General features: G+C 39.7%; 5 protein-coding genes, 2 long non-coding RNA genes and 1 other non-coding gene across 11 annotated transcripts; 4 read left to right on the forward strand and 4 right to left on the reverse strand.

The window, feature by feature from the left end:
- The first annotated feature begins 95,870 nt into the window (after positions 1-95,870).
- LOC132433557 (uncharacterized) lies at positions 95,871-120,241 on the forward strand. Its single transcript, XR_009521170.1, has 3 exons — positions 95,871-96,810; positions 97,481-97,552; positions 119,522-120,241. It is a non-coding gene; the product is annotated as an uncharacterized lncRNA (long non-coding RNA).
- A 66,230-nt stretch (positions 120,242-186,471) lies between these two features.
- Positions 186,472-628,614, reverse strand: LMNTD1 (lamin tail domain containing 1). Of its 2 annotated transcripts, XR_009521169.1 has the most exons (11): positions 628,112-628,614; positions 618,744-618,914; positions 605,604-605,663; positions 551,898-551,935; positions 527,808-527,986; positions 494,025-494,111; positions 469,613-469,767; positions 406,945-407,240; positions 328,428-328,529; positions 327,053-327,104; positions 314,480-315,330 (listed from the first exon to the last, which is right to left on the reverse strand). XR_009521169.1 is itself a non-coding variant. In XM_060024464.1 (10 exons), exons 1-10 carry the CDS (start codon positions 256,379-256,381, stop codon positions 187,667-187,669), a joined length of 1,449 nt encoding a protein of 482 aa, XP_059880447.1. In that variant the 5' UTR covers positions 256,382-256,398; the 3' UTR covers positions 186,472-187,666. The 2 variants fall into 2 exon arrangements, 1 of the variants encoding a protein (XP_059880447.1); XM_060024464.1 differs by lacking the exons at positions 314,480-315,330; positions 327,053-327,104; positions 328,428-328,529; ... (6 more) ...; positions 618,744-618,914; positions 628,112-628,614 and adding exons at positions 186,472-187,687; positions 192,256-192,319; positions 206,578-206,748; ... (5 more) ...; positions 240,905-241,023; positions 256,265-256,398.
- Positions 382,524-382,596, forward strand: TRNAK-UUU (transfer RNA lysine (anticodon UUU)). The gene has a single exon. It is a non-coding gene; the product is annotated as a tRNA-Lys (tRNA).
- A 178-nt stretch (positions 628,615-628,792) lies between the features above and the next one.
- On the forward strand, positions 628,793-758,001 carry RASSF8 (Ras association domain family member 8). Of its 3 annotated transcripts, XM_060024468.1 has the most exons (7): positions 628,793-629,186; positions 670,700-670,796; positions 681,397-681,481; positions 739,423-739,628; positions 749,843-750,732; positions 753,035-753,179; positions 753,827-758,001. In XM_060024468.1, the coding sequence occupies exons 4-7, from the start codon at positions 739,526-739,528 to the stop codon at positions 753,946-753,948; spliced, it is 1,260 nt and encodes a 419-aa protein (XP_059880451.1). In that variant the 5' UTR covers positions 628,793-629,186; positions 670,700-670,796; positions 681,397-681,481; positions 739,423-739,525; the 3' UTR covers positions 753,949-758,001. The 3 variants fall into 3 exon arrangements, with proteins under 3 accessions (XP_059880451.1, XP_059880449.1, XP_059880450.1); XM_060024466.1 differs by lacking the exon at positions 681,397-681,481; XM_060024467.1 differs by lacking the exons at positions 670,700-670,796; positions 681,397-681,481.
- On the reverse strand, positions 628,967-669,589 carry LOC132434251 (developmental pluripotency-associated protein 3-like). The gene is given in 5 exon segments (XM_060025944.1): positions 628,967-629,182; positions 629,278-629,417; positions 668,508-668,627; positions 669,005-669,128; positions 669,130-669,589. Coding segments are annotated over 5 exon segments (885 nt in total). The 5' UTR covers positions 669,415-669,589.
- Positions 758,002-794,244: 36,243 nt separating the features above from the next.
- On the reverse strand, positions 794,245-797,205 carry BHLHE41 (basic helix-loop-helix family member e41). Its single transcript, XM_060026137.1, has 5 exons — positions 796,872-797,205; positions 796,675-796,738; positions 796,247-796,354; positions 795,810-795,921; positions 794,245-795,347 (listed from the first exon to the last, which is right to left on the reverse strand). The coding sequence occupies exons 1-5, from the start codon at positions 796,931-796,933 to the stop codon at positions 794,245-794,247; spliced, it is 1,449 nt and encodes a 482-aa protein (XP_059882120.1). The 5' UTR covers positions 796,934-797,205.
- An 81,937-nt stretch (positions 797,206-879,142) lies between these two features.
- SSPN (sarcospan) lies at positions 879,143-925,064 on the forward strand. The gene is made up of 3 exons (XM_060024469.1): positions 879,143-879,653; positions 916,541-916,627; positions 922,747-925,064. The coding sequence occupies exons 1-3, from the start codon at positions 879,375-879,377 to the stop codon at positions 923,110-923,112; spliced, it is 732 nt and encodes a 243-aa protein (XP_059880452.1). The 5' UTR covers positions 879,143-879,374; the 3' UTR covers positions 923,113-925,064.
- Positions 884,661-918,996, reverse strand: LOC132433560 (uncharacterized). The gene is made up of 3 exons (XR_009521171.1): positions 918,899-918,996; positions 918,349-918,427; positions 884,661-884,768 (listed from the first exon to the last, which is right to left on the reverse strand). It is a non-coding gene; the product is annotated as an uncharacterized lncRNA (long non-coding RNA).
- Positions 925,065-1,011,671: the final 86,607 nt, after the last annotated feature.

Genomic DNA, 1,011,671 nt, shown 5'->3' on the forward strand with positions numbered 1-1,011,671 from the left:
TGAACCGGAAATCTTCATTTTTAACCAACCAGGTGATCCTAAGGTGGGGGTTGGCAGTCTGGACATTGAGAAACTCTGATCTAGTTACTCAGATTCCTCTCTCCTTGGCAGCTGCACTTTCTGCTAGCTTTGGGGATTTCTATTCCTCAAGCCCAGTGGCTGCATTGAATAGCCTTTCTGGCTCTCCCTTTCTTTGCCCTCCTCAAGGACAAGTGCACAGGCCGGCACGGTGATCGCAATGGGAAAAGAGAGAGGGAATAACAAAAAATATAAACTTGGGGCTTCCAGACTTGCTCTAAGATGTAACTGAAGTTTCTACCCTCTACTGTTATACTCTTCTGGGAAGGCAGCCACGTATACACATGCACACACACACATCCTTTTGATCTTGCTTAATAAAGATCATACTACCCTCTTCTTCACGGGATACCCTATGATATAATCAAAGCCAAAACAACAGGAATACCCTTGTGTTAATTGGGCTTTTATGAGATATAAAATGCCAGGACATGTTCAGAACACTGCAAATGCTGAGGGTTTATTTAAAGGAAATTAGGAAACTTTAGAAAACTGTATCCTATCATCAGCCAGAACTCCTGTCCATTCCGGGAATCCACTGCAGTTCCTGTGATCCAACAACAGGCTCCGGTGCCTTGGTCAGCCCCTCATTAACAAGCATCCGTTGCCTATACTCTAGTAACTTTGCCATTCTCCCGAGAATCAGCGCCCCCCTGCTTCTTTCTCGTACAGTCTCCGCTTCTACTGCTGCCTCTGCTTCTAGTGACCACTCGCTGTGAGTTGCCTTTAAAACATCCCAAGAGAGAGGATCTGAATGCATGTCATTCATTATTCAATAGGGAGGGCCTTTATGGGACACAGTTTTCCTGATGGGCCCACCTGATTGGTGGCTGGCCTTCTTTATGTCTGCTTAGAGACTGTTGCCTTTGTTTGGGTGCCAATCCTGGATCCAGACAATGGTGGCCAAGCAGCAGGACACAGAGCAGGGAAAGTTAAACAGGAGGAACCACCTAGGGATGCTCTCACGGACCCTCCATCAGTTTTCTCAGGTGGGAAATTTGTACCGCTGAAGAGGTGCTATTGAATTCACTTACCCAGCACATAGTCTCCTCTGGACACTTATTTCATTAGACTTTTGTGTTCCTCTTGGACATATCTTTTTTCTCCACTAGGTTGTTAATTTCTCAAAGTCCCTGCCCCATTTAACTCTACATCCTCTAGCACATAGTAGGGCCTCTATTTCTTGTAGTGAATGAAATTATAACAAAACTTCAGCCCTGTCTCTACACAGTTACTTCATCTTCTCTAGCTAATTTCCCATATCATTTCTAAATGAATATCCAGTCATCATCTCAAATGCCTGTCCAAACCAAAATTCCCCATCTTATTCCCCAAATGAATTCCCTCTCCCAATTTTTTCCATCTCACTTATCACTCTCATGATCCTTCAGAACATTTAGATTTGAGAACTTAATGTTTAACCCATTCTGCATGCAAGTTCCTTGTAGTGATACTTCCTAGTGTTTTCTCATATCTGCCTCTTCTACATTCCTTCCTTCACACCTGTGTTTCTAGAACGGCTTCCTTAGGACTCCCCTACCTCCTGTCTTTCTTCTTTTCAATTCAGGTGCTGTTGCCAAGTGAATCGTCCTTACACATGTCTTTCATCATCATCAAACATTTACTCTGCACCTACTGCATAGAGGCTGCACTCATACAGATTACATATTTTAGAAGTGCAAGGAGTTACTAGCTAAGTTCCTAATGAATACCTAAAGACTGATAATTACCTTAGAAAATTAGAGAGGGAAATGATCACTGGCCCCAGCTAAGCCTTCACTAAGACTAAATCTTGCTGATACATCTTTAATAACTGCATCAAGTCCAAATCTTTGGCTCCCAGCTTTATATAGCATATGTGGTCCAGCACCATCCTGTCCTGCGATTTCGTCCCCCACCTTTTCCCAAAGCAGATGCCTTCCACTCCTCAGGCAAATCTCCACTCTGTGCCACAAAGCTAGGATATTATGTCTTTGCTCCTTTTTTTCACCAGGTACCTTTTTGCCCTTCTCTTTGCTAAAATTCTCTCTCTTTCAAGATCTAGAACGAGTCCTTCCTCCTTTTTGAAAGCTTTCTTAATGATGCCATCTCTTTTTCATCTCTCTCTCTGTCTCTATTATTTCATATGGGTTAATCATCACCCCACGGAAATTCTAAAATCCCAGAGGCTGGGGACGTGTGTATGCATATGGCTGATTCGCTTTGGTGTACAACAGAAACTAACACAGTATTGTGAAGTAATTATACTCCAATAAAGATCTATAAAAGAAAATAAATAAAAAAATAAAATAAAATCCCAGAGGCAAGAACCATAACTTAGGTGTGTGACCCCACCCACTCATACAAGCCTAGTTCGCTGCAATTACTCAATAACTACATGAATACGTATAACGCTGTTATCAGCAAGGTAAACATGAAGAAAGCAATGTTTGAGGAAGATTACAATGGCAGCTAAAGACAGAAAAGATTAGAAGGAAAAAAGACCTCAGGTACGGTGTTTTGTGGATGGTATAACAGTACCCAGTACCCAGTGAGATGGTATAACAGTACCCAGTGAGAGTGGGAATGGTGCACTGGCTGGATTTGGTGAATAAATTGGTGAATCTCTTCAAACTTTGTGTTTAAGAATGGGGCGGTGACATAAGAACTACCATTTGTTAAACTCCTCCTACAAGCCAGACAAGTTTTATATACTCGTTAAAACAAAGAGCACATCTGTCCCATATCTGTCCACTTCTGTTCCTCACTGCGACCCCTGTAGTCCAAGTCCCCCATCCAGGGGGACAAGTCATCTGCTAATGGGTCTCCCAGCTGCTACTCTTTCTCCTCTGGAATCATGTCCCATAGTTGAGCAGCCAGACTGATGCTTTTCAAAATGCAAATTGAATCATGTGACCAGCTCAAGTTCTCCAAAGATTTTTTATTGTACTCAGGATAAAATTCAAAATCCTTCAAATGTTTCATGAGGTAGTTTCTACCTATTTTGGGTCACACCACGCACGGCCCTTCTCCTCAGTAGGCTCCAACTACACTAGCCATCTCTTCCTTTCCCACAGGTATCAAGCTCATTTCCTCCCCAGGGCCTGGTTCCTGCCTTCTCCTGCCAGAGAGCCTCGGCCTGTCTTTCAGGTGTCAGCTTAACACCACCACTTCAGCGAGAGATTCTCCCACACCGGGTCCAGATCAGCACTCCCCACCCTGTTCCCTTACTTCTGCCCTCCAACTAATCCCTCTTTAGCACAGTGGCCTGTTTTATTCCTTTACTTAGCACTTACATCTGAAATTATCTTGGTCATTTGTTTGCTTGTCTGTTCCTCCCCTGAAATATAAATTTCATGAGCCCGAGACCACTGAATCCTCAACGCCCAGAGAGAGCTTAGTGCATAGTTGGCACTTAATAAAGATTTGCTGCTAAGTTGCTCTAAAGAAAATATAAGAACTAATCATCCACTCTAAGTGAGGTCTTTGCAAGTTAAAGTCTCTTGCTTTTATTTCTGTCTACCTAATGCAATAAGACTTTATTGAATGCTTGTTTTGTTTTTAAGAAAATTAGAAATCAGAGGTATATTTTAAAATTGCTTCCTTTTAATTCCCCAAGGAGGTGCTCATTGGATGACCTATTGATTATAAGCTTGATTTTCCTACTTCCCGTCTCTCCTCCTTAATCAGTTATTAGATAAGTTGTAAGTTTCTTCTGTTCCATTTGTGGTAATATGCATTCAACAGAGCTTTACTTGTACACATCAATTTAACATTCTGGAGTCTAGGGGTATTAACCCTTTGGGACCAGGTGTTTAATTCAGTATCCATATGTCCTCAGTTGAAAGAAGCAAGTCACTTTTTTTTTTTTGCTAAATTCTTCTAGTCTCTGTGGAAGATTATTTGCCTTGTCAAATATCCAGTGAAAATAACTATGTTTCTAAAAGTAGTGAGAAGAGTAGCATTGTTTTAACGTGTTTGCAAATCTCTTAAATGTCTGGCTTAACAGAAGAAGCTAGATTCTCATATCTGCTCATGTATTCTCTGTTTAGACATGACAGGTAGCATCTAGCAAACTCCACTATACACTCATAAGAGAAATGAAAGTGAGAAAAGAAAGCAACATCTAGGTATTGTTACGAATATAGGTTTGACCTTGCAGAACACCCAAAAAGGTCCTGGAACCTCCAGGGGTACCTGGGCCACACTTTGAGAACCACTGTTCAAAAGAACTCTTTCTTAAATTTTTGCTAGTAAAACAGGGTCAAATTTAATAAAGACCAATGCAATGGTTAGCTTTTATAAAGTTATTGTTTTACTTCTCAGAACAGGCTCTCTAATACAGTCCATATTAGATGGCATCTACTGATAATGGTACGTGGGAGAAATTATCGCTAAGATAATATACAAAGGTAAAACAGAGGCCTCAAATAATGTACTTCTTGCAATAATTGAAAACTTGCTTTTAGGCCAGTTTTGTGTTCTTCAGGATCTTGAAGCCCTTTACAGATGTTAATTAATTTAACTTCCCAGGTCACCAAGGAAAGGTTTCCAAATATAATTTTTGTGCATTTTGCAGACAGTTTAACTGACAAACAGGGTAGCAGGGCTTGTCCTGGCTTGAAGGAAAGCTGTAAACAAAAACAAAGAATTTATCATCTACCTATTGTGACTATAAATGCACTATATGTTCCCCAGGTTGTTTTAATTTACCAGGTTTGTCAGGAGTATGGATAATGTCGTTATAATGGAAGTGTCTATGTCTCAACAATACTTGACTTTTTTTATTTCCTTCTTTCCTTCCTTTCTTATTTTTTTGAAAAAATACCAAAACTATGAAACTTCTCAGACACTAAATCTTAGCCCAGCTCCATAAAGTACCTTGGCCTTCTAGAAGTCATCAATTAAGTGACTTCAGACTCTTACTGTATCCCATCCACTGATGTTTGTCAGTCACAACAAAATCTTGTCACTGCTCCGTTGAACACCTCCAATAGCTTACCGTCTCATTCAAAAGCAGAACCCTCAAAATGACCCATGAGAGACCGCCTTCCCTTCCTAATGGTGTGTCTTCCTCCTCTTTTGTTGCTACACTGGCCTCCTCTTGTTCCCTGGACAGATCAGCAGATGCTCACCTCAGAGCTTTTGCACTTGCTGTTCCTGCTACCTGGGAGGCTCCTTCCCTCAAATCACCCCATGATTCACTCCCTCATTTCCTTCAGGTCTTTGCTGAAATACCACTTTCTCAGTGAGGTCCCTGACCACTAAATTTAAAAATGCAACTTCCACTTCAGAACTGTCTCTTTTCTTTATTTGCATTTCTTTTCTCCATAGAACTTATCACCATCTGTCATACAGTATGTCTCACTTACGTATTTGTTCATGATCTGTCTTCCCCCAACTAGAGACTAAGCTATACATGAGCTAGGATTTGTGTCTGTTCTATTCACTGTTGAATTCCCACCACTAGAACACAGAATAGACACTCAAAAAATATCTGTTGAGTAAAAAAACAAATGAACTTGGATGTGTGTCAGAATGGTAAGAATGGGACCAACCACAAAAATACACTAAAATATAATAAATATGTATTTCCAGAAAACCATCCTGAAACAAGCTATTACATCAACAAATGAGGACTAATGGACACTCCACTCAATTGTTTCTCCTGGCTTCAGAACGTTGTACAGCTTGTATCATTTTTTAAAAGTTAATGGTAGGACTACCCAAATGAATTCTTTAATAGATAAAATTGTAAGTGGTGTGTAAATTCTCCTCATGATTTTGATGAGAGAAGGTACTCTACCTTTGAACATATGTTGAATATTTCTTGTTCTTCTCTTTGTGGTTTAGATTACTTATTAGCCTGATATAAGTTTCATGAAAACAAATCAAAATGAACTGATAACCAACCTAATTTTCTGAGTGAAAATTCGTTGTGATTAAATATACTTACGTATATAATCAAAGCGCAAGTTCCATACAAGTGTATGTAATTGTTGACAGAGTTTGAAAAACTTGAAGTTCAGAAAACAGAGGTAAAAATGAAAAAAATATAAGAGTCTATGTCTAGTTAAGACTGAGAAGGTGCACACGTCCGGATGGTGTGGGAGTATGCTTTGTGTGTGCTTTAATCACACTGAGTAATGCTTACTGGCGACGGCGTCATCAAGGCCTGCAGCTGTCAACTAAGCAAGGTGTTGAGATGATTTAGTTGTGAGAATATCGCAAGTCATTTGTAACTAATATTAAGATATTTCATTCTTGAGTTGGCTTTAAAAAATTTAATTCACGTTCAGCGTTATCCCTAGCACGTGCTTCTCAAGCTGACTTGAATTCTCATGTGCTTCCTTGCGTAGGAGTTGCAGCTAGTGCCCGTGGGAGTATATGATGAATGCGATGATCTTCAATCGTTTCTGTCTCAGAGAGAAAACATAGAGAATCAACGGTCTGGTTCTTTTTCTAAGGAAAAGCAGAAATCCTGCAAAATAAAGAAAAAGGAGAAAGAAAAGAAAAGCTTTGATGCCATTATCAATATACTGTTGGGCCGTCTTTTTCAAATATTTCTTGAATAGAACACTTGAAAACCATTCATCATGAGCTTGCTTTCAGATGGTTAAGGGCAGGCTGCTGTGATTCATGTAAGTTCACAGGGTGAAATGTAAGTCTGTAAAATCCTAAACGGTGTCATGTTATGCACTGAGACATTAACATATGAAACTCAACGTCCAAAGGTTGAGATTGCTTTTGGTTTTCTTTCAAACCTAAGAATTCTCAGAGCATCTGAGAAAAAAAAACATTACTTTGTAAAAGGATTTGGGACTGGTTAGGTTCAGAAACATCTCTACCCGAAATAGTAAACAGTGTGTGGAGTGGTTTTTATTTTTCCTTATGTGCTGTGGAAGAAACAAGCTGTTATGGAATTTTGCATCTTATCTTATTTCTATAAATTAAAGAAAGATGTGTAGTATTGCTGTGGTACTGACTTACCATAAAGAGCTGGAATAAATAAATAATGAGGATGCCTATAAATGCAAGACATTTACACAAATAGTAAATTGTAACACTGGAAAGTATATAGTTTTGCATTGATGATAATCCCCTTTACCTTTCACCAGGGCTTTTGTGCTGGGTTCTTAACTTGCCCCACCCCTGCCCCCGTACGCTATGATTTTTTTTCCCTCTTTACATCCACTTCCTATGCTATTTTCAGATTAATCCACTTGAAGCACGATGCTGACATCCCTCCCTCGTTTAGAAATCATGATTGCCTACAGCACAGATACCTACAGAATAAAGTTCAAATCTGAATCTACTTTTCCAACCTCATTTCCCACTAGTATCCTCCTTCAGGTGCTTTATTAGAAGCTAAACTTCCTTACTTCCCTACTTTTCCTGCCACTAAGAATTTGTCTGCTGACTGGAATTCTTATTTTCATGTCTGAATTCTCTCTAATCCTCAAACAGGAGCGAAAACCGGTTCTAATGGGGGAGGAGTAGAGACCCAGGTGTAAGAACTCTTCCTTGGGTTTATGGGGCAGTGAATAAAGCAGGCCTTCCATATCCATGGGTTCTGCACCTGCAGCTTCAACTAAGCTCGGATTGAAAATATTTGAGAAAAAAATTTTGGAAAGTTCTCAGAAGCAAAACTTGAATTTGCCTCATATGCAGCAAGTATTTGCACAGCATTTACATTGTATTAGGTATTATAAGTAATCGAGGGGTGATTTAAAGTATATGGGAGGATATGTGTAGGTTATATGCAAATCCTATGCCCTTTTACACAAGGGACTTGAGCATCCTCGCATTTTGGTATCTGCAGGGGTCCTGGAACCAATCCCCATAGATGCGGAGGGACCACTGTACCTTCAAATGGTGCAACCCTTTAACTGCTGTTTTCCTAATGTCCTCTCCAATGTATTTTCATCTTGCCCTTAAAAACTTTCATGACAACATAATAAGTTTAAAACCATTTAAAAGTCCCATTTTTAGAGAATACGTTTGGAGCAGCAGTCCCTCCCTCATTCCCAATGAGGCACCCTCTGACTTCAAAGCTCTGTTCAGATGACACTGTCTCCATAAAAGCTTGTCTCTGATTCTCTTAGCAAGGAGTAATTTCCACTCTTCTCAACTCTCATTATACTGTATCCACTTCTTTTATTCAATATCTGTGGGGACTTCTAGGTGGCTGGTGCCCAAACTACAAGGTAAGAATGATCCTACTGCTAAGCATTTCATTTAACCCTTTGACCCTCCCGTGTTTTTGTGGTGTTAGGAGGGTCTTTTCAGTGTACAAGGAATAGCCACACCCAGGTTATCCCCTAATTGATAGAAATACATTGTGAGGGACTTCCCTGGTGGCCCAGTGGTTAAGAATCTGCCTGCCAATGCAGGGGACACGGGTTAGATCCCTGGTCGGGGAAGATCCCACATGCCACGGAGCAACTAAGCCCATGAGCCACAACTACTGAGGCTGCATTCTAGAGCTTGTGAGCCACAATTACTGAGCCCGCAAGCCACAACTACTGAGCCCGTGCTCCGCAACGAGAAGCCACTGCAATGAGAAGCCTGTGCACTGCAACGAAGAGTAGCCCCTGCTCACCGCAACTAGAGAAAGCCCACGCAGAACAACGAAGACCCAAGGCAGCCAAAAATAAATTAATTAATTAAATTAATTTATTTTTTAAAAAAGAATACATTGTAAAACTCTGTAGGGAAGTAAGAAAAAGAACCACAGTCTCTACACTCAAATCAATGGAGAGGCTGAACCCAGGGCATAGCAATGCTCTGGACCCTCTAGGCTCAGAAGAAGCTCTAGCGATCAGCTCAGCTAGCTGTCCCCATTCTAACTCAAGTAGCACATCATTGCTTGCTCCTTATTCTAGCTTTCTGCTGTCACAATGACAGTGACCATTTATCTCTACTTCTTCAACTTCAGCCACATTAACTTCTGGAAGGTGAACTTAATCAAGCTGGCTGGTGAGGGACTCACCAATTTTGGACTCCTGTCTTGGGCAGAGCTTGTGCCCCAGACCGCTTCTGGAATTTGGTGTTGGTCTCAAATCCAATCTTCAAAGCATTGGGATGCATCATGTATATCTAAAGTAACAATTTTCAGCTCTTTTTCTTTGAAGTTGGCTATGAATATATCAGACAACAGAAGCTTCACACCAGACATACCTTTATTATAGCTGGTTGTAATGTTTCATATCTCCTAGTTGGATTGCAACCCTCTTGAAGACATAGCTGTGTTCCATTCATTTGTGCATCCTCCATAGAGACGGGTTTTAGTACCTGACACAGAGTAGACGCGCAATAAATATACGTTGCTATGTGCCAAGATTATACCCCGAATATAAATCCTACACCTCTCAACAAAATGCTGTAAAGTCCAATCTGGCATTGGTTATTCTCTAAGGTGGTTGTGCATCACCTCTGTTCTCAGCAGCCATCACACTAAAATAGAGTTTCACTGCTTTTATATATAGTTCTAGCCAGAAGGGTGCAAAGCCAAAGGTGGCGGGGGGAGGTGCAGATTGTTTGTCAGTTTGCTTTTTTCTCTACTGTGATATATTATAAACAGTTTTATAAGATTTCACTAGAGCCTAGGGCCTCTACATACATACGAAATGCTGAACTAATGACCAGTTGATTATTTAAATGTAGTAGAAAAGAACTTCAGTGGTGGAGCAAGAATGGGAAACAAAGTTTAGATCCCATAACCACATTTCTAGTCCAGCTCTGGTTTGGCAGCCCTCCAGAGGGGCCACATTAAGATATAGGTGACGGGCTTCCCTGGTGGCGCAGTGGTTGAGAGTCCGCCTGCCGATGCAGGGGACACGGGTTCGTGCCCCGGTCCGGCAAGATCTCACGTGCCGCGGAGCAGCTGGGCCCGTGAGCCATGGCCACTGAGCCTGCGCATCCGGAGCCTGTGCTCCGCAACCGAAGAGGCCACAACAGTGAGAGGCCCGCGTACCGCAAAAACAAAAAGATATAGGTGACATTCTGAAAACAGAGACTTACTAGTACATTTTGTTATATATATTTTTCTCTCTGAGTAATTTGTTGTTTCCCCTTCTTCTTTATATCTTCTGGATTGTATTTCTAGGTAGTGGTCCAATGCTCACGTAAAGCAAAACATTTTTATTTTTTTGTCTTTAACACTACCCTCCTAGAAATTTTATCACTAGGTTCTGTCTCACGTTCACTTTGCAAGATTGTTTTCTCTAACACAAATTATCTATAACTGTACTTTGTCATACATATTTCTGATACGTGCATATTTCTTTTAGTAATGATCTTTCCTAGAAAGAATACCAATAAAAATAAGTCCATAAAAAATGTAAGATGTTTATGTAAAATCTCATTTGACTTTCAAATCACTTATCAAATATGAATGCTTTCACCCCAAAAGAGAATGATTTATTTGCTCTTCCTGTGTGATTCACTTAGATTGTGAAAAGAGAAACACAAAATCATTTTGTTAGACATTTAGTTGGAAATTTTTCCGTTAGAAACATTGCTACTTGAACTGAAAGAATGAGAGGAATGAATGTTACATGCATAGTAAGAAAAATTTTATGAATTTATGGAACAGCACCACCCCTGTTTAGAGAATAATTCTAGTCTAAAGCATTAACGAATTAAACAAATGAATATTTAGCCTTTCCACTGGAAAAAAGAACAGGATGAATTCTTTAGACAGTTCTATTTCAGCATATGATCCATCAGTTTTAACCTCTTGAGTTACCTTGGGAAATTATGTAAGTAGTTTCCATATTAAATGTTTTGTTACCCAGGAAATGAAGGCTTTTGTGGCACAGCTCTTCAATATTATACATAATGTATGACCACCGTCAGCCTCAATTTACATTCAGCAAGTCTTCCTTGCAAAGCATCCATACCATTAACAGAGATAAACGTATTTACCCAAAACTTTACAAACCACTCTGCATTCGCCATAATGAAAACTTTAATAGCCCAAATGGCATTCTATTATTTGCAAATTAAGCGGTCACTCACGTACATAAACTGGTATCCTCAACACACGGAGTGCCCTTCAAGAATCTCAATATAATACGCCATCTGTGCATTGCTTCTGCAGGAATCTGTGAGCACTCACAATATGTTCAGAGTCAGAGGTACTCTCGTAGTTGAAAATTTCTGCTAGAGAATCCTTTCTGTGCTGACTTGGGAACAAGGAGCTGTAAGGTAATGTTCAACAGCATAATTTGCTTTCCTTTAGAAGATAATTTCCTTTCCTAAAAGAATATATATATATTTTCTTTTTTAGGCCTAAGCCAAGGGATTTTCAAGATAGAATACAAATTATTTTATAACAGAATAAAGTGGAAGCACAGCTAGCAACTGGGCTTGAGCGTCAACTTTCTCCCTCACTTATTTAGAGTAGAATGATATGGTGAAAGCCTTTGACGGCGTTACTTTAAACTTCTAGTTTGTTCTCTGATGAAAAAAGTTCCCTTTAATATTTAGAGCACTTTTTAGAAGTTAGGGCCCCCTAGTAACTCAGTAACCCACAGGACCCCCTGCCCCCATCTGGTTTTATTGTTCTAAGGGCCTATACTGCTATTTTTCCTCTTCTCCTTCTCTGCTTCACTTTCATACTTGATCAGAAACCACAATGCTTATAGCAGTGATAAAAAAAATTTAATTTTATATTAAAAATTATTTACAGAAATTTATATTTGGACTCTAGCGATAGACAATAAAACGGAAATAGGTATATTCAAGGTATACCCAACCATGAAGAAAAACTAAAGTTATAGCTACACCTAGTAGGAAACTGACTGAGAATAAAAACTTTGCTTCAGTTCAACACGTTTTGTCTCTTGAGCAGAACCCTTTGGCTAGGAGATAGAAATATTTGTTTTCGCACCATCCCAGCCTTACTGCAGCCTGTGGCAAACTGGGAAGGCCAAATTCTTTAGTCCCCAGCCTTCTTAAACCACCTCCAGACTGCGTTTGGTACCTTTGCTCCCACTGTGTTCATCCCTGTAGGAGCTATGGTCTTTGTTTCTTGTTCACTAGAATGTAAGCTTCTTGAGGTCAAGAGTCATGTCTTGTTCACTCATACATCCAACAAATATTCACCAAATGTCTACTATGTACCAGTCACTATTTCGGGCACTGGAGATACAGTAGTATAAAAACAAAACAAAGCAGAACAAAAAAACTCCCTGCCCTGGTGTAGCTTGGAGTCTTAAGAGGTTCAGTGGTGTGTTGTATTGCCTTTCTCAGACCTGCTCACCTATGTGTTTTCCATGCTCTGATGTCTCTTATCCCCTCAATGTCTTCATTCAGTGCCTCTGTTCCAACTTAGTCTTGCTCAGCCTCTGGTATTCAATAAATATGTGTTGAATTGAATAATTGTTTCTCTGTGTTCAATGGAGACATGGCCCGTGGCATCTCTAAAGTTAGAAACAACATGAATACCTTGCTGTGGGGCCCACCCAAAGGTAATGTGGGACCTGAAAAGAGAGAAAGATTCGTGGAGACGACTCAGGTTTGCAGAACAGAAGAAGTGGTCCAGGGTCACTGTGGCAGGGCCTGTGCCGTCCAAGATCGGCTCAGGATCTTGGCTGAGCAGAGATAAAAGTGGCTAGAAACATAAAAAGGTAATTTGAGAGGTACCAGGAAACTCCCTTTCACCACCTAAGAGCGTAAGCCTTAAAGAGCTGGGCAGAAGCCAAAGAGCTGGTTGAAACAGGGAGGTCACACTAAGAGAGACACATTTTCTTCTTGAATCTTACCCTGCTAGGATTACATTTTCTGGCTGGGAATGGAGGTAAAGGGAGAATGGACGTGAAGATGGACCATGGGTAATGAAGCTTTCCTAAAAAATAAGGGGCAGAGCCTATTCTCAAGATAAATCAAAAGATGGATGGGGATGAGGAAACTACAGTGGGGCAGCTGACTATGATTAAGGTTAAAGACGGCCTATAGGCCCTTGGGGGGCCCTGTGGACTCTGAGAGTTACCAACTCTACTATCCAGGTTTAGGCCTTCAGTATTTTTCTCTCCAGTTAACCTCAGCCTTCAGTAAAAACTTGTTCAATGTTTGGAAAGAAATAAGATTCGTATTTAGCATAGCTGTAGTAGCAAAAAATGGACTAAGAGATCGTTAATATAGAATATAATATAGTCACTTAAGAATGTCATGTTGCCACTAAGCATGGCAATACAGAAGTACATTTATTTATTTATTTATTTATTTTTGGCTGCGTTGGGTCTTCATTACTGTGCACAGGCTTTCTCTAGTTGCGGCGAGTGGGGGCTACTCTTTGTTATGGTGCGCGGGCTTCCCATTGCAATGGCTTCTCTTTGTTGCGGAGCATGGGCTCTAGGTGTGCGGACTTCAGTAGTGGTAGAGCGTGGGCTTTGCAGTTCTGGTGCGTGGGTTCTAGGGCATGTGGGCTTCAGTAGTTGTGCTGCACGGGCTCAGTAGTTGTGGCTCACGGGCTCTAGAGCACAGGATCAGTAGTTGTGGCACATGGGTTTAGTTGCTCCATGGCATGTGGGATCTTCCCTGACCAGGGATTGAACCCGTGTCCCCTGCATTGGCAGGCGGGTTCTTAACCTCTGTGCCACCAGGGAAGTGCCAGAAGTATATTTATTATAATTTATTCCCAATATATTGCTAAATGAAAATAATAGATTATAAAATTGTATCATCCTGTTTCTGTAATAAGAAATAAAGATTTACATATGTGTTCAGAAGGCTATTCAGTAAATTATTCACAGTGAAAAATAGTGGGTGGTGAAATTTAAAGTTTTTAATTATTTAACAATTTTAGCAATAAGTTTGCTACTTGTAAAATAAAACAATACATAACTTTAAAAAATAGAAATAAAGAAGTAAAGGGAATCAAGGATAAGAATCACTCTTGTAAAAGCTGTACAATCATTACAGCTGCCAATTTGTATCCACAGGCACTGCTCAGGGCACTCCAGTGAGCAGGTCAGATGTGACTCCCATTCTCTCAGAGTGGAGAACCTAAGAGCAGAGCCATGCTAACAGTTCGCCACTGTCCAATCACAGTGGAGTAGAACGAGGCCTGGCTTTGCCATCAGGCAGAGGTGGGTTCCGCCATTTTACCTGGGAAGTCCCTGAGTGAAGAACTCAGTTACTGTTGCCCAGGTCTCAGGGCATCCATGGTACACAATCTTCACCTTACTGTCTAGAATCATACTCCTTAGTCTTCCTTGCCTGGACTCCAGAAGGCTCTTTCGAGCTGTCACATGCCCTTTAATAGAGTTCTTCTTCCTTTCCTAAGGCTGACTATGCAGTAAGACTTTCCCTTTATTACTTTGTTTAAATGAGCATTTATTCACTTAAGGAGCAATGTTTTAAGTGGTGCAAGTTAGACAGCATGGCTAGTGAATGGAGAGAATGTTAAAGCGTGTGAGTGTGTGTGTGTACGAGAGACTGGGGGTGCATCCTCAGAGCCCCTTAGAGTCTCTCCCATCCTAAGGGACTTAATAAAGCAGTAAGTCCCTGCACTGTTTGTTGGTTGAAGACCTTAATGAAAACAATGCCTGACAATAAGTTTGATAAATTAGTGGTATTTACTCATTGCATTTCTTACAGGCCACCAAGGAGAAGGGAGCATGTATTCATTCAATACATATTTAATGTGTATTATTTTGAAAGGCAAAGATAGAACAGTGAATAAGACAGACAACACTCCTGTTCTCAAGAAGAATACAGGGACTTCCCTGGTGGCGCAGTGGTTAAGAATCTGGTCTGAGAATGCAGGGGACACAGGTTTGAGCCCTGGTCTGGGAAGATCCCACATGTCGTGGAGCAACTAAGCCCGTGAGCCACAACTACTGAGCCTGTGCTCTAGGGCCCGCGAGCCACAACTACTGAAGCCTGAGTGCCTAGAGCCCATGCTCTACCACAAGAGAAGCCACTGCAATGAGAAGTCCACACACCGTAAGGAAGAGTAACCCCCGCTCGCCGCAACTAGGGAAAGCCCCCGAGCAGCAACGAACACCCAACGCAGCCAAAAACAAATAAATAAATAAACTTATATAGAAAAAGAAGAGTACAACCCAGCAGCAAAACAAAGATCCCACCCACATAATGGTTTCATCTTATTATAAATCCCATATGCAAGCACTAGGAAGGCAGCAAACCATAGGCTCTTTGCACTGAAATCAAGACAGATCTCGGTTTATTCTCAGGTCTAGTGATTTTTCAATTTCAGATTCTATGTTTTAGAAATTTATTTTTTTATTCAACTTTTTTTATGAGGTTTTCCATTTACAAAGGAAATGTTTTAATTTTATTTTAAAAATAAACTTTATATTTCAGAACAGTTTTAGATTTATATAAAAATTGCAAAGATGGCCTAGTACAGTGATTTTAAATCTATGAGCCTTTGAGCAAGTGACAGTCTATTTGAGTTTCGGTTTCCTTATCTGTAAAGTGGGAAATATAGGGTGGTTTTCATAGGGTTGTTGTAAAAATTAAAAATAATATTTATAAAATATCTCACAGTTAGTAGGTGTTCGATAAATTCTAGCTCTTATTATGGCCCTCCAGCCTTGTGACTGGGTTCAGTTAAAGGCTAATGTCATTCCTGCACTTACAGGCAAGTCATTTATGGCCTTTCAATTTCTGTGTCATCTATCCAAGGGACACTTGGGCGGTGGCCACATCTCCAGGGTGACCTGAATACATTCTGTTCAAGGTCAGAGTCGTGCCAGTGTTGGAAAAAGAAAACTCTTACTCTAGGAATTCTTGACCATGTAACCATTAAATCATGGCCCCTCTTTTAGACAACTGACATACTTATTAGGCTGGAAGAATCTAGAGTTACAACGCTTCATACTTTTCGGCATGCCTGCTCCACAGCCAACTGAATTCATCCAGAAATGAGTAAGACTGAATGACTCACTAATGGTGAGAATGGCCAGCCAGCCAATTGGAAGGAAAAAAAGAGGTTTACAAGAGAGCGTCACCAGTGATGCTTCAGGCTGTGCTCATAAAATGTGCATGACTACATCACAATGCGTGTTTAAAAAAAAAAAAAATCTATCTTCCTTTGGCCTTTGTAAAAACTGTCTTTTCTTTTTATTAAAGAAAAATGCTGAGATTCATTGCTATGGGCAAATACTAATGATTACTTTTACAGAGAACATTTTTTTGAACACTACCAATATGCCAAGCACCTTGCTCAGGACTCTGTGTGCATTTTTCATCTAATCCTCCCTACAACTCAGTGAGGCAGGCACTGTTGCTCCATCCACTCTGCAGAGGTGGAAAATGACACTGAATTTGATTCCAGTGCTTTTAACCCCTAGACAGTACTGTGTTATAAGGTTTTATTGAACAAACAATTTGAACACCTACTCTGCTAGGTATTATGCTGGTTCTAGGGATAATGGAGAACAAAGCAGACATGGACCCTACCCTCACACAGTTCACGCTGCAGAGGAAATATGGTCCATTATGAAGGGATTTCAATAAAGTTTGATGATTATTATAATGGGAGCAAAGTAGGGTATCAAGGGAGTAGAGTCAAAATATAATTTCACACTGGCTGAGCTCTCCAGTTAGTTCTGAGACTGCATGCATTCCACAGAGAAGTTTGGATTGTTGATTACATGTCATTTAGTTTACAAACCTATAATCCTTTATCATCTCGCTAGTTTTTTCTTCTTTCTCTCTGTTTGTTTTTCTTCCCTTTTATCCTTTATTTTCTTTCTTTCTTTTTTTTTAACACCCAGATTAAGAGTATATTTGGTTTCTTCCCTGTTGCCATTAATTTTCGGGAATTCAAATTACTGTATTTTTGTTCATAACTGGAAGAAGGGAGATTTTTCAGAGATTACTTTTTTCTATTATACAAAGGAAGGAAAAATATTTGGTAAGGTTTGAAGGCCAAGCTCTAAGACCCTTTTGAAAAAACATCTAATCCAACTCTTATCTGAAAAGGCACTATCAACTGTCCAGAAACACCTCTTAGTTAAAAAACTCATTGAATTTTTAAACATCAATCAATTCCTATTAAACAATACTGAGTTACGTAAAATGAGTTAGAAATATGTACATTACATTTCCCGTGAGGACATTTGAATGCTGAAAAGAGAAATTCCTTTAAAGAATCATTTTGTTTTTGCCAAGCCAATAATATTTGAAAAATAATTTGAAATATTTTGTGAAACCTCATATCCCAAGAGATTCATCCATCTCTCCCAAATTGTTCGAACATGTGTTTTATTTCCACACCTAAACTTATCCAATTTAGTCACTCTCCTCGAATTAATAAAACCTTTAAAGGAGGAGGGGAAATAAAAGTTACCAAGCTACCAGTCCAAACTAACTGTGACTCAGATTTGAGGATTAGTCTTCAGTTTTCGCTTTTGCTTGAAGAATCTCTTTGCAAATAAGAATAGCCACGATACACGGAGCTCCCCTTATATTCCAGGCACTGTGCGCTTGCTTTCAGTATTGTGTTAATTCTATTCTTCGGGGGTGCAAAAACAGAGAAATGGTCGCTTGGCTCAATTACTGTCGGTTTCTTTAAAAGGATACGATATGGGGAAGTAGAAGAGATAGATAAAAGTCTCATGGAAGCCTCATGGAAAACTAGATTTTTGTTCTAGCCACTCAGCAACAACTGAGTAAAAGCTCTGGTCTAGTCGTATAAGCTACCCTCTGGTGACCTCACAGGAACGCTTGGCTTGTTGCCAGGCACATGACTCAGCTCCTCTGTCTGTTTCTCTCTACCTGCTTATTTTTCCAACTATTGCTACTGACTCCACACCACTCACGTTCTCTCTGCCTCATGGCTTTGCTTACTCATGGCTTCTGTTTCCTGTCACCCTTCTCCTCACTTCTGCATTTACCCAATGCTGACCCTCCCTGGATGTTTCATACTCAAACTCTGCAAGAGAGAAGAAAGTGCGCGCCTCTCGTGCCAGGCTTCACCACAGGCCACCAGACTCCATCACAGGCCGCCAGACTCCAGGCCTTGTCAATCCCTGTCGAATTGGCAGGGTTACATGGCAAAAACACAAGGTTAATATGCCTATACGGAACCTCTCACAAAGAACTACTCTGACGCTTTTCAGGAGAGAAGAGTGAAACTGGCTGGGTGCCTGAAAAGGCCTGCACATGTGTTATTATTTCAGTTTGAAACTAAACAAATGCCATTTATATAGAGAGTAAATTCTATCATCATCATCATCATCATCATATCTACCTTGTATAATAATATCTAAGGCTTGACAAATATTACCTTGAATTAGTGTGTTGCTCTGGTTTGTCAAATATTCTTGTTAGTAGAAGACGGTTTGGTACTCTGAATGAGGATTGTTGACTTTAGAGAAGCTAGAGTGAGAAGGCATAATGGCATAACCCAGTAGTTTTCAAACTGGGGATGTTCCAGGGCAGTGGAGGGACAAGGTAGGAAGAGAAGTAAAGCAGCAAAAACAGCTGTTCAACCGGAGCATCCAGGAATTTGCCTGTTTTCTATTTTTCACATGCACGGAAGCTTTTGCCTTAAGAAAAGATTCCATAGCTTAACACAAAGTTTGAAAGCTATCCTAAGAGATATATGTCAAATCCCAGTTCCTCCTCTTTTTTGTTATATCAAAATGCATAAATTAATTACTTTCTTTTGCCTTTCTTTCTTCTTTTTGAAAACAGGGAGAATGGTACCTCTTTCACAGGTTTGATGTGTGGATCTAATAAGACACAGCGTACAATGCACCAGGGTCATTGTAACTAAATGAATGTTAGCTCCTGTCCACATCAAATACTGAACAGTGTAATTCTACTAGTCATGACAATCTTTCATTATTGGTTTAGAGAAGGATTTTTCAGGAGTGTCATAAATAAAATGCTGACTAACCGAGTTACATTCAGTCTTGCTATAGAAACGTTTATATTGTATAATAGATATTGAACCATACAATTATTGTGAAAATTCAGCCTTCCAGAAACTTTTCATTGTACAATCAAGTAATTAGGAAGAACATAGGAAGGGGCATTACCCCATTAAGTTATTCACACAGATTATCTAATAAGCAATTCAGTTGTCATTTAAATCATAATTTCTTGAAAATATTAAGTGGTTTTCAAATATAAGGTATTATCATTTTTATAATTATGACTCATCCCTGGCTTCTAGGTACTTTTTCTTAACAACATTTTAAAACATTCATTTTACCTTGTTATTAATGCTTCTTTTTCAAAAATCTTTCCAACAGTGAGATCATTGTACAAAATGCAGTTCCAGGCATCAAGAACACGAGTGTGACTAAAATCTATTGCCTTATGCATAAACATGATGATTTTTCTGAAGTGGCAGTTTACAAGGTGGATAAATAAAGATTCAATATTCAGTGACTTTCCCAATTTTATAGAATTTTAGGATTTTACACTGATAAATGAGAGAAATAAGTAGAGAGAAGGTATGTGAAGTCACACCATGGTTAATGCTGGGACCACAAACAAACATGGGTCATTTGGCTTTCAAGCCTCTGCCTCACACTGAGATCAATGGAACAACCACCTACAACCATTTGCTGAGTTATCATTTGAGGCTGCAGCTGAACTGAATTCCATGAAAAAAAAAAAAAACCACATGTAATAATTATCAAAACTAGAGAACATGGAAAATAAAAGCAGGGGAAAAAAGAGTAAATATTTAATGCTATTTAACAAGCTTACAAACACCACATGAAAAAATAAAACTTTGTATTGTATTTGTGTATTATACTGTAATACATCAAGGTAAAAATCCAATATTCTAATAGAGAAGCCAATTAGAAAATCCAGTGATTAGAGTCCTCCTTAGATGATAATAAGAGAAGTCTTCAATTACTCATTTGTCTGACAGAGAGTCTTACCTTTATTATATTGACTAGTGGGAAAAATGTGTTTAAACGTCTACAAGAAGTTAATATTTATTTTTCTATGAGTAACAGCAACTGAGATTTAATATGTTTGAGTCAATATAGAATCTTATTTAAACCAACAGATTATTCTTTGTCATGAAATGGAATTCAAATGAGTTGATTTGCTATTTTTCTTCTATATTGAGATAATAGTTTCTGTGAGGATTGGTGCTAATGTGTATACCAAGTTAAGTGTGCAAAGTAGATAGGATAGGAACACTGGGTATCAGCGGCTGCCAACTTAGTCTCTGACTATCTCTCTGGGAAAGAACTATATTATTGTAGTAAGCTTCTCACTTTTCTTTCCAATATTCCTTCAAAGCTGTGTGAGTTATCTGTTGTGATATTGATGATACATTTGTTTGGGCTAACAAATTATCCCCAAACCAGTGACTTAAAATAACAATAAACATTCATTATCTCTTACATTTTCTAAGGGTTTAGGATTTGGGTGTGGCGTGGCAGGGGGTTTTAAATCAGGTGTCTCATGAAGTTGCAGTCATCAGAAGGCTTTTCTGGGGCTAGAGGATCTGCTTCCAAAGTGGCTCACTCACATGGTAACAAGTTGGTGTTGGCTGCTGGCAAGTGGCCTTACTTCTTCTCAATGTGGGTCTCTTCTTGAGACTAGTTGAGCATCCTTACAACATGGCAGCTGGCTCCCTTCTCTGCAATCAACGGGAGAGACCAAGATAGAAGCCTTAATACTTTCTATGATCTAGCTACAGAGTCATGGACCATCACATCTATTGTACTTTATAGATCACATTCCTGTTCAGTCTATGAGGATATTACACAAGGGAGTGACCACCAGAGTTGAGGATCTTTGGCAGCCATCTGTAGGCTGACTACAAAAAGGATAATGTATTAGTCAGGACACTTTTTGTTCTCAAGTGACAGAAACACAACTCAAATTCACTTAGGCAAAGGGAAATTTATTGGCTCACATAACTGAATTATCGTTAAGTATAAGCTGTATCTGTGCCTGAAACATTAATAAAACCCTAGGATACACAAACACCCTGAGAACTCTCTGTCTTTCCCACGAATCTGTTTCTCTTTGCATGTCAGTGATATGCTCTCAGACCTATCACATGGTCAGGCACACCCCTGCTCCTTTGCTTTCTTTGGCGAAGAACAACTCTCTTTCCTAAATCCTGGGGAAAAACTCTCATTGGTCCAACTTGCATCATATCATCATTTTTATGGCCATTGGTTTGGGTACTACAGTCGGCCATTACCACCAGAACCACCATGTTGGAGTTCAAGGCAGACAAACTTCCCAAAATAAGTGGTGCTGGTCCTAGAAGAAGAGAAGAACCAAATAATAGTGGTCTACAAAAATTAAATATCTTAAGTTACCTAAAAAACTGCCAAGTTGGGCTTCCCTGGTGGCGCAGTGGTTGAGAATCCGCCTGCCGATGCAGGGGACATGGGTTCGTGCCCCGGTCCGGGAAGATCCCACATGCCGCGGAGCGGCTGGGCCCGTGAGCCGTGGCCGCTGAGCCTGCGTCCGGAGCCTGTGCTCCACAACGGGAGAGGCCACAACAGTGAGAGTCCCGCGTACAGCAAAAACAAAACAAAACAAAACAAAAAAAACAAAAAAAACCCAGCCAAGTTGGCAGTTTTTTTTTTTTTTTAAATTAATGCACCTTGAATAGGCAACAGCTGCCTCTCCCCACTGCCACCATTTCCTTTCACTCACCTTTCATCATTAATATACTTTAAAATTTTTTGCCATCAAGGGCAGTATTTGTTAAACAAGAAAGCCTTTTAAGCCCTTTATCAAAGGTTTATTTTGAAACCTATAGGTGCATTATTTTACTTTGGTATAAATGTCATTTGCAAATAGTTCAAATGAACAGTGCAGGTGCTGAATCATGTGAAGCTAATAAGAGATAGTTACAATGGTAGAATGGACAAATAGAATATTTGAAATCTGGAATGAGACGAAATTTGATGAAAATGCTAAGGACATAAAAACTGATTCTCTATTTGTCTACCTACATGTATGTAATATTCAGAAAAAGAAGATATTATATTTATATACATATGTATATATTAACATAAATGCCTGTACATATATATAAGCATATTCAGAATAGAAGAATAAGGAAGAGATATACTCACTGCTGACAGTATATGATAAAATACTAATGGACCAAAAAATGCAGAATTCCTCAAATCCTCCTTCCTTTTTCTATGTAGAGAACACTGAACTTTCAACTGGCAAGTGTAGATCGATCACCACTAAAGGGCATCCGAAGCTAGAGATAGATAAGAGGATAACAAGAGAGCACCTAATTGCTTTAATGAATTTAATACTTCTGAGCCAGCCAAAGACTTATGAAGTTACTACACAACTCGTAAATGTGCTTGAGGACTTGATTTCAGTCATCTTCGAGAAATCATGAGGTTCTTCAAGTAGAATGTGCTGACCAGCTGTTATTACTGAACTGAACCCAGAAGTATTTCCCCTTGTGGATGTGAATAAACCACATAGAGGTACTTTCAAAAAGTAACCTCCACAAATCACCTTATCTGTCTAGTAATAACAAGGGCCATATGCTTCAGAAGTGTCATTTGGAGAGGCTCAGTTCAATCCCAGTGTTAGAGTCAATCCACACAAGTTACCCGGAGATCAGCCAGTGTCATTGACATTTCATAGAAGCTGAGCAAGCGATCCCAGAAAGAACCTGAGGTCATTTATTTGAGCCAGTTGGCCATATCCTTCCTTTTGGAACCCTCAGAGATGACTTTCTCACAGATCCTATGAGCATTTAAAAAAAACTGTTTCAATGATAGGACAGCTGTAGGACACATTGAAATTGAAATATAACACGTCGACAAATGTGAGTCCCGTATGTAAATTTAAATACAGTAGCTACATTAAAAAAGTAAAAAGAAACATGTGACATTAATTTAACGATGTACTTTATTTAACCCAGTATATAAAAAATGTTATACTCTCAACATGTAATCAATACCAAAAATTACTGTGATGCATTTCATGTTTTTGGTACTAAGTCTGAAATACAATGTATGTTTTAAACTTACAGTTCATCTCAATCTGAACCAGTCACCAAATGCTCAATGGCCACATATCCGTATCGCAGGAGGCTGCTGTGTTACCTGACAGCACAGGTCTAGTTTAGGATTATGGACAGTGGTCCTCAAAGTATTGTTCTTCCTTTCCAGGAGGACCTGAAGACTTACCAAGATTACTCTTTGCCAATGTAAAGGGAGCTTCTAAACCCGTTTTACACTTCTTCAGCTTCTTGGCATCCCCTGTCACATACGTGCTCCTTTTTTCAGTTAATTTGATAATGCTAAAAATGGGGGCAATTCAACGCATTTCCTATACTTTTCTCCATGGACCAAGCTGTTTTAGAAAGACTTTGAGGGCAGGACATATGTGAGTTCAAATCCCGTCTGTGCCGTTTTGACTACCGCAGAGGCTTCTGGTTGTCCCTAATATCTGTCTTCCCCTCTGGAGATGTAGAAAACTTGACTAGGTACAGAGACACTTAGAAAAGGAACAACTACATTTCCAGCATAATTTGCAGCAAGATATGGCTACCTGCCTAAGTTCTGACCAACAGGGTGTAAATGCAAGGGTCACGGGGAAGCTTCTCGGAATCTTCCTAAAAAGCAGCATGGTGCCCTTTTTGACCTCTCCTTCCTTCCTCTTGCTTAGAGTACATATGCAGCCATCTTGGACCATAAGGTCAAGGCCATGCATAGTTTGAAACATCATATCAGCTCACGGTCTTTCATACAAGACAGAAATAAACTTCTATACTTGCCACTGTGGTTTTGGATTTTCTGTCACTTGCAGCAAAATCCTAATACAATGATCTTGGGTAAAGATTTAACCTCTAAACTTATAAGAAAGGTGACGAACATGTCTGTTCTAATGCCTAGTACAAAGTAGTTACTTTACACTGTTAGATTTTTCTTAAGTATATTAAAATGACAAATCTACTCAACTCTGTAGGTTTCTAAATAAACTCATTTGTTCCTCTCCCAGCTCAGTTCCCTGGCTTCTTTCTGAACTTGCAGATGATGCAAAGATCTTCATTGCATTTGCATTTCTTTCCAGAAAATTGCCTGACTTCCAGTTTACTCATGTTCATGAATGCCGGATGGCTCAGAAAAGCCTCTGCAAGAACCTTTCAAATAAATATTTAGAAAGGCATTATGAGAGCACTTAGCAGTGCTATTCTAGAATTTCTAAAGCAGCAAGATACCAAGATCATGAGGCCCTTCCTTACTTTAAGTCACATCTCTCAACCAAGCAGATCTACTTACTGTGCTATTATTTTTAATAGGAAAACAAAATCATTAAAGCATTCTTTTAACAGATTGCTCACTTTCCAGGAGAGTGAGAAGCATAAGGAATACTCAGTGTTCTATCAGTTGTTTTCCAAGTTCCTTTTTTGATAGTGGAACAACATGTGAAAAATTTCAAGGAACCTCATTTTTTAAAACAAAACTTCAAATGAAAACAGTGATGTCAAGAAGTATTTATTGAGAATGCCATAATTAAAGGTACCTGTCAACATACATTAAGTTTCCAGAGGATGCCAATGTGTTTAAATCATATATGACACACTCTTGTGTGCGTTGTCACTTATTATGCTTTCGAAGAATGGTTAAAAACCAAAAAGGATGGGAGTATGTCAAAAAGACACAGGAGTTAACCCCAAAGAACTCCCAAGGACCAAACCTAGAAAATTTGAGCAACAAAATAGAGTATTGGTTTATAATTCAAGAAATAAAATAAATATCCATAAGTCCACACTGCTTTAAATAAATAATGGAATAAATAAAGAAATTGGGGATAAGGGACAAATCTTTCTTATAAGAAATTGCAAATAATATACTTAGACACTCCTGCTCCAGGAGGTGGAGCTTCAGTCCCTGCCCCTTGGGTATGGGCTGCACAAAATAACTTGCTTTCAAAGTGTGGAAAGGAAAAAAAAAAAAACCAGTAACCTTCCAGCAGAGAAACCTGGCACACAGTGCCTTAACAACGAGATTAAGGTTAATATCATCAGTGATAAGTCATGTGGGTGTCGTGATGCAAGGACAATGACAATTCACCCTGTAGAATTCTTCCCCAAATCCGTAGCCCTAGTCTAATCATGAAAAAAAAGTCAGGCAAACCTACAAAATGCCCAACCAGAGCTCTTCAAGATTTTCAAGATCATGAAAAATGAGGAAAGACCAGGGCACTGTTGAGATAGGAGGAGACTAAGAAGACATGACACCTAAATGTCATGTGTATCCTGGACTAGATCATGGAATGGGGAAAGGACATTAGTGGGAAAAAACTGGCAAAATCAGATAAAGTCTGTAGCTTAGTTAATAGTTTTGATGAATGTACCATAGTTACATAAGATGTTATCACTAGGAGAATGTTAAATGAACATTTGTAGAAAGTCTATTGGGTGCCCAACACTGTACAAAATTATAAATATAAAATAATGGATATATTTATATAATATTCATATTACGCATAGTTCCCTCAAGAGTTATTAAATAAAAGAAATATGGTTGCCCTCAGGGAGTTAAGCTATAAAAATGAATCAGAGAAAAAATAATGAAAATCACCTTTAAACAATGGCTAACATTTAAATAATGCTTAATATATACCAGGCACTATTCTAAGGACTCTGCATATACACATCAAATTATTTAATCTTTCTGAAACCCCATGAAGTAGGTACTATTACTATTCACATTTTTTCTAACTTTTTTTTATTTTGAAATAATTATAAATTCATGGAAAATTTCGAAGAAATGTATAGAGAAGTCCCATGCACACTTCCCCCAACTTCCCCCATATTAACATCCTACACAACTATATAGTACACTATCAAAACCAAGAAATTGATATAATCCACAGAGCTTATCCAGATTTCACTACATATATGTGCACCTGTTTGTGTGTATCTCGCTCTATGTATTATTCCCATTCTACAGATGAGGAAACTGAGGCCTAGAAAAACTAAGTAATGCTCCCAAGGTCACTCAATTTGTATGTGATGAAGCTGTTATTCAAATCTGGGTTATTTGGCTGCAGAATCCATACTCTTAACCATTAAGTTCTACTGTATGGCAATTTAGTCAAATATTGCAGTAACGTGAATGATTACATCAGCATATCTAAGGAAAGAATGTAATCACAAGTTATCTGTAAGGTTCAGGGGAGGGGTCAGATAAAGCTTAGAGCAACTGGCTCTACTCAAAAGAACAGAGTAACTGTGCCCACCCTGTATCTATATGAGGATGAAGATTTGGGACCAACTGACCTCGAGTTTTATGACACAGTCATCATAAAAATCAATTCTTATAATTAAAGGAGTATCTCAAGCTATCTTTTTGTGTGTGGTTTTTTTTTTTTGTTTTTTTTTTTGCGGTACACGGGCCTCTCACCGTTGTGGCCTCTCCCGCCGCAGAGCACAGGCTCCGGACGCGCAGGCTCAGCGGTCATGGCTCACGGGCCCAGCCGCTTAGCGGCATGTGGGATCTTCCCAGACCGGGGCACGAACCCGTGTCCCCTGCATCGGCAGGCGGACTCTCAACCACTGCGCCACCAGGGAAGGGAAGCCCCTCAAGTTAGCCTCTCAAGCTATCTTAACTGAAGAATACATCTGAGGAACAACAAATAGCCCTTGTCCTTATTCATGACCACAGAACATTATAGCCGTACATTTACTTGTAACGTCTCATAAAAAACGGAGTCCTCATAACTACTATGTAAACTCAAACAGAAGCTCCTTGAGGACAGGAATGGTGTCTGTCCTGTTCATAGTACCTCTTGTTGAATGAGTGAGAGAATGAACGAATGAATGACTGAACTGATCACTGGTATTGTCAGCAGGACTTCCCGCCAAACAAACACACACATTCATCCACAGTGCTGGAAACATTTGAGTGCTTGTCAGTCCTCTTCCATTCCTAACAGCCAATCAGTCCTCAAGTCCTAGGGAGTCTCTTACCACTTTTTCACGCCTTCCTTTATTTTATTTTGTTTTTCCATAACCCAAACTACCATCCTACCTACACTAGTTCCCACATACTCTGCTCCCCTTCCTCTTATGATGGAATAAATATTTCTTCTCCTGTCCAAGGCCAAGTTCTCCTTTTGTGCTCTTGATTTCATTTCTTCATTTTAACGAGGTTTATTGTCTGTTTATATGTTCATAAATCAAGTAGCAAAGTTATTTTTTCATATTGGTCTATTTAATAAACAGTTTAAATAATAAAATAAAAGTGAGTTATAATCAATTTTTTAGAACACTCTGCCTCTCAGTTTTCCAGGGTCATGTATGAAGATGGACTTTCTCAATTAATGCATTTCAGCGAATGCCAACATTTCATGGCATTTCAGTCATTGCCAACAGGGAAATACTGATAGAAAATGGAGATGGATGATAGATTTACTAATTAGAGATTGTATATTTTACTTGTTTATTTTATTTTGTGGTACGCGGGCCTCTCACTGTTGTGGCCTCTCCTGACATGCAGGCTCAGCGGCCATGGCTCACAGGCCCAGCCGCTCACTCGGCATGTGGTATCCTCCCGGACCAGGGCATGAACCCGTGTCCCCTGCATCGGCAGGCGGACTCTCAACCACTGCGCCACCAGGGAACCTAGAGATTGTATATTTTAAAATGTCACTAATACTACATTGATCTTTATAATTATGCTTCAGACTGAGGAGTTGGAAAATAGCAGGAAAAATTAGCAAATTTTGTTCAGGGGATACTATTTGATGTGCTTCCTCCCTTCCTTTTTTTCCTTATGTAAGTCAAGTATCTTTCAGTTTCTGCTTTGTTTTAATAAAACACTTTTTTTGAAAAAATAAGGAACAGTTATTAGATTTTGTAAATTCTTTCAGCTCTATTGAGGTGTAGTTGACAAATAAAATTGTAAGATATGTAAAGCATACATTGTAGTGATTTGATATATGTATATATTGCAAAAGGATGCCTGCCGGGGCTTCCCTGGTGGCGCAGTTGTTGAGAGTCTGCCTGCCGATGCAGGGGACACAGGTTCGTGCCCCGGTCCGGGAAGATCCCACATGCCACAGAGCGGCTGGGCCCGTGAGCCATGGCCGCTGAGTCTGCGCGTCTGGAGCCTGTGCTCCACAATGGGAGAGGCCACAACAGTGAGAGGCCCGTGTACCAAGAAAAAAACAAAACAAAACTTTAAGCTTGTAGATATTAAAAATGAAATGTTGGGGGAAAGGCAGGGAGATGTGAAGGATGTGGGGAATCCTAGACAGTGTTCAATGGCTGGAACTTGGGGTAGTTTGGCAAAAGATGAAGCAGGAAAGGCAATCAGAAGCATGACTGTGATGCCCTTTCATGCCACACTAAGGAGTTTGTATTTTATCCTGTGTAGCAATATTGCTCAATTGTCTTTGTATTCTAACTGCTAGTGTTTTTAGTTATGCCCTCATTAAGCTTCATCTAGGATTTTGCAGTGTATTTATTTAGTCGAATTGGATATAATTGAATTAGATATGAAGGATGCACTTATATTCCCTGTGAGTTTACATAACTTTTCCTGCTTTAATGTCAGTCAACTTGAGATTTTTGTGTATAAACAGACATTGCTGTTTGAATGCGTTGCCGGTTGACAGTAGTTTCAAAACTGTATTTGTGTTTCTAACCCTTAGCACTGTACTTTGAATTTTTCCTCAAATGAGCAAGTTTTACAAATGGACAATGAGAAATGAATTTTTTTTCTCAGTATAAAATACTCAAGCAAATGTTGAATATAAAATATCCTAGTAAACACTAGGGGGTTGCATAAATTATCTAATTATAAAAAATAGCCTCTGCTTCCAAGGTGTTGACAGTCAAAATTCCTACATTTTATGAAACACAAATATAATTCTTTAAAATGTACACTTCTTTAACCGGACAGGCATATATTTGTCAGATTCTGTGAGTCTTTCCCCCTTTCATTATTCTATTCACATTCGATAATGAGGTAACTATTTGCAAAGGTGTAATGGTCGATGATATCATCAGTTTGAACACATTAAGTGTTTACCATCTATGGAGATAAGGCAACAGGGACTGAGATCCTTATATTTCCCAATAGCTTCTTCCAAAATGCAAATTCACCTCCACAAGAAGCTTTTAAGAAAATAATACTTTTTTTTTTTGGCTGTTTCTCGGAATCCTAACTCCCCGACCAGGGATTGAACCCAGGACCATGGCAGTGAAAGTGCAGAGTCCTAACAATTGGACTGCCAGGAAAGTCCCGACAATAATTCTTAAAACACCATATTATTTATGTACCAGACCATTTCTCCCTTTGAATAAAATTTGGCTATTTAAAATTTTCTTTCTTACTTCTTGCAGTCTGTTTACATTTGGATGATTTTAAAAATATGGGTATCCCTCAAGAGATTAAATCTTCTAAACCTACATCCTTGTTGGTTATCCATTTTAAATATAGTAGTGTGTACAACAAGGACCTACTCTATAGCACAGGGAGCTCTGCTCAATATTATATAACAACATAAATGGGAAAAGAATTTGAAAAAGAATAGATACGCGTATATGTATAACTGAATCACTTTTCTGTACACCTGAAATTAACACAGCATTGTTAATCAACTATACTCCAATATAAAATAAAAAACCCTTCTAAACCTACTATGTGAAACATCTATTTGTTCACGAGAATTCTTTCAGTTTTTGCCAAACTTTGTATTCTTAGTTTTGCTTAGTGCCTGGTATAAAATATATAGATAATAAATACTATTTGCATGAATAAATGAATGAATAAATAACAGCCATGATACCAGAATACTAGAAAACACAACTAATGACGATGCATCTAAATATTAAATTAAACAACATATATTCTCCTCTTAGCACTAAATCACAAAATATTAGGTACCCATGCATGTATCAAGTTACCTTTTCATTAAATTATAGGGCACATGTAGTATTTTGTCTGTGAAACCATTATCGCAAAAATTAGTTGTTTTATACTAGCTTTGGTTGGGAAAAGGAAGTATCATGTCCTAGTTAGTATATTCAATAATTCTATTACTAGACTGTTTCTATTAACAGATACTTGGCAAATAGAAAATCTCTATTGACAAGTGTTTCTGTGACTGATGTACAATTATAATGGATATTACTTAAAAATAAATTTAAAACCAGAGTTGAACTCTAGGCAAAAGTTTGAAGCTTATGAATTTTGTATTTGGAGCCCTCCCCCTCTTGTGTCTTCTCCTCTCTTTCACTTCGTAGAATTGTGTATCCTTTACCAAGCAGACACTGGTTGCATAATCAGTAACCAATTTCCTTGACTGTTCTGCCTAACAGACCCCCACTTTCTTAGGTATCCATCCTCCTCCATGGGGCTAGGTGCTTCAAGGGATATTGGCTCTACTTCCAGCTTCAGGGGCTAAATTCTGATTGATCTAAGGCATTCATGGCGTTCTCACTCCCCTGGCCAGAGATTGATTTAGGCACGCATTTGTGACATAATTCCAAACAAAACGGCATAATGGGGAAGTTTGGGGGCTTCAGGAGAAGGTTTGGCCCTCCTGCAGTGCCATCTTCCTTTGGATATTGTTGTGTTGTGTCTGGAATTGGCATCTGGAGTTGTTACAGCCTTCTTTACTAGGCTGCAGGTGAAGCCAACACGCAGAGAAAGGCAGAGGCAAGAGATTACAGAGAAGTAGAGCTGAACTCTGTGTTTGTAGTCTACTGGAATTCAAAGCCAATCTTGCTGCTAAAAGTAGCCTAACTAATAACCTTTCCTCTGAGTACTGGATATTCTCATATTTTCCTTTGGTACCCCAAAGCCTTTCACTAGAAACGATCCAATCTACCCTCTACTTCGCCACTACTTCTAGCTCATTATTCATTAAAACTTTCATTATCTGACTGCCTCTATTTTCAACTGGATTCTAGGGGGAAATCCATCTGATGCTAATTTTCACTAGAATGTTTCCAGGAGACAACCAATCGGATACTGAATGGTACTAAGCTGAGAATGACTGGGTCCCTTGAAGTGTCCATGTTCTCAATGTAGAAGTTGTTAATTGAAATAAAATTCGGATTTGTTCAAGTTTAGAAATGTGACAAAATGAAGAGAATTTCAGGCAATGTGGGGTGATATCTAAAGTTAGCTGTTAACTCGTTCTTCCTGAGGCTAGGTTAAACTATATCGATGTATTTACAATGTTATATAGATTTTATCAACTCAAGCTTGGAACCCTGACCATCTATGAATGACATACACAGGGAGATAATTAACCCGAATGTTTGCCTTTCATTCTCAACCTGGTCTGGAAGATGAGAATTTAATATGTGTGTGTTTAATAATTAACATAAAGCCTTTCCTTAAAGTCTTTTTGTTAGGGCAAAAAAAAAAATATGTGAAATCGATTACATTAGAAGGGAAGAAAATTATTTTCTTGAACAAAAGGAATGCCTTAGCATCGTGTCTTGAATAGCTCACCCTAAGAGCTGATTGCGAAGAGTAAAGCTTACTTGATGGTCTGTGATTTTTCACTTTCTAGACGGCCTGCAGATCTAAAGGATTTCATTCAAATGGGGCTAGATAGCCCCATGGTCACATGATGGACTCTCAAACATGATTGGCGCCACTTAATAGGATCGTGGTTAGTATTGCTGTCTGAGAAAGGAGAACATGTGACTGAGGATCAATTTCACATCATCACAACTGAAGATTCTTTTGTCAAATCAGATTCTTCTGGGGATACTTTGAAAACCTCAGGTCAAGTGACAGAGAAGCTGAGAAAGGCTTGTATGAGCCTTTATGATGAAAGGCACTATTTTAAAGGCTAAGATAGAAAAAGAAAAGCCAATCCTTTCTGCATAGGATATTCCAGGCCTCTCCTATGAGTGAAGGCAAATAGGAAATATTTTTCTCAGACCCAATGGTGGTAGGTCCATTATTCCACCAGGTATAAAGAGCTATGAAAATGGGATTATGATTCATTGTGTCCCAGCACCTGGCACAGTAACTGGTACAGAGGAAATGTCTAATTGTCATTTACTGAATGTCCATGGAGTTGAAAGTCTTAAATGAAAGGGTCAATTCTCTAGCAGTGGCCATTGCCAGGTCCCTCAAAGGAGTTTCCTTATTCATTTGCTACCATTGTTTTTATCGTTCATAAAAATTAGACAAATAAGGAGAGTTACATTTTATTGCACACTGATAAATAAATATATATAGTACTATTCAGGTACTAGGTATTATTCAGATACAAAGACCAATAAAATGGGGCTGCTATTCTTTTTTTTTTTTTTTTTTTGCGGTATGCGGACCTCTCACTGTTGTGGCCTCTCCCGTTGAGGAGCACAGGCTTCAGACGCGCAGGCTCAGCGGCCACAGCTCACGGGCCCAGCCGCTCCGCGGCATGTGTGATCTTCCCGGACCAGGGCACGAACCCGTGTCCCCTGCATCGGCAGGCAGACTCTCAACCACTGCGCCACGAGGGAAGCCTGGGGCTGCTATTCTTGAAGAAAGATTGCAGACTTACAAAACAATAATCAGGAGGGGAACCAAGTCACTTTGGGAGCCCAAAGCAGGAAGCAATTAAATGCCTGAGGGAGCCAGAAGCCTCTCCCTAAGGGTCTAACAGCCTTACAGCCAATGTGCACTTATTGAATGCCTACTGTGTGCCAGTGGAAAGAAATGGGAGGCTTACACAGGCACAGGAAGGCTGGGTTGGGACAATGCCCAAAGGTTCAGTGTAATTGTAGCATAAGTTATCTCTGGAGTCCAGGGGACGTGGGGGGAGGGATTGGTGGCAGGAGATAAAACTAGAGGCTGAAATGAGCCACCAGGATTTCAGGGAGAGGGACTGACACAATCGAACCTTGTTTTGAAAAGTGTTTCACATGAAGAATGAATTAGAGGAGAGAGAGATTAAAAGCAGAAGAGCCAGTTAGGATGTCTTTTTTAATAACTCCTAGGAGGAAACTAAAATCATTGCCAGTGAGAAAGAAGAAAATACAGAATCCAGAGCTTTTAAATAAAAAGACAAAAGTACAATCAGGAGGACCAGGTGACTGATTATATTATTTTTTTAATTAATTTATTTATTTTGGGCTGCACTGGATCTTCGTTGCTGCGCGCAGGTTTTCTCTCGTTGTGCCGAGCAGGGGCTACTCTTCGTTGCAGTGCACGGGCTTCTCATTGCGGTGGCTTCTCTTGTTGCAGAGCATGGGCTTTAGGCGTGTGGGCTTCAGGAGTTGTGGCGCCAGGCTTAGTTGCTCCACAGCATGTGGGATCTTCCAGGATCAGGGATCGAACCCATGTCCCCTGCACTGGCAGGCGGATTCTTAACCACCCCAGGTGACTGATTGTTTGTGGAGTGAGAAAGGGGGAAGTTGAGGATTATTCCTAGGAGATATACAAAATCCCAAGGAGATATATAAATGATTTCTCCCATAAAAACTCCTGTCTTTATAGATGACACTAAATCACTGAAGAGAGAATAGTATAATGAAAGTAGTAATTTATTAACAATAATAGGTAACAGATTGCAGACATGATGGGGTACTGATAATTGAAGAAAAGATCCTCATTAAGTTCACAAAGAGAATGATATGAAATAAAACATCCCCTGAAATTCAGCACTATTTATTATTATTAATTTTATCATAGATGTTATCAATAGTAATAAATTGTAATTGTTTAAAATAAACCTCAACTATACACAAGAAATTGGAAGAAACATAATTTAAATTATGCTTCTAGATCTTCAATTAGAATTTTTCTCTTCATTTTCAATTCTTACCTTGAGTTTTCTAACTTAATTTTCACATATTTAGCCCCAAAGTCATATCAATGAGCATTACTAGTCATATTTAAAAAGAAAAGGAAATAGCTAAGTCATCTGTTTTCAGTTTTGATGCTGAGTTGGTCTAGACAGGATGAATTTATTTTAACAGAGTTTTCAGCTGGTAGCCATTCTGCCCTTAGAAATGTGATTTTTCAATTGAGGATATGTTATTCTAGTATTGGCATTGTTAAGAATGGCTCTTTGGTTCTTTATAGTTATTCGCCTATTGTTATTGATAGAAACAACAATAGTATAAATATATGGTAGATTATAGTTTTAAAATGCCTTTAATTTGGTATTTAACTTAGACATTTGATATAGATAGGGCTGATAGAATTAGGTCCTTTAAAATAAAGTTTAACTCCTTTATTATGAAATATAACACACATACAATAAAGCATGCAAAACATGTAGCTCAAGGAATTAACATAATCACGTGTGTAACCATCTCCAGATCAAGAACCATTGTCAGATCCCCAAATCCCCTCATACCTTCCTCAACTCTCACCCTAACCTCTACTGCCCAGGTGACCACTTTTATGGCCTGACTTTATGGCCATCATTTTCTTTCTTCTCTTTATAGTTTTACTACCCATCTATGCATCCCCAAATACTATGATTTTTGTTTGTTTGTTTAACTTGATTTATACAGAACATATAAATAACAGAGTAAAGAAAACTGTTTTCCTTTGTGCATGGCTTCTTTCACTCAAGATGTTTTTGAATTTTACCAATGTTGTTTCCAGCTGTAGCTCATTCATTTTCATCGCAATGAAGTATTTTCATTGAATGAGTACCTCACAACTTATTTATCCATTTACTGTTGATGGAAATTTGGATTGCTTTCAGGTTAGCTAATGCAAATAATGTTTTTATGAACTTTCTTGTACATGTGTCCTGGAGTGCACATGTGCGTAAGTTAGGGTAAATATACCTGGTACTGAAATTGTTTAGTCACAAAATATGTACTTACTAGATAATGCCAAATTGTTTTCATTTGGTTATACCAATTTATACCCTTGTCAACGGCATACAAATGTTCTTGTTTTTCTTGCTATTCACTATCATATTGCGATTGTTGGTCTTTAATTTTATCCTTTCTGGTGGGTGTGTAGGACTATCTCCCTTTAATTTGCATTTTTTTGATTACTAGCAATGGGATTGAGCACTTTTTCATGTGTTTATTGCTATTTGGATATCTTTTCTTGTGAAGTATCTGTTGAAATCCCTTGTCCATTTTTTTCTGTTGGATTAGGTGTCTTTCTTCTTGACTGGTAGATGTTCTTCATGTATTTTGTATATGAGTTCTTTGTCATTTATTTATATTACAGCTTGTTTTTTTCTGGTTTATGGCTTGCTTTTTCACTTTCTTCTTGATGTGTTCTGATAAAAAATTCTTAATTTTAATGTAGTCCAATTTATCAGTCTTTCCCTTTATGGTTATTGATTTTGTTTGTTTTGTTTGTTTATAAGAACTCTTTCCCTACCTCCAAAAACTTGAAGCTTTGTAGATTAAGAAATGGAGATGTATGAGTAGAAATAGGGGGTGGTTTGGCAAACTTGAATTCAGGTATTTTGATACCAAATTCTGCTTAATCTCCATTACAGCATGCTAATATCAATTTTTAATGCAAAATTATTTGTATTTAGTTTAGTCACAAATCTTTCCTCATTGCTTGAAGTAGTACAGAGTTTTACAATTATGGAAGAGCAGGTGATGATACTTAGGGCTAAAAATCCATAAAGCTCCCACTTGTCCCTTTATGCCCTCAGCCAGGAGTGGAAGGATATTTTGCAAGTATTTCCAACTTTGATGCTTGTATAGCATTTCCTCAGCTGATTAATATTCCCATACCTCCTCTGGCCCCATTTCTGTTCTGCACCCACAAGACCAGGCAAAATACAGTGCAATAGGGGATTTAAGTTTGTAGACTATATATATACTAAGCCAATAAATCACCTCAAAATTTTTTTGGAATAGCAAAGGATATGGAAAGTTATAGAGAAGGATATGTAAATAAATCAATAACCCAGCATGTTCCCTGTTGAACACGGGCCTCACTAAGTTTCCATAGGCATGTACAGCTACATATGATACCACCTGTGCTGAATAAAGATTGCACCAGATTTGAGGAGCATCCAGAGTTCCTTGTAAACACTCTGGCGACTTCCCCTAAACTTCTAACATGTCTAGCTGCATTCTTGCTTGCTCACTGGGAGCAAATGACTGTTAACAAATCAACTCCAGCACATCCCTAACATACAGCAGTGTTAATTATATTTGTCATGTTGTACATGTCAAGTACTTATCTATCTTAATTGGAAGTTTGTACCTTCTGATGGCCTTCATCTAATTCCACCTTCCCTCACCCCCCACTTTTGGTAGATACAAATTTGATCTCTTTTTCTGTGACTTTGTTTACTTGTTTGTTTTTGAAGTATAATTGACCTATAACGCTGTTAGTTCCTGGTACACACACAGTGATTCAATATTTCTATACATTTCAAAATGATCACCATAAGTCTAATTGTCATCTGCTACCATACAAAGGTATTACATAATTATTGACTATATTCCCACACTATACATTTTCTACCTGTGACCCATTTATTTTGTAACTGAAAGTTTGTACCTCTTAACTTCCCTCACCTATTTCTCTCCTCCCTTCACCTTCTTCCCCTCTGGTAACAACCTATTTGTTCTCTGTATCTATGACTTTTTTTCTGTATAGTTATGTTTGTGCAATTATTTTGTTTTTTAGATTTCACACATAAGTGAAATCATACAGTATTTATCTTTCTCTTTCTGACTTATTTCACTTAGCATAATACCCTCTAGGTCCATCTATATTGTCACAAATGGCAAGATTCCATTCTTTTTTATGGCTGAGTAATATTTCATGATATATATATATATATATATCATATCTTCATCATGCATTTATCTATTGATGGGTGCTTATGTTGCTTTCATATCTTGGCTCTTGTAAATAATGTTGCAATGAACATAGGGGTGCATGTATCTTTTCGAATTAGTGTTTTTGTTTTCCACCCAGAAGTGGAATTGTTGGGTAGTTCCATCTTAATTTTTTTGAGGAATCTCCGTACTATTTTCCATAGTGTTTGCACCAATTCACATGTCCACCAACAGTGCACAGCGTTCCCTTTTCTCCACATCCTCACCAATACTTGTTATTTGTTGTCTTTTTGATAATAGCCATTCTGACAGGCATGAGGTAATATCTCATTGTGATTCTGACTTGAATTTCCCTGATAAGTAGTGATGTTGAGCATCTTTTCATGTACCTGTTGGCCATCTTTATGCCTTCTCTAGAAAACTGTCTATTCAGGTCCTCTGCCCATTTAAAAATTTTTTTTTGATTAAGTTGTTTGTGTTCTTTATATATTTTTGATATCGACCCCTTGTTGCATATAGCATTTGAAAATATCTTCTCTCATTCGATAGGCAGCCTTTCCTTTTTGTTGATAGTTTTCCTCACTGTACAAAAGCTTTTTAGTTTGATCTAGTCCCATTTGTTCATTTTTGCTTTTGTTTCCCTTGCCTAATGAGACGTATTCAAAAAAATATTGTTAAGACTGCTGCCAAAGAACATACTACCTATGTTTTCTTCTAGAAGTTTTATGGTTTCAGGTCTTACATTTAAGTCTTAATCCATTTTGAATTTATTTTTGTATATTGTGTTAGAAAGTAGTCCAGTTTGATTCTTTTGCATGTAGTTGTCCAGTTTGCCCAATACCATCTCTTGAAGAGGCTGTCTTTTCTGAATTGTATACTTTTGTCTCTTTTGTTGTGGATTAATTGCCCATATAAGTGTGGATTTATTTCTGGCCTCTCTATTCTGTTCCATTGATCTATGTGTCTGTTTGTGCCAGTACCATACTGTTTTGATTACTGTGGTTTTGCAACATAGTTTGAAATCAGAGAGCATGATCTCTCTTATTTTGTTCCTCTTTCTTAAGATTATTTTTGCTATTCAGGGTCTTTTGTGTTTCCATACAAATTTTAGAATTACTTGTTCTAGTTCTGTGAATAATGCCATTGGTATTTTGATAGGGATTGCATTGAATCTGTAGATTGCCTTGGGTGGTGTAGCTATTTTAACAGTATTAATTCTTCCAATCCATGATCACAGTATATCTGTCCATCTGTTTGTGTCATCTTCAGTTTCTTTCACCAGTGTCTTATCAGAGTATAGTTTTTACCTCTTAGTTAGATTTATTCCTGGGTATTTTATTCTTTTTGATGCAATTGTAAATGGGATTGTTTTTCTTAATTTTTCTTTCTGATAGTTCATTCTTAGTGTATAGAAACACAATGGATTTCTGTATATTAATTTTGTACCCTGCAACTTTACCTATGAGTAAATTCATTGATGAGTTCTAGAAATGTTTTGGTGGTGTCTTTAGGATTTTTCTATGTAAGATTTTCTATTGTGTCATCTGCAAACAGTGACAATTTTACTTCTTCCTTTCCAATTTGATTTCCTTTTATTTCTTGTTATCATCTGATTGCTGTGGCCAGGGCTTCAAGTACTATGTTGAATTAATCATGAAAGTGGGCATCCTTGTCTTGTTCCTGATCTTAGAGGAAATGCTCTCAGGTTTTCACCACTGAGTATGAGGTTAGCAGTGGGCTCATCATATGTAGCCTTTATTATGTTGAGGTGTGTTCCCTCCATACCCAGTTTGTGGAGAGTGTTTATCATAAAAGGAAGTTGAATTTTCTCAAACTTTTTCTGCATCTATTGAGATGATCATATGATTTTTATTTTTCAATTTATTAATGTGGTGTATCACATTTATTGATTTGTGTATATTGAACTATCCTTGCACCCATGGGATAAATCCTACTTGATCATGGTGTACAATTCTTTTAATGTGTTGTCAAATTCAGTTGCTAATATTTTGTTGAGGATGTTTGCATCTATGTTCATGAGTGATATTGGCCTATAATTTTCTTTTTTTGTGATATCTTTTACCAATTTTGATATGAGGGTGATTACTGGCATTGTAGAATGAGTTTGGAAGCATTCCTTCCTCTGCAATTTTTTGGAATAGTTTGAGAAGGATAGGTGTTAACTCTTCTCTAAATGTTTGGTAGAATTCACCTGTGAAGACTTCTAGTCCTGGACTTTTGTTCAGTTTGGGACTGGGAGTTGGGAGTTTTTTTTAATTACTGATTCAAATTCATTACTGTATTTGGGCTGTTCATATTTTCTATTTCTTCCTGAATCAGTCTTGGGAGATTATACATTTCTAGGAAATTTTCCATTTCTTCTAAGTTGTCCATTTTATTGGTATATAATTGTTCATAGTAATCTCTTCTGATCCTTGGTATTTCTGTGGTGTCGGTTGTAACTTCTCTTTTTTCATTTCCAATTTTATTGATTTGGACCGTCTCTCTTTTTTTCTTGATGACTCTGGCTAAAGGTTTACAATTTTGTCTATTTTTTAAAGAACATCCTCTTAGTTTCATTTATCTTTTCTATTTTATTTTTTGTCTCTATTTCATTTATTTCTGCTCTGATCTTTATGATTTCTTTCCTTCTACTAACTTTGCATTTTGTTTTGTCTTCTTTCTTATAATCCCTTTAGGTGTAAGGTTAGGTTGTTTACTTGAGACTTTACTTGTTTCCTGAGGTAGGCTTGCCTCACTATAAACTTCCCTCTTAGAACTGCTCTTGCTGCATCCCATAGATTTTTGGTCATTGCATTTTTGTTTCAAAACAAAAAATACATGTGTTTGTCTCCAGGTATTTTTTAAATTTCTTCTTTGATTTCTTCAGTGACCCATTGGTGGTTTAGTAGAATATTGCTTAGCCTCCATATCTGTGTGTTTTTGCAGTTTCTTTTTCTTGTATTTGATTTCTAGTCTCATAGCATTGTATTTGCAAAAGATGCTTGATATAATTTCAATCTTCTTAAATTTAATTTACTGGGACTTTTGTGTGTGTGTGTGTGTGTGTGGCCTAGCATGTGATCTATACTGGAGAATGCTCCATGTGCACTTGAAAAGAATGTGCATTCTGCAGGTTTGTATGCAATATTCTGTATATATCTATTAAGTTCATTTGGTTTTATGTGTCATTTAAGGCCAGTGTTTCCCTATTGATTTTATGTCTGCATGATCTGTCCACTGATGTATGTGGAGTGTTAAAATTCCCCACTATTATTGTGTGACTGTCAATTTCTTCCGTTATATCTCTTAATATTTGCTTTATGTATTTAGGTGCTCTTATTTTGCATACATATATATTTACAATTGTTATATCTTCTTGGGTTGATCCCTTTATCATTATGTAATGTCCTTCTTTGTGTCTTGTTACAGTCCTTGTTTTAAAGTCTATTTTGTCTGATGTAAGTATTTCTTTCCTGGCTTTCTTTTCAGTTTTATTTGCATGGAATACCTTTTTCTATCCCCTCACTTTGTGTGTGTATGTCTTTAGATCTGAAAAGAGCCTCTTGTAGGTAGCATATATATGGGTTCTCTTTTTGTATGCATTCAGCCCTTTACATATTTTAATTGGAGAATTTAGTTCATTTACATTTAAAATAATTATTGAGAAGTATGTACTTGTTTCTATTTTGTTAATTGTTTTGGGGTTGTTTTTGTGGTTCTTTTTCTCGTTTCTTCTTTTAATCTCTTCTCTTGTGATTTGATGTCTATATTTAGTGTAATGTTTGGATTTCTTCCTCTTTTTTGGGTGTGTCTATTATAAATTTTTGCTTTGTGGTTACCATGAGTTACATATATAATATATATATTTTAATTTTCTAATCTCTTAAGTTCAAATGCATTTTAACAACCCTGCATTTTCACTCCTCTCTCCACCTTTACTGTTTTTGACATTATATTTTACACCCTTTTGTTTTGTGTATCCCTTAACTATTTATTGTGGATATAGATGACTTTACTACTTTTATCTTTTAAATTTCCTACTTGACCATTACTGTATATTTGACTTTACCAATGAGCTTCTTCCTTTCATACTTCTAGTTGTGGCCTTTTCTTTTCTGTTTAGAGAAGTCCCTTTAATATTTCTTGTAGAGCTGGTTTGGTGGTGCTGAACTGTTTTAGCTTTTGCTTGTCTGTAAAAGTTTTGATCTCTCTATAATATCTGAATGATAGCCTTGCCAGGTAGAATATTATTGGTTTGAGGCTTTTCCCTTTTATTGCTTTAAATATATCATCCACTTCTATCTGGCCTGCAAAGTTTCTGCTGAAAAGTCCACTAACAGCCTTATGAGAGTTCTTTTGTATGTAACTTTTTGTTTTTCCTTTGCTGCTTTTAATATTCTTTCTTTATCTTTAATTTTTGCCATTTTAATTACCATGTGTCCTGCTCTTGTCCTCTTTGAGTTGTTTCTTTTTGGGACTCTGTGCTTCCTAGACCTGGATGTTTGTTTCCTTTCCCAGGTTAGGGAAGTTTTCAGCTATTATGCCTTCAAATATGTCCTCTGCCCTTTTCTATCCCTCTCGCTCTCTCGCTCCTCCCTCTGGGGCTCCTATAATATGAATGTTAGTACTTTGATGTTGTCTCAGAGATCTTTCAAACTCTCCATTTAAAAAAATTTTGTTTTCTGTGAGCTTGAGTGATTTCAACCACTGTGTCTTCTAGTTTGCTGATATATTGTTCTGTATTATCTAATCTACTGTTGGGCTATATCATTTAAGGGTACCCTTCTGTGTGGGCTGACTACCGTGGGTGTGCTGGTAGCCGTGGCTGACCCCCAGTGTAGTTGGTTTCCAGGCCCTGCTTTGTACATAGGCTGCCAGCTACTGGTGGCTGGGGTCAGATTCTGGCTCTGCTGGCTGTACAGCCAGAGGAGTCCTGGTTCTAGTTCTGGTTCACAGCTGGGCATGAGGTGACTGGCTACAGAGTCCCAGGAGGTTCCAGGGCTAGTGCTAGCCTAGTCGTAGCCAGAGTCGGATCCCACAGTAGCTGGCTATGGGACTAGGGGTCCTGGAGCTAGTGTTAGCCTGATGATGGGCAGGTCCATGACCCAGGGAGAGCATGGGGCTGGTGTTTGCCTGCTGGTTGGCAGCATCAATTCCTGACATGACTGGCTAGAGGGTCTGGGGTGACTTGGAGCTGGTGATTGCCCCTTGGTGGATAGAGCTGGATCTTGACAAGGCTGGCTGAGGTGCCCAAGGTGTCCTGGAGCTAGTCTAAGCCTGCCAGGGCACAGGGTGTCCCTGTGCTTGTGCCCACACACTAGTGGGTGAGGCTAGATCTTGAAGCTAGTATTGGCCCACTGATGGGTAGATCCAGGTCCCAGTGTTTCTGATTGCAGGGCCCTAAGGGTTCAGGAGTTGGTGTTGGCCTGCAGGTGGGCAGGGTCATGGCCCATGGGGTCCTGGAGCTTGTGTTGGTCTGCTGGTGAGTGTACCATGTCCTGACCCAGCTGGATGCGAGGCCTCGGTGGTTCCAAGGCTGGTGTCTTCTTGCTGGTGGGTGGAGTCACATCCTGGGGTCTTTGGCTGCAGGGCCTGTAGGTTCTGGAGCTAGTGTCACCATGTTAATGGGTGGGGCTAGGCCCCAGGGGATCCTGGGGCTGGTGCCCACCCCTGGTGGGTGGCACCAGGTCCTGGATTGGCTGGGGGACCAGGGGGTCCTAGGGCAGCCGGACTGCTGGTGGGTTGGGCTGCGTTCCAGCTAACTGCCTGGCCTGGGACATCCCAGGACTGGTGCCGATGGATTGTAAGCAAAGCCAGGTCCCGGGACTAATAACCTAGAGGGATGATTCCCAAATGGCATTTATGAGCACAAGTGTCCTTGTTGTGGGATATACTCCCCAAAATGCCTGCTGCCAGTGTCTATGTCTCCAGGGTAAGTTTCAATTGCATTCTGGCTCTGCAGGAGTTTCTCCAAGATCAGCAAGTGTGTTTGACCCAGACTCCTTTCAAACTACTGCTTCTGCCCTGAGTTTTCAAGCATCTCTTTTGTGTGTGCCCTTTAAGTGTGGAATCTCTGTTTCCCACAGCCCTCTGGGTCTCCCAAAAGCAAACTCTTTCGGCCTTCAGAGCCAAACATTCTTGGGGCTCATCTTTTCGACGAGCAGTGCTCCCAGGCAGGGGAGCCCGACGAGGATCCTGGACCTCATGCTTCTTGGGGAGAACTTCTGTAATTGTAATTATCCTCCCATTTGTGGGTTGCATACCCAGAGGTAAGGGTCCTACATACACTGCGTCTCCGCCCCTCTACCCATCTTGTTGTGGTTCCTTCTTTATATCTTTAGCAGTAGAGGATCTTTTTGCTAGTCTCCAGATTGTTTTCATGGATAGTTACTCTGTAAATAGTCGCAATTTTGCTGTGCCCGTGGGAGGAGGTGAGCTCTGGGTCTTCCTACTCTGCCATCTTGGCCCTGTGTCTAACATACATGCTTTTAAAAAACAAAATTAGGGCTTCCCTGGTGGCGCAGTGGTTGAGAATCTGCCTGCCAATGCAGGGGACATGGGTTCGAGCCCTGGACTGGGAAGATCCCACATGCTGTGGAGCAACTAAGCCTGTGAGCCACAACTACTGAGCCTGTGTGTCTGGAGCCTGTGCTCTGCAACAAGCGAGGCCGCGATAGTGAGAGGCCCGCGTACCGCGATGAAGAGTGACCCTTGCTTGCCATGACTAGAGAAAACCCTCACACAGAAATGAAGACCCAACACAGCCATAAATAAATAAATAAATAAATAAATAAATAAATAAAAAGCCAAGCATTTGAAGTCCTTTAAAAAAAAAACAAAAAAATACAAAATTAGAATTATATTGCATGTACTGTTTGTAGCCTAATTTTTATTTCCCTCTCAACACTGTGTAACTCCTATTGTTCTATAATATAATCAATGAATTACTTTGTCTATAGTCTAAGTAAATTATTGGCTAGCAAATGTGAAAATTAGATGAGGAATCCGGTAACATGATGCTACTTTCCCTAATAATAAATCTAATTTTTTTTTTTTTTGGGCCACTCTGTGTGGTTTGTGGGATCTTAATTCCCTGACCAAGGATTGAACCCAGGACCCAGTAGTGAAAGTGCCAAGTCCTAACCTCTGGACCACCAGGGAATTCCCAAGAGTAAATCTAGAATTTACATTTTGATGCTAGAAGGACACTTGTCACTATCTTTTTCTCATCATTTGCTTTTCCTCTTAGGATATCCGACAGATTATTACTTAGTGTCTCATTTCTCAATTTCTCTTATCTCCTGCTGGGATAACCTTTGGTTGGGGATAGCACTGGCAGAATAATTTGGTCTATAGTTCAATCTTCAACGTCTTTTTCCCCTTGCCTCCAGTGTACCTCTCACTGTTTGTCACCATCCCCAAGAGAAAAGGGCTCAGAAAGATTCTGCTCTTCTGGGAAACTTTCCTAAACTAGTGTCTTTTATTGAGATCTCAGAGTCAGCCTTACTACCATGACCTTCAGTCCTATTTCCTGGGATCCACTGGACTTCTCAGGATGCAATCATTATCTATCCTACCCTCTATTTATCAAAGCATGCTACATGCTTCTGCTGGGGTAAATTTTGTCAGGCAATTTCTTCTACAGAGTATTCTATTTAGCTGGTTAGGTTTCCCAGAGCAAGACATGTAACCCAATTTGCTGTTTGGTTTACCTCACTTGCATGGAAATATGACATTTAGAAATTTTAATTAATCAAGTAAGAGCATGACTTCTTAGTGTTAAGATTTTTAAAGTCCCCTTTCCCTGTGTCCCCATTTCTCTGCTTCCCTCTGACTTGAAGCTATTTGTGGACTTCTGTGCTCTTCTTTTCCCCAGAAACCAAAAAGATTATTTGGAGAAGATCACCATTTATACCTAGCTCTCAGGCCCCCCTCCCCTATACGATCTCAGACTCTGCTTGTGAAAAACAAGTTGAGCCCCTTCTTGTCTTGAATGGTCATTTTCCTCTCCCTTTTGAAGAGGAAGATTTGTGAGAAGCAAGTTTCTCTATTAACCTATTACTCCTGCATGTTGGTAGGTAATTCCTTCCACTCTTTTTTTTAAAAAAATTATTTATTTTATTTATTTATTTTTGGCTGTGTTGGGTCTTTGTTGCTGCACGTGGGCATTCTCTAGTTGTGGCGAGCAGGGGCTACTCTTCGTTGAGGTGCTCAGGCTTCTCATTGCAGTAGCTTCTCTTGTTGCAGAGCACGGGCTCTAGGTGCATGTGGGCTTCAGTAGTTGTGGCACACGGGCTCAGTAGTTATGGTTCACGGGCTCTAGAGCACAGGCTCAGTAGCTGTGGCGCACGGGCCTAGTTGCTCCGCGGCACGTGGGATCCTCCCAGACCAGGGCTCGAACCCGTGTCCCCTGCATTATCAGGTGGACCCCCAACCACTGCGCCACCAGGGAAGGCCCCCTTCCACTGTTGAATAGATTCCCAAAAGCTTCTCTCAGCTTCGACCCTGACTCCACTTGGTCCTCTCCAGTTGAGTTTCTATTATTCACACTAGGCATTTTCTTCCCTCTTTTGTTGGAAGATTCGATGAGGACAAGCTAATCCACCATCTTATCTCTCAACTAGGGTCTAGCCAAAAGCCCCTGATGTCAAAAGATGTGTTGAGAATGAGCTGGGATTTTGGTAAGATATAAGTCTCTCTCCTCTGTTTAACATTCCTCTTAGATTTCTTTTTTTTTCTATAAATTTATTTATTTATTTTATTTCTGGCTGCGTTGGGTCTTCGTTGCTGTGCACAGACTTTCTCTAGTTATGGCGAGCAGGGACTACTCTTCCTTGTGGTGCGCGGGCTTCTCATTGCGGTGGCTTCTCTTGTTGCGAAGCACAGGCTCTAGGCGCACGCAGGCTTCAGCAGTTGTGGCTCGCGGGCTCTAGAGAGCAGGCTCAGTAGTTGCAGTGCTTGCACTTAGTTGCTCCTTGGCATGTGGGATCTTCCCCGACCAGGGCTTGAACCTATTTCCCCTGCATTGGCAGGTGGATTCTTAACCACTGCACCACCAGGGAAGTCCCCTCTTAGATTTCTTAGAGCCATACCACTGTGCCTTGATAATCTATCATTGTGTAACAATTCATCCCTAAATCTAGCAGCTTAAAACAGCAAACAGCATTATCTCTGAGGGTCAGGAATCTGGATTGATTTAGTTGGGCGGTTCTGGCTCAAGGTTTTGTATGAGGTTGCAGTTAGATAACAGTCAGGGCTGCAGTCTCTGAAGTCTTGACTGGGGCTAGAGGATTTGCTTTCAAGCTCATCCAGATGACTATTGACAAGTAGCTTTAGTTCCTTACCATGTGGTCCTTTCCGTTAGGTTGCTTATGATATGACTTCTCCCAGAGAAAGTGATCCACGAATAAAGATAGATAGAAAGGTAGATATGTGAATAGATAGAGAGATAATCTCCCAAGATGGAGGATGGAGCTGAAATCTTTTTTTAAACAGGCTCTAATCACAGAGTCTCCCTTGCTGTGAAGAGTAATCCTCACAACGTAACATTTCTCCGCACAACACCTGTCATTGAAAGCACATATTTTAACTGTGTGAAAATTCTCTGTACCTGGGATGGTAAGAGGATTTCCTATCAGGTGCCTGGAGGAATGGTAAAGTTACATTCATGACGAGTAGCAAAGAGTCTATAACTGATCACAGATTTCTGCATTTGGGTATGAATGGTCTTATTGTAGCCCATCTGCCGTGAATAGGCTGTGCCCATCCTAAAAACTCTGTCTGTTTAGTGGTTCTGGGATCCCCCTAGGTTCTTTGACCATCGGCCCATTTGGACAAATGTGTAAGATGCCCAGTCCCAAGGATCTTGAGGAAGAAATGTCTCCATGCATTCTCTGCCCCAGACCTTGGAAGGTGAACTCAAATAGTTCTTTTTGGTTGACAAGGTCAACCAAAAAGAACACGTAAAATAAAATTTCTCTTGTGCACCCTTTTTTTTAAAAAATTGCATTTTAAATGGAAAAGGTTTAAATCAGAAGAATTTGAAAGAATTTATGAAGTTGCTACAAATATCCAATAACACACACTAGCATGAAGCAAATTGTATTTGAAAAGAAGCTCAAGAGGACAATAGTTTCTCTTAAAGCGAAGGGGGGAGAAACCTCCTGACACGATTTTATAAAACAAATATTTTAGGCATTCATGAGAACTAGTTCTGGAAGCTTGTCTAAAGAAAAGACATATTCTTTTCCAGCACCCACATAGCTGTGACTACCCTGTCAACAGTCTCCAGACTTCAGATAATTGGCCCCAAGATTTTCAAATACTTTAGCCAGATCCCTGGGGTAAAATATTTGCCATTTAAAGGTCCTTTGCTTCTTTCAGTCATTTCTCTTTTTTTAGTATCTTACTTGCTTCTTTGTCTAATAATTAATCTTACGGATCTATGTAACCACAAATTTTTTTTTCTTTTTTAGGATGAACATACAGTTTTAGGACAAAGACGAGTTTCTGTGATTTAGGATATGCTATATTACTCAACATTAAGTATCTTTATGATGGTATATGTAGGGGAGAGGAAGAAAAACATTTTTCTATACACTTGAAAATGAGAAGGAGTTAAGGAGTTACTAGTAATTAATGGTTCATCAAATCTCCCTTTAGGTTACTAGCTAACATTTAAAGTAGTATAAATAATTCAGTCAAGCAATTTTGAACCCCATAAATATTTTCTAAATACTTACTCTGAACATTGTGTCAACAGTGGTGGCTATAAAGATTAATAAGGCAGAATCCTTGCCCTGAAAAACATACAATCTTATGAAGAAGGTAGGTACACAAGAATAATTTCCAATTTTTCTGTGATAATTGAGTAATATTGGATTATGGGTAAATGGGCATGCTCCCATTCCAAAAGAAATATGGTTTTAGATCTTTTAAAAAAATAAGATAAAGAATAATCTCTTCCATAAAGCTAAAGTAGAAATGGAAAGGATTGGGGTGTTTATACTTGGGATACCAACGGTCATGTTTTACATAGTTCACAGTGTATGAAACATCACTCTGGTGGGATATAATGATCCCACATAAAGAAATTGAATCTCATAAAGATTATTATATTCCTTGAAAGCCACATAGCTAGTAAGAGTTAGAACCAGGACTCAACCTCAAATATTTGTACTCCAAATTCAAATATGCAGTATATGCAAGTAATTTTTCTCTATATCTATGTAAGCATCTTTGATGTCCAGGACAGCCCCACATGCAGGAGTACACAATTCAGTAACTCTATTTCCTAAGTTTTTTCATGTTTCTTCTTAAGAAAGAGAAATGACTCTAAAGTAATTACACAAACTTACTTAGTGGTTGTCAAGCTTCACTGAAGAGAGGAAGAGAAAGAAATGTCAGAGAGAAGATTAGATTAGCAGCATGACTCCAGCTTCTAAACACTACAGGAGGTTACTTGTTGTAGTTGTATAATCTGCTCTAAAGGTATCTCAGAACAAGACCAATTCTCAGCTGCTCAGGGAGGTTTTTAAACACAGTTCTGCCTGAAGGTCAGAGAGTAGAGCCAGTAACTTCAAAATCCCTATAATTACATGATTTCAGGGAAAGGGCAATAAAAACTTCTTTTTTATCCCAAGTAGAAGCAAAACATTGAGTGTCTAGGTTGCTGGTCAATAATGAATAGAATGAACTTTACTTTGTGTAACCTTGTAAAACGGAGGCAATAATCTCAAACTTTTTTTCTGCCATTATTCAATTCTAGAGTTGGAGACTTGTGACAAATAACCGTCTTTTCTATGTCGTAACAGCCAACTTTCCCTGAGGAAAACAAGTTTAAATTTCAAAGACAAAAAGAAAAGTGTTCCAAACGTATGGACACAAGAGGGGAAAGTGGCTGGGGGTGGTGGTGTGATGAATTGGGAGATCGGGATTGACATGTATACACTAATATGTATAAAATGGATAACTAATAAGAACCTGCTGTATAAAAAAATTAAATAAAATTCAGGGCTTCCCTGGTGGCGCAGTGGTTGAGAATCCGCCTACCGATGCAGGGGACACAGGTTCGTGCCCCAGTCCGGGAAGATCCCACATGCCGTGGAGTGGCTAGGCCCGTGGGCCATGGCCACTGAGCCTGCGCGTCCGGAGCCTGTGCTCCACAACGGGAGAGGCCACAACAGTGAGAGGCCCACGTACCGCAAAAAAAAAAAACTATGGCAGGAAATGGTGAAAGAGGAGGGTTTGGATTACTCTCTCTTCTCATGCCCTTTAGGTGCCCCTCAAGCCATTCAACTTCAGCAGATCATTATTTGCATCTATTTTTTTGAAGAAGCAGAGATCAGGTAACACGGCTTCCTTCACATGCTGCCCATCACCATGAGTTTCTCTGGATCTCTGAAGAGAAAGGGGCTTACTTCCTGTCCAAGGAAGACTCCCCATCTGCACGTGATCTCATCCTCTCCATTCTTCTCTAGAGCCTTGTTCTCCATCGTGAAGTTCCAATCACCCTTGCTGACTTAACTTCTCCTCAACCTATAAACATGTTCTATTTTCCCCACCCCTGTCCTAATGTCCCATCTGCTTTTCTTCATTGCCAACCCTTCACTTGAAAATCTAGGTCTACTCCTTCCACTCTCCTAAAATGGTTCTCCCAAAGGTCCCAGTGGCTTCCAAATCCACTGGCCTTTTTCTGTGTTCTTACCCTCTCTGATCTCAACAGCATCTGACACTTGACCACCTACTTCCTGCTGAAATTCTCTTCCTTGGAGTCTTGGACTCCCCTCCCTGGCCTTTGACCTCACTATGATTCACAAACTTTTCTCTCTCTTCTACCCATTAAATGAAGTGCTACTGAGAACCTTTCTTGACCCTCTTTTATCTTACTCTTTTTGTGCTCTCTTTTGCAGAGCTTATCTCAACTCTTTTTCCTTTTTGCAAATGATTTCTAAAGTTATGTTTCCAATCCTGACTTCTCTCCTCTTTCAACGCCTGAACTTCCAATTGCCTACCACATGCCTCCACACTCCAAAACAATTTAAAATTTAAAATCAAAGCAAAAGGAGTCATACCATCTCTGAAACTTGCTCACCTGGATTAATGCATTTCTAGCCTCCAAGAGCATTTAGGAGCACATTCAGCTCCTTGCTTTCTCTTGTTTCCTCCATGAACATAATCAGTGGGAAAAAAAAAAAAACAACAGACCTTGGAACAAGATTGACTCGGGTTGAATCCGTCTTCTGCTGCTTTGAACTGTGACCTCAGACTAATTGCTTAATCTCCCTGAGTTTCTTCATCTGAATGAATCAAGCATCCATATTTACCAAACCTACATGTTGCACCAGTTAAATGAGATGTTTTACAAACCGCATGGTACATGCCTGACCTATAAAAATACACAAATAATTTTTTGTTTTTTAGTTTTGCTTACAAATATTCTTTCCTGTCTTAGCATTTTCTCTCTCTATGTCACTGACATTGTCACCACCTTAGTTTCGTGTCTCATCATCACTTGCCTAGATCATTGCAAATTTTTGAAAAATATTTTCTTGCCTGCACAATCTCCCATCCTTAGCAATTCCAGCTAAGATTTCCAGTCCAAGTGAAGCTATACACCAACAAGCAGGACCAAGATAGAATGCCAGACAGGTCAGGAATGAGATGCATTGATGTGTGAAGAGGTTCAAGGCTGACAGCTGCAAGATGAGCAGACAGGAATGATGTCGAGCAAAGTTCAGGGGCTCACGACCTCTTTTAATGCAGTGTCCGCCATGACCTCTGTTGTGGTCAAGTTGAGATCGGTTCAGGTATCCAACACAGGCAAGTCTATCTTGTTAACTGTTATTTATGTGTCCCTGTCCCCCATGAGAGATGAGCCTCCAGAGAGGAGGAATCATGTGTTCCTCATCTTTGTAGCCTCCACAGTATCTGATATAGCACATTTATTTAATCAACAAATATTTATCAAGTGCCTATATGTGTTATGAACACTGTAGAGTTTAGGACCATTCCATGGTTCCTTCCCTCAGAGTTTGGTGTTTTTCTCTAATTTAATCTCTAAATTGTACAAGACATCTGACTGCTACGAGCTTTCTCCACAGTCTTAGCAGAAGCTGTACAAATCACCTCAAAACTGCAAGGCTGTCTGGAAATGAATTAGAGCTGAGACTTGAAGAAACGACTCTGGGCCTTTTAATTAGAAGTACAAATGCTTCACACAGATTCCTTGCCATTTGGCGAAGCAAACCTGATCCCAATAAAATTGCTACACTTGGCTCAATTACAAGTGTTGTGCCTTGTCCTTCCCTGTATTCCCCCTGGTGTCTTGCACAGATTCTAAATATAGTAGGTTTGCTATATATTCCAGTTGCTAAGAAATGTAAGTGAAAATTTCATACCTGAACACTTTCTCTTTTTTTTTTTTTTTGAATTTAACTATTTAATTCTATGAGAAAAGTGAAAATTCCAGAAGAGGATACAATTATAGCAAACCAGTAAATAAATAAACAAAATAAGGTATAATGGCAACTGTTGCTATAAAAATACTGAAATAACCACCAAAGAGATTTTTTGGTGAATTCCTAAAAGTGATAGTTAAACCACTTAACTAAACTTTGTCTTAGATGACCAGCTACATTTTCTAAAGCCTCATGCTAGAAAAATGAGAGGCATGTTTTTACTTTTAATGATTGTTCCTCACACTGCATTTGCCCTATTTCAAGACAATAAGAAACATCTTTGCACGGTGTAAGTCACAACATGGCTGTTGATGATAACAATAATAGAAACATTTCCAGTTCTCCCAAACTGTAGGTCAGCCAACCTCCTGCGAAGTGTTCTCCACTTCTCCATTTTTCTAGCGATATGACTGGTGTAACAAGTGGTCTCAGGATTTTCCCGGTTGTAGAGAAAGAGTTCGTACGTGGCTGCTCTGGTTCAGTTCTCACAGCTCTCCGAGGAACACAGAAAAGAGCTGGATCCAACAGCCTTCTCAGCTAAAACCTCAGGAGAAAACGTGAGAGGAGGGTGGTGCAATTAAAGCCTTCCTGTATGGTGCAGTTGCAATGTGGTTGAAAGAACTGGTCAGAACACCACTTTTCTTTGTTACAACATTTTTCATTTAAGGAGCTCAGACATCTTTGGCCTCCAGAAATTCCCATTACGTGGATGGACACAGTAACAAGTACAGGGCAGAAAAATCACCCAGGTATTCATTTAGTTTGCTTAGTAAAGGCAGAGTTTGGATCACATCTTACGCTTGACCTCTTCAAAATGTTTTCCCCTAAGAAATAATTTCCCCATGCATTATGGACTGCTTACTAAGTGATAGGCTCTATGTTTCATATTTCCATAAGTTAACTTGTTTAATATTATCAACAACCCTGAAAGGTAGCTTTTATTGTCTCAGTTTTTTTTTTTTTTGGCTGTGTTGGGTCTTCGTTTCTGTGCGAGGGCTTTCTCTAGTTGTGGCAAGCGGGGGCCACTCTTCATCGTGGTGCGGGGGCCTTTCACTGTCGTGGCCTCTCTTGTTGCGGGGCACAGGCTCCAGACACGCAGGCTCAGTAGTTGTGGCTCACGGGCCTAGTTGCTCCGCGGCATGTGGGATCTTCCCAGACCAGGGTTCGAACCCGTGTCCCCTGCATTGGCAGGCAGATTCTCAACCACTGCGCCACTAGGGAAGCCCTATTGTCTCAGTTTTATAAATGAAGACACCAACTGTCTGAAAATAAGTAACTTCCCCAGATCATTCAGCTAGAAAAATGTGGAAGTGAATTTTGAATGTAGACTGTATGGATGCAAAGCCCATGGTCTTTACACTATAGGAAGCTACTTATCCATGGACACCCTACTCCCACCCACACATATACTATCACCTTCTCCCTCAGGCATGGTCTTATTCTTTGCCTTGGTTTTTAAAAATCTTGCTTTTCAGTAAATTTATTCTTAAGAACTGAAGGGGACTTCTCTGGTGGCTCAGTGATTAAGAATCCATCTGCCAATGCAGGGGACACGGGTTCGAGCCCTGGCCCAGGAAGATCCCACATGTCGAGCAACTAAGCCTGTGCGCCACAACTACTGAGCCTGCACTCTAGAGCCCACGAACCACAACTACTGAAGCCTGTATGCCTAGAGCCCGTGCTCCGCAACAAGAGAAGCCACCGCAATGAGAAACCCATGCACCGCAATGAAGAGTAGTCCCCGCTTGCCGCAACTAGAGAAAGCCTGAGTGCAACAACAAAGACCCAACACAGACAATAAATAAATAAATAAATTAATTAATTAAAAAAAGAAAAGTACTGAAGAAGAGAGCTCCATAATTTGATTTCTGAAAAGTAATCACCAGTGTTACAAATGCTCTTTCTGTATTAAATTTTATGGGTCCAAACTACTTCAAGATATATATGTAATAATGTACTTTGAGAAAAATTAGAAAATACACAAACATTTATAATTTAGGATCCACTGAAGTCTGGTTTCAAACTCAGTATTCAGGCAAAATTTACTGTGGCTTCAGTTTCAGACTTAACTTTCGTTTCTGAAAGTCAGAATAGCTGATTCTATAACGTGGCATCAGTAACATAAACAAGGTATGTTATTCAGATTAATATTAGTATCTGAATATTCAGTTTCAAATATAAGTGATTATAATATTTATGCATTATATATCTATAATATAAGCAGTCTAGAAATAAAATATTATAATGAAATGTATAATATATGTATTTATAGAAATATTATAATGCTTTTAATATGAACATTCTAGAAAGTACTTAGAGTAAAAGTTCACTTGTGTGCCTTTTTCAGATTTTGTCAGCTGAAGCATAAATGCATTCTGACTTCTGAGAATAAAACGCTGCAATAATTAATAATGTTTGTAAGCTTATGAATTTTATGTACCAAAAATTTCCTTTAATTATTAAGAAACTTCAAATATTTAAAGATTGACAGTTATTGTGAATATAGATCCATAATTCCTTGTCCCAAATTTCTCATGGAATGCAGAAATATTCAGATTTTAGGAAGGTAATACTGTACATTACATGTACTGTATCTATCAATTCGTCCAGAGGGTAAAAACGGGGGACTGGGAAACAAAATAATGAAACACATTACTGCCTAGTAAAATGCATGAATGCTTCTACAAAGCTTCACATCAGATCAGACAAATTTTGCAGCCAAATGAGTTATGAAAATATTTTCATTTCTCAGAGCTTTTGGATATTCAAATTCCAGATAAAGGATTGTGGACTTTTTAAAAGGAGACATTAGCAAGATAGCTTTAGGAAAAATAACAAACGTTTTACAAACAAATGTTCAGACACATAAAAGTAGTAACTTAAGACAGAAAAAGAGAGATAGATATTGTTAATATCATACCATAATGCTAATCTAATAAAGTCGTTTTGTGAATGAGGATTCATAACATTAAACAAAAACCGTCTTTTAAAATAGTATTTAAGTCTTTGTTAGTATTTAATTCCATTTTAGACTATTTTTTTCAAAAAGAAGCCTCTATTTGTGATTTCTTTGTACCTTGTGAGGATGAATTAAAATAATTCAATGTTACCATATATAAATTCCGCAAGGATAAAAAGCTCTATAAGTATATACAATAACATTCATGATGAAGATAACATGCATGAAGGAAAGAAGATAACCTTAGAGAAAGATGAGATACTCAAAATATACCTTGTATTCACTATTTAAACTTCAAAACAATAGACTTTGTAAGAATGCTTTATAACAGTGGTCTCCAACCTTTGTGGCATCAGGGGCAGGTTTCGTGGGTAGCAGGCGGCAGGGGGCTGGGGGGGGGGAAGGTTTTGGCAGTAATGTGAGCGATGGGGAGAGGCAGATGAAGCTTCTCTCACTTGCTTCTCACCTCCTGCTGTGCCGCCCTGTTCCTAACAGGCCGAGGACCAGTAGAGGTCCGTGGTCCAGGGGTTGGGGACCTCTGCTTTATAAGATACTTCCTTATGGTTTTGAGTCCATGGACTCAAAAAATGTATGCAAAAGGTTAGCTAAAATGATTGGTATAACTTGCCAACTATGAAAAGATGAAGGATTTTTCAGACTTAACCACACCATGAATCCTAGGTACAAATTTTCTTCCAGAAAATGTTACTGAAAAACATTTTCTGCTTTGCACAAGAAAAGTGAGTGATGTTGCTTGAAAGGGGGCATCTCTCCAATAACACAAATGTAGGCTCTAGAACAATCTAACAGCTGACTGTGCTAAGAAATTATTGTTCCTGAACTGTAACATCAAACTTATAAAATTTGTCTAATTTTTAATAATAAAATTATAATCATAAAAAAGTTTTTAAAAATAACACTTCAGATTTATTTTTGTATCCCAGAAGTTGACTCTATAATGGTGATATTAAGCTTCAGCCCCACCAAAAATAGATTTTAATACATGGCCACTTGTGTATATTTGGTCACTTATATATATTTGAAATATATATATATATATATATCACCAAATATTTGGTATATATAGAATTATTATTTTATAAACAGAATCATAATGTGCATTCTGACTAAATCATTCTTTTATTATTGGATAGATTACTTTTGCTGCCCAATTGAAGTGTCAAATGTAATTTTCAAGTTTGGACTATAAAAAACTGTATAGTGACACATTTTGACAGATGGTTACTGATGAAAAATCAACTACTGTTTATCTAAATCCTATTATGTGTCACATATTGAACTAAGTACCTTCAACCAATAACTCTGTGAGAGAGGAGGTTTTAGTATTATTCCACTTTCACAGATGAGAAAATTGAGGCTCAGGGAGATTTAAATGTTGAGTTTGAACCCGATTCTTTTTTACTTCAACTTTACTGTTCTTTTCACCGTATCAATGTTGTTTTTCAAAACTGAGTAAAGAGGGAGGAAGAATCTTGAAGATCCCAAGTGTTGACAAATTATCTTTATTATAATACGATTTAAATATATATATATATATATATATATATATATATATATAAGACTAGGTAAAACTCCTAATTATTGTGGCTCTCATATGACAATAAACCAAACCAAATTTATAAATCAAAGTCAAATAAAACCAACACAATATAAATCCACAATATTAACATAATGGTTGATGTAGTTTTGCTGAAACTAAATTGTCACTTTTGCATTAAATAGTGGAAAGATGGATTTTGTGGGTTTTATTTTACATATCTACATGATTTCTTTGCTGTCCCACATGATGAATCCTTTGATGCACTGCCATTAACACTGCAATTATTTTTTCTTTTTGATATTTGACTATCACTTATTATTTTGTTTTACTAGTAGTTTTAATAATGTCCTGCAAAATACAATAATTAGAGCAATTTTGTAAAATTTTACAATTTTAAATATGCTAATGTTAATAAACTGTCATAAGTTGGAATGTACATACAGAGACACAATATATACACTAGAATCCTGCTCTAAGATAATAAGTTATCAACCAGAGCAGTTTCTCTTGAGTTCAACCAGTCTATACACCATGCTCAATGTAATGCTTCAATTTTCCTACCACTTTCCCCTATTCAAACTACTGGGAAATCTTTACTTGTGCAACATATCATGATTTTACTTGGCTTGCTGTTAATCCCATCATAAACAGAAATGCAAATGAGGACACTGAAATCATATGACGCTACTCAGGTATAACGCAGTCATTCTGATTTTTCAAAAGATACTTGTTTTAATTGCTTTAGGTAACAAAAAGAAGCACAAAATTAAAAAAAATTCTCTTTGAACTTCCAGACTCCTGAGAAGACAAACATGGACATAAACATAGGTACCATTAGATGTTAGTAAGTGTGCTGTAAAACAAAACAAAACAAAACTTCTATCGTTGAATATGTTTGGGGAACTCATTACCACGTTAAAGGCTCTGAGAAATTCTCGTTAACTTTGTTTGGTTTATGTAGTGCAGAGCAGCCAAGAAACGCCTCAGTTCAAACTGGAATGCATTTTGGTGAATGCCACTCTAAACAACAACATATGGGGCACTAGAATCAATACAGCTAGAGAGAATCTCATAATTTCAAGGACTGATCATCTTGAAATATTGACTGATGAATTGTTTTTAACTCAGACTTTACAAAAAATTCTTTTCATGGCTCAGTCTTCAAAGGTTTATAGAAATCAGTTATCTGTTTATACCATATTAAGCAGCTAGTAATAATATCTGGGTTTCACTCTTATTTTAGAGAGAAAAATTGTATCTTTCATTGTGAATATGGCCACAGTGCCTAGTACAGTGTCTCGCCTGTGGTAAACACGCACTAACTGTTTGATATTTGACTGTTGATGCAATTTTTCTATGCCCCAATTGTAATTCACAGGCGTGATTTCTTCGATAATAACCAAGACCATAGGGACTGAAGCACATGATTATAAGTGACAAAGCCATGGTACTGGCAGGAAACTCTAGCCCTGTTCCTATTGAATAAATATGAATAAAATTTATGGTATATGCATGAATAAAATATACAGGACATTTTTATTTATGAATACAATAAACAGGGTTGGAAAGAACACAGGATGTATTTTTAGCCTGTATTTTCCCTTCTTATGAGACTGGATGGTTTGATGCTTCATGTTTTAAAAAGGTGTTTTCATTTCCTTTGAGATTTTTATGAGTTCTTTTCATTTGGGAAAAACTGCTACCTCCTGTGGCACATAGGTCTGTAGAAGCTGCTGTGGATGTTGGCCCTGGGGATGTAGGCGTTATTGTGTATTTCTACGATAAATTTTCAGGGATATTAACTTGCCTGTAAAAATATGCCTGTGGGCTGAATCTTGGCAGTTAGCATTTTAGTAAGAGAATATATTACTAATATCTGAATGTCTAAACAAGTAACACATAGGTAAGCTATTTTAAAAATTGAGTGACAAAAAAATTGGCTGTCATTGCTACCTTTTGAATGTGTTTGGCTATAACTAAATATCAACTTTAAATTTATTTTTTAAAAAACATTTGAGAAGTAAGGATTTGAGTTAGCCCTGCATTGGCTCACCTCATCATGAAAAACAAATAACTCAAGTCCTTCATTTGGAAAATTGGTGACACTGAGCTACACTCTGAGTCAATATTAATACCTATTGACTTAGGTTCTCGGGTTTAAACTTTGAAGGATAGCAGTGATTTGGGGTTCTCATTATGACTTCCCCTTTTCTTCATTAATTTAGTTAGTTTAATAAGTATGTATAGAGAGTATTTAGCATCCCTAGCTTTGTCCTGAAAGTCTACAATGGCAGCACCTAAGAACCGGAGGGCATTAGCTTTGTTTAACGGGTGACTGTAACTTGAAGTGAAGATGAAACAAATACAAGTAAACCACATTGTAATGTAAGTCCATTGTTCAGAGGTATTGCCATTAATAGTTTATGGAAAGGGAGACAAATGAACTAATTAACCCACAAATTGAAAAAACCAAATGAATAAATAATAAGCATATTGGGAAGATAGTTTAGTGTAGTGAAAGCTTCATGCTTTGAATCCAGACTGTACCACTGCCACCTAATCTCTTTCAGCCTTAATGCCTTCTTTTGTAAAATTGGGATAATTATAGCTACTTTGCAAGGTTGTTGTAAGGATTAGACAAATACAAATGCTCAACAAATAGGGACTATATGATGAATATTATTTTCATGGCCAAGTCTCTGTTGGAGTTTCACGGCAAGTACTATGGGTAGTACTCAGTAAGGGAAGGTTTATGTAGTGCAGAGCAGCCAAGAAATGCCTTATCTTTGCAAAGGTAAGAGCTGCACGAGCAATAGACAGTAGAAAAGGCAAGGGAAGAAGCTTGACTTTAGGAAGAAGCCTTTCTTTGATCTCAAGACCTACGCGCTAAAGTCACATGGTGTTACCGATCCAAACTTGGGTCCCCTTGCCTGCTGCACAGCAAAGCCAATCTTCTGACACTGTGCTGTGGTAAAGGAAAGTACAGCATTTATTTGCAGGGCACCAAGCAAGGAGAATGAGCAGCTTGTGCTCAAAAGACCTGAATTTCCTGATGGCTTTCAAGGAAGGGTTTTTAAAGGCAACATTTGGGGTGAGGGCTGCAGCTCATGGACTTTCTTCAGACTGGTTGGTGGTGAGGTAACAGGGTGATGTTTCTGGAATCTTAATCATTAACCTTCTGGTTCCAACCAATCTGGGGTCTATGTGCTTGTAGTCAGCATGTAGTCACCATCCTCTACCTGGGTGAGAGTCTTAGTTTCTGCAGAACAACTCAAAGATATACATCAGATTCGTATGCACATCCCTTGGGGAGGAAGTAGGACCCTGTTTTAATACTGAACTATTGTTCAAGCTATCTTGCTTGACTACTTTTCCTTTGTTTCTGCATTCCCTCACTTCTCTAATTAGTAACTGCTTGAGTCCACTCTTTGGGACTCAGGGAAGGCCTAGAAAATTAAAGCCTTTTTCTGCAAACAAGAAACGGGAGACCCAGAGGTGCTTTTGTACCCAGGAAGGCCCCATAGGGTCCTGCTTTGTTTCAATCCCCCCTTTTCTTTGCTACTCCTCAAGCTTGAGGGGAACTGGGGTATGACGAGAAAGGGAATAAAGTTTTGGATAGAGAGGTTAATCATAAACTTGGCAAGGGAACTCCATTTTAGGGAGACTTGGTTTCAACGGGACGATCGTAAATCCAAAACCTCTGCATTTTCACAGTCGGTAGTACAGCACCTTGTTTTTAACACCATGTTTCAGTCGGATGTGGTTATTAAGACTAAAATTTCTTTTGTCCAGAACTGAGAAAGAGCTGACGGGAGACCTGTTGCAAAACTAATGAAGGAAAATAATCAGACTACGGAAAAACTCATCTGTTATTGGCCATATTCTCATGTTTTGAAAAATATGCTGGTTTATCATCCAATCACACATGAAGTTGAGCACTAGGCTTGGTGTTTTCGAAGACATGGTCTCATTTCATCCTGACAACAGTGTTGATTATCCTCATTTTAACTGTGATAAAATAGGCTCAGAGAGACTAGCAGAGCCAGGATTAGAACATAGGTGTTTGCCTTTAACCACGATCGTGCACATCACATACATGCCCATATTCCTATCACGTATCACAGTGAACTTATACTCTGTTCTTAAATATCCAATGGATAAGTGGGGGAAGGGCGCAGAGGGTGGGGGAGTCAAAGCGTGGAGGGAGATCAGGAGCTATTGGGGTGGAGATGGGAGTAGAGTAGATAAACAGAGGGACTGAAATGAGGATGGGTAGGGGGGAGACCACCAGACATATTCTAAGATCATGGTCCAAGGTGCTCTTAATTCACCAATTCTGAGGTTCTCATTGAGACCCCAGAAACATATGTCCTATTTTCTCATTTACTACAACATCTCACAATTGGGGGGGGGGTGCATAATTTGATATTGTGCTGATTTCTATGATAATCTTTGATACCTGTTTTTGAAATAAGCAGCTGCTGAAACTCCATCTCCTCCAGGAAGCTCCTCCAGGAAGCTCCGCCAAGGAGCAAGGACTCCCAGCAACTCCACCCAGTGCAGACATTGGTGAACCCCTTGGACTCCTTCACATTTGTCACTCTTCCTCTTCAGGCCAGCTGACCTTTCTGTTTATTCACAGTAAATCTTACCTCTTTATTCAACACTGACAGTAACATCTCTTTTATCGTCCACATAGTGCTATCTGGTTATCTGTCTGCCTCATCTTGGAAAACAGAACTTCCTATCTACTGAAAGACTTGGGAAAGATCTTGAATTTGCAAACCTGTGAGCGTTTCCATTTCAAGGATGGAGGCAGAGCTCCCAGGAGCCAAACTGGCCTGTCACTGAAGCTTTGGGATATTTTCTGGACTCCTTTCTCTCTCTGAGTTTCCAGGTTCACTCTTGTATGATATAGGCGAAGTTTTCAAAAACAATGAATTTCAACCAAGCAGAGCCCTGGCCTCGAAAGCCTGTGGTGTGACACTGCAGTCTAAGCCCCTGCCACTGACAAACAAGAGCATCTAGACGACCAGTGAAAAAAGTTGAAAGCAGATTATAGAATTAAGCATAATTTTAAAGCCTATTTTGCTTTATTACATAAGGAACCCATGTTTATTGAACAAACTTTGGAAAATGGAAATATTTTGATATGATTAATTGATAACAAAGGCAGAGGCATCTCTTAGCTGGTTTGGGGGCACTCTCCACTTTCTCTGCTCCCATTAAAGGATAGATGTGATAAGAGGAAGTTCTTTTTCCTCTTTCGTTTTTCAAAACCTCATCTTACAGGGAGTGGCAGATCTAGAATTTTACATAGAGGGGCCTAAGGGCCATGTCCTATTATAAGGAGAGGGTTAAAGCTGTGAGTTTGCATAGCACTTGACATGAGACATAGGACACATATTATTCATTTTAAAGAATGGCTCACGGAGGTGTTTTGGAATATAACGTCCTCCTAAGCCATACTCCTAGTGTCAAAATTGCTGCAGAGGAATATTCAAGAGAGTATTCAGTTATCTATTCAGTAAACAAGCATTTATTGAACACCTTCTATGTGCAATGCCATTAGGCAGATTCTAAATGAAAAGGGAGACAAAGACATGAACAAACTTTGGTCCCAGCCTTTATAGGATTTTTAAATAACAAAAAAGATTTGTTTGACATTTAGGTCATTTTCTACTAAAAATAATACTGTGATGAAATCCCTGCGGTTAAATTCTTTTGCACATATATAAATACTTCCTTGGAATACATTTTTAGAAAGGGATTTGTAAGGTGTCATTTTGATGATTTTAGAACTTATGATAAAACAACCAGACAAATCCATGAGACATAGATAGAATTTAATGGATTGTTATTTTAATACCTACAAGAGTTGGGTGGCTCCAAAACTTTAAAAATATATAAAAAGAATACAAGCGTTTGACTCAAAAGAACTTTACATATCTTGAAAGCCAAAGAAATACAAAATCAAATGAGGCAGTTTCAAGAGTGGGTGTCACAAACCTAATATGGCTTGAAAATTAGGGGATAAAATGATTCAAATCTAAGGTCCTTGGCTAAGTGACCACCTTTTGTTTTAAACGATGAACTCTCTGTTAGATGCTATAAATAGGACTCAGTATGCCAGGTGCCCCTCCCGTGTTACAAACAAGGATCCAATGTTGTCTCAGCCTGGACCATCTGGTCCTTATGAAGCTTTGGCAAGCTGAAAAGACAATGTAAAAATTTCATGGGGAGGTAACCATCCAAACTGTGAAGGATGACATAATTACTTCCTTGGTGGTTAAGCATCTTTCAATTCCAAGAAGATTTAGAAAGTTTTTCATGGTATTAACATATTTTGCGTTAGGAAATCTGTGTATACTTAGTATTTTTGAGATGTTTGGAATTTGTTAACAGATCAGTTTTTTGGTTACCACTTTCAAACCGCTAATACACGACAGATTTAGACTTGTGATTTAAGTTGAAATCTTATCGAGGTGATGTATGATACATAATAGAGTAGCTAAGAGATCTTAAAGTTCATTGTACTTACAAGTTTATTTTATTTTATTTATGGTTTATTTGGTACCAGGAAGATTTTGTTTGTTAAATCAGAAAATTATAGTGTAAAAAAAAACCTATATTTTAAATTTGTAAATAGAATTTAAGATGTTCAAAGGAGTTCCTTTAACTGTAAATGAGATCAAACATTAAGTGATGGCCCTCAGATGTGACTGAAAATATTTACTGAACTTAGAATATTATTTGTAAACTGAATTTAACACCTTAATTTAAAAAACTACTGTTTAGAAATTTGTAACTTTAGTTTAGAAATTCTGAATAATTCTTTCTACACAAAAAATCCTCCCTGTAAGATTTCTTTTTTTTTTTAATGTGACTTTTAACACAGGATTAATACAAATGAACAAGTCTAGGCCTTTGATAACTACTGGGTTGTCTATGTCTGAAGTTTCAAACTCTTTATTCCTGATTGAGTTATTCCTATGATACACTTATAAGCTGATTGGCATAGTAGAGTTTTAAGTAAAGAAAATAAATTATTTAAAGATACGTAATTTTCTTCAGTGAGGATATAAATACATGTTTTGAATTCAGAGATTCAAAAGAAACTTACTGACTGAAAAGTTTTCATGCTATTCGGGAGAAAAGAAAGAATTGAGATGACTTTATGAAAAAACTAATTAAAGAGTTGTGAAATAGGCCCCATAGGAAAAGGTTTAAAGGTCTGGAATATTTAAACTAGAGAAAACCAAGGTGAAGCGTCTCAACAAAGTGGGTTGACTAAATTTGGCTTATAAATACTGGTTGAAGTACCTACATTCTATGAATTATTTGTTAAACAGATATTTTCTTTCCATTAGAGAGAGTGTAAAGAAAGAATAAGCTTAAACTACGGCAAGAAGATTATAGGTGGACATTGAAAAACATTTCAGATCTCAGATGGCATTATACAAATAATGTATTATTTCTTTTTGCTGGGAAAAGGAACTAAAATACATAGAGACTATTCTTTCTTGATTAGTAGAGACAACTATAAAAAGATGCTGAGAAAACTCACAGGGTAAAGGTGAAAGGGAAGGAAGGGAGGATTCGTAGCCCTTGGGCATAGTCAAGTCCTAGGCAAAATTTTAGAGGGCAAATTCGGCCATTTAGTTCTTCCTACTTCCCCACCTCCCATTCAGGTCCCAGGAAACTAGCTCCTCAGGACCCTCACGTTCATAGTCCCTGTTCTGAACCACATGGTCTTACTCTAACCAACTTGTCCTCATCCCTCAGGGCTTTGTTTTTGACTAGATAAAAACCTGCCCAGGACCTCCCTGGTGGTCCAGTGGTTAAGACTCCACGCTCCCAATGCAGGGGGCTGGGGTTTGATCCCTGGTCAGAGAACTAGATCCCGCGTGCTGTAACTAAGAGCCCATATGCTGCAACTGAAAAAAAAAAAAACGATCCTGCATGTCGCAGTGAAGATCCCACATGCTGCAACTAAGACCCGGCGCAGCCAAATAAATAAATGTTGTTTTTTTTTTTAAAAAAAACCTAAACAAAACAAAAACCTGCTCATCTGACAAACAGTGCTTATTAAGGTGTTAATGAGTACCCCTTGGCTAATGTTATCTTTGCTCAAATAGCACATTTACTTTATAATCAGATTCTTCTGAGTATTTATAACTTCACTCAAAGCAATGACTTTAACAATAGAATTCTCTGGAACTTTATTAGATCTGGGTGGGTAAAGCAGACTTGAGGAGATTAAATACTCCATGTATACAAATAATTATTAAGCACTTCCTTTATTCTACATAGATTAGATAGTGATAAGTGCAAAATAGACAAGTAAAGCAAGAAGGTGGGGTAGAAAGTGTTGGTAACATTGGGGAGTCAGGTGGGGAAAATTTTCAATTTTAAATGGGAAGGTCTTATTGAGAGGACATTCACATACAGACTTGAGGGTGGTAAGGGAGCAAAAGCCATGCGGATATCTAGGGAAAAAGTATCCCCAAAAGAGAACAGCAAGTACAAGGTTCTTGAGACAGGAGCTAGCCAGGTGTGCTTAAAGAACAGCAAGGAAGGACATATGACTGGAACAGAGTGAGCAAAGGTGAGAGCAGTAGGAGATGAGCTCAGAGACATAACAGAGTGCCAGTTATGAATGACCTTATAAGCTGACTTGCCATTGATGGAGAAGGAGACTGTGGGAGGAGCTGATCTGAGGAGGAAATATCAAGAACCCAACATGCAACATGTTGTGGAAATGTCAAGGAATTATTTTACCTATGAGTCTAGAACTCAAGAGAGGTCCAAGTTGGGGCTATAATTTTGGGATATATATTTAGCCAAATTATTTATAAATTTGGGGTTTATATCTATATATCTATATCTATCTATAGATATAAAGATATATCTATATCTGTAGACATAAAGAATTGTGAGGATTGAGCCCTGGGGAATACACCAGCATTTCTCTGTGACCCAAACAGGGCAGCTTGGCCTTATCTATTCTCCACTAGCAATCTCATCCACAAGGCTTAAACTGTCCTAGTTCCATCTCAATAAATTTAAAAGACCCTGTGGGAATACACTCAACAATACTGTATGAGTTTATTACAGTAGCTGTTGTGACATGTGGTTATTCCTTGGGGAGCAGTGTTTTGATCCATTTCATTTGCTCCAGACACCTTCCAGTACTGATATATTTCAGGACTGAGCACAGTCATGCTCTAGACATCTTCCAGTCCAGATATTTTCCATTCCTTGAAAGGTTACAAATAATGATAGCAATTTCCTTACCATGAAATAAGAATTTAACAGCTACTTCACAAGATCATCTTGATAAAATAGAGAATGCGTCTAGTACAGCATCTGGGGGCATAGTGTAAAATCCACAAATGTTTATTATTTCTTTTCCCAGATACAGTCTGGAAGACATTTTCATTTTGTTTTTGTTTTTTTTTGGTTTTTTAAAGCTAAACTATAGTTGATTTACAATATTGTGTTAGTTTCAGGTGTACAGCAAAGTGATTCTGTTAAACATATATATATATATTCTTTTTCAGATTCTTTTCTACTATAGGTTATTTTAAGATATTGAATATAGTTTCCTATGCTATATGGCAAATCCTTGTTTTTTATCTATTTTATATATAGTGGTGTGTATCTGTTAATCTCATACTCCTAATTTATTCCCCTCCCCCTTTCCCTTGAAGACATTTTAAAAAAATCCATTGGACCAGAGTGTAAAGATATGTTTCAGAAAATCGCCTAATGGTACCTGCAATTATTAAAAAGAAAAAAAGAAGAAGAATGTGCAAGGAACTTCCAAGATTATCTTGGAATTGTACAAAAATATTAAATGCATAATCTTCTCTCCTTTTGTATTGTAATGCTTTAATGCTTTGTATCACTGAAACAGTTCTTTATACTGCTCAAATTGTGTCAACAATCCTGTTAGCAATAATATTTGTGTTAATATTACAGACTGGTAATAAAAATCTAGGCTTTTAGAAGAAAGAGAACTTTCCTAACATGGTGCTCCATCATACTTGTAACATAGCACTGCTTACCTAGCGGTCATTAGATTATATATTAATGGATGTCTATGTGTTCCTTTAACAACTATTATTTGAAGGATTTAACATGTACTGGGCAGTGTACTAGCCATTGGAAATTCGTTGTGAATAAAACACCATCTGTGCCCGGGGAAAGATTTTTTTTTATTGGAGTATCGTTGCTTTACAATGTTGTGTTGGTTTCTGCTGTACAGCAAAGTGAATCCTGAAAAAGATTAATGTATGGTGAGAGCGAAGAATAAAATAGAGTATGGCAAAATTTACAGTAGGAATAAGTTCAATGCACTATAGAGGACAAGAACACCATGATTTCCCCCCAAATCTGCCATAACTCATTGAAGATTTAATTTATTGGAGGTCTAGCTTCTGGTGTCACAACTCTATGAGTAGCAGATAATTTCAAATACAGCTTTGAAATGGAATAGCTCATTAGTATCCTTAAAGCTTCCTTTTTCCTTTCTACAACCGGAAGTATGAATATGAATGCCTGATTCTAACCCAAGCTTGGCCAGCAACAAAAAGGATAGGTATTACGGTCATTTTGTAAGTCAAGTCTGAATCACTGTTTTAATGAGTAAATTAAAAATCACTGTTTTAATGAGTAAATCTTTCTGCAGATCTTTTTGTAAAGGTGCAAGAGTATAAATGTCTTGGCTAAAGAACACCAGCCTTGCTTTCCTCCAGGAAAATCAGATCTCTTGAAAGTATTTTGATTTTCTCCCTGGAGTATTTACATTCAGTGGTTCCTGGAAGCAAAATCTCTAACTGGACATAGTTCCTGTGTGTGATAAGCTCTTAAGCCATTTCACGGTTAGTATTTTTCACCTGAATTTCAAGGTAGATTGCTAGCCTCTCTCAACACTTACTGAGCATGTACAGGTCTGGGTTCTGTGGGGTGAGGAACCTGACAATATTCACCTCATAGCCTCACACCTTTCTTTCTGGACTTTGTGAATTCTCTTTGATCAATTTTCAACCACAGAGGTCTTTGTGATCTCTGTTCATGGAGGTTTACCATGTGACGCTCATTAAGGCAAGAGAAAGGCAATAATTAAAACTCAGCAATACTCTGAAGCACCTAGAAATGATCCATACTTAGTGGGGAGCAACCTTATTCAAAATTCCTTGCTGATTCACTGACAAGTAACTTCAGAAAACATCCCTGAAAAGGCTGACATTTCCTACTTTTGAAAACATTAAGTAATTCAATAAGGTTGAATTAGGGGCAAAATTCTGAGGAAAATAGTCATGGTTTTAAATTATTTCCTGTTTTTTTTTTTTTTTTTAAATTTAGGAGTATACTTTCCATTTCAGTGGGAAAGAATTATTACAGTATTTGCCTAAAATAAAAAAGTCTCCTTTAAAGCTAGGCTTGTACTGTAATAATTTATCTTGCATATTTTCCAATGAAAAATACTACTCTAACACTCAAATTCCTACCCTTCTTGCTTCTTCCTGGACGTCAGTGAGTGTATATATAGATTTGCATTTTGAAGTGGATTTGAGATTTTTAATCATGCTTATAATTTTGTTAATAAAGATAAAGCACGTACTAATGAGGTCAATTAGTGAAGGCCTTAGAAAGCTGGACTTAATAAATGAGCTATATTGTATGTGTTTATTTACATTCTCTCTGTTAGACTGTCAGTTACTAGAGATCAGGGACTGAAATCATTAAGTATGCACAGACCCGGCACATAATGGAAGCTCAATAAATAATTCTTGAACTGGACTCTCAAACAGGCCCTAAATCAATTAGACTATGGATAAGTAAGAATAGAAATGAAAATTAAAAATAAACTTATAACTCTGGTCATATATTTCTTTAAGATATGGATATGCCCCAGCACTATATATAGGATGACTAAGGTACTATAGGTAGGAGGTAACGCAGACCTCCAGGGCAGTAATACATTTTATGAGCAAACCAGTCTGAAAGTAGATTTTTGTTGTTGTTGTTGTTTTCTTGGTTGTTGTTATTTCTCGTATCTGCAATTAAATGAACCGAACTGCTGCATCCAACAATTTTCGGTGCTTATTCTCTATTTAAAACCATATATAGCAAGATTCCCAGAGCAGTGGAGTCTTATAATGGTTTCACTTCTTTCCTCTCTCAACAGCCGTGTGTCCGTGTGTGTGTGTGTTTGTGCGTGTGCGTGTGTGTGTGTGTATCTGCTTTTTCACATCATTACTTATCTATTTAATGGGGAAAACTGAGAAAAATCATTGTAAGACTGAATTTTGCCTGCTGTGACAAACTAAAAAATCTGAAAACAAAAATGAACCAGTTTCAGCAACTCATCTCTTGCTTCGCTTTCCAACACTGGATCTATCTGCAAAATTTAGAAGTTTTAACTTAAATGTTGTCTTTCCCTAAAAATATATAGTATGAGAAGAAAGTATAATAAGGCCGTACGATGAATGCAAAGGCTTTTGTTTGTACCAGGTTTCCAGGTTCCACATTAATGCATATGAGCTAACATCATTCAGAATGTCTCCCTCTAAAACGTTGGGCTCATTCTATCCTCTTTGGCCAGAGGACAATCCTGGGTGTGAAGAAGAGGTCTTTTGAAAACAGCTCCTTTCCAGTTGTTTTCCTTTCATTAATTGATTAAGTCCATAACTATTTGTTGAGTGCTTACTAAGTATCCCCTCCACTACAAGGACACAAAGATGAAAAAAGCTAGGTCCTTCTCCTTGGAGCAATGGAAGAGTTACCCTGAGATGCATCCAGAGTGTCTTTTCAGCTGCATCTGGGAGGTGGAGGTACAGTAGGTGTGTGGGGAAAGCTGGGAAGAGGAGAGTGAATAGCACTTAAATTCCTTAAGAAGGAATGTGGGCTTGTTCTTTCGGATTTCAGATGGCTGCTTCTCAAACTGCTGTGTATGTACTCACCCAGGGGCATCTGAGGCTTTAGGATAAACATAGTGCAGCTCCCTAGAGTAGCAATTTACCATGAAGACTTGGGGAGAGAAAACCCACCATTTTTATATAAAAATAAACCTGTATATATTGTAAAGTAGAAAGCAAAATTTTCTGTTTGACACAATTGCTTAGGGCTTTGCCCAGATTCTCAGATTTCCTCTCCCTCTGTCTCTGCAGCCATTACGTGTCCTTTGTAATATCTGGGAAGTACTGGGCAGTCATTGATGAGCTGGCATACAGCCTGGCCCTGCACATGGTCACCCAATCCTCATCAAGAGACTGGTAGGACCTTCAGACTGGCTGCCCTCCCCCTCCAAAAGGAAAACCACCTGTCAGTGCTAAGTCCATTTCATCTTCCTCCCTTCTCAGGTTTGTATTTGAGTAGGTGTTCAAAGTTTAAGTGAAAGGATAGTAATTATAGCACCACTTACCAAGACTACTATGTGCCTTGCACTTTCTATACATGATGACATTTAATCCTTACCCTCCTGCTAGGAATTGTGTTTGTTTTGCATATGAGAAAACTGAGACCTAAGGTCACATAATTTGGAATGGCGGGATCAGAATTTGAGGTCAGGGCTATCTGACCCTGCAGCCCATTTTCTAAGTCTTTCCCTTTATGCAACTTGGCTTGGGGAAAAAAAAAAAAAAATCAGACTTAGTCAACCATTTCTGCGGTCAATGAGTCCTGATGCTCAAAACATCATACTTGTACACGGTGTCCTAAACCCACAGAGACAAAGTCATGCCTACAGGTATAAGCCTGTCCACTGTGCACTCGTGGAATCTCCACTCTGGTTGCCACACCTTTTTCAAAGCCACAGGACTCAAAACAAACACTGGACAGGGGTGGTGAAATGTAGGTGCCTTAAGCTGGGGTGGAGCCCGACTTGGGCCCAGCTTCCCACACAAGGAGTGCGTTTTGTGTATTATTAGCTTTACACCTGGTATATGAGAATTAAAACCAAACTAAAAAAGCTAACACAAGCAGCCTCAGTGAGTGCCCTTCTAGGCTTTTGAGACGACTGCCTCTCCATATAAGTGGCGGGTGGGATTTGTTTGCAAATGTATGTAAATTGGCAGCTAATTTCCTAGTCAATCAATGTTTTTCTTACACCCTTCTTGTAGAAAACCCTACTTTATCTGGCAAAGCATTAATTCACTAGAAACTTGTATATTGTTTTACAGACACTTGCAAATCATTTTACAAAAGACATTTTCAGAATCTTGACCTGCCTTCATATATTTGCATGAAAAAAAATGAGCAGTTGAAGGGCAAGAAACATATTAAATATCTGGTAAGAGCCTAGTTATGGGACTTTAGCCTGCCTGAAGAGTCACATGTGAAGTTCATTAAATGTCACTTCTGATTTAGTACGACTGGAGGGCCCATGAAGCGGCAACATTAACAAGCAAATGGGAGATTCTGAAGCAGATCACATTTCTGAGGAATATTGTTCTGGACTACTGTTCTGAAATGCTATATACATGATCGCTTTTCTTGCTTTCTAATTTTTCTAGCTTCGAGAATGTGTTATTTTGTAATCAGAACCAAACATCTAGTGTTAACAAAAAGAAAATTATTCCAGCTGCTGCCTTAGGCTACCATAAATACTTTCCAAGATTCCCAACGTATCCTATGATTTCTTACTGAATTTTAGTCACTAAAAGATATGCAAGTGGTAGGTGCATCGGTACTGTGAACTAGGGAGTGTGATGAAAGCATTAGCTTCTAATTTATTAGGATTTAAAAGGCACTGCTGTATAAATACTTTGTCAAGAACTAGGAGCAGGGCTTCCCTGGTGGCGCAGTGGTTGAGAGTCTGCCTGCCGATGCAGGGGACACGGGTTCGTGCCCTGGTCCGGGAAGATCCCACATGCCGTGGAGCGGCTGGGCCCCTGAGCCATGGCCGCTGGGCCTGCGCGCCCGGAGCCTGTGCTCTACAACGGGAGAGGCCAAAAAAAAAAAAAAAAAAAAAAAAACTAGGAGCAGAGATCCTGTGGAGCAGAACTAGAAAGTCAGCCCGTGCAGCAATATACCAATCAGAATGGGCAAAGCTTGCTCTTCATGGCTTTCTTTTCATGGCTTTCCCTTCATGGAGAAACCCCAGCTTTCTCCAGGCGGTCTTCAGGGTTCCTGGGCTTTAGGGTCTATGGTTCTCAGGATAAGAAAACCTGGACTAGCCTGTTGAGGTGGTTTTGGAAAATACCTCATCATCCAGATATTTGCTCTCTTCCCAGGATAAGAAAATCTATCCTGAAGGGAGTTGGACCAGTTTCAGGGACTCCTTGGAGAGAGACTCATCAGCTCTACGCAGGTTCCCAGAGGTATGAGCTGAGCAAGAGGACGTCATATTTGATGAGTACTTTGAACTCCAGACAAGATACTCTATTAGGCTTTCACATACATAGAACCGCTTAATTTCATCCAAGCCTTGCAATTACCGTACATTGTAGATAAGGCTCAGAGAGGTTAAGCAATTCTCCCAAGTTCACTCAGCTGGTAAGTGGTAAATCCCAGTATCGAATGAAAGTCTGTCTGACTTTCAAGCCCAGAATACCTTACATCCAAGATGGTCACAGGAGAAACCCTGAATAAGATCTCAAAAGGCATAAAAAATAATCTGGGGATGTTCTAATGCCTAAGGCCAGTGTAGCACTGGAGGTGGCAAATGGGAGACTGCAGAAATTAAGGAATGATGATGTGTGCTATGAGGTCAGTTTCAGCTTTTGGGTTGCTTTTGGACACCATGAAGCATATTTTAAAGGAAGACTTGCATCCATAACAGCTAAGACAGAAAATAGACCGAGGGAAGGAAGAGGTGCTTCTGCAACCAGTTTCTAAATAGAACTATGTAATCAACAACATCAGCAGCTTAATTAAGAAGAGATGATGATCGAGGGGCACGTTTTCAATTAAGAACAGCACCATTCAAGATCAACTTAACTGATACCTGTTCCTCAATACTGAAAACCATTATATAGCCATGATATTATCTTATTCATAGAGAGCTTAATGTACTAGGAAAGATTTGTTCGATCTTGTTTCAGTTCAAATCAAAACTCTATAACATTTTTTGTCAGATAAGCAGTGAAGAGATGTTAAATGTGGGTCATAAAAAGGCTTCCCCTGGCCAAGTCCTCTATCATTGTCACTCCAGGTTTTCTCTATTGCATTGCCCTGTTTTGTTTTCTTCAGAGCACTCTGAACCACCTGAAATTATCTTAATTTATACATTGCTGTGTTTGTTTGGTTTTTTTTTTTTGCGGTACGCGGGCCTCTCATTGCTGTGGCCTCGCCCGTTGCGGAGCACAGGCTCCGGACGCGCAGGCTCAGCGGCCATGGCTCACGGGCCCAGCCGCTCCGCGGCATGTGGGATCCTCCCTGACCGAGGCACGAACCCATGTCCCCTGCATCGGCAGGCGGACTCTCAACCACTGCGCCACCAGGGAAGCCCCATTGCTGTGTTTTATGTATATTCTCTACTAGAATATAATCTCCACGGGAGACGTCTGGTTCATCACCGTATACCCGGTGCCTACATCTGCGCCTGGCACCTTGTAGGAGCTTGTTGTAAATTTTATTCAAGAACTGAATAACTAAGAAAGTCAAAACATTTGCTTTAGAGATTTAAAAATATATGTACCTGGCTAAGTTTTGTTTTGGATCTGGTAGTGGAAGAATGATGGCTACATCTAAAATGTTGCCTCATTATTTGGATTTTTAGTTACTATTTTGTATTTTTTAAAAGAATACCCTAAAATATGTATTATGGGTAAAATATAAATTACATATAAAGGCCAATATTTATTGTGTGCTTACTATGTGCCAGGCATATATTATCAACTCAGTTAATTCCACTACAACACCATGAAGTAGGGCAGTATTCTTACCTCCTAAATTTTATAGAAGATAAAATTGAAGCACAGGGTGGTAAGGTAACTTATGAAAGCTTTCCAGCAGACAAGTGGTGGAACAGGGATTCAAACCCAAGCCATCCAAGTCCAGAGGCTATAGTCTCAGGACTATATTCTATATTCTACTGGATTTCTACTAGATATGAATGTTATATATGGATACGTTCTATTAGATATTCTGCTGGATTTCTATTAGATATGAATGCTATATATGGATATGTTCACTTTTTTTACACAAACATAGCAGGAATCATTACATACTTAGAGAAAAGAAACTTTGAACATTCTATAATGGTCCTGACATATGGTGCAAACCCTGGTCTAAAAGATAGATGTGACCCCATAGGTTGTGTACTAGTCACATGGGGGAAAACCAGTGACTACACAGGGAGAAATAAGACTACACGTTGACTAATTTACCAAAGTTATATTGCTAGTGAAGAAAGATGGATATCACGTGTCCATCATGGATGGAATACCTTGAGAAGAGCATAACATCTCTTATGTAAGGATGCATAACCTGAATCTAATTATAAGGAAACATCAAACAAGCCCAAGTAGAGGAATATTCCATAAAGCAAACATCTGTAAAGCAAAGATGTCAACGTCATGAAAGACAAAAGAAAGCTGAGGAACTATTTCAGGTTAAAGGAGAATGAAGAGAAATAACAATCAAAGGCAATTCATGGCCCTACACTGAGTCCTGTATTGAAGAGAGAAAATGCTACAAGGTTCATTATTAAACACATTGACAAAGTTCCAACACCGACTATAGATTCAAGTATTCTAGCAATACTGAATTTCCTCCATTTGATAACTATACTGTGATTCTAAACACAAAGAATATCCTTGTTCTTAGGCAATACATACTGAAGTGTAAAGGGATAAAGGGGCACGATGTACGCCACCTACATTCAAATGGTCCAAAAAATAATAGAGTGGTAAAATATGTAGCAAATTTAAAAAATTTGGTGAATCTGTATAAAGTGTATTTTAAAGTTCTCTGTTTTATTCTTGAAACATTTTGGTAAATTTGAAATTATTTCAACTGAAAGTTTAAATTGAAAAAGAGAAAAAAATGCTTCAGGGAGGCACTGAGTTTATTACTTGATATACTGTAACTGATTAATATAGATGGTATTTCAAGAAAGAGGATTTGTTCAGTATCTTATGCAAACTAGGGCACAGATATAGTTACTTTACACGTTTGAGCTGTTGGATTGTCATCGTGATTCAGTCACAGGAAACACAATGTTGTCATTAATTGTGATCACTGGTTATTAGCATTGTTTCTCATTTGTTATACAGTGAGATGTTTGTACCTGTATACTTTAAAGATTCTCTGATACTAAAAGTGCTCAGAATCAGCTCAAACAACTGGGTATCCTGCTATGAAGTAGAGAGAATTACTGAGTGATCTGCAGTACTGAGTGATATGGGGAAAAGACTAACAAACTACAGCGTGTTAGACCTAGGATGTTACTAGCTCTCGAATTTACAAATTAAGCTGTAGAGGAAAGAATGTAATAATTGGCCAAAATTATGTATTAGTATGAAAAAGAGAGAAATAAAGAAAAAGTGGATTTGGGAGGTGGGCAAAAATAACAAGAAGTAGTAGAATGCGTACTTTTTGCACTGTTATGTAATAATTGTTATGTCTAGACTTTGGCTAACTCCTATACGGCACACATTGGTTCCTAACCTTTATCACAGTTTGTGGAAGCAAGAGTTTGCTCCGTTTTTACTTCTTACTCTAATGTTTAAAAATTCCCAGTTTCGATAGAGTTCTTTTTAAAAAATAGCTCTTTCAATCATGGGGTAATTTGAACAGAGTACCCAGGAGCTTCCCTGGAATCCTTTTTATCTTGAGGTCACATAGATTCCTTACAGTTTGAGACAGCCACTTAATTTTGTGTGATGGTAATCATTAGGGATAATAGAATGTAAAAATTGCCCCCCATACACAGTAAGAAATGGGGAAAAAAATCTAGTACCAAGTCATTAAGATACATTTTTAAAATTGTCTGCAAATCTGCGTATAACAATGATTCTAGCCACCTAAATTCAGCTGTTGAATGGCGAATCTATCCAAGTGCTGTGCGATTCAACTTGACTGCATCATGTTACCTTTCAGAGGTGAGGCTATCTCAAGACAGAATAATATAAATACAATCCAGCTAATATCTATTGAATGCCTACTACATTCCAGGCACCAGACTTCACATAATCGTCTCATGTAGCCCACACAAGTCTGCAAATTAGTTGTTGTTGCTATAAAATATGTGTATGTATGAGATATATATATATATATATATATATATTTATTTTTTGTGGTACGCGGGTCTCTCACTGCTGTGGCCTTTCCAGCTGCAGAGCACAGGCTCCAGATGTGCAGGCCCAGCAGCCATGGCTCACAGGCCCGGTCGCTATGCAGCATGTGGGATCTTCCTGGACTGGGGCACAAACCCGTGTCCCCTGCAGGGCAGGCGGACTCCCAACCACTGCACCACCAGGGAAGCCCTATATATATATTTAAATTCATTTTTATATACCTAAATATATATGTGTGCATATATTTAAATTTAGATGTGGAAACTGAGGTCTATGAAGGTTAAGTCCCATAGGTCAAAATTCACACTGCCGGTAAGTAGACCAGGATTGAAATGTACATTTATTCATGTTTGTCCCCACTGTCCCATACTTGAAGTGCACGCTTGGCAAATCCCTAGCCAACTAGTGCCCACTTTACCTCGGACCCAGGCCATTTTCTAAAAAGCTTGTCTTAGGTGTACAAAAGTCCCTCTGGAATTTCAGGGACGAAACAGCTTTTCTTACCTACCTGTAGAGGCTGACTGTTGTTGTTGTTACTATTCTCATTATTATTATTATTTTGCCTGAATACTCAAGTAGGACAAACATAATGTTGCAAAAATTGCTCTCTTTAATTTTTACTTTCATATTGAATTTTACCTTCTTAGTGCTTTGATACTTAATGTCATATTCTTCTCAACACTTATGACAGCTATAGTCGATCTTCATTCTTGCAAATGTTCACAACTGTGAATGCCACTTACACCTTTAAGATTTCAGTTTACTTCATGGGAAAGCACTTCACTGACAGAAGACAGTGTCCCTGAACAGCAAACAAAACTCTTGCTGAAGAATTGTGCAGGAGAATACAGACTACATTTTGTACCCTATAAGGGATCTGGAACAAGTTAGTGTTCAATAAATACTAAAGAATACACCAATTGAACTTAAATTACCATTAAACATTTCAGGCTAATTTTATACCTTAATGGAATGATATCATTTTCATAACAGTAGAAAGAAATGATTAAAACTGCTCCTTGTATTTTCCACTTATTTGATATTGGAGCCCTCGCTCCCCACCCCGCACTGGTATATTAAACCTTTAATAGTATTGGTATTGTTATGCTCATTTTTGAAAAAGAAAAGGAAATCAGATAAATTGTGATTTTCCCAAGGTAATACAAAGATTGCAGGTCAATTAATAGCTCCTGGTTTTGTCAACTTATGCTTTAGGTCTTATGTCCTAATTTTTTTGTTTCACAGAGAAATGTATTTTCATTCATTCTTCACATCATCACTGAAGATATGAAGATATTCAAGCCCCTGGTCCAGGACAACATAAGAAAGTACTTTGTATTAGTTGTAGTCAAACCAGATGATTTCTGAGGTTTCTTACAAATTTGATATTACTTCAGGAGAAAAGCATTTAATACTGAAACCAAACAAGCATATAATACAGATCAATGTCTTTTCAGAGTGTTACCTATCTGTTATAAAGTATATGAACAATACAGAGTTGTGGTTAACACAAAAATTTGACATCTGTTGCCATACTTTTAATGATTTCCCCAGTGACTATGTCAGAGCCAGTATTTCTCCCTGTTTCTCTTTCTATTTAAAGGGCAATTCCTTCTCCCTCACCCTAGACATTGCTTCTGAATAGTAACTGCCAAGTTCTTGAGTGATCCCACAGCCCTGGCCACAGGCTCAAGGAGAGGGCATGCGAACCAATTTGGGTAATAACAGTACCTACATCCTTGGCCACAGGAGTGGTGCAGGAATGGGCATGTGACCCAAACCAGGCCAATCAGAATCCTTTCTTGAGATTTTTGCTGACCTAAGATGGGACAGGAAGAACTTTCTTCTCTGATACCATGAACATGTGGGTCTAGAATCTGCCAGCAATGACCATGTCCCCACTGGGTGAAAAAAGCAAGCCCATAGTTAAGGAGGAATATAGCTGAGGTCCAGAAAGAAAAATAGCAGAGAGTTTTGATGGCATTTAGATCCTTGATTCCAGATATTCCTCAGGCCTGCTTCACCCATGTCCTTGATACATTTGGAAACGTGACCCAGTAAACTCTCTCTTTGTTTGTGATAGCTCAAATAGGGTTTCTATCATCTGCAACCACAAATATTCTGAGTAGTACAATTAATACATAAAATTGAAGATGGAATCCTCCTAAACCCCTTCTCAAGAGGTATTCGTCAAGGCTTATGGATATAAGTTTCAGAAACCCAATCTGGTCCATCTTAAACAAATACAGAGATTTATTTGCTCCTATAACCAAGCTTTCGGAGGGGCAAGTGTGTGAGCTGGCCTTGAGGACTCTGGAAGCCGGGACTCATGACTAGCTCTGTCCCATCTTCACTTTTCTCTGCTTGTTAACTGCATTCTCTCAGACTGATTCTTTTCCACCAGGAATGACACTGGCTACTGGCAGCCCAAGAATCATTTTGTGACTGGGGAGAGAAGAGCTCTTTCTCCTCTTACAAGAAGCCAGTTACAAAAGCCCTCCGCAAGCACTCTGATTAGTTTGACTTGAGTCACAGTCTAATCTCTGAACTAATCACTGTGGCCAGGGGCCCTGGGGTAGTACAACTGAGCAATTCCTGCAGCCAGAGGGACAGAATTGAGAGGAAAATGGCGGCTTCCATCTGGAACAATTGACAAGAGCAAGAAGAGGTGGGGTTTATCAGATAGAGTGGGTTGCCGTTTCTAGAAGAAAAGAAAGGTGGGAAGCAGATAACCAGTTACTGTTCACATGCTCCCTGGTAGCATTTTGATGCATACCTTCCTTTTCTCTTGTGAGCAAATGTAGAAAAATAGGAAAATTCCAATGTATCTACTCATGCTGGATGCATCCCGATATTCAAAACAAAGCGTGTCTAGAATCGACATTTCTCTGTGAAAAGGGGACATGTCATGCTATATCTGGTGTTAATAGGTAGGGAAAAAAATGTCCTTGTTTCTAATAGGTGGCATTCTGCTTTCTTTCAGGACCAGGAGAAAAACAGAATTTTCCCCAAAGAATTTGGAGCTATAGGCATAAACCTGAGGACGGGGGTTGAATTCCCTAACTTTTGGCAGAGGACATCCTTCTTAAAAGATGTTACAAAGATATCCTTCAGATAAAATTCTGAGATGACTCTGTCACTTCTGCCACATCCCTTGACATATGTTTCTAGCCTAGTTCTAGGCGAATAGCATATTTTCAATGAGTAGATGATAACTGCCTTGGAATCTAAAATAGGTATGTATTTTCACCAGCCCATTGTTGTGCACTGGGGAGATCACATTATATATATAAAATATTACATATATATTTTACATATGTGTACTATAATACACATTATACTACATATATAAAATATATAATGGCTACATATATTTAATATGTAATATATAAATATAGTTAATGTATAATATAAATACATATTTTTTATATATGAAAAGAAAATAATGCCTTTGCATTCTGGTAACATTCAAAAATCATCTGCAAGGTTTTATAGTATAAGCTCTGTAGCCGGGCTCCAAGAGGGCCCCAGGGATTCTCACCTCCTTGGTGTTCATGCCCCTGTATAGCCTTTTCTGACAATGAACCAAGGCTGCTCTGTGTGACCAATAAAGTAAGACAGAGGTAATGGTTTCTGAGACTAGGAAACTCTGAAGCTGTGCCTTGTCCTCTTATTATTCACTCTGGGAGAAGTCAGATGCCACGTCGTGGGTGCTCAACAGCTCTACGGAGAGCCCTGCGTGGGGGGAAAACTAAGTTCTCCTGCCAACAGCTGCCACCAACCTGACAACCACAGGAGTGGGTCACCATCAGCCCCAGTCAGGCCTTTACATGAGGTCAACCTCGCGGGACAGCTGAGAGAATCTCTTGAGAAGACTGAGCCCGAACTGTCAGGGGAGGCCTTTCCCTAATTCCTGGTCTATGGAGAGCTACTGTGAGAAAAAATGCATGTTTATTGTTGTTTTAAGCCTCTAAATTTGGGGGGGGGGGGTATTTGTTACACAACAATAATAACTAATATACAAACTAACCAAAATAAATTTAACAAATGTATCTCAGTTAAGTTTAATAGCAACCTTTTTTCTGAAATCCACTTTTCCTCTCAAGTCCCCTTTAAGACGTCAAATTGGACGTTACCACAAAAGGAATATGATTTCTGATTCTTTCCTCCTGCTGAGTCTACTATTCTGAGCAAGGCATATCCCTAAGGCACTCTATTTCTAATAATTAAGCATTTGTCTTCAGCCAATGAGATCTCTGTTACAGAGAGAACTACAAACACTGTTTTCTTTGCCAGTAGTAAAAATTCAGGCGCCAGCTGAGGTCACTAGTAAAAGAATACAAAGTAGCAGTTAGGCAACATCTCTCCACCCCACCCAACAGGTTTTCCTTTAAACGCTAAACAGAAATAAACCTTTAAAAGCACATATAACAAAAATGCTGCTGTTCATATATTTTAAAATTTTTGTTGTTTACTTTCACTAAGTAACTTGTTGAGAAAATGTGTGTTACTGTAATATTTTTAGTTATGTAAACTTCTTGTTAATTGCTAAAGGAAGGGGTTTTGGGAAATATTCATGCTAATATTTGCTTTCCTGAGCACCAACCGTCCCTTAGCTACATGTTCAAAGGATTCAAAGAAAGAGCGTTAAAAATTGCAAAGAAGGACGAAAGGGAAAGATCTATTTTTTTTAAAAAAGAACTAGTTTCAGGAAAATTCAAATGGAGCTAGGCATTCTGACAAAGGTAACAACAAATTATGCCAAGTTAATATTTAAAATTACAGAATTTAACATGAGTAAATATTAAAATGTGGCCTCTTTTTAGCTACAGGGTTAAAAAAAAAAGCCTTACGTTAAAAATCATTGCTATGAAAGTAGATTAGCCTAGGGCTGGGGGTATGAGGAATGGGGAATGAATGCTAATGGGTTCAAGGTTTCTTTTTGGGGGTGATGAAAATGTGCTAAAATTAGATTATGGTGACGGCTGCACAGCTACGTAAATATACTAAAAAACATTGAATTACATACTAGAAATGGGTGAATTTTCTGAAATATAAACACATCTCAATGAAGCTGTTTTTAAAAATTGTCATGGATGACCCTGAAAACATTCAGTTAAAGGATTAGCAGCGTGCAAAAAGTCACCAAAAGAATGGTTCTAGTTCAAATGTTGTTTTCCTCCTGCTTCTAAGCAGTTGCATGTTCACAACCAAAGCTAAACTCAAATTTTAAGATGCCCCAGTGGTACATTTAAGCAATTCTCTAACAAGAAATACAACTAGGAAGCTCTTTTAAGCTGAAAGTTATGCTTCACCCTGTGCTCAGACAATAAATCTGACAGACTTTGAATTTGCCGTCAAAACTGAAGAGAGAATAGCTACAGTTGTTTGCAGTTACTATCAAGGCAAATCTACGGTGCAAAACTGAAACTCTTACAAGTGCAAAAGGCGTGCTTTTCGTAGACATTACTGTCACCAGAACAAAGTGTACCAGATATTTTGCATTTCAGTTCTTTCAAAGGATTATGAGGAAACTGTTTTTCCATAGGTTACCTTATATATGTAACAGTGGCTCCCAAATATGCGAAAGCCCAGTTTTTTGTTTAGTTCAGTTTTTCACTCCTGGAACAGCAGCAACAACAAAAAACCCCGTTAATTAGACTTTGTTGATTACCTGTCATGTAAAAGTTCTTGAGGGTTAGTTCTTAAATAAAAGGCCAAAGCTAACTAAAGGCACCCTAACTATAACTCCAGGTATACATTTACAAGTTAGTTAAAAGCTTCCTAAATATCCAAGGCCCAACTGTATATTTCATTTAAAAATATAAAATGTATCATGAAAATATAATATTTAAAATATAATATGTATAATGAAAGAAGCCAGAGACAAAAGACTGCTACTGTTGGTTCCATTGATATCAGGTTCTGGAAAAGCAAAAGTAGAGGAACAGAAAATAGATCAGTGCTTCCCAGGAGCTGTGGGAGAACGGCGCTGACTACAGAGGCACATTAGGGACCTTCTGGGCTGAAGAAAATGTTCTGTATCTTGATTGTGGTTGTCATCCCTTGACTTTGGGCGTTGTCAAAACTCACAAAGTGGAACTGTACATTAAAAGAGATAAATTTTAATGTAAGTAAATTACAGCTTGTACTCTAATATAAGTAAATATATTATAAATATTAAGCTCTTTTGAACAAGGAGTATGCTGTTAGAGTTAACTGAATGATGCTGAAAATACATTATGACATGAAAAAAAATTGAGTCTACAGGTATTGGAGGTTTTATGATGTCCCAAAACTTTTTATCTTCATTGTAGAAAGCTTGATGAGGAAAAGTTTTTAAAAACCAGTCTGGATGGTTTAACTCTACAGGCTAAAATTAGCTCCTACAATGCAGATGATCAAATGTTTTACAGGGTAATTAACCTTCATCACTCACTTGATTATTTATCATTTACTGCATCCTCTTATTATTTCTCTTTGCTTTTATTATTACAACTACTTAATAGCTATAGTTTATTAAGGGCCTACTAAGCCATTCTCTATTTTCCTTTTCATTCTCTATTTTCCTTTTCATTCTCTCTCTCTCTCTGTGTATATATATATATATATATATATATATATATATATATATATAGCAATTTTTAACAAGAGTTCATTTGGCTTAGTTCCCTTGATGTGAACACTTTCTTACTGTTTATTGGGGTAGTAGACTACATACATTATAATTATTCTTGGTATGTGTATATATCTATGACAATGTTACACATCTGTTAAGTAAACTAGGAGAGATGAACCTAGATTTTTCAATTGGAAAAACCTATCTTTTCATGTTTATTTCTATTTCCCACTATAATGTGAGTTGTAGGAAGGGGCAATGTGGGTTTACTCATTTTCAATCTCTACTATACCTACCTCAGTGTAATGCAAAGAGCAGATGTGCATATGCTGTTGCACAAGGACAGAACTGACCATTAACAGTCATCACAGAGAGTTGTAGGCTAATGTAATATTAATCTTATATCAAAATCTTTTTGGAGGTATATTTAAGAGTTAGAAAGAAGGGCTTCTCCCATCTTGCATAACAAAACTGATTTATAATTTATCCTTGAAAGTGACGGTCGTTTTATTTTTTAAAGGTAGTTCCACTTATCCTGTAAGGCTTGGAGGTATAACTTGTTTCCATTCCAATGCATTTATGATGCCATTTGATTGTGGTTGTGATGGCTTTTGTAGATTGGTGCTCAACATCCTTGTCATCATCTTTCTAACGTGCCTGCCGATTCTACAGAGGCTGGAAAGTCTCCCAGATTCCTTGCAGTCGGGTCCTAGAATTTTAGGGTCAGCCAGAGAGGCTGCGCGGCATGCAGGATCTTAGTTCCCCAACCAGCGATCAAACTCTTGCCCCTGGCAGTGGAAGCGCAGAGTCTTAACCACTGGACCGCCAGGAAAGTCCCTCCCTGGTGTAGTTCTGTAAGAGCAAATCATCCTTCTCTTGCCCCTGCTTGCAAGCACGGCTCTGGAGGGGCTGAGTTTTTCTGTGGCAGCATCAGTACAGCACCCCGGCTGTCCAGTCACCAGCTTCAAAGGCAGGGGCTGGAGCATCTATTTTACTGGTGTGGGCTGTAATGAGTATGAAGGGGTTCTGAAGCCAGCAGCTGTGGCAGTAGCTCCCTGATTTTGGCAGTGGTAGTGTAGCTGGTCCAGTGGAGTGGCTTTGCGAATTGTCCTTAAAGCTCAACCTTGAGTCTGTTTCTTCAGCCATTTCAATGATTCTTAAGCCATTGAATACCCCATAATAAATCCTTTCCTCCTTAAACTAGCTTGAGTAGATTTTATTCTCGGCTAATGAACCCTGACCAATACAGAAATGAAATGGGTTATAGTGATCTATAGACAAAAATTAAATGGAGTATGGCACAATACTGTCCATCAATATAATGACCAAGATGACTCCTGAGCCTAGCTAAAAGGAATAGATTTACATTGTTTAGATGGATATTGTCTATTTGTAATCTAATGAACTCCAAAGAGAAGGCTAGATATTGCATGCAAACTGAACATTGCCTGAAATAAGAAAGCATCGATCAGGACGCTTAATGGACGCTATTTTCCTTTTGATAAGCACTATTTAAAAGTGATTTTAGGCATGATTATTAGAAGTAGGAGGGAGGACAATAAATGATTGGACCATGTGGAAAATATTTTTGAAGAGAAAATTTTCTGAGATATGCTAATTTTATGAAAGTCTACTGATTTTAGTTAGTCATGAGAAGTCTTAAGCAAGGCCTGTGAGAAGTCAAAGCCTCCCAAAAAGGAGGACCCCCAAGAACTAATGGACAAAGCATTTGAGAGTACTAGAGGAAAAGAGGAGCGCTTCGTGAAAAGTTTTGCTTGGGGGTCTAAAATCACATACGGAATATAAGTGTAAAATTTTATTTTGAAACCATATAATTAATTGATGTTACACAACTTATTGCAAAGGATTTTGAACTATTAGAAGTAAAAATAGCCTTACAATGTAGACTATGATGATGATGATCTATTCTGAAGCACATTTTTCTTGAAGGGTAGTTATAGCCACCATAACAACTTTCATGATGCTTTAACTTAAAACAGTTAAAAGGAAGTCTTACAGTACCACCTAGGTGTGCAGGTTACGTCATGGTGAATGTGTCAGCAGTGTGGAACTGCTATTTAAAAAGAGTTGACAGGATCGTACTGTATACAAACCAAAATAGGACATGCAAAAACCATGCAGTAATTTTTCCCAATATATGTAGGGATGGTTAAACCCATAGTAGAAACTCACATCCAGTCTGAGGCTTCATATTTTTAAAAGAATGTGGAGAAACCAGAAAGGGAACAGCATAGCACAAAGACTGATTAAAGAACTAGAAAATAGGGCATAAAAATGGTAAGGAATGGGAACTGGTTTTTTTTAGCCATAAGAAGGTTAAATGGTCTTAATATGTAACTTAGCTGGCTATAAAAATAAAATAGACAAATAACTCTAGACATCCTAACCACCTAGACAGTAAGAGCATAGAATTAAATAAATAGGAACATAAAATTTGCCACAAAAATCGCTTAAGTGAGAACAGGTTCTACCTTTTGATTCCAAAATAGCCAGATCAGCTGAGAGAATCTCTACAATGCAAACACCAGGCAAGTGGAACTCTGGCTGAATGCTGGAACTCCTGTGGTGTCTATGGACTGCTAGATAAATATTCAAATATTTCATTAGAAGAAGAAATACTCCAACTATTATTTATTATGGGGAAAACCATGAATGGAGAGACTAGCATACTGTACCCGTTGCAGATATTTCCAGAAGTAGAATGGCTAATTCACATAGACATCTAGCTAGCTGTATTAGCAAGTTACAGCAAGTTTTGTGAATAATTGCGTAGGGCATACTTAACAGGTACTGACAGATTTGAACATCCAGTAGTAGCACTTAGGCTTTAAAGCTAGGCTCCATGCCAACAGGAGAAAAACAAATGATTGGCTCGTGGGTCCCTGTCTACTTTCTGTGGGGTATCTGCCTCGCCACAGTCTCAGCGTTTTAAAGAATAAACTTGGTCATTTTAGGCTGGTTTCTAAAATAAACGAGGCTAGGATTAAAGATGGAAAACAGCGCATGGCTGTATCAAATGTTACTTATTACTTCTTGTGAAATCTTCTGAAATGTTTTGATAATAAAATGAGAGTCTTTGGTTGTTTCCTCCTGACTCCCCTCAAAAAAAGCACGACTGATTGCCAGAACAATGTGTTAGACCCTAGACCCCACTAATGACCACACATATCAAGAAACCCAGTGTTTCTATAGAATCACGATTTAGATTCCTCGAAGGAAGATGGGAGGGGAGTCTGGAGGGGAGGGAGTGGGGAGTAGAAAAGCGGTGTTGCTAGAGAGGTTCTGGATGTTTTCTGGATAACCCTGATGCTTTAACTCTGCCCTTACAGAACCCTAGAATTCCAAGTAAAAGTGTTACTAAAAAAAAGAAGTGTGAGGAAATGTCCTCAGCCCAAATGAAGGAAAAAAATGCACAATTATCCAATGGTCTTGAAACAGTTCCAGGATTCAGTTTGGACAAGCAGGTAAAATGAGAGTTCCACATGTTCCCTGTTGTGGAAATCTGTGACTTTTTTTGTTGCCCTATAGGCCCTGCTCTGAGCAATTGCTTCTGTTCTCCACTCCATGGGCTTCTGATAGGACTGTCAATCAGACAGCTCTGCCTGCCCCATCACAGACCTGAGCATCAGAGGACTCCCTTCCCCAGATACAGTGGTTAGTCCAGCATGGCTACAGGTTCAGGCTGGGCCTTGGAGATTAGCATGGTTTCAGGGGAATAGAGGTCATTTCTCCTTCTGGGACAACCAGCTAGCAAGGCTATGTACACCCGGGATGATGGAAGATGACCTTTCTTGCCACTGGGAGAGAGTCTGCAAGAGAATGAATCCAAGGAAGAGATGAAGCTAAGAGATGGAGAGTAAAAGAGAAGTCTGAAAGCAATGTTTGAGACATGTATAGCCATGGCAGAGAAAAACCAACCCTGGGAGTTTTTATTTCAAGTGAGCTTCTTTTTTTTGTTTAATCTGTGTGCACTTAGATTTCTGTCACTTGCCACCAACAGTCCTGACTAATACACTTCCATTTTACAGACTGGGAAACAAAAGCACCATAACTGTTAAAATCTATAGTGAACAAGATGTGAGAAAAGCCACTGAAATATTCACTAATCCATAAGCAACTGGATGTGTGGACACCATTATATTATCACAGTTTTATTTATTTGGACTTAAGCTCTTTTGGAGTTTGTGCGAGGTTTTGTAGTGCACAAGTGAAGGGCATAGGCTTTGAGTCAGACAGCCCCAAAGTCCCAGTCCCAGCTGACACTTACTGGCTGAGAGGCTTAGGTGGGAAGGGGAACCTCCCCAGACATCAGTTTTCTCAACTGTAAAAAAGGAAGACTAATCATCTCAACCTCATAAAATTATTGTAAGGCTTAAATGAGACAGTATATGTCGTCTTTTGTTTGTAAACTCTCTGTAAACCATCCAGTGGATGGCACATAGTAAGGATTCAATAAATTCCTCCGACTTTTTTAAGTAGATAGCAAACACTAATGTTACAAATGAGACCTAGGGGAAGGTTAAAGTACTGGGGAAAAGACTTTGTGCATTTTAAAGCATTGAGGACTTTCCCCCATCTTACTGTAAAAGACACTTGTTCCGAACACAAAGCTGTTCTGAACACTTGTTAAAACTATTCTTTTAAAATAAATTCTACCTACGAATCCTGTGTATAGATAGCAATACTACTGTGAAGGAGTGTTGAAAAGTCACGTTATTTTTGTCCTTATCTGTCTCTCCTCCCTCACCCCTTTCATCTGCACCAGCTTCCTAATCTCAGGTTCCGACACTACCATCCAACCTCAATCCAAGCAAGATGGCAGGAAGGAATTAATCTACTTCTCCTTTACCGTCGTGCCTTATTAAATTGACTGTTTATGCTTGGATCTATTTTTTCATCACCTTCTGCTTTGCTCTTCCTGCAAAAGGCCAAACACAGCAAGCCACATTTCCCAGGCCCCGTTGTCAACTAGCTCCTAGTTAGGCTTGGACAACAGAGATAACAGGGCCAGGGGAGGGCATGTCTTCCCTCTCTTTGCTTCAGGTGACTGCATCTCTTTCATGGCCCAGCTTCCCCCCAGCAGCCACAGTTCCTGGACGCTGGTGACACCACCTGTCCCTTTGGTCCCTCTAGTCTTGGGGGTAGTATCCCTGCTCTTCCTAATCTTGGGGTTTCCAACTGCTTCCTATTTGCCCTTCCATTTTTCTAACACTCTTTACAATAATTCCCACGTTAAATTTCTTCTGTGAAACCTGCTGGCCTGGGTTCTGCTTTCCTGATCAGACACTGACTGACAGAATTTTCTCTATCCAACTAGTGACCACGCCTTGTCAATTTTTGACTCTCTTTTTCTTCATCCCTTTCTCACTGCCCTAATGCAGGCATCATCTCTCACCTGGACTGATCTAATATCTTCAGTCTAGCTCCCCTTAAAGACCTTTTCTACATTGCAGCCGGACTAAGCTTTCTAAAACACAGTCATTGGGCTTCCCTGGTGGCGCAGTGGTTGAGAGTCCACCTGCCCGATGCAGGGGACACGGGTTCGTGCCCCGGTCCGGGAAGATCCCACATGCCGCGGAGCGGCTGGGCCCCTGAGCCATGGCCGCTGAGCCTGCGCGTCCGGAGCCTGTGCTCTGCAACGGGAGAGGCCACAACAGTGAGAGGCCCGCGTACCGCAAAGAAAAAAAACCAAACAAACACAGTCATCTTATTGTGACCTTGTTACTAACCTTCTTAAAACCCCCTTCAGTGGCTCTTCCTCTCATACAAGAGCTAAGCTCCTTAGTGCGACAAAGCTTTTCACAACCTGTCTCCTTACCCTTGCCAACTTCATCTCTAGCTTCTCAGTGTTCTGGTAACACCAACTTGCTTACAACATTGGCTCACACACCCACTCACAACAAAAACATCCTGCTGTTCCACCTCTCTGGCCTTTGTTATAGTGTTCCCGTCCTACCTACCTACTTGTGGCTAACTCTCCTTCAAAACTCCGCTCAAAGATGTCTCCTCTGGAAAGCTTCCGTGAGGACCCAGGCCATGCTTCCTCTGCCTACATTTACCCTATTTTATTAACGTACCCTGTGATGAGTCTCTTTCATCTAGAGTCTCTTTCATCTCATCAAGAGTCCCAACTGTGTCTTCCTCATTCGTCTGGGTTTCTGTACTTCCTATCAAGAGATACTGGTTGAAGTGAACTGAACTATACCCCCTTGCACCCTGGCAGGCCAAATTAGGAACCCATGAGTTATCCCAATTTCCTTCTCCTTTAGTCCCACATCCAATTAGTTAACTGATCTTAATTTTACCTCAGAAATTGCTCTGATACCTCGATCGTTCTTTCTCACCCCACAGCCGCTGCCCCAGTCTTCTAAGTCATTGTTTGTAAGCTTCTTTGACCATCACCCACGCTGATAAATACATTTTGCATCATGACACAGGATATGCATTCTGCAGTTCAAGTTTTTAATAAAGTCACTTCTAAGACACAGATAATTTGCAAAATGCAACCAAGAGAAAACTTACTCAAGACTGAAATCTAGTAATTAATCACCCATTTTTTCTCACTTTTGTCTTTTATTTTCCAGGTAATAAACCCTACATCATACTAAATGGCTTCAACCCTGTCATGCTTTGTATCTAAAACAATGGTGGCTATGTTAAAACACAGAAACTTAAACATGCTAAATTTTAAGTAAATCCACTTTGTTCATTTTGAAGATTTAAATCTATTGTAGAAGTGAATTTATTAAAAATTCAAATTGCCTGGAAAGTTTATGCATAACAAACGAGTAAATCAAATGGAAGCTTTATGAAACACTGATCCTTATTTCATAAGACTCTTTAATATTTTCTTTTCCATTTAACCTTACTTTTTCTAAATGCAAGTGTGACCCATGAAAATTACTTTAAGATCCACTTATGGGCTGTGACCCGCAATTTGAAAACCACTGTTCTAGGCTTTCGTGATCACGTGCTTGAACTACTGCAATTACTTCCCAACTTGCCTCCTTGTCTCCTGTCTGGCTACTAGGCCACTACCTTTCTAAAAGAGACAAACCTATGTCACTTTCCTCCCCCTGCAAAAAAAAAAAAAAAAAACGTCCTGGGAGTCTGACACCACTACCTATAGAATAAAATCCATATTTTTTGGCATGACATATAAAGAGGACCAGGATTAGTGCCATGTCCACTTTTCACCCTTATCTCCACCCACTGCCATCACCCTTCACACTATACCCTGCAACTTTTACCTCTCCCCTCACTGACTGACACCTTCCTCACTCCATCCTTTTATCACTGCGATTTCCTCCACTTGACATGCCCTTCCCCTCCTTATGGGTCTGTTTATCCTACTTTATTCTTCAAGGCCCAAGTACCAATGTCGTTATTTCTTTTTGTCTCCCTCACTTTTCCCCCTCACCTCTGAGAGACTAGCAGATTAACAGCTCTATCATCTGTATTCCCATCTGACAATTTGACATTATCATAGCTGCTTTATATGAATATATATATGTTTAATTTATTTATTTGGCTGCATTGGGTCTTTGTTGCGGTGCACGGGCTTTTCATTGCAGTGGCTTCTCTTGTTGCAGAGCACAGGCTCTAGGTGCGCAGGCTCAGTAGTTGTGGCGCATGGGCTTAGTTGCTCCACGGCATGTGGGATCTCCCTGGACCAGGGCTCAAACCCGTGTCCCTTGCATTGGCAGGCAGATTCTTAACCACTGTGCCACCGGGGAAGTCCCTATATGAATTTTTATATGTACCTGTGTCATCTTTCTGAATATGAGCCTCTTGAGTGCAGAATCTTGGTGCTGTTAGAAGAGATAATGACTATAAAACACTTGGAACAGAAGTTGGCAGGATCAATAAATAGAAATTCCTTTTCTCTTTCACTCATATTTGTGCCCTATCACTTAACCACATGATACACAATAAATGTGTATTAACTTCCAATCTATAACTTAATACCTTATATTTACAATTATTTAGTGTATGAACAATACCCTGCATTTATGTAGTACTTTACATTTACATCTTACACGGTATTTCTGCAAATATACCCCATTGGTCAACCAATGGGAAATGCTGTAGGACAAATGGAATCCTACTTTGTCAAGGAGGAAACCAAGGATGGATCCAGTGAAGCTGGACTATTATTGACCAAGGCCACATAGCCAAACTCAAACGCAGACCTGACTCCAAAGCCAGCTGCATCTTGTTCTCTTTTGGGTAGAACTACCCCCAGCCATTAATGCCTCGCAGCCACCCATCTGCTGGCAGACCCCCGCCCAGACTCAGGGAAGAGCCATGGCTCTCATCTGCCTCCAACTTACACCCTTCTACCTCCGGTCTTGACTCCCCTACTTCTTCAAAGACAATCTGAACAAAGTTCCTTTTCTGAAGATGGCTTCCCCTCAAAAAAGGATTTGGGGAGACATATTTCTCCTTTAAAAAAACAGCAAAACAAAACAGAGACAAACCAAAAAACCCCACAGCAACAGAGAAACAATAAATATGAGGCAGTTTGCTTACTAATAACAGGGTCAGTCAAAAATCAGGCCCAGGTTCCACAGGATGTTTTTTAGTTTGTTTTGTTTTTGCTTTTTGTTTGTTTGTCTGTTTTTAACAGCTGCAGTGAAGTGGCAGGGCTCTAGGAACCTACTGTAAATATCTTTCACTTTCACTCACCAGGGGATAAAGGGTGACAAGGATGGCAGACAGGAAGCATTAAATAATAACTCCTAAGCTCTATTTTAGCAAGTGGAGGGCAAGAAAATCCAGATTTACCCAATGCCTGTTATATCCTGGGGACTCAGTATACATATTTGATATAATTCCCACATCCCCAATCAATCAATCAAGTACTTTTTTTTCTTTTTTTAAAACATCTTTATTAGAGTATAATTGCTTTACAATGGTGTGTCAGTTTCTGCTTTATAACAAAGTGAATCAGTTATACATGTACATATGTCCCCATATCTCTTCCCTCTTGCGTCTCCCTCCCTCCCACCCTCCCTATCCCACCCCTCTAGGTGGTCACAAAGCCCCGAGCTGATCTCCCTGTGCTATGCAGCTGCTTCCCACTAGCTATCTATTTTACGTTTGGTAGTGTATATATGTCCATGACTCTCTCTCGCTTTGTCCCAGCTTACCCTTCCCCCTCCCCATATCCTCAAGTCCATTCTCTAGTAGGGCTGCATCTTTATTCCTGTCTTGTCCCTAGGTTCTTCTGACCATTCTCTCTCATTTTTTTTTTTTAGATTCCATATATATGTGTTAGCATATGGTATTTGTTTTTCTCTTTCTGACTTACTTCACTCTGTATGACAGTCTCTAAGTCCATCCACCTCACTACAAATAACTCAGTTTCGTTTCTTTTCATGGCTGAGCAATATTCCATTGTATATATGTGCCACATCTTCTTTATCCATTCATCTGTTGATGGACACTTAGGTTGCTTCCAGGTCCTGGCTATTGTAAATAGAGCTGCAATGAATATTGTGGTACATGACTTTTTTTGAATTAGGGTTTTCTCAGGGTATATGTCCAGTAGTGGGATTGCTGGGTCGTATGGTAGTTCTTATTTTAGTTTTTTAAGGAACCTCCATACTGTTCTCCATAGTGCCTGTATCAATTTACATTCCCACCAACAGTGCAAGAGGGTTCCCTTTTCTCCACACCCTCTCCAGCATTTATTGTTTGTAGATTTGTTTTTTTTGTTTTGTTTTTTTTTTTTTGCGGTACGTGGGCCTCTCACTGTTGTGGCCTCTCCCGTTGCGGAGCACAGGCTCCGGACGCGCAGGCTCAGCGGCCGTGGCTCACTGGCCCATCCGCTTCACGGCCTGTGGGATCCTCCCGGACCAGGGCATGAACCCGTGTTCCCTGCATCGGCAGGCCGACTCTCAACCACTGCGCCACCAGGGAAGCCCTGTTTGTAGATTTTTTGATGATGGCCATTCTGACCGGTGTGAGATCATACAAGTATTTCTTGAGTATTTTCCACTCTGTGCCTCACACTGAACCAGGTGCACGGGGAATAATGATCCTTCCTTACGGAATTGCCAGTCTAGTGCAGCGGTTTTCAACCTTTCTTCCACCCCAATACACCTGAGGGATACAGAACATCATTAGTACCAAGGGCTCATCGTGTTCCAACTTTTAGGATACACTTATGGCAGACTGGGAGTGGTGAGGGGTGGATGGGGTTTTGTGGTGCAGGCTGATGAAGTACCCTGAATGATTCTGATGTAGTCCCCTTCTACACGAATGAGGACACAGATTCAGCTAAGTTAAAAGACACTCAGTCTACAGGGTAACGGTGCTGTGATGGGAAAGCACAGTTCTTTGAACAAGCTGGAGGTGCACCCACAGTGGAGCTGGGTGGAGCTCGAAGAGCTTTCTGGAGGAAGTGACACACCATGAGAACTGAAAGCGTTAGTAGGAGCTTTTAGTCAGAGGAAGGGGCTTGTGGATGAGATGACATGGTACGGCAGGCAGCATTCTCAGAATAGCCTCTGCTAAAGCTCAGAGAAACAACAAAAGAATTTGGCGCCATTAGGAAAACTGCAAGGGACTTCCCTGGTGGCGCAGTGGTTAAGAACCCACCTGACAATGCAAGGGACATGGGTTCAATCCCTGGTCCGGGAAGATCCCACAAGCCGTGGAGCAACTGAGCCTGCGTTCTAGAACCTGCGTGCCACAACTTCTGAAACCCGCGTGCCTAGAGCCCGTGCTCCACAACAAGAGAAGCCACCGCAGTGAGAAGCCCGTGCACCGCAACGAAGAGTAGCCCTTGTTCGCCGCAACTAGAGAAAGCCCGCGCGCAGCAATGAAGACCCAACGCAGCCAAAAATAAATAAATTAAATAAATTAAAAAAAAAAAAAAGAAAAACTGCAAGAATTTAAGAATGGCTGAAGGGTGGAGTGTGAGCAAGGGGAGCAGCTAGAGACCTCGGTCTGCACCCACTCTTGAGTGGCTTTGTAAGCCGTGCCCGGCTGCATTCCAAGGGCAATGGCATCCACTGAAGGGGACTGATGGAGGGGATATGGCTGCATGGTGGAGGAGGTTTTTGGGGTTGGTAGACAGAAGGCACTTAAGATCCTGACCCATGGTAGGAGTTGGCCATTAGTTGGATATATGGGTTAAGAGAAAGTGGAATTAGCCAGGCTTTGGCTTGAATAACTGAGTAGGGATGTGCAGAGATAGGGCTGACCTTTCATCCTAGGTGGCTGGGAGACAGATAACGAGCAGTTCAGTTTGGAACATTTAAGTTTGAAGTGTTCAAGTGGGGATGTCCTGCATATAGATCTGGAGCTCAGCAAAGAGACCTGGGCAAGACAGGAGAGTGTGTTGAGTAAGAAGAGACTGAGGCTAGGAGGGAACTTTGAGAAACACAAGCATGCAGAAAACTAGAGGGGGAAGAAGAGGCAGCGGAGGAAAATGTCAGGAGCAAGGCTAGGGGTAGATGGGTAGCAGGTTACTTCCATTTTACAGATGGGGAAATTGGGTCTCATATTCCATAGATAGTCTACCGCTTTCCAGCTGGCATGAGGCAGAAATGTTCTTCAACCTCCGCCAGGTTCCTGGCTTTCAAATCACTTGTTTCTAGTACACAAAATTGTAATTGTATAAACAGGTATAACCTTCTCCTCCTTAACTCTTCCTCCTTTGAATTTGCCTTCCCAGTCACTAATCACAGACAATCTGCCAACACCAGGTTCCCTTCAGTGGCTCTCTCTCCTGCCTAGACGATAATGATGGCGGAATGATGCAACCAAAGGGAAAAGCAAAGAGAGGACTCACCGGACCTTGAATTAGGCCCCTTTCCCAATTTACATGGTAACTCACTCAGTTCTTTAGATCTGACGTTATCCAATGGCCTGAGCTAGGAATGAAGTGCTGTATAAAGTTTAATCATTAAACGACTTTATAAGGCTGTTGCAAACATGGAGCAATGAGAAAATTGGCTTAAATAATTTGGGTGTCCAGGAGCAGTCTCTCTTACTTGAGGGGATTAAACATGCCACCTGACACCCACCATGTTTACCCAGGACTAGGTTTATTGTAGTTGACAGATAGCAGGGACGAACGAAGGCTCTTGCCTTCTCTGTGTGATGCGAGGTGAGCCTGGAAGGTCCCCTGATCAAAGCCAGCTCCCGGCCCCCAGACAGTGCAGGCTTCGGAGTCAGATTGCCTGGTTCCCATTCACGGTCGGGAACACACTGATTCTCAGAATCTGTTTCCTTATCTGCAAAATGGGGATAATAGCACTCACCTCACCCAGCTATTGCGAGAATTAAATGGGACAGTCTGCCAAAGCACTCAGCACACAGCACAGATAACCACGAGCTGCTGTCACCACCTTTTTTTGTGCTAAGCTTTGTTCAACGGTGGAGTGGGCCCGGACCCTAGGAGAACTGGTAGTAACCCTACCAGGGTTATTAAGGGTAGTAACTGCCCTTACCTTATAATGACCCTGAGCCAGGAATGAGGGAGCAGGTGAGACTGCTCAACGTTTTCCAAGACAATGTACTAATTCACGATATTCTCCTCAAGAGATTTCTAAGAAGCAGTGGCAAGGCCTCAGGAGGTGGGTCCCTGGCAGAGAACAAGTTTCTTGTGACCATGCCCCTCAATACGGAGAAAAGATCCCTGATAAGGTGTGGAGAAGCCGTCCTGCTCTACACACGGCTGGGATTCCTCCCCCCTGGCCACCTGCTTTCCTAAGGGCAGCAGCTGACATTTGGTGCGCTTCGCCACCCCCCTCCCTCCTGGAATTTAGGACATCCAGCTAAGCGCGGGGCTAGCTTTAAAAGGAATTAGTCGTGGTTCCTAAAGAGCCCGCCGGGGACGGCATGTGGTGGCCCAGGGCTGGGGCTCCGGGCACACTGGGCGCCGCCAGCGCCCGCCCTACGCGTGAAAGCCCGCAGTGCCGCGCCGGGACAGCACCGAGGGCCCGAGCCCGCGGAACCTCTCCGATGAAAAAGGAAGAGCCAGCCCTGCAGATGCAACCGTTGCAATTTGGATCTCTTTCTATCCTCTGACGTAATGCCAGTTTCCTGCTTTCGCACTGCAGTGTGCAGCTCGCTGGCCTGGAAGTCTGAAGATCAATGGACTGAACGCCAAGATAATCACGGCCACTATCTTGCAGTTTATTTTCCACGAATACACCCCGCCCCCAAATTCCACGACTCTTGGCTTTTCAGGCGGTATTGTTCTCCCTTCCCCCCAGGAAGGCCGCCTCTACACATAGCCCAGCACCAGGAAACGGCGTCGGTTTGTGGCTCAAATGTGGGGCCGGGGCGGGGTCGTTCAAACCTTCTGTCTCCCTTCCCATCCCCACCCGCCCTACAGCTTTGAGATTTCATATCCCTGGCTTTGTTTTAAGCAAAACTATTGTCGGAGCTGCAGCATCTCCCCCCCCTCTCCAGAAGCCGAGCTGGGAAGTGGGTAAAAACTACTGAGGAACGTGCTCGGACGCTCCTCCACGCCTAACACCCCCACAGGGAAGAGACCAGCAGCGACAGTCCAGCCACCGCACTCGCGCAGGGCCAACTGCAGCGCCACCGCCGCATCCGAAGCCGCAGCGGCCGCCGCCGCCCAGCTGAGCCCGGGTAGACTCCCAAGGGCTCTTTAAATACGATCTATAAATACTACGGGCTCTCGGCGCGCGCGTCACGGCAAAGCCGGCCTCCGATTGGCTGTCGTAACCCCGCTATTTGCATAGCCGGATTGCTCAACCGGGCGGCGACAGCGGCCGAGCGCGCCCCTCCCCCTCAGCGAGCGCGCGGGGCGCGCGGGCCGGCGGGCGGGGACAGCGGGGTGGTGGCCGCGCGGGCCGGGAGACGAGTGCGAAGCGGCGGCGGCGGCGGCGGCGGCGGCGGCGGCGTCCAGAGTGGCTTGAACTCGGGAACCTTTCGAGCCTTGAGTCATGCAGCCGGTCGTCCGGGACGCTGGCTGCCTCCCAGAGGATCAATTTTGGCAAGCCGAGGGCCGGCGCTTTTTAGACTGGGTCTTTTTGCTTCCCACAGAAAGAAAAAGAAAGTTTGCAGGGTTTCACCGGAGCAAACGCTCTGGGTGGCTTGCGAAGGCACCACGTGACACCTGGACACGCAGCTAGAGGCCTGTCCAATGACTCGCGACTTGGGGTGTTCAAAAAAGGCTTTTGCACGATCACAAGTAAGACCTCGTTAGCTTGAAAACGAAACAAGGCGTGTTCGGAAAATGCAAGATGTTTAAAGCTAAGTCTTCTAAAAAAAGCACCAATTAGCCAATATGAAGCGGCGATGCGGAAAGTTTCCCCCCTGTGGTTCTATAGGGGAAGAGAATCTCTTGTAGCGACTGGAAATGTTCAGCAACTTGGCCCTGACCTGAGCTGGTTGGCTCTGGGAAGGCGGGTGGTGGCAGAGAGTGTCAGAGAGGGAGAAAAAGACCACGCTTTGAAATTCAGGAAGCAACCCGATGTTGCGGAGTATATTGGCACCCAGGATTCTGTCGAGAGGATGGCATTGATCGCGGGTGATAAATGTGCAGATATTGTTTTATATTAGTATTCAGATGTTACAAAATCATTTATCTGTACAGAAGGTAAACTGAGAATAGGAACTGTATCTGCCGTTTGTTGCAAACATTTTAGGTAAAATCTGTGACATAGTGAATTCCTTACTTTTGAATATGAGAAATACGATGACTTCCAGTTTCTTCGTTTTGTTTTAAAATGTCCTCCCCTTAAAGCGCACACAACACATGCTAAGGTTACAAGCATTCCCGTAACAATATCCGGGGATGACGCTGAAAGTATATGTTGGTGTCTTACACCTAGTCGGTCCTCAGAAAATAGTGGCGTGAATCACACAAATACATCATTTAGAAGATATTTTTTTTTTTTTTGCTAAAAAATCTAAGGTCTCATTCAGTTATGTTTCATAAATGTTCTACTTCGATATCCTTCTCCCTTAAATAAAACTCAAAGCTCATACGGACTCATTTTTTGACACTTAACTACTGTTATTTGGACGCTAGCGAGTATGCGGCTCTAAAAGGTTTTAAAAAAGAACTTCGGATTTTGACAGAAGAGCGCCCTCTGCTGCCGAATAGTTTATGGGCAACGCTCCTGAAAAGTGAAACGCTTGGGGGTATGCCCATCGCAAAGCTGGCAAGGTGAACTTTAAGGTATTTTTCACTAATATCTTTTTTGTCAGTCACTTTGTAATTCTAGCCATTTTAATCATTACTTCTAAGCTAGCAGAATAATTCAGTTGTGAATACTACCTTAAATACCATTTTCATTTCCATAGTAATTCATACCAGTTTATGCTTTAAAACCAATACTAAAACAGAAGATAGACCTGTTTTACAGTCGTTATTCTTTGCGTTAACAGATACCAAAATAAAAAAAAAAACGCTTTAATCATCGAAATACTTTTTCCAGTAATTTTAGCGCTGTGTCATATGAATCATTAAAATGGACTGATTTGAGCACAGACTACTTGCGATCATCTTACATCAGCGTTTTGCTTCTCTGCTTGTTTCCCTCTGTCTTAATTAGTGTTTCTGATGTCCCAGGCCAAGTATAAATGCACCTATAATCGCTGACTTTTTGGTTATCGCCTCTTCACCATAAAGACTGTCATTTTATTATAGTATTAATTTATTATACTTTCACAGTATTTTCTTTTTCCTTAAGTTTTTTTTCTAATGTTACATTTCTTTTACTAATTCATTTCTTTGTTGTCTGTATTAATATGCTCAGATGAAAACAGATTTTAAAAAGTCCCAAGTAACTGTGTAAATTGAAAACTGCACATCTTGACTGCTACTTCCATTGGTTCTCATTTTTTAGAGCTGCTCATCTTGAGGAGGAAGGAGCTACATTCAGAGGTTAGCTGCTGGTACAGCTTTGAGTCACTAGGAGGTAAGAGGATAACTGGTAAACCACAAATGAAGAGCTAAGGGAGGTGTATATCTCCTGCTGTAAATGCTAATATGGGCATTTCAGCTGCGTTCCTCACAATAAGCATTTTACCACTCTTTATAGAAACATACAGATAATGATCATGAATTAGTCTGTGGTTCTCAATTCTCTCAGTAGCAGAGGCAGAAATGAAATTGGGACCATTATTATGCTGAGAAATGTACTTAGAAAAAGTAGTCTCCAGGGCTAGAGAGAGACTCTGTCCTTGTATAAGCCGGGGGTGAGCAGCCCAGTACTCTCACAGAAGTCAAGTGTTCCAGATGCTCTGTGAATTGGGCTCCCTTCTCCCAGTTAAGGGTGCAGGAACAGCATCTTTTTCACATGGATGCTCATACGATCACCACATCTCAAGCCATTTCTAAAGGTGGAAAATAAATGTTGGAAGTTGCTGCCATGGGAATACGCCTGGCAATTGTTTGTCTATTTCCCCCCATTTATTTAGTGGTAATTACAAATTGTTCTATCCATATTCTACTGTGCACACATGGTTGATAAACATGTCAAGCTAGGGGGCAGACTGGATACATGACAAAAGGCTTATGAATTGGCCCAACTTCACTGCAGTTAGGTCAACACATCCCTGAGATCCTGGGGTGATTAATAAATTAATTAATTTGCAGTGGACTGCAATGCTGGCTTCTCAGTCCATTGACCAAGGGGTAGTCTCTAAACTGTGTTACCAATGTCCTTGCTTGACAGGGAGGTTATATGACCCATAGCATGTGAATATGGGAGTATGTATATTCACTATTGGCAAAAGTGGTTTTCTTTCTGTATTAAAATAGGACTCGAGTTTTGTATACACTGTCTATTGAGGAGCTCATAAATTCTGCTTGTAATCCAAAAATACTTTTGTTTTGGTAAAAATGATTTTATAACAAAAATCTAGTTGACTTTCATCTTTTTAAATTACTCCTTCACAGTTACACTTCCTCATTTAAATACACCCCCCCTTATGTAATTTTGCCCTGTACATCAGATGGCCTAAAGAATATTATTAGTAGAATTACGATTTAATGAGAATTTAGTATATATCAGGGACCAACCAAGGTCTCTTGTAACCCTTATTTTATAAGGGCAGTCCTATTGCTATTTGCATTTTACGAAGAAGGTAACTGACCCTTAGGGTACGTAACTGGCTCAAAGTTAGTGTCAGAGCTGGGGTTCAAATCCGAGTCCATCTGACTCCAGGTCAAACCCTCAGAGAATATTGCAAACATATAAAATTGAAAATGAAAGCCATAGGCTTAATACTAATCACTTTCTATGGTATCCTAGAGCAATACTTCCCAAATTATATATCAGAAAATGTTAGTTTCACATGATCTGTGTGAATGGCATGAAGAAAAAGAAAAGTTCCATGATCAAATGTTTTGGAAATAATGGGTTAAACCAATATTTTTAAACTGTAGAACTGTGCAACGTTAGTGGGAGCCATTCATGCTTGTAGTCATTGTGGATTTGTATAGTTATTACAGCATTTTTCCAGGCGATGGCAAAAACATGTCTTTCTGTTTTGCACAATGGTGCCATTTGAACTCTCATCGGTGCTAGAGGTGGGAATAATATGAAACGCCTAACAACTGCATACTGTTCCCTTTTGTGCATTGCTAACATCGTCACTTTCTGGTGTTTGTTGAACTGACAGATTATTTGTATCAGATGGATTTAAAAAAACAGCTAATTATTTTTAGCGTTCTAAATGCCTTACACTATTACTTGTTACACCTAAAAGATATGTTTGGAAAGTTCAAAGATTTTCTTGCTAGTTAGAGACTTCCCAAACGTAGTATAAGGACATTGGAATAACAAAATGTAAAACTATCTTTATTATTTATTTTGGCAGCGCTGGGTCTTAGTTGCATCATGCGGACTCTCTTAGTTGTAGCATGCAGGCTTCTTAGTTGCAGCATGCACGCGGTGTCTAGTTCCCCGACCAGGGATCAAACTCAGGGCCCCTGCATTGGGAGCACGGAGTCTTACCCACTGGACCACCAGGGAAGTCCCTAAAATTATTTTTTAGGTAGGCTAAGAATAAGTAGTTGGTTCAAGTAAAAATACTTGAAATATGTGTGCATGCACTAATACGAATGCATAATACACATTCGTTTAAACTTGTTGAGAGGAGAGGCTATTTTTGTTTCTTTATCCTTGCCAAACACCTGGCCCACAGAAGGCATTTATGCATTTAGTTAGTGTTTATTGAGTGCTTTCTTTTACCCAGGCATGGTTCTGTTCCAGACGCTAGAGATAAGGGTGAAAAAGTCCTCATGGAGCTTACATTTTATTGGGGAGAAATAGACAATAAATGGAAAGAGGGATGTGAAGCCAAAAAAGTGAATAATGGATATTGAAACACTTGTAGGGTTAGTAGATCAGAATTCTCAGTGAGACAAAAGCACTTTTGAAATGGGTACCAGAGGAAATGCACTGGGAGGAGAGGAAAGGTTTGAGATCACTTTTTAGGAGGTGATGTCATGATTGGTAATAATAAGGAGAAGTTATGACTTTAGAGTTGAGGGGATTAAATGGAAGAAAATAAAAGGACTATTGGAGAGAAAAAGATCAAGATGCTGAGGGACCTGATGTTGAATGGGGCAGCGCGTGAGTGATGCAGTCATTGGAGATGGAGACAGAGACAGAGCGAAGAGGAAGACAGCGAGCTCTGTGCTGCTTCTCATTGAAGCAACTGAAGGGATCGTAGGTGACGGCGTGAGGAGGGGCAAGTGCTGGTTAAGCGGGCTGGAAACTTCGTAAAGGATGGAGTTTCTGAGACAGAGGAGGAGAAATGGTTTGGAAATGGCAGTTTACATAAATATAAAAAAGTAAAAGGAGGTGAGAGGACCGTGGGGAGGTGTGTTCCCAGGAGCAGCCAGAGTTCAATTAGGCCAAGACTGTGATGGAAACATCATTTTGATGAATGAATAAATATTGAATTTTCTTTTCTTAAAAATTTTATTTATTTTATTTTTGGTTGCATTGGCTCTTTGTTGCTGCACGCGGGCTTTCTCTAGTTGCGGCGAGCAGGGGCTATTCTTTGCTGCGGTGCGTGGGCTTCTCATTGCGGTGGCTTCTCTTGTTGCAGAGCGTGGGCTCTAGGCACGCGAGCTTCAGTAGTTGTGGCACGCGGGCTCAGTAGTTCACGGGCTCTAGAGTGCAGGTTCAGTAGTTGTGGCGCACTGGCTTAGTTGGTCCACGGCATGTGGGATCTTCCCGGACCAGGGCTCAAACCTGTGTCCCCTGCTTTGGCAGGCAGATTCTTAACCACAGCGCCACCAGGGAAGTCCCTTGAATTTTCATATAGATATAATTATTTTGAATAATTTTTAACTTAACCTTTTAATTTAATATTAAAGTAATGCATTCCAATTCCCTTTGTTCATGCTGTGATTTGTGTTTCAATACACTCATAAGGATCAAAGTTGGAAGTAGAAGAGAGACTTCTTAGTTTAAAAGTATGTGTTGAGAGGGCAACTATCTATTTTTTACTGTATACATGTCAGTATTTTTGAATTTATTACAAGTAAGTACTCCTTTTATAATAAAGGGGAAAACGAATTATTTTTCTTTACCATAAATATCTGAAAATAAGGCCATCAAAAATTAAAATGGATATCCTGAACAATTTTCCTTTTATTCTGGAGTAGGAGAGTTTCAGAAAAGGAAAATAGTCAATACTTTTTTTTTTTTTTTTAAAGATGTTGGGGGTAGGAGTTTAGTAATTTATTTATTTATTTTTGCTGTGTTAGGTCTTCGTTTCTGTGCAAGGGCTTTCTCTAGTTGTGGCAAGCGGGGGCCACTCTTCATTGCGGTGTGTGGGCCTCTCACTATCGCGGCCTCTCTTGTTGCGGAGCACAGGCTCCAGACGCGCAGGCTCAGTAGTTGTGGCTCACGGGCCTAGTTGCTCCGCGGCATGTGGGATCCTCCCAGACCAGGGCTCGAACCCGTGTCCCCTGCATTAGCAGGCAGATTCTCAACCACTGCGCCACGAGGGAAGCCCCAGTCAATACGTTTTTTAAGATTGTTCTGCTGTCTCCATCTCCCTACCAAAACATGAGTTGGGGTTGGATTTTCTCCAAATACTTGAGCAGCTTCCCCTATCTCTTTGCAGAACAAGATGCTCTAACAACTTCCCATATTATATCCAGGTTCTCTTTGATATTTACCCATATTAAGGAAGGGTATATAGGAGTTCTGAGGAGAAAAAAGACTTCCCTCTGTTTCCCATTTTCTAAATAATTGACTCACTTGTGTATTGTGCTAGTGAGCTCTACCAAGTCTTTTTTGTTTTGTTTTGTTTTGTTTTTCCCAGCTTTATTGAGATACAGGTTTCCTCCACTATCCGAAAGTAGAGCTTTCCTATGAAACCTTCGTAAGCCAAAATGGTGTAAAGCGAGGAAGCAATTACCTTAGGACACATCTTGCTAATGGATGCACAGAATAAATTGAGGCAAAGCACAGATGCTCACAGACACAGTGCAAAGCTATGGTGGCTTGATGCTGAGATGCTGAGTGTAGTTCCAGGGAAGGAGATTGGCAGGGCCCCTCTCACTGCCCTGGGTGCCCTGGGCCTCTACAATGGCTCACTGAAAAACACTGATCGCTATTTTTGCTTTTCTCCTTTTTTCATAAAAGTGAAAATCCTCTTTGGATTTCTTTCAGTTGGCAAAAACAGGTACTAATGTAGGTCTTTTGTAAAAACTAAGTGGCTTGAAGCAAACTTTCAGAAAACAGGGATTCCTGCATAATTGACAAATAACATTGTATAAGCTTAAGGTGTACAATGTGATGATTTGATATATGTATACGTTGTGAAATTATTACATTAAGGTTAATTAACAGATCCATCACCTTGCATAGTTATCATTGTGTGTGTGTGTGTGTGTGTGTGTGTGTGTGTTGAGAACATTTAAGGTCTATTTACTCTCTTATCAACTTAAAAAAATTATTATTGTTTTTAAAATATATTTTTAAATTAATTAATTTTATTTATTTATTTTTGGCTGCATTGGGTCTTCGTTGCTGCGCATGGGCTTTCTCTAGTTGCAGCGAGCAAGGGCCACTCTTCATTGTGGCACACGGGCTTCTCACTGTGGTGGCTTCTCTTGTTGAGCAGCATGGGCTCTAGGTGCGCAGGCTTCCATTGTTGTAGCATGCGAGCTCAGTAGTTGTGGCTCATGGGCTGTAGAACTCAGGCTCAGTAGTTGTGGCTTCTGGGCTTACTTGCTCCGCGGCATGTGGGATCTTCCCGGACCAGGGCTTGAACCCATGTCCCCTGCATTGGCAGGTGGACTCCCAACCACTGTGCCACCAGGGAAGCCCTCTCTTATCAACTTTTAAGTATACAATGCAGTATTGTTAACTACAGTCACCGGGCTTTACATTAGATCCCCAGAAGTTACTCATCTTATAAATGAAAATCTGTACCCTTTGACCAACATCTCCCCATTCCTCCTGTAAAAATAAAGCTACCATATGATCCAGCAATCCCACTTCTGGCAGATGAAGTGAAGTCACTATGTTGAAGAGTTATCTGCATCCTCATGTTCATTGCAGCATTATTCACATTAGCCAAGACAAGGAGATACCCTAAGTGTCCAACAATAGATGAATGGATAAAGAAAATGTGGTATATATACACTGGAATATTATCCAGCTGTAAAAAGAAGGAAATCCTGCCGTTTGTGACAAAAGGGATGGACCTTGAAGGTTTTATGTTAAGAGAAATAAGTCTGACAGAGAAAGACAAATACTGCATGATCTACTAAATCTTTGAGTAAATAATTCAACAATCCTTTAGGCTGAATATTGCTTCCTCTTGGGTCATACTTTATCAACTATAGATAAAACAGGCCTATTTAATAAATTAAAAGGAAAATGAGCACTTACTATGTGTAAGGCATTATGCTAAGAGCAAACCTTAGATTACCTCATTTAATCCTTGTAACATCTCTTTGAGGTAGGTTGTTGTCTAATTTACAGATGAAGAAACGGAGACACAGAGAGAATAAGTAGCCCTAGATCATACAATTATTAATTCCTGGAACTAGGATAGGAACCCAAGTCCGCCACACCCCTGAACACACAGCCCTCTGTTTAGGTAGATATTTTCATTTTTTTCAGTAGGGATTTTCATTTTTGCTGTGTTTTGGAGCTGAGATTGTCACTAAAACTGGATATTTCTCCAGAGAGCTTTAGGGAAATGTCTTTAGGGTAGGAGAAGCTTCAAATTTCCATAAAAGATTATCTCAAAATCACTATATAATGATAAGAATAAATGATGTTATCTATAGTGCAATGAGTGCTATTCATGATGTTGTTCTATGTGACTTGAACCAAAAGTTTGGAGTACTTGTGACTCTTTAGGAAAAAAAAAAAGAAAAGAAAGCCTATCAAAACCCCTCAATGATTTTAAGTGGCATATCTGTGCCAGAATCCTGACAGCACACTCAGCTGGGATTTTTTACCCCCCAGCTTTATTGAGGTATATAAATGACTAACAAAAATTTGGCATATATTGAAGGTGTGCAATCTGATGTTTTGATATACATATACATTGTGAAATGATTGCCACAATCAAGTCAATTGTCATGATTGTCAAAAATCAGGTCATGATTTTTTTGTGTGGTGAGAACACTTAAGATCAAGTCTCTTAGCAAATTTCAAGTATTTAATACAGTATTATTAAGTATTGTCACCTTGCTGTGCATTAGATCTCCAGACTTATTCATCTTGCATAACAGTGGAATTTTTTAAACAGATGTGTTTATTAAAAGAATTATTTACAGAGGAGTGGGTGTATTAAGGGACTAAGGGACTCAACAAGGGATGTTAAGATACCCAGGGGTAACAGCAGGAAGCCATTACTTTCATAGATCTGGAGGGCAGGAGAGGAAAGGGTGTTATCAGAGCAGGTGAGAGTGGTGATCTTGGAAGTGGCCTCCAACAAGAGCTATAGTTGTTGCAGGACCAGCCATGGCCAGAAGGGGGTGAGCAGACACATAAACAGGAGGAATCAACACTCCAACCAGAAGCCAGGGGGCAAGGGCCTGGGTAGGGGTGAGGAGTTTCCTACCACAGAGGTCACCCTTCTAGGGCACAGAGCAGGATGGAGAATGGATTTGGGGACAAATTGAGAAAAACAGCCAGTTATCTATCAAGGACAGACCTAAGAGTGGTAATTTAGAGCTAAATAAGTCTCCATTATTTAGTAGGAACACAGCTATATTCAATAAAAGGCAATACTTTAGGAAATAGCTGAGATCTATAGAACGTTATTTTAGATTTGAACTACAGTGAAAGGCACTTTGGTATATGTCAGCACTTAGTAGCTTAATTGGTGTGTGAGTCAGCTCCAGCTGCCATAACAAAATACCATAGACTGGGTGGCTTAAACAACAGACATCTGTTTCCTCACAGTTCTGGAGGCTGGAAGGCCACAATCAGGGTGCCAGTAAGGTTGGGCTCTAGTGAGAGCTTTCTTCGTGGCTTGTAAATGGCTGTCATCTTGCTGTGACCTCTTTTCTGCATGCTTAGGGGTGGGGGTGGTGGAGATTGGGAAGGGGGATGAGGGGAGATAGAGAGACAGACAGAGAGAAAGAGAGAGACACCTCTTTCTCTTCTTTTAACGACACTAATCCTATCAGATTAGGGCCCCACCCTCATGACTTCATTTAATTGTAATTATCCTTCAAAGGCCTCATCTCTAGATGCCATTTACATTGGGGATTAGAGCTTCAACCTAGAAATTCTGGAAGAAAATTTAGTCCATAACAATTGAGATCTCGTTCCAAAAAAAAAAAGAAAAAATAGAAAAAAGAATGTTAAGAATTTGTTCGTTGATACTTCTTTTTAAACTTTTTATTTGGAAATAATTTTTTTTTTAAGTTGCAAATATAAGATAGGGAGTTCCTGTATATGCTTCACTTGGCTTCCCCTAAGGTCAATACTTATATAACTATTGTATAAGTATAAAAACTAGGAAACTACTATTGTAACAATACTATTAACTAAACTTATTCAAATTTCACAAGTCTTCCCCCTAAAGTCCTGTTTTTATTCCAGGATCCCACACTAAATTTAGTTGTCTCTAGTCTTCTCCAATCAGTGACGTTTTCTCATTCTGTCTTTTTCTTTAATGACCTCAACATTGCTGATGAGTACTGGCCAATTACTTTGGAGAATGCCTCTCATTTGGGTTTTTCTTAAGATTAAATTGAGATTCTGCATTTTTGGCAAGAATACCCCAGAAATGATCCTATATCTTTCTCTGTTTATCATTTCAGGGGACACATAATGTTGATAATGTCATCTTACTGGGTTTTTCCAGTATAATATTACTATTTTTCCCTTCATAGATAAATATCCTTAGGGAGATTGTTCTCTGCTTCGTGATCATTTTGTGATACCTTAAAACAGAAGTGGGGAAGGGAAGGAAACTTCCTGCCCTTAATATTTTAAGTACTATCACTCTGTGAGACGCACAGAGTATGAGAGAGAGCAATGTGAGGTTATTATTCCTATTTTAAAAAAGAGAAAACTACATCATTTTTAGATTAAGTGATTTGGCCAAGGTTACAGAGGGAAGCCTATTTTTAAAATTTTGAATAACTGTTGGATTTTCAGAAGAACTTACAAATATAATCACATTATGTGACAATAGACTCTAAAATTCAAATTGTTTGATACCAGAACATAAATTGATTTTTTCATTCATTTTCAGGTGCCTGCGATGCGCTAGGATTTATACAGTCTTTAAAAGTAGATCACAGCTCAGACTGAAGCACTAGTTTAAAACCATGGCACATCTCCAAAACTCATTTAAGGAACCAGGTGGTTAGTTAAACCTTCAATCAGATTATTATTTAAGTGCTTCTTAATAATCATTCTGTGGTTTAGGCAAAAATGATAGAGGAACACTCTGAAAATGTTGCGTCATGATTTGGGGGCCAATACAAGGACCATTTACCACAGATAAATAATTATAAAATGAATAACTATAATGATGACAGCAATTTTTGAGATATTTAGGATAAGAATTTGTCAAGTAAATTGTTGTGAATACCTTCTGAATAGAAGTTAAATTTGAGTGAAGGTGGAAAATGGCACCTAAATTTAAATTATATTTATATTGACATAGATAATTGTGTAACATTGCCTAGAATATCTAAGGATCAGAAAGCTAAACGGACGTAAGCACTAGATATGTGAATATATAATAATTACTCCCACTGAAGAGATTTTAAAATAAGTTAACCCAATTCTCTGAATTGAGATTTCATATAATAAAAGCAAGAATTAAAACTTTAAAAAAGATTTAATAGTGATAGTCTTTTAAAAATGATTTTAATCTCTCTCTCTCCCTACGTCTGATTCCAGTTCCCCAGAGGCAAGCATTTTCTTAGAGCTTCTAGTATTTACTTCTACAATTGGAATAACCTGCTTATACTGTTATTTCTTGATTTTTAATAAATGTTTAATATTACCAATTGACTTCCTACTGTGGAAGGTGAGGATTTAGCTCACTTACAGCCAATACTTTACTCCCATTTCAGCTTTCTTATCATATTAATATGATTTTACCATAATTTTTGGTTAGATGATATTCAGTGTTGATAATATTAGGACTGTGTAAAGATTACTTACAATTGAGCCATGTAGGGGATTATGTTCCTTCTTTGAGCAACTTTTTGTTTTCCCTGGCATTCATGATTGTCTTTTTTGTTGCTTGCTTAGTTTTCTTTTATTAATTAATTGTAAAACTCTCAGCTATTAAGTATCACACATTATAATAAGGTGATACAATTGCTTCCTTCCCTTCCCTTCTTTTCCTTTCCTGTTTTCTCCTCCCTCTCACTCTCTCCCTGATGATTCATAATGCTGAGCGCCTGTTCACAGACCTGTTGTCCATTTGTGTGACTTCTTTGAGAAATATCTATTCAAGTCATTTGCCCATTTTAAAACATGATTATTTGTTTTCTTGCTATTGAGCTGAGTTCCTTCTGTATTTTGAGTATTACCCCCTTATCAGATATATGGTTTGCAAATATTTTTTCCCATTCCATAGGTTGTCTCTTCACTGTTGATTGTTTTCTCTGCTGTGCCGAGCCCTTTTAGTTTGATGAAATCCTATCTGTCTAATTTTGCTTTTGTTGCCTGTGCTTATGGGTAATTATTATTTTTGCTTCTTTTTTTTTATTGTGGTAAAAAACACATAACCTTAATTTTACCACCTTAACCATTTTAAAGTGTGCAGTTCAAGAGAGGGACTTCCCTGGCAGTCCAGTGGTTAAGTTTCCATACTTCCACTGCAGGGGGAGCCAGTTCGATCCCTAGTTGGGGAACTGAGATCCTGTATGCTGCTTGGCCAAAAAAAAAAAAAAAAAAGATTTTAAAGTGTGCAGTTCAGTAGTGTTAAGTATATTCACTTTGTTGTTTGACAGATCTCTAGAACTCTTTCATCTGTACCCATTAAACACGAATGCCCACTTCCTATCCCTCCTAGCCCCTGGCACCATCATTCTACTTTCTGTTTCTATGAATTTGACTACTTTAGACACTTCACATGAATTGAATCATACCGATTTTGGCCTTTTGTGTCTAGCTCACTTTGCTTTGCATAATGTCCTCCAGGTTCATCCATGTTGTAGAATGTGACAGAATTTCCTTCTTTTTAGAGAATACATAATACCCATTGTATGTATGTACCACATTTTCTCTATCCATTCATCTGTTAATGGACATTCTTGGCTACTGTGATTAATACTGCAATGAACATTTTTATGCAAATATCTGTTCGACATTTTTCTTTGAATTCTTTTGGATATATACCCAGAAGTTCGATTGCTAGATCATATGATAATTATATTTTTAATTTTTTTATGAACATCCATACTGTTTTCCATAATGGCTGCAACGTTTTACATTCCCATCGGTACTGCACAAGGGTTCCAATTTTTCTGCATCCTTCCAATGAAAATGTTATTTTCTGTTCTTTGAATAGTGGGCACCCTAATGAATGTGAGATGATATCTCACTGTGGTTGTAATTTGCATTTCTCTTAGGATTAGTAATGTTTTCATATGTTTGTTGGCCATTTGTATATCTTAATTGGAGAATCGTCTATTCAAGTCCTTTGTCCACTTTTTAAATAGAGATATTTGTTGTTGTTAATTTGTAAAAGTTCCTTATATATTTTGGATATTAATCCTGCATCAGGTATATGATTTATAAATTTTTTTCCCATTCCATAGATTGCCTTTTTCCTCTGCTGATTGTTTTTTTTTAATATGCAGAAGTTTAAGGTTTGCTATAGTCCCATTCGTCTATTTTTGCTTTTGTTGCCATGCTTTTGATTGTCAAGTCCAAGGTGCTAAAGCTTTTTCTAAGAGTTGTATAATTTTAGATCTTACATTGAAGTCTCTAATCCATTTTGAGTTAATTTTTGTATATGGTATAAGGCAAGGGTCCAAGTTCACTGTTTTGCATGTGGATATCCATTTTTCACAGAAGCGTTTTTTTTTTTTTTTTTTTTTTTTTTTGGCGATACGCGGGCCTCTCACTGTTGTGGCCTCTCCCGTTGCGGAGCACAGGCTTCGGACGCACAGGCTCAGTAGCCATGGCTCACTGGCCCAGCCGCTCCACGGCATGTGGGATCTTCCTGGACCGGGGCATGAACCCGTGTCTCCTGCATTGGCAGGCGGACTCTCAACCACTGCGCCACCAGGGAAGCCCCACAGAACCATTTTTTGAAGAGACTGACCTTTCCCCATTGTGTAGTCTTGTCACCCTCGTCAAAAATCATTTGGCCATATACAAAAAAATTATTATATAAAGTAAAAAAATGAAAATACAACTTACATTTCTAGGAAGATGGTATAGATGTACATTTCCCTATTCCTCCCACTATGTACAACTAAAACCCCTGGATATTATATGTAAAACAAATATAAGAATCTGAAAGGTAGAGATAAGAAGGCAGGACTACTAGGGACCTTGGAACCCAAGGACCAGTATGGTGGTAAGTATTCTGAATTTTCTCTTTGCTTCATATATCCTAGACTTGGAGCTGAAAAGCCAGCAACTCAGAAACACCGAAGAGCATTGATAAAAACCCCCAAAACAAAAATCCCAAATTGATATACAGATTTAACATAATTCATATAACAATTCCTACAGGAATTCTTGTAGATTTGTATAAGATTTTTCTAAAATGTATATGGAAGGATAAAGAAATAAGCATAGTTAAAACAATTTTGAAAAAGAAGAATAAAGGTGGGGGGGAATCCATCTACCTAATTTCAAGACTTATGATGTACCTGCAGTAATCAAGACTCTCTGGAGGGATAGACACATGGATCAGTGGGACAGAATAGGGGACCTAGAAACTGCCTCAATCACACAAATATGCCCAATTGATTTTTGATAAAAGTGCAAAAGCAATTTGATTAAGGAAAAACAACCTTCTCAACAAGTGGTGGTAGGACAGTGGGACATCCATAGGCAAAAAAAAAAAAAAAGCCTTGATCACACCTTATACAAAAATTAGGTCATAAAGGGCCACAGAATTAAATGCCAAATGTAAAACAGTAAATTTTTTTAGAAAAAAATAGGACAAAATCTTTGGGAGCAAAGAGTTCTTAGCTCTTAACTGTTTGTTAGGCAAAGAGTTCTTAGACTTGAAATCATAAGTAAAATTCATAAAAGGAAAAAATTGATAAATTATACCTCACCAAAATTTAAAAATTTGCCCTGCAGAAGACCCTGTTAAGAGAATGAAAAGATAAGTTGTAAATATGAGAAATATTTGCAGAACACATATCCAAAAAAAGGACTAGTAACTAGAATATACAGAGAAACCTAAAAAGCCAACAGTAAAAAAACAAAACACTCCAAAAATATATGAAGAGACAGCTCACTGAATAGTATATACAGATGGTCAATAAGCTCATGAAGAAATGTTCAACATCATTTGCCATTATGGAAATGCAAATTTAAGCCACAATGGTATATTGTTACATACCTATCTGAACGGATAAAATAAAAACTAGAAAATGGCAACTACTGGAGGAAATGCTGAGTAACTGAGTCCCTCATACATTGTTGGTTGAAATGTAAAGGTGGTATAGTTACTCTGGAAAACAGTATGGCAGTTTCTAAAAAAATGAAACATGCAATAACTGGATGACCCAGACATTATACTCCTGGGCATTTATCCCAGAGAAGTAAATACTTTTGTTCACACAAAAACCTGTAGACAAATGTTTATAGTAGCTTTATTTGTAACAAAATCTGGAGATAATTTAGATGTCTTTCCACAAGTGAATAGTTAAATAAACTGTGGTACAATGGAATACTGCTCAGAAATAAAAAGGAATGAACTACTGATATATGCAACAACCTAGATGAATACCCAGAGAATTATGTGAGTGAAAAAAAGCTTAATCCCAAAAGGTTACTTACTGTGGGATTCTATTTATGTAACATTCTTGAAATGACAAAAGTATAGATATGGAAAAAAGATTAGTGGTTGCCAAAGGTTAAGGAGGATATAGGGGTGGGAGAAAAGTGGGTGTGGCTATAAAAGGTCAATTTGAGGGATGCTTATGGTGATGCAAATAATCTGTGTTTTGACTATGTCAATATTAACATCCTGGTTGTGATATTGTACTATGTTTTTGTGAGACATTACCAGTGGGGAAACCTGGGTAAAGAGTACGCGTGATCTCTGTATTATTTATTGCAACGGCATGTGAACCTACAATTATCTTAAAAAGTATAATTGTAAAAAGTGTAAGTACTTCCCTTACTTTTCTTCAATTTAACTACCATTAAACATTTTGGTGCACTTTTTCCAAATGGTATGTCAAGACAAAATCCAGATTTCAGATAAGGACTCCATGGTCTTTTAGACCATGTTATACATACTGGTCTGAAATGCTTACCTTTTCCATTTGATAATATAGCTCAGACAGCTTTCCAGGTCAGTACATCTCTCTCTCTCTCTCTCTCTCTCTCTCTCTCTCTCCCCCTCCCCCCCCCTTAAAGACTGTACGGTTATCCGTTGTAGGGATGTAGAATTCCATTCCCCTGTTAATAGACATTTATGTTTGTTATGGATTGAATGGCACCGTCCTTTCCCCTCTCTCCCCAAAAAGATATGTTGAAGTCCTAAAGCCCAGTACCTGAGAATGTGACCTTATTTCTAAACAGAGTCTTTACAGAGGTAATCAAATTAAAATGAGGTCATTAGGATGGGCCCTAATCCAATGTGACTGGTGTCCTTATAAAAAGAGGAAATTTGGACCCAGAGACAGACATGTACAGAAGGAAGATGATATGAAGACATATATTCTCCATGTAAAAACAGAGAATGGGAGTGCTGCATCTACAAGCCAAGGAATGCCAGAGATTACTAGCAAATCACCAGAAGCTAGGAAGGGTAAAGGAAGGATTCCCACAAATTTCAGGGGGAGCATGGTCCTGCTGACATCTTGATATCAGACTTCTAACTTCTAGAACTGTGAGATAACACATTTGTTCTTTTAAGCCATTCAGTTTGTGATACATTGTTACAGCAACCCTAGGAAACTAATACAATGCTGTTTCTTTATTTTGCTATTACAGATTGCTACAATGAACATTCTTTTACACATAGCTTTATGCCTTCTTGTTATTTCTGTAGGGTGAATGCAATTATGAATCATTGTGTATGTGTATGGTGCATTTTAATATGTGTATTAGTCTTCGTGGGTTGACATAACAAAATACCATAGATTGGGAGGCTTAAACAACAGAAATGTAATTCTCACAGCTCTGGAGACTAGAAAGTTCAAAATCAAGGTGCTGGCCAATTCAGTTCCTGATGAGAGCCTTCTTCCTTGCTTGCAGAGAGCTGCCTTCTCGCTGTGTCCTCACATGGTGGGGAGGAAGGTAGCAAGCTCTGGTGTGTCTTCTTATAAGGACACTAGTCCTAGCAGATTTGGGTCCCACCCTCATGACCTTATTTAACCCTAGGGTCCCAAAGGTCCCATCTTCAAATACCATCACACTTGGGGGTTAGGGCTTCAACATAGGAATTTTATAGGGACACAGTTCAGTCCATAGCATTCTGCCTCTGGCCCTCCAAAATGCATGTCCTTATTGCATGCCGAATACATTCATATCATTCAAACAGCCCCCAAAATTCTAACTCTAGCATCCACTCTAAAGTCTAAGTCTCATTTAAATATCTAAATTGGTGAGATTTGAGATATAATTCATCCTGAGGCAAAAATCCCTCTCCAGCTATAAACCTGTGAAATCAGACAAGTTACGTGCTTCCAAAATAAAATGGTGGGATGGGCATAGGCTAGACATTCCCATACCAAAATAGAGAAATAGAAAAGAAAGAAGGGATGATGCATCCCAAGCGAGTCCAAAACCTAGAAAGACAAATTCCAATAAATCTTAAGGCTCCTCTTTGACTGAATGTCCTCCTTCCAGATCCACAGGGGCAGGGTCCTGCCTTATGGACCCACTGGCATGGTGGTCCCACCCATCAGGCTCTCCTGGGCAAGGTCTGCTCCCAAGGCTCCAGGTACCCCTAATCCCATGGCTCTGCAGGGTGGCCCCACCTCTGAGGCTTCAGGCAGAGACCATCTGGCTGGTTGAAACCAAGGTGGTAGCCCCAGCCTTTGAAACTGAGGAGGCAACCCCAATGATCTGAATCACCTTTGGCATTATTTTTTCCTTTTCTTTAAGAAGAGTATATATTCTCAGCCAAATAGCTCATGATCCGTTCCTGTTGGATCTAAGCAGTCCAATAGTCTTCCTTCATTCTGTCCCACGTTTTCCTGTTTCCTTCAGTCCCACCTGTCAGTGATCCCATCTCTATTCCTGGCTTCTGCTGAGATGGCTGATTAAATCCATGAGTCTCACCCCTGATCTTTTTTTTTTTTTTTTTTGCGGTACGCGGGCCTCTCACTGTTGTGGCCTCTCCCACTGCGGAGCACAGGCTCCGGACGCGCAGGTCCAGCAGCCATGGCTCACTGGCCCAGCTGCTCCACGGCACGTGGGATCCTCCCGGACTGGGGCACGAACACGTGTCCCCTGAATCGGCAGGCAGACTCTCAACCACTGCGCCACCGGGGAAGCCCACCCCTGATGTTTTTATCTAATGGTTATTGAGCCACACCCTTAGTGTTCCGTTCAGAACGAGCTTTCTCTCTCTTTTTTTTTTTTTTTTTTTGCTATATGAATAGACTGAGAAATTTCTAAATCTCTTAAGTTCCTTTTTGTTTAACAATTCCTTCTTCAATTCATTGCCTTCCTTTTGCATTTTACTGTAAGCAGCCGGGGGAACCACGCTGCTCTTTCAACACTTTGCTTAGAAACCTCCTTGGCTAAATATCCAATTTCATTGCTTATAAATTCTTCCTGCCACAAAACATAAAACGCAGTTCAGTCAAGTTCTTTGCCACATTAAAACAAGTGTCCCTTTTCCTCCAGTTTCCAATAACCTATTCCTCATTCCTTCTGAGACCTCACTAGAATGGCCTTTAATATCCATATTTCCACCAACATTTTGTTCATGATTATTTATGTCTTCTCTAAGAAGATGAAAACTTTCTCTCCATCTCTCCTCTCTTCTATCTGAGCTCTCATCGGAATCACGTTTAACGTCCATACTTCTAGCATGCACCTCAAAACTCTTCCAGCCTCTACCCACTCTCCAGTTCCAGAGCTGCTTCTACATTTTTAGGTATTTGTTACAGCAGTATCCCACTTCTTGGTGCCAAAATTTGTATTTGTCAGCTTGGGCTGTCATAAAAAATACCATAGACTTGGAGGCGTAAACCACAGAAGGCTAATTCTCACAGTTCTGGAGGCTGGGAAATCCAAAGTCAAAGTACCAGCCAATTCTGTTCCTGGTGAGGGCCCTTTTCCTGGCTTGCAGATGGCTACCTTCTTGCTGTGTCCACACATGGTGGAAAAAGAGGCAGCAAGCTCTCTGGTGTCACTTTCTTAAAGAACACTAATCCTATCAGATTAGGGCCCCACCCCATGACCTCATCTAAATGCAGTTACCTCTCAAAGGTCCCATCACCAAATACCATCACACTGGTAATTTGGACTTCAGCATATGAATTTTAGTGGTACATAATTTGGTCCATAGCAGTATGTATATGATACATGATTCACTTCCAAATTACCCTGGTTGGCATTATTTTAATGTGTGTAACCAGGAGAAATATTGTCTCTTTTGGGGATTGGCGCTGAGTTGCAGGATCCATAGTAATGAACTTCCTTATATAGCGATTATTATACTGCCTAGACATTTTAATCACAATTATGTGTAAATGTGTATTATTGTTTATCTGTTAACATTGACATCTCAGAGAATAGCCACAACTGGCTACTACAGATACCATGGATTCAATAGCAGAGACCAAAAACAGAGTTGGTCTTCTCTACTTCCAGCCTGGCCTTTCTATACCCTTTCTCTTGGCCCATCACAAGTCCCCCCTCATTCCTTTCTTCTCTCTCTTCACAAAACCTGTCAAAATTTCCTTTCTGAAAAAGACTGTAGTAACAATAATTTACACAATTTTAAGGATTTAACCAAATTACCTTTTCATTCACAAAATTTGCTTTTTAAGCCTGAAATTTTAGGCATTAATGAGCAGACAAAAGGAGGGTTTGGAAAAACGACGGACCAGTCCAAGTACACTTAAAAATCAGATACAGATGACCTCTAGTCCTGTATGGACCTGGTTAGCATGGTATTTCCTACCTTCCTTCCATCTCTGAACCCTTAGGCTGTGCACATATATGATGTGCTGCTGCTGATGGTTGATCTTCAGGAACCTGTGACCTATTCCCCCTCTCTCTGTCCAACTTAAGAGCCAGGAAGGGGGAAGGAAGAAGACATTTCAACATGGAGGAGGGGAGAGGACAAGTGGCCGAGCACCTCACCAATTCCTAAGCTCAAGTTAAATCTTCATTCTCCTGTTGCCCTTTGGAAATACAGTGGGTAACACATGTGGCTTGTGTACGGAGAAAATTCTCGGAGGACAAGCTATGAAAAGATGTTGAAGTCCAAACCCAGCTTCAAAGTAGGGCTCACATCTTTTCTTTTTTTTCCTCCCAGCACCATCCCTCTCTTCTAAGGGTTTCTCATCTGCTTTTTTCTCCTGGTCATGAGGTTTTTTCATTTGCTGCTGACAACATAAACTATGAATTTAGTAAGGGTTTGGTTTAACTTTGGAGTAAAGCTAAAGCACAGCTGCTTCCTTTCTCTTGTGCCTTTTCCTCCTCCCCATCATTTTTTCCTATAAGTTTGGACGTTTACTATTTTAAAAATTTAGCCAAATATCTGTATTTTACAATCAAAACTGTTTTTTGAAAACATCAGTCTCATTTTTCTTTGTTAAAGAACTGACATGCCTGAAAGTTCTAGGACTCTAGCCACTCACTGCTACATATTATTAAGAAAAATGATTGTTGGACTGTTTTGAATGGGAGTGTGGCTGTGGAATTTTTTTTTCTTTCCCCTGCACACACCTCAGGAAGGAAAATACAGAAACACCCTTTTGACTACTCTCTTGAGAAGTACTCCTTAAGCCCAGAATAACTCCAAACAAGTAAAACCTTTGTGTTTAGCATAGAGTGGATCTGGAGGAGAAGAGGATGTAGAGAAAGACACAGAGCATTGGGCTCTTCTCACAAAGAAATTCTGTGCTTTTAGTCTCTGTGCTTTTAGTGTCTCTAAAAGCTGTTTACTGAGGGGAGGGGTGGTAGAAAATGTACCCATTACAGGGGTTGTTTGAATCTCTAAATCTGACTTCAGTTTCTGAGGTAAATGACCTGTGTAAATCAAATTGAAATTACCTCAGGTTTCTTTTTGCAATATTCTTCCCTCCTTTTTTTGCCCATGGTTGGCATTCCAGTTTGGGTTGTGCTTATAAGTAAAGCGCCAGGTGTGTAGACAGTAAATAGTTCCAGAGCGGACTGGGGCTTTTTATACTCTCAGATTCATCAACTCACAACACCTCAGTGGAAACCAATCTTCATTTGGGGAAGCAAAATACATTTTTGATATTAGTCCCATGGAACAATGGATTCTATTCACCATGGAATTCCCACATTTTCAACTATTACAAATTTTCTAACTTCTTGCCTTGTCGTTATTTCTGATTCAATCTGTCTAAAACCGAATTTATCAGCCCCCTCTGGTCCCTCACTGAATTTGTTGAAGAAAAAAATTGGGTGTTTTCTTCTAGGCACTGGGCTAGGTGCTTGGACTACAGTGGTGAAGAGGCAGTAATTCTCAGACCTTATGGAACTTCCATTTGAGCAGGAGAGGTCAGATAGTTAACAATAATGATCTTAATGACTATAATTTCAATGGAGACAAATGCTATGAAGGAGATGCACAGGTACTATGAGTGAGTTTAACTGGAGGAATCTGTCCTAATCTGGGGGATCAGGAAAAGTTCATTAAGGAAGAAGTGTCCAGGCTGAGCTCTAAAGATGGTTAGATATCCACTATGGGGTACTGTGTCTCCAGGGGAATCAATAGCTGTGGAAAGTGATTGTGAGGAAGCATGTCTTAAAGAAATTGAGCAAAAGCTATGGTTTCTGGAATAGAGAATGAAGGGAGAGTGATGTAAAATTCAGCCTTGTGAGGTAGGCTTGGAGCATGAAGGCCTTTGAGTCACCTGGGAGATTTAGAATTTTGTTCTAAGAGTAGTGAAAAGCCATAGAAAGATTTGAACCAGGAGAATCACTTAAATAGAATAAACTAGAATAACTGACTGCTGTCAGGAGAATGGAAGCAAATTCTGGTAGTTAAGATTTTTGTTCATCTAGCACACTTCTTGCCCTCCACTTCTGGTAACAGCACACCGCTCCTTGTTTTTGTTTTTTCTTGTTTTTGGCTGCATGTGGCTTGTGGGATTTTAGTTCCCCGACCAGAGATCGAACCCAGGCCCCCTGTAGTGGAAGAAAGGAGTCTTAACCACTGGACTGCCAGGGAAGTCCCAGCACCCTTCTGCTTGTGGAAAACCCCTTCCATGTGATTTGGGTAAGGTTTGACTCCCTCATCCCCCATCACAGGGATGGGCACATAATTTATCTAAATGTAACTAATCAGAGTTTCCTGTTCTCTTGGCCTCAGGGTTTGGTTCAGCAGTGGGCAATGACCCAAGTCAGACTAATTAACATCCTCTCCAGGACGTCTGCTCAAATTCTCAGGAAAGGGATAAACCCTGTCTCTCTGGGATTGTCAGCTGTAAGGATCAGGTCAGATCAATAGGGAAAAGATCAGTAATCTTTTCTATCATTTGGAGAGAGCCATCTGAGACCAAAACCAACCTAGAGGGAAGCATATCTAAGAGATGGAGAGAAAGATGGATTCCTGAATAAATTAGGCAAATCTATAGATCTAATCATGAAGAGTTCATTTCCTCTTGGTTATGTGATGCAATGAATATACTTCCTTTTAAAAAAAGTAATCTAGGGCTTCCCTGGTGGCGCAGTGGTTGAGAGTCCGCCTGCCGATGCGGGGGACGCGGGTTTGTGCCCCGGTCCGGGAAGATCCCACATGCCGCGGAGCGGCTGGGCCCGTGAACCATGGCTGCTGAGCCTGCGCGTCCGGAGCCTGTGCTCCGCAAGGGGAGAGGCCACAACAGTGAGAGGCCCGTGTAACGCAAAAAAAAAAAATAAAAGAAGTTATCTAGTTTGAATAGAATGTCTGTCATTTGCAATCAGAGTCCAGACCAATACTGGAAGTAAGAGTAGATGCAGGGAGATGGATTCAGTAGGTAGTAGTGATATAGGTGAGAGATGATGATTGGACTAATGTGGTCATAATAGAGATGGAGAGAAGCCAACACACTTGGAATCTGTTTAGGAGATACAATTGGAAGGATTGAACAATTGATTAGATGGGGGGGTGAAGGGAAAAGGGGAGTGTCAAAAATATTGGCTGGTTCTCTACCTTGCATATCTGAGGATGCCATTCACTAAGGCAGGAAACACCCAAGTAAGGATAGTTTTGGGCTAGTGGTGAAAGGAAGTTTTTAGTTCAGTTTTGCTCATGTTGAGTTTAGTGTCCTGAAAGACATGTGTCTGTTAATGGCACTATCATTTCTGCTAATAAGTGAGACTTAAAACTATTCCCTTCTTTGACTTAACTCTCACTATCATTTCTGAAAATTCAGGAAGACCTTAAGGTCTACATTTTAAAAAATCAATTTTTTTGAAGCATAGTTTACCAAAAAAATTGCATACATTATATATGTACCGTACAATGAGTTGTGATAAATGCTCATATCTATATAACCATCAACACAATGAAGATACATTTCCGGGCTTCCCTGGTGGTGCAGTGGTTGAGAGTCCGCCTGCCGATGCAGGGGACACGGGTTCATGCCCCGGTCCGGGAGGATCCCACATGCCACGGAGCAGCTGGCCACGGAGCAGCTGGCCCCGTGAGCCATGGCCGCTGAGCCTGCGCGTCCGGAGCCTCTGCTCCGCAACGGGAGAGGCCACAACAGTGAGAGGCCCGCGTACCGCAAAAAAAAAAAAAAAAAAAGATACATTTCCATCACCCAAAAATTTCCTTTGTGTTCCTTCCAAATCTGTCACCTGCTCCCCCCGACCCTTGGTCCCAGGCAAACGCCAGTCTTCTTTTTATCACTGTAGATTAAATTTGCCTTTCCTAAAGTCTTTCATATAGATGGAACTGTGGAGTATGTACTCTTTTATGTCTGGATCCTCTTACGTAGCATAATGTTTTTCGAGATTCACCAATTTTATTGTTGAATTATTCCACTGTATGGATATACCATGATTTGTTTCTTTGTTTGTTTGTTTGTTTTTTTGCGGTATGCGGGCCTCTCACTGTTGTGGCCTCTCCCCTTGCAGAGCACAGGCTCCGGACGCGCAGGCTCAGTGGCCATGGCTCACGGGCCCAGCCGCTCCGCGGCATGTGGGATCCTCCCGGACCGGGGCACGAACCCGTGTGTCCTGCATCGGCAGGCGGACTCCCAACCACTGCGCCACCAGGGAAGCCCCCCATGATTTGTTAATTCACTCTCCTGTTAATGAATGAATATCTGAATTGTTTCTAGTTTTGGGCTTTTAGAAATAAAGGTGCTATATACTTGCTACGCACAGGTCTTTGTGTGAACACAGTTTTTATTTTTCTTGAGTAAATCCCTAAGATTTGCATTACTGGGTCATATGGTAAGAGTATGTTTGTCTAACGTTATAAGAAATTGCTAGTGTTTTCCAAATGGCTACTCCTCCGGCAATTTATGAGAGGCCCAGTTACTTCCACATTCTTGTCCATACTTGATATTGTTATTCTTTCTAATTTTAGCTATCTTAGTGCATGTGTAATGGTATTTCATTGTGGTTTAATTTGCATTTTCCTGATGATTAATGATGAGCATTTTGCTATTTTTTTATTTGCCGTTATTAAATGAGGTGCTTATTGCTATTTGTAGGTATACTTTGGAGAAGTGTCTATTCAAATTCTTTATTTTTAAAAAATACTTTTTTATTTTAAAATAATTATAGGCTCATAGGAAGTTGCAAAAATAGTACAATGAGTCTGATGTACACTTCTCCCAGCTTTCCAATAGTGACATGTTATGTAGCTTGTAGTACAGTATCAACACCAGGAAATTTACATTGGTATTACTGTTAACAGACTTTATTCAGCTTTATCTTTAATAAACCTGCATTTTGTTGGTATGTGGATGTGTGTGTGTGTTCCATGCATTTTTATCCTATGCAAAGATTTGTGCAGTTACTACAACAATCAAGATACAGAATTGTTCTATTACCACAAAATGACTCTCTCATGCATACCCCATCACACAATCCATCCCATCCTTGGTCCCTATCCTTTAGTACCAGTGTTTGTTTTCTATCGCTATGATTTTATCACTTTGAGAATAAACAGAATCATATAGTATGCCTCCTTTTGAGACTGGCTTTTTCACTCAGCACAGTTCCCTTGAGATTTACTCACATTGTTGTGTCTATCAGTAGTTTGTTCCTTTTTATTGCTGTGTAGTATTCCATCGTATGATAGACGTATCAGAGTTTTAACACTTACTCGTTGAAAGACATTTGAGTTGTTCTAGTTTTTGGCTATTTATAAAGCTGCTGTGAACATTCATGTACAGATTTTTATGTAAACACAGGTTTTTATTTTTTTTTGGATAAATGCTCAACAGTGCAATTTCTGGGTTGTATGGTAACTGCATGTTTAATTTCACAAAACGATGCCAAGCTATTTCCCAGAATGGCAGTACCATTTTGCATTCCTGCTAGCAAGGTATAGGAAATCCAGTTTCTTTGCATTTTTGCCAGTATTTGGTATTGCCACTTTTCTTTCCTTCCTTCCTTCCTTCTTTCTTTTTTCTTTGTTTTAGCTGGTTTAATAGGTGTATAGTGATATTGCCTATGTTTTTAATTGGGTTGTCTTCTTATTATTGACTTAAAAGTATTCTTTATACATTCTGAATGTATGTCTTTTATGAAATATATGTTTTTCCAACACTTCTCCCAGTTTGTGGTTTGCCTATTTACTTTCTTAACATCTTTTAAAGAGCAAAGGTTTTTAATTTTGATAAAGTCCAATTAATCAATTTTAAAATTCTCTTTTTCATGATTTTTTCTGTCATATCTAAGAAATCTTTGCTTAACCCAGGGTCAAATAATATTCTCCTATGTTTTTCTTATACTCATATAGTCTTTGCTTTTATCCATAGGTCTGTGATCCATTTTGAGTTTATTTTGATATATGCTATGAAGTAAGGGTTGAGGTTTGCTTTCTTTTCATGTGGATATCCAGTTGTTTCAATGCCATTTGTTAAAGAGCTTATCCTTTCCATACATAATTACTTTGGAAACTTTGTCAAAAATTGACCATATATGTATAGGTCAGTTTCTGGACTTTCTATTCTGTTTCATTGATCTGTATGTTTATTCTTATGCCAATACCACACTGTCTTGATTACTCTAGCTTTAGAGTATGTCTTAAAATCATGTAGAAAAAGCAACTTTGTTGTTCTCTTCAAAATTGTCTTGGCCTATCTAGTTCCTTTGCATTTCTATATAAATCAGCTAGGATTTTAACTGAGACTGCATTAAATTTATTAATTAATTTGGGGAGACTTGACACCTCAGCGATATTGCGTTTTCCACCCCATGAACATGATATGTCCCTCCATTTATTTAGGTCTTCTTTAATTTTTCTAAACAATATTATGTAGCAGTCTTTCACAATCTTTGTTAAGTTGATTCCTAAGTAGTTTGTATTTCTTAATGCTGTTTTAAATATTATTTAAAAATATTAAGTTCCAAATCGTTCATTGCTAATATATAGCAGTTGATATTTTACATGTATTCTGTGACATTACTAAACTCCCATATGAATTCTAGTAGTTTTTTTTTTTTTAGATTTCTTAAGATTTTCTACATGAGTAATCATACTGTCATAAAAACACTTCTCTTTACCTTTTCCTATCTGTAGACTTTTTGTTTCTTTTGCTTTCCTGATTGTATGGGCTAGGACATTCATACAATATTAGATAGGAGTGGTGAGAGCAGATGTCATTGCCTTTTTCCAGATCTATCTGCTGAATATGGATTGCTATTACTTTATTAAAGAATTTTACACTAATGTTCATATGGCATATTAGTTAGTAATTTCTTTTAATACTTTTGGTTTTGGTTTCGGGGTAATGCTGACCTTGTAAAATGAGTTGGGAAGTGCTCTCTCCTCCTCTGTTTTCTGAAAGACCTTAGGTAGGATTGATATTATTACTTCACCAGTAAAGCCATCTGGATCTGGCATTTTCTTTCTGGGAAGGCTTTCAATTATAAATTCAATTCCTAGATTAGAGTTATACCTACTCAGATTTTCTGTTTCATTTTGAGCCAGTTTTGGTAATATGAGTCTTTCAAGGAATTTGTCCATTTCATATAAGTTGTTTATTGTCAAAAGTTTTGTGTCATTTTCCTATTACCTTTTTAATGTCTGTACGCTCTGTAGTGAGTCCTGTTTTGTTTCTGATACAGTTAACTTCTGTATTCTCTGTTACTTTCCTGATCAACTGAGCAAGAGGTTCATAAACTTTATTTTTCTTTTCAAATACTATATTTTCCCAATTTGTAGTCTCTATTTCATTGTCTTTCCCTATTGTTTATTTTCTATTTTATTGATTTGATTTTTCCTCTCGTTTCCTTTTACTATAGTTTTAATTGATATTCTTTTTCTTGCTTCATAAGGTTGGAGCTTACAGCATTGTCTTGGACCTTTCTTCTGTTCTATAAATTTAAAGTTATGTATTTCCCTCCAAGCACTGCATTGTTGGCATCACACGATTAAAAAAAATTGAAATATAATTCATGTACCCTAGAATTTACTCTTTTGAGGCGTGTACAATAAATCGGTAGTTTTTAGTATATTTACAAGGTTGTACAACCCTCACCACAGTCTAATTCCAGAATAGTTCATCACACCAAGAAGAATCCCTATACCAATTAGCAATCACTTTCGATCCCACCTTTCCTCCAGCCACTGGCAACCATTAATCAATTGGACAACATATTGTTTACTGTTCATCAGTTGATGTACATTTTGATTGTATCCTCTTTTTGGCTTTTATGAATATTGCTTCTCTGGACATTCGTGTACAAGTTTTTGTTTGAACATGTTTTCAGTTCTCCTGGGCATATACCCAGGAGTGGAATTGCTGAGTCCTATGATAACTCTATGTTTAGCTTCCTGAGGAGCCACCAACCTGCTTTCCACAGTGCCTGCACCATTTTGCATTTCCACCAGCTCAATTTATCCGCATTCTCTCTAAATTTGTTATTTACATTTTTTATTATAGCCATCCTAGTGTGTATGAAGTGATATCACATTGTGGTTTTTTTGTTTGTTTGTTTTTGTTTTTCAGGTCATCTTTATTTTTACTGATTTTCTGTGTTCTTTCAATTGTGTGTTCACATTGTGTTTTTTTTTTTTTTTTCACATTGTGGTTTTGATTTTCATTTCCCTAATGACTGATGTTGACTGTCTTCTCTCTTACTCAAGGGGTAGTCAGCCTTTTTCTTCAATGCAGGCCTTCAATTGATTGGGTGAGGCCCAACCACACTGGGGAGGACAGTTTGCTTTACTCAGTCTACTGATTTAAATGGTAATCTCATCAGAAACACCCTCATGCAAACACCCAGAGTAATGTTTGGCCAAATATATGGGCACCCTGTGACTCAGTCAAGGTGACATTTAAAATTAGCCATCATAAAAAAAAAAAAAAAACTTAAAAATGCAAAAAATCCATGACTAACAAATACCAAAAATTTAAATAAAAGAAGGATCAGTAAAAATAAATAAATAAAATTAGCCATCATGCCCACCTTCAAGATTTGGGGGGGGGCGGTTAAGCTCCACCTCCTGGCTTGGGGAGTGTCTACAGATTTTTGAAATTCTTCTGTAAGGAAGATTTGCCACTTTTTCCCCATTGAGTAGGTCTTTGTTCCTCACAACCAACCAAAGGTGCCCTAAAACAGAAGGCCTAAAAGCCATGAAGGAGATAAATGTTCCCTTGGTATGATGTTTTAGATTAAATAATAGAATATTATTTAAATCTAGAATATTTTAGATTTAAACAATAGAAATTAAAAAAAAAATCCAGATCCTTCCCTCATATCCTACAGAATTTAGTGTCTTTCTGGTGACATTTGGTGAACCAGACCTCCCACAATGGTATGGTTCCTCTCAGTTTATCAGATATTTACTGAGTAGCTATTATGTGCCAGGGATGATGCTTAGACTGAGAATATGATGACAAGAAGTCCTGTATTCAAAGAATTATAATCCAGTGAGTCAAGCACAGGTGTAGAGATAGAAAATTTGGGTTGAGTCCTGCTTTATCACCTACTCTGACCTTAGGCAGGCAGGTTAAAAATTCTTTGAATGTCAGCTTCCTCATTTTTCAAAAGAACATAATGGTAGTGATGATAATGATAATAATAATAATAATAATACCTGGTTCACAGGGTTGTTGTAGTAACTAAATAAAACAGTATTTGTGAGGAAAAAGTTTTTAGATTGCTTCTCAAATGCTATTGTTCTCAATAACAACAATAGGCAAGACAGGCAAAATAGACGTCATTATCTCCAACTTTTGTAGCTTTGGCATAATGATTAAGTATCTTGTGCAGAATCACACAGCCAGTTATGTGCGCTGCTCACTTCAGAACACAGGTCTTTGCATTCTGTTGTTTCCACCCCACTGCACTGCAAGAATCTGATGCATTCCTATGTACAAGGGCAGCCTGTCTATTTTTTAAATTATTCTGGAACACATTTAAAAATCCATAATGTGAGATTAAAAAGAAAGAAAAAACTTCTGGTTTGCATTTATCTTGGCAGCTTGGAGAAAACATATTTTTCTGGGCATGTTTGGAAATGGATGATCGTTTTTGATTCTTAGCCATAGCCTCCAGGCTTTCCTTGGGACACTTTCAGAGATTATCTTTGGGATTCAGGAAAGCATAATGTCATTTTATTTTTCAAATCCTCAGGGTGTTAGGAGTTTTGCGTCTTATTTTTCCAGACTGCCCTTTCGTTGTAGCTATTATTTTTTAAATCTAATATTCATAATTCATTTTGTTGAAGAAGAGATTTCATTTTATGCCAATAAATATGTATGAATATTGGAAGATGAAAAAAAATGCCTGAGCTCTGAGTGCTGGCAAGAATTATAGGGCATGGTATAGTGAAATAGAATGTGGGGATTAAGTCACTGTGCTCCTCTGTATAAACCACATGATTGAGAAGAGAATGGGAATCATCTTCTGCTGAAATTCCTCTTGGAAATACCTTCAAAAGCATATTGGAAAAAGATAATTAAATTAAAAGGACACAGTTTATTTTATTTGTAGAATCATAATCCTTCATGGGAGATCTGGGTAAATAGACTTCAAAATTTTGGCTTTGTTCAAGATTCCTTGACACACTTGGTGGTTTGAAAAAATAATTTAAATTCACTATCTGAAAATTAGAACAACTATAGTTCATAACACTGTACTTGGAACTTGGGAGTTAATTATATTAATGGCTGGCATTTAATATATGATGACTATGTGTCAGACCATATGCTAAGCATTTAACTAGCTATTAACTCATTTAATCCTCTCCACACTTCGGGAAGTAAGTATAATTATTGTTTCTATTTTACAGATAAGAAAACTGTAGTAGGAAATTTTCAGTGTATTATAATCATCTGTTTACATATTGGTCCGTTCCTCTGGACCTGAGGGTAGGCATTGAACCCTCATACTATTCATCTCCCATGCTTAGCACAGACTGTGCTTCATAGGCAGTCAATAAATATGATCTAATCTATGCTTCAGGAAGCCACTGAGCGTACGATGGATTGAAGTTCATTGTTCAGGCAAAATCCAATAAGAATTTATATTTGGATGAAGAAAGTAGAAAAAGAAATGTAGAGGTGTGAAAAGGTAAATAGTAAGTGATATAAGATTTTAAGTAAAGGCAGTATTATAAGCTATCTCTAAAAGAGCTGTTTGGGACTATGTTAATGGGTTAAAGACCATGTACAGGCTTACCTTGTTTTATTGTGCTTCACCTTATTGTACTTTGCAGTTATACATTTTTTTAAAAATTGAAGGTTTGTGGCAACCCTGCATTGAACAAGTTCATCAGTGCCATTTTTTCCACCAGCATTTGCTCACTTCGTGTCTCTGTGACACATTTTGGTAATTCTTGCAATATTTTAAGCTTTTCATTATTATTATGTTTGTTATGGTGATCTGTGATCAGTGATCTTTGACGTTACTGTTGTAATTGTTTTTGGGAGCCGCAAGCGGCGCCGATATAAGATGGTGAACTTGAGAAATGTGTGTATTCTGACTGCTCCGTGGACAGGCCACTCCCCCATCTCTTTCCCTCTCCTTGGACCCCCCATTCCCAGAGATACAACGGTATCGAAATCAGGCCAATTAACAATCGTACAATGGCTTCTAAGTGTTCAAGTAAAAGGAAGTGTCACACATCTTTCACTTTAAATCAAAAGCTGGAAATGATTATGCTTAGTGTGGAAGGCTTGTTGAAAGCCAAGATAGGCTGAAAGCTAGGCCTCTTGTACTAAACAGTTAGCCAAGTTGTGAATACAAAGGAAAAGTTCTTCAAGGAAATTAAAAGTGAACACACAGATAATAAGAAAGCAAAACAGCCTTATTGCTGATATGGAGAAAGTTTTAGCGGTCTGGATAGATCAAGCCAGCCACACATTCCCTTAAGCCAAAGCCTCATCCACAGCAAGGCCCTAACTCTCTTCAATTCTGTGAAGGCTGAGAGAGGTGAGGAAGCTTCAAAAGAAAAGTTTAAAGCTGCCAGAGTTTGGTTCATGAGGCTTAAGGAAAGAAGTCATCTCCATAACATACAAGTGTAAGGTGAAGCAGCAAGTATTGGCATAGAAACAGCAGCAGGTTATCCCGAAGATATGCCTAAGATAATTAATGAAGGTGGCTACACTAAACGATAGATTTTCAATGTAGATGAAATAACCTTATATTGGAAGAAGATGCCATCTAGGACTTTCGTAGCTGGAGAGGAGAAGTCAATGCCTGGATTCAAAGCTTCAAAGGACAGGTTGACCCTCTTGTTAGGGGCTAAAGCAGCTGGTGACTTTAAGCTGAAGCCAGTGCTCATTTACCATTTTGAAAAGACCCTTCACAATTATGCTAAATCTACTCTGCCTGTGCTGTATCAATGGAACAACAAATCCTGGATGACAGCACATCTGTCGACAACATGGTTTACCGAATATTTTTAGCCCACTGTTGAGACCTACTGCCCAGAAAAAAAAAGATTCCTTTCAGTATATTACTGCTCATTTACAAGCAACTGGTCATCCAAGAAGAGCTCTGATTTTCATGCCTGCTAACACAACCTTCATTTTAGGGCCTATGGAACAAGGATTAATTTTGCCTTTCAAGTCTTATAATTTAAGAAATACATTCTGTAAGGTTACTGTTGCCATAGATAGTGATTCCTTTGGTGGATCTGGGCAAAGTAAACTGAAAACCATCTGGAAAGGATTCACCATTCCAAATGCCACTAAGAACATTTGTGATTCATGGGAATAGGTCAAAATATCAACATTTATAGGAGTTTGGAAGAAGTTGATTCCAACCTTCATGGATGACTTTGAGAGGTTCAAGACTTCAGTGGAGGAAATAACTGCAGATGTGATGGAAATAACAAGAGAACTAAAATTAGAAGTGGAGCCTGACTGTTAGCATTTGCCTTATGTATTGAGGTTCTCCTATGTTGGGTACATAAATACTTACAATTCTTATATCTTCTTCTTGGATCGATCCCTTGATCATTATGTAGTGTCCTTCTTTGCCTCTTGTAATAGTCTTTATTTTAAAGTCTATTTAGTCTGATATGAGAATTGCTACTCCGGCTTTCTTTTGATTTCCATTTGCATGGAATATCTTTTTTCATCCCCTCACTTTCAGTCTGTATGTGTCCCTAGGTCTGAAGTGGGTCTCTTGTAGACAGCACATACACGAGTCTTGTTTTTGTATCCATTCAGCCAGTCTACGTCTTTTGGTTGGAGCATTTAATTAATTTACATTTAAGGTAATTATCGATCTGTATGTTCCTATTACCATTTTCTTAATAGCTTTGGGTTTGTTATTGTAAGTCTTTTCCTTCTCTTGTGTTTCCTGCCTAGAGAAGTTCCTTTAGCATTTGTTGTAAAGCTGGTTTGTTGGTGGTGAATTTTTGTAGCTTTTACTTGTCTGTAAAGGTTTCAATTTCTCTGTCAAATCTGAATGAGATACCTGCTGGGTAGAGTAATCTTGGTTGTATGTTTTTCCCTTTCATCACTTTAAATATGTCCTGCCACTCCCTTCTGGCTTGCAGAGTTTCTGCTGAAAGATCAGCTGTTAACCTTATGGGGATTCCCTTGTATGTTATTTGTTGCTTTTCCCTTGCTGCTTTTAATATTTTTTCTTTGTATTTAATTTTTCATAGTTTGATTAATATGTGTCTTGGCATGTTTCTCCTTGGATTTATCCTGCATGGGACTCTCTGCACTTCCTGGACTTGATTGACTATTTCCTTTCCTATATTTGGGAAGTTTTCAACTATAAGCTCTTCAAATATTTTCTCAGTCCCTTTCTTTTTCCCTTCTTCTTCTGGGACCCCTATAATTTGAATGTTGGTGCATTTAATGTTGTCCCAGAGGTCTCTGAGATTGTCCTCAATTCTTTTCACTTTTTTTTCTTTATTCTCCTCTGCAGTAGTTATTTCCACTATTTTATCTTCCAGGTCACTTATCCGTTCTTCTGCCTCAGTTATTCTGCTATTGATTCCTTTTAAAGAATTTTAAATTTCATTTATTGTATTGTTCATCATTGTTTGTTTGCTCTTTAGTTCTTCTAGGTTCATGTTAAACATTTCTTGTATTTTCTCCATTCTATTTCCAAGATTTTGGATCATCTTTACTATCGTTACTCTGAATTCTTTTTCAGGTAGACTGCCTATTTCCTCTTCATTTGTTTGGTCTGGTGGGTTTTTGCTTTGCTCCTTCATCTGCTGCGTATTTCTCTGTCTTCTCATTTTGCTTAACTTACTGTGTTTGGGGTCTCCTTTTTGCAGGCTGCAGGTTCGTAGTTCCCCTTGTTTTTGGTGTCTGCCCCCAGTGGGTAAGGTTGGTTCAGTGGGTTGTGTAGGCTTCCTGGTGGAGGGGACTGGTGCCTGTGTTCTGGTGGGTGAGGCTGGATCTTGTCTTTCTGGTGGGCAGGACCATGTCCGGTAGTGTGTTTCGGGGTGTCTGTGAGCTTAGTATGATTTTAGGCAGCCTCTCTGCTAATGGGTGGGGTTGTGTTCCTGTCTTGCTAGTTGTTTGGCATGGGGTGTCCAGCACTGGAGCTTGCTGGCTGTTGAGTGGAGCTGGGTCTTAGCGTTGAGATAGAGATCTCTGGGAGAGCTCTTGCTGATTGATATTACATGTGGCTGGGAGGTCTCTGGTGGACCAATATCCTGAACTTGGCTCTCCCACCTCAGAGGCTCAGGCCTGACACCTGGCCGGAGCACCAAGACCCTGTCAGTCACGGCTCAGAAGAGAAGGGAGAAAAAAAAGAAGAAAAAAAAAAGTTATTAAAATAAAAAAGAAGAGAGCAACCAAACCAATAAAGAAATCCACCAATGATAACAAGCGCTAAAAACTATACTAAGATAAACATAAAAATCAGTAACTAGTCAGTCGCACACAGCAAACCACAAGACTTCAGTTGCTCCCAAAGTCCACCGCCTCAATTTTGGGATGATTCTATTCAGGTATTCCAGAGATGCAGGGTACATCACGTTGATTGTGGAGATTTAATCTGCTGCTCCTGAGACTGCTGGGAGAAATTTCCCTTTCTCTTCTTTGTTCGCACAGCTCCCGGGGTTCAGCTTTGGATTTGGCCCCACCTCTGTGTGTAGGTCGCCCTCTGGCATCTGTTCTTCGCCCAGATAGGAGGGGTTGAAGGAGCCGCTGATTCAGGGGCTCTCGCTCACTCAGGCCAGGGGGAGGGAGGGGTACGGATGAGGGGCGGGCCTGCGGCGGCAGAGGCCGGCGTGACGTTGCACCAGCCTGAGGCGCGCCGTGTGTTCTCCCGGGGAAGTTGTCCCTGGATCACGGGACCCTGGCAGTGGCGGGCTGCACAGGCTCTTGGGAGGGGAGGTGTGGATAGTGACCCGTGCTTGCACACAGGCTTCTTGGTGGCGGCAGCAGCAGCCTTAGCATCTCATGCCCGTCTCTGGGGTCCGCGCTGATAGCCGTGGCTTGCGCCCGTCTCTGGAGCTCGTTTAGGCGGTGCTCCGAATCCCCTCTCCTTGTGCACCCCGAAACAATGGTCTCTTGCCTCTTTGGCAGCTCCAGACTTTTTCCCGGACTCCCTCCTGGCTAGCCGTGGTGCACTCGTCCCCTTCATGCTGTGTTCACGCCGCCAACCCCAGTCCTCTCCCTGGGATCCGACCTCCGAAGCCCGAGCCTCAGCTCCCAGCCCCACCCGCCCCGGCGGGTGAGCAGACAAGCCTCTCGGGCTGGTGAGTGCCGGTCGGCACCGGTCCTCTGTGCGGGAATCTCTCTGCTTTGCCTTCTGCACCCCTGTTGCTGTGTTCTCCTCCGCGGGTCTGAAGCTTCCCCCGCCGCCACCCGCAGTCTCCGCCCGCGAAGGGGCTTCCTAGTGTGTGGAAACCTTTGCTCCTTCACGGCTCCCTCCCAGAGGTGCAGGTCCCGTCCCTATTCTTTTGTCTCTGTTTATTCTTTTTTCTTTTGCCCTACCCAGCTACGTGGGGAGTATCTTGCCTTTTGGGAGGTCTGAGGTCTTCTGCCAGCGTTCAGTAGGTGTTCTGTAGGAGTTGTTCCACGTGTAGATGTATTTCTGGTGTATCTGTGGGGAGGAAGGTGATCTACACATCTTACTCCTCCACCATCTTGAAGGTCCTTCCTCTCATGGTTTTTAATGAGAAATATGAAGTGAGTTGGATCATCATTCCCCTATATTTCAGGTACCATTTTTCTCTGGCTGCTTTCAGGATATTTTCTTTGTCTTTTTTTTTTAGCAGTTTGGCTATGGTATTATCTGGGTATGGATTTTTTTGAGTTTATTCTGTTTGAGGTTCAGTGAGCTTCTTGAATCTGCAAGTTTATCTTTTGCCAAATTTGGGCATTTTAAAACCATTTATTTCTTTAAGTATTTTTCTGCATGATTCCTTTTATTCTCCTTTGGAGACTCCAATGACACAAAGATTAGACCTTTTGGTATTGTCCCATAGGTCCTTTAGGTTCTGCTTATACAAAAACTTTTAAAATCCCTATTGTTCAGATTGGATACTTTTTACTGATATCTTGAAGTTTGTTAGTGAGCCCATCCAGTAAGGTTTTTATTTCAGTTATTGTACTTTTCCAGCTCTAACCTTTTCTTTTGGCTCTTTTTTTATACCTTCTATTTCTCTCCTGAGACTTTCTATTTTTTCATCTGTTTCAAGCGTTTTCGCATTTACTGATTAGAGAATGATTTTAATAACCATCTTAAAATCTTGGTCCAATTTCAACATTTTTGTTCTTGGATGTTGATTGTCTTTTCCCTTGAGAAATGTCAAGATTTTACTGATTCTTTATATGTTGAATAATTCTGGATTTGATCCTGGACATTTTGAATATTATGTTATGGGATTTTAGGTTTTGTTTAAACCAGTGTAGTAGGCAACTGAACAGTTTAGGCTTAGCTTGCAGGTTCTTAGCCTGCCTCCTTTTGGCTGTGACTCCAACATCAGTGCAGTTTTCAAAGCCTTTGCTGTGCTACTTGTGTCTGTCTCATGTGTGTAACACCCAGTGAGCAGTCTGGGTCTTAGGCAGTGGTCCATCTTGTAGATCAGTTCTTAATGCTGTTTATTTAGGGTCGGGTCCATATATGCAGAACTCAGAGATGAGCCCAGGAGTTCATACATAGTTTTGTTTGTTTGTTTGTTTGTTTGTGGTATGCGGGCCTCTCACTGTTGTGACCTCTCCCGTTGCAGAGCACAGGCTCCGGACGCGCAGGCTCAGCGGCCATGGCTCATGGGCCCAGCCACTCCGCGGCATGTGGGATCTTCCTGGACTGGGGCACGAACCTGTGTCCCCTGTATTGGCAGGCGGACTCTCAACCACTGTGCCACCAGGGAAGCCCCATACATAGTTTTAAGGCATTGCTTTCTGGAACTTCCTTCTATTATTCCCCCCAGGGAAATCTTTCCTGCTCTTAGGCATCCCCTTCCTGGTCTTCTAACTAGAAAGCCATAGCTCTCATTTCCCTGGTCTCTTATGCACTTCCCACAACTGTGTCTGCTACTGGGACCAAGTAGTGAGAGATCAGAGAGAAAAGAACAAAATTGGGGGCTTCCCTGGTGGCGCAGTGGTTGAGAGTCCGCCTGCCGATGCAGGGGACGCGGGCTCGTGCCCCAGTCCGGGAAGATCCCACATGCCGCGTAGCGGCCGGGCCCGTGAGCCATGGCCGCTGAGCCTGCGCGTCCGGAACCTGTGCTCCGCAGCGGGAGAGGCCGCAACAGTGAGACAACAGTGAGAGGCCCGCGTACCGCAAAAAAAAAAAAAAAAAAAAAGAACAACATTGGATTCCCCTTACACTCTTGGATCAGTGGTTCCTCTGGTCAGAGACAAGGGTTTCCTCTCTCTAAGTTTTAGGCATTTGTTCTGCTATTGTTGCCTCTGTGTCACTGTAGGATTACCCAGGGGCTGGGGCAAGAGAGGGAAAGAAAAACCCAGAGGATTTCCCTCGATCTTTCTGATCCATAAGAGGCCATTTTCCTGCTCCTTGGACAAGAAAGAGAGGAGTTTTTTGGGAGCACTTTCCATCTGCTCTGGTATATAATTCTGGATTTTAGGTTGCCTTTGAGTCCAGGCTGGGAGAAACTAGATTTCAGGAAGACAGAAACTCACCCCCAGTTTAGTGGCTCTCAGATATCTGTTTGTCTTTACCAATCTACCGCTACCATTTCCTTTTCAAAGTCCTCCATATATCCTTTCCAAGGGGCTTAGTTGCATTCAGTGGGAGAGAGAGGGTGGGGTATGTTATCTCCATTTCATTTGGAACTCAGAGAGCTCTTCTTTGCTCTGAATTACTTCAACGTAATATTTCTTAAGATTAAGGACTTTCTCTTATGTGACTACCTTATAATAATCAGAATCAATAAACTTAACATGTTCATAATACTGCTGTCTAACCAAAGTCCATATTCAAATTTTATCAGTTGCCCTAATAATTTCCTTTATAGTTATTCTTTTCCCTGGCTAAAGATCTAGCCAAAGAGCATGCATTGCATTTAGTTGTCATGTCTCTTTATTTTCCTTTAATCTGGCTTAGTTCTTTAGTCTTTCTTTGTCTTTTATGGCCTTGATATTTTAAAGATACAGACCAATTATTTTATAGGATATCTTTAAGTCTGTGTTTGATGTTTCCTCATGATTAGACTCAGGTTATATATTGTTGGCAGAAGTACCACATGAGATGTTGTGTTCTTCTTAATGTATATTACAGGGGGTACATGATGTCTATTTGGACCACTATGGGGTTGTTATCTTTGATCACTCAGGTAAGGAGTTGCTTAACAGTTTTCTCTACTGTAAAGTTAGTATTTTGTGAATATTTTTAGGGGTTGGAGTTTGAATATGATTACAAGGTTAGAAGGAAAACTCTAGACTAGTGCTGTCCTATAGAACACTCTGTAATGATGGAACGTTCAATTCTGCACTGTCCAATAGGTAGCCATTTGAAATGTGGCTAGTGCAACTGAGAAAATTTAAGGGGTAACACTTGAAGTTGAAAGTTTCCAGAGAAACTACCAGTTCCTAAAGAGTTTTTTCATACCCTGGTTTCCTGAAATGCTCTGAGAAGAAAAGAGTTGCAAGGTCAAATAAATTAGGGATCAGTCTTCAGAGCATATTTGGTGAAACACAGGACAATATGCAGCCATCTTGTAATGGCAGCATATAGTATTTTTTCATTTGTCCTACTGCTAGGTGTAGGTGAAATTGTCAGCTAATTATTTTGTGAGTCCTCCCAAAACTTCTTAAGTGGTTTTTATAAATTAATTACTGAAAAGTACAGCCAAGTCGATGGTAATGATGGGGTTGACACCTGGGCCAGTCATCTGACTCCAAAAGCTGAGGTATTTCTAGTACATCAGCAATGGTCATGGAGAAAATGTTACTGAAGTTCAGGTTGCCTCATGAGGCTTTGTCTGAAGTCTCATGATATAGGCAAGAGTGCTTCAAACATTTATTTCTAGTACTTGGATTCCATTTTATCAATGCAGACCCAGGAAATGTTTAGCATTCATGGAATGTGGTCATCTCAGTCTTTCTAAGGGAATTAATATTAATATTAATGGCCCTTATCAATGCACAGCGTAGCTATCTGAGGATGTGTTTCTTTCTATTTAAGTAAATGAAATCTCAGAACAGATTGCCTTAGTGAAAGTCATTCAGAGCATCAGAGCAAATATTCTCATGCAAATATATAGTTATCACAAAAGGGTCTAAGTGTCTGTCAAAATCACACACATAATTAGTTACTGAAGGGAGCATAGGGTAGTTGGAAGGTGTGAGGAAAGGAGGCTTGGAGCAGAGAGAAAGGAGAACAATTTGCAGAGACAAAGAACTGTTGAGCCAGAGACTAGAGCCAGCAATTGGGTGGTTTGAATTAGAGGAGAGTAAGTTATGTACAGTGTCTTCTTTCTCTTCCTTCAGCTGTAGTTCCTTTGGGAAGCTCTTTGCTGAGCCTGGGGTGGAGAAATTTCATTCTCATAACGGTAACTGTTGTTTTGACTGGCTCACGCCAGCAGTTGAGAGCTGTAGTTTGAAGAATTCTCAAGCAAAGGGATTTTGTCTAGTTGATGAGCTCAGAATTCAGATAAGATCTTGAAAGTGGTAACAAGAGTCATTTGTTGTGTGAAGCTGTAATTCTTGAAGGTAACTGGGTTTAAAAGCATAAGTATTTCAGAGATTGATTTCATCCTCAATAAAAGTAGATTTTACTTTCTTTTAAGGTACACATTGGAAGTTGTGACCCAGAAATGCCCCTCTAAGACATTACAGATGGCTATTTTCATGTGCTGTTTGGCATCTGTTCAGGGAAACCACAAGGGAAAATTGGCTTTGAAATGCTTGTGCTGTAAGGTATATGCTGCGATACTTTGTAAAGACTCATTTTCTTGCCAAATATAACATTCAGTTACTAACTGGAAGTGTAAAAGTTCATATTTTCATGAAAATCTTAGCAATGAGTTTGAACATAAACAATTAAGCAATGCTTAATTATGTTTCATTTTTTCCATTCTTCAGTGCCTGCTTACTTTACCACTAGAGGGCATTGTTGGCAGGGATATCAAGAGAAAGTAAAACAAAGAATTTTGTCTTTTTTTTTTTTTGAGATTTTTTTCAGTTTTCATTTCAGCCAGTTAATAATAATGTACATTCAAAGCATACTTTGTTATCTTTTTCTTCTGTTTTGCATCCCAAATACTTAACTTTTAGCCTTTTTTGGTGCATTAATTTAATAAAAAACAAATTGTAAAATTTTTTTCAGGTTTCTAACAAATTCTAAATCTAGATCTGTTATTTTTTTCTCCTCAAATGTTATATATTCTTGCAGATCTTCTTTTGGTATATCATTGCACAGCTAGGGACTCATTCTTACTTTTTACTTGCTAAACGGTTGAAAGAATTCCATTTTCCATATCATACCTTTCCTGATATTTGTCAGAGGATCAGGAGCCTATTTATAACAGGCAAAGTCTCTTTTACACACAGATGTTGAAACCTAAAAATGATAAGAGAAGTTCTTTCCATTTGGGGACAATTGTATAATTTATTGGAAGTTCTTCATGTGCAAAGTTTGCCTCTAGAATTCATTGTATTAGACACGGTCCTTTAGTTGCCAGTAATAGAAACCAAATCAGTCATGCTTGTGCAAAAAATAGGGGGTGATGGTAATTTATTGTCAGGAAACAGAGATGTCTTATGGACTGTGGCCAATACAAGAACTGGAAGCTAGAGATCTATCAGGATACTCTCAGTGTCTTGTGTCTGCTGCTGTCTATGTCATTACTTTATTCTGTTCTCTCTGTATATCACTATTCTCTATCTCTTGCATCTCCATGGCAAAGTATGTCAATAGAGTGAGTGAAAATGACAAAAGGTCTCTTGCTTCTCAAGAAGAGGCGGTTCTAGCATTCTGTGAAGCTGGCTCCCTCGGGGTGGTGCAATACTGAAGTGATGAGTGGATTCCATGGTCATGGGCTCACTCCCACATCTTCTTCATGGTGAAGTAGGTCTCCTGGTTGGATGCCTTGTGTGGGTTTCCAGGCCTGTGGTTGAGATGCTGCATAGGCCCCTGAGTGTGGTGCTGGCTGAGGCTCTGGAATGTGTGTGTATCCCTGTGAGGACGAATGGCTGGCCTTTCCAGGATGTAGGGGTTCCACGTAGTCAACTTACTACTAAGTGGCTGGTTGACTTCCTTGAGGAATAATGCCATATTGGGGGTTCAGTACTGGTCTCTGTTGCTGACAAGTCGGATATTCAAAGGCAGCAGTAGCTAGATTGGTCTCGGTAAGAGGGGTCCATGCTCTTGGGCTCACACATAACTTCTGTTTCTACCACCATGTTTGCTCTGTTTGTGTGTCTATCCTGCTTGCTCTGGGTGACTGATGACAAAGACTGGCTAATGTCAAGTGACTATTCATTTTGTCTCCTTGGTTGTTCAGGGCTTTTTCTGTGGTAGATGCTTTCTGGTCAGTATTCACATATAATACACAAGTTTTCACACTTCATGCTGTCACCTATATGTCTATCCACAAGACTCCTTGTTTCTCATCTTCCAGTTCTTTTCCTTCCAGTTCCCTAGCCAGACAGTCAGGCCATTGGATGCTGCCCAGGGATTTATATATATCCTCACCTTGGATCACTTCTCCTTTCACCCAAAGCCAATGAGCAATTGTAGTGTTCACAGGTCTACCATTGAGAAGAATCTCCTCTCTGTTGTCTTTCCAGGTGTAGCACAGAGGTACTGAAGTTTTAGTTTGCATGAGAATTATCTGGACAGCTATTCAAACCATAGATTGCTGGGCTCAACCCCCAGAGTTTCTGATTAAGTAGGTCTGGAATAGGAACCAATACTTTACATTTCTAACAAGTTTCTAGGTGGTACTTCTGGTCTGGGGACTGTATTTTGAAAGCCACTGCTCTAGAGATTATAAAATGCATAATCTACACTTTATTACAGTCTATAAGTAGCATTTTACCACTTCATGAACAATATAAAAAGCTTTTATCTCTAAAACTGCCCTTACTTATGACTACTCTTTTTGCTTTTATTGTCATGTATTTTACTTCAACCTATGTTATAAACTCTACCACATGTTATTTTTTAAATTATTTGTGTTGTTTTAAATAGTCACTAGTCTTCTAAAAAGTTTTAAACGAATTAATCTTTTACATTTATCCATATGTTTATCCTCTCTGGAGCTTTTCATTCTTTTTAAAAATTTCATGCTTCCATTTGTAATCATTTCCTTTCATTCTGAAGGACTCCTTTTAGAATGTTTTGTAGATCTGCTGGCAAAAATGTTCCTCAGCTTTGCTTTGCTTGAAAATGTCTGTATTTAACCTTTACTTCTGAAAGATATTTTCACTGGGTAAAGAGCTCTAGGTTGGCAGTTTTCCTTCTTTTTTTTCCCTAGCACTTTGAAGATGTCATTTAATTGTCTCTTGGCTTCCACCATTCGTATAATTGTTCCCTTGATGACATCTTTTTTTTTCCTCTGGCTACTTTTAAAATTTCCTTTTATATTCAGTCTTGAGCAGTTAATCATGATGTTTTTAGGAGTTTTTTCTTTGTATTTATCTTATTTGGGGTTCACTGAGCTTCTTGTATCTGTGGTGATGTCTTTCATCAGTTTTGGAAAATCCAGAGATATTATCTCTTTAAATATTCCTTCTCTCCATTCTTTTTTTCCTCTTCCAGAACTCCAGAACACAGGTTAGACCATTTAACAGTCTTTTTCTTTTTTAAAATTATTTTTCTTATCTGTGCTTCAGTCTGAATAATTTATTTTGAGTTGTCTTTGAATTCACTGACTCATTCCATGAAATCCTAATTTTGTACACTGTATAGTCCTAGAAAGTTCATTTAGTTCTTTTTAGAGATTCCATTTCTCTGCGTAAATTCTTCATATTTTCAGCCACTTTGTCCATCTTTTCCTTTATTTAACATGTTTATAATAGTTTTTTTAGCTTGCTTCTTTTTTTAAAAAATTTATTTATTTATTTATGGCTGTGTTGGGTCTTCGTTTCTGTGCGAGGGCTTTCTCTAGTTGTGGCAAGCAGGGGCCACTCTTCATTGAGGTGTGCGGGCCTCTCACTATCGCTGCCTCTCTTGTTCTCTGCAGAGCACAGGCTCCAGATGCGCAGGCTCAGTAATTGTGACTCACGGGCCCAGTTGCTCCGCGGCATGTGGGATCTTCCCAGACCAGGGCTCGAACTCGTGTCCCCTGCATTGGCAGGCAGATTCTCAACCACTGCGTCACCAGGGAAGCCCCTAGCCCCGAATTTTTTTTTATTGGAGTATAGTTGATTTACAGTGTTGTGTTAGTTTCTGCTGTACAGCAAAGTGAATCAGCCATACATACACTTATATCTACTCTCAGTTCCAACATCTGGGTCATCTCTAGTTTTACGTCTATTATTTTCTTGATTAAAAGTTACTTTTTCCTACTTCTTTGCATGCCCTTTTTTATTGTTAATTTTTAAAATTTTATTCTGGACGTTGTATTAAAAACCTGTAGATATTGACGTAACTGTGTTTCTTTTCAGGTAGGGCACATTACCAGGCAGCAAGGTTGAGGGACTAATCACTTCAATTCCATCAGGAATTGAGTTGGGATGGGAATGGTTACAGCTTTAGGTTGCTTTGGTTCTCATCTGGCTTGAAATGTGTTGAGAATGAGATCTGTCCTGTTTTTAGTACAGCTGCTCTCCCCAATCTGACTTGGAGATTTAATCACTCACGCAATGGGGAGCTCTCTCTACCTTTCCAGCCTAGTGCCCCAGCTTCCCAAGCTGCCCAGCATTCATCAAAAGTCTCAAGGGCAAAGACTGACTGGTGGGGAGAGCTGCTTATTCTTTTGTGGATTCCTCTAGGCTCAAATATATCACTCATGCTACTGTGGCTGTTATAGACGCTGTTAGATTTTCCTTTCCCTTGGAAGAAGAATCCCTTTTCTCATGGCAAGCTCAATTGTCTACCTATCTCAAGCTTAGCAGATGCTACTAGGGAGGAAAAGTTTCTTCCCTGTCTGGAAGTTAATTCCTTTAGACTTTTTGGCATCCATTTTTTCTTCTTTTCAGTTTATCCATTTTCCCCCTACAGTGAGAGCTATAATTTTCTATAGACTTTTACATCATAACCTAAAATAGAACTCATCTAAATTGTTTGTAACCCCTATGAAAACCATGCAAATTAGATATTATCACCTTTATTTGAAGGTGAATATCACCTTAAAGATTAAGGTGAAGCTTAGAATGGACCACTTGCCTGACATTATCCTATTTGAAAGGACAGAATCCGAATTCCACTGCAGGCTGAACTTGCCATGCCTCCAGAGCTAGTGCCACCTCCCTTCCCCACCCTGCACTTTACTCCTTTCACTATAAAGGCACTGCTGTAAGGAGGCTCAGGAAAAAAAAAAAGTGTTCTGTGGTCGAATTAATCTAAGAAATGCTGCAGGCTATCTTCCCCTCTTTAAGATTCATGATATCCACCAGCATGTTAAAGTCCTACAGTAAATAACTTGTTTAATACAATGTTTTCTAAACTTGTTTGACTTCAGGACTTTCCCCCACCTCAGCAAATAATAGCGGTATCACTCCACAGAACTAGAGTTGTGTGGAGTACATTTTGCACAGAACAGCACTACATTATTTTCTCCTGATTCTGCTGGTTATGTCTTCCAAAAAGGTCATTTAGGCATTATTTTATAATAATTCACCAAAGCATTTAATGAAGAACGCAGCACTAAATTTTATTAATTTAATTATTTCCTATAGAAGAAATACACGTTTAACTGAATGTTTAGAATAAATCTGTTTTAAGCCGTGCCTTTACAAAAAAAAAAGGTAAATATGAGAGAACAAAGTTAGCATAATAAATTATATTGTTTTATTTAAAATATATTATCTTACATGAAGCAAGTTGCTCTACCCTTATCAATAATGAATCATTCTGCAACATATAGAAATGGTACTTTAGAAATATTTTATGTCAGAAGAACAAGGAACTTCAACGACTGAGAAACTTACAGCTGTCCAGACAGAGGTCATAAAAACAGAAGTATTTTCTCCATCAGGTAGATTCACTGGATATCACTATCTTGCATTAATATCTTTACCTGGATTTCACTGTAAAGGTTAAAATAAAACTTACACAATATGTATGTTGCAGGAAATATGTTAGAGTGTATTAATTCGGTTAAGACTCATGATATAAAATTTCTCATGAACTAAAAATCAAATTGATTTCCACTGGATCTTCTGGAATTTCTACCAGATTCCAGGGTCAATGAATGTCCACGTTGTTCTTTGAGACAGGAGTCCTTTACGTGGTTTAAAAGCATCATTGGCCATGATCTGCTGGTGAGAAAGCTCAGTGTATTAGACTCAGATGCACCAGGCAGTTACTATGTCCAGGACATGATGATATGTTCCCTGACCCTGAATACCAAATGTTTACTGAGAAACAGGTGGCTACCCTTGACCAAAAAATCCACACTTCATTCATCTTCCCACTGTTACGTGAATAAATGCTGATCAGTGGTTCCTGTTACAGGGACTATAGAAACATGACTTTTACTTTTACAGAAAAATAGTGACCCCTGACATACTGAATTTCAGCTTAATCAGTTATAATCTCTTGGCCAATCTTGTTTTATGTATGCTTCCTCCCATTTTGCACTATCTCCAATCCCTCCACCACTAAGTGGATTATTTTAAGGCAAGTACTAGACATTGCACTTCAGAATGATTCTCTAGGACTTTCTGTTTCCTGTACATTACTCTTTTTTTTTTTTTGCGGTACGCGGATCCTCTCACTGCTGTGGCCTCTCCCGTTGCGGAGCACAGGCTCCGGACGCGCAGGCTCAGTGGCCATGGCTCATGGGCCGAGCCGCTCCATGGCACGTGGGATCCTCCCAGACCGGGGCACGAACCCGTGTCCCCTGCATCGGCAGGCGGACTCTCAACCACTGCGCCACCAGGGAAGCCCTGTACATTACATTATTTTAGAAAAATTAAACCTTTTATTTTGGAAGCGTTTTAGATTTATAGGAAATTTGCAAAGATAGTGCAGAGTTTCCATAGTACACAGAGTTTCTATATACCCTATGACAATCTCCCCTATTATTATTTTACATTAGTATGGTGCATTTGTCACAATTACTGAGTTAATACTGATGCATTTGTATTAACTAGCGTCCACAGTTTTTTCAGATTTCTTTAGTTTAGTTTTTTTTTTTTTTTTTTTTGGCTGCACCACGCGGCATGTGGATCTTAGTTCCCCGACCAGGGATCAAACCCACAGCCCTGCAGTGGAAGTATGGAGTCTTAACCACTGGATGGCCAGGGAAGCCCCAGATTTCTTTAGTTTTTACCTAATGTCTATCTTCTATTCTAGGATCTTATCCAAGGCACTGCATTACGCTTAGTTATCATGTGTCCTTAGACTCCTCTTGACTGCAGCAGTTTCTCAAATTTTCCCTGTTTTTTTTTTAAATACTGGTCAAAGTATTTTTTTTTTAAATTTATTTATTTTTGGCTGTGTTGGGTCTTCGTTTCTGTGCGAGGACTTTCTCTAGGTGTGGTGAGTGGGGGCCACTCTTCATCGCAGTGCACGGGCCTCTCACTGTTGCGGCCTCTCTTGTTGTGGAGCACCGGCTCCAGATGCGCAGGCTCAGTAGTTGTGGCTCACGGGCTTAGTTGCTCCGCGGCATGTGGTATCTTCCCAGACCAGGACTCGAACCCGTGTCCCCTGCATTGGCAGGCAGATCCTCAACCACTACCCCACCAGGGAAGCCCTGGTCAAAGTATTTTTGTAGAATATTCCTTAATTGGGAATTGTGTGATGTTTTTCTCAAAAGTAGACTGGGACCATGGAATTTGGGGAAGAAAACTACAGAGGTGAAGCGCCCTTATCACATCATATCACTGGTGTATACTTTTAAAACCACGTATCACGATAGAGGTTAACCTTGATCACCTGGCTAATATACTGCTGTCAATTTCCTTCACTGTAAAGCTACACTTCCCCCGCTATTTCCATACTGTACTCTTCGAAAGGACGACATTCTGTGCAGTCTACATAATGAGGGGAATTATGTTCCACCTTCTTGAAGGGAAATATCTACGTAGATTGTTTGGAACTTGGCTGGGAGGTTTGTGCATTCTCTCCTATTTACTTAGTTATTCAATCATTTATTTATAGCAGTATGTACTCATAGGTATGTCTTATATCTTGAGTTATAATCCCATACTAACTTATTTATTTGTTGCTCCAATTGTTCCAGTTTTAGCCACTGGGAGCTCTTTCAGTAGGTTCCTGTGTCCCTTTGACATATAGCTATCACTGTGGGTTTTTTTTATGTGATTGACTGTTTTTTGAGCACTTCCTTACTATGCTTTAGGCCCATACTGTGTCTTTCCAGCCCCAGTCCTAGAATCAGTCATTTCTGGCTCCTTTATTGGGGGATGGTACCAGAACTGGGTGCTAGATGTGCTCATCACTACTGGGGTGTCACTGCTTCCAGGTTCTCTCAGTTGACAGAGCAAAGAAATACGCCTGTGTATGCACATATCAATAAGTATTTCTATATGTAACCATCTGTATATATAATAAGCTAAAAATGAATTCATAGTGATGTCTCCAACTCTACTTCAATACCACATAAACCCATTCAAGCTTTTTGCCCTTTGTAATCTCCCTCCATCAGTGAGAAGCCTGGCTCTTGCCATCTGCCATCCATTTATATGGTAATTTAATTCCCGTATACATGTATAATGGTTTCCAAAATGTTAACCCAACCTCCATGGAAACAACTTTATCAACTAAAATATAGTTCTTATGTATAATTTCTTTCATCTTCAGTCTTAACGGTCTTCATTCATTTCCAAAGTTATTTAGGTCAGCACCTTATTTCCCCACCCCTCTAAGGATTGATAAAATCCAAAAGAGCACAAAACTATAATAACAGAGTAAAAGCAACCCATAGGCCATTTCACCCCCCTAAAATTAACAATAATTCCTTAATATTATTAAATACTTAGTCAATGTTCATTTTTTCTATTATCTCATAAATGTTTTATTTTAGTATTGGCTTGAGTCCCAAATATAAACAAGTTTCACCCATTGAATTTGGCTGATATAACTATTAATTTTCTCTTAATCTGTAGGTTTTCTGCTCTCATTTCTACCTTGCCATTTATTTATTTATTTATTTATTTATTTATTTATTTATTTGTGGTACGCGGGCTTCTCACTGTTGTGCCCTTTCCCGTTGCGGAGCACAGGCTCCGGACGCGCAGGCTCAGCGGCCATGGCTCACGGACCCAGCCGCTCCGTGGCATGTGGGATCTTCCCGGAACGGGGCACGAACCTGTGTCCCCTGCATCGGCAGGCGGACTCTCAACCACTGCGCCACCAGGGAAGCCCGCCATTTATTTTTTGAAGATATGCTTCGTTTGCATTTCTTCCTATAGAATTTTCTTCCTGCGGAAATTCTGTCCTATAGAATTTTCTATTTGCTGGATTTTGCTGATATTTAATATCTTACTTCTTTCTCTGTATTTCCTATAATCCAGTATTTCTGTAGTCTGTATTTCTTGTAATCTTGTATTTAGATCTAGAAGCCTAAGCAGATTTGATGGGAGGAGGAAGAGGACACTAATATTTCATAGGCAGAGTTGTGTACTTAGGACATTCCATCTAGAAGCACATAGTGTCTACACATCTCTCTTTTTGTGATGTTAAGAATGATCAATGCGTTAAGATATTGTTAATCTGTTATAAAGTTCATCATCAGCCTTTTACCTAATCATTTTAGCAACCACTGATGATGGTTACTTAGATCTAGTATTTCATCAGGGTTTAGAAGTCAAACCTGATGTATTCAGTTTATAAGTGCCAAGAGGAACTAATATTTAACTACCCATTCTCTGCAAGAAAAATATGGTATTAGAGTCTGGATTAATTGTGATAAGGTGAGAATGATGGCATATAAGAGTGACATTTGGTTTTACTGCATTGCTCTAACAGTATAACTTGAGAGCTGAGTTGGAGAGCTGGGAAACACTGAGTAATGATATACTTCTTCTTTCTAGGAATGCTAACTGATTTTCCCAATGTCTCTTAGCTAGTGAGTGGTAAGGCTGGAAACAGAATATAGGTCTCTGGACTATGGATTCAGTGTCCTTTCCACCAAACCCTGATGCCATCCTGCTTTTGTGTGCTCTTCAGCACTGGGTCAGCAGACACAATAACGTCATTTATTTGGCAATATGGAAAGATATAGGATTTCCCTATTTTAAGACAGAGGAAAGCTTGCTTTATTAGTAATCAGTTTTGCTTCACAGAGAGAAGAGGTGGTCTATAACTCTTGGTAAGAAGAAAGACTCTGTTCTGGCTGGGGGCAGGGGTTGTCACTGGATGGCTCCTTGCTGATTTGATCACCCAGGGTGAATGGTTAGTGAAGCACTTGTTTATTTATTCTTAACCCCGGCTAAGAAAAAATGGTGACTGAAGTAAAGAACTGAATGTCTGACCTTTACAGAATAAAGGCATTGCACATATTGTCTTGGCATTTCGCATTGTTTCTATCCTTTTCTGTGCTAGCCCCTGTACCTCTGGAGCTGAGAAGGCTGTGATTTACATCTCCACACTCCCTTTCCAGCAGAGGTTTGGATTCAATTTAAATAATGAAAACGAGATGCATTCATATGAGATTTAGAAGGTAAAGGAAAGTTCCTCAGGCATCAGGGGCAGGTGTGTGAACTTCCGCAAATGTGGGTTTTTGCAGTTGCCTACGATAATTCCCTGCCAGTTACCCTCCCCAGGGCTGCAGGCAGCTGTGACTTTTAGCAGTGGTTTCCTGCAGTTTTTAGACCAATGGGCAGCAGCAGGAACCTGCTGATTCTCTGGACAAAAACTACACCTAAATACTGAAGGCTAAATGATCCCCCATCCCCTGCAATTTTTGCTCCCAGCTCCTCCAGTGGTTTTGAAAGCATCTGCTTCAACGTACGAATTCTTTTCTGTTTGAAATGCACCGAGTAGTTTCTGTTTTTCTAATTGAACTCTGATATAAAAAGTAATTAGTGTCCGTGTCTGAAGTTCAAATGGTAGGATCGATTTATATCTCCGATAGTAAAGAAAACAGGAAGATGCAAAGTAAGCTGTAAAGCAGAAGAAAGAATCACATAGTTTTAGTTAAAAATGAAAAAGTACAGAAAAGTCATAACTGTCCACATTTCACTTTGTCTTTTTTTAACCTTAAAGACAAAGCTAAGTCTACTTTAATCTTCATCATCCGCCCAACATCATGTTCCATTCCCTTCCCCATTTCCCAGAGAAACAACCCTATTGAGTTTGTTTATATACTTGCAACCCGTATTTTACATATAAGTACGTAGTAACATTTCATGTGTTTTAAAAACAGCATCATATGTACATATTCTCCATCTTGCATGTGTGTCTTCAGCCTCACATTTTTGAAGTTGATCCAGGTTCAATTGCTTCAGCTGCTGCGTAGTGTTTCCTGGTTGATTTTGTATTAATTTTGTATTAATATGTTCACCTACTGATGGGCATTTAGGTTGTTTCCAATTGTTCGGTATCATGACTTTTATGCTGTCAATACTATAATAAACTCCTCTTGTTCTGAACGCTTTCTGAGTCTTGAATTTTAACGAAGCTAAGACAACATATATATTTCAAAAATATCTTTCACCTCTTTGTATTTTCTTGGAAGACAGTTACTTAACAGTGATGGGGTCCACACCCTAAAAACAGAAAAGTCTGATTCTAAATGATCAAAAAATCATACAGTTTAGATGAACAGGATTTTCTCAAATTCTTCATCCCTTCTGACTAGATGAAGCCACGGAGACAGAAGGGAATCATCCGCGTTAATAATTACTCGTGAGTCTTTGGCTTTTGAATTGTGCCACTGCAGTGTTTGCTTCATAGTGCCTTGTGCCCACACCAAAAAGTAGCCGTAAGAAACTCCGTGCCTCGTTTGGAGCTGCTCATCTATACCTTTTGCTTAGGCTCAATGTCAGTTTCTTGCTCCCTAACAAATCCCCTGGCAGTACAGAAACCAATGTTGGAGCACAGACTCTAGCAAGTGTGACAGTTATGCTTAGTGACTCTCTGGTGTAGTCCTTCACAAGCGTATTTAGTCACTCACTTGGCATGTTTCATGTAGAGATATGCTTTGCAGAGAAACAATTCCGAGAGGGTTGAAATGAGTCATAGTAGTTGATTAGTCTGTGGTGGTGGTGAGTCACTGGAACCAAAACATTTTGCAAAGTGCCTATTGACAGAGGACCAGATGCTCTGGTTTGAGCTAGTGAGATGTGACATTTTGGAAAATAGGAAGAAAATTGTGATATCTTACTATCTCCCCATGGAACATGCGGCCAGCTGCCTAGAGGAATACTTTCATTTTTGTGTAGACTGCTTCCTTGACTTAGAACACCCACTCCAGTGCTACCACTCTGACTTGCAAATTCCTATTACTCATCTTTCAAGATCCGTCTCAGGCCTGAAGTGTTTCTTGAGACACAGTTACTCACTCCCATCACGGAGCCTCACAGCTGTTGGTTTCTACTGTGATTAGACCATCTATCGTGTGATACTGTGATTTACCTGCCTTTGTATTTATCTTCTTCATCATTCTTCAGGGGCAGAGACCTTGTGTTAGTTGTCCTTATATACTTAGCACGTGACACATAGTAGGGCTCGATTCACTTTTTAAAAATATTTATTTATTTATCTTATTTTTGGCTGTGTAGGGTCTCAGTTGCGGTGTACGGGCTCTTTCATTGCAGTGTGTGGGCTCTTTGTTGCGGCACATGGGCTTCTCTCTAGTTGGGGTGAACAGGCTCCAGAGCATGCAGACTCGGTAATTGCAGCACCTGGGCTCTCTAGTTGTGGCGCACAGGCTTAGTTGCCCCGTGGCATGTGGGATTTTAGTTCCCTGCCCAGGGATCGAACCCACATCCCCTGCTTGGAAGGCAGATTCTTAACCACTGGACCACCAGGGAAGTCCCTCGATTCACCTTTTTTTAAAAAATAAATTTATTTATTTTTGGCTGTGTTGGGTCTTCATCGCTGTGCGCAGGCTTTCTCTAGTTGCAGTGAGTGGGGGCTGCTCTTCATTGCAGTGCGTGGGCTTCTCATTGCGGTGGCTTTTCTTGTTGCGGAGCATGCGCTCTAGGCACGCGGGGTTCAGTAGTTGTGGCATGCGGGCTCAGTAGTTGTGGCTCATGGGCTCTAGAGTACAGGCTCAGTAGTTGTGGCACACGGGCTTAGTTGCTCCATGGCATGTAGGATCTTCCTGGGCCAGGGCTCGAACCCGTGTCCCCTGCAGCGGCAGGTGGATTCTTAACCACTGTGCCACCAGAGAAGTCCCTCGATTCACCTTTGTTTCTTTGTTAAATGGGTGCGTTACGGTTTTTGTAGGCACCAGGAGATGCTAATACTTATAACAGTAATAGTTAACATTTACCAAATGCTTCTTATTCTAAGAGTTTCATGGTTCAGGTCTTACGTTCAGGTTTTCAGTCCATTTTGAGTTAATTTTTTTGTATGGTGTAAGATAGTGGTCCAGTTTCATTTGTTTGCATGTGGCTGTCCAGTTTTCCCAAGAGCATTCATTGAAGATACTGTCTTTTTCCCATTGTATATTCTTGGCCCCTTTGCTGTAAATGAATTGACCACATATGCATGGGTTTATTTCTGGGCTCTCTATTCTGTTCCATTGATCTATGTGCCTGTTTTTATGCCAATACTATACTATTTTGATTCCTACAGTTTTGTAATATAGTTTGAAATCAGGTAGCATGATGCTTCCAGTTTTGTTCTTCCAAGTGCTTCTTATGTGCTAGGCACTGTCTTAAGTGCTTTAGTTGTATTAACTCATTTTATTCTCCAATACCATTCAGGAGTTAAGAACTGTAATCTCTTTTACAGATAAGGATGTTGAAGCACAGAGACATTAAGAAACGTATCCTGCCATACAGCTTCTAAGTGGCGGAGTTAGGAATAACACTCAAGCATTCTAGCATCAGAGGCTGCATGCTTAGACACTATGCTATATTGCCTCTATTTTATGTTAGGAAGATAATCTAGAGATAATTTTAATGAAACAGAATGAATAATTTTACATTGGAAAATACAATTGCAGTCACTAAAAGAGAATGTTTCAGGATTAATTTGAAGACCGTACTCGAATGAGTTAGAGCTGTACGTGTTTGCCTAGAGGGAAATCTCTGATGTATAATTAAGTAAGAAAAACAAATTTTAGAGTAACTTGGTGTTATAATTTCTCGTGAATAAGAAGAAAATAATAGAAGGGTCATTCAGGCTGGACCTCTTCCTTCCACATCTTTCTCTATGCTGACAAAACATGTGCACAAAGGCTGGGCTGTAAATATGGGTTATGACACAGAAGGGGACTAAGTAGGAGAGTGAGCTTATTAATTTTCCTTTTGAATTATTTCATGATTTCAGTGGCAACATGTCATTCTTTTAATATTTGAAGAAGAATTTACTGAGGAAAACATTATTGAAGGTGAATACAGTAAAATTCTAGAGAGAAATTCCAGAGAAGGTGACTTGCCAAGTCACACCTGGTAGGTGAAGTTGACTTAGTTCAAAGCGGTTTCCATGAAACGCTCATTTTAGCAGTGGTTGTTTCATTCTTAAGGACTGTGGAAAATGAAGAAACTGTGGTCTGAGGCTGGTGGGCCAGGCCTAGTGGGGGCACCATACTCATTTATGCTTCTCCCCGACTCACGTCGCCCCACTTGCCCCTCAGGCCTGGGCGACTTGCTCAGGGAGGAGCCCTGGCCACTTGCTGTCCTCTGCTAGCTCAGCCTGTTGTGGGTGAGGACTCCTCAGGCATCCTTGTCTGACTGAGTGTCTCACAAGGGCTCTGGCTCCTCCTGCCACTTCCGGGTTCCGAGGAAGTACTTGCTATGGGACAGGAGATCTGGCTTCCCCGGCAGCTGCCCGAACGTGATGGAAACACATCCCGGGAGTACAGGGGGAGGTGCTGCTCCGTGCAGCTCACTTGGACAGGAAACAGAAGAGGGCCAGAACACAAATCCTTCTCTCATCCTCCCCTTGATCAATTCTTCTGAGGCTCAGTGGTTCCAATGGCCTTTTCAGAGACGTCTGTGCAGCAAAGCAACGGACTAGGTCTTCTTGTGGGGCTGCGGCCATCACTGTAATGTACCGCCTTGTGTTTGCTTTCTCTCCTTCACTGTCTCCCTTCCACCTTTGCCCTCAGGCTCTTGCTGTCCTGGGAGTAGGAGTGGTAGCACATAAACTGTACATCAGGCTCTGTTTTCTAGGGGACCGGAGCCAAGATGTGGCGGGATATAGCCTGGTTTAGAAGCATGGGTGCCTGATATTATAAATAGTCCTTTGTGCTGAAAATTGGGAAGCACTATTTGAAGTCTGAGTGCTTGACTTGTGGGCTTTGGAAAGGATTTTTTTTTAAAATTGGTTTTGGTCTGATACAAGGAAATGTAAGTTAGACACAATTATTTAGGAAAAATAAGTTTTCTCTAAATTATATAGAAAGGAATTAACTTGGGATTTTTTGTGAAGCAAATTGTGTGAATGAATTTGTTGAAATACCTTGATTCTTTTATTTTATTGATTTATTGATTTTATTGATTTCTGCCTTTACTAATAGGATATGTCTTTTGAATTAACACCCTGTTGTGGCCAAGTAAAAAATGTCAGCTGTATCCGACAAATATTGGCATTTTGACCAAGGCTAAATATATAGTTAAAATAAATTTAAATAAAAGTAATACATACTTATCTGGAAACCTGATAAATACAATAATGTATAAAAACTAAGAATCAGCTATCGTCCTACCATCCAGATACATTTTGGTGTATGTCTACCCATGTTTCCTATGGGTAGGATATGTATATATTTTACATTGGTATGCGTAATATGACAATATATACACCAAGTAAACATGTAGAATAGTTTTCACATATTAATATCTGTATATATTTTATAAAACACAAACATTTTATATATGATTTGGAGTATTATTGTTTAACTTAATATATTATGAGATATTTCCTAAGTTATCACATATTCTAAAACATGAATTTTAATGGAGACATTCGGTATTTCATTGTATGTACAGGTCAGAGCTTATATTTAACCAAATACTTTGTTGTTGGACATTTGAAATGTTTTAGATAAGGGGGCTTGTATAAGTTTCCTTTTTCTTTACAAAAATGTTATAGAATTTAGAGAGATAGAAAGGGCCTTAAGAGATGGTCTGGTCCACGCCTCTATGTACGACCCTTTAATCATCCCTATAAGCTGGACTGAGACAGTAAAATTGTAAAAAGGATTTATTCTGCTCTATTTTCTTTTATCTCTCTTCTTGCTCAGTTGCCCAAAACCTTCAGCCCCTTCTCTCTCTGTTTATTGCCAAAACTAATTATCAAAACCTCATCTATCTGGTTTTAATAAAAACGACAACAGCAGACACAGCTGAGGCATGTGTTTACTGTGTACCAGGTTCTAGTCTAAGCACTACATTTATTTTAACTCCTTTAATTCTCGCAAAACGTTCTGAAGTAGACACCCTTACTATCCCCAAGTCAGAGACAAAATGGAATCACAGAGGTGTTAAGTTAATTATTCAAATTCACTTAGAGTTAGCAAGTGGTGGGGCTAGCCTTTAAGCCCAGGCAGCTAAGGTTTAGAACCTGAACTTTAACCACTATGTGATAACAGATGCCCCCGAGCATAAACATGCCAAAGAAGTTTCATTCTGAGTTCTAATTTCCATCATTGGAAAGGGCTGCCTGGAACGATGTGTTGAGAAGGATTCTGGGGCTATATCTGGTTTTAGAGGGGAAAAGGGCCATGATATATGAACAATGTCTCCCTTCTGTGAAACAAAAGAGTGATTGCATATTTGCCATCTTTGCCTTACGGTTTTTGTTACGCTAGAATTAGTTCATTTCAAAGGGATAAAATTCCAGAGATAAAAAAAAAAACATTCTGTAGGTGGAATAGAGTTTACTTATACTATTGTTTTTGTTTTTGCAGGAGGCAGATGAGAGAGCAGAGGTTAGGGCGATTTCAGGCTTTTGAATTCACCCTCTTGGTCTACCACCTTCCTACCAACTGACATGCTTCCTCTATCAGTTCAAATGACTCATTTGAAGATCTTTATCTTTATATTCGTTTTAAAAAATTGCCTCTTTCATTCTGTCTGTCCTTAGTTCGAACGAAAGCAGAGGACAATGAAAAGCACAAAGAATCTGGGGACAGAGTTATGGGCTTATAGTTTTTGCTCTATCAAATTAACTGTGTTTTCTTGTGTAGTATTTACTAAACCTCCTTTTAGCCTCCATTTTCTCATCTGTAAAATAATTCTTATGTAAACTGTTGTGAAGATGAAGACAGGTAATTGTACAGGAAGTGCATTACTGGCAGGTGATGAATGTTCTCTCCATCACTCTCATATTCATCAATACATTGTATCCTTTTTTTTTTTTTTTTTTTTTTTTTTTTTGCGGTACGCGGGCCTCTCACTGTTGTGGCCTCTCCTGTTGCGGAGCACAGGCTCCGGACGCGCAGGCTCAGCGGCCATGGGCCATGGGCCCGGCCGCTCCGCGGCACGTGGGATCTTCCCAGACCGGGGCACGAACCCGTGTCCCCTGCATTGGCAGGCGGACTCTCAACCACTGTGCCACCAGGGAAGCCCCATTGTATCCTTTTATATTCTTGTTTTCTTTGATTATTTCTGACAGAGGCCATTTACTAAAATGTTCACTAAATTTTTTGTTGTTCTTGCTTTTTGGCTATATGGAGATATCCTTATCAAGCTTCAGCTATGGACATTTCAGAAATGAACACTCAGTTGAAGACCTGGCTAGTGCTTGGTAACTACACAAAACTGTATTATGGGTTATCTTGGTGCTTGAATTATACTTTAAGAAGAATTATGGAAAGCCTGCTCTCTCTTAAGTTGCTAGTGCCATCATTTTCTAGATTGCTCAAGGCAGAAATTTAGGGGTCATCATATTCATTTGCTTTTGTTTTAGATGACTTCTGTTGCTCACTGATCTGATGTTCATCTCATCTGTGCAGGAAAGAGTTTGCGCACCTTTTAGAAGGACTACTTGGGGGGCTGGCCCTTGGACGCTGTCTTGGAACTTGGCTTTGGAACTGATACATTGATAAGGCTGTTTGGCCCACCTGGGCCCTGACCCTGCTCTACCAGCTTGCCTAGATTAATGGTACAGATGGTGCATTCATGGTGAACGCCTGCTTTCCTACCGGGAGTCTGGAATTTTGGTAGTTGTGGGTCGTCACACAGGCAGAGAGGGCCAACATGACCGGCCTCCAATGAAAACCTTGCACTTTGAGTCTTAAAACTGGTTTCCCTGGGAAGAAACACTGATTTCTGTTTAAGAAGGAGCGTGTTCTGTGTGACTATCCGCCTGGCTCTCCCCATTCCAGCCCCAGAGGAGAACTTGGGAAGCCTGTGTCTGAATTCCTCCAGACTCCACCTTATGTGTCTTTTCCCTTTGCTGGGAATGCTGTGTATTGTTGCACTGTAATAAACCGTAGCAGTGACTATACTGCCTCTGTGGTGATGAGCCTGTGAGCCCTTCTAGTGAGTCACCCAACGTGTGGGTGGTCCTGGGACACCCGAAATACCATCTGTTGTATTTTTCGTGTCTTAAAGTTTAATTTGAGTCTTTTTTGTATCATTCATGTCTCCTTTTAACAAGCTAAATCTTTTCTCTACCTTCTTGAACATATGGAATATATTTATTATAATTGTTTTAATGTTCAAGTCTGCTAATTCTATCATCTGTGTTATTTCTGGGACTCTTTCCCTTGAATGATTGGTTTTTTTCTCCTCATCAGGGGTTGTATTTTCCTGCCTTTTAGCATACGTAGTAAGTTTTTTTTTTTTTTGCGGTACGTGGGCCTCTCACTGTTGCGGCCTCTCCCATTGCGGAGCACAGGCTCCGGACGCGCAGGCTCAGTGGCCATGGCTCACGGGCCCAGCCGCTCCGCGGCATGTGGGATCCTCCCGGACTGGGGCACGAACCTGCGTCCCCTGCATCGGCAGGCGGACTCTCAACCACTGCGCCACCAGGGAAGCCCTAGTTTTCAGTGTTTAAGGCGGGAGGGTAAATCCAGCCTGTTACTCTGTCATGGTCACAAGTGGATGTCCAGACCTCCACACACTTCTTTGAATCAGGTAGTTGAGGGTCTTGACTTCTCATCACTGAGATACTGCCTGGCACATAGCAGTTGTTCAAATATTATCTGTTGAAAGACGAAATGAATGAATACTATATAGTTAAAGGTACAGTAGTATTTTTCATTTCCCCAGACTAGACACTTAATAGTAAAACTTCAAAAAATTATGTTTAGATGTATGCAGGCTTGAGGTAAAATCCCTGCTCTCACTTAGTAACCGTCTGACCCTGTGGCCTTTTCCCTTCTGAGGACAACATGTACCTTGCAGGACAGGGGTGAGAGTTAACTGAGAGGTGCTGTACAAGGAGCACACAGTCAGTTCTGAGTGAGATGGGAACACTTGCTATTGTTCTTGGCCTGCTTAAGTAGTAACCCTATATTGATATAAGGCTTTATAATTCATGTGCTTTCCATAGATGTGTCATATATAATCCTAACAATATATTTTCTCCCAAATAATTACCTAAGGTTAAAGTCCCAAGAATCTTATAAAAGAAGAAAAAAATAAGACAAGCATTTGAAGACTTGAGAGCAGAGCCTTGCTTTTTTTTTTTTTTTTTTTTTTTTGCGTTACACGGGCCTCTCACTGTTGTGGCCTCTCCCGTTGCGGGGCACAGGCTCCGGACGCACAGGCTCAGCGGCCATGGCTCACGGGCCCAGCTGATCCGCGGCATGTGGGATCCTCCCAGACCGGGGCATGAACCTGCGTCCCCGGCATCGGCAGGCGGACTCTCAACCACTGCGCCACCAGGGAAGCCCCAGAGCCTTGCTTTTGAACATCACACTCTATCTCTGCCTTTGAAGATGAACATCCAGGCTTGCATGATAGACTTTGTCTCTCAAGCTTTTAACCTGCTCTTCACCTGGTTGTTTATGCCAAAAGCTGTCTTCACAGACTCCCCTTTGTGCCCACCTTCTGTGATGTAAAGCCTATGATTAATATTATGTGTTACCTTGACGGCTGATAAATTTGGGAGGGCCTTGAGTGGCCTAATGCATGTCCCCCTTCCCACTGTGCTCTCATGGATAAGGCCCTCTAGCCAAACAACCGTCCTTATGAAGGGGACCAGGCGCAGTTTCAGTTTATCCTCAAGGGATGGGTTTTAGTTTCCTGCCAGACTGTGAGATTATTCAAACAAACCAATCTCATTGTCCTGTGGGAACCAGGGGGCACCCCGACCTCTTGATACTACAAAGCCTGCTTCCCACCCCCCTGGTTGTTCACTCGCCCCTGACTGCAAACTCCGTGTGGCCCTGTGTGGGTGCTGTGTCTTCTTCCCCTGAGCTGTGAGCTTATGTGACTAGTACCGTTCAGCCCATCTGTCCAGAATTGGGTGTCATGTGTTCGGTCGTCCCCTCAGAACCCTAGGACAGGAATCTTTCCCTGGATAGTAGGGTGAATGTTGTGCTAATTTCTGCTATATAGCAAAGTAACTCAATTATACACATATAGACATTCTTTTTTTAACACTCTTTTCCATTACGGTTTATCCCGAGAGATTGGATATAGTTCCCTGTGCTATACAGTAGGACCTTGTTGTTTATCAATTCTATATATAAAAGCTTACATCTGCTAACCCCAAATTCCCAGTCCATCCCTCTCCCTCCCCTCTCCCCCTTGGCAACCACAAGTCTGTTCTCTATGTCTGTGAGTCTGTTTCTGGAAAACTCTAGGAGCTTATAGACACAGTTTCCCAGAAGAGGTCAGGAGGGGGACTAAGGAGCCAACCCCGGCTTCTCCTTCTCTGGGTCTGAGTGCTGGCCCTCCCACACACTGGGAGAAGGTAACGGAGTGTGGCAGGACAGGGTGTTCTTTCTCTGCACGCTTCTTCCTTTCATCCTCACCCCTGATGGGAAGGAGGCTTTTAATCTGATTACGTATCCAAGTTATGCTGTGAGAGGTGGTCCATATTAGGAGGAGGAAGGTTTGCCTGCCTAATAACCTCTTTGGTCAAGGATCCCACTGGAGAGGTTGGGAGCCAGTTATATCCCAATTGGAACCAGGAGCAGTAGTTGAGTTGGCTCTGGAGAGGTGGTGGGTGGGAAGGATGAGCCAGAGCCTTTGAGTGGGAAAAGGGATAGAAAATGAAGAAGTACCAGTAAAGTGCCTGTTCTGTTGGAACTCACATATTTCAGGATATAAAACATCCTGAATTTTTAAATAACAAGAATACAATTAAATGAGAAAAGAGAAATATATGAAATGTGACTATACTTTATTCTCCCTGAAAATGCCTACTGTTAGATTTATTAAATTGAATAAGTTGGGGATCCAAAAGTTAGTTTGAGCTGAAAGGAGAATTTGTTGAATCAGGATATTCTTCATAGGCCGCTGATTGAAAAACCTTTCTGCTAGCTGGTGACTAGTGCGGTTGTTTTAGTTGGTAAAGATCTCTTTCCACATTGAATGCATCAGAATGGTCTCGCCTAAGAGAGTGAGACAAAGAATCCTACTAATACTCCTCAAACAGCTTGGGAACAACACAGATGATACACCAGGCTCTATTCTAAGCACTTGTTTACATGCATTATCTCCTTTAATCCCCAGAACAGCCCTACGAGGTGGGTGCTATCACTGGCTGTGTGACTTCTGACAAGTTACTTACCCTTTCTGAATCCCGTCTGTAAAATGAGTGGAGCCACAGTACCTACTTCAGAGCGTTTTTGTGAAAATTAAGGGATAGGATCAATGTGAAGCGCTCAGCCCATTCCTAGAATACATTAACTGTGAAGGGGAACAGAATAGGCCACCCCAAAATATGCCTCTTTGGCATAAGGATTATTTTGAAGAACTGCAGACACAGGAGAAAACTCTGAAAACAGAGGAGAAGGGAAATTTACATTAGAAAGGGGGCCTGTACCAGGAAGAGAGCTACCAGCAGAGATAAGGGTTTTTGCCTGAGCGTAACAGGGAAGCCTTTGTTTACTTCTCTTTGACGTCCCAGTTCCCGATGCTTTTCCTAGCTCGGGATGGTATATAAGCCTCAATTTCTGGCCGCTTTTGGTATCTCATATTTTTTGTGGGACTCCTGTACGTACATACTTAAAATTTTTTTTTTTTCCTGTTAATCTTTTATTACGGGGGGTCTCGACCAAAGAACGCAGGCGGGTAGAGGCAAAATTATGTTCCCTCCCCTATAACTGCTAAAAGGATTTCTTGTTTAAAAGCTACGCTATTTTTGGGCTTCCCTGGTGGCGCAGTGGTTGAGAATCCGCCTGCCGATGCAGGAGACACGGGTTCGTGCCCCGGTCCGGGAAAAATCCCACGTGCCGCGGAGCGGCTGGGCCCGTGAGCCATGGCCGCTGAGCCTGCGCGTCCAGAGCCTGTGCTCCGCAACGGGAGAGGCCACAACAGTGAGAGGCCCGCGTACCGCAAAAAAAAAAAAAAAGCTATACCATTTTTATTCCCGACTGTCCAAGGGAAGAGTTTACAGACTATGGGTGTTAAACATATTTGAAATTTTCAAAGCGCTCAGAACACTAAACATTCCATCACTGGGCCATCATGTGAGTTCAAGCCCTGGCTAGTGCAGGAGGCAGGTGTGTTAAAGCTAGGTGTGTATTTGCATCTTCTGGCCCAGATGCACACAGTAGGCAGTGCAGGGCGTGGAACAGTTCAGTGGCCAAGACGTGTGGCGCCAGATTGCCTGGATTCGAATCCCAGTCCTGGCATTTAGTAGCTGTGCAACCGTGGGCATTTAGTTAACCTCCCTGCACCTCAGTTTGTCATCTGTAAAATGGAGAGAACAGCAGCACTGGCCTCAGAGGATTGTCATGAGGATTAAGGGAGACAGTGCAGGTGAAGCCTGCCGGGCATGTAGGGAGCACTAGTGAATGGAGTTAGGACATGCTGGTGAACGGCATTCGAGTAGAGGACTGTGGGACGTAGATCCTAATCCAAAATGCTAATAAGGTGTCAACGAGGAGTTCTCACCCCTGTCGTGTGGAGCACTTTCTGGAAGGAATGATTTTTGGATGCTTAAACAGCTAGCGTGTTGAGTACAATTTGCAAGATGCCGTGCTGAGCACTTTACCTGTTTTAACTTATTTGATCTCAAATAATGCCGTAAGATAGGCGCTGTCGTTCTTCCCATTTTACAGATGAGAAAACAGAGGCCCAGAGAAGTGAAATACCCATTGCTCTGAGCAGTAAGCAGGACTGATGCTGAAGGGCCGTATGGCTGTGGGCTGGAGTGCAGAGCTCCCTCGACCATCGCGTTCATGTGCTGCAGGCTGGACTGTGATTCAGGAGGCAGCTGCCTGGTCTGGGAGGGGCGGGATGCACCCTAAACCTCTGCAAATTCACCTACCTGTTCGCAGAGCGGGGAAGGTGTGTGGTGGTGGAGAGGGAGCGGGACACGTTCCTTACCCTTCCCCGGAAGCCACTGCCACAACAGGCCACCTCGATGCTGAGCCTGTTAGCGTAGGAGGTGGGTGCCTGGCGTTCCTGTGAACTGATTAAAAGCAAGAGAGAGGGATGGATCTGGCTTCGTGGGGCGACAGGCCTCTTCGTTCAACACTGAGGTGAGGCGGAGACGGCTCCTTTATGCCCAGAAATATCCATCCTACCACCTGTCTGAAAACGCCTCTGTTTCTAGAATTCCCTGTTTACAAAGGGAAGGGCACAGGGACCACGTTAACTGTCTTCAGGTAACACTGATCAGTTCATCCTTGGAGTCCCTGCTTCACGTGTGTTTGTCGAAAAGATTACATATAATGTCCTCCAGCAGAGGGCAAAAAAAGGGAAACAGAATAGGAAACTTCGTGATGTGTGGTTGGGTGGGAGAAGGGATGCAGCGGGGAGGAGAGGGGCTCTGAGGGGGAAATTGCTAGGGCAGCAGAGCCGGTGCTGCCTGCTTCCAATTTCTGTTACGCTGACCTTAAACGTCATTCAGGAGGACTTCATGTGAGTCTTTGGCATGGATGTTTCGCTCTGACCCTTGGGAGAGAGCAGACAGGAGTACTGTCTCTTTCATCTTTAAGAACACTTTCCTTTCTATTCAGCAGCTGCCTTATTGCAACTGAAGTTCCCATCAGTCAAGTAGACATTAAGTGGCTTCTTATACAAATACTTGCTGACTTTGCAAGGGCCTCTGAAAAGCATTCTATTTCTTATAAATTCTTTGAAGTTTTATTTTGGCTCCAGCAAGTGTGTACAGATATATCCAGAGATGGAAAGTGTTCCTGTGCAAATGAACTCCACAACCACGAAGTGATGGGAAAGACAATATGCTCACAATTCCCTGTTGGGGCAGCCCCCAAAGGTCACCTCCAGGTAACGTGATGGGGAAGTTGCTTTTGCTGTTAATTATTGTCCACGTTTAGACTAGAAACTTGGCGAGCTAAAAAAAATTTAAAGTGTTCATGATAGTCAGTTTGAAGGATATGGATAAATGAATTGAAGAAAATAAAAATCACTTGTAATTACAATACTGAGACGACTTCCATTAACGATCTTTGCTCAGAATATATCTGTATCTCTATCTTTGTCTCTACTGATCTACCGATCTATCTATGGCCATAATAGTGTTTTGAGATATTAACCAATTTTTATTGTAAATTTTATCAAAGTATAATATACAGACAGAAAAATGCACACATCATAAGTGTACTTTTGGACAAATTGGTGTTTTGTTTTTTTTTTAACATCTTTATTGGGGTATAATTACTTTACATTGGTGTGTTAGTTTCTGCTTTATAACAAAGTGAATCAGTTATACATATACATATGTTCCCATATCTCTTCCCTCTTGCGTCTCCCTCCCTCCCACCCTCCCTACTATCCCACCCCTCCAGGCAGTCATAAAGCACCCAGCCGATACCCCTGTGCCATGCGGCTGCTTCCCACTAGCTATCTACCTTACGTTTGTTAGTGTATATATGTCCATGACTCTCTCTCGCCCTGTCACAGCTCACCCTTCCCCCTCCCCATATCCTCAAGTCCGTTCTCCAGTAGGTCTGTGTCTTTATTCCTGTCTTACCCCTAGGTTCTTCATGACATTTTTTTTTCTTAAATTCCATATATATGTGTTAGCATACGGTATTTGTCTTTTTCTTTCTGACTTACTTCACTCTGTATGACAGACTCTAGGGCTATCCACCTCATTACAAATAGCTCAATTTCATTTCTTTTTATGGCTGAGTAATATTCCATTGTATATATGTGCCACATCTTCTTTATCCATTCATCCGATGATGGGCACTTAGGTTGTTTCCATCTCCGGGCTATTGTAAATAGAGCTGCAATGAACATTTTGGTACATGACTCTTTTTGAATTTTGGTTTTCTCAGGGTATATGCCCAATAGTGGGATTGCTGGGTCATATGGTAGTTCTATTTTTAGTTTTTTAAGGAACCTCCATACTGTTCTCCATAGTGGCTGAACCAATTCACATTCCCACCAGCAGTGCAAGAGTGTTCCCTTTTCTCCACACCCTCTCCAGCATTTATTGTTTGTAGATTTTTTGATGATGGCCATTCTGACCAGTGTGAGATGATACCTCATTGTACTTTTGATTTGCATTTCTCTAATGATTAGTGATGTTGAGCATTCATTCATGTGTTGTTGGCAACCTGTATATCTTCTTTGGAGAAATGTCTATTTAGGTCTTCTGCCCATTTTTGGATTGGGCTGTTTGTTTTTTTGTTATTGAGCTGCATGAGCTGCTTGTAAATTTTGGAGATTAATCCTTTGGCAGTTGCTTCATTTGCAAATATTTTCTCCCATTCTGAGGGTTGTCTTTTGGTCTTGTTTATGGTTTCCTTTGCTGTGCAAAAGCTTTGAAGTTTCATTAGGTCCCATTTGTTTATTTTTATTTCCATTTCTCTAGGAGGTGGGTCAAAAAGGATCTTGCTGTGATTTATGTCATAGAGTGTTCTGCCTATGTTTTCCTCTAAGAGTTTGATAGTTTCTGGCCTTACATTTAGGTCTTTAATCCATTTTGAGCTTATTTTTGTGTGTGGTGTTAGGGAGTGATCTAATCTCATACTTTTACATGTATCTGTCCAGTTTTCCCAGCACCACTTATTGAAGAGGCTGTCCTTTCTCCACTGTACATTCCTGCCACCTTTATCAAAGATAAGGTGTCCATATGTGCATTGGTGTGTTTTTCATAAGCTGAACATACCTGGGTGCCTAACAGGTAACTGAAGAAATGGATGTTTCCATGAACCGGTGTGCATTCCCTCTGCGTTTACCTGTATGCTGAGGTCCTTTCTCTACCTCAAGTAGGTAGAGTTTTCCAACTTCATGTCTTGGGTAAAGGAGGCATCTTCAGATCACAGAGAAAACGGACCTGACTTTTTGACAGAGATCCAAGAAGATGAGAGATTTAGAAGAACATGAATCAATTTGAGCCAATTTTTTTTTAACCCTAAGCCTAGATAAAGGGTTCTTGGATGGGGGAAGAGGAGAGAAGAAAGTAAGCAAATCAAGCAAAGACGTCACTGGGTCTCCTAGAAGGGGCGTTGGCCCAACCCTAAGTTCACAAACTCTATCAGAGAAACTGTGGACTGGAACTTGGATCCACATGTAAAGGTTTCCAGATCCAAGAGCATCCTGCTTTCAGTACAGTGAAGGCCTGAACCCTCATTCAATGCAACCAAAGTAGCTCCCCATGCTCCATGTGTCAGCATAGCCTCCCAAGTCCTAAAGTGCACATCTTAGACGTGAGGGTGATTCTGGTGCAGAGAGTCCTTGGTCCTCGCTTTCAAAAACATGGGTGTAGGTTTTTGTCCAGGCCATGACCATGCTTCCCAAGCTTGTCTGTGCATCAGAACTACCTAGAGGCCTTGTTAAATACACAGATTTCCAGGACCCACTACTGAATTTGATCAGGTCTGGCCATCTGAATGTTGACCAACTCTCCCAGGGATTATTATGCAATCAGTCAGGCATCCACTGGAGGATTAGATTTGACATCGGAGGATTAGAAGTGCTTTGCCAGTGGCCTGTGAAGTATATCACTTTATAAGAACAACGATTCAGTGCAATGGTGTCCAAGTGACCCAGTGGAGCCCACTTAGAAGCTGTTGATGGAAGAGGAGCAGCTTAGGTGGTAAGGCACCTCTCCTGTCCTTCATTCAGGCAGACAGACCCCCTTCTACCTAAATGGACTTGCATAAAGTATTCCAAGGTCAAGAGAGTTTAGCAAACTACTCTCAATTCCATAGTATCAACCATTATCAGCCACATCCTTTGCTCTGTCATTTATTTTATCCACAGAGGAATTTATGTGAGGATGAGGGTACCCCTGGCAAGAGCTTTGCCGGCCAAAGTCCTCTCTTCATTCCCTGAAGAAGAGACGTGCAGCTATGACACTGTTGCTCTGTGCTTTCTAGCATCATGCCTGCATCCGCAGGCCTCCTGAGGCTCCCAAGAGATTCTGCCATGGATTAGCTTATGCCCTTCTGACTAGAGAGTACTCTGGGCCTGGCTTGGAGGCGTTTAGAGCTCTGTTCCCAATTATTAAAAGCATAGCAAGAGTGCAGAGAACATTTACAATAGTAATAATAATAAAAAAGAACTTTAAAAGCCAAGGCTATAACAGACAAATAGTCTATTAACCTCTTCAGATGAGCTAATTTAAAGTGAGTGTTCCAAGTGTAATACCTGCTAGGATAATGTATGAGCCATTGACTGGTAACATCTAGAATATGTACTGCTGAAGCCAGCACCAGTGACCAGGCAGACCTTTTCATTTAGGGCTGCCGCTTAGTGGGATGAAAGTACAGTTGAGGCTCCCTGTCTGCCAATGGGAGTAAATGGAAAAAAATGGAAAAAGAAGAGCCAGGATGGAAAGAAAGCTAGAATTTGAGTGCCCCCAAAATAATCCTTTGAATGTGATACTGGAGGAGAAGTTAGACAAGATACAAAAGGAACTTGTAGGAACCAGATGATTTATGTTCAAAAATAGAACTATCCAGAAAAAGAAGGATGGAGAAGAGGTAATTACTGTGTCACTCAAAATCCTGGTGCTGGCTGCAGGGTAAGATGGTGAATGTTCTAACTTCTCAGCTAGATTCGGGAAGCAAGGATGGGAAAATCAAATCAGGTGCTGTTTGTTTATTTCAATTTGCTTTTATCAAAGTAAACTTCTTATTGATGTATGTCTTACATACATAAAAGTACAAAATCATAAATTGATAGTTAGGTGAATTTTTACAAAGCGAACTTAACCCTTATATAAAGTGAGTGCAGGATGAAGAGGTAGAACATTAACGGTTCCCTGGATGCAACATCCTGCTTCCTCCTAATCATTGGCTCCCACGAAGGAAACCACTATCCTAACTACAAATATGAGGGATTTGCCTACTTTTGAACTTACATAAATGGACTCATACAGCCTGTACTCTTTTGTATCTGCCTTCTTTTGCACTGCACTGTGTTTGTGAGTTCACCTATGTGTGTGTGTGTGTGTGTGTGTGTGTGTATGTATGTGTGTAGCTGCTCATTTTTTTGACTGTATCATGTTTCTTCCTATGGATGTACCACAGATTCTCTGTTCTGTTGTCAGGCCATTTAGGTTATCTTCAGCTCTTTGCTGCTCAAAGCACTGCTGCTATGAACTTGTTTGAGTGGATTATTTTTAAATAATCTTGGGTGACGGGGTTCAAGATGGTGGAATAGAAGAATGTATGCTCACTCCCTCTTGCGAGAGCACTGGAATCATAACTAACTGCTGAACAATCATCGACAGGAAGACACTGGAACTCAACAAAAAAGATACCCCACATCCAAAGACAAAGGAGAAGCCACAGTGAGATAGGAGGAGGGCCACAATCACAATAAAATCAAATCCCATAACTGCTGGGTGGATAGCTCACAAACTGGAGAACACTTATACCACAGAAGTCCACCCAGTGTAGTGAAGGTTTGGAGCCCCATGTCAGGCTTCCCAACCTGGGGGTACGGCGATGGGAGGAGGAATTCCTAGAGAATCAGACTTTGAAGACTATCGGGATTTGATTGCAGAACTTCGACAGGACTGGGGGAAACAGAGACTCCACTCTTGGAGGGCACACACAAAGTAGTGTGCTCATCGGGACCCAGGGGAAGGAGCAGTGACCCCAGAGGATACTGAAGCAGACCTATCTGCTAGTGTTGGAGGGTCTCCTGCACAGTCAGGGGGTGGCTGTGGCTCACCATGGGGACAAGTACACTGGCAGCAGAAGTTCTGGGAAGTACTCCTTGGCATGAGCCCTCCCAGAGTCCACCATTAGCCACACCAAAAAGCCTGGGTAGGCTCCAGTGCTGGGTCGCTTCAGGCCAAACAACCAACAGGGAGGGAACCTGGCCCCACCCATCAGCAGACAAGTGGATTAAAGTTTTACTAAGCTCTGCCCACCAGAGCAACAGCCAGCTCTACCCACCACCAGTCCCTCCCATCAAGAAACTTGCACAAGTCTCTTAGATAGCCTCATCCACCAGAGGGCAGACAGCAGAAGCAATAAGAACTACAGTCTTGCAGCTTGTGGAACAAAAACTACATTCACAGAAAGATAGACAAGATGAAAAGGCAGAGGGCTATGTACCAGATGAAGGAACAAGAAAAAACCCAAGAAAAAAGACTAAGTGAAGTGGAAGGCAACCTTCCAAAAAAGAATTCGGAATAATTATAGTGAAGATGATCCAGGACCTCGGAAAAATAGTGGAGGCAAAGATCGAAAAGATGCAAGAAATGGTTAACAAAGACCTAGAAGAATTAAAGAACAAACACCTAGAAGAATTAAAGACCAAACAAACAGAGATGAACAATACAATAACTGAAATGAAAAATACACTAGAAGTAATCAATAGCAGAATAACTGAGCAGAAGAATGGATAACTGACCTGGAAGACAGAATGGTGGAATTCACTGCCACTGAACAGAATAAAGAAAAAAGAATGAAAAGAAATGAAGACAGCCTAAGAGACCTCTGAGACAACATTAAACACAACATCATTCGCATTATAGGGGTCCCAGAAGGAGAAGAGACAGAGAAAGAACCCGAGAAAATATTTGAAGAGATTATAGTTGAAAACTTCCCTAACATCGGAAAGGAAATAGCCACCCAAGTCCAGGAAGCACAGAGAGTCCCAGGCAGGATAAACCCAAGGAGAAACACGCCGAGACACATAGTAATCAAATTGACAAAATTTAAAGACAAATTATTGAAAGCAACAAGGCAAAAATGACAAATAACATACAAGGGAACTCCCATAAGGTCAACAGCTGATTTCTCAGCAGAAACTCTGCAAGCCAGAAGGGAGTGGCATGATATACTTTAAGTGATGAAAGGGAAGAACCTACAACCAAGATTACTCTACCCAGAAAGGATCTCATTCAGATTCGATAGAGAAATCAAAAGCTTTACAAACAAGCAAAAGCTAAGAGAATTCAGCACCACCAAACCAGCTCTACAACAAATGCTAAAGGAACTTCTCTAAGTGGGAAACACAAGAGAAGGAAAGGACCTACAAAAACAAACCCATAACAATTAAGAAAATGATAATAGGAACATAGATATAGATAATTACCTTAAACATGAATGGATTAAATGCTCCAACCAAAAGACACAGGCTCGCTGAATGGATACAAAAACAGGACCCATGTATATGCTGCCTACAAGAGACCCACTTCAGACCTAGGGACAACTACAGATGAAAGTGAGGGGATGGAAAAAGATATTCCATGCAAATAGAAATCAAAAGAAAGCTGGAGTAGCAATACTCATATCAAATAAAATAGACTTTAAAATAAAGAATGTTACAAGAGACAAGGAAAGACACTACATAATGATCAAGGGATCAATCCAAGAAGAAGATATAACAATTATATATGCACCCAACATAGGAGCACCTCAATACATAAGGCAACTGCTAATGGCTATAAAAGAGGAAATCGACAGTAACACAATAATAGTGGGGGACTTTAACACCTCACTTACACCAATGGAAAGATCATCCAAAGAGAAAATTAATAAGGAAACACAAGCTTTAAATGACACAATAGACCAGATAGATTTAATTGATATTTATAGGACATTCCATCCAAAAACAGCAGATTACACTTTCTTCTCAAGTGTGCACGAAACATTCTACAGGATAGATCACATCTTGGGTCACAAATCAAGCCTCAGTAAACTTAAGAAAATTGAAATTATATCAAGCATGTTTTCTGACCACAACGCTATGAGATTAGAAATGAATTACTGGGAAAAAACCGTAAAAAACACAAACACATGGAGGCTAAACAATACGTTACTAAATAACCAAGAGATCACTGAAGAAATCAAAGAGGAAACCAAAAAATACCTAGAGACAAATGACAATGAAAACACGATGATCCAAAACCTATGGGATACAGCAAAAGCAGTCCTAAGAGGGAAGTTTATAGCAATAAAATCCTACCTCAAGAAACAAGAAAAATCTCAAATAAACAATCTAACCTTACACCTAAAGGAACTGGCAAGAGAAGAACAAACAAAAACCAAAGTTAGTAGAAGGAAAGAAATCATAAGGATCAGAGCAGAAATAAATGAAATAGAAACAAAGAAAACAATAGCAAAGATCAATAAAACTAAAAGCTGGTTCTTGGAGAAGATAAACAAAATTGATAAAGCATTAGCCAGACTCATCAAGAAAAAGAGGGAGAGGACTCAAATCAATAAAATTAGAAATGAAAAAGAAGTTACAACAGACACGGCAGAAATACAAAGCATCCTAAGACATGACTACAAGCAACTCTATGCCAATAAAATAGACAACCTGGCCGAAATGGACAAATTCTTAGAAATGTATAACCTTCTAGGACTGAACCAGGAAGAAACAGAAAATATGAACAGACCAATCACAAGCAATGAAATTGAAACTGTGATTAAAAATCTTGCAACAAACAAAAGTCCAGGACCAGATGGCTTCACAGGTGAATTCTATCAAACATTTAGAGAAGAGCTAACACCCATCCTTCTCAAACTCTTCCAGAAAATTGCAGGGGAAGGAACACTCCCAAACTCATTCTATGAGGCCACCATCACCCTGATACCAAAACCATACAAAGATACAACAAAAACAAAAAAATTACAGACGAATGTCACTGATGAATATAGATGCAAAAATCCTCAACAAAATACTAACAAACAGAATCCAACAACAGATTAAAAGGATCATACACCACGATCAAGTGGGATTTATCCCAGGGATGCAAGGATCCTTCAGTATACTCAAATCAATCAATGCGACACCATATTAACAAACTGAAGAATAAAAACCATATGATCATCTCAATAGATGCAGAATAAGCTTTTGACAAAATTCAACACCAATTTATGATAAAAACTCTCCAGAAAGTGGGCATAGAGGGAACCTACTTCAACATAATAAAGGCCATATATGACAAACCCACAGCAAACATCATTCTCAATGGTGAAAAACTGAAACCATTTCCTCTAAGATCAGGAACAACACAAGGACATCCACTCTTGCCATTATTATTCAACAGTGTTTTGGAAGTCCTAGCCACGGAAATCAGAGAGAAAAAGGAAATAAAAAGAATACAAACTGGAAAAGAAGAAGTAAAACTGTCACTGTTTGCAGATGACATGGTACTATATACAGAGAATCCTAAAGATGCCACCAGAAAACTACTAGAGCTAATCAATGAATTTGGTAAAGTTGCAGGATACAAAACTAATGCACAGAAATCTCTTGCTTTCCTGTACACTAATGATGAAAAATCTGAAAGAGAAATTAAGGAAACACTCCCATATACCATTGCAATGAAAAGAATGAAATACCTAGGAATAAACCTACCTAGGGAGACAAAAGACCTGTATGCAGAAAATTATAAGACACTGGTGAAAGAAATTAAAGATGACACAAACAGATGGAGAGATATACCATGTTCTTGGATTGGAAGAATCAATATTGTGAAAATGACTCTACTACCCAAAGCAATCTACAGATCCAGTGCAATCCCTATCAAATTACTAATGGCATTTTTTACAGAACTGGAACAAAAAAATCTGAAAATTTGTATGGAGACACAAAAGACCCTGAATAGCAAAAGCAGTCTTGAGGGAAAAAAACGGAGCTGGAGGAATCAGACTCCCTGACTTCAGACTATACTGGAAAGCTACAGTAATCAAGACAATATGGTACTGGCACAAAAACAGAACTATAGATCAATGGAACAGTATAGAAAGCCCAGAGATAAACCCACAGACCTATGGTCAACTAATCTATGACAGAGGAGGCAAGGATATACAATGGAGAAAAGACAGTCTCTTCAATAAGTGGTGCTGGGAAAACTGGACAGCTACATGTAAAAGAGTGAAATTAGAACACTCCCTAACACCATACACAAAAATAAACTCAAAATCGATTAGAGACCTAAATGTAAAACAGGACACTATAAAACTCTTAGAGGAAAACATAGGAAGAACACACTTTGACATAAATCACAGCAAGATCTTTTTTGATCCACCTCCTAGAGTAATGAAAACAAAAACAAAAAGAAACAAATGGGACCTAACGAAACTTAAAAGCTTTTGCAAATCAAAGGAAACTACAAACAAGAGAAAAAGACAACCCTCAGAATGGGAGAAAATATTTGCAAAGAAATCAATGGACAAAGGATTAACCTCCAAAATATATAAACAGCACATGCAGCTCAATATTAGTAAAACAAAGAACCCAATCAAATAATGGGCAGAAGACCTAAATAGACATTTCTCCAAAGAAGACATACTTATGGCCAAGAAGCATATGAAAAGCTGCTCAACATCACTAACTATTAGAGAAATGCAAATCAAAACTACAATGAGGTATCACCTCACACCAATTAGAATGGGCATCATCAGAAAATCTACAAACAACAAATGCTGGAGAGGGTGTGGCGAAAAGGGAACCCTCTTGCACTGTTGGTGGGAATGTAAATTGATACAGCCACTATGGAGAACAGTATGGAGGTTCCTTAAAAAGTAAAAATAGAATTACCATCTGACCCAGCAATCCCACTACTGGGCATATACCCAGAGAAAACCACAATTCAAAAAGACACATGCACCCCAACGTTCATTGCAGCACTATTTACAATAGCCAGGTCATGGAAGCAACCTAAATGCTCATCGACAGACAAATGGATAGAGAAAATGTGGTACATATATACAATGGAATATTACTCAGCCATAAAAAGGAACGAAACTGGGTCATTTGTAGAGACGTGGATGGATCTAGAGACTGTCATACAGAGTGAAGTAAGTCAGAAAGAGTAAAACAAATATCTTATATTAACGCATATATGTGGAACCTAGAAAAATGGTACAGATGAACCAGTTTGCAGGGCAGAAATAGAGACACAGATGTAGAGAACAAACGTATGGACACCAAGAGGGGAAAGTGGTGGGGTGGTGGTGGTGGCGTGATGAATTGGGAGATTGGGATTGATATATATACACTAATATGTATAAAATGGATAACTAATAAGAACCTGCTGTTTAAAAAAATGAAATAAAATTCAAAAAAAATCTTTATTATTATCTTTATATTATTTCAAAAAATTCAACTATTTTTCTTTTAGAAGAACATAATGAATGCATGGCAAAATATTTTCTGAGATCTAAGTTACACTTCAGCACTACCATTTTCTTTTCATATAACAGTAAAATATTAGTATGCATATTATCAATGGTACTCATCACAATCTTCTGCTTGACTTTTTGAATAGTGGGAGAAAACTGTAAACACATGATTAGAGGATTGAGAAAGTATTAAGTATCAAGAAAATTACATTTATGGGCGAGGCTCCTTTGGTTGAGGAGAGAAATTTATTTATTTAAAAAATTTTTATTGAAGTAGAGTTGATTTACAATGTTGTGTTAGTTTCAAGTGTACAGTAAAGTGATTCAGTTATATATGTATAATATATATATTCTCTTTTACATTCTCTTCCATTATAGGTTATTACAAGATATTGAGTATAGTTCCCTGTGCTGTATAATAGCTCATTATTAGTTATCTATTTTATATATAGTAGTATGTATATTTTAGTCTCAAACTCCTAATTTATCTGTCTCTCTACCTCCTCTTTGGTAACCATAAATTTGTTTTCTATGTCTATGAGTCTATTTCTGTTTTGTAAATAAGTTCATTTGTATCCTATCTGAGATTCCACATATAAGTGATATCATATGATATTTGTCTTTGTCTGATTTACTTCACTTAGTATGATAATCTCTAGGTCCATCCGTGATGCTGCAAATGGCATTATTTCATTCTTCTTTTATGGCTGATTGATAGTCCGTTGTATATATGTACCACATCTTCTTTATCCATTCGTCTGTCAATGGACACTTAGGTTGAGAAGAGAAATTTATAATGTAGTTTTCTGTATTTCATTATAGTCCATAATCTGGATGATCTTTTCATGATAGGAAATCCTTAAACCAATTCATGATATCTTATAACCCTCAATTAAAGTTTAATTTAAAAGTGTTGTTTCCCCATGAGTGTGTTCTAATTCTGGTGTTGTCCTGAGGAGGGCATGGTGGATGGGGTGCATGGGCGCTATCTCACTGCTGTTCTCTCTGCATGTTCTGTAACGTCCATGTTGCTCTACGTAGCTGTTAGGATCAGGTTTAGCTCCACATGACAAAACAACAATATGAGACAAGACGAAATAACAGGGACTTAAACTTGATATGGTTTATTTCTCCCGTAAGCAGTCTGGGGATATAAGATGATATCTTTAAGATAGCATCAGTGATCCTAGCTTTTGTTTCCCTTGTCTGTTGTCCTAAGCACATGACTTCCATTCTTATACTTACCCCATGGTTCAGTACGGTTGCTAGTGATCCAGCTGATAGCATGTCTGTGTTATAGGCTGGAAGCAGGAGAGAAGGAGGAGAAAAGGAGGTAGGGAGGGGGGAGGAGGAGACAGAGGGAGAAGGGGAGAGAGAGGGAGAAAAAAGGCATGCCCTCTGTCTAGAAATAGTTCCTGAAAGTCACAAGCACTTCCATTACATTCTCAAAGCCAGAATGTCATTGGGAAATATGGTCCTTATCTAGTCATATTGCTGCTGCGTATAAATTGGGGCTTTGTTAAGGAAGAGGAGAAAAAAGGGTGTTGGGTAGAGGTAGGCATTTAAAGTGTTCGCGACACTTTCAAGATCTTAGGCACATGCTGGGTTTGCTCAGAGGTGGTGCAGCAATGTGGTAGACAGCAGAGAAGGGCACGGAGGACCCTAAACATAAAACTGTACCCGAGAAAAGCCGGCATCAGACCTGCCTGACTTGACAAATTCCTTATTTTCTCGGGAGCACTTTATTTAGCAGTATGTTTTTGCAAAATGTAAAAGATAAAGATAGGAAAAATAAGTCCTTAACTTTCATTAAGAGCATGAAGAGACAGTGTGTTTGGTTTGTTGGCTGGTTTTATTTTTGTTGGTGAGGCAAACAAAGGAAGATGACAGAGCCTCCTCTGGTGATTTTCACTGATAAAGGAAAGAAGGTCTGGCCAAGTGTTTCTAAGTGTGGTCCTGCCCGAAAGTAGGAGGATGAACCAATTACATTTTAATAGATTTTTTAAATTACTAATGGAAAATAAACAAAAGTTTAAATGGCTCTTATTGGATTTACTTTGTATTTACCAAATGACTGTTATTTAAATATTACATAGTTAATAACTATAACTATTACAGCATATAGCATAGTCACATTTTTAAAACTTTAAAACATTCAAATTTTTTTGAAATACAGTTCTCACTGTTTCTTAGTCTTTGACAAGTGACTCGGATTCTGTACTACTCATTCTCTGAACCTGTCTGGTGTGTTTGTAATAATAATAATAATGATAGCAGCAACAACAATAATAAATATGATGAAACCATGTGAGTTTAATATTATCATTTAAATAAAATGGGCATGTAGGCTAAGAATAATCTTGAAAATCAGGGAAGAGTATTACTCAGCTGTGTGGTTAGGCAGGAATCCCATGGAGGAATCAAAGCCCCCACTGAATATTTAATGAAATGTGGCACAGTTATGAGGGAAGATACATACTTCAGTGTAAAATGGCTAAGCAATTGCACATGCTCTCCTTTTGTGAGCTTTGTACCCAAAATAACTTGACTAAAAAGAGAAATCTAGGGCAAATAATTCTATTCATTTAACAATGCTATATAAGCTTGTTTTTCTCAGGAGTTTGGAAGGCAAATGTGGCAAACTCTCCATCTCACCAAGTATCTATCACACACCAATTTTATACAGTACTACAAAGTTTTGGATCCCTTTATATATAAACATGTGACATTTCTCCCTTCTCGTGGTACAGTGGGGAGGGTACTGGAATAGGCCTTGTGGACCTGAGTTTTCTTACTTTGCTAGTAATGGGCGGGGGTGGACCAGATTAGTAAGAATCAAACAAAAAGGAGAGGGACCTCTTACTGAGCTCCATGTGTCACTGCGCTAAATTCTTCACATTCCGTCTCGAGTAATTTAATGCATTAGCTCTACAGCTCTACGAGGTAGGTATGTTTACTCTCCACTTTACAGGTAAGAAAACCAAGGAATAAAGAGGTTAAAAACTGGCCCAAGGTCACATGGATGCTGTGGGGTTGACCTGGTAGAACTAAAAGATCTAGACTAGATATTTCTAGGGTTTCTCCTTGTTCTGACCTCCTTGGACTCTATATTTCATTTACATGGATATTAAAACCACATTGGAAAGTCGTCTGTGAGCGTGGTGGGCAGCATTCCTGACTGAAAGCAGGAGACACACCCCTGGATGGCTGAGTAATGGAATATGGTCCTCAGTGTCATTTACTGGACTGATTCACATAAATGATATTTTGGGACTCTCTCAGGATTTCCAGTGCTAATCTGAAAAGTAGCTGAGGTGCAGCTACTGCTGGTGGCCAAAGTCATCCAGTGCCATCGCCACTGTACTAAGGTGAGTGACCTAAGTCAGTGCAGCTTATATGCCCTCTGCCCCCATCTCCAGAACCCTGGAGTCCATTAACCTCCTGAAGTCAGGTGAAAATTTTGTATGTAGGTGATATGAACATTTTTTTCTGAGGGGAAAATCCATAGCTTTCCTATGGGGAAACATTACCTTTGTTTTTTGCCAAGAAGTTTGGCATCAAAGAGAAAGTTAGATGGTAAAGATATCTTGAAGGGAGAGACGAGGCATAAGTCTATTTTAATATATGAAGGAGCCTGGCACGTCTTTCATCTCAGTGGAAGAAGCAATAGAGGGGGAAAGATGGAGGACACAGTGAAGAATAACCAGTAGAGCATTGTTCTAATGGGGATGGGTAGAGACAAAATCAAGATCACAGATTGTGGAAGAAAGCAGCCGGGGCAACTTCTTCTCTGGAGAGGAGAGAGGCGGATGGGGAAGACAGGGAATAATGAGTTGGAAGGAAGAAAAGTTGAAAGATAAGTTACCGGTTAAAAGTCAGAGGTCAGGGTTAAGACTAGGATTGGGAGAAAAGTACATGAGTTTGGAAAAGCTGCCTTGGGGGATGCAACCAGCACGGAGGCCCAGCTGGAATGGAAAAACATGGATTTGTTTTGGAACCAATGAACATAGTCATGAGATTTTCCCCAGTCACTCTGGGCAGCCCCAGATTAAAGTGCTGCTGCCCCGCCTTATTCACGACTCCTTCTACCTGCACAGCTGCCACAAGCGGCCGTACAGCTCGTGCACTGTGCAACTCGGGAGGATACGCTCCCACTGTACACGCAGTGCGTGTGTTTTATCCTGGCGTTCTGGCAGATGGCGGTAAAGCATCTTTTTCTCACAAAATCAGTATGCTCCAACTTTCTAACCAATGGAAGCAAAGTGTCTTGAAGAGGGGGAGCCTTTCTCAAATTGGCAGAAAGGTGCTGTATGGTCTAGCAGCGGCTCTGAGTGTAGAGGGCTAGGAGAAGTAATGTGGTGGGTGCTAAGATGCAAGTCAAAAAAATCAGGCCTCTGCAGAACAGACCTGTGCTCTTCTGCCTCAGCTAATGCACAATTGTCCTAGTTCGTGCCGCTCTTTAGCAAATACCACGGATTGCTGAACACCTAGCCCCATTCTCCCTTCCTCCTAATCCTCTCCTGAGTTCAATACCTGATTTTCTTCTCTGCTGAAGTCTATTTGCCAGCGCCTTGTCTGCTACTCACAAGGCACTATGTTTTATTACTATATATATTTTATTACTATATTATTAGATATATTTGTCTTCATAATCCTGAAATGATTTGAAATCTGAATATGACAGAGTTATAGCGGAGCCACTAAGGCGCCATATTGGTCCGTGATGGTCAGTCATGGGCTAGAGAGCCCCTTCCTCTTCAGGCAATCTGTCTCCCTTGTTGCCTGAAGATATGAGGCTTGTGGCATTCTTTAAAATCAGGAATCCGGGAATTCCCTGGCGGTCAGTGGTTAGGACTCCGTGCTTCCACTGTATGGGGCCCGAGTTCGATCCCTGTTTGGGGAACTAAGATCGGCATGGAAAATCAATGGGCTTCCCTGGTGGCGCAGTGGTTGAGAGTCCGCCTGCCGATGCAGGGGACATGGGTTCGTGCCCCAGTCCGGGAGGATCCCACATGCCGCGGAGCAACTAAGCCCGTGAACCATGGCTGCTGAGCCTGCACGTACGGAGCCTGTGCTCTGCAACGGGAGAGGCCACAACAGTGAGAGGCCCATGTACCACAAAAAAAAAAAAAAAAAAAAAAAAAAAAAAAAATCAGCATGGAAAGTCAAATCAAATCATCAAATCAGATCAAATCAAATCAGGAATCCTTAGGCCTCAAGGTACCTTGTTCCATAAGGCTCTACAAGACCCACTCACCCCTTGCCTCTCTGATCTGACCTTCCTCTACTCTCTTCCATGCTCCCCAGTTCCAGTCATGCCTCCCTCCTGTTCCTCACGCACACCAGGCCCACTCCCACCCCAGAGTCCCTGTGCTTGCCATCCCTCCTGCTGCAACTCCTCCATGTCCCCACTTGGCTTGTTCCCCCATCTTCACAGTATCAGCTGGCATGTTACCTTCTTAGGGACACCTTCCCTGTCCAACCTATTTAAAATTGCAATAAACCCCCTCCACTCTTTCCTTATCACCCTTCCCTGTTTTGTTTTCCAGCCTAAAAGTACCTTCTAACTTGCTGCGTTGATGTACTTACATATTCTGTTCATTGTTAGTCTCCCACCACTAAAATATAAGCTCCGTGAAGGCAGAGATTTTGTCTGTTTCCTGCCTCCGCTCTGGTCCAGGATACCTCCCAGCATGGTGAACAGCCCATGAGAACAGAGCCGGCACTCAGTCATTCTATGTTGAATACATTGCTTGAAAATAGTTTCATATATTACTTTTCTAAATCATATATGCAATGACCAAAGTATTTTCTAAATCAAAAATTGGTCTGACATTTGTAAATCACAAATTGTAGGGTTTGGGCACAAATGCTGCATTCTGGGGTTTTTTTCTGGGGTTGATGATTCAAAGACAATGGAACAGTGATTTGAAATCAGGATGGCCTGTAAAATCCAGAACTTATCATGGCTCAACTGTGCCTGGATAGACAATAGCTGAGTCCTAGTAGAAACCCTTTAAACCCTGAAAGGGGATCTGGTGTAAATGTTGTTGACAGTAGAGAGATTCTTCAGCAGCCACAGCTCCCAAGACTTCTTTCAATTCAAAACTTAAGTAACCACTTAGTTTACATAATAAGTTAGGTCAGTGGGTATGTACTTAAGTCACCAACCTATATTCATACATTATTTCTTCTTCTGATTATATACATTCTTATATATATGTTCTGATATATGTGTTATACTGTATGTATATGACTGAAATTAAATTCCTCTGGGGTTCCATTTAAACACCCCAAGTCAAGCAATACTTTTTTTTTTGAAACCCAAATCTCTTCAGCGGTATTTTCCTTTGTGGTAATGGAAGATAGCTGATAGTAGATGATTAGATGGAAGTGAAGTAATTTGGAAAGCAGTTCAGAGTAAGTTTGAGAGTAAAATGGAGGAAAAAACAAACAACAGTGAAGAATCCACATTCTCTAAACTTCAGGCTGTATAACGGCTGTTGTCAGCAGTACACATTTGAGTTATGAGGTAAAGTGATGAATTGGCTGGGTCTCAACAGGAGATAACATTGGGACCCGATAACTTAACATTGCATATTGAGCTCAGAACCACACTAGCCTCAATAAGTCCCCAGCATCCTTAACTGTACATTTCCCACTAATTATATTTCTTACGGTTGTCAGAGATCATTAATCTTGAAGTTCTAAGACAGTCTACTTTCATGAGAAAACAATAATCAAAGCCCAGGACATAACACAAGTCTAACTGCCATGATAATGAATTGTTAATACTTATCTGTTGACTCGTTGTACTTTTTGAGAATGATCTGGGTTTATCTCTTTTCCTTATGGACAAAATCAGTTACATTTTGGATAGATCCTTTGCTAATGTTCCCAAGTGACAATCAGTATTGAAACTCAAGAGGTACAGGCAAATGGCTCCTCCTAAAATGAAGAGACAGGAAGTAAAGTGGAATCTCTCTCATTTCCATGGTTTTCAGAAGACGTACCTCTCCTGTCTCCAGAGCAAGCTCAGCGTGTTCTCTGAAGTCCCATCCTCCCAGCGCCTGCCTGGTGACTTTTATGTTTAGGCCCTTCACTTGAAAAGGCACAGGCTTACGAAACAGCTGTTCACAATTAAATTAATTATCATTTGTCAACAGCATTCTGAGCTCGGAAATTCTGTGTTCACAGAAGAGAAAGCTGCCAAGCCACGGTGCTCTTCAGAATGCGCCTGCACTTACATCACCCATCTAGTTTGGGAAGGCAGCTTTAAGGTTTTCAAAGCAGTGACAGTATCTTTGTAAAACTATTGTCACACACTCCACTAATCTTTTTCTCTTAACTTTAGAGCATTTGCTCGTCATTTGTCTGAGATTTTATTTCCCTTGGATTTTGACACACCACTTCAAAATGGAAGACCAACAGCAGAGAATAAAGTGGGTATAAGAAAATCAGTGTGGTCCTCTAAGAATGAACACTTAACGGATGACGCTGAAGTTCCTTGGCAGTAACTCTGTGAAATTTATGAATCAGAATTCTAACCATTTAACTCTTGGTTAAAACTTTTCTTTGCTGACATAAGTAATCTGAAGAGCTAACTAAGACTTGGAGGACCCAGAGCTTTAACTGTACTGACTAACCCTAAAGACTGTGTATGTTCACGTAATGCAAAGTTCAGTCAGGAAGGGAATTAACCTCAAACTCGCCAGGTAATTATTGAGAAAAAAGCAAGTGTGTTTAAGTTACCTGGGTAGGTACTTTTGAGTTCTTCTTCTTCTTTTTTTAAAATTTTTTAATTTGAAAATGGGGGAGTCATTTAGAAAGGGGGAGTCATTTCTAAAATATTTAGAAAATATTTTATCCGATTAGAGTTTTCAATTAAAGTTAAATTCTTCTCCCTATTTTCGTTTAATTTATTTTATTTTAGCATTTTTGAACACCCCTCAAAAAATCCAACATGTAGAAAAGCAACATGCATGAATATGTTTCTTGAAAATAGGAAACATTTGGGAAGTGATTTAAATGTCCTATAGGTGAATAGATAAATAAATTATGAGATTTGACCCAATGGCCATTTTAGTTTATTATGAAGACTACGGAGCAACATGTACTGTGCTTATGATAAAATTACATAAGATAATCCAATGATACTATTGAAAAACAAAAAGAAGGAAAAACAGGCTATAAAGATTGTTATGTACTGATTTCAAGTGTACCTGTTTCTGTAGCTTTCAAAATCTTTATGATATGGCTATAAATTTATTATTTAATTCAAAGTAATATATTAGACTTATTTTTATACCAAAGAGAGTCTGTGAAAACCTCGCTGATAAAATCTAAAGGAAACTGGAAAGTTTAGCTTTTGAAAAAACTATTTGAGTTTAAATTAAAAACCAGTTCAGCAAATCTCCTCTTTTTTTTTTTTTTTTTTTTTTTTTTTTTGCGGTACGCGGGCCTCTCACTGTTGTGGCCTCTCCGGTTGCGCAGCACAGGCTCCGGACGCGCAGGCTCAGCAGCCATGGCTCATGGGCCCGGCCGCTCCGCGGCATGTGGGATCTTCCCGGACCGGGGCACGAACACGTGTCCCCTGAATCGGCAGGCAGACTCTCAACCAGTGCGCCACCAGGGAAGCCCAGCAAATCTTCTCTTGAGCTTCCTGCTCCACCTCCCCCCGACATTTGTTCAACATTTAAAGGTTTTGAATAAGCCTGTAATGTGTAATTTATTCTTCTGTAATGCTATCCCATATTTTTTCTAATCTCTCCTTTTTAAAAAGATAGCAAAATAAGCAAATAAACCCACAGTTAGCAAAGAAACACTGGATAATGATGGACAGCTACAGTGGTTTTTGTTAGCTGCAAAAGAACTAGCAAAAGCTCCATTTGGCAATTTCAAAGAGCATTTACTTATGTTCATAAAGTGTTCCTAACATAAGTGAATTTTAAACTGTAATACTTCCTTCAAGGACGTCATTTCTAAAACGTGGCAATTACAGATCTTAACGAGGTGTATATTCTTTAGTTGCCAACAAACAAGAGTAACAAATTTATTATCTAGAAGGAGAAGATAAATTCACAAAATTTAAAAATGAAGCATTTACAAAGGTATGGGAAAAAGGAAACCTTATTTTATGGGGCTATGAAAGGGAACTAGAAATACGAAAATCACTTTTTAAGTTTTTGCGAATAGCTTCAGTTTAGAACTAAAGCCTTTCCTTTCTCTTTACTTTTGCGCTATTAAACTGTTTTGCTTTTTAGTGGTGGGGAGCAGATACAGGGCCATCGACATCCTCTTAACGTTGAGCCAGCAGTCCTAGTTGAATACAGAACTTAATGAACAAGGATTTGTGAAGTTTCTGTGATCCTAGAAATATACTGAGTACTCTAATTAGTGCTTCTCTAACTTCAATGTGCATACGGACAACCTAGGGATAGAATTAAAATGTGGATTCTAATCCGGTGGGTCTAGGGTGGATTCTGAGGTGATGGATTTCTAATAAGCTCCCAGGTAATTCAATGCAACTGCTCTAGAGACTAACATTTGACTAGCACCACAGAACACCAAAACGCAAATTTGCATGCCTTTGAGAAAGTGAAATACAGTAGACAATTGGCAGAAGTAAACTCTCGCACACTTGGCCAGATGTAAGTAAAGCAGCTGCAACAAAACTCCAGCCGACTGCTGGTGTCGGGGGCTGACGTTGTCTGAGGATGAAATGAGAGCTTAAAGTATCTAGTTCAGTGGCTGGTACCAGGTAGGTAACTGTATTTTCCTCTTCTTTCCATAAAAATAATTACCAAATGAAACTGTTAGGGAACACAACCTAATAACATTTCAGCATTTTATACTGATAAAATCAAATGCTGATTGGAGAATGGGCCAGTGGGTGTCATGTAGTGTGCAGAAGACATTACTTAATATACTTGAAATCAGTGTTGCTTTTGCTAGATGATTGGCTTTATTTAGCAAAAAAAGCTGGAAAAAGTGACTTTCCATAAGAGAAGTAAGAGGGAAGTCATCTGTGGACGTGGTGGGTGGGTGGAGAGTTAGAAATGGACTAGGAAGCTAAGGAAATGGGGCTAAGAAGGAAGGTTGATGGAGCAATATGCCTTTATAGGTGGAATGTCCTTGAGAAGTTCCGGGAGATGGTGTGATACTGTGATTTACAATAAGAAATATATATTTGGTCTTTTGTTCCCCAGAAGAGTTCCCCAAACCCTTGGAATTTCCTGTGATGAGAGCAAAGGTGTCTTTTGTCATGTTAATAAGTGACTTTTGGAAACTGTCTGAGGATGCAGGCTGGTTGCCAGGGTAACCAACCATGTGATTATAAGGTCGGACCTTTCAGTTTCACCCCCCTGACTTCCAAGGAGGGAAGGCAGGCTGAATTAATCACCATCAGCCAATGATTTAATCAATCATGCCTCTGTAGTGAAGCCTCCATAAAACGCCAGAAAGATGGGGTTTGGAGAATTTCTGGTTGGTGAACGCATGGAGATTCGAGGGGAGTGGTGTGCTCTGGGGGAGGTCATGGAAGCTTCTAGCCCCTCCCCCATACCTTGCCCTATGCATCTCTTTCATCTGGCCGGTCCTGTGTTATGTCCTTTTATAATAAACCAATAATCTAGTAAGTAAAATGTTTCTCCGAGTTCTGTGAGCCACTCTGGCAGATTAATCTACCCAAGGAGGGGGTCATTGGAACCTCTAATCTATAGCCGGTTTGTCAGGAGCACAGGTGACAACCTGGACTTAGGATGGGTGTCTGAAGTGGTGGTGAGAGATGGCATCGTATAGGACTGAGCCCTCAACCTGTGCGATCTGATAATATCTCCAGGAAGACAGTGTCAGAATTGAGTTAAATTGTTGGACACCCAGTTGGTGTCTGAGAATTGCTTGGTGTGGGGAAAAAACCCACACTTTGCAATTGGGTGCAGAGTCTTATATGGGAATGCTCAAAAGACTTCAGAACAGAGATGTTAGACATTCAGTTCTAAGTTACTTGCTATGCTGTAGGCTAAATGACACAGATCCTTTCTATTGCCCCAAGGCAATGTGTCCTGGACACATACAGCCTTGTAGGAAGCACTTTGGGGTATGGAGGATTCTGGTCATGTCCAGCCTGATGGTTGTGTTCAGCCTGTGGGAAAGGACAGCAGAAGGCAAGACAAGAATAGCCCATGTTGAATTCAGCAGGAGGTCATCAGTGACTTAAACTCCCTAAACAATCAACAATCCCCAGAGATATTGGAGAGATGGGGGTTTCACATGTTGGGAGCAGGATAATGAGTCTTTGAGAACATTTAGGGAGTTGACAATTTACATAAAAATAAGATGTTAATTGAAGCAGTAATGTGCACAAAAATATGGAATGGAGAGATATCATGTGACCAGAAATCAACTAGAAGACTTAACATACCTTAGATTCCACTTGAGATTTCAAACTATAGGGGAGTACGAGCCATTGTGGGATCTTGAACTGTAATGTGTTTAATTTTCACTTTGTAGATTTTCACTTTGGCAAAACTAATAGGACAGCTTTAGAAAAGCATATTGGTCAATCTGATTAGGACATTTTTCAAAAGTCTTTAAAATTAGAATATCTCCCTATCCCCCATGAAGCTTTTACCTGAAAATTTTATAAAACATAGGTTTAGAATAGCTCAAGCCAACTTCTCAATTTAGGTTCATACCTCCCATCCTTTCCCTTAATAAGATACCTTCCTCACTTCCTGAGACAGCTCCTTGAACAATTTCCCAATAGCATATTTTCATAATGAAGATTGACAATATGCCATTTATTAGCTAGGGAACATGAGTTACATTGTACAGGTTGATATTGCCTTAACACTGAGGGGCAGGGGCGGGGGGAACTGTTACACAGACCATGGCTGCCTTCTCTGAGTATTTGTATGCTTTGCTCTAACAGTAGGTGATGCAGGTGAGAAGCATTTTAAGAGGCCCATGCTGACCACGGAGACAGACCTTCACTCAAGCCAAAGCTCAGTGTAATCAACCACCATATTTGCTTAATGATTTTTAGGTTTTTTTGTTTGTTTTTGGTTTTTGCGGTACGCGGGCCTCTCACTGCTGTGGCCTCTCCCATTGTGGAGCACAGGCTCCGGACGCGCAGGCTTAGTGGCCATGGCTCACGGGCCCAGCCGCTCCGCGGCATGTGGGATCTTCCCGGACCGGGGCACGAACCCGTGTCCCCTGCATCGGCAGGCGGACTCTCAACCACTGCGCCACCAGGGAAGCCCGATTTTTAGGCTTTATAATGTACATGTATAGCTAGAAATGCTCTACTCCATATTTGTTTTTTTCTCATTGAAAAGTTTTTTTTTTTTTAAAGCCAGTCTTACCAAAAGCAAATTTGGAAAAGTTGAGGTTTCTTAGAAAAATAACTGCCGTATTATAGTGGGATAAATTCTATCTCTATATGTCACCGTCCAATGTACTGCCAGATTCCAACGGAGAATCTGGAATTGCTATTTCCCTTCTATAACATATGGGAGCAAGTTCAAACACTTGGCCCCAGAACACAAAGCTCATGAGTTGGTTCACTCTCCTTTTCTTGCCTCATTTCCTGGTTCCTTCTTTTATTCCATCTTCTAAATGCACACCAATATGGATGACCATTTTTCAGAGCCACCCAGAGGCTTCCATTTATTTTCTGTATGTGATCAGCTTCCTTTTCTCCATTTGCTTGAACCATCTTCACTTGTTTCTTAAAGTCAGCTCCATGGCACCTGTCTGGTATTCATTCTCCAAAGAACACACACGATTTTATATTTAGCTTTATTGTAGTACTTCTTTGATACTTTATTTTATTACAAGTATCTTTTCCACTGGTCTATGACTCCCATAAAAGCACAAATTATATTTTGAAAAATTCCGGTGCTTAGCATATAATAGACGCTCAAAAAAAATTAGTGATTAAGAATGCATGATAGGGAAAAATAAGTTTGCAAAATACAAACTCAACAGACAACTACAAGCCCTTCAAGACATGTCTCCAGCTAATCCACATAGATTTTAGTGATTTAAGGAAGAGGAGAAAAGGTTAAGGGGTTCCTGAAAGGTGGTTCTAGAAATTAAGAGGAAAATTATAATCTCTAGAGCTACTTATTGCTTCAGGGCAATATTTCAGATTTCCCTTGTTTCAGGTAAGCTGACAATATACCCCCAATAAAGGTAAGGTCACAGTTTCTTGCCTGTTGTGATGGGATTCTTTGAACATCAGGATTCACCAGCTGAATGATGGTGAATTGGGGATGTCTTAATTTTCCAAGATTGGGGCAGACATGCTCAGTTAAGATTAAAAGGGAAAGATCAAGTTAAAAAGAAGTATGTTTTTTTTTTCTTGGTGATTTATACATAGTGGTGTTGTTTTTTTAACATCTTTATTGGAGTATAATTGCTTTACAATGGTGTGTTAGTTTCTGCTGTATAACAAAGTGAATCAGCTATATGTATACATACATTCCCATATCTCCTCCCTCTTGCATCTCCCTCCCACCCTCCCTACCCCACCCTCCTAGGTGGTCACAAAGCACTGAGCTGATCACCCTGTGTGTTGATTCTTCCAATCCAAGAACATGGTATATCTCTCCATCTGTTTGTATCATCTTTAATTTCTTTCATCAGTGTCTTATAGTTTTCTGCATACAGGCGTTGTGGTCAGAAAAGATACTTGATACGATTTCAATTTTCTTAAATTTACCAAGGCTTGATTTGCGACCCAAGATATGATGTATCCTGAGAATGTTCATAGTGGTTGTTTTAAAATAAGGCCTCCTATAGAGAAGTCGTGTCTATGCCTCCTCCTCTTGAGTATGGGCTCTATAACTGCTTGACTAAGAGAACATGGCAGAAGGATGCTGTGTCATTTTCTGCATCCAGATCTTGAGAAATTGGTAGCTCCCACTTCCTGTTTCTTAGGACACTCACTCTTGGAACCTAAGTAACTTGTGTGAGGGAGCCCAAGCTGCCTTGTGGAGAGCAGTCAGCACCAATTTTCCTGCCATGTGAACGAACCATCTTGGGAACGGATGTCTTCCCCATGCCACCCCAGTCCCCGAGCCCCTTGTGGTTCCCCTGTTTTCAGCAGAGCAGGAAGTATGAGACACAAGCTTGGAAAGCAGTTCCTATGGTACTTCTGCTCATGGTTACAATGTTCCTCCTTCTAGACCTAAAATTATTATTGGTTGACTAATATAAATATAATGTGTAATTCAGGCAGAAGGTAGTATTATTAGTCACCTGTGGATATTAAGGCAAAATTTGACTGCCCGGCGATCCTTTTGGCCTCTTACTTAGAGAACCTTTTCCCCTCTTTCTCAGGACCACAGTACAGACACAAACAACCTATTTAGAACAGACAATACTGTTTTCAAACGATTCCTAAAGTTTTACATTTCTCATGCTGTGGTAACATATAAGCAACAGGCTTATATGAAATTTCACAGTATTCAACACGCTGAGACTGTCTTCAGCCTAAGAAAAAGAAAATATTAGGAAAAAGAAAACTCCTCTAAAAGTAAAATTTCTATTGCATCTGTTTTGTCTTGTAATGTATTCCAAAGAATATGGCTATGTTATGGATATGTCTATATAGATATATTTCAAGTCAGTATTTTTGTAAACATAGATAATTGAGTGGTAACCATTTATATTATCTGAGCACAAAGTTGTATTGCTACCACGCATTTTAAAACTTACTCAGATGGCTAGATTCTAAAGCCTCCTCTACTTGGACTTGGCATTAAGTGCCAAGGGCAGGAGTTTATCCCCGAAAAGAACTCTAGCCCTGACACTGATCTGAAAATTTGGATTCCTCTGCAAAGCTCTTTGGCAATTAACCAAAAATACTTCATCATCTGAACAGTGTTTATCCTTTCACAATTTCTTTCACTATTTCATGCCAAAATAATGAAGTGTGTGTGTGTGTGTGTGTGTGTGTGTGTGTGTGAGAGAGAGAGAGAGAGAGAGAGAGAGAGAAGAAAAGTGCTGGGGTACAGCTCAAAATGTTCACCTATTTTGGGGCGTATTCAGCAGCAGGTAAAGTTTTGGGTTTATTTTCATTGTAATTCATGTAGTTCATCCATCTGTAGATGATTTTGTTTCCCTAAACAGTGAATATTATTATTATTTTAAACATCTTAATTGGAGTACAACCGCCCCACAATGGTGTGTTAGTTTCTGCCCTACAACAAAGTGAATCAGCCATACGTATACATATGTCCCCATATCTCCTCCCTCTTGCCTCTCCCTCCCACCCTCCCCATTCCACCCCTCTAGGTGGTCACAAAGCACTGAGCTGATCTCCCTGTGCTATGCGGCTGCTTCCCACTAGCTATCTATCTTACATTTGGTAGTGTATATATGTCCATGTCACTCTCTCACATTGTCCCAGCTTCCCCTTCCCCTTCCCCGTGTGCTCAAGTCCATTCTCTACATCTGCGTCTTTATTCCTGTGCTGCCCCTAGGTTCTTCAGAACCAAGTGAATATTATTTAACAATGATCATTACTCGGATGTTTTATGAAATAACCCTCACTGCTCCTGTAAGATGATTATAAGCAGAGTGCTGCCGCCAAATTGCAGAGGCGACGATGAAGTAGCGAATTTCTGGGACCATGAGATAAAGCTCACTGCTGTCTAAGGCTGCTGAAGCCTAAATGATCAATCTTATACCTTTCATTCAGAAACTTAGGAAAACAAAATGCTCCAAACCCACATTCTTTCTTTGTAATCCCTGAATAGTCTTGCCTGAGTATTACCACTTAGGTAGTTAATGATTTGTACCAGTAGAGGTAGGTCATTCTTCCCCTTCCTGTACTGTTCTAGAGAGACTGATAGCCCTTGAGCAGGAAGATAGTTGAGGCTTGTGCTAGAACACTCCATGGTGATGTCACTGACAAGAAATCTACCACACTGAGCATTTATTTCTCTTTTTCTTGCAAGAGCAAAAGGTTATACACTTTCTGAGAGCTCGCTTCACAAAAACAAGCAATACTTAAATGCACCATATTTTTGACCACCCAGAGAGGAAGTGTTCTTACAGAAGAGCTCAGGGGGATATTGTTGTTGATGAAGTGTCAATGAATCAGATATGTAGGTGAAATTCTTCTGAAGCTACACAATCTTCAAATATAAGGAAGACTATTTGAGCCGAAATATGTTTTGGATTAGGAAACCTCTCCTCAGTCGAGGGAAATAATTGGAAACACCTGAGGCTCACATGCCATTTCTTTTATGTGTTTCTATCGCAAATCTTTGAGGGAAGGAGGTTGGGAGGGATGCCTGCACGGGTGAGGTCGCTTATTGGCTTTAGTTCCCAGAGCCCTTTGGGTTTTACATTTATACTCCCAACTTGAACACGATAATCACAAATGGAGGCAGCTGGAAGAGATTATGAACCATGAAATGTTAACTTTGATTGTACACTCTCGGATGCTCTTATTGTCTCCTCAAATACCGTGGCTACACAGTTTCTATGGTAACTATGAAAAAGAAGAGCCTACACAGTTTAGCCAACGTGTGATTCAGAGATCATACATAATGGTTCAGAGTGGCATAAGGTGTTATTGAGCGTTGTCTGAAAAGGTAGAAGTCTACTCCTAAGTGTCCAAAGACTAAAGAAATAATGTGATCAGTGTGGCTTGGTGACTAGAAAATATTTGTGCTTCATCATTATGCATGGGTTAAACGTGAATCCTTTTTATCTCCAACCAAAAAGCATATGACAAATTATTTTCTCAAGAAATATAACTCTTCTCAGACGCTTTAGACTGGCATATGGCTTTTCTTCCATCTTGGAAATACTAATCTGATTTTACTAGAGTTTTGTTTATTTACCATTTTAACTATTTTTAAGTGCATTCACAATACTGTGCACTATTTCCAGAACTTCTTCATCATCCTGAACAGAGATCCTGCACCCCTTAAACAACAACTGCCCACTCTCCTCTTGCTGACGCCTGGTAAAAGCTATTGTACTTTCCACTTCTATGAATTTGCCTATTCTAAGTACCTCAGAAAAATGGAATCCGAATATTTGTCCTTTTGTGTCTGGCTTATTTCACTTAGCATAATATTTTCAAGTTGTAGCACATATTAGCATTTTATTTTTTTACTGGACGAATAACATTCTATTGTGCGTATATACCCTATTTTAAAAATCCATTCATCTGCTGATGGACACTTGGGTTGTTTCCACCTTTTGTCTCTTATGAATAATGCTGCTATTGATATTGGTATACGTATATGTTTGAGTTCCTTGGCACATGACTTTTTAAAAATAAAGTATTTTTAGCCCTTGATATTTGGATATAGTAAAACAAAACTCAATGATCACCACTAATGATCATTTTTTGGGTTATTTTACGTTTATTTTTTTAAACAGAGTATATCGGGGGAAGGTCCTCACTTTGCTTGCTCTATCTCACCTTCCAAGACTGTATATGCCCCATCTTCCTGCATATGTTATATAAATAAGCAGAAATTAAATTAAATGAAGCTGGGCTACCAGGTATAGACAGGATTTGTTCTCAGAAACTGACGCAATCATACCTTCTGCGTATAAAGAGGGTCAGCATTAAAAATGAGCAAGTTCATTAGTTTTTCAGCTTCTATACTCTTGATGGGTATAGAATAAGATCTCCAAAGACTAAGAAGTGAGAATTGTTAAAAAAAAAAAAAAAAAAAAGTAGCTCTATCAGATTATTTAACTGAAACACTCTTGGCATTTCCTATCTGTGGGATTTTGTACCTAGTATCACGAGGTGGAAGAGATTATTTTGGCATTTGAGTTGCATGTAGGCAGGTTTAAAAACCCCCAACTAGTTACTCCATAGAAACTTCATCTATTACTTCCAGCCATTAAGAAGCCGGATTAACACATGCTTTGGGGAGACAGATTCCAAGTGTAGAGAATCAGACCACAAGATTCAGAATTCCTGAAACACGTGCTTTTGGAAAATGCATCTGCAGAAATGGCAGAAGTTGTCGACCTAACAGCTGGGCAGGGTATAAAAGACTGAAATTAGTGACTGGGAAACTTCATGTGCATAAAATGAAAACAGTGATGGTTTTGCTTTTGACCAATGTTTTTCTTCATAACAGCCTAGAAAGCAAATGTTTTAACTTGTCCACGAACTCTCTCTCCTGCTTTAAGAAATGGTTACAGGAAAGTCCTGAGGAATTATCTTTTCTAAGAGAAACCGTGTTCTCGCTTGCTGCTGGTTTCCTCTCCTGGGTGGAAGGCAGGCTGCGTCACGTCAGGCATCCTTGTGTTGTTCTCTAGACTTGGATATTATTGTCCTGAACAAAAGATAAAATGGCAATGCATGATGAAATATAATACAAACTGGAAGTATGTTGAAGTTGTCATAGCAATATAAAGTAGAGATGATGAGTCTTTCCTTCTCATTAATCTTAAATTAAGACCAGGAAATAGCAGATCTAGATCATACCCATGGATGGGGGATGATAACAGGAGGGAGGAAATTATTCGCTGATGCCTCACCTTTTGCCAGGGTGAAAGGATTTTTCATTTTGGTCTCCTTCTAACTCAACTCTGTAACTTGTGTGCTTGTTCAGGTCACAGTTCTTAGGCTGATTTGTGATGTGCAGGGTTTTTTGACTCCTAAGCAGCGTAGCTATTTCAGACTAACTGGTCATGGATACTATTTACTTCTGGTCTTAAATACGAAGATCAAAATGATTCTGAGACAACCAGCTTAATGACTCGTTTCTAAATGTTCACACCCTTCATTTCCTTCTTGGTGGTACTTAAGTAGTACCTAATTATCTCTGCCATTAAATATCTAAGAGGTGCCCCAGATTTAAAATATACCAGGTAACATGCACACAAATGTAATAAAGAAGAGAAGGTTTTGTTTCTCTGTTTGCAATTGCTTGAGTCTTCTCTAGGAGACTTAGCAGGAGACTCCTCAGCCTGAGATGTTTATGTTCTACCCTCCTCTGTGGAAATGGAGCTGGACACATCTGCATGGGCATGTCGTTTCCTTTAAACGATGGAATACCTCTGACCCAGCATGGTGAAAAGTCTAGATTGCAGGTCTTTTTATTCCTCCTGTACGGCCTAGCCATGGCACAGTAAGGTGAGGCTGGGAAGACAGAGGACAGGGTAGCTGACAGACTTTGAAGGAAAGAAGTTATAGGAAACAAATATTCATGAAATTTCAACTGACTGAAGAATTTTGGAAATAGACCACTTTGAGGGCAGAGAGGAGAGAGATATTAGTACATATATGGAAGGAAAATATAACAAAATACAGATAGAAAACACTGACATCAGAAAATTTAATCATTAGACTTTCAAAACTCCTTTAGCAAGGTTTCATATTAAAAGTATTAAATATTAGTCCTCCTTTCTATGCTGCTAAATACTGACTCTTAAAACTCACTATTTATGAGTTAAATACTCATAAAAACTGTCCCCAGGAGGATAAATTGTTATGGAAGGTTCTTGTCAGGGTCCTAAGAAAGTTTCAGTGAAGGGCTAGAAGGACACCCCGTGTTTGAGTTGTCCAGTTTGGTCCATTCAGAACAATAAGTATTGTGTGAACACATGTCAGTTCATGGAAGGATGCTATCACTGGTACTTTATTAGGAGTCCTAATACAATACACGGGAGTATCTCGTAAATGTAAGAACTTTTGCCAATTGTGAACTCAATATCCCATGCTTGCAATTTTGGTGCTGTCTTCCCAGGTCCTAATCAACTGCATACTCTTGAGGACAGTGCTGGTGATATGTAACAAGTCCCACTTCTGCCCCTGATCCTTCTTCCCTCTTTATTCTCTATCCTAGACTGTCATGTCTCCTAGCAATCTGAGAGTTCATGTGGCAGGTGGGACATGATGTGGCCTTGCTAGAGTTCTCTTCTCTAACCTGTGGAAAGTTCTGTTTCTGCAGCATTCTGTGGCATTACCCATCTGCACTGCCCATTATTCAGACAGCAGAACTCTCACACATTCCTCGCAAAGAACTAAGCAAAGAGAGCTTTTGAGAGCTGTGACTCCAAGTGCAATGGCATGGAGTTATTCAATTGTAGCCTAGACATGTGATGAGCAGTTAAAGAATCTAGAGATTGAACTTTAATTTTCTGTGTTTGTACCAATAATTGACACTCTTAACTTAGGAATTTTGGAAATAGGACTTGAATCTTTTTTAGTGTGTGGAGAAGTCTTAAGATTCTCACGGTAGCCAACTCCTTTTTTGTAGCTCAAGACAATCTTTCTTTCTTTCTTTCTTTCTTTATTTTTGGTTGCATTGGGTCTTCATTGCTGCAAGCGGGCTTTCTCCAATTGCAGCGAGCGGGCTGCACAATGGGCTACTCTTCATTGTGCGAGCTTCTTATTGCAGTGCCTTGTCTTGTTGTGGAGCACGGGCTCTAGGCGCGTGGGCTTCAGTAGTTGTAGCATGTGGGCTCAGTAGTTGCGGCACGTGGGCTCTAGAGTGCAGGCTCAGTAGTTGTGGTGCACAGGCTTAGCTGCTCTGCGGCATGTGGGATCTTCCCGGACCAGGGCTCGAACCCATGCCCCCTGCATTGGCAGGAGGGTTTTTAACCACTGCACCACCAGGGAAGTCCCAATCAAGACAATCTTAATGCTTGATTAGCAGAGTGATGTGGAAGAGCGTTGGCATTAGGCTAAGATTCTAGTCTTCACTTTGCCAGTTCCTGTCTAAGTGACTTTAGGAAAGTCACTGAATCTCACTGAGCTGAAGTTTGTTCAGCCATAAAAGGGAGATAATATCAGCCCTACCTACCTCATAGGTTCAAACAAGATAATGTGAAAACCGTGAAATCCTGTACAAATGTGTAACAATACGAGTCACCAAGGAATGGTCGTGAATATCATTGAGAACTGAATAATGACTTTGTCTCTGAACAGTTTTCCATGAATAGATATACCAGACTCAGGAGCTGACTGTAATACAGAAATTATTCACTGACAAATGAAGTAAAACTTTGCTCCTAGTAAAGACCTCAGAAATATTCTGAGAGCACACTGATGGTCCATCCTAAAGATGTCACCAGATGGGGACAGAGGCTCTGAGAAGACAAAAGTAAGGCATCCAAGGAACCTAGAACTTTTCAAAACAGAGTGGGTAAAAAAAAAAAAAAAATCAGAACTACCAAAGAATCTCCCACAGAGAGGTTCAGTGAACAAATCTGTGACCATGGTAGTTAAGCAGAATAATGACTGAGGAAGACCAACAGAGGCTAAAACCTTTTGTCAAAATTATGTTATTCAATATCCCATGAGAGGATTCAGAACATTTTTTTTCCAACCAAAACCAACAACAACAAAAAATCCTTGTTTTTGTATATAATAAAACTCAACTGCACATTCAGTATTCAGTATAATTCCCTTCTGGCTACAGAAGTGAAGGGTAATTGAATTGTAGAAGGGCTGGTTGCTAATGTCTATGGCAGATTTCAGATCCCATCCTTTGCATTTCAACGACATGCCGCTTAGGGCTATGCCAACTGGAAGAAATGGATCTCGGTATAGAGAAAACTCTAAGACTTCTGGGAGCAGAGATTATATCAGTGGAGGCCAAGGCTGGATTATTCAACTTTTTGCAATTAAAAAATCTTTAGTTTAATTTTGACCCTGTGGTTGATTACTAGGTGAATTTTGGTAACTTGTCTCTACAGACTTCTGTTTCTTTCGCTCTAAAATGAAGTGGCTGTAATAAACGCCTTTACAGTCCCAACGTTCTACGAGAAGTGTCTGAGAAGAAAGGTTCTCGGAAGAATAGGAAGAGGTAGCCATCACATGTTTAAGAGTTTGGAAGCTCAAGGATAATGAGGCTATAGAAATGGAGAGAGTGGGCTGGTAAAAAAGTAGGTAACCTTCAGAAAAATAGATGTTGATTAGGAAAAACCTAGGAAGAGACAAGCTGAAAGAAACTGAACAGCTGAGCAATCAGAGAAAACTGGAAAGGTTGGTACACAGATGTGGGTAGCTAGTGGGACCATGCAAGGCCAGCAGGCTGTGTAGAGAAGTCAAGTCACTTCTGCCAGAAGAGTTTAGAATACTAAGAAGTTGGTGATCGGGTGGCTGTAACTTTATTCTTAAATCAAGGAGTGAATCTAAAGCTTAGTCAGAAAAAAAAAGAGCAAGAAGACATATAAGTAGATTAGTCATGGACTAGGGCAACAAAGGATGTCAACTAGAGAAGAACACTGACCAAAAGGATTCCTTGACCAAAAAACACCTTGTCATCAGCACTTTGGGGAAGAGTTAAACACAACCACTTACAAAACAGAAAGCCATTGAAATCTTCCTCAGTTACTTAGATGTTGATATCAGCACGAAAAAGATGAGGCAATGCAAGAAGTGACTGACTAAATGATGCAAAGTCATTTATCAACTGAGTAGCTGAGGCCAGAGTTCTTAATCTCCCCTTTCATCACCATTTAAAAGACACACAACTAGAGAGCTTCTGCAGTCTCTTTAACCAGGATAACTTCTGTTATGCTATTAATAATCTGTTGCTCATAGGAATTAAAATGTACTGGTATAGTTGTAAAATTGATTTTTTAGTATTTGAAGTGACTCTGGATTTCAGTCACTCTTACTTGTCCATCCGCAAGGATAGGATGAGGATAGAGGGCAAAAAGTAAAGATGTGATATTTCTTTGTTTCCCATTCTTAAAAAGTTTATCATACAACAGAGACGACAAAAACTGATGGTTCCAAAAGCAACATAAATATTTAACAGAAAACTGATCACTACAGGATATATGAGAACAACCATGTTCTGATGGCTCTTAAAGATGTATCTACAAATTATTTTAGTCATTAGTTTTCTGCAAAGAAGGCAAATTTGCAATATCTTTATATACTTACCTTTAAAAGTTGAATTGTCTGCTTATTGCTTTTGTAACTCAGACGTCCTGTTTTTCCTTGATCTCTGCAAACCCAAAAAGGAGGGTGGGGGGCGGTTAGGGGGATGGGTAGGATCCAGTCCTATATGCCAAGCATTGATTTTTCGCATTGAAACAAACCATGAGATAAACTAACAACAAAAGGATTATCTTTCATTTGAAGAAGAAATCTAAGGTTTAAGGACAATATATAATGGTAACTTGAACTAAAGGGTTTAAATACCACTTGAAAAGTACCATTTGATTATTAAGTCCAAGTTTTCAATGAGTCATTTTAAAAGGAAACATAAATTTCAAGATATAATTAATTAAAACTTTGAGAGAAGAAATATCTGGAAGATATATTTTTTAAAACTGAAGTTGCAGAATAATTTTACCAGCCTGTAAAATTCCTCAAATGCTTTCTACAATTCCAGCAGCCGCAATGATGAAGTAGCTAGTGAAGGGAGGTACAGGAATAAGGCTTCATCCGGAGGGATATACAAGGAGATGTGTGGACAGAAGCAGACACCGCCTAGCCGGCCAATTTAGGCGGCTCTACTCTGGTGATGAATGAGGTGACTGATTCATCACCAGGGTAGAGTGGTGGCTTCCCTCACTTCCATATATTTAGGCAGGGATTGAAAGTCACTTTGTTGAAATATAATTCCTACCTTAAAAAAAAAAAGTGTATCACACTGAAATAGTGCTGGATGGATGACCCCAAGTACAAATTACTTCCAACCCAGCGATGAGATGTTATTTTATTCTTGTAAAATATGAAAGGAAAGAAAAATAATATTCTAGGTACAGACAACAATGAGCTCCTCTGGAAAAAACCACTACAGGAAAGCTCTTCAACTATACCCAACGCTTTCTTCTTCTCTGTGAGCTCAAAAGAAGAACTATCAAGTGAAATTGCTAGTATTTGATTACAAAGAAACAATATCCAGAAGCTGGATGTGAAAATGTGATTGGCAAGGAAGAGTAACAAAAATGCAGGGTGTTTCTAGTTAACACAGTGTTTCCCTCAGCCACTAACAGGGTTCTAAATCCAATGAATCAGGATGCTGTTTGGCACATCACAGGGTAAACTTTCTGAATAGTGAGTTATGGACCTGGAATATGGTTAAACAGGCTTCTAAGATATTTTCCTTACATAGGCAGTGGTTTAGACAGAACAATCTGGTCATCACTTCTCATCTTCTGGAGCAATTTGTTGGCCTGAAACAGATTAAATATTTTATGTGTGTCCTTCCAGACTGACTAGCCTGAGGATGAAGGTTTTGAATTGCACCCTGAAAGTGAGTTCTTCAGCAAAGTACTGTATTTTAGAGCTAAAAACACTTATAGAAAATTCCCATCTATAATTTCTTTAAGTTTAATGATGGGATTATCACTGGTAGTGGTGCTTGTTTTCATTTCAGAGTGTGATGGTAATTTCTTGGGGTTATTTGAGCCCCAAATATTTAACACTTAGTAACTTTAATCTGAATACTTTGACTTTCTAAAATAGTATTTTGTTTACTTGTGTGAAGAAATGGATCATTAATGACATATTTCCATAAATGAGATTATAATCTTTCATAACTTTAAAATACTTTTGTTTTGTAATGTTGAAATGTTTTGAAATAAAAGACCTAGTCATGAAGTTACACAATCATTCTGTCATTAAGACTAATATCTTGTCAATGCAACAGGATAGAAAGCCCAGAGATAAACCCACACACATATGGTCACCTTATCTTTGATAAAGGAGGCAAGAATATACAGTGGAGAAAACACAGCCTCTTCAATAAGTGGTGCTGGGAAAACTGGACAGGTACATATAAAAGTATGAAATTAAAACACTCCCTAACACCATACACAAAAATGAACTCATAATGGATTAAAGACCTAAATGTAAGGCCAGACACTATCAAACTCAGAGGAAAATATAGGCAGGACACTCTGTGACATAAATCACAGCAAGATCCTTTTTGACTCACCTCCTAGAGAAATGGAAATAAAAACAAAAATAAACAAATGGGACCTAATGAAACTTCAAAGCTTTTGCACAGCAAAGGAAACCATAAACAAGACCAAAAGACAACCCTCAGAATAGGAGAAAATATTTGCAAATGAAGCAACTGACAAAGGATTAATCTCCAAGGTTTACAAGCAGCTCATGCAGCTCAATAACAAAAAAAAAACCCAATCCAAAAATGGGCAGAAGACCTAAATAGACATTTCTCCAAAGAAGATATACAGATTGCCAACAAACACATAAAAGAATGCTCAACATCATTAATCATTAGAGAAATGCAAATCAAAAGTACAATGAGATATCATCTCACACCAGTCAGAATGGCCATCATCGAAAAATCTAGAAACAATAAATGCTGGAGAGGGTGTGGAGAAAAGGGAACCCTCTTGCACTGTTGGTGGGAATGTAAATTGATACAGCCACTATGGAGAACAGTATGGAGGTTCCTTAAAAAACTAAAAATAGAACTACCATATGACCCAGCAATCCCACTATTGGGCATATACCCTGAGAAAACCATAATTCAAAAAAAGTCATGTACCAAAATGTTCATTGCAGCTCTATTTACAATAGCCAGGACATGGAAGCCACTTAAGTGTCCATCATCGGATGAATGGATAAAGAAGATGTGGCACATATATACAATGGAATATTACTCAGCCATGAAAAGAAATGAAATTGAGATATTTGTAGTGAGGTGGATGGACCTAGAGTCTGTCATATAGAGTGAAGTAAGTCAGAAAGAGAAAAACAAATACCATATGCTAACAGATATATATGGAATCTAAGAAAAAAAAATGGTCATGAAGAACCTAGGGGTAAGACGGGAATAAAAACACAGACCTACTAGAGAATGGACTTGAGGATATGGGGAGGGGGAAGGGTAAGCTGTGACAAAGTGAGAGAGTGGCATGGACACATATACACTACCAAACGTAAAATAGATAGCTAGTGGGAAGCAGCCTCATAGCACAGGGAGATCAGCTTGGTGGTTTGTGACCACCTAGAGGGTTGGGATAGGGAGGGTGGGAGGGAGGGAGATGCAAGAGGGAAGAGATATGGGAACATATGTAAATGTATAACTGATTCACTTTGTTATAAAGCAGAAACTAACACACCATTGTAAAGCAATTATACTCCAATAAAGATGTTAAAAAAACAAAAAACAAAAAAGTTAAGGTTATAACAAAATATATTAAAAAAAAGACTAATATCTTGGAATTCTTTATAGGTTCATTAAAGAAACCTTTATTTCAGCTCTGAGAAGAGACATATAAGTGGTTCTCACTTGTCTATTTTTTTAAAAAAGAAACTCCTACAGAAGTATTGTGATATTGCAATCAGAATTTTCTGAAATCAAGTACAGAAGAGAAAAATCATTACTTTTAAATACATGATTTAGGGGCTTCCCTGGTGGCGCAGTGGTTGAGAGTCCGCCTGCCGATGCAGGGGACACGGGTTCGTGCCCCGGTCCGGGAAGATCCCACATGCGGCAGAGCGGCTGTGCCCGTGAGCCATGGCCGCTGAGCCTGCGCGTCCGGAGCCTGTTGCTTCGCAACGGGAGAGCCCACAACAGTGAGAGGCCCACGTACCGCAAAAAAAAAAAAAAAAAAAAAAAAATACATGATTTAATATGATTTTCCTTTATAAAAGAGTTCCTACTTTTTTGATGTTATTATTTGATAATAAAAAATGAACTGAAACCCTTGGCATTTTGTAGTGTTCTTACAAGTAATTATATTCTATTCAGTGTGATTGTAGAGGTCCAAGTAATTGGCCTTCTATATTCCAGAGGATAGGTATTTTGTTTTAAAATTTCTATATATCAATTCATACAATTTCTAGTTATACTGTTGACTAATACTGCCATATGTATATATATATATATACACATTATATATATATATATATATATATATATACACACACACACACACACACACACACACACACACATATTAACTGAAAATCTGGCCAGTCATAGAAGTGACAATCGAGGTTCCAAATTCTTAATCTGGTAAATGTAAACAATGCAATACAGGTCTAAACACGAGTAAACAGAACAGATACTAATATGAAGGATACGTAAAGAACATTTATTTCAAACTTGTATTTGTTTTGCTTTGTTACCATCATGGATTGGAAGTATATTCTTTTTTTATTTTTATTTTTTGCTGTTTTGGGTCTTCATTGCTGCGTGAGGGCTTTTCCCTAGTTGCGACGAGCGGGGCTACTCTTCCTTGTGGTGCGTGGGCTTCTTCTCTTGTTATAGAGCACAGGCTCTAGGTGCGCGGGCTTCAGCAGTTGTGGTGTGTGGGCTCAGAAGCCGTGGCTCACTGTCTCCAGAGCGCAGGCTCAGTAGTTGTGTCGCACTGGCTTAGTTGCTCCGCGGCATGTGGGATCTTCCTGGACAGGGGCACGAACCCGTGTCCCCTGCATCGGCAGGCCGACTCTCAACCACTGCGCCACCAGGGAAGCCCCCTGAAGAGATTTTAACTGTTCCATTCCTGTATGCTGTTATCTATGTTCAAGTTTCCTTTGTTTTCTAACAGATTGACTTTTAAAGTGTGGCTTTGCAACCCTCAGAAACTAAGGAACATTATTGTTATTATTACTATAATAACATTTTTATGGAAGACGGTAGCAGCTGTCGAGTCCACAATTAAAATGAATGCCACTGCAGTGTGTAACATGGATGACAGATGATAGGCAAGCGTATTAGACAGTGTGCAAATACAGTGCCTTAAACGGCACACCCCCACACTGTTAGCTTAAAGCAATGTCTGTAGGATAATCTCTGCCGGCTAGTTTCTGCCATTTGATTCGAGTTACAGAAGGAATCTGACAAAGTTGTCCACAGTCTGTCAGCTATTTTCAGCAAGAAGAAAGCGCATGCTTGGACTGGGAACAATGGCGGCAGAACAATGCAAACACATCTGCTTTGTTAAAGGGTCCATAGCCTTTCCAAGAGCGACTCTGTTATGCTGTGGTCAGTGCCTTGCCTCTGTGCTCTAATACAGCGGTCCCCAACCTTTTTGGCACCAGGGACCAGTTTCGTGGAAGACAATTTTTCCACGGACGGCGAGGGGTGGGGTGGGGGGATGGTGTCAGGATGATTCAAGCACATTACATTTATTGTGCACTTTATTTCTATTCTTATTACACTGTAATATATAGTGAAATAATTATACAACTCATATCATGCAGAATCAGTGGGAGCCCTGAGCTTGTTTTCTTGCAACTAGATGGTCCCATCTGGGGGGGATGAGAGACAGTGACACCCAAGTGTGTTACTTACGTTCAGTCTACTCTGTGATGTTGCTTTGGTCACCGTCACTGCAGAAAACCCTGCTTCACAAAGACAGGATGTTGGAAATGGAAGCAGGTTCCTCATGCATTTGTGGCAATCTCAGGATATTCCGCCTTGACTTTAATCCAGAACGTATGGAGATTTGAAGTTGTCTCACACATAGCTTTAAGGCCACCGTCATTTGCGATCTCAAGCAGTTGATCCTCTTCTAGCACGGACAAAATCAATTATTCACAAATGGGTCGTGGATCCATTCCTTCCCAATTCAGGGGTCTTCTGTGGTTAAGAAGTAACGCTCAAACTCTTTTGAAAGCTGAGATAGGTGATCGTGCACCAGCTGGGAGAAAGAAGCCCCTGGCTCAGTCTCCTTCAAAATCTCTGCTAATGTTTGAAACATGTCAAAAATCCCAACGTTCACTTGTCACCCCCATAATTCCAGTTTGGCTTTGAAGGCAGCCACTTTATCTGCCGACTGGAACACAGTTGTCGTTCTCCCCTGAAGTGACATTGCGTTCGTTGAGCAGGTTGAATATGTCACACAAGTAAGCAAGTTTTGCGACCCATTCTGTGTCACTGAAATGTGCTGCCAGTGGTGATGGTTTTTCTAAAAGTAATCTCTGGAGCGGCTCTCGTAACTCAAACTGTGGCCAGTGATCTATCTTTAGAAACCATCTCACTTCTGTGTATCAGACAAGACAAGACGTGTGTGCTCTGCGTCCATCTCCTCACAGAGCTGCGTGAACAGACGTGGGTTAAGGGCACGTACTTCAGTGTGGTTGATAATTTTAATCACATCCTGCAAAACACTGTTAAGTTCAGGTGACATTTTTCAGGTAGCCAGCATTTCTCTATGGATGACACAGTGCATAGACTCACGTTCAGAAGCGACCTCTTTGACCTGAGTAGTGAAACCAGAAAGCCGTCCAGTCACGGCAGCACCTCCGTCTGTGCATATACTGACACAAAGTGACCAATTCAGTTTTCCTGTTACGTAATCATTCAACGACTGTGGTGTTGGTTGGCAACAAAAGGGCACATAACATATCCTCATGCACATCCTCCTGAAAAATATATCACACAAAAACAAGCATCGTTGCCTTGTCAACATCAGTAGACTCGTCAACCTGGATTGAGAACCACAGTGACTCATTAATCCACTCTAACAATTGTGCCTCAGTATCCTCTATTTCATCAATTCGTCTAGTTATGGTGCTAGCCGAAAGAGGAACACGTGCCACCTTTTGAACTGCAGCCTCTCCTAAAAGTTCATGACAAATGTCCTTAGCGGCAGGCAGGATCAACTCTTCACCAATACTAAGGGCTTCTCAGCTTTAGCAATGCGGTTAGCCACTAAGAATGATCCTCTCAGTGCAGACACATTTGAGGAAGTTGTGGCCTTCAATAATTGCTTCTGTTCTTCGTGTTCATGTTTTTTTCTTTTGAGAAACTCCAAAGGCTTGTCTTTTAATGCAGGGTGCTTGGTCTCTATGTGGCGAAGCGTTTCATGGCTTCGTTGGATAGTGGGTCACCACATATTATACAAAATGGGCTTGGAGAATGTGAAACACCTGTTGCAATGAACCCGTATTTAAGTAGGACTCTTGGTATTTTCTTTTAAATACAGCTTTCATTTTGTTGGCAGTCTTAGAGTCTTCTGCTGTCTCATCATTGGGTCTTTCCCCCTTTTCAAAGCAGCTCTCCAGCGACATTTGTGTTTTACTCATTTTGGCTAGGGTTAGCTTGCGGGCTTACCAAAACTGTGACTGAAACAAGTGCGCAGTGCTGGAAAGAGGTGCGGACAGAAGTGGTAAATAAAATAATGGGTGGGCCAGGCAAGGACTAAAATAAGTGGATTCTGACTGAAAGCCTGCCACCAGATGCAGCCGTACAATTGAAGTACTTGCCACTATAAAGCCTGCCACCAGATGCAGCTTAATTGTCACCTGCCGCTCACGGATAGGGTTCTGATATGAGTCTGCAAGCAGTTGATTTATTGTGGTCTCTGTGCAGTCAGACCTCTCTGCTAATGATAATCCGTATTTGCAGCCGCTCCCCAGCGCTAGCATCACTGCCTCAGCTCCACCTCAAGTCATCAGGCATTAGATTCTCTTAAGGAGCGTGCAACCTAGATCCCTCGCATGTGCAGTTCACAGTAGGGTTCTTCTCCCTTGAGAACCTAATGCCGCAGCTGATCTGACAGGAGGCGGAGCTCAGGCAGTAATGCGAGCGATGGGGAGCAGCTGTAAATACAGATGAAGCTTCGCTTGCTCGCCTGCTGCTCACCTCCTGCTGTGCAGCCCGGTTCCTAACAGGCCACAGACCAGTACCAGTCCATGGCCCAGGGGTTGAGGACCACTGCTCTAACATCTCCAAGTGCATACTACATTCTATCAAAAGTGTCTTTCTTGTTTTTTATTTTTCTAAATTTTTATTGTGGAAGATTCCATACATACAGAAAATATGAAGGGATAATACAACCACATCTGTATACCTGTCACCCAGATTCACTAATTAATATTTTGGCACATTTGCATTATCTATCTATGCTTATACCACACCAGACCGTTAGGAATCAAGTAAAGATTTCTGTATGGATCTATGAACAACGAATATAACCTCAGTAAAATTAACACACCTAAGGAAAAAACAGTGATTTGTCCATATCTAACATTCATTATATATTTATATTTACCTGATTGTCTTAAAAATGTCCTTTCTAGCTGAGATTTTTGTTTCCGTTTTGATCAGTAGTCTGTTAAGTGAAACTAAATGGTAATGATCCCATGTGGGCCATCTCGTTTAGACTTAACAAGGGCTGACACAAGATGGTTTCTCTCTATCTTAGTCTGGAGATGTGCCAATACAGGGCATTTAGGATGGCTTTTCTATCCTCAACACATGGCTTCATCCCTGACTTGAAAGATGGCAGCTCCACCCTGTAATCATGGCACAGAGGAGACACAGAGGAGCACTGTCCAAGGGCATGATCCAGATGCTGTGTACACAATTTCTGTTCACATTCTATCATACAGAATGTAGACGCATGGTTCCGCCTAGATACAGAGACTGAGAAAAACAGGCTTTATTCTTGGTGGCCATGAGTTTAGGTTTCCCTGGACCTATGGGTCTTGTGTCTAAAGGAACAACGGTTTAGGGGCAGTAATTAGCCATCTCTGCCATGAGATGTTCCTGGAAATGACTGTGCTCTGATGAACTATAATAAGACGAATACATTGCAGTATATTGATATGCTTAGACATATTTCAGGTAAGACTATTTTTCTCCTACACTAAATAAGCCTCATATTATTCACATTTATTTTGAGCTCATCAGTCTATTTTTTTAGGTTTTCTTTCTCCTTCCTTGTCAGGGTATAAGTTGTCAGTGCTCATTACTGTAACTATGCTTTCTTCCCTTTCTAATTTTCCTTTTCTTTGTCATCAAGTTTCTAAAAATAAACTTTTATAAGTATAACATACATGCAGAAAAGTTCACAAGTCATAACTGCACAGCACGATGAAAACAGTGATTCATGTAAACACCACTCAGATCAAGAAATGGAATATTGTTAGTATTCTAGAAGCAGTTTTGTGTAATCTTCAAGTACTATTCCTTTCTTTCTTCCAGAGATAACACTATTCTGACCTTTAACACCATGGCATAGTTTTGTATGTTTTTGAATTTTATATAAACGAAATTGTATAATATATGTTCCTTTCAGTATGGCATCTTTTGTTCAATATTATGATTCAATGGTGTTATTGCATGTAACAGTAGTTAGTTTTCATTGCTTATGGGATTGTATTAATATATCATAATTTATCCATGTTATTGTTGATGAACAATTGGATTGCTTCTACATTTTGGCTAATACAAATAGAGTTGCTATAATTATTGTATTTGTCATTTGGTCCACATGTGTATGTATTTGTTAGGCATATATAATTCCTGGGAATAAAACTGATGAATTATGGGATATTTGTAAATTCATTTTTCTTGCCTTATTGCACTTGGACTTCTGGTACAATGCTGAACAGAAGTAATCATAAAGAGAATTCTTGCCTTGAGCTGAATCTCAAGGGGAAAACTTCAATTACTTCACCATTTAGTATGATAGTTTGCATTAGGATTTTTGTAGATACAAAGGAAATTCTTTATAATCCTAATTTTCTAAGGTTCTCTCCTCACGGGTGGGTATTGAATTTTATCAAATGATTTTTCTATATCTATTGAGATGGTTATAATTTTCTTCTTTATTCTGTTAACTAATTAATTTTCAAAGCTTGAACCAACTTTGCATTCTTGAAATAAATCCACTTTGTTTGTGATATATTATCCCCAAATAACCCATGTATCAAAGAAGGTCACATTGAAAATTAGAATATATTTTGAACTGAATGATGATGAAAGTATGGAATATATGTCAGCAACACAACATTCGTATACTATTCTTTCAGTGTTTATCCCAGATTCCAGCATGCATACTTGATTTACTAAAGTCTAATATAAATTGTTACTTTTATAACTTATTGGACAAATCATGAGATTTAGAGTACTTTAACTCCATTTACTCCCCTCCCAATTTTTGTGCTATTGCTGTTGTTATTATAGGTTAATTGTGTCCCTCCTAAATATATGTTGAAGTCCTAACCCCTTGAGGTTGTGAATTGGAAACTGGGTCTTTGTAGATGTAATGAAGTTAAGATGATGTCATACTAGATTAGAGTGTGCCTTAATCCAATGACTCGTGACGTCCTTAAAAGAAGAAGGAAGTATGGACACAGATACACAGATCATGTGAAGACGGAGGCAGAGGTTAGAGTGATGTATCTACAAGACAAGAAATACCAAGGAATGCCAGCAACCAACAGAAGGTAAGAAGAGGCAAGGAAGGATAATCCCCTAAAACCTTCAGAGACAGAGTGTTTGGCCCTGGTGACAACTTGATTTGACTTCTAGTCTCCAGAACTGTGAGAGAATAGATTTGTTGTTTTAAGCCACTGAGTTTACGGTACTTTGTTACGGTAGCCCTGTGAAACTAATATAGTTGTCATGTATTTAAATTCTCTCTATATTTTAAACCCTATGAGGCCATATTAGTATTGTTTTGTGTAGTGAATACTCATTTATGTTGATCCATGTTTTGACTCTGCATTTTTTTTCACTTCTTCCAACATCTCTGTGCATCCTTCTAAGATCATTTTCTTTCTAGTTGAAGTATTTCCTTAATGTGGGTTTGCTGTTGATGAATTCTCTCAGCTTTTGTTTGCCTGAGAATGTCTTTATTTCACCTCATTTTTTGAACTTGATTTTTGCTTGGTATAGAGCTCCAGGATAGTTCTTTTTAGTACATTAGCACACTGAAGATTTCATTCCATTGTCTTCTGACTTCCATTATTTGGTTTTCTGAAGTTTTATTATAATATATAGGTGTAGTTTCCTTTGGATTTGTGCTGCTTAGAATTTATTTTTCTTGTTTCTGTGGCTTGATGCCTTTCATCAATTTTTGAGATTTTTGTCATTATTTCTTTAAATATTACTTCTGCCCCAGTCTTGCTCTCCTGTCCTTTTGGGACTCAAATTATAACTCTACAAGATCAACTTGTCCCCAGTCTCTTTTTCTAACCTGCTTTGTTCTTCTTTTTCTTCTTCTTACTTTTCTATTCTTTCCTTCCTTCCTTCTTTCCTCCTTGATTTTGGAATATTTTCCACTCCACTTCATTTTCAACACTGCTTCCAAAATTCTCTTTAAAATGCAGATATAACTCTATAAGATGCCTGTTTAAAAACCTTCAGTGTCTCCTATTCTGTCTGTCCTTCATCAAACATGTATTAAACTATTGTGTCATGCGCTGTATTTAGTGCCATTTATGTAAATTAAAAATACATCAATTATACTATACATGTTTTATGAATATATATGTAGTTGAAGTGTGATAATGAGGACCAGAATGACTTATTCCTATTTCATATCAGAACTCAAAAGAAGATCAAAGGGGATTTCAAATTTATGGGATTTTTGGTAATGTGAAGCAATATGACAAAATGTTAGCATGCATTAATCTTGAAGGATAAGTACATGGGTGCTTTTAACGTTATCCTCTATACTTTCTGTATTTTAACATGTTTAAAAAACAAAACGTGCTTGGTATAAAGTAAGCATGAGATGTGTAGATGTTTCTTTAAAATTATCTTAATTGTTAGTCTCTAAGCTCTTCTATAATATATTTGAGAGGCACAGTTAAAAACAAGGCAGCTATTCCCAGTAGAAGAGTCACGTGCAACTGAAATTCTTTCTTCTGTAACTCAGCAAACTAGCTTATTTATCACTGTAGAGGGGAAGAAGCAGGATTGAAGAAATTTTGAGTAAAACTGGTGAATTTTTGTTTTATCTCTTTTTTTCTTTGTCAATTATTGAGGAGTGTGCTACTGATAGCAAACAGCCCAATGGTAGGCAAATTAAAAAGAGACTGGCTAATTAGCAAACAAGGTAACTTTCGCTTGAAGAATCATGTTACATATTTTTTCAAGGAAATGAACTGTTGATTCAGGGACTGCTGTTACCCAATCAATGATCAACAAGTCATTCATAACATCTGTCTCTTTGTGGCCATCTTTCTCAATTGAAATAAAAGAAAAACTCTTAAAATTCTGATGTATATCTGTTAATATTGAAAATTTAATGAATAGAAAATTTAAAAAGTATGTAATGATGAACAGAGACCCTGAAGGTATCAAAGCAACTCTCTTTTAAAATTATCATTACAGGGCTTCCCTGGTGGCGCAGTGGTTGAGAGTCCACCTGCCGATGCAGGGGACACGGGTTCGTGCCCCAGTCCGGGAGGATCCCACATGCCGCGGAGTGGCTGGGCCCGTGAGCCATGGCCACTGAGCCTGCATGTCCGGAGCCTGTGCTCCGCAACGGGAGAGGCCACAACAGTGAGAGGCCCACATACCGCAAAAATAAATAAGTAAAATTATAATTACATAATAGACAAATACAGGACTTCCCTGGTGGTGCAGTAGTTAAGAATCCGCCTGCCAATGCAGGGGACATGGGTTCAAGCCCTGGTCCAGGAAGATCCCACTTGCTGTGGAGCAACTAACCCCATGTGCCACAGCTACTGAGCCTGTGCTCTAGAGCCTGTGAGCCACAACTACTGAAGCCCCTGTGCCTAGAGCCCGTTCTCCGCAACAGGAGAAGCCACCACAATGAGAAACTCGCACACCACAACGAAGAGTAGCCCCTGCTCGCCGCAACTAGAGAAAGCCCACATGCAGCAGTGAAGACCCAATGCAGCCAAAAATAAATAAATTTATAAAAAAATATACAAATACAGTGAAATTTATGTTGAATAGAAAAAATTACTGAATAATCAAGGTGAGTTGCCACCACTATAGAAAGGTGCAACAAGAAAATTTGAAGTCAAATTTCTTTGGAAAACAAGTTGTTCAAAATAAGTAAAACAGTGAAGGCTATCATTAATTGGCAAAAAACATGAATGTACTTCTTGGAAATCTCAAATCTAACTCATAAAGTACTAAATATGTGTGTCTATAAAAAATATATATGTATATTAAATGTATATGTGTATATAAAACATTGCTGAAAGAGCTCTTTAAATATCAGACACAAGTCTCTTACTTTACAGATGAAGAAACTCAGGCACAAAGATATAGGATACTTAATTTTATGCAGTGGAATACATTCAGGAATTTACAGAATTTCCATTATTCCACTTCTAAAAGGTATTATTTTGGAGGGTGCTATTTCCCAACATGTGTTAGCATACTAACATGGTGGTTCTTATACTGTGTGTACAGAATCCTGTTATTCCAGAGAGGTGTCTCAAAGGTCACAGGGAAGGAGGAAAGAAGAAGATGGGTGTTGTGGGTAGTGGGAATCACTCTTCATCTTGGACGGGTCTCCTTTTATCCGTTTCATATACTGGGATTCTGCAAAGATTTCATTTAAAAAAGCATCCCTGGCCTCCCTGGTGGCGTAGTGGTTGAGAGTCCGCCTGCCGATGCAGGGGACACGGGTTCATGCCCCGGTGTGGGAGGATCCCACATGCCGCGGAGCGGCTAGGCCCGTGAGCCATGGCCGCTGAGCCTGCGCATCCGGAGCCTGTTCTCCGCAACGGGAGAGGCCACAGCAGTGAGAGGCCCGCGTACCACACACACACACACACACAAACAAAATAAAATAAAAAAGCATCCATATAGGCATACATTTTCTTCTCCAAGTTTAGCCATATTCATGGACTTCCTGAAGTCCATTAACAGATCCTGGGCTAATAACACCAACTCTAAAAGCTTTATTTAGAAGATTTAAATAAGAAATTTCTGGGTGAAAAAGAATAAGAATTTGGTAATAATATTAGAGTGTGTTTGGAAAAGATGGATATTTTTAGCACAGCTTAACTTACAGGACCAATTTATCCTGCCGAATGAAAAACAAAATATACTTTTGACCAAACTTCAAGAAGCCTATGTACTCTTTTTTTTTTTTTTTGCAGTATGCGGGCCTCTCACTGTTGTGGCCTCTCCCATTGCAGAGCACAGGCTCCGGATGCACAGGTCCAGCGGCCATGGCTCACGGGCCCAGCCGCTCCGTGGCATGTGGGATCTTCCCGGACCGGGGCACGAACCCGTGTCTCCTGCATCGGCAGGCGGACTCTTAACCACTGCACCACCAGGGAAGCCCAAGCCTATGTACTCTTGCTGGCCATGCTGTTCTTTGGATTCGTTGATGCACTCAGATAACTGTGCTAGAGCTAATAAGTGAACGGCTCACGGTACTTGCTTTCGAGGCCATCCGTTCTTGAGGATATGAATACTTTTTAATACTTAGAGACTTTTACAACTTAACCACCTTTTCACCAGTTCTACACACACACACACACACACACACACACACACTCACTCACCACTTACTCTCCACTGGAATAAGTATCCCTTTGACTTACCTGGCTAGATCAGGCTTGGCTGACTGAGACCTGGGCTGGCTGTCTAAGCTGCGTTCAGTCATGTAGGTGTTGTGAGGATCAATCAGTGAACAGTAAGGATGTGCAGAGACATGAGGACTGTGGCACCAGGGGCTGCGATTGGGGAAAAGGGTTGGTGGGATTTCTTTTTCTCTGTAAAAGAAAAATTAAGCCCAAATTGAACCCCAAAGGCACTTCATACAGTGGCATTAATAATGAAAGCTCAATTAGAGTGAACGCATGTTCCAAGACCAGAGAATATGGCTTTTCTAGACTTTGTGGGCAGCCCCATTATCACATCAGAAGCATTTGCCTACAAATGAATAACATAAATTCTGTTCTTTCAGCCACAGCCAGCTCTTGATCCAAGATGAAAATTCTAGATGATGCAAATCTTCCTCCACCTAAGCACTGCCAAAGGTGTGGTGATAACTTCATCTCTGCATTACTCCACGGCCTTACCTCTAACAGCAGTGCTGTTATGGAATGAAATGACCAGAGGGGTCTTGATATCACCCAGTGGAAATTGACAGCCTTTATCATCCCACGAGTTTACCCTACTAGCTCTGTGTTTTTATGTTTTAAAACATAAAAGCTATTATGGTTTTTATGGTCTTATTCAAAATAGGAGTGTTTTGGTCTTTATTGATTTACCTATTCATCATATATCTACTTGTCAGCCAGTCACTCCCACCTGTTCGGCCCTTATTAATTGTGGGAAGGACTTAATTTAAAAAAAAAGAAAACAAGCAACTTTTACCTTGTAAGAGAAGCTTGAACTCGTTCCACCTGATATTTTGAGATATCTTGCTTAGATTGGTCTTGTTTCTCTTCAGTTGTAGTTGTAGCTGCTGGCCAATGAAACATGTGCCTTCGAGATGTTGGACTTACTAGTGAGCATCTGTCACATTCAATGTCAGTCTCTAATTTCTCCCATGCTTGCTTCCAGTGGATAGGAGTGTACCAGGCAACAGCCTAACAAAAATGATTTATTAACATGAAATACTATTGAAGTTATAGGTTTTCTTTTTTAAATGACATAGGCTTATTGCAATAAAATTTCAAAGTCAAACTGTAATGTCATTTACGTCCTGTGTAAGGATTAGTGAAACACATGATGAGGCTGTAGTAAGACATCCTGGCCTTAGTTTCCAGTTGTGAAAATTACAAGCTGTATAACCTCAGGCAGATTAGTCACCTACTGTCTTGGACTGTGTCCTCATACGTAAAATGGGGAGGGTGGTGGTGAGGGTGTTATATGAGGGTGTGGTGAGATTCAGTTAAGCTACTGAATTTTGTAACTATAAAGAACTACGCAAACAGTAGTTGTAATATTAATAAGTTAAATTTTTAATAGTTAAGACTCTATCTATCTATCTATCTATCTATCTAGTCTTATTTGAGATGGGGAAATGGGCATTAGAACTAAAGACATGGAGAGGAAACCACGTTCTCCAGGCTAGAATCCTAGGTGGGCAGGTTTTTTTTTTTTGGTTTCCTGAATATGTGCACACATATGTGCAAAAATTATTCAGAAAAATCATGTGTAGGGACTAATAATAATGTTTTTGTTCAACATGAGAAAAGTTAGGCACCGAAGCGTGCCCTATCATTCTATTTGTTCTCATGATCTGTTTTTAGTTTATAAAATTAGAGGTTTGGGTTGATGCTGTAACCATTGCCAAACCCTTTGTTTGCCAGCTAAACAGACATAAAAGCAACACAAGGCAAGTGCAGCTAGGCTAGGCCCACAACAAAGAAAGAGAAAGATGAAATCTTTCTTAAAAGGTTTAATTTCATGGCTCACAGCAGGAAAACCCCACGTTTGGTTCAGTTCATCAGTTAGGGATTCTCCTTTTTTGCAGCTCAAACACAGATATTTGCGTGGCAAATATGTTTATGATCTTTTGAGTGCAATCTCTCTCAGTTAGATTGTAAGCCTTTCCTAGCCAAGGGCAATATTTTATTTCTTCCTGTACTATAGGGGGCTTAAAAACCTCTGATGATAATGACAGTGATAATGTGATAAAATGATGTTTTAATTTCATCTCTGGAATGTTGACCATATGAACCCTGTAGGCTCTTTTGTCTGGTTTTATTTTACTGTTGCCATTTTGCCTATCATGTGACCTTGAGCCAACCATTTAACTTTCCAAGCCCCATTTTCTTCCTTTGTAAAATGCGTAAATAATCTGAGAATCAAAGGAGATAACGTACATATAAATAGCCCTTTGAGTGCCTGTGGCACAGGAGCGGTCTGTTCCGTATCTGAATCTCTAATAGAAAACAGTGTATTGGGAAAGTCCCAGGCGTTGAATCATATAAGATGCCTATTAAATTTTTGACATGTAATATAGAGGCTACAAATCATATAGGACAACAATGTGGTGGGTGAAAAATATCTAGCCCTGTTTAAAAATCAGTAGACTCGGGGCTGCCCTGGTGGCTCAGTGGTTAAGAATCTGCCTGCCAATGCAGGGGACGTGGGTTCGAGCCCTGGTCCGGGAAGATCCCACAAGCCGCGGAGCAACTAAGCCCGCAAGCCACAACTACTGAAGCCCGCATGCCTAGCGCCTAGAGCCAGTGCTCTGCAACAAGAGAAGCCACCGCAATGAGAAGCCTGCGCACCACAACGAAGAGCAGCCCCCGCTTGCCGCAACTAGAGGAAACCCGCGTGCAGCAACGAAGACCCGACGCAGCCAAAAAAAAAAAAGAACAGGACACTGACTTCACCATTAGGTTTGCACAGGATTGTTGTACAATTGGGGCTTGTCCTAAATCTGTTTTGTTCCTTCCAAAGAAAATCTGATGGTGGCTGGTGCTTTGCTTCAGATGCTGCTGCCCAGACCTAAAAGAAAATAGTTTGTTAATAACAGCTGCCACTGGAGTTCAACATAGTTTTATAAATGTCAGAGGGTTATTGCAACACATCTTTCTAAGCAGGTGAGGTTTTTAAAATATAATGACTGTATAATATGTAATGTCAAGCTGTGTAACTGAACAGCTACTGTATGTGGTTTAAAGTAAAGCCCAAGAAAGAGAGGGGAACTCTCCAGTGTCACCTAAACAAACCCTCTCTTTGTTTTTTCTTTAAAGATTATGTTTGCTTAGTTTTAGGAACTTAGGTATTTTATTTTGATAATTAAATCATAAAAGCACAAAGTATTGTATGCCAAATTGAAGAAAGCTATGGAAATTTAATTATGGGTATTCATTTATATGCAGAGATGGACAAAGTGGCACAATTAACCAACAACAACCAAAAAATCACATTTAACAGAGAGATCAAGGGATGAAGAAAGCACTGGTGCTAAGCCATGGTCTGACTGGGTAAATGAGTTTTCCCTGAACAAATCTAGTTTAGAGTATTTATATCTTATACTCACTGTTACCGTGGAATTGGCCTGCATTTTGATATTGGGAAGGAATTGGTACAGAGAGACTGTTTGTCCATCCACATTTTGTTGGAGAATATGATTTCCGATTTCCAGTTCTTTGTCAAGGGAAGAGTTAATGAGCTTCACGCATAAACCTTTGACATTCACTTCAGCTATTTTAATGTCTCCAAGAGCACTAGAAAATAAAACTCAAAGATTATAAGGTGCCTTCAGATGAGCGTGTCTTTAGCTCACTTTAAGGACTGAATAATAAATATGCTTTGGAAGTTGTTCCTAAGCTGTATATTCTGTTGGACAAATTCCATGTAGAAATAGTGTATTTTGTGCCTTAAGCAAATGGCTTGATTTCTTAGTTCTGTTTGGTTATCTGTGCAACAAAAATGATCTTTCACATAAAATAAACTTTAAAAATGCTTTAGGTATCAAGATAAAAATGCCATTGGGAGGTACTATTATTATTATTTAAATTTCCTACTGTTCTTCACAAGAAATACTGAGACATGAAACTCTCAAGTAGATCAAGAGGAAAGTTAAACTATTTAGTTTATTTCTGATAAGGTTACTGTGAACATGAATTGCAACTATATGCTTAAAAGAATTCTGCAAACTTAAAACATACACATATAAGATGGTATTTTTTCCCCTTCTAACATTTCGAGAGCTTAGTATGTATCAAGGACCAGGTTAAACATTTATATATCAGCATTTTTCAGAGTGTGGGTCACAACCTATAAGTATTGGGTTGGCCAAAAAGTGCCTTCTGTGTTTAAGTAAAAATAAAAGACACATTTTTCATTTGCACCAAGAACTTTATTGAACAACGTATTCATCCTTTTATTCCACTATCTTCTGCCATTTTTCAGGCAACTTCATAATTCCATCTTCCCAAAACTTTTTATCTTTTTGAGCAAAGAACTTGTCCAGGTGCCTTTTACAGTCTTCCGGGGAATTGAAAATTTTTAGTAAGAGAATTTTGTAAAGACCCAAATAAATGGAAATCCGAAGGTGCAATGTTTGGTGAACATGGCAGATGAATCAGAACTTCCCAGCCAAGCTGTAACAGTTTTTGCCTGGTCATCAAAGAAATATGTGGTCTTGCCTTATCCTGATGGAAGATTATGTGTTTTCTGTTGACTAATTCCGGATGCTTTTCATCGAGTGCTGCTTTCAGTTGGTCTAACTGGGAGCAGTACTTGTGGGAATTAATCGTTTGGTTTTCTGGAAGGAGCTCATAATAAAGGGCTCCCCTCCAGTCCCACCATATACACAACATCACCTTCTTTGGATGAAGACCCGCCTTTGGTGTGGTTGGTGGTGGTTCATTTCGCTTGCCCCACGATTTCTTCCATTCCACATTATTGTACAATATCCACTTTTCATGGCCCATCACAATTTGTTTAAAAAATGGAACGTTTTCATTACATTTCAGTAGAGAATCGTATGTGGAAATACAGTCAAGAAGGTTTTTTTTGCTTAACTTATGTGGAACCCAAACATCAAAGCGATTGATGTAACTAAGCTGGTGCAAATGATTTTCAATGTTTGATTTGGATATTTTGAGTATGTCGGCTATCTCCCGCATGGTATAACGTTGATTGCTGTCAGTTAATGTCTCGAGTTGATCAGTATCAACTTCAACTGGTCTACCTGCCCATGGAGCGTTGTCCAGCGAGAAATCTCCACCACAAAGTTTTGCAAACCACTTTTGACACATTCGATCAGTCACAGCAATTTCTCCATACACTGCACAAATCTTTTTTTGCATGTGGGTTGCATTTTTACTTTTCTTGAAATAATAAAGCATAATATGCCGAAAATGTTGCTTTTTTTCTTCCATCTTCAATATTAAAATGGCCACACAAAAATTCACCAATTTTGACGTCTTTTTTTAAATGCATGCTTATATGACAGCTGTCACATACAATCTAACAAAATTGTTTTGAATGAAGTTAAAGACAACTAAGTGCTACTAGAGTCATCTTACGGAAAAAAAACGAATGAAACTTTTGGCCAACCCAATAAGCCATGAAATCCCTTTGGTGGGTTAGGGACATAACTTTAAAAATGAAATATACCCCTACCAATAATAGGAACCAATACTTATGATGTGCCAGGCACTTTTAAGATATTATCAATAAATCTATTATTTCATATCTATAATTCCGAAATGCAAACATATCTGAAAAACCAAAAGACTCTTAAAAAAACACACTTAAAGCAAAATCTGACCTGAATTCCTTTGGTGGCAAAACCTGACCTGAAACTGAGGACAGGCTAGTTACTGTCTTCATTCATGATTTGTGTAACTATTCATAAATTTGGCTGTGGAAAGATTACTGTTTGATTTTGGATACTTCTCCAAGCCCTATTGGGGTGTTACGTAATATGTGTTCTAGTCACCATATTACTTTCTTAAAATCCTCCAAATTCTGAATTTGGAAACATGTAAGTCTCCAAATGTTTTGGTAAAGGCATTGTGGACTGGTAGTTACTTATTTAATTCTTACAAAAGGCTACATATTTCTTATTGAAGTTCACCATAAAAAATTTGAAAAAAACTGTATTACCTCATTTAATTCTCACAACAACCCAGTGAGACAGGTACTATTTTTAGTCCAACTTTATAGAAAAGGAAACTGAGGTTTAGAGAGATTAACTGCCATGTCCAAGTTCTCTCAATAAATGTCAGTTCTTGTTCTTCTTTTGCAACTAGTAAAATCTCAAAGAAGTTTGATCCAACCATTCAAATTGTTTAAATTTTGTATACACCCTGGTGGTTGAGCACTGCTAGAAGATACACACACACACACACACACACACACACACACACACACACACACACACACACACACACACACACACACACACACACACACACAGTATAGACTGCTGCCAGCAAATGAATTAGTGGCCTCCAGCCACATGCGGGCCCTTAGAATTGGCAGCAAACTGTGTTCTTCATGAGCTGAGCCAGCACCTTCTGTCATTCCCTCAACAACATTCAAATCCCTGCCTCACATCTCCAGTTTTATTGTCAGAAAATGATCTCACTAAGAAAATAGAGCCATCAGAAAGAAGTGTGTTTTCCTGCTTTCCACTTAGATGCAGGTTCACCCATGCCCACACTGACCTCTTCGTTCTAGCCACCTCGTTTCAGTGCAAGAGGAACCCTTCTCCCATCTAAAGTGAAACTCTGCTTACCACCTCCTGCTGCTGCTTTGGTGTTTCAGTCCCATTCATTTTTCTCCTTTCACACCAACCTCTCCCTCTAGACTGCCTCTTTCCCCCAAATATGTACATATCTTCCAAGTGCTATAACCTTAAAAAAGAAAAACACAATCCTCCTCTGGCTTCCACTTCCTACTGCCATCACAACTGAGCTTTTGGAAAGACTACGGCATGAGTTCTTCATCTCTTATTCACTCCCTCAACCCACGACCATATATTTCTGCCTTAGACCAAGATGATTAGGCCCTCTTAAATTGGTCATCAATCAGTAAATTGAGTGGTAACTTTTCAGTCTTTGTCTTTTTTTAAATAGAGGTATAATTGACATATAACATTATATTAGTTTGGGGTGTACAACATAATGATTCAGTATTTGTATATAAGGCAAAATGATCACCACAATAAATCTAGTTAACAACATTGATCACCATATATAGTTACAATTATTTTTTCTTGTGAGGACAACTGTTAAGATCTACTCTCCTAGCAACTTTCAATACAATACAGTATTAGTAACTGTGGTCTCCATTCTGTACATTACATCCCAATGACTTATTTATTTTAGAAATGGAAATCTGTACTTTTTGACCCCCTTCTCCCATTTTGCCCACTCCCCACCTCTTGCTTCTGGCAACCAATCTGTTCTCTGTATCGATGAGTTCTTTTTTTTTTTTTTAGCTTTCATTGATAAGTGAGATCATATGGTATTTGTCTTTCTCTGACTTATTTTACTTAGCACAATGCCTTCGAGGTCCATCCATGTTGTTGCAAATGGCAAGATTTAATTCTTTTTTTATGGCTGAATAATATTGCATTTTATATTTATACCACATTTTATTTACCAATCGTCCATTGATGGACACTTAGGTCGTTTCCATATCTTGGCTATTGTAAATAATGCTGCAGTGAATATGGTGGTGCATATATCTTTTTGAATTAGAGGTTTTGCTTTCTTCAGATAAATACACAAAAGTGGAATTGCTGGATTATATGATAGTTCTGTTTTTAATTTTTTGAGGGACTTCCATACTGTTTTCCATAGTGGTTCAATTTACATTCCCACCACTCAGTCTTTGTCTTAATGTCTCTGTGATACCTGCCTCTGCCAGACAGGTCCTTCTCTCCTTGTTTCCCCAAGTCCACTGTTTTTCTTCTACCAGTCTGGTTGCTCCTTTATAGTCTCTTTTTCAGATTTCTCTTCCTTCATCCATTTCTCAGACGTGAATCCCTGGGATTCTGCCCTTAACCCTCTTTTATTCCCATCACACTCTATACACGTGATATCACCCACAAACAGGGTTTTCAGCAACCATTAATACACTGATGACTGCTAAATCTAAATCCTTTTCCTGCTGAGCTTCAGACCCATAGACCCCGTAGAAAGACAGACCCCAAAGATACCTCTAAATCAACATGCCCCAAAATGAATTCATCATTTTAGAAAAGTAGAAAACCTATTCCAGGAAATTTCATCATCATTTATCCTGTTGGCCACGCCTGAAACTTCTATTACTTTCCTGCTGTCTTATCCTTCTTGCCTTATCTGTGATGATGTTCTATTAATATTACTCTTTAGTATCTTCTGTATATAGTGCCTTCTCTCCATCCCTATTGCTGCTGTCTTCATTAGATCCCAATGACTTATTTGTGATGATGTTCTATTAATATTACTCTTTAGTATCTTCTGTATATAGTGCCTTCTCTCCATCCCTATTGCTGCTGTCTTCATTAGGCTCTCATCACCTCTGTGTCACAGTGTAAAAGTGTCTTAACTGGTTTCCCCAGTCTTGCTCCCTCCTAACCATTCAACATTTTGCTTCCAGAGCAATCTTTGTGCAAGGATAAATCCTTCAAAGTCTGACCATTTCTTTCTAGAGAAAACACCAATGTCACAGCATGGAAACAAGGCCCTACGTAATCTATCAGCCTCTTTAATTTCTTTTTTTCCCTACTTCCTATCTTTGCTTAAATTGCAAAACCACAAGAATTTCTCACAAGACTTGTGATAATTCATGTCATTGCATGCTTCACCCATTGCCTGTGCATGCGCTATTCCTTCTTCTTGTTCCACAACACTTGAAATTTTCAGACTTCTTAATACTTAATATCTTGGGTACAAAATATCTCATTGTTATCTTAACTTGATTTTCCCTGTTTATAGTGCAGCTGAGTAAGCTACTTATTGGCTACTCAGTTTTCTTTGGAAAATTGTCTTTCATATAATTTAGTCCATTTCTATAGGGTTGTTTTACATTTTTATGATGGATTTATAGGATAGTATTTAAATATATACAGAAATTTTTGAAAGAACTGTGTGGTAATAAGTGGGTATTATCCATGTTAAGTTGCTATGTTGGTAATAACTTCCTATGACAGCAAGAGAAAACTAACATATGCTTCTTATGAATTGCAGAATCACAGTGCTAAAAATATTGCCTGCAGTTTTGGTCTCAATGCCCTCACCAGAGATTTATTCCAGAGTTTTCTGTTTTCTATTTTTCTGTTGATAAACCAGCTACCAATCTTTTTGTTGTTCCTTTGAAGGTAAGTGTCTTTTTCTCTGGCTAAGATTTTCCTTACTTCTGTTTTAGAAGTTTTTCTACATCATACCTAAGGTTTTGTTTTTTTTTTTTTTGTCCCCTATGTTTTCTCTTGCTGGGAGTTGGTAGTGTTGTTTGTACCTGTGGCTTGATGTATTTCATTTTTGGGAAAATTCTCTGCCAGTATTTCCACCAATACTGTTCTACCTCAGTCCTTCTCTACTCTCCTTAGTGACTTCAATTACAAGCATTTAGAGTTTTAAAAATCTTGCCCTAAGTTTTCCTTATGCTTGTTTTTTCTAATCTCTTTGCTCTCTATAATTCAGCCTGGATGTTTTCTTCTGAGAATGTTCCGGTTCAATAATTCTCTCTTCTGTTGCATCAAATATATTGTTAAACTCATGTACTTTTGAAATAGTAATTTCTGTTATTGGATTTTTTTTCTAGAATTTCCTACTGATTCTTTTATTTTTAGTTTCCAGTTCTATGCTAAAAATTTTTCTTGTCATTTAATTCCTTGACTATTTTAGTCAAGGTTATTTAAAAATCCCTGTCAGATAACCATAGTATCTGGATCACCTAGGCCTGTTTTTATTGTCCATTTTTAATCTTAGTTTTGGGTCAACTTTTATTGTTTGTATGCCTTGTTATTTTTGACTTAGTGCCTAGTATGATAGATTAAACATTGCAGAGGTAATTTAAAGCTATGTATAATTTTTTCTTGATCCAGAGAGGATTTACTTTAACTTCTGGCAGCCATCTACATTGGGGGGAAACCACTTTAATCCAATCAGGGTGTGAAATAATTTGACACTAGGCTTTGGCCCCAATTAGGCTGGTTTATTTTGAAGATAGCCTTAATACTGTGTGTACCTTTGAAGTTACAACTGAAAGCCTGGGGTGTTTATCAATGACCCTCCTTCTTGACAGGCCCTGAATCAAGCCAATTTTTATTCACCCAGTCCCGTGAGACTGCCAAAATCTTTGAATAACTTCTCAGCCTCTTAGCTGCTGCTTTCAAATTGACAACTGTTTTGAGGAGAAAAGTGGCTCCAAATGTCAGGTTATCACTCTGAGTTTCCTCTCCTAGAAGAGGACTTGTGAGAATATAAGATGTAAAATCTATGAAATCTTTATGTATTTATTTATTTATTTGGTTGTGCCGGATCTTAGTTGTGGCAAGCGGGCTCCTTAGTTGTGGTTCATGGGCTCCTTAGTTGCAGCTCACTGGCTCCTTAGTTATGGCACATGGCTCCTTAGTTGTGGCATGAGAACTCTTAGTTGCAGCATGAGTGTGGGATCTAGTTCTCTGGTCAGGGATCGAACTGGGGCCCCCTGCATTGGGAGTGTGGAGTCTTAACCACTGTGCCACCAGGTAAGTCCCAATCTATGAAACCTTGATCTACACTACCAAACTGCCTTCAGTGGTCTCACTTTATACCCATACTACATTGTATGAGGTTGCCTGTTTTGTAGAGAGGTTCACTTTTGAGCAATGTATATACCTGTTCCTTTCTTTTACATTACTGTTATGGTTTTTACTAAATTGTAGATATAACATTTTTACTCTTATAGAATAGCCCTAGAATTTCTCTATGTCATCCTCATTCTAGTGTTAACTGAAATCTCTATGGGATGTTTTTATTTTTTGACAGAATTCCTTTTTGTTTTTGAGACTTGCTTTTTCTGCCTGGGAAGATGAGCAGTAGTTTGAGTTTTTCTTTTAACCAGATGACTCTAGAATAGCTCAGTTATCTCTTTGTTATCATATATGTAATTGGATATGTACAGTTGCTTTTCAAAAACATTTCATTATTCAAGTGAAACGTTTATTCATTCATGTTAAATTTTTTATTTTATGCATATAAGTAGAATAAATTAGCTTGTCTGAAAGAAAAAATACCATTGTTCATATCAGGGCTAGCCACTTCATTTGCCTTCCTTTTGATATAAGGCCAAAAGTTACAGGAAAATACTTCACATAATACATGGAAATTCACTGAGCCAGGGCTGTTAATCTGCTATCACACAACCTTCTGTAGTTATCTTTTTTTTCTTCCCTGTAAGCCTTCCCATTTTTCCTTAGTAGGAAAATGACTTGAAACCTCTAAGTTGTGACTGGTTGAGAGTGTAGAGTGATGTACCAATCATTCTGTCAGTAGCCTTTGCATGGTCTTGATTTATAGAGATTGAAAAGACAAATGGCTATATCACTTCTTTAAAAATGACAATTTTTCGTTATTTAAGCTCTGATTTTTCTAGTTGTTGTAGTCTACCTGATAGCTCCATGCTACTTTACTTATCTTACTTTAGATTTTTGCTACTCTAAAGTTTATTAAACTTATCTTTAGCATTTCAGTTCTTCCAATATGCATCTACCTAACATTATCTATGAAAATTGGCACCTGTGTTTATAGTTGCCATTAACACATGGAAAGACAAAGACCACATGATCACACTTTTTAATCAGATTCAGAAAAAGTATTTGACAAAATTCAACATCTTTTCACTATAAAAACTCTCAAAAAATAGGTAAAGAAGGACCATACCTCAGCACAATAAAGGACATATATGAAAAGCCCACAGCTAACACAATCAATGAGGAAAAACTTCCTCTAAGATCCACAACAAGGCAAGGATGCCTATTCTCACCACTGCTATTCATCTTAGTACTGGAAGTCCTACCCAGAGCAATCAGGAAAGAAAAAGAAACAGAAGGTGCCAAATTAGAACGGAATAAGTGAATTATCTCTGTTTGCAGATGACATGATCATATAGGTAAAAAACCCTAAGAACACCACAAAACAAATTCAGTAAATTGTAGGATGCGAAAATCAACATACAAAAATCAGTGGCATTTCTGTACACTAACAATGAACTAACCAAAAGGGAAATTAAGAAAACGATCCCATTTACATTAGCAACAAAAGAACAAAATACTTAGGCAATAACTTAACCAAAAAAATGAAAGATTTATACACTGAAAACTACAAAACACTGGTGAAGGAAATTTAAAAAGACACAAATAAATGGAAAGACATTCCATGTTCATGGATTGGAAGAACTAATGTTGTCAAAATGTTCATACCAGTCAAAGTGATTTAGAGATTCAATGCAATCCCCATCAAAATCCCAATGGCATTTTTAAACAGAAGCTGTAAAAAAAAAAAATCCTAAAATTTATGTGAAACTACAAAAGACCCCAAATAGCCAAAGCATTCTTGAGCAAGAATAAAGCTGGAAGTATGACACTTCCTGACTTCAAATTATATTGTAAAGCTAAAGTAGCTAAAACAGTGTGGTACCAGCATTTAAAAAGACATATAGACCAATGGAACAGAATAGAGAACCCAGAAACAAACCCACACATTTATGGTCTACTGCTCTTCAACAGGAGTGCCAAGATGGGGAAAGAATAGTCTCTTTAATAAATGCTGGAAAAGTGGATATCCACATGCAAAAAATGAAATTGGACCTCTATCACACACCATACACAAAAATCAACTCAAAGTGGGTTAAAGACTTAAAGGTAAGGCTCAAAACCATAAAACTCCTATAAGAAAATATGGGGGAAAACCTTCTTGACATTCGTCTTGACAATAATTTCTTAGCTAACACACCAAAAGCACAGGTGAGAAAAGCAAATATAGAAAAATGGGATTACCTCAATTTAAAAAGCTCCTGCACAGCAAGGAAACAATCAACAAAATGAAAAGGCAACCTACAAAATGGGAAAAAATATTTGCAAATCATATATTTGATAAGGGGTTAATATCTAAAATATATAAGGAACTCACACAACTCAATAGCAAAATATCAAATAATGCAAATAAAAAATGGGAAAGGACCTGAATAGACATTTTCCCAAAGAAGATATGTGAATGGCCAACAGGTACATAAAAAGGGGCTTAACATTACTAATCACAGGGAAACACAATCAAAACCACAATGAGATATCACCTCACACCTGTAAGAATAGCTGTTATCAAAGAGACAACAATAAGTATTGGCGAAGATGCAGAGAAAAGGGAACCCTGTGCACTGTTGGTGGGAATGTAAATTGATGCAGTGCTATGGAAAACAGTGTGGAGGCTCTTCAAAAGATTAAAAATAGAACTACCATATGATCCAGCAATCCCACTTCCAGGTATTTGAAGGAAATAAAATTACCATTTGTTGAGTTATCTGCACCACCATGTTCATTGCAGCATTATTCACAATAGCCAAGATACAGACACAAAGTGTCCATTGACAGATGAATGGATAAAGTGAATGTGGTATTTATTTTATAAATACAGTTGATTATTAAACAGTGCAGGGGTTAGGGGTGCCGACCACACACACAGTGGAAAATCAGCATATAACTTTATAGTCCGCCCTCCACATCCATGATTCCACATCCACAGATTCAGCCAAACACAGATCATGTAGTACTTGAGTATTAATTGAAAAAATTCCACCTATAAGTGAACCCAAGCAGTTCATACCTGTGTTGTTCAAGAGTCAGCTGTATATATATATATATATACATACATACACACACACACACACACACACACACACACACACACACACACACACATATGTAATGGAGTATTATTCAGCCATAAAATGAAGGACGACCTGCCATTTGTGACAACATGGATGGATGTTGAGCACATTATGCTAAGTGAAATAAATCAGACAGAGAAAGACAAATACTCTATGATCTCACTTATATGTGGAATTTTAAAAAGCTGAATTCATATAAACAGAAATTAGAACAGTGTTTGCCAGAGGATAGAAGGTAGGGGAAATGGGGGAAATATTGGTCAAAGGATAAAAACTTCCAGTTATAAGATGAATAATTTCTGGGAATCTTATGAACAGCATGGTGACTATAGTTAAAAATATGGTATTATATACTTGAAAATTGCTAAGACAGTAGACAGTGGATCTTAAATGTTCTCACCAGAAAAAAAAAAAAGGTAATTATGTGAAGGATGTGTTAACTAATTTTATTACGGTAATCATTTCACAATACATATGAGTATCAAATCATCATTATGTAAGTTACACAATGTTATTTGTCAATTATATCTCAATAAAAACCCCCAAAAGACAAAAAAATGAAGTTGTACATCTTAAATATATGCAATTATGTCAATGATATCTCAATAAAACTGTCTAAAAAAAGTGAAAGAAGAAATGGTTATAAGCAGATCCATACTACAAAAAACGTTAAAGGAAGTTCTTTTCAGGTACTAGCATAATTAAAATGGATGGAAATATAATTTATAGATCAAAAAAATAAACAAAACAAACAAAAAGAACTAAAAGGCAAAGAAAAGCAGTGAAAATACATAAGGGTAAATATATAATATTTTTCTTATCATTTAAATTTCTTTTAAAAATTGATTATTTAAGCCAAAATAACTTTGGAGTATGGGATTTACACCATGTGTAGAAGTAAAATACGTGACAGCAGAAGCACAATGGCTGGGAAAAGAGAAATGAAATTATAGTATTCTAAGGCTCTTATACTATTTGTGAAGTGGTAAAATATAAGATGAGGGTAGTCTGTAATAGGCTCAAGATGTATCCTATAAACCTGGAAGGAACCCCTAAAATAAAAGAGTTATAGCTAATCAGCCAACAATGGAGATAAAATGGAATATAAATAATGATTAATTTCAAAGAAGACAGAAAAAGAAGAAAAAGAGAACAGAACAGTTGGGACAAATAGAAAATGAACAACAAGATAATAGAATTAATCAACCATATTAAAAATTACTTTAAATCTAAATTGTTTAAATGCCCAAATTAAAAGACAGAGATTGTCAGAAGATGAAAGAGCAAGCCTACTGCATTCTACCTGTCGATACAAAACGTAATATTAAATATAAAGACACAAATAGGCTAAAAGTAAAAGGATAAAAAAAGATATACCATGCTAACACTAGTAAAAGAAAGCTGGAATGCCTATATTGATATTAGACATAGTAGATTTCTGAGCAAAGAATAATGCCATGGATAAAGAAGTTTATTTCATAATGATATAGACATCAATTCTATGTTGGAAGAAGATATAACAATCCTAAATGTTTATACACCTAAAAACAGGGCTTCAAAATACATGAAACTAAAACTGATAGAACTGCAAGAAGAAATCAATGAATCCACAATTATAGTTGGAAATTTTAACACCCCTTTTTCAATAATTGATGGACATAAAATCAAAAAAGACAATAGACTTAACACCATCAATCAATTTGACCTGATCAATATTTACAAAACACTCCACTCAACAATAAATATATTTACCAAAACATTTACCAGGATAGACAATATCTGCTATAAAGCAAGTCTCAATACATTTAAAAGGACTCAAGTCATATAAATTATGTTCTTTGACCACTATGAAACTGAATTAGAAATCAGTAACAAAAGATATCTGGAAAATCATCAGAACTGGAAAAGTCTGTAAAATATTTGGGAGCTAAATAATAGACTTCTTATTACTCAAGGATCAAAGAAGAAATAAAAATGGAAACTAGAAACTATTTTGATGCCACAGCTAAGTGCTGAATCTTGGGAAGACTATCCCTGGGAGAGGACTCAATCTAGCTATGCAGAGATAGCAAGGAGAGCCTGGAGTGTGTTCTGGGTGGAGCAGCGGTGGCCACTGTCAGCACACTCAGGAGTACACAGCAGCTCTCCCAGTGAGAGTGCCCTGGGCTCTGCCCACTCCATACTGCAGCTTAGCACTAGATCTGGGTCCTGGAAGAAGACTGCCACAGAGGCAGCCCAGATCTCAGGCAGCAGCTGAACCACCTCAATTCCTGCAGCCACAATACCTCAACCCCCAGCCCCAGCCTACTTCACATCACAGCTTTGCACTAGATTTAGGACAAACACAACAAAGAAAGGTAAGTGACCTTGGTGCTGCTTCTGATCAGAACCGTGGACACCTACACAAGCAGTGCATAGGTCCTCTGTGACTGCACAGACCTCATTGCTTCAGCAATCACCTCCTTTGGGGCAGGGCGTGCACTCAAGGGCAACAGAGTCTGATTGAACCTGATCCTCAGGGCTTCTGCTCCAACAACTGGGAAGTATACCCTGCTCCTGACAGGGCAGCAACAGCCATGGAGCAGAGAGTAAGTCCAGCCTCACAACCTGCACAGGCTCTACACACTACAACACCAACCACACCCCTATCAAGGGGATAATGGCCAGCACACCTTTAGGAAAGACATGGCAAATGTCCATATCAAAAGCAGTCATCACACCAAAAACGCTGGACACACAATGTCTACACAGGGATGTTCCCACATAAAAACACCTCTTCAAGTGATGTTCAACACCACAGCAATCAGACAAGAAAAATTGAAAGGGAAGAAGGTAAAACTGTCAGTATTGCAGATGACATTATACTCTATATGGAGTCTCCACACAAAAACTATTAGAACTAATGAATGAATTCAGCAAGGTAGCAGGATACAAGATTAATATACAGAAATTTCTTGCATTTTTATAAACTAATAATAAAGTAACAGAAAGAGAAATTTAAAAATCTTATTTCAAATCTCGTCAAAAAGAATAAAATACTTAGGAATAAACTTAACCAAGGAGGTAAAAGACCTATATGCTGAAAAATATAACACAGTGACAAAGGAAAGTGCAGAAGATTCAAAGAAATGGAAAGATATATCATGTTTTTGGATAGGAAGAATTAATGTTATTAAAATGGCCATAGTACCCAAAGCAATTTACAGATTTAATGCAATCGCTATCAAAATACCGTGACATTTTTTTCAGAACCAGAGCAAATATCCTAAAACTTATATGGAATCACAAAACCCCAGAATTGCCAAAGCGATACTGAGGAAAAAGAACAAAAGCTGGAAGTGTAACTCTTCCACACTTCGGACTGTACTACAAACCTGCAGTAATCAAAACTGTGGTATTGGCACAAAAACAGACTTATGGATCAATGCAACAAGATAGAGAGCCCAGAAATAAACCCACACACCTATTATCAATTAATGTACGACAAAGGAAAGAAGAATATACAATGGAGAAATGACCATCTCTTCAACAAGTGTTGTTGGGAAAGCTGGACAGCTAAAGCTGGATGTAAATCAATGAAATTAGAACATTTCCTCACACCATATGCAAAAGTAAAGTCAAAATTGTTTAAAGACCTAAATGTAAGACATGACACCATATAACTCCTAGAAGAGAACATAGGCAGAACATAATTTAACATAGGTTGTAGCAATATTTTCTTAGATCAGTCGCCCAAGGCAAAAGAAATAAAAGCAAAAGTAAACAAATGGGACATAACCAAACTTAAAAGCTTTTACACAGCAAAGGAAACCATCAACAAAACGAAAAGACAACCTATGGAATGGGGGAAAACAATTGCAAATGATGCAACCAACAGGGGGTTAATATCCAAAATGTATAAGCAGCTCATACAACTCAATAGTGAAGAAACAAAAAACTACATCCAAAAATGGGTGAAGACCTAAACAGACATTTTTCCAAAGAAGACACATGAAAAGATGCTCAACATCGCTAATTATTAGAGAAATGCAAATCAAAACCACAATGGGGAATCACCTCACACCTGTCAGAATGGCTATCATTAAAAAGTCTACAAATAATAAATGATGGAGAGGGTGTGGAGAAAATAAAACCCTCCTGCTGTTGGTGGGAATGTAAATTGGTGCAGCCACTATGGAAGACAGTACAGAGGTTCCTTCAAAACTAAAAATAGAGCTACCATATGATCCAGCAATCCCACTCCTGGGCATATATCTGGAAAATGTGGAAACTCAAATTTGAAAAGATACATGCACCCCAATGTTCATAGTAGTACTAATTACAATAGCCAAGGGATGGAAACAACCCAAGTGTCCATCAACAGAGGAGTGGATAATGAAGATGTGGTATATATATATATATATATATATATATATATATATATATATATATATATATATACACACACAATGGAATATTACTCAGGCATAAAAATGAATGAAATATTGCCATTGGCAGCAACATGGATGGACCAAGAGAATTTTATACTTAGTGAAGTAAGTCAGAGAAAGACAAATAATATATCACATGTGGGATCTAAAAAATAATACAAATGAATCTATATACAAAACAAAGAGACTCACAGATATAGAAAACAAACTTATGGTTATCAAGGGGAGAGGGAGGGCAGGGGAGGGACAAATTAGGAGTATGGGATTAACAGATACAGACTACTACACCTAAAATACATAAGCAACAAAAATTTACTGTACAACACAAGGAATTCACTATCTTGTAATAATCTATAATGGAATGTAATAAAAAATGAATCACTATGCTACACACCTGAAACTAACAAAATATTGTAAATCAACTCTACTTAAATTTAAAGAAAAAGGTATTTTGAAGTGAATGAAAATGAAAATAAAACACATCAAAATTTGTGGGATTCCACTAAAAGCTGTAGTTAGGGGAAATTTTACAGTGCTAAATGCTTGTATTAGAAGAGAAAATGTTTTCAAATCAATGATCTCAACTTCCACCTTGAGAAACTAGAAAAAAAAAATGAAACCTGAAGTAGGCAGAAGAAAGGGAATACAGATCAGAATGGAAATCTATGAATAGAAAACAAAGCAAAAAAGTTAGAGTAAATCAATTAAATGAAACACTGATTCTTTGAAGCTCAACAAAATTGATAACTCTTGAGCAAGATTTATCAGGAAAAAGAAGACACATACGGCCATTATCAGCAATAAGAAATGTGACATCACTACAGATTCTATAGATACTAAAAGGATAATAAGGGAACATTATGTATAATTTTACAACAATAAATCTGACAACTTAGATGAAATGGACAAATTCCTTGAAAGACACAAACTACTCAAGCTCACTCAAGAAGAAATAGGTAACCGGACTATCTTGACATCTATTTTAAAGAAGTAAAATCTGTAGGTAAAAACCTTCTCACAAAATAACTCCAGGACCAGATGGCTTCACTGATGAATTCTATAAAATATTTAAGGAAAAAATAATATTACTTCTACACAAACTCTTCTAGAAAGTAAAGGAGGAGGGAATATATCCCAACTCATTTAATGAGTTGAGTATTACCCTGATACCAGGGCAGACAAAGACATTAACAGGTAAAGAAAACTACAGGCCAGTATTCTTCACAAACATAGAGCAAAAATTTGAAACAAAATTTTAGCCAATTGAATTCAACAATATATGAAAAAGATAAACATTCTGACCAAGGGAGGTTTATTCTAAGAGTGAGGGGCTACTTTAACATTTAAGAAATAAAAAATCATATGATCATCTCAACAGATGTATAAAAGGCATTTGACAAAATCCAGCATTCATTCATATATTCATTGCCACAGATCAAATATTCTGAATCAGAATCCTGTCACTCCTTTGTCTGAAACTTTCCCATTGCTTCCCATTGCCCATAGTGAAGTCTACATCGTCTGGTATTCAATGCTCACTGTGATCTGTCTGCAACCCTGACGCCTACAACCCTGTTATACCTCTTCACGCACTGCTCAGTACATCCATGCTTATACTCATATCTGATCTTAGCTTTTCTGCCTCCCTCATTTTGTCTATGCTGCTCCTTTGTTCAGCCCTGGCTGTGCATTAGAAGTACCATGGCATTTAAAACAAAAGCCAAAAACACAAAATACGATGCCCAATTCCACTAGAAATTTTGATTCAAAGAGTCTGGTGTAGAGTCAGGACATTAAAAGCTCCCCAGGTGATTCAATTTTGTGGGTAGAGTTGAAAACCAATGGTCTAGAATATTCTCAGAGACTCCAAATTTGCATATCCAAAATGTACTTATCTTTCCAAGATGTTTTCCATGATAACTCCTTCACAAAATCTTCCCAGACCATCTCTCCTGGGAAGAAAGCTATCCTCTGAATGCCTTATTACTTTACTTGCTTCTCTCTTGATCCTTACCTGAAGGTCTTCATGACCTTCTTCATGATCTGTTTGAGTAAAGTTTCTTAAAACCATATTCATAAGTTTTTTTTGAAGTTTTGCTGAAAATAAGTCATCATTTTTAACATGGTAAGTACTGTATGAATAATTTGATGAAGTGCTTTTAGATGGTTGAGAGAACACTTGGGTATTCACTACAATTAAGTGGCAAAAGTGGTTGATTTTAGGAAATCTGACATAAGGGGGAAAAGTTTTCCTTTATGTTTGACCCTTAACTTTGGCTAACAACTTCTTTTAGTCCTCAAACACCCTCTATCAACATATGCTTATCACTAATGGGCAGAAGACGTAAATATACATTTCTCCAAAGAAGACATATAGATGCCAAAAGGCACACGAAAAGATGCTCATCATCACTAATTATTAGAGAAATGCAAATCAAAACTGCAGTGAGGTACCACTTCCCACCGGTCAGAATGGCCATAACTAAAAAGTCTACAAATAATCAATGTTGGAGAGGGTGTGAAGACAAGGGAACCCTCACACACTGTTGGTGGGAATGTAAATTGGTGCAGCCATTATGGAAAACAGTATGGAGATACCTCAAAAAAATAAAAATAGAGTTGCCATATGATCCAGCAATCCCACTCCTGGGCATATATCCAGACAAAACTACAATTCAAAGAGAAACATGCACCCCAATGTTCATAGCAGCACTATTTACAATAGCCAAGCCATGGAAACAACCTAAGTGTCCATTGACAGATGAATGGATATAGAAGATGTGGGGTATCTATCTATCTATCTATCTATACATCAGCCATAAAAAAAGAATGAAATAATGCCATACGCAGCAACATGGATGGACTGAGAGATGATCATACTAAGTGAAGTACGTCAGAAAGAGAAAGACAAATACCATATGGTATCACTTATATGTGGAATCTAAAGTATGACACAAATGAACATATCTATGAAACATAAACAAACTCACAGACATAGAGAACAGACTTTTGGTTGCCAAGGGGGAGGAGGGGTGGGGGAGGGAAGGATTGGGAGTTTGGGATTTGCAGATGCAAACTAGTATACATAAGATGGATAAACAACAAGGTTGTACTGTGTAGCACAGGGAACTATATTCAGAATCCTGTGATAAATCATAATGGAAAGAATATGGAAAAGAATGTATATATATGTATAACTGAGTCACTTTGCCGTATACCTGAAATTAACATGACATTGCAAATCAACTATACTTCAATAAAGTTTTTTTAAAATGTGTGTTTATTACTAAAAATTCACAATTTAATCTGTTGTTTGTGCAACAAGAAAAACAGGGTTAAGTAAATGCATAGATGCGTCAGCTTTTATTTTAGTTCTAATATCAACTTTCTTCCTGATCAATTCTTTTTTTCTACAGATACTAATAACCATAAAAATAGATCAGTAAGTTATAAATCCATCTTTTTCCTTCTGTCTTGAACTCAAGACAGATAGGAAAGAATTCTAAATCCATCTGATTGATTTGCCAATAATGAAAATTTTCTTGAATAATTGAGTTAACTTTATTGGTAAGCCTTATGTAGTGCTGTTTTCTCTGGCATCTTTGAAGAATTAACTTTCCTTGTTTGGTTCCCTAGAAAGTTATATTGATTCCTTTTAACTGCCCAGAATATGAAACAGTTATATTTTAATGGATTGCTTAGGGTCTTAGATGAGATCATGGATCTAACAACAGTTTAGAACTTTATTTCCTACTAATTTATTACTCCTACCCCAATAGAAGATATTAAATAATTCAAATAGAGTATTTACCTGGATCTAGATTGGCCCACTTCTTCAAGAATCATAGAAAAGTGCTTCCAAGTTTTCTTGGTGGGGAATGAGTGCGTGACAAGTTTCTTTGAATCACCAAACAAAGATAGGAAATAATCTTCCCCTTCCCCAACCACAGCTAGCTGAGAAGCAAGCACCGGCATAGTGTGTTTCTTTGGAATTTTGAAGTTGTTGAGTCCTTTCAAAGAAACCAAAGAAGGAAACAATAGAGAGAGAAGTAAATAAAAGATTAAAAGAAACCAAAGCTACTATCTTTATTCTTTGTTTCTACAAAATGATATTCTTTATACTTTTTACTGTCACAGTCAAACTAAGTGAGGATAGTTCGAAGCTTTAAACCAGTCTATAAAATAACCAGTGATTATTTTTAGTGACACTCAATTCCTAGAGATTACTGCAGTTATCTTAAACTATCAATTGTATCATCAGCATAATTACAATTTAACTGATTAAGTTGTACTACAAGCATCATAAGTTTTTGAGTAGGTAAAACATTTGAGTTTCTCAAATTTGGTACACTATATGTAAGTACAACTTTATTCTATTTTGTATTAGCTTTTCTCCCCAAATTGCTACTCATAAATTAAAGTCTCAAATGAGTCCTTTCCTACCAATGGTTTGTATTTTGCCAGGTAAAGACTTAAATTTCCTCTCATTAACTAAAATACTTTATTAAAAAGATAAAGTAATGCTTAACCAGATTCTTGTAACCTCTTACTCTTTTAAAATTCTCAGTAGTAAGATTCAAATACAAAATAAGTTTCAAGATTTTGCATAGAAAGAATCATGCTGGATAAATCTAATTATGTATCTGCAAAGAGAGAGTAACAGTACAGACAGGCATCATGATGAAATAGATAGAGCAATGTGTCTTGGATTTAGACACATCTGTACCCCAGCTCTGTCACTTACTAAGCCAAATGATTTAAACCTTCCAATTCTCAGTTTTCCTGAAAATAAAATAAGGATAATACTACTTTGTGTGAGGCGATGTGAGGATTGAAGATAATATAGGTAAGTGTCTAGCACAGTACCTGGCATTTAGCAGGTACTCAATAAATGATAGCTATTATTGTAGCACAGGGACTTTGGTCAATGTGACCCTGAATCCAAAATCATCAAAGGATTAAGACAATCTAGAGTGTGCTTTATCTTCTTGTGTCTTTAACAAAGCCAAAGCAATGTGAAAGGTGGAAAAAAAAAACATAGTTCCTAAAGAGGATTCCTCAGAGTATTTTGTTTAGAAGAAATATTTGGAATTAAGTTAGTTCATTCCCATTCAAGTGAGTATTTCCTTAATCTTTAAATTCCTTTGGGGGAAGAGAATATATAGCATCCTTAATAGCTCATCCTGAGGGATGAAAATCTTTGTATTCTAAAAGGAAAGAAGACACATTGATTTTAGTTCCAGTTATTATCTCATCTAGAAATGAAATGAACCAAATGCAACAAGTCGTGGTAGACTCAGCCATGTATCTACAGAGTCAGAACCTACAGTAACTGAAGAAGACTTCATCCCAGCACAACTCTCATCTTGCCAGGCGAAACCAGTATATTTGTTACCCTCCCCCTCAATACTAGGAGCTTTCACAGTTCAACTCAAATATAGAACATATACCATGATGATACAGTGCCAAAGGATGAGAAATATTACCTCCTTAGATATAAAATGTGTATTTTCACTTTTAAGCATATAGATTTTGGTCATTGCTAAAGGTCATTGTGAATTTAGGAGGCTTCTTCAAAAAATGTATCTTAGGCATACAAACAATGAAGCACAGGGAATATGACAATAATGGCAGTAGATCAAAATCCTATATAACACTGTGTCAAAGGCTTAGGAAAATACCAGGAACAAAATGAAATGTAGATAGGAAGGAGCAAGGCTGTAAATGTCTACAGAAGGGTAGAGGAAAATGAAGACATCAGGTAGTCATGGGTGTATTCGTGTTAACAATTTTGAAACTTGTTAGTTGACTGGTAATACAGACCCCAAATCTAGCCTATTCTATGAGAAGGTACTTACAGATACATTCAGATTCACAACTAATTTTATTGAGCACACTTGCTGTGTGCTAGGTGATTTTCATAAATATCTCATTTAATTCTTAGGATAGCCCTGTGAAGCTGATATTTTAATCCCCATTTTGTAGGTGTGGAAAATGGGACTCAGAGATGCTAAATACCTTACTTAATGTCCCATGTTATTGGGACTAGAAAGGGGATTTGAACCTAGGTCCTCTGTTTCCAAGGGCAGTGGTCTTTTCAGTAAACCTTGATAACATACCCTCAGAGTTCCCTAAACATGGTGAGGAACATACACCTCATGGTGTGAGCACTGCTGAGTGCATTGTTGGCAACTGTCAAAACTTTACTGCTGTTTTCATTTTCCTCTTCTCCAAATTCTTTATTGTTTTTCCCTTTTCTCTCCACCATTTTATTACCTACTTTATGTTTCTTCTTTCTCTTATCTACCCATCTTTCGTTACTTAAGCCATAGTCTCCTAAAGCATAACATACATAAGACATTGTTAATCTTTCTGGTAGCATTCAGAGGAAGAGCAGTTAATGCTATACATCAGAATTTTTAATCATTTAGCAATTCTAGAGCATCTAAGTGGTCAACCCATGAATTATTATGATAACTCAAGATATTTTAATCACAGAGATGATGTACTTGGCCACATATGTTTACGTGACTTGAATATGACTCCAGGGCTAGAATCAAGGATGGGCAGAGTCAAGTTATTCTGCATATGACATTAAGAAGTTAGTATTATTGGAGACAAATAATAAAACATCATTCTGGCTTCTAGGCACATAAAGACTCTATTGAACTATATGCTTTAAAAGTAGTCTAAAACACTTGGCACATGTTTTACTTACCCAAGCTGTCTTCTGATTGGGAATGGCTCACTAGAGCAGGTTTAAGAGGCTTTGGTCCAATTGTTGAAAAAGTTACTCCACTAACTTGAGGGCTGGACAGATAGTAACTGAGAGGTATTTCATTGGATAATGACCATGAACATGGCAGTGTAGTGGTATCTGAATCCGTTGACGTTGGAAAAAAATGTACTACAGATCGCTGTGTCTTTGGGAGATTGTCAGATGTGTCTTCAATTCTGTGTACAAAAATTAGTATAATAAACAAAGTGAGAAAGACAAAATGATAGACTGTGAGCACAAGAAGCATTAATTATCATTATTACTCAGGATTTTGCTTTTCAAAGATATTATGCATCTAACACAAGCGCAAGAACATCTTATATTTCTAGTTTTAACAATCTACATAAAACACTTTAGTGTCAAGTCATGCTTTTCTCTTTTCTATTTAAAAATCAATAAACTCCTACTTCAGATAGTTTTGCAAAAGTGTAAATGCTGAAAGAAGAAAATAAAAATTACTATATTCCACCAACTAAAAATTTTACCATTTCCTGCCATGCTTTTTATATTTTATTAAATTTTCTTAATAAATTTTTTATTGAAATATAGTGATTTACAATATTATATTAATTTCAGGTGTACAACATAGTGATTCAATATTTTTTCCTTCCAGGCCTTTTAATGCATTGTTTTTTTTTTTTTTTGCGGTACGCGGGCCTCTCACTGTTGTGGCCTCTCCCGTTGCGGAGCACAGGCTCCAGATGCGCAGGCTCAGCGGCCATGGCTCACGGGCCCAGACGCTCCGCAGCATGTGGGATCATCCCAGACCGGGGCACGAACCCGTGTCCCCTGCATCGGCAGGCGGACTCTCAACCACTGCGCCACCAGGGAAGCCCTAATGCATTTTTTTCACTCAAAATTGAGACTCTATAAACCATTTATATCCCACTTTTATCACTTATTATATTTCCCCTTTCCATTAACATGAAAAACATGATTATCATTTCTGTTTAATATGTAATAGTTTACTATACTTTTTCCTTTAATTTCTCCTGCTGCTTAACTAATTTTCCTGTATTTATAAAGATTCTAGAGTTAATGTGTGCTTTCAAATGCACTTTACAAATTAATAACTATAAATACAGCTCACATGTGTATGTTTGTGTGTATCTGTGTATGTGTATGTGTGAATGCTGAAGGGACTAGCACAAAAGAGGGCGAAGAAAGACTTACTTTCCAAGTATTATTTTTGTAAGTAAATCCTACTATATGAATAAAGATTTTCCTTTCTTTCTTTTTTATATATGTAAAAGTATAGTGTGCAAGCATTTAAACAAAATCCCTAAACTACAGTACACTTATTTTACAAGTAAAACAATATTCTCACGGAGTACCTCATGAAAAGGCTTATGACAACTGCATTTTATGAGTCACGTTGAGGCTCTTCTTAGTAACTTCAAAGCAATCCATGTGTGTGTGAATGTGTGTGTGTTTAATGCTTGAATTGTGAACAAAGTCCTGGGGTCCAACCCTTTAGCTCTCTGAAAACCAGACACTTGGCCAGCCCAAGCCCTGCCTTCCTGGGGGCCAAACGTCTATCCACTATAAGTCAGGAACTAAGTGTTTTGCCTCCAAGCACTGTCTCTATTTTGATCTCTTTGTTTTCCAGAGTTCCTATAATGTTATTTTAGCCAGTCTTCTGTTCTTTGTTTTTGTTTTTCCAAATCTTTCCATAACGGAACAAGGGCCTGAAGCTTCCTAATCTGCCATCTTGCTGATGTTACTCTCAATCTCTTTGTTTACCAGGAGGTATTCACAATCGTTTTGTTCTATAATTTGTAAGTTCCTTCATCAGAAATATTATATCTGGAGAGCTCTGTATTCAAAATCAGAATTCTCTAAGTGTGCCTCTCACAAGGCACAGATATCTCAGGCAATTTTTAAAAATAATTAAATGGCATTGGCTTTGGAAACGGCATTATTATTAGCCCAGAGCTTATCAAGCTTGAGCACGTGCCATTCTACCGACTACCCAACCACTCATCTTTGTCAAAAACCTCTAACCCATGAAGATATGCTCTTGAGTATGACTGTGGTGGTAACGAAAAGGAGACTACAGAGGTCTATTGTCAAATGACAAATATTTCATCTCTGTCTAAACTGAGACAGATCATATGACATAATTTTTCCCTGACACTGTCTAGAATAAGCAGGAAAAGGACCTTTCTCTTTCAAAGTTCCTTACATCTGGGTTTCATTACAGACAACTGGCTACATCTTTTCAGCATGTTCATTTTATAAGCTCTGAATTTTTTTCTTCCACTGGTAAAACAATAGCATTTCCAAATAAATTTAATTCCACAAAAGATTCCCAATAAGCCTTTGCAAATGTTGTGATCAAAGAACTTCAGTTTAGGGCCACAGGGGATTCTTGTTTTTGTAGTTGAATAAGAAATTTCTAATGGCAGCACACACCGTTGGAAGAGCTGAAACATTTCAGGAAGAGATGAGCGTGATGTAGCCCATTGTCTGAGCCCTGCACTCACCCACCTATTAGACTCCTTTTGGAAGATGAGAGATTTTCTTCCTAGTGCTTAGTGAGGTTTCCCTTTCCCATGTGGAATTTTCCAAGCCCTTACTTGGTATTTTGCTCCCTCTGTAATTGATTAGCACTAAACCAGAGGCAGTTATAAAAGTTCAATTCCAGCATTTCAATGTTATTTCAACGCTGCATTGGTAATACTGACAACAGTTATTTCTCAGATGACCTCTAAGAACAAATATTTAAAAAATAGACTTGAGGGAGATTGGTTCAAGATGGCAGAGTAGAAGGACGTGAGCTCACTCCCTCTTGCGAGAGCACTGGACTCATAACTAACTGCTGAAAAATCATTGACAGGAAGACACTGGAACTCAACAAAAAAGATACCCCACATCCAAAGACAAAGGAGAAGCCTCGATGAGACAGTAGGAGGGGTGCAATCACAATAAAATCAAAATCCATAACCACTGGGTGGGTGACTCACAAACTGCAGAACAATTACACCACAGGAGTCCACCCTCTGGAGTGAAGGTTCTGAGCACCAAGTCAGGCTTCCCAACCTGGGGGTCTGGCAATGGGAGGAGGAATTCCCAGAGAATCAGACATAGAAGGCTAGTGGAATTTGATTGCAGGACTTGGACAGGACTGTGGGAAACAGAGACTCCACTCTTGGAGGGCACACACAAAGTAGTGTGCACATCAGGACCCAGGGAGAAGGAGAAGTGACCCCATAGGAGACTGAAGCAGACCAACCTGCTAGTGTTGGAGGGTGTCCTGCAGAGGCAGGGGTTGGCTGTGGCTCACCATGGGGACAAGGACACTGGCAGCAGAAGTTGTGGGAAGTACTCCTTGCCATGAGCCCTCCCAAAGTCCACCATTAGCCACACCAAAGAGCCTGGGTAGGCTCCAGTGCTGGGTCGCCTCAGGCCAAACAACCAATAGGAAGGGAACCAACAGCCCTACCCATCAGCAGACAAGGGGATTAAAATTTTACTGAGCTCTGCCCACCAGAACAACACCCAGCTCTACCCACCACCAGTCCTTCCCATGAGGAAACTTGCACAAGCCTCTTAGATAGCCTCATCCACCAGAGGGAAGACAGCAAAAGCAAGAAGAACTACAGTTCTGCAGCCTGTGGAACAAAAACCACATTCACAGAAAGATAGACAAGATGAAAAGGCAGAGGGCTGTGTACCAGATGAAGGAACAAGATAAAACCCCAGAAAAACAGCTAAATGAAGTGGAGATAGGCAACCTGCCAGAAAAACAATTCAGAATAATGATAGTGAAGAAGATCCAGGACCACAGAGAAGAATGGAGGCAAAGATCGAGAAGATGCAAGAAATGTTTAACAAAAACCAAGAAGAATTAAAGAACAAACACCTAGAAGAATTAAAGAACAAAGAGAGATGAACAATACAATAACTGAAATGAAAAATACACTAGAAGTAAACAATAGCAGAATAACTGAGGCAGAAAAATGGATAAGTGACCTGGAGGACAGAATGGTGGAATTCACTGCTGAGGAACAGAATAAAGAAAAAAGAATGAAAAGAAATGAAGACAGCGTAAGAGACCTCTGGGACAACATTAAATGCACCAACATTCACATTATAGGGGTCCCAGAAAGAGAAGAGTGAGAGAAAGGAACCAAGAAAATACTTGAAGAGATTATAGTCGAAAACTTCCCTAACATGGGAAAAGAAATAACCACCCAAGTCCAGGAAGCACAGAGAGTCTGAGGCAGGATAAAGCCAAGGAGAAACATGCTGAGACACATAGTAATCAAATTGACAAAAATTAAAGACAAAGAAAAATTATTAAAAGCAACAAGGGAAAAATGACAAATAACATACAAGGGAACTCCCATAAGGTTAATAGGTGATTTATCAGCAGAAACTCTGCAAGCCAGAAGGGAGTGGTATGATATATTTAAGGTGATGAAAGGGAAGAACTTACAACCAAGATTACTATACCCAGAGAGGATCTCAATTCAGACTCAATAGAGAAATCAAAAGCTTTACAAACAAGCAAGAGCTAAGAGAATTCAGCACCACCAAACCAGCTCTACAACAAATGCTAAAGGAACTTCTCTAAGTGGGAAACACAAGAGAAGAAAAGGACCTACAAAAACAAAACCAAAACAATTAAGAAAATGGTAATAGGAACATACATAGCGATAATTACCTTAAATATGAATGGATTAAATGTTCCAACCAAAAGACCCAGGCTTGCTGAATGGATACAAAACCAAGACCCATCTATATGCTGTCTACAAGAGACCCACTTCAGACCTAGGGACACATACAGACTGAAATTGAGGGGATGGAAAAAGATATTCCATGCAAATGGAAATCAAAAGAAAGCTGGAGTAGCAATACTCATATCAGATAAAATAGACTTTAAAATAAAGAATGTTACAAGAGACAAGGAAGGACACACATAATGATCAAGGGATCAATCCAAGAAGTAGATATAAGAGTTATAAATATATATGCACCCAACATAGGAGCACCCTAATACATAAGGCAAACTCTACCAGCTATAAAAGAAGAAACTGACAGTAACACAATACTAGTGGGGGACTTTAACACTTCATTACACCAGTGGACAGATCATCCAAAGAGAAAATTAATAAGGAAACACAAGCTGTAAATGACACAATAAACCAGATAGATTTAATTGATATTTATAGGACATTCCATCCAAAAACAGCAGATGACACTTTCTTCTCAAGTGCACATGGAACATTCTCCAGGATAAATCACATCTTGGGTCACAAATCAAGCCTCGGTAAATTTAAGAAAATTGAAATCATATCAAGCATCTTTTCCAACCAAAACGCTATGAGATTAGAAATCAATTACAGGGAAAAAATGTAAACAACACAAACACATGGAGGCTAAACAATACATTACTAAATAACCAAGAGATCACTGAAGAAATCAAAGAGGAAATCAAAAAATACCTAGAGACAAATGACAATGAAAACACGATGATCCAAAACCTATGGGATGCAGCAAAAGCAGTTCTAACAGGGAAGTTTATAGCAATAAAAGCCTACCGCAAGAAACAAGAAACATCTCAAATAAACAATCTGAACTTACACCTAAAGGAACTAGAGAAAGAAGAACAAACAAAACTAAAGTTAGTAGAAGGAAAGAAATCATAAAGATCAGAGCAGAAATAAGTGAAATAGAAACAAAGAAAACAATAGCAAATATCAATAAAACTAAAAGCTGGTTCTCTGAGAAGATAAACAAGATTGATAAAACTTTAGCCAGACTCATGAAGAAACAGAGGGAGAGGACTGAAACCAATAAAATTAGAAATTAAAAAGAAGTTACAACAGACACCACAGAAATACAAAATATCATAAGAGACTACTACAAGCAACTCTATGCCAATAAAATGGACAACCTGGAAGAAATGGACAAATTCTTAGAAAGGTATAATTTTCCAAGACCAAACCAGGAAGAAAAAAAAAATATGAACAGACAAATCACAAGTAATGAAATTGAAACTGTGATTAAAAATCTTCCAACAAACCAAAGTCCAGTACCAGATGGTTTCACAGGTGAATTTTGTCAAACATTTAGAGAAGAGCTAACACCAATGCTTCTCAAACTCTTCCAAAATTTGCAGAAGAAGGAACACTCCCAAACTCATTCTACAAGGCCACCATCACTCTGATACCGAAACCAGACAAATATACTACAAAAAAGAAAATTACAGACCAATATCACTGATGAATATAGATGCAAAAATCCTCAGCAAAATAGTAGCAAACAGAGTCCAATGACACATTAACAGGATCATACACCATGGTCTAGTGGGATTTATCCAAGGGAGGCAAGGATCCTTCAATATACTCAAATGAATCAATGTGATACACCATATTAACAAATCAAAGAATAAAAACCATATGATCATCTCCATAGATGCAGAAAAAGCTTTTGACAAAATTCAACACCGATTTATGATAAAAACTCTCCAGAAAGTTTGCATAGAGGGAACCTACCTCAATATAATAAAGGCCATTTATGACAAACCCACAGCAAACATCATTCTCAATGGTGAAAAACTGAAAGCATTTTCTCTAAGATCAGGAACAACACAAGGACATCCACTCTTGCCACTATTATTCAACAGTGTTTTGGAAGTCCTAGCCATGGAAATCAGAGAGGAAAAGGAAATAAAAAGAATACAAACTGGAAAGAAGAAGTAAAACTGTCACTGTTTGCAGATGACATGATACTATATAAATAGAATCCTAAGGATGCCACCAGAAAACTACTAGAGCTAATCAATGAATTTGGTAAAGTTGCAGGATACAAAATTAATGCAAAGAAATATCTTGCATTCCTATACACTAACAACGAAAGATCAGAAAGAGAAATTAAGGAAACAATCCCATTCACCATTGCTACAAAAAGAATAAAATACCTAGGAATAAACCTACCTAAGGTGGTAAAAGACCTGTTCTGAGAAAACTATAAGACACTGATGAAAAAACCAAAGATTACACAAACATATGGAGATATACCATGTTTATGGATTGGAAGGATCAATATAGTGAAAATGACTATACTACCCAAAGCAATCTTCAGAGTCAATGCAATCCCTATCAAACTACCACTGGCATTTTTTACAGAACTAGAACAAAACATCTTCTAGACACAAAAGACCCCATATAGCTAAAGCAATCTTGAGAAAAAAAAAATGGAGCTGGAAGTATCAGTCTCCCTGACTTCAGACTATACTACAAAGCTACAGTAATCAAGACAATATGGTACTGGCAGAAAAACACAAATAGAGATCAATAGAACAGGGTAGAAATCCCAGAGATAAACCCACACACCTATGGTCAACTAATCTATGACAAAGAGGCAAGGATATACAATGGAGAAAAGATGGTCTCTTCAATAAGTGGTGCTGGGAAAACTGGACAGCTACATGTAAAAGAATGCAATTATAACACTCCCTAACACCATACACAAAACAAACTCCAAATGGATTAAAGACCTAAATGTAAGATCAGACACTATAAAACTCTTAGAGGACAACATAGGAAGAACACTCTTTGACATAAATCACACCAAGATCTTTTTTGACCCACCTCCTAGAGTAATGGAAATGAAAGCAAAAATAAACAAATGGGACCTAATGAAACTTAAAAGCTTTCGGACAGCAAAGGAAACTATAAATAAGACGAAAAGCCAAGCCTCAGAGTGGGAGAAAATATTTGCAAACATATCAACAGACAGAGGATTAATCTCCAAAATATATAAACAGCTCATGGAGCCCAATATTAAAAAGAACAAACAACCCAGTCAAAAAATGGACAGGAGGCCTAAATAGACATTTCTCCAAAGAAGACATACAGATGGCCAATAGGCACATGAAAAGCTGCTCAACATCACTAATTATTAGAGAAATGCAAATCAGAACTACAATGAGGTATCACCTCTCACTGGTTAGAATGGGTATCACCAGAAAATTTACAAACCACAAATGCTGGAGAGGGTGTGGAGAAAAGGGAACACTCTTGCACTGTTGGTGGGAATGTAAACTGATACAGCCACTATGGAGAACAGTATGGAGGGTCCTTAAAAAACTAAAATTATAATTACCATACAACCCAGCAATCCCACTACTGGGCATATACCCAGAGAAAACCATAATTCAAAAAGACATATGCACCCCAATGTTCAATGCACAACTATTTACAATAGCCAGGTCATGGAAACAACCTAAATGCCTGTCGACAGATGAATGGGTAAAGAAGATGTGGCACACATATACAATAGAATATTACTCAGCCATAAAAAGGAACGAAATTCAGTCATTTGTAGAGACGTGGTTGGACCTAGAGACTGTCATATAGAGTGAAGTAAGTCAGAAAGAGAAAAACAAATATTGTATATTAACGCATATATGTGGAATCTAGAAAAATGGTACAGATGAACTGGTTTGCAAGGCAGAAATAGAAACACAGATGTAGAGAACAAATGCATGGACACCCAGGGGGGAAAGCGGGGGGTGGGGATTGTGGTGGTGGTGGGATGAATTGGGAGATTGGGATTGACATATATACACTAATATGTGTAAAACAGATAACTAATAAAAACACTTTAAAGAAATAGACTTGAGGGCTTCCCTGGTGGCGCAGTGGTTGAGAGTCCGCCTGCCGATGCAGGGCACCCGGGTTCGTGCCCCGGTCTGGGAAGATCCCACATGCCGTGGAGCGGCTGGGCCTGTGAGCCATGGCTGCTGAACCTGCGCGTCTGGAGCCTGTGCTCCACAGTGGGAGAGGCCACAACAGTGAGAGGCCCACGTACCACAAAAAAAAAAAAAAAAAAAAAATAGACTTGAACTGATCAGTAAACACAGGGCATCTAGATCTAAAGTAACATTAGCCTTAAACTGTGTATGTTCAATATTAGAGGTCATTTTCTAGAAAACATTGGAAAACCAATGCTAATGCTTTATTTGATAGAATGATTTACATTAGTAGTAAAAAGAGAGCTGTAGCTTTTATTTAACATCCTCACAGACATTTCCCAAACCAAAATTCTCTAGCAGTTCTCTGTCCCCAGGTTAAGAAAGTAGTTTTAAAGAAACTGTCTGCCAATTACCTTAAAGAAACAATTAACATGCTAGATATGAGCTTTGGAATCTCAACCAGGTCTGATATGGTGGAGATCTGTCTAGGTGAATTTTTACATTACTCAAAGACTATACCTTATAAAACAGTGGTTGGGGAAATTGTATGTTATCATTAATTAATTTTAGGAAATTTGTAGACTCGATTCTAGTTCTAACTTTTTATAAGCTGTTTTGAAACAAAGAGGTCAAATACTCCAACCTCAACTTCTAAAACTCATTTGTGCCTTTCTTACTGCGCTTGATTTTCCATTTTATTTTCCTCCTCATGGACTTCACTCTGCGGGACCGCCGAAATTTCCTGAGTGGCTTGTGTGTCTTTCATCTTGGCTGGAAGAGAAGTCTCTTTTCTTTTCTGGGAAAACAAATCATGACATTAGTCAGTGAATAGAGCTGAGTTTCAAGGCAGATTTTCTTTTTTGAGTGACCTCACTTGTTAATGTAACTACCTTAAAGCACCTGCCAGACTTCATGATTTCTTAACCAAGCTGGGGTCAGAACCAGGATTCTAATATGAATATGTAAGCACTGATATAGCCAATACTGATATAGCCAATACTGATATTGGCTAAAAATATTGAACACATCAAGATGAAGGTGTGTAGCACTCACTGGAAGCAACTCAAGAGGCAGTGCAGTAAGCCAGCAAAGCTACCTTTATGATTACAACTTTCACATCTGGCCAACACCACCTGTTAGAACACTGTGAAGTAATGTCTCCATAGTTACAAAGTTCCAGTCTCTGAACAATTACTATGTTAATGCTGCACCTGCTTTGCAGTTTGCAGACATCAAATAAGAGTAACTTGCCTTTAAGAGAGCTGTTTATCCTACCAGACAAACTTTGCCATCAAAATGTTTGATATCCTATTTTGGATTTCTTAGGATTAAGGCTAGTATGCAAATATTGGGGGAGTTAATCACTGTTTTTTGTCTTTTTGTTTGTTTTGTTTTGACAAATGCTCTTTGAGCACATGGCAACAGCTAGGCAGCAGGAACAGAAACCTTGTATATTTTAAGGCGAAAAGAAACCTATTGGTAGAAACAGTGAAATCAAAGCCAGGAGTTCTAAATTCTTCTAGTTACACCAGCAATATGATTTAGAAGAAATCACTTAATTCAGATTCTATCTTGTGTCATGATAATAATGGCATGGGAATAAAATTAACCCGTATGAAAGTAAATGATCGTACACAGTAATAAGATATAGAATGATGATGATTACTGGATGAGTAAGTTCATTCAATAAATATTTAAATAAGCATCTACTGTGTACCAGGAACCAGCAAGTTACTATGAACAAATAATTCCCACTTCAAGGAATAATGATAAAATATCTTCCAATTTAGATTAGAAAAGGCTTCCAAAAAACTAAAAATAGATCTACCATATGACACAGCAATCCCTCTACTGGGCATATACCCTGAGAAAACCCTAATTCAAAAAGAGTCATGTTCCACAATGTTCACTGCAGCTCTATTTACAATAGCCGGGACATGGAAGCAACCTAAGTGTCCATCAACAGATGAATGGATAAAGAAGGTGTGGCATACATATACAATGGAATATTACTCAGCCATAAAAAGAAATGAAATCGAGTTATTTGCAGTGAGGTGGATGGACCTAGAGTCTGTAATACAGAGTGAAGTAAGTCATATAGAGAAAAACAAATACCATATGCTAACACATATATATGGAATCTAAAAAAAAAAAATGGTCATGAAGAACCTAAGGGCAGGACAGGAGTAAAGACGCAGACCTACTAGAGAATGGACTTGAGGACACGGGGAGGGGGAAGGGTAAGCCGGGACGAAGTGAGAGAGTGGCATGGACATATATACACTACCAAATGTAAAACTGATAGCTAGTGGGAAACAGCCACGTAGCATAGGGAGATCAGCTCGGTGCTTTGTGATCACCTATAGGGGTGGGATAGGCAGGGTGGGAGGGAGAGGCAAGAGGGAGGGGATATGGGGATATATGTATATGTATGGCTGATTCACTTTGTTATAAAGCAGAAACTAACACACCATTGTAAAGCAATTATACTCCAATAAAGATGTTAAAAAAAACATAAAATATATAGATGTATATCTGAAAAAAAAAGGAAAATGGCTTCCATCTTGGAATGATGAACAGTATTTAAATACAAAGGACAATGAAGAAAGTAACTCTTTTAATAAAAGAAAAAGGCAAGAAGTATATCACATAATGAGGCAAGTAAACGAGAGGAGAGTAAACATTTTACTATTTTCTGCATCTCAGAGATAAAGAGAAATTCCTTACCAGCATTATAGGCCAATTGCATAAATACAGCATAAAGAGATTTATAAATTTACACTTATGTTTAGAAAAGAATTAAAAATGGATTTATTATTTCGTGCCACTGTCCCAGTTTCCCTAAATCTACCTGTCTGGATGGTTTCCTAGCTGTAAAAATTTCTGTACTTGAACCACATATGTTAGCATGATGTCATTATGACCTCATTTGTTTTATCAGAGCACCTATCCACATTTTCCAGCATAGTTTGGAGAAACAAAATTCTGTCAACTGAGAAAAACTTTGAAAAGCTTTGAAATTGTGAACGTTTCAATAGTTATTTCCCACACAGGATATTTTCCTTATTTCCCTTCTCCAAATTAGAGCATATATGCAATTAAAATCAATTTCCTCTTTTACTGCTTCTCAAACTAAGCCAGTGGTTTTCAAAAGGAGTTGAAGTGAATCATAGCGGGAATTTTGCAAATATGAAGGGACATTAATAGTAGTCATAAAGATTTGGTGGGGTGCTAACTGGCATTTAGCAGACAGGATCCAGAAATGCTAGATTTTCTGAAATGTGGCAGATAATCCTACTTGGCAAAGAATTTTCCCACATACCACATGACTTGCCAGACATTCATGTAGATGAAAAATAGTTTATAATTATTTGAGCCTAAAGCCTAGCTCCATATTACATATAAATGCAAAATATTTTTGTACACTTTTAATTATTTTGTACACAATTACTTACATTGAGGGAAGGTTATAGATTGGTTTGTTCAGACCTTTTCCAATAATTTTTCATCAGTTTGGAAAAATTACATCATCAATGGCAATACCACTTGGTGTATTCATGTGGCTGTTATAGGTAATAACCGTAGCAACAATAACAAAATCAACCTGAATCTGATGAATCCTCTAACTTACATAAAATACAGAGAACAGAAAAGCACGTTAGCTAATAGATCAAGAGATTTAAAAGACACCCTTTGTCATTTGTGGATATAATTTATAACCTAATTCAAGCAAACTGTAAAAAGTGCGTGACACTGGAAATTTAAGTACTCTGGGTATTTAATGATATTAGGAATAAATGTTAAATATTTATGGTGTATTATGGTATTATGATTGTATTTTTTAAACAAGATTCCTTGTTGTTTAGAAATACATACTGACGCATTTAGAGATAAAATGATATGATGTCTAGATTTGCTTCAAAATAATACAGAGGGTAGGGAGTGGATGGAGTTGTGGATGAAAATGATGGAAGTGACTTGTAATAGTTGAAGCTAGGTAATGGGTACTGGGGGTTTGTTTATTTTTTCTATAAATGTTTGAAATTCTCTGTTGTAAAAAGGGAGGATCAGGGCTTCCCTGGTGGCGCAGTGGTTGAGAATCTGCCTGCTGATGCAGGGGACACGGGTTCGAGCCCTGGTCTGGGAGGATCCCACATGCCGCGGAGCAAGTACGCCCGAGAGCCACAACTACTGAGCCTGCGCGTCTGGAGCCTGTGCTCCGCAACAAGAGAGGCCACGACAGTGAGAGGCCCGCGCACCGCGATGAGGGGTGGCCCCCGCTTGCCACAACTAGAGAAAGCCCTCGCACAGAAACGAAGACCCCACACAGCAAAAATAAATAAATTAGTTAATAAACTCCTACCCCCAACATCTTCTTTAAAAAAAACAACGGAGGATCATTTGGGAATGTGTAGACTCCACACATTGATAGCATCATCTTCATGGCTGTCTCTAATTCAGGAAGGACAGAGTCAAGATAGAGCTGAAAGCAGAAAAGCAGAGAGCAGAAAAGCAGAAACACTTACTGTTTATGAGGTTCAGTAGCCTTCACACAGGTTCTTTCACCTCAGCTCTGGAAGATGGGAGTCTCCCCATTTTCCCAAATGAGGAAGTGGAAGTTCAGAGAGATGAATACCTCTTCCAAGGTTATATGGTCAATAGATGGCAGAGCCGGGATTTGGTCTCACATCCATTTGTTACAAAATCCCCTTCACGGGCTTCCCTGGTGGCGCAGTGGTTGAGAGCCCGCCTGCCGATGCAGGGCACATGGGTTCATGCCCCGGTCAGGGAGGATCCCACATGCTGCGGAGCGGCTGGGCCCGTGAGCCATGGCCGCTGAGCCTGCGCGTCCGGAGCCTGTGCTCCGCAACGGGAGAGGCCACAACAGTGAGAGGTCCGCGTACCGCAAAAAAAAGGGGGCTTCCCTGCTGGTGCAGTGGTTGAGAGCCCGCCTGCTGATGCAGGGGTCACAGGCTCATGCCCGGGTCAGGGAGGATCCCACATGCCGCGGAGCGGCTGGGCCCGTGAGCCATGGCCGCTGAGCCTGCGCGTCCGGAGCCTGTGCTCCGCAACGGGAGAGGCCACAACAGTGAGAGGCCCGCGTACCGCAAAAAAAAGAGGCTTCCCTGGTGCCGCAGTGGTTGAGAGTCCGCCTGCCGATGCAGGGCACACGGGTTCGTGCTCCGGTCCGGGAAGATCCCACATGCCGCGGAGCGGCTGGGCCCGTGAGCCATGGCCAATGAGCCTGCGCGTCCGGAGCCTGTGCTCCGCAACGGGAGAGGCTACAACAGTGAGAGGCCTGCGTACCGAAAGAAAAAAAAAAAAATCCCCTTCACTATATTCCCTGTTTCTCTGCTGTAATTCCTGTCCAATGTCTTCCTAGCTCCTTCCACGGTAACTGCCTAACCATTTACCTACTCCCGAACCAGCTTTGTCTCTTTCTTTCTCTTCGCACTGGTCTCAGATCACTCTCTCCCAACTTCCGGACTCTGTGTCATTTCTCTTTGGCCTTATCCTCTATTGGGAACACACCAGAATTTTGCATGAGAAATTGAAGCCCCATAAGAGTAGATATAGGGCAAAATAAGATGATGAAAACTGAGTTTTATATTATGAGCTTTTACCTTGATTAAGAAAAAATTAAAAGTGGCAAAATACCAACATATTCAGTAATCAAAAAAACCCCAAAATATTTTATGTCCATAATTTTTTAAAAGTTGAAAAACACAGAGAACTGGCTTTATGCATCCTGGACCTCTGTCTCCACATATGGAGAACATTTGCACAGTAGGGGATTTTTTTTATTAAATCAGTAATATAAATAAAATGTCTTGTGTGAATGAAGGTTGTATATATAAAGAGAATTTTCTTCCTCTCTCAGGCCATGGGTGGAAATTTCCAAACTGAGTAATATGCAGTTGAAGATTACAATTTAAAACATGACATGTTCCACTAAGATTCAAAGAGTTTGTATATATAGGAATACAGTTTCACATTTGCACCCATATTATAGTATAAATTCCTATTGTGAAGCATCTTACTAGTCTAAAAATATACTGTATTTCTTCATTTCCTTCACACAGAACCACGTGTAAATAACACAGCCTTGAACAGAGATGCTATTATTTCACCTTGACGTCAGGGTCATGTGAAGGTCCTACAGGACGTGTTCACAGAGAGGATAAAGGACCACTTATTGGGAGGTTCGAGTTTCAGATAGCTTGCTCAAATACCTTCATGGCTCTTCCCAATCACAAAATTCTATTGCCAAACAGCACTAAGAATGTCTGCATATGTGATACTAAACATCAAACAGTGGTTTGAATCCTCGGACATATGTACCAGTTTTAGCAATGGTTCATAAATAACTGCATGGTTACTTCACACACAGGGTACATGTACTGAGGCTCAGCCTTTATCCACGAATCATTTCTACACATGTTCTTTAGAGGAATAAAATACTTATTCTAAGACAGGGCATCTCAGACTTTTTCAGAAAGGCAGAGATCCAGAACATACGCTCTTACTTGCAGAACACCATTTTCCTGTAAAATACTTTAAAAAATACAATATATTCAATATATTTTTTACTTCATCTACACACCGTTTTTATATATTTTTACTAGCAACAAGAAATGCACTTCATATTATTTGGATACCATGTAAACGCATAACCACCGGCTCACACGTTTTAAAACAAAATAAAACACCCAACAAACTGCTGAGCCAAGAATAAACGATTGGTTTTGAGTTTTCCTGTGGATATGAATTTGCAGTTTCAGTTTCTTCTCTCATCGACTGGCAACCTTAAGCAGGAAAGTGGTGTCTGGAGCCAAAGACTTGTAGAAAAGGATTGGAGAACAATTTCAATTGAGAACATGCGATCCATTAACTTTTTTTCTTTTGCACACAGGGTAAAGGCGATCATTACTCCATATTACAGTCGAACGCTCCCTCTCTACAGCTTATGGAACACTAGTGCCCCGTGGGAACAAGTATGAGCAGCAGTGGATTAAAGGAGTGTGAAAGAGAGTTATTAGAAGCCTGAATGTGAGCCCTACCCATGGCATCAGGCACAAATATACGACTGAATGGAGCCTGGCCCAGCTCACTGTGGAAGCACACCCAGGCGAGGAGGGGCCTCAACCCTGCCTCAACCCTTCTTCCCTGGTTAGGGCACACGTAACAGATTTGATCAGTTGTAGCTACTGCCAGCATTATTCATGACTGATGATGGCAATAGGTGGCCATGAGGGGTACAGTTCACTAAGGGCGGATTCGTTACTCTTGAGAACCCCCCTGATAGTTCTGTCTACATAAATGAAGCTGCTTTCATTATTCTCCCGACAGTTTGAAGTACAAGCAAATTTAAACTGGTAAATTAAATTTAAGTTGGCTAGCAGCTTTTCTCCTCATGTGCAAATGAGAGAACAGAAGAAATTGAGAGGCTCCTAAGGATATTAAGGACCCCGAGGTTCACGTTATGACTTTTGCAAGAAAAGGACACCTCTAACCTTCACTAGGAACAGAAAATAAATGATCAGCGTGGATAATACTGTGCCTGAAATTATCCTGTGTCATTTGTTTGAGACCCTGCCTGTTAGAAAGAGGTGAGAAACCAGACATCTGAGATGGAATGAGAAAATTCATGCAGTGTGAGGGAATGGAACTCTCTGACCTTTGGCCACATGTAGATTAGTTTGTAGGAGAAGAAAGACAAGCTGGACATTTTTATACACTGGAGATTTTCATTGGCTGTTCTATTATCCTTAGTTTTGTTGTTATTGTTCTGTGTTCATGTTTGTTTCTCCCTTATTTTCTGAGTAAATGCTTTTACAATTCAGAGCCATAATCAATAGTGAATACTACTACTACTAGCTATCATTTAACATACATTTCCTATTTGTGTTAAGTACTCTATGTATATTATTTCATTTCATCCTTTTAAGGATGTGTAATTATCTGTCTTTCACAGATGATGAAACTGACACTTATAGCAGTCAGATAATTGCCCAGAGTCACACAGCTATGAAGTGGCAGAACCAGGGCCAGAGTTCTGGTCTGTCTGACTTTAGAGATTGTATTCTTCATCATTATACTCCATCATTCTCTGAAAAATACAGAGCACCACTGTTTAAAAGACTATTGGACAGGGCTTCCCTGGTGGCGCAGTGGTTGAGAGTCCGTCTGCCGATGCAAGGGACGCAGGTTCGTGCCCCGGTCCGACAAGATCCCACATGCCGCCCAGCGGCTGGGCCCGTGAGCCGTGGCCGCTGAGCCTGCGCGTCCGGAGCCTGTGCTCCGCAACGAGAGGCCACAGCAATGAGAGGCCTGCGTACCGCAAAAAAAAAAAAAAAAGACTATTGGACAAACAGTCTATAATGATATAAATAGGTGACAGCCATGTTCCTTGCTCTTCTGAAATTTATTCTTTTGATGGGGCAGTAGTATCTGTGAATATGAAAAAATAATGCATGACAGAATGTGATAAAAATCAAAGGATAGTTCTGTTAAGAACTAGAAGAACTCAGGGAAGAATTAGTACTTTTGCTGTTGTGGTTAGAAAAGACTTCACAGAAGAGATGAGATATGTGTGGACCTCAAAGGATAGATAGGATTTGGAAAAGCAGAGAACAGGAAGGAAGGCATTTATTATCTTATATTTTCATGCATGTGTTCACTCAACAAATACATATTAATTGTCTGTTGTGACTAGACAGTGTTGAATGTACTTTTCTGGCGAGCATCAAAATCCAGGGGTAGACATGGGGTAGGCATATTAATGGCTGAGGCAGAGAGACGGCCTGGGTGTGCAGTCCTAGGTAGAGTCAGATAGATAGGGGAGACCAGATCAGGGAGGGCTGTGAACCAGGCCAAGGAGTAGAATATATTCTCAGTATGCATTATCTAGCCATTTACTTGTTCCTAATGGCTCAATAATTATATTAATTACTGGATATTTCAAGAGTTTCTTGCTTCTGTTTGTATGTAAGAATGTGTGTGTATGTTTTTCTTTTCCTTTTGTTTTTGGATTTGTAAGAGTTATTTATTTAATCCAGATCAAAGTTCTTTGCTGTATTTATGTATTACAAATATATTCTCTCAAATTGTAATTTGTCTTTTTACTCTCTGAAAGGTGCATTTTATGACTAGAGATTCTTGATTTTAATGAAGTCCAATTTATCAATCTTTTCTCTTAATGACTTTGTGTCCTATGTAAGAAATATTTATTTAAATTGAGGCCATGGAAATATTAGACTATTTTTTCTCCTGGAAGTTTTACTTTTGTACCTTTAATATTTATGAACCACCTTAAATTGATTATTGTGCATAATACGCAGAAGGATTCAAGGTTTAGTTCTTTTATTCACAGAGTTATCCAGTAGACCCTGCACTCTTTACTGAGAAGACAGCATTCCTCCCATTGAAAGACAATAGTACCTCAGTTGTAAATCATGTGGCCATATGTGTTTGGGTCTCTATTATGTTCTATTAATTTATTTGTCTATCCTTGTGCCATTACTGTACTGTCATAATTAGGGTAATTTTATAGTATAGTATATAGGTCTTTCAAAAAATTTGTTCAATACTATCATGACTTCTAGGTTCTTTGATTTCCATGCGAATTTTTAGAATCATCTTGTCAATTAAAAAAAAATACCAGCTTATATTTTGTTTGGGATTGCACTGAATCTACAGATCAATTTGGAAAGAATGGATTATCTCTAATCTTGCTTTCTGGTAATATTCTTGTCAGGTTTGGGTATGAAGATTATGCTGGGCTCTGAAATAAAAGCAAAAATAAATTAATGGAACCTAATTAAACTTAAAAGCTTTTGCACAGCAAAGGAAGCCATCAACAAAATGAAAATACAACCTACAGAATGGGAGAAAATATCCACAGATGACAACCAACAAGGTGTTTATATCCAAAATATATAAACAGCTCATACAATTCAATATCAAAAAAACAAATAACACAATAAGGGAATGGGCAGAAGACCTGAATAGATATTTTCCCAAAGAACACATAGAGATGGCTAACAGTCCCGTGAAAAGATGTTCAACATTGCTAATTATTAGAGAAATGCAAATCAAATCAACAATGAGCTATTGCCTCACACCTGTCAGAATGGTTATCATCAAAATGTCTACAGATAAGAAATGTTGGGAAGGATGTGGAGAAAAGGGAACACTTGTACACTGTTGGTGGGAATGTAAATTGGTGCAGCCACTGTGGAAAACGTTATGGTCAAAAAACTAAAAATAGAACTACCATATGATCCAGCAATTCCACTCCTGGGTACATATCTGGAAAAAAATGAAAATATTGATTTGTAAGGATATATGCACCCCAATGTTCATAGCAGCACTATTTACAATAGCCAAGATATGGAAGTAACTCAAGTGTACAGGAACAGATGAATAGATAAAGAAGATGTGGTATATATACACAATAGAATATTACTCAGCCATAAAAAAATGAAATTCTGTCATTTGCAGCAATATGCATGGATGTGGAGAATATTGTGCTTAGTGAAAAAAGAGAGAGAAAGACAAATAGTGTATGATATTACTTATATGTGGAATCTAAAAAATAATACAAAGGAATGTATGTAGTAAAACAGAAAACAGACTCACAGATACAGGAAAAAAACTAGTGGTTACCGGTGGGGAGAGGGAAGAGGAAGGGGCAAGTTAGGGGGATGGGATATAGAGATTAAAAACTGCTATGTATAAAATAGATAAGCAACAAAAATATATTGAACAGCACAGGGAATTATAGCCATTACCTCGTAAAAAATTAAAAAAAAGAAAGAATGAAAGATCATGCTGGTTTCATAAAACAAGTTGGTAAGTGTTTTCTCTTTTTCCATTATCTGAAAGAAATTGTGCAAGATTGGCATTATTACTTCTTTATATCTGGGGCAGAATTTACTGGTGAAACATTCTGGTTCTGGACTTTACTTTCTGGGCAGTTTTAAAATTCAATTTTAGTTTGAAAAATTCAATTACAGTTTTAGGACTGATTATATTTTCTGTTTCTTCTTTGTTGATTTCTGGTAGGCTGTGTTTTTACCAAAATTTTTTCAAAAGGAATCTGTGATGTTTTCTCCCTTTTCATTACTGATATTGGTTATTTGCCTCTTCTATATATTTTCCTCTTTGTTAATTTAATCAGTCTTTTTAAAGAACCAAGCACTGGCTTTGGATCCTTTTTATTATACGTTCTAAAACTTTCTTTGGGTTCAGTTTGCTATTATTTTTGTGAATACTTGAGATGGCTATTTAGATAATTACAGCCTATTTTTATTTTCTAATATAGGCAGTTAAGGCTTAATGGCATTTCCCACTAAGCATGGCTTTAGCTTTATTTCATAAATTTTACTATGTAGTATTTTAATTAACATTTGTTTAAATATATTTTTAAAATTTACATAATCTTTTAGATAGCTATTGCTTAATTTCCAAACATATGAAGATTTTCAGGTTATTTTTTTGTTAGTGATTTTTAACTAAATTCCTCTGTGCTCAGAGTACATACTCTGAATAATTTAAGCTCTTTGAAATTTTGTTGAGTTTACCTCATGGCAAGCATACGGTCCATTTTTGTAAAAATGTTTCTGTATTTTTGAAAAGAGTGCATACTTTGAATTTGCTGAGTACAGTGTTTTATATGTCTCAATTAGACTAATTGCAATAATTGTGTTGTTCAAATTATTTTTAGCCTTACCAATTTTCCCTACTGATAATAAAAATTACAGAGAGAAGTATATGAAAATTCATCATTTTTTTGCAAATTTTGTCTGTATTTTACATTTCTACCAGAAGTGCACAAGGATTCCCTTTTCCCTACATCTTCACCAACACTTGTTATTGCTTGTCTTTTTGATGAAAGTCATCCTAGCCGGTGTGAGGTGACATCTCATTGTGATTTTGATTTGCATTTGTCTGATAATTAGTGATGTTGAGCACCTCTTCATGTACCTATTGGCCATCTGTATGTCTTCTTTGGGAAAATGTTTATTCAGGTCCTTTGCCCATTTTTTTTACCAGATTATTTTATATATATATTTTTGCTATTGAGTAGTATAAGTTCCTTATATCTATTATTTCTGGCTGTGTTCAGGCACCTGTCTTGTTTCCTCATATTTTTGAGTATTCTTATTTTTTTAAATAAATTTATTTATTTTATTTATTTATTTTTGGCTGCACTGGGTCTTCGTTGCTGCACGCAGGCTTTTCCTAGCTGCGGCAAGAGGGGTCTACTCTTCGTTGTGGTGCGTGGTCTTCTCATTGCAGTGGCTTCTCTTGTTGTGGAGCACGGGCTCTAGGCAGGTGGGCTTCAGTAGTTGTGGCACACGGGCTCAGTAGTTGTGGCTTGTGGGCTTACTTGCTCCGCGGCATGTGGGATCTTCCCGGACTAGGGCTCGAACCCGTGTTCCCTGCATTGGCAGACGGATTCTTAACCACTGTGCTACCACGGAAGCCCTTGAGTATTTTTCATTGAGTAACAAACATAGTTTATGAAAAAATTATAGATGTAATTTAGGCCTAAAGTGATACATTCCTTTAGAGAGTATCTATTAGGCAGCTAGGGAAACTAGAAAGTCCATATTAACTAAATCAGTTCAGTCAGGGGTTAAGATAATTTGAAGCTGGGTTTCAGTTTCTGTGAAGGCCAATTTATGTCTGGTTTATTCTTACTCCTAGGGTTTGACTTTTAAGGTTCCAACGGTTTGACTTTCAAGGTTCCAACCAGAAGTCTGGAGGGAGGTGTTACCAGTGCTTCTACTCTTTGTTGGACCTTGAACTTCAACTTTTGTCCGCCATATCCATAAATCTGTAAAATCTCTGTTCATTTTCTCAACCAATTCTTCCTAAATAACCTGACAAATTTAGGGCAAATATGGCTGTAAAGATGGGTTATCTTTCTGGGTCTTTTCATTCTTCTGGGTCTTGGAATCATGATGCTTGACTGACTTGATAGTTTTCTGGTGTCTTTAGTTCCGTTACATTCTCTCAGCTTTTCTATTTGTTTTCAGTAGGAGAATTAGTCCAAAGTACCTGGGCAGCCCTTACTAAATCCTTATCCTCATATTGTTTAAATAAAATATTTCTATGCCTTTTCGTTCATCTATTTGCTATATTGGTGTCGTCAGTCAATAAAAGAAATATTCTCTTTAGTATTGTGCTTAGACAAAAGAGCTGGTCCTATAGCCTGTATGTTCTATGACAAATTTAAGATGAGATTCAAATTTATTTTGTTACTTGGAAATTTTTATTTGGCCTCATTATCTAGCTTTTTTATGGCTACTTCACTCTTCTCCTCCTTCTTTCACAGTGTGTTATGCAAATTTAATAAGAAAATACCTGTGAAAGGTCTTTGTAAATGTATAAAGAATAATACACGTATAAGGTGGTGTTACTATTCTAGATTCATCATCGTTTTTCTTGTAAAAACCTTGTACACATATTTTAGCGCCTCTGAGAAGGTTTTGGTGGGCCATTTGGCCCACCAAAGAAGTATTGTTCTGTACTGAATGATGACAACTGATTTATTCAGATCTTCTCCTGGGAAGAAGGATCACAAAGTAAACAAAGTGAAACGGTTCATCTGCACATGAAACATGTATTATTAAGTAACTTGTCAAAATCATACAGCTTGTGCTTAATGGAAAAGGTAAAGCTAGTACATGGCAGCAGGGACTGAATCCAGGACCCTATGAATCTAATCCCATGGCATGAAATAGAAGCAGGAAGACAATGAAAATTTGAGAAAATTATTTTCAAAGACAAAATTTCAAAGATTTGAAAATCAAAAAGAAAAACTTCTCTCAACTCTGAGCTACTATGCTAGCATATTTCTCCTTCCCTCCCTCCCTCCCTCTTTCCTTCCACAGCCAAATATCTCTTGGGGGAAAAAGCTATATTGCTTTCATTTCCTTACTGCTTACTCACGTTAAATCCACTGTGATATGATTTGTTCCTTCATGGATAAATCATGCCTGCTCTTAGGGATCACAATGACCTCCTAGTAGACCCATCTAGCGGCTTTAATCCTGCTCTGTTTCTATATGATGTCATTCTCTCTTGGCCTCTTTTCCTCCAAATTCTTGTCCAACTCCCCTTCCTCCTCTTTTTCTCCAAGTTCAGAGGATCACCTTGTGTCAGTCTTTGGCCCTCCCTCTCTTTGCTTTTTCCCTTTCCTATTTCCTTCAACAATTTCACCTTTTTTTTTTTTTATATACCTGCAACCATTGTATCTTTATGACTCTAAAATCTCTAGTTTATGCTCTCCTCTTAAACTAATCCAGCAATGTCAACTGCCTGCTGCAAGTTTCAGATTTTTCCAACCCTACTCAGTTGTCCCTAATTGTTAAGGACCTCCCGGATGGAAATAGAGCTCAACCCAGTCCTAGAATTAATGAGAACTCAGGCTGGCAGGAGATACCAGCTACCTTCCCTGTGAACAAACAAGGTCTAGAAATAATGTAATTCTTGACTTCCTCCTGCCTGAGGTCAGGGTGCTTTGAAATTAACAGATCCATAAATAGGTGGAGAGCATAACATTTCAGTCTTTCATTGAAAGACCACAAGCCCCAGCCAGAAGGCTTTTTGGCTGGTCCTTCTGCTTAGGTCTCTGATGTCCAATTTTTATGCCAGTTTACCAGATGTTAGAATGCAGAGTATCCTCGTTAAAGGTCAACCTTGTACACTAGGAGATTGGTAACTAGAAGCGGGGCAGAAGTGGCTTTCATCAACCCTTTTAGCATAAATGAGTCCTTTTCCTTGTGGCTCAGTTTTGCTCTCAGCTTCTCTCGTTGGGCACTGAAAGTCTTCCCTGATGAGAGTCAGTCTTCTCCTACTTCATGAGTCACCAAGGTCCATGCTATGAGGATCACTTTTGGTCCATCATGGTACCTCCCTGAACCGGATTTGAGTTTGAAGCACTCTGGTTAAGATTATCCTTCCATGGACATTAGCCTTGATGTTCAGGACTTTATAAACCCTACCACCACTGATTACATCCCACACCTTGCTTAGCCCTCCCCCCTAAGCTCTTACTCTATTGGCACAGACAGTATTAGGACATTTATAATTGAACTCATTGGGACAGGACCTTGATGTCCCGTATTCTCTTGTGCTCACTATTTCTTCTAGTATTACTTTCACCCAGACACTCAATCTCTGGATCACTTCCTCATCTTTGACAAATATTCCTCCTTTGTTAGAATTCAATAAATCATCTATCAGTTTATTTTATTCTATCTCCATGACAACTCTCATCGATTCCTCCATTACCCAGCTAAAACAAAATACTCAGTTTTATCTCTCTTATCACTTGCCTTTACTCATCTGATGCTCCAATCAAATTGATCTATGTAGTATCTTTGTATGTGCCCTTGGCTTTCCCACATCCATGCCTTTGTTCTGACTATTCCCACTGATAAGTATCACCCTTCCCAACACTGCTTTTGCCTCTAAAAACCTATTCAGTCTTCAAAACTAGTTTTCTCAGCTGTAAAATGGAATTAACATCTATTTCATAGAGGACTACATGAAATAATGTAAGTAAAGCATTTTAAATGGTTATTATTTTTAATAAAATAATAAATGGTCATTATTATTTTTATTCTTAATATTTATTACCCATATCTTCCATAAAGTATTTTTTCATTCTCCCAAACTAAAAATGATTTCTTTCTCTCCTGAATATCCATGGGACAGGTTTTCCATTTCTTTCCCATGGCATTATCACATTCTACATTACATTACATTACATTACATACATTACATTACATTACAGTTGTTTAGCACATGCCTTATCCAATCATAATAGACTCTAAGCTCCCCGAGGTCAGGGGCCATTTCTTGGGCATCTTTGCTCCTTCTCCAGTGGACAGAATAGATACCTTATAAGTATCTGCAAAAGCAATGAACGGATTCACCACAGTGGTAATTATAGCTTTATCACCATCTTTACTCACAAATTACATCTTGATGAAATTACAAATTAACAAATCCCATTCTACCTGCAAATTGCACAGTGAATCATTCATCCGGAGGGTGATTACCCGGTTCTTTCTGGGAGGTGTTGGCAGACTCTGAAAGACAAGTGAAGATCTGAAGAAGGCAGTGTTGCTGTTCATAGGTCAGAAACTGGGAAGAATGTTTGTCCCTGGTGAACCTTTTCAATTCCAATATCAAATTTCTTCAATTCTTTTGGCTATAAGATATACCATTATTTTATCTACCACCAAGAAAAAAATCCAAGATAGCGAATCTAATAAAAGACCCTGGCATAAAGCTGGGATCCCCAAGGGACAACTTGAATTTTTCAACCTTAGCCTGGTAAGAGAGAAAAGAAAACACTCCCCTGATATTTTGAACCACAGCCATTACTCACATAGGTATGAGGTCTGCATTCACACCACCAATGTACTGTAAAAAGAACTCAGGAAGATAATTAAATTTAAAGTGGTCTCAGGTTGGTAGTGGCCCTAGGTAACTGTTGGAAATAAATGTTTATATAAGAAATTCAATCCAGGCAACACCAATGTCATAGATTGCCATTGATCATACGATGCATCTCAATTTCAGAGGTGTTAAATTGTGAAAAAATATCATCACAGAATTGATGTAATACATTGTTTCCATTAAGTATTGAGAAGGTCTGCAAATAACTCAGTGAAGGAGATAAAAAGTAAAACCAAACCTCTCTTTCTTTGACATTTTGACCAGGACCAATTGCTTGTCTTCCAGAGACCCATTAGGAAGTACCCCTGCATTCAGAAAATAGATTCAGAGAGGGTAAGGCATTTCAGGATCTGTGCTGGTCTCATTGTCCTGTTTTATAAAGCCCATGGTGGGAGACTATTTGGGGTTTGGGAAGGGATGGCGAAAACCCATTCTCTAGTCCCAATGGACTGACTCCTACCCACTAGGGCCTCAACTTCACTCTGCTGAGAGGCTTCTTGTTTTGTTCACCTGCCTGATTGTCCACCTGCTTAGTTATCTTCCTTCCCCCATCTCACAGAGCACAACAGGAAGCAGGTCACTTATGCAAGCAGACATTTTACATCATGGGCCACACCTGTGTACATGTGTGCATGTACACACACACACACACACACACACACACACACACACACACACACACACTGGGACGATTAGCTGATCATTTTTATACTACTGTGAATAAACCTAAATCCCTAAAACATGATGTTTTCTTAAATGGGAGTTTAAATGACACCAGAGAGGATGAGGAAAGGTGGTCCAGGCACATGGAAAGGGCAGGTTTGAGTGAAATACTTTAGTGGTGCCTTTGGGCAAGCACAGTAAGTTTGAGGACTTAGGTGCCTAAAGGTTGGGAAAGCAGTGACACTGGTAGGTGAGAATGTGCCAAAAACAAACTACTCAGCTCCGTAGTTTTTTTCCTTGGGGAGCCTTGTGAGGACAGGTAACCAAGTACAAATAGAATACGCTTTCCGTATGACTAGAAATACTAATCACACAACATATTACATGTATATGTGAATTGGTTTAATGCCAAACCATGTAAAGGAGGAAGCTGTTTAATACCCCAATGAAGACTCACTACCATTGGAGTGGACTAGAGCTGATTCAGACCATGCATCAATATTGAGCAATTCCCGTGGTTGTCATTTGCTGAGTCAGTACTGGAGTTTTTTTTTTTTTTTTTTTTAGTACTGGAGTTTTATGTGCCATCTGTTACTATACGACAACACGCAATCTTGAAATTCACTAGAGCAAAATAGTAAAAAGACTTTTCAAAGACTTGTCTCAGGAATATTTGCTAATCAAACTCACTCGTAAGGCAATCAAGATCTAACCTTGGACTTGTTAGCTCAATGAGATATCCAAATAAGCCAAACTTAGTTTTTGAATACTTTTGATATTTATAAATTATGATATGCAATTTATAAATTGACTCAAACCATAAAACTACATATCTTAGTTTTAAAGTGTTTCCTCCTTAGGCTGTCAGTTATCTATTAAGTTAAAAAAATATGCATATGCATATATATATGGATATATATGGATATCTATCCATATGGTATAGAACAGGTACTGTCCGTCATCTGTATTTCCAATTGCCTATTTCATTTCACCATCTGGGTGTTCCGCATGACATGCTGTGTACAGAACCAAGATAATTATCTTGCTCACTTTCCAAACATACTGGAGGTATTATCTCCACCTGCCTGTACTATCTCAAGTAAAATCAATAACGTTGCTCAAGCCAAGTGCTTTGGACTCCTTGATTGTTTCTTCTCCACCTCAGTATACTCAATCAGCCATTACAGATAGTCAAAAATGTCTCTTGTCTCCATCCCCTTCTCTTTGCAACAATACCATTATAGACTTACATCCTATTTCCCCTAAACTGTTGAAATAGCCTCTAAATGGTCTCCCTCTAGTATATTCTCTACAATATCACCAAAACTGTCTGAAGCAGAGATGTAATTGTTTGAGTTCTCTGATGCCCAGGGAAGAAAGTAAAAAATTCTTAGCTTAGTTCATGATTTGGCCTAAATGACTCTCCACCATCATCTCTAGCCATTACTCCCCACAAGCCCCATAATCTAACCACAGCAGGTTACTAGATATTTTTCAGTGCTGCCCATCCTTGGTTTGTTTGATTGTTTATTTATTTATATTTGATTTTATTTTATTGTGATAACACTTAACATGAGATCTACCCTCTTAACAAATTAAGTGTACAATAGAGTCAACAATTGTTGACTATAGGTACAATGTTGTACAGCAGATCTTGAGAACACACCCATTTTGTTTAACTGAAACTTTATGCTTGTTGATTAGTAACTCCCCATCCTCCTCTCCCCAGCCCTGGCAACCACTATTCCACTCTGATTCTATAAATTTCACTGTTTTAGATACCTCATATGCAGCCTTTGTTTATTATAGTTGTTTCCTCTGCCTAAAATGTCCTGTCCTCTTTTGTCCAATGGAAACTCCCACTTATCCTTCAAGGTTCAGATCATTTGTAGTTGTACATGGCCACCTTCATCCCTGCCTTCCATCCCTCTCCATCTATGCTCCACATTTCTCTATTTGAGTATCAATTACATTATTAAAGGCAAAGCTGATAGGCAATAAGTATGCACTTCAGCCATACTAGCTATAGATAGCCAGTGTCTATTCTGATTACTTGGTGCTTTTTCAGTATAGTTAGTAAACATCTTGAATGAAACTCCTGATTATAGACATTATTTCAGGTCTATCTCTATCATGACGCTGTGAGATAAAGGGTATAGGCTATCTTATTTATCCTCATATCTCCAGGGACTGGCATAATACCACAGATGTGCCCTGTATGCTTGGTGAGATTAATAATATGTAGACAGTCAGTCTTTATAGTAATTTGTTGAAAAATAGATTACTTTTATCAAAAAAATTACTTTTATCTTAATAACTGTGAAGTTTGCCTGATTTATACCCAAATGATCATCAACCTCTTTTATGATCGAAGCTACGCTATGGATTTGATATGTTCGGGGGCCAGTTATAACAAGTGGTTTGGGTACCCTCGGGACTTTTCCTTCTTGAAACTAGGTTGGAAAAGCCTGGCCTTTGGAATCAGACAAACCTCAAATTGAATTGAGAGCTGTCTCTCAAAAACTATGTGACTTTGGTTAGCTACTTAACCGAGATCTATTTCCTCTTCTTCAGAAACAGCAAATAGATACCTCCTTTACAAAGTTGTTACAAGAACTAAGTGAGATCATGTATTTAAGGACATGGGATATAATCCGGCATGAACAGTGAACTTTGGTCTCCTTGGAACTAATTTAAGTTAGTAGATAAATTTTCTGTTTTGAATACCAACCTCTCCAACCAGAAAAAGAGCAAGAAAAGGCATATGAGGTACAGTTTCCCTGGTAGCATCCCAGAGAAGCTGTACATAAGCTATCACGATGGACAACATGCCTGTTACTGACCCAGTTCTGATTATGCAGCTGAGAAATAATCTGGCTGTGTTATGTACTAGGGGTAAGTTAAAGGCCAAAGACAGCTTTCTCTTTGTCAAAACAGGAACTACTATATGTTTTTTTTATCCCTAAAGAATCTGGTTTTGAAACATCTGAATTCATTTCCAATGGAGGCATCTCTTTTGCTGATGAAATATGAGGAGCAACTAGGTAGTGCAGTTGGTAAGTCAACTGTCAAGGTTGGTAATGTAATCATAGTTATTTTATTTCTCTGACCTCTGAACCTGTTAGAACTAGGACGCGTGATTCTGAGACAAAGAAATGTTGAATACCTCTAAGTCACAAAGTTTAGTAGAAAACAAAAATTGTTGCAAACTCTTTTGATTAAATTCTGTTATCCTAGGCATCTACTTCTAACATGGAAAATTGACAGATAGGAATAATTGATATTAAAAAGGATTAAATCTAGGTTGGATAATGTGTTTACTTTTATTGCCCCCGATCTCTTTGGCTACCCTACTTTTATCCCTCCTTGTCCATGTGAAGATATAAAAACCCTGGCATCATGGGCCCCGTAGCCAACAAATATGAAATGTTTCCTTACTGAGGAAAAGGAGATTATATGTTAGCTCTATGTTTTTCAAGACTTAACAAGGATGCTAGAGTGGCCAAAAAACTTGGTGGTTTCTTCCCTTCACCTTTAAGTACCGTCTGCTTCACAATTTATTCAGATCTAAATAGCCCAGTCTATATATCTGTATCAACAGAAGATGGTCAAATTGATGTGCAAAGTTTACTTTCAAACTTATTCTACAATTTAACAATTAACTTAAATCAGCTGTTATTTTCATACCTGTTCATCAGTAGATTGCATACAAAGACATAATTTACTTTAGGGAGGCCTGTCTCCAAATGACAATATTGCTCAGGAACCTATAAAAAATCACAACAATCACTTACTTAAAAGATTCTATAATTAAGAATAATCTCATTGTCAGCTTCAGCAAAAACAGGTATGAACTAAAGAAAAATCTGCATAATTCTGAAAGATTTCTTAGGATCCTTGCTCCTTCTTCCTGCCCCAACCTAGGTCCTATAATTGAGAAGTTTGGGCCAAAGTAGTGGATACTGTTGGCACAGAGGCCTCAGGTTACTTGCCCTCCTTATTCTTTGAACTAAGCTCCTTTGGCTTTGTGGTTTACCTCTTGGGAATCTACAGATATACATAGACTTTGGAATTTCTCCAAATTCAGAGCTGAAAAAGATGCTGTATATAAATGTAGCATTATCTGAAGACTTAAAAGTAAATCTTAGTAACTGTGGAAGGGTCCTGAATCAGGATTAAATTATAGAAGACCACTCCTTCAAGAGAGGGAAAGAGGTCAGGGGAAAATAAAAGTCAACAGATTTTCTAACCTAGATTTAATGCTTTTTAATATCAATTATTCCTATCTGTCAATTTTCCATGTTACAAGTAGATGCCTAGAATAATAGAATTTAATCAAAAGAGTGATAAATTTGGGACAAGTTTTGTTTTCTACTAAATTTTGTGACTTAGAGGTATTCAAATTTTCTTTGTCTCAGAATGATCCTTCCTAGTCCTAATAGGTTCAGAGGGTCAGAGAAATAAAATAACTATGACTACACTACCAATCTTGACAACTGACTAACCAACTGTACTGCCTAGTTGCTCCTCATATTTCATCAGCAAAAGAGATTCCTCCATCGGAGATGAATTCAGATGTTTTAAAACCAGATGCTTTAGGGACAAAAAAATAGTAGTTCCTGTTTTGACAAAGAGAAAGCTGTCTTTGGCCTTTAATTTACCCCTAGTACATAACACCAGCCATATGGTCATTTCTCAGCAGTATAATCAGAACTGACTCCCAAAACCCTTGGAATTGCCTAAGTTATGATAGTGATCAATATGTCTTTTGTTATGTTAATGAGGTGGCTTTTGGACCCCACCTAAGGATGGGGGCTGGTTGCCAGGGGAGCCATCTGTGTGATTAGCAGGTTAGAACTTTCATTCCCACCCCTCAGACCTCTGGGTATGTGGTAGGGGCTGGAGATTGAGTTCAATCTCCAATGGCCAATGATTTAATCAATCATGCATATGTAATGAAACCTCCACAAAAGCCCAAAAGGAGAGAGTTTGCAAATACTTGATTCTTATCTGTTTCCTCTATTAGACTGTAAACTCCATAAGGGTAAGACTCTTTTTATATTTGTTTGTGTTTTTTGTTTTTAAGTCATACTTAATGGGGAAAACTGAAAGCTTTCCCCCTAAGGTCAGATCTCCATAAAAGAAGGATGTCCACTCTTGCCTATTCAACATTGTACTAGAAGTACTGTCCAGGGCAATCAGGCAAGCAAAAGAAATAAAAGGCATCCAAACTGGAAATGAAGAAGTAAAACTATCTCTATGAGCAAATGACATGATATTATATATGGAAAATCCTAACGAATCTGCTAAAAAAATATTAGAATAAAGAAGTTCAGCAAGGTTGCACAATACAAATCAATATGCAAAAGTCAATTTTATTCCTATATACTTGTATGAGCAATTAAAAATAAAATTCAGAAAAATTCCATTTACAATAGCATTAGAAAACTATAAAAAATTGTTGAAAGAAATTAAATAAGATCTCAATAAATAGAAAGACATCTTATGTTTATAGATTGGAAGGCTTAACATTGTTAAGATGGCTATACTCCCCTAAATGATCTACAAATTTAGCATAATCCCTATCAGAATCCTACCTAGCTTCTTTGTAGAAATTGACATGCTGACTTAAAATTCATGTGGAAACTCAACGAGCCCAGAATAGCCAAAATATCTTTTAAAAGAGAAACAAAGTTGAAGGACTCACACTTCCTGATTTTAAAACTTACTATAAAGCCACCATAGTCAAGGCAGTATGGTACTGGCATAAGAATGGATATATAGATCGGTGGAATAGAATTGAGAATCCAGAAATACACTCTGACATCTATGGTCAATTGACTTTTTACAGGGTGCTAAAACTATTCAATGAGGGAAAGAATAATCTTTTCAACCAATGGTGCTGGGACAACTGGACATTCACATGCAGTGGAATAAAGTTGGATTCCTACTTCAAACCATATACAAAAATTAGTTCAAATGATCAAAAATCTAAGTAAGAGCTGAAACTGTAATACTCTTAGAAGAAAATACAGGAGTAAATCTCCATGACTTCAGATTTGGAAACAGATGATTAGATATGACACCAAAAGCATGAGCAACAAAAGAAAAAATCAATTGGAATTCATCAAAATTAAAAACTTTTGTGTAATAAAGGACATTATCAAGAAAATGAAAAAATCCACAGAATGGTAGGAAATATTTGCAAATCATATATCTGATAAGGGACTATCTAGACTATATGGAAGAATGCTTACAACTCAATAACAAAAAGATAAATAACTCAATTTAAAAAACTGGCAAAGGAGCTGAATAGGCATTTCCCCAAAGAATATATACAAGTGGGCAATAAGCACATGGAGTGATGCTTGACATAGTCATGGCAGAAATTCAAATCAATACCACTTCATACATGCTAGAATGACTATTATCAAAAAGACAGATAATAAGAAGTGTCGGTGAGAATGTAGAGAAATCAGAATCCTCAAACATTGCTGGTAGGAATGTAAAATGGTGCAGCTACTTTGGAAAACAGTTTGACAGTTGCTCTAAAAGTTACATAGAGTTGCAATTTGACCCAGCAATTCCACTCTATGTAAGAACCTAAGAGAATATGTCAACACAAAAACTTGTACACAAATGTTTACCGCATATCCATAGAGACAGAAGCTAGATTAGTGTTTGCCTTGGGCTGGGGAGGTGAGGGCTTATAGCTAAAGGGTATGGAGATTCTTTTGAGAATGATTAAAATGTTCTAAAATTATTTGTTGGGATGGTTGCACAACTCTGAATATACTGCAAACCGCTAAACAGCACACTTTAAATGAGTGAACTGTACTGTATATAAATGACCTCTGAATAAAGCTGCTATATAACAATAATAATAACAATAAATATAACAACAACTGTATACCCAGTGCTCTTAACAGTGCCTAGTGCCTAGCACAAAACATATGCCTGATATGTTAAGGGAATATTTTCTATATATTGACTTAGAATCCTCAAGCAATGCTCATTAGGTGCTCATGCAGCAATCTTCAAATTTTAACATATGTAAGTTAACTAGGGGAGCAGATTCCTGCTCCAGCATTGGAGATCCCTTTCGGAAGGTCTGGGATGAGGCTCAAACATCTGCATTTTTAACAAGTGCTCCTCTAACGTGCTGTGCATATACGGCTTTAAAGAAACTGCAGCATGATGCAAAGGCAGAAGCCTTGCTCTCTGGATAGGCTATTAAGAAGTTAGAACTATTTAAACACTTTTTTCTTCCTTGGCATTGGGTCATGGGACAGGCAGGGAGAGCCTTTCTTTATCTGATCCACGTAGGTTGAAATACAAGTTCCTTTTTTTAAAAATACCAGTCTTACTTTATGCATACAAGAAATAATAGGTAGCTGAGTTGCCCCAAATCGGTGACCCACTTAAATTTTTTGGCTTGTGGATGAACTAGTGAGTTCATTAAACACACACACACACACACACACACACACACATCCAGTCTCTCAAGAGAAAGGTGGAATGCTCAAAATGAGATCTCACTAGGCAAGAAAATTAAAAGTTCATTGGTTCTCAGTAAATTATTTCTGGAAGTAGAAAAATACTTCTCATAAGACCACATAGCTGAAAATTTTTTTCTTACATACAGTAACCTAAATCTGGTATTTAATTAAGACTGCATCAATATTCTATAAGCACAGTTATGTGGGAAAGCATATCTGTATTTGATTTACATAATCATTTTTTAGTACTGGTTAATTATAGAATTTTAGAGTTAGAAGATACTTTGAAATGCTGACTTTGAAATGCTAATTCCATACCTGAAAAACTTTATGTTACATAATATATAATGTTATTTAATAATATAACAAAATATTTTAAAATCTTTAGTTGATATAGGAACATAGATTTATTTTTACCCTTTTTAATCCCCTTGCTTCAATTTGTCACTGAGTTTTATAATATCTCGCTCTTAAATGTGCTCTAGATTTACTATACCTTTTTCATTCCCAATGATTCAATGTTAATATTTTGTCCTTATTAACTCAAACTTGGGTTAGTAAACCAGGCTCTGCTGGCAGAGGAAGCAACAATACAGAGATCTGAGGCAAGGGCTGTCTGGCAAGAGGCTGGTGAGGCTGGGGCAGAGGGACCAGAGGCAGGGGGGAGGGGTTAGAGAGTGATGGGAGAGGAGTGAGACTGATGGAGAGTCCAGATCCTCAGGGTCTGATGGGTCACTGAGCCAAGGACTGACAGGATCTTGTAATAGGGAAGAACATTTGTATTCTATTACAAGTTAATCACTAAAGGGATGTTGCCTGTAAGATTAAATTATACCTAATGGTCCATCTCTGGGAACCCTACTTCCCAGGTAATAAGCATTAAGTTAAAATACCTTTGTTTAGCTCACAGGAAACATCCTCACCAGGCCCACCTGTGAATGACTGCAGGAAGGAAGAAACGAACACATCCTTCGGGAAGCAGATGGGAACCAGGAAGAGTTTGACTTTACTCCCTCCCCTTTTAGCATAAAAGGAGCCTGAATTCTAACTAACTCAGGCAAGATGGTTCTTTGGGGCACGAGCCTGCCATCTCTCAGTTTGCTTGGTTTCCAAATAAAGTCACTATTCCTTGTCCCAACAACTCGTCTCTCGATTATTGGCCTGTCACGTGACGAGCAGTATAAGCTTAGGCTCGGTAACAATCTGACTTCAGCTTTAAAAAGCCCACATTGGCTTCTGTATTGAAAATAGCTTGAAGGAGCTAAAAGAAAAAAAAAAAAAAAGAATGCCATCATCGAAGGAGAGCTCGTGGTGCTGGGCTCAACAATGTGCAATGAAGGCGATGAGACAAGGTCAGATTCTGGGTACATTCTGAAGGAAATGCTGGCAGAATTCAGTGGTAGATTTGAAGTGAGCTGTGAGAGGTGAAGAGACAAGATGGCTCCTGGGATTTAGGCTTCAGCAACTACAGGAATTAAGCTGCTAGTTTACTGATTGATAGATAGACGTTGATAGATAGATAGATGATAGATAGATATAGATTGCATAGACTATCTATCTAACATATGCAACATATTCATGATCTTTCTCACTTAAAGAACTGAAACAATCAGAAATTAATGATGTGAGAGAGGCTAACTGGTTTACCCAAGGTCACCTTGCTAGGGAGGGACAAGCTTGGCCTTGAGCAGCGGTCCCCAACCTTTTTGGCACCAGGGACCGGTTTCACGGAAGACAATTTTTCCACGGACGGCGGGGTGGGGGGATGGTGTCAGGACGATTCAAGCACATTACATTTATTGTGCACTTTACTTCTAGTCTTATTACACTGTAATATATAGTGAAATAATTATACAACTCACCATCATGCAGAATCAGTGGGAGCCCTAGGCTTGTTTTCCTGCAACTAGATGGTCCATCTGGGGGTGATGGGAGACAGTGACAGTCGAAGTGTGCTGCTTATGTTCAGTCTACTCCGTGATCTCGCTTTGGTCGCCGTCACTGCAGAAAACCCTGCTTCATAAAGACAGGATGCTGGAAATGGAAGCAGGCTTTGCAGTGCTTTTGTGGCAATCTCAGGATATTCCACCTTGACTTCAATCCAGAACGTATGGGGATTTGAAGTTGTCTCACACATACCTTTAAGGCCACCGTCATTTGCGATCTCAAGCAGTTGATCCTCTTCTAGCACAGAAAAAGTCGATTATTCACAAATGGGTCGCGGATCCATTCCTTCCCAGTTCGGGTGTCTTTTGCAGTTAAGATGTAATGCTCAAACTCTTTTGAAAGCTGAGACAGGTGATCATGCCCCAGCTGGGAGAAAGAAGGCCCTGGCTCAGTCTCTTTTAAAATCTCTGCTAATGTTTGAAACATGTCAAAAATCCCAATATTTACTCGTCACCCCCATGATTCCAGTTTGGCTTTGAAGGCAGCCACTTTATCTGCCGACTTGAACACAGTTGTCATTCTCCCCTGAAATGACAGATTGAGTTCGTTGAGCAGGTTGAATATGTCACACAAGTAAGCAAGTTTTGCGACCCATTCTGTGTCACTGAAATGTGCTTCCAGCGGTGACTGTTTTTTCTAAAAGAAATCTCTGGAGAGGCTCTCATAACTCAGAAACTCTGGCCAGTGATCTACCTTTAGAAACCATCTCACTTCTGTGTATCAGACAAGACAAGACGTGTGTGCTCTGCGTCCATCTCCTCACAGAGCTGCGTGAACAGACGTGGGTTAAGGGCACGTACTTCAGTGTGGTTGATAATTTTAATCACATCCTGCAAAACACTGTTAAGTTCAGGTGACATTTTTCGGGTAGCCAGCATTTTTCTACGGATGACACAGTGCATAGACTCACATTCAGAAGCGACCTCTTTGACCTGAGTAGCGAAACCAGAAAGCCGTCCAGTCACGGCAGCACCTCCGTCTGTGCATACACCGACACAAAATGACCAATTCAGTTTTCCTGTTATGTAATCATTCAGACTTGAATAGTTCTGCAGCTGTAGTGTTGGTTGGCAACAAAAGTGCATATAACATATCCTCATGCACGTCCTCCTGAAAAATATATTGCACAAAACAAGCATTGTTGCCTTGTTGTCAACATCGGTAGACTCATCAACCTGGATTGAGGACCTCGGTGACTCATTAATCCTCTCTAAAAATTGTGCCTCAGTATCCTCTGCTGTTTCATCAATTCGTCTAGTTATGGTGCTAGCCGAGAGAGGAACACGTGCCACCTTTTGAACTGCAGCCTCTCCTAAAATTTCACGACAAATGTCCTTAGCAGCAGGCAGGATCAACTCTTCACAAATAGTAAAGGGCTTCTCAGCTTTAGCAATGCGGTTAGCCACTAAGAATGACGCTCTCGGTGCAGACACATTTGAGGAAGTGGTGGCCTTCAATAATTCCTTCTGTTCTTCATGTTCATTTTTTTTTCTTTTGAGAAACTCCAAAGGCTTGTCTTTTAATGCAGGGTGCTTGGTCTCCATGTGGTGAAGCAGTTTTGAATGTTTCCTGGCTTCATTGGATAGTGGGTCACCACACATTGTACAAAGTGGGCGTGGAGAACGTGAATCACCTGTTGCAGGAACCCGTAATTTAAGTAGGACTCTTGGTACTTTCTTTTAAATGCAGCTTTCTTTTTGTTGGCAGTCTTAGAGCCTTCTGCTGTCTCATCATTGTGTCTTTCCCCTTTTCAAAGAAGCTCTCCAGCAACATTTGTTTTTTACTCATTTTGGCTAGGGTTAGCTTGTGGGCTTACCAAAACTGTGACTGAGACAAGTGCGCAGTGTGGGAAAGAGGCGCGGATGGAAGAGGTAAATAAAATAATGGGTGGGCCACGCACGGACTAAAATACGTGTCAGATTCTGACTGAAAGCCTGCCACCAGATGCAGCTTAACTGTCACCTGCCACTCACTGATAGGGTTTTGCTATGAGTCTGCAAGCAGTTGATTTATTGTGGTCTCTGTGCAGTCAGACCTCTCTGCTAATGATAATCTGTATTTGCAGCCGCTCCCCAACGCTAGCATCACCGCCTCAGCTCCACCTCAGATCATCAGGCATTAGATTCTCACAAGGAGCACGCAACCTAGATCCCTCGCATGTGCAGTTCACAGTAGGGTTTGTGATCCTATGAGAATTTAATGCAGCTGCTGGTCTGACAGAAGGCTGAATTCAGGCGGTAAGGCAAGCGATGGGGAGCGGCTGTAAATACAGGTGAAGCTGCGCTTGCTTGCCTGCTGCTCACCTCCTGCTGTGCGGCCCAGTTCCTCACAGGCCACGAACTGGTATCAGTCCGTGGCCTGGGGCTTGGGAACCCCTGGCCTTGAGTATTGCTCAGTGGTTACACGAGCCTTTTCTTTTTGCCGAATAGCACAGTGGCTCTTGCACACATCTCAAGTTTTTGGTTGGCAAAGTCCTACACAGTGTTTGGGATTTTGAGAATTCACAGATTTTGCATAATTTAAGATATTTTATAAACCTAATCAGGTATGCAGTATTTCGGCGGTATCGGTGTAACCCCGAACTCCAGGTCCCATATCCTGAAAATGGGCCTAAATGTAATGCTTTGATCAAGAGTAAAGACATTTGCATTTTAAGGCCTATTTTTCAAGTGCAAAGGATAATTAATTAAAAAATACAGCTGACAGGGTTGAAGATTATTTGGGAACCAGAGGGATATAAAACTGTGGCTTCAAAGTTGATTATATCATCATAGTTTTATTAGCATTTGTTTTCTTTTGGCCACTTAGAAAATGTGTGTTTTCACAGTAGACGGAGATCTAATACTTATTCAGTAAAGAATATTTTTCTTTGGCTGAGGAATGTAAATTTGGTGCTAAGAGATGAGTTCAAAAATATTATATTTATATCAGATTTCCAAACTTTTTTGTATCAAAAGAAATAGTAGTTGAAACATTTTCCAAGTAAAATGGATTATACCTGCTGAAAACACTACTGGTTCTCATTTAAGTTGCTGATTTTTTAAAAAAGAGTCTGACCCTGAGGACAGCTGCCTGTAAGCACAGAACACAATGAAGATGAGAAGAGAGACACCCGCCAAAGCAAACATCTGGGTCTACTAGTTGTGTCCTGCAGACTCTTTCACATCTCCATAAGGCATTTGGGGTCTTGGGTTTGAACATTCCTTTCTAAAGGCTCATCCTTAGCAAACTCCCTGCTAGTCTTGATTCACTGGCATTTTACAAAGCCTGGTAGCATCCTTGGGTCCTGCTTGTTAAGACTTGCAAAGTACCGTAGACTCAGGCTGCAATCTTCAGCTGAATTTGGATATAGGAAATTAGCAATTACAAAGTGTTCTTTCTGCCAAAAATAACATGCTGTGGCCATTACTTTGCTCTGTGATGAAACAAATCATTTTAATCCTTTGTAGTAGGTGGAACAACGTGTACTTGACCAACCAAAAGGGAAAATACTTCTTAACTCAAGGGAGATATTTTAGGCTACCACATGTAGACTTATGTACATAATAGGAAAAGTAATCCTTTTCCCCCAAGTAAAACCTTCTAAAGTGATCTTGAAATGAAATTTGCAAAACCACCTCCACCTTAATGAGAGATTTTGTAAATTTGCCAAAGTTACCACACTGCACTAAACTAGGTTTCCAACAGCCAGGTTGAAAAGAGACGTGAAACAATTACACAGGAAATTGTGTTTACTTGAACTTTAAGATATTGCCTCAGTTTCTCTTCTCCATTGGCAAGGAATGCATGGACTGGAGTGACGCAAGGTTGTGTACTTCATCCTGATGGTTAGTACAGGTGATTGGTTTGATTAGTGAATCAAATAGTTTTACAGCTGATGAGAACTTAGACATTGTCTAGTGAAACTTTCTTATTTTACAGATGAGAAAATTAAGGTCCAGAGGATGAACTCACTTGCCCTCAGTGCTTGTGTCAGTTAGGTCTGGAAGTTTTCCTATCCCACTGTCTTGAATGGAAGGAAATGCCCAACATCCTATGTTATTTGGATACTTGTATCTCCCCTTTTGCTTTTAAGTCAAATCTAAATGATTTTGCTTTTTGTTTCTCATTTTTTTTTTCTTCTATCTGTTTTATGATGGTGAAAATTCCCCATGGTGATACTTCTAGCTACTCAATCACTCAAGCCAGAAACCAAGAGCCATCACCCCATTCACTAGATCACCAACTCTTAAACTATCTGCTCCCCAAACAGCTCTCAGATCTTGCCTTCACCCTTCATCTTCACAAACACAGTCCCTATTATTTCTCACTGCAATACTGCAGTAGTCTCTTTATTGCCACCCCGCCTTGCTTCCATGTCTTATTTCTCAGTGGCAAAACCTGCCAGTTGCCTGCATTTCTGTTTTTTTTCTGCTACACTGCCCTGATTACCTTGCAGCTGGGTGTGACCATGTGACTAAGCTCTGGCCAATGGGAGGTAAGTAGAAGGGTCATGTGGCAGTTTCTGGGAATCTTCTTAAGAAGGCAGTTTGTGGGCACAGTTTGCCCTCTTTTACTGTGTCCCTACTTAAGTTTGCTGCCTGTATTGTGGATACTGCCATCTTAGACATTAGATTGGGGCCACACACGAGAGCAACAATATAAAAAGAGTCTGAGTCTTTGACACCATGGGGACTCTGATGCCATATTAGCCTTGAACTGTATCTCTGGACATAGCGTTTTAAAGTAGTGTTATTTTGGGTTACTATCAATCAAGCCAACCCTAGTACCCACTATACAGCTAGCAACCTAAATTCCACAACAGCTTGAAGGTAGTATTCCTGAAACATAGATTTGATCATGTCCCCATACTTAAAGGGCCTCCTATTGCTTGTAGAATAAAGCTCAAACTCCTTGATAAGCCATAGGGTACCCTTTGTGATCTGACCTTGGACTTTCTCTGGAACCTCATCTCTCTTCATGCTTCCCCTTTGTGCTTAAAGCTCCGGCAATAATGAATCACTGAACTCATTGTAACCTCCAGGCTTCTGCCCAGCCTGTTTCCTCTGGTTGGAAATTTTCTACTCATCAGTTTGGACACTTCCTTCTTCTGTGATACCTTCCCCTAAAACCCTGAATTCTGAGTTAATCACTCTCTCCTCTACGTGACTTTCACCTTGTTCCTGCTTCTATTATTGCCCTTAAACTATATGGTAATTATTTGTCTATATGTATGTATTTATGGCAATTTCTCCTTTTATGTCTGTTAAGATTTAGGTGCTCCTATATTAGGATGTTATATTGGGCTTCCCTGGGGGCGCAGCAGTTGAGAGTCCGCCTGCCGGTGCAGGGGACACGGGTTCATGCCCCGGTCCGGGAAGATCCCACATGCCGCGGAGCGGCTGGACCCGTGAGCCATGGCCGCTGAGCCTGTGCGTCTGGAGCCTGTGCTCCGCAACGGGAGAGGCCACAACAGTGAGAGGCCCGCGTACCGCAAAAAAAAAAAAAAAAAAGAAAAGAAAAAAAAGAAAAAAAAAGGTATGGCAATATCAAGTCTTGGTGAGGCTATGGAAGAACAGAAACTCCTATAAGCTTCTGGAAACCAAATTAAAAAACTGGAGCATTATCTAGCAAAGCTAAGACATTTATGCCCTATAACCTGGCAATTACTGTCCAAGATACATATGTAAGGCTGTTAATAACATCATTTATAACAGCAAAATTTTGGAAATAATCCAAATGTTGATCAATAGGAGAAAGAATAACATTTCTATTTATAGAACTGTCAGAAATAGATTAACTGGAGCTACACACATCCACATGCATGAATCTCATAAACACATTAAGGAAAACAAGTCACCAGGAGAAAAGTATGATTTCTTTTATATAAAATTAAAAACTCACAGAATTACACACGTGTTTGAGACACATACATAAGTGGTAAAATTGCAAAGAAAAGCAAGGAACTGATAAACACAAAACTCAGGGTAATGTTTGATGGTGCCTACTGGGGGCTGGGATTGGGGATGGACACACAGGTGACTTCAAGACATTGTTAATGCTCTATTTGTTCTATTTCTCAAGCTGGGTGGTAGATATAAGTTCATTCATTTTACTTCTTTTTTTTAATTAATTAATTAATTTTTGGCTGTGCTGGATCTTCGTTGCTGCGCGCGGGCTTTTCTCTAGTTGCGGCGAGCGGGGGCTACTCTGTTGCGGTGTGCGGGCTTCTCATTGTGGTGGCTTCTCTTGTTGCGGAGCACGGGCTCTAGGCGTCCAGGCTTCAGTAGTTGTGGCTCACGGGCTCAGCAGCTGTGGCTCGCGGGCTCTAGAGCGCAGGTTCAGTAGTTGTGGCATACGGGCTTAGTTGCTCCGCAGCATGTGGGATCTTCCCAGACTAGGGCTCAAACCCATGTCCCCTGCATTGGCAAGCAGATTCTTAACCGCTGCGCCACCAGGGAGGTCCCCATTTTACTTATTTTTAAATTACATAAACTTTACATAAGCTTTTTTTTATTATGCTTCATCTTTCATTTTATAAATTGTTTACATTAAGAGTAAAGAGTCTAATTATTGCTTTGATGTTCTAGATACCAGACAAGTTTCCAGGAAGGGATTATGAGGTTTAAAATCTTTATGGCAAGACTATTCCACATGGAATAATTATAAAAAATGCTTTCTAGTCTACCAATTAGACTTAAGAGAGTGTAGATTGCATACAGCAATTATTCAGGGTGCAGATACCCCACGTCCACTTACTCTATAAGTCTCTGCACTGGCAGAAGTGTTTTACACCAAGGCTGAGCCCAAAGCAGCCACCATTATCTACCCACGTTACTACAGAGAAATCATAGAGAAGATTCAATTCTCCTGCAAAACAAAGCTAATGCTTTTGAAACACAAGGTACAAGTTTATAAGAAAAGAAAATCGATACTTAATCATCAGTCCTCATGTTCTACTTTTGCTGAAAACCAAGTTAATTCTTTTCTGAATGGTCTGTCAACACTTTAATGCCTATGCCACAATGTTAGAAAGCATATTTTAGGTAATGTCAGAAAGTTTGATTATTTTTAACCATGCTCCTTTTATATCTAGAAATTTATTTTATTTAATTAATAATACCAGAAAAAGCAGGAAGGGGGGGGGCATATGAAATTTTAGTATATTTTAGCCTCTTCATCAATTCATCAGAAAAGTATGAAATCAGACTTGTAATTGGGCAGCGTGACTCTGGTTGCAACTTGTTAATCCTGAATTTTTCTTTCTTAAGAGCATGCATCCAGGTGAAAAGAAGAACACTCGCAACCTTCTTGCTGATTGGTTTTGGACCCATATCATTATGACTTTCTCTTGTTTAGGCTGAGAGGGAGGGGAAGTCAGAGGATAGAGGGGCAAGCGGCAGAAAACATAAGCCGTGCCTTAGGAAAATCACTGAGTTTCGTTCATTCCTGAGGTGCCCACGAGGTGAGGGAGTTGCAGGACTTCCTCTTCTTTGTAGCATCACGTTTGCCTCAGACCCGCATGGAAGAGTTTTCTCTCAAACTTTTTCTAAGGGGCTTTTAATGACTAACAGTCAAAAGATTCCAAAGATTGTTTCCTAAGAAGGACCAAAAGTAAAAGACCCTTCTGACCTGAGCAAACCATCCCACTAGACTCCCATATACTTGGATTTTCCTGGAGGTGGAGGTCATGACTTTCAACAAATTTGGCTTTTAGCCCCACTAATCTGAGTCATCGAGAACCGAACACAGATGGGAAGAGGAAAGGGGGGAAATAGTTGAAACAAATAAAAAATTCAGGCTTAGTTTTCTAAGTTGCTCTGAGTTTTGTTTTGTTTTTTTCCTTGTTTTATCTAACCTAGTCTTAGAGCCCTTCTTCTGAAATTCAGACAGCACCCGTTTCTATAAATGCACAGTGAGAAACATCTGGACTCTTGGAAGCAACTTGCCAAGCAGAAATCGGCAACAATGGAAATGTTCTGTACTGCTATAAAGAGCAGGAAGAAGTGGTAGAGATAGATGAGCGATAAAAATTTCTGATATATCACAATAAGATGTTCCCTTTCTTAAGTCTTGCCAGAGTTCACGTTTACCTTTTGTATGTTCTTAATTATACAACCTTTAACTTTGTGGAGCGCTGGTTTAATGACACTTAATTTCATAAAAATATAACCAGATGTGCAATTCTTTTAATGTTCAAAATTCTATCAGGAACATATTTTGTATATTTCAAGAGGAATGTTGCAAAAGTTCTTAAAAAATAAAGTCACCTACTTTGCAAAATCAGATTTTAAAAACTTTCTTACAACACCAGTGTGACATCAGCATATGTGACTCTGCACTCATAGTCAATATGGGCATAAGGAGGTCTTTGTACATTCATTATTAAATAAGTTCTAGAACCAGATTCACAGACTTTTTTTTTTTAGGTTGGAAGGCTCTTTAGAGTTGATTTAGTATAGTCTTTTAATTCTAAAGAAAAAGAAATGTATGCTGAATGATTAAGAAAGGAATTTTATTATACCAGGTCCTATAGAGGACATAAAGGTAATTCCTGCCCCATGAAGTTGACATCCTATTAGGCAAAAGGAGAAATATACACCAATAACATGAGCAAGAATATTAAATGCCTCAAAACGGATACATGAAGCACTGAAGTTTTGGAGTGGAAGAACAACTCAAAAATTCATGGTGGGGTCTGAGAAAGGAGGAGAGAAATTTTCTTTAAAAAGGTAACATAAGATTTGGCCCTTGAGACCTAATCAAACTTACAAGCTTTTGCACAGCAAAGGAAACCATAAAAAAGTGAAAAGGCAAACTATGGAATGGCAGAAAATATTTGCAGATGATGCGACAGACAAGGGCCTAATCTCAAAAATATACAAACAGCTCATACAACTCAACGACAAAAAAACAAACAACGTAATCGAAAAATGGACAGAAGACCTTAGTAGACATTTCTCCAAAAAAGACATACGGATGGCCAGTAGGCACATGAAAAGATGCTCAACATCACTAATCATTAGAGAAATGCAAATCAAAACTACAATGAGGTACCACCTCACACTGGTCAGAATGGCCATCGTCAAAAAATCTACAAAGAATAAATGCTGGAGAGGGTGTGGAGAAAAGGGAACCCTCCTACACTGTTGGTGGGAATGTAAGTTGGTGCAGCCACTATGGAAAACAGTGTGGAGCTTCCTCAGAAAACTAAAAATAGAATTACCATATGATCGAGCAATCCCACTCTTGAGCATATACCTGGACAAAACTATAATTCAAAAAGACACATGCACCCCTATGTTCATAGCAGCACAATTCACAACAGCCAAAACATGGAAACAATCTAAATGTCCATCGATGAATGGAGAAAGAAGATGTGGTACATATAATACAGACAGTGGCATACTACTCAGCCATAGAAAAGAATGAAACAATGCCATTTGCAGCAACATGGATGCAGCTAGAGATGATCATACTAAGTGAAGTCAGTCAGAAAGAGAAAGACAAATACCATATGACATCACTTATATGTGGAATCTAAAATATGGCACAAATGAACCTATCTACAAAACAGAAACAGACTCACAGACGTAGAGGAAAGACTGTGGTTGCCAAAGGGGAGGGGGGTTGGGGGGGAAGGACTGGGAGTGTGGGATGAGCAGATGTAAACTATTAAGTATAGGATGGATAACCAACAAGGTCCTACTGTATAGCACAGGAACTGTATTCAATATCCTGTGATAAACCATAGTAGAAAAGAATATAAAAAAGAATGTCTCTATGTGTATAACTGAATCACTTTGCTGTACAGCAGTAATTAACACAGCCTTGTAAATCAACTAAACTTAATAAAATCAAAAAAGATTTGACCCTTGAAAAATGAGTAAAATTTTGACAGAAGAAACTGTAAGTCAAGGAAATTACAGCTAGGAAATAGCACAGATATGTATGGAAATTGAGAGAGAAAGCTGGAAAAGTGGGCTGGTCTTGCCTGCTAGACTGAGAAAGAGCTATGCAAACAAACAACTGCCTGACTGAAAAGAAGTATATTCTTGAGTCAACTCTATAACATTCGCACAAACGCATCTAGTTTAAATAACCACCTCTGATAACAGAATCTGCTACCTCTTGAGAGTTCCTGTCCCAACTTTGGTTGGTTCTATTTTCTCTTTATATTGAGCCTAAATCATTTTTCTTACGGCACCAACTTATTTGTTCAAGTTCTACCTCTTATGGCCACACAGAACAAAGTCCATTTCCAAAGTCACCTATTTTTTTTTTTTTCAAAGCTGTGGTCCTTATGGCCAAAATATCTCCATTTTTTTAAACCACTTGTTATATGATACGGTCATTGATCATTCCCCATCCCTGATCACTGTATTCTGATTAAACTCAGTGTTTCTTATATCCCCCTTTAGGTGAAACACTTCCATAGGACACAATTCCGCTGACATTAATGTGCAGCGGAGCAGTCTACTATCCCTCTTTCTCTTTTCATAGACATCCTAATGTAACTGAGGTCCCCTTCATTTATATTTAGTTTAGTAGGCAATGCAAGGCCACTGAAGGCTTCTGAGCACGGGCTTACGGCTGTCCGTGGCTACAGTTGCACTAAAAGAAGAGAGAATGGAGGCGGGGGGGTGCAGAGTATTAGGAAATTAAGGTAATGGCCCAGGAAAAAGGCAATGAGAGGCTGAGTTAGAGTGGTGATAAAGCAGAGAGTGAGTGATGGGAGGGGTATAGGGAAGTAGACACCATGGCGCTTGACATCTCATTAGATGGGGGGAGGGAGAAGCCACAGAAGTCTTTTAATTTAGACTGGGAAAACAGTGGTCTCATTAATCAGATATAAGGAGAAAGTCTCAAGGCACAACTTCAGGGGAAAATGTTGGGCTTGGTTTTGGACATAAGAAGTTTGAGTGGCAGCAGAGGCTAAGAATGAAGGAGAATTGGGGAGCCTTCTTCCCTCAACAGTTGAACCTGTGGGAGTGGGTAAGACCCTCAAAGCAAAGTCTTTAAAGAGAGAAGAGAACCTTGAGAAACACCTACTTTTAGGGGTTTACAGGAGTCAGAAGAAGCAGAGGAGAGTGGAGAGCAGTCCTATAATCCAGGGTAGGAGTGTTAAGGGAGGGATCAAGTTTTTGTTTGTTTTTACATTTTTATTGGAGTATGGTTGATTTACAATGTTGTGTTAGTTTCAGGTGTACAGAAAAGTGAATCTGTTATACATATATCCACTCTTTTTTATATTCTTTTCTCATATAGGCCATTACAGAGTATTGAGTAGAGTTCCCTGTGCTGTACAGTAAGTTCTTATTAGTCATCTATTTTATATATAGTAGTGTGTACATGTCAATCCCAATCTCCCAATTTATCCCTCCCCTCCTTTACCCCCTGGTAACCATAAGTTAGTTTTCTACATCTGTAACTCTGTCAAGTTTTTTTTAATCATCAAATGCCAGGGAAGTCAAGGAGAATAAAAACGGAGGAGAAGCTATTGGATTTGGTGATTAAGAATACATATTATTAAAGGACAATTTTAGTGGGGTATCAGACAGAAATTATATAAGATGTTAGGATATGAGTAGGTCACAAGGAAGAGGAGACCGCAAAGATAAATGAGTTAAAGAACACTGCCATTCAAGTGAAGGAGAAGATTAACAGGATTGAAGGAAGAGGTTTGATAGTTTTGGTGAGGGTGGGAGGGCGTTGTTGGTTTTGTTTAGCATGGGTACACCTGAGCACAGGCAGTGAAAAGAAGGAGTGAAGTGAAGAGGGAGGGAGTGAGAACAAGTACACTGTGGAATCCTTGACTATGTAAGTGAGTTGAGATAGTTAGGTATATCCTATCCATGGTTTGCTCAAACATAATGGTTCAGCACTAGTATTCAAGTATTCCACCTGAGGACATTTACAGCATATTACCTTAAAGGACAAAAATTTAATGGAAAAACTCTTAAAATATGATTTAGAAATAGAGCACTGCCTTTCCTGCCTCTCTTTCTGTGTCTTCCTGTCCATCTTGGTCTGTCTGTCTCTCACATACACAAAGAGCCATGAGCACTTCCAAAACATTTCTTTGACTCTATTTCCCAGGCAAGTGGTTTGATAAGCCAACATATCTTCATATTGACCATGAAATTATTTCACACGGGCAGGTAAGTTAAGTAAAATGCAAACATTTTCGGTGCTGAATCCTAATCCTAGGTCTTGCGAGAACAAGAGCTTTCTATCAAATATGAGATTAGAATGGGACCCATTTTGTGCCAACCTGATTTCTTATTTAAATGGTTCTTTATAAATTTAGGTTTCCTTTGCTCACCATTTTGGCCACTTTCCCTTTATTGTATGTGGTAGATTAAAGAGTAAATGTTTATCAGTCAAAGATATTTTTCCTTGAAACAGCAAAACTTCAGTTCAGGAGTGGAGCATGCCTATTCAACTTGCTTTACCATTTCAGCCTTTAACATAATTGGACCTATTCAAAGGTTTTTGCGTGTGTTCAATGAGGTGGAGCTTTTCTTTCCACTGCTAACTGCAGAAATAAGAAAAGCGCCATGGCATTTGATAGAAACACAGCAAAATGAGCATTTTTAGGAGAAACTCAAATGTTTCTTGTTAAAATAAATGAATAAATTGCCTGAAAATCATGTCATTCCCTATAATTAATCATCTCTATCTGCAGTCGCTAACACACACACGCGCGCGCGCGCGCACACACACACGGTCATAATGTTTGGTAGCGATAAGTTCTGTGAAGAAGATAAATGAGGCAGGTTAAAAGAGAGTGACATGACTGATACTATTTTAGACAGTGTGGTTAGGGAAGGGCTCTCTAAGAAAAAAATATTTAAGGGAAGACTTGGATGAACAAGAGCCAATATTTATTGAACACTTACTGTGTGCCAGACATTTGTGCTAAGCTCTGCATCATTGAATCTTTACAATGATTTGCTTTACAAAAGAGGAAACTGAGGCCCAGGGAAGTTAAATAACTTGCCCAGTACCTTACACATTCTGGTAAGGCTCACAAGTTCTGGCTGAGACTTGCTTTTTCCCTTGCTACTATTAATATTACTATTAACTTTAATATTAACATTAATGTTAATGGATGGATAATGGCCCCAAATTAATATTAACATTATTGTTAATATTAAAGTTGAGGCCTTCTGGGTATAGGGTTTTCCTTTATTTTTAATGAGTAACACCTAGGTAAGAAGTGAAGTCTATAGAACTCCAGTGTCCCTGTGCAATCTTGAGGACCATCTGCCTCTTAGAGTCACCATAAACACCAGACACTTCACTGATATTGCTCAAGCCTAGAAGGCAGGTATCTCAGTAGACAAGAACGGATGAGACCTCATGGACCAGTGGCGGGGGTGGCCTTTACTAGGAGAGTGGGTCATCTATCCGTGGCAACAGAGGGAAGGTGGGTGTATTGGCATGGAAGCAGGTGGTGTGTAGACGTGGTGGTGGTAGCTTGCAGAACTCTTCAGGTGGCTTCTCCTTTCTCAGAGAGTTAAAATAGGAAAAGTGTGGGCTTCCCTGGTGGCGCAGTGGTTGAGAGTCCGCCTGCCGATGCAGGGGACGCGGGTTCGTGCCCCGGTCTGGGAAGATCCCACATACCGCAGAGCAACTATCATAAGAGGGAGATAGACAGGAAGAACATCAACTGCAATGCGAAGTGATAAATAGCTAAATAATATTAGTCAGTGGAGAAAGTGTGAGGCCAGAGAAGCAAGTGGTTTACTCTCTCTGAGTGATTCAAAGGAAGTTTTACAGAGTAGGTGAAATTTGAAGCAGTACTGGAAGGATATAATGGTAATGGACAGACACTGTTCTAAATATTTCTATTCATAGTGGTCCTATGAGAGGTCGGTATTATTCTTGCCCCCATTTTACAGGTCAAGGGATTGATGTACACGCCCACACAGCTAGTGTGGGCGTCACTGACACACACTTGCCTAGCCTGACTCCAGAGCCTGCTCTCTCAATCACTTCCCCAATCTTAACTTTTATAGATGAATACCATCACGATTTAAGAACTGCCTTTTCAATCTCCTGTTTGTCCCTCTGTGGTGTTTATGCATTAGCTAACTGCAAGATTTTCCTTGAGATGGACATTTTGATTGATTTCAACCACACCTGCCTATTAAGGTTACCACGGGAGCTCTTCGAAAATTCCAAGTCCCAGGCTGTACCCTTGGGAATTTTGATTTAATTGGTCTTGATTGGGGCTCAGGCAACAGTGTTTTTAGAATCATTCCCCAGGTCATTCTAATGTGCAGCTGGGGCTGAGAATCACTGACTTCAACGAAAGAAAAGAGTTCTGAGGGGTAGATAAAAGAATTTGATACTTGCAGTACCATTGCTTTGGGTTGAGAATTTTCTCTCTTAAAAAGGAAATGCTCTAAGAGGCTGGAGCAACATGTTAAGTCTCTAGAAAGATCCTAGTGGGAGTGATTTTATCAACTCTCCTTTCTCCTTGTGATGAGACCTTCAGGAAGGGCCAGCAGTAGAATCAGAGAAGACAAGGTTGACTAGAAAGCCAAGGATTTGCTCTGTTCTTAGTAAAATCACTTGACATTAACTTGAATATTTGTCAGTGTAATTTAATAATTGACTCCAAGACCAAACCAACTGCTAAAATGATCTAAAGATAACTCTAAATAAATTTTAGGATCATACTTTGGTTAGTAAAGTACGAAGATGGCCAGGCTATAAGCTTCGTGAAAGCAGATGTTCTGTCGCCGTATCCACAGCACCTAGCATAGTACTTAACACCTCGTAGCCATTCATCACACACCTGGTGAATGAGTGAAATTCGTCATCCATCTTCATGCGTGTGAAATGCTTTGCCCCAGAAGAGAAAACAAGTCTGGTGACTGATTCACAGTCTTTGCCACACTATTGTAAGAACATTATGTAACTTGCTCCAATTTACTGATCCATTTCCTTATTCGGTGACATTTGGATTGTTCCCAACGTTCTGCTCTTATAAACGATACAAAAAACACCTTTGTATATGTTTGCCTGTGCATTCACAGAGGAGTCTCTCCAGAATATATCCATAGCAGTAGAATTGCTGGGTTGGTGGTATGTACTCGTCAACGTTTTGTACATTGTTAACTAGTTTTCCAACTTCGTACTCCAAATAATACACAAAATGCAAAAGATGAAGAAAAAGATGATCAATTTGATTTAAAGTATAAAAATTCTAAACGACAAAATATACCATAAACAAGCTAAAACATATTGTAGCTCTTTTCACTTCTTTCCAGTACAAGTAAACAATATAATAAACAAACTTAAAGTTCCAAGTTCCCCTTTTGTTTTTTTTGCGGTACGCGGGCCTCTCACTGTTGTGGCCTCTCCCGTTGTGGAGCACAGGCTCCGGACACGCAGGCTCCGGATATGCAGGCTCAGCGGCCATGGCTCACGGGCCCAGCCGTTCCGCGGTACGTGGGATCTTCCCAGACCGGGGCACGAACCCATGTCCCCTGCATCGGCAGGCGGACTATCAACCACTGCCCCACCAGGGAAGCCCCAAGTTCCCCTTTTGTAATCAGCTCATGAAATGGCTAAGAAAGACTAGCACCCCACCCCTCTTGTGTCTGTCTTTGCCCAAGAAGTTGTTTAGGAGAATATTCACAGCTCCAGATGGTTCTTCAGGGCAGTTTGCCTGATGGTAGTCCAGCTGAGATCCAGGAAAGAATGATCTAAGACTGCAGGTGCTCATTCTGCCATTTTTCCAAAGCAAACTCCCAGCCCTTGGCGGGTGGGGCGGAACACAGGGCCACCTGGAGCCCCTCCCTGGCGTGCCTGCCTTTCCCTCCTACTCACCCCTCAGGGACAGACTAGTTTTAGCAAACTGGGCTGTCAAGCTTTCCTGGGCATAACTAATGCAAGAGAATTCTCACCAAGGCTGATCATAGACAGATTTGCTAATTCCCCCTCTTTTTGAAGCATCTGTTATAAGATTTTTGTCCGAACATGCAAATCCTCTCTGTAATCAAATAACTCAGAGTAGAAGTGTCTGACCCTTCTCAGGGAATCCTTTGAACTTTGTATCTCCCAAAGCTTTAGCTTTTAAATATTTGAGAGATGTGAAATACATATATAGGTGACCATGCGTCCTTTATGATGTAGACTCGACTTTACCTCTACTTGAAATTCGGGGGTACCATGCCGAGAAAAAGAAAAAAAAGCTTAGCTATTGCCGTAGTTTACTTCCAGTTATGACAGAGCTGCCCTTCCAGAGGAAACGATGTGTTCCCGTGTACGACCGTATTTTAGATGGAATAGCAACACCTATGGCAATTTTCCATACAAGGTTTTAAAAGGACATTTCAGAAAAACAAGAAAAAAAAAACCCAAACAGGCCTTTTTTAATGTTAACAGGAAACTGCAGCACCCTCTCAGTCTGACTCCACTTAGCTCTACGTACTCAATTCTCATTTTCACCATTAGCAAAATAAATTTAATGGATCTGTTTTGTTGTGGTGGTTTCTCTGAAGCATCAGAAAATGATACAATGTACCTTTTCAATGTAAATATTTCTTTTTCTTCAGCACAATAGGAGTAAAGCTACTAGCTTTTCCTACCACAGCAAAACAAAAGCTGCTGCTACTGCTATGTGAGTGGTCCATCTGAATGGTCTCCAGGGACATGCTAGCTTTTCACAGAGCAAGTCGTTCAGTTTGACTTTTTCCTCTGTGCCTTTTCTCTGAACTGACGCCGTTTCTTGTGTTGAACACAAAAGTCTAAACTCAGCACTGCAGCTTCAGGCACCAGGTCACCTTGGTCCTCTCACAAAACCTCGTGTGGACTGTATTCATCTCTAAAGCCATTACTATTAGCTTCCATGTCTTCATTTGCTCTAACAATGGTCAACATTTATTGAATCCTTGCCATGTGTCAAATGTTTTATGCGCACCTTGTCATGTAATTCTCCCCAACCTTATGCAACAGATATTTCACCCCAATTTGACAGACGGAGAGAAACTGAAGCATCAGAGGCTTAAGTAACTTGTTCAACATAGGCAAGTGGCAGGGAGAAACCTCAAAGCCAGGTGAGCTGCCATCAGAGTCGGGCTCCTAACCACCGTCCTGGGCTGCCTCCTGTCTGTATCCTCCATCTCCATGCATTGCTATATCCGACCTCCATAAGACTGGATCTCTCTGGTTTGTTCACTGAAGTATTCCAAGGGCCTAGAACAATGCCTACATGTAGTTAACACACAATAAATATTTCTTGAATGACTACATCTCTTTGTTAATTTTTTCTTTCACTTATTCATTTGTTTAGTAAACAAATGTTGATTGAGCCCATAACACCAGGACTTACTCTACACACACGAGAGGCAATAATGAACAAAATCCCTCCCCTCAAGAAGATTACTTTTTTTTTTGGCCAGGCCATGCAGCTTGTGGGATCTTAGTTCCCTGACCAGGGATTGAACCTGGGCCACAGCAATAAAAGTGCCTAATGCTAACCACTAGACCACTAGGGAACTCCCAAGAAGATTACATTCTCGATGGAAAAGACAGACTAATAAATATTTAATAGTTAGGTAATGAGTTGTTGTGAAGACAGAAAACAGGGTAAAGGGGCTAGAAAATGATGGGGGAGTACTATTTTAGCTAGGGTAGTTGTGGAAGGCTTGTCTGAAATGCAGACATTTGGGCAGCCACCTGAAGGAGGGAAGGAAATGAGTCATTTGGTTATCCAGGGGGAGGGGACCCAAAAAGGAGAAAAAGCAAGTGCCAAGGCCATGAGGTGGGAGCATGTTGGGCGCGTTCCAGGGACAAGAGGGAGTCAGTGTGGATGCTTCTAGTGAAAAAGGAGGAGGGTAACAAGAGAGATGGTCAGAGATGTGGAGGAAAGGGAAGTGCTGGGCCTTATAAGCCATGGAGAGCACTTCAGCTTTTATACTGAGTGACATGGGAAACTAATAGATGGTTTTGAACAGAGAACTTATGAAATTTACTTCCTTAATAAAGGGATCTCCCTGTGGGGAGAACTGAAAGAGGGCACACATGGAAGCAGATAGACCAGTCAGGGGATCTTACAATAGTCCTGGCTAGAGGCAATGGTAGGTTAGACCAAAGTGGTAGCAATAGGGGTGATGAGAAATACTTAAATTCTAAATATCTTTCAAGGGTGGTATAATTTGCCGGTGGAGTGAATGTGGGATATGAAAGAAAGAGAGGAACAGCCCTTAGATTTTAGACATTTGAAGCAGGGCACTTACTGAATTGGGAGGCTCTGGGAAGAGTAGACTTGGAACTGCAGGGGAATCAAGAGCTTGGGTTTTGAACATGTTTCTCACCATCTCGTACTGCTTCGTATGCTGAGCATATTCAATAATGATTATGTAAGACAGCAACTGAGGGACCTGAAAATCTAAACACCCCTAGGGTATACCAAGCAGGTAACCTAACCATACGACACGGCCAAGTACAAAAACAGCAAAGCAGTGGTGAGATCACTGAACTAGAGAATTCATGTATGATCCACAGGCACTAGCAAACATAAAACAAAAAGTTGCTCTGGCCCGTGTTGCCCTTGACCTGGAGTTTGCGAGCCCTGAAAAATGATTTCAGACAACACTGGCTTTCATCCACATCATACTTAGTTAATACTGATATGTACCTTCTGCTAAACTGGGCATGCAGCTGAATTTTGTAGGACAGAAACTTCACATCCTGCTTTCATTCATCAATGAATGTTGTTATTCTTACAACAAATATTTGTTAAACCCTCACTCCGCCAGTCACAGTTCTAGAAAAGTCATGACAGCAAATGGATAGTGCCAAATAACATTTCAGATTATGTTACTACCTCAGATAGTCAGAGATAACCACTGACAATCTCAACTATGAGAAAAACAAAACACTCTACACCGGAAACTAACATAACATTGTAAATCAACTATACTCCAATAAAAAATTAAAGAACAAAACAAAACAAAAAAACCAGAACAAAATATAAAGCCTCTAAGAGGGTTCCGAGTAGTTTAAATAGATGTTTGAAGTTGGGCATTCATGCATTAAAGTTTATATGCTTAATTCATATGACATTTTTTCAGGACCCCCTTCTTATTTCACACATAATTTTAACAAATCCAAACATCTGTTTTGTAGCCCAAAATAGATAAATCAGAAATAAGTTGGCAGAAGAGGAGAAGGGAAGAACAGTAGTAGAGGTGGGCACACTGAGAAGGGTTAGCTGTAATAAGAAACACCACTTGGGGCTTCCCTGGTGGCGCAGTGGCTGCGAGTCTGCCTGCCGATGCGGGGGACACGGGTTCGTGCCCCGGTCCGGGAGGATCCCACATGCCGCGGAGCGGCTGGGCCCGTGAGCCATGGCCGCTGAGCCTGCGTGTCCGGAGCCTGTGCTCCGCAACGGGAGAGGCCACAGCAGTGAGAGGCCCGCGTACCGCAAAAAAAAAAAAAGAAACAACACTGCACTGCTAGAGGGAAAAACATACAAAAATAAATAAACACAATTTTTGAAAAAATGTGGAAGTCGGGGGAGACTTCATATTTTCTATATGGACAAGAAGTCTGTTAAAGTTTAATAAACCTGAAGGCTTCACTGTTTTAAAGCACAGTACAGTCAGCGATGGTCATCTAGTAAGGTTTACATTAAACTCATACGCTCTGCCTTAAAAAGTCAGGAAACATACAGTCCATTTAAAAGATTTCTCTGGAAATGTTGAATGTACACATTGAGAAGGATTTGCTTCAGGTATTTGGAAAAATCTGTCCAAGTGAAATACCTCATTCTCCAATAATGTTGGGTTTCTGCTCTGATCCAGTACTCTGGCCTGTGTGCCACACACATGCCCACATACATGGTGAACAGACAATAAAAACACACCCTCAGACGTGCTTTCCTGTTTTTAGCAACTGCCCCAGACCCTCTCACATCACTTGCCCCCTCTCTCCCTCCCAATTCCATTCCAGCGTTCAGCCAGCCTCTGTTCCAAAGCTCTGGCCTGCCCTTTGCTGCCTGCACTCATAGTTGGATCTGATGACAGAATTTAGCTTCCCTGCATCTGACCTTTGGAGTTCCCTGGGATGTGGCTGCAGGTGTGCACATCAGGTACCCACCAGTTCTCACTGGGCTTTTGCACTGCAGAGCCCACCCCAGCTTTAGCCCAACCTTGACTTGTACTTGGATTGGACCCCCAGAGCTTGCCATGACTGTTCTTACATTCAACATGCACAGAAGACACCTTTCACATATGAAAAGGACACAACCAACACAACATCAATGAGGATGCAATTTGAGTTGTTCCTGAGTTAGTGATCTTTCTTTTTAGAAGTGGTTAACTCATAGAATCATAAATCTTAGGCTTAAATTATCCTTAAAGTTTGCCATCAGTCTTAATGTGAGTGCTGTCTGCAAAGCTACTAAACTCTTCCAGTTTTCATGCGTTTCCCTCGTTCTTCAGAAATATTCATTTACAAAACAGAAAACTAGGAAGAGGTACTCAGTCCATAGCTGTGACGTAGACTATAGCTAAAGAGTTAATGTAAGGATTAAAACAGTGACCTTTGCTTGTTTAAAGTAGAAAAAAGAGCTAGCCAGCCACAGCTAGAGAGCCAGACTGTGGATCTAAGTGAACAACCCAAACCAATCCACTAGATTCTACAAGTTTTTAATAATGTTAATTTTTGTCCAAGGTAAAGGAGGATTAAGTGACCATTGTTTGCATTATTCAGGTGTGTGTTCTTTAACTTAAAACTAATTACATTTAACCATGTGACCTGGATTTCAAAACACATATAGTCCACAAACTCACTTTTATAAAAGAAGTTATCTATAACCTCTGTCTAAAGGCAAATAAAATGGCAAACATTCCAGTGTCCACCCATTACCCCTGCAATTGAAACTTTCTTTCTACTATTGTTCAGTTGCTATGGAAAAACTGAGTTCTGTAGACCAAAAGTAAATACGTAATAGCATTACAATAACCGCAAGAGATCTGAGTGTATTGGGCGCACATATACACACACACACACAAACACACACACACGAACCCCCCCCAGAGCAGAGTGTTAATGGACATATCTCTGTAGCTAGGTCCTTTTCATTTACATTACTCCTCATTTTTTCCTAGCCAACTGAGCATAATGTTAGCGTGATGAGCTCTGTTTGGATAATAACATATCTGATTTCACAGCAACCCTCAACCAACAGCTTTCAGAACTGCCTGGCTCTAATTTTCAACTTGTATTTTTCAGGCCCCTGAACCATAACATCTTTCCGACACAACTCAGGAATACAAAGTTGTAAAATAATCTGACTTGAGGAATAATAAAGAACAAAATGAACTCTGGAGACTGGGAGACGGATGTTTTGGTCCAAGCTTCACCATTTATATCCCTACTACCGGGAACACCTCTCAGGCCTCTGTTTCTCTACTGATAATATTAGGGAAGTCACTGAACAATTTCTGTGAAGTGGACCCCATAGTCTGGTCTGCCGCCTCTGAGGGATTCTAGAACGTTCTCTGCCTCTTCCAGCTCAACTCTTTTCAGCTCCTGCTTATTCTCTTAAACCTGCCCTTTTCAGACCCCTCTGCTTACTCCTTCCCTTCCTGTCATCATCTGAGCAGTGAACTTTCTTTGTACAGAAAGACTTTTTCTGCCTGATGGTTGGCAGAGCGCTGCCTGGGCCCTGGCCTCACCACCAGCAAGACAGGCCCAGGTGATGGCCCCAGAGAAGCTTGAGCCTGGGTGGTGCCTCTGCCGCCCTCTAGCTGTGGCCTCCAGCAGCCTGGGCTGTGCACAGAACTTGTTCCTTAAACTTACAGTCTTCAAGAGTCTGAATTTAAAACTAATAATTCAGTCCTCTTCACAAATTGGTTGTGCTGGGTGCTGGTTACATAGGTGTGTTAAATTTGCTAAAATTAATAGGCCTGAATACTCATGATATCTATATTTTTTGTACATATGCTATAGTTCAACAATTTAAAAAAAATTTTTTATACAATTTTGTAAGATTACTTTCCATTTACAGTTATTACAAAATATTGGCCCTATTCCCCGTGTTTTACAACACATCCTTGAGCCTATCTTACACCTAATAGTTTGTACCTCCCTCTCCCTGACCCCTATCTTGCCCTCTCCCCACTGGTAACCACTAGTTTGTTCTCTATATCTGTGAGTCTGCTTCTTTTTCTTATATTCACTAGTTTGTTGTACTTTTTTTAGATTCCACACATAAGTGATGTCATATAGTATTTGTGTTTCTCTGTCTGACTTAACTCACTTAGCATAATGCCCTCCAAGTCCATCCATGTTGCTGCAAATGGCAAAACTCCATTCTTTTTTATGGCTGAGTAATATTCCATTGTGTGTGTGCGTGCGTGTGTATTATATCTTCTTTATCCATTCATCTGTTAATGGACACTTAGGTTGTGTCCATGTCTTGGCCATTGTAGATAATGCTGCTATGAGCATTGGGGTGCATTCAACAAATATTTTTTAAGTTAAGTGAACAGACCATGATTTTTAAAATGCCGCCATATCAATGATATTTTTCCCTTATGTAAACAATAAGTAAAATTCCTTTTCCAGAGGAGTAGGAATCGTTAAAAAATTCATGTTTTGTGAACATGTATTAAGTACAATTTGATAAATATATCTAGTGATTCTCTGGGCTGAATTTCCTAACAGCACTTACTGGAACCTAAGAGGTTTGTCCTTTCCCACTAAAAAGGCAAGGCACATATTACTTAAAGGGTAGAGTACAGTAGAGATTGGAAACCTTGTTCTATAATTTTTAAACAAATGTTGCACTGTGTCACTATTTCTTCATGTTTATTTCCAGGCTGAGGAGTTCTATGCAGCTGATAGAACTTTCAAAAGAATAATCGTAAAAAATTGCTCCTACCCAACCTGAAACCTCAAAAACATTCTCAATGAGCTTGAACATCCCTTGAGAATACATCAAACAATGGCTTTTCTTGATTAAAGAGATTTGTTTTATGATTCTTTTAAAGGGAGCCTTTAAATTCAGTCATTGAGAAAATTTTTGATGTATTTTTGCACTCAATTTATAGACTAGTAGTAAATCTGTAAGTCTAGTATAGAATATTCTACAATAAAAGAAGGATCTATTTTACAGAACCCAAATCCTGTGCCCAGAAAACACCCCCATGCTACCTTTTTTCCTTTCTCTGAGCTGATACTACAAAGGGAATTTTACATGCTAACGAGAAGGTCAGATCAAATCTCTTTGGCAGTGTAATCTATCCCTTTCAAGGGCCAGATTCTTTCTCTGTAACTACTGCTTATAACTGACAATAGCTTATTGTTCAACTTCTTGTTGAATGATGATGATGTGCCTGAGAAAGGCATCTGTGGTGGGAGAGGGGGAGGGAGGGAGGGAAAGAGGTGTGTTCTTTTTTTTCTTTCTCCTTTTTTTTTTTTTAAGTGAAATAGCTTTGAAAAACTCTAAGCGCAGACACTGTTGTTAAAGGAACATTTCCAGCTCTCACGATGACTTTTTCCCTCAAAGTATTGTGTGCAATCATTAATCAGTTCTTTCCATGGGTCATTTTATGTTATAGAGAAATGTTAACATGCTCTGAACATCCTTCAGGAGCTGGTGGAAAAAACAGCCCTAGAAAAAAAGCACTGGAGAGAATCACACTTTATAAATTTAAATTAGTGCAAATATTTTTTGGAAAAAGACCCTCTCATATCACACACAGTTCATTCAATTAAATTTTCCAGATTTCTTCTGAAATTCTGGATAATTTCTCTCATTTGGAATCACCAAATGACACATTCTTCATAAATTATATAAATGTGCATATGTTTATTCCACAGTGCATATGGTAATAACTGTGTTTTATTGCATATATACATGAACATGAATTAAATTAACTTGGGGAAAACATCTTTTTTTTTTTTCCTTTTTCTTTTTGGCTGTGCCGTGCGGCCTGCTGGATCTTAGTTCCCCGGACCAGGGATCAAACCCATGGCCGCTGGATTGGAAGCATGGAGTTTTAACCACTGGACCATCAGGGAAGCCCCTGATTTTCTAACTATTATTTTTTTTTTGCCACACCCTGCAGCATGTGGGATCTTCCCTGATGTGGAACCCACGTCCCCTGATGTGGAAGCACGGAGTCTTCCCACTACCAGGGAAGTCCTGGGGAAAACATCTTGCTTGCAGCCAACCCTTATCTTTAAAAGGCAAGGGATGTTATAAAAGGTAAAATTTGAATACAACGATTGAATTGAATATATTATTTTTAAGTTGTCTTCAGATAGCCAGTTTTGATAAAAACTAATTTTGTGTTTTCATAATTCGCCGATTTAAAATTTATATCTATGGCTTAGAATCCACAAATAATATTTTTATTTTTGTTTCGTCATTCAGATGTTATGTTCTAAAACAGGAGTCTGGAGATGTGGTTCTAGCTCTGTCACGCACTAGTTATAAGACCTTCACTATGGTTGTAACAATCCAAGCTACAGGTTCTTCATCCACAAAGGGTGAAACTCCTTCCAAACACTAAAATTGTACAATTCTGAAAAATTGCACCTCTCCCCCTTGCCCCCTGCCCCAAGATGTTTATGTACTAATCACCATAACCTGGGGAATGTTACTCTACATGTCAAGAGGAAAATTGCAGATGTGATCAAAAGTTAAAAATCTTGCAATAACATTATGCTAGATTATCCAGGTGGGCCTGATATAACCACAAAGGTCCTTTTAAAAGGAGTACAGGAGGAGTCAGAATCAGAGAGAAGGCTTTGTGACAATGAAAACAAAGATCTGAGTTATGTGGTCCCAAGCTAAGGAATGCCAGCAACCTCTAGAAACTGGAAGAGGCAAGGAATGGATTTTCCCCTTGAGCCTTGAGAAGGAACCAGCCCTGCCAACACCTTGGCTTTAGCCCAGTGAAACTGATTTCAGACATCTGGCCTCCAGAACTGTAGGAGAATACATTTGCATTGTTTTTAGCCACTAAGTTAGTGGTAGTCTGTCACAGCAGCTGTAGGAAATTAATGCTCCATATTAGGGAGAAGCACTTCTCATTGGTGGTGTGAGGAACTATATGGACCCCCTGCTCAGTGAAAAAAATCATCCCTAATGAAAATTATACAAACAACAACATTTTAAAGCATCTGGAAATTGTCCTAAAGATATACAGAAACTGGAGAAATAGTTATTTAAGAAAATCTACTAAATCTCATCAAGAACATCAAGCCTCTAGCATTTGAGCTACGACTTCCTCCCCACCCCCCAGTTCAATGAAATGGAAGCTCTTCTCTGGTGGGTGTGGCCAAGAAGGATGTCATCTTTCTTTCTTCAGCCCAGTCTAGTCAGGGAAAATTAGGCAACAGTATAAAATAAAAGGCATTCCGATTGGAAAGAAAGAAGTAAAACTACCCCTATTTGCAAATAGCATGAGTCTGTATATAGAAAATACTAAGGAATCCACTAAAAACCCATTAGAACTAATAAATGAGTTCAGCAAAGTGGCGGGCTACATGATCAATATATGTAAATCAATTGTATTTTTCTCCATTAGTAATTAACAATTGTAATTCTACCCATTGGTAATAAACAATCCAAAATCAAAATTAAGAAAACAATTCCATTTACAATGGTATCAAAAAGAATAAAATACTTAGGAATAAGTTTAGCAAAAGAAATGCAAAACTTGTACTCTGAAAACTAAAAAAACATTGTTGAAAGAAATCAAAGATCTAAATAAATGGAAGACATCCTATGTTCATGGATTGGAAGATTTAATATTGTTAAGATGACAGTACTCCCCAAACTGATCTACAGATTCAGTGCAATCTTATGAAAATTCCATCCACCCTTCTTTTTTTTGTGTGTGGAAATTGGGAAGTTGATCTTAAAATTTATATGGAAATACAACCAGTATTCATACAAAGAATACATAAAGAACTTTTGCAACTCAACTATGAAAAGAAAAATAATCCAGTTTTACAATGGGCAAAGGATGTGAACAGACATTTCTCCAAAGACAATATACAAATAGCCATCAAGCACATGGAAAGATGCTCAACATCATTAGTCATTAGAGAAATGAAACTTAAATCCACAACGAGATACCATTTCATACACTAGGATGGCTTTAATAAAAAGAGACACTAATAAGTGTTGGTTAGTACGTGGACAAATTGTAAGCCACGTACATTTCTTGTGGGAATGTAAAATGGTGCTGCTGCTTTCAGAAACAGACAGTTTCTGAAAGTATTAAACACAGAGTTACCTTATGACTCATCAGTTCCACTCCTAGATATATACCCAAGAGATATAAAAACATATGTCCACACAAACACTTGTACATAAATATTTATAGCAGCATTGCTCATAATAACCAAAAAGTGGAAACAATCCAAATGTCCATCAACTGATGAATGGGTAAACAAAATGCAGTACATCCACACAATGGAAAATTATTGAGCAATACAAAGAAATAAAGGGCTAGTACCTGCTACAGTATGGATGAACCTTGAAAATATTATGCTAAGGGAAAGAAGTCAGCCACAAAGACCACAAATTATAAGCTTCCTTTATATGAAATATCCAGAATACACCAATAGATAGGGACAGAAAATAGGTTAGTGGTTGATTCAAGCTAGGGGACAAGGGAGGCGGATGAGGATTGATTGCTAATGGGTACAGGGTTCCTTTTGGGGGTGATTAAAATGTTCTAAAATGATATTGTGATGATTACACAACTCTGTGAATATACTAAGGATCATTGCTTATATCTCAATAAAATTGTTAAAAATTTTAGTAGTTATTCGAAACATCACAGTTGTAATAACATATCAGCCTACTGAAAGAAGATGTCTTTAATTTGAAGTGTATTTTAGTTTTCTGTTCATGCTCATACTGCAAATGTTTATGGGACACCAGGAAGTGCTCAGTACTGGGAAATTAAACAAAAAATAGTTTCTGCACCTACTACTAAGCCTGGCGTATGCTATGTGCTCAACAAATAAGTTTTGAATGGGTGGATAGACGACCATAGAATGGGTCTGGAAAGTAAGAGTGTTCTGTTTGTATTTATAAAACTCTATTAAGGTATCAAAAACGTAATTTTACCAAGAATAGGTAACGTTTATGTCCTAAGTTCCTTTCCTTTACAAGTTAGGTGTTTTAAACTAGTAGCTTGGCTGCAAAAACACACAGCAATAACAAAATTATTAGCTGATATAGTAAGCTAGGTGCAATGAAAATGTTCTGGGGCTTATTGTCAGGAAGAAATGGTTTCAAATATTGTCTCTGGCACTTACTACCAGTGTGACCTAAGATAAGTTATTTAAGTCTTGGTTACCTCATCAGTTAGAAGGGAATAATAATATACATCCCTTACTTGGTAAGATTATTAATATAGGCGTACCTCGGAGTTATTTGGGTTTGGTTCCAGACCACTGCAATAAAGTGAATATTGCAATAGAGTCACAAATTTTTTTGGTTTCCCAGTGCCTATAAAAGTTGTATTTACACTAAACTGTAGCCTAGTAAGTGTGCCATAAACTAGAAAAAAGTGTACACACCTTAATTTTAAAAATACTTTATTGCTAAAAAATGCTAACCATCATCTGACCCTTCAGCCAGTTGTAATGTTTTCGCTGGTGTAGGCTCTTGCCAGGATGTTGATGGCTGCTGACTGATCAGGGCGGTGGTTGCCAAAGGCTGGGGTGGCCGTGGCCATTTCTTCAAGTAAGACAACAATGAAGTCTGCTGCATTGATTGACTCTTCCTTTTAGGAACCATTTCTCTGTAGCACGCAATGCTGTTTGATAGCATTTTACTCATAGAACTTCTTTCAAGATTGGAGTCAATCCTCTCAAACTCTGTCACATCTTTAGCAACTAAGTTTACTTAATGTTCTAAATCCTTTGTTGTCATTTCAACAATCTTCACAGCATCTTCACCAGGAGTAGTTTCCATCTCAAGAAACCCCTTTCTTTGCTCATCCATTAAGAAGCAACTCCTCATCTATTCAAATTTTATCATGCAGCAATTCAGTCACATCTTCAAGCTCCACTTCTAATTCTGGTTCTCTTGCTATTTCCACCACGTGTGCAGTTACTTCCTCCACTGAAGGCTTGGAACTGTGGAAGTCATCCGTGATGGTTGGAATCAACTTCTTCCAAACTCCTGATAGTGTTGATATTTTGACCTCTTCCCTTGAATCACAAATGTTCTTGATGGCATCCATAATGGTGAATCCTTTCCAGAAGATTTTCAATTTACTTTGCCCAGATTTAGCAGAGGAATCACTATCTATGGCGGCTATAGCCTTAGGAAATGTATTTCTTAAATTGTAAGACTTGGAAAGCCAAAATTACTCCTTGATCCATGGGCTGCAGAATAGATGTTGTGCTAGCAGGCAGGAAAATAACATGAATCTCATTGTATGTCTCCATCGGAGCTCTTGGGTGACCAGGTGCATTGTCAATGAGCAGTAACATTTGAAAGTAATCTTTTTTTTCCAGGCAGTAGGTCTCAACAGTGGACTTAAAATATTCAGTAAACCATGTTGTCAACAGACGTGCTGTCATCTAGGCTTTGTTGTTCCACTGATAGAGGACAGGCAGAGTGGAAGTAGCATAATTCTGAAGGGCCCTAGGATTTTCAGAATAGTAAGTGAACATTGGCTTCAACTTAAAGTCACCAGCTGCGTTAGCCCCTAACAAGAGGGTCAGCCTGTCCTTTGAAGCTTTGAAGCTAGGAGTTGACTTCTCCTCTAGCTATGAAAGTCCTGGATGACATCTTCTTCCAATAGAAGGCTACTTCATCTACACTGAAAATCTGTTGTTTAGTGTAGCCCCTTCATGAATTATCTGAGCTAGATCTTCTGGATAACTTGCTGCAGCTTCTACATCAGCACTTGCTGCTTCTCCTTGCGCTGTTATGTTATAGAGAGGGCTTCTTTCCTTCAACCTCCGCTAACTTCAGACTGAAATTCTGCAGCTTCCTCACCTCTCTCAGCCTTCACAGAACTGAAGAGAGTTAGGGTCATGCTCTGGATGAGGCTTTGGCTTAAGGGAATGTTGTGGCTGGCTTGATCTTCTATCCAGACCACTGCAACTTTCTCTGTATCAGCAATAAGGCTGTTTTGTTTTCTCATCATTTGTGTGTTCATTGAAGTAGCACTTTTAATTTCCTTCAAGAACTTTTCCTTTGCATTCACAACTTGGCTAAGTGTTTGGTGCAAGAGGCCTAGCTTTCAGCCTATCACAGCTTTCAGCAAACCTTGCTCACTAATCTTAATCATTTCTTTTGATTTAAAGTGAGAGACCCCCAACTCTTCCTGTCACTTGAACATTTAGAGATCACTGTAGGGTTATTAATTGGACTACTTTAAATACTGTTGTTTGTCAGGGAATAAGGAAACCTGAGGAGGAGGGAGATGGGGGAACAGCCAGTCAGTGGAGCAGTCAGAACCTACACATTTGTCAAGTTCACCACCTCATATGGGTGCAATTTATGGAGCCCCCAAAACAATTACAAGAGTAACATCAAAAATCACTGATCACAGATCACCATAACAAATATAATCATAATGAAAAGTTTGAAATATTGTGAGAATTACCAAAATGTGACGCAGAGACACAAAGGGAGCAAATGCTGTTGGAAAAATGGTGCCGATAAACTTGCTCGATGCAGGGGTGTCACAGCCTTCAATTCGTAAAAATCGCGATACCTGCAAAGCTCAAAAAACTGAAGAGCAATAATACGAGGTTTGTCTATACTGTATATTTAGAAAGCAGCATAATGTTCAAAATATGGACGGTATCTATTAAATTTAAATGAATTTGCCTTAATTCAGCAAGTCATATAATAACTGTTTGTATTATTACTTGTCCACAAGGGTAAGCATTTAAAATGCATATTTGCTATGTTGCATGAAGCTTTGTGATAAACAATAAGAGAAACATTATGTAACTCTAGAATTCCACAGAAAATAATTTGAGATACACAATTTAGAAATTAAACAATTGCTGAAAACCTGGTCCATTGAGATTTCTCTGCTTTCCCATTTTAATCTTCTTTACTCTTGAGTAATAAATATATCATTATTATTTGTACTGTTTCATATAATTATAATAGGACTTTCCATTTTTTAAAGTAGCTTGGAATTATTTATATTTAAAAAATTGTGCACTTGCAATCAGAAACTCTAAAACTCAGTTTTGCTACCCAAGGGCTTTTGCTCACTGCATAATCTCCTCTTTAACCCAACTACCAAGTTTCTTCCAAAACTTTAAAAAATAAAATTATCACATTACTATGTTGTACACCTGGAACTAATCTAATATTGTAAGTCAACTATAATTTTTAAAAATGTCCCCAGTGTTAACCAAATTAATTTTATGACAGATGCCATTTAGAAAATAACATATATTAAAGAATCTAGGGTAATTTTTGTCTCGTTTGGATCTTGAGATAAGGAAGCTTGTTGTTCACAGTACCTCCATGTTATAGGCTGAATATCTGTGTCCTCCTCAGATTCTTACATTGAAGCCCTCATCCCCCACCATGATGGTGTTTGGAGATGGGGCCTTTGGGAGGTAATTAGGGTTAGATCAGGTCATGGAGCCCCCACGATGGAATTAGTTTCCTTGGAAGGGGATGAGGAGATCAGGGCTCTCTCACTCCACCATGTGAGGAAACAGGTAGAAGGCAGTTGTCTGTGAATCAGGAGTGGGGCCCAGGCAAGAACCCGGTCATGCCGGCACCTCCCAGCCTTCAGAACTGTGAGAAATAAATGTTTGTTGTTTAGGCCACCCAAGCTGCGGCATTCTGTTATCACAGCCTGAATAGACTAAGACACCTCGTCTCTCTCTGGCTATGTCTGCTGGCAGTGCCAGAGAATAGCTGGCTTTTATGTTAGCTCTATTTTCCAAATATAACTTTCTCTTTCAAAAACTACATAAACAACAAACCTGTCTTTTGATCTCCTTTCCCCTCCTCACTTCAGAAAAGAAAAGCATTGAGAAACTGTTTCTTAAGAATTTCTATTTTGAGACAGAGCTACCTTAGCTGATGTTTAGTGGATTAATTTCACTCTGAGCTCAATTTCAGTCAATTGAAATAATATATATACACTGCCTGCAAATCAGACCTCTCAGGACTGTATTTTCCAGTGTACTATTTGGTCATGTCATATCTATCACACGTTTTCAATATTAGAGGTCAGAACACATTCAGTGATTCAGCAAATACAATATGCCAAGCACTGTTCTAGGGATTGGAAATAACACACAAGATAATAGCCTTGAAGAAAGATGAATATTCCCTCAAGAATATACTTCTCAAGGATCACATATTCCAAGATAAGTGGATAAGATGGAAAAGAAAGAATATAGACATATAAAAATAGCAATTTTAGATTGTGATAAGGGTTAAACAGTAAATGAGTCATAATGGAAGAAGCAAGGGAAGCCTTTCTAAAGCAGATGACATTTAAGTCATGCGTGATATGAAGGAGCAAGACATACAAAGAACTGGAGGAACCAGACAGGGTGAAGACTCTGAAACTTCGGTGTACTGGAAAAATAGGAGCATGATGAATAAGCAAAGGAAAGAATGGCATGAAATGGAAGACGTAAGCAAGGGACTGATTGTAGAGGGCCTGTAGACAGTAGGGCATGGGATAAACAGGGAAGAGATAGGATCTGATTTACATATTATCTTTTAATAACAAAGAAAATTTCCCTGGAGCCTCGGCAGCAGACATTCCTTTCAATTCATTGGCCAGAATTGTACCACATGCCCTTTTTTTAATTGAAATATAGTTGATTTACAATACTGTGTTAGTTTCAGGTATACAGTAAATTGATTCAGTTATATATATAACTGATATATATGTATGTATATTTCAGATTCTTTTCCATTATAGTTTACTATAAGATATTGAAGATAGTTCCCTGTGCTATATAGTAAATCCTTGTTGCTTGTCTATTTTATGTGTAGTAGTTTGTATCTGTTAATCCCATACTCCTATTTATCCACCCCCCTTTCCCCTTTGGTAACCATAAGTTTGTTTTCTATGTCTTGTGAGTTTGTTTCTGTTTTGTAAATAAGTTCATTTGTATTATTTTTTAGATTCCACATATGAGTGATATGGTATGATGTCTTTCTCTGTTTGACTTACTTCACTTAGTATGATAATTTCTAGGTCCATCCATGTTGCTGCAAATGTCAATATTTCATTTTTTAAGGCTGAGTAATATTCCATTGCATATATATATATATATATATATATATATATATATATATATATATATATACACACACATACACACACCAGATCTTTATCCATTCATCTGTTGATGGACACTTAGGTTGCTTCCATGCCTTGGTTATTGTAAATAGTGCTGCTATGAACATAGGGGTACATGTACCTTTTCTGAATTAGAGTTTTCTTTTTTTCTGGATGTATGCCCAGGAGTGGGATGGCTGCATCATATTGCCATATGACTATTTTTAGTTTTTTAAGGAACCGTCATACTGTTTTCCATAGTGGCTGCACCAACTTACATTCCCACCAACAGTGCAGGAGGGTTCCCTTTTCTTCACACCCTCTCCAGCATTTATTATTTGTAGACTTTTTGATGATGGCCATCCTGACCATCCTGATCACTGTAGTTTTGATTTGCATTTCTGTAATAATTAGTGATTATTACTGAGCATCTTTTCATCTGCCTATTGGCCATTTATATGTCTTCTTTGGAGAAATGTCTATTTAGATCTTCTGCCCATTTTTTGATTGGTTTTTTTTTTGATATTGAGTTGTATGAGCTGTTTGTATATTTTGGAAATTAATCCCTTGTCATCACATCGTTTGCAAATATTTTCTCCTATTCCATAGGTTGTCTTTTGTTTATGGTTTCCTTTGCTGTGCAAAAGCTCATAAGTTTGATTAGGTCCCATTTGTTTATTTTTGCTTTTATTTATTTTGCCTTGGGAGAGTGATCTAAGAAAATATTGTTAAGATTTATGTCAGAGAATGTTTTGCTGATGTTCTCTTCTAGGAATTTTATGGTGTCATGTCTTATATTTAAGTCTTTAAGCCATTTTGAGTTTATTTTTGTGTATAGTGTGAGAGAGTATTCTAATTTCATTGATTTACATGAAGCTGGCCAGCTTTCCCAACACCACATATGGAAGAGACTGTCTTTTCTCCATTGTATATTCCTCCTTCCTTTGTTGAAGATTAATTGTCTGTGGGTGTGTGGGTTTATTTCTGACTTCTCTATCCTGTTCCATTGATCTATATGTCTGTTTTTGCGGCAATACAACACTGTTTTGATTACTGTAGCTTTGTATTATTGTCTGAAGTCTGGGAGGATTAGTATTTTTTTATTTTTAAACCAACAGCTGACAGTAGGAATGGAGCTACCATGATTGCGCCATGACTAATCAAATTTCACCTGGATGTCTAATCACCTGGTAACCACATAAAATCGAGGTTTTGTTAGCAAGGAAGAAGGGAGAAATCCCTCTTGGGTAGGCTTCCGATGGAAAAAGTACCACAGAAAACCTGTGTTAGCCAAGTGAAGATGACAAGTAGTCAGTTGATTATACAAGTCTGGGAATTCAGGGAAAGGTAATCAGATCGTTGGCAGATGAGGTCTTCCACAAATGGCTGATATTTGAGGTTACAGATCGAATGAGATCACCTGGAAAGACTGTTTATATATTTAGAAGACAGCCCAGTATTATGCTCTGGTATATCCCAATGTTTAGAGATCAGGTAAATGAGGAGAAACAAAGAAAGGACTGGCCAGACCTAGTTGCAGGAGAGTATTTGTCTTAAAAGCCAAAAGAGAAAAGTTTTCCAAAAAAGGATTGGGCAGTTGGGTCAGATGTTGCTGAGAGAAAGGTGAGTACATTGAAAACAGGAGAAATGTACACAGGCTCTAGCAATAATGAGATTGTCGGTGCCCCTGACAAGAGCTGGTTCAGTGAATGATTAAGCAGAAGATTGACAGAGTATCCAAAGAATGAATGAAAGCTGGGGAAATATTTTGAGATTTGCTGTGAAAAGTACAGAAAAATATAGTGGAGAGAATCACGACATGGGAAGGTTTTGGTTACTATAATTTGAGCGATTATAGAAATGTTTGTATGTTGCCTGGAATGATCCGGTGCAGAGAAAGACAATGACGGTGTTGAATAGAACAAAATACAAGAACAAAATCCTTGGAAAAGTGAGAGTGGTGGGATCTGAGTATGAGTGGAAGGATTGACCTCTGATACGAAAAGATATTTATTCCATTTCAAAAAGAGGGAATACAGAGAGAATATGGGCACAGAGACCGAGAGGTGTGTAGATTTAATAAGATGCAGGCATTCCTGTAACATGGCTTAGATTTTTTTCAATTAAGCATGAGTCTAAGTCATCGGCTAAGAATGAGGATGGAGAGAGTGTGGGAGGTTTGAGGCGAGAGGAAATATGAAACAGTTATTGCAAAGACCCCAAAGGGAACTTTATTAGGGAAAGATAGTGGGGCTCTTTGGCAGTAATGTGGGCGTATTTGAGGCTTGGGATCACAGATTTAAAGTGCAACCAGCAGACAATTGTGATATAATCTCCAGTAGGTCCACACATAGAGAAGATGGCTAGTAGATTCATGTAGCATTGGAGTCTAGCCAGGCAGCTACAGGAAGAGTGGGGCCTGTACTGGAACTGAGCGTGTTTTCAGGTAGATTATTTTAATAATGGGTCATGAATCGTAAGCCGGGTATAAAGAGAAGCCAAGAGAGTAGTGAAGATTATGAAAAAGTGGCTGCATCAATGGACCAGAGGCTTCAATAAAAGTAAGAAATAATTGCAGTGAAGGCTCTAGAGTAAGGGAACTGAAAGACTAGGGGCTCGTGACCATCAGAACAAGTTCCCGCTTTTAAGAGTTAAAGCGCTCATACGTTATTACTTTGCATTTCCTGCAGCCTTTTCAAAAAGCTCAAAGTACCTGCTGTGCCCAGCTTGCTAGTAAAGGGTACAGTTACGTGTGGCTAAGAAGCAGCCATGTGATTAGGGAGTTGGTACTGTGCTAATTCAGCAATGACACGGTCAAATGGACCACATAACATTAGATCTGAACAATAGGGCAACATCACAGCATAAGGAAAAGAGCTTGGGTTTGAAGTCGGAGCAACTGATTCAGACCCCAACTGTGACATGTAGAGGCTATATACCTTGGAGCATATTTCTTAACCACCCCGAGCCCTGGATTATCCTTTTAAACTGGGATATTGCTACCTCTCTCCAATGGGTTGTTATGCACATGAAGAAAGGTAATATATGTAAAGTGCCTGGAAAGAATAGGTTCTCAGTAAATATTAACTTCTGGAAAATAAGGCACCATGTTCCTACTGCTGCATAGAAGTTTGGGATCCATTTCGGAAGCCTGTGCTCTGAGTGTAGGTGGTAAAAGGATGTGTCAACTAGAAGGGCAGGGAGAGGATTCTCCTTATAGCGTTATCATGAGTGAGGGTGAAACCTAGCTTGGTTATTGCATTATATATAATAGTTTTGATGATAGGGATGAAGGTCTAATTTTTGGCTAGTGACATTTAGAGATCAGACATAAAATCACTGTACCTGGATTCATGTTTTTTAAATAAATGATGAACCCCAAACTAGGAGACAAGGTGGTGGTCTAAATGGTGTGTGGGGGCAGACTTAACCCAGCTCAGCAAGAGCTGGTCAGTTATTCCCAGACAGTCCGTGGCAATTAGAGGTCAGTGTTTGTAAATGGGTTTCAGAAACCATCCTAGCCTTTACCTCCCTCTCAGCTCTCTCTGATCTCTCACAGCCCTCTCCTGTTGCTCTGATTTCTTGTCATTTGATAGTTCTATCTTCCCCGATTCATCTTGGTTTATAGCATCTAATCTCCCTTTTAAATGGTCTTCTGCTTTCCTGTTGATGGACTGCCAGTGCCTGACTTGGCCCTGGGATCTCTTTTTCTTAATTTGTGATTTTCTCAAAGCTCCTTCGAGGGACAGCTGGGTTGGGACTGATGGTGTCTGCTACTGTGTATTAACCCAAATACTCCCTGGCTTTGATTATTACAAGAGGAAAAAGTAGACTGAACATATGCAGCAAGGAAGCATCAACCATATGTCAGGGAGAGATCCCCACTAACTGAACAGGTAGCCAAAACAAAATTCCAATAGTAGCGAGTTGCAAAAACTTTCAAATATAATGTCCTGGTGGCCTTAGAAAATCCCTATAAGGTAGGTGGGATCTACTGGGGCTCCGAAAGTTTAAGTGCAACCCAGCTTTTCTCTAGAAACTTTGCTTTCAGAGTAAGTATTTACATTTTGGTCTTTAAACTTTGTAATTCATTAATATGAAAACTCCATAGCTTGTATATATTACATACGAGAGATGGTTGATATACCTTGTCTAAAACCCATCAACTCAAAAAAAGCAGAAAAAAGGGGCATATTTTAAAAATGCCTTATCTAGTATTCTTGAATGAGAATAATTTGGATTTTCTTCCAGTAACTTTTCAAGTACGACACTGTCATTTTTTAAGATGGTAGAATAAGGTTTTGATGCCTTTATATCTAATAGATTGTTTGGCCATTCCATAATGTTGTGTTCCAAAAATAATATATATTTTTCTTACGGAATTTTTATAATCCAGCACAAACCATTTTTGGAAGTAGTTACAATATAAGTGAAAATATATACATACATATATGTGGTTAAATCTGTGATGGAGGGACTGTGTCCATCTTGGCCACTCTTTTATCCCTAGCAGGTTGCCTAGTTCCCAGCATTCATCAGTTAAATGGATGAATAAATAAATTAGTCTTATGACCTACTGAGTTCCTAGTATTATATACCTAAAATGCATTATTACTATTTTAAAATGAATTTATTTCATTTAAAATCTTGAAACTGGATCGACTGCCTCCAGTTGACCAAAATGGTTCCGCTTGACTGAGAGTTTAGTAAAAACATCCAATTTCATAGCAACTGTCAAATAATTTTGAAAATTAGTAAAAGTAGAAGTTTTAGGACAAATTAGAGGATGTTTCTACATTTTCTTTCTTTCTTTATTTTTGCCTGTTCTGTTACTATGTTACTATTATTATTACCAGAGGATTATTTAGTTATTCAAGATAGAGAATGTAGTTTTAAAAATATAGTGCTGGGCTTCCCTGGTGGCGCAGTGGTTGAGAGTCCGCCTGCCGATGCGGGGGACACGGGTTCGTGCCCCAGTCCAGGAAGATCCCACATGCCACGGAGCGGCTGGGCCCGTGAGCCATGGCTGCTGAGCCTGCGCATCCGGAGCCTGTGCTCCGCAACGGAAGAGGCCACAACAGTGAGAGGCCCACGTACCGCAAAAGAAAAAAAAAAAAAAAAAAAAAAATATATATATATATATATATATGGTGCTATTTTTATTATAAAAGTAATGTGTATATATTGGAGAAAACTTGGGGAACACGGATAAGCCAAAAGAAGAATCACCTAAAAGTCCACTTCTGTGAGATATCTCTGTTTATGCTTCCATACATCTTTCCTGTTTTTATTCTATAGCATATTTATTTCTACAATCCTGGGATCATATCATATATCTCTTAAACATTCTTCTGCACTTCACAATAGACTGTATTATGTTTTGCTCAAAAACAGCCTTTTAATTCATGCCATTTTCATTACCTTACAAATTTCATTAACACATTTATGAAGAAATATTGTTCTTTCATATCAGTGGTGATGACAAATATGACCCTTTTCTGGTGTCAGGTGTTAATAGTGTAGCAAGGCAATGAGGTAAGCCAGTTAATTGTCTGATGGGAAAAATCCAGCATTCATTTCCCATTTAGTGTGATGGGTCTGGACTCTGGAAATGCCAGAGCTGCCTGCTCTTGCTGGCTGTTGAAAATAGCTTCCCCTAGTTTTTCTCCTGTTATACTCAGACCTGGAAATCTGGCACACAGAGTCCTCGTAACAATTCAGGCAGCCAGCTTTTCTTAGCTACACATCAGTGAAAAGACAGGATGGCTGTCCTGAAGTGCCTGCTTGGGGTGGTGACTTGGAGCACCCAGCATGAGGTGGGATGTGCTCCTACCTCACCCAGAGGGGCAGTCACTTCCTTAAAAGGAAGTCAGCCCATGAGTTTACTGCTCTGATGCTTTGGCAAGGCTCTCACAAGTTTTATAGGTTTTACGAGATCTTATCTGCTTGATAACCCAGGTTAATCATACAGAAAATTTATTTCAAAATATTTTACCTTATACGAATTAGCCTGTAAACAAAGGACTTTTGACGAGTATTTTCCTAAGTAAACTCTTTCCACGTTACATATTAGGTTAACGAGTGCAGCGGTCATTGTAACGATATATGTGTGTGCCATGGTGGTTATTCTTTATCTTCCTATAATACGTGCTGCATTTACTGATTTCTCATTTCATTTAATAAATATGTACCAGGCACTGTGCTAAGTGCTGGGGAATCTTAGAAGGAACTCAGCAACCTCTCTCAAGGACCTCATATTCTAGAGCTGTACTGTCCAGTATTGTAGGCATGACCCACATGTAGCGATTTAAATTTAAATTTTTAATTAATTACAATTAAAGCAAATTGAAACTTCAGCTTCTCAGTCACACTAACCACACTTCGAGTACTTAATGGCCACATGTGGCTAGTGGCAACCATATTGGGCAGCACAGATATACAAATTTCTATCATTGTATATAGTTCCATTGGCCAATGCTAGTGGAGACACTAAGAGAATATCAAAGCTGTTAATAAATTATGTTTCTGAACCTATCACATTGGATCCATCCTTCAAAACATTTTGATGACTCTCCCTGTGCTGGCTTTGTTTGTTATTGTTATAGAAACTGTTATAGAAATTGTTATAGAAACAATTCTGTAAGGAAGCTTCAAGGGAGATTTAGGAAGAGGGTGTTGACGAGTATATACTCATTGTTAAGGCAATTGATCGTCAAACTTTTTATAATTGTACACTACTATTTTCAAGCAAAACATTTTTGTACACAAACTGTACACAAAATATCAAAGCACAGTATATACTTAGGGCTCATTCATGATAGTTGATATAATGCACCTTTCAAATAACTTACTGATGATTTCGAATTTCAGGGGCTAACTTCTTGTTATATATAAGTAATCATCATTGTTGTCATTGCACAATGAAGCTGAAAAAGAGCTTTTTGTTCTATGGGTAGGAAGGAGTGTCTGTCCTCCACTTTTCACGTTCACTTGCATTTGCGTATTATCTTCTATCTACCATTTGTTTGCAGGCTTCTTTTTAAGCTATGTGTCCGTTTTGTGAGGGTAAGCTTAGTTCATGCTAAACAATGTGATTTGGAACTTCAGTTAAGTAGGCACATCTCAGGTGCACCATTTTTCAGCACGCCTTCACGGAAGAACCAGTTTGTGCGCTGCAGTCAGCCGTGAACTCCCACTCCCCTCCGGCTGTCTCACACTTGACTGCCCTGATGTGGACTAAGTGAGATATGATTGTCAAATTTAGTAAATATTAGGAACGCTTTTTCCCTTTCTTTTTTTGCTCATACTAGCTCTAACATTTTTTTCCTTCACCTGAATGGATCATCTCATCTCATGGGATGGAGAACCCTGCTTTGGAGGCCACTCACGTAGACGCTGGTGGAATGTTATCAATCCTGTCATGTGATTTACGAGTGATATTCTTTGGGCATCAGCCTTATCTAAAATTATCTTTATGTTTAACTTAATTTACCCCCTCAAAAATGTACAGCAGCTTAATAAAAGTTTACATGGTACCAAAAGATTTTTAAACACACAAAATAGCATGTCTGGGATCCTGTATACTTGGGCTACAAATTTGGTTTTTAGCTTCCTGGCTGCCAGTGTAAAGAAGGAAGTATGAACCCCAGTAGGACGATCTCCATTTTACATAAGGGCAAATGTAGGCTTAGGAAATTTTAAACCATTTGTCCAAGTTTTTCTAGCTAGTTAGTGGCAGACCAGTATGTGAATTCAGTTCTATCTAATCTCAAAGCTATTTCTTTTGAAATAAGGGTAGTTATAAAAAAAAATCTAGTTTCTAAGTGGGGCTAATACTACTTACCACGTAAATTCTTATAAGGATTAAATTAGAAGGTATATTAGTTTCTGAGGCCTACTGTCAAAAGGTACCACAAACTAGGTGGCTTCAAATAACTGTTCACAGTCTTACAGTCTGAAGGCTAGCTCAAAAATCAAGGTGTCTGCCGAGTTGGTTCCTTCTGAAGGTTCTGAGGGACAGTCTGTTTCCTCCATGACTCTCTTGGCTTCTGGTGACAGCCAGCAATCCTTGGTGTTTTTGGCATATAGATGCATCCCTCTATAATCTCTGCCTGTGTCTATACATTGGGATCTTCCTGTGTCTCTGTGTCTTTTCTCCTCTTCTTATGCAAACACCAGTCATATTGGATTAATATGGCCCACCCTACTCCAGTACCTAATGACATCTGCAACAACCCTATTTCCTAATATGGTCACATTCTGAGGTACTGGGATTAGGACTTCAGCAAATCTTTTCGGAGATCACAATTCAACCCATCACAGATGGTGTATGTATTGACAAAATCCTTCCACCACGGCTGGCGCATGGTAGGTGTTCAGTATATATGAGTTTCCTTTGCCCGCCACTAGATTGAACTACTGAAGAGCTATAACTTTGTCTAATTCCTCTTTGTGGTCTCAATACTTTGCACACGTATACACACAGCAGATGTTTATTAATGTTTTTGACACATGGTGAACCCAAAACTAGGAGACAAGGTGGTGGTCTAGCTGGTGTGTGGTGGCAGACCTATCCCAGCTCAGCAAGAGCAGGTCAGTTATTCCCAGAGAGTCTGTGGCAATTAGAGTTCAGTGTTTGTAAATAGGCTCAGAAACCATCCTAGCCTTTACCTGCCTCTCAGCTCCCTCTGATCTCTCATTTGCCCCTAATTTGTCATTTGATCGTCCTATCTTCCCCAATTCATCTTGGTTTATAGGATCTAGTCTACCTTTTTTTTTTTTTTTTTTTTTTTTTTTTTTTACGGTACGCGGGCCTCTCACTGTTGTGGCCTCTCCCGTTGCGGAGCACAGGCTCCAGACGCACAGGCTCAGCGGCCATGGCTCACAGGCCCAGCCGCTCCGTGGCATGTGGGATCTTCCCGGACCGGGGCACGAACCCGTGTCCCCTGCGTCGGCAGGCAGACTCCCAACCACTGCGCCACCAGGGAAGCCCTAGTCTACTTTTAAATGGTCTTCTGCTTTCCTGTTGATGGACTGCCAGTACCCAACCTGGCCCCGGGATTTCGTTTTTTTTTTTTTTTGTAACTTGCGATTTTATAGAAGCCCCTTAGAGAGACACCTGTGTTAAGACTGATGGTGTCAGCTACCCATGTGTGTTAACCCAAAGGTCTGGTTTTTCAATACTCCCTGGCTTTGATTATTATAGAAGGAAAAAGTAGACTAAAAATATGCAGCAAGAAAACACATTTCAGAGGAATATCACCATAAGCAAATCCTCTGAGTTGTTATACTATAAAACACTGTATACTGTAATACAGACTGATGTGAGTGAAAAGTTAGAATTAAAATATAGTCTATATTCAACTCTACCACTTTCATTATTTTCAGTTATAAATAAGCACCAAAGCTAGGTTAAACTAGTAGATAATATCTTATAATGTATAGATAAATATTGTCTGTAATTAGCAAAACTAGCAATCCACTGGCTATATTTATATATAAATGGCGAATACTTGTAGGTGATTATAGTATGTGGGTAAACTTTCTCATTATAATTTTCATACACCACACTTGCCTAAGACCTTTTTTTTCTATCAGTGGAACTAATTAAATCCTTAGTCTCTGAGACTCCAGATGACAAGAATTACTGAATTACTCATTTTCACTTAAAAGAAATGTGAAAATACAAAATTCAGTTGGAAAAGGATACTCTATACATACAAAAACACCAGCTAATTAGAATAATGGTTTTCCAACATAAGTCTGTTTACTTTTGCATTATATTATCATGAGTTGGATAAAGTGATTTTTAAATTCTTTAAATGTCCCTTCATAAGTGTGTATTTTCCGTGGAAACAAGTATCTCATAAACTAGGTTCTTATCCTAATTTGGTCACAAGTTTGCAGGGAGAAACAGACCTTGGCAAGTCACTTGGTCTCTCATGGGCCTCTCTTTGCATGCTTGTCTAATAAGGGCATTGGAATATATTATTTTTTTAGGTCTCTTCCAGCTCTACAATTCTCAGATTCTGTGAATAGAGAAATAGTTTTGAACTATACTATTCACCTTTTTACAGACAGTTATTTTTAAACTATACGACGCTTACACTTTTATTGGCCAAGAAATCAAGTATTCATTCAAAAATAAAAGACAATCCAAACCACAAATCGACCTCTACAAATAATAATTATAACAGAAAAGCATGCTGGGCATAGACCCATGATAAGGTTTCTACATGGTACCTGTATAAATCACACACTGATTTCTTAACTAAATGAGGTCCTTCAGGTTAAGCTGTGATTTTCAATGTTATGAGAGCAAAGGGCATGTTCAGTGAATTTCCATGGTTGATTTTTCACAAGTAGTCATTTTGCATATACAGCAAGCTGAGTCTATTTAAAGATAAAAATCCATTCACCAAAGTCACCTTCCCAAATTTTAGCGAATGTGTTGTTTCAGCAATGCCTACAGTGTACTAGATTGATTAGATTTTTTTAAAAAAAGACACTTTGAAATTGCACTTAATTTTGAACTAAATGCAAATTTTTTAGGCAGTGTACGAGACTGAGCACACCCTTTCTGTGTTGATTGCATCAGGTGTCTTAGACAAAGCAGCAAATGGGGTCATTAGCTCCTAAAGGAGCAATTAGGTAAAAGTGCTGTAATTTACCAAATGTATAATGTATGATGCTTCTGGAAAGGTTTCAGTCTATGCAAAATGGGTCAAAATAATAACAGATGTTTCTTAAAGGGACACTAGCACAATTCGCTTTCTTCCTTCCTTTGTTTTTTCCTTCTTTCTCTCTTTCTTTCCTTCTGTCTTTCTTGTTCATATATATCTAAAGTTCATTTCCTATAGGATATTATATTGGCCAATTTAGAGATTATATCCTGCTTCAAAAATACAATTTTTTAGTGCTGATGAAAATGTAAGATTACATAATTTTCAAATTTTATGACCTGAATTCCTTGTATCTTCTTTTATTCTCCAAGGCAGCCTGTTCAATACAATACTTCTAATGTATTTAACGCTTTATACATGCAAAAACACTCCTATCATCTGATGAGCATGGATGACACTTCAAAGTTACTCGTAATCCCACCAAGCCAGAAGGACAGCATTCCAGACTCTGGAAATTTCCTTCTAGAGGGACTTAAAAGTCTGTGCAAGCCATTAAGAATTAAGGAGATGACATGTAGTGAGAAAATTGGTGGTGAAAACACACCACTCATTTTAGTATATTGGTTTTGAAAAGAAGAAAATCATCAGAAATTAAGAAAAAAATATAGGTAGAATTTATTTTCAAGAACCCATCAAAGGCAGAAGAGAAAGTACCTGGGGAGAGGGAGATAGCATGCTTTATAATGGGGGATGGGAGCAGATGTGTGAGGGAGCCCACTGTGGGTGGGAGAGCTGGGGCAATAGGTCAGCACAAGAGGCTTGACAGCCTTGGAGATGCTCTTCCCTTCCTTTGGGAGAAACTAGGAAAAGGGAGGAAAGAAGGGATAAGAAACTGCTATGTGTTGAGCTGGACACCCTGCAAGTTCTGTTACAGAAATTTCATCATTTGGTCATTAAAAGGTCCCAATGATACATGGTAGTCCTCATTTTACAGATGCCTTCAACAGATTATCTATTTATTTTATGCCTAGATAAGTAATTTATCTAGTTATATGCCATTCTGCTAACAAGTGACACATACAGACTCTTAGGCCCCAAACCCATATTCATCCCCCCTTTCACCACACTGCATCCCAGAGAAAAAGGCTGAGGAGTCAGTGTTTATAATACTGTGTGATATCGCTTACATATGGAATCTAAAAATAATACAAATAAATGTGCAAAACAGAAACAGTCTCAGAGATGTAGAAAGCAAACTAAATGCTTACCAAATGGGAGAGGGAAGTGAGGAGGGGCAAATTAGGGGTAGGGGATTAAGAAACACTAACTATTATATATAAGATAGACAAGCAATGAGGATATAGCACAGGGAATTACAGCTGTTATCTTGTAATAACTTTTAATGGAGTATGAGCTGTAAAAATACTGAATCACTATGCTGTATATCTGAAATTAATATAATATTGTAAAAAAACTATACTTCTATTTTTTTAATTTTAATTAAAAAAAAAAAGAAATGGAGGATGAGATTGACAGTGGCTTACTTTTATTCCAGCGTTAAGAGGACATGGAGTTGGAGGTTTAAGGAGAATATAGAAATTTTCATCTGTGATACACAAATTAGTCTCTAATGTAGCTTTTCTTTAATCTGCTCTTACTGACTAACTGTGACTGAATAAAACTTCGGAAATCAAGTCCTATTGATTTAAATATACTTTGCCTTTCTGTCTGCTTAACTGTCTATCAGTAATGTTCTTGACACTGTTTCTCTGTCTCTCTATCTCTGTCAGTAGTTAGGAATGCGCCAGAAAACTATATAAAGGAACTCTCTGTTGATATTTTTCATAAACCCATTTTAAAGCCATTTACTATCACCCAATTTGTTTGTCTTAGCTCAGTTCATTTTCACTGAGTTTCTTAGAGAGAGCATAACTTACAAGGCACACCATAATTGGGCAAATCTTGGCAACAAACATTTACTGAACACAATAAATTGATGCAGCTTTGCCAGATTCACCTGGTTATGTGAAGATGATGGAATAAACCAGGATGCTGACTGGTAAAGTCAAAGAATCACTAAGAACAATAATGACTTGAAAGGACCTTCTGTCCCTCCAGGACATAACTAGTTACAGGAGAGGAAGTAGGAGCATCAGGACCACGGGGCCAGCCTGCTTGGAGAGGACTGGCGAGTACTACAGCCAGCTCGGGGCAGCATGAGGGCTGGACAATGTGTCAGATAACAGCTCTAACAGGCAGAAAAGAAGGGCGTGTGCTCTTACCCTGCACACAGATGCATGAATGTATGCTGGGACCTCGGTGGCAAATGCCAGTAGACAAGAAGAGGAAACAAGAACTACAATCCTGAAAACTGACCCAGCTATGGCTCTGACCTCCCAGAAAATAGCCAATAGCCCGAATATGCAGTCAAAAGTGAGTGTGGCCACGTCAAGTTCTAGTCCAGCCTAGGTAGGTACCCACAGGAGCACCAGAACGATGCGAAGCAGGACTCCGGGAAGTGGGACCCATGCATTCATAGTGGAGCCATGCGATCAGTCTGTTGAAAGACTGGAGGCAATGCAACAGGGCTGAGTAAAAGTGAGCCAGGGGCTTCCCTGGTGGCGCAGTGGTTGAGAGTCCGCCTGCCGATGCAGGGGACACGAGTTCGTGCCCCGGTCCGGGAAGATCCCACATGCCGCGGAGCGGCTGGGCCCGTGAGCCATGGCCGCTGAGCCTGCGCGTCCGGGGCCTGTGCTCCGCAGCGGGAGAGGCCACCACAGTGAGAGGCCCACGTACAGCAAAAAATTAAAAAAAATTAAAAAAAAAAAAAAAGTGAGGCAGGGTGGTGTGTCCCAGCTAGCCAGCCGAGCTGAGGGTAAGAAGGGACATCAGGCACTTCCATGTTCAATGGAAGTCCAAGGCATAAACGCAGACATACAGAAGGGCCTGGTATGGCACAGGTCACATAGTGATTACCCCTAGATTTCTGGATCTCTTGTCTACATCTGCAAGACTAACTCCAGACCTCATCTGCTGCGTACAGAGGCAAATAGCTTCTGCCCGATTTCATGCTTCCTGTTAGGCGTGGGTCAGCAAGGACAAGAGCCTACGAGAAGATCCTAACCAGGACAGGGACACCCACAGAGTTACTGGGATCCGGGAGTGTGAAAACTTCCTCAGCTCAGCGGCCTACACAGATGTGGGAGAGGTCATGCCAGGTCAGTGACCATGGCATCTGGGGCTGAGATCATTTTTCAAGGTGACCCTTCAAAGCCTGGGGTCATGAAACCGAATGAGGGTGGAACATGGGAGATGCCAGTTCACTGCCCAGGCAGTGGCCCCTGAAGTACGTGCTAAGCAGGATTTTCCTGTCTTCCTCATTCCATCCCTTGCTTGGGTCTTGCTGAGTGCTGGTTAGTCCACCTCTGCCTGATGGTTGCTTTACAGAGTTCTGGAAGTTACTTTAAAACATTTTAGCTTATATATATTTTTATCCCCACCAAAAGTTTTTTTGGTAAGCGATAAACATTAAATATTTTTAAATTAAATGTTTTCTGAGTGCCCACTGTGTACAGATCATTCACCATCAATGAAAAGAAAGAGCTTGACCTGCTCACTTCCATACATTTTCAATCAATCATATTTGAACGTCTATATCATCCCTCTCTCGCCCATTATTTCCCTCCTCCCCACATGATACAGGTTCCAGAGGAGTTTTGAAAAATTAACCATTTCGAATAGCCTGAAATTTAAAATAAAATAAAAAACAGCCTGGACAGGTGTGGGGCATTACCAGAGCAAATTCGTACTTCCAGAAATCTCTTTACTTTTTTTGCCAATCAGCCCAAGACTGCCTACATTTGGAGAGAAACCCAGGCTGCTCTGTAAGCAATTTCTGGGGAACCTCCCTATTTTCCGGCAATCTCTCTCAACGGGAGATTGCCCAACTCGATTCCAGAGTCTTTCAGGAATCGAAGGGCAAGGGTGTTGAGGGTATATTTCAAATCCTTCCTTGGATTGGGAGAAGCTGCTGATACCACAGGCATAAGAATGTTTTCTCCCCAGCTTTTCTTCTTCACCCCATCACCCCACCACCAGCCTTCATCACACACACACAGCTTGCGAGAGAGCAGATTTTATTCAAATGTAAGGCCAAAGTGACTCTGCCACTTATATCTAATCAAATAGATTTACAGGCAGGGATGTAAGAAAACAACTTAAGAAATGATGCAGTATGTCATGATGACCTGACCAAAATAATATAAACTGGTGAAGTACTGAAGGCGGACAAGTATTTCAAAAGTCAACGTAGAGCCTTGCTCTTCTGAGGACTAAATGGCAGCTAAAGGAAACAGCTGAGCCTTGGTCTGGATTGTGGAAGTGAATCAATAAAAAAGAAAGGCAGAAGAGCCCATATCCAGGCATGGCTGGAAATTAAGGAAAACAAAGAAAACTTGAAGGAGGCAGATCAATGCTGTAAACCTGAAGCAAGCCCAGGGCAATGCTGAGATGGTGTAAATTACAGCTTACACAATCTCCACAGTCTGTACATTTCAAAGTAAGTTAATTAATGTAGAAGGAAAAGGAGAATGTGTTAATTCTACAATATAATAAAATCAGTTTCCAAATCTGAAAAAAAATGATAGGCTCATTAGCTTATTAACATTTTGACTTCAATGTTTCAGAATTTAGAATGTGAATAGAAATAATCTTTCAGAGGGAAAATGTCATAATATCCCCTGCGCACATGGGGGTTCTGCCACTAATTAACCAACTGGCAGGATCTTCCAAAGGACTGCCACTGCCCGCCTCTGGTACAGGCTGTACTGTCAGAAGAAATGGGCTGAAACACCATGTTCCACCACCCAGAACTCGTGCTAATGGTTCTCCTATTGCAATGTTCTCTGAATTGGAAAGGACCACAATGCCTCTGTGTGAAGAGAATTAATGGGGGTACGTGGAGGATTGCGAGTGGAAAAGAGAGGTCTGGGCACAGGGCTCAGAGCCCGACAAGCTCCTATGTGAATAGTTTTTCCCTAAGGTTTCATCAGAAATGCTGTAGGTCTCAACTCTGTCAACTATTCAGCTTGATGAGGTTCTTCCTCAAAGGCACCTGACACAATACAGTCGTGTTCCAATCCGGGATAGCAAGATTAACTCAAGGACAATAGGACATGACCCTGATGGTCTGAAGATTAACAAGTACTTGAAACAAAACAAAACAAACAAAAAACCCAAACAAACAAACAAAAAACTTTAGAGGAGGAAGGGAACAGCTTGTAACCCTTAGAAATGTATCTGCGCAAGTTTCTAGAATCAGGATTTCCCAAGAGTTCGGTGTGAACACCCTGTTTTGCTCAACCCTGGCTATTGTTGTAAAACAAACATTTCTATTTGGCTGTATACAGAATTTATAAAGCACCTTAGAATTATTTGCAGAATATGATCTTCAATCCAGGTAAAGAAAGCAAACAATTATTATCCATGCCCAACGTTGATCATGAAAAAAAGCAGATCAAGTGCGCTTACCGCAATCGCTGCAGTTGTTTTATGGCCGCAAAAAAATATAACACCTACGTGTTGTCCAGCAAAGTCGCCAAGTCAGTGCAAGGTTCTTTATGAGACAATAAAGAATAAATACAGTCAGAAAAGAACACAGGAATTGACACAGTGGGTGGTCCAGTGTTCCTGCAGCTCTGTCATCTATTGCCAGCATAACCTCAGCAGGGAAGGGAGGGCTTGGTTTTCCTTCCTAACTGTATGCCGTTCCCAATTCTCTTCATCCCACAGTGCAACCTCTGTTTTATAGGCTCCTTAGAAGAATGCACACTCCAAATCTTTCAGGTTTTCTTAGTTGCTAGGAATGGATCTGCCATTCATAAAACTGTTCAAATTCTTTCAAAATTCACTTATATCTTCTTCCATTATTACCTCCCAAAATCGTGAGTTCCACAAAAGAACTTTCTATGTAAAATGGTAAGCTAGACAGTGAAAAGTTGAACCTTCTTTTTTCTGTAAGAAACTACATGAAAATATCCCAAAGGCATTTTTTAGAGCAATAAAGCATACTTGGAAAACTTTAAGGAATTTACTCAAGAGAGGGACAAAATATAGAGTCCTAAAAGAATTGGAGATCTCAAATTTGGGGATTCCATTAGCAGTATTAGGGCCTTGAATATTTTAAGCTCTAGATTTGAGTCCATGTCTCACTTTTCCCAGCAATGATCTGAGTACCTGACACATAGAGGGTCCTATTCAATCTATATTCATTTAAAGAAAATGGCTGATGTACTGGTATATGCATATGTAATCTACATCTATCAGGCCTAGTTATAGGTAAATTAAAATATTATGGTTTTCTTGAAGCTTTTAGTTTTTCAGGGTTTCCCTCTTCTTTCAAAAATCTTCCTAATACTTAATATGCTTTATATTTCTTCATAGCTGCTATTACCATCTGATATTATTTATGGGTTTAACCTGTTTGGTTTTGGCCTGTTTCCACCACAAGAATGTGAGTCCAGGTAGTAATTTTGTCCATTTATTCAAACATTGTGTCAGGTACTGAAATAGTACCTGGTATGTAGTGTGCACTCAATAAGTACTTGTTGATTGGTGAGGGAATGGATTTTCATCCACACGTTATTACTGACCCAGTATTTCCCACCAGGGAGAGGGCAACAAGGCCAAGTGAAGGGACTCAGAGTCCAGTCAGGACAACCAAGAGATCACTGCCCAGCTACCAGCAGGTCACAGATGGCATACTATGTGCCTTGAGCCTAGCTCCCTTATTTAGTGCCCAAATTTGTTTTGCAGTGTAGTTCTTATTACTGTACCTGTATTCCAACCATTCGAGAGCATAAAGGCATTGATTTTTTATTTTAAAATAAAAATAATACTAATAAAATGTTCTATTTCCTTCTGCTCAATAATCAGGCAGACCAGAGAAACTCTAGTCTTCAACTGACAAACTGTTGGCATAGTAACAATAACAAGCTTGATTTCTTAGGGAAGGTGAAAAACTATTTTCGGTTCTTCTAATTAGGGAACAGTCTCTTGTTTTTAATGTTTCCATTTATTTGGGTGCGGAGAAAAAAAAGACTATCTTATCCTTTAAAAACTTAGTGGCCCATCATTATAATTGTTTTGATGTTTAATTTTCCCACAAAGACTTTTTTAGAGAAGGTAATTTTTCTCAGCAAGTGGAAGATATAGCATCACCTTCATTCTATGTGATCAGCTTTATTTCCATTTTACAGATGAATAAAGAGAAGTATCACATTATGGGTGATCTATCTCGGCTCAAAATGAAAATGACTGACTCAAATGATTAGAATTGTAATCAAAGTAGATCCAATTAGAATCCAAAGATGATTTTAAAGTTCTGCAAACTCTTCTCCTTTTACATTTGGTTTGGTTTTCCATTGACTCTATAAATAAGGAGATTCAACACAGACACCTATTAGTGAGATGAATGACAAATGGAGAGTTGTAAGTGATTATGGATAGGGTGAGCATTCATCGATGTTTGGGGCAAATTGGGTTATTTTAGACTAAACGCTGTTTTGGGAAATTATGTATAAAGTTTTTGCAAGGGGGCACTTTCTGGAACATATTTTGTACTCTAAAATGCAGGCAGATTCTAATAATCAGTGATTTTTTTTCCAATATATGTATGAGGTAGTACACAGCACAAAATAATACTAAAATTGCTTTTTTAATGAATGACCTTGAATAACATTGACTTTAATTATCACAATCTAATATTTATGATTTTCTTTTTTCGGGTTCAGTCTGCCTTTCCAGATATATTTTACACTTTTTGAGGGTATTGATCATGCCTTCTTCTTTATTTGTATGCAATAGTCAAGAAATGCTTATTAATTTATCACTTTCTCTAATAGAGAAAATGAAAGTAATCAAAATGTTTCATTTTTCTTGAAGAAGAATGTTTACTGAAAGATTATTAGTTCTACTCTAAAAATAAGGCACATTCATTTTAGAGAAATGGGAAATAATACAAAATAAAATTAAAATTTGCTATTTTTCCAACCTGGAAATAACTTACACTAATAACATTTAATTTACTTAATTTTTCTTGGTGTATGTAAAATATGCCCTTTAAAAGAAATCGAAACCACGATTGCCATCTTGCTTTGTATCCAGCTCCATTCATTTGATAAAAGTTAAACATTTTCCATTTAGGTACAATTAGCACAATATAAAAGCAAGGAATGAAAATAGAACACCTTATATTTTAAATTAGCATGAATCACAAACGTGCAATGTTCCTTCTAAAATGTATTTTTAAAACCACTCAGCTATTATTAAATTCTAATGCAGTAAATAGAATGCCCGAAGCCCTGCTCTTAAGTACATACAAAAAAAGGATGATCTTCAGGTCTTGGTGTGCATTTCCAGGTTCTATCCCCCTATTCTTCCCACTTCAGTTGCAGCTTGTCCTCTGTCAAGGAGGCCCAATCATGAGGAAGTGGCATTGAGCAGCTCAACCCTTCCCATCATTTCCTTTCATCAATCCATATGTGCAGCTACCTGCTGTATCCCCAAATACAACGCTGCTTCTCAGTTTCTTTGAGCCCTTCGTTTCAACACATCACAGGACAGAGCCCTAGTCAGAATCATGGGCATCACCAATGCAATAGCTCTTGCCCATATCGCTGTATCTTCTCTTTCAGTGTATTAGTTTTCAGGAGTCATAGCATTTCGTGTTTTGGGGTTGGTTTATTTATTTGTTCTATGTTTAAAGCAAAAGCTTTCATGTGCTTTAAAGTAATGAAATGACTGAATCACTCCTTATAAGCTATGAAAAAAAATCTTCAGTTTATAAAAGAAGGTAATATTTTATTGCATTATTTTATTTCTAAAAAAAATCATTTAGTTTTCCAACAAATCTGTAATATAAAAAATGGAATAGAAGTTAGTGGCTTAAAAATAAAAGAGCCGTTTTTTGTTTTTCTTAGCACTTTTAAATTGCATATCAATTTAGCATATCAGACAGAAAGTGAAACATTTGATCTTATTGTTGGCTGACCAACCATCTATGTTTGCCTGGTACTACCCCAGGCTAGTGGTGGTTTCAGAGGCACTGAAAGTCACATGTCCAGGGGAAACTCCTCAGTCCCAGAAAAGCCAGGATAGTTGGTCACCCTAAGTCTTGTTCCGTGAGATACGTTATATTTATCAGACCACTGATGTTCATGATGCTGGCGGTATTTTCTAGGGAGTGAAAAATAGTTTAAACAAATCAAACTTTTGCCCATTTTATGGTCTAATTTCTGTCAAGTCTAACAATAGGCTATTGTGGTCATTCTGGGAGATGTTTTCAGCCCTCTACATTTCTTACAAGAATATATGGTCTGAAAAACTGTTTAATTGCCCAAAAGTCCATATGTTGATGCATGCATCCAATAGCAATTGGATAAAACTGCAAGGACTCCATTTTCCATTGCCCTTTCGTTTCCGGCTACTTTTAGCTCTGAACAGAACAAAAGCCCCGACAATTCCAAACTTTATGTCTTTCAGACGTGACTTTTTTCCCCCAAATCTTTAGCACTGCGGTCTCTACTAAAGCTAACATTTCCTGTAGTTCTCCAGAGATGCTTCTCTGCACCAAAGCAAGGCATCCACTGAGAGGCCCGAGAAAGAGCACCCTAACTGGTGGTACCACACTTGTGAACACCTGCCATCCTTCTGCCTATTGGACGAAAATAATCTACCCCTGGAAGCCTCCCTCTCTCTCCCTCTCTCACTTTTTTAGCAGATTTTGCTAGCAATCTGTCCTCAAGCTGACCTTACGTCAGTGCTCTTTTGTTAACACTGCAATGTGGTGACTGCCTCTTCAATTCATCCTGGGGTTGAAGACTGTACGTCACATAATTGTCAACATCTTGATGCACGGTCATATTTTGTTAATATGAAAATTCATCACTGTTCCCACACTGGGCACAGAAACATTTCATAACATCTGGGAAAAAAAGGTTTTATGAGAAGAAAAAAAAAATACTGACACTTTCTTTTCAGCTTGTACTAGTTTATAACTTGCACCCAGGAAACTCCAATGTTAATGCTCATTGCTCGAGCATCTGGAAAATGGAAGCTCATTGTTTTTGGTAAATTTCGCCCATATCCTATAATGTCATTTGTAAATTTGGGAGGCACTGGGACATTTTTTTATCCTGATAAAAATATCAAAGACCAATTTTTTTTTTAAGTCACTAGGTACAGTTTTGAATTTAAATAGAGACCAAGATTTGAATGGTGATTAACATAATTACTGTGGGACCATATTTTATTTTTAGAAAATATTTCAAGAGAAAACCTATATCACTAAAAGACATTTTGGAATTTGTTTTGTATCTAAGATTAAAGAGGCATAATTTTAATGCACCAATATAATAGAAGATAAATGGAACGTTGTTTTGAAATATTATTTTTAAAAAGAACTCTCAGACATCCATTGTAAATAACTAGATTCCTTAAAATTTGTCAGTTTATAAATATTACGTGAGGATTATGTTGGCTCCATATACCTCTTTGAGGGTTTGAATTTTCTCTGGAATATTGGTGGTAGATGCATAAAGAAGGAATATATATTATATCAAGTTGTAACAAGAAAGGCAATGTGGCCTCATATTTCATCTTCTGGACTTTCTAATCAGTTAGATATAGATATAAGTTTCAGCTCTGCCACTGACTACGTGGGCCACTTTGGACAAATTACCAAAACTCTTTAAGCCTTGGTTTTCTCATTTGTAAAATGGGGAGGCTCTTACGAGAATTAGATAAAATAAGGTACAAACAGCACTTAACACAATGTCTGGCGTGTGTTAAGTACTCAGTAAACGATAGACACTATTACTAGTTTCATTAATTACCAGAGATACTGGGATGCTCAATGAAAGCAACATTTTTGAAGCTGTCTTAGGCTTCTGTCTCTCCAAAGAATGCCCTACCCGGACTTATGATGGTGGACAGCCCAACCAGAGTTCCAGGTACATACAAATGTCTTTTTATCCAAGAAACCCTCCCGGATCCCCTCAACTATATGTGAACATTTACTCTTTTACATGCCCCATTCTTATCAGTTGCCTAAAGTAAAGTCCCCAAATATACAGAGGCATTGGTATTTACAGTTCTTTGTGTTCTTACCACCCTGGGGGCAGGGGTTTTGTTTTCCTCATCTTTGTGTTCCCCATCCTCTAAGCTCCTAAGGTCTAAGATAGATGAATGTAGGCAACTAGAAGTCCAAGCAGCATATGATATGAGCAGAGAAAGTAGTGTAAACAAAGCTGTCAATGTTCAGAAGAGGGAGGGGTGGTAACTTGTGGCGGAGGTGATAAGAAAAGATCTGTCTGGAGGAAGTAGCTTTGAAGTGGGACAGAAAGGCTTAAGAGGATTTCAAAGGAGAAAAATAGAGAGAAGGCAACTTCATGAAAAAACAAGCGAACGACAAAGAACAAGTCAGTTTGATCAGAGCAAGTTGAGTGTGTGATGGGTGGGAGATAATCCCCAAAGGGAAGCTATAGTATGATTGCAGAGAACCCTAGAGGACAGGAAAAGGAGGCTGGATTTTATTTGGGGGTCAATGGGGAGTTGCCGAAGCTTTGAGAGCAGAAAGTGATTCAGAGAAGAGATGCCAGCTGCTCCCATCGTGACCTTCCAACTCTGTACTCATCCAAACTCATATAAACTTGCTAAATATCTCCAAATTATCTGTCCCATATGTGTCTTTGAGACACAGCCATGCCACATACTAAGTCTTGAAAGTATGTAAGCTAGCAGTCAACCACAGCTCTTGTTTCTGCAATAGAAAGTAAGTTTCTGTTCTAGTTAAGAGCAGGGGTTTGGGAGTAAAAGGTCCTGGATTCAAATCCTACCTCTGTCAGTTACTAAAGAGTGATCTCAAATTACTTAACCACTCTAAGGCATAGTTTCCTCACCTCTAGATTAGGTAATTATATTAACTCATAGGGTTATTGTGAAGTTTAAATGCCATGCATGTAAAGAACTTAGCAGAGACTATAGAAACTGCTCACATGACTCTACCATGATCATCATTTTTCCATCTCATCTCTCTGGTTCTTTAAGTCCCTGGTTTTCTTTGGCCTCCAGCTTTTTTCTTTTCTTTTCTTTTTTAACATCTTTATTGGAGTATAATTGCTTTACAATGGTGTGTTAGTTTCTGCTTTTTAACAAAGTGAATCAGCTATACATATACATACATCCCCATATCTCCTCCCTCTTGCCTCTCCCTCCCACCCTCCCTATCCCACCCCTCTAGGTGGTCACATATCACTGAGCTGATCGCCCTGTGCTATGTGGCTACTTCCCACTAGTTATCTGTTTTACACTTGGTAGTGTATATATGTCCATGCCACTCTCTCACTTCGTCCCAGCTTACCCTTCCCCCTCCCCGTGTCCTCAAGTCCGTTCTCTAGGTCTGCGTCTTTATTCCTGTCCTGCCCTTAGGTTCATCAGAGCCATTTCTTTTTATTTTTTTAGATTCCACATATATGTGTTAGCATATGGTGTTTGTTTTTCTCTTTCTGACTTACTTCACTCTGTATGACAGACTCTAGGTCCATCCACCTCACTACAGATAACTCAATTTCATTTCTTTTTATGGCTGAGTAATATTCCATTATATATATGTGCCACATCTTCTTTATCCATTCATCTGTCGATGGACACTTAGGTTGCTTCCATGTCCTGGCTATTGTAAATAGTGCTGCAGTGAACATTGTGGTACATGACTCTTTTTGAATTATGGTTTCCTCAGGGTATATGCCCAGTAGTGGGATTGCTGGGTCATATGGTAGTTCTACTTTTAGTTTTGTAAGGAACCTCCATACTGTTCTCTATAGTAGGCCTCCAGCTTTTGATACTGTTTCCGGTTCCCCATCATGTTTGACAATATGATTAGGCTCCCTCCTCTAGTATCAGGGGCATTGCAGGAAAGGCTGATCCACTTCAAATGGCTTAAGCCTGAAGACAGTGTAATAAAGGGACTGTTTACAGAGATAGGGACTGGGTAGAGAAAACAAGGGATGGTGGATTACCAATGAATGAGAAATCATGATCACCTTTAAGTTTAAAGTAGAAGAGGGACTAAAAAACTAAAAATAGAGCTACCATATGATCCAGCAATCCCGCTCCTGAGCATATATCCAGAGAAATTTGAAAAGATACATGCACCCCAATATTCATTGAAGCACTATTTACAATAGGCAGGACATGGAAGCAACCTAAATGTCCGTCGAAAGAGGAATGGATAAAGAAGATGTGGTATGTATATACAGTGGAATATTACTCGACCATTAAAAAGAATGAAATAATGCCATTTGCAGCAACATGGATGGACCTAGAGATTGTCATACTGAGTGAAGTAAGTCAGACAGAGAAAGACAAATATCATATGATATCACTTATATGTGGAATCTAAAACAATGGTACAAATGAACTTATTTACAAAACAGAAATAGAGTCACAGATGTAGTAAACAATCTTATGGTTACTGGGTGGGGGGAAGAAGGGGGAGGGATAAATTGGGAGACTGGAATTGACATATACACACTACTATATAAAATAGATAACTAATAAGGACCTACTGTATAGCACAGGGAACTCTACCCAATACTCTGTAATGACCTGTATGGGAAAAGAATCTAAAAAAGAGTGGATATATGTATATGTATAACTGATTCACTTTTCTGTACAGCAGAAACTAACACTAACATCATAAATCAACTATACTCCAATAAAAATTAATTAAAAATAAAATAAAATATGTGGCACATCTTAAAAAAATTTTTTTTTTAATTTTTAAAAAAAGTAGAAGAGGGACAAAGGTTTCTGGAGACAAGTGGTCACTAGAGCTGTGGCCTGGGAGGAATGCAGGTACCCCTGAACAACAGTGAGGCAGGGAGGGAGCTGTGTGTGTGCAGGGGAATAATCCAACCTCTTTCCCTGCTTTCCCTCCAGTGTCTTGCCAGTGCCTTCCATTGGCTGAACCCGGTTCGAAGCAAATCGATAAGAGAACCAGGTGATGCAGTCTACAGAGGCCAGTTTTCTGGGGCACAAGCAAGGCAGAGAAGACCAGAGAACAGATGGTGCACTGGGGCTGGGGCAAAATGTGTTGTTGCTTTCCAAATAAGGGGTAGAAGTGTTAGAAGGAACCAAAACATCTCAATGGAAGGTTACCACTGCCTCCACGACAGATGGAGGGAATGAAGCTCAGAGAGGTAGTGACTTGCCAATGTTATCAGCTAGAAGAAGGAACCAATTCAGAGCCCTAAATGGTGCCTCAGGCCTACTCCATTTCCCACTACGCTGCGCGGCTCCACTCAGAGTGATGGCTGAAATGACCTTGGTCTCGTCCAAGCAGTTTCTGCCCTGAGATAAGCCAAGGGTATGAAATCATATCTTGTTTTTTACCCCTGCTTCAGTTCCCTACGTTCTTGGTCTGAATCCATTCGTTGGGATTTTCCAAATAATCTTTCAGAGAGGGTTTCTTAAACATTAACTTTGAAAGTTATTGACATTAGGAAATTGGGTTCCCTCCTTTTTAGGGAGAGGGAAGGTTAGATTGAAGATATAAAGGCATCTGAAAGAAAGAGAGAGAAAGAAAAGCAAGAAAGAAAGAAAAAAGGAAGGAAGGAAGGAAGGAAGGAAGGAAGGAAGGAAGGAGGGGGGACTAACCAAATGCCTATCAACAACAGTAGAATGGAAAATTGTGGAATATCCACATAACGGAATATTATACAGGAAGGGAACTAAAACTGCATGCAAAAAAAGGAGTGAAATTCATAGATACAGTATTAATAGAAGGCAGTATTAATAGAACCCATTTGTAAGATTTCAAAAGCAGGCAAAAATAATCTATGGTGTTAGAAGATAGGATCGTGGTTATCTTAGGGGCTGGGAAATGGAAAGGGGTTTCTGTGTTGTTAATAATTTTCTGCGTTTTGTCTATTTGTTTGTTTTAGTTTATTTGTTTAATCTGGGTGGTGGTTGTACAGGTGTGGTCATTTTGTGAAAATTCATTGAACTGCCCGTTATGAATTGTGCCCTTTTCTTTATTTTTTAATTTGTTTTTTAACATCTTTTTTTTTATTAGTCATCATTTTATACACATCAGTGTATACATGTCAATCCCAATCGCCCAATTCAGCACACCACCGCCACCACCCGCCGCTGCTTTCCCCCCTTGGTGTCCATACATGTGCCTTTTTCTATATACACAGACATACAATTTCAGGTAGCCAGTTGCATTAGTCAGTTTTGGTGCAGTAAAAATCAATCTTCCAAAGTCTCTGTGGCTTTCCACACAGTTTTCTCTTTGTGCTATGCAGAATTCTAAGAAGGCCCCCATGGTCTCCATCCCTTGGTGTTACTCCTGTGATTGTGTTACCTTACATGGAAAAGGGATTTTGCAGATTGTGCTGGGCTCCCCGCCCTCCAGGTCCAGCCCCTGCGTGTTCCTCTGTCCTGACGCTGGCCCTTCCTGCCCAGCTCCTTCCCACACCATCCAGGGTCCCCAGGAGCACCACACCAGACCCCCTTACGGAGCTGGCAGCTGCACAGGCTCTGGCCCTGCTGGCTTCCTTGGGACCTCCTCTTTATGAATCAGCTGACTTGAAGATAAGGAGATTATCTGGGTGGAACTAACCTAATTCCATGAACCCTTTAAAAGCAGTGTCTTCTGGTCAGAGACTTGACAGGAGGGAGATTCAGAGTGCCATTACTGGCTTGAGGATGAAAGATGACACACTGAAAAGACCTGAGAACAGCCCCTAGGAACTGAGAGCAACCCCTGGCCCACAGCCAGCAAGAAAAGAGGACCTCAGTCCTACAACCACAAGGAAATAAGTTCTGTCAATGACCAGTGAGCTCGGAAGAGAACTCCAAACCCCAGTGAGGACAGCAGCTGACACCTTGATCTCAGCCCAGTGAGACGCTGAGCACGGTATCCGATAGTCCCATGCCCACACATCTGACCTACAGAAGCTGTGAGATGATACATTGTGGTTTTAAGGTGCTAAGTTTGTGGTAATTTGTTTGCAACAATAGAAAACGAACGCACATTTGTTCACATTTTGGCGGCTTTGTGTTGGCAGCTGCTGAGACCCTGCTCAGCTCTGCTCCACGAGTCTTCACATTCTGGGACCCATATTGAAGGAGCTTCCATATTTGGGACATTCATATGACAGAGGGAAAAGAGCAAGTGAGATCACAAAAGCCCATGATGCCTCTTAAAGTATGTAGTGTTCATCACATCTGCTCACACTCCAATGGCCAAAGCAGGCCATACAACCAGGACCAAAGGTGATGGGGCAGGATGTATAATCTTCTTACAGAAAAGGGGAGATTGAATAATATTAAAAAACAATGCAATCTATCACCATGGGCTGTTATAACTGTGGCCTAATTGGAAAGAGCAGAGTCTTTGGTGTCAGAAAGTCTTGAGTATGAATCTTGGGACCACCACCTTACTGGCTGTGTGACCATGGGGAAGTTAGGAAATTCCTCTGAGCCTTGGTCTCTTAAATGGTAAATACCTATCTCACAGGGTTGGTGTGAATGTTAAATGTACCAATATGATGCCTGGTAGACACTCTAATATGTGTTGATAAATATTAGCCTGAGACTCTTACCTCAGGGATTAACCAGAATGCAATTCTTCCAAAGGGAGAAGTCAGGGAAAGGAAGCCACATCTAAACACACCTCCTTTCCCCCATTTTCCTAATAAAACTAATGCAGAGTCCAAAATATATACTTCCTTTATACACTATATCTCTTTGAATGTTGTAGTAACAAATGGCTTAAAGGGAATATAACATTACTCTTCTGAATGGAATTGTTGAACGCAATCAATATCAGAGGTGGAATTACTTTATAATTACCTTTCTAAACTGATGATTCACTTTAACAGCTATTTTTTGCCTTATGAAAATGTTGTCATAAAGCCACAGTTATTACAGTTGGAAAACTGACAAATCAAACAGTCAATAATACTTTGTCCTCAGACCATTTAGACTTTCTTTTTAACTTGCCCAGGTAGTTTTAAACACTATTTCAGGTTTCTAGTTCACAATTATCTCTTTTAAAGTAACTATTGATATTATTAGTTGTTATTTTTTAAGCCCCAATCCATTATTTGGGGTTTTAACTTTTTTTAATCACATAAAAAATAACCATCTCTCTCTCTCTCTCTCTCTCTCTCTCTCTCTCACACACACACACACACACACACACACACACACAGAGTTAGTACACTTTCTTCAGCAGAAGAAAAAAGTCACGTCTCGCAAAAACTTACCAGATGAAGACAACTGCAGTCAACATTTTGGTGTGTCTTCCAATTTTTCTTCCTGAATAGATAAATACATAGACTTTATGACTGTATACATGTACACATATATAGTATATGTTTGTATTTCTGTGTATTTACATATATTTCTTTCACAAAAATGGGGTTATATATTATATTCTATTTTTAACCTGCTTTTCCATGTAGTTATATTCATATATACCATTGCTTTAATGATTTTGTTTAATGATTTTTTAAAATTTATTTTTGGTTGTGTTGGGTCTTCATTGCTGCAAGCGGGCTTTCTCTAGTTGCTGCGAGCATTGTGGTGTGTGGGCTTCTCATTGCAGCTTTTGTAGCTCATTGTAGCTTCTCTTGTTGTGGAGCATGGGCTCTAGGCACGTGGCTTCAGTAGTTGTAGCGCATGGGTTCAGTAGTTGTGGCTCACGGGCTTAGTTGCTCCGCGGCATGTGGGATCTTCCCGGACCAGGGATCGAACCCATGTCCCCTGCATTGGCAGGCGGATTCTTAACCACTGTGCCACCAGGGAAGTCCCAATGATTTTATATTTATTTTTCAACCAGTATCTTACTATTGAATATTTAGATTATTTGTTAATTTTCTATTATCTACTCTCTGAAACAGAGCTTCCACTAGCCCATATATATGAATTAGAGGAAGTCAGGGTGTAAGGCTTGCTGGCCAAGGAACCTGCCTGATTTCAGCCCTACTCACCCCTCTGATCAGATCCCATATATGACAGCTCTGCTCTTAAATTTCCAAATGTATACTGGAAATGTTAGAGAACAATAAACATAGAATCTCTCTCAGAATGGATGAGCCTTTTCTTGAAATTTCCAGCCATTCTGTATTATCAAGAGTTGCCATATGATATGTAACAGTATCCACATCTTGGTTTATTACCTGCCCCTTCTATGACTTGTCTTTATTGACCTGTTAATTTGTCTGTGAAAGGGCATCAGAAGTGATTAAAGTGCTAAGACTTTACAGGTCAGAGATGCATAGAGCACCCCCCCACCCCGCTTCCAGTGTCATCACAAAGGTGCTCATGATTAAAGCACTCAGGTGATGTCTCTTTTTATTTTGAAAACAAAAATGGAAAAAGAGAGCCTTGTGTTCTGATTCTTCTTTTGCTTCAGACCTAGAAAATGATTGCTCATAAAGTCCCCAAAAGAACTGGCAATAATGACTCTCGAGAGCCCTGAATGAAGCCATTGTTATAGAAACATGACTGCCTTTATGGGTGAAACAATTACATTTTTTTATACCACATGGAATTAAATGGAAGTCTCCATCTGCCTCTGTTAAGAGCTCCCTTTGGAGAGACTGGTAGCCAGTTAGCCAGAAGCCAGTGGACACTGACCTCTAGCCCAGACCCCTGGTCCCAGCCTTCCGTTGTCTCCTCCTGGGCTCCGACCGCAGCTCTTCTCATGCAAGTGCTATTGTTGGTGTCTTCAGAGAGAAGCTGTTAAAGGAAAGGGAAGTTTATTTGCAAGTGGGTAGGAAAATGTTCCAACAAAAGAATGAAATGATTAGCTTCCTTCTATATATCAGCACCAGCCCTGTTGCCACATCTTCAGGCTGTAGTGAGTGAGGAAAACAATGACATTCCTGATGCAAGGCAGAGTCACCTGCAGCCACTGACCAATCACAGGTAAGGCCACCCTCTTCTTTACCCTGGGAGAGGGTGGGAGGTGGGAAGACTGCAAATTTATCCTAGTGTATTTCTCATCTTATTAAAATCTTTTAAAATGGGAACGATTCTTTTTTATATGTATATTTTTATTGGAGTATAGTTGATTTACAATGCTGTGTTAATTAATGCTGTACAGCAAAATGACTCAGTTATACACATATAGACATTCTTTTTTTATATTCTTTTCCATTATGGTTTATCACAGGAGATTGGATATAGTTCCCTGTGCTATACAGTAGGACCTGGTTGTTTATCCATTCTAAATGTAATAGTTTGCATCTACCAACCCCAAACTCCCAGTCCATCCCTCTCCCTCCTGCCCACCACTTGCCCACAAGTCTGTTCTCTATGTCTATGAGTCTGTTTCTGTTTTGTAGATAGGTTCGTTTGTGCCATATTTTAGATTTAAAATGGGAACCATTCTTGAATGGAGGGACTATGTAAAATGACAAGCCCTAAGGGGCCTAATTCTTTTTAACATGATATGATATGACCCTTTAAAAGTAGAAGGTTGAGAGATTTGTGGGGTTAGCTGATCATTAATTTTTCCTGTGTGTGAGGTATAACTATGGCTCAAGAAAGTCTAGAAAGCTTACCACCAGGCTATTGTGGTGAGCCTGAGGTCTGACAGGAATCTCAAGGCTCTGAGAGAAGGCTTCTTAACCTGATCTGTGCTGTATTATTTTGGAGGGGAGATCATGGGTTGCCCATTTCTTATAGACAATTTGACATTGTAGACAATTAGGAAATATGATCAGACAAATGGACGATTGGAAAAACGTGTACAGCAGAAGGATAAAAAGAGAACATCTGGGCATGCCCTTCGTTAGCTATAAGTTAGCTGATAGCTTTGTCCAAGAGATGGATGATGGGGCTTCAATAAAGGGATGAGGCTTCCTCATTTTTGCCTGAGGAGAGACTTGAAGAAAGGGAGCTGGTGGGTTTGCTGAAGAGCTGGGAATGTCTGCATGAAAAACGGCTGCCACAAGTGAAGGAAAAAAGTGTTTATTTAAACAATGGAGGTAGTGGGATGTGGAGAGGGACAAGAGTTAGAGGAGTGAGAAGGGAGAAGAAAAGGCAGAAGACATAAGAAAGATTTGCATTTTGAGGTCTTTCACAAACTCCCTGGCTTCTTACCTTTCTATGTTGTCTCAGGTCTAACACTAAATAACACCGCCCTTAGAAAGCTTCCTGCTCCCAGCCTGAGTTAGATGCCCTCATCGGGGCTCTTGGAGCTCCCGGTGTCCCCTCTTATTTCAAAGGACTGCAATGGCCTAAGTTGGTTTATCTGAGTGTCCAGTGGACTCTGAGCCTCGTGAACTCAGTGATGTGCCCGCTTTGCTCCCTGCTGTGGTCTAGGCATGGGGAACGATGCCTGGTGCATAGTTATTGTTCAAAAAGTACGTTGGATGAATACATTGCAGGGGGGAGGGTGCAGAGATCATAAGCAGAGAGGAGAGGCTGATTAGAGAGGAGCAGGTTCATGGGGATGGCCGGAGTCCACAGGTAGAGAACTGACACAGTCTGGGAACTTAGAGAAGCACCGCAGAAGGAATGGGTAGCAAAAGATGGAGCTTCAGCGGTGAGCAGGCGTGATCGCTAAAGGGCCCTTTAAACCATGTGAGAGAGATTAGAATTAATGTCGAGGGCAGTGTGGAGACACATGAACAGGGGAGTTGGGAAGCCATGTGATTAAATTTGCATGCTTAGAAAGAGGAATTTTGCTGCAGCCTGTAGAACAGATTCGAGAGGGGCCAGCATGGAGGCAGGGAACCCGTTTAGAGACTGCTGCAGAAATCGATGGGAGATATCATCGTGGGTTGAACCATAACAGTGCAGAAAGGATGGAAAAAGTGGTGGAATTTAAGAAATATTTCAAAAGTAGAATTGACAACCTTGATATTGATTTGGGAATAAAGAAGAAAGAGAAGTCAAGACTGGTATCTTTGTTTCAGGCTTGAGTAACTGGATGATCAGTGGTACCATTCGCTAGGGAAAAAAAAAGAGAGAAAGGAGTATTTGTTTGCATTTTTGTAAATTCAGTCCCAGGCAGGTTGAAGTCGATGTGTATGTGGAATATTCGAGAGGCGGCTAGATAAGCGCACCTTGAGAGCTCAGGTGATGAATGGGGCTGGAGAATCAGAGCTGGTGGTCGTGGACATAGAGGTGGTAAGGAAAGCCATGGAAATTGATGAGGTTGCTTACAGGAGGGCATAGAGGGAGGAGACAAGAAGACTCAGGACTCTGAAGAACAGACACACTTTTTGTTTTTTGTTTTTTTTGGTGGTACGCGGGCCTCTCACTGTTGTGGCCTCTCCCGTTGCAGAGCACAGGCTCCGGACGTGCAGGCTCAGTGGCCGTGGCTCATAGGCCCAGCTGCTCTGCGGCATGTGGGATCTTCCCGGACCCGGGCACGAACCCGTATCCCCTGCATTGGCAGGCAGACTCTTAACCACTGCGCCACTAGGGAAGCCCCAGACACACTTTTTAAAAGGCAGGAGAAAGGAGCCTAAAAAGAACAATATGATGAAGTAGCCTGTGAGATAAAGAAGGGTCACAGAAGCTGAGGGGAAGATTTATTTCTAGTAGAAGAAGTGGTCTAAATATCAAAGTCTACAAGGAATTAGGTTGACAACGGAGGCACATCTATCAAATGTAGCACCAGGGCAGTAATTGGCAACCTTGATGCAAACAGCTTCAGTAATAAGTTTGGGGGCAGAAGCCGTATTACACTGGGTTGAGAAGTGAACAGGAAGTAACAACTTGAATACAGCGAGTGTGGACAAATATTTCAAGAAGTTTGACAGTAAAGGGGCAAGTATGCTTACAGTTTTCAAGGTCCTTAATCATTCAACCTTTATAGGAAGAAATAATGGGCAACAGTGGCCTAAGGAAGAGCAAAGAGCAAAACAGATCCCCCAGAGCAAAAGAGATCACTCCAAAACCTTGAGGTGGTGGTCCCCCAGACAGAAAGTGGGGGAAAGTGAGTTTGCTGGGAAAGTTCCATTTTATTTTATTTTTTTTTTAATTTATTTATTTATTTTTGGCTGCGTTGGGTCTTCGTTGCTGCACGCGGGCTTTCCTTTCTCTAGTTGCCGCGAGCAGGGATTACTCTTTGTTGCGGTGCGCGGGCTTCTCACTGCGGTGGCTTCTCTTGTTGTGGAGCACGGGCTCTAGGCGCGGGGGTTTCAGTAGTTGTGGCTCGTGCGCTCTAGAGCACGGGTTCAGTAGTTGTGGTGCACAGGCTTAGTTGCTCTGCGGGATGTGGGATCTTCCCGGACAAGGCCTGAAACCCGTGTCCCCTGCATTGGCAGGCAGATTCTTAACCACTGCGCCACCAGGGAAGTCCCGGGAAAGTTCTATTTTAAACTCTGGTGTGTTGGATGGTGTTTTGCCATGGAAGATACACAACGGCAATGGGAAAGAGAAGAGTGGAACTGACAGAGGTGCCCTATCTGAGATGGACACTTACAGAGTTCTCTGCAGTAGTGGCAGCCGAGACAGCCCACAGGAGTAAGACTCCCAGGGAAAGAATGTGAATGAGAGGGACAAAAGATGGAGGACAGTCACGACAGCCGTCCATTGATATTTGTCACCTAGGAACTAGATATTTTTCCTTACTGGACAACTGGATAAGGAAAGTCAAGTCATCATTTCTATGCAGACTTTTTAACCTTTACTGAATTATCTTATGTATAAGGGAAATCTAAACTGCTTATTTCAAGACAAGTTAACCCTCCCCCACCTCCACCCCCAGACTATAATTGTGCAATACTCTTGACTTTACAACTTGAAGTGTATTCAGCAAAATGGATTCAGATGCTTTCAGCATTTTCTGTAATATGTAATTTCTATGAACAATATATTTCTCACCATCAAATACTATTTTCTATAATAGGTAAATTGATGAGGAATGCAAATATGAAGTTCACCCCAGCCTCTCTCAGGATGAATGCTGAAAGGTGTCATGTGTTTGGGCAACAGCCAGGGTGTGAGTGATGAGGTTAAAGGACGTGGTGAAGTGCTGTGTTAAGAAGCCGAAGCTAAAAAGGGGGGTGGAAATCAGATCCCTGCAGGTCTTTAATATTCTGCTAAGTAATTTTAGCTTCATTATGTAGACAATGGAAAGGCGTTGAGTTATTGTGAGTAGAGGAGTGAGAGGCTTAGATCTGAGTTTTAAGAAGGTAATGGTGGTAATTAGTAGGCTCCTAGAAATATTTGTTAACTGAATGGAGAAAATGATGACTGAAGACTAGGGGATCAGCTAAAACGTGCTGTTACTATTCGGGAGATAATGGGAGATACGGTGGAAGGTCTCCCATTAAATGAAGTCAGGGACTGAATTTGATCAGTCATTTGCTTGAACAAGTAGGGAATTAAGAAAAGATATATACACTTTCCTCAGAGATTATATTTTTAACCTAAGACATATATGAGTACACTCATCCAGCAATTGTATAACAGAGTGCCAAGGCCCTTCCTCTGAGTATAAGTTTGCTAATTGGAATTGTATCATTTTTCTTACGTGAGTCACACTCATGTTTCCATTTCTCTAAATTGCAGCAAAGAGCAGAGTGCAGAATCTTAAAGACATGTTTACAAACTTTTCCCAATCATGTTTGGTTCACCTTTCTCATACTTATTTGAATTATAATATTTTCAGCCACTCAGTCTCACCAAGTCTTCCCAAAGAATTACAACTTAGTTTGCATAGGAACAGCTCTCTTTCACACTCAGGTTTCATTGGTTTACATAATATTTAATTAAATGCTGTAACATATTGAAAAGTACAACTGCATTGACTGGCTTGTGAACAAGATACAACTGTTTCTTGGTAAACATACAACTAAATTGATGGGAGCAGGAAAGTTTAGTGCAGCAGACAATCTCCTACTAGTCTCCAGTGATGAGTGTGAAAGAGGATCGGAAAGGGCTGTTAATGAGGGGATTTGGCTAATTGGGGATCTGCTAACAGAGCTTCCACTGTGATGATGTGAGCTCGAGCAACAGCAGTGGAAAAAGACAGGACAGGACAAACTGAAAAGACATCAAGACACCAGCTTGGAAATAAACAGGCTAGAGTTCAAACTGTGACTTTATCACTTAGCTGTGAGCCCCAAAGTTTCTTTTTTCTTACATATGAAACAAGAATAATGCAGTGCAGTGAAAGATTGATTGGGAAAACGCAGCTAATGTACTTAGCAATGTGTCTGACACAAGTAAGGAATCAGTATGATATTATCAGCAGAATTTTATGTTGAATTGAGGAAAGTGAAGCCTCAGAGATGATTCCCTATGGTCTACCTTGCCTGAATAAAAGATAATAGGATTAAAAATGTAATACCACTAACTGAAACAGGAAAACCAAGAGAAGAAATAAGAGAATGGAACATGTTTTCAGGCTGAGGGGAGGGAGCAGTAGCAAGAGAAATTTTTTTAAAAAATTAGAAATCAAGAGTGGCTTTCTCTGTTGTATGAAATTGTAGGTGGTTTTTGCATTCATCTTTGTTCCTTTCTGTATCTTCCAAATTTTCTACTTTGAGTGTATAAATACTGGACTCAGAGAAAAACACTATTTCCTTCAACATGAGATATGAGATTGGGGATAGTCTAAGAGACAATGTTCCAGAAAAAGTGGAATGGGGTGGTATGGGAACACAGGTGGAGAAAAAAAGCTTAGGAAGGGGACAGGGACATTTCTCCCACTGAGGAAAGAAAGAAAAGAGAACAAATGAAGGTTTAGAGAAGTTTTAAAGTGGACGTAAGAAAATTTGAGGAAAATCACATCATTTGGCCTCTACATTTTTTTTTTTTTTTTGCAGTACGCAGGCCTGTCACCGCTGCGGCCCCTCCCACTGCGGAGCACAGGCCCCGGACGCGCAGGCCCAGCGGCCATGGCTCATGGGCCCAGCCGCTCAGCGGCATGCGGGATCCTCCCGGACCGGGGCACGAACCCGTGTCCCCTGCATCGGCAGGTGGACTCTCAACCACTGCACCACCAGGGAAGCCCTGGCCTCTACATTTTTAAGTAAATTAAGAGGCAAGGTAGTTTGCTAAAACTGAGGAGGGAAGATAGAACTGGAAATATGGAAAGAGTAAAAATGGTTTTAAAACTTCATATGAGGAACAAAAAAAGATTTAATTTGAAATTAACACAAATCTTTCCAAAAAGCCAGGAGGCGCAGCTGAGGGTGAATAATACGCGTGAGTTGTGGAGCCAGAGGCCCAATTATCTCCGTTGCCACAGTTGACTGTGTGCGAACGGCGGCGGCAGTTCGAACTGGCCAGGCAGGTGTGGGAGAGTCACGGGTGCGGAAACCTGGGGGAACCCTCACTCCACCAAGCCTGTTCTTCTTCCTCATCTCTCGCAGGCAACTGCCACTGTGCCCTCTGTTGCTTTTCACAGAAACCTTGGACTCATGCTAGATTCCTCTCTCTCTTTTATGAACCCCCATCTAAACAGTGCCCAAGTCCTGCCCACTTTTCCTCCTAACACTTCTCCACCTTCACTGTCACCACAGTTGCCACTGTCATCCTCTTGCCCTAACTATTGCCTTGGCCTCTAACTGCTCTCCCACATCTGCTCCTGCCTCCTCAGTTCCATTCTTTGCATTGTCCTTGTCTTTAAAAAAACACATCAGGTATTGTTTCACCCTTTTAAGACCCTTAAAAGGCTTCTGATTTCTCTTAGAATAAGGAGCAAAGTTCTCAATACAGCTCACCAGGTCATTATGATCCGGTCCCTGTGACATCCCAGACTCACCTGGCAGAGACCCTCCTCTAGCTCTCTATTCTCTGGGCACATGGACCTTCTCTTTGCTCCTCAAAAACATGGAGACAATAAAGTGACCAACAGAGACAGAGATGGGGGCGGGCTCTCGTATAATCAGATGCTATGGATTTCATAAGGAAGAGAAAAATAAAGAAAATTAAATTACATTTTAAAATACCAAACGAAGACCGAGCACTGACCCAAAGGGTTTGAATAATTTAAACTAGTAAGAAAAACGGTGATGTTTACGTATTGATTGGCTTTCCCTTACACCCTCCACCCTGGCTACCCAGTGCTTAGGGACTTGTGGGGAAGTTCAGATCTGTTTTAGGGAATAAAACCCAGATGCTTCACAGACACCAGACCCTCCAAGACAATTGTCTCTGAGCACTTTCCTTGGACGTCCCAAAGGCATCTCAACACCAGCAACTCCCTCCTCCCCATCTACCCCCATCCATCTCCATAAGCCAACCAGGACAGCCAAGCAGAGCTGTCCTGGTTCCTCCCACACCTGAGCCTACAGACATGGCCCTGCAGTCCTCTCTCAGCCAGGCTCTCAGCTTGTCTGGATTTGGCATCTGTCCCCAGCCTAATTCCCTGTTCCAGTCCCCCCTCCCATCCATCCTCCTCTCAGATACTGGGCTGGTCCTTCTAAAATATCAACTTGCTCCCATCACTCTCAGGATGAAAAAGAAAAAGAAGAGGAAGTAGTAGAATGTAAGAAAAAAAATATGCTGACATTGACCCCAAGGAGTAGGGAGGGAAAAAGGAATGACCTCCATTTGAAAGTATTGTGATTCAAGTGGGCTTATCAGCAAAAAGCCAAATTTTAGTTGGTTGTACTCTTAGATTTTCATTCATTTAATCAGATAATATCATAAGTTCAATACTTCTCTAAATATCTGTGAAATGTCTGAGGCATTGAAGACAATGCATACTAGTTAGTACAAAAGGGCAGACTCTTTCTGAAATGAGCCACAAATTTCTGCAAAGCTCAAGTTATCTTCCACACAAAAATGTCAGAAAAAATTCTCAGGCCTTTTGTTTCATGAGAGTAGTATAACACTTAGGATGGTCACTGAAGAAAACAATCCCTTGGAAACTGGTTGAAACACATTTCCCCACTCGGTGGGCGACTCAACCCTTGTTCAGCAGGGCCACAGGGACAAGTTATTGCTGCCTCAAGACCACATTATACAAACTGGGTGATCAAAGTCCTCTTTTCTAGTGGGCAGAGGGCTTAAAAAACCATATCTCTCAAACAGCACGTTTGTTTAGCAAAGAGCCTTAGGTGCAGGGACCATGGGAAGGGAGCCTCTTTCTGACTTCTTTATGTAAATGCCAAAACACTTTCCAAATGTTATGAACTTGAACTGCTGTTTTTTGACAAGTGAACAGTGGTTTTCAGGCAGCTCCTCAAATTACAGTCCCAGACCTGGTAAATAAAGGCATTCAGGAGTTGTCTAGAATCTCAGGCTGCACATATCATTTGTCTAAGCAGATGATTGATATCCCAGCCTGAGCCTAAACTGGGTTCAGACATCCTGGATGTGTACAAAGGGATATCCCAAAGCGTCTTTTGGAGAACTCAGAACTGTCTTGTTTTTCAAATAAAAAAATTTAAATTGAAGTATAGTTGACATACAACATTATATTAGTTTCAAGTGCACAACGGAGTGATTTGACATTTATATACATTACAAATTGATCACAACAGTGTAAGTCCAGTAACTATCTTTCACCTTACAAAGTTATTACAGTATTATTGACTATATTCCCTATGCTTTACCTTATATCCCCATGACTTATTTATTTTATGACTGGAAGTTTGTACCTCTTAATCCTCCCCATGTATTTTGCCCAACCCCCATTCCCCTCCCCTCTGGTGATCACCAGTTTGTTCTCTGTATCTATGAGTCTGTTTCTACTTTGTTTTGTTTGTTTGCTTTGTTTCTTAGATTCTACATATAAGTGAAATAGTATGGTACTTATCTTTCTCTGACTTATTTCACTTAGCATAATACCGTCCAGGTCCACTCACATTATCACGTTATCGCAAATGGCAAGATTTCATTCTTTTTATGGCTGAGTACTATTGCATTTTATATATATTTTATATATACATATTTTTCTTTATCCATTCATCCATCGATGAATACTTAGGTTGCTTCCATACCTTGGCTATTGTAAATAATGCTGCAGTGGACATAGGGGTGCATATCTTTTCAAATTAGTATTTTCATTTTCTTTGGATAAATATCCAGTAGTAGAATTGCTGGATCATAGGGAAGTTCTATTTTTAATTTTTTGAGGATCCTCTATACTGTTTCCAGAAACATATCTGCAGTTAGAATATAGGAATGATTCTCAGTACAGTTTGGTAGCTGTCTTCTGCTCAGCGTCATGAATCATAACTGGATGAAGGAGGTGAAGGAGGGGGTTGGAGAGGTAGAGAGAGGCGTTGGAAGCTTGATTTGGCTTTTAAGACACCACGACCCAGAGGGTAGTGGGGACATCCCCTCTCCCCTCACTCCAGACCTTCATGCAGCTTTAGCACCACAAGAGGACTTTAATGACATCACCCAGTGTGAGATGGACGACTGGGAGCCATCCGGAGCCACATGTGGCCAGAGGGGACTTGTCGGGAACTTCACAGTAGACTGTGAGCCATACTTGTTGTAGAGGGTCATTTCAGGGAGAGTAAAGTCTAAGATAATTCATAAATTTCTGGCCTGGGGACTTCCCTGGCGGTCCAGTGGGTAGGACTCCAGGCTCTCACTGCCAAGGGCCAGGGTTCAATCCCTGGTCGGGGAACAAAGATCCCACAAGCCACACGGCGCAGCCAAAAAAGAAAAAAGAGAGAGAGGCTTTAAGCATAACTTTCTGGCCTGGCCAACTGATAAGTGTTGGGTGGTGGTGCCACTTCCTGAAAGAGAGAACAAAAGAGAAGCCGATGATGGCCAGTTCAGTTTGGGAGATGTCAAGTTTGAGATGACTGAAATCTCCCAGGGAAGGTGTCAATAAGGCAGTTCAGAGCTTTAGAGAAAGTCTTGGGTAGAGCTATAAATTTAGTGCCATGGGTTTAGAGATGTCATGTGAAGTAATGGCTATTGAGGAGATGGTCCAGAGAAAGTACATGAGGAGAGCCCAAAAGACAGCAAAACCCTAACATTATCCATATTAAAAAGAGTAGCAAAAAGTGCGCTTAATAGAATAATAATTGAATAACAGGGTAAGCCCAGGGGTGTAGGAAGGAGATCTGGGAAAGTTGCTATCCAAAGAAATCCCACTTATAACTTAATCTACAGAGTCGTTTTTGGAAAATGATACCACTTCTTTGTTTCTAGATCTTCCCTTTCAGAGAAACTGACCATAGAGTATTAAATCTGAAATTGGACTTTCAAGTAAAAGAAATAATTGTTAGGACTGCTTTAAAGATATAAATCAGTGAGTAGTTAAGCCAGGAAATAATAAACAGTCATTAGCGGAAGCATAGCAATGTAAGTCCTAGAAACTTTTATTTCTTTTTAAAAATTGATTGTCCAGTAAGACACCAATAGCATATAGACCCACATTAATTGGTGCTTATAAAGTGATTAATCTCTATTTCCCCTCCAGTCATTTGAAATGTTCTATAAGATGCCCTACTGAAAAAAGGTAATATTTTAACAGGGACTTTACAAGGGCTTTCATTTTGCAAAGTTTTAGAGTGTGGTGGCACCCTTCTTGGCATCATAATTCAACACCAGCCTACTTCAAATCAGATGTTTATATGTAGGTTCAGAAGATATGCAGGACCATGAACTCCAAGACTGAAATTACAGAGTGTAACTCTTTCATTTTTTAACTGGAAAATAAACAGACCACTACCTTCTTTGTAAAAGAGGTCCTACATGATAAATAATAAGGAGGACAGCTTTGCCAAGTCCCCCCCCTTTTTTTATCACCTTTTCTAGAGAGTTTGTAGGTGACCAGTTGCAATGCATTTTGTAGTGAGAAGCTGTATTATTTCAAATATCCTCTGTAATCCTTTACAATAATTAAATGCTTATTCCTGCTATAGGTAAATAAGTCTATTCCACAGATTTCTGCCTGTAATCTAGAAGCTTATAGTGAGTGTCTTTTTTTGCTTCTGAAATTCTATACAGCTGACACATGTGCCATATTTAAACTCAGATTCTGCTATCTCTCCTCCTACTCCTGGTGAAATCATTATGCCCTCAGTTGATATTTCTCATTTTCCCTTTAATAAAACCACAGTGAATCTTTGTGTATGCCTCCTATATAACAAAACCCTCAAGAATCAAATAGGTTCAAATTTGTCATGATTTCAACATGGTGAACTTCATTTACAGTTGTTCTGGACATAACACACCTGGCTGGAATATACTTAGTCTGGATTCTACATTCATTTTAAATTCAATTTTAAATTGACAGAGGAATGGATAAAGATGTGGTACATGTATACAATGGAGTATCACTGAGCCATTAAAAAGAATGAAAAAATACCATTTGCAACAACATGGATAGACCTGGAGATGATCATACTAAGTGAAGTAAGTCAGACAGAGAAAGACAAATATCATATAATATCACCTATATGCTGAATCTTAAAAAAAATGATACAAATGAACTTATTTGCAAAACAGACTCACAGACTCACAGACTTAGAGAATGAACATTTCTTCTTTCTTTAAGAATAAAGCAACCACTTACATTTGCCCTGATGTGAGATGACTTGGAGCTCCTGCCCAAGTCCCACATTCTCCAAGCCTTTCTCTATGAGAAATCCTACCCAGAGCAAGCATCTGTTCTCCAGAAGAACTTAAAAGGGATGTTGAAGAGGGTAACGCATGCAAACACAGTATTAATGGGTGTTCCACATACATTTCTCACAAATTGAGTGGGTTGAAGACTACCGTGACTTCAAAGTTGGTTTCTCTGCTTAATTCCCAGAAGTTCCAAGTCATCCGTAATTGAATGAGCAGTCGCTGCACCTGACAATTAGTTGACCCTATTTCCTCTTTTCTTGTCTGCCACTGGCTGGTTCTAATGATCTTCCCATCTATAGGTTCAATCTTGCCCTTCTCAGGCAGGAAGTATTTAAAAAGCCTGGGGCCCTTGATCTCTTCACAGTCATGAGAAGTTTGATATTAAATGTCTTGAAGGGATAGGTATAGCGGATTCACTTTGTTATAAAGCAGAAACTGGATTAGGAGCCAAGATGGCGGAGTAGAAGGACTTGCTCTCTCTCTCTCTTGCGAGAACACCAGAATCACAACTAGCTGCTGGACAATCATTGACAGGAAGACACTGGAACCCACCAAAAAAGATACCCCAATTCCAAAGATGAAGGAGAAGCCACAATGAGATGCAAGGAGGGGCGAAATCACAGTAAAATCAAATCCCATAACTGCTGGGTTGGTGACTCACAGAAGGGAGAACACTTATACCACAGAAGTCCACGCACTGGAGTGAAGGTTCTGACCCACATCAGGCTTCCCAACCTGGGGGTCAGGCAACGGAAGGAGGAAGTCCTAGAGAATCAGACTTTGAAGGCTACTGAGATTTGATTGCAGGACTTCGACAGAACTGGGGGAAACAGACCACTCTTGGAGGGCACACACAAAGTAGTGTGCACATCAGGACCCAGGGGAAGGAGCAGTGACCCCAGGGGAGACTGAACCAGACCTACCTGCTAGTTGGAGGGTCTCCTGCAGACGCGGGGGGTTGCTGTGGCTCACCATGGGGGCAAGGACACTGGCAGCAGAAGTTCTGGGAAGTACTCCTTGGCGTGAGCCCTCCAAGAATCCACAATTAGCCCCACCAAAGAGCCCAGGTAGTTTCCAGTGTTGGGTTGCCTCAGGCGAAACAACCAACAGGGAGGGAACCAAGCCCCACCCATCAACAGTCAAGTGGATTAAAGATTTACTGAGCTCTACCCACCAGAGCAACAGTCAGCTCTACCCACCACCACTCCCTTCCACCAGGAAACTTGCATAGGCCCCTTAGATAGCCTCATCCACCAGAGGGCAAACAGCAGAAGCAAGAAGAACTACAACCCTGCAGCCTGTGGAACAAAAACCACATTCACAGAAAGATAGACAAGATGAAAAGGCAGAGGGCTATGTACCAGATGAAGGAACAAGATAAAACCCCAGAAAAACAACTAAATGAAGTGCAGATAGGCAACCATCCAGAAAAAGAATTCAGAATAATGAGAGTGAAGATGATCCAGGACCTCGGAAAAAGGATGGAGAAAAGATTGAGAAGATGCAAGAAATGTTTAACATAAAGACCTAGAAGAATTAAAGAACAAACAAACAGAGATGAACAATACAATAACTGAAATGAAAACTACACTAGAAGGAATCAATAGCAGAATAACTGAGGCAGAAGAACAGATAAGTGACCTGGAAGACAGAATGTTGGAATTCACTGCTGCGGAACAGAGTAAAGAAAAAAGAATGAAAAGAAATGAAGACAGCCTAAGAGACCTCTGGGACAACATTAAACGCAACAACATTCGCATTATACAGGTCCCAGAAGGAGAAGAGAGAGAGAAAGGAGCCGAGAAAATATTTGAAGAGATTATAGTCGAAAACTTCCCTAACATGGGAAAGGAAGTAGCCACCCAAGTCCAGGAAGTGCAGAGAGTCCCATACAGGATAAACCTAAGGAGAAACACACCAAGACACATAGTAATCAAATTGGCAAAAATTAAAGACAAAGAAAAATTACTGAAAGCAGCAAGGGAAAAACGACAAATAACATACAAGGGAACTCCAATAAGGTTAACAGCTGATTTCTCAGCAGAAACTCTACAAGCCAGAAGGGAATGGCATGATATACTTAAAGTGATGAAAGGGAAGAACTTACAACCAAGATTACTCTACCCAGAAAGGATATCATTCAGATTCGATGGAGAAATCAAAAGCTTTACAGACAAGCAAAAGCTAAGAGAATTCAGCACCACCAAACCAGCTCTACAACAAATGCTAAAGGAACTTCTCTAGTGGGAAACACAAGAGAAGGAAAGGACCTACAAAAAGAAACCCAAAACAATTAAGAAAATGATAATAGGAACATACATATCAATAATTACCTTAAACATCAATGGATTAAATGATCCAACCAAAATACACAGGCTTCCTGAATGAATACAAAAACAAGACCCATCTATATGCTGTCTACAAGAGACCCACTTCAGATCTAGGGACACATACAGACTGAAAGTGAGGGGATGGAAAAAGTATTCCATGAAAATGGAAATCAAAAGAAAGCTGGAGTAGCAATACTCAAACAGATAAAATAGATTTTAAAATAAAGACTGTTACAAGAGACAAGGAAGGACAGTCCACAATGATCAAGGGATCACTCTAAGAAGAAGATATAACAATTATAAATATATATGCATCCAACATAGGAGCACCTCAATATATAAGGCAACTGCTAACAGCTATAAAAGAGGAAATCGACAGTAACACAATAATAGTGGAGGACTTTAACACCCCACTTACACCAATGGATCATCCAAAATGAAAATAAATAAGAAAACACAAGCTTTAAATGACAAAACAGACCAGATAGATTTAGTTGATATTTATCGGACATTCCATCCAAAAACAGCAGATGACACTTTCTTCTCAAGTAAGCATGGAACTTTCTCCAGGATAGATCACATCTTGGGTCACAAATCAAGCCTCAGTAAATTTAAGAAAATCGAAATTATATCAAGCACTTTTCTGACCACAACGCTATGAGATTAGAAATGAATTACAGGGGAAAAACAGTAAAAAACACAAACACATGGAGGCTAAACAATACATTACTAAATAACCAAGAGATCACTGAAGAAATCAAAAAGGAAATAAAAAAATACCTAGAGACAAATGACAGTGAAAACACGATGATCCAAAACCTATGGGATACAGCAAAAGCAGTTCTAAGAGGGAAGTTTATAGCAATACAATCCTACCTCAAGAAACAAGATATATCTCAAATAAACAATCTAAACTTACACCTAAAGGAACTACAGAAAGAAGAACAAACAAAACACAAAGTTAGTAGAAGGAAAGAAATCATAAAGGTCAGAGCAGAAATAAGTGAAATAGAAACAAAGAAAACAATAGCAAAGATCAATAAAACTAAAAGCTGGTTCTTGGAGAAGATAAACAAAGTTAATAAAACTTTAGCCTGACTCATGAAGAAACAGAGGAAGAGGACTCAAACCAATTAAATTAGAAATGAAAAAGAAGTTACAACAGACACCGCAGAAATACAAAGCATCCTAAGAGACTACTACAAGCAACTCTATGCCAATAAAATGGACAATCTGGAAGAAATGGTCCAATTCTTAGAAAGGTATAACCTTCCAAGATTGAACCAGGAAGAAATAGAAAATATGAACAGACCAATCACAAGTAATGAAATTGAAACTGTGATTAAAAATCTTCCAACAAGGGCTTCCCTGGTGGCGCAGTGGTTGAGAGTCCACCTGCCGATGCAGGGGACACGGGTTCGTGCCCTGGTCCGGGAGGATCCTGCATGCCGCAGAGCGGCTAGGTCCATGGGCCATGGCTGCTGAGCCTGCGCGTCCAGAGCCTGTGCTCCGCAACGGGAGAGGCCACAGCAGTGAGAGGCCCGCGTACCGCAAAAAAAAAAAAAAAAAAAAAAAAAAAATCTTCCAACAAACCAAAGTCCAGGACCAGATGGCTTCACAGGTGAATTCTATCAAACATTTAGAGAAGAGCTAACACCTATCCTTCTTAAACTCTTCCAAAAAATGGCAGAGGAAGGAACACTCCCAAACTCATTCTATGAGGCCACCATCACCCTGATACCAAAACCAGACAAAGACAGTATAAAAAAAGAAAATTACAGAGCAATATCACTGATGAATATAGATGCAAAAATCCTCAACAAAATCCTAGCAAACAGAATCCAACAACACATTAAAAGGATCATACACCATGATCAAGTGGGATTTATCCCAGGGATGCAGGATTCTTCAATATACGTTAATCAATCAATGTGATAAACCATATTAACAAATTGAAGAATAAAAACCATGTGATCATCTCAATAGATGCAGGAAAAGCTTTTGACAAAATTCAACACCCTTTTATGATAAAAACTCTCCAGAAACTGGACATAGAGGGAACCTACCTCAACATAATAAAGGTCATATATGACAAACCCACAGCAAACATCATTCTCAAAGGTGAAAAACTGAAACCATTTCCTCTAAGATCAGGAACAAGTCAAGGATGTGCACTCTCACCACTATTATTCAACATAGTTTTGGAAGTCCTAGCCACGGCAATCAGAGAAGAAAAAGAAAGAAAAGTAGTACAAATTGGCAAGGAAGAAGTAAAACTGTCACTGTTTGCAGATGACATGATACTATACATAGAGAATCCTAAAGATGCCACCAGAAAACTATTAGAGCTAATCAATGAATTTGGTAAAGTTTCTGGATACAAAATTAATGCCCAGAAATCTCTTACATTCCTATTCACTAACGATGAAAAATCTGAAAGAGAAATTAAGGAATCACTCCATTTACCATTGCAACAACAAGAGTAAAATACCTAGGAATATACCTACCTAGGGAGACAAACGACCTGTATGCAGAAAACTATAAGACACTGATGAAAGAAATTAAAGATGATACCAACAGATGGAGAGATATACCATGTTGTGGGATTGGAAGAATGAATATTGTGAAAATGACTCTACTACCCAAAGCAGTATACAGATTCAGTGCAATCCCTATCAAATTACCAATGGTGTTTTTTAAGGAACTAAAACAAAAAATCTTAAAATTTGTATGGAGACACAAAAGACCCCGAATAGCCAAAGCAGTCTTGAGGGAAAAAACGGGGCTGGAGGAATCAGACACCCTGACTTCAGACTATACCACATAGCTACAGTAATCAAGACAATATGGTACTGGCTCAAAAACAGAAACATAGATCAATGGAATGAGACAGAAAGCCCACAGATAAACCCATGCACCTATGGTTAACTAATCTATGACAAAGGAGGCAAGGATATACAATGGAGGAAAGACAGTCTCTTCAATAAGTGGTGCTGGGAAAACTGGACAGCTACATGTAAAAGAATGAAATCAGAACACTGCCTAACACGATACACAAAAATAAACTCAAAACGGATTCAAGACCTTAATGTAAGACCAGACATTATAAAACTCTTAGAGGAAAACATAGGAAGAACACTCTTTGACATAAATCACAGCAAGATCTTTTTTGATCCACCTCCTAGAGTAATGGAAATAAAAACCAAAATAAACAAATGGGATCTAATGAAACTTCTAAGTTTTTGCACAGCAAAGGAAACCATAAACAAGGGGAAAAGACAACACTCAGAATTGGAGAAAATATTTGCAAACGAATCAATGGACAAAGGATTAATCTCCAAAATATATAAACAGCTCATGCAGCTGAATATTAGAAAAACAAACAACCCAATCCATAAATGGGCAGAAGACCTAAATAGACATTTCTCCAAAGAAGACATACAGATGGCCAAGAAGCACATGAAAAGCTGCTCTACATCACTAATTATTAGAGAAATGCAAATCAAGAATACAATGAGGTATCACCTCACACCAGTTAGAATGGGCATCATCAGAAAATCTATAAACAACAAATGCTGGAGAAGATGTGGAGAAAAGGGAACCCTCTTGCACTGTTAGTGGGAATGTATATTGATACAACCACTATGGAGAACAGTATGGAGGTTCCTTAAAGAACTAAAAATAGAATTACCATATGATCCAGCAATCACACCACTGGGCATATACCCAGAGAAAACCATAATTCAAAAAGACACATGCACCCCAATGTTCATTGCAGCACTATTTACAATAGCCAGGTCATGGAAGCAACCTAAATGCCCATCGACAGATGAATGGATAAAGAAGATGTGGTATATATATACAATGGAATATTACTCAGCCACAAAAAGGAACGAAATTGGGTCATTTGTAGAGATGTGGATGGATCTAGTGACTGTCATACAGAGTGAAGTAAGTCAGAAAGAGAAAAACAAATATCGTATATTAACGCATATATGTGGAACCTAGAAAAATGGTACAGATGAACCGGTTTGCAGGGCAGAAACTGAGACACAGATGTAGAGAACAAATGTATGGACACCAAGGGGGGAAAGCCGTGGGGGGGTGGGGGTGGGAGTGGGATGAATTGGGAGATTGGGATTGACATGCATACACTGATGTGTATAAAACTGATGACTAATCAGGACCTGCTGTATAAAAAAAAAATTAAATGAAATTAAAAAAAAATATCTTGAAGGGAGTCCACTGGCTTGGATTAGGCTAGGGATCCAAGTAAACACCTTGCAGGCTGCCCCACATATGCGTGTGAGGCCCTGTGTGCAGGTCCACACATTGCCTCTCACTCCTCCTAGATGTTCCCATGTGCCTCCTGGTCTTGCCTTGCCCTTGAGAACTGGTCCACCTTTGCTCTTGGTAGTTCTACCCAGAAGCTGAAGCTTTGCCTTGCATTCCAATTCAGGGCCCACATCCCTGCTACTCTTACATAGGCCAACTGGCTTCAGGCTGTCAATCTCTCTGAACTTGCATCATGGACTTCTGGGGCTGAGCACTTGCTGGAGGCTGCAGCCACCTTGAAACTTAGTGTTTCCTGCCTCCCAGGTGGATCCTGTCAGCCCTGGAATTGGCACAGTTCTCCTTGGGCCAGGCCTACTTTACTAAGGGGGCCAATATCAGATTAACTACACTGCCCTCTGATCTGACTTGCTACGAATAAATATTTGATGGGTCCCTGATAAATCCCAAACTATACGATTAGCATCTAACGTGTGACAATGCTTTACTCTACATAAAAACTGTATCATCAGTTATCCGTGTAATGAACTCCCTTGATGAAATTAACAAACTTTAAAAATGTGTTCAGATTACATGGATGTGGTACCTGAGTATGAGTAACAACCTTAACAAATAATCATTTTTCAGTAAATGTAGGGTTACCTACTATCCAGGTTTATCCAGGACTCTTGCAATTTTAGACTGAAAGTCCTGCAAACTGAGATGGTTGGTCACCCTGGGAAAATGAATCAGCCTCTCTTATTGGTATTGATCTGAAAAATGAGAAAGGACCCAATTATAACTGTATATAAAATTACAACCTGACGATTCTATTTTTAATTACAGCCTCTTCCTGCTCACTTAGCATACTGTAGCTCTACTTCCAGCTAAATGGAATCCTTTCCACCTAGACCTCTCTCCCTTTTAAAGGACATTTTCCTTTCCCTACATGACACTTCCTGTTCCTAAGACCATAATTAACACTGCCTTCTAGATTTTAACAGATCATCCTGACCCAGACAGTGAACCTAGTTCCACAGGGAGGTCTTTTATCTCAGGCTAGCAGTTGTCCCGGCTTTCTCATTGTTTTGACTGCTGCATTGCAGAGCCCCATTTCTTCATCCTACAGAGAGTGTTTTAAGTGTTTAAACCAGGAAAGAAATAGTAACTCAAATCCTAGGTTAAGCTAAATAAACAGGTTTTTTTTTTTCCTATTTAGCAGTCCTTCTTAATGTCTAAATTTGCTAAATATGTACTGTGAATCTCCAAATAAATTGACTGCATTCAGTGTTTCACAAGCATATTTGATCATGGATGTCATTTTAATAGCTTGTGGAATTCATGTCTGGCTGTATAAAGTTTGAGAAGTACTAGTATAAGTGGAAAAGCACAGACTTTGCTGCCAAAGAGCTCTAGGTTCAAATCTTAGCTCCAATGATTTTTAGTTGGGTGACTTATTCACTTAACCTATCTGTAAATCCTTTCTTTAATTAAGTTTCCACATTGTTATAAAAAAGGAGGCAGAGGAGGAAGGAGATTTAAAGGCAATTTCTGTTTCCAATTTTGTATACCAGGTATCTACCTGTTGGGGCTCTTGTAAGGATTTATAAGCCTGTGTATGAAAGGCACCTGCCATACTACCTCAAAAGTCCATGGTGTGGGGCTTCCCTGGTGGCGCAGTGGTTGAGAGTCCACCTGCCTATGCAGGGGACACGGGTTCGTGCCCCGGTCCGGGAAGATCCCACATGCCACAGAGCGGCTGGGCCCGTGAGCCATGGCCACTGAGCCTGCGCATCCGGAGCCTGTGCTCCGCAACGGGAGAGGCCACAACAGTGAGAGGTCCACGTGCCGCAAAAAAAAAAAAAAAAAAGAAAGAAAGAAAGAAAGAAAGAAAAGATACACGTACCCCAATGTTCATTGCGACACTATTTACAATAACCAAGACAGGGAAGCAACCTAAATGTCCATTGACAGAGGAATGGATAAAGAAGATGTGGTACATATATACAATGGAATATTATTCAGCCACTAAAAAAAAACAAAAAGAAAGTAATGCCATCTGCAGCAACATGGATGGACCTAGAGATTATCATACTAAGTGAAGTAAGTCAGACAGAGAAAGACAAATATCATATGATATCACTTATATGTGGAATCTAATTTTAAAAAATGATATAAATGAAATTCTTTACAAAACAGAAACAGACTCACAGATTTCAAAAACAAATTTATGTTTACCAAAGGGGAAACGTGGGGTGGGGAGGGGCGGGATAAATTAGGAGCTTGGGATTAAAATACACACACTACTATATATAAAATAGATAACTAACAAGGACCTACTATACAGCCCAGGGAACTCTACTCAGTATTTTATAGTAACCTATTTGCAAAGAAAATCTGAAAAAGAATGAATACATGTGTATGTATAACTGAATCACTTTGCTGTATGCCTAAAACTAACACAACATTGTAAATCAACTATATTCCAATAAAATGTTTTTAAAAAGATAATGGGAGAAAAAAATAAATGGATAGAAAGAGAAGAGAACCAACGTATGCTCTGTTCCCCCACTTGGAGATCCACAAGGCATATTAGCATAGTAAAGTCTCCTCTTGGGGGATAGGAGAGGCAGAAAGGTCATAAAGAAGGTGGAAAGAAGAGGTCAGAAGGCATTAAAGATACAATTCACACCCTTCAGTCCACAAATAGTAAGAGGTAAGATGGTTGGAGACCTAATTGCTAAATTCCAGAGCCATGTGTTCTATTTGGGAAAAAACTTCCAAATCTATACTCAGTCTCATTTCACAGACTAGATGTGTTTCAGAAAAACTGAGCTTCATACAAGTTTATTAGGCACATTTTCCCACAGGCTTCCATTATAAGAGCAGAGATACATTTCCTGGGAGAAGGACTAGACCAACATACAGTATATCATTACGTTATGATGAAAAGAACCCCAAATTTTTTCTGCTGTGCTGTGCAAGGAATGACATTTCCCTTCATGAGGTTTCAGTTTTCTCTTGAAAACAGGGATAATAATAATAATAATAATACCCTTTCCCAGGGTGATTATGGGGGTCAAATTAAACAAGTTATGTGAAAAGCCCTGTAGACGGTTACCATCCTGAGGACAGGAACCATGTCTGTCTTGCTCGTCATAGTATTTCCAGCATGGTCTCAGGGGGTGGCAGGTACATGGCTGGCAACCAGTATATTGATGTTGAATGAGTAAATTACTAGTTTATAAACTCAAAAGCCCTGAGCAAATTCTTGTTTGATGTTTGTTCATTGCTTTATATATCTTAGGAGTATTTCATTACAGTGTTCTAAGACTTTGATTTCACTGCATTTACTGTCAAGTCCATTTTATGCAAGAAACAGCATTTTCAGATCAAAATAGTAGGAATGATGTCATCTCTGAATATAAGCAGTCCTTCCCAAGGAAGAGCCATTAGCATCCTTAACCTGTCCCCAAATAATAATATTATTAGCATTTATTGAGCACTTACTGTTCTATATGCTTGTATGTAATAACAACAAATCTTCGTAAGTACCTTTGCCTCAGCTAGTTTTATTACAGCCATTACACAGATGAGAAAACTGAGGTGCAGAAAGGATATGTAACATCCAGAAGATCATAGAGCCAGAATTCAAGGCAGTCTGACTGGCTCCACGGCCCTCACCCTTAACCGTGGTGCCCTGTTGCCTCTCACAGTTCCTGGCATTGTCTTTATTTTTCACTAGAGAAAAGTTCATCATGAACCAGCACTGGTCTGAAGCCTGGAGAGCTGATTTATTTTACTTGAGGGTTCTTTTTGCCATAGCTATCCTTCCCTCTGAAGTCCCAGATCCCAGGAATTTCATCCACAACTTGGGATAAAAATGATGACTAGTTCTGATCAGAAGAAAATAATGTGGAAAAAGAAAAAATAAACACTGGCGGGCTTCTGTTTGTAAAAAGAGAAGAAAATCAGAAATACATACCAAGTGGGAGTTAAATCTATTCTATTAAAGGGGGAAATGTATGAGGAGCAACTCCTGAAGTTAAAAAGAGTTAAGTCAGTGGACTCAGGTACCAGTTACTGAGTTGTGGTGGACAACCCAGCAAATGTTACCTTTTTTAATCCACTAGAGTGAACTGAGCCAAGATCATGGGTGGAGCCGCATCACATGGAACCAAGGGTATAAATGAGACTGAACCCCGCATACATGGGGCCCTGCCTCCAAGTTCATGAACCAGTTAGGGCGGAGGTGGGTGTCTTTAGTGAAGAGCAGTGAGCGGTTCAGAAGCAGACATTTCTGCTCTGCCGGCTGGGTCCCTGCCAGGCTCTGCTCGTAGCAGCAGACTGCAAGGCTGAAGGAGAAGAAGGGAACTTGTCTCTCTGTCTGCTGTCTGGGCATCCTGGCTGCTTCCTACTCCTTTGAGGGTCTGCCCAGCGATGTCTTTTTATGTTCATCCATAGCAGTTGCAGTGACAATTGGTTGCGGTTTTCAGATTCCACTCCACCCCCAGCTTCCCAGGACCACTTTACCACCCCCTTTCAGAATTACCCCACCAGCCAGTCAGTGCCCCCTCCTCAGAGGACTGCCTCTACTGGGCAGGGCCCCTCCTCCGAGCTTTTAAGTTCTGATAGCTCCAACTCCCATCTTTGTTCCTACGGCTGCCGCCTGCAGTTACCTCTGGCTTCCTTCCCCTTTGCATTTTCAGTCCTCCAATACCCATCTGGTCAATTTCTTCATGAAAATGCCTGGTGTGGTTTCTGATTTCCTAGCTGGACCTTGGTAGAACAGTGCCCACGTCCATCTGTTTCTTTGATACGTACTCTTCTTACCCCTCACCCGTCACTTGGTATTGGCAGATTCGCATTACTGTCGAGGGCTTCTTTGTTTTTGTTTTTGTTAATGTACGTGTTATGACTTATCACTTCGATAAAAAACTGCTGGAAGCACAGAAAACATTTACAGGGTTTGGATTCAGAAAGATGTAGATTTAAGATCTGGTTTTTCCATTTCACAAAATAAGTGATGTCGGGCAAATTATTCCACATTCTGTAGGCCACTTTCTCATCTATAAAATGGTGACAACAGTGCCCGCCTCTTATTGATGTTGAGAGGATATGAGTAGTGTGTGTGTGTATATATACACACACATATATATGGGGACTTAATAAAGGCACTCAGCAAAGGGCTTTTTATTTTTTGGGTGTCTGTGCATGATTACCTAGGACACTGGCTTGTACATGGTAGGCACTAGTATATACCTGGTGGTGATGATGATGATTTAAGGTTTGTGTGTGTGTGTGTGTGTGTGTGTGTGTGGCTGTAGCATGGCATCTCACACTGCCTTGTACACAGCAGCTCTCAATGAATATATGTGGGTGATGACAAATGATGTAAGATTGGACTATTTGATTAATAGCCCATTACACGTTACAATCTATTTGTTATGCGTTATTTACTAAAAAATAGACTGCTCCTCTGTCTGCGAAGAATTCCAGAGTGTGCTATTTGACCGAAGGTCTGTCTTACCCCTGTGGGTACATTATACATTGACCACGTATTAGTTCAGTGTGTTTGACACAAAAGGTCTGTTACCTGTTCAAGTGCTCCTTCTATTAGGAAAGAAATGAAACTCTTTCTGGATGATCTTCCTTGAGGCAAGAAAAAGTCTGTGACTTTCATGACGGACTCTTACTTTCAATGAAAATGGCAAATGGGCACCACCAACAGTTCACAGGAACCCAGAACAGCCCCGAGGACAGCGCACCACGTGATTTGCTAGTAGCACAGCAGAATGAGAATTCCTGCAGCACCTCTGATTGTCCTTGAAGAGCCCAAGAACAGAGCTGCATGTTCAATCATGGGGAAGGAATAATAGAGACCCGGGCGCCCGGCGAGGCAGCACCATGGAACTCCGGCAGGCTCTGCTGAACTCCGGGTAGTGTAAAAATGTCATATCGTCCCCGTAGCCCTCTTGCCTTAGATAAGGTCCATCACACATGAAAAATAAAAGCAGTTCGAATCCTTGGAGGTTTTGAGGCGAGCTTTCTTGCCTGTTTTCAGTTAGTTTTTAGAATATATTTATATTGAACAACACCAAGAATAAATATCCAACATATTTATTTATATATATGTTTATTTATCCAACACTCATATCTATATACACTAAACTCATTAAGAGAGATTGGACAACCAGGGCTTCCTGGCTGTTACTGAAGGGAAGATATGCTGTCAAAATGGGCTAGATCAGGCAAGCAACATTCATTTGTGATATCTGAAAGTAAGTAATGACTCAGGAGGTTAACTCTGCTGGTGTCAAAATTCTGCCCTCCTGGCTGGTCAGGTCAATCCGGGACATGTGCCTGAGCACAGCAGTTCTTAAGCTTTAGTGCCCATCGGGGGGCTTGGCTAGACACAGGTTGCAGGGCCCCACTCTCAGGTGGAGCCAATAAGATTGATTGGTTGACTGATTTAAAAGAATTTGCTCATGTGGTCATGGAGGCTGAGAAGTCCCAAGATCTGCAGTAAGCAAGCTGGAAACCCAGGAGAGCTGATAGTGTGAGCTCTAGTCCAAAGGCTAGCATAATTCGAAAAGATACATGCATCCCAATGTTCACTGCAACACCATTTACAGTAACCAAGATATGGAAGCAACCTGAATGTCCATCGAGAGAGGAATGGATAAAGAAGATGTGATACACACATATAATGGAATATTACTCAGCCATAAAAAAGAATGAAATAATGCCATTGTAGCAACATGGATGGACCCAGAAATTTGAGTGAAGTAAGTCAGATAGAGAAGGACAAATATCATTTGATATTGCTTATATGTGGAATCTAAAAAAATGGTACAAATGAACTTAATTACAAACAGAAATAAGAGTCACAGATGCAGAAAACAATCTTATGGTTACCAGGGGAGAAAAGGGGAGAGCGATAAATTGGGAGATTGGGATTGACATATACATACCACTATATATAAAATAGATAACTAATAAGGACCTACTGTGTAGCACAGGGAACTCTACTCAATACTCTGTAATGACCTATATGGGAAAAGAACCTAAAAAAGAGTGGATATATGTATATGTATAACTGACTCACTTTGCTGTACAGCAGAAACTAACACAACATTGTAAATCAACCATACTCCAATAAAAATTTAAAAATTAAAAAAATTCAAAGGTTAAAAAAAAAAAACAAAGGCCAGCAGACTTGAGAACCAAGCAGAGCCAATTTTTAAGTTTAAGTCCAAATGCAGGAGAAGACCGATACCCCAGCTCACGTACTCAGGTAGGAGGAGTCCCCTCTTACTCAGCCATTTTGTTCTATCCAAGTCTTCAATTGATGGATTGAGGCCCACCCACATTGGGGAGGGCAATCTGCTTTACTCAGTCCACCAATTCAAATGTTAATCTCATCCAGAGACACCCTCACAGACACATCCAGAATAATGTTTGGCCAAACATCTAGGTGTCCGATGGCCCAGTCAAGTTAACACATGAAATTAAACATCACAACAAGGAATGCTGCTGCTGGGTCAGGGTCTACACTCTAAGAACCACTGCTATAGCATAAACTGAGTCAGGAGTCGAAACCCAGCTCTGGCTTTATCCTTATCACAGAGCCTGGAACATTTGCAGGTGCTTAATAAAAAGTACATCAAGTGAGTGAGGAGTGAGGAGTGAGTTTGTAATAGAAGGAAGGAAGGGATGGAGGGAGGGAGGGAGCAACGATCTCTCGGTATAAAGAAACTCCAGTGGACATCAAGTGATCAGGATTCTTGTCTGACTGGACCTCACTTCTCAGCTCTAGGGTTTGGCCCAGATCCTCTCAGGTCTCTCAGGCTCCATATTTCTAGGCTCATTTCTAGTTCAAAGTGGCAGTAATGCTTAAGGATTGTTTAAAACAAATAATTCACTCAAACAATAGCAGTGAGCATTTATTGCAAGCTGGATATGTGCCAGGTACTGCACTAAAAACCTTATAGCATTACCTCATTGAATCCTCACAATAACTCCATTATTTCTATTTTGCAGATGAATAAACTGAAATCATGCATTGAGGAAGTGGCTGAGCTGGGATTCCAATCCCAGTTCCTTTGGCTCCAAAACCCTACACTACACTGTACCACAAACATTTGTGACATCCAATATAGGCAAGTCACCACACTATGGGGAAAACCTCAAGGCTAGTGATAACTAGGATTTTATTTAAAAAAAATACCTAAAGAAATTTGGAACAGAGGATTGGTCAAAATGTTACTACAGTAGAATGTATCATTAAAGACTAAGGCACTATGTATAGGGGTTTTAAAAGAGTGTTGAATTTGGGATTAGACTATCTGGGCTTGAATCCCATTTTCGTCACTTACAGGATGTATTAGCTTGGCCAAGTTACCTAACCTTCATGCCTCATTTTCCCCATCCATAAATACTTACCTCATAAGGGTGTTTACAACCTTACAGGATTAAATGAGTTAATATATGTAAAGCATTGACAGTGCTATCCACAGGGCAGTTAGTATATGAGTGTTCATTAGTATTATTGTTATCACATCCCCGGCACCAAGCTCTATGCCTGACATGTGGAAGACTATATAAGTATAGAGTGAATTCCGAGAAGTCATGTTCTCTGGAGACTGTAGCAGTTATCCATATAGCGATGATACTTAACTATATAACTGACCTTCTGGAAACTCAGCCTTTAGACGGCTTCTTCCTTTCCTCAAGGCACTAATTTTTTTTTTTTTTTTTTTTTTTTTTTGCGGTACGCGGGCCTCTCACTGTTATGGCCTCTCCCGTTGCGGAGCACAGGCTCCAGACGCGCAGGCTCAGCGGCCACGGCTCACGGGCCCAGCCGCTCCGCGGCATGTGGGATCCTCCCGGACCGGGGCACGAACCTGTGTCCCCTGCATCGGCAGGCGGACTCTCAACCACTGCGCCACCAGGGAAGCCCAAGGCACTAACTTTAATAACAGTTATTACTACCTCTCAAAGTGCCTGCCTATTGCTGGCTCACTGATATTATATTAATATGGCTTTAATGTGCTGCATAAATACAGAGTAAGAAAATAGACAAAACCCTGAAATTCACCTTAAATACCTGAAAATTTTCAGTTCTCACAGCTGACAATGATTGAGACTTTAAGCGATCTTTAAAAAAAATTTAACCAAGAACTTTTGAATTTGCCTTTTAATTAATACCCTGTGTAAAAATCACAGGCGATGACCTCTTGTTTTGCTTTTCAGACCAACTGAATAAAAATCTCTGAAAATTCAAAACTTGACCCATACTCTCTTTAAAAAATGGAATGTGGCCGAAGAGTTCAGAGCAGAGCATAGTGAGAGCTGTGTTTTGTTCTCTGACATTTAAAAGTACACCTGAGCTCTTTAGCACAGGGATACTGAATATTCAACAATGCTGAAATTTCCAGTACTGCTGCCTGCTTCAGCACTTTAATTCCTAGGATATGCCAGGTTGCACATTAGCATTTAAATAGACAGCCCTGTCCTGCAGAAACCTAAGATTCATGTCCCACTGTAACCAGCTTCAGCTCGTGCAGGGGCTGTGGAGTTTCTTTGCCTCCTCTGACGTTCCAACTTCTCTTTCAACTTGTGCCTTTGTGGATTCAGGATGATCAGTTATCTGCAAGATTTATAACCAACAGCTTTGATGTTGAACAGATGTATGGTGTCAACATTCTGCAATTCAAGAAAATACTCTCTCTTCTTTAGGACGTAATGTGCTTTTCTCTCTGCTGACGGCTCACTTTGATATAATGAAACAAACTTCAGTTCCCTGGGTTTTTCTTAGGAAAAATTTAAATCAGTCTTCATTCCAAGTTGGAACTTAATTTGGTATAATATCCCTAACTTCACTAAACCACCAGGCTAGGTCAAAAGGGCTCACTCTTCACACACCTAAAAATCCACAACTGCTTTTATGTCACAGCAGCAAATCCACAAAGTTCTAACTACCAGAGTGTTTTTATTTGGATGTGATTACCCACCTACTGAAACTCAGACTTACTACACAACTTAAATCACATGTTTCTCTAAGGGCCATTCTATCCTTTGACCTCGAGCGTGATAAAGGTAGGTCTTACCAATATTCCCGGACAAACTTTTATACTGCCTTGTCAGTATAACAATGGATAAAGGTCATAAAGCTGGGGGGTTGTGTCAGACACGTGTGCAATTGTACCATTTTGCACTAAACATCTCACTAATGAGCATTTTCATGGTAGCACCTAGGGCTGCGCTGTTCCGTATAGTAGCCACTTGTCACGTGTGGCTACTTATATTTAAGGTAATTGAATTAAAAATTCAGTTCCTCAGTTGCACTGTCCGCATTTCTGGTGCTCAACAGTCACATAAGCTATTGAATTGGATCGTGTAGCTGCAGAATATTTCCATCGTTGGAGAAACTTCTGCTGGACAGCACTTGATCTAGAGTCTTAGGATTTAAAGAACCTCAGAAAGGGCAACCAGCCATCCTGGTTTCCCCAGAATTTAGAGATCCCTGGGTTTGGGGACTTTCAGTGTTAAAATTGGGTTAGTCCCCAGAAAATTGAGACAGCTCCTCACCCTAAGAAGTCATCTAGTCCAACCATATATCTAATGTACATATTTCTTCTGCAGCATTCTTGACTTTGGACATTTCTAAGCCTGCCAGCTAAGTGATGTTAATAACTGATGTGGCTGAAGCAGGCAGGATTTGGAGAAGAGTAGATCAAGCTAAAATAAATGAGAACTCAGTTTCCGATTTTCTCCAAGAGGTAGGAAGTTCAGAGGAGCAAGGTAGATTGTTTAAGTAACCACAGTGAAATGGTCCCACCCACTGAAAAGAAGCCCATTTCATAAGTAGCCTATAAGATCAGCAACAAGACTAGCGTCAAAGGCACTTGTCAGAAACGGCTGGGATATTTACTGGTAAACCAGAGTCCCGTGTCATATTAACAGGCAGGATTCCGCTGAATTATTTTTTTCCCGCAAAAACAAACAAACATATATTTTGATGTCACTGAGTTTAAGAACTGAATGAAGCCACAGAGATCTTCCAGTCCAACTTCAACTTTTCAGAAGAGAGACCTGATGCCCAAAGTGCCTAAATAGAGGAGAAAACCTCTATCGCTTTTCCAAAAAGCAAGAGCAAAAGCACAGACTAGTCTAAATTCCTGCAAAGGAAATTAACGGCATTTTAACTGAGCATTACATTTTTACTACTTCTCTATGATTTTTTTTTGTTTAGTATTGTTAAAAACTGTTTACTTGATGTTATTTTATATTTGAAGTAGCTTCCTACTGAGAAAATTTTTAGCAAAGACAGGCTTAGTAAATATTGTGTGACAAGCATTCAGAATTGACAGCATATATGGATAGGAAATTGTTTAATGTCATCAGATGGCAGAAGGAATGTAGAACGATTCCCATCTTATTTTGCTTTGTCTTCTGCAGCCTGGGTAGTAATCCAACATTGTAATGGGGGACTGAAGCCCAAGTGAGGCAAGGAAACTGGAAGAGAAATTAGGTCTCCTTAAACCTGGTAAAAATCCAGGCTCCAGACAGAGACAGACCTAGAGTTTCAAAGCTGATTCTGAAACCGTGTGACCTTGGGTAAGTATTTTACCTCTCCAATCCTCAGCAAGGTCATCTATAAAATGGGGATTATAACAAACACCATCCCATAGTTTAGATAATATCCCATAGTTAGTGATATGTAAAAGTTCTTAGAACAATGCCTGACCTAATTATTATAATAATTATCACTAAATTACAAAAAAGATTTCACATCTCCAGATCCAGATGAATTATACACCAGGGTAGTGAACAACATGCAGAAATATTTGTTGAATGATGAATACACAAAATACAACAAAGCCTGGTAACTGTAGCTTATGACTATTGCCTTGATCAATGACATAAAACACCTGCACTCAGACACTTGCTAAAGCAATGTTTCACAAATGTCAGTCATCTGCTTGCCATCTGTATTAGTTTTCTATTGCTGCTGTCATAAACTACCATAGACTTAATGGCTAAAAACAAGAGGAATTTATTCTCTTACAGTTTGGGAGATCAGAAGTCTAAAGTGAGTCTTATGGGATTAAAATTAGGGTGTTGGCTACAGTGGTTCCTCCTTGCAGTTCCAGGGGAGAATTTACTCGTCTTTTTCAGTTTCTAGAGGTCACTTGTGTTCGTTGGCTAGTGGCCCTTTCCTCACATCACTCTAACCTTTGGCTTCCCTTATCACACCTACTCCTTTGTCTTTGACCCTCCTGCCTCTCTTTTATTTTATTTTTTTGCGGTACGCGGGCCCCTCACTGCTGTGGCCTCTCCCGTTGCGGAGCACAGGCTCCGGACGCGCAGGCTCAGCGGCCATGGCTCACGGGCCCAGCCGCTCCACGGCATGTGGGATCTTCCCGGACCGGGCCACGAACCTGTGTCCCCTGCATCGGCAGGCAGACTATCAACCACTGCGCCACCAGGGAAGCCCCCTCCTGCCTCTCTTTTAGAAGAATCCTTGTGATTACAACAATGCGCCCACCCAGATTCTCCAGAAAAATCTCCCATCTCAAAATCCGTGACTTAATCATGTCTGCAAAGTCCCTTTTACCATATATGGTAACATTCACAGATTCTGGGATTAGTATGTGGATATTTGGTGGGGGGTGAGGGTGGGGATTATCCAGCCTAAAACATCATCGTTACCATTTGATTTTGGCCACGTGTGTCAACATACTATTTTTTTTTTTATTTTTACTTTATTTTTTTTTATACAGCAGGTTCTTGTTAGTTATCAATTTTATACACATCAGTGTATACATGTCAATCCCAATCTCCCCATTCATCACACCACCAATCCCACCCCCTGCCGCTTTACCCCTTGGAGTCCATACGTTTGTTCTCTACATCTGTGTCTCAACTTCTGCCCTGCAAACCGGTTCATCTGTACCATTTCCTAGGTTCCACATATATGCGTTAATATACGATATTAGTTTTCCTCTTTCTGACTTACTTCCCTCTGTATGACAGTCTCTAGATCCATCCACGTCTTAACAAATGACCCAATTTCGTGCCTTTTTATGGAAGAGTAATATTCCACTGTATATATGTACCACATCTTCTTTATCCATTCGTCTGTTGATGGGCATCTAGGTTGCTTCCATGACCTGGCTATTGTAAATAGTGCTGCAATGAACATGGGGGTGCATGTGTCTTTCGGAATTATGGTTTTCTGTGGGTATATGCCCAGTAGTGGGATTGCTGGATCATATGGTAATTCTATTTTTAGTATTTTAAGGACCCTCCATACTGTTCTCCATAGGGGCTGTATCAATTTACATTCCCACTAACAGTGCAAGAGGGTTCCCTTTTCTCCACACCCTCTCCAGAATTTGTTCTTTGTAGATTTTCTGATGATGCCCATTCTAATAGGGGTGACGTGATACCTCATTGTAGTTTTGATTTGCATTTCATGAAAAATTAGTGATGTTGAGCAGCTTTTCACGTGCTTCGTGGCCATCAGTATGTCTTCTTTGGAGAAATGTCTATTTAGGTCTTCTGCCCATTTTTGGATTGGGTTGTTTGGTTTTTTTATAATGAGCTGCATGAGCTGTTTATATGTTGTGTAGATTAATCCTTTGTCCAATGATTCGTTTGCAAATATTTTCTGCCATTCTGAGGGTTCTCTTTTCATCTTGTTTATGGTTTCCTTTGCTGTGCAAAAGCTTCTAAGTTTCATTAGGTCCCATTTGTTTATTTATTTTTTTAATTTCCATTACTCTAGGAGGTGGATGAAAAAATATCTTGCTGTGATTTTTGTCAAAGAGTGTTCTTCCAGGCTTCCCTGGTGGCGCAGTGGTTTAGAGTCTGCCTGCCGATGCAGGGGACACGGGTTCGTGCCCCGGTCCAGGAAGATCCCACATGCTGAGAAGCGGCTAGGCCCGTGAGCCATGGCCGCTGAGCCTGCGCATCCGGAGCCTGTGCTCCGCAACGGGAGAGGCCACAACAGTGAGAGGCCCACGTACAGCAAAAAAAAGAAAAAAAAAAAAAAGAGTGTTCTTCCTACGGTTTCCTCTATGAGTTTTATAGTGCCCAGTCTTACATTTAGGTCTCTAATCCATTTTGAGTTTATTTTTGTGTATCGTGTTAGGCAGTGTTCTGATTTCATTCTTTTACATGTAGCTGTCCAGTTTTCCCAGCACCACTTATTGAAGAGACTGTCTTTCCTCCATTGTATATCCTTGCCTCCTTTGTCATAGATTAGTTGACCATAGGTGCATGGGTTAATCTCTGGGCTTTCTATCTTGTTCCATTGATCTATATTTCTGTTTTTGTGCCAGTACCATATTGTCTTGATTACTGTAGCTTTGTAGTATAGCCTGAAGTCAGGGTGTTTGATTCCTCCAGCTCCATTTTTTTCCTCAAGACTGCTTTGGCTATTCGGGGTCTTTTGTGTCTCCATACAAATTTTAAGATTTTTTGTTCTAGTTCTGTAAAAAATGCCATTGGTAATTTGATAGGGATTGCATTGAATCTGTAGATTGCTTTGGGTAGTAGGGTCATTTTCACTATATTGATTCTTCCAATCCAAGAAAATGGTATATCTCTCCATCTGTTGGTATCATCTTTAATTTCTTTCATCAGTGTCTTAAAGTTTTCTGCATACAGGTCTTTTGTCTCCCTAGGTAGGTTTATACCTAGGTATTTTACTCTTGTTGTTGCAGTGGTAAATGGGAGTGTTTCCTGAATTTCTCTTTCAGATTTTTCGTCATTAGTGTATAGGAATGCAAGAGATTTCTGGGCATTAATTTTGTATCCAGAAACTTTACCAAATTCATTGATTAGCTCTAGTAGTTTTCTGGTGGCATCTTTAGGATTCTCTATGTATAGTATCATGTCATCTGCAAACAGTGACACTTTTACTTCTTCTTTTCCAGTTTTTATTCCTTTTATTTCTTTTTCTTCTCTGATTGCCATGGCTAGTACTTCCAAAACTATGTTGAATAATAGTAGTGAGAGTGGACATCCTTGACTTGTTCCTGATCTTAGAGGAAATGCTTTCAATTTTTCACCATTGAGAATGATGTTTGCTGTGAGTTTGTCGTACATGGCCTTTATTATGTTGAAGTAGGTTCCCTCTATGCCCTTTTTCTGGAGAGTTTTTATCATAAATGGGCATTGAATTTTGTCAAAAGCTTTTTTTACATCTATTGAGATGATCATATGGTTTTTATTCTTCAGTTTGTTAATATGGTGTATCACACTGATTGATTTGCATATATTGAAGAATCCTTCCATCTCTGGGATAAATATCACTTGATCATGTTGTATGCTCCTTTTAATGTGTTGTTGGATTCTGTTTGCTAGGATTTTGTTGAGGATTTTTGCATCTATATTCATCAGTGATATTGGTCTGTGATTTTCTTTTTTTGTAGTATCTTTGTCTGGTTTTGGTATCAGGGTGATGGTGGCCTAGTAGAATGAGTTGCGAGTGTTTCTTCCTCTGCAAGTTTTTGGAAGAGTTTGAGAAGGATGGGTGTTAGTTTTTCTCTAAATGTTTGATAGAATTCATCTGTGAAGCCATCTAGTCCTGGACTTTTGTTTGTTGGAAGATTTTTAGTCACAGTTTCAATTTCATTACTTGTAATTCGTCTGTTCATATCTTCTATTTCTTCCTGGTTCAGTCTTGGAAGGTTATACCTTTCTAAGAAGTTGTCCATTTCTTCCAGGGTGTCCATTTGGTTGGCATAGAGTTGCTTGTAGTAGTCTCTTAGGATGCTTTGTATTTCTGCAGTGTCTGTTGTAACTTCTCCTTTTTCATTTCTAATTTTATTGATTTGAGTCCTCTCCCTCTTTTTCTTGATGAGTCTGGCTAATAGTTTATGAATTTTGTTTATCTTCTCACAGAACCAGCTTTTAGTTTTATTGATCTTTGCTATTGTTTTCTTTGTTTCTATTTCACTTATTTCTGCTCTGATCTTTATGTTTCCTTCCTTCTGCTACCTTGGGTTTTGTTTGCTCTTCTTTCTTAAGTTCCTTTAGGTGTAAGATTAGATTGTTTATTTGAGATTTTTCTTGTTTCTTAAGGTAGGCTTGTATAGCTATAAACTTCCCCCTTAGAACAGTTTTTGCTGCATCCCATAGGTTTTGAATCATCTTGTCTTCATTGTCATTTGTCTCTAGGTATTTTTTGATTTCCTCTGATTTCTTCAGTGATCCCTTCGTTATTTAGTAACGTATTGTTTAGCCTCCATATATTTGTATTTTTTATGATTTTTTCCCTGTAATTGATTTCTAATCTCATAGCATTGTGGTCAAAAAAGATGTTTGATATGATTTCAATTTTCTTTACTGAGGCTTGATTTGTGACCCAAGATGCGATCTATCCTGGTGAATGTTCCGTGCACACTTATGAAGAAAGTGTAATCAGCTGTTTGTGGATGGAATGTCCTATAAATATCAATTCAATCTACCTGGTCTATTATGTCATTTAAAGCTTGTGTTTCCTTATTAATTTTCTGTTTGGATGATCTGTCCATTGGTGTTAGTGAGGTGTTAACATCCCCCACTATTATTGTGTTACTTTTGATTTCCTCTTTTATAGCCGTTAACAGTTGCCTTATGTATTGAGGTGCTCCTATGTTGGGTGCATATATATTTATAATTGTTATGTCTTCTTCTTGGATTGACCCCCTGATCATTATGTAGTGTCCTTCCTTGTTTCTTGTAACATTCTTTATTTTAAACTCTATTTTATCTGTTATGAGTATTGCTACTCCAGCTTTCTTTTGATTTCCATTTGCATGGAATATCTTTTTCCATCCCCTCACTTTCAGTCTCTATGTGTCCCTAGGTCTGAAGTCGGTCTCTTGTAGACAGCATATATATGGGTTTGTTTTTGTTCCCATTCAGCAACCCTGTGTCTTTTGCTTGGAGCATGTAATCCATTCACATTTAAGGTAATTATCGATATGTATGTTCCTATTACCATTTTCTTAATTGTTTTGTGTTTGTTTTTGTAGGTCCTTTCCTTCTCTTGTGTTTCCCACTTAGAGAAGTTCCTTTAGCATTTGTTGTAGAGCTGGTTTGGTGGTGCTGAATTCTCTTAGTTTTGCTTGTCTGTAAAGCTTTTGATTTCTCCATCAAATCTGAATGAGATACTCTCTGGGTAGAGTAATCTTGGTTGTAAGTTCTTCCCTTTCATCACTTTAAGTATATCATGCCACTCCCTTCTGGCTTGTAGAGTTTCTGCTGAGAAATCAGCTGTTAACCTTATTGGAGTTCCCTTGTATGTTATTTGTCGTTTTTCCCTTGCTGTTTTCAGTAATTTTTCTTTGTCTTTAATTTTTGCCAACTTCATTACTATGTGTCTTGGTGTGTTTCTCCTTAGGTTTATCCTGTATGGGACTCTCTGCACTTTCTGGACTTGGGTGGCTACTTCCTTTCCCATGTTAGGGAAGTTTTCGACTATAATCTCTTCAAATATTTTCTTGGCTCCTTTCTCTCTCTCTGCTCCTTCTGGAACCCCTATAATGCGAACATTGCTGTATTTAATGTTGTCCCAGAGGTCTCTTAGGCTGTCTTCATTTCTTTTCATTTTTTTTTCTTTATTCTGTTCTTTAGCAGTGAATTCCACCATTCTGTCTTCCAGGTCACTTATCCGTTCTTCTGCCTCAGTTATTCTGCTATTGTTTACTTCTAGTGTAGTTTTCATTTCACTTATTGTATTGTTCATCTCTGTTTGCTTGTTCTTTAATTCTTCTAGATCTTTGTTAAACATTTCTTGCATCTTCTCGATCTTTGCCTCCATTCTTTTTCCGAGGTCCTGGATCATCTTTACTATCATTATTCTGAATTCTTTTTCTGGAAGGTTGCCTATCTGCACTTCATTTAGTTGTTTTTCTGGGGTTTTATCTTGTTCCTTTTTCTGGTACATAGCCCTCTGCCTTTTCATCTTGTCTGTCTTTCTGTGAATGTGGTTTTTGTTCCACAGGCTGCAGGATTGTAGTTCTTCTCGCTTCTGCTGTCTGCCCTCTGCTAGTGTTGGAGGGTCTTCTGAAGAGGCGGGGAGTGGCTGTGGCTCACTGTGGGGACAAGGGCACTGGCAGCAGATGTTCTGGGAAGTACTCCTTAGTGTGAGCCCTTCCAGAGTCCGCCATTAGTCCCACTAAAGAGCTGGGTAGGCTCCAGTGCTCGGTTATCTCAGGCCAAATATCCCTGCCTACATACTATTAATATTTGTCTTAAATTTTTCTCTTTTTACCTAACCTTATCTGCAAACTCAAGGTTTCAATGGATTAGTTATATTTTTTCTAAAACATATTAAGATAACATTTTAAGTATTAAAATGAAATTTGTTTATATTCTAATATTCTTTTGGGCTATGAGTGATGTACATACTGCAATTTAGGAAATACTGATTATAAATTCTGATATAAATTGACCTCTATTAAGGATTGGCCCACGATCTTCCCACTATATTAGGTAATTGGGAACATCTATCTTAGTCTTATGAGTAGGCTTATTATCTTTTCTGAATTCTTTAAGTTCCGACCCAGTACTATTTTAGAAAATAGGAGTCATACTATTAAAGCCAGACATAGAAATTCTTTGAACAAGCTACATTTGAATGTTAAGTCCTCTATGTTAGGGAAGGTCAATACAAGAATCATCTCCTTGAACTGCATTTCTGATCCTTTTGTAAACCCATAACTGGAGATATGACCCATTATGTTAGTGAGTGTTCTATGCACAGGGAAGCCAGTAACAAATTCCTGCTTGAGTTTCATTCCAGGAAAGAAAGATGGCCTCCAATGTTACATTTGTTGGCTTACTTTTGCCATAAGAAGAAAACAAGTGTAGCCTAATGTATTTCTGTTTTTGCCTAAGCCATACATAGTCAGATTTAAGGTGTAAATGAAATCAGTTCATCACTGGGACCTTGGCAGTAAGATTCCTTTTCTCTGGACTTATGAAGTATGTTGTTCCGAGGAATAATTGTTTTACTTCATATTGAGTCCAATAATTGTTTTACTTCATATTGCGTCCAGTAATAATATAAAAGTCTTCCTGTGATAGAAATTGTAATTAGGTGGATTTGGATAATTTATATGAAACTAATTCCTGAATCCTGGACTATATTTTAAAATTTTAATATAATAATTGTAGTGGGCATGAGAAAATACTTTGCCCACCTCTAAGCACAGAGAACTTGATCAAGGGCCCCAGCTGCAATACTCTCAAATCCATCCCTGTGTTTGTACTGAGGCCAAGCTTCCCATGGGCTTCTTCCAGTAAGGACTGAGCACAGCAGGGATACAAAGACTGGCCATTCCTGGGAATTCAGGACTCCTCTGATGGCCAGTTTTGGTGTGAAGACTCCCTGAGGACCTTGCTTAACCTTAGATCGCGTGGTAGTCTAAGATATTTCCATTCGACCCTCCTTCCCTCTTCGTGTTCACTATTCTTGCCTTGTGATCAGAGGAATCTCAGCCTTCTCTGTCTCCCTTCACCTTTTCTCTCATAGGCATTTCCCTCATTATATTTTTGTGTTTAATCCCATCTTGGCATCTACATTTGGGAGGACCTGGATTAACAAGTATTTTGTCACTTTCTGACCCTTAAAATAATCAGAACTCTCTTTTGGGAAGGCAGACATGCATCAAATTTATAAAGTGGTTGTATCAAGTTGTTTGGCTGCGTATTTAAAAGGAGAGGGCATCATACACAGCTTTCAACTTGGGGTTGTATCTGTCTCCTGGAGTATTTTGTTGCAGGTTCCACAGTGGAACCAACAGTTAGGATCAACGTGGTATAGTTAGACCCTAGGCCATCAAAAGGCTGCTGATAGAATGACGAATGATGAAAATAGACTTCAGTAGCTATCATGGGTTTTTGTGATGAGATGGAGTAGAAAGAAACAGAGTTATAACAGTGCCCAGGTGTGAAGTTATTGAGAGTGGATCTTGCTGACAATTTATTTAAGATAGTACATGGGAAAATCAAACCACAACTGTATTGAAAAGAAAAAACCTGGCAAAGAAATGGCATAATAGAATAGTTGGCCTGAAGTTTCCTTTTGAAAAGATTGGGTGTTTATACATAATACTCACCTGAAGGAGATACAGTACGAATAAGTTTTAGTCTTCCTCAATGCTTCAGACCTTTAAGTAGGGATCACTTCCTTGTGTTATCCCATTCTGAGTGATAGAAATTTAGTGTCTAGGCCTTCAGCCCTGGTGGGGCTTTAGGTTTTGACAAAGGGGCACTCTCCCATGATATGAACCTTAACTCCACGCAGCTTTTTGAAATTCCAGGGTTATACTTCTAATTGCAGTCCTGACTTTTAACAAATACATACACATAAGCAGACGGCAAAGTGTATGTTCATAAAACACAGTAAGTTTTAGAACTAACATATTCATCATACGTATGTGTTATCATATATCATGTTATCTTGGGTGCTTTTTCAGGCACCCAAGATGGTACCTTGTGTTACAGCATAATCTCTTTAAATTTGACTTTATGTAGTATAGACAATCAGGGTTATTATAAGGCTTCTTTCACCAACTTCATCTTTTTGTCTAAAAAGAGCTGATAAGAGGTGAGTCACTGGTACTGAACAGGACTGGCTGTACACAGTGCTCAAGAGAGATTCTCATTTTCAATAAAACATATGAATCAAAAATTGTTGGTGAATATATATTATGCTTGAAATTTTTATGTTAAAAGTAGCTGATCTTATAAAATATGACAATAGGTTAATGCACAGTTTAATTTAAATTTTCTTCAAAGTCCCTCAATTGTCTGGGTAATTGAAAGAAATATCTTGTAATAACCTATAATGAAGTATAATCTGCACAAATATTGAATCACTATGCTGTACACCTAAAACTAACACAATATTGTAAATCAACTGTACTTCAATGAAAGGAAGGAAGGAAGGAAGGGAGAAAGAAAGATCTTCTTAAAAAGAGTGGGGGGTTGAAAAATAGAAAAAGCCATGGAGGCGTGGAATTATTTTCCCATTAGTTTTACCTTTCTTTTTTAAAAAAATTGACACCATAATAATAACTACCTCTAAAACAATGCATATTGGAAGGGAGAGGGCAGGAATTGGGGAAAGAATCATAAGGCCTACAAGAATATTTGTGGTTATCTTAAACTAGTCCTATATTTTTAGGACTACTTTATTATCTTAAACTAAACTATATTTTTAGTAATGGAAAACATACACTACTACTCCTCTACTATTCACAACGCTTCACTTCTGACACAGATGTGTGGGTTTTCCACACCAAGCAATTCTCTAACTTTCTGGACTGGGTGTCCTCCAATTTAACTCAATTCTGACACTATCTGCCTGGAATTAGCATCAGATCCCACAGTTTAAGGGCTCAGTCCCACAAAACTACCTCCTGCCCCCCAACTTTAGCCACCAATTGTAAATTCAGGTTGTTACCAGTGTTAGATAAAATAATAAGGGATCTACTATAGTTAGAGAGTGCTATGGAATGAACTGTGCCTCCCCCAAATTCATATGTTGAAGCCATAACCCTCAATGTGACAGTATTTGGAGCTGGGGCCTTTGGGAGGTCATTAGATTTAGATGAGGTCATGAGGGTGGGCCCTCATGGTAGGATTAGTGCCCTTATAAGAAGAGACACCAGAGAGCTTTCTGTGTGTGTCTCTCTCTTTGCCATGTGAGGGCACATCCCATAAGGTCGCAGGTTGCAAGCCAGGAAGAGAGCCCTCACTAGAACCCAACCATGCTGGCACACTGATCTCAGACTCCTAGCCTCCAGAACTCTGAGAAAATAAATTTCTGTTGTTTAAGCCACCCAGTCTGTGGTATTTTGTTATGGCAGCTCATGCCAACTAAGACAGGGCATCAAGTGGTGCTTCTCTCCTGTAGTAATATTTTAGCTGAGACCTAAAGGATGAGTAGGAACCAGACATGTGAAGAATGAGAAAAGCATTTCAGGTTGGAGAGAACATGTGAAAAGGAAGTGCTGTTAAGAGGAGAAGGATGCCTTTGAGGGACTGCAAGAAGGACAACATTACCAGCAGTGAGGAGCACAAGACAGGGCTGGAGAGGTGGGCAGGGGCCACATTAGACAGGAGCTTGAAGGCACCAGTCCACATTTTGGTTTTTATCCTATGGGCAAGGTTTAAATCAGGGTAATGATATAACCTAATTTTTGTTTTAAAAAGATCACTGACTATTGTCTAGAGAAGCCACATAGGAAATTTAAATTTTCTATTAGTCATATTTTTAAAGTAAAAAAATACATACTAAATTAATTTTACTGATATATTTTATTTAACCCAACATATCCAAACTATCAGATCATTATCACAAGCAATCTAAAAAATTGTTGACATCCTACTTTTTTTTCATACTAAGTCTTGAAATTCAGTGTGTATTTTAAACTTACAGAACATCTCAATGCAAATGAGGAGCATTTCCAGTGCTCTGTAGCCACATGTGGCTGGTGGCTACCTTATGGACAGTGCAGCTCTAGAGAATGAATCAGAGGGACTGCAATGCAAGCAAAGAGCCCAGATTGGAGGCTACTGCAGAAGCTGAGATAAGCACTGCTTGGATTAGGATAGTAACAATAGAGTTGGCAGAAAGTGAATGGATTTGAGACTAGTCTGGAAGGAGTTAAAAGAAATAGACATGAAGGAATGTGAGGTAAAACATTAAAAGGTAAAATACAACCAGAAATAAACCATACGATAATTCTAAGACTGTTCCTAATTAATGCTTTGATCTTGTATTTCCTCTTTGTAGAAAGGTTATGTTTTTACTGTCACTTATGATTTAATTATTTTCCTTTTTGTATCTACTTTCATTTTTGATCAACTGCTTTTCTGCCTTGGTCTGCTTCAAAATTCCTGTTTCATCCTCTTTTCATCTGTTTATTTAATTCAACTTGACTTAACAGACATAATTGAGTGACTGATTTGTGCTAGGCTTTGTACTGAACACTGGGAAGATAAAAAAAGGAAAGGCACTCATATTAAGAGGCCAAATATAATATATGAGACCTAAAGCATTTACTCTTTTTCTCTCAATTGTCTTGGTTGTTTAACAATAAAGCATGTTCTAGTTTCATCCAGAACATTCTCAGAGGATTGTGTCTATCCCTATTTTTGGCATAGTGTCTGATCATTCAATCAGGGTCAGTCAGAAAGACAAAAATCACTCTACAGATTTTGAATAAAACATGGTTTAACACTGGGAGTTAAAGATTTACTACACCATTCCAAGGGCTAGGAGAACAAAGGTCAGGAAAGCCCCTGCAAGCTTTCAGGAAATCTAAAAGTACAAGATTATCAGAAAAGCCGCCTCCACGGACCTCAGCTGTTTCAACAGATAAAGTGATTCCTAGGAGAATGCTTGGAAGCCACTGGCAAAACCTCATGTGAACCATCCACCAATCCCCACCTGCCTGCCTATGGCTGCCACAGTAGAATAATGGATTTTCCTCTTTGGCTAGGGATTCTGGGAAATGTAGTTCCCAGGCTCCTCCCCTGTGAGGCAAGGAAAATATAGAAAGAGGGTGGGCATGAAGCTGAGATACACAACCAGGCATATGTAGACTGGGCCTGTTGTTGGTTCTGGGATAAAATATTGTATGGCTGTAAGCCTCAAATACTCAGTTTCAATTTTGTGCTGTCAAATACATTTTCAATTAAATTTCTAACATATATATCTTGAATAATGTTTTTCTCCAGAATCAGAAAGTACCTTGAGGAGTTTGAAGGCAACTAAGCCCTAAAAAAGTATTGAGAGGTTGAATATACAAACAGGAAATGGCCAGACCATATATAAAAATAGAACTTTGATCTACAACCTGCCTAGGAAACCAAACCCTTTACGTATAATAAACAACCCAGGAAGCCAGCCAGCTATAAGTCTGGTTGAGGAAACCAGATTGCTATCTCTAGTGACAATCCAGGAAACTAAACAGTAACTTCCGTAACTATCAGCCCCAGATGGCCAGGACTTGATTAATGACTGTCAGCTTCCCTCATTTTTGTCCCCACTTCTAACTTAGTACCAACAAGGGGAAGTTAGGGATGCACTTCTCATCAATCATGTAAGATGCCCCATTTCTAGCTAGCCCTGCCTACAGCTTCTCCATGCCAACAACACTCAATCATGGCACACCTGCAGCCTCTCCTTTTTTTCCACTATGAAGATTTCCCACTTTGCTCTTCTCATCGGTTGGTTTTCTTTTTTTCCACAGTATTAATCAAGCTAGGATGTGATCTAAGAAGAAACTGTACTTTGTAAGGTAAATACTACATAAATTTCTAGACACCAGTTTTCTCATAAGTAGCAGGCAGTAGGGCACAATGGTCAAGTGCTTGAATTCTGGAATCAGAAAACCAGACTTTAAATCCCATCATGTTCACAGTCTAGCTGTGTTAAGGTTATTAATTGCTTAACCTTGATAGCCTGGGTTTTCTCATCAATCAAGTGGGTAAAATAATGGTATCTGTTCTTTGGGGTTGTTGGCAGGATTGAACCAGGTGATGGTTGTAAACTGCATTACTTAATTTAGTATTATCATTATCTTCTCTTTCCAAGCTCATGACCTCCGTCTTGGTCTACACATAAATTACCTCTTAATTCATCATCCTTCCTCCATCTGATCCTTCCTTCAGCCCATTGAACAAGAAGCAACCAAGTAAATCTTCCTCAATGGTTATCATCTCATTCCCTTACTCAAAACTCCCCAGGGCCTTTAAAGATAACCTACCTTTCCACAACTTCTCATACTCTCTCCTACAAGAATGACCTTCTGCTGTAGCCAAATGTGTATATCCATTGGTCTAGAGGCATCCCCCAAAGTCCCATACACAAGACCATTTTCCCTCCACTGTTCACATTTGGAATAAACCCTATCTCCTTTCTCAAGATCTGAATCCTACATTTCATTTATGGTCCAACTCAAATCCTCTCCCCCGCCCATTAAACCTTATCACACCACAGCATTCCACAGCAATTTCTTTCTCTCTAGAGTCCTAAAGCTTTTACTAAGCTCACTGAATCATATCCTGAGTTGCAATATATGTAACTTTCATGTATGTGTATCAAAACCTCAGTGAGACGATAATATTCCTGAAGCAGGGGCAACAGTTTATTCTTTTTTGTTTATTGCTGTATACCAAGCATAAAAACAATAGTTGTTATTCAGAACCAAAAATGTTTCTGTTGCTTTGCCAAACACTTCATTTTATCTGATTTAATTCGCTCTAGAACTCTTGAGGGAGGGAGAGAGGGGCTATAATTAGCCATTCATCAGGTGAGAAAATTCAAACACAGAGGAGTTGAATTATTTGCCCAAGGTCACAGAATTAGTAATGATGGATTTGAATCACCTAGGTATCTCTGACTCCACAGTTTATGCTATTAATTAACATTCTGTGGATCGATTGAACATACTGCTTTATGAGATCTTGCCAGACATGCATATAAATTTTCTCTCTTTGTTGCCAGTGTCTCCTTGGGAAACCCAAATACGGGATTCATTTTAGAGATTGTGTCTTTCTACAGTAGAATCAATTTCCAGAGACATTTCTTTTTAATTTGTAATAGAAATCTTGAAATAATCAGGAAAGTACCAGAGAGTACATCTCCTTAGCCATGTAGGTTGTTCAGAATTGAGACGCTGAAGAAGAAATCACGTCAGGCTTGTGATCTCTTCATGTTTGCCATTCATTCCTATTTTGAGCAGAATTGAGTGCCACTATTCACTACTGGATTTGAAGATATATTTCTCAGGTTCCAGCTAAGAAGAAGAATCATTTTTATTTATAGCATTTCAAAAATATATGAAGATCAAAACTATTGTGAACTTTTAAATATTGAATATACCATGACTTTAGGGTGAAAGAGGGTATTTTGGCATTTTGGTTTTTTTACTTGTCTCTCTCAATAATCTCTGCATTCATTTTCAAAATGGTGTGGGAAAATAGGAAGATGGTACAGTTAGAAAAAAACCTTGTCCAAAGTATCTTACAGTATTAATTCTTTAATCGGATAAGCACATGAACTCTCCTGAATCTTACTGAAATTTTAAAAATGCCACCTAAATTTTAAAACTTGACCATTCAAGGATGTTGAACTGACCTGGCTCTTCCTGCAATCCATGGTGAGGTAAGTTGGGAAAATGCAATCCTGACAAAGAAATTCTAACCCAAAGAGGGTAATGTTAAGCAAAGATCCTTCTCAAAATATACTTAAAGAAGCCATGTCTTTATTTTATTCTTGTTTGTTCTATAAAAATACAAATGCATAAGAAGGAAATGATAATTTCAGTCAACATTCAGTGGTAATTAAAAGCAACTGTAGTCCTCAGGCTGCTTCTTTCCAATAAGATCCAGTGATCAGAAGGAATTGGAAATGATTACATGTTAACTGGAACACATTTCTGTCCAGAACTGAGCTTTGAAGCATGAAAAAGGCACAGTGGTGGCCCCTGTTTGTGTTTCCATCTGGGGCTCTAATTTGAACTTCAGTGATTATTCTGTCAGACTTCTGGCTGTGCAAAGATCCAGAAAGTCAAAGCCACCTTATTCTTGTACTCTGTTTCATGCAAAAAAAAAATAAAATTCCACCAATTACCATGCTTGCATTTTGTGGAATAGCTCTATTTAAATCTATTATAGGTTAAACAAGAGCATTTGTAAAATTCACAGCTCAGAGTTAATCTGGCTATATCCCAGGGCACCCAGTCTGAAAAGTGATTGCAAGCACTCCTGGAAAAGAAGTTAGCAATAGCCTATAATGGAAAACAGTCTGGAACAATTAAATTTAGCTTGGTTTTCAAATTAAGAAATTCATCCCATGGTTGGTTTTTCATTTGAAAGCCTTCTTCAAGTCCCATTAAAAATGCTCATCCTTTTCTGATACTCAGTTAGTGCCTCCAAAATGACATCATCGTCAGTGATAAGGGTAAAAGCAGTGAAAGCTGTAGTGCCTCATGCCAGGAATTACTCGGTCATGGAAAGCACCTGGAGGCTCTTGTGGTTGCTCTGACTTCACAACTCTGGACTGGGAATTCTGTTTTCTGTGGCCAGGAGGGAACAGTGAATTCATAGAAGTCCTGGTGGGGAAAATGAGGATGGCTTGTGGCCCCTGAAGAACTTGGTAACTTACTATATTTGATGTGAAGTATACAGTCCTTTTCTTTTCTTAGTCTAAATGCACACGAATCTTTTTGATTCGTGAATCTCTGCTCCTCATTCTTGTAATGAGACTCTAATAGCTATTTAGAATATTTTATATAAAATTTTCAAAGGACATGATGTCACTCTTGGAGCTTTTAAAATTTCTTTTTGATATATGAAAACTGAATGCCTATAAAAATAACAAGAATATGATCCTCCTACCTCTATCCATGATCATTCATGTTTTGCGGTACGCGGGCCTCTCACTGTTGTGGCCTCTCCCGTTGCGGAGCACAGGCTCCGGACGCGCAGGCTCAGCGGCCATGGCTCACGGGCCCAGCCGCTCCGCGGCATGTGGGATCTTCCCGGACCGGGGCACGAACTCGTGTCCCCTGCACCGACAGGTGGACTCTCAACCACTGCGCCACCAGGGAAGCCCCATTCGGTGGGCTTTTATTACCAAAACATTTTCCTCAGGAAGATAAAGGGGAGAAATGCTCTAACGGAAAAGCAGATTATGATTCATACAAACAAGCTGATGCTCTCAGATGGCATATTCTTGTCATTCATTTCATTTCATTTCATTTCACAAATGCCTTTCTAATGCTTCCTATGTTCCAGGTACTGTTCTCAGCATTTTACAAATATTAATTCATTTAATCCTCATGTCAACAGCATGAAGTAGGTACGATTATTAACCCCACTTTACATATAATGAGACTGAGAGACAGAGAGGTTAAGTAACTTGCCTGCAATCAGATAATAGTGGAGCCAAGATTTTGAAGCCCTGCAGTCTGTCTCGTGTTTATTCTAAACCCTCATAGTGTGAACAAGCACACGGCCCACACAGACCATCAATAAAAGCTGTTCAGTGGTATGGTCTTTGAGATCAAATGGTAAAGTCATTAGTATTTGGTTATATAAATATCACAGCTTAGAGGCAGTTTTTCATGTTTGTCATATTAAAAGGCAAAATTTTCTAATGCTGCCATAAAATCTCTAGCTGCATATGATAAGAAAAAATGTACACGTCAGATGTTTTGTCTGTATGGCTTTTCTTATTAACATGCAGTGGCTAGATCTTTAAAATATAATGCTAAAATGAAAACTAGAAAGAAAATTACATACATATCACAATAAATCACATTTATGTAAATTAAACATATGCAACATGAAACCATAATACATGTTTTACAAGTACACATGCAAAAACAGAAAAGGATCTACAGCAAACACATTAGAAGACTTTAAAGAAAACAGGACCAGAGCTTTGCAGGGACCATTAATCATGAGCTGAGGCTTGAGATTAACTCCACCCTCTGATCCCAAGTCTGACGCAGAGAGAAAGCATCTATCTAAACATTTATCCATGCATGTGCAGAAGAATCCTCTTATCTATGTATTCATTCACGCCAACAAGGGAAAGTGAGATGGTTTTCTGTTGATTAGATTATTAGATTATTTTATTATATAACAATTATATAATTAACAATTATATGATTAAGTATCCTAAAGAGTTTATAGCCTAAGGAGATGTTTATATCAATTTGTGTCTATTGATATTTACCATATTAAAAGTTAATACTGAGGATATTTAAATATTTGTTTATTAATTAAAAGATAACAGTGGGCTTCCCTGGTGGTTCAGTGGTTGGGGGTCCGCCTGCTGATGCAGGGGACGCGGGTTCGTGTGCCACGGAGCGGCTGGGCCCGTGAGCCATGGCCGCTGAGCCTGCGCGTCCGGAGCCTGTGCTCCGCAACGGGAGAGGCCACAGCAGTGAGAGGCCCGCGTACTGCAAAAAAAATAATAATAAAAATAAAAGATAACAGTGACAAGCCCATTACATGTTAATATAAATAACCTATTTTTAATGAGAAATAACTATATTTTCCAAAACAAAAATTTTAGTAAGAAGGGAGTCGCTTTTTTACATTTTTGCAAATATCTTGATGTTTGGGTGAACTGAAGACGGTTGGATCCACATGCCTGCTTCTGCATTCTCTCTATTGCCACGTGTTGCTTTGGCTGAAGTATATGAAGAAAAGCTGGCCTCACACAGATACGTAGTTGGAAAAGGAAGGCCATATTGTAATGGTCTTTCAAATAATTGTGGCTATTCTTCTTTGATACAATACCAAAACTTGATAAACGCTAGTTTATGAATGGTTATCACAATGTGGAATCTGAAACCATATCAATGAACTTTTCATACTGTTTTACGTTAAAATTCACAGAAACTAACACAACATTGTAAAGCAACTATACTCCAATAAAAAATAATAAGAAATAAATAAAATTCACTGGTCTATGTTATACTTTGAATGGGTCTTTCACCCATGCTTGCTTTTGTAACAACATGTGTGGATCATTTGAAAAATATTGGTTCCCTGAGTTATGCACATCTCCCAAACGTTGACATATTTCATTGAGGATTATCAAAATATCACATTTGTTAATATCTGCATAATAAACACAAATCTCATCCTAAAATTCCCTTTTAAATTTTGGGAAGCTTCAAGATGCAAATTTTTCCAAAATTTACATTTTCATTTGAAAGCTTACATTTTATCATTGGTACCAAATGTCAGTTATTTTCCTTGAAGTGACAGACCTACTTTATTCATTTTTGATACAATGATAGTTTGTAGCTATCCTTTTAAGTAAAAATGTTGTTCAGCTTGCAACTCAAACCATGGCTTTTCCTATAGATAATCCATTTTGGGTATGCAAAAGTAGTGATTAATGTGTACAGACTATTGGAAAGATGTGTACCCGGGCTGAGATTTAATAAATTTTCACGGCTTCATCAAAGACATGGTAGGACTTGCATCTTTTTTAACTGTGAGTGCATGGCAGTGAAGAACACGGTATCTGGGGCTACCTCCTTGATTCCTGAAAAGACACCAGCAGGGTTCCCTACCATTGGTGCAGATGTTAACACAGTAAATAGAGAATGACATCTCAGCATCATTATCATCATCTTAACATCAAAATAGTTTCAATGTCACAGGGTCCCCAGGGGTCCACAGACCACACTATTCAAACTCAGCACCTAAAGAATTTACATGCTAAACATCTCCTAACATACCTAATGGGAATTGAATCAGGCACTTCCTAAGCCTCGAATAAGAATGAATCTGGAGATTTCAGGGCCATCTGTTCCTTAATTAATATTATTTGCCTTAGTGATATTTGAAGTGTCAGTTTTTAAAAGAATCAAACACTTAAGTGAATTTTCAAAGGTTCTTAACTTCCTATTTCAAAAGAATTTCACAGCTTCCCCAATGAGATTGTCAGTTAAATCAGTGACCAGTTCTTTTACTTTATGGCTTATTCAGAAGGTAGTTCTGAGGCTGTTTCAGACCTGAGCTGGGTCACTGATCAATACTTAATCAACCTACAGACTACAATTCACTAAATCAGTTTTTTGGAGTCACCCATCCAATTCTGGTTCCCAGATCATCCCTACTACATTAAAATCTACAGAAACCCTGCCAGAAGTATTCTAGTTCTTGCCCTAGAGGCAGACTCTCAGGGCCCTGAAATTGATACTCTGAGGATAGTTTCTGTGTTTCTGTACCCGCCTCCCCACCACACCCCCTTTTCTTTCGCTGGTTACGGAGCGTGCTCTTACATTATCAGACAGGGAAGGGGAGTACGAGAGCCTTATAGCACATATAATGCATGAAGAGCATGAGTAAATCCCACTTCATTCAGTCAGTGAACACTTCCTGATAGCCTCATAGAGGCACTGGACTGAGCACAGGGAATTAGGAGCAAGAAGGATGGTAGAGACAGTATAAAGAAGGTGAGGTTACAGTTCTTAGCCTCCATAAACCGAAAACAGGTTTGAGAGGAACAGCTCTGAGCCAAGTGAAAAGAACAATAATGCATTGAGGCGCTAGCCAATGAGAAGTCAAATGAGTGATACCAGGTCAGCATTGTTCCTACAACTCCGCACACTCCTGTCTGCATGGCCTTTACGCTCAGTGGTCCTTCAGCCTGGAAACTTCTTCCCTCAGCTCTCCGAACTTTATGCATCTTTCTACTCAAATGTTACCTTAGCAGAGAGACTTCACTCTAAAATAGCACTCCCCCACCCCAACTTTCTCTTCCTTACTGTGTTTTCTTTTAATTCACAGGTGCTACCACCATATGACATTATATATTTGTGTGTTTGATACTATCTCCTTGCTCCATTTGAATATAAGTTCTCAAGAACAAGGATTTAATTATTCACTGCTGTATCTCAGAGCCTAGAAGTTCCTGGTACCTACTAGGACACATTAAATATTTGCCGATTGAATGAATGAATACATGAATGCTATAGCAGATCAGAGCGGGGAGAGGAGATCAGAGGCCCTAACCAGACGGTGAAGAAGTATTTCATGGGCTGAGGTTTGAGCCGCGTCTTGAAGGGTGTTTCTCATAGGTTGGGCCAATGAACAGAGTAGCCTACTTGTCTTACAGGATGCAAGTGAGATGTCATCTTCTCAACAAGTCTTGTTGGGGCCTCCAGGACCGGATGAATTGCTACTGCTTTGGTGTCCTATAATTCTCCATGCTCTCCACCATGGTAGCATTCCCTCCAGTGGACCTTGTCTCCTCATTACTTGCATGGCTGCTCCAGTAGCATATTTGCTCTGGGATGATAAAGGCAGTATCTTATTCCTAGTTGCATATCCTGCCATAGCACAGATCCTGCTACCCCATCAATACTTGTTGACTGTATTATTTGATGAACTAGGCAGAAAGCTCACATAGAGGAGTGAAAAGCAGGTATGGACCAAATTAGGGAGATTTGTAGAGCTAAGGAATGGAGTTTGGGTGTTGATCAGGGAGATGCTGTAACAGTCTATTGTCTCAGCAAGGCCATAGGAACATGGTGAAGCAAGTGAAAAAATATCCAGTCAGAGAGACAAATTGTAACCATATTGCAATGTTCTAGGCACAAAATAATGAAGCCCTGGACCAGGTTGGGGGCAACGGGAATGGTCATGAAGGAACAGATGTAGCCAAAGTTCTTGGTGACTGATTTGATGGGAACAGCAGCCACAGATGATGGCGTATTTGGAGCTTGGTTGACTATGAAAGGGTGATGCAGTCACTTTGGCCTATGTTTCAAATCTTAAGGCTCTTAAGAAAAGAATATTTGGCAAATTATTCACCGTAATGGCACAATTTCTTTATCATAGTTGTACTTCATACTAGAAGCTGCCAGAATTCATTTATGTAGCCTATACCCTGATACTAAGCTTTTAGACAAACTCTAAAATTCTAAGATTAAATTCCTCTCCTAATTGCTACCAGTTATCTATGAAAAGAAATTAATGTCAGGAGATGAAGGCAAAGATAATGAAATGCTAAATTCCGTCAGATTATTCTTTGGAAGGATCACAGAATAGAGGGCTCTAAGAAACCTCAAGCAAATAGAGCAAACAGGGTTTACCTCTCATGAAAATTACTAAGGCAGAATATGGGCTGAGGGATTCCCAGGCCAGGCCGAGGTGGGTGGGTAGAGGAGGTGGGAACACAAGTACCAGGGTTTTTCTCTTCCTGCCTTAGAGGTCAGCTCTAGTGCCTTCTATTTTATTTTTTTAATTTTTTTGTGGTACGCGGGCCTCTCACTGCTGTGGCCTCTCCCTTTGCAGAGCACAGGCTCCGGACGCGCAGGCTCAGCGGCCATGGCTCACGGGCCCAGCCACTCGGCGGCATGTGGGATCCTCCCGGACCGGGGCACGAACCTGTGTCCCCTGCATCGGCAGGCGGACTCTCAACCACTGAGCCACCAGGGAAGCCCGTGCCTTCTATTTTAGAAACAAGAAAGTTGCAGTAAGGTGGAGAAGAATGATGAGCTACCTAAAAATCAGCTGCATCCAAATGTCATGGACCTCAGTGAGGAATAGTAGTTTTCTTAGAGAAGAATCAGTGTACTACTAGCAAAACAGAGCGCATAGATGTTGGGTACACTGAAATGGCAGCAGTCCACTGTACTAGCTCAACCTCGTTCAAGTCAAAGTGGATTTTCTCGAAGGAAACATGCCAATTGAAATTGGGCCTGGAATGTTTTCAGGAAATGAGGCAGCTAGAAAGACTCTGCTCCACCTCTCCTCCTTCTTTGCCTCTCTCTGCATATGCTTTCTGGTCTTTTCTTATAGATTTCTTCAGCTTAAGCATAGTTTTTGCTTTCTCCTGACGTTAGCTTGTTATGGCCCTGACTCTACCTAATAGCATCTCTTACTGTTCTCCTTCAGTGTCTGCACTGTCTGCTAATTGCCTCATTCTTTCAGGTTCCTAGTTCCAAATTCCTAAGAAAGGAAACTGATTGCTAAGATCATTGTATGTCAAGGTATTCGTGTCAAATGTGATACACTGCACACTAGACATTGCTATCTATGGATTTCCTACTAGTCCAGTGCTAATTATTATTCCAATCAGCCTAGTGAGGGTGGGAAAAAAGTGTTCTTAACCCCCCTGGCCAGACCACAGGCAGAAAAATTTCCTTTAACAGAGGGTATTGGAAGAACAACTTTTGTTAAATAATCTCTCATAAGTGAAGTACCAAGCATGATGTCAACTATATTCCCCTAGTAACTTTACTTTCCCACTCTCTCAATCAATTATTTCACCCATTCTAGTACCCTCTCACTACTCACTCTCACTGCATTCTTCCCTGGAAAACATATGAAATAAAAAGGGACTACTTTATTCCCTTTTCCCCAAATCCACCACCCCCTGGTCCTATCCAAGGCTGTACCCACCACTTGTGCTCTGAATCCCACCCTACTCCCCTTCCTGAGGATTTCCTTCCAGCCATTATCCGTTTTCTAAAATACATTATGTATTTCATTATGTGTCTATTATCTATGTTTTCCACTTATGTCTTCCCACTAGAAAATAAGCTCCTTGAGACAAGAATGCCACCTGTTTAACACTATTCCCAACACCTGAATTACTTAACCACAATTAATTTTTGTGGTCTATTTGACAAATTTGAGTCTGGTAGCTGCTCAGTAATAGTACTACTCTTTCCTTTAACTTCATCCAGTGTTTATTTGGGAATAACTTCTATTTATAGAAACTTTCCTTAAACAAGATACACAGACAAATCTATATGGTAGAAAAGAACCTTTATTTTGTTGGTCTTGAAAATCGGTAACATGTTGATGTGCATATGTTTTCCAAAAAGGTGAATGTGTTTTCCTGATGTATTTTTCAAGACCCATTTAGCTTAATCAATCCATACCTTCAAATCGATGAGCTTCGTGTTATGCACAAAGCAGAAATAAAATGCTTTACTCTCAGGGAGCTTATAATCTAATAGGACAACCATAGTTTCACATGCAAGAATGCTTATCATACTTTGGTTTATAAAAAGAAAGGTTTGAAATAATCCAAATGTCCTTAACAACATATTTGTCAAGTAAATTGTAATTGGTAAAGAAGGCTGTCACATTTCTGGAATAGTAAAGTATCAGGAAGAACCCAAATGCCCACTTATTGTGTGCTGCTTGAATAAACTTAGGTCACACCAACAAAATGAGTACTATGCATCTGTGATCATAAAGATATACTGTTAAATGAGAAAAGCAATGAGTGTAGCATGTGCATACTATGCCACCTTAGAGCTGAGAAAGAGAAGCAATACAAACACACACCTGTTTATTTTAGAAATGCTAAACCAAAAGCTAATGACAACGTTTACCTTTAGTGAGAATGGGAACTGGGTGAGGGAATAGGGATGGAAGTTCGATTTTCAAAATATTTAGTAGATTTTACTTTGGAAACATATAAAGGCTTTATATCATCCTTAAAAATCAAAACTTAAAAAATAAATCCCTAGGGCTTCCCGGGTGGCGCAGTGGTTGAGAGTCCGCCTGCCGATGCAGGGGACACGGGTTCGTGCCGCGGTCCGGGAGAATCCCACATGCCGCGGAGCGGCTGGGCCCGTGAGCCATGGCCGCTGCCTGCGCGTCTGGAGCCTGCGCTCCGCAACGGGAGAGGCCACAACAGTGAGAGGCCCGCGTACCGCAAAATAAATAAATCAATAAATCCCTAAAGTTAGAAAGCTAAAAGCAAATAGTAACTTATTTTTTGAGTTTTGTGACTTAACCACTCAGAGAGGGGTTATTTCAAGGTTACTTTAAAACAGTAATTTTGCTGTTTATCCCTGGTGGGATATATTCTAAGGACAAAAGAAATGTAAAAAAAAAAAAAAAGTCTTTTCAATAATAAAAACTTTTCAATAATCATAATGTTAGTACAAATATATTTTCCTTCTGAAATTTTTATACGACAAAGCAAATAAATAATTATATTATTCTATTTAGGAATCAAGGTTTTCAGTGAAAGAGGAAAAAAAAAGATACAAATACAAACTAAATAAAAATCCTGTAATCAAAATTTGAATCGAAGTCATCCCCTGGTGGTCCAGTGGTTAGGACTCGGCACTTTTACTGCCATGGCCCAGGTTCAATCCCTGGTTGGGGAACTAAGATCACACAGATGCACAGTGAAGCCAAAAAAAAAAAAAAAATTGAATCGAAAATATTAGTATGAACTTCTCAACTCTTTTCTTAGCTTTGACTACTGAAAAGGTCTGAAAGCAAATGATGACCCAGCAACAAACCTGGAGATTCTAAATACCATTCTCCATGAAAAGGAACCTTGAAGTTGATTCAAGATCTAGGTCAAGAAATGTACAAGATGAATGTAGATCATCTGGTTGAACCAGAAAGTCCTGAAAAAAACCCTCAACGTCTAATTTGAAGATGCTCTCGCTGCCCAAAGACAGGACAGTTTGAGCATAGAAAGGAATAACAACAACAGTAGACTGAAACATATTAAATATGTTTTTAAACCGTTTGTTTACAATAATACTTAAAAGTCCATTGATAAACATTGCCAGATGTTAAGGAATTAGCTTATTATCCTGAAAATTAATGAAGAAAAGAATCAAGCATTTATATGCCTTTCCTATACTTTAAGGTAACCACATAGTTGATGTAGGAAAGCTATGCTTTACAGAAGAATTTCAGCTCATAAGTGAAGAAGAAATTATAGAATGAGATTATCTCAATTTTGCAATCCCTAATGGAATAATTGGTTTAGGTGGTCATCATAAATGGCTGTTAAAATTGTTAGTGAAATGGAAAGTTTATATAATGAAAAGATTTGCCTGACATTACTTAACAAAAATTGATCAATTTTATCATAAATTGAGAGACAACTAAGCACTATGTCCTCCTGATATGATGCAATAAGAAGTACACGACACCATCTATGAAGTGTTCTTGTAAAAAAGAAAAAACTTCAAACCTGATTCTGATCAATTTACAGAAATACAAGGGACTGAGGAAAATAATAAATGACACCACAGGAACACAAATCAGCAAAATCCACAATGTGAGATACTTTATAATATTTTTTCAACTAATAAATTGCAAGAAAAATAAACAGAAGAAAAATGAACCTATATACTAAAAGAACACCAATTGCAATAGTGAACCTGCTGGGATTAAATTTAACCTGCTGATTAAAACATACCAACTTTGAAAAGAGGAGAGAAAAAGAGAATAAACATATCATGTTCTCAATATCATTATTACTTTTCGCAGAAGGGATATTCTGTTTGGGCATATGTTTTAAAAAAACCAAGAGTCCATATTTTGCATAGGTTCATAATGAAGTATTTACAGATAAATGAGATGATGTTTGAGATTTACTCCAAAATAATCCAACGTGTAGAAGGGAAGGAGATGGGGGTAGAGGGGAAGTTGAAACAAATTGGCCATATGTTGATAGCTGTCGAAACTGGGGGATGGGTGCTTGGCAGTTCATAATAGTATTATGCCTATTTTTTATGTGTCTGACAATGTCTGTAATAAACATTTTAAAAAAGTTGTCTCGGTATCTTTATTCCATTTTCTTTCAGTTCTTTTTGGAAAACTATGACATGACTTATGGAAATAAAGAACTATGAAAATCTCTTTTAAGAACAGTCTGAAATAATAATGAATTCTCTAAGCATCAAATCTTCCCTACCCTTCATCAGTTATTGAAAAAGTGGGCTATTTCACACACCAATTGACATGAAATATTTATAGAAAGGACCCTTGACTAGAAGGTTTTGATTTCATCTGAAGGAAATACAATAATTGAGTTAGAAAAAATACGAATTAAAAAAGATTGTTTGGAGATTAGTTTTCCCCTAAGGTAACATTCTATTAATTTGACATTCAGTAGGACTAAGGTATGTTTTCCAATTTGCCAAACATCTGTCACTGTATAATGACTAAAATTTTTATTTTTTTTCCTGTACAATCAAAACAATAGGACAGCTTTTTCTAAACTAAAATCAACACCCACCCCCCAAACCTGTTAATCTTCTTTTCTACAATAAGCCTGTCATCCATCACGTGCCTGAGTTGACAATGCTTCACAACAATTTGGCCATTCCCCCACCAGACTGACATCACCATCTTGAATCATGAATATATCTCAACCACAGCTATAAGAATAAAATGCTGCAAAAGAATGAATGCACTGAGTCAACTGAGCTTAATCAAAACAAACTTTACATAGTTCCAAATTTCTAGGAAGCCGAAAAATAAAGACAACATGTAACAAATGAAAGACGAGGTAGGAGCAGGATGTCACCACTAACAAATTACATGAGTTCAGAGGATCTCCTGAAAATTGTATATCATGTCCAAATGAAGGCATAGATATAATATTTTCAAATATGTGCACATGTGTTGTCATAATGAAGGCAGCATCACAGAGTCCCTGAGAGTTCTGCCACGGATTATGCTGAAAACTTCCTAGAAAGGCAATGTTTCTATGTTACTTTACAGACAACACAGTGATACAGTTAATAGTACAGGTTCAGGGATGTGACTGCTTGGGTTCAACTACCAACTTTACCATGAACTGTGCGGTTCTCAGTCTTGGTACGCCTTGAGACATAATAGCAGCACCTTCTTCCCAGGTTTTCAGGAAGAATTTTGGATGTAGCTCTTAATGAATAAACTATGCACAGTGTTTTGATGCATAGTTACCAAAGGGAAATGTCCACACCACACTGACATTTAAAATCACTGTATCTGTATTGAACTTCTCTTGCCAACACAACATTTGGGCTCTTGGGTGAAGACTGCTCATTGTCCAGTTTGTCATTCATTGATTCCTTTCGCCATGATAGTGGGGCACACTGTCACCTGGAGTAAAAAAGCTACCAACCTCCTTTGCTGCTGGAAGCAGCCTTGTACCTATGTTCTAGTCAGTGAGAATCAACTAGAAGTGATGTGTGGAACTTCCAGGAAATTTTCTTGAAGAAGGTGAGTCAGCTCTCCCTTCTTTTCCTCCATCCTGCCTCCCGGAATGTGGATGTGATGGCTGATGCTACAACAACCCAACTGGACCATGAGGCCATGCACTGAGGACAACAGGGTAGCTGAACAGAAGGAATCCAAAACTGTGTAACCCTGAAGCTGCCTCACCAGCCCTGGACTTCTCACTTCCAGACCTTTTCATGTGGGAGAAAAATAAAGTCTCAGCTAATTTTAACCACAAGGCTTTCGTTTTGATTTGTTTCACTATTATTGTTATTGTTCTGTTTGTTACATGCAAACAATCAGGCCTTTTAGATCTGGTCAGAGACAATAAACATTGGCTGAAAAATATATTCCATTTGTCAACATCTGTGCCAGTCCATGTGCAGGTGAGAAGAGAACTACAGACTTGCAGAAGATGCTTATCTGAGATTGTACACAGGTTAAGAAAAAATAGAAGCCCAGTAAAGGAACAAAGGCACACAGTCATGTGATCAATATATGGATCATGTGACTCAATGTATGGCTATGACCCATAATTAATATAGTACAATATAAACAGTACACAGAATTTCTTTGGAGACTTGGGACAAAAGAATTAAATAAAATGAGAAGAAAAGACATCTAGAGATATTGTTGATGGCTCTGGAGCATGATGAGAGGAAAAATTTATGCAATTCTCGGGGCTTGAGAATGAGTCAAAGTATTTTGGCAGCCAAGCACTAAAGTCAGTAATCTATAGCAAGTGACAGCCTCTAGACCAAAATTGTCTCTAGAATGAATCCACTCTGAATTTAATAAGGAAAACATTCCTATCCATACTAAGAATTGTTAATTTAACAGCAGCCTTTTTTATTTTGTTTGTTTCACCGGTTATGGATCAACACATGCCACTATTCTAAGACACTGTTGGTTGCCCCTTTCGTAACAGCAAATGCAAATCCAACATAATCAACGCTAAAAATCCCATCAGTCTGGCTGACCTGGATTGTCTGTTAGAAGCTGACTGATGGGTCTCACGTTGTGCTCTGCGTAACAGCCAGAGCATGCTAAAACACTCGCCTCTGCTTTGTGGCTGACCTACCTCTTCGATAGATTGATTTTTAATTGTGCAACATGTCTTATATATGCAGCCCCTTGGTATTTTCTAGTTATATTCCAAAGCTAGAAAGAACCTTCAGCATTCATCTTGTGCAGCAACCTGGCTTAGGTAGATGCCAAATTGAAAATAGCTAGGTCTGGTGATTATCCAGAAAGCTTTAAGACAAAATTCCCCATTACAGACCCCATAACTAACTCAGAAGTCCAGTCGACTATTTTATCACAAAGTTTGCAGTAAATTCTTCCTTACACAAAATGAAAAACATGCAATACACGTTTTAGTGTACTCCTTTTCCCTTGTTTGGTCCTCTGTGGACACAAGGAATAGCTGATCTGAATCTTTAAGGAAAGCTCTTCTTATTCTTGAAAACAAACAAAGTCATCCTTGACTTTCTTTAAGCTAAACAGTTTCAAATCTCTCAATTTATTTCGTATAATATTTGCATATTTATGATTCTTTCCTCTGCATCTGTTCCAGTTTCTCCGCATTATTTTAAAGGTCTGATGATCCAAGCTGGACACTTTGATCTGATAACATCTAATATGAAGTATGGAGGAAAGATCAATTTCCATATATGACCCATAAACTTGTATATATCTTGGTATCATTTCTCATCCCTAGCACACACATGTGGACACTCACACATACACAATACACACACATGCACACACACACACCATATGGTTGATGATGGAGTCAAATTCCTTTTCTATTATACCTCTATCTAGATGATGGTCCCTGACCCATATCTGTGTATCTTAGACCTCCATCAGGGATCTAAGAATACAACTAGACCTCATCCCCTTTAACCTCCATTCTGTTTTTATATATGACTATTTGTGTCTGTTGTAACAAGAAGGTTGTGAGCAGTAGCTGTGGTTTAGAAGTATTCATACCCAGTATGGAAATTATTTTCAGGGTAAGATAGGAAACACAATGCAAAACTGGCTCCAGTGAAAGTCTGATAAATTACAGTGGAGATCTACATGATGATTGCCAGTATACTTGTGCCAGGGACCTTGCAACAGGTGCATGAAGTATATATTTTACTCCATGTTACAGATGAGGAAAGTGAGTCACAAAGAAGTTAAATAACGTCCTTGAACTAACCACGACTACAAAAGACAGGATTTTAACCCATGACTGTCTGACTCCTGGACTTGTGCTCTTAACAATTTCATTAAAGTACCTACAAATATGGATGTGTCTAAAGAAAAGAGAATTTGGGTGAGATTTCTCATACTAAAGAAACTGAGAAAAGCTAGAAGATCCACCAGAACCAAGCAATGGTAATTGTTTAGTCAATACAAAGAGTTTCTGTAGAGTGCCTACCCTTAGCTTAAAATGGTTTTAGTATTAATTCCAGAAGGATGATGTTCAGAGGCCACTTGATTATTATTTCATTGGTGATAGCAACTGTTTTCTTTTTTTTTGAATTTTATTTTATTTATTTTTTATACAGAAGGTGCTTATTAGTCATCCATTTTATCCACATCAGTGTATACATGTCAATCCCAATCGCCCAATTCATCACACCCTCACCCCCACCCCCTGCCGCTTCCCCGCCTTGGGGTCCATACGTTTGTTCTCTACATCTGTGTCTCAATTTCTGCTCTGCAAACCGGTTCATCTGTACCATTTTTCTAGGTTCCACATATATGCATTAATATATGATATTTGTTTTTCTCTTTCTGACTTACTTTCCTCTGTATGACAGTCTCTAGATCCATCCACATCTCAACAAATGACCCAATTTCATTCCTTTTTATGGCTGAGTAACATTCCATTGTATATATGTATCACATCTTCTTTATCCATTCATCTGTTGATGGGCATTTAGGTTGCTTCCATGACCTGGCTATTGTAAATAGTGCTGCAGTGAACACTGGGGTGCATGTGTCTTTTTGAATTATGGTTTTCTCTGGGTGTATGCACAGTAGTGGGATTGCTGGGTCATATGGTAATTCTATTTTTAGTTCTTTAAGGAACCTCCATACTGTTCTCCACAGTGGCTGTATCAATTTACATTCCCACCAACAGTGCAAGAGGGTTCCCTTTTCTCCACACCCTCTCCAGCATTTGTTGTTTGAGATTTTCTGATGATGCCTGTTCTAACGAGTGTGAGGTGATACCTCATTGTAGTTTTGATTTGCATTTCTCTAATAATTAGTGATGTTGAGCAGCTCTTCATGTGCTTCTCGGCCATCTGTATGCCTTCGTCGGAGAAATGTCTGTTTAGGTCTTCTGCCCATTTTTGAATTGGGTTGATTGTTTTTTTAATATTGAGCTGCATGAGCTGTTTATATATTTTGGAGATTAATCCTTTGTCTTATGATTCATTTGCAAATATTTTCTCCCATTCTGAGGGTTGTCTTTTTGTCTTGTTTATGGTTTCCTTTGCTGTGCAAAAGCTTTTAAATTTCATTAGGTCTCATTTGTTTATTTTTGTTTTTATTTCCATTACTCTAGGAGGTGGATCAAAAAAGATCTTGCTGTGATTTATGTCAAAGAGTGTTCTTCCTATGTTTTCCTCTAAGAGTTTTACAGTGCTCGGTCTTACATTTAGGTCTCTAATCTATTTTGAGTTTATTTTTGTATATGGTGTTAGGGAGTGTTTTAATTTCATTCTTTTACATGGAGCTGTCCAGTTTTCCCAGCACCACTTATTGAAGAGACTGTCTTTTCTCCACTGTATATCTTCACCTCCTTTGTCATAGATTAGTTGACCATAGGTGTGTGGGTTTATCTCTGGGCTTTCTATCCTGTTCCATTGATCTATATTTCTGTTTTTGTGCCAGTACCATATTGTCTTGATCACTGTAGCTTTGTAGTATAGTCTGAAGTCAGGGAATCTGATTCCTCCAGCTCCATTTTTTCCCTCAAGACTGCTTTGGCTATTTGGGGTCTTTTGTGTCTCCATACAAATTTTAAGATTTTTTGTTCTAGTTCTGTAAAAAATGCCACTGGTAATTTGATAGGGATTGCATTGACTCTGTAGATTGCTTTGGGTAGTATAGTCATTTTCACAACAAGATAGCAACTGTTTTTTTGACATGAGTTTTGAAGTGGTTTTGTTACTGCTTATGGATGTGCACTTAGAAATAACCTGGAGTCTGGGCAAGAGTAGGTAATTAGCACTATATAATAACAAGTGGAAAGTGCAGTTGCAAGCACTAGTTTAAAAAAAAAGTCAATGAAAATGAATTTTCTTTATATACATATACAAGGCCTATTTGAGATTTTTTTTTTTTAATGTTCCCCAGATGGTTTGGCAAAGGAGAAATATATAAAAGAAAAGATGGGAACAAGTGAGGTTAGATGTTAACAGTAAGTTAGGGCTGTCAGATTTGCCAAAAAAACACAAGATGCCCAGTTAAATTTGAATTTCAGAGAGACAACAAATAATTTTTTAGTATAAGTATGTCCCAAATACTGCATGCATACTCATACTTAAAAATTATTCATGATTTATCTGAAACTCAAGTTTAACTTGGAATCCTGCATTTTACCTGGCAACTCTACAGTGGATAAATTCAGATAGGGGTATATGAGTGTTCATTGTTCTTTACTCAACTTTTCCATGAGTTTGAAATTTAAAAAAATATTAAGTGCTTTCTATATATTTATTTATTTAACTATACTGTCAGTTTTCTTCATATTATTTTAAAACGTTGTTGTGTAGAAAGGGAGAATGATTTACATTGTATAACTGTATTTACTGCCTAAAGACTTCAGAATAGGAGTAGGAGGAATGAAACTGGCAAAAGGCACTCAGCTATACAGCAAATGGTCCGAACTGGGAAGGCTCTTTGTCCCCAGGGGCTCAAGATTCTCATTCCTTGTCCCGAAACACCAGGCAGCTTGGGGGCACCAACTGGGAAAATGCCACCATACCCCTCCCAGACTAAGAGACACCCAAGTGGCCTGGCTTGGGGATACCGCTTCACTCCTTCAGGCAGCACCGGCGGGGACAACTGAGAACTTATCAGCACAAGATAAACCAAGCAGACTAAAATAAGGGTCCGAAAATTAAACTGCCATTGTAATCACAACACGTAAAAGTAGACCAAGTGCTAAATCTAAATCTGCTAAAACAAAATATTTAAATAGGAATCCAGAGTCTCCTAACATAAGAGACAGGACACAAAGAACTAAGAAAATCAGAACTTGAATGAGGAAAGACAGTTGATGGACACCAACCCCGACAGGAGTCAGATGTTGGAATTATGTGATAAGGCTTTAAAGCAGCCATTAAAAAATGCTTCAACAATCGAGTACAAATTCTCTTGAAACAAATGAAAAAAATAGAAAATCTCAGCAAAGAGATAACATCAATTCTCTTCAGGAGTGTATTACTACATTGAATAGTATTTATTATCCAGTGGATAATGTAGATTTCTCCAAAGCAAAGTCTTTGAAGTAAATGTAATAACAGTAAATACAGTCAAAGAAATGTGATAGAGACAGCTTAATCAAGTACAATCAATGTCCAAAATGAAAGAAATGATGTTTGAAAGGTCAAGAAAGGAATACAAGCTATCTGAGCTTGTTTGGAATTCCTATTCTCAGAGTACCAGTGTTAACAGAGGAATAACTTCAAAGTTATACTAATCTAAGCAATTGGATTCCTACTTGCCTTAAGGCCATTGCCAAGAATTTAGCAAGAAGATCAAATGTCAGAAGTCTGTAACAAACAAAAGGAGCTGGCTTATCCAGCTATTGCTCTACAATGGGAACTGAAGCATTGCCGAGATGAGCAGAAGGTTCCCCGAGCTATTTTGTGCAGGCTTATGCCTAGCGGAAGTGAAGTGTTATAATGGCAACATAGATGTAGTCTCTAGGTCCCCACCTGGTAAGAAGACACATGCTAAGAACAGTTGAACCAAACTGCAATTAACCAACAGAAGCATTTGGTCATTACAGGTACGATTAAAACAGATAATTTCCACTTCGGAAGTTTTCCTAGCCCTACTAGGTGTTACAATAGCAATAATTCTAGCACACGTTTATTGTGTACTTACTATGTACCGGACACTGTGATAAGCATTTTATTTGTGTTATCTCATTTAATGCATATAGCAACTCTCATGGTAATTATTATTATCCCCATTTTATATATGAGGCCACACATCTTGCTTAAGAAAACTGCAACTCCTTGTTGAATCCAACTCCCTGCTTACTCTCTAACTGCATCCCTTCAGTTGAACATTATTCCATTTTAAATTCATGATAGTGAACCTTAAGGAATTTCTTGATGCTGCCAGCATTCATACTACACTTCCTTAGGTCACTAACTTTTACACTCGTAGGCAACCATTCACAACTTCGCCTCAAACTTCCTACCCCTCCCCACTGTGCCCACTCACAGCTGATTACTTCTTACTTTACTGAGAAAATACAATCAGAAGAGAAATTCTGAATCTTCACACTCTGCCTTCTCTCTTGTTACTATAGATGAACTATGTGCTCTGTGTTCCTGTCTCAGGGGACCCTTCTCCTTGTGTCTTAGACCCCACCCTCTCCTATCCAGGGGCATCCTTCAGCAATTCTCCCATTTCTCGGCTACATTATTATTTTTGTCTTTTCTACTGAATCATACTTCTTAGCATACAAACATGCTGTTATTCTCCCATCTTCATAAAACAAAATAAATGAACACAAAACAAAATTCCTCTTCCCTCTCCAGCCACTAACCATATACTGTTCTCTTTGTAGCAAAATTCATTTGTCTATACTTGCTTTCTCCAGTTCTTCTCTTTAAAACACACTCTAAACAGGTTTTGTTACCCTAACACCACTGAACATATTCTTGCCAAGGTCAGCAATGACCTCCACATTGCTAAATTCAATGGTCAATTCTTAGTCCCGTTTGCACCTGGCTTTTCAGCAGCATTTGACACAGTGAATCACTCGTCTCCTTGATAAACATTCCTCAGTTGGCTTCCCTTGGTTTTCCTCCTTCCTCCTTGATGCTCCTTCTCCTTTGCTGGTTCCCCATCATCTATCCAACCTCTTAACATTAAAGAGTCCAGGACATATATATACACTACCAAACGTAAGGTAGATAGCTAGTGGGAAGCAGCCGCATAGCACAGGGAGATCAGCTCGGTGCTTTGTGACCGCCTGGAGGGGTGGGATAGGGAGGGTAGGAGGGAGGGAGATGCAAGAGGGAAGAGATATGGGAACATACATATATGTGTAACTGATTCATTTTGTTGTAAAGCAGAAACTAACACACCATTGTAAAGCAATTATACTCCAATAAAGATATTTAAAAAAAAGTCCAAAATTCAGGTCTCAGTCTTCTTTTCTCTATCTTTTTTCACTCCCTCAATGATCTCATCAAGTCCCCTGGTTCTAAATATCTTCTTTCTGCTAATGACTTCCAAATTCTTATCTCTAGGCTATGTCACTCTCCTGAATTCCAGACTCAAATAACCAATTGCCTACTCTCATCCCCCCTTTGATATCTCAGTATGTCCAAAACCAAATTTCTGATCTTCATCCCATATCAGCCATAGTTCTGGCAAGAAACAGGTGGCACACTTAATTTAGGTAATTTGAGGACAGTTTAATAAAGGAGCTATTTACAGGGTGTAGGGAAACCACAAAAGATAGCACAACACTCCAGTGCTAACAAAGGCACTACTGTCCCATCAACCCTGAAGGGTAAAGGAGTAAAGGGAGGAAGCAGTTGTCACCGGGGTGCAGAGGGAGGGACAGAGAGACAGAAAGACGTAGAAGGTCCATTGACAGGAGCTGTGATCCTTGGTGGAGAAGTACAAGAAGTTTAAAGCAACTCCTCCTACCCTTGAATCTCTTAGTGTTCCCAATTAATTGAACATACCTGGAAAGCCAGGGAGCAGAGCTGAGGAGCTCTGTAGAGGTCAGCCTCGTGGGGGCACAGAACAAAATGAAGAAGGGTAGACAGTGAATTTATAAGGAGCAAAGAAAAGATATCCTTCCCACTCCCAAAACAACTGCACCTAGGGTCTCCCCCCTATCAGTTGGTGGAAAAGCCCTCCTGCTTTTTGCTCCAGGAAAAAACAAGGAGTCATCTTTGATTCTCACGTTGAATCTATCAGGAGATCTCACTGGCTCTACCATCCAAATGTATTCAGACTCTGACCACTTTTCACCACTTCCACTGCTACCACCCTTGTTGAGTCAGCATCACGTCTTGCCATTTACATCTAACAGCTCTCTCTACTTCCACCCTTACTCTACATGAAATTTTAAGCACAGTAAACAGAGTAAGTTTTTATGTCTTTCTAGGAATTTATCTATGTCTTCTAAATTGTCTAATTTCTTTAAGGTTGGTAGACATGTTCCCTGTTTTCATTTATGATTCTAGTAATTTCAGTCTTCTTTTTTTTCTTGGTCAATCTAGCAAAAGGTCTGTTAAAATTATTAGTCTTTTTAAAGAATTAGCTTTTGTTTTTATTGATTTTTCTCTAGTGTTTTTCCATTATTTATTTCATTAATTTCCTTTCTCTATTATTTCCTTTGTTCTGCTTGCTTTAGGTTTATTTTGATCTTTTTCCAGTGTGTTAGACGGAAATTCAGGTTACTGATTTGAAATTTCTGTTTTTTTTAATATAGGCATTTACACCTATAATCTCCATCTAAGCACTGTTTTAGCTGCATAAAGTTTTGACATGCTATATCTTCCCTTTCATTCATCCAAAGTATTTCATAATTTCTTCTTGATTTCTTCTTCAAGCCATTATTTGGGAATGTGTTGTTTAATTTCCACGTATTTGAGGATTTCCCAAATTTCTTTCTGTTGTTGATTTCTAATTTCATTCCACTGTGGTCAGAGAATATGTTTTGTGTTCTTTTATTATTTTTATCCTCTAAAATCTACTGAGGTTTGTTTTATGGCCTGGTATATGATATATCCTGGAGAATGTTCCATGTACACTTGAGAAAAATGCATATTCTGCTATTGTTGGGTGAAATGTTCTATTGATGTATGCCAGGTATACTTGGTTTATAATGTTGTTCAAGTCTTCTATTTCCTTGTTGATCTCTTTCCTAGTTGCTCTATCCATTATTGAAAGTGGACTATTGAAATTTCCAACTGTAACTGTTGAATTTCCTATTTCAGTTTTTGCCTCATGTATTTTAGTGCTCTGTTTTTAAGTGCATATATGTTTATAATTGTTGTATCTTCCTGATAGATTGACTTTTATCATTACACACTGTCCCTCTTTATCTCTAGTAACATTTGTTTTTGTTTTGAAGCATATTATGTCTGACACTCTAAATTTCTTGTGATTGATGTTTGAATGATTTTTTTTCAAACTTTTACCTTCAAGCTGTATTATTATTAATTTATTTTTTTGCGGTGTGCGGGCCTCTCACTGTTGTGGCCTCTCCCATTGCGGAGCACAGGCTCTGGACGCGCAGGCTCAGCGGCCATGGCTCACGGGCCCAGCCGCTCCGCGGCATGTGGGATCTTCCCGGACCAGGGCACGAACCCGTGTTCCCTGCATCGGCAGGCGGATTCTCAACCACTGCACCACCAGGGAAGCCCCAAACTGTATTTTTGAATCTAAAGCGTCTCCTATAGATAGAATACAGTTGGATCTAGTTTATTTTTTATCAAATCTGACAATCTCTGTCTTTTGATGGGACTTTTAAATCTATTCCCATTTAATGTAATTATAAATATAGTCGGATTTACATCTGCCACTTAACTTTTTGTTTTCTATATGCATTATGCCTTTTTGTTGTTGTTGTTACTCTTTTTCTCCTTTACTGCTTTCTTTTGTCTTAAGTGAATACTTTCTACAGTATCTTTTTAATTTCTTTAATGATTTTTCTCACCATATTTTTTGAGGTATTTCCTTAGGGGTTGCTCTGGGGCTTACCTTAATTTATTAGAAGTAGTTTCAGATTCATACTAATTTAATCCCGATGAACTATAGAAACATTACTCCTATATAGTTCTATTCCCTTTCTCCCCTTTTTGTGGTATTATTGTTATACTAATTGTATCTATAAATGTTACAAATCCAAAATTACATTGTTATAATTATAACTTTATGTAATTTTATGCCTTTTAAAGAAGCTGAGAGAGAAAAAGAATAGCAAGTGTATACTTCTAGCTTTTCTTATATTAATCTTCTTATTTATTGTCATCAGTTCTCTTCATTTTTTCCTGTAAATTTGAGTTCACATATGGAGTCATTTCCTTAGCCCAATATATCTTTGCTCCTGCTCACATTCCATTTCTCCATGTTATAGGGCCCCAAATACATTCTATACATATCATTTTATACAGTTACTTTTAGAATCAGTTAAGAGAAGAAAGGAGAAAAATATGCATTATTACTGTTTTTTATAATTGTATAACTACCTTTGTCGGTGCTGTTTTTTTCACATGGATTCCAATTAACATCTGGGGTCACTTGCTTTCAGCCTGAAGAAATTCCTTTAGCATCTCTTCTAAAGCCAATCTTCTAGCGGTAAATTCGCTCAGACTTTATCTGGGAATGTCTTTATGTCTTTATTTCACCTTCATTACAACAAAATAATTTTGCTGGATACAGGATTCTTGACATTTTTTTTTCACTGAGTACTTCAAACGTATTATCCCACTGCCTTCTAGCCTCCATTTTTTCTAAGTCAGCTGTTAATCCCATTACAATTCGCTGTAAGTGACAAGTTATTTTTCTCTTGCTGCTTTCAAGATTTTGTCCTTGTCTTTGGATTTCAGACATGTGTTTACTTGTATATATTTTTTTGTGTTTATCTTAACTTGGAAATCCTTAAGCTTCCTGGATGTATTAATTAATGTTTTAAAATAAATTTCATTAATTTTCAGCCATTATTTCTTCAAACATTTTCCTTCTCCTTTCTCTATCTCCTCTCCTACTGGTATTCCCATTACAACTATGTTGGTGCACTTAATGCCGTCCCACATTTCTCTGAGGCCCACAGTTACTCTGGGATGACAGTGGTTTTGGCAGGGCTCTCTTTGACTGTCTCTTTCCTTGACCACACTGAATCATCAAGTGCCACTAATTATAGACTGATTGCTTTCTTGTTTTCAGCAGTGCATTGGTACGTAAATTACTACACAGACTAATTCAATCCAAATTTGGTTCCTTTGAAAGGGATAGTTCCCAAAGTCAGCATGTGAGATTTGTTCTGACCCCAGGAAAGCTCTTCGCAGCTGTCTCTTTTCCCATTTCTCTCTGGAAAGCTACCTGGCCTATTTAGCTTTTACTTTTTAGCTTTTACTTCCAAGGAATCTATCAATCTCCTCCCAATGAACTTTCACCAAAACTTCCACTGCTTTTGAGAGTGAACTTAGGCTTGAACTATTGCAAATGAGGTCTACACTGTCGCAAATGGAATCAGTCCACTGGGGAGGGATTTCAAGCTCTCTGTTTTATGGCCTGTTCCTCCTCTTAGGCAAAAATCTCTGAGTCGTGTCATTGATGCTAGGGATGGGGACAATGGCACCCTTTTCTCTGAGTGACATTCCTCTTTAGAAGCTGCATATTCAGTGGTTGGAAAGTTAGCAGCCCCAGGTCTCCTTGGCTTGCCTCTTTCAGCACAGAATTCCCACCCCACAAGCCAAGGACAGAGCAGTCAGGGCTCTAGTATTCTCAGTGGTGCTGTGGCCACAGTATGGCCTCCATCCCATCAATGATGGTTAGGCAGAAGGAGTCTCCATTTCTCAGCCACACTCACCTGGAACTTAGCTTCAGCAATAGGTAACTCAAGGCAAGATGAGCAGAGCTTATGCATTGCCTCTCCCCACAAGATATCCCTTCCAACTGGGGGCTTGGCAGGGAGAACCCTGTGTTCATGGCTGTACAATTTTGGAGCAGAGTTTTCACCTCACTGAGCTGGAAGAGAGCTCAGGGATCTTGGTTCAAATACTACAATTTCTTGTAGTTTTTACAGAGTTTCAGTAGATCTCTTGAATAAATGTTTCTTTATCTGCTGTATGCTCTCTGGACCACTTCCTGAGACCTTAGATGGTTGATTTAAAAAATAATTTTTACCAGTTTCCATGGGGAGGGGATCTGTGGAGCTTCTCACACTGTCACACCAGAAGTGGAACTCTCTTCCACAGTAAGCTTTTAAAACAGAGGTCAGACCATGCTATTCCTCTGCTCAGAATCCTCCAAGGACTCCCATCCTCCCTTAGGAGAAAAGCCAAAGCCCCTACAATGGCCTATAAGACACTGTGACCTGCCTCCCTCTCCCAAACTCTCTGAACTCATTTTGTACTTCTCTCCCCGCTGCTCACATTCTTCTAGATACTCTGGCCTCCTTGCTGTCCTCAAACACATCAGCAAACTTCTGCTACCAGGCTCTGTACTTGCTTCTCCATCTTCCCAGAACCCTTCCCTTAGATATCCACAAGGCTAACCCTCTCACCTCTTTCAAGCAATTATTCAAATATCACCTTCTCAATGAAAGCCACCCTGACCACACTATTTAATATTATAATCCACTCCCAACCCTCCCAGAATCCCCACCCCCTTATATAAAAAATATGTACAATGTATCACCTTCTAATGTGTTAAACAAATTGTTAATAAATTAAGTTTATTCTATTGTTTTTATTGTCAGCCTCCTTCAGTAGTGTGTAAGCGTCAGGAAGGCAAGGATTTTTCTCTCTTTCATTCACCAATATCTTCCAATCATCTAAAACATCTAGTGCCTATCACTAGCAAGTACTGAATAAATATTTGTTGAACAGGTATTATTTTATGAAATAGTGGAGTCAGGATTTGATCAGGAGATCATGCTTTTCATCATGACCCTATGCTGAGATGACTTTCAGTTATTAAGTCCTATTTAAATTCATGGTCTGAAACAATATTTTACAAATATTTATCAGCACAATGAATTCTTCAGTGTTCATTTTAAAGGTCCTTGGAGAGCTTCAGGTGACTGACGTTATTGGCAGGCATCTTCGCAGAAATACAAACCATAATATTTAGGAAACAAAAAAGGAGAGAAGTTGAGGGCAAACTTTATATTCAACCAACAGAATGATAATCTAGATAACCATGGAAGATGAGACTTTATTCTGATTTTTAATTGGTATTTGAAGTTGTTCCAAAATAATTTTTTAGTGATAAACTCAGATATCATATTGTTAACAAAGCTTCCAGTCGATAAGGATTCGTTTGGATAGATTTTGTGAATCATAGCCATTTGTTAGCTTAAAATTTCATGGCAGATTTCGTTACAAGAAAGTGTCAACTGAGATCCAGTATTCTCTTTTGAAAGGTGAGACTCTGGACGTGGGAATGGAAAGGAAGGCTGACATTTGCTCTATGAAGCTGTGACTTACTCTGAATGTCTACTAAAATAAAATTCATGGGCTGAAATAACATTTTACAAATATTTGTCAGCATAGTAAGTTCTGGCAGCAAAATGACGTATAATTTTCCAGGTCACTTTTTTAAAGGTGAATATAAAATCTGCCCTCAGGCGTCACCTTTTTGTTTCTCAAATATTATGATTTGTATTTCTGCAAAGATGCCTGCCAGTGACTTCAGTCACCTGAAATCCTGTAAGCACTTTAAAAATGAGCACGAAAGAACTCATTTTGCTGCAAATGCCAATCTGCTTTCTTCCTCTTTGGTTGCACAGCTTGGGTCTCTGTCTAAAGCTTCTCTGCCCAACTTTCTCTACTCGACTGTCCCTGAAGCCTAGACCTTTGTGAACCTCTGTGTCCTGGAGAATTCTACTTTCTTAGTGATCTGTGCAAATTCTGATAGCTGTTCTTCACATTGCCTAAAGACACCAGCCAGGTACATTAACCTTTACTGTTTGTAGCCTTTCAGCCTAGATTTGTGTTCCTCAACCCTGGCTGCGTGTTAGAATAACCTAGAGACATTTTTTTTTTAATGCTGATATCCAGATTCCACCCTTAGGTTCTGACTCAATTGATTGTAATGGGGATTGGTACTGTTATATTTTAAAAGCTTCCTGGCTGATTTTAAGTTCAGCCAGAAATGAAACCCATAAGTCTAAGAAATTTAGCCTTGCTGGGTCCTGAGGGACTAAAATATTGGAAATTACTTTTAACTATCATATTTACACTTTATCTTAGTATAACTTGGTTTAATAATTTTCATTTTGAAGTCATGAATAGAATGCCTGCAGTCTGCCAGACACTGCATTTTGCTAGTGATATGGAGTTGAACATACCTCCCGCTCTCATGTAGCTTTGGGTATGATTATAATATAAAGGACAATATGGACACTGAACAAGAAATCACAAGTGCAAAGAGTGATCACAACAGTCATTTACTCCTTAGGAAAGATGATTCCTCCTCACTTCATCCCTAGAACCTGGGTGTAATGAGAGATGTATTTGATAAGTGTATGTTGGGTATCTGAATGATGTTAAGACACAAAACTATTGAGTGTAACTGATTAAAAAATGTGTTTCAGTTAATAAATTCCCTATTTCAATGAAAATACATTAGCAAAGATTCTTTCACACCTTAGTGTGAATTGCTTTAATGAGACTTTCAGTTCTTCTCATCAGTCATGTAGTTATATAAGCGTTGACTTGTATAAAAAGGATAGTGGGACATCTGACTTCCTCAGAGATATTTGCCTTTAAGAATCTTTGGATTATCAGAGATCAATGGGTGTCTGGAAAGTAAAGGAAAAGAAGTAGGAAGTGAGAGGAGAGTCTACTCCAGGCGTACGCCTCTATGTGATCCTTGATCTTGACAAGCTTAGGGTCTCTGCACTGTTACTTAGAATGCTCTCATCTCCATCCATGTGTGACTGGTCCTACTTGTCATTCAGATCTCAGCTTAAGTATCACTGTTTTAATTAGGATTTATTTTAATTAGGTATGGTAAGACATGCAGACATAGAAATGATTACTATGAGGAAAGAAGATTTTTATACTTATAGGTCCTAGAAATGGAAGGCATGGCACAAAGAGACACATGGGGAAGCACCGAGGTTGGTCAGGAAACAGAAAAAGGGCGAGAGGAAAGCATGGTCCTGAGGCTTTATTGTGGTTCTCATGGGGAGGAATGGGCAAGGCAGTGTAAGCAGCTGAGTAAATTCAGGATTGGATAGTTTGAGTAACTTTGGCAGGCTTTGGGCTATAGGGGTGGTTCCTAGTTGTCTGGTACCTGGCCCTGGGGTAGTTTGGGGAAGGGAATAGTGTCCTACACTGCAGAAGCCTGATAAAAGGAGGTGATGGAGGTATGGACTCAGGTTTGCATAGCAAAGGCATGCCCCCGGGGGAGTCATCTGCTCTCTCCAGGAATTAGCTCAACCTGGGGGGCGGGGTGGGGGGCAGTCTCTCCAGGATTAGCAAGGCCCCAAGATGTCAACACATCATAAAACACAGAAAATGAGGAGCGTGACTATCCCAACCACCTCCTCAGGGAGGCTTTCCCTGATCTCCCAGGCCGATGTGCTCAGCAGTCACGCTCTATCACATCACTCCACTTTAATCGCCCCAAATACTTCACTGACATTTTCCCATTTCTATAATGGTCTGTTTCCTTTCTTCTCCCATTATAAGAATAAAAACATTGTTCATCTTGTTTACTTCTTTAACTTCAGCATTTGAAACCGGGATAGATGTAAAATATTCAATAAATATTTGTTGAATTAAATGGATGCTCTCCTCTGTTTCCCCACTTCCTCTCATTATAGCTGTCATGAGAGTCAGCACGAAATTTAACCCGTGACCATGAATTTTTCTCTCTGTCTAAAACCTTCAGAATATTGTTCCTACAGAGCCACAAAGGTCTATGGCGTAAGGGCACCAGGAGAGGAAACGGGACAGAAATGTTCTCAGCTCACACAGACCCACGGATCTGCTGCTGGCAAAGGAAAAGAGGGATGGTAACAGGGGGAAGGAATGGAACAGCCTGTGCAGTATCGCTTGAAAATTTCTGAGTTTAATTTCATCCATTCATTTTTATGCAAAACTCCATGTTGCTTACCTTCCTTGTGCCAGGAAACAAAATATTCTCCAGTTTCCCCAGAAAAGAATGTCATTAAGCACTTGTTCTATACACTCTGTGCTGGGCCTGGAAGAATACTGTTTGGGCCTCACATGTGAAGAAAGAAATGGAGGACCTAAGGTAGGCGCAGAACGTATTCAGAGGCATCTAGACAACTGCACATGTCAAAAGATGGTCAGCAAATGGACTCAATATGAAAAAAGTGAGAGTTTTACTTCCTCCACATAGGATATTCAACATATATATTTAATATTTGTTGAATGAGTGAATTTGAGGGGAGAAGAAACAAAGATCTGACCAGCACAAAACACGTGTGGAGCTAAACGCCTTCTACTTAGTTAATGAATATTAGGATAAATGTTGTAAAAACACAGTGGTTCAGTTTCTCTTATTTGTTTTCAGTGGTAAAGAAGTGGATGATTAAGAAAGCCTAGAACGTGTTTAAGGCTCCCAGCACGTTCATAGTTAATTTTAGAATCATACAAATGATATAATTCACAGTGTTTTTACATTCAGCAGCTATAGAAATAGGTCTGAATTCCCTGGGGACTGAGGGAAGTGTTGTGGTTGATATGTTTAACTCAGTTTAGATTTTTTTTTTAATGACTGGCTGCATAACAGATGTCCACAGAAATGAGAACTGAACAAGGGTTGTACAAACGTCAATAATACAAAGAAAGTAAAGGGAAGAAAAAAGAGAAGCCCCAGCTTATAACAGGGCCAGCCCAGATGAATCGCCTCAAAGGGACTTGCTCTAGTCAAGATATACAGATCTGCTCCTAATAGGCCCCAGGGACGTAGGGGGCAGGCCTCTGATGTATGAGCTGGTGCATCTTTATCTGCATATTAAATACATAAATAACCAGCAGTGCAGGGAAGAGATAGGGGGACAAATAGGAACATGACATTGAAAGAGTGTATTCATCTAGTTTTTTAACTAGTTGGCTCACAACCAGATTCACAGCACATACAGACAAAGCCTCATCTTTCTGTAGCAGGGCCTGAATCCAAAACAAAAGCAATACACAGTCCTCACCTGACCGATACAGTGCATGGAGCTGGAAAACAACTTGCAGATTACTTGTGTGACTCTCTCCTTCATTCTCAGAGAAGTGAACTAAGGCAGGTCAGGCTGACTCAGGTAACATTAGGAAGCATACGTTATTAACTACGTCGTGGTATGTAAAGGATGAACTAGACATGATATTGCTAAAAGACTTTACCTTTTAGAGGGGACGGGAGACAGATGAATAGTGAAATTCTACATAATGTGACAAGCGAAGAGATCCAGGTTTTGTACAGAATGCTGGGGAGCCCAGGTGGTGTGACAGAGAAGTGGGGAGAAGGTTCCTTCGGCTGCAAGTAGTAGAAATTCAATCCAAGACAGCTTAATTTTCCGTGCCCACCCCTGATGGTGGGGAAGGTGAGAGGGGATTTGTTAGTTCACTCTACTGCTTCTATGTCTGCATCTTGCTCCCTTTGGCATTAGTAACCTGGTGCCAGATTGCCTATTTTAGGACTAACTCAGAAACCCCATGGAAAACCACTACTACAAATTTCTCAAGGCTCCATGCGGGATCTGCCATTGGGCTATGCAGCACTCTTCCCCCATCTGCATTTCAGGGGCATCCCTGGCTGGGCCCCTGCCTCCAATTGCTCTTGAAACAAGATATTCAGCTCTGGCATTTCTATTAGATAGGCAAGTGAGAGGTTTCCTTCTCTGTTTATAAAAATCAAACAAGGTCAAAGTTTTATGACACCATACATTCACTCAAAGTTCAACAAATATTAATTGAGCCAAGTCTTGTAGGAGCCAATGCTGTCATGGCGGGAGGCGGAGGGGTGGGAGTGGGGGAAGTTTCCCTACACTCTACACCAACAAGCAGTTCTCGGACACCAGCTGAGTGTCCTACAATTCAACTCAATTCTGACACTTGTCTTCCCGGAGGTAGTGTCAGATTCCACAGGTTAAGGGTTCAATCCTACAAAACTGGCACTCCCCCGAAACAGCTATAGATCAGGGGTCCCAATGACCCCTCTCCTCAAGTTCCATTAATTTGCTAGAGCGGATCACAGAACTCAGAGAAACATCTTACTTCCCAGATTACTGTTTTATTATAAAAGGCTCTAACTCTGGAACAGCCCAGATGGAAGAGATGCATAGGATAAGGTATGTGGGAAGGGGTGCAGAGCTTCCACGCCCTTCCCCCAAATCTACACATGTTCACCAACACAGAAACTCTCAGAACCCTCTCCTTTTGGGGTTCCATGGAGGCTTCATTCCGTGGTCATGATTGATTAGGTCATTGGCCATTCGTGACTGAACTCAACCACCAGCACTTCTTCCCTCCCTCAAGATCAGGGGGTGTGGAACTGAAAGTTCCAACCCTCTAATCACATGATTGGACTCTCTGGCAACCAGCCCCCATCCTTAGGTGCTTTCCAGAAGTCACTCATTACTAACAAAAGACATTTTTTATTGCTCTCAACACTTAGGAAATTCCAATGGTTTTAGGAGCCCTGTGCCAGAACCCAGACAAAGACCAAATACATATCTCTTACTATAAATCACAAGATCACAGAAGTTGATACAGTGGCACACAGGACATGGACGTTCTGTCCTCTGGGGATGACTTTGATGGGAGGCAGCCTTGCCTGGTGGTTCAGATTAGACACTGGAACCAGACGGTCTAGGCTTGAATCCTGGCTCCCTTTCTGAAACATGAGGTAAGTTACTTTATTTCTTTTAATCTCAGTTTCTTTATTAAAAATTAAAAAAGTAATAAAATGGGAATGATATGGGACACTTCCCTGGTGGTCCAGTGGTTTTGACTCTGTGCTCCCAATGCAGGGGGCCCAGGTTCGATCCCTGGTCAGGGAACTAGATCCCGCATGCCACCACTAAGATCCCGCACGTGGCAATGAAGATCTCATGTGCCACAACTAAGACGCAGAGCAGCCAAATAAATAAATAACTAAATAAAGGGAATGATAATAGTGCCTATCTCATAGGATGACTATAAAGATTTTAAAAATTAGTCAATGTAGAGTACTTAGAAGAGGGTGAGGCTCATAGTGGCATCAACAAAGCCCACTGGGGTCCCTGGGAGGGGGGAATAAGATGGATTCTAGGTGATAAGGTCTTACCTCTTCTTTTGTGCTTGCCTGTAGGGGGCCGAGTGCAGAGGTCTTACACCTAATGTGTTGGATTAGAGTTTCCAGTACGGAACTGATGACCCTGACACCCCAACTTGGGGACACACGGAGAAGCACTGCACATGACCCCTCCATTCAAGATGGCGGCAGCAGTCTGTGTGCAGAGACGCTGCGCCCAGCGCTTGGATCTGGGGCACCATGAGCAACTCGCCCGCACGGGACCCTCGAGAGCTCTGCCCCTCCCTCCTCAGACAAGAACCCTATAAAGCAGCCCTACTGATGGTCTTTGCGGGAGCACGTGCTCTGCAGCCCGAGCCCGCACCTCTCCATTCTTTGATCAAAGAATAAAGCTTTCCTTTGCTTCTCAACTGAACTCGGTCTGGTTCTATTGGCGCAAGTGACACCAGGCAAAAGGATCCTTATTGGGGACTGACTCCAGAGGCAAGTCTAGTAACTATTATTTATTATTATTATCGAGGAGTTTGAAAGAAAGTTAGCAATTCAATCAGCAAAATAATTTTAGATAGTGATAAGTATTGTGAAGGAAATAAAACAGGACTTTGACAGAGAAAGTGATTGTGAAAGTTATGTTCGATTGGATCATCAGAGAAGTCCTCTCAAAGAGCTGATTCAAGCAGATCTGGGGAACAGCACTTCAGCCAGAAGGAGCTGCATTCCAGCCAGAAGGAGCTGCAAGAGCAAAGACCATATGGCAGGATCGTGCTTGGCATAGTCTACAAAAAGTAGGCAGGCAGTGTGGCCAATCTAGAGAAAGAGTGACAGGTGCTGAAGCCAGAGGGGTAGGCAGAGGCCAGATCATAAAAGTCTGTTGAAGACTAGAAATAGTTTCTTGTTTCTCTCAGTGAACAGATCTTACACAGAACATGGCTCCACAAGGCATGGGTAGGTGCAAACAAACGAGGTTAGAGGCTCCCTTCTGTTTTCCCAAATCCCACGTGGAGAAGAAAAGGGATAATCTCCAGCCAAAAAGGGAAGTCGAAGGGTAAGGCTTCTCGCCACTCCAGGTGGGGTACAAGCAGAGAGGGAGCGAAGGGAGGCTGGTATGGTAGCTGGAGACCGGATCTTTCCTTGTTTGTAGAGGCAGGGTCCACAGTCCACCAGGGGGGTCTACGTGTAACAGCAAACGTGTGGCTTGGAGGGTAGCCTGTTGACTCAGGCTGTGCTGAAGAGATGGCCGAGTCCCTCTATAAAGAAGGCAGGGCTTGGGGCAGAGCTACCCACATACAAGGAACTCCCGGATTCTTTTAAAATTCAGCAAAAAGCTAATCAAACTAAATTCAAACTTCAGTATTATAATCAAATTTCTTCAAGCTTTGTGATTAAGGCTTATGGAGCTTAATTAATTTAGGGGGTGACCTCCTCCCCAGAAGATTTATTACCAAGTAATATCTGGGTGAAGATGCTTCAGGTGCCATAAGTAGGGTAATCATATAATTTATCATCTAAGTCAGTACATTTCTGAGAGTGAAAGGAGGCGCTATTAACAATAACCCTAGAACAACAGTATAAGCTAAGATTGTCTTGAACAAACGAGGACCTACTAAGGAATTACGTGCCCCTTTCTGAGACAGAGACCAAGGGAAAAACTTGACATTTATTTAAATGAGGTAGGAACAGCCAGCTGCAGGCAGAGCCAGGGTTGGATTTTTCTGATTTGGGAGCTCTGGTTCCAGACTCTGCCTCTTAACCCCATGGCTTTCTGCCTGTCCGCTTTACTCCATGATCCCTAATTTTAATTATTTGCCTCCTTAGTTGCATGCTGTTGGAACCAAGGGTCTCAGGTGATAAAGTGAGTTGGCTCACCTTAAAATACTCACTGAGATTGGAACACACACCCCTCTTCCCCAAAGATGCTCAGGAAAAGAGCCACTGAAATCAGAGGGTCCTGCACTCGTCCTAAACGGGACTGCAATTCCATGGAATAAAGGAATATTAATCCTGTGTCTGCTGCATTTTGTCAACTAGGAGGAGGCATGTTATCTTCCTCAGCCTTGTTTTACTCATTTGAAGTAACAGGAAACACCATGCATTAATTATCTGGGAGGCAGACCTGTAGTTTAAAAGGTTTAAAAGGCTGTTCTGGGGTCAGATTCCTGGGTTCAGATTTTCTTGCTTACCACGTGTTAGGTGACTTCGGTGTATTACTTAACCCCTTTATGTTTCAGTTTACCCATCAGTAAGGCGGGGACAGTAGTAACACTACGCCAGAGACTGGCCAGTGTTTCACCAAACCCAATTACCTTGTCTTCTGGCCGCACACGTAGACTGTATTTCCCAGCTTCTCTTGCCAGTTGAGTGTGGCCAGATGTGCTGGCTGTTAGGATAAGAGCAGAAGTGACGGATGCCACCTTCAGGTCTGGCCAGTACAAATCTTCCAAGTGACACTCCACATTCTTGTTTTCTGGATCAAATCAGAGGATCTAACAGAGGACTCCAGGGCCGCAGGGGATGACAGAACCACAGACTGGAAGGTGTCTGCGTCTCTGAATGACCTTGTGGAAATCCTACTGCCAGGTAGGACCAATCACTTTGGACCCTGTGTAAAACAGAAATAAACCAGTGTTTATTTTATTGTGTTAAACTAGTGAGAGTTGGGGTGGGGGGTGTTTATTAAAGCATCCTGAATTATCCCAACTAGTATAAACTCTGACCTCACAGGGTTACTTCAAGCACTAAAGTATCCATAAAGTATTGGTGTAAATGTGCTCTCAGAACATAGAAGGAAAAGTATCTCCATGAATCTCTTTTTCCAAATTCTTTGTTACAGCCAGAGGGTAAGGTAGACCTCATAGGAAATCATTGTTCTCCATGTAAAGCATCTCATTGTGATTGACAACACAGCCTATCGGTACCCAAAAATGGGTGAAAGCAGATTATATAAAATGAGGAGAGCAGCAGGGAGGAAACGCAAACGTGACCTGGGGTCAAAAGTCTGTGCTCCAAGGCTCCTCTCATCCTTCCCAGAGTCCCCAGGACCTTGTCTGCAGTCAAGGCTATAGGATCTCCCAGTGTGACTGCACAGCCTTGCTGAAGATTTAAACCTTTGGGATTATTACAACCCATTGACTTTCTTTGGGGTAGGTTCAGGCTCGTTGGTGGTACCCTGTGACTCCTATAACAAGTGGGCTGAGAGAGGACTTTAAAAGTTAGGAAACTGATGATATTATATAGAATCAGAGATGTATGCTTAGGAATGGAAATTATTCTTGAGAGATGTTTAGATTTTTCCTTTGAAAATCTTTTATTACTGCTATAAAGTCCAAGTCCCAGAAAAACTTCAGAGATACAAGTCAGCAAGTAATCAATTAGGATTCTACCCAATAGGAAGATTTTGAACAAAAGAAAGACTAGCGACTTGATAGCTGACTTGTATATTTAATTGTTTCTACACACCCTGCCAAGTTTTCTCTAGACTAATATTGGCAAATAAATCTCTTATATCTTGATTTTACTTTTTTCCAGTTCACCTTCAAGCTCTTGAGATGTTGTGCTCCAACATCATCACTCACCATCTTGTATCTCTAACGATATCACAAATCTTTTTTATGATATAGCATTGTCAGCAGATATACTGCTTGATGACACAGAGAATACTTCATAGCCTTGTACATAAATAAGCCTATCGGTTCACAGATATTCATACACCCACAGAAACCTCTCACCATTGGAAAATTTCCAGTGTACCAAAATGTGTCTGAAGTAGGAAACGCCTGAGAAAAAGCCCATTATAAAAGCTCATAACTATCCTACAGATATAATCCCAAGGAAGCCATGGTCACTTGGCTCAGTCCCAGAAGGCTGTTACATTCAAAAATATATAATTCAGATAGGACGTCCGATGTTTATGTACACATTTCAACATCTTTAGAGAGGATACAAGTACATAAATGACAAAACTCATTAAAATCCTCTCTTTCCCTATTTTATAATGCCTCAAGTCTCTGGAAACCTTCCACTTTCCTTCCTCAGAAGAACTGATTATGTTTCTACATCGTTCCTTCCAAAAGTTCATCATTTCTTCCCAGAGTCCCCTACCAAAGGATATATACCTTGTCTACAGACCCCTGGACACGAGGGCTCTTCTGTGCTTTTCTTTTCTGTCAAAAACCCATCCGCTTTGCTTTTGGCCTATCTTATCTTCATTCCATCATAAAAGCCCCAAGAATTGCCTGGAATTGGTGGAGCCTTCCTTCATGTGCATGAAAGATAGGGAACTGAGCAGGCCAAGCCAGAACCTTCCTCATATGTTAATTACATTTGTCCCATCACACCTATTAAGTATAAGGCAGTCAAATGATGACCTAAATGTGTACATGTTGTACAGGCTCATTTCCAAAGAGCATTCTAATCCAAAAGCAATGCTTTGTAGAAAATGGAGACAACCATTTGCCTCTGGTAAATGATTCAAGAAAGTCTGACATGATAGCACCGTCTCTCAAAAGGCTTCACCCAGCTGAGCTTTACATGACATTAAAAGTCCCCGTCTGTCGCCTAGGAAAAGAAGAATAGCTTATTCTCCTACTGGGATTAAATTAAAAGATGCAGCCGTTCCATCATATTTAGCAGCACTGCTATATAACACACAAAAGCTTCTGCGGCACTGATTGAAAGAAGAAAATATCATCTGGCTGGTGGAAAGGATCTGTAACTAAAACAAAAGTATTCTCACCCTTGACTAAACATTTACTGTCAACAATCTGTCTTTTGTATGTGCCCGGGAAAACAACACTCCCAAACACACAAATGTTCTATTCATAATAAATCTGCTTTAAGGAATGATTACCTAGGAATATATATATATATTTTTTTACCTTTTAAGCTAAATTCTTTATAAATGAACATCGGGATAAATATACCTCCCCCAGTAGAGGAGGTCCACAGGCCACTTATGTGGCTGATTTTCAAAGGAGAAAAAAAGAAAGGAAGAGGGATGATTTTCTTAGCCCTTATCATGCTCATTATGTTGTGCACTATTTCTACAAATAGGTTTCATTGATCCAAAATTAACTGTCTAGGATTTTTACCCTAGGCTTCAACTAAATGAAGGGCATAGGCCTGATTTTCCTCGTGCATGTGTAAGAGCCTTGCTGTGGACAAGGAATCTCTTTTCAAAAATTGGATCAAGTTCATCCAATATAGCTGTTGTTTACAACAACACAGCTTCTCTTTGGATTTTAAGTCTTATTTATGTAAGATCCAAATGTTGGGTAACCTCGGATAAAACACTTGTCTTCCTTGTAACAATATAAATAAAATGTTTCTTTGAACAATAGATAAACATTTTTTTGCTTTACTTCTTAAGCTGTTAGTACCTGCAAAAAGGAGAAATTCCGATCTAAAGTACGTTATTGTTACTTACACAATGTTATATGTCAACTGTATCTCAACAAAGGTGGAAAAAAATGTTAACGTTTTTGCTATTTAGAAAATCGTGATTATAATTTATAATTATCTCAGTTTAAATCTTTCTTATACATTGTTGAAGTGTTTTCTTTGCGAAATAAATCAGGAAAGAAACAGAAAAAACTGTGAAAAACCAATTTCATGAATATTGTTCTAATTTTCTTATTTTCCAATAGCTTGAGACAGTATTCCAAATCTCATTAATTTCTCTTAATGTTAACTATTTCTATATAAAATGGGGAAGTTGTTTGTTACAGGTAAAAGAGAAAAATCTAATTATATATTGTACTTAAGAACTTCTTAATTTTGAGGTTTGCTATTCTGTAACCCTATTTTTCATGTACCATTTAAAATTCCTCTGGAAGAATCAACATTGTGAAAATGACTCTACTACCCAAAGCAATCTACAGATTCAATGCAATCCCTATCAAACTACCACTGGCACTTTTCACAGAACTAGAACAAAAAATTTCACAATTTGTATGGAAACACAAAAGACCCCAAATAGCCAAAGCAATCTTGAGAAGGAAAAACGGAGATGGAGGAATCAGACTCCCTGACTTCAAACTATATTACAAAGCTACAGTAATCAAGACAGTATGGTACTGGCACAAAAACAGAAAGATAGATCAATGGAACAGAATAGAAATCCCAGAGATAAACCCACTCACATATGGTCACCTTATCTCTCTTTTTTCTTTTTGCAGTACGCGGGTCTCTCACTGTTGTGGCCTCTCCCGTTGCGGAGCACAGGCTCCGGACGCGCAGGCTCAGCGGCCATGGCTCACGGGCCCAGCTGCTCTGCGGCATGTGGGATTTTCCCGGACTGGGGCACGAACCCGTGTCCCCTGCATCGGCAGGCGGACTCTCAACCACTGCGCCACCAGGGAAGCCCAGTGATGTTATCTTTGATAGAGGAGGCAGGAATGTACAGTGGAGAAAGGACAGCCTCTTCAGTAAGTGGTGCTGGGAAAACTGGACAGGTACATGTAAAAGTATGAGATTAGATCACTCCCTAACACCATACACAAAAATAAGCTCAAAATGGATTAAAGACCTAAATGTAAGGCCAGAAACTATCAAACTCTTAGAGGAAAACATAGGCAGAACACTCTATGACATAAATCACAGCAAGATCCTTTTTGACCCACTTCCTAGAGAAATGGAAATAAAAACAAAAATAAACAAATGGGACCTAATGAAACATCAAAGCTTTTGCACAGCAAAGGAAACCATAAACAAGACCAAAAGACAGCCCTCAGTATGGGAGAAAATATTTGCAAATCAAGCAACTGACAAAGGATTAATCTCCAAAATTTATAAGCAGCTCATGCAGCTCAATAACAAAAAAACAAACAACCCAATCCAAAAATGAGCAGAAGACCTAAATAGACATTTCTCCAAAGAAGATATACAGACTGCCAACAAACACATGAAAGAATGCTCAACATCATTAACCATTAGAGGAATGCAAATTAAAACTACAATGAGATATCATCTCACACCAGTCAGAATGGCCATCATCAAAAAATCTAGAAACAATAAATGCTGGAGACGGTGTGGAGAAAAGGGAACACTCTTGCACTGCTGGTAGGAATGTGAATTGGTACAGCCACTATGGAGAACAGTATGGAGGTTCCTTAAAAAACTACATATAGAACTACCATATGACCCAGCAATCCCACTACTGGACATATACCCTGAGAAAACCATAATTCAAACCATAATTCAGCTCTATTTACAATAGCCCGGAGTTGGAAACTACATATAGAACTACCATATGACCCAGCAATCCCACTACTGGACATATACCCTGAGAAAACCATAATTCAAACCATAATTCAGCTCTATTTACAATAGCCCGGAGATGGAAACAACCTAAGCGTCCATCATCGCATGAATGGATAAAGAAGATGTGGCACATATATACAATGGAATATTACTCAGCCATAAAAAGAAACGAAATTGAGCTATTTGTAATGAGGTGGATAGACCTAGAGTCTGTCATACAGAGTGAAGTAAGTCACAAAGAGAAAGACAAATACCGTATGCTAACACATATATATGGAATTTAAGAAAAAAAAATGTCATGAAGAACCTAGGGGTAAGACAGGAATAAAGACACAGTCCTACTGGAGAATGGACTTGAGGATATGGGGAGCGGGAAGGGTAAGCTGTGACAAAGCGAGAGAGGCATGGACATATATACACTACCAAACGTAAGGTAGATAGCTAGTGGGAAGCAGCCGCATAGCACAGGGAGATCAGCTTTGTGACCGCCTGGAGGGGTGGGATAGGGAGGGTGGGAGGGAAGGAGACGCAAGAGGGAAGAGATATGGGAACATATGTATATGTATAACTGATTCACTTTGTTATGAAGCAGAAACTAACACACCATTGTAAAGCAATTATACTCCAACGAAGATGTAAAAATAATAATAATAAAGAATTAAAATAAAATTCCTAATATTTTTTGTGAGCCTTTTAAATCACATTATCTGATTTATTTTTGCTTCTTAGAAAGGAGGGCTTTTACCCATTTACTTTGTTACTTATTGCCCCAGCATGTCAAAATCACACCCATTGATACTTAATAAAATTATCTGAAGATAAATTACAAACCATATATGCTGCTCACATTGTAATGAGATGAACAGAGGAATAAACTTGGGTTATCCCTCCAAGTCCTACATTTGGATTGTGCAAGGCTTCCATTAGAATAGTGGATACAGTCTGGAGCCTCACATGCAAAGAAGACAGAGTTCTGGAAGCAATCCTGAAGGAAAATGACAAACATGTTCAATTACTGGAAAATGGACCAGATGGGGAAAGCAACTGCTCTTGCATAGTGTAGAGAAGAGTTTGTTCACACATGGTTTCCAAGCACATGAAGGGTAGTTATCAAGAGGAAGATAGTTATTCATCCTCCTCTCCTCTCCTCTCCTCTCTTTCTCGAAAAGACTCAAGAAAATATTTACTGAAAATAATTGTATATAAATTTTTTAAAAAATGTTTTGACCAGAGGCTGAGTCAGGTCAAATTTATCACTGGCATTGTTTTAATAAATTAAAAAAATTTTTTTCACTCTTCTCAAAAATTTTTTATTTTATATTGCAGCATAGTTGATTGCAGAATAGTTGATTAATGTTGTGTTAAGTTTCAGGTGTACAGCAAAGGAATTCAGTTATCCATATACAACTATCTATTCTTTTTCAAATTCTTTTCCCATTTAGGTTATTAGAGAATATTGAGGACAGTTCCCTGTGCTATACAATAGGTCCTTGTGGGTTATCTATTTAAATATAGCAGTGTGTACATGTCAATCCCAAACTCCCAATCTATCCCTCTCCCCTCTTCCCCCTGGTAACCACAAATTCCTTCTCTAAGTCTGGGTTTCTGTTTTGTAAATAAGTTCATTTGTATCATTTTTTTTTTAGATTCTGCATATGAGCAATATCATATGATATGTGTCTTTCTCTGACTTACTTCACTTAGTATGATAATCTCCAGGTCCATCCACGTTGCTGCAAATGGCATTATTTCATGTTTTTAATGGCTTAAAATTCCATTGTGTACATGTACCACATCTTCTTTATCCATTCATCTGTCGACGGACATTTATTTAGGTTGCTTCCATATCTTGGCTATTGTAAACAGTGCTGCAATGAATATTGGGGTGCATGTATCCATTCGAACCATGGTTTTCTCTGGATAAATGCCCAGGAGTGGGACTGCTGGATCATATGGTAGCTCTGTTTTTAGTTTTTTAAGCAACCTCCATACTGTTCTCCATAGTGGCTGTACCAATTTACCTTCCTACCAACAGTGTAGGAGGGTTCCCTTTTCTCCACACCCTCTCCAGCATTTGTTGTTTGTAGACTTTTTGATCATGGCCATTCTGACTGTTGTGAGGTAGTGCCTCATTGTAGTTTAGACTTAGTTACAGGATACAAAATTAATACACAGAAATCTGTTGCATTTCTATACAGTAACAATAAAAGATCCGAAAGAGAAATTAAGAAACAATCCCATTTACCATCATATAAAAAAGAATAAAATACCTAAGCATAAACTTACCTGAGGAGGCAAAAGACCTGTACACCAAAAACTATAAGATGCTGATGAAAGAAAGTGAAGATGACACAAACAGATGGAAAGATATACCATGTTCTTAGACTGGAAGAATCAATATGTCAAAATGACTATACTATGCAAGGCAATTTACAGATTCAATGCAATCCCTATCAAATTACCAATGGCATTTTTTACAGAACTAGAACAAAAAAATCCTTAAAATTTGTATGGAGATGCAAAAGACCCCGAATAGCCAAAGAAATCTTGAGAAAGATAAAAGGAGCTGGAGCAATCAGGATCCCTGACTTCAGGCTATACTACAAAACTACAGTCATCCGCAAGAGGGAAGAAATATGGGAACATATGTATATGTATAACTGATTCACTTTGTCATAAAGCAGAAACGAACACACCACTGTAAAGCAATTATACTCCAATAAAGATGTAAAAAAAAAAAACTATAGTCATCAAAACATTATGGTACTGGCATAAAAACAGAAATATAGATCAATGGAACAAGATAGAAAGCCCAGAAATAAACCTACGCACTTATGATCAATTAATCTACGACAAAGGAGGCAAGACTATATAATGGAGAAAAGACAGTCTCTTCTATAAATGGTGCTGGGAAAACTGGACAGCTACATGTAAAAAAATGAAATTAGAACATTCTTTAACACCATACACAAAAAAAACTAAAAATGGATTAAAGACCTAAATGTAAGACTGGATACTATAAAATCCTTAGAAGAAAACCTAGACAGAACACCCTTTGACATAAATCGCACCAAAATCTTTTTCGATCCGTCTCCTAGAGTAATGGAAATAAAAAGAAAAATAAACAAATGGGACCTAATTTGTTTGCTTTTGCACAGCAAAGGAAACCATAAACAAAACAAAAAGACAACCCACAGAATGGGAAAAAATATTTGTAAATGATGCAACCGACAAGAGATTAATCTCCAAAATATACAGAGAGCTCATGCAGCTCAATATCAAAAAAAACAAAAAACCCAGTCAAAAAATGGGCAGAAGACCTAAATAGACATTTCTCCAAAGAAGTCATACAGATGGCCAAGAGGCACATGAAAAGATGCTCAACACCACTAATTATTAGAGAAATGTATGTCATTGGCTTTTTGTACTTCTTTACCAATTCAGCAACCCCAATCTTCTCATTCTGTAAGGCGCCAAAGACTCTTGCTATTTTTTTTTTTGCCTTCCCTATCAAATCTATCTCAATAAAAGATCTGATAAAGTAATTCGTATTATGGTAAGTAACTTAGATTAGTAACACTTAAACATATTACTCTTCAATTCAAGGCAAGGAACATTTTCAGAGCTCTCACTGAGAATCAGGCTTTGTTTTGTACATACTATCCAAAAGCTTCCAGAGCTTGTTTTTTTTTAGCCATTTTTAAAATTGAAATATAGCTAATGTACAATGTTGTGTTAGTTTCAGGTATACAGCAAAGTGATTCATATATCTGCTTTTTCATATTATTTTTCCATTATAGGTTATTACAAGATATTGAATATAGTTCCCTGTGCTATACAGTAGGTCCTTGTTATTTACCTGTTTTCTATATAGTAGTGTGTATAAGTTAAGTTCATATGTATATGAACTTCCTGTTGCCTGAGGAGCTCTGAGCCCAGGGCCCAGCATCGTGAAGTTCTCTGTGGAGTTAGGAGGACCACTGCTTCTACTTGTTTCCTTGATTTGGGTGTGTTCTGGGCAAGAGCCAGTGTTGGTGGAATGTAGCTGTTTTAATTTTGGGGCTATGGCTAAAAGAACACTATTTTATAAAGATGAATTGGTAGGTCCTGTGAATAATTTCTGGGACCTGGATGTCTGGCAATTCAAGTGCAACCAGATGAACTTGAATTTGATTATCCTGTCAATTTGGAATTGAAATACAGGTTTTCTATGATGGAGCTGTCATTCATTCCTGGCTTACCTATAAACCAAATAATTTCTGCTGAACTCCATTTGGAGTGTACAGTTTCCAGCTCCTGTGTCTCATCTGATGGATCCTCTAATAACACTGAAAGAATTAATAGCTTAATCAAATCCCCACCTGCTCAACACTGGTTCTTGATACAATACAGATACCAGGCTATGCCCACTTCAGAGAACTCTGGTCAATGTCTTTCTATGGACCACACAATTACTCCCTTCCAAGGAATTTGACTCTTCCTTTCCTGTATGAACTTTAGAAGCTTGTGCTCTTGGACATCCAGCAGCAACACAGAAGTAACCCAATTTAATGATGTCATGTGGCATTTCATTTTTATATATTTACATATATTTCATTCATTTTAATCTATTGTCATCCCCTTAAGAAGAGGCCATTTGTGTTTTTAACTTTCAACATGGCCAAAAACCATTAAATAAAACTTGACATATTTTATTGTTTAAAAAAAATGAGCTTGGTTTTTAGAGGCAAACTTGCCTACATTTGAAAAAGAGAGAGAAAGCCTTGAGCCAAAGGAGCATAACCTTTGTTGCTACGTAGCATATATATAGTGGTCATGAAACTACTGAATGCTATGCATGTGTCCCCATCTATAAAAGCAGTATTCTTAACCTCACAGATTAAATGGTTAAATGAAATGATGTATGTAAAATGTTGATTTTGTTGCTATTGTTTTTATCTTTACACCACCTTCTAGGTTCAGAAACACTTAGAAGAATATACGTGACCTTTCTATCCAAAAAGTCAACACAGGAAAAGGAAAAGAGAATGATGCAAGCATAGGTAAGTTTTCCTAACAGGCAAAGTAGGGTTATAAAAGTACATATAACAGTAACATTAATAGTAAATACCATTTTAAGCACTTGCTAGGCACCAAGCACTATGCTAATTGCTTAAGATTATTTTCTTGAATCCACACAAATCCTAGGAAATAAACATTATTACCATTCCTTTTTTATAAGTCAGAGTGACTGAGGCTCAGTCCCCAAGGTGACACAGCTAGTAACTGATGGGGCTGGGATTAAACTCAAACTATCTGGCTGCTTAGTCTATACTTAAGTGTATAGTTTCCTTTCCCTGGATCTAACGCTCAGTAAATATAGATCACCCTCTGTTGCTACTCATCTCTGATGTGATTTAATTAATTGGATTAAGATATATGTATTTTCTGAGCACTGGACTTTGAATACTATGTACAAGTTTAGTTAAAATAAGTTGTCTTGATTTTATTTATGTTGTCTCTTTGAGTGTATACCTACTTTATTATTTTTTAAACAAATTGAAACTTACAGAAAAATTTCAAAAGCTGTATAAAAACTTTTATTTTTTATGTTAAATTAAACTTTATTTTTTATGTTAAATTAAAATTAAATTTTAATTTAACAGTTTGCTGCTGATATGATATGATAATCCCCAAATACTTTATTGGGAATTTCCTCAGGTAAGATTATTCTCCCATACATAATCACAATAAACCATCAAACTAAGGAAATTACATTGATGCACTACAAAAAACAAATCTCCAGACCCCAATGGAGTTTTGCAAATTGTCCCAATAATTTTTTTTTGCGGTACGTGGGCCTCTCACTATTGTGGCCTCTCCCGTTGCGGAGCACAGGCTCCAGACGCGCAGGCTCAGTGGCCATGGCTCATGGGCCCAGCCGCTCCGCGGCACGTGGGATCCTCCCGGACTGGGCACGAATCCGTGTCCCCTGCATCAGCAGGCGGACTCTCAACCACTGCGCCACCAGGGAAGCCCCACCAATAATTTTTTTTAAAGAAGAAGGATCCAGTCCAGAATCACATGCTGCATTTAGTTGCCATGTCATCTAGAGAGTTCCTCAGTCTTTCCTGGATTTTCATAATCTTGACACTTTTGAAGATTCTAGGTGGTCCATTGTTTTGTAGAATACTCCTCAGTTTGGGTTTGTCCAATGTTTCCTCCTGATTAGATTTAGATTCTTTGGCAGGAACATCATGGAAGTGATGCTGTGCTCTTCACATTGCATCCTATCCATGTCTACTTGTCCCATCACTGGTGATGTGAAATCACTTGATTAAGGTGTCTGCCAGAATTCTCCTCTGTGAAGCTACTCTTTTCCCCTTTGAAATTAATAAGCATTTTGTGAAAAAGTACTTTGAAACTATATAAATATTACATTCTTTATCAAACTATCAACTTTTTCATTTATTTATATCAGTATGGACTCATGGATATAAATAACTAATGGATTCATTAGTTTTAATCCATTACTATAAATATTTATTCTGATGCTCAAATTGTCACAGGTTTGGCCTGGGAGCTCCTTCAATCTGGTCTATATCCTTTTTTTATTTTTAAATATGACTTTTTAAAAGAGCATTTCAAGGTTTACAGAAAAATTGAGGAGAAAGTTCAGGGATTTCCCACATACCCCCTGCCCCACACATGCACAGTCTCCCCCATTATCAACATCCCTCCCCCACAGTACATGACTGTCTATGTCCTTATGACATGTCTCCATTATTCTTTGAGCCCATCCTTGTTTCTGGCACATAAATGTGTGCCAGATTCATTTAATACTCTTCCAGCCCTGAACCTGGGATCAGGAGTTTTTTCAAGATGCCCTGTTTCTTTTTAGTAGAGAATGGTCCTTAGAAACGGAGATATTTGTGTTAGGCGTACTCCTTATGAATCCATACGCACATATTTACTTCTATATCTAGCTCCATACTTTGAAAAGCATGAGTTCAAACAGCTATTTCCAATTCCAATCCAATACCATACACTCCTTCTTGTTTTCTCTTTTCATCTTTGTACTCCCTCTTCATTGCTGGTGTGGAACCTAGCTGCCATTATCTTTAATGTATTTCTTATTTGATCAATCCTTCATGTATAACCAATCTCTCATTATTACCACTGCCTCTCCCCTCTGCTGGCACAGATGTCCTCACCCCAAAACTCCAAACCAGGCTCCCCTCATACACATTCCCCCCTCACTCTGTTTGGACCGTGACACCATGCTCTAGACATTCTAGTACCACCTGCCCACCCCAATTCCCCTACTTTGCTCAACCCAATTTAATGAAATTTGGACAGAATTGTTTGGGAAGAGGAAATAAATGAATGCACAGTCCTTGAACATGTTCATCAAACCACGCAATTCTTTTAATTTGTGGGTTTACTGAAAAAGAATTAGTTCTAAGATAATTCATCCTAAGCTACAATAATTTATGTTGGGCTCAGAGTAAGAGAAACTGATTTTATTCTCTCTTTTCTAACTGCAACAGGTAAACATTTCCAGTGGATCTCTTAACTTTTCCTATGAAAAGAACCCTTAAAACCACTCAGCAGGCATAACTCATTCACCGTGTCAGTGGTTCTTAAACTTTTTGGAATCATTGAACACATTGGGGATTCTGAAGAAAAATTTGAATCCTTTCATCACTTAAATGTTTGCATCCAGGAACCTTAACTTTGCTTAACTTGTAACAGTTCATTACATACTTACTATATGCTATGGCTCCTCTGACTCTGCTAGATGCTGAGGATACAACAAATTGAAAATAATGCCAGAAGATTCACAGGCAACGTACTACAAACCGCTCTTCTTTATGAAAGGACTTTGGAATACTTCAAGATGACTCCATATTAAAAGGACTTCTACCAAATTCAGAGGGAATAACTTGCACATTGAGTCAGTCGTGCCATTTATGTATAGAAGCAAATCTTAACATATCAACTTCTAAATCATGGATGGGCATAAACATATGAAATATACTCAACCTCATAAGTAATGAGGAAAATGCACCTTAAAATCACAAGGTATGATTACTCACCTAACACATTAGCAAAAATTAAGAGCCTGACAACACCAATGTTGGCAAGATTGTGGATCGATGGAAACTTCTTACATACTGTTTGTGAGAGTCTAAATCGGTACAACCACTTTTGAAAACAATTTGACATTTTTAGTAAAGGTGAAGATGTATAAACTATAAAACACCAATTCCACTCCTACCTGTGTGTATACCCTAAAGAAAATCACAATATACAAGAATATGTGTGGCAGCATTGTTTGCACTACCAGAACAATGGAAACAAACCAAAAGTCCTTCAGTGAAAGAATGAATGAATAAATGTGATGAGATAACATATAGTAGTGAAAATGACTGATTTGCAGCTGAACAACATGGATGAACCTTACAAACATGAAGTTGAGTAAAAAAAAATCTGAGAAGTAGTCATGTGGTAAAAATCCATTAATATAAATTTTAAAAAAATGAATCTGTTGTTTGATAATACTTGTTTACGTAGTAAAAAGAAAAACCCAAATTCAAGATTGTAATTACCTTGGGGGGAAGAGGCTGAAATCAGATTGGGTAGAGGCCCACAGAAGACTTCAAAGATATTTGTAATGGAATTTGTATTTCTTATGTTAATGGCCAATATACAGATGTCAATTTTAATATTTTAAAATTCTTAATTTTTTATACACATGTAAAATATTCTTTTCTTGTTATTAAATATGTAATTTTTAAAAGTTAAAAACAAAGGAGCTGCCTTCTTGAGGTTCATTGCACCATTATAATTTCTACAGGTAATTATTTTATTGCTTGGAGGAATGAATATTCTAAGGCCAAATATATATGAATTTTTAGACGTTCTTCTTCTTAACCTATTTTTCAGGTAGATAGTTTAACCCCTTCTGCAGGTGAAGAAACAGATTCACAATGTGTAAATTATGGCCCCAGGGTCTTCTGGATGAGTAGAGGTAAGGTGAGAATTTGAAACAGTCTTTCTAATTCTAGGGTCTGTGCTCTTTCTGCTCTACCAAATGCTACAAAAGGTTCCCACATAAATTATCTCATTTGATCCTCTCAACAGTTTTCCAGGTGAGGCATTGATATCTTCATAGGTAAAATGAGTAAACTCAGAAGGATTAAATGGCTTTCCCATAGTCTTGGAATACAAGAATTTAAGTCCAAGTCTTTTGACTCCTCAATTCAGTGATTTACTGACCAAGAAGACTGTCATCTTCCCAATGATAATTCTAGAATAATTGAGGGAGGGGGAGGATTTAAATTAACTTGTAATACCATAATCGAACCTCCAGTTATCTAATTAAAATCTTCTGCATCATTTTAGTTTTCTTCTCTCTAATATAAATAACCTCAGTAGGGCTTCCCTGGTGGCGCAGTGGTTGAGAGTCCGCCTGCAGATGCAGGGGACACGGGTTCGTGCCCAGGTCCGGGAAGATCCCACATGCCGCGGAGTGGCTGGGCCCATGAGCCATGGCCGCTGAGCCTGTGCTCCGCAATGGGAGAGGCCACAACAGTGAGAGGCCCGCGTACCGCAAAAAAAAATAATAATAATAACCTCAGTAACATTTACCAAGAACTATTTTACATTCCAATAGCCTCATAAGTACTGACTAATTTTCTTAGTTCCCAGGTGCCTAGCTCACATGTCCTGTTTTCTAGAATGGGAAGCCCAGTCAGATAAGTTAAATGATTTGCTCAAGATCACAGAGAGTTCTCCGCAGTCATACCTTCTAACTGCCAGGTCCATGCCCTCATAATCTAAATTGACTTTGCTTAGCAGTGAAAGAAAATTCCTACTTATTTCTTTATGTCCACCTCAACCTCTAGCTTATTTATTTCACCCCATGTGGCTTCCAGTACTTTGTTCCGTCAGCCTTAAGGAACTCTTAATCTCTGACAGCCAGACAGTCAAGAGTGCAGAGGGCACATTCTACCTCAGAGTGCTATTTTGGTTCAACTTGAACGGTGAGATCTTGCAAAGGTTGTCATTGTTATGATTCTTACTTTTTGATAATTTACTTTTAACACAAAATAATTCATGTAAAAAATAAAACAAACCCCACCCTGGTATTGAGGTATAGCAATGGGAATTATATTTTCTTTTCTCTGAAACACTGGTCACTTAAAATCAGTAAATAATAAAGTGACACTGGTCACGTCAAGTGATAAACTTTATAGGACATTTCAATTGGTGGTTCTCTTTTAATTTTACTTGATTTGTATAAATTTTATTAATTCGTATAAATGTAGAGGAATTAAATGTTGCCATAGCTCAAGGAAGCAAGTAGGGCATTTTGTGGGGTCCAAGGTGTGGAGATGTATGAGATGGGAGAATGCAGAAAGCTGATGATAATTTTTTTTACTTGATTGGGGGAATCAGGATATACACATCTGTTGGTTCATCAGTCAATCAACTGCTCAGTTCATTGATGTACACGCAGATAGACAAACATGCAAATATTCACATACAAAGAGTAGCTACAGACATGTACTGACATACAACAGTTGGAAAATGCAAAACAAATCTCCCATTTTTAACACTGCAATTTAAATCTAATGAAGATGCTGTTTAAGTTGGTCTGGAACCTAGTATTTACATTATGCTTTACTCCAAGTGTCTAATATTAAGAAGGCTGAGCTGTTATTCTAATGTTAATGACAGGAAAAATTCTGAGTGAGACTAGGTACCAAGTGCTAAGTGTATTTTACATATGTTCTTTTTTTTAATCCTCAAAACTTTCATAGGAGATAAGTACTGCTATTATCCTTGGCATTTATTCAGCAGAGGAAGCTTCAACAGTTTAAATGCCCAAGGTCATAGAGCCAGCAAGTGTGGAACTTAGATTCAAATACATGTCCTCTGGCCTCTCAGTTGATTGCTCTCTGCTGTGCCATGCTGCCCCAGCAGCACCGACCTTCTTCTTTAACACAGAACACTCTGATTCTATTCTGGTCAGACAAATGCTTTCCTGTTTCTAAGTGGAATAACTTGTGTTCTGTATTTTCTAGAGAAGGAATGGTGATGTTGGGGAAAAGAGGGAATTCTGCCTTGTGAGGAACTGCTTAGAAATTTTCCAGACCATGTCATGGGAATAGCTTAACCCCAGACCCAAGACACTTAGGTGAGTCAGGATGGATGTTTTCGAAGAGGAAAGGGTCAGAGAAATATTTCATACAGTCATTGTCCTTTACGGATCCTCTGGCCTCAGAGAGTGCAGAACAATAAGGTCTGCCAAACAGATATGAGGGCAAAGCTCACCGTGTGCTAGCTTTCTCCAGACACTAAAATGAACATCAAAGACAGCTTTGAAGTTCAAAAGAAGAAGTCACAAAGACAACCTGAGGGTTTGTGAACCTGTGAAGGGCGTTGTTTCCTTGGCAGTACTGCTAGGTTTTGAAAGGAGAGAATAAAGGGAGAGGTTACTGAGAAAACAGAGTACCTAGGCTTCACTTGATCATCCCATAAAATGGCAAATTTCATGAAGATACCCAGGATCTAGAACTTTGGGTTCTTTACTATCTGCCTAAAGCCTAGTTCAGAGCAGGTACTAAATAAATAATAAATCATCCATATACTCAATTATATGTATTAATATTGATCCATTGAATGATTGACGGAGCACCTACTATGTGCTCTATTCTAAGGGCTAGAGATACAGAAGAGAATAAACCAAAGACCCTGCTCTAATGAAATAAACAAATCAATATAAATATATGTTAAGTGGTATAAGTGCTAATAAGAAAAATAAAACAGAGTAAGGAGAAAGGGAATGAAGAATAACAGAGTAAGGTACTAGATACAGATAGAGTGTGATCAAGAAAGACCTCTCAGGACTTCCCTTGGTGGCACAGTGGTTAAGACTCGCGCTCCCAATGCAGGGGGCCCGGGTTGAATCCCTGGTCAGGGAACTAGATCCCACATGCATGCTGCAAGTAAGAGTTCGCATGCCAAAACGAAGGAGCCCGTGAGCCACAACTAAGGAGCCTGCCTGCTGCAACTAAGACCCAGCGCAATCAAATAAATAAATAAATATTTTAAAAAAGAAAAGAAAAGAAAGACCTCTCTAACAGACTTGTGGTTGCCAAGGGGTAGGGGGGTGGGGGAGGGATGGATTGGGAGTTTGGGATTAGCAGATGCAAACCATTATATATGAGATGGATAAACAAAAAGGTCCTACTGTATAGCACAGGGAACTATGTTAAATATCCTGTAATAAGCCTTAACGGAAAAGAAAAAAGTTTCCAATGAAAATTTAGTGTCCATATTGAGATATACTGTGTCAAATATACACTAGGTTTCAAAGCTTCAGTACAAAAGAGTAAAGTGTCTCATTAAAACTTTTTATATTGATTACATGTTTAAATGATACTATTTTGGCTATATTGGGTTAATAAAATGTTATTAAAACTTAACAAAAAAAAAAGACCTCTCTACTAAGGGGCATTTAAACAGAGAGATTTCAAGGAATTGAAGGAGTCAAAGTACAGATATGGAATAACAATCTAACATAATCAATTAATAATTTTAATTTCCTAATCCCAATGCCTCCAATTCCCATTTGCTTGAGTGCAGAAAGTGCAGTCTCCCTCCCAGGAACATCTAGGAATGACCAGGTGCATTGCCATGTGTTCTTGAATTAGACTTGGTCATTGGCTTAATAGCCTGCTACATACATATAACCACATTTTATCATTTTTGGTATCAACTAGTGCGTACAATTCCTTTTCTGCCTGTTGGTCATTTTCCTAAAAGGTAAATGGAAGAAGAGACTATTTCCAGATTCCTACATCGAAGGGAGCTTCTATACTATTACATATAATTGAAATGAAATTTGAAGTTTCTACTACAACCAGAACTGTTTCAAGCTGTCCTAATGAGGTACTGGAGAAGCTGTCACATATTTAATCATATGGATAATTCAAGTATGGACCACCATCATTGGCTGCCACTGACCAGGCTAACTTACATGAGGATTTTGCCACAACTTCAGTCTAAGGGTCAGAAGTACAATGCCCTAGGGCATGAGAGTAATAGTTGTTCAGTGGGGCCATCATGGGAGTGGGTGACCTGGAGAATCAGTAGACAAGCAGTCAAGTTCTCCATAACTTTTTCAGTATTCATGGGTATGATCAATCCTTATTTGATTCAAATCTAGCAAACATTTATTTAGCACTTTCTCTATGCAAGATACCTACGCTAGGTGTATAAGGGGTTTGTAATTTTAAAGAATGTAACTCTTTATCTCATTGTGCCTCTAGCTGCAGCTACTGTCCTTTCACAGAGCTTACTCATGTCATGGATTTTATAGTACAAATGTAATGCACATGTGTTGTTTGAATTATGTAAACAGTTGCGTTTATAAATGTGGAATGTTGTTGAGAGACAGTTGGCCCTGTTAACAGACTCACTCCCAATTCTCTTCTTTAATGTTCAACATTTCCACATTATACTTGATCTATATGAAATTCTATGTTTAACAGCTTTTCCCCCAAGTGGCTTGTTTTTAAGTGCCAGATGTTAGATGCATTCAGCTATAAGAGAATGTATAAAAGTCAGTGTAGAAACTGGCACCCAGATAGCTTTGTTCGCTTATTTAAATGTTCAAGAAAGACTTCGTTCATCTAGGAAGAATTTACTAGAACTTATTTGATAGGCGCATATTATCAACAACTCATCTCAATGTTTCTCATCTTCACATGATGAGCAGATGAGGACAATGTTTCAATTGAAAAACTCTCTCATTCCAATAGTAAGAGGACGTGGTTCCCAGGCTCTGCCTCATTGTGGGAAGGTGTTTGGGAGGACAAAGGGGACATAGATAATATTTCACAGCATGATGATAGAGAAGAACTGGTTTCTAGTGAGGAAAAATGCCACAAGGAAGGCTAAGGTGAAGCAGAGCCAACACCGATATTCTATGGCTACTCAGCCTCACTCACGGGTCATTCCAGGGGATCAAAACCCTGCATCTGCCCTGGGACAATACAGGGTTACTGTGATAAGAAAAATTCGTTTAAAAATGACCTTCTTAGGTGATCATAAATCCAGAAATATTGAATCCAGAAATTATTTTGCGATAGTCATAATTCTAATTGTAGCTAAAGCCTTTATCACGCCACTTTTTGAATTCTGACAATAAATGTGCACGTTGGCTGTGGAGTAAAAATTCTCTAGCATACCAACGTGTGAGGGTCTCAGCTTCAAGCAGTACACAAAAATGATGCATCAGGCCTTTGAATATATAGATGATGCTAGTAAACCACCATCAGCGGGAAATAGGTTTTGACTTACTTTTACGTGGTCACATTGAGATGCATTATGGTATCTTGCTCATCCTTTCTGTGGGACCAACGTGACATATTGGGCTTAATTAGGAAAAGCATATATTATACATTCTTCTATGAGCCAAGACTCAACACATAGGCTCCAATAGAACACTGTTTGTTGGTAGGTTGTTAAAATTCACTTTTAAGGAGGAAAATTTATTAGCAGAGGTCTATACGGAGTGTCGTATAAAAAGAAAACAAATTGGGCTTTCCCAACAGATTAAGATTTAAACCTCAGCTCTGCTATTTACTAGCTATATGACTTTGTATGGACTATTCCAGGCTCTGTTTTACCTACCGTTTTAGTTCTTGGTATTTATCTCTCATTGTGGTTGAGATAATGTGAACTGAATATAGTGCTCCAAACAGGAAGGCCTCAGTAAATGTTGGTTTCCTCTTCCATTGAAGATCTAATTGTCATAATATTTCTAAAAATAGTTGACTCAGACTTCCATGTCCAGCCAAGATGGAGTAAAAGGACATGGATTTACCCTCCTACTTAAAACAACTTTGAAGATGGGCAAAATATATGAAACAGGACATCAGGCAACAAAAAACAATGACCTTATGAGAAAGGAAACAAGCAAAGTGAGGCAGTATAATTGCTGCAGACTACGGCTTGGAGAACATTTTCTGGCCACAGCACAGAGAAGGGGAACCCAGGCAAAGTCTGGCAGTCTTCCTGAGATAAGAAGACACAGCCAAGAATCTGGGGAAGTCAAGGTGGCTACAGTCCTCAGGGCATAGTACAGAAGAGGAGAGAGCTGCATAAAGACAGAACTCTAAAGAACTGTAGATGGTCCCTCTCAAGTATTCAGCTGAGTACTGATTAGGCATGTGTCTGAGAAAGGTATCCACACTGGGTATTTCTATTTCCAGTGGAAATTATTAGAAGAACAATGTCTGAAGCTCACAAAGGGGCAGGAACAGGGTCTAATTACAATAGCCAAAATGGAAAACTTCATAATTCATGGGGTATAAATTAGAATATTAATAAGGGTTTTGCCTCAACAGTGGGGGAAAATGATTAACTTTAGATTAAACATTTTCTTAACAAAATTTAAAGGAATGGTCCAAAAGGATCAACTGTTCCCGAGTAACTCAACCATGTCCCAGATCAACCATGTCCCGAGTAACTCAACCATGTCCCGAGTAACTCAACCATGTCCCATGTCCCCAGCTCAATAATAATTATAGGAATACAAATACAGCACTCAACAAGGCAAATTACAAAATATGTACCATCCCATCAAAAATTACAAAGCATGCAGGGAAGAAAAATAAAATGTATAATGAGAAAAAAAAATCAAACAATCAAAACTGACCCAGAAATGACACAGGTGATAGAACTGGTAGACAAAGGCATTAAATCAATAATTACAGTTATACCTCATATGTTCAAAAAGCTAGCAGAAAAATTGAACATATTAAATAAAGACATGGAAGATATAAAAATGACAAAAATTGAACTTTTAGAGATGAAACCTATAATGCTGAAATAAAAAAATACACTGGATGAGGTTAAGAGCAGATTAGACTTTTCAGAAGAAAAGTTTAGTGACCTTGAAGTCCTAGCTATAAATACCACCCAAAATGAAACACAAATAGAAAAAGAAAACCATCAGTGAACTATGGGACTCTTTCAAGTAGCCAAATATTTGTGTGATTAGAGTCCTCAAAGGAGTGGGGGGAAAATATTTGAAGAAATAATGGTCAAACTTTTTCCAAATTTGATAAAAATGATAAGCATACAGATTTAAATGCTTCAAAAATCTCCTAGCATAATTAACAAGCTTACCAAGGTACATGTAATAAAATTCCTTAAAGCCAAATTAAAGAGTAAATCTTAAAAGCCACAGGGGGGTGGGGTGGGGTGGGTGATATGTTACATACAGAGGAACAATGATAAAAATGACAACAGATTTCTCATTGAAACAATGCAAGTCAGAAGGTACAGAAGCAACATCTTTAAAGGACTAAAAAGAAAAAAAAAGTTGTCAACGTATAATTTTTCACCCAATGAAAATATCTTAACAAAGATGAAATGAACACTTTTTCATACAAATAAAAAGGAGAAAAAAATAACAAGACAACACAACTACAAAATATTTTAAAGGAAATCCTTCAAGCAGAATGAAATGATATCTGATAAAAATTTGGACCTGCAAAAAAGAATAAAGAACACCAGAATTGGTAAGTAACTACCTTGGTAAATATTTTTTTAAAAAATCTTATTATTTAAATCTCTGTAAAAGTTAATTAACAGATAGAATCAGAAATATTAATAATGCATTGTGGAGATTATAACAGATATAGAAGTAAAATGTATGACAACAACAGCACAAAGACTTGGAGGGGAGAAATGGAGGTATGTTTTGTAAGGATCTTATACTTGAAGTATACTAGTGCTTGAAGTTAAACTGTGATAAGTTAAAGATGTATGCTATAAATCCTAGAGCAACAAGTAAACTAATGCAAAAAGTTAGCCATAGCTAATATACTAACAAAGGAGATGGTATGGAATCATAAAAAAATACTCAATCCAAAACTACTGGGGAGAAAGAGAGAAAATGGAATCAAGAATATATGGGACAAATAGAAAATAAATAGGAAGATGATAGATTAAAATAATCACATTGAATGTAAAGGATCTGAACACATCAATTAAAAGCAGAGCTTGTTATATTAGGTAAAATAGACCCAAGTATATTTCTTGTATGAAAGCTACAAATAAGTTAAATGTAAAGGATACAAAATGATGTAGCCTGCTAATGTGAATCAGAACCCTGGCATAGTTACCTTGATACCAGAGCAGACAAGGTTACCATGGATAAAGAGAAGCATTTCATAATGATAAAGGGGGTCAGTTCATCAAGAGGGCATAATAGTCCCAAACATTTAGACATCTAATAACAGACCTCCAAAATATGTGAAGCAAAATGGATAAAACTTCAAGGAGAAATGAACAAATCCACAATTACAGTCTGATATCATTTATTAGCTCTGATAGTTTTCTGTACGTTACTTAGATGGGCAACTGATTTTTGACAAATGTGTAAAGGCAATCCAGTGGAGAAAGGGGAGCATCTTCAATGAATGATGCTGGAATAATTGAACACCCACATGTGAAAAAAAAACCCAACAAATACTTCCATCCATTCCTCACACAACATATACAAAGCTAGAGGCACAATCCATAAAAGAAAAAAAGTTGATAGATGAGACTTCATCAAAATTAAGGACTTTCTCTCTTTGAAAGCTGCTGTTAAGAGAGAATGAAAAGATAAGTCACAGACGGAGTGAAAATACCTTTACTTCATGTATTTGACAAAGAAATCATATCCCAAATATATAAGGAACCTTCTAATCTCTATAGTAAGAAAACAAACAACCCAATGTTTTTTAAAATGAGCAAAAGATTTCAACAGCCATTCATCAAAGAAGATCTACAAACGGCAAATAAGCACATGAAAAAATGTTCAGTGTCATTACTCATTAAGGAATGCAAATTAAAAAAACAACAAGACACTACTACACAGCTATTAAAATGGCAAAAATTAACAAGCCATACAAAGTATTGACAAAGAACTTGTATACCTTGCTTATGGAACTGTAACATGGTTCAATGACTTTGAGAAACAGTTCAGGAGTTAAACATCCACCTACCATATAATTCAGCTTTTCCATTTCTATGTATTAAGGGAAAGGAAAGCATATGTCTGTACAAAGACTTGCACACAAATGTGCAAAGCAGCTTTATTGTAATAGCCAAACACTAGAAATAATCCAAATGTTCATCAACCGGTTAATGGATAAAAAAAAAAAAATAGTGGTATAGCCATAAAATAAAATACATTCAGTAACGAAAGAGAATGAACTACACATGCAACAACATGGATGAATCTCAAAATATTTATGCTGGGTGAAAGAAGCCAGAAAAAAGAGAGTACATACTGTGTGTTAGTCAGTTTGGGCTACATAACAAATTACCATAGACTGGGTAGCTTAAGCAGCAAACATTTCTTTTTTCCAGCCCTGGAGGCTGGGAAGTCTAATATCAAGTCACCGGGATGGGCATTCTGGTGAGGGCCCTCTTCCTTGTTCACAGACGATGCCTTCTCTCTTTGTCCTCACGTGGTAGAAGGGGTTAGGGATTTCTCTGGGGCCTCTTTCACAAGGCATTAATCTCATTCATGAGGGTTCCACCCTCACGCCTTAAGTACCTCCCAAACGTCCCATCTCCCAATGCCATCATCTTTGGGGGTTAGGATTTCAAGGTGTGAATATGGCGTGGACGTGGGGTATATGAACATTCACACCATAACGTATATTTATTTTATTTCAGTACAGCTGTAATAATTATTTAGGTCCAATTTATTTGAAATAAAGCATTTCACAAGTGCATTATGCAGCACTTTTCTAAGTATGTTCCTCAGAACTAACATCCCATGGATTTTAATAGATTTTACTCAAAAACGGTATTCCATGGTTTAATAATTGAAAAAAGTCTGAACTAAACACAGTTAATTGATTTCTTTTGGGCAGGACTTCTGGGAGATTTTAATATGCAAATATGCATTGTGAATTTCCAATAGAGGACTATTATTCAGTATTTCCCTAATTAGTTTGACCATAGAAACTTTCTTCCAAGACCATTTTTTAGGATTAACATTCTTTAGGCTTTTAATTTGGAAAATGCTGGTATAAAGACAGTGTAATGATTTAACAGTAAATACGACTGCTGTAGTAAGAACTTTGAACTCATCAAGAACTATTACAATTTATAATTAGACAGTATGACCTTCATCTAAATTCAAACAATTGAGCAGATTTTAGAAAGACCCTTAAAAACATGTTTGCCAAATGAATAGCTAATTGCCCCTAATGAATGCCAAACATGAGATCCTTTTATTTCTTTTTTAATGAATAGACTTCATTTTCTTAGCAGTTTAAGGTTTTTAGAAAATTTGGGTGCAAAGTACAGAAAGTTCCCTTATCTCCCCACCCTTTTCCAGATTTCCCCTATTATTTACATCTTGCATTAAGTGTGTTACATTTGTTTTAATTTGTGAGCTAATATTAATACATGACTATTAACTAAAGTACATATATTACATTAGAATTCACTCTTTGTGTTGTACATTCCATGGGTTCGGACAAATGTATAATGACATGTATCACCATTTATAGTACCATACAGAAGAGCTTCACTGACCTAAAAATTCCCTGCGCTCCACCTATCATCTCTCCCTTCCCCCACCCCTGCCAAGCATTAATTTTTTAAGTCTGTATAGTTTTGCCTTTTCCAGAATGTCAAATAGTTGGAATCACATGTTATGTAGGCTTTTTAGATTGACTTCTTTCACTTAGCAATATGCATTTAAGCTCCCTCCATGTCTTCTTATTACTTAACAGATCCTTTCTTTTTATTGTTAATGATATTCCATTGTATGGATGTACCACAGTTTGTTTACCTGTCCATCTATTGAAAGATATCTTGGTAACTTCCAAGTTTTAGCAATTATGAATAAAACTGCTATAAAACTGCTAGGTTTTTGTGTGGCCAGGTCTTCAATTCATCTGGGTAATTACCAAGGAGTGTGATTGCTAGATCTTATGGTAAAAGTCCAGTTTTCTTAGAAACTGACATACTGTCTTCCAAAGTGTCTGTACCATTTTGTATTACCGTCAGCAATGAATGAGAGTTCCTCTTGCTTCACAACCTCATCAGCATTTGGTATTGTCAGTGTTCTGGATTTTGGCCATTCTAATAGGTGCATAGTGGTATCTCATTGTTATTTCTTTTTAAAATATTTATTTATTTATTTGGCTGTAACATGTCCTTTTTTTTTTTTTTTTTTTGCGGTACGTGGGCCTCTCACTGCCGTGGCCTCTCCCACAGAGCACAGGCTCCGGAAGCGCAGGCTCAGCGGCCATGGCTCATGGGCCCAGCCGCTCCACGGCATGTGGGATCCTCCCGGACCGGGGCACGAACCCATGTCCCCTGCATCGGCAGGTGCACTCTCAACTACTGCGCCACAAGGGAAGCCCTGCATCATGTCTTTGTTGCTGCACATGGGATATTCATTGCGGCATGTGGGATTTTTCACTGTGGCACTCGTTGCGGCATGGGGGCTTCTCTCTAATTGTGGAGTGCAGGTTTTCTCTTCTCTAGCTGTGGTATGGGCTCCAGAGGGCATAGGCTCTGTAGTTTGTGGCACATGGGCTCTCTAGCTGAGCTCAGTAGTTGTGGCGCGTGGGCTTTGTTGCCCCGCAGCATGTGGGATCTTAGTTCCCTGACCAGAGATCAAGCCTGCTTCCCCTGCACTGGAAGGCAGATTCATTACCACTGGACCACCAGGGAAGTCCCTCTCATTGTTATTTTAACTCGCATTTCACTGATGACCTATGATGTGGAGCATCTTTTCATATTCTTTTTTGCCATCTGTATATTTTCTTTGGTGAGGTGTCTCTTCAGGTCTTTTGCCCATCCTTGAATTTGGTTGTTTTCTTATTTCTTATTATGAGTTTTAAGAGTTCTGTATATTTTGGATACCTGTCCTTTATTGGATATGTGGTTTGCAATTTATTTTTACCAGTCGTGCCTTCTCTTTTCATTCTTTTAACAGTGTCTTTCACAGAGTGGAAGTTTTCAATTTTAATGAAGTCCAACTTGTCAATTTTTTCTTTCATGAATTGTGCTTTTTGTGTTGCATCTAAAAAGCCATTGCCAAATCCAAGGTCATGTAGATTTTTCCTATGTTATCTTCAAGGAGTTTTATAGTTCTGTGTTTTACATTTAGGTCTATGATCAATTTTGAGTTAATTTTTGTGAAAGGTGTAAGGTCTGTGTTGAGATCCACTCTTTTGCACATAGATATTCAGTTATTCCAGTACCATTTATTGAGAAAACTATCTTTGTTTTAATGTATTGCCTTTGCTCCTTTGTCAAAGATCAGCTGTCTATATTTTTGTGGGTCTCTTTACAGGCCCTCTATTCTGTTCCATTGCTCTATTTGTCTATGCTTTCACCAATACCACATCATCCTGATTACTATAACTTTATAATAAATCTTGAAGTCAGATAGCAGCAGTTCTCTGACTTTGTTCCTCTCCTTCAATATTCTGTTGGCTATTCTGGGTCTTTTGCCTTTCATATTAAATTTAGAATAAGTTTGTCAGTATTCACAAAGTAACCTTCCAGGATTTTGAGTGGGATTGTGTTGAATTTATAGATCAAGTTGGGAAGCACTGATATCTTGACTATATTGAGTCTTTATCCATAGGCTCCTTTAATAAATTAATAACACTAAGAGCCATAACTTCCTTCTTGTAGCTTTTATTATCTTAGGTTCTTTCTTTCTTTCTACTAAGAAATTTTCTTATGTCCTTTTTTCCACTCATCTGCCGTTTTTGCACTATAAAACATGATTTCTGCCCAGAGGTTATAACCTAAACTAGAGAAATGAGAAACTCAGAAATAAGATGGACAGGAATATTGTCGAATGAAAAATATGCACTTCATCACCTATACAAAACCTTAGCACCTTGCAGAATGCCTTGCCATGGCACTTAATCAAATTAGTTAAATATGATTTGCAAATATGGAATCTTAGACATTTATAGGTAGTAGAATCCATTATAACATTAATAGAACTTCTTTGAATTAGCCTTGTCTCTAGGTATGCTTAGATTGTTGACAATTCCTTATATTTCTGTAAGTACAAAGCATGCTATTATATGTTCCATTAAAAAATACAAATATTCTTCCTAGAATACATCTATCCCTCAACATAGGAATCAACAACAAAAATACATTCCACAAGGTACATTTCTCCATGTATTTCAATTCATGAAATAATCAGTTACAAAATGGATAATAGTTTGACAACACCATTACACTGTGATATCTGTATGTGGATCTATGACTCAGAGATTGGATTTCTTCTCACCCAAGGAGTTTTTGATGAGATCTCTTAACTGTGAAATAGAGAAGGCAGACAGCAGAAGCAAGAAGAACTACAATCCTGCAGCCTGTGGAACAAAAACCACATTCACAGAAAGACAGACAAGATGGAAAGGCAGAGGGCTATGTACCAGATGAAGGAACAAGATAAAACCCCAGAAAAACAGCTAAATGAAATGGAGATAGGCAACCTTCCAGAAAAAGATTTCAGAATGATGATAGTGAAGATGATCCAGGACCTCGGAAAAAGAATGGAGGCAAAGATCGAGAAGATGCAAGAAATGTTTAAAAAAGACCTAGAAGAATTAAAGAACAAACAAACAGAGATGATCAATACAATAAATGAAATGAAAACTACACTAGAAGGAATCAGTAGCAGAATAACTGAGGCAGAAGAATGGATAAGCGACCTGGAAGACAGAATGGTGGAATTCACTGCTGAAGAACAGAATAAAGAAAAACGAATAAAATGAAATGCAGACAGCCTAAGAGATCTCTGGGACAACATTAAATGCAACAACATTCACATTATAGGGGTCCCAGAAGGAGAAGAGAGAAAGGACCAGAGAAAATATTTGAAGAGATTATAGTCGAAAACTTCCCTAACATGGGAAAGGAAATAGCCACCCAAGTGCAGGAAGAACAGAGAGTCCCACACAGGATAAACCCAAGGAGAAACACACCAAGAAACAGTTATCCAATTGGCAAAAATTAAAGACAAAGAAAAATTACTGAAAGCAGCAAGGGAAAAACGACAAATAACATACAAGGGAACTCCAATAAGGTTAACAGCTGATTTCTCAGCAGAAAATCTACAAGCCAGAAGGGAGTGGCATGATATACTTAAAGTGATGAAAGGGAAGAACTTACAAGCAAGATTACTCTACCCAGCAAGGATCTCATTCAGAATCAATGGAGAAATCAAAAGCATTACAGACAAGCAAAAGCTAAGAGAATTCAGCACCACCAAACCAGCTCTACAACAAATGCTAAAGGAACTTCTCTAAGTGGGAAACACAAGAGAAGAAAAGGGCCTACAAAAACAAACCCCCCAAAATTGAGAAAATGGTAATAGGAACATACATATCAATAATTACCTTAGGGGCTTCCCTAGTGGTGCAGCGTTGAGAATCTGCCTGGCAATGCAGGGGACATGGGTTCGAGCCCTGCTCTGGGAAGATTCCACATGCCGTGGAGCAACTAGACCCATGAGCCACAACTACTGAGCCTGCATATCTGGAGCTTGTGCTCTGCAACAAGAGAGGCTGTGACAGTGAGAGGCCTGTGTACCCCAATGAAGAGTGGCCCCCGCTCGCCGCAACTAGAGAAAACCCACGCACAGAAACGAAGACCCAACACAGCCAAAAATAAATAAAATTAAAAAAAATTGGATCATATATTCACCAAAAAAATAATAATTACCTTCAACGTGAATGGATTAAATGCTCCAACCAAAAGACACAGGATTGCTGAATGGATACAAAAACAAGACCCAGATATATGCTGTCTACAAGAGACCCAAGTCAGACCTAGGGACACATATAGACTGAAAGTGAGGGGATGGAAAAGGTATTCCATGCAAATGGAAATTAAAAGAAAGCTGGAGTAGCAATACTCATATCAGGTAAAATAGACTTTAAAATAAAGAATGTTACAAGAGACAAGGAAGGACTCCACATAATGATCAAGGGATTAATCCAAGAAGAAGATAAAACAATTAGAAATATATACACACCCAACAAAGGAGCACCTCAATACATAAGGCAACTGCTAACAGCTATAAAAGAGGAAATAAACAGTAACACAATAATATTGGGGTACTTTAACATCTCACTTACACCAATGGACAGGTCATCCAAACAGAAAATTAATAAGGAAACACAAGTTTTAAATGACACAATAGACAAGATAGATTTAATTGATATTTATAGGACATTCCATCCAAAAACAGCAGACTACACTTTCTTCTCAAGTGTGCACGAAACATTCTACAGGATAGATCACATCTTGGGTCACAAATCAAGCCTCAGTAAACTTAAGAAAATTGAAATCATATCAAGCATGTTTTCTGACCACAACGCTATGAGATTAGAAATGAATTACAGGGAAAAAACCGTAAAAAACACAAACACATGGAGGCTAAACAATACGTTACTAAATAACCAAGAGATCACTTAAGATCTCAAGAGGAAATCAAAAAATACCTAGAGACAAATGACAATGAAAACACGATGATCCAAAACCTATGAGATGCAGCAATAGTAGTTCTGAGGGGGAGGTTTATAGCTATATAAGCGTACCTCAAGAAACAAGAAAAATCTCAAATAAAAAATCTAACCTTACACCTAAAGGAACTAGAGAAAGAAGAACAAGCAAAACCCAAAGTTAGCAGAAGGAAAGAAATCATAAAGATCAGAGCAGAAATAAATGAAATAGAAACAAAGAAAACAATAGCAAAGATCAATAAAACTAAAAGCTGGTTCTTGGAGAACATAAACAAAATTGACAAACCACTAGCCAGAATCATCACGAAAAAGAGGGAGAGGACTCAAATCAATAAAATTAGAAATGAAAAAGGAGAAGTTACAACAGACACAGCAGAAATACAAAGCATCCTAAGACATGACTACAAGCAACTCTATGACAATAAAATGGACAACCTGGAAGAAATGGACAAATTCTTAGAAAGGTATAACCTTCCAAGACTGAGCCAGGAAGAAATAGAAAATATGAACAGACCAATTACAAGTAATGAAATTGAAACTGTGATTAAAAATTTTCCAAGAAACAGAAGCTCAGGGCCAGATGGCTTCACAGGTGAATTCTGTCAAACATTTAGAGAACAGCTAACACCCATCCTTCTCAAACTCTTCCAAAAAATTGCAGAGGAAGGAACACTCCCAAACTCATTCTATGAGGCCACCATCACCCGGATACCAAAAGCAGACAAAGATACTACAGAAAAAGAAAATTTCACACCAATATCACTGATGAATATAGATGCAAAAATCCTCAACAAAATACTAGCAAACAGAATCCAACAACACATTAAAAGGATCATACACCATGATCAAGTGGGATTTATCCCAGAGATGCAAGGATTCTTCAATATATGTAAATCAATCAATGTGATAAACCATATTAACAAACTGAAGAATAAAAACCATATGATCGTTTCAATAGATGCAGAAAAAGCTTTTGACAAAATGCAACACCCATTTATGATAAAAAATCTCCAGAAAGTGGGCATAGAGGGAACCTACTTCAACATAATAAAGGCCATATATGACAAATCCACAGCAAACATCATTCTCAATGGTGAAAAACTGAAAGAATTTCCTCTAAGATCAGGAAAAGGACAAGGATGTCCACTCTCACCACTATTACTCAACATAGTTTTGGAAGTCCTAGCCATGGCAATCAGAGAAGAAAAAGAAATAAAAGGAATACAAATTGGAAAGGAAGAAGTAAAACTGTCACTGTTTGCAGATGACATGATATTACTATACTTAGAGAATCCTGAAGATATCACCAGAAAATTACTAGAGCTAATCAATGAGTTTGGTAAAGTTGCAGGATGCAAAATTAATGCACAGAAATCTCTTGCATTCCTATATACTAATGACAAAAAATCTGAAAGAGAAATTAAGGAAACCACTCCCATTTACCACTGCAACCAAAAGAATAAAATAGCTGGGAATAAACCTACCTAGGGAGACAAAAGACCTGTATGCAGAAAACTATAATACACTGATGAAAGAAATTAAAGATGATACCAACAGATGGAGAGATATACCATGTCCTTGGATTGGAAGAATCAATATTGTGAAAATGACTGTACTACCAAAAGCAATCTACAGATTCAATGCAATCCCTATTAAATTACCAATGGCACTTTTTACAGAACTAAAATAAAAAATCTTAAAATCTGTATGGAGACACAAAAGACCCCGAATAGGCAAAGCAATCTTGAGGGAAAAAAATGGCTGGAGGAATCATACTCCCTGTCTTCAGACTATACTACAAAGCTACAGTAATCAAGACAATATGGTACTAGCTCAAAAACAGAAACATAGTTCAACAGAACAGGACAGAAAGCCCAGAGATAAACCCATGCACCAATGGTCCACTAATGTATGACAAAGGAGGCAAGGATATACAATGGAGAAAAGACAGTCTCTTCAATAAGTGGTGCTGGGAGAACTGGACAGCTACATGTAAAATAATGAAATTAGAACACTCCCTAACACCATACACAAAAATAAACTCAAAATGGATCAGAGACCTAAATGTAAGACCGGGCACTATAAAACTCTTAGAGGAAAACATAAGAAGAACACTCTTTGACATAAATCACAGCAAGATATTTTTTTGATCTACCTCCTAGAGTAATGGAAATAATAACAAAAATAAACAAATGGGACCTAATGAAACTTAAAAGCCTTCTCACAGGAAAGGAAACCCTAAACAAGACGAAAAGACAATCCTCAGAATGGGAGAAAATATTTGCAAACGAATCAACAGAGAAAGGATTAAATCTCCAAAATATATAAACAGCTCATGCAGCTCAATATTAAGCAAACAACACAATCCAAAAATGGGCAGAAGACCTAAATGGACATTTCTCTAAAGAAGACATACAGATGGCCAAGAGGCACATGAAAAGCTGCTCAACATCACTAATTATTAGAGAAATGTAAATCAAAAACTACCATGATGGGCTTCCCTGGTGGTACAGTGGTTAAGATTCTGCCTGCCAATGCAGGGGACACGGGCTCGAGGTCTGGTCCAGGAAGATCTCACATGCCGCAGAGCAACTAAGCCCGTGCACCACAACTACTGAGCCTCTGCTCTAGAGCCCGTGCTCCACAACAAGAGAGGCCACCGCAATGAGAAGCCCGTGCACCGCAACGAAGAGTAGACCCTGCTCACCACAACTAGAGAAAGCCCGCGCAGCAACAAAGACCAAACGCAGCCAAAAATAAATTAATTAAAAAAAAGAAAAAAACAAAAATGAGGTGTCACCTAACACCCATTAGAATGGGCACCATCAGAAAATCTACAAACAACAAATGCTGGAGAGGGTGTGGAGAAAAGGGAACCCTTTTGCACTGTTGGTGGGAATGTAAATTGATACAGCCACTATGGAGAACAGTATGGAGGTTCTTAAAGAACTAAAAATAGAATTAGCATATGACCCAGCAATCCCACTACTGGGCATACACCCAGAGAAAACCATAATTCAAAAAGACACATGCACCCCAATGTTCATTGCAGCACTATTTACAATAGCCAGGACGTGGAAGCAACCTAAATGCGCATTGACAGACGAACGTATAAAGAAGATGTGGTACATATATACAATGGAACATTACTCAGCCATAAAAAGGAAAAAAATGGGGTCATTTGTAGAGATGTGGATGCATCTAGAGAGTGTCATACAGAGTGAAGTAAGTCAGAAAGAACAAAAGAAATATCGTATATTAACGCATATATGTGGAACCTAGAAAATGGTACAGATGAACCAGTTTGCAGAGCAGAAATTGAGACACAGATGTAGAGAACAAACGTATGGACACCAAGCGGGGAAAGCGGCGGGGTGGTGGTGTGATGAACTGGGAGATTGGGATTGACATGTATACACTGATGTGCATAAAATGGATGACTAATAAGAAAAAAAAAATACACATTAAAAAAAAACCTGTGAAATAATTTTCTCATTTTAACTAATTATTTTTCTCTCTAATGTACTAGGAATCCAAAGTTTTCCTACTGAGTATTTAAGTTTGGCCAGCCAGGAAAACATGCTTGCAAAACATGTTGAAGAAAATTTGGAAGCAGGGAGGAAGGCGCAAAATAGAAAAGTACTTTCCAGCAGTGTAAAATGATGCCAGCCTCTCAGCAGACATATATAATGAGTTAATAACAATAATACCATTTTACAATTGTATATTTCACTTTCCAAAGCACTTTCACCGATGTATCATATCTTACCTAATTGTCACTTGAAATCTGTGAAGGAGAGACCAAATGGCTTGCCAAAGATGAAAGTGGCAGGATACTACCTCAAAACCAGCTCTCGTTGCTTTTTTACCATTTCTGAGCCTTCAAGTCATTTAGTCATCACAAAATTTTGCACTTAGTAGATAAGAACTATATTTTAAGGGTGTAGATGAAAATCTTAATTTTAAACTTTTTCTCATATTATTTCATCTCCTCTGGCTGAAAGAAAAGTTATGCTTTTATTTTCTCAATTTGGTTAGCAACCAAACTTCTTACAACTTCAAAGTAGTAAAGTTTCATTGACCATTCTACGCAGTGAAATAGATGGGGACTTGCTTTTCCACTTTTGATAAAAATGAGACACACATATATATATATATATATATAAGAAATTTTATGATATCTGGAAGAACACTTGTATTTCTCCTGTACTATCTGTCCTCCCGTGACCCTCAACTCTGCACCAATCTTCAATGGTAGAATGAATCACAATTCAAAATTATGGGAGATCCCAACTACAAGGAATGAAATGAGCTACTTTTCAGCTAAAATATATATGTTTGTATGTGTGTGAGCGTATGACCGTGTAATCCTTAAATTCTAATACAGAGAAATGTATGCTTTAGTGCAGAACAGGAAAGCCTAGATAGTTGTATATCAACTCTTCAGTTAAGTAAAAGTGAAGTATAAAAATAAAAAGATTGGGTAATTGAAAAAAATTAAGTCAGATGTAAGTTTTAAGGCTTTGAGATTGACTTGATTTATATATTTTAAGTTATGTAACTAAAAAAATTGCTCTCTTTGGGCAAAGTAATAATGGCATACTAGTTTTAGAGAATTTGGTGCTAGTCCTGGAGCCATTACTAACAGTATTTTATGATTATTCCATATTTCTTGGTCTCGGCATGTTCATTTGCAAAATGGCAGGTTGAGACTAAATATTTTTCATCTCTAATTTTCTATCACTCTAAATTCCTTTCCAAGGTCCTCCAGCCACTGAAAGAAGTATGTCTGGTGCTCAAGAAACTTCTTCATTAGAGTGTGGTGCTCATTCTTTAATACCACACTGAAATTGTGAATTGCACGTAAAATAACATCCTGTGAAACAGAGAATGCTTGATCTTCAATGGTTACATGTCAACAGTACAAAAAGTACAGAAAGGTAAGTGATTTTTCCTTACTGAGAACCTTCATTTCCTTCTTTTTATGGTCACTTAAAATGGTGAAACACTTTCAACACATGTATGTGAATGGGCAAACACCATCTAGAGATTTATCTTATAGTTGATACTTTCATTGAAAGGAGATTTCACTTCTGACTGCTTTTTTAATTGATTTCTTAATGTTGCACCTTTTACTGAGAGATGTTTTGAAATAATGAAACACATCACATCAAACATCTGAATTGCACTGTTTACAAAGCAATTTTTACATACTTCATCTTGTTTAATCCAATTATAGCAAAACTGAGTTAGGAGTCATATATAGAGCATCATTGCTTTCTCCTACCTCTGCAAAGACTGTGAAAATGCTATTCATGGCCTTTCGGTATTTCTGGTAAACAGAAGTCATAAAATTAATTATCCTTTACCTTGGGGAGCTACATCTCAGACACATACAGAGAAGAGACTAATTCATGCATTGAAGGAAATAGGACATCAAAATGTCCAGGATGATGCTCAGTGTGAAAGGGAAAGCGCACGAAACTTGAGTCATAAAGGTGCTGAAGCATGTAAGATTTTTCTGGAAAAAGGTGTGACCAATTTTCATATTAATTTATACAGCATTATTTGGATGCCATCAGTTCAATATCTTAACTTTGACACTAGAGCATTTAAATATACTTTTAAGGGAAGTACAACACATGTCCAGAGAAGTACACAAGGCACAAGTGCACAGCCTGATGAGTTTAAGAAACAGAGCACCTCCAGCACCCCAGAAGTGCCCTCCGTGCCCTCTCCCAGTCACTAGCACCCCAAAGCAATCACTATCCTGGCTTTGTTTTTGACTTTTATATAAATGGAATCACACAGCAGGTCCTTCTTTTGCCCAAAATTATGTTTCTGCATTTCATGCATATGGTTGTATGTAGCAGTGGGTCGTGTAATCTCATTGCTGTGGGGTATTCAATTACATAAGTATATTTCCATTTATTTATCCATCTCAATGTTGGTAGGCATTTGGATAGTTACTAGTTTCTGGCTAATATGAATAGTGACGCTATGAACATTCTTATGCGTGGTTTTTGATGAACATAGCTATACTTTTTTTTAGCCCTTGCTGTGTCATTGGGTATGAATATATTCAGCTTTAGCAGATACTGAAAAATGGCTTTCTGAAGTGATTATACCACATTACACTCCCATCAGCAGCGTATGAGAGTTCCAGTTACTTTTCACCCTGGCACCTGCTATTACTAAGTACTTAACGACACGTTTATTTTTCTTGTACACCTGTAGTTAGAAGAGCAAGTGATTTTGAAACAGTGAGCTTTTATATATTAACAAAGAAAAAAATTAAATAATCGGGTTAATCTTTGCAGTAAAGTTAGACATGCTATGTCTGTCCTGAAAGTTTTGAGAAAACTTAGAAAGTTTTGAGAAAGACGCAAAACATATGCGCTCACTTTATGCTGTTTGTATGAGAAAGCACTAAGTGACATAATTGCTTTAATCTGTGAGTCAGAGTCAATCTGGAATTTTTAGCTTTAGAGACCTGATCTAGTTTGGAAGATACTGAGTTCATTAACATGAGGAAAGTCTGGATGTTTTGGAGGGGGTAGGAGGTGATGTAAGCACCTTGCCCTGGATGTACGAATCCCAGGAAGAATTTATTTTGAGATACTGCAAGTCAGGATTTCTATTCAGTTTATAATATGAAACTAAGTTGGGCAATATTAGCCTAAGGAACTCTCAAACGTCGATTGTTTGTAACCCCAGACGCCACAATTCTTTCCCACTTTCCTCTCAGAGAGCCCGACGATGTAATTTACAAGGGAAATCGGCAAAACCAAAGGTACATTCAGAATTCAAGTCATATTTTGGTTTAGAGAAAAAAAAAACCAGAATAATTATGGATCATTCACCTTCATTTTTTAAAATTAGAAATGATGAAAAGATTTAGTTGACGTAGAAACGTTTCTCCCTCAAATGAAGTGGAAAGCGCAGAGCTGTGAAAATCCAAAGCACTGTGTAGCAGCAATAGTGGTAGGAAAACTCATCCCCATAAACCCCTTCTAGCAAACTGGCATTGCCAGTTTCCCACTTCCCTTTACTGTCAGCTAATCTCTTATCACCTTTATTTGGAGTGTTACCTACATCATCGTTTCCCTCTTTCAGCTATTGCTATTAAAGTTCTCTTGCAATGACATGCCATCTAAACACCACTGAGCTTCATTTAGCTGTGATTCCCTTTATTCAAAAATATTTGTTGATCCCTATATAGAAGGGCTACCAGAAGCAGTCTGAGGATAATAATATTATGCACTCACTATGTAATCCGATGAATACAATATTTTAAAGGCCTGGTATAAAATTTAAATGAAGTTTAAATTTGTAAAATAGCCCTTCCTAAGTATCTCTAATTTTAGGCTATATTTGTCTCTGATGGAAAAAGTTGTGGAATACATCCTACTTCTGAATTTCTTAATTCAGTGAAGATCCAGTGAACCCACTAAGAAAACTTTTCTCTTCCCTGTGTTTAGATGAAATGACTCATGTCTACATTACATTTAGAGCAGACTGTAAACTCCTAGTGGAAATGAAGCTTTCTTTGTATTAATCATCTCACCCAATAAAACCCAATAAAAAGACACATATAAAAAGTTATATAATGATAATCATCTGATTATTTGTTAAGAAATAAACTCCAAAAGATTATGATGATAGCTAACTTTGATTGAGCACTTCCTATGTGTCAAGCTCTACATACATATTTATTTTTATCGATGACCCCTAGAATCATTATCCCCTATTACAAATGGGAAATCTGAGGATCAGAAAAGGCAGCCTGCCCCGGGCCACTTGAACCCATGTCTGTCTGTGCCCTTAATCACCATGCTTTCAAAGAAAGGGCTCTTGGCAAGAGAGAGAGAGAGAGAGAGAAGAATGCCGTCACAAGAGCACTGAGTAGTCATCAAGAAAAAATATATTTCAATTTGCACCTCGAACATTGACCACAGAGTGGATATCCACTCTGAGCATTCTCCTGACCTCATTACAATAATAATGCATTTTTTCTTTTAAGTCTTTCATTTCAGGAAGAAGTCATGTTTTGCAAAGGAAAGCATTATTGAAACACTGTACAGCACTAGGCTTTCTCAACTAGAATTTTGCTCCTATAAGGACTAAAGCCAAAATAGAGATAATAGCCTAAATTCTGAGGATGAACCTGGGGACTCAGATTATGGATTGGTTGGAAGGACCATCTCTGCATTCAGGACAACAAATATTTAAAATGCCAGATCCAGACAATAAATGTCATGCATGTAAGGGGTACACAACAGTCCCCCCCAATCCTAAAATGTCAGTCCCATAACTAGAGTTGAAACAAAATTTTGTGGAAGTTCAAAGAAGGGAAATACCGTTTGAGTGGGTGTTCTTCTACCTTCAAGCACCCTGCTTAGGACTCCTTTGTAATACTGTGCCCCTCAGCTCTGGTCTGTCGAGGAGGAGTGTTTAAAGTAAAGCTCTTCCCTGAAGCTAGGGGCTGGGGATCACAGAGCTGAGGGCTTTTGTCCCATGGCCAAAGACTGGGCCAGGAAACTGTTTCACCAAATCATGCAATCGGGGTTATTTTAATGGTTAGTGACACTACATCTATCTCTATCAAAGATAGACAAAGGGAAGTGGATTTTAAACTACAAGAGGAATGATTAGGTGCCCAAGTGAAAAAAAAAGTCCTGATAATAGTAACTGGTAGAAGTAGTCATAAATTATAAATAAATTATTGAGCACTTGCTGTCGCCCAGGTACTATTAGGCACTTTACAAGAATTATTTTAATACTCATTAGACCCTACATGGGGAAGTATTTCCTATATTTTTCAGATGAAGGCATTGAAGCTCGCCATGGTAACAAGCTTCTTTAAGCTCAAGCAATTAATCTGTGGCTTAAGCAGACTTACCACCAAGTTGACATGACTCAAAAAGTCACGTTCCTTTTCCCACAGGACATTTCTCAAGCCGTGGATTTTGGAACACTAGTTTTATGGACAATGAGGGTTATAATGTTTGAAATAAATATGTTTGGGAAATACGGAGTTAAAGTTTAAACAAGTTTCTTCGCTACCAACTTTGTCAACTGCACTGGTAATACGCACTGTGAATCTCCAATGGAAGGGTCTAGTGTCTAGTATCCAGCATTTTCCAAACCTGTTTTGTCACAGAACTCTTATTTCTGGCATAACTGGAATCTCCAAGAACTCATATTGCATGGGACTGAATTTAGGAAAATCTGTACTACAACTTATCTGCATTAAAGTCTCCAGTAGAGACCTTGTGAAAGATGAGTTAAATCACAGAATCACAGAGACAGGACAGTTCAAATCCCCAGTGGCTACTTGATTTCCCTCATCTCCAACCTGTGGTAACATATTCCTGGTTTGTCTGTGCTGTGAACACCAGATGGGTAGCCAATACTACCTTCACACTATTCTTAACCGGCTGGAAATTCTCCACTTCGTAACGTATCTCCTTTCTCCTCCAAGTTACTCTATAAAGTCAATTCTTACCACCAAAGAGCAGTAAAACAAGACTTTCACTGCAACTGGGTGTGGTCACCACATATTTCTTGTGTTTACTGTGTCGTTTGTAGCCAGCCTTCACTGTCTGAAGGTTATAGGCTGTAGCGATCCAATTTCTGATGCAGTTTGGCATGAAAAATATGGAAGCAGAGAAGTCCTAGATTAGGGATTCTTCATCCACACTCCATCCAAGGGTACAGCAAAGTGACTCCCATCCAGTGTTGCAGGACCCCAGACCCTCTGCCCTGTGGTATTTCTCACGCCCTCAGTCTTTGTATAGATGGAAAGACAACTCATGTTGCAGTTGCTGCAGAGATAGATAGCCATGCTCCCTACTCCTGCGCAAGGGTTCTCTGAAGCTGCTTTGTGATGCAAAACAGCAGCCTTCAAAGCAGTGCTGACATGAATGTCAGGCACACCCAGATGCCTAAGGATTAGGGCAGGTTGTGTTTCAAAACGGACAGGGTTTGTGCACTGTATCAACCCTGGCATCACCAGACAAAAGATGACTCCCCTCTGCACCACAAAAACTTTCTTTCTGGTGATAAAGCATTTCCCCCTATCAATATGGTCTTACAAAAACGGTATGTTTCTTCTCCCTTCTTTGATATAAGGTAAGTGGAACAAGAAAAAAAAAAAGAAATATAATATAGAAATAACTGATACATTCTATTAGTTCTTTGAATGTCTGAATCCTGTGAGTATATAAACATAATCCTATACTGAGGGCAGGAATTGTGTCTTATTTACTTCTCTAATCCCCACAATTCCTGGCAGTGATCTACACTTGGTAGGCACTCAGAAATAGCAAAATGAATTAATGAGTTAGTTTCTTCTAATTACTTGATTAGAAGAGAAAGTAGAAAAATCATTGTTTAAGAAATAGACTCCCACCAATTTCAAATGAAGCCTCTTCTTGGATAAAATTCAGGAATATTTTTATAAAATCCTGTAGGATCATTGGTTCCTTGGAAATACAATACTCCACTTAGGATTTTAAGTAGGAATTTAGTAAAAGTGATTTGTCCCTTAAATACAGAACCTGCCCAAAATATCCTACAACCATATTCTCCTTTCTTAGAACTAAAAATGTAATGAAACTATCTTAAATTCATGATTACTTAGAAATAACTAGAGAAAAAAATCACTCGTGTGCACACACTGTATAATCCCAAATACACGTACATGAGAATGTGAAAGGTATTTCCAATTACTATCAAACAATATTTCTGACTTAGGTATTTATGCTAGTTCAAGTGCAATCCGAGACCATGGCATGTTAGGCTGGCAACTACCATGGAAATCTGCTAAAAAGCCTTTCCCTCCTCATCTAATAAACAAGGGAATTGAAACCCAGAGGGGTACAGTAACATTGCCTAACTCGGCATGCCATGTTACTGGCAAATCCAGCACTACAGCCCAAGTTTCCCAGTTCCCAGCCCAATACTCCAGTTTGCTCCTCTCCAGAGTTGATCTCTCAGCTTTTCCAGACTAAATCAACTCCACCCCCGTGGACGAGGGAGCCTCTCCTGATGGGTCAGATATCAGCCTCGTTAGAAACAAGGTTGTTTGCTTCTTGAAAACACAATGTTTTGCACCATCTTTTCCTAGCACCTTGGCTTTAAGAATTTTGTTCCTAATAGAGATCTTGTTTGTGTTGACAACACACTTCAAGAGCTAAGCAGTGATATGGTTGCACCTTAAGCAAGACATATCAGACATTGTCTGATAACTACACGTGGACAAGGAGCGGAATAGTAGATTTAATAGTGAATTAGTCCTTCAAGAATCTCACCTGGGGCTTCCCGGGTGGCACAGTGGTTAAGAGTCTGCCTGCCGATGCAGGGGACATGGGTTCGTGCCCCGGTCCCGGAAGATCCCACATGCCGCGGAGCGGCTAGGCCCGTGAGCCATGGCCGCTGAGCCTGCGCGTCCGGAGCCTGTGCTCCGCAGCGGGGGAGACCACAACGGTGGGAGGCCCGCGTACCGCAAAAAAAAAAAAAAAAAAAAGAATCTCACTTGAAGTTCATTAGCCTTTTCTTCTGTTATTTAGAGAATTTTCACGCAATTAGCTAAAATCACTTATAGGACATATCCCTTAATGTTTTAGCATCACAAAAAAACAGGTAATCCTGGTGAAAGTACAAGTCAACTCTATGGTTAACCAAATCAGATTTTCTTGAAATACAGAAGAATGAAGTTATGGATAGAAGGAAAACAAAACAAAACAGGAAAACAAAACAAGTGCTTGATCCAGGATCTAGACCCCAGCTATAACTCTATCCTTAAAAACGGTTCACTTGGTGACAACTTTACTACTGCATAATGGGAACATTGAGTGTAAAGTATCCTTTAGACAGGCTTTGCTTATTTTATGTAGCAAGTATTTTTTACAAGTTTTGCCAGAATAAAGAGAGCCCTATAACAATCTAAATAACATCTGCTCCTTAGGGAAGAAAAGACCGTTTTTCTTAAATTATAGTGTCTCCTGGCAGGAAAGAGGTTAGGTCTATTTCTTCAGGGATAGTTTCCAGTTCTCCAGACTTAAAGGAATCAACAGACTGAGGGAAAAAAGGAGTGCATAGCAGAAGTCCCTGTGTCACACTGGGTCTGCACTGACTGCCCTGGAGTCCCTTTCCATCTGGGAAAGGAAGAGGGTGAGGCTGGCTGATGCAGGAGGACAGGTCTGCTCTGTGTCTGGCCACTTAGTGTCAGCTGGCAGAGGCAGGACTCCAAGAGTCAGCAGCTTATCAGCCTTGGGGCTCTCGAGAAAGCTCACCACTGAAAGATGGGCCCCGCGGGAGCAGAACTTCATCAGCTTGACCATCTGAGTTCTGCTTCCTATTACAACTCCATTTAGCAGGAGAAATGATTTCCTAGTGGTCGGGCATGTTCAGATTTATTGCTTTATTTGCTGTCTGTTGAATTAAGGAGAAAAATCCACCACAAGAATTCCTTAGCAATGCTGAAAGGTCATTTGTCTCACAAAATTCTATCCTTTCATTGCACTCTTTCTATCTAGAATTTCTCTAGTGGTCCCGTAATAATCCTAGCATTTGGTCTCAGCAGCCTTCTCTGTATGAAATACCAGTTTTGGCCAAGTTCAAATTGCCTCTGTACACACTAAAAGTGATCTGTTTGGGGGAGTGCATTTGTAATAATTCCGAAGTTTTTATTTCCATTGTCAGCACACCCACATTCAAGCTATTGTAAAACAGGCACACACATTTTAAGTATCTAGACCCTCAAGGATCTTTCTGAAGAAATTCATCTGCAGATCGACATAACTGGCATTGAAGCAGAAGAATTCTTTTTCAATAACATAGGATGTGCAATATTGACATCATGCTTTTCCAAAGAATAATGTTTATTTTGATTACTATTCATGATAATGGATAGTATTATGATTACTATCCATATAAGGCTACATTAATTAAAAAATCTGGTTCTAAGCAATAGTCAATGTTTTAGTTGCGTAATAGATTAGACGTATTCAGATAAATTTCTTAATGTTCATTTAGTTTCTAGAAACTCCAGTAAGTATATGGTAGTCTTATTCTTCTTCTTATTAATAGGTCCCGTTTGACTTTTTCCCTCTAAGCTACCTCTCATGATTTATGGTTATTCACACATTTTAACTCATTGTGAGATACTGTGGTCAGCTCTGTATTGAACAGAATGCAGGTCCCTTGAGGCGTCACCATGGCACAAAGTTAACAGATTGTGACTTGCAGCTGGACAAGTTGGATGGACTTTTAGGCAAGGGTCCTCCTCTGGCCCCTGCTCATGAGCTAGCACCCTGGGAAGGTCCTTGACCAGATGGTGCCAGCCCAATAAACTGCAGGTGCCAGGATGTGGCACAAGTACTTGGCAACATCTCAAATGAAAGGCAGCAAAGCACAGTGGAAGGCGGCTTTGGAGTCAGACAGATTGGGTTTAAATCCTGCTCTGACACTTAATCTGTGAAATAATCTTGGGCAGGTTACTTAACAGTTCTTTGACTTCCAGAGAGAAAATTAATCATTAAGAGTTATAGCTTGGGAGATTGGTTCAAGATGGCAGAGAAGAAGGACAGGCGCTCACTCCCTCTTGTGAGAGCACCAGAATCACAACAAACTGATGAACAATCATCGACAGGAAGACACTGGAACCCACCAAAAAAGATACCCCACAACCAAAGACAAAGGAGAAGCCACAATGAGATGGTAGGAGGGGCGCAATCAGAATAAAATCAAATCTCATATCTGCTGGGTGGGTGACTCACAAACTGGAGAAAAATTATACTACAAGATTCCACCCACTGGAGTGAAGATTCTGAGCCCTACCTCAGGCTTCCCAACCTGGGGGTCTGGCAACGGGAGGAGGAATTCCTAGAGAATCAGAATTTGAAGGCAAGCAGGATTTGATTGCAGGACTTTGACAGGACTGGGGGAAACAGACTCCACCCTTGGAGGGCACACACAAAGTAGTGTGCGCATCGGGACCCAGGGGAAGGAGCAATGACCCCGTAGGAAACTGAACCAGACCTTCCTGCTGGTGTTGGAGGGTCACCTGCAGAGGAGGGGGGTGGCTGTGGCTCCCCGTGCAGACAAGGACATTGGCAGCAGAAGTTCTGGGAAGTACTCCTTGGCATGAGCCCTCCCAGAGTCCACCATTAGCCCTACCAAAGAGCCTGGGCAGGCTCCAGCGTTGGGTCACCTCGGGCCAAACAACCAACAGGGAGGGAACCCAGCCCCACCCATCAGCAAACAATCAGATTAAAGTTTTACTGAGGTCTGCCCACCAGAGCAAAAGCCAGCTCTACCCACCACCAGTCCCTCCCATAGGGAAACTTCCACAAGTCTATTAGATAGCCTCATCCACTAGAGGGCAAACAGCAGAAGCAAGAAGAACTACAATGCTGCAGCCTGTGGAACAAAAACCACATTCACAGAAAGATAGACAAGATGAAAAGGCAGAGGGCTATGTACCAGATGAAGGAACAAGATAAAACCCCAGAAAAAGAACTAAATGAAGTACAGATAGGCAACCATCCAGAAAAAGAATTCAGAATAATGATAGTGAAGATGATCCAGGACCTCAGAAAAACAATGGAGGCAAAGATCGAGAAGATGCAAGAAATGTTTAACAAAGACCTAGAAGAATTAAAGAACAAACACCTAGAAAAATTAAAGAACAAACAAACAGAGATGAACAATACAATAATTGAAATGAAGAATACACTAGAAGGAATCAATAGCAGAATAACTGAGGCAGAAGAACGGATAAGTGACCTGGAAGACAGAATGGTGGAATGCACTGCTATGAAACAGAATAAAGAAAAAAGAATGAAAAGAAACAAAGACAGACTAAGAGACCTCTGGGAGAACATTAAACGCAACAGCATTCACATTATGGGGTCCCAGAAGGAAAAGAGAGAGAGAAAGGATCTGAGAAAATATTTGAAGAGATTATAGTCTAAAACTTCCCTAACATGGGAAAGGAAACAGCCACCCAAGTCCAGGAAGCACAGAGAGTCCCAGGCAGGATAAACCCAAGGAGAAACACACTGAGACCCATAGTAATCAAATTGACAAAAATTAAAGACAAAGAAAAATTATTGAAAGCAACAAGGGAAAAACAATTAATATACAAGGGAACTCCCATAAGGTTAACAGCTGATTTCTCAGCAGAAACTCTACAAGTCAGAAGCGGGTGGCATGATATATTTAAAGTGATGAAAGGAAAGAACCTACAACCAAGATTACTCTACCCAGAGAGGATCACATTCAGATTCGATGGAGAAACCAAAAGCATTACAGACAAGCAAAAGCTAAGAGAATTCAGCTCCACCAAACCAGCTCTACAGCAAACGCTAAAGGAACTTCTCTAAGTGGGAAACACAAGACAAGAAAAGGACCTACGAAAACAAAACCATAACAATTTAAGTAAATGGTAATAGGAACATACATATCGATAATTAACTTAAACGTGAAGGGATTAAATGCTCCAACCAAAAGACACAGGCTAGCTGAATGGATACAAAAACAAGATCCATATATATGCTGTCTACAAGAGACCGACTTCAGACCTAGGGACACACAGAGACTGAAAGTGACGGGATGGAAAAAGATATTCCATGCAAATAGAAATCAAAAGAAAGCTGGAGTGGCAGCAGTCATATCAGATAAAAGAGACTTTAAAACAAAGATTGTTACAAGAGACAAGGAAGGACACTACACAATGATCAAGGGATCAATCCAGGAAGAAGATACAACAATTATAAATATATATGCAGTCAACATAGGAGCACCTCAATACATAAGGCAACTGCTAACAGCTATAAAAGAGAAAATCGACAGTAAGACAATAATAGTGGGGGAATTTAACACCCAACTAACACCAATGGACAGATCATCCAAACAGAAAATTAAGAAAGAAACAGAAGCTTTAAATGACCAGATAGATTTAATTAATATTTATAGGACATTCCATCCAAAAACAGCAGATTACACTTTCTTCTCAAGTGCACAACGAACATTCTCCAGGATAGGTCACATCTTGGGTCACAAATCAAGCCTCAGTAAATTTAAGAAAATTGAAATCATATCAACCATCTTTTCTGACCACAATCCTATGAGATAAGAAATCAATAACAGGGAAAAAAAAGTAAAACCACAAACACCTGGAGGCTAAGCAGTATGTTACTAAATAACCAAGAGATCACTGAAGAAAACAAAGAGGAAATCAAAAAATACCTAGAGACAAATGACAATGAAAACACGACGACCCAAAACCTACGGGATGCAGCAAAAGCAGTTCTAATAGGGAAGTTTATAGCAATACAAGCCTACCTCAACAAACCAGAAACATCTCAAATAAACAATGTAACCTTACACCTAAAGGAACTAGAGAAAAAGGAACAAACAAAACCCAAAGTTAGTAAAATGAAAGAAATCATAAAGATCAGAGCAGAAATAAACGAAATAGAAACAAAGAAAACAATAGCAAAGATCAATAAAACTAAAAGCTGGTTCTTGGAGAAGATAAACAAAACTGATAAACCATTAGCCAGACTCACCAAGAAAAAGACGGAGAGGACTCAAAATCAATAAAATTAGAAATGAAAAAGGAGAAGTTACAACAGACACCACAGGAATACAAAGCATCCTAAGAGACTACTACAAGTAACTCTATGCCAATAAAATGGACAACCTGAAAGAAATGGACAAATCCTTAGAGAGGTATAACCTTCCAAGACCAAACGAGGAAGAAACAGAAAATATGAACAGACCAATCACAAGCAATGAAATTGAAACTGTGATTAAAAATCTTCCAACAAACCAAAGTCCAGGACCAGTTGGCTTCACAGGTGAATTCTATGAAACATTTAGAGAAGCGCTAACACCCAATCATCTCAAACTCTTCCAAAAAACTGCAGAAAAGGAACACTCCCAAACTCATTCTATGAGGCCACCATCACCCGGATACCAAAACCAGACAATGATACTACAAAAAAGAAAATTACAAACCAATATCACTGTTGAATATAGATGCAAAAATCCTCAACAAAATACCAGTGAACAGAATCCAACAACACATTAAAAGGAGCATACACTATGATCTTGTGGGATTTATCCCAGAGATGCAAGGATTCTTCAATATATGCAAATCAATCAATGTGATACACCATATTAACAAACTGAAGAATAAAAACCATATGATCATCTCAATAGATGCAGAAAAAGCTTTCGACAAAATTCAACACCCATTTATGATAAAAACTCTCCAGAAAGTGGGCATAGAGGGAACCTACTTCAACATAATAAAGGCCATATATGACAAACCCACAGCAAACATCATTCTCAATGGTGAAAAACTGAAAGAATTTCCTCTAACCAGGAACAAGACAAGGATGTCCACTCTCATCAGTATTATTCAACATAGTTTTGGAAGTCCTAGCCATGGCAATCAGAAGAGCAAAAGAAATAAAAGGAATTCAAATTGGAAAAGAAGAAGTAAAACTGTCACTGTTTGCAGATGATATGATACTATACATAGATAATCCTAAAGATGCCAACAGAAAACTACTAGAGCTAATCAATGAATTTGGTAAAGTTGCAGGATAGAAAATTAATTCACAGAAATCTCTTGCATTCCTATACACTAACGCTGAAAAATCTGAAGGAGAAATTAAGGAAACAGTGCCGTTTACCATTTCAACAAAAAGAATAAATTACCTAGGAATAAACCTACCTAGGGAGACAAAAGACCTATATGCAGAAAATTATAAGACACTGATGAAAGAAATTAAAGATGATACAAATAGATGGAGAGATATACCATGTTCTTAGATTGGAAGAATCAATCTTGTGAAAATGACTCTACTACCCAAAGCAATCTACAATTCAATGCAATCCCTATCAAACTACCACTGGTATTTTTCACAGAACTAGAACAAAAATTTTACAATTTGTATGGAAGCACAAAAGACCCTGACTAGCCAAAGCAATATTGAGGGAAAAAAATGGAACTGGAGGAATCAGACTCCCTGACTTCAGACTATACTACAAAGCTACAGTAATCAAGACAGTAAGGTACTGGCACAAAAACAGAAATATAGATCAATGGAACAGGACAGAAAGCCCATAGATAAACCCACACACATATGGTCACCTTATCTTTGATAAAGGAGGCAAGAATATACAGTAGAGAAAAGACAGTCTCTTCAATATGTGGTGCTGGGAAAACTGGACAGGTACATGTGAAAGTATGAAATTAGAAAACTCCCTAACACCATACACAAAAATAAACTCAAAATGGATTAAAGACCTAAAGGTAAGGCCAGACACTATCAAACTCTTAGAGGAAAACATAGGCAGAACCCTCTATGACATAAATAACAGCAAGATCCTTTTTGACCCACCTCCTAGAGAAATGGAAACAAAAACAAAAATAAACAAATGGGACCTAATGAAACTTAAAAGCTTTTGCACAGCAAAGGAAACCATAAATAAGACCAAAAGACAACCCTCAGAATGGGAGAAAATATTTTCAAATGAAGCAATGGACAAACTATTAATCTCCAAAATTTACAAGCAGCTCATGCAGCTCAATAACAAAAAAACTAACAACCCAATCCAAAAATGGGCAGAAGACCTAAATGACATTTCTCCAAAGAATATATACAGACTGCCAACAAACACATGAAAGATTGCTCAACATCACTAATCATTAGAGAAATGCAAATCAAAACTACAATGAGATATCATCTCACACCGGTCAGAATGGCCATCATCAAAAAATCTAGAAACAATAAATGCTGGAGAGGCTGTGGAGAAAACGGAACACTCTTGCACTGCTGGTGGGAATGTAAATTGATACAGCCACTACGGAGAAAAGTATGAAGTTTCCTTAAAAAACTACAAATAGAAAGACCATACGACCCAGCAATCCCACTACTGGGCATATACCCTGAGAAAACCATAATTCAAAAAGAGTCATGTACCAAAATGTTCATTGCAGCTCTATTTACAATAGCCAGGAGATGGAAACAACCTAAGTGTCCATCATCAGATGAATGGATAAAGAAGATGTGGCACATATATACAATGGAATATTACTCAGCCATAAAAAGAAACGAAATTGAGTTATTTTTAGTAAGGTGGATGGACCTAGAGTCTGTCATACAGAGTGAAGTCAGAAAGAGAAAGACAAATACCGTATGATAACACATATATATGGAATCTAAGAAAAGAAAAAAAAAAAGGTCATGAAGAACCTAGGGGTAAGACGGGAATAAAGACACAGACCTACTAGAGAATGGATTTGAGGATATGGGGAGGGGGAAGGGTAAGCTGTGACAAAGTGAGAGAGTGGCATGGACATATATACACTACCAAAACGTAAAATAGATAGCTAGTGGGAAGCAGCTGCATAGCACAGGGATATCAGCTCGGTGGTTTGTGACCACCTAGAGGGGTGGGATAGGGAGGGTGGGAGGGAGGGAGATGCAAGAGGGAAGAGATATGGGAACATATGTATATGTATAACTGATTCACTTTGTTATAAAGCAGAAACTAACACACCATTGTAAAGCAATTATTCTCCAATAAAGATGTTTAAAAAAAATGGATTAAAGACCTAAATGTAAGACTGGACACTATAAAACTCTTAGAGGAAAACATAAGAAGAACACTCTTTGAAACAAATCACAGCAAGATTTATTTTGACCCACCTCCTAGAGTAATGGAAATAAAAACAAAAATAAACAAATGGGACCTAATGAAACTTAAATGCTTTTGCACAGCAAAGGAAACCATAAGCAAGACAAAAAGACAACCCTCAGAATGGAAGAAAATATTTGCAAACGAATCTACGGACAAAGGATTAATCTCCAAAATACATAAACTGGTCACGCAGCTCAATATTAAAAAAAACAAAAAACCCAATTAAAAAATGGGCAGACGGGCTTCCCTTGTGGTGCAGTTGTTGAGAATCTGCCTGCCAATGCAGGGGACACGGGTTCGAGCCCTGGTCTGGGAAGATCCCACATGCTGCAGAGCAACTAGGCCCGTGAGCCAGAACTACTGAGCCTGCGCGTTTGGAGCCTGTGCTCCGCAACAACAGAGGCCACGATAGTGAGATGCCCGCGCACAGCGATGAAGAGTGGCCCTCGCTTGCCGAAACTAGAGAAAGCCCTCACACAGAAACGAAGACCCAACATGGCCAAAAATAAATAAATAAATAAAATTAAAAAAAAAAAAGGGCAGAAGAGGTAAATAGACATTTCTCCAAAGAAGACATACAGATGGCCAAGAAGAACATGAAAAGCTGTTCAGCGTCACTAATTATTAGAGAAATGCAAATCAAAACTACAATGAGGTATCACCTCACACCCGTTAGAATGGGCACCATCAGAAATTCTACAAAGAACAAATGCTGGAGAGGGTGTGGAGAAAAGGGAACCCTTTTGCACTCCTGGTGGGAATGTAAATTGATACAGCCCCTATGGAGAGCAGTATGGAGGTTCCTTAAAATACTAAAAATAGAATTACCATATGATCCAGCAATCCCACTACTGGGCATATACCCAGAGAAAACCATAATTCCAAAAGACACATGCACCCCAGTGTTCACTGCAGCACTATTTACAATAGCCAGGTCATGGAAGCAATGTAAATGCCTATCGACAGATGAATGGATAAAGAAGATGTGGCACATATATACAATGAAATACTACTCAGCAATAAAAAGGAAAGAAATTGGGTCATTTGTAGAGACATGGATGGATCTAGAGGCTGTCATAGGAAGTAAGTCAGAAAGAGAAAAACAAATGTCGTATATTAACGCATATATGTGGAACCTAGAAAAATGGTACAGATGAAGCGGTTTGCAGGGCAGAAGTTGAGGCACAGATGTAGAGAACAAACTTATGGACACCAAGGGGGGAAAGTGGCCACGGGGGGTGGTGGTGGGATGAACTGGGAGATTGGGATTGACATATATACACTAATATGTATAAAATGAATAACTAATAAGAACCTGCTGTATAAAAAAATAAATAAAATAAAATTCAAAAAAAAAGAAAAAAGAATTATAGTTGGGTTTAATATGGTTGGCTGTCCAGATCAGTGTTTCAAGGTATAGTTTTCTACGTTTCATCCTGCTCTGCCATTTTCTAGTTGCTCAACCTTGGGCACGTTCACATAAATCACGCTATGTCTTTGTTTCTCCACCTGTAACGTGGGGGTAATAATTGTAACTCTCTTAGGGCTTTGGAAGGATTAACTTTTTAAAATAAATGAAAACCATCTTTCACAATACTTGGCACGTAGTAAGCGCTCAGTATTAGTTATTTAATTTTATGAAGTGGATCTCAAGTTGATAGCATTAGTGGGTATGCCATTCCCTAAGCCTAGTGTGTCTTTTAGCCATCCTTCTGTCCATGGTTTCTGTTCTCTGTGTTCTAAGACCATGAGACCACAATTGTGAGAATGAGAGTAACTGCAGAGTTAGTGAAAGGAAATATACTCTATTGTTCAACTTTGTAAATCTTATTTTTAAGCTGTTAAAACAATTTCTATCTTTGAAATATCTAACCCTTAAGCCAGCTATGTTGAAGAAAAAGCATACATCACTTATCCTCTCCACTGAACTATCTATGCTTATTTTTTAGTGAAACAGTTGTAGCTGATGTAAACACTTCCAGTCAAGTTACTTCGGAAATGTTTTCCTATTTTCATTAAATATTGTTTATCCCAAAGAGAAATGTTTTATGCCTTCAGCATTACTTTTAGAATGATACATATTTATGACATAATATACCACTTTTGGAACTTTTTTGCATTTAAGTTTCTAAAAAAATGATATTTACATAAATTTTCCTCAAGCATTTGTGTAATTTTCTCAAGTACACTCTCTGATGATTTTACATATACATGCTCCTTTCATCTTCTAATCGTAGATTTGTTTATCTCCTCATTCAATCAGAATATTTTAGATGAATACTGAAATAATTATTGGCTTTAAAAAAATCATGTAATCATAGCTGGGTATGGATGCAAATGATATACATATTTCATCAGTTTTAAAATATGCTCATTCTTTATACCAAATTTCATACAGATGGATTTTTAAATTACTTTTGATATATAGTTTATATTTATAAATAAAGTTGGCTTAACCCTGCTATCATCTAAAGAAAGCTTACTGTCAGTTTCATTGGAAATGTAAAGGACATTTCTATTTACTATTGGTGCCTAATTTATGCATATATTATCTGTGTACATATATGCCAATATATTACATATAAATATATAGTATTACATATTAAATTAGCAGCAGTATATGCTACTAATGCAACCAAGGTACCATCTTGACATCCTCTAATCATTTTTTTGCAACCTGTCCCTTCTATTACCATCTCTACTGGTCATGATTATTGTACCATCCATACCCATTGAATAATTATGATGGAAGATGCCAAGGAATTCTGTGTTTCTGTGCTCTGCTTTCCTTCTCATGGTATCTCCATCCTCCCCTAGCCTCCATCCCTATCCCAACACACCCACATGGGCCATGCACGCCTATGTGCACGCACACACACACACGTACAATGATACTTCTTCAAGTCCATGCCTACAATGAAAGCTGCCTTAACCATGTTTAAAAACTTATGTTATTTTCTATTGTATTTGTACATAGGTAAATTGTACATATATGATAAAAATATATATTAATTTATATACACATCTATATCTTTCGGGATAACATATAAAAGTATGTAATTATGCATATGACCACACACAATTTTGTTTCCTTCTTTTTAGTCAAAGAGTGATTTTCCTTTCAGCTGTTAATACGGTGCACAGAGGAAGTTAAATACTCCTCTTCCAGTGACTCTACAAACTGGGAGCCAAATGATGCCTTTTACAGACATCCAGTATTTCTAGGCTATAACTCAGAGCAGGTGAGAGTTGCAAATAGGGGAACGGCACACACTCTTTTGGGTATTTCTTTATATGTGCAGCTGCAGCCTCCATAGGTGTTAGGTTTGGATGTTTTTCTACACTGCATTTAGATTATGTCGAAAGGAGTCAGAGTTAATACACACAGGCTGTGAGAAAGTTGGTCTTTTTTTAAAACATAAGTGCAAAGACCCTTTTATTCCAAGTTCCTGGCTCAGTACCTAGCACACAGTGGGCACTCAAAATATATACATTACGTGACCGACTGACTGAATGAATATAGTACTATCCTGGTTCAAGTAAAAATGAAAAGTGGGGAGGATGAAATTTCTCTTCATTTCCAGGGATGCATCACTATGTCTCTGAAGACAGAGACGAGAACCTGGTGGCCTAGAACGCATGTGCAGTTTCCCAAACACGCAGAAAGAAACTTGACAAGTTTTCCGTTAGAGAATCAGAGTCATGATCTGGTTACAGAACCCTAGACATGGGCCAAGATCAAACAAAACAGTTGAAGAGAGGTCACTTAGTCTAAACATACTCATATTTCTTAATCAATAAACTTGTGAACCAATGAAAACCTTGTTCTCACCATGTGGCCTCAGTCAACCCGGGAAGTGAGCTTCAGACTCAGCAGAAAATGTGTGAAAAACAGTCTCATAATGACGCTCTGGTGTCACCCATGGTCTACTGACCACAGTGCAGGTACCTTGTATTAATGATTGCTTAGGGTAAATGACATACTAAAGTCCAATAAAAACGTCTTCCATGTATAGAGGCAACACTCTACACACTCCCTAAATTTAATCCTACTACTGAAAACAAACAGGGGGCCTGGCCACCGCCACCTTTAAGGAAAGTGTCATCAGCAATCTAACCTTCTTCACAGTCTTTCTGGACATGGGTGGCCGCTGTAGGAATGGCTCTGCGAAGGCTGCTCAGTGTACAGTTGAGCGGGCTCTTTGGAAAAGAGAAACCCAGCTGACCTTCCTGATCCCCCCTGACTCAGCATTTGCTTAGACTGATGCATCTGCATACATTCCGGGCAGCCTAATTCTTTCTAACTTAGTAATAAAAACATGGCAAGATGAGATACACACCATGTTTCATGCATTTTAATGTCCTAATATTTGTGAACTTGGAATGAAATATAAAATATATCCAATTTGAGCAGCCTAGCAAGCTGCTTGCCCGGCCATCTGTTCATTTCTAGCTTTTCTACTTCTTAGTCACTTCATTTCTGTTTTTAATTGTAACTGCACTTTTATGCTGATGGCACAAATCCTGAGGCCCTTTTTAATGCCACTCGCAGTCCTGCCCCTGACCCCTGCTCATCTAAAGTGATGGCTTAATCTCAGTTGCTTTTAAATGTATATTTATCCTCAAGAAGTGTTTTCTGGAATAATAGAGTTCCATTAAAAGAATCTTATTTCTTGTTTCATTTTTCACATTGGCTAACCAGGTCCAGAGTCTGGTCCCCAGGACTGTGTCATTTTTCTCTCTTGTCTTACTCTCTCTGCATTCCATCACAGCTGAAGCTTTCAATCACATTATCCTGTTGCACGTTACGATTTTGCTTTCACATCGCCACCTACTCTGCTTAATTAAATAATTTGTTGACACGCTCAGATTTCTGTTTACTCTAGCCCAGGCATTCCAGCCAAGATAATTATATCTAGGGTTTCAGGATATGCCTGTGGTAAAATGTTGAAGAAGGGAAAATTTGTCTTTGAACTTTCTCCCAGACAACTTATCAACTCTATTTCCTCTCTTTGCTCTTTCCTTTCCCTCCTTTCAATTTGTCCCCAACATGTGAAGTGATCATCCATTCTGGATAGTCTCATCCGTTCCTGATTTTAAATATTCTTCCCCATTGTCCCTAAACCTAATTATAAGTTCATTGTCTCTATCTGGTTAAAAATATACTGAAATTAGCAAAACTCCAATCCTACTATTCCCGCTAAGATATTAATAAATAAGAAGGCTGCCAGTTCTTGAGCACTTAAGGTAGTTCAACAATGTTGAAAATAAAGTACTTATTGAGTGTCATGTGTGCTCAAGGCCTCATGGCAGGTGCCAGGGGTATGAAAAGGAATAAGACACTAGTCCTTGAATTCCCAAGGCATGGGGTCTAGTAAAGAAAACAGACATAGACACAGAAGATCATCATGTCTTATGATGAGTCCCACAACGATTTTGTATCATACGGAATTTGGGAACACAGGTAATGGGCAACTACTCTGAGCTCCCCACCCTTCATCTATACATTCTATGTTTTCTTTCTGAAATAGGTGTTGTTTTTCCTGGTTTTTGATAAATAGTAATTGCTAACAGTTACTGAGAAAATACCAGATGATAATTAGGGGTTGCTCTAAATATATTATATATATTAACTCATCTAATTCTCATGAATGCTCCCAAAAGTTGGCACTTATATCCTCATTTTATAGATGATAAAACCAAGGCACAGAAAGCTTAAATTGCCTGGGTAAAGTCACACAGACAATAAGTGTTAGACAGCATTTAAATCCAGTTGGTTTGGCTCTAGAGCAGCAAGGTCCAAAAGAAGTTTCTGTGATGATCAAAATGTCCTATAATCTGTGCTGTCCAATACAGCAGCCACTAGCCACGTGTGGCTATTGAGCATTTGAAATGGGGCTATTTGCCACTGAGAAAACGAATTTTAAATTCTACTTAATTTTCATAGGCACAGCTCCTGACCTGCAGGTCTGCTCCTGACCACCAGGCTCTACTCCTTTCCAGGGCAAGGTGATGGCGAGATGTAAAAGAGGGACCTGTCTGAACAGAGATATCTAGCGGGACCTTCCATTGGAGATGTTGACAGTTTAATAGGCTGCTCTAGAAAATACTTCAAGACTTGCAAAAATAAATGCTCTCGAGGTGGAATAATTAGTATGGAGTTGAAATTTGAAGGGTGGTGCCTCCTACCAGTAACCTCTCATAAAGGCACTTCCATCCACCAACGGAAGGTACCAGTTAACTTCAGCCTTGCTCCTTCCAACACTCAAGAGAGAGGATGATGGACCTTAAGAGTGGAATTTAAGTGCTACCTTTTATTTTAAGCACTATGAATTCCCAGACAACCAGAGACAAATCCAAAGTATAAGTTTAAGGAAGAGAGAGAAGAAAGACTTCTGACATGGGTGTAATAATAATATTGACAACAAGAACAATAGCATTTATTGAATATCTTCTATAAGTCTAGCAGGCAACTTTGATGCATTTTATATCTGTTATCATTTTGTCCTTACAACACGGTAAGGTGGGAAAAATTGACTTCATTTTACAGATGGAAACATAAAGGGGCAGGGTGGTTATGGAGCCTGTCCAAGGTCATGTGTCATATAAATTGTGGAATCATGATTTGAACTCCTACATTGTAAGTCTGGATCCAAAGCCTATGCTTTTTCCTCTGTATAAACTACCTTTCTGCTAAAACCTCCCCACAAAGCGTCTGATATCCAGGTGTCCAATTCTAGCCTCTAGTCTCAGCTTCAATATCTGTCCCCTGGATTACTTACCAAAATCAGTAGAAGAGACTGAAAAAAGTACCTGGGAGGTTCCCCATAATATTGGTTTCCTTGTATAGCTCATCTTATTCAGTACCAACAGATCAATCTTTCTGTTACCAAGTTTCATCCATGTTACTCAAAACTCCTAGAGTGCTTGTAGGATTAGGCATAAATGCCACAATTTGTCACAGAAGTAGTCCGATTCCACTGATTAGTAGAGGTCTATTTAGTAGCATGTGTCAATATAAAATCTCCATTGCTGTCCTCACCACACACAGACATGGCCAGACCCTTCATTCATTCTCTTCTTCAGTCTGGAGTTCCCTCATTCCCTCCATCCGTCCAATGTCTAGGCACGTGACAATGTCTAAGTCAAATCCATTCCTCCATAAATCTCTCCTGACGAATCCAGCACCCCCATCTCTCCAAGCTTGACCTGCCTCACCACTTAGCGTCCCTGCCACACAATTGGACACTTAATTGTACAGCATGCTGTTATTGGGTTTTTCCATGCATATAAGTCTTGGTTCTCCAATGAGATCACAAGATGCTTAAGGTCAGGAATACACTATAGAGAGTATTTGGTATCCATTTGGTCACTGAAGGATATTATAAAGGCGTATGCAATGATGAGGAGGGTTAGACTCTCTATAGCTTCTAGTTCAGGTCTTACACCATTCAACTGTGATCTTTTCAGGGCACAGTCTGTTCATTATTTATTTTTATACTTTCCTAAGCATCCTCAGTGTCTCTTCTAGTATCTTCAAATAGTGAATACTTTATCAGTGTCTACTGAATAATATTTATAGCAAACTGTGTGCCAGTCACTGTATAAAATGCTGTTCATGGAGCTTCTTATGTAACCCCCACAGAACCACACAAGGCAGGTGGCGTGGGTGCACGGCATCCTGTCCTGATCTCCCCTAGAGAACTGATGCTCTCATTTCCCTGTGTCCCAGCAGTGCTGGGGGCTTGTGTTACTCTTCGGGAATTGCCGTCTGCTGAAGAGAGCCACATCACACATGGTCATGCTTCCTTCCCTGACTGACTGAGGCAAGGTGGGTGACTCTGAAGGGCCACCTTAGCTGCCCAGCTCCTTGTGGCATGAGCTGAGGTGTTTGCTGTGACTGAGCTGTAGGTCAACACCACCCTCTGTCCAGTCCTGTTTCCTTCACTCTCCCACAGACGTGGATACCGCGGTGTCCACAGTAAACCCCCTGCCTGCAAATCTCAGAGTCTATTTCCCCAGGAACGGACCTAAGACAGTAGGTATTACTATTATCATCATTTCCCCATGATTCATACTAGGAAAGAGAGGCTGAGAGAAGTGAAGTAATTTGATTAAATTTAAACAAGTAGTAGAGGAGGAATGCAGGCCAGGGTGGATGGTCCACCTTCTGTGCTCTTCCTGCCATGATGTGCTGCCTCAAGAACAAATGCTGGCATCTTGAGGTATATATCTCCCCGTCAAGGTTACTGATGCCTTTGGGCCTTTCCACCAGGGCAGGGCAGCAGGAGTGGACCAAATCTGTGGTGTTTGCTCAGGATAACACAAGGGTCTGGGACCTCCAGATATGCTGGGATAATGCAGCACCGGGATCCTCGACCACCTTTTAACCCTCCTTTGGGGTCACTGACATCACACAGGCCTTATCTTTGAACCACTTTTTAAAAATCCACAATTATTAAATGACAGAAAAGAAGATTGAGGTGAGACTAATTAGAGGGGAAAAAATAATTTTCTTTTGAGCATGGTGATCAGCTGTTTTCTGTTTAACATGACTAAACAGAGGCAATGATTGTAAAGGTACTCATGCAGTGTCTAGGGTAAACATGAGAAACGCCTTTCTGGCAATGAAGAAAGGTTGTGAGTGATTTCTAAGCATGGTTGTCATTTTGGAATCTCTTCCTCTGAAAGAAAATCATACTAATCACAGAAATCAATAAAAAATTTGGGAGATAGTATGAAATATTAAGAGGGTACACTCAGGTTCTAGAAACTTGGCATATATAGAAACTTCCCTACCTCCCTTTAAGATGTAGAACAACTGTGTCTGGAGGACCTTGAAAAGTGTCTGGATTGATTTCTTGGGTGGTTTCATAAGGTAAGGAATGGACCCATATCTTCTTAAGATAGTTGTGCCTTGAAGAGCTGACCCCTGTGATTAATTTGGATTGAAAAAAATTAAGGTGTGAAAACAGGCCTCTCTTTTCTATGTCTTTATTTTTCAATTTTTCCTGAGACTCTCTGTTAGTGTTTATGGGTAGGAGGGAAACATTTAATTTAACCAAAGAGCTATTTAAATCTTATAGTAATAGAGGAAAAAAGACAAAAAGGATGTGACACTGAAAAATATGAATGATTAAATATAAATTTTGCAGGCTATTTTTCTGAGCTTGTGTGTGTGTGTGTGTGTGTGTGTGAGAGAGGGAGAGAGAGAGAGAGAGAGAGAGAGAGAGAGAGAGAGAGAGAGAGAGAGAAACCTTTTTCTTAAAAGTATTTATTCTAGCCTAATAGTTTGATTTGAGATACACTGCAGTACAATTCTGCAGTAGTTGCACAAAATACATACCTGACAGACACAGAAGATGGTAAAAGGCTCTCTTGATTAAGGACCTGATAAGAGGAAAGGTTTATCTAACTCCAAAGTCCACACAGAATGAAATTTACACCTGCCAGTTTGTGTGCCCATTTTTAATTTATATAAATTTCTTTAATATCATGTCTTAATTCACCTTCTTTTTCTAAAAACATTTCAAAACATTAAGATAAATATTTTTAGATTTCAGTCCACAAATTAATTCAAGTATTTGATATCTCCCACATGGCAAGCAATATACTAAAAGATGAGGAGACCTTCACTCTAGTTATGGCCTAAAAACATTGGTCCTGAGGAAGCCATTTAACTTCTTTCCATCACTGTGTTTAGATCGCTAAAATAAGACTACATTGTGGCTCTCAAACGCTTACAGGGTCAAGCAAATAGCATAAATGTACTTGAAGCCGAGATGCTTCATTTGCGTATTAACCAAAAGGCACATTCTTCTCTTCCACAAAGACGCTTGCTTTCGTCTTTCTTTTTAAACACAGTACCCCCTCAGATTATATTTTGTTTTCCCATTCCTGACAAAGACAGAAATATTTTCTTTCTTCTTAACTGTACTACAAGAAAATAATAATACAAACACAATGATTAACGTCAACAGACCACTGACTACAACACTGCCAGCCCATCAGGGAATGCCCCAATGGAGTCACACTGGAGAGATCAGCCCCCATCTGCAGAAGCACCTGCTATCCACTGTGGCTGGTGGCTTCTATGCAGGAATGCAGGCCCAGTGCTGCCTAATATTCCAAGTTTTCAAGAGAAGCCTAACATTTAGATTTTTATTTGAAATACGCTTGCTTGAAAATTTTGGCAACCAATTCAAAAAATTATAAGAATTCAACTAGGGTCATCACTGTGATGAACAAACAACGAGGCCATCTGTGGCCTGGGGGCTGTCAGTTTGAGACTTTGGGACTCGTTGATTTCTAAGGTTTCCCCCTACTCAAACAGTTCTGTGATTTCCACTGGGAGATCCTGAAGTTTGGATCACAGTGGCATCAATCCAATTAATATCACAGCTACAGCTGCCAGAAAGAGTCTCATTGTACCTGCACCCTGAAAAAAGGAGTTGCCTAAGAGAAGCCATTCGTTACATTTAATAAAGTAGCCAGTAACAAGAAGCTAGGAGGGAGTTCATTAAATTCTAAATTAGGAAATGTGTATGTTTAGGTGCTGGTTACAATTCTCTTGAGGCCTATGGAATAATAGGTCTTTGATATTCCATGCAATTAATATTGATTATAAGTTGTATAAGTTTTCTGAAATGCAAATATCAGTTTGGTATACTGTTGATCAAATTTTTACATCTTCAGCAGCCACAAAACCCAATGTCAGGGAGAAAATGCAAATCAGATCCTTGAACGCACTCCCTGGGCCATATTGGGAACTCACTGAACCCCTTACTAGTCCCAGGAGTTCCGGAGACACATGGCTTCCATTGTGATATATGCTTCTATTGTGTCAGCTTAAGGGATCTCAAAGTGATTAATGGTATCTAAAAATAGTTCCAGAGAACATGAATTGACATCTTGGCATGCCGCTTATTTGTTGTGTATCCTTGGCCAAGTTACTTAAACTCTCTGGACTCATTTTTTACGTCTGCAAAATAGGGATTATGTGAGGATTAATCAAAACATCATATAGTCTGACATAAGGTAGATATATAGACTCAGGAAATGTTTATTGAAGTGAAAGAGTATGAGTAACCAACTGGTTTTGTTTAGTAGATCCCAGAATATCTAGGACAGGGTTTCTCATGAGAATATTCTAACACACTGGGGAGTTGCACCAGTGGTGAGAAAAGACAGGAGTTAGAGTGTGAGCGTAGGAAACTACACGTAGCCCAAAGCTTATCTTATCTCTATAGCAGCCGGACAGTCAAAATCTGAACTAACTCGGGGGGGGCTTAGACATATGAACATATACTCTAATAATAAAAGACACTGAGAAAACCCAAAGATCCTTTTCGCATTTTAAGAAACAAACTCCTTTATTACTTGAGCAGTTTGTTGTACTTCAGATCATTATTGAAGTTCGACTAAAAAATGGCCCACTTTATTTTATCACATTATCAGGGCAGAAATTAAAGCAGAATTGATATAGCTAAGGAGGAGCAGGGCTGGAAACTCATGCTATCTAAGTTCAGAGTGTGCCAAGAATTCAATTTAGTTTATGAAAATGTCAGAGACTGTCTCTGTCACAGCCGTCCTGACCGCATGAGACACTCTCCATCCACAAGGCCATGAAATTATCCCAGGTGGCCAGTTTCTAGGCCATCACAACCCTTTAAATCGTAGGAAAAACAAAACACAAGAGCATTTATCAAGAGTAGAATTGCAGGTTGGGAGAAAACTTTCTCCCAACCTGATGGATTGGTTGATGGATGACTGTGACTTTTTTGGGGGCTAGTAATTTAAAACTTCTGATATTCCAAGTTAGTGCTAATATTTGGCACTTTGGGTAGGTGCCCTCTCAGTACTGATTTTTTATTCTTCTAAGACTTGCATCTAACCTTTGGCCCATTTTGTAATCTCTCCTGCCTAAAAGATGGTGTACAGATTGCCTGAGATATAGACTAACAGCTGTGTTTTTTCTGGCAATTCAAACACTTTGAATATAGGTCTTAGTAGTTGAAGTGCTAGTCTGAAAACTCTGCACTGAAGTTCTTTGAGAATTTATCAATTTGTGTTTAGGGACTTTTCAAATGGAAAAATGAAGCTATTCATGTTTTCACAGGCAGTTCCAAATTCCAAACTGTGTCAAGGGTAAAATGTTTCTGTGCTTGAAAGGCCAAGGCAGACTTACGTAACGCAGAAGAGGACAATGTAATGCTACCCCAGAAACAAATGATGGAGCTTTAAAAATGTGCTATTCTATAACTTGATGCAATAGGAAGTGGTTCTTTCTCACCCCTTAGGGGAAATGAATTTGGTTTTCATAATAAACCTGTAAGGCCTAAAGAATTAGAAATTCAAATAGTTTTTATAAATAAAGAAGGTTTTGTTTTATATTTTCCATATTTGGGAAACCAATTCTCTGAGGAGTTTTGAAAGTGGCATGCTCTATGGGTTTTCCCATGTTGCCACTGGTAATTGTGATCTTTGTACGTTTTTCTTTTTTTTAAACAGTTGAGACTTCAGAGTCTTTGTCTGAAAAGCCCAGCTACCACATAGGTTTGCAGAATTCCTTAGATATTTTTCCAGGCCAGGTTCTTCTTACTAGTCCATCTTTCACTCACGTTTTAAGCTACGGAATGGGAGGACAGCTACCTAAGATTAAAGGAGAGTACAGAAAAGTGTAGGGTACGTTGTAGTTGTTGAGAAATATGTGGAAGGTTTTCTATTTGCAGTAAGGATTTACATACTTGAGTCTGTATAGAAGTAAGAGTTTCTACAAAGACAGTAAGCTGGCTAAACCAGCAGTAGCAAAGAAACCAAAACCAAGTCCTTGATTGGTTTGGAACTGAGGAACTCAAGAGGTAAATTTTAGATAAGGAATTGTGGAGAGATGAAAAGGGGGGTGGTGTGCATCACACACCACTGGCCTAGTGGCTTTTAACTCCAAAGCCCATGGTTTTTCCACAATATTGTCTAGTTGCATTCTGTCTGAAACTATTTCCATTTGGGAACCCAGTAACTGATTTCCAACCATAGGTATATATAATGGAATATTTGCAAGCAATGAGCTTGGTGAGGAATGGTGGTGATTGAAAAAGCAGTATTCATCTTTAAAATAATTTGATAAGACAAATATTCTTGGAGATTGTGTGCCAATATATTTTTTTTGAAAGCTAATGTTTCTAACAGAAACTCTGGTACATACCCTAAACCACCACAGAAAACCTACAGGATGTTGTAAGAAAAAATTTAAGAAGAAAATAATAAAGGACTGGCACTCAAAGTCTCCCAGAAGTTTTTTTTCACCCATAGCAGGATAAAACTGTAAAAATTAGTAACCAAATACTTTGTTTTAAGGGTGGGACAAACTATTTTTTTAAAAAAGCATATAAAAGCTAATCCAAACCTTTATTCAAGCTGATATCTGTTGTGATTTTCTTGCTTTTTGGTGAGCAGAGGTAGACAAAATGTTCTCCAAAGGCCTTGAAAATGGAAGATCGTGTGGTCATTGCATTACCCTTTAGAAGGGTGTAACACTGTTCTATTACTCCTTGCAAAAACCTAAAATTTGATAAAACAGATAAAACAGGTATAAATCTTGGAAAGATAAATGCACTGAACAAACTGACGTTGTTAACATAGCAACACCTATGATCATCCCAACTCACTTTCTTGTTTCTTTGCTAATACATTAACCACTGAAGCCATCTATGTTTCTTCCTTGCAGTGTTTTAATTACAGACCATATTGTTTTCATCTCGCAGTTCTCCAAAGTTCTTTCTCAATTTGGTTTTCTCAGCAAATGAGAAAAGCTAAAAGATCGGTAATGCATAGAATTTTATTATCTGCAAGGATTTAGTGATTTGGAGTGAATAAGTTTAATCAATTTCTATATTGGGAAGTTCAACGTAATTCATGTAAGCCTACAATACCTGAAAAGTTACAAATTTCAGAAGGCCTATATTTTTTATTTTCATCCAATTTTTAATTTCACCATATATTTTTTATTTTCACCCAGATAAGAACTTATCAATCAATTCATACTAAGGAAGTAACATTCATTTATTTCACAAATATTTATTAGACACCTGACATATGCCAGGAAAAAGCTAGGCACTGGGATCAGATAGTAATATCTAAAAAGAATCTTTGCTCTTGCCAAATCTGTAATGATCCAGCATAGAAGATAGATACTCAAGAAATAAAGGGTGCTAAATTATAACAATTTTAACATATGCTTATAGGGGAGCACATGTCAGAAACATGTAAGTTAGTTTAGATGGAATAGGGAAAAGCTTATAAGAGGCAGGTCCCACAAAAATCTCCCTGGTGAATATTTGTCAGTACTTAAAATCATTATTCATTTATTTGTTTCCATGCTTATTGTCTGTGTGCTCCCAATAGTATGTAAGTTTTGACCATACTTCCAGAGCCTAAACAAGGTCTGGAACACAATAAATGTTTCCTAACTAAATGACTAACTGGTAAGAAATGATGCTGAGGAGGTGGATAAGAGCCTTCTAAGTTATGCTGAGATGTTCAGACTTCATTTCCCAACCAGTGGAAAGCATTGAATGGTTTCCAGCAGCAGAATGGCATGATGTGATACTTAGTACCACTCTAGCTCCACAGAGAAAATGGATTGGGCAGAATAGGAAAAGTTAGTGACCTTCAGTGAGGGATCTACACCCGAGTATGGGTCAAATTTGATGGTGACCTAAAGTTAATGATGGGGATGGGGATGGAGAGAAGTGGACAGATTCAGGAAATGTTTAAGAAATAGAACCAACAGGCCTTGGCGATTGGATGGATATGGTGCAGGGAGGGAGGGGATTAATCAAGAGAGATTTCAGGTCTGAACCATTAGATGGTTGGATGATATTAATATTTATTAAGACAGGAAACACTGGAGCAAGAAGGGTTTTCTTGGGTAATGTCAAGAACTCAGTTTTGAGCGTAGGCACTTTGAGGTATCTTCATGATATCCAAGTAAAAATGTCCAGTAGATAATCAAACACATGGGAACAAAACTAAGAAGGGTGCCTGGACTGGAGATAGAAGTTGAACTTTTAGATCGACAGAGAAATCAGTTGCAACCCAAACTTGTGAGGAAGCTATGATCAGAACAGAGCATTATTTTTCTTTCCATTTTCATGACACTTGGCGTGCCACACTTGCTAAGCATTAGCTGATGATGACAATTTCCTGGTGTCAGACTAGTCTTCAAGTTGAAGTGCCAAACTGCACTGACAAAGCCTGGCCTCGTGCAATTTCCAAATTGCTTGGCAGCTGAAAGAGGTGAAAAACTCATTACCAACCCATCTGTCCTGAGATTCTGCCCTGATTTCTAGGCTAGAGAAATTTGAATAATTTCAAGAAAATTTAAATAGCACACATGGATCAGTAAATTCCTTCACTATCAGCTCTATATTCTAGTTTCTTGGACATGAGCGAAAACCTCAGAAAGTTGAGCAAGGTGGCAGTATTAGCAAGTAGATACCCTAAATGTCGCCTTCATTTCAGTAGAAAACATAATTGAACAGAGAATCAGAGGTCTTTCCATTAAGTATACTACATTTTTGTTACCAATACTGATTTTTCTCCCCTCTATTTCTATGATCTGTGTTTAGGTCTATATTAAGGTACTCCTGTACAATAAAATTAAAACACAGTAGGAGCAATGAAATTAATGGAATGGTCAATTTGACTCTCTTGCTTGTTGCAGAGAAACTTTCCTGAATTCAAATCTTTACTCCCCTACTTGCCTTCAGTCCTTTTCTCCTCTTTTCTTTCCATTCTTCCTGATTTCTCTCCCTTCTTCCCTCTCTTTCTTTCTTTCCTTGTGTAATGAAAGAGGATGGGATTTTGGGTGCGTGGGATTCTGAGTCAGAGAGAACTGGCTTTGGATCAGATTTCTACTTAATTTTTATTAAAGGCTCTGAACCTGTTCCCTAAGTTTTAAATTATAATAATGATGATGATTTAAAATATCACAAGGTGGGGGGACCTTCAAGATGGTGGAGGAGTAAGAGGTGGAGATCACCTTCCTCCCCACAAATACATCAGGAATACATCTACATGTGGAACAACTCCTACAGAACACCTACTGAATGCTGGCAGAAGACCTCAGACCTCCCAAAAGGCAAGAAACTCCCCACGTACCTAGGTAGGGCAAAAGAAAAAGAAAAAACAGAAACAAAAGAACAGGAACGGGACCTGCACCAGTGGGAGGGAGTCATGAAGGAGGAAAGGTTTCCACACACTAGGAAGCCCCTTCCCTGGTGGAGATGGGGGGTGGTGGGGGGGAAGCTTTGGAGCCATGGAGGAGAGCGCAGCAACAGGGGTGCGGAGGGCAAAGCAGAGACGTTCCCGCACAGGGGATTGGTGCCGACCAGCACTCACCAGCCCAAGAGGCTTGTCTGCTCACCCGCCGGGGCGGGCAGGGGCTGGGAGCTGAGGCTCGGGCTTCAGAGGTTGGATTCCAGGCAGAGGACTGGGGTTGGCTGCACGAACACAGCCTGAAGGGGGCTAGTGCACCACAGCTAGCCAGGAGGGAGTCCGGGAAAAAGTCTGGAACTGCCTAAGAGGCAAGAGACCATTGTTTCAGGGTGCACAAGGAGAGGGGATTCAGAGCACCGCCTAAACTAGCTCCAGAGACGGGCGCGAGCCGTGGCTATCAGCGCGGACCCCAGAGACGGGCACGAACAACGCGAACGCTGCTTCTGCTGACACCAGGAATCCTGTGTGCAAGCACAGGTCACTATCCACACCCCCCAAGGAGCGTGTGCAGCCCGCCACTGCCAGCGTCCTGAGATCCAGGAACAACCTCCCCAGGAGAACACATGGCGCGCCTCAAGCTGTTGCAACGTCACACTGGCCTCTGCCACTGCAGGCTCGTCCCACCTTCCAACTGTGACTACCGTATGCCTCCCTCCCCACGGCCTGAGTGAGTCAAAGCACCCTAATTAGCTGCTGCTTTAACCCCCTCCTCTCTGGGCGGGAAACAGATGCCAGAGGGTGACCTACACGCAGAAGTGGAGCCAAAATCAAAGCTGAACCCCGGGAGCTGTGCAAACAAAGAAGAGAAAGGGAAATTTCTCCCAGCAGCCTCAGGAGCAGCAGATTAAATCTCCACAATCAAGTTGATGTACCCTGCATCTCTGCAATACCTAAACAGACAACAAATAGTCCCAAAATTGAGGCAGTGGACTTTGGGAGCAACTGTAGACTTGGGGTTTGCTGTCTGCAACTGATTTGTTTCTGATTTTTATGTTTATCTTAGTTTAGTTTTTTGTGCTTGTTATCATTGGTGGATTTGTTTGCTTGTTCTCTTCTTTTTTTATTCCTTTTTTATTTAAATAATATAAAAATTTTTATTAATTTTATTAAAAATTTTATTTTCTTTCTTTTTTTCTCTGTTTTCTTCTGAGCTATGTGCTGACAGGGTCTTGGTGCTCTGGCCTGGTGTCAGGCCTGAGTCTCTAATGTGGGAGAGCCGAGTTCAGGACATTGGACCACCAGAGATCTCCTGGCACCAGGTAATATCAATTGGCAAGAGCTCTCCCAGAGATCTCCATCTCAATGCTAAGATCCAGCTCCACCCAACGGCCAGCAGGCTCCAGTGCTGGATGTCCCATGCCAAACAACTAGCAAGACAGGAACACAACCCAACCCATTAACAGAGAGGCTGCCTAATATCATACTAAGCTCACAGACATGCCAAAACACACCACTGGGCATGGCCCTGCCCACCAGAAAGACAAGATCCAGCCCCACCCACCAAAACACAGGCACAAGTGCCCTCCACCAAAAAGCCTACAAAAGCCACTGAAACAACCTCACCCACTGGGGGCAGACAACAAAAACAATGGGAACTACAAACCTGCAGCCTGTGAAAAAGAGACTCCAAACACAGTAAGTTAAACAAAATGAGAAGACAGAGAAATATGCAGCAGATGAAGGAGCAAAGTAAAAACCCACCAGACCTAACAAATGAAGAGGAAATAGGCAGTCTACCTGAAACAGAATTCAGAGTAATGATAGTAAAGATGATCCAAAATCTTGGAAATAGAATGGAGAAAATACAAGAAATGTTTAACATGAACCTAGAAGAACTAAAGAGCAAACAAACAATGATGAACAATACAATAAATGAAATTTAAAATTCTTTAAAAGGAATCAATAGCAGAATAACTGAGGCAGAAGAACGGATAAGTGACCTGGAAGACAAAATAGTGGAAATAACTACTGCAGAGGAGAATAAAGAAAAAAAAGTGAAAAGAATTGAGGACAATCTCAGAGACCTCTGGGACAACATTAAATGCACCAACATTCAAATTATAGGGGTCCCAGAAGAAGAAGGGAAAAAGAAAGGGACTGAGAAAATATTTGAAGAGCTTATAGTTGAAAACTTCCCTAACATGGGAAACGAAATAGTCAATCAAGTCCAGGAAGCACAGAGAGTCCCATATAGGATACATGCCAAGACACATATTAATCAAACTATCAAAAATTAAATACAAAGAAAAAATATTGAAAGCAGCAAGGGAAAAACAACAAATAACATACAAGGGAATCCCCATAAGGTTAACAGCTGATCCTTCAGTAGAAACTCTGCAAGCCAGAAGGGAGTGGCAGGACATATTTAAAGTGATGAAAAGGAAAAACCTACACCTAAGATTTCTCTACCCAGCAAGGATCTCATTCAGATTTGATAGGGAAATTAAAACCTTTACAGACAAGCAAAAGTTAAGAGAATTCAGCACCACCAAACCAGCTTTACAACAAAAGCTAAAGGAACATCACTAGGCAGGAAACACAAAAGAAGGAAAAGACCTACAATAACAAACCCAAAACAATTAAGAAAATGGGAATAGGAACATACATATCGATAATTATCTTAAATGTAAATGGATTTAATGCTCCAATCAAAGGACACAGACTGGCTGAATGGATACAAAAACAAGACCCATATATATGCTGTCTACAAGAGACCCACTTCAGACCTTGTGACACATACAGACTGAAAGTGAGGGGATGGAAAAAGATATTCCATGCAAATGGAAATCAAAAGAAAGCTGGAGTATCAATTCTCATATCAGACCAATAGACTTTAAAATAAGGAGTATTACAAGAGACAAAGAAGGACATTACATAAGGATCAAGGGATCAATCCAAGAAGAAGATATAACAATTGTAAATATTTATGCACCCAACATAGGAGCACCTCAATACATAAGGCAAATGCTAGCAGCCATAAAAGGGGAAATCGACAGTAAAACAGTCACAGCAGGGGAATTTAACACCCAACTTTCACCAATGGACAGATTATCCAAAATGAAAATAAATAAGGAAACACAAGCTTTAAATGACAACATTAGACAAGATGGACTTAATTGATATTTATAGGACTTTCCATCCAAAAACAACAGAATATGCTTTCTTCTCAAGTGCTTATGGAACATTCTGCAGGATAGATCATATCTTGGGTCACAAATCAAGCCTTGGTAAATTTAAGAAAATTGAAATCATATCAGGTATCTTTTCTGGCCAAAACGCTCTGAGACTAGATATCAATTACAGGAAAAAAAATGTAAAAAATACAAACACATGGAGGCTAAACAATACGCTATTAAATAGCCAAGACATCACTGAAGAAATCAAAGAGGAAAATAAAAAACACCTAGAAACAAATGACAATGAAAACACGATGACCCAAAACCTGTGGGATGCAGCAAAAGCAGGTCTAAGAGGGAAGTTTATAGAAATACAATCCTACCTCAAGAAACAAGAAACATCTCAAATAAACAACCTAACCTTACACATAAAGCAATTAGAGAAAGAGGAACAAAAAAACCCCAAAGTTAGCAGAAGGAAAGAAATCATTAAGATCAGATCAGAAATAAATGAAAAAGAAATGAAGAAACAATAGCAAAGATCAATAAAACTAAAAGCTGGTTCTTGGAGAAGATAAACAAAATTGATAAAACTTTAGCCAGACTCACCAAGAAAAAAAGGGAGAAGACTCAAATCAACAGAATTAGAAATGAAAAAAGGAGGAGGTTAGAGAAGATGGTGGAAGAGTGAGATGCGGAGATCACCTTCCTCCCCACAGATACATCATAAATACATCTACACGTGGAACTACTCCTACAGAACACCTACTGAATGCTGGCAGAAGACCTCAGACCTCCTATTAGGCAAGAAACTCCCACGTACCTGGGTAGGGCAAAAGAAAAAAGTAAAAACACAGACAAAAGAATAGGGACAGGACCTGCACCAGTGGGAGGGAGCTGTTAAGTTGGAAAGGTATCCACACACTAGGAAGCCCATTCGCGGGCAGAGACTGTGGGTGGTGGAGGGGGGAGTTTCCGAGCCTCGGAGGAGAGCACAGCCACAGGGGTGCGGAGGGCAAAGCAGAGAGATGCCCGCACAGAGGATCGGTGCCGACCAGCACTCACCAACCCGAGAGGCTTGTCTGCTCACCCGCTGGGGCGGACGGGGGCTAGGAGCCGAGGCTCAGGGTTCGGAGGTCGGATCCCAGGGAGAGGACTGGGGTTGGCTGCGTGAACACAGCCTGAAGGGGGCTAGTGCACCACGGCTACCTGGGAGGGAGTCCGGGAAAAGTCTGGAGCTGCCAAAGAGGCAAGAGACTATTTCTTCCCTCTTTGTTTCCTGGTGCGCGAGGAGAGGGGTTTAAGAGCACTGCTTAAAGGAGCTCCAGAGATGGGCACGAGCCGTGACTATCAGCGCAGACTCCACAGACGGGCATGAGATGCTAAGGCTGCTGCTGCCGCCACCAGGAAGCCTGTGTGCGAGCACAGGTCACTGTCCACACCTCCCCTCCTGGAAACCTGTGCAGCCCGCCACTGTCAGGGTCCCGTGATCCAGGGACAACTTCCCCGGGAGAACTCACGGCGCGCCTCAGGCTGGTGCAACGTCACGCCAGCCTCTTCCACCGCAGGCCCGCCCCTCACTCCGTGCCCCTCCCTCCCCCACGGCCTGAGTGAGCCAGAGTACCCGAAGCAGCTGTTCCTTTAACCCCTTCCTGTCTGAGTGAAGAACAGATGCCCTCCGGTGACCTACAAGCTGAGGTGGGTCCAAATCCAAAGCTCATCAGTGAAAACAAAGAAGAGAAAGGGAAATCTCTCCCAGCAGCCTCAGAAGCAGCATATGAAAGCTCCACAATCAACTTGATGTGCCTGCATCTGTGGAACACCTGAATAGACAACGAATCATCCCAAATTGAGGAGGTGGACTTTGGGAGCGTCGAGATATATATATATATATATATATATATTTTTTTTTCCCCTTTTCCTCTTTTTGTGAGTGTGTATGTGTATGCTTCTGTGTGAGATTTTGTATGTATAGCTTTGCTTTCACCATTTGTCCTAGGATTCTGTCCGTCCGTTCTTTTTTGTTTTTTTTTATTTAAAAAATTTTTTTTCATAATAATAATTTTTTATTTTAATAACTTTATTTTATTTTATCTTATTTATTTTATTTTATCCTCTTTCTTTCTTTCTATTGTTTCTCCCTTTTACTTTATTTTATTTATTCGGTACGTGGGCCCCTCACTGTTGTGGCCTCTCCCATTGTGGAGCACAGGCTCCGGACACGCAGGCTCAGCAGCCATGGCTCACGGGCCCAGCCGCTCCGTGGCATGCGGGACCAGGGCACGAACCCATGTTCCCTGCATCGGCAGGCAGACTCTCAACCACTGCACCACCAGGGAAGCCCTGTTTCTCCCTTTTATTCTGAGCCGTGTGGATGAAAGCCTCTTGGTGCTCCCGCCAGAAGTCAGTGCTGTGACTCTGAGGTGGGAGAGCCAACTTCAGGACAATGGTCCACAAGAGACCTCCCAGCTCCACGTAATATCAAACAGCGAAAATCTCCCAGAGATCTGCATCTGAACACCAAGACCCAGCTTCACTCAATGATCAGCAAGCTACAGTGCTGGACACCCTATGCCAGACAACTAGCAAGACAGGAACACAGCCCCATCCATTGCCAGAGAGGCTGCCTAAAATCATAATAAGGCCACAGACACCCCAAAACACACCACCAGTTGTGCACATGCCCACCAGAAAGACAAGATCCAGCCTCATCCACCAGAACACAGGCACTAATCCCCTCCACCAGGAAGGACACACAACCCACTGAACCAACCTTAGCCACTGGGGACAGACACCAAAAACAACGGGAACTACGAACCTGTAGCCTGCAAAAAGGAGACCCAAACACAGTAAGATGAGCAAAATGAGAACACAGGAAAACACACAGCAGATAAAGGAACAAGATAAAAACCCACCAGACCTAACAAATGAAGAGGAAATAGGCAGTCTACCTGAAAAAGAATTCAGAATAATGATAGTAAAGATGACCCAAAATCTTGGAAATAGAATAGAGAAAATGCAAGAAACATTTAACAAGGATGTAGAAGAACTAAAGAGGAAACAAGCAATGATGAACAACGCAATAAATGAAATTAAAAACACCCTAGAAGGGATCAATAGCAGAATAACTGAGGCAGAAGAACGGATAAGTGACCTGGAAGATAAAATAGTGGAAATAACTACTGCAGAGCAGAATAAAGAAAAAAGAATGAAAAGAACTGAGGACAGTCTCAGAGACCTCTGGGACAACATTAAAGACACCAACATTCGAATTATAGGTGTCCCAGAAAAAGAAGAGAAAAAGAAAGGGACTGAGAAAATATTTGAAAAGATTATAGTTAAAAACTTCCCTAATATGGGAAAGGAAATGGTTAATCAAGTCCAGGAAGCAGAGAGAGTCCCATACAGGATAAATCCAAGGAGAAACACACAAAGACACATATTAATCAAACTGTCAAAAATTAAATACAAAGAAAACCTATTAAAAGCAGCAAGGGAAAAGCAACAAATAACACATAAGGGAATCCCCATAAGGTTAACAGCTGATCTTTCAGCAGAAACTCTGCAAGCCAGAAGGGACTGGCAGGACATATTTAAAGTGATGAAGGAGAAAAACCTACAACCAAGATTACTCTACCCAGCAAGGATCTCATTCAGATTTGATGGAGAAATTAAAACCTTTACAAACAAGCAAAAGCTGAGAGAGTTCAGCACCACTAAACCACCTTTACAACAAATGCTAAAGGAACTTCTCTAGGCAAGAAACACAAGAGAAGGAAAAGACCTACAATAACAAACCCAAAACAATTAAGAAAATGGGAATAGGAACATGCAGATCGATAATTACCTTAAATGTAAATGGACTAAATGCTCCCACCAAAAGACACAGACTGGCTGAATGGATACAAAAACATGACCTATATATATGCTGTCTACAAGAGACCCACTTCAGACCTAGGGACACATACAGATTGAAAGTGAGGGGATGGAAAAAGATATTCCATGCAAATGGAAATCAAAAGAAAGCTGGAGTAGCTATTCTCATATCAGACAAAATAGACTTTAAAATAAAGACTATTACAAGAGACAAAAAAGGACACTACATAATGATCAAGGGATCAATGCAAGAAGAAGATATAACAATTGTAAATATTTATGCACCCAACATAGGAGCACCTCAATACATAAGGCAAATGCTAACAGCCATAAAAGGGGAAACTGACAGTAACACAATCATAGTAGGGGACGTTAACACCCCACTTTCACCAATGGACAGATTATCCAAAATGAAAATAAATAAGGAAACACAAGCTTTAAATGATACATTAAACAAGATGGACTTAATTGACATTTATAGGACATTCCATCCAAAAATAACAGAATACACATTTTTCTCAAGTGCTCATGGAACATTCTGCAGGATAGATCATATCTTGGGTCACAAATCAAGCCTTGGTAAATTTAAGAAAATTGGAATCTTATCAAGTATCTTTTCTGACCACAACGCCATAAGACTAGATATCAATTACAGGAAAAGATCTGTAAGATATACAAGCACATGGAAGATAAACAATACGCTATTAAATAGCCAAGACATCACTGAAGAAATCAAAGAGCAAATCAAAAAATACCTAGAAACAAATGACAATGGAGACATGACGATCCAAAACCAATGGGAGGGCTTCCCTGGTGGCACAGTGGTTGAGAGTCTGCCTGCCGATGCAGGGGACATGGGTTCGTGCCCCAGTCTGGGAAGATCCCACATGCCGTGGAGCAGCTGGGCCCGTGAGCCGTGGCCGCTGAGCCTGCACATCCAGAGCCTGTGCTCTGCAACGGGAGAGGCCACAACAGTGAGAGGCCTGCGTACAGCAAAAAAAAAAACCCAAAAACCTATGGGATGCAGCAAAATCAGTTCTCAGAGGGAAGTTTATAGCAATACAATCCTACCTTAAGAAACAGGAAACATCTCAAATAAACAACCTAACCCTGCACCTAAAGGAATTCACGAAAGAAGAACAAAAACCCCCAAGTTAGCAGAAGGAAATGAATCATAAAGATCATATCAGAAATAAATGAAAAAGAAATGAAGGAAACGATAGCAAAGATCAATAAAATTAAAAGCTGGTTCTTTGAGAAGATAAACAAAATTGATAAACCATTAGCCAGACCCACCAAGAATAAAAGGGAGAAGACTCAAATCAACGGAATTAGAAATGAAAAAGGAGAAGTAACAACTGACACTGAAGCAATACAAAGGATCATGAGAGATTACGACAAGCAACACTACGCTAATGAAATGGAAGACCTGGAAGAAATTGAAAAAATTTTAGAAATGCACAACCTGCCAAGACTGAACCAGGAAGAAATAGAAAATATGAACAGACCAATCACAAGCATTGAAATTGAAACTGTGATGAAAAATCTTCCAAAAAACAAAAGCCCAGGACCAGAGGGCTTCACAGGTGAATTCTATCAAACATTTAGAGAAGAGCTAACACCTATCCTTCTCAAACTCTTCCAAAATATAGCAGAGGGAGGAACACTCCCAAACTCATTCCATGAGGCCACCATCACCCTGATACCAAAATCAGACAAAGATGTCACAAAGAAAGAAAATTACAGTAGGCCAATATCACTGAAGAACATAGATGCAAAAATCCTCAACAAAATACTAGCAAACAGAATCCAACAGCACATTAAAAGGACCATACACCATGATCAAGTGGTGTTTATGCCAGGAATGCAAGGATTCTTCAATATGCACAAATCAATCAACGTGATACACCATAGTAAAAAATTGAAGGAGAAAAACCATATGATCATCTCAATAGATGCAGAGAAAGCTTTCGACAAAATTCCACACCCATTTATGATAAAAACCCTCTAGAAAGTAGGCATAGAGGGAACTTTCCTCAACATAATAAAGGCCATATATGACAAACCCACAGCCAGCATCATCCTCAATGGTGAAAAACTGAAAGCATTTCCACTAAGATCAGGAACAAGACAAGGTTGCCCACTGTCAGCACTATTATTCAACATAGTTCTGGAAGTTTTAGCCACAGCATCAGAGAAGAAAAAGAAATAAAATGAATTCAGATTGGAAAAGAAGTAAAGCTGTCACTGTTTGCAGATGATATGATACTATACATAGAGAATCCTAAAGATGCTACCAGAAAAGTACTAGAGGTAATCAATGAATTTGGTAAAGTTGCAGGATACAGAATTAATGCACAGAAATTTCTGGCATTCCTATACACTAATGATGAAAAATCTGAAAGTGAAATTAAGAAAACACTCCCGTTTACCATTGCAACAAAAGAATAAAATATATAGGAATAAACCTACCTAAGGAGACAAAAGACCTGTACGCAGAAAATTATAAGACACTGATGAAAGAAATTAAAGATGATACAAATAGATGGAGAGATATACCATGTTCTTGGATTGGAAGAATCGACATTGTGAAAATAACTCTAGTACCCAAAGCAATCTACAGATTCAATGCAATCCCTATCAAACTACCACTTGCATTTTTCACAGAACTAGAACAAAAATTTTCACAATTTGGATGGAAAAACATAAGACCCCGAATAGCCAAAGCAAACTTGAGGACGAAAAATGGAGCCTGAGGAATCAGGCTCCCTGACTTCAGACTATACTACAAATCTACAGTAATCAAGACAGTATGGTAGTGGCAGAAAAACAGAAATATAGATCAATGGAACAGGATAGAAAGCCCAGAGATAAACGCATGCACATATGGTCATCTTATCTTTGACAAAGGAGGCAAGAATATACAGTGGAGAAAAGACAGCCTCTTCAATATGTGGTGCTGGGAAAACTGGACAGGTACATGTAAAAGTATGAAATTAGAAAACTCCCTAACACCATACACAAAAATAAACTGAAAATGGAGTAAAGACCTAAATGTAATTCCAGACACTATCAAACTCTTAGAGGAAAACATAGGCAGAACACTTTATGACATAAATCACAGCAAGATCCTTTTTGACCCGCCTCCTAGAGAAATGGATATTAAAACAAAAATAAACAAATGGGACCTAATGAAACTTAAAAGCTTTTGCACAGCAAAGGAAACCATAAACAAGACCAAAAGACAACCCTCAGAATGGGAGAAAATATTTGCAAATGAAGCAACTGACAATGTATTAATTTCCAAAATTTACAAGCAGCTCATGCAGCTCAATAACAAAAAAACAAACAACCCAATCCAAAAATGGGCAGAAGACCTAAATCGACATTTCTCCAAAGAAGATATACAGATTACCAACAAACACATGAAAGAATGCTCAACATCATTAATCATTAGAGAAATGCAAATCAAAACTACAATGAGGGCTTCCCTGGTGGCGCAGTGGTTGAGAGTCCGCCTGCCGATGCAGGGGACACGGGTTCGTGCCCCAGTCCAGGAAGATCCCACATGCTGTGGAGTGGCTAGGCCCATGAGCTATGGCCGCTGAGCCTGCGCGTCTGGAGCCCGTGCTCCGCAACGGGAGAGGCCACAACAGTGAGAGACCCACATACCACAAAACAAAACAAAACAAAACAGAAAACAACTATAATGAGATATCATCTCACACAAGTCAGAATGGCCATCATCAAAAAATCTATAAAGAATAAATGCTGGAGAGGCTGTGGAGAAGAGGGAACACTCTTGCACTGTTGGTGAGAATGTAAATTGATACAGCCACTATGGAGAACAGTATGGAGGTTCCTTAAAAAACTAAAAATAGAAGTACCATGTGACCCAGCAATCCCACTACTGGGCATATACCCTGAGAAAACCCTAATTCAAAAAGAGTCATGTACCAAAATGTTCACTGCAGCTCTATTTACAATAGCCAGGACATGGAAGCAACCTAAGTGTCCATCTACAGATGAATGGATAAAGAAGATGTGGCACATATATACAATGGAATATTACTCAGCCATAAAAAGAAACGAAATTGAGTTATTTGTAGTGAGGTGGATAGACCTAGAGTCTGTCATACAGAGTGAAGTAAGTCAGAAAGAGAAAAAAAATACCATATGCTAACACATATATATGGAATCTAAGAAAAAAAGAAACAATGTCATGAAGAACCTAGGGGTAAGACGGGAATTACGACACAGACCTACTAGACAATGGACTTGAGGATATGGGGAGGGGCAAGGGTAAGCTGTGACAAAATGAGAGAGTGGCATGGACATATATACACTACCAAACGTAAAATAGATAGCTAGTGGGAAGCAGCCCCATAGCACAGGGAGATCAGCTCGGTGGTTTGTGACCACCTTGAGGTGTGGGATAGGGAGAGTGGGAGGGAGGGAGACGCAAGAGGGAAGAGATATGGGAACATATGTATACGTATAACTGATTCACTTTGTTATAAAGCAGAAACTAACACACCACTGTAAAGCAATTATACTCCAATAAAGATGTTAAAAAAAAAAGAAATGAAAAAATAAGTAACGACTGACCCTGTAGAAATACAATGGACAAGCAACTTTATGCCAATAAAATGGACAACCTGGAAGAAATGGACAAATTCTTAGAAAAGCACAACCTTCTGAGACTGAACCAAGAAGAAATAGAAAATATAAAAAGACCAATCACAAGCAGTGAAATGGAAACTGATTAAAAACCTTCCAGCAAAACAAAGCCCAGGACCGGATGGCTTCACATGTGAATTCTATCAAACATTTAGAGAAGAACTAACACCTATCCTTCTCAAACTCTTCCAAAATATAGCAGGGGGGGAACACTCCCAAATCTATTATATGAGGCCACCATCACCCTTATACCAAAACCAGACAAGGATGTCACAAAGAAAGAAAACTACAGGCCAGTATCAGTGATGAACATAAATGCAAAAATCCTCAACAAAATACTAGCAAACAGAATCCAACAGCACATTAAAAGGATCATACACCATGATCAAGTGGGGTTTATCCCAGAAATGCAAGGATTCTTCAGTATACACAAATCAATCAATGTCCTGTAGCATATTAACAAATTGAAGGAGAAAAACCATATGATCATCTCAATAGATGCAGAGAAGGTTTCAACAAAATTCAACACCCATTTATGATAAAAACTCTCCAGAAAGTAGGTATAGAGGAACTACCTCAGCATAATAAAGGCCATATATGACAAACGCACAGCCAACACCCTTCTCAGTGGTGAAAAACTGAAACCACTTCTGCTAAGATCAGGAACAAGACAAGGATGTCCACTCTCACCACTATTATTCAACACAGTTTTGGAAGTTTTAGCCACAGCAGTCACAGAAGAAAAATAAATAAAAGGAATTCAGATTGGAAAATAAGAAGTAAAGCTGTGACTGTTTGCAGATGACATGATATTATACATAGAGAATCCTAAAGATGCTACCAGAAAACTACTAGAGCTAATCAATGAATTTGGTAAAGTAGCAGGATACAAAATTAATGCACATTGATCTCTTGCATTCCTATATACTAATGATGAAAATCTGAAAGAGAAATTAAGGAAACATTCCCATTTAACATTGCAAAAATAAGAAGAAAATACCTAGGGATAAACCTACCTAAGGAGACCAAAGGCCTGTATGCAGAAAATTATAAGACACTGATGAAAGAAGTTAAGGACGATACAAACAGATCAAGAGATGTACCATATTCTTGGAATGGAAGAATCAACATTGTGAAAATGACTCTACTACCCAAAGCAATCTACACATTCGACACAATCCCTATCAAACTACCACTGGCATTTTTCACAGAACTAGAACAGAAATTTTCACAATTCGTATGGAAACACAAAAGACCCCAAATAGGCAAAGCAATCTTGAGAAAGAAAAACGGAGCTGGAGGAATCAGGGTCCCTGACGTCAGACTATGCTAGAAAGCTAAATAAATAAATCAAGACAGTATGGTACTGGCACAAAAACAGAAATATAAATCAATGGAACAGGATAGAAAGCCCAGAGATAAACCCATGCACATATGGTCACCTTATTTTTGATAAAAGAGGCAAGCATATACAGTGGAAAAAGACAGCCTCTTCACCAAGTGCTGCTGGGAAAAATGGACAGCTATATGTAAAAGAATGAAATTAGAACACTCCCTAACACCATACACAAATATAAACTCAAAATGGATTAAAGACCTAAATGTAAGACCAGACACTCTAAAACTCTTAGAGGAAAACATAGGCAGAACACTCTATGACATAAATCACAGCAAGATCCTTTTTGACCCACCACCTAGAGAACTGGAAATAAAAATTTAAAAATGGGACCTAATGAAACTTAAAAGCTTTTGCACAGCAAAGGAAACCATAAACAAGACCAAAAGACAACCCTCAGAATGGGAGAAAATATTTGCAAATGAAGCAACAGACAAACGATTAATCTCTAAAATATACCATCAGGTCATGCAGCTGAATATCAGAAAAACAAACAACCCAATCCAAAAATGGGCAGAAGACCTAAACAGACATTTCTCCAAAGAAGATATACAGATTGCCAACAAACACATGAAAGGATGCTCAACATCACTAATCATTAGAGAAATGCAAATCAAAACTGCAATGAGATATCATCTCACAGCAGTCAGAATGGCCATTATCAAAAAATCTACAAACAATAAGTGCTGGAGAGGGTGTCCAGAAAAGGGAACCTTCTTGCACTGTTGGTGGGAATGTAAATTGATACAGCCACTATGGAGAACAGTATGGAGGTTCCTTAAAAAACTAAAAATAGAAGTACCATATGACTCAGCAATCCCACTACTGGGCATATACCCTTAGAAAACCATAATTTAAGAAGAGTCATGTACCAAAATGTTCATTGCAGCTCTATTTACAATAGCCGAGACATGGAATCAACCTAAGTGTCTATAGACAGATAAATGGATAAAGATGATGTGGCACATATTTACAATGGAATATTACTCAGCCATACAAGAAATGGAATTGAACTATTTGTAGTGAGGTGTATGGACCTAGAGTCTGTCATACAGAGTGAAGTAATTCGGAAAGAGAAAAAGAAATACCGTATGCTAACAAATATATATGGAATCTAAAAAAAAAAGGTTCTGATGAACCTAGGGGCAGGACAGGAATAAAGATGCAAAGGTAGACAATGGAGTTGAGGACACGGAAGGGGGAAGGGTAAGCTGGGACGAAGTGAGAGAGTAGCACTGACATATATACAGTACCGAATGTAAAAGAGATAGCTAGTGGGAAGCAGCCGCATAGCACAGGGAGATCAGCTCGGTGCTTAGTGACCACCTAGAGGGGTGGGATAGGGAGGGTGGGAGGGAGATACAAGCAAGAGGGGATATGGGTATATATGTATATATATAGCAAATTCATTTTGTTATACAGCAGAAACTAACACAACATTGTAAAGCAATTACGCTCCAATAAAGATGTTAAAATAAATAAATAAAAAATCACAAGGTTACTATGAAGCTTAGATGAGAAATTATACATAAAATTTACTGCATAAAGATGGCTTACAGTAGATGTTTCATAAGCATAGTCTATATTCTGTTTCCATTTCCGTTTTCCTCCATAAGGAAGGCTATTGGACGTTACTGTAATAAAGCTTGTTAAACAAGGTTACATTTGATTCAATGAGTGATGGAAGAGAAAACTGGAGGGTAACAGGTTCTGAAATGAATGAAAAATAATGATTTATAGATGGTAATTGATAAAGCCACTCTTTCAAGAAGAATGAGAGGGTAATGGGATGTAGAACAAAGGAACAATAGTGTGAAGGAGAATCGGGGTGAAGGAAAAATGTTTGTGGGTGGTGGTGGTTGTTTTTTTAGGATGGAGGTTTGAGTGTGCCTATAACAAGGAAAGAAAGGGACTTACGAGGAGGAATATAAAAATGAGAAAGAGTAATAATACAGAAAATACCTTCAGGAAATAGAATATAAGAGCAGCATTGATCAAAGTTACAGTAATTATAAAAACAAATTGCCAAATGAAGACAAACCCCTTCTAGGCAGTTCAAGCCGGGCCTTCGGAGACCTGGGCTCACTTGAATCTAGCATTTCAATAGACAGTTACTCTTAGCCAGTGGTACCAAGGACTCCAGTGTTCAGGGCTGAGGAGTATTGTAGGAGCCTCCTACCTGCAGCTGCCTCTCCCTAATGCCTGAAACGGCAATTACTCATTAATATGTCAAGGGATTAACAGCTATGTAGCCTATTAAGATCCTATCTGTGGGCAGTACAGACTTCAGTTTGAAAGCTCCGTCATTTATTATGTGTATAAGCTTGGGAAAGTTTTTAGATTTCTCTAAGCCTTAGATTCCTTTATTTTCTGGCCGTGCCACGCAGCTTGTAGGATCTTAGTTCCCCGACCAGGGATTGATCCCTGGCGCTCAGCAGTGAAAGTGCGGAGTCCTAGCAACTGGACTGCCAGGGAATTCCCGAGCCTCAATTTCTCGAACTCTAAGGATAACGTTTCCTACGTAACAGAATTGAAGATAATGTACACTAAGTAATTAATAGTGATTAGCATACAGAAAATAATGTTCCTTGTGGGGTGTTAGAGTACTGTAATTTGCCTATTTGCTTACTTTTGAATAATTTTTTCTTATCTTTTCATAAAACTTTGACCCCATCTAATATAACATGCTTACAGAGACTTGAGCTGAAATCACTATTACTGATGTTATCCTAGGGTGGTCAGATGAAGAGACTATCCCAGGATTCTGAATGTGGCTTGAGCCAACAGAACTGCGACATTCCCCCAAAGAAGCCTAGGTCTTCTGGGACACAGACACGTGTGACTCAAAAACTATCCATGGTATCCAGCTTCAAGAAGAGAAAAGAAGAAACATTTTCTTTTAAATTTTCAAATGCTGAGGACCTTATCTTCGGGAACCTTCCCTAAGACTTCGGCATCTATTTACCTATTTTCTTCAGGTTTAAAGCAATATGGTCCTTTGCCAAGGATGGCAAATTATTATACCAACAAAAGCACAAAATACAGAAATTCCGAGGTAAAAAGAATTCTCATTCTCCAATTTCATGTATGGATGTTATTATCGTAATTATCAGTATTTAAGAAGTATTGTATTTAGCCAGTAGTTTTGAGTAGACCAATCCATTAAGAATACATTTTTAATGTAACACTCTTAGAACGTCTAAGACTTAATTTATAAATGTCCCAGTTTTTGTATTGCCATTTTTTAATCCTGAGTTCATATCCTACCAGAAAAGGCAGACTCTAACATGGAATCCCTATCTGTAGGTAATTAAATTGAATAGTAAAGACTATTTGGAATGGCTTAAAGTAATAGGGCAAAGGGAGGGGTTAGCAAAGTCCAAATAGAATGAATCTTTGATTCAGTAGAGAAACGCTTCTCAAACTTTCACGTGCCTATAGGTCAGCTGGAGATCTTTTTAAAATGCAGATTCTGATTCAGTAGACCTAAGGGTGGGGTCTGAGGTCTTGCATCTCTCACAAACTTCCAGGATCGAGGATGCTACTGACCCCCACCACACTCAAGTAGTGAGGAAGAATCTAGAATTCGGTAATGAGTAGGGAGGGAGCCTGCCATGTGCCCTCTAACTCAGCATCACAGAAAACATCTGAAAACTCAACCACCAGCCACCTGCCTTTTGGAGTCCTTCATCTTCTAACACAACAGCTCTCTGACATTTTGATGCTAGAAACTGACTTATCCACAAGCGGAGGCATAAACTCTGGAAACATTTCTTTATCTAGAAACCTGATGGACATTGATCAAGTAACTAGAGAAGAACCATAACAAGGTGACATCATCTGTTGAGGTGAAAGAGCAAAAACAAGACCAGATACCTAACCAACTGCCTTTATCAGAACTACGCCATTCCATACACCTGAAAGCAATACAGTGTTATGCATCATTTATATCTCAATAATAAACAATTGGGCCATTCCATCACATACGCCAATGGTGATTCCCAAGATAGATCCTTTGGGAAAATGACAGCAAATCTTTCTATCGAAAGTTTTTTCTGATGGGCCAATCAGTGTGAAATAGTTACTCTCCACTTTCTCTAGTATAAAACAAATTCAGATTCACATTTGATTTCAATAGGTTTTAATTCAATAATAAGCAATTATTTTAGAAGGAAGCACATGAGAAAAATACTTGAATATATGAAAACATTAAAGAGGTGGTATGCCCTAATTGCTTGTAGAATTATTTGCTTTGCTGAACACAGCACAAGAATTATAGTGGAAATCAATGCTCTGGTTTACCTCTTTTTAAGAGTGTCTATTTTTATTAGAATATTTCCTTTTCTAAAAGCAGTCACCATCTTTAAGCAATGAAGACAGGCTAGCTGTACCCAAGCGCTTTCAATTGTGGTCAGAGGGAGCACACATCCTCTAATGACCTCAGGAAAGATTATCAAAGATGTCCTGTGAATGAAGATGTTTACTCAGCAGTGAGCTAGCACACATATTTAGGCGTTTTATTTTTAACAGCCAAAAAGAATGTCAGAAGCCTCATTTCCTGGTCGGATAATAAGCATCCTGCCCTAAGCATGGATGACCACACAGAACATCATCTCAAATGGAGCATGAGTGATGGCTGTAAGTGTGACAGCTGACACCCTCACTAAACCATTATTCTTGGAAACAAGGCAATCTATACACTCAGAGAGGAAGACTTTGCTAGCTGGGTGTTTACAACTATATTTGCCACCTAGGGAGAATAACAGCCTTATTTCAGAACAAGTTGTATAAGTAGAGATACATCTTAAATTTTACAAAGGAAGGGCCAATGCTTTTGTTTCTTTCAGTCATTTGTTTTCTGAGTACCTTAATGTAAAATGACTCTTGAAAGGCTTTTGCAAATTATCTTCTTGAACTGTACCCATCCTCTGGGATAAAGAGTTGTTGCAATTGCTTCAGAAATGGAAGTCTTGATTTACATTTCACAGGTGCTGTATTTTTGAAGGTGCAGCAGCACAGTGGGACCTACGTCCACTTGTCTTCGTTCCCCTGATAAGGAGCAAAGCATCATGGGGGAGAGGCAGGCTCAGGCTCTCACTGAGAAGCCAGAGTTCGGGCTCCTTGTGAGAGCCATTCACCCTGTCACCAACACGATGCCTTACTTAAACTCCCCAGACAAAAACAGATATTCACTTGAGCTGGAAAAGCAGGGGGATGGAGAAGTGTAGAGCTACAAGTTTAAATATTTCAGCTCTGTCTGTCAAAATGACTCCCTGTGTGTAGGTAACCTTGGCCAGGTTAATTCACTTAAGCTGCAAAGAGTCGCTCCACCTTTCCTGTCAATCAAACGAACAACTACTGTTTAAAATAATGATGAACACGAAGACAATGCATCAAATTAACTTGAAGTGGATATGACATCAGGCTGCGCCACCACTGATGATATCCAGATAGGAAACAAAATACTGGACTAAAAGCACGTTTGCCTTTCTTAAAAAAATAGTGGTAAATTTTGAAACATATAACCAATTTTAATTAATAATGCTTTATTATATCAATTAGCTTTTTCTAGGATGTAGCTATTAAATTAAACCCCACAGTTGGACAATTACCTTTTCTTCATTACTCTCCAATTGTTTCATAGGGATTGCTATCTTCCCTAGATTATAAACTAGATTATAAACTCCTCAAGGGCAGCAATATGTCTTTTTTGTTCACGATTTAGGGTTAATCACAAGATCTCTGTGCTACCCATGAGCTCCACATGAATAGAGAGATGGGGAAGGATTCCACTCCACCCTCCAAGTGCAGTAAGGGAATAAAATGTGCTCTTGTGCCACCATCTCCCTAAGGACTCTATTCCTTATTGCTTATTGTGGCACAGCTGGATTAAACTAGAAGTTTAATGGGGATTTGGGGACAATGGAGAAGGTGAGGACATTCTGTACCCTTGTCTCACCTTATGGGTGTCGGCCCCAGTGCTTTGGCACCAACTCATTTGTCCTACTGCTCCTAGCTCTGAGATCTGACGGCAGGAGTTTAAATTTCTACTCCTTTGTTTGAATAAAATTGAAGTATCTCTGCACAGTGATTCTTGGTACAGCCATCTATTCTGTAATTATAATACCACTAATAATTACTATTTACCGAGCATGTATTAAATAATTAGTTCTTTAAGTAGATTATCTAATTAAATCCACTCGAAAACACTGTGTGGCAGCTATTATTAGTCCCAAGACAGAGATAAGGAAATCGAAGCCCAGAGATCTTATCTAACTTCATATATCTGCTAAGTGAAGGAGGAAGTATTTGAAACTGGGTCTGACTACAAAATAAGCCATCTCTATGTTTGTCAGATCGGATGGCTACTGAATAAACTCCGCACAGTGAGGTAGGGAAATCAATGGAGCAGTCATTTGTTCCAGGGACAGCTAAAATACCACTATAAAAAATGTTGCCCATATATACAGGGAGAAAAAAGGCTCATAGCAACACTCTATGTAATAACCAAAAATAAAGAAAAGAAAAGAAAAAGAAAAAGGATAAAAGAGAAGCAACCCAAAGATCAACCATAAACAAATAAGTAGATTATGGTATAGCCATGGGATAGAATATTATATAACAGTGAAAATAGTGAAATACAACTACAGGTAGCAATGTGAATGAATCTCAGGGATTAAAGATTAAACAAAAAAGCTATTGCAGAAAAATACATGGCATGCGATTCCACTTATAAGGCTCTTTGACACGCAAGACTAAACAATACAACAAGGGAATAGGAACACAAAATTCATGCCAGGACAGGGATGGGCTGTTAAGACAGAAGTGGAAAGAAGAGATCTTAGAAGGACTCTCATAAAATGGCAAAGTTAAATAAAGTGTCCTTCTTAAACTTGGTAGTGGGGGTCCAGGGAACACTGCATAGTTATACTTTAAATTTTTTGTGTTTTTTTAAATGATAGCAATATATATATAGTACAAAATTGACTATTTTAACAATGTTTAAAATGTACAGTTCAGTGTCATTAAACATATTCATATTGTTATGGAACTGTTATCACTAGATAACATTAATTATTCTTTTTGTCCAGTAACATTAGATTAAAAGAGTTTGTAGCAATAGCTGGTGATACTTATATAATCTTCATATCTTTGGTAAATTCTAAACAACTCATGATTGTAAGAAAATGTCTCTCATTTTGTAGTGAGAAATCTGGCTTTTGTTGCTGAGAAAAGTACATTGAGTTAGTCTTGGGGTAATTAATATAATATGCGGAGAAAGGTTAAGATGTTTGATCTGAAATAAATAAAAAGCAGCAACATATTTTTAATGGGATCTGAAGGTTCAAGGATACCTTGAGTTTAAGGAGTTCTATCTACTACATGTGAGGTTGATTGTAAAGCAAATTTTAAGTCAGATAGTTTTTACTATTGCATTAATTAAATACCATCTCTCTTTCTAATTATTATATAGCCCAGTAGTTTTTTTTTTTAAAAAGTATGACAGCTGCATCTGTACACTTTCCAAATATGCAGCATAGTTAGAAATGGCAAGTAACTGTTTTATAATGTTTTCCATAATGCCAACTGTCCATGGGTTATGTGAAGAGCAAGCATAAATAGCAGGTAGGAAGCCCAATGGAGTTATATCCTATCTTCCATCAGCTCACACTTTTGAGCACTATTGATCTCAGGTTTTTCTCCAATGCTGGCATTTCAGACCCAAGTTTAGCAATTTCTTGCTGCAGTTGTTCATTTGTTCCCTGTGCCTGCTGCAGCATGACTTGATCATTGTTTAAATGCATTTGTAATTTCAGAAACTGAGGGAAGAGAAAAAAAAAAAGGGAGTGGGGCTGTTTTAGGCAATAATGCTCTGTTTTATAATAAAAGAAGCCATTGAAAGCTGATTATGTAACAAATCCATCAAGGCTGCAAAAGTACACCAGAGAATGAAGCATGATGGGAATTTTTAAGTCAGATATAATTTCTTTTCTGCCTGCAGGAGTTCTCTGTTAAAAAGCAATATATTAACTCATTAAAAAAATCTGGAAAGACTTCAAAAAAAGTAGCTTAATCTGCTACATTTTATGACATTTTATAGCCAATTCATGTTTTAACAAGTTCATTCACTTAATCATTACAATAGATTATCTGATACATTTCTCTTTAATAAACTAGATTTTTCCTCATGAAGTATAGCTTGTTTAGATTTTTTCAAAAGCTCAGTTTCTTTATAGGATAATTCCATAAATATTCACAATGTACAATTTTGTGTTACACATTTTTATAAAGGGTCTAGCCAACAATGCACCGTGAATAATAATGATGATACACTTGGCTGGTTCTTCTTCTTTAGGATTTTAATTAAAAGTAAGCACATGGCACTTAGAAGGCAGCATACAGATGATTTGTAAGGAATGACATGGCAAAGTAAACTGAAATTGTAAATAATTGTTTCATCGTCCAAATACCTGAGTTTCACTGAATTCTGAGAGGCAGCAGGGTCCAGTGGAATCCCTTGGATGATATAGCCAGATTTCTGTTTTCTCAGTTGTCAACTGTAAATGAAAATATCATCAACTAACTTTATTGCAGAAAGAAATGAAACACCAGGTGGACAATCTAAACCTAATTATAATTTGTTGGGAGCATTCACTTAAGCATTTTCTGGAAATTCATATGTAGGGATGCACATAGACCCAATTTGATAATGCTGCACACAGTGCTGATTCATTAAATTTCTATAAATCTCTGAAATAGTTTCTTTTAAAAAGTAACTTGTGTATATGGGTGCCTATGGAATACACACACATATATGCATTACAATAAACTTTATGCGTATATATGTCTCTCCTCCACCCCACCCCACCCCACCCCACCCATGCTCTAGGTACCTTCTCGGTCAGTGAGATCTAGCCAACACACTGTACTGTAACATATTCCTGGCTAAAAAGCATTAATCCACCATATTGCAAAGGTCCTCTGCCAAACAGTACTCTACCTCATTTTCCTGAGTTGAGTGGGTTCTAAAACATGTATTGTTTACTATGCTATGGCTGTTCTTTCTACTATTTATTGTGTGTTATGGTGAACAGTTTTCACCCATAACATCTGACAAAAGTCAAAAAGTATGCAAGCAATACTTACACCTAAAAAAGGTGGTAAGGAGATAAGCAGACCACAATGTGTCTTCAAGAAAATGACTTAGGAATCAGAGAATAAATATCATGAAGAACTTACTTATATTTGAAAGCCCTTTGACCTTCATAAACATCATAAACATCACTGAAAGCTGGAGGACTGACCGGCAAAGAGAGACTGTCCGTGTTGACTGTCTGGAGAGCATCTCCTTAAGGTTGTCCTCCAATGAACCCACATAGAAATGATCCTACCGTTTTTGGGAATACATCCTCTGAATTAAACCAGGTGTGCCATATCCAAAAGTTTCTGGAAACATGGTCTCTTTCGGAAAGTAATTTAAAAGATACAGCTTTTTGATGGGACAAAGGGTGTTAAAGAAACTGGCTGATTCACAAGAGATGCATCACCAAGTGAAGAGAGGGACCACATCTGGTGAAAGTAACAAGAGTAAAGAGGGTGAAAGTATGTCAAGAGAGAGAAAACAAATGATAAGCTGATATAAATTTAAATCTCATGCCTAACCTGGCACACTTAAGGCAAAACAGAAGTCACTCTGGCAGAAGACAGTGAGTATCAGTGCATAAAGGTTAAGCTTGCTCAACCAACAGTGCCCGGCACATTTATACATATATAGTAAGTGGTTAGTGAATGAATCCACAAAGAGCCTACATGACCCAACTAAAATTAGCCTCTAACTAGAGAGGTCAGTCTTGTTTTCCAGATAGTAGGCAAAATGGTACAAAAATTGCACCAGCAGGAAGAACCCACAGCAAGTAAACATTTTACCTCTTTTTGATATTAAAAAATAAAGATAACTCTAAACTATATATTTAATCACAAGACAAGGAGATTTCTTACACCTACTTACTCAGGGCAAAACTTTATGAAAAACCATAAAGGGTCTTTTTTACATCTTTCTTTCCAACTTCTTAAACCTCCCAATTCATCCCACCCCACCCCACCCCACCCCAGCTTTCCGCGCTTGGTGTCCATACGTTTGTTCTCTACATCTGTGTCTCAATTTCTGCCCTGCAAACCGGTTCATATGTACCAATTTTATAGATTCCACATATATGCATTAATATATCTGTTTTTCTCTTTCTGACTTACTTCACTCTGTATAACAGTCTCTAGGTCCATCCACATCTCTACAAATGACCCAACTTTGTTCCTTTTTATGGCTGAGTAGTATTCCATTGTATATATGTACTACATCTTCTTTATGTATTCATCTGTCGATGGGCATTTAGGTTGCTTCCATGTCTTGGCTATTGTAAATAGTGCTGCAATGAACATTGGGGTGTAAGTGTCATTTTGAATTATGGTTTTCTCAGGGTATATGTCCAGTAGTGGGATTGCTGAGTCATATGGTACTTCTATTTTTAGTTTTTTAAGGAACCTCCATACTGTTCTCCATAGTGGCTGTATCAATTTACATTCCCACCAACAGTGCAAGAGGGTGCCCTTTTCTCCACACCTCTCCAGCAACTGATGTTTGTAGATTTTCTGATGATACCCACTCTAACTGGTGTCAGGTGATACCTCATTGTAGTTTTGATTTGCATTTCTCTAATGATTATGATGTTGAGCATCTTTTCATGTGCCTCTTGGCCATCTGTATGTCTTCTTTGGAGAAATGTCTATTTAGGTCTTGTGCCCATCTTTTGATTGGGTTGTTTGTTTTTTTAATATTGAGCTGCATGGACTGTTTATATATTTTGGAGATTAATCCTTTGTCCGTTGATTTGTTTGCAAATATTTTCTCTTACTCCAGCAGTCTTTTCCTCTTGTTTATAGTTTCCTTTGCTGTGCAAAAGCTTTTAAGTTTCATTAGGTTCCATTTGTTTATTTTTGTTTTTATTTCCATTACTCGACGAGGTGGGTCAAAAAAGATCTTGCTGTGATTTATTTCAAAGAGTGTTCTTCCTATGTTTTCCTCTAAGAGTTTTATAGTGTCTGATCTTACATCTAGGTGTTTAACCCATTTTGAGTCTATTTTTGTGTATGGTGTTAGGGAGTGTTCTAGTTTCATTCTTTTACAAGTAGCTGTCCAGTTTCCCCAGCACCACTTATTGAAGAGACTGTCTTTTCTCCATTGTACATCCTTGCCTCCTTTGTAATAGATTAGGAGACCATAGGTGCGTGGGTTTATCTCTGGGCTTTCTATCCTATTCCATTGATCTATATTTCCATTTTTGTGCCAGTACCATATTGTCTTCATTACTGTAGCTTTGTAGTATAGTCTGAAGTCAGGGAGTCTGATTCTTCCAGCTCTGTTATTTTCCCTCAAGATTGCTTTGGCTGTTCGGGGTCTTTTGTGTCTCCATACAAATTTTAAGATTTTTTGTTCCAGTTCTGTAAAAAAATGTCATTGGTAATTTGATAGGGATTGCACTGAATCTGTAGATTGCTTTGGGTAGTATAGTCATTTTCACAGTATTGACTCTTCTAATCCAAGGACATGGTATATCTCACAATCTGTGTAATCTTTCATTTCTTTCATCAGTGCCTTATAGTTTTCTGAGTACATGTTTTTTACCTACTTAGGTAGGTTTATTCCTAGGTATTTTCTTCTTTTTGTTGCAATGGTGAATGGGATTATTTCCTTAATTTCTCTTTCTGATATTTTGTTGTTTGTGCATAGGAATGCAAGAGATTTCTGTGCATTATTTTGTAGCCTGCAACTTTACTTTACTAAATTCATTCTTTAGCTCTAGTAGTTTTCTGGTGGCATCTTTAGGATTCTCTATGTATAGTGTCATGTCATCTGCAAACAGTGACAGTTTTACTTCTTCTTTTCCAATTTGTATTTCTTTTTCTTCTGTGATTGCTGTGGCTAGGACTTCCAAAACTATATTGAATAACAGTGGTGAGAGTGGACTTCTTTGTCTTCTTCCTGATCTTAGAGAAAATGCTTTCAAGTTTTTCACCATTGAGAATGATATTTGCTGTGGGTTTGTCATATATGGCCTTTTTTATGTTGAGGTAGGTTCCCTCTATTCCCACTCTCTGGAGAGGTTTTATCATAAATGGGTGTTGAATTTTGCCAAAAGCTTTTTCTGCATCTATTAAAATGATCATATGGTTTTTATTCTTCCGTTTGTTAATACAGTGTAGTGTATCACACTGACTGAATGCACATATTGAAGAATCCTTGAATCCCTGGGATAAATCTCACTTGAGCATGGTGTATGATCCTTTTAATACACCATTAAAGGGATTCTGTTTGCATTTTGTTGAGGTTTTTGCATCCATATTCATCAGTGACATTGGTCTGTAATTTTCTTTTTTTATAGTATTTTGTCTGGTTTTGGTATCCGGGTGATGGTGGCCTCATAGAATGAGTTTGGGAGTGTTCCTTCCTCTGCAACTTTTTGGAAGAGTGTGATAAGGATGGGTGTTAGCTCTTCTCTAAATGTTTGATAGAATTCACCTGTGTAGCCAACTGGTCCTGGACTTTGGTTTGTTGGAAGATTTTTAATCACAGTTTCAATTCATTACATCTGATTGGTCTGTTCATATTTTCTATTTCTTCCTGGTTCAGTCTTGGAAGCTTATACCTTTCTAAGAATTCGTCCATTTCTTCCAGATTGTCCATTTTATTGGCATAGAGTTGCTTGTAGTAGTCTCTTAGGATGCTTTGTATTTCTGCCGTGTCTGTTGTAACTTCTCCTTTTTCATTTCTAATTTTATTGATTTGAGTACTTTCCCTCTTTTTCTTGATGAGTCTGGCTAAACGTTTATCAACTTTGTTTATCTTCTGAAAGAATCAGTTTTTAGTTTTATTGATCTTTGCTATTGTTTTCTTTGTTTCTATTTCATTAATTTCTGCTCTGATCTTTACGATTTCTTTCCTTCTACTAACTTTGGGTTTTGTTTGTTCTTCTTTCTCTAGCTCCTTTAGGTGTAAGGTTAGATTGTTTATTTGAGATTTTTCTTGTTTCTTGAGGTAGGCCTGTATTGCTATAAACTTTCCTCTTAGAACTGCTTTTGCTGCATCCCATAGGTTTTGGATCATTGTGCTTTCACTGTCATTTGTCTCTAGGTATTTTTTGATTTCCTCTTTGATTTCTTCAATGATGTCTTGGTTATTTAGTAATGTATTGTTTAGTTTCCATGTGTTTGTATTTTTTATGTTTTTTCCCTGTAATTGATTTCTAATCTCATAGCCTTCTGGTCAGAAAACATGCTTGATATGATTTCAATTTTCTTAAATTTACCAAGTCTTCATTTGTGACCTAAGATGTGATCTACCCTGGAGGATGTTCCGTGTGCACTTGAGGTGAAAGTGTAATCTGCTGTTTTCAGATGGTATGTCCTATAAATGTCAGTTAAATCTATCTTGTCTATTGTGTCAATTAAAGCTTGTGTTTCCTTATTAATTTTCTGTTTGGATGATCTGTCTATTGGTGTAAGTGAGGTGTTAAAATCCCCTGCTATTACTGTGCTACTGTCAATTTCCTCTTTTATATCTGTTAGCATTTGCCTTTTGTATTGAGGTGCTTCTATGTTGGTTGCATATATATTTATAATTGTTACATCTTCTTCTTGGGTGAATCCCTTGGTCATTATGTAGTGTCCTTCTTTGTCTCTTGTAACATTCTTTATTTTAAAGTCTATTTTATCTGATATGAGTATTGCTACTCCAGCTTTGATTTCCATTTGCACAGAATATCTTTTTCCATCCCCTCACTTTCAGTCTGTATGTGTCCCTAGGTCTGAAGTGGGGCTCTTGTAGGCAGCATATAGATGGGTCTTGTTTTTGTATCTATTCAGTGAGCCTGTGTCTTTTGGTTGGAACATTTAATCCATTCACCTTTAAGGTAATTATAGATATGTATGTTCCTATTATAATTTTCTTAATTCTTATGGGTTTGTTTTCATAGGTCCTTTTCTCCTCTTGTGTTTCCCACTCAAAGAAGTTCCTTTAGCATTTGTTATAGAGCTGGTTTGGTGGTCCTGAATTCTCTTAGCTTTTGCTTGTCTGTAAAGCTTTTGATTTCCCTGTCGAATCTGAATGAGATCCTTGCCGGGTAGAGTAATCTCGGTTGTAGGTTCTTTCCTTTCATCACTTTAAATATATCATGCCACTCCCTTCTGGCTTGTAGAGTTTCTGCTGAGAAATCAGCTGTTAACCTTATGGGGATTCCCTTGTATTCCCTTTGTTCCCTTGTTGGTTTTAATAATTTTTCTTTGTCTTTAATTTTTGTCAGTTGGATGACTATGTGTCTCAGTGTGTTTCTCCTTGGGTTTATCCTGCCTGGGACTCTCTGCACTTCCTGGACTTGGGTGGCTATTTCCTTTCCCATGTTAGGGAAGTTTTCGACTGTAATCTCATCAAATATTTTCTCGGGTCCTTTCTCTCTCTCTTCTCTTTCTGGGACCGCTATAATACAAATGTTGCTGCATCTAATGTTGTCCCAGAGGTCTCTTGGGCTGTCTTCATTTCTTTTCATTCTTTTTTCTTTATTCTGTTCTGTGTCAGGGATTTCCACCATTCTGTCTTCTAGGTCACTTACCCATTCTTCTACCTCAGTTATTCTGCTATTGATTCCTTGTAGTGTATTTTTCATTTCAATTATTGTATTGTCCATCTTTTTTTGTTTGCTCTTTAATTCTTCTAGGTCTTTGTTAAACATTTCTTGCATCTTCTCCATCTTTGCCTCCATTCTTTTTCTGAGGTCCTGGATCTTCTTCACTATCATTATTCTGAATTCTTTTTCTGGCGGGTTGCCTATCTCCACTTCCTTTAGCTGTTTTTCTGGAGTTTTATCTTGTTCCTTCATCTGATACGTAGTGTTCTGTCTTTTCATTTTGTCTATCTTTCTGTGAATGTGGTTTTCGTTCCACAGGCTGCAGGACTGTAGTTCTTGTTTCTGCTGTCTGCCCTCTGGTGGATAAGGCTTTCTAAGAGGCTTGTGCAAACTTCCTGATGGGAGGGACTGGTGGCGGGTAGAGTTGGCTGTTGCTCTGGTGGTCAGAGCTCAGTAAAACTTTAATCCCCTTGCCCGCTGATGGGTGGGGCTGAGTTCCCTCCCCGTTGGTGGTTTGGCCTGAGGCAACCCATCACTGGAGTCTATAGGCTCTTTGGCAGGGCTAATGGCAGACTCCCAGAGTGTTCACGCCAAGGATTACTTCCCAGAACTTCTGCTGCCAGTGTCCTTGTCTCCGTGGTGAGCCACAACCTCCCCCCACCTCTGGAGAAGACCCTCCAACACTAGCATGTAGGCCTGGTTCAGTCTCCTTCGGGGTCACTGCTCCTTCCCCCGGGTCCTGATGTTCACACTACTTTGTGTGTGCCTTCCAAGGGTGGAGTCTTCATTTCCCCCAGTCCTGTCAAAGTCCTGCAATCCAATCCCGCTTGCTTACAAAGTCTGATTCTCTGGGAATTCCTCCTCCTTTTGCCAGCCCTCCAGGTTGGGAAGCCTGATATGCGGCTAAGAATCTTCACTCCAGTGGGTGGACTCCTGTGGTATAGTTGTTCTCCAGTTTGTAGGTCACCCATCCAGCGGTTATGGGATTTGATTTTCTTGTGATTCTGCCCCTCCTACCACCTCATTGCAGCTTCTCCTTCATTTTTGGATGTGGGGTATCTTTTTTGGTGAGTTCCAGTGTCTTCCTGTCGATGACTGTTCAGCAGTTAGTTGTGATTCTGGTGCTCTCTCAAGAGGGAGTGAGCGCATGTCCTTCTACTCTGCCATCTTGAACCAATCTCCTTAATTTTCACACTTTCTACAAAAATTTTCCCCTTCTCATTTCTACATCTCCCGGGTTGGGGGGGAAAATATGTGAACTCTTCCACACTCCTCTGCCCTACCCTCATCTTTCCTACCCACGCATATGTTTAGTGGGAAAGAAAAGTTTTCAAAAATATATAAGAAAATCCTGGGAATTCCCTGGTGGTCCAGTGATTAGGATTCCACACTCTCACTGCCAAGGGCCTGGGTTCAATCCCTGGTCAGGGAACTAAGATCCTGCAAGCCTCATGGCACAACCAAAAAAGAAAAAAAAAAGAAAAAGAAAAGAGAAAATTCTTTTGTTGGCAAATAAGACAGAGTGTTTAACCTCTATCAGTCATTCTTCCTGCTCCTATTGAATCTTCAGAGGCATGAGGGCTGAGGTTGTGGAAGAAGAGGCAGAGGAAGTGGGAAGGACCCAGGAGAAGTGACGCATTCATTCTTTAAGCAGTGTCCAGGCTCCCTGACCAAGCTGGAGGAGATACTACAGTCAGTAAGATGCAGCCCCACTCTGATGTAACTTTCATTCTAAAGGTAGAAAAGCTAACAAACAAATAATAATAAAATAATTATAAAATTGGAAATGTTATGAAAGAAACTAGGGCTGAAAGATAATAATGGCTGTTGTGCATTGGGGGTGGACACCCACTTTAGGTAGAATACTCAAGGCTAAATGAGGAGTTGGCCACGTAGGAAGATGGGGAAGCACTTCCTGGGGAAAATAACCAGGACAACTGGTGCTGAGCTGGAAAGAGTGTGAGGGGCAGAAACCCCAATGACTGGTTCTGCAAAGATTGCTCTGGTTGACTTACAGAGAATAGACTGCAGGAGGCCAAAAGCAAAAGCAGAGGGCCTGTTGCAGGAGCCTTGGTAAGAGAAGTGGGCTGCTGGACTCAGATAGGGCAGAGGAGATGGACAAAAGTGAAGAGATGAGGCTTGACAATGGAGTGGGTGTCGGGATGCAAGAAAAGGGGAGAATCAACAGTGACTCTTGGATTCCAACCTTGAACATCTAGGTGGCCACTGGTGGCATGCATTGACCCATGGGTTAAGACCAGAGACTGGGAACAGATTTGAGGGAAGGATAGAGTGACTGAAATCAAAAATTCCCTGTAATGCACTTTTTGTGGATTTACTCTGTCAGAATTGGCAATAAGCAGAAATCCACCTACAAATAACTTCATTGCTGATCCTGTTTGAGCTGTGAAATATCTGCTTTATAAAATGAAGGGATTACAAAACTAAATACTGTAATTATTCCTCTCAACCTGGTATAACAATAACCATGTGAGAACTGTAATGAGTCTCACTTAATGCACAACACATTCTGAGCTTCTCAGAGGAAAGTACTGAATATGTGTGGAAAGCTCATTAATTTAGTATCCAGGAATGTGTCATTAGATGCAGTAGTGTTAAAAATAAGAGTAGAGGTCTAAACATAGTAGCATAGTTTCCTCTGCACAAAATACTATCTGTAACAGATTAACAAGTGACCTTGTTACTGTTCATGGATCCTGGCCTAGTTTGAGTCTGTGAGCATTGAAGCAAGTAATTTCAGAAATCTCACAATCCAGAAAAGTATCATTGCCTTATTTGAAGTAAAGTCCATTGTATTTAGGGATGAGATTCTTCCCCTTTTCTTTGACTTCTGTGCTGAGTTGAGGAGACTCCCACAGTTTACACATGGGTTTACTTAGTTCACGATCTCGACTAGAGGACAAATGATTTATTGTACAAGATTATTCACAGAAGACTAAACATGGCTCTTCCTGCCGTATCAGTTGTTCCATTGCATTAATATTTCAATGTTTTACATGAATTCATGTATGGAGTAATAGTTATTGACCAAATTTCATTGTCCCCTGATGCATACATCAGCAAATCTTCAGAGGTCTGAAGTGATGCGATATATAGCCCATTCCTGAATGTCTCTAGAGAAAAGAGACTTCCCAGTTGGATCAATTCAAAAACATTAAGTCTGTGTACCATGTATGAGAAACTGTGCTAGGGGCCAAGGATACAGAGTTTGTGTTGCATCATGTCTCTATAAACTGCCTCAAACTCCCACTTATATTTTTTTATATCAGCTAATATTTATTGAGCGCTTAGTGTGTTCCAGTAAGTATTTTATGTAGTTTCAAGGAATAACTCAAAGACAGTTATTTTGCATACAAATGTTCTCACATAGGAATAAGATGATCAGCTTGTGCCAGTTTGTCTGGGACTGCCTCTGTGTTTTTTGTAATTGAAATGAAGTTCATGTAACATAAAATTAATCATTTAGAATATACAATTCACTGACACTTAATACATTCACAATGTTGTGCAATCACAATCCCTATCTAGTTTGAAAACGTTTTCATCACCCCAAAAGAAACTCCCTCCCCCATTAAGTAGTCGCTATCTATTCTCACATCCCCCAGTCGCTGGCAACCACCAACCTGTCTTCTGTTTCTACGGATTTACTTACTCCTGACATTTCACATAAATGAAATCATGGCATAATGTTTTAGAGGTTCAATATTGTAGCAGGTATCCTTTCAATGTCCAAATAATACTGTGTTATGCGTATATCCTAAATTTGTTTATCTGTTGTCAGTGGATGGACATTGGGTGGTTTCCACCTTTTAGCTACTGTAAATAGTGCTTCTATGGACATCGTGTACAAGTATTTGAGTACCTGTTTTCAGTTCTTTGGGATATATACCCAGGAGTGTAATTGCTAGATCACATGATAATTCTGCGTTTAACTTTTTGAAGAACCACCAAACTGTTTTCCACAGTGGGTGTACCCATTTTACATTGCCACCAGCAATGTACAAGCATTCCAATTCTCCACATCCTCGCCAAGATTAGTTATTCTCAGCTTTTATGGGTTTTAGGGGTTTTTGTCTGTTTGTTTGTTTGTTTTTAAATAGTAGTAATCCTACTGAGTGTAAAGTGGTATCTCCGTGGTTTTGAGTTTCATTTCCCTAATGCCTAATGATGTTAAGCATCTTTTCAGGTGCTTATTGGCCATTTGTCTATCTTCTTTGGAGAAATGTCTATTCAAGTGCTTTGTACATGTTTTAATTGGGTAGTTTGTCTTTTTGTTATTAAGTTATAGGAATTGTTCCTATATTCTCAATACTACCCCCTTATCAGATGTATGATTTGCAAATAATTTCTCCCATTGTGTAGGATGTCTCATCACTTTCTTGATAACATCCTTTGATGATCAAAAGTTCTAAATACTGGTGAAGTACAATTTATCTATTTCTCCTTTTGCTGATTTTGGTATCATATCTAAGAATGCTTTTCAAATCCAAAGTCACAAAGATTTAGGCCTATGTTTTCTTCTAAGAGTTTTATAGTTCTAACTATATTAGGTTGTTGTTTCATTTTACATTAATTTTTGTATATGGTGTGAGGTAGTGGTACAGTTTCATTCTTTTGCATGTGGATATCCAGTTATCCCAACCCCATTTGTTGAAGAGACTATTCTTTTCCCACTGGATTGTCTTGGCACCCTTGTCAGAAATCAGTTGACCATACTGTGTGGGTTTATTACTAGACTCTCATTTCTATTCCATTGGTCTACATGTCTGTCCTATGCCAAGACTCAAAGCCTCACTTCTTGAAGTAGAGGTGGGTAAGGGCAGAGAAAAGTTCATACAAAAATACACATAGATTAAAAAACACCGTTACCACCACTGAGGAGCTCACAGTCTAAATCAGGGATGCACAATCCCTTGAAATTATACAAAAAATTTTCATGAATGGACAGATCACATTTATCGATGGAGAAAGATCCACAGTTTTCCTGAGGTTCCCAAAAGTGTGTATAACATAAACAAAAAAATAGGAATTAATTAAGATAACAGCTGTTTCAGTCCTAGGTATATATTAGAATCTCCCAGGAAGATTTTAAAAACTAATGATTCTTTGGACTCATACCTAGAGATTCTGATTCAATTGGATGGGAGTTGGGCCCATGTTATTAACATTTTTTAAAAGCTCCTAAGTAATTAAAATTTGCTGGGAGTGTTGAGGACCCCTGGTCTAAAAGGAGAGTCATCATTATATATAACAATGTAGGTTATTACATATTATATAAATAATTGCAATATAGTATGATAAATGCTAAATATGGAAATTTACAATAACTATTCTCTTTTTCCCTAAGATCTCACAAAGTATAATTGGGAAATTTCTGATATAATAGAAAGACTGAGCGAAAATTCAAGAGAACTTTTAACCCAAATCCCTGTATCTTTATTTTTCTCTGTTTCTGGAAGCTGCCACAAAATGTCTTGGTACTGAGTCAAGTTTGACTGCAACGATACGAGAAGGCCTGAGCCAGGTCCATCAGCTAAGCCCCTCCTGGGTTCCTGCACCTCAGAAACTGTAGGATTATAGACGTCTGTTGTTGCAAGTGACAAAGTTTTGGGATTGTTATGCAGCAACATACAAGAGTACAGATGGTAAATAAATATTCAAACACATTATTAAAAAGAAGCACCCTTTCATAGGTGATCCCGTGTGTAGAAGAAAGACAATGGTTGGCCTTGGGCTCAGGAACCTGGGTTCTAGTTGAGTCCCATCACTTGTTCTGTGAAATGGGAATAATAATGTTTGTCTCCTTGGCCAGAACTGCATCACTTGTCCACAGCTAAAGCAATTATGATTCTTCCCTTTCAGCTCAGGTTGGGGCTGTTCATGAAGTGTGTGACTGAATAGAGGAAAGTTGAAACATACACTGCATCAGGGTCTACTTGGAGAAAGGTTAAATGTTTTCGGAGTAAGCGACAGAAACCATCTCCTGCCATCACATAGTAACACAATGACCTTGAACAAATAGCCTCTCCAAACTTCCCAGGGAACAGAAACAGCTGAAGACCTGAGTACTTACACTGGGATAAGTAAATAAAGGAAACGAATAAATATAAAAACTAAATTTAAAAAGTGTTATATGCCAAAGAAGATATAGAAATATAATTTTGATATAGCTTCCAAAAGTATTCTGTATCTGTCATATATAATTTAGACGAGAAGCTTTGGCCATCCCTTTTGTAATCATCTATGGCAATAGTAGGAATGAACTATGATATAAATGTGATGGTAGGTACCACATACGAGATTGATAGTATCCAAACCATCTTCCAATCAGTAAAAATAAATAATATTTTTCAGAAGTTGAAAAGTTGTAATTTAGAAGCTTACTTAGGATCCTTTTGATTCCTATTCAATGAATAATATGGTACCAATAGAGAATGATTTCCTTATGCCAAGAAATAGACACAAATGAAAATGAAAGGGTGATAAAATCTTACTTTCTTCACAAACAGTGAAACAGCAGAGGCAAATTTCCTATAGACAGGAAATTGAAACTGAAAGCACACTCTAGGAGAGTTTTATCAAACACTTAAAATCTTCAGTTTCTATAGATTCCCAAGTTTGATGCATAAGTTACTTGGGACCCACATTTTTTTAAATAGCATTTTTTTCTGTACTACAAATGATTTTCCATCAATCTTTTTTCCAAAGCTAGTGAAAAGTTACTAGATTTCACCATCCCTTTGTATGACCTGCATTCTACAATATGGGCAAAGAAAACAGCAATAACAATTAACACTGCATGGGCTTTATATATAGTAGTGGAAAACAGATCATCAGGATAGTATTATTTTACAACTTCTCTTAGATATTTGATAGCTCCCCACAGGCAGTGTACAACGGAAGCAAGAGTTTGTTTTAACCTTTTATAGTAGCTTCTCCCCGGGATCCTAGTTTGGACATTCAAATTAGTGTTTCATGCCTCAAGTCATATAAAATGTGGGGTGAGGAGCTGTGGGGGAAGGAATACACATAAAGTAGGGGAGACTCTTGCAAGTATCAAAATATCACGGTACTAGCTTCTGGAGGTTCTTAATTCCAAGTTCTAAATATGTTTTCTTGCTAGGCAAAACTTGAATTATATACTTGGGTTAGTTTGAGGTATCCTCTTCATTCAAGGACTACCAGGTTTCTATTATACAATATGTCCTGATTGTTTCTCTCTCTAAATATAAGTATAAACATAAAGATATTTTATTTTAGTTTTAGTTGTAAGACTGCTTGAGTTAGAATCCTAGACTCACCACTCGTTACTTAACCATTTCATGCCTCATTGAAGTGGCATGCCTGTGCTTGCTTGTTTGACCTCTGTAAAATGGGGATAATAATAATATCTACCTTACACCGGAGGTTGCTGTGGGAATTAAATGAGTTCACACCTGTGAAGCACCTAGAACAATGCCAGGCACAGATATTATTCATATTTCTAAAAAAAAGAGAAAAGAAGTGAAAATGTACTGAGTATTTCCTCATCTCTCTTTTGTGCAAAAGCTGTTTTTTTACTGGATAGGCTGCTGTGGTTCCTAATCTTGGCGTGAACAGTTTATTTACCCAAACATGTGAAATTCATGGATTTATAGGGTTCTGATCCTTTCACACACAGGCCTCTGGTTTACACTTTAATTTATTATGACAATGACTCAGAATCACTGCCATCCAGCTCCCCTGGCTGCTTCTACATAATGACTTAGTTTTCTGTGTTCCAGCTCATGAGGAACAGATGTTAAAGTGAAAAAATAACACCATAACCATTTCCCTTAATTAGCACCTTTGTGAGTAAACTGAAGAAGAGTGAACCGTCCTAGAAACTAAATTACTCTCCCATCTTCAGGCGAACCTTCCAGCTCCGCGGGATGAGTCACTAGCCAGCGCAGATAACTCCTCCGCGCCTCGCGCCTCCTCTGTGAATAAATGGGGCCTTTAGTCCTTCAGCTACAAATCTGGCCATTTTTAAGAGCACTTTAATCATTTTCCATTTTTTAAAAGCTGATGTTTTCATACAGTCTTTTTTCTTTCTTTTTCCTCTTCCTCTTCGTAAACACAAAGGGAGATGACTGTGCTTTTCATGCTGTCACTGACTCAGCAATTCCTCTATTTTTTATGAGCTCCTATCAGGGGCAGCATAAAAATATTACCAGATTAAGAACTAACAAGGTAACCTCTAGGGCAAAAAAAGAAAGGGGGCTGAGGGGAGGGAGAAAACCTTGTTTTATCCCAAGAAGTTACCAGCCAAAATCAAAGATGCAAAATGATGATTTTTGTTGTTCTAACATGAAATCAAATATTCATTTGAGAACATTTTTTCCCGGCTTAACATTCAGCACCCCCTGGTAAGATTAATTTTAATATCATGAGAGCAAGTTCCAGCAACTCAACTACTTCATTTGCATACTATGATTTCTATATGATTCAGATTCGTATCGCTTTGAATCCCAGAAGCCCCAAATAAATGTAGCATTATCACTGAAATGCAGCACTTTTCTCTTTTTATAAAGATGAATTTATGCTTGAAATAAATTTATTCTAATCTAACTTGAAATATACAGGCACTATCACAGATTCTGAGGACTGAAGAAAACTCAAGGGGTTCTCCAGTCTAAGCCAGACCACTCTTAGGATCCATCAGGTAGAGGGGTTTTAAACCTAGTCTTATGATTCTCCAAGGAAAGAAATTTTGTTAACACCTCCCAATAACTTCTGCAGCTTTGAGCATACAGGGTGTGACTCTACAGTAACAAAACAAAACATATTTCCATAAACCATTCTTGAAAATTTTTCATTTCTTAGTCATATTCCACAAAGGGAATTTCTCAGGTCATCAGACCAACATTTTCCTTTTTTTTTTTTTTTTTTTTGCAGTATGCGGGCCTCTCACTGTTGTGGCCTCTCCCGTTGCGGAGCGCAGGCTCAGCGGCCATGGCTCATGGGCCCAGCTGCTCCGCGGCATGTGGGATCTTCCCAGACCGGGGCACGAACCTGCGTCCCCTGCATCGGCAGGCGGACTCTCAACCACTGCGCCACCAGGGAAGCCCCGACGTTTTCCTTTTTGCATAATTTTGTACAAGTTGTTAGGATGAAATTTTTAAGGAGTTCACCGTTTTTTTTTTTTAAGCCTCTCTTATTTTCTCTTGCCTTTAGTGCCTTTCAACAAATGATGTAATCTTTACTAAAAATTCTTTGAATTAAGGGATTTATTGTCAAACTGCCTTTATGATGATCTTGATCATCAGAGATCATATTGCTATCTACGATGTCCTTTGTAACAGCAACAAAAAAAGCACACACAGACACACATAGGTGACTGGCGCAAGGTCATGCATAGTCGGAATATTTTTGCTGCAGGAAAGCTAACCAAATCAATCCTTTTAGGAATTAACAACAAACGCAAGTTTATGAAACTCTATCAGCTTTTACAGCTTCTAAAATGAACATTCACTTCTCAAAAGGACTCATAAATGTTTTTGTTTCACAAAGAATGTTTATCTTCCTGACTTTCTTTCATATGCTCCTTAAGAGCGATGTGGTTTTGTTTAGTAGGTATTTATTGATACCCACCATTTACCAGACACTGTTCAAGGATGAGGATAAAAAGGCGAGAAAACAAGGTCCATGCCTGGTGGAGCCTGCAGTCTTGCAGGAACCACGATTACAAAACACGTCATTTCCATACAAGTGGCAAGTGCCATGAGGAAAGCCTCTAATGGAGGACAGGAAGCCAGAGAGACGTGAAGTCAGGGAAGACTTCCTGGAAGAGTTGCTGTAACTAGCACAATTTCTAATTTAATTTTTAAGAAAACAGTCTGTATAAAAGAAATTTTAAAAATACTCCGTATCTAGGAAGACATATATTGGAGGATGGGAGCGAGGAGGAGGCAAAATATTATCAAACTGTGTCACAGACAAAGGGAGAAGAGTTCCTCTTCAAAATGCCTAAGCAGAGTCAGTGAACATCCACATATCTGCTTCTGAGATTCTGACACCAATTCCAATGTGTGGGTTTTTTCCCTCACACCAAGCAATTCTCGGACACAAGCTGGGTGTCCTACAATTCAACTCATTTCTGACACTATCTACCTGGAGGTAGCATCAGATTCCACAGGTTAAACCCACAAGACTGCCCCTCCCCCGCCACACACATTTCAGATGCCAATCACAAGTCCAGGCTGTCACCTGTGCTTCAACTGACCTGCTATATATAGATTATAGGTTTCCATCACCCCCTCCATGGGTTTAATTAATTTGCTGAAGTCGTTCACACAACTCAGAAAAACATTTTCTTAGGTTTATCAGTTTACTATAAAAGGATAAAACTCAGGAATAGCCAGATGGGAGAGATGCGTAGGGCAAGGTATGTGGGAAGGGGCACGGAGCTTCCATGCTCTCTGAGATTGCCACACCTCCAGAGAAAGGAGGTCTTGGAGGGCAACCCAGGATCCACAGAACCCCAAATGATTGTTTCATAATAAACTTTCCTCTTCCAGTATTTGGGAATCAGCTTCTAAATACTCTCAAATTTTGATGCATTAAAGAATAAGTAGGGTCGGGACTTCCCTGGAGGTCCAGTGGTTAAGACTCCACACTTCCAATGCAGGGGGTGCAAGTTTGATCCCTGGTTGGGGAACTAAGATCCCACCCACATGCTGCACAGCGCGGCCAAAAAGGAATAGTGGGGTCTCTGGCTTTTGTGTTTGGTACTGTTTTCCTATGAGATTCTCATAGGAACATCCACCTAATGTAAGAAGCTCTGGTCAACAGATGTGACTGATTTGATTTTGGTCTCCTTAGGTGCCATACACATGCTGTATAAGAAACTGGAGATTCTAGACAAAATAACAATACTAACAAAGCACACCCATATTTGGTGAAAGTTTTTAAACGCAGCAGCTGTGTCTGTGCCCACCCTTACTCTTGGACCTTTCAGTGTGCTTGGGCCTTTTCCAACTGCCAATATTTGCATCTCTGGCCTGAGGACTGAGGACCAACCTGCCCACATACCTAACAAAATGGAAAGACCAGGAATGAACAACCTCCGAAGCAGCCCTCAACCATGTCCCAGCTCCCTGCCTCTCAGGCTGGGTAATTCTGAAGCTTGTGTTTACAGCGCTCACTAGAATTTACCAAGAGAAGTAAGCACTAGTCACTCACTTTAGTAGCTGCCTTAATAATGCACCTTTTAGGGCTTCCCTGGTGGTGCAGTGGTTAAGAATCCACCTGCTAATGCAGGGGACACAGGTTCGTGCCCCCCGGTCTGGGAAGATCCCACAGGCCGCAGAGCGGCTAGGCCCGTGAGCCACAACTACTGAGCCTGCGCGTCTGGAGCCTGTGCTCCGCAACGGGAGAGGCCGCGACAGTGAGAGGCCTGCGCACCGCGATGAAGAGCGGCCCCCGCTTGCCGCAACTGGAGAAAGCCCTCGCACAGAAATGAAGACTCAACACAGCCAAAAATAAATATAAAATAAGTTAATTAATTTGAAAAAAATGCACCTTTTATTGGCTGCCTTCCTCTCCCTGTATTATTTCCCTGCTCCCCTATTGGTGTTTCCTGTATCGCACAAGCTGCACTCAAATACTTATCTCAGGGTCTGCTTCCAAGGGACTAAATCAAGAGGACATGACTCATTAAGTATAATGGTATCTTCATGTTCAAATAGTATTTTATAAGTACACAGAATATACAACCCAAATTGCAAAGATAAAGAAATAAAACAAGACATTTTAACAACAACTATGTTTTCTAAAACATGTTAGAAAATAGACATATGTTCAATTGCCTAATTTTGGTCCCAGAAGCATAATGTGGAGTGTACATATTTGGAGGAAACCACAGTAAGGGCTGTCACCAAGGAAGGACAGGTTAGTCACCTTTCCAGGTACAAGGGCAGAGAATAGTACAGATGGAGAGAGAGGTGTCAAGTGGAAACCAGAAGAGAGGTGTTGCTTTTTTGTAAGTATGTTAATGTAAGCATGCATACTGAAAAATACTGGGGGACCAGCAAAACCCACTGCCCCTCCAGCTGATTCTGATCAGAACAGGGTAATTAATCAATCATGACACGTTGATGTGCTGGAGCTGGCTCGGACCAGCTCATGAGAGCCTGAGACCTGACTGCTAATTTCAGGAATTTTGCAAGCCAGATGACTTCATGGTGTAGTCTGAAATAGACCATGGTGGGAGTATCTGCACCACAGAAATGGGCAAATGCTATAAATCAGGCTTCCTTTTGCCCCAAGAGCCAGTTGTTAAACATTTACCAGCACACCACTGAATGTTGACATTGTCATATTCACGTTTATTAATTAGCCAACCTCACTACAACAAGGAAACCAAGGACTAAGGGTAGATTGAGACTCACTTCCTTGGTGCCTTGTAAAACTGTAAGAGATCTGTAAGAGATCAAGGAAGATACTGCCTAGATAATTGGTCTTTACATCGGGCTTTGCAAATGCTCAGGGGTTTGTATACACGAATAATTTTAAGGGACTCAGTTTCCAGATCTTCAACTTTCACATGTGCTCTTTCTAAAAATTGGTTTGCCTGAGAATGAGGGTACCTCTCCACAGGCTTTCTCCCGTTTTACAGAAGAAAGGCATACCTACACACACATACACACCAAATCTCACTACTGGGCATTTCCCTGGGGTGTAAAAGTCTCCAAGTCCCCAAACAAAGGTATACAGGGAAAGACTGTACTGGGAGAAGCCTCCTTCGTGATTAATTAAGGCATCTTAAGCAGGGCCTCCTATCTTTCCCGGTTTTATATATTTATCTGTTAAGGTGAGGCTTGCATTAAAAGGAAGGTATATTAACCCATTTTGTAATTTTTCTGAATTCAAAACAACTGAGGAAATATATCAGTGGCATTGACTCTTTTGATTGTAGTTAGAGTGCTTTGCAGGACTACCAAAAATTTAAGATACTTTGGAAAGCCCCATGGCTATAAATTTCACATGCCTTCTTTGCTGTTCCGTGTGCTTTATTTCATAAGGTAATTAAAACGTATTTCATCAAATCATATCGTGAAATAGTTATCCAATTACAGCTCAATCTTCATCTCATTTAACAAGATGTTCAATACTTTCTATCTCCTAGAAACAAAAAAAAGAACTTATTTAAATATAATTTTTAAAAATATAGATGTCGGTTTTAAAATGATCGAAAGGTGCATAGTTTTTTTAAAAAAAAATTCCTCTCGTCAGGAGCAAAGAAGTTTGGCGCTGTGGCCCAAGGTTACTCTCACAGCTAGCCTGGAGAGTCCAGAGGTGGATTAGACAGGGGCAAACAAACCCTTCCAGAATACCCAGAAGTAAAGAGAGAAAAGAATCCCTTGGAAGAGTTTAGTAATTCACTGCAAATGTTTCATTACAGTTGTTATTTTTAAAAGTACCTTCATTGATGTGTGAGAAAAAAAAAGTCTGTGGAAAAGGAATCTAGAAAACAGTAGTTTTAAAACATGGTGAACTTCTTTGAAAATGATTGTGTGTATATATATATTCAAATATATAAAAGTCAAAAAATGACGCGTCATTTCGTAGAAGAAGATCTTGAGCAGAAAAAAGAAAAACCTTTGATATCTATGAATAGTCGCTAACCCACAGCCAAGAGTATATCTCATCACGTTGTTTTTTCAAGTGTACCCAAAAGTCAGCTTTTCTTAGATCCTGTGATCTAAGTGTGCTTGATGTAAGCTCTCCTATGGAGTCATACCGGATAGTAAATGTCTGTATTATTAATAGCATCAAAGCGATAAATGTGTTCCTAACATAGGTGAAACCTGGGTGTTTACGAGGCACCTGCACAGCCTTTAAGGCTGCTGGCAGAGTAGGTCAAATTGTTTCTTCTAAAAGCATCCACTAAAAATAACCATTTTTTTCTTCTTTATTAGGAATTCCAGAAGTTATGGTTGCCTATAAAATCAAAAGCATGTGGGAGTAAAATGTATATTCTTCCAGAAGGTTCCTCCGAGCATTCAAGGCGATGTATCTGTGGCCCTTCATACCGGGATGGTGGTAGCCATTTATGTTGATTGTTCCAATAAAACTCTCAATTTAAAGGTAACTTATTTTGGCAACTTGATGATTACATTCAGTCAGGTTGGAAGTAGGAAGGCAGATAAAATTGCCTTGATCAAGAAAAAAGAAAATGTATTTTTTGAAATCAAAAAGCAGGCAATCTCAGTGGCAACACTTTATCCAAATAACTACAGATGTTGCCTTACTCTTTGGGTGTTAAACAGTATAAAGAATGACAAGAAATAAACTCTTTCTGTTCTAGTGGAAAGAATCTATTCCTATTCTGTTTTCTAGAAATGAGAGGAATAATCTATCCCGGCAGTTCATCTACTTGTGTGCCTAGGAAAACTTATTTAAAAATTCTTTCCTCTTGCACATGGGTTCAGTGGTATTGATTTAGCCACTGCTTCTTACATCCAGGGCATGAAATCAACTGATAACTTATGTGCTCCGCGGGGGCTGGAGAGCACAGAAGAGTTCAGGTACCCCTTCCCCTCACTCCACTCTCCACCCTCACTCCACCCTACCCCGCAAACTGTCTTGGCAATTATCTTGGGATCTCCCTTCCTTGTCTTGGGAGGTGATAATGTATATATGCAGAAACAATAACTTCTCTGCACAAGAACAGCACCTTTTTAAAGGCAGCATTTTATCTCCCTCTCCCCCCATGTTAACGTGGGGGCTTTAGTTGGGAGGGAAAGCGGGGAAGGTGGTTGGCCGGTTCTCGGCACTGGCACCCCCCACTACACCCTGGGGGTAGTAGCTGGCCTTCCTGCTGCTGTTGGTCTAAATGTAGAATGTGAGGTATGTGGTGCTTTTAATCCCCCAATGATGCAACAGGAAAACTCTCATTTCACATCCTGTTCCGTGTGGGCTGATCTGGACAAGTCGCTGAGGCAGCCCCCTGCCCTTTGGTCCACTTGAGAAAGGGTCCTGGACTCTCGCTCCTGCCTTGTTGGATGCTCAGTCCTCCTGACTGATATTTGGCAATGGTCAGGCAACTCCCTGGTCCTCGTCAGCTCCAGAATAAGACCTGGTACATAGTACATTTCTCCCTGTCATCACAAAGACCAAAACTCCTCATTAACTCAGCTGCTCTGATAACATCAAAATATACCACAAACTGAGTGAGAGGGAGAGACCAAGGAGCAGAATGTTTGCTGACAGCTCAGATCTTCCGTTCATTTTCCCAAGGACCCCCCGCATGTATCCCAGCTCACCTCCCCCTGCAACAGCCTCCTCTGGGTACCCATTTTATAGTGCAAACCAGAATACTCTGAAATTACCCCCCATCCTTCCCCAACCCCTAAGGAAAGAACATATTGGACTCCCTTGGTTTATGATTACTTTTACACTTATCTAAAAGACCTATGCTTTTCCCCAGGTGATAGATTCCTTTTGATTTCACTAACTGTGTCAGATTATCTAAATCTCATCACCTCAAGGCAGAAGTCCACAAAGTTTAGCGGTATCGTTCTAAATTGCACTAGAGTTAAATATGTAGATACCTGTTGCTGTCACAGATATCAAAATGTATGTGTTAATGGAAGGCAACCTATGGCAAATTGCAAACAACTGCCCAAGGCCCTGTGCTTTGGGAATCACAGAAAACACTGATGCTTGGGTAGCAACTGAGAATATATCTATTGGGGGAAGAGCAACAGCTGGTTAGTTAGTGGAGTGCACAACACAAATATCTTGATTACACAACCAATCTGTAATTTCTAACAGTATCACCAAGGAAATGGGGTAAGGTTACCCATTCTTCAAACACTTCTTCCTCTACAATGTTTATAGTAGTAACATTGCCCTTAGTGGCTTTATTACCGAGATTCAGCCTGTTTCAAAATGTAGACAGAAGAAGGAAAACAGATGAAGAGATAGATCTGTATGAAGTGACTTCACGATGCCGAAATTATGAATCTGTTATAAATGAGCTTCTAAGTGGCTACGACTCCAGAATTGTTTTCAGCTCTCTGAATTTACAGGCAAGAGGTTTACTTTTCCATAACCACAGATGTATGATTAGAAGTGAAAGTAAATGACAAAATGTGTCTCTCTTTTCTCTAAAGTTTATGTTGTGAATGAGTAAAGGAAGAAATTGAACTGCCTAGGAAACCCACTGCGTGGTTCCAACCTCTTTCTAAATATTGCAAATACAACATCACTCCATTCTTCAACTATATTCTATGTACAGGTACATTGAAGGTTTGTAACTTTGATTTATTAATTTACCTGTCTTGATAACCAATTGAGATTGTTATAAATCATTGTATTATATAGAGATAATCTCTAATTTGGTTTTCTGGTGGCATAAAAGAATTAATCTGTCTTTCCCCAATTAAGTGTATCAATAATTTCTTAGAAGTAAGTTGCCCTTCAGAAAGATATTTAGAGAGAAAAATTAGAATCTTATTCCCTAGGAATTTAATGAAGAACTTTGGGTGAGTCACTTTACCTTCTGAATCTTAATGTCATTCATATAATGGAGATAATAATAATGATGATGACGCTTTATTATAACCTAAAAGGACTATTATAACGATTGCTATGGAACACTTTATAAACTATAAAATCTGATATAGACATTAGTTACCTTCAAAATCCTGCTATAAGGCTCTGTACTCTCCACGTCGACCTATATTATAATTGAGAATGATTGTCAACTAGGTGTGTATTTCCAAAGATATAATCATGTACACGGAATGTCATATGTCTATCAGGATCATTTCTAAACACAGCCCTTAAAGTAGTGCTGTATTTGAAAGTGCTTGGCACATTTTAACTAAGTTAATAACCCTCCAGCTTCAGAGGGTTCTGTAATTCTTGTGTTGCTTAGCTATTGCTCACTGGAGGCTAAAAGAATTAAATCCTGAGCTGCAAGAGCCATATCAGGAATTAACCAGTATGCTCCAGGCACACAACTCTGTGCCTTTTCCAGAGAAGCAGGAAGTAAAAATAACAGCAAAAGCTGATCCCTGGAGCCCTTACAACTGCCTGGCACAGCGCTAAAGGCTTTCCAAACACTTCCCGCTTAACACTCACGACAGCCCTAGGAGATAAGTATTGTTTTCCCTATTTTTGAGATGAGAAAATTCTAATTTTCTGATAAGGAAAGATCCGGGACTGGGGCTCATGATTGCTACAACATGGTTCTACCCAGTAGATAGGGGCTGTGTCCTTCTAAGCACATTTAAGGGTAGCTTGACATTAGTTTATCAGGCCCAAAGATAGAGCTTTTGCTTGGACTTTTGCCTCTTCACACTTAGGACGAGGAGAGAAGGAAGATAAAACAAAGCAGGTCATTTTTTCTGTTCACATGTTTAAAAGGTTTCAAAGTCCCAGTTCTAAAGGGAAGGTGGGACAACCTTCCAGATTTAGTTGGCTTTGCCTCTCTTTCACACTGAGATGTACCCAATGACAGCCCCCTCATGAAAATGTAAGCAGCACAAACTCTCCAGAACATTTGTCCAAGTGCAATAGCACTTGTGCTGCATTCCCCAGTAACCTTTTGAAAATCTGCCTGATATTAAAGAGTTGTTTTTCCATCTGCAACACTCCAATCATAGCAGCCTGTGATGAATTTGCTTTCTGTTTTTGTTTTTTTTACATTTTATCCCAGTAAATGAAAAGAATTTCAAGGAGTGAGAGACAGTGAAGGCTAATCTTTACCACCTGGGTGATTTCACTGCACAGGGCAGCAGGGGAACCCGACTTCAGCAGCTAAATCCTGCACCAGCTGATTCGCAATTACGTGCAGCCTCATTCATTCCAGGCTGTCAGAGAAGAGCACACCAAAGCCTCATCATACTCCTGTGCCCAAACAAAGTAGAATGAGTGCCAGTGAAGATGTCATAGAAGATGAAGCTACAGGATCCTGGAAACTTAGAACGAATGCTTAGATGAGGTTTCTTTATTCCATCACTCAGCCAGGAGTCCCATTTGTCTAGACATAACAGATAACACGTTTATCTACTGCTGGGTGACAAACTGCCACAAACTAGCAACTTAAAGCAACATTCATTTATTATCTTGCAGTTCTGTAAGTTGAAAGACTCATGGTTTTGGCTGGGCTCTCTGCTTAGGGTTCCACAAGGCCAAAGTCAAAGTGCCACATAGGCTGAGCTCTTATCTGGATGCTCCAGAGAGGAATCTGCTCCCAAATGCATTCAAACAGTGGGCAGAAGACAGCTCCTTGTTACCTAGGGCGGAGGCCTCCATCTCCTTGTTGGCTCTTAGCCCAAGGCTGCTCTCAGTTTCTAGAGACCATCTGCATTCCTTGTCACGTGACCCCCTCCATTGTGACGCCAAAAATAGTATATGAACTCCTTCCTGCTCCTGCCTTGCAACTCTCTTCCTCTTCTGCCATCAGCAAGAGAAAGCTCTCTGCTCCTAAGGGTTCCTGTAATTAGATTAGACTTACCTGGATAATCTCCCTTTCAAAAGGTTAACTCTGCTATATAATACACCTCTTTCACAGGTTCCAGGGATTGGGGGACATGGAATCTTAGGGGACCCTTTTTAGATTTCTGCCTACCACACTTAGCCAGTAGAATTAATAAAAATGTTGTTAGGCTGGTCATATCCTCAAAAGATAAAGATATTGTAAGTATAGGAAGGAGCAGTTAGAAATAATATTGAGGGACTTCCCTGGTGACGCAGTGGTTAAGAATCCACCTGCCAAAGCAGGGGACACAGGTTCAAGCCCTAGTCCGGGAATATCCCACATCCCGTGCCGTGGAGCAACTAAGCCCGTGCGCCACAACTACTGAAGCCCGCACGCCCTAGAGCCCGCAAGCCGCAACTACTGAGCCCGCGTGCTGCAAATATGGAAGCCTGCGCGCCTAGAGCCCGTGTTCCGCAGCAAGAGAAGCCACCGCAATGAGAAGCCCGTGCACTCCAATGAAGAGTAGCCCCAGCTCGCTGCAACTAGAGAAAGCCTGTGCACGGCAACAATGACCCAACGCAGCCAAAAATAAAATTAAATTAAAAAAAATATTGAGAATTATGTCTAAATTTCTGGACATGAAACTTGCAAAGTTTAAATGGTGTACTGTTTACACTCCAAAGAAGTATCTTAAAGAAACCATGAAACTTGCAAAGTTTAAATGGTGTACTGTTTACACTCCCAAGAAGTATCTTAAAGAAACCAACCATGGTCCTCTGAAGAAAGTAGGAACAATTCTTCAGCAGCCAATTCTCCTGAATACATGATTTAAGAAAACGTGCTGAAACATCCAACCTTGCTCTACAAAAAAGAAGAGGCCACAGCTGTCCTGCTGACTCCACACTTTTAATTCGACAATACCTTTATATCCCCTCTTTCATTCATAGCTAATGTCTTGAAATCAGCCTGGACCCGTCTTGCACTTCATCTCCTGACCTGTTCCCCAGGTCCTGAGCCCTTGACGCAGCTCTGTTTGCTGCCTTCTATCACCCATCAGGCTCCTCTGGGACTAATGTAGTAGCTTTTCCCTGACCAGGTCTGCACGGCTTTTGGCTGCTCTGTAAGCAGAGTGTCAGGAACTCCCTCTCTGCTGAGATGGGGGACCCCTGTGATTGAGCTCTCTCACCCTCACACCACCTGAAAAGAAAACCTACTCTGTGCAAAGAATAACTGGTTCTTCCGTGGCTAAGCTTATAAATCTTTTGAATTCCCTCTGTTTGCCATGCCACTTTTATGCACTTTGTTCTTCCATTTACATGTGATAAAAAGATATCACATTATTTATTTTACTCAATTGCTTATTTAAGATGACTTGTGTCTCCTTTGTCACAAGGGTCGATTTTATCTCTTGCAGGTGGACAACAAGGTACCAGCAAATGTTAAAGTGCTTTGTGAATTATTTGCTAGGGATGATGGCAATCATGGTATTGAGGTGTGCTAGGTAGATATCCTAAACCAATTTAATGCCTATATATTGCCCAAATGCCCAAACCTATGAGGTTATTAAGATGAGCCCAGGTTTATAAATGGTAAATTACCAGCCACGGTGCTGAAAGCTGAGAAGTTAATAGAATAATTTTGAGGTGCTTTTTTCTGTATGGCTGGAACAAAAGTTGCTCCTAGCTAGTTTCCTGGTAAGTACATCTCTTGCTTCCTGTACACTCAAGCCCATCTCTGAGGCCAGTGTCAGGAGGTTTTTTTTTTTTTTTTTTCTGGTCATTAAACATGGATTTTGATTTTGATTAATAATTGATGTATTCATGCAAGTATAATGAAGTTTTCTTCCTGCATTCAATTTTTTTAAAATGTGTTACCTATCTTGGCTTCCTAAGCTGAAATGCAAGCCTTGTTAAATTCCACACTTTTTTGTTTATTGGGGAATCTTTATCAAAGCAGAAAACTTCACTTCAAAAATAACTTTTGGGAATCTAAACATAAGCATAATTTTTTAATTTTTAAAAATAAAGAATATTCTAAGTATTCTTAGCCACAGACTGAAAATTGTCTTATCATCGTTTAAAATATTTTTTAAGGAATTTTTTCTTCTTCTAAAAAATTTAATTTATTTATTTTTGGCTGCCTTGGGTCTTTGTTGCTGTGCACGGGCTTTCTCTAGTTGCGGTGAGCGGGGGCTACTCTTCGTTGTGGTGTGGGGGCTTCTCATCGTGGTGGCTTCTCTTGTTGCGGAGCACGGGCTCTAGGCGCACGGGCTCTAGGCACGTGGACTCAGTAGTTGTGGCTCGTGGGCTCTAGAGGGTAGGCTCAGTATTTGTGGCACACGGGCTTAGTTGCTCCCCGGCATGTGGGATCTCCCCAGACCAGGGCTCTAATCCTTGTCCCCTGCATTGCCAGGTGGATTCTTAATGACTGTGCCACCAGGGAAGCCCCATCGTTTAAAACATTTTGTTTCTTTTCCCTCTACGTCATCAGGTAAGTTCTCCTCCATTCCAGATAACAAAAGTGAAGGAGTATGACAGTAGACAGAATCATTTCCTGCTAATATTTCCAAGAGCATCAAAATAAACTTAAGGAGCAGGCAGGTGGAAGCCCTTCAGGGGTGGAAGCAAAGTCATTACCAGACCTTTGCCCTGGACTTCACCCTGCAGAAGCCCTGTCAGATCCCCCCCGCCACCCGCCTACTGGATCCAAAATAAAACTTTGTAGCCAAAACATTCAGTGACAGATGGCTCACTTCATTGCTGTAATGTTACCCTTTGGGTCTCTGAGGGGATGATTCCAGGAATAGAAAGCAGGGCAAATACAGGAGTGGATGTATAACAGAATCTAACACAAGTTAAGGTTTCTCCAGTTGCTGATGGAATCAAGACCTTCCCTCCTAAATTCTTTACGTTGAACAACAGGGAGTGGTCCCTCCCTCTCTCCAAATTGTAATTAGTGCATAGACTGAGGCATGGGTCCAATGCCCCCTCTGACCCTGACCAGCTTGGTGATTTTTAACCTGCTCCTCAATTTCCTCATAAATAAAATGGGCATCATAATAGTATTGAATTGAATTAAATCCTTTTGTATTGAATTAAATAGTATTGAATTAAATCCTTTAGGATTTAACTCAGTGCCCAGCCTAAGTTAACTAAGCCTAAGTTAGTTGAGCCTAAGTGCCCAAGCACTCAAAAATGGTAACTGTTCATAGTTTCTTCCCACAATTTGATTAACTTGGCTTTGTAGAAAGGAACAACGCATAATAGAACATAAAACAAGATGCACAACATAGGAAACCTACCAATGGAAATGATCTTTTGTTAAAATTCCTAATAGGACTTAAAACAAAATTAGAGGAAAGCCAGCATTTTATTATGTTATTACGGAATCAGGGGATTTTCCCACTGAAACAGGCCTTCAGAAGCAATTAGTTACTCTTTTCACAGTTGAGATCTCTAAAGCTAGAGGGGAGATGGTGACTTACTCCTAGTCACATCGAGTCACATCGAAAAAGCTCCCTTGATCAAATTTCTCACATTGTTCATCAGAATTGCTTCTAAATTTCATTTTTTGTTTGCTTTTCTTTTTGAGAAAACGTATGAATTTTTTCTATCACATGCATTCACAAAGTTGTAATTCATGAGGGTCCTGTGTTTTTTGTTTTTCTCATTTGGCATACCCTAATCTTTTCCCAGAGGCCTATATTTGTGCTGCCCTTTTCCAGTTTGTCTGGCATCACTGCTTCACCTTTTGGCACCTAATTCAACATACTTTTATCACCATTATCTGAATAGTACCACCCCATCCGAATGTACTTCACAGCTACCCTCTTCTGCTCCATGCCTGTGCCTGGGTCTGCTTTCCTGTTACGTTACCTGTCCATCTGTTCCTAAATAATGCCATGAGGGAGTTACGGTGCTTCACATAGGTTTTGAAAATCTTGACCTTCATTAGGGGTTAGTCACTGCATATCACTGGATTTCTCACTTCCTTTCTTCAAAATTCTTTCCCAACCGAAAACCACAGGAAATTAACCAGGTTCACGTTTTCTAAGATACCTTCACAAGATTTTGCTCTTATCATGATTTAGGCTGAATGCCCTTCAGAGTTCATCACTGAGTGCCAGAATCTTTACATACGTTACTTTTAATTTTATAATAACCCTATGCGTTAATGAGTGCTATTATCCCCACTTTATAGATGTGGAAACCAAGAATCAGGGAATTTAAGTAACTTCCCCAAGAGCCCATAGTGCAGGAAATGGCTGCCTTTCCCACTAAGCCAGGACGCCCAAGAGGGTCCTTTGGAGGACACAGCAATTGTTCTCAAATATTAGCATGCATGAAAGTTATCTGACATGTTTATTAAAAGTGTATACCACAGAGTGCATCCCCCAAATTCCAGACTCCATCGTCCAGATTCTGATTCGGTGGGTGGACCCAGGCTCTGCCTTTCAACAAGCTCCCTGGGAGACTCTGATGCAGGCCATCTGCACAGCACATGCAGCTCAGGAGAGACGCAGCCTGGCTCTGCATTCCCAACTACGCACCAGCTCCAAGCCAGGCACCGCATTTCCTGCTTTTCTTCCCCTTAACAGCTATAAATTAAGTGCTGAGATTCACATTTATAACAAAACTTAAGCTGTGTGGGGTTTTCCAGAATTCAGGTGTAATTGGGAGGCAGAATTCTAGCCTGGGGATCAATAGGACTGTTTCCTCTGTCTCTTCCCTTTACCGACTTCTCATACGTCATTTGATCAAATAACTTAAACCTCATTGTGTCTCATTCTTCTCCTCTGTAAATGGAATGTGAAAATTGACGTCCACTACACATCGTAGAAGACCTCTAAAGACGAAAACTGTGACCACGGGAGAAGCGTGAAAAGCTCCAGGCAAAGAATGTGTGAGTCCTCAAGATGAATTACCCTCTTACAAGAGGGGCATGTTGATTTTTATCATGGTTACCATTTACTTTACAAAACAACCATTTGGCATTTGTGAGAGTGGAGGGCAGTAGCTTGCAATGCACAGGTTTTGTGTTCTTGGAAAAGTGATTTTAAGTCTATGCACCTCATTTTCTTCATGTGTGAAATGGGAGTAAAAGTATTATCAGTCTCGTGGAGTGTTAAGCTACTTCATGCTTCACATAAATAAGCTTTGACAAACTGCTCAGCCCAGATATTTTTATTCTCAAGTGCTTGGCTTCAAACTATTGATAATATCAGCATATTCATTCTCAAGTCCCTGCTATATGCTGTGAGATACTGGGTCCTCCAGAAAACAAATATGATACTGTCCCTGCTCTTAGGAAAGTTACTCTCAAGCAGATGAGACACTCTTACATTATACCTAATGCAACTGACTTGGGGGGACTTTTACAATGTATTATTAAGGGGGAAAAGCCCCTTAATACAAAAAGTGTCTATAATATGACCCTAGTTTTTAAAAACAATTTTAAAACAATGACTGATTCCTCCATATTTTCATATCACACATTATAAACACACATATAAACATATATATATTTACAAAATACATACTTTACTAATTATATATATATAATTAAGTTGTTTTGGAGAGAGAATAAAGAAATGAAAAAGAGAAGAAGGAACACACAGAAAAATCATAATAACAAGATAATTTTTAAAAAATATAGAGATGTCCATGATAAAAGAGTATATGTGATATGACCCCATTTAAATAAATTTGCATCTACATGTGTGTATATGTGTGTGTAAGTGTGTGTATATGAAATGCATGAAAGCATAGTCAAAATACTAGCAGTGGCTACTCAAGGTATTGAAATTTAAGTGATCTTAATTAGGTGATCTTCTTCTGTACTGCTAGGCTGTTTCTTACAATGGCAAAAGTTATTTTTAATAACTGAAAACCTGGGACTGTGTCAAGATATTTATTATTGTACATGATGAACTGCTTTATTTTTCTTTTCTCAAATTGTCCCTAAAACGTATGAATTACTTTGAAATGATAAAAATTATATTCTTTAAAGTGGTATTCTTAGTAATGATAAAGCGCAGTGAAACAAAGATGTTCTCAATAGAAGGCTAAAGCTGCTTCATTACCCATATGAAGCTGACTACCCAATGAACTTGTTTTGCCAGAAGAAACTCAGTTACTGAACTCTCCTTTCTCTTTTTTCTTTTCCTTCTGTTTTCAATTACGTAAATCTTGGATTTGTCGAAAGAATCTAGCTTTCTAAAAACTTTGCTGTATGGTTTCACTTATATTTTCCCAACTTATTATAATTTTCTACAGCTTATCATGTCCCAAACTAAATTCATTATCTTCCTTCTGCCTCAACTGACTTCTCTTCTTATCTCTTTTTTCAGTAAGAATGTCACCCCTAACCTCGAGTCACCCAAACTGGATATCTGGGGACACCCTGCATCCTACTTTCAGTTCATTGTCACTTCTGTAGACACTACATCTTAATATCAGATCACTCTTATCACATCTCTTCCCCATAGCGACTGTCCTCATTGGTTCTGCCTAAACTGCAGCTGTCATCTTTAAATCAGTCCCCCGTCTCCACTTTGAAACTGTGATGAAGCAGGAGAACGTCTAAACTTCTTTACACGCTACACAAATTGCCCGCCTATCTTCACTTCCTTGAGGAAACGATCTTCCCCAAACATGCTGCCTTGGGGACTTTTGGTCATAGCGCTCTCACTCCCCGTGATGCTACAAGCCAGGCAGTGAGAACTCCATCCCCCTAGACTCCATGCCTGGTTCAGAGAGAGGCATATGATAAGAGTAGGGTCAGGCATTCTGTCCCAGGACTTCTCTGCTAGAGTAAGAAGAAAAACTCTCTCTTGCTTTTAGTGGGTCACAGATTAATTTAGCGAATTCCTCTGGAAGACTTATTTTCTTGAAACTTTCTTGGAGGCCATATTCAAATAGTGTAGACACGAAAGAGCAAGTCATTTCCTTTGGTTGTCCTATAAATAGGCATATATTTTCTCTTTTTTAAACTATTTTTTAAATAAATTTATTTTTTTTATTTATTTTTGGCTGTGTTGGGTCTTCATTGCTGCCCGCGGACTTTCTCTAGTTTTGGCAAGCGGGGGTTATTCTTCGCTGGGGTGCCGTGCACCGGCTTCTCATTGCAGTGGTTTCTCTTGCTGTGGAGCATGGGCTCTAGGCGCATGGGCTTCAGTAGTTGTGGTACGTGGGCTCAGTAGCTGTGGCTCACAGGGTCTAGAGCGCAGGCTCAGTAGTCATGGTGCATGGGCTTAGTTGCTCCACGGCATGTGGGATATTCCCGGACCAGGGCTCGAACCCGTGTCCCCTGCATTGGCAGACGGATTCTTTTTTTTTACAATGTGAAAATGTCATTTCTTTTTTTTTAACATCTTTATTGGAGTATAACCGTTTTACAATGATGTGTTCATTTCTGCTTTATAACAAAGTGAATCAGCTATACATATACATATATCTCCATATCTCCTCTCTCTTGCGTCTCCCTCCCACCTTCCCTATCCCACCCCTCTAGGTGGTCAAAGATCACCGAGCTGATCTCCCTGTGCTATGCGGCTGCTTCCCATTAGCTATCTATTTTACATTTGGTAGTATTTGTAAGTCCATACCACTCTCTCACTTTGTCCCAGCTTACCCTTCCCCCTCCCTGTGTCCTCAAGTCCAGTCTCTTAAGTCTGCATCTTTATTCCTGTCCTGCCCCTAGGTTCTTCAGAACCTTTTTTTTTTTTAGATTCAATATATATGTGTTAGCATAAGGTATTTGTTTTTCTCTTTCTGACTTACTTCACTCTGTATGACAGACTGTAGGCCGTCCACCTCACTACAAATAACTCAATTTCGTTTCTTTTTATGGCTGAGTAATATTCCATTATATATATGTGCCACATCTTCTTTATCCATTCATCTGTCGATGGACACTTAGGTTGGTTCCATGTCCTGGCTATTGTAAATAGACCTGCAGTGAACATTGTGGTACACGACTCCTTTTGAATTATGGTTTCCTCAGGGTATATGCCCAGTAGTGGGATTGCTGGGTCATATGGTAGTTCTATTTTTAGTTTTTTAAGGAACCTCCATACTGTTCTCCATAGTGGCTGTATCAATTTACATTCCCACCAACAGTGCAAGTCCAGCATTTATTGTTTGTAGATTTTTTTGATGATGGGCAGGCGGATTCTTAACCACTGCGCCACCAGGGAAGCCCTAAATAGGCATATATTTTCATCCAGTTTGGGAACCAACTCCAATTTTCGAAAGGTAACCAGGTTAGTGGTGATTTATGATGATTTCTACTCTATTATCAGTGTGGTGTTTCCAAAAAAAGGGAAGCTATTAATTCTAATTTCTAATTTCAACTAGGCTATAAATGTCTTCATTTTTTCACACTCCACATTATAGGATTATCATAGAAATTATTTATTTTTTGTTCTACCTTTTTATTGATAGATAACATGCATTAAAAGTATACAAAGTGCATAGCTCAATAAATTTTCAAAACTGGAAACAACTTTTTTACTGTATATTTTTATGCACAAAAATAAAATTTAATGTGTCTAAGGTCAGGACCATGTTTTCATTTTTCTCAACCCCTAGCTTAATCCCACACCCAACAGTAATGCCTAATGTTGATGTCACTGTCCTTTACCTACCAGACAAAGACATTTTATACCCAAAAGTCATCAGGTAGAGGGGTTACTCCAGCATATTAATTTAACAATAATTATTAACGTAGAACAATTATCAAGCGCTTATATGTACTATTATTATCTGAGTTTTATAGATCAGGAAACTGGTGGACAGAGATTTAGAAAGAGACTGAGATCAAATAGCCAGTAAATGGAAGAGAGCAAGACTGCAAAGATAAAACTCAATTTCCCAAAAATAATTTATACCACCTAATTCCTCCACTAGGAAAACTACCATTTTCACTGAGACTGAGAAAAAACTCAATTTTTCTTAAGACCAAGAGATGGAATCCACTTTCCTTTAGTAAACATTAGCAGTGATTCAGCCTTGGATGAGGAGAGCAGTTGAGTGAACTCTAATAGTGTTTAAAATTCTCCAAAGAAGACAAGGAAGAGCACATGTTAGAGATTACAGACTTACTTTTTATTTGTGGGCATCTTCCTGCATTTCTTACTGCATCCAGATCACCTCTGCAGCGCCACCTTCTTTTCTATGTAGCTCCTTGTATGGAAGCTTTGGGATCCTTAATTTGGGAGCTCTTCCTGAAGGGTGAGATGGTACTTCTGAGTGGGCAGCCTGCCTCTCATCTCTCTAAATGCCTGTCATTTAATTACAGAAGGATGGATGAGAAAGTCAGACCTTCCTTGAGGCTATTGAGAAAATCCCAAACAAAAACCCTACAAAATCCCATTTACTCAAATTGCTTAAGGTGAAGAAATTCTTCAGATTCCTTAAGATATGTTAAAAAATAATCCAAGACTAAATTTTAATGTGTAGGTTGAAAAGCTAACAATACTGCTAAGAGATTTCTGGGTGACACATTTATATTCTGATTCTGATTTTATTGTAAGAAGTTCTCTTAAAAATAAGAAGCAAACAGTAGGCATTAGGGATTTGGTACCTGCCTTTTTTTTGTTATGTTTTTTTATTTAATATAGCTAAGATGAAGAAAAAAAAATTGGTGAGACTTTAAATATAGTTGAAGTGAAGAAAAAATATATACACTAATTTGATGTCTCTGCCATGGAATGTTCTAAAGAATACAGTGGAAGCAATATATCTTGAGTCTGAACTAGCAGAAACTACACATGAAGACTGAGTACATTATAGATCTGTAGACAAGGGAGATAAGATAGAATAAAAGAATGATTTTGAAGTTCCCTTCTAACTAAAGTTAATGCATCACTGGAACTTTAAAAGCAAAAATAAATCTCAGGAATTTATTGTCTTTTTAAAGTAAGATTTTCAGGGACTTCCCTCGTGGTCCAGTGGTTAAGAATCTGCCTTCCAATGCAGGGGATGCAGGTTCCATCCCTGGTTGGGGAACTAAGATCCCACATGCCACGGGGCAACTAAACCCGCACGCCGCAACTACTGAGCCCCTGCGCTCTGGAGCCTGTGCGCCACAACGAAGAGCCCGCGTGCCACAACGAAGAGCCCGCGTGCTACAACTGAGACCCAACACGGAGAAATAAATTTTAAAAATAAATAAAGTAAGATTTTCATTCTTTCACGAGTAAAAAAAATTGCAGCTGTAAAAGACTATGATGTACAATTTATATTGAGGATAAAGAACCATGGTCCTAAACGTTAAGAAATTATCTCTTGCTCTTTCTTTGCCAAAGCAACTCTCTCAATAAATGTCTTTCCAATCAAGTGGTAGCAACCACAGAAGCTATGCCCATCTGCATTTGCTTTGTGAACTTGATGATCTGAAGAACGATGAAAGTATGATAACTCCATTAAGCTATCAGCCCAAACTGCTTTGCATGCAGCCCTGTGAATTATCCATTTCTTCACTGATCTCCTCTCATTTTCAAATATTGGTGGGATCTGCTTAGGTGAGAAGGGTCCCAGACGCATCACCTCTGCCCCTGCCTGCCCTGTCTTCATCCTGTAGTCTCATGACTACATGACACTCCAAACCTCATCTTGCTGGAGTCACAAGGTCATACTGACTGGCTTCTATGCAGTTCCAAACAATAGGTGTCTTTTAAAATACACTTTTTTTCCTGATTTATAGTAATTTTAATATTATCACCAATATGCACTAACATTATTTATCTTTCTAAACTAAATTAGCATACCAGGTAAATGCCCCATCATGCCCGGAATTAACTTAACATTTGATTAGGCAGAACGAGCTTTCCCATCAGTACAATACTCAGCCATTAAGCAAAGCAACTGGCAGATAAAGACTGAGTTGATGGCTATATGATGGCTCATATTAAAGAACCAATATCAGCTACTGAACATTCACTATGTTCCATTCACTATGCTTATTTCACATCTCACAACCTCTGAGTTAGGTGCAATTGTTTTCCAAATTTTACATATAAGGAAACAGAAGCTTACAGAACCAAAAATGTACACTGCTAGAATCTGGATTTGAAGTCATGCCCTCTCGTACTCAGAGTTCATTTTAGATTTCCTCACACAGGAAGCTGTGCATGACAATGGTCCAAACACACCAAGAAGCCCAAGCTTGGCCCACCATGAAGCGATGACATAAAGAGGAAAGTATTGTTTTTTCCCAAAACTTCATGTGTCTAGGAGGGTATTACACAGGCAATTTTACCCAAATGCCATTATGAAACAAAAGAAAAACTAAAGAACATGGAAAGCTGGTACTCTTCAGGAATAATAATAACGAGGTAACACCCTTAAAGCCCCCAACTAAAGACCTTGCCTTTTTTTTCTTGTTAGGTTCCCCTCTGTGTTCCTGCAGGCATGAAACTGGAAGAAGAGATATGCTTTTGCAAATACCCTCACACCCAACAAACTCAAATTCCTTACCTGAATTCCCTAGAATGTCTCCTTTCTCAACCAACTTATTTTTATTTTGTTCTTTACTTGGTTCCATTGTATTCTGTACCAAAGCAATGTTTCCCAGCCTCCCTTTCAAGTCTCTAAATCTTGTTGCCTTTATTCAGTTTCTCTCACTGTATTGTACTGTTTTCATTGTTGTGGTCCATCTTACTCTTTCTAATTTCTTCTGTGGCTGTGAACATTATTAACATCCCTGCCCCGGCCCTGTGAATGTTATAAATCCTTCTGCCTACAGCATTTTTATTTTTCTGACTTTGTCTGGCATAGCTAAAGTAAATCCTATATTTACATAATAGATAACAGGTATATAATCTCTTGTGTGTATATCTGCCAAAGACATACAAAAGACATATGATAATTCATGGATTTATTTCAGATTGAGTTTGTAGTGTTTATCCAGAATGTGGATTAATTGTATAGATTCACAGACATTTTTTTCTTCCATTTTTGTTGAGATGTAATTGACATACAGCACTGTATAAGTTTAAGGTGTAGAGCATAATGATTTGAATTACGTGGATCATGAAATTATTACCACAATACGTTTAATGAACATCCATTATCTCATGTAGATAAAAAATTAAAGAAATAGGAAAAAAATTTTTCCTTGCATTGAGAACACTTGGGATTTACTCTCTTAACAACTTTCATATATTAACACACAGAAGTGTTAATTATGTTTATCATGTTGTACATTACATCCCTAGTGCTTACTTATCTTAACGGGAAGTTTGTGCATTTTGACTGCCTTCATCCCAATCCACCCCCCAACCAACCCCCATCTCTGGTAACCACAAATCTGATCTCTTTTTCTATGAGTTTGTTTATTTGTTTTTGAAGTATAACAATACTATGTTCCTGGTACACAAAGCAGTGATTCAATATTTCTATACATCTCAAAATTATCATCACAATTAAGTCTAGTTACCTACCATTTGTCTACTTACCAAGATATTACATAATTATTGATATATTCCCTATACTATATATACATTCATACCTGTGACTCATTTATTTTGTAACTGGAAGTTTGTACCTCTTAATTTCCCTCACCTATTTCTCTTCTATCTCACCTCTGGCAACCATCAGTTTGTTCTCTGTATATATGAATCTTTCTGTTTTGTTACATTTCTTCATTTGTTTTGTTTTTTTTAGATTCCACGTGTAAGTGAAATTACACCATATTTGTCTTTCTCTGACTTATTTCACTTAGCATAATATCCTCTAGGGTCCATCCATGTTGTTGCAAATGGCAATATTTCATTCTATTTCATGGCTGAGTAATATTCCATTTTATATAGATCAACTTATTCTTTATCCATTCATCTACTACTGGAGCTTAGGGTGCTTCCATATCTTGACTATTATGAACATAGGGGAGCATATATCTTTACAAATTAATGTTTTCCTTTTCTTTGGATAAGTACCTAGGAGTGGAATTGTTGGGTCATAAGATAATTCTATTTTTCATTTTTTGAGGAACCTTACATTGTTTTCCATAGTGGCTGCACCAATTTACATTCCCACCAATAGTATTGGGTTGTCCAAAAAGTTAGTTTGGTTAGTGAATACGTTGTTCAATAAAGTTCTTCGTGAAAATGAAAAATGTGTCCTTTTGTTTTACTTAGAACCAAATGAACTTTTTGGCCAACCCAATACATAACGGTTCCTTTTTCTCCATATCCTCATCGACACTTGTCATTTGTTGTCTTTTTGATAATATCTATTCTGATAGGTGTGAGGTGATATCTCATTGTGGTTTAGATTTGCATTTCCTTGATGATTAGTAATATTGAGCATTTTTTTTTCATGTGCCTGTTGGCCACCTATATGTCTTCTTTTGAAAATGTTCATATACTCTGCCAATTTTTTAATTAGGTTCTTTGGGTTTTTTTGATGTCAACTTGTATGAGTTCTCTGTATAATTGGGATATTAACCCCATGTCAGATATATCATTTACAAATATCTTTGACCATTCAGTAGGTGGCCTTTTTGTTTTCTTGATAGTTTCCTTCACTGTGCAAAAGTTTTTTAGTTTGATGTAGTCTCATTTCCATTTGTTTAATTTTGCTTTTGTTTCTTGCCTGAAGAGACATATCCAGAAAAATATTGCTAACTCCAGTATCGAAGAGATTACTGCCTATTTTTCTTCTAGAAGTTTTGTGGTTTCAGGTCTTATATTTAAGTCTTTCATCCATTTTGAATTTATTTTTATACGTAGTATAAGAAAGTAGTCCAGTTTGATTCTTTTCATGTAGTTGTCAAGTTTTCCCAGCACCATTTATTGAAGAGGCTGTCTTTCCCCACTGTATATTCTTGTCTCCTTTGTCATAGATTAATTAACCATATAAGTGTGGGTTCATTTATGGGCTCTCTATTTTGTTCCACTGATCTATGTGTCTGTTTTTGTGCCAGTACCATACTGTTTTGATGACTGTACCTCATTTGTATAGTTTGAAATCAGGGAGTGTGATATCTCCAGTTATGCTCTTTCTCAAGATTGAGAAAATTACAGCTAATTGGGGTCTTTTGTGTTTCCATACAAATTTTAGAATTATTTGTTCTAGTTCTGTGAAAAATGCCATTGGTATTTTGATAGGAATTGCACCGAATCTGTAAATTACCTTGGGTAGTATGGTCATTTTAACAATATTAATTCTTCCAATCCACGAACATGGTATATCTTTCCATCTGGTTGTGTTGTCTTTAATTTCTTTCATCAGTGCCTTATAGTTTTCTGAGTACAGGTCTTTTACCTCCTTAGTTAGATTTATTCCTAGGTACTGTATTCTTTTTGATGCATTTACAAATGGGATTATTTCTTTAATTTCTCTTTCTGATAGTTCATTGTTAATGTATAGAAATGCAACAGATTTCTGTACATTAATTTTGTATCCTGCGAATTGACCAAATTCACTGATGAGTTCTAGTAGATTTTTGGTGGTGTATTAAGAATTTTTAATGTATATTATCACGTCATCTTCAAACAGTAACAGTTTTACTTCTTCCTTTCCAATTTGGATGCCTTTTGTTTCTTTTTCTTGTCTGATTGGTGTGGCTAGGGCTTCCTATACTATGTTGAATAAAAGTGGTGAGAATGGGCATCCTTGTCTTGTTCCTGATCTCAGAGGAAATGCTTTCAGCTTTTCACCATTGAGTATGATGTTAGCTGTAGGCTTCTCGTATATGGCTTTTATTATGTTGAGGTGTGGTCCTTCTATACTCACTTCCTTGAGAGTTTTTATCATAAATAGATGTTGAAGTTTTTGAAAAGCTTTTTCTGCATCTATTGAGATGATCATATAATTTTTTATTCTTCAATTTGTTAGTGTGGTGTGCCACACTGATTGATTTGTGGATATTGTACACCCTTACATCTGTAGGATAAATCCCACTTGATTATTCTGTATGATCCTTGTAATGTGCTGTTGAATTCACTTTGCTAGTATTTTGTTGAGGATTTTTGCATCTATATTCATCAGTGATATTGGCCTGTAATTTTCTTTTTTGTGTGTGATACCTTTGTCTGGTTTTGGTATCTGGGTGATGTTGGCCTTGAAGAATGAGTACGGAAGCATTCTTTCCCTTGCAACGTTTTAGAATAGTTTGAGAAGGATAGGTGTTAACTCTTCTTTATGTGTTTAGTAGAATTCACCTGTGATGCTGTCTGAGCCTGGACTTTGTTGGGAGTTTTTAATTACCAATTCAATTTCTTTAATGGTAATTGGTCAGTTCATATTTTTTATTTCTTCCTGATTCAGTCTTGGGAGATTGTACATTTCTAGGAATGTGTCCATTTCTTCTAGGTTGTCCATTTTATTGTGTATAATTATTCATAGTAATCTCTTATTATCCTTTGTATTTCTGTGGTGTTGATTGTAACTTCTCCTTTTTCATTTCTGATTTTATTGATTTGGGCCCTCTCTATTTTTTTCTTGATGAGTCTGGCTAAAGGTTTGCCCATTTTTAAATTTTTTCAAAGAACCAGCTGTTAGTTTCATTGATCTTTTCTATTTTTTTAAGTCACTCTTTCATTTTTATTTCTGCTCTGATCTTTATGATTTCTTTCCTTATACTAACTTTGAGTTCTGTTTCTTCTTCTTTTTTTTTTTAGAAATTTAGTTGTAAGGTTAGGTTGTTTATTTGAGATTTTTCTTGTTTCCTGACATAGGTGTATATTGCTATATACATACCTCTTAGAGTCGCTTTTGCTGCATCCTACAGATTTTGAATCATTGCGTTTTTGTTTTCATTTGTCTTCAGGTGTTTCTCTTTTTTAAAATTTCTTCTTTGATTTCTTCAGCAACCCATTAGTTCTTTAGTAGCATATTATCTAGCCTCCATATGTTTGTGTTTTTTGCAGTTTTCTTCCTTGTAGTTGATTTCTATCCTCATAGTTCTGTGATTGGAAAAGATGTTAGATGTGATTGCAATCTTCTTAAATTTACTGAGACTTGTTTTCTGGCCTAGGATGTGATTTATCCTGGAGAATGCTCCATGTATTGTACACTTGAAAAGAATGTGCATTCTGCTGCTTTTGGATGTAATGTTCTATATACATCTATTAAGTCCATGTGGTTTAATGTGTCACTTAAGACCAATGTTTCCCTATTGATTTTCTGTCTGGATGATCTGTCCATTGATATAAGTGTGGTGTTAAAGTCCCCTACTATTATTGTGTTACTGTCAATTTCTCCCTTTTTGTCTATTAATATTTGCTTTATGTGTATAGGTGCTCCTACATGGGGTGCACGTATATTTACAATAGTTATATCTTCTTCTTGGATTGATCCCTTGATCGTTATGTAATGTCCTTATCTCTTGTTACAGTCTGTTTCAAAATCTATTTTGGCTGATATAAGTATTACTGCCTCAGCTTTCTTCTCATTTTCATTTGCATGGAATAACTTTTACATCCTCTCACTTTCAGTCTGTTCATGTCTTTAGATCTGAAGTGAGTTTCTGTAGGCATCATATATACGGGTCTTGTTTTTGGATCTATTCAGCCACTCCATATCTTTTGATTGGAGCATTTAGTCCATTTACATTATTGATAGGTATGCATGTATTGCCATTTTGTTAACTGTTTTCTGGTTGTTTTTATAGTTCGTTTTTGTTCTTTGCTTCTTTTACTCTTTTTCCTTGTGATTTGATGACTAGTGTTATTTTTGGATTCCTTTTTCTTTGATGTGTATGTTTCTATTTTTGATTCTGGTTTGTGGTTACCATGAAGTTTATATATATATATATATAGTTTATATGTGTTTATATATTTCAAGTTCCTGATCTCTTAAGTTTGAACGCATTTTACCAATCCTGCATTTGTATTCCCCCACCACCATGTTTACTGTTTTCAATGTCATATTTTACTTCTTTTTGTTTTGTGTATCCCTTAGCTAGTTATTGTGGATATAGATGATTTTATTACCTTTGTCTTTTAACATTCCTACTCACTTTATATGTGGTTGATCTACTACCTTTACTGAATATTTGCCTTTACCAAAGAGATTTTTCCTTATATAATTTTCATATTTCTATTTATAGTTTTTTCCACTTAGAGAAGTCCCTTTAACATTTCTTGTGAAGCCGGTTTCATAATGATGAACCCTTTTGGCTCTTGCGTCTCTGTAACCTCTTGATCTCTCCTTCAGATATGAATGATAGCCTTGCTGGTAGAATATTCTTGTTTGTAGGTTTTTCCCTTTCAACATTTTAAATATATTGTGCCACTCCCTTCTGGCCTGCAGGGTTTCTGCTGCAAAGTCAGCTGATAGCCTTATGGGAGTCCACTGTATATAACAAGTTGCTTTTCTCTTGCTGCTTTTAATATTTTCTCTTTATCTTAAATTTTTGCCATTTTAATTACAGTGTGTCTTGGTGTCATCCTCTTTGGGTTGATCTTGTTTGGGACTCCCTGTGCTTCCTGTGCTTGGATGTCTGTTTCTTTTCCCAGGTTAAGGAAGTTTTCAGCTGTTACATCTTCAAATATGTTCTCTGCCATCTTCTCTCTTCTCTTTCTGGGACCCCTAATGTTAGTGCTAATATTAGTACACTTGATGTTGTTCCAGAGGTCTTTTAAAGTGCCCTCATTGAAAAATTTTTTTTCTTTTTTCTATTCAGCTTGGGTGATTTCCACTGCTCTGCCTTCCAGCTTGCTGATCTGTTCCTCTGTATTATTAATCTACTTTTGATTACTTCTAGTATAATTTTTATTTCAGTTATTGTGTTCTTCATCTCTGTTTGGTTCTTTTTCATATTTTCTAACTTGTTGTTAGAAACTTCTGATTTCTCATCTGTTCTTCTCCCAAATTCTTTGAGCATCTCTATGATCATTACCTTGAATTCTTTATCAGGCAGATTGCTTATCTCCACTTCACTTAGTTCTTCTTCCATAGCTTTATCTTGTTCCTCTATCACTTTATTTTGCTTAATTCTCCATTTTTATTTTTATGTATTTGGTAGTCTGGCTACCTGATCTTGGAGAAGTGGCCTTATGTAGGAGATGTCCTATGGGGCTTAGCAGCACACTCCACTCTGGTCACCAGCATTATATGCTCTAGAGGCAACATCTATGTGGGCTGTGTGAGCCTTTCGTTGTGGTGGGCTGACTACTCTGGGCGTGCTGGTAGGCATGACTGACCCTCAGTCCAGTTAGTCAGCAGGCCTTGCTGAGTACAGAGGCTGCTGGTCACTGGTAAGCAGAGCCAGTTGCTGCCACAAGTGGCTATTCATGGCCTGCAAAGTCCCAGTCCTGGTGCAGGCCCACTGGCGTGTGAGGTCAGGTCATGAGGTGGCTGGCTGCAGAGCCCTTAGGGGTGTCCCAGGGCTATTGCTGGCCCACTAGTGAGTGAAGCCAGGTCCTGGGGTGGCTGGCTGCGGCCCAGGGGTACAAAGCAGGTGTGGGCTTGCTGGTGGGCAAGACCAGAGCCCAGGGTGTCCCAAGGTTGGTGCTCACAGGTCCTGGATCTGGTGTTGGCCCAGTGGTGGGTAGGGCCATGTCCTGGCAACTAATTGTGGGGCCCTGGGAGTCCAGGCTAGTGACTGCCCACTGGTGGATGGATCCAGGTCCCATGGAGGCTGGGGGTTCAGGGGGTCCTAAAGCAACTGCCCTACTGGTGGCTGGGGCTGTGTCCTTGTCTGGCTAGCTCTTTGGCATGGGGTATCCCAGGACTGGTGCCAACTGGCTGGTTGGTGGAACTGGGTCCCAGCACGAATAAGATAGTGGGAGGATTCCAAAATGTCATTTGCCAGTACTAGTGTCCTTGTGGTAGAATAAACTCCCCAAAATGGCTGCTGCCAGTGTTTATGTCCCCAGGGTAAGTCCTAGTTGCCTCCTGCCTCTGCAAGAAGCTCTCCAAAATCAGCAAGTGGATTTGACCCAAGCTCTTTGCAAATGCTTGCTCCTGCCCTTGATCTCAGAGCATGTGGAAATTTGTGTGCACCATTTAAGAGTGGAGTTTCTGTTTCCTACAGTCCTCTGGCTCTCCCAAAAGTAAACCCTGCTGGTCATCAAAGCCAAACACTCTGAGGGCTCATCTTCTCAGTGCAGGATCCCTCAAGTGGGGAGCCAAGTATGGGGCTCAGACCCCTAGCTCCTTTGGAAGAACCTCTACAATTGTAATTATCCTCCCACTTGTGGGTTGCCTACCTGGGGGTATGGGTCTGACTAATACCACATTTCTGCCCCTCCTACCCATCTCATTGTGGTTCCTTCTTTATATCTATAGTTGTAGAAGATCTTTTCTAGTCTTCAGGTCCTTCTCATCAATAGTTTCTCTGTAAATAGTTGTAATTTTGGTGTGCCTGTGGGAGGAGGTGAGCTCAGGGTCTCCCTACTCCACCATCTTGGCCACTCTTGATTCACTGACATTTAATTATACATCTAGCAATAATTTTTTTAAAGAATCACTAGAAAAAGAATTATATTAAATGATAAATATACAAAATCTCACATAATGGTGATAATTATGATTATGATAATTTATATTATCATTATCATCTTGAAATGATAATAAAGATGATGATGACAAATCTATGAACTAAATGTCATTATACTTATATACACACAAAAAAAACCTTATCTTCTTTAGGTGATTGTAAAAGAATAAGCCTATGATGATGGTTAGGCTGGAGTCATCTTACTAATATTATCTTTTTCACAACTCATACTTAGTTAATTTGAATTCACTATACTTCCAATGGATACATAAATAATAGGAAATAGGAAAAATACAACAAATGCCTTTAAACATTATCAAGTATCAGTATAATTCTCTATTGTCAACTTATAAAAAACTGTAATTCCCATTGTGCCCTACATCATAGATAATCTTGGTTTACATTTACTTATATAACTACTGCTGTCAGGAGGCTCTGTTATTTTAATTTATGGAGTGCCAACAGGATTTTAAGATATTGTCCACATATGTTGAGTCATGCACAGTAAAGACAGAACAAAAGAGATGAGACATAAAAACCCAGGAGTAGGTAGGAGTATTAAGTCCTTGTTCCCTCTTTTTGTTTGTTTATGCAACTTTTTCCTGGATGACAGAGGAAGAAAGCATCACTGTCCTTGATCAAAGAAGGAGGGGAGAAAAAGGAAGAAATTGTGGAGAAGGGGCCTCTGAAGCTGAAAGGCATTGCAGAGCTCGGAGTGACTAAGCGGAAGAAGAAAAAGAAGGACAAAGACTAGGTGAAACTCTTGGATGCAATGGAAACAAGCAAAAAGAATGAGGAGGAGAAGCGGTGCAGCCTGCACAAGTGGACACCGGCCCAGGCAGCCTTCGAGAAGATGCAGGAGAACGTGTTTGGTGCTCCTGGCCTAAGGACACCTCAAAGGTGATGGGACCAAGGCAGAGCCCCAAGCACAGACATATGTGGGTGTAGTCGAAAGGAAGGACTCAGGTTCCCGTGCTGGAGAGCCAGGATCTTTGAGGGCCTATGTGTACCCACCAGATGAGGATCAGATTGCATGTGCTGTTGGGAAAAAGTGTGTTGACATAGATGCTGACAGAATAAGAAAGGCAGAAAACAAAACCAAGTGTTGGGTTTGGGACTATCATATGAGAAATGCAGAATAAAACAAGAAAAAAGTCATAAAAAAAAAAAAAGAAAGAAATTCTGGCCAAAGTAAGGACATGTTAAAGAAATGGGAAAAATTGCCTTAATTCATCTATTATAACTCTAACTTCAGGAAGAATAAGAAAAGGATATTATTCTTGCGAGTCCCAGAAAAAAAAAAGTCTAAGAAATGAATTTGTGAATCAAACTTTTTAAGAAAATAAATTGAGTATGAAAAACTAAGATTGGCATTGACGCTTGATCGATTGAATTTTACTGTTGCTCTCTTTTTACAGCAAATTGTGTAAGTGACATTAAAATACTGAATAAATATCCACCAAAAAACTATTAGAACTAATAAATGAATTCAGTAAAGTTGCAGGATACAAAAATAATATACAGAAATCTGTTGCATTTCTATATACTAATAATGAACCATCACAAAGAGAAATGAAGAAAACAATCCCATTTACAATTGCAACCAAAAAAAAAATTCCTAGGAATTTAATTTAACCAAGAAGGTGAAAGACCTATACTCTGAAAACTAGAAGACTTTGAAGAAAGAAATTAAAGACAACACAAATAAACAGGGGGAAAAAAAAAAAGTGCTCATGGACTGGAAGAAACAATATCGTTAAAGTGTCCATACTCCTCAAAGCAATCTACAGATTCAATGCAATCCCTATCAAAATACCAATGGCATTTTCACAGAACTAAAACAAATAACTCTAAAATTTGTATGGGTCCACAAAGGACCCCAAATAGCCAAAACAATCTTAAGAAAGAAGATACCACATTCCCTGATTGTGAACTATAATACAAAGTTACAATAATCAAAACATTATGAAACTGGCACAAAAACAGACACATGGATCAATGAAACAGAATAGAGAGCTCAGAAATGAATCCACACTTATATGGTCAATTAATTTATGACAATGGAGGAAAGAATATCCAATGGGAAAAAGACAGTCTCTTCAATAAATGATGTTGGGAAAACTGGACAGCTACATTCAAAGAAATGAAACTGGACTCCTTTCTTACACCATATACAAAAATAAACTCAAAATGGATTAAAGACTGAAATGTGAGACCTGAAACCATAAAACTTCTAGAAGAAACTATAGGCAGTAATCTCTTTGACAGTGGTCTTAGCAACATATTTTTGGATATGCCTCTTCAGGCAAGGGAAACAAAAGCAAAATTAAGCACATGGGACTACACCAAACTAAAAAGTTTCACACAGGGAAGGAAACCAGCAACCAAAATGAAGGCAATCTACTGAACCGGAGAATATCTGCAAATGATATATCCAGTAAGGGGTTGATATCCAAAATATATAAAGGATTCACACAACTCAATATCAAAAAAAACAAAAAACCTGATTTTAAAATGGGCACAGGACCTGAATAGACATTTTTCCAAGGGAAATATATAGATGGCCAACAGACATATGAAAACGTGCTCAGTGTCACTAATCATCAGGGAAATGCAAATCAAAATCACAATGAGATACCACCTATCAGGATGGCTATTCTCAAAAAGACAAGAAACAACAAGTGTTAGTGAGGATGTGGAGAAAAGGGACCTCTCATGCACTGTTTGTAGGAATGTAAATTGATGCAGTCACTATGGAAAAGCGTATAAATATTCCTAAAAAAAAAATTAAAAATAGAACTACCATATGGTCCAGCAATTCCACTACTGGGTTTTCATCTAAAGAAAGAAAACACAATTTGAAAAGATATAGGTGACCCTATGTTCATTGAAGAACTATTTACAATAGCCAAGATATGGAAGCAACGTAAGTGTCCATTGATAGATGAATGGATAAAAACGTGGTATATATATACAATGGAATATTACTCGGTCATTAAAATGATAAAATCTTGCGCCCTTTGCAGCAATATGGATGGACCTAGAGGGTATTATGTGAAGCGAAATAAGTTAGACAGAGAAAGACAAATACTGTATAATTTCACTTATACGTGGAATCTAAAAAGCAAAACAGATGAACAATCAAAACAAAACTAAAACAGACTCACATATATAGAGAACAAACAGGTGGTTACCAGAGGGGCAGGGGGTTGAGGGACAGATGAAATAGGTGAAGGAGATTAAGAGGTACAAACTTCCAGCTATAAAATAAATAAGTCACAGGGATGAAATGCATAGTAGAGGGAATATAGTCAATAATATTGTAACAACTTTGGTGACAGACGGGAACTAGATTTATTATTATCATTTCATAATATTTAAAAATATTGAATCACTATGTAATATACCTGAAACTAATGTAATATGTATATTAATTATAATTCAATTAAAAATATAAAATAATTCATATTCACTTGCCATTAGTTCAGTCAAATAGCTCTGTTGGTAACTCCTATGATAAAGACAACTAATAATAAAATAATGATAGAATTGAGAAATACATACTGTGGCCCATGTATCATTTTTTCAATACTATAATAAGTGCTAGAGGTAGACTAAGATCCAGGATCCTGGAGCCAAACTGTATAGGTTCAAATACCGACTCTGTCACTTATTAGCTATGTGACCTTAGGCAATTTACCTAACCTCTCTGTGTCTCAATTTCCTCATTTTTTAATATGGATAATAATAGTATCTACCCCATAGGGTTTTTGTAAAGATTACATTAGTTAATAAATGTAAAAACTTAGGACAATGCCTTCCACATATTTGGCATTATTTAAGTATTTGCTGTTGTTCTTTGAAATTTATATTTGAAAAGAGATGTGATTGATCATGACATTCATTTCTGGTTTTAATAATACTTATAGGGACTTCCCTGGTGGTCCAGTGGTTAAGAATCCGCCTTCCAATGCAGGGGACGCAGGTTCAATCCCTGGTCGGGGAGCTAAGATCCCACATGCCACGGGGCAAGTAAGCCCATGCACCGCAACTACTGAGCCTGGTGCTCTGGAGTCCGCGCATGACAACAAAAAGATGCCGCAACTAAGACCCGACGCAACCCAGTAAATAAATAAATAAAAATAAAATAAATATTAAAAAAATAATACTTATAAAACTAGGAATAGAAAAAAGTGTTCTTAACTTGAAGTACTGGTTAAGAATGCTCTGGTGGAAAGTAACAGAAAACTCTGTGAATGGTGGTTTAAGCTATAATAACATTTTTGTATTTATTTTACAAGAATTTCAGAAGCAGACAGTCTCAGAACTGGGTCAGTGAGCTAAAAATATAACTCGGGACTCAGGCTCATTCCAGCCTTGTGTTTTGACCATGCTTAGCTGTCAGCTCTTCATTCTCATGCTGGTTGCTTATTATTAGGAGGGCTGCCACAGCTCTAGGCTTCAAGACTGGATGTAGGAAAAGGAGAACTGCCAACAAGCTCTGCACTCACACACGCACTGATACCTAACCCTTAAGAGGATTCAAATGATCTCTCTCTTAAGATGCCAGCAGACTTCCCCTTAACAGAGGAAGTAAGTAACTGGCTCTCCAGCATCCATAGTTAGAGGTTACAGAATGGCTTTGAGGGTAGCCCACTAGCACTTTCTGTTACTCTGATGAAGACAACCTATCAGAAACCAACAACAAATGTCACACATAAGATGTGACTCTTGAAGAATTCTGATTAAAGCTCAGAACAAGAAAAGTCTGCTTATTCACACCTATTATTCAATGTTTGTATGGATGCCCTAGCCAGTGGTCATAAACCAAGAAAATCAAAGACAATCAATTGAAAATTTTAGATTTAAAGTGAAATAAAGGGACTTCCTTGGAAGTCCAGTGGTTAAGAATCCACCTTCCAATGCAGGGAACGCCGGTTCGCTCCCTGGTCAGGGAACTAAGATCCCACGTGCCGTGGGGCAACTAAGCCCACGCACCACAACTGCTGAGCTGGCGTGCTCTAGAGCCCACATGCCACAACTAGAGAGAAGCCTGCGTGCCACAATGAAGAGACCGTGTGCTGCAACTAAGACCAGATGCAGCCAAATAAACTAAATACATTAAAAAAATGAAATAAAATTAAAATTCAGTTCCTCAGTTTCACTAACAACATTTCAAGTGACCAATGGCCTCATGTCACTAGTGGCTACCATACTGGACAACACAGAGAACATTTCCATCATCTCCGAAAGTTTGATTTGACATTGCTGCAGTTTAGAGGGAAAGTCATCAGTACCCACAAACCTTTAAAATGTGAACGTTAGTTGAATGCACAATTGCTCTACTGACAATAATTTGTCCTGCCGAAGTACACAGTTGCACAAAACAGTGTGTGTAAAATTGTAATATTATTAGCAGTACTGCCACACTGGAAGTGATATGTGTCCATCAGCAGAGGAGGGATTTAATAAATTATACTACATTCAGACTATAACATATTATGCAGATATATGAAAAAATGATACAGATCTATATATACTCACAAGGAAGGATGCTTGCCATATATTGCTGAGTGAATCAAGCACATTACACCCATACACTGCGATCCCATTTTGATTTCAAATATATTGTACGTAAATTTGTATAAAATTGTATACATATAATTGCACATGTTTCAGGACCAGGACTAAGGGGAAGTGAGTGAGATGCCTAGGGCACAAAATTCTCAGTATCTCTGTGCATTTTAGACCCTAGATGCCTCACTTACCATACCCTGGTCCTGGCCCTGATATGTTTGCATGTATATAGAAAAACCTTTGAGAATAATCACACATGAATAAAGAAGTAGTTTCATTTTAACATTTTTCACTTCTATATTATTTGATTTTTTAAGGAAGGATGTGATCTGAAGCAAGTTGTTTACTAAAGCCTATACCTAAGGGAACAGTAGAGACCAAAACATCAGTGAAAGACCTGCTCTAGTCTGGGGCCTGTTACAGACTAGCAACATGTTAATATTTGAGCTGGTTTTCATGTTGAGTTCCACAAATTTCTGAAGATTTTCATTTGACCCTTTGAACAGAGGAAATACTACCAGCATTTTTATTATATAAACAATCATGTTTGCTTCTGTTTGTATTTTTTCACGTTATATTCTCAATGCTTATTAGTAATAGCTCTTCCATGCCACAGTTTCTGTATAATTACCATGTAATCAGCCGAGCAAAATTTTAATGACTTTTTAACAACACAGAATGTGGTCAATCATTTGCCGAATTATTACAGTAGCTCAAGTCGCTGGTCTATGTATCAATACCCAAAATGCTGCTAATCATGGAGTTTCCAACATGAATTGAGAGGCTTCAGTCTTTTTCATTCAATGTCTATTTATATTTTCTTCTGATCACTGTTCATGCCTTTGTTGTGTTTTTTCAATTTTTGAGCTTTCAATGATTATTTTAAATGAGACTTGATAACATTATTTTTTCAGGAGAGCATACTTGCTGTAACCTGTTACCTTTCATGATTAAAGCTAACAATGGGCTTAGCTTTGTTTTAGTATGTATATTTTTCACAGAAGATAAAGTGTAGGAAGTGTGCCCTGTGTTTATACTGACAGTGAATTGACACAATCCTCTCAATATTTATATATTATCTCCATATGGTGTGAAATATTTCCATTGTGTTTTGCTGTTTTTCAAAGATGGGATGAATAGTTCCTTTTCTGTTTTGAAACCTTTAAAATCTGCCTATAAAAAGTCCAACCCATAATTCCACAAACATTCAGATTCACAATTATAAGTTAGTAAATGACTAAAATAAATAACAAAACATATTTCAAAGTACCAATCACCTGGGTTTTATTTTTCCCAAGTGTAATTTTTAAAGACAAATGCAGTGCCCTCAAATCCTCTGCTGTGATGCCAGCATTTCACGACAGTCAGTTTATGGAACAGTTAAAGCTATCTATGTCAGCCAGCTGTTTGGGCTCCATGATGTCCATTTTTCCTCATGACTACATCAACTTTGTAATGGGAAAATACTGACAGATACTTAGAAATTAAAGTTAATTTATAATTAACTATAATTTTAACCAAAGTTCCACTTCAACAGGGTTAGTGTTTATTATTTCTTTAAAGAGTAAACAAACTAGATTAATATCTTAATATTATATAAACAGACTCATGTATTTGGATGCATATCTGTTTGTAAATTTTAGCTACATTTCCTAGTTGAAGGAAGAGCAAAGACACTTTTAAGGAAAAAGAATTAACTGTTTTTTAAATTAGTAATCATGGGGCTTCCCTGGTGGCACAGCGGTTAAGAATCTGCCTGCCAATGCAGGGGACATGGATTCAATCCCTGGTCCAGGAAGATCCCACATGTCACGGAGCAACTAAGCCTGTGCACCACAACTACTGAGCTTGCTCTCTAGAGCCCACAAGCCACAACTACTGAAGCCCGCGTGCCTAGAGCCTGTGCTCTGCAACAAGAGAAGCCACCACAATGAGAAGCCCGCGCACAGCAACGAAGACCCAATGCAGCCAAAAAATAAATAAAAATTTTTTTAAAAAATTAGTAATCACATTCTATTTCACTCCGGAGGTTCTTTTAGGCTAGATTAAACTGCATGAAAAACAGTATTGATTTGGTTCCTAATATTCACAGTTGCCCTTGAGCAATTGAAATCTTTTAAGAACCTTCAGCAGTCCAATATTCACTTCCATTTTTATAATCACATGGGAGCATCTGTCAACAACCTTTACCGAACATTTTAGATGTTTCCTTCTGGACCTCAGTTTACATACTTATACATTTAAAATTAGAAAGTTGAAAGGAGTAATCTCTATAGTCCTAACATTCTATTATCCTATCTAAATTTTGAAATGGTCTAATAAAAATATATTCTTGCTTTGTGTGCTATTTGACGTGCATACATTTTTTTCTTTTAAAATTTCTGCCTAATTATCACGTTTCTCTGACACTTCTAAAATAGCTACTTATTGCTACCACTATCTGAATTACGTGTATTAATAAGATAACTTATTTGTAAGGGACGGAACATACTATCATGTTAGCTGAAGCAGAAGCAAAAATGATGACGCACATATCTGGGAGATTCAAGGGCTTTGGGTAGAACAGAATCCAAGTGTTCAAACATCCTCAGGTATTTGCTTCTCTCCATGTCTAAGCTCTTCTTCGTTTTTGGTTTATTTCCAGGCATATATTTTATGTGTAACATTAAAAATAATTACCATTAGCTTCATTCATCTTTACATCCCATGAATTCAGCAACCCCATTGTTGCAACAGTGCATATCTTTCCTGGCAGCTCCAGAAGCCCTGAGATGAACTCTAATTGGCCTGACTTGGGTCAGGTAGCCAAATCTGAAGCAATCCCAGTGGCCAAGAGGATTTGAATTCTCATTGGCCAGGCCTGGAACATGTACCCCACCCCTGATGTCAAGTATATAGTCACCTGATTGGAACCATGTGGACTCAGCATGGAGGGGTGATCCCCAAAAGGACAGACGTGTTATATTTAAGAAGAAGGAACACTGAGCAAGCAAAACACCAGGTGTCCACTGTGCTAACTCCTGATAGCATTCCATCAACCTGAGTCCCTAAACAACACACTCTAGTATTCAATCTATTTGTGTTAATGCAGCTGAGTCCAGAATGTTTACTTTACGGCATTGACTTGATATTTTCCATAGTATGGTACATTACACGCAGTGATGAAACATTAAGAAAACAAGTATGGAATTTAATATAACAAATAGATCAGTAAACATTATTCTCTTGTTCACTTTCCAAGTTCTAAGATTTGAGTCCCAGTAAATTTCCTACTCATTCTCAGCTTGCGTTATTACTAAGCTTTTCAAAGGATAAACACTGTTTAGTATACTCGCTACCATATTCTCTTCAAGGATCTTCTTTATGGAATCTACGTATAGCATCTACCTACCTACAATAAAATCCTTATATTATTATTAACTAAAGAGGCTTGTATAAGGCCCAAGACTCGGCAGCTAGAGTCTAATGTGCTTAGCACTTCTTTAAAAATTGACTTGGGGCAACTGGACCTTCTGAGTAAGTTTCTTTTTAAAATATTTGAAATTGTCGGTAACAAAAACAAATTTAGCACCCTGATTCAAAGTCATACTTGTACTTTCCCTAGGCATTTTAATTGTATATAATTGATCATCTTCATGATTTATCCAAAATATTTTTACTATAAGGTAATAAGTTCTTTAGAGAACTCTTCACCTAAGTGGGTCTCCTCAGACAAGATCTACTGCATTTGTGAACAGTATCATTTCAGATGCAAATGAGAATAGATTGGAGTCTAATGTGACTCACAGAGCCAGATATTCTGAGCCTCCAAATAATTTTATGTTGATTAAGCAACACTGGATACCTTTATGCCATTAGGGGACTAATTTACCATGCTTGTCAGCATAAACAACAATTAACATTTTTTTTCCCCTCTTTCTTTCTTTTTTTAAAGAGCATGACATTTATTTCTCCTGGCAGTTAACCAGGTTCTGAGTGGGTGAATTTTTGCTTCTTAGGGTAAATTATGCAAAGGCATTCAATAAGTCAATGGTTCTAATTTGAAAAATTTGTAGTGCTGGATAAAAGCCAGCCACCTCCTTTTCATGGAACTGTAATACTTTTAGGGAAGCAATGGTAACAGCCATCATTTGCTTTTAAATATGTATCTTTTTAATATTTGGTTATAAAGATTGCAGGGAGACCTGATCCACTGATTATGGAGAAGGCTCTTGGGGCCTTCCAATGGGGGACATCATAGCAGAAGTGTCTAGCTCCATTGCATGAGGGAAAATCTAATGGCAATAGCCAGAAAGCAACCATGATCCCTTCTCCGGGGGAATAAGAGGAAATTGTTGCTGAGAGAGACTAAAGTACCGATGGACTCACTCTTCAAGCAAAACTACAGGTCGTGGGCAGCGGGGCATGCTTCGATTTTCCAGAGTATCCCTAGTTTTCTCCTTCGGTGGGATCTTCTTAGATGCCACATATCCTGGGTGTGGCATCCATGGTCAGGGTGACTGATCCAGGTAGTGGGAAGTAAGAAAGGGCAGAAATGTTCCATTTTGCAGACTGGCTAGACAGGATCTGATTCCAGTGGGCAGCAGCTCAGAGTGTGACCTGGGAATCCATCCACAGTGAAAGGATGAAAGAGTAAATAGAATGCTTTTGAGATGGACTTCTGGGCCAGACGGACCTAAGCTCCAAGGTTGGCTTTACAACTCACCAACCTAGCCGAGTGACTAGGGAAGTTGTCTTGCGTTTCCACGCCCCTCTTTCCTCATCTAGAAAGTGAAGATAATAATAGTATCGTCTTGTAGCAGTATTGTATGTTCCTGGCATATAATTCAGTATTCAGTCTAGAGTAGGGATAGAACAGTAGCCCAGTGGACTGACAGTGATGTTGGGGAAGCTGACTGACAGGGAAGGGGAGGAGTAGAAGAAGGAAATGGAGTGTCCCTTTATTGCAGTCAGTCACACTGTCACAGCAGTCAGGGAACGGGCATCTGTCCACACCCACACTGGGCAGCCTGTTAGCCATCTTCCTAAAAATGGAACGTGTGGTTGCAGTACCAGAACCACACGTACCACCGAACCAACTTCAAGAGTCCTACGGCAAAGTTTAATCATGGTTAACAAATAAAATAAGTAAGCTTTCTTGTTTGAAAATAATTTCCTTAATCATCTGGTCTGTCTCCCTTTCACTAGGCAGAGTTCAATTTAAACATCCCAAAATATATAACGACTTTAATTTCAAGTATTTGTAGAGAAATAATCTTAATGAATTAAAATTAATAATTTTCTATGAATAAACTCTATTAATAAACTATTTCAGCAGCTCACAATCTTTACCTCAAAAAGATTAAAAAATCTGATTGGCTATATAGTGACCATTTCCAGTGTGTGATGACATTCTGTCTCTAATGATCGGTTCTTAGTCATTCTGAAGGGTTTACTTCCAGATCGGTATATCAAATCCTTAATGGAAAAAAAAAAATCTAATATTATGAGAAGTTAAAGAGTTCCACATAAAATATCATATTTAGAGCATTCAGATTTGAAACTGTGGATGTGAATTTAAGTTCCAACTTCCCACTACAGTTCAGATTTACTCTCATAAAAGACAGTCTCCAGTACTCCCCTCCATCACATCTCTTGCTTTCATTGTCCTCAGCCCAGCTGCACATTAGACTCACCCAGAGAGCATGTTAAAAATTTCTGAGGCTTGGGTCCCACCCCCAGAAATTCTGGGGTGTGACTTGCCATCAGTTTGCTCCTTAAAATTCTCGATTCTAGTACCATTGAGAGCCACTGCTTTCTGTGGAATTATATATGCAAAGGCAGGAAGTACTCTTTTCTTTCTTTTGTCCTTAAGTTTCACAACTTAGTCATTTTTTTAAAAGATTATGGTATGAACATTATCTCTTTAATTAAGAGTACTTAGATGATTGCATAATGAGTCCGTCTTTTCGTTTGAGTGATTTAGAGAGGAATGATAAAGTGTCTCCTACAGTTACTATGAAACAGTCTCATAAATTGTATTTTTAAATTATTGAAACTATGTTCACCAGCTAATGAACTTTTTTTTGCTATAAACTAAGCAGATAACAATTTCTATAAAAGTAATTAATGAGCCTTTTCACCTTCCATAGAGATATGTCTTCTCTATTTCTAACAAGGTTACCACCAGTCTCCCAGGCATCTATGCCTTGAACCTTGCGTCTCTACTGCGGTGCCTTGTAGAGGGCAAAAAAGGAGCTCCGTTTATTTTCAGTTTATAAATAAAATGTCCCATTTGGTGGTGGAGGTTTGGGTAATTGATGCCTCTTTCTGCTTCACAATGACCTTCACCTGTGATCCTATTGGTGCAACTCTGTCCCTGCTGTCTCTGGGGCTGTCTGGGTTCCTGCCTCTCCATGCTGTTCCCTGGCCCTTCATTTAATAAATATTCCTGAGGCACTTAATATGTGCCAGGCACTATTTAAATCTGTGGGCCTGTGGCAGTAAGCAAGGCAGGCCAGAAGAGCCAGTTCTCTTGTGGAGATTACATTCCAGAAGGAGAGACAGAGAATAGAGAACAGGTAAATAAATAAGAAAATGTACTCTGTGCAGTACAGAGAATATTGCAATCTCATGTTCCATGGAACACACTTTGGGAAATTCTGGTCTATTATGTGCATCTAAGAAAAGTTTCCCCCTCCCTGGTTATCACAAACTCTAAAATGACTGAGTTATTTTCTCCCAAGAAAACTTTCATTTCCCCTTACCGACAAACTCCTATAGAATTAGGTCTAGTTTAACAGTTTCCAGAATTTCATCTGTTGAAAGCTCGCTCTGAGTATTTCATCTTGAAGGTCAGTAGAGGAATGTTGAGAAGCATATGGCCATAACATTTCAAATGAATTTACTCTTGCTTCGGAACTCCTAATATATTGATTTTTTTCCTCTTGTTTCTTTGTCCTTTTCTGTTGGCTTTGACTCTAAATTTGCTTCATATTTTATTTCTTACAGTGATCGAAGATGAGATTGTCCAGCTCCTTCCATTAACCTGGTTATTCTTTCTCTTAACTCAGCTCCTGAATTTAGTTTTTCCCCAGGGCTGTTTACTCTACTCTTCTCAAGTTTTGTTGACAGACCTGGTGACTCCCCAGTATCAGGACTAAGCAAAAACATATTCCAGTTTCAACTCTGTTGGCACAGTAATTATTTAACAAACATTTACTGACCATCTGCTGTGTTCTAAGATCCATATGATACACAAGGGTTACGAAGATGAACAAGATATGGCCCCTCTTCTAAAGTTAAGAGTTCTGTGGAAGAGTCAGGTACTTAAGCCAACACAGGATAAGGTCTGTGGTCAGTGGGCTAAACAGAAACTATTAGAGTGGAGAATCATAACACATAAAAAACTGAAGTGTATATTTTTAACTTAGACCTTTAAATATACATTCACTCATCCAACTTAAACACAGAGGGTCAAGTCCTTTGGGTCGATTGCTGATTGGAATTTTGCATTGTCTTTTTTGTGGAGCCATAACACATCATCTATCATTTCTATTTTCAGTTTATTTAAAATAGAGTAAAAATGTAACAACACTGTAGAAGTATTGGAGTCCTAAAATCATGTAGACTTTTGTGATTCTTTTCCCAGTCTTTTACAGTTGTCTTGTTCAAAATCTATCCTGACAGCACTTGTTTTAACACCTTATTTTTATAGTCTTTCGAAAGCATTCAAATAAGTTTACAAGAAATAATAACTCTTTCACTCCACACTTAAAATCTCATCAGTTTAGTATTTAATTAAATTACATGTTTTAAAATATCAAGTATAATGGACATAATCAGGTTTGAATACACACACAACTGAGTCTTGTTAAGCACACACCCCACTTGGAGAGAGGCAAAGGCATGAGTACAAGAAAGGGAGACCCCCAGCTGGGAGCATCCAGTGCGCCTTCAGTATCAAGTAGTATATTTTCCAGACAGCAGCGAATTCTCTGGTTAATCTGGTAAATTGCTTAAGAGGTTTACTCATATTATATGACTGCAATACAATATAAATGGTTTAATAAAAGCTACGCAAAATGTTATGTTTTATCTTAAAAGGGCCCTTCCCTGTTACCCAGCATAAATGTTAATTTGGAACTTTTTCTTTTTAAGGGGTGTCTTTGATCATTTTAACTTACCTTTGGAATAAGCAACAGAATTGCACACTTCAAAATTTCTAAAGTAAAAAAAAAAAAAAAAATGTTAAAAGTATCTCTGCTATCCCTGTTCCCCAGCCACCAGCCCTCTTTCCCAGAGGCAGCTAATGTTACCAGTTCCTCCTGTGTCCCTATAGAGGTTTTTAAAATAAGTATTAAAATGCATCCAACACATAATCATATACATTTTCTTTTCCTTTTTATAAAAATACAAAATGTTAGCATACTGGTTCTGCCACTTCAAGGATGTTTTGACATTTTCCTTCACTCTCTGGGAGTCAGAATTTTCATCAAGCAAGTCAAGAACTTGTCAGATGCTCTGTATTTGGCTGACTAAGGCTTCCAGCATATGGCCAGATTATATCCCCATTACTACTATATCTTGATTGTCTGCCAGTTTTGTAAAATATATCAAGAACACATCATCTGTTTCCTCAGTAAAGTCAGTTCAACATCACTTCTGCCTCTTTCATCCACCTGTAAGGTATATATTTTGTGGATATCCTTAAAGGTGTATTTTCTTGACATATCATACTATTATACATTCCCTTCTATCAGATTTTTAGTAATTATTTATTTGGTGCATGAGATAAACTGTTTCATAAAAATATTTCCAACAAGTCTTAGTACTTCCCATATGTGTATACATTTTGCAACATGCATTTGTTTTATTTACAATCCATGTGCTTTACATGTGTTTTGGTATTTGAATTTCTAAGTAATATTTTCAGTCTTTTTAAATTATTTTCTCATGTGAATCACTGAGAAGCTCCCTCAGTCTTGTTTTTCTTTCCATTCCTATCTTTTCTCCTCCAAAGAAATCAGCATCATGGCTTTATCTGGGAATTTATTTTGCTTTCTCTACATTTTCAATGTAGAACCTTCTTGAACAGGTCAGCTAACCTCTGGGAAAACATGTTTGTTCTTCCCCATTTTGCAATATGCATCTCACTCTAGCCAAGAGCCTATCTTTGCAGGATATTAAGTCATGATACAGGTATCTAAGCCCATTTCATCAATACTAACTGCATTGCCAGTAGTTCCCTTCCCAGAGATTCCTTTATCTTTCACATGTCCTACTCCAATGAAAAAGAAACAATGGAAACATGACTTACACTTCACTAGTTTCCTGCCTAAAAATTCAGTCCCTAAAGATGTTTCCCTCTTCTTTTGCTAGTGTCTTTTTTCTGTTCAAGAATGAACAACTTGCCAGATTTGTTAATTAATTCATTAATTTACCCAACAAATATTTGTTTAGTAGCCAGGGGCTGAGTTGTTAAAATTTAACTTATTAAAGTTTATAGTAATTTATTACTGTATGTCCATAGTATCTATAATTTTAATTGGTAAGTATTACATAAAAGTATGTTACAAAATATGTGGGAGTATACGGATGGCCCAACAGGCACATGAAAAGATGCTCAACATCACTAATTATTAGAAAAATGCAAATCAAAACTACAACAAAGTACCACTTCACACCGGTCAGAATGGCCATCATGAAGAAGTCTACAAATAATAAATACTGGAGAGGGTGTGGAGAAAACGGAACGCTCCTACACTGCTGTTAGGAATGTAAATTCGTGCAGCCACTATGGAGACCAGTATGGAGGCTCCTTAAAAAACTACAAATAGAGTTACCATATGACTCAGCAATCCCACTCCTGGGCATATATCTGGAGAAAACTATAATTTGAAAAGATACATGCACCCCACTGTTCATAGCAGCACTATTTACAATAGCCAAGACGTGGAAGCAACCTAAATGCCCATCAACAGATGAATGGATAAAGAAGACGTGAGATAGATATATATATATATATATAAAAATACACACACACACTGGAATATTACTCAACCTTAAAAAAGAATGAAATAATGCCATTTGCAGCAACATGGATGGACCTAGAGATTATCATAGTAAATGAAGACAGAGAAAGACAAATACCATATATCACTTATATGTGGAATCTAAAAAATGATACAAATGAACTTATTTACAGAACAGAAATAGACTCACAGATATAGAAAACAGACTTATGGTTACCAAAGGGGAAGGGGGGAGGGATAATTGGGAATTTGGGATTAACATATACACATTACTATATGTAAAACAGATAACCAACAAGGACTTAACTGTATAGCACAGGGAACTATATTAAATACCTTGTAATAACCTATAATAGAAAAGAATCTGAAAAATAGTAATATATATATATATATGTGAACTGAATCACTTTGCTGTACACCTGAAACATTGTAAATCAACAATGTTCCTTGCTGTTCCCATATCTTTTTTTTCCTTTTGTTCAGTTCCGACTCTACAGAATTGCCAGGGGTATGACAGAAAGCTAAGCTTTTAGATTCCTTCCACTTCTCCTCCATTTTCAAGGGCAAACCAGACCTGTTGAATGTTTTGGTCTCACACAATTTCTACCCCCATACTCATTTACAGAATGGAAATTAGAAAAGACATTCTAACACAAGTTACATGAGGGTAGCATTGCTTTTAGTTTAAAATTGTATCTCCAGTACGTAGGTCAGCACCTGGCCCATTGCCGCTGGTCAGATATTTGTTAAATTAAATAAATGCATTCTGTTATCTATCCTCAACTCCATTTAACTGTCACAGACTTTGACTATCACAAGAAGTACTTTCCCATATCTCCTTTGCAAATCTACTGAAAGATCTTCAATCAATGTAGCAACAGCTATTAGAGGAGCAATTCTTCCTCTAGTCTAATCTATCAAGAGGCCACTGTAATGCCTTCATATTCTTCGGAATTTTAAGGAAAAAAATTACATTAAAATGTAGATCTAACAGATGTATGTATGAATTGTAAAAATCTTCACTTGAAACACCAATGACAGTAATAGTAAAGGCAGCTATAACTTGCAAGTTCTGCTTCAATATTCTGATTTATTTTAAGTAGCTAATGAACTCTGGGCAAGGAACAGTGCTGACCCAGTTTCTTTTGCCTCATATAACTTCAGTCAACTGTTGGCATCTCTATTGCATTTCTCTTTATAATCCAGGACAGAGGTCATGTTTAAGTTACATATCAATCTTCCCTCTTTACTTTCTTCATGGTACTTTATCTCCTGCAGAGATCATTTATTTACCATCTGCTACGTGTTAGGTCTTGGAAATACAAAGGCAAATAATACTTAGACTCTCCCCTCAAATAGTATATAAACCAATGGAATAAACCAACAGTTATAATATTTACAAAACGTACTGTGGTTGCCTATAGGAAAGGCAGGTAACCCTGACATCCCAAAAAGAGGCAGCACATGGCCTGAGTCTTGAATGACAAGTAGAAGTGAACCAAGGAAGTAGCATGTGAAAAGGCATGGAATCAAGGTAAACCATAGCACATGCAGGAAGCTTTAAGTAGTTCTTTAAAGATAACATTGATAGTGTGAGACTAGACATTAAGCCTCTCTGCCATCCTAAGGAGTTCAGCTTTAACCTGAACTCTCTATATAACCATTGAAAATTTTTAGTTGAGGATAACATTTCCATAATAGAAAAAGTTCTGTGATGACACAATTGAAAGTACTGAAGGCAGAGCAAGAATGCAGGCAGAAAAACAGGTTAGGAGAAGCCATTATAGTACATTAGAAAAGAAATGATATCTGAACTATGGCATCGACAGAAGGGAAGCTTAAAGTACCCTAACCAGTTAGGAAGAGATTACCACAAACCTCCAGGGAAGAAATGTTGTCCTGAACCAAGGCTGAGGCAATAGAGATGAAAAAATAAATAAACAAATAAAGATGGATTTAAGAGATTTGATGTCTCTTAATTTCTATACAACATGCCTATTGTTTTGAATTTCTCCTTAGAATCTAACTATATGTAAGTAAAACCTTTTCACTTTCTTGTTCCGTGCACTGGATAAAATTGTCTAATGTTATTTTCATTTGTGGCTATTTGAGATTAAGAACTAAATATAAGTACATTTTTAAACATACCTTTTATCTACTCTTCCCTGTAAGTACATGCTATAAAAGAATTTAATAACCAATCAGAACCCTAGAGAGTTGGCTTCTTAAATGGATAAAAGCAGTTGATAGAAGAAAGAGCTTGAACAGTGATCCTGTTAAAATGTAAGTTAAATCATCTCACTCTCACTTAAGATCTTTCAGTGTCTTTCTACCTTGCTCTGTTAAAAGTCAGTCTTTATAATGACCCACAAGGCCCTACAAGAGCAGGCTGTCGCCTCTCTGACCTCAGTTCTTCAAGTCCGTTCCCTGCCCTCATTTTTTTTTTTTTAATTTATTTTTGGCTGTGTTGCTGTGGGCGGGCTTTCTCTAGTTGCAGCAAGCAGGGGCTGCTCTTCCTAGCGGTGCGCAGGCTTCTCATTGCAGCGGCTTCTCTTGTTGCGGAGCACGGGCTCTAGGCATGCAGGCTTCAGTAGTTGTGGCACGCAGGCTCAGTAGTTGTGACTCGCGGGCTTAGTTGCTCCGCGGCATGTGGGATCTTCCTGGACCAGGGCTTGAACCTGTGTCCCCTGTATTGGCAGGTGGATTCTTAACCACTGAGCCACCAGGGAAGCCCTCCCCACCCCCATTTTGGGGCAGACATGCTGGCCTTCTCGCTGTTCCTAAGTCTCCAGGTACGCTTGCACATTGAGCACTTGCTCCTCTTGTTTCCCAGTTATCCTCCTGGCTTGCTCCCTCACCTCCTTCAGATATTTTCCTTTCTTTATCATTTTATTTAAAAATAAAATATACCTCCCACTCAGCACTCTCTGTTCAATTTACATTTCCCATAACACTCACCACAATCTAATAGACTTTTATTTTACTTACTGTTTAGTATCTGTCTCCCACTTTCCCACAGCTAGAAAATAAGTTCCTCGTGGGCAGGGATTTTTAATGTTTTTCTGTACCTCCAGTACCTAAAACAGTACCAGGCACATGGTAAAAGACTGAATGAATAAACTTCTAGTCTAGCGTAACTGTCAATTGTGGTGTTCCAAAGACCTAACGGATTGACCAGCAAAATCATTACTATGGAAAGAACCCTGCAGTTAGTTATTGTTTTTTCCATCAGGAAGTCACTAGCAAAGTCAGATAGGTCTGAACTGTTTCCATCAACACAGAAGTTCATATAAGGTACTATAATTAGAACTTGGATCATAAGAATAATTAAGTTATAAACAGTTTTCACCTGGCATTTAACGACTATAAAACCATGTTAGCGCTTCCCTGGTGGCGCAGTGGTTGAGAGTCCACCTGCTGATGCAGGGGACGCGGGTTCATGCCCCGGTTGGGGAAGATCTCACATGCTGCGGAGCAGCTAGGCCCGTGAGCCGTGGCCGCTGAGCCTGCGTGTCCAGAGCCTGTGCTCCGCAACGGGAGAGGCCACAACAGTGACAGGCCCGCGTACCACAAAAAAAAAAACTATGTTAAATTCTTTAACATAATATAAAATTTGTGCTTATTCATAATTGTACCTTTCTATTCTATCTGAGAGCAACAAAACACTCACTGTTCATTACTACTGAGGAAGGTTTTTGTTGAAAGTGATTCCACTGCCTTCAGCTTTGTACTTAGACATTGTAGGATCTTCACTTGGAGGTGACCATATCAGCCAAAGCAGTCCTCACAATTAACGAAACTAAATTACTGGGTGATGCATACAAAACTGGGGTTTTTTTTAATAGTCAATTTTTGGAAGGTTTTTATTGCTATTTCATTTTATAATTAAAAATGATTGCTCACTGTAAAAAAAAAATACACTTAAAAGAATAAGTTTACCTTCACTCTTCTTAATTCCATGGTCCTCCCCAGAAGTTAACAAATATTAGCAGTTTAGTGTGTATTTTTCCATGCTTCTTTCTATGCATTTATACAGATATGCACATCCAGAGTTTTAGTATTGGAAGATTCAAATATATATTCCTTTCTCCCTCCTCTCTCCTCCCTCCCTCCCCCCCTCCTTTCTTCCTTCCTTTCTTTCTTTCTTTTTCTTTCTTTCTTTCTCTCTCTCTCTCTCCCCCTGCCTCCCTCCCTCCCTCTCTCCCTCCCTCCCTCCCTCCCTCTCTTTCTTTCTTTCTGTTTTCCTTACCGAACACTATGTTTTGGACATTTGTCTGGGTTTATCCTATTTTCCTGGATTAACTATTAACAGTGCCCTTTTTTACTATCAAAAGTAGTCTAGTTTGGACAATAAATTGTATGGTCCTACTATAAAGTTGTCTGATTAATGAATTCATAGCAGTCTATAAAACCATAATTTTTGTCATCATCATTACCCTGTAAATGAACATTTAGTCATCACCCCTTTTAGTATTATGAACAAGGCTGCAATGAGACTAATATACATATAACTTACTGCATGTATATGAATACTTCTACAGGATAAATTCTTTATGTGTAATTGTGAGATTAAAGGGTATATACAGTTACATTTTTTATATACTGTCAAATTGTTTTCTAAAAAGCTATACTATTTTATACTTCTATCAACAGCAACCATGTCCCTATACTGTCACCAACCAGCTCTGGATATTAGACATTTTGGGGACCAGTTCAATGGGCAATATATCATATCTCATTCATTACAGTTGATTACAGTTAAGGTTCAATTTTTTTCAGATTACCTCATATATTTTGCCCATTTTTCAATGGGATTATTTTTCCTTGTATTAATTTGTAGGTATTCTTTTATATTAAGTGTGATATAATATATAAGTTGTAAATATATTCTCCCAGTAGTTCACTTATTTTCCCAATAGCATGGAAATAAATTTTTTTTCTACAGCTATACTCACCAATATTTTGATTCTCCAAAAATGGTTAAAATACATAGAACAAAACACAATGTCAAATTTTCTCATCTTCCAAAGTTAAAAGTATGTGTATATATACGCACATATATATACATATATATATATCCCAACGGTACACAAGTATTGTGAACTACGGACAGGTATGCTCTGCCACTGAATATGTTGTGAGTCATTTTACTTGTATATATTATTTCTCCAAATTTTACATTCCTTATTTTTCCAAAAATAAATACTTTACTTACAATTTTGAGTGTAACAAACACAAATGTATTGAATGTAAATCACTTTAGCTCCTACACATAAAATCTCATCTCTTTAGAGGAAGCAAAACTTAATCAGATTCTTTGCATTTTTCATGCTTTGATTAAATTTCCTAATTTTATTTTCAACAAATTTCATAAGGGTTGAATTAACCTTCAGTTCAAGGTCACAACGAATTGCATTGTATGTCATCGTAGCATAGAGTTGACAACTGAAGTGTTAACTCATATCATTTTTCTCAATAATTCATGAAGAATTGGAGATAACAGGCTTCCTCACCTGGAGAAAATGTTGAATTGTTTCCAGAGTAACAGAGAACAAGCAATATAAATAAATGAATAAACAAACAAACAAATAAACAAATGTATATACACATATATTTATATATTTATATATAATATATGCATAAGCAAACACTCTTTCAATACTTTGCAGGCAAAAGATTCCCCCAAACACTTTCTCAGGTGCATACATGCTGTTTGCATGTTGATTGTCAAATAATCTTTCCTTTGTGTTTGTATGAAAAAGCTATTTAATAAGATATTGTCTTTTCTCTAAATAAACACACTGTTCATTAATTAACAAAAATTCAATATAAAAATAGAAATTAGCAGCAGGAATTCTGATTAACATAATATTCAAACTTTAGATATAATAGGCTTTGTGTTTTATCAAAATCCCATTGCGAGTAACAACAGGCATTAAAGTTGGATTCCAGTATTTTTATTATAATCTGATTTATGTCTAACAAGGCCTTATCATTTCCACACACCACCCCTTTCAACAAGTGACATAAAGGCAAAATCTGGGCTGTTCAAATGATACCACCGAACAGCAACTGGAAATAATTGATCTCTTCCTATTTAGGGTCAACTTAATCAGCTGTGGTAAATTAGCTGAACTGAAATTTTCAGGCCTAATTTATCTATGTGTACAGACATATTCTCAAACAAGACTTCCAAATTACTAGATAAAAATTCTTTTTACAGTAATTGTGTACCTCTGTCCACTTTGCATAAGATCACCTGCAGTAATTTATGACATTCTTCGAACTCTCAAGACTGTCCACAGGGTTTCACTAATAACAGTCTAAATGTGAGGAATAAAACTCGGTTTTCCTGCCATTCGACCCTGCGCAATTGTTATAATCCCCTTGGCTCTGATTCAAGTTGTCATCATTATATTAGATGCGATTGGAAAGGCAATATCTTGCTGGCTTATTCCGCTGAGTATTACAAAGCATTGCCATCAGAGTAGAGCTTTAAGGGTAATCAAAGTCCACCTTAAAGGGTTTGAGTAAAAATTTTTAAAAAGCAAAAGATCTTTTTTTTAATCCCTTAGAATACTGAAGCATTAGTCACATCCAACCCCACCCAAACCCCAATTTGACAGAACTCAGCTTGTTTTCTGCCAGATCTGATCACTTTTTACAGAAAGCAGTTCTCACAAAGAAATCATTCACATGTTTTACAACTAGATATTGATTTGAAGGTTTTTAATAGCCTGCAATTAAGGTGAAGATTTGGCATACTTGACTGATTCTCTCCATCACCACTTATTAATAGTTGTATATTGAAATTGGAATCAGTAGATTGAATGGTTTTTCCTTTATGCCATCTGCTGATACTGAACGAGGAAATGTTCTAAGGCTGCCCTTCATTTCTGACAACGAATGAGCCTGTGAATCATTTAAGCAAATCAGCTCACTATTGCTGCCCACAGTGAATCCATGCGAGGGATTTGGAGCTGGAGAACACTGGATTAAATTTCAATTCTACCACTTATTAATTATGTGACCTAGGCAAATTACCTCCAGTCTCCAAGTCTCATAAAAAAGAAGATCATAATACTAACCTCATTAAGTTGTTATGAGAATAAAATGTTAAAGGTTCAAGAGCATGCCTGGCACTTTTTAAGCATTCAGAAAAGTGATATTATTGTTATACCTTTTCTTTGGTGGATTATTTTATAATAAATCACGCTAGTCCTTCATATCTTTCAAAACCATGGTAGAAATTTAACTCTCATACCAATTTGCACCTTTAAAATTAGGAAAATTTTAACGTTGGCTAGGGTATCTTTTAAAATGAGTACTTTTACACATTGCTAGTAAAAGTACATGTGGGTATGTTCCTTCTGGAAAACAATTTGGCAAATATATCAAAAATTTTATATATGTTCACATACTTCTGGTCAGTATTTCCTTTCCTAATAATCTATCCTAAGGTTTTAGACATAAAGATGTTCACTGAAGAATAATTTATAATACAAAAAGTCAGAACCAATTTATATATTCACTAGTTATGAATTATGGCTCAAAGATAGGCACAGAAGGAGTTCAATTAAAACTCTAGTCACTATATATAAAGTAAACATAAGAAGACTTTGAAAGGTAGAGAGGAGGCAGACCGGCACAGGACCTGGGGAAAGACACTGAAGTGAGTTCCCTGGGCTTTCTTTTTGCGAGAGAAGCAGTCACCTGTTAAGTGCCAACAGGCACCCACAAGGAGGAGGAAAAAAAGCCCCAAGAAGAGACAATTCTCTCTAACCAAAGGACTAGGAAAGGCGTAGCCAAGCAAAATAGAAAACATTTAGACTATAACCGCCACTACCCCAACCACCTTGGCCTGAGGGAGAGAGGCGCCTCATTACTGCTCCCCACATGGTCTCTACCATCAGTGCTATGGGGGAGAGGTGCCTTGCTACCACAAAGTGAGGGTAGCAGTCCAAATGGCCTCCGCTGACACCACCCCAGTGGTGACAGAAAAATGTGCAGCCCCACTCCCAACACTGTCAGCAAAGGCTGAGGGGATTATAGATTTGCTGGGCACGCCTTCTCCCTTAGTGGAGTCAAGAATCTCATCCCAGCCTGACCATAACAATGGCCCTCCCTCACAATGTCAGTAGAGATCACAGGTGGAGCCTGAATCCTCTGCCCACCTATCACTTATAGGACTACGCCCGCCCACCCTGTCCCCTGGGTGTCAATAGAGACCACGTGGGTAATCTAGACATCTACCACCACTTGGCAGTGAGGAGGCAGCTTCCCACCCACTTCCCCTCTGGAACAGTGTCAGATAAAGTCTCCTAAACCAGAAGATTTCAGTAAGATCCAGAGTTTCATAACATAACACTGTAAATGTCTAGGATACAATTGAATGTCACTTGTCATGCAAGAAGCAGCAAAATCTCAACTTAAAGGAGAAAAAAATCAATAAACAGACGCCAACACTGAGATAACACAGATGTTGGAATTATCTGACAAAGATTTTATAGCAGCCATAGAGCTTCAACAATTACGAACATGCTTGAAAAAAATGAAAACAATAGAAAGTTGCCATTTTTATAATGATGACATAAATTAGAAACAAATGGAAATTTTAGAATTAAAAATGCAATAAACAAAAAAAGAAAAGAAGAACTCAATGGATAAGCCCAACAGGAGAATGGAGAGGATGGAGAAAAAGATCAGTAAACTTGAAGATAGAACAATAGAAATAACCCAATCTGAACAACAGAGAGAAAATGGACTAGGGGAAAAAAAGAAAAAAAAAAAAAAACAAGGACAGAGACCGGGGGACTACAACAAAAGAGCTAACATTTGTGTCATTGGAGTTCCAGGACAGGAGAAAGAAGCAGGGCTGAGAAAGCATTTTTAGATAAGGGCTGAAAATTTCCCAAATTTGGCACAATGCATACATATTCAAGACACTGAGCAAACTCCAAAGAGAAACTCAAAGAATTCTGCAATAACACACATCATAGTCAAACTTCTGAAAACCAAAGGCAAAGAAAAAACTCTTAAGAGCAGCAAGAGACAAATGATGCCTTACCTACAGGAGAAAAACAATTCAAATGACAGAATTTCTCACCAGAAGCCATGAGGGCTTGCAGGAAGTGGCACAACATTTTTCAGGTGCTGAAAGTAAACACCCATCAACCTAGAATTCTACATCCAACGAAAGTATCCTTCAGTAATGAAGAGGAAATCAAGACATTATAAGAGGAAGTAAAACAAAGAGAATTTGTCTACCAATAGATTTACTCTAAAAGAATGACTAAAGGAAGTTCCTGAAACAGAAAGTAAACAATAAAAGAAGGACTCTTGGGGCTTCCCTGGTGGTGCAGTGGTTGAGAGTCCGCCTGCCGATGCAGGGGACACGGGTTCATGCCCTGCTCCGGGAAATATTCATTTGAACTTTTTCTTCTATTTTTCTGTGTATTTATCTTCTATCTCTTTAACTTGGCAATGGGAGCCCCATGAACAATATTCAATTTTTCATTTCCTTCTCATCTCTGTAAACAGAGGCTTACAGAGTTTAAGCAACTTCCCCCAATTCATAAAGCTAATAAATATCAGACAAAGATTCAAACCCAGGTTTGTTTGATTCCAGATACTGAACTTTAAACCGTAAAGCAATATATCTTCAATTTACCAAGAATATACTGTCTCCGACAATCATACAGTTCAATCAGTTCCCTCTTTCCTGGAATAAAGCTGATTAAAGATTTAGAGCAGTTGATGAGTTATAAAACAAGGAATATTTTCTTCCCCTTTTTTGCAGATGAAAAACGATGTATTTTGGAGAGGTGCTTTTCCTAAGCTTCATTGCTTCAGTGACTTTGAACCAGGAAAGACAATTCCACTCCATTCCAACCCTTTAGGTAAATTTAGCCACCTCACTGAGCCACACTGGTCTCTCCTAAAGAATGACTCCAATATTGGCATTACTCTTCTGGAACTGCTCAGACCAGCATCCACTATACGTAGAGCTCCACTCTCCTGATACCACCTTGCCCCCCTTATTTTTGGTTCTTATCAAACTTTCTCTTAATGGAGCCTTTTGCTTGGTGACTCAATTTAGACTAGGACACACAAGAGTACGTTCAGTCCTCTGGCCCTATATGCTAATACTTTTGATAAATGACACTTCACTTGCCTCCCATCTCTGGGCTCAGGGACCCTACCTTCACCAAACTATCTCCCGTCCTCACAAACACACACACATACAGAGCAGGGAAGGAAGGTGTGGCAAGAGAAGCAGGTTATGCTGATGGAAGCAAGCAACACGTACTTCCCTCCAGGTCACATTTACAGAGATTTAGGCATTATTTAATAGGCATAAATCTTAGATAGAAGAGCCTGAAAGAATTTCCTGACCTCTGTCAAGGGAGTTCAGGGAAATCACGGAACAAAAAGGAGTCTTTAAAAATCCAGTAAGATTCCGCCTATTTATCTGAGAAAAAAATCTCCAGGGAAGAAGTTCTTCAGCTTCTCTGTGTCACTCATTTAAGGTCTGATAATGTATTTTGCAGAAAGAATAGGACAAAGGAAGGCAGTTTCTAGTCAACAAAATCATACTGAGACACCAGGGGGCATGGAAATGAGAAGTGGATGAAACCAGAGGAAATAAAATGTAGGATTTGTTGGCAGTGTTGAAGAAGGAAGAGGAGAAGGAGAGACAAGGAAGAAAGGGAGGGAGGAAAATAAGAACTATTCAGCCTGGCGAGGAAGAAATGAATTTTTTGTCAAAAACATTTTCATTGCTGAAATTCCATTAATGTCTCTAGCACACTAGAATATTCTCCCTTTCTCTTTTTGCTCAAATGTTTTCTTTCTACTCTGTGAATCTCACCTCTTCCTTCAGACTTCAATGATCAAGGCTTTCCTTCACCGTGATATTTACACTCTATGTTTATGGCCTTTGACTCTTCCTGCCTAAATTTCAGCAGCTGCGCACTGCCTGGTTCATCACCCCAACCTCACGGCCCGTCCGCCTCCTGAGCTTGGCTGCCTCTGGCACAGCTCCTGTGGCTCCACTCACCCTGCTCACAAAACGTCATCAAGTCCGAATCTGCCGGGCAGATAAGGCCTTCCACTATTTGGCTTCAGCCCATGCTTCCAACCAACCTTATTTTTCAGTTCTTTGCTTCTTGTGAATAAAGTTTTGAGGGCAAACAGGTGGTAATATCCACTGAGTCCCAACTGCAAACATGTATCTTGCTATCAGGAAAGTTGTAAAGGAAATAGCAGAGGTAGTCCCTCCCCAGAGAAACTCAAAGCCAAGTGAAGACGAAATTAACTTCAGCAACGAACTTAAGAGTTATAGTTAAGATGCACTTGCACTTATCAGACACTTGCTAAGGAGGATCTGAAGAAGGGCAGGAGCCAGAACACATAAAGCATTTATGAGGTGACATTAGAAGCATATATATGTGAGGGCTGCGTAGAGGTAATACTGTTCATTAAGCTTTGTTACAAGATTAATGGGGGAAATAAGATCTTTCAAATATATCTTTATTCATTTACAATCTTCTTTAATCCTGATCAACTCAGGGCTGGACGAATGTGCCCTCTTCTTTAAGGGGCAGATTTGGGTAGACAAGAAATACGAGATTCTGATCATGCTGAACCAGGTTATTTGCTGTTATAGAGTTAGTTTGCAATTTCCAAATAGGCTTTCAAAATAATGAGGAGGGGAGGGGCCCATCAAGCCAACATTTGCATGAGCCTTGAGGGAACTCAGTCACCAAAGGCCCTGTCAGATCTGTTATTGAACTAGTCAGTCAAAGAAATTTACTCTGATGAACAAAAATAGGCATTTTTCACAATCACCATTACTTAAAGATGCAAATGCTGTGTGAATAATAGTACCTAAACTCAGCTGTGATTTAACACTACCTACTCCCATGATGAGTGTTCAAAAGGATGACTCAATAGATCCTCCAGTAGAACACGCAATTGCTTTTAATCATCTAGGGGATTCTTTAATGATGTGAATTAAAATCAAAATTGAGAAGTAAAAATTAGAGCTTCTTTCGCTGGAGGGCTAACTGTATACCACCAAAGAATGTACTCACAGCAAACAAATTTTCATTGGTTTGCATAAACCAGACATTATATCTGAATCAAAAATGAATAATTCAAGAAAGGAAATACGAACCCGTTTCATATTCAAATGTTGATATACGCTCGTGACATTAAGAAACTGACTATTTATTGGTTTGGCTTATTTTCTATTCATAATAAAATTTTAAAATCCTGTGACAATATACTTTACCCTCTCCCATAAACATTAGATTCTTCAGTTTTGGAGCTAAAGCAAGAAAGAATCTCTGCTTTTCATTTGTTCGCTTGCTTTTTACATAACTCTAAAGCAGTTCAAAATTTTTTTTTTTAATTTTAAAAACATTTTTAAAGATATAAAATTATCTGTTGTCATTTAGATTAAAAAAACATTGTTTGAACTAAAGTCAAACTCATTTGTGTATATATCATTATCTTCATGTGATCTTAAATTTCTTTTTTAAAAGAGAGCATTTTCTACTCTTGTAACATGAGTATATTCAACAAGCTACCAAAGAGAGTTGTTTTTGTAACGCAGATGGCAATAGCATTGACTGAATTTCATCCCTCCTACCCTAAATCCTTCTGACAGATCATGTGGTTTAATTTAAATCATCTGACAGATCATGTGGTTTCCTCTCTCTGTACCCATAGATCACTATGACTTAAAAGAATGGATTCATGGTTTTCTGGGGGGTTTTTTGGAAGTTTCTAAGCATAATTACAGAGTAGCAGAGAAAACACAGCAAGAGCATCACTACAGATTCAGTGACCATCTCCTGAGACACTGATCATATTCTGCCTGCTGTTGACATTATTTTGTTTAAACAAGGGGTCCCCAACTTCTGGCCCAAAGCGGGTAGAGAGTGGAACTTGGGCTCAGTCTGTGCGCCTCCAATGCTCACAGTGGTTTAGACATCACAACGTCCCTGTGAGCTGCTTATCTATTGGATATCTCACCAAGAAATGCCTCAAGCGATGAGTGGAGGTGAGACACCTGGTGCTGCCAATTCCTGAGCCTTTCTGTGGTCATGCAATGTAATTTGATTTGATTCTTGACTTTTTTCCAATACCAGCTTAGGATTCAAACTTCTCACGTCTTCCAAGTCCTCCGAATTTCTATATAGGTTTCAAAATCAGATTGGGATTTTGATTCGGATAGCACCAAACCTATATATGAACCTCAGGAGAATGGACATCCTAACCATATTGAATATTCTGACCCCTGAACGAGCCAAGTGGCTGCCAGGGTCTTGGTGCTCTAGCCTGGTGTCAGGCCTGAGCCTCTGAGGTGGGAGAGCTGAATTCAGCACATTGGACCACCAGAGACCTCCCGGCCCAATGTAATATCAATCAGCAAGAGATCTCCCAGAGATCTCCGTCTCAATGCTAAGACCCAGCTCTACCCAATGGCCAGCAAACTCCAGTGCTGGACGCCCCAAGCCAAACAACTAGCAAGACAGGAACACAACCCCACCCATTAACAGACAGATTGCCTAAAATCATACTACGTTCACAGACAGTCAAAATCATACCACCGGACGCGATCCTGCCCACCAGAAAGAAAAGATCCAGACTCATCCACCAGAACACAGGCACCAGTCCCCCCCCCCAGGAAGCCAACACAAGCCACTGAACCAACTTCACCCACTGGGGGCAGACACCAAAGAAAACGGGAACTATGAAGCTGCAGCCTGCAAAAAGGAGACCCCAAACACAGTAAGTTAAACAAAATGAGAAGACAGAGAAGTATGCAGCAGATGAAGGAGCAAGGTAAAAACCCACCAGACAAAACAAATGAAGAGGAACTAAGCAGTCTACCTGGAAAAGAATTCAGAGTAATGATAGCAAAGATGATCCAAAATCTTGGAAATAGAATGGAAATAGAGTAGAAATATACAAGAAACATTTGGAAATAGAATAGAAATATACAAGAAACATTTAACAAGGACCTAGAAGAACTAAAGAGTAAACAATGATGAACAACACAATAAATGAAATTTAAAATACTCTAGAAAGAATCAGTAGCAGAATAACTGAGGCAGAAGAACGGATAAGTGACCTGGAAGATAAAATAACTGAAATAACTACTGCAGAGCAGAATAAAGAAAAAAGAATGAAAATACCTGAGGACAGTTTCAGAGACCTCTGGGACAACATTAAACACACCAAGATTCGAATTATAGGGGTTCCAGAAGAAGATGAGAAAAAGAAAAGGACAGAGAAAATATTTAGAGAGATTATAGTTGAAAACTTCCTTAACATGGGAAAGGAAATAGTCGATCAAGTCCAGGAAGTGCAGAGAGTCCCATACAGGATAAATCCAAGAAGAAACATGCCAAGACACATATTAATCAAACTATCAAAATTTAAATACAAAGAAAAAGTATTAAACACAGCAAGGGAAAAGCAACAAATAACATACAAGGGAATCCCCATAAGGTTAACAGCTGATCTTTCAGCAGAAACTCTGCAAGCCAGAAAGGAGTGGTAGGACATATTTAAAGTGATGAAAGGGAAAAACCTAAAACCAAGATTACTCTACCCAGCAAAGATCTCATTCGGATTCGATGGGGAAATTAAAACCTTTACAGACAAGCAATAGTGAAGAGAATACAGCACCTCCAAACCAGTTTTACAACACATGCTAAAGGAACATCTCTAGGCAGGAAACACATGAGAAGGAGAAGACCTACAAAAACAAACCCAAAACAATTAAGAAAATGGGAATAGGAACATACATATCAATAATTACCTTAAATGTAAATGGATTGAATGCTCCAACCAAAAGACACAGACTAGCTGAATGGATACAAAAACAAGACCCATATATATGCTGTCCACAAGAGACCCACTTCAGACCTAGGGACACATACAGACTGAAAGTGAGGGGATGGAAAAAAGATATTTCATGCAAATGGAAATCAAAAGAAAGCTGGAGTAGCAATTCTCATATCACACAAAATGGACTTTAAAACAATGACTATTACAAGAGACAAAGAAGAACACTACATAATGATCAGGAATCAATCCAAGGAGATATAACAATTGTAAATATTTATGCACCCAACATAGGAGCATGTCAATACATAAGGCAAATGCTAACAGCCATAAAAGGGGAAATTGACAGTAACACAATCATAGTAGGGGATTTTAACATCCCACTTTCACCAATGGACAGATCATCCAAAATGAAAACAAATAAGGAAACACAAGCTTTAAATGATACATTAAACAAGATGGACTTAATTGATATTTACAGGACATTCCATCCAGAAATGACAGAATACACTTTCTTTTCAAGTGCTCATGGAACATTCTCCAGGATAAACCATAACTTGGGTCGCAAATCAAGCCTTGGTAAATTTAATGAAATTGAAATCGAATCAAGTATCTTTTCTGAACAAAACGCTATGAGGCTAGATATCAATTACAGGAAAAAATCTGTAAAAAGTACAAACACATGGAGGCTAAACAATATGCTACTAAATAATCAAGAGATCACTTTTGAAGAAATCAAAGAGGAAATCAAAAAATACCTGGAAACAAATGACAATGAAAACACGACGACCCAAAACCTATGGGATGTAGCAAAAGCAGTTCTAAGGGGGAAGTTTACAGCAATACAATCCTACCTCAAGAAACAAAAATATCTCAAATAAACAACCTAACTATTCACATTAAAGCAATTAGAGGGAAAAAAACCCCCAAAGTCAGCAGAAGGAAAGAAATCATAAAGATCAGGTCAGAAATAAATGAAAAAGAAATGAAGGAAACGATAGCAAAGATCAATAAAAGTAAAAGCTGGTTCTTTGAGAAGATGAACAAAATTGATAAACCATTAGCTAGACTCATCAAGAAAAAAAAGGGAAAAGACTCAAATCAATAGAATTAGAAATGAAAAAGCAGTAACAACCGACACTGCAGAAATACAAAGGATCATGAGAGATTACTACAAGCAACTCTATGCCAATAAAATGGACAACCTGGAAAAAAGGGACAAATGCTTAGAAAAGCACATCCTTCCAAGACTGAACCAGGAAGAAATAGAAAATATAAACAGACGTATCACAAGCACTGAAATTGAAACTGTGATTAAAAATCTTCCAAGAAACAAAAGCCCCAGACCAGATGGCTTCACAGGCAAATTCTATCAAACATTTAGAGAAGAGCTAACACCTATCCTTCTTAAACTCTTCCAAAATACAGCAGAGGGAGGAACACTCCCAAACTCATTCTACAAGGCCACCATCACCCTGATACCAAAACCAGACAAAAATGTCACAAACGAAGAACACTACAGGCCAATATCACTGATGAACATAGATGCAAAAATCCTCAACAAAATACTAGCAAACAGAATCCAACAGCACATTAAAAGGATCATACAACATGATCAAGTGGGGTTTATCTCAGGAATGCAAGGATTCTTCAATATACTCAAATCAATCAATGTGATACACCATATTAACAAATTGAAGGAGAAAAACCATATGATCATCTCAATAGATGCAGAGAAATCCTTTGACAAAATTCAACACCCAATTATGATAAAAACTCTCCAGAAAGTAGGCATAGAAGGAATCTACCTCAACATAATAAAGGCCATATACAACAAACCCACAGCAAACATCATTCTCCATGGTGAAAAACAGAAACCATTTCCTCTAAATTCAGGAAGAAGACAAGGTTGCCCACTCTCACCACTATTATTCAACATAGTTTTGGAAGTTTTATCCACAGCAATCAGAGAAGAAATAAAAGGAATCCAAATTGGAAAAGAAGAAGTAAAATTGTCACTGTTTGCAGATGACATGATACTATACATAAGGAATCCGAAAGATGCTACTAGAAAACTACTAGAGCTAATCAATGAATTTGGTAGAGTAACAGGATACAAAATTAATGCACAGAAATCCCTTGCATTCCTATACACTAATGATGAAAAATCTGAAAGCGAAATTAGGGAAACACTCCCATCTACCACTGCAAGAAAAAGAATAGAATACCTAGGAATAAACTTACCTAACGAGACAAAAAACCTTATGCAGAAAAATAAAAGACAATGATGAAAGAAATAAAAGATGATACAAACAGATGGAGAGAGATACAATGTCCTTGGATTGGAAGAATCAACCCTGTGAAAATGACTATACCACCCAAAGCAACCTACAGATTCAATGCAATTCCTATCAAACTACCAATGGCATTTTTTGCAGAACTAGAACAAAAAAAACTGCACAATTTGTATGAAAGCACGAAAGACTCTGAATAGCTAAAACATTCTTGAGAAAGAAAAACAGAGCTGGAGGAATCAGGCTCCCAGACTTCAGGTTATACTACAAAGCTACAGTAATCAAGACAGTATGGTACTGGCACAAAATCAGAAATACAGATCAATGGAACAGGATAGAAAGTCCAGAGATAAACCCATGCACATATGGTCACTTTATCTTTGATAAAGGAGGAAAGAATATACAATGGAGAAAAGACAGCCTCTTCAATAAGTGGTTCTGGGAAAACTGGACAGCTCCTTGTAAAGGAATGAAATTGGAAAACTTCCTAATGCCATACACAAAAATAAACTCAAAATGGATTAAAGACCTAAATGTAATTATGGACAGATACTATAAAACTCTTAGAGGAAAATATAGGCAGAACACTCTATGACATAAATCACAGCAAGATCCTTTTTGACCCACCTCCTAGAGAAATGGAAATAAAAACAAAAATAAACAAATGGGACCTAATGAAATCTAAAAGTTTTGCACCGCAAAGGAAACCATAAAGAAGATGAAAAGACAACCCTCAGAATGGGAGAAAATATTTGCAAATGAAGTAACGGACAAAGGATTAATCTCCAAAATATATAAACAGCTCATGCAGCTCAATATTAAAGAATACAAACAACCCAGTCCAAAAATGGGCACAAGACTTAAATAGACATTTCTCCAAAGAAGATATACAGATTGCCAACAAACACATGAAAGGATGCTCAACATCATTAATCATTAGAGAAATGCAAATCAAAACTACAATGAGGTATCACCTGACACCGGTCAGAATGGCCATCCTCAAAAACTCTACAAACAATAAATGCTGGAGAGTGTGTGGAAAAAAGGGAACCCTCTTGCACTGCTGGTGGGAATGTAAATTGATACAGCCACTATGGAGAACAGTATGGAGGTTCCTTAAAAAACTAAAAATAGAAGTACCATATGACCCAGCAATCCTACTACTGGGCATATACCCTGAGAAAACCATAATTCAAAAAGAGTCATGTACCACAATGTTCATTGCAGCACTATTTACAATAGCCAAGACATGGAAGCAACCTAAGTGTCTACTGACACATGAATGGATAAAGAAGATGTGGCACATATATACAATGGAATATTACTCAGCCATAAAAAGAAACAAAATTGAGTTATTTGTAGTGAGGTGGATGGCCTAGAGTCTGTCATACAGACTGAAGTAAGTCAGAAAGAGAAAAACAAATACCATATGCTACCATATATATATGGAATCTAAAAAAAAAAAAAAAAAAAAAAGGTTCTGATGAAACTACGGCCAGGACAGGAATAAAGATGCAGACATAGAGAATGGACTTGAGGACAAGGGGAGGGGGAAGTGTAAGCTGGGACAAAATGAGAGAGTAGCACTGACATGTATACACTACCAAATGTAAAATAGATAGCTAGTAGGAAGCAGCTGCATAGCACAGGGAGATCAGCTCTGTGCTCTGTGACTATCTAGAAGGGTGGGATAGGGAGGGTGGGAGGCAGACACAAGAAGGAGGGGATATAGGGATATATGTATACATATAGCTGATCCACTTTGTTATACAGCAGAAACTAACACAACATTGTAAAGCAATTATACTCCAATAAAGATGTTAAAAAACAAAAACAAAAACAAGGTGTCCCCAACCCCCAGGCCACACAACAGGAGGTGAGGTGAGCAGCGGGTAAGCGAAGCTTCATCTGTATTTACAGCCGCTCCCCATCACTCGCATTATCGCCTGAGGTCCGCCTCCTGTCAGATCAGCGGTGGCATTAGATTCTCTTAGGAGCACGAACCCTACTGTGAACCGTGCATGCAAGGGATCTAGGTCATGCCCTCCTTATGAGAATCTAATGCCTGATGATCTGAGGGGGAGCTGAGTCGGTGATGCTAGCGCTGGGGAGCGGCTGCAAATACAGATTATCATTAGCAGAGAGGTTTCACTGCACAGAGATCATAATAAATCACTTGCTTGCAGACTCATATCAAAGCACTATCAGTGAGTGGTAAGTGAAAACAAGCTGAGGGCTCCCACTGATTCTGCATTACGGTGAGTTGTATAATCATATCATTATATATTACAATGTAATAATAATAGAAATAAAGTGCACAATAAATGTAATGCACTTGAATCATCCTGAAAACATCCCCCTCACCTGGTCTGTGGAAAAATTGTCTTCCACAAAACCAAAAAGGTTGGGGACCGGTGGTTTAAACACAGGCAAATTGTGTCTTATTCATCTTTCTATCCTTCACAGTGCCTAGCTATACACACTGTAGGAGCTCACTAAATATTTGTCAAATTTCTGACCAAATAAATGAATAACTAATGACTGTCGCCTTATTTCTATTCAGAAAAGTGTGAATCAAACCTGCCTGTACGCCTTTCCCAGATGAAATGAAGAACTAGATTCTAATGGAAGTAGTTTGGGTCTCAGGATGGCTAACCAAGGTCCTTCTATGCTCAAAATCACAAATTGAAAAAAGAAAAAAATATGAGTGTGCCTCTTAAATTTCTTAGAAGCCTTCTATTATCCTGATGGAGAATGAATGACAAAATTTGGAGGATTTTCAGAGTTGAGGGTCTTGGGAAGAGTTGTTTTGTTTTAGCATTAAAGTGCATTCTCTAATCCCTCCTTTACACACACACACATACATACACACGCGCAAAGAAGATGCCACATCTGAAGAAGTTTGGGTACCTCCTAATTACAGCCTAGCCCTTAAATGTTAACGTTTCCTAGAGTTCCGTCATTGGTTCAACTCTCTTTCTACTCTTCATGCTCTCATTAAAGCCCTTAGTGACCCGAGTGGACCTGTCCCTCTAGCCCCATCCTCTACTATTCTCCTCCTCATAACATTTACTCATGGTTCATAGATATTCATAGCTCTCCAATTAGCACATCTCATTCTGTGTCTTTCCACCTTTGCTCGTGTTATTCCTTCTGCCTGACTTGCCTTCTAAACGCCCCAACCTCACTTCTTTTCCCCTTCCCCACCCCAGTCTCCCTTAGCCTGCCACCTCCTTTTCACACTATAAACACAGTTTAGGCATTATCATCATCCAACAGCATCCATCCACCCATCCATCACTGGGCTAAATGCAGTGCCCTTCGTCTGGATTCTTAGAGCATCCTGAGAACAACTCCATCATAGCCTTTGCGATATTTTTCAAAGTGTCCATTTTATGTTCCTGTCTCCCCCATCAGATCTTGATTTACTTGAATGAAGAGACTGTTTCTTCTTCATCTTGGTATCTCCAGCACCTCATTTGATGCCAGCACCTGTGGATGTTCAGTAATTATGTGCTGAGCTGATCTGAACTGAAATAAACTAAACTGATGTTTAGTTTAAACCCTAATGTCCTTAATTTTCATTGTGGAGAAAAAAAATAATCCTCTACCTTTGTACTCTTAAACTGGGAAAATTGGTTTTCTCCGTCCTTTTTAAACCCTATTTTCCCTTTTAGAATATGATTCTTCAAGACTTAAGACTTTCCAGAGGAGGTAAGAATTTAGTAAAATGTTCTACAGAGGTTTGATATTTCTCTAAATCTGTTTTATTCTCCAAGCCATTTCGGACTAGAAAATGATTCTTGGTATCAGTAACTGAAAAAAAAGAGCAGTCCAAGTCTTTAACACCAAGCACTCGAGGAGCGTAGTGAAAAACACCAGCGACTATGGGCCGTGTGGGTGGACTCAGCATGGCCGGAGTGCTCTGACTCCTGGAGAAGCCCCCTTCAGGGCACTGTGCCACCAGCTCTAGACGAGATAGTTTTGAGCCTTTAGTTAACGGAGTGGAAAAAGCTGTCACATTTTTGCGGGGAATGGGGAGAATGCCACCATCAGATTTTTCAGGACCATCTAAGGTGAAGTGTGTGGTGAGAATTCATCTTTGGAAAGCACACGGAGGGTTCTGCCATCAGGCCTTTTAGAACACCCCCAAATCCACTGTAGGTAGCACTTAGGAAATTAGTCAACGGTGGAGACTGTTTACCATTCCTTGATTGCTCCAGGAAAGACTTATGCTTTTTAAAAAAAATGAAGAAAAGAAAAGAAAAAGAAGGGTGGGGAGGAGAAGAGACCATTGTTGGCATCCCAGGTTTTTTAAAGCTGTATATGGTCTCACTGAGCAAATAAAATAGTTCTAGGCAATGCAGTCTTTTATGTAGAGGCCAGCAAACTCAAATGAACCCATGCACAAGGTAGCAGGTAGACTGAGCACTGTGCCATGCATTCCAAGCAAGGAATGTAATGTTCAATGAAACTTGGCTCAAATACCCCTACATTAAATATTTTATTGGGTATAGTATTTATACACACTCTGGTGAAAAATCTTGTCTTACAGCTTTCCATTGACCTTTTCAGATAATATAATCTCTGGTTCCTCTGAACCTGGATTAAGAATTTTTTTTTTCCTCTTTTTTTTTGCGGTACAGGGGCCTCTCACTGTCGTGGCCTCTCCCGTTGCGGAGCACAGGCTCCGGGCGCGCAGGCGCAGCAGCCACGGCTCACGGGCCCAGCCGCTCCGCGGCATGTGGGATCCTCCCGGACCGGGGCATGATCCTGTGTCCCCTGCATCGGCAGGCGGACTCTCAACCACTGCGCCACCAGGGAAGCCCTGGATTAAGAATTTTAATTTGACAATTCAACCAATCTTAGAATTGCTGTCATCACTAAATTTTTTTAATATGGTGGTAGAAAAGACATATGTTCTGCTTTCACTTCAAGCTACATTATAAAACCAAAAATACACCTTCTTCCTAGTTCAGAGAAAGAGCCTAGACTAAGTACAAACCCATAACGTGTCAGGACAACCAGTTCACAAAACCAGTTCATCCTTTTCTGAATCTTTGGCTTAGTACCAGTGGGAAGTGTAATACACTGAGCTACATAAATATACTCCACCAATGTGTTAATAAATTAATGACTTGAGAAATACATATTTAGACTTCATATGAGTAGGAGTGATTCCAGAGTCTGAAATATCTTATTGAAACATTTGGCTATAAAAAAATAACAGAAAATATTTACTATGAGAACATATTTCTCATCATCTTGTGGATACTTTGGTATTAGATAGAAAGTCTAAAAATTCCTAATCTCTTTTGCTGTCTTATAAAAACCTTATGGTTAGCATATCGTTTTAAGATAGCAGAAAAAGACTTACAATACGCTTATGGCAAAACTAAAACAGCTTATTATCTATTTCACAAGATACTAGTATAACAACACACACATACATATAAAACTTCTTTGTCTATTGCCTAAAGTCAAAATATTATGAAAGAAAGAGTTCAGGATCTTGAAAATCAATCTGCACTCAACATCAAAATTCTAAGTGTACAAATGTTCAGCAGGGAAATGTGTTCAAAATAGATAAAAAGTAGTTTTCCGGTAATGCTGACAAGGCAAGATTATTGTGATATTTGCAAAAGAGAATTTCAACAAAAGAAGACTTGCATATTTAATTCACTCGCTTTAATTTCTCCCTGAATATAATGGAGATTGAATTCATTTGCATCAGATTTTGGTGTTAATGCTGAAGAATTTATTAGCCCCTTTTCCAGCACTGTGTTAGAAGTACTTACTTTCTTTCCTCTAGTTGTTCTAAGATTTTAACCTCATGGGAGTCGGGAAGTTTCAACAGAATATCAGTGTAAAATCACCAGTCTCAGGCTTGGATTCCTGGGGCAGCTGCGGCCAGGTTTGTTGTGTGTTGTCCTAGGCACCGGCTGTGCCGATAGTTGCAGGGGGAATGTCCTCTATTTATCTAGGCATGGTGAACTGCATCAGGTATGAGTAAATAACAGCCAAGGTCTAATAGCCACTGCACTCAAAACATTTACTGTATGAAAGTTTGTGCCTGACTGGCTCAAGTATGCTTATTATAATAGACTAAGAAAAAAAATGCAGATGGTATATGGTTACAAAAACATGGTGGCAATTGAAAACTCTGTAGCCTTTCTTTATTCTGAAGATCACTACCCACCTCCCTGACTACGATTGTCTTTGTTCTAAGAAGGATGACCATGTTAAGATCAAAGTTCTGGGCCTGTAAGATGCATCATGTAAAAGGCAGTCTTCTTGGTTGTCTATAAAATGACAAAGAAAACACGAATAGAAATTCGTCCTTTGTTTCTTATAAGAAAAACAGTAGCTGTCTATAATTAGGGACCATATGTTTTCATTAAAACCTGAAAAATCTAAATTTATAACTTCTTAATCAAAAAATTCCAGCTTTGGCTAACACCCCCTTTTTAAAAAAATTTCATCACATAACTGGCACAATTTTAGATTGGCTAGTTTCTGCCCAGTTTTCTGCAAATATTCAAAAGCAGCAGTAACATTTCCTTTCTTAACGCAAAGGACTTGGTCAAGGTCTTTCATCAAATCATTGAATCTATTTATCCAAATGTATCTGTCCAGATTCTGGTCTCTAAAGGCATTTGAATCTAAGCCACTCAGAGATCTGACGTTTTATGTTTGCATATCAGATTATTCTGCTGTGCTGCTAAAAGTACATCTTCAGTGAAATGATATTGGATGATTTCTAATCTTCTATGTTCAAACTTTTTACGTTTTAGAATTCTCCAAGGAAACTGGCATCATTTTCAATGGTAGTGCATTTCATAGCTTATAGGCCTCAAAATCTGGAGTTCTTTCTTAATGATTTCTGCAGTAATGACTGAGGCCTTTTACTGTCATGTACACAGGAAACGCAGTTGGTTTGGGGATGGGAGAGAGAACAAGTCATGACAGGTAAAAACAAATTGAAAGAGAAATACTAGCAATGTTGTTAGAAGCAGAAACTTTCTAATTTTCTGTTGTCATTGAGCCGAAAGTGATATGAACTAATGAAAGCAACAAATCTCGGTGCGGCATAAACATGGGGACTAAAAACATAAAAGGGGGAAAATAAGAAGTCCTTCTAATGAGGTTGCAACATGATGAGATATCATCATTTTCAAAAGAAGCTGAACTTCCGAAGAAACACACAGCAGTCCCACCACTGGTGTTCTCATGGGAAGTTGTTTTGGGAAAGAAGGAAAAGGAAAACTGACAATATTCTAGCAACGTGAGGCTCCTGTGTTATGTACTCAGGAGATTTAACTGAACAGAAGGATGACAGCGTAGAGGTTTTCATGTCTACCTTTATTAGCTTAAGAAATTTAACATTTAGATTCACTGTCCATGTTTATGTGTTATTTTCACCATGTTATTATAAATATAAATATATGAGAGATACATTCTCCGAGATGTACACCAAACTCCTAATGGTGACTATTTCTGAAGAGTGATGTCGTGGGGAATGGGATGGGGGAGGACTTCCACTTTTTAATTTGTATGATTCTGCAGTTTAATTTTTTATGTGTGTGTATTTTACACAATAAAATGTATACCTGTTTCCTTTGTAATTCATAAGCAGAAACTATGATATACCCTATGTTTTAAAAAAACCCAACCTGTCCTGGCCATCCATGCTAAGAATTAATTTATGCTGAGCTAGACCCTTGTGGTAAGTTTAATAACTAAAACCTCTTAGCTTTACTTATGTAGTGAGTTTTTCTCTATCACAAATACTTTTAACGTGAAATTCTAACGTAATATGAACAGGTAATATTGTTTCTAATGTTACTGCTTCTTTTTAGGAATAAAAATGTAGCACACCACTTGACTCAATCACTGCCTGCCAGGGGATACGTGATCACAACTCAGGGTTTACCAATTTCCCCAGGAGCATGCCATGGGCAGGGAAACTTGGGGACTTCTTTTGCTTTCCATGTTTGCACTTCCCAGTGGACACAAGTGATGGAAACTACATGTAAGCAGGCCTAAAGGACTCACAGCTGACACTACTCAAGGTACAGCATGAGCCAGGGGTTAGAGTTGCCATGACCAGCCACTTCTATCTTGGCACCCCCATCTAAATCCTATCACCCCTCAAAAAATCATCATCAACATATCTTCCATTTTGGTGCCAGCCATACTGGTAGTTATTTCATATGCATGTCCACATACATTGTGTCTAAAAACAGGACTTCCCTGGCAGTCCAGTGGTTAGGACACCACTTTCACTGTGGAGGGCCTGGGTTCAATCCTTGGTCTGGGAACTAAGATTCCCACAAGCTGCAGGGCGGGGCCAAAAAAAAAAAAAGTAATTCACCAAACCCTCATCCTTCACAAAATGTTGCAGATTCAATTCTCCAGGAAACAGACCCTAAAACAGAAAGCTGTGCACTGGATGTTACAAGGTGTGTTCTTGGGGTCAATATTTGTACAGATGTTAAGGAATTAGGTAGGATCGGGCAGAGGGAGCAATTGGGCTGCAGTGAAGTCCCAACAGAGCCTTACCCAGTCCTACGGGGGAGCTCTGCAGCTGGGATGGCCCTGCAAAGCTGTCTGGAGTTGAAGCAAGGTCCCCCTTGGAAACCAGTGTTTAGACGCAGGTAGGGGCAGCACCTTGGGTAAAGTGGCTCTTTTCAGCCCAGTGCAGTGACCAGAGAGGGACGCTCGCTCAGCTGCGAGAAGTCAGCATCATACTGCCAGCAGCAGGAGGCACAAGTGCTTCCATCCTGAAGGGTGGATGGGAGCAGTGCTCACAGCGACCAGCGTACTAAATACGTCAGCCTCTTTCTACAATAGAATGTTGGAACGTATCTGTAAGACTGAGAAGTTGGCACCTATTAACTGAGATTTATTCTGTCTGGCTCATTTGTACACTCTTAATGGGCCACCATGCATAAATATTCTCTAGCTCATTCATTAATTCATGTAATTTCATTCAATTAAAAAACTGTAGGTTGAGTACCTACAGTGTGCAGAGCACTGCTTAGCTCTGGTGATAGAAGAATGAACAAGGCAAAGTGCAGAAGGATGATAATCACGCTATCAAGTATTTATTGAGTTGTTACCTTGAGGCAGGCTCTGTGCATCTCATTTTAATTTTCTAACAACTTTGTAAAATTAAATTCTATTTTCATCTCCATTGTGCTAGTTGGGGAGACTCAAAATTGGAGGGGTTTAGTAACTTTTCCAAGGTCACTCAGCTAATAAGGTGCGGAACAGGGTTTGCGCCCAAAGAGAGTAATTCCAGAACTGGAGCCCCTAGCCTTTCCATGAAGGAAAAGTAACATAGAAAGACTGTCTCGGTATAAAGTGATAAGCTCTGAATGGTAACAGAGGAAGACAATCTCGGTATAAAGTGGTAAGAGCTGAGGAAGAGTGTTGAGCAAGAATGTGCAGGAAAGAGCAGTCCAGCCTGGAGACGTGGGGTGAGGATTAGGGTCATCAGAGCAAATAAGGGTTAAAGAGCTTTCCAGGCAGATGGACTACCACAAACAAGGCAAGGACTTAAGGTAGAATTACAAGTAGTTCAAGGTTACTAGAGCATAAAAATGCAAAGCAGGGAGCAGCAGTAGGTGAAATGGGGCCAGGTCAAGGTAAGTCGGCTGTGCCCTGCTCAAGAATGTCTACTTGGGGGGCTTCCCTGGTGGCGCAGTGGTTGGGAGTCCGCCTGCCGATGCAGGGGACGCAGGTTCGTGCCCCGGTCTGGGAAGATCCCACATGCCGCGGAGCGGCTGGGCCCGTGAGCCATGGCCGCTGAGCCTGCGCGTCCGGAGCCTGTGCCCCGCAACGGGAGAGGCCACAGCAGTGAGAGGCCAGCGTACCGCAAAAAATAAAATAAAATAAAATAAAAGAATGTCTACTTAGGGACTTCCATGGTGGTCCGGTGGTTAAGACTCCGCGCTTCCACTGCAAGGGGCACTGGTGGGGGAACGAATATCCCGCATGCCCAGGCGCGGCCAAAAAACAAAACAAAGAATGTCCGCTTAATCCTAGAGGACAGAAAGCTATTCAAAGGTTTAAAATAAGGAAGAACAAGGTGGGATTTGTGTTTCAAAAGATCTCTCTACTCAGTGGAGCATGTAGGGTGCGGTGCCAACCTGAAGATGGTGAATGCTGTGGGGGGAGGGAGGAGAGAGAGCACACTGATGGCTGGAAGCTGACCAGCTCCTTGGTGGTGTTGCTGACTCACACAGGGAGTCAGAAGGAGCCTTCGGTGGGGAGAGGGAGGGTTGCACTGTGATGAGGAAAGGCTAGAGGGCAGATGTTTAATTCAGGTTAGCACTGTGTTTAAGGAGGTTACGGAACATACAAATATATATGTCCAGTGGGCAGCTGGATATTCAAATTGGAAGTGCAGATGAGAGATGGGGGCCGGATGAGAGACATATTAGAAGGTAAGTGGTAGTGAAAACTGCAGAGCTAAAATGACACTGTGGAGGTTTTCTACACTGAGAGCAGACAATAAGGACAGTGGTAGACTGAGGCCCAAACCTTCGAGAAGGGCAAGAGGAGGAGAGTTTACAAAGGAGGACAAAGGGTTTGAGAGGGCAGAGGACTGCCCAGTGTCAGAAAGAAAGAGAGAGAGCGAGCGCTTTCCAACAAAGAGAGTAGTTCCAGTGTCAAAGGCATGTGATAAATCAGTTAAGTATTGGAAAGTGTTTATGGGGCTTGGCAACACGCCAGCATTGCTGACTTTTCCAGGAGCACTTCTTAGAAGCGGAGACGGTAGGAATCGAGTACCCTGAGGTGGAAAGGTGAATCGGAAGTAAAAGGGGAGAGCTACAAGGCATTGACAATTCGTTCAAGAAGGTTGAGGGAAATGAGTGCAAGGTGGGAGCTACAGGGAACCCAGTGTAAGAGGGTTGTTGCTTTTCTGTTTTGTTTTTTTTTTTTTAACATTTCCTAGATAACTAATATATGTCAGACACTAGGAAGATAATTTTATCTTGAGACCTGGTCCCTGCCTTCAAGTTACTCATAGTCTAGTGCCAGAGACAGAAACGTGAATAGCCACAGAAAAATGTGATGAGAGTGGTGATGGCCGTGTGATGCAAGAACCAGGGGAAGAGGGAGGAGAAAGCCCCTGTCTTTGCTTAGAGGTCAGGAAATAGGTGAATCAGCAGAAGAGCAGCAGATGATCAGCAGAAAACGGAACAGCTGTGGGACAGCACGGCGCAGTGTAAAAGACGGGAACATTCGCTGAAACGAACGTTCCGTGTGGCTGAGCGCAGGAGAATGATAGAGGCAAGAGATGACACTAGGAGGGTAAGACTGAGTTCCATTTACCGAGGGCTTTGTTTGCCGCATTAAAGAATTGAACCCTTTTCTAAGTAATGGGGGAGCTGACTGAAGGGCTTTAAGCAGACCAAGTAATATGAACACTAGTGTTTTACAAGACCCTGAGAGAAAAGAGGGCAGCTTAGAGGAAGCAACTATGGAGTCAGGAAGACAAGTTATGAGACCACTGCCGTTTATGCTGGGGGAGTGACTAATGTAGCCAGGATGGAAGTGAAGAGGAGGAATAGATTTGAAGGGAAATAAGAGATAGAATGCACAAAATATGATTATACTTATGTGGGGTGGCAGAAAAGGAACAGTAAACGATCATTCCAGATTTCTGAATTGGTGGCTGGATAGATGTAGAACCTATAACGAGAAAGTTTTAACGTTTTTAAAATATAAGGAGTTTGATCCTAAGATGCCCGTGTGATATCCAAGTGCACAAATATCCAAGTACCCACATTATAATGTTGAATTAAAATAAAAGCAGAGGCAATCATCTGTAAGCTATGGTTGCAACCACATACACCATGTGGAACTGAGACATGAGTTGTGCAGATGGTGGAAACGTGAGGATTCTCCCCCTCTATTTTCTAAAATGTAATTATATCATTTTTACAGCAAAAAGAAAGTCCATCTGTGCTTGGCACAGCTAAGAAATATATAAAGCACATTCAACAGATATGATTCTCTTCCACGGGAGCCTATAAATCTTTTCTACTCTAATGACCTCAGCTCAGTGTACTTTGGAAACCAGGTCCTGAAGCTTTTCCCTCACTCGCTGGAACAGATAAGCCTCTGGAATCTTAAATCCTGTGTTCCACCCTCAGACCACTGCTGCCTATCTTTCTAGCTCCTTCATGCCTATCATTCCCATGATACGTGCTTTTCAACTTCATCAAAAGCTCCAGTTCCTTATAACCTCAACTTGACATCTCCAAATCTTTGACTCATCTTTTCCAACTAGGATGACTGATATAACTTCTTTTTATATTTCCTTGTCTAAATTCCAAAGCCTTGCTCATCATCCCCCACCCCCAGATGCATGATATTGGGAGGACATCTAATCTTATAGACATACTAAGATATTAAACCCCAATCAGGAGGCAACTTTGACCACTACTTACGGCAGAGATTGGTAATTGCCTATGCCATATCCTTCTTCCTTCCTAATAGAATCCAATTGTCTTCAGCATGACAGTGTGCATAGCCAAAGATTACACTTCTCAGATTCCCTTACAAATAGAGGTAACCAATGAGATATATGTAGTAGTCATCTGGGTAGGGGTCCCACAAAGATCTTTAAAGGGAGCTGACTCATCTGGGAGGTCTGCTTCCTTTTGTCCTTTCCCCTTTCTTCCCTCTTCATTACTGAGATATAATGGCTGGAACTTCAGCAGCAATTTTACAACCATGAGGAAATCTTTAAAAAGTCTCTGCATGCTAAAGATAGTGGGACAGAAACATGGAAGGAGCCTGAGGGCATTGACAATATTGCATAGTTACTATATAGCCCTGGACTTCCTGCTTGCAGGCTTTTTTTGTTTGTTTTATGTCAAAGAAAACAGACACCTACCTTTTGAAAGTCACTATTATCAAGTAATTGTTACTAATGATTTGACAATTCCTAATAGACACACTACTTCATTCATTCATTCATTCATTGACTACCATGCATTTGCCGACTGCTGTTCCGACTTCAGCATTATTTGAGAAGTTTGGGTAAAAACAGAAAAAGGTATAAGAATAGTCTTAGAGTATATGTAAATCCCTATTTCTTCTATTTAAGGGAAGACAGATATATCTTAAAAATCAGGATGAACTCCATGGCAATCTAGATTTTTCAAACACACTAAAAACTATGGACAGTAAGCGCTGTGCATTATCAAAGATGGCAGAGGGAGAAGTGGGACACAGTGATTGAGAAGGAAGGCGATGAGGTCAAACCATTCCTTCTCAGGCTGGAAGGAAAATCATGAGCAATGGATCAGGAAGGAAAACATAAAGCATAATTTCAGGAGGTACTAAGGACTACAGTCTGGCTGGACTCATTCTGCTGTGAGCCCTCAGGTAAAACGGCCACCCTCTCTGTTCTGGAGCTTTCCCCCTTGCAAAACCACATGTTTATAACACGCTTAGAGGTTGTCGGGTGAACTCGGTACAACACGGTCAGTGGCACAGGATTTTTATTATTGTACCACGCTTACCTTTCTTCATAAGGTTGCTATAAGATTAACAACTTGACACGGCGTTAATACTTCACAGACCTTCATGTCTTCATGTCCTAAGTTGTCTGCTAATGCCTATGGGGTTTGTGCTAAACGAAATCGCTCCTCAAGGTGTATTTTGTGGGGTCCTCCCTGGTACGGCCTCCTTTGCTCAGTGCGTGTGCCTTACTATGTTTCTGTCCTGTTGCGCTGTATTGGCTAATGTATCATGTCACTAAAGGTTTTGTTGTAATCTTTTACCAAACAATGTCATAAGCAGAATACACTCATCTTTCTATGGTCACAGTTCAGAAAGCTACACTGCTATTTGTCACTTAAGTGAGTGTAGGCAATGTTTAACCATCTGTGTACCACTGATATAAGACAGAACAAAAACTGACTACAGTAAAAACAAATACATTTCTATCTCCTCCTTTTCTCTCCAGTACGGATCCTAACTTGTCTCTAAGTCTTTAGTTAACTGACCCTACTCCTCAATTCCTTCTTTTCTCTTGACTCATTTCCTCTCTCTTCAAGTCTTTAATAATATTAAATGGCGTTTTTCAGATTTCTTCTACAGCCATTGAGTATTTCAGCATAAGGCTAATCTTTCAGTAACTCAATGCCTGGAGTAAAGGCCTTAACCTGCTTCAATCTGACAATCTGACTTCGTTTTCTAAAACCTGGTACTGTTTAAGACAAAAGTATCATGGGCTGTGTGCTGGGCATGTCAGAGACCAAACTTACTTAACCTGTGGAAGAAACATCTTTGGGGAGGCTCTTGGGAGATGGGAGGACAAAGATCTTTATCCATCCTGGCTCCAAGACAAGGACCGATGTGCCCTCACACTGAACTTTTTTTTTTTTTTTTTGCTCCTGACCTGGGAGCAAATGGCAAAGATCAGGGTCCTCCTCTCTGATTGGAAGGCACTAAAGCCAATCATATTCACCTTGCCGAGCAATCATTTAGGTAATGGCATTCTTTTCAGATGTCCCCCATGAAAAACCAGCACGAAGGGTCTTAAGTTCTTGGATAAGTTTACCAGCTTCAATGTTAGATATGATGGAAAAATCCTGTAAACAACATTTAAAGGCGAACTCTTTTGAGTTTGGATGACAACATTATTCAATTGTATTCTGCATATTCCTGTTCAAGCTCCTGCTACAAATGAAAAGTTAACTATTCTCTTGTCATGGAAGCCCACACCAGCTGGGAGAGGAAAATTCACCACTTTCTACCACTTTCTACCAGGAAGATCAGAGGCTGTTTCTAGCAAGGCAAAAACTGGTTAAAGACTGTGTGTGTTACTGGGGATGTGTAAGCAATTAGCTCCTGCCATCACACACAGGATACATAAAGTGCACTGCAGAAGGTGGGCAGGAGCATAAGTACAGCCCTATTTATCCACCCCTAAATCCATTTTCTTGCCTTTCGTCTTGCTAACATCTACCCCAAGACACCCCAAATGAGACACAAGGGACTTCAAACCCCTCTTCACAGAGAGGCAATGTGAATTCACGATCTGCCCAAAGTGCTTCTATCACCTACTGGCTGTGGCTCATGGGCAATTCTCATAAACTCTTTGAGCAGCAATTTCTCATTCTACAAAACAGTGTGACTGGGCTACCCTGGTGGCACAGTGGTTGAGGCTCTGCCTGCTAATGCAGGGGACACGGGTTCGAGCCCTGGTCTGGGAGGATCCCACATGCCGCGGAGCAACTAGGCCCGTGAGCCACAACTACTGAGCCTGCGCGTCCGGAGCCTGTGCTCCACAACAAGAGAGGCCGCGACAGTGAGAGGCCCGCGCACCGCGACGAAGAGTGGCCCCCACTTGCCACAACTAGAGAAAAGCCTTCGCACAGAAACGAAGACCCAACACAGCAAAAATAAATTAATTAATTAATAAACTCCTACCCCCAACATCTTTTTTTAAAAAAACAACAACAACAGTGTGGTTAATACCTACTGTGCTGGTTATTGGGATATTTAGCAATAATATACATAAAGTATCTGGCATATAGGCAGCTTTCAATACATGATAAACATTGCTGTAAATATATAACAAGTCTCCATGTTTTCCCCAAAACACACACACACACACACACACACACACACACAAACACACACACAACAAGGGTGGGGAGAAGAGAAGGGGAGAGAAGGGGGCAATAATTCTACGCTGTTGAGAAAGGAGAAGCCTATAGAAACATATTTTTGTTATTTTATCATTTCACCATTTTGGGTTTAATATAGAATTTACCTGAGCTATAGATTTTACACTGAGTCAGCTTCCATCCGGAGGGATATATTACTTTAATTTCCCAGACAGTGGGCGAGCAATTTTCTTCAAGGGAGAGGGAGTGGGAGATATTGCCCATCAGTCATAACCTCCCAGAGACTGACAAGTCTGAGTCCACCCGACCTCGACCTCATTTTGCAAGAGCTTTGGTAATCCACCCACAGAATGGAAAGAAGTGGGAGGGGAGATAACATTCTCTCCCTCGTTCCTCGTTCCTGCTTACCACCCCCGACCATATATACACATCATTCTCCCTAACACTATCTGCCTTTCCAAGGCAGATGAACACTGCAGAGAAACAGCAGGGAACTCCTTTCTCAAAGTACTACGGCCAACACCGGCCATTTCGCCATGACTCTGAGGGTCTACAGTGGATGCAGATCTCCCTGCAGGCTGTGCCTCTCATTCCCTCCGCTGCTGGGACAGTGGCCTGCTGTTGCTTCACAGTTCACTCTCTCCCCAGGAATGGCTCTCAACCAAAAGGAGCTGCCTTGCTCTCCTCGGGCAGCCTGCGTCCAGTGACTACTTGAGGTAGGGATACTAAGGCCCTGCACTGTTGCCTCAATTCAGGAAGGGGATCTCAGCTCTAGAACTTCACACGGGGTCTGCTGAGGCCTCTGTTGCAACTGCATCACCGTCCAAGTCTGTCCCCTCTGAGTGGATGCTGACTCTTCCCTGTTCCCTCACTCCCTGATAGGTGTTCCTAGGAGCTCTCGCCAATTAACTCCCTGCACGCATACCTCCATCTCGGAGCCTGTGTAAGGAAATCAATCTACGAGGATTTTGTAGACCGTCAGTGTCCTTTGACAATGAAGGACAGAATCTGGCAGGAGCGTCGGTGAGGCTCCTGACAACCCACTAATCATGTGCACAGCTGCTCAGCGAGAGCCCAGAGGGAGCAGGGTGGGTGCGTGCTGAGAGTACCTGCCCACCAGAGGCTCACTGGGAACCTGCGTCTACCACAGCCGCAGCCTAGGGTTGGGAAGATGAGCACCTGGTTCTAGAGCCAGCTGCCTGGGTAGAATCCCACCTCTTTGCCACTTGCTTGGGCATATGACCTTGAGCAAATTCCTTAATCTCTGTGAAATCTGAATACATAATAGTACCTATAAGTTGAATATATAATAGTATCTACCTCATACAAATATATTTAATATTTATATTTTACATATATATATATATATATATATATATATATATATGAATCAAATAGCACCTACCTTATAAGGCTGTTTAAGAGGATTAACTGAGCCAACATGTGTAAAGAGCTTAAATTAGTCCCGGCACATGGTATATATTCAGTAAATGCTAGCTGTCATAAAACATTTGGATAGTCTATGTGTGTATCTTTATTTAGGAACACCCAGGTTACCAGAGCACTTGCACATATTTATCTCCATCCTTCAAGACAGTAAATTTCTTGAGAGCCAAGATAATGTATTTAATGATTAAATAAATACTTATCCACACATTCATACATTTATACACATCTATGTCTATGTAAATGCACGTTTATATGTAGAGTACGAGTATGTGTCAAGCTACCTAAAACTCTATTTGTTTTATGTTTATAAGAATCTGAGATTGTAATGACCCTGGGCAGAGTAGCTAGAAAGAACAAAAGTACAGTGCCATTGAGCTCTCCAGGGGTCCACACTCTCCCCTGGGGCTCTGATCCCTCACTTTGAGAAGGCTTCTCTCTAGCAAATAAAGGAATACATTAGAAGACAGAACTCTAGATCTTGGCTTGAACTGCTCAGGCCCATATCTAAAGATGTACCATGGAGACAAAGGGTTATTCTGCTTATCTGGTGCCTGGAATTGTGATGGTTAATAACCGTTTTGATTTGTAGGGTAGTAACTCTGACAGGTTATACTCATGAAAAGCTTGAAACAGAGATGATAATACCTGTGGGTGTAAAAATTTAATCTTTCTTAATATTAAGTTCACTTAAAGCACCCCGAGGTCAACAAGTTGGTGGGTGACACTGAGTTAACCGAAAGTTCTTTAGCCAAATAGTTTCTAAAAACATCAATCCATTCTAAAATAGGGAATCCCTATTACACATAGCATGCCTATTTGGTGCTATTTTTTAACCATTTAGGGAGACATTACAGTAACATCATAAAAATTCTAAGTTGGAGAAGATGCAGAAGATATGTAGTTTAACCTCCTTCAGAAGTGAAAAAAAAACAAGACTTGGAAAGATTACATGACTTGTCCAAGGTCACACAGAATTTTTTTAATGTTTTATGAATTCTGAATATCAAGCAAAAACCAGATAATTAAATCCTTAACGACTTGTGTGTATCTTTTTTTAATCAATTTTATTTATCTATTTATTTTTTGTTGCGTTGGGTCTTTGTTGCTGCACGCCGGCTTCCTCTAGTTGCGGAGAGCGCGGGCTACTATTCGTTGTGGTGTGCAGGCTTCTCATTGCAGTGGCTTCTCTTGTTGCAGAGCACAGGCTCTAGGCATGTGGGATTCAGTAGCTGCAGCACGTGGGCTCAGTAGCTGTGGCTCGCGGGCTCTAGAGCGCAGGCTCAGTAGTTGTGTTGCACAGGCTTAGTTGCTCCGCGGCATGTGGGATCTCCCCAGACCAGGGCTCGAACCTGTGTCCCCTGCATTGGCAGGTGGATTCTTAAACCCTGCACCACCAGGGAAGTCCCCACTTGTGTGTATCTTAAGTGATGCAATTGAAGGCAGGGCTATAAAGAGTCCAAGGGGAATCTGAGCTTACATTAGTGCTGTAGGATGCAAAAGAGAAGCCCACTCTGGCTCTTGAGACAATGATTGGACACCTGCCAAGGGTGCTGCACTGTGTGCTTCTGGACTACATGTGCATAGAAAGCACAGGGCAATGATCTATTGACGGTCATTGCCCACTTCAAACAATTCAGAATCTATCCAGAGGCTAGCTGAAAACTGGCTTAAGAAATAACAATGGCATGAGCATTGTTATCAAATACAAGAAACAATAACAATAATGAACATTAGCAGTGTTCTACAGATTACAAAGTATCTTCAAACACAACCCTTTCCATCTTCATAATGGAAAACCACCAGACGAGTAGTCTTGCTGTTGTTATTATTACTACTACCTCCAAACCTGGAGACGTAGGTTGGTTGAGAGAACTACTCCTGTCACTCATCTGAGCCAAGACTCACGTGCAGTTGTCACTCCAAGCCCTGGGCACACTCCCCTAGTCAAAGATGCTGATCCTCAACAGTTTGATGCTCTCTGCTGAGCTCTTGCATCACACACAGTTGAGTATGTAAGGTAAAAAGTGGACTCAGAGATACGAGCCGCTTACTCCATACAGAAGATTACCTCTCTGCCCAGAACAGGGACGCTCACTCAGTATCAAAAGTGTGTGTGAATGGGGCTTCCCTGGTGGCGCAGCGGTTGAGAGTCCGCCTGCCAATGCAGGGGACATGGGTTCGTGCCCCGGTCCGGGAAGATTCCACATGCCGCGGAGCGGCTGGGCCCGTGTGCCACGGCCGCTGAGCCTGCGCGTCCGGAGCCTGTGCTCCGCAACGGGAAAAAGTGTGTGTGAAGGACCAAGTCTCTGATTCTTTAGAGACTACCTGATTTAAGCCGTTGAACTGGAATGCATTTGGTGTGGACCTACGGAACTTTTGTACTCTTATACTTGATAAGTTCAGCCCTTGTTTCCTATGAGACCAAAACCACTCAGACTCTTTCCTCAAGAGCTTTTCTGAACTAAGTGTCACACAGACTTCTTCAGTATGTGAAGATGAAGGGATTCGGAGTAACGGGTAGGGCAACTGAATAAGGATCCTCTTAGAATTGTGAGCAGGAAAATGGAAGAATGTTATCACCTGTAATTGCTTTCATGATTGAATCTCCTTGTGCCCTACCTTACCCCATGAACATTCACTATTTTTACTGCCTGACCTAAGCACAGATGTATCTGACAAAGCAACCATGACTGTGATTTTCAAGTATGTTTATCCAAAAAACCTTATAAATGTGCAGGCTGCTGAAAAAAGAGCTGAAAGGAAGATTGTTACGCTCACCTAAATGTGGCACTGAGGTGTATGAGGACTAAACCAAAGAAAAATGATGGCTATCATATTCCACAAGGGAAATGTGTGTTAAATATTCTTTGTTTAATATTCTACTTAAGTTTTCTTGAACAGGTAAAGCCTTTTTCGCTTCTTAAACTGCATTACTAGAGCCTACAGGGAGGCTCAGACCTAAATTTGTTAATAGAATATACTCCGAGCTTAAATGGGTGTATGTGATTTGGGGAAGCAGGTACTTGGTTACTGCTAGATGGATCTCACATTTGCTCCAGTTTGATTTGCGAGAGGCTATTCTTAAATTGTTCTACTTATTAGTTATTCTGATCTCTAGGGTGCCCATTTATGGAATGCTGGAGGGGAGCATAACATTAGGAGCAGAGTTTTCTTAATGCAAAATGGGAAATCTGCATGAACTTTTAAACAGAACTTTGAATGCACTCCAATCTGGAACACATAATTATTTCACGCTGACTGAAATCAAGAAGTAAATATGTGACTATACTCACAGATGTAATTACAAATTACAACCTGTGCCTCATCATTGCCATCTACTCAAAGACACTCTGCTGGATTTCTTAAAACGACTCCTTTTCTCTGTAATTTAATGGAATTTTGAGTATAATGTAACACTATGCCATTTCTAGGCAATTTATGATGCCTGGTGACATTGGTTAGAAGTTGAGGAACGTTTCTGATGACACGAAAATATTTTCACAAGTACACACAAACATTTTTTTCTCTCCTTTTCTGTTTATTTAATTGTCCTTTTAAAACCAGGAGAATAGCCTACAGTAACTCCTGGATTCCTTTTCAGAAGTGTGACTAAATATTGAAACTCATCATTTGATAAATACAGTTTGAATTATTTTTCCATAAATGCATGATAACCTATGTTTGTCAGAAAGAAACCCATTTGCCACTTTCCTGTCCATTAACTCAGCCTCTGAGATATTGCTTCAGATTTTCCCTTTGTAGCTGGCATCTTTCCACCTAGAAAAATATCATATCATTTGTGAATCTGAAGTTTTCACTCATTTATAAGAATTTTAAATAAGCCCAATTCTAGTCCTGTCCCCAGGTAATCCTACTAATTGTAATTCTATTTTATTTAGAAAATACTTATTTATGCTTTTGTTTCAGGTCTCCAAACTAGTCATTTATCCATGACAGAATTTGTTCTTCAATCCTTGGATAACTTTTAAAAAGAAAAGTCTTCCTCAAAAACTCTGCCCTGACCAAATGCTTGCTTGTCTCCTTAGAGGAAAATAAACCCTTCCCCCAATAAATTATGTTTCTTGTCATTTAATGAATCTCTACTTAATCTTGGCTTCCAACTGCATTCCAGGTATAGAAATAAAGCATTCTAGGCTATAGTCTCTATTTCAGTAACCCTTCCAATGAATGGAGGCCATTCTGGAAGTCCATCAAGAATGTCCTACCATAGCACTACAACTGGGAAACCTTTTCTTACCTTTTCTCCATGTACACTAATCCTTACATTTTAACACCCAAATTAACTTTTTTCTCCTCTGTGAAGTTCTCTATGATTCATTCTACTCCTATTTGAGAAGTAACTCATCCTGCTTGCATGAGCAAAACCAAGTATATTTGAGAATCAGTGACTAGAAACACTTTATCCTCAGAGTCCCGAGGGGTAGAAAACTGGTTGGATGGGCCCATAGAGACATATTAAGGTGAGTAGGCAGAATAGTAGGAGAGTTTTTGTTGAACAGCTTTGACCACTTCATTGCACAGTGGCTTTGGAGTCAAACAAATCTAGGATGGACGCAGCTAAATGAATACAAATTAATTACTTCTATCGATATAAGGCTATTCATGTACTCTATTTCTTCTTGAGTGAGGTCTGCTGATTTGCACCTCTTTAGGAATTTGTCAATTTTATGTGTTGTTTATAATATACCCTCATCATCCTTTAAATGTTGGGGCTGATAAAAAACAAAATTAAGGATAGACTCATTGAATGTGTAAGAAATAAAATTTAATTTGTTGGATTTGTAGTGAGGTTCCCTTTTTCATTTGTAATATTGTTCATTAGTGTTTTCTCTCTCTTTTCTTTTTTCATATTCTGTCTGGATAAAGTTTTGTCAAGTTTATTAATCTTTTCAAATAACCAGTTTTTAATTTACCTGATTTTTTCCTATTGTTTTTCTGTTTACTCTTTCATTGATTTCTGTTCTGATCTTCATTATTACCTTCCTTCTGCTTATTTTGAGTTAAATTTGCTTCTCTTTTCCTAGTTTTATTGATATCCCTGTTTTAAAACCTTTCTTCTTATCTAATATAAGCATTTAATGTTTTAAATCTGTTTCTAAAACTGCTTTGACTTCATCCCACAAGTTTTTATATATACGTTTTATGTTCATTTTCATTCTGTTCAAAACATTTTCTAAATTTTCTTGTGATTTCTTCTTTTACCCATAGATTTAGAATGTGTCATTTGGGGATATTTGGAGATTTTCCAGATAACTTTGTAATTGAATGTTGTTTAATTCCTGCTCTCCATATGGTCCTGAGTTTGAAGTTGTGACTTTATCTCCTCTCTAGGCTATGATGATGAGTCCCTAGTACTATTTGACCCCTGAAATGTGCCCTCCAGCTTTATGCCCCACCCTTTTGCCCTTCAGTAGTCCCCGTGGGGCTCATCTGGATGTGTCTGACTCCTCATCTTCTACATGATGTGATAGAGGAATCACAAGCAATGATAAATTTCATAGGAAATCAAATGTGGATCAATTAAAAGACCACCAAAGTGCATTAAGGGTTTGGAAAAGATTAGACAAATAATATACAGAGTGAATTTCTCAAGAAATACTCATTAACTGAGGAATAGGGCACTGAAAATGTATAATGGGGTTTTACGCAAACTTGAGAATTAACAGAGTTGATGAGATCAAGGTACCAAGGACTTTCAATCGTTAGTAAGACCCTTCTTTGACATAACTCCACAATTCTTTCAAAATTATCTTCCCATTTTTTCCATTTGCTTCTTAGTACAGATATCAAAAGACTGGTACGAATTAGATATTCTATTTGATACCAGAGTCACAGCAGAAAATATTATCAGGTTCAGGAAAGGTGTAACCCTCGTTCTTCATCAATGATTGTAATCACACCTGACATTGGCAATTCCTCTAACATCCAGACAATATCAACTTATTGTTTACAATTATAACTATACAGTACAACCTAATCTATTTCCCAACTTTTCAAAACTTAAATTCATGTTACTAATGTTTCAGGTGTGAGAATTAAAACAAGGAGAAGGTTTTTTTTTTTAATTACAAAGAGTTCTTATTTTTTAGAGATACATACTGAAATATCTGCCCGTAAAATATTTTTATAAAAATGTAAACTTGGAACTACCCTGGTGGCACAGCGGTTAAGAATCCACCTGCCAATGCAGGAGAGACAGGTTCAATCCCTTGTCCAGGAAGATCCCACATGCCGTGGAGCAACTAAGCCTGTGCGCCACAACTACTGAGCCTGCGCTCTAGGGCCCATGAGCCACAATTACTGAGCCTGCGTGCCACAACTACTGAAGCCCACACGCCTAGAGCCCGTGCTCTGCAGCAAGAGAAGCCACCGCAATGAGAAGCCCGCGCACCTCAACGAAGGGTAGCCCCTGCTCACTGCAACTAGAGAAAGCCTGCACGCAGCAACAAAGACCCAACACAGCCAAAAATAAGTAAATAAAGATAAATAAATATATAAATATATATATAAATTTAACTACTTCTTTATTGAAAGAGACTATACCTGAAAATTTTTTCAATTACTCTCAAATGAAGAGTATGTGATAGAATTTTAATATATCAGTACATGTGGAAAAACAGCTCAAACATATAGGATCTCATGTCTATATCCTCTCCATATAAAGTCTTCAGACAGACATCTCAGACAATGATGTACAAACAAACCAATTCATAAAACCAACTCCTCATAATCTGAGGAAAGTCATAATTGATCTCCATGGAAGCCAGACCCTATAAAGTATATTCTCTTTATGGCATCTGGAGCAAATCACCAACAAACAAGGGATATGTTTAAACAGGCAATTTTAAAAACTTGAGGATGTCACTTAATTTGATTACAGACAAAGCTGGGGCCTACCTTAGGTTGGCCCCCTCAGTGTTTCCTAACTCGTGATTCCCCTTTTAAGACGGCCTGAAAGAAGGAAAAATCGACCAGCCCTGATTAATAAGTTGTGTCTATATGCACAAATGAAAAGGGTAACTTCTGAGCTGAATTTTGTCTCTCTCTACTCAAAAAGCACAGGGTCCTTACTCATTTGTAAAAGTAATATTTATTTCTATTACTGTGTATTTATTAATATAAATACATCACCAACTGTATTTATAGAGTTTAAACCAGCATAGTTCAAATACTACGAAGGTGCCAGGTATTTCCATCAATACTTTTGTGGTCATTGATTTTTTTAAATCAGCAAATTAGTTTCTAATGCTGCTGAAGGTGACCAATATAATTTGCTTTTTTGTATTAATGCTATGACACTATCTGGTATCACAAACTGAAAGAGGATTGATTACACTATGTTAAAAGTTTTGGGATATGAGGGTTTTTTTTAATGTTTTATAATCACAAAATATGTCCTAGAGATAAAAATCAGATTCCATTTTATAATCAACGTGCCTTGGGACACTTGGCTGAACCAGAGAAAGGATAAGGCAAAGCAGAAGGAAAAAAGGAAACAAATGGAAGGCTAACATTGAGGTTTTATCTCTCAGGAAGGACAAAGACCAGTCCTATAATCAAAACTTGTGGTTATTTATTATCGACATGGCAGAGAGACTGAATTTAAAAAAATCTTTCCATCTGTCCACACTCTGTGTGCTGCTGCTCTGAGGAAAAATAAATATATCCTGGGTTGACACCAAGAATACTGGGTTTACCATTAGTAATGTTCTCACGAAGGTGCCTCAGTCAACCCTTCTGCAGTCTAAAAAAATATAAATATATCCTGGGTTGACACCAAGAATACCGGGTTTACCATTAGTAATGTTCTCACGAAGGTGCCTCAATCAACCCTTCTGCAGTCTAAAAAATGTAAATAAAAGTTAGATGACGGATTGTGAATTGATCAGGAGCTTTGATGTCATGTTTAGCATTTGGGTTTTTGTTTCGTTTCGTTTTGTTTTGTTTTGTTTGTTTGTTTGGGCCTGTTCTGCAACTCTTAACAGCTAGAATTCCATTTCAATCACAACAGGAACTAAAGAATTCTGAACACTACACAGCCTCAGTTTTTAAAATGAAGCCTGAAATATCACTTAGAACAATGGCTGGGGAAGAAAACAACCATAAAGTTTGTTTTGTTTGACAGTGACTGACAATGATATTATTGTCTACACATGTATGTCTGTAAATACTGCTGTGCACCATGCAGCTCTTTCCCCTGGAGTATAATCCAGCCCTGGAAATAGTAGATCAACCCGTCACCATGGATACCGAAAAATCTGGCCAAGTGACCTAAAATGTAGATTGTGAATAAAATTGTGTTGGTATCTGTTGCTGCGACTGATGTCAGTGCTCTGTCTTTCTCATTAGGAAGAGTAGCCCTGAAAAGGGGCCCAGTGTTCCCGGAGATCCCAATCCCCATGGGTTCTGCTCTCATCCTTTACCTGCCTTGGCTCCACAGGCTGTCCTGAGGTCCTGGACCCACAGGTTGTGCTGTTCATCCACACAGGAATCCAACGGTACCACTGCTAGTGCCAACTATTTGTCTCTGAGATACTCACATCTGGCCTCTGAAGATTTATTAGTTTCTTTATCTCAACCAAGTGTGAAAAATCTCTTTTACATTTGTTTTGGCTGAAACAAAATGCATGAGCCAGAAAACTAAGAGGAAAACAAGGAATTTAAAAACAAACTTCAATTCGAGTTCTTGTTCTACCTCTAACTCACTACAGACCTTAAGTAGTTACCTGACTTTTCATTATTCACTCAACCAACATGTGCTGAGGGCTTACTGCGCCAGATATGCTTAGGCAACAGGTATGCAAAGAAAAATGGGAAACAATTCTTGTTCTCAAGGAGCTCACAATGAAAAAGAGAAGACTGACACACACGCCAATGTTCACAATGCTGGGTGAGACAGATCATGATAGGAGGAAACAGAGGAGAAAGAGGGTCATCTCACCAGACTGGGAAGGTCACGATGGGCTTCCAGGAGGAGTAGAGTCTGAAATGAGGCCTGAAGGATGAGTGAGAGACGTTCAGTCCACAGGAGGAGGAGAGGAGAGGAGAGTGCAGAAGGAGGAAAGGGTGAAATGATAATGGACTTGGAAAGGAGAAAATGTTATCCTGGCACACTACTTGACCCAGCATGAAAAAGTGTCATAATAATATAAATGCCATTAGTTAGCTTTTAAAGGCAAACTGTAGATAAAAGTATTGTCGATGGTTTCAAAAACAGTTAATAACATTTCAGTGTTAACACTATTTAACCATGTAAAAGAAAATTATTACATTTACCTTATGACTTAGTTATTCCACTGCTGGGTATTTACCTGAGAGGACTGAAAATGTATGTCCTCACAGAGACTAAAATAAAGATGTTCTTAGCAGCTTTATTCATATTAGCCCAAACTGGAAACAACTCAAATGTCTATTAACAGTGCAATGAATAAACAAAGTGTGTATATTTATACAATGCAATATTTTTCAGCAGTTAAAAAAAATGCAGCAACATGGATGAATCTCACAGACATTATACTAAGAGAAAAGAAGCCAGACACACACACACACAAAATCCACTGTGACTTTATCTATGTAATTTCTAGAAGAGGAAAATCTATTCCATAATGGAAAAGGTCAGATAAACTGTTGCCTCTGGAAGGGGCAGAGGACTGACTAGGAAGGAGCGCAGGGGTCATTTCTCAGGTGATGAAAATGCTAGAGATGTGGGTTACACAGGTGTAGGTGCTGATTAAAACTCATTGAATTGCACAGGTAAGACATGTGGCTTTCACTGTATGTTTTTGATATAAAAAATGAGAACAAACACTAATTAGTAATTTTGCTTTTTTTCAGTGGTATAAATTAGCCATTCTGAGGCTACCTCCTGTATATTCCAGGCTTGAGCAAAATTCTAGGCTTCTGAAAATAATGGGAGCCAGGTTTTTTGTTGTTGAGGGATGGGATAACCAACACAGAAAGTAAGAGGACTCTGCTGTGCAATACGGCAGCTATTAGTCACATATGGCTCCTGAACCCTTGAAATGTGGCTAGACCAAACTGAAGATGTGCTGTAAGCATCAAATATACACTAGCTTAGGAAGAACTTACTACAAGGGGAAAAAAAGTGCAACATCTCACTAATAACGTCTTATTTGATTATATGTTGAAATGGTAAAAATTAGGATACATTGTGTTAAATAAATACATTATTAAAATAGATTTAAATTGTTTCTTTACTCTTTTAAACATGGCAACTAGAAAGTTTATAATTACATATGTGGCTCACACTTGTACCCATTGCACAGTACTAAACTATAATGTAGCTTGTGCTGTTGGACTGGAATTGCAGCTATTATATTCCAATATGTGAACTCATAGTTTGATCGATCTATCTATCTATCTATCTATCTATCTACTTACCTTTTTTCCTCTGAAAGGGCCTGGAAATAATGCCATACCAGTAGAAATGAGCACACTTAGCACTCAGATATTGGTATCATTCTCTATTAAAACAAAATATAGCTGCTTGGAGAAATGGTTGATTTCAGGGCTGGGGCAGAGAAAGTACAAGATGAGCTTGGAACATCATACTTCACAAAAAAGTAAAGGATTTTTCAAAAAATAATGGGGTATGTAAAAATGACACAGAAGGATTACTGGGGCTTCCCCTAGCCAAATCTAGGCTAATTTGAGCATCAAAATAAATGACGATAGTAATGGATCATAACCTATTTAATAAAATAAGAATCCGTGAGTCCCTATCCAAATAAATAAATAAGTAAGAAGGGACAGTGCTTCCTTAGAGTAGAATATCAACTAATAAAGAAAAACAATCATGGAGACAGAAGATCATCAATGGATACTAAAACTAGTTGGGTAAAAGTTTTATGAGAAATAACGTTATTTACCTATTTTCAAAGTGTCTCCCCATATATTAATTTCAAAGAAAAAAAAATATATTTAGTTTAGAAGAATAATTTTTCAAAAAGACACATGCACCCCAATGTTCACTGCAGCACTATTTACAATAGCCAGGATGTGGGAGCAACCTAAATGCCCATCACCAGATGAATGGATAAAGAAGATGTGGTACATATATACAGTGGAGTATTACCCATAAAAAGGAACGAAGTTGGGTCATTTGTAGAGACATGGATGTCATACAGAGTGAAGTAAGTCAGAAAGAGAAAAACAAATATCATATATTAATGTGTATATGTGGAATCTAGAAAAATGGTACAGCTGAACAGCTTTGCAAGGCAGAAATAGAGACACAGATGTAGGGAACAAATGTATGGACACCAAGGGAGGGAAGTGGAGGGGGCGTGGTGGGATGATTGGGAGTTGGGATTGACATATATACAGTAATATGTATAAAACAGCTAACTAATAAGAACCTGCTATAAAAAATAAATAAATAAAATTCAAAAAAAAGAATAATTTTTGAACTTTACAATTGAAAGAATTATCAAGATAAACCCAGAATTAATTATACAATCTTGCTGCCTTTGAGTTTTTAAATATCACTGAGAGATTAAAACTATCCCCCAACCCCAAATCTGATGAAGGAAAATTAACCTTATCTAAGTGTGGTTTATGAATCACCCTTAGAATCATCTGAATTCTTTTTACAAAATCTTTATAAGATATAAGAGGCAGAAAGCCTTCAAGCCTTCACATCCCAAGGAACATGGCAGCAGTGGGTGCAATTAAAAATATTATTTACAAGGCTTCCCTGGTGGTGCAGTGGTTGAGAATCTGCCTGCCGATGCAGGGAACGCGGGTTCGTGCCCCGGTCTGGGAAGATCCCACATGCCGCGGAGCGGCTGGGCCCGTGAGCCATGGCCGCTGAGCCTGCGCATCCGGAGCCTGTGCTCCGCAACGGGAGAGGCCACAACAGTGAGAGGCCCACGTACCGCAAAAAAAAAAAAAAAAAAAAATTATTTACAGAACTAATTAGCAAATTTAATCAGGAAACAAGTGAGAATAAGAATACATAAAATTACAATGTAATTTTTCATAGTTATACTTCTTATTGTTACTTTTTAAAATGATATAATTTTAAGTAGTGTCAGAAATCTTTTGTAAACCTTGCACTGACAGTTCTAAAAAATACTTCATGTAATTTTGAAAACAATAATGATTATAAAGTTAAAAAAATTTCATAGTGACAGGTCAAAAAATAGGAAACTACCTATAAAATTAGATATTCTATATATATATACATTTTTTGGTCACACAGCATGGCTTGTGGGATCTTAGTTCCCCGACCAGGGATTGAACCTGAACCTGGGCCCCAGCAGTGAAAGCACAGAGCCCTAACCACTGGACTGCCAGGGAATTCCCCTGGATATTCTATTCTTAAACAGACTGTACAACAAAAAAGCCAAGTTTATTGCCCAGCTAAATAACTTTGATATTAAAAAAACAATAATGCCATTACCTACACATACACAATAGGCAGAACAATTTAAATCAAGTAACAAATAGGCACTAACTATGATATCTAGCCTCAAAATTAAAAATTCAATCGTATGTCAATAGCTGTATAAACACAAGAAGATCAAGTTGATTTATTTATTAATTTGTCTGTTTGATTATTTATAAGATAACCTCTTTGGGGTGTGGCCAAGATGGCAGAGTAGGAAGACTCTGAGCCCACCTCCTCCCATGGGCACACCAAAATTACAACTACTTACAGAATAAAAATCTATGAGAACGACCTGAAGATTAGCAGAAAAGATCTTCCACAATTGAAGACATAAAGAAGGAACCACACCAAGACAGATAGGAGTGGCAGAGATGCAGTATAGTCAGGACCAACACCCCCGGATCAGCGACCCTAAAGGGAAGAATATCACAACTGCAGAAGTCCTCCCCAAAGAGCGAAGGGTCCAAGCCCTACATCAGGCTCCCCAGTCCAGAGGTCATGCACAAAAAAGACGAGCCCCCAGAACATCTGGCTTTGAAGGCCATTAGGAAACAAAGACTCCACTTTTAAAGGGTGCAAAAGAGTTTCACATGCTCTGAGTATGAGCAAAGAGGCAGTAGTTTGAAAGTAGCCTGCGTTAGACCTACTTGCTTATCTTAGAGAGACTGCCAGAGAGGCAGGAGGTAACTGGGACTCCGCCTGAGAACAGAGACTCTGATGGCAGCCAATTTTGGAGCTCGATCTACCTTGATGACACCTGCACTGGCAAGCACCATTTTGGGATCCTCCCTCTGGCCTAATAGGTGCTGGAGCTTAAGCTGCCCACCAGTGGGTCCACAGCCACTGCAAGAGACAGAACCTCACAGCCAACTGAGCCAAAGGCAAACCCCAACTACCAGCACGCCCAAAGTAATCGACCCCACCACAACAAATAAACCCATGCAGCCCACATATGGGACACCCCTAAAGCATATCATTATGGTGACCACAAGAAAGCACGCTGATGGGCCCCAAAGGACATCTCCTATATAAGGCCACTTCTCCAATATCAGAAGACATAACCACCTACCTAATACATAGAAATAAACACAAAGAATTAGACAAAATGAGGAGACAGAGGAATATGTTCCAAATGAAGGAACAAGACAAAAACCTCAGAAAAAGAATGAAGTGGAGATAAGCAATCTACCTGCTTGATTAATGATGGTCATGATTAAAGGTGCTCACCAAAGTTAGGAGAAGAATGGATGAACACAGTGAGAATTTCAACAAAAGAGTTAGAAAGCATAAAGCAGTACCAAACAGAGCTGAAGAATACAATAACTGAAATAAAAAATACACTAGCAGGAATCAACAGTAGATAGATGATACAGAGGAATGGGTCAACAAACAGGAAGACAGAGTAGTAGAAATCACCCAAGTTGAACAGGAAAAAAAAAGAATTTAAAAAAATGAACCCAGTTTAAGAGACCTCAGGGACAACCTCAACTATACTAACATTCACATTATAGGGGTCCAAAAAGGGGCAGAAAACTTATCTGAAGAAATAAGAGATGAAAACTTCCCTAACTTGGAAAGGAAACAGATATCCAGGTTCAAGAAGGACAGAGTCCCCAACAAGATGAATCCAAAGAGGTCCAAAGCAAGACATATTATAATTAAAATGACAAAAATTAAATATAGAGAATATTAAAATCAGCAAGGGAAAAGAAATTAGTTTCATACAAGCATACTCCCATAAGGCTATTAGCTGACTTTTCAGCAGAAACTGCAAGCCAGAGAGAGTGGTATGATACATTGAAAGGAAAATCCTAAAACCAAGAACATTTTACCTGGCATATTATTCAGATGTAAAAGACAAATAAAGAATTTTATACACAAGCAAAAGTTAAAAGAGTTCATCACTAAACTAGTCTTACATAAAATGTTTAAAGGGGCTCTTCTAAGCAGAAAAGGTTACAACTAGAAATATGACAGTTATGAAAGACAAAAGTCTCATTGGTAAAGGCAAATATACAGTACAGGTGATATATCAACCAAGTATAAAGCTAGTAGGAAGGTTAAAAGACAAAAATAGTAAACTTATCTATATCCACAATAACTAGTTAAGGGACACACAAAACCAAAAGATGTAAAATACAATGTCAAAAACATTAAACATGGAGGGTGGGTAAAAATATAGGGTTTTTAGAATGCATTCAAACTTAAGATATCAATTTAGAATAATCATATATAAGATATTCATCAAATCACAAGAAGAAAAGAACAATAACAAACTGAAAAAAATTCACAAAATGGCAATAAGCACATACCTATCAATAATTACTTTAGGGCTTCCCTGGTGGCGCAGTGGTTGAGAGTCCGCCTGCCAATGCAGGGGACACAGGTTCGTGCCCCGGTCTGGGAAGATCCCACACGCCATGGAGCGGCTAGGCCCGTGAGCCATGGCCACTGAGCCTGCGCGTCTGGAGCCTGTGCTCCACAACAGGAGAGGCCACAACAGTGAGAGGCCTGTGTACCACACACACACAAAAAAAATCCTCAACAAAATACTAGGAAAGTGAATTCAGCAGTACATTAAAATGATCATACACCATGATCAAGTGGGATTTATCCACAAATCAATATCCACAAATCAACCTATGTGATACACCACATTAACAAATAGAAGAATAAAAATCATATGATTATCTCAATAGATGAAGAAAAAGCTTTGGACAAAATTCAACATCAATTTTATGATAAAAACTCTCAACAATGTAGGCATACAAGGAACATACCTCAACATAACAGAGGTCATATATGACAAACCCACTGCCAACATCATACTCAATGACGAATAGCTGAAATCATTTCCTCTAAGATCAGGAATAAGACAAGGATGCCCACTCTCACTACTTTTACTCAACATAGTATTGGAAGTCCTAGCCACAGCAATCAGACAAGAAAAAGCAATAAAAAGAATCCAAATTGGAAAGGAGGAAGTAAAACTGTCACTGTTTACAGATGACATGATACTATATATAGAAAATTCTAAAGATGGCACCCCAAAACTAGTAGAACTCATCAATAAATTCAGTAAAGTTGCAGGATACAAAATTAATATACAGAAATCTGTGGCATTTCTATACGCTAATAATGAACTGTTGGAAAGAGAAATTAAGAAAACAATCTCATTTACAATTGCATCAAAAAGAATAAAATTCCTAGGAGTAAATCTAACCACTGAGGTAAAAGACTTGTACTCTGAAAACTATCAGACATTGATGAAAGAAACTGAAGAGGATACAAACAAATGGAAAGATACACTCTGCTCATGGATTGGAAGAATTAATATTGTTAAAGTGACTATACTACCCTATGTAATCTACAGACTCAGTGCAATCCCAATGGCATTTTTCACAGAACTAGAACAAACAATTCTAAAATTTGTGTGGAAACACAAAAGACCTCTAATAGCCAAAGCGACCTTGAGAAAGAACAATGCTGGAGGTATCACAAGCCCTGGTTTCAAACTACACTACAAAGTTACAATAATCAAAACAGTATGGTACTGGCAGAAAAACAGACACATAGATCAATGGAACAGAATAGAGACCCCAGAAAGAAACCAAAGTTCATATGGTCAATTAATCTACAACAAAGGAGGCAAAAATATACAACTGGGAAAAGACAGACTCTTAAATAAATGTTGTTGGGAAAACTGGACAGCTACATGCAAAAGCATCAAACTGGACTACTTTTTCACACCATATACAAAAATAAACTCAAGATGGATTAAAGACTTAAATGTAAGACCTGAAACCATAAAAGTCCTTTTAAAAAAAAACCCATAGTAAGTAATTTCTTTGACATTGGATTTAGCAATATATTTTTTTGATCTGTCTCCTCAGGCAAGCAAAACAAAAATAAAAAAATAAACAAATGGGACAATATCAAACTAAAAGCTTTCGCTTAGTGAAAGAAATTGCCAATAAAATGAAAAGGCAGCCTACTGAGTGTAAGAAGGTATTTGCAACTGATATATGTGATAATGGGTAATACCTGAAATACACAAAGAACCCATACAACTCAACATCAAACAAACCAGCAACCTGATTCAAAAATGGGCAGAGGACCTGAACAGCCATTTTTCCAAAGGAGGTATGCAAATGACCAACACACATATGAAAAGATGCTCAACAACTCAAATCATCAGGGAAATGCAAATCAAAACCACAATGAGATACCATCTCACACCTGTCAGAATGGCTATCACCCAAAAAAGACAACAAATAACAAGTGTTGGCGAAGATATGGTGGAAAAGGAACCCTGTGCACTGTAAATTGATGCAGCCACTATGGAAAACAGTTTGCAGTTTCCTCAACAAATTAAAAATAAAACTACCATATGATCCAGAAATTTCACTTCTGGGTATTTTCCCAAAGAAAACCAAAACACTAATTCCAAAAGATATATGAACCCCAATGTCCATTGCAGCATCATTTAAAATAGCCAAGATATGGAAGCAACCTAAGTGTCCATGGATGGATGAATGGATAAAGAAGATGTGCTACACACACACACACACACACACACACACACACACACACACACACACTGGAATATTACTCAGCCATTAAAAATGAAATCTTGCCATTTGTGACAACATGGATGACTCTAGAGGGCATTTTGCTAAGTGAAATAAATCAGACAGGAAAAGAAAAATACTGTCTGATCTCACTTATATGTGGACTCTAAAAAACAAAACAAACAAACAAAGCAAAATGAAAACAGACTCATAGATACAGAGAACAGATGGACGGTTGCTAGAGCAGAGGCAGGTGGAGGGCTGGGTGAAACAGGTGAAGGGAATTAACAGTATAAATCTCTAGTTACAAAATGAATAACCCACAGGGATATAATATACAGCATAAGGAATATGATCAATAATATTGTAGTAACTTTGAATGGGGACAGATGGTACTTGACTTACCGTGGTGTTCATTTTGTAATATATATGCAAATGTCAAATTACAATGTAGTATACCTGAAACTAACACAATATTTTACATCAACTATATTTAAATTTTTAAAAGGATAACTTCTTTTCAAAAGATTTTAGTTGCTTACAACAGAGGGCCTGCAGAATCTGTATCAAAATGAAATACAAAAACTTACCATGTTAGACCTGTGGCAGGTTCGGACATGAAGAGGAAGCTGCTTGCTTTCCAGAGTTCTCTGAAAAAGCAAAAGAATGCCCATGATATCTAGTAGTTGACTCCAAGGGAGCTTAAAAAGACAAAAGGAAACTTCTTTATGAAAGAGTTAAGTGCTATCATCAGGAATGCGGGTAGGAGTGCAGGAATAAAATTTGAATAAATAAATAAATGGCAAGAAAAACTGGCAGAGACTATGCATCTTTGAACTTCAAATTAACATTTGTCATAAGCTTCAAAAGAGTCCTAAACTCTTCACTGTCCAAAACCTCCTGGCCGTCACTAAAACACTTCATGAGGCCGGTGAAGTAATATATTTCACAGGTTCTGTAACACTTAGAAGACCAAGAAAGAACAAACCATCCTGATCTTTAGGTAAATATGGCATCATCTGCAAGTAGAACATAATCAGATTTATTTGATGGTCAAACCCTTCAGAGCTGCAAATAATTTACTGTGTTTTATTAAATTTATTTTCTTCATATTTTGAAAAGAAGAAAATAGTACACTGGCGTGTGTGTGTGTTCGTGCTTCTGTGTCTATGTGGAAAATAGCAAGGTTGGCTAATGGAAGAAGAGCATAAAAGACTTTTTTGCAAAATCAACTGAAGGTGTCTACAGTGACTACTTTAAAAGTATGATCATCTTTAAAAAAATTTTTTTAACAGTTTAAAACATTATGAAAGAGAAAGAAAATTCAGACCAAGGGAAAAAGAGATAATGTAAGCATGCCAACGCTGAGAATTGTCGGAGTTGCCATGGTTATTTCAAATCTGCTTTGAGCTTCCTAGCAGCCAGGACAATGGGCTCACTGAATTACAAAGCTTTGTTACTGGAATAAGAAAATATTCTAGTTCCTCAGAAAAAGAAAGGCTTTCCTTGATTTTAAATTCCAAAGGTATCTCTCATGTGAAGAAAAAGAATACGGTATAATATAGTATATACTATCTTCAATTGGATTTTTATTGCTAACATCAAATGATTGTTTAAAGCACTGCTGCTTAGTGAAGGCATTTCTGGGAGGTTTAAGGAATCCCCACTAAACATACAGCCCTCCCATGCTCTAGAAATATCACTGTAGTACCACTTCATGGTACACCTAAGTGAATATATTTTTCCACTTGATTGTATCCTGTCATATAAACATAATCAATAGAATCAACTGTCACAAAATTCATTGATTAGTTTTTTAGATGAACACAGGAACTAAGGCTCTGAAAGTTGGAAAGGATTTCAGAGAGCTCTTGGTCCAATAATAAATTATAGCAGCTAATGTCACAAAAGGCATCTCTGACAATCAGTATAGGAATTTGGCATGCAGGCTGTCATGGACAGTTGGATCACTCTCTCACAAGCCCATCTATCTACTCCACTGCTGTAGACAGTTGTTTTATTATGTTATGCTGAAAACTACTGGACTGTAATTTCCACCCGCTTTTTTTTTTTTTTTTTTTTTTTTTTTTTTTTTTTTTTTTGCGGTACACGGGCCTCTCACTGTTGTGGCCTCTCCCGTTGCGGAGCACAGGCTCCAGATGCGCAGGCTCAGCGTCCATGGCTCACGGGCCCAGCCGGTCCGTGGCATGTGGGATCTTCCCGGACCGGGGCACGAACCCGTGTCCCCTGCATCGGCAGGCGGACTCTCAACCACTGCGCCACCAGGGAAGCCCTCCACCCGCTTTTAAAGTCTGTCCTCCAGATCAACTGAGCAGCTCTCAAGTATAAGAAGACATTTTTGCTTTACCACTTCCGTCTTACCTTCCCTAAGCTAAACATCTTCAGTTTATGCTATTCGTCCATTTAAAATGATGCTGATTACTTTAAAAGTCATACAACACTTTAAATTTTTTTCAGTGCTTTGTATACATGACCTCATTTTTACCCTTACATCTATGAATGCTCTACAACAGGTATTTTAATCATGAGAACACTAACTGGCCCCTAGATCATACCACTGATTTATGGCAGAATGTAGACTAGAAGCTTGGCCTCTTCATTTTCTTCCTATCTCTGTGTTTAAACGATCAGTTTACTACACTGAACACTCATTAACCGCAGTGAATATTCAAGAGAAGAAAGTCTGAAGACATTTTACTCATGTTAAGAAAATAATCAGGAAGACTCATTTATGGTAACTAATACTTGTAAATTTACAATTTTTCCAAGTGTTAAGAATTTTATATAGGTGTTTGGAACTTCTGAAAGAGATATTTTTAAAGTTTTTCTCTCGTTTTTAGCTAAAATTTTGACGAAACTACAGGTCTGAGTTCAGGTTCATGTTTAGGTTTGAGTTCAGGTTTAAGTTTGCTGATTATCCCAACCATAAAATAATAAAACTAATATAAACCCTCTGGTTTGCCAAAAAAAAATAGAATTCTTTGAGTAATAAAAATGTGTGAAGGTTCTAGGACTTTATGTACTTCAGTCAGTTCAGATACCATTCTCCTGCTGTTATTTTTTCCTATATTCATTTTCATCCACTCAATTATTGAGTTCCTGGGCATCTTCTGCTTTCTCTTTTGTGTTCCTAGCAAGAATTATCGGAATTCAAACATTTTCCCTTAAACAGCAACAACAAAAATCCACTGAACACATAAAACTTCACCTGTTGGGGTAAAATCCTCAAGGGCCCTAGAACTATATATACGGTACTCAAAGACACAGAAGCAGCAGTCGTTAATGGTCTGTAATTAAAATCTCAGCTTTAAAATGTGCCTCCAGGGGCATTTCAACAAAGTCCAACTTAAAGAACTTTCACTGTGCCAAGGAGGTGCGCTACTAAGCACGAGCACATTGGAAAGTCAAGTGGTGAGAGCCCACCCTCATCCACTGTAGGAGGCCGTGTGCATCACTGCGGGAACTCCCGGAGCGCAAGCTGACACGGCAGCGACAGGGCAGAAGGAGAACTGAAGAGGCTCTGCACTTCTACGGACATGGAGCACAAACCTCTGATGATGTGATGAATTGAGACTAATAGCAGGTTGAACTACTGGAAATATTAGTCTGATTGCACATTGTTTAAGTAGAATGAGCCTGCTCTTCAGTGTCTTTTTTCCTTTCCAAATGTGTCCAAATGTCAATCTGAGCCATTTTCCTAAGGAACAAACTAAATGGCCATCAGAATATAGAAAACGAAAACGAGTCAAAATGGCCACAGAGAGAAGCAGACTCGGAAGCCACGTGTGAAATTTAGATCAACCAGCCTCTGCTCGGGATACTGACCCAGCCACCAGCCAGGCCCACTTCCAGTGTTTAGTCTTGCAGGCAATCCCCTGTCATTGGGCACCAGTAATTCAAGTTACCATGCTACCAAAATACGGCATTGGTTCCTTCATCCTGCATCTTCCTGGGATTCTTTACTACTCCCCAATCTTGGTCGTGCTTTCTTTCTAGAAGTGACAAAACCATATATATTTGGCTGCGCAGTGTGGCACACGGGATCTTAGTTCCCTAACCAGGGATCAAACCCGTGCCCTCTGCAGTGGAAGCGCCACAGCCTTAACCACCAGACTGCCAGGGAAGTCCCAACAGAATCGTTGAAACGGAGCAGGCTTTAGAGGGAAATAGTCTGCTTTTATGCTAGGTTCGCCTACTTACAGGGAAAGGATGTTTATTCCAGGCTCCTGATGTTTTTCCTTGCATCTAGAGAGACCTCAGCTCATGTAACATTCCCAACCTCTTTACTCTTTCACCACTCTGCCTCAGAGAATGAAAAGCAAATTATGTGAATGGTAACTTTGAGAAGAGTAAATAGGGCTTGCTAAGCTCAGCCCCTGCCGTGCTCTCCTTCCTTGAGGAATGGCCACAGTAATGCCCATATTCATGTCTTATCTTCCATGTTGGAAATTTTCCAAGGGGAGGGCCCCACAGGAGGAGACATGTCCACCTGGCCTGGCCCGATAGACCGGTCTGTTTCTGACCAGCAGCACTGGGAAGCCCACAGCTGCTGCACTCCTAAGCCACATCATCTCTCCCAGCCTGAATCAGTAATAAGTATGGTACTCTGATCTCCATCTTGCTCCTTGTCTATCTCTTAAGTGGCTTGTAGCTCAGGACCATGTTTTAACTGTGTTGACCTTGCAAAGCTATTTTACTACAGTCATCATTATCCACTCACATTTGTCAAGTTTTTGAACATCTTTTTCCTCTTCTGGATGTTATTTTACCTACCTGGCAGGAATGTGAATGTAAAGTGCCTAGCACAGGGCTTGGCCTTCAATTAAAGTTTACCTTCCTTTGCTTTTTTTAATTTTAATTTAGTCATCACCTGTTGTCTTGATTCCTTCTTCCCTTTAATTTCCTCCAATAAATTGGCTTCTTCTGTCTTGCATCATTGTCTTCCACACTTTCTTATTTCTTCTTTCTGTCTCTAGGCACTGCCCTAAATCAACCTAAATTTAGTTCTTAAAGTGTGGTCCCAGAACCAGTAGCGTCAGCATCTTTTGGGAATTTGGTGGAAAGGAAACTCTCAGGCCCTATCCCAGATCTGCTGAATCAGAAACTGTTGGTGGGGGGCTAGCAATTTGTATTTTTACAAGCCCTCCAGGTAATTCTGATGCATGGTCAAGGCTCAGAAGCTGAGGCCAACGTCATTCAGTTTCTGCTCAGTTCCATGATTTGTCTCTGCCCACATACTTTTCTTTTTGTGCCTTACTCTCTTTGTGATTACCAACCATTTTGTTTGGTATCATTATCCATTGTTTCATACCTGAAAGCCCTGATACCCTCCCTCTCCATCCAGAAAGGGGGGGGAAAAGGGTGACCATTTGGCCCTCAAATGATTTAAAATTAGGATCTATGATCTCTTTTATACAGATTTTTTTTGTCCACCGCAAATTATTATACCTAACTTATTGAAAATTTAGGCAACTCAGTTTGTTTTAATTTAGTTTACCAAGTTTTCATTTTCGAAGCCACTGTATAACATAAACCCACTCACAAATCTGCAAGCCTTTGCTCTGTGTTTTGTTTTTAATGGGTAAATAGAAAATCTCCTACCACAGGAAACTACAGGTAGCACTGAAAAAAACTGGTTTTCACAGCACTGGTTTTCGAACAACTTGAAAAGCATCAAGCAACTCAATTATCCTAAAATTGTCATCCAATTTGCTTCTCTGTGGGAAAGCTAGTATTCTTATGTCATGAAGACCAAGAAATTATTTGCTTTCTGGAATATGTGAATATTTTCCTTCCTACCACTGCTGAATCTCTGAAAGAATATCTAGGGGCAGCAAGGATGGGATGGGCATTGGGACAAGGGGCAAGGGGAGAAGAGGTAAATGGGAGCTGAGAAAAAAAAAAAAGATGCTTTTCATTTCAAATGAGCCCCCAAATGTCACTATTTAATTTGATGAATAAGTTTTAAAATTATCCTTTAGTAAATTTTAGCTAAGTCTAGGTACTTCAAATAATTGAATGGTTCAGGTACTTATTAACTTTCCTCCTTCCATTCCTCAAATATTGATGCAAATTAATTTTCAATCAACAAAATTTATAGACATGCATGAGTCTATAATAAATTAGTGTTCATGTGCAACATTTTGGGGAAATGTCATTCTTTCTCATGCCATTCATTAGGACGCATTTTGAGGGGAAGCAAGTCAACCACTTATGTTGTAATGAAAAGCATTTAGTATTTATTAGTGTGTAGGAGTCTTGTTCTCAAAGGAGCATTTCACAGCTATTATTCATTCAATCTCAGTTTCCCTGGGAGGGAGGGAAAGGGTGCCCAGTGAGCCAGTCCATGAGTTGAGTCATTGTTCAGATCCATTCCAAAGGACTACTCAGTTTCAACTAAACCCCTTAGGTTCAAGTTAAGATTCTCTGGCTAAGGCTTTTCTCTGTGATCTACTCCCACTGGAAACAGCTCAGACATCACTTATCTGGCCTCTGATCACCTTCCACCTACAAGACCCTGGGACGCATACAGGGACAAGAAACCTTGAGGAACAAGAGCCTTCCAGGATAAATCAGCTGCATCTTCAGATTTCTTCTGAGATTCCCATAGTCCCCATGACAGCCAGATCTTACACCTTATTTTCAATATTTCACGATCTTTCATTTGGTGATAGTGATGATAGAAGTCCTCCTTTCTGATTTTATCTTCATTGATTTCTATCTTTTGTACTTCCTTCACCTTACAGAAATGACACTTCTGTCTCATTTCTTTCTTAAGTCTTCTTTCTAATCCTAGCTGGTCAAGTTCCCTCTGGTTTCCCTTGCTCTACCAACCAGTCTGGACTCCAGGACGAGTTGCTTCAACACTGTCTTCTTGAACAGTCCTTCCACGTGTTACCTTTTCTGGAGTCTTTCATGTTAATCTTAGCCTCTTTCAACTTCTTTTCCATCTCCACACCTAAGCTACCAAACTTTTGGGAAAGACTCCAAAACCATATCAAATACTTTTCCTCAGCAGTCCTTTCAGACACTCCAGTGGACTTTGTACAGCTTCACGCATGATGGTTACTGGTTTACCCCCCTAAAATGCCCCGTTGTTATTCCAGCTTCCTTATTCTATATAGTTAACCTCGCCACTTAATGTTATCACGTCCTTTTTGGCCTCCCCCTTCAAATTTTCTTTGTGTGTCCACTCTTTTCTTCCTCATTGTTCCAGAGGGAGCTGTGCCCCTTCTATATTCAATTTAGGCATCCCTTCAACCTTTTCTCCATTCCTTTCCTCAGCTCTCTGTCTCCTCTCTTCATCTCCATCTCTTGAATGCTTCTGTTAGGCCTACAAACACTCTCAGTATTCTATGAAAAACAACAAGCAAGGAAGCAGACAAATGTTGGTCTCCTTTCCAGGGCAAATCTATTTGCTCCTGGACCTCTTGAAAACTGGCAAATGCCGCACTGTTTCATAGAAATCTCTTTCTTGGGGGCCACCAATGACCTCTAGTCACCAAATCCAATGAACTGTTTTATCTCCAGTTTACCTGATCTCTCTGACATGTCTGCTGTCACCAACTCACTCCTTGCTTGGCTTTTGGGACACCCACCATGTTCTACCTGTGCCTTCTTTCCTCCCTTCAGGGATTCCTTCCTCTCCCAACTTATCGAAGTCATCTTCCACAGGTGCTTTCTCCAGACCTCTTTTCTCGAATCTCTTCTTGACTTCCTCAACTCCCACATTTTAAACTACTGCTTCTTGTGGATTATTCCAAAAATCTAAATTCCAACTGCCATTGGACATTTCTACCTTGAACATTCTAGAGGAAGGTTTGCAAAACTAATTCTATAAAGGACAGCTAGTAAATGTGTTAGGCTTTGCAGGCTGTACGGTCTCTGTCATGACTGCTGAACTCTCGCTGTTGTGGTGTGAAGGCAGCCACAACACATAAATGGAAGGGTGTGTCTGTGTTTCAATAAAACTTTATTTACAGACACTAACATTTGAATTTCATAGAATTTTCATGTATTACGAAATACTCTTCTTCTTCGGAATTTTAAAAAATCATTTAAAAATGGAGAAGTCTTTCTTAGCTCTTAACAAAACAGGCAGCAGGCTGGATTTGGCCCTCCGACCGGCTGGCTCATCCCAGAGGCATTGCCACAGTCACATGCTCCTCAGCCACTTACTCCTCCTTCCCCATTGTGATACTGTTTCCTCTTTAAGGCTGTCTTTATTTTTGCTTTAAGTTAAGAGTTGTGTGCCGTGTAATTTCCTGCAGGTACAGACTTCTTCTAGAGTGGGCTTAGGAAAAACAAATATTAATGAAGTATTCCCATGTCCAGATAAGGAAGCTGAGGCCCAGCTTGGATCTGTCGTAGAGTTGAGTAGCACTAAACCCAGCATTAGACGACTCTTTGGACCAAGACTCTAGATGAATTGTCACACAGCGGTCAGTTACTATAATGTGGGTGTATATATATATATATATATATATATATATATATATATATATTAAAGCAACTTCATTTATTTATTTTTTGGCTGCGTTGGGTCTTCGTTGCTGTGTGCGGACTTTTTCTAGTTGTGGCGAGCGGGGGCTACTCTTCGTTGTGGTGCGCAGGCTTCTCATTGCAGTGGCTTCTCTTGTTGCAGAGCACAGGCTGTAGGTGCGCAGGCTTCAGTAGTTGCAGCACGTGGGCTCAGTAGTTGTGGCTCACGGGCTCTACAGCGCAGGCTCAGTAGCTGTGACGCACAGGCTTAGTTGCTCCGCGGCATGTGGGATCTTCCCGGGCCAGGGATCGAACCCGTGTCCCCTGCATTGACAGGCAGATTCTTAACCACTGCACCACCAGGGAAGTCTCTGTGGGTTTATATTTTTAAACACAGAAACCAAGAAGTAGAAAACCTAAGAACCTTGATTCTTTTCAGACCTATGATCCATACTGCATTCTATCCCATACTGCATTCTATCCCCCTTACAGAACGCTATAAGCACGTTCTCTCGTCAGTCTGACGGCTGGTTATGTCAGGCAGCCAGGAACTGGTGGAAGAGGGGAAGCAATGTTTACTAGAGCGAAGTTCCACAGATGTCCGTTTAAGGTTGAAGTCGACATCATCGTATGAGTAAAGAAGATCTAGATTACAAGTACCATAATCTCGATACTGGCAGACAGAGTTAAAGTCCAGTATTGCATTTAAAGAAAAAAAAAGTGGGACTTCCCTGGCGATCCAGTGGTTAAGACTCCCCGCTTCGACTGCAGGGGGCGTGGGTTTGATCCCTGGTCCAGGAACTAAGATCTTGCAAGCTGTGCAGCGCGGCCAAACAAAAGAAAAGAAAATTTTTTAAAAAATAAAGTGAGATGAATTTGCTACTAGTTAAAAATATGTACAGAGAGAATGGATTATTTTCCTGTAGCTAATGCCTATTTTATCCTCTTAAATGTTTTGTCTCAGAATTCACCCAGAGTTCTGAGTTCTACGAAGAATACTGTAATATTCACTTCGTTTTTTTAATGTTATTAAGGTCGTAGATTCTTTCATAACTCCTTTTCCTACCTCTCCCGTTTTAGGATTTTGAGGAATGAATTCATCCCTACTTCGTTCAGGGCTTAGATGTTTGTTTTTTCAGCCATGGGCCGATTTGGCACTATTTATTTTAACTTTCATATTTTAGATTATCTTGTTAATATATATTCTAATGGAAGAACTTTATGAAAAACCTAAATTACAAATGTTACTTTACTTTGTGAGAAAAACAAAGCAACCAACAAATACACAAGAATATTCAGCAAAGAAGTACCATTAGATACGACACCAATTGTGGTATAAAAAATAAACCATGAATATGTGTGTGATTCTATCCTCATTCCAATTTATAATTTTTTTTTTGAAATTCAATGATGTTAACCTTGCTTTATTCTTCTTTCACTATTGTATTATAAAGTGACTCTGGAAGAATTTTGTTTCTTGAGACTGCATTTGATCATAAGCAGAATTTGGCCCTAATTAAAATGGGATTATCATGGGATACTATATCAAAGAAATGTGCTTCTGAGGTGGGTATTCTTTTACTTGTTTTCCTTTAATAGATATAATGCAGGCCAGAACATATTACCCCTTTCAAATAACAACTCTTTGGAAAACATGTCTGGCTTTGGTAAACAGACTTTTATGTTTGAATGGAGGATTAAATTAGCCTTATCCATTTCTTAATATATAGAGAAATACACTAGCAGAATCAAAACCAAAATGTCTAGAGTTTTGTTTTTGGAAGAAAATTACTTTTTGCTTATGTAGTTTTTGATTATTCAGTATATTTTGGTAAAATACTTTACAATAGGACATCTTGTGAAATAATTTTTGTAGTAGTTTTATAGAGTAGGCTAAGCTGCTGTAAGAAAAAGCGCCCCAAAATGCAGTGGCTCGAAGCACAGTGAAGTGTGTTTGTCTCCCAGGTAACAGTGCAAGACAAGTGTCCCAGCTTGGTGGGCAGTTCTGCTCCAGCCAGTCACTGGGGACCCAGGCTGGCAATAACTCTGCCATCCACAGCTGGCTTGCAGGGTCGCTCTGGTCCTGGTGGCTACGTGGGGGAAAGAGAGGGAGTCTCAGGCCAGGGAGATCCTCTTAAGCAGATGAGGCAGAAGTTCCTCGAGTCACTTGTACTCGTATTCCATTGGCAAGTACCCACTCCCATGGCCACACCTAGCTACAAGGCAGACTGGAAAATACAGTCTCTCCACGTGCCCAGGAAGAGGGGAAAAACAGAAACGGTGTACAACTGCAGTCGCCGCATATCTCTGGTTATGAAAAATTATGAATTACCAACAACATGCATTTCAAGGTCTCTAGAACGTTATACAAAACACAATAAAATGTAAGAAATAAACAGGTTAATTTTTTTCTATTATGAAAATATTCAACAAGGTAAAAACCAAGTCAGCTCTCTTTGATTTTATGTCACCACGTCAAAAAGATTTTTTTTGTACCAAACACAGAGAGGAAATATCCAACTTAAAATAAATCATGTCCTAAAAGCTGGGAATTCATTTTCTCATAGAAACAATTTTCTAAAAGTGGCCAGGTTCCAAAATTACTTCAAAAGGGCTCATTTACCTCCTGTGGTACATCTGCATTGAAAAGGCAGTGGAACGCAACACAGTAGTGTAGCACTCAAAACGTGAGCTAGAAATAATTTTTTTTAATATTTTTAATATGGAAATTATGTTTAATTAGAGAAGGACGAGGTGAGGGCCGTGGGGAGTGGGAAATGAATACTTTAATGCAAAGTCAAAGCGAACTTTCAGACGTATTCTGGCAGTGGTTCTTCAGTTTGAAAACACACCAAAATGTGTTTTCCTCCTTCGAGGTTAATCATAAGCGAAATGAATATGCTTATCAGCCATGCATTACAGGTAGATTTCTGGAACAAAATGGGAGGGAGAATATAATGAACAAGGTGTAGGAGGAGAGAAGTCTATAAGGTAACCAAGAAAGAGAAGGGAAGGGAGGAAAAATCTCACATGCTCATGTCTCTAGTCTACAAGGTATAAAGAAAGAGCTAAACAGAGGGAAAGACAAAGATGAGGGTGGAAGACAGGAACCAAGATTGACATAGGCATGATCTCTCAGGGGGGAAGGATGGGGACAACTTGGGATTGAGTCTTCCCTGACCCCATCTCCAGGAATTTGATTACTGACTGCAGTGAGGGTCTCAGATTAGAAGAGGCAGCATGCAAGCAACCATGGCTAGAGAAAGAATGTTCGCGAGCTAAGAGGAATTTAGGGAGTGACTGACTTCTATTTCTTTTTTTGTTAATTGGCACAAGGAGAGTTCGTGGTTTAAAATTAAGAAAAGGAAAACATATCAAAATGAAAATTAGAAAAATCTTCATGGCAGAAAAGATACATCTGAACAGGGCCCTGATGAAGACACTCCTTTGCATCTTTGAAGTACACATTTGTTTTCTTCTTTCTAGCTGTTCTATTTCATTACAACTTAATAGTTCCCCTACTGCGTACAACATGACTTCTGAAATGCTTGATCTTGAGTAAAACGGCAATTTTGAGCAGCTTGATCTGGGGGTAAGTCCTGTGTCTTAAGTACCGTGGAAGGCTGTTCCCCGTGAGGCTGACTGACTGCTCACAGCCCACTGATTGCGGAGCTCACCAAGGGATGTGGTTTCTCTCGCTTGACAACCACACGTACTATAATCAGAGAGACATGACATGGGGCTCCTCTGAAATTACCTCGAATTGCCTTCCAAGCAGTACTTGGTCTAACAGTGGCTCTGGCAATAAGGAACCATCGCCATGGGTATCGAAAGCCCACCCAGCCTTTCTGAAGCCTGAGTACGAAAAAATGATTTCTTTAACTTCGGAAAATGAAAGCACCATTTGAAAATAAATACGAATTCTCAAATTGGCTGCAAACTATTTAATCAAATGCCTTTTGTGGTTTCAGAGAATATGAAGACAACCCCAAACATGTTGACACAATTTCACAAATTTCTCTTATCCCAGCTTATTGTTGTCTTAAGTATTTTGCAGAGAGATACAAGTTTATGAGACAAGGAATCGAAATGAAGTTGAATAAATACAAGTGTTTGTTTGTATTCCATCTTGAGTCTTAACTCTGAGCCTAATTAGCTGCGTTATCTTGAGCAGGTCCTCAGACATCTCTGGATTTGATTCCTCAACTGGAAATCGAAGGGATTCGATGAGATGAGCTCTAAGACCCCTTGCAGCTCGACAGGCAGTAATTCAAGTTTTCTCAGCTTCAGCTTTGCCGTGACAGGGGACTTTACTGGGTTTTGGGAAGACGGAGCTACTGCTTCACGCCTATGCAATACTGCCCTGAACAGACATGTCACAGCTGCTCTGGTTCCTTCTGACAGAGGCTGCTTGGATGGGCGTGAAATTCCAGCAATAAAGACTTGTGGAAAAGCTGCCATGGGACTCTTAAGGTTTTCCACTATAACCTGATGACCCTCAGCCAACTTTACAAAGTGATGAACAAGCATTCCCAGTCAACAAAAAGAAACCCTTCAACCATGGCTCAGCCCCTCCCTGCCACTGGAGCTCTCACTCAGAACGCTAATGCCAAAATACTGGTTTACCAGTATTTTTCATTTGCAGTAATAACCTCTGAGTGAGGAGGTTTATCAGCAGAATGGACCCAAAACAAAAACAAATAAGTGCATGAAGAAACTTTTCTGTCTCATATTGGCCCACCTGGTACCGGTGCTCATTTCTGAAACATCACCAGGGCATCAGTGCCCTCCCTCCCGCTCCTCAGAAGCTAGGTTTCTGGTCTCACACTGTCTCCCTGTCCCACCATGAGACAGATTCGGGAAAGCATCTCACTAAAAGATCAGGCCTCTGACCTGAAACTTCTGATTTCAATAGTAAGAGTAAGGATAAAGGCTACCTTGAACTGGGGCCTACTCTAGGTCAGATCACTTTATTTGGTAAACATTCTTTTTTTTTTAAATTTTATTTATTTTTTTATACAGCAGGTTCTTATTAGGTGCCTATTTTATACATATTAGTGTATGTAGGTCAATCCCGATCTCCCAGTTCATCCCACGAGCACCACCACCACCACCACAACCGTCACCAACACAGGCAGAAACTGAGGCCCAGACAGATAAAATAAATTGCCCAAAGTCAGCCCCACCGGCCCCATCCTAGATGCTAATCCACTCACTTCACAGCTTACCTGGAGCCATCTACAGGGCTCTGTCCTCTGGGGTAGGTGAGAGTAGCCAGGAGGATGAAGAAGGGTTAGAAACTGACAACCAGCATTGGAAGACTTCAATATATTTCATCCTCAAAGAGTCTATCCTTTTGATAGCTGTCCTCACTCAGGCTCGGGTCTCTGAAGGTCGCTCTGAAAAGTGCATTAATTTGCTTTTCATTTATCTAACAAAGACTCACTCAAGCACCTCTTACATGCACAGTAACTACTGAACTGGCTGCTGGAGAGTAGGTCTGAAAGAAGAGGAGAGCACTCCAAGATGCTGTCCTCGCCCCAGGAGGATTAGAGTCCTGTACGCAGCCTGTCAGACCTCCTTTAAACCCATGTAACCTCCCAATGCATCTTGTCTTCTGCCGACGTTACCTTCTGCCGACATTAAGAAACTAGAATTATTAAATAATTCTAATTAATAAATAAATAATTAAGAATTATTTTCTCTCAATTTTAGAAATTTGAATTTTAATCATTCATGTGAAGTTTTCACTATCTCTAAAATATACCCTAAGGATGTCCCTGATTGCTCACAGTAAACTGCTGGTTATGTGCAAAGTAGTTCTTCCCCCAAATCACCACTTCTTCCCTTTTCCAACTCCAGCCTATTAGAAAAACAGAAATTAAAACCACCTGCCTTGACTGACACTGCCATGGGGTCTCCAACGGTTTCCTTTTTCTGCATAACACCCAAGCCTGGGGGTTGACTGCCAAGGACTGGAATTTTAGCTCCCATATTTCATTTTGTCTTGCTCGTTTTGCTTTTGTTTTTAATAACTCCTTTTTATCCCCTTATTTGCTTCTACGTCAAATGGCCAGACAGAACTAGACCCCTTACCTACATGGACCCCAGAGTACAATCACAATTATTCTTTTATTACAGGAGTAGGGAAACTGACATGCTACTCATCTTTGATTAATTTCTGACACTTGGTTCTAATAAACAGTGGTTTTTGTTTTAACCAACACTTCCCTAGGGAACAGCAGGGGCTAAAATTAAAGCACAGAACCAAAAAACATCTCTGCCCTGAGGAGAATAAAAAGATTTCTTTCTTTTGACTTACTCTCTGAAGCTACCCGGGGCTGAATTGATTATCTACTTCTGTCTAGAATCACTGAAGTATTATGCAGTTTTTTCTGCAGTTTGACGTGCTGTTGTGACCCCTATTAGTATGGGGACGTCCCAGTTTTGAGGGCAACAAGTAACACGGGCATTCTTCATAGGGCATCCACTCTTCGTCCATTTATTTGTTATAAAGCTCTAGTGGCCCATATTGCTCACAGGATAATGACGTTTTTAGAAACCAATGCTTAGAAATCAATATATAAATTGAATGCTACGAGTGAAGTCACAGAATAAGGTAAAAAATAAATAACAGAATTATATTCACTGAATATTATATTCGTGGTACAAATTAAGCCTAACTCAATTTTTTTTTTTCCTGGATTTTTTAGTTGGATTTTTTAACTGTTTGGGTCATTATTAGAAGCTGGAGCAAGCCTATTCTGCCATGTCTCTTCTCTTTCTGTGACACCAATTATTTCAATTTATGATGCATATATTCAGATTATTAGAGCCAGATGTGACATATAAGGTAATTCTAGAAGCCCTTGCTGAAAGAACAATGCAGCCCCACCTGGATGTCCGGCCCTCTTGGAATAAACGCACGGAAGGTACACAGGGAACAGTGGAAGAGGAAAGACCTCTGTCAGACCACGCTTCCACCTTAGAAAGGTCCAGGAAGGCAAAGGGACTCACCCAGGGTGAAAAAGTTTATTAAGCCGAAGAACTAGCACTCACTGGGCTATTTCCTAGGATGGTCCCTTACCCGGTAAAAGACACGTAAGACCAGGAATGTCCTTGAAAATGCACACTGTTGTCTTCATCATAGTTTACCTGTGGGTTATGTGCCCAATTTGCTTGTAAATTGACTTGGAAACATCAATCATTCTCCAATAGTAGGTTAACTTATTTTGCTGGGTGAGCAGTCCATGACGAGGAAGCTGTGATGCTGCCGGGGCTGCCTGATCGTCACTCCTCAGCCCTCACCCTCAGCACGCCCTGGGCACCAGGTGAAAGGAACCGGCCTAACCCAGACCTCAATTTGCAATTCCCTTCTAATCTTTGCACCCTGAACCTTTGCCAGTTCTATGCTGCATTCTCTCAGCCCTTTTTGAGTCTTGCCTCACTCTAATTACAGTGGTAAAGAGTACAGATTTTGAAGTCAGACTTCCTGGGTTTGAATCCCAGCTCTGCCGCTATCTAATGATGGACTCTTGAGTGAATTACTTAATCTCTCTCCGTTTTGGCTTCCTAATCTATAAAATGGGTGTAATAGTATACCTGATAGGGTTGTTGTATTTAAAAAGTTATTATATGAGAGGTATTCAGAACAATGTTTGGCACAGAGTATACTGAATGGGAAAATTATAATTATTGGCTTTGTTTATATTCTCACCTACAGGCCTGTAGATGATGATGATAATATAATAATAATGGCAACAACAACACTTATGTACCAGGCACTGTGCTGAACGCTTTACACACATTATTCCAGTTAATCACAGTAAGTCTTTACGTGCTACTAGTATTATCCTCTTCTCTTCTACCCCTTATTTTTTGCAGATAAGAAAACTAAGGTCTCAAGTAGTAAGAAGCAGAGTCAGGACTTGAACCAAAATCTGTCTTGGTATCTTCCCAATCTTTCTGAGAAAAGAGGCTTGGAGTTCTTTGAAAGTTCTTTTACTTAAATGGGTTGCCTTACCTCCCATACAGGTCAGGAAGACTGAAATCCCCACATAGGCTGAAGGGCAGCAGCAGGAAGGGAAGGGTCTCTCCTGGAAGATGTCAGTCATAAGACGATGACACCATTAATGTCTTAACCTGCCCACCCTGCCTTCCACCGTGTCACACGGCACCCATGTGGGCTGTACTGCTGAGGCCACCCGGACCCCTTACTTATTTGAGTACAGAATTAGAAAATGTTCTGATTCCAGCCAAAGTGGTACTATTTGTTATCTCAATGTCAGTAGTTCTGGGGAGTCATTTATTTCTACCCCAGCCTTAGCGTAAAGGGAACATCTCTTCCTTTCCCAGATTAGAAAAAAAAAAAAATTATGATTTTCCTCCCTTCCTTCAGGGCTTATAATAGCCAGTATTTTACACTCTTGCCTCACACTCACCTAGTCTCAGTTGTCAATGTATCTTCCATTAGTCTAAACTGGTGTCTTCAGCGGAAGGTCTGGGGCTGAAGGACCAGGGGAGAGAGAGAAGGAAAGTGCCCAAGTTTGCTAGAGGAACACCATGCACAGCCTTGTCCCTGCTCCTGTACCACCTGCCCACACGTGTATCTCCTATGGGGCTCTCTGCCCCCTTTGCTCCCACATTGTACCCCAGAGCGTCACCCAGCACCTCCCAGGACAGCCTTTGGGTGCTCCCCTGAAATGCAGGTGAATCAGCAGCATGGCCTCTGTTTTTCCCTAAGACCCACCAGTGGCACCCACGCTACACCTGGCTCATGGGGCTAAATTTAGGAAGGGGAATAGCATGGGAAGGATTTTTACTCTACTCCCTTTCCCCACACCCACCATCATATTTAGCCGTCAAACTATTAGAAGGTGTTGCAAAGCTGAAGTTGAATGTTTGTTATATTAAGAGTGGTGGGAAAAAGAATCTGAGAAAAAAATATATATATATATAAAACTGAATCACTTTGCTGTACACCTAAAACTAACACAAAATTGTAAATCAACTATAATTAAAAACAAAAAAAAAGAGTGGCGGAAAAGCTGTTTGAAGACAGACAAACACAGCTCCAGCGGCCAGGGGAAATAGAAACCCTAGTGGGCAGCTGAGGGGCTGACAGAGGAAAGATAAGCAAGCAAGTACATTTCTAGGGCCAGTGGAAGAGAACAAAGGGGGAGGTTAGCAAGTGGCCTCAGACATAAGCCTTAACCCAAAGGTCCCCTTGTCCCGTCCCAGTCTGTCTGGATCTATCCTAAATTTTCCTAACATCCTTAGTTCCTTCCTTACTGGGCACTTCACCTCAGTCACTGAAGCCACCACCAGCTGCCACTCCTTGGCACAAAAGGTAGGTGAGGAGAGAGGGAGTTCCCAAGCCTGTGCTGGAAGGAGAGACGGCCTCCGCACGTCCCTAGTTGTGTTCTGCGCATGCTTTCCTTTAGAGACAAGGCTGCACGTGGTGCTTGGTCTCCGCAGTACTTTTAGTAGTGTGCTTCAGTTGTTACAGGATCCTTAAGGGCTGGGTGTGGAGCTCTAACCTATCCATATATGATGTGTCATGGGTGCTGTCGGTACCCTTCTCAGATCCCTTCCTGGGGCCAGTATGTGCATCCCTAGCTGCTGTGAGTGTTGGTTGCTAAATGCAGCTGCCTCTCTCTCAGAGAACCACCTGTACCCTTGGGGGGAACGGGAGGTGCCTTGCATTAGGGGTTACCACCAACCTACAGCCAATGAGTGACTGATAATAGGAGTGCAAAAGGGCAATCTCTTTGCCCCAAGGAACCAACTCTGTGGTCCAATTCCTGCTCCAGAGTTCCCCACAGGATCATGCTAAAGCTGGTCTCCAGCTGAGGCCTTGTCTTGTCTTTGCTTTTATCCCCCTTACCCTATGCTACCTCCCTGGTTCCCCTTCTCCTGAGGCACACCCTCAGTAAGTCACTTGCACAAGAATCCCTGTCTCAGGCTCTGCTTCCAGAGAACCTGATCTAAGACACAGGCTCATTTCATGTTTATTAGAGGCCCTTTATTGTCACCAGAGCAATACATCTCTGAGAAAACCAAGGGTGAGAAGAGGAACAGCTTGACAGGACCCTAAGCCAAATTTGGACATACAAGGCAACTCAATTTATAATATTCCTGGGCCTACGCCTAAATGAAGATTTACTTATTCATACTCTAAGGTAATTTTTCTCTTTCTACAGAATATGAGTTATTATACTTATTAAAAGAATTAGATGCGTAGCATTTATTATTAATCAATACATTTGTTACAATTCTTTCAAATGTGGCTGGATGATTCTAAATTATTTTATAATAATTATTCTTACTATGGTCATATAAATCTCACATTTTAAATCAGTTGTTGGGTTGTTTTCCCTCCAAGAACGATAAACTCTGTTACTGTGGATGATTGGGTCCCTGATAACGAGGCTCTGGTTAATCCAGCAGTGTTATAAACAGATCAGATTTCCAGTTTGCAATTAATAAAAATATAATTAAACCCATAAAGGCAAAGCAGAAGATATTTTAATCTTTCTGCTATGATTCAGCAGTCATATCGGGGACATCATTATAAACCTCAATTATAGCATTGGAGAAGTGTAGGGAGATTGGCGAGTGGCATTCAGGTGGAAAGAATGCCAGACGGTCCAGATTTTACTGCACGTGTTTACAAAGATGCAACTTCTTAACATCAGGCACCACATTCACTGTTTTTCCCCAGTATTTGGATCCTAGTATAGGCTCTTGTGGAGGCCCCCCATAGTTAATCTCAGCTGACTAAATCCATTCTCCTAGCCTACAATTAAAAAACCAAGGGCTTCCCTGGTGGCGCAGTGGTTGAGAATCTGCCTGCCGATGCAGGGGACACGGGTTCGTGCCCCAGTCCGGGAAGATCCCACATGCCGCGGAGCAGCTGGGTCCGTGACCCATGGCCGCTGAGCCTGTGCGTCCAGAGCCTGTGCTCTGCAACGGGAGAGGCCCCAACAGTGAGAGGCCCGCGTACCACAAAAAACAAACAAACAAACAAAAAAAAACCAAGACTTTCATTTTCGTGGGATTATCCTCTCAAAAAACTTCTGCCTAAATAAGAAGTCAATCATATTTTAAATCCTATTTCTGAATACATTTGTATTTATTCCTTTTGGTATAAACTGTTATAGTTTCCATTTATAGTTTATGCTTTATTTTCTTTCTATATTGTACTTTGCTATTTAACATAATAAAATTTTAATCACCCTCCTGCTCCATCAAATTATTGGAGGCTCCTTTAAGGAGTTATTTATGATTTGGTCTCTAAACATTTTATTATTTTTTTAACAAGAAACTATCATTAAATAAAAAATTCCTACAGATCTGAGAACTGTTGGTTGTTTCTAAAAAGGCCCTTTATGTGGGTCAAATAAATCACAATATTTATAGATCTTTGCAGTGTTTCAGTATGTGTACAAGATTTTCACTAGGAATGGTGAAGAAAACCACATTTAGTTGCTTTCTACACACATATACTGAAGAGAAGAGGAGAGATGATTTTTTTTCCTTCCAAACTTGTCAGTAACAGTGACTAAATGCAGGCTTGGTAAGATAGGCTGAATAACTTTAAATGATCCCATTTGTACAAATTTTAGTATATGACTTCAGGCTTCAAGGTAGCCTTGATATCACAAGATTGTTGCTGTAACTCCAGCTATTACATCTGTGTTTCAGGCAAGAATAGTGCTTGACTCAGCCCTGCTCATAAATGAGGACACACAAAGGAGTTTTCCTGGAAGGTCCATATCCACATGGCCAACACTTAGTAACCCCTATCTGCAAGGAAGGTTGTGAAAGAAAACTTCTCACTGGGCACAAAATCAGGTTTCTATTACTAAGAAAGATGTGGAGAAAGGGAATGGGATGGGCAACTAGCATTATCTACCTAATTTTCTCTTTTAGCATCTCTTTCCTCAGATGGCCTGTGAGCTCATATTAATATTAATTTTGTCATTAATTTTTGTAAGCCCAGAACTAGCACAGTACCATATTTATTATGTTTATAAATTAATGACGAAAATGGAACTCTCAGCTCGTCATAGGTTAGAAGGAAGAAGATCCAAGGCAAGTATAACAGATGAGTAGATGACATGAGTTTACTGCATTTATACTATCATTCATTCATTTAATTGTTATTTCAACTAATATTAATTGAGTTCCCAGTCTGAGCCAGGCCCTGTGTCAGGCATGGGGGATAGAGCTATAAATACAACAGAGCCCCCGGCTTTAAGAAGGGGGTGGGGGGGCGAAGTTGGAGGACGATAGTGAGGGCTCCACTGGTAAACAAGCAATTTCAGGGTCACATGGTAAGAGAAGTGAGGAGTGGTCCTGAGCCACCGTTTGAGGTTAGTAAGCTGTTAGTAGTCTGGGTGAAACACAGAGTGGGGAAAGAAGCAGCGAAAGAGAAGGGAAGATAGGTGGGACTAGACAATAAAAAAATGTGTAAGTTATACTCAGAAGTCCATAATTTACTCTTTCCAGCACACATACCTACTTGTTTCTGACAAAATGTTTGTTTCTCCCTTGGACTTCCTCATGAACGGATTTCCCGACACGTGGCCCTTAATGGATCTGACCCACTGACAAGCTTCTTCTGGCCTAACCTGTAGTCACAACTGTGTTCCATGAGCCTTATCTGACATGGTACAACTGTCTTCCCAGCATCCCATCTTACAAGGTGGTGTTCCCTGGTGGACCTGTTTGGGAAGTGTTGGTCCAGATACATATTTCTCAAGCTTAGCAATCTGATTCCACTGACACAATAAAGAAAAAGTTGCCAGGGATTTCCAGAGAAAGGAATTTATCCCCATATGTTTCTCTCCCTTCAGATTCTCTTCTTTTCTGAATCCATCCTCTCAGATTCTTTTCTTGAAAATCAAATCTGATTACATCACAGGGCTTGAAGTGCATGAATACTCACTCATCTAGTTAGGTTACTTTCAGGGAAAATAATTAGAAAGCAGAAATAAGGGTTGTTTACAAATCCTGCCAAGGACATTTGGTGTGATCTCAGGAAGGCTTAACAGGGATGTGATTATGGCTAAGAAAGCTCAAAACAAATTATAGTATATGCTGAGGAAAGAATGCATTAACCACATGGGGCTGAGGTAGGGAAGAGATTTTTCTGGGTTTATCCGGGCTGGACAGAGGTAACTTCACTGACTTCTGCAGCCACCAGTAAGGCACACTCTGATTCGGAGGTGGGGATACCTTATCAGGTACCTGGATCCTAGTGCTTTCCCTAAATAGTGGACACAGATATTCAATCATAGCAAATTTCATCTGATTTAAATGCTGGTCACATGAAAGGTAGCTGTCATGAGTCAGTCAACTTGTTCACCTCTGGATGCATGATAAAATCGAGGTCAGGACCCTCCTGGTGACCAAGAGAGACTAGATTAAGGTTCTTCTACTTGGTGAGCTCCTGAGTCCTGGTTTAACAATAGCCACACTCCTTCCTGTTATCACTCATCCCTGTTTCAAGACCTCCATAAAAGAAGCATGACTATGGCAGATTCATTTTGTTGTGCAGTGTAGGCTAACACGACATTGCAAAGCAACCATACTCCAATAAAAGTTAATAATAATAATAAAAAAGAAGGATGACTATCACAGCAGAAAAAGGGAGGAAGGTCCTAAAAAAGAAGGAGGGGTCAACATTGGCAAATGCCACAAAGGGCACCAGAAGATGGGGACTGAATTTTTCCATTAGATTTGGCAATTAGGCAGTGACTGGTGTTACTCAGTGGAATTAAAGGTTGACAAGGGAATGAGAGCTTAGGAAATGTTAACATTAAGGCTGGAAAACTCCTCAGGGAAGAGGATTCATGCCCTACAGAGTCTCTTAAAAAAAGTTCCCTCGGGCTTTACACTTGAATCATAGAGAGCTTTTCTTGTCACCAAATCCTCCAAATGTAGATTAGCCAAAGTGGGGTCTTACCATCCCTCTCCTCAGTTCACCTCTGAGGTAGAGGAACTAATGAGCTGTGCAATAACTAAAGGTCAAAATAAAAAGAGGAAGAAACAAAAAGCCTACAAACCCAAACTCCAAACAAAACGAATCAAGCCCTGAGTAAGACGAGCGGTAACAAGTTGTGCTTCAAATGTAATATTCCCGTTTCGATGATTAAAAAAGCAAAAGAGCAAAGAAAAAAAAAAACCCAAAAACTGAGTGTCTGGAGAATCAAAAGGGACATTTTATAACTGGAATGCTTCCTTGCACCTCATCCATTATTCATCCTCATCCCATTTCCCTCCAAACTGATAGCTGTTCCTGAGTTGTGGGCTTGTGTGAGCACAAGTCTGGCCCAAAGACTGGATTCTGTCTGGTGGCTAGAGTAATCGCATGCCGTAAAAAAGAGGTGGAATGGTGAAAACAACACACACATCTGCGTTTCCATATGAAAGCACTGCTTTCCTTCATTGACAATTTGCTATATTTAAAGGTAGATGCGTGTGCATATGCGTGTGTGTGTGTGTGTGTGTGTGTGTGTGTGTGTATGTGGTGGAGTGGGGAGCGGTTTTCTGAATCTGAGCCCAGCTCTTTCTAAACTTGGTTACTCACGTCTGATTCATTCGCTGTGTTTTTCGTCTCCTGTCTCTGTCACTGCCTGCTGCTGAGAAGGGGGTCGCTGAATCATTGCCACTCCAGATGAAAAGCAATTCAAACCCAGTCCTGAGGGGATGGAAGGGCTTTTTTTTTTTTTTTTTTAAAGCGTCCGCAGAAAAAGCCTCCTACTTTCCGGGGTGACGATGGAGGGCAGTTTTGCAAGTCTCATCTCCGGGCTATGGAAGATTTTGCTCCGTGAGAGTCAGCGAGGCACCGGTCATCTCACCATTTCTGGCTTTCAGGTCCACGGGCCTCGGCTGGCTGGGGGTGTGCGACCGGCCGGGTGGCGTGGGGGCCGTGCCGGGGGGTATGGGGCGGGGAACCGACAGCCCGAGCGGCTGCGCCACGCTCCCCGCCGCTTTAAAAGCTCCCACAATGCAGCGCTGGCGTCCCAGTTCCGTTACACTGTCTCCCGGCGCGGGCGAACCGGCGAGGCGCGGGCGGGGTAGCAGGGGAGCGGCGGCTGTAACCCGAGCGCCCGGCCGAGGGGGGCGCCCCCGCGCCGCAGCTCTCGCGCGCTCAGCCAGCGGCCCGGCGAAGGGGCGGAGCCGCCAGCCGCCCGGCCCGGCCCCCGGCCCGGCCCCCCGCCCAGAGGCACCGGCCGCGGGAGCGAGCCGGCCGCGGACTCCGCCGCCTACGCTCGCCCGGCGTCCCGCACCGCGCCCGCCGCCCGGTGCCCGTCTCCTTGCCCAGCCTCGCCTGCCCGCTGGCCCGCGGCATCGGCGCAGCGCTGGGAGCGGCTCCCGCCGGCGGTGCCGCAGCTGCCAGCGCGCTCGCACACCCAGGCACCGCCGCCTGGGGCGTCCGCGCTCACCTAGCGCCGGCCGGGAGGTGCGCGGAGAGGGCGCGCCGGGGAGCTGGGGCCTCCCGCCGGTGCGGGGCGCGCTGCCGGAGGAACGCCGGGGAGCGAGGCGCCCCGGGCTGCGTGGCCGGGGACCGGCGCTGGGCGGCCGCCGGGCGCCGCCGCGTCCCCAGCGCCCCGGCCGGCCCCGCGGGGCGGCCTGCGGGGGCGGCGCAGTTGCGAAACTGAGTAAGTATTAACTTTACTAGGCGGCCGAGATCTCTGGGCAGCGTCCGGGACCCCTCCCTCCTCCTCCTGGAGCCTCCGGGCTCCCCCTTACCCGCCCCTCTCTCTGCACCTCGGATTTCTTCGTCCGATCTGCCCCCGCCCCGCCGCCGCCGCCGCCGCCGCCGCCTCCGCCGCCGCGGGCTCCAGCTTCCTCCAGTTCACCTTTTCCCTCCTGTCTCCCCTTTGCGCGTTCTCCTCGCCGCACACACGCGCTTTGACCGAGAGTACGAGCTTGTTTCCAGCCTCTGTTTCCTCCCAGTGTCCTTGGCTGGGGAGTTTAGAGGCCACTTTTGTTGGAAAGGGAAATGTATGTCTGGCTTCTTTAATTTCGCTCCAAATGGAAATCGGATGCTCGCTTGCCGAGCGACTGCTTGGTGAACGCTTATTTTTTTCCTCTGAAAAGATGATTGGTTTACAGGTTTTTAAATGTTGTTTGAACGATTAACCATCCTCGGTGCCTATTTCCCCTTGCCGCCAACCCGTCTGGGGAGGGGAGTCCAGAAGAGGGGACTTTCAGAGTAATTCCGTTTTGCAAACTAGAAACTTTGAGAGGGTATGTCGCGGAGAGCTTAATAAGATTGAAGCCAAAGGGACGTGAGCTTTGAGTGTGGGGTTCTCGTGTAGCACAGGATCTTTCACGCCAGGTACCTGGGCTCGTAATCGAGTGTTGCGTTGTTATTTTAGCATCCTAGAGCCGCCTGGTTGCTGAACCACTACTTTCTCAGCATCAAACGGCATCTTGAGCAGTGCAGGCATTGGCTATAATTGCGGGTCAGTATTGCCCCTGATCTTTAGGCATTAGACGGGAAATAGATGCAGGGCACGTTTCATAGCTGACTTAAACCCGTCAGGTTAACCTTGTCAATACATCAAAGCATTGCGTTAAAAAAATTCCTCCAGCCTGATGACACAGAGGGACGAACATTTATGGATTTTCCAGTGTAATGTGCCACAGGAATTCTTCGTTAGATCTGTTTTGTCTGCAGGAAGCACCTTTAAATATGGATAGATTTCTGATTTTCTGTCGGTGGGATTAACCACCCATTCTGGTAGAAGGCCCCAGGTAATCTTTTACTTATTTATTTATTTTTAGATTTATTTATTTTTGGCTGTGTTGGGTCTTCGTTGCTGCGCGCGGGCTTTCTCTAGTTGCGGTGAGTGGGGGGCTACTCTTCGTTGCTGTGCGTGTGCTTCTCATTGCGGTGGCTCCTCTTGTTGAGCTCTAGGCGCGCAGGCTTCAGTAGTTGTGGCACGTGGGCTCAGTAGTTGTGGCTCGCGGGCTCAAGAGCGCAGGCTCAGTAGTTGTGGCTCTGGGGCTTAGTTGCTCTGAGGTATGTGGGATCTTCCCCGACCAAGGCTCGAACCCGGGTCCCCTGCATTGGCAGGCGTATTCATAACCACTGCGCCACCAGAGAAGTCCCAGTCTTTTATTTTTTAATTTTCTTTTTTCTTAAGTCTTTCATCTCTGGGTTGCCAGGAGTTGGCAATCATGTTGTGAAGGAACAGAAAAATGGGAAGCTTTCTTAATGGATTTTCAGCATCCCGTCCTTTGCCTGGGTGAGGCAGTAGTGAATGCCAGCTAGCCCTCTGCAGGGAGAGGTACTGCATGGACACAGGAATCAGGAGGCAGGACAGAGCAGTATTGTTTTGGAGGATGGTTTGTGTGAGATTTTATCTTTTAGCTGGCATATCAATTGTACTTTTAATTCTATTTATCCCCATGGGGAACTATCCCAAACCATAAATATTATATGTGACCATACCCCACTTAAAGAAGACTGAACATAATTTGATGATTGGACTTTTGAAGGATCAGACACAACAAAAATATAATTTGTAATGTAGACGGTAAAACCTTTCAAAAATCCTTCCCTTCCTCATTTTCTCTCCTTTTAAGAGTCTTAAGACGGTACTCTCGATACACAGTTGGCAGTAATGCCTTAAATTCTTTCTAGGTTCATTGATAAGACCTAATTTGGGGGCTTCAGTAGCTGAGGGGGACATCAGAGAGCTCAGAGAGGGAGGAAATCATGGGACTGTGCAGGGAGGAAAGGCATTTCAGTTTGCTGAAGTGGCAGCATGCTGCAGAGAAAAACAGTTTAAAAGAAGTGAGAATGTTTAGATTGTTTTTAGTGTGCATGTTTCCTGAATTTGTCATTCGGTTGAGATATTTAGGAATTGCAGAATTTAAATTCTGTGAGGTTGTGGTATCATTTCTTTTTGCCTAGTATTTTATTTTTATTAAGGTTTCGATTTTTTAATGTGAATCTCAATGCTTGGCTTTTGTAGCCTCTGTACTGTGTGGCTTGCATTAATTTTTGACTTGAATGACTTGGTCATTTTGAGAAATGATGAGTGTTTCAGAGTTTCTTACTCATTAATTGATCTGTCTTATGTTGATGTAGGTAATGAGAGTAAAAATGTTCAATGTTGAATATTGTTACTCTTTCCATTATGGCTGATTCCTGGCATAATGGGTTTGCTCATTTATTGTAAACCATTAGGGTCCTAGATATCTTGCTAGTGTTCAAAACATAGCAAAACTCTTTGCAGGTAGCAGTGGCGTGGAGATGGGAGTGGGATAGGAAAATATTGTGCATCATAACTCTGAGGATTGGATTTTAAAAATAATGTATCACCTGTTTTCTCTCCTGCTAGCTTGCTCCAACCCTAAATAGATTTTAAACTTCAAAGCTTTCTGCAAAATGGGGATATTATTACTAAGAGCGATGCTGTGACAAGTAGAACACCTAACTTGGTGCCTGGCCCATCTCAGCCAGTAAATAAATGGCAGCATCTGTGACTTCTTGAAAACTGAGCTCATGATTACTCAACCTTTCAAACTGTTCCTCCTCAGTTTTTCATCTCATCCATCTAATGAGTGGCTCAGGCCAGGAGGCTGGAGTTATCTTCCACTCTGTGTTCTGTTCTGTCACCCCCCAGCCAACCAGTTTGTCGCAAAGTCCTGTCTACTTTTCGGGCATAATCTCTTTCAAACCTGATTTTCAGTCTCCACTATGCTCCCATCCTGGTTCAAGCCACCACCGTCCTCTTTCCCACTGCAGAGGCCTCCGGCTCACACTCTGCCCTTCCTTCCAGTCCCTCTTCCACCAGCAGCCAGAAAGAGAAAAAAGAAGTCACTTGCTCTTTAAAGTCTTCAGAGTTCTTATTCTTGGGGTAAAATATAAAATCTTCAACATTCCTACAAGGTCCTGTGTCATTTGGTCCCGTCCCCCATTTTCATCTCTGGCCAGCCACGTGATTCAGCTCTCTAGCAGACTCACCTCAGGGCTCCTGCTGGTGGTCTATTTCAGGACCACCTCCTTGAGTAATTTCTAATCCTTGGGTGCTGGTTCAGATATCCTCTATAAACGTCTTCCCTGAGAAGGCCACCCGTGTCGTCATGCGACTTAGAACCCCTTGATCGTCTCCCTCATAGCAGTTATCTTTTCCTTCTTAATATTTACCACAGTTTATAATTATGTGTTATTTGTTTAATATTTCTCTCTTGCCCTGAGGGCAGAAATAATGCCTGGTTTATTCACCAGTCTATACCCAGTGCCTGGTGTGTATATAGTATATGCTCAATAAATAGTTATTGTTGTAATGAATAAGATAGTAATACAACTTGTGATTTGTATATTGATTGCCTTCTTTATCACTGTTAAATCTGCTTCTAACACAAAAGCCAGGCTGGCTGTCTCCTACATTCCTTCTTTTTTGGTTTTATGTATAACATGAAATATCCTTTACAGATATCAGGTAAAATGAATACATTGGAGCTCTGTGGAAAATTCATAAATAAATTGAGACACCTTTTAATTGGTGTTACCCTTGTGATTTTCTGTTGTAGATAATCCTTTTTCTAAGTACATCATTAAAGGAATTATGGTTTTTTCATCAGCACAGGATTACTGAAAGTAAAAAAAAACTTACCATGTCACATTAGTTTGCACATGTCATATGATAACATGTTAGTCAGCAGCTGTGGATTGCACCAGTGCTCGAATTCAAAGGAAGAAAGGGCAAACTGGAGTAGAAAAAGGAGAGTTATAGTTCTAAGGATGTTTAGTACTGTCCAGCTATTGCTGTGACTTGAATAAATAACTAGTGTCACTTGGCCATTTAGTTAAGGTAGAGAGGTAGTTGCTTAAAAATGGGAGCCACCTAGAGGTCTGGAAGTTCTTTTTTCCCTCTCACTAAAGCAATTCCTTGCTTTAGCCAAAAAAGTCTCATGACTTTCCAAGGCCAAGGAAGGCTTAAAGCTTGGAGTGTTTTTGTCATGTGGTTGCTCTTTACAAAATATTAGCTTAATGTACTATAACTCTTAAGTACTTGTGTCTTCATTAATGTTTCTGGCCTCTACTTCTTACATAATCACCCACATTTTCTTTTGACTTTAGTTTTTTAGGGCTTTAGTTTCCTCTTAGAACTTTCCCTCACACCCTAGAGTGAAGCAATTCCAATTATTTTCTAGTTTGGTATCTGGTGGGTCACTAAGTGTACAGGGAACTTGGGAGTTGATTGTAGGATTTATTTCTTTGCACTCAACCTCTAGGTTTCCCCAAAATGTTACACGTCTTTGTGATTTGGACCCTGAGATTTTGCCAGCCAGAAGCCAGATGCCCTTGGGTTGGGAGAGCAGAGCAGGGAGGATTAAAGCATTTTTAACCCCCTATTATGTGCCAAGTTCTGGGCTAGGTGCTCTCACAAAAGAAGAGTGAGTAGTTCAGCTGGTCAACATCATGAAGAGGAATCTTAAGCTTTTCATACATTTGCTTCACTCAAGGAAGTTGTCCCTGTTGTTTCCTCATTTCCCCACCTTTTATTTTCTAGTCGGGAAGGCATGACAAGTAGAGATGTCCTGTCTAGCCAGACCCTTTACCTCACCTTGGTACTTATTTAGATCTGATTTTCCTTGTATAAAAATACTGGGAGTGGGGCTGGAGAGGGGCACACCATGTGATTTGCCTTTGTGGGAGGTCTTTGTGCCCCCAGGACATTTGCATCAGGAGTAGTCACCATATGCCCCAGAAGAAAGTTCTGGTTGGGAGCCCTTGTTATTCTTTCCCTCAGGTATACATGCTTACAGGCTACTTTGGGTGACCTTGAACAAGTTTCCTGGAGCTTTTTAGCACCAATAATATTTATTGCCTATTTATTTCACATCCTTGCTATAGGATTTAGAAGACTTGGGCAATTTTTTTTGTCACATTCAGATGTATCACAAATCTCATTACAGTTAACTCCAGTGCTGTCCAAGTTTTAGGCATTGAGAAAGATATTTTCTTATTCAGCAGTGTATTTTTTTTATTTTTTTTTATTTTTGCGGTACACGGGCCTCTCACTGTTGTGGCCTCTCCCGTTGCAGAGCACAGGCTCCGGACGCGCAGGTTCAGCGGCCATGGCTCACGGGCCCAGCCGCTCCGCGGCATGGGGGATTTTCCCAGACCGGGGCACAAACCCGCATCCCCTGCATCGGTAGGTGGACTCTCAACCACTGCGCCACCAGGGAAGCCCAGCAGTGTGTGTTTTATTCTTTGTTTTGATAAGAAATCCGATATAAATACAGGTTGTAACAAGAGGAGAATTGTGATAATTTTCCACCAGGTTCTATTCATGTGGGTGATATATTTTGTCACTCTTGTTAACTGTCATAGACTTCTGAGTGCTAAGTCATGTTTATCTTTAATTATAGTAATTTTATTATTGGAAGATCACTTTAAGTTATTCCAGATATAAGTATATACATTGAAAAAATTAGGGTTCTCCTAATGGATAGATGCTGGACAGAAAAGTAAGTTCTTACTTTTTTTTTTTTTTTGATTCAAATATTTACTGAGCAGCTAAGGAGATACAAAGGTGATTAAAACATGGTCAAATGGACTTCCCTGGTGGTCCACTGGTTAAGACTCCGCACTTCCAATGCAGGGGGCGCGGGTTGATGCGTTATTGGAGAACTAAGATCCCACATGCCCCGCAGCACGGCCAAAAAAAAATGGTCAAAGAGGTGAGGCAAGTGCACAAGTAATAGAAAGCAAGCATAAGGCTCACAGAATCAAAGTGGGATTTTAGTTCCCCAACCAGGAATTGTACCTGGGCAGGCCCTCAGCAGTGAGAGCAGAGCGCAAGTCCTAACTGCTGGACCGCCAGGGAATTCCCCAGTAAGCTCTTACTTTTATTTTTGCTTAAAATATTTGAATAGGTCTATAATCTCTGAACCTAGCTCATGCCCTCCATTGTAATTTGTCTAGTCTTGATTACCTGTCTCTTCTGTTGTAGTCTACTGAGTATGGACATACGGTGCATATTTGAAAGAGTGCACTTCAGTTAAAAGCCTGGCTAGACCTGGGTAGCCTTAGGGAAGTTATGATACTGGCCCAGCCTCATGTTTCCTGATCTTTAAATGGGGCTACTAATTTGTCACTCAGGGCTAGTTTGGAATAAAAGAGGTGTCTATGTGTGTCTCTGTATGGAAATGAATGTATATGAAGTGTCTCAGTGAGGAGTTAGCACCTTTCCCTCACACAGCTCCAGTGAGCTCTGTCTGAACTGGGAGTCTGAACAGGCCTCGGGGCTCTTTGTCTGTCCAGACCGATGGTCTGGGAGCACCTGAGTTAGAGAAAGCACTGTCAGTGTAGATCATCCAAGGGTGGGAGTAGAACGTTTGCTAGTTGACATGGAAGACCCTCCCCACTCACCACAGTCTGGAGGTGTCTATCTCCACGGCCTTTCTCCATTGGTAATGCTTCCTCTCATTGAATTTCAATCTCACTTCCCCTTGGCTCCTGACCCTCAGCGTGGAAAGAACATGCTGAGGTCTCTCTTGACATTGCTGCTCCTTCTAGCTGTCTCCTCTCTCAGCCACCTTCTTACAGAAGCCATCTATGCTTAATACTTCTGCCACATCGCCGACAAACTCGCTCTCCAAAGGTACCATTTCTTAGAAACATGTCTTGCCACAGGTACCAATATCTTAATTGCCAGCATCAATGGAAGCTTTTCACCCCAGTATAAGCAAAGCTTTTTGTAGCGTGTTCATGCTGTTGAGCGATCTCCCTCTGTCTTTTTTTTTTTTTTTTTGGCTGCGTAAGGTCTTTGTTGCTCAGCGCAGACTTTCTCTAGTTGCACCGAGTGGGGGCTACTGTTCGTTGCGGTGCACGGGCTTCTCATTGCAGTGGCTTTTCTTGTTGTAGAGCACAGGCTCTAGGCGCACGGGCTTCAGTAGTTGCAGCACACGGACTCAGTAGTTGTAGCACGTGGGCCCTAGAGCCTGCAGGCTTCAGTAGTTGCAGCGTAAGGGCTCAGTAGTTGCAGTGTGCGGGCTCTAAGGCATAAGGGCTCTAGTAGTTGTGGCTCGCAGGCTGTAGGACTCAGGCTCAGTAGTTGTGGTGCATGGGCTTAGTTGCTCTGCAGCATGTGGGATCTTTCCGGACCAGGGATCAAACCCATGTCTTCTGCATTGGCAGGCAGATTCTTAACCTTGCGCCACCAGGGAAGTGCCTCCCTCTGTTTAGAAATTTCTCCTTGGCTTCCTTGTCACCACTCTTTCTTTGTTCATTCATTCATTCATTCAAAATGAACTGCATGCACTTACATGCATGGGGCTGTAACAGCACAAAACACATAGAACTCCTGTACTCATGGAAAGCATACTCTATTAGGGGGAGTTAGATAATAAATGAATGAGTAATTTTATATTCTTTATATAATGATAAGTGTTTTGGAGGAAAAATATATAGCAAGGTGGAGGAATTGAGAATGCTGGGGGTGGGAGTGGAGGTGTGATTTGGTATTGTATGGGCAGGAAGTCCTCACTGAGGAGAGCACATTTGAGTAGAGATGGTAATGAAGCAAAGGAGCCAACTCTGTAGCTGTCTGGAGGAAGACACTCGAGGTCCAGGGGACAGTGAGTGCAGAGGCCCTGGAGCAGGTGCATACGGGTGTGTGCACGTCAGAGCAGCCAGACCAGTTGCAGGAGATGAAGTAAAAGAGGTAATGGGGACCCCTACACTAGGGCCTTATTGGCTGTTACAAGGATCTTGGTTTTTACTCTTGAGTGAGAAGACTGTTAAGGGTCTTGAACAGAGGAATGAATGAATTGGAGAATAACGTGGAGTAGTCGGCAAGAGTATGACTTCTGGGGCTGGCTGTCTGGGTTAAGATCTCAGCTCTACACTTACTGGCTCTGTGACCCTGCAGTAGTCCAGTAACTTCTCTGGGCCTCATCGGTAAAATGGGAGTAGGAATGATACCTATCTCCCAGTGTTGTGAGGTTTCAATGAGTTAATATTTGTACAGAACGGAGCATGGCGGATCCTAAGTATTATAAAAGTGCTTTTTAAATACAATTAGTAAAATTGAAAAGGTTCACATTGCTGTCATACGGAAAGGGCTTGTCAAGGGAAATTAAGAAGTAGGAAGCCAAAACATGGAAATAGCCTAAGTGCTCATCAGTGGACGAATGAATAAAGAAAATGTAGAGTGTGTGTGTGTGTGTGTGTGTGTGTGTGTGTGTGTGTGTATACACACACACACACACACACAGTGGAATATTACTCTGCCAGGAAAAAGAAGGAATCCCATCATTTGCCACAAACATGGATGGACCTGAGGACATTATGCTAAGTGAAATAAGTTAGAGTAAGACAAATACTGTATAATATCACTTATATGTGCGGTCTTTAAAAATTTCACAAATGAGGGGTGGGGATGGAAAGGTGGGGGGGTAAAATGGGAGAAGGGGGTCAGAAGGTACAAACTTACATTATAAGTCCTGGGGATGTCATATATGGTATGGTGACTTAATAAAAAGAGAAGAAAAAAAAAAAGAATTGAAGCAGGAAGACCAGTTAGGATATGATTGCAATAATTCAGGCAAGGGATGGAGTAGATAAAGTGCTAGTGGTGGAGGTGGGAGAATCGTTGCGTAGTGGTGTGTTTGGAAATGGGGATGACCTATTGGCTGGAGGGTGAGATCTGCTTTTCCTTCCATCTCCGCTCTTTCAGACTAAGCCTTCTTTGCTGCCTCCTCTCCCTTTTGGGTTTGGCTCTCAAACACGGGTACCATTTGGAAATAGATTGGTTGTCATAGAGTCTAGGTCGTGGGTATGTCTGGTGGTCAGTGGGCAAGGGCTGAGACGGGGTGCTCAGCATCCTTCGTGGTGAAGCCTTGTCCCTTGTACTTCACCAGTAGCATGCTGGTTGAGAAATGCTGCTTGAGACCTTCCCTCCCTGCCCCCCAGGTCCAGGATTTCTTAACCTATTGTTCTATGTGGGCAGCAGAGGGCTTATAAGCTACCTGGAATAGTTTCCAAGATGTTTTTTGTTTATGTGCTCTGTACTCTGACTTCCAGACCCCTCCCCACTGAACCACACAGCAATCCCTTTGGATCAGCACACCTCCCGACTTCTTCCTTGATTTCCTATCCAGATAGGATAGGATATTTTTGGCATCATCCTCCACTTTCTTCCTAATCTTGACTTTCCCGTGCCACCTCACCTTGACTAATTCATCTGGTTGTGATTGTACCTTCTGGATAGCTCAGGAAATCTTATCCATTTCTCCATCATTTACTACCCTAATTTAGCATCTCTCATTTAGACTGTTGCCACTTCACTGGTCTCCCCACCTGAGACCCATCTTCTACATGTCGCCAGATGAGCTTCCAGATACACAGATCTCACTGACTTGCTAAGAACTCAACTCCATCTCTGCCTACAAGGTTGAGTTCTGACTCTGTTGCCGCCCACAGGAAACTTGGCTCTGGTCCCCTGCCCTGTGGCTGCCCTCCCTCCCTGCTTGGCTGCCCTCCAGCTCTCCCTCCCTACCCATCCTCATGTGCCAGGCTCTAGCGGAACTAAATTAATACACTGATGCTGAAACATCTAAACATGCTATTTGATCACATGAAAAAAATGGTTCACCTCTCCCTTACGTACCAAAATACCCTATAGCTCTAAAACCCAGCCTGGCTAACCTCTGTTCCTGAATGAGGTGCTCACTCCCATAGGAGTCCATCTTGCTTTCCTTCTCCACCATATGCATGTATATTTCTCTTCCTTTGCATTGTAATTTCAAATGCTCTCTACTTCAAACAGCTGAGCTTCCGAGAGGCTCTTTAGCTCATTTGTTCACAGGTTCAAAGTAACTAAGAAGACTCCAAGCTTGCAGTTCCCTGATCCAGTTCAAGGAGTCTAAGTTTGTTCTTTGAAGCTTTGCAACCAGTCATGCCTTTGCTGCTGGATGTTTTGCGTGGCATCTCTTTCTAAAGTGGGGCAGCTTTGTCTACATTAAAAATCTCTTGAGACAGGTAGCTCCTTCATGGTCTCTTTGGAGCCCTGGGGACCTCTTTAGTAGTCCTTGGTGTCCAAGTTCACTTGTCACCTCTTGATTTGTAGGAGCCTTCAGTGGGCTCAGTCCTGGCCGTGCTCAGCCTTTCTGTTCTGGAACAGTTTCCTGGCCTCCTGAACTAACTTTGGACCAAGTTTCCACCTTTGGTTCTGATCATTCTGTTGTATTCAGGATGGAAAATCTTCTGAAGATCTCTCTTCTGTTTGGCTAATTGTTATTGCTAGGTTATAATAGGTATAGGTTAGCTTTTTTCACCCTCGCCTCATTCATCCTTTGCTCTTCAGGCTTCTTCCCAGTATTCCTTCCATATGCAAAAGGAAAAAAGAAAAATATTTTTCACCATTCTCAACTATTTTTATTAGCTCTCCTTTTGTGTCTGTCATAATTGTGTCTCTTTTTTTATTAGAACTTTAAACATGTACTGTACTTTTGCATTATCGATATGATGGGGTTAATAATGTTTGTAAAATTATTTAAAACGTGTTTTAAGTACAGCAAACACCTTCATTCATAGACTAACGAACATGAAGGCACCCACCTAGGCCAAGTTTTCAGAGTTTGGCTCTGGGGCTGGTATTTGTTCCCATCGGTATACTTGTGATTTGAAAGCTTAGGAGTGGAAGAGTTGGGATTTGTTTCACGTCACCTTTCCTGCTAGACTGTGTGTCTCCTGAAAGCAAGATCCCTATTCAGTGATCCACCAACTGTAAGCTCTTTGATGAGAGGAACTTGTCTGATTCTCATTAGATCCTTGGGACTTGGCACTGTTAGTTGTTGGATGAATTCAGTACAGTGGCTAGTATTTATACCCTCAAGGGGAACCATGCTAAACTGCCTCTAAGCATTTTTAGCTGTGCAGACTAAACGAAGAGCTGGAATATAGCTGATTGAAAGATTCATTTTACATGGGTGATTGAGGTGGTACTGAGATCTAGGTTGGTAAGAATGAAGGTTTTGCTTGGCTTTTGAAAACACTTCAACAAATAATAAGTACCTACTGTGTTCAGAAGTAAGGGTCTGTAGAGGGTACAAGGAAGGGTGATGTGGGTCTGTGGTTTGGGGAATCTTATTATGAACAATGAGGGTATGATAAGTACATAAGTGATTACATATGGCAGAGTATGTTGTGAGATAAATATTATCAATATATAAAGCAGAGTAGGAGGAGAGTGTGGCTAAATGACTTAAAGGGTAAAGGTATTCACTACCGCTGTATTTGTAATAATAAACATTGGAAACATCTAAATGGTTGATAGCAGGGCACTGGTACAGGCACCAGGTAGTCTGTTATACAGCCATTAAAAGTATTTATGAAGCATTTATAGTAATTTGGGTAAATGCATATGCTTTTTGTTAGGTGAAATGACGGAATATAAACATATATACAGTGTGATCATAATTTAAAAAATAGTTTTTAAACAAGAACACCAAAAGGAAAAAAAAGCACCAGGAAGAAAACACTCCAAAATATAAACATTTTGTCTGACTTCAAGTATATTATATGTGTGTGTGTGTGTGTGTGTGTGTATACGTGTACAATTGCGTGTACATATATACACATTTACACATCATAAATTATACTTCATTGAATTTTCATACACTGAGCGTACCCATGCAACAAGTGCCCAGATTGAGAAATAGGATATTATCCTCATTTCCACAAGCCCCGTTGTGCTCCTGACGTCTAATGGCATTCCGTAGTTCTGACTGCTTTCTGTTCCTTATAAAATGGGTCGTACGACATGTACTCTTTAGTGTTGGATTTTTCACGCTCAGTATTGTGTGATTCATCCATATTGTGTATAGTTGTAGGTTGTTCATTCATATTATTTATTATGGATGACTTTTAATCTTACTCTTTCATCTTTTTATGTTTTCCAGAGTTTCCTATAATGAGTATGTATTTTATAATCAGAAAAAGATAGTACTTGTTTTTTTAAAGTGGCAAGGGCAAGTTTACTTATAAAGCGCTTGGGTAGATTAGGTTAGACCATGGGACGTGTGGAGGAGAATTGAGAACGTCGGTTGAGGTTGTCCTGAAACAGATGTGGTGCAGTGCAATGTGAAGTGAGCGTCAAGAGGCCCAGATTCTATCTGTTTTGTCTTTTAGTGGTCACGGGACTGTGGACACATCCTTTAATCCCTTTAACCCTCAGTTTGCTCATCCATTAGTCAGCTGGGTGTGATGGTATCTCCCTTACTGGTCATGAGGATTAACTGGAGATCATATGATGAGTCTCTGAGGTGATCTGCCGATGGCGAAGCCCTTCCTTTAAAATCTGGAGTTAGAGAGGATGGATGCCCAGGGAGGGAACTCCTGTCCAGTTGCCATTAATTTTCTCTAGGAAGTGAGGGGTGAGGATTATTTGCAAATGAAAGTACGTAGCTTTGAGGTGGGAGTTTGAGCATAGCGGAGAAGCTTTGGGGCAGGTAGCCCCTGAGTCCTCGGTGAGCTGGGGGTTCCAGGGAAAACGGAGGGAGAGCTCAGCAGTGTTGAGGGCCCAGCCACGGTGGGAGCATAAACGTGCATGTAGTGTGTGAGTTTTTCCTCCAGAAGATGTGTTTATCATGTTTTATCTGGGCTAATATTAAACTGATTCTTCCTGATCATACAAGTAGAGGAGGTAGAAAAGAGAAGGAGGAGGAAAGCCCACCTGACACATAAGAAATGCCATGACTGATCCACAGAGAGAGTGCCATAGAGCCCATGGGGATTTAGGACTCAGGAGATCTTTCTCCAAGGGCGTTTACACTAAAAGGGAGGGCTAAGATTTTAGTCTAGCCCGCAAAGCAGGCAGGGAACTTTTATTAATACAGGTGTACCTCAGGAATATTGCAGGTTTGGTTCCAGACCACTGCTGTAAAGAAAGTCATACCAGTTTTTTGGTTTCCCAGTGCATTTCAAGTTATGTTTACACTAGACTGTAGTCTATTAAGTGTGCAATAGCATATGTTTAAAATGACAATGTACATACCTTAATTAAAAAATACTTTAGTGCTAAAAAAATGCTAACCATCACCTGAGCCTTCAGCAAGTCGTAATCTTTTTGCTGATAGAGGGTCTTGCCTCCATGTTGATGGCTGCTGACTGATCAGGGTGGTGACTGCAAAGGCTGGGGTGGCCGTGGCAGTTCTTAAATTAAGACAATGAAGTCTGCTTCATTGATCGACTCTTTCTTTTCACAAGTGGCTTCTCTGCAACGTGCAATGCTGTGTGTTAGCATTTTCCCCACTGTAGAACTGCTTTCAGAATTGGAGTCAACCCTCTCACCTTGCTTCTGCTTTGTCAGCTAAGTTGATATACCAATATAAATCCTGTGTTGTCATTTCAACAATCTTCACAGCATCTTCACCAGGAGTAGATTTCATTTCAAGAAACCACTTTCTTTGCTTGTCCTTAAGAAGCAGCTCCCTACCCATTCAAGTTTGGTCATGAGATTGCAGCAATTCAGTTACATCTTCAGGCTCCACTTCTAATTTTAGTTCTCTTGCTCTTTCCCCCACATCTGCAGTTATTTCCTTCACTGAAGTTTTGAATCCCTCAAAGTCATTTATGAGGCTTGGAATCAGCTTCTTTCAGACTCCTGTGAATGGATATTTTGACCTCTTCCCATGAATCACTAATGTTCTTAGTGGCATCCAGAATGGTAATTCCTTTCCAGAAAGTTTTCAATTTATTTTTCCTAGATTCATCAGAGGGATCACTATCTATGTGAGCTGTAGCCATATGAAATGTATTTCTTAAATCATAAAACTTAAACACCAAAATTACTCCACAATCCGTGCGCTGCAGAATGGACGTTGTGTTAGCAGGTGTGAAAACAACATTAATCTCATTGTCTGTCTCCATCAGAGCTCTTAGATGACCAGGTGCACTGTCAATGAACAGTCATATTTTTAAAGTAATCGCTTTTTTTTTTTTTCTCTCTGAGCAGTAGGTCTCAAGAGTAGGCTGAAAATACTCAGTAAACCATGTTGTAAACTGGTTGTGCTGTCATCCAGGCTTTGTTGTTCCCTTTATAGAGCACAGGTAGAGTGGACTTAGTATAATTCTGAAGGGTCCTAGGATTTTCAGAATAGTAAAGGAGCATTGGCTTCAACTTAAAGTCACCAGCTGCGTTAGCCCCTAACAAGAGGGTCAGCCTGTCCTTTGAAACTTTGAAGCCAGGCATTGACTTCTCCTCCCTAGCTATGTGAAAGTCCTCGATGGCGTCTTTTTCTAACAGAAGGCTGATTTCATCCACATTGAAAATCTGTTGTTTAGTGAAGCTACTTTCATGAATTATCTGAGCTAGATCTTCTGGATAACTTGCTGCAGCTTCTACGTCAGCACTTGCTGCTTCACCTTGCATTTTTATGTTATGAGGTTCTTTCCTTCAACCTCATGAAGCAACCTCTCAGAGCTTCCAACTTTTCTTCTGCAGCTTCCTCACCTCTCTCAGCCTTCATTGAATTGAAGAGAGTTAGGGCCTTGCTCTGGATCAGGCTTTGGCTTAAGGGAATGTTGTGGCTGTTTGATCTTCTAACCAGATCCCTACAACTTTCTCCAGATCAGCAATAAGACTGTTTCACTTTCTTATCATTTCTCTGTTCACTGGAGTAGCACTTTTAATTTCCTTCAAGAATTTTTCCTTTGCATTCACAACTTGGCTGTTTGGCCTAAGAGGCTTAATTTTTTGGCCTGTCTCTGCTTTCAACATGCCTTCCTCACTGAGCTTAATCATTTCTAGCTTTGGATTTAAAGTGAGAGACATGCGATTCTTCCTTTCACATGAACACTTAGAGGCTATTGTATAGTTATCAACCGGCTTAATTTTTTTTTAACATCTTTATTGGAGTATAATTGCTTTACAGTGGTGTGTTAGTTTCTGTTTTATAACAAAGTGGATCAGCTATACATATACCTATATCCCCATATCCCCTCCCTCTTGCACCTCCCTCCCACCCTCTCTATCCCACCTGTCTAGGTAGTCACAAACCGAGCTGATCTCCCTGTGCTATGCAGCTGCTTCCCACTAGCTATCTATTTTGCATTTGGCAGCGTATATATGTCCATGCCACTCTCTCACTTTGTTCCAGCTTACCCTTCCCCCTCCCCATGTCCTCAAGTCCATTCTCTAGTAGGTCTGCATCTTTATTCCTGTCTTGCCCCTAGGTTTTTTTTTTTTTTTTTTTAGATTCCATATATATGTGTTAACATACGGTGTTTGTTTTCTGACTTACTTCACTCGTATGACAGACTCGAGGTACATCCACCTCATTACAAATAACTCAATTTCGTTTCTTTTTATGGATGAGTAATATTCCATTGTATATGTGTGCCACATCTTCCTTATCCATTCATCTGTCAGTGGACACTTAGGTTGCTCCCATGTCCTGGGTATTGTAAATAGAGCTGCAGTGAACATTGTGGTACATGACTCTTTTTGAATTTTGGTTTTCTCAGGGTATATGCCCAGTAGTGGGATTGCTGGGTCGTATGGCCTTTCTATTTTTAGTTTTTTAAGGAACCTCCATACTGTCCTCCATAGTGGCTGTATCAATTTATATCCCCACCAACAGTGCAAGTGGGTTCCCTTTTCTCCACACCCTCTCCAGCATTTATTGTTTGTAGATTTTTTGATGATGGCCATTCTGACTGGTGTGAGGTGATACCTCATTGTAGTTTTGATTTGCATTTCTCTAATGATTAGTGATTTTTTTTTACATCTTTATTAGGGTATAATTGCTTTACAATGGTGTGTTAGTTTCTGCTTTATAACAAAGTGAATCAGTTATACATATACATATGTTCCCATATCTCTTCCCTCTTGCGTCTCCCTCCCTCCCACCCTCCCTATCCCACCCCTCTAGGTGGTCACAAAATACTGAGCTGATCTCCCTGTGCTATGCGGCTGCTTCCCACTAGCTATCTACCTTACGTTTCATAGTGTATATATGTCCATGCCTCTCTCTCACTTTGTCACAGCTTACCCTTCCCCCTCCCCATATCCTCAAGTCCATTCTCTAGTAGGTCTGTGTCTTTATTCCTGTCTTACCCCTAGGTTCTTCATGACATTTTTTCTTCTTAAATTCCATATATATGTGTTAGCATACGGTATTTGTCTTTCTCTTTCTGACTTACTTCACTCTGTATGACAGACTCTAGGTCTATCCACCTCATTACAAATAGCTCAATTTTGTTTCTTTTTATGGCTGAGCAATATTCCATTGTATATATGTGCCACATCTTCTTTATCAATTCATCCGATGATGGACACTTAGGTTGTTTCCATCTCTGGGCTATTGTAAATAGAGCTGCAATGAACATTTTGGTACATGACTCTTTTTGAATTATGGTTTTCTCAAGGTATATGCCCAGTAGTGGGATTGCTGGGTCGTATGGTCTTTCTATTTGTAGTTTTTTAAGGAACCTCCATACTGTTCTCCATAGTAGCTGTATCAATTTACATTCCCACCAACAGTGCTAGAGGGTTCCCTTTTCTGCACACCCTCTCCAGCATTTATTGTTTCTAGATTTTTTAATCATGGCCATTCTGACTGGTGTGAGATGATATCTCATTGTAGTTTTGATTTGCATTTCTCTAACGATTAATGATGTTGAGCATTCTTTCAAGTGTTGGCAGTCTGTATATCTTCTTTGGAGAAATGTCTATTTAGGTCTTCTGCCCATTTTTGGATTGGGCTGTTTGTTTTTTTGTTATTGAGCTGCATGAGCTCAATTTTGGAGATTAATCCTTTGTCAGTTGCTTCATTTGCAAATATTTTCTCCCATTCTGAGGGTGGTCTTGTTTATGGTTTCCTTTGCTGTGCAAAAGCTTTTAAGTTTCCATTTGTTTATTTTTGTTTTTATTTCCATTTCTCTAGGAGGTGGGTCAAAAAGGATCTTGCTGTGCTTTATGTCATAGAGTGTTCTGCCTATGTTTACCTCTAAGAGTTTTATAGTGTCTGGCATTACAATTAGGTCTTTAATCTATTTTGAGTTTATTTTTGTGTATGGTGTTAGGGTGTGTTCTAATTTCATTCTTTTACATGTAGCTCTCCAGTTTTCCCAGCACCACTTATTGAAGAGGCTGCCTTTTCTCCCTTGTGTATTCTTTCCTCCTTTATCAAAATAAGGTGACCATATGTGCATGGGTTTATCTCTGGACTTTCCATCCTGTTCTATTGATCTATATTTCTGTTTTTGTGCCAGTACCATACCTCTTGATTACTGTAGTTTTGTAGTATAGTCTGAAGTCAGGGAGCCTGATTCCCCCAGCTCTGTTTTTCTTCCTCAAGATCGCTTTGGCTATTCGGGGTGTTTTGTGTTTCCATTCAGATTGTGAAATTTTTTGTTCTAGTTCTGTGAAAAATGAACTGGCTTAATTTTAATACTGTTGTGGCTCAGGAATTAGGGAGGCCCAAGGAGAGAGAGAGAAACAGGGGAAAGGCCAGTGGGTGGAGCAGTCAGAACACACACATTTATCTATTAAGTTCTCTATCTTTTATAAGCGGGGTTCATGGTGCCCCCAAACAATTATAATAGTAACATCAGAGATAGCTAATCAGAGATCACTGTGACAAATGTGATAATAGTGAAAATGTTTGAAATATTGTGAAAATTATGTAAAAGCGACACAGAGACATGAAGCAAGTGCTGTTGGAAAAATGGCTTGAACCCATAATGCTTGTTCAAAATGAACAAGCATTATGAACCCATAAGCTTGTTCAACACAAGATTGCCACGTGCCTCCAAAAATGCATTACCTGTGTAGCTCAGTCAAGCGAAGGGCAGTAAGATGAAGTGTGCCTGTATTATGTTTTCTGGCTCTGAGAGTCCTAAAATCACTAGCAATTTTAGCTATTTTAGATCCCCTCAAGTAGAATGGGGCTTGAAGGGCCAGCCTGGAGCCGCATTCTTGGGTGGTGTTGTTTCTATGGGAGTGGTACTCAGGTCCGGTGAAAACTTCTGGGGATGCACCCCTGCTTGTCGGCCTCTTCCAAGGAAAGCAGTGGGTGAGCAGCTCATCCTGAACCCCTTGTAGAAGGTTAGCTATTTGTAGATAAATGAGGTTGGTAGCTTGTGAGACACCTTTACTCATCGTTGATCCCTTCAGATAGTATCTTTTGAATGCCTGCGGGCTGGCTATGCAAAAGTAAAAAAGAACCAGTCTTATCTTTTAGATCCTTTTTACCTGGGCTGGGCATTTAAAGAAGTAATTTTTGGAATGTGATAATTGATAAAATGGAGATGTAGGTTCCTAGGGTGGTGTTGGAAGTGAGTGCACTGGAAAGGTGTTCGGAAGTCTGCCTTGAGGAAATTGGGGGAGGTTTAAGAGGAGAATTCACTCTTGAGCTAAGACTTGAGGATGAAAAGGCGTTTTCTCCCCTGTATACTCCATACAGATAGAATAGTAGGTATGAAGGCACAGTGTGGGAGGGAGGACATGGTCTGTTGGAGAACTGCAGATGGTCTTGGTGTCACTAAAGTTAGATGTGCAGTGTGGGGTGGGGAATGGCAGGAGCTGAGCAGAGGAGGAATTTATCCCCCTGGGGGAAAGGATATCATGTTGCCCTAAAGTCTCTTTCGCTTTTTGTTGATGCCAACATTGGTTATGAGAAACACGGTTTTTCCACCTCTGTCCTGAATTAAGAGTTCTACCTCTTCAGATTTTTACATTGGGAAATGTCGAGATTGCTTCATAATTAGCTGGGGCTCAGTGCCTTCCAGTTCAGTGTAGAGATCACCTTACTTTTATTCAGTCCACAAACATTCATGAAGCACATGTTAAGTCAAAGGAATTCTCCTTGCTGTGGTTGGTAATACAGAGACAGGAAATGGCCTCTGCCTTTCAAGAAACTTATAGTCGAGTTAGCAAAGCAAAACTTGAACTTTCAAAAGCCCTCTTACGATAACAAAGATAATAGCAAAAGGAAAGAGGAAGGGCTTGTTCCTTACAACAGTGGGAAGCAGAGAAATCTATGTAGAAGACAGTGCACTCTGATCAAGGACTGAAGGACCAAAAGAAAGGTGATGGGTCGACAGTGGTGTGAAGGTGGGCCCAGGTGATCGGGGACTGGAAAGAGGCCCCCCAGCTAGAGGAGCTCAGTGGAGACCAGCCCAGGAGCGCGGGTGTTCGGGGTGCCCTTGGGAGGTAGCGTGCTGTCTGGAGTCACTCAGTGTGGGTGTGTGGCTGGGAGTAAAGAGAAGCGGGGCTGGAAATGTGGCCGGGCCCCAGCAGTGGGGGTCTTACCTAATGCACTGAGGGATCTGGACTTCATTCCAAGCTTTTATGAACAAGTCTTCTATGCGTCTTCCCTCCGACCCAGACCATCACTGTCTCTAGTCTCCTTCCACCTGCTGTGTTCAAAACAATACACCTTGGGACTTCCCTGGCGGTCCAGTGGTTAAGGCTCCACGCCCTCCCGTGGCAGGGGGCACGGGTTCGATCCCTGGTTGGGGAGCTAAGATCCCGCACGCCACAGGGCGTGGCCAAAAAAACCCAATACACCTAATCCTGACACCACGTGACAGGGACTCTCCTGGTTTTGCACAGATTACCAGGAAAGTTGTGATTTTGGTTTAGAATCTTAGGATATTTCCCCGGTCGAAAGTTTAGTCCCTCAGTGTTGGTTCTCCTCACCTTAGTTTTTGCAGCCCACAGTTCAGTTTTTCAACCACTTTTGTGTCCATTATATAATTTGTTAACAGTTATTGGAAATAGTCAGATCAGACCATTTATAATTAGGGAAATCCGTTCAGAAAGCCTAAATGAGTCGGCCAAGATGATTCAGCAGTGAAGGTTCGAGGAGCGATTAGAAACAGCGAGTTCACGGCCCTGTTTGGTCCAGGGTTCCTTCCATTAAGTCATTATGCCATGGCTTTCCACTCCACGATTCTGACTGCTGATGAATACATGCCTGCCGTGTTGTTACGGCATCGCCGAGATGTTTGCGTGGATTCATCCCGTTGGGTGTGAGTTAAGTATTTCGAAATTGGCTGAGATAATGGGTTACATCCATAATCATTACACAGACAAATCAACTGGCTTATATGGGAGTTTGCCCATAACCTTCTTTTTATTTATTTTTTCTCTATTTAAGGAGCAGCCTAACTTCTTAGTAAGCCTCTATCATTCAGCTGATAATTTTGATTTTTTTTTTCTGGAAATAATCCACCCAAATCATCTGAGTTTTTATTCTTAATCTCATATATTTAGCAGGAAAATTGTTTTCCCGTCTTTCAGATATTTAGCAAGCTAACAGAGCTAAGTGTGTACTACTTTTGTGAATCATTTTTAAGCAATAGGACTTGCCAAGTTAAGTACACAACTTAAAATATTTGTAAGACAAAAAAAAATGGAGAATCTTGCTTTATAAATACACTCTTTGATTTTGTCGAGAGCAGCAGGGTTGGCCTCTTAAAAGTCATGATTGAGAACAAATAGATTGTGAGGCAGCTATGGTATGAGCAAAGATACTAGTTTTTATAATGAAGGACCACTGACATTGAATACTAATCTGTAGAATTCCTATAGAGATGTGGTGGTGTTGACCCTGGGAGAGACTTGGGAGGTCATGGTACCATATTCTCTTTCAGAAAAGCAGCCCCCGAAGAAGAGTAAAGGTCACGTAGTTAGTGGTAGATGTGGGACTAGAATTTGCCACACTTACCTGTTCACATCCTCAGCTGCTCCCCGTTACCAGTAGGACTGGACCTAAACTCCCCCGCCTGGCCCTTCTGCCTCTGAAGGTATTGTGGGAGGTGAAGGCATTTCCTCAAGTCTGGTAACAAAGGCACAGAAGAGAGAATAGCTAAAAGTAAGTACATGTTTATCAGCACTGAGTGAATGCAATTAGATGGCATTATATTAATGACAATAAATTTTCAGGCCTGTCTCGGAAATGAAGATGGAACTCTTCTAACATACTTTTAAAATAAAATAAAATAGACTCTAGTTGAGTATGCAGAGGCTTCTGAGCTTCCAATAGAGAGAGCTGATCTGGAACACTCGGTTCGATTCTAAGGTCAAATCAAGTTATTTTTAAGCTCCTAAATGACTGGGACGAGGCCTAAATATAATGCCCATACATGTCTGGCAGCCAGACTGGCCAACCTCTCCTGTCTAGGAAGAGCACCTGCAGTGGTGGTCGCAAAACCTCCAGGCCCCCGTATTCCTATCTTTATGAATTCTTATTTAATATTATATTAATTATATATGTACTATGTATAATTTTGTTAATAATGATATCAATCGTGTTAATAGATAATAAATATTGGTTATTTCATTTGCAGTCCAGAATGTTTTAGATTTTAGACAGAAACCTGTGTGCCTGCATGTATTTGGTGGGGAGGGGTTCAAAAGCAACAGGAAGAGGGCCTTAAAAAGGCAGGCACGTGGATAAAATCGACATCCAGGAAAGAGGCAGGGCAATGACTAGGGCAGCTTCCTTCAGTTTCAAAGTGTCATCAATAAGCTTGGAATAATATTGCACACGATTATGGTACCTTATGGTTTTCAGGTTATTTTCACATCTTTTAAATTATTTGATTGTCACAGCAAACCTGTGAGAATGGTAGGCTAAAACATCGTTCGCATTCTCCGTGTCAAGTCAAGTCATAGAAAGACTGTGCATTGTCTAATATAATAGCTATCCAGAACATTCTTCCTCAGTCAGTTTGGTCTTGCCCAACTCCTAGGTGTCTTTTTTGAGGGAATAGGTAGGTGATGGTATCTGCCAAAGAAGCTTGAAGCAGTGGGAGTTCCCTGTTCTCTTACAACCTCACTATCAGGTTAGAAGCAAGTTTCGACTAAGCTACTACACCTGCGGGTGATTTTTAGGTAAACGTTTGCTGGCCAGCGGCACAAAACGGTTGGTACAGCCTGGGCTATAAGCTCCGAGCTTTGTGTTTTTAGGTGTCCTTGTACAGCTTTCAAGGAATGCTTACGCAAAGCTGACGACACAGCATGGCAGAGGAGGTTCTTGGTCTTTCAGTTACCATCAGAGGGTTAGGCTTTACCAGATTATTACACCCCGTTCATTCAAGGGTGGAGTGTCTCTAAAACATTTGAGCAGGCTCACTTACTTGAATCCTTTAATTACACCAGTGTGATCCTCTTTCTAACATTCATCATGCTAATTAGCAAGCTGCTGATTCCACCAAAGAAAATCCATCCAGTAAGTAATGAGCAAAGTGTCCCCAAAGCATTTGTCTGTCGTAACCACCTCTCAAGTATGGGCTTCCTGGTTGGAGCCCACCAGACCTGCCCTGGACAGTGCACTCCTACTCCCATCAAGGTTAGTGCCTAGCCTAAGCACTGTCACAGACTATCACAGGCTGTTCGCTGAAATGGTTCCAAAAGTGTATTATAGATGTTCAGACACATCGAGGCTGTTGAGGTATCTTGGAAGGTTACATTACTATTTGTGTACTCTTTTCAGTAAAACAGAGAAATGTGCTTGTTAGCAGGCACATGAATTTGATTAGAGAATAGTCTTGACAAAATGTGGAAAGTGGGTTTTGCCCAAATTAATGCAGCGTGCATAGGACATGTGTGTATTATATCTGCTTAGCGCTTGTTTGCGCTATATCAACTTCATACAGCCTGAAGACTGAGTGAATCTCAGGTGTAATTTTCTAAGAAAAAATGAGGGCTAAAGATTTAAACATTTCTGTTACTACTGAGGTAAAGCTAAGGTTTTCACACCCACCCATACGTACAAGCACTTTAAACAAGGTACAGCCTGGTGAATGCTCTGTGCAAATGTGCAAATACACATTCAAGTATGTGGTAGATGCAGTTTGGTAGTTAAACTTGATATAGATGATTTGGGGGGATAGGTTGGATATATTACCAGTGGAATAGGTGTGAGACAATGGCATGCATGTATATATTTTTTCTAAATTTTCATTCAAATTTAGCCTATATGTAGCTATAATCTATAGCTATCCCCAAAACTAAAAGTATATTGAATTTTCCACTCTGCTTACCAACATGTGGTGGTAGTTAACACATGTGGTAGTAGTTGAAGAACAATTCATAGATAAGCTTGTCCTGGAAGCAGGTAAAGAAGAGAGTCAGGTAGCGGGGAGCTCTAGCAGCTGGCCCAGGCAGGATGATAAGTCAGATAGAAAGAGTGAGAGCACTGCCCTCCCGAAAGCGAAGGAGAAAGCCTCAAGGACAAAGAGCTGGCCAGCAGTATTGAAGCTGAAGATGGAAGCCAAGTAGGATAAGGGCTTGACTTTTCGCAATGAGGAGGTCCTTTGTGACCTTCCCACAGAAGAGTGAGGTAGCATTGAGTCGAGGAGTCTGAGGAAATGTAGGCTGATTTTTAAATAATAATGGTAATTTTATTTATAATGTATCTGATGTGCCTGGTCCTAAGCACTTTAGATGCATTAATTCATTTAAATCTCACAACCACCTTATAGAATCTGTACTTTTCTCCTCCCATCTTGGTCTATGCCAGAATTGAGGCACAGAATAATTTGCCCAAACTCATGTGGGTGGGGAGAGTGAAGAGTGGGGCAGGGCTAGGATTCTAACCCAAGCATGGCTCCACCACTGGAGATTTTAACTGCCGTTCCACACTGAAGCTTTGCTGCAGAGGAGAGAGGTCTGTGCTTATGTGTTCCTTGTCCCGTGTTGGGTGATGGTGACACCGAGACAGTCCCTCGCATTGCGGAAATCTTACAAGGTTTGTTGGGAGGATGGGTCAACAACACATGTAGTTTCCATTGCTGTGGTGGAGTCAGGACACAGGAAGGCAGGGGCCAGTTTTCGTTGTTGGAGATGGGAGAGGAGAATGAGGAGAGGCCTCTTGGAGAAGATGACCCTTAAACTGAGGTTCACACTGGCACACTTCAGAGTGGCGGTTTAAAAAAACCAGGTATGAGAAGCTGGATTTCATTCTTAGGTCTACTTCTTTGTGTTTTTATCAAATTTTGTAAGTACCCTTCCCCCCATGGTTGAAAACCGATTTAAGCAAACATTCCATGTGTTTAAGTCTCCAGCGAGTTTGTCATAACAAGGTATTCAACCCACAAATGTGAACGTTTTGTTGTTGTTATTTGTTTTGGCTAGGTGGGTCAGTATGCTCTATTACTCATAATTATATACAGCATTCTCTTTAGAGAAAGAAAAACCAAAGACTTCCCTCGCGTATTCTATTTTAAGAAAAAAGCAAACACATATACACAGCAACATGGTCAGTATTTTTGGTTAAAAAATGCAGCAACCATTATGCTTTCTGTAATGGGTGGGAAAGACTCTTCTTCCATAATCATTTCTGTGCTTTCATTAAAAGCACCTTACGAGAAATGGAATTGTTGCCTAAATGAGGAGAATGGGGAAATCAGCAAAAACATCGTTCTGGAAATCTTGCCGGCCCTTCTGAGTGACTTTCCTTCTGTGCCACAGGTGCCCTCTCTCCATTATGTGGTTATGTGATATAACTGAGTTTATTCTTTCTTATTTATATAGTAGTTTTGTTATCTGTTCTTTAAAAGCAAGCAAATTATAACTTTTTTAAACTCAATAAATTCCATAAAACAAAGTTGTGGGGTTTAAAAAATTTTTTTTTACTGAAGTGTGGTTGATTTACAAAAGTTGTTTTAATACAGTGTCTCACTATTGTTTTTACTTTAGGGTTTATTGACCTAAATAATAGTAAGAACCATGAACTAAATGGTTATCATATGTGCAGGGTCCTTTACCCACATTTTCGTTAATCTTCACAATTCTGCAAGGTAAATTTACTCATTTAACAAATGAGAAAACAGCTTTGGAGAGATTTCTTAAACTACGGAAAGTTGACTAAACGCCCAGTGGGGGAAGCTGGTCTGAGAGAATGAGGCCAACACACGGGGAAGCAGCAGAGGTGAGGGAGAGCCTGCAGTGAGCGAAGGATGAGAGCTCAGGTGGACCGGCTGGCAGACTGGCTGGTTGGTGCCCTGGTCTTGTGTAAGTTAGCCTTCTCTGTCTGTGTGGGTGCATGTTTACTTACAGACACTTTATGGCAGGGATTTGCACTCATTACGGCAGTCGGGCAGGTGGCATTAAGGGGAAGAGTGGGTTTGGTGTCAAGATGAGTGGTTAGGACCGTGGCAAATTAGAGAGCACGCGACTTACCTGAGGGGGGCGGGTACCCTCCCCCCCAGCTGGTTACTGCCCTTAGGATGTGTGGCGGAACCAGTGTTCGACAGATCTTCTGGTTTCTTCAGAGAAGCCATATGTCTGGAATTTGGGGGTGATTTCCATCCTTAAAAAAAAGAAAACCACTACTTTGCCCCACCCCCCCAAAAAAAACCCCACGAACTAGAAGGTGGCTTTGTGCTTTGCAGCCTTGATCACTGGCCTCCGTTAGCTGGTGGGAGTGGGGCGGAGGCAGCGCTGAGCTCCTAGGCTTGTGAGAGAGGGCTCCTTGGCTACCTGAGGAGCCTTTGCAGCCGCTGCCCGGGCTGAGCCAGGGCAAGGGCGGTACTTATAAATGTCCTCATTTAAGTTTTACACCACAGGGGATGTAAATGTTGGACTGTCAGGATTATCTCATTGCAAGAATAATTTAAATTCAAGCTGATTTTTTAAAAAGATTCATGGAATGAGATATTTCAATTCAGTGAATTTTTTAGATGACATAAATTCCTTTAAAACTCACTTTAAGAATGAAGGATATCAAACTGCCTACTTTAACAAACAGTATATTAAACATAATATTTGGGAGGGGGTGTTGAAGGACATTATTAGCATATTATCCTATAAATTTAGATTTTGTCCAGTAGAAAATAAGCGGTGGATGAGCACTTTTTAATGTCTCTACGGGCGGCATAAGGAAATACTGAGGCCGTTGCTTTATTAAAAGGTAAAAGATGTATATTGTTAGGGTGAATTCTGTCCTGGGTCAGTCCTGCTTCACTCCTCTTGTTTCGGCATAATAATAGGACCTTTTGTCCTGGATGATAAATTATTTGGTCACCCTATATAACATTAATGTGTTTTTTAGTTGCTGGTCCCTTTCTCATAAAGGTGGAATGAGGCAAGTGTGCTGGATGGCTTTGCTGCTTCTTGTAAAATAAAATTAATCACTGAAGCAAAGGCATCTTCACCTCAGAGTGACTCTGTCAGCCTTCCCTGAAGGATCTTTGCTGTTGCTGTCAGGGTTTTTACTTGTCAGCACCATTTAAAGCGTGATTGATTATTTCTACATCATAGCTTTCAAAGGCATCCTCCTCGTTAACTTTAACCTACTCTCACGTCTGTATCCCATTTAATTTGTGGTATGTGATGGCGGCATAGTCAAGGATCTATACTAAAAATTCTTCATACTCATCCTTAAAGGACACTTAGCAAAAGGGAATAAAACATTGATTTTAGAAAAGCACATTTCCGGGCAGACATCTTTTATTGTATAAAATTGGAGATACTGGGTGCTGCTTTCCGGATGTATCACTTTTTTTCAGAAATCATTTTTATAGTGAATCACATGCTGAATAATATGATATCCCACATCTTTTTCAACTTGGAATAAATATATGGTAAGTATGTTAATCAAGTTTGTGAATGAAAAAGTTTGAAGATGTAGATAAAATCTGAAAATGACAGATTGAGAATTCAGAAAGATTTTAATGGCTTAAAATAAGGGCTGAAACATTAAAAGACTAAATTTAACGGATCAGAATATGAATTTCTGCATTTAGATTCAAAATAATAGCAGTTATGCAAGTACAGGAATGAGGAAACTTAGCACAGCTCATATGCAGAAGACCTAATGGGTTTGTTTTGAACATGAGCTCAGTATAAGCTAATGGGAAGTATTGACTGTTTAAAAGTTAGCACAAACTTTCATTTCTGGTGGTTTGTGAGACTAGATACTCTAAACTGCTCTTCCACCACAAACTAGAAATAAAAATGCTAGGTAAATTACATAAAATATGGCTTTAAATGGCAAGAAAGAAACATTGGCCTGAAAGTGAAAGTGAGAACTCAGAGAGGTAAGCAAAACATCCAATATGAGAACACTTGCTGAATTCAGCAAATGTGTGTTTTGATTTCCTTGGTCTCCTATTGCTTTGGAGACAGGAGACAAAGCCCAGAGTCCATGCTAGGGAAAAAGTTTAATAGAAGATGTCTGCACATAAATGTGGGACCACCTAAAGGCTACTTTCATAGTGTAGCGTTAAAACTAGATATACTACTTTTCCCCTCATGTCCTCCCAGCCCCCAGCGATTCTAAGGAAAACTGCCTATCTGCTATTTCATAACCAATAACCAACATTCATGCAGGTTTACAGTCCTAATTCAGACCTACCTGGGTAGGCCAAAAAAGGGGCAAATACATATAGTTGTAAAGTGGTTCCAGCATAGTACCTCAAGGCAGAAGCAGGTGCAGATTCTTTCTGGAGGAATCTTGCTTTAACCCAGGCCTCAAAGAGTTCAAAATATATCACTACAAGAAAATTTAACTCAGAGTCAAAAATTATAAAACAGACAAGTAAAGCAAAGTATCATGAATAGAACGAGCCAAAATAGTAGGAACAGAATTAGACACGTAGTGATCTCAGATATAGTTGTCAGACAGAGAATGTAAAATGACTTTGTTTCAAAGAAATGAGAAGGTTAGGGCTTTCCTGGTGGCGCAGTGGTTAAGAGTCCGCCTGGGGACGCGGGTTTGTGTCCCGGTCCGGGAAGATCCCACATGCCCCGGAGCGGCTGGGCCCGTGAGCCATGGCCGCTGAGCCTGCGCGTCCGGAGCCTGTGCTCCGCAACGGGAGAGGCTACAACAGTGAGAGGCCCGCGTACCACAAAAAAAAAAAAAAAAAAAGAAATGAGGTTAAAAATGTGAGTAAATAGCAAGTGAATATAAAAATGACAAAGGAGGTCTGAAAAAACTAAATAGAGCTTTGAGAAATTAAATACATAATTGGAATTTAAAAATCAACAAACAAGCTTAATGGTAAATTTTGACATAGGCAAGGAGAGAATTAGTCAACTGTAAGACAGTTCTGAGCTTTTCGACTGTGACCTATAGTAAGGAATTCATTTACTGACATGTGTATACATATGACACATGTGTGTAATTTAAGCCAAAGTTTTGAGAAACTGATCATATCCTCCTAAGGGTAGTGTTCTGTGCTATTTTTTCTTTCTAATTTACTCTTTTTCATTAAAAAAAAAGTTGGATTTAATCTAGGAAATTTTATGAACCACATGGTCGTGACCAAAGTTTTGAAGATAACTGATTTTAATCAAGTTGAAAATATGGATACTCTACAAACTAGCATATGTCCACCACTGTTCATAGCACTTTATGTGGCCCGCCACAAAAAAATCTGGAAGAAAACAAAACATCGATTGTATAAAACATAACTATGGTGTGGTGTTTTTTTGTTTTTGACCTCGTTGCGCGGCTCGTGGGGATCTTAGTTTCCCAACCAGGGACTGAACCCAGGTCCTCAGCAGTGAAAGTGCAGAGTCCTAACCACTGGACTGCCAGGGAATTCCCTATGGTGTGGTTTATACAGTGGAGTACTGTAGGACTGGGGTGATACTGAAAATGATGAACAACCAATACAGCGTGGGCACCACTCCGTCAGAGTGGATGCTGCCCGGAAACAGCCAGCCGCTGCCCGGAAACAGCCAGCCTCAGCCCGCACCTGTGCATGTCAGCCCTTTTTCCAGCTTTGAAAATGAATGGATCACTGATTCAGACATCAACATAATGTTGAGTGGAAAAAGCAGGTTGCAAAAAAGATCGTATATAGTCTGATTCCATTTATATGAGGTTCAGAGATTTGAGCAAACTAAATAGTATATTGTTTAGGGATACACAAACATGCGATTAGACTGTTTTAAAAGGCAAGTGTGCACACAGAATTTAGGAGAGTTATTACCTGTTAGGGGAGGACGAGGGAGTGGATAAGGAAGCATCAAAAGGAGCTTCAGAGGTGTTAGTAATTTAGTTTTTCTTTGTAAAATTGCTTGTGGATACACGAGTGTTCCTTTGTAATTCTTTATATTTTGTACCTGTTTAACATTCAATGAAAATAATTTAATTTTTAAAAAAGCCAAGGAGGGATCAACACAGGTAATAAATCTTTTGTGCTGATCAGGCCATTTTTGGAAAGGCATCTTTAGTTTTGGGGGCCAAATTTTATGAACATTAGCAAACTGGAATATGTCCAGAGGAAAACATCCAGGGTAGTGGTATAAACGTGGTCTCAAGCCTTTCATTTTTCAGATGCAGATCACGTGGATTCTGAGTGTGGGGAGTTTTGTTCTCCCCCAGTCTGTTGGCTAGTAGAAGTGGGAAGTGAACTCTGGTCTGTAAACTCTCAGGGTAATGTGCTTTTGCTGCACTGTGCAGAAAGGCGTTCCAAAAAAAAAGTCCCACAGTTGTTCTGTAGTTTGCTAAAGGTTTTGTGTTTTTCTGTCAAATGCTGTAACTGTAGACCCTGTGGCATGGTGTAATATACCAAAGAACAGCTTAGACATGGGATCTTTCATTGCTGGGTCAGGCAAGCCCTCTGCTGTCCATAGCTCCTAAGGGCAGCTCTAGACTCAGGTTGTGTCCATCGCAGGGACACACACACACACACACACGGGTAATTTAGTTTGGTGCCTATTGGGGAGAGGCAGGCTCAGTCCAGGGTTTGCTCTTTGGCTGTGCAGGGAATCAGTTTGACCAGGGCCTTAGCTAGATAAAAACAAGGAGGGCTGGGCAGATTGTGGCCTTTGTCTAGGTAATGATTACTTGAAGTAAAGGAGTAAATTAGCAATTACTGAGTGTCTGCAGTGTGCTAGCTGTTGTTGGGCATTTAAGACAATTTTTTTAGAGCAGTTTTAGGTTTGCAGTAAAACTAAGGGGAGTTAAGATTTCCCCTTTACCCGCTGCCCCCCTCACACGCATAGCCTCTCCATTATCAACATTCCTCACCAGAGTGGTACATTTGTTACAGCTGATTAACCTACAGTAACACCTCTTTATCACCCAAAGCCCATAGTTTACATTGCAGTTCACTTTTGGTATTGTACATTCTGTCTGTTTGGACAGACGTATCCAAATGACATACAAATAATGATAGGTATCCACCATTATAGCCTCATACCAAGTATTTTCACTGCCCTAAAAATCCTCTGTGCTCTGCCTGTTCACCCCTCCCTCTCTCCTAACCCCTGGCAATCCCTAATCTTTTTACTGTCTCCATAGTTTTGCCTTTTCTTCAATGTCATATACTTGGAATTATACAGTGTATAGCCTATTCATATTGGCTCTTTCACTTAGTAATAGGCATTTATGTTTCTTCTGTGTCTTTTCATGGCTCATTAGCTCATTTCTTTTTAGTGCTAAATAGTATTCCATTGTCTGGATGTAGTTTATTTATCCATTCATCTGTTGGAGGACATCGTGGTTGCTTTCAAGTGTTGGCAGTTATGAATAAAGCTGCTGCAAATATCCATGTGCAGGTTTTGTGTGGACATAAGTTTTTAACACCTTTGGGTAAATACCAAGGAGAGCAGTTGCTGGATTGTATGGTAAGAGTATGTCTAGTTTTGTAAGAAACCACCAAACTGGCTTCCAAAGTGACTGTGTCATCTTGCATTCCACCAGCAATGAATGAGTTCCTGCTGTTCCACAGTCTTACCAGCATCTGGTGTTGTCAGTGTTCTGGATTTGGGCCATTCTAATAGGTGTGTAGTGGATCCCATCGTATTAATTTGCATTTCCCTGATGACATATGCTGTCGAGCATCTTTTCATACGTTTGTTAGTCATTTTGACATAAAAATATTCTGTTCCATTGGGAAGAAAGTGGTCTTACCCCATCTTACTGATGTGGAACTTAGGGAAGGATGGCTGAAATCGGTATTTGGGGGAGAAAAGGCCTTCCTGTCAGGAGAGCCAGCTCGCCGAGTCCTGGCTAGAGGCAGTGTTTGGGGGAGGTTAGGAGCACAGACTGCAGTAGCAGGGCTGGGCACATGTACAGACACTCTGCTGTTTGCTGGCTGGGAGACATAAGTTACCTGACTACCTCAAGTCTCTCGCCTCATCAGAAAACGAGGGATTGTTCTAGGAAGTAAATGAATTAATATGCATAAAGTACTTAGAACAGTGACCTGGCACATAGAAAAGGCTACAAACTGACGTGTTTAGAGAAAATGTTTTCCTGACTCTGGCCTATGGCAAGCAGTTCTCCTGGTCTCTGTGGCCCTGTAGCAGAGCCTGCCCTCAGTCTGAAGGGGGTGAGGTAGCTACATCCAGTCTGGTTTCCCCAGCATCCCAAGTTGGGTTCTCCCCGCACAGAGAAGGTAGGCGTGGCCTTGATGATTTACATACGTCAGGCCATCCTCCTCCAGGATCCTGCATCTTCCAGGGCCATTGAGATGTTGCCAATTAAAAGACACACAGCTGCACTTAGTCCTAAGAGCTTGCTATGCAGATGAGAAACTGAGGCTCAAGGAGGTTGTGACTGTTCCAAAGTCACTTCAGCAGAGCTGGGATTAGGACGTGGTCTGTGCTACCTCCAGAACGTGTAGAGGACGAGGCCAGTTTTCTCTGTGGAGCCATGGTCCGCTGTGTGGATGACCTCATGTTTCTTGGGTCAGCTGGACCATTGAGACTCTGGGTTCCACATGCCCTTTGGGGCCTATGAGGTGCAGACTGTGCCGGCTTCCGAGTCATGCCAGGGCAACTTGCCTCTTCTGTGAGTACCTCTGCTGCCCGCTCCTCTTAACCCAGTTTCTTTCTAAATTGTGCGGAGATTAGACATCCATTGGCTTCTTCTGTGAGTTTCCCTCGTGCCTGACCTATCGTGTCCTGTGGTCATTGGCTTCTCACAATCCTGATGAAGTTCTTTGTTACTTGCTGCCACTTCCGTTGGCTTTAATAATTTTCCCTTCTTCATTGCCATTTCCCCCCTTGTGACCCTTGTGTGTTTCTGCCATACTTCCTGTACCTGGGGGTCCATCACTAGGCAGTGAGCTGGTACGAAGGGGGACATGGTATGAACCGAATCAACGATATGTCATGTGATCTGTGCAGTCTTGCCTCTCGGCTTTCTTTTGATGAGCCTGGAGCCAAACAGGACATTATTAACACAGCACTGCAGTCAGTACCATATGCTTTCAGCAAGGGGAGAGAGTACACCAGAAATGGACCAAAAACTGTGGGAGACTGTAATTCCAGAAATGATCTAAGGACGTCCCTTCCCTAAAACACTAAGGCAGGAAATGATAAGGTTTCAGAAATAGGTAAAGTGTGGTCTGCACAAGTGCCTGGCCTAAGTAGTGTTTAAACATAAAGACACTCTTTTCTTCAGCTTAAGGTAGCTTTGTTGCTTACGCTTTTCTTTTCACCGAAATGAGGACATTTATTCAAGATTAACATAATCATGAAATAGTGCAATTTAGGAAATTAGATAATTATTTAAAGCATGCTTGAACATGCCAACATACTATAGTAATTTTCAATTTTAATAGTAGAATATTCCTTGCTCTCTATTTTTTGCCTTTTAAACATATGCTACAAATTTTCTACCAACTCTCGTTTTAAATGGAGAATGAAAATCATTGTCACTTGAAACTAATTCGTGTTATTTAAAAAAGAAATCCCTCATATTTGAACTCACTCTTCTTTATGGCAGGGTCTTTTTAAAATGAGTTCTTTTGAGACCATTAGGAAAAAAAATGGGAGAAAGTTTAAAACGTCCATGCAGAGAACCTTCCAGTCAGAACTGTCAGGTCTTTAAAAGCAGTCTTGGGATTTTTCTTGTTGTTTGGTAACAGTATTGAACAGATGGTTAATTGATAGCAATAAAGCTGGATAATCAAATCTGATAAGCTAAGAAGAGGTTAACTAGAGCAATCCGTAGTATTTAGAAAAATTTCCAGGGTGATTGGGGAGTAGTGGCTGAAATCAACATTTGAGATTTCATTTGTGTTAATACAAAAATAAAAAGCCACAAGTTTGTTTGCTAATTAACAATTGTTTTCTTTCATTTAAAAAATAACCCCCCTCCCACCTACCCCCACCCCGATCCAGTCCTTCCTTGTAGGGAGAAAAGGAAGGGAGAAATTTGTCAGCCAGCTGCCTGCATTGCCACCTCAGGAAATAGCATGTCAAATTCCTGCTTTCTCTAGACCCTCCTCCTGGCCTTCCCTTCATCCTCATTTATTGAGTGTGCCAGATTTGGTGCTAGGTGCTGGGACTATAAAGGAGAAATGAGACATAATTCCGTGGTGCAGTAGGGGAGTGGGTCTAACAAATAACACAGAACAGCGTGGAAACCTCCGAAGAATCCTTTCAGTTTGTTTAGAGAAATTGTATGTGCTGAAGGGCTGTTCACAACCTTATCGGGGCTTTTTTTTTTTTTTAACCTTTGTAGTTTACTTCATTTAAATTAAAAGCCAATTAACTTCTTTGTGTTTTTCCCAATCTCAGAAGGCAGCTCTTTCAGAGGGGTGTAGCGATTCCGCCTAAATTCTTCTGCAAACTCACTGTGCCTTTGCAGAGCCTTGTACTTTCTGAGCAGCAGTAAAGACAGCTTTATAATGTCTCCTTTGCAGAAGGAGCCTGCTTCTGCTTCCTTTTCCATTCTTCAGGTCTTTTTCCTTCGTAACATTTCTATCAGTTTGATGTTTTCTCTTAAAACTTTGGCCCAGCCATGTGTTCTGTCCTAATCACTGGACCACACCAAGGATCATACTGTTCCTTTCTTTAATACGTCCCAGTATCACATTTGTCTGATAAGTGTTCTATAGGGAAACACAGCTTCTGTTAGTGTTGTTATGTTTGTCTTTAATCTATATGCATTTAACAGTGTGTTTGGGTTTTTGCCAACTCCAATTGGAGTAAAAGATCTTCAGTAAAGACACCTAGATAATTTGGTGAATACTTTATCCAAACTCTGTAGTTCATCCTCTGAAAACAACTCTCTGGTGTGTGGGATATGAACGTGTTATCCAGGGGAAAGTAATCATTGGATAGCTTGTCTTGGTAAAGTTTATAAAATGCATTTGTAAAATGCATTGGTAAAGTTTATAAAATGCATTTCTCAAATTGGCCTAAAGAAAAATGATTGCTCAGCTATTTAAAAGACAATTGATCACGGCCTTTGCTTGTCGTATCCTTCTCCTTTGTTATTCTTCTGAGTTCCTGTATGACATTTAATAACAAATCAGAAGACTAAAGTAACAAGGATGCATTTGAATTCCTATGGTTTGTGGATCAGTTTATTAGGCCAGAAAGGGAAGGGGCAATAGAGTGAGAACACTTATCACTAGGACCTGCCTGGGTTATGTGAACTAACCTGGGATGGGAGTCTGGTAGGAAAAAAGCAGGATCTTTGAAATCTTGTGCACCTGAATTCAAATCAGGTGAACCTGGAAAGGAACCAAATCTTTCCGAAATCTTAGTTTCCTCTTCTGCCAAATGGGGACTGTAGGATTTACCCTCACAGGGTTGTGAATAGTGGCTGGATTGTACAGTGCGTGGCCAGGCCCTTATTCACTGTGTGCCTATTATTACTTCTTAAAGGGCAGGGACTGTGTTCAAATCAAGTCATCTAATCTTTCTGAATCTCAGCTTTGTCATCTGGGGACTTCTAACACATTAATATGAAAAAGCTCAGAAAATTTACAACATAATACAAGTATAATGACTTATTTCACAAAGGCTTCCTGAATATCCACCAGGATATGAACTCTACTATAGGCTTTCTTTTTCAAGTCTCTTTGGTGCTTCCAAAACATTTATTTGGTATTATTATTACTAGATATTAGTTACATCTCACAAATATCGCACAGTTGATAGAAAGGAATACATATCTTATTTACCTTTATAATTTCTCCTGTATTTTAAATGTAGTAAGGGCTTAGTAAATGTTTATTAAAAGTGAATTTTTTTTGTTGTTATTACCATTGCCCTCTGCTTTACAAACTGATATAGCTGATAGCATCATAATGGATTCATTTCCACAGAAAATCTACCTCATTGTCTCTGTAGTCATTTTATGGTTTTAACATTACATATGGAATATGTAAAACCCAAGATACTTTTCTTATTACCATCGTATGTTGCTCTTAGCAGAGCTGAATTATATTCAGAGATGTACGATGTCTGTGAGTTTTCGTATCGAAGAAGAAAAAAAAAACTTTGAATGTTCCTACCCTTCTTTCCAATTTTTGTATTTGTGGTTTTAATTTATTTTGTGAATACTTATGAAAATGTGCTATCGCATTTTATTTACAGTTGGGTATTTAGAGTTGAATATTTAGATGGTTTCCTCTTTTCCATAAGAAAAAAGTGTGCTTTTTGAACTCTTCTGGCATCTTGGAGAGTAGAGAGTAGCGTCCGCCTTTAGACTTTTTCTTATATCACCTGTGAGACTTGAACAGCCAGAGCAGTAAGCTCTTTTCTGGTTTCTACAGTAATAAAAATGATCCTACTGTCCATTGATTACCCATCCTGGTGGGCCTAGTTTGGAGGAAGGAAGAGAATATATCCAGCAATTAATCGGCAGCCATTAAGAGACATCTACAAGCAAATGAAGGGCCTGCATTCTTTATTGATGAAAAACAAAAGAAAGAAAAAAAGGCAACACCTCTTGAAACTGGAATTTACTTTGCTCTTGAGTTGTTCTTAGTCATTCTGTTTTGCTTGTGCTCAGTGTATAGGAGTTGCAATAAGCTGATATTGTGTTCGTTTACGTCAACAGCTTCTGTTTGCATTCTTATAGACTAATTTAAATAAAGGCTGTGTGGGTGATAGTAGAAATATTAGTTTTCTATAGCTGCAAACAAGCTGCCCTGAACTTAGGGACTGAAAAACAATAAACGGTTTTTATCTCACCTTGTTTCTCTGGATTAGAAATCCAGGAATGTCCTAGGTGGGCAGCTCTGGCTCAGGATCTTTCATAAGGTTGCAGCCCAGATTTCCTCCCGTATTGTAAGTAGTCCACAGGAAGTCTTCACTGGGGCTAGAAGATCCACTCCCAAGGTGGTTTGCTCACAAGCCTGACAAATTTGAACTGGTTATTGGCAGGAGGCCTCTCTGTTCCTTACCACGTGGATTTCTCCATAGGGCTGCTTGAATGTCTGTATAACATGAATAAGCGATCAAAGAGAGCAACGTGGAAGCTGCATAGTCTTTTATGACCTAGTCTGGGAGTCACACATCATTTCCACAATATCCTACTGGCTCTACAAGTTAACTCCACTCATGTGGGAGGAGAATACACGAGGATATGAAGACCAGGAGGCAGGGATATTTGGGGATTATCTTGGAGGCTGGCTACCAAAGTAGGAGAATGTCTGATCCTTACACATATTTACAAGTGTCCAGTGGATGTTTAAATAACCTTAATTTTAACTTTAACAAAAATAATATAATTATTGGAATGTAGAGGTTTCCAATTTTTATCCCTTTTTTCCCAAATTGCACATGTTGGTATAAGTTGATTATTGGTCCATTTCAATTGCTTATATAATACCTATTTTTCAGAGATGTAGTCATAGAATTATATCTAGGTAAAAGAAATCGTTTAGCTAGGCAGGGCTTTCACTGATGATAAGCTCAGCACCTCTCAACAACCCGTTACCATTCTGTAAAACCCTCTGAATTCATCAAGCCCTCAGTTGACATTTACTGAGCACCTCTGACGTGCTAGGCAATATCAGTGCAAAAGGTCTCTGCCCTCAAGCAGAGCCAACAGTTTGTTATAATCTGTGCTAAATATTACAGTAGAGATACATAGTGGAGATGGTGAGGTCGGTTGTTGAAGGTCATGGACTCTGAAGTCCGTTTGCCTAAGTTCAGCTCCTGGCTCCCCTACTTACTAGCTGTATGACCTTGGACCAGTTATTTAACCTTTAACCTTTCTATTGAGTTTTCTTTCCCGATCTTCCCTTATTACAGCCTGCCTACCTCATCAGGCTGTGAGGATTTAGGAAGCAATACCAGTGAGTAGTGTTAGCCAGCCACTTGGGAGCACCTGGAATGATCAGTTTGGATGAGGGAAGGTTCCAGGGGCTGGGAGACTTTTGGGTAGTCTCTTGGAGGGTGAGTTGGTGGGGCCTCGGCACGGGACACCAGCATGAAGGAGGGCTAGAGGCCGAGAGGCTGAGCCATGGGTGAGGCTGGGCACGTCATGTGGTGGCTTCGGGAGGGTGTCTGGAAATGAGCTAGCGGCATCCTCTGCGAGGATGCAGAGAGGCTCGTGTAGAGCACCGGGGCGTTGTCCACTCTCTGAGAGCACCCCAGTTTAAATCGCAGCTTTCTTACCGCCTCCGTGAGTACTCTCACAGTTGCCAGATCTTACGTCTGTATTTGCAGTGAGGAAAATATTGTCACTGCAGTTACGGGCCAAACAAAAGAAGTTTGAACTTCTTTGGTGGAGGCTTTTAAAAACACTAGAATGATAGGATTTGTTCTTTTTTTGTTTGCTTTTTTAAAGTGGTCTGGCTAAAGGGTGGACGATGGGTTGAATAGTTAGGATGGTTGCAGTAATTGGTGGGGAGACGATTGAGACCTCACTGGGGACTAGAGAGGTGAGGAGAGGTTTATCAGAGCTGAGTCCTGAGGACTGAGTCCTTCCTGTCGGGTGTGGCATTTCCCACATTCCTAGGCCACCCGCAGAACTAGGACACATGCCATCCTATCCTAAAGAGCCTCGACTCATCCAGAATTTTATAGTTATAAAAATCTGAAAAGGAGAGATTTTAATGTCAGCATATATGTAAGTTAGTGTCATTTTGAATTATATATGAGGGAATAAGCACCATAATCATCTTGGCCTTTAAATGTCTGGCTCTGGTAGTGATAATGTTATTTTATGGACAAAAGAAGATAACGATTATGTCAATTCTAGAAACTACTTTTCAGGTGCCCACTTCCCATTTCCAAAAAACTTTCTTGAAAACAAAACTTAAAAGAGTGGTGAGGCTTTAAAGAAGAAAAAGATGGATAGGAAAAGAAATTTTGAATTAGATAATTAAGAATCCCTTTGCCAACCAAACTGGATTCCAGATAGCTTCTAGGCCCAAGGTGGGAATCAGGGTGGTTAGTCTATTTCGCCTCTTCTCACATGGCTCTGAATTCGCCACCCAGTCCTCTGCCAGTCCTCTCTCCCAGCAGAGTTGACCCTTCCTCACTTTTTGGGTGATATAATGGTCCGTGGACAGGCTCTTTTACCAAAGGTGCATCAGCTTCAAATGTGTCTGTCTTCTAGCTTCTTTAGGAGGTAGGTCTAGTTGAAGCCAGATGGCTCTAACCCATCTAATAGAAGAGGATGAAACAGGAATTCTATGGTATCTAGTTGGCTTAAAGCCTGTTCATTTTCATTAGAAAAATATTTTAATGTGACTGCTACTCTGTCTCTTTTAAAACTTGGAAGCATGCACTAATGCACTTTTGCACTTGCAGCTATGACGCCATGGAAAAAGTCATCTGGAAATGAATGGCGTTTTTATAACAACTATTAACTTATATGAAGTACTTGTCTAGTAACCAGATTTGGAAACAGTGTCTCCGTCCAGGGCTGTAGAAGCTGAGCAGGGAGAACCCGGCTCTGGAAGGGAAAACTTTGGACTGACTTCCCGCTTCCTCAGTTGTGTTTGAAATGTATATATGTATATATTTTCTTTTTTTTTTTTTTTTTCCAAAACAGCACATCAGAAATTTTTGTTACAATTCCACATGCTGTTCTAACAGTGCTGTGGCCAAGTCACCCAACGTTTTCTTCACTTTCCTTCCACACAAGTTAATTTGTTTCACAAAGTGGAACTAAAGTATATTCAAGTCATTCAAATGCAAGCTACATAGATTCCTTATAAGTTACTGTATTAAGGTAGAAAAGAGATGCAAGAAAAAAAGACATCACAGAACTTATAGGATATCAAAATACTGGTACACAGTCTTTCCCAAGCTGCTTCATAATGATCCTAAAATTACCAGCATGAAAAAATAGTACAAGAATAAGGTTTATGGCTCCTTCAACTCTGTGTCTGTCATAATAATTACTGTAATACTTATTGTTGTAATAATTCTCATAATTATCCTCAGAGGGCTTCCCTGGTGGCACAGTGGTTAAGAACCCGCCTGCCAATGCAGGGGACACGGGTTCGAGCCCTGGTCCGGGAAGATCCCACATGCCACGGAGCAGCTAAGCCCGTGTGCCACAACTACTGAGCTTGGGCTCTAAAGCCCACAAGACACAACTACTGAGCTCGCGTGCCACAACTACTGAAGCCTGCGTGCCTAGAGCCCGCGCTCCGCAACAAGAGACGCCACCTCAATGAGAAGCCCGCGCACCGCAACGAAGAGTAGCCCCCGCTTGCCGCAACTAGAGCAAGCCCACTCACATCAACAAAGAGCCAATGCAGCCAAAAATAAATAAATAATTAACTAATTAATTAATTTAAAAAAATTATCCTCAGAAGGATCTCTACGAAACCGGCAAAAACGACAGCTACATCTAAATCTTTGCTCTCTTGATCGAGTCTCAGTGTCATTCTGCTGTGGTTCTCTTTGAGAGTCAGACCAAGGAACTCCTTTGCCATAGCGTTTTTTTAATAGATTGGATCAGCCCCTCCATCTTATCTCTCTGATCAGTTAACACAGTCCTCACCCCTCTCCTGTAGGGTATGTTTTCACCAAGTAACCACCCAGTTGGTTGAGGTGGACATTCTGGTAGAATGAATGACAATTTGATACTAGGGTTGAGCGTCAAGTTACAGAGGTTCTTTATTAACACTTCAGGCATAGGTTGAGCGGCAACTGGAATTGCCTGGGAATTTTCATCAATGGACATTTGAGGAGACTCCAGGGTCCAGGTTGGGTTAACCTCAGATGAATCCATTGGGAGTCTTGTGACAGCTTGAAGCTCCTCCTAGACCTTTGGGTTCCAGTGGAAGGTGATGCTTTAGACTCAGATTGCTACAAAGTAGCCTGGAAGAACTATAGAGTTAAGAAAGAGGGAGAAAAATCCAAGCTGACACACCATGGTGAGAGAAGAATCCAACCAATGTATATATTTTCTGATAGCTTGCATCACACTTGGGGTCCACCAGTTCTTTCTCCTTACACTATTTTTGTTTTTAATATTTATTTATTTGGTTGTGCCGGGTCTTAGTTGTGGCTCGCGGGCTCCTTAGTTGTGGCATGCATGTGGGATCTAGTTCCCTGACCGGGAATCAAACCGAGGCCCCCTGCATTGGGAGCATGGAGTCTTAACCACTGCACCACCAGGGAAATCCCCTTACACTATTTCTAATTTGATATTTCATATTATTTCATAGCTAAGAACTTAAGGATTGTTCACTTTTGGGGGTGGTGTTTCCTATTCATAATAAAAGTAGTTCAGTGTCTTGGTATATTAAAAAAATATGGTTAATGGAGGATGGTCTTGTTACTAAAGTAAACCTTTCTATAAATAAATGCAGAAACATCTGCATTAAGGGCATAGTCTGAATGTGGCAGACATAAGAATTGCGTCAATTCCTGTCTTGTGGCCAAGACTTCTTTCTTTGGCTTTCTTTATAACTAATGTCATGGCAGAGTTTCACATTCTCACAGTATCATGCAATAGAATGGTCAAAAGAACTGGTGCCAAGTTACCCTCTTTCTTAGGTTAGCCAATGGTTGTCAGTTGTACTCACCAAGGAAGAATGCGGCATGTTTTTGTTTTTATTTTTTAAGACTGAAAACCTGAGTTCTCTTCAACTTCAACTTCATTTTTAGGCCCTGGCTTTAGGCAATTTTCCAAACGTCTGACTGCTAAACTGCTTTCAAGAAATTATTGTGGTATTGCAGGGAACTTTGGTCAGGAGAAAAAGAAGGCACAAAGTCTTTCCTAGAACACCATGGGCCCATCAAACAACCTTTTAAAGAAACAACTAAAATTCCTTTTTCAAAGGCACAAAAATACTAATTCAAACCAAACCAAACAAATCTACCCCACAAGTACTGCAATTCAAATGACTAGCGGAGAGGGCCCAAGAGGGGAGAAAAAATTGTTTTGGAAAAACCATTTGAAGCTAAAAGCTTGTGTATTTTGCTCTTTGATTAGAAGTTAAAATGGGGTGATGTAGCATTTCTAAGATAAAAATTAGCCAGGACTGTAAGGACACTGTGTACCTTTTCAGGTGCCTGTGTAGCTCCTCCTAGAATACCTGTCTGGTGCTCTACCCTTCCTCAAGACTACCTCACACTGCTCCCACTTGGGGACTCCAGCACGGCAAGGTGAGTCTGGAAATCTGTACTCCTTGCATACATCCTAGAAGTGTATCACTTACAGTGACTTTTTTAAGAAAACTTTTCAAAGTCTTGGGAGACTTTCAGAGATTGTGTTCACTGGTGAATCATCATTTATAAACCCTTTATTTAAATAAGTACAAAGTGTAGTTAGCAGTAGTTGCCACTATGTTACAAATTCGAGATTCAAATTTGGCGTCTGAGGCAAAATTTTGCAAACTGGTGTATCACCAGTCTTGGGCTCCCTGAGCACTGTTCTACGAACGCTTTAAATCGGCAGCCTCTTTTAAAACAGTGGAGTATGTCTAACAGTGAAAGGTTAGAAGGTCTTGGTAAGTCTGAAATATAACCTGTAGTTTGAACTTCCATCTCTAACAGTGTCAGTAATAGGCTTCATTAAATAAAGGGGGCACAAAGTCCCTTGAGGAGGGAATATACAACTAACTTATTCTCCACTTGCTTTTTGTATGCTTGATGTGTATAGTCTCTTGTCTCTTGAACATTAAAGTGACTTACTGGTCTCAGGAGGGGAAATAATTTGACCTTGTTTGTAGTAAGTGAATGACTTATGAATAAACTGTTCACATTTTACAGGTGAATAAACTCTTTAAGGGCACCAACTAGTGTGCTGTCACATAAATTCCTTAGTCCCTCACTTGCAAAAGTTATGTGCTTGCATTTTTGCCCAGATGATGAATTTTGAAGGTCTCACATAAATTAATTTCCCCTTAGAGCCTTCTAGTAATTGCTAGACTCTGTGGAAGGAGCGGATTCCTAAAAACACAAGTTCATATCCTCACTGGTTCAGTTCTCCTGTGGACTCTGCTACGTTGCTCGGGCATTAGGGAAAACCATGACTAAAAGTCTCCAAGTGTTGAGAATAAAGGATAGTCTGATTCTAATAAGGTGATTTCATTACATCCATGTGAGAGCTGAAAAATCCTAGTTGAGCCCTGCTATTTGTAATACAGTCAAAAGAAGAAAAGCATAAGGAAAAAATGTATTCTGTAGCTCCATTGACCAAAGTTCTCCTCCATGATTGGATAGTCACTGAAATTTTAGTTTTAGCTTTGAACACTTCAGTTATTTTGTTTCTCTTGGAACACTAGTACTTATTTACTAATACAGGTAGGAGAGAGGTATATGAGTTGCTTGGAGTTTACTGCTGAGGAGTTTTCATTTTTTGCTATTCTCAAATGCTCGGTAACAGTCTGATTCTTGACTTCAACAGCAAAGAGACTCCTTTAGCATTTAGCATACTGCTCTGTTTTTCTTTTTTAAATAAAGCTTTGTTTGAACTTACAAAACTTTTTTGCCTATTCTGGATACTGAGCCAGTTTACTCATACCAACAGGGTCTATGAGTTCCCTAAGCCTTTCAAAAGGAAGCATTTAATTTTTAGTTATGTTAACTTTGATGAGCAGCAAAACCAGCATTGAAAATTCTTAGTATTGCTACATTGTAAAACTACCTTTTTTTTTTTTAAGGAGCTACTTTAAATTTTTACTGTCTTAAAATCAGAATATCTATACTAAATCACATTTCTCCATAGTGATGCAATTATTCCCAAGCCATTCTTCTCTTAGAGAATGAGGATAGAGAATAATTCACACTGTTAGCACAAGGCATTTTTGTTAGGTTTATAAAATTGAAGCTGTGTGAGAGCAAACCATAAAGCCCATGTTTTGTGTAAAAGACAGATTAGGTAAAACAAGTTTAGATTTTACAGATTGCTTATTTGTTTCTCTTTCTGTTCTAAATAGGACTGCAATATTCTCCCACCCTCCTTTTCTGGTACTTTCCTGGAAAAAGCATTAGTGAGGGGAAAATAATGGTAAACAAGGCTTAGTTCTATAATCTTCTTTAACAACTGCCTTGCAAGTGATTTCCCATAGTTTCTGTAATGAAGCATATGGTGGTAATACACCCTGTGCTTCTGATAATGGGGAGTAGTTTCAGAGTACTCTCAACATTTTATATTTTAAGCTTTGTACGTGTATTTTCAGGTTAGGTTTTCTGTCCCGTGTAGATTTAATGGAATTTATTTTTATATGCTTGTTCTTGGTTTTAAGGGTTTAGATGGGGGCATTTCTGAATAAAACTTGTGAAGAGATGTTTTTTGTTGTGATAAGTAATCCATGCATACAGATTTTAGGAGGCTTGAAATGGCCTTGTGGAGAAAACAACTTGATAGAAGGGGGGATATTTTCTGTAATTTAAGTTGTCATAGTAACCTGCATCAAGACATGTACTTGGAATCCAGGCCTGAAGAATTTCAGTGACAATAAACATTCCAGTTGCATTCATCATCATCTTTTTTTTTTCTCTCTAAGAAAGAAGCCATCTATTGTGACCTAATTATTTCATTTCTGTTTTTAGAAAATGGGTAGCAGTTTGCATTTTTTAGCGCTATGAAACTTCCCTGGTAGAGTAAAAATGAAAAATTTAGCTGCTTATATTGGAAGTTGATATATTTTTCTGATAATGTATCTCAAACTATTTCAGATGGTAACACAGGTTCAGTATAGTGGTTACTTAACGAAATATGAAAGAAACAGGATTTGATGAAGACTTGAAGAGATTGCCACAAACATTTATTAACATGCCAGTCTTAATATTAACAGTATTAGAATCTGGTTTTCATGGAACTCTGATCTGGGAGTGTTATGAATTTCCTAATATCAAATTGTTAATATTTTATTTTATGGCATCTCGTACTATAGTCTTAATAAGCATGAACGTATTTTAATAAAAAGGATGAAGTATCTTTTTTGTTAGCAGAATATACTTTGAGAAATTTGTATCCAGACATTATCTTTAGATTTGCTGTCTTTTACAAGGAACAGTACAATGTTATTTCTAAAGAGAAAACTTTTTAGGGTTTGCTTCTCTCTTGCCTTCTGCAAGATACTGATTGCTAACCAAGATTATTTGGAGTTAAAAATGTTCTCCTGAAGCAAGGAACATTAAGAGAAATAGTGAGTTAAGGATGTGTCTGTCCATTCATTTTAGGAAACTTGGAAAATAAATTGGAAGTGTTTGTGGCTAGTCTGATTTTACAAATATATACAAAATTAGCAGTTATGGGATCTAACTGTAGTTATCTGTAATTGAAAACTAATAATACTTTTGTAGATCTTTTCCACATATGTTTGAGAAACTTAATCAAATGGATGATGTTTTTAAAAGCATAAATCAATAAAATTTGAATTCTAAAATATAGAAAGGTAGATTTAGAAATCCTAGATAACTGTGAAAATGTGAAGGAAAATAAAATCACCCATTATCTCACAGTTTCGAGATATTTACTCTTTCTATTTTGTAGGAAGTATCTATAATTTTATAAACAAAATCGGGATCCAGCTATTAATAGCCTAAATACTAATAATGGTGAAACACAAAAATTTTATCTCCTGTTAGAGTTAGCAACATACCAGCTGTCATCATTACAATCTAACGTAGCTTTGAAATATCTAGTTAGTGTATTAAGAAAAGAAAAAGGAGTAAGAGAAAGAACTATTGGAAAGGAGGATAAAATTCTTTGTAGATAATGAAAAAAATCACAAAGACGCTGAACTAAAAATAATAGAATGTAGTAAAGTTCCATTGTAAACAATGGAACTATCATGATGTATATAGTAATAATAACTAGTTCCAAAATGTGAGAAAAAAGGAGCCCATTCATAGTAGCAACAAAAAGTATGCTGAGGATTAAACTTCGTGAGAAATGCGAATGGTATTTAGGAAGAAAACCATTAAACTTTTCTCTCAGGGTGCAGAGACTCAGTATGGAAGACAATTCATTAATTATTTTTGATCTCTTTATATTGATTTGTAAGTTTAATATAATCAAAATTTCTCAGCAGGAAATTTTCACAGGTCAGTGATTCTGAATTTCGTATTTATAAGATAAGAGCCAAAACATATTTATATAAAGATAGTAATTAAAATGGGAGATTGGGATTGACACATATACACTAATGTATAAAATGGATAACTAATAAGAACCTGCTGTATAAAAAAATAAATAAAATTCAAAAATTCACACAGAAAAAGGATCCCAAATAAAATAATCCCAAAGAAATCCACAGAAAGATGCATTATAGTCAAGTTATCAGAAGTCAAAGACAGAATTTTTTTATTGAAGTATAGTTGATTTAGAATATTATGTTAGTTTCAGATGTGCAGTATAGTGATTCATTTTTTTTTATAGATCATACTCCATTTAAAGCTATTATAAAATATTGGCTATATTCTCCAACTGTAAAAAATAATAATAATATGATGTTGATAAAGTAGACAAATACTTGAAACAGAATAGAAAGCCGAGAAGAATGTTTTATTGATTAAAAATTATAAATATAAAAATGTAATAAATATACTAGAAGAGAATGTTCATAAATATCTGATTTTGGGTTTAGGGAAAGTTAAACTAAAATACAGATGCAAAGATTTAAAAAGGAATGATTCATATATGTAATTACATTAAAAATAAAATAATTGAAATTTGCATATGTCAAATCACAAAAAGTATTCTATATAATGTATATATATATTATCATATATATAACTAAAGTTAATACCCATATGTAAAGAACTACTTAAGATCAGTAAGAAAATAATCAACACCCAATTTAAAAAATTAGTTTGTAGCTCTGTTTTTAGTTTTTTAAGGAACCTCCATACAGTTCTCCATAGTGGTTGTACAAATTTACATTCCCACCAACAGTGTAGGAGGGTTCCCTTTTCTCCACACCCTCTCCAGCATTTACTGTTTGTAGACTTTTTGATGATGGCCATTCTGACTCGTGTGAAGTGATATCTCACTGTAGTTTTGATTTGCATTTCCCTAATAATTAGCGTTGTTGAGCATCTTTTCTTGCGCCTCTTGGCCATCTGTATGTCTTCTTTGGAGTCTGGGATTGACATGTATACACTGCTACATTTAAAATAGGTAACCAACAAGGACCTGCTGTATAGTACAGGGACCTCTGCTCAATATTCTGTAATAACCTAAATGGGAAAAGAATTTGAAAAAGAACAGATACATGTATATGTATAACTGAATCACTTCACTGTACACCTGCTACTAACACAACATTGCTAATCAACTATACTGCAGTATAAAATAAAAATAAAAATTAGTTAGTAGTTCCTACTAGTTTAAGAAAGAATACAAACATGGGGCTTCCCTGGTGGCGCAGTGGTTGAGAGTCCGCCTGCCGATGCAGGGGACACGGGTTCGTGCCCCGGTCCAGGAAGATCCCACATGCCGCGGAGCGGCTGGGCCCGTGAGCCATGGCTGCTGAGCCTGCGCGTCCGGAGCCTGTGCTCCGCAACGGGGGAGGCCACAACAGTGAGAGGCCAGCGTACTGCAGGAAAAAAAAAAAAAAAAAAGAATACAAACAGATGTAGATCTAAAGATTTGTTTAATATTAATATATTTAGTATATCACATTATTAAAGATTAAAAAAACATGACATATATATGAGTGACCTGTAAACAGTAACATAATAAAATGTAATTTTTAATTTTACAATAAAATGTAACAGACACATGTAATTCGTAATGTTGGCAGTGGGAGAAGTAAGAAAGATCAAAATGCTCATATAATGCACCTAGAAGGTAGACTAGTACTCTGTAGCCAATAATGGAATCTGTCTGTCTGTCTACCTACTTCTTTATCTGTAGATAGTTTTATTTTTTACTATTTAATGAATGGAAAAAATGATAGTAATCTAAAAAGTGACAGCATAAGGACGTAATATAAATTATAATCTTGTATTTTTTAACTGTATTTATGCAGAAAATAAACAAGGAGGTAATATACAAAAGTGTTGATGATTATCTCCAAGTGGTAGAATTATAGGAAAATAATAATTATTATTAATATTACATTATTATTACAGATTCTCTAAAACAAATGTGTTTGTATTCAGAAATTTGAAAGGTTTTTTTAATCTAAGATTGACCAAATGTCTAAGATTTCATCATATGCCTTATTGAAAAAAAATTACCATAAAGGTATATTTATTGAGATGGACTATACACAGAGTCAAGTAATGAATCAAGATCATCAGTCTCTGGGCAGGGTTGAACAGACTGCATTTCCAGGCTACCATTCATATTAGACTGTGGTATATACCTGTGTATCTGGGATCGTGTTCCCTGGAAGGGTAGGGTCCAGCATCCCTGGGAATGATAAAGAGCAGTGTGTCCCTAGGTTTAAATCTTAGCCCTTTCCCTGTGCCTATTATATCAAGTGTCACAGCAGCTTAAATGTTCAAATATTGATTGCCAATGACATTGAATCAAAGTTAAAGTCTTTATAGATTAAATGAGAGAACTAGGACATTTATTTTAATTCCAGATATTTTGATTTATTATTTATCTCTGCTCCACTTCCCCATTGACTCCACTGTTTTGTTTACAATGATTATATCTGAGCAGGAAATTTAAGGAATTTTTAGGAAATAACCAGTCTCCCTTCTATCCCATCTCCTCTTTCACAGAGATACTGTGCCTCTCAAGTCTTAAGTATTATTTTGTTTAATTTACTTGTGCTGTTTTTCCTGAATATGGCTCTTAATGGTGACCTTGTTTTTTTCAGTAATGCTAATGGATTTGTTTACCTTTCATTAATCAAAGGTAACCATTGTTAACAGTTTCTTGGGTATCTTCGTGTACAAAGAACATGTATTTATGTTTTTTTTAAATTTGTAGCCGTGTGTGTGTGTGTGTGTGTGTGTGTGTGTGTGTGTGTGTTACACAGGATTCTTTGCAGGTTGACTCCTTTAATTGTCAGAATAATCTTAAAGGCAGATATGATTATCAGATTACACGTTGAATTAGTCAGAGTTCAGTGAATATTTATTGCTGGTTTGCATTCTTCCATGTGTCTGAGTTTGTAAAAATGAGTTTAGTATGTAATTACGTGAGACTGTGATCACATCTCCTCCTGATTGCACCGGTGACTATCGTTTTAGTAGAGTCATTCTCTATGACCTGGTTTCTATCCCAGTAAATTGAGGCAGTGCCTACACCTACCTGAATGCAACAGGGAGAATATACAAAATCATTTTTTGTTTTTAAGATCTACTAAGTTAGTAATAATGTTATAACCCTCTTTCTAATTTTGCAAAGGCAGTTATCTAAAGTGGATTTTGTGAAAGTTACAGAAGAGGATGGAGTTCATGGTTTCTGCTTTTAAGGAACATATAGTCTCACCAAGTAAAAAAGGTTCACATCAGATGGGAAAAACAAAGTTTTTACTGCCAAGTAATACCATGTTATATCAACAGCTGAACTTATACACTCCGTCTCTTTCACTCTTCTTCTCTTTTACATTTCAGCTGGGGTGTACTTGCTTCTTAGAAATTTAGGGAAACTTATCCTGAACCTCCAGTTTCAAAACTTATGAAAATCTCCCCGTGATCTTGCTCAGTCTAGAGTCCTGTGTCAAGTGAGCATCCCTTCATCTGTCTGACTTGCCTCTGTGTATGGTCTTCACTTTTGCCCAGTGTTAAACCTGCTTCTTTTAAAAGTGATTTCTATTTCAAACACGCGCACACAACCCCACTTAGTGGTTCCACTAAAGACCAAGGAGTTAGAGGAAAGAGACTCACTTTGCAAGAAAGACACCCTTGGTAGCCTTCCTGGCCCCTCACTTCATCCTTATCCCTTCCTTCCAGGATGTCCCAAAGAGCTGTGTGTGTCTGTAGTTTCAGAAATTGCCACATATCATCAGTATTCATCAATCTGGGTACCAATCAGCTTAACCCATTGTTAACTGTGTGACCTTGAATTCTCTAAAATGCAGTTTTCTCACTTGAATGTTGGGTAAGAATAAATTATATGTGTAAAGGATTTTGTATATAAAAAATTCAATGAATGATAGCTGTCATCATTTTTATTAAAATAGTGTCATTTTTCCCAAATGCTTCAGTCTTGTTTCAGACACAGGCTAGATATATTTTTATGTAAGTAGACTTTCACTCTTCTATACTTAAGGAGACTATATAATTGTTCAAACCAGACACTTTGGAGAGTGAAACATGGTACTGTTGGTAATTATGCTGTGATAACAATGTAAACCATTGCTGTTGCAGGCAGACCCGGATGAGTGGTCACCCTGGGTATACTTGTATCCCTAGTGCCTGATTTGTGGTGCAGGCTCAGAGGACTCAGGCCATTGTCCATTGAGTGAGACGGGGGACATGGGACAAGTGAGGTCACATTTTTCTTTCTGAGCTTATCAGAAATCATTAAATCATTAAATTGAGGTTAACAATAGCTATCTCACAGGGTGGCTATAAAGATGAAATGAAATTGTGATCTCATAAAGCATGGAGTATACGTCTGGAAATTGGATACCTGTTAAATCCCCTCGCCATCTGTGCAAATTACCTCAGTGGCACTGATGGATAAGTTTTGTGTATAGATGTTTCTGCTGCGTATGCACTTACCTCTCATACTTCCTTTCTGTTTCTTTTGACCGGACATTGTAGGTGGCAATCATAACTAACTGCACACATGGTTCCACAGTTTACGGTGGAGGTTTAGTCTATATTGTTCAATTAAGCACTTTTTGACATTGAAAGGCATGAATTGCGTTCAGTAACCACACCTACTTTCCCTATAAGCTCTCTGTGGTATGCTTTTTTTTTCTTTTGTGCTTCCTATTTTTTGGATGGATCATAATCTAAATAGGGGAATTTTTTTTTTGGTAAATATCTGTTAAGTATGAATGTTCATATGCATTTAATAGACGTTGTGTGAATCAAAAGCACTTGTTTTGGACATCAATTGTAGAGATGTATTTCTTCCCTTGGGAAAAAATCTGTTAGCTCAACCTTGAAAATTGATAATATACATAATATACATACCAAATTTGATTTTCTTATACTAATTTATAAATAACACAAATCTGGGGACTTTCCTGGTGGTCAGTGGTTAAGAATCCGCCTTCCAATGCAGGGGACTAGGGTTCGATCCCTCGTTGGGGAGCTAAGATCCCACATGCCATGGGGCAACTAAGCCCTCATGCCGCAACTACTGAGCCGGAGCGCACTGGAGCCCGCCCACCACAACTAGAGAGAAGCCCAGGAGCTGCAGCAAAAGATCCCGTGTGCCACAACTAAGACCAACGCAGCCAAATAAATAAATAATCAATATGCAAAAAAGATAAATAACACAAATCTGGAGGAAGTAGTAGACCTTAAGGTTTGGATCTTCTGCAGAAGGATAAGAGCCTTTCACCATAATTTTCCATAGCTGTTCATTTCATTAGCAATTCTTTTAGACATGGTACTGCCCAGTCTTTTGGCTTACAGTCTACTGGGGGATAGACAGACAGGTGGTGAATGGTTATGGTCATGTTATAAATTACACACCAGTGGAATGAAGGAGGTGCTATGGGAGCACATGGGGAAGTAATGTAACTGCAGAGGTTAAGGAGAGATGCTTGTGGAGATCATTTGAGCTGAGTATTTAAAAGTGAGTAGGTCTTTAGGGAGGCAGCAGAAGGCCTTCTAAAATAGCCTGGGAAATAGCATATGCAAAATCTAGAAAGGCACATAAGGAGCATGATGTGTTTGGAGATAAACAAGTACATCTTGGTGTGAATATGAATATAGATGGGAAGGAGATGGCTAATTTTAAAAAACAGGATTCTTAACTGATTCACTTTGTTATAAAGCAGAAACTAACACACCATTGTAAAGCAATTATACCCCAATAAAGATGTTAAAAAAAAAAAACAGGATTCTTATTCTAGTTTGATAGAAACAAGCTTTTCTTTTAGGGGCTCTGGGCTTTATGGTAATTGAAAGGATCAAAATTATTTATAAGTAAACAAAGTTCTAGTTGAAGGATAAGTAGAAATATTGATGGTTTGGAGTAACCTAAACTTCAGATATTTCTGTAAGGAGAAAATTTATTCACACTTTTTATTCTTGATAATTTCTTTATAGTCTCAAGAAATCAAATATTTAACATATCTTTATTCTTCAAAAGGATATTGCTACTTTAAAATATTCTCACTTTAAAAAATAGGTATGAATAGATAACATTCAAAGCTATACTGTTTCCAGGCCATTGATTTAATATTCCTTTCACTTTAACATTTTCTCCTGTTAGCTGCTCCAGCCACTGGACAATTTTACTGTGCAGATTCTTTGCAAATTTTGCCTTGTCAGAATGGGAATTGTGTGACGGATGAAATGATTAAAGATTGTACTTTTTTGATACAACAAATAATAATGCTTTCAGGAAAACAGGCTGGTATTAACTGCTGTTTCTATTCCATTTTGCTTTCAAGGATCATTTGAATGTATACTCTCTATCTTTTCACTATATCAATCAAAAAGCAGAAATATAAATAGTGGTTTTTACTATTAACCAAGTAGTAATTTCATATAGTAATGTTATATTTATATCCTCATGTGAAAAGCAAAATAATGTCACATGGGTGACTTTACCTTAGTTCTGGCACCATCATGCCAGCGTCATTTCGTATTTTCCCTGTGAAGCACCATGGCATCTTGCAAGCATATACATAAAATCTTAATTTTATTTTTTACTTGGAAGGTACTTTGAAGATTCACATTTGAAGCTGAAGAAAGGAAGACGCATTTGGGGACTGATCTGCTCCCTCTAGACTTCTTTCTCTAGGGTAAAAATTCTCTGTTCTTCTCTGTGGTCCCAGTGCTGCCTAGCCCGTAGGTAAAGATCGGTCAAATAGGTAAATACATCTCTTTGTTTGCGGAGCCTGAATTACAACCCAGATCATTTGATTCCCAATCAGCCCAGTGTTCTTCGCTGCACACTGGTACTTCCCCATACTGCAAAATGGATTTACATAGTAGCAAATTCCCAAGGTTTCAAGTTATGTGTCATGTGTAGTTGCCAGCCATTATAATCCCACCGCCACCTCACAAGAAAGCCAAGCTCACCAGCGTGTTAGGACAAGGGGACTATCTGGGCTGAGAACCGATGGATATATTAGGATATTCTTGAATAAATTTTAATCCCTTCCTCGAGATGGATGGCACTTGGTGCTTTTCAGTATGTTGCTCACACTTCTTTTGATCAAACCATGAATCAGCAGATGCTATAGGATTGTAGACTTATTTCCAGAGTAGTGTTTCTAAGCAGGAGAGGTTCCTCTACCAAGAGTGTTTGGGGCATTTGCGATGCCATTTGTGAGGACATTCAATCACTGGTTGCTACAGTGATTGAAGAGGTACTACCAGCAGTTAGTGAATGGGTGACAGACAGGCCAGGCATCCTATCATGCACAGATCAGTCCCACACAAAAAACTTAAGAATGGCCCACTGTGCTTTACCAGTGAAAGTCCACAACTGGACTTAACTTTTTACACACATACACAAAGCACTTTTGCATTGTCTTAAAATACAATTAGTTTCCCAGGAATGAAACTATTATGTAAATTAAGGGAAAGCGTACTTAATGCAGAACTTGAAAAAGAGTTGTCCCCTGACTTAAAAAACTGTGTCCTAGACAGCAGTGCCCCTTGTAGTATTCGAGTTTCCTATCAACGTACATGTTAGCAACCTGCACTTACAACTGTTGGAGTTAGGATGTAGGTGTGAGTATCATCCCTCAGTACCCGTGGGGGGTTGGTTCCAAGGCACGCCTCAGATACCAAAATTTGAGGATGTTGAAGTCCCATAGTTGGCCCTCTGTATCCGTAGTTCTGCATCCACAGGTTCAACCAGCCGTGGATCGTGTAGTACTGTAGTACTTATTGAAAAAAATCTGCATATAAGTGGGCCCACACAGTCAAACTGATGCTGTTCAAGGGTCAACTGTACTTCATTTTGTCTTGTCATTTACGTACTTAAGTTCCTGTCTCTGTTTGTTTTATTTCTCTTCTTTTCTGACTTCTGTGTTGGGAATGGGAGATTTGGAGGTGGAGGAAGCGCGGGTGGAAGCAGTGAGACTCGTCAGGAGGCTATTGGAGTAACTCAGAGGAGAGTATGTATGGCAGGGTGGGTACAGGTGGAGCCAGCAGGATTTCCTGACAGACTGGATGCTGGGTAGTGAGAGAGGGGAGTCAAGATTAACTGGAGGCCTTTTGGCCTAAGCACCTAAAAGGCTGCATTCTGGGTGGTTTGAACTGAGATGAAAGAGTGTGGGTGCGACAGATTAGGGAGGTAAGATCAAGAGTTCCTTTTGAGGCGTGTTGAGTTCAAGTTGCCTACTGGACGTCCAAGTGCCAATGTTGAGTTGGCATCTGGATGTGAGGCTGAAGTGAGCTAAAAATGTGAATGTGGGAATTGTCAAGTGTATGGCATTTCAAGTTGTGGTAAGTTGAATGAGATCACCCAGGGTGTGAATATGGGTAGAAAGAGTAGAGGACCAAGGACAGATTTGGGACACTCAGACAGTAGGAAAGCATAGGGAAGAGGAGGTTGAGAAGGGACACCAGTGAAGACAGAGGAAAACCAGGAGAGCGCCGTGTCCTAGCAGCCAAAAGCAGAAAGTGTATTGGGAGGAGGGGGGGTAACTGACTCTAGATTTAGTGCCATGAAGGTGGTTGGTGACCTTGATGAAGGGGTTTGGTGGAGTATGGGGGTAAGAGCCTGACAGGAACGGGCTCAGTAGAGTGGGAGGTAAGAAAATGAAAAGGGACAAGAAATGAAGGATAGGTAGTGGGTAAAGTGGGAGCAGAAGAAAGCTGTTTTTGTTTTTTGTTGTTGCTGTTTTTCAGATGGTAAGGTAGCTACTGGTTTATTCTCTGATCCAGTATAAAAGTCAGTGGACAGAGTGGTGATGTTGGAGCAGATATGGGCAGGCCGGCACCCTGGTCCCCTACGGGGCTCTTGTGACTGTAGCACTCAGGCAGCTGATTGCCGTAACCCTGGAAGAGCTAACTGATACCTAATAGATTTTGAGGCCCTGGGGCCAGAGGCTTTCTCACTCACTAGTGTTTCTTTTTTGTTTAGGAAAGTTGGTCAGCCACCAAACAAGAGCTTAGATTTTAGCCAGAAACTAAATTAGAAATCATTGGAAAATTAGAAGGGAAGGTAGAACCAGTCGCTTCTCCTTAGGCAGTGACCAGAGAGCAGCTAAAGTTTTTCCTTCCCGTCCACTGGGACCATCCCGTCCACTGGGACCTTCCCGTCCACTGGGACCCGTCCACTGGGACCGTTTTGACTTGCAGGCAGAATGGTGCAAGGTCTTTAGAATAAGTAAAGTGAGGCACCTAGGAGGGCGCAACATGTAAGGATGCACTCACTCTCAGAGGCGTGCAGGTAGTATTGGCACTTGACAGTGATGCCTCCTTACATTGTGTGCCTTGCTTGCCACCCCTGAATTCCCCCAGCCCTGAGAATGGGCACTGTGATTTGTTCAAGGGACAGTAGGAAGGCTCTTTGCCCTAATTATCTCTTCTCATACTACCAGTTGGAGATGAATTTAATGTGCTTTAGTTAGTCAGTCTTCCTCTTCCCCCTTAACGTCTAGTCGACTTCATCCACTGGAACCGACATAAAGAGGACTTGATGAAGAAGAGAAGTGTTTCTGGGCTGCAAAATGCTGTTGTTGGTGATGGCAGAGCAGGAGATAGTTGATTGGAGCCTTTGGATAGACAAGGGGCAACATAAGGGACTGTTGGATCCCTACGAGGCCAGGGTACAGGGACTGGGAATACAAGGGAGACGGTTAGGATCAATCCTGTTTATGAAGACTGGAATAGATTAGTTAGATAGTTCCCAGATGAGCAATATTATTTTTGATAGTGGTAGTTACTCTCCTAGGCCCTTGCTTCCTTTTTACGTCCAATCCCACAAGCACCTGAGTCAAATAAATGTGATGACATGATTAATTAAGTAATAAATGGAGATGACCCATGGACTTCTGTTTAAATCTAGTGTCTTTAAAGGTTTTGTTATCATACATGTAGCAATAGTAGGCCTTTAGGAGATGCTTTTTGAGACAAGTATATATTCTGCTTAATTGTTTATTTTATTAGATGGTAGAGTATATATTAATTCAAGGTTGCAGACTGCCTAGATTCAGGTCTTGGCTTTTCCCCTCATGAGGTGTGTGATCTTGGGCAAGTTTTAAAACTTCTCTGTGGCATGGTTTCCTCTTCTAAAAAGTAGGGACAATAATAGTACCAGTCTCTAAAGATTATTATGAGAATTAAATAAATTGATACATTCAAAGCACTTAGCACTTGTTAATACTTTAAGAAAAACCGTCAGGCATTTCATATTTTAAAAGTGAGGAAACTCAATCTCCGCTTCTTCCCCAAATAGCATTATAACCGGCAATGAATGCTTGAGTGTTGGCTCTGTGAACTGTAGTTATTTAGCCTTTTTTCAATGGCTGTAAACAGCTTCTTGTATTTCTGAAGATGGAGGAATAGAAGACATCTTCCCATCTGGCCTCATGTCTATATATATCACTCTTGACACCTAAACATAACTGTGCTCATATATTATTTTGTTATTTATTTATATCTTTACTAATCATGTGAGTGAGTTGGATTTTTAAAAATGGGTGGGGCCTATGATTAGTATCCAGATTTGTTTCTTCTTGGGCGTTCTTTGTCCATGATATTTCATTTCATGTGTTTGTCCATCTTCATGCTCGGTCCCTCCACCCAGATTTATAGAACCAAATTAAAGGAAACTATCTCCAGAATTTAAAAAAAAGGTGAGATTTCCGTGCAGTCAGTAGCCTGTTATCCACAGGGCCTGTGTTGGCATGGTCTCGCCCTCAGGGAGCTTGGCAGTTGTGCCCAGTAATGAGAGCAGACTTATTCTTGTGTGGTGTGCCCACGGCACTGCCCTCCCAGCTTCTCTCCTGTTCCCAGTAATCCAAGTCTGTTTCATACACCCATGGTAAGGTGTGGCTTCGCTAGCAATAGTCACCTGGTGGGACAGCATTTTAGCGTTTGTATAACACTTTGAAGTAGAAGAGTCTAGTTTGATGCGCACAGCAAACTAAAGAGGGAAATAGTCTTATGAGTATTCTGCAGATGGAGAGATGAGCATCCAGGAGTTTAAGGAAGTTCAGGGTTAAAAGGTTAAAATAAGTAGTGAACCAAGGTCTGCTGACTCTTTAAATCCTATGTCCTTCCATTTTCATTGCTTTCCAATCAGATTCACTCAGGCTCAGTAAAATAATATACTGTAATAAGACCTGGAGTAGTAGCCAACCCTATTAATTAGAAATCATAATCATGGAGTCAGAATTTCAAGCAATATTGTAATATTTGACACTGTTTTTAGCTGTTGAAAACTACTTTTTATAATAAAAGGATCTAGTTTCCTTTTAGTGATACTGTTCATTCTCCTGGTTATATATCATAAGCATTTTCTATCTAGCTTTAAAATTTTAAAGGTCTTTTCTTCATTATATATATATACTTTGTCATTAAAGTAGATTTCATGTTGGTTGAAGTCTGTTTTCTTTCACTGCAGCTGGTGTTGAGTAGGCCTAGATTAAGACTGAAATTCTTAGAAGAGTGTGATTACCAGTTCCTATCCCATACTTGGTAGGTAGGTGAGTGGTCCCAGGAAGAGTAAAAAGGTTCTATTTTTGTAACCATTATTTTCCTAAACCTCATTCTGAGTAAATGGCACATTTCTGTATTGCGTGGACAGACCTCAGACCTGTTGCGTTGGTTTGGGGAGTATGAGAGGATGGCCCTGGCCCTTGGTTGCTTCATGGAGTTGTGTCCGTGTGCCCTGCGTGAGCTGCCGGTGCCTCTGCTCAGCAGATGCAGCCACAGCTGGCTGGTGCCGTAAATCCAGTGACTTGCTGAGTGAGAGCTCACTCACCACAGCAGCAGATTTGGTCAGGGACCTGCCTTTCAAGATCACATTCAGTGATCGGTCACTAATGAGCCCTGAAAGACTCAAACTCCTATAACATGACTAATAGTAGCTATTTTAAAGTAATTACTGCATGCCAGGTTGTATTTAAGTCTTCATGTTCATTGTAACTTAGCTCTGACGAGTTTAAGGATTATTATTCCCATTTTAGAGCCAGGGAAGCTAGTAATCTGTCTAAGGTCATACACCTAATATGTAGAGAGGTCAGGATTTGAACCCAGGGCTGTCTGACCACTAAAATGTGTTCTTAACCAACAGCTTCCGTAGGAGGGATGGTGAAATATGTCACGTGTGTTCATAGCAGACATAATTAATTGATTGTGGTATGTGTTTATGTTGAGCCCGATAATCCTTTTCAGCATTGCGTCCTTGGCATCTGTAGTCCAACAGCCTTAGAAGGCAAGATAAAACATATGTGCTGTCCTTAACTGCAAATGTGCCTGTATTAACTTTCTCCTAAATTCCAGTGGTGTGTTGAGATTGGGCTCATTTTGCTTTTGGGAAATAATAAATAAGGTAGATAATTGCTGTATTTTATAGGAGGAACAAACATGCAGTATTTTTCTATAGAAGTCTTGATTGAAGTGGAAAATTGAATTTAATACAGGTTAAATTCCATTTTAAATAACATAAAATCATCTCCATGTCAAAAAATGTAAAACAAGTTGATTACTGATTTATGTTTATTTATTTGAAATTTTTCTCAAATGGATATTTGAAATAAAAGAACAAATTTTGACAGTGCTCATGGAGTTTGTTATCGTGAAATTAGATTTTTAAATTTTTTTTACAATCAGCAAAAACTGGCTGTGGAGTCTTCATTAAATTTTAATCATAGATCAAAGTACTAATCCTTCAAGAATCGAATTTAAAACTCTGTGTTTTGGTTAAAATTGTGGAAATTATTAGGATTACAGCTTTAGTTAGTCAGTCCTTTTTCCTTTCGACCTTACTACTACTTCAGCTGAAGACAGTGTTTTCTTTTTCAAATTCCACATATGGTCAGATAGACATTCCAGTGTCTCTTCTGACCCCTTGATATAAAGGGGCTCCACCCAACTGCGGGATTATTGAAGAGCATCTTTTTTTAAAAAAATAAATTTATTTATTTTATTTATTTATTTTTGGCTGCGTTGGGTCTTTGTTGCTGCGCTTGTGCTTTCTCTGGTTGCGGCAAGCGAGGGCTACTCTTCATTGTGGTGCACAGGCTTCTCATTGCGGTGGCTTCTCTTGTTGCGGAGCACGGGCTCTAGGTGCGCAGGCTTCAGTAGTTGTGGCACGAGGGCTCAGTAGTTGTGGCTCGCGGGCTCTAGAGCGCAGGCTCAGTAGTTGTGGCTCATGGGCTTAGTTGCTCCGCAGCGTGTGGGATCTTCCCGGACCAGGGCTTGAACCCATGTCCCCTGCATTGGCAGGCGGTTTCTTAACCACTGTGCCACCAGGGAAACCCCTGAAGAGCATCTTGACACAGGATTTTCAGGGTCAGTTTTTGAGCCAAAGACCAGTAATACCTACAATATTAAACTGTCATTCCTGTCTGCTGCTTAGTGTTCACACTTCTAGAAAATGCACTCTTCATTTTTCTCCTCTGAAATATGAGACACAAAACTGAGAAATAGAAAATAATTTATGTCAAAATATGTATTCATAGATAGGCCATTCTACCAGCAAAGAGATTACGGTGAGATTTTATCCAAATTCATGTGTAAGATCATGGAAAATTGCTTATCTTTTGTGTGTATCTTTAAAGTTAAGTAACATTATACTTTGTTACCTATCTCAGTTTGCAGAGAAATGAAAATTTTCCATATTTATTTTCATAGTGATGTTGTTAGGAGAAGAGAATATATAATAGCTAAAGTTAGATGATCCATTATTGTGTTAATACGAAATGCTGATTTGAATGTGCTTTTTGGAAAAATGAATGAGATTAAGAGAAATAACTCATTAGTTGTGTTTCTTTAGTCACTCTGCTTTTTCTCAGTAGTACCATTTCTGTTTTTTCTTTTTTTTAAATTTTATTTATTTTTTTGGCTGTGTTGGGTCTTCGTTGCTGCGCACAGGCTTTCTCTAGTTGCGGTGAGCAGGAGCTACTCTTTGTTGTGGTGCGTGGGCTTCTCATTGCAGTGGCTTCTCTTGTTGCAGAGCACGGGCTCTAGGCGCGTGGGCTTCAGTAGTTGTAGCACGTGGGCTCAGTAGTTGTGGCACACGGGCTCTAGAGTGCAGGCTCAGTATTTGTGGAGCACAGGCTTAGTTGCTCCATGGCATGTGGGATCTTCCCAGACCAGGGATCGAGCCTATGTCCCCTGAATTGGCAGGCAGATTCTTATCCACTGTGCCACCAGGGAAGTCCCTACCGTTTGTTTTTTCTTTATTGATAAGGTTCTAGCTACTCATACTTTAAAAACAGAAGATAGTACTTCTCTGTAACACCGTGACCACAGACCCCACTAACTCTAACTAATGTTTACTTTGAAGTGCTGGTGGCCAGTTGGAGTTTATAATTTGTTACCAAATTACTATTATCTTTGTTTTCATCCTGTATTTTGCCTGTCAGGCAGTCATACTTTCCAAAATTGTAGAGTCAGAACCTTCAACTGAAGAGTTTGTTTAAACTAGAGACAGGAAGAGCCTATTTATCCTTGACACACATGAGAAATTCATTCATTTTCTTTTGTTTTAAACTTTTAAAAGCTGGAAGTTATTAAGGGCAGTTTTGGGGTTTGTTTGATTGATTGGTATTTTTGTTTTGTTTCATTTTTGGATTTTATGACACTGCCTGGTCCTAATGTCTAACCAGTGCTTTTTCTTTGCTTCATGTATAGTGTTCCTTTAGATAAAGAAATAGTTTCTTGCTAAGTTTTACATATCTCAATAATCTTGGACCATGGCTTGCATGTCCAGGATTTTTCATGCAGTGGTACCTTAATTAATCTGCATATTCTTGCTGTCTGTTCCAGAGAGTTGCAGTTTGGGATTTGAGGGGTGGTACAGGGTGGGTGGGTAGAAACGAAGGTGGGCTTTTTTAATGTGTTAATATTTTATGAGGTATAAGTGACACATAGCATTATGTTAGTTTTGGGTGTACAACGTAATGATTTGATATTTGTATGTACTGTGAAATAGTCACTATGGTAAGTTAACACCACCTCCTTAACAAAAATTTTTTTTTCTTGAAATGAGGACTTTTTTTTTTTTTTTTGAGGTGAGGACTTTTAAGGTCTCTCTTAGCGACTTTCAAATATGCCATACAGTATTATTAACTACAGTCACCATACCATACATTATATCCGCATGCTTATTTATTTCATAGCTGGAAGTTTGTGCCTTTTGACCCCCTTCATCCATTTTGCCCACCCCTCCACCTCCTGCCTCTGGCAACCACCAATCTGTTCTCTGTGTCTATAAACTTGGAGTTTTGTTGTTATTCCACATAAAAGTGAGATCATATTATATGTCTTTTTCTCACTTATTTCACTTAGCATAATGCCATCAGGGTGCCTCTTGCAAGTGGCAAGATTTCCTTCCTTTTTATGGCTGAATAATATTCGTGTGTATGTATGGTGTGTGTACATACCACATTTTCTTTACCTGTTCATCCATCGGAGGACCTTTAGGTTGTTTCTATTTCTTGGCCATCATAAATACTGCTACAATGAACATAAGGGTGCATATATCTTTTTGAGTTTGTGTTTTTTCTTCTTCGGATGAATACCCAGAAGTGGAACTGCTGGATTGTATGTACTTCTATTTTTAATTTTTTAAGGAACCTCTGTTTTCCACCAAATTTACATTTCCGCCTACAGTGCATCACCTTTTTTTCCATATCCTCACCAACACTTGTTATTTGTTGTCGTTTTATAATAACCATTCTGACAAGTGTGAGGTGATATCGTGATTTCCATTTGCATTTCCCTGATGATTAGTGCTGTTGAACATTTTTTCATGTGCCTATTGGCAGTCTGCATATTTTCTTTGGAAAAGTGCCTACTCATGTCCACTGCACATTTTTTAATTGGGTTGCTTGGTTTTTTGTTTCTGAATTTTGATTTTGGTTTTGGGGGGTTTTTTTGTTTGTTTTTTGGATATTGAGTTGTATGAGTTCTTTATATATTTTGTATATTAAGCCCCTTATCAGAGGCATATCATTTGCAAATATTTTCTCACATTCAGTAGGTTGCCTTTTAATTTTGTTGAGTTTCCTTTGCTGTGCAGAAGCTTTTTAGTTTGATGTAGCCCTACTTGTTTATTTTTTGCTCTTGTTTCCTTTGCTTTTGGAGTCAGATTCAAAAAAATTATCATCAAAACCAATGTCAGGGAGCTTACTGCCTATGTTTTCTTCTAGGAATTTTATGGTTTTAGGTCTTTCATTCAAATCTTTAATCCACTTTTACTTAATTTTTGTGTATGGTGTAAAATAGTAGTCTGGTTTCATTCTTTTGTATGTGGCTGTCCAGTTTTCCCAAAACCATTTTTTGAACAAACTGTCCTACTTCCATCATATACTATTGGCTCCTTTGTCGTAAATAAATTGACCAATTATGCAAAGGTTTATTTCTGGGCTCTCCCTTCTGCTTCATTGACCTATGTATCTGTTTTTAGTTCAGTACCATACTGTTTCGATTACTATAGCTTTATAGTATAGTTTGAAATCAGGGAGTGTGATGTCTCCAGCTTTGTTCTTCTTTCTCAAGAATGCTTTGACTATGTGGGGTCTTTTGTGGTTCCATACAAATTTTAGGATTGTTTACTTCTATTTCTATGAAAAATACCATTGGGATTTTGATAAGGATTGCATTTACAGAAATCACTAGTAGTATGGAAATTTTAACAATCTTAATTCTTCCAATCCAGGAGCACAGAATATCTTTTCATTTATTGTGTCTTCTTCAATTTTTCATCAATGTCATATAGTTTTCAGTGTACAGTCTTTCACCTCCTTGGTTAAATTTATTCCTATTCTTTCTGATGTGGTTGTAAATGGGATTATTTTCTTAACTTCTCTTTCTGATAGTTCGTTAGGAGAGATCTTTTTTGTTGATATTATTATTATCTACATGTAAGGGTCTTTGAGAAAGACATTTATTAATTTGCTAGGTTCTGTGCATGTTTTATATTGAATGAGAAGATTGTTTTTAGATAATTAGATAAAGTATAAAAATGAGCAAACTTTTTCATAATTTAAGTTTCTTATAAAGTTGTTTGCTGGCAGTTGTTCACGTCAGCCCACTTAATAAGGTGTGAAAATATTTCCTTTTACCCTTTTTTCTTGCTCTATGCTGTTTGATTTGAATCTGTGCTATTATATAAATGTTTATTTATATTTTTTACTCATATTAACAAGACAGAATAAGTAATGAAAATATTATCTGAAGTTCATTCATTAGATGAGGCCATTTCTTTTTTATTCCATTTCTAGTGGTTTGTAAAATTGACTTGATTCTTTTATTTCTCTGCTATATACAAACTAGGCAAGTATTTTCTTCATGAAAGTTCTGGCTTCACATTTTTCATATCTTTAACTGGATTTCTTTTTCCTACAGATGAATAATATTAAATGAGAAAACATCCTTACTTGTTTTTCTTCGGTTTTTCATGTGGTTCTGAAAGCTATAGAGGATTACATAAATAAAATATATATCTTTTAAAACAACTTTTTCTGATTTTTAAAAAAATTACCTCAGTGTAGCTAATTGTTAGTAGGGATATTTATCCTAAGATACACAAAGAATTGGAAAACAATGCTTTCTATTGCTGGATAAGCCTGGGTCCGGTCAGGAGAGAGGCACCACATGTTCATTTGAACAGGGGAAGTTTAAAAGAAAAGACTGTAAATATAACAGGGGTTTGGAACTGAGAGATTGATGAGGTAAAGAGAACTCTGTAGAATACAGAATAGCAGATATAATATGATCTTAATAACCACTTATTGAAGAGGCTGTCCTTTCTCCACTGTACATTCCTGCAACCTTTATCAAAGAAAAAGTGTCCATATGTGCGTGGGTTTATCTCTGGGCTTTCTATCCTGTTCCATTGATCTATCTTTCTGTTTTTGTGCCAGTACCATACTGTCTTGATTACTGTAGCTTTGTAGTATAGTCTGAAGTCAGGGAGCCTGATTCCTCCAGCTCTGTTTTTCGTTTTCAAGATTGCTTTGGCTGCCAACAAACACATGAAAGAATGCTCAACATCATTAATCATTAGACAAATGCAAATCAAAACTACAATGAGATATCATCTCACACCAGTCAGAATGGCCATCATCAAAAAATCTAGAAACAATAAATGCTGGAGAGGGTGTGGAGAGAAGGGAACACTCTTGCACTGCTGGTGGGAATGTGAATTGGTTCAGCCACTATGGAGAACAGTATGGAGGTTCCTTAAAAAACTACAAATAGAATTACCATATGACCCAGCAATCCCACTACTGGGCATATACCCTGAGAAAACCAAAATTCAAAAAGAGTCATGTACCAAAATGTTCATTGCAGCTCTATTTACAATAGCCCGGAGAGGGAAACAACCTAAGTGCCCATCATCGGATGAATGGATAAAGAAGATGTGGCACATATATACAATGGAATATTACTCAGCCATAAAAAGAAATGAAATTGAGCTATTTGTAATGAGGTGGATAGATAGGATAGACCTAGAGTCTGTCATACAGAGTGAAGTAAGTCAGAAAGAGAAGGACAAATACCGTATGCTAACACATATATATGGAATTTAAGAAAAAAAAATGTCATGAAGAACCTAGGGGTAAGACAGGAATAAAGACACAGACCTACTGGAGAACGGACTTGAGGATATGGGGAGGGGGAAGGGTGAGCTGTGACAGGGCGAGAGAGAGGCATGGACATATATACACTAACAAACGTAAGGTAGATAGCTAGTGGGAAGCAGCCGCATAGCACAGGGAGATCAGCTTGGTGCTTTGTGACCACCTGGAGGCGTGGGATAGGGAGGGTGGGAGGGAGGGAGATGCAAGAGGGAAGAGATATGGGAATATATGTATATGTATAACTGATTCACTTTGTCATAAAGCAGAAACTAACACACCATTGTAAAGCAATTATACCCCAATAAAGATGTTAAAAAACAAACAAACAAACAAATATGGATCCCGGCATTAGTAGCCAAACAGAACATGATTTTAATTTCTCAGAGATGATAAAGATATATGGAAACGGAACACTTAAAATTATTTAAATTCAATGACCAGAAATTTCATAGGTAAGGGAGGACCAGCAGAAAGTATCTGTAGGTGAACCCTTGTTGTTCTGGTTGTATCCCACAACTCTCCCAGAGAAACAAGAACATAGAATGGTTACTGGGCTGAACCAAGGATACTGGTCTACCTTCCAAAGAGCCTTTCACTGCATCACTCACTTCATCTGACCCAAGGCCTGATGTCTTGATGTTGGCCCCTTTATAGTCAGTTAATTTATTTAGAATAACTAGTTCATGAGTGGCTTGAGTAGATTTATGCAGAATTGCTCTATAAACCTTTCTTCTCTAAAGAGCTAGACTAAATTCTAGTGAATCTGAACCCCTCTTATATCATGGCAAAGTGCGACTGTTGTCTTCTACCTGATTTGGCTTGGTCATAGTGGTGAAGCTGTCCTTGAATCAAGTCAACATTTCGAAGAGTTCCTTTGGTTATGGGTGGCATGGAATAGACTGCACAAAGGTGACTGGAGAACTGGTCGCCTTAGCCTATTATGTAGTGGCCGTAACTCTTCCTTGGAGAGTGTCTCCATTGGGACCAACAGATCTGCTTGACAGAATTGTTACAGATTACAGTGCACCAGCATTGGTGCTAGCCTGTTCACTGGATTTGAGCAGCATATAGTCTAATGTGGTATGTGCTTTTAAAATAATCTTAGTAATAGCAAAAACATGTTACATAGGGTAATTTTGCTTTTTAAAAACTAAGAGGTAACTATCTCAAGTTCAATGAAAGGTAATCATGAGTGAGCTTAGGATGCGAAACTCATACTTTTTAAAGAAAGTATGGCCATTAAAAATAAGACTTCCGTGTATTATAAACTGATATAGAAGAAATTTCTAAAAGAAGAATTCCAAATATAGTTTGAAAAGTGGCAAAATATAAAAAGGTATATATTTACCAAATTGCCTACCCTAATGGGTTACAGCACCCATCTGCATGTTAAGTATGAAATTATATATTAAAGAAAAATGTAGCCTCATTACTTTGTATTCATAACTCTTAGAAATGGCCTCCCAGAGCAGACCAAATAACATAAATGTTCTTCTGCATAGGCTTATGCGCTGGGGTGGGGGGGCGGGTTGTGAGAGTATCTGTGTGTGTGTGTGTTACTAAATTGAATTTAAAAGATATCTTGAATTTTAAAGATTCCTGATTGTAGAAAACAATTTATCATTTTGCAGAAGGACATTGAATTGTTCTTTTAAAGGAATGTTTGGATTAGGTTAAAAGGTACTACTTAGATTTTAATACCACATTTTAAACTGTGATGTTGTAGATAATTCTCTTATGAAGGGGAATTTAATTTTCTGGATATCCATTGTTTGATAATCGTTTTTAAATTGTGTCTCTGGAGGTGCCTCGGGGCTATAGTTTAAAATTTACAGCTTTCTGACATTTGTCTAAGATGTAACAGGAAAAACATAAAGATCTCATTTGGTGTATACTACAAGTATATTCTTGTGGTAAAAGAATGAATATTACCTTACATGGAAAAAGCAATAAGTTGAGGATCTTAAATCCTTCTGCTGGATTATCTGGATGGGCCCTAATGCAATCATATCTATCCCTGTAAGAGAGAGGCAGAGGGAATTTTTGAGACAGAAGATGATGAGTCAGTGGGACCATGGAGGCAGAGACAGTAGTGAGGTGGTCACAAGGCAAGGAATGCCTGGAGCCACCAGAAGTTTGAGGAAGCAAGGAAAGAATTCTCTCCTAGAACCTTTGGAGGTAGCATGGCTCAGCTGATACATTCATTCTGGTGCAAAATCAAAACTGATTTTGGACTTCTGACCCCCAGAACTGTAAGAGAAAATTCTTTGTTGTTCACTTAGTGCATGGACTGAGTGTTTGTTTCCCCCTAAAATTGATGTGTTGAGATCTCACCCCAATGTAATGGTATTTGGAGGTGAGACCTTTGGGAGTTAATTAGGTTTAGATGAGGTCATGAGGGTAGAGCTCTTATGATGGATTAGTGGTTGTATAAGAAGAGACCAGAGAGCTAGTTATCTTTCTCTCGGTCATGTGAGGATACAACAAGAACGTGACCATCTACAAACCAGGAAGTGGGCCCTCATTAGGCAACAGATCTGCTGGCATCTTGATCTTGGACCTCCCAGCCTCCAGAACTGTGAGAAGTAAATGTTTATTGTTTAAGTCATCCAGTCTATGGTATTTTGTTACAGCAGCCTGAACTAAAATACTAAGTAATGAAACAAATGTAAAAATAAAATGTAGATATAAGATAAATCAACCATAAGAGAAAATATTTTACAAAGAGAATGACAATTATATTTTAAAAGACAGTATTGTATTTATTGATAAGAGATAATGAGACAAGCATTTTCCTACACTGCAAGGTGGAACAAGATTATGGAGCTAAATATTAGACACTATTTTCAAAGAAAGTTTAAGGTAAAAAATATGACTACCACATAATCCTAAGTAAAAACAGGATTGATATTTTTTTAACATGATGAACCAAATTTTAAGTATCTAGTTATCTATTCATAGAAAAAGAAATGTGAAATAAAAAGCAGCCTGTGGAGCAAATTTGCCTTTATTTAATCCTTGCTTTTCCACTTCTTAGCTATGCAACCTTGGGCAAATCAGTGAAACTTCCTGGGCCTCTGTTTCCATCTATAAAATGAGCATGATAAAGCAACCTATGCAATTTACAGAGGACTAAATGTGTTAATATTTTCTGAGCACTCAAAACAATGACTAGCATATTCTAAGTGTGCAGTATACATTACTTAGGTTTTTGTTTGTGTATAATGTATAATGGAATAAAAACTTTTCAATCTAGGAGAGTTCTTCACCTGGTTACTTCAAAAGCCATTTCCTTCTTCCTGCACTTGAAATACAGATACTGAAGAAAGGCTCCACTTTCAGAATGGCAGACCTGCCCCACAGCAAAACAAGCATAACTGGTAGAAACTATTAAAAACAAAAATTACACATCATCCAAAACGAAAATAAATAAAGAAACACAAGCTTTAAATGATATATTAAACAAGATGGACTTAATTGATATTTATAGGATATTCCATCCAAAAACAAGAGAATACACTTTCTTCTCAAGTGCTCAAGGAACTTTCTCCAGGATATATCATATCTTGGATCACAAATCAAGCCTTGGTAAATTTAAAACACTTGAAATTGTATCAAGTATCTTTTCCCACCACAATGCTATGAGACTAGATAATAATTACAGGGGAAAAGTCTGTAAAAAATACAAACACGTGGAGGCTAAACAATACACTGCTAAATAACCAAGGGATCACTGAAGAAATCAAAGAGGAAATCAAAAAATACCTAGAAACAAATGACAATGAAAACACGAAGACCCAAAACCTATGGGATGCAGCAAAAGCAGTTCGAAGAGGGAAGTTTACAGAAATACAATCCTACCTCAGGAAATAAGAAACATCTCAAATAAACAACCTAACCTTACACCTGAAGCAATTAAAGAAAGAAGAAGAACAACAACAAAAAAAACCCAGAGTTAGCAGAAGGAAAGAAATCATAAAGATCAGATCAGAAATAAATGAAAAGAAGTGAAGGAAACGATACCAAAGATCAATAAAACTAAAAGCTGGTTCTTTGAGAAGATAAACAAAATTGATAAACCATTAGCCAGACTCACCAAGAAAAAAAGGGAGAAGACTCAAAGCAATAGAATTAGAAATGAAAAAGGAGAAGTAACAACTGACACTGCAGAAATACAAAGGATCATGAGAGATTACTACAAGCATCTCTATGCCAATAAAATGGACAACCTGGAAGAAATGGACAAATTCTTAGAAAAGCACAACCTTCCGAGACTGAACCAGGAAGAAATAGAAAATATGAACAGACCAATCACAAGCATTGAAATTGAGACAGTGATAAAAAATCTTCCAACAACCAAAAGCCCAGGACCAGATGGCTTCACAGGTGAATTCTGTCAAACATTTAGAGAAGAGCTATCACCTATCCTTCTCAAACTCTTCCAAAATATAGCAGAGGGAGGAACACTCCCAAACTCATTCTACGAGGCCACCATCACCCTGATACCAAAACCAGACAAAGATGTCACAAAGAAAGAAAACTACAGGCCAATATCACTGGTGAGCATAGATGCAAAAATCCTCAACAGAATACTAGCAAACAGAATCCAAGAGCACATTAAACGGATCATGCACCATGATCAAGTGGGGTTTATGCCAGGAAAGCAAGGATTCTTCAATATATGCAAATCAATCAATGTGATACACCATATTAACAAATTGAAGGATAAAAACCATGTGATCGTCTCAATAGATGCAGAAAAAACTTTCGACAAAATTCAACACCCATTTTGTGGTAAAAGCCCTCCAGAAAGTAGGCATAGAGGGAATTTACCTCAACATACTATAGGCCATATATGACAAACCCACAGCCAACATCGTTCTCAATAGTGAAAAACTGAAACCACTTCCTCTAAGATCAGGCACAAGACAAGGATGTCCACTCTCACCACTATTTTTCAACATAGTTTTGGAAGTTTTAGCCACAGCAACCAGAAAAGAAAAAGAAATAAAAGGAATCCAAATTGGAAAAGAAGAAGTAAAGCTGTCACTGTTTGCAGATGACATGATACTATACGTAGAGAATCCTAAAGGTGCTGCCAGAAAACTTCTAGAGCTAATCAATGAATTCGGTAAAGTAGCAGGATACAAAATTAATGCACAGAAATCCCTTGCATTCCTATACACTAATGATGAAAAAACTGAAAGAGAAATTAAGGAAACACTCCCATTTACTATTGCAACAACAAGAATAAATACCTACGAATAAACCTACCTAAGGAGACAAAAGACGTATAGGCAGAAAACTATAAGACACTGAAGAAAGAAATTAAACATGATACAAACAGATGGAGAGATACACCATGTTCTTGGATTGGAAGAATCAACATTGTGAAAATGACTATAGTACCCAAAGCAATCTAAAGATTCAATGCAATCCCTATCAAACTAGCAATGGCATTTTTCACAGAACTGCAACAAAAAAATTCACAAGTTGTGTGGAAACACAAAAGACTCCAAATAGCCAAAGCAGTCTTGAGAAAGAAAAATGGAACTGGAGGAATCAGGCTCCTGGACTTCAGACTATACTACAAAGCTACAGTAATCAAGACAGCATGGTACTGGCACAAAAACAAAAATATATATCAGTGGACCAGGATAGAAAACCCAGAGATAAACCCATGCACCTATGGTCACCTTATTTTTGATAAAGGAGGCAAGAATATACAATGGAGAAAGGACAGCCTCTTCAATAAGTGGTTCTGGAAAAACTGGACAGCTACATGTAAAAGAATGAAATTAGAACATTCCCTAACACCATACACAAAAATAATCTCAAAATGGCTTAAAGGCGTAAGTGTAAGGCCAGACACTATAACACTCTTAGAGGAAAACATACACAGAACTCTCTGTGACATAAATCACAGCAAGATCCTCTCTGACCCACCTCCTAGAGAAGTGGAAATAAAAACAAAAGTAAACAAATGGGACCTAATGAAACGTAAAAGCTTTTGCACAGCAAAAGAAACCATAAGCAAGACGAAAAGACCTCAGAAATGGGAGACCCTCCGAATGGGAGACAGTATTTGCAAATGAAGCAACTGAGAAAGGATTAATCTCCAAAATTTACAAGCAGCTCATGCAGCTCAATATCAAAAAAACAAACAACCCAGTCCAAAAATGGGCAGAAGACCTAAATAGACATTTCTCCAAAGAAGATATACAGATTGCCAACAACACATGAAAGGATGCTCAGCATGACTAATCATTAGAGAGATGCAAATCAAAACTACAATGAGGTATCACCTCACACCAGTCAGAATGGCCATCATCAAAAAATCTACAAACAATAAATGCTGGAGAGGGTGTGGAGAAAAGGGAACCCTCTTGCATTGTTGGTGGGAATGTAAACTGATACAGCCACTATGGAGAACAGTATGGAGGTTCCTTAAAAAACTAAAAATAGAACTACCATATGACCTAGCAATCCCACTAGTGGGCATATACCCTGAGAAAACCATAAATCAAAGCGTCATGTACCAAAATGTTCATTGCAGCTCTATTTACAATAGCCAGTATATGGTAGCAACCTACGTGTCCATCAACAGATGAATGGATAAGGAAGATGTGGCACATATATACAATGGAATATTACTCAGCCATAAAAAGAAACGAAATTGAGTTATTTGTAGTGAGGTGGATGGACCTAGGGTCTGTCATACAGAGTAAAGTAAGTCAGAAAGAGAAAAACAAATACCGTATGCTAACACATATATATGAAATCTCAAAAAAAAAAAAAAGCTCTGAAGAACCTAGGGGCAGGACAGGAATAAAGATGCAGACGTAGAGAATGGAGTTGAGGAAATGGGGAGGGGGAAGGGTAAGCTGGGACGAAGTGAGAGAGTTGCACTGACATATATACACTACCAAATGTAAAATAGCTAGGTAGTGGCAAGCAGCCGCATAGCACAGGGAGATCAGCTTGGTGCTTTGTGGCCACCTAGAGGGGTGGGATAGGGAGGGTGGGAGGGAGATGCAAGAGGGAGGGGGTATGGGGATATATGTGTATGTATAAGTGATTCACTTTGTTATAAAGCAGAAACTAGCACACCATTGTAAAGCAATTATACTCCAATAAAGATGTTAAAAAAATAAAGAACTGCCCAAATCTCTCCAAAAATAAATAAATAAATAAAATAAAAATTAAAGTCACTGGGTATTGCCCCACTGATACATACCAAATTAAGAAACATTTATCCAAGAAACTGCTAACATTTGGTAAGAACACCAGTATGTCAGCAAAGCCATGATCTGCTCCTACCTTCCACCACTGCCCCCAGCTTAGCATTAAAATAGCTCTACTTTCAACAGGTGTGGCTAAGAAAATGGGCTCCCTCTCCTTTCATCTTCCAGTGAAAGGATAGCATGTCTTACCTGGAGGGTGGGCTGCCAGCACCTCTCATCCCCTCCCACATCGAGTTACAGAGGCTGGATTCCTGGTGAGTGCAGCCAAGAGGTCAGGAGCTCCGTCACCCAGCCCCTACTGATAGAATGGAGATTCCATTGCAGGTATGGCAGCCTAGAATACTGGCGCTCCAGTTGCTCCCACCCTGTCTTGCTTGAAGGGCAGAAGTTCCCCACTGGGAGAGGCAAGCCAAGGAGACCAGAGGCTACTGCTTCCACTCAGCCCCTGGAGCAGTGTCTCAGAGATTTTGCCTAGGGGAAGGGGCAGCTATAACAACAGAGAGCTTCAAAGCTCTCCCCAAAGAAACTGATTTGAAACAGAGTGTGGGGAAGTTTAAGTTTCAGGACGCTCTCAAAAACAATGGAAATCTCTAGAGTAAGCAAAAAAAAGGAGCCTGGTATATCCTTGTAAAAGCAGAATGCTAAACCATAGGCCAGCTACTTCACAAAAGAGAACCAGGGAAAGAGCTAAGAAAAGCCTTCCTGAAGTCAGAAAAAACCTCAAAGACTGGCCAAAAAAACTGCTACTGCCCACACTTAATTGCATCAGACTGTGAAACAACCTATGCCCCAGAGCATTGTTTACAACAGTAGAGCAATCAGCCAGCAATTCCTTAAGCCAAAGAGCTAAGTAGATACCTTAATAGAGGTAAGGGAAAGAGATGGGCAAAGAGAGCTCTGCTAACATGACACTCATTCCCTGGTGACTGTGTGCATGCCCTAGACTGTACCTCTGAGGAGCAACAGCCAAGGCTTCACACTGCAGGGGAAATGGACTTTCTGAAACAATTTAGCCAAGTCACTAAACAAACAGCAAACAACAGCAAAACAAAGAAGTCCCCGAGAGAAGGGGAGAGAAACCAGAGTTCATACAATATATTGTGTCCAGTTTTCAAGCAAAAAACTATGAGACATGAAAAGAAATAAGAACTTGTGATTCATACTGTTGGGCGGGGGGGAAGCAGGTAAACTGCCTGTGAGAGAACTCAGATGTTGAATTTAACAGGAAAAGACCTCAAAGCAGCTATTGTAAAGTTATTCAAATCACTAAAGGAAACTATGCTTAATGAAGTAAAGGAAGCTATAATGACACTGTCTCACTAAATTGAGAAAATGAAGAAATAATCAATATAGAAATTATAAGAGAGCCAAATGGAAATTCTAAAGTATAATAAAAAGTACAGTAACCGAAATGAAAAATTCACTAGAGGGGCTCAACAGTTGGTTTGAACTGGCCGAAGCAACTAATGAACTCGAAGATGGATTGACAGAAGATCATGCAATCCAAAAAAAAAAAAATAGAATGAAGAAAAATGGACAGAGTCAGAGAATGGCACTATTGGGGCACCAACATAGGTGTAATGGGAGTACTAGAAGGACAGAGGAAAGACAGAAGAGCAGAAAAAAAGAAAATGGAATTAAATAACAGCTGAAAATATCCCAAGTTTGATGAAAAACATTAATCTATACATCCAACAAGCTTGATGAACAAAAAGAGATCCACACTCAGACACATCATTATAAAATGCAGAAAGACAAAGAAAATCTAAAAGCAGTGAAAAGAAAAACAACCCCTCACTTAGAATGGAATCTCATTAAGATTAATAGCTTACTTCTCATCAGAAACAATGGGGGTCAGAAGGATGATAAAGAAAAAATTGTCAACCAAGAATCTTATGTCCTATAAAAACTGTCTTTCAAAAATAAAGTTGAAATTGACATTTTCAGATTAACAAAATTCAAGAGAATTTTTGCTTACAGATTCGCCTTGCAAGTAATCCTTGGAAGAATTAAAAAAGGAAGGTCTTTTTTTAAAATAAATTAGTAATAACATGAGATTTACACTCAACAAACTTCCAGGTGTACAGTACAGTATTGTTAACTGTAAGTACAATGTTATACAGTAGATTGCTAGAACTTTTTCATCTTGCATGACTGAAATTTTATACTTGTTGAACAGCAGTTCCGTGTTGCCCCCCACCCCATCCCCTGGCAGCCACCATTCTCTGCCTCTATTTGACTACTTTAATTCCTCATATAAGTAGAATCCTGGAGAATTTGTCCTTCTATGACTGCCTCACTTCACTTAATAATGTCCTCCAGGTTCATCCGTGTTGTAACATGACAGGATTTCTTTCTTTTTTTATGGGAGAATAATATTTGGTTGCATGTATATACTACATTTTCTTTATGCATTCATCCATTCACGGACATTTAGATTATTCCAGCTCTTGGCTATTGTGAATAGTGTTGCAGTGGACGTAGGAGTACCAATATCTCTTTGGGATCCTGACTTCAGTTATTTTGGATAAATACCCAGAAATGGGATTGCTGTATCATATTGTAGTTCTATTTTTAAGTTTTGGAGGAACCTCCATACTGTTTTTCATAGAGCCTGCACCATTTCACAGCAGTGCACCCGCCAACAGGGTACAACAGTTGCAGTTTCTCCACGTCCTCACCAACACTTCCTGTTTTTGTTTTGTTTCAATAATCGCCATCCTAAGAGTTGTGAGGTGATGTCTCATTGTGTGAGAGGAAATGTCTCATTTCCATGATTAGTGATGAGCATTTTTTTGTGTATCTGTTGGCCATATGTATGTCCTCTTTGGAAAAATATCTATTCAAGTTTTTTGCCCAGTTTTAAATTAGGTTATTACATTGTTTTTGTTTTTGGTGAGTTATAAGAGTTCCTTATAAATTATGGACATTAAAATCTTATCACATATATGGTTTACAAATATTTTTTCCCATTCTGTAGGTTGCCCTTTCACTCTGTTGACTTTTTCCTTTATTGTACAGAGCTTTTTAGTTTTATGTACTCCCACTTGTCTGTTTTTGCTTTTGTTGCCTGTGATTTTGGTGCCATATCTAAATTATTGCCAAGCCTAATGTCATGAAACTTCCATCATGTTACCTTCTAAGAATTTTACAGTTTCAGGTCTTACATTTACATCTGTAATTCATTTTGAGTTGATTTTTGTGTATGTTGTAAATTGGGTGTCCAATTTCATTTCTTTACTTGTGGATATATTATAATATGTTGTTAAAATCACAAAGTGTGATGCCTCCACCTTTGTTCTTCTTTCTCAAGATTTTTTTTTTTTTTGGCTATTTGTGGTTATTTGTAGTTCCATATGAATTTTAGGATTTTTTTCTCTCTTTCTGTAAAAAATGTCATTGAGATTTTGATAGGGATTGCATTGAATGTGTATATCACTTTTGATAGTTTGGAAATTTTAACAATATTAAGTGTACTGGTACATGAGCATGGGATGTCTTCCCATTTGTGTATTCTTTAATTTCTTTCATCAGTGTTTTGTCATTTTCAGTATGCAAGACTTTCACCTCTGTGGTTAAGTTAATTCCTAAATATTTTATTCTTTAATGCTATTGTAAATGGGATTGTTTTCTTTATTTATTTTTATGGATAGTTTATTGTTAGTGTATAGAAAACTGATTTTTGCATGTTGGTTTTGTATCCTGCAACTTTACTGAATTTATCTGTTAGTTGTTACAGATTTTTTGTATGAGTGGATTCTTTAGGGTTTTCTACATATAAGATAATAACATCTGCAAACAGATAATTTTACTTCTTCCTTCATGATTTGGATGCCTTTTATTTCTTTTTCTTGCCTAATTGCTCTAGCTAGGAATTCCAGTACTATGTTGAATAGAAGTGGCAAGAGTGAGAGTCTGCTTCATTCTCAATCTTAGAGCAAAAGCTTTCAACTTTTCACTTTTGAAGATGATGATAGATAGGCTTTTCATATATGGCCTTTATAAATTGAGGTAATGTTCTTTACTCCTAGTTTGTTGAGAGTGTTTATTATGAAAGGGTGTTGAATTTTGTCAAATGCTTTTTTACATTTACATTGATTGAGATGATCATGTGATGATGTGGTACATATATACAATGGAATATTACTCAGCCATAAAAAGGAACGAAATTGGGTCATTTGTAGAAACATGGATGGATCTAGAGACCGTCATACAGAGTGAAGTAAGTCAGAAAGAGAAAAACAAATATCGTATATTAATGCATATATGTGGAACCTAGAAAAATGGTACAGATGAACCAATTTGCAGGGCAGAAATTGAGACACACGTGTAGAGGATAAACGTATGGACACCAAGGGGGGAAGTGGCGGGGGGGGTGGTGTGATGAATTGGGAGATTGGGATTGACATATATACACTAATATGTATAAAATGGATAACTGATAAGAATCTGCTATATAGAAAAATAAATAAAATTCAAAAACATAAAATAAAAAAATACATGTTTTACTTTTTTATTTATTTTTGTCTGCTTTGGGTCTTCATTGCTGCACACAGCCTTTCTAGTTGTGGCGAGCAGGGGCTACTCTTCATTGCAGTGCGCAGGCCTCTCGCTGTGGTGGCTTCTCTTATTGTGGAGCACGGGCTCTAGGCATGCGGGCTTCAGTAGTTGTGGCTCACGGGCTCTAGAGCGCAGGCTCAGTAGTTGTGGCGCATGGGCTTAGTTGCTCCGCAGCATGTGGGATCTTCCCAGACCAGGGCTCAAATGCGTGTCCCCTGCATTGGCAGGTGGACTCTCAACCACTGCACCACCAGGGAAGTCCCAATCATGTGATTTTTGTCTTTCACTCTGATAATGTGGGATGTCATATTAATTGGTTTTTGTATTCTGAATCATCCTTATATTCCAAGGATAAATCGCACTTGGTCATAGTGTATGATCCTTTTAATGTGCTTCTGAATTTGGATTGCTTGTATATTATTGAGGATTTTTGCATCTACATTCATCAGGGATATTGGCGTATAATTTTCTTTTCTTATACTATCTTTGTCTGGCTTTGGTATCGGGGTAATTCTGGCCTGAACATAAGTTTGGATGTGTTCCCTCCTCTTCAATTTTTTTGTCAGAGTTTGAGAGAGATTTGCAATAATTCTGCTTTAAATGTTTGGTAGAATTCATCAGTGTAACCATACTCTACATGATTTTTTTTCTTGGGAGATTTTTAATTACTGATTCATCTTATTAATTATTCGTCTGCTTGGATTTTCTCTCTTCGTGATTCAGTCTTGATAGGTTGTAAATTTCTAGGAATTTATCCATCTCTTCTAGGTTGTCCAGTTTGTTGGCATGTAATTTTTTATAGTAATCTTTTGTCCCTTGCATTCCTTTGGTATCAGTTGTGATTCCTTCCCATAATTTCTAATTTTATTTATTTGAGTCTTCTCTCTTTGCTTAGTCTAGCTAAAGTTTTATTTATTTTGTTAATCTTTAAAAAACCTTTTTATTGATTTTTTTTCTGTTGCTTTTCTGTTCTCTGTTTTATTTCTGCTCTAATGTTTATTAAATCCTTCCTTCTGCTAAATTTGCACCTAGTTTATTCTTCTTTTTCTGATTCCTTGAGATATGAAGTTACGTTGTTTATTTGAGGGTTTTTTTTTTTTAATATAGGTGTTTACTGCTGTAAACAATCCCCTTAGTACTGAGTTTGCTGATCCATAAATTTTGCTATATTGTGGTTTTTATTTGTCTCCAGATGTTTTCTAATTTCGCTTTTGCTTTTTGACCCACTGGTTAAACTTCCACATATTTCTGGATTTTCCAGTTTTCCTTCTGCTGTTGATCTCTAATTTCATTACATTGTGGGTAGAAGAGATATTTGTTATGACTTAAGTCTTAAATTTGATAAGATTTTTTGTTGTTACTTAATATTTTGTTTATCCTGGAGAATGTTTTATGTACACTTGAGAAGAATATATATCCTACTGTTGTGGGGTGGAATGTTCTGTATGTCTTTAGGTCCATTTGCTCTGTGGTGTTGTTCAAGTTCTCTGTTTCCTAATTGATCTACTCTGAATGATCCATCCATTGTTGAAAGTGGGGTATTGCCGTCCCCTATTATTATTAGTGTATTGCTGTCTGTTTTTCCCTTCCGTTCTGTCAGTGTTTTCTTCATATATTTAGATGTTGTGGTTTTGAGTTCATGTACTAAACTTATAATTGTTTTGTCTTCCTGGTGAATTTGACCCATTATCATTACATAATGACCTTGACTCTAAAAATATTGGCAGATGATTGTACATGTATTTGATTAATGTCAAATATGTAAAATGTTTGTCATGTTTTATGGTTCACTGCCTAACCCACGTTTACAATTAACCAGCCAATTACCATTCTCAAGTGTAGTAGGTAGGAGGCTTCTGCTGTGGGGTTCTGCCTTGGAGCTAAGAACTTCCTGGAGATTGGGTTTGAAAGTCATTAAATCATTAATAAAATTAAACATTTATTAAGCATCTATTGTATGTTAGGCCTATCAACATGAAGCTCGTAGCTGATACCGTGCCAATGACTTTGGTCACTCAGGGAGAGGGTATAAATGAGTGGCATAGAGGACAGAGCCAGAAGTTCAGTAGTTAACGTTAACCTGAAAAAGAGCAGCCCACGATGATGACTAATGGAGAATGACCAAATGGATGGGAGAAGCTGTGGAAGGTAGGGTGTAAGAAATCAGGACAAGAGAGTGTTTGCAAAAGATTGGTCAGCGGTACTAATGCTGTAGACACGTCAGAGAAGGTACAAGGAAAGAGTAAACTGAGTATGAAAATATGGCCCACAAAGCATGGGATTCTTGGGAAACTTGTTGGGAATATTTCATTGGTAAATAGAGGACAGGTTATAGTGGATTTTGTGAGCTGAATGGAAATGAACTATAATTATAAAAACTTGAACCATGTATAAATTTAATATTTTCCATGTTTGAAAATGTTCCACTCAGAACTTCGTTCTCTTTCCCCATATTCTATGGGATTATAGGTGACTTTATTTTCTTGGAGCCTTTCTTCATTTTTTGAATATTCTGTAATGAACATATTTTGCCTTTGTAGTTGGGAAAGAAAGTTGTTATGTATCCAAAAGATAAAATGATGTGCAATAGCCTTATTTGCCAATATGTTGGAATATAAAAGAATGTTTTCTAAACAAGTATTTCACAAACTGCTAAGGACTTCTGGGCTACTAAAGACGCTTTTCTTTGTAATTTCCTTTAGTGCTACATGGAATAAGAAAAATTGTGTTTTGAAAAGTTCTAAACCCCTGGGTAATCATAAGGGTCTTTGCTGAATTGCCTCTTGGCTGCTGTAGTCCACATACATGAAATTATAAAAAACCTGCTCTATCCCTTGAATTTTATTTCTACCTGTAGCTATAGTAGAATGGCAGCAAATGGAGAGAATGGGGGCCCTTACCTAATGGGATTGAAACAAAAGAGACTGAAACTTTCGATTGTCAACTCTTTCTTGTATTACATGTGAGATGGAGTGAGTGGGGAAGAGTGTTTACTGACCACATATTTTGTGCAAGACACTATGACGAAGCCAGGGTCTTTTTCTCTCCAGTTTGATTGTAAATATATGTTTGTTGAACCCTGAAGGAGCCCTGGCTAATTTGCTTTTTCCTGAAAGCCAGATTTGGTAGATAAAATTTAAGTTTGACCTGCAAAACTAGATTTTAAAAGCAACATAAATCTTTACTGCAGCCTTTAGCTGAAAATGTCCAGGAATGGTTATAATACACAGTAAAAATTCTTGAAATCTCTTTCATCCAGTTCTCTGCATTTTCTCTCACTAGCATGGTAGCCTTCCACAAATCTTACTTCTCCCAGGAACTGCATCCCCTCCATCCATCCCTCATTGCTTGACTCAACTCTGTTATGTAGATCATGTTAGCCTCTCAGGCAAGTTTCACTTCTGTTCTCCAGTACCGATATGTCTGCATTAAGGGGCAAGGTGGAGGGGGTGGTTCCATCCTCAGATATGGTTCAGGTGGGGAGAGAAGAATGTTGCAAACATGTGTATTTTTTTTTTTTAATTATATCCTTATAACAAATACACAACAAGTGGCAAGTGCTTCACAAACCCTGCTTTTCATCTCTCTGGGGAAGGGTGACCTCTGGTGGCTAAAACAATAAGCCCCAAATTCAAGAGCTACAGCTCGAGATATCTCATCTCTGCTCAAATTATGGGCATATGTTCATGTTTTGTCATTTTTTGTAATATCCCATGTACTCATTCCAAGTAAATCAATGTCTCTGCCACCATTTTTAAATGCTGCGTCTTTTGTTACTTATCACCTGTGTTCTGTATTCATGCTTGGCCTTAATTAAAGTTCCAAAATATTTTCTTAACAGTGTATTTCTTAACAAGACTGTCTCCTTGGTACTCTTTTACATAATTAAAACTTAAAACTTTTCTATTAGTTTTAAGTTCTTATTGTTAGTGATGATTCTAATTAGAAAAACAATTTTACCTAATGGTTAAAGAAAGCATCAGTCTGAAATTATGCTGTCTGATTTATACTCCTGGCTTCTGTGTATCTTTGAATCAACCCTCTCACCAATATTTAATTGAGTTGCTTCCTCAGAGATACTTATCCGTAACTTGTTTAGTCCATCAGTAAATGGCAACCAAATTGTCAATTTTGTTTTCAGGTCAGTCTTCATTGGTTTGGTTATTTTACCTCACTTTGTTTTTTAAAAAAGAAAAAAAAAAAGGATTTAGGGTAACAAAGGCCTATTATTAAAGAAGGTAAAAATTATTTTAAAAGAAAAATGAGGCAAAAGAGATAAAAGTATCTTTCTCTTGGGGTACAGATTGTACTATTGTATGTCTAAATTTTCTCAAAGTTAATTTTAATTCATTTGTTTTTTAATAGATAATTGATAAATGTTACAGTGATTAATATAGTTACAATTAATGATTAAGTAATTCTTGGTAGTTTTTCCCCATGATCAAAAGAATGCTTTATTTGGGAGAAAAGAAAAAGCTGTCTTGTTCAGGAGCCATGATTTTCAGAATTTTTGTGTGACAGTTTAGACCTGCATTGTTTCTCATGCCTTATAATGCTGAGTAATGGGACTATAAGAAGCAAAGTGAATCCATTCCACATAATTTTACTTGTTTTCAAAAAACTTTCTATGAGGCTCTGTAGGATGACTTTTTAAAACCACCTATCTAGATAGGATGGATTCTATTCTTTTGTAATCCATTATTGAGTTTTTGTCTATCATACACAGAATTATCAGCCTGTGATGCTCTGCAGAACTGTTACTCACTCCATAGGCATTTTTGCTGAGGTGTTTGGTCTGAAACCAAAAATTCCCATGTTACTCTAAATGTAGTAGAAAACTGTATCCTAATGGACAATATTTAACCTTTTTTGTAAATTAAATAGGTATCTTTGAATTTCTCTTTTTTCCTAGAATTGGATTTTAATAGATAAGCAACTTCAGATTAACAGAACAAAGTTAGAACTCAAAAAGCTTTTTTTACCCATACTGTACCAGCAAGTGGTTAGTTTTCAAGGTCAATTGTGTATCACAAAATATCAAAACTGTGGCACAAAGAAAGCAATTAAGTCAAAAGCCAGACTGTGCTTAATTACTACATTTCTTGGACCATTAACCACTACTCTATTGATAATCTAAGACATCTTAATTTCACAGATACAAATGATGCACTATTTTAATATATTATTTCCTATAGAAACGTAGTATTTCAATGTCCTATAGTAACAAAACAATACAGATACTGTGTAGTTGGTTACAGAAAGAATGTACTAATTACCCAGTATTTGTAAATATGTTTTACAGAGTATCAGTACCATGGAGATGATCTATAAAGTACAAATATACTATAGCATATGTAGAAAGCATACATCCAAGTACTGTGTTTACAGAATTTTAAAATAAACATAATTGTATTTTAATCAGTATTGTTTCCTATCTTTATCAAAACTATTCACTGTTGAAACACGCTGTTAGAAAATCCTCAATGCTCCTTAATGTAAAGAAGAAAAAAATAGCTTATTGCTACCATACCTCTTATGGCTGTACTTCACATCATCAGGGTTATCTTACATTTCATCATCTAGTCAGGGATCTACAAACTGTTTTTGTAGAGGGCCGGGCAGTAAATATCTTAGACTTTGCTGGCCATGTGGTAAAACTTCTCAACTCCCACACTGTAGCACATCGAAGCCATAGACAGCAGGTAAATGAATGAGCATGACTCTGTTTCAGTAAAACTTTACTTACAAAAACAAGCAGCAGGCTATCCATAGCTTGCTGACCCCTGCAACATGATCATAGAGATAGCAAGCTGAAGCAGTATAAATATCTGAGTTCTAACCAGCTTGACTGCTGCTGCTTCCACTATAAATAAAGATTGTTTACAGTGATATAATGTCTGACAAAACAATGCAGTAAACTTTCTTTCATAACCAGTAGCTTGACTTGCAAACTTTTTTCTTCTATTTTTTGAAGTTTTGGGGAGTTTATGATATTCTGCCACTCCATTAATGAAGCATTTTACAATGCCAGGGTCTCTTTCATATTATTTTTATCTTGCCAGCATTACAATCTCCATACCTCGGGTGTAGATTTGGGGAGTTGCATTGTGCTAGGTTTCTGGGTTACTTTGATTTTGCCAACTGCCAAACCTTTAAAATGTCAGCACTCCAAGGTACTGAAATTTGGTTGGGTTTTTTCCTTTTCCTTTTCAACCGTATCACTTACTTGGGTTCTCAGAGTATATTTTGGCTCAGTGTCACACTTGGGACCCATCCTTACTCATCAAGATGTTGTGAAGTCAGTATAGATTTCTTGAGCTGGATTACCCACCTTTTCTTATACCTCTGTCATGGTGCTTAATAGAGGTACAAACCAGATTTGAGCCAGGCTTAAGGAACGGTAGGATTTGGTGGCAGTGGGCCAGGTGGACTGGCACAGCAGTTATAAAATTGCAGATGCTGGAGATAATAAAGGTTTTGAACTATTGGCAGTGAAAATGGCAAACAATTGATCGAGAAACTTTAAAGTAACAGACTGGAAAACAAGTGTCTGCTTCTAAAGGTGCTTGTTAAGTCTGAGCAATCAGTTGGGGTGGGAGAACTTGAGAGAAGAGGATTTACTAGAGATTTCAGTATCAGCTATACATGTAAAATTACAGCTGTTCCCATCATTATTGAAAATATTTCTTATTCAACGAAATTCACAAAATAGGAAAAAATGCTTTAATGGTTTGATCTGACCTATGTTTTACTTATAAATACGTTCCAGATAAATTTACCACGATATCTTGTTTCTCATCATCATGTGCTATTTTAATGAAATGTATGTTTGTGTGTGTTTAGCTTAAATTTATGTGCATGATACAGCAACCTACAGCACATGAAGGAAACGTCCCATATCCCAGGAGAGCAAGTGACTAAAATATGGTCTTGGGAAACTTGGAAATTTTATATCTGGAAAACTTCTGGATTAGGAATTTTTCCATTGAGCTTGCTTCACTGAAAAGATCCTTCCTCTAAGATAGTCTGTAGCACTTTTTTTAGCTCACTTCATCCATTTTTTTCGTGATGATTTACTCATTTATTTTCACACAGAAAACTTCTGAACGTCTTTGGAAAATTTGTGGAAATACTATGTTTGTTGTTGCTTCATTTTTCCTAAAAGGAAGTGGGAGAAATTTGAGTCATTAATATAAAACAATTCTACTGTGTCTGTATGCTTTTTGATTCACAGCAGGTTGTTCAGAATCTTCTAGGTAAAGAACTTTGGAATGTTTATTCAAAACAAACTTCTAGCACTGTTTGTATAGAGAAGTATATCCCAAAGTCAAGTTCGAGGACTCATGGGAAACTTTCACGGCTAAGTCAAAGCTTCCCTTGGGATAGATGAATTTTTAGAAAGAAGAACAATAACAAAAAAGAATTTGGAAATTGCTACACTGGTGTGAAGCAAAGATTTAGAAGAAAATATTTCCTGGCAGTTTTTATATTATATTTACCTGTGTTTATATAGCCTAAGAGAATTTTTCATCCATAAAACCTCCAAATCTATTAAAAGTAAAAGGGGCTAGATAGATTTCATTAGTATGTGCAATGCCAATTTCTTTACTCCTCTATGATTATTTAAAACATGATTAGTAATGGGAATATCAGCTGAGAAATTCTGATAATGTTTGAAATGCCTGGGGTGCCAACATAATTAAACAGCATATGTACATACTTTGGCCCAAAACCAGGGATGACGTGTCTAACATTAATCCTGTGTGTCTACAAAAGCTGCTAGAGTAAACATCTGGAATCTTTTACTACCAAAACTAAAACATTACCTAATCAGTTAAAAGAGATTCTTGCCCACAGATGTCCTACAGAGAGCAATTGTTGTGTGTGATCTTATATTAAAACAGACATGTTAGGAACTAAATATATCAGATACTTCAGCCATCCGTGAGATGTGACTTTTCCTCTAAGGTAAAAATAAGGACAGGTTAAATGTTGCTAAAGAGTTCAGTTCAACCCCGAAATACTCCATAATGAGACAGAACGGGATAAGTTGGAGATCAAATTCTTACCAAAACTGTGTGGCTCAGCTCCCAGGCGGCTACAGAATCTGTTGCAGCTCCTTTGATCGAAAGCGTTTGGTGTCTGTTCACATAAATACTGAAGCTCTAAGTAAGACTTGTGATCTTTCACGTTGCAACAGAAGACCCACAAATTGTTTGTAGCATTTTTTGGTTTTACAACATAAAACAACAAGACTAGTGAGCTTTTCCATGTCCTTTTATATTTTTTCCACTATATTCCTTCTTAACCTAAGGTATGCTTTTAGTAAGTTATTATCACGCTCTTTCATCCTAAAGCACATTAAAATTTTCCAGAATACAAATGGTTTCTCTAGAAAAATCACTTTAATTATCCAGATTCTTATTTTAGAGGGAAAATGAATAACAGAACGTCTGTTGGTTTTCTTATGGTAGATATAATATGAAAGTGAATATTACCCACCCTCATAGAAATAAACTTAAAGGGTCATTAGGTTCGGTTTGGTTTCATTTAAGCATATTTCTTTGTGGAGGTGAAAACTGTTTCTTTGCCTTTAATATGCAAACCTGCCTGATCCCTGTGGGTTTTGCCACCCTCCAGGTAAAGATTAACAGCAAGGACTAGAGTCAGACTCAGTTTAAATCCCAGCTCCATCTTGTACTAACAGTATTGTATTAATTACCTGTCAAAGCCTCTACATCCTCGCTTGTAAAATGGACATGATGATAACATTTCCTCGGTGTTCCGGGTTTACATATGTCCTGGCCTAGAGGAAACGCTCAGCGTCTGCTGGTGCTTCTTTGCTGCCACCACTTCATCAAGCGGGGACCGGAGGGTTCCTGGCGCTCACCTGGTGAGGTGGGTAGGAAGGAGGAAGATGTTCTAAGCAGAGAAAACTGTACATGGTGGGGCAGGGAGATATGGCTGCCTCACAAAGGGGAAGTGTAGTTAAGGAAGGGGCTGGAGTGACGTTGGCAATGGTAGGAACATGGACTTTGTCCTAAAGTCAGTGACCTTTTTTTTTTTTTAAAGAAATGTTAAGTATATGAAAAAGCTCTTTTTCAACCCAGGTGATTTATTCTTAAGCAACTGTGAAGATAGGGATGGACTATCCTTAAACTGTACAACTTAACTAAGCAAGAGCAAAACTGGCAGACAGTCATGCCCATGCAAGAGGGGTCAGTGCCTTGGTACAGCCTAGAAAAGAAGTTCATTAACCTTACCTCTAGAAGTTAATAATTTTTATTAATGGTATTGGACAATTGGAAAAATGCCTATTAAAGTTTATAGGGAAACAGTGGAGTTATCTCATAAATGTCAAAAATAGGATAAAGTTCATAGCGACTAATGCACATAGAAATTAAAACCAAACTGTTTCAATAAGTAGAAAGTACCTGGAAAGGTAAAAGCAGTCTACAACAAACCAATTAGAACAATTGTATAGCTTGTTGGTGAATCTGCTATATGGCATTTTTAGTCAGATGGACTTTAAAACAATTCTTAATCCAATATCACACATTTTAATGGGTATGTTACATAGAAAAGATATAATAAATAATTTGCTGTATTTGGACCTTATCCCACCCTTGTTTGATTTCCCCTCCCTTTCCCCTCTGCATTTTAATAAGGAAGCAGGAAGTTTTGCAGAGTTCCCTGATTTTGAAATACCGACAGTAAATGCTGGAGACAAGGAGTTACTTAGCCTGTCAGAAAAAAATAATGAATAATCTTTTTAAGAAGATTCTTTGTTTGATCATTTCCACTCAAAAGTTTTAATTTTTGAAGTAGTAAGAGTGATAAAAATCCTAGGTAGGGCATGGGGCTATTTCCTCCTGCCCCTGTGGACACATCTCCTCCATCCCCCGCCCCAGCCCTTGGCCACTGTGTGTCCTGGCCCTGTGGTGTAGGGGCTGGAAAACAGACAGAGAAACCCTGACCCAGATGATCTCTAGGTCCTTTCAAGTGCTAGAAGTCTGCATCCTTTCAAATGCATGCAATTGCTACTAAAGAACTACTGTGGTAAAGTAGACGGGAGACTATCCTAAAACAAAAAGGGGAGAAGCAGTTGAGCCTGGTGATGGTAGCATGGATGTTTCAGTGAGTTCTGAGTATCTCTCTGAAGTGGAGCATGTTAAAGCAGACTAGTAAGGAGGTAGGGAATTCGGTGTAGTCTAGCACTGTTTTCCTCAGAATTTGTTAAATTACCGTCTTTTAATAGGCAGCAAGGAGAAATAGGAAGGAAACAAGGCGAAAAACCATTTCAGCCTCTCAAATTAATTTAATATGGAAAAGAGCAGAACGTGCAGAAAGTTGGTGCTGATTTGCATACCTACATTTAACTTGGGTAACATCAGATATCTTCATGAAAAGGTTTCTGTGGTCTCCATGGTGTTTCTTTCTTCTTGCTTCTGTACCCACATTTTGACAAGAGTTAGAAACAACTGGCTTAATGAATTTTTAACTCAGTGGTGATAGAAACCATCTGAATATTCTTTGTAAATCATACCTCTATGATTGCAGTGCGTGTCAGAGGGAAATCTGTGACTCAGTGTATAGATTCATCTCAAACCTTTTGACAAGGACTTCTCTTTTCTGAAGTGGAAAATTGTAACTGAGAAATAAATAGAAAATTATTTAGCAAAAATTTAAGTTCAGCTGTTATTGGAAACTTGATACTTTCAAGATTTATTATTTTTTAGAAACTTCATATATTTGCTACTTAGAACAACTTTTCTTTTTTTAGTGTAGGAATTCTTAGTTTTATTTATATTTTAAAAGAGCTAATAACATGGCTGTGAAACTAGTCTTTAACAAAGCCCAGAAGGTTGGTAATTGGAATTTTTAAAACGTGTGTGTATGTGTGTGATCGGGTAGTATCTAATTGATCAGAAGTTGATTTTTTCCCCCTGTATATCTTGGAGTTTATCTAATTTTTCTATCAGCATCATTTATTACTTGTCTAATGATTTTTTAAAATCCCTTTTTAATAAAAATTGTTTGAGAAAGTTTGCCCAGTGACATTACGACTTTATAGACTGAATTTGGACTCTAATTGTGCGCCAAGGGCAGGACGGTAGAAGAGGTTGCTGTGGTGCAGACAGTAGTGCGGTTGTCTAGAGAATTTAGAAGCAAACAATAATGAAACTAAGATTCCTAAAAGTCATTCTTCCTTTCATTGTCACCGTGTTGCAGAGATTCTAAACAATATCAGTGACGAAATACTCTCCCTCACCTCGGTGAATCACTGCTTCCACCAACCCCACTCCTTACCCTCTTTGGTATGCTTTTAAAAATGTGAACTCTTTAAAAGCACATTTAAAATTTCACGTAAGTTACTTTGTATAGTTTTTGTATGTTGTATACTTTGGGGGGGGGGGTATTTTTAGAAGTAGGGTAGAGTTTATAATTTTTTACTACCAAGATCCTATTTTATTTTCTCTTTTGTCAAAGTCTTCATCCCTCTTTTAAACATTACCAAATCGTATTTGATTAGTAAATGTCTTGTTTTTTTTAGTTAGACTTATAACCAGCAGTCAGGTTAGCATTGAAATGACAAGTTTAGCACAATAAATTTAGGTAATTGTTTTCAAAAGCAAATCTGTTTCATAGCATGGACAGCCTTTGTATGGCTGGTGGACCTCCATGACTGCTTCAGTGGGCGTCTCTACAACTTGTGCGTGTGTTGGGGGAGTGAGGATGTGTGTGCGTGTACACGTTCATGAACACACATTAAGAGAGAAGGAAACGGGATGCAGGGGAAAGAGCTTCAGAGGAGTGGCTGTGTCCTGAAGTCAAGAGCTGCCTCTAAAGGTCACCACTTTCCCAAGAGTCAGAGACTAAAGGAAAGTAATGGCCCAGCCAACCTCAGTGTGAAACAATTTAGTTTTTAAAAGAGAGAGAGAAGCAGGTATGTATTAAACCAAGCCCAGCTCAGTTCTTGACCTGCACTTGAGTGCCTGTGGTGTGTGTACACTTACAGTCTCACTTCCTCTTTGGGATATTGTCGTTCCACCCTACATGTCTCCACTGTCAGTTAACATACTGAGTTGTGATTGTCTGTAAACAGGCTTTATGTAGTATATGCGATTGGGATGAACTAATTCCACTGTAATAAAATAGTTTGCTCCCTGAATAGTGTCTTCCCTACTGTTATACTTTTATTTTTAAAAGTGAAGCTTTGTTTCAGGATCAGAGTCTCAAAGGAGAGCATCCTAAGCCCTTTTGGAAATAGAACTGACTAGAAGTAAAAAAAAAAAAAAAAATGCAATGAAGACCACAGAGACAAATAAGCTAAAATACATGGTTTTGACAGTTTCCTGAAAGTATTTTACATTCTCAGTTGATTATGAGCACCCCAGATCCTGCATAACTTACTTATGTATTTTTATACTTTGTGTTTAGAACCCCAGCTTCTGGGGCATGTTGTTGGAAAGCCCAAAACTATAGAACTGTATATTTGGTTTTTAAATACATCTTCTTTGATCATTGTTACCCAGGGCATGTCAGAAAAAAAAATTACTAGTATAACCTACTCTTTAATTCCCAAGGTTAATTTGGTAAAATACTTCAAAATGCTTTGTTCCTTAAAAGATTTTTTTAAAAAAACCCCCCAAAAAAAAACAAAAAAAACCCACCATTTAAAAGGGAACATATTTAATTTGCTTCATTTCCAACCAGATATAATTAGTGCTCAGTGAAGCCTCAGCTCCCAGCACACAAAACTAGGACATTGCTTTGTCTCTTGTTAGTTTTATTTAATTTGACTTTAGTGTCTTCACAATGAATTTATTGGCCTGATAAATTACTCCTTTGTTTTCAAAGACAAATCCTTCCTATCACTCAGGTCTCTGTCAGTCTCTCCTACTTAGAGACTTGTGGAATATTCACAGATGTTTATTCTTCCTACATAATTGTAAGACTTTTTTTTCCCCTAGAAAATGTTTACATTCTTCAAGTTTGTTTTTGAGTTTTCTTTTAAAAACTACTTTAACGGCACTCACAGTGTGAGGCATTAGAATCACAGGACTGGAAGGGACATCATGGGTGTTCCTCGTGATTGAGCTGGAAACAGGATCCAAGGCTGAGGGTTCCTGTGAGGCTCCTCCTCTCGCGAAACTGAGCGTACCGCTCAGGATCAGGCTCCAAAGGGTCAGGAAGGGGACTTTCACAGCATTTCTGGAAGAATTAGTTTTGCTAAGTAGATAGGTCAGTCTCCATTCCTTGGGTTTTCTTAGGCAGGTGTAAAGTGGCCTCTTTGTTCATCTGCTGCTTATACTTCCCTTGTGATAAATCTGGGGAGATGATAGGGGTCTGAGTGGCTAGCGTTGTATGGTAGATTCCTATTGGGGCTGGATGTAGAGGACTGAAGATTGGAGACCTGAGTTCTTTACTTATTTAACTTAACCCTTGAGCAGATCAGTTAGCCAGCTGTTTTGTTGTTTTGTTTTGTCTTTGGTGGTAGGAAGGGGTGTAACAAAATGACAGTGATAACTGCCTTGCCTAATTTTATAAATTATCTAACACTTAATCAACACTATTTGAATTTTTCAGGATAAAAAACAGAAAGTGTTATCTCGGGGTTGTAATGATTCTCACAGTTGTGGAAAACTTCATGGTCTGTAAACAGCACTAGTAATTGATGATTTCTGTGTCATCTTCCCCTGATTTTTGTAATAGTATGATTTTCACGTTAGTGCTCTTAGCCTTCAGAGGAATCTGCCTGTGACCTGGGAGTTGAAGGGGTGACTTTTTCTTCTACTTGTTATTTAGTTCTTGAGTGGATTTATTTAAATAAAAGATTATAACCTGGCTTAATTTAGAGAAAGCACCTGATTTGCCTAGATTTAATGAGTAACTATAAAAAGAAGAGTATTTGTTGTCTGTTTTTTCTATATAATCACGTGTTACTGAATGTCTGACCCTGGTGGTATCATGATTGACAAAGAGCATGCGAATCACGTCGTGTATTTAAAATTAAATCGTTATTTTATTTCCTTGACTTTGATCATTCTCTCCACAAATTTGAGTATTGGATTCATTTAAACAGTGGCCTTTTTGTTTTGTTTTTGGTAAGAGTCTCATTGTTTTTGCTTTTTTAGTTATTGTTGAATAATAACTTTAAACATATTGGTATTCTTGATTTAAAAAAAAAAGAAATTAAGACATTGTTTCTCTCCATAATGTAAGATTTTTCGTTCAGTAGCTAAGCACAAATGATGGGTTCCTTGGATTTGAATCAAAATTAGCAACTTCGTCGTCATTTTGCCACTACTAGGTAAAGCTTGAGCAGTGGGAAAACTTTCAGGAGTCCAAGTTTATGCTTCTACTAGTGCCTCAGTTGACTGGCTATAGATGCCTCTTGATCATGAAAACATCTATCCTGTGTTACAATGTGGAAACCTCCTTAATGCCCTCCCCCACACCTCTTGAGCAGTAAATTCCTTAGGCCTTGAATCCTTGATTCCCATTTTATTAATGAGGTAACTGCTGACTCTTTATTGGACTTTGACCTTTATTGTTTCCTGAGCACTGAATATAGAGAACTAACATGGATATTTTATTTCATCTTTTAGACCGTGCTTTACATAGTTTTATTCTGTGTGATTTTTTTCATAGTCTAAAATTTTGTAACTTACTTAATCTATCTTCTCTCCTGAATATATTGTTATCCATCACATTGAACACAAACCATGAGTTTTCTTGCATTTGTTTTCATACATACGGCTTTCAGAGTATTTCATTGTTTAGGTTGTTCCTTAGAGGTCTGTACTATTTTGCTTCTTTGGGAACTCAGTTAGATTCATATTATTGTAGATTTGTGGACATTTAGGCAATCAGAAATGCATAAATCTCCTGGCTTTGACATTGGATGATTGTATAATTTGAAGAGTTATCTACTGGGTAATTCATTAATTAATGAGCCTGCAGTATGTTCACAAAATTAACAGTTAGAAAGAAGGGGGAACCCTCATTTCTAGGTTAAACTAGTTAAGGAGAGAGAGAGTGTGTATGTGTGTATGTGGGTGCTTGTGTGTAGGTATATACGTATAATATAGATACACACACATATACATACATATATATGCATGCATATGTGTATACACAGATACATATATTAAAATACTAAATTGCAAGTCTAGATCAGACTTAAATGGAAGCATAGGACAACCTGATATAAATCTGTACAGTAATGCTAAAGAGATACTATTTAAGGGCATAATTAGAGTATATATGAGTTTTACAGCTTTATGTCACCTCTCTGACACTTTGATGTGTTGGATCTGTCTTCTCACCTAAAGAAGCTAAACATAGCAATTTAAGAACACGTTGATTGAGAAAACAAATAATATATTTGAAGGAAGAATTGGGTAAAGAGCATATGTTGTGTTCACTCTGTATATTCCCAGGCCATGAAACAGGAGAGGATATTAATACAGTCTATCTATGGGTTTATTTATCTTCATAATCTTAGACAAGTTATTCAGATAGGTAATTTATAAACCAGAATCTGAAAATGGCTTGAGAAGTCTGTGCTCTTTACTTTTATCAATTCCTTTGTTTTGATTTCATTAGGTTCCTTACATTCTTTTTATTAAAAACCCTCTTAGTTTGTAGGGTGGTGCTTGTGTTTCTTCTTGACTGGTGACATTTGGCCTATTTTGATTAATTTGTTTTTAGAGAGGGAAAAGCTTTGCTTAAGTGATAAGGTGTTGAGAAAGAGCTGTGTCAGGAGAGTTTTATACTACACTGATTTTTTCCCCATTTCTGAACATTAGACATTATTGTTTGCAATCATTTTTCTGTCCACTCTTTCATAAGTATGATTTACTTGCACATTTCCTTTCACTGAGTATTTAAAAATTAATATCCCTAAAATTATTTAAATTAAATGTTTTATTTGAGAAGTCACAAATTGTAGATTAAAACAATAGTATTCCTTCTCTAGGTATTGCCTTGGGATATATTTAAGAATTTTACAATGTGGTTTAATATTCACAGTAGCATCATTAATGGGAAGGTTTAACCTTTATTCCAGAGTTTAAATCAATATTGTAGGGCTTTACTTGGCTTAAAATACTTGAATGCCAATTTTATCACCTCTCAGTTCACACTTATACTTTCTCACTAGAACTGTGCTTTTTTTCCCCAATAAAATGTAAACTGTAGTCTCTGTGCTGTGCAGTTAGCACCTGTGTTATACAACAAACACATATGTTGCATCCACTATGTGTCAGTCACTGTGCTGAAGTGTTCAAGGAGGTAGAAGGAGAATCAGAGGAGTTAGGCAGATAAGCACTTTGAGAGTTGCCACGGTAAAACCAAAACAGTGATTTGGAAGCACAGGGAAGAGTGGACACCTCCAGATCAGAACAGGGGCCGGAAGACTGGGGAAAGATGCCTGGAAGGAGATTAAAATGAGCTTGAAGGATATGCAGGAATCAGAAGCGTTTTCCAAGGAAGGAGAGCAGCATATGCAGGGCAAAGATACTTGAGAGAATGATGTATCCAAAGAACTGAAGTGTCTTGGCACAAGGGCGAAGGGGAGCTGGGAGAGTTGCGACATGATCAAGAGGCGGTACCCTGAGGGCAGTGGTGAGCCATTAGAGGACTCTAAGTAGGAGTATGGAATCAAATTGGTGTTTAAGAAAGATCTTCTGGGGCTTCCCTGGTGGCTCAGTGGTTGAGAATCCGCCTGCCGGTGCAGGGGACACGGGTTCGTGCCCCGCTCCGGGAAGATCCCACATGCCGCGGAGCGGCTGGGCCCGTGAGCCATGGCCGCTGAGCCTGCGCGTCCGGAGCCTGTGCTCCGCAACGGGAGAGGCCACAACAGTGAGAGGCCCGCGTACCGCAAAAAAAAAAAAAAGAAAGAAAGATCTTCTGTAGCAATAATGTATAAAATGGATGTGCAGGGGGAGAGACAGGAGGAAGGTGGAGGGATCATTTGGCAGGCAGCTGCAGACTGGAGCAACTCCACTCCAAGCTATGCAGCATTGTTTGTAAGAGCCCCAAATTGGAAACAACCGTGCTGTCCATCAACAGAAGATAGATGAATAAATTGTGGTGTATTTGTACAATGGGGAATCCCTACTGCAGTGAGAAAGAATGAAGTACCTGCTATGAACAGCAACGTGGGTGCAGCTCAGCAAGCATACTGTCAACCGAGGAAACCAGGCCCCACCTCATACGATCCGGTCCATTTATACAGAATCCCAAACCAGGCAGAACTAGTCTGTGATGATGGAGGTCCTTTCAGGGAGGGGCCAGAACTAGGAGAGGGCTTCTTCTTGATCTTGGAAGTGATTAGACAAGTGTGTTTGCCTTGTGAAAATTCATCACACTTAAAATTGCTGACTTTTTCTGTAGTATGTTATACTTTAATTCAACTGCTTCTTCAAAAACCCACTTTTCTCCACTGCAGTACCGTTCCCAGCTCCCTTCTAAGTAGTGACTTATTACCTTGCTGCTACTTCCCTCCCACTTTGCATGTCACTGAGGCAGGGGGTGGGTTTTAGTGACTGGTGGAGTAGTCCTTGGCCACATTTTTTGGACCCATTTTGTTCCATGGGGTGATCCTTCTGCAAGTGACCTTCACCAGGTTAACTGCTAGACTAGCAGTGCTTGAGCTTTGCTCTCTACTCTGAACATGTAGGGCTCGATGAAATACAAACACATTGTGGAAATCAGATATACTAATGAAATGCAGATACATTTATTTGAACATAAAAAACTAGGGCCCTTTTCCCCCTTAAACAAGCAGTTTAACTTGGAAAGTGTACTAGGATTTTAAACAGTCAATTGCTTTAGTTGCTGCGCCCTACAGTTGAGCCATTTCTATTTATTCATGTGCTCAGGGTTAAACGTGTAGCTTTCCTCGTTGCATCTGGCTGCTGACTGACCAGTCACAGCCATCTTCACCTGGACACTGTAGTTTCAGTAAAGGGCAGGGACTAGGCCTAAGCCCAGTTCTCTAAATAGAGTATTGTCAAGTCGAGGACCCCTTTAGTCGGCATCACTAATGATGTTTACAGTAAATATCAGGTCTTTTGCCCTGAAATTTCACAGTGCACGTCTCAATATCTTTTCAAATAATATTGAATGCTCATATAACAACACAACACTTCCTGGATTATTTGAAGTCCCAAAACTTCCCCAGCTTAAATGCAGAGCAGCACAGCGTGTCTCTTTAAAGAGAGTGGCAACTAAAGACAGTGTGAAGAATAAAGTGTGGAACATTATGGAATAGCATTATTTGTTTCATTACACGGAATAATTAAACTCTCTATTAGAATTTCGCTACATGGAAAATACCTATTACAGGCATACCCCGTTTTATTGCCCTTCCTAGAATTGTGTTTTTTTACAAATGGAAGTTTTGTGGCAACCCCGCATCGAACAAGTCTATTGCCACCATTTTTCCAACAACATCTGCTCACTTCGTGTCTCTATGTCACATTTTGGTAATTCTCGCAATATTTCAAACTTTTACATTATTATTATATTTGCTATGGTGGTCGGTGATCTTTGATCTTGCTATTACAAAAAGATTAGACTCACCGAAGGCTCAGATGGTGGTTAGGATTTTTTAGCAATAAAGTATTTTTTAAGTAAGGTATGTACATTGTTTTTTTGGAGATAATGCTATTACACACTTAATAGACTACAATATAATAAACCTTTTTATATGCACTGGGAAACCAAAAAAATTGATGAGACTCACTTTATTGAGATATTTACTTTATTGCAGTGGTCTGGAACCAAACCCACAATATCTGTGAGGTATGCCTGTACTTTAAAATATCACCAAAAGATGCAGCTATTTTTGCATATCATCTAGGGATTTCATTACATAACTGACTTACATTTTCTTCAGGAAATATGTAGAGTAAGCAGGATTATTTTTGGCTCTTAAAGAATAAGGGAAAACTACCTTTTCAAATTGTTTGAATGGATACATTTGAAATGTTCTGTGAGTTGAAATAGTTCTAGTTTAACAAAGATTCTTAGGGATCATGCATGTTTAATTTTGCCAAATATAATTTCTGCCTTCCACACTCTTAAAGCATTTAGTACTTTAATCAACTGGTCGCAGGAGAAGGTGGTACAGAAAAGAAAGGAAGCCGTGGGTGGCATGAAACAGTGGACACTTGGTTGGTACAAAGGAGTGTCATAAAAGTGATGGAAACAAACTAAGACCGACACACAGAAGTGAACAATTCAGTCTAGTCAAGGCCTCCAGCAGCCTCTACAACCCCCTCACTGTCAGCCAGGTCCTGATGGCAGTGAGTGGAGAGCCATTGGAGCGTTCTGAGCAGGAGTGTGGGATCCAATTTGTATTTAAGAAAGACCAACTGTTACCCTTTCTATACTGTGTTAATTAACTCTGAAAACTGAATTTAGTAGAAAGGTTTATAGTCTAGCAGCCACTTTGACAGTAAGTCAAAGAAAGTCGGGTGCTCACTTTTTCCTTAATTTTATGTTTATTTTATTACTATTTCCTCCCCAAAGTATTTTATTTTGGCTTTGAAATGTTTACATACTAATGTAGCTTAGAAATATATACCTGAAAAGGAACATGTTTGATATATAAAGTTTGCCTATTTAAAGTCACCCTCATAGTCAGTAGTCAAGACAATGTTTTGTTGAAAAGTTTGTGAACTTAATTCATTGTAACTGTAAGAATGGGCTTGTCAGAATTAATGGGCTTGATATTTATATTATGAGTGAGAAGTCTGTAGATGAAAAAGATATTTATTTTTATCTTCTGTTAAGTAAAACAGTGGGTTTCATTGTAGAATGTCATAAATACTAAATTAAGGAAATAGATTCCTTATACCTGAATGGAGGCTATAAAGTTTTGAACATAGTTTAATATCACTTGCTGGCTGAGTGACTCTGGCCGAGTTACTGATTCCTCTATACCCCAGTTTCCTCACTTGTTTCATGATAATTCATGTCACACAGAGCTATAGATGAGTATCAGAAGGATTCAATCAAATTTTATACACACACGTATATTATAATATATAAAATACATATAAATATATATATACACAGTTAACTTTGCATCTGTCACATAGTAGAATTCAGTACGTGTTAGCTGTTTATTATTGTTGTTGCTAGATTAAGTAACAAAAACATGTTTTCATTTGAAGGGTTTGGTTTACAATCAAGGTACCAAAGCGTATCTGCTCTCGGAGCAATAACACAAATCTATGTGTACTTACATCTGTCTTTTAAAGTGTCACCAAGTTTTCAGTAATTTTTTTTAGTAAAAATACATTATAACAGGATTGCTCACTGCCAGTTTTCCAATGAGAGAGAGCCATGAAATAGCATACGTAGTAAAAAGCATGATCTAATTGATGCCAGAATTCAGGGTTTTTTTCACGTTAAGACTTGGAGAGTGTGATATCTTTCCCAGTCCTGGGAACTCAACGGGAGTTAAACCATCACAGAACTTTGGCACTGCACACATGCCTCCAGCTTTCTCTAAAGGGCCGCAAGGTAGACTGGGACACCAACAGAAGATGTAATTGCAAAACAGATGGCTTTTTATGTTCCTTTTTAAAAATAATACTGCAGCAAGAAATGCAACCCAATGGTACATTATTTTTGTATTTTTTACTTAGATTTTATACCAATAAAATCAAGTTGTAAGGTCCACCTTCCATGAACATTTAAGAAAATTAGCAAGAACAAGCAACACAGAGTTTTTTCATGGCAATGTTCCTATGTCAGTGGCAACCCCCATTTTATGTTCTGTTTTCATGAGAGTTCTTTACAAGAGCAACTCCCTCAACATCTTCTGTACTGGACACTTAATTAAGTTTAATCATTTAATTTCAGTTTTCAGAATAATCTAAATTAGTATTATTCCTAAGATTGGCTAACATCCATCCAGTGACCTTGATCGAATGATAAAATTTGGCTAGACCTCAGCCTTCTGTGTTCAGTGAAATTATTATACTAGTTGTTGGCCAGCAGGTTGCTAGCTCCGAAAGGAAAGATATCTTATCCATTTGGTTTCAGTGAACTCTATGAAATGAGTGACCTTCATCTGTCTGGAGAAAGTACCATCCCTCCTTGACATCTTTAGGTGTAAGGAATCCTCAGCTTCCTTTGAACTTTCACCACATAGAGCCAAATTGTTTTTGAGTGATTTTGGTAGGCTTGTGACTTGGAAAGAAGAATACTGCAAGGCTGGAATAGCAGAAAAAAATAAGAAAGATGCACATGTTATGGTTAGTAGCGTTCGCGTGGAGTGGTGGCATTCCAGTTAAAGCTGACTCAGGGTTGCTACCACTAGAGAGATTTTGACCATCATGAATTGGCTTACAGTGAGGGCTGTAGGGGCTTTTGGAGGCCCTGACCTACACTGAATTGTTCATTTTTATGTATTGGTCTTGGTTCATTTCCATCACTTTTATGACATCCCTTCAGACCCACCGAGTGGCCATAGTCTCATGCCACCCTCCCCGGCCTTTCCATGTCTTGTTCTCCTGTGACCCTTTTCAAGGTATGAATTTCCAGGTTAAATTCCCAAGCAAAACACTTCCTTTATCAGTGTTCTGTCAGCCAGAACTCAAAGAAGAATTCAGTCTAATAAACATGTCCTTGTATTTCCATGGGGTATCAGAATGATTTTACAAATGGTAACCATTTTGAAGGGACTAGGGAATAAATGACTTTTTGGTGGTGTCAGTTAGTATTAGATTAGTAAAAGGAATTATTTCGAATAAGAACTTGCTTTTGAGATTAGCTTTGGTTACTGGAAATATATCTCTCTATTCTCTAAAATGGGTAAATGTAAAGATTTTGCTTTTTCTTAAGTTATAATTATTACATAGAAATCCTGTATTTCTGCTCAGAGCTTTAATTGGCAGGTCAAAATTTACTCAGATTGTTAGTTCAGAAATAAGTACTGTCCTGACGAAGTACTGTACTCCCAAAAGGTTTTTGATACTGCTCTGTGACCTGTTAGTTTACACCTCTGGGTATGGAAGAAGCCTCCATTTCAAAATCATAGTATAGGTTTAACATTATATGTGATTTGGAAAAATATAATTGTCCATAAGGTATCTGGAGATGAGCTTTGAATAAGAAACTCACCTGAAAATAATGGCTCTTCTAACACCAAATTTGATGCTAAATAAAAAAACTAAAGTTACTAGTTATATTTATTTTAAAAGTTTATTTTTGGGGCTTCCCTGGTGGCGCAGTGGTTGAGAGTCCGCCTGCAGATGCAGGGGACACGGGTTCGTGCCCCAGTCTGGAAAGATCCCACGTGCCACGGAGTGGCTGGGCCCGTGAGCCATGGCCGCTGAGCCTGCGCGTCCGGAGCCTGTGCTCCGCAACGGGAGAGGCCACAACAGTGAGAGGCCCGCGTACCGCAAAAACAAACAAACAAACAAAAAAAAGATGGTTCTTAGTAGAAGGATCAATATTTTCATATCAATAACTTTAACTTGATTTGTATCATGTTTATACCAGATGCAATTGAAATTTTTTAATATGGGTGCTAATCCCAATTATCATTTCTAATCTCCATTTAAAAACTTTGAGAGTGTTGGCTGCTCTTAGGTACACGGTGTCATAATCTAAAATGTCTTTATTTTCAGGTGCTCTTACTAAAATAAAAATAATGTTTCCAAAATGTCGCTTTTCTATTGATTTTTTCCTTCAGGAAAAGAAGTTTCTAATTATTGAAAGTTATAATTTTTACTTCCATACACAGAACAAACTTTTATTGAATTTACACTTTGAGCCAAGCCCCGCACTAGGTACATTTTTTTAAAAGGCACTCTATTTCTCACACATGCCACTTGAAAAGTTATGCATCTTAAGTAATAGACTCAGGATTTGAACCTTGGTAAATGCTATCTCCACTAAATCAGTGGTCCCTTGGAAAAAATGGCTTATTCCAGGAAGTAGTTTTTAATGGTGTGAACTTAAAGAAAATGCCGGAAATCTCTAAGAAGCTTTGCTTAATATTAAAGGCAAGAGTTAAAAATTAACACAAATATGCAAACATATTTTATTTAGGCCTCTGTAAAATAAATGTGGACATAATTTTCCAAGACTGGAGGAATAATTTGTTGGCACTGAAAAATGAATCTGACCATGAGACACTCATTTTGCTGGCATGAGCATTTATTTATCATAGGTTCTCTGAATTAAAACTGTAGTTTCTTAGCACGATTTAGTTGTTTTGCCTCTTCTCCTTCTCCTGGAATGGCAAGTTTATACCTACTGTCTGATTGTTGTTTATTAATAGAAATAAATTTCCAGGAGGTGATAGATGAGTTTTCTTAGTATAATTTAGGACATTTTAAGAACACTTATTTAGGTACAATGAATCCTTTTGGAGAAGCCTGCCTTACTCATTCCTTAGTTTCTTTATTCACCCCAGTTTTGAATATATGCCCCCACATTACAAGGTTCGAGACCTTGGGAGAGCTACTTATTTAAGCTCTCTGAGACTCACTTTTCTCACCTTTAAAATGAGGCCAGTGATACCTAACTCACTGAATTGTGCTGTGAGGAATAAATGAGACACGATACACTGTGCTTGGCAGGTGGTCGGTGCTCATGCCACTCCTCACCATGGTTTTGGAGTGGTCATGTGCACATGTAATATTTGGGAAATGTTAGATCGTTGCATGTGTTTGAATGCTGTGATCTGAGGATGATGAGTGATAGAGGAAAGAGCATGGGTGTATTGGATTTAATAGTTAATAATGCACATACTGCTTAGCTTTGAGAACTTCTAAAAACATACTATTAAAGAAAAATCCTATGATTTAGACAGGTCCCTGAAAAGAAAAATATAAAACCCATTTTTAGAAGGGATGGCTTCATCCTGTCAATGAAGACTTTTTGTATAAGCAAAAGAGAAAGCTAGGGTTCTATTAAATATTCTGATTTGTTCTGTATTGTTCCTGCAAGTAAAACTTCAAACAGGGTATCCATCACTACTTCTCAGTGCCTCAAATTACATTAAAGGGCTGGTAGAAATCTTATTTTTACATATAGGCAAATTTTCTAAAAGTTAGACGTTTGCATCCTATAGTATAAAATATATTTTATAGGCATTGTTCCCCCTTCCACTCCCCACCCGCCATGCTAAGTCACTGAGTAAGTTTAACAGAGTCTGACCAGTTTCTCTACCCTGGGGTATCAGAACCTTTATCTTGCTGCGCATTGTCTCCCAGAGATGACATGTTACGAAATGTTTCTCAAAATTGTTGGACTGGGGAACCTTATTTCCCCATGGTACATCTCTCAGGACTGCTGTTCTCAAGAATTCATTTTGGGAGGCTCTTATTTTTATTACTAAGGTCATCTTCCTTAGCACCGCTTTTGACATTGTGTACCTTTTTTGTAACAACCGATTTCTGTGACACCATTTGCAGAACTGCATTATAGCAAAATAATGGTCTTGATAAAAGCAACTTACTTTTAACTGCGTTTCCAAAATACAGAACAAGAGTGTCAAACATGCATAACCTGAACATTGCAGTTCAGGGGCAGGTAACTTATGCCTGGCGTCTGGGGCAGTTTTCCAAAAACCGTTACCTGTATCTGCCAAATTCTGGTTTCTCTTGCCTCTTTTTTTCCTAATGTGTTTTCACTCTCTCTCTTCTCCTCTCACGTTGTGCTTCATCCTGTCACACTCTCCAGGTTGTTTTTCATCTTCAGTTCCTTTCCCATTTCTACAGGCAGGCAGCAGGTACCCATAGACATTTTTTTCCTTACATCAGTAATATTTAAACATTAAAAACTTAATAGGGGCTTCCCTGGTGGCGCAGTGGTTGAGAGTCCGCCTGCCGATGCAGGGGACACGGATTCGTGCCCTGGTCCGGGAAGATCCCACAAGCCGCGGAGCAGCTGGGCCCGTGAGCCATGGCCGGTGAGCCTGCGCGTCTGGAGCCTGTGCTCCGCAACGGGAGAGGCCACAACAGTGAGAGGCCCACGTACCGCAAAAAAAAAAAAAAAAAAAATGTGATGGTATACTAAAACCTTAATGGAACTTAATAATGAGCCTCATAAGTTCCTTTGAAATAATATAGGTTTCTTGGGGGGTGGGGAGAACTTTTAATGAGATCTGCTGTCTTTCGTGTTAGGTTTCCCAAGTTTAATATCTTTTTTAAAATAATGCTGTTTACTTTTTTATTTTAATTTTTTAAATTTTTGTACAATTTTAAAGGTTACTTTCCATCCACAGTTATTATAAAATATTGGCTATATTCCCCATGTTGTACAACACATCCTTGAGCCTATCTTACACTCCATAGTTTGTACTGACCAGTCCCCTATTCCCATATTGCCCCCCAGCAACTGGTAACCACTAGTTTGTTCTCTGTATCTGTGACTCTCCTTTTTTGTTATATTCACTCGTTTATTGTATTTTTTAGATTCCACATATAAGTGATATCATATAGTATTTGTCTTTCTCTCACTTATTTCACTTAGCACAATACCCTCCAAGTCCATCCATGTTGCTGCAAATGCAAGACGTTCGTCATTTTTTATGGCTGGGTAGTAGTCCACTGGATATGTATACCACATCTTCTTTATCCATTATCTGTTGATAGACACTTAGGTTGCTTCCATATCTTGGCTGCTGTAAATAATGCTGCTATGAATATTGGGGTGCATGTATCTTTTCGAATTAGCGTTTTTGGTTTTTTTGGATGTATACCCGGAAGTGGAATTGCTGGGTCATATGGTAGTTCTATTTTTGGTTTTTTTGAGAAACCTCCATACGGTTTTCCACAGCGGCTGCACCAGTTTACATTCCTACTAACAGTGTAGGAGGGTTCCCTTTTCTCCACGTCCTCGCCAACAATTTGTTACTTATGTTCCTTTTGATGATAGCCATTCTGACAGGTGTGAGGTGATATCTCACTGTGGTTTTGATTTGCATTTCCCTGATGATTAGTGATGTTGAGCATCTTTTCATGGGCCTATTGGCCATCTGCACTTCCTCTTTGGAAGAATGTCTGTTCAGTTCTTCTGCCCATTTTTTAATTGGGTGGTTTGTTTTTTTGATGTTGAGTTGTATGAGCTATTTATATATGTTGGATATTAATCCTTTATGTCATATCATTTGCAAATATTTTCTCCCATTCAGTAAGTTGTCTTTGTCAGTGGTTTCCTTTGCTGTGCGAAAGCTTTTAAGTTGAAAGGTCCAAGTTTAATCTTTTAATGAAACATAAGGGACTATGTATTAAATAAATTTTAATTCAGCTTTAAAAATTCAGCTGTTTTTCCTTTTAATAAAATAATTTAATTTTAATATATTAATTTAACACAATATATTAATGTTTGACCGTTTTTTCATCTTAACTTATCCCAAGGAAGAATAATACATATTCTATTTTTAGTAAATAGAGTGCCTAGCACTTATTTTAAGTCAGAACTCTTATGTTAAGTCAGAACTCTTATGTTAAGTCAGAACTCTTATTTTAAGTCAGAAGTCTTATGTTTCCTTTCCTTAAATGTTCTCTAAATGTATTAGGGACAGTAGCACATAAACCTCTTATTTGACACTTGGAGTGCACACCAGCCTATATAATGCTCAAAGAACCTAGCAGTAAAGGAACTTTTTAAGCTTTGTTTACTGGATTTCTTACATTTCCTCGGCCTTGGAGCCCTTTTTCCCCAGAAATTTAACATCTTACAGATTTCCTAACTGAGGAACACAGTTTGGGAATCAGCTTGCTGGGGGCAGATGGTCCTTCCTCTGGGCATAAAGGGGGTTAGTGAAGCCACCTTGGCGCTGCAGTGGAAGCAGAGAGAGCTGAAGCGGCACTCTGGGAAATTACAGTGTGACAAAAAGGTTTCTTTTAAGACTTATTTATTATTTATTTGTTTTATTTATTTTTGGCTGCGTCAGGTCTTAGTTGCGGCACGTGGGGTCTTTCGTTGTGGCGTTGGAGCTTCTCTCTAGCTGTGATGTGTGGGTTCCAGAGTGTGTGGGCTCTGTAGTTTGCAGCATGCAGGCTCTCTAGTTGAGGCGCGTGGGCTCAGTAGTTGTGGCACGTGGGCTTAGTTGCCCCACAGCATGCGGGATCTTAGTTCCCCAACCAGGGATCGAACCTGCGTCCCCTGCATTGCAAGGTAGATTCTTTACCACTGGGCCATCAGGGAAGTCCCAACAAAAAGTGTTTTTGTACCATCCCTAGAAAAAGTAATTAGGTTTATTCTCATTCATCTCACATGTGTTCTGACTCATCTACCCAGGTGACCAGGTACCCTCAAACTGTCTTAGGTCCTTTAACAGAATGTAAAAGGACTAAGTTACTATTTGTAGTAAATACTATTTTATAGGAAAAGTTCGTATTGTTTTTTAAATAAGTTTTTAAATGATCAATTAATCCTGAAATGGCCGTGCCATTGTAAACCATTAAATTTAAATGTTTTCTTTAATTAAATCAATGTTTATTACATCTCATAAACTTTTAACATTCTTTTTTAAAAACAGCAAAGAAATAGGAAGATCACAGGACAATGGGCAAACAAATCATAGATTGATTAAAGATTTATTAACACAGGAAGTGTTGAGATTTTAAAAACCCACAGAAAAAAGAATTGTGTGTAATTGATTTTTAGTAGGCTAATAATAACATTCTAATCAATAGAAAAAAATCAAGACATATTGTTTGACCATATGAGAATGCAGAATTTTCTGCTTCACCTATAATGCAGCTAAACAAAATATTAAACACTGGGGAAACACAGCAAGTTAAAAAAAAGTTTACATTATTAGAATAACTCTTAAATTGAAGACAGTTAGAAAATGAGTATTTGCAGTGCTGGACACCCTATGCCAAACAACAAGCAAGACAGGAACACAACCCCATCCATTAGCAGAGAGGCTGCCTAAAATCATAATAAGGCCACAGATACCCCAAAACACACCACCAGACGTGGACCTGCCCACCAGAAAGACAAGATCCAGCCTCATCCACCAGAGCACAGGCATTAGTCCCCTCCACAGGAAGCCTACCCAACCCACTGAATCAACCTTAGCCACTGGGGACAGACACCAAAACAATGGGAACTACGAACCTGCAACAGTAACCTCCTCCTGCTAAAAGGAGACCCCAGACACCATAAAGTGAGATGAATGGGAAGACAGAGAAGCACACAGCAGATGATGGAGCAAGGCAAAAACCCACCAGACCTAACAAATGAAGAGGAAATAGGCAGTCTACCTGAAAAAGAATTCAGAATAATGATAGTAAAGATGATCCAAATCTTGGAAACAGAATGGAGAAACTACAAGAAACGTTTAACAAGGACCTAGAAGAACTAAAGAGCAAACAAACAGTGATGAACAACACAATAAATGAAATTAAAAATACTCTACAAGGGATCAATAGCAGAATGACTGAGGCAGAAAACCGGATAAGTGACCTGGAAGATAAAATAGTGGAAATAACTACTGCAGAGCAGAATAAAGAAAAAACAATGAAAAGAATTGAGGACAGTCTCAGAGACCTCTGGGACAACATTAAACACACCAACATTCGAATTATAAGTGTCCTGGAAGAAGAAGAGAAAAAGAAAGGGACTGAGAAAATATTTGAAGAGATTATAGTTGAAAACTTCCCTAATATGGGAAAGGAAATAGTTAAACCAGTTCAGGAAGCAAAGAGAGTCCCATATAGGATAAATCCAAGGAGAAACACGCCAAGACACATATTAATCAAACTGTCAAAAATTAAATACAAAGAAAAAATATTAAAAGCAACAAGGGAAAAATAACACACAAGGGAATCCCTATAAGGTTAACAGCTGATCCTTCAGCAGAAACTCTGCAAGCCAGAAGGGACTGGCAGGACATATTTAAAGTAATGAAGGAGAAAAATCTACAACCAAGATTACTCTACCCAGCAACGATCTCATTCAGATTTGACGGAGAAATTAAAACCTTTACAGACAAGCAAAAGCTAAGAGAATTCAGCACCACCAAACCAGCTTTACAACAAATGCTAAAGGAACTTCTCTAGGAAGGAAACACAAGAGAAGGAAAAGACCTACAATAACGAACCCAAACAATTAAGAAGATGGTAATGGGAACATACATATTGATAACTACCTTAAAGGTAAATGGATTAAATGCTGCAAACAAAAGACATAGACTGGCTGAATGGATACAAACACAAAACCCATATATATGCTGTCTACAAGAGACCCACTTCAGACCTAGGGACACATACAGACTGAAAGTGAGGGGATGGAAAAAGATATTCCATGCAAATGGAAATCAGAAGAAAGCTGGAGTAGCAATTCTCATATCAGATAAAATAGACTTTAAAACAAAGACTATTACAAGAGACAAAGAAGGACACTACATATGATCAAGGGATCAATCCACGAAGAAGATATAACAATTGTAAATATGTATGTACCCCACATAGGAGCACCTCAATACATAAGGCAAATACCAACAGCCATAAAAGGGGAAATAGACAGTAAAACAACCATAGTAGGGGACTTTAATACCCCACTTTCACCAATGGACAGATGATCCAAAATGAAAATAAATAAGGAAACACAAGCATTAAATGATACATTAAACAAGATGGACTTAATGGATATTTATAGGACATTCCATCCAAAAACAACAGAATACACTTTCTTCTCAAGTGTTCATGGAACATTCTCCAGGAAAGATCATATCTTGGGTCACAAATCAAGCCTTGGTAAATTTAAGAAAATTGAAATCGTATCAAGTATCTTTTCCGACCACAACGCAGTGAGACTAGATATCAATTACAGGAAAAAATCTGTAAAAAATACAAACATATAGAGGCTAAACAATACACTACTTAATAACCAAGAGATCACTGAAGAAATCAAAGAAGAAATCAAAAAATACTTAGAAACAAATGACAATGAAAACACAACAACCCAAAACCTATAGGATGCAGCAAAAGCAGTTCTAAGAGGGAAGTTTATAGCAATACAATCCTACCTTAAGAAACAGGAAACATCTCAAATCAACGACCTAACCTTACACCTAACGTAATTAGAGAAAGAATAACAAAAAAAAAAACCCAAAGTTAGCAGAAGGAAACAAATCATAAGGATCAGATCAGAAAGAAATGAAAAAGAAATGAAGGAAATGATAGCAAAGATCAGTAAAACCAAAAGGTGGTTCTTTGAGAAGATAAACAAAATTGATAAACCATTAGCCAGACTCATCAAGAAAAAAAGAGAGAAGACTCAAATCAATATAATTAGAAATGAAAAAGGAGAAGTAACAACTGACACTGCAGAAATACAAAGGATCATGAGAGATTACTACAAGCAACTCTATGCCAATAAAATGGACAACCTGAAAGAAATCGACAAATGCTTAGAAATGCAAACCTTCCGAGACTGAACCAGGAAGAAATAGAAAATATGAACAGACCAATCACAAGCATTGAAATTGAGACTGTGATTAAAAATCTTCCAACAAACAAAAGCCCAGGACCAGATGGCTTCACAGGCAAATTCTATCAAACATTTAGAGAACAGCTCACACCTATCCTTCTCAAACTCTTCCAAAACATAGCAGAGGGAGGAACACTCCGACACTCATTCTACAAGGCCACCATCACCCTGATACCAAAACCAGACAAAGATGTCACAAAGAAAGAAAATTACAGGCCAATATCACTGATGAACATAGATGCAAAAATTCTCAACAAAATACTAGCAAACAGGATCCAAGAGCACATTAAAAGGATCATACACCATGATCAAGTGGGGTTTATCCCAGGAATGCAAGGATTCTTCAATATACGCAAATCAATCAATGTGATACACCATATTAACAAACCAAAGGAGAAAAACCATATGATCATCTCAATAGATGTAGAGAAACCTTTCGACAAAATTCAACACCCATTTATGATAAAAACCCTCCAGAAAGTAGGCATAGAGGGGACTTTCCTCAACATAATAAAGGCCATATATGACAAACCCACAGCCAACATTGTCCTCAATGGTGAAAAACTGAAACCATTTCCACTAAGATCAAGAATGAGGCAAGGTTGCCCTCTCTCACCACTATTATTCAACATAGTTTTAGAAGTTTTAGCCACAGCAGCCAGAGAAGAAAAAGAAATAAAAGGAATCCAAATCGGAAAAGAAGAGTAAAGCTGTCACTATTTGCAGATGACATGATACTATACATAGAGAATCCTAAAGATGCTACCCGAAAACTACTAGAGCTAATCAATGAATTCAGTAAAGTTTCAGGATACAAAATTAATGCACAGAAATCCCTTGCATTCCTATACACTAATGATGAAAAATCTGATAGTGAAATTAAGAAAACACTCCCATTTACCATTGCAACAAAAAGAATAAAAGGTAGGAATAAACCTACCTAAGGAGACAAAAGACCTGTATGCAGAAAATTATAAGACACTGATGAAAGAAATTAAAGATGATACAAATAGATGGAGAGATATACCATGTTCTTGGATTGGAAGAATCAACACTGCGAAAATGACTCTACTACCCAAAGCAATCTACAGATTCAATGCAATCCGTATCCAACTACCACTGGTATTTTTCACAGAACTAGAACAAAAAATTTCACAATTTGTATGGAAACACAAAAGACCCCGAATAGCCAAAGCAATCTTGAGAATGAAAAACGGAGCTGGAGGAATCAGGCTCCCTGACTTCAGACTATACTACAAAGCTATAGTAATCAAGACAGTATGGTACTGGCCCAAAAACAGAAATATAGATCAATGGAACAGGATAGAAAGCCCAGAGATAAATCCACGCACATATGGTCACCTTATCTTTGATAAAGGATGCAAGATTATACAATGGAGAAAAGACAGCCTCTTCAATAAGTGGTGCTGGGAAAACTGGACAGCTACATGTAAAAGAATGAAATTCGAATACTCCCTAACATCATACACAAAAATAAACTCAAAATGGATTAAAGACCTAAATGTAAGGCCAAACACTATAAAACTCTCAGAGGAAAACATGGGCAGAACCCTCTGTGACATAAATCACAGCAAGATCCTTTTTGATGTATCTCCTAGAGAAATGGAAATAAAAACAAAAGTAAAAAAATGGGACCTAATGAAACTTAAAAGCTTTTCTACAGCCAAGGAAACCATAAGCAAGACAAAACGACACCCCTCAGAATGGGAGAAAATATTTGCAAAGGAAGCAACTGACAAAGGATTAATCTCCAAAATTTACAAGCAGCTCATGCAGCTCAATATCAAAAGAACAAACAACCCAGTCCAAAAATGGGCAGAAGACCTAAATAGACATTTCTCCAAAGAAGATATACAGATTGCCTACAGATACATGAAAGAATGCTCAACATCATTAATCATTAGAGGAATGCAAATCAAAACTACAATGAGGGGGCTTCCCTGGTGGCACAGTGGTTCAGAGTCCGCCTGCCGATGCAGGGGACACAGGTTCATGCCCCGGTCCGGGAAGATCCCACATGCCATGGAGCGACTAGGCCCGTGAGCCATGGCCACTGAGCCTGCGCGTCTGGAGCTTGTGCTCCGCAACGGGAGAGGCCACAACAGTGAGAGACCTGTGTATCGCAAAAAAAAAAAAAAAAAAAAAAACTACAATGAGATATCATCTCACACCGGTCAGAATGGCCATCATCAAAAAATCTACAAACGATAAATGCTGGAGGGGGTGTGGAATAAAGGGAACCCTCTTGCACTGTTGGTGGGCATGTAAATTGATACAGCCACTATGGGGAACAGTAAGTATGGAGGTTCCTTCAAAAACTAAAAATAGAACTACCGTAGGACCCACCAGTCCCTTTACTGGGCATATACCCTGAGAAAACCATAATTCAAAAAGAGTCATGTACCAAAATGTTCATTGCAGCTCTTATTACAATAGCCAGGAGATGGAAGCAACCTAGGTGTCCATCGACAGATGAATGGATAAAGAAGATGTGGCACATATATACAATGGAATATTACTTAGCCATAAACAGAAACGAAACTGGTTATTTGTAGTGAGGTGGATGGACCTAGAGTCTGTCATACAGAGTGAAGTAAGTCAGAAAGAGAAAAACAAACACTGTATGCTAACACATATATGGAATCTAAAAAAAAAAAAAAATGGTCATGAAGAACCTAGGGGCAAGATGGGAATAAAGACGCAGACCTACTAGAGAATGGACTTGACAATATGGGGAGGGGAAAGGGTAAGCTGAGACAAAGTGAGAGAGTGGCATGGACATATATACACTACCAAATGTAAAATAGATAGCTAGTGGGAAGCAGCCGCATAGCACAGGGAGATCAGCTCGGTGCTTTGTGACCACCTAGAGGGGTGGGATAGGGAAGGTGAGAGGGAGGGAGACACAAGAGGGAAGATATATGGAGACATATGTATATGTATAACTGATTCACTTTGTTATAAAGCAGAAACTAACACACCATTGTAAAGCAATTATACTCCAATAAAGATGTTTTTAAAAAAAAAGTTTAAGACAATTATCAAACTCCAGTTAAATAAATGGGTAGAGGACAAGCAGATCATAGATGGGGAAGTTGTTAGCCAACGAAGGAATTAATATCCTTCAGCTAATATTTTCTGCACACCTATGCCTTATGCTGCACTTGGTGTTGAAGTTTCAGTGGTGTAGACAACACTCTCGGTCCCTTGGCCAAGAGTGTGAGGCAAGGGACACAGGGAACAAACAGATGGTGACAAGGCTGCGGAAACTGGTTCAATTGTTTTTGATTCCTAAAATGACAAAAAAACTTTTCTTTTTTTTAACCTCAGAAATTATCCTAATGAAGTAATTTTTGTAATAAATTAGTTTGTATGTTGAGCAATAGGTCTTGGTCAAGTAAATAAGATTTCTTTGGTCAATGGAGAGTGACTTTATGATTAATATTCTAATCATGGAAATAGTACCATGAGGTGTCATGATTGGTGGCCATGGTTGTAGTCACACTTCTAAGTTCAGTTCTGTGAATAAGTAAGCCCATGGTCATTAATGGTAGTAGGACTATGATATATTAAAATTTGTTTTGGTAACATTTACTTACTAGGAGAAATGGTAAGATTTGTTTTATTAAAAATGTTTTTTCCTCTTTTTAGCTGACTACACAGACTCTGCCTTTTCCGTGTTTTCGTGGCCAGAGACATGACCTGACGCCTTGATGACCAGTCTCAGGGCCCTCTGGTGACTGGCTGGGGCACCATGGAACTTAAAGTATGGGTGGACGGAGTTCAGAGGATTGTTTGTGGGGTCACCGAAGTCACAACTTGCCAGGAAGTTGTCATAGCGTTAGCTCAAGCGATAGGTAAGTGAACTCTCGGGGTGTCTGAGATAAAGTAGGTTGATGCTTATGCTTCCTGTTGTTTTTGTTTGTTTTAAATATAGATGTCCTGTGGTTTCTGTTCATTTGGTTCCATAATACATCTCTCAGGCACACTTTTACTTATTACTGTCCCCTGCCTCCAGCTTAGGTCAGTCTGTGAAGATACTTGTTCTCTGCCTCACCGAGAGTTTACTGATCTTGAGTCTAGAGTCTGCACTGTCTTCTCCTCACCTGTTGTGATCGTAAACAATGATTTCTGGGACTAAAAAGGTTTTCTTGAGCCAAAACATAGATTTCAAGTTCCCAGACTCTTCATTAGGCAAAATCCGATTTTTTATTCTGAATACTTGCAGAAAAGAAATTTGCAACAAATTAAATGACATGGTTCTTCATTAAAAGATAATGTGTACTTTTTAAATCTTACAGAGTGAAGATGAAGTAGTCAAATCCGTGCTTATCGGCTCCATCTTATTCACTTACCCCGTTGCAACTTTTCTTCTTATTTACTCTCAGTTTATCTTTACGATATTTTATGCATGTTTTTTAGTTGCCATAATTCCATTTGGAACATGATGAGGGCATAAACACCTACATCAGTAAAGCCAGTAATGTGGGCTAAAGTTTGTATTTGCATCTTAAATCCATCACTTAGCAAACATGTGGAGTTGACCCTTGAACAGCACAAGTTTTAACTGCCAGGGTCCACTTTTATGGGGCTTTTTTTCCCAATAGTAAATCCTCCAGTACTGCACGATTCAAGGTTACTTGAATCCACGAGGAACTGCAGATAGAGAAGGCTGGCTGACTGTAAGTTATGTGCAGATTTTCAACTGTGTGGAGAGTTCACGCCCCTAATGCCTGCATTGTTCAAGGGTCAACTGTATTGAGAATGAAACTGTGTGTTCACCATGCTAGGTGCTCAGTGCCTCTTTGTCTTTGAGCTCCTTATCAAAAGTTTGTTTTTATATAGTGCTAGTTTATATTGGAAGCGTGTCAGGTTAGCTCAGGATGGAGACAAGTCACTGTCACGATGGCACCTTAGCATTTTGTAGAGGTGGTTGTGCCCCTGCAGTGTGGCAAGTGCACTGTTTGAAGTTGGCAATAGCCCTATACAAAGACAGAGGCTTTGTTTTAATACTAACATCTTTTGATTTTTCCTGAAATACTATATAGCACACTCATATATTAAAACAATGCTGAGAATCCTAGGCTTTCACATCCCATGAAATTTTCTTGCGTTTGGCACTAGTAGTATATTTGTGGACTTAAGTTTAATTATTAAAGAGGAGGAAATTAAGGCATTTAATTGTATTTCATATTCTTTGCAACCAACTTATTTAGTCATTGCCCCTTTTGAAAGCCTCACATAATTTATTTGAATTAAAATATTAAGCATTGTTGGGTTTTTTCTGCTTAGTGAAAACTAAAATTAGCAAGTGTCAAATCTAAGTTTCTTTGTTATATTTGAGAATCAAGCCATGGACAGTGGTTAAAAAAAACGAGTAGTTTTTAGAAAAGTCAAGGTAGTTGAAGAGTACAGTAAGCTGCATCTGTCCATATGGTAACCATGTTCTCTACAGAGAATTTCAAGGAGAAACTGTCCAGATGTACCAGGTGTGTGTTTATCCGTTTGGACTAAGGAGTGTACTTCTTTGTGGCCAAGCTATTGATAAAAAGAAGCTTTAACTGAACCTACTCCCCCCACCCCATATTTGCTTTCTCAATAACTCAGTCCAGAACTGCTTTGAAAAGTTGACAACTTGAGTACAGATGCTTTACGATATTTCTCCAAACCTGGCTAAACAACTCTCTTGCTGAATCATAAATACTTCATTGAATTCAGAATTCTCCTGAGACATGATTCAACTGGCAGCCAGCGAGCACTGTTGATCCTTGCTTCTGTTGTGCCATAGAATTTTCTCAGCCTCAGATTCAGTATGCTGCTCATACACACTTAAGTACGTATCTCCATTGTCACGAAAGTTATTGGTGTTCCGAGTCTAAACACGAAATGAAAATGTTACAGTATTTTGACCTTATTTATACTGTAAGAAATAATAGAGGGTTTATTAATTAGGGAAAATTGCTGCTGTAACAAACACCTGCAGAATCTCCGTGGCTTCACACAGTAAAAGGTTTAGTTACACTACTAGCAGCATATATGGACTGACTGAGCAAAACTGCAGATGTTCCTAAAAAATTTATAGTGATGCAACATATAGAATAGCTTCTTAAGTTAAAGTCCACATATTTGCCCATGGGGGAGGCACTGTATATATGATTAGGGATTATTGAGTTTTTCTGGGTAGCTAAAATTGCTTTCAGGAAACCATCATGATATAAAAACATGTATACGTATTGGCAGTCTGCAGATATATATGACAGCTAACATTTTCTGACTCAATGGTACTAATCACTCCAATCAAGTTAGAAAAGAGCTAAAGACAGAACATAATTTGATAAAGGATTTTGAATGTTAGTTACTAGTATAGAAGGAAATCCTTTCTCCTCTGATCTTTGACTACCTTGACAGGTTATATTTAGGTGATAGAAATAGAACATATTCCCAAATTATAAGAGACAGTAACTAAAAGTGAAACGATGATTGACACACTCAATTGGCATGAGTGCTTAAACTTCCCAGCAGAAACGCACTGTTTGGATACCGTACACCCTGGGCTTTCTGAAACATTCCCGATTTTAAATACTCGACCTTGTTTTTCCCATAAACTATCCCAGAAATGCCATTATTTCAAAATAGAGTTCAAACTACTTCTCAAATCTGTATGTGAAACAGAAAGCCTTAAACAATTCATCCGTCTCAAGTTAAGTTGAGAAAATGCATTTGCTTTTACAAAATCACAAACGAAAAATATGAAAAGAATGTACTTCTGCCCTCAAGTAGCTTAGAACTTAAAGTACAGATAACAAAAGATTAGAGAGGAATAAAAGAGGAGGAAGAAATCAAGGAGACTGAGGGAAGGGTTTTCTCATTCACACTGCTTTGTTGCCTGGTGCCATTTAAAGTGCTGAAGGTTCAGAAGTTTTCTCTGTTCACACTTCTGATGGTCTTGTCCCGTATCTCTTTCAACCGGGGCCAGACCTAGCATTTAATACAAACAAATTGATTGGGGCTGGGGCCCAAGATGGCGTGGATTGTTCCCAAAAGCCGTGTTTCATAGAGTTTGCCCCAACAAAATCAGTTTTCAAACAAACACCTTTTATGCTGATCTCTGGTTTTATTATTTGTTAATATTTCTTTCTCTTCTCTGGAAGTCTCTTCAAAGTAGGGGTCCTGCTTATTTATCCTTCTTATACCATTGCTTTGCCTAAAGTAGTAGGTACTCTACAAAACATAGTTTCTAGAACAGTGCTTCCCCATAGAACTTTCTGCAAGGATGGTAATGTTCTGTATCTGTGCCATCCAGTACAGTAGCCACTAGCCACATGTAGCTATTACCTACCTGAAGTGTGCCTAGTGTAAATGAGGAAATGAATTTTTCATTAAAGTTTAAGTGTGGCTCGTGGCTAATAGCTGTTGTAGTGAACAGTGCAGTTCTAGAAGATGACTAACTGGTATCTCAGACTTAAAATGTCCAAACCCAAGCTTCATGTCCCAACTGTTGCCCATCCTCAGATTTCCTCCCCCTCATCTCAAAAAATGGGAACTATTGCTTTTAATTGATTAGATCTAAAACTTTTGTGTGATCTTTGGTTCTTTTCTTTCTCTAATACCTTATAACTAATCCATCAACAAATCCTCCCTGTACTATCTTCAGTATATATCCAGAATCTTGTTGCTTCTCTCCACAGCCACTCTTACGACCGTGATGTAAGCCACCATCATTTCTCACTTAGATTTTTGCAGTGGCCTTCCAACTCATTTCCCTGTATCATCCTGGTCTCCTGCAGCCTATTCTCAACAGATTTATTTTAAAGTAATACTTTGAAACTATGCATCATCATCACTCTTCTGCTCAAAACCCCTTAGTTGTTTCCGGACTCACTCAGAAAATTTTAAAGTCCATGCGATGGTCTTCGGGGCCCTAAATGAATCCCTGCTTTACCTCCAACCTCATTTCCTCCCACTCACTTTTGATTGCTTCCTCTTAAACGTGTCAGAGACAGTTCCGCCTTAGTCTTTGCACCTGTTCTTCTGTCTGCTGAGAATACTGTGCGCCCAGCGCTCTTCCAGATTCACTCCCTCGGCTCACGGCTCCTTGACCGCCTGTCCATGCACGCACGCACACATACTGCCCACCTGCCGTACTCTATTTTTCTCTATTGTGCTCCCCCCCCCGCCCCTGCGACATATTACATATAGGCCACAATCCATTATACACATTTTTGAAACCTAAAAAATTTTGAAAGCCTAAAGTTTATCATACTTAATTTGTTAGCCATACCTGGCATGGCTTGAACTCATTTGGTAGTAAAAGTTGATCTGATTCGATGTGAGGCTGAGGCTGCTTTTAATCTGTATTTATTCCATTTGGTATGAAATTGATATATTTTACTTTAGAATTTTCAACATGTTTGACTACAGACCTGCAGGATAGCACTATGCTACCTTCCTAGAATCCAAAAAATTCTGAATGTTTAGCATATCTGACCTTAAAGCTGTTGGTTAATGGACAGTAGACATACATTCTTTCCTTTGTGTGTTGTGTATTGCCTGCCACTCTTTTGTTATTGCTTATTCTCATAGCTTAAAACCATGTCTAGCTTGTAGTAGATACTCAATACCTACTTGTGAATAAATGAATGAATTTTTTTAAGTTTCTGTGAATTACAGGCTGAACTTGGTGATGTGCCATTCGTCTCTAAGATTATATGATCCTTTAGAAGATAAAGAAAATAATATATTTTATATTGTCACATTTAACTCTTAATTTCATATATAAATTATCAATTTTAGAAATTTATAAATTGGTTAATTTTGTATCTGTTTACAAGTAGTACTATCCATTGTAGACTATTTTGAAATTTAGCAAAACACAAAGAAGGTAAAAGAAGCACTCATGACCTTGCTTCCTAGAAGTAAACACTATAAGCAATGCTTTTTATGTACCTACAGATGAGTCTAAAAAAAAAAAATTCACTCTAATGCTTCATAGTTTTAAAGTCCCACTTTTCATTACTGAATTGGGAATTAAATTTTCCACATCATTTAACAGTCTCACAGCAGTCTTATGAGGAAGGCCCTGTTATGATCCCTATTTCAGAGATGATGGAACAGAGGCACAGAGATGTTTAAATAACATGCCCAAGCGCCCGTAGCTGGTAAGGAGGGTCCTGGGATTCAAACCAGTAGTCTGATTCAAGAACCCTGCTCTTAACTACTATTATACTACGTTATTTATATCCCCTATAATCTCAATGGACAACTGTTAGAAAATATAGTCACCGACTGAATTACATTGAAACAAAAACTAAAAATCCTTAGTACTAAAATATACTGCTTTTTTATAGCCAGGGTCATCTTTCACAACTTTTATATTTATAGCAGTAGTGTAGTATGTCATCCGTAATTCTGAGTATCTTCTATATTTTCCACATCCATAAAAGATTATTTTAACGAATGTGAACACATGTAATTCACAGCACGCAGCAGTCAGGATGGGTAAGATTATGCTACATTAATAATCCCCCAAACTTTGGTGGTTTATAGTGATATGTTAGCTGTTATTTTGGTTAATATTATTTATGTAAAGTAACCAGCACAAAGCCTAGCAAACAATGGGCATATTAAATGTTAATCATTATGAAATCAGTAAGTGTTTTCATTATTTTTAGTCGTAGTATATTTATAATAAAATCCTAAGTAAGTCCTAAATTAATATGCAGTAATTCTGTGATTACATGATAGTCTCATCAACACACTGGGAAAATATACTGTGAATGATTTAACTATGGGTTGAATGCACAGCTAGCTGACATGTTATACTCAAAGATATTCTTGTACCACTGTCATCATAAGATAAATACTCTATGGTAAGAGTTATCTTAATAGCTACACACAGGACTTACAGAAAGTTCATTGACAAATTTTCAGAATAGTTGTACATCATTGGGAAATTGCTTTAAAATATATATATGTATATATATATATATATATATATATACACACACACATATACATATAAAAGCATCAAAAGCATTTAACAGACTATAAAATGTTACAGTGTAAGTTCTGTTACAGAGAGCAATGTTTATTGTAAGAATTCTAAGCCATTATGGAATGAATTAGTTTTGTTCACTAGATTCTGCATAAGATTCCAAAATGTTTGTAGCTCAAGGAGAAAAGTATCTATTATCAGAAAAACTGAGTGGGGTAGGATAGTTTATTCACCACAGATAAAGAATAAGTCAGGTGTTAACTGACATTACTTACAATATGTCCAGAAACAGGAGGATATGTTAGCATTAAATTCATGAGAGGTTAATGCCAGCTCTGTCATGTCCTTTTGAAGAACATAGAGTGTTCATCTTTGGGGTAAGGAGGATTTCATACTGAAGAAACGATCAAATGTCAGTTAAAACTAAAATTTCTGAAGAGCATTCATGATCAGTGTGTCTAATAGAATATATTCCCAGGGCCTGACACTATTTCTGACAAATGTTTGTTCACTGTATATTTGTTGAATACATAACAAGAAGTGACACTTTTTTTTTTTTTCCCCGCGGTACGCGGGCCTCTCACTGTTGTGGCCTCTCCCATTGCGGACGGAGCACAGGCTCTGGACGCACAGGCTCAGCGGCCATGGCTCACGGGCCCAGCCGCTCCGCGGCATGTGGGATCTTCCCGGACCGGGGCACGAACCCGTGTCCCCTGCATCGGCAGGCGGACTCTCAACCACTGCGCCACCAGGGAAGCCCCCAAGAAGTGACGCTTTTAAATGATTTTATTTTTTTGGCTCTAAGGAGAAATTTCCTAAAATTGTAAAAAAAATGGTTACAGTTTTTTAAATGGTTGAAATAAGAGCATAATGTTTCTGGGTGACTCATATTTGAGTGTTCGAATTTTGGTGTATATTTCTAAAACTTCATATTACTTCACCTAAATATTCCACTTTAAGTTAGGTGAAAGTAGTCTGTTATCTCCTTTTTTTTTTTAATTTGTTTTAATGTCTTTATTGGAGTATAATTGCTTTACAATAGTGTGTTAGTTTCTGCTGTATAACAAAGTGAATCAGCTATACATATACATATAACCCCATATCTCCTCCCTCTTGCGTCTCCCTCCCTCCCACCCTCCCTATCCCACCCCTCTAGGTGGTCACAAAGCACCGAGCTGATCTCCCTGTGCTATGTGGCTGCTTCTCACTAACTATCTATTGTACATATATATCAGTCGTCCAGTGAGATTCCACTGGTGCACTAAAATCTCTTTGTGATTTTCCTCATTATATGAAGTTAATGATTCTTGGGATTACACTCAATTGCTTCAGCTCTTCAGAAGTATAGTCAATATTTTATTTATCATTACAAATTGTGGCATACAGGCCTAGGTAGCCAAAACAGTTTAAACTACAAATGCCATAGATAGATAGATAGATGTATGTTCCTTTTTATTAGTCTTAGGGCTACATCAAGATAGTATGCAAGGTAGAACTAAGTGTATCCACTTAATAAACTGCAGTAAAAGGAGTTTTGCAGGAGGAATTGGAATCTGTCTAAATGAAGTATTCACGTTCTGTAGGGCCTTGCCAAGTATACGCATTCAAATTCCAATGATTGTGGAATTTAGCTCTTACATAAACGATCTAAAACCCTATTTCTGTAATAAAATCAAAGTATTAATTCATTTACTTTTTAAAAAAGCTTTTTTATATAGCTGGATGGATTTTTTTGCCTAATTGCACTAAATATGCATTATTTAACAAAAAGGGAACGCTAGCAATAAAAGCAATCCTAAATAATCTACCAAGACATTCTCACAGAGTAGCAGTACCATTAAACATTGGAAAAATAAGCTTTATATTTAATTATGACTGAATTAGAGTCCTTAAAATTTTTGATTTCACTCATATAATGTAATGATTCAGTTTTCTTTTTAAAGATGCTTCATGGCCTGGTAGGATTAGAGAGGGTTCTACTGGTCTAGTCCAACCCTTCATATTTACTGATGAGGACACAGGGTCCAGATAGCAGGAGTGAGATCTAAAAGTAGTTGATAGACAGCAGAGCCAGGAACACAAAGTGCTGTGATCTTTGAAGCAGTGTGTACATCTGGAACGAGTTTAACCTTGAAGATTTGTTGGGTGGTTTTTCTTGGTATAATTACAGTAATTTTTAACTTGAAAATCTTTAGAAACATTTTTTTATTCCAAGAAGCCAAATCCAGTGTGCTAATAAGCTTTGCATTCCCCTTGTTTGCCCAGGTATTTTGATAGTAGCAACAACTGATACTTATATAGCACTTTTCAATGTTATAAAACATGTTTATATTTTATATCTCACTTAACTCTTACAACATTGTCAGGTAAGAAAATACAAGTCTCACTCTACAGATGAAGAAACCAGAGCTGAAGGAAATTTGATAATTTGTTCAAATCACGTAAATATATGGCAGAGCCAGACCTGAAAACAGGCCTTCTGACTCCAGAGAGCCCATATTCTTTCTTTCCACTCTGTCCAGCTTTACATAGCTAGGAGTTGCTGCAAGTTGATTAAGAATTCTTTTAGTCAGATTGTTGTCGCGTCATGTCACTATTTAAAGGAGGTCTCTGGTCAGCCCTTTTGTCATGTGAATAGCAATGTGTTCAATTAATGATGGCCGCCATGTATTGAAAACCTGCTACGGGCCCTGATTCTGACTCTCAGAACCTATGAGGTACTGCCCCTCTCCCCACTCTAGAAGTGAAGTTAGGCTACTTATCCAGCAAGTAATTTACCCGAGCTTAAAACTACTAGTCTGTTTGCTTTCAAAGCTCCAACTTTTCAGCTGCACCCAAAATTCAGGTTTCCTTAAAGACGAACATACACGTATGCTTAGAGCAGTTTCACTCTTCATCTGCTACTTTGGAATAGCACATGTGGGTGTTCATAGTACATATCCAGATTTCCATTTATTGGCCCAGTAATTGAGGAAATACTACTATTGGTTCAGAAGCTCATGAAATAAAAAAGAAGACAGGGAAGTCAAATCAGTAGCTGTATATGCCAATATGATAATTGCTAGATGGCAAGGTGAGTTCTTTTTCTTTGTAATAATATTAACTACTAATGGACACTTTTTTTTAATTGAGATGTAATTGATATATAACCTTACATTAGTTTCAGATGTCTAATGGACACTCTTAACAAAATTAATATTTTCCATCTGACCCACACGCCTTAAATGGAAATATTTAGGAAGTGTATTCAAGCTAATGACATTATATTGTCTTCTGAATCTTTATCTTCCATAATTACTGTTAGATTCAGTATATTTTTAACATAAATGTAATTTTATTCTACTTTTGTTTTTTAATAATATCATTTTTGCCTTTTTAATGTTTTTTAAAAGACCCTTTGAAGCTATTACTTATCAAAACTGAACAAGACTTCTCTTCAGGCCCCACTCTTTATATGAGACTATTTTGAGAGTTGTTTTCACTGAGGTGATCTTTTATTTGCCACAGGTATGCAGGACGGTATGGGCAAGGAAAGGCCTACCCAGCACCTGTAGCTGAGTAGCAGGTCCTCCACTGGCTCCATGTCTCCTTTCAGGAGGAGGGACGGGGGCTCCAACCTTCCCAAGTCCTGATGTGCAGAGAAATCAGAGGGATTCCTCAAGTGGAAGTTTGCTCAAGTTCTGAAGTCCTGCCTGGTTCCTGGGACCAGGCCCTCCTGGCTTCCAACAGGACACTAGTGCTCTCCTTAGTTTCAGCTGGAGGTCTTGCCGCAAGCAAGGTCTAGGCGGTCAGGCATTTGACAAGAGGGTAGATTAAGATTCCCATTGAGGTTTAAAGTGTAAAGATGAGTTTCTAAGTGAGTCTGAAGAGTGTATGCAGTTCACATCCCATAGTTTTGTGTGTTACGTATCTTAAGGAGTTCAGTATCCTCAAGCGAAAGTTTTAAAGACATCATGGGCTGGACTTTGATGCTAATTAAGAAGACACAGTTATCAAATAGTGTCCTGCGTCTGGAGGCATTATTTTAGCTGTTGCCTATCCCTTTTTGACAATTTATTCTTATCTTTTTTTATCTAGGTCGAACTGGAAGGTACACTCTTATAGAAAAATGGAGAGATACTGAAAGACACTTAGCACCTCATGAAAATCCTATCATATCCTTAAACAAATGGGGGCAGTACGCTAGTGACGTACAGCTGATTTTACGTCGAACGGGGCCGTCTCTCAGTGAGCGGCCCACGTCGGATGGTGTGGCTCGAGTTCCTGAAAGAACTTTATGCAGGCAGAGTTTGCCCCCCTTAGCTAAACTGAGGCCTCAGATTGACAAAGCAATCAAAAGGAGAGAGCCTAAAAGGAAATCGTTAACATTTACAGGAGGTGCCAAAGGGTTAATGGACATTTTTGGAAAAGGTAAAGAAACTGAATTTAAACAAAAGGTGCTGAATAACTGCAAAGCAACAGCAGACGAGTTAAAGAAGCTGATCCGTTTGCAGACAGAGAAGCTCCAATCCATTGAGAAAGAGCTAGAATCAAATGAAATAGAAATACGATTTTGGGAGCAAAAATATAATTCTAACCTTGAAGAAGAAATTGTCCGCCTGGAGCAGAAGATCAAAAGAAACGATGTAGAAATTGAAGAGGAGGAATTCTGGGAAAATGAATTACAGATTGAACAGGAAAATGAAAAACAGCTGAAAGACCAACTTCAAGAAATAAGACAGAAAATAACAGAATGTGAGAGCAAATTAAAGGACTATTTGGGTCAAATCCAGACTATGGAAAGTGGTCTTGAAGCAGAAAAATTGCAACGGGAAGTTCAAGAGGCACAGGTCAATGAAGAAGAGGTTAAAGGAAAGATCGGTAAGGTCAGAGGGGAGATTGACATTCAAGGCCAGCAGAGTCTGAGGCTGGAAAATGGTATTAAAGCCGTGGAAAGGTCTCTTGGACAAGCCACCAAACGACTACAGGTAAGGACACTTTTATTAGAATGTTTCATCTATTTAAAAGAGTTAAATATTTGGAATCTAAAACACTGAACTCCTCTTTTTCTTTCCTCATGGAAGCTTCTTAAACTCTGTGTTTCTCCAAATCACTGTAGGTTTGCATGATTTTCCAGAATGATAATGCCTTTATTTTCATCACTGGTCATGGTAAAGAATCTGAAAATAGAAAAAATGTTCAATAAAACACAGAAAGTTGACTGGAAATATATATAGAGAAAAAAGAATTAAATATATTTCGGCATCTTCTTTACTGATTATTCATTTTCTCTTACATTTAAAGTTAGAAACTTACTTTGGTTTATCATTTTCTTAGAATTTCTGTGACTTATGACAAAGCTAAGATATGAGGCCAAAACAAAGATGAGAGCTGAAGCCACACAGATCCTTTTCCACGGAAGAAGCTTTCTTACTGTGGCAGTGATAGCATTAGGTAATCGGATACAGGAGATGAGAATCTCAGAGCTGGAATGGACACTAATGATGAGATAGTGAATCTGACCTTCTCCTTTTAGTGATAGGGAAACAAGAGCTGAAAGAGATTACCAAGGATTGGTTCACCAGTGATTGTGCGGCTAGCCGGCTGCTTCTCTCTCACGTCTCCTTTGTTGCTAACCCCATCTCCTCCCCTCTCCCGTAACTGTCCTTTGCTTCCCTGAGGAGAGGGGCAGGTTCCTCTTTGATTTTTCCGCATCTCTAGTGGGTACGAGAACATTTCTATTTCACACTTACTCCATGATCACTCAGCTTGTATTTCTTGGATACCCATTCTTGAAAAGACAGTGTGGTAATGTTAATGGGAGTTGCAAAGAGCTATCAGTTTCTAACAGCTGAAAGAGAAAGAGACACAGTTGATTATAATACGGCTACTTATATTTAAATAAATTAAAGTTAAATAATATTCAATAAAGCTCTTTAAAAATATTAAATACATTTACATTTCTGTTTTAGTCACATTTGGCCACATTTCAAGTGCTCAGTAGCACATACGTGCAGTGGCTGCTGAACTGGACAGTGCCGGTTTAGAAGCTGTGTGATCATGGATCAAAGCGTGAACCGTGAGGCTTGCTGGTTAGAAACTGAGAGTGTATGTAGTCACAGCCTCTCCACATAGTGCCTGTGCGCACCGGAGTTTGAGAAGAGCTGCTGTAGAGTAGGAGCAGTTCCACAAGCAGAGAAAGCTGACGTTTCAGGAAGAACTGATGTGATTTCCTTTCTCTGCCACTAACTGCAGTGAGAGGTAGAACTACCACCCAAATTTGCAGTCAGGAATTTCTCATATAATAGAAGGTTGTTAACTTATGATTTGTCAGCATTTTACTATTTGGATTCACTTCAACACAAAACGAGTGCAGTTGGAAATTACATTGCCTTGATATTACAGGAAACACTAATTTGTGACAGTTGTTACTAATAAACCCCACTACCTGTGAAAAGTATCTAACAGGCAAACTACTAACGTATCTCCAAGTACCCCCTACACTCAAAGTAGCGAAAAACCCCGCCTTTCTGTTTTCTCTCCCCTATATCCTCACCACGTCCTCTGACACAACCAGCTTGGATGCGGCCTTGCCACTTTTACTTATAGTGCCCTAAAGGAGAGAAAGAGAAGCAAGTCCATTTGATAACAGAATACCTCTCCTTGCTTTTGGAGCTTTCTGGCCATCCAAACTTGGTCTCCTTACTTTAGCGCTCTTCAGTTCTCAGATCTGCTCACCAAGGATTAAAAAACCCCATAGTGGGAATCTTGCTCTCCTTGCTTTCCTTGCTATGATATAAATCTCAGTAATGGATCCCATGAAAACTTAAACAGTTTAAAAAAAACAAGAACCCTGAATCTCATGGACCCAAGTGACTATTAATTTTGCAGTCAGTTATGAAGTAGATAATAAGGAAGTTTAATTGTGAACAGCTTAGCAAGCTTGCTGTAAACACCAGGATGGATGGACTCCAGTGTTTTATTCATGGAAGTTTATAGACATATATTTATTTCATCAGATGCATAGTATACTCTTAACAGAGGAAAGCATGACATTTAAGAGAACAGACTGAAGAAGTTGGCCTTTATTTGCTTCAACTTTTGGCCCATGCCGCAGAGTGAAAGTGACCTCCTTAGCCCATTACATCGATACAAACCAGGTTTGTTAAATGCATTCTTGTGAAAAGTGTCCCACATTCAACCCTTGTAGCAGGTGGGCTGTCACCAGGATGTCTGTAGCTGGCCAGTAGTGAATCCTCAAATTTTAGAAAGCATTTAACTCCCATCTAGGACAAAGAACAAGAATTGGAGCAGCTGACCAAGGAGCTGCGGCAAGTCAACCTCCAGCAGTTTATCCAGCAGACAGGGACGAAAGTCACCGTTTTGCCAGCGGAGCCCATCGAAGTGGAGGCCTCGCATGCAGACCTGGAAAGGGGTAAGATTTGAGAGATCGCTTTTTAAAAAGCTTTACGCTCTTAACTTGGAATAAACTGCTTACATTTCGGTTAAAATGTTCTCCTACCATTCAAAGCTAATTCTTGGGCTGCTTAAAAAAATTTTTGACGTACTTGCTGTTTCTGGGGAAAATCAATAATATTTAGGTTATTTATTTACTTAGATGACCAGATAGCCTATCATTAGTTTTAAACTGCTTCCTTACAAACTTTTCCTGAAATGTGTGAGTCGTAGTCTATTAATTGAGTTTATTAATTGAGTTTTAGCTTCTCTCTGTTCCTAATGGCCCTTCTTCCTCTCCTAAAAGTCTTTGTTGTTAATTTGGGCTGATATTTAAAAGACACTTCTAAATCTGTATATGCATATAATCTGAACAACCCAGAAAGAGAAGCAAAATGTTCACCTTTTAAGAAAAGATCATGAACTGTTCAAATCACTGAAAACTATCTTATCAACTGAGAGGGTCAAGCAGACGTAACCTCTCCTCTCACCCAGGACTCACAGGGGGTTGCAATCGTTACTGTATATTATTTGGTTCTTGAGAGCAGGAAAAGTTCTAATTTTTCATTTTGCTAAGTACTCCAGGTTACTGCAAACATCAAATGACTTTCTCTGTTTCCTGTTTAGAGGCACCATTCCAGTCGGGGTCTCTGAAGCGACCTGGTTCCTCTCGGCAGCTCCCCAGTAATCTTCGTATTCTACAGAATCCTATCTCGTCTGGTTTTAATCCTGAAGGCATATATGTATAACATTATCTGTCTTCAGGGGAGAGACCCAGTAAAGGTACCGAGGACAGTGAAAATTCCTTCTTTGATTTTGTGCCAATGATGAACAGAGGATATAGTTCACAAGCCACCGTATCTTTTTTCTGTCCTAAGTCGCATACCACTTGGAGCCATACCCTGTGCACTGATGCTAAAGAACAAAGAAACTGTTTTCACACAGCCACAGTGTTGATGTTTTTGTCCAGCAGCTGTAATGCAAAGCCTTCATTTTTATTTGTAGCATTTCGAGAGCATTAGGAAAGTATTATACTGTGTGTATACATAAATAAAACCGTGACTTCAGAATGAAGAGAAATATGTGACTGGCTTAGTTTATTTATTCCATGTAATCAATTAAGGAGTGAATGTTGACATTTTAATATTTTTTATTAATACTTATCCTGTGACTGAGTTACATTGCATATTGTGTGACGATGACTTTGTGTGCATGTTGCCAGACTCCATGCATTGCTGAATTACAGCTACACGAGTGTCATAGGGGGCTCCGTCATGGAAACTGACTCCAGAAGAACTGACTTGCATTTACCTTGTGAACCCATCCTAGCCCCTGCTTAATTAGGTGAGATAATTCAGGTTTTCTTTTTAATCTGGTGTTTCATCTTTTCTTTACAGTATTTCCAGCATATGAATGAACCACATACAAGAGCAGAAATATTTTCATGAAGTAAATTACATGTTTAAAACGTTTGCAGTGCTTCAGACACTGTTGAACAAAAATGTAATTGTTGAATATCTATCCAAACAGGCATGGGGTTTCCTGATACATAATGTGTTTTGTTTCTGCCCTGCCTTATTATTTTAGTCTCATGGGTCCTCAGAGTTGCCATCATACATAAATTAGAAATGTCTTAAAAAAAAGAGATGTCCAAGGATATCTTCAGGAGGGTTGCTTTAAGTGATATTTTTTTTATTTTAAAATAACCCACTTTATATGTATGGTCTATTGGTGTAAGCACCCATGGATAAGTTATTGCTTGCACAGAATTTACTGTGTACATTATGAACTATTGCAATTTTTCCAGTCCCTTAAATAGAAAGTAGATTGGAGTTAGTTACTTTTTACCAAGGAAATAAAGTTAAAGTCAGTGTTCGTTTTTATTAATTTTCAGCTTGACCTTTGCAGGACATTAATCTCCATTTGTACATATATTATTTTCTTGTTTATAAAACCAAAAATGAGTCAACACCCCTCCCATGAGTACTGAGTTAACTAAGATGCACAAGAGTATCTAGACGGATGTGGTCAGATACTTAGCCATTTTTACTTTCCCTCTGATCAGAATTTGGTACAATATAATTAAGACTTTCATCTAAAATTTAAAGTAGTTTTTTATTCTGAGGAAAACATATTGTCTGTATTATTTACATGCAACAAAATAAAAGTGGATTAGTATATTAATGCCATGGTAACAATAAAAAGGTGTAAGTTATATCCTATGCATGAGGGCAATTTTTGATGTTTTAAACGCATCTGACTTGTTTTTGGTTTAATGAATGCTGAGAATGCTGCTATATTTAGGTTTCCAATGAAAATTTTTAAGAATGGCTATGACAATATGTAGAAGCTTCTAGACGACTGAAAGTAATAACGCATAGTTGCCTTTTCTAGTCCAGCTAAATGGCAGACCTCAACTAAAAATATTTTCTTTGGGTTCTTGGAGTTATCGAGTTGATCTTGCCATTATATTGTTTTGCGAAAAAAACTTGAGAAATAAATGATTCTTATCTAATAGCCACAATCTATACACATTTGCTCTCAGTTTATAATAGTTATTTCATATCCATATATATTTAAAAATTAGAATTAAAAAATCAAAATAATTTGTAGATTTTTGTGACAATAATGGTTTATGTATGCCTGATATATGCCTTATTTTTAAAGGGTTCCATTCTATACTGGGTCATTTTGTTATTGTTGTTCAGAGAAATTGAGATCTTATTCACAAAGAAAAACATTTTTATAAGTTGATCACATTCTATTTAAATCAAAATGTTAATAAACCTAGATATATGAGACTTCGCAATTTTTAATTGCAACGATGCCTGGGCATGCCATGAAAAACAGAAAGTATCCAACTTAATTGTTGTAAATTATTATCAGCATTAACCTAATAACTTTAAAGAAAGACTGGGAGTAGGATTCTGACAACTTCATCTGAATTTTCAAGCTGCCAAATAATCTTCACAGACCTAACTACAGATAGAAATACTATTTCCTAGATGAGAAGAGTATATAAATGTGAATTTGATTAATACAATGAGCAGCTGTACTTTTTAAGCAGTTATATTTACCAACACTTCTGGAAGCACATCTCTAAGAAATATTTTCTAAGTATTTTTTTTAAATAGAGGAAAGAAAACTCATTTCCCTAGAACATCTTAAAAATATCTTAGTCTATTTCTGATTATTTTTATCTCTTGTGAATACAAATGAGTTAGATTAAGTGCCACATCTTTGGATACATTTCAGAGGGGAAGTGGGCAATGGTACGCAAAAATACCAAATAGAGAATTTTGCATCTGGGGGCATATTCAGGTTCTGAATAGTAAATTAGATTGTAAGTTTTTAAAATTATTATTACACTGAAAGTTGTTTTATTGTGATTTTCTACAAGTATTAAATACATTAGAAGATTTTTTTTTCTTACCAGGGAGTAATTTGAAATAGTATTGGTATATTTGACCCTTTTGAGTGTTTGTCCTCCTCAGCGAATGATCCGTAGTCGCTTGCCTCAATCCTTTTGTTGTTCTTATGAGATATTTTGGTTTGTTAGCTTTTTTTCTTTTTTTTTTCTCCTGATGCACAGGGTATTTATATGTGAGACTTCGGTTGGTGTTAATACGAGTTACCCATTTAAATCCCTCAGCCATCACTGAGCTAGTCATCAATTTCTGTAGTTCAAATTAATCAAACTAGAGCTCAAACAAGACTAATACAGTAAAAATGTAAAAGTTACAGTGTGAAATGTGAATTTTAACAATGTTTAAGAAGAACAAATAAGCACTTGCTTCCAGAACATAAATATATTTTGCACCTGCGTTAAAAGAAAAGTTTCTTTGTGAATAAGAGCAAAGTGGCCTTTAGAGAAAAGAAACTTCATTTAAAACCGTTTCTGTGAACATCTTTCCAAGTTACAACTATAATAATGGATTGAGGAGACAATATGGAAAAGGGAGAAACTCTTGATTTCAGGTGCGCAAAGGGCACGGGCAGATGGACGGTTCCTTGTGTGCATTGCCTTTGAAAAATTGGGCCTTAACTTATATGTAAATAAGGATGCTGTGTTCACATCCCTCTTCTACCTAAAGTTGTCTTTATTAGTCCATATTGTATTAAATTTAGCTCATAAGTATTACTTTTATATTATGTCAGTTTTTTTAAGTTGCATGTTTATACTGTTTGCTACAGTATTTTTCAGTTTTGGTTTAAGACCATCAGCTGTACGGAGAAGACAGAACAATCACTATTTATTCAGTGTTGCTGCTTTACATTTCCAGAGTAAGCTTTTGATGCCAGGACAGTGACTGCTTGAAAGCTGCAGGAGCTCTATTCCAGTGCATTTTATATATTTTTAGAAACCAAATAAATGCAGATAACTATTTAGTATACTAATTATATTAAACCAGCAGAAATATAAAGGCAATAAAGTATATACATATATATATGGGGGGAGGGAAAAGATTAAAAATAGGTTTACAGCCAGACATGGTGATAGCCCTAAATGTATTTCTCAATCTGTCTTTCTTTATTGACCCGAAGAGGATTTGAGTTGCTGCAGCTTTAAACAGAAAAATGCCATGTCCACTAACTGTGGACACATAAATGTGCTTTTAGTACTGCTTTGCTTATGTACAAGTAAAATGTCTGTAATCTGTATTATATGTAATTGTTCTTTTCTTTTGACTTTCATTTCAAAATGTATATTTTCTGATTACCATCATGAGCTGTAAAACAAAGGATCAATATCTGATATTCTCCCAAATAATAAATCTTCAGGATTCACTGGGGCATTACAATTGCTGGTTTGTTTCTTACGTATGTAATATTTTAAACTGTAATTGTTTTTCCTTTAAAAGATGCCTAAGAGAAAAGGTCTGCATATCAGTGACACAGAATTACATTTTTCTGAAAGTAATGTTAATTATAAGTAAAGAATTCTCTTTTCCTGCCAAGGCAGCTGCTTCATCTGAGTGACACTGAATTAAGAAACTAATATGCCTCCCTTTTATTTCAAAAGTAAAAGAAAAAAATTATTTAGTATTGAAGCGCTGTATTCCCAGATCTCTTTAAAACCACAAGTGAGAGGAAGAGCAGGAACAATTCAGTCCTTCCCACTTGCCGGTCACAACAGGAGGTGCATTCTTCCATCCAGGAACTTCTCCCAAATCACATAACTGATAAGTAGTCCTTAGGGTCCTTGAATGTAGTCCTTTCAGATACCAAGGTACTGTCCTGTATTCCACAATAAAGCTGCGTAATAAGCTTTACAATGCCCAGCTTCTACATTTTAACCACTTTTCAATGTGGAAGTATATAGATTATCTTTGGGGTTTTTTTTGTTTGTTTGTTTGTTTTTTGTGGTGCGCGGGCCTCTCACTGTCGTGGCCTGTCCCGTTGCGGAGCACAGGCTCTGGACACACAGGCTCAGCGGCCATGGCTCACGGGCCCAGCCGCTCCGCGGCATGTGGGATCTTCCCGGACCGGGGCACGAACCCGCATCCCCTGCATCGGCAGGCGGACTCTCAACCACTGCGCCACCAGGGAAGCCCTATCTTTGTATTTTTTACCAGTAGAAGTTCGATCTTGTTCATGAAATTATACATGTGAATAATAGGATGTTATAAAAGCGAAGAGAAAATGAGAAACATTAACTGAAAATGTAAATTATTCTATGTCCTAGTTTGGACTTTTAGAATTTTAATTTCCATCCTGTCTTCCTCACCTGCTGCCCATTCCATGTGTTTGTGCTTGCCTCCCTGCAGAAAGACCAGCGGAGTTCTATAAAATGGGCATAAACACGCTGGGCACATTCATGCTTTCTGCAGACATTCAGAGAGCCTCTGCTGTTGGCCAGACACTGGACTGAAGTTAATATGATTTGTTCTGCACCTCAGGGAGGTTTACAGTCTAGTGACCACCATTAAAGGAGGGCTTCACCCCAGCGCGGGGTGTTGGCAAGCCCTGGAGAAGGGGATATAAACTGGAGAGGGCTGCTGGCACAGACAAGAAGATAGAAAGATGAAGAGGCTGGGAGGGCTAAGAGAGAAGGTAGGCGTCGATCATGAAGGGCCTTGGTTGCCATGTAAGAGTCTAGACTTTATCCTTAGAGCCACAGAGGAGTTTTAAGCATGGAAATGAAACGATCAGATTAGTGTATTAGGAAGATCCTTCTGACTGGCATCATGAAGAGCTGCCTGAAGAAGGGTCAAGGCTAGAGGCAATGAGGACAGCTTATGAGGTCTGCGGGAGTCTGGGCCAGAGGTGGCGGTAACCTGAACTAAGTAGGCTGTTAGGGTTTATTCAGTAACAAGTTCTTACTGAGCACCTACCGTGCACCCGGAGAAGAGGAGAACCAAAGAGATCATAGGCATCTGAAGTAGACAGTAGCAAAAGGATATGATGTTTAAATGGTGGAGGAGGGAAAAAAGAATCCAAGAAACCCCAGGCGTTTGACAGCTCTCCGCAGCCTTAAATGAAACGGTGGAAACGGTGCCGTGGGACTCGATGAGTAGTCACAGATACTCTGTTCTGTGTGCTGGGTGGCAAGAGATTGGGACAGGAGGAAGGGAAGGGAGAGGATAAAGACACAGAAAATATGTATTTGAGAGGTGGGCCTTCAAATGAGTCTCCCCCTTGTAGACAGCCCCTGCAGGCTTTCCTGCAGGAAAACCATGGTTTTGGGGGGAAAGCTCTTTGCAGCACCAAACTTAAACACCCCAGTCTCTTAGTCTGGTGTGTTGGAATCCTGTTTTCCCAGCATTATACTTAACTTTGTGTTCCATTGATGTATCTGCCACTTTCATTCATCTGCCATGGGTATGTGTCCACGATGACAGAAGGGTCTGACTGTGGTCCAGAATGAAAGGAAGCGAAGGGAGAACGGACAATACCGACGCATCTTCGTTTATGCCAAGCCGATAGTTACAAGTTTCCTGCAACTGCCCAAAGCGAGAAAATCAAATAAGTGAATTGGAATACTTAGTGTCATGCTGTTTTTAAAGAACAAAGCAAATCACAGACACTTCAAGCAAAGAGCACAGTGAGCTAACATGCTGTGCAGCCACAAGCAGCAGGGGAGGAGGCTGGCGAGAGCAGGGCGCGTGCAGGGTGCACCAGGGGCCGCCCTCTCAGCCCAGAGGGCCACGGCGTGGCAGTCGCTGAGCACCGCCTGATGGCTTCCACACCATCCCCACCAAACCCCAAAGACTAGACCCGCACGGGCCACCTTGGGCTAAAACGGTCTCCCCTTGGGGCTTCCCTGGTGGCGCAGTGGTTGAGAGTCCGCCTGCCGATGCAGGGGACGCAGGTTCGTGCCCTGGTCTGGGAGGATCCCACATGCCGCGGAGCGGCTGGGCCCGTGAGCCATGGCCGCTGAGCCTGCGCATCCGGAGCCTGTGCTCCGCAACGGTAGAGGCCAAAACAGTGAGAGGCCTGTGTACCGCAAAAATAAAATAAAAAAGTCTCTCTTTGATTGAGCCAAAATAGATTTCCTTATAATTTCCAACTTTCCTTAAGGTCTCACAGAAGAAGCAATTTTTCACCAATATGACAGCACTGCAGAAATTTGAAGGCATCTCTTATGCCATCTAGTGTTCTCTTTCCCGGGCTAAATATTCCCGGTTCTTTCAAATAAGTATAATTTCCAGTCTCCACACTTGAGAATGTGTCAGCTAGGACTGATCACGAAACTCCGTCTGTGATTTAACCAGGTCACCGTGGAGGAACTTGATTCATTGTTATGAAGCCTAAAACTAAACTGGGTTGGGTGGGAGTGTGGGCGGTTGGTTGATCTTTTGTGAACTCTGTCCCATTATTGAGTCATTGAGCTGATAGTTCGCTGAAATCCTGTCTTTGTCACATTTTCTGCTGTTAGTGAAATCGTTCCTAATTTGTAGTGTGTGGAATTGAGTTTGGGAATGTATGTGCAGCATCCTAATTGATCAAAATACTTATCATCTCTGAACACTCTGAAAGTGTGTTTAATCCCAGAAGGAAGAGGTGAGCTTTAACGTCAGATCAATCATGAGGTTACTTTTGTGGAGGGCCGAGTCCTGCCGGAGCACATTGGAGGTGAGCAGGAAAATCAGGACAGGCTCCATGGAGGAAATAGATTAGGCTCTGGAAGAGTTAGCAGGCTTTCACTCAGTTGTGTTTATTGAGTTTCTACTATGTGGTGGTCACTGGAGATACGGCAGTGAACAAAAAAGACCAAAATCCCTCCTCACATGGAACTTGTATTCTCGAGGAAAAGACAGAGGAACAAAGGGGTAAAATATTTAGTATTTTTGATTGTGATAAGATCAAAGGAGGAAAAAAAAAGCAGCAAAGAACGATAGGAAGTGCCAGAGGTTGAGAAAAGACTCAACCTTAGGTGGCTCCGAAATCCTCTCTTAAAAGGTGACCTGCCTGCAGACATGAAAAGGAGGTACCTGGGCCACGCAGCCCACGTTCGGCTCCTGTAAGCGGAGTCCTAAGTGCCCGAAGAGCCTGTGGAGTCCAGCTTTCTGTTTCCAAGCAACTGACTCGGAATATACAGTCCTTTTCTGGCTGTGAGCTAATAACCCCTTCTCCCAATTATTCGTTCGGTCGATCCTCTCAAATCTAATAAAGTGAAGGGAGAAGATACTTTTAAATGTTTAAAATTCAAATTGAACTAACCTTAATCCTTCCCAAATTAAAATTAAATTCATAGACGTCTATGAATAGATTAAAACCCGACCTACCCTTTTTTCCAAACAGTGGCTAAAGGAATACCTTTGATCTAAAGAAGCTTTGTTCTGTTAGACATCCTCTCCAATTTAATGCAGCTTTATACCCTAAAGATATGTGTTTTTCCATGCAAGCTCTTACACAAAAACAAGCCATTGTCAGGTGCCCTACCATATAATGATCAGTCTATGTTTATGGAAGGCATCTGTAACTTGAGTCCATGGACTCATAGGAAAGGTTTCAGAGGTTCCTTGTACAGAGACTCCTAATATGGACATTGGTGGGTCGTGGAAAAGTAGAGAGTACGCTGAGTTGGGGTAAGATGAGGGAGTGATAGATGGGGCCGTATTGTGAAGGACATTGAGTCTCATCAGGCAGGCAACGGAGAGCCAAACAGGGTCAAAGGAGCCTTAAGATTAGTTTGCTTTTTCGAGAGCTTTCTCTGGCAATCTTGGAGTGATCGGGCTGCACTGGGAAGAGATTGGTCTTAGGGGAACCTCGTGGAAGGCAGTTGTAATAGACCTGCTTAACTGTCTTCTGTGAAAACTGTCCTGAACATCCACCCCCTCCAAACTCTAATAAATAGCATTGACAGTTCTTCACCTTGTGTCACCATTTTGCCCTGAACATACGTGTAATACAGCCCGTGAAAAAATCCCAGGTGGACATAAATGGAAAATCCCTAGACTCTGCAGTGCGAGGACAGATGTGGAGAAATTGCTCACGTGATGGCACAGCAAAAATTTCACGGCCTGGCATCTGGCTCAAGGCCCAGTCAAGTTGACCCATAAAATTAACCATCAGAGTGTGTCTGTGTGTGTGTGTGTGTGTGTGTGTGTGTGTGTATTTAGATTATAATACATATAATAGCAGCCAAATAAAAACCTTTCTTCTTACTGAATACCACTGTGTACAAACTCTCCAGTATGTCTCAAGTAAACCACTGGAATCGCTATTGCTATTTGACCATATCTCTCTTGCCAAGGGCTCTGACACCAAATAAACGTATAAGATTTAAAGAAAACAGTGGCTCAATCCTTTACACAGTCCTCCCTAAGCAAACACTCTTGGAGAGCTCCCCTCTGCAGTGTGGTAAATGGAACTTCAAGTGAAGCTACCGAATAGAAGTTTAGGCAAATTCTTGAAAACCTGTTTGCTAGGAACCAGTTCTATCTAACCATAAATCTCTTGTTGCCGTGACTGTTTCTTCTTTTATGACACAAGCAAATAAAGATAGAATGCTTCCAAACCAGATTTTCACTTCTTTTCGTTTGCTCTTGCCTCAAAATTATATCCTTGATTCTTCTAAATCAACAAACAGTGGCATGTTTTTCAGGTCCATTTAGGGCACTGGGGAGCTGGTAGTCATCGTTCTGGAATTCCACTACTTCATGATATCTTTCACGGGGGTGGGATCCACTGGGAAAGGAGCTATTGAGAGGGTGGTGACTCAAGTTGTGTACTTGTCCTGTTGAGATGCTGGTAGAATCCACATTGATGTTTCCAGACAGCATTTGAATATGCAGGTGTGAAGCTTGGGCAGGAAACAAAGCTGAAGGTGGACATACAGAAACTATCTGCACTGAGGCATTTTCTCTTGAAAATGCAGAGACCGCCCCCCCCACAAAATAACATACAAATATATTTTTAAAGGAAGAAGTAAGTTTCTCAAGGAGAAGTATACATTATTGCTATGCAATATGGTCAGAGGACCAGCAGCCTCGGTGTTGCCTAGGAACTGTTTAGAAATGCAGAGTCTCCAGCCACACTCCAGACTCTGTGAGTTAGAATTTGTATGTTAGTGAGATCCCCATGTTATTCACATGCACGTCTGCATTGGAGGAGTCCTGGAGTGCGCCCAGGAGAGGGCCAAAGGCAGGAGCTGGAGGAACATCTGCATTTATGAGGCTGACAGACAGAAGAGACTGGAAAGCAAGACCAGGAGAATCAGAAGCTGAAAACATCGAGAGAAAGGTCTAAGAGCAGATGATAGAACACCAGTCTAGACAAATTATACTTGGGTAAGAGGGCGATATGAGGACAAAGTTAACCAATGCCTTTTCGTTTTTAGTTTCTTTTGTTTTTGTCTTTAGCAACTCCAGATTTTCTAGAGAATATTAACAGCATCACCTTTCTCTGCTCTTCTGGCCTCCATGCCCAGAAAGGATGAAAAGATCACCAAGTATCCAAATATCTGGGCTCTTCTTACCTTTTAGGGTGGCGAATTGCTTTTTGTAGGTGGGTGATGTAGGGGAAGTGAAGAGAATTTTGAGATGGGAGTAGACTGCCCTGAAAACAGTATGATTTAAAGGTAACAGGCCAACAAAACAAGTAGACTGGCTTGGGCCTGAGGACCGAGGGTTGAATGGGGAGGAATAACCAACACCTGGAGATGGGCCCAGCCAAGACAGAGAGGCCGTGAGGTTTGTGGGCCGCAGGGCCATCCATCTGCAGCGCGTCTGAGGCTTCCGGGCCGCTGGGACGCACCCACGTAGAGGTGGGGAGGGCAGAGCTGCTAGCACAGGCTCCCGCTTTCCAGCGCTTCTCCCGCAAGGGGGACTGAGGACCAAGCCCTTCACCTCTTCCCCTGAATTTTGTGGTCCAGGGCTTCTTGTGCTATCCAGAGGGGTGGAAAAAAGGAGGGTAGGGAAAATGCCCATAATTGACTGATATATACTGATATAATTAAGAAAAACAACAGGGGCTTCCTGGTGGCACAGTGGTAGAGAGTCCGCCTGCCAATGCAGGGGACACGGGTTCGTGCCCCAGTCTGGGAAGATCCCACATGCCGTGGAGCGGCTGGGCCCGTGAGCCGTGGCCGCTGAGCCTGGGCGTCCGGAGCCTGTGCTCCGCAGCGGGAGAGGCCACAACAGTGAGAGGCCTGCATACCGCAAAAAAAAAAAAAAAAAAAGAACAAATGTGATATTTATTTAACTTTTACTGTTGTGGAGAAATTTATGTCTGTTTCATTTAGTTTACCCTCTATTGCCACCAGAGTTGCTTTTTTTCTGATAGACTTTATTGGAAGTGGTTTCTCACAGATTAACAGTCAATAACTCCTAAAACATAGGATGAGGATGCAGTCTCCCTACTCCGTGTGACTGAACAGAACCTCTCTGGCTAAAACTTACCTACTCCCACACCCTCACTGCAGGGTGTCCTTAGACATCAGGCTTCCCACTGTGCTTAAAGACTGACCCTGCATGAAGACCCCTCTGTCTCCAATCCTCACACCTTCCCTACTGGCTTTAGCTAAAAAACTTGACCTAACATACTCCCTTTCTTGTCCCCCCCATCAATTAAGTTCACCTATTATATGCTAATAGCATCCTTTACTTCCTATCACAGAAGTTATCATAATTAGATAGTGATTTGTCTGACTATTTAATATCTATCTCCTATAGATCATTTAATGTCTATCTTACTATCCTGTAAGCACCACAAGGGCAGGGACCGTGTCTCTTTTGTTACCCCTCTATTTCCAGTACCTATCACAGGCCCCGGCACATGAGATGCAGTCAATAAATATTAATGGAATGAAAAGATGAATAAATTTCACCTTGCATACGAGAGGATGAAGACTCATTAGCCAAGTCAAATCACTAGCAAGTGAAGTACAGAAGCATGGATCTGTTCTCACTGGTTCCATCGCCTACCCGTCCTCCACACCAGAAGGGACCTCATCTCCCTCTAGATTTCAGTGTCCTGGCAGAAGCACTGGTGCTGGACAAGGTGGTGAGGGGGAAGCAGGCACAGAGGTAGCTCTGGACTGGTCCCTTCTCACTTGCCCTTTCTCTGCTTGTTCACCAGTTTCAGTATATACTCTATGAACATCAACTCCGCACCTTCCGAAAATAGTCTGCCGGTTTGCAGAAGTCTTAGCATCTCTGGCCCAATGGCCTTAACCCTCATGTGGAAGGTCATAGAAATATCCAAAACCATGACCTCTCACTTGTCCTCCACCTTCATCTATATCATGGACTTGTTGACTGGGAAAAAAAAAAAGCACAACCTAAAATTTAAGAATTATGTTTTATTCGGTGAACTTTCGGAGGACTAAAGCCCGAGAGGCAGCCTCTCAGATAGCGCTCAGGGACAGCTCCCAAGGGGTCAGGGAGGAGCCAGGTTATATAGTTTTTGCAACAAAAACCCAGGTAGTTGGAACATCAAAAGGTTACTGTTAAGAAAACCAGACACCTCAAGTTAATGAATTTAGTGCTTTTCTGTGTATGGGAAGGTGCAAGAGTTTGGGGCTCATTGAAATCATTCCTGTGATATGCACCTGAGCTATCTAGGGCGTATCCTGCTTTGTTCCATCCTGAATCCCCTCAGGGTGTGCAGTCATGGGCGGCCGCAGTGGCTGATAGCTTGATGGCTGCAACATCGTTCGTTTACTGATATGGCCGGAGACATTCTTCATCCACGGACTCTGGTACACGAGCACTCAAGTAGATATATGGTACTCGTACAGTATTTCTCCAACGGACAGGATCACCTCTCATTCCTAATGCAGCAATTCCGTCTCTGTCCCAGATACCTGGGTTATATAACCTGAGGCTGGTCCTTGATCCACCAAGCAAGCTTGAGGTCCAGTTCCAAAGCCCAGGTGTCCTTTGCCTCAAATTCCTTTCTCTTGCCCAGAGCTACATTCCTCAACAGGTCTACTCCATCTGCTATATCTGCTTACCTCCCCCTCTCTCTTCCATACCCATGGTTCCCTCATTAAAATATTTCATGGGAGTTTGGGATTAGCAGAAACAAACTATTATATATAGAATAGATGAACTACAAGGTCCTACTGTATATCACAGGGAACTGTATTCAATATCCTATGATAAACCATAATGGAAAAGAATATAAAAAAGAATGCGTATATCTGTATAACTGAACCACTTTGCTGTACAGCAGAAATTAACATAACATTGTAAATCAACTATATTTCAATGAAATAAAATAAAATATTTGTTCAAAGCTCCGTTAGGCTTAATATCTCTAAGATAAAGAGAGTAAACACATTCTTGCCTAAATGGAAATTAGTTTAACTACACTCCTTCACCTTATAATGTCATTGAAGCAAATTCTCAACGTTTGAATGGCTCGAAGTACTTTTTAATGATTCTTTTACTTGTTTGTTCTATTTATCACAACTTAGAGAAAATGCATTTTCCATACATTTTCCTTCACCTCTGTTGACCGTTTCTTGGGTTAAGAAAAAGCCTAACGTTCTCCAAACCAGCCTGCAGCACCGAGAACACATGTAGAAACAGTGGGGAATTTTGCCTGCAGGGAGCACGTAGTTAAAGCCTGACACTGCGTCTTTCCTGTTCCAGTTGCTCCTGGAGTGTGATGATGGATCAGAGCCTGATTTAAGAGGGGCTCCCACCTTCCAGGGGGACGCAGTGCGCCGCAGCCGTGCTCTCCCTGCCTGTTCGCCGGCGCCCTCTGCAGGAGGACTCTGTGTTGGCTTTACTGTATCCAAAGTTCCCTCAAGTTAGGCTCCTGCAGTCTTCACAAAACTGGAAGCTTGATCTTGTGACATTGTGAATATTAGCTGTATTTGCCCCACAAATTCCCATCTGTTTGAGGTTGGGGATTTGTTTTCATGCTGCAAAATTTCACTTAAAAAATTCCGTCTACACAGAAACTCTGGTGCTTGGCAGTTTTTCAAATTTGGGGAAAGTCCCGACATGGATATTCATGTTCAGATTTTAATTTATTTTTAAAATCCCTTGGCATATAAAAATAATTACCTTTTTGTTTTCCCTTTGTTCTAGATCTTTACCCCAAGTCTGTATTTTTATTTGATCTTCCATACTGAAGAGGAAATATTTGGAGCAGGCCTGAGCTGAAGGGTAGAAAGGGTTGTAGTGAGAGAGAAATTAGGCTCTAGGCCTCACTTTCTGCAATTTACTGTGATGCCTTGAAAAGCCATCTCACTCCTCTGGACTCTGGCATTATCTTCTGTAAAATTAAAGGACTGACCAGAATGATTCCTATGATTTCTTCCAGCTCTGAAAATTAGTCACCTTATGCTTACTCCTGGATTATGCTTCTCTGTCAATATTCATCACTTTTTTAAAAAGTCATATAATTACTTTTATCTCCTACCTTGTCTTTTGTGCCTTTTAATGGTCATATTTATGGCTCTGTTGCATTTGCTGTATTCTCTCTTTTTTTTTTTTTTTTTGCAGTACACGGGCCTCTCACTGCTCTCTCGTTGCGGAGCACAGGCTCCGGACGCGCAGGCTCAGTGGCCGTGGCTCACGGGCCCAGCCGCTCCGCGGCATGTGGGATCTTCCCGGACCGGGGCACGAACCCGTGTCCCCTGCATCAGCAGGCAGACTCTCAACCACTGCGCCACCAGGGAAGCCCTTGCTGTATTCTCTTAAACAGAGATCAATGATTTTACGTAAAGATCTTTCAAGAAAAACAATGACACAGTCATTGTGGTCATCTTTTTAAATTAAAAAAAAAAAAAGTTTTTTTTTCACCATCCCCTTTCCAAATTACATATTACTTAGCTGTTTCTTTACTCCGTAGATTCTTTAGTATCCAGCATCAGTCTCTGAACCAGGGATACTTGTTAATGATCTTTTATCATCCAACAATAAAAACATTTATTGAGCACCTAATATGAGTCAGACATTCTGCCAGATGCTATGAATACAAAGACAGACTAACCCTGGGCCCTGTAATTAAGGCTAAGAGGAAATGACCCTGTATGTTTAGAGGTTAATGTGCTGCTACCTACTCTTCATTATTCCTGCTCTATCCCAAAACTCAATTCAAAGATATGACACTGGAACTACACTCCCTGATGTGGACAGATAATCTAAGGCAGAGGAACACGATCTTCATACATAAAATATGGCTTCTGTCATATACATGTGGCAAATGAAAATTCTTACATGATTGCCTCAGCTTCTTTATCTCTAAAATACGATAGTTTTTTGTGTGGACTTAGGGCAGGGATTGGACTCCATGATTCTAAGATTCATTCTAATTCTTATGGGCCTGTGGTTTGGACTTACAGCTTAATTCTACAATGCTTTCAATAATTGATAAGAGGCAAGACTTTACTTCTTCATAAAGTCTAGCAGTAATGAAACCAAATCCATGGAATCTTCCAGTGTAGGAAAACCAAATACATATCTACAGTGGTGGACTAATTGGTCAAGGTCACAAGATCAGTGGAATAAAAACTTACTCCATTGGGGCTTCCCTGGTGGCGCGGTGGTTGGGAGTCCGCCTGCAAATGCAGGGGACGCGGGTTCGTGCCCCGCTCCGGGAAGATCCCACATGCCGCGGAGCGGCTGGGCCCGTGAGCCATGGCCGCTGAGCCTGCGCGTCTGGAGCCTGTGCTCCGCAATGGGAGAGGCCACAGCAGTGAGAGGCCCGCGTACCACTAATGGCTGGTTGTGAAGATCATTATCATCTTTCAAAAAAAAAAAAAAAGTGAAATAAACAAAGTTGAAGGGATCCATGGCCAAAATACCTGCACTACAAGAAATGTTAAAGGAAGTCCTTTGGGCAGAAAGAAAATGATACCAGTTGGAAATATGGACACAAAGGAATAAAGAGCTCTACTTGGATACAGATTTCATTAGCTGATATCCAGCCTCTACCATATGAGAGGCAACAAATGAAGAAACGGTAGAAACACATAGAAGGTCTGGTAGAAACATACGCTGATCATTCAGGGAAGGAAGAGCCGATAACTCTACACCCAGGGAAGAAAACAGGAGAAAGAAATTTCTTGGAGGAGGAGAAGAAATAATTTAAAAATTCTAACGGGATAATGCCAATGTGTGTTGGACATCAAGGAAAAAAATCAAACCACATTCAAGATACCCTTTGAGAGGGTAGGAAACCAATTATGTCTTTAAGAGATTTTTGTCTAAATTGAGTAAGATAAAATTTCATTACTAGACTAGAAAAAATTTTAAAACTGGCCCTTCTACCGTTTCTTCATAATTTCGTGGCTATTGTTCTGATTTCCAAACCAGATGGGTCTTAGAAGGCAGGAACTTTGCCTTCTACCTCTGGACTCCCTCACTCTCAGCACGGGCTCTAAGCCTGGTACTCACAGAACAAGTGCATTTTGACCGAATCCTTGGTTTCACAAATTTTCAACTAAAATTCGGCCCTGCTACCAGGCATATTTAGACACATTTTGAAAGGTTACGCTGAAAAAACACTATTACTAGTCTATTCCTTAATATTATGAAGTTTAAAAAATTAAAAGTTTGCCTCTTGTCACAATTATTTCTTTACAGCAAATATCCTTCTAGTCTTTTAGAGCATGCCCCATTAGATGTAGTAAACCTTCTCTCACAATCCCTACAATAATGATCTTTATCCCCACCTCAGAATGATGGCTCTGAATGAAACCATGGTACCACACCCCACCCCACCCCATCCCACCTTCCCCCCCATCCCCCCGGGCCAGGGCCCAAGCACGAGGCTCCAGCCACAGAATCCCACTTCAGCTGTCCCTGCCTGCAAGTGACTGTTGACTGGTGATTGTACACTAAGAAAAGTCTCTCCACATTCTCCCAAAGACCCTGAATTACACATTCCCATTTGGAAATAATGGAAGTCCAAACAAGCAAAACAGATTTGGGGTGTACATTTGTGTAACTGATTCAAGTTACAAGAGGCCAGATTCGTGGGCCTGCAACCTGTACAAGGTCCTGAACTCGGAGGGGCCCTCCCTGTGCTTGGTTTAATGCTCTGCTGTCACTGTCATGAAATTCTTGATAATTTGATTTTTGACCTTGTGAATTGTAAGTGAAGTTAAATGTGACAGTGGAGCGAGCACATGAGCAGAGGAGATAAAACATGTGTGTCCATCATTCCTTAGCTCCCCATCTGCAGACAGCATTCTCCACGTCCCATGAACACAGAATTCCAGTGGGTCTACAACACCAGGGAGTTCAGCGACATTCAAAGCTAGTGCAAGATAAGTGTGCTACATCTTTTTTTTTTTTTTTTAAGTCTTGATTGAATCTGTTACAGTATTGCTTCCGTTTTATGTTTTGGTTTTTTGGCCGCAGCCATGTGGGATCCTAGCTCCCCTCCCAGGGATTGAACCCGCATCCCCTGGCATTGGAAGGTGAAGTCTTAACCACTGGACCTCCAGAGAAGTCCCCAAATGTGCTACATCTATGATTGAGTAAATGGGGGCACTGAGAGCCCCGCGAGGCCATTCTTTCCTTTGGAACCATAACTTGCTCCTAATGCAAATAGAAGGCAAAGTTGTTTAAAAAACACAAATGACCAAGAAACCCTATCATATTCTTTCCTCCTCCTGTTACCTAGCCAAGCACTTATGCTGCATATTTTGACATAGAAGAAAAGGGAAAGATCGGGCAACCCATAGTCCCTTTTCCATTCAGTCCTTACTTACTCATCAGTAAGTCAAAGGTAGAGAATGTTGGTTGAATGTGCATGAATCAGGAAGTGAAATAAAAACATTTGAAATACTTTTTTTTACCATTTCCATTGTTCTGGGAAGAACAAAATACTAAGTGTGTATAAGCTACAAAATGTATATTTTCAGTGATTTCACAGTATGAGTTAATTTGCACTTAATACAATTATATTTGTTCTTATATTTGCACTTAAAATTTGCATTGCACAGTATAAAAATGAATGATAAAATTCATTCAACTAATTAAAAATTTCAAAAAAATTTACATTAAATAGCAAATAAAAACCACCATAACAAGTCAAGGGAGAGGTTGAAAAAGAAAGGAAAAACTATTTTGGTACATATTTTAGTACTTTTAATGGCTCTCTTGTCCTGTTTTTTAAACAAAGGATTCCCACATTTTCATTTATCAGTGGGCCCTGCAAATTACGTAGCCAGCCCTGAAGTGGGGAGAGCAGAAAATGATGATGAGAACGTCAAACTCTAAGCAATGACAGGAAAACATTTAAACGACTTTTTCTTCAAACAATTACAAAAAAGTGTTAAAACTACTCGTTCTAATAGAATGATATACTTGAAAAAGTTCTCAATTATCTGCATCATTTAAACACAGCACCTTTGTTTATTTCCTATGCATTTGGCAGTGGGCTTCTGGTTATTCCAACCCAGTGTGTGCAGTAACAAGGAGTCCTACACTAGGGGGCAGCAGCTACCGTCCATCAACCTTGTGGGGCTCCAACGCCGCAGGATTAGGGTAATTCCTTACTTGAAGAGACCCGGAGAAAATGAAGATACTCACTACCGAGGAAGTTGGCTGTTTATCTTTATATTAATTTGCCTTGCTGCATTGGATTTGAAAGCGTATGAGCCTCTTACTTCAAGGACTTAAAGTGTTTCTTTGCCAAAAAAAGAAATAATAGTAAAACGTATTTTATTTGCTGGCACTCCCTGACTCATTTCTAAAGTGACAAAGTAACAATAGTTTGAAAGTTTTAAACTTAGTTTCTCTGTAAAGCCTAGCAGCCATTGGTCATTTTTATCTACTATGGATTTGATCAAAAGGAACAACTCATTTCACTGAGGCCACTTAGCAGCTGTCAAGTGATAATTTTGTAACTCATGAAGGGTGTGCAGATTTCAGAGGGAAACTGACAAGACAAGGGATTAGTAAACCATTACAAAGTCCACACTCACTCAACTTGCCTTGAATCATTGAAGAATTAGAATGTCCTAAATAGAAACAAGAATCTAAAGTCCGTATTTTTAAAGGAAATAATTTGCAAAGATGACTGTATTTGCCTAGATATGGAAGATATTCAGTTAGCCTGAAGTGAGAATGGCATTGCCCTACAGATGAGTTGGCTCAAACATATATATTGTATTCAATTGCTCCAACAAGATTTCCCAAATAAAAATTTTATAAAAAGTGGATTGAAAGTTCAATGAAGCAATATACTAGGAAACCACTGTTGGGTATTCCAGACTCTTTGGCAAGACAGTAAAAAAAAAGTATCCCAGCTTATTACAAACCTCCAGGGAGGTGCTTCTCAACGAAGGCGGTTCTATCCACGAGGGGCATTTGGAAATTTGCAGGGGTGTTTCCAGTGGTCCCAGTGATCAGAGGCACCATGTAACACAGTGAAGAGCAGGGATGGTAAACCTTCCACAACGTACAGAGCAGCTGCAAACAATGAAAAAGTATCATCACATGTGTCTCACAGCGTTTAACGCCCTGCCTTAAATTTACTGGTGAAAAAATTGTGTATAATTTTATGAGCCTAGAAACTAAGTCTCTGAAGATCATGTCACCAGCAACATCTCGGCTTGTGGAACTGAGTCCTCAATAAAATGCACTGGCAGGGGTTTCCCTGGTGGCGCAGTGGTTGAGAGTCCGCCTGCCGATGCAGGGGACACGGGTTCGTGCCCCGGTCCGGGAAGATCCCATATGCCGCGGAGCGGCTAGGCCCGTGAGCCATGGCCGCTGAGCCCGCGCGTCCGGAGCCTGTGTTCCGCAGCGGGAGAGGCCACAACAGTGAGAGGCCCGCGTACCGCAAAAAAAAAAAAAAAAAAGCACTGGCAACAGTTTGTGTCAGTAACTCTTGACTCATGTTGATTCTATGTGTACATTTAAATATACCTTTTCAGTCTTCATTCATAATGTCAAATATAAGAAGAATCAACTTGCAGATTTTCCTACATCTCTTAAATTCCAACATTTTATCAATGTAAGTATATGACTACTTCATTATGTTTTATAGTAGAGTTATATTTATGTATTTTCATACATATATTTCTTTCCCTTTATTTCTCCTTTATATTACAGTGAAGGTATTATATATTTTTAAAATTATGTGTATTATAGACTATATTTTCTATGGATTTTGTTTCAGGGTAGTAAAGGAGGATAACAAAATATTTGTCATAAAAAGGAGGCTTTGAGTCTCATAGGTTTGAGATCCAAGGCTCTAAGGGTTCCCCTTCCATGTGTAGCTACCTCACCATCCCTCCCTCCCTCCCCACCCTACCCTTGATGTTTTCACAGAAGGGAATAGTTAGTAACAAGAAATGGTTAGTAGCTAGCCCATGAACAGATTTTTTTCTGATTAATAATTTTTTAAACCAACACTTGTAAATTAAGTATTCTCATATGATATGATATAAATATAGTATTGTGAAAAGTACATATTAATTAATTAATTTTGTTCATTAAGTATTACTAAGTAGCTACCAGGTGTTAAGACAGTTTGCTGTTAAATAGCGTCTAACTAGCAACAAAATCATTGCTACCCTAAAGAAAAGCTCTTTCTGGAAAAACAAAACAAAACAAAAAAAAATGGATTTAAAAGGATATTACTATAGGTGACGAAACAACTGACTGGGTGAAATTTTCCTCTGGATATATTGGAAGCATTTAATTTGTATCCTATGCATATTAGGCAGGTTAGGTCTCAATAAGCCAAAATCAGAATAGACATGCAAGAAAAAAATAAGGATAAAACTTTAATAAGATTTCACATTAGGGGGATAAAGCAATTTTTAAGGGAAAAAACTCATTAATAAAATGATGATACATTATTTTTGACACAAATATACATTTTTTAGAGTCAGAATTACATGACTGTAAAATTAGTCCAGTTTTTAAAGTTCTTTTATATGACTGTTTGGAATCAAATTCTTTATAGTAAATTTAGTGAGAGAAAGAAGTAGTCTTCAGCAATTATTAGAGACAAATTAAATGTTACTATGGGGATTTTTTTTTTTTTTTTTTATCCCTCTGACTTGTTGCTAAAATCAGGTATGGACTAGCAAAGGGCAAAACAAGCCTAGGGAAGGGTGGCCGTGTGACTAGGAGCAAGTTGCTTAACCTCTGGGTTTCCTTATATGGTAGCACCTACCTCATAAATTTAATAAATTAGTACATGTTACGTGCTTAGCAGAGTGCCCAGCATATATAGTAAGAGACACGTAGCAAATAGCCACTGTCATATCTCTTTTCCACACCAGAAACGTGAAGATTGTTCGTGGGAACAATTGCCTAACTCAGGAAGAGCCATCGTGACCTGACTAGACTCAGGTGACTTGCCTAGCAGTCTAGGGCTCCAGATATGAGACGCCAATCAGTCTGAATGTAATTAAGGGTGTTTGACAGCCTGGGACTCCTAGGATGTTCCTGACTAAGCGATGTTCAATTGTGCTAGTTAGAAAAATGGAAGATCTGTGTGGATTTGAGATATTGGAGTGTGTCACCCAGCAACAGACTGAAGTTCCAAAGAAATCCTGAATTATCTCGTTAGTGAGGCAACTTCCTGTTAGGTGGCTATTGACTCTGACCACAGTGAACCCAAGAACTCATGATCCCCTGACCCAGAAAGACACTCACGTGAGAACTGATTAGATGGCAAGACACCAAGAAAACTAGTTTTACAACCTATCCAGTGGCTGCGTGTTACTCACATTGTCTGGGGCACAGGAAGGGCAGGGCCACTGCACCTCACAGGGGGCCGCTGCATAGAGTTCACACGTGGGAATGGGCTGCAGAGCCCTGTGCAGCGCTGTGGCCCCAGAAAGGGCCCAACGCAGCTGGGCTATGCAGGCCCATCAGCCCCCATGGAGGCCACATCTGTCTTCCGTCCTTCCGGGCTTCCCACAGCAGTTCATGGCCACAGAATTCACCCAGAAAGAAATGCAAATACAGGAGGTTTTAGATTATGTCATTTAATCCTTATAGGTATTCTAGCTCATTAAAATCATCCTTTTTACAGGCAAGGAAACAAAGAATTAGAGAAGTAACACCTAAGGTCATGATGCTGGTAAGTGAGACTCAAACCAGACTGCTTCACTTCAGAGTCCATGCTCTTGCCCTCTATGCTAGACTGCCTCCTAAGAACCAACTGCAACTAATGTTTGTTTAGCATTTGAATGTTCACGGAGCTCCAAACACTCGTGGACCTTATACCATACCCATTTCTTTACATAGATAAGGAAACAGACAGAAAGACATGTAAGCGATTTTCCCAAGTTTATGCAGTTAGGTAGTGGAGCCAGGATTTGCACCCCAGGCTTTTTGAATCTCAGCAGAATTTACAAGTCAAATGCTCAAATGGAACGGGGTGAGCTATGCTGAGCACCCAGCTTAAGCGGGAAGAGTTCTGAGGCCAAGACCGTAGCCTATTTTTGCCTTTGCTTTGCCTGTCCAGACAACACTTTCACATGGATAGAATTACCTGATGATAACCTGCATCCTGATTACTGCATTTGTACGTTCTAGATACATGACTTTTCTCTAGATGCTATATAGGATTGGTCTAATCTGGACATGTCTTGTCTATTGAAGATGAGTATTGGAGAGAGCACTTTTAGATTTAAGCAATATCCTTAAAGTAACATGTCAGGAATACTCCACTCCACATGGTAATCCTTCCATGGTTAGTGAGCAAGTACTATCGGTCCAACATGCCAAGACTCAGAAGAAGGTCACAAGATGAGACTCTTCCACCGCAGCCCCAGGACAAAAATCTCTGAATTGTGGGGTGGGGGGGAATGCCATTTTCAGACTCATTCACTACTGTGATCTAATAACCTAACGCTTACTATGGATTTCAGAAGGTCTGGTGAGGGGAGAGTTGCTGAATCCATAGGGGATTGTCCAGCATGAGAAAGGAAATAACCAGGAGCAATCTCTGTTAAAGTTGACTCCCCTGAGCTGGTCTTGAGCCTCTGTGGTGCCTGGTCTCATAACACTGGCAGGCACCACGAGGAAGTTTTGTGAGCTCCATGAGGTCTGCAATCATAGGGACCTTAGTGTCTAAAGGAAAAAGAGAGTTATGAACATCAGTTACCTCATACCCATTTCACTACATTTTTCTCCCTACAGGGACTGAATATATTCATCTGGAAAACTATTTTTTCTCAGCTATAAAACATGATACGATGTTTCATCAGTTTATCCCTTTAGGCTCTATTGTAAAATGTATTTAACGTTATCTAGTTAATTTATTATCAATTTATAATAAATGTAGAGTATACCATTCTCTCAAGATAGAACTTCCTCAAAAAATATTTTCAAACCATGAAATAAAAGGTAATGCAATGCTTTTCTCAACTGCGTAATAAATTGTCAATACCACCCAATATTACCTATTTCCAATATTAGAGACATTAAAACTTTAGAAGGGCCATTCATTTCATGAATGAATGAGTGAATGGACGAATTAACTAATTTAAAAACATATTTACTGAATGCTAGGCATGGGATATCCGGATTAATAATGAACCAAAACCCAATAGCCCACCTGGTCAATAGAATCAATATAATTTCATGAGCAGGAATGAGAAAGGTTAAGTACATCAGAAGTATTCTAAGTGAAGACATTTGGGGAAAATTCAAAGATAGAATTTAGGAGACATTATTTTTGCCCCATTCTGGTTCAATTACTTTGTTCTCTGTGTGAGCTGGAGAGCACACGTTCTCCCCGTGTGAGAGGAAGGAGGCGACATACACTCCAAACCAACCCCATGTGCTTTGGGCAGAAAGTATCAAGGTTAAGACAAAACAACTACAGTTTATTGTAAACCTAGGTCCAAACTGAAGGAAAAAGATTCCTGAAACATGCCTTGCATGCTTGATAACGGTGCTTTGGAGCTTGACAGATGTAAAGATGGGCAATTCGCTTTTTACCTTTGCCAACGTACATATTCCCCAACAACCAGAAAGAAGAAATGACTAAAGCCGCAAATGTGGGGAGGGGAGTGAGTATTAAAATTCCAGAGGTCTTGCAGGCTGATGCTAAACCCTGTGAGGAAAACCAGCACGTTAGGCTTCTTACACAACAAACTTCCCAGAAAAGGAACGCTGCTCTCCAAAGGCAGGCGTCAGAGAGTTTGCTGGTGAGAAAGGAATGGAGTCACACTGACCTTCAGAGTGGCCAGGACCGTGGCACGCCAACTCACCAACCTGCTAACCCATCCCTCGAAACCGGGTGATCTGGGTTCCAGCCGGGTCAACTGTACGAGAAGAGGCCTTCATCAACAGGTAAAGGGGCCGCACAGCAGGGGTGATCCAAACGACCACTCTGATGAATGGGGCTGGGTAGTGGGCGACAATGGCCGAGCACCTGATTTCGCAATGTCCTAAATTTCTCAGGACTCTAAAATTAGAATAAAGTTGATAAATTCACACATATGGTCCTCATTTCTCTAGAGACAGATGCTACTTAAATTAGGTAGAAGTAAATGGAATGGCTAATATTTACCCTATTTGAAAAGTCATTTAAGGAAAAGTGTATTTAAGGATCCCCATTAGTTCTTAATTCGGGTTATAAATCTTGAGTAAGAAAATCTGCTCATCACATAGTATCAGTGGGTACGTGACGTCCACATGACTTAACAGCTGGTGATGTCAACCTCGATCACCTAGTGAAGGTGGTGCTTGCCAGGGTTCTTCACTATAAAGTTACTATTCTTTCTTTCCATACTAACTCGGGACGTGAAGCCTAAGCCCAGTCCACACTCAAGGGGATGTTTTGTTCACTATTTATTTTGAAAACATTTCAAGCTTCTAGAAAAGTTAACAAAAATAGTGTGATGAATTCCCGTATACACTTCATCTAGATTCTCCCCAATAGCATTTTCCACATATACTTTATCAATCTCTCTCTCGCTCTCGCTCCCTCTACAAATCTACGAATTAATACTATTTGTATTATTATTGTTTTGACTAAACCATTTCAGAGTAAGTTGTAGACAGCTTTATCCCAAGTACTTCCGCATGTATATCCTAAGAACAGGAGTTCTTTCATAACCACATTATAATGATCAATTTCAGGAAATTTTACATTAATACAATACTATTATCAAATATATAGTTCAGCATTTCTGCTTTTGTCTATGATGCAGTGTCTGGTACTAACCCTCTTGCTTTAACTATAAAGCTAGGCAAAATGTCTAAGGCAAGTGTTTTCAGACATTGGAGAAGCAGCAGCACAGGACAGAGCCGGCAACGCAAGACTGCAATCAATCCCTGTAGGCAGGGAAACCTAAGAGGTGAGCCTCATGACTCCTGGCTGTCTGCCTGGGGAAATTCTCCTGACTGCAGTGTAGCAATCTGGAATCCAAGCAGAGAGCGGCAGTCCCTCTGAGCTAAGGAGGAGGAGATCAGGGGTTAGGGCAGCTGAGCACTGGAATCTGCAAGGCAGGGCCTCAGAGAGACAGGAGCTGTGCAGTTTATATAAATATCATCATGAGTTCATTCTAATCCCTCTAACTCTGATCTAGTATCACAAGGCTTTCCCTAGTTTTCTAGTCCATACTTCTGGCTCTTTTTAGAAACCCAGAGCAGACTGGCAAGGTAAGTCACCACTTGCATTGTCAAGTCTCTCAGCTGAAGAAGAGTGTGCCCGGGGTGAGGTGCCAAAAAGCGGGACATGGGGCAGCCATCACTTGTGTGAACCCCTGAGAATGAATGATAGAAACCCCAGAAAATAATGGATTTGTTGAGAGAGGGCACCAAACATAAGTAGAAATTTAGGGGGTACACGATAACATGTTTGTCTTCTAGAGCTCCAATTATTATATTATTTAACCAAAAGTCCAAGGTATTTAGTTGTAGTTTATTTTTTATTTAATTCAATAATTACTTCAACCCAGCTTCTTCATTTTTGAACTCTTCCTTTTGACTCATTTCTTTGTTGTCTGGTGTCCATCTTTCAGTAATTTTTTTAGGACAGGTTCATGGATTTGGTTTTCCTTGATTCAATGATTTTCAGCCTTAGCTGTATATTGTAATGACATCGGGAGCTTCTGAAAAACTGGCCATCCTCCCAGACCAATTCTGTCAAGTTCTCTGGGGGTATGATCCATGCACGTTTTAAAAAAAATCCCTCAAGTCGTTCTAATGTGCAGACAAATATCTCCAATCTCAATTAAATTACATAAACAGGCTTTCTCAGAAAAAAGAAAAAAAAAAAGAAGACCAAAGAAAATTGCAAGCAAAGTTCAAAGAAGCAGCCTAGAAAACACCCGAAAATCTGGGCAAACGCAGATTCTGATTCAACAGCTATGGAATGGCAACTGAAATTCTGCGTTTCTAATGAGCTCCCAGATAATGCCAATGCTATTGGTTCTGGGTAGCTTCTGGGTAGCAGTGGTACTCCTCTGTCTTCTGTAGTAAATATTGCTATGGAGGAATCTGGAGCTACCTGAACTTTTTAACCTTTTTTTTCCCTTTTGTGTAGCTTGATTCTTATTCCTGGATCTCCATATGATTCTCTTCTTTGAAATTCAGATTTTGGTAGGTTACCTGTATTAACAAACAATAGAATGAAAATTCCCACTTTGATATTACATTTGCTTCTGAATTTTGTTTTGTTTTGTTCTAGTGACCAAATCCACAGCAGTTCCAGCTCTTTCTGAGGATGTCCCATAGGATAGGCATGATGCCTGGCCTACATAGTGGGTGAGATTCCTGCTTCCTCTTTTGCACATTCATTCTTACAGTAAAATGCCCATCACTTGAGGTAATTGGAATAAGTTTGTTCCTTGCAACCAAAAGAAATTAATTAAAACAATTAGAAACCATAGATTTAAAGATATACAATATGAAACTAAAGATTGCACAGAATGCTGTGTCAAAAAGGCAACATGAATGCAAAATACAAAACAAGTACTTACAGTGATGGTCGGCAGAAGTGGGGCAGGGGCAGAGAAGTTTCCTTAATTTCAGTGTGCTTCTTACAAATAATTAGACTAGACTGATTGACAGATAATAAATAAGAAAAAATGTAGAAAAGTTATAGTGTCAAAAAGGAATTGAAGAGAGAATAAAGATTAAAATGTGACGCTAAAAGATTCTGGAAGATTTAAAACCAATTAAAAGCTGAAAACTGAGAAATAAGAAAATCTTAAAGGAATAGTAAGGCAAAATTTTAAACCAGGAGAATTATAAAAACTCATAAAACAGAAGTACAACATGGACTATAAAAGAAGCTGACTAAAGATGAGAACAAGAAAATAAAGTTTGAAAGGATACCAGAAGGTTAAAATAACTTGTTAAAATTAAAATAAGAGTGAAGTTATTTATGAAATAATTTTAAACAGATGAAATTCAAAAGAAGAAAAGGTTGAAGGTGAATAGGGTAATAAGGAAGATATAAAATAGAATATGAGAGTAGGATTAAAGTTAAGTATAATTAATTTATACAGACTTTAATATACCATCAAAATATTTTTTTAAAGGTTTAAAGGTTAGAGGAAAAGAAAATAGAAAAATGTCTCAAAATATACAAGGAATAAGAAAGCTTGGTGCCTATCGTCTTTCCCCAAGGGACAATCTGCTAATGCAGTGTGGTGTCCTCAGGTGGAACCTGAGGGGACAGACCACAATGTGACACCTTGGACGTGGAGGCTTCCCCATTGCTCCCCTCAGCAAGTGCCAGAGGCCAGACTCACCAGCAGTGATCAGAGAAGACAAGTAGGAGGTATTAATACAGCAAACTCACAGCTGGACGGCACTGACCTGACCCAGGAGGAACTCCCTAGTCTGCCAGCCACATTCCCTCCTGGATTATCTCCTCCAAATTTAGCCCACTCTCAGAGTCAGGGGAAACTACTCTCTCTATATCAATAACCCATGAAGCATCAGGTGTCAACAGTTGTCTTACGTCTCTAGACAATTTTTAGGAACTGTGGTACAGCCCCCAGATTAAAAAAAAAAGCGTTTATTCGATAAATGCTTATTGGGCATCTTGCCTGTCCCTGGCAGTGTACTAGACTCCAGGAGTACAATGATGAATGAGTAACAGAACTCCCTTAACAGAGATCCAGACCCACTGTGTGGAAAGGGTAGTGGAGTTTTAACAGTTATCAGTGGCACAGATAGAAGGGCTGGCTCTGAGCAGAAGGGCTACATTTCCCTCTGCAGTGGCAGGAAGGGAAGCAAGGGTGTGGGAGGAGGGAGGTAGGAAGGGTGAAAGTTAGGGAGATGATGCCCCATGGTTTGAATTCTCCTGATGAAGTAGGGAGACTGGGGAGATAAGCAGAGGTCTTGAGGTAAGTGGGAGAGAGGTCTGGGAGGGTCATAAAAGAAACTTGAGGAGCTAAGGACAAGTAAACAGTCACAGCAGCGAGGGCCAAGTGAGGCTGGAGGTGGTGCCCGTCTCCAGCAGCAGTGTTTGAGTGCCCAGGTGCGGGAGACACACCCAGTTTATTACAACATAATGTGAAGAGTCCCAGGCGTGACAGGGTAATTTATTGAGACATTGTTGGTGTCTGTTCTCACTGCATTTTTCCCTCCACCCATTTTCAAGAATGACTTCAGGGCTACTTACATCAGGGAAGTTTGGAGTTAAATGCTTGAAGGAAACCTCACATCAGGCCTTTTTTTTTCCCCCTTCTTTAAGCAGAGGTCTCAAAGTGGGCTTCTCCAGGCTAATACTTTGACAGATATGCTTCATTTATAAGGAATAGTGTTTTGAGGTTTTTAAAAATAGTTGTCAACATTTTGAGAGTAGATTTCACATTAAAATCTAGACTTCAGCTTCTCCTGGAAAAATCCAACGACCTGGCAGTCCTGGGCTACCTTTTCACCTGGCTACAATTAGTTGGAGCTGCGTAATGTCTGCCCCTTTTAAGGGGGTACAACCTCCGATTCACTGTGGTCCCTATTATTCTCTGTGGTCTGATTCTCAGCCAACATCACTCATTTAGGTTAACTGCCTGGTCCCCGTAACCCTCTCCAAAGTTGGAGATTATGTTAGGAGGAAGGAGTACAGGCAGAAGCAATAAGGCAGTGGGGTCACAGGTCTGCAGTTCCTTTGATGTGGCAAAGGCCCAGGCAGGAATGGGGACTCAACGGCCCCAAGGCCTGGCTCTTCCCACCTCAGCAAAGACACCCATCCAGAAAGCGGCAAACTTGGATACTGACAATTATCTCAGACAGTCTGAGTATGAACAGGTCCTTTCCTTGTGAAAATCCCAGGTCCTTGTAAAATCCTAAGGAGGGTGGGAGCGGGACAGCCCACAATGCCTGAGATTATTTCCCACCAGCCCTTGGGGAGGTGGCTTGAAGTTAGACTTAATGAGAGAAATAAGGACATAATTTCTTACACACGCATGTTTGTGGAGTGAGAGTTTAAACAGCCAAGTGGAGATTTAAAGAAAGGGCTAAGAAAACACAAAGCAAAGTAGTGGGTGAGGTTACTTTTTGACTCAGAGAGTTTTGGAAATTTTCACAGAGGGGATGTAATTTGGGCTGAGTTTTGACAACTGAGTAGGAGACCTCCAAATAAGGTTATTCTACCCAAGGACAAACATTTGAGAGTGCAGAGCATACAGTATTCAGAAATTTGTGGTAGTTCAGTGCAACAAGCGCAGTTGATGCCCATCGTCTGGTTGGGGGCAGTAGGAGAAGGGACAGAGTAAAGGGAAGTGAAACTAGAAGGGAAGTTGAAGCTTTCATGCCTTCTTCATGTAATGGGTTGTTCCTAACTATTGTTTAGTGCACTACTGGTGTTTAAAAAGTTAACTGAGCTGGGAGTGTGGCCAATGCATGGGAAAGGAAGACTGGACCATGACCACTGAGCAGGTTCTTGCAATAACCCAGGTGTGAGGTGATAATGCTTGGAACTAGGACAATGATTGTGGGAATGGGGAGGAGAGTCTGGATTTCAACAGCTGTTTATTGAGTGCTTACTGTATGCCAGGCATTGTGCTAGGTGCTGAGCATACACTGATAAACAGATACTGGCTCTTGCCTTGAAGAAGCTTATTGCCTAAGGGACAAAGCTTACCACAGCTGGCAGAGCCGGTGAAGAGCAGAAGCATCTGGGACCTTCAAGCCCTAGTCACATGTGTTGTACATTCCATCAGGGGTTGAATTCAGTTGGTCCCACTGAGTTTCACACAGGTTCAGTGGCCATCTGAGAGCTGAGATACGATCTGTTTTGACACTTCTACAGGTTTGTTCTCTCTGACTCAGGGGATGGAGAAATGATCAGACTCTAATTTTAAATTTCAAAGAAGGTATCTCAGTTAAGTGAATAATTTCTTTTAACAAAAGATGTAATCATTTGGACTAAGGTGAAAGTGATATTAACTCTATTGTTAGGGGAACTCTATTAATGCTTAAATACTGTATCTATAATTTTATTGCGACAATAAAATCCAATCAGTTTCCAAGTCACTCCGAGTCTTTTCCCATTTGCAGGTATCAGATGTTAACTGCCTTTGACTCCTTACCACTTGCTGATGTCTGTCACACAGGTGCTCAGTAAGTGTTGGTGAAATGAACTTTAACATGGAAGGGGATGCTTTGAGAGGCCAGTGTTGTGTTGTCTTTGGTGAGGTCATCAAGCTGAAGTGCTTGCCAGAGATTCATTCATTCATCCAGAAAATGTCTATTGAGAATCAGTACATGTTTATTTAAAAAAGGCAAATAAATAAATATTTATTTGTTGCCAGGTACCATTCTTGGCATTAGACAAATAGCTGTGAAAAAAGTCCCTATTCATCCTAATGAGACAGACAAGCAATAAACAAGCAATATGTCTGTGTATTCATATACATCAGTATATACATAATGTCAGGAGTAATACCTGCTATGAAGAAAAAACAGATCAAAAATAATGATGGAGGGGTGGCATTTTATTTATTGCCTATGGGATGCTCAGGGAGGGCCTCTCTGAAAAAGTGGCATTTGAGCAGAGACCTAAAAAAAAGGTAGGGGTGGGCTTCCCTGGCGTTCCAGTGGTTAGGATGCTGCGTTTTTCACTGCAGGGGGCGTGGGTTCGATCCCAGGTCTGGGAAATATGATCCCCGCATGCCCAGTGGTATGGCCAAAAAAAAAAAAAAAAGGTGTGGGTGCAGTTGTAATCAGCTATCCCCCATCTGGGGACTGAGTGTTGCAGGCAGATGGATGAGCAAGTGCAAATATTCTGAGAAAGACCAAGCTTGTCCTGTTAGAAGAGGAGCAGGGAGGCTAGTATGGCTCCAGAGAGTTAAGGGAAGGGAGAGGGGACAGGAGAAAGGGATGAAAATTGATGCCTTCTGCCTGGCATCTTCCTAAGCTCCAAATGAAAAACAATCCAGTGCAGAGGGATATAAGTGCTAGCTGTCATAAATAATAATTGATTAGCAGATGCCTGGGAACTTGGGAGGCGTTACTGCAAATTTTGAGCACCATGATGGGTGATGAATTTGTATGGGTCACTGCTGTATCCCCAACGCCTGGCACATAGGAAGAGCTCGATATATATTTGTTGACTAAATGTTGGAAGTCTCCCTTTGCTTTTTCAACTTTCAGAGTGTTATTAATAACTAAGCTGTTTCGTACAAACAGTTTGGGTGGTAGCGAAATGTTATTCAAACTCAACCTATAGGACATTATGCATACATATTCATTACAAGGCAAACAGCAAACAATGAATTCATTTTGTGCTTTGTGAATGTCTGTTAGCTCATACCAGTCTGTCTCCAGGGTGGCACTCACTGTGCCCTTTACGCTGGAGAGTTTACAACCACTCTAGGATGTCTTAGCAAATACTGGCACCTGACTTGTCCAAATATTACTGGCAACCCCCGAGATCGCTTTCCATCACATGACGCAAACTAAATCTGCAGAGGGGTAGCGGTGCTTCCCTATCTTTGTAACACTGCTGTGTGCACCCGGTTATCCAAAGGGTATCACGAACTCCAAATTCCTCCAAAGGAATTATTCATTTCAGATCCTTTATAAACATGCACGTTTCCAGACGTGTTACAAAATCAGCCTGTGATCACTTCAAAAAGTGAAAGTGTGCGACTTGATCATTTTTCCTAAGAGAAAGTGTTTCTACATATTTTTTTAAAAATACAACTTAAAAAACCCATCCCTCAGCCCCTGAGTACATTAATTTCCTTCACTTTACGGCACCATGCAGAATCCATCAGGGCCATAAAATCACTTCTTTTCCTTTACACCTTCCCCGTTAAGTCCCAATATATTGACCACAGTTAACTAAATCCCCTAGTGCTTAATTAGTGGGAATTCAATTTGCAAAACTGAGATCAATGAAAGATACTTCACCACACCCACACCTACTGCCAGGGGTTTCTCTAGCAAGACGAGCCCAGGTCAGGCCAGGGTCTGGCCCGCTTCCCGGCGCCGCTGGGTGTGTCACGGTGTGTCACCCCCCCGCCTGTCACTTCCCCGGCTGCGGCCGGCCCAGGCTTGAAGTGCCCGCCCCAAGGCCCTCCGAGGCGGTTGTCGACCTTCCTCTAACCCGCGCCGGGAGGGCTGCTCGGAAACTGCTGTGTCAGAATGGTTCGAGGAGCACCGAGTCACAGCCGGCTTTAATTCGGGATGAATGACTACCTCGGGCCGGCCCGCTAGGACTCGGCGCGGCAGGGTGCGGCGCAGCTGTCGGGAGGGCGCGTCCCCGTCCCCGCCCCGCCCTGCCTTACCCTGCCCTGCCCTACCCTGCCCTACCCTGCCTTACCCTGCCTTACCCTGCCCTGCCCTGCCCTGCTTTCGGCCGTAGGCCCTCGGCCCTCCACCTGGCCGCCCTCCACTCGGCAGCCCGCCAGCTCCCCGGAGCCCGTTTCAGGGTAAAGGCGGGGGCAGGGGCCAGTGCGCACGCGCAGAAGGCGGTGCAACAGAGCCTCCCGGCCCCCGCCCCGCCCCCTCTCACGTGCCGCGCAGCGTGCGCCCAGGCATGTGCGGGCGCACGTGACAGCGCCGAGTCCTGCTCAAGCTCCCTCACCCCGCGCCGCTGTACTTTGAACCCGGGCGTGGGAGGGGGCGAGGAGGGAGAGTGGGGAGGGAGGAAGGACAGCCGGGCGGGGACAGGAGGGGGAGGCTGGCCTCCCCGAGAATGATATCATCGGCAGATTTATCGCTAGGCAACCTAAGAATGCTTCTCTCTTTCCAATCCTAGAGCTCCTTGAAGATCTCCAGGCTGGTGACATTATTGCCCTCGGCTTTAATTCCCTCACTGTGCAGCGCTCAAGCGGCGATTTCAGAGCTAGGGTTGGTTTTCCAGTTTTTAGATGAGTACGCTTCAAACACAGAGCTCAGAACTGGATCCTTTATCGCGCCCACTTGTGTCTGCAGAGCTCTGCAGGGTGTGGGCATATAGTCAGGTTTCTTCACCTGTTCGGTCACGTGCGGGTCACACAGCTACGTTATAGAGATGCAGATAAGCCCTGTTAACGCAATATATACTCGAAAACCAAACCCTGCTTAAGGTGTCACAGAAAGAGACGCTGGTATCTTTAAAATGTCCTATCAGAGGGAATTTTCTGATTAAGTAACTGAGGTCTTCAGGAATTGGATACAGGGTGAAGTACCCCTGTCAGAACTGGTTTTTGAAACACTGCTGAACCTGTAAAGCCGTATATGAAAGCGAAGTTTATTACCGAGTTATGTGGCGGATACTCAGTGTGTCCACTGTGAGGCATTTGATATTCTGTGTATACACATGAGCAAACACATATGTAAAAGACTTCAAATTGAAACCGTAGCTGATGTTTACAACACCCTAAAAATACCCCATATAAAAACTGTAGCAAATCGCCCTCTTTCCTACTTCCTCAATTCTAAAGGTTCCCTCTGTCCAGATTCAAGGCTTGCTTTAATCCCTTCTTTCATGGCGAACCTTTGGAGTTCAATAGACCCACTAGGTACGGAGGGGTAGAGGCAGAGATGGAAAGCTCACCAGATCATGTGGGGACTTCCAAACCAAGGAGGACACATTTCTGGATGTCTCCAAATTGAGTAGACAGCAAAATTGTTTAGCTCTGTCTGTGGATGTTGAAAATTGTTTTTCCAGAATTTCTCCATCATAATTTTTGCATGCTCTATGCCATAATTTGGAAAGGCTACTACCGTGATTAATCTTCCGTTGTCCACCAAAAACATATACTCTGCCTCTTAAGACCGCGAATGGACTAGCTTAACTCATTTCATGAGAAAACAGCCTATTGCCTTCCTAACTACCACACGATGGGTAATAATATAAAGAGCAGTGGAATCAAAAACCAAAACATCTTGTTCCAATCTTGGTTCTGCTACTTACTGAGCTATGTAACCTTGGACTAGTGGCTTGCTTCAGCTTCCTCCCAGAGGTTTCAAAAAACAGGCTTTAGGATTCCTTGTTTCCCTCTAGGACTCCTATCTCTCATTTCCCCTTTGGGTACTGAGTGGAGAACATGAATCATCATGCCCCTACTTGAAGGAGAGGAAGTCACCCTTAGTGGTTTTTGTTTTTTTTGTAAGACGGATGAGGTGAGACAGAGCTGCTTGCGAGGTACTGTTTTTTCCCCCTCTACTTCATTAGATATTATCATGCTATGAATGCTATTCTTTGCAGTAGGAAATATCATGACCCCTCAATCCCACCTTATGGTCCAGATCCTCAGGAGGAGATGATGGTGAGAGTCAGTATGGCAGTCAAGTTATAAAGAGACTGAGAAGTTAGGAAGTACTTGCTCAGACCTCAAGTCAAATATAGCCAGTTAAACTGTCCTGGTGCTTAGCACAGGGCCAGAGTGTGCCAGAGCCTTCTCTTTGGAGATGGACTCAGCTACTTCTCAAGGTCTTCTCTGGCCCACCCAGACGAAGTTAGCAACCTTCACCCCCAAGTATTGTAATCACCCCTGCGTGGCACATGTAATTTATTTTAGTGTGGGTCTGTCACCCCCAATAGACTTTGAGATCCTCAGAGATTGTTCATCTTTGATTAGCCAGCACTTACACAGCACCTCACATATAATAGGAGCGAAACAAATGCCTGAATCCCCATACCCACTATTTCTTCAAACTCTAGGCTCAAGGAGAAAGGAATGTGTTGCAGTCCACAGGGAGTCTGAAACCTCTCACCAAAGGATCGACAATGGCTGCGTCTAAATTCAGAGGCAGCGTCAGGGCCTACACGTCCTCCCTGCCAGTTCCCCAGAATGCTTTAGCTGGGCCTGCCACCCAAGATGTCCAAAACCCAGAGGCAGAGGTAACACACCAGAAGCAGGGTCCAGGGTCATCCATGAATCAAAATGCAGTATCAGTTTTCACTGAAGGCCCTTGGTCCCCTATTCCTATCATCCTGAGAGAAAGAAGTGCTCATCAAATCAAACAATTTGCTTCTGCACGGGAATTTCCTTATTTTGAAGTTACTGCAGGATAAAACCATTTTTTTGTGTGTAATAAAAATGATTAAAAATATATAAAGTGTCTGAAGGCTTTTGCATAAGTGTTCTGCTGAGAATGTGAAAGTTCAATGGAGAAAAGAAGTTGGCGGAATCAACACGTCACTGCCTCTACAAGCTCACACAATTTAGAGAGGTGCCCCTCAGGTACTCTGTTAGAACCTATTTATTCTAATTTTAGGCGCATTTCAAATGGGTGTGGTTTTGGTTAAATGGTTTCCCAGCCCACAGTAAGTCAGAAGTGGCAAATCAGATAAGACTTAGGCAGGCGCTCTGACACATCAAGAAGTGAGAGTTGGCAGCCTGACCCTGAGTAAAGAGACTGAAAAACCTATAAAAACGGGTATAAGAACTCAAAAAGAGTTCTGTGCAGGTGCCAGTACTCCCAGATGACGTGTGTAGTGCAAAAGTGATGTTTATAATCATGACCCTGAATTATTGAGAAAGGTTAACTTTCTCAGTAGGGTATTTTTTTCCTAAGACATGTGTAACATATTTTACTAAGCTTTTCACTAAAAATAAATAAGTAATAAAGGTAAACAATGTTGACACCTGAACATAGAAGCTTCCGTTTTCTCAACCATTGTTTCATGGGGGCACATATCATTCCCTGAAGCCACATAAATTGGGCATCACTGAATTCAGGATTTTAAAACATCAACTTTTTAAAAGTTTTACATTTGTTTGGAATTTTGAATATAGAACCACTGAACAAGTGCAAGAAACTCAATTTAAGACAAGAGTCCGACTCTTTTCCTGGAGCATTTTTATTTTTATTTATTTAATTTTATTTTAATTTTTTGTCTGTGTTGGGTCTCTGCTGCTGCGAACGGGCTTTCTCAAGTTGCGGCGGGCGGGGGCTACTCTTCGTTGTGGTGCTCAGGCTTCTCACTGTGGTGGCATCTCTTGTTGCGGAGCACGGGCCCTAGGCACGCGGGCTTCAGAAGTTGTGGCATGCGGGCTCAGTAGTTGTGGCACACGGGCTTAGTTGCTCCACAGCATGTGGGATCTTCCCGGACCAGGGCTCGAACCCGTGTCCCCTGCATTGGCAGGAGGATTTTTAACCACTGCGCCACCATGGAGGTCCCTGGAGCATTTTTTTAAAGTACATGCTGCACATGTTTTTTAGTATAAATCCCATCTTAATCGCAGAAAATATGTGATAATTTTCCATGTCAATCCCCTATTAAATTCTATGAAAAACTGGAACTTACATTGGACTTAGGCATGCACTGTATATTCATTTTGAACTTATTTAAAAAAGCACAGTTAGAACAATGGGTGGGCCTAAATATGTTGATCTGAGGGTCCAATAGATTAAGGATTTTTGTTTAATGAAAAACATCAGATTGCTCTCTGAAATAAAATACTATGATCACAATAGTACAGCCAGCTTTTAGCATTATAATGGGCTTAACTCATTCATGAGGGCTCTGTTCATTTTTTTTTTTCCCCCCGGTAGGCGAGCCCCTCACTGTTGTGGCCCCTCCCGTGGCGGAGCAGAGGCTCCGGACGCGCAGGTTCAGCGGCCATGGCTCACGGGCCCAGCCGCTCCGCGGCATGTGGGATCTTCCCGCACCGGGGCATGAACCCGTGTCCCCTACATCGGCAGGCGGACTCTCAACCACTGCACCACCAGCGAAGCCCGGCTCTATTTATTTCTGTCTAAAGTAAAAGCCTCTAGTCTGTCCAGCCTTGTCTTCCCAGAACCTCAAATGGCAATCACCTCCCGTGGAGAGGTTCAGAATCGACCCGTGACATAGACGGGAACAGCCTGAGGCTTCTTTGACATACTTTTGATGGGCAATAACAAAATTTATGGCCTGTATGGCTAGTAACGGAGAACTAAATGAAAAATAGTTTTCACAATGATAGGAACTAAAACTCCAGTCATACTTTAAAGAGCTATTAAAATGTAGTGTCTAGTGCCTTAAAAGTGTGCTTAGCTCTTTGCGGGAGGAAAGGATGTTTTATCAGTTCAATATAAACTTTGCTAAGAGATATGTGTATGTAAAATTAATTCGTGTAATACTATACGTGTAAAATATTATTGACTCAAGATTCATATTTGTCGTATATTGAAAAATCACATATAATACAAAGGGTTTAGGCTAAACTTGACTGCTCTAGGTATAGAATCCTCCTTAGCAAATTATAATGACTCCAGTCTTTTGGTTCATTAAAATAAATCAATGACCAAAATAACATTTTTCAGATGCAATACAGACAATATTATTTTGCAGTTCTATCCTCACTAACTTTATCCTATTACTATGCTAGTATAGAGGCATTTGGACTAAACAACTAATCTATAAAATCTGGTCCAACCCTAAGGTTTTTTGTTTTATTATACCAAAATCATACAAATGCTAAAACATTTTATTATCCTCTGACTTACTTTGCATCTTTTTTGGCTATGAAACACATGATTACAATATGACATTAACATGTAGCTCAAAATATTTTAAATGCTACTTTTTTCCATTATTCTGGTTTGGACAGAACATTTTTCTAAAGTTCAATAACTTACAATGCTCAAAAATCCTACATGGTTTTGTAATGTTAATTTTTATTTCCTTTTCCTGTGATTTATTCATGATGCTTCATGAATGCTGCCCAAATTCGGTTTATTTGGTTCAAGATGCTGCAACGGGAAGTAGGTCACTGACTGGGGGATACAGCAGACCTGGCCTCTAGTGCTGGCTCCAGGTAGCTTTGTGGCCTTGGGAAGATATCTGATATCTCTGGGCTTCATTTCTCTCATATTTAAAAGGCAGGGGCTGGACAGCTGATCTCCGAGGTTCCTTCCGGCTCCACTTTCTATGACTTGCAGTTTGGTTGCCATAAAGTCAGCAGAGGGAGCACTTTTTCTACATCTCATAAATTTTGACTATTATTTCAACACCTTTCAAAAATCAAGGGGTTTGTGAAGAACATTATTGAAACTAAATATTGACAATCTTTTGCACAGTTGGTATCAAATCACAAATTTGGTTATAAACTTGAGAAAAGTCTAGAAATAATTATTTCTGTTCCTTGAATTCCATGATAAAGTCCCACAAAAGAATTATTTTATAAAGGCTAAGAAGCTAAAATACACCGAGAAATTAACCACCCCTAAGTGATAGAGTATCTATACGGGATCCAGTGAAAGAGAAGCACCAGACCACACAACAGAGGCTACCTGGTGTCAAAGATGAAAAGTTCCATCAGTCATAAGAACATTAGCAAACTGGGTCTAACATAAACCATGGAAGTGACTGGTAGGTTTTTCTTTTGCACTTTTCATGTAGATACATTGGGAACAACCAAGTAGACACAGCCAGAGCCTGGAGGCTTGCAAGAGATTGCAAATGTGTGATATCAAACCAGTGACAAATAAAGTTGTGTATCTGAGAACCTAAATGACTTTTATCCCTATATTCATAGATTATCTTAAAACTATCCGAGCATCCATTATGTCTTTTTAATTATTAGACAATCTCATAGCGTACGTATATTAAAGTTTTTATTCCTTAGTAAGAATTTTAAAATCACAAAATAGCGTGGCAATATTAATTTTAGGTAATAGAATTTGTGGAGTGCTGAAAATACTAGAATATAAAGATAATTTCTAGTTTATCTTCACATACTAAACTTTTCTAAACCAGCTGGTTTCTTGCAGACAGTGTTTATTTATTTTTTTTAATAATTTAAGACAGCATAAGCTTGTACCAAGCATAAGCATTGTAACAAAAGTGCAACTTTTCAGCAAATCCTCCCCCAAAGATATTTTAACTCAAAATATCATTAGCACATATTTTCTCCCTACAAAAATAGCATGTCAGACATCATTAATTGGATGTATTAACAACTATGTACATAAGAGCCACCTTGTAGGCTAAGAGTTTAACGTTGTTTAAACACAGCGTTTGAGGCAAACAGTAGCAACAGCAGCAGCAAATGCACCAAACTGACTAAAAGACCCAGATATTTTCTTCACTCATAGTCAGACTGTTGTGTCTCACCCCTTACATAACATTCAAGTGAGATTTCTCACAGTGCTACCTTGGCAACAAACTAAAAATATCTAGACAAGGTCTTGGTTTAAGCCTTATTAAAAAAGCTTTCTTTGTGATTATCTGGTATCTGGTTTGGTCTCCAGAAAATACATAGACTTGGAGATAGGAAGGCCTCACAGGGTTTCATTCCACATCTTTACAGCATTTCCAACCCAAACGGACCAGTTTAATGCTTTCCTCCTCCACTCTTGTGAATTAACAGAATATAGGATAAATCAGTTTGGACTTGTTTTTCTTTTTTTTTTTTTAAAGTTCAGCGCACATTCTTTTTTTGTTTTTTAACACCAAGATGATACAAACTTAGAAACATGATGGATAAAATAATGACAGGGTGAAAACAGATGCACTCAATTTCATATATATATATATATATATGAAATTAAGATGAGTTAATTGATTCACGGTCAATTTCTCAATAAAGTGCTAGCAAATATACTGAGAATGACTCTGGCCTTCCTCATCCATCTCCTTCCCTGACTTAGTTCTGACGTTGGCCCAACTCCGCATCTCCTTAAACAAGCGCAACTTACTGAGAGACCATTCACACCACTTCAGAATAGGTTGCAACGTGAGCGACTGCATCCTCACCGCTTCCTCTTTGAAAAATATACGCCTCTTGAAAAGCTGAACATTATGAAATACTGAAGACTAAGTTGAATTCTAAAAGGTCCTCCTTCTATTTGTGGAAATCTTCCTAAAGCAAGCAGGACAGCTTTGAGACGCAGGCAGACAGCAGCTACCTGCGGTTCCACGTCAGCTCCTCCGCCACCTTTCCCCTACCCAGCGAGCTCACTCGCTGAGCAGACCCTTCTCACTTCCTCGAGAATTCGGTCCTATATTTTAAAAGAAAATGGAACGTGGCCTAAAAGAAGGCAAAACTTACTACGGGGAGTTCTTTAAAGAAAAAAGAATACCTATGAGGTTCTTGTACAGCTGGTGGGAGAAGAAAGGGATGTTAGTGTGCGGAGGTTGGTGGGCGGTGAGGGATGAGCAAAACAGGAACTCCAAACGTACACAAAACACCTGTGGTTTTTTTGCTTGTTATGTTTTGTTTTCTTTTAAGCCCGTCGTGCATCTCTTACACTTCCTCCCTTGAAAACGTTAAGGGTGTTTTAACTTATGATTCCGCGTGAACCCGGGTCCCTTCTAAGCGGAGCAAGGATTCAGGGGGTTTCCTTTCCTGGCTGCGAGGGATCTTCCCGAGCGGAGCTCTCCGGGTTCCCCGGCTCGCTGCGGCCGGCGAAGGGCAGGTGGGTGCGGCCGTGCGGGGGCGGGGGGTGCAGCGCCCCAGGGGGCGCCACCTCGTGCGGCAGGAGGGTCGCGGCAGCGGCGGCTGCCGCCTTCTCGGGAGGGGGCGACAACACGGAGGACAGGCAGGGGAAGGCGGCGGCGGCGGCGGCGGCAGCGGCGGCGGCGGCGGCGGCGGCCGGGGCGGGGATGCCGGGGTACAGTAGTGGGAACGGGGCGGCGGCCGCCGCCGGGTACAGGTACTTCTCCAGGCCGCTCTTGTCCAGGAAGGGCTGCACGTAGGCGGCGGCCGCCGAAGGCGAGAGGAAATAGAAGGGCAGGCAGAAGGGGGCCGCGGCGGCCGCAGGCTGCGCGAAGGGCGCGCCCCCGCCTCCGCCGAACGCCACCAGCGAGCTGAGCAGGGCAGCGTCGGGTCTCAGCAGCGCGGCCGGGGCGGCCGGGTCGGGGCCCAGGAGCGCGGCGGCCGCCGCCGCCGCGCCGCCCCCCAGGCCGCCGCCGCTGCGGGAATCCAGCTTCATCCTCTTGGGCGCCGGCGAGTCCTCCCCGGGGGGCTCCTGCTTGATGGTGACGCGGCTTGCCCCCGCGCCTTTGCCCTTCTCGCGGTCCGGCCGGGCCTCGGCCTCGCCGCCGTAGCCGCTGTCGGTGTCCGTGTCGTTCTCGGCGGCGAGCTCGGCGCTGGGCTGAGTCCGCTGGATGACCGGCACGCAGTGGGCGAGGGGCTCCAGCTTCTGCCCGGCGCGCTCCAGGCAGGGGGCGGCCCCGGACCCGGCGGGGGTGGCGGCCGAGGGCACGCCGGTGCCTTTGCTCAGAGGAACCTGTTGAGTCAACAGCTGGGGGGTGGGCAAGAACTGGGTGGCCACGGCGTGCAAGTGGTTGATCAGCTGGACACACCGCGGCTCCCTGGGCGTCCAGCTCTCAAACCGGGCGAGGTATTGCAAGACTTCTTTGGCGCATGTTTGAAATCCCGAATGGAACGCATCCAAGTCGGACTGAATGGGCGATTTCAGAGATCGCTCCCCTAGGATGAGGAAGGGGTGAGGGGCGGGGGTGGGGAACAGAGGAGTGGAGGCAAGAAGAAAAATACCGACGTTAAAACATCTGCTTATCACGTGGGCCCTGCATTGACTAAAGTGATGTCGGTTTTTCCTCCGTATTCGAGTGATATAAGCCACCGGTTGCCCAGAGGTGGGAGGAGTGGGGAGGGGGGGAGGCGCTCTACTCCCGCTGAAAAACCGAAGTGGAGAGGGCGCAGCCGCCACTTTAAATACAAATCTGACTCCTCTGAGTTCGGCTGAAAGCCTTTAGGATGCTTCGGGAAATGGGCACTTTCCAGTGAAGGGAAAGTGTAAGCAATTTAACAAATGAAAGTGAGCCCGTGGGCCCCAGGAAGGAGGTGGGGCTGGGGGAAGAGTCCTAACACTGCTCCTCTGTGGGCTGCCCGGCTTCCTCGGGGTGGGCTGGCTTCCCTGAACTGACTTACCATTCTGTAAAGCAATTATCTTCTGATGCTGCTGCTCCGTTAAGGCTGTTAAAGCTTTTAAGTGTTTCAAAGTTAATTCCAAGACCACTGCTTTCTCCAGGTGCCCCAGAGTCTGCAGTGCAAAAAAAGAAGGGGGCACTTGGTGACTTAAAAACACACATTTGGCTTCACTGGCTCTCCAGTCAGCACATCAACTTAAGCAAACACTTTGAAAGAAGTACTATTCCTATACTTCTTGAGCTTTCCACAATACAGGTTATAAATGATTTCTTGCCTTTAGTTGTGAACACCTACTCTTGAGTTTGCAGGAAACTCTACCCTCTATAGCACAGGTTGTAAGGAATCTGATATTTACATTTATTCTTATATCCTGGGAGTAGTACCAGGCTATTAACACGCCCTTGGAGAGCGGCAAAGAATAAAAATCTGCATCTTACTGTCAACTTTAGATGTTCAGGCAGTAAGTCTTTCAGCTGAGCGATGCATTCATTAATTCGGTCTCTTCTTTTCTTTTCTATTAATCTGTGCGGTAATTTGTAGGTATCCTTAATATATGAGAGTCATGGAAGAGAGAAAACAATAAGCTAAACATTCATTTACTGGATATTACAATACCGCCGCCCCACCACCAAAAAAAAACTGTGAGAAACTATGCCCAAGACAACTCTTTCCTCTGGACTGTTCTGAAATGCAATTTAAATTCAGGTATGATGTTTAATCTCCCCTTGAGAGTATCCCGCAAACCACTTAAAATTCACAGTCGGGGAAGCTGGAATATATTTGCGGGCAGAGCTTCGCTGTGAAATCAATGGCCCTAATTAACTATCCAGACAGGTTATGAGGAACATCAGAAACTTACACTTACCTTGCTGTCGTCTCGCTTCATGCTCCTTTTCGGCTTACACATATACAAAGAGGGATAATCCAGTCTGCAAAACAGAAATCAGCATCAGGCATCCATTCGGGGAGGGGCTCTGCCCTCGCCCGCTCCATACCACTTTCTGGAGAAGAAAAAAATCAAACTGAAGCCTAGACAGATTCGCAAGGGTGCGTGCACCTTACCCTATAAAATCTCTATGTTCCAGTAACTGTCTCTCTTGCAAATGAGGAATTCCTTCGTCCATGTTCCACCGCTGTCCGTTTCCTCTGTTTCGATTTTTGGGGTTCTGTTCTATAATCTGTGGGACGGTAGCTTTGGGAGATCTTGGGGGGATCTGTACGTCTCCAGTCTCTCTCTCTCTCTCTCCCTCTCTCCCTCTTCAGTGCAGTGTTGAAAGTGTGAAGCGGTTGGTCCCCTCCTCCCACCGTGCTCGGTCTCTCGCACACACACGCACACACACGCACGCACACTCGCGCCGGCCCCACTGCGCTGGTAGTTTGCTCTCACTCCGGGCAGTGTTTGGCCACAGGGCACGCGCGTCGCCGGCCAGACCAGCACCCAGCTCACGTGCGGAACGTACCATCCGCGGTCCAGCCCAGAGGGGGGCGGGGGAGGAGGGGCCGGGCCGGGAGGGGGCGTCTGGAGAAAGCTGCGAGGGAGGGCAAACGGCGGGAGGGGGCGGGGACACCTGATCAGGGCCACCGGAAAGGAAAAACAACTTCAGCCAAGCTATTCATCTTCCCGAGGGCGGTGCAGTCAGCTGGGGGAGTGTGTGTGTGTTGGGGGGGGGGGGCGCCGGGGGGTGCAGGGCAGCCAGGGCTTCCTCGGCTCGGAAGTGCGACTCCCTCAATCCGTCCGTCATTGCGGTTCAGGAACGTGAACGTGGCTTTTTGCTTTTCCACCGACTGTGCTATTGGTTTGGACCAGAAAAAGGAAAGAGAAAGAGAATTCGCGGTGGGTCAACTTCAGTCCCAAAGGACAATTTGGAGACTTGTTTGCTCACCGCTCGGTTGCCGGCGGGGACCCCTTAGCCCTGATTGGAGGTTGCCCCGAAAGGGGACAACTTGAAATCCGCTCCCTGAAGGATTTAAAATAAACGAAAATGTAGCCAGTGGGTCAGAATGTCGCAATCCAAGTGTCTTTCGGCCACACAGTGTCCCTGGGCCACCCAAACTTCCCGCAGCAGCCGGAATTGCGGTGCCACTAATCACAGCCGCAGATGACGACGTTTGGGGCCTCAGGCTCTCCCCGAGGAACGCGGCAGGGAGGGAGGGGGTGAGGATGGGGTGGCACGAGAGGGGCTACCGCGGAAAGCGATGCAGCATTATCACTCGCTGGCTAAACTCCGCCGTGCCCCGGGTGGCGATGCGTGCCTTCCCCGCCCCCTCCCACCTCGTGTGATAAGCGACTCCGGGAGTGTGCAGAGCCCACGTTTACTACCGCTGGCACCTCCAAAGCCTCCCTCCTTAATCTTGTCTCAAACGGGTACCAGCACAGGGCCAGCAACGTGATCCGACCTGCAGCTGCTGCCACATCACTGCGCGGGGAACCCGTGCGCGCGCGCGCTCGCCCTGCAGCCGCGGCGCCCGGCGCGGGGAAAGCACAGGCCAGCACCAGCCGGGCTACCTTTCCCCAGAGCCACCTCGGGAGCATGACTCACTGCTAGTGAGAGTTACCGGGAGGTGCCCGCAGTTGCGCACTGCCCCTGCCGCTTGGAACGGCGGACTGCAAGGGGCCTTGGAGGCCGGGGGAAAAGCGCGTCCTGCGGGACTCCCGGGTCTCCGGTCCCGCTGCCGCCGCTCGGCTCTGCCAGGGCGGGGATGGAGAGAATAGATATTAATCTCTCTATATACAGGTAGATAGATGGCAAACCAAACGTCTTTCCTTCCTGCATTCTCCCGGGTGATCCCCGAAACATTCTTTATTGCCAGTGGCGCGTGAACCAAGGGGAGAACTACGCCGAATGCACGCGCACCAGGGCGCAGCAGGGACTGGGGCCGTCGCTACGTGTCCCACGGCCCGCCCCGCCGAGCGCGGGTTCCGGGGACGGATCTGGGTCGCGGGAAGCGGCGGCTGGGAGGAGGTCACGTGTCTGCCGGAGTCGCGTCTCTTCCCAGCCTCCAGGAGCAGCCGGGGCCGCGGCAGCGCTGCTGCAGTCTCCCGAGTCCTGGGCGGAGACGCGCCGCGTCTGGCTTCGTGACTCCGGAGGCGGCGGCGGCGGCCCAAGCTCACCCCCGCGTGAGGAGACGCTCGCGGTCCGTCCACTTCATCTGCTTAGAGGGCCCTTTAAGGTCTCTCGACTTTCTCCAAGAGGGAGGCTTATTTGCACCAAATAGGCAATTTAATCATGATAATGCTTAAAAGAAAAAGTATTTTTTTAAATCCTAATTCTACTTTATACCTAGAGCCAGCCTTTCTCTTGTTTTCAAGTGATTAGGTGATTAATTCCCTTTGGTGGGGAGGACAATTTGTAGTCCTAAAAGCGGCATACCCCTGCAGCACTGTATCGTTTGGTCCTCTCGTTCTAAATTGACACCACTCCCCCCCAAAAAAAGCAGAGGGGGGGAGGGATGTCGTCAAGGTGAATAATTTAAAAAAATGAAATACCAGCTCCCCTTATAGGTTTCTGACGGTTTGGAGAAGGAAGAGGGTGTAAATATAAGTATGGCTGGAGTATTTAGTGAAAATGAAGTGAAGATTGGATCACTGCATCTTGGCTTTGTCGGTAGAGCGGACCAGACGCAAGTCAGACAGCTCATCAGGGCAAACCTTAGGGGGCAAGTCTGGGGCAGACTCTAAGGCAATAGGAGAAATTGGGAAGGAAGTCTAGAAGATCAGAGGTGTTAATTTCGGATGTAAACTTCCCCTAATTCAAAGACAAAGAGGCCTTGCTGCAAATGAAGCCTTTCCTGTTACCACTCTTATCTCCCCTCTCCCCATGTGTTCTGTTCCAACATTTCTGTTTTCTCTTTCACTCCTTTCTTTTTCTGACACCCAGCTCAAGCTGTAAGTGGAGTCTTTTCTAATGTTTGGTCTCCTTTGTTATCCTCAGTCCTTCTTTTCTTCTTCTTCCCTGTTTCATGCCCACCTTTTTATTCTTGTTTCCCTTTTACTTTTCTTTTTTTTCACCTTATATTTTTCTCTTTCTACCTTTCCCCCCATTAAATGTCTGCTTTTCCTCTTTCCCTGTAGCTTTCGTTCTCTTATTTGCTTTTTGTCTTTTTCAGTTTCTCACCTTGATCACTCTTCTTGCTATTCACGCCCCTTAAACTTGAGTCCTATTCTTTTCTTTCTCAGACTTTTGCCTTCTGTAGCATCGAGGCTCTGAATGTCCCTTTGCTGCAAGGAGGATGTAACAATAGCTGACAAATATATAGCATTTAAGATTAGAGTCCAGACACCATTCTAAGGGCTTTTAATATAGTAACTCACGAATCCTTTCCACAATCTTATAAGGTAGATACTGTTATTGTCTCCATTCCTCAGATGAGAAAATAGACACATAGGGAGATTACAAAATATGCCCATGGTCCCAGACCCAGGATTTAAGCACAGACAGTAGGCTCCAGTGTCTATGCCCTTCACTATTACCGCCTGATGTGAATAGGGAGGGCCGAGATCTAAATGTTAACTAGCTGTTTCAGGGATGTTTTTTAATTTACCAGTGTGACTGTGCACATTTGTTGTAGTGTGTATGTGTGTTCAAATGTACTGGAGCTCATGGCAGAGAAATAAAAAGGTATGAAAAAAAGAAGGGTGGCAGTGTTTTGTCAGTAATTCCATTGGCATCTAGCTCCAAATGTATTGATTTAAACCCAAATATCTTAATTAATTGTTATAATTTCATACATATGGACAGATGGAAGTACAGTTTAGAAGAAGGCTAATGATGACCAGCAGTTCATTTCCACTGGGCAAACTAAGCCAAACTCTAATGTGAAGGCTCAGGTTAGTAATAGGAAAGTTCACCTGTGGTGAGGTTAGAAAGGGAAAAAAACTCCCCTGTCTAACAAAGGAACAGAAGACTAGAATGTCCTCTTTGGGTATGTTTAAAAATAGGTTGAGTCTTATCTTTTCAGGAAGGTTTAATACTGTCCTGCTGAAAGCCAAGGAGCTGCAAGATGAGCCCAAAACCCCTTTGAGCCTATAATTAAAGAATTCTGTGATGCTTTGATTTCAATTAAAGATACCCATCTTTCTCCTTTTAAGGGTTAGGCTGGGAGCTGCTTCCATTGCTTTCTTTTGGTTAAGTAGGGAAATCACTACCTATAGAGACTCTAATTAAAGGAAACACCCCAGGTCCCACCCCTCTCCTCTCACCCCTGCCTAAGTATTCTAAGCCCGACACTCATTCTAGTCACCTTGTGACTTTGCAAGTTCTTATCGTGTTTGCTTGCAAAGTCTTGAATTTCCAACAGAAAGCAAACTCTCCTGGGAGCATTAACGTTTCCATGGAGAAGAGGTTTTCTGCCTTTTTAGGGTTCTACAAGCCTTACCACTCTCCTGGAGAGGTGACTAGGGTGTTTGGGATAAACTACCTGTGCATCTCTAATGGCTTTAAAGGCCCTGGATCTGCCCAGGGGTGTGGCGTCTCCTGCCTGTACTGCTGTAAAGATGTCCCATCAGGTGTGCAGATGCCTTTCTTCATCACCTCTGTTTTGGGTAGTGGACAAGAATTTAGTCATTCTACATTATTTTACATCAAAAACTTCATCAATCAGTGTAAGAAAATCTAAAAGAAAAAGTTTAGGGTTGATGCTAAAATCAAGGTGGGGACCATGGGGGGCAGGGACCAGAGTGGGATGATAGATCAGGGATGTGTGAAGCTCCTTGGAATCCCTCCTTTGGGCGTGCACACTGCTGTCACTGTTAGTGTTTTCAGGCACACCGCTGGAGGAAGGTACATCGCCTCACAGGAGGATCTTAGGAGAAGAGAAACCCCACTGCTATTCACCAGAAGCCAAATATGACTTTAAACCATTGATAACGCTATTTGCTAAAGGCACCAGATTTAAAATCCCAGAATAGAAGGCTGGCTTTTCTAGTTGCATCTTCAGTAAATTAGCACAAGTAACCCTATTTATAATCCCTTCCTTTCTTTCTTTCTTTCTTTCCCTCCCTCCCTTCCTCCCTCCCCTCTTCCTTCCTTCCTTCCTTCCTTGCTTCCTGGCTGAGTTGTGTCCGGGTCTTTGTTGCTGCAAAGTTGTGGTGAGCGGGGGCTACTCTTTGTTGTGGTGCGCGGGCTTCTCATTGTGGTGGCTTCTCTTGTTGTGGAGCACGGGCTCTAAGTGCACAGGCTTCAGTAGTTGTGGCACACGGGCTCAGTAGTTGTGACTCGTGGGCTCTAGAGCGCAGGCTTAGTAGTTGTGGCGCACGGGCTTAGTTGCTTTGCGGCATGTGGGATCTTCCTGGACCTGGGCTCAAACCCGTGTCCCCTGCATTGGCAGGTGGATCGTTAACCACTGTGCCACCAGGGAAGTACCCTGTTTAATTTGTAAAAGAACTTCAGGGGCTTCCCTTGTGGCGCAGTGGTTGAGAGTCCGCCTGCCGATGCAGGGGACGCGGATTCGTGCCCCGGTCTGGAAAGATCCCACATGCCGCGGAGCGGCTGGGCCCATGAGCCATGGCCGCTGAGCCTGCGCGTCCGGAGCCTGTGTTCCGCAATGGGAGAGGCCACAACAGTGAGAGGCCCGCGTACCGCAAAAAAAAAAAAAAAAGAACTTCAGTCTTTCTGTAGACTATCAATTAATGTGTTTTTGTGGTTGTAAACACACACATGAATCACATTTTATGTTTATGTAACATTGCTCAAGAAGTTTATACACTTATTAGTCTTTGCATAGCAACACAGAGCAGGTATTATTAAGTATAGGAAATGAATTTTATTACTGCTGAAATTATCTGTAGTTTTGTGATTATCATAAACACTCATGCATGTGGTCCCGAATTTAACATATGCTCAATGTTCCTGGAGTTCTTACATACAAAAGACAACTAGGGGAGAGCCAAGTCTAAGACCACTGTAGGGGGATCTCCCTGGCTCTTCTCTTCGTAAGTATTTGCCTGTTCCCTCCCATGCCCAGGTGCTTCTCATACTGATTGAGGCTGATCCAGAATGAGACCGAAAAGTAGAGTGAGAAGCAGATGACAAATCCATAAGGATTTCCACAAAGTCATCCCTGCCTTTTTCTGGGTTCTCCTGGCCTAGCTGTATAGTGGAAATAAGAGAGGCTGCATGAAGAGGAAGCCTTTTAACTCCTGTGTTTCCCTTGTCACTGCTGATGAAAATCCTTAGAAACGCTTCAGAGAGATGCATGTTTGCGTTATTGCGAAACACAAATGGGAATAAGATGTACTAGACAGCCACTTACCTCACCTGCCCATTAGGGGTCCTTGAATCCATTTTCAGATGGTGTCCACCCAGTGCAGAGAGCTAGCTGTAATAGACTGGTACTTTATAAAGGCAGCAAAAGACTAGATTTAACCTACACTTAGAACTATTGGCATAAATTTTATTCAATAGTTAAATTAAAACAAGAATTCATATATAATTACCCAAAAATTATTATGTTCCTGATATTAACTTATAATCCTCATTCACAAGGAAACTAATGGAAACCTACGCTAGGTGTGAGTATCAGTTAAGAACTGCATTTGAGCCAAAATAACAGCAGCTTAAACAAATTAGGAATTTCTTTTTCGGTCCCATAAAAGAAGTCTAGAGGAAAGGAGTCCAGGGGTAATGTGAAGTAGTAATAGTGCCATCACTATACCAGACTTATGCTCCATTCTACACCAGCTTCCAGCCGTCCTCAAGATTGCCTCATAGTCGTAAGATGGCTGCTGGAGCTCCTGCAGGGAAGGATAAAAGGGTGTCTACCAGCTGAGCAAGTCTCCTTTAAAGAGCTTTTCTTATAAGCTCTACCCAATGACTTCTGCTTTGCTCAATCCTATCACAAGGGACTAAAAATACAGTTTTTTATTTAAGGCTCCTCCAATAATGTAGGGAGTTCTTTAGTAAAGAGGGAGCAGAGAATGGATATTGGGTTGGCACTAGCCATCTCTATGGTGGTCCAACTAAAGGAAATAGCTTGTTCGGGTTCTCTTTTTTTTTTTTTCTTCAGTGCGTCGTTTTTTCTCCACTATGCCATATGTGTTGGCAGTGTCCCTTTATCGTATGAGGGTATTTAATACCAATTTCAGAAAATTTTCAGTCTTTCCATCTGCAATTGCGCGTGTTTAACTAACTCCTTAAGCCATGGTCTTTAACATCTGTATTTTTAAGTTCTAATAATTGCAGAAATCTGCTTAGGGAGGGAATTTAAAAGGCTTTGCTCTACTTCCTTTAGAATGCAAATTGCAGCTGTGTGTTTTCTGGGAAATGATTTTCTTCCTTTTAACGTAGTGGCATCTGTCCTCTAGCTATGCCTTCTGCCCCCGGCATTTGAATTGAAGAGAGCAACTTCCAGCAAAAATGCACCTTCTGATAGTTCCCACCTGAAGGGAGTTGGATTTTGCTCTTCATCTACTTCAAGACACGTTGATATAATATACAGTGGCTTTGGGGTCAGGAGATTAGGAGAAGAGCTTTGTGACTGTGTTGGGTTCTGGAGCAAATGAGGGAGGAGAGAAGAGGTATGTGAGTACAGTAGAATGGGAGCAGCGGAGCCAGTCTCTAAGGCTGGAATTGGGAGGTGAATTCTGGAAGAGAATGCAGCTTTGGAACATTTTAGTGGACAGGTATTAAGGCAGGTGTCTTACAAACATTAGTTAGTTCTCTCCATTCTTTGAATGAGGCACCACTAACTCCGCTTTATAGATAGACAAACTCAGGTTTAGAGACTTCAGATAACTTGTCTTTGCTGTGTACTAAGTAGCAAAGCCAGGCAATAGGGAACCGAGGCCTGAGGTGTGCTCCTGGGGTTGTCACCGGCAGGAGTCTAGGGTTCTAACAGCCACCTTCTCCCTTCAGCCCCCAAGGGGATCCCCCAGCCAAGACTTTCACCTCCCTTAGTAAGGCCCCTTCTCCAGGCTTTGGGAGCCATCCCCAGAGGCTGTTTCGAGGAGTTGCTGAGAAGTGAAGAAAGTGGTGAGAGGGGCCATTCTTGATCCCATTCTAGTTGTGGAGTGGTGTTCCTGACCTTTGAGTGGGAATTCTGGGTGTATTTCCCCACAGATAGACGCATGGATAGACGTTGTGGTTAGCCCACTGGATAAAGCTGCCCAATGTCTTGGAATCTGCTATTCTATCTTCATCTGTTAAGCTGATATTTATTGTACACTGTGAGGAGCGTTAGGGATTCAATATGGAACCTTGTCTTCAACAACCTTAGACTCTAATGGATCATAATTTCTTAAAGAAGGGAGATCACTGAGGAAGCTGAGTAGTTATCCTAAAGCCTTCACATATTCCAGAGGCAGTACTCAGATACCTCCTCTTTGGTGCATTTGAGAATCCCTTACAGCTATGCTTCTCAAGAATGCACTTTAGAAATCATTCCAGAAGGTGTAGTCAGTGACCTCAGTCTATGGGTAAGCCTTGTCCTCCTGTAATCAAAACATCCCTGAATGGAAAGATGGGCAAGGAAAATACTATCTGACCCACTCCCATAAGCTGTCGAGACCATCGTTACCCTCCCCCAATTTGCCCTGACTTCCCGATGTTGGTGGGAACGCCCCCTTACCCACCCCCTCCAAGCATATACAACTTTATATGCTCTTGATCTGCTCTGTCTCTGATTCTGCCATCTCCCATGACATATTGTGATCTTCTCTTCTCATAGCTTAGTGCTTGAACTTTCCCTCTTTGGTATTTGAATCTAAACTTTGCCTTGTGGCTTTTAAACTGGTTTGCCTTCTTGGTGTTTCACCTCCTCTGTAGTCTCCTGTAAGAAGCTCCTTCTCTATCCCAGTCACTCAGCCCTCACCCTGACCCTAGCTGCGTGGTCATTTCCCTAGCAGCCTCCTTTTAGAGGGAGATTTGGACAGAACTTGGCTTAACTGACTTCCTCTGCTCTAGAAGAGGCTGGCGCAGCTTTGAAAAAGATGATAAGCCATTACAATGGCCCTTAGCATCCAGCCAAAGGGCACATCTTCTTCACCATCATACTGTTGACTTCCTTACTTCTTCTTTGGCCTCAGTGCTTCGATCTGGAAAGGAGCCCTGATAGGGCTGGCCACGTGGGGCAGCCTGATGCCCACACCCCTCCCAGCTACGTGGACTGTATGGCAAATTTAGCAAAATTGCTTGACCTTAAAGCCAAAAACTTGGTGGTCATTTTTGAGCCCTTCATCTCCCTTCTTCCTCCCATCCAGTTAATAATAATGTCCTCTAGATACCACTTCTTAAATGTATATTAAATCCATCCTATTTTTTCCATCCTCACTGCCTATACCCTAGACCAAGCCCCCATAATTTCTCACCCCCAGTACTGCGAGAACTTCTTAACCTCCTTTAACCCTTGAACAGTTGGGGTTTAGTAGGGAAAACAGAAACCATTCTAGATATTTCAAGTGGGAGGGATTTAACAGAGGGGATTAGAAGCATTCGTAACCTTTGGATACGTAAGCTAAGGCAATCAAGGTTGCGAAAACCAGCTACTAACTTTAAGGAAATCTTGCCAGCCAGATATTTTAGGGTAACCTGAATGCCATTGAGCTCAGCCGCCTGCCTTGCTGAAGAGGCTGAGTTTCAGGAGCTTGCCTGGAAGCCAGTGTGAACCTCACATCTGCACGCAGCCGCTGACACCGCTGGAGGAACGTGGTGTGTCTCCTCCACTTTCCACCTCTTGCACAAGGGCCTCTCATTGGCATCATCTGAACTCCCCTGTGGGCAAGGGAGAGTGCAAAATGTCATTCCCAACTTCCCACCTGTGATGAGAGCCCATGGAGAAGGCAGTGGATCTGGGGTGGAGTTGACAACAGACATCTCACACCCATATCCACTGTGTAGGCATGCCTTCTCCCTCCACCACACCTAATTCAATTCCACACTGTGACCGGAGCCATCTTTCTGTCCATGTCATTCCCTTCATCAAAACCATTTGTTTCCCATTTCCATCAGGTTAAAATAATAAAAACTCTGAGTGGCCTGAGAGACACTTGCCTTTATACATCCTCTGTGTCATCTCTCATTTCTCTGCCTCTTTTCTATACTCCAGCATGCCTACTTCCTTTCAATTTTTCTTTTTTTAATGTACCCTGAACTTTCAGGTCCTTCACTAAGTTGTCCCAACTTCCCAACTGATTGGAATGCTTTTCCCCACGTCCCCAACTCCCTTCAACTCTCTTCCTCTTACTCATCCTTCAGGTGTCACCTGAACTGAAGCCTTGTTCCAGTAACAGGCTTGAAGGACAAGTCATCACCCAGCTACATAGCATCTGAAGGGTCCTCATAGGTGCAGGAGGTGGAAAATGTAGTCTTGGTTCCTACCCTCCCATCCTCCTGCTGGGACTTCCCCATACTGGTGCGGCTCTGATGGGCTGGGGCACCCTCACTGCGCTTGGGGTGCTGCATATTTCTTTCTTGGCCTCACCAGGCACGTGAAGATCAGGAAGTAGGTAGCATAGAGGATTGAAAGGTGCTCCTGAGATAGTGGGAACCCCAGGAGCCTGGCAGGGTCTTTAGTGGAGTGGTGGGCAGTTCTGCTGTGGTGTAGGGCCCATGCCTCTGGAATGGCTGTTGTCACTGTGCCAGGATGGACATGTTCTGTGCCCAGAAGGCAGTAAACTCTGCCAGTGCGCTCCCTACAAGTCTTGGTAAGTTGGCGTTTCTGACTCACAGAATTTTACTTCCTTTTACAGTGTGCATGGGCAAGGCAGAGACGTCAGGGGCTGGAACTAGCCCAGCTGAATTCCACAGGTGCTCTAGAGACCGTGGGCTGGTGAAGTGACATCCAGGGCACGGCTCTGCGAGACCAGAGGTGGGGAGGGGGTGCAAAGTTTGGCATGGCAGGCTGTGTTTACAGGTCTGCTGGGCTCAGTGGATCACAGGACGGCGTCCTGGGGCAGTGCCAGAGAGCTCCGTTACCAGGAGTACAGAAAGAGACAATCGCCGGGCCAGGATGAAGGAGTCGAGCCTCAGACTGTGGAACAAAGTGGGAGGGTGGGGAGCCAGTGAAGCAAACCCATCAGAATGCCAAACTGCTAGGCACAGAGGAGACAAGAAGTGAGGGGTCAGTGCAGACAAAAGACAGCTGGAGCAAGTCACGGGAGGCAGGACCCCGGTCGGCATAAGATGCTGCTGATGCAGCGGGATTCTCCCTGGGGTGGTCAGTCATGCGCCCGAGAGTCTGGAAATAGGGGCAGGACCACTTCCACCCTCACATCCCCAAACCAACTTTGCATTTACTCACACTTGCAGAAACACAGAGGTCCCTTTTCCCTAATTATGTATTCAGACAGACAGCATGGATTTTCCTGCTCACGAGGTTGCAAAATAAAGACTACACCCATCAAACACAGCCCAGGGATGGCGAGATGTCAGCAGGCCTGGGCCTGAGCTCACACCTGCTCAACAGTCCTGCATTGTCCTTGGTGATCCAGCCCATAAACTTCTGAGCCTACTGTGATTTGGGATAGTAATGCTAATGATTTTTCTGGGATCTGTGGTGTTTTAATATTTTAGAAATTCTGCCTCAGACATACTGAGAGTAATGAAATAGACACATCACATATTTCTCTCCTGGTTCATATTATTTCATATTCCTGCTTACGGTGGCAGAGTGATGTGGGCTCTGGCTTTAAGACCAAGGAGACCTGCCTTCACATGTTGTTTTCCCCTGACTAGCTGACCTTGGGCAAGTTATTAATGCGGCAGTTTTCTCAAATGTAGCGCAGAGGTACCGATGCCTACCTCTGCCTGGCTTTTGTGCAGGCTGGTGACAATGTATTCAGAACCCCTACAGCATGGTAGGTGAGCAGTAAATGGTAGCTATTATTGTCCTCTTTTAGCTGCCTGGTTAAAATTATGGGTATCATAGAGTATGGTTTGAAAATAATTGCTAGATTAAGTAAAATATTTTAAGTTCAAGAGGTAAACCTATTGCTTTCAATTATCTTTCCTTTCCTAATAGGTGAATAACAATAAAATAGAGGGCCAGACCTGTCACTGTGATTTTCCATTAATGAGATGTAGTTTTATTTCATGGACTGGTTGAAAATAGGCAATACCGGCCACAACCTTATGATTTCAGAGTGCTCTTCTGAGAGGTCACACAGCTCCATATTTGTGCACGCACGTGGGGAGATGCTGTCAGCCCACGCTTTGTCATAAATTAAAGTCTTGTTCAGGTCTTAAATGAATGACATGCCTAAATTCAGTTTCAAGTTCTGTTCTCCGGCCATGGAAGATACAGTGACTGATTTCTTTTTTATGCCATCGACCCTGATAATAGTAGCAAGCACTTCTGTAGCAGTGATTTGGTGCCGTGCTCTGTTTCAGTGTTTTACAAATATTAATTCATTTAATTGCTTAACAATCCTTTGAGATGGGAACTGTGATGATGCCATTCAGAAAGGGGGGAAGCTGAGGCACACGATGCAGCAATTTGCCCACGTCACACAGCTAGTAAACGGCAGAGCCAGGGTTCCACAGTCAGCGCCCACAGTCTCTTGTTTTACAGCCTCTCCGCACAGCGGCCTCCCCAATATCCAGAGGAAAATGGAATATTTCTATTCACCATCCATGACTTTTGTTTAGAGAAGAGAGGTTCACGGTGCCAGAAGGAACATGGGCTTTGGAGTCTGAAACTCTGGGCAGAAGGTCAAACTTTGCCACCCCTTGTTTGCCTGCCCGTGAAAGGCAACGCATCGAACTTCTGCAAACCCCAGCGTCCTCCCTGTTTACAAAGTGGAGATATTATATACCTATTGTGAGTGTGACTAATATTATGTCTACCACATAATAGATGTGTAATTATGTGTAACATAATTATGTCTACCACATAGGAGATGCCCAAGAAGTATGTCCCGACCTTGTTTACTTAATATCTAAATATATCCAAATATGCAATTATTGGTGGTTTCTTTTCTCCTGAAAGTTAAATTCTTGACTTCTTTTAACTTTTCAGCTTAAAAGTCTAGGGTAAAATTGGATCACTCAGTTAATAATGCAGAGCATCTATGTGGAAAGCATCTTCCACGTCGGTGCTGTTCAGCAGAACTTCGTGTGATGATGGAAATGTTCTGTCACCTGTGCTGCCCTGTATGGTGGCCCCTGGCCTCATGTGGCGATTGAGCTTTTGAAATGTGGTTAGTGTAACTAAGGCACTGATTTTTCAATTTTATTTCATTTTAACAAATCTAAATTTGAGTTTAAATAGCCAGATGTGGTTAGTGGGTATTGTATTGCCTAGTGAAAGTGTAGATGCTTTAATCAGGTCCAAATAGTTGATCAGCAGATAATTCTTTTAAGAAAGCCAAGTAAGTTTCTTGTTTTTAATTTGAATTTTATTTTATTTTTTATACAGCAGGTTCTTATTAGTTATCCATTCTATACCTGTTGGTGAATATACGTCAATCCCAGTCTCCCAGTTCATCCCACCACCACCACCCCACCCCACCTACTTTCCCCCCTGGTGTCCATACGTTTGTTCTCTACATCTGTTTCTCGACCAAATAAGTTTCTTAACCTGTTCTTTTTCTACGGTGTCTAAGACCTCTGTGTAGGAAAGAAAAAATATCAATTATCAAGCACAAATTCAGGCAAATAAACAGAAGATATAGCCCTCAGCCTCTAGGTTTTATGATATTTGACAGATCCATTTTAATTTTACTGGAACTCAAATGACATAACTTATCAACATTTTGATCACGAATTTGCTATGAATATTTTAGTCACTTCCCATAAATAGATAGTAATATAATAATTTTAATACTGCAAACACTACCATATGCCTATTGGGTCTGTATGTAAGCAGTGGTATGTTGGTAAAGGATTAACTGGTTCTCTAGGGAAAATGTGTGCATACAAAATGTTTGTGTGTATGCGTATAGTTTATTGTACATTTTACTGTTATGAAGGATATGAAGCAAAGACTATTCCTTTAAACTCCATGTAGCCAATTGATTCTCACTGAATGCTTTTATTGATTTTTGCCAAACTCTTCATCCCTTGTCAACCTTTGGTTGTAATTAATTCACAAGTGTAATTCCTACATGAATGTTTGTTGATTTTTTATTTGTTATGTTATGAGTTGCTATGTAAATGTTATATCATTATGTTCACGAGTAAGGTGAAAGTGAAACAATGAAGACATTTGTTAGAACCTCACTCACTCATATCCGTGATATGAGCAACTTCTTTACTAAACCAGATAATTTTCACATTCTGGAAAAATATTTCCTGAAATTTTTGTGCTATTCACAATATGATGCCTATAGACATGACACAATTTTAGGTTCAGTCTGAATGATTAACATTTTCTCCTTCACTTTCTTGAGTCTAACAATTGACAAAATAATAACCCAAGCCCTAATTAGTAGCCCTTGCCAATTTCCACGGCATACACATTCCCACCACTAGCAATTTCAAGCTACCAATGCAACATCACTGAACGCAGAGTTGGGAAGTTACAATAGACATAATTAATCTCAAGAGCATAGAGAATAGTAAAATGTAGTAAAACAATCAGGAAGTGATGAGTTTTGAGTATTTATTACTTTCATTCTTTTTTTCCCCTTTTTTAAAAATTTAAAAATAATTTTATTTATTTTTTAACATCTTTATTGGAGTATAATTGCTTTACCATGATGTTACTTTCATTCTTAATATGGTTTATTTAGTTATGTTTATATAACCTAATTTCTAATAATGGCTAGCCCAGAATTTCTCTTGCGTTCATCAGCAGTCTATTGAGGGGCTGCTCTGTGCCGGGACTAAGTGCTAGGGCTATAAATACGAGCAAGGCCTGCCCAGGATAGGCTCTTGCCCTCTTCTCTACCTATTTTTTCTCCCTGGATGATCTCATCTAGGCTCATGGCTTTAATATCGTCTTTATGTTGATGACTTCCAGATTTATGTTTCCACCTCCATGTTCAACTGCAAGCTCCAGACTCATAAATCCAGCTGCCTACTTGATGACTCCCCTTGGATATCTTAAACTAGTTATCTTAAACTTGCCTATCTCAGCCTGAGACATCTTAATGTCCACCTTCTGCCCCAAATCCATCCACACTTCCTCTATTCGTCACAATTCTCAGTCAGTGACTCTACAGCACACAATTTAAGGCCCTTCACTTTCTTTCCTTTCTGTATCCAGTCCAACAGCAAGTCCTGTTTTTTTCTGTACCAAACTATTTCCTGAATGTGGACAGTCTTCACCATCTTCAGTGCTGTCAGACTAGTCAGTTGCACTCTCTCCCCTTGGGACTAGGAAGAGACTCTCATTTATCTTCTTGTTCCACTTTTTCCCTTATCTAACTTTACACACACTATGAAGAATTAACTCTTAAAAATATAACGCAGGGCTTCCCTGGTGGCGCAGTGGTTGAGAGCCCGCCTGCCGATGCGGCGGACGCGGGTTCGTGCCCCGGTCCGGGAGGATCCCACATGCCGCGGAGCGGCTGGGCCCGTGAGCCATGGCCGCTGAGCCTGCGCGTCCGGAGCCTGTGCTCCGCAACGGGAGAGACCACAGCAGTGAGAGGCCCGCGTACCGCAAAAAAAAAAAAAAAAAGATGACTGGAGTGTATCATGTTGATACACTTGATCATTCTGAGTTCTCATGTAGTCATAATAGAGAAGTATTTATTGAATGCTTATGGTCACAGACATTCTGTCAAGAACTTTAATACATATGGTTTCATTTAATCTTCATGATAACCTATGGGGTTGTCGTTATTATTATTCCCATTTCACAGATGGAGGATAGGAATCCCAGAGAGGTTAAGTTCCCCAAGATCACACAGTCACTAAAAAGGCTAAGATTTAAAGCTGGAAAGCCTGTCTCTAGTGCCTTTCAGGTGACATTGTAGGAAATCCTTAGCCAAGGCAAGCAGGGTACAAGAGGGGCACTTCAGAGACCCGCCAAAGGATTTTGCTAATTTAATTGTCCATAACCATTTTGAATGGTTAGAAATAAAAACCTGATATATTTGCATGTGAAACAAATAGTTGCATTTTTTGTTTTTTGGATGTACCTTAAAACAAAGACTTGCTGATTGAAACAAATACTAGAATAAGATCAATTCATTTAGTAAGAGATTTAGGATGCAGAATTTTGCCATGGTATACAAGAGCACAAAAATCACATCCTGGCCACCTTGCTCTAAGGCAGGAACAAGTGAATATAATGGAGTAAAAGACCCAAAGAGGTTTTAGAGCCCAAATTATGTGAGCTTTAAGAGAGATTGTTACTGCAGCCCTAGTAGTAATAGCCAGTCCTCCTGACTCTTTACTGTTTAACAGCAAGGTGGGGAATGGTCTTTGTTCCCACTGGCCTGTTAAAATTGTAACCTATAATGTATAAATTTTATCTCCCTCAGACTGTGAGCCTCTCACGAACAGAGCTCAGTTTTCCCATTATTCTGTAACAAATACAAAACAAGAGCTAGCAATGAATAGGATACAACCTGTAGCAATTTTTGCAATATGAGGCAGGTATAAGCTCTAGGATGTAAGGGCTTTGCCATTTTTGTTTACCACTGACCTTCAAGGCAGATCTGGAACTCATTCTCACCTCTGTTGGGACCATTTCAATTTAAGACGTGTAAGGGACATTTATGCTGTTAAATTGTGTCCCCCAGGAATGATTCTTTGATATCAGTTGATTTAGTCATCTGCATAATTTCTCAAAATACAGATTCACATTAACTTTAGTAGTAATAGGAGCCCTCCACCCTCCACACATAACTATTAATTTTTTAAAACATGCAGACAGTGAGTTAAGGCAAACTTACTGTTTGTAAATTTTTAATAACAATTTTATTGAGATATAATCACATACTGTAAAATCCACCCATTTAAAGTACACAGTTACTTTTTAGTATATTCACAGAGTTGTGCAACCTTTACCATAACCAACTTTAGACCATTTTCATCACCCCAGAAAAGAAACCCCTTATCCATTATCAGTCACTCCCCATTTCCCCCCTCCTCTCTCCCTAGCCCTAATGCAGCCACCCATGGACTTTCTCTCTCCATGGATTTGCCTATCCTGGAAAACACACATAAATGGAAACATATAACATGTTGTCCTTTGCCACTGGCTTCTTTCACTTAACATAATGTTTTCAAGGTTCCTTGATGTTGTAGCATGTATAAATACTTCATTCCTTTTTATGGCTGAATAGCATTTCATCAAATGGATATACCACATTTTATTTATCTATTTATCAGTTGATGGACATTTGGGCTATTTCCACTTTTGGCTATTATGAATCATCTGCTGTTAACATTCACGTAAAAGTTTTCTTTTTTAAACAACTTTATTGGAGTATAGTTGCTTAACAATGTTGTGTTAATTTCTGCTGTAAAACAAAGTGAATCAGCTATACATGTACATATATCCCCATATCCCCTCCCTCTTGCGTATCTCTCCCACCCCTCTAGGTGGTCAAAAACACCGAGCTGATCACCCTGTGCAATGCAGCTGCTTCCCACTAGCTATCTATTTTACATGTGGTAGTGTACATATGTCAATGCTACTAGCTCATTTCGTCCCAGCTTACCCTTCTCCTTCCCCGTGTCCTCAAGTCCATTCTTTAAGTCTGTGTCTTTATTCCTGTCCTACTCCTAAGTTCATCAGAACCTTTTTTTTTTTTTTTAGATTCCATATATATGGGTTAGCATACGGTATTTGTTTTTCTCTTTCTGACTTACTTCACTCTGTATGACAGATTCTAGGTCCATCCACTTCACTACAAATAACTGAATTTTGTTTCTTTTTATGGCTGAGTAATATTCCATTGTATATATGTGCCACATCTTCTTTATCCATTCATCTGTCATTGGATGCTTAGGTTGCTTCCATTTCGTGGCTATTGTAAATAGAGCTGCAATGAACATTGTGGTACATGACTCTTTTTGAATTATGGCTTTCTCAGGGTATATGCCCAGTAGTGGGATTGCTGGGTCATATGGTAGCTCTATTTTTAGTTTTTAAAGGAACCTCCATACTGTTCTCCATAGTGGCTGTATCAATTTACATTCCCACCAACAGTACAAGAGGGTTCCCATTCCTCCACACCGTCTCCAGCATTTATTGTTTGTAGATTTTTTGATAATGGACATTCTGACTAGTGTGAGGTGATATCTCATTGTAGTTTTGATTTGCAATTCTCTAATGATTAGTGATGTTGAGCATTCTTTCATGTGTTTGTTGGCAATCTGTATATCTTCTTTGGAGAAATGTCTATTTAGGTCTTCTGCCCACTTTTGGATTGGGTTGTTTGTTTTTTTGATATTGAGCTGCATAAGCTGCTTGTAAATATTGGAGATTAATCCTTTGTCAGTTGCTTTATTTGCAATATTTCTCCCATTCTGAGGGTTGTCGTTTTGTCTTGTTTATGGTCTCCTTTGCTGTAGAAAAGCTTTTAAGTTTCATTAGGTCCCATTTGTTTATTTTTGTTTTTATTTCCATTTCTTTAGGAGATGGGTCAAAAAGGATCTTGCTTGGATTTATGTCATAGAGTGTTCTGCTTATGTTTTTCTCTAAGAGTTCTATAGTGTCCGGCCTTACACTTAAGCCTTTAATCCATTTTGAGTTTATTTTTGTGTTTGGTGTTAAGAAATGTTCTAATTTCATTCTTTTACATGTAGCTGTCCAGTTTTTCCAGCACCACTTATTGAAGAGGCTCTTTTCTCCATTGTATATTCATGCCTCCTTTATCAAAGATGAGGTGATCAGATGTGGGTGGGTTTATCTCTGGGCTTTTTATCCTGTTCCATTGATCTATATTTCTGTTTTTGTGCCAGTACCATACTGTCTTGATTACTGTAGCTTTGTAGTATCGTCTGAAGTCTGGGAGCCAGATTCCTCCAGCTCCACTTTTCTTTTGCAAGATTGCTTTGGCTATTAGGGGTCTTTTGTGTTTCTGTACAAATTGTGAAATTTTTCTTTCTAGTTCTGTGATAGTAGTTTGATAGGGATTGCATTGAATCTGTAGATTGCTTTGGGTAGTATAGTCATTTTCACAATGTTGATTCTTCCAATCCAACAACATGGTATATCTCTCCATCTGTTTGTATCGTATTTAATTTCATTTATAAGTGTCTTATAGTTTTCTGCATAGAGGTTTTTTGTCTCCTTCGGGAGGTTTATCCCTAGGTATTTTATTCTTTTTATTGCAATGGTAAATGGGAGTGTTTCCTTAATTTCTCTTTCAGATTTTTCATCGTTAGTGTATAGGAATGCAAAGGATTTCTGTGCATTAATTTTGTATCCTGCTACTTTACCAAATTCATTGATTAGCTCTAGTAGTTTTCTGGTAGTATCTTTAGAATTCTGTTTGTATAGTATCATATCATCTGCAAACAGTGACAGTTCTACTTCTTCTTTTCTGATTTGGCTTCCTTTTATTTCTTTTTCTTCTCTGATTGCCATGGCTAAAGCTTCCAGAACTATGTTGAATAATAGTGGTGAGAGGGGGCAACCTTGTCTTGTTCCTGATCTAAGAGGAAATGTTTCAGTTTTTCACCATTGAGAACAATATTGGCAGTGGGTTTGTCATATATGGCCTTTATTATGTTGAGGTAGGTTCCTTCTATACCGACTTTCTGTAGAGTTTTTATCATAAATGGGTGTTGAATTTTGTCAAAAGCTTTTTCTGCATCTATTGAGATGATCATATGGTTTTTCTCCTTCAGTTTGTTAATATGGCGTAACCCATTGGTTGATTTGAGCATATTGAAGAATCCTTGCATTCCTGGGATAAATCCCAGTTGATCATGGTGTATGATCCTTTTAATGTGCTGTTGGATACTGTTTGCTAGGATTTTGTTGAGGATTTTTGCATCTATGTTCATCAGTGATATTGGCCTGTAGTTTTCTTTCTTTGTGACATCTTTGTCTGGTTTTGGTATCAGGGTGATGGTGGCCTCATAGAATGAGTTTGGGAGTGTTCCTCCCTCTGCTATATTTTGGAAGAGTTTGAGAAGGATGGGTGTTAGCTCTTCTCTAAATGCTTGATAGAATTCACCTGTGAAGCCATCTGGTCCTGGGCTTTTGTTTGTTGGAAGATTTTTAATCACAGTTTCAATTTCAGTGCTTGTGATTTGTCTGTTTATATTTTCTATTTCTTCCTGGTTCAGTCTTGGAAGGTTGTGCTTTTCTAAGAGTCTGTCCATTTCTTCCAGGTTGTCCATTTTATTGGCATATAGTTGCTTGTAGTAATCTCTCACGATCCTTTGTATTTCTGCAGTCAGGTGTTACTTCTCCTTTTTCATTTCTAATCCTGTTGATTTGAATCTTCTCCCTTTTTTTCTTGATGAGTCTGGCTAATGGTTTATCAATTTCGTTTATCTTCTCAAAGAACCTGCTTTCAGTTTTATTGATCTTTACTATTGTTTCTTTCATTTCTTTTTCATTTATTTCTGATCTGATCTTTATGATCTCTTCTGCTAACTTTGGGGTTTTTTTTGTTGTTGTTCTTTCTCTAATTGCTTTAGGTGTAAGATTAGGTGGTTTATTTGAGATTTTTCTTGTTTCTTGAGGTAGGATTGTATTGCTATAAACTTCCATCTTAGAGCTGCTTTTGCTGCATCCCATAGGTTTTGGATCATCGTGTTTTCATTGTCATTTGTTTGTAGGTATTTTTTGATTTCCTCTTTGATTTCTTCAGTGATCTCTTGGTTATTTAGTAGCATATTGTTTAGCCTCCAAGTGTTTGTATTTTTTATAGTTTTTTTCCTGTAATTGATATCTAGTCTCATAGTGTTTTGCACGGAAAAGATACTTGATATGATTTTAATTGTCTTAAATTTACCAAAGCTTGATTTGTGACCCAACATATGATCTATCCACGAGAATGTTCCATGAGCACTTGAGAGGCAAGTATATTCTATCGGTTTTGGTTGGAATGTCCTATAAATATCAATTAAGTCCATCTTGTCTAATGTGTCATTTGAAGCTTGTGTTTCCTTATTTATTTTCATTTTGGATGAATGGTCCATTGGTGAAAGTGGGATGTTTATGTCCCCTACTATTATTTTGTTACTGTCGATTTCCCCTTTTTTGGCTGCTAGCATTTGCCTTATGTTTTAAGGTGCTACTACTTTGGGTGCATAAATATTACAGTTGTTATATCTTCTTCTTGGATTGATCCCTTGATCATTATGTAGTGTCCTTCTTTGTCTCTTGTAATACTCTTTATTTTAAAGTCTATTTTGTCTGATATGAGAATTGCTACTCCAGCTTTCTTTTGATTTCCATTTGCATGGATTATCTTTTTCCATCCCTTCACTTTCAGTCTGTATCTGTCCCTAGGTCTGAAGTTGTTCTCTTGCAGACAGCATTTATCTGAGTCTTGTTTTTATATCCTCTCAGCTAGTCTATGTCTTTTGTTTGGAGCATTTAATCCACTTACATTTAAGGTAATTATCCATATGTATGTTCCTATTACTATTTTCTTAATTGGTTTGGGTTTGTTACTGTAGATCTTTTCCTTCTCTTATGTTTCCTGCCTAGAGAAGTTCCTTTAGCATTTGTTGTAAAGCTGGTTTGGTGGTGCTGAATTCTCTTATTTTTTGCTTGTCTGTAAAGCATTTAATTTCTCCGTCGACTCTGAATGAGATCCTTTCTAGGTAGAGTAATCTGGTTGTAGTCTTTTTCCCTTTCATAACTTTAAATGTATCATGCCACTCCCTTCTGGCTTGCAGAGTTTCTGCTGAAAGATCTGCTGTTAACCTTATGGGGATTTCCTTGTATATTACTTGTTGTTTTGCCCTTGCTGCTTTTAATATTTTTTCTTTGTATCTAATATTTGATAGTTTGTTTAATATGTGTCTTGGTGTGTTTCTCCTTGGATTTATCCTGTGTGGGACTCTCTGTTCTTCTTGGAGTTGACTGAATATTTCCATTCCCATATTAGGGAAGTTTTCAACTGCAATCTCTTCAAATATTTTCTCAGTTCCTTTCTTTTTCTCTTCTTCTTCTGAGACCCCTATAATTTGAAAGCTGGTGCATATAATGTTGTCCCAGAGGTCTCTGAGGCTCTCCTCAAGTCTTTTCATTCTTTTCTCTTTATTCTGCTCTGTAGTGGTTATTTCCACTATTTTGTCTGCCAGATCACTTATCTGTTCTTCTGCCTCAGTTATTCTGCTATTGATTCCTTCTGGAGAATTTTTAATTTAATTTATTGTGTTGGTCATCATTGTTTGTTTGCTCCTTAGTTCTTCTAGTTCCTTGTTAAACTTTTCTTGTATTTTCTCCATTCTATTTCCAGGATTTTGGTTCATCTTTACTATCATTACTCTGAATTCTTTTTCAGGTAGACTGCCTATTTTCTCTTCATTTCTTTGGTCTGGTGGGTTTTTACATTGCGCCTTCATCTGCTGTGTGTTTCTCTGTCTTCTCATTTTGCCTAACTTACTGTGTTTGGGGTGTCCTTTTTGCAGGCTGCAGGTTCATAGTTCCCTTTGTTCTTGGTGTCTACCCCGAGTGGGTAAGATTGGTCCAGTTGGTTGTGTAGGCTTCCTGGTGGAGGGGACTGGTGCCTGTGTTCTGATGGATGAGTCTGGATATGTCTTTCTGGTGGGTAGGACCATGTCTGGTGGTGTGTTTTGGGGTGTCTGTGAACTTATTATGATTTTAGGCAGCCTCTCTGCTAATGGGGAGGGTTGTGTTCCTGTCTTGCTAGTTGTTTGGCATGAGGTGTCCAGCACTGGAGCTTGCTGGTCATTGAGTCTGGTCATTGAGTCTTGCTGGGTCTTAGCATTGAGATGGAGATCTCTGGGAGAGCTCTTGCCGATTGATATTACATGGGGCTGCAGGGTCTCTGGTGGACCAATGTCCTGAACTTGTCTCTCGCACCTCAGAGGCTCAGGCCTGACACCAGGCTGGAGCACAAAAACCTTGTCAGCCACACAGCTCAGAAGAAAAAGAGAGAAAAAAAAATTTAAAAATTTAAAAATTAAAAATAATTATTAACTTATAAAATAATAATTAAAAAAAGAGAGCAACCAAACCAATAAACAAATCCATGAATGATAACAAGCACTAAAAACTAAATTAAGATAAACATAAATATCAGAAGGAAATAAGTCGCAGAGAGCAAACCCCAAGTCTACAATTGTTCCTAAAGTCCACCGCCTCAATTTTTGGATGATTCATTGTCTCTTCAGATATTCCACGGATGCAGGGTACATCAAGTTGCTAGTTGGGATTTAATCTGCTGCTCCTGAGGCTTCTGGGAGAGATTTCCCATTCTCTTCTTTGTTTGCACAGCTCCCAGGGTTCAGCTTTGGTTTTGGCCCTCTGCTTGTAGGTCACCTTCAGGCATCTTTCAGGAAGTCTGAGGTCTTCTGCCAGCGTTCAGTTGGTGTTCTGTAGGACTTGTTCCACTTGTAGATGTATTTTTGATGTATTTGTAGGGAGGAAGGTGATCTCCACGTCTTACTCCTCCACCACCTTGAAGGTCACATCTCATGTACAAGTTTTTGTGTAGACAAATGCTTCCAGTTCTCTTGGGTGTACACCTAGGAGTTGAATTGCTGGGTCATGTGGTAACTGAACTGCCAGACTGCTTTCCAAAATGGCCACATCATTCACTCCCACCAGAACTATATGAGGGTCTTAATTTCTCCACATCATAAGGGATATTTGAATAAATGACATGATAAATGTCAAAGTGAAGCATGTGAAGTCATGATCTCTCTTAATTTACGGGCCATAAGCTCAGGTAACTTTAAATTCTTAAGACTTGATTGATTCAACCTGAAAAGTAGTATTTAAAATACATGTCTACTGGAGAACGGACTTGAGGATATGGGGAGGGGGAAGGGTGAGCTGTGACAGGGCGAGAGAGAGGCATGGACATATATACACTAACAAACGTAAGGTAGATAGCTAGTGGGAAGCAGCCGCATGGCACAGGGATATTGGCTCGGTGCTTTGTGACCGCCTGGAGGGGTGGGATAGGGAGGGTGGGAGGGAGGGAGATGCAAGAGGGAAGAGATATGGGAATATATGTATATGTATAACTGATTCACTTTGTTATAAAGCAGAAACTAACACACCATTGTAAAGCAATTATACTCCAATAAAGATGTTAAAAATATATAAAAAATAAAATAAAATACATGTCTATGTTGTATCTAAGACAACTTTTTGGAGTGTAGAACACATCTTAATATTTATATAATGAAGTAAGAGCTTCACTTCAAAAAGAGAAATGGCCAAGGATTATAAGATAATTAATAGATTTTATTTTGTAGTTTGGAATTCTATTACATGAATTTCTGTTAAGGGAGGGACTCAAAGATCTCATCTGTTGATAACAACCCATAAATTAATATGGTCTACTTCTTAAGGGCCTGTATGATCTGGCCCTGGCTCCTTTTCCATTCTCCTACCATCCTTCTTTTCATTCGCTGAAAGTCAGATTATCTCTGTGGCTTTGTGTGTCTCAGCCTTACTTTGAGGAGTCACCAGGCTTCTTCCCCAGATTCTAATTGGGTGGAATGGCCTAGGTTTATGCTATCGTGGAGTAAATAAAATAAGATGCTGCCTAGTTTGTGTTTTTGTTTTGGGCACTGATGGGGAGGAAACCCTAAATCGTTCTGAATAAAATCAAGACAGTGAGTAATCCTGTTGAATGCTTTAGAACTGACTTTGTGAGATAAATATGAACACTGTGGGCTTGTGTGATGATAAAAAATAGACCAATGTGATGTGCTGCTTTGTAGAGTTTAGGTAAGTGAAAAATTGAGGGGTTGAAGCAAGCTATAGTTCCTCTACTTCTGGTTTTATGTTTTGGCATCTCATATTCTATAATATTTAAACTCAATTCCACCTTGTTTCAAGCATGGCTTTCTAAAACTGTGTCTACATGAAGTGAACACATGAACTCAAAGGATTGTAACATGGTGAATTTTTCTTTTTAAAAAAGCTTATTTTATCTCTCAGTTGTGCTCTTAGGTGACATTTGCATTCAGCATTGTCTTGAAAATAAATGAAGATTTTACAGGAATCACAGTGGACAAAATGCTGTGTCTGTCCATTCATTACTGGCTGATCTTAGTGCAATTACCATTCTCATCTGTATTGTTACACACTCAGACCTGCTGGGTGCCCCATGCAAATGCCTGAAATTTTTTTTTAAATCAGAAATTCTCTTTGTTCCCCATCAAACATTATTCCTGTTTAAGGTTTGCAATTAGAAAACCGTCAAGCTATCTTGTATTTTAAAGTACTGGTAGAGGTTGAATGCCCTTCTAGTTCTCCAAGGACCCAGTACAGGGAGAAAATTAAAGACTCCTCTGCTGCTCTCCTCATCCCTGCAGGGAAGGCGAGAAAGCACAGCTGCAGAAAGGTTAAGAAACCTGTACCAGGTCATTCAGCTGGTCTCATAATGTCCCACGGAGACACAGTTGGCACTGACCATCACTGCAGACCCCAGCCTTGGACCACAACTCCCCGCAAAGACAGAGAGACCCCTTGTGCCTCACTGCACACAGCTGGTCAAGTCCATGCTGATATGCCGTGTGGCTGACAGGGTCTTGGTGCTCTAGCTACGTGTCAGACCTGTGCCTCTGAGGTGGGAGAGCCAAGTTCAGGACATTGGTCCACCAGAGACCTCCCGGCTCCAAGTAATATCAAATGGCAAAAGCTCTCTCAGAGATCTCCATCCCAACACTAAGACCCAGATCCACTCAAAACCCAGCAAGCTACAGTGCTAGACACCCCATGCGAAACAACTAACAAGACAGGAACACAACCTCACCCATTAGCAGAGAGGCTGCATAAAATCATAATAAGTTCACAGACACCCCAAAACACATCACCGGACACAGTCCTGCCCACCAGAAAGACAAGATCCAGCCTCATCTACCAGAACACAGGCACCAGTCCCCTCCACCAGGAAGCCTACACAACCAAATGAACCAACATTACCCACTGGGGGCAGACACCAAAAACAACGGGAACTATGAACCTGCAGCCTGTGAAAAGGAGACCCCAAACACAATAAGTTAATCAAGATGAGAAGACAGAGAAAAACACAGCAGATGAAAGAGCAACGTAAAAACCACAGATGAAACAAATGAAGAGAAAATAGGCAGTCTACCTGAAAATGAGTTCAGAGTAATGATAGTAAAGATGATCCAAAATCTTGGAAATAGAATGGAGAAAATACATGAAACCTTTAACAAGGACCTAGAAGAAATAAAGAGCAAACAAACAATGATGAACAACACAATAAATGAAATTAAAAATTCTCTAGAGGGAATCAACAGCAGAATAACTGAGGCAGAAGAACGGATAAGTGACCTGGAAGATAAAATAGTGGAAATAACTTCCGCAGAGCAGAAGAAAGAAGAAAGAATGAAAAGACTTGAGGACAGGCTCAGAGACCTCTGGGTCAACCATAAATGCACCAACATTTGAATTATAGGGATCCCAGAAGAAAAAGAGGAAATAAAAGGGACTGAGAAAATATTTGAAGAGATTATAGTTGAAAACTTCCCTAATATGGGAAAGGAAATAATCAGTCAAGTCCAGGATGTGCAGAGAGTCCCATACAGGATAACTCCAAGAAGAAGCATGCCAAGACACATATTAATAATACTATCAAATATTAAATACAGAGAAAAAATATTAAAAGCAACAAAGGAAAAGCAACAAGTAACACACAAGGAAATCCCCATAAGGTTAACAGCTGATCTTTCAGCAGGAACTCTGCAAACTAGAAGGGAGTGGCAGGACATATTTAAAGTGATGAAAGGGAAAAAGCTACAACAAAGATTACTCTACCCAGCAAGGATCTCACTCAGATTTGACAGAGAAATTAAAGCTAGAAAGTAGGCATAGAGGGAACTTACCAAACATAATAAAAGCCATATATGACAAACCCACAGCCAACATCATTCTCAATGGTGAAAAACTGAAAGCACTTCCTCTAAGATCAGGAACAAGACAAGGTTGTCCAGTCTCACCACTATTATTCAAGATAGTTTTGGAAGTTTTAGCCACAGCAATCAGAGAAGAAAAATAAATAAATGGAATCCAAATCAAAAAAGAAGAAGTAAAACTGTCACTGTTTGCAGATGACATGATACTATACATAGAGAATCCTAAAGGTGCTACTAGAAAACTACTAGAACTAATCAATGAATTTGGTAATGTAGCAGGATACAAAATTAATGCACAGAAATCCTTTGTATTCCTATACAGTAATGATGAAAAATCTGAAAGAGAAATTAAAGAAACACTCCCATTTACCATTGCAACAAAAAGAATAAAATACCTAGGGAGGAACCTACCTAAGGAGACAAAAGACCTGTATACCGAAAACTATAAGACACTGATGAAAGAAATTAAAGATGATACAAACAGATGGAAAGATATACTGTGTTCTTGTATTGGAAAATCAACATTGTGAAAATGACTATACTACCCAAAGCAATCTACAGATTCAATGCAATCCTTATTAAACCACCAATGGCATTTTTCACAGAACTAGAACAAAAAGTTTCACAATTTGTATGGAAACACAGAAAACACTGAATAGCCAAAATAATCTAGAGAAAGAAAAACGGAGCTGGAGGAATCAGGCTCCCGGACTTGAGACTCTACTACAAAGCTATAGTAATCAAGACAGTATGGTACTGGCACAAAAACAGAAAGATAGATCAATGGAACAGGATAGAAAGCCCAGAGATAAACCCACGCACCTATGGTCACCTTATTTTTGATAAAGGAGGCAAGAATATACAATGGAGAAAAGACACACTCTTCAATAAGTGGTGCTGGGAAAACTGGACAGCTACATGTAAAAGAATGAAGTTAGAACACTCCCTAATGCCATACACAAAAATAAACTCAAAATGGATTAAAGACCTAAGTGTAAGGTCAGACACTATAAACTCTTTGGGGAAAACATAGGCAGAACACTCTGTGACATAAATCACAGCAAGATCCTTTTTGACACATCTCCTAGAGAAATGGAAATAAAAACAAAAGTAAACAAATGGGACCTAATGAAACTTAAAAGCTTTTGCACAGCAAAGGAGCCCATAAACAAGACAAAAAGACCACCCTCAGAATGGGAGAAAATATTTGCAAATGAAGCAACTGACGAAGGATTAATCTCCAATATTTACAAGCAGCTCATGCAGCTCAATAATAAAAAAATAAACAACCCAATCCAAAAATGGGCAGAAGACCCAAATAGACATTTCTCTGAAGGAGATGTACAGATTGGCAACAAACACATGAAAGGATGCTCAACATCATTAATCATTAGAGAAATGCAAATCAAAACTACAATGAGGTATCCCCTCACACCAGTCAGAATGGCCATCATCAAAAAATCTACAAACAATTAATGCTGGAGAGGGTGTGGAGAAAAGGGAACCCTCCTGCACTGTTGGTGGGAAAGTAAATTGATACAGCCACTATGGAAAACAGTATTGAGGTTCCTTAAAAAACTAAAAATCGAACTGCCGTATGACCCAGCAATCCCACTACTGGGCATATACCCTGAGAAAACTGTAATTCCAAAATAGTCACGTACCATAATGTTCATTGCAGCACTTTTTACAGTAGCCAGGACATGGACGCAACCTAAGTGTCCAATGACAGATGAATGGATAAAGAAGATGTGGCACATATATACAACGGAATATTACTTAGCTATAAACAGAAATGAAATTGAGTTTTTTGTAATGAGGTGGATGGACCTAGAGTCTGTCATGTAGAGTGAAGTAAGTCAGAAAGAGAAGAACAAATACCATATGCTAACACATATATATGGAATCTAAATTTAAAAAAAGGTTCTGATGAACCTAGGGGCAGGTCAGGAATAAAGATACAGACGTAGAGAATGGACTTGAGGACACGGGGAAGTTGGAAAGGGTAAGCTGGGACGAAGTGAGAGAGTGGCATGGACATATTTACACTACCAAATGTGAAATAGATAGCTAGTGGGAAGCAGCCACACAGCACAGGGAGATCAGCTCGGTGCTTTGTGACCACCTAGAGGGGTGGGATAGGGAGGGTGGGAGGGAGGGAGATGCAAGAGGGAGGAGATATGGGGATATATGTATATGTATAGCTGATTCACTTTGTTATAAAGCAGAAAGTGACACACCATTGTAAAGAAATTATACTCCAATAAAATTTTAAATAAATAAAGTCGTGGTAGATTTTCCTTCTGGAACGTTTATCTTTGTGGAGAATCACTTAGTATAAATTGATGAATACAGGGCTTACTACTTTTACTTGGTATATAAAAACTTTGAAAATTAGCTATAAACGTGATGCCGTTTATAAATTCCACCTCAAAAGTACTATTTCTGTTCGCTTGTGTTGCTGCATTCATAAGCATCCAGTAAAAGTTTACTCATCTGTAATTCTCAGGATTGGAAATCTTAATGCTTTCTATTTTTTATACATTTACTTTATGTGGTAATTAGTGACCAAATTGGTGATTCAGAGGCACTGGGACAATAGGGATTTTTAAAAAATCATCAAAGAAAGAAGAAGTTTTGTTCCTAATGAATTCATTTTATTTTAGCATTTAAAAAAAAGAAGGCTTTGGAGAAGCCAAACATGAGACTTGAAGCCCAGCTTCATCGTCTTCTAGTTCTGACCTTGGGCAAGTTCTCTCACCTCTCAGCCTCATTTTCCTCTTCTCTCTTTCACTGATAATCACATATAGCTCATAAGTTTCTTGTGAGAATTAAGCCAACACATAATGGCTTGTCTGACACATAATTTGTACTCAGTAAATGTTGCCTCTTGCTACTGTCAACAACAGCAATGACAATAATAATAATACTTTGGAAATATGTGTTATTCTATGTGGGGCATGTGTTGTAATCTTTATTAACCAAATAATGTGATAACCTATGACTCAATTACTATACCTTTTATTCTGCAGGTTATATAGTAGCTATGCACGCAGGTACAGGCGTGCGCACGCTCACACACACACACACACACACACAAGTCCATACGTACTGCACCTGAAGTTTTTAAGGTCCTAGAATTTAAATCCTCCTATATTGGGATACATATATTCTCAAGGTCAATACTGTCTCATGTCTTCTCAAATGTAGGAAGAAACATGGGCACATAACTATGCTATGTGGTACACTGTCTCAGACTTGAAGACAATTCTAGCTGACTGAACACTGTCTTAACCTAGGGCACCCATGGTTTATAGCTCCTTCTTTATTGTGTCAGGAGGGCTCAAGGCCAAGCTCGCATTAGCCCAAAGAAAGAAAGCACTTGGCAGAGAGCAAAATGTGGATTTGACTCTGGGGCAGCACACGGGTGCTGTGACTGTCCTACCCATCTGACACACAGTACACTTCACACAAGGCACTGTGGCAACATCACAGAGCTAAATATTCTAACACTGAACAACACATTTCTGTGAACGCTTTTGTTAATGTCTATATGACACTCTCCCCAAAATGTCACCCTCACATTTTAGTCTATTGACCAGTTATAGTTTTACATACTGATGCTATAAAACTGGTTTAATTATTTTTTCACTTAAGCTACTGATTTTATTTATCCAGGAATGACTAAGTTGTTTCTTTCTCCTAGGCATAGAGTTTAAATCTGCTTCAAAAAGAACTTGTTTATGTGTCCTTTAAAAAAAAAAAAGTCAAGTGAAAAGTCATATTTTTTCTTTTTGCACAAATCCCTGTACATTTTTAATTTGGAGAGTCATCTAAATCAGTACAATCTACTTGCCTACTAAAAAAAGTATTAAGGGAGACCCTTGAGACCCCTGAGCCGAGGACACTTTGTAATAAGTGAGCATAAGGCCCAGTGCTATGAATGCAAGTGGATTTTGGAAGGAGGCTTTTGTTTTTCCAGACCCTTCTTAAAACCTGGAAAGAAAGTCATCGTTGGGATTTGTGATGTATTCTGCATGAGGATAATTTTGCCTCTGGGAAAGTCAGAGTCAGGCCAAAATCACTCCTGGGATTCTCAAGTCTGAAGTCACTTGTTTGGCTCTGCTCACTAGAGAACTCAAGAATGCTATTCATTGGCCAGTGTGGACAGTGGTTAAGAAATGATTTGCTGTAACAATCATCTCCACAATTTGTTAAGATACAGAAATTCTTCTTCATTGCTTTTCAAGCCCTGGAAAGACAAATCTGGGTGGAGTTTTCAGGTGGGACTTGGAAATAAAGGGCTAGTGTATGTTTAAAAATCTCCATGAGCGTTCTTCCTCTCAGAGAACTTTGAAGTGCCTGTTAGTCTTTTGAACAGATTTTTTTTGAAAAACAATCGTGCTACAACGCCAGCATGAGATCAGCTTTTGTTAAAATACCCAAGTGAAACCATCAAACTTTACCAAATCGTTTTGGAGATGTAAGATGAGACAAGGAGCGAAAGTAAAGGAAATAAAGTGAATTCTGGTATATTCAGATTAGTATTGGCATTATTTTCCTATTTAGATCTCTTCTCAACCATGAAAACAATAGTCACATACACTGTGTTAATTTTTTTCTTGCTGTTACCCTGCATGACTGCTTCTTAAAATCCTCAGCTGAGTCTCTAAACTTCTGTTTGGAGGCAGGCGCTTTTTCATATAAAGTTTCACTATCACAATTAAAAAATTCAACACATATTTATTAAATGCCTAGTGTGTATTGGGAGCTGTTCAAAGTTCTCAGGATACATCGGTGAATAGACAAATCTCCCTGCCCCCATGGACCTTGCAATTTAGCTCACACAGAACATCTGACATATCTGTGCATGACAAGACCCAGACTTCAACATGCTTAAAGGATCCCTGTGGCCCAAGGGGGTCTATTACAAATTGCTTGTAGTTTGTCTGCAAATTCAGTAACACATTACACTCAGACATGGAGAAAATAAATATTTTTTAAAATTTGTCTATACCTGATTTAATCTTCCTTATGTGGCCCTGCCCGGTAGAAAACGAAAATGAAAACAAAACAAAACAAAACAGCTAGATTTTTTTCTCCTCCAGTGCAACAGTCTAACTATTGTTTTTGGGTAATGCTTAGTCTCTAGACTGAAGAAGAAGTGCTGCATCAGATTATACTTCTGGATACTGGAAGACTATTTTCTCAATATTTTGTGCTATTCGAAATTCAATACTACAGATACAACACACTTTTAAGTCTAATTGGCATTACTAACATTTTCCCCATTATTTTCGTAAGTTTAGACAGTCAACAAAACAGTAAGTCAAGATCTGAGTACAGAATTTATGATTTCCATGGTGTAAATACTCTGACCGTGGTTGATTTCAAGCTACCAATGTGATGTCACTGAATGTAGAAAAGATGTGCAACAGCTCATCATTACGTACTATTTCCACCAAACAGATATGTAGCCATAGATGACTTCAAGATCCTAGATAAGTAAACATGTAGTAGAAATAAAACAATTAGGAAGTGATGAATTTTGAGAGTTTATTACCTTTTAAAATTTTAATATAATTTAATTATAAATTTATATAATTTAATTTTTAATAATGGCTATGTTTAACAACTGGCTTACAGAATTCCTAAAAGTTTAACCATTGACTCTCACAAGTCACTATGTCAGGCCAAAACCATAGTAAATCATAAATAATCTCTTTAATTTCCTTATCACGCTCCTTCAATCCAACAGCACATCATGTTGACTTTCCCTCTGAAGCATACCTTGAATCGCTCCCTTCCCTGTTCCCATAACAGTTCTCATCACCAGCACGTCTCACCTGTGTTCCTGCAAAACCTCCTGACTGCTCTCTCTGCCACCACTTCTAACATACCTGCAGTCCATTCTCCTTACAGTAGCCAGTCATATTTCTTAAATGTACATCACATTGTATCAGTATCACTTCCCATCTTCAACTCTTTAACATTTCCCTGTTGTCCTTAGAAGAAAACCCAAGCTCTTATGACTCGCAGTAAGACCCTACATCTTCTGGCTACAGCCTGCCTTACACCTTCATCTTACCCATTGTCCTACTCAAGCACTACATTCCAGCCACACTGGCCTTTCTTTTTCTAAAACGTACTGATCTCAGGGCTTTGGCACTTGTTCCCTCTGCTGGGAATGCTCTTCCTTCATGACATTCCAGTCCTGGCTCCTTCTCACTAGGTTTCCGTGAAATCACTCTGTGATGGTTAATTTTATGTGTCAACTTGACTGGCTAAACATTATTTCTGGGTGTATATATAAGGGTTTCCCAAAGAAATTAGCATCTGAATTAATTGACTGAGTAAAGTCGATCACCCTCCCCAACGTGAGTGGACATCGTCCAGTCCACTGAGAGCCTGAATAGAATAAAAAGGCCAAAAAGGATTAACTTACTCTCTTCCTGACCCCTGGACTTAAGACATCAGGCTCCTCCTGCCTTTGGTGCTCTGGTTCTCAGGCCTTCAGACTCAGACTAGAATCTCTGCTTCCCTGGTCGTTGAACTATAGTAGCACCGGCTTCCCTGAGTCTCCAGCTTGCAGGTGGTAGCTTGTGAGATTTCTCAGCCTCCATAATTCTATAAGCCAATACTTTATAATAAATCTTTTTGTTGTTGTTTTCTTTCTTTTTTCTGGCCGTGCTGCGCGGCATGTGGGATCTTAGTTCCCCAACCAGGGATCGAACCCATGCCTCCTGCGATGGATGTGCAGAGTCTTAACCACCGGACTGCCAGGGAAGTCCTGATAATAAATAAATAAATATATATATATGTAAACAAATATATATTTATATTATATTATTATAGTGTATAATATATTATTAATATATTAATATAATATTTATATAAACATATATATTTTTTATTTTATATATATATATATATATATATATATATATATATATATATATATATATCCTGTTGGTTTCCTTTCTCTGGAGAACACTGACTAATACAGATTTGGGTTCTGAATGGTTCTAGAGGAATAGCATTTTATGGATGAGTTTTCTGAGTTGGTTCTGGGGCTTCTGAAATTGGCCTTCTCATCTGTTTAGATTTAAAGACCCTAATGACTTTATTTCCAATAGTAAAGAAAGCACTGGTAGTTAATGGAGTGGACTTCGTAATAGAGGTATGCAAAATACCTGCACTGGATCCTCCTAATCAACACCTTATAAGGAGCAAAGAGCTGAATGACTGTGTAATGTAATGCTTTTGAACACTTTTGGAAAACTGACAAATATAATGACATTGGTTGGCAGCTCCTGATGACTTTGGACAAAGTGGTAAAAAAAGAGGATGAGCTCAGGGATTTGAATTCCCAGCTCAAAGGCTGTACAAATGACCCAAAAGCTTCTCTGTGTGCCCTTATGAGACCCTTGGAGATGCAGAGCTGAGATTGCTGAAATCAAATGCAGAATCTCATCCTGTGACTGGCTGAATTACAACGTACGTTGAACTTCCACCCTTGCAAGGTGTCTACCATAAAAGTAAGGGCATTGATTGGGAAAGAATTGGCTCCTCTGAGCTGGGATGGGGACATGCGGGAACACACTGATGAAGCTGGGAGAGACCCTAATGATGCCGGAGACATTGAGCTCCTAAATTCTGATTAGTCCCCTTTGCCAGTGGAAGAGATCTCCCTACTCCGAGTATAAGTGATCTGCCCACCCTGGTGGCAGTAACCTCCTCGTTCCCAGTAGAAGTGGTGTCCTCATTCCCACTGGCAACAGCATCCCCACCCCCAGTGGTATTGGCCTTTCTACTCCCATCTGAGGGGGTTAACCCTGTATTGCCTGAGAATTTGTAAAGGCCTCTTCTGAAGCAGCTGCCATGCAAGACAATGTTGCTTCTCCTCAGGACCCACCCCTACCACCTGCTTTGCTTCTAGACCTATAAATAGACTTGGGTCCCAGCAGGCCCCTAAAGGTTAGGTACAAAGTGTGACCCACAGGGAAGTACACTGTAGTCCAAAAGAACTACTTGAGTTTTCTGATTTAAACAGATAAAAACCCAGAGAACATGTGTTGGAATGGATGCTAAGAATGTGGGATAATGGAGAAAGGAACACAAGGTTGCATCAGACTGAAATTATTGATATGGACCACTAAGCAGAGACTCTGCAATTAATGTTATAGCTCAGGAAGTTAGAAAGTTTGGTTGGTTGGCTGCAACATAGATGAAAAAGTGGCCCAAGTGAATGAATTAAAAATGCCCAACTTGCCTTGGTTTAAAGTAGAGGAAGGGATTGAAAGGCTTAGGGATACCGAAAGGTTAGAGTGGATTTGTCATTTAAGACCCACTCACCCATACTGGGAGAATCCAGAAGACATACCTTTCACCAACACCGTGAGAAATCAATTTGTGAGGGGAACCTGACATCTTTAAAGAGGCCTGTGATTGTTCTCTGCAGGCCTGTCCTCACAGTGAGAACTGTAGTCGCTGAATTGGGAAACTGAAATGCACTGGGATTTATTGGATCCCATGGTGGCCGGGGCCAAGTGGTGGCACTCAACACCAATGGCAAGGTGAGCGTGGTCACTGTAATGAGTAGTAGAATCAAAGCAGAAATCAGAATAGACTGACTCATGCAGACCTATGGAGTTGGCTATGGTGTTGATCATGGTGTTTCTAGCAATCAATAGATAGGATGCCGACTAAATTCTTTTTTTATACGCAAGAAAGTTCTAGGTCAAGTGAACTGAAGTCTAGCCTGAACAGGGTCATGGCCCTTTAGTCAAATCCCAGACTTGAGCCAGTTTACAGACCCAAAGCCTCTTGAATGAAACGGAGGCTGGGTTCCCTTGCGGAATGCTATGGACTGAATGTTTCTCTCCCACTCAAATTTGTATGTTGAACGCTAATCTCTAATGTAATAGTATTTTGAGATGGGGCCTTTGGGAGATAATTAGCCTTCATGAATGGGATTAGTGTCCTTACAAGATGAGATACAAGATAGTTTGCTGCCTCTCTTTCTGCTCTTCAACATGTGAGGATACAGAGAGAAGACAGCCATCTGCAAACCGTTGGAATGCCTCAGGAGACACAGGATTTTCTGACACCTTAATCTTGGACTTCCTAGACTCCAGAATTGTGAGAAATAGATGTTTGTTGTTTAAGCCACCCAGTCTATGGTATTCTTGTTATAGCAGCCCAAACTGACTAAGTCAACGAAGGACCCCAGTACACTACCCAAAATTTATTGTGTTAACCTTTCTCCTAGCCTTCCGCAAAAGGACCTATGGCCTTTTACCAAAGTAACTGTGCATCGGGGGAAAGGAAATAATCAGACCTTTCAGGACCTGTTGGACATTGGCTCTCAACTGACACTAATTCCAGGAGACCCAAAAAGTTATTGTGGTCCTAGTCAGCATAGGGACTGATGAAGTTCAGGCGACCAGTGGATTTTTAGCTCAGGTCCTTCCCACAGTGGGCAATGACCTGAACTAGGGTCATTTCCCTAGTTCCACAATACATAATTGGAATAGATATACTCAGAGGCCGGTGGAATTCCCACATTGGTTCCCTGACCTGTGGAATGAGAGCTATGATGGTGGGAAAGGCCATGTGCCACTAAAACTAAAATAACCTCCCTCTATCTAGGAAAAAAGCAAGCTGAAAGCAGTACTTGGACTGAATGCCGGAATTAGTACCACCATCGAGGACTTGAAGGATGCAAGAGTGTTAATTCCCACCACATCTCCATTCAATTCACCAATCTGGCCTGTGCAGAAGGCAGATGAAACTTGAGGAATGACAATGGATTGCTGTAAACTTAACCAGGTGGTGATGCCAATTGTAGCTGCTTAACTGGATGACGTTTCATTGCTTGAGCAAATTAACACCTCCCTTTGGCCTGGTATGCAGCTATTGATCTGGCAAATGCCTTTTTCTCCACCCTTGTCCATAAGGTCCACCAAAAGCAGTTTACTTTCAGCTGGCAAGGTCAGCAATATACCTTCACTGTCCTACCTCAGGGATACATCAATTCTCCAGCCATACATCTTAATTTAATTTGGGTGAATCTATATCACCTTTCTCTTCCACAAGATATCATACTGGTCCATTAAATGGAGGACATTATGTTGATTGGACCTAGTGAGCAAGAAGCAGCAACTACTCTAAACTTATTAGTAAGACATTTGCATGCCAGAGGGTGGGAAATAAATCTGGCAAAAATTCAGGCGGATTTTTTCAGTGAAATTTCTAGGGGTCCAGTGGTGTGGGGCAGGTTGAGATATGCCTTCTAAGGTGAAGGATAAGTTGTTGCATCTGACCCCTCCTACAAGTGAAAAAGAGGCACAGCGCCTAGTGGGTCTCTTTGGATTTTGGAGACGACATATTCCTGATCTGAGGTGTGTTACTGTGGCCCATTTACTGAGTGATCTGAAAAGCTGCTAGTTTTGAAGTGGGACCCGGAACAAGAGAAGACTCTGCCACTGGTCCAGGCTGCTATGCAAGCTGCTTGGGCCATTTGATCCAGCAGATCCAGTGGTCCTTGAAGTGTCAGTGGCAGATAGGGATGCTCTTTGGGGCATTTAGCAGCCGCTATAGGAGAATCATAGTGCGGGCCCTTTAGAGCAAAGCCCTGCCATTCTCTGTAGATAATTACTCTCCTTTTGAAAAACAGTTGTTGACCTGCTCCCGGGTCTTAGTAGAGACTGAACATTTAGCCATGGGCCACCAAGTTACCAGGCAGCCTGAGCTGCCCATCATGAACTGGGTGTTGTCTGACCCACCAAACCGTACAGCAGCACTCCATCCTCAAATGGAAGTTGAGTATCTCTGATCAGGCCCGAGCAGGCTCTGAAGACACAAGTAAGTTGCATGAAGAAGTGACCCAAATGCCCATGGTCCCCACTCCTGATGCACTGGCTTCTCTCTCCCAGACTTTACCTGAGGACTCATGGGGAGTTCCCTAAGATCGGTTCACAGAGGAAGAGAGAAGACTCAGGCCTGGTGTATCGTTGCATGGTTTTGCATGACATGCAGGCAGCACCAGAAAGTGGACGGCTGTGGCCCTACAGCCCCTTTCTGGGACATCCCTGAAGGACAGTGGTGAAGGGAAATCCTCTCAGGGGGCAGAACTTCAAGCGGTGCTTCTGGTTGTTACTTTGCTTGGTGCTTACAGAAGGCAAGGGGGATATGGAGTGAGTTAGCGGAAGCAGGTAGTTATAAATACCCTGTGACCAGTCACAGAAATGAGGGCTGTTATTATAATGAGCATTTCCTCCTTAGTTAGTTATGAATATGTGTGTGTATCAAATATCTTCATTTGTTTTCCTCTCTTATTCCCTTATCGTGTAACATAAGATGTATTGATTTTATATCATAGTATTTAAGTACTGTTAAGTTTACATCAAGAGTATTTAAGTTATGAGAAATCAAGGAGAAGAGTCAACACCACTCAAGGCCTTTACCTCTTCTTCTGAGGAAGAGGTTAGAAAGTTTTAGTTCGTACGCAGGATAGGTTGATCATGTTAGGTGGAGTTATGACTTTGTTATTGTCTTTATTCGGAGATTAAGCATGGCTGAAGATGTGTAGGCTGCCAGATTGACAAGGGGTGGACTTGTTTCCGTGGAATCACTCTGTGATGGTTAATATCATGTGTCAACTTGACTGGACCGTAGGATGCCCAGATATCTGGTTAAACATTATTTCTGGCTGTGTCTGTGAGAGTGTTTCTGAAAGAGATTAGCATTTGAAATGGGTGGACTAAGTGAAGCAGATGGCCCTCCTCAGTGTGGGTACCCCTCATCCAATCCTTTGAGGACCTGAATGGAATGAAAAGGCAGAGAAGTTCAGTCTTCACCTGACTGCTGGAGCTGGGACATGGACCTTCGCCTGATCCTTGGGTCCTGGTTTCAGGCCTTCAGACTTGGACTCGCTCTCTGGCTCTCAGGCTTTGAACTACACCATTGGCTTTCTTGGGTCTCCAGCTTGCACAAGGCAGATGGTGAGGTTTCTCAGCCTTCATAATCACACGAGTCAATAGCTTATAATAAATCTTTCACTCTTTATCTTTCATCTCTCTCTCTCTCTATCTATCTCCTGTATTGGTTTTACTTCTTTGGAGAGCTCTGACTAATATAATGTCCTAGGAGAGTCTTCCCTGACGATTTTATCTAAAGTAGCCCCCACTCCCCATATCACCACTCTCTGTCACATTACCTCATTCCCACGAACTCAGGCAAATTACTTAGCCTTTTTATGCCTCAACTTTGTAATTTGTTAAATGGAAGGAACTGTAATACTTTCCTCACAGGGTGTTAAACTCTCTGAGTTTTCTAATCTGTAAACTAGGAATAAAAATGGTACCTATGAGGATTAACTGAGAAAGTGTATGGAAACATTTTAGCCCAGAATTCGGTAGCTACTGTGAGTTCAATTACTAGAAGCTGTAGAGTGCTGTTCATTTGCATATTATCAGCAAGCAGATTAAGGGGCAGGGGTGTGTCTAGAGCACAATAGAACTGGGTCCAATAACACAGAGTCATAGCAGATCCTGGGCCAGAATTGTGTTAGGAAGGAGTGGAGTTTGGGCCTGGAGATTGGGGCACCATGATGGTAGGTGTGAGTGAGAAGGTTGCTCATGACAATAGAATGACAGAGAAAACCCAGGAATAGTTCAATTTTCATAGATGGAAAATTTTATTAGGAATGGTATCTGGATATCTATCAAACTACTGGAGAATCTCTATTCTTCACTGAATATCTATTTTTTTTAGAGAGGAAAAAAAAGCAAAACCATGTTCTAAGACCATTGAATTAGAACAACTTGGCAGTTGGCTCTTTTTAAATGAATGACTAGTGTATTCATCACATAAAGCCAGGTCACTGGGCAACTTCTGTTTCTTCTAATATTGGGTAGGTCAAATAATAGAGAGTGAATCATGAGTTAAAGTTACTGGTTCAGATTGATCAAGGAGAGGTGAATCACTAGATAAGTGGGGAAAAATTAAAGAAAAATTAATTGTGAACACAGAAGAGGGCCACAGAAAAAGGGAATAGGAGCAGGTATCTGAAATAGAAGGACATGATTGGGGGTCGAGGGGAAAAATGAGAGAGAAGCAAGCCTTCAAAATGTAAAGATGACCCAGGCTTTATCCCTAAATGGCTATAGCATACAATTTTAAGACCTCAAAGGAAAAATACCTTAACATTTAAGAAAGTGTCTCCTGGCCCAGTAATAGACTGATGCCCCTTGAATGGTTTTGGAATAGGTGTGTAGGCAAGAGAATGATTTGGCAGAAAGGGGAAGAGTTCATCTGAAAGAGGAAATCTGAGGTTAGAAGGACAGGAAAGCAGATCATTCATGAAGAATGTAAAGGAAAGAGCAAGGTTTAATAATGAATCAGGGGGACAACGATTAGAGCTAACAATACTGTAGTAACCATGTACTTAACACACGTGGAGCCCACCATGGCAAGCTTTTTACCTGTACCACTGCACTGACCCATAAGATAGGTCCGTGGTTAGCCCCATTTAACAGGGTAACTTGGTAACTTTGTGGAGATGGATCTGGGAGGCAGGAGATCTGAGTTTTGCATCTATGGTCTCCGAGACAATAGCTCCTTCACAGCACCCAGAGAGCTGAGAGAAGATGTTGGAGATTGGGAAAGGACCAGGAAGGGAGTTACAAAGAACTTTTTATTTTTTTTATTTTTTTTTATTTTTGGCTGTGTTGGGTCTTTGTTGCTGCACACGGGCTTTCTCTAATTGCGGTGAGCGGGGGCTACTCTTCGTTGTGGAGCACAGGCTCTAGGTACATGGGCTTCAGGAGTTGTAGCACGCAGGTTCAGCAGTTGTGGCTCATGGGCTCTAGAGCACAGGCTCAGTAGTTGTGGCACATGGGCTTAGCTGCTCTGTGGCATATGGGATCTTCCCGGACCAGGGCTCGAACCTGTGTCCCCTGCATTGTTAGTTGGAGTCTTAACAACTGCACCACCAGGGAAGCCCCAAGAATTTTGATGCTAAAGAATTTTAGAATGAAAGTTAAGACACAGCAAAGAAGAAAACATTTAATTCATATTTATTGATCACCTTGTGGACTCCGGAGCACATATACAATCTCCCTTCATCACCCAAGAACCCTTGAAATAGACATGATTTCCGTTTACACAGATGAGGGGATCGAAGTGCAGAGAAGTCACCGTTAATCACTGAGTTCTTAAATACCAGAGCCAGGATTAGAACCGCTGTCAGCAGCGTTAGAAAGCCCACAGTATTTCCATTCGAACAGCTGCCTTGGGAAAGGAAGTGCTGAGGCTGGGTGTGAGAGAGCAGAAATGGCATCTCCTTCGAATGGTGGGGCAAAAATGCAAATAAAGCATGACTAGAAAGACAAAAAAGGGAAATGAGAAAGGGAGGACCACAGGGTGATAATTAAGCTCACACCACCTGTTTTTCCTTTGGCCAAAGAGGTCTCTTTTCAAGGTTCTGAGTGACAAACAAAGCAACCGAGTGGCTCAGAAGGGCCAACATGGGTCATTGCATGAAACGTTAAGAGTTGTTAGACATGTGATTTGGAGAAACCCCAAACTGTGACAAGAAAGATTCCAGACATTGGACGTACTGACTGACATACTGCTGACTGCAACAGATGCTTCACAGAAAACAATAATTTTAAAAAGGGATAAACACAGAGGGGAGCTCAGGAAGACACACTCTGTAGAGGTGGTTGGCAGGAAGTGTGGTTACTAATAGGATAGAGAGCCACATAGCTGGGGATGAAAAACAACCCTTCAAAGCTGGTAAGGTAGGTTTTATTATCACCATTTTGCATAGAAGGAAACTGTGGCCCACGAGTTTGAGGACTTGCCCGAGGTGCCTAAGTTTTAGACTAGATGTCAGAGTCTAAATCAAGGGTGCTTAATACTGAACCATTTGTAACTTAAAGAAATATGTTTCTAATGGTGAATTTGGAGATTCAGATAATGGGGGAAATATTCTTGAGCAGGACTCTTTACTTTCTGCTGTACCGGTAGCTCTTTTTTAAAAAAGATCTGGTTCTTAATACAAACAACCTTGTTTTCCAGATGAAAATGACATTCAGCTCAGTCTCGTTAGTGCTGTGTTTGGTTGTGGTAGTGTTTTCCAGGTGCAGATTCATATAGAACCTTAACCTCGTATGGGCTAATAATTAACAAAGGTGGACACTGACTTCACAAAGTGATTGAGGATTTGACTGCAGGTCCTTTTGTTTGCAGCCGTCCAGGATACAGTGATCCGCTGGAAAGCAGTCTTTGATGGCCAGCTAAATGTTATCCACAGAAGTAAACCGACAGCTGGGAAATACACCACGGCCACCCCCACCCCCCCACCTGCATCCCCTCCTCGACCCTGGAGTCTTTGTTTCACACTTAAGCATGTGTGAGTAAAATGGACTGAATTAACCCTGGCCCGTTTAGAATAGAATCAACTCATTTTGGCCCACAAAACTTTATATTGGATATGCTCACAATTATCAATGCTTGCTGACACTCTTGGCTGTGCAGATTACTATTTCTGCTCCTTCTTCAAGGAAATCTGGGAGAATGCCCAGCTTTCCTGCCCCAGTTTCTGTACTAGGATGAGTAGGAGACACTAGAAATTGTAGTCAAAGTGATCTTAAAGTTTACTGTTGAATGTTTCTAGACACTTCGTGCCTATATCCCACACCCCTGCTTTATTCCATTTGGATAAAATAAATATTCTCTGGTATCAATAAGATTAAGTGGCTCATTGGCAGCATGGCAACTCCAAATGAGGGGACAAAAATCGATGCCTTGACCACTAGCCAGCCTCTTCATGAAGAATCAGCTATCTCCTGAGTCCAGATGGGTGACATGCTTGATTATTTCTCCTTTTGACACGGTTTGTTCAGGATTCAAAGTATTTTTACAAGAAAAGGCACGCAAATCTCATCATCTACCTTCTGAGCTGTGGTAGAGTCATCTTAAAGGGGTAGTTACTTTCTCTTTTTTCTTTGCTCAAAGTCTCAAATCCAAGGCAACTAGAAATGGAGAATAAGTTTTGTTTTAGAAGGTAGAAAACATGTTTGTTTTAATATAACAAAAGACAGAAGTGGGATATTGATCAGTGTAGATTGATGCGGGAGAAGATTAAGTGCTACTATCCCTATTCACCGTTCAGTCTCTTCCTCACCTCGCTGTATTTCCTCCCTCCCTCCCTTTTGTCACTTCTTTCCTTCTCTCTCTTTTAACCTCTTGCCCTCCTTCCCTTCCCCTCTCTCTCCTTCTTCCCGCCTCCCTTCTTCCTTTCCCTCCTCTCACTCTGTCTCCTTTCTTCCTTTTGTTTTTAATTTTTCTGTATTTGTACGTCCTTACCTATTTCCTGTCTGGACCTCCTCTTTCCCAGGACATGACCATGTACGAGGCCACCCTGTGCAGGTTCTGTAACTTCCTGGCCACATCTAACATCCCCAGGCAACAAACTGGTCAGGATGGAGACGGTTTAACAGCTTAGTTGTAGCACCTTCAGGCTCTGAATGACAGAACTGCTTACCACCTGCATCACAGATCTGCAGGAAGTCCCTCTGACTATGCTCATTGACTCTGAAGGGCCCTGGCAATTCTTGCTGTAACCAGAAGAGGCAGATAAGGTCCTAGCTGAGGGAAGCTGGATGGAAGGTATCTAAACAAAGAGAGCTGAAGAGCCCCAGCAGGGAGGGCTGCTGCCAATGCAGACCATTAGGATCCCATTTAGTTTTAATGTCTAGGACACTCTGATTTGCTCACTGTCACGTAGTGGCCCCTTTAAAGCCAGGTGCTGTGAATCCCAGTTGAATGCTGTCGCAAGACTGTTCTCAAATTGTATGTATGTATATAATTTTATTTATGTAAGTATATGTAAAAGATACTCTGTGTACTTGAGCATAGGAGAGAGCTGGAGCTGTAGAAGCCAAAATGTTCCAAGTGATTATTAGTGGGACTTTCGCTGATTTGTATTATTTGGGTTCCCCCCCCCTTATCTGTATTATCTAATTGCTCACAGTAAATAGTTTTACGTTGTTCTCATTTTTCTCATCTCATTTTGGGTAGTGGAGAAAAAGAGAACACAATACAAGCACCCACATTTTTGATCAATCATGAAATTAAAAAAAAGAAAAAGATTGTTCTCATACCATGGGCATGACATTGACCACCCGCTCCTGCCAATATAGTGTGTAATACAAATGGACACTCATTTTATATTTCTCATTTTCCCCTGCCCCCCCAATGGTTTTCTACTTTCAAATTTATTTTTTATTTTCATTTCCAATTTATTTTTAAGTCAGTATACTTTGCAGACCCAAGTAGTCACCGCCACCTAAACACAAATAACATCGGTGTTTTAGGTTGTAAGAGAAATGACTCTGCTCTTCTACGATAACTACCAGAGCAAGCCCATCCTTACATCAGATGCTGTCAGTCATTCTGAGAAATCATGCAAGCAGCAGCACTCAGCGTAAACATACAGTGGTTTATTTTGTCTCCTTGATAAAAGAAAGGAATGTGTGAATTTTTCCTTTATAGGTACAACTCGTGGATGGCATCTCTTGGGCCATTTTTCTTCCTTCTTTCTATCCTGCTATCACGTTGGTTCCCCCTCACTTATCGGAGCCACTGCCACCTGTGGTCTTACTGCAAGAGCCTCGGGAAGGTCACTCTGCTTCTGCCCTTGCTTTCTTCAGCCTGTTCCCAGCACAGCAGTCTGAGTGAGCATTTTTAGGTAAAGTCACATCCTGTCACTCCTCTGCTTAAAACCTTGCCATGGCTCCTGTGTCACTCACAGTAAAATTCAAAGCATTGAGCAAGGTCTACAGAGCCCTTCATGAGATGTTTTCACCCCTCTTACCTCTAACCTCCTCTTTTTTCTCTTCTCTCACTCCCTTCCAGCCACGTGGCCTCCATACTGTTCCCGGAACCCCTCCAGTGCTTTGTGCCTTAAAACCCTTGCGTTAGCTCTTCCCTCAGCCTGGGACAGTCTTCCCCAATGACAGACATTGGGCTCACTCCCTCTCTTCTGCAAATCTTTACTCAAATCTTTGTTCTCAGAGAGGCCTGCCCTGACCTCTCTAATTCTGCAACTTAGCATGCACCTCTCCACACCTGATCCTGTAACCTAGCAGGACACTATGGGGCCTTCTCAGGACAGACCCCTCTTCCAAATCCTCTGCCTTAGCTCCTCTCTGGAGCACCTAGATAATAGTATCTGATGCACATTCTCTGTGTTGTTTTACAGATGCTAAAACCACCATCAAGTGGAACAAATTAACTGCTCGATGACCCTGAGCACATAGCCCCCAGACTGACTGGTGCCTAGGGATTGATAATGTGAACCTCTGTGACACCGCCCTGTTACCTCACCATCAACCAATCAGAGAATTGTGCACGAGCTGATCGCGTACCCTGGGGACTCCTCCTCCCTCACCTTGCCCTTAAAAATGCTTTCCTGAAAGCCATTGTGCAGTTCAGGCGTTTTAAGCACCAGCTGCCCTGGATTCCTTGTTTGACTCCTGCAATACATGCTGCACTTTCCTTCACCACAACCCCAAGTCAACAGATTGATTCTACTGTGCTCGGGCAAGTTGGACCCAAGTTTGGTTCAGCAACAATCCACCTTAACCGGCTCTACTTTTTCCGTTCTTTCTTGTCTTAATATACCTTATGATTTAGTTCTGTATTATATTTATTACTTACTTTTAGTGTCCCTCTAATAGCATGTAAACTGCACAATGACAGGGATCTATATTCTGTTCAAGTGGCTAGAACAATATTTGTCATTAGTAGGTACCCAGTACATATTGTGGAATGAATGAGTGAGCAAATGAATATTGTGGTGCACGTTAGTTTGTTCAAACCTTTGTCATCCTTCTGTGTAACATGTCACTGGCCAGTCCTTTTAGTCATCACCCCATTTGTCCTTTGGGTACCTGTTGCTCTCTCATTTGATCATCTTGCATGCAATGGTATCAAATTCTCCTTTGTTTTTTTTTTTTTAAGTTGAGAAAAATCATTTCCACATTCACCCATGTAGCTGTGCTTTCTTTTTATCATTCATCCAGTTCCATAAGGCTTCAAGAGAGCTTCTCAGCCAGGTCCTGCTTTTAGGCAAGTGAAAATCCAATGAGTTTGCTGTTCTCAGTTGACTGCTGCAGCTGAGTTCCTCCTGCTGTTAAACTTGTGGCTCTCTTGCTTTAACTGAAGCCCTGAATTTCTTCATTCTCTCCATACACGGAAAACTAGTCACCAGACATCTCTTCCCAAGAAGCCCTTCATGTAGCTGAAGAAAGTAAATCTAACCCTCAGCATTCTAGTCTACAGGACAATATCATTAATCTTTCTCCAGGGGACATAATTTTTTTTTCTGGAAACATGCCACTTTAACAAGTATATTTCGCAATGATTTACTGGCTACAACAGTTGACTAAAGCTCAGACTTCAGTGGTGAGCAAGGTTGCCTTTATGAGAAAACCAGAGTATAACTTGTCTTAAAAGAGTTTTGTTTGGTTTAAACACTAAAATATTCATGGTAGGAGAAATCCCATTAAGATACAACTTTAGGGACTTCCCTGGCTGTCCAGTGGTTAAAACTCCACGCTCCCAATGTAGGGGACGCGGGTTCCATTTCTGGTTGGGGAATTAACATGCCGTGTGGCACGGGGAGGGGGAAAAAGAAAGATACAACTTCATAATGACCTGAAAGCTTGGGAAGATGAGTTAATATGTTATCTGAAAACAAGTTATACAGAATGACACCCAAATGAAGTGGGTAGGAGGAAGTTTAACTAGAGTGGACAAGAGAGGTTAGACAAAGAAGATTAACCAGAATCAAACACTGTATGTTTCAATGTGTGTGGGGGCCTGGGGTGGGGAGGAGGGAGTGCTAACCAACAGAACAAGAAAGCACGAGGTCTGGGACCTTGGAACTTGGAATACAAATATAAACACAGCGTCACAGCGTGAAGAACTTGAAAGCAGTCTTTTCTTTCTTTCTTTCTTCCTCTCTTCCTTCCATCCTTCCTTCCTTCCTCCCTCCCTTCTTTCCTTCCTTCCTTCTTTTTCAAACTGAGGTATAATGACATATAACATTATATTCGTTTCAGGTGTACAACATAATGATTTGTCTAGTTTCCTTCTGTCACCATACAAAGTTACAAAATATGTAATACAATATTATTGACTCTAATCACCATGCTGCACTTTATATCCTGACTTTTTTTATGACTGGAAGTTTGTACCTCTTGACCGTTTCAACCATTTTGCCCACACTCCAACCTCCTCCCTTCTGGCAACCACCAGTTTTTTCTCTGTATCTATTATGAGTCTTGTTTGTTTTGATTGTTTGATTGTTTTGTATTTTTAGATTCCACGTATAAGTGAAATCATATGGTATTTGTCTTTTGTTGTCCGACTTAGTGTAATGCCCTCAAGGTCCACCCATGTTTTTGGAAACGGCAAGGTTTCATTCCTTTTTAGGGCTGAGTAATATTTAATTGTATATATATATATACCACATCTTCTTTGTCCATTCATCTGTTGATGGACCCGTGGGTTGCTTCCATATCTTGGCTATTATAAATAGTGCTGTTATGAACATTGGGGTGCATGTATCTTTTCAAATTAGTGTTTTCATTTTCTTTGGCTATATACTTAGGAGAGGAATTGCTGGATCATATGGTACTCCTATTTTTAGTTTTTTGAGGAACCTCCATACTGTTTTCAGTAGTGGCTGCACTAATTTACATTCCCACCAATAGTGCACAATGATTCTCTTTTCTCCACATCCTTGCCATTCTAACAGGTGTGATGTGGTATCTTATTGTGGTTTTGATTTGCATTTCCCTAATGATTAGTGATTAATTAGTGATTAATTAGTGATTAGTGATTTCATGTGTCTGTTGGCCATCTGTATGTCTTCTTTGGAAAAATGTCTATTCATACCCTCTATCCGTTTTTTAATCACATTGTTTGTATTTTTGTTATTGAGTTGTATGAGTTCTTTATATATTTTGGATATTAACTCCTTATCACATATATGATTTGTAATGTTCTATATATATGTGTGTGTGTTTGTGTGTGTGTGTGGGGGGGGTTATATATATAAAGTCCATCTGGTCTAATGTGTCATTTAAGGCCAATGTTTCCTTATTGATCTTCTGTTGGATGATCTATCCATTGATTAAGTGGAGTATTAAAGTCTCCTATTATTATTGTATTTTTGTGAATTTCTTTCTTTAGGTCTGTTAATATTTGCTTTATATGTTGGGTGCATAAATATTTACAAATGTTATATCTTCTTATTGGATTGACCCTTTATCATTTATATAGTGCCCATCTTTGTCTTTTATTACAATTTTTGTTTTAAAGTCTATTTTGTCTGATATATGTAGAGCTACCCCAGCTTTTTTTGGCTTCCTTTTGCATGAAACATCTTTTTTCCAGCACTTCACTTTCTGTCTGTGTGTGTTCTTACATCTGAAGTGAATCTCTTTAGGCAGCATATTTTATTTTATTTATTTATTTATTTATTTATTTTGCAGTATGCAGGCCTCTCACTGTTGTGGCCTCTCCCATTGTGGAGCACAGGCTCCAGACGCACAGTCTCAGCAGCCATGGCTCACGGGCCCAGCCGCTCCGCGGCATGTGGGATCTTCCCGGACCGGGACGCAAACCCATGTCCCCTGCATCGGCAGGTGGACTCTTAACCACTGCGCCACCGGGGAAGCCCTAGGCAGCATATTTTAAACATTCAGGTACTCTATGTCTTTTAATTGGAGAATTTAGCCCATTTACTTTTAAATTAATTATAGATAGGTCTATACTTATTACCATTTACATTTAAAGTAATTGTAGATAGCAATGTACTTATTGCCATTTTGTTAATTGTTTTCTGGCTGTTTTGTGGTTTCTGTGTTTCTTTCTTCTTCTCTTGTTCTCTTTCCTTGTGGTTTGATGGCTTTCTTTAGTGTTATGTTTAGATTCCATCCTCATTATTGTTTTTTGTATCTACTATAGGCTTTTGCTTTGTGGCTACCATGAGGCATATATATATATACCAGTTTAGTTTAAGTTGATATTACATTACATTTGAGTACATTTTTAAAAATAAATTTATTTATTATTTTGGGCTGCATTGGGTCTTCATTGCTGTGCGTGGGCTTTCTCTAGTTGCGGTGAGTGGGGGCTACTCCTTGTTTCAGTGTTCAGGCTTCTCATTGTGGTAGCTTCTCTTGTTGTGGAGCATGGGCCCTAGGTGCACGGGCTTCAGTAGTTGTAGCACACAGGCTCAGTAGTTGTGGCTCACGGGCTCAGTAGTTGTGGCTTGTGAGCTCTAGAGCTCAGGCTCAGTAGTTGTGGCGAAGGGGCTTAGTTGCTCCATGGCATGTGGGATCTTCCTGGACCAGGGCTCGAACCCGTGTTCCCTGAATTGGCAGGTGGGTTCTTAACCACTGTGCCACCAGGGAAGTCCCTTGAGTGCATTTTAAAACTCTACATTTTTACTCCCTCCACCATATGTTATAAGTTTTTGATGTCACATTTTACATCTTTTTTATTTTGTGGATCGTTTAATTATTGTAGTTATGGTTATTTTTACTACTTTTGTCTTTTAACCTTTGTACCCACTTTATAACTGATTAGTCCACTACCTTTACTATATATTTACTTTTACTAGTGAGAATTTTCCTTTCATATGTTTTCTTGTTACTAACTAGTACCCTTTCTTTTCAGCTTAAAGAAGTTCCTTTAACATTTCTTGTAAGACCAGTTTAGTAGTGGTGAACTCCTTTAGTTTTTGCTCATCTGGAGGACTCTTTTTTTTTTTGCGGTACGTGGGCCTCTCACTGTTGTGGCCTCTCCCATCGCGGAGCACAGGCTCCAGACGCGCAGGTTCAGCGGCCATGACTCACGGGCCCAGCTGCTCCGTGGCATGTGGGATCTTCCCGGACTGGGGCATGAACCCACGTCCCCTGCATCAACAGGCGGGCTCTCAATCACTGCGCCACCAGGGAAGCCCTGGAGGACTCTTTATCTCTCCTTCAGTTCTGAATGATAACCTTGCAGGGTAGAGTATTCTTGGTTGGAAGTTATTTTGCTTTCAGCACTTGAATATACCATGCGACTCCCATCTGGTCTGCAAAGTCTCTGCTGAAAAATCTGGGGGTTCCCTTGTATGTAACAAGTTGTTTCTCTCTTGCTGCTTTTACGATTCTCTCTTTAACTTTTGACATTTTACCTATCATGTGTCTTGGTGAGGATCTCTTTGGGTTCAACTTATTTGGAACTCAGTGAGATTTCTGAATCTAGATATCTGTTTCCTTCTCCAGGTTAATGAAGTTTTCAGCCAATATTTCTTCAAATAGCTTTTCTGTCCCCTTTCTCTCTCTTCTCCGTCTGGGATCCTGTAATACAAATGTTGGTCTGCTTGATGTTGTCCCATAGGTCCCTTAAGGGGATTTTTAAAAATTCTCTTTTCTTCTTGATGCTGTGTTTGGGTGAGTTCCACTGCCCTGTCTTCCAGATCACTGATCCTTTCTCCAATTTCATCTGGTCTCTTCTGTTGAACTCTTCTAGTGTATTTTTTCAGTTCAGTTATTATATTCTTCAGCTCTATGACTTCTGTTTGGGATTTTCTTATATTTTCTTTCTCTTTGTTGAAGTTCTCTCTGTGTTCACCCATTCTTCTCCCAAGATTGCTAAGCATCTTAATGACCATTACTTTGAACTCTTTATCAGGTAAATTACTTATCTCTATTTCACTAAGTTCCCCCCCCCCACCCGCCTCCCGGGATTTTCTCTTGTTCTTTCCTTTGGAACATATTCTTGACTCTCATTTTTCTTGACTCTCTGTTTATTTCTACGTATTAGGTGAAGCAGCTACCTCTTCCAGTCTTGAAGGAGTGGTCACAGGAACACTGGTGTTGTGTTTCAGTCTGCTGTCTGTACAGTGCCCTGGGGTGGCAGCCTGCCAAGAAGTGTCTCTCTGATTGCTTCAGTCCTGTGGGGCCCAGAAATGCAAGTTCCCTGGCCACCAGAGCCAGATGTTCAAGGGGCGTCCCCTATGTGCACTGCACGCCTTCTGGGTTTGGCAGGGCAGGGCTGTGGGGGGGAGTGCCGGGCCAGGCCAAGCCCACCCGCAGGGCAAGGAAAGAAGTTTTTCTTGAGAGGGCAGGTTTAGACCTGAATGGACTGAGAATTCATTGTAGGGAGGCTAGTGAGACACAGTGTTGTTCTTAAGAAGGCATTCAATACCTTTCTATGGTAAATTATAATCAGTTGTTAAGGTAATCTAAAACGGCTCTGAAGCCCTCAGCCAGAGCTGGAGAAATGAGTGAATGTGGAGTACAAGAATAAGTGAGAAAAAGTTTTCTATTCATAGTGATAAGGCTTGAATGTAAGTGGCAACTTCTTTTACTCTGTTAAAGATGTATACTTCTTTAATACTGATATGTTATATATCATATAGCATATCTTATAACATTAATAAATCAATACCATTGTGCTTAACATTCTACAAAAAATATAATTGAACTCCACTGTGCTAAGCGCTACCACCACCAGGGTGAACAAAAACAGTCCCTGCTTTCAAGAAGCTTAGAGGACAGAGGAATATTCTGATCATAGTGTATATCATTTGAGCAGTTGTTTTAATAAAGAGTTGTGTTTTAAAAGAAATAAAAAACAGAAGTGGATTGCTTGTAGATAGCCTTAAGTCTCAGGCCTGTACAAAGCCCACTCAACTGAAAGTCACATCAGCACCACATACCAAGGGTAGATACCTGAGCTGCAGGCAGAGTGACTAAAAAAGAATTGATTGCCCTCTAGAGTAATGCTTCTCAAAGCCTTGTCCAGAGACTAACCTGCATATGAATCATGTTTCAAGCTTGTTTAAAATACAGATCCTTGAGACCCTTCTCAAGAACTTACTATGCCGTATTTGCAGTGTTGGGTGCTTGAGTCTTTGTTTTAAAGAATCTCCAGGTAGTTCTCAGGCATTGTTTCAGAATCATGCTGTTTGGGTTTAACACAGAATGATTTTTACACATCTGAACTTATGACATGGTGACAAACATCAAAATATCCTAAATTTATATCGGCTTATCTCCTAATGATACTCCATTATTAATTTAATTCAATTCATTGTCAACTATGAGCCCGAGTTCTTTTCTATCATTTGGAGACTTAACCAGTTCTTTCCTATATTGCATTTGTATTCTTGGTTGACTTTTATTGCTCTGTAGGTATATCCTTTTATATTTGTTCCTATTGGATTTCATCCTATTAAATGTCCCTATTAAGTTACATCATTTTGATCTTTAAAAATATCTAATCAAAACTATTTATTTTTTTAAATCTATTTTGAAATTACCTCTTTTCTCTGTAGTATTTATCACCAGTTCAATATGATTTACAACCAGTAACATATTTACTAAGCTCACATTTGATTTCTTCTTTTTTTGTAAAGATACAGATAAGCAAACCCCCTCCTAACTTCTCTTCAGACTGATTTCTGTGGAAAACCACTCTACCCATTAGTGATCCTCAGCCATGAGTAACTTTGGTCTTAACTTTTGTGACCTTCCCATGAAGAGAAATGCTGTTTTCTTTATATGTAGTTTATGGCCTGGTTTATACAAACATCTCATAAAGAAATACTTAGAGCATGGGAGGGTTATATAAAGAAGAGTTCTTGAATGAGTATTTTTTTTATTTGAAAGATTCTTAACTTCTAGTTGGAATAAGAATAAATACCTTCTTCATATCTTTAAGAAATAACTTAGAAAAACTCTGGAAGATAAGCCATCGCACATCTTCGGCCCCAAGTTCCATCTACAGAGAACTCTGGGGAAAGGGTTTCCTCTTTGTAAAGAGTTCACTGTCTTTCTTGGTCTGACCAAGTCCTTTGCCCCTCAGGACATCTTGTAAATCTGCCCCTTCTGGATTTTGAGAATAGTAACTGTCAAGCTGATATCTGAATGCACCAGGTTTAAACTGCTGCTGCTTTGTTATATGCGTCCTAATTAAATATTTCCAATTTTGTACTTATGGCCTGAAGCAATCTAATTATCCAGGATACAATTTAATAAATTGAAAAAACTGAAAAATGTACTGTAATGAATGGGACTAACTGGCATTTTGCCTCACACAGTGGAATGTAAGCAGTAGATGCTTAATAAATTTTAATTTATGACCATGACAGTTAGCCCTAGAAGCAGGGAACGTGGTTTTCCTTTTCTCTGAATCACCATGCAATCAGAAAACAGGTACTTTTGTACTTCAGTTTCACAATCCAGAAAAGGAAATAGTTCTTGTTCATCATTATCAACCCAGGATAGAGAAAGAGATGCAGAGGGATTGTTAAGTTAATAATTGTCTTAGGGTTTGAAGGTGGCAGCTGGCCAGGTGTTCTCAGGTTCAACTGAAGAATCAGAATGAAATGTGTTTGAACTGGGAAGGTTAAGGTTAGATGCTGAAATTCTGGAATGCTCCTGCTGGACACCCTTTAACTAGGGCTTTTCTTGCTTCAGATGGCCACTGCAGAAGGTTGGACCAGATGATCTCTCATACAATCTCGTCGCTCTAAGTCAATTTCAAGAAAATGGTTACTGGCTAGAGGTCACAAACTGCAAGCATGGCTCTTTTGCATAGTCTCTTAATAATTATGTGGTCCAGGATGGAAACACTGACTATTTATTTAAATACCTAAACTTAGAAGTTTAACAACCGAGAAATATGGTTGAAGGTAGCCATCAAAATTACTAGCAAGGGGCTTCCCTGGTGGCGCAGTGGTTGACAGTCCGCCTGCCGATGCAGGGGACGCGGATTCGTGCCCCGGTCCGGGAAGATCCCACATGCCATGGAGCGGCTGGGCCCGTGAGCCATGGCCGCTGAGCCTGCGCGTCCGGAGCCTGTGCTCTGCAATGGGAGAGGCCACAACAGTGAGAGGCCCACGTACCAAAAAAAAAAAAAAAAAAAAAAATTACTAGCAAGGACCTGGCTGGTTGTGTATCCTTTGACTCAGTATCCCTGGACTCTAGAGCAAGCTATAGGCCATCTGGCCATATCTAGCCTGCTGCCTATTTTGTACAGCTTGTGGACTAAGAATGTTTTTTACAGTTTTTACATGGTTGAAGCAAAATTTTAAAATTCTAATATTTCATGACCCATTGAAAACTAAATATATTCAAATTTCATTGCACATGTATAAAGTTTTATCTGAACACAGGCATGCTCATTCATTTATGTATTATTTATGACTGCTTTTGCATTATATCAGCAGAGCTGAGTGGCTGAGACAGAGACCATACGGCCTAAAAACCAAACAAATTTACTATCTGGCCCTTTACAAGAAAAGTTTGCCTACTCCTGATCTAGAGAATCTATCCAGAAGAAGTGGCCCACAAAATGTGGAATACTCTTGTCATCATAGTGTTATCTATAATAGCAAAACTGAGAAAAAATGTAAATGTTCCCCAAGTATATAGAAATTACTAAGTAAATTGTGTCATATCCACTCAAAGGAAGGCAATGACTAACAATATTGAAAAATTAAATGGTTATGTTAATTAAAGTGGAAAAAAAATCAGAGCACCAACTTGTATAACTGTATGATTATAGCCTTTAGTCATTCAGTTAATTTAGTTACCCAACAAACATTTATTGGAGGCTAGAATATTATTGAGGTATATACATGAGAGGAAAAAAACCTGGAAAACATTTATATGTAGAAAACTTATATTTGTTGATTTATTTTTCTCATCTCTATTTTGGCTTTTTTCTGTATGATGTTTATGTTACTTACATATTAAAAACATTATCAAAAAAGATTGGGAAAAGCATCAGAATACACAAAAGGACAATGAACAGCTCTCTATAAGACTGAAACTGCCTGGTGGGGTTTGCAGAGGACCCTTGCTATTGGTGTCTGTGGCTTGTTGTGCTCCAGCAACTTCTCAGTCTTTATCTCCTCATTTACCATATTTCTCTTTATTAAAGAAAAGAGCAGGCTTTCCTTTAAAAAATCTCTGCTTTCTACCCCCACCAACCCAAGGAGCCAATAGGCATGAAAGACTTTCCCTCCGTTCAAAAAAGATAAGCTTATTTACCAACAGTCGTACCATCTGAGCAAACTGCAAGTTTTTCTCTGAAGAGATTTAGTGGTAGTCTGTGTTTTTCACGATGATCTAAGAACACACATGGGAGCAAGGGGAAGTGGGAGTTTTTCTGAAGTAGAAGTAGTTCTGGAATCTAGATACCAAACACCCTGCTCTTTCCCCTCTTTCCCCAGTGACGAACATAGCCATTAATCACATTACGTTGCAGTCTTTAAGACAATAGTATCACCATTCCTTAACATTGCGGTTCAATATTTTGAGACAGTAAGAATGAAATGATAGCAAGGAAAACATATTCATAGGATTAAATTTGTGGCTGACACAAAACACTGAAGAAAGAGGCACTAAGAAATTATTATGCAATAAGGCATCCATAGAAAGACGAAGAAAAGAAGTTCAAAAAATGCCAGAATGATCCAAAGAGGAACCCATCTGACCCAGTATCCTGAGGCAGTAGTGGACCACCCAGTGGGAGGAGGGGGCAAGCATGATGGATGGTTGCTCCATACGAATGAAATCACATTGACATTACAGACCGTCCTCTCTCCTTACCTCTGGATACAGTTCTTATGCTAGTCAGAGTCATCTGTGCGCGGATTGGAAAACTGAATTAAATCTAAGAAGTATTTATTGAGCACCAACAACAGTGAGGTTAAGAAGTATCAGACGATGATGTGTTCTGGGCAGCAAGAGGAAGGTGGTGTGGAGGGGTTGGACATCAAACTGCTATGGCTGTGATTCAGATGTGAGGACATGGTGACAGTAGAAAAGAGAAACAAGAGGAAACATGAGACGCATTTCCGAGGAAAAATCTGTATGACTTAGTGATTGATTAGATAGAGGACCTTATATAGAAGTTTCCCTGAGGCGGAGTTTGTGCCCTAGACAAACCACAGTGGCTAACATGGTACCTGCCATTCAAATGCGGTTTGAATGAAATGGGCTGAAGATGATTGTCAGGCTGGGAGAAATGTGGTACCATTAACAAGATTAAAAGATAAAGAAAGCAGGCTAGATTTTTGAAAAGAAAGATTCTGAGCCTAGTTTTAGAAAAAATAATTCAAGATAATGGTGAGTCATCCAACATCAAATGTCTCGTTAGCTGACTGGAATTAGGGAATTCTAGGGGAACTTTTGAAAAGTATTCCTGTATTCAGCAAGCATTAGTTCTGAAACTCCCGAAGAATTGATTCTGCTTTCTACCAACAATTTTGGCTGTTTCAACCTTTCGAAAGCAGTTGGAAAGCTCTCAGTTAATATGCAAATTAATGTTGTCCAATAATATTGCCTGGATTTGGGGTAATGACAATCACTCATAATGGGGGACATTTTTGAAATATATTAATTAGGATTTCTCATATATTTTCCTATTTCTTCCAGAAGCACCCATTTGCCTTGAGAGGATTTAAGAATGTTATGGAAGGAATGAATGCGAAAGGCTTTCCTAGGGTTAGTATTTAGCCTCTGACATTAAAATAGGATTTTAAAAAAGACAATAGTCATTTAAGCCAGATTTTGCCCAGAAAGAAAGAACTTTCTAAATTTCTTTAACTATCAAGACTAAGCCATGATAATTCAAATCATAGACTTTCTTCCATAGTGCAGAGAGGATAGCTCTTCCCCCTTAAGAGAGTTAAGCTATGAGGATGGATGAGGGAGGAGAAAAGAGGATATGACACAGAGGAAGCAGAAAGGCTGAATCCTGCCCTTTCTGGTACAAGGGAAGGAAGACAAGAAGTTTGACGGATGTCAGATAATCAAACTCACTCCTATCTCCCACGTGAGGTTGAAGGCTTAGTAAGTAAGGTTTTAGAAACACCCAGATAGGTATATGGGAGCTGAAGGACATTTGGACTGATGTCTTACTTTTCTGAGGTTAGTGTAGAAGAGGCTGTGGCCCCTAGAAAAAGCTCCAGCCTGTGGCTTGATACACATCAAAGGTGGCGTGAAGGAGATGGCATTGGGGTAGAGGACAACACGGGTCAAGAGGTGAGCAACTGCTTCCTCCTACTCACATATGTGACCTTAAAGGGGACTCTCCTTGAAGGGTCCCAGGGGTGCAGAAAGAGCCTATAGACCAGCAGAGGCTTAGGTACAGAGAGGGGCAGCTAAAGAGTTGAAGACTTAGAGGCAAATAATCTGAACCAGATTCCAGTGTTGGGAACTAAGTTTTCACCTTCAAAAGTCAGACAGCACCTGTCACACCTCAGCAGTCACCAGTCCAAGGAGCAGTGCCCCCTGCATCTCCCCTAAGCTCCTCCTATAAGGTTGCAAAGCCTCAGCCCCCTTTTCTACACCCAGAAGCTTTCAAAGAGAAGAACAGGAGGGAGGCGACTTCTGAATGGCTGAGCACTTACTGAAGTCATCCAAGCAGAAGCTGAGTTCTCTGAAGAGACAGCGCAAATGTTTGGATAGCAGCATTAACATCTGCAAATTAAACAAAATGTGTACCCACTGGCCACCCTTACACTCTCCAACCCCCCAAAGGTGTGGGGACTTAAGAAATCTGAAAAGTTATAATGAAATAAAGAAACTGCATTTTTGGGCACATCTGAGTGTACACCATGTAAGTGAACGTTCAGCACTACTACACATCGTTAAAATTAGGAGTTAAATGAGGATTGACTGCAATAAATTATTCTCAGTGTGACTCAATAAGTATAGGATGAAGCTGAACTAAGAAACTTGCCTTCAAAATGTATGGCATTATTTCCAATTGCTCTAAGTAAGAACTGTCCTAAGCCATTATCAGACCATCTTCCTCCAATGACCTTAAAGGAGACTTCAGAATACAGACCTCATTTGAGTTTTCATGTATTTACTAAGATCCAAACAAGTGGACTGATTACCACTAGTGAAATCCTTTCAAAGTAACGAAGTGCTATGAAAAATCTATACAAACATCCATGAATTGTATGTCTCACCTCTTATTCTCTAATCATCTATTGTCATTACTCTAATTTTCCCCTGTGGTCTATGATTTGTTAATTCCAAGTAAGCTAGAGGAAATTTGCTTGAGTTCAAAATCTGATATTTTATATTTTGAAATTCATTGAATAAATAGTCATTGAGCAAGATCTTCTTCCCAGTGAGGTATTTTTCCCCCTTTTTTACCTCACTTATTAGTCAAAGGGTGGAGATAGAGTGCCAGCTTTGCCCGTTCAGTGATAGATGTAATAATAAATGTAAAAGTGCTCATAATTTGTCAAGCATTATAAAGAAAATTACTTTACATAAATTATCATATTTCACCATCACAGTAGCTTTACAAGTAGGAATTATTTTTATCCTTATTTTACAGATGAGGAAACTGAGATGTACTATCTTGCTCAAATGTCAGACAGCTAGTAAGTGGCAGAGATACAAATCAAACCCATTCATTTAACTTGCTAGCTTTTCTTAACAATGCCACTGTATTCTAACTTGGTTGCCCTACTTCTCTACCAGAACACTCTAGCTCATACTATTGTGGTATTTTGGTACATTGTGTTGGGCTTCGTTTATTTATTTATCCCACAGTGATTATTTCCTACTATATCCCCCTGTATTAGGCACTGGGTGGGGACCGAACCAAAGATGAGTTCACAGCTTAGTAAAGGGTGTGACTTTGTCAACAACTATTATACAAAAGTTAGGACTAACTTGAGCCTCAAGTTAGGACTAACTTGAGGCTCACTAACTTGAGGCTCAACTGTGGGAACAACACTGAAGCTGATTGAATTCTTCCTGGGGAGACCAAGGAAAACTTCCTGAAAAAGTGGAATCCTAAGTAGAGTCTGGAGGTCCTGGAGGTCCATGAAGCCTTTTCAGGGGGGTTATAAACTCAAAACTATTTTCTTAATTATACTAAGATATTATTTGCCCTTTTTACCTGTACAGTGGAGTCTTCCCAGAGGCTACTTGATGCGTGCTATCACAACACAATGAGTGCAGAGCAGTTATAAGAACCCAGCTGCCTTCCATCAATCCAGAGATTTATAAATATTTAAAACAATGTCCCCATTTTCACTCTGCTTTGTTTCGGAAATTATACTTATGTTTATTAAAATATGTATGTTACTATATTGGTGTTTATTTTGTTTTTAAATGGATTAATAAATAAATATTTTAAAAGATCTCAGTTTGAACTTTTAATACAGTAAATATCAATAGGTGTGATCCACTTAAACAAAATGTCTTTGGGCTTCTTAATAATTTTTAAGAGTATAAAGGTCAAGTGGGGTTTATCCCAGGAATGCAAGGATTCTACAATACATGGAAATCTATCAATGTGATAAACCATATTAACAAACTGAAGGAGAAAACCATATGATCATCTCAATAGATGCAGGAAAAGCTTTTGACAAAATTCAACACCCATTATGATAAAAACTCTCCAGAAAGTAGGCATAGAGGGAACTTACCTTAACATAATAAAGGCCATATATGACAAACCCACAGCCAACATCGTCCTCAGTAGTGAAAAACTGAAACCATTTCCTCTAAAATCAGGAACAAGACAAGGTTGTCCACTCTCACCACTGTTATTCAATATAGTTTTGGAAGTTTTAGCCACAGCAATCAGAGAAGAAAAAGATATAAAAGGAATCCAAATCAGAAAAGAAGAAGTAAAGCTGTCACTGTTTGCTGATGACATGATACTATACAAAGAGAATCCTAAAGATGTTACCAGAAAACTACTAGAGCTAATCAATGAATTTGGTAAAGTAACAGGATACAAAATTAATGCACAGAAATATCTAGCATTCCTATACACTAATGATGGAAATTTGAAAGAGAAATTAAGGAAACACTCCCATTTACCATTGCAACAAAAAGAATAAAATACCTAGGAATAAACCTACCTAAGGAGGTAAAAACCTGTATGCAGAAAACTATAAGACACTGATGAAAGAAATTAAAGATGATACAAATAGATGGAGAGATATACCACATTCTTGGATTGGAAGTATCAACATTGTGAAAATGACTATACTACCCAAAGCAATCTACAGATTCAATGCAATCCCTATCAGACTACCAATGGCATTTTTCACAGAACTAGAACAAAAAAATTCATAATTTGTATGGAAACAAAAAAGACCCCAAATAGCCAAAACAATCTTGCGAAAGAAAAGCGGAGCTGGAGGAATCAGGCTCCCAGACTTGAGACTCTACTACAAAGCTACAGTAATCAAGACAGTATGGTACTGGCACAAAAACAGAAATATAGATCAATGTAACAGGATGGAAGGCCCAGAGATAATCCCACACACCTATGGTCACCTTATTTTTGATAAAGGAGGCAAGAATATACAATGAAGAAAAGACAGCTCTTCAATAAGTGGTGCTGGGAAAACTGGACAGCATGTAAAAGAATGAAATTCAAACATTCCCTAACACCATACACAAAAATAAACTCAAAATGGATTGAAGACCTAAATGTAAGGCAGGACACTATAGAACTCTTAGAGGAAAACATAGGCAGAACACTCTATGACATATATCACAGCAAGATCCTTTTTGACCCACCTCCTAGAGAAATGGAAATAAAAATGAACAAATGGGACCTAATGAAACTTAAAAGCTTTTGCACAGCAAAGGAAACCATAAACAAGACTAAAAGACAACCCTCAGAATGGGAGAAAATATTTGCAAAGGAAGAAACTGACAAAGGATTAATTTCCAAAATTTACAAGCAGCTCAGGCAGCTCAATATCAAAAAAACAAACAACCCAATCCAAAACTGGGCAGAAGACCTAAACAGACATTTCTCCAAAGAAGATATACAGATTGCCAACACACACACGAAAGGATGCTCAACATCATTACTCATTAGAGAAATACAAATCAAAACTACAATGAGGTATCACCTAACACCAATCAGAATGGCCATCATCAAAAAATCTACAAACAATAAATGCTGGCGAGGGTGTGGAGAAAAGGGAACCCTATTGCACTGTTGGTGGGAATGTAAATTGATACAGTCACTATGGAGAACATTATGGAGGTTCCTTAAAAAACTAAAAGTCGAACTACCATACGACCCAGCAATCCCAGTACTGGGCATATACCCTGAGAAAACCATACTTCAAAAAGTCATTTACCACAATGTTCATTGCAGCTCTATTTACAGTAGCCAGGACATGGAAACAACCTTAGTGTCCATCATCAGATGAATGGATAAAGAAGATGTGGCACATATATACAATGGAATATTACTCAGCCATGAAAACAAATGAAATTGAGTTTTTTGTAGTGAGGTGGATGGACCTACAGTCTGTCATACAGAGTGAAGTTAAGTCAGAAAGAGAAAAACAAATACCATATGCTAACACATATATATGGAATCTAAAAAAAAAAAAAAGGTTCTGATGAACCTAGGGGCAGGACAGGAATAAAGACGCAGATGGAGAGAATAGACTTGAGGACACGGGGATGGGGAAGGGTAAACTGGGACGAAGTGAGAGAGTGGCATGGACATATATACACTACCAAATGAAAAATAGATAGCTAGTGGGAAGCAGCCACATAGCACAGGGAGATCAGCTCTGTGCTTTGTGACCACCTAGAGGGGTGGGATAGGGAGAGTGAGAGGGAGGGAGACACAAGAGGGAAGAGATATGGGAACATATGTATATGTATAACTGATTAACTTTGTTATAAAGCAGAAACTAACATACCATTGTAAAGCAATTTTACTCCAATAAAGATGTTAAAAAAATTAAAAAAAGAAAAAGAAAAGTCAGCAGTGTTCTATACTGATTAACTGCCATGACACTAGTTTGTCATTGTTTCATATTCAGGTTTAATACATGAGTTTATACCCTGGTATATGATTTCATAGATCTCATTTACAATGAGCATATACACTTACATGTTTTCACCCTAAATTTATATTATATATTTGATTTAAAAATTTGGTAAATATAAATCTTAGGAATATTGCAAAAAAAAAGAAGAGTATAAAGGAATGTGGAAACGAAACATTTGAGGACCACTGGTACAGAAGAAAGAATATTGAAGGTGGCATCAGAGGACTTCAGCTCAGCCTTTACCTCTGCCACTTATCACCTGGTGCATGGGGGGAGCCAACTAAATGTGCCAAGTCTTGGTTTCTCCCTGCTACAAGAAAGCAGCACCTCCTTCCTCACTAGTTATAGATCAAATAAGATAAAGTATGTGAAATTGCCCCAAATCCCAAGAGTCACTCATTATATTTGATGGGCAATAGATCCTTCTTATTTCAGTGTGAAGGCTATACACTCACTTTAGAATTTTTAAAATATGTGTGAAAATAATTCAAGAATGTGGTAAAATATCCAAATATTCCCGAAGGATTTTTGTGAGCAAAATATCTCCTGGTCTTTAGTCCATCACTCCCACTCTCCAGAGGTAAATATCTGCTCTTATTCATTGCTGTTTCCAGTTCCAGGGGTAGTTCCCATCACAACTCTAAATAACAGGGTTACGCCCCTACTTTGATTGGAAATGTTAGGCAGTATCTAAAAGGTCCCTGCTGTGAAAGATGGGGATATAGCTCAGTGTATTGTGTTATCCCTAATTAGATGCTAATATAGCATTTTAAATATAAAGAAGATAATTAGGGCTTTACTTGCTCCCCCACCTCTTTTCCCTCTTTTACTCCATTACCTTTTTAGACAGTCTCATGACTCTACCCAATGAAAGAAGGTACAACTTGCTTAGCCTTACCTCAATCTTTATCCTTCTCTTCTGCTTCCCTATTTCTGACAGTGTATACTTCACATTGTCAAAGCTGATAGCATTTTTGTCCTGTATCAAGTTATTCTTCCTACCTTGTGTGTATTTATTGATTGAACTGTCACGGAACAGCTGAAGGTTTGGAGAAGGTTTCCAGCCTAAAAGGTAAATGTGTTTTCAGCATATACTCAAAAATATCCTGATTTTTAATCGTTAGTTATAAGAAATCTTCTTCCTTTACAGAGATCGCTCTCATTTTCTCTCTGAATCATCTGACCTCTTGTTCCAATCTGCTATTTTGGTAGCTTCCAATTCTTATTTTATGGATGCAACATCTTCATTGACGGCCTGAGGATACTGATGAAAAACTTTAACTAGCCCTCTTCTGTTTCCCCAATTCTCCCTGTTCCTTTTGAGGGCTGTTCATTTTGATCCTTCTGTTTTGTGCTGTTGATTTTATCTACACATTCTGTGATCCTTGGTTGCCTGTTCATGCTTAGACAAAGGGATATGATATAATGACTGGCAGGTGACTTCCAACCTCCAGAACTGGGGAAACTTTACTCTGGGGCATGACCTGCTATCTAGGAATCTCAATTTATTTCATTTCTTTAGAAAAGAGCATGGGGGTAAATGTCAGGGTGGTGTGTAAGGGTGCAGTTCTGCATTGAAGAGTGGAGGTGGAGATAGGGATGATGAGTGCAACTGTTCTCTAAAGAGATTTTTAATTAGGTCCCCAGTTTTCAGGTCCTCCTCTGAGCTTTGCCTTCTATTCCTGAAGATTCAGAGGCCAGAGCATCCCTAGGGCTCTCCTGAGAACCCTGACTCTGGAACCCTTCTTTTGGGGGATAATCAGGGATGCTCCTCCTGTCAACATGCTCCTTTCCTCTTCCCAATGTCCAGATATTTGTTGATCTCCTTTGTATGCTGATGACTCCTTCCCTTCCTCTTTACTCTTATATTCTTATTCTTTTCTTCTCCTCCTCCTCCTCCTCCTCCTTCTCTTCTTCTCCTTCTTTTTTTCTTCTTCTTCTTCTCCTTCTCCTCCTTCTCCTCCTTCCTCTTCTTCCTCTCCTTCCTCTCCTTCTCCTTCTTCTTCTACTTCTTCTTCTTCTCCTTCTTCTCCTTCTCCCCCTTGTCCTTCTCCTCTCCTTCTCCCTCTCCTCCTCCTTCTTTCTCTCCTTCTTCTCCTTCTTCTCTTCCTTTTCCTTCTCCTTCTCCTCCTCCTTTTTCTCCTCCTCCTTCTCCTTCTTCTTCTCATTGTAGTTTTGATTTGCATTTCTCTAATAATTAGTGATGTTGAGCATCTTTTCATGTGTTTGTTGGCTATGTGTATGTCTTCTTTGGAGAAATGTCTATTTAGGTCTTCCACCCATTTTTTTTGAATTAGGTTGTTTGTTTTTTGATATTGAGCTGCATGAGCTGTTTGTATATTTTGGAGATTAATCCTTTGTCAGTTGCTTTGTTTGCAAATATTTTCTCCCATTCTGAGCATTGTCTTCATAGTATTTTTCTTAAAAAGCTATTTTAAGGATTGATGGACTAGCCATTATACCTTCAAATCTTATGTTTCAAGAAATGCGGAAGCTAAATCCCGGTACATTAAAATATATTGCCCTGATCATTTTTCTTATTTCTTTTTGTTATTATGTTGACTGTGGCCCATGTATGTGGATAATTAAGCTTAAATAGTGCCTTCAAGGATGAATGATGAAGTGGAGATTTATTTAATATCATAAAACTGGTAGATAAGGAAATTTTCATTTGCAACTATCAAAAACTCAAATGATATATGTGACACATATGATTTCTGTATTAAGTTCATAAATTTTAGTGGAACATCTGAAAACAAGGGAGGTAGAACTCTCATGGTTAAAAGTACCCTAGGGAGGAAATGGCCAGGGTTTCACTGGCCACCAACAAAATAAACACACCTTGTTTACAACCAAGTAAAGATGAAGTAAAAATAAATCAGGAAACTTCCTCACAGTAGCCGCAAAAAAATGTTAGACATTTGAAGGTCAAACTCACACTCCAGGGCATCATCACTAACTTATTTACACACCTGATCTTCAAATACTATCTTGGTTAAACATTGATTTTTCTTCAGGTTCTACTTAGACCACAAATACTGACCACATGTTTTTTTTCCCCATTTTTAACAGCTTTATTGAGGTTTGACTGACATATAGTAAATTGCACATATTTAAAATGTACAATTTAATAAGTTTGGACATATGTATACACCCATAAAATCATCAGAATAAAAGTAGATATTCCTTCAAAAGAATTGAAGTTGTATGATTTAGATATTCTTTGGAAGTCACTTAATCCTCTATCATGGAAACACCATCCCCACCTTGCTTAAGTCAGATACTTGGGCACTTTTCTTTCCGCCCTCATACCCAGTTCTCTACCTTGTCCAAGCCACCGGTGTCTCTCTGCTGGGTGTTTGCAGCAGCCTTGCTGCCGATGTGCCTGCTTCCATTCTTCCCCGCCATTAGTCCATTATCCACACTGCAGCCCCGTGATGCATTCAAAATGTAAATCTAAACACATTACTCTCCTGCTCAAATCTTGGCCAGGGCTTTACATTACCTTCAGAATAAAGTTCAAAATTCTTAGCGTGACTTTGCAAGGCCCTTCACATTGAACTTTATTCTTAAGGAAATAAGAATACAAGAACAGAGGGAGACAGAATCAAAGGAAGTTCAGAATATAAAATTAGCAAAGCTCAGTGACCGAATAGATAGAGGATTGCGGCAAGAATCCAATGAGGTGATTTAAGTAAAAGGGTTTCGTGAAACATAAAACGTTATTTCAATGCCATCATTATACTAGTATTATTCCTTTCTGTCTCTCAGTGAATCTTTGGCATTACTGAATACCAGAACTTCACTTTTAAGTGGCTTGCTATTCCAGCCTAGGCTCATGAAAACCTGGCACATGGGGTTGGTTGCTACGTGGCTCTGAACACTCAGATCAAAGCTGTACCACTGGGCACCTTTGCTCGCATCCCCAGTCATTAGAGGTGCTCAGCTTTGAGCAGTCATGCTGCCATGTGGGTACTCAGTCAGGGTCATCCCCGGGGAGGGACTGGAGGTAACAGAAGCCCCCCAGGGGTCAGCACCACCTGTTGCTTCCCCTGCCATCAAAGAGGGGAGGCAACAGGTGTTGCTTGTTTCTCCTCTTGGGTTCACCTGGAAGGACTAACTGGGGTCCTTGGGGCCTAGAAATCTTGAGGCAATGGGTTCTAATCACAAATCCTTTGGTTATAAGGAACAGAAATCCCAGAAACTGGGAACTAGAAAAATCAGGAGCTGGAGTTGGTCTCTCTCAGTCTTTAGTGACACATGGTCTCTCTCACGTCTGTTTCTGACTATATGTTCTGCTCTTCTGCTTCAACCAGCTCTCGACTTTAGTAACCGTACAAGACCCCACACGGCCCCATCCAATTCTCTATATATCATGTATGTCAGGACTGGCTATCTCTGACATCCACTAATGTTGGGACTAATGCTCATATCCCAATTCCAGACTTTCCAGAGAGGAATCTGATTGGTCCATATTGTCATTTGAACAAGGCCCCAAGTCTCAGTTCACTGTTGGCCTATGGATGGAATCTCCTGTGTCAGCTATTTAGCAGTTGTCCAGTTACTTGAGGCCATGAACTGCAAGGTCACATGCTTTGATGCGCACTGAGGAGGGACTAAGAAAGAGGACTCCTGAAGGAATTGATGTGGTCAGGGCAACAGGTATCCCTAACACATGGGAAACAATAAAGTGTAGTTAAGAGCATGGAAAATATTTATTTGGCGCTTGCTGTGGGCCAGGCTCTGTGCTGGGACTGCGGCAGTACACACGTAAGAGCTCAGACACTCACAGGCTGATAACTGAGGAGGGAACACAACATGACATGAAAGACCAACCCTGACATGGGGACTTTCGAAGGAGAAGCAGGGGTGATCTAGGAAAGGGCTTGAGGGGCAGAGCTGACCAAGGCTGCAGGGTCAAGGCCGGCTTCCTGGGAGATGGCTGGGGGAGAGGGGAGGAGAGTGTTCCCGGCATGGAGAACAGAGCGTTCAAAGGCCCAGCAGCAAAAAGGGAGCAGAGCTTGTGGAAGGAAAGGACCCTCGTGTGGCTGGAGACAAGACAGAGAAGAGAAGGTGAGGGTAGAGCGGGCAGCAAGGGAGTCAGGCTAAGAGGTTTGCACTTTTATACGGAGGGTAATGTGAAGGGGTGGACGAGATTAAGCTTGTCACTTATGGACTGGATATCACTCGTACTGATGGATCGTCCTCCCCTGTTTTGCTGGGGACAGGAGCCAGGCACTATGACGGGGTGGGGGTGAGGGGTGGTACCATCAGGACACAGGAGGATTCAAAAGAGAGGCAGGCCTGTGTCAAGAAGAAGTCCCCTCAACTTCACAATTTTGCTCGTGGTCTCTGTATTCCTCAAACCATCACCAATAAACAAAAGCTCTGCATGGGCGTATTTTCAGTTTCTCATGACTGTACCTGTAACGGCATCAGAAACACGGGCTGTCTTGTGTATGGCCTTAGTTCCAAGTGCCTCCTAAGAGGCCTTACAAAATGGGGCCAGCAAACTATATGGAAGTCATCAAGAACCAACAAACTAAGTCTCATGCCTCTTAGTTTAAGGCTACCTGTGGAAGGAGGCAACAGAGCCAATCCGTTTTCAGCTGTGTACACTCTGTATGTGTCACACACACACACACACACACACACACACACACACACACACACACACACACACACACACACACACACACACACGGTGCTGCAGTCTCTCTGCTCAGGTCAGCACTTGGGTAATTGAAACCTTCAGATGGTTGGATCCTGGGTTTAGCCAGGCTTTTTTTTTTTTTTTCTTTCAGTGCCATAGTCAAATATTAACTTCGGATACTGTCTTTCTGTTTGAAGAGGACTCCGTTGGTCCTGATGTGAGGAAGCGTGCCCTGTGTTACATTTTTGTTGGCACAGCAAAAGATTGCTCCCCCAACTGTTCTGTGCTCTCCCACAAGCCCTCTTGGAACCAGAGAAGTTTGGCGATGAGGATGTAGTTGAAAAAAGTTGATGAATTTATGTTTCATCTTCTTTCTCCACTTCTTCTCCTGGAGGTGTGAACAAATAATGAAACTACTAAAAAAAAAAAAAAAGGCAGCATGCAAGGAGGAGGCCACACAATTAGCCCTTGAAAATTCAGAGTCTAGATCATTAGCCATGAATCTGAGCTGGAGGTGCTGAATATTCATTCACACGATCGTGCACAGAGCGGTGAGGTTTCTTTTCTTGACACAATGAACTGAGTGTCCCGACGCCTTTAGACACTAGGGTGCTTGCAGAACCTCGTCAGAGGCAACGACAAGGGAAGGGACTTTCTACTTCACCTCCAGGCCACCTCAGATAGCCCCATCATACAACTTGACATACACAATCTCATGCTACAAAATATAAACTGCACCTCTAAACTTAAGAAATTCGATTCCTCCCATTTAACTGTCCCCTGGATGTTCTGGGTACACGGCATATTTTTCCCAGATCTAAAATTTAACTTTAAAGTTCACAGTTTAATAACTAAACAATTTTAGTCCAGAGAGATATTCTGGGGTGAAAGAAACCCTACTTTAAGATACAAGAAAACTTGAAAGGTGTTTGAGATCTTTTGAGAGGAATGGAGAGGAAATTAGATTTTTTTTTTTTTTTTTTTTTTGTCTTTTCATTTTCTCCTGAATCGTAGAGCAGCTCATACAAGTAAGGGACTCAAATGTTGAGTTCAGCTCTAAGCTAAACATCTATCAAGGATTGTTTGCACACATAGAGCATCCTGATGGTAAGAATAAAAGTGGAGGGACATGCAGCAGAATTTATAGGTTTCGAAGGAAGGATTAAAAATTTCCAAGGGGCAAACAATCCCTATTGTCTGCCAGTCCTTTCAGATGTGCACACTGAGGTACCCACCATAATCCTCGCTGGTTTGGCTGTGCTCCAGGGAAGATACTGTTTGAAGACAAGAAGCAGGCTTAACAAAGACCAGAATGATTCTCTTACACTGCACAGAATCTCATGCAAGTTTTACTTTTGCTTAATGAGGATATATTTTCTTTCTCACTTTGGTCACATCAGTAAAAAAATGTGATCTTGTGAAAATCTTTTTCCTTTCCTAGACTTTAATACTCATTCCCCCCCCCCCTTTTTATCCAAAGAAGCTGTTCTCATTATAGTTGGGGCAACTTTAATTTTATCCACTTCTTTGTTTATCCGAATTCTGTGTTACCTTCTATTTGAAGACATGATAGCCGCAAAAATTATGTTGTAAAACAAAAGTTATTATTTAAGACCAAAGTCCTACTCCAACATTCTTATTGTGGGAGGGAGACTGGTCAACAATGGTAGCCCTCTTGTCCTGTCTTATTGTTATAATTTTTTTCCCCAGTGGTGGCTTAAAAAAGGGGTGTGGTGAAAATGCATTAAAAAACCCCCTACAGTTTCTCTTGGTTTACACGAGTCAATTAGGTAGGCAATCTGGCAGTCTTATCTAAAAATGTACAGTTGTGAAAACAGAGGCACCAATTGATTACAGATCAAAGTTTAGCTTTTTTTTTTTTGGTAAGGTGATCTGAGTCAAATTTTTCCAGTGAGATACTGACCTGAAGGAAACTAATAACTAAACCTGGCACATTGATGCCCCTCATGGGAACAATATATAAGTGGAGGGTACATTGTGCAACTTAGAAATCAAAGACTGAGTTTTAAGAACCAGAACTTTTATGTAGAAATCGTGTCTCTTTCAAAGTACTCACTTTGGAAGGCATTCCACTCACACGGTGTTACTGTTGCTAAGTATTTTTGTCAATTATGTTTATAGAATTGTGGTACATTATTTGTAATGCTCTCTATGGAAGCTAATAGCATTCTTGAAGGATGGATTTAACTTTGGGGACAATCAACAGTTGTTTGGAGGTGAGTAAGTCATGTGGCAGCATGGGAGGACTCGAGCACTGAGAATGGGCTTTCTTGATTTTGAGTCCCAACACTGCCATCAACTAGTAGTGAGTCCGTGGGCAAGTGGCACGACTGCTCGGAGGCTCATCTGTGAAAATGAGGAAGAAGAACCGTTCATTCATTCATTCATCAGAGGCTAATCGAGCATTCACTGGGGGGAGCAGATAATGGGAATGGAGGGATAAGGTGATTACCTCTGCCTTTACATTTCTGTCCCAAGTTGGTAATCAATCTTTAATACAATAAAATTAGCAGGCCAGGTTTACACAAGCATTAAGTAATAAGGATGATTATCTTGGGCAGCTCTTAAATCATCTTTGATGAAATTTCCCAAAGAAAAATGCCAAGTGTTTGAGCAACTATAGCTTTACTAAGTAAAAGTTTAACTTCTCTTAATTGACAAAGTTGAAGGACCCAGGTCATTTCAGATGCATTAGTTGGCGCCTGGATTGATTGATTCATTTCATTTGGAATAATGGCTTACAATCCTACCTCTGCATCAAGATTATCTATAGAGCCTTTGAAAAGTGCAGATGCTGTATATCAACCCACTTCCTGAATTAGAATTTCTAGAGGAAAGTCTAGGTCACAGACATTTAAAAAGAGTATCATGGGTGATTCTGATACACAGTCAGGGATAAGAACCACTGGCTTATTATAATCCCTCATACTTTCAGAAATTTTTCCCTTTACCTTAGTATATTATACTTATCTCTCTTTCTTTTTTTTTCTTTTTTTGCGGTACGCGGGCCTCTCACTGTTGTGGCCTCTCCCGTTGCGGAGCACAGGCTCCGGACGCGTAGGCTCAGCGGCCATGGCTCACGGGCCCAGCCGCTCCGCGGCATGTGGAATCCTCCCGGACCGGGGCACGAACCCATGTCCCCTGCGTCGGCAGGCGGACTCTCAACCACTGCGCCACCAGGGAAGCCCTTATCTCTTCTTTTCACAAACTTTCTTTTAAAAATATTATCTTAGCAGCATCTCATTATTGAAACTAAATTCAATTAATATATGAAGATTCAATCCAGAGAGAATTTCTCAATCTACCAAGTGTAATATCTTTTTAATTGATCATCCATTATGTACCTAATTCTCCATTGTTTAGGTGACGCTCAAATAAATCTAAGACCCAATCTCTACTGAAGTGAGTTTCTTTTCAAAACTAAGCGTTTTGGGGGGTGTTTGTTTTGTTTTGTTTTGTGTTTTGTTTTGGTTACATCATAATGTAATGTGCCCGTTAGAGGACAACAGAAAAATAGGAAGAAGAGGAAAACCTTATCCATGTCCCACTGCCCCCAAACAACTGCTTTTAGCATCTTGATGAGTTTTTCTAGGTGCTAGTTTCATGCTTATTACATCTCAAGCAACTTCCTTCAATAAGCATTTCACATGCTTCCCCTACTCTCTCTAAACAGGATGCACAAGAAAATTAAATTATTTTTTATTTAAAATATGGATTGTTTAGGTTTTTAGGAACAGAACAAAAAATAATGCATGACATTGAAAAAATGCCCTTTTCCAAAATCTGCATGGTGGACTACATGTTTATTACAGATTGCTTAGGGATAAAAATATGACTAAGTAAAAAATAGATGTTGAAGAAAGTTGAAAATGATTGACAGGCATGGGGTTCATGAACTCCAGCAAGACCTTGCTTCTTCAGTATTCAGGGGAGTTGAGAGAGGGCTATCCTCCTAGGGGCCAGCAATATGGTTGTGTATTGAGAGTCAACTCCTCTCGCCTTGTCCTGGTCTGATTATACCTTTACTACCCTGAGGTGGAGCACCAAAAAAGTGAAACTAGGAAGGTTTGTCTCCAAGGACTAGACACAGGGAAGGAGCTGTTGGCTAGGTGACATTGGTGCTGTAAGTCTGAACCAGTAGGTCCAAGCTGACACACTCCAGAGTCACCCCATAGATAAAAACCCACAAGGCATGAATAATTACTCTGCTATGCCACATGCTTCCCAGGAATGCAGGCATATGACACTGATTATGACACTGTCTACTAGAGAGTGCCTTCATGCCTTGCTGGACCTCACACACAATTCTGTCCTCGCACACGTAACACTTTATTACACTTCCCTGTTTATGTGTCTGTCTCCCTCCAGTTGGATGTGGGCTCCTTGAGAGCGGGAACCTGCTGCCTTTTAACCATCAGTGCCTGCTGGCTTACTTGGCCATCTTAGGCATTCATTAAATGTTTATTGAATGAACTCAAGAAAGAATGCTGTACAGGCACTCACTCCTGAGAAAAAGGTACCAAGAAGAAATAAAATGATAAAGTTACAGTCAGTCTTTGACAAAGGAATGTTCCTTGCTGCCTTAGGGGATGGCAAGAGTGTTAAACTTAGCTTGGAGCGTGTCCTGGGCAGGTTTTCAGAGTGGGACTTAATCACAGGGGTACATCCCAAACGTGCTAACTGCCTAGACTCCACCTAAAATATAACTAAGTCAGACATTAAAAACAAAAACATGTATCAAATACTCTACAGGTGATTCTGACCTGCATCCCTGGCTTTAAAAGCAGTGCATACAAGTATCTGCTAACCTACTACTTAATTTTATGATTACGCTAATAAAAGAACAACAGAAATTCCAGGTATAATTAGCTCGTTGAGCATAATGCTCGTACAAATACACCCAAGCTGGAAGTGGTGTGGATTATAAAATAGCACTTGGCATTTCCTTATATGCCACATTGCAAAAGTATTGTAAATAGGAATTTTATAAAATATCTACCCTGCCCTACAATGGCTTCATATCTTCTGGTACAATTTGACAGAAAAAAAAAAAAAAACCACTCACCACTCACTTGTCACTCCTGTGTGGTTTTCTTAGACAACAGCAGGTCTATTGTTGCAGAGACAAGGATGCTCATGGCAGTGCTGAGATTCACCTGGGCGGGAGCATTGGTCAGCGTACCTTCAGTTTCAAGGGACAGAGATAATTAAACAAAAGGAATATCTGTTGACTTGTTTATTGATTTAACCATTCAGCAAATACTGATTGAGCCCCTTGTGTAGGCCAAGAATGATAAGCTAGGATAACAGCTTAACGGTTACTGATTACTTATCCATGCTAGGAAATGTCCTCCATGTTTTCAAGAACTATTGTATTTATACTTCATAGAGACCTTCTGAGATAAGTACTTTTAATATTCACATTTCACAGATAGGAAATCAAGGCTTAGAGAGGTGAGGGAACATGTCCACATCATACAGCTGGTAAGAATTGGAGCCGGGACTGGAACCCAGGCAGACTGAGTCTGATGTTTGCGCTCACGGACGCACTAAAAATGAGAGAGAATTTATAGAAAAATGGTAGGAGGAAAAGAACACGGCCTATGAAGATTTGTCTTAGGGCCAAAGATGTCTTTAAAGGAGATGATGACTGGATATGGAACCAAATGCAGGGAGTTGTAAGTCTATGGAAACCTGCATATTATGAAAATGAAAGAAGATGTCAGTGTGGCTTGGAGTCAGACAGTGACTCACTTACTCTAAAGGGGAAGAGTAGTGGTCAAATTGAAAATCGTACAGTTTGCTTATAACACGTAGGCTATTTAAAATTACTCTATGGTGTTTTCAACGTTCTTATTTAGAAAACCTGATTATAATTCATCCAAAGTGTCTCGGTTGAGTTATTCCTAAAGACAACTCTTAAAAGAGAAAGAAAAATGGACGAACAAAATATGCATTCAAGGATGTTAAAGATTTATTGTTTATATCAGAAATATCTGAATCCAGATGAAACTTGTGTGTAAATTGTAGGACTATTTAGGATCTATAAATATTTATTAAAGCCATGCAATGTTCTTTGCACTGTGCTGGGTACTGTGGAAACAATGATGATTAAGAAAAGCAAGATGTCTGTCCTCACGGTGCTTATGGTCCAGATTCTACACAGCATCTGTTCTCTACCCTGGAACTTGGCAGGGATGTCTATGCACAAAGCACTTCTGCCCTCGTGATATTGTGATTTATAACAAAAGATATATATTTGGTCTCTGTCCCCATTTCTGGCACAGACCTTCTAAAATCCTTGGAATTTCCTAAGTGAGGAAAGTGACAAAGGTGTCTTCTGTTATGCTAACGAGATGACTTTTGGAACACACCTAAGGATGTGGGCTGGCCGCCAGGAGAACCAACCACGTGATTAGAGGGTGGAATTCTCAGTCCCACCCTCCAGACACCCAGGGAGGAGAGAGCCTCCACCCCAGGCTGAACCAATCACCAATGATCATTGATTTAATCAATCATGCCTGTGTAATGAAGCCTCCATAAAAAACAAAAACAAAAAACTGAATTCGGAGAGCTTCCAGGTTGGTGAACCAGAACACTTCCACATGCCACCGTGCACAGCCCCAAGCTCCATGAGGACAGAAGCTCCTTTGTTTGGGACCTTGCCCTATGTATCTCTTTCTCTGGCTGTTGATTCGTATCTGTTAACATCCTTTGTAATAAACAGGCAATTTAATGAGTAAAATAGTTTCCTGAGTCCTAAGTTAATCAAGACCAAGGAAAGGGTTGCAGAAACCTCTGATATATAACCAGTGGGTCAGGAGCACAGATAACCATCTAGACTCGCGATCTATATCTGAAGTAGGGGCAGTTTTGTGGCACCAAGCCCTCAACACCTAGAATCTGATGCTGTCTCTGGCTAGACAGCGTCAGAATTGAGTTGAATTGTAGGACACCCAGCTGGTGTTGGAGAACTGCTTGGTGGTGTGGGGAGAAAACCCACACATCGGAATTGAGAGCATAGCCCTAAAGATGCATGTTTAACATATATGTTAACATGTTTAACGTGTATATTAGCACACATTTGCCCTTACCACGCATGACTGCTTATGCGTGCAATGTATTAATGCCATGTCTCTATGCAATAAAAATCCAACTCATCAAGATATATACAGTCAACTTGTGCAATTTTTGTGTGGTGTACCAATCATATCGCAATAAAGCTAAAAAATCCAAGTCATTCAGCTAAAATATAAATGGCAAGAGCAGATAACTTAGAGCTTAGGTCTTGTAGCCTTCAAAAGGGATAGTGGGGGTAGGGGGAGATAAATTAGGAGTTTGGGATGAACATATACTATTGAATATAAAACAGATAAACAACAAGGACCTACTGTATAGCACAGGGAACTATAGTCAATATCCTGTAATAACCATTAATGGAAAAGAATCTGAAGAAGAATATATATATATATATATATACACACATATATATATAAAACAGAATCACTTTGCTGTACACCTGAAACTAACAACATTGTAAATTAACTATACTTCAATTTTTAAAAATGGCTAAAAAAGTGTAGCCTTGAGCAAGTCACTTAACCACTGAAAAAATTTCGACTTCATAGGGTTTTGGTGAGATTTAGAGAGTAATAATTTGAGTACTTTGTAACCTATAAAATATATGTATGTATGTGTGTGTATATATATATATATATATATACAAATACACATTGCAGACATCATTTATTATTGTAATTTACAGAAAATCATGTTTTTGTTATTTTAGAGAAATTTTTCAGAAAATGATACAGTTTCATTAAATCTATACTTATGAGATATAGCAATAAAATGTGCTGGGGGATAGGCTATGGAAGTAGACTGGCTCTGTGGCTAACATCTGCATCATTTAGGAGAATGTTGGTACCATATTGGTTGTAGACGAGGGCAGAGGTATGAATTCCCTCAACTGCCTTCCTCACACACCCGCAAACGTAACTGTGTTTTATCTAATTTTACATTCTTTCTTTCTATCTCAGCCTGTGAAGGGACTTTCCTTCTGACTAATTCTGCCACCTCAAGGAATTTAGCTGATCAATTGTCCAAAAAAAGAGAGGCACACTTTTCCTCAACTTTATATTATCCCTTTAGCTATAGCTTTTCCTCTTTCTTTCCCTTCACAGCTAAGCTTTTCCATAGATAATTTTCTCCCCCCTTCATCACCTCCCACTCACTCTTAAACTCACTGGAATCTTGAAACTTTATATGGATTGCTCTTGGCAAGGGCAACCAATGACCACCTTGCCACTAAAGTCTATGTACACTTTGTGTTTATCTTACTTGATTTCTCTGTGGAGTTCAAGGATAGGGTGAGTTTGAGGTACATTTGGGATATTCAAATGGAGTTGTAAGTAGGTATTTACATCTGCAGATCTAGAGCTAAGGAAAGACGTCTGGATTCCTTAGATTTTGGAGTCTTTGATGAAGCCATGGAACGTGTAGTGTACATGCCCTTTCCCTATGCAATAAAAAATCCAATTCATCAAGATATATACATTAAATTTGTGCAATTTTTTTGTCTATCAGTCATATCTCAATGTGGTGATACCTAAATGTGGTGGTTTTAAAATATGCTTTGGATACTCTTTGATTCTTTAATACTCTTTCTTTCAATACACGGATCTTAATTCTTTTCCCCTTGAACGTGGGCTGGATTTAGTGACTCGCTTCTAAAGAACAGAACAAGTGTTGCTAAGTGACTTCTGAGGCTGTGTCATTAAAAGGATAGCTTTTGTCTTGTTCTCTCAATCTCTGAATCTCTTGTTCTTGTTGAAGTCAGCCACCATGTTGTGAGAACACTCAAACAACCCTGTGGAGAGGCCAAGGCACGGAGAGGCCACATGGAAAGGAGCCAGCCTACCAGCCAGATGAGTGGGCCACCTTGAAAGCAAATCTTTCTGCCTCAGTCAAAACTTCAGATGGTTCCAGGCCCCAGTCTTTAAGTCTTTCAGCTGAGACCCCAGAAAATGTGAAGAAACAAATGATCCCTGCTATACCCTATTTGAATATTTGAGCCACAGAAACTATGAAATAATAAAGAACTACTGTTATTCCAAACCACTACGCTTTGGGTGATTTATTATGCAGCAATAGATAATTAATACAGAGGAATCAGAATGGCAGGAGAGAAATGAAGAGAGTTTAGTAAGATAATTTAGATTAAAAAAAAGAAACTTTACTTTTTCTATTGTTAATAACTGATGGATATACAATGACGTCCTATATTTCTCCTCTTATTACATTCCAAAAATTGAGATACCGTTGCATACAATAATAGGCACAGATCTTAAGTGTTGTTCAATGAGTTTTTCACAGTGGTTTATACCACATAACCACCACCCAAACCAAGATATATAAGACTTCCATCGCCCCAGAGAATCCCATCCTGCTCCTTTCTGGTCAATTCTCTCATCCCAACTCTACAACCACTTTTTAAATTCAGTTATCATAGATTTTTACCTTTTTACATAAATGGAATTATGCAGTATTTATTTTCTGTGTCTAATTTCTTTCACTCATTCAAGTCATTGACTATATCAATGGTTCATTCCTTCTTATTAGCAAGTAGTATTCACTGTATGAATATACCACAATTTTTTATCCATTCTTCTCCCTATATTTCTTAACTATAATAAGTTTAGTTATTTCTACCTTATCATATGCAGTGCACACATCGAAATTATATAGACAAAAATACATGTACAAACTGCATGTAGAAAAATTTGATATTATAAATAACATCATATAAATAGGTGGAATGCATTAGGAAAGGATTCATAGTTAGCATTGCTACAGACACTCTATAGAATGAGAAAGTTATAAGCCCTATGTGACCCATAGAGGGTACACTGCACATATGACATTTAACTTGAAAAGTTACATACAACTTTATACATAAAGTTGTAAAATAACTTCTGGAATAACTTTATAAAAAAAGTTATTCTAAATTAACTGCCACACAAAGATCATAAATGGGTCAATTCTTTGGAGAAAAACTTGAGCCAAAAGAAATATTTAGAATTAATGATACATAAATAAAGAAAATACAAAAAAATTAGATTTTCTTTTATTTGTTGTACACACACATGTCAGCAATATCCCTAGAGTTATTTTAGATAGGGAGACCAATGGTGCTGCATATCATAAATGAGTTCTCAGTTGTTCTCTGTAGAATATTTGATACTTCCTTAAATCAAATCTAATTGAACATTTAAAATATATGTCATTACATATTAAAGAGACTTGACACAGACCTTGAAACTGTAATAATTTTTCCTACGAAATCTTTTTTGTTCTTGGTGAATCTAAGATCATGTGTTCAGAAATAAGTTGGTTTAGAGATTATTTCTAGTCGTATTCCCTAAGGGCATCTTGTTAATGACACTAACTTTTTTCCCCAGTTCTGAATTTCTGAAGCATAAATACGTCCAAATAATGTTGGATGTGAAATGCAGCAAACACAGAAATACTAAGCTTATTTTTGTTATTTTCCTCACAGGATCAAAATAATCTCAAACCTTATATTAACTACTCTCCTGTAATTTCTAAGTTACCATCTCTGTCAGTTTTGAGTTATGGGAGCAGCCAGTAGAGTATCTGAAAACACTTTGTTTCTACTTTGCCTTTTTTCCTGGTAATATAAATATCTGAAGAGGTTATTGCCTAGCCTATAAAACAGAGACATTATAACTTATGAATGCTAAAATATCCTGTTCATTTCTATTAAGCTATGTGATGAGCTGGAAATGGTGATTTTTTCTGTGGAAAGGACATATTAAAGGAAGACCTTTTTTGTTGTTGTCCTTAAAGACCCTTTGATACCATTTTAGCCTTGATTACTCTTCATCACTAACCTTCTGACAACTTTTGTCATCCTCTTCGTTGTTTCTACTTCCTCACATTAAGTAAGTGAAAATACCATCCTCATCACTATCACCTTGTGGTATTGCCAAAGACCAGATCCCCTCAGACACAGATTCACGCATGTGGCTGGGAATCTGAGCAGGTGTAAGGCTCCCCATACTACTACTGCCTTCCTTTGCTGGAAGCTGAAAATTGTAATCAGACTAGAAGGATTACAATTTATCTGGGCTGTTGTTCACTGCTACTGATTTCATTTGTAACTTGTCTCACCTAGTCAGTTAAAAGTAAGCCTTCATTATAAGAATTTATGTGCAACTGTAAGCCACACTAGTTCTGAAACTTAGAAGACAAACCTACAGGAATACCCTATTATTTTGTTTACCTATTCTAACTTAACGTCTAATTTAAGATATTGAGGGAAAAGCTAAGAATGTTTTATTCTTAACTAACTGACAGCCCAGCAGTATGGTCAGCAAATAGAGCTTGTATCTAGCGATAAATTATTAACAGAAATAACAGTCTCAGTCAACTATCACATACATTATGGTGGTGGATCAAGATATTTTTGTAAAGTACTCAAATAATCTCAGATTCAAGGCTAATAGCTAATTCTGTGATAGATGAAGTACTACCTATGATCATTAAATTGTTTAAAATCACAAACGATTTAAATCAGTCCATCCACTTATTTGCCTACAAGAAGTAATTAACAAAACAGGTAATCCACAAGAGTTTACATTTGGTTCCCCTCACTCATCCCTAACTAGGCGAGTGGCCCAATAATCTGGCTACTTAATGACTCTGCTACTCCATTTTTTCATCTTTAAAAGAAGAAACTATAATTACAACAAGTAACTGTCAAGAATGTAAAGTACTGGGCTTCCCTGGTGGCGCAGTGGTTGAGAGTCCGCCTGCCGATGCAGGGGACACGGGTTTGTGCCCCGGTCCGGGAAGATCCCACATGCCGCGGAGCGGCTGGGCCCGTGAGCCATGGCCGCTGAGCCTGCGCGTCCGGAGCCTGTGCTCCGCAATGGGAGAGGCCACAACAGTGAGAGGCCTGCGTACCGCAAAAAAAAAAAAAAAAAAAAAAAAAAAAAAAAAAAAAGAATGTAAAGTACCTAGCATGTGCTTGTTACAGAATAGATAGATACTCAGTAACTGGTAGCTATATTATTCATAAGAACAAATAATTACTTCCATGTACTCAGCTTCCTAAAAATGTTTTCTTGGTTTATGTAGAAAAACCAAGTATTGTTCTTTTTTGTCATTTGGGTTGTTCTCAATCAGGCACAAGTCACATGGGTACCTTGATGTAACACCGGCTATTATTTGTCTGTTCTCACTAGAAATCCTAATGGTGTAATGGCCCCAAAGCTGACAATGACCTTTCCTCAGCCCCTCTGCTCCTCTTGTGAGAGTGAGTGCTGTTTCTACTGCTTCTAGGGGGAGCGCTGGGATGTGGAGTTTGGTTTCTGCTTTTTAAGCTACTGCATTTGTTCCATGGACCATATTTTTCTCACTGATCCAGAAGGAAGGTATAAGGAAAACACTGAAGTTCATAAAATAAGAATATATTTTATACCTTCAAAGGTACCCAAGGAGAGCTGATGATTAGTTTCTAATTCTTTGGAGACAAAGCAGGGAGTTAGATTTTCTTTAAATTAGCTGATAGCAAACAATCTAGGAGTAGGCTTTATCCTAGCATCTTGGCAACATCATTTTTTTTTTAAATAAAGCTTTCTGAATGCTAAAATGGCCATACCAAAGTAGATATAAATACTCTAAAGTGATGGGGTCATTTCTGAGTGGTTTCACTGAAATTTGTTCTAAGTGCTACCGAGGAGAGGTATGTGGGAATAAGAATAATCGGTTTTATTGATTTGTTCGGAGACTTTTGGCAGGGACCAAATCTACCTTGAGCATCCTTATTTTCTAGCGCACTGTAGGTGCATTAAAAATATCTCAAACGTGGACTGAGTTAAATTCTCCACATCCAAAGTGTGTAATAATCCCCGTAGGCACCGTTGTGATTAGTGAAGACTGGCTAGGGACTTCATATAAACGATTAAAAGAGCTTTTAAAAACAAATAGGGTCCATCGACAGATGAATGGATAAAGAAGATGTGGCACATATACACAATGGAATATTACTCAGCCATAAAAAAACGAAATTGAGTTATTTGTAGTGAGGTGGATGGACCTAGAGTCTGTCATACAGAGTGACATAAGTCAAAGAGAAAAACAAATACCGTATGCTAACGCATACATGTGGAATCTAAAAAAAAAGGTTCTGAAAAACTTAGCTGCAGGACAGGAATAAAGACACAGACTTAGAGAATGGACTTGAGGACATGGGGAGGGGAAAGGGTAAGCTGGGATGAAGTGAGAGAGTAGCATTGACATATATACACTACCAAATGTAAAACAGATGCTTGTGGGAAGCAGCTGCATCGCACAGGGAGATCAGCTCGGTGCTTTGTGACCGCCTGGAGGGGTGGGATAGTGGGAACATATGTATATGTATAACTGATTCACTTTGTTATAAAGCAGAAACTAACACACCATTGTAAAGCAATTATACTCCAATAAAGATGTAAAATAAATAAATAACCATATAAAAAAAAATCCCGGTAGGCACTGTTGTGATTAGCGAAGACTGGCTAGGGACTTCATATAAACGATTAAAAGAGCTTTTAAACACAAATAGGGGGCTTCCCTGGTGGCGCAGTTGTTGGGAGTCCGCCTGCCGATGCAGGGGACGTGGGTTCGTGCCCCGGTCCGGGAGGATCCCACATGCCGCGGAGCGGCTGGGCCCGCGGGCCGTGGCCGCTGAGCCTGCGCGTCCGGAGCCTGTGCTCCGCGGCGGGAGAGACCACAACAGTGAGAGGCCCGCGTACCGTAAAAAAAAAAAAAAAACACAAATAGGGTCCATCGACAGATGAATGGATAAAGAAGATGTGGCACATATACACAATGGACTATTACTCAGCCATAAAAAAATGAAACTGAGTTATTTGTAGTGAGGTGGATGGACCTAGAGTCTGTCATACAGAGTGAAGTAGGTCAGAAAGAGAAAAACAAATACCGTATGCTAACACATATATATGGAATCTAAAAAAGAAGGTTCTGATGAACCTAGGGGCAGGACAGGAATAAAGACACAGGCTTAGAGAATGGACTTGAGGACATGCGGAGGGGAAAGGGTAAGCTGGGACGAAGTGCAAGAGTAGCATTGACATATATACACTACCAAATACAAAACAGATGCTTGTGGGAAGCAGCTGCATCGCACAGAGAGATCAGCTCGGTGCTTTGTGACCACCTAGGGGGGTGGGATAGGGAGGGTGGGAGGGAGACGCAAGAGGGAGGGGATATATGTATACATGTAGCTGATTCACTTTGTTATACAGCAAAAACTGACACACCATTGTAAAGCAGTTATACTCCAATAAAGATGTTAAAAAAAAATACATGTGAGAGAGTTCCCAATGAGCCCAGCATCTGTACAAATAGTAATTTCAAAAGCAAATACCTCAGTGGGAAAAATACCTTGATTTGTCAGCAGGATCGCAGAATTTAAAAAGAAAGAGCCCATGCCTTTTTTGGAAAATAAAGAACAATTTAACTTCTGGAACTTCACAGCTTGGACCCTAGCAACGCCTCTTTCGGATTAAATTTTCTACTAATTAAACCCAAATGATTTAAACATTCATCACCTTGCACTGCACCTCTCAGAAAACAAAAACAAAACCGAAAAAATCCTGGGGTTTGGAGTGGGAGACATACAGCACACACACACAGACACACACACACACACACACACACAGACACACACACACGCGTACACAGACGTGCGCGCACACATACACACACGCGCGCGCACACGCAGCCTGTCTAAAGGGCGCTGGGGTTTAGGACGCGCGGGGCCACCCTGCCCGAGCCGGCGGGCGCTGTGTCCCGCCCGGCGAGTTGGCAGTTGGCGACCCCCCTCGACTCCCCCGCCGCCGCGGGCTCCCCGTGGCCTTCGGAGGCTCGGCGAGTCGCTCCAAATGTTTGCCATATTTGTTCAGCCTCCGTAACTCGCCGAGCAGGGCCGGCGCGGCCCGCCCCGCGCCGCTCTCGCCGTCGCCCCCGCAGCCGCCATGGGCAGGGAGCGGCCGGGTCGCGGAGCGCGGAGCCAAGGGGGACCGCCGGCCGCCGACGCCGCGGGGCCTGAGGACATGGGGCCGAAGAGGGGCGCGGGGGCCCCCAAGGAGTGCGGGGAGGAGGAGGCCCGGACGTGCTGCGGCTGCCGGTTCCCGCTGCTGCTCGCGCTGCTGCAGCTGGCGCTGGGCGTCGCCGTGACCGTGGTGGGCTTTCTCATGGCCGGCATCAGCTCCTCCCTGCTAGTCAGAGACACTCCATTTTGGGCTGGGATCATTGTAAGCATCGAGTCTGTTTTGCCTGAGCGCGTTTGCCAGACAGGAATGCCACGCCGCATGGTCGAGTTACCACTAACCCACCTGCATGCGCCCTTCCCCGGCTCCACGCCTCTAACTCGCCCTCTGCTTGGTGACCGATGCCCGCCGCCCCGGGTCTGCTCAGGCCTGGCGCGGCGGGGCTCGTGCCCTTGTCCTGCTTGTGGCTCCGAACGCCTCCGCCTCCGACAGGCCTGACCCTCACGCGCTGGAGCTGCGGAGGGAGGCACAGGCTGCTTACTTTGGTCACACTGAACAGCCTCGATAACAACAGCAGATTCACTTCGGCTTTTTCTTTCTCTTCGCCCGCGGACCCCACCCTCGTCCCTACAGAAGTAGCAAAAAAGTGAATACGTTCATCCTGTAAAAGCAAGTTAGGAAAAATCCTGTACTTGGAGTGGCCACACTGGGTAGAATTGATTTTATTTTTTAAATCTGAGGTTCCGGTAGTAAGTTTATAAAACAGTGGTTGAAGGCAGGAAATGTGAATACAGCAAGCACAGCCTTAATCCACTGGAATCTAAAGTGGGATAAACCCAGGGTGCTGGCCGTGGCAGGAGCCTTATTTGGGACTCTGCTAATGGATGTACTGTTCAAAGCAGAACACTGCTCAGCTGTTGTGAGTTGAGTGTTTGGACACAGCATACTTGGCTTAATTAAACGGATTCTCTGATATGAAGTGGGTACCATTTATTGAGCACCTACTGTGGGCCTGTCCTGCTAGAGGCCTTACACGTATTATTTCTAATCCCCACATCAGCCTTATGGGATAGTTATTATCCTTCCATTTCTCAAATGAGAGAGAACCAAGGGCAAACCCACTGAAGGTCATGAGTTTCCAAAGTTGGCAAATCAACCAAGTTGATTCCTTTTAGCACCAGACTACATCTGCGTTTTCCTCATTGAGCCATGTTGCTCCCAGATTTAGTTTGTAATTTTATTATTATAGTGCCTCGGGCTTACTAAAATCTCTTTCACGTGCATTATTTCATTTGGTCCCTGAAACAACACTTTGAGGTGGGAACTGTTATTCATCTGTGGACACGAGGAAGCGGGCTAAGAGAAGTTAAATGGCATTCTCAAAGCCCAGAGGTGAAAAGTGGTGGAGTCAGGTGAGACCAGAATCGACACCTCTGGCTCCTAGTCTCCCATTGCATCATTACTGCTATTACTGACCACAAGAACTGTACCTTATAAAACAACCCTCAGAATAATTTTGGATCAGGGACAGATGTTAAAAACACCTGATTAAGTATGCATTGATGCAGGTATTTTCTATTTAAGATTATTCGAACTCCCAATTCTTGCAGAGTAATTTAAAACTTTTAATTTGTGTACTGAGAATTCCCATGAAATTATCATGATTGGAGTTTTCTAAATCAAGTGATTTTAAAAATAGCTTTTCACTAAGATATACTGGGTACTTTAGTCACTTCAATGACTGTTAACATACTCAGAGGGAAAAAAAGGTCTGTTCTTCAAGGCTAGGTGAATTCAAAGAAGAAAGGAACGAAACTTCTCATTCAGTGGTTTTGAATATCATTTACAAATGTGTTTTCTAACCTTTCTTTATTTCAACTTTAAGAAGTCCAGTACGAAAAAAGCAAATTAGGTGGGGAAAATTTGTCTTAATGTTTAAGACGGGAACGTACAAACCTTGCAACTCTGAAATTTCATGAGCTCCTTGTAGGAGCATCACATGCTCCTAAGTGCCCTTGGAAGCTCCCTGGATATGGTGCAAAGAGCATTATCTGCAGCCAGTTCTCTGTTTGTTCCAGTTTTCTCGGTTATAATCTGGGATCCACTCGAAGTTTTCTTGTAGTGACATCTGTATTGATGATATCTGTAATCTTGTCTTTCAGCAGAGAGCATATGCAGAGCAGAGCAGTTAGTGGAGATGGCCTGAGACAAGAGAGGAGGGGCCCTAAGGAGTGGGCAAGGAGAATCTCATCCCAGCTGGGCCGGAGCTGCAGGCAACTTGTCCCCATCTCCCACAGACTCCCTGCTTGTTGTTCTCCTCAGGCTGTCTGTGGTTGGTCCTGGGGCGCTCTTCCAAGCTTTCAAGGAAGGGAAAAGGCAGGGAGGCCGGGTGGTGAAGTACAGAAGCGGAAACACTGCACCTGGTGTTGAGCTCCCGCCCGGGCATTATTCACTGAATAACTTGGGGCAAGTTACTTAAATTCTCTAGGCTTCTATGTCTTCGTTGATGAAATCAGAATGGTAATAATAATTCCTCTCTCTTAGGGTTGTCCTGCGGAATAAAGAAATAAATACATGTTCTGATACTTAGAACAGTGCTGGCTCCCGGTAAGCGTTCAGTGAGTTCGCACTTTTTCTTAGCCATGAGTGGAGCAGTCACTGGTAGTGGCGCTCTTCGAAGTAGCAGTGGCTCTATTTTATCTCTAATCACGCAGAACAGTCACTTTGGACTTGCTCCATTTCCCAGACCAGTTTGAACCCTGAAGAAGCTATCAGTTCGGCCATCTCACCTTTCTCTGATCTGAGCCAAGTTACTGTTAGCAGTCTTAGTGGTATTAGATGAGTCCAGTACTTTCTGAATCTTTCTGGAGGATTATAAAAATTAACTTGGGGGAGAAGGGCCTCCTCAGGGTCATTTTCCCTAGGGACGTGGAATGAGTCTGGTCTGGTATATCCCCCAGGGAATACTGGAAAGTTAGACCGAAACAGTACAGGTCAATCCCTGAGGCTGAGACAGAGTCAAACCTGTTTCGGGAATTTACGCTGAATTCAAGCAGGGCGCCCAGCCTGAGGCACCCGCCCCATCGACAGTTTGACGGCTTCACTCTTCTATTTCTGTTTATACTGGTTGCCTCTGATCATGTGACACTTACTTCATTTTACAAGGTTTGCTATCGCATTACTTTGGGATTTGGGTATCACCATTCCCATGATAGAATCTAGGTATATGGATAAATTTACTTAGGCAACTTCTTCTTGACCAATATCTGGGTGGCTTGATGAATGTTCAGTGAAATTCTAGTTATAAAAAAAAAGCCATTGGTAATCTCTAATCAGAGATTTATGTCCAGAGGAATTTTAGAAAAACAAATAGGTGATTTCTTACCTACCTGTAAATATGACTCCTCTCACCCTCCATCAGAGACATGACTGAAGTCTTTTTACTTCAATTACAAAAGATTCCCGTAAAGGAAAAAGAAAAAGAATGGAGCTGCTCTGGAGACCGCGTAACCTGTAAAAGTGCCATTCTTCTCTCAAAATTCTTTCTACATGGCTTGAGGGTTGCAAGTCACTCCACAAGGACAGCACAAAGTGAAACAAGGTCTTTGAGGATGAACTTGGCTAGGGGCAAGGGATCCTAGGAAACAGAAGTTTGCATTTGATTCTGTTAATGGCTTGATTTAGCTGGGTGGAATAGACATTCAAGTTTGCGCGTCATTCCAGAATTCTTATTGATGAAAAAATGTGTAAGGATTGAAGAAATCTAAGAACTTTGGGGCCTTTACTTATTTCTTACTCAGATTAATACAATTTTGGTTTAGGTGAAGGATAACGTGTTTGAACTTTGGCTTATTTTTTTCATTCGGCAACATTTGTTGGGGATGTCTGACGAGCTAGGCATTGGTCTAAAAATAATGAATCATATGCAAGGAGGAGATCTCCAGAGACCCTGATGGACATGTGGCCTTATCTGACAGTAATGAATACTTCCGGTTAAAAAATTTAACCTACGCAAATATTTTTAAAGTCCATTTACCTTTCAAAGTATTTCACTTACCATGATTTATTTGCTTTGGCATTTCTCTCTGAAGTCAAGTTAAGAGCAAACTCTTGCTTCTCTTCCCCAATGGGGATGGTTAGTGTTTGTTAGTTTCTTGGCCCTTGTAGGGAATATTCCAATGGAAAGTGGGAATTTATTTGCCTTATTGTTGCTTCTTTTAGTTTTCCTGACTCTTGCTCCATTGTTCGCATACCCCATCCCCCTGGAATAAAATCCCTGAGATATATACTACAGTAATCACATTAGAAAGTTTAAGGAAAGAGCTTAAAGGGAAGAATATTTCCTTTCCTTAATGTCATTCATAAAACTTATCATATGAATCTGTAATGATTAAGCGTGCTGTCAGGAATTTCAATAACAGTTTTCATATGTTAACTTACTCTAAGGAATTCAAAATGCAGGTGTATTCGGATTTTTGAAATCTATTTTTAATCTTGACTTAATGGAAGGGAACATTGGGTGGTTATTTATTTTAAAAAAGAATACACCCTGAAATTCACAAGTAGATATATGACATATAGCAAGTTATTATCCGCAATTTATAAGTGGAGAGACTGCGACATGATGGTTTGCCTAAATGATTTGATCATGGTTATGAAGAAAAACTGGAAGTGAGAAAGATTTGGCACTGGGCTTTTGGATAGACCCTAAAACAAGTCAAGAAGCAAAACAATGATGTCAATTTTCTATATATGTGTATTGACATTTGAGAATTTAATCTGGAATTATATTTTTAGGAACACATTGCATAGTAGTACATTATTTTTCATATTGGGGCTTTAATACGCTTCCAAAACTTAAAATTGCATCTCTAGTACCACTGGGAAATAATTTGGATTATAGCAACTGTCACAGGAGAGTTAGGGACTGAGGAGTGATAATCCCATGGCCTAACTCAGTCTCCACTGAGTACGTATGACAAGTAATGAGAGGATAATTATCTTATAGGTACATGAAGTTGTTGTAGTAAGTCTAGAAATGGAATGTAATTGGATTAATTTGGAAAAAAATTAATTTTAATAAGTGTATGAACACAAAAGGGAATATTCAAGAATTTGGTGACATGCTCTCTGAAAGAATTTTAGGAATACTGAATAAAGAATAAGTAAAGTTAAGTTAATAATAAAACAACAAAAAAGAGCTTCCCTGGTGGCACAGTGGTTGAGAATCTGCCTGCTGATGCAGGGGACACGGGTTCGTGCCCCAGTCCGGGAAGATCCCACATGCCGCGGAGCGTCTGGGCCCGTGAGCCATGGCCGCTGAGCCTATGCGTCCGGAGCCTGTGCTCCGCAACGGGAGAGCCCACAACAGTGAGAGGCCTGCGTACCGAAAAAAAAAAAAAAAAAAAAATTAAAGAATAAGTAAAGTTGGAAAAAAATCATTAGATGCTTAGAATCATTAGGAGACTGTATTTTCACTTCTATTGCTAGCTTCATACTAAGCCAGATATGCAAAGGCCAAGGGAATGCTTATACAATGAGGAAATTATCCCTGAATTTCCTTTCTCTTTTTAAAAAAGGAGTGTTAAACCAAACTCTATTCCATATTTGCCATTATTAGAGTTTCTGTTTGAACTTATGTATATCCATTTTTAAACTATGGTTTGAGAAATGACATACAGTTGTATTTTCCAATATAGAAAAGTTTATTGATATTGAAAAGAACTAAGAGGTAATAATAAGGAGTGTGTTATTACTCTATCGTGGGCCCCTGGGTTCCAGAGACATTCAGAACGTGTTAACTTAGCATTATTGAGATATTTTATTTCATGTTATAAAATGACTGCAGGATCTAAAAAAGAAAGAAGTCACGTGACTTACTTTGCGTTCCCCTAACTTGAATAAATTAGGACAAATTAGGATTGATGTGGCTGAATGCTAGATGCCAATATTACCATCCTTACCTTCTACAAAGAAAGCAATGGCATAGGTTTCCCTAATATTTGGTCCAGTAGTTTTATAGATTGCCATTATGATGTCCACTTTCAGTTTGGTCTGAGGAAATGGATATTTTCTGGACTTTTTCTTCCCATTAACCTTGTCCATGACATTTCTATTAAGGGTGCTCTTTAACTGGGTCCACTTGCCTGTGTTGTACCCTGAAGGGTTGGCATCAACATTAAAGGATACACACAAGATAATGTGAGGAGTTCAGTGTGCATATTTCTATGTTGCTGTAGGATAGGAATGGAATCTAGTCATTAAATTTTAATTAGATACCATTTCACTGCAAAGTACAGTTCAGTTTTAGGACTTAGATCCCGGCAAACTAGAGAAATCCTGCTCAGAAGAGCGCATTAAAATCCAGGGTTGGATTCAAGTCTAGGTTTATACAAGTCTAGGTTTATTACAATGAGTTCATAAGCTGAAGGTGATCTTCTTTTAAAAAATGGATGTTGGGAACAGTATTTGTAACATAAACTATATAAGAGCCTATTTCAGAGGCTTGTCCTCTTTCAGATGGTTTGGATGCTACCTCAGATCTCAGTGTATTGAGATAAAATTTGGCAGGAGTAACTGTTAGATGACTGAGCGAGGCAGCTGCCTCGATCACCCTGGTAGATTTTAAAATTCATATGTGTACGCTTCCACACACAGCAATAACTAAAATACATTTTCCTTTCTGTCTTAGCCTGCTCCAGTACGGTGGGTTCTAGTGAGGGGCTCTCTTCCCGGCTTGCAGATGGCCACCTTCTCACTACGTGCTCACGTGGTCCTTCCTTGGTGCATGTGCCTGGAGAGAGGGAGAGATCTCGCTCTCTCCCTCTACTTCTAAGGTCACCCGTCTTGTAGGATTAGGACCTCCCCCTTACAACCTCGTTTAACCTTAATTACCTCCTAAAAGGCCTGTCTCCAAACACAGTCACATTGAGGGTTAAGGCTTTAACATGTGAACTGGGGGAGGGTGTGCATAATTCAATCCATAGCCTTGTCAGTGAGGAATATCAGTTTGTACAGCCACCTCAGTGATTCTTAAGTGTGTTTCTCAGCTGATTCAGGAAGGCCCTGTGGCTTTCATGGAACGGCTACAAGCCTGAATGTTTCTGATGAGGGTTCTGCACCAGTAAGCTGACACTTGGCAGTGCGGCGGGGTGGCGTGGCTCAGGCCCATGCCTGTAGTGAAACATATGGAGGAGGGTGTTTTCAATGCATTTACGCATTGCTTCTTTTGTCAAATTTCAGTAGAAATAAAATCAAGTAGATTTAGCTGGTGCCTACAATTCCAAGGGTAGCTTAGACGTTTCATCTGTTGCCTTAGCTTTCAGGCTTAGGACCCACCATTTAGTAAATCTCTGCCTTTCTTGGCTGCTTCTGGAGTGAGTCGCTATCAGAATCTAGCTACATGACACCTTGGCCTCTGAGGCAAGAAAATGAGGGTGGCTGACTGAGCCCTGCTGGTGGCGGATGCTCAGATTTTCAGCAATTAGATGAGCCCTCTGGCCTCTGGGAGCAGTGATCTCAGGCTTGGTCTTTCTAGAACTCAAGGGAAGCCCGCTCTCAGGTCTCCTTTATAATATGCAGCTGATGCTTTCATTTTTGATGATGGTTCTGAAAATTAGATGAACACTCTTTGTTCTGTGGAATGGGTCAAAATAAAACCCTGAGGGTGCTCCCACCTGGGGCCTCATGCTGTCACAGCCTCCAGGACGAGCATGCAGCTCCTGGTGGATCCTCCTTAGGTACACAGTCAGGGCTTCTCGTTTGATCCTGTTTGTCCAGCTTAAAACCCCTAAAACTTCTAAGGGTCTCTGCTTTACTTTAACAAGCGCTGCACAAATCCAAACCATCCCAGAGGGGAAAACTAGAGAAGACTGAGTAGAACCATCCAATATGCCACCTTTTGGTCCAATCCGAGTCCAAAATGAGTAGCAAACAAAAGGCAAGGAAGGCCACGGTTCCAGACACATGCTGGAATGTCGCTGGTTTGATTTTTGAGCATATTTAAAGTTGATGCTCTCTGATCTAAGGTTGCTAAGCAACATCCGCTGCCTAACACAGTCATGAACGTGAGTGTTTCAGTGCTGTGTTTCCTCACCCTGGCCAAAGGCTGGTAAGTGACTGGCTGTTAGAAAGCAAATGGTTTGCTCACAAATCAGCATTCTCACGTCCTGCTGAAGAAGTTCGGTTGGGGCTGCTTCTGTTGCTGCAGAAATGAGCAACTCCCCCTGGCTGGGAGAGGCTGCGGAAACCTCGAGGATGCTGTTTTATCAGCATCCCACTCAACTGTTGTTGTGAAAGTGTTTGATTCAGCATTCACTGTAATTAGCCATTAAAATCCCATTAAGATACGTTGTTATCAAGACCTCTCTCTTGTGTGGAAGATAATGACAGGTGAGGAGAAAAGAGGGGGACTTGCTAGTGTGTTAACTAGACCCTAACTAGGGAGAGAATTTTCGCTTTATTGCTAGGGAAAAACATAACACTTACCAGCTTCCTTCTAAAGTATCAGGTGTGGCACACATATCAGGCCATTACCTGTGCCATTTAGCTGTGCCAGGAAAGCTATAAAAGGGGGCTTTTCCAAGATAAGGGAAACAGCATTTCAGCCTTCATCCTTTCTGTTGGAGGATGGAGGGTGCTCGGTTATGGAGATGAACACAAGGCGACTGTCCCCGCCTCAGTGAAGCGGTGCAGCGTCAGAGGCAGCAAAAGGGCAAACTAGGTCTCCGTAAGGTGGACACTTTATAATCAATGCAAAATAACTGCTCCATGACTGCATACTGATGGAAGACAGAATTCAACCATTTTAGTGCACGTTCAGTAAGTTTATGCATGTCTCTCGTGCGCTCGCTACTCAGATTCTGAAACAGAAGGATAAACCCACGCAGGTGGGCTTTGTCGCATAATCTTTTCATGAACAAGTGGTTTGGGATGCCTATGAAAGAGTTTCCATCTAAGTTAAGGGCTGTGAGACCAAACATAATTTTAAAAATGAACATAGTGTGACCGTAACTATTGTGTTCGAGAACCCTCGATAAATACTCATTCAGTCACCGAATCTAGTGCGTCACAAATTTTTCCACCTGGAGACCTCCCTGAAGCCTCGCTCCCCTTCTCCCCATCCTCACACACACATCACAAAAAGCTCAGTGTCTAGCTAACCCATGTTGCCATGGAAGGGAAGAGAGGAAATGCGGGAGAGGCTGCAGGCTGCCTGGGGACACTAACCTCATGATGAAAAGGACAAAAAACTTTTTAAAGAAGTAATGTTACTATATATTACTTAATGGTCCATTATATCCTTTGTGTATGTGTGTGGTTTTTTTTTTTTTTGGTAAAAAGTGCTCTTAATTAGAAAAGCCACTTGATAATATTTTTTAAAGATTGAACAGGATGGTTCTCTCATTTACACTCCTGTTATAATTGAATTTATATTGATTTACTGTATAATTTCTATATACTGTACAATTTCATCAAATTCTATTTATTGTACTGTTTCAGATAGATGGACCCAGGAGTATTAACACAGAATTATCTGCACAATCATTTCTGAAGTGGGACCTAATTTGAGAACCTACTTAATTATGCTTGAATCATAAAATTCAGCCTATCTCTATACCTCTGGAGTAGGCTTAATCCACATTTATAAGATTCCTTTCCCTTCTGAGAACTTCAAAAATTTTTAAGTGAAACAAATGAATTGTAGTAGTTTATTTTTCCCACAAATAGGTAGCACTTCTACCCCTCATGTTGATTCATGAGAAATGCTGAAACACAATTTTGTTTCTCTTATATTCTTTGAAAATGGATTACTTTGCAAAAGTAGGTACTTATAGAACCTATTGATGATTAGTTTCTGACAAGTTACCAGAAGAGTGAGTTAGGTGGTTGATGAGCCACAGAACAGAAGCCTATCAACGAAAGAGTACCTACTTGTAAAACAGAAACCTTTCACATCTAGCCATTCTCCCTGTGTCTTTCCATACGCCAAGTGCGTCACTCCCAGGAGCTGTGTCTGGGAGAGGGCACACACACACACAACCAGCTACGATACAGTTGAAAAAACCAAGTGTTAACTTGGTGCCCTAAAGAGGGTGGCACAGAGGAAGGTGTGATTAATCCTGTCCGGGGAGGATCAGAAAAGGCAAGGAGAGGGGGCCTGAAACTGCAGGAGGGGCTTCAACTTTGGAATAAAACGCATGTGGGTAGAATCCCAGATCTACCATTTTGAAAAAATTTAGGTTATGATTTTTATTTTTATTTTTGTGTGAGTTTGAACAAGTATGGGCAATTCTATACAATCCTATGATTTTAATTATGAAAATTTCTAAGTATATAATAGCATAGACAGAATAATAAAGCAGCCTCAGGTTCATCAAGTTTTAATATTTTGTCATAATTGTTTTCATTTTTTTAAGAAAGAAAACATTGCAATATATTGAAGTCACCTGTTTCCTTTCTTAATCATATTCTCCTACCCCATCCTCCTTCTCCAGAGGTATCTACTATCCTGAATTTGATATCTGTCATGCCTATGAATGTTTTCATACTTTTTATATGTATATATCCGTAACCAATAATTAATGTTGTTTTCAATATTTTAAATTTTATATAAATAGTAGCATAATATCATGTTTTACAATATTGTTTTTGAGATTTATTTATAATAGTTCATGGATATCATTCATTCATTTTTGCTATACTATATTTCATTATAGGAATATACAACAATTAATTTATTCATTCTCCTGTTGATGAAAATTTAGATTGTTTTCAAAAGATTATTTTTTTCTTGCAATTACAAACAGTGAGACAATGGACATTCTGTTCCATGGCTCTCTATGCATGTATTTCAAAGTTTTTAAAGGAATATTCCTAGGAATTGAATGATTGGGTCTTAAGATATAGGCATTTTCAACTTATTAGATATCGCCAAATCAGTACCGCAAACCCAAAGTTGTACAAATCTATACTCCAGTAAGTCAGATTTATTATCTTTGTTACTTAGCCTTTGTGGTTTTAGGTACTGCAAATATCTTCTCCTAGGTGGTATCATGTCTTTTACTTTTGTTTATGGTGGCTTTGTTGAGGAAAAGATTTAATTTTAATGTATTTACCTATATTAATCTTTTTATGGTATATGCTTTGATATATTTTAAAGAAATCTCCCCCTACTCCAAAGTCAGAAAGATATTTTTCTATATTGTTTTCTGAAATGTTGAAGGTTTGCTTTTGTATTTATATCTTTAATCTAAGTGGTCTACTTTTTGCATATGGATGTGAGATAATGTCCATATTTTATTTTTGGAGTGTGAATTGTCTTAGTACCATAAATAATCAGTACTTTCACACTGATCTGCTATTTCCATTTATCATCTATCAAGTTTCCATATTAGATTTGAGGAGTGTGTCTGTGATCCTCTTCAATCCCATTGTTTTTTCTGTCACCCTGCTGATATCACACTGTCTGTATTAAAATAGCACTATAATGCATCTTGTTATAAAGGTGGTGGCATAAGCAGCTCACCTCCCCGACCCCCATCTTCCCCATACCCCCTGCACTGGAAGGCGAAGTCTTAACCACCAGATCACCAGGGAAGAATATAAATTCTATATATTTTAGAATTGGTTTCTCAAGTTCCAAGAAAAATACTTTTGGTATTTTCATTCAGTTTGTACCTTCTATGCAAGCAAAGAATACCTCACCAGTTATTTGGGTTTTCTCTAATGTCCTTTTTGCTTATCTTTTGATTATTGATTTCAGCTGAATTGCTTTGTGCTCAGTTCATGTGCTTTTCATACTCTCAATTCTTTGATATTATATGAGACTTACTTTGTGATCTAGTATGTGACTAATTTTTATAAACATTCCATTTATGCTTGGGAAAAAAATGTGGATTTTCTCATTTTGAAATTTACAGTTCTGTATTCAATCTAAAAATCAAGCTTTTTAATCAGGTTGTTGAATTTTCTACATCCTTACTAATATTTTTCAGCTTGATCTAAAGATTACTGAGAGATGTGTATTCAGATTTCCCAACATTAGATGAATCTATTTCTCCTTGTTTTCTTCCCATTTTCATTAAACATTTTTAATCTACTTAATGACTACATACAAGATAATGATTATAAAATACTTCTTTAGTCTTAGATTAATAGCTATCTTCTCCCATTAAAAAATATATATCATTCCATTGTTTCCTGACTTCAGTTATTGCTGCTAAGCAGTTTGGTAAATATCTAATTGCTTTTCCTTTATAGATAACATGCCTCTTTCCTCTGGTTGCTTTTCTGATTTTCTTTTTGTTTTTGAGGGTGCTGTAGTTTAGCTCCAGTGTGCCTATGTGTGGATTTGATTATATGTTTCCTGAATCTAAGATTTTTGTGTCCTTTATCAATTTTGAAAAAAATTCAGCCATTATTTATTATTTCCAAGTATTGTTTCCCTCTTCTCTTTAGTCACTTTGCCTGGAACTGCTATCAGTTGTATGTTTGGACATTCTTGTTTTATTTTCCTTATTTCTCAACCTCTCTATTATGTTTCTTTTCTTTTTTAAAAAATTTTTATTTTATTTATTTATTTGGTTGTGCTGGGTCTTAGTTGCGGCAGGCAGGCTCCTTAGTTGCGGCTTGCCAGCTCCTCAGTTGTGGCATGTGAACTCTTATTTGTGGCATGCATGTGGGATCTAGTTCCCTGACCAGGGATCAAATCCGGGTCCCCTGCATTGAGAGCGTGGAGTCTTAACAACTGTGCCACCAGGCAAGTCCCTCTATTATGTTTCATCTCCCTGTGTCTCTCTGTGCTGTATTTTAGGTTATTTCCTCAGATATACCTTCTAGTTTACTATTCCCCTTTTCAGTTGACTTTAATGCCTGTTACTTGTCCAGGAGTTTTTAATTCCAATGATTTTATTTTTCATTTCTAGAACTCCTATTTTGTTGTTATTGTTGGTTTTTTAATATATTCCTGGTATCTTCAAAAGTGCCCTGCTCTTTATTCATGTTTTCAATTCCTTCTTTCACATCTGTTTATTTTGAATGTACTTTTTAATATGTTTAGTTATTTATTCAAATATGTTCACAGTAGATGATTATGTAAAAGAATAGTTACAAATCACATATATAATATAAAATCATTTTGTAAACAAATAATATAGTTATATATTGAATGTACTTTTTTTTTTTTTTTTTTGGCGGTACGCAGGCCTCTCACTGCCGTGGCCTCTCCCATTGCGGAGCACAGGCTCCAGACGCACAGTCTCAGAGGCCATGGCTCACGGGCCCAGCCGCTCCACGGCATGTGGGATCTTCTCGGACCGGGGCACGAACCCGTGTCCCCTGCATCGGCACGCGGACTCCCAACCACTGCGCCACCAGGGAAGCCCTGAATGTACTTTTATAGGCTCTATTTTTTAGTTCTGCTATTTGAAATTCATGTGGCTTTAATTCTGAGAGAGAGAGAGAGAATGTGTGTGTGAACATGCATACAAGCTTATATGCGTGTGAGTGCTGGCCTTCCCTAATGAATTGATTTTTCATATGTTTGCTATAATTAGTCTGTGAGTTCATTTTCTAAGAGCATTTATATGTGATAATTCGGTGTGGGCTATTTGAGGATGTAACCCTTCCAGATGGTCTGTCTTGCCAAGTGTCCCAATGGTATCATGATCCAAGAGCCACCTTTTCTTAAATTTACCTATTTATCAGGGAAAATTTCAAGCATACTCAAAAGTAGATAAAATAGTACAATGAATGCCTATGGTCCCATCACTCAGCTTCAATAATTATTAAGTGATGATCAATGTTGCTTCATTTGTATATTCCTGTACTCCTTCCATACTCACACACCACACACTGGATTATTCTGAAGTAAATCTTGGATATTACATCATTTCATCTATAAATATTTCACTATGTAAGTCAAAAGATGAAGACTAAAAAATAATCAAAATAGCAATCACACCTTACAAGTTAACAATTTCTTAATAGGTTCAAATCAGAGTTCAAATATTCATGATTAACTCATGAATATTTCTTCACAGTTTGTCAAAATAAGGATCCCAGTAAGATCCACGAACTGCAATTGGTTCATATATTTCTTATATCTCCTTTTCTCAAAGATTTACCTATTCTCTCTTCTCTCTCTCTCTCTCTCTCTCTTCTTCCCTCCATCCTTCCCTCTCTCTCCCTCTTACAATTTCTTTGTTGAAAAAAAACAGTTGTTTTTTTTTTCAGGACTGTGCAAGTAGCAGAAAACTCTCAAAACCTCTACCCCACCTCATCAGCTGAGACAGAACAAGTTTCTTGATAAATTTTAGTGCTAGTGGATTAATTATTTTCTAGTAGCCATTTAGGGTATAGCCGTTTAAGGGTGTAGCCACTTAGGGGCCTACATTTATGCCATGGGCTTGGTTCCACCCTTAGCCTATAGAAGCTCAGTGCATTTGAAAGTGTTTTTTGGGAGAATTTAGTCCTTAATATTATGCAGAAATGGAACCTCTTGATGCTTTAAAAAATCTTCTTTGGATCAACTTGAAAGTTTCTTAACCTCTCTAAGTGACAGTGTTCTATAAAATGAGGTACATTTTTTTTTCTTATTTCACTGTTTTAGGGAATAAATGAGCTAATGTATACAAAGTGGGTAATGCAAAAAGGGTACCCTTTCTGGGTAGAGAAGATCTTTGAGCAGAGTTTGAAGAATGAATATTACTGGATTCAAAATGGTTGAAGGAAGAGTAGTATACCAGGATGATAAAGAAGTAAAAGGACATTTTAGCTCAAAGGCACAATTCTTGTCCTATGACTATTAAGCCCAATTTTTATCCATAACCAACTTCATTGCTCCACAATTCTTTTGTTTGTGCTAATTCAATCTTTTGAGAGTGTAACTGCAAAATTCCCAGCAGTTCCTACAGAATATGTATCTTAGCATAGTTATGCAAATCTGCATTGTAATATTAAAGTAAAACCCAAACTAAAGGGATTCTACTTGAATGTCTGCATGGTAAGTCACGCACTAGGATAGTTGTCGGAGTTTTCTCTGTTTCCTGTAAGTGATTTGATGAAACACTCAGTTGTGAGATTCACTGGTTTAAAATTATGAGCTGGGCTTCCCTGGTGGCGCAGTGGTTGAGAGTCCGCCTGCCGATGCAGGGGACACGGGTTCGTGCCCCGGTCTGGGAAGATCCCACATGCTGTGGAGCGGCTGGGCCCGTGAGCCATGGCCGCTGAGCCTGCGCGTCCGGAGCCTGTGCTCCGCAGCGGGGGAGACCACAACAGCAAGACCCGCGTACCGCAAACAAACAAACAACAAAAAAAAATTATGAGCTATTTGCAATCGTTTTCAAGCAAGGTTTTTGAAACTTAGGAATTGTAGCAACTTTGCACTGGCACATCTCTTGCAGATCTCGTTAGCTTTCCAGCCTTATTTTGGCAGGAACATCAAGGGAAGCGCACTATATCCATAGGATTTAAGGGATTCCGGCTCCCTTCATCCAGCCGCTGGTCACAAGTTCCAACTCCTTTTTATCAGTTCCATCAGGATAGTTTTCTAGTATCTGCTAAAGCAACATAGGAGGTATAAGTGAACATCTGCAAGACACAATGTGTGCTAAGAAATAGGGCAGTCACTTTGTCCTTCGCGCTCTTTTTGTGTTTGTACAACAGATCTGCCTAAACTACACAGCAATGCAAAGTACAATGCAACATTGGTTAAAAATTTTTTAAATACATATATAAAGTCTATCTTTCTATATATCATGAATTATACATATATAATCTTTCTATATGTAAACATAGATTATATATAAAGATATATAGCTATATTAATATGAAAATAAAGAAATAGATATAAAATTCTGGTTATTGGATAGTTTCAAATCATGATAAAACCCACCACTTGGAATTAGAAAGGTGGTATTTTACCAAACAAAGGACTTCGGTCTGGTCTGTAAGTGCTTCTTAACACTCCATACTTCTTGACCAACCAATCAGACCTTTTGTCACAGCAAAGCAGGTGAATCCATTCTCTGCTGCTGGCAATTGCATGAGTAATAATGTTCTGAAGTTCCTGAAGTGGCCTCATAAGTTCTTAGAAATTGTATTTCTTTTTTTTTTTTTTGTACGCGGGCCTCTCACCGTTGTGGCCTCTCCCGTTGCGGAGCACAGGCTCCGGACGCGCAGGCTCAGCGGCCATGGCTCACGGGCCCAGCCGCTCCGCGACATGTGGGATCTTCCCGGACCGGGGCACGAACCCGTGTCCCCTGCATCGGCAGGCGGACTCTCAACCACTGCGCCACCAGGGAAGCCCTAGAAATTGTATTTCTACAATTTATTTTCCAAAGCGATCTAGATTTAAGAAAGTTCTAGGTGATGATAGGTCTGCTTTTGTTTTTTAATTTAATTAATTAGCACATAAATCATTAATTTTGATTCAGTTGGAATGTCTTTACATACTCATATATGAAAAGTCCATAGAGTTACAGTCATTGGACATAGATCTGTCAGGTATCAACTCCTCAGGCAAAAGGACAATGATAATAAAAAAGGAGAAGAAAAAGTTTGAAGGGATGTTATAGATGAGCTCAACTTAGGTGTGGTTCAGCAAGTGTCTTTTCTCCTTAGACTCTGCAAAGAAATAATTTTCTGTGAGAGAACTTGTCATCTAGAATTACCTTTGTGCTGAGAAATTTTGACCTGGATCTCTACCAGCTTCTTTAAAAAATAATCTTAACTTGCAAACTAAAGATTCCAAATTGTTCCCTCCAAGAAATATGTAGAAATGCACAGATGGGGATGTATGTCATAACCCAAACTCTTCCTGGGCCAGGCGGAATTTAACCCTTAGATGAAGAGACTATTTCTGTACTACAGCTCTTCATTGGCAACTTTTACTCTAATGGAAAAATAAAAATAGAAAGAGTAGAGCAATGAAGCTCTGGGGTTGTAGATTCCTAAGGCAGATGGAAAGGCATTGAATATCTTCCTAATATATTATAGGCCAAATAAAACACTCCTTAGCAAAACTTACTATCTATAAAAAGTTGTTGCTAGCTACAGTTTTATTTGTAGTAGAAAAGAAGCTGCTATTTTGGGCTTAGTTTAATAAAAACCAAGAAGAAACATTTTTTCAAAATTATGATTAGTGTTCTAGGTTTTAATGCTTATACTGATGTTTGTAATGTTTAGAGACAGATAGTTGCAGTTTACCCCTCATCTTTTTTTTTCTTGTTGAAATTTATTTTTATTGAAGTATAGGTGATGTACAATATTATGTAAGTTACAGGTGTGCCAAATAGTGATTCACAACTTTTAAAGGTTATAGTTATTATAAAATGTTGGCTATATTCCCTGTATTGTACAATATATCCTTGTAGCTGATTTTATACATAATAGTGTGTACATCTTAATCCCCTACCCCTAGATTGTCCCCTCCCCGCCTTGCCACTGGTGACCAGTAGTTTGTTCTCTATATCTGTGAGTCTGCTTTCTTTTTGTTATATTCACTAGTTTGTTGTATTTAGATTCCACATATAAGTGATTATCATATAGTGTTTGTCTTTCTCTGACTTATTTCACTTAGCATAATACCCTCCAAGCCCATCCATGTTGCTGCAAATGACAAAACTTCATTCTTTTTTATGGCTGAGTAGTATTCCATTGTGTGTGTGTGTGTGTGTGTGTGTGTGTGTGTGTGTGTGTGTATCTTCTTTAACCTTTCATCTGTTGATGGACACTTAGGTTGCTTCCATATCTTGGCAATTGTATTTAATGCTGCTGTGAACACTGGGGTGCATGTATCTTTTCAAATTAGTGTTTTTGTTTTTTTCACGTATATATACCCAGGAGGTGGAATTGCTGGATCATGTGGTAGTTCTATTTTTAGTTTTTTGAGAAACCTCCATACTGTTTTCCACAGTGGCTGCACCAATTTACATTCCCACCAGCAGTGTAGGAGAGTTCCCTTTTCTCTACATCCTTGCCAACATTTGTTATCTGTGTTCTCTTTGATGACAGCCATTCTGACGGGTGTGAGGTGATACATCATTGTGGTTTTGATTTGCATTTCCCTGATAATTAGCAATGTTAAGCATCTTCTTATGTCCCTGTTGGCCATCTACATTTTCTCTCTGGAAAAATGTCTATTCAGGTCTTCTGTCCATTTATTGATTGGGTTGTTTTGTTTCTTTGATGTTAAGTTGTATGAGCTGTTTATATATTTTGGATATTAACCCCTTATCCACCGTATCATTTGCAAATATTTTCTCGATTAAGCAGGTTGTCCTTTCATTTTGTAAATGGTTTCTTAGTTGTGCAAAAGCTTTTAAGTTTGATTAGGTGCCATTAGTTCATTTTTGCTATTATTTCCTTTGCTTTAGGAGACAGATCCAAAAAAATATTGCTACGATTTATGTCAAAGAGTGTTCTGCCTATGTTTTCCTCTAGGAGTTTTATGGTTTCTGGTCTTACATTTAGGTCTCTAATCCATTTTGAGTTTATTTTTGTGTATGGTGTTAGGGAGTGTTCTAATTTCATTCTTTTACATGTAGCTGTCCAGTTTTCCCAGCACCACTTACTGAAGAGACTGTCTTTTCTCCATTGTATATTCTTGCCTCTTTTGTTGTAGATTAATTGACCATAAGTACGTTACTCTCTCATCTTGATGTTCAATTCTGCCATAAACTCTGGTTGATTTGGAATCTTTACTTTTACATGCCTATCACTTTTGGAACTTCCTATTAATATCTGTACACTAAGTCTGGCTGAAACAATTTCACTTTTTTTAAAAAAAAGTAATATTAATTTTGGATCTGTTATGGATAGAAAATATTTTTAGCTGAATGGCATTTTGTTTTCAGAAATTAAATGCTTATCTTTGTAAAGCAACAATAGTGTTATCAGAGAAACATATACAGCTTGGTATGTTTACCAAGATTGGCATTTCCTGAGTAGTGGATAATAAACAGTCTTGTAGCAGAAAGGAAAAGACTCAGAAAAAGAAGTTTTATAACTCTCAGGTGTTTGCAAACTGTTTATGTTAACAATATTAGAGAGAGTTTTGAAAAGTGGGTCCTTGCTATGAAAGCAAAAGTAGCCCAAGTCTCTCAATGAATCGGTTCATTTATTTGACAAATTAGTATTGACTGCTTCATATGTGCTGGTACTATAATAAGCCTTCTACACATGCTGTCTTGTATAATCTTCACAGCAATTTATGAAGTAGGCACTGTGGTTATCATCCCACAGATGATGAAACTGAGGCTCAAAGAGGTTAATTTGTCCAAGGCCAAAAGCAAAAAAGTGGTGGAGGTGGGTTCTGAACCTAGGTCTGTCAGATGCAGAGCTAAGATATACTGCTCCAGTTTCTATCCTTTGGATGCAGCCCATTTTGCTGTAAACCTGTTTGTAGTTACCCTCTGTTGCCCCTTCTCTGGGGTCACAGATGTGTTCTCTTTTATAGAGCCTGTGAGGTCTTAGACAGCTTATAGTGGATATGTGTTGTTGGAATAACAATCAACAAGGTTCTCATAAGAAACAATCTTGAGTTTACCATCTTTTCTTAAGGGGTTGCTAGGATTACCAATTCCTTTTTTAGGGAGAACATATCACCTTAAGGATTTATTGTTTGTATTTTGCTATTTACTATATGTCATGTTTGTGTGAAAAAGAAGCTACGATGGTAAGTGCTATGCTCTCCATAACTCTTCTCAACGACTGATACATTATATTTCTACTTATTCGTTTGTTTACGGTCTGCCTCTCCACTTTAAAGCATTGGTGCTATCAAGGCAGCGACTTTTGTCTCTTCTGTTAACTGTGGTATCTCCAGAGTCTCAAAGAGTTTCTGGCACATGGTAGGTACACAATGAAAACTTTTTAAATGAAGAGAATGAGATTACTTCTAAGACGTGAGAGAGGGCTACCTTTATATATATTACTCATTTCAGCTCAAATTTCAGAGTAAGTTGTATTGGCACAGTTTGAGGTCATATGAGATGGAAAAAATAATACCTACTACCATTCCAGGCACGTTACTTATGCTCCTTAAATTATAAAGTATTATTTTTTCTATTTTATACATGATGAGACTGAGTCTCAAAGGCTGTGTCCCATTCCCTCAGCTTGGACAGTGTCTGGATCTCAAAGACTGGTCTTCCCACCTCAGGACCAGGGCTTCCTGCCATCCCACACAGGAGAGGAGCAGATGATGGAAAGTTATCCAAATTTCTGCAGTTCTCACTTCATGTATTAGGGCTGTCCAGATTCCTCCAGAGAGGTGACCAGGGTGTATAATGTTTAAGAGCCAGCTCTGTACTTGGACACATACAGCTTAGAGTTCTGTATTTGCTATGTAACCTCGAGCATAAAACCTTTCTGAGCTTAGTTTCATCATCTATAAAATGGGCTAATAACAGTGACTACGTCAAGGATTTTTATGAAGACCAAATGGGATAATTTACAAAGAGAGCTTAGTTTAATGCCTGGCACGTAAAACTGCTCAATATTAGCATTAAAATGTCAAACCATCTAGACTTGTTAATTCATTTTTCTTACATAAATATAAAGACCACACCAAGTATCCATTGGTGCTAATAAAAAGTAGACTATACGATATTTGTAACCAAGACAGTAGGTGTGTTATCAATTCTAAACCTGTTTAAGTTGGTAATACATTTCTGACCCCTGAAATATACTCTAAATTTGGCCTACTGTAATAAATGTATGAGTGACTCTAATTGCAATAATAATTATGGTAGTAATCACTACCAGTTATTCTCCAGCTTTTTGTTAAGGTATTATACTATACCCTTTACTTGCATTATCATTAATCCTTGAATTAACCATCAAAAGAAGGCCTTATTGTTTCCATTTCATAGATAAGGAAACCAAGGCTAGGAAGAATTAAATTGCTTTGTCCAAGAACATTTAGTTAGTAAAGCAGCAGTTCAAGCTTCAGGCTCTAAAGCCCACATTTTTTCCACTATGCCACACTGTCTCCTTGACTGTAGTTCTAGACTTGGTTTTAACAAAATTAAAGAAGTAGTAGTAACAACCAGTTGAGTGAACTGTTACTTGATGTTTCATGCTTTTGAGAGTTATTTTTACCTTTCTTACCTCATCTGATTAGAGTATTTTTTAATCCTATTATCTTGCTTTTACCTTAAAATGCGACTTAAAATAATAATAATTAATAATAATAATAAATGTGGGGAGGGATGACTTCAACATTCTACCATATTTAAATCCTATCTGATTAACACCAAACTTTTTGTTGTCTTTAAAAAGTAATGCACAGCAGGGAAAAGACAACACAGTTGATTCAATGTCCCTTACATTACAGAAAGCATGAGAGATTTTGATGAGTGACCAGGAGGGAGGGATTTGAATGAGCTGCTGTGGGCTGCCCATTTTTACACCTGGCATAGCCTGGTCAGATGGCATTACCCATGGCAATCAATTTTCCTGTGCTTCAGTTTCTCTGCAAAGTGGGGCTTAAACTGTGAATTTCTAAAGAGCAATGACCATATCTTATTCTGCATATTCCTAGTGCCTACCACAATAAGTTGTTGAGCTCGACTCAGCTGGGGAGTGATACCTTCACGGGGGTGGCCGTGAATAACAAGATCTCAAAGATTACGTTGCTACGATTCTTACTCCATTTTCACAAATTAGGAAATGAGTACTAGGATTTCTCCCTGGCTCACTCCTCTGCACCTTTATACTGATTCTGTAGGCTGGTTTCAGGGATTCCCAACGACTAATAAAGAGTAATGTGCCAAACTTTACTCTTTACTTACAAACTAATCCCACTTGGTAACCAGATGCTTCTAAAATAAGAGGAGGGACTCCAATGGGCAGACAGTGTGGTAGGGGTGCGAGGTGCCTAGGGCACCTCTGATGGGCTTGTGAAAGCTGATTGTGCACATCTCTTCCCAACCCTGTGCTCAGTGACTTCACATTGGTAGCTTGAAAGCAGCACTGGTAGAAGTATTTATACCATGGAAATTAGCAAGTGCTACAAATAGCAGCTCCCACCCCTACAGCTGGTTGTTAAACGTTTACCAGCACACCGATGGAGAGATGGTCCACTTTTGGATGATTGCTTTGCTTTGGCTTGCAGTGGAGTGGGCATTGGCTGTCAACAGTAGCAGAGGGCCACATCGCACTGATGATTTAGAGATGCTCCCAAACCATCAACCACACTCGCTGAGGCCACGGGCTCTAGAATGAGGTCATATTTAAGAAGTGATGAAGACAAGGATTTTTTCCCTCCAATTTTAAGGAACTTTGCTACAATAGCCATGACTATATTTATTTATGGGGAAACTATTATTGTTACATCCCATTATTACTTGTAATAAACAACTCTTCTATAGGAAACTCCACTAGTCAGTGTAAAACTCCTAACTCCTAACCATTCAGATAAAACCCATACTAGGCGTCAGCATTTAGAAGACTATGTTTTTATTTATTTATTTATATTTTTTTATCTTCTTCTTTTTGTTACATCTTTATTGGAGTATAATTGCTTTACAATGGTGTGTTAGTTTCTGTTTTATAACAAAGTGAATCAGTTATACATATACATATGTTCCCATATCTCTTCCCTATTGCGTATCCCTCCCTCCCACCCTCCCTATCCCACCCCTCCAGGCGGTCACAAAGCACCGAGCTGATCTCCCTGTGCTATGCGGCTGCTTCCCACTAGCTATCTATTTTACGTTAGGTAGTGTATATAGGTCCATGCCACTCTTTCACTTTGTCACAGCTTACCCTTCCCCCTCTGCATATCCTCAAGTCCATTCTCTAGTAGGTCTGTTTCTTTATTCCTGTCTTACCCCTAGGTTCTTCATGACATTTTTTTTTCTTAAATTCCATATATATGTGTTAGCCTACGGTATTTGTTTTTCTCTTTCTGACTTACTTCACTCTGCGTGACAGACTCTAGGTCCATCTACCTCATTACAGATAGCTCAATTTCATTTCTTTTTGTGGCTGAGTAATATTCCATTGTATATATGTGCCACATCTTCTTTATCCATTCACCCAATGATGGACACTTAGGTTGTTTCCATCTCCTGGCTATTGTAAATAGAGCTGCAATGAACATTTTGGTACATGACTCTTTTTGAATTATGGTTTTCTCAGGGTTTATGCCCAGTAGTGGGATTGCTGGGTCATATGGTAGTTCTATTTTTAGTTTTTTAAGGAACCTCCATACTGTTCTCCATAGTGGCTGTACCAATTCACATTCCCACGAGCAGTGCAAGAGTGTTCGCTTTTCTCCACACCCTCTCCAGCATTTATTATTTCTAGATTTTTTGATGATGGCCATTCTGACTGGTGTGAGATGATATCTCATTGTAGTTTTGATTTGCAGTTCTCTAATAATTAATAATGTTGAGCATTCTTTCATGTGTTTGTTGGCAGTCTGTATATCTTCTTTGGAGAAATGTCTATTTAGGTCTTCTGCCCATTTTTGGATTGGGTTGTTTGTTTTTTTATTATTGAGCTGCATGTGCTGTTTGTAAATTTTGGAGATTAATCCTTTGTCAACTGTTTCCTTTGCAAATACTTTCTCCCATTCTGAGGGTTGTCTTGTGGTCTTGTTTGTGGTTTCCTTTGCTGTGCAAAAGCTTTTAAGTGTCATTAGGTCCCATTTGTTTATTTTTGTTTTTATTTCCATTTCTCTAGGGGGTGGGTCAAAAGGATCTTGCTGTGATTTATGTCATAGAGTGTTCTGCCTATGTTTTCCTCTAAGAGTTTGATAGTTTCTGGCCTTACCTTTAGGTCTTTAATCCATTTTGAGCTTATTTTTGTGTATGGTGTTAGGGAGTGATCTAATCTCATACTTTTACATGTACCTGTCCAGTTTACCCAGCACCACTTATTGAAGAGGCTGTCCTTTCTCCACTGTACATTCCTGCCTCCTTTATCAAAGATAAGGTGACCATATGTGTGTGGATTTATCTCTGGGCTTTCTATCCTGTTCTATTGATATATATTTCTGTTTTTGTGCCAGTACTGTCTTGATTAATGTAGCTTTGTAGTATAGTCTGAAGTCAGGGAGCCTGATTCCTCCAGCTCCGTTTTTCGTTCTCAAGACTGCTGTGGCTCTTCGGGGTCTTTTGTGTTTCCATACAAATTGTGAAATTTTTTGTTCTAGTTCTGTGAAAAATGCCAGTGGTAGTTTGATGGGATTGCACTGAATCTGTAGACTGCTTTGGGTAGTAGAGTCATTTTCACAATCTTGATTCTTCCAATCCAAGAACATGGTTTATCTCTCCATCTATTTGTATCATCTTTAATTTCTTTCATCAGTGTCTTATAATTTTCTGAATACAGGTCTTTTGTCTCCTTAGGTAGGTTTCTTCCTAGATATTTTATTCTTTCTCTTGCAGTGTAAATGGGAGTGTTTTCTTGATTTCACTTTCAGATTTTTCATCATTAGTGTATAGGAATGCCAGAGATTTCTGTGCATCAATTTTGTATCCTGCTACTTTACCAAATTCATTGATTAGCTCTAGTAGTTTTCTGGTAGCATCTTTAGGATTATCTATGTATAGTATCATGTCATCAGCAAACAGTGACAGGTTTACTTCTTCTTTTCTGATTTGTATTTCCTTTTCTTCTCTGATTGCTGTGGCTAAAACTTCCAAAAGTATGTTGAATAATACTAGTGAGAGTGGGCAACCTTGTCTTGTTCCTGATCTTAATGGAAATGCTTTCAGTTTTTCATCATTGAGGACGATGTTGGCTGTGGGTTTGTCATATATGGCCTTTATTATGTTGAGGAAAGTTCCCTCTGTGCCTACTTTCTGGAGGGTTTTTATCATAAATGGGTGTTGAATTTTGTCAAAAGCTTTCTCTGCATCTATTGAGATGACCAAATGGTTTTTCTCCTTCATTTTGTTAATATGGTATATCACATTGGTTAATTTGTGTATATTGAAGAATCCTTGCATTCCTGGAATAAACCCCACTTGATCATGGTGTATGATCCTTTTAATGTGCTGTTGGATTCTGTTTGCTAGTATTTTGTTGAGGATTTTTGCATCTATGTTCATTAGTGATATTGGCCTGTAGTTTTCTTTCTTTGCGACATCCTTGTCTGGTTTTGGTACCAGGGTGATGGTGGTCTCATAGCATGAGTTTTGGAGTGTTCCTCCCTCTGCTATATTTTGGAAAAGTTTGAGAAGGATAGGTGTTAGCTCTTCTCTAAATGTTTGATAGAAATCACCTGTGAAGCCATCTGGTCCTGGGCTTTTGTTTGTTGGAAGATTTTTAATCACAGTTTCAATTTCAGTGCTTGTGATTGGTCTGTTCATATTTTCTATTTCTTCCTGATTCAGTCTTGGCAGGTTGTGCATTTCTAAGAATTTGTCCATTTCTTCCAGGTTGTCCATTTTATTGGCATAGAGTTGCTTGTAGTAATCTCTCATGATCCTTTGCATTTCTGCAGTGTCAGTTGTTACTTCTCCTTCTTCATTTCTAATTCTATTGATTTGAGTCTTCTCCCTTTTTTTCTTGATGAGTCTGGCTAATGGTTTATCAATTTTGTTTATCTTCTCAAAGAACCAGCTTTTAGTTTTATTGATCTTTGCTATCATTTCCTTCGTTTCTTTTTCATTTATTTCTGATCTGATCTTTATGATTTCTTTCCTTCTGTTAACTTTGGGGTTTTTTTGTTCTTCTTTCTCTAATTGCTTTAGGTGCAAGGTTTGGTTGTTTATTCGAGATGTTTCCTGTTTCTTAAGGTAGGACTGTATTGCTGTAAACTTCTCTCTTAGAACTGCTTTTCCTGCATCCCATAGGTTTTGGGTCGTCATGTCTCCATTGTCATTTGTTTCTAGGTATTTTTTGATTTCCTCTTTGATTTCTTCAGTGATCTCTTGGTTATTAAGTAGTGTATTGTTATCCTCTATGTGTTTTTATTTTTTACAGATCTCTTCCTGTAATTGATATCTAGTCTCATAGCATTGTGGATGGTAAAGATACTTGATACAATTTCAATTTTCTTAAATTTACCAAGGCTTGATTTGTGACCCAAGATATGATCTATCCTAGAGAATGTTCCATGAGCACTTGAGAAAAATGTGTATTCTGTAGTTTTTGGATGGAGTGTCCTATAAATATCAATTAAGTCCATCTTGTTTAATGTATCATTTAAAGCTTGTGTTTCCTTATTTATTTTCATTTTGGATGATCTGTCCATGGGTGAAAGTGGGGTGTTAAAGTCCCCTACTATGAATGTGTTATTATTGATTTCCCCTTTTATGGTTGTTAGTATTTGCCTTATGTATTGAGGTGCTCCTATGTTAGGTGCATAAATATTTACAATTGTTACATCTTCTTCTTGGATCGATCCCTTGATCATTATGTAGTGTCCTTCTTTGTCTCTTGTAATAGTCTTTATTTTAAAGTCTATTTTGTCTGATACGAGAATTGCTACTCCAGCTTTCTTTTGGTTTCCATTTGCATGGAATATCTTTTTCCATCCCCTCACTTTCAGTCCGTATGTGTCTCTAGGTCTGAAGTGGGTCTCTCGTAGACAGCATATATATGGGTCTTGTTTTTGTATCCATTCAGCCAGTCTGTGTCTTTTGGTGGGAGCATTTAATCCATTTACATTTAAGGTAATTATCGATATGTATGTTCCTATTCCCATTTTCTTAACCGTTTTGGCTTTGTTATTATAGGTCTTTTCCTTCTCTTGTGTTTCTTGCCTAGAGAAGATCCTTTAGCATTTGTTGTAAAGCTGGTTTGGTGGTGCTGAACTCTCTCAGCTTTTGCTTGTCTGTAAAGGTTTTAATTTCTCCATCAAATCTGAATGAGATCCTTGCTGGGTAGAGTAATCTTGGTTGCAGGTTTTTCTCCTTCAACACTTTCAATATGTCCTGCCACTCCCTTCTGGCTTGCAGAGTTTCTGCTGAAAGATCAGCTGTTAACCTTATGGGGATTCCCTTGTGTGTTATTTGTTGTTTTTCCCTTGCTGCTTTTAATATGTTTTCTTTGTATTTAATTTTTGACAATTTGATTAATATGTGTCTTGGCGTATTTCTCCTTGGATTTATCCTGTATGGGACTCTCTGTGCTTCCTGGACTTGATTAACGACTTCTTTTCCCATATTAGGGAAGTTTTCAACTATAATCTCTTCAAATATTTTCTCAGTCCCTTTCTTTTTCTCTTCTTCTTCTGGAACCCCTATAATTCGAATGTTGGTGCGTTTAATGTTGTCCCAGAGGTCTCTGAGACTGTCCTCAGTTCTTTTCATTCTTTTTTCTTTATTCTGCTCTGCAGTAGTTATTTCCACTATTTTATCTTCCAGGTCACTTATCCGTTCTTCTGCCTCAGTTATTCTGCTATTGATCCCATCTAGAGTACTTTTAATTTCATTTATTGTGTTGTTCATCGTTGCTTGCTTCATCTTTAGTTCTTCTAGGTCCTTGTTAACTGATTCTTGCAATTTGTCCATTCTATTGTCCATTCTATCTCCAAGATTTCGGATCAACCTTACTATCATTATTCTGAATTCTTTTTCAGGTAGACTGCCTATTTCCTCTTCATTTGTTAGGTCTGGTGGGTTTTTATCTTGCTCCTTCATCTGCTGTGTGTTTTTCTGTCTTTTCATTTTGCTTATCTTACTGTGTTTGGGGTCTCCTTTTTTGCAGGCTGAAGGTTCGTAGTTCCTGTTGTTTTTTGTGTCTGTCCCCAGTGGCTAAGGTTGGTTCAGTGGGTTGTGTAGGTTTCCTGGTGGAGGGTACTAGTGCCTAAGGTTGGTTCAGTGGGTTGTGTAGGTTTCCTGGTGGAGGGTACTAGTGCCTGTGTTCTGGTGTATGAGGCTGGATCTTGTCTTTCTGGTGGGCAGGTCCACGTCTGGTGGTGTGTTTTGGGGTGTCTGTAGACTTACTATGATGTTGGGCAGCCTCTCTGCTAATGGGTGGGGTTGTGTTCCTGTCTTGCTAGTTGTTTGGCATAGGGTGTCCAGCACTGTAGCTTGCTGGTCGTTGAGTGAAGCTGGGTGCTGGTGTTGAGATGGAGATCTCTGGGACATTTTTGCTGTTTGATATTATGTGGAGCTGGGAGGTCTCTTGTGGACCAGTGTCCTGAAGTTGGCTCTCCCACCTCAGAGGCACAGCACTGACTCCTGGCTGCAGCACCAAGAACCTTTCATCCCCACAGCTCAGAATAAAAGTGAGAAAAAGAGAAAGAAATAAAGAAAGAAAGAAAGAAAGAAGGAAAGAAAGAGGATAAAAGAAAATAAAATAAGGTAAAATAAAATAAAGTTATTAAAATAAAAAAATAATTATTAAGAAAAAAATTTTTTAAGTAAAAAAAAAAAAACAAAAAAAACCTGATGGCTAGAACCCTAGGACAAATGGTGAAAGCAAAGCTATACAGACAAAATCTCTCACAGAAGCATACACATACACACACACAAAAAGAGGAAAAGTGGAAAAAAACCATAAATCTTGCTCTCAAAGTCCACCTCCTCAATTTGGGATGATTCGTTGTCTATTCATGTATTCCACAGATGCAGGTACATCAAGTTGATTGTGGAGATTTAGTCCACTGCTCCTGAGGCTGCTGGGAGAGATTTCCCTTTCTCTTCTTTGTTCGCACAACTCCCGGGGTTCAGCTTTGGATTTGGTCCCGCCTCTGCATGTAGGTCGCCGGAGGGCGTCTGTTCTTCGCTCAGACAGGACGGGGTTAAAGGAGCCGCTGATTCGGGGGCTCTGGCTCACTAAGGCCGGGGGGAGGGAGGGGCACAGATGAGGGGCGAGCCTGCGGCGGCCTCTCGGCGTGACATTGCACCAGCCTGAGGCCCGCCGTGCGTTCTCCCAGGGAAGTTGTCCCTGGATCACGGGACCCTGGCAGTGACGGGCTGCATAGGCTCCTGGGAGGGGAGGTGTGGAGAGTAACCTGTGCTTGCACACAGGCTTCTTGGTGGCGGCAGCAGCAGCCTTAGCGTCTCCTGCCCGTCTCTGGGGTCCGCACTGTTGGCCGTGGCTCGCGCCCATCTCTGGAGTTCCGTTAAGCAGCGCTCTTAATCCCCTCTCTTCACGTACCAGGAAACAAAGAGGGAAGAAAAAGTCTCTTGCCTCTTTGGCAGGTCCAGACTTTTCCCCAGACTCCCTCCCGGCTAGGCGTGGTGCAATAACCCCTTCATGCTGTGTTCACGCCACTAGTCCTCTCCCTGCGCTCCAACTGAAGCCCGAGCCTCAGCTCCCAGCCCCTGCCCGCCCCGGCGGGTGAGCAGACAAGCCTCTTGGGCTGGTGAGTGCTGGTCGGCACTGATCCTCTGTGCGGGAATCTCTCCGCTTTGCCCTCCTCACCCCTGTTGCTGTGCTCTCTGCGGCTCTGAAGCTTCTCCCCTCCGCCACCCGCAGTCTTCGGCCACGAAGGGGCTTCTAGTATGTGGAAACCTTTCCTCCTTCACAGCTCCCTCCCACTGGTGCAGGTCCCGTCCCTATTCTTTTGTCTCTCTTTATTCTTTTTTCTTTTGCCCTACCCAGGTACGTGGGGGAGTTTCTTGCCTTTTGGGAGGTCTGAGTTCTTCTGCCAGCATTCAGTAGGTGTTCTGTAGGAGTTGTTCCACGTGTAGATGTATTTCTGATGTATCTCTGGGGAGGAGGGTGATCTCTGCGTCTTACTCTTCCGCCACCTTCCCCCTCTCCAGAAGACTATGTTTTTAGCTTAGACTAGTGGTTCTCAAAGTGTGGCCTTATTTATTAGAAATGCAAATTCTCGGTCTCCACCCCAGACCTATTGGATCAGAAATTCTGGAGATAAGGGAGATTTCACCAAGCCCTCCAAGTAACTCTGAACCACTAGCTTAGACATTGTCTTACCAGAGGCAGTGGCAATGAGAATCTAGTAAAAATGCTTGAGTTATGCTAAAATATTCTATCCCATCCTTCTGAAATCTTGATCCAATAAACATCCTTTAATAGATTCTCATGAAATATTCTTTTGTATATTATGTAAATCTCTGATAAACTATGTATTAATAAGTAATTCTCCTGAGTGAGACTGCATTCATTTGACATATTGCAATATATCTATCATTTGTTGAAAGTTATTTCTAATACTCTACCTTAAATTCTATTAAATAGGTGAAAACCCATAGAAATTCTCTTAAGAAATATCCAGAGAAATATGTATAGTTCTGCTACATCTCTTGTTGATCAATTGGCTGTGCAAATATGAGAGGAGAGTTCATCTTGTTACTATATTGACTGAAATAAAGTGCTTTAAATACACAGGTGAACATTGATTAACTAACAGAGTCACATTTCAGGTACACAAATGAAAGGGGGGGATGGAAGGAGGAGAGAAACCTTGAAAGACATTTGACAGAGGAGGTTGTATTCTCCAGATAGCCCTGTCAAGCAGCTCTGTCAACAACAAAAAGAAGAAAACAAATAAATTGGAGGTTGTGTGAATGTCACAAGACCAGAATATAAATATGACATGGAGCGAAGTAAATACCAATAATTCGCATTCTCACAAAATGTTTTAGGGTGATACCTTCTAGCTATGCCAAAATGAAAAGAAAAAAAAATGATATGTAGGTAAATCTCCAACACCCAGGTCCATCCACCATTCGCTTTTTATTCATAATAAGCCAATCCTCAAAAGGTACCACTGCAGGAATAACACAAAGTGTGACAAGACTCAGGACTCGTACATCTAGAAATGGATTTAACATTCAGAGAACATTTCAACTCTGCTTAACTTTCTAACTCTCAAGAGAGAATGCAGTCTTCACTCTGAGCAGTCAAAGAACATCTTTAGACAGAATATGGAGTTTGTGACTTAGGTTTTCTCTTCTTGCTAAACAGATTGCAGAAACATGCATCCAAAAACAGGTTTAAAATTATGGGATTTTTTTTCACTGAAAATATCTTTTCAAGCTTTTCTTATCAACATAATTATCCATCTGTACATGAACTAAATCTTCACAAGCTCTTCAGGGCTAGCTGCCCTTTCAGCACTAGTTTTCCCAGTGCCACCCAGGTCTTGTCTGGTTTTGTGTTCAGTGATACCACCTGTCTGCCCCTGGTCCAATGGGTGCCTTCTTGAAAATCTTATGTAACTGCCTTTTTCCTCTTCCATGGGTCTCACCTCACCATATACAATGGAAGCCCTGGCCCAGAATCCAAGAATGTTGTTCCAGAGAGGCCTGGCGAGTATCACCACTCATTAACAAGAGCTCCTCCTTCCCCGCCCTGGGAAGCCAGAGCACCCTGTCTTCCTGGTGCGTCCACGTCCTGCCCACTCAGAAAACAAGACCCTTAGTCTGGCATGAGAAATCTGGTTTCCTCCCCGTGGCCATAAAGTCTTCAGTTTTTGGATTTTTTTAAACATCTTTATTGGAGTATAATTGCTTTACAATGGTGTGTTAGTTTCTGCTTTATAACAAAGTGAATCAGTTATACGTATACATATATCCCCATATCTCCTCCCTCTTGTGTCTCCCTCCCACCATCCCTATCCCACCCCTCTAGGTGGCCACAAAGCACCTAGCTGATCTCCTTGTGCTATGTGGCTGCTTCCCACTCGCTACCTATTTTATGTTTGGTAGTATATATATGTCCATGCCTCTCTCTCACTTCATCCCAGCTTACCCTTCCCCCTCCCCGTATCCTCAAGTCCATTCTCTAGTAGGTCTGTGTCTTTATTCCCACCTTACCCCTAGGTTCTTCATGACCTTTTTTTTCCCCCTTAGATTCCATATATATGTGTTAGCCTAAGGTATTTGTTTTTCTCTTTCTGACTTACTTCACTCTGTGTGACAGACTCTAGGTCCATCCACCTCACAACAAATATCTCAATTTCGTTTCTTTTTATGGCTGAGTAATATTCCATTGTATATATGTGCCACATCTTCTTTATCCATTCATCTGTCGATGGACACTTAGGTTGCTTCCATGTCCTGGCTATTGTAAATAGAGCTGCAATGAACATTTTGGTACATGACTCTTTTTGAATTATGGTTTTCTCAGGGTATATGTCCAGTAGTGGGATTGCTGGGTCATATGGTAGTTCTATTTTTAGTTTTTTAAGGAACATCCATACTGTTCTCCATAGTGGCTGTAACAATTTACATTCCCACCAACAGTTCAGGAGCGTTCCCTTTTCTCCACACCCTCTCCAGCATTTATTGTTTCTAGATTTTTTGATGATAAGCCTTCAGTTTTAAGTGTTCAATAAATACTACTCTTCTATAAAGTGCTTGCATTCTAAACTCCAATAAACCCTCTGATAAAGAAGTATTGTTCTAATATGAAAATCTGTAGGTAAGAAAATGAACTCCCCACCCTCTCCCAGAGCCGATTGAGCCCTATCAGAAGGCCAAGAAATTAAAAGATGTTGGATTGGGACTTCCCTGGTGGCGCAGTGGTTAAGACTCCTTGCTCCCAATGCAGGGCGTCCAGATTTGATCCCTGAGATCCCACATGCATGCCGCAACTAAGAGTTTGCAAGCTGTAACAAAGGAGCCCACCTGCCAAAACTAAGACCCGGCACAACCAAATAAATAAATAATAAATATTAAAATAAAATAAAATATGTTGGATTGACCCAGGCTTTATAGCAAATATCCTACACTAGGACCTAGAAGTGAAACTTTCAAAAATCCAGAAGGACGATCAGTTTCATAGTATTTAGACATGTCATGATGTACAACCAAAGTTATATGAAATATATTTGAGATGCTTTCTGCTCAAACTATTCAATGGTTCTTCATAACTGGGTAACTTCCTTGGCCTTTTTTTGTTTTGCCTAGACTGTTTCTGGGTGACCCAGCATTTCTGATGGTTTCCATTGCTTTAAGGGCTTATGTTCAGCTAAGATCCCTTTCCTGAGTTCTAGGCCCACGTGTCTGAGATTTGAGTTCAGGTGGGCATTATCGGTTTCCATTCCCATTCCGCTCTTCCTCTTGTATCTTGTGCCTTACTAAACGTGAACTCCATCCACCTGGCAGCTCAAGTCAGGTAGCTGAGCACCTTGCTTAATCCTCCCTCTCCTTCAACCCTCACACCTAATCAGTTCTTAGAGCCTTGGATTCTGCTCCCTTAACATCACTCAAACACACCGACTCTCGGTTCCTACTGCTACCTGAGCTCAGGCACTCATCATTTCTCCATAGATGGAGAACAGCCTCCCAGCTGGTCTTCCCTTCCCAATCCATTCTTCACAGCCGGAAAGACCATTCTAAAAGGCAGCGTTGATCACATGATTCCCTTGCCTCAAATGTCCTAGGTTGAAATAAAAGTTCCTTGTGACCTACTTCCTGCCCATCTCTACAAGCTCATCTTTGGCTTTTTCTTCTCCCATCCTCTGCACCAGAGCTCTGGGAGACCTCAATGTTTACTCTGCATTTCTCCATGCTTTTGTACCCACTAGTACTTGCTCTACTCTTCCTAACATCCTTCTGCTTAATTTCTGCTTACCTTTCAAAATCCATCTTCCTCCAGGAAGTTTCTTCAAGTTGCCTTCAGGTTAATCACCCCTTCAGTGTATTACAGCAGACACGGCCCTAAAATTTACATGGTATTGTAACCTCACTCTCCTCTCTTTCCCACTGAACTGAGAGCTCCTTGAAGGCTGAGACTGGTTTTTCAGCGCTCAGTTCCTGGAGCTGTTAAAAGAGTCTGGCCTCAAAAAGAGTTCTGTCGACTGACTAAGTGAAATAGTCTAGAGTGAGGTTATATGTTCTTGTGCAACTTCTTGCTGGAAGCCAGGCTAAATTAAGGCTTCACAGAAGTAGACACTACTGAAGTAGAAAAATTTGTTCAAGGAAGACAGAGTCAGATTTTTAAGATACTGGTCATTTAGGCTCGATTGTTGGAATGTGTGTCTCATGAAGACAAAGGGGAGAGTTTTGGCAATTGCCAACTTCTCAATAGCCTCTAGGGACAAAGACAGTTATGTAGGAGAGAGCCTGACCCTGTGCACCTGCAGACAGATGCTAACAAGTGAGCCCAGGCACGTACTTAGGGATCTAACCATCCCCACAAGCAAGTTTAGAAGCTTCCATTGGGTTTCTTGCCAATAAACAAAAAAGAAAAGGTCTTTCTTCCATTGTTTTAGTTCTGCAAATTCTTTTTTTTAAAGCATTTAAAAAATTTTACTTATTTATTTTCTTTATATTTTTGGCTGCTTCGGGTCTTAGTTGCAGCTCGAGGGGTCTTCGTTGAGACACGCAAGATCTTTTCATTGCGGCGTGGACTCTGTTGTGGCGTGCAGGATTCTCTCTAGTTGTGACAGGCGGGTTTTCTCTCTCTAGTTGTGGCTCGTGGGTTCCAGAGTGCGTGGGCTTTGTAGTTTGCGGTACGTGGGCTCTCTCGTTGAGGTGTGCAAGCTCAGTAGTTGTGGTGTGCAGGCTTAGTTGCCCTGTAGCACGTGGGATCTTAGTTTCCTGACCAGGGATCGAACCCACATCCCCTGAATTGGAAGGTGGATTCTTTACCACTGGGAAGTCCCTAGCTCTGAAAATTCTTAATTTGAAAATACATAGTAAGCCATTATAGGCCTTATCAAACTTATACCTCAATTAGATATATTTTTTAGATATATTTTTTAAAGTTTTGAAAAGGAACTTCACCCCTGCCTTTGAAATACAGCTGCGTTGTGGGTTACACAAACAACTTCAGTGTCATTACCTCCACATCTGCCCGTGCTCTGCTGAAAAGCTGTCTCTGTGGGTCCTATCTGCTTTGTTTTCTACCCAGCCCTCTCCAGCCCACACTGTATCTGTTGAACTAGGAATGTCATCTCTGCTTTTAACCATCAGCCTGTCCTAATGGTGGAAAACCCTGAAAACAGCCTGTACTCAAGGAAGGCTTGGCTTTTGGCTTCCCAGTCCAGTGGAAACCTAAACCCACAACTTGGGAACCAGTGAGGGCACAAGCCACTTATTGATTTTGTAATCAAGGGGAGAATAAGATAGAGGTGCTACGTTAAAATGTTGTGTTGGCTTTGTAAATAAACAGCTCTACCACCCTAGCAGGTCCGAGGTTCAAAGCTGGCCCTGGGGATAGGAGTTATGAGTATCACCAAACCAGCCATCTAATGACTTGCTGGGTGACTCTCAGTCACCCTTCCAACATTGTCTCTAGGAAAATTGTGCTTATCAGAAAATGCAATTCTGTTGCTTATGTTTTTCATCCTAAAGTAGAACTTAGCAACCTTTTAAGGCTTCCAAAGTTGAGTGTGAATAGGTATGCTTTGATTAGAAACTCTAAATCACAGTTTAAGAAACTCCAATGCACTAAAAAGAAAATCACATTGAGTAGGTTTTATATACCACATCTTCTTTATCCATTCATCTGTCGCTGGACACTTAGGTTGCTTCCATGTCTTGGCCATTGTAAATAGTGCTGCTATGAACACTGGGGTGCGTGTATTTTTTCGAATTAGCATTTTCTCTGGAGATATATATATATATATATATATATATATATATATATATATATATATAATGGAAAGTTATTCAGCCATAAAACGGAATGAAATAATGTCATTTGCAACAACATGGATGGACCTAGAGATTATCACATTAAGTGAAGTAAGTCAGACAGAGAAAGCGAAATATCATATGATATCACTTATATGTGGACTCTTAAAAATGATATAAATGAACTTATTTACAAAACAGAAATAGACTCACAGACATAGAAAACAAACTTATGGTTACCAGAGGGGATAGCGGGGGGTGGGGGGGGTAGATAAACTAGGAGTTTGGAATTAGCAGATACACACTACTGTATATAAAGTTGGTAAACAGCAAGGACCTATTGTATCACATAGGGAACAATATTCAATGTCTTGTAAAAATCTATAATGGAAAAGAACCTAAATATATATATAAATAACCGAATCACTTTGCTGTACACCTGAAGCTAACGCAACATTGTAAATTAACTACACTTCGGTTTAAAAAACTGTTTTAAAAATTGAGTATGTTTTCCCTCAAAGTTGCCATGCCTCCTGCCAGCCTTCTTTGGGTCAGTTGCACGCCCCCCCCACTCTTTCCATCACTGACACTCAAGAACTTGGAGATGGCTTTCTATTTCTCCCGCTCCAGTGTCCTCCCACTGGTCATGCAATAGCCAAGATGTATACATTTTACTTTCACTACACCTTTCCTCTCACCTCTTTCTCTGACTTCGTCCACCACCCTCTGAGCTCTGGCTCACCTGATAGATTAATCTTGCTTAGATTAGTAAAATAAGATTCTGGTATTCTCACCGCCAACCCACCCAACACCACTGCTCATTTTCCAGAAACATGTCTTGAATCATGTCATTCCCCTGCTCAGAAATGTTCAAGGGAGCCCCACTACTTCCTAAATCAGTTCTACAACCCCAGACTTTCCACCTACATTTTCTGCTCTATATTTTGTTATTTCAACTGTAGATACACGTTTGCTATTCTTTCCACACACAGTCCTGCATCCGCCTGCGCTCGTACTGTTTCACCCAAGCTACCTGGTTTGAGGGCGGGTTCCATCATTTACTAGCTTTGTGCTTCTGTTTCCTCACTTATAACGTGAGGATCATAATAGCACCTACTTCATAGGGTTTTGTGCTGATTACTTGAAGAAATCCATACAAAAGGCCTTAGAGGAGCCCAAGCACAAGGTAAGTATTCAGTAACTGGTAGTGATCATTATTATTATCATCATCCCTTTCAAGGACCATTTCAAATCCACCTCTTTAGAGAAGGCTTTTTTAATTGCCCAACTCAATGTTATTTTTTCCTTCTTTTTGTACTTCTCTGAATAGCATTTGACACAGAATGCCCTGCCGTAGAATAGTGTGTGCGCTTATCGTGGCCTGCCTGGACCGTACAATTACTGAGGTTGAGGAAATTTTGTTCATCATTGTATTCGCTGAAGGACCTTCTACAGCACCTGGCACATCAGGAGGACTTAATAAATACTGGCTAAATTGAAATAAATTGATTTTCCTATTTTTAAAACTCTGTTCCACAAGCTGAGCAAAAATAGCACATAAAGATAAGCAAATGAAATGAGCACCTTGATAACAAGGATGTTACTGGTGAAAGACACTGAGATTGATGTCATTAGAATGCACGGCTTTCCTTGATAACAACCTTTCCTCCCTGTTCTCCATTGCAGGTCTGCTTAGTGGCCTATCTTGGTTTGTTTATGCTTTGTGTCTCCTATCAAGTTGACGAACGGACTTGTATCCAGTTTGCCATGAAAGTAAGTTGTCCTTTTTCTTTCTCTTTTATCATCACATAGAAGGAAACACAAGTACAAAATTAAGGAGGAATTTTTAAGGGGTTGTATATCTGATTATTCTAGAAATTGCATTTTTAGACAGGCCAAAAAATGTTTTAGGAGGGCATTCATCCAGACCCCAAAGGTAATGCTGATTTTTTTTTGTCTTAATTTCCATGAACTGGATTGGCACAGAGCATATGAAGTGTCCTCCAATGCCCTTAAAAGGAAAATTGAAAACTCATCAGTTCAGCAAAACACTTGGCCAGGGAAAAAGTGTCTATATCAGTGCTCACTTCCCCATCTTGGGGGTTTTTTTTAGAATGTTTTAATAATGAAGCAGTCTAAGTGTATTTCCCTTGGTAGGTGGGATCACCGAGACAGAAAAGGTACATTGGGTGCATCCAGATGACCTGTGCCAAGACTCTGAGGGCAAAGGCAGGAGGTTGGGGTATGCTTGGTTTAGCAAGTGTGTGTGCCTTAATGAGGGCCTTTTTTTTTTAGAGACACTGTGTTTGGTTGGAGCCAATTCAAGTACACAGCATTTTCACTGCACAGTAGAATCTGCTCCAAAGGGAAACACAGACACACCCTTTCAGAGTTTAGGGAGATAAACAGCCCACTCAGAAATCAGTTGGTAGAAATCAAATTCCTACATTTTCTTTCAACTCCTGTAGCAGAGAACAAAAAGCTTTCTGTAATGTTGGTTTGGTTTTGTTTTGGTTTGGGGGTCCAGTCACATTGTTTACTTTTCTTCTATAAGAAAACACATAAAAACTGGATACTCCTTTGTAAGATGTTAGTATATTCTAGTATATTGATATAAAAGCGACTGACATAAAAAAGCAATGTGCTCATATATACATATATATATTTAAGTCATGTCGTGAAAGAGTAATTAGTGAATAAAATATTCAAATTATTTTAACTAGCAAAAAGAAACTGGCTACACAAAATGTACGCTATGATCCTACGGAGATTAAATAAATAGCTCTTATATGCACAGAAAAAATAGTTTCTCTGAGTGGTGGGATTATACCTACATTGTGTAGTTTTTTTCTTCAATTTTGAGATGTTCTCCAATAGTTAGATGTAACTCTTCTAATTTAAAAATTTAATGGATGCTATTTTAAAAATTGATAGAGTTATAATTTTGGTGGATATGCCCCCCCACCCACCTTGGAAATTTTACTTTTTCTGTCTGAGGGTGTCTCTTAAAAGAAGGCCAGATAGAGCAGACATCAGTCCATGTTTACTTTTTTGGTAGAAGTCTGAATAAACTACAAGGCTTAGTGATGATTTTGTTTTTTAAAGCCTAGTAAGAAATGATCTGTTAAATTATGGGAATTTCATTCATTAGGTAAAAAGGGTTCTAAACTAGGTTCATCAGTTTCTGTGAAATGCCCTCCTCCCCCTCTCCACCATGATCCCAGGAAACAGCAGAGGCAACAGCAACATCTTCACAGAGGCCCCTAAAGCCATCTCAACGTCTGCATTTAAAATAAGGAGCAAGGACAAAAAAATTAAAAAAGTCACTGCCAATGTCAGCCAGGTTGAGAATTCACCACTAGGAAGATCTCATTAACTATCTTTTTTTTTCATCTGTGACAGACATTGACAAATACAGAGGCACTTTTCTCTTCTTCTGAATGTGACCTTTAGTGATGCTTGCTGCCAGCTCTCTAAGGTGCCCGCTATATTACCTTCAGGTCGAAAATGAGCTCCGTCAATCTCCAGGTTTTCCAAAGGCACAACAGGTTACAGCGGACTTCCCTTGTGCTCCTGACATCATTTGGGGGAGAAGGAAGAAAATGCATCTTCATGAGGTGTTTCTCACTAGCAAAACCGCATTTTAGTGCTTACGTGTTGATACCCTGGACCAAGCTTTGGTGGCGAATTTACTTCCTTCTGTTGAACGCCCAGATAGTCAGGACAAGCAATAAGGGGGTGATGCCAGCGCTTTACTGCAGCCTGTGCTAGCGCGCGCGCGCGTCCACACACACACACACACACACACACACGCCCCACACACTTCCCTTTTCCTTACAGACAGTGGCCACGGGGGCTTGTCTTTTCATCTCAAGCTAGCACAGTCTTCTCTGGCGGCCCTTTGGCAAGCCCTGTAAGCCGCCGGCGCCTTCCATCTTTCTCCCCAGGCCCTGCTCCCGAGTTCTGCTCCTGGGCTCGGCGGGCCATCCGGCCGCTGATTGGGCTTCCTGCCTATCCTCTTGGCCCTGTTTTCTCGGGGCTCACCTTGATGATGTTCAGAAACGTGTCTGGTTCGTGTGCGTGCAAAAACACTCCGGGGCACATTCCCCACGAGGGCATTGCAGTCGCAATAGCCTCTGAACTTTGAAGCGGCGGCCGGGTAGCAATTAGAGGCGGCGAGCGCGGGGCGCGCCCCCGGGCGCTGTGGTTACATAAGCGCCGGGGGCGCCCGCCTCCGCCCGCTGCGCAGTGCCGGCCGCCCGGACTGACACAGGCAAGACAGATGCGTCCCGAGCCCTGCTGGTATCAAAATATATTTGCTGGCCTTCCCAAGGTCATCGTAAACACTCTTATTGATAGTTATGCGTGCCGTGTACGTAAAGCAAGCCACTTGATTTTAAATTACAGATTCTGACCCAGAAGCTTGTTGCTGTCAGCTGAGTTAAAAGCCGCGAAGGAAAAAATGCTACAGCGCTGCAGATGTAGCCCACAGGCTTTGGCCGATCAAGTCTATATTTATGTCTTGAAATGGATAAGAAACTTGATTCTGTGGCTTACTCTTGCTTACTTGGCCCGATGCTTTCCTGCAGTGGGAGAGGCAGAATCACAATGTGTGAGCTAATGCGCCAATGAAAATGTATTCATATTTAAAGGAGCTGAGGGGCATGGCTTTTGTCTGCGCTCTTGAGGCTTCTAGAATATTTAATATGCTCAATTAAAATTGAGCAGTCTCTGTGCTTGTGTAGATGTTCACGTCCTTTCTACAAGCCAAGGATGTGTTGTTACTCTCACGTGACATAGAATAACACAAAGCCAGTATAGGGTGGATATCCTAAAAGTCCTGAGAACTGGCAGCTCTTTCCAGGTCTGCTAATGTGTTCATTTCAAGAATACTTAAATATTTAAACCAGGAAAGCCCACTATCAATTATTTTGATCCTTAGAGTAATCCTGTGACTTAGGTGCTAGATGAAGAAACAAAGGTACCCATGGGATTGATTTAATTTGCCCAAGGTCCATAGTTATGGAGGGGAGAACAGGGATTCTAACTCAGGCTGTCTGCTCCCCAGTCCATGCCTGTAACCATCACCAGGCACTGCTGTGTACTTGGTAAAAGTCTTGGGCAAATCGTTTGCTCTTTGGGCCCAAAAGTTATCTTTTAAGAAGAGACAGGGGCTTCCCTGGTGGCGCAGTGGTTGAGAGTCCGCCTGCCACTGCAGGGGAAACGGGTTCGTGCCCCGGTCCGGGAAGATCCCACATGCCGCGGAGCGGCTGGGCCCGTGAGCCATGGCCGCTGAGCCTGCGCGTCTGGAGCCTGTGCTCCGCAACGGGAGAGGCCACAACGGTGAGAGGCCCGCGTACCACAAAACAAAAAAAAAGAAGAGGAAAACTCTCATTTCAGCAAACGGATTTTTGTGATGGTTATGAGAGAATATTTTTTGCAGCTATTTGAATAATTTACAGATCGAGAATGAGGGATTATTGTCATTGTTTCAAGATAATGCCCCAGCGGACGTTATAGAAATTCTCTATCGAAGGATGAGTGTGTGGGAGAGAGTTATGACAGGACCTCCGTAGCCCCATCCACTGATGGCAATATAGTGTATGAAGAAAACTCCAACTGGGGCCATTCTGCTAAGCAGATGACTCTCAGGTGAAAAATCATCCCTTAATTTGGGCCCTCCCTGCTGGTATAGTCACTCATGTCGCAGGCACTGGAAATGCAGCTGTCATGGGCAGGCACGCACAACACGGCCAGCACAGTTTAATTTGGCCCTTGGCATCAAGGGTTTGAAGTCAGTTGTCAAGCCTGAATATTTCAAAACAACCCAGAATAATTCAAATATTCTGTCCCAATGGCCCCACAAAATACATCCATACTTTTTAGCCCAAGAACTACTTTTTTTTTTTTGCAGAAAATATGGCCACTGAAAATTTGGCGACAGGCAGGACCAAGGTGATGCATTCAATAGCACAGATTAAATATTTCCTCTTAAATTTTTGAAATGGTTTGTTTCACTGTGTGTTTTTCTGGTTCCCTTCCTCCAAGGGAGGCTAAACGTGTTCAGTATAAGTTATCCTTGTTATGTCCCTGAGATAGATGTTTCCATAAACTGCTTCACAGATGAAGAAATGTGGGTTGTATTTGACAGTCCTTCGTATGATTTGAAAATGAAAAACAGAGTGTGTGTTTAAGATATTTTTGATGAGAAGATCCAAAGAACCCCTGCACTCTTTGCTCGTGCAGCCATAGGAAGATGAAACGGCTTTAACTAGGTCCACTCTCTTCCTGTGTCTGCAGTGAAGCTTCCAAGCAAACCATACACATGCTCAGGGCACTGACACACACACACACACATCAGTCAAGACAGAAAAAATAAAATTTTAAGTATTCTATATTTAAGACTTGAAAACATTTTAAATTGTCCCTGTGTGGAAAATCACTCATCTGGAGAACTTATGCACACATATTTTATAATCTTGCATACATGTTTTTATTTTGAGTTGCAATTAGTTGAAGGCAGGGGGAGGGCACAAGCTTTTCAGAGCAACTTTCATCTGAACCTGGACGTGGCTAATCTTCCTTTGAGGAGTTCACATTCAGCAGAATTGCTCTATGAGCAACTTTTGACTATGGGAATGTAAATCTTGCACTAAGAACTGGGTTCAGTACACCAGTCCCAACAGCTGGGGACTCTATTCTTTATCTAGATCCTCAGTAGATCCTTTCTCTTGGGCCATTAAGAGAAAGGTTTTCAGTAGGGAAGTCCAATCACAAGATTTCTTGTTCTGTAAAATGGTTTATATTGTGGCCACGTCAACAAGCACCCACAATTTTTGATCAAAATATTTCAGGTGGGGGGCTTCCCTGGTGCCGCAGTGGTTGAGAGTCCGCCTGCCGATGCAGGGCACACGGGTTCGTGCTCCGGTCCGGGAAGATCCCACATGCCGCGGAGCGGCTGGGCCCGTGAGCCATGGCCACTGAGCCTGCGCGTCCGGAGCCTATGCTCCGCAACGGGAGAGGCCACAACAGTGAGAGGCCCGAGTATCGTAAAAAAAAAAAAAATTTCAGGTGTAGGGTAAATGTCTGAGCTGTTCAGGGATTCCATGGTTCTTTAATAGCAGAGTTAGAACTTTAACTAGACTTTTCCATTCCAAGGCTAACACATAAGCCAACGGTGTTCAGAACCTTGGGGCTGAGGGACCATTTAGTTTATTTTTATGCTCAGAAACTACATGGTTATAGGTGGACTTGGGATGAGACTTGTAGGTGATCAAGTCACCTACCTTCTGGAACCATAATTTTTTTCTCCCAGCAACCTCTCACTGGGGACCCTGGCCTTCCTGGACATGGTTTGGCAACCACTCCATTGAATATAGTCTTTTTCATTAACCCATGTTGCTAGTTGACCAATCATTGCCAATTTTGGCCAACACAGTGTTTATATTGAAGAAATTTGTTCTCTACTTCCTAGTCTTGTTTCAGTCTTTATACCAGCAGTTGTTAAGGTCAAAACAAGCACAGTATGCCTTTCAGGGATGGCTCTTGTGTTTGGGAGTCATCTAAGCTGCCTGCTACATCCATATACAAACATCTCCAAATCAAGCTAATATTATTGGCTCAATTCATGAAAAACACCCGACATCTGTACAACAAATGAAAATACGATCAGAGTTTTTCAGATTGTGATCAGATTGCTCACTAACAGTCCATAACGAGCCATTGCCATGTCTTGGGTACCATGTTTCTGAGGAGAGACAGCCCCTCCATCAGGGAATGGAGGGAGAGAAGGAATCTTGGGAGAGAAGAAGAAGAGCTTTTCTTTATTAGCTTTGCCAATAGTCATCCAACGTTCTCTATAACTGGAAAGGTTTTCTTCTGCTTTCTTGCAGCTCTTGTACTTTCTGCTGAGCGCCCTTGGCCTGACGGTCTGTGTGCTGGCCGTGGCGTTCGCCGCTCACCACTATACACAACTCACACAGCTTACCTGTGGAACCACGCTCGACTCCTGCCAGTGCAAACTGCCCTCCTCCGAGCCCCTCAGCAGGACCTTTGTGTACCGGGATGTGACTGACTGTACCAGCATCACTGGCACTTTCAAACTGTTCTTACTCATCCAGATGATTCTGAACTTGGTCTGCGGCCTTGTGTGCTTGTTGGCCTGCTTTGTGATGTGGAAACACAGGTACCAGGTCTTTTACGTGGGTGTCAGGGTGTGTTCCCTGACAAATTCCGAAGGTCAGCAGCAAAAGGTCTAACATTCTTGTTCAAAGGTGGGAGAGCAAACAGCACCCTAACTAGCTGAGATTTTTTTTTAAAAGGATAAAAAGAGAAAGAAAATGAAGAAAAAATGAAATTTGACAATAACTAATATTCACTGTTCTAAATGAATATTTTTATATTTTTCAGGAAATGAAAGAGCATTTCTTCAGGTTTCCATAGTATTTTTTTTTAATTCTTAAGATCTAAACTGACTTTGGGATATTAAAAGAACACGGTACAGGGAAAGAATGGTATAGTTCTATCTTTAAAGTCTGGAGTCTATTCCTAATACTCATGTTACCTATTACTGATATAATCTTCTTTCCCGTTAGTCCAGTTCGATTTGGACAGTTTCAGACCCACTTGCTAAATTTTATAGGATCTTCCTCCAGGCCTTTCCCCACTCCCGCCATGATCCTCACTATGACTCCGAGAAAAGCAGGGGGCAGGAGGAGGGGGAAAGCTGAACAGCCAGTGTGTCTTTCTCTATTTTCCCTGGTAGAGATGTCTTCAAGGCATGAAACAGCTTAAAAGAGCAGAGTAGAAAAGGAAGAGACTTTGCAAAAGGCTAAATAATTACAAACACCTGGGTTGGGGCCCGTGGCCTTTTTCCTCTGCTCCCTCATTTCGGATCTGTAAATAGATCACTTAGTGAATGCTTTGGGCGATTGCTTCTCAGTAACTGAAAGCTGGTGGTAGTTGTATTCTTAATGATATAGAAGGTTTAAAAATAATTACATTATGCTTCTATTCTGTCATCTAAAACAAATCATTAAAACTAATTTCTAGCTAATGGTTAATTATAATTATGCTCAGAAGTCTATTTAATGAGCCCTGGCTGTACTTACGTGGCACTGTCGGTATTTGGAGAAATTACTATCACAAGAGAGAAGGCTTAAAGATTCTTTCTTCTGAAAGCCAAGCTTTACAAGGGAGAAAAAAAAAATTTTTTTTTTATTAATAGCTCAGGTTAAAAATACTCATTTAAATGAAAACGAGAGCATTTGTAATGGGAAATGTTTATGCAAATAGCACATTTGTGATACGTTGTAAAGTATCTCTCTTGGCAGCTAAGTACTTTTGACGAAGATTGAGTAATGCTGAGGTGTCCCATTCATGAAATTATATTTGATATGTAATCTTATTATTGATTTGTATGCACAGTCAACTGGAGCCTTAAACTAATGTTTTCTGAGGTCATTATTTGAACATTTGGCCATTGACTTGGAGGGTAATTTTTGGTTTTGTTTTGAAGTGACTGCGACTTAAAAGAGCACAACTACTCTATGGTGGGAGACTTTTCTCTCTAGTTATTGTTATCATTGAACTTGGAACAATATCAATGTTTTAAGGAAGGAGCTCAGAATGCAAATTCATGTAGCATAAATGTTACCAAAAACTTTCTCTATTAGTATGCTCTGTTGAAAGCAGAAATTCAAGATAATTGAGCTTAATTTGCTTCTCCATATTGCCTATTGATATATTTTACTAATCATTAAACCCTACTCTAAAAAAATCATTTCCTTGTTTGCCTTAAGAGGTATATGAATAATTCCATCGATTGTGACAATAATGTCGATTATTACATGATATGAATATCCATATAAAAAGGGAAATGTTAAGTTAGTTGGAGGATTGTAAATATATTTTATGCCCTCCAGATAAAACACCTGATTAACAGATGTTAAAACCTTTTTATGTATTGACTTGCTTTAAAAATGGCCTTCCTGGGGCTTCCCTGGTGGCGCAGTGGTTGAGAGTCTGCCTGCCGATAAGGAGGACACGGGTTCGTGCCCCGGTCCGGGAAGATCCCACATGCCGCGGAGCAGCTAGGCCCGTGAGCCATGGCCGCTGAGCCTGCGCGTCTGGAGCCTGTGCTCCGCAACGGGAGAGGCCACGACAGTGAGAGGCCTGCGTACCGCAAAAAAAAAAAAAAAAAAAAAAGGCCTTCCTACACACTAGCTCAGGCCAAAAATGCACATCAGGGGCTTAATGGATGATTCTGGAGCAGCGGTTTAATACACAAAAATTACATCAACACACACCAAGCCTCCTGATGATGACCTAAAAAAATACTTTGTACCCTGTTAAAAAAATTCCAATAACTGAATCCAGTTTGATTTTGACAGTTTCCTACAAAAGAAAATGGCTGATAATCTGTGGGCTCCTTTTTAAAGAGTGAGAAACCAGTGCTTTAATGCTAATTACTATGAATAAGTCACCATTGGAATCACACCCTGAATACCTTAAACAATTTTTTATAGCAAACACTACAAATGTTTCTATCAGAAAATTAAATTCTACACAACACTAAGGTGCTCTATGCTTTACAAGCGATTCACAGGGTATTTGAAATGGTAGAGTAACTCTAGCTTATGTGCTTCCTTTTTCTAAATAATGCAACCGGTAAGAACTGACATGGTGATAAGCTTGGTAATAATCAGGAGATATATATATATATATGTGTGTGTGTGTATGTGTGTGTATATATCATATATACACACACACATATATATAATGTGTGTATATATATATATACACATTTTATATATATATAAAATGTGTATATATAATGGGGATTTTGCTATTGCGTGCTTGAATCATTCTTAAATCCCTAAAGAGAGAAAAAATTCATAAGTGAAGAAGAAACAAGAAATAAAATGAAAAAATTAAAAAGGAAAGAAAGAAAAGATTTCTGTGCTGCAAACTCACTGTGTATTGATACATGTGAGAATTGTGTTGCATCAATAACAAACTGCTTTGGGCTGGATTTGAAGCATTTTGAGGTTGTGTTTTGCAAATATTGAAGTTACAGGAATGGCAACAGAAAAGGAACAGATACCGAGCTTTACACTTAGCAAAATGTTACATTTGAAATCTGACAAGGTGCCAAGATGGTGACTGTCTCTTCTAAACCATAAAACAGTAAGATTTGCACAATCCTCCTTCTCTTCCACCTCCTTCAGGAGAATTAAATGAATCAAGACTTTGGAAAGAAGGCAAACAGCCGGGACTTGGCAGCACTTGAAATAGGAGGAATACAGCAGCCTAAGTGTGCAGACTTTGTAACTGAGCCCACCCAGTCGGTCTGTGCCTTCACGTGACCACCATCTGTGCCTCCCTCGCTCCATCCAAATTTGTGCAGGCAGATCCTTGGAGCCATTCCTAAAAATATAGCTACACCAGGCCCTAGAAACTGTAGTCAAGTAACAGGCCTAACTTTTTTCCTTCCTTGAGTGAAACCTCCATAAGATCTCTTTTAAGGGGCTTTCAGCTGCAGACATCAGTGTGTTCTGACAGCGAGAACCCGTTATGTGTTTTCTATTTGTATCCAGGACATTAGAATCTGTTCACATTCTCATACTTCCTCTCTTGCATGCAGTATATCTGGAATATGTTTATAGGTTTGTTTAGTAAAGGGTGGGGTGGAGGGTATCCGAGGGAGATTCCAGGGGACAGTGGTGGATCGGTTAATGATGATCAGAAATGAACTGAAAAGTTGCCCTGAAAAACTAACTGCATCCTATCATGAAGCATACCTTTACATTTTCTAGTGACTGTCGCTGAACCACTGCTGTGCAGCAATACACACAGCCTGTGAATCAGGCTGGCCCTCATTTCTTACTGTACTCAAAGAACTTGATCATATTTTTAGACGTACACTGTGTTTTCAGGGTAGGGTTACAAAGAGCTGATGGCCACGTATATTGACTCACAGTGGAAACGCTCATTTGGATAAAGGTTCAGTGGTTCAGCCTGTGAACTGAATACTTGGATTGGTTTCTTCTAATTTTCTAGTATTTTATTATCTCAAACAATTATTCCCTTCGAAAATATTGGTCTGTACTTTGGTGTTGCAGTTTTCTTCTTCTGGCATTGAGGGTATAATGAGTAGAAAACAAAGTGTTTCCTACACGTTTGAGGTGGTTGTTTTTAAGGGGGTGTGTATACTGAAGATTTTCTTTGTTAATAAAATTTTCATAATCTCTGAAATCTCCTTGTTTGGATGTGTTTTAAGGTGATGGTACATTGCACATGAACTGGACTACATAACATCTCTCAACTTAGTGTTTACAGAAAAAAATCTGGGTTTGGAATAGACAAGGACCAATATGCATTTTGACTCCTTTGTTCCAGGGGCTGTCTCTCTTTGGGTACATTGTCGAAGTCAAGGTTGTAAATGCTCTCCAGCCAGAGGGAGCCTGAGCTGGAAAAAAATTTTGCAGAAGATGCTTTGAATGCTGATTTTACACCTATTAATATCAAGTGAAGCTTGGCCTAAAGAATGGGATACATGTCGAATGTTACGTGCGCAGTCACATTCGACATCGAATTATATGGAAAAACAGACAGCCTATTCCATTTCAAATCTGAAAACAAGGGCTCCTTCTCACCAACTCTGAGGCAATTTAAATAGTTGACTCTACTGTAAAATGCAGTGGCTCTTTTTCTCTAATTTAGTTAGAAAATCTTGTAGAGTGCCAAAGGAAAGGGATAACGATTTAGGACACATGCTCTGAGCTGGACTTCCTATCCTCCGTCCTAAGGCTGCAGGTCCTAGGCTTGGAAATCTGACTCCCACTTTCCAGCTATGTGACTTCGGACAAACCATTTAGTCCTCAGTCTCCTCATTTGTAAAGGGGAGAAAAGTGGAACTGCCTCACAGCCTCATGGGAAAGGTTAAATTAAATAGCACTTAGCAAAGTGGCTCATAGCAGTGGCTTGATAAATATTTGGTTTCCTCCTTCCAGCTGGGTTCTACATAGCCTTCTCATTGACGCCGGCTCCAGTCCCCACATCCAACTAGAAAAGTGTCTCTGCATTGCTATCCCCTTCTGGGACTTCCTTTTTATAAGCCAGAAACTGTATCAAATGGGTCTCAAAGAGAAATTCTGCTTTTAAAATAAGATAGTACCAATCTTTTTTTTTTTCTTTTTCTTTTTCCTGTACGCAGGCCTCTCACTGTTGTGGCCTCTCCCGTTGCGGAGCACAGGCTCCGGACGCGCAAGCTCAGCGGCCATGGCTCACGGGCCCAGCCGCTCCGCGGCATGTGGGATCTTGCCGGACCGGGGCACGAACCCGTGTCCCCTGCATCGGTAGGCGGACTCTCAACCACTGCGCCACCAGGGGAGCCCAAGATAGTACCAATCTTGCTGATGATGTGCATGAAATCATGTGCTGGCTGGATCCTTATTTGTTGGTTTACACATCTGGATGTTTCTTGAATGTGGCCACCTTCTCTCAGCTCTTCTCTCAGGCAGAAGTAGAAGCTGAAACAGTTCTCCTGATTTTCAGAGCCCTTTGAATTTAATGTAACAGAAACGTGTTTAACCCCAACTTTTAAAAGTGAAGCTTTATTGAGCTTTGGTACATTATCCGTCTACTGCATGTTAGGTTGTAACATACAATCCCTCATTTATTTAAAAACCAACCATCAAGCACCTTTAATATGCTTGACTCTGCAGATCACTGATTCTCATCCAAGAATCATAAAAGGGTTTACTTTTGAATATAGTCAGAAAATACCAGCTGGAACTTCATTCTCCAGGCTGGATAGGAAAACACTCATATGAATTTTTAAATTGGTGGCAAATTTAATTATTAAAACACTACAGCCAGAAATCTACTCTTTCCCTTGACAGGGTCTATCTGTCTTTGTAGTTCATGACAAATTGTTATAAATTATTTTTTCATTTGACAGATTCATCTTTAATAAGGTAGTATTTATGAAGTGCAGGACTAATATCAGCTATTGCACTTTTAAAATTCAGATTGTAAGCAAATGAACATAAAACCAATACATGGGGATGATGCCAGCTTGGAGACAACAGTTCATTCTTCTATTTCTTTCCAACAGATATCTATATGTTTATTGATCCCTGCCAAAGCATGGGTTTTAGAGGAAGTCTTTTCTTGTTTGGAAAGGTCATCAGAAAGATCCCGTGGGATGTATACTCAGCTGTTATTCTTGGGGAAAAGCAGATACTAGGGCAAGAATCCAAATACACGATTTCAACTGAGACATGAAGCCTTTTGTTTAACAAGACCCTGTGATTGGGGCGAGGGGTGGGGGGATGGGGGGTGGGGAGGTCTGGAGATTCATTTGTGGGACCTGTGCTGCTTCTTCCTCTTCCACATGGATCTTGCTGGAGAAGGAGGTAGGGGTCCCTGGGATGCTGCTACCAGGAATTGTGGAGGAGGCTTGGACAGTGCCTGAGGAGGGGCTAAACAATGAGATGTCAGCGGGCACTTTGGGGTCTCTGAACCTGGACACTTTGGAGACATCTCTCTCTGGGTGGGGTGCACTGTCTACTCTGTTTGGCTTTCTACCCAGACCCTTCTCCCCAGAAACTCAGTGTGTTGTCTTTCTGACCAGGTGTCCTTGTAGAGAGCAAGAGGATGATTCTCAAGGACCACAGGAAGCAGTGGCACTTGTGACCAGAGAAGATGATTGTAATCTCATGAAACCCACCCCCAGCTCTTCTCCCTACATCTTCCTAGGCATGTGTTTAATAGACTATTGGTACCCAGGGCGGGTGTGAAAGTGGTGCACCAGCCAGAGTGAACTGTCAGGTAGAGGGACCAGAGTCTGAAAATTATGGGATTAAAGTTATCACTAGCCTCAATGGATTATTTTTACTTCTCTTTCAGTCAGGATAGAATTCACATATTCTTACAAAATAGGCAATGTTCCCACAGATACCTTTATGGGTAAGAGTAGACTTACAATTTTTTATTAAAACTTTTTTCTAGATTGCCACAAAAGCAACCAAAGGATGGTTATACAACTGAAAGGAGAGAGAGAGCTTATTTATTTTAATATAGAGAAGTTTAGAATGTGGGACATGGAGCTTGGCTACGTGGCCAGTGGCTGGGAACGTCCCCTCGGACCAGCGTAGGGAGAAGTGACATCTTGAGTGTGTCTGGGGTTGGATGAGTGGACCACGAGTGAGAACCTGGATTCCATTTGGCCTAGCTTGGCTTGGAGTAAGAGCAACCATCCTGTTGCAACCCTCACACCCACCACTGCCAGATTTCCAAGCTGCCCAGACAGCTCTGGGTCAACTGACCAGGAAGGCCACCTCCACTTCTGGGAGGTATATCTCTCTCTTCCAGAGAAGAGACTGCTCTCCCCACCACCTCATTCCACAGCAAAACCTCTCCCTCCTTCATGCCCTGGCCCACGGCTATGAGACTCAACTAAGGTGTTGTTAACTCCTGTGCTGGGGGTGAAGACCTTAAACACAGAGATCCCTATAAGTATGGTTTTCATTTCCATAAGTGATTCCTGAAGATCAGAAAACGTCTCTGGTCCAGAGAAAGGAGGTGTGATGCCTGTGAGGGGAGCCTTGCCCAGGTGTCCTCCCAACCCAACCCTGTAGGCAGCCACCCACTCTGTCTGGGCAGAGGAAACAGAGTTTCAGAGCTGGCGGGACGTGGAGAACGTTTGCGCTGGGCCTCGGCTCGGGCTGTGGCTGGGGCATCCGCGTGGGTCTGCGGAGGCTCGGGCCGCTGCTTACAGCTGAGCAGGCGGCGGCTGAGACTCGTGGAAGGGAAACGCGCAGAGTCTGCGGGAAGGGCTCTCTCCTCCCAGCATCTCAGAGGGCTCTTGATTGTGGAAAGCAGAATGGGGAGGCAAAGAGAAGAATCCATGCAGAACCTCGTTGCCGCCAGGGCCCGGCTCCATGAGCACCGCGGGTGACAACGCACCCAGGTTGACCGCGTTTGCTCGGACCTCCGGGCTCCTCTATTCATCCCACACAGAACACCCTCGGAGCCTGGCTTGGCTTCACGCTGCTGCCTGGAGAAAGATGTGTCAGGCAATAAGCAGGAAAAAAATGCTCACATCTTATTGGAAAAGGGCCCAAATTGTAACTTAACTGGGTGATTTTTTTTTTTTTTTTTTCATTTCCAAAATGTGCTTTTCCCCCAGAGCCCTTGAGCAGAGACATGCGGTTTTCTCTCTCGGGTTTTACAGTCTCTCTGCCTCAAGCCAAGAGACTTGGCTCTGCTCCCCTTGAGTCAGAGTCCCGGCTGGTAGCTGAACCCAGGAAGCCCTGACCCCACGTCTCCCCCTGGAACCACCAGACCACACAGCCTCCTGTGCTCAACCCTTTGGCTGGGTGTCCCGCCTCCTCTTTGTTTGGAAAGAGATGTCTTACGTAACCGCCAGCTTACTAAATGCTCCATTGTCTTCCACTTGGGAGAGCTCAAAATAACCCATTAGTGACTTATGACTTATCACAAAGATGGAATCTATCACCCACATAACCACACCCCCACAGAGCAAACCTCACCTGCCTTAGATCAATGATCACCAACGAGACTTCACAACTGTGGTTTTGGGGAATTATAAGTTCAGGACAAGGTGCAGGAAATACAAAGCCTGGTTCATCTGTAGGTCATGGTTTTTTGCTCAAGCAGCACAAGAAAGTCATTTGTAATTCAAGGTCGAGACAGGCGTAAACAATTCTGATCTGATGATTCTCTTACTAATCTGATTTTGATAAACAGCTGATGAAAATGGAAGGTGTCTGATCACCAGAGGAGAGATACCCAGGCAGTGAAATCCGTTTCTCTTATCTCACTGGGCAGGGATTTATTTCAGGCCTCCTATTAACAGCCCACCATGCCAAGAACTGTGATCACTGCCCTGGATGGCAAGAACCTTCTGAGCAGAATGATAGAAACCCATTGGGTAAGGTCTTCTCCTCCATCTTTATTTTCTATGAATCTCTGATTAGCCCTGCTGGGAATTCTAGTAATTAAGCTGGCACCTCTAGAAAGAAAATATACCTCAGGATTCAATTAAAAATGAGAAGAACCTCTGCATGGTGTGGCCAAGGAGCTTTCACTGCATAAGGCAGGAGTGTAGACCAGGACAAATAAAACACTCTGCGTTAGGTGATATTTCCATCTGGTTCTGCTGCCAGAGCAGCCCTGGGGAGAGGAGCTGGAGAGACAGGGGAGACAGCCTGCTTCAGCCTGCTCTCTCTTCCCCACGGACCTCACAGTCTTTCAAGGATCCCTCAAGGCTCTTACTATCTCTTCCCGCAGCAGACATACTCTCACCTGGGACACGCTACGTGATTAGTTTCAGATGGAGACACATTTCTGTCCCTGCTCGGTGACATGTGAGCCCTCAGCCCAGCTTTCAGAAAGGATTCCTCCCTGAACTTGGTGGAGGGCAGCCCTCTCCAACTGCCTCGTGAAGCCTACCCGGGCAGCCTGGAGAGAAGAGGTGAGGGGCTGCTTCCCCCTGTGCCAGCTGCCCCCTGCCATTTCCTCAACGCCTCTGTATCAGGTACCAGTCTACCAAGTGCAGTGCATGGGTCTCTGGACAACAGCAGCCAATCTACGCATGTAAGTAATTCTGCTGTGCTGGGTCTCGTGTGCAAACATGGCTCCAGCTCTCATCACCTTCAGCTCACTGTGTTAGCAAAAGCTGAGAGTAGAAGGGGGCTTCCCTTCTGGCTTAACAAGAGTGATTTCCACAAGGATCTCTGCAGCCCAAGCTCCCACAAGTAGTGGGAGCTACTTGCCTACATTGCAGGGAAAAAATTTAGGGCACGTAATTTGAAAATTGCAACCAACCTTAAAATAATAAGAAAAAAATTTTGCTTCTTATGGTTTCTGATTTCCAGGAGACAAAGTGGAGTTCAAGTCCACCTCAAGTAAGAAAACCGGATAGTTTCCATTTTATTTGAACACAACCTGCATCCCCAAATGGGTGAGGGCTACTTTTACTGCAAAAGCTACTCATCATAGCTAATGGAAGTGTCACTAAAATCCATCTTCCTTTTTAATGCTACCTTGCTGTGTAGGAAGGATTTAGAATACATATTAGAATGACATTCCTAACTATGAATGTGTAAGATATGGAAGAAATTACCAAAGGAATTACTGTAGAATCCCAATCCCTCCAGAATATTAGATAATCTTATCTGAAGATTATTAATAAAATAGTACACAATTCTTTTTCTAGAATGTCTTCATTCAAATCCTACCCCAAGTTTATAAGAAAAAAATTCCTTCAACTGTAAATCATGGGAATTTACCAAACCAACAGATTTCTAATGTTGTCACGCTCCCTTTTTATTTGTCTCCTGGTCTCTTGTATCTCTAAAAATACTTCTGGCTTGGGGAATTTTGGAGACAGAGTCAAAAGTAGGGAAGTTAAGGGACAGGAGATAGAGTAGATTTGAAATATCGGATTATTATTTTAAGGTAGCAATAAAAATAAAATTTAATGAAAAAAATCCTTAAGCTTAGGCTACATAGTTTAGCATATACATGAAAATAATATGCAAAAACACAGTCCTGTTTAACTAGATTTGGGAAATCCCAGAATGCTATTTTAAGGACTCTTTGAATTCAGTGTTTATATGCATTCGAGAGGCTATATATATATATATGTGTATATATATATATATATATATATATATATACACACACACACACATTATGGTCATTAAGAGCATGGTTCTAGCCTGGATTTGAATTCCAGTGTGTGGCCTTGGGCAAGCCAGCTACCCTCTATGTGCTTCTCTGCCTCAGTTTCCTCATCTGAAGGGTAATTATAGGGCTTTTGAGAAGAAGAAACTGATGAGTGATTGAATGAATGATTATCTGTAATAGATTTAGAACAGTGCCTATGGTCAATGCTGTGTAAGTGATGGTGATGATGTTGATGAGTATAAATGGCAACAAACTGAAATTCAGGGGTGCATCAGGACAGCAGGAAAACAGTGGTAGCACCTGTAATTCCTATAGCAAAGCACGGTGCAGAAACGTACAAATTAAGAGTTTCCATCTTCTGGAGCCTAAGTACGAAACAGTGATCCCTCTGCCCATTGCAAACACTGGAAGTGCAATTCAGATGATATTTTTGTGTTTATTTCCCAGCCATGGTCTCTACTCAGTGGGCAGACTGGATTAGGGCTTTAAAGTCCTGGCACCTGGGAAGCCTGAGGCTCACTGACCTCACTGGATGACGTCCCAGGGCCAGAGCAAGACTTTTAGAGCCCAGAGCCATCCTGTGGGCCACTCCACTGCTCCCATAGATCCAGGTGATAAGAAATACCTCATGTAGCCTTTGAGGGAGAAAAAAGTCACAGAGAGCTTCCAACCATGGGACTACCCGCTGGGAAGGGCAACCCACCATCTCTGCTTTGGAGACACTGGTGGGTTTATGAATTAAGTGTTTACACAGATACATTGACTTCTTTCTTCAAACCTAGCCGGCAGAATTGTTTTCTTCCTACCCATGCATCAGCTCTGAGTCCCTTCCCAGCACCGGGCTCCACACAGGGACAGGACCTTGGCTACACCCTAGTAGGGACCTCTGTGTGACAGTAAGATGGCTCATAACAAACTGGGATCTTTGAACTTTTTGGATCCGTGTCTAGATAGCCAAGGTCAGCCCTAGAATCCAAGAGATAAAATCTGCAGAGGACTTTTTCAAAGCTGTTCTTACCAGGCTACCTCGCCTGCCCCGGAGGCCCCAGGGGCTGGGGCCAGAAGTAGGCAGAGTTCTATAAATTGACATCTTGGGTGCTCTGAAGAGCTAAGAGACATGAGACTTAGATTCACAGCATGCCTGTGCATTAAAAATAGAAATTATATACAGACATGAGCAAGCTACCCTGTTGGGGAGAGGTACCTTCCTTGCCTTTAGGAGAAATGTAGTGAGATTTCATCTGACCACCAGCAGACACTCCAAGCCACATGCATTACTCCAACAGTTGTAGAACTAGGACACAGCCAATACTACCCTTGACCTCAAACCACCTCCCCTTCTGCCCCAAGTTCACTCTCTTCCGCCTGCTTTTCTTTCACGCAGAGTAAGACGCAACACAACAGGGCAGGGCTGGGAGTGGGGATAGGATATTTGCCTGCAGAGTTATGTATTCTTTCCTACTGTAACACAAAAGCAGTTCTGGATGAAAAAGAGTTGGAAGGTAAGAGTGAATAAACATGTGAGGGACCCAGAAGCACCAGGATTTTTTATACTATGTTCTATGGAAACCTGGGATTTACTGAAGGTCCATGTACCCTTTTGCGAGAGGATTTAGGCTTCAGGTGTTTTTCTTTTAATGAAATTATCAGATTTTAAAATGTTTTTTAGAAATAGTATTTCTCTTCTTTGACTCCCAGATTATAGTCCCCTCCAGACTCTACATCCTTTGCATTTTTCTCCAGGTGCAGTCAGGGCCCTTGACATACATCAAAAAGGAGAAATGTTTGTCTGCTCTCAAGTTCTAAATATTGTCTTGTTATTTACAGGATCAGTTATTTATTTCATTTGTTTTATTGTAATAAGGAAAAAATATGAAAAGGGAAAAGAAAATGTTTTACAATTTCTTTAGTTTACTCCCAAATCTTTCTCCTTAGCACTTACGTCTTATCTTAAAATCATTGCGTTCATGGGGGAAGGAAGCCTCTCGTTCAACATATTTCCTTTTACAGAAAAGCAAACTGAGGCCAAATGAGGGTAAGGGATTTGCTCAAGTTTATTCGGCTCAATCCCTCTCTCTTTTTCTCTATTTTTTATTTTTATTTTTTGTGGTACGCGGGCCTCTCACAGTTGTGGCCTCTCCCGTTGCGGAGCACAGGCTCCGGACGCGCAGGCTCAGCGGCCATGGCTCACAGGCCCAGCCGCTCCGCGGCATGTGTGATCTTCCCGGACCGGGGCACGAACCCGTGTCCCCTGCATCGGCAGGCGGACTCTCAACCACTGCGCCACCAGGGAAGCCCTCTTTTTCTCTATTTAACCCAAGTCTTGGCATAAGTTCCTCTTTCCGTGTTTTGTTTTTTTTTTTCTTTACTCTTTGCCTTATTGGGACCTGTAATAACACACACTCTGACTTCAACAAATTGGAAATCCCTGCTCAATATGCCCAAGGAGACTGAGCATGGTTTTGTATTTTTCTGGGACAGGGTGAAAACCCCACCTTCATTTTGCTAATATATTCCAGGACATTTCTTCTAAACTTCTTTTTAGAATCAAATGAAGTAATAAAAGTAATAAAATAAAATAAAAGTTACTCATCTGCTCCCAACCTCAATGACCCCGGGGGAGTGGAGGAAAGGAAAGGGTGATTCAGGGGGACCCAAGAGCCCACTTAAAGAGGAGTAGCTCTGAGTGGCTGGGGAATACTGGGGGCAGACCCAGCAGCTCCTCTGGGGTTGTGCACTTGGTACTGATTAGATGACGCTGGTGACTGGAATCCTTCAGGGAGCTGCTGTCAGCCTCAATTAAAGACACAGACTCCAGAGCCAGTCAGATTGCTAAAGGTCCAAGTCTAGGTTTTTCTACCATTTACTAGCTACAGACACTTGGGACAAATTCCTTAACTGCTCTATGCCTACATTCCTTCCTGCATAAAATGGGAGTAATAACAGCACCTACCTCACAAGGTCATTGTGAAGCTTGCAAGAGTTTGTATCTGTAATGTGCTGGAAACAGTGCCTGGAACATTCTGAGGGCTCAATCTGTGCTTATTATTTTCATTACCTATTATGAACCCTGTTTCCCAGCCCAACTTTAAATCTGAAAGTATAGGCCAGAGACGGAAGAGGAGAGGAAATGTTTTATTATGTTTAACGAGGTGCTCAGGAAAACAACGCAGTCGTATCTGGATTGAACAAGGAGGAACCCTTTCTCCTATCCCTAAACCCAGCTTTAACCATCAAGGCACACTTGCTCACAATTAACATTCAAAACAGAGAGCAGTTTCCAAAGCATGCTTTCTTAGAGAACTTTCTGGTAGGCTCCAAACTTTTAGATTAAAGTCTGGTCTCTGGTTGGTTTAGCAAGCCTCTCTGTATCTAATATGCACCGGGTTTTCTCAATATGGAATGAGATCTACAAAGGGAATGACAGTCCCACCGACCTCAAGTCTTCATACGTGGGGTTACTTTTAGACTGCTCCAAAGATTCCTTGAAATAAGCAGTAGCTGCTTCTTCTGAGTCACCTTCCTGTGCCTTTGGTGATGTCCTTTTCAAAGCTGGACTTGTCTCCTGGAGAGGTACCTGCTGATACTTCTAAGATGCACCAGGATTTTGGAGCCAGCCCTTCCAGATGCATGAAGGGGTTTGGTGTGCAGATAATGAGACATTTCTCTCCTTCATCAAATCATCAATCTTTCCAGTGTTGTGTTAATCCTTTTGCCTTTAGTGGGGTTGCAGTGGACCTCTCAGGAAATATCACATAATATAAAAAAAAGTAAGGAGGGGACATAAAGAAAATTTCCAATGGCAATTAATTGGCCTGACACCAGTAGATTCTGAAGGCCATTTTATGCTAGGAGGAAAAACAGTGACCTGGGAATCCCTGATGATGCTAATGGAACCATGCTGCTAGAGAACCTTCCACTGCTTCTGCTTCTTCATCTTTGTCTTGTGTACAACCACCAAGGCAAACACACAACATGCCCTGTGACTGGAGAAGCTGGTGAATTGCGTAAACTCCTTCCAAAGCACTCAGGATTATCCCTCCCCACTGCCTTTGACGGAGAAATCAAATATGCAACTTAAAGCTAAAAAGCATTGGACTTTGGAGGCAGTAAGTAAAACAAAAACAAGCACCATCATCGGTCAATGCCACCAGAACAGCTAGAAAGATCCGTCACCTGCTCAACGTGCAAAAATGACCCGGCTCCTGTTTATCTCCTGCCGACCAAGTGACTAATACGAAATCAGCCATGGGGAAGCCGGCCATGGCCTCCAAACAGGCTCCTCCGCTCAGTGCGGTGCCCTTGGCAACACAACAGAAGACTGGGGGAGCTGGGAAAGGCCTGACCAAGGAGAAGGAAAGAATGGCATGAAATACGATGCAGCTGCTGAACTTTCTTTTCATTAACTTTAAATTATATCTATTTCTAGACTTTTGGATACCTACTGAAGGGAGAAAAAAGGCTGAAAAGACAATCTGTCTGCTTTTAGCCTAACTCAAATTGAGCAACAATGAGAGTAATTCAGCCTCTGGGGCAGAAAGACAGGACCACCACTATCCTTGCTCGCTACCCTCCAATTTTACTTAGCTAGACGTTTCCATTCCAGCTCTCCTCCTCTGAGACAAGAAAAACACAGCTCCAGAAGGAGGCTGTCCCCACAGTTGGCTCCTCTGCCAGCCTCACCCCCACCCAGAGTGACTCAGCCGAGCAGCCACTTGCAGGGTGGGAACGGGGAAGGGAGCTTGTAATGTGGCTGTGGACGTGTGTGCCACCTTTCCAGATGGCTTATTCTCGCTCTCCCAAAGCTCATCTACTAGGAGTGGCCAGTAGCGCCTGGATCATTAAATTATTTTTGTACTCCATATTCCAAGTGCCTTTTGGGGAAGAGGTGACCAGGAAGATACTTCTTGGCTATGCTAGGCCAGCTGAGATGGGGGTGGATGGATGGGAATGTGGCCGGTAGAAGGGTAGGTATCATCTCTCATCACCAAATCCCCAAGTGTTCAAGATCTTAGCACTCCAAGCCCATAACTGGTCTTCTGCCCCAAGGTGCCTTTTATTATAACTGGATCCATAGATCTTTGAATGCTCTGAGCTTTTCCAGAACACCTGTGCCTCTTGGTCACAGGATAAAAAAACAAGGGCAAGAGGAAAAAGAAATGGAAAAGATTCAATTCTCCAATACGTGTTTATTGAATACTTACTTTGTGTCAGTCGTCATTCTAGGAGCTGGATGTGTAGAGGTTAACAAAGCTTATATTCATGCAGGAGAAACAGACAATCAAAATGTAAGCAAATAATGGAGCGGCTGGGCCCGTGAGCCATGGCCACTGAGCCTGCGCGTCTGGAGCCTGTGCTCTGCAACGGGAGAGGCCACAACAGTGAGAGGCCCGCGTACCGCAAAAAAAGAAAAAAAAAATATATATATAAGCAAATAAATAGAACATTTTTGATAGCAGTAAGTATTATGAAGAACAGAGTCCTATGGGAGAGAGCAAAGGGGCAGGGTAACACTGAGATGGTAAGGGAAGACCGCTTTCAGGACATACCATTTGATCTGGCACCTCAGTAATGAGAAGGAATGAAACATGCAATGATCTGGGGGGAAAAGCATTCCAGGCAGAAGGAACAGCAAGAGTTCATGCCCAGGAATGAGGTTAGGCCACCAGAGAAAGAGAAAGAAGATGAAGGAAGCTTGATCAGAGTGTCAGAGGGGCAGGCTGCTACCAGATGGGGGTGAGGAGGTAAGTTGGGGTCAGATCTCAGAGGTATTTGTAGGCCAGGGAAAAGAGTTTGGGAACCACTGGAGTGTCTGTAAGCAGTGCATTCACAGGAACTTTACCTCTCTGTTTCCCATTCCCACATATGACACATACACACGTACACACACACACAGGGAAGCTACGTAGGGTAGAAACTGAGTTTAGATTATGAAAATGTTTTGCATATTTATAATTGGAGGTTACTTTAGATTTGATATTTAGAAGGATGAACGCTTTCTCAGAAATGCAAGAGGAAGGGCTAGGTTGGAAAGTAAGGCAATGTTTCCTTGAGGCCTTTTTATAAAATTAATACCTGAAATGGAATGGAGCCATCCACACACAAGTCATGGGGGACTTTAATCTTTCAATGACCACTCTTAAGATATTTTGTTATGACTAGAACAGAGACACAACAGGGAAGAGAAAGCTAGACGGCTCTCTCATTAAGTCCCCAGAGCTTACATATCCCTTAAGAGAAGGCACGACTTGGTTTAAGAAACCAATAACGGGTAATTTACAAGTGGCATGGTTTATCGATATTTGCAGAGGGTACCAGGTCTCTGTCTGAGACCCAGACGAGAACCTTCAACTTTACTCACTTGTTTAACCACAGTGGTTTCTCTTTGTTCCAGGACATTGGCACCAAGCTGGAAGACCCAGTTAATGAAAGGACTTGAACAAGTACAGTAAATGTTTTGGGGTGCTGACCTATGAAATTCCTTCAAATATTCCTTTACTATGTTGCTTTCTTTCTTTCCTCCCTTCTTTCTTTTTTTCTTCCCTCCTTCCTTCCTTCTTTCCTTCCTTCCTTTCTCTTTCTTTCTTTCTTTCTTTCTTCCTCAAGAATTTTAAGGAAAGGAAAGGAAAATCTGAGAGAAAAGGGAGATGATTTTTATTACGAACTGTGATTATGTCTAATATGGCTAAAATTACATAATGCTATTCTTGTAAAAGGATGAAGTTTTAAACACCTAGTGATTAGAGGCATTTTCCAGACTACAAGTAAGCAGAGACTGCATGCCCACAGAATTTCTTGTTGTCTAAAGCAAATATGTACAAAGGTCAAACACATAACTTTTTACATAACAAAGTTAATGTCTGAAGAAAAACTATGATGGACTTGGGCAGAGTAGTTATTAACAAAGAATAAATGAAAACATGAATTACTTGTAGATATATTTTTATTCAGTTCATCACATTAATCCTTTGCCAACTTAAAGACATAATGAAAGACAAAATATTTTAAGAGAGTAAAAAAAGGACAGTGTACATAAAAGAGTAGGAAAAGCTACTCTAATTAAGCAAAATACTTAACTCTGAAAAATGTGGACACTTTCTGCCATCAGATATTTTATTTTCACAGTGATTCGGAGCCCTAAATAAGTTAGATTTTTAAATTTCATTTTTACCTCAGAGATAGTTCCTTCATTTGAATAGACATTGGAAGTTAACTCAATGACTAAAAATCTAAAGAAGTATGGGAGACTGAACCTTGGCCCCCCAATAGATATCCATGATCTAATCCCTGGGTCCTATGAATGTTATCTTATATGGCAAAAAAGGACTTTGCAGATGTGATTAAGTGAAGGATCTTGAGATGGGGAGATTATCCTGGATTATCCAGGTGAGCCCTCAACATAATTACACATATTTTTATAAGAGAGAGGAGAGGGGAGTTTGACACAGAGGAGGATAAGACAGTGTGAGCACTGAGGCAGAGGTTGGTGTGATGTGGCCACAAGCTAAGGAGTGCCAGCAGCCACTGGAGCTGAAGGAGTCAAAGGATGGGTTCTTCCGGAGAGCCTCTGGAGGGGGCTACAGCCTTGCCCATACCTTGGTTTTGGTAAAGTGAAACTGATTTGGACTTCTGGACTCCCAAACTGTGAGAGAATAAATCCCTATTGTTTTAAGCCACCCAGTTTGTGGTAACTGTTTACAGCAGCCATAGGAAACCAACGCAAAAAGGCATTCTGAATTAACACACACTGACATCTTAAAAGGAGTAAAAATAGCTGTGAGAGGGCAGGAGAATTTTTTTTTAATGAGGCAGCATTGAAAATTATCTGATTTCTGTATCAGAGGAGTAAAACACAGTACTTATTTCATTGTTTAGTACACACAACTTCTTCAAAGAAAAATGGATAATATCTAGGTCATATTGGCTCATACAACTTTAGTACTAACCATATAGAAAGCATTGCTTCTTCACTTGTTGAAAAAACTATAAACTCTTAAACATGTTTTATGTCAACATAATACAAGCACATAAGTTAAAAAATCAAATGGTACAGAGAAGTTTAAGCTGAGAGCTAATTCTCTTCCTTGAGAAATTAAAAGGATTAAAAGGGAATTTTATGAATAACTGTATGCCAATAATTTCAACAACTTAGGTGAAGTGGGCAAATTCCTAGAAAGGCACAAATTACCAAAACTGACTCAGGAAGAAACAGAAAATTGAAATAGATCTACAATAAGTAAAGAAACTGAACTGGTAATTAAAAATCTTCCCACAAAGAAAAGTTCAGGCCCAGAGAGTTTCACTGGTGAATTCTTTCTAATATTTAAAACAGTAATAACAATCCTTCAAAAAATCTTCCAGAAAGTAAATGTGGAAGCACTTCCCAACACATTTTAGGAGGCCAGTATTACTCTGATACCAAAGTCAAACAAAGACATCACAGGAAAAGAAAACTACAGACCAATAACCTTTATAAATACAGACACAGTAATAATTAAGACAATTTTAGCTAACTGAATCCAGCAACATAAAAAGTGAAGACAAGGTAGGATTCATTCCAAGAATGCAAAGTTGGTTCAAGATCTGAAAATGAACCTAAAATATGAAGGACAAACACCACATGATCAACTCAATAGATACAGAAAAAGCATTTGACAAAACATCATATTCATTCATGATTAAAAACTTGCAACACACAAAGAATAGAAGGGAATTTCTCCAACCTGTGGATGTAGTGATGCTTTCTGAATTCTCTAAATTTACTGCAGTCATCTAATTGTGATAAATTTCATTATACACAAACTATACCTCAGTGTAGCTATTATAAAAAAGCAAAAAATGTCTAAGGTGTTTAATTCTTATCAGTAGAAGCTGCTACAGGCCAAAAGTGTACCTTTACTATGTTCTCTTTGGAACACAGCTCATTAAGATTGCTCAATCAATCTTTAGTAGTTTACTCAATTGAGATTTTAAAAACTAACCGTGTTCCATGGACTATACAACCTATAGCCTGGCATTCAAGTTATTACATGTCTTTGCTACAACTTATTCTCTACTCTCTACTCTGTTTCCCTCAAAGCAGGTTTTTGTACCCATTTCTCATCTCTGAGCCTTTGCTCATGCTGTGCCTTTCATCCACTAGGTGGTACTTTTGGCACTTGTAGCTTCATTGCTAATCAAAAGACCTCAGGGTAGTTTGAAAGAGGAAAACGTGTTATTGAAACAGGCCATTAGTTAGTTGGGTAGTCATAAGCTGAAGAGGGCCTTTATCAGGTAGGCTTAGACAAATTTAACTCACACTCATAGAATAAATCTTTTTCTTTTCCTCAGCAAATGTTGAATATGAAGGATCTCATGTTTCAGAACTTTTCCGTGATGTGGGTTCCTTGAGCTGTATGCACACAAAAGCCAGTCTTATGAGGGAGCAAGTGGGCAGCTGCACTAGTAATGGGGCTTCACTCATTAATTCTTCAACTAGTATTTATTGAGCGACTGCTTTGTGCCAAGCGCTGTTCTAGATATTGGAAGTGTAGCAGTATACAAAACAAAGTTCCTGCCCTCGTGGGGTCTGCAGTTGGGAGAGAGAGAACCACTAAACAAATAATTACTGATGCTTGGTCTGTAAGGGCTTTGGAAAACCCTGAAAAGCAGGAAAGGGAGAAATGGGAATGGTGGAGGTGGCAGTCACCATTGTATGTGGAGTGGACGCCCAAAGCTTTTCTACCAAGATGATATTTAGTACCTCTGTAGGAAGCAAGGGAGGGTCGGGGGGAAAAAAAAAATCATGCAGCTCCCTTGGGACAAAGCAGCCCAGGCAGAGAGAAAACACAATATACAAGGGATTGTAGGCAGGAGTACTCTGGGTATATTCATGTAAGAGCAGGAAGGGCACGTGCGTGGGTATGGCACGGAGTGGAGGCGGGTACATGACGGAGATCAGTTCAGAGCGGTAGAGGTGGTGTGTCTTGTAGAGCATGAAGGGCCTTGCGGGGCATTTTAAGACCTTTGACTTTACTCTGAGTGAGATGGGAGCTACTGAAGGATTTTGAGCAAAGAAGTGATACTATCTGACTTCTGTTTTAAAGGGATTACTCTGGTTGCTCTGTTGACATTGACTGTAGTAGGGCAGAGGCAGAAGCTGGGAGACCAGTTAAGACACTATTGCAATAATCCTGGCAAGGGGTGATGGTGGCTTAGATCAGGGTATGAGCAATGGGAGAGATGAGAAGAGACCATGTTTCATACATATTTCTAAGGAAGAGACAACACGATTAGCTGATGATTAGACACAGGGTGTGAAAGAAAGAGAAAAGCCAAAGATGATGATTTATTTTAATTATTTAACAGCAGTTTATGTAGTACTAATGATATGCCAGGCACTGTTCCACTTTCTTGAGAAATATTGACTCATTTAATCTTTGCACTAGGCTCATGAGATAAGTACTATTTTTGTCCTCCTTTTCCTGCCTTCAAGGTTTTGGCTCTGAGAAGCTGGGAGGATAAAGCTGCCATTTACTGAGAGAGGGAAGACTTATGTGAAGAGCAGGTTCAAGTTGATATGTTAAGGTTGAGAAGACTGAAACAACTGTGTGAAGATGCCAAGCGGATGGTTGGTTATGCAAGACTGGAGTTAAGGAGAGTGACCTGGTCTGGAGACACACACTCAGTGTAAAGATGGTATTTCAAACCCCCAAACTTGATGACACCTCTAGGAGAGTAGAGATCCAGTGGAGAAGATGACCAAGCACCGAGCTTGAGGGCATCCAGTATTAATGAGGACATCAGGATGACGTATCCAAGAAGACAGAGCAATAGCTAAAAAGCTTGGCATCCTGGAAGCCAAGTGAAGAAAGCAAAGGAGGAGAGGGTGAGAAACTGTGTTCAATGCCACAGTTCGGTCCAGGAAGGGGGAGCTGAGAATTTATTCATTGCTTACTTTGAAAAGAGCTATTTCACTGAGTGGTAGTGATGAAAGTTGTAGTGCAAATGGGGTGAAGAAAAAATAGGAGGAGGAGTATAGGAAATGATGAATAAACAGAACTCTTTTGAGACGTTTCCTATAAACAGGAATAGAGAAATATGGCAACAGTCAGAGAAGAGTATCGATAAAGTCAACAGAGGGTTTTTTGGGGGAGGGTTGTTGTTTTCTTTTGTTTTAAAGTTGGGTGAAATTATGGCATAGTTGTATGCAGATGGAAACGATCCAGTAGAAAAGGAAAAAAAAATGTTGATACAGGAGAGAGGAGATTAAATAATGTTAGTGAGTTTATGAGAGAGAATGATAATGTACAGGGCTTGGATTAGATAGAAGCAGAGACAATTCATCTCTTGGTAAACGGAGGGAAGGCAGGATATATGGTGATAGATGCAATTACGTGGGGAGATGTGGTTGACATCTGTGGAAGTTCTCTTCTGATGGCTTCTCTTTTCTCAGCGAAATAGGAAAGAAGTCATAAGCTCAAAGAGAAGGACAGAAGAAGTACTGGAGCTTTGAGGAGAGCAAAGTTGTGAAATGAACATCTATAGGAGAATGAGGACTATTATCTAAAACGTTAGCTCAACCACAGGTCAGCCCATCATTACAGTCCCATTACTGGAGTCTAGAAAAGTTTGATTGTCAAGAGAACCCTATGAAAATGCAGATACTTAGAAGCCCAAGTGCTGTTCAGCAGGCTTTCTTGTGTAACACATTCGTATCAGAAGGTGTCTGAGTTGTCAGACCGCTGGGAGTGAGATCCCTCAGGTCACGATGTTTTACTCTCTTTTTCAAAAAGGAAATCTAAATTTTACTTCGTTTTATTTTTCTTCAAGAAAAGTAAGTTGTTAACGTAGAACTGAGTGTAATTCATGTGAAAATCTTTGCAAGATTTAATATAATTAAATCCACATATTAGAAAAATAATTCCTCAACCCACTTGGCCCATTTTTTTTCCCCTGTAGAAATATGACATAAGTCCAGGCCTTTGGCAGGAATCAGAGTCGGGTAAGGAAAGACATTTGTTCTTAGAAAGGATGAAAGCAGCTTCCTACAGGAGGTAAGTTTTTCCAGACCAATAATTATAGTTAACGATCATGGGGGCCTTCTCTGTGTCTATCAAACCTAAATATATGTCATTTAGTTAATATCCCCTCCAAGATTAATAAATACTGAGCAGGAACATATTTAGTTGTCCTCTTTTGTACAACTGTGGCTAATAAATTTCTAGAATGGTCTTTTTTAAAAATGCACAGATTGGGCCACGTATAGGATGGCAAGAGAATGCTGTACGTAAGGCCCAGAGGCTCTGGCATATACTTTAATCTTGAGTTAGAACCCCAGTTCTACCCTGACTTTGTGACGCCAGGGAAGCCTCTGATCCTCACTGAGCCAGTCTCTTTTTCATAAATCACGGGCTGATGAAGGTTATTGTAAAATCAAATGAAGCAACCTGTCAGAGTAATTGTGCACCACAATGTCTGGCACATAAATGGCTACTATTATTGTCTGTATGTTGCTAGATACTTAGGCAGTATCTTCCCTTGTACCTGAAGAAACATCTAGAGGATTTCTGTTTATACTCGATCCAAAGAAGCAGATACCACTAAAAAAAAGAGTTAAGTAAATGGAGGAGGGTTGGAACTGTGCAGGCTGTGTTTTGTTTGTTTGTTTGTTTTTCTTAGAAACATCTTTATTATAAGTGTTCTTTTAAGGGATAGATCTGGGACTAGATCTCACATTTTAAAAAATTGAGATATGACTGACATATAACATTACATTAGTTTCAGGTGCACAACATAATGATTTAATATATGCCTGTATTGCAAAATGATGGTCACGATAAGTCTAGTTAACATCCATCACCATACAAAGTTAACAATTTCTTTTCTCTTATGATGAGAACTTTTAGAATCTACTCTCTTAACAACCTCCAAATACACCACACAGTATTACTGACCATAGTCACCGTGCTGTACATCACATCTCAGGAACTTCTTTACTTATTTATCTTATGACGGGAAGTTTGTAGCTTTTGACCACGTTCATTTTGCCCACTCCCCATTCCTCACCTCTGGCAACCACCAATTTGTTCTTTGAATCCATGAATCCATTATTTGTTGTTTTTTTTAAGATTCCACATATAAGAGAGATCATACGGTATTTGTCTTTCTTTGTCTGACTTATTTCATTTAGCATAATACCCTCAAGGTCCATCCATGACGTTGCAGATGGCAAGATTTCCTCCTTTTTTATGGCTGAATAATGTTCCATTGTGTGTGTGTGTTTCCATATCTTGACTATTGTAAATAAAGCTGCAGTGAACATGGGGGTGCAGATATATTTTGGGGTTAGACCTTTCATTTCCTTTGGATGAATACTCAGAAGTGGAATTACTAGATCATATGGTAGCTCTATTTTTAATTTTTTGAGGAAATAGCCTTTTCAGGCTATGTTTTTAATTGTCTCCTTGGTAATATAAACATGTCATGGACTGCTATATATTTTTTCATCTCTAGCTTGCTTAAGATTCTGGGAATTTTTAGCCAACTGAAGAGAAGGACATCTTCATTTTACCATAATATTTAAGAAATTCCAGAAGGGTGGGGACCATGTGTCTAACTGAACTCAGTGGGGCTACTTAATAACTCATTAAATGAAGAATAATAATCTAACAAAAATGTGTGAATTTCCTGAGTAGTTGAGTTTCAAAGGACTGTGGCTACGAGCTCCATCTCATACTGGCGTGGCCCTGGGAAGTGAGTGGTGGGCTGACGGCTGGCCGTGAACCTGGATTTACTGATATCCTCCAACACTGCATCCTTTGCTGGTATAGCTGTTTGAATCTTGCAGCTGTTTTGCTGTTGTGTGTATTTTCTTGTATATTCCAGTTTAAAATGAAGAGAACAGGATAAAATCTTTGGAGCCACATGTGGAACCTCCATGGGCAGGGTGTCCTCAAGCTGGGGTGCTTATGGAGAAAGAGAACCAAGGTACTGTGTTCCACAAAAGGCTGTCCTTCTGTGACCTCTGTGTATCCGTCAGCTCAGATTCCAGACAGTCTGGCCTATGGAAAAGGCTAGGGCCCCAGGACAGCCCTACCAGACAAAACCCCAGGTGATAACTCAAACTGTTATCCATTAACCTGACCAGGTGGGAAAGAGTCTGTGCCTGACACGCTAGTTGACAGGCCACAGCCATAACTTTGACAACCAGCTGAGTGTCGGGCTACTCCCACACTTGTCACAGGGCCCTCTTCTTTCCTGGCAGGTAACTATCTGCTCCTTTTCCATTCTTCCAGAAGCCAGGCTGGGGTACTCGGTGAAATTTACAGGTTACGCCATTCAAGGGTTTTTAGCATCTTTATTTAGCTGTGGAACATCTTCTCACAACAAAATCTCACACCAAAGGCAAATATTTAAAACGGTTAATGCTGGAAGTATTTGGCATGAAGTGGAAGTAGATGATCCAAAGCTAGCTGTCTCCACCCCTCTCAAATCCATCACATACACACACACACACACACACACACACACACACACACACACACACACACACACACACACACACACACACACTCCTTGAGGCACCTCTAAAGAATTCCTAGGACTCCAAGCAGAGAAGTTTGAAAATCCTTGTTGCTCTTAACTTCTCATTTTACGGATGAGAAAAGAGGTCTAGATCTGCCCTGTCCAATGTGGTAACCACTAGAAACGTGTGGCCACAGAGTTGTTTTTTTTTGTTTTTTTTTTGCGTTACGCGGGCCTCTCACTGTTGTGGCCTCTCCCGTTCCGGAGCACAGGCTCCAGACGCGCAGGCTCCGGACGCGCAGGCTCAGCGGCCATGGCTCACGGGCCCAGCCGCTCCGCGGCATGTGGGTTCTTCCTGGACCGGGGCACGAACCCGTGTCTCCTGCATCGACAGACAGACTCTCAACCACTGCGCCACCAGGGAAGCCCCCACAGAGCTTTTGAAATGGCTAGTCCAAACTGAAGATGCTGTAAGTGCAACACACACACAAAATGCCAAGGACTTGGTACCAAAACAAAAGAATGTAAAATATCTCATTGATACATTTTTTAAATTGATGGTCTGTTAGTATGATATTTAAGATAGATTAGGTCCAATAAAATATATTAAAATGAATCTCAAGACTTCCCTGGTGGTCCAGTGGGTAAAACTCCACACATCCAATGCAGGGAGCCCAAATTCGACCCCTGGTCAGGGAACTAGATCCCACATGCATGCCACAACTAAGGAGTCCACATGCCACAAGTAAAGAGTCCAAATGCCACAACTAAAAGATCCCGCAACTAAGACCCAGGTGCAGACAAAATAAATAAATAAATATTTTTTAAAAAATAAAATAGGGCTTCCCTGGTGGCACAGTGGTTGAGAGTCCCCCTGCCGATGCAGGGGACGCGGGTTCGTGCCCCGGTCCAGGAAGAACCCACATGCCGCGGAGCGGCTGGGCCCGTGAGCCATGGCCGCTGAGCCTGCGCATCCGAAGCCTGTGCTCCGCAACGGGAGAGGCCACAACAGTGAGAGGCCAACGTACCGCAAAAACAAAACAAACAAACAAACAAAAAATAAAATGAATCTCACCTGCTTCATTTTACTTTTTTTTAATGTGACTACTAGAAAATTCAAAATTACACAACTGGCTCTCCCTTGTGGCTCATGTTATAACTCTGTTGGATAGCACTGATCCAGATTGTTCTGCCCAGATCATAGGAGACAGGTAGGGACTTGTGGTCCTCAGTGTTCTCTCCAAACCACCATTCTCACATGACTCATTTACATGGAGACATAGTGGATAGATAAGAGCTTAACATGACATCCCCGGGCAGTTTCATTTAATGTGATGGGGTGAGAGAACTTGCAGGCAAAGGTGAAGGTGGGGTAGGATTAGGCCCACGGATGGCCTTCCCAATCACATATATTTATCTGGCATCTAGGAAGAAATCTACCCAGGGGAGGAGCATTGATTTAGAAACAAGAAGGCCTGGGTCTTAGCCCCTTTTATGATGATGCTCCCTTTTTGTGAACATCACCAACCTTCTGGGTCTCATTTTCCTTATCTGAAAAGTGAGGGAGTACGTTTTCAAGGCTCAAAGGCCTCTTCCTTCTCTGTAAGTCTGTGATTTACAATTTATGTATTCACCTATATGCGTCCCTGCCAGCAAATAATTTTTGATGAGGTGTTCCCACATCTACTTCTCTTCCCTTCTTATTTTACTCCTCCTAAAAGCTAACTTCAGCCAAGAGAAGTTGGGTTGAGAAGGTAAGACAACTCCAGGTCACTTCCCTTTACCCTTGACGCTGAGAGCAATGAGAGAGCTGTTGTGCTCTCAGGAGGACCTGGAGGAGGAAAGGGCAAGGAATGGATGAAGGGGAGGCGGAGACTAAAGGATAGAGGAAATAAGAAGAGGAAGAAGCAGGTGAAGCAGGAAAAGAAAATGGGTATTAGAAATACGTATCTGCATGCACCCCTATGTTCATAGCAGCACTATTCACGATAGCCAAAACATGGAGACAACCTAAATGTCCGTCGACAGATGAATGGATAAAGAAGATGTAGTATTTGTATATATATGTATGTGTGTGTAGGTATATATATACACACACACACACACACAATGGAACATTACTCAGCCATAAAAAGAATGAAAGAATGCCATTTGCAGCTACATGAATGGACCTAGAGATTATCATACTAAGCGAAGTAAGTCAGAAAGAGAAAGACAAATACCATATGGTATCACCTATACGTGGAACCTAAAATATGACACAGATGAACTTATCTATGAAACAGAAACATACTCACAGACATAGAGAACAGACTGGTGGTTGCCAAGGGGGAGGGGGAACAGGGGAGGGATGGATTGGAAGTTTGGGACCAGCAGATGCAAACAATTATATAGAGAATGGATAAACAACAAGTTCCTAGCACAGGGAACTATATTCAATATGCTGTAATAAACCATAATGGAAAAGAAAAAAAATTTTTTTAAAGAAATAGGCATCTGAAGGGTTGATTAGCCATCTATCTGGACTCCTTCGTTTATCAGCTCCAAGAATGCAGGGACCATGTCCTATTATGTGCGGGTGGAGGTGCTTGTCTTATACAATACCCGAGCACACTGCTACACGCTGGACAGGAACCATGAAGTAGTCTCCATTTGGCTCGCCGAGTTTTTTACAGCTCACCTTTTATGGCTGGCACATCTAATGAACGCAGATGAAACACATAGGTACGCAGGGTAGGAGAAGTCCAATCAAGCAACCCATTTATTAAACTTTTTACCCTCCTTCCAAGCTCCTAGGAAGCAGAAAACACCCAGACATTGTTTTAAGTCAGGGAGTTTCCAGTTTTGCAACTGAACTCCCTGGACGAGGACCAGGCCTGCCGTCAGTGCGTGGGAGAGCACGGCATTCTCGGGGCTGGGTTGGAAGTTCCAAGTTTATGAGGTATCTATGTTGGGATTTAGCTCTTACCTATGGGTCCAGGGTTGCATTTTTCCTCCTAAATACACTTCATCTCTGAATGCCAACCCTTGCTAAGACATTGGTTTATGCTCTGTTTGCTTAACGCTTCTCGAAATTTTGTCTCAAAGAAAACGATGAGGCTAGAAGCTTCTCTCAGGCCCCACCCACAGCTGCCAGCCCCAAGGGAAGAGCAGTATTAGGGGAATTGGCTCTGGGGAACTGTCCTGAGACACTGATGCCCTATTGTCCTCATCTTCATGTAGGCGTGGGCGGTGTGGAAGGGGGAAGAGATGGGGGCAGCTTTGAAAGGCAGCTAGGACTCATCCTTTCTTGCCCACTGCAGGGGCACTCACAGTGGAGGTGAGCTTTGCTGGGAGCCAGAGAGCATTTCATTAAAATAGACTTTTAAAAAGGAATAAAGGAAGGAAGGAAGAAGGCAAACCCAGAATGTTCAGTTAAAATATCAGATTTAGGGACTGTGAGAAAAGACTAAAACTGGAATAATTGAGACGGAGGTGGTGGGAGAGAGGGGGAGGGACTCAGTCGTTAATCCTTCGGGGTTTTTATCCTGTTCATGCTGGTGTCCAACCACTGCCTCTCAGAAGAGAGAACATAAAACTAGGCTCTAGCAAAGCAAACAGCCAGCTATCTCACCCTGTGTTATCAGGCAGGCTTCCTTCCTGAAGGGTCCACTAAGACCCTCTCAGACAGAGCCTAGGATTACTTTCCCTTGATATACACGAGGCACATGGATAAACCACTCCTTTGGCAAGTTCTTAACTGAGATGGGGCTGCTGGAGGGCCTGGCCGGGCTCCAGGTATAGGGGTTGTAAAGCGGGGCTTGAGGAGAATGCCCCTGGGTTGAGCACACTCTGTTGAGACAGTCAGTGCTGGTTAGAACGTCCTGGAGAAGAAGGCCCACAGAACTGCATTTCCTCACTAGGGCCTTTGGAGACTCTTACACTTCTCTGTACCAGGGTGTATGAGCCTTCGTAATTTTTCTCAAAACGCTCAGGGACCCAGTCCCCACAGCTCCATTTATCCTCAGGACTGTAATGGGGGCAGGAAGCCCTCTTTCTCTATCTGCCTTAGCTTATCTTCCGAGAGCCACCCATAAAAGGGACAGGCTGTATCTTCACATGGGCTTCCTTCTGCCTGTGTCTATGCCCTAATCGTCTCTTCTTATAAGGAAGCTGGTCATATTGGAGTGGGGCCCACCTATGACCTCAATTTAACTTATCTCTTAAAAGGCCCTGTCTCAAATATAGTCACATCCTGCGATATTGGGGCAGAGGTGCGGGTGGGTTAGGATTTCAACATATCAATTTGGTGGTGGAGTGGGGACACATAATTCAGCCTATGATGCCATGTCTATACCATATATCATATCATAGTGCACCATACTACGATGCCATGTCTATGGCTGGGAACCTCAAGGCAGCCCCCCACTCATGGTGACACACCACATTTAGATAACCCAACAATGCCATTCCATCTCTATCTCTTACCAAATGCTCCAGTTTTACTGGCCTTCCTGAGCTCCTTAGGCCAGTCTTCTCCAGTATCTCATTTCTCTGTGTGTCAGGGATGTTTCCTGGAACATTCCTCTTAAGGATGGCAGCCTTGCCAAGCTGGAGGCCACTGTGTTCCCTCACCCACCGCTCCGCCCCTGCAGGCCCTTCCCAGCTCCGCTCAAGCAGACAACCACGCCCAGTTAAGGAGAACCGTGGTCTTGTCCAAGAAGCCAGGTATATACACCCGCAAGCCCCTCAGGGATGGCATTCCAAAAGATAGCTTTCCCTTCATCAGCAGGAACTTCCTGTGGTGTCTATAAGCAGGACTTCTCTGCGTGTAGCAGGTTCCAGAAATGGATGTTCAGAATTTGTTTTGCTTCCCACCGCTCCTCAAAAGTCATTCCTTGGTAACCCAGGCTGGAAAGGAGGACAGGATTACTGGGCCTAGCAAAGATCCGTCTAACCCCTCTGTATCTTTCGAAGAGCAATTTAAAGTCACTTCTCTTCTCCCTGAACCAGAAAAACAACTGTCTCCTGTACTCTGAGCTTTGCAATTCAACTCTCTTTTCTATGATCACAGTGCCAAGCTTATTACACAAAAACAGCCCTTGCGAATCGTCTCCCTCAGATGATACTCCCGGGTGGTCCTTCTTGGTTGATCCCTGGGCACAGGGGGCCCTCACCATGCTTCCTCTTCTGTCCAGCGTGCCGGGCAGAATCTGCCACATAGACCTGAGCTCCAGCTTGTCAAGAGATAAGATCAGAGACGCTGTGGAAGGGCCCTGTTTTGACAAGGCAGAAAATACCGGCTGTGTCAACCATCAGGCCTACTGTGCAAAAAACAACCCCCCGCGGTACACCTTGGCTTTGGGGGCCCTCTCCCGGAGAGGTTTCTCCCCTCGTCAAGCCTGGGACCATGGGGTGAGGACAGAGTCACGTCCCTGCCAGCCAGGCTTCCGGTCAGAAGGGCTTCACTTTCAATTATCCAAGAGCAGCCATCCACAGCTGCTTATGTAACCGCCTGGCCCCTCCTTCTCAGATGGAGGGTGTGGAACCATTTGGTGTTTGCTGAATAGTGAGTCACGGTCAGATTTAGGGAGTAGAAACAGTGAATTTCTCCCCTGCATTGCTTCACCCAGAACTTCTAGTAAAGAGGATAAGCAGTGAGTCAGCGGCTGGGGATGTCAGCCTTGGGAAGGGAAAGCACCCCAGAGGGCCCCGAAACGCAGGCTCCCACCAGACTTGCACGTGGAGCTGCTGAAGGGACGTGGGGGCATTTGAAGCTCGGCTGGGCACTCTGTGAGGAGAGTCACTGTTTATTTAGGCCTGTGGCTGACTTGAGAGGAGATTTCCTATCTCGGGGAGTTGTAGCCTTCTTCCAGGCCCCAGACATGAGGCTTCAAAACGAACAGAGCTTTCTCCAAACCTCATCTGAACCCTAAGAAGTGAACCAAATCTGAGAGGTGGGGCATATTTATATCAACTGAGAAGTTAAAAGCTTTGCTTTCAGCCAGAAAGAAGAAAGAAATTAAGATATGCTATTGATTATCACATTCTGAGGTAAAACAAACAAGACCCTGAGGAAACAAAATTAAGCCCTGTAAGAAAATGGACCAAAAATTGTTTGTCCCTCTTCGTGTTTCTAAGAAATCCAGTCAAACTTTGTAGAGTTTTCGCATCAGGAAATGATTTCTCGTGACCCCTCTCCCTGCTCCCTGAGATGTTTCTTACCACGCGCAGGAAGAAATCACAGCCTTTACTGGGCCTCTTGAGCAAGTCGCAACCCAAGTCTGCGTGCTTACACAGCGATCCCTTACAGAGTCGGTGTGGTGGGTCTGCCTTATGCTGTGGGGATGCGGCAGGAGCTTCAGGGCGTCTGGCTTGATGAATGATGTTGGGAACGTTTTCCTCAGTGCACAAATGTTCAGGAGGCTTCAAGCTCTGCCCTTGGGAAGTCACATGGCACAGAGGTCAAGGTCAAACTGCCTGGGCTTGAATCCCACCTCTGCTACCTACCACCAACCAGCTAAGTGGCTTTGATGTGCCTTTAGCTTCTCTGCTGGGTTCCCTCATCTGTAAAATGGAGACAGTGAGAGTCTCCCCCTTATAGGGCGGTTGTGAGTTCTAAGGCAAAACTTCTAAGGCATTTTAAATGGTTTTTAAACACTCGATAATGACAGTGATATTATCGTTACCATTATTATCTTGGTTATTTTGTTCCTCTCTAGTGACTTCTACCCCCAAACACAAGTAGAACTACATGAGCAGACCTTACGCTGAAGCAGATCTGGGCTTTTTATAACTAGTACACTTTTTCTCTAGCATTTTCATCTGTAAAATGGGGGAAATAGTGTAGATTTATAGCGGAGATTCACTAGAATGAAGGATATAAAGGTTTTTAGCTTGGAAAGTACTCAATCCATGGTAGCTACTTTGGTTATTATTATTAAGTTCATGAACCTGAATCTCTGCTCAAATAAGTTCCAGATTTCTTTATCCCATGTAAAAAAATGAAGTTCCAACACCCAGATCACAGACATCCCTTTAGAGCATTTCTACATATATTTAGGATATAAAATTCCAAAAGGAGGCAAACCGGTAGAATTCTAATTTAACACAAAGGTCAGAAGGAACCTAGTCTGATGTGTGGTCAAGAAAAGAAAAGGCGATGTTTTAGACTCTTTAAGAAGGGCCCTTTCGGTTGAGCTCTATTGATTTACTTCATGGTATTTTGACCACAGGAAGCAGATGACACACCTCCTTTGAGACTGGCTCTGAGTGCTCTAAGGACGGGGTTGGGGGGCGGCCACAAAAGTGACACCACCATCATCATCATCATCATCATCATCAGCCCATACAGCTCCCACATTTGTGGAGCTCTTACTGTATGTCAGGCACAGGGCAAAGGATTTGTATCTCAGTTTTATTCTTAAGACGACCCTATTCTTTTAGGATTATTATCTCTAGCTAAAGGACGAGAAAACATTGCTCCTTAGAGAATTGCAATCTGCCCATGACCCCACAGGTGTAAGCAGTGCAGCTGGGGTTAGAATCTAGGTTTTCAACTTGGAAGCGCTGCCTACCAGGCTATACTGCTGGGGAGGGGATGCTACGTGGAACACCCCCGGCAGCTGTGGCATATAAATCATCGGTCCTCACATCCCTGCTGGTCAGCTGTCAGGTGACTTGCTGTCCAGGAAAGCTCGCAGCCCTCTGTGTTTGAGGGGGGACTGCAGCCATTGCTGACAGGCTGGAAGAGGCCGTTGCCATCCTTGGGCTCTTGGTGTAACTGAGACGAACTTGACAGACACGATCCGGTTCCACGGGAGAATGAAATGCCCCACGGCACTGCCAAGTCATTGTGCGGAGTCAGGGAGAGCGGGAGGGGCGCTCCCTCCCCACCCATCCTTTGGTGCGGAGGCCTCACATGAGAATGACCCACCCCCAGTGTTTTCACGCAGCTATCAGAGCTGCGAGAAGGGCAGAGCTGACGGCTTGGACAAGTTTCTTCTCTTGAAGCAACGCTAATTTGTCCAGTTTTGTGGCTTTTTTATGTGGAACAACATTAGCTCATCCAAGCTTGTGGTTTATTTGAAAACGAAATTCCGGTAAATCTTTCGCACCATCTGGCAGTGTGGTGATTGGCCGTGAGTTAGGAACAAGCCACGGAGCACACAAAGAAACAAAGCGAAGGAAACCCGCCCCAAACAGAGAGGCTTTCTGTAATCTCTGCGCCCAAGCAACCCCACCAGGCTCTCAGGACCGGGCTGCCCCGTGAGCAGAGCTCTAACCTGTCACTCTCAGGGTGGGGATGGCTTTCTCTCGATCTCTGAGGCCCAACGGAATGTCTCAGCTTCAGCTCTAGCCAGGGTCTTACATTCTTTCTATAGATTAGAAAGGGCCCTCTGAGAACACATACAGAGGATCTAGAAACCAACATGAGTGATCAGGAGAAAAGGAGTCTTCAGACATTGGCGGTTGACCCTTGGGCTGTGGGAAAATGACTAGGCCTGGGTCCCTGAGGGATGCAAAAGATGCTATTCTTACTTATATGTTTTCCACACCCACCAGTCCTGTCCCCACCTTCATTATATGTACAACAAATGTTTCCCCAGCACTGACTATATGCCTTGAACTGTCTTGGTCACAGGGGATCGAACTGTGAACAAGACAGACATGGCCCTGCCTTTAAAGAGCTTAGAGTCTAGTAGGATAGAAGGACTAGAAAACAATCACATAAAATAATACTTTCAAATATAAGTGTTATGCAGGGAACAAATAAGGGGCTGAGAAGGAGAATCAATGCAGGAGGCAAGGGATCGGGACCATTTTTAGCTGGATCTCTCCAGGAGGGCTCTCAGAGGAGGTGACATGTAAGCTGAGACCCTCATGAGGAGATGCTGCTGGCTGTGTAAGGTGTGGGAAAGCAGAGGGCGCTGAAGGAACTGAAGGGCCTGAGTAGGCAGTGAAAGAGAAGGAGGGACGCATGAGACAAGGATGGAGGCATAGGCAAGGGCTACATCCATAAGGCATGAGAAGACGTTTCCCCCTTTTGCATAGGGGCCACGTGAGAAGGCATGATCTAACTTACATGGAAAGAAGAGCATTTTTGTCACTCGGGAGAATGGACTGTAGGAGGACAAGAATGGGAGAGAAAAACCAGTTAGGAAGTTAGTTCAGTTGTCCAGGCAAGAGGTGATGGTGGCTTGGGCCAAAGGGATGGCAGTGAAAAGGGAGAGAAGAAAGAGATCTGAGGTAGAACCAATAGAAGTTGCCAATGGGTTTGACATGGGTGGTGGGGAAGGGGAGAGATCCAGTAAGGATGGTCCTAGGTCTTTAGCTTGAGCAACTGGGTGGATAGTGACACCATTTACTAAGATGAAAAAGCACAGTGGGAGCACAATATTTGGGGGGAAAATCAAGAAATCTGTTCTAACTATGTTAAGTTTGAGGCATCAGATATATCTAACTGGGAATACCAAGTAGATATTCTAGAGTTCAGCAAAGAAAACATATAAATTAAGATGTCATTAGCATGAAGCTGGTATAGCCCATGGGAATTGATGAACTGACCTAGTAGATGGGGAGTAGAAAATTATTCCAGAAAAGAATATTTGGGGATTTCTTATGCCCTAGCCTGCAAGGGCCCCTGGGCAGGAATACACACAGAGGCTGTAAAGCCACTTCAGGAGGGACCTCATGTACATATGTGTGGAGACCCCAGCCCCTTGTGTACAACCCCCAATCTCCACCACTCTCGCCATACACAGCACTTATTGTCCACTAGTCGGGGGTGAACCTGGGGAAAAGGCCCAAGGCTGGTCCTGAGAATGGGCCTTGGGCTGTTGGAAGGAATTCCAGAGCCCTGGAGAGTGGTCAGAAGGGACAGTATGTGTGCTGGGTGGGACCTGTGGACGCTCACTCATCCGGGTAAGGCTCAGAGCTGGGGCCTCTAGAGCACAGGATAGAGGCAGGGGCCCGGCTGCCGGATCTAAGGGTGATTCTGTGCATACTACATTCACGAGGTCATCAAGGCCGTTTCTCCAGGCAGCTGATGTACAACCCTGGGAAGGGAGCCTACATAACTTACTCTGCCGGGGAGAGGCCATCCCTCAGGCTGGGCTCCCTATGGGAGTTCCAACCCCTGAGCGATGTGTGGGGAGGTGAAGAGCAGCATGGCTTGGGCTGGCCGGTCCATTCCAGTCCCAGATCCAGCCAGGTGTTGACTAGCTGAAGAACAGAATCCATCCAGCGCCCCTGGATGCCAAGGGCTGGGAGTTAGCAAGAGCTAGCTAAGGGATGTGAGCCTTAGGACTGTCTTCCAGTTTTAGTGGGTTATGAAGGTGCCGGGCAAGACAGCTCATTTTCATTTTGTGAACTGGGTCAACATTTTGGGAGAGGCAGGGGTGCTGAGGACGAGCTACACTTGCTCATTCACAGTGTGTCACCCGCTCACACCTCCAATATTGGGACTGCTGACATCACGAGTTAATTCCCTGCTCTGTAGTAGAGGGCTAAGTGGCCTGCCTTTGACCCAGTTGGCTCAAGCCAAGATAGACTTGCAGGGAAGGCCTACCGACATTCCCTTTTCAAAGACTCAAGGACTGGCAGCCCTCCCGTCAGTTCCAGGACTGGGGACCAGGCCTTATTTGCTGTCTGAATAATGAAATCCTTAGCATTCCTCATCTACTGAACAAATTCACAAGGGGCAGATGTCACATACAATAGGGCTATAAAAATAATACAGCTGCAGGACTCTTTCTAACTCATTTCTTTTACTCTTCACAGCAACCCCAGTATCCCTGTAGCCAAAAAGAGGTAAGGCTGTCAGGGAACGGTCCGGAGAGCCAAGAATGATATGTCTCATTCCAAAGTCCGGTGGTGGCACATTCTCTGGCCTTGGGCAAGTCATCCAATCTGTCTGCTCCTTCTTTGCAAAATGTGAAACAACCCAAAAAGGAGCAGGGAGAATTCATTAGTTTGGTAGAAAGGCCTGAGCAACTTGGTTCCTTCAGTGCAATAATGACCTCTTTCTATTTACAAGACGTTGGCTGCTCTCCGCATTTCACTTTCGATAGTCAAGAGAATTTGCAAGTAAATGGGAGCTCTCATCAGCAATCCGCAGAGCATTCTAAAAGCTTCTGGTTTGCAGCCTCCAGAGAAAATGTCAGGGACTCTTCAGAGTGTTACTTAGAGTGGCTTTCAAAAAGACTTAAGACCATTTTGAAGCAAGTTTTATGTAGGAATGAAACTATGCTCTATTCCTTTTTTAAATTAAGGCAACTTGAAATTTGTTTCTTTGAATTGTGGCCTTGAATGTGATATGTCCAGTTACTGCAAAAGATGGACTCACATCTAGTGCATGGCTCTGCCTGTGTCACATTTAAATGCTTAACGAATGTTTCTGGCCAGAGAGACGGAGGCATGGATGGCTTAATCTTGGTTAGTAGAAAATCACCTGCCGTTAAGTTTCACCCTTGCTCTGGAATTCTCAAGATTTGTGGTTTAGGATCTTCAGGCATGCTTGATGTTAACTTACATCCTCTTACTTCAGCAGAGTTCAAGTTTCGCTTGGATTGAGGTGAAACCAAAAGCAGATTCACTATGCTTCCTTGCAGCTGTGGGAAAACACTAAAAAGTACAGTTTGTGTATGGCAAAAACCCTATGGTTATGGGTATGATTTACAGAAGAAGAAACGAAGGCTTGGAGACATTGAGCCTTTAAGGTGTTCTTAACCCTAGGTAGCTACCTGTGATTTGAGAGCATTGAAACCCCCCCACCCCAAACTTTAGCCTGCCATCTTGTTTACAATTCTCCAAATGGTCATAGATTCTCTGTGTCAGCACAGGAAGTCTATGCCATTCACAGTATCTTCACAAGATCAGTTTTTCAGATTTGCTTCTGAGAGTCTGAACACCATCGGGCCCAGAGAAGAGACTAGTTAAACCTTAGTGGTCACCAGTCTGTAGAGCAGCCCAGACCGGCCACTTCATAACAGAGGCCAGGGATGATCCGGAGGATTCCATGTGGCTTCATAGGTACCATTTTCCCTTTCCACCATGAGATCTAATGGACCTCTGATGGACTAAGTGTTTAATGTAAGAGAGACCAAAGAGCTACATAAGGAGACTGTTGAAATTTAATATAAGACTAAGTTTATTGCAGTGTCTAAAAGCCTTACTACCCAAAGTGTGGGCCCCAAATCAACAGCTTCGGCTGGGAGGCTCATTAGAAATGTAGAACTCAGGACGCCTTTCAGACCTCATGAATCAGAAGCTGAATTTTAAGTAGATCCCTAGATAATTCATTTGGATGCACATAAAAGTTTGAGATGCACTGGTCTAAAATACAGAATCCTTCTCTGTCCCTTCCCCATTGTCAAGTAACGGTGACTACAGCAACTACAGCACAATATGAAACTACTTGTAATCTACGCATCTCAGTGTACCCTAAGTAAATTTGTAACCCTACCATAGTCGAATGGAAGCAAAGAGCAAACTGCAGAGAAAAGTGGGAACATCTGGCACCCCTCTGAGCGAAAAGGAGCCAGTAAAACCTTGCTGGCAATCAGGTGTCAGTTCACATGTCACTTCTCTCTGTTGACAGCTGCTGTATCGAGTGCTGTGTTGAGAAGGATTCTGAGTCACCCCAAAAGTCAGTGGGAAAGACAGTCATGCCAGATTAGCTGTGACTGTCATGGGTGAGGGATGGGAGAGTACCAGCCTACCTTTCCCAAGTTTGCCAACTCTGAGGTAGGAGATGTGCTGAGAAGGACCAACTGGGAAAGAGCCTTTGATCCTATCTCTCAAAGGCTGCAGCTGGGGAAATTGTAAGTGCTTTCTGATTTTTTTTTTTTTTTTTTTTTTTTTGCTGAGCCCATGCAACTTGTGGGATCTTAGTTCCCCGACTGGGCCCCCAGCAGTGAAAGCACAGAGTCCTAACCACTGGACCATCAGGGAATTCCTGCTTTCTGATTCTTAAAGAAAGTGTGTCAGTGGATCACATGGCCATATAGCCAGCTTACCTCACCATAGGAGAGGCCATGAGCCTCCTTCCTCAGGATCCCACTCATTTGGCTTCATTCTCATTAAGACGGGAGTGGCCAGGAGAAAGGGTTTTGCTAAGCACAGTATCAGAAGACCAAATTATCAGGACCAGGCTCACCTTGTTTGTGAAAATGTTGCTTTCTTAAGTTGTAGAAGCACTGATTATACACAACTTAGATCTCTTATGAATTCAACTGGCAAAAATATTTTTTGCAAACCGTACTGTTTAAAAGAAATTCCATAGTTAATATTTTAAAGATCAGACATCTTATTTCCTTCCCTTCTTTATGGCATTATGGTAAGAACACTGGACTGGGAGTTGAGAAGATGTGGCTTCCAACCCTGACCCTCCTTCGTACTACCTGTGTCTGCATGGAAGTTAATAAATCTCTCTAAGCCTTAGTCTCATTGGTGCCTGGTATATACGAAGCAATCAATGACTTTTTTTTAAAGAAATCAATCCAAGCTTCCACTATAACTTTTATTTCATACATATTATTGTTAATAGAGAGACTCTGATCTGTGAAATTTTCAGGGCGTCTGGCAGATGCTGGAGGTGGGAGGAGGACAAATCTTTGCTGCTAAAAATCATTCCTCGACTGTCTTGATTTCATGGCACAGACCTCCCTGGCAGCAAGAGACCTGGCCAGAGGACCCCCGGGAGGTCCCTGATTCCCTAAATCAATGTGGTCACGTTGAAGAATATTAAGAGAATCAAAAGCACAACAAGAATTTGCTACAGTCTGCCCCTCCCAAATGGCTAAAAACAAAGAGACAAAACCAGGCTCCTTCAGATGGCCATGCCCATGCTACATCTCCGGCCATCTGCCCCAGGAACGCAGATGAGGCTCTCCTGATCCATGAGGGGCTGGAGTCCCCAGACAGATCGTTTACTTCCTGATTTCCAGGGACCCGTTCTAACATCATTCACAAGCAATTGCATCTGCTGGGGTCTCCAGCGGCTACAACGGTCCCACCCCGGACAGCCAGAGAGCAGTAAGGTTAGCGGTCGAGGCCCACCACTTCTAGTGAACAGGGCAGGAGAGAGGGAGAAGGCTGAGATCCCGGACCTATTCCCAGCTGCCAGCTCTACTTGGAGGTTGAGAGCAGGGGCAGCAGATGGGAGAGTGAAGATCTCCTCCTGCTGCAGGTGATTCATAGGGCATCCGGGCATGCGGCCCACCTCCAGCACCAGTGGGAGCAGATTTTATATGGATCCAAGAGCCTCTGCTGACACATGAGAACTGCATGAGGCTGGGAGGTGGCAGGGGAAGGTGGGATGGGGGGAGCTGAGTTCTCACGCCCGGGCCATCATGGTGCCAAGCTCACGGCATCTTCTTGCTTTTCTTGCCCTCAGAGGCCTTGGTCCATTTCTCCATTAGCCTGCTTAAGGCAGCTGCGTGTACAGCCATATTTGCCTTTAACCTGTTCCAGCCGCATTCCCCACCTAACTTTCACAGGCCCCCTCCCTCTCTAACTCTTTTGGGGGTGACTTCTATACCTTCTCCACTGACATCCTCACTGAAGGAATCCCAAACCTTCTAGCAGGATGAAGCCACTTTCTCCCCCACAGAAAAGCAGCTCTGGCCGGGTCCCCTGGCATCCTGTCGCCTGTGAAGTTGTGTGAGGCTTGGGCTCCCTGCCTTAAGCGTGAGGACTCTTAGACTACAGGGAAATAGAGTAACTCAGCTGTTTGTCTTTTCCCCATGCAAGTCTCCAGTGGGATTCGATCTCTTTCCTCCTCTCCTTTCTCCTCGCCACAGAATGCCTTGGTCAGGATACTTGCACTGGAGATTCATCATGTGCCAACCGGGAATTAAGGTGTCCTTTGTCCTTGGGAATCCAGATGCTTCCAGCATCTTCTGGAAGCTTCTGGAGAGAGTGGCTTCTGTCTCCACATTGTCTGAGGGGTTTTCTCCCTTCCGGATACCTTGAAAGTGTTAAATCACTGTGCCCTTTCCTCTCTTGCTCCATCCTTCTCCCAGGGAAGGAAACTGAGAGTTCTCTCCTCACGTGATTTCTAGACATGGACGTAATCCTGAAGTCAACACTGGTTTACCAGAGCTTGTGTCTGTGGTGCCTGGTGTCCTTCCCTATCCGCCTGGTTGGGCATCACCACAGCAGGAGTCAGGAGCTGCTTCCCAGCTCCCAGCATGTGACCCACACATGCCCAGAAGCATGAGATGCAGCATTAACCTTTTAGGGGATTTTCCAGAGCAAATGAGACAGTCCATGGAGTGTTATTTATGTCTCTTCTTCTACACTCCTGCTTTTGGAAGTAGCTATTTGGAATGGACAGAATAAAACAGAAGTCAAAGAACTGTCTGTGCATCCTTTCCCAAGCTATAATTAAGGTGGAAGCTCATTTGTCATCCTGAGTAGTGGTGTAATCAAGCATATGACAGAGCAAGATTTTGGAACGTTTTTATCAGTTTTGGAACCACAGCTCTTCCGTGGGCAAATTTCCCTTCATGTCTCAGATTTCAGAGCATAGACTAACATTTCCCGCACAGACAGGCCATGCCTCTGCTCTTCTGCTTCGGCTGACCACTGTTCCCTGTAGCTGCCTGCAAGGGATAGGAGTGGATGCCTTCCAGCTTGCTGGGGTTTGGAACGGCACCTCTCATCCCCAGAGAAGGGATTCTCTGTGGGGCTGAGTTGGCAGCGCTCGAGCCTGCCTTGTGGTCGGCACGTAGGCCATCAGAAATCATCTGGGTGTCAACCTGCCAAGCTGAGGCCGTCCTGGGGCACAAGGATTGATTGCTAACAGAAGAAAGAAAAGAAGCCATTTCCCTAACACTGCTTTGCCGTCCACTGTCATAGAAAGGGACTCCACCGCTGCCCCAATCGGTTCACTATCTAATTCATCATGGCTCTGTCCCACCCCAGCAGTTCAGGCCTGTCTGCTACCAGCGACAGGTGCCAAATCGGAGTGTGGAATTTTCCCAGGGGCCCCAGGGTGTGTTGCTGCCAAGGCAACTGTGGTAGGCTTGAGGAGTAACGAGTGAACCACAAATCCCGAAAAGGAAGAAGAGGCCACCTTTTTGGTGTGGGCTGACTCAGGTACAGGCTGTCCCTTGAGGAAAGATGTGGGTTCTGAAGAACCCCTCCCCCATGCCAAGGCCGGACAAGGCCAGGGCGGGCCAGGCTGGGTCCCAAAGAGCAGCTTCCCAGAACTGGGTTAATCAGACCAGGTGAGGACAGCGGAGAGTGGCCGCCCGCTAAGGCCACAGCAGGCTCTGCCCAGGAGTAGCAGAAAGCAGTGGGTTGCCAGAGAAGGCCTGAGACCTCTCATCAGTGAGCAAAAGCAGCACCACGTGAGCATCCGGAGTGAGGTCTGGAGCTAAGTGGTGCTGGGGAAGAAGCAGAGCTGTGTGCCACATAGGGGCAGGCCTGGTCTTCAGAAAAGCAGGAGCAAAGGCAGTGACAGCCAAGGAGGTAAGGTCAGAAGTCCAAGCCAAATGAGTAGAAACAGAGAAGCAAGCTCTTTGGGGCCAATCGGGAGCAAATATGCGTTGGCATCCTCTGATAGAGCCTGCTTCTCCTCATCCTTGAGAAGACAACGCCACCCATGACCAACATAGAACACCTAGACAGACAGAAGACCCGTAACCAGAGCTCCTCACCTGCCTTCACTTGTTCTGGGCTCTGCAACCTTGGCTGCAATCCTGAGACCACATCCAAGGTCAGAAGGAATGAGTGACATGGTGTGACGGCTGTTGTGGGAACAGGAGGGGAGACTGAAGGCATACTGGCCATGGCCATGGTTTCTCCTTCCTGAAGTTTTACTTCATTAACTTCATGAGACAACTAAACATTTTGCCAAGAATGACTGAGACCATAATTTGAAATGAGACCATAGTTTTACATTTTACTTTACATTAATTTAAACAAAATTGTCCACAGCAAATTAAGGACCTGGGGTGAGATTTGACATGAACGTCCAGATTTTCATCACTAATCCAATAAACAAAATCAGTGTACCTGATTATTTTTTTCTCACTGAGTTTTGATTCATCTACTTCTGTTGTTCCTCTTCTATGTACACACTTTTTGGAGAGGATTAAGATTTTTCTGATTTGGACTTGGAATTGAAATTCCCACTAGGCTGAAACATTGATACCATGACACTCCCTATGTTCCAACATCAAACATCCATTGGCAGTAAAACTTGAGATTCTCCTTTCTAAACACTATTGAAGAGGCATAGAAGGGTTGTTCTAACCATGACCTCTTAGGGAGGTGGAACAAAGCTACTTTTGTTCCACTTTTTAAAGGGGAAGAGCTCTGCATGTCTAATATTTATATGGGGTCTAAAATCTCAGAGTTTGGGCTGGTCATCTGGTAGGAAGAAAAGTAAACACTTACTGAGTAATCAGGTGTCAAGCACCATGCCGGTGCTTTTTCCTATAGATTGTGTCATTAAATCCTTAGAACAACCCAGAAAGGAGTCTTCACTTCCATTCTTATATATGAGTATAGGAAAGTTCAGAGAGATTAAGTGCTACAGGCTAATAACTGATAGACCTGACATTTAAATCTAGGTCTGATTCTAAACCCCATGGTGCTGCTGGATTCTATTCTCTTGGTGGGGGAATAATTTGAGCGACTTATTTCTTCAAACACATCATGCTATAGCTTTATAGCTTGAAATGTTAGCTGCATTCATAATTACATAAATAAACTGACTAATCACTTTGGAAAAGAGATTGATGTTCCATCTCCCAGTACCGTAATTATTATTGTTTAATATTGTATCTATAACTTAAATGGGGCAGATGTTCCAAAAAAATTTTTGATTCAGAGGCAGATTATTCTGCAAGGTTTATGGTATGCGATAAAAGGCAAAAATGTGCAACATGAGCTGACTTCATCGATTCTTCCATTTTCATTTGGATGTTTTAAAAGTTTTCAGATACTCCATGGGCATTATAATTCTTGCCTAGGAATTGGGCTCATTTTCCTCTATCATTTCTTTTTTGTGTTCACCTGCTCGTTCTCCCTCAGCTCTCCTGCAGATCTCCTGACTCTGGGATTTCCACTGTATAAGGAACTACATTTTGAAGCATGAATAGTTCTGGTATATCTGATGGAAAGATCTCTGAGGTATACGAAAGTATGGGGACAAAGAATTTGTTGGCCTGCATCAAAATTGATTGTAAAGAGATGCTCAAAGCCCAGACCTGCCCACAGGAAACCTGGCTGCTGCAGCAAAGAGAAAACAGAGAGGCAGCATCTGAGTCTGAAAACAGAGAAAATCTGAAGCTCTCAAGGAAGAGTCTTTAGAGAATATAAACTTTTGAACAACAAAAAATTACTTGGGATACAGGTGCTGTTTTTATCACTTAATTTTACTGAGAGTATGGATTTGAGATGAAAGAGAAAGAGCTAAGAGATCAGTGATTGCCTGTCCAGATAGTGTTGATGAACTAGATTTGGATTGGGGGCCCATTGGCTTAAGATACTGGAATACTGGGTTCTTGGCCACGGGTGGTTCACATTTCACAGCACAGAAAGAATGTGTCTGCCTAGAGGCTAGACTGACAGAACTAGAAAGTTTTTAACTCAATATAGTGGGGGAAGGAGAAAAACAGATAAACCTGGGAAAACGGTTACCATGGAGGGTGGCAGGTAGAAACATGGAAAGAAGAAATCGAGAAGGAAAAGACATGGTGAGTCACAAGTGTGATGGGGAACAGCCTTCCATGTCAGCGCATAGAGTGTGAGGAGTTCACAAGGGGAGCTGGAGATGATGATGCGGGGATCTGGTCCTCTGTCAAGGGGGGCTGTGGAAATGTCAGAGCAAGGGCACAGCTTAGGTGGGGAGTAAGGCAAGAGACAAGGAGGCAGCGAGGCAGAAACAGTTTGTGCATTTGATCCCAGAGTGGGTTGTAGTGACTGGGTTCAAGAAGTAGGCTGGATCTTTTCCAGGTTGCAAAGGGTTATTCAGACTGACTAATGTATATGCTTAGGAGGTGATGAGTGGAGGTTAGCTTGTTAAAAGGCCTATGGCTGTGCTAAAAATACATCTTTGGGCTTAATTTCATACACATTAATAAAACTGGGTAGCATTTCTTACTGAGTTATTTGTTCAACAAATATGAACCAAGTGCCTACTTTATTGGGGAGCTGAGGATAGAGCACTGAATGAAAGAGGCAAGAGCCCTTCAATGTTGGAGCTTAACTAAAAAATGGGAGGGAAAGAGACAAAACATAAACAGGATAGTAATTCAATTAATAAGAGTATTTCACATGATGATTTGTACTATGAAAAAAGTGATAAGACTGAGAGACTGGGACTTCCCTGGCAGTGCAGTGGTTAAGACTTCACCTTCCAGTGCAGGGGGTGTGGTTTGATCCCTGGTCGGGGAGATAAGATACCACATGCCTCGTGGCCAAAAAACCAAAACATAAAACAGAAGCAGTGTTGTAACAGATTCAGTAAAGACTTTAAAAATGGTCCATATCAAAAAAATAAAAAGAAGAAGATTGAAAGACTGCCAGTGGAGATGTAGTGTGGTGGGCAGTCAGCCTGGATGGGGAGGTGGTCAGGGTAGCATCTCTGAGGATGTACTATTTGAATGAAGTCCTGAATTATGAGCTGGATCCACAACGTGAAGAAATGGACACAGAATGATCCAAGCAGAAGGAACCACCTTCAGAATGGCCCCGAAGGAGAACCTACCTGGAAAGTTTCAAACAGAAAATAAGCCAGAGTAACTGGAGGATCGTAAGAGGTTGGAAAGGTAGACAGGGCCTCATCATGCAAATATTTGAGAGTAATGGTGAGGAATTTGGATTTCTATCTAACTATAATAGGAAGCCGTTGGACCCCCATAAGACTATCAGTGGATTTCTCAGCAGAAACTTTGCAGGCCGGAAGAAAGTGGGATGACATATACGAAATATTGAAAGAAAAAATTTATAAACCAAGAATACTATACCTGGCAAAGTCGTTCTGGAGAAATGAAGGAAACATAAAGACTTTCCCAAACACACAAATGCTGAAGGAGTTCATCACCACTAGACCTGCCTTAAAAGAAATGCTAAAGGCATTTTTCAAGCTGAAATGAAAGGATGTTAATCAACATTGTAAAAACATATGAATGTGCAAAACTCACCAGTGAAAGTAAATAGTCAAAGTTAGATTTTCTAATCTTGTAATGGTGATGTGCAAATCACTTACAATTCTAATTGAAAAGTTAAAAAAGAAACACATTAAAAATAAATATAACTATAGTAAGCTGTTAGTAGACACACAGTATAGAAATGATTTAAATTGTAACATCGGTAACCTAAGATGTGAGGGGAGGAAAAGTAAAAGCATAGTGTTTCAGTATGCTATCAAAGTTACATTGCTATCAGCTTAAAATAGGATTTTATAGCTATAAGATATTTTATATGAATTTCACTATAACCAAAAAGGAAAACCTGTAGTACATACACAAAGGATTATGATAAGGGAATCAAGCATACTGCCACAAAAAGTCATCAAATCATAAAGGAAGAGAGCAAGAAAAGAAGAAAGTAACAAAGGAACTACCAAACAGTCAGAAAACGATGAACAAAATGGCAATAGTAAGTCCTTACCTATAAATAATTACTTTAAATGTAAATCAGTTAAATTATTTGATCAAAAGATATACAGTGGCTGAATGACTAAAAGGAAAGCAAGAAAACAACAATAATGTACAACAATATGCTGCCTATACTTAGCCTTAAAGACACACTTAGGCTGAAATTGAAGAAAGGAAAAAGATAGTCAAAGCAAACGATAACCAAAGGAAAGCAGAGGTAGCTATACCTATATGAGCCAAAATACATTTTAAGCTAAAAATGGTCATGAGAGACAAAGAAGGTCATTATACTGTGATAAAGGGGTCAATTCATCCATAAAGTATAACAATTGTAAATATTTATGCACCCAACTTGAGCACCTAAATATATAAAGCAAATACTAACAGAAATAAAAGGATAAATAAACAGCAATGCAATAATAGTTGGAGACTTTACTACCTCACTCTCAACAATGGACAGCTCACCCAGACTCTGAATAAATAAGGAAGCAGTGGGTTTGAACCACACTATAGAGCAAATGTACATAACAGACAGAAACAGAATATTTCATAAAATAGCAGCAGAATACACATTCTTCTCAAGCACACAGAGAACATTTTCTAGACTAGATCTTATATTAGGCCACAAAACAAGTCTTAACAAATTCAAGGAAATGATTTGGATGGATGGATGGGAGTGAACACAAAGTGTGAAAATCTTGGCATTACGTATTACCTACATACCAGATAGCATCAACCACAAACAAAGCATAAAATATCAAGTAGACAGAATGACTTAACTAGTTGACATCAGCAAACCTCTGTCATTAGTCACTCCAGTGCTGGCACCATGGATGTGTGAATGGAGTACCATGGTAGCATGGTTGGAGGCCATTCATGGACTCAGGAACAGGGACTTCCACTCACCAAGGCTGATATAGATACTCCTACTGCCAAATGTCCAATCTGCTATCAATAGAAACCAATTCTAAGCCCATGATACGATCTCATCCCTCAAGGAATCAACCAGCCGCTTGATGGCCAGTTGATTACATTGGGTCCCCTCCACCTGGAAAGGAGAGTGGCATGTATTCTGGGTGTGGGTTTGTCTTTCCCAGGGCTTCAGCTTGCACTGCTGTTGAAAAGTTTATAGACTAACTGATCCATTGATTTGGGATCTTACATAACAATACATTGGATCTACAGACTCATTTTACAGCAGTGGTTCTCAAAGTGTGGTTCCTGGACCAGTAGCATCATCATCACCTGGGAACTTATTAGAAATGCAGTTTCTTGGATCCCACCCAAGAATTTAAATGAGACTGAGGTAGGGTCCGAAAGTCTGTGTTTTAAAGAGCCTTCCAAATGATTCTGATGTACACTAATGTTTGAGAACTACTTTTTTTTTTTTTTGCGGTATGCGGGCCTCTCACTGTTGTGGCCTCTCCCGTTGCGGAGCACAGGCTCCGGACGCGCAGGCTCAGCGGCCATGGCTCACGGGCCCAGCTGCTCCGCGGCATGTGGGATCTTCCAGGACCGGGGCACGAACCCGCGTCCCCGGCATCGGCAGGCGGACTCTCAACCACTGCACCACCAGGGAAGCCCCTAAGAACTACTTTTTTAATAGCAAAGAAGATGTGGCATTGGGCATCTGACCATAATATCTACTGGTTGTATCACATAGTGTACCACCAAGAAGAAATGGTCTTTTGAAAGTACAGTGCCTGCTTGGAGATACTACCTTGTGTAGGTATGCCATCCTCTGGGGTAGAAGTTATACCCTCAGTCTTTCTTAATCAAAATTCCATGAGAGATTTAAGCCACACCCAAAATTATTGGACTATTTTCTCAATTTTGTCAAGGATGATCCATTGTCTTAGGAGGAAAGTTAATTCATAATATCTAACGGATGCATTAGGGCGTTAGGGCCTGGTTATCATGGAGAATCCTCGTTAAGAATAGCTGCCGTAAATCAATGACCATTACATTGTGCTGTGCCTCCAGTAGGTAAAATAAATGGGTCTAGAAAATAAGGGGGAAAGTAGGAGTGGTCCTTCTTACCATCATTCCCAGTGATCCATTTGGGAAATGTGTGCTTCCTGTTCCTACAACTCTGGGCTCTGTGAGTCTAGAGGTCCTAGTTCCCAGAAGATATGCTCCAGCACAAAGAACGAGTAAACTGTGAAAGAGCAAAACATGTTATCTAGGAAAGGGTGGATTCAACTTAGGAGATGGTGAAGACTTAGGATAATAACTACACAACCTACATTGAGAACAATCTGGATAGTTTGAAACGGCAGGATGGGGGGCTTAGGAGACAGGTATCCAAACTCAGTAGGGTAGATACTATAGATGATAACGTGACGGAGCATCCAGAAAAAATTAAGAATATGCAAATTATGAAAGTGAAATTTAAAATTTTTTTTTCAGCTAACAGTAGAGAAAATATGTATATAAAACAATTCAGGTAGAAATAAGTACTATGAAGGAAAAAGAGAGTTGGTGATGGAGAGTGCCCTCCTGGCTAAGTTGTTTAGGGAGGACCTGAACGAAGACATGAATAAAATGAAGGAGTAAATCATGAAGTTAAGAGGGTCAGGGGAGAAACATTCAAGGCAGGACAACAACAAATACAAATAAACAGAAAGGGCATTAGTATGTAGAAGGTCAGCGGGAGGGAGGAGGGGTGGATGCTGGGTATTTGAGGAGTAAAGAGCTGTATGAAAAAAGTCAACTTAGGAGAGTGACAAATCTACTACTAGAGAAATGATGTGGTGTGGCAAGCAGTGCTGTGTGCCCATTTGAGGTTTGTGGTCATGAATTTAAGTGAGACTACTCAGCATGGTTCTGTGATTTTTTTCCAGAAACGTTAAGATTTAAGGATGTGGGCACAATATAGGATGTAATCAGGACCAGAGTTTAACCAGGTGAGTATGATGAAGGGAAAAAGAGGAAGAGATCTGAGATGCTTGTTCAGTTATTTTAATGATGGAATTTAAGCTCACTAAGGAGGGAAGTGGGGACATGAAAGGGGCTGATGGATAGTGAAACTTTTCTAGGCTCAATAGATTTTAAAAGATCTAACCTTATAGGAGGGAATGCAGTTTAGCTGCCTGTCAAGAAGTTGTACACCTCTGTAAAAGTGTAGAAATGTATAAATTTGAGGATGAGAACACCACACAGACATATGGGTGGTTTCAAGAAGAACATACTTGGGGTCAGCTGGCTGAGAGGATACTTTCCTGACCCAGATCTCAACACAGCTTAGAAGCCTACTCTAACCAAGAGGGCACCTGCAGGGAATCTCATTTGGCTAAAAGCAGAGCATCTGACAAATTCTTGTCTTACCCTACTGACAGAATCATCAGTCAGTAAGTGGAGGCAGACAGGGACAGCTTCTACTTTAACAAGGAAGAATGTCTTGGTGAAAGTGAAATTGATGAGAATTTAGAGAGAAAGCGGTATGATTCCCTTAACTGCTCTAAATGAGCTCAACTCTCCTGGCTCATGAGATCACTGAATTCAATATTGGTGATTTTTGTGGAACTGCGAAAAAATAAAATAATGTTGGCAATAGGTAAAGGTTCTGACTTCAAGAAAGAAGCTATCTTCTTTCTCTGCAAAATAGACAAAGAACTACTGGAGAAAAGGATAATTAGATGGAAACATGAATAGTTGCTGACCTCATCCAAAGGATGAAGATTAATCAGAAGATATTTCTGGTGGCAACTGACAGAAAGCAGGGGTGAAGGGTTAACATAAAGAGGCTATAATCTCCATCCCAAATGGCCCTCAAATGTTGTTACAGTGACTTAAATCTACTAATGGCAATAAATTGGTTTAAAAAACATCTATTTTTTAATTGTGTACTTATATGGACTAGCTTCAATATACCTTATTTCTAACCCTTAAAGCAACTCTTTAGTGGAATCCTTATACTTACCTAACTGTTGAGGAAACTGAGATTAGATAAAGTAATTGACTTTCCTGAAGTCTCATAGGATATGATACAGCCAAGATTCAAACCAGGTCAGTCTCTCTACAAAGATCGTTCCATTATGTCACTTGCATCTGAAAAACAACTCTTGACTTAAAGTGTGTGTCAGAGAGCTCTGCAGTGATGAAGACAGTGGTTTTAGTTGACAGTAAGCCCATTTAGAACCAACAGCATGGTTCAGTGATCACAAAAACTAAAATGATTTTAGTTTACATAAACATGGGGTCAGAATCTTGAATGGTAACCACGTGTCTCAGCCATACCTATAGTGTTGTGTCCAACTGTGAGTACCGCCCTTGAAAAAGAGATATAGAGAAACCAGATTATATTTGTAAAGGGATGATCAATCTAATGGAAACTCAAAACCATGTTGAAGGCTCAGTGAAGAAACTCAGCACTTGGAAAAGGGAATACCTAGAAGTGATACAATACCTTTCCTTAAACACTTAGTGGGCTCCCTTGTGGAAGAGAAAACAGGCTTACTCTGTATGACATCCAAGTGATAGAACAAGGGCTAGTTGATAAAAATCAGAGACTCAAAATAGGGGCTATGTGAAAAATATATTAAGTTTCTCATCCTGGTATGTCTGCCAACTACTGAGCACAGATACTATGTGCTTCAAGCCTCAGATGGGTGATTGTGTTACATGATTTTTACATTCCCCATACAACCATAAGGTTCTATGATTCCATGACTTCTCATTTTTAAAAAGTCAAGTTTCTTTGTACACACAACTATATGGTTTTATAATGCATGAATGCTATTATGTCATACCTGCCGTTTTGGGTTTTTTTTTTTTTTAAGTCTGACGTGTTTCTTTTCCTTTTTTAACCTTGGATTTCCCCTCTTATTCTCCCTACTCCACTCATTTCAGCAGCTCTGGACCTCTAGGGATTCAAATGTCAGCTCTGCCACTTACTAACTGTGCATGCTTGGACAAGTTACTCAACTTCTCTATGATAATACCTAGTTCATAGGGTTATTATGAGCACCAATGAGTTCATACATGTGAAGCACTTAGAACTGTGCCTAGTATTTAGGAAGCACCAGATAAATCAGGGCCATTATTATTCCTCATGTAATTCTGTCCATGTCAACCGGCAGAGCACTGATTGACTGTAATGGCTGTATAATATTCTATAACGTACTCAGTTCCTCTTCATTTCACGAGTATTCTCTTTGTTCCAGTATTTTCCCCCTCATACAAATAGCACTGCAATATGTATTTATGTGTTTTGTATTGCTGCTTTTATTTCTATGAGATTGAAACAGGAGCGGGTTGCTGGAATTGAGTCTACATGTATTTTTAATTTTAAGATGCCGCCATTTTGCCCTCACCAATAAGGCTGTAAGTCTTCATATCTCCTCCAGTAATGTATGAGTGCACTTTTCCATACATTCCCACCAACAGTAGGTAGTAGAGCTCTTTTTTATTTTTGCCAAAGTAATAGGTATTACTATTTCTTTAATTTGCACTCCCATCATTTTAAGGAATTCGAGCACACTTTCAGGTCGGTTAGCCATTTACTCATTTTTCTACTGGGTTGCTTGTATCTTTCTTGTCAACTTCTAAGAGCTATTTGTATAGCATATATATTAAGTCCTCATGAGTTCCCTTAAAACAACCTTGGTTCTAACCATGGGCACAACCATGTCCGGCTCACTTCTGCACTGTCATTTCTACCTGAATCTTCCCCCCTCTTCTTCTCTCCTGAGTACCTGAGTTGGAGATTGGTCTGGGAGGAAGTACAGCATCCCACAAGAACACAGTGGGGCTCCAATGCAGAAGGCACTGTACCCCAGAGTTCATGAGACAGAAGGAACAAAGACTAAATGACAGGGTGAACAGGATGAGAGATTAATCTGCAGAGGCCAAAGATATAGGATCAAAGTCAGAATCTCAGAGCCACAAGTGTGGAGCCAGAGAAATGAGACCAAAGTATAGGCAGGTCAAGGTGAAGGGGCAGTGGGGTGCGGTGGGCCATTTGCTTAAAACACCCATGAATGTTTGAAACTGTTTTTATGGACCGGCAGGAGTATAATGTGGTGGTAGGTGGACCTGATTTCAAATGCTCAGGCAGGGACAATTTCCTTGTTCAAAAATCTTTATTGTAGCCTTGGAGCCTAAATAAATATCAGAGTCCCTGGTACTTTAACTTGATCTTCAAGGTCTTCTAAAGTCTGATCTGACCTTTCCTTTCTCACTTTGCACCCTCTATTCCTTTATTGCTCTTCAAATTCCTTTCATCTCCTGGTTTTTGCCTGGAAGGTCTTTCTCTGGCCTCTCCTTCTGTACAATTCTATTCATTTTTAAAGGCTCTGTTTCTCTGAATACTGTCCTGACCACTCTGGCCTGATGTGAACTCTCCCCATTCTGAACTCTCACAGCAATTATTATCTGCCCACGCATTTAGCAATTGGTCATTGTCTCCTTGAGATCCTTTTGGAAACAAATCCCCCACCAATCCAGCTTAAGCAATAAGGAGATTTATTATCTCATGTAGCAGGAAGCCTTGAGTTAAGAGAGGCTCCGAGGTTGATTCAGGGACTCAAATACATCATTGGAGACCCAAATTTTCTCCACTCTGCCACCCCATGTCTGGTTTCTTCGTGGTCATAAGAGGGCTGCCAAATGCAGCTAGGGCTACACTCTCTTCTTTGCCCACATCTAGTGGCAGAGAATGGGAACCCTCTCCCCGAGCAGTGGCTATCAGTTTCCCTCAGTTGGCTTGAGCCAGCATTGGTCACATGTCCACTGTTGGACCAATAACAGTAGCACAGGGAATGTCACATGTTAATTGTCTTTACTAATTAAGACCTAAACCTGGTCTGGGGAGAAGGTCATCTTCCCCTCTAGCACCTGGGATGAGTGGATACTTGAATAAACTTGAGCTGCTGGTAGGAATCAAGAAGGGGAAGATGAATGCTGCATAGTCACAGGCTGTCCTGTGACAATGTTCATTTTCTTGAATTGACTATTTACCCCTTTTCATATTTTTTATATCTTTTCTCCCCAAGTATATGGCAAACAGCTTGAGAGAAAGCTAATATCTTCCATACAGTAACCCCCAAATGACTCTCTTGTAGATGTTAGTAAATATTTATTGATTGGATTTGACTTCTCTGAGAGTCATTACATTCTCTACTTCATGAGCACAGAAGATGCAGTGGAAATTTCTAAGTTTCAGATGATAAAATTAAAAATTATAAGGCTTTGGAGACCCTAAGCCCAGAAAGCTGGAGGTCTGTTTGGAATCATGTTGTGTTCCTTCTCTACCTCTGGCTCAGGACTGCATGTGTATTAGCATCAAACTCTGATCAAAAGCGTAAGACCAAGGAGACAGAAAATTCTGTAATGCAATAGATCTTTTTCTTTGATACTTGCACTTGAGTACAATTCACTGCTGAGAACTACAAAGTTTGTCTCAGAGATAAAGCATGCATTTTATTATAGTCCTCTCAGGAAAGACAGTAATCACAAAATTGATATTTAAGATATTTCCTTCATTCATTTGACATGTTTTTTGAATACTTATTACCAAGCTCTGTGCTAGGCCCAGGAAATAGAAAGTTGGATAAAAAATTATTCCTGCCCTCGACTTGCTCATTAGTAGACATGTTATCACTTCTTCAAATGTGGTAGCAGTTATTTCTGTGCAGTCACTGGGTTTAGACCTCAAATAATCACCTGAAGTGTCTGCTCTAGAAGTCAGTGTTTTGCTGTGGACACTTTGCTAATTTTGATGGTAAGAAGAAGTACAGTTTCAGACTCTGTTCAATGTCTAGCCTAAGGTGATTCACTTAGCTCAGCTTCTACCTCATTAAAATAGGAATTAATACTACTAGCCTACTTCTGGTACAAGCTGTAAAACCCATTACCCACGTGTGAGGCATAATTCTGACAGCCTGAGCTTCAGAATATCATTAGCTAAAGTATAGTAAGATTGGTGACGTGGCTGTTAAGAGATTTCTGAATGAGTCAGGCCTCTGGCGTTAAATGTATTAATGAGTCATTTTCCTTGCCTAGCAGACACTGTGGCAGAAAGTGAAAGAAGAGGCCATTCTATGTCTGTTTTTTAAAAAGTGTGTTCTGACCCTCAATCCACTAAAGTAGATTTCAACATATTTTCACATTTTAGACCTAATACTTTTCACCAAAACATTCTTCAGTTTCCTCTCAGTTTGGAAAAAGCAAGTGAGGACTTTTCTTCAGGAATGGGGAAATTGGTTTTCACCTCCTTTCCAGGGTTTCTGATGATAAATTCCTAGTGGCTGGACATGGTAACTATTACCTTGCCCTGTGCAGCACCTAAAATTCAAATCTGATTATTCCAGCCTTTACTAAAATCTTCTTAATGACAAGGATGATGACAACTTGTTGACCTCACATTCATCTGCCTTATATGACTTTAGGAGCCTTCATTTCCAGTCCATGCCATCTTTCTACCTGCACAGCTATATCCTGAGTCTCTTCATGAGAAATTTCCCAACCAAGATCTCAAATTGGTCCTTTCATTCCTCTATTGCAATCTCTTCATCTAGTCTCTCTTTCATTCACTCACAAGAACTGAAAGTCGTCTTCTACCCTTATGCTAGCTTCAATTACTTATTATTCTTTCTACAACACCAACACCTAGGAGCCCTTCTAACTCCTCTGGATGCTTCACTCAGCTTGGGCTCCATAGTCAACTATTATAACATTGCCCCCATCATCCTAGATGCCTTTACCCATTTGGCATTTTTCCAAGTCCATCATGCCAACCCCAAGCTGTAGTCTACACCCACTATGTTCTCTGGAGCTACCTTTGTCAATCTGAGACCATGGAATAAAGATTCAAAATCTTATAGGATTTGTCTTCTGCAAATTTACACTATAAACTTCACCTGAACTGTAGGGCAATTTAAAAATTCTGTCAGAAGACTTAAAACATTCCTCCCAGTTAACATTTCCAAATGCTCCATCTTCTTCAAATACCTAGCTACACCATCCTTGATCTTCACAAATTAATTTGCCTTTTTAATTTATAGAAAATACTAATTCTGTTTCATAATTCTTCCTCTTCTTCCTTCTTCTCTCTCTCTCTCTCTCTCTCTCTCTCTCTCTCCCCTTGTGTGTGTGTGTGTGTGTGTGTGTGTGTGTGTGTGTGTGTGTGTCTGAACACATCTATCTATCAATCAATCTATCTAAAACATGATATCCATCTTGGCTCAGGTCTTGTGGTAGACTTGGCGATACATTGTCCAGATCCCCCTTGAAGGAATGATTTGCTGCCCAGCTGTGGGCAATGTGATCTGTAACAATCTTCAGTGTCAGCTCCTTCAGAGTCTGTTTCAGCTGCAGACAGTTGCCTTTCCTGACCTCACATCCTTATAAGAGTGGCCCACATCTATAACTGAGGAAAGCAAAAACAAAGTCCCAGCTAGTTCACCTCCCTGCAGGATGACTTATGAACAATCCTAGCTCTTGGGCTCCCTACCACATTCAAATTTCTCTACCTAATCCTGCTCCTTTATACTTCCTTTATAGGCGTTCATCCCTAATGCATATGTTGATGCCAAACTCTGTCTCCGTGTCTCTTTCTGGGGAAACCCAGTCTAGGAGTGGTCCTATAACATAGGCAGAAATTAGATTTTGACTGCTGGCTGGCAGTGAGGAGACCATTGATGGTGGAAGGTGAAACACAGATAGCTCTTGGCACAAATTGGTTATGACATAAGCCTATGTTCTAATCCCCATGACGACTCCACTACAATCCCTACCTTGATACCACTAGAAGGATATTTAACCACCACAGTCTGTGCCAATAATTTTGGCCTTGAATCACTACTTTATATCTATATGGTTTACTTATTGGAGAATATGGGCACTGGTTTTTGAATTATCTATAGTATCTGGCAGAATGTTAGGTCCATTGTGATTTGAAAAAGATCTGTTGAAATAATAAATGATTTAAGGGCTAAATGTGAAATAAGAAAACACTGACTTGGTGATCTTGCATTCTGCTTCCTTCTATTTACTGTGCCCTTTATGGCTTTCTTTTCTCCCTCCCAGGGCACCCAGTCAACATAATCCACTCTGGCTGTCCTAGTGTGAAACCTCAGTCAAAAGGTGAAACCCCACTCGAGAAATGAAAACCACTTTGGGAAATACCTATGTCTTTGACATTTTCTTCTTCATTCTTAGATATGACTTTTTTCCCTCCTCAAAAATGACTGTCTAGTGGTGCATTCCCATAAGGTCTTTGCTAGAAAACAGGCAAATCTGAAAAGCTACCTTGAAATAAGGTGCTAATGGCCTGTGATAGCTTAATAGAATCCTTTGGTTTACATAGCAACCTTGAACATGCAACTCATTCAGATTAAACATACTCTATTGAGTATCTTCCCTGTTAGATGACATAGGGTGTTGTCTTAGATGTTCCCACAAGTGTAATATCATTTAATGATTATAACAACCATGTAAGATAGCATCCCTACTTTAAAAAGGAAAATCCAGAGCCTCAGAAAAGGTAATTTATTTGCTGAAAGTCAAAGAAAGCTGAGTTCTAACCGAAGGGGAGTGTCCTGTCCAGTCACTAATGGAGAGCATTCAGCTTCTCCAGAAAACTGATGATGTTTATAGCCAGCAGAACTTCTGGCATCCGTTACACTGTCTGTCCTTAATCAGTCTATGCAGTAGCAAGGCCTAGATGAGCACCATGCTTTTGCCCAACATGAAGGAGGTAGAAGACCACTTTTCTATATGTTTCTACATTATTTGCAAAGTTGCCATTCAATTGTATTTTCAAATAAATACAAACAAAACCTGTAGTTACTTTGTTATTCTATAGCTTCAGTCACAAGGAAACAGACTCTGGGAGCAGAATGGGTTCCAAATTCCCTCCTTTAAGGGAGTCAATAGGCAGAAGAAAAAGCTAAACAAGAAAGCTAAACAAGAGAGTCCTTTTCAAGACTGTAAGTGCATAGCAACATGTATACAACAGGTGGATATTATTGTGCTATCTTCTGCTTTGGAAAATGATTAATTACGACCTCTGATCCTTTTACAATACCTCAGGCTTTTTGCATTAAGTTGCTTTGTAGTTAAGCTTTTGAAAGAAAAGCTTGTTTGCTTGATTGCTTGCTTGCTTGCTTTGTCCTTTGCTCATTATCATATAGAACTTGGTCAATTGTAAACCTTAGACTATTTAGAGTGTTAAAAATAAATAAATACTTTTTCCTAATTTCATACAAAATATTAATTTTATTAGCTGTAAAAGAAAAAAATCGATAAATTGGACTTTATAAAGTTAAAACCTGCTTTTCAAAGAAAGAAAATAAAAGGCAAACTGGGAAAAATATTTTCAATACATGTATCTGGAAAATAACTTGAACCCAGAATAATAAAACTCCTGTAACTCAATAGTAAGAAGTAACACAAATAAATATGGGTGATATGTGAACAGAAAGTTCACAGAAAAGGATCTATGAGAGAGCTACAGATGGCAGCATAGGAAGTTCCTGAAGTCACCTCCTCCCACAAACACAACAAATCTACAACTACATATGGAATAATTCCCTCTGAAAAAGGTCTGAAAATTGAATGAACAGAGTCTCCACAACAAAGGGTAAAAGGACAGCACTGAGATGGATAGGAGAAACACAGATACAGAGGTATGATCATATCAAGGAAAAAAAGACCACACCCCAGATGCGGTGATCCACAATCAGAAGGATCATAAAGATACAGATCTTCTCTCTGAAGAATGAGAGATTTGGGCTCCACAACAGGGGCTCCAACCCTTAAATAATACACAGGGGAGATGAGGCCCCAAAACACCTGGTTTTGAAAATCAATGAGGAATATGTCTAGGAAAACTATAGAACTAAGGAGAACAAAAAATCCACTGGTAGAGGCTTATGTATAGGCTCACTTGACCTGAAAACCAGCACAAAAATACCAGATTGAAAAGCTCATGGAAAATAGGTGAAGGAGACCCACTTACTTATCTTGAAGCATCTGCTAGAGAGGCAGGAAGCAGTTGGGATGCACCCTGAGAACTGAGATGCTGGAGGGAATCATCTTTGTGACTTCAGGCTACCTTGTTAATACTGGTGCTGGAGGGTACCATTTTGGAAATTTCTATCTAATCTCTCAGTTCCAGTGGGCATACCTCACCCCTGAAACTCAGCTGGGCCTCACAGCAGGCTGGGCAATAACCTCACCTCCAGCACACAGCAGCCACTGTGGCCAGACCCCACAACAATTTGAGTGTCAGCCTAACACACCAGCACACAGAAGTTGCCACATCTAGGTTCTGCTGCCATTCTGGGAGCCAGCTGCACCCATCAGCATGCCATAGCAACAGCCACAACTAGATAGTGCACGTACAGTATCCATAGGGGACACCCTTTGAGCACCTGGCTCTGGTGGTCAGGGGGAATTGTGCTTCTGAGCTCCCTGAGACATCTCCTACATAAGGCTACTCCAGCAAGAATGGGAGAGGTAGATGATTTACCAAATACACAGAAACAAACACAGAGAATTAGGCAAAATGAGGAGTCAGAGGAAAATGTTCTAATCAAAAGAAAAAGTCCAAAACCTCAGAAAAAGAACTGAAGAAACAGAGATAAGCAGCCTACTTGATAAACAATTTAAAATAATATGGTCACGCAGATGTAGAGAATGGACTTGAGGACACGGAGAGGGGGAAGGGTAAGCTGGGAGGAAGTGAGAGAGTAGCATTGACATATATACACTATCAAATGTAAAATAGATAGCTAGTGGGAAGCAGCTGCATAGCACAGGGAGATGAGCTCGGTGCTTTGTGACCACCTAGAGGGGTGGGATAGAGAGGGTGGGAGGGAGATGCAAGAGGGAGGAGATATGGGGATATATGTATATGTATATGTATAGCTGATTCATTTTGTTATACAGAAGAAACTAACTAACACAACAATGTTAAGCAATTATGCTCCAATAAAGCAATTATACTCCAAAAAAATTACAAAATAAAATAAAATAATGGTCATAAAGATGTTCACTGAACTTGGGAGAAAAATGTATGAAAACAGTGAGAACTTCAACACAGAGATAGAAAATATAAGAAAATACCAAACAGAAGTTATAACTGAACTGATCCTGTGGCTTGCAGGATCTTGGTTCATAAGCCAGGGGTCAGGCCAGAGCTCCTGTTGTGGGAGCTCCAAGTCCAAACCACTGGACTAACAGAGAACCTCAGACCCCAGGGAATATTCATCATAGTGAGGTCTCCCAGAGGTCCTCATCTTGGCACCAAGACCTGTCTCTACCCAAAAGCCTACAAACTCCAGTGCTGGAAGCCTCAGGCCAGACAACCAGTAATACAGGAACACAATCCCACCCATCAGGACAAAAAAAAAAAAAAAAAAAAAAAGTGGAACAACAAAAAAATATGTCACAGATGAAAGAGCAAGGTGAAAAACTAAAAGACCAAATAAATGAAGAGAAAATAGGCAACCTACCTGAAAAAGGAGTAATGATCAGAGTAATGATAATAAAAATGATCCAGAATCTTGGAAAAAGAATGGAGGTACAAATTGAGAAAATACAAGAAATGTTTAACAAAGATCTAGAAGAACTAAAGAACAAACAATCAGAGATGAACAATACAATAACTGAAATGAAAAATACACTAGAAGGAATCAGTAACATAATAACTGAGGCAGAAGAACAAATAAGTGAGTTGGAAGACAGAATGGTGGAAATAACTGCTGAGAAGCAGAATAAAGAAAAAAGAATGACAAGAATTGAAGACAACCTCAGAGACTTCTGGGGCAACACTAAATGCACCAACATTCGAATTATAGGGGTCCCAGAAGAAGAAGAGAAAAAGAAAGGGTCTGAGAACATATCTGAAAAGATTATAGTGGAAAATTTCCCTAACATTGAAAAGGAAATGGTCACCCAAGTCCAGGGAGCACAGAGAGGCCCATGCAGGATAAACCCCAGGAGAAACATACCAAGACACATATTAATGAAACTAACAAAAATTAAATTCAAAGAAAAAATATTAAAACCAGCAAAGGAAAAGGAAAAAATAACATACAAAGCCATCCCCATAAGATTATCAGCTGATTTTTCAGCAGAAACTCTGCAGGCCAGAAGGAAGTGGCAAGACATATTTAAAGTGATAAAAGAGAAAAACCTACAACCAAGATTACTCTACCCAGCAAAAGCAAAGGCTTTTCAGACAAGCAAAAGCTAAGAGAATTCAGCATCACCAAACCAGCTCTACAACAAATGTTAAAGGAACTTCTCTAGGCAGGAAACACAAGAGAAGAAAAAGACCCACAGAAACAAACCCAAAACAATTAAGAAAATGGTAATAGGATCATACATATTGATAATAACCTTGAATGTAAATGGATTAAATGTTCCAACCAAAAGACACAGGCTGACTGAATGGATACAAAAACAAGACCCATATATATGCTGTCTACAAGAGACCCACTTCACTCCTAAGGACACATACAGACTGAAAGTGAAGGGATGGAAAAAGATATTCCATGCAAATGGAAATCAAAAGAAAGCTGGAGTAGCAATACTTGTATCAGATAAAATAGACTTTAAAATAAAGACTGTTACAAGAGATAAGGAAGGACACTACATAATGATCAAGGAATCAATCCAAGAAGAAGATATAACAAGTATAAATATTTATGCACCTAATATAGGAGCACTTCACTATATAAGGCAAATGCTAACAACCATAAAAGGGGAAATCAACAGTAACACAATAATATTAGGGGACTTTAACACCTCACTTACACCAATGGACAGATAATCTAAACAGAAAATAAATAAGGAAGCACAAGCTTTAAGTGACACAATAAACCAGATACATTTAATTGGTATTTATAGAACATTCCACCTGAAAGTGGCAGAATACACTTTGTTCTCAAGTGCACATTGAACATTCTCCAGGAAAGATCACATCTTGGGTCACAAATCAAGCCTCGGAAAATTTAAGAAAATTGAAATCATATCAAGCATCTTTTCTGACCACAACACTATGAGTTTGGAAATGAATTTCAGGGAAAAAACTGTAAAAAAAAAAAAAATACATGGAGGCTAAACAGTGCACTACTAAATAACCAAGACATCACTGAAGAAGTCAAAGAAGAAATTAAAAAATACATAGAAAAAAAAGACAACAAAAACACACAGACCCAAAGCCTATGGAACACAGCAAAAGCAGCTCTAAGAGGGAAGTTTATAGCAATTCAATCTCACCTCAAGAAATAAGAAGAATCTCAAATAAACCTTATGCCTAAAGCAACTAGAGAAAGAAGAACAAAGAAAACCCGAAGTCAGTGGAAGGAAAGAAATCATAAAGATCAGAGAAGAAATAAATGAAATAGAAACAAAGAAAACAGTAACAAAGGTCAACAAAACTAAAAGCTGGTTCTTTGAGAAGATAAACAAAATTGATAAACCTTTAGCCAGACTCATCAAGAAAAAAAGGGAGAGGATGCAAATCAATAAAATTAGAAGTGAAAAAGGAGAAATCACACTGACACCACAGAAATACAAAGGATTATAAGAGACTGCTACAAACAACTATATGTCAATAAAATGGACAACCACGAAGAAATAGATAAATTCTTGGAAAAGTACAATTTTCCAAGACTGAACCAGGAAGAATTAGAAAATATAAACAGACCTATCACAAGTAATGAAATTGAAACTGTAATTAAAAATCTTCCAACAAACAAAAGTCCAGGACCAGATGGATTCACAGGGGAATTCTATCAAACATTTAGAGAAGAGCTAACACCTATCCTTCTAAAACTCTTCCAAAACGTTGCAGAGGGAGGAACACTCCCAAATTCATTCTATGAGGCCACCATCACCCTGATACCAAAACCAGACAAAGATATCACAAAAAAAGAAAATTACAGACCAATATCATTGATGAACATGGATGCAAAAATCCTGAACAAAATACAAGCAAACAGAATCTAACAACACATTAAAAGGATTGTACACCATGATCAAGTGGGATTTATCCCAGGAATGCAAAGATTCTTCAATATATGAAAGTCAATCAATGTGATAAACCATATTAACAAATTAAGGAATAAATACCAGATGATCTCAATAGATGCAGAAAAGCTTTTGACAAAATTCAACATCCATTTATGATAAAAACTCTCCAGAAAATGGGCATAAAGGGAACCTACCTCAACATAATAAAGGCCGTATATGACAAACCCACAGCAAACATCATAATGGTGAAAAACTGAAAGCATTTCAACTAAGATCAGGAACAAGAAAAGGGTGTCCACTCTCACCACTCTTATTCAACATAGTTTTGGAAGTCCTAGCCACGGCAATCAGAGAAGAAAAAGAATTAAAATAAATACAAATTGGAAAAGAATAAGTCAAACTGTCACTGTTTGCAGATGACATGATTCTATACATAGAAAATCCTAAAGATGCCACTAGAAAACTACTAGAACTAATCAAAGAAGTTGGTAAGGTTGCAGGATACAAAATTAATGCATAGAAATCTCTTGCATTCCCCTACACTAATAACTAAAAATCAGAAAGGGAAATTAAGGAAACAATTCCATTTACCATAGCAACAAAAAGACTAAAATACCTAGGAGTAAACCTGCCTAAGGAGGCAAAAGACTTGTACTCAGAAAACTATATATAAAACATTGATGAAAGAAATCAAAGATGACATAAACCAATGGAGAAATACACCATGTTCTTGGTTTGGAAGAATCAATATTGTGAAAATGACTATACTACCCAAAGCAATCTACAGATTCAGTGCAATCCCTATCGAACTACCAACGGTATTCTTCACAGAAGTAGAACAAAAAATTTTATGATTTGTATGGAAAAACAAAAGGCCCCGAATAGCCAAAGCAATCTAGAGAAAGAAAAACAGAGCTGGAGGAATCAGGCTCCCCGACTTCAAACTATACTACAAAGCTACAGTAATCAAGACAGTATGGTACTGGCACAAAAACAGAAATATAGACCAATGGAACAGGATAGAAAGCCCAGAGATAAACCCATGCACCTATGGTTAACTAATCCATGATAAAGGAGGCAAGGATATACAATGGAGGAAAGACAGTCTCTTCAATAAGTGGTGCTCGGAAAACTGGACAGCTACATGTAAAAGAATGAAACTAAAACACTACCTAACACTATACACAAAAATAAACTTAAAATGGATTAAAGACCTAAATGTAAGACCAGACACTATAAAACTCTTAGAGGAAACCATAGGAAGAACACTCTTTGACATAAACCACAGCAAGATCTTTTTTGACCTACCTCCTAGAGTAATGAAAATAAAAACAAAAATAAACTAATGGAACCTAATTACCCTTGAAAGCTTTTTCACAGCATAGGAAACCATCCGTAAACAAGACACAGAGACAACCCTCAGAATGGGAGAAAATATTTGCAAATGAAGCAACGGACAAAGGATTAATCTCCAAAATACACATACAGCTCATGGAGCTCAGTATCAATAAAATAAACAACCTAATCCAAAAATGGGCAGAAGACCTAAATAGACATTTCACCAAGGAAGACATACAGATGGCCAAGAGGCACATGAAAAGATGCTCAACATCACTAAATATTAGAGAAATGCAAATCAAAACTACCATGAGGTATCACCTCACACTGGTCAGAAAGAAGGCCATAAAAATCTACAAACAATAAATGCTGGAGACGGTGCAGAGAAAAGGGAACTCTTTTGCACTGTTGGTGGGAATGTAAATTGATACTGCCACTATGGAGAACAGTACGGAGATTCCTTAAAAAAATAAAAATAGAACTACCATGTGACCCAATAATCCCACTACTGGGCATATACCCTGAGAAAACCATGATTCGAAAGGATGCATTACCCCAATGTTCATTGCAGCACTATTTACGATAGCCAGGGCATGGAAACAACCTAAATGTCCAAAGATAGATGAATGGATAAAGAAGATGTGGTACATGTATACAATGGAATATTGCTCAGCCATAAAAAGGAATGAAATTGGGTCATTTTCATTGACCCAATGAATGGGATGTGGATGGGCCTAGAGTCTGTCATACAGAGTGAAGTAAGCCAGAAAGGGAAAAATAAATATCGTATATTAATGCACATATGTGGAATCTAGAAAAATGGTACAGATGAACCTAGTTGTAGGGCAGTAATAGAGATGTAGATGTAGAGAATGGACATGTGGACACAGCGGGGAATGGGAGGGTGGAACGAATTGGGAGTTAGGTTTGACATAAATACACTACCATGTGTAAAATAGATAGGTAGTGGGAACATGCTATATAGCACATGGAGCTCAGGTCGGTGCTCTCTGACAAACTAGATGGGTGGGATGAGGGGGGTGGGAGAGAGATCCAAGAGGGAGGGGATATAAGTATACATATAGCTGATTCACTTCATTGTACAGTAGAAACTAACACAACATTGTAAAGCAATTTTACTCCAATAAAAAATTAAAAAAATTAAAAAGTGAAGACATCTTAAGGGACATTTCAGACATCAAATGGAGTAACATTCACATTATAGGGGTCCCACAAGGAGATGAGAGTGAGAAAGTTCCAGAAAATATTTTTGAATACTGTCTGAAAATGTCCCTAATTTGAGGAAGCAGAAATCCAGGTCCAGGAAGCCCAGAGATTTATAGAAAGATAAAGCCAAAGAGACACACATGAAGACACATTAAAATTAAATTATAATTAAAATGGTAAAAGTTAAGGATAAAGAAAGAATCCTAAAAGCAACAAGAAAACAACAACAACCACAACTCATTACATACAAGAGAAACCCCAAAAGACTATCAGATTTTTCAGCAGAAAACTTGCAGGTCAGAATGGAGTGGAATGACATATTCAAAGTGCTGAAAGTAAAAAACTTCCAACCAAGAATTCTCTACCTGGCAAGGTTATCATTTAGAATGGAAGGAAAGAATAAGAGTTTCCCAGATAAGCAAAAGCTTAAGGAGTTCACCAACACTAAACCAGCCCTATAAGAAATGTTAAAGGGACTTTTTTTAAAATAAAAAGAAATAGCATTAATTAATATTAAGAAAAACCTGCAAAAGTAAAAATCCCACAGGAAAGGGTAAATATATAATAAAAGTAGTGGATCAATTACAAATGAAGGACAAGCAAGATGAAGAGCAGAGGCTAAAGGAGGAGGAGGAGGAGAAGAAGCGCAAGGAAGAGGAGGAGGCAGACGAGGAAGATGAGGAGGACAAGGATGAGGATGAGAAAGAGGAAGAGGAGGAGGGAGATGCTGTCACTGGCCAGGCCAAGGATGAGCTGTAGGGGCCACACTGCCGCCTCCAGAGCTGGACTGAGGCCTGAGTGCTCCTGCTGCAGAGCCGGCCACACCAAATAATGTCTCTATGAGACTGGAGAACTTTCATTTTTTTCCCAGGCGGGTTCCAATTTGGGGTGGATTTTGTTTTTGTTCTCCCCCTCCCTTTTTCTTTTTTTAAGCTTTTTTTTTTTTAACTGGTGTTTTGTCTCTGATTCTCCTTCACCCTCACCCCTTGCCTTCATCTTTCTTGATATGACATCTTTGCTTTCTGCTGTCCCCTTATCTCCCCAGATCCCTTAGTTCCCCTCCAACTTGGGGACTCAGGGTGGGGTGTGGCATGGAGGAGAAGCCCCAGGCCCAAGATTCCATCTGCTCTCCTTCCTGTATCCCACAGGGGGGTAGGAGAAGAGGGTGACATCACCAGCCCCCCAGCACTGAGAAAGAATGGGGATCCTAAGGCCTGAGCTCTGACCTCTCTCTCTCCTTTCTCCCCTGCCCCCAGAACTGGGCCAGTTCCGAGTGGCTCAGGGGGTTCTACCTTGGCTCATACTGGGAATGTAAGAACTACAAACAAAATTTCTATTAAATTAAGTTTTGTGTCAAAAAAAAAAAAGCATGAAGCTTAAAAGACAAAAGTAATAAAATTAACTAAACTTACAAGAATCAGTTAAGGGTTATAAAATAAAAAGATACAGCATGTCATTAAAAGTTTAAAATGTGGGGCAGGGGAGTAAAAAGGTAAAAATTTGGGGTGTGTTCAATTTAAGTTGCTACCAACTTAAAACAGACTGTTGTTTACATAGAATGTTACATGTGAACCTCACAGTAGCCACAGGAAAAATTTAGTAAACATACAAAAGGAAATGAGAAAGAAATCTAAACACAACCCTAAAGAAAACCACCAAAACACAAGGGAATAGAAAAAAGAGAAGAATAAAGGAGCAGAGAGGCACCACAAAAACAGCCAGAAAATAATTAATATAATGGCAATAAGTACATATCTATCAACAATTACTTTAAATGTAAATAAACTAAATTTGCCAATGAAAAGACATGGAGTGGCTGAATGGATGACAAAATAAGACCCATCTAAATGCTGCCCACAAGAGACTCATTTCAGAAGTAAGGATACACAATGACTGAAGGAAAAGATATTCCATGCAAATGGAAATGAAAAGAAAGCTGGAGTAACTATACTCATATCAGACAAAATAGACTTTAAAATAAAGACTAATAAATACAAAGAAGGGCATTATATAATGATAAATGTGTCAACTTAGCAGATGATATAACATCTGTACATGTACATGCACCAAACACTGGAGCACCAAGATATATAAAGCAAATTATTAACTATTTAAAAAGAGAAACTGAAAACAATACAATAATATTCAGAGACTTTAATACTCCACTTACATCAGTGGATAGATAATCCAGGCAAAAAATCAATAAGGAAACACTGACCTGTTTTTTTTTTTTTCTTTTCTTTTTGTGGTATGCGGGCCTCTCACTGTCGTGGCCTCTCCCATTGCGGAGCACAGGCTCCGGACACACAGGCTCCGGACGCACAGGCTCAGTGGCCATGGCTCATGGGCCCAGCTGCTCCGCAGCATGTGGGATCTTCCTGGACTGGGGCACGAACCCGTGTCCCCTGCATTGGCAGGTGGACTCTCAACCACTGTGCCACCAGGGAAGCCCAAGGAAACACTGACCTTAAGTAACACATTAAACCAGATGAACTTAATAGATATAAACAGAACACTGCGTCCAAAAGCAGCAGAATACATATTCGTCTCAAGTTAACATGGAACATTCTCTAGGATAGATCATATACTAGGTCACAAAACAAGTCTCAATAAATTCAAGAAGACTGAAATCATATCAGGCATCTTCTCTGACCATAATGATATGAAACTAGAAACCAAGCACAAGGAAAAAAAGGGGAAAAAACACAAAAACATGGAGATTAAACCACATGCTACTGAATAACGAAAGGGTCTTCAAAGAAAACAAAGGGGAAATCAAAAATACCTAGAGACAAATGTGAACAGAAATATAACATACCAAAACCTGTAGGATGTAGAAAAAGCAGTCTGAGAGGGGATGATCATAGTAACACAGGCCTACCTCATGAAACAAGAAAAATCCCCCCAAAATGTCTAAATTTACACCTAAAGGAGCTAGAAAAAGAAGAACATATGAAGTCCCAGATCAGTAGAAGGAAACAAATAATAAAGATCAGAGAGGAAATAAATTAAATAGAGACTAAAAATTAAAAATAATCAATGAAACTAAGAGGTGGTTCTTTGAAAAGATAAACAAAAATGACAAGCCATTAACAAGACTAATCAAGAAAAAAGAGAGAAAACTCAAATAAATAAAATCATAACTGAAAGAGAAGAAATTAAAAATGATACCACAGAAATACAAAGAATCATAAGAGACTACTGTGCACAATTATATGCCAATATACAGGACAACTTAGAAAAATGGATAAATTTCTAGAAACATGTAATCTTCCAAGGCTGAATCATGAAGAAATAGAAAATCTGAATAGGCCAATTACTAGTAAGGAGACTGAAACAGTAATCCAACAAATAAAAAGCCAGAACCAAACAGCTTTGGTGAATTCTACAAAATATTCAAAGAAGAGTTAATACCTATCCTTCTAAACTCTTTCAAAAAACTGAGGAGAAGGGAAACAAAGCCAGCATTACCCTGATACCAAAACCAGACAAGGACACCACAAAAAAGAAAATTATAGGCCAATATCCTTGATGAACAAAGATGCAAAAATCCTCAACAAAATATTAGCAAACCAAATTCAACAACACATTTAACAGCTTGTACACCACCATCAAGTTAGATTTATTCCAGTGCTGCAAGGATGGTTCCACAACTGTAAATCAACAAGTGTGATACATCACATTAACAAAATGAAGGATTAAAAATATGATCATCTCAGTAGATGCAGGAAAAGCATTTGACAAAATTCAACATCAATTTATGATAAAAACTCAACAAAGTTGATACAGAGGGAATGTACTTCAACATGAGAAAGGCCAGATGTGACAAACTCTCAGCTAACATTATACTCAGTGGTGAAAAGCTGAAAACTTTTCCTCTAAAATCAGGAACAAGACAAAGATACTCACTCTTGCCACTTTTTTAATGAACATAGTATTGGAAATCCTAGCCACAGCAAGTAGGCAAAAAGAGAAATAAAAGTATCCAAATTGGAAAGAAGAAGCAAAACCATCACTATTTGCAGATGACATGATCCTATATATAGAAAACCAAAAAAAAAAAAAAAAAAAAACTGACAGAACTAGTAAATGAATTCTAGTAAAGTCACAGAATAAAAAACCAGTAGAGATCTGTGATGTTTCTATACACTAAAAATATACCATCAGAAAGAGAAATTAAGAAAGCAATACCAATTTCATCAAGGAGGTGAAGACCTTTACACTGAAAACCTTAAGACACTGATGAAAGGAATAGAAGAAAATGCCAAAAACATGCAAAGATATTCTGTGCTTATAGACTGGAAGAATTAATATTGTTATAATGCCCATACAACCCAAAGCAATCTACAGATTCAATGCAATCCCTATCAAAATGCAAATGGCATTTCTCACAGAACTAGAAAAAATAATTCTAAAGTTTGTATGGCACCACAAAAGACTCTGAACAGCCAAAATAATCTTGAGAAAGGAGAACAAAGCTTGAGGTATAATGCTCCCTGATTTCACACTATACTACAAAGCTATAGTAACCAAAACAGACTGGTACTGGCACAAAAACAGACATATAGCTCAATGGAACAGAATTGAGAGCCCAGAAATAAACCCATATGTATATGGACAATTAATCTAATACAAAGGAGCAAAAAACATACAATGGAGAAAGGACAGTCTCTTCAATAAATGGTGTTGGGAACTCTGGATGGCCACATGCAAAAGAATAAAACTTTCCACTATCTTACACTATACACAAAAATTAAATAAAAATGGATTAAAGGCTTGAATGTAAGACCCAAAACCGTAAAATTCCTAGAAAAAACATGGGCGGTAACCTCATGACATTGGTTTTAGCCACGTTTTGTGGATCTCACCCTGAAGGCAAGGGAAACAAAAGCAAAACTAAACAAATGGGATTACATCAAACTAAAAATCTTCTGCACAATGAAGGAAACCTTATGTCCATTGCAGCATTATTTATAATAGCCAAGATAGGAAACAACCTAAGTGTCCACTGATGGATGAAAGGATAAAGAAGATATGGTATATCTATATACAATGAAAAGTGATCAGCCATAAAAAAGAATGAAATTCTGTCATTTGTGACAACATGGATGGATCTTGAGTGTAGCATGCTAAGTGAAATAAGTCAGATGAAGAAAGACAAATACCGTATGATTTCACTCATATGTGGAATAATAATAAAAAAAACTAAACAAAACCAACTAACAAACAAAATAAAAAAGTAAATTCATAGATATAGAGAATGAATTGGTGGTTACCAAAGGGGAAAGGGGTTGAGGTATGGGCAAAATGGATGAAGGGGGTCAATGTATGGTGATGGATGGTAACTAGATTTGTGGGGCTAATCACTCTGCAGTGTATACAGATGTTGAACTATAACGTTGTGCACCTGAAATATATAATAATAATTTTTAAAAAGATCTATAAATGGCCAATAAGTACATGAAAAGGTACTTATCAGTAGTCATTGGGGATATGAAAATTAATACCACAATGATATCTCATACCCACTAGAATGGCTAAAATTAAAAGGACTAAAACTTCCAAGTGTTGGTGAAAATGTAGAACAATGGGAACTCTTGGTGGTGGGAGTGCAAAATGGTACAGCAACTTGGAAAACAGTGTGGCAGTTTCTTATTTAAACACAAACTTATCAAACCATCCAGAAATTTCACTCCTAGGTATCTACTCAAGAGAAACAAAGTGCATGTGTATAAAAAGACCCATATTGAAATAATCACAGCAGTTTTATTTGTAAAAGCTTGGAAAACAACCCTACAGTAAAATGAGTAAATATATTGGAACGTATTCATAAAATGGAATCTTAGCAATGGAAAGGAACACACTGATACAGACAATAGCATGAATAAATCTCGAATACATTATCCTAAGTGACATCATCCAGGTACAAAAGAATATATACTGTATCATTCCATTTCTACAAAATTTTAGAATTGGCAAAATTAATCTATGGTGATAGTAATCACATCAATGATTGTTGGAGAGTCATAAGGAGGGGAGAGAGATTGTAAAGTAGTACAAGGGAATTTTCCAAGGAGATGGAAATATCCTACATCTTGGTTGGGGAGGTTATTACACAATATATATATTTATAAAAAGTCATCAAATTATATACTTACATGTGTGAATAGTATAACTTATAACAAGATAAATTTGATTTTAAGTGGATAGGCACAGTATTAAATATGTTGTTATATGTATATGAATTTCATCAGAAATACACATAAAAATTTATGTTCGAAGACTGAGATTGTCATAGGGGATCAAAAGTCAAGACCCAACTATATAACTGCCTATATGAAGCCCACATTAAATATAAAGACACATGCACATGCAGATTAAAAGTAAATGGATGGACAAAGATATACTATGCCAAAACTAATCAAAAGAAAGTGGGACTAGCCATACTAATTTCAGACAGAGCACACTTCAGAGCCAGGAAAGTCATCATGGGTAAAGAAAGACATTACATAATGATAAAGGTATCAGTTCTTCAAGAATAAAATCCCTAGTGTGTTCTGTGCTTAACAACAGAGCACCAAAATATGTGAGGCAAAATCTGATAGAACTGCAAGGAGAAATAGATGAGTCCACTAATATAGTTGGAGACCTCAAGAACCCTCTAGTAGAAATGGATGGATCCAGCAGGCAGAAAATGAGTAAGGACATTCTTGAACTCAACAAACATCATCAATCAACTAGACATAATGGACTTCTATAGACGACATCATCCAACAACGGCAGAATACACATTCTTCTCAAGTTCACATGGAACATTGACCAAGATAGGCCACATTCTGGGACATAAACTATACCTTAACAAATTTACAAGATTAGAAATCATACAAGCCTGTCATCAGACCACAATGGAATTAAACTAGAAATCAATAACTGAAAAACAGCTGAAAACTCCAAAATACTCCCTAATGATTAAGCAACACATTTCTAAATAAAACATGTGTCAAAGAAGAAATCTTAAGGGAAATTTTTAAATATTTTTGACTAAATGAAAATGAAACCTCAATTTATCAAAATTTGTGGGATGCAGTGAAAGTGGCGCTTAGAGTGAAATTTATAGCATTGAATTCATATATTAGTAAAGAAAAATGATCTAAAATCAACTGTCTAGGATTCCATCTTAGTAAGCTAGAAGAAGAGGAAATTAAATCCAAAGAAGCAGAAGAAAAGAAATGGCAAAAAGTGAAGCAAAAATCAATGAAATTGAAAAAAGGAAATCAATAGAGAAAAACAATGAAATCAAAATCAAAATCAAAATCAAAATGAGAAAAACAATGAAATCAAAGCCGGTTCTTTGAAAAGATGGATAAAATCAATAACCCTGTAGCCAGGCTAACTGAGAAAAAAAGAGAGAGGACACAGAAATGAAAAACAGAAATGAAAAAAGGACATCACCACAGATCCCATGGACCTTAAATGGATAATCAAAAATACCCTGGTGGCGCAGTGGTTGAGAGTCCGCCTGCCGACGCAGGGTACACGGGTTCATGCCCCGGTCCGGGAAGATCCCACATGCCGTGGAGCGGCTGGGCCTGTGAGCCATGGCCGCTGAGCCTGCGCATCCGGAGCCTGTGCTCCACAACGGGAGAGGCCACGACAGTGAGAGGCCCACGTACCGCAAAAAAAAACAAAAAAAAAAACCATGAACAACTCTATGACCACAAGTTTGATAACCTAGATGAAATGGACCAATTCCTTGAAATGTACAATCTGCCAAAACTCACACAAGAAGAAATAGGCAACCTGAATAGGCTTCTATCTACTTAAAAAATTAAATTGATGCTTCTCCACTTTCTCTTACCCCTTGTGCAAGTGGTGCTAGCAACTAGAGGAACATCTGGGTTTCAATTCCCACTGTCTATGGCTAAGTATTGACTATCAGAACAAAGCACAATGTCCCTGAATTCATAGGCACCATTCCAGGGAGTAATCCAGGGAGAGCAAACCATTGGAAGCATGGACCCATTGTGAATCAGATGCAGTCATACCTCATACCGGCCCAATCATCTGCGAAGACTCAGTCTTACTAGGTTTGCTGACTTACGGGTCACCTGAATTTAATTCACCTTAATGGATGAAGGATTAAGTAGACAAGAGGCCTCCATCTTAGGGCCAGCCTGTGTCACCAGAGGTTTTCTTATGTTGATAAGCGTGTTCTGGTGCCTTACTAGGCAGCTTGGGTTTTATGTGTGAGTCATAATGAATCAGAATTTTGTCTTGATCCAGTTCAGCAGTTATGCCTCTGAGTCTGAGAGTTTCAGGTGGACACCTGGAGACACCCATCGCACAGCCGGACTGCAAATTATTTTATAGAGGGAAACTCTACAAATCATTCTCTGACTGGTTCCAAAAAGGAAAAGGAAAACAGGATTGTACAGCATTTAGTGTCATCAATTAGCAAAGTCATGGGGCTGAACCAGTCATTCCCAAACTGAATATCTACAAACTCAAGTGGCCTCTTTGAATTATTTGGGAATAATGGGCCTCAGGGAAGCAAGTGCTCTCAACCTTGTGATCTGAGCAAGGTTCAGGCACTGGAGGGGTTTTGGCTGAGTCACCGCTGGCTGCATGACCCCACGCACATCACCTGACCTCCACATGCTTCAGCTGGCCCAGCTGTAGAGATGAATAAATGCAGCCCTGAGGGGCAGAGACAGCCTTCTGCACACTGCTTCCCTGGGGCAGCTTCTGGGGGTACAGGTTAGATCCAATAGGGGCAGGGAGACCCTGAGAGGGACTCCTAGTGTAGCCTCATCTAAAAGCCACCTCTGGAAAGGGGACCCTTGCCTGCTCTGTAAGAGTGTATACTGGCTAAAAACTTTTTGAAGCCTTAAATCTATTCATACATTTTGACTGTATGATTTTCCTCCAGTGAATTTATTCTTAGAAAATAATCAGAGATGTACACAAACTTTAATGTTCAACAATGTTCATCACAACATTGTCTTTAATAATGGAAATTAAATGTTAAGCCGTAAAGCGTTATTAAATAAAATACAGTACGTCTATATGTTGGAATAGTGGACAGCTATTCAAAAAATCACTATAGCAGAATAATTAATGACCTGGGAAAATGTCCACAATAAAATAGATAAGTAGAAAAGGATTATGAAAAAACGTGTGAATAATCCAACTTATTTAAAACTATACATACTGCCACACATAATAAATGGCTGGAAGGATATACACTAAATTGTTAACAGTTTAGTTTCTGGGCCTTAGAATTATGAGTCCCTTTTTTATTCATGATGTTTCCTGTAGGTTCCAAAATTTTCACAATGAACATGTGTTCTTTTTGCCATAAACATCAACTCCCTGAGTCTCTATTAACTGGGACTGTCGTGTATGGGGCCAACCTGCACGCATACCTATGGAGCAAATGAATACAGTGACATGTCTGTGAACTGAGGTTTGAGCAATTCCAGCCCTGGAGCCTCTCCAGACTGGGAACAGAGTGGGATTTTTGTTTGAGGAGCCTGAGCCTGGAAGAATGATGACTCTGTGGGTGGTTTCACAGATCCTCAATGCACGTGGCTTCCAGCCCTGACTGCCTAAAATTTTGGCTTGATGACCAAAACTGAAGAGTGAGTTTGCCTAAGCAGTTAATTACCCTGCATAAGCCCATGGTTTACTCTGTATCCATTTAATATATATTAAGCAACACCTGATCCTGTTCACCAGGAAGTTATGTTCCAAAGGAAACCTTTCTTTCAAAGTTAAGCAAACATCCTTGGTCAGGGGCCTTAACAGCTGGGAATCATGCAGCTAACTTCTTAAGCATCAAGTCTACGCAAACGTCCTGAGTCACAATTCCACGGTTGGCTGGATGCTAAACTCATTGTGATGCTCCCTGCGTGGGAACAGAACTTTTCAAATGGCACATCTTCCTTTGAGAAGAAAGCTGTCTCCTCCATAATTCATGCTGGGAAGAAAACAGGTAATTTATGGGACAATCAAAGCCCATGATCCATAGAGCTTTCAAGATGATATTCTGAAGCAACACCATCATTCTTGATCACCTTTACCAAAGCCAAGAGGCTGGGGCAGTAGATAACCTCACCATTCCTGATACCTGGCTTGGGATGTGTTGCTTAGGGCAGCAGTGAGCATGTGCTTTCCCTAAGCCAACTTGTTGAAGATGGCCCAGGGGCATGCCCAGTAAAGAGGGAAGGCAGTCGGAAGTATATTTTAACATTGTTACGGATAAATCACAGTGTGAAATAGGAATAATATTATCTCCATTTCACGTAAAAGAAATCAAATAATCAATCAGAATACTAATTTATTTAGCATTTACTTTGTGTCAGGTACCGTTTTAGGCACTGGGGAAACAGCAGTGAACATAAACAGATAAAGTTCTTGCCCTCGAAAAGCTTACATTCTATTGAGAGGAAACATTAAACAGATATATAATATATTGAATGATAATTGATATGAAGAAAAATCAGGCGGGGAAAGGGGAGAGAGATTGAGGGAGGTGCAACTCTACATGGAGTAGTGCCGAGGGGAGCCTTCTCTGATAAGCTGACATTTGAGGAGAGACACAAAGGTGGCGAGGAAGTGAGACATGTGAATCCTTGCAGGATGAATGTTTGAAGAAAAGAGAGAAAGTGCAAGGTCTTAAGGGGCGTGCATGTCATGATGTGTTAGAGGATCAAGAGAGACGACAGTGTAGCTGAAAGCCAAGGTGGGGACTTTGGCCTTTGCTCTGAATAAGAAGAGAAGCCATTGGAAGGTTCTCAGTGGAGGAATGACACGATCTGACTTACCTGAAAGTGAAGGGTGGGCATGGTCATGGATGGGAGCAGGGTAACCAGTGAGGATGCTATTGCCGTCATCATGGTGATCATGGTTTGGACCAGGCTTGAAAGAATGAGAGTGTAAGAAGTGCAGCAATTTCAAAGGAAGATATGAAAGGACTGGCTGATTGCATGTGGGAGGCAAGAGGAAAAGATGAACAAAGGTAACTGATTGGCCCAAGCAGCTAGAGGAATGAAGTTATTTTCAGAGATTAAGAATGGGGTGGGAGGAATTCACAGGTAAGTTTTGGATATACAATGGTTTGTCATTATGCACAATAGCTATATTCTACAAAGTCATCGTGAACACTGAATTAATGAATACTGAACCCTTGCTCCTAGGGGAAATACAGAGTTGGCTTCCAGCGAGCCCCTGATTACAATATTTTTGTCAACTGATCAAAACATGACCTTGATTACAATCTTTTTGTCAACTGACCAATACATGACCTATGCTTCTGTTTAAAGACACCTCATGTTGTGCACCATGGTTCCCTTTCATTTCACACTATTCCCTGGCATCAACCCTATCTTAAATTGGAAACCACTCCTACTAAAGGCACTAAAACCTCTTATTTCCCATACTCAGTGATCTCTGTTCACTCATGGTTCTACCACAGCATCCGTTTTGCCAGTTGGTGCTGCATTTCATTATGTCCTTGTGTCTTTTGTCTCTTTATGTCCACAACACTCAACTCTCCAGTCTCCCTTCTGCTTCTCTGATCACTGCTGAAGTATATCCTTCTGGTCTCTCCCTTATATCTCTTTGGTTAAAGCCAGGGCACTTGTTTGTAACAGAAAATTAGTTAGTTGAATGGAAAGTGACAATAACATAGAAAGTCCAGGGAGATTGGAGGAATCAGCTGAAAAATGGGCAGGAATAGAAGAAAGCAATACAGTGAGACAACAGGCAAAATCAAATCCCTACACTTGCTCAAAAGGAGCTCCTATCACTGCTGCTGAACTTTGGATGCCACAGCTCACGGTCACAATGCAGTTGGTGAAGATACAGGATACATTTGCTGCAGTCTTGACATGGCTACCTTGGCTGACTTTGCAACCAAAATTCTTTTATCCCTGTCACTTTGTTTCCTCTCCATCTTACAAATTCAGTGTTGCTGAGTTTGAATGCTCAAACCTAGATCAAGTCCCCTGACTCTCGGTGCAAAGGGGATGGGAAAGTGAGTTTCTGGATCTTTTGATTTCTAGAGTAAGTGGCAGCCTTTGCCTGATACCAAGACTCATGTAGTAGAAAAGAGGATCACATTTTAGCTATCTAAAATGACATGTGTCTACTTCAAAACTTCTTTAATTTCCTCAAGTTAAAAAAAAAGACACCTTACTTAATATATGTTGTTTATTCATTATCATTGAACTCATTGCCAACAGCATGATCACTCATTCCTGAATGAAGCTTATGTAACACACGTATTTTCTCCATAGGGCTCATCACCACATTCTTGCGGAACGGAGCAATGCTAGACAGTGCTTCGGCACAGTGCTTAGGAATCATTTTAAACAGTGAAATTACCAAGAGAAGCCCACAAATTTAAAAAAATGTGGTATTAAAGAGATCACTAAAGGATGCTTATTTACATTGTGGGAGCTGATACAAGAAGCCAGAGTGTTGTCATGTGACCTTAGTTGGAACGTGCATGTTGGATGACTCAAATTTTTTGCAGCTTTGCACATGTCTACAAATGATTGAGAAGGCACCATGACTATTGATTTGGGGGGTCACAAATAAATGTTAGCAAACAGACAAATTTGCAAATATGGAATCCTCGAACAATGAGGGCTGACTGAACTAAGATTAAGAGACCTATTGTTCATCCACGTGGAGATGTGAAAAAAGAGTTGGATTCTGGGGGATTCCAGGGGAAACACTGGGGCTGCAGGTATTGATTTGGCAGTCATTGCCGTGTATTTAAATCTATATCTGTAGTTAGTGCGAGACTGAACGAAATCATCCAGGGGGCATAGAAAAAGGACAGAGAAGTTCCAGAGACTGACCCCTGGGGCAGTGGAGTGAGGAAGTGTCTGCAGAGAAGACTAAGGAAGAGTGGCCAAGTGGAGTAAGAAAAGAACCAAGAAAGAGTTGTGTTGCAGAATGAGGGAATCCAGGATGGGTCAAATGCTGCTGAACGTCGTGTCCCATGAGAGAACCTTTAGAATTGACCTTCAGATTAGGCAAGATGGAGGTCACCGGTGATTCTGATGAACAATTTCATTGGAATATTAAAGATAAACGTCTGAATGGAATGGATCAAAGAGCAAGTGTACAATCCTTTCCAGGAGTTTTTATGTGAACGAGAGAAAAGAAATAAGGTCAAAACTAGAGAAGGATGTAAGATCAAGGATTCTCTTTCAAGGGAGCAGTGTTGCTGAGGGGAATTAACCAATGGAGAATTGTCGATGATAAGAGAAGAGACAATCGCAGGTGGTCCTCTCTGTAATTGTAGTAACTCATTTAACATCACATTAACTGCATGTGATCAGTACTACTACCATCTTCATCTACGGATGAGAAAAATGAGGCACAGAAAGGCCAGAAACTTGCTCATGGTCACCCAGTGAATAAGAGGCAGAACCAGGATGCCAATCAGGGCCTTCTAGAATGGGGGCCCATGCTTTTAGCTGCTGTGCTGTACTTCTGCAACTTTAGATTTCAGTCAGTTCACATGTGTTGATTACCTTGTATCTAGCAGCCACCAACCAAGGTTGAATGGGGAGAGGAAGAAAGAGTGAAGTCCCAGACTTCTGCCTCTCAGCTTCCTGCACTTTTGGAAACATCACGCTTTGTCCTCAGAGGTGAGCCAGGAACATGCTGCTGCTGCAGTTTGAGGAAAAGCCATGAAGTCTGGGTCAGTGCTCATACCTGATGCTTCTGGAACATGTCTCACCTTTAAAAATGCTACGAGGTCAATTTTGCAGCACACGGGAAATAAAATTCATTCCTTGGGGTCATTCCCAAGTCAAGAATTTAATTAATCTTCTCACAAACTTCTCTGGCTCTTATTTTGGTCCCATATGAGAGGGTTCTGAGAAAACAGCTCAGTTCTTCCCCAAATGTATGCAGCTTGGCATCCCTTGGACCCTGTCTACTGCCGTTAAATAAATCACTTGTTGCTAAATAGAGCAATTCATTCCCCTGAAAACAACATGGCCCTCTTGGTTTATTTTAAAATATATCAACTAACTTGCCACAACTGCCATTGCTTTTAATGTGTCTGACACATCCAATTTCGATAGCTCAATGAAAATGGCCTGTAATAAAATAGAGAGAGGTGGCTGAGGAGTCGGTGTGTAGACGCACCCTTGGAAAGACAGCAATGAAAAAGCTTGTTCAGGTGGTATTCAGGAAAGGGTCTTCCTGCCAGCAGCAGGGAAACAAATTAGATTATATGGAAATATCTCTTTCTATATATTCTCTTTATAATATTACCCCCTCCCACAGTGTTATTTTAGCTAATGGAAGCTACCCTTTCTCCCAAGCTTTGTCACAAGAAATAACACCTGCCTAATATCTTTTTTTTTTTTTTTCGGTATGCGGACCTCTCACTGTTGTGGCCTCTCCCGTTGCGGAGCACAGGCTCCGGATGCGCAGGCTCAGCAGCCATGGCTCACGGGCCCAGCCGCTCTGTGGCATGTGGGATCTTCCCGGACCGGGGCATGAACCCGTGTCCCCTGCATCAGCAGGCGGACTCTCAACCACTGCTCCACCAGGGAAGCCCTGGCTAATATCTTTAATTTTTCATTTCCAAGAAAATATTTACTCAGGAATGTAATCGTGTTATTTTAACAAAGTAAAGAATTCTAGAATGTTAGATGTGTGTCATCCATATCTTCATTCCACAAATGAATAAATCCAGTGATTCAGTGCTACCATACTCTGGGCATTGTGACAAACAACAGAATCATAAGAATTAACAAGACCAGTTCTGACCTCAGTGGCTTTGCAGTCTCATGAGGATGGTCTCTCTCTACAGGCAAAGGTAGAAGGAGGTGGTCCAGTTGTAGTTCCACAGCTAACAACTGTGTGATCACTAACACAACTGACTTCAATTCCTCAAAATTGAAAGGATATTAAATATTACTTTGGAAGGATATTAAATACCTACCTTTAGGATTGCTGGGGGGATTAAAAGTAATATCATATGTTAAAGCATTGTAAAGCTTGATGCAAATCTTGGTTCTTCTTAGCTAAACTCAAAATACACTGCGATTATTGCATCTCCATCTATAGCGTTGAGGCAACTGATTCGGTTGCTAACCATCTGCAATCCGTTACTAATGTTTTTATAGGGAAGCTATCTGGCATTGAAAATAAGGTGTTAGGAGATCACAATGATGATATTATTTTGCCTCAACAATCATAGAGCCTACTATAATATTCATCTGGATGCCTGGTAGTTTCCTCAAACTCGACAGGTCACAAACGTATTCACTGTGAAGAATTTCCCCCCCTTGCTAACGGACATCTCTCCCAAATTAGAATCTTGAGATAATCCTTAAGAACTCTCCCTCTATTGGTCTAAAATCCTGGCCCTCTAACTCAGTAATGTCTCTTGGGCTGTCCATGCTTCTTTGTAGACCACCAGTGCCCTGACACAGGCCTGGCCCTCTAACTCAGTAATGTCTCTTGGGCTATCCATGCTTCTTTGTAGACCACCAGCGCCCTGACACAGGCCTTCTCTTGGGTGGATATTTGCAGCAACCTAACTGAACTGGCCTTCCTGTTGATAACTTCTTCCTCTCCAATGCAGCCCTCACTCTGCCTCTAGTTACTTTTCTGAAACTAAACATGATCATGTTCTGCTTCCTGTAAAAGCTTTTGCCGGCCTCTCTCCCATTGCTCCTTAAGATAATAACATGCACAGTTTCATGGCCTGACTCTTACTACTCCTCCTCCGTGACACACCAGCCACTGCAACTTTGGCCATTCCATGAACACAGTTCCTTTTCTCTTGTCTCTGTTTGCCTTCACGCTGCCTGAGATTTCAAATGCCTATTCTCCCTGAGCCCTTTCCTCGGCCACTTCTAACTTCCCATTCAGTTCTTCAATGCCATTTCCTCTGTGCAACCTCTTTCCACACTTTGGACATGGAAACTTCCATACTTTAACCCTAGCATTTACTACACTGTGTTGAAATATATGTTGGCCCATCTCACTCTGGAAGTGTGAGCTTCTCAAGAATAGTGGTTATATTTTGTCTTTGTATCTCCAGTGCCCAGCTCAGTGCTTGAAACAGTGTGTGACCTTGACAGATGTTTTACGGATAAATAAATGTAGGAAGAGGCAGAGCTTGTCTTCATTTTCTCCCATCCCTCAGGCATTTGTCCTACCTAGATCTTCATCTTCTGAGAGCTGCCTAGCTTTCCTCCTGCCTCTGCCTCTCCTACTTCTACTTCAATTATTTAACGACACTGCTACATTTCCACCTCTCCTCCAGCATGGCTTGTCCTACATCTTCTGTTTGTTTTTCAGTGCACGGGATAGCCCGTGGGCTGAGAGGATGGATTTTAGAATCAGACTGTGTTGGTTCAGATCGTATAAGCTGTGGGATTTGGGGCAAATTGCTTAACTTCTTCATGCTTCAGTTTCCTCATCTTTAAACTAGAGATAATTAAAATATATCATCGCGTTACAGGAAGATGAAATAAGTTAAAACATGTGCAGCACGTAGTATCCTTTGGTGCACATTCAGGGAATGTTAGATGCTTCTAGTATTAGCTCAGCCGAGAGTGCTCCAACTGTGAACTCCTCTCCCTTCTCCTCCAAGCTCCTTCTTCTGGGCTCCATAGAACACCTCTCTTAGCTAACCTTTCCCCTCCCATGAGTTCTTCTTTACAGAGCATGTTCCACTTTATCTCCCATCCTCCATACACAGCATAATTATTTTCTTTAAAAAAATGTACCATTTTTATTTTGTTTTTATTTCTAAATTTATTTAACTTTATCTTTTATAATTATTTTTAATTTAAAGAAGTGATTACCGAGTCACGGACAGTTTAAATCAGATAGACAGTGGAGTCTGGACAATCACGGATGGGCATGGCCTTCACAGAACAGGCCATCACACTGTGTTGGCTGCCTGCATAGCTCATTCACTGAGCCAGCCCAGGGTCTTTAAAGGTGACACTAGAGGAACAAGATTGTGTGGTGCACAAAGTCAGTCTCAACTTCGTGGTATAGTACATCCAATATTTGTGTGTTTGTCTACATGCATGTCTACACATTGCTGGATTATTTTAAACCAAGAGAAGGCACATACCACAAGGTACAGGTCAAACCAATAGCACAATGTTGAAACTATTGAAAAGCAGGTAAATTGTCATGTGTTGGGTATCTTGAAGCCAGAAAACTGGGCCCTGCAACTATGAATTGAGTTTGAACTGGTGATAGAAATATGCTTCTCATTTAAACTTTCCTGAGCTTATACTTGTCTGTAATTCTTCATGTAACCAAATTAAGGACGGGTTTCGGGGAGGGATGTAATAGGAGATTGGGGTTAGCAGATGTAGCTATTATACATAGAATGGATAAACAACAAAGTCCTACTGCATAGCACAGAGAACTATGTTCAATATCCTATGATAAACCATAATGGAAAAGAATATTAGAAAAAGAATATATATGTATAACTGAATCACTTTGCTGTACAGCAGAAATTATCACAACATTATAAATCAACTATACTTCAATTTAAAAAATTCAGATGCAGAGAAGGCTCTGGTGCCACGTCCTTTTTAATTCAGCATTCAGTTGTATCTCTACCATGTGAAGGTTGACTTGAAAGGGAGGCCAGGACTTGGTTCCTTAGGGTGGCCTGTGCTACACTGAGCCTATTTGGTGCTACCCTCCTAGCTGCCCTCAATCAGCCATGCTGGAGGAAGGAGAACGTGGAGCTCCCTTTGGTAGAAGAAGACCATTTTCTGCATTCCCACTTTACTTCTCTTGCTTGAGCAGGTTGATATGCAAGCTAGCAGCCCAAATTGCAGTGCCTAGCAAGCAACTGTCGTAGAAGTGCGTTCTTTCTACACTAATTCTAGATTCTCTAGATGCAGCACATTCTTTTTCATTCAATATATGTATTACTCCAGGCAACCTTCCTGTCCAGACTCACAACAGTTTTCCTCCACTGAGTAGACATGCCAAGATGAACCTTGCTTCTCGCCTGCCCCATTCTACTTCCTGTAGAGTTATATACAGGACGTTTACCTACAGAGGTAGAATGAGAAGATTTGATGGGAACAGAAGGGAGAAGGGGAAGGTTGACATGGGGCCTGACTGACTCAGAGCATAGGTCTCATGTAAAAGGGGATGGTCACCCGTTTTCCAGATGAGAGCAGCCCATATCCAGGTGTAAGGACACAGTGTGAGAGTGAGTCAAAGTTTTCCCCTAGTTTCTTAGGTTAGGCTGTTGACAAACTGATTCTGAGAATGGAATGTCAAGGGAGTGGCCCAGATGCAGTTAGAAAAATTCCTTAATAGACTTTTCTTTGCTTTAATAATGGTATTATCTAGTTTATGTGTGATGATGGAATTTTGTTTCTCTATTGTATTATTAGGTATGGCATTACTCTCTAGTTTTTATGTTTACAAATATAAAGTTAGGGTGTATATGAGGCTCTGACAGTCTACTAACATATTTGATAGGAAATTCTGTACCTTTTTGAATCTCTCTCCTCCCTTGACTTCTGAGACATCATTCCTTTTTTGTTCTCACATTAGCTCTCTGAGTTTTCTCACTTTTTTTTGGCTTCCCTTGCTAGATGTTCTTTGGGGCTCTACCCTTGATCTTATTCTCTTCTTAATGTCTATTCTCTGTCTTTCAGCATTTATTTACTTCTTTGGTTTCTCTGTCATGTTATGTCTTGATGACTCTTTCTTCTATCTCTAGCCCTGACTTCTTTCATGGACTCTAGACCCTTATTTATATCCAACTGTCTAACAGATATTCCTTCCCAGATGTCTCTTAAAGAACTAAAACTCAGTATGTCCAAGAATAAACTTATCTTTTACTCCCCCCCTATAGCCTACTCCTTCAGTATTCCCCAGCTCAATGAACAGCATCACTGTTTCCCCATTCATGCACTGGGAGTGTGGAGTCTTAACCACTGGACCACCAGGGAAGTCCCTCCAAGAATCATTCTGGATTCCTCCTTCTTGAGTACCCAGTTGGGCACCACGTTCTGTATATTTTTGAATATTTCTTGTATTCAACCAACCCGTCTTTCTATCCCCAATGCTTACTCTTTGAGATAAAACCCTCATCATATCTTGCCTGGACTTCTGCAATATTCCTTAAATATAATAGACACTAAATAAACATATGTTGAAGTAAATGAATATATAAATATAGAGATAGAAGTTATGAAAAATCTCAAGGTCTGTTTGATTTTTACATGGATGTTTGTCTTCTCTACCCTATATTTATGTAACTGAGCTCTTTAGAGCTAAACTTTACATTTCTCCCAGTTAATCACAATAGCTTTGTTCACTATTCTAGTTTTCTGACCATATTGTTACTTTGTCATCCATCCTGTTTACTCTACTTCCCAACTTTATGTCATCTCCACATTTTATAATTTTGCTATTTTGTTATTCCAGACATTGGAATAAAGGTTGGTCAGGAAAAGGCCAAGGACAGAGCTCTAACAATAGGCCAAGGATACTTTACCCTAATCTCATGTTAGGTAAAACTGTTCACTTGCATGCGTATTTGTAGAACTCTACTCTAGTCAAGGACAAATTTTCTATTTTGTCCAAAGGAATATCATGCAACTTTTCTTAAACGTCTTGTTGAAATCAGTATAATCTGTGGCTCTAGTATTTACTTAATCTACAATTCCAATGATCCTATACAATATAAATGAGTTTGGGAAAACTTGTTCCTAGAAAACACTTGCTGGATTTAATACAACTTTCATTTCTTTTAAAAAATGTTATTATACTATAAAAGCAACTTTTAAAACTATAAAAAGCTTAGAAAATAAAAAAGGAAAATACTGTATCATCCTATAGTTGTTTTAAAACAAATAGCATTATAGTGTATTTTGTTTAAGTCTTTTTGAGAAACATGCTTTTCTATAGTTAATAGTGTATATATAATTTGTAGGCATTTTTAAAGTTTATCATGCCTGTTTTCCAGTGTTGCCTCAGTTTACATGCTTCCCATAGATTCATAACATTCCATCCTATGACTGAATCATATATTTTAAAACACACCCAAAATTACTGGACCTTTGGATTACATTCAGTTTTTAAATGATAAATAATTAGATTTTGCCTACGTAGATTTTTCTTTATATTTTTCTTGCACACCTCCCAGAAGTTGTATATTTGGGTCAATTTTCTGGTGCCTAATACATATATCTGGATTAGTCAGGTAGGCTGGGTTATGCTACAGCAACAATCACACATGCCCCAATCTCATTTATTTACCAAAAACCAAAAAACCCTTAAATTTCAATGGCTTAACACACAAAAGTTTATTTCTCACTCATTTCAATTCTGCTGTGTGTATCAAGGATCTCCAGGGTAGTTCCCTTCAAAGCGGTGACTTGGGGATTCAGGCTGACTCCATCCTGGCCTCCATGATTAATGTGGTGGGGAAAGAACTTGAGGTTGTACAGGGACCTTTTTTCTACCACCCCTGCTTGTCAACTGAACTCACAATCCACTAATCAGAACTAGTCATATCAATATGCGAAAAAATGAAACCTGGGACCACTGTCTCACACCATACACAAAATTCAACTCAAAATGGATTAAAGACTTGGATGTAAGGTCTGAAACTATAAAACTCCTAGAAGAAAACAGAGGCAGTATGCACTTTGACACTGGCCTTAGCAATATCTTTCTAGATATATCTCCTCAGGCAAGAAAAACAAAAGCAAAAATAAACAAATGGGACTACATCAAACTAGAGAGCTTCTGCAGAGCAAAGAAAACCATCATCAAAATGAAAAGACAACTTACTGAATGGGAGAAGATATTTGCAAATCCTACATCTGATAAGGGGTTAAGATCCAAAATATATAAAGAACTCATAGTAACTCAACAACAAAAAAACAACCCAATTAAAAATGTTTCTAAAGAAATACGAATGGTCAACAGGCACATGAAAAGGTGTTCAACATCACTAGTTATCAGAGAAGTGCAAATCAAAGCCACAATGAGATATCACGTCACACCTGTTAGAATGGCTATCATCAAAATACAAGGAATAACAAATGTTGGAAACAATGTGGAGGAAAGGGAACCCCGGTACACTGTTGGTGGGACTGTAAATTGGTGCAGCCACTATGGAAAACAGTATGGAGATTCCTCAATAAGTTAAGGCTAGAGCTACCATATGATCCAGCCATCCTACTTCTGGGCATTTATCCAAAGAATATGATTACACTAATTTGAAAAGATATATGCACCCTTATGTTCATCATGGCATTATTTACAATAGCCAAGATATGGAAACAACCTAAGTTCCCATCAATGGATGAATGGATAAAGAATATATGGTATGTATAGATACATAATAGAATACTAATGACCATAAAAAAGATGAAATCTTGCCATTTGTGACAACATGGATGGACCCTGAGGGTACTATACTAAGTGAAATAAGTCATATGGAGAAAGACAAATATAGTATGATTTTACTGATATGTGGAATATAAAAAACAAACAAACAGAATAAATGGGACAAACCAAACCAAACAAAAACAAACATGAGGATACAGAGAACAGAGTAGTGGTTACCAGAGGGGCGAAATGGGTAAAAGGGATCAACTGCGTGGTGATGGACGGAAACTAAATTTTTGGTGGTGGGTAGGCTGTAGGGTATACAGAAATAGAAATATAATGTTGTACACATGAAACGTATATAATGTTATAACCAAAGTTACCTCAATAATAAATAAATCTAGGGAATTCCCTGGTGGTCCAGTGGTTAAGATTCCATACTTCCCCTGCAGAGGGCACGGGTTCGATCCCTCATCATGGAAGTAAGATCTTGCATGCCGCACGGCGCGGCCAACAAACAAACAAACAGAAAAAACCCTTAAAAAAATATAAACCCTTAAAAAAAATCTAAAAAAAAAAAAAGAACTAGTCGTGTGTTTCCACCAAACCACAATGGGTGCTGGGAAATATGTCCTTTGTGTGTCCAGTACGAGGAGGAGCATCGCTATTGGGGAGCATTAAGTTCTACTCCAGTGCAGTGGCTTTGCACTCCATCAGTTTAGCTTAGCTGGAACTACGTTTCTTAGAATCTCCTCTCTCAGAGGATTATAGGTTAATTTTGACCACAGGAGATATTTTCATGAGATTTGGAAGGTGGGAGTGAAGCAACAGTCATTAAGTTCAGAAGGAGTAGGCAACAGGTACCACTGAAGCCTGATCTCCTGCTCACCATGCTGGTGTGGGCAGCAGCCAGTCCACAGTCTTCCATCTTCCAGTTCCCATTAGATCTCCTCTTCAGCTTCACTGAGTCCCGGGTCAGATGCACATGCTTTTCCATGGTGAAGAACACTAGCTTCTTTTTTATGTCACATGAGCTATGGAGTTTGGGGGTGGCAAAAGCTAGATGCGAATTTTGTTCCCATGGGTCCTAGTTTGTCCTTGCTCTTCCGTGCCTCACACACAGCTTTTTCTCCTGACCACCAGCCCCACTGACTCACCATGACTTCAGACCTACCACCACTGATGCAGAAGCAGCAGCCTTCCGTCGAGTTCTTCACCAGCTCTTCACTACAACTGCATGATGTCAAATCCTTAAAATCCTTAAAATCTTCTCAGTCCATGTCACCCAACCTGATTTTTCTTCTCCAATAAAACCCTAAATGATATAAAATACATTAATATTTTTTATGAAGCAGGGTCTAATTTTAAGGTAATGTGTTCACAAAATTTTTATTTGAATATACTGTTGAGAAGACCAGGATCACAAAAAATCATTTGATCCATGTTGAGAGAGAACAGGTTATGGCAGAAGAAAGGCAGATACAACTGTGCACAGTGAAGACAATTATGAAAACAAAACGAAAACCACAGTTATTAGAACAGGCAGCAGCCTCAGAAGGTTTTTCCTACACAAATAGATTTGAGGGAAGGAGAACTTTGGAAGGAAGTGCTGCAGTGGATTGTAGAGGGGATCCACACCTGTATCCACATTTCCACAGCTGTTAGGAGGGCAATTCTACCTGGAGCTGATTTTACCCCAAGGACCAGAGTGAAAAGGGAACAGGCTAATCTAGGGGGAAATCCACATCGAAGTGTAAAGACCAGAATTTTCTGTTAGATTGAGTCAAACTGAGTTCAACAACTTCTGTCTGTTCTTATAAATTTTCTACTTTCATCAAGTTTGGTCTCTGTGTTTCTTTGTTTGCCATGTGACACGTTCCCTGTGACGTGCCAGCGCCTCTGCTGTCGGGGAAGGACATAGGAGAAGTTCAAGTACACAGATTTCTGGCCTGCAGTTGTGCTCTGAAGACTAGCCTTCCCAAGACTTCCTCAAAGCACTGCAGTTGACAGTCAAAGGCAGGGTGACTTTCAAATGTCCATCACACTCCCCTCCCCGTGTATCCTCCCGCCCTTCGTGCTAGTTACTCTCACTGGAAGAGGAACGCATTGTCCACTTTCCCTCCCGAAACCTTTCCTCGGATCCCAAACAAAACAAAACAATTCTTGCCACACAGCTTCAAGGACACTAGAAATTGCCCATGTGAGCAGAGAATTCTCTTTGTGGTTTGCAAGTGATTCATGCAAGTCATTTTGATATCACCTGTCCCATGCTCTGGGGGTTAAGAACCAGGAAATCCTGGATGGTCAAAAGGCCTGTAACCACAGAGCCCCTGCTGTGTATCACCAGGATGCAGATATACCAGTAGGTGTTGGCCAACTGGGAATTTGACCAACTCTCAGTAAGAGCTGGACACAATGGTCCACCTGGATTAGCTCACCAGTGTGATTCAAGTCACCAAAATTTTTGTCCCCCATGTCTCGTTATGTAAAATAGCAATAATAATGACTTTCATACCAATGGATACATTATTCAGAAACGTTAAGAAATGAATAGAGCACTTAAAGTATCACATGCAAAAAAGCTAAACAAATTCAATTTTATTAATAATAATTTATGAGTTATACTTATCTGGCTTTGAAATATATTAGAATCATGTTTTTTGAGGCAAATGTAGCATTCCTCTACTGCAGGAAAAAAAAAAAGGCTACTGGTGAAATGAGAAGAACTGGTAGGATAATTTTATAAATTAGTTCAAGTCTGTGGAAACACTTCAGTTCAGAGGTGACACCTGGATTTGTTTTCAGATTTCTCAAGTTTCACATGCATTTTAGCTCCTGTGCTCCATTTTGGTATAGTGTATTTTCTTCTACTAAATGGGGTAGCTTTATCAACAAATGAGTGACTAGAGGGCCTCAACTGGCCTCAGGCATTTTCTTCAAAGTGGAATTAGGTGTCAAATCTTGCAAATAGAAAGTTCCCCACATTAACAGATGCAAACTATTACAGATAGAATGGATAAACAACAAGGTCCTACTGTATAGCACAGGGCACTATATTC

Source organism: Delphinus delphis, chromosome 11, assembly GCF_949987515.2.
Source record: "Delphinus delphis chromosome 11, mDelDel1.2, whole genome shotgun sequence".
Lineage (NCBI taxonomy): Eukaryota > Metazoa > Chordata > Mammalia > Artiodactyla > Delphinidae > Delphinus > Delphinus delphis.

Coding starts and splice junctions, on each gene's coding strand:
- RASSF8 (XM_060024468.1), top strand. CDS start 739,526: ATGGAACTTAAAGTATGGGTGGACGGAGTTCAGAGGATTGTTTGTGGG. Junction 739,629..749,842: donor AGCGTTAGCTCAAGCGATAG/GTAAGTGAACTC, acceptor TTTTTTATCTAG/GTCGAACTGGAAGGTACACT. Junction 750,733..753,034: donor AAGCCACCAAACGACTACAG/GTAAGGACACTT, acceptor ACTCCCATCTAG/GACAAAGAACAAGAATTGGA.
- LMNTD1 (XM_060024464.1), bottom strand. CDS start 256,381: ATGAACAGCAACACTGCCTTCTTCAGATCTTCACTTGTCTTTCAGAGT. Junction 209,444..209,981: donor AGGCCAATTCCACGGTAACA/GTGAGTATAAGA, acceptor ATTTTCTTTTAG/GTCTGGGCAGCAGCATCTGA. Junction 207,571..209,323: donor TGTGCAAACCTAATGGTGAA/GTCAGTGTCCTG, acceptor CATTTTTGTTAG/GCTGTTGCCTGGTACACTCC.
- SSPN (XM_060024469.1), top strand. CDS start 879,375: ATGGGCAGGGAGCGGCCGGGTCGCGGAGCGCGGAGCCAAGGGGGACCG. Junction 879,654..916,540: donor CATTTTGGGCTGGGATCATT/GTAAGCATCGAG, acceptor TCTCCATTGCAG/GTCTGCTTAGTGGCCTATCT. Junction 916,628..922,746: donor GTATCCAGTTTGCCATGAAA/GTAAGTTGTCCT, acceptor GCTTTCTTGCAG/CTCTTGTACTTTCTGCTGAG.
- BHLHE41 (XM_060026137.1), bottom strand. CDS start 796,933: ATGGACGAAGGAATTCCTCATTTGCAAGAGAGACAGTTACTGGAACAT. Junction 795,922..796,246: donor CTGAACATCTAAAGTTGACA/GTAAGATGCAGA, acceptor TTTGCACTGCAG/ACTCTGGGGCACCTGGAGAA. Junction 795,348..795,809: donor GATAATTGCTTTACAGAATG/GTAAGTCAGTTC, acceptor TCCTCATCCTAG/GGGAGCGATCTCTGAAATCG.